General features: G+C 44.0%; 3 protein-coding genes across 3 annotated transcripts; 1 reads left to right on the top strand and 2 right to left on the bottom strand.

Annotated features, from left to right (window-relative positions):
* Positions 1-212,888: 212,888 nt before the first annotated feature.
* On the top strand, positions 212,889-696,925 carry RFTN2 (raftlin family member 2). Its single transcript, XM_063430216.1, has 9 exons — positions 212,889-213,214; positions 344,120-344,303; positions 409,809-409,920; positions 415,097-415,358; positions 460,120-460,323; positions 479,856-479,977; positions 593,793-593,896; positions 690,805-690,883; positions 695,913-696,925. Exons 1-9 carry the CDS (start codon positions 213,076-213,078, stop codon positions 696,180-696,182), a joined length of 1,476 nt encoding a protein of 491 aa, XP_063286286.1. The 5' UTR covers positions 212,889-213,075; the 3' UTR covers positions 696,183-696,925.
* Positions 696,926-754,380: 57,455 nt separating this feature from the next.
* Positions 754,381-824,257, bottom strand: MOB4 (MOB family member 4, phocein). Its single transcript, XM_063430217.1, has 8 exons — positions 824,145-824,257; positions 810,036-810,098; positions 800,689-800,789; positions 799,529-799,571; positions 781,934-782,020; positions 780,801-780,880; positions 755,996-756,107; positions 754,381-754,942 (listed from the first exon to the last, which is right to left on the bottom strand). The coding sequence occupies exons 1-8, from the start codon at positions 824,202-824,204 to the stop codon at positions 754,811-754,813; spliced, it is 678 nt and encodes a 225-aa protein (XP_063286287.1). The 5' UTR covers positions 824,205-824,257; the 3' UTR covers positions 754,381-754,810.
* A 211,215-nt stretch (positions 824,258-1,035,472) lies between these two features.
* Positions 1,035,473-1,038,765, bottom strand: LOC134571287 (uncharacterized protein K02A2.6-like; the record flags this gene model as incomplete). The annotated part of the gene is made up of 3 exons (XM_063429461.1): positions 1,035,473-1,035,862; positions 1,035,985-1,036,398; positions 1,038,013-1,038,765. Coding segments are annotated over 3 exons (1,557 nt in total), but the record flags the coding sequence as incomplete, so codon positions are not given.
* Between the last annotated feature and the right edge of the window lie 114,668 nt (positions 1,038,766-1,153,433).

Here is a 1,153,433-nt window from a genome sequence, read left to right as displayed (position 1 = left end):
AAAACTATAAATCCTACAGTGAATAGCTTTATATTGTGAGAATCACAAGACCCAGACCTACATTTTGATGTATAGTATGTCTCTGAGATATTAACAATGAAGGCACAGTCGCAGTTTAAAAATTGCCCTTCAAATGTGAGCTTTGCAGAGTGGAGTTTCAATGAATGTCAATGGAAGGCGTGAGTTGCAAACAAATGGTCATATTGTGAAAACTATCAGGACTATGGCTTAGCCGTGGACATTTCTAGTGGCAGCAGGGATAGCTGAACGTTTTGATATAAGATTTGTGTAGGTGGGCCTGAAAATGAGGGAGTGGTGGCAGTTTAGAAATCATGTCCTGATTTTTCAGCTTTTGCCAGCTCCCACTCTAGCTTTGCCATTCATTCCTATGGGACAAATTTCGCCACAAGAACGACGATATTCCGTGAACCATTCGGCGAAACGTTCCACAAAGTAATAGCAATCCGATCGGGAACAATCTGCACGTTTTGGTATATTTTTGTCTATGTAGTGTAAAAACTGTGGGAGGAGTTAGGGTGGCAAATTTGGCTATAATAAGAATAATAAGAATAATAATAATAATATATATGTGAGATAACATTAAGTGGTCTTGCTATGCAAGAACACTTAATAATATATATGTGAGATAACATTAAGTGGTCTTGCTATGCAAGAACACTTAATAATAATAATATATATGTGAGATAACATTAAGTGGTCTTGCTATGCAAGAACACTTAATAATAATAATAATATATATGTGAGATAACATTAAGTGGTCTTGCTATGCAAGAACACTTAATAATAATAATATATATGTGAGATAACATTAAGTGGTCTTGCTATGCAAGAACACTTAATAATAATATATATGTGAGATAACATTAAGTGGTCTTGCTATGCAAGAACACTTAATAACTAGAAAAGCTACATTTTCTGGGGAAATTGTGTGAAGTGTTCTTGCCTCCACCAGTAGTCTACAACTGGAGTGGGCGCAGTAACTGTTATTATTTATATAGCACATTTAATTGCAACGTTGTTGCACAGTTACATTAAAACATACATTTATAAAAACATTAGCAGGTGTTAAAATCGCTTTGTCTATGACATCACTTGCTGCTGCAGCCTTGCACAGGTCAGAGTATTTTGGCAGTTGCCATCTTCAAACGGTCGTATTTTAAAAACTATAAATCCTACAGCAAAGAGCTTTATATTGTGAGAATCACAAGACCCAGACCTACATTTTGATGCATAGTATGTCTCTGCAAAATTAACAATGAAGGCACAGTCGCAGTTTAGAAATTGCCCTTCAAATGTGAGCATTGCAGAGTGGAGTTTCAATGAATGTCAATGGACTGCGTGAGTTACAAACAAATGGTCATATTGTGAAAACTATCAGGACTATGGCTTAGCTGTGGACATTTTTAGTGGCAGCAGGGATAGCTGAACATTTTGATATAAGATTTGTGTAGGTGGGCCTGAAAATGAGGGAGTGGTGGCAGTTTAGAAATCATGTCCTGATTTTTCAGATTTTGCCAGCTCCCACTCTAGCTTTGCCATTCATTCCTATGGGACAAATTTCGCCACAAGAACGACGATATTCCGTGAACCATTCGGCGAAACGTTCCACAAAGTAATAGCAATCCGATCGGGAACAATCTGCACGTTTTGGTAAATTTTCACCTATGTAGTGTAAAACCTGTGGGAGGAGTTAGGGTAGCAAATTTGGCTATAATAAGAATAAGAATAACTAGAAAAGCTACAATTTCTGGGGAAATTGTGAAGTTTTCTTGCCTCCACCAGTAGTCTACAACTGGAGTGGGCGGAGTAACTGTTATTATTTATTTATATAGCACATTTAATTGCAATGTTGTTGCCCAAAGTGCTTCACAGTTACATTAAAACATACAGTTATAAAAACATTAGCCGTGTAAAAGGCTTTGTCTATGACATCACTTGCTGCTCCACCCTGGCACAAGTCAGAGTATTTTGGCAGTTGCCATCTTCAAATGGTCATATTTTAAACACTATACATCCTACAGTGAAGAGCTTCACATTGTGAGAATCACAAGACCCAGACCTACATTTTGATGTATAGTATGTCTCTAAAATATTAACAATGAAGGCACAGTCGCAGTTTAGAAATTGCCCTTCAAATGTGAGCTTTGCAGAGTGGAGTTTCAATGAATGTCAATGGACTGCGTGAGTTGCAAACAAATGGTCATATTGTGAAAACTATCAGGACTATGGCTTAGCTGTGGACATTTTTAGTGGAAGCAGGGATAGCTGAACGTTTTGATATAAGATTTGTGTAGGTGGGCCTGAAAATGAGGGAGTGGTGGCAGTTTAGAAATCATGTCCTGATTTTTCAGATTTTGCCAGCTCCCACTCTAGCTTTGCCATTCATTCCTATGGGACAAATTTCGCCACAAGAACGACGATATTCCGTGAACCATTCGGCGAAACGTTCCACAAAGTAATAGCAATCCGATCGGGGACAATCTGCACGTTTTGGTAAATTTTCGTCTATGTAGTGTAAAAACTGTGGGAGGAGTTAGGGTGGCAAATTTGGCTATAATAAGAATAAGAATAACTAGAAAAGCTACAATTTCTGGGGAAATTGTGTGAAGTGTTCTTGCCTCCATCAGTAGTCTACAACTAGAGTGGGCGGAGTAACTGTTAGTATTTATTTATATAGCACATTTAATTGCAATGTTGTTGCCCAAAGTGCTTCACAGTTACATTAAAACATACAGTTATAAAAAATTAGCAGGTGTAAAAGGCTTTGTCTATGACATCACTTGCTGCTGCAGCCTTGCACAGGTCAGAGTATTTTGGCGGTTGCCATATTCAAACGGTCGTATTTTAAAAACTATAAATCCTACAGTGAAGAGCTTTATATTGTGAGAATCACAAGACCCAGACCTACATTTTGATGTATAGTATGTCTCTGAGATATTAACAATGAAGGCACAGTCGCAGTTTCGAAATTGCCCTTCAAATGTGAGCTTTGCAGAGTGGAGTTTCAATGAATGTCAATGGAAGGCGTGAGTTGCAAACAAATGGTCATATTGTGAAAACTATAAGGACTATGGCTTAGCCGTGGACATTTCTAGTGGCAGCAGGGATAGCTGAACGTTTTGATATAAGATTTGTGTAGGTGGGCCTGAAAATGAGGGAGTGGTGGCAGTTTAGAAATCATGTCCTGATTTTTCAGCTTTTGCCAGCTCCCACTCTAGCTTTGCCATGCATTCCTATGGGACAAATTTCGCCACAAGAACGACGATATTCCGTGAACCATTCGGCGAAACGTTCCACAAAGTAATAGCAATCCGATCGGGAACAATCTGCACGTTTTGGTATATTTTTGTCTATGTAGTGTAAAAACTGTGGGAGGAGTTAGGGTGGCAAATTTGGCTATAATAAGAATAATAAGAATAATAATAATAATATATATGTGAGATAACATTAAGTGGTCTTGCTATGCAAGAACACTTAATAATAATAATAATATATATGTGAGATAACATTAAGTGGTCTTGCTATGCTAGAACACTTAATAATAATAATATATATGTGAGATAACATTAAGTGGTCTTGCTATGCAAGAACACTTAACTAGAAAAGCTACAATTTCTGGGGAAATTGTGTGAAGTGTTCTTGCCTCCACCAGTAGTCTACAACTGGAGTGGGCGCAGTAACTGTTATCATTTATATAGCACATTTAATTGCAACGTTGTCTTTGTTGCACAGTTACATTAAACCATACATTTATAAAAACTCTAGCAGGTGTACAAAAGGCTTTGTCTATGACATCACTTGCTGCTGCAGCCTTGCACAGGTCAGAGTATTTTGGCGGTTGCCATCTTCAAACGGTCGTATTTTAAAAACTATAAATCCTACAGTGAAGAGCTTTATATTGTGAGAATCACAAGACCCAGACCTACATTTTGATGCATAGTATGTCTCTGAGATATTAACAATGAAGGCACAGTCGCAGTTTAGAAATTGCCCTTCAAATGTGAGCTTTGCAGAGTGGAGTTTCAATTAATGTCAATGGAAGGCGTGAGTTGCAAACAAATGGTCATATTGTGAAAACTATCAGGACTATGGCTTAGCCGTGGACATTTCTAGTGGCAGCAGGGATAGCTGAACGTTTTGATATAAGATTTGTGTAGGTGGGCCTGAAAATGAGGGAGTGGTGGCAGTTTAGAAATCATGTCCTGATTTTTTAGCTTTTGACAGCTCCCACTCTAGCTTTGCCATTCATTCCTATGGGACAAATTTCGCCAGAAGAACGACGATATTCCGTGAACCATTCGGCGAAACGTTCCACAAAGTAATAGCAATCCGATCGGGAACAATCTGCACGTTTTGGTATATTTTTGTCTATGTAGTGTAAAAACTGTGGGAGGAGTTAGGGTGGCAAATTTGGCTATAATAAGAATAAGAATAAGAACTAGAAAAGCTACAATTTCTGGGGAAATTGTGAAGTGTTCTTGCCTCCACCAGTAGTCTACAACTGGAGTGGGCGGAGTAACTGTTATTATTTATTTATATAGCACATTTAATTGCAACGTTGTTGCACAGTTACATTAAAACATACAGTTATAAAAACATTAGCAGGTGCAAATGGCCCTGTCTATGACATCACTTGCTGCTGCAGCCTTGCACAGGTCAGAGTATTTTTGCGGTTGCCATCTTCAAACGGTCGTATTTTAAAAACTATAAATCCTACAGTGAAGAGCTTTATATTGTGAGAATCACAAGACACAGACCTACATTTTGATGTATAGTATGTCTCTGAGATATTAACAAGGAAGGCACAGTCGCAGTTTAGAAATTGCCCTTCAAATGTGAGCTTTGCAGAGTGGCGTTTCAATGAATGTCAATGGACTGCGTGAGTTGCAAACAAATGGTCATATTGCGAAAACAATCAGGACTATGGCTTAGCCGTGGACATTTTTAGTGGCAGCAGGGATAGCTGAACGTTTTGATATAAGATTTGTGTAGGTGGGCTTGAAAATGAGGGAGTAGTGGCAGTTTAGAAATCATGTCCTGATTTTTCAGCTTTTGCCAGCTCCCACTCTAGCTTTGCCATTCATTCCTATGGGACAAATTTCGCCACAAGAACGACGATATTCCGAGAACCATTCAGCGAAACGTTCCACAAAGTAATAGCAACGCGATCGGGAACAATCTGCACGTTTTGGTAAATTTTTGTCTATGTAGTGTAAAAACTGTGGGAGGAGTTAGGGTGGCAAATTTGGCTATAATAAGAATAATAATAATAATATATATGTGCGATAACATTAAGTGGTCTTGCTATGCAAGAACACTTAATAACTAGAAAAGCTACAATTTCTGGGGAAATTGTGTGAAGTGTTCTTGCCTCCACCAGTAGTCTATAACTGGAATGGGCGGAGTAACTGTTATTATTTATTTATATAGCACATTTAATTGCAACGTTGTTGCCCAAAGTGCTTCACAGTTACATTAAAAGATACAGTTATAAAAACATTAGCAGGTGCAAAAGTCCCTGTCTATGACATCACGTGCTGCTGCAGCCTTGCACAGGTCAGAGTATTTTTGCGGTTGCCATCTTCAAATGGTCGTATTTTAAAAACTATAAATCCTACAGTGAAGAGCTTTATATTGTGAGAATCACAAGACCCAGACCTACATTTTGGTGTATAGTATGTCTCTGAGATATTAACAATGAAGGCACAGTCGCAGTTTAGAAATTGCCCTTCAAATGTGAGCTTTGCAGAGTGGAGTTTCAATGAATGTCAATGGAAGGCGTGAGTTGCAAACAAATGGTCATATTGTGAAAACTATCAGGACTATGGCTTAGCTGTGGACATTTTTAGTGGAAGCAGGGATAGCTGAACGTTTTGATATAAGATTTGTGTAGGTGGGCCTGAAAATGAGGGAGTGGTGGCAGTTTAGAAATCATGTCCTGATTTTTCAGCTTTTGCCAGCTCCCACTCTAGCTTTGCCATTCATTCCTATGGGACAAATTTTGCCACAAGAACGACGATATTCCGTGAACCATTCGGCGAAATGTTCTACAAAGTAATAGCAATCCGATCGGGAACAATCTGCATGTTTTGGTAAATTTTCGGCTATGTAGTGTAAAAACTGTGGGAGGAGTTAGGGTGGCAAATTTGGCTATAATAAGAATAATAATAATAATAATAACTAGAAAAGGTACAATTTCTGGGGAAATTGTGTGAAGTGTTCTTGCCTGCACCAGTAGTCTACAACTAGAGTGGGCGGAGTAACTGTTAGTATTTATTTATATTGCACATTTAATTGCAATGTTGTTGCCCAAAGTGCTTCACAGTTACATTAAAACATACAGTTATAAAAAATTAGCAGGTGTAAAAGGCTTTGTCTATGACATCACTTGCTGCTGCAGCCTTGCACAGGTCAGAGTATTTTGGCGGTTGCCATCTTCAAACGGTCGTATTTTAAAAACTATCAATCCTACAGTGAAGAGCTTTATATTGTGAGAATCACAAGACCCAGACCTACATTTTGCTGTATAGTATGTCTCTGAGATATTAACAATGAAGGCACAGTCGCAGTTTAGAAATTGCCCTTCAAATGTGAGCTTTGCAGAGTGGAGTTTCAATGAATGTCAATGGAAGGCGTGAGTTGCAAACAAATGGTCATATTGTGAAAACTATCAGGACTATGGCTTAGCTGTGGACATTTCTAGTGGCAGCAGGGATAGCTGAACGTTTTGATATAAGATTTGTGTAGGTGGGCCTGAAAATGAGGGAGTGGTGGCAGTTTAGAAATCATGTCCTGATTTTTCAGCCTTTGCCAGCTCCCACTCTAGCTTTGCCATTCATTCCTATGGGACAAATTTCGCCACAAGAACGACGATATTCCGTGAACCATTCGGCGAAACGTTCCACAAAGTAATAGCAATCCGATCGGGAACAATCTGCACGTTTTGGTATATTTTTGTCTATGTAGTGTAAAAACTGTGGGAGGAGTTAGGGTGGCAAATTTGGCTATAATAAGAATAATAATAATAACTAGAAAAGCTAAAATTTCTGGGGAAATTGTGTGAAGTGTTCTTGCCTCCACTAAAAGTCTACAACTGGAGTGGGCGGAGTAACTGTTATTATTTATTTATATAGCACATTTAATTGCAACGTTGTTGCCCAAAGTGCTTCACAGTTACATTAAAACATACAGTTATAAAAACATTAGCAGGTGTGAAAAAGGCTTTGTCTATGACATCACTTGCTGCTGCAGCCTTGCACAGGTCAGAGTATTTTGGCAGTTGCCATCTTCAAATGGTCGTATTTTAAAAACTATAAATCCTACAGTGAATAGCTTTATATTGTGAGAATCACAAGACCCAGACCTACATTTTGATGTATAGTATGTCTCTGAGATATTAACAATGAAGGCACAGTCGCAGTTTAAAAATTGCCCTTCAAATGTGAGCTTTGCAGAGTGGAGTTTCAATGAATGTCAATGGAAGGCGTGAGTTGCAAACAAATGGTCATATTGTGAAAACTATCAGGACTATGGCTTAGCCGTGGACATTTCTAGTGGCAGCAGGGATAGCTGAACGTTTTGATATAAGATTTGTGTAGGTGGGCCTGAAAATGAGGGAGTGGTGGCAGTTTAGAAATCATGTCCTGATTTTTCAGCTTTTGCCAGCTCCCACTCTAGCTTTGCCATTCATTCCTATGGGACAAATTTCGCCACAAGAACGACGATATTCCGTGAACCATTCGGCGAAACGTTCCACAAAGTAATAGCAATCCGATCGGGAACAATCTGCACGTTTTGGTATATTTTTGTCTATGTAGTGTAAAAACTGTGGGAGGAGTTAGGGTGGCAAATTTGGCTATAATAAGAATAATAAGAATAATAATAATAATATATATGTGAGATAACATTAAGTGGTCTTGCTATGCAAGAACACTTAATAATATATATGTGAGATAACATTAAGTGGTCTTGCTATGCAAGAACACTTAATAATAATAATATATATGTGAGATAACATTAAGTGGTCTTGCTATGCAAGAACACTTAATAATAATAATAATATATATGTGAGATAACATTAAGTGGTCTTGCTATGCAAGAACACTTAATAATAATAATATATATGTGAGATAACATTAAGTGGTCTTGCTATGCAAGAACACTTAATAATAATATATATGTGAGATAACATTAAGTGGTCTTGCTATGCAAGAACACTTAATAACTAGAAAAGCTACATTTTCTGGGGAAATTGTGTGAAGTGTTCTTGCCTCCACCAGTAGTCTACAACTGGAGTGGGCGCAGTAACTGTTATTATTTATATAGCACATTTAATTGCAACGTTGTTGCACAGTTACATTAAAACATACATTTATAAAAACATTAGCAGGTGTTAAAATCGCTTTGTCTATGACATCACTTGCTGCTGCAGCCTTGCACAGGTCAGAGTATTTTGGCAGTTGCCATCTTCAAACGGTCGTATTTTAAAAACTATAAATCCTACAGCAAAGAGCTTTATATTGTGAGAATCACAAGACCCAGACCTACATTTTGATGCATAGTATGTCTCTGCAAAATTAACAATGAAGGCACAGTCGCAGTTTAGAAATTGCCCTTCAAATGTGAGCATTGCAGAGTGGAGTTTCAATGAATGTCAATGGACTGCGTGAGTTGCAAACAAATGGTCATATTGTGAAAACTATCAGGACTATGGCTTAGCTGTGGACATTTTTAGTGGCAGCAGGGATAGCTGAACATTTTGATATAAGATTTGTGTAGGTGGGCCTGAAAATGAGGGAGTGGTGGCAGTTTAGAAATCATGTCCTGATTTTTCAGATTTTGCCAGCTCCCACTCTAGCTTTGCCATTCATTCCTATGGGACAAATTTCGCCACAAGAACGACGATATTCCGTGAACCATTCGGCGAAACGTTCCACAAAGTAATAGCAATCCGATCGGGAACAATCTGCACGTTTTGGTAAATTTTCACCTATGTAGTGTAAAACCTGTGGGAGGAGTTAGGGTAGCAAATTTGGCTATAATAAGAATAAGAATAACTAGAAAAGCTACAATTTCTGGGGAAATTGTGAAGTTTTCTTGCCTCCACCAGTAGTCTACAACTGGAGTGGGCGGAGTAACTGTTATTATTTATTTATATAGCACATTTAATTGCAATGTTGTTGCCCAAAGTGCTTCACAGTTACATTAAAACATACAGTTATAAAAACATTAGCCGTGTAAAAGGCTTTGTCTATGACATCACTTGCTGCTCCACCCTGGCACAAGTCAGAGTATTTTGGCAGTTGCCATCTTCAAATGGTCATATTTTAAACACTATACATCCTACAGTGAAGAGCTTCACATTGTGAGAATCACAAGACCCAGACCTACATTTTGATGTATAGTATGTCTCTAAAATATTAACAATGAAGGCACAGTCGCAGTTTAGAAATTGCCCTTCAAATGTGAGCTTTGCAGAGTGGAGTTTCAATGAATGTCAATGGACTGCGTGAGTTGCAAACAAATGGTCATATTGTGAAAACTATCAGGACTATGGCTTAGCTGTGGACATTTTTAGTGGAAGCAGGGATAGCTGAACGTTTTGATATAAGATTTGTGTAGGTGGGCCTGAAAATGAGGGAGTGGTGGCAGTTTAGAAATCATGTCCTGATTTTTCAGATTTTGCCAGCTCCCACTCTAGCTTTGCCATTCATTCCTATGGGACAAATTTCGCCACAAGAACGACGATATTCCGTGAACCATTCGGCGAAACGTTCCACAAAGTAATAGCAATCCGATCGGGGACAATCTGCACGTTTTGGTAAATTTTCGTCTATGTAGTGTAAAAACTGTGGGAGGAGTTAGGGTGGCAAATTTGGCTATAATAAGAATAAGAATAACTAGAAAAGCTACAATTTCTGGGGAAATTGTGTGAAGTGTTCTTGCCTCCATCAGTAGTCTACAACTAGAGTGGGCGGAGTAACTGTTAGTATTTATTTATATAGCACATTTAATTGCAATGTTGTTGCCCAAAGTGCTTCACAGTTACATTAAAACATACAGTTATAAAAAATTAGCAGGTGTAAAAGGCTTTGTCTATGACATCACTTGCTGCTGCAGCCTTGCACAGGTCAGAGTATTTTGGCGGTTGCCATATTCAAACGGTCGTATTTTAAAAACTATAAATCCTACAGTGAAGAGCTTTATATTGTGAGAATCACAAGACCCAGACCTACATTTTGATGTATAGTATGTCTCTGAGATATTAACAATGAAGGCACAGTCGCAGTTTCGAAATTGCCCTTCAAATGTGAGCTTTGCAGAGTGGAGTTTCAATGAATGTCAATGGAAGGCGTGAGTTGCAAACAAATGGTCATATTGTGAAAACTATAAGGACTATGGCTTAGCCGTGGACATTTCTAGTGGCAGCAGGGATAGCTGAACGTTTTGATATAAGATTTGTGTAGGTGGGCCTGAAAATGAGGGAGTGGTGGCAGTTTAGAAATCATGTCCTGATTTTTCAGCTTTTGCCAGCTCCCACTCTAGCTTTGCCATGCATTCCTATGGGACAAATTTCGCCACAAGAACGACGATATTCCGTGAACCATTCGGCGAAACGTTCCACAAAGTAATAGCAATCCGATCGGGAACAATCTGCACGTTTTGGTATATTTTTGTCTATGTAGTGTAAAAACTGTGGGAGGAGTTAGGGTGGCAAATTTGGCTATAATAAGAATAATAAGAATAATAATAATAATATATATGTGAGATAACATTAAGTGGTCTTGCTATGCAAGAACACTTAATAATAATAATAATATATATGTGAGATAACATTAAGTGGTCTTGCTATGCTAGAACACTTAATAATAATAATATATATGTGAGATAACATTAAGTGGTCTTGCTATGCAAGAACACTTAACTAGAAAAGCTACAATTTCTGGGGAAATTGTGTGAAGTGTTCTTGCCTCCACCAGTAGTCTACAACTGGAGTGGGCGCAGTAACTGTTATCATTTATATAGCACATTTAATTGCAACGTTGTCTTTGTTGCACAGTTACATTAAACCATACATTTATAAAAACTCTAGCAGGTGTACAAAAGGCTTTGTCTATGACATCACTTGCTGCTGCAGCCTTGCACAGGTCAGAGTATTTTGGCGGTTGCCATCTTCAAACGGTCGTATTTTAAAAACTATAAATCCTACAGTGAAGAGCTTTATATTGTGAGAATCACAAGACCCAGACCTACATTTTGATGCATAGTATGTCTCTGAGATATTAACAATGAAGGCACAGTCGCAGTTTAGAAATTGCCCTTCAAATGTGAGCTTTGCAGAGTGGAGTTTCAATGAATGTCAATGGAAGGCGTGAGTTGCAAACAAATGGTCATATTGTGAAAACTATCAGGACTATGGCTTAGCCGTGGACATTTCTAGTGGCAGCAGGGATAGCTGAACGTTTTGATATAAGATTTGTGTAGGTGGGCCTGAAAATGAGGGAGTGGTGGCAGTTTAGAAATCATGTCCTGATTTTTCAGCTTTTGACAGCTCCCACTCTAGCTTTGCCATTCATTCCTATGGGACAAATTTCGCCAGAAGAACGACGATATTCCGTGAACCATTCGGCGAAACGTTCCACAAAGTAATAGCAATCCGATCGGGAACAATCTGCACGTTTTGGTATATTTTTGTCTATGTAGTGTAAAAACTGTGGGAGGAGTTAGGGTGGCAAATTTGGCTATAATAAGAATAATAAGAACTAGAAAAGCTACAATTTCTGGGGAAATTGTGAAGTGTTCTTGCCTCCACCAGTAGTCTACAACTGGAGTGGGCGGAGTAACTGTTATTATTTATTTATATAGCACATTTAATTGCAACGTTGTTGCACAGTTACATTAAAACATACAGTTATAAAAACATTAGCAGGTGCAAATGGCCCTGTCTATGACATCACTTGCTGCTGCAGCCTTGCACAGGTCAGAGTATTTTTGCGGTTGCCATCTTCAAACGGTCGTATTTTAAAAACTATAAATCCTACAGTGAAGAGCTTTATATTGTGAGAATCACAAGACACAGACCTACATTTTGATGTATAGTATGTCTCTGAGATATTAACAAGGAAGGCACAGTCGCAGTTTAGAAATTGCCCTTCAAATGTGAGCTTTGCAGAGTGGCGTTTCAATGAATGTCAATGGACTGCGTGAGTTGCAAACAAATGGTCATATTGCGAAAACAATCAGGACTATGGCTTAGCCGTGGACATTTTTAGTGGCAGCAGGGATAGCTGAACGTTTTGATATAAGATTTGTGTAGGTGGGCTTGAAAATGAGGGAGTAGTGGCAGTTTAGAAATCATGTCCTGATTTTTCAGCTTTTGCCAGCTCCCACTCTAGCTTTGCCATTCATTCCTATGGGACAAATTTCGCCACAAGAACGACGATATTCCGAGAACCATTCAGCGAAACGTTCCACAAAGTAATAGCAACGCGATCGGGAACAATCTGCACGTTTTGGTAAATTTTTGTCTATGTAGTGTAAAAACTGTGGGAGGAGTTAGGGTGGCAAATTTGGCTATAATAAGAATAATAATAATAATATATATGTGAGATAACATTAAGTGGTCTTGCTATGCAAGAACACTTAATAACTAGAAAAGCTACAATTTCTGGGGAAATTGTGTGAAGTGTTCTTGCCTCCACCAGTAGTCTATAACTGGAATGGGCGGAGTAACTGTTATTATTTATTTATATAGCACATTTAATTGCAACGTTGTTGCCCAAAGTGCTTCACAGTTACATTAAAAGATACAGTTATAAAAACATTAGCAGGTGCAAAAGTCCCTGTCTATGACATCACGTGCTGCTGCAGCCTTGCACAGGTCAGAGTATTTTTGCGGTTGCCATCTTCAAATGGTCGTATTTTAAAAACTATAAATCCTACAGTGAAGAGCTTTATATTGTGAGAATCACAAGACCCAGACCTACATTTTGGTGTATAGTATGTCTCTGAGATATTAACAATGAAGGCACAGTCGCAGTTTAGAAATTGCCCTTCAAATGTGAGCTTTGCAGAGTGGAGTTTCAATGAATGTCAATGGAAGGCGTGAGTTGCAAACAAATGGTCATATTGTGAAAACTATCAGGACTATGGCTTAGCTGTGGACATTTTTAGTGGAAGCAGGGATAGCTGAACGTTTTGATATACGATTTGTGTAGGTGGGCCTGAAAATGAGGGAGTGGTGGCAGTTTAGAAATCATGTCCTGATTTTTCAGCTTTTGCCAGCTCCCACTCTAGCTTTGCCATTCATTCCTATGGGACAAATTTTGCCACAAGAACGACGATATTCCGTGAACCATTCGGCGAAATGTTCTACAAAGTAATAGCAATCCGATCGGGAACAATCTGCATGTTTTGGTAAATTTTCGGCTATGTAGTGTAAAAACTGTGGGAGGAGTTAGGGTGGCAAATTTGGCTATAATAAGAATAATAATAATAATAATAACTAGAAAAGGTACAATTTCTGGGGAAATTGTGTGAAGTGTTCTTGCCTGCACCAGTAGTCTACAACTAGAGTGGGCGGAGTAACTGTTAGTATTTATTTATATTGCACATTTAATTGCAATGTTGTTGCCCAAAGTGCTTCACAGTTACATTAAAACATACAGTTATAAAAAATTAGCAGGTGTAAAAGGCTTTGTCTATGACATCACTTGCTGCTGCAGCCTTGCACAGGTCAGAGTATTTTGGCGGTTGCCATCTTCAAACGGTCGTATTTTAAAAACTATAAATCCTACAGTGAAGAGCTTTATATTGTGAGAATCACAAGACCCAGACCTACATTTTGCTGTATAGTATGTCTCTGAGATATTAACAATGAAGGCACAGTCGCAGTTTAGAAATTGCCCTTCAAATGTGAGCTTTGCAGAGTGGAGTTTCAATGAATGTCAATGGAAGGCGTGAGTTGCAAACAAATGGTCATATTGTGAAAACTATCAGGACTATGGCTTAGCTGGGGACATTTCTAGTGGCAGCAGGGATAGCTGAACGTTTTGATATAAGATTTGTGTAGGTGGGCCTGAAAATGAGGGAGTGGTGGCAGTTTAGAAATCATGTCCTGATTTTTCAGCTTTTGCCAGCTCCCACTCTAGCTTTGCCATTCATTCCTATGGGACAAATTTCGCCACAAGAACGACGATATTCCGTGAACCATTCGGCGAAACGTTCCACAAAGTAATAGCAATCCGATCGGGAACAATCTGCACGTTTTGGTATATTTTTGTCTATGTAGTGTAAAAACTGTGGGAGGAGTTAGGGTGGCAAATTTGGCTATAATAAGAATAATAATAATAACTAGAAAAGCTACAATTTCTGGGGAAATTGTGTGAAGTGTTCTTGCCTCCACTAAAAGTCTACAACTGGAGTGGGCGGAGTAACTGTTATTATTTATTTATATAGCACATTTAATTGCAACGTTGTTGCCCAAAGTGCTTCACAGTTACATTAAAACATACAGTTATAAAAACATTAGCAGGTGTGAAAAAGGCTTTGTCTATGACATCACTTGCTGCTGCAGCCTTGCACAGGTCAGAGTATTTTGGCAGTTGCCATCTTCAAATGGTCGTATTTTAAAAACTATAAATCCTACAGTGAATAGCTTTATATTGTGAGAATCACAAGACCCAGACCTACATTTTGATGTATAGTATGTCTCTGAGATATTAACAATGAAGGCACAGTCGCAGTTTAAAAATTGCCCTTCAAATGTGAGCTTTGCAGAGCGGAGTTTCAATGAATGTCAATGGAAGGCGTGAGTTGCAAACAAATGGTCATATTGTGAAAACTATCAGGACTATGGCTTAGCCGTGGACATTTCTAGTGGCAGCAGGGATAGCTGAACGTTTTGATATAAGATTTGTGTAGGTGGGCCTGAAAATGAGGGAGTGGTGGCAGTTTAGAAATCATGTCCTGATTTTTCAGCTTTTGCCAGCTCCCACTCTAGCTTTGCCATTCATTCCTATGGGACAAATTTCGCCACAAGAACGACGATATTCCGTGAACCATTCGGCGAAACGTTCCACAAAGTAATAGCAATCCGATCGGGAACAATCTGCACGTTTTGGTATATTTTTGTCTATGTAGTGTAAAAACTGTGGGAGGAGTTAGGGTGGCAAATTTGGCTATAATAAGAATAATAAGAATAATAATAATAATATATATGTGAGAAAACATTAAGTGGTCTTGCTATGCAAGAACACTTAATAATATATATGTGAGATAACATTAAGTGGTCTTGCTATGCAAGAACACTTAATAATAATAATATATATGTGAGATAACATTAAGTGGTCTTGCTATGCAAGAACACTTAATAATAATAATAATATATATGTGAGATAACATTAAGTGGTCTTGCTATGCAAGAACACTTAATAATAATAATATATATGTGAGATAACATTAAGTGGTCTTGCTATGCAAGAACACTTAATAATAATATATATGTGAGATAACATTAAGTGGTCTTGCTATGCAAGAACACTTAATAACTAGAAAAGCTACATTTTCTGGGGAAATTGTGTGAAGTGTTCTTGCCTCCACCAGTAGTCTACAACTGGAGTGGGCGCAGTAACTGTTATTATTTATATAGCACATTTAATTGCAACGTTGTTGCACAGTTACATTAAAACATACATTTATAAAAACATTAGCAGGTGTTAAAATCGCTTTGTCTATGACATCACTTGCTGCTGCAGCCTTGCACAGGTCAGAGTATTTTGGCAGTTGCCATCTTCAAACGGTCGTATTTTAAAAACTATAAATCCTACAGCAAAGAGCTTTATATTGTGAGAATCACAAGACCCAGACCTACATTTTGATGCATAGTATGTATCTGCAAAATTAACAATGAAGGCACAGTCGCAGTTTAGAAATTGCCCTTCAAATGTGAGCATTGCAGAGTGGAGTTTCAATGAATGTCAATGGACTGCGTGAGTTGCAAACAAATGGTCATATTGTGAAAACTATCAGGACTATGGCTTAGCTGTGGACATTTTTAGTGGCAGCAGGGATAGCTGAACATTTTGATATAAGATTTGTGTAGGTGGGCCTGAAAATGAGGGAGTGGTGGCAGTTTAGAAATCATGTCCTGATTTTTCAGATTTTGCCAGCTCCCACTCTAGCTTTGCCATTCATTCCTATGGGACAAATTTCGCCACAAGAACGACGATATTCCGTGAACCATTCGGCGAAACGTTCCACAAAGTAATAGCAATCCGATCGGGAACAATCTGCACGTTTTGGTAAATTTTCGCCTATGTAGTGTAAAACCTGTGGGAGGAGTTAGGGTAGCAAATTTGGCTATAATAAGAATAAGAATAACTAGAAAAGCTACAATTTCTAGGGAAATTGTGAAGTTTTCTTGCCTCCACCAGTAGTCTACAACTGGAGTGGGCGGAGTAACTGTTATTATTTATTTATATAGCACATTTAATTGCAATGTTGTTGCCCAAAGTGCTTCACAGTTACATTAAAACATACAGTTATAAAAAATTAGCAGGTGTAAAAGGCTTTGTCTATGACATCACTTGCTGCTGCAGCCTTGCACAGGTCAGAGTATTTTGGCGGTTGCCATATTCAAACGGTCGTATTTTAAAAACTATAAATCCTACAGTGAAGAGCTTTATATTGTGAGAATCACAAGACCCAGAGCTACATTTTGATGTATAGTATGTCTCTGAGATATTAACAATGAAGGCACAGTCGCAGTTTCGAAATTGCCCTTCAAATGTGAGCTTTGCAGAGTGGAGTTTCAATGAATGTCAATGGAAGGCGTGAGTTGCAAACAAATGGTCATATTGTGAAAACTATAAGGACTATGGCTTAGCCGTGGACATTTCTAGTGGCAGCAGGGATAGCTGAACGTTTTGATATAAGATTTGTGTAGGTGGGCCTGAAAATGAGGGAGTGGTGGCAGTTTAGAAATCATGTCCTGATTTTTCAGCTTTTGCCAGCTCCCACTCTAGCTTTGCCATGCATTCCTATGGGACAAATTTCGCCACATGAACGACGATATTCCGTGAACCATTCGGCGAAACGTTCCACAAAGTAATAGCAATCCGATCGGGAACAATCTGCACGTTTTGGTATATTTTTGTCTATGTAGTGTAAAAACTGTGGGAGGAGTTAGGGTGGCAAATTTGGCTATAATAAGAATAATAAGAATAATAATAATAATATATATGTGAGATAACATTAAGTGGTCTTGCTATGCAAGAACACTTAATAATAATAATAATATATATGTGAGATAACATTAAGTGGTCTTGCTATGCTAGAACACTTAATAATAATAATATATATGTGAGATAACATTAAGTGGTCTTGCTATGCAAGAACACTTAACTAGAAAAGCTACAATTTCTGGGGAAATTGTGAAGTGTTCTTGCCTCCACCAGTAGTCTACAACTGGAGTGGGCGGAGTAACTGTTATTATTTATTTATATAGCACATTTAATTGCAACGTTGTTGCACAGTTACATTAAAACATACAGTTATAAAAACATTAGCAGGTGCAAATGGCCCTGTCTATGACATCACTTGCTGCTGCAGCCTTGCACAGGTCAGAGTATTTTTGCGGTTGCCATCTTCAAACGGTCGTATTTTAAAAACTATAACTCCTACAGTGAAGAGCTTTATATTGTGAGAATCACAAGACACAGACCTACATTTTGATGTATAGTATGTCTCTGAGATATTAACAAGGAAGGCACAGTCGCAGTTTAGAAATTGCCCTTCAAATGTGAGCTTTGCAGAGTGGCGTTTCAATGAATGTCAATGGACTGCGTGAGTTGCAAACAAATGGTCATATTGCGAAAACAATCAGGACTATGGCTTAGCCGTGGACATTTTTAGTGGCAGCAGGGATAGCTGAACGTTTTGATATAAGATTTGTGTAGGTGGGCTTGAAAATGAGGGAGTAGTGGCAGTTTAGAAATCATGTCCTGATTTTTCAGCTTTTGCCAGCTCCCACTCTAGCTTTGACATTCATTCCTATGGGACAAATTTCGCCACAAGAACGACGATATTCCGTGAACCATTCGGCGAAACGTTCCACAAAGTAATAGCAATCCGATCGGGAACAATCTGCACGTTTTGGTATATTTTTGTCTATGTAGTGTAAAAACTGTGGGAGGAGTTAGGGTGGCAAATTTGGCTATAATAAGAATAATAATAATAACTAGAAAAGCTACAATTTCTGGGGAAATTGTGTGAAGTGTTCTTGCCTCCACTAAAAGTCTACAACTGGAGTGGGCGGAGTAACTGTTATTATTTATTTATATAGCACATTTAATTGCAACGTTGTTGCCCAAAGTGCTTCACAGTTACATTAAAACATACAGTTATAAAAACATTAGCAGGTGTGAAAAAGGCTTTGTCTATGACATCACTTGCTGCTGCAGCCTTGCACAGGTCAGAGTATTTTGGCAGTTGCCATCTTCAAATGGTCGTATTTTAAAAACTATAAATCCTACAGTGAATGGCTTTATATTGTGAGAATCACAAGACCCAGACCTACATTTTGATGTATAGTATGTCTCTGAGATATTAACAATGAAGGCACAGTCGCAGTTTAAAAATTGCCCTTCAAATGTGAGCTTTGCAGAGCGGAGTTTCAATGAATGTCAATGGAAGGCGTGAGTTGCAAACAAATGGTCATATTGTGAAAACTATCAGGACTATGGCTTAGCCGTGGACATTTCTAGTGGCAGCAGGGATAGCTGAACGTTTTGATATAAGATTTGTGTAGGTGGGCCTGAAAATGAGGGAGTGGTGGCAGTTTAGAAATCATGTCCTGATTTTTCAGCTTTTGCCAGCTCCCACTCTAGCTTTGCCATTCATTCCTATGGGACAAATTTCGCCACAAGAACGACGATATTCCGTGAACCATTCGGCGAAACGTTCCACAAAGTAATAGCAATCCGATCGGGAACAATCTGCACGTTTTGGTATATTTTTGTCTATGTAGTGTAAAAACTGTGGGAGGAGTTAGGGTGGCAAATTTGGCTATAATAAGAATAATAAGAATAATAATAATAATATATATGTGAGATAACATTAAGTGGTCTTGCTATGCAAGAACACTTAATAATATATATGTGAGATAACATTAAGTGGTCTTGCTATGCAAGAACACTTAATAATAATAATATATATGTGAGATAACATTAAGTGGTCTTGCTATGCAAGAACACTTAATAATAATAATAATATATATGTGAGATAACATTAAGTGGTCTTGCTATGCAAGAACACTTAATAATAATAATATATATGTGAGATAACATTAAGTGGTCTTGCTATGCAAGAACACTTAATAACTAGAAAAGCTACATTTTCTGGGGAAATTGTGTGAAGTGTTCTTGCCTCCACCAGTAGTCTACAACTGGAGTGGGCGCAGTAACTGTTATTATTTATATAGCACATTTAATTGCAACGTTGTTGCACAGTTACATTAAAACATACATTTATAAAAACATTAGCAGGTGTTAAAATCGCTTTGTCTATGACATCACTTGCTGCTGCAGCCTTGCACAGGTCAGAGTATTTTGGCAGTTGCCATCTTCAAACGGTCGTATTTTAAAAACTATAAATCCTACAGCAAAGAGCTTTATATTGTGAGAATCACAAGACCCAGACCTACATTTTGATGCATAGTATGTATCTGCAAAATTAACAATGAAGGCACAGTCGCAGTTTAGAAATTGCCCTTCAAATGTGAGCATTGCAGAGTGGAGTTTCAATGAATGTCAATGGACTGCGTGAGTTGCAAACAAATGGTCATATTGTGAAAACTATCAGGACTATGGCTTAGCTGTGGACATTTTTAGTGGCAGCAGGGATAGCTGAACATTTTGATATAAGATTTGTGTAGGTGGGCCTGAAAATGAGGGAGTGGTGGCAGTTTAGAAATCATGTCCTGATTTTTCAGATTTTGCCAGCTCCCACTCTAGCTTTGCCATTCATTCCTATGGGACAAATTTCGCCACAAGAACGACGATATTCCGTGAACCATTCGGCGAAACGTTCCACAAAGTAATAGCAATCCGATCGGGAACAATCTGCACGTTTTGGTAAATTTTCGCCTATGTAGTGTAAAACCTGTGGGAGGAGTTAGGGTAGCAAATTTGGCTATAATAAGAATAAGAATAACTAGAAAAGCTACAATTTCTAGGGAAATTGTGAAGTTTTCTTGCCTCCACCAGTAGTCTACAACTGGAGTGGGCGGAGTAACTGTTATTATTTATTTATATAGCACATTTAATTGCAATGTTGTTGCCCAAAGTGCTTCACAGTTACATTAAAACATACAGTTATAAAAACATTAGCCGTGTAAAAGGCTTTGTCTATGACATCACTTGCTGCTCCACCCTGGCACAAGTCAGAGTATTTTGGCAGTTGCCATCTTCAAATGGTCATATTTTAAACACTATACATCCTACAGTGAAGAGCTTCACATTGTGAGAATCACAAGACCCAGACCTACATTTTGATGTATAGTATGTCTCTAAAATATTAACAATGAAGGCACAGTCGCAGTTTAGAAATTGCCCTTCAAATGTGAGCTTTGCAGAGTGGAGTTTCAATGAATGTCAATGGAAGGCGTGAGTTGCAAACAAATGGTCATATTGTGAAAACTATAAGGACTATGGCTTAGCCGTGGACATTTCTAGTGGCAGCAGGGATAGCTGAACGTTTTGATATAAGATTTGTGTAGGTGTGCCTGAAAATGAGGGAGTGGTGGCAGTTTAGAAATCATGTCCTGATTTTTCAGCTTTTGCCAGCTCCCACTCTAGCTTTGCCATGCATTCCTATGGGACAAATTTCGCCACAAGAACGACGATATTCCGTGAACCATTCGGCGAAACGTTCCACAAAGTAATAGCAATCCGATCGGGAACAATCTGCACGTTTTGGTATATTTTTGTCTATGTAGTGTAAAAACTGTGGGAGGAGTTAGGGTGGCAAATTTGGCTATAATAAGAATAATAAGAATAACTAGAAAAGCTACAATTTCTGGGGAAATTGTGGGAAGTGTTCTTGCCTCCACCAGTAGTCTACAACTGGAGTGGGCGGAGTAACTGTTATTATTTATTTATATAGCACATTTAATATCAATGTTGTTGCCCAAAGTGCTTCACAGTTACATTAAAACATACAGTTATAAAAAAATGAGCAGGTGTAAAATGCTTTGTCTATGACATCACTTGCTGCTGCAGCCTGGCACAGGTCAGAGTATTTTTGCGGTTGCCATCTTCAAACGGTCATATTTCTAAAACTATAAATCCTACAGTGAAGAGCTTTATATTGTGAGAATCACAAGACCCAGACCTACATTTTGATGTATAGTATGTCTCTGAGATATTAACAATGAAGGCACAGTCGCAGTTTAGAAAATGCCCTTCAAATGTGAGCTTTGCAGAGTAGAGTTTCAATGAATGTCAATGGAAGGCGTGAGTTGCAAACAAATGGTCATATTGTGAAAACTATCAGGACTATGGCTTAGCCGTGGACATTTCTAGTGGCAGCAGGGATAGCTGAACGTTTTGATATAAGATTTGTGTAGGTGGGCCTGAAAATGAGGGAGTGGTGGCAGTTTAGAAATCATGTCCTGATTTTTCAGCTTTTGCCAGCTCCCACTCTAGCTTTGCCATTCATTCCTATGGGACAAATTTCGCCACAAGAACGACGATATTCCGTGAACCATTCGGCGAAACGTTCCACAAAGTAATAGCAATCCGATCGGGAACAATCTGCACGTTTTGGTATATTTTTGTCTATGTAGTGTAAAAACTGTGGGAGGAGTTAGGGTGGCAAATTTGGCTATAATAAGAATAATAAGAATAATAATAATAATATATATGTGAGATAACATTAAGTGGTCTTGCTATGCAAGAACACTTAATAATAATAATATATATGTGAGATAACATTAAGTGGTCTTGCTATGCAAGAACACTTAATAATAATAATAATATATATGTGAGATAACATTAAGTGGTCTTGCTATGCTAGAACACTTAATAATAATAATATATATGTGAGATAACATTAAGTGGTCTTGCTATGCAAGAACACTTAACTAGAAAAGCTACAATTTCTGGGGAAATTGTGTGAAGTGTTCTTGCCTCCACCAGTAGTCTACAACTGGAGTGGGCGCAGTAACTGTTATCATTTATATAGCACATTTAATTGCATCTTTGTTGCACAGTTACATTAAACCATACATTTATAAAAACTCTAGCAGGTGTACAAAAGGCTTTGTCTATGACATCACTTGCTGCTGCAGCCTTGCACAGGTCAGAGTATTTTGGCGGTTGCCATCTTCAAACGGTCGTATTTTAAAAACTATAAATCCTACAGTGAAGAGCTTTATATTGTGAGAATCACAAGACCCAGACCTACATTTTGATGCATAGTATGTCTCTGAGATATTAACAATGAAGGCACAGTCGCAGTTTAGAAATTGCCCTTCAAATGTGAGCTTTGCAGAGTGGAGTTTCAATGAATGTCAATGGAAGGCGTGAGTTGCAAACAAATGGTCATATTGTGAAAACTATCAGGACTATGGCTTAGCCGTGGACATTTCTAGTGGCAGCAGGGATAGCTGAACGTTTTGATATAAGATTTGTGTAGGTGGGCCTGAAAATGAGGGAGTGGTGGCAGTTTAGAAATCATGTCCTGATTTTTCAGCTTTTGACAGCTCCCACTCTAGCTTTGCCATTCATTCCTATGGGACAAATTTCGCCAGAAGAACGACGATATTCCGTGAACCATTCGGCGAAACGTTCCACAAAGTAATAGCAATCCGATCGGGAACAATCTGCACGTTTTGGTATATTTTTGTCTATGTAGTGTAAAAACTGTGGGAGGAGTTAGGGTGGCAAATTTGGCTATAATAAGAATAATAAGAACTAGAAAAGCTACAATTTCTGGGGAAATTGTGAAGTGTTCTTGCCTCCACCAGTAGTCTACAACTGGAGTGGGCGGAGTAACTGTTATTATTTATTTATATAGCACATTTAATTGCAACGTTGTTGCACAGTTACATTAAAACATACAGTTATAAAAACATTAGCAGGTGCAAATGGCCCTGTCTATGACATCACTTGCTGCTGCAGCCTTGCACAGGTCAGAGTATTTTTGCGGTTGCCATCTTCAAACGGTCGTATTTTAAAAACTATAAATCCTACAGCGAAGAGCTTTATATTGTGAGAATCACAAGACACAGACCTACATTTTGATGTATAGTATGTCTCTGAGATATTAACAATGAAGGCACAGTCGCAGTTTAGAAATTGCCCTTCAAATGTGAGCTTTGCAGAGTGGAGTTTCAATGAATGTCAATGGAAGGCGTGAGTTGCAAACAAATGGTCATATTGTGAAAACTATCAGGACTATGGCTTAGCCGTGGACATTTCTAGTGGCAGCAGGGATAGCTGAACGTTTTGATATAAGATTTGTGTAGGTGGGCCTGAAAATGAGGGAGTGGTGGCAGTTTAGAAATCATGTCCTGATTTTTCAGCTTTTGACAGCTCCCACTCTAGCTTTGCCATTCATTCCTATGGGACAAATTTCGCCAGAAGAACGACGATATTCCGTGAACCATTCGGCGAAACGTTCCACAAAGTAATAGCAATCCGATCGGGAACAATCTGCACGTTTTGGTATATTTTTGTCTATGTAGTGTAAAAACTGTGGGAGGAGTTAGGGTGGCAAATTTGGCTATAATAAGAATAATAAGAACTAGAAAAGCTACAATTTCTGGGGAAATTGTGAAGTGTTCTTGCCTCCACCAGTAGTCTACAACTGGAGTGGGCGGAGTAACTGTTATTATTTATTTATATAGCACATTTAATTGCAACGTTGTTGCACAGTTACATTAAAACATACAGTTATAAAAACATTAGCAGGTGCAAATGGCCCTGTCTATGACATCACTTGCTGCTGCAGCCTTGCACAGGTCAGAGTATTTTTGCGGTTGCCATCTTCAAACGGTCGTATTTTAAAAACTATAAATCCTACAGCGAAGAGCTTTATATTGTGAGAATCACAAGACACAGACCTACATTTTGATGTATAGTATTTCTCTGAGATATTAACAATGAAGGCACAGTCGCAGTTTAGAAATCGCCCTTCAAATGTGAGCTTTGCAGAGTGGCGTTTCAATGAATGTCAATGGACTGCGTGAGTTGCAAACAAATGGTCATATTGCGAAAACAATCAGGACTATGGCTTAGCCGTGGACATTTTTAGTGGCAGCAGGGATAGCTGAACGTTTTGATATAAGATTTGTGTAGGTGGGCTTGAAAATGAGGGAGTAGTGGCAGTTTAGAAATCATGTCCTGATTTTTCAGCTTTTGCCAGCTCCCACTCTAGCTTTGCCATTCATTCCTATGGGACAAATTTCGCCACAAGAACGACGATATTCCGTGAACCATTCGGCGAAACGTTCCACAAAGTAATAGCAATCCGATCGGGAACAATCTGCACGTTTTGGTAAATTTTCGCCTATGTAGTGTAAAACCTGTGGGAGGAGTTAGGGTAGCAAATTTGGCTATAATAAGAATAAGAATAACTAGAAAAGCTACAATTTCTAGGGAAATTGTGAAGTTTTCTTGCCTCCACTAAAAGTCTACAACTGGAGTGGGCGGAGTAACTGTTATTATTTATTTATATAGCACATTTAATTGCAACGTTGTTGCCCAAAGTGCTTCACAGTTACATTAAAACATACAGTTATAAAAACATTAGCAGGTGTGAAAAAGGCTTTGTCTATGACATCACTTGCTGCTGCAGCCTTGCACAGGTCAGAGTATTTTGGCAGTTGCCATCTTCAAATGGTCGTATTTTAAAAACTATAAATCCTACAGTGAATAGCTTTATATTGTGAGAATCACAAGACCCAGACCTACATTTTGATGTATAGTATGTCTCTGAGATATTAACAATGAAGGCACAGTCGCAGTTTAAAAATTGCCCTTCAAATGTGAGCTTTGCAGAGCGGAGTTTCAATGAATGTCAATGGAAGGCGTGAGTTGCAAACAAATGGTCATATTGTGAAAACTATCAGGACTATGGCTTAGCCGTGGACATTTCTAGTGGCAGCAGGGATAGCTGAACGTTTTGATATAAGATTTGTGTAGGTGGGCCTGAAAATGAGGGAGTGGTGGCAGTTTAGAAATCATGTCCTGATTTTTCAGCTTTTGCCAGCTCCCACTCTAGCTTTGCCATTCATTCCTATGGGACAAATTTCGCCACAAGAACGACGATATTCCGTGAACCATTCGGCGAAACGTTCCACAAAGTAATAGCAATCCGATCGGGAACAATCTGCACGTTTTGGTATATTTTTGTCTATGTAGTGTAAAAACTGTGGGAGGAGTTAGGGTGGCAAATTTGGCTATAATAAGAATAATAAGAATAATAATAATAATATATATGTGAGATAACATTAAGTGGTCTTGCTATGCAAGAACACTTAATAATATATATGTGAGATAACATTAAGTGGTCTTGCTATGCAAGAACACTTAATAATAATAATATATATGTGAGATAACATTAAGTGGTCTTGCTATGCAAGAACACTTAATAATAATAATAATATATATGTGAGATAACATTAAGTGGTCTTGCTATGCAAGAACACTTAATAATAATAATATATATGTGAGATAACATTAAGTGGTCTTGCTATGCAAGAACACTTAATAACTAGAAAAGCTACATTTTCTGGGGAAATTGTGTGAAGTGTTCTTGCCTCCACCAGTAGTCTACAACTGGAGTGGGCGCAGTAACTGTTATTATTTATATAGCACATTTAATTGCAACGTTGTTGCACAGTTACATTAAAACATACATTTATAAAAACATTAGCAGGTGTTAAAATCGCTTTGTCTATGACATCACTTGCTGCTGCAGCCTTGCACAGGTCAGAGTATTTTGGCAGTTGCCATCTTCAAACGGTCGTATTTTAAAAACTATAAATCCTACAGCAAAGAGCTTTATATTGTGAGAATCACAAGACCCAGACCTACATTTTGATGCATAGTATGTATCTGCAAAATTAACAATGAAGGCACAGTCGCAGTTTAGAAATTGCCCTTCAAATGTGAGCATTGCAGAGTGGAGTTTCAATGAATGTCAATGGACTGCGTGAGTTGCAAACAAATGGTCATATTGTGAAAACTATCAGGACTATGGCTTAGCTGTGGACATTTTTAGTGGCAGCAGGGATAGCTGAACATTTTGATATAAGATTTGTGTAGGTGGGCCTGAAAATGAGGGAGTGGTGGCAGTTTAGAAATCATGTCCTGATTTTTCAGATTTTGCCAGCTCCCACTCTAGCTTTGCCATTCATTCCTATGGGACAAATTTCGCCACAAGAACGACGATATTCCGTGAACCATTCGGCGAAACGTTCCACAAAGTAATAGCAATCCGATCGGGAACAATCTGCACGTTTTGGTAAATTTTCGCCTATGTAGTGTAAAACCTGTGGGAGGAGTTAGGGTAGCAAATTTGGCTATAATAAGAATAAGAATAACTAGAAAAGCTACAATTTCTAGGGAAATTGTGAAGTTTTCTTGCCTCCACCAGTAGTCTACAACTGGAGTGGGCGGAGTAACTGTTATTATTTATTTATATAGCACATTTAATTGCAATGTTGTTGCCCAAAGTGCTTCACAGTTACATTAAAACATACAGTTATAAAAACATTAGCCGTGTAAAAGGCTTTGTCTATGACATCACTTGCTGCTCCACCCTGGCACAAGTCAGAGTATTTTGGCAGTTGCCATCTTCAAATGGTCATATTTTAAACACTATACATCCTACAGTGAAGAGCTTCACATTGTGAGAATCACAAGACCCAGACCTACATTTTGATGTATAGTATGTCTCTAAAATATTAACAATGAAGGCACAGTCGCAGTTTAGAAATTGCCCTTCAAATGTGAGCTTTGCAGAGTGGAGTTTCAATGAATGTCAATGGACTGCGTGAGTTGCAAACAAATGGTCATATTGTGAAAACTATCAGGACTATGGCTTAGCTGTGGACATTTTTAGTGGAAGCAGGGATAGCTGAACGTTTTGATATAAGATTTGTGTAGGTGGGCCTGAAAATGAGGGAGTGGTGGCAGTTTAGAAATCATGTCCTGATTTTTCAGATTTTGCCAGCTCCCACTCTAGCTTTGCCATTCATTCCTATGGGACAAATTTCGCCACAAGAACGACGATATTCCGTGAACCATTCGGCGAAACGTTCCACAAAGTAATAGCAATCCGATCGGGGACAATCTGCACGTTTTGGTAAATTTTCGTCTATGTAGTGTAAAAACTGTGGGAGGAGTTAGGGTGGCAAATTTGGCTATAATAAGAATAAGAATAACTAGAAAAGCTACAATTTCTGGGGAAATTGTGTGAAGTGTTCTTGCCTCCATCAGTAGTCTACAACTAGAGTGGGCGGAGTAACTGTTAGTATTTATTTATATAGCACATTTAATTGCAATGTTGTTGCCCAAAGTGCTTCACAGTTACATTAAAACATACAGTTATAAAAAATTAGCAGGTGTAAAAGGCTTTGTCTATGACATCACTTGCTGCTGCAGCCTTGCACAGGTCAGAGTATTTTGGCGGTTGCCATATTCAAACGGTCGTATTTTAAAAACTATAAATCCTACAGTGAAGAGCTTTATATTGTGAGAATCACAAGACCCAGAGCTACATTTTGATGTATAGTATGTCTCTGAGATATTAACAATGAAGGCACAGTCGCAGTTTCGAAATTGCCCTTCAAATGTGAGCTTTGCAGAGTGGAGTTTCAATGAATGTCAATGGAAGGCGTGAGTTGCAAACAAATGGTCATATTGTGAAAACTATAAGGACTATGGCTTAGCCGTGGACATTTCTAGTGGCAGCAGGGATAGCTGAACGTTTTGATATAAGATTTGTGTAGGTGGGCCTGAAAATGAGGGAGTGGTGGCAGTTTAGAAATCATGTCCTGATTTTTCAGCTTTTGCCAGCTCCCACTCTAGCTTTGCCATGCATTCCTATGGGACAAATTTCGCCACAAGAACGACGATATTCCGTGAACCATTCGGCGAAACGTTCCACAAAGTAATAGCAATCCGATCGGGAACAATCTGCACGTTTTGGTATATTTTTGTCTATGTAGTGTAAAAACTGTGGGAGGAGTTAGGGTGGCAAATTTGGCTATAATAAGAATAATAAGAATAATAATAATAATATATATGTGAGATAACATTAAGTGGTCTTGCTATGCAAGAACACTTAATAATAATAATAATATATATGTGAGATAACATTAAGTGGTCTTGCTATGCTAGAACACTTAATAATAATAATATATATGTGAGATAACATTAAGTGGTCTTGCTATGCAAGAACACTTAACTAGAAAAGCTACAATTTCTGGGGAAATTGTGTGAAGTGTTCTTGCCTCCACCAGTAGTCTACAACTGGAGTGGGCGCAGTAACTGTTATCATTTATATAGCACATTTAATTGCATCTTTGTTGCACAGTTACATTAAACCATACATTTATAAAAACTCTAGCAGGTGTACAAAAGGCTTTGTCTATGACATCACTTGCTGCTGCAGCCTTGCACAGGTCAGAGTATTTTGGCGGTTGCCATCTTCAAACGGTCGTATTTTAAAAACTATAAATCCTACAGTGAAGAGCTTTATATTGTGAGAATCACAAGACCCAGACCTACATTTTGATGCATAGTATGTCTCTGAGATATTAACAATGAAGGCACAGTCGCAGTTTAGAAATTGCCCTTCAAATGTGAGCTTTGCAGAGTGGAGTTTCAATGAATGTCAATGGAAGGCGTGAGTTGCAAACAAATGGTCATATTGTGAAAACTATCAGGACTATGGCTTAGCCGTGGACATTTCTAGTGGCAGCAGGGATAGCTGAACGTTTTGATATAAGATTTGTGTAGGTGGGCCTGAAAATGAGGGAGTGGTGGCAGTTTAGAAATCATGTCCTGATTTTTCAGCTTTTGACAGCTCCCACTCTAGCTTTGCCATTCATTCCTATGGGACAAATTTCGCCAGAAGAACGACGATATTCCGTGAACCATTCGGCGAAACGTTCCACAAAGTAATAGCAATCCGATCGGGAACAATCTGCACGTTTTGGTATATTTTTGTCTATGTAGTGTAAAAACTGTGGGAGGAGTTAGGGTGGCAAATTTGGCTATAATAAGAATAATAAGAACTAGAAAAGCTACAATTTCTGGGGAAATTGTGAAGTGTTCTTGCCTCCACCAGTAGTCTACAACTGGAGTGGGCGGAGTAACTGTTATTATTTATTTATATAGCACATTTAATTGCAACGTTGTTGCACAGTTACATTAAAACATACAGTTATAAAAACATTAGCAGGTGCAAATGGCCCTGTCTATGACATCACTTGCTGCTGCAGCCTTGCACAGGTCAGAGTATTTTTGCGGTTGCCATCTTCAAACGGTCGTATTTTAAAAACTATAAATCCTACAGTGAAGAGCTTTATATTGTGAGAATCACAAGACACAGACCTACATTTTGATGTATAGTATGTCTCTGAGATATTAACAAGGAAGGCACAGTCGCAGTTTAGAAATTGCCCTTCAAATGTGAGCTTTGCAGAGTGGCGTTTCAATGAATGTCAATGGACTGCGTGAGTTGCAAACAAATGGTCATATTGCGAAAACAATCAGGACTATGGCTTAGCCGTGGACATTTTTAGTGGCAGCAGGGATAGCTGAACGTTTTGATATAAGATTTGTGTAGGTGGGCTTGAAAATGAGGGAGTAGTGGCAGTTTAGAAATCATGTCCTGATTTTTCAGCTTTTGCCAGCTCCCACTCTAGCTTTGCCATTCATTCCTATGGGACAAATTTCGCCACAAGAACGACGATATTCCGAGAACCATTCAGCGAAACGTTCCACAAAGTAATAGCAACGCGATCGGGAACAATCTGCACGTTTTGGTAAATTTTTGTCTATGTAGTGTAAAAACTGTGGGAGGAGTTAGGGTGGCAAATTTGGCTATAATAAGAATAATAATAATAATATATATGTGAGATAACATTAAGTGGTCTTGCTATGCAAGAACACTTAATAACTAGAAAAGCTACAATTTCTGGGGAAATTGTGTGAAGTGTTCTTGCCTCCACCAGTAGTCTATAACTGGAATGGGCGGAGTAACTGTTATTATTTATTTATATAGCACATTTAATTGCAACGTTGTTGCCCAAAGTGCTTCACAGTTACATTAAAAGATACAGTTATAAAAACATTAGCAGGTGCAAAAGTCCCTGTCTATGACATCACGTGCTGCTGCAGCCTTGCACAGGCCAGAGTATTTTTGCGGTTGCCATCTTCAAATGGTCGTATTTTAAAAACTATAAATCCTACAGTGAAGAGCTTTATATTGTGAGAATCACAAGACCCAGACCTACATTTTGGTGTATAGTATGTCTCTGAGATATTAACAATGAAGGCACAGTCGCAGTTTAGAAATTGCCCTTCAAATGTGAGCTTTGCAGAGTGGAGTTTCAATGAATGTCAATGGAAGGCGTGAGTTGCAAACAAATGGTCATATTGTGAAAACTATCAGGACTATGGCTTAGCTGTGGACATTTTTAGTGGAAGCAGGGATAGCTGAACGTTTTGATATAAGATTTGTGTAGGTGGGCCTGAAAATGAGGGAGTGGTGGCAGTTTAGAAATCATGTCCTGATTTTTCAGCTTTTGCCAGCTCCCACTCTAGCTTTGCCATTCATTCCTATGGGACAAATTTTGCCACAAGAACGACGATATTCCGTGAACCATTCGGCGAAATGTTCTACAAAGTAATAGCAATCCGATCGGGAACAATCTGCATGTTTTGGTAAATTTTCGGCTATGTAGTGTAAAAACTGTGGGAGGAGTTAGGGTGGCAAATTTGGCTATAATAAGAATAATAATAATAATAATAACTAGAAAAGGTACAATTTCTGGGGAAATTGTGTGAAGTGTTCTTGCCTGCAACAGTAGTCTACAACTAGAGTGGGCGGAGTAACTGTTAGTATTTATTTATATTGCACATTTAATTGCAATGTTGTTGCCCAAAGTGCTTCACAGTTACATTAAAACATACAGTTATAAAAAATTAGCAGGTGTAAAAGGCTTTGTCTATGACATCACTTGCTGCTGCAGCCTTGCACAGGTCAGAGTATTTTGGCGGTTGCCATCTTCAAACGGTCGTATTTTAAAAACTATAAATCCTACAGTGAAGAGCTTTATATTGTGAGAATCACAAGACCCAGACCTACATTTTGCTGTATAGTATGTCTCTGAGATATTAACAATGAAGGCACAGTCGCAGTTTAGAAATTGCCCTTCAAATGTGAGCTTTGCAGAGTGGAGTTTCAATGAATGTCAATGGAAGGCGTGAGTTGCAAACAAATGGTCATATTGTGAAAACTATCAGGACTATGGCTTAGCTGTGGACATTTCTAGTGGCAGCAGGGATAGCTGAACGTTTTGATATAAGATTTGTGTAGGTGGGCCTGAAAATGAGGGAGTGGTGGCAGTTTAGAAATCATGTCCTGATTTTTCAGCTTTTGCCAGCTCCCACTCTAGCTTTGCCATTCATTCCTATGGGACAAATTTCGCCACAAGAACGACGATATTCCGTGAACCATTCGGCGAAACGTTCCACAAAGTAATAGCAATCCGATCGGGAACAATCTGCACGTTTTAGTATATTTTTGTCTATGTAGTGTAAAAACTGTGGGAGGAGTTAGGGTGGCAAATTTGGCTATAATAAGAATAATAATAATAACTAGAAAAGCTACAATTTCTGGGGAAATTGTGTGAAGTGTTCTTGCCTCCACTAAAAGTCTACAACTGGAGTGGGCGGAGTAACTGTTATTATTTATTTATATAGCACATTTAATTGCAACGTTGTTGCCCAAAGTGCTTCACAGTTACATTAAAACATACAGTTATAAAAACATTAGCAGGTGTGAAAAAGGCTTTGTCTATGACATCACTTGCTGCTGCAGCCTTGCACAGGTCAGAGTATTTTGGCAGTTGCCATCTTCAAATGGTCGTATTTTAAAACTATAAATCCTACAGTGAATAGCTTTATATTGTGAGAATCACAAGACCCAGACCTACATTTTGATGTATAGTATGTCTCTGAGATATTAACAATGAAGGCACAGTCGCAGTTTAAAAATTGCCCTTCAAATGTGAGCTTTGCAGAGTGGAGTTTCAATGAATGTCAATGGAAGGCGTGAGTTGCAAACAAATGGTCATATTGTGAAAACTATCAGGACTATGGCTTAGCCGTGGACATTTCTAGTGGCAGCAGGGATAGCTGATCGTTTTGATATAAGATTTGTGTAGGTGGGCCTGAAAATGAGGGAGTGGTGGCAGTTTAGAAATCATGTCCTGATTTTTCAGCTTTTGCCAGCTCCCACTCTAGCTTTGCCATTCATTCCTATGGGACAAATTTCGCCACAAGAACGACGATATTCCGTGAACCATTCGGCGAAACGTTCCACAAAGTAATAGCAATCCGATCGGGAACAATCTGCACGTTTTGGTATATTTTTGTCTATGTAGTGTAAAAACTGTGGGAGGAGTTAGGGTGGCAAATTTGGCTATAATAAGAATAATAAGAATAATAATAATAATATATATGTGAGATAACATTAAGTGGTCTTGCTATGCAAGAACACTTAATAATATATATGTGAGATAACATTAAGTGGTCTTGCTATGCAAGAACACTTAATAATAATAATATATATGTGAGATAACATTAAGTGGTCTTGCTATGCAAGAACACTTAATAATAATAATATATATGTGAGATAACATTAAGTGGTCTTGCTATGCAAGAACACTTAATAATAATATATATGTGAGATAACATTAAGTGGTCTTGCTATGCAAGAACACTTAATAACTAGAAAAGCTACAATTTCTGGGGAAATTGTGTGAAGTGTTCTTGCCTCCACCAGTAGTCTACAACTGGAGTGGGCGCAGTAACTGTTATTATTTATATAGCACATTTAATTGCAACGTTGTTGCACAGTTACATTAAAACATACATTTATAAAAACATTAGCAGGTGTTAAAATCGCTTTGTCTATGACATCACTTGCTGCTGCAGCCTTGCACAGGTCAGAGTATTTTGGCAGTTGCCATCTTCAAACGGTCGTATTTTAAAAACTATAAATCCTACAGCAAAGAGCTTTATATTGTGAGAATCACAAGACCCAGACCTACATTTTGATGCATAGTATGTCTCTGCAAAATTAACAATGAAGGCACAGTCGCAGTTTAGAAATTGCCCTTCAAATGTGAGCATTGCAGAGTGGAGTTTCAATGAATGTCAATGGACTGCGTGAGTTGCAAACAAATGGTCATATTGTGAAAACTATCAGGACTATGGCTTAGCTGTGGACATTTTTAGTGGCAGCAGGGATAGCTGAACATTTTGATATAAGATTTGTGTAGGTGGGCCTGAAAATGAGGGAGTGGTGGCAGTTTAGAAATCATGTCCTGATTTTTCAGATTTTGCCAGCTCCCACTCTAGCTTTGCCATTCATTCCTATGGGACAAATTTCGCCACAAGAACGACGATATTCCGTGAACCATTCGGCGAAACGTTCCACAAAGTAATAGCAATCCGATCGGGAACAATCTGCACGTTTTGGTAAATTTTCGCCTATGTAGTGTAAAACCTGTGGGAGGAGTTAGGGTAGCAAATTTGGCTATAATAAGAATAAGAATAACTAGAAAAGCTACAATTTCTAGGGAAATTGTGAAGTTTTCTTGCCTCCACCAGTAGTCTACAACTGGAGTGGGCGGAGTAACTGTTATTATTTATTTATATAGCACATTTAATTGCAATGTTGTTGCCCAAAGTGCTTCACAGTTACATTAAAACATACAGTTATAAAAACATTAGCCGTGTAAAAGGCTTTGTCTATGACATCACTTGCTGCTCCACCCTGGCACAAGTCAGAGTATTTTGGCAGTTGCCATCTTCAAATGGTCATATTTTAAACACTATACATCCTACAGTGAAGAGCTTCACATTGTGAGAATCACAAGACCCAGACCTACATTTTGATGTATAGTATGTCTCTAAAATATTAACAATGAAGGCACAGTCGCAGTTTAGAAATTGCCCTTCAAATGTGAGCTTTGCAGAGTGGAGTTTCAATGAATGTCAATGGACTGCGTGAGTTGCAAACAAATGGTCATATTGTGAAAACTATCAGGACTATGGCTTAGCTGTGGACATTTTTAGTGGAAGCAGGGATAGCTGAACGTTTTGATATAAGATTTGTGTAGGTGGGCCTGAAAATGAGGGAGTGGTGGCAGTTTAGAAATCATGTCCTGATTTTTCAGATTTTGCCAGCTCCCACTCTAGCTTTGCCATTCATTCCTATGGGACAAATTTCGCCACAAGAACGACGATATTCCGTGAACCATTCGGCGAAACGTTCCACAAAGTAATAGCAATCCGATCGGGGACAATCTGCACGTTTTGGTAAATTTTCGTCTATGTAGTGTAAAAACTGTGGGAGGAGTTAGGGTGGCAAATTTGGCTATAATAAGAATAAGAATAACTAGAAAAGCTACAATTTCTGGGGAAATTGTGTGAAGTGTTCTTGCCTCCATCAGTAGTCTACAACTAGAGTGGGCGGAGTAACTGTTAGTATTTATTTATATAGCACATTTAATTGCAATGTTGTTGCCCAAAGTGCTTCACAGTTACATTAAAACATACAGTTATAAAAAATTAGCAGGTGTAAAAGGCTTTGTCTATGACATCACTTGCTGCTGCAGCCTTGCACAGGTCAGAGTATTTTGGCGGTTGCCATATTCAAACGGTCGTATTTTAAAAACTATAAATCCTACAGTGAAGAGCTTTATATTGTGAGAATCACAAGACCCAGACCTACATTTTGATGTATAGTATGTCTCTGAGATATTAACAATGAAGGCACAGTCGCAGTTTCGAAATTGCCCTTCAAATGTGAGCTTTGCAGAGTGGAGTTTCAATGAATGTCAATGGAAGGCGTGAGTTGCAAACAAATGGTCATATTGTGAAAACTATAAGGACTATGGCTTAGCCGTGGACATTTCTAGTGGCAGCAGGGATAGCTGAACGTTTTGATATAAGATTTGTGTAGGTGGGCCTGAAAATGAGGGAGTGGTGGCAGTTTAGAAATCATGTCCTGATTTTTCAGATTTTGCCAGCTCCCACTCTAGCTTTGCCATTCATTCCTATGGGACAAATTTCGCCACAAGAACGACGATATTCCGTGAACCATTCGGCGAAACGTTCCACAAAGTAATAGCAATCCGATCGGGAACAATCTGCACGTTTTGGTAAATTTTCGCCTATGTAGTGTAAAACCTGTGGGAGGAGTTAGGGTAGCAAATTTGGCTATAATAAGAATAAGAATAACTAGAAAAGCTACAATTTCTGGGGAAATTGTGAAGTTTTCTTGCCTCCACCAGTAGTCTACAACTGGAGTGGGCGGAGTAACTGTTATTATTTATTTATATAGCACATTTAATTGCAATGTTGTTGCCCAAAGTGCTTCACAGTTACATTAAAACATACAGTTATAAAAACATTAGCCGTGTAAAAGGCTTTGTCTATGACATCACTTGCTGCTCCACCCTGGCACAAGTCAGAGTATTTTGGCAGTTGCCATCTTCAAATGGTCATATTTTAAACACTATACATCCTACAGTGAAGAGCTTCACATTGTGAGAATCACAAGACCCAGACCTACATTTTGATGTATAGTATGTCTCTAAAATATTAACAATGAAGGCACAGTCGCAGTTTAGAAATTGCCCTTCAAATGTGAGCTTTGCAGAGTGGAGTTTCAATGAATGTCAATGGACTGCGTGAGTTGCAAACAAATGGTCATATTGTGAAAACTATCAGGACTATGGCTTAGCTGTGGACATTTTTAGTGGAAGCAGGGATAGCTGAACGTTTTGATATAAGATTTGTGTAGGTGGGCCTGAAAATGAGGGAGTGGTGGCAGTTTAGAAATCATGTCCTGATTTTTCAGATTTTGCCAGCTCCCACTCTAGCTTTGCCATTCATTCCTATGGGACAAATTTCGCCACAAGAACGACGATATTCCGTGAACCATTCGGCGAAACGTTCCACAAAGTAATAGCAATCCGATCGGGGACAATCTGCACGTTTTGGTAAATTTTCGTCTATGTAGTGTAAAAACTGTGGGAGGAGTTAGGGTGGCAAATTTGGCTATAATAAGAATAAGAATAACTAGAAAAGCTACAATTTCTGGGGAAATTGTGTGAAGTGTTCTTGCCTCCATCAGTAGTCTACAACTAGAGTGGGCGGAGTAACTGTTAGTATTTATTTATATAGCACATTTAATTGCAATGTTGTTGCCCAAAGTGCTTCACAGTTACATTAAAACATACAGTTATAAAAAATTAGCAGGTGTAAAAGGCTTTGTCTATGACATCACTTGCTGCTGCAGCCTTGCACAGGTCAGAGTATTTTGGCGGTTGCCATATTCAAACGGTCGTATTTTAAAAACTATAAATCCTACAGTGAAGAGCTTTATATTGTGAGAATCACAAGACCCAGACCTACATTTTGATGTATAGTATGTCTCTGAGATATTAACAATGAAGGCACAGTCGCAGTTTCGAAATTGCCCTTCAAATGTGAGCTTTGCAGAGTGGAGTTTCAATGAATGTCAATGGAAGGCGTGAGTTGCAAACAAATGGTCATATTGTGAAAACTATAAGGACTATGGCTTAGCCGTGGACATTTCTAGTGGCAGCAGGGATAGCTGAACGTTTTGATATAAGATTTGTGTAGGTGGGCCTGAAAATGAGGGAGTGGTGGCAGTTTAGAAATCATGTCCTGATTTTTCAGCTTTTGCCAGCTCCCACTCTAGCTTTGCCATGCATTCCTATGGGACAAATTTCGCCACAAGAACGACGATATTCCGTGAACCATTCGGCGAAACGTTCCACAAAGTAATAGCAATCCGATCGGGAACAATCTGCACGTTTTGGTATATTTTTGTCTATGTAGTGTAAAAACTGTGGGAGGAGTTAGGGTGGCAAATTTGGCTATAATAAGAATAATAAGAATAATAATAATAATATATATGTGAGATAACATTAAGTGGTCTTGCTATGCAAGAACACTTAATAATAATAATAATATATATGTGAGATAACATTAAGTGGTCTTGCTATGCTAGAACACTTAATAATAATAATATATATGTGAGATAACATTAAGTGGTCTTGCTATGCAAGAACACTTAACTAGAAAAGCTACAATTTCTGGGGAAATTGTGTGAAGTGTTCTTGCCTCCACCAGTAGTCTACAACTGGAGTGGGCGCAGTAACTGTTATCATTTATATAGCACATTTAATTGCATCTTTGTTGCACAGTTACATTAAACCATACATTTATAAAAACTCTAGCAGGTGTACAAAAGGCTTTGTCTATGACATCACTTGCTGCTGCAGCCTTGCACAGGTCAGAGTATTTTGGCGGTTGCCATCTTCAAACGGTCGTATTTTAAAAACTATAAATCCTACAGTGAAGAGCTTTATATTGTGAGAATCACAAGACCCAGACCTACATTTTGATGCATAGTATGTCTCTGAGATATTAACAATGAAGGCACAGTCGCAGTTTAGAAATTGCCCTTCAAATGTGAGCTTTGCAGAGTGGAGTTTCAATGAATGTCAATGGAAGGCGTGAGTTGCAAACAAATGGTCATATTGTGAAAACTATCAGGACTATGGCTTAGCCGTGGACATTTCTAGTGGCAGCAGGGATAGCTGAACGTTTTGATATAAGATTTGTGTAGGTGGGCCTGAAAATGAGGGAGTGGTGGCAGTTTAGAAATCATGTCCTGATTTTTCAGCTTTTGACAGCTCCCACTCTAGCTTTGCCATTCATTCCTATGGGACAAATTTCGCCAGAAGAACGACGATATTCCGTGAACCATTCGGCGAAACGTTCCACAAAGTAATAGCAATCCGATCGGGAACAATCTGCACGTTTTGGTATATTTTTGTCTATGTAGTGTAAAAACTGTGGGAGGAGTTAGGGTGGCAAATTTGGCTATAATAAGAATAATAAGAACTAGAAAAGCTACAATTTCTGGGGAAATTGTGAAGTGTTCTTGCCTCCACCAGTAGTCTACAACTGGAGTGGGCGGAGTAACTGTTATTATTTATTTATATAGCACATTTAATTGCAACGTTGTTGCACAGTTACATTAAAACATACAGTTATAAAAACATTAGCAGGTGCAAATGGCCCTGTCTATGACATCACTTGCTGCTGCAGCCTTGCACAGGTCAGAGTATTTTTGCGGTTGCCATCTTCAAACAGTCGTATTTTAAAAACTATAAATCCTACAGTGAAGAGCTTTATATTGTGAGAATCACAAGACACAGACCTACATTTTGATGTATAGTATGTCTCTGAGATATTAACAAGGAAGGCACAGTCGCAGTTTAGAAATTGCCCTTCAAATGTGAGCTTTGCAGAGTGGCGTTTCAATGAATGTCAATGGACTGCGTGAGTTGCAAACAAATGGTCATATTGCGAAAACAATCAGGACTATGGCTTAGCCGTGGACATTTTTAGTGGCAGCAGGGATAGCTGAACGTTTTGATATAAGATTTGTGTAGGTGGGCTTGAAAATGAGGGAGTAGTGGCAGTTTAGAAATCATGTCCTGATTTTTCAGCTTTTGCCAGCTCCCACTCTAGCTTTGCCATTCATTCCTATGGGACAAATTTCGCCACAAGAACGACGATATTCCGAGAACCATTCAGCGAAACGTTCCACAAAGTAATAGCAACGCGATCGGGAACAATCTGCACGTTTTGGTAAATTTTTGTCTATGTAGTGTAAAAACTGTGGGAGGAGTTAGGGTGGCAAATTTGGCTATAATAAGAATAATAATAATAATATATATGTGAGATAACATTAAGTGGTCTTGCTATGCAAGAACACTTAATAACTAGAAAAGCTACAATTTCTGGGGAAATTGTGTGAAGTGTTCTTGCCTCCACCAGTAGTCTATAACTGGAATGGGCGGAGTAACTGTTATTATTTATTTATATAGCACATTTAATTGCAACGTTGTTGCCCAAAGTGCTTCACAGTTACATTAAAAGATACAGTTATAAAAACATTAGCAGGTGCAAAAGTCCCTGTCTATGACATCACGTGCTGCTGCAGCCTTGCACAGGCCAGAGTATTTTTGCGGTTGCCATCTTCAAATGGTCGTATTTTAAAAACTATAAATCCTACAGTGAAGAGCTTTATATTGTGAGAATCACAAGACCCAGACCTACATTTTGGTGTATAGTATGTCTCTGAGATATTAACAATGAAGGCACAGTCGCAGTTTAGAAATTGCCCTTCAAATGTGAGCTTTGCAGAGTGGAGTTTCAATGAATGTCAATGGAAGGCGTGAGTTGCAAACAAATGGTCATATTGTGAAAACTATCAGGACTATGGCTTAGCTGTGGACATTTTTAGTGGAAGCAGGGATAGCTGAACGTTTTGATATAAGATTTGTGTAGGTGGGCCTGAAAATGAGGGAGTGGTGGCAGTTTAGAAATCATGTCCTGATTTTTCAGCTTTTGCCAGCTCCCACTCTAGCTTTGCCATTCATTCCTATGGGACAAATTTTGCCACAAGAACGACGATATTCCGTGAACCATTCGGCGAAATGTTCTACAAAGTAATAGCAATCCGATCGGGAACAATCTGCATGTTTTGGTAAATTTTCGGCTATGTAGTGTAAAAACTGTGGGAGGAGTTAGGGTGGCAAATTTGGCTATAATAAGAATAATAATAATAATAATAACTAGAAAAGGTACAATTTCTGGGGAAATTGTGTGAAGTGTTCTTGCCTGCAACAGTAGTCTACAACTAGAGTGGGCGGAGTAACTGTTAGTATTTATTTATATTGCACATTTAATTGCAATGTTGTTGCCCAAAGTGCTTCACAGTTACATTAAAACATACAGTTATAAAAAATTAGCAGGTGTAAAAGGCTTTGTCTATGACATCACTTGCTGCTGCAGCCTTGCACAGGTCAGAGTATTTTGGCGGTTGCCATCTTCAAACGGTCGTATTTTAAAAACTATAAATCCTACAGTGAAGAGCTTTATATTGTGAGAATCACAAGACCCAGACCTACATTTTGCTGTATAGTATGTCTCTGAGATATTAACAATGAAGGCACAGTCGCAGTTTAGAAATTGCCCTTCAAATGTGAGCTTTGTAGAGTGGAGTTTCAATGAATGTCAATGGAAGGCGTGAGTTGCAAACAAATGGTCATATTGTGAAAACTATCAGGACTATGGCTTAGCTGTGGACATTTCTAGTGGCAGCAGGGATAGCTGAACGTTTTGATATAAGATTTGTGTAGGTGGGCCTGAAAATGAGGGAGTGGTGGCAGTTTAGAAATCATGTCCTGATTTTTCAGATTTTGCCAGCTCCCACTCTAGCTTTGCCATTCATTCCTATGGGACAAATTTCGCCACAAGAACGACGATATTCCGTGAACCATTCGGCGAAACGTTCCACAAAGTAATAGCAATCCGATCGGGGACAATCTGCACGTTTTGGTAAATTTTCGTCTATGTAGTGTAAAAACTGTGGGAGGAGTTAGGGTGGCAAATTTGGCTATAATAAGAATAAGAATAACTAGAAAAGCTACAATTTCTGGGGAAATTGTGTGAAGTGTTCTTGCCTCCATCAGTAGTCTACAACTAGAGTGGGCGGAGTAACTGTTAGTATTTATTTATATAGCACATTTAATTGCAATGTTGTTGCCCAAAGTGCTTCACAGTTACATTAAAACATACAGTTATAAAAAATTAGCAGGTGTAAAAGGCTTTGTCTATGACATCACTTGCTGCTGCAGCCTTGCACAGGTCAGAGTATTTTGGCGGTTGCCATATTCAAACGGTCGTATTTTAAAAACTATAAATCCTACAGTGAAGAGCTTTATATTGTGAGAATCACAAGACCCAGACCTACATTTTGATGTATAGTATGTCTCTGAGATATTAACAATGAAGGCACAGTCGCAGTTTCGAAATTGCCCTTCAAATGTGAGCTTTGCAGAGTGGAGTTTCAATGAATGTCAATGGAAGGCGTGAGTTGCAAACAAATGGTCATATTGTGAAAACTATAAGGACTATGGCTTAGCCGTGGACATTTCTAGTGGCAGCAGGGATAGCTGAACGTTTTGATATAAGATTTGTGTAGGTGGGCCTGAAAATGAGGGAGTGGTGGCAGTTTAGAAATCATGTCCTGATTTTTCAGCTTTTGCCAGCTCCCACTCTAGCTTTGCCATGCATTCCTATGGGACAAATTTCGCCACAAGAACGACGATATTCCGTGAACCATTCGGCGAAACGTTCCACAAAGTAATAGCAATCCGATCGGGAACAATCTGCACGTTTTGGTATATTTTTGTCTTTGTAGTGTAAAAACTGTGGGAGGAGTTAGGGTGTCAAATTTGGCTATAATAAGAATAATAAGAATAATAATAATAATATATATGTGAGATAACATTAAGTGGTCTTGCTATGCAAGAACACTTAATAATAATAATAATATATATGTGAGATAACATTAAGTGGTCTTGCTATGCTAGAACACTTAATAATAATAATATATATGTGAGATAACATTAAGTGGTCTTGCTATGCAAGAACACTTAACTAGAAAAGCTACAATTTCTGGGGAAATTGTGTGAAGTGTTCTTGCCTCCACCAGTAGTCTACAACTGGAGTGGGCGCAGTAACTGTTATCATTTATATAGCACATTTAATTGCATCTTTGTTGCACAGTTACATTAAACCATACATTTATAAAAACTCTAGCAGGTGTACAAAAGGCTTTGTCTATGACATCACTTGCTGCTGCAGCCTTGCACAGGTCAGAGTATTTTGGCGGTTGCCATCTTCAAACGGTCGTATTTTAAAAACTATAAATCCTACAGTGAAGAGCTTTATATTGTGAGAATCACAAGACCCAGACCTACATTTTGATGCATAGTATGTCTCTGAGATATTAACAATGAAGGCACAGTCGCAGTTTAGAAATTGCCCTTCAAATGTGAGCTTTGCAGAGTGGAGTTTCAATGAATGTCAATGGAAGGCGTGAGTTGCAAACAAATGGTCATATTGTGAAAACTATCAGGACTATGGCTTAGCCGTGGACATTTCTAGTGGCAGCAGGGATAGCTGAACGTTTTGATATAAGATTTGTGTAGGTGGGCCTGAAAATGAGGGAGTGGTGGCAGTTTAGAAATCATGTCCTGATTTTTCAGCTTTTGACAGCTCCCACTCTAGCTTTGCCATTCATTCCTATGGGACAAATTTCGCCAGAAGAACGACGATATTCCGTGAACCATTCGGCGAAACGTTCCACAAAGTAATAGCAATCCGATCGGGAACAATCTGCACGTTTTGGTATATTTTTGTCTATGTAGTGTAAAAACTGTGGGAGGAGTTAGGGTGGCAAATTTGGCTATAATAAGAATAATAAGAACTAGAAAAGCTACAATTTCTGGGGAAATTGTGAAGTGTTCTTGCCTCCACCAGTAGTCTACAACTGGAGTGGGCGGAGTAACTGTTATTATTTATTTATATAGCACATTTAATTGCAACGTTGTTGCACAGTTACATTAAAACATACAGTTATAAAAACATTAGCAGGTGCAAATGGCCCTGTCTATGACATCACTTGCTGCTGCAGCCTTGCACAGGTCAGAGTATTTTGGCGGTTGCCATCTTCAAACGGTCGTATTTTAAAAACTATAAATCCTACAGTGAAGAGCTTTATATTGTGAGAATCACAAGACCCAGACCTACATTTTGATGCATAGTATGTCTCTGAGATATTAACAATGAAGGCACAGTCGCAGTTTAGAAATTGCCCTTCAAATGTGAGCTTTGCAGAGTGGAGTTTCAATGAATGTCAATGGAAGGCGTGAGTTGCAAACAAATGGTCATATTGTGAAAACTATCAGGACTATGGCTTAGCCGTGGACATTTCTAGTGGCAGCAGGGATAGCTGAACGTTTTGATATAAGATTTGTGTAGGTGGGCCTGAAAATGAGGGAGTGGTGGCAGTTTAGAAATCATGTCCTGATTTTTCAGCTTTTGACAGCTCCCACTCTAGCTTTGCCATTCATTCCTATGGGACAAATTTCGCCAGAAGAACGACGATATTCCGTGAACCATTCGGCGAAACGTTCCACAAAGTAATAGCAATCCGATCGGGAACAATCTGCACGTTTTGGTATATTTTTGTCTATGTAGTGTAAAAACTGTGGGAGGAGTTAGGGTGGCAAATTTGGCTATAATAAGAATAATAAGAACTAGAAAAGCTACAATTTCTGGGGAAATTGTGAAGTGTTCTTGCCTCCACCAGTAGTCTACAACTGGAGTGGGCGGAGTAACTGTTATTATTTATTTATATAGCACATTTAATTGCAACGTTGTTGCACAGTTACATTAAAACATACAGTTATAAAAACATTAGCAGGTGCAAATGGCCCTGTCTATGACATCACTTGCTGCTGCAGCCTTGCACAGGTCAGAGTATTTTTGCGGTTGCCATCTTCAAACGGTCGTATTTTAAAAACTATAAATCCTACAGTGAAGAGCTTTATATTGTGAGAATCACAAGACACAGACCTACATTTTGATGTATAGTATGTCTCTGAGATATTAACAATGAAGGCACAGTCGCAGTTTCGAAATTGCCCTTCAAATGTGAGCTTTGCAGAGTGGAGTTTCAATGAATGTCAATGGAAGGCGTGAGTTGCAAACAAATGGTCATATTGTGAAAACTATAAGGACTATGGCTTAGCCGTGGACATTTCTAGTGGCAGCAGGGATAGCTGAACGTTTTGATATAAGATTTGTGTAGGTGGGCCTGAAAATGAGGGAGTGGTGGCAGTTTAGAAATCATGTCCTGATTTTTCAGCTTTTGCCAGCTCCCACTCTAGCTTTGCCATGCATTCCTATGGGACAAATTTCGCCACAAGAACGACGATATTCCGTGAACCATTCGGCGAAACGTTCCACAAAGTAATAGCAATCCGATCGGGAACAATCTGCACGTTTTGGTATATTTTTGTCTATGTAGTGTAAAAACTGTGGGAGGAGTTAGGGTGGCAAATTTGGCTATAATAAGAATAATAAGAATAATAATAATAATATATATGTGAGATAACATTAAGTGGTCTTGCTATGCAAGAACACTTAATAATAATAATAATATATATGTGAGATAACATTAAGTGGTCTTGCTATGCTAGAACACTTAATAATAATAATATATATGTGAGATAACATTAAGTGGTCTTGCTATGCAAGAACACTTAACTAGAAAAGCTACAATTTCTGGGGAAATTGTGTGAAGTGTTCTTGCCTCCACCAGTAGTCTACAACTGGAGTGGGCGCAGTAACTGTTATCATTTATATAGCACATTTAATTGCATCTTTGTTGCACAGTTACATTAAACCATACATTTATAAAAACTCTAGCAGGTGTACAAAAGGCTTTGTCTATGACATCACTTGCTGCTGCAGCCTTGCACAGGTCAGAGTATTTTGGCGGTTGCCATCTTCAAACGGTCGTATTTTAAAAACTATAAATCCTACAGTGAAGAGCTTTATATTGTGAGAATCACAAGACCCAGACCTACATTTTGATGCATAGTATGTCTCTGAGATATTAACAATGAAGGCACAGTCGCAGTTTAGAAATTGCCCTTCAAATGTGAGCTTTGCAGAGTGGAGTTTCAATGAATGTCAATGGAAGGCGTGAGTTGCAAACAAATGGTCATATTGTGAAAACTATCAGGACTATGGCTTAGCCGTGGACATTTCTAGTGGCAGCAGGGATAGCTGAACGTTTTGATATAAGATTTGTGTAGGTGGGCCTGAAAATGAGGGAGTGGTGGCAGTTTAGAAATCATGTCCTGATTTTTCAGCTTTTGACAGCTCCCACTCTAGCTTTGCCATTCATTCCTATGGGACAAATTTCGCCAGAAGAACGACGATATTCCGTGAACCATTCGGCGAAACGTTCCACAAAGTAATAGCAATCCGATCGGGAACAATCTGCACGTTTTGGTATATTTTTGTCTATGTAGTGTAAAAACTGTGGGAGGAGTTAGGGTGGCAAATTTGGCTATAATAAGAATAATAAGAACTAGAAAAGCTACAATTTCTGGGGAAATTGTGAAGTGTTCTTGCCTCCACCAGTAGTCTACAACTGGAGTGGGCGGAGTAACTGTTATTATTTATTTATATAGCACATTTAATTGCAACGTTGTTGCACAGTTACATTAAAACATACAGTTATAAAAACATTAGCAGGTGCAAATGGCCCTGTCTATGACATCACTTGCTGCTGCAGCCTTGCACAGGTCAGAGTATTTTTGCGGTTGCCATCTTCAAACGGTCGTATTTTAAAAACTATAAATCCTACAGTGAAGAGCTTTATATTGTGAGAATCACAAGACACAGACCTACATTTTGATGTATAGTATGTCTCTGAGATATTAACAATGAAGGCACAGTCGCAGTTTCGAAATTGCCCTTCAAATGTGAGCTTTGCAGAGTGGAGTTTCAATGAATGTCAATGGAAGGCGTGAGTTGCAAACAAATGGTCATATTGTGAAAACTATAAGGACTATGGCTTAGCCGTGGACATTTCTAGTGGCAGCAGGGATAGCTGAACGTTTTGATATAAGATTTGTGTAGGTGGGCCTGAAAATGAGGGAGTGGTGGCAGTTTAGAAATCATGTCCTGATTTTTCAGCTTTTGCCAGCTCCCACTCTAGCTTTGCCATGCATTCCTATGGGACAAATTTCGCCACAAGAACGACGATATTCCGTGAACCATTCGGCGAAACGTTCCACAAAGTAATAGCAATCCGATCGGGAACAATCTGCACGTTTTGGTATATTTTTGTCTATGTAGTGTAAAAACTGTGGGAGGAGTTAGGGTGGCAAATTTGGCTATAATAAGAATAATAAGAATAATAATAATAATATATATGTGAGATAACATTAAGTGGTCTTGCTATGCAAGAACACTTAATAATAATAATAATATATATGTGAGATAACATTAAGTGGTCTTGCTATGCTAGAACACTTAATAATAATAATATATATGTGAGATAACATTAAGTGGTCTTGCTATGCAAGAACACTTAACTAGAAAAGCTACAATTTCTGGGGAAATTGTGTGAAGTGTTCTTGCCTCCACCAGTAGTCTACAACTGGAGTGGGCGCAGTAACTGTTATCATTTATATAGCACATTTAATTGCATCTTTGTTGCACAGTTACATTAAACCATACATTTATAAAAACTCTAGCAGGTGTACAAAAGGCTTTGTCTATGACATCACTTGCTGCTGCAGCCTTGCACAGGTCAGAGTATTTTGGCGGTTGCCATCTTCAAACGGTCGTATTTTAAAAACTATAAATCCTACAGTGAAGAGCTTTATATTGTGAGAATCACAAGACCCAGACCTACATTTTGATGCATAGTATGTCTCTGAGATATTAACAATGAAGGCACAGTCGCAGTTTAGAAATTGCCCTTCAAATGTGAGCTTTGCAGAGTGGAGTTTCAATGAATGTCAATGGAAGGCGTGAGTTGCAAACAAATGGTCATATTGTGAAAACTATCAGGACTATGGCTTAGCCGTGGACATTTCTAGTGGCAGCAGGGATAGCTGAACGTTTTGATATAAGATTTGTGTAGGTGGGCCTGAAAATGAGGGAGTGGTGGCAGTTTAGAAATCATGTCCTGATTTTTCAGCTTTTGACAGCTCCCACTCTAGCTTTGCCATTCATTCCTATGGGACAAATTTCGCCAGAAGAACGACGATATTCCGTGAACCATTCGGCGAAACGTTCCACAAAGTAATAGCAATCCGATCGGGAACAATCTGCACGTTTTGGTATATTTTTGTCTATGTAGTGTAAAAACTGTGGGAGGAGTTAGGGTGGCAAATTTGGCTATAATAAGAATAATAAGAACTAGAAAAGCTACAATTTCTGGGGAAATTGTGAAGTGTTCTTGCCTCCACCAGTAGTCTACAACTGGAGTGGGCGGAGTAACTGTTATTATTTATTTATATAGCACATTTAATTGCAACGTTGTTGCACAGTTACATTAAAACATACAGTTATAAAAACATTAGCAGGTGCAAATGGCCCTGTCTATGACATCACTTGCTGCTGCAGCCTTGCACAGGTCAGAGTATTTTTGCGGTTGCCATCTTCAAACGGTCGTATTTTAAAAACTATAAATCCTACAGTGAAGAGCTTTATATTGTGAGAATCACAAGACACAGACCTACATTTTGATGTATAGTATGTCTCTGAGATATTAACAATGAAGGCACAGTCGCAGTTTCGAAATTGCCCTTCAAATGTGAGCTTTGCAGAGTGGAGTTTCAATGAATGTCAATGGAAGGCGTGAGTTGCAAACAAATGGTCATATTGTGAAAACTATAAGGACTATGGCTTAGCCGTGGACATTTCTAGTGGCAGCAGGGATAGCTGAACGTTTTGATATAAGATTTGTGTAGGTGGGCCTGAAAATGAGGGAGTGGTGGCAGTTTAGAAATCATGTCCTGATTTTTCAGCTTTTGCCAGCTCCCACTCTAGCTTTGCCATGCATTCCTATGGGACAAATTTCGCCACAAGAACGACGATATTCCGTGAACCATTCGGCGAAACGTTCCACAAAGTAATAGCAATCCGATCGGGAACAATCTGCACGTTTTGGTATATTTTTGTCTATGTAGTGTAAAAACTGTGGGAGGAGTTAGGGTGGCAAATTTGGCTATAATAAGAATAATAAGAATAATAATAATAATATATATGTGAGATAACATTAAGTGGTCTTGCTATGCAAGAACACTTAATAATAATAATAATATATATGTGAGATAACATTAAGTGGTCTTGCTATGCTAGAACACTTAATAATAATAATATATATGTGAGATAACATTAAGTGGTCTTGCTATGCAAGAACACTTAACTAGAAAAGCTACAATTTCTGGGGAAATTGTGTGAAGTGTTCTTGCCTCCACCAGTAGTCTACAACTGGAGTGGGCGCAGTAACTGTTATCATTTATATAGCACATTTAATTGCATCTTTGTTGCACAGTTACATTAAACCATACATTTATAAAAACTCTAGCAGGTGTACAAAAGGCTTTGTCTATGACATCACTTGCTGCTGCAGCCTTGCACAGGTCAGAGTATTTTGGCGGTTGCCATCTTCAAACGGTCGTATTTTAAAAACTATAAATCCTACAGTGAAGAGCTTTATATTGTGAGAATCACAAGACCCAGACCTACATTTTGATGCATAGTATGTCTCTGAGATATTAACAATGAAGGCACAGTCGCAGTTTAGAAATTGCCCTTCAAATGTGAGCTTTGCAGAGTGGAGTTTCAATGAATGTCAATGGAAGGCGTGAGTTGCAAACAAATGGTCATATTGTGAAAACTATCAGGACTATGGCTTAGCCGTGGACATTTCTAGTGGCAGCAGGGATAGCTGAACGTTTTGATATAAGATTTGTGTAGGTGGGCCTGAAAATGAGGGAGTGGTGGCAGTTTAGAAATCATGTCCTGATTTTTCAGCTTTTGACAGCTCCCACTCTAGCTTTGCCATTCATTCCTATGGGACAAATTTCGCCAGAAGAACGACGATATTCCGTGAACCATTCGGCGAAACGTTCCACAAAGTAATAGCAATCCGATCGGGAACAATCTGCACGTTTTGGTATATTTTTGTCTATGTAGTGTAAAAACTGTGGGAGGAGTTAGGGTGGCAAATTTGGCTATAATAAGAATAATAAGAACTAGAAAAGCTACAATTTCTGGGGAAATTGTGAAGTGTTCTTGCCTCCACCAGTAGTCTACAACTGGAGTGGGCGGAGTAACTGTTATTATTTATTTATATAGCACATTTAATTGCAACGTTGTTGCACAGTTACATTAAAACATACAGTTATAAAAACATTAGCAGGTGCAAATGGCCCTGTCTATGACATCACTTGCTGCTGCAGCCTTGCACAGGTCAGAGTATTTTTGCGGTTGCCATCTTCAAACGGTCGTATTTTAAAAACTATAAATCCTACAGTGAAGAGCTTTATATTGTGAGAATCACAAGACATAGACCTACATTTTGATGTATAGTATGTCTCTGAGATATTAACAAGGAAGGCACAGTCGCAGTTTAGAAATTGCCCTTCAAATGTGAGCTTTGCAGAGTGGCGTTTCAATGAATGTCAATGGACTGCGTGAGTTGCAAACAAATGGTCATATTGCGAAAACAATCAGGACTATGGCTTAGCCGTGGACATTTTTAGTGGCAGCAGGGATAGCTGAACGTTTTGATATAAGATTTGTGTAGGTGGGCTTGAAAATGAGGGAGTAGTGGCAGTTTAGAAATCATGTCCTGATTTTTCAGCTTTTGCCAGCTCCCACTCTAGCTTTGCCATTCATTCCTATGGGACAAATTTCGCCACAAGAACGACGATATTCCGAGAACCATTCAGCGAAACGTTCCACAAAGTAATAGCAACGCGATCGGGAACAATCTGCACGTTTTGGTAAATTTTTGTCTATGTAGTGTAAAAACTGTGGGAGGAGTTAGGGTGGCAAATTTGGCTATAATAAGAATAATAATAATAATATATATGTGAGATAACATTAAGTGGTCTTGCTATGCAAGAACACTTAATAACTAGAAAAGCTACAATTTCTGGGGAAATTGTGTGAAGTGTTCTTGCCTCCACCAGTAGTCTATAACTGGAATGGGCGGAGTAACTGTTATTATTTATTTATATAGCACATTTAATTGCAACGTTGTTGCCCAAAGTGCTTCACAGTTACATTAAAAGATACAGTTATAAAAACATTAGCAGGTGCAAAAGTCCCTGTCTATGACATCACGTGCTGCTGCAGCCTTGCACAGGCCAGAGTATTTTTGCGGTTGCCATCTTCAAATGGTCGTATTTTAAAAACTATAAATCCTACAGTGAAGAGCTTTATATTGTGAGAATCACAAGACCCAGACCTACATTTTGGTGTATAGTATGTCTCTGAGATATTAACAATGAAGGCACAGTCGCAGTTTAGAAATTGCCCTTCAAATGTGAGCTTTGCAGAGTGGAGTTTCAATGAATGTCAATGGAAGGCGTGAGTTGCAAACAAATGGTCATATTGTGAAAACTATCAGGACTATGGCTTAGCTGTGGACATTTTTAGTGGAAGCAGGGATAGCTGAACGTTTTGATATAAGATTTGTGTAGGTGGGCCTGAAAATGAGGGAGTGGTGGCAGTTTAGAAATCATGTCCTGATTTTTCAGCTTTTGCCAGCTCCCACTCTAGCTTTGCCATTCATTCCTATGGGACAAATTTTGCCACAAGAACGACGATATTCCGTGAACCATTCGGCGAAATGTTCTACAAAGTAATAGCAATCCGATCGGGAACAATCTGCATGTTTTGGTAAATTTTTTCGGCTATGTAGTGTAAAAACTGTGGGAGGAGTTAGGGTGGCAAATTTGGCTATAATAAGAATAATAATAATAATAATAACTAGAAAAGGTACAATTTCTGGGGAAATTGTGTGAAGTGTTCTTGCCTGCACCAGTAGTCTACAACTAGAGTGGGCGGAGTAACTGTTAGTATTTATTTATATTGCACATTTAATTGCAATGTTGTTGCCCAAAGTGCTTCACAGTTACATTAAAACATACAGTTATAAAAAATTAGCAGGTGTAAAAGGCTTTGTCTATGACATCACTTGCTGCTGCAGCCTTGCACAGGTCAGAGTATTTTGGCGGTTGCCATCTTCAAACGGTCGTATTTTAAAAACTATAAATCCTACAGTGAAGAGCTTTATATTGTGAGAATCACAAGACCCAGACCTACATTTTGCTGTATAGTATGTCTCTGAGATATTAACAATGAAGGCACAGTCGCAGTTTAGAAATTGCCCTTCAAATGTGAGCTTTGCAGAGTGGAGTTTCAATGAATGTCAATGGAAGGCGTGAGTTGCAAACAAATGGTCATATTGTGAAAACTATCAGGACTATGGCTTAGCTGTGGACATTTCTAGTGGCAGCAGGGATAGCTGAACGTTTTGATATAAGATTTGTGTAGGTGGGCCTGAAAATGAGGGAGTGGTGGCAGTTTAGAAATCATGTCCTGATTTTTCAGCTTTTGCCAGCTCCCACTCTAGCTTTGCCATTCATTCCTATGGGACAAATTTCGCCACAAGAACGACGATATTCCGTGAACCATTCGGCGAAACGTTCCACAAAGTAATAGCAATCCGATCGGGAACAATCTGCACGTTTTGGTATATTTTTGTCTATGTAGTGTAAAAACTGTGGGAGGAGTTAGGGTGGCAAATTTGGCTATAATAAGAATAATAATAATAACTAGAAAAGCTACAATTTCTGGGGAAATTGTGTGAAGTGTTCTTGCCTCCACTAAAAGTCTACAACTGGAGTGGGCGGAGTAACTGTTATTATTTATTTATATAGCACATTTAATTGCAACGTTGTTGCCCAAAGTGCTTCACAGTTACATTAAAACATACAGTTATAAAAACATTAGCAGGTGTGAAAAAGGCTTTGTCTATGACATCACTTGCTGCTGCAGCCTTGCACAGGTCAGAGTATTTTGGCAGTTGCCATCTTCAAATGGTCGTATTTTAAAACTATAAATCCTACAGTGAATAGCTTTATATTGTGAGAATCACAAGACCCAGACCTACATTTTGATGTATAGTATGTCTCTGGGATATTAACAATGAAGGCACAGTCGCAGTTTAAAAATTGCCCTTCAAATGTGAGCTTTGCAGAGTGGAGTTTCAATGAATGTCAATGGAAGGCGTGAGTTGCAAACAAATGGTCATATTGTGAAAACTATCAGGACTATGGCTTAGCCGTGGACATTTCTAGTGGCAGCAGGGATAGCTGATCGTTTTGATATAAGATTTGTGTAGGTGGGCCTGAAAATGAGGGAGTGGTGGCAGTTTAGAAATCATGTCCTGATTTTTCAGCTTTTGCCAGCTCCCACTCTAGCTTTGCCATTCATTCCTATGGGACAAATTTCGCCACAAGAACGACGATATTCCGTGAACCATTCGGCGAAACGTTCCACAAAGTAATAGCAATCCGATCGGGAACAATCTGCACGTTTTGGTATATTTTTGTCTATGTAGTGTAAAAACTGTGGGAGGAGTTAGGGTGGCAAATTTGGCTATAATAAGAATAATAAGAATAATAATAATAATATATATGTGAGATAACATTAAGTGGTCTTGCTATGCAAGAACACTTAATAATATATATGTGAGATAACATTAAGTGGTCTTGCTATGCAAGAACACTTAATAATAATAATATATATGTGAGATAACATTAAGTGGTCTTGCTATGCAAGAACACTTAATAATAATAATATATATGTGAGATAACATTAAGTGGTCTTGCTATGCAAGAACACTTAATAATAATATATATGTGAGATAACATTAAGTGGTCTTGCTATGCAAGAACACTTAATAACTAGAAAAGCTACAATTTCTGGGGAAATTGTGTGAAGTGTTCTTGCCTCCACCAGTAGTCTACAACTGGAGTGGGCGCAGTAACTGTTATTATTTATATAGCACATTTAATTGCAACGTTGTTGCACAGTTACATTAAAACATACATTTATAAAAACATTAGCAGGTGTTAAAATCGCTTTGTCTATGACATCACTTGCTGCTGCAGCCTTGCACAGGTCAGAGTATTTTGGCAGTTGCCATCTTCAAACGGTCGTATTTTAAAAACTATAAATCCTACAGCAAAGAGCTTTATATTGTGAGAATCACAAGACCCAGACCTACATTTTGATGCATAGTATGTCTCTGCAAAATTAACAATGAAGGCACAGTCGCAGTTTAGAAATTGCCCTTCAAATGTGAGCATTGCAGAGTGGAGTTTCAATGAATGTCAATGGACTGCGTGAGTTGCAAACAAATGGTCATATTGTGAAAACTATCAGGACTATGGCTTAGCTGTGGACATTTTTAGTGGCAGCAGGGATAGCTGAACATTTTGATATAAGATTTGTGTAGGTGGGCCTGAAAATGAGGGAGTGGTGGCAGTTTAGAAATCATGTCCTGATTTTTCAGATTTTGCCAGCTCCCACTCTAGCTTTGCCATTCATTCCTATGGGACAAATTTCGCCACAAGAACGACGATATTCCGTGAACCATTCGGCGAAACGTTCCACAAAGTAATAGCAATCCGATCGGGAACAATCTGCACGTTTTGGTAAATTTTCGCCTATGTAGTGTAAAACCTGTGGGAGGAGTTAGGGAAGCAAATTTGGCTATAATAAGAATAAGAATAACTAGAAAAGCTACAATTTCTGGGGAAATTGTGAAGTTTTCTTGCCTCCACCAGTAGTCTACAACTGGAGTGGGCGGAGTAACTGTTATTATTTATTTATATAGCACATTTAATTGCAATGTTGTTGCCCAAAGTGCTTCACAGTTACATTAAAACATACAGTTATAAAAACATTAGCCGTGTAAAAGGCTTTGTCTATGACATCACTTGCTGCTCCACCCTGGCACAGGTCAGAGTATTTTGGCGGTTGCCATCTTCAAACGGTCGTATTTTAAAAACTATAATTCCTACAGTGAAGAGCTTTATATTGTGAGAATCACAAGACCCAGACCTACATTTTGATGTATAGTATGTCTCTGAGATATTAACAATGAAGGCACAGTCGCAGTTTAGAAATTGCCCTTCAAATGTGAGCTTTGCAGAGTGGAGTTTCAATGAATGTCAATGGAAGGCGTGAGTTGCAAACAAATGGTCATATTGTGAAAACTATCAGGACTATGGCTTAGCCGTGGACATTTCTAGTGGCAGCAGGGATAGCTGAACGTTTTGATATAAGATTTGTGTAGGTGGGCCTGAAAATGAGGGAGTGGTGGCAGTTTAGAAATCATGTCCTGATTTTTCAGCTTTTGCCAGCTCCCACTCTAGCTTTGCCATTCATTCCTATGGGACAAATTTCGCCACAAGAACGACGATATTCCGTGAACCATTCGGCGAAACGTTCCACAAAGTAATAGCAATCCGATCGGGAACAATCTGCACGTTTTGGTATATTTTTGTCTATGTAGTGTAAAAACTGTGGGAGGAGTTAGGGTGGCAAATTTGGCTATAATAAGAATAATAAGAATAATAATAATAATATATATGTGAGATAACATTAAGTGGTCTTGCTATGCAAGAACACTTAATAACTAGAAAAGCTACAATTTCTGGGGAAATTGTGAAGTGTTCTTGCCTCCACCAGTAGTCTACAACTGGAGTGGGCGGAGTAACTGTTATTATTTATTTATATAGCACATTTAATTGCAATGTTGTTGCCCAAAGTGCTTCACAGTTACATTAAAACATACAGTTATAAAAACATTAGCCGTGTAAAATTCTTTGTCTATGACATCACTTGCTGCTCCACCCTGGAACAAGTCAGAGTATTTTGGCAGTTGCCATCTTCAAATGGTCATATTTTAAACACTATACATCCTACAGTGAAGAGCTTCACATTGTGAGAATCACAAGACCCAGACCTACATTTTGATGTATAGTATGTCTCTAAAATATTAACAATGAAGGCACAGTCGCAGTTTAGAAATTGCCCTTCAAATGTGAGCATTGCAGAGTGGAGTTTCAATGAATGTCAATGGACTGCGTGAGTTGCAAACAAATGGTCATATTGTGAAAACTATCAGGACTATGGCTTAGCTGTGGACATTTTTAGTGGAAGCAGGGATAGCTGAACGTTTTGATATAAGATTTGTGTAGGTGGGCCTGAAAATGAGGGAGTGGTGGCAGTTTAGAAATCATGTCCTGATTTTTCAGATTTTGCAAGCTCCCACTCTAGCTTTGCCATTCATTCCTATGGGACAAATTTCGCCACAAGAACGACGATATTCCGTGAACCATTCGGCGAAACGTTCCACAAAGTAATAGCAATCCGATCGGGGACAATCTGCACGTTTTGGTAAATTTTCGTCTATGTAGTGTAAAAACTGTGGGAGGAGTTAGGGTGGCAAATTTGGCTATAATAAGAATAAGAATAATAACTAGAAAAGCTACAATTTCTGGGGAAATTGTGAAGTGTTCTTGCCTCCACCAGTAGTCTACAACTGGAGTGGGCAGAGTAACTGTTATTATTTATTTATATAGCACATTTAATTGCAATGTTGTTGCCCAAAGTGCTTCACAGTTACATTAAAACATACAGTTCTAAAAACATTAGCAGGTGTAAAAGGCTTTGTCTATGACATCACTTGCTGCTCCACCCTGGCACAAGTCAGAGTATTTTGGCAGTTGCCATCTTCAAATGGTCATATTTTAAACACTATAAATCCTACAGTGAAGAGCTTCACATTGTGAGAATCACAAGACCCAGACCTACATTTTGATGTATAGTATGTCTCTAAAATATTAACAATGAAGGCACAGTCGCAGTTTAGAAATTGCCCTTCAAATGTGAGCTTTGCAGAGTGGAGTTTCAATGAATGTCAATGGACTGCATGAGTTGCAAACAAATGGTCATATTGTGAAAACTATCAGGACTATGGCTTAGCTGTGGACATTTTTAGTGGAAGCAGGGATAGCTGAACGTTTTGATATAAGATTTGTGTAGGTGGGCCTGAAAATGAGGGAGTGGTGGCAGTTTAGAAATCATGTCCTGATTTTTCAGATTTTGCCAGCTCCCACTCTAGCTTTGCCATTCATTCCTATGGGACAAATTTCGCCACAAGAACGACGATATTCCGTGAACCATTCGGCGAAACGTTCCACAAAGTAATAGCAATCCGATCGGGAACAATCTGCACGTTTTGGTAAATTTTCGCCTATGTAGTGTAAAACCTGTGGGAGGAGTTAGGGAAGCAAATTTGGCTATAATAAGAATAAGAATAACTAGAAAAGCTACAATTTCTGGGGAAATTGTGAAGTTTTCTTGCCTCCACCAGTAGTCTACAACTGGAGTGGGCGGAGTAACTGTTATTATTTATTTATATAGCACATTTAATTGCAATGTTGTTGCCCAAAGTGCTTCACAGTTACATTAAAACATACAGTTATAAAAACATTAGCCGTGTAAAAGGCTTTGTCTATGACATCACTTGCTGCTCCACCCTGGCACAGGTCAGAGTATTTTGGCGGTTGCCATCTTCAAACGGTCGTATTTTAAAAACTATAATTCCTACAGTGAAGAGCTTTATATTGTGAGAATCACAAGACCCAGACCTACATTTTGATGTATAGTATGTCTCTGAGATATTAACAATGAAGGCACAGTCGCAGTTTAGAAATTGCCCTTCAAATGTGAGCTTTGCAGAGTGGAGTTTCAATGAATGTCAATGGAAGGCGTGAGTTGCAAACAAATGGTCATATTGTGAAAACTATCAGGACTATGGCTTAGCCGTGGACATTTCTAGTGGCAGCAGGGATAGCTGAACGTTTTGATATAAGATTTGTGTAGGTGGGCCTGAAAATGAGGGAGTGGTGGCAGTTTAGAAATCATGTCCTGATTTTTCAGCTTTTGCCAGCTCCCACTCTAGCTTTGCCATTCATTCCTATGGGACAAATTTCGCCACAAGAACGACGATATTCCGTGAACCATTCGGCGAAACGTTCCACAAAGTAATAGCAATCCGATCGGGAACAATCTGCACGTTTTGGTATATTTTTGTCTATGTAGTGTAAAAACTGTGGGAGGAGTTAGGGTGGCAAATTTGGCTATAATAAGAATAATAAGAATAATAATAATAATATATATGTGAGATAACATTAAGTGGTCTTGCTATGCAAGAACACTTAATAACTAGAAAAGCTACAATTTCTGGGGAAATTGTGAAGTGTTCTTGCCTCCACCAGTAGTCTACAACTGGAGTGGGCGGAGTAACTGTTATTATTTATTTATATAGCACATTTAATTGCAATGTTGTTGCCCAAAGTGCTTCACAGTTACATTAAAACATACAGTTATAAAAACATTAGCCGTGTAAAATTCTTTGTCTATGACATCACTTGCTGCTCCACCCTGGAACAAGTCAGAGTATTTTGGCAGTTGCCATCTTCAAATGGTCATATTTTAAACACTATACATCCTACAGTGAAGAGCTTCACATTGTGAGAATCACAAGACCCAGACCTACATTTTGATGTATAGTATGTCTCTAAAATATTAACAATGAAGGCACAGTCGCAGTTTAGAAATTGCCCTTCAAATGTGAGCATTGCAGAGTGGAGTTTCAATGAATGTCAATGGACTGCGTGAGTTGCAAACAAATGGTCATATTGTGAAAACTATCAGGACTATGGCTTAGCTGTGGACATTTTTAGTGGAAGCAGGGATAGCTGAACGTTTTGATATAAGATTTGTGTAGGTGGGCCTGAAAATGAGGGAGTGGTGGCAGTTTAGAAATCATGTCCTGATTTTTCAGATTTTGCAAGCTCCCACTCTAGCTTTGCCATTCATTCCTATGGGACAAATTTCGCCACAAGAACGACGATATTCCGTGAACCATTCGGCGAAACGTTCCACAAAGTAATAGCAATCCGATCGGGGACAATCTGCACGTTTTGGTAAATTTTCGTCTATGTAGTGTAAAAACTGTGGGAGGAGTTAGGGTGGCAAATTTGGCTATAATAAGAATAAGAATAATAACTAGAAAAGCTACAATTTCTGGGGAAATTGTGAAGTGTTCTTGCCTCCACCAGTAGTCTACAACTGGAGTGGGCAGAGTAACTGTTATTATTTATTTATATAGCACATTTAATTGCAATGTTGTTGCCCAAAGTGCTTCACAGTTACATTAAAACATACAGTTCTAAAAACATTAGCAGGTGTAAAAGGCTTTGTCTATGACATCACTTGCTGCTCCACCCTGGCACAAGTCAGAGTATTTTGGCAGTTGCCATCTTCAAATGGTCATATTTTAAACACTATAAATCCTACAGTGAAGAGCTTCACATTGTGAGAATCACAAGACCCAGACCTACATTTTGATGTATAGTATGTCTCTAAAATATTAACAATGAAGGCACAGTCGCAGTTTAGAAATTGCCCTTCAAATGTGAGCTTTGCAGAGTGGAGTTTCAATGAATGTCAATGGACTGCATGAGTTGCAAACAAATGGTCATATTGTGAAAACTATCAGGACTATGGCTTAGCTGTGGACATTTTTAGTGGAAGCAGGGATAGCTGAACGTTTTGATATAAGATTTGTGTAGGTGGGCCTGAAAATGAGGGAGTGGTGGCAGTTTAGAAATCATGTCCTGATTTTTCAGATTTTGCCAGCTCCCACTCTAGCTTTGCCATTCATTCCTATGGGACAAATTTCGCCACAAGAACGACGATATTCCGTGAACCATTCGGCGAAACGTTCCACAAAGTAATAGCAATCCGATCGGGAACAATCTGCACGTTTTGGTAAATTTTCGCCTATGTAGTGTAAAAACTGTGGGAGGAGTTAGGGTAGCAAATTTGGCTATAATAAGAATAAGAATAACTAGAAAAGCTACAATTTCTGGGGAAATTGTGAAGTGTTCTTGCCTCCACCAGTAGTCTACAACTGGAGTGGGCGGAGTAACTGTTATTATTTATTTATATAGCACATTTAATTGCAATGTTGTTGCCCAAAGTGCTTCACAGTTACATTAAAACATACAGTTATAAAAACATTAGCCGTGTAAAATTCTTTGTCTATGACATCACTTGCTGCTCCACCCTGGAACAAGTCAGAGTATTTTGGCAGTTGCCATCTTCAAATGGTCATATTTTAAACACTATACATCCTACAGTGAAGAGCTTCACATTGTGAGAATCACAAGACCCAGACCTACATTTTGATGTATAGTATGTCTCTAAAATATTAACAATGAAGGCACAGTCGCAGTTTAGAAATTGCCCTTCAAATGTGAGCTTTGCAGAGTGGAGTTTCAATGAATGTCAATGGACTGCGTGAGTTGCAAACAAATGGTCATATTGTGAAAACTATCAGGACTATGGCTTAGCTGTGGACATTTTTAGTGGAAGCAGGGATAGCTGAACGTTTTGATATAAGATTTGTGTAGGTGGGCCTGAAAATGAGGGAGTGGTGGCAGTTTAGAAATCATGTCCTGATTTTTCAGATTTTGCCAGCTCCCACTCTAGCTTTGCCATTCATTCCTATGGGACAAATTTCGCCACAAGAACGACGATATTCCGTGAACCATTCGGCGAAACGTTCCACAAAGTAATAGCAATCCGATCGGGAACAATCTGCACGTTTTGGTAAATTTTCGCCTATGTAGTGTAAAAACTGTGGGAGGAGTTAGGGTAGCAAATTTGGCTATAATAAGAATAAGAATAACTAGAAAAGCTACAATTTCTGGGGAAATTGTGAAGTGTTCTTGCCTCCACCAGTAGTCTACAACTGGAGTGGGCGGAGTAACTGTTATTATTTATTTATATAGCACATTTAATTGCAATGTTGTTGCCCAAAGTGCTTCACAGTTACATTAAAACATACAGTTATAAAAACATTAGCCGTGTAAAATTCTTTGTCTATGACATCACTTGCTGCTCCACCCTGGAACAAGTCAGAGTATTTTGGCAGTTGCCATCTTCAAATGGTCATATTTTAAACACTATACATCCTACAGTGAAGAGCTTCACATTGTGAGAATCACAAGACCCAGACCTACATTTTGATGTATAGTATGTCTCTAAAATATTAACAATGAAGGCACAGTCGCAGTTTAGAAATTGCCCTTCAAATGTGAGCTTTGCAGAGTGGAGTTTCAATGAATGTCAATGGACTGCGTGAGTTGCAAACAAATGGTCATATTGTGAAAACTATCAGGACTATGGCTTAGCTGTGGACATTTTTAGTGGAAGCAGGGATAGCTGAACGTTTTGATATAAGATTTGTGTAGGTGGGCCTGAAAATGAGGGAGTGGTGGCAGTTTAGAAATCATGTCCTGATTTTTCAGATTTTGCCAGCTCCCACTCTAGCTTTGCCATTCATTCCTATGGGACAAATTTCGCCACAAGAACAACGATATTCCGTGAACCATTCGGCGAAACGTTCCACAAAGTAATAGCAATCCGATCGGGAACAATCTGCACGTTTTTGTAAATTTTCGTCTATGTAGTGTAAAAACTGTGGGAGGAGTTAGGGTGGCAAATTTGGCTATAATAAGAATAAGAATAATAACTAGAAAAGCTACAATTTCTGGGGAAATTGTGAAGTGTTCTTGCCTCCACCAGTAGTCTACAACTGGAGTGGGCGGAGTAACTGTTATTATTTATTTATATAGCACATTTAATTGCAATGTTGTTGCCCAAAGTGCTTCACAGTTACATTAAAACATACAGTTATAAAAACATTAGCCGTGTAAAAGGCTTTGTCTATGACATCACTTGCTGCTCCACCCTGGCACAAGTCAGAGTATTTTGGCAGTTGCCATCTTCAAATGGTCATATTTTAAACACTATACATCCTACAGTGAAGAGCTTCACATTGTGAGAATCAAAAGACCCAGACCTACATTTTGATGTATAGTATGTCTCTAAAATATTAACAATGAAGGCACAGTCGCAGTTTAGAAATTGCCCTTCAAATGTGAGCTTTGCAGAGTGGAGTTTCAATGAATGTCAATGGACTGCGTGAGTTGCAAACAAATGGTCATATTGTGAAAACTATCAGGACTATGGCTTAGCTGTGGACATTTTTAGTGGAAGCAGGGATAGCTGAACGTTTTGATATAAGATTTGTGTAGGTGGGCCTGAAAATGAGGGAGTGGTGGCAGTTTAGAAATCATGTCCTGATTTTTCAGATTTTGCCAGCTCCCACTCTAGCTTTGCCATTCATTCCTATGGGACAAATTTCGCCACAAGAACGACGATATTCCGTGAACCATTCGGCGAAACGTTCCACAAAGTAATAGCAATCCGATCGGGGACAATCTGCACGTTTTGGTAAATTTTCGTCTATGTAGTGTAAAAACTGTGGGAGGAGTTAGGGTGGCAAATTTGGCTATAATAAGAATAAGAATAACTAGAAAAGCTACAATTTCTGGGGAAATTGTGTGAAGTGTTCTTGCCTCCATCAGTAGTCTACAACTAGAGTGGGCGGAGTAACTGTTAGTATTTATTTATATAGCACATTTAATTGCAATGTTGTTGCCCAAAGTGCTTCACAGTTAAATTAAAACATACAGTTATAAAAAATTAGCAGGTGTAAAAGGCTTTGTCTATGACATCACTTGCTGCTGCAGCCTTGCACAGGTCAGAGTATTTTGGCGGTTGCCATCTTCAAACGGTCGTATTTTAAAAACTATAATTCCTACAGTGAAGAGCTTTATATTGTGAGAATCACAAGACCCAGACCTACATTTTGATGTATAGTATGTCTCTGAGATATTAACAATGAAGGCACAGTCGCAGTTTAGAAATTGCCCTTCAAATGTGAACTTTGCAGAGTGGAGTTTCAATGAATGTCAATGGAAGGCGTGAGTTGCAAACAAATGGTCATATTGTGAAAACTATCAGGACTATGGCTTAGCCGTGGACATTTCTAGTGGCAGCAGGGATAGCTGAACGTTTTGATATAAGATTTGTGTAGGTGGGCCTGAAAATGAGGGAGTGGTGGCAGTTTAGAAATCATGTCCTGATTTTTCAGCTTTTGCCAGCTCCCACTCTAGCTTTGCCATTCATTCCTATGGGACAAATTTCGCCACAAGAACGACGATATTCCGTGAACCATTCGGCGAAACGTTCCACAAAGTAATAGCAATCCGATCGGGAACAATCTGCACGTTTTGGTATATTTTTGTCTATGTAGTGTAAAAACTGTGGGAGGAGTTAGGGTGGCAAATTTGGCTATAATAAGAATAATAAGAATAATAATAATAATATATATGTGAGATAACATTAAGTGGTCTTGCTATGCAAGAACACTTAATAACTAGAAAAGCTACAATTTCTGGGGAAATTGTGAAGTGTTCTTGCCTCCACCAGTAGTCTACAACTGGAGTGGGCGGAGTAACTGTTATTATTTATTTATATAGCACATTTAATTGCAATGTTGTTGCCCAAAGTGCTTCACAGTTACATTAAAACATACAGTTATAAAAACATTAGCCGTGTAAAAGGCTTTGTCTATGACATCACTTGCTGCTCCACCCTGGAACAAGTCAGAGTATTTTGGCAGTTGCCATCTTCAAATGGTCATATTTTAAACACTATACATCCTACAGTGAAGAGCTTCACATTGTGAGAATCACAAGACCCAGACCTACATTTTGATGTATAGTATGTCTCTAAAATATTAACAATGAAGGCACAGTCGCAGTTTAGAAATTGCCCTTCAAATGTGAGCATTGCAGAGTGGAGTTTCAATGAATGTCAATGGACTGCGTGAGTTGCAAACAAATGGTCATATTGTGAAAACTATCAGGACTATGGCTTAGCTGTGGACATTTTTAGTGGAAGCAGGGATAGCTGAACGTTTTGATATAAGATTTGTGTAGGTGGGCCTGAAAATGAGGGATTGGTGGCAGTTTAGAAATCATGTCCTGATTTTTCAGATTTTGCCAGCTCCCACTCTAGCTTTGCCATTCATTCCTATGGGACAAATTTCGCCACAAGAACGACGATATTCCGTGAACCATTCGGCGAAACGTTCCACAAAGTAATAGCAATCCGATCGGGGACAATCTGCACGTTTTGGTAAATTTTCGTCTATGTAGTGTAAAAACTGTGGGAGGAGTTAGGGTGGCAAATTTGGCTATAATAAGAATAAGAATAATAACTAGAAAAGCTACAATTTCTGGGGAAATTGTGAAGTGTTCTTGCCTCCACCAGTAGTCTACAACTGGAGTGGGCGGAGTAACTGTTATTATTTATTTATATAGCACATTTAATTGCAATGTTGTTGCCCAAAGTGCTTCACAGTTACATTAAAACATACAGTTATAAAAACATTAGCCGTGTAAAATTCTTTGTCTATGACATCACTTGCTGCTCCACCCTGGAACAAGTCAGAGTATTTTGGCAGTTGCCATCTTCAAATGGTCATATTTTAAACACTATACATCCTACAGTGAAGAGCTTCACATTGTGAGAATCACAAGACCCAGGCCTACATTTTGATGTATAGTATGTCTCTAAAATATTAACAATGAAGGCACAGTCGCAGTTTAGAAATTGCCCTTCAAATGTGAGCTTTGCAGAGTGGAGTTTCAATGAATGTCAATGGACTGCGTGAGTTGCAAACAAATGGTCATATTGTGAAAACTATCAGGACTATGGCTTAGCTGTGGACATTTTTAGTGGAAGCAGGGATAGCTGAACGTTTTGATATAAGATTTGTGTAGGTGGGCCTGAAAATGAGGGAGTGGTGGCAGTTTAGAAATCATGTCCTGATTTTTCAGATTTTGCCAGCTCCCACTCTAGCTTTGCCATTCATTCCTATGGGACAAATTTCGCCACAAGAACGACGATATTCCGTGAACCATTCGGCGAAACGTTCCACAAAGTAATAGCAATCCGATCGGGAACAATCTGCACGTTTTTGTAAATTTTCGTCTATGTAGTGTAAAAACTGTGGGAGGAGTTAGGGTGGCAAATTTGGCTATAATAAGAATAAGAATAATAACTAGAAAAGCTACAATTTCTGGGGAAATTGTGAAGTGTTCTTGCCTCCACCAGTAGTCTACAACTGGAGTGGGCGGAGTAACTGTTATTATTTATTTATATAGCACATTTAATTGCAATGTTGTTGCCCAAAGTGCTTCACAGTTACATTAAAACATACAGTTATAAAAACATTAGCAGGTGTAAAAGGCTTTGTCTATGACATCACTTGCTGCTCCACCCTGGCACAAGTCAGAGTATTTTGGCAGTTGCCATCTTCAAATGGTCATATTTTAAACACTATAAATCCTACAGTGAAGAGCTTCACATTGTGAGAATCACAAGACCCAGACCTACATTTTGATGTATAGTATGTCTCTAAAATATTAACAATGAAGGCACAGTCGCAGTTTAGAAATTGCCCTTCAAATGTGAGCTTTGCAGAGTGGAGTTTCAATGAATGTCAATGGACTGCGTGAGTTGCAAACAAATGGTCATATTGTGAAAACTATCAGGACTATGGCTTAGCTGTGGACATTTTTAGTGGAAGCAGGGATAGCTGAACGTTTTGATATAAGATTTGTGTAGGTGGGCCTGAAAATGAGGGAGTGGTGGCAGTTTAGAAATCATGTCCTGATTTTTCAGCTTTTGCCAGCTCCCACTCTAGCTTTGCCATTCATTCCTATGGGACAAATTTCGCCACAAGAACGACGATATTCCGTGAACCATTCGGCGAAACGTTCCACAAAGTAATAGCAATCCGATCGGGAACAATCTGCACGTTTTGGTAAATTTTCGTCTATGTAGTGTAAAAACTGTGGGAGGAGTTAGGGTGGCAAATTTGGCTATAATAAGAATAATAATAATAATAATAATAATAATATATATGTGAGATAACATTAAGTGGTCTTGCTATGCAAGAACACTTAATAATAATAATAATATATATGTGAGATAACATTAAGTGGTCTTGCTATGTAAGAACACTTAATAACTAGAAAAGCTACAATTTCAGGGGAAATTGTGTGAAGTGTTCTTGCCTCCACCAGTAGTCTACAACTGGAGTGGGCGGAGTAACTGGGTGGAGTGGCTTGAGTAACTGTTGTGTGGTTGGATTGGCCGGAGTAACTGTGGAAAGGTTGGACTGGGCAGAGTAACTTTATGAAGTGGGCAGAGTAACTGTGTAGAGTGTTTGGTCTGAGTAAAGATAGTAAACATTACACTGACCAAATGATTGATCGAATTTAAAAAGTGCACATGGCAAGCTTGATAGAGTGAAAAATTCATTTAAACTTTTATTTATTTATATAGCATATTTAATTTCAACGATGTTGCCCAAAGTGCTTCACAGTTACGTTAAAACATACATTTATAAAAACATTAGCAGCATTAACAAGCCTAACAGATGAAGGTATGACCACATGCATTTGGGGGGGGTCTCAGCATCTTGACGTAGAATGGAGGTGAAGGTGTGCTATCTGTTTGATGATAATCAGTGTTTACAACCACTGTTTCCTGGCAACGCTCATGCCCTGTTTATGCAGGCTTTAAGCGTGCTCACAACCACTGCTCAAAACACAATACACGGGATCATGATAGCTGTAATAACTGTGCAGTACTCCTGACTGGAGACAGTGTTGCACCCTGGAGATGTAAATGTGATCCAACAGTGTGTTTTTTTCTGTGGTGGCTGCCCAGACCAGTTGGGTATATCCTCTTGAGTCAAGAAGATCAGATATTGGCTTCTTTGCGCTGCACAAAAAATCTTCATTGAAATCTCCACAGAGTATTATAGGTTGGCAATCCCTTCTTTCCAAAGATTCCAAGAGGCCCAGCAGGTTAGTAAGGAATTGGCCAATACTGTAATCAGGTGGTCTGTAAACAACGGCGATCAAAGCTTGTACAGGGGACTCCAGCTTGACAACCAAGAACTCCAAGTCAGTCACATTGTGATGATACTGCTTTTCAAAGGCCTTGAAATGGTTTTTGACATACAAGGCGACACCTCCGCCACCTTTACTTGCAATGTCAGGACGGTTCGTGTATGAGAGGTGTCTGTTGCGTTTGAACAGGTTGTAGTCCTCCAGCTGGAGACTTTCAGCAACAGAAGAGCCTGAGAGATGAGTTTCAGTGAAACATAAAACATCTCCAAGTGTCAACTCGTGGTGAGATTTGATATCTTCAATGTGAGCTGGTAATCCTTCCGTGTTGTGATGGATAATTGTTAATGTTTGCTGTTTGTCAGTTGTCTGTAAAAACTTTAAGAGGGGCATAACACTTTCCAGTGATGCGTTCTTCATTGAGTCCAGGGAGGCTGTGATTTCAGGATCAGCAAAGATCTTCTTCTCATCAAAGTCGGTTATGTGCAGTCCTTGCAGTGTAGTCGTTCTACTCAGAGCTACATAGGCCATTCCTGGTTGGAAGACCCATTTCAATGAGACCACTGCCGACTGTATCGACATCCCCTGACACTTATGAATCGTACATGCAAAAGCCAACTTCAGGGGGAACTGCCTGCGAACAACTCCTTTCTGTCTCAGGTTTTCCTCTACCCTTTCTATGTACACCAAGTTGTCAGCATCACAAGATGACTTGTTACGGTATCTCTGTCCTGCATTTGGATTGTCCAGCACAAGCCCAAGCTTGTTTACCGTAGTAGCACCATTCTCAGTCTGGATGATTATTCTTGCAATCTTGCCAAATGTCCCTTTAACAAGCCCGTCTTCAACATCAATGTTTCTTGTGATCATGATACGGGCACCTTCAGCTGCTTGCAGTGTGTCAATCAGATTGTCTTTGTGTCCTTTGAAAGGTTGGTGTTGCCTCTGCATCACTCCTGTTTTAGGGTCTTTTCTGTAATCGTCGGCATCTATGTTCGTGACGTTTGAATGGAGAACAGACACAGTTGCGGCATTATATTTGTGAACCTCTTTGTTGGTGGCAAAGATGTGCAGCACGTCATTAGGGCAGTGGGTCGGGTCTGTCAAAGCCTGAGCAAGCAGAGCTTTGTCATCATTGCTTAAGGTGCCAGTCTTTTGCTTGACTCTGATTCTATTCAAAAGCTCAGCAAATGAAATGTCATCCTTCTGTCGCATGATCTCTGTCAGCGTGATCATCTGAAAGTAGTCTTTCCAGACGTCATTGGTATTTTCCTCAAACACGCAGAGTGGCTTACTTTTTCCCAGTGGGGGGACCTGGTAAAAGTCTCCTACTGCTAGTACTGACATACCACCAAAAGGTTTCTTACTGCCTTTGATTTGCTGTAATCTCCAGTTGATGTAGGCAAACAGGGGCTTTGAAATCATTGACACCTCGTCAATAACAATGATCTCCGCATTTGACAGCTGTGCCCTCACTTCATCTATGAGATTTCCAAGTCCTTGGTAGGGTGGCTTCAAGCTTCTTGGCAACTTCAGCAGAGAATGCAAAGTGTTGCCTGAAATGTTGAAAGCTGCTGTTCCTGTAAATGCAGTTAGTAAAACGCTGGGCATGGATATGTCTGCTTCTTCGCGTAGTTTGATAAGTTTACAGAGTATCTTTGTCGCCTCAGCATAGATGCACTTTATCAGGTGTGATTTGCCAGTCCCTGCGCCACCAGTGACAAAGTAATAGAATGGGTCAGGATTTAGGCCACGCACACGGTTAATGCACCAGTCACAAACTGAGTAGAATGTCTGAGCTTGTGTCCGGTTAAGTTTTCTGTACATTTTATGAAGGAAATCAGGGCACATTTGTGGGGCCTTCACAGTAAGCGCAATTCCACCTGTTTGTTTGTGACGTGTATACTCCGGAACATCATCTTGTTCATTCTCATGAAGTGGCTCCCCTTCTTTGCGTTCCTCTATACATTCCAACCTATCTAACTCAACTTCTGGGGCAAAGGTGTTCCAAGCATCTTCAACAGGGCCGTTTTTTACAAAGTCATCCAAGACCTGTTCCACAATTTTGTTGTGTTGTTCGAACTTCTTTTGGTTGCTGGTAACAATTGCAGACACTGCTCGGATTGCTTCTTCTCCAGGTAAGCTCACACAAGCGCCTTTGTAAAAATCCTGGTGTGTTGGGAACCTTACAGTTTTCAGTGATGACTCTGAACGGTGGGGGAGGTAGAGTTTAAGCAGTCTGCCGTAGTAGTTCTCGGGGTCTTTCTTCTCTGAGAAGCGTGCGTACCTGATGATTGCAGGCTTCCCTCTTGTGCGTTTTTGAATCGTTCCCATTTCATTCAAAAGGCTGACACGCTTGCCGTCTTCATTTTGCTTGCCATCTTCCTTCTGCTTGCCATAGACAACCCTGTAATGGGATGCAAAATCTGCCAGACACATGGACTCAAACTCTGGTGTTTCGGGTCTGGCTCTGTATTTGTCGACAAAACTCGTCATCCACACATTAAGAGAATCGGCGGGTTTATTCTGCAATGCACTGAGCGGGAGACTCATTTTCAGTGCGTTGTCACCAGTTGGCAGAAAAACAACCTCACGTGAGCAAGACTTCATTTTGAGGCTGCACGTACGGGCCACAGACTCCGGGGCGCTGACCTCTCTGTGTTTTGAATAAGCCTGAAGAACTTCTTTCATTTCTTCTCGTTCTGTCTCTGTTTCTGGGCTCATTTCTTTGACTATTGTTTTGAGATGGTCACTCAGCTCGCGTTCTGGCTTGGATATGTAGGACAACATGTACATGATGCAACCATACTCATCAAGAATGTACTGGATGTCCATGTTGGCATTCCATGCTGTCAGCAAATGTGGATTGTAGTTGTTCACCCAGCAGTCCTTGACATCTCGCTTCATTACAATCACGCTTGAGGATGTCAATGCCTCAATGTACGAGTTGTATTGATTCAAAGTCATATCACACTGTGCCAGTAGCTGTGACATGTCTTCAAGCTGCACTTTCGGGTTATTAAGCAAATCCCAGACTGGTTTCAGTTTGTTTTTGGCTGCTTGTGGTTTCATTGCACAATCTCCTTGTTCTTCTGGAATCGGGTAAGTTATCCTCATTTTTGTAATAGGTGGCTTTGGAAATCCAAATCTGCATACTCTGTTACCTTTCTTGCACGATTTTGAATGAGATCTGCTGTGCATTTGAAGTTCTGTTACAAATCTGTGAAGTAGGGCCTGTTTGGCTTCATCAGGCAGCTGGCATGAGATGTTATGATCTATAAAGGCACACACCTGGTCATCACTGTCTTGTCCAAATATAGGAGCTCCTGCTACCCAACAGAGACAATGTATATGAGGGCTCCCTCTCGCCTGAAATTCAACCTGGTAAAAGTAATCGATAACTTCACCGATTGGCTGTGCAGGACCCAACAGCAGCTCTCGCATCAGAGCATCAACCCGTTTGTCAAACATGCACATGGTGGTCACTGGGTTGCCTCGAAGGATGTCACACTTTTCAGCCCAGTCTAGCTCTGCAAAATCCACCTTTTGACCTTGTTGCGCCTTTATTGCCGTGATTACCTCTGGCCATCTGAATTCTGCAGCAGAGAAGGTAAGAAAAAATGTTGGCTTACCCAATTGTCTGACCATGGCTAGCAAATTCTTCAGATTTTTATCCCAATAAGCTGGACTCCCTCTCAGTGGTTGCATGAACCTTGTGGCATCTCGGTGTCGCACCAACCTCTCAACCTCACGCTTGTCCTGTAGCAGCTTGTTGGATATTTTCTGTCCATCCCTGGTATTGGGTTTTCCTTTCCTTAACTGGATGGACATGCTGCTTTTGGCCATGTGTGTTTCTGTGACAAATTGTGCAAAGAAGAGATAGCTTGTGTCTCTAGCAAAACGAGTATCAACACAAAAAAGCCTTGCATTGAAATACATGCTCAGGGACAGTTTGACTTGTCTTGCCTTGTCCAATGTATTCTGTCCAGTAGGAAACTGAACAGGGAAAGCCATTGCCTCAAGCCTGGGAACTTTAAAGAAGCTGACAGGTGTGTTTCCTTGTGCAGGTGCAATGCTGAATATTCCATCACCGTGTGTCAGTGCTTCCTCTCCAAGGTCAGATGGCTGCAAACAACTGTCTAGGCCAATTCCGGGTCTTAGTAAATCCTTCTCATCCTCAGCATTGGGAGGTTGTTGGTCATGGCCTTCCTGTTGCTCAGAAGCAGCCAGTAAACATGCAGACTCTACCTCTGATGGATCACAATTTTCGATGCGTTCAAGTATCTCCATCATTTCAGTTTCATCACAACTGTCGAGTTCCATCCCATCATCATCATTATCCGCATTATCAGCAGCGATTGTCTCATCCACTCTGATTGAAATGTCACTGTAGTCGGGGTGTGTGTCAATGAGTTTTGACAGACCTGCTACTACATTTCTCATGTTGACATTGTGAAACAGCTGGTGGCCTTTGTAAGTCAGACGTCTTTTCAGCTTCACTCTGTGTAACTGGGATGTGCTGTGCGATCTTGGTAGAGTATTGACCGTGGTTTCCACCTCAGAGGGCACACACACTACAGCGCCGTGTATAGCTGCCTGTCGACCTTTGGGAAGTGTGATGATCTTGGCAAATGGCAGTATTTTGGCCAAAAGTTGTCTTTCCAGCACATTCAAATCGCAAAGCTCTGGGGGAATGGGCGCCAGCTCCATGTTGTTAGCCACAGCGATGGATGATTTGTGTCCTGCTTTTAAATGTGAATCACAGTTGTGACAAATCCATTCTTTGGTCCTTTCATCTGGTACGGTGCATTGTTCAGGGCCTTGACAGTGATTGTTGCACACATGGACATATTTCCCTGTCAAACAGGCAGCAACAATGTGTAGATTCGTCTTGTAATTGCTGTGAATGCAATGTTTCACTTGGTTAGGGAAAAGGGTGCGATGACACATCGTGCACACAAAAGTTGGTCCAGCTTTAATGCATTCATGGAAAGTGGATATAGCTGTCTGCATTAGGCTGTTGTCCACTGGTTGACTGCATTCCCGCATGACATGAGTCCATCGTCTATATTTCATTCTTATTTTGAAGGCACATTGCATCTTATGGGTTATGCGAAAGTCTGCTTGAGTGTGACGCTTCATTTTCATGTAACTCATGCAATGTTGCAAGTGACATTTTCTGAAAGCAGGATCATTATGATATTTTCTGGTGATGTATTGCTTCTGCTTCAAGTTGAAATCGTCATTTGTCGCATATTTTCTTGTGATGTATTGCTTCTGCTTCAAGTTGAAATCGGCATTTGTCGCATATTTTCTGGTGATGTATTGCTTCTGCTTCAAGTTGAAATCGTCATTTGTCGCATATTTTCTTGTGATGTATTGCTTCTGCTTCAAGTTGAAATCGGCATTTGTCGCATATTTTCTGGTGATGTATTGCTTCTTCTTCAAGTTAAAAATGGCATTTGTCGCATATTTGCTGGTTGTGTATTGCTTCTGCTTTAACTTGAAACCTGCATCTGTTGCATATTTTCTGGTGATGTATTGCTTCTGCTTTAACTTGAAACCTGCATCTTTTGCATATTTCCTGGTGATGTATTGCTTCTTCTTCAAGTTAAAATTGGAATCTGTCGCATATTTGCTAGTTGTGTATTGCTTCTGCTTCAAGTTGAAATTGGCATCTGTCGCATATTTACGAATGATATATTGCTTCTGCTTCAACTTAAAATCAGCATCTGCTCTGTATCGGCTGGTGATGTATGCTCTCTTCTTATTGGTGACAGACATCTTTGTAGCCTTGAAACCACGCCTTCTTTCATTTCTGTGTCTTGTCTTCAGTTTTTGTTGTTGCTGTGCATTTAATTTGGAAAATGCCTTACTGTCCTTCCATATGCCCTGTGAGGATTTTGCATCAAGTGACCTTGGAGAATGCTTGCTGGCTGGGAATCCAGTGTGTGTTGCATCTTTGGTCATCTGTGTCACTTTGTTCTCCACATGCTTTCCATTATGTGGTTTGTCAGATTGCATCGGTGGGGACAGCAAACCATCTGACAGACGTCTTGCACGATGAAATGAGACTGGCATGAAGTCATACTGCAGTCCATCAATAGGGCCTCTGGTGTCTATAAGGAGCAATTCATACAAATTATAAATCCTTGCCCCCATATCACTCAAATGTGTAAAAGTGATCATAACAGCTTTTCCTTTTCCAGTGGCAGGAAGTCCATCCTTATTTCTACTATGAGAATCAAACAGTCCATATCTCCCAGACTTGTCTCTGAACAATGCAATGCAATATGGCACTATTATAAAAAGTGCATGTGTAACATCTGCATTGAGGCACTGTAGTCTTCTGGAGAGGTCAACAAACCAACCTTGGTTGTCACTGTCTACCGTGGCTCTCACACATCCCGATAACACTGGAGATTTAACAACATTATATTCATATTTTTCCGTGTTGACTCTGAGGGGCACTTCTTCCATTGTCAAGTGTTGGTGCTGATAGACATTTCTTCGTTTTAACTGTTGTATTGTTGTGCCATACAAGTTGTTGCCCTTCTTCAGTATTTGATCAAGATCATCCTTCCTCACATCATCAAGCTCACTGTGGTATGCCAAAAATGTCAGAGCCATGCATGTACACTGTTTGTTCCTTAAACTTCCATATTCATGATGACCCTGATGAAATGATGCCTGCACAGATATCTCACTTGGTACGCATGGTTCTTGCATGTCATGGTTTTCAGAAGTGCCCATTACACTGTCAGTGTGCTCTTGAACTTGACACTTAGTTGAACATGGGAATGACACCACAGGTTCACTATGTACCTCCTTGGCACATTCACTCTCACAAACCTCCATTTCCACTATGCTGCTGTGGGGCTCCGGATCCCAAAAACGTGGGTCTGAAAGTTGCAGTTTAGTCCAGCGTATCTTTGCAGCTTTAGATCTCTTTCCTTTAGTTGGCATGATGATAACCACACAGCTCTAATTTTACCACATGACAGGAGGCTTCACATTTGAATAACTCTCTTTACTGAAAATCTCCAGCAGCACAGAAACACAACAACCAATCTGAAAAAAGTCAGTAGGTGTACAAAAGGCCCTGTCTATGACATCACTTCCTCTTTCTTTGCTGCTCCAGCCTGGCACAGGTCAGAGTATTTTGCCTCTCCTGATTACTTTTCATTCTTCAAACGGTCGTATTTTAATAACTGTAAATCCTACAGCGAAGAGCTTTATATTGTGAGAATCACAAGACCCAGACCTACATTTTGATGCAATGTATTTTTTTTGAAATATTAAAAATTAAAGCACAGTCGCGGTTTAGTTTCAATGAATGTCAATGGACGGCGTGAGTTGCAAACAAATGGTCATATTGTGAAAATTATCAGCACTATGGCTTAGCCGTGGCAGCAGGGATAGCTGAACGTTTTGATGTAAGATTTGTGTAGGTGGGCTGAGTAACTGTGGGCAGAGTAACTGTGTGGAATGTTTGGAGTAAGTAAAAATCGTAAACATTACACTAACCAATTGATTGATCAAATTTAAGAAGTGCACATGGCAAGATTTAAAGAGTGAGAAATGCATTTTTAACTTTTATTTATTTATATAGCACATTTAATTGCAACGTTGTTTCCCAAAGTGCTTCACAGTTACATTAAAACATACATTTATAAAAACATTATCAGGTGCAAAAGGCCCTGTCTATGACATCACTTGCTGCTGCAGCCTGGCACAGGTCAGAGTATTTTTGCGGTTGCCATCTTCAAACGGTTGTATTTTAAAAACTATAAATCCTACAGTGAAGAGCTTTATATTGTGAGAATCACAAGACCCAGACCTACATTTTGATGTATATTATGTCTCTGAGATATTAACAATGAAGGCACAGTCGCAGTTTAGAAATTGCCCTTCAAATGTGAGCTTTGCAGAGTGGAGTTTCAATGAATGTCAATGGAAGGCGTGAGTTGCAAACAAATGGTCATATTGTGAAAACTATCAGGACTATGGCTTAGCTGTGGACATTTTTAGTGGAAGCAGGGATAGCTGAACGTTTTGATATAAGATTTGTGTAGGTGGGCCTGAAAATGAGGGAGTGGTGGCAGTTTAGAAATCATGTCCTGATTTTTCAGATTTTGCCAGCTCCCACTCTAGCTTTGCCATTCATTCCTATGGGACAAGTTTCGCCACAAGAACGACGATATTCCGTGAACCATTCGGCGAAACGTTCCACAAAGTAATAGCAAACCGATCGGGAACAATCTGCACGTTTTGGTATATTTTTGTCTATGTAGTGTAAAAACTGTGGGAGGAGTTAGGTGGCAAATTTGGCTATAATAAGAATAATAAGAATAATAATAATAACTAGAAAAGCTACAATTTCTGGGGAAATTGTGTGAAGTGTTCTTGCCTCCACCAGTAGTCTATAACTGGAATGGGCGGAGTAACTGTTATTATTTATTTATATAGCACATTTAATTGCAACGTTGTTGCCCAAAGTGCTTCACAGTTACATTAAAAGATACAGTTATAAAAACATTAGCAGGTGCAAAAGTCCCTGTCTATGACATCACGTGCTGCTGCAGCCTTGCACAGGTCAGAGTATTTTTGCGGTTGCCATCTTCAAATGGTCGTATTTTAAAAACTATAAATCCTACAGTGAAGAGCTTTATATTGTGAGAATCACAAGACTCAGACCTACATTTTGGTGTATAGTATGTCTCTGAGATATTAACAATGAAGGCACAGTCGCAGTTTAGAAATTGCCCTTCAAATGTGAGCTTTGCAGAGTGGAGTTTCAATGAATGTCAATGGAAGGCGTGAGTTGCAAACAAATGGTCATATTGTGAAAACTATCAGGACTATGGCTTAGCTGTGGACATTTTTAGTGGAAGCAGGGATAGCTGAACGTTTTGATATAAGATTTGTGTAGGTGGGCCTGAAAATGAGGGAGTGGTGGCAGTTTAGAAATCATGTCCTGATTTTTCAGCTTTTGCCAGCTCCCACTCTAGCTTTGCCATTCATTCCTATGGGACAAATTTTGCCACAAGAACGACGATATTCCGTGAACCATTCGGCGAAATGTTCTACAAAGTAATAGCAATCCGATCGGGAACAATCTGCATGTTTTGGTAAATTTTCGGCTATGTAGTGTAAAAACTGTGGGAGGAGTTAGGGTGGCAAATTTGGCTATAATAAGAATAATAATAATAATAATAACTAGAAAAGGTACAATTTCTGGGGAAATTGTGTGAAGTGTTCTTGCCTGCACCAGTAGTCTACAACTAGAGTGGGCGGAGTAACTGTTAGTATTTATTTATATTGCACATTTAATTGCAATGTTGTTGCCCAAGGTGCTTCACAGTTACATTAAAACATACAGTTATAAAAAATTAGCAGGTGTAAAAGGCTTTGTCTATGACATCACTTGCTGCTGCAGCCTTGCACAGGTCAGAGTATTTTGGCGGTTGCCATCTTCAAACGGTCGTATTTTAAAAACTATAAATCCTACAGTGAAGAGCTTTATATTGTGAGAATCACAAGACCCAGACCTACATTTTGCTGTATAGTATGTCTCTGAGATATTAACAATGAAGGCACAGTCGCAGTTTAGAAATTGCCCTTCAAATGTGAGCTTTGCAGAGTGGAGTTTCAATGAATGTCAATGGAAGGCGTGAGTTGCAAACAAATGGTCATATTGTGAAAACTATCAGGACTATGGCTTAGCTGTGGACATTTCTAGTGGCAGCAGGGATAGCTGAACGTTTTGATATAAGATTTGTGTAGGTGGGCCTGAAAATGAGGGAGTGGTGGCAGTTTAGAAATCATGTCCTGATTTTTCAGCTTTTGCCAGCTCCCACTCTAGCTTTGCCATTCATTCCTATGGGACAAATTTCGCCACAAGAACGACGATATTCCGTGAACCATTCGGCGAAACGTTCCACAAAGTAATAGCAATCCGATCGGGAACAATCTGCACGTTTTGGTATATTTTTTTCTATGTAGTGTAAAAACTGTGGGAGGAGTTAGGGTGGCAAATTTGGCTATAATAATAATAATAATAATAATAATATATATGTGAGATAACATTAAGTGGTCTTGCTATGCAAGAACACTTAACTAGAAAAGCTACAATTTCTGGGGAAATTGTGAAGTGTTCTTGCCTCCACCAGTAGTATACAACTGGAGTGGGCGGAGTAACTGTTATTTATTTATATAGCACATTTAATTGCAACGTTGTTGCACAGTTACATTAAAACATACAGTTATAAAAACATTAGCAGGTGCAAATGGCCCTGTCTATGACATCACTTGCTGCTGCAGTCTTGCACAGGTCAGAGTATTTTTGCGGTTGCCATCTTCAAACGGTCGTATTTTAAAAACTATAAATCCTACAGTGAAGAGCTTTATATTGTGAGAATCACAAGACCCAGACCTACATTTTCATGTATAGTATGTCTCTGAGATATTAACAAGGAAGGCACAGTCGCAGTTTAGAAATTGCCCTTCAAATGTGAGCTTTGCAGAGTGGCGTTTCAATGAATGTCAATGGACTGCGTGAGTTGCAAACAAATGGTCATATTGCGAAAACAATCAGGACTATGGCTTAGCCGTGGACATTTTTAGTGGCAGCAGGGATAGCTGAACGTTTTGATATAAGATTTGTGTAGGTGGGCTTGAAAATGAGGGAGTAGTGGCAGTTTAGAAATCATGTCCTGATTTTTCAGCTTTTGCCAGCTCCCACTCTAGCTTTGCCATTCATTCCTATGGGACAAATTTCGCCACAAGAACGACGATATTCCGAGAACCATTCAGCGAAATGTTCCACAAAGTAATAGCAACGCGATCGGGAACAATCTGCACGTTTTGGTAAATTTTTGTCTATGTAGTGTAAAAACTGTGGGAGGAGTTAGGGTGGCAAATTTGGCTATAATAAGAATAATAATAATATATATGTGAGATAACATTAAGTGGTCTTGCTATGCAAGAACACTTAATAATATATATGTGAGATAACATTAAGTGGTCTTGCTATGCAAGAACACTTAATAATAATATATATGTGAGATAACATTAAGTGGTCTTGCTATGCAAGAACACTTAATAATATATATGTGAGATAACATTAAGTGGTCTTGCTATGCAAGAACACTTAATACTAGAAAAGCTACAATTTCTGGGGAAATTGTGTGAAGTGTTCTTGCCTCCATCAGTAGTCTACAACTAGAGTGGGCGGAGTAACTGTTAGTATTTATTTATATAGCACATTTAATTGCAATGTTGTTGCCCAAAGTGCTTCACAGTTACATTAAAACATACAGTTATAAAAAATTAGCAGGTGTAAAAGGCTTTGTCTATGACATCACTTGCTGCTGCAGCCTTGCACAGGTCAGAGTATTTTGGCGGTTGCCATATTCAAACGGTCGTATTTTAAAAACTATAAATCCTACAGTGAAGAGCTTTATATTGTGAGAATCACAAGACCCAGACCTACATTTCGATGCATAGTATGTCTCTGAGATATTAACAATGAAGGCACAGTCGCAGTTTCGAAATTGCCCTTCAAATGTGAGCTTTGCAGAGTGGAGTTTCAATGAATGCCAATAGAAGGCGTGAGTTGCAAACAAATGGTCATATTGTGAAAACTATAAGGACTATGGCTTAGCTGTGGACATTTCTAGTGGCAGCAGGGGTAGCTGAACGTTTTGATATAAGATTTGTGTAGGTGGGCCTGAAAATGAGGGAGTGGTGGCAGTTTAGAAATCATGTCCTGATTTTTCAGCTTTTGCCAGCTCCCACTCTAGCTTTGCCATTCATTCCTATGGGACAAATTTCGCCACAAGAACGACGATATTCCATGAACCATTCGGCGAAACGTTCCACAAAGTAATAGCAATCCGATCGGGAACAATCTGCACGTTTTGGTATATTTTTGTCTATGTAGTGTAAAAACTGTGGGAGGAGTTAGGGTGGCAAATTTGGCTATAATAAGAATAATAAGAATAATAATAATAATATATATGTGAGATAACATTAAGTGGTCTTGCTATGCAAGAACACTTAAATATATATGTGAGATAAGATTAAGTGGTCTTGCTATGCAAGAACACATAATAATAATATATATGTGAGATAACATTAAGTGGTCTTGCTATGCAAGAACACTTAATAATAACTTGAAAAGCTAAAATTTCTGGGGAAATTGTGTGAAGTGTTCTTGCCTCCACCAGTAGTCTACAACTGGATTGGGCGGAGTAACTGTTATCATTTATATAGCACATTTAATTGCAACTTTGTTGCAAAGTTACATTAAACCATACATTTATAAAAACTCTAGCAGGTGTACAAAAGGCTTTGTCTATGACATCACTTGCTGCTGCAGCCTGGCACAGGTAAGAGTATTCTGGCGGTTGCCATCTTCAAACGGTCGTATTTTAAAAACTATAAATCCTACAGTGAAGAGGTTTATATTGTGAGAATCACAAGACCCAGACCTACATTTCGATGTATAGTATGTCTCTGAGATATTAACAATGAAGGCACAGTCGCAGTTTAGAAATTGCCCTTCAAATGTGAGCTTTGCAGAGTGGAGTTTCAATGAATGTCAATGGAAGGCGTGAGTTGCAAACAAATGGTCATATTGTGAAAACTATCAGGACTATGGCTTAGCCGTGGACATTTCTAGTGGCAGCAGGGATAGCTGAACGTTTTGATATAAGATTTGTGTAGGTGGGCCTGAAAATGAGGGAGTGGTGGCAGTTTAGAAATCATGTCCTGATTTTTCAGCTTTTGCCAGCTCCCACTCTAGCTTTGCCATTCATTCCTATGGGACAAATTTAGCCACAAGAACGACGATATTCCGAGAACCATTCAGCGAAATGTTCCACAAAGTAATAGCAACGCGATCGGGAACAATCTGCACGTTTTGGTAAATTTTTGTCTATGTAGTGTAAAAACTGTGGGAGGAGTTAGGGTGGCAAATTTGGCTATAATAAGAATAATAAGAACTAGAAAAGCTACAATTTCTGGGGAAATTGTGTGAAGTGTTCTTGCCTCCACTAAAAGTCTACAACTGGAGTGGGCGGAGTAACTGTTATTATTTATTTATATAGCACATTTAATTGCAATGTTGTTGCCCAAAGTGCTTCACAGTTACATTAAAACATACAGTTATAAAAAATTAGCAGGTGTAAAAGGCTTTGTCTATGACATCACTTGCTGCTGCAGCCTTGCACAGGTCAGAGTATTTTGGCGGTTGCCATCTTCAAACGGTCGTATTTTAAAAACTATAATTCCTACAGTGAAGAGCTTTATATTGTGAGAATCAGAAGACCCAGACCTACATTTTGATGTATAGTATGTCTCTGAGATATTAACAATGAAGGCACAGTCGCGGTTTAGAAATTGCCCTTCAAATGTGAGCTTTGCAGAGTGGAGTTTCAATGAATGTCAATGGAAGGCGTGAGTTGCAAACAAATGGTCATATTGTGAAAACTATCAGGACTATGGCTTAGCCGTGGACATTTCTAGTGGCAGCAGGGATAGCTGAACGTTTTGATATAAGATTTGTGTAGGTGGGCCTGAAAATGAGGGAGTGGTGGCAGTTTAGAAATCATGTCCTGATTTTTCAGCTTTTGCCAGCTCCCACTCTAGCTTTGCCATTCATTCCTATGGGACAAATTTCGCCACAAGAACGACGATATTCCGTGAACCATTCGGCGAAACGTTCCACAAAGTAATAGCAATCCGATCGGGAACAATCTGCACGTTTTGGTATATTTTTGTCTATGTAGTGTAAAAACTGTGGGAGGAGTTAGGGTGGCAAATTTGGCTATAATAAGAATAATAAGAATAATAATAATAATATATATGTGAGATAACATTAAGTGGTCTTGCTATGCAAGAACACTTAATAATAATAATAATATATATGTGAGATAACATTAAGTGGTCTTGCTATGCAAGAACACTTAATAATAATAATAATAATATATATGTGAGATAACATTAAGTGGTCGTGCTATGCAAGAACACTTAATAATATATATGTGAGATAACATTAAGTGGTCTTGCTATGCAAGAACACTTAATAATATATATGTGAGATAACAGTAAGTGGTCTTGCTATGCAAGAACACTTAATAATAATATATATGTGAGATAACAGTAAGTGGTCTTGCTACGCAAGAACACTTAATAATAATATATATGTGAGATAACATTAAGTGGTCTTGCTATGCAAGAACACTTAATAACTAGAAAAGCTACAATTTCTGGGGAAATTGTGTGAAGTGTTCTTGCCTCCACCAGTAGTCTATAACTGGAGTGGGCGGAGTAACTGTTATTATTTATTTATATAGCACATTCAATTGCAATGTTGTTGCCCAAAGTGCTTCACAGTTACATTAAAACATACAGTTATAAAAACCATTAGCAGGAGCAAAAGGCCCTGTCTATGACATCACTTGCTGCTGCAGCCTGGCACAGGTCAGAGTATTTTTGCGGTTGCCATCTTCAAACGGTCGTATTTTAAAAACTATAAATCCTACAGTGAAGAGCTTTATATTGTGAGAATCACAAGACCCAGATCTACATTTTGTATATAGTATGTCTCTGAGATATTAATAATGAAGGCACAGTCGCAGTTTAGAAATTGCCCTTCAAATGTGAGCTTTGCAGAGTGGAGTTTCAATGAATGTCAATGGACTGCGTGAGTTGCAAACAAATGGTCATATTGTGAAAACTATCAGGACTATGGCTTAGCTGTGGACATTTTAGTGGCAGCAGGGATAGCTGAACGTTTTGATATAATATTTGTGTAGGTGGGTCTGAAAATGAGGGAGTGGTGGCAGTTTAAAAATCATGTCCTGATTTTTCAACTTTTGCCAGCTCCCACTCTAGCTTTGCCATTCATTCCTATGGGACAAATTTTGCCACAAGAACGACGATATTCTGAGAACCATTCGGCGAAACGTTCCACAAAGTAATAGCAATCCGATCGGGAACAATCTGCACGTTTTGGTATATTTTTGTCTATGTAGTGTAAAAACTGTGGGAGGAGTTAGGGTGGCAAATTTGGCTATAATAATAATAATAATAATAATAACTAGAAAAGCTACAATTTCTGGAGAAATTGTGTGAAGTGTTCTTGCCTCCACCAGTAGTCTACAACTGGAGTGGGCAGAGTAACTGTTATTATTTATTTATATAGCACATTTAATTGCAACGTTGTTGCCCAATGTGCTTCACAGTTACATTAAAACATACAGTTATAAAAACATTATCAGGTGCAAAAGGCCCTGTCTATGACATCACTTGCTGCTGCAGCCTGGCACAGGTCAGAGTATTTTTGCGGTTGCCATCTTCAAACGGTCGTATTTTAAAAACTATAAATCCTACAGTGAAGAGCTTTATATTGTGAGAATCACAAGACCCAGACCTACATTTTCATGTATAGTATGTCTCTGAGATATTAACAAGGAAGGCACATTCGCAGTTTAGAAATTGCCCTTCATATGTGAGCTTTGCAGAGTGGCGTTTCAATGAATGTCAATGGACTGCGTGAGTTGCAAACAAATGGTCATATTGCGAAAACAATCAGGACTATGGCTTAGCCGTGGACATTTTTAGTGGCAGCAGGGATAGCTGAACGTTTTGATATAAGATTTGTGTAGGTGGGCTTGAAAATGAGGGAGTAGTGGCAGTTTAGAAATCATGTCCTGATTTTTCAGCTTTTGCCAGCTCCCACTCTAGCTTTGCCATTCATTCCTATGGGACAAATTTAGCCACAAGAACGACGATATTCCGAGAACCATTCAGCGAAACGTTCCACAAAGTAATAGCAACGCGATCGGGAACAATCTGCACGTTTTGGTACATTTTTGTCTATGTAGTGTAAAAACTGTGGGAGGAGTTAGGGTGGCAAATTTGGCTATAATAAGAATAATAATAATAACTAGAAAAGCTACAATTTCTGGGGAAATTGTGTGAAGTGTTCTTGCCTCCATCAGTAGTCTACAACTAGAGTGGGCGGAGTAACTGTTAGTATTTATTTATATAGCACATTTAATTGCAATGTTGTTGCCCAAAGTGCTTCACAGTTACATTAAAACATACAGTTATAAAAAATTAGCAGGTGTAAAAGGCTTTGTCTATGACATCACTTGCTGCTGCAGCCTTGCACAGTTCAGAGTATTTTGGCGGTTGCCATCTTCAAACGGTCGTATTTTAAAAACTATAATTCCTACAGTGAAGAGCTTTATATTGTGAGAATCACAAGACCCAGACCTACATTTTGATGTATAGTATGTCTCTGAGATATTAATAATGAAGGCACAGTCGCAGTTTAGAAATTGCCCTTCAAATGTGAGCTTTGCAGAGTGGAGTTTCAATGAATGTCAATGGAAGGCGTGAGTTGCAAACAAATGGTCATATTGTGAAAACTATCAGGACTATGGCTTAGCCGTGGACATTTCTAGTGGCAGCAGGGATAGCTGAACGTTTTGATATAAGATTTGTGTAGGTGGGCCTGAAAATGAGGGAGTGGTGGCAGTTTAGAAATCATGTCCTGATTTTTCAGCTTTTGCCAGCTCCCACTCTAGCTTTGCCATTCATTCCTATGGGACAAATTTCGCCACAAGAACGACGATATTCCGTGAACCATTCGGCGAAACGTTCCACAAAGTAATAGCAATCCGATCGGGAACAATCTGCACGTTTTGGTATATTTTTGTCTATGTAGTGTAAAAACTGTGGGAGGAGTTAGGGTGGCAAATTTGGCTATAATAAGAATAATAAGAATAACTAGAAAAGCTACAATTTCTGGGGAAATTGTGTGAAGTGTTCTTGCCTCCATCAGTAGTCTACAACTAGAGTGGGCGGAGTAACTGTTAGTATTTATTTATATAGCACATTTAATTGCAATGTTGTTGCCCAAAGTGCTTCACAGTTACATTAAAACATACAGTTATAAAAAATTAGCAGGTGTAAAAGGCTTTGTCTATGACATCACTTGCTGCTGCAGCCTTGCACAGGTCAGAGTATTTTGGCGGTTGCCATCTTCAAACGGTCGTATTTTAAAAACTATAATTCCTACAGTGAAGAGCTTTATATTGTGAGAATCACAAGACCCAGACCTACATTTTGATGTATAGTATGTCTCTGAGATATTAACAATGAAGGCACAGTCGCAGTTTAGAAATTGCCCTTCAAATGTGAGCTTTGCAGAGTGGAGTTTCAATGAATGTCAATGGAAGGCGTGAGTTGCAAACAAATGGTCATATTGTGAAAACTATCAGGACTATGGCTTAGCCGTGGACATTTCTAGTGGCAGCAGGGATAGCTGAACGTTTTGATATAAGATTTGTGTAGGTGGGCCTGAAAATGAGGGAGTGGTGGCAGTTTAGAAATCATGTCCTGATTTTTCAGCTTTTGCCAGCTCCCACTCTAGCTTTGCCATTCATTCCTATGGGACAAATTTCGCCACAAGAACGACGATATTCCGTGAACCATTCGGCGAAACGTTCCACAAAGTAATAGCAATCCGATCGGGAACAATCTGCACGTTTTGGTATATTTTTGTCTATGTAGTGTAAAAACTGTGGGAGGAGTTAGGGTGGCAAATTTGGCTATAATAAGAATAATAAGAATAATAATAATAATATATATGTGAGATAACATTAAGTGGTCTTGCTATGCAAGAACACTTAATAATAATAATATATATGTGAGATAACATTAAGTGGTCTTGCTATGCAAGAACACTTAATAATAACTAGAAAAGCTACAATTTCTGGGGAAATTGTGAAGTGTTCTTGCCTCCACCAGTAGTATACAACTGGAGTGGGCAGAGTGACTGTTATTATTTATTTATATAGCACATTTAATTGCAACGTTGTTGCACAGTTACATTAAAACATACAGTTATAAAAACATTAGCAGGTGCAAATGGCCCTGTCTATGACATCACTTGCTGCTGCAGCCTTGCACAGGTCAGAGTATTTTTGCGGTTGCCATCTTCAAACGGTCGTATTTTAAAAACTATAAATCCTACAGTGAATAGGTTTATATTGTGAGAATCACAAGGCCCAGACCTACGTTTTGATGTATAGTATGTCTCCGCAATATTAACAATGAAGGCACAGTCGCAGTTTAGAAATTGCCCTTCAAATGTTAGCTTTGCAGAGTGGAGTTTCAATGAATGTCAATGGAAGGCGTGAGTTGCAAACAAATGGTCATATTGTGAAAACTATCAGGACTATGGCTTAGCTGTGGACATTATTAGTGGCAGCAGGGATAGCTGAACATTTTGATATAAGATTTGTGTAGGTGGGCCTGAAAATGAGGGAGTGGTGGCAGTTTAGAAATCATGTCCTGATTTTTCAGCTTTTGCCAGCTCCCACTCTAGCTTTGCCATTCATTCCTATGGGACAAATTTCGCCACGAGAACGACGATATTCCGAGAACCATTCGGCGAAACATTCCACAAAGTAATAGCAATCCGATCGGGAACAATCTGCACGTTTTGGTAAATATTTGTCTATGTAGTGTAGAAACTGTGGGAGGAGTTAGGGTGGCAAATGTGGCTATAATAAGAATAATAAGAACTAGAAAAGCTACAATTTCTGGGGAAATTGTGTGAAGTGTTCTTGCATCCACCAGTAGTCTACAACTGGAGTGGGCGGAGTAACTGTTATCAATTATATAGCACATTTAATTGCAACGTTGTTGCCCAAAGTGCTTCACAGTTACATTAAAACATACAGTTATAAAAACATTAGCAGGTGCAAAAGTCCCTGTCTATGACATCACGTGCTGCTGCAGCCTTGCACAGGTCAGAGTATTTTTGCGGTTGCCATCTTCAAACGGTCGTATTTTAAAAACTATAAATCCTACAGTGAAGAGCTTTATATTGTGAGAATCACAAGACCCAGACCTACATTTTGATGTATAGCATGTCTCTGAGATATTAACAAGGAAGGCACAGTCGCAGTTTAGAAATTGCCCTTCAAATGTGAGCTTTGCAGAGTGGCGTTTCAATGAATGTCAATGGACTGCGTGAGTTGCAAACAAATGGTCATATTGCGAAAACAATCAGGACAATGGCTTAGCCGTGGACATTTTTAGTGGCAGCAGGGATAGCTGAACGTTTTGATATAAGATTTGTGTAGGTGGGCTTGAAAATGAGGGAGTAGTGGCAGTTTAGAAATCATGTCCTGATTTTTCAGCTTTTGCCAGCTCCCACTCTAGCTTTGCCATTCATTCCTATGGGACAAATTTAGCCACAAGAACGACGATATTCCGAGAACCATTCAGCGAAATGTTCCACAAAGTAAGAGCAACGCGATCGGGAACAATCTGCACGTTTTGGTAAATTTTTGTCTATGTAGTGTAAAAACTGTGGGAGGAGTTAGGGTGGCAAATTTGGCTATAATAAGAATAATAATAATAACTAGAAAAGCTACAATTTCTGGGGAAATTGTGTGAAGTGTTCTTGCCTCCACCAGTAGTCTACAACTGGAGTGGGCGGAGTAACTGTTATCATTTTAATAGCACATTTAATTGCAATGTTGTTGCACAGTTACATTAAACCATACATTTATAAAGACATTAGCAGGTGTAGAAAAGGCTTTCTCTATGACATCACTTGCTGCTGCAGCCTGGCACAAGTCAGAGTATTTTGGCGGTTGCCATCTTCAAACGGTCGTATTTTAAAAACTTTAATTCCTACAGTGAAGAGCTTTATATTGTGAGAATCACAAGACCCAGACCTACATTTTGATGTATAGTATGTCTCTGAGATATTATCAATGAAGGCACAGTCGCAGTTTAGAAATTGCCCTTCAAATGTGAGCTTTGCAGAGTGGAGTTTCAATGAATGTCAATGGACTGCGTGAGTTGCAAACAAATGGTCATATTGTGAAAACTATAAGGACTATGGCTTAGCTGTTGACATTTTTAGTGTCAGTAGGGATAGCTGAACGTTTTGATATAAGATTTGTGTAGGTGGGCCTGAAAATGAGGGAGTGGTGGCAGTTTAGAAATCATGTCCTGATTTTTCAGCTTTTGCCAGCTCCCACTCTAGCTTTGCCATTCATTCCTATGGGACAAATTTTGCCACAAGAACGACGATATTCCGTGAACCATTCGGCGAAACGTTCCACAAAGTAATAGCAATCCGATCGGGAACAATCTGCACGTTTTGGTATATTTTTGTCTATGTAGTGTAAAAACTGTGGGAGGAGTTAGGGTGGCAAATTTGGCTATAATAATAATAATAATAACTAGAAAAGCTACAATTTCTGGGGAAATTGTGAAGTGTTATTGCCTCCACCAGTAGTCTACAACTGGAGTGGGCGGAGTAACTGTTATCATTTATATAGCACATTTAATTGCAACGTTGTTGCCCAAAGTGCTTCACAGTTACATTAAAACATACAGTTATACAAACATTAGCAGGTGCAAATGGCCCTGTCTATGACATCACTTGCTGCTGCAGCCTTGCACAGGCCAGAGTTTTTTCGCGGTTGCCATCTTCAAACGGTTGTATTTTAAAAACTATAAATTCTACAGCGAAGAGCTTTATATTGTGAGAATCACAAGACCCAGACCTACATTTTGATGTATAGTATGTCTCTGAGATATTAACAATGAAGGCACAGTCGCAGTTTAGAAATTGCCATTCAAATGTGAGCTTTGCAGAGTGGAGTTTCAATGAATGTCAATGGACTGCGTGAGTTGCAAACAAATGGTCATATTGTGAAAACAATCAGGACTATGGCTTAGCTGTGGACATTTTTAGTGACAGCAGGGATAGCTGAACGTTTTGATATAAGATTTGTGTAGGTGGGCCTGAAAATGAGGGAGTGGTGGCAGTTTAGAAATCAAGTCCTCATTTTTCAGCTTTTGCCAGCTCCCACTCTAGCTTTGCCATTCATTCCTATGGGACAAATTTCACCACAAGAACGACGATATTCCGTGAACCATTCGGTGAAACGTTCCACAAAGTAATAGCAATCCGATCGGGAACAATCTGCATGTTGTGGTAAATTTTTGTCTATGTAGTGTAAAAACTGTGGGAGGAGTTAGGGTGGCAAATTTGGCTATAATAAGAATAATAAGAACTAGAAAAGGTACAATTTCTGGGGAAATTGTGAAGTGTTCTTGCCTCCACCAATTGCAATGTTGTTGCCCAAAGTGCTTCACAGTTACATTAAAACATACAGTTATAAAAAATTAGCAGGTGTAAAAGGCTTTGTCTATGACATCACTTGCTGCTGCCTGGCACAGGTAAGAGTATTTTGACGGTTGCCATCTTCAAACGGTCGTATTTTAAAAACTATAAATCCTACAGCGAAGAGCTTTATATTGTGAGAATCACAAGACCCAGACCTACGTTTTGAACCATAGTATGTCTCTGCAATATTAACAATGAAAGCACAGTCGCAGTTTAGAAATTGCCCTTCAAATGTGAGCTTTGCAGAGTGGAGTTTCAATGAATGTCAATGGACTGCTTGAGTTGCAAACAAATGGTCATATTGTGAAAACTATCAGGACTATGGCTTAGTCGTGGACATTTCTAGTGGCAGCAGGGATAGCTGAACGTTTTGATATAAGATTTGTGTAGGTGGGCCTGAAAATGAGGGAGCGGTGGCAGTTTAGAAATCATGTCCTGATTTTTCAGCTTTTGACAGCTCCCACTCTAGCTTTGCCATTCATTCCTATGGGACAAATTTCGCCACAAGAACGACGATATTGCAAGAACCATTCAGTTAAACGTTCCACAAAGTAATAGCAATCCGATCGGGAACAATCTGCACGTTTTGGTATATTTTTGTCTATGTAATGTAAAAACTGTGGGAGCAGTTAGGGTGGCAAATTTGGCTATAATAATAATAATAATATATATGTGAGATAACAGTAAGTGGTCTTGCTATGCAAGAACACTTAATAATAATATATATGTGAGATAACAGTAAGTGGTCTTGCTATGCCAGAACACTTAATAATAATATATATGTGAGATAACAGTAAGTGGTCTTGCTATGCAAGAACACTTAACTAGAAAAGCTACAATTTCTGGAGAAATTGTGAAGTGTTCTTGCCTCCACCAGTAGTCTACAACTGGAGTGGGCGGAGTAACTGTTATTATTTATTTATATAGCACATTTAATTGCAACGTTGTTGCCCAAAGTGCTTCACAGTTACATTAAAACATACAGTTATACAAACATTAGCAGGTGCAAATGGCCCTGTCTATGACATCACTTGCTGCTGCACCCTGGCACAGGTCAGAGTATTTTTGCAGTTGCCATCTTCAAACGGTCGTATTTTAAAAACTATAAATCCTCCAGTGAAGAGCTTTATATTGTGAGAATCACAAGACCCATACCTACATTGTGATGTATAGTATGTCTCTGAGATATTAACAATGAAGGCACAGTCGCAGTTTAGAAATTGCCCTTCAAATGTGAGCTTTGCAGAGTGGAGTTTCAATGAATGTCAATGGACTGCGTGAGTTGCAAACAAATGGTCATATTGTGAAAACTATAAGGACTATGGCTTAGCTGTGGACATTTTTAGTGACAGCAGGAATAGCTGAACGTTTTGATATAAGATTTGTGTAGGTGGGCCTGAAAATGAGGGAGTGGTGGCAGTTTAGAAATCATGTCCTGATTTTTCAGCTTTTGCCAGCTCCCACTCTAGTTTTGCCATTCATTCCTATGGGACAAATTTCGCCACAAGAACGACGATATTCCGAGAACCATTCGGCGAAACGTTCCACAAAGTAATAGCAATCCGATCGGGAACAATCTGCACGTTTTGGTATATTTTTGTCTATGTAGTGATAAAACTGTGGGAGGAGTTAGGGTGGCAAATTTGGCTATAATAAGAATAATAAGAATAACTAGAAAAGCTACCATTTCTGGGGAAATTGTGAAGTGTTCTTGCCTCCACCAGTAGTATACAACTGGAGTGGGCGGAGTAACTATTATTTATTTATATAGCACATTTAATTGCAACGTTGTTGCACAGTTACATTAAAACATACAGTTATAAAAACATTAGCAGGTGCAAATGGCCCTGTCTATGACATCACTTGCTGCTGCAGCCTTGCACAGGTCAGAGTATTTTTGCGGTTGCCATCTTCAAACGGTCGTATTTTAAAAACTATAAATCCTACAGTGAAGAGCTTTATATTGTGAGAATCACAAGACCCAGACCTACATTTTGATGTATAGTATGTCTCTGAGATATTAACAAGGAAGGCACAGTCGCAGTTTAGAAATTGCCCTTCAAATGTGAGCTTTGCAGAGTGGCGTTTCAATGAATGTCAATGGACTGCGTGAGTTGCAAACAAATGGTCATATTGCGAGAACAATCAGGACTATGGCTTAGCCGTGGACATTTTTAGTGGCAGCAGGGATAGCTGAACGTTTTGATATAAGATTTGTGTAGGTGGGCTTGAAAATGAGGGAGTAGTGGCAGTTTAGAAATCATGTCCTGATTTTTCAGCTTTTGCCAGCTCCCACTCTAGCTTTGCCATTCATTCCTATGGGACAAATTTAGCCACAAGAATGACGATATTCCGAGAACCATTCAGCGAAACGTTCCACAAAGTAATAGCAACGCGATCGGGAACAATCTGCACGTTTTGGTAAATTTTTGTCTATGTAGTGTAAAAACTGTGGGAGGAGTTAGGGTGGCAAATTTGGCTATAATAATAATAATAATAATAATAATAATAACTAGAAAAGCTACAATTTCTGGGGAAATTGTGTGAAGTGTTCTTGCCTCCACCAGTAGTCTACAACTGGAGTGGGCGGAGTAACTGTTATTATTTATTTATATAGCACATTTAATTGCAACGTTGTTGCCCAAAGTGCTTCACAGTTACAGTAAAACATACAGTTATAAAAACATTAGCAGGTGCAAAAGGCCCTGTCTATGACATCACTTGCTGCTGCAGCCTTGCACTGGTCAGAGTATTTTTGTGGTTGCCATCTTCAAATGGTCGTATTTTAAAAACTATAAATCCTACAGTGAAGAGCTTTATATTGTGAGAATCACAAGACCCAGACCTACATTTTGATGTATAGTATGTCTCTGAGATATTAACAATGAAGGCACAGTCGCAATTTAGAAATTGCCCTTCAAATGTGAGTTTTGCAGAGTGGAGTTTCAATGAATGTCAATAGACTGCGTGAGTTGCAAACAAATGGTCATATTGTGAAAACTATAAGGACTATGGCTTAGCTGTGGACATTATTAGTGGCAGCAGGGATAGCTGAACGTTTTGATATAAGATTTGTGTAGGTGGGCCTGAAAATGAGCGAGTGGTGGCAGTTTAGAAATCATGTCCTGATTTTTCAGCTTTTGCCAGCTCCCACTCTAGCTTTGCCATTCATTCCTATGGGACAAATTTCGCCACAAGAATGACGATATTCCGAGAACCATTCGGTGAAACGTTCCACAAAGTAATAGCAATCCGATCGGGAACAATCTGCACATTTTGGTAAATTTTTGTCTATGTAGTGTAAAAACTGTGGGAGGAGTTAGGGTGGCAAATTTGGCTATAATAATAATAATAATATATATGTGAGATAACAGTAAATTATAACAGTTACTCCTCCCACTCCAGTTGTAGACTACTGGTGGAGGCAAGAACACTTCACAATTTCCCCAGAAATTGTAGCTTTTCTAGTTAAGTGTTCTTGCAAAGCAAGACCACTTACTGTTATCTCACATATATATTATTCTTATTTTTCTTATTATAGCCAAATTTACCACCCTAACTCCTCCCACAGTTTTTATACTACATAGACAGAAATATACCAAAACGTGTGGATTGTTCCCGATTGGTGTGCTATTACTTTGTGGAACGTTTCGCTGAATGGTTCACGGAATATCGTCGTTCTTGTGGCGAAATTTGTCCCATAGGAATGAATGGCAAAATGTTCAAAGCTACAGTGGGAGCTGGCAAAAGCTGAAAAATCAGTACATGATTTTTAAACTGCCACCACTCCCTCATGTTCAAGCCCACCTACACAAATCTTATATCAAAACGTTCAGCTATCCCTGCTGCCACTAGAATTGTCCACGGCTAAGCCATAGTCCTGATAGTTTTCACAATATGACCATTTGTTTGCAACTCACGCCTTCCATTGACATTCATTGAAACTTCACTCAAGCCAGCTCAAACTTGAAGGGCAAATTTCTAAACTGCGACTGTGCCTTTATTGTTATATCTCAGAGACATACTATACATCAAAATGTAGGTCTGGGTCTTGTGATTCTCACAATATAAAGCTCTTCACTGTAGGATGTATAGTTTTTAAAATACGACCATTTGTAGATGGAAACCGCAAAAATACTCTGACCTGTGCCAGGCTGCAGCAGCAAGTGATGTCATAGACAGGGCCATTTGCACCTGCTAATGTTTTTATAACTGTATGTTTTAATGTAACTGTGAAGCACTTTGGGCAACAACGTTGCAATTAAATGTGCTATATAAATAAATAATAACAGTTACTCCGCCCACTCCAGTTGTAGACTACTGGTGGAGGCAAGAACACTTCACACAATTTCCCCAGAAATTTTAGCTTTTCTAGTTATTAAGTGTTCTTGCATAGCAAGACCACTTACTGTTATCTCACATATAAATTATTATTATTAAGTGTTCTTGCATAGCAAGACCACTTACTGTTATCTCACATGTATATTATTATTATTATTATAGCCAAATTTGACACCCTAACTCCTCCCACAGTTTTTACACTACATAGACAAAAATTTACCAAAACGTGCAGATTGTTCCCGATCGGATTGCTATTACTTTTTGGAACGTTTCGCCGAATGGTTCACGGAATATCGTCGTTCTTGTGGCGAAATTTGTCCCATAGGAATGAATGGCAAAGCTAGAGTGGGAGCTGGCAAAAGCTGAAAAATCAGGACATGATTTCTAAACTGCCACCACTCCCTCATTTTCAGGCCCACCTACACAAATCTTATATCAAAACGTTCAGCTATCCCTGCTGCCACTAAAAATGTCAACAGCTAAGCCATAGTCCTGATAGTTTTCACAATATGAAGATTTGTTTGCAACTCACGCAGTCCATTGACATTCATTGAAACTCCACTCTGCAAAGCTCACATTTGAAGGGCAATTTCAAAACTGCGACTGTGCCTTCATTGTTAATATCTCAGAGACATACTATACATCAAAATGTAGGTCTGGGTCTCGTGATTCTCACAATATAAAGCTCTTCACTGTAGGATTTATAGTTTTTAAAATATGACCGTTTGAAGATGGCAACCACCAAAATACTCTGACCTGTGCAAGGCTGCAGCAGCAAGTGATGTCATAGACAAAGCCTTTTCTACACCTGCTAATATTTTTATAAATGTATGTTTTAATGTAACTGTGCAACAACATTGCAATTAAATGTGCTATATAAATGATAACAGTTACTCCGCTCACTCCAGTTGTAGACTACTGGTGGAGGCAAGAACACTTCACACAATTTCCCCAGAAATTGTAGCTTTTCTAGTTATTATTATTCTTATTATAGCCAAATTTGCCACCCTAACTCCTCCCACAGTTTTTACACTGCATAGACAAAAATTTACCAAAACGTGCAGATTGTTCCCGATCGGATTGCTATTACTTTGTGGAACGTTTCGCCGAATGGTTCTCGGAATATCGTCGTTCTTGTGGCAAAATTTGTCCCATATTAATGAATGGCAAAGCTAGAGTGGGAGCTGGCAAACGTTGAAAAATCAGGACATGATTTCTAAACTGCCACCGCTCCCTCATTTTCAGGCCCACCTACTCAAATCTTATATCAAAACGTTCAGCTATCCCTGCTGCCACTAAAAATGTCCACAGCTAAGCCATAGTCCTGATAGTTTTCACAATATGACCATTTGTTTGCAACTCATGCAGACCATTGACATTCATTGAAACTCCACTATGCAAAGCTCACATTTGAAGGGCAATTTCTAAACTGCGACTGTGCCTCATTGTTAATATCTCAGAAACATACTATACATCATACATGTAGGTCTGGGTCTTGTGATTCTCACAATATAAAGCTCTTCACTGTAGGATTTATAGTTTTTAAAATACGACCATTTGAAGATGGCAACCACAAAAATACTCTGACCAGTGCAGCAAGTGATGTCATAGACAGGGCCTTTTGCACCTGCAAATGTTTTTATAACTGTATGTTTTAATGTAACTGTGAAGCACTTTGGGCAACAACGTTGCAATTAAATGTGCTATATAAATAATAACAGTTACTCCGCCCACTCCAGTTGTAAACTACTGGTGGAGGCAAGAACACTTCACACAATTTCCCCAGAAAATGTAGCTTTTCTAGTTACACATTATCATCCCATAGCCAGTAACCTGTGTTTATTATACATTATCCCCCTCATAGACAGTAACCTGTGCTTATTATACATTATCTCCCCCATAGCCAGTAACCTGTTTTTATTATACATTATCCCCCCACAACCAGTAACCTGTGTTTATTATACACTATATGGTGTAACAGTAGTGTACATTTAAAATAAAAATACAGGGGGCTTGTTGTCACCTTTCGGGGACCCTTGGTGTTGTACGTGGCTGGGTGGAGGAAGAGACCTTCAATTACATCAGTGAGGACAAGGAACGGGACATGGCTAGCTTGGTATCCAACCTTGTGCAAATGGACTGTTTGCGGTTGTTTGCGGTGCGTTAAACAGGGAGTTTGGTCTGTCACTGTGAAGCGGGCGTAACCCTTACACTACCTGATCGATGCAACATCATACCTGATGTTTTAAAGCGTGTTATTCCAAACAATTTAGGAATGTTAAGTGATTTATGCCCTTATGGATTAAAACCAGACTCTGCATCAACTATGTAATTTTCCATGGTAGTTTTGCCATGGATCCCCCTCCGGCATGCCACAGTCCAGGTGTTAGTCCCCTTGAAACAACTTTTCCATCACTATTGTGGCCAGAAAGAGTCCCTGTGGGTTTTAAAATTTGCCTGCCTATTGAAGTATATGGCGGTTCACCGGGTTCGCCCGTTCGCGAACATTTGCGGAAGTTCGCCGTTCGCAAAAGGAAAATTTCATGTTCGCGACATCACTAATTACCACATGATCCCCCGCTTAAACACCTTGGAAATTTTTTTCTAAAAGGCCTTGAATCTCACGTTTTAACAAAAAAGAATTTATTACATAAATGTGCCTTATCCAAAAATTCCTGTCATCTATTTCCTACCAAAAATACATAAAACTTATAGTTTCCAGTATCAATTCTGCCGTATCTAACCTCTCAGAATATATAGATATCATTCTACAACCCTCAGTTAAAAAAATTAAATCATATCTCAAAGACTCCATGACCCTCCTTCGCTTTTTAAATAATTTCATATGGCAACAAGACTACATTCTAGTCACATGTTATGTCCAATCAATGTACACCATTATCCCTCATAATAAAGGATGTGAAGTGGCCTTTAATATATTGAAAGCAGAAAATACTATCCCAGACGAACAATTAGATTTTTTCACACAAGGCATACAAATTATTTTAAATAACAATTATTTTTGGTTCCTAGATTCTTTTTATATTCAGAAACCAAGCACGACTATGGGGACCAGGTTTGCCCCCAGCTATGCATACCTTTTTATGGCTGATTGGGAAACTGAAGTCATTTGGGGTGACCATATCTGGTAGGCAAACCTGGTTATCTATTTCCGTTATATAGATGTCACTTTTTTATTTGGAAGGGTTCAGAAGATTCCCTTAAATCCTTTTTAAACCATCTTAATACAAACAACAAAAGTATCAGTTTCATCTCAGAATTCAGTAGCAGTTGTATTAATTTTTTTATATATACAATTTTTTTAACAACGTTATTGTCAGCACTAAAACATTTTTTAAAAAGGTCTGTTCAAACACCATTATAGATCAATCAAGTTGTCACTAGAAACCATGGTTAGTGGGTATACCCAAAAGTCAATTCTTGCGTTTACGTAGAAACTGCTCTTGTAACGAAGATTTTTTTGAACAAGCCCATACTCTCAAAGAAAATTTAATTGATAAAAACTATTCCCTAGATAATCTTGATAGATCCCTTAAAGCAATCAAAGAAAGAAACAATTTAGAAACAGAAAAAGTTTAGAATACAAAACTAAAAACGACAAAGACTCCTCTTTTATGGCAATCATTTTTAATTTCAATAAGAACAGTTACAATGTGAAAAAAATCATTAAAAAACACTGGCACGGGGGGCGGAGCCAGGCAGCCAAACCAGGCAGACACACGCTTGCTGAGCTCTGAGACAAAAAAGCACAAAACAGCGGTATCCTACAGGAATTTTCTGGCAAAACACGCAGAGTACCTCCTCCACCCATAATGGGTTGTAAGTCCAAAAAATCCATGGCAGAAAAACCTACGGAAGGCAGGAACAGCGAGGAATACATCCATCGGGTGCAAGGAGTTGGCGGGTCCAAGATGGCCGCAGACGCGGACGGCTACTCTGACTCCTCTGAGGAGATGTTACAAAGCAGAGGTGCAGCGGACCTCCTGCAGTCACTACAGCCCTTGCGGGCCTCAAAGAGCATGCAGTCAGCGCCTGTGACAGCGGACACGCTGAAAGAAATGCTCACCGACCTCCAAAAAACACTGCAGGCTGATATGGCCACGATCCGGACTGACCTCTCAGGCATGGTCGGACGGCTGACAACAGTGGAGACGGCGTCAGAAACCCACGCAAAGTCACTTAAAATTCTAGAAGCGGGGGGGCGTGGCCGGACCGTGCATGGGAGCAGACGTGTAGGACCTGAGCTCTGTGCCCTCGGCCTAAACCATAAGCGAAAAACGCCTACTAATTGCCCCTAAAATGTTTCAGACTAAGAAGCCTTTGCATTTAGGAGCATCCTCCACCAGCTCCCCTCGGAAATGGAGTGGTACCTTGGACGACTATGTGTCCACACCGGCGGACCTCCATGGCGCTGGGCCTGCAGCCAAGATGGCGCCGGCTTTCCCTGGCGCCGAAAGCGCGGGAATCTCTTCCGAAGAGGGCAACCAAAGTGAGGCACTGAACTTAATCCGCCAAGAACTCACCCAGATCTCGTCCAGAATGCTCACGAAGGCGGACTCCACCGGCATGCTGAAGGAGTTCCGGGTAGCTGTACGGGAGGAGATTGCCGCGCTGCGCACGGACCTGTCGGCAGTGGAGGTGAGAGTGGATGCCCTGGAGACAGAGGCGCAGGCGAGCTGGTCCTAACACAGGGCTGCCGAGGTTGCCACCACCAGACAGGGGAACCTCCTCCTGACACTGAGAAGGCAGGTGGAGGACCTGGAGAATCGCAGCCGCCGCCAGAATATCCGGATACGCGGACTACCGGAGCCGGACTCAGTCCCGCTGCCAGACACGACCTGGGCCCTCTTCAGACAAATCTTAGGCCGCAACTGCCCAGAAGATATACAGTTTGACCGGATCCTCAGAGCCCTGGGCCCCACTAGGCACGATGGGAAGCCCAGAGATGTACTTTGCTGCCTGCACGCCTAAAGAAGCACTAATGGTCGCCACCAGAGGTACAGATAGCATTATGTTCCAGGGCGCGGCTGTGGTGCTGTTCCAGGACCTCTCTAGCCTGACACTAGAAGCCTGGAGAGCACTGCGGCCCATTACGGCGGCTCTCCGGGAGAAAAATGTGCCCTACCGCTGGGGCTTCCCATTCAGCCTGCAGATACCGCATGGCAATACCTGGCTCCATATTCGATGGCCGGATGACGTGACGCCGACACTAAGGGCACTCCACATCCCTTACATACGCACCCGTAACTGGTTGCTGGAGGTGCCGCTGGTGCCCACCCGGAGACGAGACATCCAGAGCCCACAGCCGGAATCACAGAGTGAAAGGGAGCCCCCCGCCAGGATGCTAGGCGGCCCGACAGGCTCTGAGGAGTAATACCTCGCTGGTGACACGGCACAGACTTCCAACGAGGTACTTGGGTTGGGCATCGCGGCTGGCCATAGCGGGTTATAGAGTCTAGGTTGGGTGGCAGGGGTGAACCTCTGGAGTGGACCTTCTATGCCTGTTTCCTCTCCCCCCTCCTCCGCCCCCCCTGGCTGCAAATTGGACTTGAGACGCTATCTCAGAGAGAGGGTCGTGCCACCCCCGTGTTCCTGACCCCCCCTTTTGTGTGTGTGTCCCCCCACCCGCCCGCTGCTTCTTCTGGGTGATTTTCTCAGCTTAGGTGTAGCTCCCTCATCTGGGGTTTTTTGGTGGAAGATGGGTGCCCGGGAGGCTTGGACCCGGGGAAGCTCCGTGGAACTGGCGGACCAGCCGGACTCTGGTTAATGTGATTCCAGGGGGCCCAATTAGGCTTGCTACCTCGCCCGCTGGGTGACCGCTGAGGTTGGGGGCCGGACCCGTGGGGTGGGTGAAGGTGGGGGCGGGTGGGCCGGAAGGGGTTCGGGGGGACTGGGGCCCGCTGCAGACGACTCTGCCGAGAGACATACCGGAGGGGACAATCTGGTGGGATAGTGGTCTCCCCCTGCTTTGCAACACCCCAACCGAACCTGCACATGTAAATAGTTCCTAGTCTTTCTCATGTTAGGCCGGCCGAGGGCCGGACGTGGTAGCTGATTACTAACCGGTTATCTATACACACTTATACAGTGAGACACGGACCCCTCTCTGCGGGTACCGCGCACGACCCCTTGGACAGACTGAGGGTTTTAGATGGGAGGGCCACGGGTGACCGAGTCAACTAAGGGTTTGGGGACTCAGGCCCGACATACGCCTCCCATACAGTCACGTCCTACTTCCCCCCCGTAGTGGTTGACCTACCAGGCTTTGACCTCCCCCCTTCCTGATGGACTTCCTCCCTGACGGTTCCCCCAAGACTGAACCCCCTCCTTCCCCTTTTCTTTCAGTTCCCCCCCCCTCCCTCCCCTGTCGGATATGGTTGGGCTACAGGGTGGGGGATTCTGTCCGGCGCCCCTGCGCCTCTGGACCAACAACGTGAGGGGTCTGAATGCCCCCGGAATGGAGGTCACACCTGCTCTGGTCCCTGTTGGCTGCTCGGGCCTCCATAGCTTTCCTTCAGGAGACCCACTTCAGGGGTCCTGCTGGCCCCTCCCTTAAAAATACGAGGTTCCCTACTGGATATTTTGCGAACCACCAGGCGGCAAAGAAAGCAGGGGTCGCGATAATATTTGCACAACCTGTGCCATTCTGCTGCATGGAGATGAAGGCGGACCCGAATGGGCGCTATCTATTCCTTAAGGGCACAATCGCCGATAGAAAATACACGTTAGCGTCGATCTACGCCCCGAACACGGCCCAGCACCGATTTCTCTCCAAGACCTTCAGACTGCTGGACCAGTTCCGGGAGGGACTCCTCATAGTTGCAGGTGACACCAATGTCCCTTTGGACCCACGTCTGGACACCTCCAGAGGTCACAGCTCTCACTCTGACCTGTGTATTCGGGTGGTAGGGAAGGCACTGCGTGACACGGGTTTGGCCGATGCTTGGAGAGTCCTCCACCCTGACGACAAGGACTTCACATTCTACTCGCAGGTACACCACGGCCACAGCCGCCTGGACTATATCCTGATAGCCCAGGAATACCTGCACCTCCTTTTGACTTGTGACATCCAGACGACGCTGTGGTCGGATCATGCCCCTGTCCTAGCCACGTTGCGTTCCCCCCTGTTTAAACCCAGCAGCAGACAATGGAGACTAAATGAACAAGTGCTGGGGGATACCCTTCTCCAGGCCGAAGCGAGGGAGGTCATCCGGCACTACTTCGCTGATAATCCTGCTACGGACTGTCAGGGTATTTATATCGGCAGACATTTTGTGCTATGATAGAAATTAAAAGTGTATATTCTGAGTCACTCTGAACAGACCAGACTCCATTTTGTTATTTTCAAGTTAACAAAGAGACACGAAATTTCTATCCGTTCTGTAAAACTAACCACTTTGCCAGAGCTAAAGGAATGCATAGTTTAAACAAACCAAGTGATAAGAGACTGTCTAATTGCTAAGGGAATAGAATAAATTCTAAACCCAGACATTTGTGACAGAGAAGATTAAATAATTTAATTTTACTTTCGATATTGTATAGATTCCCATTGTTATTTAAGAGGTCAAATTAAGTTTTAACTGTCATATTAGAAATTACAGCAGAATTTGCCAGACACATAGTCTGAAGAAAGCCCAAAGAAACGGTTTGATCTGACAGAAAACTTAAATTATAGACAACTATAAAGATAAACTAAATGACGTCAAAATAGCCACCAGGAAAAGTTAACTCTTTCCTGGATAGGTATGTTTAGTGGGACGAGACTGCCCTCTATAGACCAAAAACTTAAATTGTTATTTGGAAGGTAACCACACACACAGTTTTCTATTGGTCTATTACCTAGTGACGAACAGAGAATCTTTTCCTTTAAAAGTTAAGACAAAGGGAAGAGAGGGATGCAGGGGTATGCAGAGGAAGCAAAAGGAGGCAGAAGGATGCAAAGCAAGACAAAGTAGGCGAGAAAGAAACATTCCTTGACACTTAGCTACCTGAGAACATCTGGTGAGAACATCTCTTTAACTGGTAAATATACTGGTTTCATTTAATTCATCTAATTTAATTAAAACATTTCTAATTGCATGATATATGACTGGATAAATCCCGATCATATTTCAATATTTAGAAATCTTAGATAACTAAGAAGTATATATTTATAAACTTTCTATTCTGCAGATAGAAATAGAATAAGTATGTATTTATGTGACATATCACATGTTAGCATATCGCGATCCAGGTGTATTGATTTGCTCTAAAATAAGATAAAATATCTGTTTAGGCAAGTTAAAAATTCAGGTACATAAAGAAAGAAGGCCAAAATAGATCCTAAAGGACAGAACAGGGGGTAACCCTAAATAAATGAAGAGAGAGAAAAGAGGAGTGAAATCTGTCCTATGGCGCATATATATACGCAATATAAATAAACAGTTAAAAGAATAAACTTTATTAAATTGAAAACGAAAACTTAAACCATATATAAAGGGAAGGGGGGAGTAAGGTGCGATGCACCTAAGTGAGATGTATATAGAACCCTAACTGGGTGAATAGATAAAACAATGCCACAAAATGTTACAAAATAAGGTTGCTATACATAGTAACAAATCATAGAGTAGATAGAAGGAGCAAATAGTAGTTGGCAGCGGAGATACTGTAATGCTAAATGGGAATACAGTGTGACTGGATAAATAAATACAACAATGCTGTCTAAAGGGTACCTCAGTGGTAACACAGTCCACCTACAGGGGTGTATAATCGCGCTCAATGCCGCTAACACGGAGTATGACTCTAGTGGAAGCAATAAACAATAAGTTGCTGCCTCAAAAGAAAGAGACACACGTGATGATTGGCATCGATACTAATGAACGGGTGTACCCGTAGCAGCAAAAGCTACAGTAAATCCGGATGCCACAAATGTAACAAAATAAGACTCTTACTGTATATGGTGACACATCGTAGAGTAGAAGGAGCAAGTAATAATTGGCAGCGGAGATACTGAAATGCTAAATGAAAATGCAGTAATATACCAAAAAAGGCATCAAACTGGAGCCGGGTTCCCCCAAGGGACATAAGCTAAAAGCTAGTGTACATAATAGTCTGTCCTGCTCGCCCTACTGATTACTCTTAGAGTCAAGCTGTACCCTGAATTACTTACGTGGTATACACCTAATCACAGAAGTCCGTGTTAACCATACAGATATACCACACAAGACAGGATAACAATAGAAAGGAATGGTGCCTTCATGGGTACCAGGTATAGTAAAGTGGTGTGAGAGGAGGACGGAAAAAGGTATAACACTACGAACAATATAATAGTCATCAGTATGTATTAAGCCTTATAGTAGTAGTATGGGGGATGACCCAGGGAGTTTCCAAATTCCCATTAGAATCTATAGGATGCCCTGGTCGGCAATAAGGATCCCGTTCCAAACAGAGGGCTATCTGGCGACTTTGGTAGATTGTAAGTTAGAATTACTGTATACTAACGCAAATCAGGTAAAAAATGATACTATATCTATCTTCATGTCGACTATTAACATCTGAGGAACCGGGATGACCCAAGTAGGTCGGGAAAGTATCTAACCCAAGATCGGTGTCTGCAACCGATATTGGATAAATGTCTCCCAAATGTCTAGCCCGACGCGCATTTCGCCTGTGTACCAGGCTCGTCAGGGAAAAGACTTCCCAAATCGGTTAGGTTTAAATAACCCACTCAAAACCCTCATTGGTTGCCAAAGGGGTGAGGGCCAAAGTACGGTGGCCGAAAAAGCTTGCAGTTGTGTGCCAAACCACATTGGTAGTGTCTGAGTGAATATTTTCTATGTCGGTACAATCAGGACATGAGAAGTAGTGTATGCATCAGTTCTACTTAGAAGTAGAATAGTGGAGATTAGAAATAGTTGAGTAGATGTCTCGCCCAAGTATCTAACCCTTGTCATAAAGGCAATTCTTTATGTCATAAAGACGATTCTTTGGTAATGAGTGGAAAAATCCATTCATAGAAGTCAGATAAAATCGACAAGAATTATACTGACATGGTGGAGACTATATACACAACATAAGGATACCCTATCTGAAGGGTTCAATAAATAGGTTGATCCACAGATTAAATGGAGTCAGAAGATAAAGTCATGACAAGATCTTAGTGAATGAATGGTGTATAATTAAACTCCTCATTTAGACCCAGAGGGGATAAAGTCTTAAATGAGAAAATCCATTGGGACTCTTTACGTAACAGAGCCTTATTGAAGTCACCCTTTCTAGGATTCGGGAGTCATTTTTCAATGGCTTGAAATTTCAAATTCTCAGGATTACCCTCATGAAAGTTTTGAATGTGTCTTGCCACCGGGGTTGGTGTAACCACATTCTTAACAGATGTCACATATTGTAAAATTCTACGTTTGAACTGTTATACTGTTATATACTGGATGCCGCAGCTACATGTAATTAGGTAGATTATTCTTGTAGTGCTGCAGTTCACCAAAGCGTTGGTCTCAACAGAGACGTGAGTTTGTGTGGATGTAGTGGATTTTGAGGGTAAAATATACTGGCAATGAAAGGGTTAATGCTGTCTTGGACTCAATTCCCTCAATTCTGTATCTCTCGGTCACCAAATCAATTGACGGGAGAAACTTGTTTAGCAAATAACAGACAGACACGAAAGGTGCTTGACAAGTTCTCAATTTGTATTACTGTGAATCGGGCATTTATACAATTTTATTTACATGTGTCATGAGATATGCCATTCAGAATATTAGATTGACTACTTCCTTAAATATCACATGTTATTCTGGCAATGTAAAGATAAGACTTTCTTGAATATGTCTGGATCCTGGGCAAGACATCCTGAGTATTTAGCATTGTCTTACATCCTATAGAATTGTAAGTCTGTCACAGTCAATCATATTAGAACATCCTATAGAATTGTATACTAAGCATATTAACACCTTGTCATACATCCTATAAGGAAAAATGTTATTGTCCAAGTCTTTCACAGTCAGCATATCTATGACGTACATTGAGTTAAAGCATACAAAGCAAAAAGTAGTTTAACTGTTTCATATCCCTTCAGTCAGCAATATTGATCATACATCTTATAAAATGATATAAGAGAAATTAACTATCTAATATTCTTTCAACCCCCTCTTTGAGCAAAAATAATAACATTTGCTCATCTTATCAATAAAATCTTACCAGGACAGAAAAACTTCCACATGGTATTTTCAGGGGTGCTAGTCACTCCCTGCGGGACTTTCATTAATTTCTTCACCTCGATTCCCATGTGGTAATTCCTAAGGCCCAGTTTTAAAAATGGGTTGATACCTTCCAGTGGCAGAGAGAACTTCCAATTGTTTCTGTTCTGCATTATGAATTAATTTCTGTACTCTCTTCCTCAATATACAAGTAAGGTGGCAGTTATAAAAATCATACACAATAAAATCAGGGCTACAATAACAAGCGGATAGAAGAATGATTTCATTATCTGGGATCCAGTAAGGGACCAACCAGTGAAAGCGTCATACCAATGATGGGCTAAATCATTCTGAATTTGTGAACTCACCTTAAGGAGTTCTCCTTTTAAGATATGTGTGGCTACCTGTGTATGTAGGTGCCCACCAGGTTAAGTTTCTGGCAAAGAGATCATAAACTGGTACTGGTAATGTGTTAAATTGACAAGCTAATTTAACATCCTTTGATATATGAAATAGTGTAAAATAGCATGAGCATGAAAAATATGAAACATTACCAGTTAACCATTCATTGCATTTAGTGGATTGGGGTTTTAGAAGTAACCATTCATTATCTGTGTGGTTAAGCATTCTTCTAATCTTCTCTAATTTAAGAATCATTAGTGTGTTTTCTAATGCCAATCCTTGTTGTTGCATCCATAAATACCTGATGGCACAAATACTCCAATTACTTAGACCTGTTGTGAATTTTATAACAGGACAGGAGGCTTCATATTTTGCATAATCTTTCTTTACTAAAACTCCAGCAGCACAGGTTTAACAATAAAGTTTAGTGAAAAAAACATTGCCATAGGGTATAAAAGGCCCTTCCTCTTGCATCATTTCCTCTTTCTTTGCTGCTCCAGTCAGACAGGTCAGAGTATTTTATTCTCTGCTACTGAATTTACATTTACTCTGTCAGTGTCCTTTCTCTGATCATACTTACTATTGAATTTACATTTACACTGTCAGAGCTTCTTTTCTCTGCTCATTCTTACTACTGAATTTACATTTACTCTGTCAGAGTGTCCTTTCTCTGCTCATTCCTACTATGGAATTCACATTTACTCTGTCAGAGTTTCCTTTCTCTGCTCATTCTTACTATGGAATCTACATTTACACTGTCAGAGCTTCCTTTCTCTGCTCATTCTTACTATGGAATTTACATTTACCCTGTCAGAGCTTCTTTTCTCTGCTCATACTTACTGTTGAATTTACATTTACTCTGTCAGAGCTTCCTTTCTCTGCTTATTCTTACTATGGAATTTATATTTACTCTGTCAGAATCTTGTATTCTCTGCCCATTCTTACTATGGTTTTACATCCACACTGGGTTTGATGGATTGTCTCTATATTTGATTATCACTATTTATTTTCTTAAATTTTTCCCTTTCTCCCCTATATCCCCACCTGTACTACCTTTGCTTCCCTCTCACTATCTCCCTGTCATTCATTTCGCGATCGCGGCAAGTTACCAAGATCGCGCTTATCAAACCAGGGACTGGGGCATTGGTTAGGGTCAGCGGGAGGGGGAGTGTGGGAATCCGCGTTACCGGCATTAAGATTTGCACGCGAACGGCGGCCATTTTGGGTATCGCAGACCGCGAGATCCAGGGCGGCCAGCCACCTTCCCAGACCGTGATTCACACGGTCTGGAATGCTCTCATTTCTCCTACAGGGTTTTTCAATGCCTGTCAGGAGCTGTGATATACATAGCACCATGTGTATATGTGTGTATATGTATATATATATGTATGTATGTATGTATGTATGTACATATATGTGTATGTATATATGTATGTGTGTATATATATATATATATATATATATATATATGTGTATGTATGTGTATATATAGATGTTTCACAATGTATTTCATGCATTAGGTTAGCTCAATGGGCTAATACACTAGCAGTACACTGTCCATATCTTATGGTTCACAGGCTCTATCCCCACTGAAGTAGATAAAATAGGAATCACCTATTTGGGTAACCAGAGAATGGGTTCACGATTTTATATCTTGTGATCTATTAATTTCTGTGTATTTTTCGTATCCACGCTGGCGGGCCGCAACTGCTAGCCGCGCTGTCGTTTTGGCGCGAACGGCGGCCATCTTAGATCTCGCACCTGCGAGACCCACGACTGCCATTTGCGCCCCTAGCGGTTATGACTCACACGTTGGATATGTATAGTTAAGTATTTCCATTAAACAATAATTTACTGTGGAACATTGCTGATAACAAACTGCACTGTACATTAACCATTACACTGCTGCAGAGTGTCTATACAGAGGTGACCCCTCTCAGTTGGGGGTGAACCCTACTCACGCTCCTGCCAATACCATAACAGGAGTGACCCCCTATGCTGGGTGACCCCCAAGAGGAGCCATACAGCACTTGGTGCAGGATTTATTCAGGGGTGACCCCCCATAGGCTCAAAGAGACACAGTGCACGCAGGTTCAACATCCTGCCATACACTAACAAAATGACTCTATGCAGTGAATATCGGACACCCACACTACGACTGGGGTGATCCACGCACCTCCTTACCAAGGAATGAGGAAATTGCAAATGTACAGGCTCCACAATTCATATATTGTTGGGTGAACCCCAAACCAAACAGGCCCTCCACCCTTGACGGGTGCGGCCCACTTATACGACCGCTCATCCCGGTCGCACAGAGGGTGACCCCCTCTTCAGGCCACTCGACCCCTTGCGACCTGAGGGTCTCGGGTCAGATTCCATTAGTGGAAGCCGACTGTACTACTACTCATGTACTTCAGTACCTGACATTCTCCTGTCTTTCACAGAGAGGAATACTCCACTACTTCATGTTGAGTGACTCACCACAATCACCACCATCTGACTTCCAGTCAATGAAAAATTCGGCGGTGGCTGCCTCAGTGGAGAAGGCTATTGACACTGGTGCAGATCCCGAAAACAGACACCGACACCGCAACGGCCACTGAAACGGAAGACACTGACTTCCTTAGAGAAGTCCCCAGAATAAAACTATCCAAACGTTATTTTCTGTGCACTTTATTATTGGGGCTACCCCCCTTACTACTGGGGTGACCCCCACACTCAAAGATGTGCATTCACCAATGGATTACTGTGCACTTTTTTATTGGGGTGACCCCTTTATAGGAGGCGACCCCCACAGGCTCAAGTGTCACAGTGCAAGTAGGCTCATCCCCTGCTATACAATTAAGAGTCACAGTACAAGCAGGCTCATCCCCTGCTATATCATTAAGAGTCACAGTGCAAGCAGGCTTATCCCCTGCTACATCATTAAGAGTCACAGTGCAAGCAGGCTCATCCCCTGCTATACAATTAAGAGTCACAGTGCAAGCAGGCTCATCCCCTGCTATACAATTAAGAGTCACAGTGCAAGCAGGCTTATCCCCTGCTACATCATTAAGAGTCACAGTGCAAGCAGGCTCATCCCCTGCTATACAATTAAGAGTCACAGTGCAAGCAGGCTCATCCCCTGCTATACAATTAAGAGTCACAGTACAAGCAGGCTCACCCCCTGCTATATCATTAAGAGTCACAGTGCAAGCAGGCTCATCCCCTGCTATATCATTAAGAGTCAGAGTGCACGCAGGCTCACCCCCTGCTATATCATATGTATATATGACTCTATGCATGGTACCCACAATACGACTAGGGTGATCCACATACTCCTCACTGAGGAAGGGGAAAATTTTTGCAGTAATCAGGCTCCAACACTCGTCTGCGGACTTCTGTGCACTTTATTATTGGGATGAACCCCTTTACTACTGGGGTTATTCCCCCACTCGCAGATGCGCATTCCACATGGAACTATGGCCAGAGGTGCTCTAGGTGTCCTAACACATTTACACATGTACCTAGTCCATATATATAGATATATATACTCAACAGACGGAAAGGTCAACAGACGACCTCTCACTCAAGACTTTCAGCCTAGGTTAATTGCAGTGGCAACCTCAATGCAGACAACAATAGGCTGGGTCAGGGTCTTGCAGAGACTGTGAACCATGGTACCCCACCTGCCTATGAATTCATGAGCTACTAGGCCCGGGGCCAAGCACCTATATACAAAGGACAAGTGCAAGTATTCCATCACGGACCCTCCAAATAATTACATCAAGCCTGGGAACAGAACCTCGATGTGCCGGAAAGTTATCCAAACAACATATTAAGGAAATCTCCACGGATTTGACCGCTGCACGGTCAGTCAACACACAGAGATCAACGAAATGGGGGTTGCCAGGCCTTCATCCACGATCCATACAATTGTAGCCACAAAACCGAGGAAAAGGAGACTGTGTGTTCGACTCCGGGTCGCACGCCCTCACTCACTTCACCCCAACAACAGAATATTACTGAGAAACAGCTATACTCTTACATTTCTCCGGTTTCAACACTCTCATGGTATAACCATGGGCAGCGGTCTACCTTGTAATGAAATAAGGAAGCTACCTCTACTCGAGTAGGTAGGTTAGATTACTCCGGATGGCCGAAGGATAGGACATAGGATTCCTCTATACTCCTGGGCTGAACGTCCCAGTAGGGTAACTTAGCTCCATGAACTGCTTAATCTGGATACCTGGTTGACCATTGGGGGTCGAAGTCCACATCTTCCAATATCACCCCTCTACGGGTACTGGAGGACCACAAATCTCACATATGAGGAAACTTACTTCTTTCCAAGAAGCGCTGGGCATTCGCTCCAGACGTCACTGATTAACTCGGGGATAATTTTATGCTCACAGTAGTCGGGAGACTACCATTCTGGCACCATCCTACAGCTTCCCCACACCTAGGTGGGTTCAATAATTAGGATTGGACGGACACATACCCGTCCAGGATAGTCACACCAGGGACCCATTTGTCCATTTTGTTTTTTCATCGACGGGACCAAACAAATCAATTCACATGTCTATCATTAAGGTACGACCCATGGTACCCAAGAAACTTTTATAACCGGTCATGGCGCCCTTTGCCACAAGGGAATCCACTACCTCACCTATCTAGGCTACAAGACGTTACTTACTACACACGTAATCGACAATCAGTCTCTAGGGCTGGAAGGCTCGCTGCACATACCCCTACCAGAGAACCATGATCTGGAGAAGAGACGGCCGGCGTCGAGATTACCGACAAACTACAGCTAGCCTGGGACAGATCCGATCGTTGTATTCTCCTACATTTGGACAATATCTCGGCAACCGACTACACAAAACACCTGGACAGAGTCTGGTATCGGAGGACATTTACCATGACTAGGGTTCCCTCAGAAGATTACCTATATCATGAACTGGGTTTCGTGACAACGGGACTCCTTGGTCACCATCGCATCACGGAGATCTGGGTGACACGCACCTCGCCACTACAGCAGAATCGAAGGGGCTACTGATCCTATTGACTCCATTCTGGGCTATCCACTGCCCTTCCGCTGTCTCCCATTTTACGGACAACCCACAAGATACCATCGGAGACTTTGGCGGCTCATACTCCACGACAGGACTTTTTGTATGCTGTGAGGCGTCATACGCTCCAGAACCAGTATCGGAATACACTCGGTTATGGGTCTTAGTTGTGGTTCTCTCTATTCCTACAGGTTTGTCCTATGGATTTGGATACTCACTCCAACTAACCCTCGAGGAATCTCACAATCGAGACAGCCTCTCTCTCTCCCTTTGTATGCTATACCTTTCACACCAGTTATGGCCACCACCTTACCGAGTGGGCACGTTGACCATTGCTCATATGGTTGCGGTGATCGATTGGTTATCAGTCATTCGAGTCATGGATGCGTCTTAGACATCCACGACGCATCTTCCTTCGCCGATGTTCATTGGCCGAGTCACGAGAAGAGAATTTCAGGGTGTTCTACTTCCTCGGACTCTTCACACATCCTGTGTTGTTCCATAGCGTTAAAAATGCAAAATATGAAGCCTCCTGTCCTGTTATAAAATTGTAGATTATGCTAGCGCAGTGTACCTATAATCTTAATTTTATTAAGGACAGGAGGCAAGTATTTTCCCACCCTGCTTTTTCCCTCCCTAATTATCATTCCTTGGGTTGTACTTCAATAAAAGATTTGAATTCAGGGGGTGTGGTTATCTCTTTATTATGTGGTTTATTTCATATCACATCTTGAAATTACGACTGCTATCTGTTATGATTTCCTAATACATACAATTTGACTATATTAATGTCTCTCATAGCTACCTATTTCGGTTAAAATATTCTTGTCTCATCTGATAAATTTCTTTTACGTAAAGTACTACGGAATAAACTGGCGTTTTATAAACAGTAATATTGATTATGCTAATAATAATAATAATGAGGACAAACAGTTCATTTCCAAATCCCTTTCACGTCTTTTGTTTCTTTTCAGTTTGATTCTTCTTCATGGATCAATACATGGGATCGTCTTTGAACTCTACGACAATCTTCCAGTCGGGATTTGGATCATTTACAGTCTGATTCTTCGTCGTTATCATTATTTATTGTAATAGCAGGATATGTTTATGATTATCTCGCACCAAAGAAAGAGGAAATGATGCAAGAGGAAGGGCCTTTTATACCCTATGGCAATGTTTTTTTCACTAAACTTTATTGTTAAACCTGTGCTGCTGGAGTTTTAGTAAAGAAAGATTATGCAAAATACTCGCCTCCTGTCCTTAATAAAATTAAGATTATAGGTACACTGCGCTAGCATAATCTACAATTTCATAGTTACAACAGTTAAATTATCTAAATAATTATACATTGATTTATCTAAATACAATCCTGTAACCTATGATTTAACAACAGTTGGAGCCCAGTTTGCAGTAGCATGGAAACCAGTCCCTATATGCATGCTGGCCATGTTTAACTTATTCTTGAGGGTCTCCATATATATAACTATTTAGTATACCCATAGTGGTTCCAGCACCTCCTAACAGTGTGTCATACCATTCCCTGTTCTGCCTTTTGTTTGCTGTGTTACATAATGTTACAAAAGGAGTAGTGATTTTTAATGACACATGTACAGCTTGTAAGAAGTTGTATTAATACATATTAATAGTTGTATTAATAGAAGTTGTATTAATACATGTGGATGGAATAGGTGTGTGTGTGTGTCGTTCATAATAACTAACATTTGTCCCCTTTTCCAATTAATGGTACCAGTTGTATAATCATTATTAAAAGTAATAAGGCCTGTCTGTTTATATTGATATGCAACCTTATTAATTTTCTTATAATATATATAGAAGGCGTATGCCTGAAGTTGTGGGAGGGATTTTATGCCTATTTAAACCCAGCAAACCCCTTACTCACCTGTCTTCGACGATTTCGGAAATTCCCTCCCACCACGCCCTCTTTATATATCATTATATCTGGGTGGGCCCTCTTTTTGCAGGCCTAACCTCGCGTCGGTTTCGGCACACCTCAACCGACTCTTATATATTAAAAACTACACACACTTTAATGGGCGCCCCTTCCATAATCCCGTACACAAATATATTTATATATATCCCAAATCTGTTTAGGTGGTTTTCTTACCATCAGAACTTATATTAAATAATGTGACACAGATATTAGTGTAATTAGCAACCTTAACTATGCACATTTCTGCGTTATAAGATCTAACAATTTTCCATGAACCTTTAAACAAACATAATGCATCGGTTTCATTAGCTATGGACACATCCCATATGGGTAACTGGTACTTATAAGGGTTACTATTTGTCCAATTCATCCAAATGCGTTCAGTCAATGAGTGATTGCATATTACATGCTGATAGAAAGGTGGTGGAGAAAAGTTCTTGAGGGAGCGTGTGTGACGAATGCTAGATGAGGGGCTAAGGCCTAATTGGGCTGGGGGTATTGAAGAATTGTTCATCGTGTCAGAGTCTTTTCTCCAGAAACAAACAGGTTTCAAACTTGCCATTGACTTGTACTCATAATGGCATTCAAGGAATAATATCAGAGGGAGTATAACAACTCCAGAAAGCATAGCGCAAAACATAATCTTGGTCTCAGGTACGTATGATCCTCTCAATCTACGATATGGTGTGAAAGCCATGATGCTTCGCTAAGGGGAACTTCTTCTGTTTCCGAGCGAGGAGTGGTGTTGTCTTCCTTGGCTCCCCTCTTTGGACACAGCTTCATTCGGGATGCGTGAATCCAGATGTCATCGGAATCTGTGAGGACAGCGGTTCTGGGTACAGCAATCACAGTAGCAGGTGGTCCAAAAGGGTATCCTCTTTTCTTGGTCCTGTTCAGCTGACGGATATACACCTTGTCACCGGGCTGGTATGGATGAGTAGCTTCCTGTGAAGGTAAGGGAAAACTACGAAGAAACTTTGTCATACATACCATTCAGTTTTATCAACAATTCCTGTACATATTCTTGTATTAGCTGTAAATCCCCAGACATTATAACAAGCGGTTCCCTGGCCCAGGGTGTGGGAAAAAGGTCATCCCATCAAAATCTCAAATGGAGATAATTTAGTCACCTTGTGGGGATTCATTCTAATATCAGCTAAAATAGTAGATTCCAATTTACCCATGTTCCTGGGTAAATTCTGGGCTTTTCCATAATAGTCCTATTCATCCTTTCAACTACCCCTGTACACTGTGGATGATAAGGTATATGAAACTTCCAGGTAACTTGCAAGAATTTAGCAAGTTCCTTGGTAACCTTACTGGCAAAAACCGAGCCATTATCAGAGCCAATTCTGCAGAGAGCAGCCATACCTGGGAATAATTTCAGCAACAATAATCTTCACTACAGTCCTAGCATCTTCCCTAGATGTCACAAAGGCCAACATGCCATCTACTAAACTGATCAACTATGACCAGTAAGTATTCTTACCAATTTCGGATACATGAATAAAATCAATCTGTAAGTGTGTTAAAAGAGCTGCTGGAGGGGGCAAATGTTCGTGCTGTGATTTGTGTGGAATATTAGGATGTGTTCTCATACATGGTTCATACTATCTTACAAAAGACTGTTTATATGCCTATTCTCCCCTCTTTAGAGAACAGATCATTCTGATCTTTCTCTAAACCTTGTTTAATCCAAAAAGCATAGCAGGAAACATTTCATAGTAAACATTATGGCTGCAACTTCCTTTTGCCACTTTGTCAGCCAAGGCATTTCCTATGGAAATGTCATTACTAATTATGAGGCTTAGATGGTATAGACAGAGTCAGATGCAGAAATGAGAATAGCATGCAAAACAAACAAGACCAGAATTAACAGGACTATAGACAATAGACAGATTCTGGGTATTAAGAAAAAGAATCTCATAACCACTTAAGCGCTGGGCTGTCATGTGTTGTGTAGTGAGATTTGTTATCAGCTGAGTGACCTGGTGACTGGCATGAAGTATTGTAGGATGCCCTAGTGTGATAGTAGTAGCAGTTTCAACAGCCATTGCACATGCTGTCAATGCTCTGAGACACGCCGGCATACCCAGTGCCGGAAAAGAATGCTATGGGACGCATACCGCCTCCTTGCTCTTATGCACAGACCGCGGCCATGGTTTTACAGTTTGTCCCGAGCATACAAATGAAATGATTTACAATAGACAGATAGTCCTAAAGCCGGGGCTTGTACAATACTGTCAGAACGTACAGCATCTCTGAGGATTGAGTCATAATGGGAGCATTCAGGGATACACTGGCGGCAGTAATTAATCATGCCGAGGAAGGTGAGCAACTCCTTCCGAGTAGTGGGTGTAGGAATCCTCTGAATGACCTCAATAAGTGTTTTGGACTCAATTGTCTGGTGCCTGAAGCCAGAACAAAACCTAAGTAATCAACCTTTGATTTACACAATTGCATTTTGTGTTTAACAACCTTGTGACCCACAGTTGCTGACAGTATCCACAGTGCTTGCCTCATAGCTAGGGCTACATAACAAAAAAATCATCAACATTTTGCAAAAGGACGGAACCAAGACCGGGGTCCATGTTTTTTAGAGTATGTTGGAGTACCAACGAATAAACAGCTGGGGAATCCACATAACCTTGGGTAAGCGTGTCCAGGTAAACTGACAGCCTTCAAAAATTAAAATAAAAACCATAAGTAGCTGTGTCTCTTGATCAATAGGTATAGAAAAAATGCATTACTTAAATCAATAACAGTGAAGCAAGTGGCATCATGTGAAATGGCTGTAATGAGGGATGTCACATCAGGGACAATGGGTGCAATGGGCACAATTACACTATTCAGGGCTCTAAAGTCCTGAACTAAGCGATATGCTGGCCAGTGGTGTTGGGAGTGGGTCTGGTGTTATTCTTATCTACCGGGCATATTTTGAGAATTGTGGGGTTGTTGGGGTATCTGGGGTTTCCTGGGGTGTGGACACTCATTCCTCCAGTGGCCATACTGGCCACAGTTAAAACAAGTGTTCCTGTCTATTCCTCCTTGGTTACCCCTGCCCCTATAACCCTGATTTCCCTGTCTCCACCCCCTTGCCCCTCTTTGACCACCCCATCCACGGGCGTTATGTGCTCCATCCCATGTTCGCTCTCAGCCTGTGTAGGTGGACAGTGTTGCAATCCCTGAGCATAATAAGCAACCTTACTTCCTAAAAACCTTACTTCCTAAATCTTTTCTTAAGTCAAAACAACCTGCATTTTCCTTTTCTATAACCTTGGTAAGAAAATCTTAGCCACCCAAATTGGCCCAGTCTGAAATCAATTATTTCACAAGCAAGGAATACTGTGGCAACATATTACCAAGGCATGACTGTATTTTAAGGAGATGCATATCATCTCCAGACATTAAACCTGCCTCATCTTTCCAACACAAAAATCATATTACCAATCTCTTCCTTTGCATCTTGCTTATATGCCAAAGCAGTGGATACAGACTGCTTATTCTTCCATAATCAGGGCCGGTGCTTGGATTTTTAGGTACATAGGCGAAGATGCATTTTTCCGCCCCCCCCTCCCCTCCCCCCCAAAAAAAACATCTTCACCTATGTGCCTCTTAACCAGCCCCTCTCACCTCCCTGACCATTAATGGTCCCTTTCTCTGTCCCTTAGTGTTCTTCTCCCCTACCCCCTCTTTTCCCTGTCTCTTGGTGTTTCTCTCCCATTCCCTCCCTGTCCCTTGGTGCACCCCACACCCCTTTAGTGGTCACACTCCCCTTCCTGGTGTGTCAGTGTGTACAGAGTGTAGCGGAGCGGAGTACAGGAGCTTCAGTTTTCTGTACCCGGCCGAACTGACAGGGAGTGCTCTCTCTGTGAGCACCTCCTGTCAGTCTGGCCAGGTACAGGAAACAGAAGCTCCTGTACCGCGCTCCGCTACACTCTGTACACACTGACAGTCACACACTCAATGACAAACACACAGACGTCACTGACAGACACAGACTCATTGATCTGACACACACTCATTCATTGACACTGACAGACCCACACTGATTGACACTCATTGACAGACACACTGATAGTCACACACAGACTCAATGACAAACATACTCTCACTGATTTGACAGACACACACTCATACACTGACAAACACACTCATCATACACTGACAGACACACTCATACACTCACATGCACACACACAGACGCACTCACACACACACGCTGTCACTCACAGACGCACACACTCTGTCACTCACAGACACATACTGTCACTCACAGACACACACTCTGTCACTCAGACGCACACACTGTCACTCACAGACGCACACACTCTGTCACTCAGACGCACACACTCTGTCACTCAGACGCACACACTCTGTCACTCACAGACGCACACACTCTGTCACTCACAGACGCACACACTCTGTCACTCACAGACGCACACACTGTCACTCACAGACGCACACTCTGTCACTCACAGACGCACACTCTGTCACTCACAGACGCACACACTGTCACTCACAGACGCACACACACTGTCACTCACAGACGCACACACACTGTCACTCACAGACGCACACACACTGTCACTCACAGACGCACACACACTGTCACTCACAGACGCACACACACTGTCACTCACAGACGCACACACACTGTCACTCACAGACGCACACGCTGTCACTCACAGACGCAGACGCTGTCGCTCACAGACGCAGACGCTGTCGCTCACAGACGCACACTGTCGCTCACAGACGCACACTGTCGCTCACAGACGCACACTGTCGCTCACAGACGCACACTGTCGCTCACAGACGCACACTGTCGCTCACAGACACACACTCTGTCACTCACAGACACACACTCTGTCACTCACAGACACACTCTGTCACTCACAGACACACACTGTCACTCACAGACACACACTGTCACTCAGACGCACACTGTCACTCAGACGCACACTGTCACTCAGACGCACACTGTCACTCAGACGCACACTGTCACTCAGACGCACACTGTCACTCACAGACGCACACTGTCACTCACAGACGCACACTGTCACTCACAGACGCACACTGTCACTCACAGACACACACTGTCACTCACAGACACACACTGTCACTCACAGACACACACTGTCACTCAGACGCACACTGTCACTCAGACGCACACTGTCACTCAGACGCACACTGTCACTCAGACGCACACTGTCACTCAGACGCACACTGTCACTCACAGACACACACTGTCACTCACAGACACACACTGTCACTCACAGACACACACTGTCACTCACAGACACACACTGTCACTCACAGACGCACTCTGTCACTCACAGACGCACTCTGTCACTCACAGACGCACACTGTCACTCACAGACGCACACTGTCACTCAGACGCACACTGTCACTCAGACGCACACTGTCACTCAGACGCACACTGTCACTCAGACGCACACTGTCACTCACAGACGCACACTCTGTCACTCAGACACATACACTCACACACAGACACATACACTCACACACAGACACATACACTCACACACAGACACATACACTCACACACAGACACATACACTCACACACAGACACATACACTCACACACAGACACATACACTCACACACAGACACATACACTCACACACAGACACATACACTCACACACAGACACATACACTCACACACAGACACATACACTCACACACAGACACATACACTCACACACAGACACACACACTCACACACAGACACACACACTCACACACAGACACACACACTCACACACAGACACACACACTCACACACAGACACTCACACTCACACACAGACACTCACACACACTCACACACAGACACTCACACACACTCACACACAGACACTCACACACACTCACACACAGACACTCACACACACTCACACACAGACACTCACACACAGACACTCACACACAGACACTCACACACACTCACACACAGACACTCACACACACTCACACACAGACACTCACACACACTCACACACAGACACTCACACACACTCACACACAGACACTCACACAGACACTCACACACAGACACTCACACAGACACTCACACACACTCACACACAGACACTCACACACACTCACACACAGACACTCACACACAGACACTCACACACACTCACACACAGACACTCACACACACTCACACACACTAACACACAGACACTCACAGACACTCACACACAGACACTCACACACATACACTCACTATTTATTTTATAAATAAATATTTTCCACCCAGCCTCCCTACCTGGAGAGCTGGTGTGGATGATGAATCCTTCCCTGGGGTCCAGTGGGGCTGCTGGGCGGCGTGCGGCTGTGCTGAGATCAGACGCGGCGAGGGAGCTCTAACCTCTCTGCTCTGCTCCCTCGCGCGCTGCCTGTCTGCTGATACCGCGGGAGCCGGAATATGACGTCATATTCCGGCTCCCGCGGTATCAGCAGACAGGCAGCGCGCGAGGGAGCAGAGCAGAGAGGTTAGAGCTCCCTCGCCGCGTCTGATTACAGCACAGCCGCACGCAGCACCGGGGGCCGAGATGGTGGCCCGGCAGGAGGGAGAGCTTCCCTCCTGCCGGTCACTGAAATCTTGCGCCCCCAGAGCCCGTGCGCCCTAAGGCGGCCGCCTGTGCCGCCTTATGGACGCGCCGGCCCTGTCCATAATCTCAACATTTCAACTTCCACCTCATTCCACATTTTAGCACATCCTGCTGAAGTACTAAGCTCATAAACAACAATACATTTCAAACCATATAACAGTATTTTTGTAGAAACACATAATGGGTACCCAGCAGATATGCCAATACAGAAATCATATTTATGGGCACGCAACTACACACTCTGTCTCCCTCCTAGGAAACACAGACACAATATAAAAGCAATCTTAAACTAATATCTCAAAATCTCCATTCCCACATAGCTATAACAGACCACAACTCTAACTATCCTCAGCCAAAACGCTAGTATTCAACAGCTAGTAAAACAGTTATTTGCTAGGTTATTTAGCTGGCATTCTTATCAGTATCACTAGACTGTAACAAACTGATTCACATATAATTTTAAAACAATACAGCAACATATAAATTAAATCACTTTCCAGTTAAACTTCACACTGCACACATTATCACAATCACCATTTACACAGAATAAACAGTTAACAGCTGTAATCAGAACATATTTTTTATGGTATACCAATATTAGATTAGATTCATTTTAGGGATTCTTATGTATATATTTTCTTAATTAACCTCATTACTTTAATCTACTATAGTATTGTATATAAAGAAAGGATCCATTTATATAGCGCGCTCATAACTCAACTATTTGTATAAAACTTCCATTAACTAATCTGAGATGCTTCTGCATCAACTTAAATATTATAGAAATTGAACAAACATCTGGACCAGATTACACAGACATGGTTTCACCAGAATCTTTCAGAACTCTCAGAGACTTAAAAAAAAAAATTATTCTATACCATGTTTAAAAGGCATGGCAAACCTTAGACCGGTCAGTCTCCAAGAGCCTTAGTACAACAGGTAGAAACCTTTGTCCATGATCTCTGATACAGGCTACATACCACAATTTAAAATAACACATAATGTGAGACATAGAAGACACAAGCAGTAGTTATTGATCATCTAAGGCATCTGTAGCAATAAAAAGGTTAGCTTACAGCACAAAATAAAGCATGTGTTGGACCGCTGAAAATTTAAACGTTACTCTGTTATTTTCAAACAAAAATCATATTTAGTATGGATCTTTTTCAACAAACACACAGGGCAGGGAAGATGTGCTGATTGGTGTTCTATACAATTAATCCCATATGGGGAATTAACTTTCAAATACTAATGAAGTGCTTCTTTTTCTTGTCTCAGTATAAAATATACTGAGCTCATCATTGAAACAATTTAACACATTTACACTTATCCCACTCTCATAGAAAGTGTAGTGGGCTTATGGTATTTTTAAAGCAACAATCATACCAGGCACACAGATCCCATGTGAAATAACTTACAATAAAACTTATACTTCTATGCGACAGAAAGAATAAAGCAAAAAGATTTAAGTAGGTCTATCAGGTACAACCTGTGAGTCATTTCTTTTCTAATACACAGTACTGCTATCTTGCAAAAAGATAAGTCCTGCGCTCACTCCCATCACTACTGGGCAGCAGCAAGGACTACAATACACATCAGCCCCAATATATCATAAAAACCAAAGAAAAACAAGTTACCTGCGTTCTCTCCTTAATCCCTATGTATTTTTAAAAACCTCCATTTGTTTAAAAGTACTGATATCTTATATATACACATATACATATATGCACATCTATACATACATACACACATATATACATACACACACATATACATGTACACATATTGGTCACTCAGGACCTGAACTCACATTTCCCATACTGTTGACTCAGAGTGGGGACACTACTAACTTATCAAAGTGTGTCCCCAATATAGACAAACAATCACCCACAAAGAACACTTAAGACAAACAAAGGTGACCGGGAGAAAGAGAAGTTTGGGTTATACTTATAGAACCGTGCTCCCCAGAACACCTATAGTCTTAATAAACCGGAGACCTCTTATGGTCTTAAAAACCTGTATCTACCTGAGATACCCTGTATCTATCTTAGATACTAACCTGGGTTACCAAAACCCTATATATTTAGACCAAATGTCTAATAAACCGGAGACCTCTTATAGTCTCAATATAAACTGGAGACCTCTCATGGTCTCAATATAACTAGAGTCCTTACACCTTTCTTACTGGATACAGTCTTACTAAACCAAAGGGAATCATAGACAATCAGTGTCAATTAAGACACAAAAAGGCTACTTGCCCAATGGCTTTGCTGTTTGCTGATCCCACTTCTAGACACCAAGCTGAAAGGGTTAATGCTGTCTTGGACTCAATTCCCTCAATTCTGTATCTCTCGGTCACCACATCAATTGACGGGAGAAACTTGTTTAGCAAATAACAGACAGACACGAAAGGTGCTTGACAAGTTCTCAATTTGTATTACTGTGAATGGGGCATTTATACAATTTTATTTACATGTGTCATGAGATATGCCATTCAGAATATAAGATTGACTACTTCCTTAAATATCACGTTATTCCGGCAATGTAAAGATAAGACTTTCTTGAATATGTCTGGATCCTGGGCAAGACATCCTGAGTATTTAGCATTGCCTTACATCCTATAGAATTGTAAGTCTGTCACAGTCAATCATATTAGAACATCCTATAGAATTGTATACTAAGCATATTAACACCTTGTCATAAAACCTATAAGGAAAAATGTTATTGTCCAAGTCTTTCACAGTCAGCATATCTATGACGTACATTGAGTTAAAGCATACAAAGCAAAAAGTAGTTTAACTGTTTCATATCCCTTCAGTCAGCAATATTGATCATACATCTTATAAAATGATATAAGAGAAATTAACTATCTAATATTCTTTCAGGCAAGCCTTGCAGTGTCCGCATCTATAGGTGCCTTTTGTCCCCGTTAGCCAGTTAGTAACTGGTGAAGGGGATACTAGATGACTCCGGACAAGTTGGTCTTGAAGGTTACTGGGCCTCCGAGCTGTTAGTGGAGGGTATTCTGGTAGTATTTTAGAGAGTACAGGGTTATGCAGGAGTATTGGCCAATTGGTTTTGAGAATCTTAGACATGGGTGACCACCCTTGATCAAACGTGGCAATGCAACGCGGGGCCTTTTGTTCTTGTCTCAACCTGTTGGACAGAAGGGTGGATTTTCTGTCCACCGAACATACTCGATGGAAAGCACTTTTCAGTACTCGATTCGGATAGCCAAGTTCCTTGAAGCGAGATCTTAGTATTTGACATTCCTTGTAGAACGTTTGATCTATCGAGCAATTCCGTCTTGCCCGCAAATACTGGCCATAAGGGATAGAGGCTTTCAGTTTGAACGGGTGGTGGCTATCCCAGTGTAGCAGACTATTCGTAGAAGTAGCCTTCCTGAACAGTTCTGTTTGGATAGTACCATCCAGTTGCAACAGGATTTTGAGGTCTAAAAAGACAAGTTCGTGTTCATCAATGACATACGTTAGTTTTAAATTAATGTCATTGTCATTGAGAGATTTTACAAAATCCTGCAATAGGGAGACGGATCCTGACCACATTAGTAACATATCGTCTATGCATCTATACCAACTTAAGATCTAATCATGAAAGTGGCAGAACTGTGGTGTCATGACGACACACTGCTCCCACCACCCCAAAAATAAGTTGGCATAGGTAGGGTGCACAGGCCGTCCCCATAGCTGTCCGAGAGACCTGTAAAAAGTATTGGCCATTGAAGATAAAGTAGTTGTGAGTTAAAACGAACTCAAGGATGTTTAAGATGAAGTTAGTCTGAAGATCACTATATGCCGTGTTCTCCAGAAAGAACCTGCAGGCTCTTAGGCCCTTGTCATGGGGGATGTTCGTGTATAATGCCACCACGTTCAGACTCGCCAACTGAGTATAAGGCGGAACTGTCATATCTTGATGTTTCAACAGAGTTGATTTTGTGTCCTGTAAGTAAGATGGTAGCGTTAACACCATAGGGTGAAGAATTTTCTCAATTAACTTACTAAGGGATTCTGTTAAGCAATTGTTTCCAGAGACAATGGGTCTGCCAGGAGGGGGGCGGGTACCCTTATGTATCTTTGGCAGACAATAAAATGTTGCGATGGTCGGGTTTTTGTGTGGTAAAAGGAAATTAAATTAATCTTTGTTGATGATTTGTTCATTCAAGGCATCATTGAGGAGTTTGTTCAATTCATTAATGAAGATCTTAGTGGGGTCAGAGGGAAGGACCCTATAATATAGTGGGTCATCAAGGTGTGACATACACATCTCGACGTACTCAGAGCGGTTCATGAGGACTATGTTACCCCCTTTGTCAGCTGGTTTTATAACTATCTCTGTCTGTTGTTTGAGATCTTTCAAGGCCTTACATTCCATAAGGCTTAGGTTGTTTATGACAGGGGCTTGATTAGGTGTAGTTTCCAGCTCTTTTAATGACATCTGGACAAAGAGGTCAACATGAGGTGTATCCACAAAGTTTGGAGTGAAAAAACTTGAGGGTTTGAGGTCCGTCAATGGTCTCGAGAGGTCGTTTTCAACTAAGAGCGTATCTAAGGTTTTTGATAATTAAAAATCCTCTAAAGAGAGGCCCATTTCATTGGCCATCAGTTGATCTTTTTAGCGTGAAATATATTCAGAGCCAGTTTACGGCCAAAAAAATTCAAATCCTTAGACCAGTTAAACTTGTTGCAGCTAGGGGTGGGCACAAAAGAGAGACCACGATTGAGTAACGTAAGATGATAGTACTCTAGTTGAAAATCTGATAGGTTAATAACTTTGTTGGAGACTATTGTCTCGGGGTGCGACTCTGGTTCTTGTATTCCCAGCGATCCCTGTCTCTTAGATGACCCCGTTGTTGTCAGGGCTGATCATGGTCTAAAAAAGGATTTAGTGAGGAGTTAGTAGAGGACTGGGGGTTGGTAGTATCCGTGGATATAGGAATATCAAGAAACGAGACTATCTTGTCTGTATTCTTCAGAATGCTTTTATTATTGGTGTTGTTGTGGAAACTTGCGTCTCTTGGACGGTCAATATTGCGATTGAACGGGGATCTGCGTCTGTTTTGAGGTTGCTGGTCCTGATCGGACCAGTCAGTCTCCCCTGAGTAGGAGCCCCGGTAACTATTCTGACGTCTCGGGTACTTAGTGGATTGTCTGAAAATTCTTCCGTTTTTAAAATCCTTGAAGTCCCTCTGAAATTTGTTGTGTTTTTTAACCTTGAGGTGAGGTCTGAAATTGTTAATATTCTGTTGTAATGTGTTCTCCATCTGAGTGTACAGAACATCAGTTTTGTAATTTTTGATCCCTACAATATCATTTTTGAGTTTAGAATTGATTGCATGGAAATTCGTGGATTCAAGTCTGACCAGAAAAGCCATTAGTCTGGAGGAGCAATCAAGTAAAATGGAATTCCATTCACTCAACTGCTCTTCCGTCTGGATTTTATCTGGCAGTATGATCTCAGGGCGTAGTCCTCTGGGAACCAATTTTTGTTCTAAATATTTTTTAAGACTAGTGAGTTCCCAGAAACTTCTAATCTGGTCCTGATATGTTTTTTGAATGCTAAAAAAAGCCGTATTGATGTTGTCACTGGTGGCATCATTACAAGTTAGTGGGTTAGTGGAAAAAACATTTGTGATTTCATCATGACCTAGGTCCCTTTATATATGGTTTAAGTTTTTGTTTTCAATTTAATAAAGTTTATTCTTTTAACTATTTATTTATATTGCGTATATATATATAATTTTTAACTTGAGAGAAAAGAGGAGCGAAATCTGTCCTATGGCGCATATATATATATATATATATATATATATATATGCGCCATAGGACAGATTTCGCTCCTCTTTTCTCTCAAGTTAAAAATTCAGCTTGTAGAATTTGGTAGATTTCTCTTATTGGATGGTTCCAGGAAGTGACTAATGAACTGGTTTAATTGTTATTTTATTTAAAATTACATGAGAATAGATCTTAATTACCTAGAAGGTCTAGCCAGCATTGAAAGGGTTATTCTAACTGTCAGCTAAAGTTTTTATAGCTATTCGCTGGAAGCTTTCTCTGTGTAAAACTTTATTTGTCTATGTGAAGCCCATCATAAATCTTCTTGACAGCTAATGTTGTAGATTCTAAGCTGTGTTAACCATTGGAAAATATATTACCATTTGTATAGCATATTCATGTTATACTGAATTTTCATTGATTATTGTCACGCATGTTACTTATTATTATTAATTAAATTGTATCTATTTTTATAACAAATTGTGATTTTTTTTTATATGGAATACATTTCACTTACACGATAACGATCTTTGGGATCTGAGAATTGAAATAGTGGGCAATTCTCAACTGTTTACTATTATTATCCCATAAATATCCCCACAGGACACATCACCCCAGATACGATGGGAAGCCCACAAATGTGTCCTGTGCGGTCACTTCATCAAGACCTGCTCGAGACGCAAACGGGAACAAAATAACGCACTGAAGGACCTGTATGTTCGTACTTCCCAGTTAGAACAGACACACAGGGCGGATCCGACGGAGGACAATTACCGCCCTCTGCTAGAGGCGAGAAGAGACCTGCGGGCCCTCCTATCCCAGAACCTATCGCATACGCTTCGTAAATCCCATAGATTCTTTTATGAGAACTCCAACAAATGCGGGCGTCTGCTGGCCCGTATGCTACACAAGAAACGGAGACTGTCACGCATTACTCTCCTGCAAAAGGGGAACGCGCCCCCCGAACGAAGACCAGATGCCATCATGGAAGAATTCAGGGAGTTCTACGCTAAGCTTTACAACCTGCCGAAAGACGATAGAACGGAGGCGATTCAACAACGACAGGTGAGCCTTAATTCTGTCCTGGAGGGTGGGAGGTTTCCGGGGGATACCCTCATGGCGACGGTTGCAGTGGTACCGAAGGAGGGAAAGGATCTCACATCATGCTCCGGCTATAGGCCTATCTCCCTACTCAATGCGGACCTCAAGCTTTTCACAAAGATCCTGGCCCGCCGCGTTGGAGGGGTGGCTCCGGACCTGGTGCATTCAGATCAGACAGGGTTCATCCCAGGGCGTGAGGTGAAGGATAATACGATTTGGGCCCTCAACCTCATCCATGCCACCAAGACTGCCACCCGTGGGGGCCTCCTGCTCTCCACGTACGCCGAGAAGGCTTTTGACAGGGTCGACTGGCAGTTCATGGGTGAGACCCTGCAGGCAATGGGCTTTGACCCCAACATCCGAACCTGGATAGAGGCCCTATATATGGCCCCGAAGGCCCGCCTGAGGATAAATGGCGCACTGTCCCCAGCCTTCTCGATTAGCAATGGTACGCGACAGGGGTGTCCTCTGTCCCCCCTCCTCTTTGCCGTCACGCTAGAGCCTTTCCTGGCAGCGGTCAGATGGGATGGGGGTGTGGCAAATCTAGCCACTTCTGGACTATATGCAGTATAGGTTGTCCGTAGGCTGACTGTATGATGTGTTCCGTTAAATGTGTATGTATTGTGCTATGGCCGTTCGCACGCTGGCAGCCGTACGCTGCCAGCGTACCAGCATTCATACGACGAAAACACGGCTATCCTGGCCATTCGCCGTACGAATACGGGCTCCCCAGGTCGACCACACACTCCCCAGTCGTGTGGTACCAAGTAACCGATTGCAACATTGTTGCAATCGGTAATTAAGGGCTCTCCTAGGTGGCCGTCGATCCACTACCGACCATGCGGCGGTCGGCCATCTTGGATCCTTTGTCTCTTCAGCGGTGTTCGGTCGTCGAGAGCCTGGACTTGAAAACGGCTACTCGATGATCCGAGTTCCGCTGGGTTTCCAGAGCGTTCGGGAGTTCCGCGTTCGGTACATTATATGTCCCGTACTTATTCGGTACTTTTAAACCAACTTTCATGTTTAAATGTATTATGTGCGGCGTTCGGTCAATTCAGCTGGGATCAGAGCGGTATTCTCACAAAGTGTGCGCTCCGACCCCAGCTATCTACCGAACGTTCGATTATTCCAAAGTACCGAATATTATGTGAATTATGGATTTTAGAGTCAATTGTCGGTTTTGCTACACGAGGGGATAATCCACTTAATCGTCCATTTTAGTGGGAGTATCCCTCTCGTGTCGCAATGCCTGTTGGGAAAGTCACAATGCATGTTGGGAGAAATCCCCTGGATGATCTGTGTGGAAACCCCTTGCATGGGGAACTGTATAAATACGCTGCTTGTGAATAAACCGAGTTAGTTGACTCCCAAACTGTGTTTCGTCCGGTTATTGGGAGGATTGGGAATATTGCCTTGCTTCCTACTCTGACTGTGGATTTCCTGAAGATACCAACGGATGTCGTGGACGGTTATACCGCATACCGTTACAATTGGTGGCAAGCGACGGGATCCGAACCTTACAGCCGAAAAAGCAGCGTTCGTGTAAACTGGAACTACCGAACAAGGAAAGCAAGGGCAATTCGTATGGAGATTGACTACACCATACTGAAACGACAGACTTTAAAAGAGCTACTGGAAGCCAGGGGCAAGATAGCCAGCAACAAATCTAAGGCTGTGCTGATCGCTGAACTAATGGAGGGAGACAGAGCCCGCAGCGCTACACCGCCACCAGCCAAGGAAGAGACCCCATTCCAAAAAGAGCTACGAACCAGGTTGGAGTTTCTGCCGCAACCAGTATCGTTGGAAATGCTGACCGTGATGATATCGGATGTACAGGACTATCTGCTGGCAACCAACCCACCAGCAACCCCACCTAGGGCAGAGTCTGTTACTGCCTCCACCTATGGACAAATAAAGCCCAAAGTCCCACATCACGCCTTTAAAGCGTTTTGTGAAGAAAAGGACGAAATCGATGGGTACTTACAGGATTTTGAGCGGCTGTGCGATTTGCACGATCTAGAACCCGCAGTATGGGTACCGCTGCTGGCCGGTAAATTATCGGGTAGGGCAGCTGAAGCCTACCGTGCTGTACCTCGAGAGGACAGCAAAGATTACCCTAAAGTAAAGAGGGCGATCTTGGAGAGGTATGCTATTACCCCAGAAGCATACCGGCGCAAGTTCAGGGGCTTGCGCAAACCGGAGAAAGATTCTCACGCAGAGTGGGCGCACAAGCTGGATCAAGCATCGCAAGGATGGATACAGGCCAGCAACGCCACTAATATGGAGGAGTTACGACAGCTTATGCTACTGGAGCAGTTTTTTAATGGCTTGTCCCCAGACGCACAAGAATGGGTGAGAGACCGTAAACCCCTCACCCTACCCGAAGCCGCTAGATTGGCGGATCAGCATTTTGATGCCCGGAGGCATCACGGATCACAGAATAAGGCCCTCCCTCGGATTACCGGGCCACCCCATAATTTTACTCCTGCCGGCCCCACCGTACCCCTGCACAGGCCAGCACTGAATACTCCACCGCCCCCCTCCCGATACAACGGCCGGGCTAACATTCAGTGTCACACCTGCAAGCAGTGGGGACACATTTCTCGGGAGTGCACCCAAAACCGGAGCCGGCAGGCTTGGAATCAGGTGCGACAAAATTTGGCACCCAGGGCTGCTGCACACCATTACCAGGTAGCCCCCGTCACCCAAGAATTGCTGAGCGCTCAAGTTGAGGAGCCGCTAGGGGTGCTCCACGAAGTAATGTCGGTCCGAGCCACCGACAACCGACAACATCATCGGCAGCTAGTAACCCTAGAGGGCAAGGAGGTACAAGGGCTCAGAGATTCGGGAGCCACTCTGACTTTGGTTGCACCACATTTGGTCCCGGGCGCAACCCACACTGGCGGGTCAGTGGCAGTACGGGTGGCCGGGGGAGCAGTATACCGGCTACCGACTGCCAAAGTACACCTGGATTGGGGTGTGGGAGAGGGGACTGTGGAAGTAGGACTTATGCAAAATTTACCTGCAGATGTTGTGCTGGGGAATGACTTAGGCCAAATGACTTCCGCTTTTATTCCCCAGACTCCCTATCAGGAGGCACACCCCGTAACCACCCGGCAACAGGCTCGCACCACGGCTACACCGATACACTCTGAGGCTCAGGTAAGAGACCATGCTCCCCAACCGACCCCCATGTCCTGGGATACCCCGACTACCTTTGCGACCGAAGTCCAGACCGATCCCACCCTCCAAGTATATAGGGACCGGGCACAAACAGACCAAACCGGGCTAGAGGGGGAGCGGTACATCTGGGAGAAGGAGTTGTTATACCGTGTCACGACTAAAGATGTGGGGGGGTCTGTCACCCTGACTAACAAGCAGCTAGTGGTACCGCAAAAGTATAGACAGGAGCTGCTTAGAATTGCTCATGACATTCCCTTGTCAGGACACCTAGGGATGACCCGTACCCGGTACCGCTTAACGCATGCCTTCTTCTGGCCCGGCATCTCGCAGGATGTGCGCCAGTATTGCACCTCTTGCGACGTATGTCAGAGAGTAGGTAAACGAGGGGATCGCCACAAGGCCAAGCTATGTCCCCTACCCATTATCGCAGAGCCCTTCAGCCGCGTAGCGGTAGATATCGTAGGGCCCCTGCCAAAACCCAGCCCCTCTGGCAAAAGGTACATTCTGACTGTAGTGGATTACGCCACCAGGTACCCCGAAGCTGTGGCCCTCACTAATATACATGCCGAGACCGTAGCGGAGGCATTAATGAAAGTGTTTTCCCGGGTAGGGTTCCCCCAAGAGATAATCTCGGACCGAGGTACCCAGTTTACGGCCGAAGTTACTCAACATATGTGGAAGGTATGTGGCATTAAGCCAATAGTTAATTCCGCCTACCACCCCCAGTCCAATGGGTTATGTGAGAGGTTCAACGGGACACTGAAGCAGATGCTTCGGACGTTCGGGGAGACCCACAAAGACTGGGAGAGGTTTCTACCTCACCTACTCTTTGCTTATAGAGAGGTTCCCCAGGAGTCGACCGGATTCTCCCCGTTTGAATTACTATTTGGGAGGAGAGTGCGGGGACCCTTGAACTTAATTAGGGAACATTGGGAGGGAGAGAGTACTACCAACGAGACCCCTATCATATCATACGTCCTGGAATTCAGGGACCGTCTGGAGGCGCTCACTCAGGCTGTACACACCAACCTCCAGGCGGCTCAGCAACGACAGCGACGCTGGTACGATAGAGGAGCCCGAGACCGCAGCTTTCAGGTGGGACAGAAGGTTTTAATTTTAAAACCTGTCCGCACAGACAAGCTGCAGGCCATCTGGCAAGGCCCATACCAGGTAGTGGAGCAGCGATGCGACACTACCTATGTGATCGGCCCCTGCTCAGGGGTAGGGAAGAGACGCATGCTCCACGTGAACCTGCTCAAACCCTACCACGAGAGGATCGAGGATGTGACGGCCATCTGCGCCTCCTCCTTAGAGGATCAGGAGAACCTACCCTTACCTGACCTACTAGAACCCGAGGCACCGATAGAGCCCTCCCAGGGAGTTCAACTGGGGGAGCGGCTAAGCGCCCATGAGCGTGCCCAGGTACAAGCGCTGATCGAAGCCAAAGGGGCTACCTTCTCCAATTTACCTGGTTACACTCCGCTAGCCACTCACCGAGTAGACACCCTGGGACAGCTACCTATGAGACAGGCTCCATATAGGGTTCCGGAATCCGTCCGTACCCATATGAAAGCCGAGCTAGATGAGATGTTACAGCTAGGGGTTATCGAACCCTCCGATAGCCCCTGGGCATCGCCGGTAGTCCTAGTACCGAAAAAGGATGGCACCACTCGGTTCTGTGTCGACTACCGGAGGCTAAATGACAAAACGGTGTCTGATGCCTACCCGATGCCCCGGATAGACGAGCTGTTAGATAAGATGGCACGGGGCCAGTATCTCACTACCATTGATTTGTGTAAGGGATACTGGCAAATTCCACTAGCCGATGACGCCGTCCCCAAGTCGGCGTTTGTCACTCCGTTTGGCCTGTACCATTTCAAGGTCATGCCCTTCGGAATGAAAAACGCTCCGGCTACCTTTCAGCGGATGGTAGATCGGTTACTGGACGGGTTCCAAGAGTATGCCTGTGCCTATCTAGATGACATAGCCATCTTTAGCCAGACCTGGGAGGACCACCTACACCACATAGGGGCGATCCTAGATCGTATTGGGGAGGCTGGGTTAACGTTAAAGCCTAGCAAGTGCCACATAGGTATGGCCGAGGTGCAGTATCTGGGACACCGAGTAGGGTGTGGGCAGCAGAGACCCGAGCCAGCCAAGATTGAGGCCGTAGCAAAGTGGCCTACCCCCAGGACTAAGACTCAGGTGCTGGCGTTTTTAGGGACGGCCGGCTACTACCGGAAGTTTGTTCCAGACTATAGCACCCTGGCCAAACCCCTGACGGACTTGACTAAAAAGAACCTTCCCCGACAGGTTGTCTGGGCCCCAGAGTGTGAGCAGGCATTCCAGCAACTCAAAACGGCTCTAACTAATGCCCCTGTGTTGACTGCTCCTGATCCAACTAAAAGATTTCTTGTTCACACAGACGCTTCAATGTTTGGATTGGGAGCAGTACTGAGCCAAGTGGGAGCCGATGGCGGAGAACACCCCGTAGCTTACCTAAGCCGCAAGTTACTACCGCGTGAAGTGAGCTATGCTGCCATCGAGAAAGAATGCCTGGCCGTGGTGTGGGCCCTCAAAAAGTTACAGCCATATTTGTACGGACAACCTTTTTCCTTACTCACAGATCACAACCCGTTAGTGTGGCTGAACCGTGTATCTGGGGACAATGCCCGGCTGCTGCGCTGGAGTTTGGCGCTGCAGCCCTTTGACTTTACCATTCACTATCGGCCCGGAAAACAAAACGGTAACGCTGACGGGTTATCCAGACAGACTGAACTCGAAAAGTGATCTGTGAGTACTCTCCCGGACATCCCCAAGCTGATCCGTTGGGATCAGACTGTGTATGCCGGCTTGGTTCTGGGGGAGCATTGTGGCAAATCTAGCCACTTCTGGACTATATGCAGTATAGGTTGTCCGTAGGCTGACTGTATGATGTGTTCCGTTAAATGTGTATGTATTGTGCTATGGCCGTTCGCACGCTGGCAGCCGTACGCTGCCAGCGTACCAGCATTCATACGACGAAAACACGGCTATCCTGGCCATTCGCCGTACGAATACGGGCTCCCCAGGTCGACCACACACTCCCCAGTCGTGTGGTACCAAGTAACCGATTGCAACATTGTTGCAATCGGTAATTAAGGGCTCTCCTAGGTGGCCGTCGATCCACTACCGACCATGCGGCGGTCGGCCATCTTGGATCCTTTGTCTCTGCAGCGGTGTTCGGTCGTCGAGAGCCTGGACTTGAAAACGGCTACTCGATGATCCGAGTTCCGCTGGGTTTCCAGAGCGTTCGGGAGTTCCGCGTTCGGTACATTATATGTCCCGTACTTATTCGGTACTTTTAAACCAACTTTCATGTTTAAATGTATTATGTGCGGCGTTCGGTCAATTCAGCTGGGATCAGAGCGGTATTCTCACAAAGTGTGCGCTCCGACCCCAGCTATCTACCGAACGTTCGATTATTCCAAAGTACCGAATATTATGTGAATTATGGATTTTAGAGTCAATTGTCGGTTTTGCTACACGAGGGGATAATCCACTTAATCGTCCATTTTAGTGGGAGTATCCCTCTCGTGTCGCAATGCCTGTTGGGAAAGTCACAATGCATGTTGGGAGAAATCCCCTGGATGATCTGTGTGGAAACCCCTTGCATGGGGAACTGTATAAATACGCTGCTTGTGAATAAACCGAGTTAGTTGACTCCCAAACTGTGTTTCGTCCGGTTATTGGGAGGATTGGGAATATTGCCTTGCTTCCTACTCTGACTGTGGATTTCCTGAAGATACCAACGGATGTCGTGGACGGTTATACCGCATACCGTTACAGGGGGTATTACAGGAATATCGGTGGCGGGAGAAGAACACAAGGTAGCTGCCTACGCTGATGACCTGCTATTTTTTGTTGGAAACCCGACAGTGACACTGCCCAACCTGCCTTCCGAACATACGGAGCATTTTCTAACCTACGACTGAACACGGATAAGTCTGAGGCGCTGCCCCTAGAGCTATCTCCGGGCCTGACTGCCCAACTGAAGGCCAACTTTCCTTTTAGGTGGTGCACGCAGCGCATTAAATATCTTGGCATCTGTCTGACGAGGGATCTGACCAGGTTGTTCACTGAAAACTTTCTTCCCCTCCTGAAGACATTAGCCGCGGATATGAAGAGATGGGGTGCGACATGTGTATCCTGGTTCGTGTCACGATTCCGGGGAACCCAACACGCTAACACACACACAGACACACACAGAAAGTGTGCAGTACCGGTCCTTAGAGTGGCCGGGCTAAGCACACACAGAATAGTCAGGAGATAAGCCGAGTAAGGGGAACCAGAAAACAGAATAACGAGAAACAAGCCGAGGTCAAAGGGTAGGAGAAAGTCACAAAGTCAGTATAACAAGCCAGAGAGTACATAACCAGAAAGCACACGTTCAGAATCAATACTATAAAGCAAAGACCACAACAGGGCACTGAGAGACAGGAAAGGTAAGTATTTATAACCTTAACTTAATTCTGATTGGATAACTTCCAATCAGAATTAACAAACACACGTGGGGGATATCTATACCCCCCCACTGTGATTGTTGCACTGTCGCTTTAACGCCGGGTCACGTGAGTGACCCCGGCGTTCTGATAACAGTGCCGGCTCCCAGCGTGCAGCGTTAGACATGCTGCCGCTGGGAGGAGGAGAGGACGCCGCTCGCTGACCATTAAGGGGAGAGGAGACCGCGGGTAGCGACGGACCGAGGGTGAGTGCTGCGAGAGGATTGCAGCCTCCCCTCACCGCTGCCCGTGGAGCCCTGACATTACCCCCCCCTCGAGGACCGCCCGGAGAGCGGGAAGCCGAAGGCTTCAAAGGAAACCGCGTATGAAAGGAGCGGATCAAAGAGGGCGCGTCCAAATCAGAGACAGAAACCCACGACCGCTCCTCAGGGCCGTAACCCTTCCAATCAACTAAATACTGCAACCGACCTCGAGAGAAACGAGAATCAAGGAGAGCAGCTACCTCGTACACGTCACTAGAGACCGCGCGGAGGGCATCGGAACGCCTAAGAGGCCTAGAGAACCGATTACAGAGCAAGGGTTTCAATAGAGAGGTGTGAAAGGTGTTCGGTATACGCATGGAAGGAGGCAAGGCCAGGGAGTAGGACACAGGATTCACCCTACGCAACACCTTATAGGGACCAAGGAACTTGGGCGTGAACTTCATCGAGGGAACCCTAAGGCGGAGGTTCCTAGAGGACAACCAAACCCTATCACCCGGAGCATAAGAAGGAGCCACACACCTACGACGATCAGCAAATCTCTTTTGAGCAGCAGCAGCACGACAAAGAGCAGCATGGACATGATCCCACATCTTCCGTAAGGAGGCGAGGTGCTCGTCCAAAGCGGGCATTCCCTTGTCGGAGAACACACCGGGAAGGACAGCGGGTTGGAACCCATAAGCCACCATAAAAGGACTTATGCCAGTAGAAGAATGAGACACAGTGTTCCTGGCAAATTCAGCCCAGGGAAGAAGATGGGACCAGTTGTCTTGGTGTGCATTCGTGAAACAGCGTAAATACATAGATTGCGGATTATAGGAGGAAGTAAACGATAAGGAGACCCCCATCTCAGCACAAAAGCCCCTCCAAAACCGAGAGACAAACTGAGGGCCCCTGTCAGATACAATATCTTGTGGTATACCATGCAAGCGGAACACCTCTTTGGCAAACACCTGAGCCAACTGAACCGCAGAAGGTAGCTTCTTAAGCGGAATGAAGTGCGCCATTTTGGAGAACCTATCCGTTACAGTCAAAATTACTGTCTGTCCATCAGATGAAGGAAGATCCACAATAAAATCCATGGACAAGTGTGTCCATGGTTTCTTGGGTACAGATAGGGGCATAAGGAGTCCCAGGGGTTTAACATTAGGGGACTTACACTGTGTGCAGACACGGCAAGCCTGCACATAATCTACCACGTCTTTTTTGAGTGATGGCCACCAAAACTGTTGGAGAAGACCCTTGTAAGTCTTGGTAACCCCTGGATGACCAGCCGTTTTGGCTGTGTGAAATAAAGTTAACAACTTCTTTCTGTCTTTTACTTTCACGTATAGCTTACCAATAGGACTCTCAGGGGGAGCTTGGGATTGGTATGACTTAATACCATCAAGAAAAAGAGACGAAATAACCAAACGAGTAGTAGCTATTATATTAGATGTGGGTACAATGGGCTCAGGAGTGGAAGTAATAGTATCCATAGGTTCGTACTGGCGGGAGATAGCATCAGCCTTGACATTTCGATATCCAGGCCTGTATGTGATTATGTACTGAAAACGTGAGAGAAACAAAGACCATCTAGCTTGACGAGAGGATAACCTTTTAGCGTCTGCAATATAGGATAGATTTTTATGATCGGTTATAACCAGAATCTTATGTCTAGCTCCTTCTAACAAGTACCTCCATTCTTTAAATGCCATCACTATAGCTAATAATTCCCTGTTCCCGACGTCGTAGTTCTTTTCAGACTCTGACAAGCGTTTAGAAAAGTAACCACAGGGAAGGAGGGGTTCGTCATACGATTGTCGTTGTGACAACACTGCTCCTATACCTGATTCAGAGGCGTCTACCTCCAGTACAAAGGGAAGGGAAGGATCAGGATGGTGTAACACAGGAGCAGTGGCAAATGCCTCTATTTAACTGTCTTGAAGGCCACAATAGCATTAGGATTCCAAACCCTGGGGTGTAAACCTTTTTTAGTCAGTTTAGTGATAGGGGAAATAATGGATGAGAAGTTCTTAACAAACTTTCTATAATAATTGGCAAACCCTATAAATCGCTGTATTGCCTTAAGTCCTTGGGGAAGGGGCCAGGACAGTATAGCTTCCAATTTAGAAGGATCCATGCTGAATCCTTGTTCAGAAATAACATAACCCAGGAATTGTACAGAAGTTTGGTCAAATAAGCATTTTTCCAATTTACAATAAAGACCGTTCTGCAACAACCTCTTGAGTACCATTCTAACATGAGTGTGATGTGTTTTCAAATCCGGAGAATATACAAGTATGTCATCAAGGTAGACTACGGCACAGACATGCAGTAGATCTCTAAGGACATCATTTATGAGATCCTGAAATACGGCAGGAGCATTACACAATCCAAAAGGCATGACCAGGTACTCGTAATGCCCACTACGTGTATTGAATGCCGTTTTCCACTCATCGTTCTCCTTGATACGAACAAGGTTATAAGCCCCCCTGAGGTCTAGTTTAGTAAAATATTTAGAACCTTTGACACGATCAAACAACTCAGTAATGAGAGGGATCGGATAGGCATTTTTAATCGTTATATTATTTAGAGCTCTGTAATCTATACCTGGTCTCAAATCGCCCTCCTTCTTAGCCACAAAAAAGAAACCAGCACCAGCAGGAGAGGAGGACCTTCTAATGAAACCTTTATTTAAGGCTTCCCGTATGTACTCCTCCATGACCTGGTTCTCTTTCTCAGAAAGAGGGTAGACCTTACCCCTAGGAGGCATAGTACCCGGTAATAGGTTTATGGCACAGTCATACTCCCGGTGTGGGGGTAGCTTATCTGCCTCCCTTTTTTCAAAAACCAATGCAAGGTCAGCATACACAGAAGGGACAGAGACAGAAAGTGGTTTAGCCGTGGGCACGTTGAGTAAACAAACGGGACGTACCTGGGCCATACAGTCTTGTTGACAGGATTCCCCCCAGGAGAGTATGTCTAAACAACCCCAATCAAGTACTGGGTTGTGTTTAACTAACCAGGGAAAACCCAGAACGATGGAAGCAGTAGGAGAGTCAATAATTTGGAAGGTTAACCTTTCCTTGTGTAAAGCACCCACAGACATAACTATATCTTGGGTTTCATGGGTCACCAGAGGCTTCTCAAGTGGTCTACCATCTATGGCCTCAACGGCCAAGGGTGTGGCCTTACGGATCAAAGTCAGGGCTGCGGTTTTGGCAAAGTTCTCATCCATTAGGTTGTCTGCCGCACCTGAATCGATCAAGGCTTTAGTTGTTATGGTGGTTTTGTTGACCAAAAGAGAAACCGTAATAAACGGTCTGGAGATGGACACATGAGGGGACAAAGTCATAACACCCGAGGCCGACCCCTCTCTAGGCCTTAGGTGCTGTAGTTTCCCTGTAATTTAGGGCAGGTATTACAGTGGTGCCCCTTCTTTCCACAATAAAGACATAACCCCTCCCTTCTACGATATGTTCTTTCAGCCTCAGTTAACCCCGTAGCACCCAATTGCATGGGTTCTGGGGATGGTTGCCTAGGAGCGGGTAACGCTAGTAATGCAGTACCCATGTATCCAGCCGTCTTTGACTACGTCTCTCTCTAATGCGGTTATCGATAAGGATTACATAGTCTATAACATCATCTAGAAGGACAGGCAGTTCCCTGGATGCTATTTCATCCAGTATGTAAGCGGCCAAACCCTCCTGAAAGGCTGCTACGAGGGCGTCGTTATTCCAAACCACTTCAGCTGCTAGAGTACGGAATTCGATAGTATAATCCGCTACAGATCTGTTACCCTGTCGAACCCTAAGCAGAGCTTTGCCAGCAGAGGCAACCCTACCGGGTTGATCAAATGTGCGTTTGAATGCTGACAAAAAAATCGGCAAAGGACATAGGAGACATATTTTCCCACATGGGGTTTGCCCATGCTAAAGCTCTCCCGGACAGGTGGTTTATCAAAAAGGCAATTTTGGATCTGTCGGTGGGATAGGAACGTGGATTCATTACCAAATGGATGTCAATTTGATTGAGGAAACCACGACACAAAGCTGGGTCACCACTATAGCGCTGTGGCGGTGTCATATGGACTACATGAGCAGGAACGGGTACTGGAGTGGCAATGGGTTCGGGCACAGCAGCAGCCGCCTCCTGGACGGCAGGCTTCAAGTGTGCAGTACGAGCCAGTATGGTCTGTAAAGCTTGAGCAAACTGATCCATACGGTGGTCCAAGCCATCCATTCTAGCCTCCTGATTAACTAGGAGCTGGGGTATGTCAGCCCTGTTGTAATGTCACGATTCCGGGGAACCCAACACGCTAACACACACACAGACACACACAGAAAGTGTGCAGTACCGGTCCTTAGAGTGGCCGGGCTAAGCACACACAGAATAGTCAGGAGATAAGCCGAGTAAGGGGAACCAGAAAACAGAATAACGAGAAACAAGCCGAGGTCAAAGGGTAGGAGAAAGTCACAAAGTCAGTATAACAAGCCAGAGAGTACGTAACCAGAAAGCACACATTCAGAATCAATACTATAAAGCAAAGACCACAACAGGGCACTGAGAGACAGGATAGGTAAGTATTTATAACCTTAACTTAATTCTGATTGGATAACTTCCAATCAGAATTAACAAACACACGTGGGCGATATCTATACCCCCCACTGTGATTGTTGCACTGTCGCTTTAACGCCGGGTCACGTGAGTGACCCCGGCGTTCTGATAACAGTGCCGGCTCCCAGCGTGCAGCGTTAGACATGCTGCCGCTGGGAGGAGGAGAGGAGGACGCGAGCGGCGTGTCAAGAGGAGAGGACGCCGCTCGCTGACCAGTAAGGGGAGAGGAGACCGCAGGTAGCGACGGACCGAGGGTGAGTGCTGCGAGAGGATTGCAGCCTCCCCTCACCGCTGCCCGCGGAGCCCTGACAGTTCGGGAGGATAAACGCGGTGAAGATGAACCTCTTGCCGCGGCTCCTGTACCTATTCCAGACAATTCCCATTCGCCTCCCCAAGACCTACTTCAGCTCCGTGACTACGGCTATAAGTCAATTCATATGGGCAGCTGGTGCAGCCAGACTCCGACACACTCAGTTGATCAGACCAAAATGCCAAGGTGGAGTGGCTCTGCCTTCGATCCAAGCCTACTACCAAGCAGCGACCCTCCTGCGGGTAGTGGACTGGCATGTGCCCGACACCGACAAGCAATGGGTCAGACTGGAACGTGCTCAGGTCAAGGAGCGCTTACCTTGGATTAAGTGGCTACTGAAACCCACGCAGATGAGTGAAATCCAGACGCACCCGCTCATAGGGGCTACCCTCCAGGTGTGGTCCAATACACGCTACAAACTTGACCTTACTACTAACCCGACCCCGCTGTCTCCAGTGATCTATAACCCTGAGATTGCGGGAGGACTGGCACCTAGAGACGTACCGGGTCTGGGGAACCCGGGCAAACCATATCTTGGGGACTGGTGAGCTGGAACACAGCTGAAACCCCTTGAAACTTTAACCTCCCTAGCACCCCTTACGGGGCTCGCCCGCTTCCAATATCATCAAGTCCGGCACTATTACCAATCCCTCCCAGGTAAGCGGCTGGTTCACAGGGAGAAGACCAGCTTCGAAACCCTCTGTATGGAGGGAAGGCACCTATCGAAGGGAATCTCCACGCTGTATTCCATGATACTGACGGCTACCAGACACCCCCCGGCGTCATTCCAATCTAAATGGGAACAGGCCAAGGGGGTCGCCCTCTCAGAGATGGCAAGCTGGATGGAAACAGTGGAATAAATATACAGCATGGAGAGCCTCACGGAGGACTTGAGGGGGACGGGAGAAAAATGCACCCGCCTCTGGGCTCCCTGGATCGAATACATGGCTCGTAGGCCGGCAGGGGAGCGGGGGACCGAATAGACGGATGACCGAGGATACGCGCGGAGCTGGGACATGGGTGGCTGGGGGGCTGGTGGATGCCCCCCTCTCCCCCCCCCGCTGTAGCCGACATCTCTCCCCACCCCCCTCTTCCCTTCTTGCCCTTTCCCCGCACCCATGACGGACCTTCTCCACCACCGACCCCTTGACGGACTACAGGTGCGCACAATACATACAGAGCCCGGAACTCGAACACACATACACGCACATAGACCGTACACGACAGCGGTTCTACCCTTACGTTAGGTCGCTCACACGACCCAGACAAATACTGAGGTTGGGCATAGGCCATTCAGACTAGCCCCCCTTGACCCGACCCCCCTTCAGGGGGCCGCCCAAGACAGGTTATAAAGTTCTAAGAGCGCAGTTGCGCCTGTTTGTTTAATCCACGTAAAGGGGCTGGAAGTGAGGCTACAACCACACGGAAGTGAGTTCGGTTTGCAACTTGGGATATACATACCCTTGAGCTCGTGAGCTTTTATGCTCTATATGCTCTGCTTCCAAGCATTCAGGGCTTTAATGTCAACCATGGATGACGATAGCTTGCATTTTACCCTGACAGTATGTCTGACTTACACAGCCCACTGTTTCTACCTCGCCCTTGTTTTGTTTCCTTCAACTACAAATGAGGCTTGCCTACTCTCTTAGGGTTCATGCATTTACAATTCATTGATGATCCCTATTCATTCGCTTCCCCTCGTGTATTGACCATTACTGTTCATTCCGCAAACGTTGTAACAGTACCACTGTATTGTCCTTTGTTTTTTCATTCCTACCTCAATAAAAACACAGAATGCCAAAAAAAATTAATTCTAGCAAGCCTTAAGAAAGCAGCAAACTACTTTGGAGCAACGCTTTGCGCAAACAGAAGATGCCAGGCGCCGAACAAACATTAAAGTACGCGGGCTCTCAGAAGAAATACCTACCACGGAGCTCCCGCACCTCATGAGAAGACTGGTGGAGTCCCTCTTGCAACCCAAACAAGCAAAAAGCATATCCTTTGAGGGGGTGTTTCGAATTCCGAAGCCAAGAGGGGCCCCGGAACAAGCCTCCGGGGATGTGGTGGTATGCTTCCACTCCCTCAGAGACAAAGCGCTGGTACAAAATGCGTTGAGGGGAACTTCCCCCCATATCTTTGAGAACATGCGGCTCTCATTTTATGTGGACCTTACAGGAGACACCATGCTGTGGAGAAAGTCCTTGCAGCCCTTCACTAGCCAACTCAGAGCTCAAGACATCAACTACAGATGGAGGTCGCCGCGTATACTTCAGATACAGCGGGGAGAGGTGACCTACTTGGTCCAAACCTTACAACAAGTGGCTGACCTCTTGAACACTCTGGGACTCCCAAGTGACTCTCTCCCGTTGCCCACAACGAAGGGGATCCCCGCGACGCAGCACTCGAGGAACCTGTCACGGGCTACACAAGTGACGACATCCAAGGCACGCTCCACTACTCCAGCATCAGCCCCCACATGAAACACAGAGACAGCCTCTTGGGACTTGAACTGCTTATACCATACAGCTCGGCCCTCTAATGGCAGCTGACTCAATGGTGCCTGACACTCTATTACCTGGTTATATGTTTATGTTTAAGTTTAGTTTAATTTTTCAGTTACCCTAACGAGCTCACAAAGTTTTAACGAGCATTTTTCTGCCTACCATTCCTACTAGACGACGTTAGTCTGCAAACACGACGGCTCACGACCCCCCGCCTCTACACCACAATAGCACCTGTGGGATACGTCAGAGGCGTAATACATCTTTGGGGTTAAGGGCCCATTACCACACGTACCCGCATAGCCCATGAGACCTATATAAGGGCAATGGAACCCTCCACACTGACAGCCTACACTGTGCCACACTCACATATTTAGAACGGCCCCACTAGCTTACACTCACTAAATTTTAATTGGCCTACTGACCTCATGGCAGGGACCCCAGACCCACAGACCTGTGCATAGATGATGCCGAATCCCATTAATGGGGAGTAACACATGTAGGTTACAGACCATACACACGATGGAACACCCATGCGAGATATCCACGGTTTTAACATCATAGACACCGCGGCACACCAGCCAGATATACACCATATGTAATTCAAGCATTGTTACTATAGGCTGGAGTCTTTATGGTTGATGAGAAGAAATATTTAAAATGTGCGACACATCATGCCTCTACCTAACCTGTATATATTTGCTTTTGTATAAGCTGTTGTGGCGTCCTGAAACTGTTATGTACCTACCCGCACAACGAAAAATAAAGAATTGAAAAGAAAAAAAAACACTGGCACATTTTAAAACAAGATGACACACTTAAATAATTTATTCCAGAAAAACCCAATGTCGTTTTTAGAGGTGCTCCTAGTTTTAGATCCATTTTAACTAAAAATTATACTAAATCTACCACTAATCAATCCTTATCCTTTTTATCCCAATCTAAAAACTTTTTCAAATGCAGTAGATGTATAATGAAACAAAGAAATAAAGTATATACACTAAGAGAATACACGTATACTGAGATAGTTCCAGGTGAACTTCACAACCACCTGTGGAAATATGTAGCAAAAAGACAAAAGTGGAAACCACCCAGAATACATATAATAAATGAAATACAAAAGGACAACCTGATATAGGTCAAATTTCCTTGAATGGAATCTGTGTAAAAATTGAAAACACTTTCATAGCGTAAAAAAGTAAATATAAGTAGTGTTTTAAGTGAGATTGGAAATGCACTCACAAACAAACGATTATTCAGGCCTTTCACCCTCTCAGGGGTAGTGTGATGAGCAAAGATGTCCTCCGACACGATATATGTGGATGTAAAAAATGCAATATAGTGAAGTATGTTTAGAAATATATAAATTCACATTTATTCATTGCACTTACAAATTAGCAGCATAAAAAAGGCATCTCTCCATAAACATATGGAACTCCTGGTGGTGATAGTCGAGTATCCACAATCCAGAGTCAGGGAGAAGATACAGCATTCAAATAAAAATAAATAAAAACAAATATAAGTACATAAGAAGTGTAATTATTACACTTCTTATGTACTTATATTTGTTTTTATTTATTTTTATTTGAATGCTGTATCTTCTCCCTGACTCTGGATTGTGGATACTCGACTATCACCACCAGGAGTTCCATATGTTTATGGAGAGATGCCTTTTTTATGCTGCTAATTTGTAAGTGCAATGAATAAATGTGAATTTATATATTTCTAAACATACTTCACTATATTGCATTTTTTACATCCACATATATCGTGTCGGAGGACATCTTTGCTCATCACACTACCCCTGAGAGGGTGAAAGGCCTGAATAATCGTTTGTTTGTGAGTGCATTTCCAATCTCACTTAACCCCTTAAGTCCGGAGGACGTAATATTACGTCCTGCAGGAACCGGCTCTAAACGCCGGCGGGCGTAATATTACGTCCTCGCCAGAATGGGCGCCCACGTGGCCGGCGCTAATCGCCCGCTGCAGATCGCGGTCGGGGAGGATGCCTGGCCCCCCAGGCAACCCCCCCTGTGGCCGGTGACCGCGATCTGCAGTCTCTGATCACAGTGACAGGCTGTCACTGCGACCAGTATTAAGCATGTGTCAGCCGATTTCAAATCGGCTGACACATGCGGCCGGCGGCTTTCCCCTTCTGCAGATCGCGGTCGGGGGACTTACCTGGCCCCCCAGGCAGTCCCCCTGGGGTCAGTGACCGCGATCTGCGAAGTCTGATCGCAGTGACAGGCTGTCACTGCGATCTCAAAGCACTCTGATCGCAGTGACAGCCTGTCACTGCGATCAGTGTTACATGTGTCAGCCTATTGGCTGACACATGTAACTGGCACAGTGATCCCCCTGCAGATTGGAAGGGGGGAGTGCTTGTACCACCCAGGCACTCCCCCCTGTGGTCAATTACCCAATCTGCAGGAGGTGATCACAGTGACAGGCAGTCACTGTGATCACTGATCCTGTGTGTCAGCCAGTGATGTGAAATCACTGGCTGACACTGTCTCTGCCCCCTGTCCTGTAAAAAAAATAAAATATTAGTTCAAAAAATAAATTAAAAAAATTACAGTTACAAATAAAATATACTTAGATCATATGTATTATATATATATGATCTAAGTATATATATATATACACATACACACACACACACACACACACACATTTACACATACACGACGTGTATTTAAATATTAATATATATATATATATATATATATATATATTAATATCAAATTACACGTAGACTGATACTGATTAAATATATATATAATTATTGTTATATATATATTTATATATAATATAAAAAAATATATATGTAAATACGTAAAAAAATAAAATTAAAAAAATATTTAAAAATAAATAATCAAAAAATATATAGATGTGTTATTTCGTTCTAACTGTATTGTGATATTAATATATATATTTATATCAAAATACACGTAGAACAAAATAATATATATATCATAATATATATATCTATATACATAAATATATACGTATATATCACTATATATATACCTATATATAAATAAAAATATAAAAAAAAAATTATATATATATATACGTATATATACACATATGTATATATATACATATATTAATTCTACACATATATTTATGTAATAATTTGACATAATTAGGTATCCTAATTAATTACAATTAGCGGGACCTGCCTGACAACCCATGCCGAAAGTATAGGGAATTTAATTTGCTAGCACTATATTTAACCCTATAACTTTCCAAGACACCATAAAACCTGTACATGGGGGGTACTGTTTTACTCGGGAGACTTTGCTGAACACAGATATTAGTGTTTCAAAACAGTAAAATGTATTACAACGATGATATCGCCAGTAAAAGTGACGTTTTCTGCATTTTTCACGCACAAACAGCACTTACACGGACGATATTATTGCTGCAATACTTTTTACTGTTTTGAAATACAAATATTTGTGTTGAGCGAAGTCTCCCGAGTACAACAGTACCCCAAATGTACAGGTTTTATGGTGTTTTCAAAAGTTACAGCGTCAAATATAAGGCTTGTGTTTCATTTTTTTCACATTAAAATTCGCCAGATTGCTTACGTTGCCTTTGTGACCCTATGGTAGCCCAAGAATGAAAATTACCCCTATGATGGCATACCATTTGCAATAGTAGACAACCCAAGGTATTGCAAATGGGGTTTGTCCAGACTTTTTTAGTAGCCACTTAGTCACAAACACTGGCCAAAATTGGAGTTTTTTGCATTTTTCACACACAAACAAAAACTAACGCTAACTTTGGCCAGTGTTTGTGACCAAATGGCTACTAAAAAAGACTGGACATACCCCATTTGCAACACCTTGGGTTGTCTACTATTGCAAATGGTATGCCATTATGGGTGTAAATTTAATTCCTGGGCTACTATACAGTCTCAAAGGCAACGTAACCAATCTGGCGAATTTCAATTTCAAATGTAACGTGCTATATTTGACCCTGTAACTTCCCAAAACACCATAAAACCTGTACATAGGGGGTACTGTTTTACACGTGAGACATCGCTGAATACAAATATGTGTATTGTATTGCAGTAAAAGCAAACAGTATTTTGACATCCACAGTTAAAATGTCACATAGAACAAAAAAAATTTAAAAAATTCTTTTTTTCTCCCATTTTTTTATACATTTTTTATATTAAATTATGTTCAATACCTAAATATTTGATGTTAAATGAAAGCCCTGTTCCCCCTGAATAAAATGATATATAATAAGGGGGGTGCATTTAATATGAAAGAGGTGAATTACGGTTGGACAGACATATAGCGTAAATGCCAGGTTTTGTTTACGTTTTGTTCTGTTCACAACTTGTACATTTGGCTGCGGTGTTAAGGGGTTAAAACACTACTTATATTTACTTTTTTACGCTATGAAAGTGTTTTCAATTTTTACACAGATTCCATTCAAGGAAATTTGACCTATATCAGGTTGTCCTTTTGTATTTCATTTATTATATGTATTCTGGGTGGTTTCCACTTTTGTCTTTTTGCAGTAGATGTATAGTCTGCAAAACTACAGACCACAATATCAAATCCAAAACTACACATTTCAGATCCAATATCACCAAAAAAACATACCCCAATAAAGATCTTATTTGCTGTAATACTAAGAATGTTATATACCTACTGGAGTGCTTGTGTGGCCTCCAGTACATTGAGATGACAACCAGGTGCTTAAAAACAAGACTAGCAGAACACTGTTGAAATATTATCAAATGATACCCTAACCCAGGGGTAGGCAACCTTTTAGCAGCACTGTGCCGATATAGGATTGTGATGTCCCGTAGCGTGCCGATCCTATTTTTTTTTAAATTGAGGTGTGTATGCTGCCGTATTCTGCTTGTGTTATTTGTACTGTAATTGCTTTGGATCGTTGTATTTGTGCATTATATTGTATATATTATATTGTATATGTTCATTAGTAGTTTGTGGTATCGTGTATGATACATATGAATGTGGGCTGTGTATGGGGGCTGCTTGTGGAATTGTGTGTGGATGCATATGTCACATTGTGTGTTTAGTAATGTGGGGCTGTTTGGGGTATTGCATGTGAGAGGCTGCATGTGGGGTTGTGTGCATGTATGTGGATTGTTAGCGGGTTACGTTTGTGCTGATTGTGTGTATGTTTGTGTGTGGGCTGTTTGTATTATTTGTATGAGGGGAGGGTTATTCTGCATTTCTGTGTAGATCTAGCAGTGTGGGTGGCTTCCCTGTGGTCCAGTGGGGACCAGGCTGGCCAGGTACAGGTCAAGGACAGGAGCTGCAACAGCAGCTACGGGCTGCTTTACTACATGTGTATTCCCATTCACAAGTGCTGGGAGGAAGTGATCTCAGATCACTTCCTCCATGTGCTACAATGCTTAAATTGAGGAATGTCCTTCACAACCTCTTCGTATTAGCAGATATCTGAAGTTTTACTAGGACTCCTGATAAGCCAGAGCCTGTTTGGCTCTAGCAGCCTTGAGTGCCGTGCAAAGACACCTTGAGTGCCGTGCATGGCACTAGTGCCGTAGGTTGCCTACCCCTGCCCTAACCACTCAGTGTCCAAACACTTTTTCATCCACGATAAGAACCCTAAATATCTAAAATGTATAGATATCCAAAAACGCAAAATTCCTTGGAGGGGTGGTGATTTAACCCCTTAAGGACCAAACTTCTGGAATAAAAGGGAATCATGACATGTCGCACATGTCATGTGTCGTTAAGGGGTTAAAAAAAATCATAGGTCAAAAAGAAATTTATTGGGTCTACCTTTTAAAAACCCTTGTCCCTAATGGATTAAATGTAGACTTTAATCTTTTTAACGTCTTATATATATGCGCCTTTTAACAATTGTATGTATTCCTTTAATTTTAATGTATATGTTTACCTATACAATGATTTTTCACACTTTGTTTTATCAAAACAGTTTCCATTTATGTACTTACATATTGTATTTTTTCTTTATATCATCAAAATTGTTATATATATTAGAGTACTGTTACGGTTGCCTCCAGGCTGGCTGGAAGTTGGACCGTAGGAAAGGATGCTCCTAGCGCTCACCAAAGGACCATCAGCACCGTAGCCACCATAAGCACTGCGAACTCCACGAACCACCGCTGCTGGGCTGGTATCTCACCGTCTGCTCTGCGCCCTGGACCTACGACCAGGCTCCAGGTTCCAATAGGCGAACCTCTTCCTTCTGTAGAGCGAAGCAGGATCAAGAACAAGAGCTCTTACAAGAGCTCAACAGCTAAGGGAGTATGAAGAGCATAGCAATCCCTGTAGTGATTATAGCTGTCCCCTACAAACATGAGTCGAGGCTGCAAGTTAGAGGGTCAGAAGAGGTCTGAGATGCTGGAACACCCAGCCTGGCTTTTATTGAGGTTACATGCAAATAGGACACTCCCAGGGGGAGGCATAAAATCACCAATCACACATCTGGTGCAGCCCACACATTCCCTCCCCTCAGATAAACAGTTAAACCAATTATTACATACAATAAAAATACAGTTTTTACACACACACTGTAACTTTAAAACCATACATTCAATTTCAATAAAAGTTGCATATTCAGACAGGCATAAATCAAACATAAACACTTCCAAAAATCAGCCAAATCCCTCCAGTGGATCAAAAGTTAGCTGGAAGTCCTTTATGACCGACCGCAAGCACAATTTCCTGCCCAAAACAGTTCCATAGATTTGGGCTGTGCGGTCGGTCAATTTCATGCCGAAAAGCGACTAAGTCCCATTTCGAACGGGACTTAGTCTCTGGAGCTGCAAGTTCAGTATGGAAGAAGGTAAGGGTCAGCGGTGTTCGGCAGAATGTGTAGCCGATTTTAGTTCCACAGAATCTTTAGCATACACCGCTGACCGCATTCAAATGACCAAAATGGCCGCCGCCACGTGTTCGGCTGCCGAATGGCGGCCACCCAGCGCTCGGCAATTAACCTGCAGTAACCTCACAGCCTGGGAGGTAAATTGCCTGCATACTTTAACTTCTGGGTGGTCCGCCTGTGTAATACTTGGTTCAGTAAGCCCTATTTACTGAACCAAGTGGGGGAAAGCCAGGAACAAGTTATTTTACCGGTCTGGGGACATAGTCTTAAAGGGGCATTGTTCAGCAAAGTCACAATATGTCCCCAGATGGTTCTTAAAGGGCCATACACACCAATAAAAGTTAATACATTTTCAGGGGCACAATCTTCCAGGGGCCATAGTCATGAGGCAGGAGGCTGGCAACTAGGCTTCTCCACAATCCAGGGAAGCAGGGCAATTTTCCATTTAAAGGGCCAGTTACAAATAACGATTTGTAACAAGTACCAATATTGGACTCTGTTGTTGTTTTCCTTTTTATATTTTTACATTATTTTATTTTCACTTCTCCCTATGTGACCCTTTTCTCTCCCTCCCTTATTTTACTTATCATCCCCTTCCCTATATTGCCACTTCTCCCATATATATATATAGCAGACATTAGACTGTGAGAGTAGGACCTGCCAAAGATGGGGTACATTGACGTTGTGGCAGGCTTATGCAATGTATGATCATATAATGTAACTAAATCCCCATTTTTTTTGCCTAGATTAGGTGTTTTTAAAAAAAACTTTTACAAACTAATAAAATCTGTCAACATTGAAGTTGCTGTTTAGCAGATAGGAGAGTGCGCTGGATCTTGTGTATTGTTTATTGTATAATATGGCCCCCAGCAGCACCCCATTTAAGCATGTTTAGGTGAGTGCAACCATCCCCCCATGTTTCCTATATATATATATATATATATAGATAGATAGATAGATAGATAGATATGAAGGAGTTATGACCCTATATAAACCTTACCCCGCTACTTACCTTTGCCGTTCAAGCTGTTTTGTCTCCATAGTTACCTGCACTTCCGGATCGTTGTTCCCGCCAGGCCTACCTCGAGCAAACAGTCTGTCTTCAGCAGCTCCTACCGCCGACCTCCGGGCTCGTCCACCGGCTGCCCCACTGTATTTCATTACCCGTTACCCAGCTATCTGGCTTCCGGTCACGAGACCGGCACGCACACGTAAGCATAAACGTGGGAAATAGCGTTCGGCTATTTCCCACGTTCGGGCCTAAAACGCGGGGTAGGGACCCTATATTACTTAACCGTTCGTTTAATTAAGTTGTACGTGTACTTCTGCGTTTGTGCGGCTCTTAGCCGACCGCAGAGTACACACGCGTTCGTTTCTTTTGTTAAATAAATTTAACCGACCGCTTATACTCACCTACGTTCGCCTGTTTCTTCCATACGTTCGTTAGCCTAACACGTACGAACGGCTTGTTCATACAATCTTTTGTTTGCTTCTAATCTAAACGATTGCATGCGGTCCTGTTATACTCCTCTCGTAAATTGTTCCTCAAATATTATTTCTTTGATACATGTTTTTACTCGGTTCTCCCTACGTTTTCATTAATCTGCGTGGTGCTATTCACCACCCATTGTCACATTTAATTATGAACAATTTCCCAGGGGTATTCTCTTAAAGTAACAGTTGGCCCCTATACGCTTTTGATATTAATAGGCTGTACAATCATCAAGCCTCTTAATATCATCCAGCTCCACGCTCAGTTTGTTCATTAGCTCATATTTCTAAAATCACTGTGTAAATTAAATTAAAGGTTACCATGTTTACGTTTCTCCTGAGGCCTCATTCAGCCTCCACAGCCTTTTTTACAACCACCACCAGAAAATGGGTTACAAAAAAATTAAAACACCCGCTGTGTGGCTATTATATTAACGTATTATTTGTTGTTTATAATTTCTACATATCATTACTTAGACCAGCGCCATTCGCAGATTTACTATGCCTTCAACAACCAACATACTACCTGGTCCCTGGCATTTCAGTACCAGGTATCATTAGTGATGTCGCGAACATAAAATTTTCCCTTCGCGAATGGCGAACGCGAACTTCCGCAAATGTTCGCGAACCGGGCAAACCGCCATAGACTTCAATAGGCAGGCGAATTTTAAAACCCACAGGGACTCTTTCTGGCCACAATAGTGATGGAAAAGTTGTTTCAAGGGGACTAACACCTGGACTGTGGCATGCCGGAGGGGGATCCATGGCAAAACTCCCATGGAAAATTACATAGTTGATGCAGAGTCTGGTTTTAATCCATAAAGGGCATAAATCACTTAACATTCCTAAATTGTTTGGAATAACGTGCTTTAAAACATCAGGTATGATGTTGTATCGATCAGGTAGTGTAAGGGTTACGCCCACTTCACAGTGACAGACCAAACTCCCCGTTTAACGCACCGCAAACAACCGCAAACAGTCCATTTGCACAAGGTAGGATACCAAGCTAGCCATGTCCCGTTCCTTGTCCTCACTGATGTCATTGAAGGTCTCTTCCTCCACCCAGTCACGTACAACACCAAGGGTCCCCGAAAGGTGACAACAAGCCCCCTGTATTTTTATTTTAAATGTACACTACTGTTACACCATATAATGTCTAATAAACACAGGTTACTGGCTATGGGAGGATAATGTATAATAAGCACATGTTACTGGCTATGGGGGGATAATGTATAATAAACACAGGTTACTGACTATGGGAGGATAATGTATAATACGCACAGGTTACTGGCTATGGGGGGATAATGTATAATAAACACAGGTTACTGGCTATGGGAGTGTTACAGAAACACTAGTTCTAACTATGTACCTTTAAATTACTTGGGAACAGCATTGCAATATTTGAACTGGCACTTCGAATACCGCCGAAGTGCCGAAGCCGTCGAAGTCCCTAAGGTAGTCGAAGCGGGCGCCATTACAGTCGAACACGTGGCGGCGGCCATTTTAATGCAGTCGAATGCGGTCATCGGTAATCAGTGTCTTTTCCGATACTTCGACATCACAGCGGAGGCTAAGTCCCGGCCGAACCTTCGAACCGACCGTCGAAAGGAACTTTGTCATCTCTTTTTATGGGAATAGATCACCACCCGACTAGCGACCAACGCGGAAGTATAAACCGCATGTACTTCGACACTTCGACACGAGCCGAAGTACGTTCGAATATTCGAACACCGGCTTCGGATGGAACTTTACCGATTTTCCGGCCGAACATCAACCGACCACACAGCCTGAATCTGTGGAACTGGTTCTGGACTTGCAAACAGGCGTGCAGTCGGTCCAAAAAGGACTTTTTAATATCTTTGGAACTACTGGACAGATTCGCACGAAATTTGAGTATGTTGTTCCCCAATGTATGTTGTTCACAAAAATACAAGTTTTATTAATGTACTAGGTAAAATAAGAAAGTTATAAAAATGTAGAAAAATGTATAAGTTTTAGCTTGGAGATAATTGAGTAGATACAGTAGGAAACTCAATTATCTCCCAAGTAGAGGGGAGGGCATCAGGGGGCTGTACTATGCTGTTATTGATTAATTTATACCTCCCCCTCAGAGAGGTCTGTGTGTACCTGACTGTAATAAAAAGCAGGCTGGGTGTTCCAGACCTCAGTTCTTACTTGACCCTCAAATCGCTGCTTCGACTCGTTTTGTGGGCAGAAAGGGATCCTAGCTATGCTATAGCTAGTGGGATGATTCTACACTTACAGGACTCGTATGGAATTCTATGGAAAACAGCTCTCCCCTCTTCAGCAACTAGGAATCCAGACGACTAAACGGTCCAGCTCTCAGCAAGCCTAAGGGTAACCGTAATATTTGGTGGCAGCGGTGGGATGATTCTGGATGTCCTAGGAGAGGTACGGAACGGATGGAGAGCACCTACACGAAATTGAAGCGTACAACCCTGAAAGATTTACTGGAAAGCAGAGGAGGGTACGCCAGCAACCGGCCAAGGAGGGAACTAATCGCAGAATTGACAGAACTGGATCAAAGCTCCACAATGGCGGAAACACCAACCACGGATGATGATGAAAAGGCAAGAATTGTTCGGGGGAGGCTCCCCTTATACGGGCCAAACCCATCTATAGAACTAATACAGCAATTGATGGCGGAGGCAGACGAGGATATACAAAAGGCCCGAGCCTACAGAATTGAACTAACAAACGCACAACGCAATGCTGAAGCCCCGCAGGTAATCGTTCCTGTAGAAAATGCTGGGAAGCCCAAGATACCCTTTGCGGCATTCCGATCCTTCCTAGAGAGCGAGACAGGAATTGATGAATACTTGGCGGACTTCGAAAGGCAATGCGCCCTGCACCAGATTCCCACCAGAGAGTGGCCCACGATCCTGTCTGGGAAACTATCCGGGCGAGCCCTGGAAGCTTTTCGTACCTTGGGTGCTGAGGAAGTGACACAGTATGAACGAGTTAAAGAGACTCTGCTAAGACGATACGCGGTAACTCCCGACACGTATCGCCGGCAGTTTCGGGGCACGAAAAAGAAGCCTAACGATACCCATATGGAATGGGCGCACCGAATGCGGAGAGCGGCAAATCACTGGATGAGCGGAAGTAAAGCTGTGACGGGTGAGGAAATTTTACAATTGTTTCTCTTGGAACATTTTTACAATGGCATGGAACAACAGGGGAAGGAGTGGCTGCGAGACAGGCGACCTTCCACCCTAGAAGAAGCGGCCAAATTAGCTGATGAACACTATGATTCACGTCTTCACGAATCAACGAACTACCGGGCTCCAGCACGGGTTGAGCCCAGAGAGGTTTACCGTGCACCTCCTCATACGGAATTCCGAGTCCCGGTACCCGCAGGGCCCCCCCAGACCCTCAGGGTCACACAATAACAATTTTGATCGTCCAAGGCCCACTTGCCACCGATGCAAGCAACCAGGGCATTTCATGGCCCTCTTAACACCCACCAGACGCCCAGGAATTACAATTACCCCTCTGGGCCATACCGTCCTGCCCGAGCCCTTTGTGTTAATCAAGAGGCCTCTATGGAGGAATATTTGGGGCCGCTTCACGAGGCAGACCCGGTATATGCTGCTTCGGATAACCGCCAGCACCATCGGCAGAAGGTTTGGCTCGAAGGGCGATCTACCGAGGGGTTGAGAGACACAGGGGCTACCATAACACTGGTACAGAGTCATTTGGTGCCAGAACACAAGCGGTCAGGGCAGACCGTGGCCGTTAGAGTGGCGGGGGGGGGATGTGTACAAAGTTCCGACCGCTAAAGTACATCTTGATTGGGGAGCGGGAAAGGGGGCTGTGAACGTGGGTATAATGGACCATTTACCTGCTGAAGTACTACTGGGCAACGATTTGGGCCCCATGACTTCTGCCTATGCTCCAGCCTACAACACCGAGGCGCACCCAGTGACTACCCGAGCACAAGCCCGGACGGACCGAGAACCCTCACCAGTGCGGGAGACCCAGGTAAGACCAACCCCGACTTCTCTTGACCTGTTAGGCCCCATACCCTGGGACACCCCAGTTACTTTCGAGACCGAGTCTAGGACTGACCCGACGTTACAAAAATACCAGGAACGAGCAGAGACCGGGGGGAGCGGGGCAGACAACGAAACTTTTCTATGGGAAAAAGGGAAACTATACCGCTTGACAGAGAAAAAGGGACAACGTAGGCGACAGCTGGTCGTACCCCACAAATACCGTCGAGAAATCCTCAAAATAGGACACGACATCCCCTTGGCAGGTCACCTAGCTATAACACGTACGCTACACCGCATCACCCACACATTCTTCTGGCCAGGAGTACACGCTGATGTTAAGAATTACTGTAATACTTGCGATGTATGTCAACGAGTAGGAAGGCGAGGCGATCACCCTAAAGCCCATCTAGTCAATATGCCCATTGTAGAGGAACCCTTTAGCAGGGTTGCTATTGACCTAGTAGGACCCCTGGCCACCCCTAGTCCCTCCGGTAAGCGCTACATCCTTACCGTAGTAGACTACGCTACCAGGTACCCCGAGGCAGTCGCCCTATCCAACATCCAAGCGGATACGGTAGCGAATGCACTGGTACAAGTGTTCTCCCGGGTAGGATTTCCAAAAGAAATTCTGTCTGACCGAGGCACCCAATTTACAGCAGAATTGACCCAACAACTCTGGCAGGTTTGCAAAATTAAATCCCTCCTGAGCTCTCCCTATCACCCCCAAACGAACGGACTTTGTGAGAGGTTCAACGGAACCCTCAAACAAATGCTCAAAACGTTCACGCAAGAATACCGAGATTGGGAACGTTTCCTGCCGCATCTCCTATTTGCGTATCGGGAGGTGCCCCAGGAAACGACAGGGTTCTCTCCTTTTGAGTTGCTCTACGGACGAAAGGTACGGGGCCCCCTAAACCTGATCCGGGAGCACTGGGAGGGAGAGACGGAAACGGACGGTGTCCCCATTGTGCCATACGTGTTGGAACTCAGAGACCGCATGGAGCAGCTAGCCAAATCAGTGCAGGCTAACCTCCAGTCGGCCCAGCGAAGACAGAAAGTATGGTACGATAGGGGGGCCCGAAGGAGAATCTTTACCGTAGGACAAAAGGTGTTAGTACTTAAGCCGGTGAAGACAGACAAATTACAAGCATCCTGGCAGGGCCCATACCAGATCGTAGAGAAAAGGGGCGACACCACTTATGTTATAGCTAGTTGTCACGACAACAACCTTAGGAAGACATTCCATGTAAACATGCTCAAAGAATACGTGGAGCGGCCCGAGAACGTGACCGCCGTATGTTGTCCTCCCCAGGAACACCCTGACAGTCTACCCATTCCCGACCTACTAGAAAAGAGTCCCCCCACCGGGGTACTAACCCAGGTTCAGATAGGAGACCGACTTAGCCCCACTGAAAGGGAGCAGCTCAATATACTCCTCCAGTCCAAGCACCTCACTTTCTCTCAGAAACCAGGGTACACCACCTTAACCACCCACCAGGTCGATACCCCCGGACAAATACCCTTACGCCAACCCCCGTATCGCATCCCCGAGGCAGTTAGAACCGGAATGAAGAAAGAGATAGATGAGATGCTCCAGCTCAGGGTGATTGAGCCCTCCGATAGTCCCTGGGCCTCCCCGGTTGTCCTGGTACCCAAGAAAGATGGGACAACCCGGTTCTGTGTAGACTATCGGAGACTCAATGAAAAAACAGTGACAGACGCATACCCTGTGCCCAGGGTAGACGAGCTACTCGATCGTATAGCCAGGGGGAATTACCTGACCACTATCGACCTCTGTAAGGGTTAATGGCAGATTCCCCTGGCCCCGGAGGCTATCCCCAAGTCGGCCTTCGTCACCCCATTCGGCTTATACCAGTTTAAGGTAATGCCGTTTGGGATGAAGAACGCCCCAGCTACATTCCAGCGCTTGGTGGATAGACTCCTGGATGGCTTCCAGAGTTTTGCCTGTGCATACCTGGACGACATAGCGATTCACAGTGAGTCCTGGGAGGATCACTTAGCTCATGTAGGAATGGTTCTGGATCAGATCCGGGCGGCTGGCCTGACTCTGAAACCAGAAAAATGTCACTTTGGGATGGCCGAGGTACAGTACCTGGGTCATCGGGTAGGGTGCGGAAAACAGCGACCAGAGCCAGCCAAGATAGAAGCTGTTGCCAATTGGCCCACCCCCATCACTAAAACCCAGGTTTTAGCCTTTCTGGGCACGGCAGGGTACTACAGACGATTTGTACCCGACTACAGCACACTTGCCAAACCCCTGACTGACTTGACCAAGAAAAACTTACCTCGACAGGTCCTGTGGTCTCCCCACTGTGAAACGGCTTTCCAGGCCCTCAAAAATGCGTTGGTTAATGCTCCTGTCTTGGCGGCCCCAGCCCTTAATAAACGTTTTATCGTCCATACAGACGCTTCCATGTTCGGGCTGGGAGCCGTCCTCAGCCAAGTAGGTGAAGATGGAGGGGAGCATCCAGTGGCCTACATCAGCCGGAAGCTCCTGCCCCGCGAAGTCAGTTATGCAGCGGTCGAAAAGGAGTGCTTGGCATTGGTGTGGGCATTAAAGAAATTGACTCCCTATTTATACGGACAAGAGTTCACGCTGGTCACCGATCATAACCCGTTGGTGTGGCTAAACCGAGTCTCTGGAGATAACGCAGGTTATTACGTTGGAGTTTATCATTGCAACCCTTCAATTTCACCATTTCCTACCGACCCGGGAAACAGAATGGCAATGCGGACGGGTTGTCCAGGCAAACGGACCTCAGCCCAGCATAACCAGCGGTCTGGACAGCCTTAGTCTGCCCCGAAAAGGGGTCAGACGGTGTCTGCCAGAGTGTTCCACAAAAAGGGAGCACTGTTACAGAAACACTAGTTCTAACTATGTACCTTTAAATTACTTGGGAACAGCATTGCAATATTTGAACTGGCACTTCGAATACCGCCGAAGTGCCGAAGCCGTCGAAGTCCCTAAGGTAGTCGAAGCGGCCGCCATTACAGTCGAACACGTGGCGGCGGCCATTTTAATGCAGTCGAATGCGGTCATCGGTAATCAGTGTCTTTTCCGATACTTCGACATCACAGCGGAGGCTAAGTCCCGGCCGAACCTTCGAACCGACCGTCGAAAGGAACTTTGTCATCTCTTTTTATGGGAATAGATCACCACCCGACTAGCGACCAACGCGGAAGTATAAACCGCATGTACTTCGACACTTCGACACGAGCCGAAGTACGTTCGAATATTCGAACACCGGCTTCGGATGGAACTTTACCGATTTTCCGGCCGAACATCAACCGACCACACAGCCTGAATCTGTGGAACTGGTTCTGGACTTGCAAACAGGCGTGCAGTCGGTCCAAAAAGGACTTTTTAATATCTTTGGAACTACTGGACGGATTCGCACGAAATTTGAGTATGTTGTTCCCCAATGTATGTTGTTCACAAAAATTAACAAGTTTTATTAATGTACTAGGTAAAATAAGAAAGTTATAAAAATGTAGAAAATGTATAAGTTTTAGCTTGGAGATAATTGAGTAGATACAGTAGGAAACTCAATTATCTCCCAAGTAGAGGGGAGGGCATCAGGGGGCTGTACTATGCTGTTATTGGTTAATTTATACCTCCCCCTGGGAGGGGTCTGTGTGTACCTGACTGTAATAAAAAGCAGGCTGGGTGTTCCAGACCTCAGTTCTTACTTGACCCTCAAATCGCTGCTTCGACTCGTTTTGTGGGCAGAAAGGGATCCTAGCTATGCTATAGCTAGTGGGATGATTCTACACTTACAGGACTCGTATGGAATTCTATGGAAAACAGCTCTCCCCTCTTCAGCAACTAGGAATCCAGACAACTAAACGGTCCAGCTCTCAGCAAGCCTAAGGGTAACCGTAATAGGGAGGATAATGTATAATAAACACAGGTTACTGGCTATAAGGGGGATAATGTATAATAAACACAGGTTACTGGCTATGGGAGGGATAATGTATAATAAACACAGATTACTGGCTATGGGAGGGATAATGTATAATAAACACAGGTTACTGGCTATGGGGGGGTAATGTATAATAAACACAGGTTACTGGCTATGGGGGGATAATGTATAATGAACACAGGTTACTGGCTATGGGGAGGATAATGTATAATAAACACAGGTTACTGGCTATGGGAGGATAATGTATAATAAACACAGGTTACTGGTTGTGGGAGGATAATGTATAATAAACACAGGTTACTGGTTGTGGGGGGATAATAATGTATAATAAGCACAGGTTACTGGCTATGGGGGGATGATGTATAATAAACACAGGTTACTGGCTATGGGAGGATAATGTATAATAAACACAGGTTACTGGCTATGGGAAGATAATGTATAATAAACACAGGTTACTGGCTATGGGGGGGATAATGTATAATAAACACAGGTTACTGGCTATGGGAGGGATAATGTATAATAAACACAGGTTACTGGCTATGGGAGGGATAATGTATAAAAAAACACAGGTTACTGGATATGGGGGGTAATGTATAATAAACACAGGTTACTGGCTATGGGGGGATAATGTATAATAAACACAGGTTACTGGCTATGGGGGAGATAATGTATAATAAGCACAGGTTACTGGCTATGGGATAATGTATAATAAACACAGGTTACTGGCTATGGGAGGATAATGTATAATAAACACAGGTTACTGGCTACGGGGAGGATAATGTATAATAAACACAGGTTACTGGCTATGGGGGATAATGTATAATAAACACAGGTTACTGGCTATGGGGGATAATGTATAATAAACACAGGTTACGGGCTATGGGGCATAATGTATAATAAACACAGGTTACTGGCTATGGAGGATAATGTATAATAAACACAAACACAAAAAAAAAAAAGAGTGCAGCTTCAGAATTAATCTAAATTGTATGCTGTCCAGGAGGTGGGAGGGTCTGGGAGGGAGGGTCTGCTGCTGATTGGCTGGAATGTGTCTGCTAAAGGTGAGGTACAGGGTCAAAGTTTACTCAATGATGACGAATAAGGGGCGGACCGAACATCGCATATGTTCGCCATCCGTGGCGAATACGAACATGCAATGTTCGCCAGGAACTATTCGCCAGCGAACCGTTCGGGACATCACTAGGTATCATTAATCTTACTCGCTACAATTACGTTCCTTTTTGAAGGCCTCACTTCGCCTCCGTATCATTTACAAATAATGCACATTTGTGGGAACCCAGGGGCTTGTCTCTAATGTTATGGACCAACGTTCAGGTCCCTCAGCTTACACATGTTCTTACGCTGCAGTTTCTCTGTTACACACCTTTCCATACGTTCAACATTTCTACACTTGGCATACCAGTGGTTCGCCTCAGGCCTACTAGCATCTTTTACCCCTAGGTTCCTGGACTGGACCCGTTCGTCACAGTATATATATATTTACACATGTATATTGAACGTTATTTGCATGGTGTACCCACATAGGAGAGAAGAGCTTGATTTATACATGCACAAGGTTGTTGATTTGGGCATCAAGTACGGAGGGTCCTCATTTTATGATTACCACAAATCAGTTTTGGCAAAGGCAGCTACTCATCTGGCAGAGTTCAATATTAGAATCGATTGGTGCCAGATAGATACTGAGTTGTTTTGCCGTCATTTCACTGGCTTGAGGCCCCCGTCTTGTGCCTCATGTGGTTCCACTTCACACTCACTCCACCGATTTATGCCCTGGTGACTCAGACCCTTCCACTTCCACTCCCACACCCCACATCTCCTTCACCCCACTCTCACAACAGGAAGGCGGACAGAGAGACAAGCTGGGCAGACCCATTAAATTCTTGGGGAGGTGCAGATGTGCAATAACTTTAACACAGGTGCATGCAGCTACAGCGCATGCAGGTTGTTGCACATCTGCTCCATTTGCTTCAGAGCCCACACCAAGACCATGTGCCAAACCCGTCTGTCACCTAACAAATAAGTTGGTGCTACCCGCATCTCCACCAGCTGGGCGAAAGGGAGCTATCTGGTGTTGGGTCCTTCCCAAAGGCTCTCACACGGGACTCACAACCTTCCCCTCACTTTTCAATCACATGACCTAAACCAGGTGTTACCTGCAGTTATGGCATCACGTACGGTGGACCACCGTTTGTCCACAAGCATACGACGACATCACGTCTAAGCCATATCTCATCCAAAAAATACCTACCCCATCACGGGTGGCTACTTACTTGCACTCCAAGTAATAAAAGTTTGTTATTGACCTTGCTTATCTCTTTTATTTCCCTCCACATCCAGCATTAGCCTCTCTCATACCCGACATGTAGTTCCCTCCTCTCTTGGTCCCTCTGTTGACAAGCAAACGCTCGTTCCTACGCCAAGCTCGTGTCTTGCCATAGCCTTACATACTAACTTTGCAGGCCAGTTGCCTCAGTAACTCTGACTCATTATTGGGGATGTATGCTCCAGTATTCCCTTCCCCGGTGGTACGGGCGATGCACAGGGGCCCCAGTCCTCACTGGGGCCCCTTGGCTTCATACCAAGAGTTACCCTGCGGGGGTGCACCGTTGGTTCCTGAGGCTATTTAATTTCGCTTCACTGTATACCCTATATAAACCCAACCCTCCTACTTATCTTTGCCGTTCAAGCTGTTTTGTCCCCACCCACCTACACCCTCCTTTATACATTTCACTTTGTGGGCCCTCTTTTTACAGGCCTACTTGTACGTTGGTTTCGGCACACCTCAACCAACTTTGCTTCTCCTCTAAATTCCATTTATGTAATAGAGATTCCGAGCACAAATATATATATAAAAGGGAGTAGTGGCAATATAGGGAATATATCCTAGTTGACTTATACTTGTCCCTTGTGCAGCAGCATATTATTTACCCTATTGTCCTTTGTTAGGACACAGTCCCCCTAGCTTAACAACCACCCTCCCTATATGTGTTTGGCCATTTTCATAACAACGACCATTTCTATGGAAACAAACTAACTCCACGCGCCCATTCTGTTCCTGGTTCCCTGGAGTGCGCTTTCTTGTCCTTGTTATTGATATTCCCGGTATTCTGACTTTGGCTATTCCTGACTATTCTGATCTCTGGTTTCTCTGACTTAGCTTTCTTATCGATCTTGTGTATTTCTGGTTTCCTTCACCTCGACTTTCCCTTGATCATTATCTCTGTCTTCCAACGTATTAATCCGTCCATTCTAAGAACCAGTTTACATTTTCTATTCTATGTAGATGCAACATGTAGATGTTGCATAGTTTTGCGTGTTGGATCACATTAGTCCTTGTGACAGTTTTATATTTGTAAGAATAAAGGTATTTTGGCTTATATTACACTTTACAGAGTGTGCCATCTTACTCTTTTATTTCTACATTTTATAATTACTGCTATTTTTTATTATTTTTACTTCATTCTGCCATGCACCTGATTTTTTACCTCCAGTGAGTACTCCTCTCAAGACATCCTTGGTGATTATACCACCCATGTCCTTTCCATAGAGCAATTCGCCTGCTCTGGTAAATGTGAGTAAATGTTCTACATTTATTTTTTAACTCCTGGTATTTTATACAGAGAACACTATTGTTTTTTTTTTTTTTAATATTTCATGGTCCTTTACCATAAACAAAGACTACAAAGACACTACCATCGCGTATCCTTGCAAGTGGTAGATTGTGCCATTCATAGTGGAGCTAGTTACAGCTCCATAAAACGTGAGTAGGATTATACCTAATTCCTTTTAGTTGTTCCCTGTTAGAACATACTACCCTATTATTCCTTTTCTGTTGTTTCATATGGATTCCACTGCTGAATTTACCCTGGTACTCCCATTGAGTATTTACGCAGACACTTTGTGGACAAGCACTTTTGGCAAGTGTATTTTCACACTGTGATGGACCGCCTGGCAGTGGTGTATCCTGGTTTTGTGCTGCCCTAGGCAGGACAAAACTCAGGCGCCCCCCCCGCGCCACCCCCACCCAAGCTTTCCCCCCGCCCCGCATTCTAAATACACACACACACACACACACACACTCGCTAACAGAAACACACACACTCGCTAACAGAAACACACACACTCGCTAACAGAAACACACACACTCACTAACAGACACACACTCACTCACTAACAGACACACACTCACTCACTAACAGACACACACTCACTCACTAACAGACACACACTCACAGGCAAACACAGTCACACACTCACAGGCAAACACAGTCACACACTCACAGGCAAACACAGTCACACACTCACAGGCAAACACAGTCACACACTCACAGGCAAACACAGTCACACACTCACAGGCAAACACAGTCACACACCCACAGGCAAACACAGTCACACAGACACACACACTATCAGACACACACTAACAGGCAAACACAGTCACACAGACACACACACACTAACAGACACACACTAACAGACACACACACACTCACCCACCCACATTAACACATTTTTTTTACATTTATTTTTAACACATTTTTTTTACATTTATTTTTAACACATTTTTTGTAATTTTTTTAACACATTTTTTTTACTTTTTTTAACACTTTTTAAAAAAAATTTTAACACATTTTTTTTAAATTTATTTTTAACACATTTTTTTTAATTATTTAACCCCCCCCCAGCCTCCTTACCTTTGGGAATGCTGGGGAGGGGGTGTCTCTTCCTCCCTGGTGGTCCAGTGGCTGCTGGGCGATCGGGCGGCACTGCCTGGCGGGCGGCCGGCCGGCGAGGGAGCACTTCCCCTGAGCTGTCTGCTCAGCTCCCTCGCGCGCCTCAGAGTGAGGCTGGGAGCCGGAATATGACGTCATATTCCGGCTCCCAGCCTCACTCTGTGGCTGGCGAGGGAGCTGAGCAGACAGCTCAGGGGAAGTGCTCCCTCGTCGGCCGTCCGCCCGTCCGCCAGGCAGTGCCGCCCGATCGCCCAGCAGCCCGCCGGCATGTCTGTTAGCCGCAAGGCTAACAAGACATTTGCCTTGGGCATTTGGGGGCGGCTTTTTTTGCCGCCCCCTGAAAAATGCCGCCCAAGGCAAATGCCTTGTTTGCCTCGCGGCTAATACGCCCCTGCCGCCTGGCACCCCGACCGGGTGCCTCCGCCAACCGATGCTGCTAGTGCTTACCGAGGACTCCAAGCACTCCACCAGACACCATCAGCACTGTAGTCCCCACATCCAGCGTTACATCTTGGCTAGGAACTCGCCGTCCTCCACCCACCCTGGACCTAAGACCAGGATCCAGCTTCCAGTGGGTGAACCAATCATACTCCAGAGTGCGTATCAGGAACAGCTCTTAAAAGAGCTAGTGATTATAATCCCAAGGGAGTATAGAGATATAGCAATTCCCAGGGTAGATACAGCCGTTTCCCCCACACATGAGATTAGACTATGTTGAGGGTAAGCAGGAACTCAATTTTAATGGTGCCACACTAGCCTTTTATGCAAGTCCCCAAGCAAGGTGTACGCCCACATGGACTTTGTTGGGGACAGGGACACAAACTTAACAACCAATAGCAACAAGGTTACAAAATGTGACACTCCCAATACAAACATGCAATCCCTCCTCTCTGATTGGGAGAAAATTGAATCTGGGTGACCAACATATCCAAAAATCACCCAGATCAGTTCAGGGGTTCAGGAAGTCTGAACTCTGGGAGATACCAACAGCTCATACAGGTACACACATTAAAACATATTACATATATGGGGGAACACTTAGGGGCTCTGTGCCCCGGGAAGGAAAGGGGTTACACATATAATTACTAGATTAATATATTACTAGATAGTCCTGGGTCCCATCTGGGATTCCTGTAAATAGCGGCGCTATCGGATGTACAGAGCCCAAGAAATCATTGTCTAAATCTGGGGCTAGAGGCTCTGTACATCCCCGAAATTAGTTCCATGGAGTTAATTGGTTTAGTCCGGTGGATTCACGCCAATCAGCGCTCAGGGAGGAGAGGGTATTAGCTGCCCAATCAGAAGAAAGGGCGCAAAACCCGGTTGCACCAATCGGCGCTCGAGGAGGAGATGGATTTGGCCGCCCAATCAGGAGGAAGGGTGCGAAACCCCATTTGAATGGGCGCTCCTTCTATGATTGGTTATTTGCACCCAGCAGCGACCAATCAGCACTCACTTGTCAGTGGTGTATTTAGGATTTAGGCTGCCCTAGGATTTTCCCCACCCCTTCCTGTCAAGGCTGCACTTTGAGAGACGCACACACACTGACAGACGCACGCACTCACTTACCCAAACACACAGGCACACACACATTCACTCACAGACATACACACACATGCACACTTACAGACACACACACTTACAGACACATACTTATACACACACACACACACACACACTTACAGACACATACACATTTCTCCCAAAACTTACAAATTATTATTGTATTTTATTTTAAATCCACCCAGCCTTCTTGGGAGAGCTGGAGTGGATTGCTTACCCGTCCAGTGGTGCTGCTGGTCAGGCAGGCAGGGTGCGCACAGGCTGAGTTGGGGGCACTTAGTGATGCCGGGAGCCGGTCTGACATCATATTCCGGCTCCCAGCTTCATTAAGTGGCGCGGAGGAAGTGCTCAGGTGAGTATGCTCCCTTGCTGTCCGCCGCCTGCATCGGGGGGGGGGGGGGGGGGGGGAACTCAAAGCTGGCCAGCTGGCCAGCTCTTTTTTTTTAAAGTCTTTTATTTCAAGGTTTCAGCAATTGTCAAGTGATCAACAAAATTACTACTTTGTGGACTCGCAGGTCCTGTATTCAGGTACAGTTGTGGTACATTAGTGTCATCGTTCGCTTATATCGATAGTCACACAAATTTACATGTTATTAAGTTCTCTAAGTGGTTACCATCTCGATAGTTAATTGTGCATGCGTTGGGCATTAGGTAGAGGCTATATGGTTTGCTTTTGTCGTTTTTCTGTTTTATTTTTTTATATATTTTTTTTTCCTTTGTCCTCTTAATGTTGTTTGGGCTGGGTGTAAGCCCGGAGTGTTTTCTGTAAGGGGCTTTACTGCCCCATGTTGTCTGTTGGCGAGTGTCGTCGCGGTGTGAGTTGGTACTTCCGAGCTTAATTGTGTCTTATGGGTGTGGCAATCGTTGGCTTGTGAGGTGTGTGAGAGTCAGGGTGTACGTCTGTCCATCTGCGTACATGGTCTCAATCGTCTGATGTAATGGTTATGTCGGGGAGGAGAGGAAAAAGGAGGGAGGGGAATGAGGGGAGTGAGGAGGGGGGGAAGAAGGGGGAGAGGAAGAAGAAGAGAGAAGAAGGAGAGGAAAGGGAGGAGGAGGGGTAACGCCAGCCAGGGTCTTCTCGCCCCGCGCCCCTGCAGCACAGCCCAGCCGCGGCCCAGTCCCGAGCGCCGGCCCACCCATCGGGACTTGGTCATCGTCCACCTAGAGGTCCCTGGCAGTGAACATGAAGCACGGCAGCCAAGTCTCCGCATGTTTGGTAGCTCTGCCCAAGAGAGATGCATGCATTGCTTCTGCCTCTTGAATATCTTCCACCTTGCGTATCCATTCTTCCCTCCGAGGCGTTTCCGTTTTTTTCCAGTATAGAGGTATGAGCGCTTTGGCCGCGTTCAATAGATGCCTTAGAATCGATTTTTTATATCGGGATATCGGCATTGGTGATATATGGAGTAAGGCTAGTTCGGGTGTCCATTCGGTCACCTCCCCTAGTATCTCTCGTATGTCTACTCTGATCATCTCCCAATAAGGTTTGATCTTGTCGCATTCCCACCATATATGGATCGTGGTGCCCCGTTCGGTCAGGCATCTCCAGCATATTGGTGGTGTTAAAGGGTATATCCTATGGAGGAGTGAAGGAGTTCTATACCATGTTGTCAACAGCTTGTAGTTCGATTCCTGAAATTGTGAGCTGATAGTGCTTTTATGGTGCCACAGTAACGCTTTGTCCCACTGTTGCTGTGTGAGTGGCTTCGCAAGGAGCATCTCCCATTTGCTGCGGAATGTGTTACGTTCAGTGAGATGTCCGGTGAGGAGGTGTTGGTATAATGTGGAGATCGTTTTGTCAAGTTCGATGGCCTTTGCACAGCATTCCTCAAACCACATGAGGTCTTGGTTTAAACGGTCTCTATTGCAGAGCGTGTCGTGGAAGTGTTTCACTTGGAGGTATCTGAGAGTCAGGTGTAGTGTGCAGGGTTTGCCATTGAGTAACGAGTTTAGGGGGCAGATCTTCCCGTTCTGAAGCACCGTATGTATAGGGATATGTCCATGTTCTTCCGAGAATGGCCATGTCCTTGCGGGGATTCCTCCTCCAATTTTGCGGTTATAGGTGATTGGCAGTAATGGGCTTGGTGTTGGTGATATGTGCGGTTGCTCCCTCAGAGGTCTCCAGCTGTGCAGTGTCTGGGCCACGGGTTCACTATCTACCCTTTGTGTCAGTGCGCCATGCCCCATCGTGTGCCATACGGTGGAGTGTAGGACTGCGGTGTTCCCCTCAGTATTCAGGGTTACCCATTGTTTTTCCCGGTTTTCGAGTGCCAGTTTAATATGCGCTGTAGGACTGTGCCCTGGTAGTACTTCCTACAGTCGGGCAAGGCCAATCCCCCGCAATGCCGGGGTAGGCAGAGCGTGTCATGTTTAAGTCGTGGGCGTTCACCTCTCCACACATATCGCAGGACCGCAGACTTCAGTTCAGTGAAGAATGAGGTGGGTATGGCGATCGGGATTGCCTGAAAGGGGTAGAGGAGGCGTGGTAGGACGTTCATTTTCAAGACCGCTACGCGTCCATGCCAGGAGATGTGTGGATATGACCACTTGGCTAGGTCCGCGATTAAAGTCTTTAATAAGGGAGTATAGTTGTGATGGTAAAGATCTCTCGGGTCTGGAGTGATCCATATACCCAGGTATTTCATCTTATGACTACACAATTTAAAAGGGAACAGCGTTTCCAGCGCGTTATATTCCTCCTCTGGGATCATTACATTCAGCACTTTGCATTTGGATAGGTTGAGTTTAAATCCCGAGATTAGGCCGAAGTTTCTGAATTCTGCCAGCAGGCACGGTAATGTGGTCCTCGGGTTGCTGACGAAGAAGAGGAGGTCGTCCGCGTATGCGGCTACTTTGTGGGTCACTCCCTGCCAAGGGAATCCCCCATACATCCTGATTTTGGCGAATCGTTTGTAGCAAGGGTTTCAGAGTCATGGCGAAAAGCAACGGGGATAGGGGACAACCTTGTCGCGTGCCGTTAGATATTTGGAAGTCGGCTGTGAGTGCCCCGTTAACTCTAACCTCTGCTCGGGGGTTGTTATAAAGACCCATGTGAGGAAGTTCCGCCCCATGCCCAGTTCTTGTAGCGTGGCCATCATGTATGGCCAGTGTACCCAGTCGAATGCCTTTTCGGCATCAGTGGAGAGTAGGAGAATACGTTGCTGTGATCTCTTCGCCAGGTGTTGTATTGCGAATAGACGTAGCGTGCTATCTCTTGCCTCTCGTCCCGGTATGAACCCGGTTTGGTCCACGTGTATCAGGCCTGGTAGCGGGTTTTGGAGTCTATTCGAGAGAACTTTCGTGAATAATTTGGTATCCACGTTGAGAAGGGAGATCGGGCGGTAACTACCACAGCACATCGGATCTTTGCCAGGTTTAGGGAGTACTGCTATCGTTGCCGCTAAAGATTCAGCTCCAAAAGTCCCCCCCTCTGTGATTGCACTGACGTCCTTTGTTAGCCAAGGCAGGAGCGTTGCTGTGAAGGTTTTATAGTATGTCGCGGGGAATCCATCCGGTCCCGGTGCCTTTCCAGTTTTCGTCGATTTCAATGCTGCCGCGAGCTCCTCTTCTGTGATCAGCTCGTCGAGGGCGGTCGCTGTGTCTTCGTGTAATTTCTGTAGCTCTGCATTCCGGATGTATTCTTGGATCCTGGTGTTATCGGCATCCCCATTATTATTGCGGTTCTGGGTCTGAAGGTTATATAGCGTGTTATAGTACTTCCTGAACTCTTCTGCAATTTCAGTTGGTTGAATCGAAGTGGTGCCCGAGGACAGTCGCAGTTTGTCGACCTGGGCACTGGGTGTGTTACCTTTTAAAAATAGAGACACGAGTAAGCGCTAAAAAAACAAAAGGCAGCAACCTTATAAGGGAATCCCTCAAATACCCTTAAAAAGATAACGTAAAAGAGAAATAAAAGGAAGGGCTGCGCCAAAATATAGTCAATATATAGATAATAAATAGTCCAAATAAGTAAGGAAGAAAGTCTTATCTATAACAGGTCTTCTAGGGTACGCAGGATTTGTAGATGTAAGGTCCAGAACGGAAATCCTCGTTGTTTTTTCTCCTTGGGAATTCACTCGTATATGGGAAATAAAAAGAATAGAGAACAAAAAATAGTGCAATATGTCTGATAGGGAATAAATATAATAATAAAAGCTGGTATAAAACTCACATGTATAAGAGCTATAACCTGCTCTTAGTATAGAAGGCGTACAGCGGTACAATCCCCGCTTGTGGGATATAAGGGAAATTCCTCTGTCAGTGGTGTATCCAAAGTTCAAATATAAAAAGAAGGAAGAGACAGCCAATAGTGCTCACTGAATAAAAATGCAAAGATAAAATAATTGAATAAAATGGTACTCACAAGGGTGGAGCAGGCCAACTGCTCCTTGCAAATCGCGCTGGTGGTATTATCCCCACCTCGGGATTACTTGGAGTCCAGGGGTGCCAGGTAGCAAACAATATACGGTGTATTAAAAAGATAGATGGCACCAATAAAAAGTAACCAAATGATCTTTAATATATAAAATACACAGTAAAATATCCCAAAAAACGCGTTTCGCCAATACGGCTTTATCAATATGGAAAGAGAACCTGATACCTGGCAGTACAAAGTTTAAATAGCAATACAAATAATTCGAAAATTAAAATTGGCGCCAAAATTAGGGATAACAATCAGAATTGCCATAATATGCAGTATTAATATAACATATAAAAATAGGCTTATTACATAAAGTATATAATACAATGTGTTGAATGAACCTTGTGGTACATTAAAAATTGGAAAACGAGGGTTGAAAAGTGCGAAATTGCCTTTTTTAAATATTTATATTGCGGTCATGTGACCGGCAAACGGCCGCAGGGGATTCTGGGGCTTGTAGTTGGTAGACGTCGGCAAGCACTGCGCAGCTGCGGACGTCTAAATCAGGGAGGGAGGGTTGGACGTCGGCTCGCAATCAATTGCGGCCGACGTCTGACGAAGGGAGACACATACTGACATGACGACGGCGCGCGTGTAACCGCGGCCGTCGTCATGGGGACCAGAATAAACAGATAAGACAACGGCTAGCAGAAGGCTGCGGCCGTCGTCATGGAGATGGAAAAAAACGTCGGATCACATGGGCATGTGATCGGCGTGACAGTGGGAAGACTCTTATGTCTGATATACTGAAAAGTATCATCAGACATAGGTCTATTAAAAGGAATATGATATAAAGCAATGATGAATAAAATAGTGCATAAATACAGTAGGAACTATAAATATAATCTTAATATAAAAATATTATAAAAACATTATAATTGATAATAAAGGCAAAATATAAAATATAAAAATAACAGAAAGGCATATAATTACAGGAAATTAAATAAGTCAAAATCAACATTTAAACCATGTGGTGTCAGAGTTTTAAGTTTGTATACCCATTCCATTTCGGTTTTACCTAGAATGTTTTTAATATTTCCACCCCTCCATGGAATAGTAATTTTTTTTATTCCAATACACTTCAACAGTCTCGGGTCTTTATTATGTTTAATAAAATGTTTGGATACTGAATGATTTAGGTATCCATTTTTAATGTTTCTGCAATGTTCGCTTAATCGCGTTTTTAGGCACCTTGTGGTCATTCCAACATATTGGAGGCCACAGGGGCATTCAAGCAGATAGATAACATTTTTAGTTGTACAGTTAATAAAATCATTAATTTTATAAACATGATTTGTCATTTTGGAAGTAAATTGGGTCACTTTGTTAGGAACTGTGTGGTCCGTGCTTCTACACACTATACACATCTTACATTTACAAAAACCTTTAATTTGTGGAAAAAAGGATAATGAAGGTACCTGGGTAATTTCTTTAGTAAAATTCTTGGTTAGTATTGTTTTAAAATTTGGAGCTCCCCTAAACACTATGTTGGGCGTTCTGGTATAATCGTATTGAGCGTTTCATCTTGTTTTAGAATATGCCAGTGTTTCTTGATAAATTTTTGTTTTATATTGCTACTTTTATTATTATAGTTAAAAATAATAGGCAGGGGCATAGGATCATCTGTGTTTTTTAACTTATATTGTAAAAGTTCATTTCTATCTTTTTTTTTAATATTTTCAATAGTATCCATTAGCTCAGTTTCAGAATAGTTTTTCTCAATAAATTTATCTTTTAGGAGGTTTGCTTGTTTGTTAAAATCGCTTATTTCAGAGCAGTTCCTCTGGAGTCTTAATATTTGGCTTTTAGGGGCACTGTCAAGCCAGGGTTGATAATGGCAACTAGTTTTATCTATGGCAGTGTTCACACAGACTTTTAAAAAAAAAGTTTTGGTATGTATTTTATCGTTTTTTATAAAAATATTCAAATCTAAAAAATTCCATGGAGGGGTGGAAATATTAAAAACATTCTAGGTAAAACCGAAATGGAATGGGTATACAAACTTAAAACTCTGACACCACATGGTTTAAATGTTGATTTTGACTTATTTAATTTCCTGTAATTATATGCCTTTCTGTTATTTTTATATTTTATATTTTGCCTTTATTATCAATTATAATGTTTTTATAATATTTTTATATTAAGATTATATTTATAGTTCCTACTGTATTTATGCACTATTTTATTCATCATTGCTTTTTATCATATTCCTTTTAATAGACCTATGTCTGATGATACTTTTCAGTATATCAGACATAAGAGTCTTCCCACTGTCACGCCGATCACATGCCCATGTGATCCGACGTTTTTTTCCATCTCCATGACGACGGCCGCAGCCTTCTGCTAGCCGTTGTCTTATCTGTTTATTCTGGTCCCCATGACGACGGCCGCAGTTACACGCGCGCCGTCGTCATGTCAGTATGTGTCTCCCTTCGTCAGACGTCGGCCGCAATTGATTGCGAGCCGACGTCCAACCCTCCCTCCCTGATTTAGACGTCCGCAGCTGCGCAGTGCTTGCCGACGTCTACCAACTACAAGCCCCAGAATCCCCAGCAGCCGTTTGCCGGTCACATGACCGCAATATAAATATTTAAAAAAGGCAATTTCGCACTTTTCAACCCTCGTTTTCCAATTTTTAATGTACCACAAGGTTCATTCAACACATTGTATTATATACTTTATGTAATAAGCCTATTTTTATATGTTATATTAATACTGCATATTATGGCAATTCTGATTGGTTATCCCTAATTTTGGCGCCAATTTTAATTATTCGAATTATTTGTATTGCTATTTAAACTTTGTACTGCCAGGTATCAGGTTCTCTTTCCATATTGATAAAGCCGTGTTGGCGAAACTCGGTTTTTTGGATATTTTACTGTGTATTTTATATATTAAAGATCGTTTGGTTACTTTTTATTGGTGCCATCTATCTTTTTAATACACCGTATATTGTTTGCTACCTGGCACCCCTGGACTCCAAGTAATCCCGAGGTGGGGATAATACCACCAGCGCGATTTTCAAGTAGTAGTTGGCCTGCTCCGCCCTTGTGAGTACCATTTTATTCAATTATTTTATCTTTGCATTTTTATTCAGTGAGCACTATTGGCTGTCTCTCCCTTCTTTTTATATTTGAACTTTGGATACACCACTGACGGAGGAATTTCCCTTATATCCCACAAGCGGGGATTGTACCGCTGTACAGCTTCTATACTAAGAGCAGGATATAGCTCTTATACATGTGAGTTTTATACCAGCTTTTATTATCATATTTATTCCCTATCAGACATATTGCACTATTTTTTGTTCTCTATTCTTTTTATTTCCCATATACGAGTGAATTCCCAAGGAGAAAAAACAACAAGGATTTCCATTCTGGACCTTACATCTACAAATCGTGCGTACCCTAGAAGACCTGTTATAGATAAGACTTTCTTCCTTACTTATTTGGACAATTTATTGTCTATACATTGACTATATTTTGGCGCAGCCCTTCCTTTTTTTTCTCTTTTGTGTTACCTTTTAGCAGTCTCGCGAGGTATCTCCCTCCCTTGTTGGCGTGGGTGTAGAAAAAACCTTTAGATTGTTGTATGGAACGTAGATAGCGTTTCGTCAGGAGTTCTTTGAGTTGTCGTCTGGCTTGCACTAGTTCCCCGTATGTCATCACTAGTTGGGATCTCTTATGTTGCGCTTCCAGGGTGGTGATTTGTTGGTAAAGGTCAGCCATTTCTTTTTGCGCGACTTTCTTCTTTTGGGAGGCTATTCGGATGAGCGATCCTCGGATCACGCTCTTATGTGCTTCCCATATCGAGATTGGGGAGGTGTCCGTCGTCCCATTATCTTGGAAGTAGTGCTCCAGGTCCTGTGAGATCTGTTCCCTTGTTCCCGGGTCTAGGAGTAGCACCTCATTGAGCCTCCAGGTCCATCTTGTGGGTCTAAAAAGCAGGGATTCTAGCGTGATACGGACCGCCCCGTGATCTGACCACATAGCCGGTTCAATAGTGGCCGAAAGTAGTCGTGGGAGCCCAATTTGTCTGGTGAACATATAGTCAATGCGAGAGTATCGACCATGTAGTGCCGAGTAGTGGGTATAATCTTTTTCGTGTTTGGATGGAGGGTCCTCCAGCAGTCCACCAAGTTCATGTCGCCCAGTGATCGTTTAATAGAGCGGATGTTACTTTGCGGGATACTTGTATGGCCCGTGGATGAGTCCAGGATGGGGTCCAGGGGGACGTTGAAATCCCCTCCCAGGATAAGGGTACCTTCCGCGAAGTTTTGTAGTTTAGTTAGTGTGTTTCAAAGAAATTGTGCTTGTCTTCTGTTGGGCGCGTATATGGAGGTGAAGGTGTACATTTTGCTCAATATGGTTCCTTTCAGAAACAGATACCTACCTTGGGGGTCACTGGATACATCCAGTTTATGGAAGTTTAGGTTTGCCGCCAGGAGGATGGCTACTCTTAGTAGGTGTACCCTACGTTCCGGGATGTTAAGTCCTCTACAGTTTAGGGTGAGGATAGTGATGGGTTCTGGTTGGTATGACATGGCTGTCTTAGGTCCGAGATCTATCTCTGTGGACGACTGCCCGGATCTCCCCTCCTTTACCCCTTAGTGGGGCCCCGCGATGGCCCCGGCCCCCAGGCCAGGCCCGGCAAGGCACCGGCGGGAGCCCAGGCCGAGCCGACCCCGGGTATAGCAAAGGAAGGGCGTGAGTTAGGAAGGGCGGGGAGTGGTGGTTGTTAGTTTAGTTGGTAGAGAGGGTGGGGGGTTTAAGGAGGAAGGGAGGAAGTAAGTCTAGGTGATTGAAGTCTACAGGTGGGTCGTGGTCAGCCTCCACCTTGCCCTGAGGTGCGTGGAAATTGTGAATGGGATAGCATTCCCTATTTTACATACTGGTAAACCAGTTTATGAAAAAAAAGCTCTTCAGAACAGGCCGCAACATAACGATAACAGTTTGCTTTCCCAGCGTTACCCTATCCCACCACCTCCCCTGCATCCCAGCCCTCTTCCCCCCTTCCCCCATTGTGGCAATGTGGCTATCTCCATTGGTGTGTTTGTCCCCTAATGTGAGCTGTCCGTTCCCTGCGCATGACGAATAGAGGTTGTCATTGGAGTGAGGCCTCTGAGTGAGGGTCGGGAGACCAGTAGGTAGTGCCGTGTGTTAGGCATGGCTGTGTATGGGTTACTAGGTAACTGTGTGTGCTTGCCTTCCCTCCCGACGGATGGGGGGGATGTGAGTGTGTGTGTGTATGTGTGGGTGTGTGGTTATGTGTGTGTATGTGTGTGCGGGTGTATGTGTGCATGCATGCGTGTATGAGTACGTCCTCCCTGTGTTCTGAGAGCCGTGTGTGGAATGAGTGACTGGCCCTATTCCCCCAGTTAGTCTTCTTGCAGGTATTGACGTGGCCCGTGTCCCCCAATCACTGGGAGTTGGTAGTCCCGAGTGTGATCCTGAGGACATGCGTAACCCTACGGGTATGGGTGCATAGAACGTCCCAGTATTGTCCGGTGGTGATGGGAGTCGGCTTGTACCATGTACTTGTATAGCTTGTCAGCAGCCTGGATTCTGGGGTTCACTGTGTGGTTGTGTCTCTTTTGTCCCCAAGCTCCTACTCTAATTTGCAGGGTGGGAGGAGTGGTGTGCCCCCTTCTACGTTGGGGATGGGGGTATAGTTCTTCGCCCAGGATCCAGTGGGTATGGGACAGAGGTCTGGTGTGGGGGCAAGCTATTGCTAAACTTTCACCCCTTACCCACCTCCCCAAAGCGTCTCGTAGTGTCCCACCCGCAATGTAACCCTGATGATATTGGGGGCTTTCCTGATCTAGGTGAGTCGTGGTTGTAGCTGACTGGGGTGGTTAGGGTTCCAGGCCGGTAAGGGCATTGTCCGAGCAGCCAGGGACCGCGGGGTGGCGGGTTTACTTACTCCGCTTGGTTTCCCCTATCAGGGCGGCGTCTCAGTGGAGGTCTCGGAGGGGAGCCCCCTCTGTGTCTCCGGGGTATCCATTGCGGTCTGGGTCTCTGTCCCGGCGGGTCCAGTATCCAGTTAGTGATCGGTGTGGGTGGCAGGTCTAGCTCGTCTAATAGGCACGGGATTTCGTCCGGGATTTTGGCAGAGATCCAGCCATCCCGGTGGCGTGCTTGAAGAGCGAATGGGAATCCCCACTTGTAAGGGATGTTGCGCTCTCGGAGGAGGGTCGTTACCGGGCAGAGTGCCCGTCGCGCATCCAGCGTCATGGGAGAGAGATCGTTATACAAAGAAAATTGGGCACCCAGGTAAGGCCACGCTGGTTTTTCTCTGGCCTTGTGCATTATTGCCTCCTTGAGTTGAAACGAGTGAAGGCAGCATATTAAGTCCCGAGGTCCGTCTTCTGGCGTGCGGGGTCGCAGGGCCCTGTGGGCTCTATCGAACTTATAGCGTGGAGGGGCCGCATTTTGCAGTATGCTGTTGAACAGTGCAGAGAGTAGCTCTTCGACCTTTTCCTCTCGGTCTGATTCAGGGACCCCGCGGACCCTTATATTGCAGCGTCTACCCCTGTTATCGATGTCCTCCACAGTGCCCCTCATGGTGAGTAAGAGCTCTCCTTGTCGAGCGATTGCCGTGTCAGTTGCTGTGAGCCTGTCCGCTTGTGCTTCGAGGGAGGTTTCCAGGGATTGGATGCGGCCCGCCTGAGCTCCAACCTCCATTCGGATTCCCGCTATTTCCGCCCTTAGGGCGTCTTGAATCACAGTGGTGTGTGAGAGCAGGCCGACTTTGGTGGCCATGGACGATGCTATCAAGTGTAGCTCTTCCCCTATGCGGTCTAGGGCCGATGGTTCAGCATCGGCCGTTGAGGCTGGTGATGGCGGTGCGGGGCTTGTCGGCTTGGCCTAGTTGTCCGGACCCCTTTGGGAGTGTACGTAGCCATCCATCGGGCCCTGGTGGGGTTTCGAGTGTGTACCCCTCAGGGTTTGGGGGTGATCCGAGCGACGATTACGGCCCATTTGGCAACTTTAACTTATTGTGGAATGCTTTACAAGGGCTTGGTGGAGCGGAGCACTGTATTTAAGCGTCCATCTTGTTCAGCGTCCAGGCCACGCCCCCTCGGTGCCTCCTGGCCAGCTCTTAAGCCCCCAGGATGCGAGGCAAACAAAGGATCTACCTGGGCGTTTGGGGGGCGGCTTTTTTTTGCCCAAGGCAGATGCCTTGTTTGACTCATGGAAGATATGTCCCTGCAGACACACACACACTCTCACTCACTGACAGACAGCCACACAGTGACAGACACACTGACAGCCAGACACACACAATCACTCAGATACACACTGACAAACATACACACACTGACAGACAGACACACACTGACAGCCAGACACACACAATTACTCACATACACACTGACAGACATACACACACTGACATCCAGACATACACACTGACAGACATACACACACTGACAGCCAGGCACACAATCATTTAGACATACACACACTGACAGAATGCAAGGGGAAACCCTAAGAATAAAGAGTGGGAGCACAAAATACAAGGGGCAAAATACACGAATACTCAGTGGGCATGGTACTTAGTGGCGGTGGTCCGCCACATTGCCTAATGCCAATCCTGTGCATAAATTACATCTGTTGTCAGCAAGGCCTGCATGCTGACAACAGATGTGAAAAGCTCTCCTCTTCCATCCTCCTATCCACATTGCGCTCCTTCCTGCCTCCCTCCATGCAGCATTAAAAAAAAAAACACTTTTCTTCCCTCCTCCCCACTCCTTTCTTTCATAGGCCAAGAGCAAGCTTATACGCTCTGAGCCAGCAATTGATCCAACCACAGGCTTTAGTGGCATCAAGAGCAGAAGAGCAGCGTCAGGAGCTTCGTCCAACGTTGGATTCAAGGTAATTAAAACCTTTTTATTTTAGATTTTACTATGCATTGAGAGTAGAGTAGAGTAGAGTGCCCAGTTGAGTATATTAATAGGGTCTATTGCATAAATTTTATATATTTAATTAAAATTTGAATATTATTTTAGACAGTAACTTGAAAATACTGCATATTAAAATCTATACTAGCTTAGCTTATTCTAGATGTTTTCCAGTGAAGTGGGCTGCACACAAATGTGCATCTGCACAACCTGCATTCCGGGATTGTGGGACAGTGTATCATGGAAGAGACAGCACAGTGCAATCATCAACATTTTTTGACACAGATGATGCGGTTCATATAGTTAGGATTCTTTTTCTTATCTCCTATGGATAGCTAAATCCCCCCTCTTATAATATTGTAAAGCACTACGGAATCTGTTTGCACTATATAAATGCTAGTAAGCATTTATATAGTGCCAACAGATTCCGTAGTGCTTTACAATATTTCTCACCCTATAGTGTTAAAAATACCATCTACCCCTCCCCCTGGCCACCCTGTTCCTGCACTAAATATAGTAAAATCTTAGATTTATTCCAGTCTGCAGCTGCTGGCTCTGCCCCTGATCTCTGAGCCAATAAAATAATAAAGCTCTGAGCTTTCCCATAGGACTGGCTGAGCGTGTCAAGGAGGCAGTTCAGGGGCAAAGCCAGCACAAGCCAAACACAGCCCTGGCCAATCAGCATTTCCACATAGAGATACATTGAATCAATGCATCTCTATGAGGAAAGTTCAGTGTCTCCATACAGAGGGTGGAGACACTGAATGGTTGTGCTGCACACTGCCCCAGGAAGCACCTCTAGCAGTCATTTAAGGAGTGGCAAGTGGAGGTATCCCTTGGCTGTAATGTAAACACTGATTTCCTCTGAAAAGATAGTGTTTACTGCAAAAAGCCTGAACAGAATGATTATACTAACCAGAACACAATAAGCTGTAGTTGTTCTGATGACCCTGTATTTATAATGTCTAAATGTATTTTGATTTAAATATATATATATATATATTATCAAAATACAGTTAGAACAAATTTACACCGCTTTATAATTTCTTTAAAATTTAATTTGATTTAATTTTTTTTTTATTTTATTCAATTTATGAATTTATTATTTTTATTTTATATATATATATATATATATATAATTAACATCATTCTAAGTGTATTTTAATATTAATATATATAATTAATATTAAAATATACTTTTAATAATGGTGTATGTGTGTTTATGTGCATGTAAAAGTACTTAGATCATATACAGGCATTTCTCACTTTATGAACTCCCGCTTTATGAACTCCCGTCTTTATAAACTTTTTTCTGGGTGTGCCGCCATTTTGTTTCACCACCATTTTGTGTCAGTGGTAAACGGATCAGGACTGAGGAGAGTGCTTTGGAGCACAAACAAGAAGAGTTTGTGGTCAGGAGTAGACAAGAAGAGAGATGAGGATCAGGAACACAGTTCCTGAAGATAAAGGGAAGACTAAAAAAAGTTTTAGATTGTACTGTATTCTTTTTGTGATTACATGGGCATACATTAGAGATCCTGTAATATTATTGCACTGTGTGCTATTGAGTAGAGATTTGACTTGATCTGTCTGTGTGTGTCTGACATAGCTTTCTGTGTGTATGTGTGTTTGCCATTGTGCCATGTTTTAGCAGGCAGCAATAGTAAGGAGCAGGAGGAGGGCTGAAAAGCCTGCAAAAGGGGAGAAGGAGGAGAGTTTGAGAGCTGTAAAAATAAAAGGTGTAACAGAAAAGTGATAAAGGAGAGGGGGAAGCTGATAATGAAGAAAATGAATAAGTTGGAGGGCTTAAGAGAGGTGCCCCTATTCATCAAGTGCAGCATTTCTCTTCATTGAATTGTGGTGGAATCTCGGTAAAAATACATTTAGTAGGCCGAGATTGCCACGTGGTATGTGCACGTGCATATGCTGATGTGTCGGTCGGTTGGTTGCACGTGGTAACGATACAATCAGTAGTGTAAGGAGCATGTGCAGGAATACAGGATATACGAGTATTCCCCTCCTCCATTGTGCTGGGCAAGCCATGTGGTCAAACAGGAAGTTAGTCTTTATTATGTTGATTGGGTAAGAGTACGTGTGGGTGGAACTGATTATGGGAGGAGCTATATGTCTATATAAGGGGCCTACACTGTACGATCGGGGCTCAGATTTGAGCTGTTTTTGGTGACATTAGTCCCTCTGAGTCCCGGTCGGTGAATCGAATAAAGATCTCTTCCTTCCTGAAGAAACCTGTGTCCATCTCTCTGTGCTTGGCTTCCGTCTGTTTCTCCGGTATCATTTGGTGCATTGGCCGGGAATCTCATCGTTCAACTGTAGCTGAGAGCAGAGGCGTGAGACGGTCTATCTTTGCCCACGCTCCCTACGGCTGCACCCCTGAACTTTTGCGTAGACCTACCTTCGTCTTGGCACCACTGGTCTGTTGTCCAGCAGATCATCGGCCTCTACATAGTAAGTGCTGGGGTGCCCCCGTCGATGAGTGTGAACTCAGGTTCAGGAACGAGGAGGTAAGACGACTACTGTTTTAGACGGTGGACCTACTAGGGGTATTGGATACTGATTGTGCGGTAAGCCCATAAGGGGTTTATATCTGGAATTGTGTATGGAATTGTCCCCCTCAGTAGAGGGAAGGAGCAAAGGCGCACCGCTCATAATTAAATGCCCTGTAGTCAGCTTATTTAATCTTGGTTCGGAGTCAGGCTGGGTCCTGTGTAAATTGCCCAAGCCGGACACCGGTGTCTTGTCTAGACTAGCGTATCTAGGGTGTATATTTAGTTTGCTAGGTCGGAGGGACCGGGAGACTAAGCGGAGTCTGTTGTATATTCTGTCCGCTAGATCTCAACCTATCTTGGCTAAGTGGGAAGGCGTGTAAATTTGGAACCCACTAGACTATTGATAGAGTAGATAGACTAAGAGGGTTTTGTGTAAATTCCGCCCTCTAGTTCACTTTATGTGGTGCTTGGGCAGCGACGGCTAACCAAAACGGATGTTAATAGTTTTAGGTAGTCCCTCGAGGTACTGGCCAATAGATTAGTTGGGAAACTGTAAATGTGTTAAACATTATTGTAGTAGAGTGTATATCTTGCTAGATAGCGTGAGCTCTGCCGTCTAGCGAGAGTGTGAATAGTGTGTAACTGTATCATAGCGCACGGTACCATAACCATGTATTATAATTACTGATACTGTAAATAACCACTAATAACTGTTGTTTATGTTGTATGTTTAACATCATAACCACTACTAACTGAACTGTGACTTTAAAAATTGTACTTTAAACAATGCTAACCGTACTATAACTACTGTTTGTAAAGACGATGTTACTAGGGTGTGTTATAGACGGGTAATTTAAATACTGAGAATTATAACGTGGGTGATTGTATAGTTTCGCCAAAAGGTACAGTAATAGTTATTTTGTGACTGGTGTAACAGCTGTGTGTGTACGGGAATTCCCTGTATATTTTGTTGTGTGCGTTTGGCCTAGTAACCATACCACGTGGTGCTGTTGCCAAGGGGAACGGGTGTGACCGTTGGAAGTGTGTTTGTTTTGCTTCTGTTGGAGACGACGCTCCGTTGCTAAGTATGGGTGCGTCAGATTCAAAGATCATTGATCCCTTAGAATGCATGTTAAAGAACTTTAAAAAGGGATACAATGTACATGATTTTGGAGTAAAGATGTCCCCAACACGCCTGATGTAGTAGGGAATGGCCTGCCTTGGTGGCTGCATGGCCTCCACGTGGTAGTCTTGATCCTAATCTGGTGCAGCTCGTACACGTGGCTGTATCGGGTAGGCATGAAATTTACGGCCAGTTTCCGTATATCGATTGTTGGAAGCAGGCCGTGAATGACTTGCCAAAATGGATCAGGGTATGCCACGAGGAGCAATCTGGCCTCATGTTGGCCAGAACTCGTTTGTCCACCAAGGCTGTGATTACACCCATTCTGGACACGCCCCCTGAGTCAGAGATCCCCTTGCCGCCCCCTTACTCCTCCTCTACAGGAAGAGGAAGAGGAGGTGCTGCTAGTAATACTACTCCCCTTGCTCCGTTGTCTCCACCTACCCCTTCCTCTAGCTCAGAGTCTAGCCCACTTGCTTTAAACCCTCCCCTTCCGGTACCTACCCCTATTAACCCCACCTATCCAGATTTGGTGTCATTTCTGGTTCCTGGTCAGGCTCCTCCCAGCCCAGCCCAGAATATTCTACTCCAATATAAGATAGAAATGGATCCAGAGACAAGGTGCAAATAGATATAATCTATAGGTGAAAAGCTGCCACTCGAAATAGGCTCACTCCAGTAAAGCCTAAGAAACAAAGGATAAGAACAAAAGGGGAGGGTGCAAGTCCCCCCTAGTGAGGGCGCTAATCAATACTGACAAGTACGTGAATATATAGAAGTATCAAAATTTATTACCATAAAAAGAATACAATGAAATAAAATACTGGGCAATATAAAACAGAGAGCCAACACCAACCACTGAGCTAGCAAATACAAAGATGAAACAAACAACCCTGGGTCGCGACTCCTAGGGCTGAATATACTTGCGGCTCCTATTACAATAGTGGTGATGAAGTCTCTGGACTGCAATGTGAAGGCTCAACGCGTTTCGTCCTGTGTTTTTCGGGACTTCCTCAGGAGCTGTGGATGCTGTAATATCTTCTCCGGATCTCTCTCTTCTTATACCTTCTGAATCTTCAATCTTCGCGCTAAAAACTGCCGTAGCGCATGCGCATGCTGACATAGAGTTCCATGTAGCTACGGGTGCCTCTAAGGACCAGTAGCTATCAGGAAGTCGCCAGTGCGCATGCGTGGCCAGTTCAAAGCGCACAAAACTTTATCGGCACTGAGTGTAGACACTACACAGCACGATCTAAGCTGGAAGTGACCAAAGCTCATTACATACATGCCCATAACGGTTTAAAAAAAACCTTGAATTATACCACAAATGTAACAAATGTATATAGACTTTCAAAATTGGTAAATCTACAAAAAATATTAAATCATTCTAAAGAACTTTTAAGTAATAGTGTTGTATGTATTGTATATTTGTGGTAATCCTTACAATCTAGGCATATATTACATACCCCTTCCTAGCACTGCTGATAAGGATGATTCAGTACAAAATATAACTATCTGGATATATTCCATCTTTCTATAAAACCAAAAATAATAATAAATAAAAAGATAATGATGATAATCTTACAATCTAGATATAGGGATTGTTTACCCCCTCTTGTTATTACTAATACAATTAATTCCGTACAGCGTATATTTTCCAAGATACATTCCATCTTTTTGTATGATCAATAAAATAATATAATAAAAATTGTAACAATAACAACAATAGAATACTCGCAAGTTCCATATTCATATTGTTCGTATGTGTACTATATAAAAAAGGGGATGAGACAGAGTGGATTAGATAACATGAAAGAATGAAAAAATGGGAAAAAATAAAATAAAATAAAAATAAAAATGAAAATAAATATAAAAATAAAAATAAAAATAAATAAATAATAAATAATAAAAAAATAATAAAAAAACTAGAAATAAAAATAAAAATGAAGATAAAAAAATGGAAATTATATACTATTCTTTACATAAAAGCCAGAATATCTAGGTCGGTGTTCAGACCTAAAGGGGTAGAGGACTTCATTTTATAGATCCATTCAGTCTCTTTTCTGGCCAAGGTCTTTGTGGTATCCCCGCCTCTCCAATCTGGAACAACTAAATCAATACCGATACAAACAAAACTATTAAGAGAAAAGACAGAACAACTATTGCAGTGACGAGGTACACTGTGTTTTTCACTTTTCTTCCTTATACCGTTAAGATGCTCTAACAGTCTCTCGTGCAGTTTGCGAATGGTACGGCCTATGTATTGTTTTCCACAATCGCATTCTAGCAAGTATACTACATTCTTACTACTACATGTTATGAAGTGTTTTAGAATGAATACTTCACTTGTAACAGTACTTTTGAAAGTAGTGGTAATTCTTTTTTGAAACTTACAGGTACTGCAGTTTCCACACCTATGAAAACCATTCGGTTTTTTTCTCAAAAAGGTATTTTGTTTAGTTACTGGTACTGATTTTGGAAGCATACTTGGTGCTAGAATAGTCTTCAGACTGTCAGTCTTCTTATATACAATTTTAGGCTTCTTAGGTAATATTTTATGTAAATAGTCGTCTTGCAATAGAATCGGCCAATACTTCCTAAGAACTTTATCCATTTTTTTCGCTTTATTGTTGTACTTTGTGATAAATGCCATGTCAAAGGAGTTCTTCCCAGAGTTGGTATTTCTTTGTTTTACTTTTATTATTTCTTCCCTTTTTTTTAGTTTCGACTTCCTCTTGGCTCCTTACAAGTAGTTCTTTGGGATAGTTTCTATCCAGAAATCTTTTATTAAGAACCTGGACCTGATCCCTAAAGTCCTTCTGGTTTGTACAGTTTTTGAACAACCTAGTTTGCTGGCTTTTAGGAATATTGCGTAGCCATACAGGATTGTGACAGCTTGAATATTCGATCAGGCTGTTGCAATCTGTAGGCTTAAAAAAAGTTTTGCTACAAATGAGATTCCTCTCAATAAAAAAAGTTAAATCTAAAAAATTAATCTGGTCATCTCCTATTTCTTGGGTGAAACTTAACCCATAATCATTGGAGTTGACATAAACCATAAAACTATTGAACGAATGTACATCCCCCTTCCAAATAATAAAAACATCGTCTATGTACCGTCTCCATAGCACCAGGTTTGCCCCAAATGGATTATCCTTCCAAATGCATCGTTCTTCCCAACTCGCCACGAAGATGTTAGCGTAGCTTGGGGCAAACCTGGTGCCCATGGCGGTACCACAGATCTGTAAATAATGAATACCTTCAAACCAAAAAGAATTTCTATGTAAAATAAAATCAATGCATTGTAAAATAAATTCGCTCTGTTTTTTTGACATTTTTTCATCCTTATCTAGCACATCTTTTACGGCGGCTATCCCTTTAAGATGGTCTATAACCGTATATAATGAGGTGACATCTATGGTAACCCATAGTTAATCCTCCTTCCATTCCATTCCTTCCAATTCTCTTATCATTTGGGTTGAGTCTTTTACATAGGAGGCTGCTAGAGTCACATATTTTTGTAGATAGATATCCACATACTCTGAGATGTTGCTTGTGAGGGAACCAATCCCACTAATTATGGGTCTCCCAGGGGGGTCCTCTAGACATTTATGGATCTTGGGTAGTTGATAAAAAAGAGCCAATTTTGGAAATTCAATATAGAGATATTCGAACTCCATTTTTGTTATTATTTTGTGTTCTAGTGCTTTGGATAGTATGGCATAAAGTTCTAATTTGAAAACATTATTTGGATTTTCTTTTAAGATCTTATAGGTCTTCACATCACTTAAAATCCTATTTGATTCTTTTAAGTATTTATCTCTATCCATAATCACAATTCCCCCCCCCCCTTGTCGGCTTGTTTGATGACAACTTCTAATCTCGCCTTGAGGTTTTTTATAGCTCTTTTCTCATTTGGGGGTAGATTTTCCTTCCCTTTTACACTTTTGAGTTTCTCAAAATCATTCAATACCATATTACAAAAAACTGGAATATAGTCTCCTTTATCCCAATTAGGAAAGAATTTCGATTTTGTTTTTAAGTTAGAGTTCTTTATAATAGGTTCATTTTTATCATCCTCAATACTTTCTTGGGGTATATTCTCTGAATCAGTGGAAATAGTGGAATTAGACTTTATATTGTCTACACCTTTTCTTTCAAAAAAACGCTTTACCGTTAACTTTCTGAAGAATCTCTGGATATCCATAAATAATTCAAAGTGGTTAGGGTTTTTTTGAGGGGCAAATTTTAAACCTTTCCCTAATAATTTGATTTCGTCTTTTGTCAAATTATGTTTAGAGAGGTTAAAGATACCCACTTCTTTTTCATTTGGGACCTCAGATGTTAACATAGTGTTTCGCCCTCCTCTCGTTCCCCTATTTCTATTCTTTGATCCATTAGGCGCCTTCTTTTTGGTGGGGTTGGTGTCTCTAGAGGTGCAAATCTGTTTTTGTGGACCCATAGATCTGTCTTTTTGAGGGGATGTCTTACATGGGCTAACTTCATTGGACTTTTTTGTGTGGCTCTCCTTCCTAAAAAAACATTACCATTAGTTGGTCTTAGATTACCATGTTCTAATTTTCTCCAAGTTGTATTGGAGTTGTCTGTTTTTTTAATACTTTGTTCTCTAATTTCTTTTTCTTTATAATTTCTACTTGGAATTTGTCTTCCGTGGTTACTGGTATAGTTGTTATACTGAGATCTTCTATTATAACTAGAATTTCTCAATGTATTTTGTTGTAAACTTGTTCGATTGAAATTGGGATGGATTTTGTTTTTTATTATTCCAATCGTATTGAGATCCCCTTTCAAAATCCTCCTTATCTCTTTTTAACTTATTATCCTTCCTTGTGATAATAGTTTCTTCCAATTTCTCTATTTTGGTTTTTAATTGTAAGTTGTACTCTCTTACTGACTCCTCGCTGATTTCCTTATTGATATCAGCCTCCAATACACAAATCTCCTTCTCAGTCTCTGCTAGAGCTTTTGATTGATGTTCCAAAAGTAGCTCTATTAACTGGAAGGAACATTTTTCCAAAACCTCATTCCACCTAGACATGAACCTTTTATCCTCATGTCCGTATGCAGGGGGTTTGTTTATCCTCAGTCCCCTGGGGATAATACCCATCTTTAGATGCTGTTGGAAGTATTTTACCTCCCACCACTTTTTTACTTCTTTCTCTGCTAATCTTTCCAGTTTATTAAAGAAAAAAGTGCTGTTATACTGTGGGTTTACATTTTTACCTAAAAAGATGTTTTCTGCTTTTTTATTTCTGGCCTCTCGCATGGAGGTGGTCATCATCCTGCAATAAGCCATGCTCACAAAAATTATACAGGCTTAAAGGTGTATATATGTGGACGGAAATTCTGATTGAGATAAAGGAGGGAAAAAAAGGGGAAAACGAGATAAAAAATAACGATTTAAAAAACAAGTTAAATAAATCAGATCGATAGTAGTACTGTTGTGTATACCCAGATCTGGACCCAAGGAGTGATTATATATCAAATCCAATATAAGATAGAAATGGATCCAGAGACAAGGTGCAAATAGATATAATCTATAGGTGAAAAGCTGCCACTCGAAATAGGCTCACTCCAGTAAAGCCTAAGAAACAAAGGATAAGAACAAAAGGGGAGGGTGCAAGTCCCCCCTAGTGAGGGCGCTAATCAATACTGACAAGTACGTGAATATATAGAAGTATCAAAATTTATTACCATAAAAAGAATACAATGAAATAAAATACTGGGCAATATAAAACAGAGAGCCAACACCAACCACTGAGCTAGCAAATACAAAGATGAAACAAACAACCCTGGGTCGCGACTCCTAGGACTGAATATACTTGCGGCTCCTATTACAATAGTGGTGATGAAGTCTCTGGACTGCAATGTGAAGGCTCAACGCGTTTCGTCCTGTGTTTTTCGGGACTTCCTCAGGAGCTGTGGATGCTGTAATATCTTCTCCGGATCTCTCTCTTCTTATACCTTCTGAATCTTCAATCTTCGCGCTAAAAACTGCCGTAGCGCATGCGCATGCTGACATAGAGTTCCATGTAGCTACGGGTGCCTCTAAGGACCAGTAGCTATCAGGAAGTCGCCAGTGCGCATGCGTGGCCAGTTCAAAGCGCACAAAACTTTATCGGCACTGAGTGTAGACACTACACAGCACGATCTAAGCTGGAAGTGACCAAAGCTCATTACATACATGCCCATAACGGTTTAAAAAAAAACCTTGAATTATGCCACAAATGTAACAAATGTATATAGACTTTCAAAATTGGTAAATCTACAAAAAATATTAAATCATTCTAAAGAACTTTTAAGTAAACTTTTTAGATTTAACTTTTTTTATTGAGAGGAATCTCATTTGTAGCAAAACTTTTTTTAAGCCTACAGATTGCAACAGCCTGATCGAATATTCAAGCTGTCACAATCCTGTATGGCTACGCAATATTCCTAAAAGCCAGCAAACTAGGTTGTTCAAAAACTGTACAAACCAGAAGGACTTTAGGGATCAGGTCCAGGTTCTTAATAAAAGATTTCTGGATAGAAACTATCCCAAAGAACTACTTGTAAGGAGCCAAGAGGAAGTCGAAACTAAAAAAAGGGAAGAAATAATAAAAGTAAAACAAAGAAATACCAACTCTGGGAAGAACTCCTTTGACATGGCATTTATCACAAAGTACAACAATAAAGCGAAAAAAATGGATAAAGTTCTTAGGAAGTATTGGCCGATTCTATTGCAAGACGACTATTTACATAAAATATTACCTAAGAAGCCTAAAATTGTATATAAGAAGACTGACAGTCTGAAGACTATTCTAGCACCAAGTATGCTTCCAAAATCAGTACCAGTAACTAAACAAAATACCTTTTTGAGAAAAAAACCGAATGGTTTTCATAGGTGTGGAAACTGCAGTACCTGTAAGTTTCAAAAAAGAATTACCACTACTTTCAAAAGTACTGTTACAAGTGAAGTATTCATTATAAAACACTTCATAACATGTAGTAGTAAGAATGTAGTATACTTGCTAGAATGCGATTGTGGAAAACAATACATAGGCCGTACCATTCGCAAACTGCACGAGAGACTGTTAGAGCATCTTAACGGTATAAGGAAGAAAAGTGAAAAACACAGTGTACCTCGTCACTGCAATAGTTGTTCTGTCTTTTCTCTTAATAGTTTTGTTTGTATCGGTATTGATTTAGTTGTTCCAGATTGGAGAGGCGGGGATACCACAAAGACCTTGGCCAGAAAAGAGACTGAATGGATCTATAAAATGAAGTCCTCTACCCCTTTAGGTCTGAACACCGACCTAGATATTCTGGCTTTTATGTAAAGAATAGTATATAATTTCCATTTTTTTATCTTCATTTTTATTTTTATTTCTAGTTTTTTTATTATTTTTTTATTATTTATTATTTATTTATTTTTATTTTTATTTTTATATTTATTTTCATTTTTATTTTTATTTTATTTTATTTTTTCCCATTTTTTCATTCTTTCATGTTATCTAATCCACTCTGTCTCATCCCCTTTTTTATATAGTACACATACGAACAATATGAATATGGAACTTGCGAGTATTCTATTGTTGTTATTGTTACAATTTTTATTATATTATTTTATTGATCATACAAAAAGATGGAATGTATCTTGGAAAATATACGCTGTACGGAATTAATTGTATTAGTAATAACAAGAGGGGGTAAACAATCCCTATATCTAGATTGTAAGATTATCATCATTATCTTTTTATTTATTATTATTTTTGGTTTTATAGAAAGATGGAATATATCCAGATAGTTATATTTTGTACTGAATCATCCTTATCAGCAGTGCTAGGAAGGGGTATGTAATATATGCCTAGATTGTAAGGATTACCACAAATATACAATACATACAACACTATTACTTAAAAGTTCTTTAGAATGATTTAATATTTTTTGTAGATTTACCAATTTTGAAAGTCTATATACATTTGTTACATTTGTGGTATAATTCAAGGTTTTTTTTAAACTGTTATGGGCATGTATGTAATGAGCTTTGGTCACTTCCAGCTTAGATCGTGCTGTGTAGTGTCTACACTCAGTGCCGATAAAGTTTTGTGCGCTTTGAACTGGCCACGCATGCGCACTGGCGACTTCCTGATAGCTACTGGTCCTTAGAGGCACCCGTAGCTACATGGAACTCTATGTCAGCATGCGCATGCGCTACGGCAGTTTTTAGCGCGAAGATTGAAGATTCAGAAGGTATAAGAAGAGAGAGATCCGGAGAAGATATTACAGCATCCACAGCTCCTGAGGAAGTCCCGAAAAACACAGGACGAAACGCGTTGAGCCTTCACATTGCAGTCCAGAGACTTCATCACCACTATTGTAATAGGAGCCGCAAGTATATTCAGCCCTAGGAGTCGCGACCCAGGGTTGTTTGTTTCATCTTTGTATTTGCTAGCTCAGTGGTTGGTGTTGGCTCTCTGTTTTATATTGCCCAGTATTTTATTTCATTGTATTCTTTTTATGGTAATAAATTTTGATACTTCTATATATTCACGTACTTGTCAGTATTGATTAGCGCCCTCACTAGGGGGGACTTGCACCCTCCCCTTTTGTTCTTATCCAGAATATTCTACTTACTGATCTTCCCTTCAGTAAAGAAAAAGCGTCCCCTTCCCCTCGTCTTACTACCCCTCGACCGGAACCCATAACTGACCTTCCTCAACGAAGCCCCATACTAACCCGACAACTGACTGGTACCCTCCAACCCCGACATTATCAAATGCCTCTCCGACTGACACTGGGCCCGACACATATTAACGGTGAGGGCCAGTTACAACATGCTGATCCCGTATTTGTCTATGTTCCCTTTACCACTACTGACTTATTCAACTGGAAGACCCATAACTCCTCCTACACAGATAAACCTCAAGCCATGACAGATTTGATTACCTCCATAATTCAGACACATAATCCCACTTGGGCTGATTGCCAGCAATTACTTATGACATTGTTCAATAACGAGGAAAGAACTCGGATAAATCAGGCGGCAATTAAAGAGCTTGAAGAAGTGGCCCGTACTCAAAATCAGGCCAACCCGGCAGCATGGGCCGCAGCCCATTATCCAAACGCAGATCCGAATTGGAATGGTAATGGTGCAGATATGGCCCATTTAAGAGCTTATAGGGACGCCATTATTCCTGGCATGAAAGCCGGAGGGAAAAGAGCGATCAATATGTCAAAGACGGCTCAGGTATTGCAGAAATGTGATGAGTCGCCCAATGCCTTTTATGATCGATTATTGGAGGCATACCGGTTGTATACCCCCTTTAATCCAGAGGCTCCTGAGAATTCCCGGATGGTTAACTCTGCCTTTGTCAGCCAGGCTTATGGAGATATAAAGATAAAATTACAAAAGTTAGAAGGGTTTGTAGGGATGTCTATAACTCAACTAATGGAGATAGCAAATAAGGTTTATATGAATAGGGAGACAGAGACAAAAAAGGAAGAAGAACGAAAGATGAGAAGGAAAGCAGACATGTTAGCAGTAGCTATCGCGGGTGTAGATAGAAGGGAAAAGGAAGTGTATAGGGGAACTGAGAAAAGCGAGAATAAGTGGAATAGGGAACCTTTAAGTAGGAACCAATGCGCATACTGTAGGGAAGAAGGGCATTGGAGAAGTGAGTGTCCACTGAGGGAACAATATGAGAGAGATAGAACAAGGGCAGGATATAGTAATAATTATAGAGGCAGAGCGAGAGGAAGAGGAGGCCCTGGAGGAAATGGTGGGAATAATAGAGGAAGCGTTCATGGGGATAGGTATTACCCAGCAGCGCAGAGACCCCGAGAAAGAGACTTTGTGGGTTTGGCTGACACTGTCATGGAGGACTATTGATACCGACCAGGCTCCATCCTCCTTGGCCGAGCGGAGCCTATGGTCGATGTAGCAATAGGGGGAAAAAAGAGTTCTTTCATGATCGACACTGGTGCTGAACATTCTGTGGTGACTAACCTAGTCGCTCCTTCTTCAGGAAGAACTATCACTGTAATAGGAGCAACTGGGAGGAGTGCTGCTAAACCGGTTCTTAAAAGTCGACTCTGTACACTGGGAGGCCACGTAGTAAAACATCAGTTCCTTTACATGCCTGAATGTCCAGTCCAACTTCTAGACGAGATTTGTTGTTGAAGTTACAAGCACAGATAACATTTCTGCCTAACGGAACGATATCCTTGAAGTTTAATGGACCCTCAGGTATAATGACAATATCAATACCGAAGGAAGAAGAATGGCGACTTTATACAGTGTTGACCACCCAAAACCCTAAGAGTGATGAATCCTTGTTTAATATACCAGGAGTGTGGGCAGAGAGTAACCCACCAGGACTTGCTCGCAATATCCCACCTATACGGATTGAACTAAAACTTGGGGTTTATCCAGTGAGCCTAAGACAATACCATATTCCCCAAAAGGCAAAGAAGAACATACAGTCTTATTTGGATAAGTTCATAAGGTATGGTATCCTAAAATTCTGTACTTCCCCCTGGAACACCCCATTGTTGCCTGTTCAAAAGCCTGGGACAGATGAGTATCGCCCTGTGTAGGACTTGAGAGCAGTCAATGATGCGGTAGTAAGTATACATCCAGTTGTGCCCAATCCATATAACCTGCTTGCCTTAATTCCGGGCGGGGCTACTTACTTTACAGTTTTGGACCTTAAAGATGCCTTCTTTTGCCTACGAATTGCTACAGAAAGCCAGTGTATCTTTGCATTCCAATGGGAAAATGCTGTAACGGGCTCGAAACGTCAGATGACTTGGACAAGATTGCCCCAAGGGTTTAAAAATTCACCTACCCTATTTGGATCAGCATTAAGTCAGGACTTACTAGACTTCAAGTCCATCCCAGGAGAATGTGTACTACTACAATACGTAGATGATTTGTTGATAGCGGCAGTTACAAAAGAGATATGTCAGCAAGCAACATATGATTTACTGCACATTCTTTGGAAGGCAGGATACAAGGTGTCCAGGAAGAAAGCTCAGTTGTGTCAGCCAACTGTCAAGTATCTGGGATTCCATATCTCTGAAGGTCAAAGGATAATGGGGCCTGAGAGAAAAGAAGCTGTATGCCAAATACCAACACCCAAGAATAGAAGACAAGTGCGAGAGTTCTTGGGGGCAGCAGGCTTCTGCAGGATATGGATTCCCAGTTATGCGATATTGGCGAAACCCCTTTATGCAGCTATAAAAGGCACAGAACACGATCCCTTCCTGTGGACCATCGAACAGCAGAAGGCATTTGAGGATGTTAAGAAGGCATTAATGAGCGCCCCAGCATTAGGTCTACCTGATCATACATGTCCATTCTACTTATATGTACATGAGGAAAGAAGGATGGCTGTGGGAGTACTGACACAGTACTTGGAGTCATGGCAACGACCTGTTGCATATATGTCTAAACAACTGGATGCAGTGGCCAGTGGTCTTCCACCTTGTCTAAGAGCCATAGCTGCCGCCGCCCTGCTGGTAGCCGAAGCTGATAAGCTCACTCTGGGTCAGGAACTCTACGTGCGAGTCACGCACGCAGTACAGACATAGACTATAAAGGCAATCATTGGTTTAGCAATAGCCGAATGACTAAGTATCAAGCCGTGTTATGTGAGAACCCGAGAGTGCATCTTGAAACTGTCAATACCTTGAACCCAGCTACCCTTTTGCCACAACCTACTGAGAGTCAACATGATTGCCTGGAGGTGATGGATGAAGTGTTTTCAAGCAGACCGGACCTTCGTGATTTTCCCATCCAGAACCCCGATGTCCAGTACTATACGGACGTCAGTAGTTACGTGAAAGAAGGGATTCGCTACGCAGGATACGCAGTGACAACCATAGACAAGGTGATAGAAGCTCGGCCATTGGCAAAAGGAACATCGGCACAGAAGGCAGAATTAATCACACTCACACGAGCGTTACAATTGGCTGAAGGATTGAGGGTAAACATCTATACGGACTCAAAGTATGTGTTTTTAACCACTCATGCCCATGGAGCCTTGTATAAAGAAAGAGGACTACTGAACTCCGAGGGTAAAGAAATCAAGTACGCAGCGGAGATATTACAGCTATTGGAAGCCGTATGGGAACCAAAGGAAGTTGGTATCATACATGGTTGAGCGCATCTGAAAGGTGAAGGTGATGTGGTGAAAGGAGAACGGATGGCAGATAATGCAGCCAAGCGTACCGCTGAATCGGGACAACAGGAATATGTGGAGTGTATAGCTGCTCTCATACCGACCCCTCTGTCTCAGTGGACTCCAGTTTATACAGCTCAAGAAGAAGAGTGGTTAAAGACTGAAGCTGGAAAATATTTGGAGAATAATTGGTATCAGTTAGAAGATGGAAGGATAGTTATTCCAGCATCGCTAGCTGTAGAAATTGTCCAAAACTATCACAATGGGAAACATTTCGGGAGAGATAGTATGGAAGAATCTCTTAGGAAGCATTTCTACATACCAAGATTGTCCAACTTGACTCAAGCCATTGTACGAAGATGTGTGTTATGTGCCAAAAACAACGCAAGGCAAGGTCCAGTGAAACCACCGGGAGTCCAGTACATGGGAGGGCTCCCTATGTCCGATCTCCAAATAGACTACACGGTAATGCCTAAATCCGGCGGACATCGTTACCTACTGGTAGCTGTGTGCACCTACTCAGGATGGGTCGAAGCATGTCCCACTCATACAGAGAAAGCAGGAGAAGTTGTGCGATTTCTGTTGCGGGAAATAATACCCCGATATGGACTACCATGTTCTATAGGATCAGATAATGGTCCAGCCTTTGTTCACCAGTGCCTACAACAACTGACTCATATGCTTGGTATTAAGTGGAAACTTCATACGGCATATAGGCCTCAGAGTTCTGGGAAAGTGGAAAGGATGAACAGAACTGTTAAGAGCCAATTGGCAAAAATGTGTCAAGAAACCCAACTCAAGTGGAATGTTCTTTTTCCAATAGCTCTGTTGCGCATTCGTAGTACACCTACCAGAAGGATGGGTCTCTCACCTTTTAAAATTATGTATGGGCGTCCACCTCCCGTACTTAGTAACTTAAGGGGGGATTTGAGTCAGTTGGGAGAAGGAATTACCCGGCAGCAGGTTGTAGAGTTGGGTAAAACTATGGAGGAGGTACAGAAATGGGTACAAGATAGATTACCTGTGAATATTTATCCACCTGTCCATTCTTATCATCCAGGAGACCAAGTTTGGATAAAGGAGGGGAACAGTGTACCGTTGAGCCAAAGTGGAGGGGTCCTTATGTTGTTCTTTTGTCTACCCCAACAGCTATAAAGGTGGCCGAAGTGATTCCGTGGATTCATCACTCCAGGGTTAAACCAGCAGCAGCAGATTCTTGGCAAGCTACACCAGATCCTGAGAATCCCTGCAAGATCCGGTTGAAGCGTGCAACTCAGTCGGAGTGACGAGGAGATATTGGGACATTTAGAGTAATTATAGAGATCAGCAAGTAGGTGTTTTGACGGCCATAATAAAGCCTGACCACCTGCCTACGTTTCATAGTCAGAGTGTCTTGAAGGGATCTCTGTGAAGGAAAGTGAGGATCAGAAGGACTCCATTCCCTGCAGCCCTCACATTCCTGGAAGCTGAGGTGCCATCGCACGGTCGAAGAGTTAGGAAGAAGATGTCAGGAGTGATGTGTTTAATAATGTATATATGTGTGTTTTTAATTATTCAGGAAGGTAGAGGTACCGACACACCAGGCTGCGAGGTTTGCATTAAGACTACAAAAACAGGCAATCACATTTCCCAGACCCTTATTTGGCATTCACAGTATGAGTGTAAAGGACATGTATCTAAGTGTAGATACTTAGGCATAGATTATAGTGTATGCCATTTAGGAGCAGGAGAACCTAAGTGTTTTAGCCCTGAGTATCAACCCCATACAATTTTGCTTCAATCTTCTGCATATTTATATTTGTTATTTTATGTGTATTTTTGACACTCTGGGCTGCTAAAAGATAGGGGTAAGTGGAACTCCAATTTTGCTATATATACTATTGTCTGCTTTGGGTTCCACCCCCATAGTGCCCATTAGTGCCTATACTTTTTAAAAATAATTTTATACAATAAATATATTTTGCATCCAAATTCTGGAGTCGCATCTATCTGGATCACCTGGATCGTTAGCCAGTATTGGCACCCCTGAGCCTGTTTTACAGAGCCTGGCACGGCTCTGGAGAATGTGAGTGAGAGTCACACACTTATCTATTACACATTTTTTATTATACAGTTTGCACTATGTTGTTGTTTTTTATTGTTTTTCTATTTTAGTTTATACCCAAGTCCAGTTCCACGCTGTTTGTATTACAGTCCAGTCCCATATTGGTCCTATATTGGTAATATTACAAATTTCTGCTGTGATCACATTGGGGAGGTGTATATACTGGTATAAACTTCAGGATACGGCTGAGAGTAATTCTAAAAGGAACATAAAAAAATATACAAAATAGTGAAGTACAATTAACACATCTTATGCGCTATATATGAATGCAGTCACAAGATAACGTAGAATATATCGCTTATAGGGTGCCTCCCCCGATAGATATGGGGGGCTGGTGGTCCCTTGATTCCTCGTTAGACTTCTTAATAATGCTCAGGACTTCAAATGGGTAATGGTAGAAAAAGATGCTTTTATTGATAAAAGGTGAATAATCACCATCAATAAAATAAATTAAAATTAAATGAAAACGGTATGGTCCTACGCGTTTCGTTCTGTAAAGAACTTCCTCAGGGACCGTATATAGAGATAAAATCAATATACAATCATAACATGTAAAAAAATACATTCTATTCCCACCATCCCCTAGTCCTCTTTAAATAGGACTACTCCCTATGTCCATTGGTGGTTCCGTGGGTGGTACCCGGTGTCCGTCGCTTGATTGGTCCTGTAGGTAGATAATTCAGCTGTTTCACATTCTCTTCGCTTTACTGGTGATCAAATTTGGCGCGTTCGGCTAACCGGAACCTGAAGTATGGGTCATATCGCACTTCCATATGCGTTCCACGTGCGTTCCACCTACGGTTAATGTGCGTTCCACCTTCATTCTATTTCAACCTTATCATGCAATCATAAAAATCAACAAAGAGCAGTATATTCTATCTACTGAAAGGAAAAATGGTGTTAGTAACTTCATTCTCAGCACATTTTGTCTATAATTCAGATCATAACAGGTCACCGTCCTTAAGTTATCATCAAACAGTGATGCAAAATATTTAAAGGATGAAATGTGTATAGCAAACACATTCCTTTATGACATATATAATTCAATCTCCCCAAAACATATCTCATGTTAATTTAAAGTGTAATGTGCACAGTAGAAATATATATTATATATTGTATATCACTGATGTGATTTGTGTCAAAGAGCTAAAATAAAAATAAATATGTAATGTTCCTATGAATAATCTCCAATATTAGATGGAGTTACACATATACCTAATATCCTAAATAATTATAATGTAAACATATTTAGCCTGTTTTTTCCATTAGTGGCTACATATAAAATTAATATAGTGAAAAAATCAAATGTTCCCAAATTCTAAAAAATCTATATATCCAAATGCAATTGAACTTCCAAATACCAAGGAAGTCCAATTACTACACATACTCAATATAATGAATATACCGACTATGTATAATTAATGCATTACAATAAAATAACAATAATCCCAAACATATATATAAATAAATATAAATGTGTTGGAGACAAAAATTATATAAATCCTAATCCAGAAAACATACTAAATCAATCCCTATGTGGAGGCCTTGTGGCTCTAGGGTATTCAACCTATGTATCCAAAAGGTTTCCCTCTGGGATAATTTTTGGACCCTATCCCCTCCTCACCAGAATGGAGAAACTCTTTCAATACCCATAAACAGTGGCGTACACACACTCCATGGGGCCCCGGTGCGAAACTGATCCGTGGGCCCCCCCTACCCTGACCCACTCCCCCCTGACTGTGCCCCCCCACGGCACATACATACAGACACAAACACATACACACACCCCCGACAGACACATACATACATACACACGCAGACACATACACACAGAGACACACACGCAGACACATACATACAGAGACACACACACACATACAGAGACACACACACACATACAGAGACACAGACACACACAGACATACATACAGATACACACATACAGAGACAGACACACACATACACACATACAGAGACACAGACACACAATCATACACACACACAGAGACACAAACATACATACACAGACATACGTACAGATACACACACACACACACAGACAAAGACACAGACATACATACACACAGAGACACAGACAGACACACACATACAAAGACATACATACGGATACACACACACAGACATACATACGGATACACACACACAGAGACAGACACACATACATGCAGAGACAGACACATACACACATACAGAGACACAGACACACACATACATACACACATACAGAGACACAGACAGACATACACACATACAGAGACACAGACATACACACATACACACATACAGAGACACAGACACACACACATACAGAGACACAGACACACACACATACAGAGACACAGACACACAGACACAAAGACATACAGAGACACAAATACACAAAATGTTTCCTACCATGTGTGACTTTCCCTGGGGTCCAGTGGTGGCTCAGCCTGATGGGAGTCAGAGTTCCCACTCTGACTCCCTCCTCCTTTCGGTTTCCTCCCGCGCGGGCTCTCAGTATGCTGGGAGGAGTGACGTGCGGTCACTTCCTCCCAGCTGTGATGATGTAATCACAGGGGGCCCGGTCGCGCTCTTGAAGTGCCCAGCGCAGACCGGGCCCCCTTACAATCCATGTCCATCGGGTGGCCCTGACATCATGGGCCACCCGATGAACCCCTTAACATGCGGCCCCGGCGATTTGCCGCACGGGCCGGGGCCGCAAAGCGTGGCAGCTGCTACCCGGTCGCGGGGGTCCGCAGGGCCCCCTGGAGTGCCAGGCCCCCTGGAGTGCCGGGCCCGGTCGCAGCTGCGACCCCTGCGACCGCGGTACTTACGCCACTGCCCATAAACTTAAATTCCTTAAAAGTAAATAATGGACAGTTGGAACAATGAGCTGGAACTGAATGGGTTGTACGTTTTTTCCTAATATTATTTAGGTGTTCCAGTAGGTGTTCCAGTATTCTGACCTTCAGAATCCTTTTTGTGCGTCCCACGTACTGTTTGCCACACGGACATTGCAGTAGATAAATCTCAGATTTCACCTTGAAAACTTCCGCCGAGATATTACTGTGAAAGACCTTGGTTTTGAACAATGATGTGGTGATGCAAGTCTTCCAAGTTCCACAGCCCCTAAATGAACCAAAAGTCGAAGAAAAATTAATATTATGGTGTTTAATAGCATAACTGGGAGCTAATAGATTCTTGAGATTCTTATTCTTTTTATAGATCACCAACGGGCGATCCAGGGGTCAAGTCCTGGAGAAAAAAGTGTGGGAACTCACACATGATTCCCACCCCCACCCTTAAAAAAAATGTAGTGGATGTAGTGTGTTTGTAATGAGTGCAGAGTGTGTATAATGAATGTAGTGTGTTTGTAGTAAGTGCAGAGTGTGTATAATGAATGTAGTTTGTAGTGAGTGCAGAGTGTGTATAATGAATGCAGTGTGTTTGTAGTGAGTGCAGTGTGTATAATGTATGTAGTGTATAGTGAATGTAGTGTGCAGTTAATGAAGTGTGTATAGTGAATGTAGTGTGTTTGTAGTGAGTGCAGAGTGTGAATAATGAATGTAGTGTGTTTGTAGTCAGTGCAGAGTGTGTATAATGAATGTAGTGTGTTTGTAGTCAGTGCAGAGTGTGTATAATGAATGTAGTGTGTGTGTGTAGTGAGTGCAGTGTGTGTATAATGAATGCAGTGTGTTTGTAGTGAGTGCAGTGTTTATAATGAATGTAGTGTGTTTGTTGTAAGTGCAGAGTGTGTATAATGAATGTAGTCTGTTTGTAGTGAGTGCAGAGTGTGTATAATGAATGCAGTGTGTGTAGTGAGTGCAGTGTGTATAATTAATGTAGTGTATTTGTAGTGAGTGCAGAGTGTGTATAATGAATGAAGTGTGTTTGTAGTGAGTGCAGTGTGTATAATGAATGTAGTGTGTATAATGAATGTAGTGTGTTTGTAGTGAGTGCAGAGTGTGTATAATGAATGCAGAGTGTGTATAGTGAATGTAGTGTGTTTGTAATGAGTGCAGAGTGTGTATAATGAATGTAGTGTGTTTGTAGTAAGTGCAGATTGTGTATAATGAATGCAGTGTGTGTGTGCTGGATGAAGTGTGTGTGTGTGTGTGTGTGTGTGCGCTGGATGATGTGTGTGTGTGTGTGTGTGTGTGCGCTGGATGATGTGTGTGCTGGATGATGTGTGTGTGTGTGTTGGATTATGTGTGTTTGCTGGATGATGTGTGTGTGTGTGTGTGTGTGTGTTGGATGATGTGTGTGTGTGTGTGTTGGATGATGTGTGTGTGTGTGTATGTTGGATGATGTGTGTGTGTATGTTGGATGGTGTGATTGTGTGTGCTAGATGATGTGTGTGTGTGTGTGTTGGATGGTGTGTGTGTGTGTGTGTTGGATGGTGTGTGTGTGTGCTGGATGATGTGTGTGCTGGATGATGTGTGTGTGCTGGATGATGTGTGTGTGTGTGTGTGTGTGTGCTGGATGATGTGTGTGTGTGTGTTGGATGGTGTGTGTATGTGTGCTGGATGATGTGTGCGTGTGTGTGTGTGTTGGATGGTGTGTGTGTGTATGTGTGCTGGATGATGTGTATGTGTGTGTGTGTGCTGGATGATGTGTGTGTGTGTGTGTGTGTGTGTGTGCTGGATGATGTGTGTGTGTGTGTGTGTGCTGGATGATGTGTGTGTGTGTGCTGGATGATGTGTGTGTGTGTGTGTGCTGGATGATGGGTGGGAGAAGCATTTTTTGTTTTAAACTTTATGTGTTTATTTTTTCCCCCCCTCCCTGCTTCTTACCTTGTCAGGGAGGGGGAGATCGCCTGGTGGTCCGGTGGAGGAAGCCAGCCGCTGCACACAGGGACCATCACATGCTGTGTTCCCTCTCCAGCTCTAACTCTCGCAAGACTTGCCTGTGCGGAGCGGGTCTCGCGAGAGTTGGAGCCGGAGAGGGAACATACCGTGATCAGCCATACCCTAGGGCTGGAATCAGTCGATTATTACATGTCTCAAGACAGTACATTATCTGCAGATCATAGAGAGTTTATTTTATCTTCGGTTCAATTTATTTTGGATCAAAATTATTTTTTCTTTAATGGTGATTATCATTTACAGATCACCGGGACCACCATGGGCACCAGGTTCGCCCCCAGCTATGCCAACACCTACATGAGAAGATGGGAAGAACTTTTCGTGTGGTCTGGGCATGGCTGGAGGGAGAGCCTGGTCCTGTGGAGGCGATATATCGATGATGTTATTATCATTTGGAAGGGGTCTTCGGTTGCTTTTCAGGATTTTGTTTGTTATCTCAATGGGAACCAGTATAATCTGTTTTTCACTCTAGAATGGAATAAATATGAAATTCATTTCTTGGATCTTGTCCTTTTTTGTGATCAGGATGAAATACAGACTAGGTGTTTCTTCAAACCGACGGATGGCAATGGCTTTGTACATCAACAAAGCTGCCACCATAAACCATGGCTACGGGGCATAGCTAGAAGCCAGTTTACACGTGTTAGACGGAACTGTTCTAATTTTCAGGATTTTAAGGCCCAATCATCACACATAAAGAAAAAACTTATCGATAGAGGCTACAACAAAAATTCATTGGATAAAGAAATCCGCTCTATTGGTTCACTGCAACGCAATTCTCTGTTAGAGGACAAACATAATATGAATGAAAAAAACATACATCTCAAATCATCTTTTATAACTCAGTATAACACTGATCACTATAAAATTAAAAAGAGCTTACAAGAATTCTGGCCCATTTTGCTACAGGACCCAGTTTTAGGAAGGTCTATATCCGATCGCCCGTTGGTGATCTATAAAAAGAATAACAATCTCAAGAATCTATTAGCTCCCAGTTATGCTATTAAACACCATAATATAAATTTTTCTTCGACTTTTGGTTCATTTAGGGGCTGTGGAACTTGTAAGGCTTGCATCACCACATCATTGTTCAAAACCAAGGTCTTTCACAGTAATATCTCGGGGGAAGTTTTCAAGGTGAAATCTGAGATTAGTTGCCACACGGACTATGTAGTTTATCTACTGCAATGTCCGTGTGGCAAACAGTACGTGGGACGCACAAAAAGGATTCTGAAGGTCAGAATACTGGAACACCTAAATAATATTAGGAAAAAACTTACAACCCATTCAGTTCCAGCTCATTGTTCCAACTGTCCATTATTTACTTTTAAGGAATTTAAGTTTATGGGTATTGAAAGAGTTTCTCCATTATGGCGAGGAGGGGATAGGGTCCAAAAATTATCCCAGAGGGAAACCTTTTGGATACATAGGTTGAATACCCTAGAGCCACAAGGCCTCCACATAGGGATTGATTTAGTATGTTTTCTGGATTAGGATTTATATAATTTTTGTCTCCAACACATTTATATTTATTTATATATATGTTTGGGATTATTGTTATTTTATTGTAATGCATTAATTATACATAGTCGGTATATTCATTATATTGAGTATGTGTAGTAATTGGACTTCCTTGGTATTTGGAAGTTCAATTGCATTTGGATATATAGATTTTTTAGAATTTGGGAACATTTGATTTTTTCACTATATTAATTTTATATGTAGCCACTAATGGAAAAAACAGGCTAAATATGTTTACATTATAATTATTTAGGATATTAGGTATATGTGTAACTCCATCTAATATTGGAGACTATTCATAGGCACATTACATATTTATTTTAGCTCTTTGACACAAATCACATCAGTGATATACAATATATAATATATATTTCTACTGTGCACATTACACTTTAAATTAACATGAGATATGTTTTTGGGAGATTGAATTATATATGTCATAAAGGAATGTGTTTGCTATACACATTTCATCCTTTAAATATTTTGCATCACTGTTTGATGATACGAAACAATGATACAGAACGAAACGCGTAGGACTTACCGTTTTCATTTAATTTTAATATATTTTATTATTTGAGATTATTCAACTTTTATCAATAAAATCATCTTTTTCTACCATTACCCATTTGAAGTCCTGAGCATTATTAAGAAGTCTAACGAGGAATCAAGGGACCACCAGCCCCCCATATCTATCAGGGGAGGCACCCTAAAAGCGATATATTCTACGTTATCTTGTGAGTGCATTCATATATAGCGCATAAGATGTGTTAATTGTACTTCACTATTTTGTATATTTTTTTATGTTCCTTTTAGAATTACTCTCAGCCGTATCCCGAAGTTTGTTGTATTGTTTGTGGTTATATGAAAAGGTCGTCTTCTCTGCGTAACGATCTTGGGAGGCTGCATTGTAACATTTAAGCTAAGTATTTGTGTATATATTTCACTACAATTACTGTCTTTAGTAGTGTTTATATTGCATTGTACCAGTGGTTGAGATAATTACTAATGAAACATCACAAGTGCTTAATCTCCTAGCAAAGCATAACACTAGGATGAGGACAGCCGTCTACCAGAATAGATTAGCCTTGGATTACCTATTGGCAGTAGAGGGAGGTGTATGTGGGAAGTTTAATCTAAGCAATTGTTGTCTTCAAATAGATGATGAAGGGCAAGCAATAGCTGAGCTTACTAGCCATATGGTTAAACTAGCACATGTGCCTACTCAAGTATGGAAAGGGTATAATCCGAGTAGTTGGTTTGGTAATTGGTACGAGCAGCTTGGAGGACTCAAGGCACTGGTAGGTGGAGTCATGCTAACCTTGATGCTGTGCCTCCTCCTGCCGTGTCTGATTCCTTTGGTAGTTAGGATTGTGCAGAGCATTATAGAGAATATAGCAGAGAGAAAGGCCGCTGCACAGATAATGGCTGTTTGCAGATACGAGGCTCTAAATCAAGGAGAACACGTACAGGAAGGGGATTGCTGAGGGGTTCGTATCTCTAGAGAGTCGCAAAGTCTAGTCTGGTTTATGGCAACTTGAGGTGTAAGCAAACCCCGATTAAGTGATGCATCTGGGATTATGAAATATCAGAAGCATCAAAGGGGGGAATGTGGTGGAATCTCGGTAAAAATAAATTTAGTAGGCCGAGATTGCCACGTGGTATATGCACGTGCATATGCTGATGTGTCGGTCGGTTGGTTGCACGTGGTAACGATACAATCAGTAGTGTAAGGAGCATGTGCAGGAATACAGGATATACGAGTATTCCCCTCCTCCATTGTGCTAGGCAAGCCATGTGGTCAAACAGGAAGTTAGTCTTTATTTTGTTGATTGGGTAAGAGTACGTGTGGGTGGAACTGATTATGGGAGGAGCTATATGTCTATATAAGGGGCCTACACTGTACGATCGGGGCTCAGATTTGAGCTGTTTTTGGTGGCATTAGTCCCTCTGAATCCCGGTCGGTGAATCGAATAAAGATCTCTTCCTTCCTGAAGAAACCTGTGTCCATCTCTCTGTGCTTGGCTTCCGTCAGTTTCTCCGGTATCAGAATAGTAGGAGGATTGATGATAATTTGATGAAGATTTCAATATGGTATGCATGCCTTTAAAATTCCTACAACATACATATATTTGCTATGCTTTCATTCTGTATTTGTACTTAATAATTTAGGTTTTCAATGGTAAAAATTGTTGGTCAGGAACGGAACCCGTGTTTATTACATTGTGTCTATGGGAAATTAGTTCTCACTTTATGAACTCTCACTTTATGAACTAGGCTTCGGAACCAATTAGTTTGTAAAGTCGGGAACTACCTCTCTCTCTCTCTCTCTCTCTATATATATATATATATATATATATGATCGAAGTACTTTTTATGTACTTTATAAGCTTTTAGTTAACTTTTTTTAACTTTGTAAAACTTTTTTTCAGGCACTAGGGGGGCCTGCCTGAGAGCTGAGGCAGGCCCCCCGCAGGCACTGCACAAGCCGGCTATTCCAGCCATGTGATTGCAAGGACCCCGTGATCACATGACCCAGGAGGGCCGGATCGGGCAGTGGGGGTCTGCCTGAGCTCCCAGGTAGACCCCAGCATGGCGTTTGCCGGCAGGTGATCGCCAGCTATAAGGTAAGAACTGATTTAGTAAATGACTAGTACGGGTGGGGTTGAGAGGGTAAGGAAGTCTAGACAGGTTGTGGTGGTAGGGGACTCTATTATTAAGAGAGTAGATAGGGTAATCTGCCACTCTGATCGACTCAACCGGACAGTTTGCTGTCTCCCGGGTGCTCGGGTCCGGCATGTTGCCGACAGAGTGGAGGGATTATTGGGAGGGGCTGGGGATGACCCAGCTGTCATGGTCCATATTGGTACCAATGACAAAGTCAGAGGAAAATGGAAGGTCCTAAAGAGTGAGTTCAGGGATCTAGGAAGTAAACTAAAGAAAAGGACCTCCAAGGTAATATTTTCAGAAATATTACCTGTGCCGCGCGCTACAGCAGAAAGGCAGCGGGAGATTAGAGAGGTCAATGCGTGGCTGAAGTCTTGGTGCAGGAAAGAGGGTTTTGGGTTTTTAGAGCACTGGGCCGATTTTGCGCTTGGGTACAACCTGTATAGTCGTGATGGATTGCACCTAAACGGAAGAGGGTCTGCTGTGCTGGGGGACAGGATGGCTAGAAGGTTGGAGGAGATTTTAAACTAGTAGTAGGGGGGGAGGCTCAAAGCAATCTAGAAAATGGAGATAGCATAGAAATGAGATGGGCCTTAGCTCAGAACAATGGGGGTGGAGATGGGGGGAGGGGGAAGCTCAGAACAGAGGAGGTATGTAATATTGATTCACAAAAAGTACAAATGACTAATGGTAATATTAAATGTATGCTTACTAATGCAAGGAGCCTATATAACAAAATGGGGGAACTAGAGGCAATAGCATACACTAAACAATACGATATAATAGGCATAACAGAAACATGGTGGGATGAGACACATGACTGGGCAGTTAACTTAAATGGGTACACATTATTTAGGAGGGATAGGAAAAACAAGAAGGGTGGTGGGGTATGTTTGTATGTCAGCCATGAGTTCAAGTGGAAGCTTTATGGGTAGATATCTGCTTGGGGCAAACAAAGGGAAATACATTATTGGTTGGGATATGTTATAAACCACCAAATGTAAATATTAATGAGGAAGAACTGCTGTTAGAGCAAATTGGTGAAGCTGCAAATCGGGGGAACACATTAATTATTGGAGATTTTAATTACCCGGACATAAATTGGAATAGAGGGACTAGTACTTCAGCTAGGGGAATCCGTTTTTTGAATGTGTTAAATGACACCTTTATGTCACAACTGGTACAAGGACCAACTTGAAAGGATGCTTGTCTGGATCTCGTTATAACAAACAATGTTAATCTTTTAACCAACATTCAAGTAGGGGAGCATTTGGGAAATAGTGATCACAATATGGTAACTTTTGAAATAAACTCAAAAAAGCAAAAGCAGGTGGGGTATATTAAAACGTATAATTTAAAAAAAGCCAATTTTAATAAGATTAGGGCAGCTCTACAACATATCGACTGGCATAAACGCCTTAGTGATAAAAACACTGAGGAAAAATGGAAACTATTCAAACAAATATTAGAAAGGTACATTTCACAGTATGTACCATTGGGTAATAAATATAAAAGAAACGAATTAAAACCAATGTGGCTTAGTGGAGAAGTAAAACAAGAGATTAAAAATAAGAAAAGGGCTTTTTTTTTTAAAATTCTTTATTTTTGAAGTGCAGATAATTACACACTATCTCGTCATGCCCCAACAGCATGCGACAAGGGAAACAAGTTACACAGCTTGTAAGCATCAAGGCATTGGTAAAAAAAAACATGCACATTTTTTTTTTTTAACAGTATAACGACAGGATTGGGAACAAGCTTAGTTGTACTTTCCTAGAGCTATATTATAACCTAGGTTCGTTTTGTATAGGAAAATAGACAAGATCATATCGTGAGCTTCACTATAACAAGAGGAAAACAGTAGCTTAGGTTCACCGATTGGTATCACACTTTTAGGTAAAATAGGGAGATAGGTCATGCTATAACATTGCATTTTGTGATTAGGTTGAGCGCACTTGGCTTAGTGCCTGGCTGTACCTGCTTTTGTGAGCAATGTGGTGAGACAAGGAAACATATGGTGATATTGCTCATATTCTGCTTATTTACAGTACAAAAGGGAAATAATAAAACAAGAACACTAAACTATTGTTGTACATTAAGGAGGTGTTTAAGACATTTGTGTGGTGCCATATTTGGAGTGCGTATCTACAAGGGCCTGCATAGCCACAGGAGCAGGTGCTAGCCCATTTATATCTCCAACATTTATAATTCTATATTTTTGTGTGCAGAAGGTAACCGGCATTTGTATATCGCCACTACAGCGTTTGCAATCATCACATCGGTATATAGGTTCAGACTGTAGTTTGGCATTTGTGAGTACTGCACACATTTTTTTTTTTGCTGGATACATTGAGTCACTCTTAATAAACCTGCTTATGAGAAACTAAAATAACAGGGGAACGTAAACATAAAGACATATCTCGTTTCGAACATGTAGTCCTCTGTATTGTAACAGTCGGGTGTTTATGTTGCCTTCCATGAGCCGGGGGGGCATCGAAGGTAACCCACAGAGGTTTTGAGTCCCGCTTTGCCCGTGCGTCAGCCTACTCCTTGTGTGGTCATCTCCCAGGCTTGTATTGTGCTGGTGTCAGGATCGGGACAGGGATCCAACACGCAGAGTACAAACAGTAGCCAGATACGTATACCGGACCTTAGAATGGCCGGACTAACGTAAGTAGTACAGTATAGAATGGTCAAAGACAAGCCGAGGTCGAGGGTAACAGAAGACAGGTAAGCGAGAGACAAGCTGAATCAAGGGTAACAGAGATAAGCAGAGTAAGGTAAACAAGCCGGGTCAAAACCAAAAGGGAAAATAGAATACACAAGCACTGAGTGACTAGAACAAGCTAGAACCATGACAGGGCAATGAGCTAATGAAAGAAGCTCTGTTAAATACCCTGTTCAGAGCAGTAACCACGCCTCCAAGGTGTCCTGATTGGTCCTGCAGCCATTGACTGACAGGTTGTTCCGGGGGAGTGTCCTGATGACTACTTCCTGCCTAGATGCTGTAAAAGGCAGTCACTCCCTCGCGGCCGGCCTAGCATGACCGGATAGACCGCGGGGAAGGGAGCCATCAGACCGTCTGGCTGGAGGAACAGCTAAGTCTCTACCTCTTTCGGAGGTAGAGACCACAGGTACCCTGACAGTACCCCCCCTCTCAGATACGCCCACCGGGCGGAATGAACCGGGACGAGATGGGAAGCGAGAGTGATACGCCCTGCGGAGACGGGGAGCATGAACATCCTCCTGAGGTACCCAACTCCTCTCCTCAGGACCATATCCCTTCCAATCAACCAGATATTGTACTCTCCCCCGGGAGATTCGAGAATCAATAATAGAGTTAACCTCATACTCCTCCTGACCCTCCACCTGAACGGGGCGAGGAGGGGCTATTGTGGAGGAAAATCTGTTACATATGAGTGGTTTCAGCAATGAAACGTGAAACGAGTTCGGGATGCGTAAGGTATTAGGAAGAGCTAAACGATACGCAACTGGATTGATACGGGTCAGCACCCTGTAGGGTCCAATATAACGAGGAGCGAACTTCATTGAGGGCACTTTTAAATGGATGTTCCTCGTGCTCAGCCATACCCTATCACCTGGAACAAAGACCGGAGCCGCCCTTCTACATTTATCAGCGTGTTTCTTGACCAACATAGAGTTGTGCACAAGGATTTGTCGAGTTTGATCCCACAACTTCCTCAAATTGGCAACATGAACATCAACCGACGGCACCCCCTGGGAAGGGGAATCCGAAGGAAGAATAGACGGATGAAAACCATAATTCATGAAGAAGGGGCTTGAATGAGTAGAATCGCAAACGAGATTGTTGTGTGCAAACTCCGCCCAAGGAATCAAACCGACCCAATCATCCTGGTGTTCAGAAACAAAGCATCGTAAATATTGTTCGATTTTCTGGTTGGTACGTTCAGCAGCTCCGTTAGACTGAGGATGATAGGCAGAAGAAAAGTTTAATTTAATACCAAGTTGAGAGCAGAAGGACCTCCAAAAGCGGGAAACAAATTGGGAGCCTCTGTCCGATACAATTTGAGAGGGTATCCCATGTAGGCGAAAAATCTCCTTAGCGAATATCTCTGCCAATTCGGGAGAAGACGGGAGTTTAGGCAGGGGAATGAAGTGTGCCATCTTAGTAAACCTGTCAACCACGGTGAGGATAACAGTCTGTCTTTTAGAGATAGGTAGATCGACAATAAAGTCCATGGCCAAACAGGACCATGGTTTCTCTGGAACCTCCAAGGGGTTCAGGAATCCACATGGAAGCGTATGAGGTTGTTTGGTTTTAGTACAAACTTCACATGCAGCGATGAACTCCTCAATATCCCTCCGTAAAGCAGGCCACCAGAAGTCCTTAGAGATCAACGCGTAAGTTTTGCGAATACCAGGATGTCCCGCCATCTTGCTATTATGTAAACACTGTAAAAGTTCCAGTTGAAGAGCAGGAGGAACGAAATGACGGCCCGCAGGAGTCTGTTTAGGTGCTAGATGTTGCAACTTAATGATTTCGGCCAGTAATGGAGAATGAATCCTGAGATTCGTATTAGCAATGATATTGCATTTCGGAACTATAGAAGAAAGAACTGGTTCAGGTACAGTAGAAGGTTCATATTGGCGAGATAATGCATCGGCTTTAGAGTTTTTAGAACCAGGTCTGTAAGTCAGTACATAATTGAAGTGAGTCAGGAATAAGGACCAACGAGCTTGTCTAGAGGATAAGCGCTTAGCCTCCCCAATATAGGACAAGTTTTTGTGGTCCGTCAAAATCGTAATAGGGTGTAGGGTCCCCTCCAACAAATGTCTCCACTCCTTTAAGGCTTTAATGACTGCTAACAGTTCCCTTTCCCCGATGTCATATCTGCTCTCAGGCCCAGAAAATTTCTTAGAGAAAAAACCACAAGGGTGTAACGGTTTATCCACCCCTAACCTTTGAGACAGAACAGCCCCAACTGCTGTCTCAGAGGCATCGACCTCGAGCAAGAAAGGCAGAGTCGTATCAGGATGGACTAGAATGGGAGCCGAGGCAAAAAGTTCCTTGAGAGTCTTGAAAGCACCAAGAGCTTCCTTAGACCAGAACTTAGTATCAGCCCCTTGTTTGGTCATGTTGGTAATAGGCGCAATGATAGAGGAGTATCCTTTAATGAAGCGCCTATAGTAGTTGGAAAAACCAATAAACCTTTGGATAGCCTTGAGTCCTTTGGGCAAGGGCCAGTCTAAAATAGATTGGAGTTTTACAGGATCCATTTTAAAACCCTCCCCAGAAATCACGTATCCAAGAAAGTCTACCTGAGACTGATCAAAACTGCACTTTTCCAATTTGCAATATAGACCATGTTGCAGCAGCTTGTGTAATACCTTTCTGACCTGTCTATGGTGAGTCTCAATCTCCTTAGAGTGTATTAGTATGTCGTCCAGGTAAACAATAACACAATCATGCTGAAACTCCCTAAGTACCTCATTAATCAAATCTTGAAATACTGCAGGAGCATTGCATAGTCCAAATGGCATAACAGTGTATTCGTAATGGCCATACCGGGTATTGAATGCCGTCATCCACTCGTGACCTTGCTGGATTCTCACCAAATTGTAAGCCCCTCTGAGATCTAACTTGGTGAAGATTTTGGAGCCCTTAAGACGATCAAATAACTCGGTAATCAGTGGGATAGGATAGGCATTTCTGACAGTTATTTTATTCAAGCCTCGGTAATCGATACAAGGTCTCAGCGTGCCATCCTTCTTCTTAATGAAAAAGAACCCAGCCCCGGCTGGAGAAGAAGACCTCCTGATGAATCCCTTTTCTAAATTCTCCCGAATATACTCCTCTAGAACCGAGTTTTCCTGAACAGACAAAGGATATACATGGCCCCTCGGAGGCATAGTGCCGGGTAGAAGCTTAATCTTACAGTCAAATGACCTGTGTGGAGGCAAAGAATCGGCATTCTTCTTGTCAAACACTGCCCTTAAGTCTAGGTAAAGGTCTGGTATTTGTCTTTCTGTGGACTGAGTAGGATTCTCCGGTATGTTAATATTAGCTAATGGAGAAACCTTGCACAAACACCGATCCTGGCAGCCCTGGCCCCATGAGAGTATCTCTCCTAATTCCCAATCGATAATAGGGTTATGTTTTTTCAACCATGGGTACCCCAGAACTATGGGAACGGAAGGAGACGAAATGAGCAGAAGAGATAAATTCTCCACGTGTAGGATACCAACATTTAAATCAATGGGTACGGTCTCACGAAAGATAACAGGGTCTAGTAGTGGTCTACCATCTATGGCCTCAACGGCCAAAGGTGTCTCCCTTAGCTGGGATGGAAAATTGTTCTTACTAGCAAAGGCTTGGTCGATAAAATTCTCAGCAGCACCGGAATCTATCAATGCCTTAGCCCTTACTACTTCCTTCCCCCAAGTTAAGGAAACTGGTAGCAGAAGCCTGTGATCCTTATAATTAGGAGTAGAGGACAAAATAGAAACACCCAAGGCCTGTCCTCTAGAGAGACTTAGGTGCGAGCGTTTCCCGGGCGGTTAGAACAGTTCGAGAGTAAATGACCCTTGGCTCCACAATACATACACAAACCCTCTCTTCTCCTGTGCTGTCTTTCCTCCTCAGAGAGGCGGGTATACCCTATCTGCATAGGTTCAGTAAGCAAAGATATCGTGGAGTCAGGACTTGGAAAAGCAGGAGCTAACCTAAAAGAAGGTCTCTGGTTCCTCTCTCGAGTGTTCTGTCTCTCTCTTAGACGTTCATCTATACGAGAGATGAACGAAATTAAATCCTCTAAATTCTCAGGGAGTTCTCTGGTAGAAACCTCATCAAGGATTACATCAGATAGGCCATTCAAAAATACATCCATATACGCCTGCTCATTCCACTTGATTTCTGCCGCCAGAGACCTGAACTCTAGTGCATAATCCACAAGTGTTCGGTTCTCCTGTCTCAGGCGCAACAGTAATCTGGCTGCATTAACCTTTCTACCTGGAGGGTCAAATGTTCTTCTAAAAGCAGCTACAAATGCGTTATAGTTATAAACTAATGGGTTATCGTTCTCCCATAGTGGGTTGGCCCATCTCAGAGCTTTCTCAATGAGTAGGGTGATAATAAATCCTACTTTTGCCCTATCTGTAGGATAAGAGCGAGGTTGCAATTCAAAGTGGATACTAATTTGGTTTAAAAAACCACGACACTTCTCAGGAGCCCCACCATAGCGTACTGGGGGGGTAATGCGAGAAGAAGCACCCACTGTGGCTACCTCTAGACCTGAACAGACAGGAGAAACAGGGGTATTACGTATCTCCTCTGGTGGGTTATTGGCACAAGCTAATAGAGCCTGTAGCGCAAGCGCCATCTGATCCATTCTGTGATCCATGGCTTCAAACCTAGGATCAGGAGCAGCCAGCTGACTGTTTGTACTTGCAGGATCCATTGGCCCTGTCGTAATGTCAGGATCGGGACAGGGATCCAACACGCAGAGTACAAACAGTAGCCAGATACGTATACCGGACCTTAGAATGGCCGGACTAACGTAAGTAGTACAGTATAGAATGGTCAAAGACAAGCCGAGGTCGAGGGTAACAGAAGACAGGTAAGCGAGAGACAAGCTGAATCAAGGGTAACAGAGATAAGCAGAGTAAGGTAAACAAGCCGGGTCAAAACCAAAAGGGAAAATAGAATACACAAGCACTGAGTGACTAGAACAAGCTAGAACCATGACAGGGCAATGAGCTAATGAAAGAAGCTCTGTTAAATACCCTGTTCAGAGCAGTAACCACGCCTCCAAGGTGTCCTGATTGGTCCTGCAGCCATTGACTGACAGGTTGTTCCGGGGGAGTGTCCTGATGACTACTTCCTGCCTAGATGCTGTAAAAGGCAGTCACTCCCTCGCGGCCGGCCTAGCATGACCGGATAGACCGCGGGGAAGGGAGCCATCAGACCGTCTGGCTGGAGGAACAGCTAAGTCTCTACCTCTTTCGGAGGTAGAGACCACAGGTACCCTGACAGCTGGTCAGCTTGCGCAGTCTCCCAGATGTAAGGGAGTGTGGAGCCCCGGAGTCGCGTGTATGTATAATGGTCGGTGAGTGTGAGGACCTCCGCATTGTGGTCCGAGCTGAGTTCACCCGTCTCGGGTTGGGGTAGCTCCATGGTCGCCTACCCGGTGTGGACTTCACTCTGGGTCGTGCGCCTCGTTGTGTCGCTTGTTTGGTCGGGCCGCACCTGCCCCTCTGCGTTTTGCGTTTCGGGGGTCTCCTCCTGGCCATGTCGGAGTGGGCCCTTTGCCGGAGCTGGGTGCTCGCGGGTGCAATACGCTCTGCACCTCGCGGTGAGTTCTGTGGCCTCTCGGTCGTCGGTGGTGCGTGTCCCTGAGGCCGCATGCGAGCCCTCAGCTGTTTCCAGAAGGAGGCGAAGATAGCATTTAGCCTGTGTTCAGTGTCCAGCCATATACTTTGTGGGTATGCTGTTGAGACGGCATCCGCCATCTTGGGGGCTTGCATGCCAGTAGGTTTGGAATCCTGTGTCCCTACCGTTTGTACACCCCTTCGCAGGGGGAGCTTGTGGGGGTGGACCGGGATGACCCCCACCGATCCAGAGGGGGGGAGACGAGGGCCCAAGTCCTGGATCTTGGCTGGTCGTGGCGTCAGGAGAGCGGCCGTCCCTCCCGCGCCTGCCATGTTTGTAGGCCTCACCATCGTGTCGGGTGATTGGGGTTTGATCTGTCGCTTGATTAGTGCACCCCGATGTCACTGCTCACTGGGTGGCCTTTCCGACCCGTTTGTGCGCCGTTAGGGCTATAAAAATGTGAGAAATTTGCAGTTTTTAGCGGGAGCTGCTGTAGTGTGCTTCCACTCTGCTCCGAGGTCAGGCCCCGCCCCCAAGAAAAGGGCTTTTAAAGCATTTAAATCGGACCAATCAGATGCATCCTATATAAGATATAAGGAAGCCAATAATACTTGCAAAAAGGCAATTAAAGTGGCTAAACTAGAAAATTAGAAATTGATAGCCAAAGAATGCAAAACCAACCCCAAACATTTTTTCAAGTACATTAATTCTAAAAAAACAAAAAATGAAAGTGTAGGTACACTGAAAACAGAGATGGGTCTGTTAGTCAATGAAGACCAGGAAAAGGCAGAAATTTTAAATAACTATTTTTCTTCGGTATATATTAATGAGGATCCTATGGCAAGAGATATGCATATGATTGCTGCAACAAACTTGCAGATAACTTGTGATTGGATAACTCGAGACAAGGTGCTACAGCTATTAAAGAAAATTAATGTAAATAAAGCTCCGGGGCCTGACGGTATCCCTCCACGAGTACTTAAGGAGCTAAGTGGGGAAATAAGTGAACCTCTGTATTTAATTTTTCAAGATTCTTTTGTTTCAGGTATTGTACCGGAGGATTGGAGGAAGGCAGATGTTGTTCCTATATTTAAAAAGGGTTCAAAATCCTTGCCTGGAAATTATAGACCTGTGAGCTTAACTTCTGTGACTGGGAAATTATTTGAACGGCTATTAAGGGATAATATTCAGGAATTCATTGGGAAGAACTGTGTTATTAGCAATAATCAGCATGGTTTTATGAAACATAGGTCATGTCAAACTAACCTAATTGCATTCTATGAAGAAGTAAGTAGAAATATAGATCAGGGTGTTGCAGTGGATGTGATCTACTTGGATTTTGCCAAGGCATTTGATACGGTTCCTCACAATAGGTTAGTCTTCAAACTAAAACAAATTGGTCTAGATGAATATTCTTGTTCTTGGGTAGAACAGTGGCTTAAGGATAGAGTACAGCGAGTTGTCATAAATGGTAAATTTTCAAGCTGGACAAAAGTGGTAAGTGGTGTCCCTCAGGGTTCTGTTTTGGGACCGCTTCTATTTAACATATTTATAAATGATCTTGAAATGGGCATTGAAAGCCATGTATCAGTGTTTGCAGATGACACAAAGCTTTGTAAAGTAATAAAATGTGAGCAGGATATTGCCTTGCTGCAGAGGGATTTGGATAGATTGGGGGACTGGGCACTAAAATGGCAGAGGAAATTTAACGTAGAAAAATGCAAAGTTATGCACTTCGGGGTTAAGAATGCACAAGCAATTTACACCCTAAATGGTAGGGAACTAGGGATAACCACACACGAGAAGGATTTGGGAATTGTTATAGACAACAAATTAGGTACCAATATGCAATGTCAATCTGCCGTTGCTAAGGCCAGTAAGGTTTTGTCATGTATAAATAGGGGCATAAATTCTCGAGATGAAAATATAATTTTGCCTCTTTATAAATCGCTGGTAAGACCACACCTTGAATATGCTGTGCAATTTTGGGCACCTGTTCTAAAGAAGGATATCATGGCACTAGAAAAAGTGCAGAGACAAGCTACAAAATTGATAAAAGGAATGGAGCATTTTAGTTATGAAGAAAGGTTAAAAAATTTAAATCTCTTCAGTTTGGAAAAACGGCGCCTTAGAGGGGATATGATAATATTATACAAATATATTCGGGGCCAGTACAAACCATTATCTGGAAATCTATTCATAAACAGGGCTATACATAGGACACGAGGTCACACATTTAGGCTTGAAGAAAGGAGATTTCATCTAAGGCAAAGAAAAGGTTTTTTTTACAGTAAGAGCAATAAGGATATGGAATTCATTGCCGGAAGAGGTGGTTTTGTCAGAGTCTATACAGATGTTTAAATTGCAATTGGATAAATACTTGCAAAAACATAACATACAAGGATACAATTTCTAATTAGTGGGATAATAGCTGCTTGATCCAAGGAGACATCTGACTGCTATTTTGGGGTCAAGAAGGAATTTTTTCCTAGTTTGTTGCAAAATTGGAAGCGCTTCAGACTGGGTTTTTTGCCTTCTTTTGGATCAACAGCAAAAGCATATGTGAGGAAGGCTGAACTTGATGGATGCAAGTCTCTTTTCAGCTATGTAACTATGTAACTATGTAACATACCAGGTATGTCCGCGGTCGTTACCGCCCTTTTTGGCAGATGTATCTGGTACGTCATTGGTCGGGAAGGGGTTAAACTGCCCTATTGTGTTTTACTCCCCACCTCCTAAAGACGGTAAGCTGGTTAGAGCAGGGTCCTCTTCAACCAATCTTTCCTGTTAGTGTTCTTATAATTGTCCTATTTATAGTTAAATCCCCCCTCTTATAATATTGTAAAGCGCTACAGAATCTGTTGGCGCTATATAAATGGCAATAATAATAATAAACTCAACTTTGCCTGCACCACCCAGGCCACAGTACACCCAGTGGCAATGTCACCATTGTGGATTTTTTCAAATAATGCAAGGTTCCCACTCCCCAGACTGTGACAGAGCTGCTTCAACAGAAACCTATAAAATAAAAACAGTTTTAATTTTGGGACGTCCACCATACATACATGATTAAATTCTTCTCTCATAGTAGACAAAACTGATTTCCCATAGTTACTTCAACCTTAGAGACCTAGTTTGTTTTACTCACTATTGTGATAGCTTTAAATATCTGATTCATACATGCAGCACTTCCTTTATTTTTTCATTGGTTTTAACATTGATCATGAATATTTTTTTAAAATCATTTAAAGTATAGCAGGATAGAATAATTGTTTTATTGGTACTATGTTCGTATACTCAGTATATATTTTAAAATGTGTTGTATCCATCCATGGATGTTTTTAAGGGTGGACCATTTTGAACAACACTTAATTATAAAGTTTTCTTCTATAAATAATAAAAAAAAAATAATTATATTTTTTAAAAACTATGTTAAAATAATATATCTCTCTGGATCCATCCTATGAATAAGTAGGTAATTTAATTATATAAACACATATTCACTGTTCGTTTCTAAAATTCCGTGGTGAAAAAAATGTTGGCCATTGTGATTTATCTCACAGCCCCTAATTGCCTTTCCACCTATTAGCCAAAGGGGGAGGTTACACGGAGGCACGAAAACCTATTGGTGTCTGTAGCAGAGAAAGAGGAAAGGGGCCGGCTAGAAATTGACGTGGCATGATGAGTATTCAATAAACTCTACAGCCTGTGCTTCTGAATTTGAGATCTCTTCTGCAGAGCCTGCATGTGAATAGGACAAATCACATTGTAGTTTCAAGAACATGGGCAGAAATTGTTTTCATAAACTGGCTGATTTGGAAATGGAGTATTAAATATGTGATACATTTTACTTTTTTTTTTGTGAAATATTTTTTAAACACGCTTTCACCATGGGGTGTGGACTGAGGAAACTAGAGGATCCTGATGACAGCAGTCCTGGAAAAATATTCTCTACACTTAAGAGGCCACAAGTAGAAACAAAAACGGATTCTGCATATGAATATACATTACTGGACTTTACTTTGGAATGTAAGTTTGTTTTCTTATTTGTTTTATTATCAGTTAGACATATACATGTTTATTGGTGTAAATATATTTATATATAGTTGCATAGAATTGTATAAAGTGCTTATACATCGTATAAAGGCTCAGCGTGACTGTCAGAACCAAAGCAATGCCTAGGGACGAGAAGATCTCTGTCCAAAGAAGTATATGGCCTATCTTCTCTAGAGACTACTAGAGGCTCATTTTAGAGTAAGTCACTAAAGTGGGAATTGTCAGGAATTCTAAGTGAATTTAAAATTTTAGGTTAAAATAGTGCAATGTGAAACAAAGTTGACATGGAGCAATTTTATAATTTTATTGTGTTGGACTATTTGAAATTCTGACACTTCACATGTAAGTGAATAACCCTGACATGCATGCATACCCTTTCACCCACATGCAGAAGCAGGCACACAGATTGTACTGCTTGTTGTACTATAACCACTAATGCAGTGTGGGAAGCTAATTCTTCATATATTTATGTGGTTTTCATGTGCCAGATATGGACTGTTTTTCCTATCTACTTCCCTAATTCTATGCTTACCTTTTGTGTCACTTTACCCCACTACCCCTCTAGCATTGAAGCTCATTGAGCAGGGCCCTCAACCCCTCCGTTCCTGTGCATCAAACTTGTCTGGTTACAATTACATGTTTGTTAGTACACCCATTGTTAAGCGCTATGGAATTTGTTGGCGCTATATAAAAATAATAATAATATAGGTGTTTATTAAAGAATTGTAGTGAACTGAAAATGTAATTTAAAAACTTGAACTACAATAGCTAAGTTGGAACCATATCTGTTTGGAGATTTTCTTTCCAAATCAGCTATTGTTGCCTAAATTTTGCAGTACAGTTTTCAGTTTACTACTTTTCATTGTTTAACGGATAAAGAGCTTAGATCAGTGGTTCCTAACCCAGTTCTCATGGCCCACCAAGAGTTCAGGTTTTGTCAGTATCTTCACTGGAATAAAAAAGGGAAATACATAAATACTGGATTGTTGGTGGGCCATGAGGACTGGTTTGGAAACCACGTCCTTAAATTATGGCATAAATCACAACAGTTTTAAAATAAACATTTATTTTCAGTTTATTTTTTGCTTTCATTTTAACATTTTCTCAGATTTTATTTTAAACGCAAGTAGAAAAATACAAACGGTAATACATTTGTAAATTGAATATAGAAGCACTGATGTACACAACTGTTTCTATATTAAGCAAGTTAACAAAAAATGAACCGCCCTTTTTAAAAATCATCCCTGCATACTTTACAGGCAGATCATGCTTTCTCAGAGGCCCCAGTCTCCATGTTGCTCTGTATAGTGAAAATTGCAGTTCAGAAAGTTGAAAACAAAAATAAACAAGACCAGATGGCTGCCCTCTGGGAACATAGACATCTCTGTTCTGCTTATATTTTGAAGGCTTTTATGTTTTCCAACTGACATATTTTTTCCAAAGATACCAAACATTAGCTCATTGTGCAAATTGTATTTAGAGAGAACATCAATCTAATCAGAATGAACATTTAAATGTGTTAGTATAATAAACTTGTTCACACTAATCTTATTTTTACTTTTTAAAGAATTTAAAGGAACACTCCTAGCACCATAAAAACTCCATCTGAATGAAGTTGTTATGGTGTGTTTAGGTCCAATGCACCAGGTTACCTGAAGGGGTTAAACCATTAGCTAACATTTTAACCCCAATGCCTTCTGCAGGGCCGCCATCAGGGCATGATAACAATAACGATTGTCATAGGCGATCCTTGGGGGCCCGGACTGTTCAGGGGGTTCTGGGCCCCACTTTCCCTACGTGCAGGGGCTTACCTGGAGCATTTGGCACCCCCAGCGAGTCCTATATTTGGCACCCCCAGCTTAAAAATGCACCGAGCAGTGTTTGTATTTTTTTTATGTATTTAGCACCGAGCAGTGTTTGTGTGTTTGAATGTAAGGATGTTTTTGTATGGAGTATGTGTGACTGAATGTACCGGTGTGTTTGCATGTATTGACATTTAATTGCAGGCGTGCATTTTTCTGTGGTGTGGTTTTTGAATATGGTGGTGTGTTTTTATTTAGTGTTGACATTTGGATGCAGGGTTGTATTTGTGTGTAGTGTAGGCGAAATGCTGAGATGTATGCACATATACTCCCATATACACACACTGGCACACAAACACAGTCACATAGGTACACACATGCAGTTACATAGAAACACAGTCATACACAAATACAGACAAACACTGACACACACACATACAGACACACATACAGAGACACACACATACAGACACACTGATACAAACAGACACACAAACAGATGCACATACACATACACACACTGACACATACAGATACACATATACCAACACACATACATATACACATATACCAACACACATACAGATACACAGACATACCGATACACAGACACACATGTATAAGTGTGTGTTTATGTGTGTTTGTATAGTGTATGTAATGTGTTGGTATAGTGAATGCAGTGTGTGTTTGTATAGTGAATGCAGTTTGTTTGTGTAGTGGATGCAGTGTGTGCTTATATAGTGGATAATGGTGTGAGGGAGCGGGTGATGGTAAGAGGGAGGGGTGATAGTGTGAGGGAGTGGAGAGTAATACTGTGATGGGAGGGGTGATGGTGTGAGGGAGGGGGTGATGGTGAGAGTGAGGGGGGTGATGGTGAGAGTGAGGGGGGGTGATGGTGAGAGGGAAGGGTGATGGTGAGAAGGAGGGGGTGATGGTGTGAGGGAGGGGGTGATGGGGAGAGGGGGTGATGGTGTAAGGGAGGGGGTCATGGTGAAAGGGAGGGGAGGGTGATGATGAGAGGGAGGGGGTGATGGTGAGAGGGTGATGGTGAGAGGGAGGGGGTGATGGTGAGAGGGAGGGGGGGGTGATGGTGAGAGGGAGGGGGGTGATGGTGAGAGGGAGGGGGGAGATAATGAGAGGGAGGGGGTGATGATGAGGGATGGGGGATGATGATGAGTGGGGGTGATGATTAGAGGGAGGAAGGGTGATTAGAGGGAGGGGGGAGGGGGGGTGAAGATGAGAGGGGGGGTGATGGTGAGAGGGAGGAGGGGTGATGGTGTGAGGGAGGGGACTGATGGGGAGAGGGGGGGGGACGGACTAAATACCTTAATTCCCTGGTGGTCCGGTGGGCTCCCTGGTGGTCCGGTGGTGGTCCGGTGGCCATAATGATCCGACACAGTCTGCCCCGGGCACTCCCCTAGCGAGTGGCACCCAAGGCAAACCGCCCCCTTCCTTCCCCTTAGTACACCACTGCCTACATGCACTTATATATAGCAATGATCGCTATAAATATGTGCACCTGCGGGCCCCCGGCTACCTGTACACAGCAGGGGTGCCCAGCACACTCCATGTTCACTTCCTAGCTGCTCTGGTCTTTTGTAACTCCCACGTGCCGCGATAAGAGCAGAGCAGCTAGGAAGTGAACATGGAGTGTGCTGAGTCCCCCTGTACAGGTAGCCGGGGGCCAGCACCATGCCACCAGACCACCAGGGAATGTGATCTCCCCCCCCCCCCTCCCTGGCCACAGGTAAGACGCAGGGAGTGGGAATAAAACTAAATGTAGTAAAAAAAAAAATGCTATTTTTTCCCCCACAGTATGCACTCCCACTACATTTTACACAACATTTACACACTACATTCTTACACAAACACACACTCTGCATTAACTAAACAAACACTACACAAATACACATTCACTATACACACACTACATCCTTACACAAATACACACTCTGTGTAAGGATGTAGTATATGTAGTGAATGCAAAGTGTGTATTTGTGTAAGGATGTAGTGTGTGTATAGTGACTGCAGAGTATGTGTTTGTGTAAGGATGAAGTGTGTGTATAGTGAATGGAAAATGTGTGTTTATGTAAGAATGTAGTGTGCGTAGTGAATGCAAACACACATTCTGCAGTCACTATATACACGCTACATCCTTACACAAATGCACACTCTGCATTCACTATACACACACTACATGCACTAAACAAACACACACCCTGCAATCAATATACACACACTACATGCTTACACAAACACACACTCTGCAGTCACTATACACACACTACATCCTTACACAAACATACACTCTGCATTCACTAAACATATACTACATCCTTACATAAACACACACTCTGCATTCACTAAACATATACTACATCCTTACACAAACACACTCTCTGCATTCACTAAACACATACTACATCTTTACACAATCGCACTGTAAAGGGACATCCCGCTTCCCGGTTAACCGACCGGTTACCTTCAGCCGATCAGGAACTCTTGCATGGATAGGGGACTTAGCTCTATGTGCTTCGAGGCAGAGATGGCACTCAGCCCTGGAAGCTCTTAGTCCTTACCAGGACTTTTCCCCATTGCATCCCTTGGAAGCTGGAACAGCAGACACAGGGGATAAATCTTCTGAATCCCCTGCAAGCTGGAACAGCAGACACATGGGTTAAATCTTCCTTCCCTCCAATAACAGGACGACACACATTTTTGGAGGTATAAGCACTGGACTCTGCCAGACTGACACGCAATCTTTGTTGAACACAGGCTTCTTTTATGCACAGACCGCAGGGGGTCTCACTTCTACACAATACACTTCCCTTAGTCCCAGGCACGAGGGGACTGGGTTACAGATAGCTATCTCCCGCCGTGGGAGATACCAAACAGTACACTGGGATACACATTTAATCAGATTACATTCGGGGGGGGGGGGGAGGGGGTTACACTTTGGGGCTCAGCGCCCCTGGAAGGGAAGGGGTTACAGGGTTAAAACCTACATGGCTAAATAGCCCTGGGTCCCATCTGGGATCCCTGCAAAAAGCGTGGCAATCGGATGTACAGAACCAGTGTGCCGTAGCGCCCCCCGCGTGGCTGCATTATACAGTGTAAAAATACAAGGGGAAACACACAAATAAAACAATTCCATATACCGTATATACTCGAGTATAAGCCGACCCGAATATAAGTCGAGGCCCCTAATTTTACCCCAAAAAACTGGGAAAACTTATTGACTCGAGTATAAGACTATGGTGGGAAATGCAGCAGCTACTAGTAAATTTCTAAATAAAATTAGATCCTTAAAAAATTATATTAATTTAATATTTATTTACAGTGTGTGTATATAATGAATGCAGTGTGTGTATGAGAATGCAGTGTGTGTGTATGAGAATGCAGTGTGTGTATGAGAATGCAGTGTGTGTATGAGTGCAGTGTGTATATGAGTGCAGTGTGTATATGAATGCAGTGTGTGTATATGAATGCAGTGTGTGTGTATGAGAATGCTGTGTATGAGTGCAGTGTGTGTGTATGAGTTCAGTGTGTGTGTATGAATGCAGTGTGTGTGTATGAATGCTGTGTGTATGAGTGCAGTGTGTGTGTGTGTGTATGAGAATGCTGTGTGTATGAGTGCAGTGTGTGTGTATGAATGCAGTGTGTGTGTATGAATGCAGTGTGTGTATGTGTATGAGTGCAGTGTGTGTGTGTGATGCAGAGCCTTGGTGGGGGGTGGGCATTTTTATTTTTTAATTATTATTTTAATATTTTTTTTGTTTCATTACATTTTTTTATTATTATTATTTTTTTATTTTATTATTATTATTTATTTAATTATTATTTTTATTTTATTATTTTTATTTTTTTACTATTATTAATATATATATGCATTTTTTCGTCCCCCCTCCCTGCTTGCTAGCTGGCCAGGGAGGGGGGCTCTCCTTCCCTGGTGGTCCAGTGGATGGGCACTGTGTAGGAGGGGGCTGTGGGGGCTGCAGAGAGATGTTACTTACCTTCCTGCAGCTCCTGTCAGCTCTCTCCTCCTCTGCCGGTCCGTTCAGCACCTCGGTCAGCTCCCAGTGTAAATCTCGCGAGAGCCGCAGCTCTTGAGAGATTTACACTGTGAGCTGACAGAAGAGCTGAACGGACCGGCGGAGGAGGAGAGAGCTGACAGGAGCTGCAGGAAAGGTAAGTAACATCTCTCTGCAGCCCCCACAGCCCCTGTCTGTATTATGGCAATGCAAATTGCCATAATACAGACAATTGACTCGAGTATAAGCCGAGTTGGGGTTTTTCAGCACAAAAAATGTGCTGAAAAACTCGGCTTATACTCGAGTATATACGGTATATACAGGGAGTGCAGAATTATTAGGCAAATGAGTATTTTGACCACATCATCCTCTTTATGCATGTTGTCTTACTCCAAGCTGTATAGGCTCGAAAGCCTACTACCAATTAAGCATATTAGGTGATGTGCATCTCTGTAATGAGAAAGGGTGTGGTCTAATGACATCAACACCCTATATCAGGTGTGCATAATTATTAGGCAACTTCCTTTCCTTTGGCAAAATGGGTCAAAAGAAGGACTTGACAGGCTCAGAAAAGTCAAAAATAGTGAGATATCTTGCAGAGGGATGCAGCACTCTTAAAATTGCAAAGCTTCTGAAGCGTGATCATCGAACAATCAAGCGTTTCATTCAAAATAGTCAACAGGGTCGCAAGAAGCGTGTGGAAAAACCAAGGCGCAAAATAACTGCCCATGAACTGAGAAAAGTCAAGCGTGCAGCTGCCAAGATGCCACTTGCCACCAGTTTGGCCATATTTCAGAGCTGCAACATCACTGGAGTGCCCAAAAGCACAAGGTGTGCAGTACTCAGAGACATGGCCAAGGTAAGAAAGGCTGAAAGACGACCACCACTGAACAAGACACACAAGCTGAAACGTCAAGACTGGGCCAAGAAATATCTCAAGACTGATTTTTCTAAGGTTTTATGGACTAATGAAATGAGAGTGAGTCTTGATGGGCCAGATGGATGGGCCCCTGGCTGGATTGGTAAAGGGCAGAGAGCTCCAGTCCGACTCAGACGCCAGCAAGGTGGAGGTGGAGTACTGGTTTGGGCTGGTATCATCAAAGATGAGCTTGTGGGGCCTTTTCGGGTTGAGGATGGAGTCAAGGTCAACTCCCAGTCCTACTGCCAGTTTCTGGAAGACACCTTCTTCAAGCAGTGGTACAGGAAGAAGTCTGCATCCTTCAAGAAAAACATGATTTTCATGCAGGACAATGCTCCATCACACGCGTCCAAGTACTCCACAGCGTGGCTGGCAAGAAAGGGTATAAAAGAAGAAAATCTAATGACATGGCCTCCTTGTTCACCTGATCTGAACCCCATTGAGAACCTGTGGTCCATCATCAAATGTGAGATTTATAAGGAGGGAAAACAGTACACCTCTCTGAACAGTGTCTGGGAGGGTGGGGTTGCTGCTGCACGCAATGTTGATGGTGAACAGATCAAAACACTGACAGAATCCATGGATGGCAGGCTTTTGAGTGTCCTTGCAAAGAAAGGTGGCTATATTGGTCACTGATTTGTTTTTGTTTTGTTTTTGAATGTCAGAAATGTATATTTGTGAATGTTGAGATGTTATATTGGTTTCACTGGTAAAAATAAATAATTGAAATGGGTATATATTTGTTTTTTGTTAAGTTGCCTAATAATTATGTACAGCAATAGTCACCTGCACACACAGATATCCCCCTAAAATAGCTATAACTAAAAACAAACTAAAAACTACTTCCAAAAATATTCAGCTTTGATATTAATGAGTTTTTTGGGTTCATTGAGAACATGGTTGTTGTTCAATAATAAAATTAATCCTCAAAAATACAACTTGCCTAATAATTCTGCACTCCCTGTATACATGGGGAACCATAGAGTACAAGGGGAATTGATGAGAATTGACACTGGGGACACAAAATATAAGACAAAGAGATATGCATATACAGTGGGCATGTCACTTAGTTGCGGTGTCCCACCACACACACACACTCTGCAATCACTATACACACACTACTTCCTTACAAAAACACACAATCTGTATTCACTATACACACACTACATCCACTACACAAACACACTCTGCATTCACTATAGACACACTACATCCACTACACAAACATATACTCTGCACCTAATAAACACAGACACTACATACATTACATAAAATGTAATGTATTTTATGTAATTGTGTTTTATACCCCACCTCCTTTAGACTGTAAGTTCGTGAGCAGGATCCTCTTCAACCTATCATTCCTGTAAGTTTTCTTGTAATCGTCCTAATTATAGTTAAATACCCCCCTCTTATAATATTGTAAAGCGCTATGGAATCTGTTGGCACTATATAAATGTCAATAATAATAAAACTACAATCTGCATCCACTATACACTCTGCATCTATGGAACACACACTTCATCCACTTTGCACATTCTACATCCACTATACACACACCACATTCAGTACACACACTTGTGGATAGACTCGGGGGCAGGCCCTGTGGACAGACTCAGGGTCGGGGCCCAGAACTTGAGCTGTGTCTGGGACCCCAAAATTTCTGATGGCAGCCCTGGTCTTCAGTCCAGCTCCTGTAAGCTCTGCTCCTCCACTTTTATTTGAGTCTGAGGTTCTCTGATTGAAATTAGTTCCTTTAAAATTAGTTGGGTATTTATAGTTACATAGTTACATGAGACATGCGCTGATCCAAAAGAAGGTAACAACTCCAGTTTGAAGTTCTTTCCAATTTTGAAACAAAGTAGTAAAAATATTTTTTTTAACCCAGAATGGCAGCCAGATCTCTATTCGAATCAAGAAGCTGTTACAAAACAGTTGAAAAGAGACTTGCGTCCATCAAGTTCAGCCTTCCTCACATATGTTATTGCTGTTGATCCAAAAGAAGGCAAAAAACCCAGTCTGAAGCGCTTCCAATTTTGCAACAAACTAGGAAAAAATTCCTTCTTGATCCCAAAATGGCAGTCAGATATCTTCTTGGATCAAGCAGCTATTACCCCACTAATTAGAAATGATATCCCTGTATGCTATGTTTTTTTGCAAGTATTTATCCACTTGCTGTTTAACCTCCCTAGCGGTATTCCCGAGCGTGACTCGGGGTTAATTTTCGCTGCCAGAAGCGGTAACCCCGAGTCACGCTCGGGGTAGATAAGATTTACTTACCTCCGCCGCGATCCGCTTCGGGAGGACTGCCTCACAGCCCAGGCAGCCCTCCCACGGCAAATCAGGCCCCCGGGGGCCATGTGATCGCTCTCAAAGAGCGATCACATGGCCCTCTATAGCTGACTGTGGATCTGCTGGTGGGAAGTATAAAAAAAATAAAAAAAGACAAGTGTAAAAATAAATTAAATATATTTTTATATATATATATAATATGTATATATATTATATATATAATAGATGTACATATATATATATTATATATAAATACGTATAATTAAAATAATAAATAAATAAAATAATAAAATAAATAAATAAAATATTGAAACAAAATTTAATATAAATTATATATGCATATGTAATTTCATTCTAACTGTATTTTGTTATTAATATATATATATCGGTAACAAAATACACTTAGAATGACATTCTATATATATATAAAATACAAATAAGCGCAAATATATATATAGATAAATACATATAATTACATAAAAGATTACATTAGTATACACGTAGAATTTAAATACCTTTAAATGCATATATATTAAAATTCTACATGTATATTTAAATAATCTTTTAACGTAATTATGTGATTTGATTAATTAAAATTTGATTGACATGCCTGACATGGGGGCGGAACTGGGCGGGTAATTCAAATGCAAAAAAATGGTACCGCTTTTGGTACAAAATTCCTGACATAATCATACCGCCAGGGAGGTTAAACATCTGTATGGACTCTGATAAAACCACCTCTTCAGGCGGAGAATTCCATATCCATATAGTTCTTACTGTAAAAAAAACTTTTCTTTGCCTTAGATTAAATCTCCTTTCTTCCAGCCTAAATGCGTGATCTCGTGTCCTATGTATAGCCCTGTTTATGAATAGATTTCCAGATAATGGTTTGTACTGGCCCTGAATACATTTGTATAATGTTATCATATCACCTCTGAGGTGCTGTTTTTTCAAACTAAAGAGATTTAAATGTGTTAACCTTTCTTCATAACAAAAATACTCCATTCCTTTTATCAATTTTGTAGCTTGTCTCTGCACTTTTTCTAGTGCCGTGATATCCTTCTTTAGAACAGGTGGCGAAAATTGTACAGCATAATCAAGGTGTGGTCTTACCAGCGATTTATAAAGAGGCAAAATTATATTTTCATCCCGAGAATTTATGCCCCTATTTATACATGAAAAAACCTTACTGGCTTTTGCAACTGCAGATTGACATTACATATTGCTGCCTAATTTGTTGTCTATAACAATTCCCAAATCCTTCTCGTGTGTTGTTATCCCTGATTTACTATCATTTAAGGTGTAAGTTGCTTGTGCATTCTTGACCCCAAAGTGCATAACTTTGCATTTCTCTGCATTAAATTTAATCTGCCATTTTAGTGCTCAGTCCCCAATCTATCTAAATCCATCCGCTGAAAAACAATATCTTGCTCACATTTTATTACTTTACAAAGTTTTGTGTCATCTGCAAACACTAAAACATGACTTTCAATGCCTATTGCAAGATCATTTATAAATACCGTATATACTCGAGTATAAGCCGAGTTTTTCAGCCCATTTTTTGGGCTGAAAAACCCCAACTCGGCTTATACTCGAGTCAAGGTCTGTATTATGGCAATTTGCATTGCCATAATACAGACCGGGGGAGAGGGGGGCTGGCAGAGCTGTAACTTACCCTTCCTGCAGCTCCTGTCAGCTCCCTTCTCCTCTGCACCGTCCGTTCTGCTCTTCTGTCAGCTTACACTGGAAGTCTCGCGAGAGCCTTGGATTCCAATATTGTTGTATGGGTAAGGCAGTGGCTGAGTGACAGGCAACAGAGGGTTGTAGTCAATGGAGTATATTCGAAGCTTGGGCTTGTCACCAGTGGGGTACCTCAGGGATCTGTACTTGGACCCATTCTCTTTAATATTTTTATTAGTGATATTGCAGAAGGTCTTGATGGTAAGGTGTGTCTTTTTGCCGATGATACTAAGATATGTAACAGGGTTGATGTTCCAGGAGGGATAAGCCAAATGGAAAATGATTTAGGTAAACTAGAAAAATGGTCAGAGTTGTGGCAACTGACATTTAATGTGGATAAGTGCAAGATAATGCATCTTGGACGTAAAAACCCAAGGGCAGAGTACAGAATATTTGATAGAGTCCTAACCTCAACATCTGAGGAAAGGGATTTAGGGGTGATTATTTCTGATGACTTAAAGGTAGGCAGACAATGCAATAGAGCAGCAGGAAATGCTAGCAGAATGCTTGGTTGTATAGGGAGAGGTATTAGCAGTAGAAAGAGGGAAGTGCTCATGCCATTGTACAGAACACTGGTGAGACCTCACTTGGAGTACTGTACACAGTACTGGAGACCCTATCTTCAGAAGGATATTGATACCTTAGAGAGAGTTCAAAGAAGGGCTACTAAACTGGTTCATGGATTGCAGGATAAAACTTACCAGGAAAGGTTAAAGGATCTTAACATGTATAGCATGGAGGAAAGACGAGACAGGGGGGATATGATAGAAACATTTAAATACATAAAGGGAATCAACACAGTAAAGGAGGAGACTATATTTAAAAGAAGAAAAACTACCACAACAAGAGGACATAGTCTTAAATTAGAGGGACAAAGGTTTAAAAATAATATCAGGAAGTATTACTTTACTGAGAGGGTAGTGGATGCATGGAATAGCCTTCCAGCTGAAGTGGTAGAGGTTAACACAGTAAAGGAGTTTAAGCATGCGTGGGATAGGCATAAGGCTATCCTAACTATAAGATAAGGCCAGGGACTAATGAAAGTATTTAGAAAACTGGGCAGACTAGATGGGCCGAATGGTTCTTATCTGCCGTCACATTCTATGTTTCTATGTTTCTATGTAAGCTGACAGAAGAGCAGAACGGACGGCGCAGAGGAGGAGAGAGCTGACAGGAGCTGCAGAACAGGTAAGTTACAGCTCTGCCAGCCCCCCTCTCCCCCCCACTCAACTGCCACTGGACCACCAGGGAAGGAGAGCCCCCCTCCCTGCCATATATCAAGCAGGGAGGGGGGACGAAAAAAAAAATATATATAAATAAAAAGAAATAATAAAAAAAATAATAATAATAATACAAAATTAATAATAAAAAAAAAGGGGTATAAGGACCACTATGGGGGGGGGGGGGTATAAGGACCACTATGGGAGGGAGGGGGGGATAAGGACCACTATGGGAGGGAGGGGGGGATAAGGACCACTATTGGAGGGAGGGGGGGGATAAGGACCACTATGGGAGGGAGGGGGGGGGATAAGGACCACTATTGGAGGGAGGGGGGGATAAGGACCACTATGGGAGGGAGGGGGTGGGATAAGGACCACTATGGGAGGGAGGGGGGGTATAAGGACCACTATGGGAGGGAGGGGGGGTATATGGACCACTATGGGAGGGATGGGGGGGGATAAGGAACACTATGGGAGGGAGAAGGGGGATAAGGACCACTATGAGAGGGAGGGGGTGGGATAAGGACCACTATGGGAGGGGAGGGGGAAGTAAGGACCACTAGGGGAGGGGAGGGTAAGGACCACTAGGGGAGGGGTGAGTCAGGACCACTGGAGGGGGGGGGGTGAAGGAACACGGGGGTGGGGAGGTAAGGACCACTAAGGGAGGAGGAGGGGAAGTCAGGACATATGGGGGGGGAGGGGGCGGCAAATTTTTTTTTGCCTACGGCGGCAAATATCCTTGCACCGGCCCTGCACACACTGCATTCACACACTGCATTCATACACACACACACTGCATTCATGCACACACACGCTGCACTCATACACACACGCTGCACTCATACACACACACATACGCACACACTGCATTCATTATATCATTTATTTACACACACTGTAAATAAATATTCAATTAATATATTTTTTTTAGGATCTAATTTTATTTAGAAATTTACCAGTAGCTGCTGCATTTCCCACCCTAGTCTTATACTCGAGTCAATAAGTGTTCCCAGTTTTTTGGGATAAAATTAGGGGCCTCGGCTTATATTCGGGTCGGCTTATACTCGAGTATATACGGTATGTTAAATAGAAGCGGTCCCAAAACAGAACCCTGAGGGACACCACTTACCACTTTTTTCCAGCTTGAAAATTTACCATTAATGACAACTCATTGTACTCTATCCTTAAGCCATTGTTCTACCCAGGAACAAGAATATTCATCTAGACCAATTTATTTTAGTTTGAAGACTAACGTATTGTGAGGAACCGTATCAAATGCCTTGGCAAAATCCAAGTAGATCACATCCACTGCAACACCCTGATCTATACTTCTACTTACTTCTTCGTAGAATGCAATTAGGTTAGTTTGACATGACCTATGTTTCATAAAACCATGCTTATTGGTGGCGTGGCCTGACTGCTAATGGAGTAAGATGCACTCAGCCCGAGCTCCTAGGCCCCAACCTGCAAAGCCCCAATAAATCAGTGTTCCACAGCAGCAAAAGACGCCTAATCATTGGGGAAAAACAAGCGGCAAACCACTATGAGCCTGTCCAGTGCGACCCCGCTGAGACAACAGCCCAGCCCGATGGATGAGTTCCTCTCCGTGACGCATGGCCTCCGAGACACCGGAGACACTGGCGCGTCGGCCCCTGTTTCCCCAGGTTCCAGCATAGCAGAATCGATCCGGGATACAGCCGCCCCCGGAGCCCTCTCCCAAATATCCGCGGATATTGCCGCGATATCCGCAAGCATGTTGACCCGCAAGGATAAAAGTGAAATGGTGGCAGAGCTGAGGGCCATAATAAGGGAGGAGATTGCAGCAGTGCACACCGACCTCACAGTCCTGGAGCAGCGGGTGGACGACCTGGAGACAGACCGCCTGCAAAACATGCAATGCCAGCAGGCCACAGATCTGGCGACCACGAGGCAAGGTAATATCCTCCTGGATCTCCGCCGTCAGGTCGAAGACCTTGACAACCGCGGGCGGCGAAACAACATCAGGATAAGGGGATTACCGGAGGCGGAGGGAGAGGTACCGCAGGAGCTCCTCGCAGGTCTGTTTGCGCAACTACTTGGAGACGCTGCTCCAAGCGATTTTGGCATTGAAAGGGCTCATAGAGCACTGCGAGCACCTAGACGAGACGGCCTACCAAGAGATATAATATGTGCCCTGATGTCATTCGCGCTAAAAGAAACCTTAATGCAGGCAGCTAGAACCCAACAGCACATAACCTATATGGATGCACAGGTCTCCCTCTTTCAAGACCTGTCCACGATCACCCTGGACGCCCGCCGGGCCCTGAGACCGCTTACCCGACTATTGCAAGAGAAGAGGATCCCATATAAGTGGGGATTCCCATTCAGCCTTCAGGCCCGAGTGGGAAAATGACGTGCCCCGGTTTCTCCGTTCCGCCAACCTACCTGCTATCACGGTGCCAAACTGGATCTTGGAGGGCCCCCCGGCATGAGCAGCAGGCCCAACAGAGGTGGCACACAACCTACACCCAGAACCCAGGCCACAAAGACGCAGAGGAGGCCCTGAAGGCCCTGAGGAGTAACTGCTATCACGAAGCACCGGTCCATGACCCACCGGGATGTAACAGGCCAGGCCGGTGCAGTGCTCAGCGGAATCCGGACTCTGCACGTAACTGCATGGGCGGACACACAATGCTTAGCCAGGAATACAAAACGATACACAGCACAATCAAGATAACGTATCCCTAGGAGACGGAAACATGCCTCAGACGAGAGAACCCACGGAACACTGACCTGAACCACCCCGAAATACACAACACACACTAGGGGGAGGGACAACGACAGGCTACCCAGATGCCACGCAGCGGGAGACAAACTTAACTGAACCTCCGGATAGCCCGTGGAAACCCGGGCCCGGACATAAAGTTGGAAGACCGGGAAGGGGGGAGCCGCAAGAGACACTAACCGTAGCAAATGCCGGACTAGGGCGCACAAACACAACTAGAGCAGCGAACTATCTAACAGGGCACAACACGCCAAATCGAACTAGGAAGGCATGGGCAACTAGTGCCCTCCCCAAATCGAAAACGCACTGTTAAGACAACAACACTCACACCAAGCAGGTTGGGTGCCGACGGAGGGGAGTGAGTACCGATCACCACAAAACCAGACACCACCACTACTGTAAGTGACACCACAGGACCCCACTGAGACAGACCCAGACTGTAAATACAACCGGTGTTCCCGACGTTGGGAATATAACCCCGACACAGGAACAACAACACCCGGTACAGGGTCGACGTCACACCCACACACCCGACGGGTCAGATAGACCCTACACCACAACGCGACTATCAGACCTCCCTTTACCCATCGACACCCCATACCCCAAAACCGGTGCCATGCGGGGGCGCCACCTCACCGTTGGGATGGCAGCCACACGGGGATTTGTCCCGGCCCAACTGACGTATTGGTCTAACAATGTCCAGGGACTCAACGCACCTGAAAGCGGTCGCACCTTACAAGGAGACTATGGGCCGCAAGAGCGTCCGTGGCGTTCCTGCAGGAGATGTATCTCAGAGGGGGCGACGCACCCAAGCTGGAGAACCAACGATTCCCACAAGGATTTTATGCGAATCACCCAGACGCTAAAAAAGCGGTAGTGGCGATTCTCTTTGCCCAGACAACACCGTTCCATCTCACAGCATCCCAGGTGGACCCCAATGGCAGGTATCTTTTCTTAAAAGGCACCATTGCGGATCACACCTACACTTTTGCGTGCCTCTATGGCCCAAATAGAAAACAACACACCTTCTTATCCCGGACACTAGCCAAATTGGAGGGGGGCCTCCTGGTCCTGGCGGGTGATCTAAACATACCACTGGACCCGCGCATAGACACCTCCAGGGGTCGGACTGCGGTCCCCGCACACTGCATACGAGCGGCACAACGATCCTTACACAAACTAGGATTAGTGGACTGTTGAAGGGCATGCAACCCAGAAGAGCGAGACTATACCCACTACTCGGCAGTCCACGCACACTATAGCCGCATTGACTATATATTCCTGGCACAAGAATATTTAAACCTCCTACACGAGGCACAAATAGGCATAATGGACCACACGGACCACGCGCCACTGCTGATCCGCACAAGCTCCCCACTATACAAACCACGTGAAAGACAATGGAAACTAAACAAATCCTTACTGGACGACCTGGAACTTACGACGACAGCAGCCCAAATCCTGACCGAATACTTCACAACTAACGAAAACCCAGATACAGCACCTTTAACGCTCTGGGAAGCACACAAATGCGTCATCGGGGGCCACTTTATCGCTGTGAGCACTAAACGCAAAAAAGACCGAACAGGGGGCGGGGCCAAGCCAGCAAGCAGAGCAGACACACAAAAGCTGAGCTCCAGCTGCAAATCCCGAGAATCCACGCAAATCACCAAATCCGAGCTGCACACTCACCTGAGCTTATGATACCTGAACTCAGGAAGATGCGGTGAGAAGCCCAATACGAACAACGAGCACTTTGGAGCTCGGGAGCACAAGATGGCTAGCTGGGGCCTGCAAGCGACTGAGACGGGGGGAGACGGCCGCTCTCCCCGACTACAAATCAGAGATACAGCCCCACAAATGTCCTGTTCCCCCCCTGGACCAGTGGGGGTTATCCCGGTCTGACTCCAAGAAGACAAACACGGGTCGAGACCCTCAGAGGAAAAGCGGGAGAGCTGAGAGACGAGGCCCAGCAATATGGCTGCTGCCACGTGCGCTCAAAGCACAGAACCGCCAGACCTCATGACCAAGCTAGATACCATACTAGCCACGTTCTGGAGACGAATAGCAGAGAAGGAACAACGAAAGGAGGTACGCAGACCGTCTAAACACCCACCCGAGGGACTGTTGCCACTCTCCCGGCGCAAACACAAACCTCCCCACGCTGTCAGAGTCAGAGGAGGGCGACACAAACGACAAAGATCCCAGCGGGCACGCATATCCAAACGACTGACCTTACCGAGCACAGTGCACCGCCGAGACAAAGACACGTTCCCTGCTCATCCTAGCACACCAACCTGGCAAGCAGAAGGGGCCCTCGTGGAGTGACAATCAACCCAGCGCGGGGACCGGGCAACACTGAAAAGACCCAAGCAGTGCCCTCCGAGTCCACTCCACTCAACCAGCTTAAACACACAAACGGACATGCCACCGGGCAAGCTCCTGGTAAATCTGCGGGACTCTGCAACACCCCAGCAGGGGGTCGGCTGACCCAGGCGAAGAGCGGATGCACAACCCTTGGCAAGACACAGAGACTGCATTGTTCCACCGTAAATCAATATTACTATAGTATTTTATTTATGTGCATAACCTGTAGTTTGCTTCATTTAGTTGCCGTTTTTGTTCACTCTAGGGCTACACTTGCATGTCTTTATAGTTAATCTATAATCTATAATTTATAACCTTACCGTAGCACATACAACCGTACTAGCACTAACCAATGCTTAGATGTGAGATAAGCTTGTTACCTATTATATGTTCTGTCTCTCTAGCAAACACAAGAGTCCATAATTGTCTTACCTGGTTAGCCCACTACTACTTGGCTACGAATATTGTAACTGTCTAGGCTGGGATAATGTACCTCAACTCGCTAAGTTTGACTACCCTGATCCTGTTTCTTACTCTTACTTTTATTAATAATCAGTTTGGATATAACTCTGTGTCAAGCGATAATAACCTAAAAAATGTGCAAAGTTTTCACCACTGCCTAATTATTGCAAATCTTTGTTAGACTCCGCATGCTCTTGCTGTTGTGGCATGGTATGCTATATGTGATTTTACATGCACTAATAAAATAAAGAATTAAAAAAAAAAAAAAAAAAAAAAAGACCGAACAAACCGCATCTCAAACTTAACAAAACAAATAGCCGAACTTGAAGGGGAACACAAGAAGGACCTCGACGAGGGCACATATCTACGCCTAACTGAGGCACGTCGGGAACTGAGAGCCATACTGTCACAAGGTATACTACACACCGCAAGGAAAGCATCCAGATATTATTACGAGCACTCAAACAAAAGTGGTAGAATGCTAGCGAGGATGCTACAGGAGATACGAAAAGCACGACACGTTCACAAGATACGCACAAGTAGAGGAGACATCACACGACTCCCAGATGGCATACTGACCGCGTTCCAGGAATACTACGCTGAGCTGTATGACCAGACACGACGCCGAGGGGACCGGGAGGCGAGGCAACACCGGGAGCGGATCGCCACATACCTTCAAAGCCATGTTACCCGAAAGCTCACCCCAGAACAGGAAGCAGACCTAGAACTATCTCTAACAATCGAGGAACTTGCTGGAGCACTGAAATCAACGAAAGCACACAGGGCCCCAGGCCCGGACGGACTGCCCGCCTTATACTTACGCTCCTTCAAAGATATCCTACTACCACGACTCCTGACCGGCGTTAACTCAATACGAGAGGGAGGCCAATACCACAAAGACACCCTGAGAGCGACAGTCACGATCATACCAAAGGACGGCAAAGACCCAACAAACTGTGCCAGCTATAGGCCCATCTCGTTGTTGAATGCGGACCGGAAACTTTTCGCTAAAGCGTTGGCACTCAGGATGGCCCGGACGCTTCCGGATCTGATACACCCAGACCAGGTTGGATTCGTTCCTGGGAGGGAAGCCAGGGACAACACTATACGGGCCCTCAACACCATCCATGTCGCCAACACTGGCAAAAAGGAAATGGTGCTGCTATCCACTGACGCCGAAAAAGCGTTTGACAGGGTGGATTGGATCTATATGTCGGAAACCTTGAGACACATGGGATACGGACCACACCTGCGGAACTGGGTGGCTGCGCTATACACCTCGCCTACAGCACGCATACGGGTGAATGGAGCGCTAACTAGCTAATTTAACATCTGCAACGGTACACGCCAGGGCTGCCCCCTGTCCCCACTCCTGTTTGCCCTCACTCTGGAACCCTTCCTAGAGGCGGTCAGACAGGACGGGGGTATTACGGGGTGCCGCGTGGGAGGGAGAGAGCACCGTGTAGCGGCATATGCCGATGACATGCTCTTTTTCCTAGAGCAGCCCAGAACATCTATTCCAAACCTCCTAGAAGCATTCCGGCAATACAAGGGGATATCCAACTTGAAACTCAACCTGGATAAATCCGAGACGTTGCTGCTCATGTGAGACACAGCCCTCCAGCGACACATCCGAACGCAATTCCCCTTCAAGATATGCAAGATATGCACAACCAAATTACAATACCTTGGGGTGTGGCTCCCGAAGGACTTAACGCAAATCTACCAAATGAATTCCGCGCCCTTACTCGCAACCCTGCAACAGGATATAAAACGCTGGACAACTCAACATATATCATGGTTTGGCCGGATGGGTATGGTGTGGGATTCACTATTCCAAGAAGCTCACATCATCGCCCAACCCGTTCACGCCAATAACTCATAACCCAAAGCTGGCTGGGGGATTGAACCCTGCCGACCTAAAGAACTTCGGAGCAACGGACTGGGCTCACATACACCAGTGGTGCAACGGAACGACTATCAAGTCCCTGGCAACGTTAATGCAAGACCGCAGACCTAGCGGCCTAGACGAATTCCGCTACCACCAAGTGAAAACCTACATTGCCACTATAACAGGCAAGGGCCACCTACATCGCTCATTGTTTCACCTGGAACAATTATACGCGACTAGACAGCACCTTACGCATGGGGTCTCGCACCTATATTCCACACTGCAAAACAACGGTGACAAGAGCCCGTTAGGCTTTACGGAAAGATGGGAAAGAGAGACGGGGACAGAACTCACGGAACCCGAGTGGCTTAAAATCTTCCAGCTGACGCACAAAGGGACCATAAGCACAAAGTTCCAGGAATGCAATTATAAAATACTGACGGGCTGGTACAGGACACCAGACTTCCTCCGGCATGTGCACAAATCAATCCCTGGCGAGTGTTGGAGATGCGGCACAGAGGAGGGCATAGGCATCCATATTTGGTGGACGTGCTCCTGTATCGAACCAGACTGGCGAAGAATACATCATACGATCAAGGACATCTGTCACGATTCGGGGAACCCAACACGCTAACACACACACACACACACACACACAGAAAAGGTGCAGTACCGGACCTTAGAGTGGCCGGGCTAAGCACACACAGAATAGTCAAGAGACAAGCCGAGTAAGGGGAACCAGAAGACAGGATAACGAGAAACAAGCCGAGGTCAAGGGGTAGGAGAAAGTCACAAAGTCAGATTAACAAGCCAGAGAGTACGTAACCAGGAAACACAAGTTCAGTATCAATACTAGCAAGCAAAGACCACAACAGGGCAGAGAGGAACAGGAAAGGTAAGTATTTAAACCCTGTGGTTAATTCTGATTGGATAACTTCCAATCAGAATTAACAATCACACGTGGGAGATATCTATGTCTATTGTCATAGTGTGTACAAGAGTGGGCGGTCCCCCAGCGTTCAGCGTCATGCATGCTGCTGCTGGGGGATGGAGAGGAGGACGCGGGCGGCATCCGAGGCTGGGAGGATGCCGCCCAGCGAGCGTATGCCGGGAAAGGACCCGCGGACGGCTGGAGGGTGAGTGCCGCGAGCGGACTGCAGCCTCCCCTCGCAGCGGCATCCTGACTTTACCCCCCCCTCGAAGACCGCCCGGAGGGCGGGAAGCAGAAGGCTTCAGAGGAAACCGGGCATGAAAGGAGCGGACCAGAGAGGGAGCGTGCAAATCAGAGACCGAAACCCCTCGGGGCCGTACCCCTTCCAATCCACCAGATACTGCAACCCACCCCTAGAAACACGAGAGTCGAGGAGGGCAGCCACCTCGTACACGTCACTAGAGACAGCGCGAGGGGAAACGGGCCGTCCGAGGGGACGAGAGAACCGGTTACACAGTAAGGGCTTCAAAAGGGAGGTGTGAAACGTGTTCGGAATACGCATGGAAGGAGGCAGGTCAAGGGAGTAGGAAACGGGGTTAACCCTACGCAACACCTTGTAGGGGCCAAGAAACCGGGGAGCAAACTTCATCGAGGGAACCCTGAGACGGAGATTCCTGGAGGACAACCACACCCTATCACCCGGAGCATAAGAAGGGGCCGCACCTCTTCTGAGCAGCCGCCAAACGAGACAGTGCCATACGGACCTGATCCCACATCTTCCGCAAAGAGGCGAGGTGCTGGTCCAAGGCGGGCATTCCCTTGTCGGAGAACGCACCGGGAAGGACAGTAGGTCAAAACCCATAAGCAACCTCTAAAGGACTTAAGCCAGTAGATGAATGAGACACCGTATTCCTGGCAAATTCAGCCCACGTTAGGAGGCGAGACCAGTCGTCCTGGTGCGCATTAGTGAAGCAGCGCAAATACAATTCCACAGACTGATTAGCACGTTCGGCTGCACCATTAGATTGCGGGTGATAGGAGGAAGTGAACGACAAGGAGACCCCCATCTCAGCACAAAAGCCCCTCCAAAATCGAGAGACAAATTGAGGGCCCCTGTCAGACACGATATCCTGAGGTACCCCATGCAAGCGGAACACTTCTTTGGCAAACACCTGAGCCAATTGAACCGCAGAAGGAAGCTTCTTAAGCGGAATAAAGTGCGCCATTTTAGAGAACCTATCTGTCACAGTCAATATCACTGACCATCAGAAAGAGGAAGGTCTACAATGAAATCCATGGATAAGTGGGTCCATGGTTCCTTGGGTATAGATAGAGGCATAAGTAGACCCTGGGGTTTCACATTAGGGTCTTACACTGCGTACAGACCAGACAAGCCTGTACAAAATCCACTACATCTTGCTTAAGTGAAGGCCACCAGAACTGTGGAAGGAGGCCCTTATAGGTTTTGGTAACCCCCGGATGTCCATCAGTTTTGGCGGTGTGAAATAAAGTTAACAACTTTTTTCTGTCCTTTGTTTTAACGTATAGTTTACCAGCCGGCGTCTCAGGGGGTGCTTGGGTTTGGTAAGACTTAATACTATTAAGGAAAGGAGATGAAACAACCAAACGGGTAGCAGCTATTATCTGAGACGCAGGAACAATAGGTACAGGAGTCGGGTTAACAAATTCTAACGGTTCATGCTGTCGAGAGATAGCGTCAGCTTTGGCATTACGGCAACCAGGTCTATAGGTGATGACGTATTGGAAACGTGAAAGAAATAGAGACCATCTAGCCTGCGGGGCAGATAACCTTCTAGCGTCAGCTATATAGGAGAGGTTTTTATGATCTGTTATAACCATGATTTTGTGTTTAGAACCCTCTGATAAGTACCTCCATTCCTTAAAAGCTAACACAATAGCCAATAGTTCCCTGTTCCCAACATCGTAATTATTTTCTGGATCAGACAATCTTTTTGAAAAATAACAACAGGGATGGAGGGGTTTGTCATACGACAACCTCTGTGACAGTACTGCTCCCACACCCGACTCAGAAGTGTTTACTTCCATAACAAAGGGAAGAGAAGGATTAGGGTGGTGCAGCACTGGAGCAGAGGCAAATGCTTTCTTGAGAGTTTCGAAGGCCTTAAGGGCTTCGGGAGTCCAAACCCTAGGGTGTAGACCTTTTTTTGTCAGCTTCGTTATAGGAGAGATAAGTGGTGAAAAGTTTTTTATAAATTTCCTATAATAGTTGGCAAATCCTATAAAACGTTGGATAGCCTTAAGTCCTTGGGGAAGTGGCCAGGACAGTATGACTTCCAATTTAGCAGGATCCATACTGAAACCCTGTTCAGTAATTATATATCCAAGGAATTGCACAGAGGTCTGATCGAACAAACATTTTTCTAACTTACAGTAGAGTCCGTTCTGCAATAACTTCTTGAGCACCATCCTAACATGGTTATGGTGTGACTTCAAATCAGGGGAATACACAAGTATGTCGTCAAGGTACACCACGGCACAGACATGCAATAGATCCCTAAGGACATTGTTTAAGAGGTCCTGAAACACAGCAGGAGCATTACACAGTCCAAAAGGCATGACCAGCTATTCGTAATGCCCACTACGCGTATTAAACGCTGTCTTCCACTCGTCATTCTCCTTTATACGGACAAGGTTATAAGCCCCCCTAGGTCTTATTTAGTAAAGAACTTAGAACCTTTCACACGATCAAACAACTCAGTGATGAGGGGGATAGGGTAGGCGTTTTTAATCGTTATGTTGTTCAGACCCCTGTAGTCGCCCTCCTTCTTTGCCACAAAAAAGAAACCAGCACCAGCAGGAGAGGAGGACCTTCTAATAAAACGTTTACTTAAGGACTCCCGTATGTACTCCTCTATGATCTGGTTTTCTTTCTCAGAAAGAGGGTAGACCTTACCCCTAGGAGGCATAGTACCCGGTAACAGGTTTATGGCACAGTCATACTCCCGATGTGGAGGTAGCTTATCTGCCTCCCTTTTTTCAAAAACCAATGCAAGGTCTGCATATACAGACGGGACAGAAACAGAAAGTGGTTAAGCCGTGGGCACGTTGAGTGAACAAACAGGACGTACATGAGCCATACAGTCTCGGTGACAAGACTCCCCCCAGGAGATCCAAACAACCCAATCAAGGACAGTGTTGTGTTTAACTAACCAGGGAAAACCCAGAACGATGGAGGCAGTAGGGGAGTCAATTATTTGGAAGGTTAGCCTTTCCACAGACATAACTATTTCTTGGGTTTCATGGGTTACCAGAGGTTTCTCAAGCGGTCTACCATCTATGGCCTCAACGGCCAAGGGTGTGGCCTTTTGGATCAAAGTCAAGGTTGCGGTTTTGGCAAAGTTCTCATCCATAAGGTTGTCAGCCACACCTGAATCGATCAAGGCTTTAGTTGTTATAGTGGTTTTGTTGACCAAAAGAGAAACCGTAATAAACGGTCTGGAGATGGAGACATGAGGGGACAAAGTCATAACACCCGAGGCCGACCCCTCTCTAGGCCTTAGGTGCTGTAGTTTCCCTGTACATTAGGGCAGGCATTACAGTGGTGCCCCCTCTTTCCACAATAAAGGCAAAACCCCTCCCTTCTACGGTACGCTCTTTCAGCCTCAGTTAACCCCGTAGCACCCAATTGCATGGGTTTAGGGGATGGTGGCCTAGGAGCGGATAATGATAGTAATGCAGTACTGGGTAGAGCAGGTAACACCCGTGTATCCAGCCGGCTTTGACTACGCCTCTCTCTAATACGGTTATCAATAAGAATTATATAGTCTATAACATCATCCAAAAGAACAGGCAATTCCCTGGATGCTATTTCATCCAGTATGTAAGCGGCCAAACCCTCCCGAAAGGCTGTTACGAGGGCATCATTGTTCCAAACCACTTCAGCTGCGAGAGTGCGGAATGCGATAGTGTAATCCGCTACAGATCTGTTACCCTGTCGGACCCTAAGCAGAGCTTTGCCAGCAGAAGCAACCCTACCGGGTTGATCAAACGTGCGTTTGAAAGCTGTCAGAAAATCTGCAAAGGACATAGGAGACGTATTCTCCCACATGGGGTTGGCCCACGCTAAAGCTCTCCCTGACAAGTGGTTTATCAAAAAGGCTATTTTAGATCTGTCAGTGGGATAGGAACGTGGATGGATGTCGATTTGGTTGAGGAAACCACGACATAATGCTGGGTCACCGCTGTAGCGCTGTGGTGGCGTCATGCACCACATGAGCAGGAACGGGTACTAGAGTGGGAATGGGTTCGGGCACAGCAGCAGCAGCCTCCTGAACGGCAGGCTGCAAGTGTGCAGTACGAGCCAGTATGGTTTGCAAAGCCTGAGCAAACTGATCCATACGGTGATCCAAGCCATCCATTCTAGCCTCCTGATTAACTAGGAGCTGTGGTATGTCAGCAGGTTCCATTATGGCCCTGTTGTAATGTCAGGAACAGGAAAGGTAAGTATTTAAACCCTGTGGTTAATTCTGATTGGATAACTTCCAATCAGAATTAACAATCACACGTGGGAGATATCTATGTCTCCCACTGTGATTGTCATACTGTGTCTTTAACGCCGGGTCAGGTGGCTGACCGCGGCGTGTACAAGAGTGGGCGGTCCCCCAGCGTTCAGCGTCATGCATGCTGCTGCTGGGGGATGGAGAGGAGGACGCGGGCGGCATCCGAGGCTGGGAGAATGCCGCCCAGCGAGCGTATGCCGGGAAAGGACCCGCGGACGGCTGGAGCGTGAGTGCCGCAAGCGGACTGCAGCCTCCCCTTGCAGCCGCCCGCGGGATCCTGACAACATCACGGGAACAGACATCCCCTTCCAACCAATGCCAATGCTGCTCAACCACACGCACACACCCCTGAAGTATATAAAAAGGGCCTCATCATACACCTGCTCACTGCAGCAAAGTCGCTTATCCCACTACTATGGAAGAGCACGGCAGCACCCACCCTACAACAATGGGTAGAGAGAGTGGAAACGATTTTTAGCATGGAAATGATGACAGCCTCCCTGCAGGGACGTTCGGAAAAATGCGCCCTGACATGGTTTCCGTGGATGGAATATACGTCACAAAGAGCACCGAGAGACGCTAAACACAAACACCACAAAAGTGTTAACCCCTTCAGGAACGGACTGTTTTTGCGATGTTTGTACGTTAAGGACCAGAGCTATTTTAACACTTTTGTTGTGTTTGTGTTTAGCTGTAATTTTCCGCTCTCTCATTTACTGTTCCGATACAAATTATATATTGTTTTTTTCAGGACAAAAAGGGCTTTCTTTACATACTTTTATTTTTATCATGTCATATAATATTTTTTTGTAAATATGATTTTTATTTTGAAATGAAAGGTTCGGAGTGAGACTCGCAGGTCTCCAGTTGCATTTGAATCAAGTAACCAAGACACAACATGTGTCAGAACATGAGAAGAGAAAAGACATAGGGTAAATCACAATTATTTGGGCACGCAGGCCCTTAATATCGTTGGACTCGCAGGTCCCCAACTTGAGTTAGCGGTCCTCTCTAATGGAACAAGCTACAATGTAACTGTTAGCTTCAATCATGTAATTAGCCTGAGTCTGTTCCTACCCAATAACGTGTTGATCGCTGTATATTTAGTAGCGTACTGACTCTTTAGGTATGTAGGCTGGCGTCATGATTGATTATAGTTGTTCGTTCCTGTCCCTAATACCTATCACTTTCGGCTTCCCAACCTAGTTAGTCCACTCGCTCTGGGTTGTGGATCCGCACCTCTCTGGTCGGTGCGTATTGAATGAGTTGGGAATAGGGGGGGGATATGATCAGGTAGGGAAGGAGGGGTAGGGTTAGCCTGTTGTCTCTGTGTCTGTCGGTCTTGGGCCCTCAGATGTTTGACTCGTCAGTATCGTCTGGAATTCTGGTTTCGTAGTCGTCAGTATCCACTGCGTCCAAATGTCTAGGTATGTCTGTTGTTGCGGTCCAGCCGCGTGCATGGTGAGTTCCTCTATAGCTCTTCCATTTGGGTGAACCACAGGGGTAAGGATGGGGTCACTTTTGTCTTCCAGAACTGCGGGATTGTCTGTTTCGCTATATTTATGATGCAGATTGTGAGCGATTTTTTATATTTGGACGTTGGAGCGTGCGTGTGGTGGAGTAACATGGCTGCCGGTTCAAATGGTGGGGGATTATCCGAGAAGCGGACTATAATTTTATGGATAGTGTGCCAGAAGGGTTGTATCAGTTCGCAGTCCCACCAAATATGTAGGAGTGTGCCTATCACCTTTTCACATCTCCAGCAGAGGCGAGACTCATTTGTGTTTATGTGATGTGCTGTGGCTGGTGTACGATACCATCGTGTAAGCAATTTATAGGCTGTCTCTTGGCTCTTGCTCAATATGGAGCAGTGGTGTATGATATTGCACATCTTTTCCCATTCCTGGACGCTAAAAGTTTGGTTCAGGGATTCCTCCCATTTGCCCATAAAATTAGGCGTTTCAATTGGGGTCTGTGATTGGGTGTGATAGGTAGGGGGGGATGTGGTAGGGGGTCCGGGTCAGAGCACAGCCTTTCAAAGGCTGTGAGATCTCTGCCGAGAGCCTGGCCTTGCGGGAAGAGTCTTACGTAATTGCGTAGTTGTTCATACCGAAAACGCGTTAGGAAAGACTGGGAGGTCTCCCCACACATTTCTGTCAGGTCCTTCAATCCCCGTCTAGTGCAGACATGTCGCAGGCGAGGTAGGGGGTCGTCTAGGGCTCTTAGGGCTCTCGGGTCCAGGCCCGGCTGGAAGTCTGGGTTATGAACGAGGGGCAGCAATGGGGATGGGTATGTGAAGAGGGCATGACGTACGACACTTCCACGCCATACCATCAGTGTCGCTTTTGTGTAGGCGGAGTATCGTGTTTCCTCTCCTGACCCCCTGGCAGGGAGCCACGGGAGGAGGGCGGCGGGTATGCACGCTTCATACTCCTCTGCTGTTTTCCATAGCTTGCTAACCCTTGGTTTGGACCACTCTACTACACTCTCTATGCAGGTGGCACGCTTTGTAGTACAGTGGGAAGTCTGGTAGGGCTAGACCCCCTTTGTCTTTGGGTTGTGAAAGCAGTGTATGTTTCAATCTGGGTCTCCTCCCATCCCACACATAGGACCCATCAACCAGGTGCCTAAGTAGCGTATTTTGTCTAAAGCCCATTGGAAATTATGACTCCGACGCAGCTGGTCGTCCCTCTGCGCGGGTAAACTAATATTTAGAATATAGGATTTTGAGAAATTAATTTTCAGACCCGAAAGGAGCCCGAATGTCCGAAATGCCTGCACTAGGTTGGACAAGGAGACCTCCTGGTGAGTGATAAAAAATAGTAGGTCGTCCGCATATGCGGCTTTTTTGTGGTGTGTATCCCCTGTATACAGGCCGGTGATATCGGGGTGGCGTTACAAATAGTAACGGGGAAAGGGGACATCCCTGGCGTGTGCCATTATATATCGGAAATGCCTCCGTTAGTGCCCTGTTGACCAGCACGTGCGCTGTCGGCCTGGAATATAGGGCTCTAATCCATCCCTGGAGGTGCGGTCCCATACCCATATGTGCCAGCGTCTGGAACATATATTCCCAGTTGACCCTGTCAAAGGCCTTCTCCGCATCCGTGGAGAGCAGGAGAAGGCCCGAGTCATTCCCGGATTTCCTATGCATAAGCGTGAGGGCTCTGATAGTGTTGTCCCTAGCTTCACGTCCCATCACGAATCCCACCTGGTCAGCGTGGACCAGACTGGGCACGTGTGTTTGGAGTCTGGTCGCTAGGACCTTTGCCAGAAGTTTAAGATCCGTGTTGATGAGGGATATAGGTCGGTAGTTTCCACAGTGCTCCCGATCCTTTCCCTCCTTGGGGATGATGGTGATGTGTGCTGTTAGTGCCTGCTCGGGAAATTTGTGTCCCTCTCTGATTGCGTTAAACATGTCTACTAACGGGGGGTACAATATGTCTGTGTATCTCTTGTAGTATTTTAGTGGCAGTCCATCAGGGCCTGGGCTCCTCCCTGGTTTGGAGCTTTTGATCGCAAGCGCCAGTTCCTCTATGGTAATGGGTTCCTCCAGCTGGTCAGCCACGTCTGTCGTTAGGGAGGGGAGTGTATGGGCCGAAAGGTAGTCGTCTATAGAGTCATGGAGCCTGAGGGCGTGTGAGTCTGTGTGTGGCCGTGGTATGGAGTATAGTTCTGTGTAGTATGCCCGAATGATCTCCTGTATCTTATTGGGGTTTCTGTGAAGGACTCCTCCCTTGTCTCGAATGCGGTCAATGTATGTGTCTTGCCTTTTTTATTGAGCATGCGCGCTAGAAGTTTCCCACTCTTGTTACCATTTACATGGAAGAACGCCCTATGTCGCAGTACAGCTCTATGGTGTTGGGAGTGTAGGAGTGTGGTCAGCTCCCTCCGCAGACTTAGTAACGTCGCCTGGTGTGTGGGGAGTTGAAGTCGTTTGTTGAGGGCATCTGGGTGTTGTATGGCCGCCAGTAGCGAGACCATGCGCGCCTCCCTTTGATTCTTCAAGAGGGCGCCCTTTTGTATGAAATGCCCCCTAATGACACTTTTGTGTGCTTCCCACCGTATGGTGGGGGACGTCTGGGTACCATTGTGTGTGAAGTATTTGTGTAATGTGGTTTCTATTTCCGTCGTCAGTTCTGGCATGGCGAGTAGGGCTTCATTTAACTGCCATTTGGAGATCTTAGGTCTGAATAGGGGGACTTCAGAGTGACCGTCACCGGTGCATGGTCCGACCATGTCGCGGTGCCCTGGTCAGCCCGGAGTGCCAGCGGTAGGTGGTATTGTGGCATAAAGAGATAGTCGATGCGGGTGTATGAATTATGCGGATGGGAGTAAAAGGTATAATCCCTTTCATCGGGGTGTAGAGCCCTCCAACAGTCCACTAGCTTTTCCCTGCCAATAAGGCCCTGATCGCCGTGAGATGTTGGGTGGGGACGTGTGAGCGACCCAGGGAGGAGTCCCACTTAGGGTCCAGAGCTACGTTCGGTTCTCCCCCTAGTACCATCACGCCCTCTGTGAAGCTCTTAAGGGTGCGGAGTATACGGGCTAGGGAACGATATTGTCTAAGGTTTGGGGCATAGACGTTAGCGAAGGTGTAAAGTGCGCCTTCTATCTCCCCCTTTAAGAAAATGTACCGTCCCTCCGGTTCGGTCATTACTCCCTTTTCCTTAAACGGGATGCGTTTGTGAAGGAGGATCGCTGTTCCCCTGGATTATCCACCCTGGAAGTCACTGTAGTATCCTACGGGATAGTGCTGGTTCATCAGTGTGGGTCGCGACCCCTCCCTGAAGTGTGTCTCCTGTAAAAACACTATGGATGCTTTACGGGAGAGGAATTCCCTCATGGCTCCTGATCGTTTCTCGGGTTTGTTTAGGCCCCTAGCGTTGAGGGAAAAAATCGTGATGGGGGCTGGGGCAGTGGACATGGCCGAGACCTGTCTGTCGGTTGTGTGTTAGTGCTGTCTTGTCCGTCCGGCGGTCAAGCATTAGGATGGGGTAAGGGGGGTGTAGGGAAGTATGGGGTAAGCGGGGAAGAAAAGGTCAGGGGTTGTATTTCACAGTCCCTGGGTCTGTACACAGTCGCTGTAACCAGCGGTATCGGAAAAGAGCGTCGGAGGGCAGGAGCCCCCCGACCGTTAGTGGGCGGAGGGGAACCGCTCACCTGATTTTTGTCGCTCACTCCAGTAGGGCAGTCGAAGGAGTCCCGGACTTCCCAAGTGGGCAGGGCCCAGGGGACCAAGTGCACTCGCAAATCAGTCGTCGCTGACCACTGTGGCCTCTCGGGGCTCCACCCAGTCAGGATCTTCCGTCTCCCCGACTTACGGCACAATCTATCTAGAATGAAGCATATGTGTCAACCTCACCATATAATAACAGTAATAACTTTAACATGTTCATCAGCCATAACAGAAAACATCTCAACATTTTTCCCTCATGCACCTTCACCGTGTAGGTCACCTGGTGACCTGTCCCGTGGCCCTCCCCCCTCCCTTGTCTCCATCTCCCTCCCCCCCTTGTCCCCCTACTCTATCTCCCTCCTTCCCCCCACCCCCGCTCCAGCGGGCAAATCCCAGCCTAAGTGGCGAGTTCCTGGGTGTTGGTGTTAGGGGGTCTAGCCATAGGGCGGTTAGGGTTCACTATTTCTCTCGTTCTCCTCTCGAGCATAAGGCCCGGTGTTGGACTCCACCCCCTCGATGAGATAACAGATTTAGGATACCCCCCCCCCCTCCCCCTGAATTAGCACTTCTCAACTCCTGAATGCCCCCCTGTCTCCCCTCCCTCCCCCCCTATCTTGAGCCGCAGCTCTATCAATACTTGCTGTGGCAAAAGGCATGTCAAAGTACACAGAGTGGCGGAGCGCCAGAGGTACTCCGGTGTATGTTCCATAGTTCACAATATGCCTGTGGTGTCAGAGTAACAGTTCCGAGGCCGAGTCGTCCTGTGGACGTGGCAGATTTCAGTTGGGCGTCCCCGCCGGTCTGGTCGTTTGTGTGCGGGGTGGTCTAAGTCTCTGAGGACGGGGGCCTGTGCCTTGCGGTCTGGGAGCGAAGGTGTAAAAATTAAGCGGATTCGGCCATATCAGTGTCTCTGGCGGTAGGTGCAGCTCTTTTTGGAGTGCCTGAACATCTTCCTCTCCTAGGACCATGAAGGGGCCGTTGGGAGTCGCAACCTGTAGGCCCGTGGGAAAACACCAGCGGTACCTCATGTGGGCTGCTTGCAGTTGTCTGGTTAGGGGTTTCATCGCTCTCCTAAATGTCAGGGTTGCTGGGGACAGATCGGGAAACAGTTGGATCTCCGAGCCTTCCAGTAAGATTTTATCCGTGCTCCTGGCTTTGCGGAGGATCTCCTCTTTCAGGGGGAAGCTCTCCAGGCAGCAGATTATGTCGCGGGATGGGCCCTCTGGGGGTCCCTGGGGCCTCAGTGCGCGGTGCGCTCGTACAAAGCTTATAGGCGTCTGGAGTGGCCGGGCCAGTAGTTTGTTGAATAGGTCTAATATGGTGGCTTGATTAGGATTTTTCTTTTCCAGTTCCTCAGGCACACCTCTGATACGGATGTTCTGCCTCCTACCCCTGTTATCTAAGCCCTCAATATGAAGTGCCATTTGTTGCAGTACCTTTGTATGGGATTGCAGCTTGTCAGTGTTTGCTGCCTGGGCGGCAGACATGTGATCGCTGTCTTCTTCAAGCTGGGCCACTTTCTGGCTGAGGCCTTGTATCTCCTCTCGCAGTGCGTGGAGCTCTGTGGTTATGGAGGTGCGGAGTTCTGCGTTCACCATCTTCAGGTCTGCTTTTCGTGGGCAGCTGCTGTAGTATGGACATCAGCTCAGGTGTGGAGGTTTGGGAGATCGTTGACATGTGTTCTCCTTGCGGGGATCGCGGGCGGGAAAAGCCCGAGGCCGTGGAGTCATTTGAGGCCTGCTGGTCCAGGTCCGCCTGCGCCACGAGGTACTGCTTCATGGAGGGGTTCGGAGTGCTTTTCGGGGTGTCCGCGGGTCATTGGGCGCTTGATGTGCGGTGAGTTTTCCCCATATTGAGCGTTAGGCTGTGCCGTCGGTGAGGTTGTTTGCTAGGCCAGCCAAGCCTCAAATGTACAAGTTGTGATCCAAAAAAAAATGTAAACAAACCATAGAATTTTACTATATGTCTGTTCAACAATAATTTACCTCTTTCATACTAAGTGCACCCACACTTATTATATATCATTTTGTTCAGGGGAAACAGAGCTTTCATTTAATATTAAACATTCATATATGGAACTCCATTTTATATGAATAAAATCTAAAAAACTTGAAAGAATTAAGAAATCTTATTTGTCAATTTCAGCATGGCAATTTAACTGTTAATGTCAGAATACTGTTCGATTTTCCTGCAATAAAACATACATATTTGTATTCAGAAATGTCTGACGAGTAAAACAGTACCCCCCATGTATAGGTTTTATGGGGTTTTGGAAAGTTACAGGGTCAAATATACGGCATGTCCATTATTTTATTTTCTGCATAGAAATTTGACAGATTGGTTTGAGTGGCCTATGTTGCCTTTGAGACCGTATGGCAGCCCAGAAATGAAAATGACCCCCATCATGGCATACCATTTGAAAAAATAGACATCCCAGGGTATTCAAAATGGGGTATGGCCATTCTTTTGTAGTAGCCACTTGGGCACAAACCCTAGCCAAAGTTAGCGTTTGTTTTTGTTTTTTTTGTTTTTTTCACATAAAATCTGTACTTTCACTGATAATATTATTGTTAGTATATAGTTTACTGCCCTGAAACACTCCTAGTTCTGTTCAGTGATGTCTCACGAGCGCCATGGTGCCCCCCCATGTATAGGTTTTATGGGTTTTGGAAAGTTACAGGGTCATATATGCGGCTTATCCATTTAAGCTTTTTCACCTTGAAATTTGTCAGATTAGTTTGCAGTGTCCAGGCTGCCTTTGAGATCGTATGGCAGCCAAGAAATGAAAATTACCCCCATCATGACATACCATTTGAAAAAGTAGACATCCCAGGGTATTCAAAATGGGGTATGCCCAGTCTTTTGTAGTAGCCACTTGGGCACAAACCCTAGCCAAAGTTAGCGTTTTTTTTTGTTGCATTTTTCACATAAAATCTGTACTTTCACTGATAATATTATTGTTAGTATATAGTTTACTGCCCTGAAACACTCCTAGTTCTGTTCAGTGATGTCTCACGAGCGCCATGGTACCCCCCATGTATAGGTTTTATGGGGTTTTGGAAAGTTTCAGGGTCATATATACGGCTTATCCATTTATGCGTTTTCACCTTGAAATTTGTCAGATTAGTTTGCAGTGTCCAGGCGGCCTTTGAGACCGTATGGCAGCCAAGAAATGAAAATTACCCCCATCATGGCATACCATTTAAAAAAGTAGACATCCCAGGGTATTCAAAATGGGGTATGCCCAGTCTTTTGTAGTAGCCACTTGGGCACAAACCCTAGCCAAAGTTAGCGTTTGTTTTGTTTTTTTGCATTTTTCACATAAAATCTGTACTTTCACTGATAATATTATTGTTAGTATATAGTTTACATCCCTGAAACACTCCTAGTTCTGTTCAGTGATGTCTCACGAACACCATGTAACCCCCCATGTATAGGTTTTATGAGGTTTTGGATAGTTACAGGGTCATATATACGGCTTATCCATTTATGCTTTTTCACCTTGAAATTTGTTAGATAAGTTTGCAGTGTCCAGGCTGCCTTTGAGACAGAATGGCAGCCAAGGAATGAAAATTACCCCCACCATGGCATACCATTTGAAAAAGTAGACATCCCGGGGTATTCAAAATGGGGTATGCCCAGTCTTTTGTAGTAGCCACTTGGGCACAAACCCTCGCCAAAGTTAGCGTTTGTTTTGTTTTTTTGCATTTTTCACATAAAATCTGTACTTTCACTGATAATATTATTGTTAGTATATAGTTTACTGCCCTGAAACACTCCTAGTTCTGTTCAGTGGTGTCTCACGAACACCATGTTACCCCCCATGTATAGGTTTTATGAGGTTTTGGATAGTTACAGGGTCATATATATGGCTTATCCATTTATGCTTTTTCACCTTGAAATTTGTTAGATTAGTTTGCAGTGTCCAGGCTGCCTTTGAGACCGTATGGCAGCCAAGAAATGAAAATTACCCCCATCATGACATACCATTTGAAAAAGTAGACATCCCAGGGTATTCAAAATGGGGTATGCCCAGTCTTTTGTAGTAGCCACTTGGGCACAAACCCTAGCCAAAGTTAGCGTTTGTTTTGTTTTTTTGCATTTTTCACATCTGTACTTTCACTGATAATATTATTGTTAGTATATAGTTTACTGCCCTAAAACACTCCTAGTTCTGCTCAGTGATGTCTCACGAGCGCCATGGTACCCCCCATGTATAGGTTTTATGGGGTTTTGGAAAGTTTCAGGGTCATATATACGGCTTATCCATTTAGGCTTTATTACATTGAAATTTGGCAAAGTGATTTTCTGGGCCTATATCGCATTTGAGAGTGCATGGCAGCCTGGGTAATAACATTTCCACTATTATGGCATACCATTTTCAAAAGTAGGCAACCCAGAGTATAAGAAATGGTGCATTGCAAGATATTTGGTCTTACCACTTTATCAGAAATGAAGGGCCCACATAGCGGTTATAGCTTTATTTGTGCTTTTTCACACACATGAACTCAATTTTCACAGGACATTTCATATTCCTGATATGAGTTATTGCAACAAAGCCTCACTATTTGTATTTAACATTGTCTCCTGTATGTAACAGTACCCCCATGTACTAGATTTTTTGTTTTGGGGGGGAAGTCACGGGGACAAAAATATAAGTTGGCAATTTGACAAAGTGATTTTTTTGGGTCTATCTCACCTTTGAGAGAGCATGGCAGCCTGGGTAATAACATTTCCACTATTATGGCATACCATTTTCAAAAGTAGGCACTTCAGATTTTACTGATAAGTCACAGGGCGAAATATATTAGATGCCCTTTCAGCTTGTAAGTTTGCCAAAATTATTTTCTGGGCCTATGTAGCTTTTCAGAGAGTATGGCAGCCTGGGTAATAACATTCCCACCGTTATGGCAAACCATTTTCAAAAGTAGGCACCCCAGAGTATAACAAATGGCATAATTTGAGATGTTTGGTTTAGCCATTTTAACAGAAATGCTGGGCCCATGTAGCGATTTCTACTTTGATTTTTGTCTTTTTAATCAGATACATTGCATTTTCACTGGAAATGTCATAATACTGATATTAGTTAGTGCACTAGAGACTTGGGATTTTGATTTAACACTGTCTTCTGAATATAACGGTACCCCCAAGTACTATTATTTCAGATTTTACTGATAAGTCACAGGGCAAAATATATGAGATGCCCTTTCAGCTTGTAAGTTTGCCAAAATAATTTTCTGGGCCTATGTAGCTTTTCAGAGAGTATGGCAGCCTGGGTAATAACATTCCCACCGTTATGGCAAACCATTTTCAAAAGTAGGCACCCCAGAGTATAACAAATGGCATAATTTGAGATGTTTGGTCTAGCCATTTTAATAGAAATGCTGGGCCCATGTAGCGATTTCTACTTTGATTTTTGTCTTTTTAATCAGATAAATAGCATTCTTACTGGAAATGTCATAATCCTGATATTAGTTAGTGCACTAGAGACTTAGTATTTTGATTTAACACTGTCTTTTGAATATAACAGTACCCACATGTACCATGTTTCCAGGTTTTTATTATATCACATGATTAGAACAGTACCCCACATACACTTTGATCTGAAGGCAGAGAGAGGCAGACAGAGGCAGAGAGATCTTTGATAGCACATAGAGAGTCACTGTGTGAAAAGTTTGAGAAGTAAAAAAAAAATAAAACTTTTTTTGTAACCCTTTCAGTGCTAATCACAGCATTAACCCTTTGATTATTTTTTTATTGGGAAGTCACATTTCAAGTACTACAAATGTAGTATTTTGAGTTGTTTGGTGTAGCCACTTTAGAATGGCTAGCGTAAACAGGGACAGGCCAAGGTCAGGGGAATCCAGAAGTCAGAGTAGTCGGTAACACAAGCCAATGGGTCGGTACATGCAGCTAACAAAGCGTAGTCAGGACAAGCCGAGGTCAGAAATCCAGGGAAATCAAGCAAACAAACTGCCAAAGTCCCATACAGAGTGATTCAGAAGTTCAGCTCTGTATGGTAGACTTTAAAACAGTCTGTTATGCAGAGGGCGGGTAGAGATGGGCAGGTTGGACAATAATAACTGGAGTCCTTTCGGACTCCTTTCTTGTAGCAAACACGGCACTTTCTTTGGGGAGCTTTTTTACTACGGGTGGGTGGGATTCGGGAAGGGAAGTGTTTGCCACAAAGTCTTTGGAGATCTCCTGATTCCAAAGTGGGATTGGGGGGCTGGGTAAATAACATACGGGACAAAAGGCTTAATGTGAATTCGAGGAAAGGGCAGGGCCTACCTATGACCTCTTTTGTATAGAGGACATAGGCATTGAAAATTGCAATCTGGCTCACGTAGATTGCAATTTTCTTGTACCAGGTCCTAGTTTTTCGGTTCACCAGATAGGGCTGTATGCATTGGTCAGCCAAGTCTACTCCCCCCATAAACTTGCTGTAGTCTACAATGCACTTCGGCTTTTCCAGATGCTCAGTGCTACCTCTCACAGACACTGGCACTGTACTTTCGTCATGCATCGTAGACAGCATGTATACATCTTTCCTATCTCTGAAGCGAAGAGCAAGCAACTCTCTCTGGCGGAGAGCTGAAGAGGAACCTCTACTGCTTCTGCCTCTTGCCAGGGCTTGGGGGAAACCCCTGCGATTCTTCCTCACTGTGCCACAGGCTAGGGTTTTAAAACAATATAAATTTTTAAATAATTCTATACTGGTATAATAATTGTCAACCCATATTCAACAAGGGAAGGATTAGATCCCAAACAATCTTGACACTTGTACCCACAGAATCAGGGCATCCTGGTGGGTCAAGATGGCAATCCTTCCCCTGGTAAATGCGAAACGCCCATGTGTAACCAGTACAGGATTTGCATAATTTATAAAATTTAACGCCATATCGGGACCGCTTAGATGGAATATATTGCTTAAATAGCAGTCGACCTTTCAATTTAATAAGGGACTCGTCAATTAAAATATCTTTATCGGGGACATAATTTTCAGAAAATCTGTCTGACAGGAGTTGGATAAAGGGCCGGATTTTATATAGCATGTCAAACAGTGGGTCGTTTCTAGGGGGACACAGTGAGTTATCATTAAAATGAAGGAATCGCAGCAGTTGCAGGTAGCGATCCCTCAACATAACCTCAGGGAAAAGAGGTGTAGCCAGGATGCGTTGCTTGCTCCAGTAGGACCTGATACTGGGCTTTTTAACAATACCCATCATTAGGGTTAAAGCCCAACACCGCTTCATCTCTGCGACATCCGTGGGTCTCCACATATTCCTGCGACCATGATGGGACCACGGATGTGCAGAGAGATACTGCATAGCAAACAAATTTGTTTGCTGAGCCATGAGCTCAAATATATCGTCTGACATAAAGAGCTCAAAAAAACGAATTGGCTCGCAGTCGTCCACTGTTACAGTGATGCCAGGTGTAACAGTGAACGGCGGTATTTCTGGGGCCATCATATTTGGAGGCACCCAGTCTCCGCCTGGCATTGGGCTTGCTGAGCGTCCTCTTGTGAGTGGTGGTGGGGCACCATCACTTGAGGTCTCACTCAGAGGCTCAATGTCAGAGGCAGTGATAGTGTCACTGTCTTGCAGAGTGTCACTATACATGCCTGCCAGAATGGCATACGCCTCCACAGCTGTGTAGCGACGTGCCATTCTAGGGGGACAAATTAATTAATTTATATACTAAAGTGAGTAATTAATTATCTACCTGCCTAACACCTACTACCCGCCCTCAAAAAATAATATAAATGTACTGATCACAGTATAGGCAGCTGCAATCAGTACACTGAAAGGGTTATTTTTAGATCTATACAAATAACCCTAAAAAAAAGTCAGTCTGATCAGAGAGCCCTCTGATCACAGTGATCACTGATACAGTACTGTACAGCAGATAAACTGTACAGTATAGTGATCACGGCAGCGGGGAAAGGGTTAAGGGAGATTTGGGTTGCTGCGACTGACACAAAGGGTAAAAAAAAATTAGAAATAATTTTTTTGACCCAAAAAAGTTTTTAAAACTTAAAGGGTTATTTTTTTTTTTTTTTTTAATTCTTTATTTTTGTAGTGCATAACATGAATAACATACAGGCGTGAGGTACCCCAACGGCAGTCCTCAGGCACACGTATAACATTTAAAACAATGGGGTGGACCGTAATGCATGCACATTTTTATTTTGTTGAATCAAAACCGTTAAAGCGAGGAGTATAAGCCAAATAATGATAAGCAAGAGTAGAAGTCACTTTTTTCTGTTGGTTAGTAGTAGGTAAGCGGGCAGGGTAGTGTCCAAAGATTTAGAGGCGTATAATGAAGTCTCTGTTTATGCGCAGGTAGATGTCATCTGGTGGTGAGTGTGTGCGAGGTAAGGTAGGAGAGCTATATGCCTTTTCCGTCCCCTTAACAATTATGGGTTACTCTAGTGAGTACGATATGCCTTGGAGCAATATTCAATCAATGTAAGGCAGCACAAACCTATCTGTTAATGCGGGAGGCTGTCTAGGTCCAGGCTTGACTTAGCGGTAACCATAGGGGATATATCTTGAGTGAGGGTGTCTGGACCTACTGGCAGTGTGTAAACTTCTGTTAGTCACATATTCTGTTGCAGGGTGTCAACAGGTGGAGCAAGACCCTGTTTAAAGGGGCGCATAGCTAAGCGTGTCCCTACCGTGCTAGCACTCCGTGTCTCCACTCTATAATTGTTCTGGCATGTGTGCTATGGGGCATCTTCCCTTTACTATGTGTTCATGTTCGTGATATGTGTGGTATGTGATTATGGGGTGCTAAGCCCCGATCTCTCTGTTGGGGTGGGTGTATTCCGCCTTGTCCCGGGAAAACATGAGGTGCTTAGCCTGTGGTACTCTAGCAATTAGCAGTGTAAGACCCAATGAGGGGTTGCTTGCCCAGTTATCCTTTTCCCTCTTGGCTAATGGGATATTTGCACGGCGTGCAGGTGTATTAGTCTGTCAAAATTATAAGGCTGGTCGCAGCGGGCTGGCTGGTTAAGGTAGAGGGCATAGCTGGGGAGGGCCGGTTGGACTTGTGAAGTACAGATATATATAAGATTACAGCGATGCAGGTTACAAGCCAGTTAAAAGATAGTGCCTCGTCATTATCATAGCTCGAGAGAGGAGACCACAGGTTGTGCCGTTGGCCAGTATGATCTCGTCTCCCGTGATGTGGTTTATATATAACGAACCAAACTAGTATAGAGAAACATAAATATAAAAAACATAAGGGTTTGCCATAACGTCGGAGGAAGAAATAATGCGGCTTCTGCCTGCGTAGGCGGCGACACCGTGTAACCGGTAGGTTCGATGCCAGGCTCGACCTATTCCCCTAGGTGTCAAGGGCAAGGCGTCGCCACCCAAGCAGGCACAGCCGGCATATGGCCAGATTAATCGCATATGTCTGGGCCGGCTATCTAAATAGCGCGTAAGAGTACCGTCTTGGCAACAATAATTAAGCTGTAGTAGACTCATTCGTTAAACAAGTAATGTAACATTAGTCTTGGGCAGCGGCCTAGGAAACAATGCCATAAACAGATGTGAGAGGCTACCGCTACTGTTATGAGCAATGGCGTCCTAGTTCGGGGTAGTAAAGCCGGATAGCCAATAACCGTTCATCAGTGTGCTGTCATAATATGGGACAATTTGTAATATACCATTCTAGATGGTGCATACTCTAACGCCCGGTGGTCCCGGTGCAGCGTGCACGAGGTGAGTGTGGCTGGGCCCGGCCTCCGAGTGTCCCATAGTCTCCACGTCGTGACAGTGGCATAGGCCTCTGGAGTGGAGCTCTGGGGAACAAATGGAGTGCTCCGGTCCGGATCCCAGGTATGGGTGCGGTTGGGGGAGCCGGCGTTGGTATTGCTCGCGTTGGCTGGCTCCGCCGGTGTTAGCAGCTCTTGGGGTAGGTTCAGCAGTCGGAGGAAGGCCGGGGCGTCCCGTATATCCTGGATGCTGTGTGTGGTCGTCCCTTTCGTGACTGATAGAGTCCTGGGAGGTCGCCACCTATAGTCCAATTTATGGGCCCGGAGGAGTAAGGTGAGGGGTCTAAGCGTTCGGCGCCACGCCAAGGTGCTGCTGGAGAGATCCGGGAACAGTGAGAGCTCCATGTTCTCAAATCTGAGGGGAGTCTTGCCTCGGAGGGCCGAGAGTATCGCTGCTTTGTGTCCGCTGTTACGGAGGTTCAAAATGACATCCCTTGTAGCATTGTTTGGTGCGTTTGAGGATTTAGGGATTCGGAAAACCCCTACTGGGGTGATCGTGGCCTGCTGTCCCTGTGGCAGGGTTGTGAGTAACAGGCGGTCGATTAGCTGTGGCAGGTCGGTGTCAGCGATGGCATCGGGAATTCCCCTGATTTTGAGGTTAGAGGCGCGCCTGGCGTCCTCCAGAGTCGCGAGGCGTTGTTCATACTGCCGGTTCTGGTGTTCCAGGCCTTGCACCGTGTGGTGTAGCGCGGAGATTTCCTGGGCTTGGGTTAGCGAGGAGCCTTCGAGCACGGAGATGCGGCCTGTCAGGCCTTGGAGGTCCGCGTGAAGCGCTGAGACTTCTTCGCGGAAGCTGTTTTTCAGGTCCGCCATCATCTCCTTCATAATCGCCACGGTGAGCGGTTCCGATTCACCCTTCTTCCCGCGGTGTTTTGCCTGCCGCGGTGGATCTGGGGGTGGCTGGTATCCCCCGTCCCCCTCATCGGAGAAATCCTCGGAAAAGTCCGAGCACCCTCCGTGTTGGGCCGCCATGTTGGCCTCTGTGGCTCCGCGTGCTTGCATCCACATTTCCCCGATCGTTAGTCCCGGGGTGGGCTTGTGTGGTATCGATCTTTTCCCTTTCTTCCCCATTAAGTCTCGTGGTGTGTGCCAGTGAGGTAGAGGGAAAATTGGGGGGTATTTCAGTCGTTTTTCGCTGTTTGGGGCTCGGAGCTCCGTTTACATGCGTCTGGTTGCTTCAGCGTTCAGCTCAATGATGCATTTTTAAATCATTATATTAAACCTCCATTCATGTGGGATGTTCCAGATCACACCATCAGACTTTCCACTATTCTAAAAAAATAAAAAAATAGAAAGATCCCCTCCCCGCCAAAATCTCCAAAACACAAGGGATGCATACACATTTATAGAGCAGTCTGAAAGGGTTATTTTTTGATCTGTAAAAATAACCCTAAAAAAGGTCAGTCTTATCAGAGAGCCCTCTGATCACAGTGATCACTGATACAGTACTGTACAGCAGATATACTGTACAGTATAGTGATCATGGCAGCGGGGAAAGGGTTAAGGGAGATTTTGGTTGCTGCGACTGACACAAAGGGTAAAAAAAAATTAGAAATAATTTTTTTTTGATCCAAAAAAAATTAATAAATAAATGCCCTAATCAGGTTGGTTACAGTAATATGCTGTGATCAGCACTGAAAGGGTTAAATAAAAAATATATTTTAAAACTTTTAAAAAATGTTAAAACTTTGTTTTTCACAGGAGCTGCAAAAGCAACGATCTCTCTGCCTCTCTCTTTTAGATCAAAGTGAGGTGAGGAGAGGGGCAGAGACAATGTGTCAGCCAGTGATCTGAGATCATTGGCTGACACATACTAACAGTGATCACAGTGACTGGCTGTCACTGTGATCACCTCCTACAGATCGCGGTAATTGGCGACAGGGGGAGTGCCTGGGTGGTACAGGCATGCCCCCCACCGCGATCTGTAGGGGGCTAATGGCTGCAGTTACATGTGTCAGCCAATAGGCTGACACATAGTAACACTGACCGCACTGACAGGTTGTGGCAGCCTGTCAGTGTGATCAGACTGCAGCCTGACAGTGCAGATCGCGGTCACTGACCCCAGGCATGTCCCCCGACCGAGATCTGCTGAATTTCAAATCGGCTGACACATGGTAAATACCGATCGCAGTGACAGCCTGTCACTGCGATCAGAAGCTGCAGACTGCGGTCCCCAGGCACAGGGGGGCTGCCTGGGGGGCCAGGCATGCCCCCCGACCGCGATCTGCAGCGCCCATGTGCTGCCGGCCACGTGGGGGGTAAGACCGCACAGGACGTTTTATGCCGTCCTGCGGCGTTTAGAGCCGGCCAATTAAGGACGGCATAGAACGTCCTGCGGTCTTAAGGGGTTAAAAACACCCAATGTTTATGTGTTTTTTTGCTTTTATTTGCAAGTTATAGGGCTATAAGTACAAGTAGGAAATTGCTGTTTCAAAATGTACATTTTTCAAATGTATCAATAGTGACATTGTAACACTGTAATGTCACAAATCTCCAAAGAACACCCCACATGTATATATTTTTTCTTAAACTAGATAACCCAGGGTATTCATCTAAGAATATTTTGATACTTTCTATGCAGCCATTTTACCACAAACCTTGCATAGGTAGTTTATTTTTTATTTTATTTTTTCACATACATTGCAATTCAGGTATAAATTCACAGATTCTGTTAGGTGTCACTACCAAAAAACACCCCAATATGTGTTCAGCAATATCTCCCGAGTACAGGCATACCCCCCATGTATAGGTGTGTCGGGTTGTTTGGGGGCTAAAAGGCCACATTTGGCAGGTGCGCATATCAGTTTCCCAGCTTGGAATTTTGACATGTAGTCAACCTGCATGCCTGTCCTATATGGGACATTTTTGTCCATATATTTTTGAAAAGTAGACACCCTAGGGTATTTCACATGGTGGTATTTTAACACTTTCCATGCACTAATTCTACCACCAGACTTTGTCAAACATTGAGTTAGTAAATTTGTTTCTGTTTTTTTCACACACATTGTACTTTAGGCATGAATTAACAGATCCTGTTATGTGTCACTGCCAAACACTGCCCAATATGTTCAGCAACATCTCCCGAGTACAGTGATACACCCCATGTATACGGTTGCTGGGTTGTTTGGGGGCCAAAAGGCAACAATCAGAACTTGTACATGTCAGTTTTTTTTTTTTTTATTCTTTATTTTATTTGTGGATTTGCACATGCAAAAAAGGTACAGTAATCTTGTTATCCACTTTTTTTTAAAAGGTAAGTATGTAAACAAAAACATGCGTATTTAACTTTCATAGATAACTTTACAGCAGCAAAATAGCGTATATGCGGTTGTTTTGCATGAGTTAAGTTTTGCTATTGTGTTGTGGTATGTGAACTAATCCCTCTGGGGCCTAACTTGTTTTATATTCTTTAGTAAGGTAAATAGGGTAAATACAATACACAAGTAGACATGACATACCTAAATAGCTAATTATCAACACTGATAACATTTTTATTAAACTATATATGGGCTTGTGGTATGTGAACTAATCCCTCTGGGGCTTAACATGTGTTATATTCTTTAGTAAAGTAAATAAGGTAAATACATTAAATAAGTAGACATAACATACCTACATAGCTGAGTATCAACACTGATAAAGTTTTTATTAAATTATATATGGGCTTGTTTTCTCACATGTACTGTGCCGTCTTAGTGTCTGACCCTCTGGGACTGTGGTGAGTGCCTCAGGAGGTTGACTGGTGGTTTCACAGGGCCGGCATTCGACATGTATATAGGGCTTGTTGGGGTGGGTGCTGGCGTTTTCTGGGGCTATGGGTTAGCGTATAAGGAGGTTAGTTACAGGGTTGGTTACAGGGTTGCAAGTTGTATATGGCGTGTAGTGGGGCTTAAGGTGACCTGCATTCTCGTGAGGTGGGCGCTCATGTATCACTGCCAGCAGGGAGGTCGTCCTTTACGGAGCCATCCCGTGTTTCATCTGGGGTTTACCCTTGAACATAGTATTGTGGTAAATGTATAGCTGTGGGTGTTGGCGAATTGGCATGTGCCGCTGGTGTAAGTACTGTCCGACCCTTAGTTGTTTTTGAGTGGTAACATTATCTATGCGGTAGTATAAATGTAAGAGAAGGGGAGCAGCTCACGTAAGGCTAGCCTGCGCTGTGCTCGGTCTGGTCCTGGCTAGGGAGGGTATGTAACATGGTAGTGTCCAGTGCCTCTATGAGGCTTAATGGTAACAGTCTCTATGGTTCAGTCCTCTGAGTCTGCAGTGGCCGTGTGGGGACCTCTGCGCGGTTCAAACGGGGTGATGTTGTCCACATCCCATTGCTGTCGTCGAGGGCTGCCTCTTCCTGGTTCCGCCTGTGTAGCGATGCCCCGCTGGGTTATGAACCGTTGGCCCTCTGCTGGTGAGTGTAGCTTGTGGACCGTTCCCTCCAAGGCGACTTGCAGGGAGCGTGGTGTGCCCCAGCGATACGGTATCTTCTTCTGTCGTAGTACACTGGTGACCTGGCGCATTGTTTGTCGCCATAGCATGGTGGTCCTGGAGAAGTCGTTATAAAAAGTCAGAGCATGTTGTTCGAATGACAGAGAGGGTGATTCCCTGACCGCCGACATTATTGCCGCTTTATCCAGCTGTGTGACGAGTTGCACTATAACGTCGCTGTGTGTTTGCTGGGGCTGTCTGCCCTGCCTGCTTGTTCTGTATATGTTGTCCACCAGGATGCTTCTGGCTTGCTTGTGGGGAAGAATATGCTGCAGTAGGCGTCTCACGAATTGTGGCAGTTCTGACCTCTCCACCGTGGTAGGGATGCCTCTGATTTTAAAATTTCTACTGCGACTGCGATCTTCACATTCAGCCAGTTTTTGTGTTAATGTAGCTTGGGAGTCTGTCAGTTTTTTCTGTTCCGCGGTGAGTGAGGCCTGCTCAGCCTGGAGGTGTGTGGATGTCTCCTCTGTGGCTTTAATACGCCCGGTGAGCGTGAGCATGTCCTCTCGCAGGATCGCTAGATCTGCCTGGAATATCTTGCGAATGTCCCGGAGCAGTGTTTTTATGTCACCCTTTGTAGCTGGGATGTTGTTCTCCTCGTCGGAGGAGTCGTTATGTAGGCCCCCGGCCGGGGTGATCTCGTCTAGCGTGTCCAGAGAGGGTTCCTCATCGGACGACGAGATCCCTGTTTGCTGGTCCGCCATCTTGGGCGCCATGCGCTGGAGGCCTCCCTGCATATAATCGCCGATATTCCGGGAACCTGAGGCCAGGGCTGTTTTGTTCTTCTTGGCCCGTTTCCCCATTATGTTGTGGGGGTGTATAGTCGCAAAACCGATGGTGTGACACCCGGTTTGCTGTGGTTATTTGGCTTAGTAGCACGGAGCTTCAGCTCTGCACGTCTGCTTGGTTTGCTGGTCGGCTCCGCCCCCACATGTCAGTTTTTTAACTTGATATATAGGTATGCTTGGTCTATCTTCAGTTTGACATATTTTGCACCCCCCCAGTTAATGTTACCATCATGACAGTATATATAGTATATATATTTTTATAAAGTAGACATCAAAGGTTATAGAAGATGGGGTGTTTTGATTTCTTTCCCCCAACCATTTTGCACCCCAAAGAAAGTGTAGTGGTAATTTTTTAATTCTGGTTTTAATGCACAAGTCATCTGGTTTTGGCCAGCTGGTTACGTGTTACTGCCAGAAAACTTGTTAGACAAAATGTGCAGGTAGCAAATGTACATTTAGCAGCAATCTTTAAACTGACTCCTGAAAATAGAATCTAACTGGAGATTTGGGGGAAGGAAACTGACTAACAAAAAATGGCTGCTTTCCAAAGAAACAAAAAATAAAATAAAAAGGAACACTTCTTACAACTGTTCTGTGTGATACAGCGTGAAACATGTTCCTACACACAGTCCTGGTTTCGAAGGGCAATCAGGACAGTGAAAAGGGGTGTCTGTCCTTTTCCCATTTTTAAAACAGACCCGGCAACGTTTCTGGTTTTTTTTTTTTCTCGCAGTTGGCGGTAACTTAAAAATAAAATGTCTGGACTCAGCTTGCACCGTTGTTGGAACTTGTCAATCTCCATAAATTGTTAAAGAAATTATTTTCAACTGAAATTGAGGAAAAGGTGGTTTTCCCTGGATTATTTTTTTTAAAAAAAGCAAAAATGAGTTGTGGGTTGCTATTGGCATCAGATAGATAGCCACCTTTTTATACCATGCTTTGGTTTTTCGTAAAATAAGATTTGGCTGCATCAGCTGTCCCTAAATTTTAGTGCAAGCACTTCAGCTTTGCAAAGTGCTTTGCATTCGCATACACCTAGAGCACTTTGAGGGGATGTATTGTCTCAACCCTAATCTCCCTTTGTATTTCATTAGAGATTCATCTATGGATACATTTTGTTGGGGGGTATAAACATCCGAAAATTTGTCCTGAAAATGGTCTAGCAGTGGGCGTATTTTATGAAGCCTATTGTATTGGGGATTATCTCTAGGGTGACAGAGGGTATTGTCACTGAAATGTAAAAATCTCAGCAGTAACTCGTATCTGGCTCTAGGCATGGTTTGGGAGAATACTGGACTAGACGTTATTGGGTTGGTGCTCCAGTATGAGCGAATCAATGACTTCTTTATAATCCCCATGAGCATTGTAAGAGCCCAGAATTTTTTAAGCCCTGGGACATCTGTGGGATGCCAGTCATGCTCCCTGACTGTATAGCTACCCGGATTGTTATCAATAAATTGGGTAGCATACAAGTTAGTCTGGAAAGCAATCTCCTCCCAGATGGTATCCCCTAAAAATTGTTCTACATACTGCATTGGAGAGAAGCCATCCACATTAACATTAAAGGACCACTATAGGCACCCAGACCACTTCAGCTTAATGAAGTGGTCTGGGTGCCTGGTCCAGCTAGGATTAACCCTTTTTTCTATAAACATAGCAGTTTCAGATAAACTGCTATGTTTATATTAGGGTTAATCCAGCCTCTAGTGGCTGTCTCATTGACAGCTGCTAGAGGTGCTTGCGTGCTTCTTTTTTTTTTTTTTTTTTTTTTTATATTTTAAAATTTTTATTATTCAATTTTGCACTTTACAATAAGTGAACAAATGAGTCAATACATTTCAGAACAAGTTACATGGTACAGTATTCTGGGGTGAAATTACAGTTATATACAGCTGCATATTTAAAGAATGTCAAACCTTTTAAACACCACTATTACAATATTGATAACGATAAGTATACATTCAGTGAGGTACCAATAGCGTTACTCTAAGGGTTGACTTCTGCCCGGAAGGAGCTTCGTCGAACTCGCCCGTAGTGATCACTGTGGACTAAGTATCGTGGAGAGGGGATAGTGCCGAGTCTTTGATATATTTATCCCAGGGCGCCCAGGTGTACGTAAATACATCATACGTGCCCGCTATAGAATGTGAGAGTTCCACCATCTGCCTGATGGAGTCTACCTTGGTGATCCATTCCCTAATGGATGGGGGTTTGGTTTGCTTCCATTTGAGAGGAATTAGGGCATTTGCTGCTGTAAGCAGGTGGTTGAGCAGAAGGCGTGTTGATTTTGGTAGAAGGTTGGGATATAGCATGAAGAGGAGGACCTCGGGAGATTGTGGGACCGCATACTTCGTTATAAGTGTCATTATGGTGGTTAGTTTGCTCCAGTATGTTTGGATTATTGGGCAGAACCACCAAATATGGCCTGGAGTCCCTACGTCTGTTTTGCATCTCCAACAGAGGTTGGATGTGTTCGGGAAGAAATTGCGTAACCTGGTTGGGGTAAAATGCCATCTAGAAATGCGCTTATAATTACTCTCTTGGGCAATAGTGCTAGTAGTGGACTTAAAGGTGTTTTTAAATATCGTTTCCCATTCGTCAGTTGTTAATGTAATCTTTAGGTCTTTTTCCCAGGACTTTGTGAAATCTGGGAGTTGGGCATGTAGGTTCATCTGAAGGATTTTATAGAACACGGTGATGTGTTTCTTTTTCATTGTCCCTAGGAGGGCCCTGTGCTCGAATGAGGACAGTGGTCTGTTACCTTGTGAGAGTGACTGGTGCGCTTGTAGGAAATGTGAGAGTTGTGCATAATTGTAGCATTGCATAGGTGTGTGCGTGGGCGTTTGGATTAGATTCGATAGTGGGACTATTCCCTGCCTATTGATTACATCTTTTAGACGTAGTTGTTCTTGTTGGTTCCCAAAGTTTCGGTAGGCGTGTTGTGAAAGGCCCGGTTTAAAATATGGGTTTTTAGTTATTGGGTATAGTGGGGAGGGGTAGGGGGCGATGTTTTCAAGTTTTTTGATAGTGTTCCAATATCTCAGAGTAGGGATTACTGTTGGGTGGTCTGAGTGGTTTTGTCTAATCCATGTCAGGCCCGTTTCATGCCAGGGTATTGTGCTGATGGGTACTTTTAGGCTTGTCGCTTCTATTTGTACCCATTGTTTCTGGTTATAGGCATTGGTCCAATCATAAATTCTGGAGAGGACCACTGCCTTGTGGTATGTCTCTATGTCTGGTACTCCTAGGCCTCCGTGGAACTTATGTCTCGTCAGTTGTGTATATTGGGTTCTCGGGCGTTTACCGGCCCATAGGAAAGTGGAGAGGACGTGTTTTACCGTCTTAAAGAAAGCGGCTGGTATTTTTATAGGCAGTGTTTGTAGTGCATATAGGAATTTCGGCAAGATGGCCATTTTTAGTATGTGTACTCTGCATAGCCAGCTGAACTGGGGTTTGTTCCAATTTTTTAAGTCCCTATCTATGTTGGCCAATAGTGGGGGGAAGTTGAGTTCGTATGTTTTGTTAAGTGTATTTGTGAGTTGTATTCCTAGATACCTTACTGAGGTCTGTGGCCAGTGGAAGGGGTACGTCTGCTTAAGTCGGGACCCTAGCTCTTCTGGGATGGTTAAGGGCAGGATCTCACTTTTGCTACTATTCATTTTATAGTTGGACACCAAGTTATACTGGTCAATTTCCCGTAGCAGGTGAGGTAGTGAGGTTTCAGGGTTTCGTATTGTGTATAAAAGGTCGTCTGCAAAAGCAGACACTTTATACTCCCTGTCCGCTATTTGTATACCTTGAATATTCGGGTTGTCTCTGATTCCCTGGAGGAAGGGTTCCAGTGTCAGGATGAACAAAAGGGGGGAAAGGGGACACCCTTGTCTCGTCCCATTGGAGATGTGAACTGTGTTCGTGAGTTGGCCATTAACTCTTATTTTAGCCCCCGGTCTGGAATAAATGGCTGAGAGCCAAGCTAGCCAGTTGGGCCCGAAGCCCATGGCCTGCATTGTAGCTTTTAACAGGGCCCAGTCCACCCTGTCGAACGCCTTTTCGGCGTCGATCGTGAGGATAAGGCTCGGGTCCCTTCCCATCTGTGCATGGTATATGAGATTCAATACTTTGGTGGTATTAGTCTTGGCTTCTCGGCCTGGCACGAACCCTGATTGGTCTGGGTGGACTAGTCCCTGCAGGTAGGGCTTGAGGACCGCCAGTATCTTTGTAAAGATTTTTAAGTCGACGTTTATTAGGGAGATGGGCCTGTAGCTGCCACATTCCGTTGGATCCTTGCCTGGTTTGGGAATGAGTGTGATATGAGCTTCAAGTGTTTCTCGCGGTAGGGTGTGACCTTGGTTTAAGGAGTTACAAGCCTGTAGGAACGGTTTGTTCAGGGTTGCGGAAAATGTTTTAAAGTATTTGGCCGAGAAGCCATCAGGCCCTGGACTTTTTCCTAACGGCAACTGTCGTGTGATTAGTGAGAATTCCTCGGGTGTAAGTGGAGAGTCTAGTATTTGTCTGGCATTGGGTGGTATCGTTTGTGCTAATCTCTGAGTGAGAAAGTTTTGGATGTCCTCTGGGTCTGGTGGTTGGGGCCTGAGATTATATAGGTTCGTATAGTAGGAGTGGAATTCTTTCATTATGTCTGGCAATAGGTGAGTCACATTCCCAGCGGAGTTTTTGATGTGGGTTATGTACGTTTGTTGCCTCTCTTTTTGTATCGCCCTGGCCAACATGCGGCCACATTTTCCGCTCTGGGTGTAATATTTATGTTTGGAGTAAAAGAGTGACTTCTGGATTTTTGCGTTCAGTAGTGTTTGGAGAGAGGAGCGCTTGTCCACTAGTTCTTTGTAGGTATCTAGGTGTAAGTGGTGTTTGTGGGTGCGTTCTAGGCGTCTGATGTCTGTCGTGAGGGATGTAATCTGAGCCTCCCTCGCTTTCTTTTGTCTGGAAGCTAGGCAATTATGTGTCCTCGTATTACAGCTTTGTGGGCCTCCCATATAACCGTGGGCGATACTGCCGGGGTACAATTTTCTTCAAAATACTTAGTAAGTGTCTCACGTAATGAGGCTACATGGGCCGGGTCGTTGAGTAGTGTGTCATTAAGCTTCCACTGTGATCTTGATGGGATCAAGTTTGGTATCTGAATTGTCATGGAGAGGGGGCCATGGTCAGACCAGGTAATAGGGCCATACTCGCAGGATTGTATGAGGTGTAGGTGCCTATGTTGGAGAAAAAGCATGTCTAATCTTGAGTATGTATGTTTAACCGCTGAGAAAAAGGAATAGTCTCGAGAGGTGGGATGTGTCACATGCCAGCAGTCGAAGAGATGATGCTCGTCTAGGAGCTGGACAATTCTGGACCTGGAGGTTGCATTGTACTTGGTGTATTTGGAGGTTGTGTCCAAGTCAGAGTCTATTGAAATGTTGAAGTCTCCCCCTAAAATAAGGATCCCTTCCGTGACTTTGTCTACTGCAGTAAGGTATTTGCGGGTGTGTGTGCATTGTTTGTTGTTGGGGAGGTATAGGTTGGCGAGAGTCACTACTGAGTTTCCTATCTTTCCTTTGACTATCAGAAGCCTGCCATCTGCGATTGATTGGTGTGACAGGTACGTGAAGGGTATATGTGCATTTATGAGAATGGCCACCCCTTTTGATTTGGAACCTTCATAGTTGCTAAAGTAGCCTATCGGGTAATGTTTATTGCGTAGGGTTGGGGCTGAGTCTGCTTTGAAATGTGTTTCTTGTAGAAACGCTATATCTGTTCTAAGATCGTGAAGTTCCCTGAGAGCTAGAGATCTTTTGAGAGGGGATTTAAGTCCTCTCACATTTAGGGTCGTTATACGAATTGTAGCCATGGTGGATTGGTCAGAGAGGGGGAAAATCTCACTGCTACAAAGAGTGTGGAGTATTAGGATTGTGTAAGAAGTGGATGCCCAGATATTAGTATGTGAGGAGAGGTGACTCCAAGAAAATTAAAGTAGGTGCAATTATCAACGTAACAATAGAAAAATAAACCGGATTAAATCCAACTATATACAAAGACTTAGGATAAACTCTGGAGCTAGCGAATGAGAGTGCTTTTGTCTTATGAATGGGTAAGCCCTTTTAGCCGGTGGCTTCCCCCTTGCGTGTTGGGTGAACACGGGGAGACAGGTAAGGCACCGCTTGGGCTTGTATTGCTGCTACAGAGGATTCCACAGTCTATCTGTGGTGGAGGGGGGAAGTCTAGGTTGGTGTGTGCGAAGAAGGGGTGGTGGCGGGTAATCCACCTGTTTAGTTATGAATGGATATGTGTTTCGGGCGTTGTATTTCTGTAAGGAATTGGGACCAATTTATGCGCTGCGAGTGGGCCTCTGGGCCCGCAGGGTATTTTAGAGCAGCTTTCCTATACAGGGTTGTTAAAGGTTTCAAACTAGAGTAGCACTCTCTCTCGCTCTCTCTTGGTCGTAGTATCCCCTGGCCCCCACCCCGCCCCCATTCACCCGCAACCCTCCCATATCCTTCTAATACAGGTTATAATACAATGATAGAGAGGTGGGGATGGAAAAAGAGCATGTCATGGGGGAGAGGGCCCGGGGTCGCCCCCGTGGGTCCCTCTAGCCCCCCGTCGCCCCTGAGGATCATAGCAGGCGGGGGAAGCGGTTCAGAGGGGGGACGGTAGGTTATCCAAGGGGAGGGAGGGTAGGAGAGAGAATATAGAGGCAGATTTGATCAATAACATGTTAAAGTGATTAAACACAATCGGGAGACCTCTAGGTAAATAGGCCACCTCAGCTCCCCGCTCTGGCATGTGCTGAGGAGGAGGAGGCACTCCCAAATACAAGTTGTGTGTTACCTATCCCATGCTAGTGGTGAGAGTCACTGGTTTGGTTCGGTAGGTCATTTTGATGTTGCACAGTCTCGTCTTTCGATGTTGTGGCTGAAGTGCCTCTACCTTTTCACCGGTCGTCTCCTTGGCAAGGGAGGATTGCCCTCCCCAGTGGTAAAGTCCTCTTGTGAGTCTCTTGAGAAACCTTTGTGCTGGAGTCCTTTTTACTGACGGGGAGAGGCATGAGGGGCCTCATATAGTGTGAAGCCAAAGTCTGAGTCTTTTTTGCTGATTGTCTGGAACGGTCAAAAACAGAGTGGTGGTCCGTAAATAAAAAATAAGTAATATCCTATTGGTCGTTTATGTGATTTTCCGATCATCTCTGGTGTAATCTTGTCTTGGGCGTCAGATTCGGTGCGGTTCTGCTCGTTGCCCTTGTGAGTTTCGCTGAGGAAGTTGGTTATCATTACGACGCCTCTTTGGCGGAGTTTGCCATCTCGATCTCTGAGGGCGAGGGTAGTTATGAGGCGCTTGGATCGGGCCGTACCAGTCGGGAATCTGCACGTCGGGTAAGTTTAAAGTAGACGTAAATACGGCGATATCCTCTGCAGTGGTCACGGTAGCGGTGGTTCCGTTGTGCGTGGCAGTTAACGAGAGGGGGAATCCCCATCTGTACTTGATGTTTCTAGCGCGTAGTAGATCTGTCAGGGGTCTAAGAAGCCGTCTTGCTTGTAGTGTCATCCATGAAAGGTCAGGGTAAATTTGTATTTGGGCCCCAAGAAATAGCAGCGGTTGGGACGTTTTTCTTAGTTCTCGAAGTATTTCTTCTTTCGTTCCAAAATAATGTAAACGGCAAATTATGTCTCTTGGGGCGTCTGAGGCTGGGCCTCGCGGTCTCAGCGCTCTATGAGCTCTATCAAACAGAATGTGCTCCGCTGGATCTTTGTGGAGTAAGTAATTGAATAGCTCTTGTAGTAATTTAGGAAGGTTTTCCCCTTCAACTTCTGGTATGCCTTTTAGCCGCAGGTTGTTGCGTCTTCCCCTATTATTAATATCATCAATAGCTCTGTACATCATGGCCATCTGCGTATTTTGTGCTTCTAGGGCCTGTTGAACCTGCTGAACTTGGGTGAGTGTGTGGTCTTGGTTGTCTTCAAGCGATTCTAATCTTTCCTCTACCCCTTTAACCTCTGCCGCCATATTGTCTAATTTATTTTGGAATGAGGATTCCATTTTCTGGATTAAAGCATGAATATCCTGTTCTGTTGGCAGATTATTCAGTATAGCTCTCAGATCTGCATCTATGTGTGTGGAAGCTGTGTCCGAGCTGGCTGGGCTTAGTGGGGGTGAGGATGGGGATTGCTCGTTTAAAACTTCCGCCGCCATTTTGGGGCCTACTTCCTCGGCGTTTTTCGCCGGATTATCTTTAAAGAATTTGGTGAGAGTGCCGTTTTTGCTGTGGACTGCTTCTGGGAGGTTTGAGCTGGGTTGGTACCTTTTCTGGGGTGTCCCATATTGCGTTGTTCGCCCGATGTCAGTGGATTACCCGCGGTCCCTGTCAGAGCTCAGCTACAGCACGTCCAGCTCGGCTCGCGGTTAGCTCCGCCCCCCGCTTGCGTGCTTCTTACTGTGAAAATCACAGTGAGAGGACGCCAGCGTCCATAGGAAAGCATTGTAAATGCTTTCTTATGAGACTGGCTGAATGCGCGCGCGGCTCTTGCCGCGCATGCGCCTTCAGCCGAGGAGGAGGAGAGGAGGAGGAGAGCTCCCCGCCCGGCGCTGGAGAAAGAGGTAAGTTTAACCCTTTCCTACCCTTAGAGCCCGGCGGAAGGGGGACCCTGACGAGTATGTTTTCCTGGTACTATAGTTGTCCTTTAATGCCTGAATTGGCACTAAAAGGGGGGACGTTTGGCTCGGCTAACTGTGGAGGTACCCAGTCCTCCTCCACATTCGGCGTAGCAGAGGAAGCACAGCTTCTTTCTTCAGCCGGCTCACACACAGATGACATGTCGTCTTGACTAGACGTGTCAGAAACACCCACTTTGACAGCAGCCAAATTGGCTGTTACTATCTGCCTGGGATGTCCGGCAGATAGTTACAGCGTTATACCGGCCGGAGCGATCTTTGATCGCTACCCGCAGCCCGTTTTTTGCTATGACGGTTCAGGACCGTCAGCGGTCCAAACGCTCGTTTTACCGCTGACGTTCCTGAACCGTCAGCGGTCCTGAAGGGGTTAAAAACGCTCTGGTCCTTAACGTACAACATCTTAAAAACAGGCTGGTCCTTAACCCCTTAAGGACACATGACATGTGTGACATGTCATGATTCCCTTTTATTCCAGAAGTTTGGTCCTTAACCCCTTAAGGACCAAACTTCTGGAATAAAAGGGAATCATGACATGTCACACATGTCATGTGTCCTTAAGGGGTTGAGGGGTTAAGGACTGAGGCAGTTGTACAAGTTGTGATCAAAACAAAGCGTAAACAAAACCTTGAATTTGCGCTATATGTCTTGTCACGAGCGTGGGCTATAGGCCCAGCAGAGACAGTGGGGAGAGTGTGGAAGTGACAGGGTTAATGACACCAGACCCCTGGTTACCTGTTGCTAGTCCCAGCAACCACTCAATTAACCCCTGTAATCCCTTCTACACTAACCCCCTAGTACACACTTTACTGCCACCACCAAGACTTTTATACCCGGGCGTCTTAGGTTACCCCACACACAGGAGAATTATAGGATCACAGTTCTACTTTTACTAATCAAACACTTATAATTAACCCTTTTTGGTAACGTGTTTACCTGAGCTCTCCGGAGAATGAAGCTCGTAGAAAACAGAGACACAAGCTGATTAATTAAACATTTAATCTGACAAAAAGGATTCACAGTGCTGAGTACAAAATACAGAAATAAATGACATACAGATAACAAATTGCAAAACAGTACATAAAATAAAATAGGAGAAAACACAAGAAATTCCTTACATATATTTACCCAATATAGAATTCTTGTGGGAGTCTTAGATGGTATTGATCTCCTAGAAGTTACTGACAAAAGAAAAAATGAATAACTGAACTCTGGATAGTCCAGCACCCTCATTATATATCTAAACTAGTTATTTCTCAGTGGGCAGACTCCTGGGGGGGGGGGGGGGGTTGGTCTGGCAGTCTATTTCCCACTCTATGAAATTCCTTGTGTCCAGCTCTGGTGATGGCTATCTAGATGTTTTATGGTCTAGGCCTGGTGCAAGATCAAAGACCACAATAAATGCCATCCCAAGGTTTACAAAAAAAAACAACTCTTAACATATATAAACACACATCAAACAAGATGCTTTTGGCATGACACCTCCCCCTTAAGATGGTGGACAGAAAAATTCAGCCACAGACTGATTTATCTGTCAACCATTAACCCCCTAGTTGCCGAGACAGGCCATCCGCATTCCCATGCAAGCTGCCCTTTTTGTGCTGGGCAGTGAAATTATTCTGTTGGAGGATAAGGCTCCAACGGAGCAGTTTATCATTGTTACTTGACACCTGCAGCAGGTTGTGATCAGTCCATACCACAGCTACATCCTCAACAAACATGCCTGATTTGCCTGTTTCAATTTCCCATCGATCTCTGGTAACATCCCTTAAACCACACCCACTGCGCTCATGTAGTAGTTGTAAGGGGAAGAAACCAATGGATTTCTGCAGCACTCCCCGGTAAGCACACAAAAAAGCAGACAGACAACACTCCCAGGATAGATGTGCTCTATCAACACCCATCATCTCTTTAATTTTTGGGTCTGTCTGCTGGGCTTGTTGCACTATCAGACTCTGAATCTTTGGTTCACAATCAGAAAGTTGCTCAGGTGTATGCGCGAGTTGTGATAAACTGACAAGGTTCCTGGTTCCTCTAACAGTATGTTTCCCTGCAGCCATCCTTCCTGGACCCACAGGCTGAGTTTGTCCGTGCCCCTCACTTTCACTCCAGGTCATCACACATACAGAACTTTGGAAACTGGCTAAGCCTGGCGCAGAGTACAGCTCACACACCCTCTGCCCTCCCTCATAGCCTTGCTGTCCCTTCACAGTTTCACCCAACTCATCACATACGTCTGCTTCAGGCACATATTGGCACATATATTCATTCAGCCCCCTCTCGCTGGAAGGCTTTTCCCATACATTTTCACAGGACACATTTGACCCCCCTTGATCAGATACAGAATTTTGCACACACTCACATAATTTCTTCTCCAAGGCAGGCCATCCTCTCACAATCTCACATAGCCCCTCAGACTCTCCTGCTGCAGCCCTGACCCACTGCTGACTTGGTACCACTGCGACTAGTGGTACACTGCGACTAGTGGTACACATCCCTTGCTCTTACCTTCCTCCACTCCCTTATTCTCTGACATCCCAGCCTCACAGTATTTTGATACAGGCACATCACTACTCACCCCTATCTCACATTTGGTAGACATCACTGGTTCAGCTACAGGTAGATATTCATCCACACCCTGCTCTCCCTCCCAGCAATCACAGTTCACAAGGTCTCCCAAAGTTTCACACAATACCTTAGGTGGAGCAGTCAGCCCTTCTGGCTCACAAACAGTGTCCTGTGGAGCATAGTGACAGAGCATCCTGCCCAAATCATTCCCCAACAGAACATTAACAGGGATATCCTCTGAAATCCCCACTTCCCGCAAACCTTTGCCTGCACCCCAATCAAGGTACACACATGCCAGGGGCACAGCGGGGCGCACCCCCCCCAATTCCTTTGATGGACATGGTTCTTCCAGGGATTATGTCCTCCGTATTTACCACTTCAGGGCACACCAGGGTGAATGAAGCTCCAGAATCTCTCAGTCCCATGGTCACTCGGTCACCCACAATTACACTCTGCAGGTTATCGTTTCGTTTCCCCACGGACCCACCCACAAGCAAAACTGATGGTGCCCCTCTACGGGCTGGTGAGGGTATATTCCTAGTGGGGCAAGTCCTGCTCAGATGACCAATCTGGTTGCATCGAAAACAACGGCGGGCATCTGACTCACTTGACATAGCCCTGGCTACGCTGGCAGTTGGCGGTGAAGTTCTCACTGCAGATCTTACAGGTGGTGATTGAACTGTAGCTTCTCTCCAGGTCGAAGTAGCAGCTGACACCAGTCCACGCCTGGATGTGGGTGCATGGATGTCGGCATAGTCATCTGCCAGTTCTGCAGCAGCTCTAGCATTTTTTGGCTTTCTTTCCAAAATCCACTCTCGTACATTAGGGCTCCGGGTCTGCAAGAACTGCTCCAGGACCATTAAGTCATTAAGGGCTTCATAGGTAGTAGCTTGTACTCCGGTTACCCATTGCCGGAACGTGGTTTCTAATTGTGCAACATATAGAATGCAGCTGGATGATGGGCATTGCTGCATACTCCTAAACTTTTTCCTGTAAGACTCAGGAGTAAGGTTAAAAGTTTGTTGCAATGCAGATTTGATTGCCTCATAGTTGTTATCAGTCTCTGGGGGAAGGGACACAAACACATCCAAGGCTTTCCCTTTCAATTGTGTAGTTAAATATCTGCCCCACTGGTCTGAGGGTAGTTGATGCTGCCTGCATACTTTCTCAAAACTTTTTAAAAATACATCCAAATATGTCCCTTCTTCGAGGGAAGGAAAATCATTCTTACGGAGCCTACGTGTGCTGGACTCTGATGCATTGCTGTTCAGTGAGGACTGAAGGGTAAATTGCAGTTTAGCAAGTTCCAGCTCATGTCTCCTTTGCGCCTCCCTTTCAGCTAGCCTCTCTGCAGATTCCCTTTCTGCAGCCTGCCTTTCGGGTAGCCTCTCTGCAGATTCCCTTTCTGCAGCCTGCTGTTGGATCATCACATGCAGCCATCAGTTGCCGAAATAAATCAGTTGAGCAAATGTCCTTAATGTTTTGAGGGGTACAACCACCAGGCATTTCAGTAAGCAACACTCCTGCAGTAGTAGGGAGCTCAGTAACCCTTTCAGTTTCCGTCTCTGGCTGGAAAACATGGCAATAAGTTGTGCCTTATTTTTGCCAAAAGTTGGTAAATCCTTTTCTTGGCACAACAATTTCAAGGCCTCTTCCGAGTGTTTGCGATAGGCCTCCATATTCACAAATAGGATAGAGAAAGAAAAACAAAAGATGGGAGAGGGAAGAACTGTTTTGCACTTTGTATGTATTTTAAATCAGCACTGAGCTTGGTCTTTGGAAATTACACAAAAACAAGTATGCAATTTCTTTTAGTGCTTTACAGACCCCCTTTACAGGTAAACTTTAGCAAGCACTAAAAATCTCTAAATATATCCCACTGCTGCCGCCAGTTTGTCACGAGCGTGGGCTATAGGCCCTGCCGAGACAGTGGGGAGAGTGTGGAAGTGACAGGGTTAATGACACCAGACCCCTGGTTACCTGTTGCCAGTCCCAGCAACCACTCAATTAACCCCTGCAATCCCTTCTACACTAACCCCCTAGTACACACTTTACTGCCACCACCAAGACTTTTAAACCCGGGCGTCTTAGGTTACCTCACACACAGGAGAATTATAGAATCACAGTTCTACTGTTACTGATCAAACACATATAATTAACCCTTTTTGGTAACGTGTTTACCTGAGCTCTCCGGAGAATGAAGCTCGTAGAAAACAGAGACACAAGCTGATTAATTAAACATTTAATCTTACAAAAAAAGATTCACAGTGCTGAGTACAAAATACAGAAATAAATGACATACAGATAACAAATTGCAAAACAGTACATAAAATAAAATAGGAGAAAACACAAGACATTCCTTACATATATTTACCCCATATAGAATTCTTGTGGGAGTCTTAGATTTTATTGATCTCCTAGAAGTTACTGACAAAAGAAAAATGAATAACTGAACTGCCTTGATAGTCCAGCACCCTCATTATATATCTAAACTAGTTGTTTCTCAGTGGGCAGACCCCTGGGGGGGATCAGAGGGGGTTGGTCTGGCAGTCTATTTCCCACTCTATGAAATTCCTTGTGTCCAGCTCTGGTGATGGCTATCTAGATGTTTTATGGTCTAGGCCTGGTGCAAGATCAAAGACCACAATAAATGTCATCCCAAGATTTACAAAAAAAAACAACTCTTAACATATATGAACACACATCAAACAAGAACTCATGCTTTTGGCATGACATCCAGTTTTAAACTGATGGAAGAGAGTGCTATAATTCTTTATCGCCGAATGGTGAAAGGAACCAGCCTAGATATAGAATGCCATTAAGCAGAGTAGATAGTGGGAACTGCACTTAATCCCAGCGGCCACGGGTGCTCCGGATCAGGACCAGCAATCCCAGAATAATATGCAAAGAAGAAAGAATCACAGGCACTCCGAATTCAAGCCGCAGGCAGTTTTATTGTAACAAAATGCAACGCAACGTTTCAACAGTAAAGGTATTTTTCATGCTGACACCACATGGTGAAAAATGTGCTTATATAGCAAAAAGTGACAAACAGGAAATCAGTCCATAATCCAATTAACTCATTAACCTGATTAATTGTTAGTTAATACAGAATATAAATAATAATATTGCAAAACAAACAAGTATCAAATCCCATAGTATATTCATTATATCAAATTTAACAAACAGTAATACATCTATCACTAAATACAAAATCATAAATTACTATACAATTGTACAATTGCTAGGCAGAATGTGGAATGTGGAATGTGGAATGTGTATACATAAACATCCCATTGCAGCATACAAGATCATCATTTATAGTCAAATGTTTAAATGAATAGCTTACCTATAAGTGCCCAAATAGAGGAGAGAGGATAAGAAGATAAATAAATAAAACAAAAAAATAAATACATAATAGATATCCCCATTGCTGTCCGAACGCGGCTCACTTCCGGGTGTGTGAACCGCATATGACGTCACTGGAACGCAAACGAAGCAACCTCCTAAAGACAGATCGTATAACCAACACAGTGGAGCCTGTGCAATGTGCCTCAAGACACAGAGCGCCGAAATACTAAATAATGTATCTCCCCAGAGCGTAAATGTTTTAATTTAATTATTCGTTGTCTTTACCTCCGTAGTGTACTTCAATTTAAATGGGTTCTTTTGTGCGTCTGGTTTATCATCCTTACGATATTCATTGTTAATCAAAGTACGTTGTAATTTGTACATCTCAACTTCCATTTTATAAATTCTTTATTTTTGCGTGCATTAAAGTAACATAGATGCATTCATGGCCACAACGGCTCATATTCAACATGTCAAACAATTAAAACATAGATGGCTGTCATATCATAGCACTGTTTTATAATATAGGGTTATCTCTAGAGGAGAAGGTCTGTGTTGGTAACTGTAATGCCCTTGGTGAGGGTGAGGTGTGCCCGATGCTACTCTCTAATTTTTTAACTGCCCTATAGGGCTACCCCTTCGCCTTGTATGAAGTAGTCGTTCTCTGAGTGGTTTGCAGTGTTTCGGCTAGGGGGGGGGGGGATTAGGGGTGTCGTAGTGCAATGCGGGTTACATTGTAACGTTGCTAGACGGGCTTCTGCAACCCTATCTGGGTATTCATGGTATGAGTATGGCAGTTTGCCCATTCTAGGTGTGTTAGCCACTAGATGCTGCGGCTATACAGTGGTGGCTTCGTCGGGTCGCTATGTATGGGCATTGCATAAAACACAAATGAAATAAATGAAGTGTCTAAGGAAGTAATAAAGGGAACCATTATAGAAAACATTAGAATAAACATTATAAAAAAAACATTAACAGCAGGTAGTGGTTCCGCTGATTTTGTAGTCTCTGACTGTGTGAGACGGTCCGTCTACGTGGATGGTGGAATGGAAAGTGAGGGAAAGTCCCTGTAGGTTGGTTCGCTGGTGATTCTTCAAGTGGGGGATCCACCTGGGGAGGCCCTGGGAGGGTTCCGCGGGGTAAAGTCCCGGATAGTGTCGGGGTTCAAGTGGGCAATGCTCCGTCTGGGTGGCGGTGCTGCTTGTAAGATACCTGTTGCTTGTAGATGGGTTTCCAGCTCCAGCTTGTCTTACGCCTTGTATATGGTCCCATTGAGGGTGAAGGATACAGCACGAGGCGTGCCCCATTTATACGGTATGTCCTTAGCACGTAAATGATGCAAGAGGGGTTGGAGGTCTTTGCGCCAGGCTATTGTGGTCCTGGTCAGATCTGGGAACGCCGTCAGCGATGCCCCTTCGAACTTTAGGGGGGTTTTGCCCCGCAATGCAGTCGCAAGCGTGCTCTTGTCAGCCAGTGTCTGGAACCGCAGGATGAGGTCTGCCGTCGCTGCTGTCGGTGCCCTGGGTGATTTCGGCAGCCGAAACATGCCGTCAAGTTTTATTGATTTTACCCGCTTAGGCGGTAGTAGTACCTCCAGCAGGCGCCTAACGTAGTGAGGTAAATCATCCAGGCCTACAGACTCCGGCACCCCCCTCAGCTTTAGGTTACACCGCCTTCGCTGGTCCTCCATGGTGTCAAGCCTGTTGTTAGTGGCGTTTTGCCATTTGACCAGGCCTGTGATAGTCTGCTCGAGTGCCTGTAGCCTTGTGTCTTGGGAGCTTGAGCTGGCCTCTAGCTGGGTAATTTTGATCGTGGCTCCTTCGACGGCCTTTCGATAATGGGCCATGTCAGCCGCCAGGTCTTTGCGGAGTTCCGCCAGCATGGTTTTGAGTTGCTCGGCAGTGACCGGGTCCCCGGGTTTCGGGGGTACTTGTCTAGTGTCTGTAGGTGGCCTGTAGGATGCACCCTCCAGGATGTCGGCAGCGAAATCCTCCGATGAATATGAGGAAAGGTCGTCATGCTGCGCCATTTTGGGCCACGCGGCCTGTTGTGAAAGCCGAAGCATCTCACCAATGTCCCTTCCGTGGGGGCTTTTTTCGGCTTTTGCTTTCTTAGATTTTCTACCCATGGTCTATTAGCCCGTGTTTGGGTGGTGTGTGGGGAGGTTTTAGGCTCGATTTCCACCATATATCTTCGATTTTGAAAAGTCAGAGACGGAGCTCCGAGAAAGTGCGTCCACTCCGTTGCTCAGTCGGCTCCGCCCCCCCTCAACTTCCATTTTAAAGGGATCAGGTTTGGTTACTGGGACAAATGTTAGTCCTTTAGAAAGTACTGAGTAATGATCCACAGTCAATGTTTTCTGAGAGAGGTTAAAGACATTGGTTATCTCTTCCGTATTAAATTAATACAGTGAGAAGGAAATTCCTTTCCTCGATGTAACCATATATAAAGATGGAGATTGGAGACAAATTGGGGTACACACTCCATCGCAAGAAAACAGACAGAAACACTTTACTTTCAATAACCAGCTATCATCCACAGCGACTTAAAGACTCACTACCCATATCCCAATACATGCGTGTACTCCGCTATAAAAGTGATGCGAAGAATCGAGAGAGGCAATTGAAAGAAATGACCCTTAGATTTCAAGAGAGGGGCTATCATTTGAAGTCACTTGAGGAAGCTAAAATTCGAGCTGTTGAGAAATGGACACAGGAGACTAATGGAGCATATGTGAAATCAAACCTAGATACGCCCAAGATTGACTTACCACTTACATACCATACAGGGTCTACACAAATTCGCAAATCTAAAGATAGACATTGGGACATACTTAATTCAGACAAATACCTACCTTCTATATTTAGCAAGAAACTTACCATCAGCTACAAAAGAAATAAGAATTTAAGAGACATTATGGTTCGTGGTGATCCTATACAAAGTTGCAAGAAAAGTGTAACATATAAGAAACTTGGATGCTACAGATGTAGCGGCTGTGTCACCTGTAGCCATATGAATTCTGGAAACTCCTTTGCTCATCCTCACAGTGGGAAAATAATTAACATCCCACATTACATCACGTGCACAATGTGATTTACCTCATAACATGCCCATGTGGATTATCTCATGCCCATGTGATTTACCTCATAACATGCCCATGTGGATTATCCTACGTAAGGAAGACGGATCTAACCCTACGAGACCACATCCGAGGACACAGGTCCAGCATCATGACGGCCTTCAGGGATCAAAAAACTGATGAGCCAGTAGCCAAACACTACCTAGCAGCTTCACATAGACTCCCCACACTTAAATGTATGGCTATAGATCATGTCCCCCCTTTACCCCGTGGGGGTGACAGATCTAGATTATTGCTTCAAAGGGAAGCATACTGGATTTTTACACTTGATACGGTCACACCTAAAGGCCTCAGCGAATATAATACTTATTCTATGTTTTTGTAAATGGAATGAGGGTAATGCTGGCATTCTATATCTAGGCTAGTTCCTTTCACCATTCGGCGATAAAGAATTATAGCACTCTCTTCCATCAGTTTAAAACGGGAGTACATAACATTGGTTTTTGAATCCATGTATGCCTTGCCCCGATTTATTCGATAACGCATTGTCAGACATGTGCCTAGTTATATTAGGGCCAGTTTGTATATAAGTTTTCTAAGATTATTTTGTAAGGAATCTCCAGTGTTTATTCATTAGTGATGCACTATGTTTATAGACACATGTGGTCTATTTTCCTCATTTATAATATAATAATACAACACGTTCTTTCATGCCCCAGGCAACGGATTCCTGTAATTAGATAACCTCTGATCAGTTCTTAGGAACAATCACAATATTGTTCAATATTGTTTATTATTGTATTTCCTGCAGTATGCTAGGTATTATTCTAGTCTAAGATATACATAATAAATGCAATAGGTTTTTGTTACTTGCTGTCTGTTTAACAATGTTTGTATAACTTTTGCGCTGTAAACGCGGATATATGTATACATAATAATATAGGCACTTGATTACACTTATTGTACTGTATAGCACACTTGTCAGAGGAGGAAATATTGGGATGTTTTTCACTTTGTATGTGTGTTCACTTTAATAATTTTTTTCACGTGGGACACTTTGCTTTGGTTACATTTATATTCCATTACTTCCTCTCTGGCAGGCTATATGATTAGCTCTACAAATTCCTCCATGTAGTGTATATTTTTGACATGGTTTGTCAATCATAATATTGTGGGTTAAAAGGACACTATAGTCACCTGAACAACTTCAGCTCCCTGCAGCCTTTTTCTTGTAAGCACTGTATGAAGTTTGGAACACCTCTTGTTGCAGTCAATCAGACGGCCACCAGAGGGACTTCCGAGTTCAGAGGCCCTAAAAAGGCCTCACGTCTGACGTATTCACGCATTGGTGAATACTTCAGACATACTATCAGCACACAAAGCACTGTGCACGCGCTTTGTGTGCTGAGGCTGTCAGCACTGCGTGGGAGTGGCTTAAGAAGACAGGTCTGAAAAGGCTGAAGACGGAGGAGGAGAGGATTCAAACAGTAAATAAATTTATTTAGTGAGTGTGGGTGGGTGACTGAGGGTGAGTGGGTGAGGATGGATGATGGGAGTGGATGGATGATATGGATGATGGGAGTGGATGAATTTGGGGATGGATTTGGATGATGGGAGTGGATGGATGATATGGATGATGGGATTGGATTGATTTGGGGATGGATTTGGATGATGGGAGTGGATGGATGATATGGATGATGGAAGTGGATGGATTTGGATGATGGGAGTGGATGGATGATATGGATGATGGGAGTTGATGGATGATGGGATTGGATTGATTTGGGGATGGATTTGGATGATGGGAGTGGATGGATGATATGGATGATGGAAGTGGATGGATTTGGATGATGGGAGTGGATGGATGATATGGATGATGGGAGTTGATGGATGATGGGATTGGATTGATTTGGGGATGGATTTGGATGATGGGAGTGGATGGATGATATGGATGATGGAAGTGGATGGATTTGGATGATGGGAGTGGATGGATGATATGGATGATGGAGTGGATGGTATGGATGATGGGAGTGGATGATTTGGATGATGGGAGTGGATGGATTTGGATGATGTGAGTGGATGGATGATGGGATTGGATGGATTTGGATGATGGGAGTGCGTGGATGATGGGATTGGATTGATTTGGGGATGGATTTGGATGATGGGAGTGGATGGATGATGGGAGTGGATTGATTTGGATGATGGGAGTGGATGGATGATGAGAGTGGATGGATTTGGATGATGGGAGTGAATGGATGATGGGATTGGATTGATTTGGGGATGGATTTGGATGATTAGAATGGATGGATGATGGGAGTGGATGGATTTGGATGATGGGCGTGGATGGATGATGGGAGTGGATGGATTTGGATGATGGGAGGGGATGGATGATGGTATTGGATTGATTTGGGGATGGATTTGGATGATGGGAGTGGATGGATGATATGGATGATGGGGATGGATGGATGATGGGAATGGATGGATGATGGGGATGGATGGATATGGATGATGGGGATGGATGATGGGAATGGATGATGGGGATGATATGGATGATGGGAATGGATGGATGATGGGGATGGATATGGATGATGGGGATGGATGGATATAGATGATGGGGATGGATAGATGATGGGGATGGATATGGATGATGAGAATGGATGATGGGGTGGATATGTATGATGGGAATGGATGATGGGGGATGGATATGGATGATGGAAATGGATGATGGGGATGGATATGGATGATGGGGATGGATGGATGGATATGGATGATGGGGATGGATATGGATGATGGGAATGGATGATGGGGATGATATGGATGATGGGAATGGATGATGGGGATGGATATGGATGATGGGAATGGATGGATGATGGGAATGGATGATGGGGATGGATATGGATGATGGGAATGGATGATGGGGATGGATATGGATGATGGGGATGGATGGATGATGGGGATGGATGGATATGGATGATGGGGATGGATGATATGGATGGAGAAAGAGTGTGTGTATGTCTAATTTTTTACTACTTGTGTGTTTGCATAGAAACACTATATATAGAGAGATCTCTATATATAGTGTTTATAGGCAAACACAGTTTGGCTGAGGAGGGGGCGGGCATAGAAAATGAGCTGAGCTGTCAGTCAGACAGCTCAGCTCGCGAACGCGCATTCCGCGCACATGCGCGGTTGAGCGCTGAGTTTCTTCATAGGGCGGCATTCAATGCCGCTCTATGAAGAATGCGATTGGTGCAGCGCAAAACCGCGCATGCGCACCACTCGCGATGACGCTTCTCAAGGAGAAGCGTCCTATTGGGCCCCGCGATTTCGTCATTTTGCCGAAAAAGGGGGCGTGGCCTAGCGGGGAGCTTGGCGCTGGAACGGAGGTAAGTTTTATTATTAAAACTTACTCAGATTTTTTTTTTTTAATGACAAGTTCATATAAAAGCTAGAAAGAAGGCTGGGGGACCTGTCTTTCGTTCTTTTATATGTTGACTATAGAGTCCCTTTAATTTCACATTAACAGTTCACTTATGTACACGGTTGATCCCCCCTAGAGCTGGTTTTAGTTCGCGGAATGTATATCTAATCAGAGGATTTGTTTTGATGCGTTGCCTAGCAAAGCCGCGCACACACGCGTCATCACGTTGAGTCACGTGGGTACACTGTTTCACTTCCGGGTTTCGGATGGCCGGGCGGCTGCTCTCTTTCACACACCGTTTTGGTAAGTGATTATTAGCATTTACCTATATATATTCAGTTTTGTACACTGTAAGATTGATCTTGAAAAATACCCTATATGGGTCGAAACGTTGATTAAGGATTATTGTATCTACACATGTAATTTACACTTAAGAATAAAGAAAATTATTCACGAAGACCTGTGAGTGCACCTTATATATATATTTGGATATTCATACTGACATGGAGGTTTGCAACCAGGCAAGAATATTGGATTGATTTTTTGTGAAGGGTGAGTGCCAAGATTAGCCTTCTATATATATATATATATATAAATATATAGAAAATCCAACAAGGTAGCAGCACTCACGGAATAATTTTAAAATCCAATCTTTATTTCGAACAAATTAAAATGAGGTCGACGTTTCAGTCCTACAAACAGGACTTTCCTCAGGACCAAACACATTAATACATGCATACAATTCGATTTATATACAAGATACATAGCATAAACGAGCTTACCCTCAGGTGAAGTGCATTTCCTGATCGGCGTCCTATGCCGCCCTGTGCGCATGTGCAAACCAGGCTCCGCCCCTGTGACGTGATGACGTCATCACGCCCGTTTCCATGACGACCGGAAGCTTAACGCGGTCACCATGGGAACGGAACTGCAACTGCCGAAGTCACTGAAAAACACCCTGGCCGTGAGGGGAACTATTGAAAACAGATTTGTTGATAAAGTGCATTGAGTGTGTGATTGACTAATAAAAGTCTAAGTTTAATAAGGCAACTGCTGTTGCTAATAATAGTGCTATCCATATAAAGTGCTAATAGCTGAAATACATTAAAGTGCAAGTGCATATATAATTGACACTGTGAATATAGCAAATATAGCAAACTGTGTAAACAGTGATATGTACAAAAAGTGCTCAAAAAATATATATGTATAAAGTGCTAAAAGAATATTTTCTAAAGGGTTCATCAACATCACATGCCATATATCTCATGATTACTTAAAAGAATTTTCTTAAATTTTTTTTTCTAAAAAAGTAGTTTAGTCATTTTTAACAGTAATAACCTGGTGCATGTATATTTCTCTCCACCATAACACACAGTACACATCCAGAGAATCTATCATGGACTATACTGTGTGATTATGGACATCTTTTAGTACTACATAGGGGAAATTTAACAAGCTACTCTGTAGTATACTCATTAGAATTTTGCTTTTTCTAGTTTATATGTCATAGTTCCTCCTATGGTGTATGTTATGTAATATACTGTGCACTCTACTGTAAAACTCCACCTAAAAATTTTTCCAAAAAAAATTATTATTATTAGGGTAAAACTACTGCATAATCATAGTAAAAACATTACAAGCTGGAGACAAGGTTCATAGGAATGAAAGGTACGATATGGTTTCATTAAGTCCCTTTGGAGACACCGTATCCAACTCTGAGATCCAAAATGTTTCCCGATTCAACAACGCCTTCCCACGATCACCAGCCCTGCGTGATACGGGTACGTGGTCTATGCCCAAAAATTTCAATGAAGTTAGTGGGTGATTAAACTGTAAAAAGTGCTTAGCCACCGGCTTGTCTGACTGGCCGTCCCTGTAGGCCAACCTGATACTGGAACGGTGGCCTCTTATCCTCTCACACAGGGCGGTCTCAGTCTTACCCACATATGCCAGTCCACAGGGGCATGTGAGTTTATAAATCACATGCGTCGTTCTACAAGTAATGGTATGCTGTATGGTATACTTCTTCGTTGTGTGTGGGTGGTTAAACATCTTGGAAGGCGTCATGTGTCCGCATGTTACACACCCTAAGCAACGTACTGACCCCCGTTTCTGGGTGTCAATTTCTTTGGAGTAACTTTTGTATGGGTCTGTATGCACCAAAATGTCCTTTAAATTCTTATTCCTCTTGTGGCAAATGAGGGGCCTTTCACGGAACACCTTGGGGAGCGTATCATCAGACGCCACAATTCTCCAATTTTTTCGAACAACAGCTGAAATCTGAGGACTTAGTGTATGATAAGTCATCGGAAGGACTAACTGCTGAGGTGGATTTGTCTCCTTATGGGCTCGTGGTGCTCTGGCACCTTCTAGGGCCTTATTCAAACTGTGTCCATAATATCCACGCTGCAGGAATTTGTCAGTCATCTCCCTTATCTGTGTTTCTTTTCTTATCTCATCAGAGTTATTCCTCATAACCCTAAGGTACTGCGCCTTAGGTAACGATCGTTTCAGTGGTTCCGGGTGTGCACTTTGTGCATGAAGAAGGGTGTTTCGGTCCGTATCTTTAGTGTACAGACTGTATTCGATGTTGTGTTCGCCAACAGTCAATTCAACATCCAAGAATTGTACCTTGGTCGGACTAATGTTGGCCGTTAGTCTAATTGGTGATGGTAATAAATTCAGCTGCTCAACCATTTGGTGTGCTTCAATGAGTGTGCCATTCCATACTATTAACAAATCGTCAATAAAGCGATAGTATCCTTTGATCAAATGGGCATATGTTGATAAAATATTTTCTTGTTCATAAACGTACATGTACGCATTGGCGTACATGGGGGCCATAGCCGCCCCCATAGAAGTGCCCGATGTTTGCAAGAACCACTCTTCCTCGAAGCGGAAGTAATTTTGTTCCAATGCCAGTGCCAATACTTCCAAAACGAATTCTATAGGAGGACCCTTGTACAATAAAGAATGCGTTAAAACCGACCTCATAGCCTCTACCCCTTCCGTATGTGGGATCACTGTATATAGGCTTTTTACATCCATGGTAATTAACATGGGCTTATCTTCTTGAAATGTGATTTTACTAATTTTTTGTAAAAGGGTCGGCGTATCTTTTATGCAAGTCTCCAATGCTTCGACTGGTTCTTTAAAAAGTGCATCTAGCCATTTGGCCAGTGGTTCAATTACTCCCTTGATCGCGGACACTATCGGGCGTCCTGGGGGTCGTTGGGAGTCCTTGTGGATTTTTGGAATGCTGTATATGATCGGGCTACGTGGATGTTGTTCATATAGATAGTGGTACAGCTCCACATCTATATAGCCTGCCCTTAGACCCATTGATAATGTGTCCTGTATGATGTTTTGGATCCTTTTAGTAGGGTCTCCATTTAACCTCCTGTACGTGTTACTGTCATACAATTGCTGTTTTAGGTCTTCAGAGTAATATTGGTAGTCCATCAGGACTATCCCTCCCCCTTTATCTGCCGACCTGATCACTATTGAGGAATCCTCACCAAGGTCCTTGAGAAGACGTCGTTGCCTTGTCGTTATATTATGCCGTGTGCTACCTTGTTTGGATATCATATCATGTGTCTCCTTATTTGTCATTGCCAAGAAGGTTTTAATTGATGGTTTGTTCGTTTTTGGGTCAAACACAGACTTTTGACGAAATTTCTCTACTGCCTTGGTGTTGCTACTTGTTGTAGTTTTGTCGATTTGATTAAAATATTCCTTCAGCCGCATATTCCTGCCAAACTTATACCATTCGACATCCCATATGAACTTATTCGGTTTTGCTGTTGGCACAAACGACAATCCCCGGCTCAGTAGGTCAATCTCCTCTTGTATCAACGGTCTGTGTGATAAATTGAATATTGGTATTATTTCTTGTGAGGCGGTTTGCCCTTCAAAGTGCTTTTTGTTACCATGGCCTCTTCTGGTCCTGCGTGTTCTTTTCTTCGATTCCTGGTGGTTGTGCCAGTTTCTGGTGCCCCTAAAAAAGGTATCGTTACAGGTGTAGTGGTAGATCCGGAATTATCATTATCTGAGGCTGACTCTCCTGATGTATTGTCGATCGTAGGTATTCTAGGTTTCACAATCCTTCTCCGTTGTCGTCTCGGTCTATTGGGGTTATTGCCAGACAGCCATCTATACACCCTATGGTCTAGGTAATCCTGCTGTACCTTCTCAAATTTTTGTTTTTTAAAAGTGATTAATTCATTCTTATATCTGAGTAGGTCTTCTTTTAGCTTCTGTTGTAATTTTAACCCTTCTGTAGATGCAAGTAACAGAGCATGTTCCATTTCAATTTCTAGGATTTTTTGATTGACTCCCACTAGATCTTCCTTAACATCCTTAGCCGGTGGCTAAGCACTTTTTACAGTTTAATCACCCACTAACTTCATTGAAATTTTTGGGCATAGACCACGTACCCGTATCACGCAGGGCTGGTGATCGTGGGAAGGCGTTGTTGAATCGGGAAACATTTTGGATCTCAGAGTTGGATACGGTGTCTCCAAAGGGACTTAATGAAACCATATCGTACCTTTCATTCCTATGAACCTTGTCTCCAGCTTGTAATGTTTTTACTATGATTATGCAGTAGTTTTACCCTAATAATAATAATTTTTTTTGGAAAAATTTTTAGGTGGAGTTTTACAGTAGAGTGCACAGTATATTACATAACATACACCATAGGAGGAACTATGACATATAAACTAGAAAAAGCAAAATTCTAATGAGTATACTACAGAGTAGCTTGTTAAATTTCCCCTATGTAGTACTAAAAGATGTCCATAATCACACAGTATAGTCCATGATAGATTCTCTGGATGTGTACTGTGTGTTATGGTGGAGAGAAATATACATGCACCAGGTTATTACTGTTAAAAATGACTAAACTACTTTTTTAGAAAAAAAATTTTAAGAAAATTCTTTTAAGTAATCATGAGATATATGGCATGTGATGTTGATGAACCCTTTAGAAAATATTCTTTTAGCACTTTATACATATATATTTTTTGAGCACTTTTTGTACATATCACTGTTTACACAGTTTGCTATATTTGCTATATTCACAGTGTCAATTATATATGCACTTGCACTTTAATGTATTTCAGCTATTAGCACTTTATATGGATAGCACTATTATTAGCAACAGCAGTTGCCTTATTAAACTTAGACTTTTATTAGTCAATCACACACTCAATGCACTTTATCAACAAATCTGTTTTCAATAGTTCCCCTCACGGCCAGGGTGTTTTTCAGTGACTTCGGCAGTTGCAGTTCCGTTCCCATGGTGACCGCGTTAAGCTTCCGGTCGTCATGGAAACGGGCGTGATGACGTCATCACGTCACAGGGGCGGAGCCTGGTTTGCACATGCGCACAGGGCGGCATAGGACGCCGATCAGGAAATGCACTTCACCTGAGGGTAAGCTCGTTTATGCTATGTATCTTGTATATAAATCGAATTGTATGCATGTATTAATGTGTTTGGTCCTGAGGAAAGTCCTGTTTGTAGGACTGAAACGTCGACCTCATTTTAATTTGTTCGAAATAAAGATTGGATTTTAAAATTATTCCGTGAGTGCTGCTACCTTGTTGGATTTTCTGGATATTCAAGCCCTGGCAAAGCACCCGGTTCTCGAGGCATATTACAGCGTGAGTGCAAGAACTTTCTCCTTTTTTCTATATATATATATATATATATATAAATATTAAAATGCACTTTTATTAATTATGTATATATGTGTATACACACATGTATCAAGAATACTTTATAGGACCCCCATAATTTAAGCCACACCCAACTTTTAACTTATTTCTAATCCTGAAGAAAAAAAATGTATTAGATATTTTTCCTTTTTTTTTCTTCCTTCCCCTCCTGTTTCTTTTTCTTTTTTTTCTTTTTTTTTGTTTATTTTGTTTTTATTCAAGATTTTCATAAATGATGATAACATTGCTCAGATAACAGAAGCTGAGATAACAAAAATATTTTCAGTGACATTTTGTAAACATGCATCTTACAGGGTTCCTTATGAGACAACCTAATATTGTTATCTGGATGTTAATTAACATAGGTTGGTACAGTGCGTTATCAGTTCACGAGCATGCGTAAGTGGGTTTTACGAACCCATAACAGATTTCCTCCCTAGATGGTCCCATGCGGATGAGAATGATTGAGCAATAACATGGTAAGTTGTGCGTGTCCCATTGTGTGGATATGGCTGCTAAGGAGCGTGTCCGTGATCTGTGCTCAAACTTAACTTTAATTCGTATTGGGGTATCTGTTGTCAGATATCTGTCCCCTGATACATTGCTAAGAACATGAGCGTCATGTTTGTTGTCTGGTATGAACAATAAAGGGTTTAAACTTAGGGTATTGTAAAATTCCATTAGTAGCATAATATATTGTTTATTTGTAACTGGCCCTTTGGAATGTAACTTTTTTGTCCTGCTGTTTATGTGGAGTATTTTGTTTTTATTGGATGTTTGTCTCAACGGATAACAATCAGTTTACATTTGTCTCCCCTATAGGTTGACAGTAGTTATCACGTAGATAATGCTAAGTTGGAACCTCTTGACACATCCTGTATCGAGATTGCCTAGTCAAATTCTTGGTCGTATACATGTCATGGGCTGTATAAAATGGTCGGTTTAGTTAGTCCTAACTAATTGTGTTTGGAGTGTCGTCGTGTCTGGTGAAGGTTTGTTGGCCTCTGTGATGTCCTTTGGGAAGTCATGGTGTTATTGGTCTTTTCGTCAGATTGCTGTGAATTTCGTATTGCACCCAGTTTTAATAGCTTGGTAGTACCCATGCTCCGTTGTCTGGGCTGTGAGCTGATGTATGTGGGAATCAGTCTAGATGTGACTCCCACTATAAAGCCTACTCCAAGTTTCTGCATTAATTTGGTCGCGAGGATATCCCTTCAGGGGCAATAGACAGACTAGTGTCCCTAAACCTAATCCGCGTCGATAGTGTAGGGCTTGTCTTCCGTCTGTCTGTCTGTTTGGTGGCTGGTGTCTGAATACTGTCAGTATGCCTATCTATGAACCCCTGGCGGGCCCCGGTCTCATGTCTATCTGGCGCCTTGCCTCTGGCCGCCACTGCCCGGCTCGCCTCCTGTGTGTGGATGGGGATGCAGGGGGGGGGAGTGGATGTAGCGGCGGGGAGGGGGTGGGGGGTGACGGTCCCCATCTCCACCCGCAGGCCCCAGGCAGCCCAGGTCAGGCGTGCCATCTCTGTCTGCCCTGTGAGCCGCCGTGAGCCTTTCCATCTCATGTATCTCTTCGACTTTATCCATCCACTGCTGGAGTGTGGGTGTCTGTTCTGATTTCCATCTATTCGGGATCAGAGCCTTAGCCGCGTTGTCAAGGATTTTGTATACTGTGAGAGGGGCGCCTGGGTGTGATGGAGCAGCATCTGGAGCGGTTGAAATGGGGGCTCCGTGCCCTGTATCTCACGGATAGCTCCGTGGATCTCCCGCCAGTAAGGGGCTATCCTTTCGCACGACCACCATATGTGGAGGTCTGTTCCTGGTCCCTCCCCACATCTCCAGCATGTGTCTGGAATTTCGGGCAGCATGCGGTGGAGCCTTTCCGGGGTGCGGTACCAGCCGATGAGTAATTTGTAATTTAGTTCTTGTTGTTTGGAGCACATGGAGCTCTGGTGCGTGAGAATATATATTTTGGTCCACTGGTCATCGGGGTGCTCTGTTCCCGTCTCTCTCTCCCACCGTGCGGCATGTTTCGCTGGCTCGAGCGGGGCCTTCGATCTGAGCAGAGAGTAAAGGGCTGAGATCCCTCGGGGGATGTGCGTCCCGTTATCGCAGCATTTCTCGAACTCTGTAAGGGGTCTGTGAAAGAGATGTCTCCCCTGTTGGGCCTTATAGTAGGTCTTGATTTGGATGTACCGAAATCTCTATAGCCCTGTTGGGTTGTCGTTCTCCATTAAGTCCGATAGTTGTTTGAGCGTAACCGTGGTGCACCATTGGTGTATGTGGGTTCGGCTCACTCCGCCAAAGGCTGCCAAATCCTGGGGAAGGAGCCCCCCTGCCACCTCAGGGTTAAAGAGTACCGGGGTCATCGGTAGTGTGGTAAGGGAGAGTTTTGTCCGGATTGCTTTCCAGACTTTCAGCGTTGCTCCGATGAGTGGGTGACTCTGGGCTTGGATATTATTCAAGAGGTCGTATCTCCAGACCAGTGCCGGGATCCTCTCCTCCATCAGTGCCCTTTCCATGCATATCCAGTGCTTGGGCGTGTGTGGGATATGCCACTCGACAATCCGCAGTAGGTGTGTGGCTCTGTGGTAGTCCCTCATCGATGGTAGACCCGTTCCGCCCTGTTCCTTCGGCCTGTGAAGCAGGGTCCTACGGATCCTGGGTAGTTGGTTGCGCCATATAAACTTGGAAATATCCGAATCTAGTTGTCGGAAAAACGTTTGTTGGGATCGTTTGAAATAGATACAGTAGGCGGGGGAGGAGATTCATTTTGACGGCGTTCATTCTGCCGAACCATGAGACGCACAGGCTCGCCCAGCGTACCATGTCTGTTTTAAGTTGTAGGGTGAGTGGAGCGAAGTTATGGGTGTATAGGTACTTGAGGTCTGTTGGAAGCCAGATACCGAGGTACTTCAGTTTGGAGGTGCGCCACATAAAGGCGTATTGCGTGCGCAAGTGGGTGGCCTCCTCCGGTTCGGTCGCAATAAGCATGGCTTCTGATTTGTCGGTGTTAAGCTTTAAGTTCGATATCTGTCCGTATTCCTGAAATGCTTTTAGGATGTTCGGTAGTGACACCAGGGGGTTGCTGACGAAGAATAATAGGTCGTCGGCATATCCTGCTATCTTGTGTGTGGTGCCTTTCAGGGTGAACCCAGAGATGCCCCCATCCCATCTGACCGCCCCCAGGAATGGTTCCAGGGAGAAGGCAAACAGGAGGGGGGAGAGTGGGCACCTCTGTCTCGTCCCATTTCGGATCTGGAACGTCGGTGACAAGGCCCTGTTGACTCGTATCCTTGCGTTCGGTATGGTGTAAATTGACTTGATCCATGTCAATATGCATGGGCCGAATCCCATCTGCTCCAGGGTAGAGGTCATGAACTGCCAGTCCACGTGATAGAACGCCTTCTCCGCGTCCGTGGACAGGAGAAGAGTGCGCCGATTTAGCTGTCTCGCCGCGTGGATGATGTTCAATGCTCTGGTGGTATTATCTCTCGCCTCTCTTCCCGGGATGAATCCCACCTGATCCGGGTCCACCAGCTCAGGGAGAAATCCCTGTATTCGTGTGGCTAGGACTTTGGTGAAGAGCTTAAGATCTGCGTTTAGGAGGGATATCGGTCTGTAGCTCGCACATAGCGTGGGGTCCTTCCCTTCCTTTGGGATAATCGTCACCGTTGCTGCCAGGGAATCTCTGGGGAATGCACCACCTTCTTGTATCGAGTTTAGGCCTTTAAGAAGCTGTGGTAGGAGTACATCTCCAAGTTCTTTGAGGTATCTGGCCGGTAGCCCATCTGGGCCTGGGGCTTTATTCAGCTTGGTGGATTTCAGTGCCGCTTGCAATTCCATGATGGTTATGGGTGCCTCTAACTCCGCTGCCTCTGCTTCATTCAGGGTCCTCGTGATGTGTTGTTGCAGGTATGCCGTCATTCGTATGGTTCGTAGTCGTTCTGTCCCTGGAGATTCCTGGCGTCTTAGGTTGTAAAGGTCTGTGTAGTATCTGTGGAATTCCGCAGTTATTTTGTCCGGCAGGTGGGTGGCAGTGCCCTCTCTTGTTTGAATTTTGGTGATATGGCTTAAACGCCTTTGTCTCTGTAATGCTCTGGCTAGGAGCCTCCCACATTTATTTGAATATTCGTAGAAGAAGCGCGTGGATTTCCGGATCGTGTGTTGTAATTGCCGGGACAGGAGGTCTCTGAGGGCCTGCCTCGCTTCAAGTAGTGCTTTGTATGTAGCATCTGTTTGGGTGGTCTTGTGGGCATCCTCCAGCTTCTCAATTTTACTAGTTAGTTCCTCCATGTGTCTCTTCTGTTCTCTTTTCCTCTGCGTGCATACTTTAATTAGGTGTCCCCTCACCACACATTTATGCGCTTCCCAGGTTGTCAGCGGCGGGGTTTCCTGTGAGGTGTTCTCTTAAGTATGTGGTAATAACGGTTCGGAGGTCTGCCATCACAGGTATCTCTGTCAGTATGGATTCGTTCATCCTCCATTGGCTTCCCCTGGGGCGGAACAGCAGAGATTTTATGTAGACAGAGATGGGCGCGTGGTCCGACCATCCCGCCGCCTTTATCTCTGCTGTTATGAGCAATGGCAGGAACTCTTGTGCCAGCATGATGTAGTCTAGTCTGCTATATCTTTGGTGGACCGTGGAGAAGAAGGAGTAGTCACGGTCCGCGGGGTGCAGCACCCGCCAGCTATCCATGAGGCCCGCCTTCCGCAATGCCTCCCTGGCGTCGCTCAGGTTCTGGCGGGGGACCGAGCTGGTCTCCCGGGAAGTGTCCAGCCTGTGGTTCAAGGGCCACTTTCAAGTCCCCCGCCACCACGAGTAGGCCCTCTCTAAATTGTTCCAGTCTGTGTAGGGTGCTCCGAAGGAAGCGATGTTGTCGGGTGTTGGGGGCGTATACGCATGCAAAGGTGTACTTTGTGTCTGCGATCGTACCTTTGATGAACAAGTAGCGCTCCATAGGGTCTCCACATGTCTCTCTGCATTGGAACGGGATCGTCTTCGCGAAGAGGTTTGCGACTCCCGCCTTCTTAGCTGTTTCATGATTTGCGAAGTATCCAATGGGGTATTTGAATCCCGGAGTGTAGGTCCAGTCGTCCCCTTGAAGTGCGTCTCCTGTAGCATCGCGATGGACACCCTAGACGCCCACAGAGATCGCAGAATGTGCGACCTTCTTTCAGGCGCGTTCAGGCCTCTCACGTTGTGCGACCAGACGTGGAGTGGCGTCGGTCTGTCGCGGGGCCGCGGGGCCACTGACTCGCCCAGGGCCTCCGGGGGAGAGGGAGAGGCCCCTCCCCCCAGTGCCCCCCCCACGTGGGGGGGAGGGAGGTAGGGGGGAGTCGGGGAGAGGGGGTCGGGGGGAGGAGAGGGGAGGAGGCGGCCTGGGGCAGAGGTTGGGCCCGGTGGTGGTGGCATCTGCATGTGTCCGTCTGTGTGTTCAAGTTTGTCGTGTCCCCTGCCTGGGGTCCCTCTCAGGGTGGTGCCGATCGGCACTCGTCTCTCCCCGGTTCGGGAGGTTGCAGGAATTTGGTGCCTGTGGTCTGGCGGATTGTGACGTCCCCGTATGGGGGCAGTCCCCTCCGCCCGCACCAGGGTCAGGTAGGCACCTGTCACTTGGGGTGTGCGCTGTCGCGCACGGAGCAGTGTCTGTGTCTTTTTTTTTTTTGCTTCCCTAGTGTAGCTCTACGCTTTGGGTTGTGTAACCAACCTTGTTATAACTATTAGTAAGTGTAGTAGGAAAGTGTATCTCTTTTAAGCCGTTGTCCGCCCCCCCGGCTGGGTGGCCTATGTTGCACTGAGTTGTGATGGTCGTTAGTAGCCATTGGGTGTCTGGGTGCACTTTGGGATTGTCTGGTGAGTGAGGTGACTGGAACCGTGCCTTGGGTTCTGAGTCCCTTGGGGCCTGCATGTGGGGCGTCCAATTGTGTGTCCGTGGTAGCATGGTAGGGGGTCGGTCCCTTGTGTTAATCTCCGTCTGGTTGCAAAGTAATCTTGGGGGTCTCCCATAGGTCTCCCGTGTTGTGGGTAAAATCGTGCGTCTGTGTGCTCAGGTGGATGCGGGTGTCCGGGTCCTAGGGTCTTATTGTGGGTGGTACTTGGGTCGTTGGCCCGGGTCCCTGGGGGTCTAGTGTACCTCTACCTTCACACTACTCTTCTGTTACGGTATCCGGCCCTGCGTCTCCCAATTATCTCTCCCTCCGCCCCTCACCCACCCCCCCCCCCAACTGTCTCGCTGTTCCTTGCGGGGTTTACGCATTTAGCTGAGTGCCCTCCTTGTCAGGTTTTCTCGCCCTCGTCCGTACCTCTCTCCCCATCCCCCCCGTGTTGCTCTTTATCCAGTGTTTGTGTGTGTGGGATGTGTGGCCTCGTCTATTATGTGACACCGTATCATGGCAACATGTTGCAAGTCCCAGGCTGTATGTGTCTTATCCCCCTTTCCCCTCTCCCCATTCCCCTCCGGTCCGTGGGCTCATGTCCCGGCTTAGCTAGCATAGTTAGCAGGCTTTTGCTCAGCACCTTGGTATTCCCTCCCCTCTGAGCTGTTGTCAAGGGTCCGCAAACTGGTGGTCCCCCCTTCTCCGGCACCCCCCCCCAATCTGAGCTTGGTTCTGGGCCCTAGGCAGTCCGTGCTCGAATAGGCCATTGTGTCCCACAGTTCCCTTCTGTTGTCTGTGATCCGGTACCCCCTAAGAGTCCCCCGGACCCCCCACCCAAACTCGTCCGATCCCCCTCTCCTTTCCGTAGTCCCACTGTTTGCTCCCTGTACAGTTCACTCACCAGCTATCTGTGCCTTGCCTCTCGCCCCCAGTTCCTTATTCCTCTGCTCCTGCTGGGCCGCCCCAGTGGCGCTGCCGTGGCGGGCTCCTGCCATGTTGTGGTCCTGTTGCGTGTAGAGGTGCTAGCGGGTCTCTCCTCGCTGCCAGTGCTTCCTCTGTTATCCAGTTTCGGACTTTAATCGATGGTAGGTGCAGTGCTCTGAGGAAGCCCGGTATTTCCTCCGGCCAGCGTGCCATTATCCACGTAGAGCCTTGTTTAGCTTGGAGGCTAAAGGGGAATCCCCAGCGATACATTATCTTTTTGTCTCGTAGTGCACTCGTGACAGGGCGCAGTGCTCTCCTGGCATCAAGGGTCAGTGGAGACAGGTCCTGGAACAGGGTGATATTTGCTTCACGATATCTGATCACCTGGCTCTCTCTGGCGGCCGCCATGATCCGTTCCTTTAGTTCCCCATCTTGCAGGCAGCAGACGGCATCCTTAGGGCTACCGTCTTGTCTGGGGGGACCCAGCTCTCTCTGCGCTCGTATGAATCGAATCTCACCGGGGGCCGCCGTCCCCAACACCTGCTTGAACAGTTCCTCCAGGGTGGTAGCAAGCGGGGCCGCAGCTGAGTCGGGTAGGCCTCTCACCCGGATGTTGTTCCTTCTGCTGCGGTTCTCCAAGTCCTCAACTTGCCTTCTGAGGGTCAGCAATAGGGTACCTTGGCGAGTGATCGCTGTCTCTGTGGCGTGGTGCTGCTGGGTGCACTCCTGTGCCGCTGTCTCCATCTCATCTACCTTCTCCGCTAGCGCAGTCAGGTCTGTGCGCAGGCCTGTTAGTTCTTCACGGAGGGCTGCTCGGATTTCCTGTGCTAGCTTGCCAGTGTCCTCCTTTGTCAGCATCTTAGAGGAGATCTGGGCTAGTTCTGCCCTTATCAGGGCCAGCTCATTTGGGTGGTCTCCCTCAGTCTGGCGTGCCTCTGCTCTGTCTCGGTCCGGCGAGGCCGGCGCCATCTTGGATGCCGGCCGCGTTTCTCGCGGCTCCGTCCATCGGGCCTGTGCAGCGTCGGGGGGGATTCCGCCACCGAGGTCCCGGGCACCGACTGCTTCCTATTGCGGACCATGTCAGGTACTCAGTGCCTTATTTACAATGCTTTTAGGCGGCCGGGGACGCGGAGCTCAGCGTTTAGGCGTCCTGCTCCATGCTCGTCCAGGCCACGCCCCCCCCTGTCTCTTTTTATATATTATTTTTATATTGCTTCTTCTTGTAAAAACTTGTGTTCTTCCTAATCTTCTCTCTCTATTTAGACTTATTCCCCCACCCTTTTTTCCTATTGCCCTTTAAATATTTTTAAATATCCTTGTGTAAGTGTGTTTATTTCTGTATCATTATAGCTTATTACTTTTCTTTGTGTTTGTAGTGCAATCGTACAATTTCCTTCTTAATTTAATGTATGTGTTTTTTTTCTGTGGGTGATTATATTTCCGTTTGTGTGTTGTGTTATTTAATTATTTGTGTATTTCATCTTATCCTGACATATTTGTGATTTTTCTCCTTATTCCTTACTTGAGATATTAAATTATTCCCTTGTGCTTTCCTAATCTCTCCTGTGCTTATGAATTCAGTGTCTCTCGTATTCTTTCTTTTCTCCTTTTTTCCTTCAGGTAGTTGGAGCCTCACTATTTGTTGATGAGTGCTTGTGGCCACTTCCTATGATGTTAAAGCGGCACTGTCATGCCGAACTTACCTTTCCTCAATCTCTTCCTCTTCTCCCCCTCTCTCGGGATCTGTTATTCTTTCTTCCTGTCTTCTTTAGTTTTCTTTAAAATCATACGACAAAGTAGGGACTCTGTCTTATGGTGGATTCCTCCGCTTGACCAGCTCTGACCAGCGGAGGAGCAAAGTGTGCTTCATTTCCGCTGGTCAGAGCAATTTTCCTCCCAGTTCCCACAATGCTTCCTGTCAGTATTGCCGAACGTCCTGTCACTTAGACAGACCGCCGGCAAAACTGCCGAATTGCATCCTAACAGAATGAGTAATAAGAGGGGGGGGACCTACTGTCCTCCCCCCCCCCGGCCCCCACCCCTGGGCGGCGGGTGGGGGCCATTATAGTAATAAGGGGGGGGACCTACTGTCCTCCCCCCCGGCCCCCACCCCTGGGCGGCGGGTGGGGGCCATCATAGTAATAAGGGGGGGACCTACTGCCCCCCCCCGGCCCCCACCCCTGGGCGGCGGGTGGGGGCCATCATAGTAATAAGGGATAAGGGGGGGACCTACCGTCCCCCCCCCGGCCCCCACCCCTGGGCGGCGGGTGGGGGCCATAATAGTAATAAGGGGGGGGACCTACTGTCCTCCCCCCCGGCCCCCACCCCTGGGCGGCGGGTGGGGGCCATCATGGTAATAAGGGGGGGGGACCTACTGCCCCCCCCCCGGCCCCCACCCCTGGGCGGCGGGTGGGGGCCATAATAGTATTAAGGGGGGGGAGCTACTGTCCTCCCCTCCCCTGGCCCCCACCCCTAGGCGGCGGGTGGGGGCACTAAGTAAATTCCCCCCCCCCCCATGAAGGTGACTAGCGGTCCCCAAGCCCCTAGTCACCCACCCCCCACCCAAATAAAAAATGCCCCTACCTACCCCCCTCACCCTAAAAAATAGTGAGGGGGGGAATAAAATTGCTAACCTGTAAAGTAAAATTAAACTTACCATTCAACGTCTTCTTTTTTCTAAAATCTTCATTTTTCAGCCCCCCAAAAGGCCAAATAAAAAACCATGATAGCCGTCGAACTAAAAATAAAATAAAAAACCCGAGCGCAAAAAAAAAACCCGACGAAAAAGAAAAAACCCGAGCGCACAAAAAAAAAAATCCATCTTCACCCATGGAGGGCTCCGCGCAGACTGAGCTCCGCAGGGCGGGGCAAGGCTTATAAAGCCTTGCCCCGCCCTGCAATTAGCCTAAGAACACTCTGATTGGTGGGTTTAAGCCAATCAGAGTGCTCTGTGTCATTTTACAAGCGTGGGAAAGTTCTTTGGAATTTTCCCACGCTTGTAAAATGACACAGAGCACTGTGATTGGATGGCTTGATGGCTTGAAATCCATCCAATCACAGTGCTCTGTGTCATTTTACAAGCGTGGGAAAGTTCTTTGGAATTTTCCCACGCTTGTAAAATGACACAGAGCACTGTGATTGGATGGCTTGAAATCCATCCAATCACAGTGCTCTGTGTCATTTTACAAGCGTGGGAAAGTTCTTTGGAATTTTCCCACGCTTGTAAAATGACACAGAGCACTGTGATTGGACGGCTTGAAATCCATCCAATCACAGTGCTCTGTGTCATTTTACAAGCGTGGGAAAGTTCTTTGGAATTTTCCCACGCTTGTAAAATGACACAGAGCACTGTGATTGGATGGATTTCAAGCCATCCAATCACAGTGCTCTGTGTCATTTTACAAGCGTGGGAAAGTTCTTTGGAATTTCCCCACGCTTGTAAAATGACACAGAGCACTGTGATTGGATGGATTTCAAGCCATCCAATCACAGTGCTCTGTGTCATTTTACAAGCGTGGGAAAATTCCAAAGAACTTTCCCACGCTTGTAAAATGACACAGAGCACTCTGATTGGCTTAAACCCACCAATCAGAGTGTTCTTAGGCTAATTGCAGGGCGGGGCAAGGCTTTATAAGCCTTGCCCCGCCCTGCGGAGCTCAGTCTGCGCGGAGCCCTCCATGGGTGAAGATGGATTATTTTTTGTGCGCTCAGGTTTTTTCTTTTTCGTTATTTTATTTTTAGTTCGACGGCTATCATGGTTTTTTATTTGGCCTTTTTGGGGGCTGAAAAATGAAGATTTTAGAAAAAAGAAGACGTCGAATGGTAAGTTTAATTTTACTTTATAGGTTAGCAATTTTATTCCCCCCCTCACTATTTTTTAGGGTGAGGGGGGTAGGTAGGGGCATTTTTATTTGGGTGGGGGGTGGGTGACTAGGGGCTTGGGCACCCCTAGTCACCTTGATGGGGGGGGGGAATTTACTTAGTGCCCCCATCCGCCGCCCAGGGGTGGGTGCGGGGGGGGGGAGAGGACAGTAGACTCCCCCCCCCTTATTACTATTATGGCCCCCACCCGCCGCCCAGGGGTGGGGGCCGGGGGGGAGGACAATAGGTCCCCCCCCATTATCGTTATGGCCCCCACCCGCCGACCAGGGGTGGGGGCCGGGGGGGAGGACAATAGGTCCCCCCCCCAATTATCGTTATGGCCCCCACCCGCCGGCCAGGGGTGGGGGCCGGAGGACAGTAGGTCCCCCCCCCTTTTACCATTATGGCCCCCACCCGCCGCTCAGGGGTGGGGGCCTGAGGGAAGGACAGTAGGTCCCCCCTCATTCCCATTATGGCCCCCACCCGCCGTCCAGGGGTGGGGGCCGGCGGGGGAGGACAGTAGGTCCCCCGTCCCCCCCCTTATTACCCTGTTTTTTTTTTTTACAGTGGCTGCTCACTGTTTAGTGGACATGCCCCTACTCGCGATATAGCGAGTAGGGGCATTGGGGAGATTTTAATCTCCCTTGTGCTATTATGGGGGTCATATTGACCCCCATAGAGTGAGGGGGGGACCTGGGGGGCTTATGAAGTGGTGGGGAGCACTGCTCCCTGCCGCTTCTATAGTTACATATTACAAGGAGGGAGCTGCACGCCGGTAGCTCCCTCCTTTTAATAAACTGAACAAACAAACTAACACTGATACTCAGTGTTAGTTTGTTCATCTGATTTTTTTCTATTCATTCATTCGTCTGTCTGATGAATGAATGAATAGGTGAAATTCCCGTTCGCATGTCCAGGTGTTTCACTGGGCATGTGCGGGAATCTTACAGTCTGTGTAGTGTGGGTAGATGACGTGTCCCACAGGGACTTCACCTACCCACACAAAGATGGCGGCGCCCTGAATATAGATCGGGCAGAGAATAAAGAATAAAAAATAGGTAATGTGGGGGGCTTAGGGGCATTTGGGGGTAACTAGGGGGTCGATTGGATGTAGTTGAGGCGGGAGGGCTGTTAAAAAAAAAAAACGGAATTCGGCATGACAGTGCCGCTTTAACAATTAGCCAGTTTTTTAGGTCCTCCGCTCGATCAATAGCTATCATTTTTCCTATGTGTGATATGATAATTTTTGTGGGGAACCCCCATCGATATTTGATGTTATTATCTCTCAATATTGTTGTACTGTCTGAGAAGGTTTTACTCTTCTGTCTGGTTGGCCATGAAAGGTCCTGAAATATTTTCATGGTTTCATATTCTTCAGCGCATTTTTTGATTCTTATAGAACTCATTATTTGGGAGGTGGTCTGGGACTCCTCTCGGTTTATTTACTCTATGGCATCTCTCTATAGTAGGTATTCTGAAGTCCCATTCCACATCTAGATGTTTGATAAAATCTTCTATATATGACTCCAGGTTTTTTGTGGTTACTTGTTCCGGTATTCCTCTGAATCTTAAGTTGTTCCGTCTTGATCTATCTTCTGAGTCTATCAGTTTGTTCTCCACTTCTGTTATCTTTCTTTCCAATGCCAGGTATTCCTCTCTATGGCTTTTTTCCCTATGTTTCATCACATTTAGTTTTTCTTCTGTTTCTTGGATTTGTGCATTGAGAGTTAATAATTATTTAATGATGTCCCTGGTGTTGGCTTGCATTTCTTCTCCGAGTTTCTCAAATTGATTATCCAAGTGTTTAAGTAGGTGGTCATATTCCTTCCTTTCCTCTCTTGTCTCTTGGTTGTCATCCTGTCCCTTGTTCTATTCTATTGGAATAATTTACAGTAGGGATTCTTCCATATTTGTCTTTTTTCCTGGCTGCTGTGGTGAAAAAAAAGGTGAGAAATGTTTCTGTTTTGTTTTCGGGTTTCTTTTCTTTTTTTAATTGTTTACCATCATGTGTCTTCTTTGTGGCCATTTTGTTTACTTTTTCCTAGAGATTGTTATCTCTTTGGTATGTTAGTATCTTTAATTTGTTGTATTGTCTTCCCTCACGTCTTCTTATTTCCACTTGGACTCAATTGTATTTTGCCCTTTTTGTCCTTTTATTTATTTTCCTTCTCTTTTCTCCTCCTTTTCCTTTCTATCTTTTTCTCTCCATTTCTTCCTTTTTCTCATTACAAGCCTGGCGGTCCTGGGGGGGCGGGCAGCAAGCTTTTACTCACCTCCCAGCAGCTCCTCCAGCTTCCCAGTGTAAATCTCGCGAGACCCGCGGCCAGCTCTGACGTCCGCGGGTCTCGTGAGATTTACACTGGGAAGCTGGAGGAGCTGCTGGGAGGTGAGTAAACGCTTACTGCCCGCCCCCCCAGGACCGCCGGGCTTGTAATGAGCCCGGCGGTCGGTATTATCGGAGCACCCACTCCCTCCCTCTTCTGCCCTGTATGTGTAATAACCCTGTATGTGTAATTCACATGTTGCTTGTTCTTATGCTACTTTCAGTAATTGGGTAACCCCTTTAGGTATGGGGTAGTGACATCAATCTATAAATGCTACCTCAGGTTGCATCACAAAGGTCAGTCATGAAAGCTTCAGGTGCTGCCCCTTAACCCCTCACTCTGAGTACCACAAGCGACATACAGTTTAGTGCAGACTCGCTGAGATCTACAAATGTGAAAGTATACAAACACCTGTGCAAACTAGAAATGACACGGTCAGCTTGTAGCATAGGATGGAAGAGGAGAAGAATTTTCTGTTGTTTAATGGTTACCAACTACCGTATTTATTTGAGTATTATCGGAGCACCCACTCCCTCCCTCTTCTGCTGGGCTAATATTTATTCGAGTATAACGAGCACCCCTAATTTTAGATTAAAAATCGGTACAAAATTTTATACCGATTTTTAATCTAAAATTAGGGGTGCGCGTTATACACGTGTGCGCGTTATACTCGAATAAATACGGTAATACCCGTAGTGGACACTATGAATATCCCGTAATGCCATTTGGGTTATGCAACGCCGTATTCCAAGACTTTATAAATGATGTACTCAGGGAATTCATTTACTCATTTGTCTTGCTTTATTTGGATGATATTTTGGTGTATTCCCCTGATCTTCAAACTCACCACTCCCATGTGAAACAGGTTCTGCAGGCGTTGTTGAAAAATAAACTTTATTGTAGATTAGAAAAGTGCATATTTGACCAGCCTGAAGTTCACTTTTTGGGCTACAACATCTCTGCATCAGGATTTCAAATGGATCCTAAAAAACTAGAGGCTGTACTACACTGGGCATTACCCTCTGGTTTAAAAGCCATTCAAAGCTTTATTGGTTTTGCCAACTATTACAGAAGATTCATCAAGGGATTTTCTTCTGTAATATCCCCCATCACTAATATGACTCGCAAAGGGGTTAGTAGCACGGTATGGTAAGAGGCTGTGAATGCTTTTGAAACTCTTGAGACTCTTAAACAAAGATTATCCTCTGCGGACATACTAAAACATCCCGACACCAGTAAACCTTTTATATTGGAGGTTGATGCATCCGAGACAGGGGTAGGGGCTGTTCTCTCTCAGAGAGAAAGCCAGGGAACACCATTGCATCCTTGTGGCTACTTCTCCAGAAAGATGTCTCCTGCTGAGCGCAACTACGATATAGGCGATAGAGAACTGTTGGCCATTATTCTTGCCCTCAAGGAGTAGCGACATCTGTTGATCATAACCGACCACAAAAACCTGGCATATATAGGGGATGCCAAACGTTTGTCTTACAGACATGCTAGATGGTCACTGTTCCTTTCACGTTTTAACTTCCTCATTACTTATAGACCTGGTTTTAAAAATACCAAGGCTGATGCCTTGTCCAGGCAATTTGATAATGAGTCAGCTCCGGAACAGGTGACATCTCCTATTATTCCACCAGAGTGTATTATTGCTACTACTGTCCTCTCACTGTCTTCTTCACTGTTTGGCAACATACTGGAGGCCCAGCCTCAGGCGCCCAGTGGTAAACCGTGGGATAAACTGTCCGTTCCCCTATGTGAAAGGGTTAATATCATGAAAGAGTTCCATGACAATATAACTGCTGGACACCCGGGCATCAATAAGTCCACTGCCGCGATCACTTTGGTGGGATTCACTCAGGAAAGATGTAAAGGAGTATGTGCAGGCATGTTCTGTGTGTGCAGTTTCTAAGGTGACTCATGCACTTCCTTGTGGCCTGTTGCAGCCTCTTCCTGTTCCTGAGATTCCATGGTCCCACTTATCCATGGACTTTATTGTTGAGCTTCCTAGCTCTTCTGGGTTCACTACTATTCTCATGGTTGTAGACCGATTTTCTTAGATGGCTCACTTCATTCCTCTCAAGAAGTTGCCATCTTCGCAAGAATTGGTCCAAATTTTCATACGTGAAATTGTCCGTTTTCATGGTATCCCTCACAATATTGTGTCTGATAGGGGCTCTCAGTTTGTGTCCAGGTTCTGGAGGGCATTCAGTAAACAATTGGGGTTTGATCTCTCCTTCTCCTCCTCCTACCATGGGCTGAGTTCGCTAGAATCAATGCTGTTCATGACTCCTCTGGGCACAGTCCATTTTTTGTCAATAATGGTAGGCATCCTATGGTTCTCCCTGCGGTATTTTCTGATACTGCCATTCCTGCTCTGGATGAGCGTCTGGCCTCCATTCGGGATACCTGGGTTAAGGTTCAAACTGCTCTAAAAAAAATAAAAAAAAATATATACACAAAAAATATATAAAAAATAATTGATAGAAAATAATAATAAGAAAACAAATAAAGGCAGCCGAAAAGATTGTGTATAGATTTTTTATTATTTTTTTGTTTTTCTTTAATCCTCTGTTTTTTGTTTATTCATTTTCCCCTTCTACCAACTATTTTTGTTAAGGGAAGTGAGGGTTACTATACCTCCGGACACAGTGAAGCCGGGGACTGACGGCTATATATTCAAGGCTGCTCCATTTCAACTATACCGCGGTCTTTTGAGAAGACACCGACCGCGGTATATTTATATATAGTCATATTGTGAGTGACTCACCAGGTGCCTGTGTGAGTGGTCTGCTACAGCGTTCACCGCGGTCTTTTTCGAAGATCCCGACCGCGGTGCATCTCACCGTTCCTCGACGGACCCCTTTTGAAGTGGGTCGGATACCGGCGGCATAGAATCCTCTTCAATACCCTTCCTTTTTTCTGGTTTTTTTTCCTCCATTACCTCGGTGGGGGGCCCACACCGAGGCAGGTACTTTTTATTATTGTTTATGCATTACAGTTTTATTTTTTATATATAGGTTTTTTATTTGTGGTTTTTTTGGCAGCTGCTTCTGATACCGTATGTGATACTTTGTACTCTCTACACAGAGTTAGGTGACAGATTAGCATCTGTATTACACTTTGTATTGTGTTACATATTCTATAGAGAAAGTTGATTGATACATTGTTCACTAAAGTGGATCCGTGCACACATTGTGACTTTTTATATTCAATGTTTTGTTTGATTTTTTAAATAAATATATCTATTTATTGTATAAGTGCTAAATCACAGTAAATACAATAGTCCTTTTTTGACATATTCATTCCTGAGCGCACATACTTCTTTATACCTTTTTGAGCTACCACTCAATTTTAGACGCTTGTGTATGTATGTAGCTGCCAGTCCCAAATATTTGTTATTTAATACACCTGATATCTATCTCGTTTATGCTTGGAACAAAAGAGGAGTGCGGTGCCGATAAAACGATAATTAAGCGTTTTTTATTGGAATATTTGCGAATTGCAATACCAATGGGGTTAGTGGGTCAGGAGGAAAATGGTGAGGAGGTGAAGGGCCCGATCATGAAAGCGTTGGTGATTTCAGAGGAAAGGAGAGTGTCTATGGAGACTGGGTCTAGACGTGCTGACAGGAGATTAGGACATTGTAGTGTACCTGGGGGTTGGCTACTATACCCGTGAGATACCATGGTGTGAACCCTGTGGTGAGATATTCTACCAAGTGCCTGCTAGGGTGTGACCTTAGGTAAAAAAACAGGTTGTCGATGTTTATGTCGGTTAGTCACTTGTTTGGTGGCAACCTGGCCGGACACATGGTCTTGGTATGTGCCCTAAAGCATATGGAGCAGATGTGCAATAATCTACAGGCGATGAAACTGCAGGAACCTGCGTTGAAATTATTGCACACCTGCGCCTTGCCTAAAAAGGAGATGGGCCTACCCAGCTTGTCACGTAGACCACCCGCTGGTTTGTTGTAAGGGGTGAAAGTGGGGTGAGGGGTGGGAGTGGAGGTGGTGGGATCTGCTTCGGCGGGACATAGGTCGGCCGTGTGGGATGTGGAGTTACATATGGCACAATTCGGGGGCCTGAGTCCAGCGAAGTGGCGACAGAACAGTTCTGTATCCATCTGGCAACAGTTCATTCTTACATTAAACTGCTTCAGATGGGTCGCCGCCTTCGCTGATACTGACTTGTGGTAGTCGTAGAAAGAGGAGCCCCCGTACTTGATGCCTAGATCCACCACTTTGTGAAGATAGAGGTCTAACTCTTCTCTCCTGTGGGGATATACCGTGCAAATGACGTCTCGGTATATCCCAAAGGCTATCACAAATTGGGGGATAGAAAGTTTTTTATTAAGCCTGGGATCTCTCGTCTTAAGCACTACTGATATGTCACCGTAGTTGTATGCCTTTTTCTCCAGTATGTCCTGAGAGGCTATGAGCAAAGACACCAGACACACGTCCTTCCCGTCTAAGATATCTTTTTTGAAATAGTCTGGGACGGAGTGCGCTGGTGACTCAAAGGGTGTTATGGCTGTGACTGGTGCTGGAGAGGGGAGTATGGGGGGTATGCTGGTATAGCGGGGACAGCTGTGGTGGAGACTGGGATGCCCGGGGTAGTACCTGGGGAGGAGATGGCGCTCTCCACCTTAGATATCCTGCTATTAAGGGTCTGTAGGTTGGCCAAGATTGCTGCCAGGGTATCCTGGGTGGCCGTGCCGGTGCTTGGTGGTTGTCCTTGAGAGCTAGTGCCTGGCCTAGCCTCGGGGGCTTGGTGGGTAAGCAGCCTGTAAAGTTTTGCCTTGCTGTCGCTGGAAAGGGGATTCCCCTGAGCCTAAGCTCGGCCGTAATTTTGGGAATAGTCCATGCTCTCAAGGACGTGGGAGTTGATAGAGTGAGAGATTCGCCTGGAGACTCGGGTCTGATTGGCGGTATATGGTATTTCTTCTGGCAATTCTTCGATGGGGATTGGTTCTTGGGACATTCTAAAAAGGAATGATTATGTGAAAGATATATTAGAAGGGGAGTAAGGAACGTTGGCGGGATATGAGGGGTGGTGTATTTGGAAGAACTGGACGGTAATGCTAATGCCGAAGCGAAAAACTTATCTGTTGAATTTTTTGGATAGGTGAGGCCCTGCTAATGCCAAGTGGCGGTGAGAGGCTCTACCTATGATTTGGCTTATGAAGTTGTGGCCACAGATGTGGTGGCGGGGTGTTGGCCTCTCGGTGACTGTAAAGAGAATTCAAAACGTGTGGCCGTGACAGGTGAGGCCCTGACTAGAGCCCTGTAGCAGGGCGTGCGAGGTGCATAACTATGATTTGGGCGTGGGGCCGTACCTCCATGTTGAGGTGGGGGGGGGTGGCCTCGCGGGACCGGATTTTCCTGATAGGGTGAGCTAAGGCAGTAGCGTAGACCCTGTAGCCAGTTCGATTGTATACTTAAGGATGAATGAGAATTCTGTAGTGGTGTGTGGATACTAACCTTGAGTGGTTGTAAATGATGTCTGGAACCTTCTAGTAGTATTAAGTGTGGCGAGTCTTGTCTGCTGCTGTCCTTGAGGAAGAAGCCTGGGGATTTAAGACAAATGTTGATGTATTTATGCGTATCGTGGTGGCGTATGGTTTGTATTGAGAGTTGGTTGTTAGGGGCGCAACGTGAGATCCTGCGTTGAGGGATCTGAAAAGGTTTGGTATGCGACTGGGACAATTTTGCGTTTAAGGAAAAGGCTGAATGAGGCCTTGGGGTGGCAATGGACGTACATGGGTAAGGACGTAATTAACATACCGTGGGCGTAAGCCTGTGAGAAATTGTAATGAAATCGAGACCGTGTGAGGTCTTGTATGAAAAAAAGGTCTTAAAAAGAGTAGAGAACTATACCTTGATTTGACGTAAGGGAACTATGTTGAGCGTAACAGGTTTAATGTGTAGAAACCGGTGGAGGCCTAGAATAATACTGGAGCTAAGGATTAACCAATGAATATTTCAATAGTTAACGACAGATGTGACAGAATGTAATAAATCCCAACAGTTTGATATAATTTGAGGCCTAGACCTCGGTGAAACCAAAGTGAGAAAAATACTATACCTGTTCCTGTAATAAAAGACCTTGAAATAACAATTTTTGCGCAGAAAGGCAATCTGATGAAATCTGTAAAGCCAAAAACATGTGACTGCGTGATTTTTAGGAGAAGATGTAGTACAGATGTGGGTTTTAACTGATATCCTAGAAGATCGTGTTTAATAAAATAATATCTGTATGTAGGGTTTGAATATGGTTGGAGTATAGTTTAGAAACTAGTTTATTAATATTTGTGACATGGGAAGTCTATAAGAATTACTAAAATGTTTTTTTTTAAACGTGGGTTACTAGTTAATTAGGTGTAGTAAAGAGAACCATATGTTATAAATAATTGTAGAGATTTTAAATGTTTTAGATATATTAAACCGGCCAACACAGTTTAAGAAAAAGGCTGATAGTTAGACCGGATTGTATGACCAAATACTGACATGTAGGTATCAGCAGTTAACTGACCGAACAGGGAATATACGTTTATATTTAGAATTCGTGTAAATGAAATTCGTGAATTTTTTTAGCATGGTTTAAAAGAATTAACCGTAATATGGATTTGTACCGTGCGTTCGTTTAAACCGTACGAATAGATCGGTACTGGATGACCGAATGGACACATAGAAATACAACGAATACTATGAGCGTTATACTTATACATAGTTTGGTAGTTTCCGTACGAATACGTGAACGATGCGTAAGTGTGACGAGCGTTCGTCCGTTTTGGCGCGAACGCTGAATACGTTAAACGAGCATGGATACGTGTAAAGAAGATAGAGGGAGCCTACCCCTAAGTTTTTAGGCCCGAACGGAGGGAAATAGCCGAGCGCTATTTCCCTCACTTAGCTTACGTGAGCGTGCCGGTCTCGTGACCGGAAGCCGGGTAACGCGACCGAGAGGAAAACCGCGCGGCGGGCCTCAGAACGGACGGAGGAAAGCTATGGACCTCTTTGCTGCAGGAGACTGAAGCTGATCTGGCGGGAAGCTCGGACTGGAAGTGCTGGTTGCTATGGGGATAGACAATCAGCTGAACGGCTGAGGTGAGTAGGGGCTGGGAGTTTAAGTAGGGGACTTACTCCTCCCACAAATTCAGGCCTAATGGTCTTTCTACATATATATATATATATATATATATATATACATATATATATATATACACACACACACATAGCCTTACATATTATATATATGAAATGGTTTACTCTTACATATTATATATATTAACCCCTTAGGGACCGCGCCGGGGGAGCCCAGACAGTACCCCATCTCTGATTAAGGACCCCTGGGGGTCACATGACTGCTCATAGGTGTCCACAGTGCAGCCAGCAGGGGGACTACCTGAACAGACAGGCAGTCCCCCTGCTGGTGAAAAAGTAAAGAAAAAATAAATAAATAAAATAAATAATATATATATATATATATATATATATATATAACGTCATACTAAGTGTATTTTTTTATTAATATATACATATATTAATATAAAATTACACTTAGAGTTAATTACAAACGTGTGTGTGTGTGTGTATGTATATATATATATATGTGTATATATATATATTTGTGATCAGAATTTCTAATAGGTTATGGAATGTATAAGAAGATGCAAAGTTGGTTGAGGTGTGCCGAAACCAACGTACAAGTAGGTCTGTAATAAAAAGAGGGCCCACAAAGGTGAAATGTGTATATATAGATGGGTGTAGGTTGGGTGGGGACAAACATCTTGAACGTCAAAGGTGATTAGAGGCTAGGGGTATAAATAGGGGCCATAACTCTTCCCAAAAATTCAGGCCTAATGGCCTTTTAACTTGTGCTCGGAATTTCTAATAGGTTATGGAATGTAAAAGAACATGCAAAGTTGGTTGAGGTGTGCCGAAACCAACGTACGAGTAGGCCTGTAATAAAAAGAGGGCAAAAGTAGGATTCAAAGTAAAGACACTTTATTGCACGTTACAAAGCCAGATTTCTGAAAGCTTGTCGAAGCTCCCTCTCTGGTCGTGCTATGTAGGTATTGTAAATAGAGGATTTCCAGCGGCCCAGTCTCTAAAGATGTGGACTGGTGTGTTAGAGCTAGATGCTGAAGAGCCTGCGTCTATACGGAAGGAGTGACCGGAGAAGGAAGCCGGGTTGTAGCCCAACCTTGATAGTAGAGTTCTGACGTGAGATGTGAATTTAGCTGTGGTGAGTGGGTGCCCTTGGAGTAGTAATAGTGGAGTGTCAGGTGAGTGTGTGTAGTGAGAAAACAAGGATATATCAAGTACTTTGACTGGGCACCAGATATTCTCGTTAGGGAAGAGGGGAATGATAGTGGGATGAACGGTGTGGTTAGTTTTAGTGGAAGGTAATGAAAGTACGTAGTGGTCATGTACTTTATTTCTATTTGACGTACGACTATTTGTATCTATTTGACGTACAACTGTGAACTCCCTAGGTCTGAGGAAACCATAGAAAGCCATAAAGATTGCGACTTTAATAACCAGGTTTGTGTGATAGTCAATCAGGGATTTGTCCAGTAGGTCGCTAAGTAGTCTAAAAATAGGACCATCTATAGGCAATATGGTAGTGTCAGGGGGAACTGTAACCTTGTAAATACCCTTGAGAATTTTCTTAATAGGGTAAGATGTTAAAAAAGGTGCATGATTAGGAAAGTTAGTGAGGATGTGGTTTTGTACCCCAGTAAGGTAAAGTTTAATGGTATTATGTGATCAATTGAGGTGTAGGTGACAGAAGGAGGCAAAAGCCACCATGGTTTTAATGGAAAAGTCTCCTTGCAAGTGAAACTCCGCAGTGAATTTGTTAAAAAATAGTCAGAGCCCTAGCATAAGTGGTAGTGGTGCTTGGTGAGAGGGCGTGAGTGCCTGGGCGTGGTGTAATAGCTCGTTTAATCCAGGATTAGCTTGTGGAAAGGAGGTATCCTGGATGGTAGGTGGTGGGCCGTAGGGAGTGCCTTGAAGAAGACCTTAAATTGAGAGCATGAAAGAGCGTCAGCAACCGTGTTATGGATACCAGGAATGTGTATGCAGACTAGGTGGAACTGAGCGGTTGCTGCCGGCCAAGTCAGCTTGCGAATCAGCCTCATGATAGTTATGAACGCCACTTGTTAATGATTTTGCAAGCTGCTGAATTGTCTGAGTAGCATTTAACTGCCTTGCCGGTCCAGAGATGACCCCATGTATGGGTGGCCGCCACGATGGGGTAAATCTCGAACAATGAGGATGTTTCTCTAAAGGATGGCAAGGCATCCGTCTCAGTGGGCCAGTTATCCCTAAACCAGTGGTTTCCGAAAATAGCTGCAAACCCTGTGTGTGCTGCTGCGTCTGTGTAGATTGTGGGTGAGAGCTCAGATAGTGGAGGTATAAACAGAGAGACCCCATTCCATTCGGCCAAGAAGTTACTCCACATGTGCAAATCTGCCCTGGCGAGACCATCCAATATGATTGGGCAGGAGTTGGGCAACCCATGGAGTAAACACAGTAGCCTAGAGACGAAAGATCTGCCCTGTGGAATGATACGCATGGCGAAGTTAAGGGACCCCAATAAGGACTGGAGTCCCTTCCTGGTGCATGTATCACTCTGCAGAAACAGGCTGATTTCGTCCCTAATGCGGGTCAATTTCTGGTGTGGTAGACTGGCTTGGAAAGATATGGTGTCTAAGACTATGCCCAAGAAAACTATCTTGGTAGAGGGTTTAAGCGTTTTACTTGGTTACAGTGGTACCCCTAGTGTAGTGAAAAGGGCTGTGGTGCTGTGAATACTGCTTGGTGTTTGTGAGCCTGGTTCTACCAACAAAAAATCGTCCAAATAGTGGATAACGGACGGACACCTAACTATGTTTAGGAGCAGAGGGTCTCTGCAAAAATGTCAAACAGCTTGGGGCTGACCCGAAAGTGAGCCGGGTAGAAAAATAATACCTGTCCCACCATTTAACACCATACAAGTGCCATAGTGATGGGTGAATTGGTAGCAGCTTAAAGGCGTTGGTAATATCAGTCTTGCTCAACCATGCCTTACTGTCTGCTGTGATGATAGCTTGCAGCGTCGTCAATTTTAGCGTAGTGCAGTGAAAACTCCTCAGCGGGTATGAGAGAGTTGATGCTGGGGATGGAAGAAGAATGAGGTGCAGAGAGGTCAATAATCAATCTTTTTTATTTGAGTACTTGTGAACGGCTACCCCAATGGGATTGGTACGCCAGTATGAAAACAGTGTTAATATGAAAGGACCATTCATGAAATCAGCCTTGATTTCTATGGACAGTAGGTGGTCCACCACAAGCGGGTCGTTAGACGCTGACAATAGGTTAGGGCATTCGAGTGTGGCTGTGGGGATGGCAATGAGGCCCGTGTGAAACCCCTGTGAGACACCGTCACCAAATAATCTACCAAATGCCTGGCTGGGTGTGAACACAGGTAGTAAGCCATAATGTCATAGTTAACCTCGGTTAGTCATTTCTTAGGCGACAGTCAAGCCGGGCACATGGTCATTGCATGAGCTCTGAAGCAAATTGAGCAGATGTGCAACAACCTGCATGCACTGAAGCTGCATACCCCAGCATTGAAGTTAATGCACACCTGCGCCTTGCCCAGGAATGAAATGGGTCTGCCCAGCTTGTCCCTCTGCCCGTCTTCTTGTCTAGTTTGTGGGGTGAAGGTGTGGTGAAAAGTAGATGCGGAAGGGTCTGCCTCACAAGGGCACAAGTCAGTGTAGTGAGATGGTAAGCTACAGGAGGCCCAGGATGGGGGCCTCAAACCGGCAAAGTGACGGCAAAAAAGTTCTGTGTCCATCTAGCACCAGTCAATTCTTATGTAAAATTGTGCCAGAGGAGTTGCTGCCTTGGCTGACACTGACTTGTGGTAGTCATAGAAGGAGGACCCCCCCGTACTTGATGCCTGTCAGGACCTTACATTGGAAGTCAACACGCAGAGTTTAAAGCACCCTTTGCAATTATACACAGGCCAAGGGGACTCAAGGTAGAAATCCCCAAGGCTGTGAACCAGTGCACTGGGGCTGATAATAACCAGTGCTTCCAGGAGCGAGGTACAGAGAAAGGATATCCAAAAGCGTAGTCAGGGACGGAACCAAAGGTCAGGACAGGCAGCAGACAGGCAGAAGCGAAGGACGAGCGGATGATCAAAACCAGGAGTCAGATGAATAGCAAACAGCAACCAACAGGAACAAAATGATCTGACAAAGATCTATAGCCAAGGCGGGGTTATATAGGCTGGAATCAGCACATAACAGGAACAGGTGTGCAAAGTCCAGGCGTACAGGCTCGGACTACAGGATCTCAAGCACAAGCAGAAGTAGCCAAAGATGTTTGGAGCCAAGGATAAGGACACTGACTGGGATGCAGGAGAGGTTTGATCCCAACCAGGCCCAAACACACAATTACTTGGGGAAGGCATGATGACAGTCATGACAATGCCTAAGTCAACTACCTTGTGCATATACAGATCAGGCTCCTCCCTCCTATGTGGATACACCGTTCAGATAACATCTCGATATATACCGAAAGCAATAACTAACTGGGGGATAGAAAGTTTTTAAGGCGTGGGTCTCTAGCTTAAGACCACTGAGATGTCCCTGTAATTGTATGCTCTGTTTTCTATGATGTCTTGTGAGGTTATGGGTAATGAAACTAGGTTTACATCCTTCCCATCCAGAATTTTCTTTTTTATGGAAGCTGGAACGGAGTGAGCAGGTGCGACATATGAGGTAGTGGTAGTGGCTTGTGGGGGAGGGGGAAGGAAGGGGGTGCCAGACTGAACAGTAGAGATAACCAGGGGAGGACCTGAAGGGCCTGGTAGGTCACCTGAGGTGGCTATGGCTGATTCCACTTTCAGCAGTCTGTTATTCATAGTTTGAAGGTTGGCCAGAATAGCAGTGAGGGTCTCCTGAGTGGAATGTTGACGGCCCTTGTGTCAAGTATTCAACCGCTTATAAAAATGTGGTTAATGGCATTTACTGTCCACACAGTTAAGGTTGTGCCGAGCAGCAACCAAATCCACAGAAGGGTTAATGCTGAGCAGCAATTATGCAAATGGGAACCTGGTAACTGACTTTTGGGTCAAAGGCCGGTTACAGCCTATCAGATCTAGAGGAGGGGTATTTAGGCCGAGTTCACATCCTGCTTAGTGCCCTGTCGTGGTTTCCCTTGTGGTTGTCCTAGAGCGCGTTATTGATTCTGGTAATTCTGGTTATTTGACTTTGTCATTGTTTTTGACTTCCCTGTTTTCTGGTATCCCTGACTCCTGGCTTTTCCTTATCGTTGTGTCTCTTTCTGTTTCCCTTGACTTCGGCTATTTCTGATTATTCTTTGGTACGTTAGTCCGGCCATCCTAAGGTCCGGTATACGTTACTTATCAGTCCTCTGTGTTACACAATTCTACGTGCTGGATCATTCTGTAATCCTGACATTACGACATGGCCATAGATCCTGTAGAATTGTGTAAGCACATAGCTGATTGCGAAAGGAAACTAGAGGAGAATGGATCAATTTGCCCAGGGCTTCAGTACACTTCTTACGCGTACAGCGCATCTGCAACCTGCGGCCGCTCCTACTGTCTCTCCTCCGCCTATAGTATACAAGGCACCAACTATCTCCCTATCTCCTCCTCTGCATTTTGATGGTAATTTCCAAGAATGCTGGGGATTCCATAACCAAATAGAGTATCATTTTGAGGCCTCACCGGGATCTTTTCCCACAGATAGAGCTCAAATTGGTTACCTGATTAATTAATTAAAAGGTAAAGCTTTAGCTTGGGCCAATCCATTATGGGAGAGTAATAGGAGTGTGGCACATAATTACCAGGATTTTATTACGGAATTTAGACTTACGTTTGAACCATTAGGCAGGTAGGAAGATGCCTCTACTGCCCTGATGCATATCAGACAAGAGAACCGGTCTATCTCGGAGTATGCCATAGAATTTCGTACTCTAGCTTCCGAGGTAGACTGGACTAATAGTGAGTTAATCTCTGCATTTAAAAAGGGACTATCTGAAACTATGCTAGATGAGATTGCCGCCAAAGACTTACCCAAAAAGCTTAATGAATGTATCACTTTTGTCATGCAAATTGATAATAGATTGAGAACCAGAGAAGCTACTAGAAACAAGACCAGACACATGAATATGCCTTTAGCACCCCACTTCTCCAAACCTTTTGTCCCTGAAATTCCTGTACAGTCCAAACCCGAACCCATGCAGTTGGGAGTCACTAGACTGTCGGAAGCAGAAAGACAATATAGGAGAAAAGAAGGCCTATGTCTATACTGCGGTAAAAAAGGACATATGAGAAACAAATGTCCCATACGTCCAGAAAACTACCGCACCTTAAGGGGATAGGTCCTAGGTGTAATGGAAACATCCTCTGGAATGGATAAAAATAGGTTTCTCCTTGATATTTCTATTGCCTTTGAAAAGAAGAACTTTTCATGCAAAGCCCTGATGGATTCAGGTGCCGCTGGAAACTTCATTGACGTTCAATTTGTTAAAGGTAATACTATACCTATCAAGGAGAGAAAAAGGTAAGACAATGAGACAGCGCTGGTCAATTTATACGCAGCAACCCTTTAAAAAGGAATCCCTCAAAACCCTTAAAACAAGACAGGTGTAAAACAAAAGTAAAAAAGCTTGCGCCACAAAATACAAGGTAAAAATATAATTAATTGTAAAGTAGTAATTTAAAAGTCTTTTAATAAAAGATAGCAAAGTCCAAGTAAAAGGAGTCCAGTTGGTTAATCCTTACGTATGATCTTGAGATCTTCAAGTGTGATAACGTGTCCTCTTATATGAAAGATAAAAGAAAGGGACAAACAATAGTGCAATATGTATGGCTCAAAAATGGGCATAGAAAGTAATGATGGTAGAGAACTCACATTTACCAGAGCTTTAATCCAGCTCTGGGGTAAAGCGCGTACAGCGGTATAATACCCGCTTATGGGATATGTTGTGGGTATCTCTCCGTTTCTGATGTCCAATTCTCAAATAAATAAAGAAAGCAGCTAATAGTGCTCACCGTATAACAATGTAGGTATAGGTTTAAAATAAAACGTACTTACAAATAGAGAGCAGACCGACTGCTCTATGATGTCAGCATAGGTGGATTGATCCCCACCTAGGATTTCTTTAGTACAGGAACCTTCCAGGCAGATATTTAAAACCAATAAAAAGATAAAAAAAAAAAATTAGTAATAAAAGGCCAGGATAGAATATAAGTAATATAGTATATATATATGTGTATCTAAAAAAGGTAATTGGCACAAGCAAATTACCAAAATACTTTAATATTTAAAATACACAAAAATTTCCATTAACTACGTGACCTGGTATCAGGATACAAGGAAGTGAACTGAATACACACACCAGCCAGCAGGACCGGCCCCAGAAGGAGAGAGATTACACTGAATTGTTATCAAACTCCCCATGGTGTGGTGAGCTGCAGCTGGACTGTGCTTTTTATTATTTGACTATCAGTTGTTTTTATTTTTAATAAATGTTTTTTGCCTGACACTGGAGTCACAGGAGCATTTATCAGATCCCACGTACTCAAGGGGCTGATCCTCCCTGGGCGAGATAGCTTAGAGTGGGGCTCATACCACTCTACATTTGTGAGTTGCATTCTTAAAGAGACAGTTTATTTTAGTTTAAATTTTAATAATTGTATTGCACTAGGAGTGCTTTCTCTGTTCCCTCCCCCCTACCTTTCTCTCCTTAAACTACAGATATCAACTGTACAGTGTAACAGGCTATAAGTATATACACATATACACCTGGGCTTGTAGACACCCTATAAGGGATCACACTTGCTTGCACTGTATCATCTGTTTGTAAATACTTCTCAACACTTGAGGGGTTCTGTACATATGTATGCGCACCAGCACTTTTCTGTTTTGTGAAAGTATTTACTAAGCTTGATCTTAGAAGTGCTTACAATTTAGTGAGAATCAAGGAAAACCACGAGTGGAAGACTGCGCTTAATACCTATCTAGTGATGCCATTTGGGTTGTGCAATGCTCCAGCAGATTTCATAAATGATGTACTCAGGGATTACATTTACTCGTTTGTCTTGGTCTATCTGGATGATATGCTTATTTATTCTCCTGACATTCAGATTCACCACGATCACGTTAGACAAGTTCTGCAGACCTTGTTAAATAATCAACTTTATTGTAAATTAGAAAAATGCATCTTTGACCAATCTGAAGTACAGTTTTTGGGATATAATATCTCTGCCTCAGGGTTTCAGATGGATCCTAAAAAGCTGGAATCGGTTCTACAATGGCCTTTACCCACTGGGTTGAAAGCCATTCAAATGTTCATTGGTTTTGCCAATTATTACAGAAGGTTTATAAAGGGATTTTTTTCAGTAATAGCCCCCATCACCAATATGACATGCAAAGGGGTTAGTAGTACGATATTGTCTAAGGAGGCTAAAGAAGCCTTTGAAACTCTTAAACAGCGGTTTGCCTCCGCCGACATATTGATGCATCCTGACACCAGTAAACCTTTCAAACCTAAGTTGAGGCATCAGAGACAGGGGTAGGGGCAGTTCTCTCCCAGAGGGAGAGCCAGGATACTCCATTGCATCCTTGTGGTTACTTCTCTAGAAAGCTGTCTCCTGCCGAGCGCAATTATGATATTGATATTGGCAATAGGGAATTGTTGCCCATTATTCTAGTTCTCAAGGAGTGGCGACATCTTTTAGAGAGTTCCAAGGACCCCCTTTTGATCATTACTGATCACAAAAACCTGGCTTACATAGGAGATGCTAAACGATTGTCTTCTAGACAAGCTAGGTGGTCTTTGTTCCTTTCTCCCTTTAATTTTCTTATTACTTATAGACCTGATTCTAAAAATGTCAAGGCCGACGCCTTATCCAGACAATTTGATACTGAGTCTATACAAGAGCAAGAAAAGTATCCTATCATTCCCCCGGAATGTATCATTGCTTCCACTATCCTTTCATTGTCCTCTCCGCTGCTTGGCTCCATCATGGAGGCTCAGTCTCAGGCGCCCTGCGGTAACCCTCAGGACAAATTTTTCATTCCTTTGGGGGAAAGGGTTAATATCATGAAGGTGTTTCACGACAATGTGTCTGCTTGTCACCCAGGTATTAATAAATCCACTTCTGCTATCATGAGGTCATTCTGGTGGGATTCCCTCAGGAAGGATGTTAAGGAGTATGTGCAGGCTTGTTCTGTTTGTGCGGTTTCCAAAGTACCTCATAAACTCCCTTGTGGCTTGTTACAATCTCTTTCCGTTCCTGAGGTCCCATGGTCCCACTTGTCTATGGATTTCATTGTAGAACTTCCTAATTCTAATGCTTATACCACTATTCTCATGGTTGTTGACCTTTTTTCTAAAATGCCTCACTTCATCCCTCTCAAGAAATCACTGTGATCTCGAGACCTGGTACTGATCTTTATACGTGAGATTGTCCGTCTGCATGGCATTCCTCACAATATTGTATCTGATAGAGGTTTTGGAGGGCTTTCAATAAGCAATTGGGGATTGAATTGTCTTTTTCATCCTCTTACCACCCCCAGACTAATGGTACAGCTGAGAGGGCTAACCATTCTTTGGAGTTATACTTGCATTGTTTTGTTAATAGCACTCAAGACAATTGGTCCGAATTATTACCATGGGCCAAGTTTGCTAGGAACAATGCTGACCATGACTCCTACTGTCCTACCGGCTGTTTTTTCTGATACGGCTATTCCTGCTTTGGATGACCGTCTGGCTTCCATCCGTGATACCTGGGTTAAAGTTCAATCTGCTCTGGGTACTGCTGCTGACCGTTTCAAGCATTATGCAGATACACGTTGAGGTGCCAACCCTGTTTACCAAGTGGGTGAGAGGGTTTGGTTATCTTCTCGTAACATCAGGCTCAAAGTCCCTAGCATGAAATTTGCTCCTAGGTTCCTTGGACCTTTTCGTGTCCTTCGTAGGATCAATCCTGTTGAGTACTCTGGCCCTTCCGGCCTCCTTTCATGTGTCCTTGTTCAAACCTCTTGTTTGCAATAAATATACTGTCTCAAGTGTCCCTCCTCCTCCCTTAGTTGTTTCTGGACAGGAAGAGTATGAGGTCTCCATAATTGAGTCCAGGTTTTCTCGGGGCACTTTACAGTACTTGGTGGATTGGAAAGGTTATGGACCAGCCGATCGTTCTTGGGTTCCGGCATCTGATATACATGCTGGCCGCAAGATTTGCTATTTTCACGCCAAATTTCCTCTCAAGCCTGGTCCTGCCCGCCCAGTGGGCGTTCTTCAGGTGGGGGGTAATGTCACGTATTCATCCGCTTATAAAAATGTGGTTAATGGCATTTACTGTCCACACAGTTAAGGTTGTGCCGAGCAGCAACCAAATCCACAGAAGGGTTAATGCTGAGGAGCAATTATGCAAATGGGAACCTGGTAACTGACTTTTGGGTCAAAGGCCGGTTACAGCCTATCAGATCTAGAGGAGGGGTATTTAGGCCGAGTTCACATCCTGCTTAGTGCCCTGTCGTGGTTTCCCTTGTGGTTGTCCTAGAGCGCGTTATTGATTCTGGTAATTCTGGTTATTTGACTTTGGCATTGTTTTTGACTTCCCTGTTTTCTGGCATCCCTGACTCCTGGCTTTTCCTTATCGTTGTGTCTCTTTTTTTGTTTCCCTTGACCTCGGCTATTCCTGACTATTCTTTGGTTAGTCCGGCCATTCTAAGGTCCGGTAAATGTTACCTATCAGTCCTCTGTGTTACACAATTCTACATGCTGGATCATTTTGTAATCCTGACACCTTGTGAGCTAGTGCCGGGCCCCTGGAAAGGGGATACTTCTGCTGCTATTTTTGTAATAGTCCAATATCTCAGGGACCTGGGGGTAGAGGGCGTGAGGGCTCCTCTGGAGACCCAGGCCTGACTGGCGTGCTGGGTACTTTGTCCAACGGTAGATCGTTGATGGGGATAGATTCTTGTGACATTCTGAAAAAGGAATAATGATCTAAATTAAGTAGGGTACTGTGAATGAGGGACAAGACCTTTGGAGAACTGGCCTGCTAACTAGTGCAGAGGCGAAGAACTTAACTAAAACCAAGCGATAATGCCAAGTGGCGGTGAGAGGCTCTACTTATGATTTTGGCCAAGGGAATTTGTGGCCACCTGAACGTGGTGGTGGGATGTTGGTCTCTTGATGATCATAGGTGATTCAAAACATGTGGCCGTGACTTGGGGAGCCCTACCTGTGCCCTAAAGAAGGGTGAGCAAGGTGGCTAACTATGATTTTGGCCATGGGGCTGAACCTCCGTGTTGAGGTGGGGAGTAGTCCTCGTGGGACTGGTGCACTTACTTTGGGTTGCTAAGGGCAGTACCTATCCCTGAATTCCAGTTCTCTAACCTGATGGGGCTTGTCTCCTTAAATGTTGTTCCCGAACATATGTAGATACTAACCTTGAGTATCACTCCTATCGCTTTGTGCGCAACACAGAAGGTCTTAAATATACTTTGTTTTGGAAGAAAATAGGTCCGGTCAAGGTATCCTAGGGATAAGATAGATGATAGTGGGCCTGAGGCGTGCCACTGTTATGCATGATGTATGTTAAAGTTGTCAAACGTATGAAGAGGTGTGTATCATGATACTGCAGTATAAGAACCTGTGTAAGATGATGGACCTGAACGTTGGTCCAGATAAGCCCTGGGTAATGTAATGACAAGAAGGCAGAGTGAGGCCTTTATGAGAATCGTAATCGTAGTGAGTTGGTTGTTCGTGGTTGATAGCGTAGAAAACTTGGCGAAACTGTGTTATTGGCGCAGGTCTAGGTAATGAAATCTAGAAAAAACAATCAAGCGATGTACAGTTAAGAAATAGTAGTAGCAAAGAGGTATTGGTTAGGAGGTGATTGTTGTTGAGATCGTAGTGAGGGTTCCCTGTCTGGGGGTGGGTGGGGGGGGGGGGTGGTGGCTGAATGAGGCTTCAGGGGAAGATAAATGCAATGGGTAAACCACTATACCTGATACTGTAATACCGGATACTGGGATGACACTTCCTGAAGTCTGTTTGAAGGAAATGTAGATGAGCCTAAAATCATACACATGGCTAAGTATTTGGAACCTGTATAAAGCTTAGGAAAACAGTGATTTAGCAATCGTGCCTATGGTCAGTACTGAGCCTGATGAAAAAAGGAATTGTGAGAGCTTAACCTATTGGCATGCTACAAAAAGATAAAAACTTAATCTTTATTGTGAGATAAATGTAGTTAAAAGAAAGACTAGTCGAGCAGTCGTGTTAGGTAAAGAAATTAATTGTAATATGTGCCGAGTGACATTAGTATGAATCCCCTATAAGTGTTCTTCCCTGTTAGTGCCTTTAAAGGGACACTATAGTCACCCAGACCACTTCAGCTCATATTCAGACATATATATTATTATTATTAAGTGTTCTTGCATAGCAAGACCAATTAATGTTATCTCACATATATATTATTATTATTATTATTATTATTATAGCCAAATTTGCCACCCTAACTCCTCCCACAGTTTTTACTCTACATAGACAAAAATATACCAAAACGTGCAGATTGTTCCCGATCGGATTGCTATTACTTTGTGGAACGTTTCACCGAATGGTTCTCGGAATATCGTCGTTCTTGTGGCGAAATTTGTCCCATAGGAATGAATGGCAAAGCTAGAGTGGGAGCTGGCAAAAGCTGAAAAATCAGGACATAATTTCTAAACTGCCACCACTCCCTCATTTTCAGGCCCACCTACACAAATCTTATATCAAAACGTCCAGCTATCCCTGCTGCCACTAAAAATGTCCACAGCTAAGCCATAGTCCTTATATTTTTCGCAATATGACCATGCAACGTCACCACGTGATCGCCCCGAAACCCAGAAGTATCTACTTGCGGCGTCACTGTTTACCAGCCGGCGGATTCCAGCTTTATTCATCGCGACCGCTTTATATGGAGAATCTTCTGGACGGGTGACAAAGAAGCTATTTTACTATTTTATTACATTGTGTGATTTATTTGATACCATTTATCAATAAAGTGCTTCAGAAGGATCAAACTGCTGTCCTGATTATAAAAGGTCTCTGAGTCCTGAGATAAGAGGACTTCTGCCATTACAGTTAGAACAGACTTTTACTGCTCTACCTTTGTAAGTGTGAATTATTCCCCTTACGTTATCCTATATTATTTTTAAGTCATATTATCCTATGATCTTTGTTTCTTGTGTTTGTTTTACATATTTATGTGACCCTGAGGGGTGATCCACGCCAGTGGTGCTAAAATTGTAAGTGTGGATTTTTTCCCCTATTGTTTTTTTCACATGTTGCACATTGCACATGCACTTTAAAACATTGAAGAATTAAGGAAGACCATGAGTGGAAATGGCATTTAACACTAGAAGTGGGCATTATGAGTACCTTGTCATGCCTTTCGGGTTATGTAATGCTCCGGCGGTATTTCAGGATTTTATAAATTATGTACTCAGAGACTATATTTATTATTTGGTTCTAGTATACCTAGATGATATCCTTATTTATTCCCCTGACCTCCAGACTCATCACAAACATGTCAAACAAGTGCTGCAAACTTTGCTTAAAAATTGTCTTTATTGTAAACTTGAGAAATGCATATTGGATCAGTCTGAGGTACAGTTTTTGGGGTATAAAGCTCCACTTCTGTTTTCCAAATGGATCCTCGTGAACTAGAGGCTGTTCTACACTGGCCTTTACCTAATGGGTTAAAAGCCATTCAAAGATTTATTGGTTTCACTTATTACTACAGGAGATTCATCAAAGCCCCCATCACCAATATGACACCTAAGGGGGCTAGTTGTACTATATGGTCTAAAGAAGCTAGAGAAGCTTTTGAACTTCTTAAAACATTGTTTGCTTCTGCTGACATTTTAGTACATCCTGACACAAGCAAATCCTTCATACTGGAGGTTGATGCCTCCGAAACAGGGATATGGGCTGTTTTTTCTCTGAGGGAGAGTCAGGATACCCCTTTGCATCCCTGTGGGTACTTTTCTAGAAAGTTGTCTCCGGCAGAGCGTAATTATGATATTGGCAACAGAGAATTGTTGGCCGTTATACTAGCACTTTAAAGAATGGCAACATCTTTTAGAGGGTTCCAAGGATCCACTTTTGATCGTAACTGATCACAAAAATTTGGCATATATTGGTGTTGCTAAACGACTGTTCTTCTAGACAGGCAAGATGGTCTTTGTTCTTATCTCGCTTTAACTTTATTACCACTTACAGACCTGTTCCCAAAAACTTTAAAGCTGGTGCATTATCTAGACAGTTTGACATTGAAACTGAACAAGAACAAGAGATATCCCCTATTGTTCCTTCTGACTGTATCATTGCTTCCACTGTTCTTAACTTCCCCTCTCCTTTCCCCTCTCCTCCCCATCCCCTCTACTTTGTGCTATCATGGTGGCTCAATCCCAGGCACCTTGCAACAAACCTCTGGATAAGTTGTTTATTCCGTTGACTGAAAGAAAGGAAGTAATGATTATTCCACGACAATGTGACTGCTGGACATCCAGGCCTTAATAAAACCATTTCCGCTGTCTCTTTTTGGTGGGATTCACTCAGGAGAGATATTAAAGAATATGTGGAGGCCTGTTCTGTGTGTGTGCTGCTTCTAAGGTTCCTCATAAACTTCCACGTGGATTGTTACATCCGCTTCCTGTACCTAGTGTTCCATGGTCCCACTTGTCCATGCATTTCATCATGGAACTTCCAGGTTCTAATGGTCATAACACCATCCTTTGGTAGTTGATCGCTTTTCCAAGATGGCTCATTTTGTTAAACTCAAAAAATTGCCACCTTTTCAAGATCTGGTTTTGATATTTATATGCAACATTGTCAGACTACATGGTATCCCTCAAAATATTGTTTCTGACAGGGGTTCTCAGTTGAGTCTCGATTTTGGAGAACTTTAAGCAAACAGCTGGGTATTGAACTGTCATTTTCTTCCTCTAACCATCCCCAATCTAATGGTACGACTGAGAGGGCTAACCAATCCTTGGAACTATAGTTATGTTGTTTCGTAAATAGCACACAGGATAATTGGTCTGAATTTGCTACCTTGGGCCGAGTTTGCCAGGAATAATGCCACCCACGACTCATCCAGGCATAGTCTATTTATTAACAAGTAGAACAAATACAGTGGCAAAAGTGATATCGTGTGACAACGAGATTGTTGTAACCACCTGAGTGGGACCCCTCAAACCACTCTAACAATAGCAAAAGAAATACATACAAGTGGTGGATCACACTTCTTATAGCTTCCTAAAATAAAACATAAACATATATAGTGTAATACAGTTGGTTATGTATAAAAAAAGAAGAAGGTAAAGCTCATGTACTCACAAGCCGGGAGCCAAATCAAATCATATGGCTCCCATGAGTGTAGCAGTGGGACACTTAGTAGGACGTCCCTGTCCTTTCTTGGGTCGTTCTGAAGATAACAGGAACAACGGATTCTTTCTTGTAAATAAATTTATTGGTAAAAGAATATACACAGGACTGCTCTTAATAAAAAATTTGAAAGAAGCAAAGTCCATTAGCCAGGAGGCTATCTGAGTCCATAAAAAGCACTACAATGTAGAGTGCAAGTAAAGCAGGTATAAAAAGTCCTTACTGTTCTTGAATAAAAAGGCACAAATGCCCTCCAAGGTCCTGATACGCGTTTCGCCCCTAATGTGGGGCTTCCTCAGTCTGTGATAGCTTGTGTGATGATTGCTGCTCTTTTATGCCGCTTTCTGCGGCCACTTCCGGGTTCCGGTGCCGGCAGTTGGAACGCACGTTGCGTTCCATGCGTCCGCAACGTCACTTCCGGTTTCACATTTCGGCACTTTCGTGACGTCACTGGAGCGCGCGGTGGAACGCACGTGCGTTCCACGTTCATATACATATGTAAAATAACAGAAATAATTATGTAGATCATGTAAACATCTGAACAAGTGTTCTCAACATTTAAATATATCTGAATGGATAGTTATTAGAACAGATAAGAGTCCTATGCAGAAAATTTAGTACATTACCATAATGTCTTATTCTGAGATGTATTATCTAGTCTCTAAGCATATGCCATGCTGCATATGAGACCAATATTTATATCTTGTTTCAAAGTATATTCCATAGGTTGTATCTACCTATGGAATCCTTAATTAAAAGCAGAATAATGTATCCTTAAATCTATGCAATAATATAGAATTTTTGTTCACCAGACATCTGTGCAGTATTAAAAAGACTTAATTAAAGTGCCATAATCTATTGCTTTAAAGTGCCATTACAGTGCTTTAAAGTGCAAAGAATAAAAAGATTATTGAAAAAGGTTAATTTTTAAAAAAGTGATACAATTCAAAATCCGAATTTAGGCCATTAGGTATTAGAGTATTAAATTCAAATATAAATTTCATTTCTTCTGACCCTATTTTTCTAGTATAGTTTCCTCCTCTCCAATCTTTTTTGACAAACTTAAGTGGGCATAAAAGGAGGGTTTCTGGGTTCTGGTCATGATATTTTTTGAAGTGGTTGGAAACACTGTGAGTTTCCAGCCCTTTCCTTATATTTCAGATGTGTTCTGAAATCCGTACATTAATGCATCTAATGGTACGGCCTATGTAAAGGAGGTTACATGGACATTTTAGGATGTATATTACGCTTTGTTTAGTGACTGTGGGGCCTTTACTGCTTGCTACTAGAGATCTTTTTAAATTAGGCGCTCCTCTATATATGATTTGTGGTCGGGTTGGTAAAATTCCGTTTAAAATGGGGTCGTCCTGTAAAAGGTGCCAGTACTTAGTAATAATTTTTTAGATTTTTCCATTTTGGCCATTAAAATTACATATAAAAGGGATTTTGTTGATCTGTGTGTCTTGTGGGTTTTTTCTTTTATACGTCAGAAGTTCTGACCGTGTTTTTTTTTGGACTTCTTCTAATTCTAGAATTAATTGTTCCTCCTTGTATCCTTTCTCAATGAATTGTTCTTTTATTTTAGTAGCCTGTTGTCTATAATCTTCATTATTTGTACAATTCCGTTTGATTCTTAAAAATTTACCCTTTGGTGCGTTTTGTAGCCATGGTTGGTGATGGCAGCTGCTTTTTTCAATGTATCCATTGGCGTCCACTGTTTTAAAAAAATCTTACCCACCCTCCAGGACGTCCCATCATATCAGGGATAGACTCGATATCTTCAAGAGTCTCAGAGTACATAGACACCTTATTGCAACCCCTGGTGATTCATAACCCATCACATTTAAAAGATACTATTCACACTCTACAGGTACTTAACAACACACAATTGTAGCGGTACTTACCTTATCCGGGGGCCGGCCGCGGTCCTCTCTTCAAGCCGCGCGCGGTCCTGCGGCTGCACGAGCCGCGCGCGGCTCATCCGACTCTCCTAACAGGAAGACGGGCAGTGACCGCGAGATGCGGTCACGTGTCCCGCCTGCAGCTAAGAGCGCGCCGCGAGTCTCGGGCACGCTCTTAAAGAGACAGTGGGAGCCTAAATTGCAAAAAGGCTCCCATTGGCTCCTGTCATGCCAATCACCCCATACACTTACCTGTTGGGGGTGTGGAAGTGACAGGAGCCAATCACATTAGTTTGAAGGCTACTTATACTTACCCTTTTCCCTTAGTTCCTTGCCCTATCGTGGTTTCTGCTACAGTTCCCTTTAGTGCTTGTTGTGTTCAGTTGTGTTTCTCCGTATTTGACCTTGGCTTTGTATTCTGACTTCGTTTTCGCTTTATCCTTGTCTGTACTGTTTGCCGGCTTGCTGATTCCTGTGTACCAGACCCCGGCTAGTTTTCGTTTACGCTGTCTCTTTGTGCCCTTGACCTCGGATCGTTCCTGACTCTGTCTTCTCCTATTACGTCGAGTCCGGCCACTCTAAGGTCCGGTAGACGTATCTCTCCTCTGTGCTGTCTTCTGTTCGGCTGGATCCTGCGTGTAGGGGTATATACTCGTTACATTACGATAGGGCCATGGACCCCGCAGATTTAGCTCAACAGATGGCGTCCCATGAGGCTAGATTTGAAGAGCAGGATCACCGTATGGATCAGATAGCTCAGGCTCTCCAGACGCTCTTAGCTAGAACCATTCCAGCAACCGCACCTAACCCTCCTACACCCCTGCTTCCTGAAGTATCGACTGTGCCTAATGCTACGGCCCATTTAACGCCTCCTCCTAGGTATGGAGGGGATTCTAAGACATGCAGAGGGTTCATTAACCAAATAGAGTTTCATTTTGAGATGTATCCACGTTCATTTCCCACAGAGAGGTCTAAAGTTGGGTTCTTTATGCACCAACTTACCGACAAAACACTTGAATGGGCAAACCCTATTTGGGAGGCTAATGGACCTATGGTGCATGACTTTCACAGTTTCCTTACTACTTTTCGCAGAACTTTTGATACTATGAAAAGGTCTAAGAATGCCGCGAGAGCATTAATGAGGGTTAAACAGGGTTCTAGGTCTGTGGCTGATTACGCTATACAGTTTCGTACCCTTGCCTCACAGGTCGATTGGACCAACAATGGGTTAACTACTGCCTTCATGGAAGGCTTATCAGACTCTATATTGGATGAGGTAGCAGCTAAGGAGCTTCCTGTTGCCTTAGAGGACCTTATTGACTACCTCATCGATATAGATAATAGGATTCGTGACAGGCTCTATACCAAGAACAGGAATAGACGTTTTGTTACACCTATTCACCCCAGAGTTAATACACCGGAGAGTGTAAAAGTATCTGAAGAGGAACCCATGCAATTAGGGGTTGCCAAACTCTCTGATAATGAAAAATTACATAGGAGAAGGGAGGGACTCTGCCTATATTGTGGTAGGAGAGACCATATGGTAAAGGAGTGTCCTTTGCTCCCGGAAAACTCTCACACCTAAGACCTTATAGGGGACTGGCCTTGGGTGTGATTTCTAAGTCTCCTACATTGCCTCCTAACCGACTGCTTCTCCCTGTTTCTTTACATATGGGAGAGAGTTGTATAGTTGAAAATATATATGCCCTGGTTGACTCTGGGGCAGCTGAGAATTTTATAGACTCTGGTTTTGTAAAGAAAAACAATATTCCCATCAGGGAGAAGGAGATACCCTTGGCCGTTGAGGCCATAGATGGTAGACCATTGATATCTCCAGTTGTTACTCACGAGACTGCACCGCTACACATGTACACAGGGGTTCTACACTATGAAACCATTCGGTTCCAGGTCATCACCTCTCCCTTCACAGTTGGTGTTAGGGTATCCATGGTTACGTGCCCACAATCCCATTTTTGACTGGGAGACAGGGCAGATAAAATCATGGAGTGAAGCCTGCCATGAGTCATGTACTATTGAAGTCACGCCTGTGAATTCTATTAATGTTCCTACCATTCCTCCTTTGTCTACGGCTATACCCTCTCAGTATTTATCTTTAAAGACTGTCTTTGATAAAAGAGAGGCTGACAAATTACCGCCTCACAGACCCTACGATTGTGCTATTGACTTGTTGCCTGGCACTATACCTCCCAAGGGCAGGGTGTACCCTCTATCGGTTCAAGAAAACCGTGTCATGGAGGAGTACATTAAAGAATCATTAGACAAGGGATTTATTAGGAGATCCTCTTCTCCGGCTGGAGCGGGGTTCTTCTTTGTATCAAAGAAAGAAGGTGATTTAAGACCTTGCATTGATTATAGAGGTCTTAATAAAATCAACATCAAAAATGCTTACCCTATACCATTAATAACAGAATTGTTTGACAGGCTCAAACATCCTACGGTATTCACCAAATTAGATCTTAGAGGAGCATACGATTTGATACGTATAAAAAAGGACCACGAATGGAAGACAGCCTTTAACACTAGGTCAGGTCATTATGAGTATACCGTCATGCCATTTGGGCTTTGCAATGCCCCAGCAGTATTCCAAGAATTTATTAATGATGTCTTAAGGGACTTTATTCACTCATTTGTTATTGTGTACTTGGATGACATTTTAATATATTCTACAGACTTACACACTCATCACAGACATGTTACGACAGTTCTGAAGACCCTTCTTGCTAATGGTCTTTATTGCAAACTAGAAAAATGTCTATTCGACCAATCCGAGGTCCAGTTTCTAGGGTATTTGATTTCCGCTAAGGGTTTTCGGATGGATCCCCAGAAGCTCGCTGCGGTCATAGAATGGCCTCTGCCGCAAGGTCTGAAAGCCATCCAGCGTTTTCTGGGTTTCTCTAATTATTATAGACGTTTTATCAAAGGTTTTTCGTCTATCGTAGCACCTATTACTCGTATGACTAAAAAGGATGGCAATATACGTGCCTGGTCTACCGAGGCACTTCAGGCTTTTGACTTTCTTAAGACTACGTTCGCCTCTGCACCTATTTTACAGCATCCTGTCCCCTCATTGCCATATATACTTGAGGTTGATGCTTCCGATATAGGGGTAGGTTCTGTCTTATCCCAAAGAGAGTCTCCTGACAAGCCATTGCATCCTTGTGGCTTCTTTTCTAAACAAATGTCCAAAGCAGAAAGGAATTATGATGTGGGTAATCGCGAACTCCTTGCTATCATTTTAGCACTCAAAGAATGGAGACATTTGTTAGAGGGCACTAAGGATCCTCTCCTCATATTTACGGATCATAAGAACCTATCCTACCTTAGCGAAGCTAAAAGATTGTCTTCAAGGCAGGCTAGGTGGTCACTGTTCTTGTCTCATTTTAATTATATAATCACCTATAGGCCAGGTGATCGGAACACTAAAGCGGACGCTCTATCCAGACAATTCGAGACTATTGACAAACAGGAGATTGATGTCACTCCTGTCATTCCCCCAGACAGGATAATAGCAACTACTATATTGTCTATTTCCTCGTCCCTCTTGCAGGCCATACAAGCGAAACAAAGCACCTAGCGAGAGGCCTAATGATAAATTGTTTGTTGACGTTCCCGAGAGACGGGATATTCTGTCACTGTATCACAATACTAAGACTGCTGGACATCCTGGTATTTCCAAAACGGTGTCAGCCGTTTCTCGGTATTTCTGGTGGGATACCTTACGTAAGGATGTTACTGACTATATAAGTGCTTGTACTACTTGTGAATGTATGAAATCCTCTCGTAGAGTTCCTTGTGGGCTGTTGCATCCGTTACCCGTTCCCGAGAGACCTTGGTCTAATCTATCAATGGATTTTATTGTTGAATTACCCCCTTCGAATGGTAACACAGTCATCCTAATGATAGTAGATCGGTTTTCCAAAATGGCTCATTTTGTGTCTCTTCGCAAGTTGCCCACTTCCAAGGAACTGGCTCTTATCTTCGCTAGAGAAGTGTTTCGATTACATGGTATTCCCTTATCTATTGTATCCGATAGGGGTAGCCAATTTATTTCCAGGTTCTGGAAAGCCTTTTGTTCGGAGATGGGTATTTCTCTCTCATTTTCTTCCGCTTACCATCCCCAGTCTAATGGAGCTGCTGAACGTGCCAACCAGTCTCTGGAGCAGTACCTCCGTTGTTTTGTGTCTCACCATCAGGACAATTGGTCTGACCTGCTTCCTTGGGCTGAATTTGCTCGGAATAACGCCACTCATGATTCTTCCGGCAAAAGCCCTTTTTACGTTGTCTATGGCCAGCATCCCGTGGTTCTTCCGGCTGCATTCTCCTCACAGGGCATGCCAGTTCTGGATGAGCATTTGGCTGGTTTGCGTAATACTTGGGAGCAGGTTCAGCGTTCTTTGGTGGACTCTGCTGCCCGCCAGAAGGCTCAGGCTGACAAGCATCGCAGAGCGGCTCCTTCCTATGTTGTGGGGGACAGGGTTTTGCTTTCCACACGGAATATTCGCCTCCGGGTGCCTTCTATGAAATTGGCTCCCCGCTTCATTGGTCCTTATCGCATTATACATAAGGTTAATCCCGTTTCTTATGCCTTGGGTCTGCCTAAAAATCTGCGTATACCTAATGTATTTCACACTTCGTTGTTGAAGCCTTACGTACGCAACCGCTATACCCGGCATACTCCCCCTCCCCCTCCTGTCTCTGTGGAGGGTCATGAGGAGTTCGAAGTGTCTGCTGTTATTGACTCTCGTTTCCTTAGGGGTCGGCTTCAGTACCTGGTACATTGGAAGGGTTATGGGCCTGAGGAGCACAGTTGGATTTCTGCGGATGCTGTTCATGCTCCCCGCCTTGTACGTTCTTTCCATTCGCGTTTTCCTGCCAGGCCTGGTCCTGCCCGCCCGGAGGGCGTGTCCTCAGGGGGGGGTACTGTAGCGGTACTTACATTATCCGGGGGCCGGCCGCGGAAGACGGGCAGTGACCGCGAGATGCGGTCACGTGTCCCGCCTGCAGCTAAGAGCGCGCCGCGAGTCTCGGGCACGCTCTTAAAGAGACAGTGGGAGCCTAAATTGCAAAAAGGCTCCCATTGGCTCCTGTCATGCCAATCACCCCATACACTTACCTGTTGGGGGTGTGGAAGTGACAGGAGCCAATCACATTAGTTTGAAGGCTACTTATACTTACCCTTTTCCCTTAGTTCCTTGCCCTATCGTGGTTTCTGCTACAGTTCCCTTTAGTGCTTGTTGTGTTCAGTTGTGTTTCTCCGTATTTGACCTTGGCTTTGTATTCTGACTTCGTTTTCGCTTTATCCTTGTCTGTACTGTTTGCCGGCTTGCTGATTCCTGTGTACCAGACCCCGGTTAGTTTTCGTTTACGCTGTCTCTTTGTGCCCTTGACCTCGGATCGTTCCTGACTCTGTCTTCTCCTATTACGTCGAGTCCGGCCACTCTATGGTCCGGTAGACGTATCTCTCCTCTGTGCTGTCTTCTGTTCGGCTGGATCCTGCGTGTAGGGGTATATACTCGTTACAACAATGGGACATTAACTCCCATCTGGTCACCAGCGATGTGACATCCATATATTCCATCATTCCCCACGAAATAGGGATCAAAGCAGTAGAACATTTTTTTAAAAAAGCCAACTTTCACGACGATCAAATTCAATTCATTCTTGAAGGCATTTATCTTATCCTCACTAATAACTTTTTTTGGTACAATGACACGTTCTACCTCTAAATCAAGGGCACGGCGATGGGCACCAAATTCGCACCCAGTTATGCGAATCTATTTATGGCATATTGGGAGGAACACTTCATATTCTCAGAGCATCCCTGGGTGTCGAATTTGGTGTGCTATCGCTGTTATATTGACGACATACTCTTTGTTTGGAATGGCTCGGTCGCACTTCTAGACATGTTCATATCTTTCCTGAACGATAATAACTGGGGCATTGTATTAACCACCACACACAGCCAGACAGACATCCATTTTTTAGACCTTCACGTTTTTATACAGAATAATTCGACCCATACAAAAATTTTTTTTAAAACAGTGGACACCAATGGATACATTGAAAAAAGCAGCTGCCATCATCAACCATGGCTACAAAACGCACCAAAGGGTCAATTTTTAAGAATCAAACGGAATTGTACAAATAATGAAGATTATAGACAACAGGCTACTAAAATAAAAGAACAATTCATTGAGAAAGGATACAAGGAGGAACAATTAATTCTAGAATTAGAAGAAGTCCAAAAAAAAACACGGTCAGAACTTCTGACGTATAAAAGAAAAAACCCACAAGACACACAGATCAACAAAATCCCTTTTATATGTAATTTTAATGGCCAAAATGGAAAAATCAAAAAAATTATTAATAAGTACTGGCACCTTTTACAGGACGACCCCATTTTAAACGGAATTTTACCAACCCGACCACAAATCATATATAGAGGAGCGCCAAATTTAAAAAGATCTCTAGTAGCAAGCAGTAAAGGCACCACAGTCACTTAACAAATCTTCACACAAGGAAAAGGCTTCTATGGCTGTGGCACCTGCCTAGCATGCAGGTCCACAAAAAATAAAAAAGACACATTACAAATATACAACAATACACCAATAAAGAATTCACTATCAAAGACCAACTCACCTGTTTTTCAAAAGGCGTAATATACATCCTAAAATGTCCATGTAACCTCCTTTACATAGGCCGTACCATTAGATGCATTAATGTACGGATTTCAGAACACATCTGAAATATAAGGAAAGGGCTGGAAACTCACAGTGTTTCCAACCACTTCAAAAAATATCATGACCAGAACCCAGAAACCCTCTTTTTCTGCCCACTTAAGTTTGTCAAAAAAGATTGGAGAGGAGGAAACTATACTAGAAAAATAGGGTCAGAAGAAATGAAATTTATATTTGAATTTAATACTCTAATACCTAATGGCCTAAATTCGGATTTTGAATTGTATCACTTTTTAAAAAAATAACCTTTTTCAATAATCTTTTTATTCTTTGCACTTTAAAGCACTGTAATGGCACTTTAACCCCTTAAGGACCAAACTTCTGGAATAAAAGGGAATCATGACATGTCACACATGTCATGTGTCAGTAAGGGGTTAAAGCAATAGATTATGGCACTTTAATTAAGTCTTTTTAATACTGCACAGATGTCTGGTGAACAAAAATTCTATATTATTGCATAGATTTAAGGATACATTATTCTGCTTTTAATTAAGGATTCCATAGGTAGATACAACCTATGGAATATACTTTGAAACAAGATATAAATATTGGTCTCATATGCAGCATGGCATATGCTTAGAGACTAGATAATACATCTCAGAATAAGACATTATGGTAATGTACTAAATTTTCTGCATAAGGCTCTTATCTGTTCTGATAACCAGATATATTTCAATGTTGAGAACACTTGTTTACATGATCTACATAATTATTTCTGTTATTTTACATATGTATATGAGCGTGGAACGCACGTGCGTTCCACCGCGCGCTCCAGTGACGTCACGAAAGTGCCGAAATGTGAAACCGGAAGTGACGTTGCAGACGCAAAGCGGCATAAAAGAACAGCAATCATCACACAAGCTATCACAGACTGAGGAAGCCCCACATTAGGGGCTAAACGCGTATCAGGACCTTGGAGGACATTTGTGCCTTTTTATTCAAGAACAGTAAGGACTTTTTATACCTGCTTTACTTGCACTCTACATTGTAGTGCTTTTTAGGGACTCAGATAGCCTCCTGGCTATTGGACTTTGCTTCTTTTAAATTTTTTTATTAAGAGCAGTCCTGTGTATATTCTTTTACCAATAAATGTATTTACAAGAAAGAATCCGTTGTTCCTGTTATCTTCAGAACGACCCAAGAAAGGACAGGGACGTCCTACTAAGTGTCCCACTGCTACACTCATGGGAGCCATATGATTTGATTTGGCTCCCGGCTTGTGAGTACATGAGCTTTACCTTCTTCCTTTTTTTTTTGTCAATCTTTCTTTTATTGAAGCATATTAGATGGGGTACAGAAACAAAGAGAGGGAAATGCAATAACGGGTTACATTAAAGGGTGAGTACATCAGTAGCTTAAGGAATTACATTTCCTGATAGAGGATGCTTAATTTTTTTATATTGTGTTAACAAAAACGTGTTGCAGTTAGTATCAATGCCTATCCCGATAGATTATTAGAGGGTAACAGTGGGTTATGCAAAACTTAGGCACATAGCTAATGAGTAGTAAATGAGGTCATATTAGTTAAAATAGTAGTATGAAGAACCATAGACGAAACATCAGATAGGGTAAGACAGTTATATGTCAGAAGAATCAAGGCTTATGCGTTACAAATATGACATGGCAGTAGCTTATTACCGTATGCTTATCTAATCATGCTTGTTCGGCTAATAGGAGTGACATTATGCGAATATCTGGTCTTATGCTCTCTGAGCAGCCACTAAGCAGGGGCTGTACACGCCAGGCAGCTGGAGACAGGGTCAAATTAAGACGATGAGGTTACAGTTAAGTTAAAGGCCTGTAAATATATGAGATCACTTTAGTCTAGCTAGTAACAGCGACCTTTCTACATAGATAATATTGTACCATGCAGTGAGTAGGGAGACATGAGTGGTATCAAGCTTCTGTGTAGTATCCCTTACATAACCAGTGCGTAATCTGGCTAACCAGTGCGTGGACCGAAGAGAGTCCTTGCGGTGAAGGGTAAAAATAGAAGGTGTCATGAGTCCATAAGCCAGTCCCCTTCAACCCATGCCGGTTCCTGGCATGCAGGGTTTCGGTGCCAGCCTGCAGGTTTGTGTGCTGTGCGTGTCTGTTGCTAGGCTTCTGTACCTCGCCGCAGAACAGGTGTTGGTGGGAGTGACTCCCCAGTCCTGGATTGGTGTGCAGGCTTGCGGCCTCTTGCCCCAGCCTCGGTAGCCGCTGGGGTCTGTGCTTTTGAGAGGGACAGAGGAGCGGGTCTGGTGTGATGACCTTTTGATTATGTAAGTACAGATCAGCAGATACAGGTGGGTAGTCGCCGGTGTTTCTGAGCGAAGACAGATTGGGTGATAGGCATGGTCGGTGCCTCGGTTTCTCTGGCGGTCGCTGTGGGCGGGTGTTACGCCATATTCCCTGCAGTGGCTCCTCTGCGTCCGAGGGCCGCTTGACTTCGGCCTGAGGCCTGTATAGGCGCTCGCGCCCTTCGCCATTGGACCCATCATCAAGTCCGTGGGCCCAGGGTTCCGCCGGATCCCAAGCTTCTCCCTGGGTGTATGGCAGGCTGTGGGGGGGGGATTCCTCCCTGTGAGCGCCCGGCTCAGAAGAAGGGTGAGCGGGCCTCTCGACAGCGGTATCCACCGGTGTGGTAGTTGGTGTGCAGCAGATGCCAGGTGTATCTCCGGGTGTGTGGGTCTTTGCTTGGTATAACCCCGTGTGCCCGGGTAAGTGATGGCTGCCGGCAGACCTGTGTTCGAGGTTGCATGTTCTGCGTACATGGTCTCCGCCATCTTGCGTGTGGGTCTCAGGCTACATGTCGGTGGTGTCTCAGAGAGCTGTTTAGTCTGGCTTGGTTTAGCTTGGACCGGGATCACCCCCCCGGTCCAGTGGGGGGGGGGACAGGACCGGGTCTGCAGGCTGTCTACGCGTGTCGGGCTCCGTCGGGCAGGATAGCGTTGCGGCGGCCATCCGCTTCACTCACCGTCAGCATAGGTCCCGCCTGTTGTAGCAGGCCCCATCCTCCGAGGAACTAGAACTTCGAGAGCAAGCCTCTCCTCAGCTCAGGCAGCCCGATTACATCGAGGGTCGCAGTAAGTTGCCAGTAATTCTCTCAAAAAGTCTCGGTTTGTTGGCTATTTGTGACCCTGTTTGCAGGAGCCGAGCTGTCCTGCGACCGCTCAGCTCGGCGGCCTGGCCCCGCCCCCCCCCCTTTCTTCTTTTTTTATACATAACCAACTGTATTACACAATATATGTTTATGTTTTATTTTAGGAAGCTATAAGAAGTGTGATCCACCACTTGTATGTATTTCTTTTGCCATAGTCTATTTATTGTCAATAACAATAGTTATCCTACTGTTCTACCGGCTGTATTCTATGACACTGCTATCCCTGATTTGGATGATCACCTTACTTCTATTCGTGAGACTTGGTCCAAAGTTCACTCTGCTCTCAAGACTGTGGCTGCTCGTTTCAAATTTCATGCTGATAAGCGGCGGGGTCCCAACCCGGTGGGTGAGAGGTTGTGGTTATCTTCACGCAACATCAAACTAAAAGTTCCCAGCATGAAGTTTGCCCCCAGATTTCTTGGTCCATTTCGTATTATTCTTAAAAATTAACCCTATTGCTTATTCTCTGGCTCTTCCAACCTCCTTGCGTATACCTGATACATTTCATGTCTCCTTACTCAAAGCTCTTATTTGCAATAAGTATACTATCCCTGTTGTTCCCCCTCCTCCTTTGGTCGTTTCTGGACAGGAGTACAAAATCTTTTCCATAATTGATTCCAAGTTCTCTCGTGGTTCCTTACAGTATATAGTGGATTGGAGGGGGGGTGGGCCTACCGATCATTCTTGGGTCCCACCTTCCGACATACATGCTGGCCGCAAGATTCGTTCTTTTCACACCAAGTTCCCTCTCAAACCTGGTCCTGCCCACCCGGTGGGTGGTCTCGAAGTGGGGTGGTACTGTCACGGTGCTGGGGGCTTCTGTCGGCGTGACCGCACTGAAAACCAGTGGTCAAGGTGACAAAAACAAACACTCACCTTTCCCACGGCAGATCAAGACCCAACCTCCTTCCATCTCTGTTAGCGGCGTGTGCAGTGTTTTCAGAGACGCCGGCCGCTGTGGTTCCATTTCTATATAAAAAAAAAAAAATAGCCCTTGCCCATATTAAAGATGGCGCTTAAAAAGGCCAGACTTATGCATACCTAAAGTACAATGTGAAAGAAAAATAACATAAAATGACTACCCAAAAGGTTGACAAAGACTGGTGGTAGAATTAGTGCATGGAAAGTGTTAAAATACCACCATTTGAAATACCCTAGGGTGTCTACTTTTCAAAATATATGGTTTGATGGGAGTAAATTACATTGTCCGGCTTCACAAATGTCTGAAATAGGACATGGGTGCATGATGACCAGCTGCGAAATTTGCAAGGTGGAAAACTGGAATATGCACCCTCCAAATAAGGTATTTTAGCCACCAGAGAACCTGACACACCTATACATGGGTATCACTGTACTCAGGAGATGTTGCTGAACACATATTGGGGTGTTTTTTGGAAGTAACCCTTAAAGTTCTCCATACATGTATTCTTAAATTGCTATGTTTGTCAAAAAAATCTCTAATTATTTATTTTATTTGGCATCGATTGGTGGTAAAATGGTTGCATGAAAAGAGTCAAAACACCCCACGTTTAATACCTTAGGTTGTCTTCTTTTAAAAAATATATACATGTGAAGGGTTATTCAGAGATTCCTGACAGATATCAGTGTTACAATGTAACTTGCATGTATTTGTTTGAAAAAAAATCATTTGGAAATAGCAAAGTGACTTATAGCCCTAAAACTTTCCACACAAAAAAGCTAAGAACATGTTAACAACTCAGGACAAAATTTAGAAACTATTTAGCATGGGTGTTTTTGGGCGGTTGTAAATGCGTAAGATTTTGAGTGTCAAAGTTCGAAAAAGTGTATTTTTACATTTGTTCATCATATTTTATAATTTTTTTATAGTAAATTACCGTATTTTTCGCTCCATAAGACGCACTTTTTTCCCCCTCAAAAGTGAGGGGAAATGTATGTGCGTCTTATGGAGCGAATGTGTGGTAACTTGAGTCAAAATGCCGGAGTGCAGGGATGAAAAGTGGATTGTGCGGCAGAGAGGAGGCTCATGGGGTTCCGTGCGGCAGAGAGGAGACTCCTGGGGTTCCGTGCGGCAGAGAGGAGGCTCCTGGGGTTCCGTACGGCAGAGAGGAGGCTCCTGGGGTTCCGTGCGGCAGAGAGGAGGCTCCTGGGGTTCCGCGCGGCAGAGAGGACGCTCCTGGGGTTCCGGTATTGTGTCTGTCCGGCGCCGTGCTTCTTCCCCACTCGCTCGTAGCCGGGATCTACCGCCACCTAGCTTACCTCACTTCAACAGCAGTGGTCTTGCCGGGATCTATCGCCACCTAGCTTCCCTCACTTCAACAGCAGTGGTCTTGCTGGGATTTGAGGTAAGAGATCTATCGCCACCTAGCTTTCCTCACTTCAACAGCACTGTTAGCAGTGATCAAAACCCACTGTATGTTTAATCAGCTATGGCTAATTATATTCCCACAAAATGTTGTAATATATTACAACTTATTACAACATGTACGGTAATTACCGTACATTATTAATATATATTGAATATAATATTAATTTTATTTAAATTGTCAGGGATCAGATTAATGGGGCAGTTCTCTGAAAAGTTGAATTTGCACATTTATTTTCCTTGTGGAATTGTATAGATCTTTCATGTGTGTAAGGAATGAATGACAGACATTATGTGTTCCCGTTCCCATTAAACTGAATATTTCTTGATTTAAAATGGTAATGAGCTGGGCATTATATGTAGACCATGTTACCGGGTAAATTCTGAAGTCATTAGGCAAAGCATGTGATGGATTATGGGTACTGATATCACTTACGGTACTACGTATGTTTGCTATGATGCCATTATTTAAAGGTACAGTCAGCGCTCAGTGGTACACATTGGAGATACGGTACATTACTGACAGTTCCTTCATCACTGTATTTTCTTGCAGAAACCTTCCCCCATTCTACATACAAGGATGATCAAGCAGAAAAGACTAGCATATAAGATTCCTTTTAAACTAGAGGTAGTAAAGTATGCTAAGGAGCATGGAAACAGAGCAGCGGAGAGACATTTTGGGCCACCTCCAACTGAAAAAATGATGAGAGTGGAGGAAACAGGAGGATCAGCTGCAAAAAGTGGATAAAAGTAAGCACACTCTTCGTGTACATGCTGCAAAGTGGCCACAGTTAGACGTGGCCATGAAAGAATGGATCACAAATCACCGGAATAATGGCTTCTCAGTCTCTACAAAAATGATAATATATGAAGCCAAACGCATTGCTGTAGAGAAAGGCATTCACGATTTTATTGGATCACCATCGTGCTACAGATTTATGAAGCGATGTGGCCTTGCTATGCGCACCAAAACCAGAATTGCGCAAAAAATGGCAAAAGAATATGAATCTAAGATTCTTTCTTTTCATAAATTTGTCATTGATGCTAGGAAGAAAATGGGTATGAAATTGGCCAGATTGGGAATATGGATGAAGTCCCGCTAACCTTTGATGTGCCATCTAATATGACTGTTGATCTGAAAGGTGCCAAAACAATCACCGTGAAAACCTCCGGACATGAGAAAACCCAACCCAGTTGTGTTGTCTTGCTGTGCAGACGGCACCAAATGGCCACCCATGTTGATTTTCAAAAGGAAAACGTTTCCAAAAGAAGCGATTCCAAGAGGAGTTGTTGTTCATGTTCATGAGAAAGGATGGATGGACGAAAATGGAATGAGAGTATGGATTGAACAAGTGTGGTCCAAACGTCCTGGAGGGCTTCTGAAAAAAACTGCCTTATTAGTACTTGACCAGTTTAGAGCACATATTAGTGAAACTACAAAAAAGTGCTTTAAAGAAGTGAAGACTCATCTAGCTGTAATTCCTGGAGGTCTTACCAGCCAGTTGCAACCTCTCGACGTTTCCATCAACAAACCATTTAAGGTCTTTATGCGAGAAGAGTGGAACAAATGGATGGCTGCTGGCAATCATGATCTGACACCTGCTGGACGAATGAAGAGGCCCACTATCACTCAAGTTTGTGAATGGGTGAAAACTTCATGGCACTCTGTGAAGGAGGAAATCGTTGTCCAGTCATTCAAAAAATGTGGCATTAGCAATGCTTTGGATGGAAATGAAGATGATATCTTATATGAAGATAGCGAAGAAAGTGATGTCAGTGATTGTGAGCAACTGAGCTTCCTAAATTCTGACTCTAGCAATGATGAGTTCTTGGGGTTCACAGAAGACTAGAAGAGTACTCAAACCTTAAAGTCTCTCTTCATTTGTTAATGACAGTGATGATGGTTCTTAATGCCACTGTTGACTTAATGCCACTGTTCACTTTACATGGTTGAAATATTATTCTGATATACTGGTAGTTTATACTGGTAGTTTATTAAATAGTTTAGTACAACATTTGATTCAGAATATTTTTTTTCTTGTTTTCCTCCTCAAAAAACTAGGTGCATCTTATGGTCAGGTGCGTCTTATGGAGCGAAAAATACGGTATATGATATAATGAAAATAATCTTATTTTTAGAAAGACCATTTTATGTTTGGGTATATAATATATGTGGGTACAGTAAATGAGTAAAAGGAATCTTACAGCTAAACACAAACACCGCAGAAATGTGAAAAGAGCTCTGGTCCTTAACGGTAAGAAAATTGAAAAACGGTCTATTTTACTCTGAAAGTAACAATATTTTATATTTATTTTTCTAATATAAAATATAGGTCCTTTCAAAGTAAAACATTTAATTATACAGTAAGCATACTCACATGTAGACAGACAGACACACTGACACACACAAGCTCATTAATTCACAACCTGATAGACAAACAATCTCACTGATATACATAAGCTCATTGACATAAAAACACAAACTCACAGATGCACACAAATAGGCTCACTGACAGACATCTCAATGACACACAGACAAGCTTATTGGTATACACACAAACACAGTACAGACAAACTCTGACACGCACAAGCTTACTTCAGACAGGCTCACTGTCAGGATTCCAATGAGACCCAACACGCAGGATGTAATAGAAAAATGTATAACGGACCTTAGAGTGGCAGGACTCTATGTTAGACAGCTAGAGAATAGTCAGGAACAAGCCTGGGTTGAGGGAGCCAGAAGTCACGAAAACGAGGTATACAAGCCAAGTCAGGAACCAAATATTAGGATAGTCGAGGTACGTGAGCAGAGTCAAAATAGGAGAATGGAGAGTAGTCAGGATAGCCAATGTCAAAAAAAGACAGGAGGCAGACTCTTACACAGAATGGGTCTGCCGAATGCAGCGAGCAGCCCTAGCCTGGTTCCAAGCCAGCCAAGCTAACACTGGAGAGGAGATCACGCAGTTCTACAACGGCTGAACCCAGAAGTACAAGAGTGGGTAAGAGATCAGAAACAGACTACCCTAACCGAAGCTGCCCGCCAAGCCGACGAATACCAGGATGCTCACCGACAGCAACGGCCTAGCCTTACGCCCATGCCTCGACATCCATCCCCCAAGCAACTCGATACCCACCGTGCAGCAGAATACAGTACCATCTGTGCAAACAGCTTGGGCACTATCAGAAGGACTGTACCCAGAGCAGGAACCAAGCTGCGTGGATCCAACCAGTTCCAGCGGTTCAGTAGCTGTGTGTGTAGCCTGGGGAGCAGTACACCGACTACCCACTGCAAGGGTTCACCTGAACTGGGGTGCCGGGTCGGAGCTGATTGATGTAGTGATGATGAAGGAACTCCCCGCTGAAGTCTTGCTGGGGAATGATATGGGCCAGTTGACCCATCAGCATTCCTACCGTCCCAGGTCACCAACCCATTCACTACCAGATTCAAGGTTCACACCACGGAGAACTGCTTGCACTCCGAGGTCCATGTAGGAAAACCTTACCAACCTGTTTTACCCCTCCTCTGGGATACCCCCACAGAATTTGGGCAAGAAACCCTTAGTGACCAGGTGTATAGGGATAAAGTGATCTATTCCCAGGCAGGATTAGAGGGAGAGAGATACTCCTGGCACCAAAGGTTATTGTACCGAGACTCAGAGAGAGTCTTGGCTGGTTCCATACCAGTCCCTACCCGACAATTGGTCGTCCCACAGAAGTATAGGAAAGAGTTACTTCAGATAGCGCATGATATTCCCCTGTCCGGCCACTTAGGGGTGAGCCGCACTAGAAATCTGCTCACTCGCACTTTCTTTTGGCCTGGCATCTGCAAGGATGTTTGGCAGTATTGCCAAACCTGTGACATATGTCAGAGGATAGGGAAGCGGGTAGATCGCCACAAGGCCAAATTACAACCCATACCCATCATAGAGAAACCATTCAGATGGGTAGCAGTAGATTTTATAGGACCCCTATTGACCCAGCCCGTCCAGCAAAAGGTACATCCTGACTATAGTCAACTATGCGGCCCAGTACCCAGAAGCTGTGGCTCTGACGAACATCCATGCAGAGACAGTGGTTGAAGTTCTGATGCGAGTCTTCTGCCAGATGGGTTTTCCAAGGGAGATAGTCTCAGATCAGTTCACTGTGGAAGTCACCCAACAGCTCTGGAGACTGTGTGGTGTCAAGTGGTATCAGTTCTCCATACCACCCCCAGAGAAATGGCCTATGTGAAAGGTTCAACGGAACATTAAAACAAATGCTCCGGACTTTCATGGTCATGAGTCGGGATTGGGAGAGATTCTTGCCGCACCTCCTATTTGCTTACCAGGAGGTACCGCAGGAATCTACAGGATTCTCCCCCTTTGAACTGCTGTTCGGGAAGAGAGTATGGGGACCACTAGACTAAATCCAGGAAAACTGGGAGGGAGCAGTAGGTGAGGATGGTACCTCTGTCATACTCTATGTGCTGGGGTTCTGCAACTGCTTGGAGGCATTGACTCAGAAAGTGCTTACCAACTTCCAGGTGGCGCAGACCTGCCAGCGCCTATGATATGACCGGGGCGCCAGGGGACATCGCTTTCAGATTGGCCAAAGGGTTCTGATTTTAAAACCTTGTCGCCATGACAAGCTACAGGCCACCTGGCGTGGCCCATACCAAGTGGTGGAACAGAGATGTGACACCACTTACGTGATTGGCCCTTGCTCTGGTAGTGGGGGGGAGACGCATGCTCCATGTGAACATGCTTAAACCCTCCTACAAGAGGATGGATGGATGTGGCAGCCATATGTGCGCCCGCCTCTTATGACTTTGGGAATTTCCCCCTATCAAACCTCCTTGGGGAAGATAAAACAGGCGCCTTAAATGAGGTTCAGCTAGGAAACGACTAAGAGCGTATCCACTTACAGCAATTGCAAGCCACGTAGGGAGCAATGTTTTTGAATGTACCAGGGTACACTCCGCTGGCCACCCACCGGTATAGACTCCTCTGAACATTTCCTTCTCAGACAGACCCCCTATAGAATTCCTGAGGCTGTCAGGGAACACATGAGACTGGAGATGCAAGAGATGCTCCGTTTTGGGGTTACAGAAGCGTCTGATAGTCCTTGGGCTTCTCCAGTAGTCTAGGAACTACCCGCTTCTGTGTGTATTACCGGAGACTCAATGACAAAATGGTGTCAGACGCTTACCCCATGCCCAGGATAGACAAGCTCTTAGATCGGATGGCCATCGATCTGTCAATCTGTGTAAGGGCTCTTGGCAGATTCCCCTAGCCCAGGATGCCATTCCAAAGTCGACCTTTGTCACCCTGTTTGGACTGTACCAGTTTAAGGTCATGCCATTCGGGATGAAAATTGCCCCAGCCACGTTCCAACGTATGGTGGACCAGCTGCTGGATGGCTTCCAAGATTATGTATGTGCATAATTGGATAACATTGCAATTTTTAGTGAGACATATCAGGCGGTGCTAGACCGAATTAGAGAGGCCAAGCAAATGCCATATTGGGATGGCAGAAGTCCAGTATTTAAGATAACTGGTGGGGTGTGGGAGACAGAAGCCCGAACCGACAAAGGCTGAAGCCGTAGCTCAGTGGCCCACCCCTAGTATGATAAAAAGTTTTTGCGGTAATAGGAACGGCTGGCTATTAACGTAAATTTGTTTCCAAACTATAGCACCCTAGCCAAACCCCTCACGTGTCTCACCAAAAAGAATTTACCCCGCCAAGTGTGAGTGTGAGTAGGCATTTTAACAGCTCAAACAGGCCCTTGTTAATAGTCCTGTACTAGCCGCTCCATCTAAATAATTTCTTGTTCACACAGACACTTCAATGTTTGGATTGGGAGCGGTATTGAGCCAGGGCGGAGAACATCCCGTAGTTTACCCGAGCAGGAAACTACCTAGGGAGGTGAGCTACGCCGCCATAGAAAAATAATGCCTGGTTGTGGTGTGGGCCCTAAAGAAGCTTCAACCATACTTGTACGGACAGCAGTTCACTCTACTCATGGATCACAACCCCTTGGTATGGCTAATCCGAGTGGCGGGGTACAATGCCCGGTTGTTGCACTGGAGTTTGGTGTTACAACTGTATTACTTTACTATTTACTACCGGCCCGGGAAACCAAACAGCAATGCCGACAGGTTCTTGACAAACTGAACTGGAAAAGTGATCAGTGAGTACTGACCGGACATCCCCAAGCCGATCCTTTAAAGATCAGACTGTACAAAGAATATAAGATTAGAAATAATTTGATTGAAGGCACATCAAAAAGTAAGGTTGACAGAGGATCTTCTCCACGTTATGGGAATTTAGGAGAGCGAGATTATATAATAATAAGTGTAGACTGTTAATAAACCAATACTGCGCTAAACGTTAAAAGCACTTACAAGATTGTAGTGGTATACAGGCATATCAAATCTCAGATGACCAGGATACTGGGTGTCAATCCGCCAACACTTTCATTAGATCGAAACCAAAGTGAAAATAAACATCTCTCTAGTTCAAAAATGTATTACAAATAAATAAAACAAACATAAATAAAACAAAATAAAAATGGAAATAATCTCCTACAATAGTCCAAACCCTACCCGTTTCGTCTGATGCTACAGACTTCCTCAGGGGTAAATTTAGAGTAGAAGATCCAGTCTCCTGTATAAAATCTTCTTGCCGCATCCGGAGGAGGGGCTGTAAGGTATTTAAAAACCTAGCCGGGCGGCAAGAATATTTTGAAAGTGTTGGCGGATTGACACCCAGTATCCTGGTCATCTGAGATTTGATATGCCTGTATACCACTACAATCTTGTAAGTGCTTTTAACGCTTAGCACAGTATTGGTTTATTAACAGTCTACACTTATTATTATATAATCTCTCTCTCCTACATGCCCATAACGTGGAGAAGATCCTCTGTCAACCTTACTTTTTGATGTGCCTCCAATCAAATTATTTCTAATCTTATATTCTTTGTACATTTGAGAGGACTGGGAGGAGTCCTATTTTCGCTAGATTCTACAGTGTGGGGTATTATTATATAGGTAAACTCTCTCTTTCGTTTATTACCTCCCCACATTGTCTTTCCACTTGTGATTTTGGGGGTAACTTTTTTGTAAAGATCAGACTGTGTATGCCGGCTTGTGGGTAAGGGGGTGGGGGCAGTGTAGCAGAAAAGAGGACCCAACTACACCCACGTTCATTTACCGAACCCCCTCTCTGTGTGGCCCCTTGTTCGCACCTTTTAATCACCGACCACCCCTGGCTGTTAACCACAAAGTGTTTTCCCTGTGTGGCCATTGTGTTTTCCATTTAGTCTAACAAACGCGGGCAGCAGTACATGGTCGTCGACAGCTTGGAACTGTTTTCGGATACGTGACCCGCAAACACCCGGGAAGCTAGTATCATGCCCATCCAACTTCCTGAAGTTATGAGAACAGCGTTTGGGAGGCATGAACTACCGAACAGGGGGAGCATTCGCTCCCTAGCAGGAAGGAATGGATTCTTCGGTGTTCGTGCGAGAACCCCCGTAGGATGACTAACCATTGCCTTGTTTTCTCTGGATCTGTTTTGGGGCATTACCTCGTGGCTGACCGGTGAAAATTTCATTTGAATAGCGATCCTGAACCAACAAAGGGATCGGAGTGATATTTCGGCAAAGTGTGCACTCAGATCCAAGCTATTTGGTGATATGACTTTGGTGGAGTTCCAAAGTTATTAAAATGGATTTTTGGCGTGCTTTAGAATATTGTATATTTTTCTGTACCTGAGATATAATTGAGTTATAGGTTTTCCTCACGCAATTATGTTTCAGGCACATCTTTCCTGGGAAGAAAAACCCTGTATTATTGCATGGGAGACCCCATGTAGTGGTCTGTGCATAAAAGCTGTGTGTGGCCAAATAAAATCAGATGACTCCCAGAACTATGTGTCATCTAGTTGCTGGGGGAAAAGGGTCTTGGCGTATTATACGGTTTCTTTCAGCTATGAGGATGGAATGGGTGAGATACCTATACTAGGTATTGGAGTTCGGCTACCCTACCCCTTCAGCGATGTCGGATCGGGGAGAGAGGGAGAGGGGCACTCCAGGATTCTACAGTGCCAGGAAAATAGTTTGTTTTCCTGGCACTAGAGAATCCCTTTAAGGCAGTGCCTATAATGTGTGAAAAGAGCAGAGTTAAGAAACAAGCCAATGTCAGGGATTGCAAAAGGTATACAAGAACATAATGTGAGGCCGGGTCTAGGCGTACAGAGATTAGGATAATCAAACTAGCTGAGACAGTATACCAGAGGAAGACAATTAACCGAGAATGTGCTATTAGAAATCAAAGAGAAACCGTTACAGTGCAAAGACACTGAGCAGAATGGAGCCTTATGTACACCTTGCACATATATCCTAGTGCTGGTTGCATCTGACAATTGACACTTTGACTTTTGGTTACAAAAGAATGCATAGGAGCAGTGTTCTGAAGAGATGCAAGTCTGACAAGGATCTGTGTTCTGATAGGTGTTTACATTGACGCGACTATGGCATAGATCCGGAGTTAAACTCGGCATCACTATAGACTCGACTATGCAGGAGTTCATAGGTTCCTTGTTCCTTCTTAATAAGCCAAAATATTTAGGGCAAAGTAGAATCAATATAAAAACAGATAAAACACACAATACGTTTCAACCCTGAAATTGGGTCTTCCTTAGGTGTATCCCTGTCGCTGTAGCCGCTCTTCTTTTAACCATCCTGATTGCCCATTTTTGCCCTTTCTAGGTTCTGCGCTGATTGACGCCCACTAAATCACTTCGAGGCGTCAAACGCAGAACCCAGAAGGCATGAAAAATCAGCAATCAGAAGACGTAGTGGACGTCAGTCGGCACGGAACCTGGAAAGGTAAAACAAATTGACTAACGGTTTCAAAGAAGGGAGGCTACAGTGACTAAGCAAGTACCTTTTTTTTTTTTTTTTTTTTTTTTATCCTTTGTTTTAATGCATTTTTTTCTGGATTATATCTACAATTCTCTAAATGTGATACATCCACACTGACCGGTGCATTTAGTTCATACGACCCAGAGAGTGCATTTAATTAATACCAAGTGTAATATTTTCTAGCTCAAATGGTAGAAAATGCTTTTTTGTCATAGAAAACAATTGTACACAATGCTTTTAGATTAAAATGACTAAGTAATAGCAGACAGTAGAAACAGGTCAAATTTGGCAGAATACTTACTGTATATAATACCTAAAGCATTACTGATTTATTGGTTCTATTTTTTTTTTTAGCATCCGTGAATCCAAATGTTATTAAAATAAAGTCCTTGCTTGATATTCCAAATAAATTGGAGGAATATTATATAAGAGGATATGTCGCTGCTGCAATTCATCCAATTATTCCCTCTACTGGACGTAGAAGAAATTTATCAGTTAGTTACTTGTATCGAGTAGTATTATATCGACTTAAATTAAGGTAAGTCCATTGTTAATGTTTTCAATATTGTTTGTCAAAGAGCAGTCTCTTTTTTTTTTTTTCCCACTTCAGCTATTTTGGCCTAAAATCTGCAAATCCTTGGTCAGTTCCCAGCAGTTTAGAATGGCCCATGACCCCCCCTACCTTATGCCGTCCCTCCCCCAATTGAAATTGAAGCACGCTGCCAATGGCCACAGTTGTCACTTTGCTTCCTCCTGTCATAGAGGAAGCACCTAATGGACCCCCAGGGCGGGCGGCTGTGAGCACATCTGATGTGCTCACAGCCGCCCACCTCACAGCAGCCTCACTGGACCCCAGGGATATATCTACTCCAGCTCTCCCAAAGGTAGGGAGGCTTGGTGGACAAATAATAATAATAATATTAGTCATTTTTGAGTGTGTGAGAGAATGTGTCTGTCTGAGAATGCGTGTGCGTGTGTGTGTGTCTATGTATGTCAATGAATGTGTTTGTATGTCTTTCAGTTAATCTGTGTGTATGTCTGTCAGTGAATGTGTGTTTGTGTCTGTCAGTGAATGTCAAATCAGTGAATGTCTGTGTTTGTCATTAAGTGTTTGTGTGCCTGGCAATGTGTGTATGTCAGTGAATGTGTGTGTGTCATTGAGTGTATCTGTGTCTGTCAGTGACGTTTGTGTGTTTGTCATTCAATATGTGTGACTGTCAGTGTGTATCTGCCAGTGAGTGTGTGTCTGTCTGTCAGTGAGTGCATGTGTCTCTGAGAGTGTGTGTTAGTTAAACAGTGTGTGAGACAATGACTGTCTGTCAGTGAGTGTATGTCAGTGTATGTGTATCAGTGATGAAATGTTGCCTGTCAGTCTGCTCATCCACGCTGTCATCCCCACACTCTACCCACTTTCCACTTCCTACACACTGCCCCCTAGAGGCAGCTCGCTAATTAGGCGATCTAGGCGGCCGTCTAAGGCCTCACACTGGCTAGGGCCTCGCGGCCGCCTAAATCACCTTAGGGCAGATTGAACTGTCGGGTCTTCGGCTTATGACCGAGGGCCCAACACCAGGAGGGGGCCCAGTGGCTTGCCCTTTATGCCACTGGGTGCAAGCCCCCCTCCAAACAATCCGCCATAGGAGGAGAGAGCCCTATGTCAGCTGCTCTGACAGGAGATTGCGAGACTTACCACATTGTCTGCAGCTCTGCACCCAGCGGAGAGCCAGCCCACGGACCACCAGGGAGAGAGACACTGGACCACCAGGGAAACGTTAATGAAAAAAAAAATGAACCTCCCCACACTGTCACCCCACATCCACCTTGTTACAGCCCGCCCTATCCCTGTCACAGCCCCCCTGACCCTGACAGCGCCAGATTATGAGCCCAGTGGGCCTGGTGCTGACAATTATGATGGGGCCTAATTACAGAATCTTATCGACCTAAAACACTAAAACAGTCATACCTCTCAAGCGTCATGTATCTGATGGAGTTGGTGTTGGAGGTAAACTCAAAGGATGCAGCTATAAGAAAACACATACTCTATGCTAATCTCTGTCTAATTAATGCTTTCATCGTTCAAGTAAATCCATACCCCCTAACAGCAGTGTCCAGTGAAGCAGGAAGTCAATGGGCGGGGCAAAAAGGTGGGCCACTGACACGAATCACGTGACCAGAACTGCCAAAAGGGGCGAACATGCCGAAAAAGGGGGAAATGTCTGTCCAAAGAATTGGAAGACCAGCCTGGCATCAGTGTCCCCATGTCGCCCAGTCCCCATTTCTCCCAGTGTCCCCATGTCTCAGTCTCAATGTGTCCTGTGTCACTAGGATAATAGGGGACACTGAGTGTCATGGAGACACAGTAAGACATGGGGACACTGAGACACATGGGGCACTTGTGGATACAGACATGGGGACACTGGGAGACATGGAAACACTGGGAGACATGAGGACACTGGGAGAAATGGGGTCACAGACACATGGGACACAGACACTGGGACACAGACATTTGGGGAAACTAAGACACTTGGGACATAGAGACATGGGAACACAGACACTGGGAGACTAGGGGACACAGACACTAGGGACACTGGCTGGGAGGCATGGGGACATAGACACTTGGGGACACTGGGAGACATGGGGGCACTTTGTCATGCCTTAACTATGGTATCCTCTTACTTCCTGGTTCCACGGAGCCTAGCCACACCCCTTTATGACACGGTCTGCCTATTTAATCTGACTGCACCAGCTGATCAGGGCTGGATTATTGAACTACGTTCCTTACTCACAACCCGGCTACAACTTCGTTGTGAAAGCCTCTGCTACCAGACCGGACTGAAAGACTCTGCAAAGTTCCCTTCACCTTTCCTCATCCACGGCTAAAGCTGAACTCTATCCATGCAGGATAATCCGCCTCTGAGGAAATCTCGGGAACCAGTGTTCTATGTGCCGGAAGCTAAGTAAAACTTCTCTGATAAGCATTGCATCTAAAGCGGTTATTTCCTGTCTCCAAAGTCCTTCGTTAAAGCCAACCGTTACAGCTAACTTCAACTCATACTTGTCTCAGTTAGCTGCATCTATCTTTCTTCATTTAAAGTCTATGGAACAGCTATTGTAACTTTTTATCATCTAATTAATTAATACTACTAAAGGACTCTTGCTGCTTCAGTTACCTTTTACTCCTTAAAGCTACAGTGCTTATAATTGTGGACTTCAGTTATCGTTTACTCCTTAAAGCTACAGTGCATATAATTGTGGACTTCAGTTATCGTTTATTACTTAATGCTACAGTACCTGTAAAGTGGAATTAAAGTCTTTACCTTTTACTTTCTTTAATAAATATTCAAACTATACGAAATCTGCAGTTGTGTTCCTTCATAACAAATGTTTAAGCGTGACAGAATAATCCAGCCATTGTAATGGATCCAGCAGATTTCGATTCTACTATAACTACGTTGAATCAAAGAGTTAATGCACTAGCCCAAAGTGTGCAAGACCTGCAAGTTACTAACGAAAGACTTCTCACTTATATCAGAGATTTACAAACTCATACTCCTCATACTACTCTGCACTCGGCTAGTGATCCTGCTGTGTGTAACCCTGAAAAGTTCTATGGAGATCGTTCCAGATACAGGGAGTTCCTCAACTCTTGCAAATTGTTAATTGCTTTGAAACCTCGATCCTACCCTACAGAAAGAACTAAAGTTTGTTCGGTTATTTCCTTTCTAAGAGGTGAACCTATGTCATGGGCTCATTCCTTTCTGGAAAACGATGACCCCATCTTAGATTCACTGGATGAATTTTTTGAAGCCATGTCTCTTCTCTATGAAGATCCTAACAAACAAGCTACAGCTGATTTAACAATCAGAACACTACAGCAAAGAAATAGACCCGTTGAAGATTACATTGCTGAATTCAAAAGATGGGCTATAGAAACGCAATGGAATGACATCACATTGCGCAACCAGTTTCGAATTGGTTTATCGGAAGCTGTAAAAGATGAATTATCTAGAACAGAACTCCCTACTAATTTGAACGCTCTAATTCGCCTATCAATCAGCATTGACAGAAGATTAAGAGAAAGAAAGGCCGAAAAGTCTCTTTTTCTTTCAAAAGACCGCAAACCTTTCACTCCCTCAAAAGCTCCAGAAAAGACTTCCTTAACAAGTGAACCTATGGAACTAGGGGCTCCAAAGCCTCCTGACAACCCATCTGAACCAATCGAACCTATGGAAATAGGGATAATAAGAAGTCCCCTCACTCCTGAAGAGAAAAATCGAAGACGTATGTTAAACCTCTGCATGTATTGTGCCTCTCAAGTTCATTCAGTCTCTGATTGTCCTTCATTGAAACGGACAAAAGGCAGAAGGCAGTCTCATGCCTCTTCCATCCTAAGTGTACTTCCCTCTACAGCAAATACTCAAATGTCCCCTATCGTTCTTGTATTACAGTGGGACAATAAAAGAATCATAACCAAGGCTGTTATCGATTCCGGTGCAAATGGAGTATTCATCGACTCAGCCTTTGTAACAAAGAATAAAATTCCTTGTGTTCGTAAAAGAACTTCTGTACCTGTTAAAGTGATTGACGGGTCCCTCATCTCATCGGGACCAATACTTCATGAATCCATCCCTCTAAAAGTAACCATCAATCATACTCATACGGAAAGTCTTATATTTGATGTCATCTCATCACCATTTTTTCCTATTATATTGGGGATCAACTGGTTAAGGAACCACAACCCTCAAATCTCATGGTTTCCCTTCTCTCTTGCATTTGATTCTGATTATTGCAAGAAAACATGCTTGCAACGTATTCCAATTCTTCAGTCTACGAAAGAACTAGCTAAAACCTCATGTTGTTCTGACACCGAACTGGAGTCTCCTCCTCCTACAATCATTGGTGAATTAAAGAGAAAGTTTACAACAGCTCCTATCCTTCAACTTCCAAATCCTTCATATCCTTATGTCCTTGAAACGGATGCTTCGGATTTACGTGCCTCCCTCCTTCAGGATTAAAATACTTGAATTAATTCATGATTCTCCTCTGGCAGGTCATCCAGATATGAAAAGGACCCTTGAATTGTCTAAAAGATACTGTTGGTGGCCTCGTCAAGACCAAACTATCGAATCTTATGTCAAATCTTGTTCTGTATGCCAAAGATCCAATCAATTGTCCTTGTTGAAGCCTCATCATCCTGACCCTTTCCAAAGAAATCTCACTACTTCTCCTGATCCCATATTGGTCCAGGGTGAAGAAGAATACGAGATTCAAAGTATACTGGATTCAAGGATCCATCGTGGCTCCTTACAATACCTCATCAGATGGAAAGGATATGGAGTTGATGAAGATACATGGGAAAACTCCTCGGACGTTCATGCCGACAAATTGGTTTCCAAATTTCACAAGAGTTACCCTTCTAAACCAAGTCAATAGCACCCAGAGGTTGCTCATTAAAGAGGGGGTACTGTCATGCCTTAACTATGGTATCCTCTTACTTCCTGGTTCCACGGAGCCTAGCCACACCCCTTTATGACACGGTCTGCCTATTTAATCTGACTGCACCAGCTGATCAGGGCTGGATTATTGAACTACGTTCCTTACTCACAACCCGGCTACAACTTCGTTGTGAAAGCCTCTGCTACCAGACCGGACTGAAAGACTCTGCAAAGTTCCCTTCACCTTTCCTCATCCACGGCTAAAGCTGAACTCTATCCATGCAGGATAATCCGCCTCTGAGGAAATCTCGGGAACCAGTGTTCTATGTGCCGGAAGCTAAGTAAAACTTCTCTGATAAGCATTGCATCTAAAGCGGTTATTTCCTGTCTCCAAAGTCCTTCGTTAAAGCCAACCGTTACAGCTAACTTCAACTCATACTTGTCTCAGTTAGCTGCATCTATCTTTCTTCATTTAAAGTCTATGGAACAGCTATTGTAACTTTTTATCATCTAATTAATTAATACTACTAAAGGACTCTTGCTGCTTCAGTTACCTTTTACTCCTTAAAGCTACAGTGCTTATAATTGTGGACTTCAGTTATCGTTTACTCCTTAAAGCTACAGTGCATATAATTGTGGACTTCAGTTATCGTTTATTACTTAATGCTACAGTACCTGTAAAGTGGAATTAAAGTCTTTACCTTTTACTTTCTTTAATAAATATTCAAACTATACGAAATCTGCAGTTGTGTTCCTTCATAACAAATGTTTAAGCGTGACACACTTGTGGACATAGACATGGGGACAATGGGAGACATGGGGACACTGAGACAATAGGGACACTGGCTGGGAGACATGGGGACACTGAGAGACATGGGGACACATACACTGGGAGACTAGGGGACACTGAGACACTAGGGACACTGGCTGGGAGACATGGGGACACTGGGAGAAATGGAGACACTGTGTCTCTAGTGACTCCATGTCCCAGTGTGTCTCCCTATGTCTCACAGCGTCCCCATGTTTCACAGTCTCCCCTAGTGTCTCATTGTCCCCATGTGTCCCCTAATGTCTGTGTCCCCATGTCTCCCTGCTGTCTTTCCCCCCATCCTTCACATACCTTAGCTGTAGTCTGTCTCTGCAGGCTGGGAGCTGCTGTCTGGACTCTCTGTGCTGTGTAGCTGCTCCCCCACAGATAAGTGAGTAGAGAGAGGCAGGGAGATGCTGTAACTTCCTATCCCTGCCTCTCTCCATACAGAGTAATCTCAGTTTATACTGAGAAAAATATTTTCGTTTGTATTGCCGGTATTACTGCAATACCATCACGGCCAGGCAGCCTCAAATACAGGCTGTGCCTTAAAATACCAGTCAGGTGGCAAACCTAAGAATAGTGTGTAAAATATATATATATATATATATATATATATATATATTTTAAATGGACCTATTCCATGGGCCTGGGCCTGGAGCTGCAGCTCAATCACCCCCTATGTTAATCCGGCCCTGAACCCTGACACAGCTCCTCCCTACCCTGTCACAGCTCCTCCCTACCCTATCACAGCCCCCCTAGCCCTGTCACAGCTCCCCTAACCATGTCACAGCTCCCCTAACCATGTCACAGCTCCCCCTACCCTATCACAGCCCCCCTCATGTAGCCACAGCCCACCTCACCTAGCCACAGCTCCCCCACCCTGTCACAGCCCTCCTTACCCTGTCACAGCTCCCCCTTACACAAACAGACATTACATTCACTACACCCACACTGCATAACATAATGGATGTTGGTGTGCTTTTGGTGCTGGGGAGGGGGAACCAGCATTTCATTCTTGGACCCAGGCAGCACAATGTCCTGAGCTGGTCCTACAATGGGTTTGGCCCCAGGTGGAATGTTAAGCCGCTGAACAGACACATTTTGCCTTCCTTCCAGGTAGCGTTCAGCTCTTGGTCTGCAACAGCACGCCGGACATCGAGGGTCCCCCCTCCCCTTCCATAACAGGTAAAACAGCAGGTGAGCATGTGGGGGGGGGGGGGGGGGCATCAGTGTGTGATGAGCAGCCTTAGCCTGCATTTGTGTCAGTGTGTGCCCCTGTATGTGTGTTATTGTGTATATCCGTGTGCCAGTATGTGTATCTGTATGTATGTCTATGTGTGTGTATCTGTGAATCTAGAAGTGTGTGCACTCGTGTGTCACTGTACCTGTGTATCTGCACCTGTGTGTGTCAGTGCTTGCATATGTATCTGTGTGTCTGTATCTGGATGTGTGTCAGTGCGTTTGTGTATGTGTGTATGTGTATCAGTGTTGGCATGTTGCTTGTCAGTCTGCCCATCCACACTGTCAGCCCCACACTCAACCTGTAAACTCCCCACATTCAAATGTCGACACTACTGTAAATACAAAGTCAAACATTACACACAATGAAACCACTGCATTCAGTACACAAAAGTAGAATTTGTTTCCATTCTTACCGTTATTTTCTTTTCCTGGCTATTATACATGGCGGCATCACATATGGGCAAGCTCCTCTTCCCAGCTGTCAGGATAGGAATAATTAAACAATTAAATATAATAAAAGCCCCCTCCCTATTGGTCCCTCAGTCTTGTTAAGTAGCTCCAGTTAAAGAATCCAGAAGGGAGCGTGATGCTGCCATGTATAATAGCCAGGAAAAGAAAAGAACGGTAAGTATGGAAACAATTTTCTACTTTCCTGGCCATACATGGCAGCATCACATATGGGCATTACCCAAGCTCTGAAGAAGGGTGGGATTTTAACAAAAGGCAGTGAATACAATAGTCGTTATTGATGCTGAAAGTAAATCAAAAGTATTTATTAATCTTCCCCTGCCACAGAAGCAAGCACACTCTTCCCAAAGCGCAAATCGTTTGAGGAAGACAAATCCAGTTTGTAGTGATTGACAAATGTAATCAGAGAGGACCATGTAGCTGCCTTACAGATATCTTCAACCAGCACCTCAGCTCTAGAAGCCCATGAAGTAGCCAGCTTTTTTGTTGACTGTGGTTTGATGACACTCTGAGCCTGATGGCCTTGGGAAGTGTAAGCCCTTTTAATCACTAGAGAAAGCCACCTTCTCAATGTTGTAGTGGACGCTGCTTCCTGAAGGTAGAACAAAACGCTTTTCTGACTTTCTGAAATATTTTGATCTCAGTAAGTAGACACTTAGGCATCTCATCACATCCAATTTACTCCATCCTGATTCTTCCTCGTTTGTCAGATTCGGAAAGAATGAAGGCAGAACAATTTCTTGTTGAATGTGGAATCTAGAAACTACTTTCAGAAGAAAGTCAGGTCTAGTAACCAGCACCACCCTATCCTGATGGAACACAGTATAAGGTTATTCAGAACGTAATGCCTGGATCTCTGATACTCTTCTGGCTGATTTATTTGCGATTAGGAATAGAGTCTTCATGGTGAGCAAATAAATTCCTATTTCTTCTAGTGGCTCAAATGGTACTTTAATGAGAGCATTTAGTACTAGAGGTAATTCCCAAGGAGGCGCCAACTGTTTGGTAGGTGGTCTAATCCTCAAAACTGCTGTAAAAAAAACTCATTCCGAGAGGATTCAGAGCCCATCTGGAATTTGTCAAGACTGAAATTGTCGAAATATGAACTTTCAGAGTGCTCAGACTAAGCCCTTTATCCAAATCCGCTTGAAGGAAATTCAGCATGTCTGCCACGCGGGGTGCATCACAAGAGATTCCCTTCCACCATCCAGGAGCAAAACTTTTCCCATATTTTATAAAAGGAAGCTGACAGAGCATTTCCTGGATTTTAGGAGAGTGTTAGAGACAGACTCTGACAGGCCCCAATTTCAAGAGGTTGTTTTTCTCAAGAACCATGCCACTAACTGAAGTGACTGGGTTCTGGATGCACTGCTGTACCCTGGACGAGCATTTCCCCTCTCGGTGGAAGTATTATTGTGACTCTTTGGCTCATTCGTAACAGGAGCGGAAACCAAGGTCTCTTCGGCCATGATGGGATGATTGCAATCACCGTGCAATTCTCCTTCCAAATTTTCCAGAGTACTTTGCTGATGTGGTATTGGTGGAGAAATGTAAGATAACTCGAACTCCCACCTATGGGATAGGGCATCCTGGGCTTCGGCTTGGTTGTCTTTCCATCTTGAGAAGAATCTGGTTGTTTGCGAGTTCCTATACGTGACCATCAAATTTGTGGGATTCCCCATGTCTTCACTACCTGTAGGAAGACTTCCCTGTTTAGAGACCATTCCTCTGGCTCTATACTTGCTCTGCTCAGGAAGTCTGCTAAGGTATTTTCTGTTCCTGGTAAGTATACCGCTTTTAGGTCTTTCAGGTGAGTCATGGCCCATTGCATAATTGGTTGCAGTTGAGAAAGCAACAGATAGCTCTTTGTGCCTCCTTGGTGGTTCAGGTAGGCAGCAACCACCCTGTTGTCTGTTCTTATCAATAGTCTTTTCCCCTTGCCTTGAAAACTGTCCTCATCTCCAGTATGTTGGAGTGGAGAAGACCGATCCGGTTGTTCCATACTCCTTGCACAACAAGGTTGAGCTCCCCATCCTCTTGTACTTGCATCTGTAGTAATCACTTCCCATCGGGGATCTTCCAGGGGAAAGCCCTTGGTCAAATTGGATCCTTTTATACACCACCTTAGTTGAAGCTTCAGGTCTTAGGGAATTATGATCCATTATGATCCATTGATCCCAGTTTATTGCTGACTTGTTAATCTGTGTCTCGTCTTCCAATATGCCCATCCCTATGGTTGACGTGAGTGATCCCAGTACACTCTTAATCTTTTGCTCGAACTCTTGTTTTTGGAAGGATTTCTAATATCTTGTTCTTGATCTGAGCAATACAATCTTGGGATAGAAAAATTGTTGAAGCTTCTGTGTTTATACTCGCTCCAAGGAAAACTATGTGTCTGGATGGAATGAGGTTGCTCTTGTCTCTGTTTGTAAGCCACCCAAATTCTTGCAGAGTTGAATCACCTCTTCTGTCTGACGGACTGCTGTGTGGCATAACTGTGCTACTACCAGGATATCGTGCAAGTAGTGGAATACTTGGATCCCTCTCTTCTTTAGGATTGCAACAACTGTGATGAGAACCTTCAAGAATGTTCTTGGTGCCAAGCTAGACCAAATGGCATGCCCCGGAACTGATGGTGTTTTCCCGACATCCAGAATCTCAGGAACTTCTGATGGGATTGCTGTATTGGGATATGGTAGTATGCATCTTTCAGGTCTATCAATGTTAGCCAGTCGCCCTGATGGATGGCCTGTTTTATGGATGCTATAGACTCCATCTTGAAAGACATGTTCTTGAGATATAAATGTATTCTTTTTAGGTCCAAAATAAGTTTCCATTTTCCATTTGGTTTGGGAGCCAAAAATATATTTGAATAGAATCCTCTGCATTCCTCTTTTTGAGGGACTTGCTTGATAACCTCTTGAGTGATCAACTGCTGAAGGCAGTCCTCCATTACCTTCCGTTTTATGCCTGCTGACACCCTTGATCATGAAATTGATCATGAAACATGAAATTTCTTGGGAATTCTTTGAATTCTAGTTTGTAGTAGTCCTTTATTATACTCAGGACCCATTTGTCTTTGATGGATGTTGCCCATACCGGCAAAGAAGTGTTTCAGGCGGTCCCCACTGTTCCAGTCTGGGCATCCTGACATTCATTAGGATTTTGTGTTCTGGCGGGTACGTCTACCTCTAGACCCTCTGTTGGAGGAAGAGTATTGAAATCTCCACTGGGATTTACCATATTCTCTTCCCGGGTTGTATGACCTACTTGACACGTATTCATCCGCTTATAAAAATGCGGTTAAAGACATTTACTGTCCACACGGGAAAAGTTGTGCTGAGCAGCAACATAATCCACAGAAGGGTAAAGCTGAGCAGCAATTATGCAAATGGAAACCTGGTAATTGACTTTGGGGTCAAAGGCCGGTTACAGCCTATCAGATCTAGAGGAGGGGTATTTAGGCCCAGTTCTCATCCTGCTCAGTGCCCTGTCGTGGTTTCCCTTGTGGTTGTCCGAGAGCCCGTTATTTATTCTAGTATTTCTGGTTATTTGACTTTGGCATTTTTTTTGACTTGCCTGTTTTCTGGTATCCCTGACTCCTGGCTTTTCCTTATCGTTGTGTCTCTTTCTGTATCCCTTGACCTCGGCTATTCCTGACTATTCTTTGGTACGTTAGTCCGGCCATTCCAAGGTCCGGTATACGTTACCTATCAGTCCTCTGTGCTGGATCATACTGTAATCCTGACACTACTATCTCAAAATGACCTCTCCTTGTTAAACTTGTCCCTGTAGGGTGCATTGTAGGGTCTTCTGTTTGACTGTGGTATAAAGGCTTTCTTTCCATCTGCGGCTTTCTGAATGGCGTCATCCAGGACTTTACCGAATAACCTTTCCCCTTGGAAAGGTAATGCACAAAGGCTGGATTTGGAGGCATAGTCCGCTCCCCAGGAATGGAGCCGCAGTGCTCTTCTAGCCGCAACAGACAATGCAAGGCTTTTTGACTGAGATTTTGTAATATCTAAAGCAGATTTAGATATAAAGTCCATTGCCAGTTTTACTTCTTTCAGGGATTCCATTAAGTTCTCTGTCACTGGTTATATTTTCTTCTAGATTTCCAATCCAGACCTTCATGCTTCTGGCTAATGACGCCAGCCGCAATTCAGGAACTATGGAGTCACAAGCAGACTCTGCAACCAGTAAAAAGCCTTCCCGCTCTCCCTTAGTTAGGGGTAAATGGACTGTCAGACACCTGTCTAGTCCATGCTGCTGGGGATGATAGGATTGGTGGTTCAGTCCCACGGTGGAGTCTCTTTTGTTAAAGAGACTCAAACCAGTTAGTGCTGCCAGTGCAGTCAGTTTACTGGTTTCTTCAGGGGGAGAGAGGCTGAACTCCCTTTGGAAGAACCATGTTAAACACATTAGTGAGTCCAGAAAGATAATTTTGTTTAAAGGGACCTAAAATCCCTGTCTGTCAGCTGGGACAGGAAAAAAAGACTGGGGAGCCAAGAGGGGACGGAGCTTTTATTGGATTTAATTGTTTCATTATTCCTGTCCTGATAACTGGGAGGAGGAGCTTATCCATATGTGATGCTGCCATGTATGGCCAGGAAAACACACTACACACATGCATTCACACACATACTCCAGACAAAAACATACTTGCATTCAAACACACCAACACTGCTTGGTGCTAAATACAACCCTGCAAGGATATGCAAATGGTAGATTCCAAGCTAGAAAAGCATTGTGAGAGTTGTATGGCAGATGGTGATCTACCTTTTGGCCATCCTTGCGATGGAGGGTGCCCAAAAAACTCTTGCACCAGGGCCCTTTCTATTCTAGTTCCACCACTGAAGAGACATGGAAGAAGAGAAACATGGATGGAAGGTGGCCAGAAGAGACACGGATTCTTTAATACTATACAGCAAATACTTTGTATTTCTTTTTAGTTGTTCTAGTTAGTTAGAAGAAGAAGAGTTAAAGGAATATTAAAGTGGGGGCGGGGTCTGAACCTCATGGTGACAGTACGTGTGTCGGGTAAATCACTTTAAGTGATTTATTCAAGTCCTAGCACACCTGTCTGCACTATACAAAGACTTACCTGTCTCTGGGGCTAGCCGGGGTACTCACTATCAGTGTGCGGCCTTGTGTGACCTTTGAGCGGGTGAGGCGGCCGATCATCCGTCCTACACAGCACTGAGCCAGCACAGACACATGTAGCAGCCCAGTCCCTTTGCCCCCTCTGGACCGGTTTGGGTTATCCCGGTCCCCACTGGCTCCCAGGTCTCAACTCTGCAGCTGTGCCTACGAGAAATCTGACCGCAACTCATCCACAAGATGGTGGATGCACCTTCTCTTCATGACCACAAGCTCCCACAATCTGAGAGAACAACTCATGACTGGATTCCACAATCACTGAGGTGCTTGGAGGAGCTCTTTGAGAATTTCTGGGCCTCTTTGGAGACATGCATGGCAGTAAAGTGACTTCTACCACAGGGAGATGAATGCAGGAGTGAGAGCCAGGAGGGAAGAGGACCCATCTTGGGCAAACAATCTTCACCGGCACAAGTTCCTGCTACTACTAGCCCACCTGGGCCAACGGCCACCTGAAGTGAGACCCCAGTGCATTGTCCACACAGACTGAAGGCTCACCGCACTCAGAGGCCCCACAACACCTGGGTCTTCTGTTATCCCCCCACGGGGAAGGACTATTAGAGTTCCCAAGTCTGTGGTTTACTTATGCAGGCCGGGATAGTAGCCTGGAGCTGGAGAGGTGCCCCAACTCGTACCTGGCTACCTTCACATATCTGCCGCACTGAGCTTGACATGACAGGGAATTGGCTAAAATGTACTTTTCCCACTTGGGCAGCCTCCCAGCTGTTTTTGTGGGACCTCCTCTGGCCGAGTGGACACCATTCTGACCCTCTAGATTAATCTATCAAATCGTTGTTACATGCTAGCCCAAGCTAGTTTTCCTTACTTTTGTTTATATATTTCTAGACCATCATATTGTTTTCAGCTAATATAACAAGATGCAGCTGTGAGTGTGAGAGGGGATCCAGTGGCAAATATACTGTTTTCCATGTGCCTACTTATGCCTTGCTAACCACGTACCTAGCTTTTGTTTATTGAGTAGACATATCTATTTAGCTTGAGTTCTAATATTATACCATAATGAAAAATGTGAAGCTTTAACAAATTATTATTCATAAAGCGCCAACAAATTCCGCAGTGCTGTAAAATGGGTGAACTAACAGACGAGTTGGACACAGGAACAGAGGGATTGAGGGCCCTGCTCAATGAGCTTACATGCTAAAGGGAGTGGGGGTATAGTGACACAAAAGGTAAGGGTAGGGTAGAAATGTATGTTGCTAGGATCGTATTCACTGAGGGCTTAGTGTTTAGTTTTGATGACAGTTGCAGGAGAGGAACAAATGCTCTGCTATGCCATTACTCTTTTATTTTTATTTTTTTCACCATCTATCGATTCTATTGAAAAAAAATAAATGTTTGCAGGTTAATTACACAATACTTTGTTTCTTACATGACATGCGTCACACATTTCAGAAAACATTACCAATTATGCGTTACATACAGCGTCACTTGTGCCATACATAGAATAACTATTTTAGAGGTACAGCGGCAAGACAATTTTTGTTAGTTTTATTAAAAACACCTAATCTAGGCAAAAAATAAACTAAACCCCCATTATTATTTTTTGCCTAGATTTGGTGTTTTTAATAAAACTAACAAAATCGTTCAGCACTAAAATAACTGTTTAGTAGATAAGTGAGTGAGCTGGATTTTCATTTTTACTGTACTTATTGGCCCCCAGCAGCACCCCATTTAAATATGTTTAGGTGAGTGCAGCCAAACCCTTGTTTTCTCATATATGTATATATTTAGGAGTCTAGCCAGCTCCTTGGTTTTGCACCCCTCCCTGTTACAGGTGCCTCATCTCAGGACCCTATTTAACCCCTTGAGGACACATGACATGTGTGACATGTCATGATTCCCTTTTATTCCAGAAGTTTGGTCCTTAAGGGGTTAAGCCTTGTACTGCAGAGAACTCGAGATGGAAGGATTTTCCCAAGTGAGTAGCTCATTTAGCAGACAGAGTAGGACCTGCCAAAGATGAGGTACATTGGCGCTGTGGCAGGCTTATGCAATGTATGATCATATGATGTAACTAAACCCCCATTATTATTTTTTGCCTAGACTAGGTGTTTTTAATAAAACTAACAAAATTGTTCAGCACTAAAATAACTGTTTAGTAGATAAGTGAGTGCGCTGGATTTTCATTTTTACAGCACAAGAAATATGGACATAACATGGATAACAACTAGATACAGAAAGAACAACTTTAACCAGTTCTAACATAAAACGTAAAGCCCTTGCTGGGACTAATCAGGCAGTTAATGCAATTCCCAACTGTGTCTGTCTGTAAAACAATGTGAAGTACCCCTGAACCTCCAGGGTGGACTTTGGAGTTAACAGCATGGGGCTCTAAAGTACCAGCTTCTGGTACTCCTAGGCCTCCAGCTCTCCGACTGGCTACGATCAGCTTCTGGTACTACTGGAGAGAGGTCAAGGTCTTCAATGATTTGGGTGCAGGTGGCAAGTACCTTGATCCCAGAAGGCATATCCTCTGAACCTTTTTCCTTAGGTACGTCACCAGGAGCGGAATTCGCGGCTTTCAATGCCTTTTCGAACATTTCCAGATCTGTTATAGGGACTTTGGTACAATCTGCAGGTAGATCTCATTTGAGCAGAAAGGAAGTGTTGATGGTACCAGCTTTAACAGGAGTGTCTTCAGGAGGAGGTGCAGACTTTTTGGGAGCAGGAAATGGAATTTCTCAGGGAGGTCAAGCATGGGCAGGAATTACGGCTTCTTCAAATCTTTTTAGGCTGGCATGCAGCATACACAGGACGTAGAACAGTCGTAGCCAGTCAGAGAGCTGGAGGCCTAGGAGGACAAATAGGGCAAAGTGTGATAAAATGCCCTTTTACTCCACATTAGAAACATAGGCCATGGCTTCTCCCCCGGTCTCTTTCTTCACGCATCACTTTGCAGTGGATGAGTCCTATTTCCATAGGTTCCTCAGGGTCGAGCGGAACATAAGATACCTCTGGAGTTTTCCTAGGAATTGGATCCTAAGGAGGCAACACTGCGGTGTAGTATTGGTACTGGTTCTCCCTGTGTCTACTAATCTGGGATCCTCTGGGACGTGGTGCAGGTTTTGGCACAGCGGTTTTACTAGATGCACTGAGTCCATAGCAGTCATGAAGGAATTCCAACTGTCAAGGACAGGACTCTTAGCCTGCAACATCTGGTGAGCCCATTTTTTGATGCGTCCAGACAACAGGTTGATAGCCGCTCAGACCATGATGAAATCTGTGGCATATGTCTGCGGCTTTAAAGAAAACAACACCTCTCAATCCACCTTGAAGGACGGCAAGGACATGCGGCTACCATCAAATCTCTCATAATGACGAACGGCTCAGGATAAGCAGGTTCTGGGGCCGGGTGTACTGCACCTTTAAGAATCATGATTTCTCGCTGCAACTCCGAAACAGTCTGGACACTTGCTGGGTAAGTGTCAGGGTACCTGTGGTCTCTACCTCCGAGAGAGGTAGAGACTTAGCTGTTCCTCCATCCAGACGGTCTGATGGCTCCCTTCCCCACGGTCTATCCGGTCATGCTAGGCCGGCCGCGAGGGAGTGACTGCCTTTTACAGCATCTAGGCAGGAAGTTGTCATCAGGACACTCCCCCGGAACGACCTGTCAGTCAATTGCTGCAGGACCAATCAGGACGCCTCGGAGGCGTGGTTACTGCTCTGAACAGGGTATTTAACAGAGCTTCTTTCATTAGCTCATTGCCCTGTCGTGGTTCTAGCTTGTTCTAGTCACTCAGTGCTTGGGTATTCTATTATCCCTTTTGGTTTTGACCCGGCTTGTTTACCTTACTCTGCTTATATCTATTACCCTTGATTCGGCTTGTCTCTCGCTTACCTGTCTTCTGTTACCCTCGACCTCGGCTTGTCTTTGACCATTCTATACTGTACTACTTACGTTAGTCCGGCCATTCTAAGGTCCGGTATACGTAACTGGCTACTGTTTGTACTCTGCGTGTTGGATCCCTGTCCCGATCCTGACATTACGACAGGGCCAATGGATCCTGCAAGTACAGACAGTCAGCTGGCTTCTCCTGATCCTAGGTTTGAAGCCATGGATCACAGAATGGATCAGTTGGCGCTTGCGCTACAGGCTTTATTATCTCGTGCCAATAACCCACCAGAGGAGATACGTAATACCCCTGTTTCTCCTGTCGGTTCAGGTCTAGAGGTAGCCACAGTGGGTGCTTCTTCTCGCATTACCCCCCCAGTACGCTATGGTGGGGCTCCTGAGAAGTGTCGTGGTTTCTTAAACCAAATTAGTATCCACTTTGAATTGCAACCTCGCTCTTATCCTACAGATAGGGCAAAGGTAGGATTTATTATCACCCTACTTATTGAGAAAGCTCTGAGATGGGCCAACCCATTATGGGAGAACGATAACCCATTAGTTTATAACTATAACGCCTTTGTAGCTGCTTTTAGAAGAACATTTGACCCTCCAGGTAGAAAGGTTAATGCAGCCAGATTACTGTTGCGTCTGAGACAGGAGAACCGAACACTGGTGGATTATGCACTAGAGTTCAGGTCTCTGGCGTCAGAAGTCAAGTGGAATGAGCAGGCGTATATGGATGTATTTTTGAATGGCTTATCTGAAGTAATCCTTGATGAGGTTGCTACCAGAGAACTCCCTGAGAATTTAGAGGATTTAATTTCGTTCATCTCTCGTATAGATGAACGGTTAAGAGAGAGACAGAACACTCGAGAGAGGAACCGGAGACCTTCTTTTAGGTTAGCCCCCGCTTTTCCAAGTCCTGACTCCACGGTATCTTTGCTTCCTGAACCTATGCAGATAGGGTATACCCGCCTCTCTGAGGAGGAAAGACAGTACAGGAGAAGAGAGGGTTTGTGTATGTATTGTGGAGCTAAGGGTCATTTACTCTCGAACTGTTCTAACCGCCCGGGAAACGCTCGCACCTAAGTCTCTCTAGAGGACAGGCCTTGGGTGTTTCTATTTTGTCCTCTACTCCTAATTATAAAGATCACAGGCTTCTGCTACCAGTTTCCTTAACTTGCGGGAAGGAAGTAGTAAGGGCTATGGCATTGATAGATTCCGGTGCTGCTGAGAATTTTATCGACCAAGCCTTTGCTAGTAAAAACAATTTCCCATCCCAGCTAAGGGAGACACCCTTGGCCGTTGAGGCCATAGATGGTAGACCACTACTAGACCCTGTTATCTTTCGTGAGACCATACCCATTGATTTAAATGTTGGTATCCTACACGTGGAGAATTTATCTCTTCTGCTCATTTCGTCTCCTTCTGTTCCCATAGTTCTGGGGTACCCATGGTTGAAAGAACATAACCCTATTATCGATTGGGAGTTAGGGGAGATACTCTCGTGGGGCCAGGGCTGCCAGGATCGGTGTTTGTGCAAGGTTTCTCCATTAGCTAATATTAACATACCGGAGAATCCTACTCAGTCCACAGAAAGACAAATACCAGACCTTTACCGAGACTTAAGGGCAGTGTTTGACAAGAAGAATGCCGATTCTTTGCCGCCACACAGGTCATTTGACTGTAAAATTAAGCTTCTACCCGGGACTATGCCTCCGAGGGGCCATGTATATCCTTTGTCTGTTCAGGAAAACTCGGTTCTAGAGGAGTATATTCGGGAGAATTTAGAAAATAGATTCTTCAGGAGGTCTTCTTCTCCGGCCGGGGCGGGGTTCTTTTTCATTAAGAAGAAGGATGGCACGCTGAGACCTTGTATCGATTACCGAGGCCTGAATAAAATAACTGTCAGAAATGCCTATCCTATCCCACTGATTACCGAGTTATTTGATCGTCTTAAGGGCTCCAAAATCTTCACCAAGTTAGATCTCAGAGGGGCTTACAATTTGGTGAGAATCCAGCAAGGTCACGAGTGGATGACGGCATTCAATACCCGGTATGGCCATTACGAATACACTGTTATGCCATTTGGACTATGCAATGCTCCTGCAGTATTTCAAGATTTGATTAATGAGGTACTTAGGGAGTTTCAGCATGATTGTGTTATTGTTTACCTGGACGACATACTAATACACTCTAAGGAGATTGAGACTCACCATAGACAGGTCAGAAAGGTGTTACACAAACTTCTGCAACATGGCCTATACTGCAAATTGGAGAAGTGCAGTTTTGATCAGTCTCAGGTAGACTTTCTTGGGTACGTGATTTCTGGGGAAGGTTTTAAAATGGATCCTGGTAAACTCCAATCTATTTTAGACTGGCCTTTGCCCAAAGGACTCAAGGCTATCCAAAGGTTTATTGGTTTTTCCAAATACTATAGGCGCTTCATTAAGGGTTACTCCTCTATCATTGCGCCTATTACCAATATGACCAAACAAGGGGCTGATACTAAGTTCTGGTCTGAGGAAGCTCTTGGTGCTTTTAAGACTCTCAAGGAACTTTTTGCCTCAGCTCCCATTCTAGTTCATCCTGATACGACTCTGCCTTTCTTGCTTGAGGTCGATGCTTCTGAGACAGGAGTTGGGGCTGTTCTGTCTCAAAGGTTAGGGGTGGATAAACCGTTACACCCTTGTGGTTTCTTCTCTAAAAAATTTTCTGGGCCTGAGAGCAGATATGACATCGGGGAGAGGGAACTGTTAGCGGTCATTAAGGCTTTAAAGGAGTGGAGACATTTACTGGAAGGGACACTACACCCTGTTACTATTTTAACGGATCATAAGAACTTGTCTTATATTGGGGAGGCTAAGCGCTTATCCGCCAGGCAGGCTCGCTGGGCCTTGTTCCTCACTTACTTTAATTATGTACTTACGTATAGACCTGGTTCTAAGAACTCTAAAGCCGATGCTTTGTCTCGTCAATATGAACCATCCACTATAACTGAACCACTTCTGTCCTCCATAGTTCCTAAGGGGAATATCATCGCGAACACGAATATCAGGATTCACTCTCCATTGCTTTCTGAGATCATGAAGTTTCAGCATTTGGCACCCAAACAGACTCCTGGGGATCGACACTTCGTTCCTGCCGCTCTCCAACTGGAGGTGCTACGCTGTCTCCATAACAGCAAGGTGGCTGGGCATCCTGGCATCCGCAAGACTTATGCGCTGGTCTCTAAAGATTTTTGGTGGCCTGACTTACGCAAAGATATTAAAGAATTCATCCGGGCATGTGAAGTTTGTACCAAGACCAAGCTACCCCATTCGCTTCCATGCGGATTTCTGCACCCTTTAGAGGTTCCTGAAAAGCCTTGGTCCTGCCTGGCAATGGACTTCATTGTTGATTTGCCTATCTCTAAAAAGCAGACTGTCATCCTCACTGTGGTAGACAGATTTACTAAAATGGCTCACTTCATTCCCTTACCTAAACTCCCATCTTCACCCGAATTAGAGAGATTTTCCGTTTGCATGGGATACCTTCCCAAATTGTCTCTGACAGAGGCTCCCAATTTGTTTCCCGTTTTTGGAGATCATTCTGCTCCCAACTAGGCATCAAATTGAATTTCTCCTCTGCCTATCATCCTCAGTCCAATGGAGCTGCTGAACGCACTAACCAAAAAGTTGAACAATATTTACGTTGTTTCGTTTCAGAACACCAGGACGATTGGGTCGGTTTGATTCCTTGGGCGGAGTTTGCACATAACAATCTCATTTGTGATTCTACGCATTCTAGCCCTTTTTTCTTGAATTATGGCTTTCATCCTTCCATCTTTCCTTCGGAGTCTTCTTCTCAAGGGATACCGTCGGTGGATGTTCATGTTGCCAATTTCAGAAAGTTGTGGGATCAAACTCGACAAATCCTTCTGCACAATTCTATGCTGGTTAAAAAACACGCTGACAAACGTAGAAGGGCAGCACCGGTGTTTGTTCCAGGCGATAGAGTATGGTTAAGTACTAGAAACATTCGGTTAAAAGTGCCGTCCATGAAGTTTGCTCCTCGATATATTGGACCTTACAGGGTACTGTCTCAAATTAACCCAGTTGCGTATTGTTTAGCGTTGCCTAATGCCTTACGCATTCCTAATTCATTTCATGTTTCCTTGCTAAAACCATTAATATGTAACAGGTTCTCCTCCACGATCGCCCCTCCCCGCTCAGTTCAGGTGGAGGGTCAGGAGGAGTATGAGGTCAATTCCATCGTTGATTCTCGAATCTCCCGGGGGAAACTGCAATATCTGGTCGATTGGAAGGGTTATGGTCCTGAGGAGAGAAGTTGGGTACCTCAGGAGGAGGTGCATGCTCCCCGTCTCCGCAGGGCGTTTCACTCTCGATTCCCTTCTCGGTGGGCGTATCTGAGAGGGGGGGTACTGTCAGGGTACCTGTGGTCTCTACCTCCGAGAGAGGTAGAGACTTAGCTGTTCCTCCATCCAGACGGTCTGATGGCTCCCTTCCCCACGGTCTATCCGGTCATGCTAGGCCGGCCGCGAGGGAGTGACTGCCTTTTACAGCATCTAGGCAGGAAGTTGTCATCAGGACACTCCCCCGGAACGACCTGTCAGTCAATTGCTGCAGGACCAATCAGGACGCCTCGGAGGCGTGGTTACTGCTCTGAACAGGGTATTTAACAGAGCTTCTTTCATTAGCTCATTGCCCTGTCGTGGTTCTAGCTTGTTCTAGTCACTCAGTGCTTGGGTATTCTATTATCCCTTTTGGTTTTGACCCGGCTTGTTTACCTTACTTTGCTTATCTCTGTTACCCTTGATTCGGCTTGTCTCTCGCTTACCTGTCTTCTGTTACCCTCGACCTCGGCTTGTCTTTGACCATTCTATAATGTACTACTTACGTTAGTCCGGCCATTCTAAGGTCCGGTATACGTATCTGGCTACTGTTTGTACTCTGCGTGTTGGATCCCTGTCCCGATCCTGACAGTAAGCTGCTTGCACATTTCTGTCCACTCCATGTGATCAAGTCTTTTGTCAGGATCTTACCTGAGATGGGAGTCTGTAGTGCAGATATGTTGCTCACCATTGAAAATAGACACAGTCCAAGGTGACCAGATAGGAAACCACACGGACTGTGAATCTGTGCACAGGGGGCTGTGCAGGATAAAGCTCCAAGTCACAGTACAGGCAAGGACACAAACAGCAGGATAGTCAAGGGATAGCCAAAGTCAAAGGATGCCAGAGGTCAGGATTAACGAAGTCAGAAACAGGGGTCAATATGAATTAGTAGATCAAGAGACTGGAACACTGGAACACACAACAGGATCATAGACTTGATAAAGTTCACAGGGCAAGTCTGTGTTTGCATACCCTGTTATGTCTGATCAAGGTCAGGTGAAGCACAGCAATAGTCAAAGTCTAGCCCCTAGTGATGCAGACAAGCCAGAATGAACAGGACTGGAATAGCTTGAAATAAACAAAACTTCTGTGGCTCAAAGGATGGCTCAGATAGGAGCTCTTCAATTAATCTCCAAAATGGTCGCACAGCAGGGCAATCCCAAAATATGTGGTAAAGTGTACCTTTATGTTTGTCGCATCTCCAACAAGTGTCAGAGATCGGCGGGTATATAGGAGCTAGTTTTGTGGGGGTCAGGTACCATCTCATCAGGGATTTACAGTATGCTTCGCAATGGGACAAGCTACTCGAGGAGGCCTTGGTCATCTGAATAGCTGAAAGTTTTACCTAAATCCGCTTCCCAAGTCAACATGTATGGGAGCTTTTGTGCTTCCCATGTATTTATCGTATTTATCTGAGAGTTGTAGCATAAGTAGAGTATTTTGAGGTTTCCCTCTAAGCCCATACATGTCCTGCCAAAGAGGTTCAGATTGACGGCTGTATGTTGTTTAATTTAGTTAGATTGAAAAATGTTTTTCAGTCTTAGGTACGTGCAGGCCCGGACTGACTATCGGGCCGGCCGGTCCATGCAGAGCTGGCGCTATCCGAGCGCCGGCCCCGCTGTGTTCCATGAAGGGCCGGTGGGGTGGTCAAAGATCTCCCTCACCGACCCACATGTGTCGGGATCCCGCGGGCGGCTGCGAGGGGAGGCTGCACTCTGCTCGCAGTACTCACCCTCCAGCCGTCCGCGGTCCTCTCCCCCACGTGGGCTCGGCGAGCGGCATCCTTCCAGCCTCGGATGCCACCCGCGTCTTCCTCCACGTCCCCCAGCGGCAGCATGCATGACGCTGCACGCTGGGAGACCGCCCAATATATTACACGCCGGGATCAGGCACCTGACCCGGCGTTAAAGGCACATTGTCTCAATCACAGTGGGAGGTTTAGATATCTCCCACGTGTGATTGTTAATTCTGATTGGAAATTATCCAATCAGAATTAACCTTATGGTTTAAATACTTACCTTTCCTGTTCCTCCCTGCCCTGTTGTGGTCTTTGCTTACTAGTATTGCTACTGAACTTGTGTTTCTGGTTACGTACTCTCTGGCTTGTTAATCTGACTTTGTGACTTTTTCCTACCCTTTGACCTCGGCTTGTTTCTTGTTATTCTGTCTTCTGGTTCCCCTTACTCGGCTTGTCTCCTTACTATTCTTTGTGTGCTTAGCCCGGCCACTCTAAGGTCTTTTCTGTGTGTGTGTGTGTGTTAGCGTGTTGGGATCCCCGAATCGTGACAACATGTAGTCAAACTCGGCCGCTGGCGGGAAGAGAGAGGGGGAGGGTGACAGCCAGCCAGTAGAGGAGGACCCGGCGGATCTCTAACTTTCATTATTATATATATATAAAAAAAAAACATCAATATTGGCTTACTTGCCACCCCCCAACACACATTCCTTACAAACACACATCACCCTCGCACAGCACCCAAACACACACACACACACCACTCTAACACACACAGCACCCTAACACACACACACAGCACCCAAACTCACACACACATCACCCTCACTCACACACCACCCTAACACACACATCACCCTAACACACACACACATCACCCTCACATAGCATCGTAACACACACACACATCACCCTAACACAGCATCCTAACACACACACACATACCACCCTCACACACACACATCACCCTCACATAGCATCCTTACACACACACACACTCACTCACATCACCCTCACATAGCATCCTTACACACACACACACACACACACACAGCACCCTCACATAGCATCCTTACACACACACAGCACCCTAACACCCACAGCACCCTCACACACAGCACCCTCACACAAACATACTGCACCCTCCCCACACACATATACTGCACCCCCCACACACACAGTACCCAAACATGCTGCACCACTCTCTCAAAAAACACACACACAAAATACTTCCAAACATATATGTATATATACTACAGAACCCCTCCCACACATACTGCACCCCTAAACACATTAAATTCCAGACAAACACTAGATTCCTTACCCAACTCTGGATCATCTACAGATATACACACACTAGATCTCTATATACACTCTGAATCCTCTATACACACACACACACACACACTCACTAGATCTCCTATACACACACACACACACACTAGATCCCCTACACACAGACGCTCCACCACCTACACACACACTACATTTCTGACACATATTAATCTCCCTTGTGCTATTATGGGGGTCATATTGACCACCATAGAATGTGGGAGGACATGGAGGAGGCTTAGGAAGTGGCGGGGAGCACTGCTCCCTGCCGCTTCTATAGTTACATATCACAAGGAGGGAGCTGCGTGCCGGTAGCTCCCATCTTGTAATAAACTGAACGAACAAACGAACACTGATACACAGTGTTTGTTTGTTCGTCTGATTTTTCTAGTCATTCATTCGGCTTTCTGACGAATGAATGAATAGATGAAATTCCCGTTCGCATGTCCAAGTGTTTCACTGGGCATGTGCGGGAATCTCACAGGCTATCTAGTGTGGGCAGATGACGTGTCCCAGAGGGACTTCATCTACCCACACAAAGATGGCGGCGCCCTGAATATAGATCGGGGCAGAAAATAAAGAATACAAAATAGGTAATATGGGGTGCTTAGGAGCATTCAGGGCTGGCTAGGGCGTCAGTTAGATGTAGTGGAGGCGGGAGGGGGGTTACAAAAAAACGGGATTCGGTCATGACTGTGCCGCTTTAATAGTAGCATTGTGGTAGAAGCTGCAGGATGTTCAAGAAAAGTACAGTACTGGCATGGTTAAAACTACTCTGCAACAATCTTGGACCAAGGCGCATGTGTGGAATGTCTGGAACGCCCACTATTAGATAACATATGTAAGAGATACATTTTAGTTTAATAATTGGATGTAACTATAGTAATGTAGGTGTAATTTTTGTATTCTCTGTATACGTATGGAATACGTCATTTACATTATATATTCTTTGTTTGGAAACTGATCTGTGTCCAGCGCATCGTGTTATTGATAAAGACACTGGAACATTTGCAGCTGCAAATAAATCAGTGTTTGCTTCCTGGAATCCGTGTCCATTCTATTATGTACTTCTTAGCCTTGCATTCCTATAACAGCAGTATGTAAAGGCCTGCTTTGTAAACCACCAAGATGTTCAGGATCGAGGAACATATATAAAAGAGAAAAGGGCTCCAATAGTATAATAACAGGTACCCTGGGCGGCGGGTGGGGGCCCTAAGACAAATCCCCCCCCCCCATCAAAGGTGTGGTCCCCAAACCCCTAGTCACCCACCCCCAAAAAAGTTACCCCCTAGCTACCCCCCTCACCCTAAAAAATAGTGAGGGGGGAATAAAATTACTACCCTGTAAAGTAAAATTAAACTTACCATTCAACGTCTTCTTTTTTCTAAAATCTTCATTTTTCAGCCCCAAAAAGGCCAAATAAAAAACCATCATACCCGTCGATTTTAAAATAAAAAAAAAAACTTGAGCGCAAAAAAAAACACCTGACGAAAAAGAAAAAACCAGAGCGCCCCAAAAAAATCCATCTTCACCCATGGAGGGCTCCACGCAGACTGAGCTCTGCAGGGCGGGGGAAGGCTTATAAAGTTTAAGTGACATGTCATGATTCCCTTTTATTCCTGAAGTTTGGTCCTTAGGGGGTTAAGCCAAGCAGAGTGCTCTTTGTCAATTTACACAGCGTGGGAAAATTAGAAAGAACTTTCCCACGCTGTGTAAAATGACACAGAGCACTCTGATTGGGTGGCTTGAAATCCATCCAATCAGAGTGCTTTGTGTCATTTTACACAGCGTGGGAAAGTTTTTTGGAATTTTCCCATGCTGTGTAAAACGACACAGAGCACTGTTATTGGATTGATTTCAAGCCACCCAATCAGAGTGCTCTGTGTCATTTTACCAGAGGCCTGAGAGCCTTAGGGTTCTGCACATTATCTTAGCTGTTCCTAGAACTGCACTTTGGAATTTTCCCACGCTGTGTAATTTGAGTAATAACACTCTGATATGTGGGCTTGGAATCTAACCAATCAGAGTGCTCTTTGTCATTTTACACAGCGCGGGAAAATTCCAAAGAACTTTCCCACGCTGTGTAAAATGACACAAAGCACTCTGATTGGATGGATTTCAAGCCACCCAATCAGAGTGTTCTGTGTCATTTTACACAGCGTGGGAAAGTTGTTTACAGATTAGTTATTTCATTCCCCCTGTGGCAAACTTCGCCACTTACAGAATGTACTTGTATATATCTTGCTATTACTGCATTGCTATTCCTATCTGTGGCCAAACCAGCCACTTAAAGTGTAACACCCCCTGAATGTAATATGATGGAAAGTGTATCCCTGTGTACTGCTTGGTATCTCCTAAGGCAGGAGATGGCTATCTGTAACCCATCCCCCTCCTGCCTGGGAAGTGTATTGTGTGGAATGCAGACCCCCCTGCGGAGGTCTGTGCTTAAAGCAAGCTGTATCAATAAAGAGAGTGACTAAGCCTGGTGAGATGCCAGTGTTAAACCTCCAAGCTAGGTGTCGTCTAGTTCTTGGGAGAAAAGTATTGTAACTACACTACCTGCATTTTACCTACATTTTACCTGCTTCATCCTGTCTACCAGCGGATATACCGTGGATAATACTACTACTCCGCTACACCCCCCTCAGTATTTTTTAGGGTGAGGGTGGTAGGTAGGGGGGTAAAAAATGTTTTGGGGTGGGTGACTAGGGGCTTGGGGACCCCTATTCACCTTTGATGGGGGGGCGGAGATTTGTCTTAGGGCCCCCACCTGCCGCCCAGGGGTGGGGGCCGGGGGGGGAGTTGGTCCGTCCCCCCTGATTATCCATTATGGCCCCCACCCACCGTTCAAGGGTGGGGGCCAATAGGTTTTTAATTTATTTTTTTTACAGTGAGCAGCCACAGGCGGTATAGCGAGTAGGGGCAGATAATTTACTAATACTAAGTAATCTTTAATTAGTATTAGTAAATGTTGCTGAAAGACCAATTTAGGTCTTTCAGCCTTTTGGTAGATAACTCCCTGATACCGTGGGAATTAGGTTGTTATCTACTAAGCGGCTGCATCAAATTGAATCGGAGTTTCATTCATTCGAATGAAATTCCGATACGGACAAAGTGCCAAATTGCGTTCTAAAACAAACAAACATACTGTTCTCATTCAGTTAGAACGCAATTCGGCAGTTTTGTCTAAAATGACAGGAAGCATCGCAAGATCACAGAGGAAAGGTAAGAATTATGGGAAAATTGCTCTGACCAGTGGAAATGAAGCACACTTTGCTCCTCCGCTGGTCAAACGGAGGAAACCTCCATAAGGCACAGAGTCCCTACTTTGTCTTAAGATTTTAAAGAAAACTAAAGAAGACAGGAAGAAAAGAAGAACAGATACTGTTCTCATTCAGTTAGAATGCAATTCAGCAGTTTTGTCTAAAATGACAGGAAGCATTGCGAGATCGCAGAGGAAAGGTAAGAATTATGGGAAAATTGCTCTGACCAGAGGAAATGAAGCACACTTTGCTCCTCCGCTGGTCAAGCGGAGGAAACCTCCATAAGGCAAAGAGTCCCTACTTTGTCTTAAGATTTTAAAGAAAACTAAAGAAGACAGGAAGAAAAGAAGAACAGATCCTGAGAGAGGGGGAGAAGAGGAAGAGATTGAGGAAAGGTAAGTTCGGCATGACAGTGCCGCTTTAAGACTTTATTTTGGACTCCTGTTTTTACCATTAGGTACACTCATATTGTTATCTAAGGACTCTGCATATTTTGCTCCACTTTTATTGTCCTATATACATATATTGTACCCCTTACCCTTTGACACACCCTATCATTTTATATTTCTCTAATACCGTGAAAACAGCAGAAATACAGTAAATGTTATTCCTAAGTGGCTAGGAAGGTCTGCACCCCAAGACTCTTTCCTCCTGTCCTGAAAGGCAAACTGGGTGGTAGATTGTTAGATCATCAGGGGAGAATAGGCATGAGGGCCCAGATAATATTAAATATGGGGCTCTCTTCCAGGTTGTTAGACAGTCAGACCATCTCATGTAAGACATTGTAGTTTCTTTTATGGAAAGCACTATAGCATTAGGAATGAAGGATATTTAAAGGATCACTATAGTGCCAGGAAAACAAACTTGTTTTCCTGGCACTATAGAGCCCTGAGGGTGCCCAGGGTCTCACTCCCGTGACGCTAAAGGGGGAGGAAGGGACTAATCCCTTACCTTTTTTCCAGCGCCGGGCTCCCTGGGCGCTGGGACTCTCTTCCCTCTTCTGATGTCATTGGCTGAATGCGCATGCGCGGCAAGAGCCGCACGCACATTCAGCCAGTCTCATAGGAAAGCATTCTCAATGCTTTCCTATGGACGCTGGCGACTTCTCACTGTGAAAATCACAGTGAGAAGCGCGGAAGCGCCTCTTGCGGCTGTCAATGAGAGGCTGGATTAACCCATTTGTAAACATAGCAGCTTCTCTGAAAATGCTATGTTTACAGCAGAAAGGGTTAATCATTTAAGGTTTTAACTAATACCACTCTAGATTATTGTGTAAATTAATTTGAAATGCTTGATCAAATAAACTATCAGAATGAACATGTATGACAAAGCAAATGGCTTATATAAAAAAAAAAAATTCTCACCCCTCATGGGGTTCTCTACCAGAGGCCTGAGAGCCTTAGGTTTCTGCACATTATCTTAGCTGTTCCTAGAACTGCACTCTTCTGGACAATGTTCTCAGATGCCCCACCTGGAATCTGACTTGGGAGTCACAGCTCCGAGTGCTCCTATCTCAACTGGGACTACTACAGCCCTTACTTTCCACATCCTTTCTAGCTCTTTTCTAATTTCTTGGTATTTTTCCACATTTTCATGTTCCTTCTTCCTGATGTAATAGTAACTGGGTATTGCCACATCCTATGTTCCCCTTTTTTTTTTTTTAATTCTTTATTTTTGCAGTGCTTATAATGGTTACAGGCTTTCATATGGTACCCCAACGGCATTCCATACGTTGATTGCTAAACATGTGTTACAGTGGGTAGTAGATAGACAAAGCACTTTTTTTTTTTTATATTACATAGTAAACAGGCTTAAACGTAGAGTGAGATTACAAATTATATGAAGGTATCCGACTATTAGGCATCGCTTTTATGGTATAACATGCTTTGAGAATTAGCTAGCTGCGCTTAAGGTGATAAAGTAAATTAAATGATAAAAGTTACGCTTGACATCAGCATTTTACAGAAAAATATGCCATGTTGCAAGAACAATGCTTTATGAGAAAGGAGATATAGAAATTAACGTTGAAAACATAGATGATTGGCACACGTTTAGTTGCATCGCCTTTATACCATGCAATTTCAGTAGAGGGCTATTTATTCTGGATAAACTAGTGGCATGGTTGTGGCTGAAACAGTGGTTCCAGCTAAAGTTAAAGTAAAGCCCCCTAGCTACCTTAGCATCTTAGCTCAATATGCAGACCTCCATGTTGGCTGCGAGTGATGGGAGTTGTGAGAAACAAAAAGCAAAACTGAACATTAAACACAAGGTTGAGTAATAGAAACATGTCCAGTTCCAGTGGGGCACAGAGTCAGGTGTAAGACAATACTATGCCTGTGTTAGTGTCTCAGTCCGTTTGGGGTCAGCCGATGCCTTGACGGGGCTGGGTGAATACCCCCTGCTGTAGGTGGTGCAGCTGGTGCGATCTCCCTGGTGTCCGGGTGCCGAGATCCCCTGGGCTTTTCTGAGTTGCTGTTGGTGCTGAGTTTAGCTTCACCTGCTTTGTTTGGGGTGGTCTGGTGCTCGTTTTTGGCGGTCTCCTCTGCTTCCTCGCCTTGCCGGGGAGATGCCGGTTATTGACCCTCCTCCGCCTTCCATCATCTGCTTTTTTGGGTTGTGTGTCTCGCCTCTGCCCCCGCCGGTTCAGGTTAGCGCCCTTTTGCTGCTTCTGCCGTTGCCCTGCTATTTTACCCGGTTTGGCGTCTTGTGAGGTACCCTGTGGCAAAGGCTGGGGGAACTCTTCAGGCTCTGAGCCCCTCATGCGGGCCTCTAGAGACTCCCAGAAGGCATTGAATATGCTGTCCAGTCGCTTCTCGGTTTCCCGCCAAGTGTTGGACGTGACGGCGGTGCGAGAGGCATCCGCCATCTTGGAGGCCGTAGGGACGGTAGCTTTTTGTCTCCACTGAGCCGATTCTGGGCCATTGCTGTGCCCGGGAGTTGGTTGGGGGTGGACCGGGATAACCCCCACCGGTCCAGAGGGGGGGGAACGAGGGCTTGCAGTCAGCCTTCCGGCATGGCCTTGCTGCTGGGGAGCGGCCGCCTCCCCTGCGCCTGCCATGCTTGTAGGCCTCATTGTGTTCCGTGCTCGGTTTGTTGCCGGGGAGGTACCGATCTCTGCACCTCGGTATCCTCTCTCGAGTGGTAGCTTTGTGGTCGTGATTAAGTGCCTGTATGGCGGTCAATTTTGGCGTTAAGTCCCCGGTTTAGCAGGAGCTGCTGAGATGAGCGTCTGCACAGCTCTGCGGTTAGGCCACGCCCCCCCTATGTTCCCTTTTAATTTCTCTTAGTTAGTGTGCACAGATCCAACATTTTGTGTGGATTGAATGTTTTGTGTAATTGTAAACCTAAAACTGTTTCTTGAAAATCTTGGTACAATGCAGCCTCTCACTCATGGCTTATAACATTACATTACACTATTACTTCGCGATAATATAAAATTAGTAGTTTTACACAACAGTATTACTGTAATGTCACCCATTCAGACAGACAAGCCTCTCTGCTAATGACCATTTTGGTTTGCCAGACAGTCCATAGAACGCAATAGGGGACAAATACACAGACACGGGTACACACAATTAAAATTTTTCAACAAAAAATGTCCAACTTGTTTCCTATATACTACGCCATGAAGCTTCAGCCCCACCTTCACCATAGTAAATAGCAATTTAAGAAATAAATCACATTGACCTTTAATTCACCAAAAACATAATATTGTTGACTATATTTGTGTAAACATGTTAATTCCCCAGCTTGGGTAGAAACAGTCAATAAAGTCCAATAAATGGTAAGTGTGTGTGTCTGTTCTACTTACACATAAATCAAATTCCGCTTACACAATTATAGCACATTAGATGGATCGGAGGAGAGATGTTGTGTCACCCATAACATTTGCAAAAAGGAAACACTTTGCCCAATAATTGGTGAGATATACATTAATGCGTCTTAAAAAATAACAAAATGGATTTTTATGTGATGGGATATGTCCAAAGCATGCAGGAGAAACAAACAACACCAATAGAGGATTTGAAATACACCCCCTACCCCCCCCCCCCTTGTGCCTCCTCAATTGAAATTTAAGCCGGGAACACTGAGTCTCCCTACACAAGCTGCAGGATCAGTGCACAAGAGTTTAAGAATTCCCACGTGCGACCAAAGTGGGCACTGTGCTTTGAGAAACTTCCTGCTGGATCACAGAGAGCAGTGCAGGGAAGAGACAGGCATCCAAGCAGCTGCTGGTAAGTGTAATTCAGTGTGTGTGTGGAGGGATCATTCTGTGTGTGTATGGGTCAGTCTGTGTGTGAATTGACTTCTACAATAGACACAGTAGTCAAGAATATATTCAAGAGATAAAGGTCAAAAGCTAGTAACTGTCAATAAGTTGCACTTAGTTGGATAGTATCTGATAGGAGCTCAAATTGATAAAGCCTCTATATAGCCACTAGTAATAGATAGATAGATAGTAATAGATAGATGGGACTATGTTCAAATACTCTCTACCTTCCCTGTTAATACTAGTAAAAATTTAGCTTACATCAAATAGATGCGAAGACGCCTAATAGTGGTAAGAGGCTAAACTTGCTTGTTGCTTATTAATATAGTTCCATATTAACAGGGAAGGTAGAGAGTATTTGAAGTATTTTATAAGATAATCGGTCCAAGTACAGATCCCTGAGGTACCCCACTGGTGACAAGCTCAAGCTCCGGGAGCAGGGTAGCTGGGTTCGGTGAGTTGACGGTTTAAGATGGATCGTTGGGTTTTCCTATAGCATGGCTTGGTAGTTTGTAATTGCCCTTGTAGTCAACGGGGGTTTGGACGGTATGTTGACCAGAGTTGACATAGAGTGCTTGTCCCAGAGTCAATTTATCAGCTTTTGCAATGAGGAGGGCAGCCGCAGCCACTGTTCTCAGACAAGGGGGTAGGCCTTGGGCCACTGGAACCAGTTATTTGGACAGGTAGGCAAGAAGACGCTGCTATGAGTCCAAGTACTGTGTGAGGACACCTACTGCAGATTTCCTCTTCTCTTGGACATAAAGGTAAAACAATCTTTGGTGATTATGAAGTCCAAGTGCCGGCAGTTTCTCTTGTTTACATAGAAATGGGTCATGTTCAGGGCCTTTGGGGGCCTCATGGAGAGGCTTAGTGATGATTGCAAAATGAGGTACCTACATGCGACATAATCTGGCGGCACCCAAGAATTCGCACACTTTCCGGTGACTGGTAGGTGCTGGGATGCGGCAGACAGCTTCTTTGTGTTCTGGGCCGAAAATATGGCTTCTCTCTGAAATATGGAATCCTAGGTACTTGACTGCTGTGCAGCATATTTGGACTTTTCTTCTGGATAACCACAGAATTTGCAAGAGTTTTTTGGTAGCTTGTAGACTCTCGTCTCGGGAGGTAGCAGCAATGAGGAGGTCAATGGGCCCCAGTGTCAACCATGAAGAGACTTTTCTTTCCCCCAATGGACAGAGTACAGGTGGTACAGATGGGGTATACTCAGGGGATTTAGAAGGTGTATCTGGGACAGGCAAGTTCTCTGGCAGGTCCTCCGGGGGGAGGAGGAGGAAGGGGCAGGTTGGTGGTATATACAGGGTACAGATGGAACAGGGGGACGGAGTAGGCCAGCGAGCCCTGCAGACCTGTGTCAAGGGAGGGGTAAAGAAGGCCTCTGCTGACCCGAAGGTATTCTAAGGTATGTACAGAACTGGGTATGGGCTGTTTAGGTCTGGGGACAGGCTGTGTGGGGGCAAGCTGCACAGAACCACTAGAATCTGAGGGATCATCAAGTTTGGGCTTCAGGGCGGGGGCAGACTTAGGAACTGAGGCCAGTCTGGCAAGCATTAAATGCCTCTTCTGAACACCTTTTTAACCATTCTGGCTGCTTTTCAACTACCTACTGCCAGGCATCAATATAGGGGAATTGGTCAAGGGGAACCAGTTACTAGGGCGTGGACCTTGGTAATTAAATCCAAGCCCAGACTACCCTCAGGGGGCCAACTGGGACATATGACGGGCTACTCCCGTTTACACAGCACAATCAGTTACTGAGTTACTGATCATACAGGCTAGAGGCTTGGGTGACTCAGACCCCCCTGATAGACAGTACAAGCTGCAATTCCTTATCAGTAACTTGGCACAGTGCCCAGTCAAGAAATACCCCTAAACAAAGCCCACACTCTCTTTGTTAAGGATAACGTCTCAGGCACTCACATCACTCTCCGCCACACACACATATGGACAAACTCCATCAGTACCAGCCTATACAGACAGTGGAGATTGATCAAGTCTCCCTTCTCTTCTTAGGGAGAGGTCAAACTATACATTTACCAGACAAGAACGAACCTGGAGTCTTACCTATAATTCAGAGGTTTTGCTGGTTCAGAGGTCTTGCCTGTAATAAGGAAGGTGCAAGAGTTGAACTACAGACAGTGCTGGTGTTGCAGTTACACTGGGACTCATCGAGTGGCCTGTGCACTTAGGGCCACCTGATGAGCATGTGTCTTTTTGACAATTTTTGCACCAGGGCCCTCTCTACGTTAGTTCCGCCACTGTGCATCAGCTTCCCCGGCACACAAGCTCCGCCCCCACATGGAGCTTTGCCCCCACTCTCTAGCAGTGGACCTTGCTGCAGAAAGAGGCATGGAAATGACCTCCCAGTTCTCCCATAGCCACAGTCTCCAGTGCTATGTAGGCTTCTAATACATAGCACAACAGACTGATCTTGTATGTGTATGTGCCTGCCAGTGAGAGAGCTTGTGTGTGTGTCAGTGAGCTTGTCTGTAGTGAGCTTGGGTGTGTTTCAGTGAACTTGTCTGTAGTAAGCTTGTGTCTGTGTGTTTGTCAGGAAGCTTGTATCTAGTGAGCTTGAGTGTATCAGTGAGCTTGTCTGTAGTGAGCTTGTGTGTGTATCATTGAGCTTTTCTCTAGTGAGCATGTGTGTCAGTGAGCTTTTCTATAGGGAGCATGTGTGTTAGTGAGCTTGTCTGTAGTGAGCATGTGTGTCAGTGAGCTTGTCTGTAGTGAGCATGAGTGTTAGTGAGCTTGTCTGTAGTGAGCATGTGTGTCAGTGAGCTTGTCTGTAATGAGCTTGTGTGTGTCAGTGAACTTGTCTGTATTGAGCTTGTGTGTGTCAATGAGCTCGTCTGTAGTGAGCATGTGTGTGTTTCAGTAAGTTTGTATTTAGTGAGCTTGTGTGTGTCAGTGAGCTTGTCTGTAGTAAACGTCAGAGAGCTTGTCTGTAGTGAACGTGTGTGTGTGTTAGTGAGCGTATTTACTCCCTGCGGCAGCTGGCTGTAATGTTTCCTGCGCGGCTCAGCAAAGAACTGACAAATCCCAGGTGCCAGGGTGAAATTTCTAGTCTGGGCTTTGATGAGCACTGTGTATGTATGTGTGTGTGTATGTATGTATGTATGTATGTATATATATATAGTAAAAATAAAAATGTTAGTGCTGAACAATTTTGTTAGTTTTATTAAAAACACCTCATCTAGGCAAAAAATAATGGGAGTTTAGTTACAGTATATGATCACACATTGAATAAGCCTGCCACAACGCCAATGTACCCCATCTTTGGCAGGTGCTACTCTGTCTGCTAAATGAGCTACTCACTTGGGGAAATCCTTCCATCTCGAGTTCTCTGGCAGGCTTATGCAATGTATGATCATATAGTGTAACTAAACCCCCATTATTTTTTTGCCTAGATTAGGTGTTTTTTTATAAAACTAAAAAAAATATTCAGCACTAAAATAACTGTTTAGTAGATAAGTGAGTGCGCTGGATTTTCATTTTTACTGTACTTATTGGCCCCCAGCATTTAAGTATGTTTAGGTGAGTGCAGCCAAACCCTTGTTTTCTCCTATATATATATATATATATATATATATATATATATATATATATATATTATAAGATATGAATTTTATCTATTTTTTACATATATACATATATATATATATATATATATATATATATATATATATATATATATATATCTATGTAAAAAACTGAAAAAAAAAAATATATATATATATATATAAAAGCAGAAAGTCCTTGCACACAGGCTAAACGTTGCAAATGCTGGGTGCCAGCCAAGACAGAAGGGAAAAAAGCTGCACTCACGGTCTTCCATTAAAACTTCAATTTATTAGATATGCATTAAAAGATCGACGTTTCAGTCCCACATCTACGACTTTCTTCAGGATCAAATACAAAATACACATGCAAACAAAACCAAATATACTCACTCATAAAAATAGACTCACCCAGGTGTTGTGCATCGCCAGCGGTGTCCAACTGGGTCCCGGGCGCATACAAGCTCCGCTCCCAAAATGTAACGTTGCGTTGTGAATGAGTGATTGTGGTCAGCACGTAGTCATGGCAACGTGGAAAACATTGCGACGGCTTGCCCATCGGCGGTAGCCACGTGAGATAATGGTCAGTGTTTGTAATGTATGTCAAGCAAAACCTACGTTGAACACTTAAAGTTTCTGAGCCGCTTGTAGGGAACGCTAGGCTGATGTAAAGTGTTTCCTCGATATGTGAACGCTCTAATATTTAATTGATTGCTCGCATGGTAGTGTCGAATGGTAGCACAGCGCCATTGTATAAGGTGGGTGTCGGCGAGACTGAGAGCTACAGATGGTCTCGCCTGTCTGTGCGTTTATGTGGATTCACTCTATCAGTTTTATGTGTGGAGAACCGGGTAGTAGCAAACTAAGAATAAGCAAACAAGTACCCTTGAGGGGTTCAACGCCATCCGGCTTCCTGCTTAACCCTCTCAGCACCGGTCGCCCCCCCCCTGTGCCTAGGTGTATTAGTAGGTGGTGGTAGGCGAGTTGAATGGTGTAAGCACCCATTGGTCTGCTTCCGATGCGGGACTGGCCTGTGTGCTTTGACCCTTGTTCTAGTGGATAGGGCCTAGTGTGCTATGAGTCGTGGTCTTCCTGTGGCCTTAGTGTGTGAGACTGGTAGTGTGTCGAGGGTAGACCCATATAGTAGACTTGTAAGACTATTGGAAGCGGTAACAAGTGAAGTTACGCAGTTTGTCAGTGTTCCTCTGCAGTTTCTAAATTGTGAGATGGAGCAGTTTCTAATATAGTAAACAAACATAGTAAACTTGTAAGACTTTGGAAAGCATTAACAGGTGAAGTTGCAAAATTTTATCAGTGTTTCTCTGCAGTTTCTAAGCTGTGAGGTGGAGCAGCTTCCAATATAGCAAACAAATATAGCAAACCTGTAAGACTATGGAGAGCATCAACAATTGAAGCCACACAGCTCCCTCAGTGCTTCTCTGCAGTTTCTAAACTGTAAAATGGAGCAGTCTCTAACATAGCAAACAGACATAGTAAACTTGTATGACTATGGGTGAACATTAACAATTGAAATTATACTATTTTATCAGTATTGCTCTGCAGTTTCGAAATTGTGAGATTAAGCCATTTTTATACTATGTGCCTTTTCTTCTTCAAAAAGGAGACCACAAAAAGCAAAAAAAAGTGGAGAAAACGTGAAAGAAACACAAAATAAAAGTATACGTAGTTGGTGCCAAATAGGTTTTGTCCCGTACTATAGTCCGTAGCCTTAACCGCTTGGTAGTTTGCCCCTTCAATCGCCGGCATATGCACCATGCAGTCCTGGACTGTGTTCAGACAGGCGTTGTTGGATCCGGGTTACAGCTGGAGTAAGTTCGGTAGGTAGGCAGCCTGTGGGGGCCCTCGCTCGGGGCGTTGGGTGTTGTGTCTAGTGTCACTACAGAAGTGTCCACAAGTGTCCCCTTGGTGATGGTAGTATGGAGTTTGCTGCTGGGCAGTGTAGTGGGGTCGGGGCGGTTCGGGTCCGCGTGACCAGCTTGTGTGATGAGGTGGTCTTGGCCTTTACTGTGTTCGGGCTGTGCTGGTGCCCGCTGTCGCTGAGCCCCTTCCCTGTGGGACAAACGGGGTTATTCTGGTAGGGTCCCAGTTGTGTGTCCCCGGGTTCTTCGGCGCTGTCTGTATTACCATCTGCGGTAGCCCCAGTGTGGTCAGCAATGCCGTCGCGCCCTGGAGGTCTGTGACAAGGTGGACTGATTCCTTGTGTCGTACCTGTATCGAGCGTTGTGGGCGCCAGCGGTATGGTATTTGGTGTGTCCGGAGCAGGCCGGTGAACGGTTGCATGGACTTGCGCCATTGCATGGTGGCTCCCGACAGGCCGGCATAGAAAGATAAGTCCATATTCTCGAAGTTGTAGGTAGCTGTCCCCTTCAGGGCTGCGAGGAGTGCCATTTTGTCTGTGATCGTTTTAAATCTCACCACGAGGTCTCGGGGTGCCTTTTCTGGTGCTCTCTGGGGCTTGGGGATGCGGAAAGCCGCCTCTATGCTGATTGTTTTGGCTTGTTTAGAGGGTATTAAGGATCCCACCAGTCTCCTAGCAAAATGTGGGAGTTCTTCTGCAGGGACTCCCTCGGCTGCACCTCGGACTTTTAGATTCTTGCTGCGTCTGGAGTCTTCCAGTGCTGCAAAGCGATGCTCTGTTTTCGCTTGTTGTAGCTTCAGGGCACATATCTCCTGCTTGAGCTCCGCAAGCTCTTGAGAGTGTTCCGCTGCCTCAATGCGGCCTACCAGGCCCGTTAGATCAGCCCGCAGTTGCGCTACATCCGCCTGCAGGGCCCTCTGTAAACCCAGACAACTCGGACCCTCAGTAAAGATGCCGTTACCGGGTCCGAGTTGTCTGGGTTGCTGTTCAGTTGCGGCGGTTTCGCCGTGGGTATGTCACTGAAGGCTTCCTCTGGGTAAAAGTCCCCGGAGGAGTCTGAGAGCTCTTCTAGCTCGGCGGCCATATTGGGCCCGCATGCGCTTCTTGCTTGCCAGAATAAGTCTCCTATTGTGGCCCCTGTCTTGGGTCGGTCCGGTTTCAACTTCTTCGTTTTTATTCCCATCGCCGTTGTGGGGAGATAGGTCTCTGTGATGGGGGTCAGTGTCCCCAAAAACGGGTTGATTTCGTCGCTTGGTCACGGAGCTTCTCTAGTATGCGACCGCTTCGCTTTTTCCCCTTCTGTCTTACACATATATATATTTGAAGGCTTGGCCTGTAGTTGTGGGAGGGGTTTGGTTCCCCTTTAAAAGGGCTGCCAATCTACTCCCACCTTACCATTGCTGGTCTGCAAGTCTGAAACGTTTTACTTCCGGTTCAGACCGCCATCTTGGATTTTCCTTACCTGTTTCCCTGGGTCTCCTCCCCGTCACCGGCGTCTGCACAGCCCGTTTCGTTACTCACTACCGTGGGAAAAAACGTAAGTCAGGCACGCCGTAAAGCAACCGACGCAAAACTTCCTAGCTTTACACGGCGGAGCCCCGTTCGTTTAAACCAACGCTCGGTTCTTTTAGTTTTCGCAAAAATATACAGTTCGGCTAAAATCTTGTATTTACTCGCATGATTCACATGTCTTAAAACTAACGAACGATAACATTCGGTTATATAAATATGGAATTGCCATTTCGGTTTACGAATTACACTTAGGATGTATCCATTCGTATGTTTCCATACTCTATCTAGTTTTTTTCAAGGATTACATACAACTCATGAATAAGCACGAATTTAAAACGGCACTCTAAGGGATTTTACCCCTACTGGTTACAAACGTTATTACAGTCACTTATAAAATTATACTAATATAAATGTTTAAACAGGGATGATGTGTCCTGATTTTCCTGACATTTTTCCACAGGTTCATACCAGGGGTTCGCACTAGGAATTTTGATTTCTGACACCTGTGTTAATTGTATTTACCTTATAGGTTGGTTGGAATTTATTAGGTTTCAATTTTAAAGGCCAACTATACACATTAAAATAGGTAAATGTATAAATTTACTCTTTTAGGTTATTATACGCGGACGGCAGCTTTTACAAGCACGGAACCGTCATCTTCTTTTTCGTTTAAAACTACCCTCTGCAGAGTGTCGGGTAGGTTACTTGTTTTAGGGCCCACGATCTGGCCAAAACTACTACATTACAGTCAGACGTTTATATATCAATCTCATGTTCACAGGTAAACATCCCGATACGTTTTCAGTCGCTGGTTTACCTTTACTGTGACAACTCGGCCTGACTCACATATCCGGTACTACGCCAGAACCCATTACTTTCTATGTTCTGAGGTGTACTGGTCCTATTGTTAAAGTAATCCAATTAGGTATTGCATTTTCTGGTCTTAATCCATAGGCTAGTGGTCCTGCAAGGCCAACAACCCCATCCTCATACTCAGAGGAATACGTCCCTTGGGCCAAACCATAGCTAGCCGTCTCGCAAAGTTGCATAGAGAGGGCCTCACCTATCACTCCCATTCTATCCTATGATTTAAACTATCACCGAGAGGCCAACACCCCGCCACAACGTTCGGTGGCCTCATACTCTCCCCTCGGGCCCACGCATAGGTAGAGCCTCTCAAGCCGCTTGGCAATTAGTAGGGACTCATTGGTCACTATCACAAAGTATAATTGTTTCGCCGCTTGGTATTTAGCTAGCCTTACCAGTACCCACCCATTCATTTCAGAGTGATTGATTAAAGCTACCTTATATTTTTCAGTTATGTCAAATACTCCTGATATCCCTGAGGAACTCTCGCTACCCTGCACACCCGCTAGGTCTGATACCCCTGTTCCTGGAACAGAAGTTAATAGTCCTTCTTCACTCAGATCATGGACCATCCCACGTCTCACTGCAGAACTTAGAAGACGCTGCATCCCTTTCCCTGCTACTGCTATGAAGGCAGAGTTGTTCAGACTCTTAAACACTACTACTGACAACTCTGATGCAGGGGAAGGCCCGAGTGGCACACAATTGCCAGCATTTCACACCATGATGACCTCTCTTATGTCATCCATCAGCACAATTAGTGATAGACTGGATAAATTGGAAGCAAGTGGTGCTAAACAGACCACTACAAATCCAATTGTTGCCAGTCAACCTCTTGCTGATGTTATGCCTGGTAATTCATTGGAATCCATTTCAATTATTGAAGCCATTAACCCTTCACACATGGTCCCATCTCATCTCAAAAAGGTCATTCTGGAAGGCAGGGATGTAAACCTAGTTTCATTGCTCATAGCCTCCCAGGATGTCCTAGAGAATAAGACATTTGCATATGGGGATATATCAGTTGTGCTAAGAGCAAGAGACCCGAGGCTGAACAAAAAATTAAACATCCCTGAATTTGTTCTAGGTTTTGGGATCTATAGGGATGTTTACTGCTCAGTATACCCAGGGAAAAGAGCAGAGCTGGATGCATACATGCACAAGATGGTGAACCTGGGGCACAAATATGGTGGTACTGCTTTTTATGATTATCACCGTTCCTTTTCTGCAAAGGTGGCTGCAGCTCTGGCTCAGTTCAATTTGAGCATTAATTGGAGTAAATTAGACACAGGCATTTTGCAGGCCTCAGGCATCCAGCTTGTGCAGTTTGTGCATTAACAGCACATCATATTAATTTCTGCCCAAACACAGGAGAAATAGAACAAAATGTATCTACCTCTAACTTTCCTAAATCTACTAGATGGTTAAAAGACAAACTGGGTAGGGATATTGTATTTCTTGGTAAATCTCAGGTTTGTAATAACTTTAATGCGGGGAATTGTGGTTTCAGTTCTTGCAGACTAGGGATCGACCGATTATCGGTTTTACCGATATAATCAGCCGATATTCGGTATTTTCGGCAATATCGGTATCGGCCAATAGGGATACCGATATTGCCGATAATACCTCCCAGGACCGCCAGGCTCATTACAAGCCCGGCGGTCCTGGGGGGGCGGGCAGCAAGCGTTTACTCACCTCCCAGCAGCTCCTCCAGCTCTGACGGCCGCGGGTCTCGCAAGATTTACACTGGGGAGCTGGAGGAGCTGCTGGGAGGTGAGTAAACGCTTGCTGCCCCCTCTACCCCAGCTAAGCCAATGCCACTGGACCACCAGGGATTAACATATCCCCCCTCCCTAGCAAGGCAACAATCAGGGAGGGGGGACAACAACAAATAAATAATAATAACTAAATATATAAAACAAATTAATATAACATTTTTTTTTTATATAAAAAAAATGCCCCCTCACACATACACTCTATTATTATACACTACACAAACACACTGTGTATATAATTCAGTGTGTTTGTATAGTGTGTGTATATAATGCACACTACACAAACACACTGCATTATATACACACACACTGCATTATATACACAGACACTGCATTATATACACACACACTGCATTATATACACACACTGCATTATACACACACGCTGCATTATATACACACACACTGCATTATATATACACACACTGCATTATATACACACACACACTGCATTATATATACACACACTGCATTATACATACACACACTGCATTATACTACACACACACACTACACTATACAAACACACTGCATTATATACACACACACTATACAAACACACTGCATTATATACACACACACTATACAAACACACTGCATTATATACACACACACTATACAAACACTGCATTATATACACACACTATACACACTGCATTTTATACACACACACTATACAAACACACACTGCATTATATACACACACACTATACAAACACACACTGCATTATATACACACACACTATACAAACACACACTGCATTATATACACACACACTATACAAACACACACTGCATTATATACACACACACTATACAAACGCACACTGCATTATATACACACACACTATACAAACACACACTGCATTATATACACACACACACTATACAAACGCACACTGCATTATATACACACACACTATACAAACGCACACTGCATTATATACACAAACACTATACAAACGCACACTGCATTATATACACACGCACACTGCATTATATACACACACACACTATACAAACGCACACTGCATTATATACACACACACTATACAAACGCACACTGCATTATATACACACACACTATACAAACGCACACTGCATTATATACACACACACTATACAAATGCACACTGCATTATATACACACACACACTGCATTATATACACACACACTATACAAACGCACACTGCATTATATACACACACACTATACAAACACACACTGCATTATATACGCACGCACACTGCATTATATACACACACACTATACAAACGCACACTGCATTATATACACACACACTATACAAACGCACACTGCATTATATACACACACACTATACAAACACACACTGCATTATATACACACACACTATACAAACGCACACTGCACTATATACACACACTATACAAACGCACACTGCATTGTATACACACACACTATACAAACGCACACTGCATTATATACACACACACTATACAAACGCACACTGCATTATATACACACACACTATACAAACGCACACTGCATTATATACACACACTATACAAACGCACACTGCATTATATACACACGCACACTGCATTATATACACACACACTATACAAACGCACACTGCATTATATACACACACACTATACAAACGCACACTGCATTATATACGCACGCACACTGCATTATATACACACACACTATACAAACGCACACTGCATTATATACACACACACTATACAAACGCACACTGCATTATATACACACACACTATACAAACACACACTGCATTATATACACACACACTATACAAACGCACACTGGACTATATACACATACTATACAAACGCACACTGCATTATATACACACACACTATACAAACGCACACTGCATTATATACACACACACTATACAAACGCACACTGCATTATATACACACACACTATACAAACGCACACTGCATTATATACACACACTATACAAACGCACACTGCATTATATACACACACACTATACAAACACACACTGCTTTATATACACACACTATACAAACACACACTGCATTATATACACACACTGCATTATATGCACACACTATACAAACACACTGCATTATATAAACATTACACAAACACACTGCATTATATACACAGTGTGTTTGTGTAGTGTGTTTATATAATTCAGTGTGTGTTTGTGTAGTGTGTTTATATAATGCACACTACACACACACTCTGCATTATATACACACACTATACAAACACACACACTCTGCATTATATACACACACTATACAAACACACACACTCTGCGTTATATAATCACACTATACAAACACACACACTGCATTATATAAACACACTATACAAACACACACACTCTGCATTATATAAACACACTACACAAACACACACACTTTGCATTTAATATATACAGCATTCACTTTACACACACTGCGTTCACTTTACGCACACTACCCACACACTACACAAACACTCTGCTTTCATTATATACACACTAGACAAATGCACACTGCATCCACTACACAAACACACACTGCATCCACACCACTCACACTATACAAACACACACTGCATCCACTACAAACACACTGCATCCACTACACACACACTGCACAAACACACACTGCATCCACTACACACACATACACAGCTCCCCTGTCTAAACACACTGCATCCACTACACGTGGCATGTATATTTTGTGCATTTACCTTTAGAAATAGTTTATTTTCCAAAATGGTAAATGTACAGAATATCGGCAAATTATATCGGCTATCGGCCTGAAAGTTCACAGAATATCGGTATCGGTATCGGCTCTAAAAAAATCAATATCGGTCGATCCCTATTGCAGACTGATGCATGTATGTTCCCACTGTTTCAGGGCCCATGCCAAGACTATGTGCCCGAATAAAGCGTGTGTGTTCACGTGTGTGAACATCACATTATTAACCTCGCTATTATAACTACATCCATCACGTCACTTCATTGACCATATTATTACGGGCATGACTGAAGGGTTTCACACAGGGTTGGTCCATCTACCCTCCGGCACACTAGAATGCAACAATCTACAATCCACATTAGACGATCCACAGTTGGTAACCACTCTTATATCCACTGAGGTGAAACAAGGGTTTCTGTTAGGGCCTTTCTTTTCCCCACCCTTCACGTCTTGGAGAACCAATCCCATAGAGGTGGTCACAGGGAAGACCTCACTCAAACCCAGACTGATAATTGATTTATCTGCACCACATTCCTCCACTGTCCCTAGTCTTAACTCTCTAATACCCTCCAAAGAATTTTTACTTCATTACGCCATTATCAACCATGCCATAGGGGCCATTCTTCAAGCTGGCAAAGGGGCATGGCTAAGTAAAACTGACGTGGTAAACGCTTTTAAATTACTACCCATGCATCCTTCCCTATGGCAGCTACACGGCATTAAATGGCAGGGGATGTATTATTTCTTCACCCGTCTAACTTTTGGCTCCAAAAGTAGCCCACGTATTTTTGACACATTTGCAGAAGCTTTATGTTGGTTGTTACTTAATGCGAGTAAATGTCCTTCGATTTTTCACTATCTGGACGATTTCCTCATGATTGAGAATAACACACTCCCACCCAGTAGTTTGAAACACATGTTAGCTTTGTTTAAATCCATCACTATTCCTGTCTCCACTCACAAAACTTTGGGTCCAGATACCAACATGCAATTTTTGGGGATCCAACTAGACACGATACACATGCAAGCTAGTCTCCCTCAGGACAAGATTGAGCGTACCCTGACAAGTATTGAACATTACCTGCTACAAGGTTATTGCAATTGCAAGGAACTTCAATCACTGCTAGGGTCGCTCAATTTTGCCATGAGGATCATACCCCAAGGTAGATCCTTTATATCCCACCTGCTATCTTTGTTCCCACTATTCACCTCAGACACCTCACGTATCACATTAGATGTACACGCAACCTCAGACTTACGCGTGTGGGGGCATTTTCTCACCTCTTAGAACGGACGAACCATTTTTATACCACCCCCCTCCGACACTTCACCTACACTTTGGATAGATGCCGCAGCTAACACAGGCTTTGCGGCCATCTGGGGTGATCAATGGCTTTGGGGCTCTTGGCCGACTGAAGTCAAATCACTAGCCAAATTCTCTGATACCTCGGCTTTATTCGAGTTGTACCCCATCGTTGCGGCAGCCATTGCTTGGGGACCATATTGGTCGGGCCACGCGGTCAGGTGCTTCTCAGATAATATGGCCACATGCCATATTGTCAATAAAGGCCGATCGGCATCACTGGTCATCATGAGACTACTGAGACGACTCACATGGGTAGTTGGCCACTAGTCAATTCTTCATAACATGTATACACATCCCGGGGTACACAAACAACTCGGCTGATCACTTGTCTCGGTTTCGTTTCCAGGCTTTCTTCTCTACACTACCCAACGCTTCCAGACGAGTGACACCTGCACCTCTATTCCAAGACATGATCATGGAATAAAGACTTTGTTAAATCACGCATGTCACATTTCTCATCTGGCACTCTCAGTAAACACCAGGAACACTTATGATAGGGCTTTTCACGTATTCACAAAATTTATCACCGAGTTCCACATCCACGACATGTTTGCGCTAGAAACGATATTAGGTTTTACCTCTTTTTGCCACATTAACCTCAAACTATCCTTTAATACCATTAAAATTTACCTTACCGCAATTCAGCACCATATGCTTATCCAACAACCTAACACTACGGGTTTCTTGACATCATATCAAATCAAAACATTACTTAAAGGCATTAAAAAATTAGATACACATGTCCCCTCACAACGACTACCCATAGACAACAACATATTCCACTCTCTATCCAACTTATTAGACTCATCTCCTTTTGAACCTATGACCAATAACATAATAAAAACAGCCCTAAATCTCGCTTTTTACGGGTTCCTACGTCCCAGTGAATTTACAACGATGACCATCACCGCCCACGACTACCTAAGAACTAATGATTTACAAAAACATACCGACCATTACATTCTCTCCTTAAGACAATCTAAAACCAGCACAGAAGGACATACTATTCAAATTCCTCTATACCCTACTCACAATAAATGGTGTCCAGTTAAAGTTTTGGATATGTATTCCCTTTCAGTCCAAAAACAACCCCAACAGCCTTTGTTTGAACTACATGGACACACTCTGACCACAGCTAAATTCATGTTATACATACGACTACTGTTAACCAGGCTCGGCCTAAACTCCAATCAATTTTCAGGTCACTCTTTCTGTATAGGGGCAGCATCTTCGGCTTCCGCTAACCATATACCCGCTCATATTATTAAGGCTATGGGACGCTGGAAATCCTCCGCCTACACGCTTTACATACCTAATCCCGTTAAAGAATTAAGACAAGCTTTTTGTGACTTATCTCAATAAATGAAGTTCTTAACGATTTATGTTTCCTGGTAATTTCTTTTTGCCCCCTTTTATTACAGGCCTACTGCTTTGTCGGTTCCGGCCACCACAACCGACTGGTGCTAACTTATGGTTTTATGTTTATAATATGCTAAGATTTCTCTGTTCGGCTATATTGCCCCCTTCTTTTGTCCCTGACCCCTCATGTGACCCCCCTAAATATGAATCCTGGAGATGCCACTGACTCACTGAAAGACACACTCACTGACAGACACACACAGACACACTTACAGAAACACTCACTGGCAGACACACTCACACATTCATTTTATTTCTTGTTTTGAGATTTTCTCCATGGGGTCCTGTGTGGGAATCTTCTCCCTGGGGTCCTGTGGGGATCTTCTCTCTGGAATCCAGTGGTGATTGTCTTCCTGGGGTCCAGTGGGGACTGTGTTTCAGTAGGGAATGGATCTTCCATTTTCTCTCTGCTCCCTTGCGCACTCTCTGTAGTGAGGCCAGGGCCAGAGCTGTGCTCAGTTTTTGACCCTCTGTGCGCTCCGCAGGGAACAGTGGCCACATCCACCATCCTTATTTAACCTTGTACTGCAGAGAGCCCCAGTTGGAAATGTTTTACCCAAGTAAGTGGGTTAATCTCATAAGAGTAGATGTCTTGGAAGGGGTACATTGATGTTGCAAGCTTATGCAATGTATGATCATGTTGTGGATCAAACCAAGTGTTTGTTTATTTGAGTATCTGCTCCCTTCCAAATTGGTAATATAAATGCGTGCACGCTTCTGAAGTAAATCACACTGAGACACAGGTGTCAGGTTAATGAAGAACCTCAGAATGTTTAATCAGGGGGCGGCAAGCCCCTTATAAAGGCAAAAATACATCACATGCAAAAATGTAGATAACAGAGAGAATACATCTTCAATTGGTTAGGTGTTAAGTGTCTTATCTAATGCACATCCTACGAGGCGTGATGTCACCATCATCCCGGGATTTTACTCCGGATGTAGGTGTCATCTTGTTACACGAGGTAGTTAGTCGGTGGGAGGGGGTGCCTTAGCAGCCATTTTGAGTAAATGTTGAATACAGGTATACACAGTAAATATTAGGTGTTTATTAGGTTTTAAAAAAAAAAAAAAAAAAGTCTGTTAGCTTTCAAGTTGCTGTTTAGTGGATGAGTCAGTGTGCTGGATCTTGTGTATATATATATATATATATATATATATATATATATATAAAACAAAAAATAGTGAACCTCTTGCACTCCTACTATAACAATATTATATACCTGGTGCCAAGTCACAGAAAATATAAAAATATGAAATAATACCGGCACTCTAGGATTAGTTCATCTGTTTTAATTCTCAGTTGATCCCAAAGATGTCAACGTTTCCCGATCGGAGCTTTCATCAGGACACAATAAAAAATAAACAAAATGACAAACATATATAGGACTTACCAACCAATGCTCACTCGCCTAATCAACTGTTAACTATCAACCTTAATATCTAGTGTGTGCTCAATGCTAGTACGCATGTCTGCCTTTCATAACGCCCCTCCTGTGTCAAGGAGCAGCTTTGGCCAATCACCTGTACCGGCTACGTCACAGTTCAAGGCAGCCAATCTACGGTCGCCCCTGTGTTTACGGAAGCCGTTGGGAGACTAACTCCTATTTCGGCAATCGGCACGCCCTCTCCGTGACGCGGGTTTATTGGCGTTGTCATGACTACTGTTTCAAACCGGACCTATGGGGATATAAAAATAAATCTGTACAGAATATAAATAAATGAAAAAGAAAAAAACTACAAATAGGTGTCTCAAAATCATGATCAATATTGTCACAGATGGAATGAACATTAAAGGAACACTATAGTCAGCTAAATTACTTTAGCTAAGTAAAGCAGTTTTTGTGTATAGATCATTCCCCTGCAATTTCACTGCTCAATTCACTGTCATTTAGGAGTTATATCACTTTGTTTCTGTTTATGCAGCCGTAGCCACACCTTCCCTGGCTATGATTGACAGAGCTTGCATGAAAAAGAAAACTGGTTTCACTTTCAAATACATGTAATTTACCTTAAATAATTGTATCTCAATCTCTAAATTGAACTTTAATCACATACAGGAGGCTCTTGCAGGGTCAAGCAAGCTATTAACATAGCAGGGGATAAGTAAATCTTAATTAAACAGAACGTGCAATAAAGAAAGCCTAAATAGGGCTCTCTTTACAGGAAGTGTTTATGGAAGGCTGCGCAAGTCACATGCAGGGAGGTGTGACTAGGGTTCATAAACAAAGGGATTTAACTCATAAATGGCAGAGGATTGAGCAGTGAGGCTGCAGGGCCATGTTCTATACACCAAAACTGCTTCATTAAGCAAAAGTTGTTCAGGTGACTATAGTGTCCCTTAACATAACTTTTAATAGGTATACTAAAAAGTAGAAATATGAAAAATAGAAGGTAAAAACAAAAAGCACAAGGCTAAATCTATGTCCTGTAGTCTAGCTTGAGCTGACACTGACCCCTCGAATAGCAAATAAAGCAGAAAGAGTATCAGTGAGAAAAGATACTTAGTATATCAGAGTAGTGATGTACCGAACTGTTCGCTGGCGAATAGGTTCCTGGCGAACTTAGCGTGTTCGGCGGGCGGACACATGCGCGGTTCGATCCGCCCCCTATTCGTCATCATTGGGCAAACTTTGACCCTGTGCCTCTCGGTCAGCAGACACATTCCAGCCAATCAGCAGCACTCCCTCCCTTCCACACCCTCCAACCTCCCTCCCAGCATCCATTTTCGATTCATTCTGAAGCTGCATGCTTAGTGAGAGGAGGGAAAGTTTAGCTGCTGCTGATTAGATAGGGAAATTGATAGCTAGGCTAGGGTATTCAGTGTCCACTACAATCCTGAAGGACTCATCTGATCTCTGCTGTAAGGACAGCACCCCAAAAAGCCCTTTTTAGGGCTAGAACATCAGGCTGCTTTTTTTTTTTTTCTGTGTAATGTAATTGCAGGTGCCTGCCTGCCAGCTTCTGTGTGAGGCTCACAGTGGATACTGTGCCCACTTGCCCAGTGCCACCACTCATATCTGTTGTGACAATAGCTTAAGCTTTAGATAAAAAAAAAAAAAAAATCACTGTAATAGAAGAGCAGTTGTCTGCCTGCCAGCTTCTGTGTCAGGCTGGATGCTGTGCCCATTTGCACAGTCAGTGCCACCACTCATATCTGTTGTGACAATAGCTTAAGCTTTAGATTTAAAAAAAAAAAAATTCACTGTAATAGAAGAGCAGTTGCCTGCCTGCCATCTTCTGTGTCAGGCTGGATGCTGTGCCCATTTGCACAGTCAGTGCCACCACTTATATCTGTTGTGACAATAGCTTAAGCTTTAGATTTAAAAAAAAAATGTAACTGTAATAGAAGAGCAGTTGCCTGCCTGCCATCTTCTGTGTCAGGCTGGATGCTGTGCCCATTTGCACAGTCAGTGCCACCACTCATATCTGTTGTGACAAAAGCTTAAGCTTTAGATTTAAATAAAAATATTTTTTTCTTACTGTAATAGAAGAGCAGTTATTTGTTTGCAAGCGTCTGGGTGTCAGGCCTCCTTCAGCGTGTGCTCTGCAGACCTGTGCCAGCGTACTTTGACAGTTGCCACTCATATCTGGTGTCTCTGTAGCGTGCTTTTACAAAGAAAAAAGGTTTCCAGTGTAAGCTAATAGTAGCCAGTCAGTGTCCTTCACGTGGCTCTGTCAGGCCTACAGTGTGTGCTCTCCAGAACTGTTACAGTGCACATTGCCACTCATATCTGGTGTCTCTATAGCGTGCTTTTACAAAGAAAAAAGGTTTCCAGTTTAAGCTAATAGCAGCCAGTCAGTGTCCTTCAAGCGGCTCTGTCAGGCCTACAGTGTGTGCTCTCCAGAACTGTTACAGTGCACATTGCCACTCATATCTGGTATCTCTATAGCGTGCTTTTACAAAGAAAAAAGGTTTCCAGTGTAAGCTAATAGCAGCCAGTCAGTGTCCTTCAAGCGGCTCTGTCAGGCCTACAGTGTGTGCTCTCCAGAACTGTTACAGTGCACATCGCCACTCATATCTGGTGTCTCTATAGCGTGCTTTTACAAAGAAAAAAGGTTTCCAGGGTAAGCTAATAGCAGCCAGTCAGTGTCCTTCAAGCGGCTCTGTCAGGCCTACAGTCTGTGCTCTCCAGAACTGTTACAGTGCGCATTGCCACTCATATCTGGTGTCTCTATAGCGTGCTTTTACAAAGAAAAAAGTTTTCCAGTGTAAGCTAATAGCAGCCAGTCAGTGTCCTTCAAGCGGCTCTGTCAGGCCTACAGTGTGTGCTCTCCAGAACTGTTACAGTGCACATCGCCACTCATATCTGGTGTCTCTATAGCGTGCTTTTACAAAGAAAAAAGGTTTCCAGTGTAAGCTAATAGCAGCCAGTCAGTGTCCTTCAAGCGGCTCTGTCAGGCCTACAGTGTGTGCTCTCCAGAACTGTTACAGTGCACATTGCCACTCATATCTGGTGTCTCTATAGCGTGCTTTTACAAAGAAAAAAGTTTTCCAGTGTAAGCTAATAGCAGCCAGTCAGTGTCCTTCAAGCGGCTCTGTCAGGCCTACAGTGTGTGCTCTCCAGAACTGTTCCAGTGCACATTGCCAATCATATCTGGTGTCTCTATAGCGTGCTTTTACAAAGAAAAAAAGGTTTCCAGTGTAAGCTAATAGCAGCCAGTCAGTGTCCTTCAAGCGGCTCTGTCAGGCCTACAGTGTGTGCTCTCCAGAACTGTTACAGTGCACATTGCCACTCATATCTGGTGTCTCTATAGCGTGCTTTTACAAAGAAAAAAGGTTTCCAGTTTAAGCTAATATCAGCCAGTCAGTGTCCTTCAAGCGGCTCTGTCAGGCCTACAGTGTGTGCTCTGCAGACCGGTGCCAGTGCACATTGCCACTCATATCTGGTCTCACAGTAGCTTGCACGCATAGTACCACTAATCCCCCAAAAAATGACAGGCAGAGGCAGGCCACCCCGCAGGGGCCGTCGTGGTCGTGGTGCTGTGATTCCCTTTTGCCCTAGAATAATGCCCAGTTTGCCCTAGAATAATGCCCAGTTTTCAGAAGCCACGTACCCTGAACTTCTGAAAAGTTCTGAGGACATAGTTGACTGGCTAACACAGGACACCCAATCTTCTACAGCCTCCGCTCGGAACCTTGACGCACCATCCTCCTCCAGCTTAGCTTCAGGCACCTCTCAAGATACCACTCACCTGCCTGCCGCCACCACCAATACTAGCACCACAGCCGCTTTACTTGGTATGTCAGAGGAGTTATTCGCAATGAGTGATGCGCAACCATTATTGCCAGAGGATGTAGATAACAGGGATATGTCTCAGGCAGGCAGCATTAAACACATGGAGGTACGGTGTGATGATGATGTTGTACCCGCTGCTGCTTCCTTTTCTGAGTTGTCAGATACAAGCGAAGCGGTTGATGATGACGATGCGTCCATGGATGTCACTTGGGTGCCCGCTCGGCAAGAAGAAGAACAGGGCGAAAGTTCAGATGGGGAGACAGAGAGGAGGAGGAGACGAGTTGGAAGCAGGGGGGGGTCGTCGCAAGGAGCTAGTGGCACAGTCAGACAGCATGCATCGGCACCCGGGGTCAGCCCGACAACACGCCAATCAACGCATGCTGTGTCCACCACCAGAATGCCGTCATTGCAGAGCTCAGCAGTGTGGAATTTTTTTTGTGTGTCTGCCTCTGACAACAGCGATGCCATTTGCAACCTGTGCCAAAGGAAACTGAGTCGTGGGAGGTCCAACACCCACCTAGGTACAACTGCTTTGCGTAGGCACATGATCTCACATCACAAACGCCTATGGGATCAACACATGAGTACAAGCAGCACGCCTACTCTAAGCCGCCATCCTCCTCCTGGTCCAGCATCTTCAGCCACGTCAACCACTGCTGTCCTCCATGCCCCCTCTCAACCATCCGCCACTCCGTCTCCCGCCTTGAGCAGTTCCCGCTCATCTGCCCACAGTCATGTGTCTGTCAAGGACATGTTTGAGCGTAAGAAGCCAATGTCACCAAGTCACCCCCTTGCCCAGCGTCTGACAGCTGGCTTGTCCAAACTATTAGCCCGCCAGCTTTTACCATACAATCTGGTTGAGTCTGAGGCGTTCAAAAAATTTGTAGCTATTGGGACACCGCAGTGGAAGGTACCCGGCCGGAATTTCTTTTCACAAAAGGCAATCCCCAACCTGTACTCGATTGTGCAAAAGGAAGTCATGGCATGTCTGGCACACAGTGTTGGGGCAAGGGTCCATCTGACCACTGATACCTGGTCTGCAAAGCATGGTCAGGGCAGGTATATCACCTACACTGCGCATTGGGTAAACCTGCTGACGGCTGACAAGCATGGAATGCGTGGCATTGCAGAGGAGTTGGTGACACCGCCACGACTTGCAGGCAGTCCTGCTGCCACCTCCTCTACTCCTCCTGCTCCATCCTCTTCCATAACCTCCTCGGCTGAGTCCTCTTGTGCTGCTGCGTCTTGCTCCACACCAACGGCACCCCCCCAGCTCCCCAGGTACTATTCCACATCCCGGATACGGCAGTGTCACGCTGTCTTGGGTTTGACTTGCTTGAAAGCAGAGAGTCACACGGGACAAGCACTCCTGTCCTCCCTGAACGCACAGGTGGAAAAGTGGCTGGATCCGCAGCAACTGGATATCGGCAAAGTGGTGTGTGACAACGGCAAAAATTTTATAGCGGCATTGAAGTTGGGCAAGTTGACACATGTGCCGTGCATGGCACATGTGTGTAATCTGATCGTACAACGCTTTGTGCATAAGTACACAGGCTTACAGGACATCCTGAAGCAGGCCAGGAAGGTGTGTGGCCATTTCAGGCATTCCTACACGGCCATGGCTCACTTTGCCGATATCCAGCGGCGAAACAACATGCCAGTGAGGCGCTTGATTTGCGACAGCCCTACACGTTGGAATTCAACACTCCTAATGTTCGACCGCCTGCTCCAACAAGAAAAAGCTGTTAATGAATATTTGTATGACCGGGGTGCTAGGACAGCCTCTGGGGTGCTGGGAATTTTTTTGCCACGTTACTGGACACTCATGCGCAATGCCTGTAGGCTCATGCGTCTTTTTGAGGAGGTAACAAACCTAGTCAGTCGCACCGAAGGCACCATCAGCGACATCATACCATTTGTTTTCTTCCTGGAGCGTGCCCTGCGAAGAGTGCTGGATCAGGCCGTAGATGAGCGTGAAGAGGAAGAGGAAGAGTTGTGGTCACCATCACCACCAGAAACAGCCTTATCAGCATTGCTTGCTGGACCTGCAGCAACGCTGGAAGAGGATTGTGAGGAAGAGGAGTCAGAGGAGGAATGTGGCTTTGAGGAGGAGGAGGAGCAAGACCAAACACAACAGGCATCCCAGGGTGCTCGTTGTCACCTATCTGGTACCCGTGGTGTTGTACGTGGCTGGGGGGAAGAACATACCTTCAATGACATCAGTGAGGAGGAGGAACGGGAAATGAGTAGCTCGGCATCCAACCTTGTGCAAAATGGGGTCTTTCATGCTGTCCTGCCTGTTGAGGGACCCTCGTATAAAAAGGCTGAAGGAGAACGACCTGTACTGGGTGTCCACGCTACTAGACCCCCGGTATAAGCAGAAAGTGGCGGAAATGTTACCTAATTACAACAAGTCGGAAAGGATGCAGCATTTGCAAAATAAATTAAAATGTATGCTTTACACAGCGTATAAGGGTGATGTCACAGCACAACGGGAATCTAACAGGGGGAGAGGTGGAAGTCATCCTCCTCCTCCCACGACCACGCCGGCAAGGACAGGGCGCTTTCAAGACGCGTTGTTGATGGAGGACATGCAGACCTTTTTAAGTCCTACGCATCGCCACAGCCCTTCGGGATCCACCCTCAGAGAGCGACTCGACCGACAGGTAGCAGACTACCTCGCCTTAACTGCAGATATCGACACTCTGAGGAGCGATGAACCCCTTGACTACTGGGTGTGCAGGCTTGACCTGTGGCCTGAGCTATCCCAATTTGCGATAGAACTTCTGGCCTGCCCCGCTTCAAGTGTCCTGTCAGAAAGGACCTTCAGTGCAGCAGGAGGTATTGTCACTGAGAAGAGAAGTTGCCTAGGTCAAAAAAGTCTAGATTACCTCACTTTTATTAAGATGAATGAGGGATGGATCCCGAAGGGACTGACACTGGGCGATACATTCGATTAAAAAAGGCCTGATGAGATGAGCTGCCTTGGGCTAAAAATGATCCACACGCTGCTGTATTTTAGCTCTGAATGACGTTTGACTTGCGTGACTTATCCGCCACCAACTAGGGTTCAAGCCGCCATGTTTTAGGGCACTTTCTGCCTGTGAAACAAACATCAATTTTTCTGGCCGCTGCTGCAGCAGCGGTTGCAACAATACCAAATTTTTCAGGCATGTGTACATGCCTAATTTTTAGGCCCACTGGTGCAGCACTGTGGCTTCAAAAACCAAACCAAAAAAAAATCCTCCAAGATGGCACCAATATACCAGTGGTCTAAGCATCTTCCAACCTTGGCCTAAAAAGGGGAGGTGATTCCACAATTAAAAATCGCTGCCATATACACGTCCACTGATAGGAGACGCGGAAGGTATTAAACTGATATGAACATTTACTAAACTCACCACTCTGAGTGCTGTTATTTATTTAATTTTTTTGTGGTGAGGCTTTACAGGACAGAGTGCTTCTCCACGGGACATGTTAACTCGCGGGCAGCTGGCTCATCAAGGAACCAGAGCAGCTTTAACGAGCAGCTTGAACGGTGTCCCAATAGCTTGCATTTAAAAACCTGTTAAATGTTATAATAACGTCAGATTGCTTTGCAGCAGGATATCCTTCCAGAAGAGATGTATTTGACAAAATGTTGTAATACCTTTAGTAAAAATTAGGGAAAAAATAAATCACAAGCAGGGTACAAATGGCTAATTAAAGCTAAGGATTTCAGGATTAACCATGTTTTAGAGAAGGAGATCCAAAAAAAAAAAAAAAAACACCTTGTTCGATTGTAGAAACCTGGTGTGTATGGTAATCTGACCCAAGTCAATGAGGCAAAACTGCAGATGGAGGAAACATGCAAACTCACAGGTTACATTAGCACCACCACTCAAAAAACACTGAATAAACAGACGCAGAACTGTAGCCGTCTCTATATTTTAAAGTAAATTAAGTCATACAATTCAATCACCACCCTCATTTTCTAAAAGGGGAAAAATTACTATGGGTCACTTTACCACCAATGAAGTTCAGCCCACCCCCGGCTCCAACCAAGTGACTGAAATCCTCCAAGATGGCACCAACCAGTGGTCTAAGCATCTTCCCACCTTGGCCTAAAAAGGGGAGATGATTCCACAATTAAAAATCGCTGCCATATACACGTCCACTGATAGGAGACGCGGAAGGTATTAAACTGATCAGAACAATACTAAACTCACCACTCCTATCTGGTGGCACATTAGCTTGCCAGCGCAGTGCCCCAAATTTCAAGTAAGAGGACCGACCAAGCATCTTCTTCCATCTCCCTATTACAGAAATCACTGCCATATCCATAGAAATTGTACAGAATATCCAGCATAGTTTTACAGGGCCAAATCTTGTCGCCTGTTGAAACAGGTGACCTTGCTCGGGTCCCAGGTGTGCGGTTCCTAAAATGGCTGCCATATACACGTCCACTGATAGGAGACGCGGAAGGTATTAAACTGATCAGAACAATACTAAACTCACCACTCCTATCTGGTGGCACATTAGCTTGCCAGCGCAGTGCCCCACATTTCAAGTAAGAGGACCGACCTAGCATCTTCTTCCATCTCCCTGTTACAGAAATCACTGCCATATCCATAGAAATTGTACAGAATATCCAGGATAGTTTTACAGGGCCAAATCTTGTCGCCTGTTAAAAGAGGTGACCTTGCTCGGGTCCCAGGTGTGCGGTTCCTAAAATGGCTGCCATAAACACGTCCACTGATAGGAGACACGGAAGGTATTAAACTGATCAGAACAATACTAAACTCACCACTCCAAGTGCTGTTATTTATTTAATTTTTTTTTGGGTGAGGCTTTACAGGACAGAGTGCTTCTCCACGGGACATGTTAACTCACAGGCAGCTGGCTCATCAAGGAACCAGAGCAGCTTGAACGAGGTGACCTTGCTCGGGTCCCAGGTGTGCGGTTCCTAAAATGGCTGCCATATACACGTCCACTGATAGGAGACGCGGAAGGTATTAAACTGATCAGAACAATACTAAACTCACCACTCCAAGTGCTGTTATTTATTTACATTTTTTTGGGTGAGGCTTTACAGGACAGAGTGCTTCTCCACGGGACATGTTAACTCACAGGCAGCTGGCTCATCAAGGAACCAGAGCAGCTTGAACGAGGTGACCTTGCTCGGGTCCCAGGTGTGCGGTTCCTAAAATGGCTGCCATATACACGTCCACTGATAGGAGACGCGGAAGGTATTAAACTGATCAGAACAATACTCCACTCCTATCAGTAGGTCCCCCTTATTGTGATTTATGGCCCCCACCCACCGCGCAGGGGTGGGGGCCGGGGGGGGGGAGGACAGTAGGTCCCCCCATTGTGATTTATGGCCCCCACCCACCGCGCAGGGGTGGGGGAGGACAGTAGGTCCCTCCCAGTGTGTATCAGGGTCCCTGAGGACAAGTGTCAATCCATACCTTCCAAGTGACCCTATGTAGGGGGAACAGTCCCTATTCTGCTCTGTGTCAGTGTGTATCAGGGGCTTTGAGGACGGGGAACAGTCTCTATTCTGCTCTGTGTCAGTGTGTATCAGGGGCTTTGAGGACAGGTGTCAATCCATATCTGCCAAGTGACCCTATGTAGGGGTAACAGTCTCTATTCTGCTTTGTGTCAGTGTGTATCATGGGCTTTGAGGACAGGTGTCAATCCATACCTGCCAAGTGACCCTATGTAGGGGTAACAGTCTCTATTCTGCTCTGTGTCAGTGTGTATCATGGTCTCTGTGGACGGGGAACAGTCTCTATTCTGCTCTGTGTCAGTGTGTATCAGGGGCTTTGAGGACAGGTGTCTATCCATATCTGCCAAGTGACCCTATGTAGGTGTAACAGTCTCTATTCTGCTCTGTGTCAGTGTGTATCATGGTCTCCGAGGACGGGGAACAGTCTCTATTCTGCTCTGTGTCAGTGTGTATCATGGTCTCTGTGGACGGGGAACAGTCTCTATTCTGCTCTGTGTCAGTGTGTATCATGGTCTCTGTGGACGGGGAACAGTCTCTATTCTGCTCTGTGTCAGTGTGTATCAGGGGCTTTGAGGACAGTTGTCAATCCATATCTTCCAAGTGACCCTATGTAGGGGGAACAGTCTCTATTCTGCTCTGTGTGAGGAGGAGGAACAGGAAATGAGTAGCTCGGCATCCAACCTTGTGCAAATGGGGTCTTTCATGCTGTCGCGCCTGTTGAGGGACCCTCGTATAAAAAGGCTGAAGAAGAACGACCTGTTCTGGGTGTCCACGCTAGTAGATCCCCGGTATAAGCAGACAGTGGCGGAAATGTTTCCGAATTACAAGTCGGAAAGGATGCAGCATTTGCAAAATAAATTAAAAAGTATGCTTTACACAGCTTATAAGGGTGATGTCACAGCACAACGGGAATCTAACAGGGGAAGAGGTGAAAGTCACCCTCCTCCTCCTGCTCCCACGACCACGCCATATCTGCCAAGTGACCCTATGAAGGGGGAACAGTACCTATTCTGCTCTGTGTCAGTGTGTATCAGGGGTTTTGAGGACAGGTGTCAATCCATATCTGCCAAGTGACCCTATGTAGGGGGAACAGTCCCTATTCTGCTCTGTGTCAGTGTGTATCAGGGATCCTTAGGACAGGTGTCAATCCATATCTGCCAAGTGACCCTATGTAGGGGGAACAGTCTCTAGTCTGCTCTGTGTCAGCGTGTATCATGGATCCTTAGGACAGGTGTACAACCATTTCTTCCAAGTGACCCTATGTAGGGGGAACAGTCTCTATTCTGCTCTGTGTCAGTGTGTATCAGAGGCTTTGAGGACAGGTGTCAATACCTGCCAAGTGACCCTATGTAAGGGGAACAGTCCCTATTCTGCTCTGTTTCAGTGTGTATCAGGGGTTTTGAGGACAGGTGTCAATCCATATCTGCCAAGTGACCCTATGTAGGGGGAACAGTCCCTATTCTGCTCTGTGTCGGTGTGTATCAGGGGTTTTGAGGACAGGTGTCAATCCATATCTGCCAAGTGACCCTATGTAGGAGGAACCGTCCCTATTCTGCTCTGTGTCAGTGTGTATCAGGGGTTTTGAGGACAGGTGTCAATCCATATCTGCCAAGTGACCCTATGTAGGGGGAACAGTCCCTATTCTGCTCTGTGTCAGTGTGTATCAGGGATCCTTAGGACAGGTGTCAATCCATATCTGCCAAGTGACCCTATGTAGGGGGAACAGTCTCTAGTCTGCTCTGTGTCAGCGTGTATCATGGATCCTTAGGACAGGTGTACAACCATTTCTTCCAAGTGACCCTATGTAGGGGGAACAGTCTCTATTCTGCTCTGTGTCAGTGTGTATCAGAGGCTTTGAGGACAGGTGTCAATACCTGCCAAGTGACCCTATGTAAGGGGAACAGTCCCTATTCTGCTCTGTTTCAGTGTGTATCAGGGGTTTTGAGGACAGGTGTCAATCCATATCTGCCAAGTGACCCTATGTAGGGGGAACAGTCCCTATTCTGCTCTGTGTCGGTGTGTATCAGGGGTTTTGAGGACAGGTGTCAATCCATATCTGCCAAGTGACCCTATGTAGGAGGAACCGTCCCTATTCTGCTCTGTGTCAGTGTGTATCAGGGGTTTTGAGGACAGGTGTCAATCCATATCTGCCAAGTGACCCTATGTAGGGGGAACAGTCTCTATTCTGCTCTGTGTGAGGAGGAGTAACGGGAAATGAGTAGCTCGGCATCCAACCTTGTGCAAATGGGGTCTTTCATGCTGTCGTGCCTGTTGAGGGACCCTCGTATAAAAAGGCTGAAGGAGAACGACCTGTTCTGGGTGTCCACGCTAGTAGACCCCCGGTATAAGCAGACAGTGGCGGAAATGTTACCGAATTACAAGTCGGAAAGGATGCAGCATTTGCAAAATAAATTAAAAAGTATGCTTTACACAGCTTATAAGGGTGATGTCACAGCACAACGGGAATCTAACAGGGGAAGAGGTGAAAGTGATCCTCCTCCCACGACCACGCCATATCTGCCAAGTGACCCTAGGCAGGGGGAACAGTCCCTATTCTGCTCTGTGTCCGTGTGCATCAGGGTCTCTGAGGACAGGTGTCAATCCATATGTCAAGGTGTCAATCCATATGTCAGGTGTCAATCCATATCCATTGTGATTTAGGAATGTTAGGTGATTTCTGCCCTTTATGGATTAAAAGCAGACTCTGCATCAACTGTGTAATTTCCCATGGGAGTTTTGCCATGGATCCCCCTCCAGCATGCCACAGTCCAGGTGTTAGTCCCCTTGAAACAACTTTTCCATCACTTTTGTGGCCAGAAAGAGTCCCTGTTGGTTTTAAAATTCGCCTGCCCATTGAAGTCAATGGCGGTTCGCCGGTTCGCGAACATTTGAGGAAGTTCGCGTTCGCCGTTCGCGAACTGAAAATTTCGGGTTCGCGACATCACTATATCAGAGTATAACAATTGCTACAAAATGTGTAGCAAGAATAGCACTGCAGGAGAGTCTAGAGAGACTGCAGGAGAGTCTAGAGAGCATCTATTCTCTAGACTCTCCTGCAGTAAAGTGTCTACTAGATATAGGAGAAATGCCTCTTGTGCTCCAATTTTCAAATTACTAAACGGCACACTTGTGTGGTTAGAGAAATAAGACAATGATTGTCAAAAAATAAGGTGCCTGAGGCAAAGGAGGGTTACGAAACAGTGAACCGCTAGGATTTGTGTGTAATAATCAATTAAATAAAAGTATATAGAATGTAGCAGTCCTAACGCTGGCTTATTAATTAAGATCTAAGTGCCTTATGGCACACCTTATAAAATGCCTATACTGCCTCTATAACCCCCCATAGCAAGCTAGTAGGTAGAAGACAGGACTGAAAAACAGATGCCTAGATGAAAGAGCAATTTAGCTGGCAAGATTGCGGCTGTGATGAAACACCAACAGAAGTATAGCTGACTAAGCGTCCTGACGCACGCATTTCGTCTGGGTTACTCATCAGAGGGGAACTGTAGAAAGGTAAGTATCAGTATGTATATGTTAGGGTAACCAATGAGGCTGGGGGGGGGGGGGGGGGAGGGGGGGCTTTCGTTTTCTCACTACTGATTTTTAACCCTAAACATACTTCACTGTGGCAGTGTGACAATATCATGTTAATACGAGGAGTATGACTTGTTGCAAGCTAATACGTTAGAATGGAGATCATTGATGATACAGTAATCTGTGTGTAAATAAATAACTCACTAAAAAGGAGAAAGTAGAAAATTATCTGGCCGTTTGTAATATGTTCTGTGTCAGTTATCAGCCAAGGATTAATAACTGATACCAGAGTAAATCACTAGTGCAGGTCTCATGGACAGTATTTAGTGCATGCTGTCCATGGGAATGTTACATATACTGTAAATGGCTGAAAAGAGAAACCTAGTAAAAAGGACCAGACCTTTTTATCTGCACTAGTGATTTACTCTGGTATCAGTTATTAATCCTTGGCTGATAACTGACACATAACATATTACAAACGGGCAGATAATTTTCTACTTTCTCCTTTATAGAGTTATTCCCAACACTAATGATCATTTATTTATTTACACACAGATTACTGTATCATCAATGATCTCCATTCTAATGTATTAGCTTGCAACAAGTCATACTCCTCGTATTAACATGATATTGTCACACTGCCACAGTGAAGTATCTTTAGGGTTAAAAATCAGTAGTGAGAAAACTAAAGCCCTCCCCCCCCCTAGCCTCATTGGTTACCCTAATATATAAATACCGATACTTACCTGTCTTCAGTTCCCCTCTGATGAGTAACCCAGACGAAACGCGCGCGTCAGGGGCTCTGGATGCTTAGTTGGCTATACTTCTGTTGGTATATCATCACAGCCGCGATCTTGCCAGCTCAATTGCTCTTTCATCTAGGCATCTGTTTTTTTCAGTCCTGTCTCCTACCTACTAGCTTGCTATTGGGGGTTATAGAGGCAGTATTGGCATTTTTTAAGGGGTGCTCTCGAATGCACTTAGATCTTTATGAATAAGCCAGCGTTAGGACTGCTACATTCTATATACCTTTATTTAAGTGATTGCTACACACAAATCCTACTGGTTCACTATTTCTTAACCCTCCTGTGCCACAGGCCATTTTTTTTTACAATTATTGTCGTATTTCTCTAACTACACAGGTGTGCTGTTTAGTAATTTGAAAATTGGAGCACAAGAGGCATTTCTCCTATATCTAGTAGACTCTTTACTGCAGGAGAGTCTAGAGAATAGATACACTGCGCTCCCCTCTGCTATTCTTGCTACACATTTTGTAGCAATTGTTATACTCTGATTTACTAAGTATCTTTTTTCACTGATACTCTCTCTGCTATATTTGCTTTTCGAGGGTTCAGTGTCAGCTCAAGCATGACTACAGGACATCGATTAGCCTTTGGCTGTTTGTTTTTACCATCTATTTTTCATATTTCTACTTTTTAGTATACCTATTAAAAGTTATGTTTTAATGTTCATTCCAACTGACATTATTGATCATGATGTTGAGACACCTATTGGTAGTTTTTTTCCCATCCATATCAGTTAGCTATTTAGGGGTTATCCCCCATTTTCCCTACCACTACTCTGTCTCATACCCTTATTTAGGCTCAGCTTTTTTCCCTTTTTTTTTTTTTTTTTTTAGCTATTTAGAATATAAATAAAGTAATAATTAAACCTATATGGTCACTCAGTAAAGTGAATTCTTTGAAAAAGTTAAAGCCTAAAAGGTGTTGTAGATAGAAGAAAATACATGTGTATTTCTTTAGATAGTGGGTTATTCACTAAGGTGCATTATCAAATATATGAAAACAAATCTCTGGTGATCCAAACTATTTCCCTACTAATACTAACAAATTATAAAATAGGTATATAATCCTAAACCCCAAAGGGTTATCTATACAAGACATATAAGAAAATCTTTAGTGACAGATGTCAACTAATATGTGTATAAATGAATAAAGTGATGATGGACTATATTAGTCGATATGGGGATACGTGAGACAAAATCATAAAAAAAAAACACTAGACAAAAAAGAGCTTAAGGAAAACCATAAGGTTTATACAGAACTTATTAACTAAACATTACTTTTAATGCTGTAGACACTAGGCAAAAAAGGGCTTAAGGAGAACCCTAAGGTTTATACTAAACTTATTCGCTAAAAAATACTCAAATGCTGTAGGTGAAATGAGCCAGCGGTTGTGTACAATAATAAAACAGATACATTATACATAAAAAAATAATTTTTTACTATCGTTGGGTTAGGAATTCAAATTTCTCATATATATTACTGGGAGACTTATAGAACGTAATCCGCATGGGCATGTAAGTTTATATATGGCAAACTCTGTGCGACAATGTATCCAGTTGGCAATCTTGTAGACCTTGCCTGTATGGGGATGGGAAAAAGTCTTAGAGGGATTAACATGGTCACACACCCCAAACATCTGACGCAGCCAATATTTTTATTTTCTGTTGTTGATGGTCTTTAGCAATGGACAGGGTCCGTTTTCACTAGCAAGTCCCTTAGATTTTTGTTCCTTTTATAACAGAACATTGGTTTTGTCGTTAGTTCTTTTGGAAGTGTCGGGTCCTGTTTTAGTATATTCCACTGTCGAGTAAAAGACTCCGTTATCGCCTTGCTTGCTAAATTTAATCTCATTGGGAATACTATTCTTTTAGGTATTAAATCCTTGTTATTATATTGCTCTTTGACTTTAAGCAAAATAGTATTCCCAATGAGATTAAATTCAGCAAGCAAGGAGATAACGGAGTCTATTACTCGAAATTGGAATACACTAAAACAGGGTTCTCCTTAAGCCATTTTTTTGCCTAGTGTCTACAGCATTCAAAGTAATGTTTAGTTAATAAGTTCTGTATTAACCTTACGGTTCTCCTTAAGCTCTTTTTTGTCTAGTGTTTTTTTTTTTACGATTTTGTCTCACGTATCCCCATATTGACTAATATAGTCCCTCATCACTTTATTCATTTATACACACATTAGTTGACACCTGTCACTAAAGATTTTCTTATATGTTTTGTATAGATAACCCTTTGGGGTTTAGGCTTCTATAACTATTTTATAATTTGTTAGTATTAGTAGGGAAATAGTTTGGATAACCAAAGATTTGTTTTCATATATTTGATAATGCACCTTAGTGAATAACTCACTATCTAAATAAATACGTATGTATTTTCTTCTATCTACAACACTTTTTAGGCTTTAACTTTTTCAAATAATTCACTTTACTGAGTGACCATATAGGTTTAATTATTCCTTTATTTATATTCTGTACGGATTTATTTTTATATCCCCATAGGTCCGGTTTGAAACAGTAGCCATGACAACGCCAATAAACCCGTGTCACGGAGAGGGCGGGCCGATTACCAAAATAGGATTTAGTCTCCCAGCGGCTTTTGTAAACACAGGGGCGACTGTAGATTGGCTGCCTTGAACTGTGACGTAGCCGGTACAGGTGCTTGGCCAAAGCTGCTTCTTGACACACGAGGGGCGTTATGCAAGGCAGACATGCGTACTAGCGTTGAGCACACGCTAGATATCAAGGTTGATAGTTTAACAGCTGATTAGGCGAGTGAACATTGGTTGGTAAGTCCTATATATGTTTATCATTTTGTTTATATGTTTTATCGTGTCCTGATGAAAGCTCCAGTCGGGAGTTGAAACGTTGACATCTTTTGGATCAACTGAGAATTAAAACAGATTAACTAATCCTAGAGTGCCGGTATTATTTCATATTTTTATATATATATATGAATATATATATATGAATATATATATATATATATGAATGTGACGGCCGATAAGAACCATTCGGGCCATCTAGTCTGCCCAATTTTCTAAATACTTTCATTAGTCCCTGGCCTAATCTTATAGTTAGGATAGCCTTATGCTTATCCCATGCATGCTTAAACTCCTTTACTGTGTTAACCTCTACCACTTCAGCTGCAAGGCGATTCCATGCATCCACTACCCTCTCAGTAAAGTAATACTTCCTGATATTATTTTTAAACCTTTGCCCCTCTAATTTAAGACTATGTCCTCTTGTTGTGGTAGTTTTTCTTCTTTTAAAATGGTCTCCTCCTTTACTGTGTTGATTCCCTTTATGTATTTAAATGTTACTATCATATCCCCCCTGTCTCGTCTTTCCTTCAAGCTATTCATATTAAGATCCTTTACGTAAACCCAGGGAGATCATGCCAAACTAATCTTATTGATTTTTTGATTGGGTAACTAAAATAATAGATCAGGGTGGTGCAGTAGACATTGCTTACCTACATTTGAGTAAGGCTTTGACACTGTTGCACTGTTGCACATAGAAGGCTTATCAATAAATTGCAATCTTTAAGTTTGGATTCCAATATTGTTGAATGGGTAAGGCAGTGGCTGAGTGACAGGCAACAGAGGGTTGTAGTTAATGGAGTATATGTGTGTGTGTATATATATATATATATATATATATGTATATATATATATATATATATATATATATATATATATATATATATATATAATACATACATACACGATGGTCATACTATTTCAAAATGCATTTTTCTTCTTAAAAAACGATGGAGAATAAGATTAATTTTATTTTGCTTGTTAAGGTTTTACATGTGGAGAGACTGACAAAGACTTTTTCTTTCTTTCTCTCTTCCATTTATTTTCTCCACTAGTCAGAAACATACAACATCACCAGGACAAAGACTCGCCAGCCTTGTAATAGAGGAATGGAATTCAATATGTGAAACACTGACTAATGATGGGATGAGAACGCTGCTGGAAAAAGTATTGCCTTTTGAACTCTGCTTCTGCCTGCAGAATATTAATTGATACTCATGCAGGTTTTTTTTCTCAACAAATGTAGACTTGTTTCCTTGCCATGCTGTGCTAGATTTATGCCTGTTTTGTGAGCCTATTGCCTATTAATCTTTTAAGCTCTTAGTAACTTTAAAAGAATATGAGTAACAAAAGAAAATACAGTGTTTTATAAATAAGTGTGGCACCATTTTTGTTTAAGCTTCTGAATGTTAATGATTTTCATTTTCATATTAACATTCATATGACACAGGGGTCAAACTTCTCACTCATTAATACTGAGTTATAAATATGGTTATTACTAACTGCTCAAAACATTAAGTCTTATATGCTTGACTAGGATATACCCCCTCTGTGAGTTCTGTAGACAGAAAAGTTATTTAAAAAAACATTTGTTATTGTATTCTAAATTAAAACTGACTAGCAAGCTTCAGGGAACCAAGGGTCTGTTACAAGGCAGTGCTACAAGTGTCATTTAACTTGAAATCTAACAATAGCTTAACCCCTTAAGGACACAGCTTCAGAAGCTGGACATACCCTTAAGGACACAAGCAATTTTTGCATTTTTTGCTGTTTGTGTTCAAATGCAATTTGCATCTCTCTCATTTATTGTACCAACACATATTATATACCGTTTTTTAGACAACAAAAAGGGCTTTAATTTGATGTGAAATATACATATATAAATTCTCATTTATTACCAAAAAAAAAAGCAAAATAATGTGGAAAAAAAACCAAAAAAATGCTTCCCCCCCTAAGTTTTGGCAATAATAATGTGTGTATAATATGTCCAGCTTAGGAAAAGTAATTCGAAATAAATTCATTTATGTGTCTTGATTTACAAAGTGCATAATATGTGTAGGATTTCAGTTTATTTTGAAAGTTACAGGTCACAAACTACAAGGTCTAAAATAAAATTTCAATGATAAACAATTTTAGAAGTTGGTATGTTTATCTTGGAAGTTTAATACCCATTACAGGAAACAAAATTGACACACAAAATTATATATTTATATAAAGTAGACATCACAGGCTATTTACCTAAGGTTAGTTTGACACTTTTTGCGTAGCCATTTCACTGCCAATCTCTGCTAAATATTGAAGTAAAATTGTATTTTTTCTCTATTTTGGCATATACACATATTACAAGGTTTTTGTAATGTGTATTTCGTAAACCTAGTGTGTGCTATCCCTGTACAGAACCCCATATTGTGTTCAGCTACATCTGCTGAGTAAAACGATACCCCCATTGTATACCTTTGCCCCTATTCTGTGAAGCTACAATGCCATATAGGAGACCATGTTATTTCAGTTTCTATAGTTGGAATTTTCATAGATGGTCATATGTCTGATTTTGTGGCATTATAGCCATTTGACTGTTCAAATAACCCCACAAAAGCCTTTCATTTGAGAAAGCAGACACTCCAGGGTATGTTATTAGGCATATATTATTCCTTAACTTGCCACCATTTTTTCACCAATTTATTTCAAATTTTGTGGTGAGAAAAAAAAAAAATTGTTTGCCTACATGTTGCATTTTCGCTGGGTATTTCTTACATTTGATAACTTACATTTGAACTAAGTATGCTCAGTTACCTCTTCTGAGTAAAACAATAAGCCCAATTTATGACCTAGACACTATTTTGTGAAGGCAAATTTTGAATCTTAGCGTGGGATAATTTTTCCGTTAGCTTGTATCAAATGTAGTGGTAATAAGCATTTTTTTTTGCCTTTTTGACACACAGTGAGTTTGTACTGTATATTTTGCAAACCTTATGTGTGCTACGGCTTTATAATACTTTATATGTTGCTCAGCTATGTTGTCTAAGTACAGCAATACCCCCGTATGTACCTTTGCCAGGTATATGTGGACGTTAAAGGGACACATTTCAGACACAGCCATTGCAGGTTTTTTCAAACTTTACATTTTTACGCTGTGTCCATACCACACTTTGGAGGTTTTTATTGTAGGTTAATTATTCCAGCTTCCCCATAAATGCATACCATTTCTTAAAGAAGACACCCTAGGGTATTTTAAAAGACGTATTTTGAACCTTAGCGTGAAATAATTTTTCCGCTAGCTTGTACCAAGTGTAGTGGTAATAAGCATTTTTTCAGCTTTTGTGACACACATAGTGAGTTTGTACTGTATATTTTACAAACCTTATGTGTTCTACGGCTATATAATACTTCCTATCTTGCTCAGCTATGTTGTCTGAGCACAGCAATACCCCCAAAATTACCTTTGCCAGGTATATGCGGACATTGAAGGGGCACATTTGAGACACAGCCATTTAATTTTTTTTCAAACTTAAAATTTGTACGCTTTGTCCATACCACACTTTGGAGTTTTTTTTGTAGGTTAATTATCCCAGCTACCCCATAAAGGCATACAATTTCTTAAAGAAGACACCCTAGGGTATTTTAAAAGACGTGTTTTGAACCTTAGCGTGAAATAATTTTTCCGCTAGCTTATACCAAGTGTAGTGGCAATAAGCACTTTTTATGCCTTTTTTACATACTCAATGAGTTTGTAATATATATTTTGCAAACCTTATATGTGCTACAGCAGTATAATACATCATATGTTGGTCCGCTATGTCATCTGAGTACAGCAGTACCCCCGTATGTACCTTTACCAGGTATATGACAACGTTGAAGGGGCACATTTGAGACACAGCCATTTAAGTTAGAATTTTTACGCTGGGTCCATGCCCCACTTTGGAATTTTTTTAATAGGTTGTGTTTTCCAATTACTTCACAAAGGCATACTATTTCCTAAAGAAGACACCCTAGGGTGTTTCAAAAGGCATATTTGAAACCTTAGCGTGGTATCATTTTTTCGTTACCCTGTACCAAGTGTAGAGGTAATATGCATTTCCCCCCTTTTTAAAAAAAAATAAAGCTTTTTTAAAGTTTTTTTTTAACTTTTAAAATGTTTTATTAAGCTTTTAACAACTTATTTTACTATTTTAAAACTTTGTTTAAACTTTTCAAAAGTTTTTTTTTACTTTTAATTGTTTTTTTTTACTTTTAACCCTTAACTAGCCTAACCGTAAATCCCCCAATTTCCCCACTAACTTCTACCCACCCTAGCTAAATAAATAAATATTTTAAAATATTTAAATGAATACATTTTACCCCTGAGGATTGAAAAAAATAAAAGTTAACCCTCAGGGGTTAAAAAAAAAAAAAAAAATCAGATCACAGTGAAATACTGTGGTCTGTATTTTGATCACTGCAGGCAGTGATCAAAGGGCAGGGAAGGGGTTAAATTTTATTTGAAAGAGGTGAGGGGGGGTGGGATTTTGTAATTAACTGGGTTTTTTTTTTACAGCCAGAGACAGATCAGCACCAATCTGTCTCTCTGCAGTTCACAGCTCACACTGAGCTGCAGGGAAACAGATAGGGTTTCACTGCAGCACGTGTGATCGCTCTGACTCCCAGTCAGAGCGATCATATGGGCTGAATCAGTGAAACTGCCCATGGTAGTGTGCCTCCGATATGGAGACACACTACAGGAAGATTAACCCCACGATTTCCGCGATTGTGTCCAGCGTCCTTAAGGGGAGTGCTGCAATGACGGAAAATTTCCGTCCAGCGTCCTTAAGGGGTTAAAGTTCATTACAAATAATAAATACAGCAGTAAATACAATTCACAATGGAAGCATGCATAACAACATATCAGTAAACAATATAGAATAGTTACTCATAGGAAAGCAAGATGAAACATGAAAACTAGCTACAAATCATGCTTTGTGAAGATTAAAGGGACACTATAGTCACCAAAACAACTTTAGCTTAAGGAAGCCGTTTTAGTGTATAGATCATAATCCTGCAGTCTCACTGCTCAAATCTCTGCAATATAGGAGTGTAATCTATTTTGTTTCTGTCCATGCAGCCCTAGTCACACCTCCCCTGGCTGTGACTCACACATGAAAAAATGGTTTCACTTTCAATTAGATGTAACTTACTTTGAAAGTTCTTATTGCCTGCTCTCTAAAGTGAACTTTAATCATACACAGAATGCTTCTGTGGGGACTAGCTAGCTATCAACAGTGCAGGGGATAATACATTTTGAATGAAATAGAATTTGCAATGAAGGAAGTGTAAACATTAGCTGACTCTTTACAGGAAGTGTTTAGGAAGGCTGTGCAAGTCACATGCAGGGAGGTGTGACTAGGGTGCATAAATAAAGTGATTTAACTCCTAAATGGCAGAGTATTGAGCAGTGACACTGCAGGGTAATGATCTGTACACCAAAACTGCTTCAATAAGCTGAAGTTGTTTTGGTGACTATAGTGTCCCTTTAATCTAGTTTATATGAAATGATACCAGCAACATTCTAATAAGCATCAAGACTTAGTAAAGTAGTAAATTAAGTGAGTAAATGAACAAGAGTTAAATAATAATATATGATGACTGGTAACTTGTTTTATTTAAATCCTAGTCTAGGTTGTGGTTTAATAATGGATTTTAAAGTGGCTTAATATAAATCCAGAATTGCAGCATTTACACTGAGGTTAGAGATAAAATGTGTAATTAAAAAAAAGGGAAAATGATCCTAGTTACATACCCTGGATGGGTTTATTTCTAAAATATATATATATACTTTTATGTATATATATGTACTTTTATGTATCAATTCTCGACTGGGTGATTGCTATTTAACTTAGAGAACCATATATGAGATTTTGCAATATTTAGCTTTAGATTGTTAAAATGATCTATGTTGATGGATTTTCCTTTAGCATCGTTAGTTGTGTAGACATTATTATAAACAAAAAACTGTGAATTTCATTTAATTTATTTAAAGATTTATTTTTTATTCACATCTAAAATTGTATATTTAAGATGAAAGCAATACCTTGCCTTTTTAAAAATCAATATATAGTGGAATACCAAATAGCAAAACTGCTCCAGTCAAGAATTTATGGAATCTTGAACAACATATTTTACTAAATAGTTAAAGTCATTACAGTTGTAATTAGCAAGTTATTGACTATTTACTAGCACCTCCAGAGGTGGAGTTTAACAATAACTTGATCTCTAAAAATTAATCCTTGCTATAATAATAAGATCATAAAGTTATACATAGTGTTTATTGTTTTCAGTATCATACAATTAGTATTTTCTCAAAATGCAGGTCAATGAAAATTCTAGAAAAAGAATGAAATTTATTGGGTTTGTAACAAACCATTCCTACCAGTCAACCCACATACGCCTGGAGCAACCAAATTGCAGACACAATGCTGCTGATGATAACAATGTACATTGGGCTGAAGGGACCCTGAGTGGACAGTCTTCTGAAAGTGGAATTGATGAAGAAATCCATTTGGGCAACGAAAGCTTTCAAGATGCAGGTTTAAGAAGAGAGGACAGTTTGCGACAGTCAAGAAAGAACCAAGGTATTATACAGTTTTATTCTACCATGTAGAAAGCTCGATAGACATATTGATATCGAAATTGACCTTACATGTTTAATGTTACATAGTTACATAGCTGAAAAAAGAGACTTGCGTCCATCAAGTTCAGCCTTCCTCACATATGTTTTTGCTGTTGATCCAAAAGAAGGTAAAAAACCCAGTCTGAAGCGCTTCCAATTTTGCAACAAACTAGGAAAAAAATCCTTCTTGACCCCAAAATGGCAGTCAGATATCTCCTTAGATCAAGCAGCTATTACCCCACTAATTAAAAATTATATCCCTGTGTGTTATGTTTTTGCAATTTTATAACATGACAGGAGGCTTCATATTTGCTTAAGTCTCTCTTTACTAGAACTCCACAGCAGCAAAAAACACAGAGAGTAAACAACCAATCAGAAAATAGTAAGGAGACCATATAACTCCCTTCCCAACATTCCATTTCCTCTTTCTTTGCTGCTCCGCATCAGTACAGGTCAGAGTACCACTGCCTCCTGCTATTATTAGTTGGTGGCTTTGGGATTTTATATTTTACTGTATATAGTATTTTATGCATTTTACTTTAGTATTTTATTATTAATTATTTGGGGACTTTTTTGCTCTTCTTCTTCCCTCTGGGGATCTCACTCCCCTTGTTACTGTCCCCTCTGCTTGCTCGCTGTTTACCGGGCGGGTTTTCTTTGCTGCTCTGGGGTTTCTGGAGGCTGGTCTATTTTGCCTCCTCCGATCCCCCCGAGCCCCGGGACCACGAAGTACGTCTCCAGCGGTCCCGTGAGTGTTTTTCTGCTCCGGTCGCGGGGCGCTCGCTATTGAGCGCTCTGCCCACCGACCTGGAACTTCTACACGTGGCCGCAGCTCGCGGCCGCCTCGAGCTGCGGACCGCGTGTGTCCGCCGGGCGGAGAAGGGAGCTCCTGTCGCTCTCGCCCTCTCCCCCGCCCGTTTAGTAGTCTTGGCACCAGGCTCCCTGGTGTGCTGCCGGCAAGGGGGTTCCCACACCAATAGACCGCTGCCGCAGGCCTGTGTGTGGTCTGGGAACCCCCCTTTTTCATCTGAATGTGTTATTTCGTTGGTTTATGTATACACCATACAAGACAAGAAACCTATATTTATTTTCTTTCTGACACAATGACAAATAGAATAAAGCAATATTCAATGTCCTCTATGCTGTATATAATTGTACAGTCAATTCTTGTGAGTTTTATAAATGTGTATGTTTCTGCTACAGGCATTTTCCCTATGCATTGGTATATACTGATGGATTAGGATTTTAGCCCCCTTTGTGTTTTTTTTTTTTTTCCTACTTTAGGCCTTAAGACTATCACGTCCTTCATTTTATTGAGGAGGAGAGCTCCTTTATATATATATATAATATATCCCATATTACTGGCCTGCTGAGACTGTGCCCATATTACTGTCCGACTGAGTCTGTGCCCATATTACTGGCCTGCTGAGACTGTGCCCATATTACTGGCCTGCTGTGTCTGTGCCCATATTACTGGCCTGCTGTGCCTGTGCCCATATTACTGGCCTGCTGTGTCTGTGCCCATATCACTGGCCTGCGGTGTCTGTGCCCATACTTCTGGCCTGCTGTGTCTGTGCCCATAAGAATGGCCTGCTTTGTCTGTGCCCATAAGATTGGCCTGCTGTGTCTGTGCCATTTAACCGGCCTGCTCTGTCTGTGATTAATGATTGGACCGCTCTGTCAGTACCCCATTACGGAGCCGGCGCTGGCCGTGCCTAACCCCCAATGGCCGCTGGCCTAAACTATTTACTGGGGAGTTTATACTGGGGTCCTCTGTGGCCATACTGTAGACACCGGGAATTGTGTCCACATACATTGCTCTCATATTAACTGGGTCTCGCCTGTCATTTTTACCCCAGGGTCACGCTACTGCCAAGATATGGACGCTACGACCCAAGAGAACCTGCAGGCGATGATCAATGCGGCCGTTGCCGCTTCTGTGGAGAAAGCGCTCTCAGTCATCCCAAGATAGGGATATATCGGAGGCTCAGCGCACGCTGATTGAGTCCGACCCTGACTCTCCGGACAGGAGCCAGTCACGCGCATCTAAGCGCTATTGGAAGGGTGCAGGCCCTGAGCCTACTACCCGGAAGGGTAAGGCTCCTGCAAAGCCACCTAAGCAGGCGTCCGCTTCACCTCCGGCACGCCCAAGATACTTCCCCGGAGAGGAGGAAGATTTCACCCTCCCCGCGCCTCTTTCCGCCCTAGATGAATGGCGGGCAGATCAGTCCCCCTCAGAGGACGAAGGCGGGTGTGGTGGGGAAGATTCGGAGGAATGGGCATACCGACAGGACGCCGGTGAGACCACCTTGGAAAACCTTCACACCGCCCTTGGGGAGGACGTGTTCTTGGATGCCGTGTTCTTGGATGCCGTGTTCTTGGATGCCTCTTCGACCCACGCAACATCCGACACCCCCGGTCTCCTGAGTGGTCTCTACCCGAACATCTGGCCCAGTTCGTTCATTATTGGGTTTGCAGACCCCTCGATTGGGCAGTTCGAAAGAGGCTGAGGGCGGAATGCCCCAGACCCACCTTGCCAGACAAGGTCGCTATGACACCCGAATTTGACCCGATGGTCCCCACCTATTTGACCCGGACTGGTCGCGATCCAAAGAAAGGGGTCGAACGCAACCTCCGCCTCGCACAAGATAAGGTACTGGACATACTGCGGCCACTGACACGGATCCTTACCATGGTGGACGAGGCTGTCACGCAGGGCTCTCCCCTGGATGCTACTGCCGTCAGTTTGCCTGCTGGGCAACTCCAACGCGGCTGGAGTTGGGCCTGTTGGCCAAAGGCCTGATATTCGGGAGCCCTTCATCAAAGAGCTCCAGAGGCACGTTAACCTCTATGCTACTTTAAATAAGGCGCAGTCATCGATGAAGAGAGTGTTCCGCTCTCAGTCTTCTCGTGTTTTTGGCAGGGCTGGTAGGCAGAGGGGTCGTGCCTCCAGCCGCTTCTGGCCTTCAGGCAACGAGGATCCCGAACACCATCATTCATCCCCAGCTACCGCTCGGGGTCCTTCACCTCCTGGAGATCGGACCGTGGCAGAGGAAACCGAGCACGTGGTCGAGGCAGGCTGCCCTCAGGTGAGACACATGACACCACATGTTTTTCAAAGGCATTTGCATGCCGGCAGATTAAGTTTTTTGTCTCGACAGGTGGAGAGACATCTCTTTGGACTCATGGATCCTCCAAACGGTCCGAGGTTATGTTATAGATTTCCATTCACCACCTGTTCAGGGGTCCTCCCCCCGGACTCCAGTATCGTCAAGGGAATTAAAGGCCCTGGTGGATATAGAGATACAGGCCCTCTTCGACAAATGGGCAGTTCAGAGGGCACCGGACGAAGGAGGTTTCTTCAGCTCCATTTTTCTAGTCAAGAAAAAGACGGGAGAATTCCGTCCGGTTATAAACCTGAGAAACCTGAACGCCTTCATTTCTTATCATCACTTCAAGATGGAAGGCATCCATCTCCTACGGGACCTCTTACTTCAAGGGGATTGGTTCACTCGACTAGACCTAAAGGTCGTCGATTTCTACGCTTCGTTTGGAAAGGGAGGCCATGTCAATTCACCTGCCTTCCCTTCGGCCTCAGCTCGGAACCGTGGTGTTTCACCAAGCTCTTGAAACCGGTGACCGCACGCATGCGCTCCAGAGGCATTCGATGCCTGATATATATGGACAATTTGCTTCTTTTCTGCGAGGACGCCTCCAGGCTGAAATCTCAGACGGCCTACACGGTCTCCTTGTTCGAATCCCTGGGGTTTGTGGTCAACCAGGAGAAGTCGGCCCTGACGCCGACGCAAGTGGTTAAATGTTTGGGTTTCGAAATAGATGCGGTTCAGTGCATCCTACTCCTCCCTACGGCCATTCGGAAAGAGATTCAGCGGATTTTATGCCAGGATATGATCCCTCTCAGGGTCTTGGCACGGGTAGTGGGCCTCCTGTCCGCTTCTATCTAAGCCATCTATCCGGGCCCCCTTCACTACAGAGCACGCTTCCTACGCCGGATGCCCTCATACGACCAGCAAATTCCTCTCACACAGGAGGTCAAGACCGAACTCCGCTGGTGGCTGTTGCACATGTCGGGCTGGAACGGCATGGTGGTTTTCGGGCCGACCCCGGACTTTGTCCTAGAATCGGATGCAAGCCTATGGGGCTGGGGTGCGACTTGCACAACCGCCTCCACGGGAGGCCCCTGATCAAACATGGAGGCAGGACATCAACTGCCTGGAAATGATTGCGGGGTCGTTCGCTATACGCAGCCTTGCGGGTCACCTGTCGGATTGCTGGATCCTGCTAAGGATGCACAATATCTCGGCGGTGCAGTATATCAACCGCCTGGGGGGGTGCCCGTTCTCGAACACTGCCGGAAGTCACAAAGGAGATTTACAACTTTTGCCTTCAGCGCAATATCACTCTCCAGGCGGAATATCTCCCAGGAGTATCGAACCTGATGGCAGACTGGTTCTCCAGACACTGGAGGGATGCCAGCGATTGGCGACTCCATCGGCAAGTCTTCCTCGAAGTGGCACGACAAAGGGCCCCATTCACGGTGCACCTGTTTGCTTCCAGAACGAACTTCCAGATCCTGAATTACTTCAGCTGGCTCCCAGACCCGACGTGCACAGCAGTGGATGCTTTCCTTCAGGACTGGCCGTCACAGGGAGCCTATGCTTTTCTACCGTTCACTATCTCCAGGGTCCTACTCCAGTTACGGCGTCAACAAGTATCGTTGGTGTTGCTGGTGCCTCTTTGGCAGGGCCAGGCCTGGTTTCCAGAATTACTGGAACTGTATTGTCGGGATCCGCTTCTTCTCCAGTCCCTGCCGACGCTCCTATCGGATACACGAGGCAACCATCACCCCCTCGTACTAGAGCGCCATCTCCACTTGCTGGCTTGGACTCTTTCCGGGGTACCTGGAATGTCGATGAACTATTGGAATCGGCTAGAGACCTCCTATGGGACTCGTGGGCCCCAGGCACGAGAAGATGTTATCTATCCGCCTGGAACGTTTGGTGTCGTTGGTGCTTGGAACGGAGTGTCGATCCCTTTACAGCACCTGTATCCAATGTACTGAATTTCCTTTCGCATCTATTTGACCAAGGTAAATCGTATCGTTCGGTGAACGTGGCCATTTCAGCGGCTCATGTCCCTCTTCAAGGGATGCCGATTCGACAGGATCCCTTGGTTTGTTGATTGTTGAGAGGGATCAGACTATCGCGTCCTCCGTCTCCTAAATATACATCGCTCTGGGACGTACACCAGGTTTTGGATTTCGTTCAGTCTTTGCCGGAGAATCAGGATCTCTCTCTACGACAACTGTCGGCCAAATTTGCACTTCTTTTGTGCCTGGTGTAATTTCGTTGGGTCTCCGACGTTAGGGCTTTTGATGTTAACGCCTTCACCTTTTCCCCAGACGGGGTGACTTTTTTGGTATCGAGACGTACCAAATCCGACTCTTTTGCAGTTTTCTACCCTTTTTTTCGAGAGGCTCCTAGGCTCTGTGTAGTTTCTACCCTGTCTCGTTATGTGGCAATTACCAAACCGCTTCGACATTCACAATCGGGACAACTGTTGATTTCCTACGCACGCCCACACAAACCGGTTTCGACCATTACCCTGGCTAGCTGGATCCGATGGCTACTATCGTTGGCCGGCGTGAAGTCCTCATTCGGTGCTCACTCGGTTAGGGGTGCGGCAGCGTCAGGTGCCCTGATAGCGGGTGCTTCCCTATCCGATATTCTACGTTCAGCAGACTGGTCTCGAGAGGACACCTTCCGGAAGTTTTATTTCAGACCGGCGGAACATGCATCGTTGGCTCTACTGACTGAGCGTTGAAACAGCAAATATGAAGCCTCCTGTCATGTTATAAAATTGTAGATTATGCTAGCTTTAGTGTACCTATAATCTTAATTTTATTAATGACAGGAGGCGAATATTTCCCACCCTTTTGTTTCCCGACCCTTGTTTTCTTTTTGTTCTTGTATGTTGAATTTGAATAAAAATTTATACATCTGGTCAGTTTCTCTAGTGATTATTTATTTCAGTGTTTTCAATTCCTAGGGCGGGGACCGAAAGACTTGGTGTTTTTTTCCCTACTCAATTAAGTCATGTAGCTGGGTGGCTACATGACTTTATGCGTACATTTAATTGGCAAATCACAATTTTCGACTCTGTTTCTCTCGTTTCAGTGTAAAGTTCTCAGGATGAGGTCAAGTTCAGGTCTTCGATTCGGTTGAAAAATTTCTACGAGAACCGTTATTTCTGTCAAGATGGACCGTTATTGTTATATTGTGTTAAGTTTTTTTCCTGACTGTGTTTGTTATCGCAGCTCGAAATAGGAAATGGAATGTTGGGAAGGGAGTTATATGGTCTCCTTACTATTTTCTGATTGGTTGTCTACTCTGTGTTTTTTTGCTGCTGTGGAGTTCTGGAGAGACTTAAGCAAATATTCGCCTCCTGTCATTAATAAAATTAAGATTATAGGTACACTAAATATAGCATAATCTACAATTATTTATCTAATTTCTATTTAAATATCTGTGTGGACTCTGATAAAACCACCTCTTCAGGCAGAGAATTCCACATCCTTATAGTTCTTACTGTAAAAAACAACAACTTTTCTTTTCCTTAGACTAAATCTTCTTTCTTCCAGCCTAAATGTGTGACCTTGTGTCCTATGTATAGCCCTGTTTATGAATAGATTTCCAGATAATTGTTTGTACTGGCCCCGAATATATTTGTATAATGTTATCATATCCCCTCTGAGGTGCCGTTTTTCCAAACTAAAGAGATTTACATTTTTTAACCTTTCTTCATACCTAAAATTCTCCATTCCTTTGATAAATTATGTAGCTCATCGCTGCACTTTTTCTAGTGCCACAATATCTTTCTTTAGAACAGGTGCACACAATTGCTCACATAGAAACATAGAATGTGACGGCAGATAAGAACCATTCGGGCCATCTAGTCTGCCCAATTTTCTAAATACTTTCATTAGTCCCTGGCCTAATCTTATAGTTAGGATAGCCTTATGCTTATCCCATGCATGCTTAAACTCCTTTACTGTGTTAACCTCTACCACTTCAGCTGGAAGGCTATTCCATGCATCCACTACCCTCTCAGTAAAGTAATACTTCCTGATATATTTTTAAACCTTTGTCCCTCTAATTTAAGACTATGTCCTCTTGTTGTGGTAGTTCTTCTTTTAAATATAGTCTCCTCCTTTACTGTGTTGATTCCCTTTATGTATTTAAATGTTTCTATCATATGTTAAGATCCTTTAACCATTCCTGGTAAATTTTATCCTGCAATCCATGAACCAGTTTAATAGCCCTTCTCTGAACTCTCTCTAAGGTATCAATATCCTTCTGAAGATACGGTCTCCAGTACTGCGTACAATACTCCAAGTGAGGTCTCACCAGTGTTCTGTACAATGGCATGAGCACTTCCCTCTTTCTACTGCTAATACCTCTCCCTATACAACCAAGCATTCTGCTAGCATTTCCTGCTGTTCTATTACATTGTCTGCCTACCTTTAAGTCATCAGAAATAATCACCCCTAAATCCCTTTCCTCAGATGTTGAGGTTAGGACTCCCTCAAATATTCTGTACTCTGCCCTTGGGTTTTTACATCCAAGATGCATTATCTTGCACTTATCCACATTAAATGTCAGTTGCCACAACTCTGACCATTTTTCTAGTTTACCTAAATCATTAGCCATTTGGCTTATCCCTCCTGGAACATCAACCCTGTTACATATCTTAGTATCATCAGCAAAAAGACATACCTTACCATCAAGACCTTCAATATCACTAATTAAAATATTAAAAAGAATGGGTCCAAGTACAGATCCCTGAGGTACCCCACTGGTGACAAGCCCAAGCTTCGAATATACTCCATTGACTACAACCCTCTGTTGCCTGTCACTCAGCCACTGCCTTACCCGTTCAACAATATTGGAATCCAAACTTAAAGATTACAGTTTATTGATAAGCCTTCTATGTGCAACAGTGTCAAAAGCCTTACTGAAATCTAGGTAAGCAATGTCTACTGCACAACCCTGATCTATAATTTTAGTTACCCAATCAAAAGAATCAATGAGATTAGTTTGGCATGATCTCCCTGAAGTAAACCCATGTTGTCTCTGATCTTGAAATCCATGTGTTTTTAGATGTTCAACAATCCTATCCTTTAACATGGTTTCCATCACTTTCCCCACTACTGAAGTAAGGCTTACTGGCCTATAGTTGCCCGACTCCTCCCTATTACCACACATATTCAAGGTGTGGTCTTACAAGTAATTTATAAAGAGGAAAAATTATGTTTTCATCCCGAGAATTTACATCCTTATTTATACATGACAAAACCTTACTGGCCTTAGCAACTGCAGATTAACATAGCATATTACTGCCTAATTTGTTGTCTATAGCAGCGGTTCCCAAAGTGTGAGTCGCGACCCACTGGTGGGTCGCAGGGCGATCCCCAGTGGGTCGCGCTGACCCACACATCCAGGGGCGCCGGGGAGTCAGGCAAGCAGACTGACATCAGGAGGGAGCCCGGCGGCTTGCCCTGTATGTCGCCGGGCTCCCTCCAATCAGTCTGCCCAGCAGCTCCGGTCTGCAGCTCCGCCGGGTGCAGAGCTGCAGACCGTGTGATAGAAGTCTTGCGAGCTCCCAGAGCGTTACCATGGCAACACTCTGGGAGCTCGCGAGACTTTTATTACACTGTCTGCAGCTCTGCACCCGGCGGAGCTCAGACCGAAGAGTTATCCCACCGGACCACCAGGGAGACACTGGACCACCAGGGATGTCTAATGAAGGTAGGGCACAGAGCCCAAACAATGCCCCCCCACCCCAATGTAACCCCTTCTCTGCCTGCCCCCCCACCCCAATGTAACCCCTTCTCTGCCTGCCCCCCCACCCCAATGTAACCTCTTCTCTGCCTGCCCCCCCACCCCAATGTAACCCCTTCTCTGCCTGCCCCCCCACCCCAATGTAACCCCTTCTCTGCCTGCCCCCCCACCCCCAATGTAACCCCTTCTCTGCCTGCCCCCCCTCCTCCCACCGTAACCCCTTCTCTGCCTGCCCTCCCCACTGTAACCCCTTCTCTGCCAACCCCCCCAATGTAGACCCTTCTCTGCCTGCCCCCTCCCCCCTACTGTAACCCCTTCTCTGCCTGCCCTCCTTCCCCCCACTGTAACCCCTTCTCTGCCTACCCTCCCCACTGTAACCCCTTCTCTGCCTACCCTACCCACTGTAACCCCTTCTCTGCCTACCCTACCCACTGTAACCCCTTCTCGCATACCCCCCCACTGTAACCCCTTATCTGCCTACCCCCCAATGTAATCCCTTCTCTGCCTGCCCCCCTCCCCCCTACTGTAACCCCTTCTCTGCCTGCCCTCCTCCCACCCACTGTAACCCCTTCTCTGCCTACCCCCCACTGTAACCCCTTCTCTGCCTGCCCTCCCCACTGTAACCCCTTCTCTGCCTACCCTCCCCACTGTAACCCCTTCTCGCATACCCCCCCACTGTAACCCCTTCTCTGCCTACCCCCCCAATGTAACCCCTTCTCTGCCTGCCCCCCTCCCCCTACTGTAACCCCTTCTCTGCCTGCCCTCCTCCCCCCCACTGTATTCCCTTCTCTGCCTACTCTCCCCACTGTATTCCCTTCTCTGCCTACTCTCCCCACTGTATCCCCTTCTCTGCCTACCCTCCCCACTGTAACCCCTTCTCTGCATACCCCCCACTGTAACCCCTTCTTTGCCTCCCCTCCCCACTGTAACCCCTTCTCTGCCTACCCCTCCACTGTAACCCCTTCTCTGCCTACCCTCTCCACTGTAACCCCTTCTCTCCCCTCTCCCCTCCCCCACTGTAACCCCTTCTCTGCCTACCCTCCCCACTGTAACCCCTTCTCTGCCTACCCCCAATGTAACCCCTTCTCTGCCTAACCCCCTTACTGTAACCCCTTCTCTCCCTGCCACCCCCCCCCACTGTAACCCCTTCTCTGCCTACCCCCCACTGTAACCCCTTCTATCCCTCCCCCCACTGTAACCTCTTCTCTGCCTACCCCCCACTGTAACCCCTTCTCTCCCTGCCCCTCTCCCCACACTGTAACCTTTTCTCCCCCTGCCCCCGTCGCCTTTTCTCCCCCTGCCCCCGCACACTGTAACCCTTTCTCCCCCTGCCTTTCTCCCCCTGCCTGCCTACTGTAACCCTTTCTCCCGCTGCCCGCCCACTGTAACCCTTTCTCCCGCTGCCCACCCACTGTAACCCTTTCTCCCCCTGCCCACCCACTGTAACCCTTTTTCACACTGCCCCCACACTGTTACCAGTACACACACTCCCTCCCACACTGTCACCCTCACCTCCTGTCTCTGCGTGTCCTTTTGTGTCAGTGTGTGTCTGTGTGTATCTGTGTACATGAGTAGCTGTGTATCTGTGTGTGGGAAACTAAGTGTCATTGTGTGTATCGCTGTGTCAATGTGTGTATTTGTGTGTCTGTGTGTGTGTATACACTGCACACATACTCCATACAAAAAAACATACTTACATTGAAACGCACATTGTGTATATGTATATTTTATAAACACAATATACACACACTGCATCCACCACACACACACACACACACACACACTGCAATCAAACGCAAACATTACATACAAACACACCCCTGCATTAAAACACTAAAATGATCTACAAACACCCCTTCATTCAAACACCAACACTACACACAAAAAGCACACCTGCATTTAAAGTCCTACACTACATATACAAACACCCCTGCATTCAGACGCAAACATTACAAACAAGTACACCACTACATTCCAATAGCAACAGTACATACAAATACACCCATACATGCACACATATACTTAATACAAAAACATGCTTACATTCAAACACTGCTCACAAATATAACCCTTCAATGATGTGCAAATGGTAAATCTCCATCTGGCATATTATTGTGAAGTTCTCCGACAGATGGAGATCTACCTTTTGGTCACACTTTCACTAGATGGGGGCCCAGAAAACATACTTGCACCAGGGTCCTCTCTACATTAGTTCCACCACTAGGATAATCAACGTGAGGTGCCTGGATGAAAGAGCAGGACAACAGCATTTCTGATTCTGAGTCTGTGAGCAAGCAATTGTATGTCTCTAAAACTGATTGCCATGATGTGTAAAGTTTCTGCCTCTAAAACTGCCATGATATATCAAATTGCCATGTTATGCCAATTTTATGCATCTAAAGCTGATTGCCATGGTGTGCCAATTTTATGCATCTGACTGTTGGCCATGGTGTGCCAATTGTATGCTTCTGAAGCTGATTGCCATGATGTGCCAAGTTTTTGCATCTAAAAGTGATTGCCATGATATGCCAAGTTTATGCATCTAAAGCTGATTGCCATGGTGTGCCAAGTGTATGTATTTAAAGCTGCCATGATGTTCCAATTGTATGCCTCTAAAACTGATTGCCATTATGTACCAATTGTATGCATCTAAAGCTGATTGCCATGGTATGCCAATTGTATGCATCTAAAGCGGATTGCCATGGTATGCCAATTGTATACATCTAAAGCGGATTGCCATGGTGTGCCAATTGTATGCATCTAAAGCGGATTTCCACGGTGTGCCAATTGTATGCATCTAAAGCGGATTGCTATAGTTTGCCAATTGTATGCCTCTAAAGCAGTTTGCCATGGTGTGCCAATTGTATGCCTCTGAAGCTGATTGCCATGGTGTTCACTTTTTAAAATACGCATTAAAAGCAAGTGGGTCTCGAAAAATTACTGTTTTGAAAAGTGGGTCTCGGCCCATAAAGGTTTGGGAAGCCCTGGTCTATAGCAATTCCCAAATCCTTCTCTTGTGTTGTTATCCCTAATTCACTACGATTTAGGGTGTAAGTTGCTTGTGCATTCTTTAACCCAAAGTGCATAACTTTACATTTCTCTACATCAAATTTAATCTGCCATTTTAGTGCCCATTCCCCCAATCTTTCTGAATCCCTCTGCAGCAAAGCAATATCCTGCTCACATTTTATTACTTTACAAAGTTTTGTGTCATCTGCAAATACTAAAACATGTTTTTCAATGGCTAATTCAAGATCATTTATAAATCTGTTAAACAGAGGCGGTCCCAAAACAGAACCCTGAGGGCAGTGGTGTATTTAGGATTTGGCTGCCCTAGGCAGGACAGTTCTCGGGCACCCCCCCCTAATTTAAATTTTCCCCACCCCTTCCTGTCAAGGCCGCACTTGGACTGACAAACGCTCACTCACTGACAGATGCACACACTCACTGACAGACGCACACACTCACTGATAGATGCATACACTCATTGACAGACACACACTCTCATATACACTGACAAACAATGACATACACACACTCACTGATTTGACACACTGATAGACATACACTTACTCAGACACACACTCACTGACAGATTCACTAACAGATGCACACTCTCACTGACAGACACACGCACTCACTGACCAACACATACACATTCACTGACAGACACACACTCACTGACACACACACTCACTCACATTCACTGACACACACACTCGCTGACAGACACACTCACTAAAATCCACTGACACACACTCACATTCACTGACACACACACACTCACATTCACTGACACACACACACACATTTCCCCCACTCACAATTATTATTAATATTATTTTTTTTTAAATATGAAATCAACCCAGCATCCCTATTTTTGGGATAGCTGGGTGTATATTTCACCTAGGGTCCAGTGGGGCTGCTGGGCAAGGAGGCGGCTGGACGTGCACTATCCCCTGAGCTCTCTGCTCACCTCGTCGCCCGCCTGAGGGAGCCCAAAGGTGGCCAGCCGGCCAGCTCTTGGGCTCCCATAAAACTAGGCAAACAAGGTATTTGCCTGGGCATTAGGGGGCGGCATTTTTTTTCTGCCTCCCCATGGAAAATGCCCCCCAAGGCAACTGCCTTGTTTGCCTGTAGGCAAATACGTCCCTGCCTGAGGGACATCACTTACCACATTTGTCCAGCTTGAAAATTTGCCATTAATGACAACTCATTGTACTCTATTTTTATGCCAACGTTCTACCCAAGCACAAGAATATTCATCTAAACCGATTTCTTTTAGTTTGAAAATTAGCCTTTTGTGAGGAACCGTATCAAATGCCTTGGCAAAATCCAAGTAGATCACATCCACTTCAACACCCTGATCTATACTTCTACTTACTTTTTCGTAGAATGCAATTAGGTTAGTTTGACATGACATATGTTTGATAAAACCATGCTTATTATTACTAATAACAAAGTTCTTCCCAATGAATTCCTGAATATTATCCCTTAATAGCCCTTTAAATATTTTTTCCAGTCACATAAGTTAAGCTCACAGGTCTATAATTTCCAGGCAAGGATTTTGAACCCTTTTTAAATATAGGAACAGCATCTGCCTTCCTCCAATCCTCCGGTACAATTCCTGAAAGAAAAGATTAAATACAGAGTTTCACTTATTTCCACACTTAGTTCCTTAAGTATTCATATTCCCAGAGCTTTATTTACATTAATATTCTTTAACTGCTGTAGCACCTTGTCTTGAGTCATCCAATCACAAATTATCTGCAAGTTTTTTTTGCAGCAATCATTTGCATATATCTTGCCATAGGATCCTCATTAATATATACTGAAGAAAAATAGTGATTTCAAATGTCTTCCTTTTCCTGGTATTCATTAACTAGCAGACCCATCTCTGTTTCCTGTGTACCTACACTTTCATTTTTTTTATTTTTTTTTTAAAATTGATGTACTTAAAAAAAAAATGTTGGGGGCGGAGCTTGCCTGCCGGCAAAGCAGACGTGCCAGCTGAGAGCTCCTGAGCCTGAGGCCACGATTTGGGTGTTAACGCCCGACCACCCAAGCGTACGAGCTGTGGATAGCGATAACCCTAACCAGGGGGTGATGCTGCATCGGGGGATACCCGTTATGAGACCCTCCGTGGCTGAATCGACCACATCGCAGACTGCGGCCTACACAGGTGGGAGCCGAGGTGAGGCGGCCGCTCTCCCGGTTCTCTGGCTGAAGAGGGAGCACTCTTATATTGCCTCCCTCCCCCCCCTGGACCGGTGGGGGATATCCCGGTCCCTGCCGAGCTGGACGACCACAGCCCTGGACAAAGCAGAGGTAGCGGTGACACCCTCGTGCAGCATACAAGCGGTGACACCCAAGATGGCGGACGCACCTGACTCCACAACACGAGACCAAGCAGACCGCTCTGAATATGCGGCACACTTGGATGCCATCTTTCAAACATTCTGGCACAAATTAGAACTGCACATGCGACAGAACACTGCAGCGAGTTATGGCGCCCGATCTTCACAGCGCCCACGTGGCGGCAGCAAAGGACCTTTCCATCCATATTACTCACCTAGGCAGACAAAGCGCACCAAAATAAAATGGCGCAGAAGAAGAATCCCTCTCATGCCGGCAGGGAAAAGCAAATGGCGGCGCCCGAAAGCGACAATCACCCGGCGCAAAACACAGCCAGCCTCACCCAAGCAACCAACCATGGTGCAATCCACAGCCAGAACCTGTAGGAGCCGGCATCCCAACACCAGAGAGACTCCTACCGCAAGGGCAAGGGTTCCAGAGGGGACAGCAGCCTCTCACTACATAAGCAAGCGGACATGGGGGTCCCCGAAGCACCCAGACCCGACAGCCGAGATAGGTGAGCCCCTAAGTGGAAAATACAGCACGGCAGACATTCTCGAAGGCATAGGATAAAGGGGACACTTTGGGACATGAGGCACAAAGCATGGGATGCGCAGCCTCTCGCGGTGGCATACAATAGTTCCCGCTTTAAGAACCTACCGACACACTTTTCCACAGCTGACTCTCTTATTTCACCTACCTAGCCCATCCAAGCCTATGCAGGACTTCCTAACCTGTGAAACTCGGATACTTGCAAGCTTATAGTCATATGTTCTGTATACCTAGCCAGATAATTATAGTGACTAGCTTTATATTGTATGTATGATATTCCTGTCACTTGCATTTTTTGTCACCTATCATACGGTTAAGAATGACATGCTACCGCTCATGGGCATGATTCCCTCAAGCTTCTTGTTAAATTTTCTCCCCTTGTTACTCATGCTCAAGATATGCCCGGTTTAACTGCATACATCCTCTTAGCCTGTCACGAATAGAGAGCTCTCTCTGATGTTAGCTTATACGGAAAATGCTAGCTCAGGCTGACCCATATAATTGGGACTTTATAAGTTCTATTCACCCTAGCTACACTACTTCGACCTATTCTGTACCAGGGGACCATCACCCCTTCTATTTTACGCTTTAAGTAGCGCTGCACTGCGTCTTACCCGTGACAAATCGTTATATAGCATAGTCAGATATTCTATAAACCTGCTTTAAAGGCCTGCTTTGAAGGCCTGCTTTGAAGGCCTGCTTTGAAGGCCTGCTCTGAAAGCCTGCTCTGAAAGCCTGCTTTGAAAACCTGCTTTGAAAACCTGATTTAATAGCCTGATTTAATAGCCTGATTTAATAGCCGGATTTAATAGCCGGATTTAATAGCCGGATTTAATAGCCGGATTTAATAGCCGGATTTAATAGCCGGATTTAAAAGCCTGATTTAAAAGCCTGATTTAAAAGCCTGATTTAAAAGCCTGATTTAAAAGCCTGATTTAAAAGCCTGATTTAAAAGCCTGATTTAAAAGCCTGATTTAAAAGCCTGATTTAAAAGCATGATTTAAAAGCCTGATTTAACAACCTGTTTTCTATGCCTGATTTACAAGCCTGTTTTCTCAGCCTGATTTGTATGCCTGTCGTCTAAGCCTGTTTTATACACCTGTTATTCATGCATATTTCGTCTTTACAAATAACAAAAAAAAGTGCATTGTCTATTTACCCCCTACTGTAACTAATGTCTTAACCTGCATATGGAATGCCGTTGGGGTACCATATGTACGCCTGTGACTACTATACGCACTACAAAAATAAAGAATTAAAAAAAAAAATGTTTGGGGTTGGTTTTGCTTTCTTTGGCTATCAATTTCACATTTTCTAATTTAGCCACTTTTATGTTCTTCTATTTAAATAATTTTAAGTTGATGGTGTTGGATATTTAAATAGGTGGCTATGGGGGGGGGGCGTGGCCGACCACGGAGCTGCATGGACGTGTTTTAAGCCAGCTCCTCTAGGCCCGAGAGTGAATCCGCGCGCATCGGAGACTTTACACAATAATGGGGAATCCCAAGAAACAAGGATCTACCCACGAGAAATCAGGGAAGACACCTGTATCAGAATCGGGTACTTTAAACCACTACTTTAAAGAAAACTCGGATACTGAACCCAGCACCGAGAACAACAAAATGGCTGCGCCAGATCTGGGAGCAGAGCTAATCCCTTCCAGCCCTTCGGGTTCGGAGCGCTCAATCCGAACTCTTGATTCGAGGAAAGAAGAAGACCTCAGGGAGCTTATCAGGAACCTACCTTCTAAATCTGATCTGGCTTCCATGATGGGTTGGCTGGAGGCGAAAATGGAGTCCGTCGAGGCCGCAATGCAGCAGGTGACAAATCGTGTCTCGGACCTGGAGGAAGATAGAGACGTCACACAGGCCCAAATCTCCAATCTAGCTAGCATACTAGAATCACAAGGTAACACTCTAGCCGGCTTTCAGAGATATGTCAACGACCTCGACAACAGGGGTCGTCGTAACAATCTGAGAGTGAGGGGCCTGCCGGAACAGCAGGGAGAGGATGTAACCATGATGCTCACCGAGCTATTCAATCTACTCTTAAACAAACCTAGTGATAATCTTATTTTATTCGATAGAGCCCATAGGTCCCTTAGACCCAGAGGACTGGCGCAAGACACACCTAGACACATTATATGCAGATTGCATTACTTTTCCATCAAGGACAGTATCCTCCATTCTCTCAGAGATACTACCCAGCCTCTCCTATTTCATGGTTCTCCGGTTCAGATTTTTCCTGACCTTACATGGTTTACTCTACACGCAAGAAGGTGCCTAAGACCAATAACGGCATTATTACGTCAACGCTCTATTAAATACCGCTGGGGCTTCCCATTTGCCCTTATTGTGCAACACAAAGGCACCTTATCCTCTATAACTTCCTTTATAGATGTCAAACCTTTCTTAAGAGCCTTGGACTTACCTGATACAGCGGTAATGGATTGGAACATTCCTCCTACATCCGCAGAAGACGCTCCTGCTCCCATAACCCAACGGGGATACACTCCACTGAAGAAGCGCCGACCAGACAACCTTTTTTCCCCCAACAGACGTTCTACAGTGGTCCAAAGGGAGATAAGAAAATAACTTGTCACTTCAACTCACTTCTCACCTATTAACTTACAGATCACATGGAACTTGTTATCGCATTACCCTAAGTCAAGCACAAACCCCAAGCATCTACTGACACTACTTGCCCTCAAACACCTGTATGGTACCGGTACCTGGTTACACCTACACCGAAGATGTGTACTGCAAGAAACAACCCCATGCAAACCAACAAAGAGAATACCGGAGCTGAGACCCTTCGAGAGCCGTAATAGGACGATGCCGTCAACGACCATAGAACTTTGCCCTATTTCTCCTCTTCAGATCTATCACATAGTGACATTTCCTAATTAAACATCAATAGGACTCTAACTCCATCACTGTTACATACAATTAACTTTAATCTGGAATCTATGCCGAGTCATCTTAAGTAAGGTTGTATGATTTCTAACCAACGAGACCACGTAATGTACAGTTTATACTTTATGTTTGATATGTTTAATAGCTGATATTTGTAGCACCTCTATCTGCCCCTAATTTCGCTATCTACACCCCCTCTTCAGCTACCCACCTCTAGAAGCTGATACATATGCTGAGCCTTAACACCTTTAGATATGGATTGCAATTAGAGTTTAAATTCAGTTAAGTTAATGTAAGTCAAGTTGATTTACACAAAACACAGTAGGTATAATATCACCTACTAATCATAATAGCCATCCTACTTAACGCATAGTAAGTCAAACTTTGCACTGTGCCGCTACTGTGAGGGCTTTATTTTTTCATACTGCAGCTCAAGTCTAATTCTCCATGGTGTATATTGTAAGCTGCAAAGGGTAAAATTTTGTGTACCCGCATCTCAACTCCCCTCCCTTCCCGCTTCTCCCTCTCCCCCTATTCCTCCCCGTCCTTTCTCAGCCTCCCTTCCTTGCCCCTACTACACACTCGCAGGGGGTAGTTAGATAGCATTTCAGGTGTTAACTAAAACAATTACGGACCCTCATGAGACCGACTCCTTAAGACAAATGCATTAGATATATTTTTTATTCTCGACATATAATCTATATGAAACCGTACCTTTCTCCTCATCATCTCGTTTTTTTCTTTTCTGTTTAACATAATTCCATCTAGGTATGAGATGGTAGCACATGTAAATAACCTGCTACCTCCAAAATACAAGTGCTACCATACCATGTACATAATACACATTGTTAATAACTAACATTTTCGGCCCCCCTGCCACAAAGAAAGTCAACAGACCTGGCCAAGTCCTTACATTTTGAAACGTATAAGGGGCCAATCTATAAAAAGCCTACTCTATCGGTAATTTATAATACACAACACATTACATGACTTCTATCTATGAAGATGGGTCATTGCTATCTCACCCGAATTATTTACACTCCCTTCTTCTACACTCCATCAGATATATTGTAACCAAGGTCACTATACCATTTGACCACCTCACTATTGGAAAGTACTGTTGCTTACTTAACCAATTTATATGTCTAGATTTTTGCATATACTGTATAAAATGTATATATACTTCAATCGCTCTCCTCTCCTCCTCTCCTCTCCCCTTCTTGACACTCTCCCTCACCCCCCCCCCCCTCCTACTAGATGTTTGCGATGACACAAAATGTTGCACATGTTTTTGGACACTCCGAGACAACCCCTAACATTAACACACAATTGTCTCCTATACGATTTAAAACTTTAAATAGTGGATATAACTTTAAAGGGCCAATGATCGACCACCTGCCCAAGAACTTAGCTGTTCCTCTTGTGCACGGAGAGAGAACCAGCACACTGGTCACTGTCTTACAGAGTGACATATTACAGTCAGGCATTAGCCAAGCGGATATAGCCGGGGTGCTCAGACACAGGCTTGAGGGGGGACCACTAATTTGAGACCACCCACACTCACCTGGCACCCATCAGATAGGCACAACTTCTTGGCTACTAGACGTCTGAGTATGGTTATCTTTCTATTTCTTTCTGTTCCTTTTATAAATTTGTTTTTCATTCATTCATTGTTTTTAATTCCATTTCAATTTACAACTGCTACAGCGTTAGTTGATCGCAGCCTACTGGACACCTAACTAATTATAAAAAAAATAAAAAAAAAAATAAAAAAATTAAAACAAAATAAAAAAAAAAGGAAAAAAATTACTCTACTGCAAAGAAAAGTCTCAAGATCTCGAAACAGGCAGTCGCAGGACTGTTTTGGCGGTGATAACTCCTCAATTCTTCATCTCCCCGAACCAAAGCTGACCACATAGGCCACACTTTTTGACTCAATCCCTTGAGGATTAAACCACACTGCACAGATTAGACAAGTTAGTGACACTCTAGAGTCTGATTCCTCCAACCGAGACTAATCTTGGTCCCGGTAATTTCTTTATAAAATAAAGCCCCCTTCCCCCTTTTCCTCCTCCCTCCCTCTCCTCTCTCCCTCCCATCCCCCCCTGAAAGGCACTAAACATGGCATCCCTTAAACTACTAACAAAAAATGCAAGGGGACTGAACACTCCCGAAAAAAGAACCATAGCCTTAACTGACTTCAAAAGACATAAAACCGATATTATTTTTGTCCAAGAAACTCACTTCCGTGCTGACACCACTCCCAACTTGCGCAACCACGATTACCCGACGACTTACTATGGCAATTACACGGGCTCAAAATCACGTGGAGTTGTGATTTTAATAGGCAGACTCACCCCATTTGCCTACCAGGACCACCAATCTGATGACTCAGGGAGGTTTGTCTTTGTTAAAGGGAAAATAGGAGACACTCAAATAACATTAGCTAATATATACCTGCCAAATAGAAAACAAAACACATCATTGAAAAGGATACTAAACAAACTTACCTCCTTCCAAGAAGGCATTCTTGGGAGACATAAATGTTTCCCTAGACGGCCGCACCACAACCTCACTTGACTCAAGTCCGTAAACAAATTAACAACACACTCTTTGAAGCCCAGCTCTATGACAGCTGGAGATCCATCCACCCTACACGTAAAGACTACTCCTTTTTCTCACCACCCACGGGGACCTATTCCCGGATTGATACTATTCTACTCCACCACAGATTCCTCCATCTGGTTGACTCAGCCACTTATGGGCCAATTACTTGGTCAGACCATGCTCCCTTATCGTTGGTACTGACAATCCCGTCCATACCTAATCCAACATCTCAATGGAAGCTAAACGACCAGATCCTTAACAATCTTGAGATAATTACGCAACTACGACACACAATCAATACCTATTTCACTGACAACGCACATCCAGACAGCTCACCGGCCCTTATTTGGGAGGCACACAAAGCGGTAATTAGGGGCGAACTGATTAAAATAGCAGCCCAATTAAAACGGAAAAGAGAACACACAATTACGCAATTAACCCGAGAACTAAAAACACTTGAAAGTAAACATCACCAAGGCCTCAATAGATTGGATGATTACAAAAACATATTGAAGAAGAGATCGGAATTGACCCTACTCCTGCAAATTCACGCCAAACGCAAAATATCGCTAACAAAACACACATATTACACTAAGGGAGGGAAGGCAGGCAAACTACTGGCGCAGTCCCTTAGACAACCCAAACAAACCACTTTCATAGCTGGAATTAAAAAAGCAGATGGCACTACAGTATGTCTCACCATATGCCAGACATCATGGACTCTTTCCATAAATTCTACTCTAACTTATACAATCTTACCAACTCGCCTCCTTCATCTGAAGACATTCAACAATTCCTGAGAACTAGGATTAATCAAACCCTTCCACTAAACGACATAACTTACCTAGATGAACCCATCACAATAGACGAGTTCACGAACACTGTGAAATCACTTCCTTTGGGGAAAAGTCCTGGGCCAGATGGATACTCAGGAAAATATTATAAAATATTCTCCTCTGCACTAGCCCAACACTTCACGGCAGCTTTCAATTTACAAAACTTAACAACCACCTTGCCCACCTCGGCGCTGGAAGCTAATATATCTCTGATCCCTAAACCAGGCAAAGACCCTTCACTTTGTGGAAACTATAGGCCGATATCACTGATAAACATTGATCTTAAAATACTGACTAAAATCCTTGCCACCAGACTGAAACCCCTTCTCCCACTCCTTATACATCAAGATCAGGCGGGATTCATCCCTGGTAGAGAAGCCAAACACAATACAACAAAAATCATAAACCTCATACATTGGGCACAAAAACACAAAATTGACAGTGCCCTGCTGGCTATTGACGCTGAAAAGGCGTTTGACAGGGTCAGTTGGGCGCTGCTTAAACACACAATGAAACACTTAGGATTCGGTCCCCGCTGGCTGACCTGGTTATCTGCCATCTATTCGGTCCCCACGGCAAGAATTCGCATCAATGGCCAACTATCACGCCCAGTCACTATCACAAACGGTACTAGACAGGGATCCCCCCTTTCCCCTCTCTTGTTCGTCCTAGTTCTAGAACCCTTTCTACAAGGGATCAGAGATAACAACCACATCCATGGAGTTCAAATTGCGAATAAAGAATACAAGGTCACAGCGTTCGCGGATGACCTCCTGTTCACCATCTCTAACCCTCTCACCACTCTACCACACATCCTTATAGTAAGGTCTCCAACTTTCAAGCAAATTTGTCCAAATGCGAATTAATGCCTTTATACTCTTCTGCCTCCCAAAATAGATTGTTAAAAGAGAACTTTCATTTCTCTTGGGCCTCCCGTTCACTTAAATATTTAGGAGTTCAAATTCCGTCCAACTGCTTTTGAAGTCCATTGCCGCAGATCTCCAAGGGTGGCAAAAGCCGTGTTTTGGTTGGTTCTGCAGGACTAATATAATTAAAATGAATACCCTGCCCAGGTTGTTATACCCACTCCAAACATTACCAATTACGATACCTAACAAATTTTTTAAAAAGGTCAGAACCTTGATCAACAACTTTATCTGGGCTAACAAAAACCCTCGTATAGCCTTCTCAACACTGAGTAACTCTAGGGATAAAGGGGGGATCAACATACCTGATCTTGATACATACCACAAGGCAATTCACCTTACCCGAATATATGATTGGTCGCTGACTGACCCAAAATTACATTGGGTACAGATTGAAAACGCTTCCTCCACGATACCCCTAGAAGTACGACCTTGGCTATTCACAAATCCGGCCCAATGCCAACACACCATTGACAACCACCCTACAATTAAACCCACTCCTCAGACATGGCTTAAAATAACCAGGACTTCTATGATCGCTCCTCATCCTTCCCCCTTATACCCTATCACACATAATCCAGACTTCCAAAGGGGGCTATCAGGAGCTTCGTATAACCTCTACCATACTGGTAAGGTCCTGCAACTTAAAGACATCTTCGAAAACAACAATAAAATTATAAATCTAACACAACTGATTCCCAATAAAACTCCAACTGGTAACCAACGATTACAATACGCCCAATTGGTCCACTTCCTTAAAAAGGCCAATCTCCTACAAATAGAGATGAGGTCACTGACTGACTTCGAACAATTATGCTCTAACCATACAATCACCAAGAAAGTACTGTCCACTATGTATAAGCTATTATGGAAATCAAAGGAATTATCATTGCCTTCTTGCACAGATAGATGGATGCAGGAACTCCTGATAGAAATATCCCCAAAAGACTGGATAACTATTTTTCTGAACGCACACAAATCAACCACGTCTGTTGCAGCTCAGGAAGGCAATTATAAGCGAATCACCCGTTGGCACTACACCCCGGCTAAAATTCAACAGATACATAGCCTAAACGCTCAGACATGTTGGAGATGTAACCATGAACCAGCTCATCATGCCCACATATGGTGGCTTTGTCCTCAAATAGCAACCTATTGGAAAAGAATACAAACCATGACACAAACGATAATCGGTGCCTCCATTCCTCTCACCCCGCAGTACTACTTGTTCTCCTTGCCCCCTCCAGGGATAGGTAAAGACAACACATCACTGTTCAGCTACTTAATAATGGCTGTGTCACAGCTCATACCTAAACACTGGAAAAACAAGCAGACCCCCTCTATCAGAGAGTGGATAAATAAAGTAGACAAAATCAGACGAATGGAGGAAATAACCTTTGCACAAATGAAAAACTTCCAAACCTTTACCAAAATCTGGAAGCCATGGCTTCACTTTCTATCCACAAATGTACTATCTGCATAGACATAAATACAATTAGTGCCCCTCTCCCCCCCCCCCTTTTTTTCTCCCCTCCATTACTCCCCCCTGCCCATGTGGTTCACTGACTGCCCATACTAAAAACAGTCACATACCATTCCTCGCCCAGTTCAAGAAAATAACCCCGTATACGCAGATAACGTTTTTTCCCGCACAAAACAGTCGATCCTGTCCGCATCAGCCTAACGGGGAATATACCTAAACACTTAATTCATTAACCAGTAACATTACATCAACTACGCTTCACTTTCTTGTTATGTTATAGTTATCTATGATGGTTACATTGTATGTAAAAACTAACTCTCCTGTTTATTTAGCCTGACTCGCAAATCAGATTCTGATTTACCATATACTATGTCAGAATGCTCAACTAACCTTTATGTCATGTGACCCAATTATTCTGTCATGATATGATATTTGCTTATCATTTGTAATTGTTTCCTATGACATGTTGTACCACTCCTTTTCCTACCTGCAAAAAATTAAATAAAAACTTAAATTTAAATAGGTGGCTATATATGTTGAATGGTAAGTATTGATAACTAGAATGAAAACCTAAAATAAATTCAAAATGTCTGCAATCTGCTAGACCGGAAACAAAAGGAGGTATCTGGCCAACTGTCAACCAACTGGTGCTTTAACATTAGTTACATAGGCTGAAAAGAGACTTGTGTCCATCAAGTTCAGCATTCCTCACATTTGTTCTTTGCTGTTGATCCAAGAGAAGGCAAAAAAACCAGTTTGAAGCACTTCCAATTTTGCAACAAACTAGAAAAAAACATCTCTCTTGACCCTTGAATGGCAGATTGATTTATCCTTGGATCAAGAAGCTATTACCCTACATTGCAAAATTATATCCTTGAATATTCTGGTTTTGCAAGTATGCATCTAGTTGCTGTAAACCCCTTAAGGACCAAACATCTGGAATAAAAGGGAATCATGACATGTCACACATGTCATGTGTCCTTAACCCCTTAAGGACACATGACATGTGTGACATGTCATGATTCCCTTTTATTCCAGAAGTTTGGTCCTTAAGGGGTTAAGGAGTTAAACATCTGTACGGACTCTGATGAAACCACTTCTTCAGGCAAATAATTCCATATCCTTATTGTTCTTACGGTAAAAAAAACCTTTCCTTTGCCTTAGACTAAATCTTCTTTACCTCACTTGTAAATTTTAGACTGCTTAATAGAGTAGAACACTTTGATAAAACTCTTTAAATGTTACTGTTTTCGTTCTTCAAGGCATTGTGTGCCCTGGATGTGCCAGAACGGTAATGTCACTTGTTAAATATTAACTAAATCCTTTTTTTTTTTTTTTTTAAAAGCTTAACATAATTTACATGCAATTTGCAATGGTGTGATTTCCAGACAAGTATTGTACTTTAATATTGCACTTTTATTTTGAATATAGTGGAATTCAAAAAATAAATGTTACCGTATATACTCGAGTATAAGCCGACCCGAATATAAGCCAAGGCCCCTAATTTTACCCCAAAAAACTGGGAAAACTTATTGACTCGAGTATAAGACTAGGGTGGGAAATGCAGCAGCTACTGGTAAATTTCTAAATAAAATTAGATCCTAAACAAATTACCGTATATTAATAGAATATTTATTTACAGTGTGTGTATATAATGAATGCAGTGTGTGCGTATGAATGCAGTGTGTGCGTATGAGTGCAGTGTGTGCGTATGAGTGCAGTGTGTGCGTGTGAGTGCAGTGCGTGTGTGTATGAGTGCAGTGCGTGTGTGTGTATGAGTGCAGTGCGTGTGTGTGTATGAGTGCAGTGCGTGTGTGTGTATGCGTGCAGTGCGTGTGTGTGTATGAGTGCAGTGCATGTGTATAAGTGCAGTGTGTGTGTATGTGCAGTGTGTGTGTGTGAGTGCAGTGTGTGTGTGAATGCAGTGTGTGTATGAGTGCAGTGTGTGTGTATGAGTGCAGTGTGTATGAGTGCAGTGTGTGTATGAGTGCAGCGTGTGTATGAATGCAGTGTGTGTATAGGAATGCAGTGTGAGTGTGTGTGGTGCAGTGTGTGTATGAATGCAGTGTGAGTGTGTGTGATGCAGTGTGTGTATGTGTTGGGGGGTGGGCATTTTGATTATTATTTTATTATTTTAATCATTTTTTTATATTATTTATTTATTTTATGAATTATTATTTAATTTTTTTTGTTAGATTATTTTTTTAATTATTATTTTTTTATTTTATTATCATAATATATATTTTTTCGTCCCCCCTCCCTGCTTGATACATGGCAGGGAGGGGGACTCTCCTTCCCTGGTGGTCCAGTGGCATTGGCAGTTCAGTGGGGGGAAAGGGGGGCTGTCAGAGCTGTAACTTACCTCTCCTGCAGCTCCTGTCAGCTCTCTCCTCCTCCGCGCCGTCCGGTCAGCTCTTCTGTCAGCTCCCACTGTAAGTCGGCTCTCGCGAGATTTACACTGGGAGCTGACCGAGGTGCTGAACGGACGGCGCAGAGGAGGAGAGAGCTGACAGGAGCTGCAGGAAAGTTAAGTAAATGCTCTCTGCAGCCCCCACAGCCCCCAGTCTGTATTATGGCAATGTAAATTGCCATAATACAGACTATTGACTCGAGTATAAGCCGAGTTGGGGTTTTTCAGCACAAAAAATGTGCTGAAAAACTTGGCTTATACTCGAGTATATACGGTATGTTATTTCCATTATTTGTGCTGTTTGCTTGCAGCTTCATGAAAATAAGAAAAATAAGTCGTATGTCTTCCTTTAAATAGCACTGGGCAGAGGAATTTAAGGCGTTAAATGGCACATAGCCACGGCATGCTTAACTTACATTGGAATCAGGGCTTTTACTATAAATACATCCTCTGCACAAAGCAACATTATAGGGTGCAATACCACGGGAATGACATACATAATTGAATTTAGAAAAGAGAGAGCTGTATAACATATACAGGTTTTGCACCCATGTACATAAATGTATTTAAGATGTGATTGTAGGCTTACACAAGTATGGGTTATTCACTAAATTCTGAATTTTAACAAATTAAATCTGTATTGTAAAACTGAGGGTGGAAAGACATTTCAATTCAGATATAATCATTAGCTTCATTATTTTAGCCTATATTTACAATTCGGATTTTAAAAGACACTCCAGACCTCTAGAGTACAGCTACTCCCTACTTACCGACAGGATTCTTTTCTTACGACCCAGTCATAGAATGAGGAGTTGAGGGATTCCTTGCTCTGCTGTTTATGTTCGGGGAAATTTCCCCGAACATAGACGAATGCACCAGAGCAGGGAATCCCTTAAAGCGGCACTGTCATGCCGAACTTACCTTTCCCCAATTGATTCCTCTTCTCTCCCTCTCTCAGGATCTGTTATTCATTTATTTCTGTCTGTTCTAGTTTTCTTTAAAACAAAAGACAAAGTAGGGACTATTTCTCTTCTGGAGGTTTCCTACGCCATGACCAGCGGAGGAGCAAAGTGTGCTTTGTTTTCGGTGGTCAGAGCAATTTTCCCACAATCCTTAGCTTTTCTCCCTGTTTCCACGATGCTTCCTGTCAGTATTGCCTAACGCCCTGTCACTTAGACAGAACGCCTTCAAAACTGCTGAATTGCATCCTAACAAAATGAGAACAATTTCTCCATTAGTGTTAGAATGCAATTCAGGACTTTGTTCGTATTGGAATATCATTCAAATTAATGAAACTCCGATCCTATTCGTGCTATGGCTGCATCTTGCAGCCGCTTAGTAAATAACTCCCTGAAATTGGTCTTTCGGCCACATTTACTAATACTAAGTAAAGATGACTTAGTATTAGTAAATTCAGCCCCTACTTGCTATACCGCGAGTAGGGGCATGTCTGTTAAACAGTGAACATCCTGTGGCTGCTCACTGTAAAAAAAAAAAAAAAAAACTATTGCCCCCCACCGCTACGGCCCCCACCCCTGAGCGGTGGGTGGGGGCCCTACATAACAATGAGGGGGGGACCTACTGTCCTGCCCCCCAGCCCCCACCCCTGCGCGGCGGGTTGGGGCCCTAAGACAAATTCCCGCCCCCCCCTTCAAAGGTGATTAAGGGTCCCCAAGCACCTAGTCACCCACCCCCTCCCACCATAATACCCGTCGATAATACCCGCTGTGTAAAATTATTATGGTGGGGGGGGGGGTGACTAGGTGCTTGGGGACCCCTAGTCACCTTTGAAGGGGGGGGCGGGAATTGGGCCGGGGGGAAGACAGTAGGTCCCCCCATTGTGATTTATGGCCCCCACCCACCGCGCATAGGTGGGGGCCGGGAGGGAGGACAGTAGGTCCCCACCCCTCATTATCATTATGGTCCTCACCCGCCGCCCAGGGGTGGGGGCCGGGGGGAGGACAGTAGTTTCCCCCCCCCCCATTATCTTTATGGCCCCCACCCACCGTTCAGGGGTGAGAGCCGCAGGGGAGGTCAGTAGGTCCCCCCATTGTGATTTATGGCCCCCAACCACCGCGCAGGGGTGGGGGCCGGGGGGGGGGGTACTAGGGTTTTTTTTTTAACAGTGAGCAGCCATAGTAGACATACCCCTTCTCGCAGTATAGCAAGTAGGGGCATTCGGGAGATTTTTATCTCCCTTATGCTATTATGGTGGTCATATTGACCCCCATAGAATGAGGGGTGACCTGGGGGGCTTAGGAAGTGGCGGGGAGCACTGCTCCCTGCCGCTTCTATAGTTACATATTACAAGGAGGGAGCTGCGCGCCGGTAGCTCCCTTATTGTAATAAACAGAACGAACAAACGAACACGGATATTCAGTGTTCGTTTGTTCGTCTGACATTTCTATTCATTCATTCGGATTTCTGACGAATGAATAGATGAAATTCCCGTTCGCATGCCAAAGTGTTTAACTGGGCATGTGCGGGAATCTCACAGCGCTATCTAGTGTAGGCAGATTAGATGTCCCACAGGGATTTCATCTACCCACACAAAGATGGCGGCGCCCTAAATATAGATCGGGGCAGAAAATAAAGTAAAAAAATAGGTAATATGGGGGGCTTAGGGGCATTTAGGGGTGACTAACGGGTCAGTTAGGTGTAGTGGAGTCGGGAGGGGTTTAAAAAAAATGGTATTCGGCCATGACAGTGCCGCTTTAAGTCTATGTTTGGTGAAATTTAGTATTTGGTAGCAATGTTAGTATTATTACTCAATGTTCCTTAATCCAAGGAATGTGTTAATTGAGAGAAATGTATTGTGTCCAGAAGAATGCAATTGTGGTATACTTGAAATGTAGGGTTATTCACCAAACTGAGAACTTTAATTCAATGTCAAATGTACTGTAAGTTTTTTTTTTTCCCAGTTTGACTATTTTGACCTTAATTTTAAAATTCACTTGCAATTCACAATGAATTCTCACTTTAGTAAATAACCATGTTATTGGGTGTTTAGGGTTTGAAGAAGTAATGGTTAAGGAAATAGGATTAATGTTAGTGGGTATTTAGGGATTAACATTAACAGTTAGGATTTGCAAACATTTAGCATTACAGGATTTAAGGAAGGAGTTGGGATCAATGGAGGCTAGTGAAGGTTTAATATGATGCAAAATGAACAATCCCTGATCCTGTGAGATCATACATTTAAATCATATTAAGAAGGAAAAGAAGAAGGAAAGTTGCAGTCACTCAAGCTGAAAATCCCACTAATCCAGCAATAAATAAATAATACTTAGGAAGGCAATGGGTGCTGCATCTCAAACTAAAACACTACACCAGTAAAACAAATGTATGTATTTATGGACGTAGGATCAGGCAACAAAGCAAATGGTAAATACACAAATACAGTCCACAGTAGAATGAATAACCTCTTAAAAATAAATTGCTCCTGGCTAATAGTCTGTATATATAAATTAGGGTGATGGTAGCAGTAGTCTTCAGATTCATTCTTCTGTTGTAATAAGAACCACATTAAATAGAGGTCATTTGGGAGAGCTACTACTAGTTCTACGATGACAGGGCTGATTGAAATGATACCCACTCTGGGACATGCTATAGAAGGATGTCCTCTGGTGATACTGCATGCAAATGATGAATAAATGAAGTGGAAAATGTATCTGCAGCGAAAACAGAGAAAAAGAGAAAAAAAGGCGCACTGCCCAGAAAAATCATTTACAAAAGCAGTGGGACAGAAGCACAAACGTCACATACGCCTGTACTCCCATAATACAAGGGGGGGGAAACCCTAATAGAATAATCACAAAAGAATATAATGACTTAAGGGTAGACAGACTCTTCAGGGAGAGGAGACAGTAATGTTAAAAATAACCTTTTTTGAAAAAATGGTGTTCTTCAAAAGACTAACAACATAGATCTATAGCTATATACAAATTACCCAAAGGAGAGAAAATATCCTGGCATATATGAATATAAAGAAGGCAGCTACAGGCTATCAAAATGTAGGAAATAGGCCAAGACCTAAACAGGGCAATTGACCTAAACAGGGAAATTATATCAAAACGTATGTCAAAGATTACAAACAACCAATCTAAGAGGTTTTAGAAGTGGTGAATAAAGAAAATACATACCAATCAAGTGGAGAAATGAAGGGACAGAACAGAAAAAAGGGGAGGAGGGGGAGATGGAGAGGGAGAGAAAGATAGGAACCCTCAAGAAATCCTTGTCCCCAGCCGAGTCCACTGACACAAGATACCTCGGCACCATGGAGGAGCTACTAGTGCCTACCTAAACCAACTTGACCCTGGATAACTGAAAAAATCATAAAAACAACTGAAAAGTACCCCTCCCTGAAGAGTCTGTGTACTCCCTGGTTAGTCGCCTCTTTACTTCATCAATGTAAGCGGCGCCCTCATAGCGATATGTCATGTTTGCCTGAGCCACTAGCGCTCCGATCCGTGCCTTTTGGATTACTCTGTAGTCAGGGGCGCTGCACAAGTGCTAGCGTTGCCCTCAATTATAGCTCCATAACTTTACTGGTGTCTCCGAGCTGCTTCTCCTTGCACTAGGACGCCATCCCGCCACTGTCACCAAATGTGACGGACCGCTGGCACTCCGACTGAGTACCTCCGCCAATCGATGCTCCTAGTGCTTGCCAAGGACTCCAAGCACTCCACCAGACACCATAAGCACTGCTTGACCCCTTTATGAAGTCTTGGCTCATGTTTGGGGGATGGAATAACCACACTCTTGGGGATTGCTATAATCACAATACTCCCCTGAGTATAAGCGCTTGTGAGAGCTTCTTCCTGTTACGCTCTCTGTCGCACACACACAGTCACAATCAGACAGTCAGACACACAGTTACAGGCAAGCAGTCTCACACACAGTCACAGGCAGGCAGTCACATACACACACAGTCACAGGCAGACAGTCACACACACAAACTCAAAGGCAGACAGTCACAGGCAGAGGTCTACCCACTGGAAGCTGGATCCTGGCCTTGGGTCCAGGGTGGCATGGAGGACGGCGAGACCCCGGCACAGCTGCATCGCTTGAAGTGGGGTCTGCAGAGCTTATGGTGTCTGGGCAGACAGTCGCACACACACTCACAGCCATACACACACTCACAGGCACACAGACTGTCACGGGCAGAGAATCACACACAGTCACAGTCAGACAGTCACACACACAGTTACAGGCAAGCAGTCTCACACACAGTCACAGGCAGGCAGTCACACACACACACACACACACAGTCACAGGCAGACAGTCTTACACACAAACTCAAAGGCAGACAATCACACACACAGAGTCACAGGCAGACAGTCAACACACACACACACACACTCTCTCTCTCTTACTTACTGACCGTATGGGCTGGAGTCACTGAGGTCCCTGGAGTCTGTTAATTGGGGAAGCAGGGACTTCATCTTGCTTCCCCTCGATTTGCAGCAGTGACAGCAACAGGTGGAGGCTGTGTTTAGCTCCGCCCCTGTTACTGGTTTGGCTCTGCCCCCGCTTTTGATTAGCTCTGCCCCCATTTTTCTTAGATACGTCTGGTTTTGAAGTTCTGTGGCTGCCTGCGGCTGCCATGGCAACCTGTCCACAGCTCACACATCCAAAGGCCACCCTGGTCATGACACCCCCCTAGTGAGTGGCACCCGGTGCAGACTGCCCCCCCGCCTCCTACTCACTTAGTATGCCATTGGTACCTATTGTATTCTTTTGCAATGTATCTGCAGTAAAAAAGGGGAGAAAAGGCTGCGCCAAGAGATACAATAAAATAAGTCCCAATAAAAATATAAAAAGGATATATATAAATATATATAAAAGTCAATATAAAAATAAAAGGAGGATAAATTTCTATGTTGCGCTGGTGTTCTCTCTTCTTATGATGCTTTGGATCCTCCCGTGATATGTAAAATATAAAAGGGAAAAGGACCAATGGTGCAGATTGTGGGGTACGTGGAAAATGAAGAATAAAGATGTAATAAACTCACATTTGTATGAGCTATAACCAGCTCAGGTGGAATGGGCGTTCTGCAGTATAATCCCTGCTAGTAGGATATCAGGAAATTCTGATCCACTGGTGCTGTCCAATTCTCAGGAGAAGGGAGAAAAATATATATAACAGATAGTGCTCTCTGAAGATAAGATGTGGTATATACAAAACAAAATAAATATACTCACAGTATACAGTGCAGATGACACTGCACTTGAGATATGGCGTGGGTGGTATAATCCCCACCTTAGGATATATAAAATGCCAGGAAAGGATAATATAAAATTGGAGTGATAAAAATATATATAATAAAAATATGAATGGCACAGAGATAAAGCCAAACTTAATTTATTATTAAAAGTATACAATAAAATCCATTAACGCGTTTCACCTCAAGGGTTTTATCAAAATGGAATAACATTTAAAACCTGGCAAGAATAAAATATATATAGGTGCACTGTTACTTTAAAAACGGCGCCAAACATAGCATCAATTAACATTAGCCAATCACAGTTAGGCATAATACATATGAAGGATACAGCTTATAATACTATTAAGAATAGGTATATTCTAAAAGTTTGGTGTGTGCCAGACATAATAGGCAGAAGAAAAATGGAAAACGAAGCTATATAGCTTGTATAATATTAGATTGTATTTACACTCTAGTGCGTCACGTGACCCGCGTGGGGTTGTGGGAGATGTAGTCCGCTGGCCACGTGTCAGTTCAGATCCAATGAGCATCCTGGGCGGTGCTCGCGCGCGTCACATGGTCCGCATCACACAAAGACAGTGTGATGCAGGAGTCATGTGATCGCTGCTAAGGAGCTTGGGAGATGTAGTTAGAGAACCCGAAATGGGTTTTTAAATAGAAATAGCTAGCTTAGGAATATGTAATGTTGGCAAAAGGATGCATGGCAACAGATAGCCAAATTTAAAATTAATACAAGGGTAACATATAAAAATTAACTTGGTATTAACAGGCATAAATGATATATATATAAAAAAAAAGCTAGCTTAGGTATATACAATATCGGCAGACAAATTAGTATGCATGTAAAAATGCTGGATAGCAATAAATAGCCATATATAAAGTTAGTAAAAGAATAACATATAAGAATTAACATGGTATTAACAGGCATAGACAGTATATATGGTGATAATCTTATTAGTATTAGATATGTGTACTATAGCAGCATGGGTGGTATTCATCACATTAGTGCAAGGTGAACTAGCAGCATAATGTTCCATTATAGGAAATAAGATAAATATAAAATGTCTTAGATAATAGAGGGATTGTTTTAACACACGAATATAGTAGAGATTTAATCAATTTTTTAGACCTAAGCATTTTTATTAAACAAGGGGTGGTACATACAAAAAACATTTTTAACCCCTTAAGGACACATGACGTGTGTGACACGTCATGATTCCCTTTTATTCCAGAAGTTTGGTCCTTAAGGGGTTAAAAAGGTATGTACCAACACAGCGATCGACCAGTCGAGCTGTCACTATAAACCATGGCTTGAGAGCGCCCCTAAAAGCCAATTTTTAAGAATGCGAAGGAATTGCTCTCTTATCAATGATTTTAACGAACAATCACTGCTTTTAAAAAATCAATTCATTGAGAAGAACTACTCACCCACAAAACTGGAGAACATTATAACCACAGTAAAAAGTAAACCTAGAGAAAATCTCTTAACCTATAAAGAAAAAGACTCCTCTAAAGCCCCTACTCTTCCCATAATTTTTAATTTTAACAATAAAAGCGGCTTTATCAAAAAAACGATTAAGAGACACTGGCATCTTTTAAAACAAGATGACCTCCTTAAAGAAATATTACCAATACAGCCCAAAATTGTTTTTATAGGTGCACCAAATTTTAGATCAATTTTAACCAATAATTACACCAGAGAAGTAAAAGAAACACAATCTACTTTTTTAAACGGGATGACGGGTTTTTATATGTGCAAACGCTGTGTCGTATGTAAAAGTACTAATCCCACTACCCAGTCCAAAATCACTAGTTTTAAATCAAATACAACTAATAAGAGTTATACTATTAGAGACTTTATTACATGTCATACCACTAATGTTATTTACCTATTGGAGTGCCCATGTGGCCTCCAATACGTTGGTATGACAACCAGATGCCTGAAAACAAGATTAGCAGAACACTGTCGCAATATAAAAAATGGATATGCTAATCATTCCGTATCAAAACATTTTGAAATACATAATCGGGACCCCAAACTTCTTAATTGCATGGGTATAAAAAAATGTAAAATTCCCTGGAGAGGGGGAAATCTTAAAAATATCTTAGGCAGAAACGAGATGGAATGGGTATTCAACCTACAGACCCTAGCCCCCAAAGGTTTAAATGCAGACTTTGTTTTATTTAACTTTTTATAATTTTAAAATGGTTTAAAAATCTTTTAATAAATATGTGGTTTAATTCTTCTATTGTGGTCATTTGGGGGCTATCCTAGTCATAGTTGTCACCTACGGCATTATGGTCTGGGATACCCCCAATATGACCACCAAGCAGAATAGATATTCTTATCGATATTTTTATTTTCATTTTATTATTCAATTTCTACTTGTCTGTATATATATATATGCTTCTACATATGGTTTTAAGCAAGTGTTGCCCTCTAAGACATTTTATATTTATCTTATTTCCTATAATGGAACATTATGCTGCTAGTTCACCTTGCACTAATGTGATGAATACCACCCATGCTGCTATAGTACACATATCTAATACTAATAAGATTATCACCATATATACTGTCTATGCCTGTTAATACCATGTTAATTCTTATATGTTATTCTTTTACTAACTTTATAAATGGCTATTTATTGCTATCCAGCATTTTTACATGCATACTAATTTGTCTGCCGATATTATATATACCTAAGCTAGCTTTTTTTATATATATATCATTTATGCCTGTTAATACCAAGTTAATTTTTATATGTTACCCTTGTATTAATTTTAAATTTGGCTATCTGTTGCCATGCATCCTTTTGCCGACATTACATATTCCTAAGCTAGCTATTTCTATTTAAAAACCCATTTCGGGTTCTCTAACTACATCTCCCAAGCTCCTTAGCGGCGATCACATGACTCCTGCATCACACTGTCTTTGTGTGATGCGGACCATGTGACGCGCGCAAGCACCGCCCAGGATGCTCATTGGATCTGAACTGACACGTGGCCAGCGGACTACATCTCCCACAACCCCACGCGGGTCACGTGACGCGCTAGAGTGTAAATACAATCTAATATTATACAAGCTATATAGCTTCGTTTTCCATTTTTCTTCTGCCTATTATGTCTGGCACACACCAAACTTTTAGAATATACCTATTCTTAATAGTATTATAAGCTGTATCCTTCATATGTATTATGCCTAACTGTGATTGGCTAATGTTAATTGATGCTATGTTTGGCGCCGTTTTTAAAGTAACAGTGCACCTATATATATTTTATTCTTGCCAGGTTTTAAATGTTATTCCATTTTGATAAAACCCTTGAGGTGAAACGCGTTAATGGATTTTATTGTATACTTTTAATAATAAATTACGTTTGGCTTTATCTCTGTGCCATTCATATTTTTATTATATATATTTTTATCACTCCAATTTTATATTATCCTTTCCTGGCATTTTATATATCCTAAGGTGGGGATTATACCACCCACGCCATATCTCAAGTGCAGTGTCATCTGCACTGTATACTGTGAGTATATTTATTTTGTTTTATATATACCACATCTTATCTTCAGAGAGCACTATCTGTTATATATATTTTTCTCCCTTCTCCTGAGAATTGGACAGCACCAGTGGATCAGAATTTCCTGATATCCTACTAGCAGGGATTATACTGCAGAACGCCCATTCCACCTGAGCTGGTTATAGCGCATACAAATGTGAGTTTATTACATCTTTATTCTTCATTTTCCACGTACCCCACAATCTGCACCATTGGTCCTTTTCCCTTTTATATTTTACATATCACGGGAGGATCCAAAGCATCATAAGAAGAGAGAACACCAGCGCAACATAGACATTTATCCTCCTTTTATTTTTATATTGACTTTTATATATATTTATATATATCCTTTTTATATTTTTATTGGGACTTATTTTATTGTATCTCTTGGCGCAGCCTTTTCTCCCCTTTTTTCCTGTACATCCTTATCCCAGAGGGTTAGAGGGTGACCCTCTGTAAGGTTGCTGCCTCCTTTGTATATTATTAGCGCTAACCTACTCCACACTTTTTCTTGAATGTATCTGCAGTACCTTAAAATTCTATAATAAATCGCTACCAAATGATGCCTAATACTAAAATTGTGGTTTTGCTACATCTAGCAGTAAGAAAAGCAATGTTAAAAAGAAAGGCAAGGTGGCCTGATCACCGACCAAGATGGCCGCTTAACTCCGGAGCTCCGCACCGCTAAACCCCAAACCGCGATCCACAACCAGCTACAGTGCACAGATGGGCCGCAACCGCCGCATGGATCACTTCCAGAACCCCAGGGAACCGCAACTGGGCCCCCAACAGGGAACCATGGACGGATTCCTGCATCCGCCACGTGGGAATGATGGCGGCCCGGACAGCCCTGGCCTAGCTCCCAGGTCTCCTACCTCCACGGCGGGCGGCGACCCCGCGACCCTGGAGCGGATCGGAGACGAACTGAGGACCATTGCAGCAGCCATGGCCACCAAGGCAGACTTGCTGACCCTCACAACCACCATACAAGACGCTCTGAGGGCGGAGATGGCGAGACTCAGAACAGAGGTTAGTGCGCACACAGGCCGCATAGAGGCCCTAGAAGCCTCCACTGACGCCCAAGCTGCCAGACTAGTGGCCTCTGACTCTGCCATAGCCAAACAGGGAGATCTACTTCTCCAGATGCGCAGACACCTTGAAGACCTTGACAACAGAGGTCGGAGGTGCAATATTAGGATTAGGGGGGTCCCTGAATCTGACAGGGGTGAAAATGCAGAGGAACTCCTCACAGAATTATTCCAGCATATTTTACAAGCAGACGCCCCCCAAAGCTTTGAATTTGAGAGAGCACATAGGGCCCTGAGACCACGCTCTGTTGAAGAGGGTCCTAGAGACATGATCTGCTGTCTCCGCTCCTTCCCCATGAAGGATGCCATCATGAGGAAGGCCAGAGAACAACCCACTTGGCTATTTCAGGGGGCCCAGGTGTCCCTCTTTAATGACTTGTCCCCATATACGCTGGACGCCAGGCGGGCGCTTAGACCGGTGACGGCAGCGCTTCGAGATCATAATATACCCTATAAGTGGGGGTTCCCGTTCACACTAATGGCCCGCCATCATGACACATGGCTGGCAGCTAGATGGCCCGAGGAAGTTCTACGTTTTCTTGAGGAACTCAACTTGCCACCTACCCCAGTCGCTGACTGGGTCCTGGGCCAGTTGGGACCGGCTCCAAGACTACAACGGGGAGCCCACAAACGTGGAGGCAGATCCCCACCAGGGCGGCCGCCCCAGAGGCGCAGACAGGGTCCTGGAAACCCTGCGGAGTAAGTACCTCACTGGCCCACCAGAACCCGACCGTCCACCCCTCCAGGACTATTTGGGCCCCTGACGGATGGTACGAGTGTCTCACCCTACATAGCTGAAACCGCAACGACTGGGGGGCCTATGATGAGACTCCTTTGGGGGGGCCGGGCATAGGCACTATACGGGGTATTGACGCGCTCTAAACTCTGACTGACGAGCATAATATTGGCAGCCCAACTAGATAGAATTCAACCGTTCCCCTTGAGAGTGGTGAATGCTCCCCACGAATATCTAGGGATATATACGTTTTGAAGGCCCCGGATACCCGCTGCTCTCTGACGACTGCCTAGCTGCCTGGTAACCAGAGTTTTGGGTGGGGGGATATGGGGGATCCACTGCCCGCCTCTACATATGCTCCTGGTGAAGGCAGTAGCCGACTGACCCGGAGACTAGAGACAGACAGCCAACATGTGGTGCCGTACCCCTAACGCCCTGGGTATCCTAATGGGGGAATTGGGGACAACGGCTGCTCTCCGTGCGCGGAGTACAGCCCAGTTGGGCCGGCAACCCCCCCCCCCCCCCCCAGCTTCAAGGCAAGACAAGGAAGCTCTTCCACCACCACTGGCAATGTTAACCACCTCACACGGAAGCTATTGTAGACTCTATGTTTGATAACTCACACATGACATGCATGCATTGTTTTGCTGAATGCTAAAGCACTGGGGAATGGTGGGGAGACAATTGCATGTGGAGCTACCTTTTGAAACTTGCCGTCCCTCAATGTGATTGTGAACGAATGCTAGGGGTGACGTGACAGGGAACCATTTCTAATACAGCGGACTGGGTAGGACTGCAGGGACATGACGGACGCAACACTGGCCTATAGCTGAATGTTAGGGAGACACGTAGGGTTATCCACCTGTCGTACACACTCGTGGGAGACCGTGTTCCCTGGGGGGAGGCCCACACCCATGCTACCCTGACTGTCATAAACCACACACGCTCACACACTGTGTTGGATGGTTCCCTCACGGAACGCTCCCCGAGCCAACTGATGTCATTAATGCCACAACCTGACAAACTACACGTTGCCCATCCGGACGCTGCTCCACAACACTCAGTCGAAGTGCACGTTACACAACAGGGAAAGCGACGAGGGCCACCTTGGGGGGGGGACAGCATTAGGACATGAGTCTGCCAGAACTCACAGGTCGTTAGAATTAGTTGGATGGACCGGACACCGAGCCAACAAATTGAAGGGGAATGACGAAACGGGTCGGGGGAGGTGGGACTGTAGGTGCATTATGACTGGAAGGCGGGGGGGAAGACATACCTAAAAAATGATTGCATCGATGTATTGTTCATATGTTATTTCTGTTGCACTGTTATATATTCAAGCTCACAACCGCTATGGATCACCTTACACATTAATCATTGATTGCTTTGATGGGGGGGGCGGATGGAAAACTCTGTCCATAGACTCTCATATTCTTACATCGTAGACCGGTTTCAGGCCACACACCTCAACCCACACTCGTGCTTCACTTTGTACGGCAGAGCCCTGAGGGTCCCCGCTACCTGGTCTGGTTACCGGGACGGGGCCTCAGCGAAATCTGTCGTAGCACAAGGCATCTCCGTAGAGGAGGTGACACACCCGAGACATCCTTGATCTCGACCTCAGTGCCTGCTGAACCAGGCACCTCAGTCCTCACTCTCACCTTCTTTATCCTTTCCTTCTTAACTCTTTCTCCTTATCTACTCTCTCTCTCTCGTTCCCGATCCTCGGCTCCTGCCTCCTTGTGCAGCGTCTTCTCCTCTGTCGCGGGGCCGGCCCGGTCTTGCTTCCCTAGTTGGGTCTCTCCTCTGCATCGGAGGTCTAGGAGCCTGGCGGGGGTCTTCCTGGGGCAGGGGAGGAGGGGGCGACGACGGCTATAGTTATAGACATGGGTGATACTAATAACTGGCTATGAGACACTGATGCGTATCGCCCTGCTTCCCTGAATGTCCTCACACTCAACTGCAGAGGGTTGAATATACCAGAGCGGCGGACACACTTGCTCTGAGACCTGAGGAAACAGCACATATCGGTCGCAATGTTACAGGAAACTCACTTCCGAAAGGACACGGCCCCCAAGCTACGAAACAAATTCTACCCGACGAATTACTTTAGTGACCACCCAACGGCGCGAAAGGCGGGTGTTGCTATCCTGGTGGCGGCGGACCTGGGATTCCAGGTCCTGGACTGCCTTATGGACACCCAGGGTCGCTTCGTATACGTGAAAGGACTCATCGCTGGTACAATATACACCTTCGCCAATCTATATTTGCCGAATAGACGACAAGCGCAATTCCTCAGGAGTGCACTGAATAAACTGAACACCTTCTCTGAAGGGGCCCTCGTCCTGGGAGGGGATTTCAACGTTACTCTGGACCCTATTATGGACTCCTCAACAGGTCACAGCAGCGTCTCACAACTCCATTTACGCTCCATGAAGAGAGCTCTCGGCGACATGGAACTGGTGGACTGTTGGAGGACTCTCCACCCGACCACCAAAGACTTCACACACTACTCTGCCTTACATGATCGATACTCCCGTATTGACTACATCTTTATCCGACAAGTGGGCCTTCAGCGACTGATCTCGGCCAAGATGGCTCCAGCCACATGGTCGGACCATGGCTCGGTCAGGGTGGAACTGGACTCGCCCCTCTTTCGACCCTCTACCTGGACGTGGAGGCTCAATGAGGCTCTCCTTCTCGATTTGGATACTCGCGAGCAAGTCACCCAGGCACTGAACCATTATTTTCAGGACAACGACGGGCAGGGAACTTCCCCGATCTCAATCTGGGAGGCACATAAGAGTGTAATCCGGGGCACGTTTATTCGAATCGCATCACAAAAGAAAAAGAGGGCGACGCAAGAAATGGCGGACGTGTATAAGATGATTGCGGTATTGGAGCAGCAACACAAGCTGTCCCAGCTGATGGAAACGTATGGGGAACTAATGCAAGCTAGACGGGACCAGCGAGATATCCTCACAAAACGCTATCTCAGGTCCTTACAGCGGTCCAGAGGCTTATTTTATACCCATGCCAACAAAGGGGGTAAATACCTGGCACACCTCCTGAAGGGGAATATCCCCCGTACACAGGCGCGTAGCCTGTGCCTCTCGTCAGGGGTCATATCGAACTCCCCGAGCAAAATAGCGGAGGAATTCAGGGACTACTACCAAACCCTCTACAACATCCCCGCAAGGGATAGACAGGACGCAGTGGACATGGACAGCGCGCAAATTCGGGACTACCTGGAAAAGGCTGACCTCGCCACAATGCTGGAGGCCCCGATCACGACAGATGACATCGCAGCAGTCCTGAAATCGACCAAAACGGGCAAAGCACCAGGACCAGATGGATTCTCCACGGGGTACTATAAAACATTCTCTTCGATCTTGCTACCGTGGTTCACAAAAGCTGTTAATAGAATAGCGGACGGAGGGGCTCTTGGACCAGAATCTTTGGCGGCTATAATAACTGTCCTGCCGAAGCCAGGAAAGGATCAGATGGAATGTGGCAACTATCGACCTATATCCTTACTAAATGTGGATACCAAACTGCTCACGAGGGTTATAGCCACAAGACTCCAGTCGATCCTGCCCGCTCTGACGCACGTAGACCAAACCGGATTTGTACCCGGACGGGAGGCGAGGGACAGCACCTTACGGACGTTTGCGATGCAACATAGGGCGAGAGCATCACAACATCCCCTCCTGCTCCTCTCCACGGATGGCGAAAAGGCATTCGACCGGGTGAAGTGGCCCTACATGATCGCGACCCTGACTAAAATGGGACTGGGACAAAGGCTACTCACCTGGATCGGAGCGCTCTACAACAACCCACAAGCGACGGTACGGATTAACGGAGCTCTCACCACAGTCTTTGCGATCTCAAACGGCACAAGGCAGGGCTGCCCTCTGTCTCCGCTACTGTTCGCCATGTATCTGGAACCCCTGCTCCGCACCATCAGACAACATCCTGACATCCGGGGGTTCCCTTGGGGCGAGGTGGAACACAAGGTTGCTGCATACGCGGACGATCTCCTATTCTATGTCTCATCACCCCGCATCACATTGCCCTGCCTATTGTTAGCCTTTGACGGGTTTGGCAAGATCTCAGGGCTTAAACTTAACCTGTCTAAATGTGAAGTGCTCAACATCACCGTCCCACAAGAGGAATACGCAGCCCTGGAGGACATTTTTCCCTTCCAATGGTGCTCCCAGAAAACGAAATAATTGGGAATATGGGTGACGACTGACCCGGAAACTCTCTACTCGCACAACTTCATCCCATTACTGAGAACGATCCTGGCGGACTTGAATAAATGGGCTTATCCGCATATTTCTTGGCATGGTCGGATCGCTGTTCTCAAAATGAATGTCCTACCCAGGCTTTTATACCCTTTTCAGACGCTACCTCTCACCATACCTGCACCCTTCTTCTCCACATTAAAGTCGGCGGTCATTCACTATGTCTGGAGGGGGGAGAGGTCCAGACTCAGATATGACATTCTCTGCCTGCCACGTCATTGAGGGGGACATTGCCCGATTTTAAACGGTATCACCAAGCCACAGTTTTACAGCGCATTCTGGAATGGAACATACGCACATCCCCCAAACCGTGGGTAGCCCTGACCAGGGACAGACGTGGGGCTCACCTGCAGGCCGCCGTTTGGACGGGAGGGGCGAGGAATGGCTACACTAAAGAGGGCACAAACCTGATAGCACAAACTCTTACTAGCTGGAGAAACATGAGGGACCAACCGCACATCTCACCCATACCCAGCCCTTTGATCTCTATCACGGATAACGAGACAATCGGGGGAGGTATCCCATCGACGAAGTGGCCTTTCACAGAAGGAAGAGAACATGTCCCCATCTCCACAATCCTGGGAGGCGGTACCCTGCGGACCCTGGACTCCCTCCTGGGGGATTCACCTTGCTCGCCTTTATTGGTTCTGCGATACATGCAGATTAGGCATTATTATAACTCGATACGCAACAAACAACGCTTACATAGAGATCTCACCTGGTTCGAAGCCATATGCAAAAGAGGCCTACCACTAGGGAAGGCGATATCCACGCTCTACCAGCACGTCTTGGTGGGACATCTGGCGGAAAATAACACCTTCCGTCGGCAATGGGAAACGATGCTAGACACTTCCTTTACACCCCAAGAGTGGGAAAATGCACTGTTGTGGCAACACAAGAGCTCTACCAGCTCGCAATACCAAGAAACTAACTATAAGTTGCTCACACTGTGGTACAGGACACCGACGTTACTCCACAGGATCTTCCCGACGATTCCACTGACGTGCTGGAGGTGTGAAGTGGAGAGGGGCACGACATTGCATATCTGGTGGGAATGTCACCTGATTGTGCCATTTTGGGACATGATTCGACAGGAATGCAATGAAGTCCTGGGGGAGACGCCGGGATGGTCAGCGGCTCTATCGTTACTACACATTTCGGAGATGTCTATAGCGAGGTACAAGAAATCGATCTTGCGCCACCTACTCAACGCGGGGAAGGCCCTGATCCCGGCATATTGGAAAAAGAAAAAGACACCTCCACTAGAAGACTGGATCTGCAGGGTGGAAGACATTCGAGGGGCAGAGGCCTTACAAGCATCCCTGTTGGGGAGAGGGGACAAACATGCTGAGAGGTGGCAACCATGGGTTGTCTATAGGTCCCAGGATCGATAGGGTAAGCAGCTGGAGGAGGGACCCACGGGGGGGATGGTCGGTCTGTACACCTGGGTACCCGCGGGGGTCCTGCGGGATACTGGGTCCTGATGCCGCTCAGGGGGTACTGGAGCTCTGGTGACAATACTCATCTCTCTACCCTTTCCTGCTCCTTCTCCTCTTCACTCCTATTCTACCCACTACCTTTTCATCCTACTCTGCACACCACGAAAAACCATGACAGATAACGATACACATGACCGGCAAGGAATCGAGCCGGATACACCTGGGAATTATATCCTAAAACTCCCCCACTCTTGAAAGCCATATGCTCGCCCCCCGCCCATTGGACACGCCTAGACACCACGAGAAATGCCGCACTAAGAAACCATATGGTTCATGGGAAAAGCTTAATGTTCTAGTGGGGGGTAACAGGAGGAATCAGGGGTGAGCGGTCAGACAATCCGAGCAGTGTCACGACCTTTAAAAGGTCATTGTACATAGGCTTGATTAGCAATCACCTGCATGACGTTTCTACTCACCTAGTACATCCACGACAGGTCTTTCTGCCTTATTACTGAATCGGGCTTGCATGCCCATAATTACGTGTACCTCTGTCATATTCTGATTTCTGTCCTGCCAACTGACGCCACAGACCCAGGGGACCTATCGTACGTATGATTGTTCTTGAGAGACCTGCGTGTCTCCCTTTTCTATGGGAACCAGGGAGATCTGTGTATCTCAATTGATCTACTGTTATATTACTCTACCAGTTATTTGAAACCTGCGCGTTTCTAAGCAATGATTTTCATGATTTTCATAACTTTCCTTGTATCACTTAAACATTTCAAATAAAAAGAGATTAAAAAAAAAGAAAGGCAAAGGTGCTAAAAGCAGCAAAAAAGATTTGAAAAAAAGATTTTGCGTGAACAATTTGTACTACTTTGGCTTTTTTTGCACACATTAAACTTTTAGATGGTAGTCTACAATATCTGGAGTACCAAAGGTTTCCAACTCCTGATCTAGTGTCTGGTTTAAAATCAATATTTTCTCACACATGACTAAAATAGTATAGGAGTTACATATGTAATAAACACCAGATTTATAGCAGGAGCTTGCCTGGGCCTGGGGCCAAGCATATCAACAAAATATATTCATCTGCTTTTTACAGATATACCTAATTGAAATCCAATGTTCCTGTTCACACTTGGATCTGATTTCAGCCATCCAGCATACCAGTTTATTTTTGTTAATCCTGGGGTGTTCAGATTTTATTAAGTAATCCTGGGAGTTACCTCAAACAGTGATTTTTAAATAACATGAATGATTTATAATCATCATTCTAAAGATCGATTGTTGGCTTACTATAGAAATTTTAGGTAATCAAACAATAACACAGATGAACTGATTTCAACGGATTTCAATGAACTGATACAATTTACAAATACAAAGAGTTTTAACTTACTTATTTATATTTCAATAGGGAAAACATTGTATGCATTATTTAACCTTGTGGAGAATGATGCAAGTTGCAGCAAGTATAAGGAAGGAAACCTGTCGATGAAAGTCTCGAGGAAAGGAACAACCATAAGTTCTCTGGAAGCAGACTGGATCGAATTGACAAGTAGTCGTTACCAACAAGGACTATCATTAGTTGATTCTATAGTGTTCTGGGACCTAATGAAAGGTAACTTCTTTATAGACTTCTCAGCCTTGGTTCTCCAACATTATTAGGGTATCCTGAGATGACCAGATCTGGGTGATTCCCTGGTGCACTATTTCTGATGAATAAACATATGTTTATAGAAAAAACTCTTGTTGTCACAGAAGGAGATGGTGGTGAAACATATAAACTGAAATATGATAATTGAAATGTATATGTTTTGGAACTGGAACATAACATAAGAATATCAGAATATCATATCATATTTTTTTGCATTAAATGCACTATAAGCCAAAATTGTCCGATATTTAACACAATTGTAGCTACAACTGCTTAGTTTTATTGGATTTTCAAAAAAGCAGACAGTAGAGTCAGAACCAATAAATATTGATTAGATACAATGTAAATCAATTAAATCATAAAACAACAATATTACATTGTAGAAAATCTCACAGCAATATAGCAGAACAATGGAAATTATTTTAAATTATTTGTTCATTTAGTCATAAACATCTCAGAGTACCCAAATTTGAATTAGATAGTATCACTGTGCGCAGCCGAAGTAAGCAAGGAAAGCTAGTGCTTTTTTTTTTTTTTTTTCAAGAAACCTAAATTTTACATACTGGTATTACAATTATTTATTTATTTAATTTTGTTGTACGGTAATAGAACCTTTTGTATACATAGAAAAACAGGGAACACAAGGCAAGACAACATAAAGACTAATGTTGTCAGTGATAGTACAATGCTCAACAAAACAAAAGATTGCAAACAATAACTTGAAATATCAAGTTAGCGAGTAGAAATAACATTGAAACAGGGTCCCAGTGAAAAAAAGAAAATAAAAACACAAAGGACCTATGACAAGTTTTATCAGAGAAAAAGGTAGGTAGAGTCTCTATTGAGAAAAGTCAAACAGTCTACTTGTCCATCAGAACCATCTGAGATAGATTCCAAGCTTGGCACATGCTTGTCAAAGAAGTCAACCAAGAGGGGGCGGAGCTAGGCAGCCAAGCTGTGCAGTCGCACAACAGCAGAGCTCCGGGCTAAATAGCCCAAAAAACAGACAAATCTACCGAGACAAACTGTTTGTTACCCGCTTTTCAACCCCCAGCGTTTAGGGGCTACGATTGGGAACATGCAAAACCGAGACTATGTCCAAGAAAGGCGACTACTTCCAGGGGATGGACTTGAGGCCTACTCAGAAGGCACGGGGGAGGCGGCCGATCCCTCAGCCGACTGCAGCCTGCCACACGGGAGGTCTCCCCGGAACAACCCCTCCCCCCCCCTGCCGGTGAGGGATATCCCGGCAACTAGAGCATGCAACTCGGAATGGAGGCACCGACCTCAGACCATCGGCACTGCCGAAACACCGACATGCAGCATGGCGGTCGCCACGTGGGACCCAGCACAGGAGCCCTGTCTGCCCCCGCTGTGTGGCTCGAATCCCCCCCCCTCTGGGCCGGCGGGGGATATCCCGGCCCCCACGGGACTGCCGAGAGGCTCCCCTGGACAAGCGATGCAGCATGCAACTAAATTGCACGGTCGAGGCCCAACCAAGATGGCCGCACGGGCAAAGAGCACACTTACCCAGCCGCCTAAGCATACCCAAGAGTTCTTCGAACGGCTCTGTGCAAACTTCTGGACACAGCGCCGTACTCTGGGACGGTCCTTCAGGCTAGTGATCAAAGAAGCAGCGGCATGGATTCGCCCCGCAACCCGGCGCCACCTCTGTGGGTACCCGCCTACAACCCCCAGAGCGGCCACCCGACAGCACAGATGCCGAAGATCAGCAAGGTGGGAACCAGCGCCATGTCCCTGTGCAAGCACACGTTCCCACACACACCAGACCAGGGCCACCAAGCACGCCCAACAAACATGCCATACAGCGGCACCAGAGACCCCTACCCAGCGTACTACAATACCGCACCTCTGGGCTCAAGCTGGAAGCCGTGAGGCTAGACAAGAGAGCTCCCGGCCGACGTGCAACCACGACGGGACCGAACCGAGGGGCTGCATAACTTGCCTACTGATGAGCGACCAACGATCTCCCCACAGACTGGGCATTGGATGAGGGGGCTGAAAGACAGAGGCTGCCCGTTGGCACTTTGCAGAGCTGACACTAACACAGATGACTTCACAGACCCTGTTCAATTTGGTGGACTCCTGTTTCAAATCTGCCTTTTTATTTTTTGTTTTTTTTTTGTTTTTTGGTTTTTTTTTTGGTTTTTTTTGTTTTTTTGTTTTTTTGTTTTTTTTATCATCTTTAAGATAAACTAGACTTAGAGCAAAACACTAAGCCCACTAACAAGCACGCATAACCTGTAGCCCGTGGACTTCCTCTGGGTGACAATAAATGTAGTAATGCTTAGAATAGCTTATGTTCAAGCAAGTGGTACTGTTTTCCTTTTCTTTTTATTTTTTTATTTTTTTTTTGCCTCGACTATGCTGTATAGGCCTACCGAAATGCTGCTTAACAGTTACGTACAAGCGAGCCGATCCATGTAGCTCCATGTAGAATCAACACATTTGCTTAATTTAATTACTCAATGGGAATGTCTAATTGCTTACGGTCTGCTAGGCGGGCACAGTAAATGTGGACAAGACCCACCGGTATAAAACGTGCACGTTTATCTTTATGTTATGGGAAGCACATTACGTGGAATAGCATGCTATGCAGTACTATACGCGAGTTGAATGTAACCTAACATGGCAGCATGTCACTAACCTCTTAAGTATACCCACATCTCTGCATAAGATCACTTGCAGAATCAGTCTGAGAAACCTATTATGTAATGCTTATGATGCTACTACACTCATATGCCTCTACTACTTGTCTTAACCCTTTACCACTAACCCAAACTTACTGTTCATTCTTGTTAATATATCTATAAAACCAAAAAGGTGCTTTGTTAAAGCTTTACCATTGTACAATACTGCAGCCAATGTCTGGCTAACAATGTACTGTAATACCATGACCTTGCTATGCACCACCAAAATAAAGAATTAAAAAAAAAAAAAAGAAGTCAACCAAGAAAACTTCGGGTCTGGCTTACAGAGAACACTGTACATTTTAGCATGGTTTGGGGGTGCTTGTCATTACCATTTCATCTAGTCTTTTCCAACAGGAAAAGTCAGATATCACTGCTTAGAGAAAAACAGGACTGCAGTCATTGGCTGAGAGTTTTAGCTTAGCATTTTTATTATTATTAATTATTATTATTATTGGATTGGCATTTATTTAGCGCCAACAGATTCTGTAGTGCTTTACAATAATGTAAGAGGGGGGATTTAACAATAAATAGGACAATAACAAAAAAAAAACCTTACAGGAATGATAGGTTAACCCCTTAAGGACACAGCTTCAGAAGCTTGTCTTACGCTTAATGACAGAAGCAATTTTTGCATTTTTTGATGTTTGCGTTCAACTGCAATTTGCATTTTTCTAATTTATTTCACCGACACATATTATATACTGTTTTTTAAAGGGCAGGAAGGGCTTTCATTTGATGTAACATATATATATATATATATATATATATATATATATATATATATATATATATATATATATATATATATATATACACACACACTTATTTATTATAAAAAAAAAAATACAGAAAAATGCAAATAAAAAAAAGAAAAAAATGTGTTTTATTTTAACAGTTTTTGCAATAATAATGTGTGCATAATTAGTGCAGGTTAAGGAAAGTAATTAAAAATACAATAATTTAGTTGTTCTGATTTGCATAATATATAATGTTTCTGGGATTTTAAGTTTTTTTTTGGTAGTTAAAGGTCACAAAGCACAAGGAGTAAAATAAACTTTTAATGTGGAGCGATTTTAGAATTTCGTATGTTTGTCTTGTAAGCTTAATAGCCATAAAAGAAAACACAATTGCAACACAAAAGTATATATTTATATAAAGTAGACATCACAGGCTATTTACCTAATGTTATTTTGACACTTTCTACTTAGCCATTTCACCGCCAATCTCTGCTAAATATTGGAGTAAAATTGTGTTTTTTGGGGGTTTTTTTGGCACACAAACTTATAACAAAGAACTTCGTATGTGTATTGTAAGGTTGGTGTGAGCTATTCCTGTACAAAACTTTATTTTGTGTTCAGCTACATCTGTTGAGTACAACGATACCCCCATTGTATGTCTTTGGCATTATTTCGTGAAGGTACAGTGCCAAATAGGAGACCTGTTTTTTTTTCAATATTTACAGTCGAATTTTGAGAGACAGATTTAATGGGCCTATGCTTTAATTTGGGGTATTATAGCAGTTTGACTGTTCAAAAAAAAAAAAAAAAAACACAAAGGCCTACTATTTGTAATAGTAGATACCACAGGGTATCTCATATGGTGCATATTGTGCCTTAACATGCCCCCATTTTTTCACCAATATATGCCAAAGTATGTGGTAAAAAATAATTTTGGGCATTTTTTACATACGGATTACATTTTTGCTGGGCATTTTCTATATTTCATATGTGCCACTAAGTTCAAACCCCCCACATTATGCTCAGCTAAGTCTTCTGAGTAAAATGATACCCCCAATGAATGTCTTTGGCACTATTTTGTGAAGCTACAGTGCCATATAGGAGACCTGTCCATTTCAGTATTTACAGTAGAATTTTAAGAGAAGGATTTAATGCCTTCAATTTGGGGCATTATAGCAGTTTGACTGTAAAAAAAAAACAAAACAAAAAAAAACACAAAGGCCTACCATTTGTAAAAGTAGACACTCCAGGGTATCTCATATGATGCATATTGTGCCTTAAAATGCCCCCATTTTTTCACCAATATATGCCAAAGTAGAGAGAGCGCAGGTAACTTTTTTTCTTTGGTTTTTACTATATGTATTAGCTGATGTGTACTGTAGTTGTTGCTGCTGCCCAGGAGTGATGGGAGTGAGCGCATTCCTTTTGTTTTTGTATTTGTATTCACTTTTTGTATCACACAGCTAGGTTACAATGCTGCCGCCCATCCCATGTGTTCCCTATTAAGGGGTAACAAGTATATAGGGGTGTATATAAAAAATACCCCTTTCTGTCTCATTTGAGATATTTTTGCCAGACGCTCAAGGAAGCAAGGTTTACAGTCAGCGTAGGATCCGTCTAGGGTGGTCTGCCTTGACATTGGCAGGCGGGCATTCCCTCCAGTGGCAATTGGAGTAACTAAATGACCTCCATTTGTTTAAATATACATAGGGATTAAGGAGAGAGCGCAAGTAACTTTTTTTCTTTGGTTTTTAACATAAAGGAGACCTGTCCATTTCAGAATTTACAGTAGAATTTTGAGAGACAGATTTGATGGGCCCATGTTTCAATTTGGGGCATTATAGCAGTTTGAATGTTAAAAAACAAACAAAAAAACAAACAAACACAAAGGCCTACCATTTCTTAAAGTAGACACCCCAGGGTATTTCAAAAGGCATATTTTAAACCTTAGCATAGGGTCATTTTTTTGTTAGTTTGTACCAAGTCTAGTTGCAATTAGTTTTTTGTCTGCCCTTTTGACACACACTTGGAGATATTACTGTATATTTTGCAATCCTTATGTGTGCTACGGCAGTATAACACCTAATATGTTGCTCAGCTATGTCCTCTTAGTGCAACAATACCCCCATGTGTACCTTTTTCAGGGATATGTGGATGTTGAAGGGGCACATTGGAGACACACCACTTTCATATTTTTCAAAAGTGGATGCTGGGCCCAAGTCTCATTTTAGCAGCTCAGGACTCTAATCTTTGGCTTCCAATATATTTTCTATGCAGATGACACGCAAATCTACCTGTCCTCTCCTGATCTCTCCCCGTCCCTCTTGACTAGTGTTTCTGACTGCCTTTCTGCTATTTCTAACTGACCAAAACTGAAATTCTAGTCTTTCCTCCCTTAAGTGTTGTTACTCCTGCGACTGTCTCCCTCCAAGTCAACAGTGCTACCATGAGCTCCAACACGCAGGTTCGCTGCCTAGGTGTTCTCTTTGACTCTGACCTCTCCTTCAAGCCTCATGTTCAGTCTATCGCCAAATCCTGTCGTTTCCATCTCAAAAATATTGCGCGCATCCGACCCTACTTAACGCCAGATGCGACTAAGGTGCTGGTCCATTCCACTGTCCTTTCTCACCTTGACTACTGTAATCCGCTTCTCAATGGTCTTACTTGTGCCGTTACAGTCCATAATGAATGCAGTGGCGAGGCTCATCTTCCTGTCTGCCCGCACCTCCCACACCTTACCCATCTGTCAGTCCCTATATTGGCTTCCTGTAAGATATAGGGCTCAATTTAAAATTCTGGTTCTTGCCTTCATATCTCTACATAATGCTGCTCACACCTATCTATCCTCCCTAATACACAAGTATGTCCCACCTAGGCCCTTACGATCTTGTGTCTATCTTCTGTCCGTACTCCCACCTCTGATGCTCGCCTTCAAGACTTCTCAAGGGCTGCACCGTTCCTGTGGAACGCACTTCCCTCCTCCGTTAGATGCTTACCTAGTCTCCACTCCTTCCAAAAAAATCATTAAAATCCCACTTCTTCATAAAATGTTAATAGCTTCCAACTGATTTCTCTGTTGCAACTGTCACTAGTCTAATACTATCCTTACCTTTTGTGTCACTTTACTCCACTCCCTCCAGCATGTAAGCTCATTGAGCAGGGCCCTCAACCCCTCTGTTTCTGTGTGTCTAACTTGTCTGGTTACAACTACATGTCTGTTCGTCCACCCATTGTAAAGCGCTGCAGAATTTGATGGTGCTAGATAAATAATAACATAATAATAATTAAGTATATTTTTAAGTATAAGCAGCTCATCAATTCAAATTATGAACAAGTGCATATGATTTGCTGTTAAAAGGGAGAATAGTTGGCGTAAACATATCTGGGGGGAATACCCAGTCATCTGTGTCCCGGGCAAAGCTGTCATGGATTCCGAAAACAAAACACAGACAGACCACAAAGAGAGAGAACAAAGAGAGAGAAACTTGTAATACCGGTCCTTAGAATGGCCGGGCTATACAAGCAGAGAATAGTCAATGTACAAGCCGAGGTCAAAGGAGTAAAGAGAAACGGAACAACGATAGGACAAGCCAAGGTCAAGGATCAGAGAAGACAGGATAAATGGGAGACAAAGCCAAGATTTGGTAACCAATCAGACAATGACTAAAATCACACCCCAAAACGGGTCTACTTATTCGGCTTGGTTGTGGAAAATTTTAAAACAGTGGCCAATACATAGGCTGGGCTGAGAGGTGCAATCAGGGCAGTAATAACTGGTCTCAGCTCTTATGCCCCTCTTGTAACACACCCTGCACCTTTTCTGTTTTTTTTTTTTCTTTTTTGGGGGTTGATGGAATCCTGAAGCCTCCATTCTTCTGCTAGGCTCCACTGATGGTCCCCCTCTGTGGCACTCAAGCAACCCAGAAATGAGCTGAAATTGAAATGAAAGAAATGTGCATTTTAGCTCAGCATTTGCTGTCACGAACGCACCCTACTCCAAGAGTGTGCGTGACATAGTTGTGGGGGTGAAAGGGTTAAAGTACACTATTTGTCTTCACTAGACCGTAAATAATGACAAAATCCCCCTTTTTAACACCACCCACACTTAAACATAATAATATAACTATTACTATTTTAATGCTGCCACCACCAAGACAATTTATAAATGGGGTGCCTTGGTCCCCCAGGTAAATCAACAATAAAACCCACCAAATATTACTTAGTACAATATTTAAGGAATTACAAAATCACTAACTAGTTTCTTCAGGTAACGTGATTCTTAACCAGACAAAGGCAGAACTTAATAAATGAATGTTTATTATGAACAAAGAATAGTCACAGTGCATATAGCAATATATGATAAACAAGTTATTTACGCCAACAACAGATAAAAACAAAAAGGATAAAATACAGAAGTCCTAATTACTCACTGTAGCGGAGTAGCAGTATAATCACGGTAGTCAGGAAAAAACAGGTAAAACACAGGCAGCGTAATAATAATCCCTCTTCCCCAAGGACTAGATGACTAGATGTCTGGGAGCCAACTGTCAACTGATAACTGACCTCTTTGGGGGTCCCAGCTTCAAAAGATGTAAACCCTGTTAACCTCAGCAATAACATCTCTGTAATTTGTGCCATTTACTACACACCTTACATTAAAGGATAATATTCCAAGGGTGTAATAATAAATTATACACCCTTGCCGTGACATTTGCCTTTTTAAAAATTACAAAGGCTTTGTTGATCTCGGTACTTGGTTGCTAGCAGTTCATTCTGGCAGAGAGATGCTGTTTCCCCCCCTTTTTAATTTTTTTTCCGCTAGAGCCTTTGGGAAACCTGTGTGACTCTTCCTGATAGTCTCAAAGCAGTACAGCATTTTTAAAAGTGGGATGCTATTATAAAAGCTATCAATATATAAATGATTAAGTCCCAGATAATTTTCCCACTTGTCCCTAATATATCTGGGCAACCTGGGGGATCAAGGTGGCTATCCCTTCCTTCGTAAACACGGAAGGTGTACACATAGCCACTGCCACTTTCACATAATTTATAAAATGTGATCCCATATCGGGATCTTTTGGATGGGATTTACTGTCTAAATCCCAGTCTTTCCTTATACTTCATGAGGGACTCATCAATAGAAATGTATTTTTTCGGGGGTGAAAATAGTGGCAAATTTAACGTTAAAGTGGGCAATTAGAGAGCAAATTTTATATAGAAGATCATACTACGGATGACCTTTTGGGGGGCAATTCATATTGTCACTAAAGTGCATAAATCTCAGTATGTCCTCATATCTGTCCCTATGCATTGTCTGGGAAAAAATGGGGGTATTACAAATAGGATTTTTAGACCAATACATCCTAATTGTGGGCTTTTTAATTATCCCCATTGGCATTGTCAGTGCCCAGAATTGTTTCATTTCTGGCACACTGGTTGGGTTCCATCTCTCTTTCCTGGCGATAAGAGAGTCTTGATTGCGTGCAAGATACTGCTTCACATACAGATTAGTCTGGGTGACTATCTCCCCAAGAACAGCTGCATACAATCCAGCGCATTATAGCCAGACAGGTCAACTTGTATGCCAGGATTGGCAGTGAACTCTGGGATGTCTGGTGAGAAATGATTAGGGGATACCCAGTCATCTGCGCCATGTTCAGCATTAGGGGAATTTCCCCTGATAGTCCTGCAGTATCTGGCACATAGTCCCTGTCCCCTGCGTCACTCTCTGAGGCAGTGTCGGTCGCCTCTGAGTCGGCCGCTAACAGGGCTTAAGCCTCCTCTGCGCTATACTTTCTAAACATTCTCTACACTGCTGGCAGTGATCAATCAGCAGGGAAAGGGTTATTTTTTTTTTTTAAAGTACAGGGTAAAGGGATTAGGAACCTTTTATAATAGTTTAATTAACTTCAGGGACACAATGTAGCAATGATCCGTCTCTCTCCACTTCAAAAACCCACAAGAGGTGGAGGGAGGCAGATCAGTTATCCCAGCAGCATTGTGACCGCTGTAGCAATAATATGGGCTGGGACATCGAGGTTTGCTGTTGCTGATCCGCCCCTGACTCGGAGGCACCCAGCAACAGCGTTACCACCGCGATCGCCGGCACCGTGACGATCTGGGGTTAGTTTTAACGCATGATGGACCTGGTCCGTCACCCGGCGTTAAGGGTCTCTCCAGGATGACGGACCCAGTCCATCACCTATCATTAAGGGGTTAAAGAGGACCCTGCTCAAACGAGCTCACGGTCCTTGGGCATGCTTAACCAATAAGCAAAGTCCTGCATGAGCTCGCTTTGATTTTTACAGTTCATCCGGCTTCTCCATTCAGTACGGACGTTTAGCAGAACATATACTAAAACTGTTTGACATTTTACAATGGGATGGTACCAGAGCACTCCTGGTACCCACGACCACAGCCTGTAGTGGTTATGGACCTCACAATGTTTTTTTTTTTACATTCTTGTAGGAATGCTATCAAGTTTTATTTCAAAACAGTGCATAACATTTGTCTACAATAAACTACTTATGTGATTATTTTTTTTATAGTGATTTAAAAAAGAATTACGTACAACACATAGTATGTATAACTTTACTACACATAAGGATTACAGAAGATGCCGTCCTGGCAGTGAAGTTATGCATAGGAAGATTCTGGAAAAAGAATGAGCTTTGATAGAAAAATAAAGACATTCAAATACAAAATGAAAATTATTTTATGACAATAACTTCAACATACATTATTACGAAGTGTGAACTACATGGATGGACAAAGAAGTTAAGGTTGTAATATGCAAACTTGATCTCTGCCCCAGTGGCGGATCCAGGGGGGGGGCGCAATGGGGCAATTTCCCCCCCACCCAGAAAATAGTGCAGCTGCCATCTGTGGAGCTACCTCATTAGGGGCTCGGTCGGGTGCTGAAGCCCTTTGGCAGACCGGGCCCCTTTAAAGTTGCTGGGAGGAAGTGACTGTTACTTCCTCCCAGCATACAGACCGCGCAGGCTGAGAAGATGCTGGCAGCTGACAGAGAAGACACAGGATGCAGCTGAGAGAGAAGTAGGAGGGAGGAGAAAGAGCTCTACAGCTTCAGACTCCCACCAGGATCAGCCAGCCCCAGAAAGTCACCTCCCTGCAACCAACAGGTATGAAAGCGGGGGGGGGGGGAGTCTTAACATTATGGAAGCTTCAAATTGTGTGTGTGCCGGTGTTTATGTTTAGGTATGTGTACATCTGTGTGTATCTGTGAGTGTCGGAGTGTATCTGTGAGTATGTGTGTGCATCTGGATGTGTCAGTGTGTATCTATGAGTGTCAGTGTGTATCTGTGGGTATGTGTGTGTATCTGTGAGTGTCAGTGTGTATCTGTGAGTGTCAGTGTGTATGTGTGTGTATCTGTGAGTGTCAGTGTGTATGTGTATGTATCTGTGAGTGTCAGTGTGTATCTGTGAGTGTCAGTGTGTATCTGTGTGTATCTGTGAGTGTCAGTGTGTATGTGTGTATCTGAGTGCCAGTGTGTATCTGTGAGTGTCAGTGTGTATGTGTGTATCTGTGAGTGTCAGTGTGTATCTGTAAGTGTCAGTGTGTATCTGTGAGTGTCAGTGTGTATGTGTGTATCTGTGAGTGTCAGTGTGTATCTGTAAGTGTTAGGCATGTGCATGGGAAAAATATTTGTTTCGTTTCGGCATTCCAAATTCGGGACTTCATCAATTCGGGACTTCGGAAATTCGGCACTTCGACACTTCGGAACTTCGGCAACTTTGGATCTTAGACACTTCGAAACTTCGCCAACTTCGGCACTTTGGTACTTCGGGAACTTTGCCAACTTCGGAACTCCGGCATTTCGGGACTTTTGTTGCAGCCGCTTGGTAGATAACTCCCTAATTCCCACGGTATTAGGGAGCTATCTACCAAAAGGCTGAAAGACCTAAATTGGTCTTTCAGCCAAATTTACTAATACTAAGTAAAGATTACTTAGTATTAGTAAATTATGCCCCCACTCGCTATACCGCGAGTAGGGGCATGTCTAGTAAACAGTGAGCAGCCTGTGGCTGTTCACTGTTAAAAAAAAAAAAAAAAAAAAAGGGTCCCCCCTCCCTGAGCGGGTGGGGGCCCTAAAGTAAAAAAAAAGGGAGGGGGACCCCACCGGCCCCCACCCCTGGGCGGCGGTGGGGGCCCTAAATAAAAATTGGGGGGGATGGGGACCTAATGTCCTCCCCCCTGGCCCCCACCCCTGAGCGGTGCGTGGGGGCCCTTAACAAGAATAAGGGGCGGGGACCTAATGTCCTCCCCCTGGCGGTGGGGCCCTAAACAAGAATAAGGGGGGACCTAATGTCCTCACCCCTGACCCCCACTCCTGAGCGGCGGGTGGGGGCCCTAAACAAGAATAAGGGGGGGGGACCTATTGTCCTCCCCCCTGGCTCCCACCCCTGAGCGGTGGGTGGGGGCCCTAAACAAGAATAAGGGGGGGGACCTATTGTCCTCCCCCCTGGACCCCACCCCTGAGCGGCGGGTGGGGGCCCTAAACAAGAGTAAGGGGTGGGGGACCTAATGTCCTCCCCCTGGCCCCACCCATGAGCGGCGGGTGGGGACCCTAAATACAAATGGGGGGACCTAATGTCCTCCCCCCTGACCCCCACCCCTGAGCGGTCGGGTGGGGGCCCTTAATACAAATTGGGCGGTGACCTATTGTCCTCCCCCCTGGCCTCCACCCCTGAGCGGGGGCCTTAAACAAGAATAAGGGGGGGACCTAATGTCTCCCACCTGGTCCCCACCCCTGAGCGGTAGGTGGGGGCCCTAAATGAAAATGTAACCCCCCTCCCCCCCCAGGTGACTAGGGGTCCCCAAACCCCTAGTCACCCCCTCCCCAAAGAAATAAACTCCTACCTACCCCCCTCACCCTAAAAATAATGAGGGGGGACCTTTAACTAAGGACCTGTAAAAAAAATATATATATATAAAACTTACCATTCAATGTTTTCTTTCTTCTAAAATCTTATTTTTTCAGCCCCAAAAAGGGCAAATAAAAAAACATAATAACCGACACAATAAAAAAGAAAAAAAAAACGAGCGCAAAAAAAAACAAAACAATCCTTCTTCACCCAAGTTCTTTGGAATTTTCCCACGCTGTGTAATTTGACTCATAACACTCTGATTGGTGGATTAAGTAACCAATCAGAGAGTTATGAGTCAAATCACACAGCGTGGGAAAATTCCAAATAACTTTCCCACGCTGTGTAAAATGACACAGAGCACTCTGATTGGTGGATTTCAAACCAACCAATCAGAGTGCTGTGACAGGTAAATGTAGAGACTTACCTGTCAGTCTCTTCATTTACCTGTCAGAGCACTCTGATTGGATGGCTTAAACCCACCAATCAGAGTGCTCTGAGCCTAATTGCAGGGCAGGGCAATGCTTTATAAGCCTTCAAGCTCCCTGCAGAGCTCTGTCTGCGCGGAGCCCTCCATGGGTGAAGATGGATTATTATTTTTTGCGCTCGTTTTTTTTTTTTTTATTGTGTCTGTTATTATGGATTTTTATTTGCCCTTTTTTGGGGCTGAAAAAAGAAGATTTTAGAAGAAAGAAAACATTGAATGGTAAGTTTATTTTTATTTTTACAGGTATTTAGTTAAAGGTCCCCCCTCATTATTTTTAACCATCTTTAATGGTTCAGGTTTGCTTTTATACAATACTCCAGGCCAGAGGAACACCCCCTGGACCTGATGGGGCACAGGAACACAAAGGACACAAACAAATCAGAACAAACATACAGTCTGTGACACGCCCATGTACAGCGCACAATCCCTCCCCTCTGCTTGGGAGATACCGTATATACTCGAGTATAAGCCGAGTTTTTCAGCCCATTTTTTGGGCTGAAAAACCCCAACTCGGCTTATACTCGAGTCAGAGTCTGTATTATGGCAATTTGCATTGCCATAATACAGACTGGGGGAGAGGGGGGCTGGCAGAGCTGTACTTACCTTTCCTGCAGCTCCTGTCAGCTCTCTCCTCCTCCGCGCCGTCCTTTCAGCACCTCGGTCAGCTCCCAGTGTAAATCTCGCGAGAGCCGCGGCTCTCGCGAGATTTACACTGTGAGCTGACAGAAGAGCAGAACGGACGGCGCAGAGGAGGAGAGAGCTGACAGGAGCTGCAGGAAAGGTAAGTACAGCTCTGCCAGCCCCCCTCTCCCCCCCACTGAACTGCCACTGGACCACCAGGGAAGGAGAGCCCCCCTCCCTGCCATATATCAAGCAGGGAGGGGGGACGAAAAAAAAAATATAAATAAAATAAGAAATAAAATAATAAAAAAAACTAATAATAAAAAAAGGGGTATAAGGACCACTATGGGAGGGGGGGGGGTATAAGGACCACTATGGGAGGGACGGGGGGGGGTATAAGGACCACTATGGGAGGGAGGGGGTGGGTTAAGGACCACTATGGGAGGGAGGGGGGTATAAGGACCACTATGGGAGGGAGGGGGTATAAGGACCGCTATGGGAGGGAGGGGGGGTATAAGGACCACTATGGGAGGGAGGGGGGGGGGGGTAAGGACCACTATGGGAGGGAGGGGGGGATAAGGACCACTATGGGAGGGGGGGTATAAGGACCACGATGGGAGGGAGGGGGGGTATAAGGACCACTATGGGAGGGAGGGGGGGTATAAGGACCACTATGGGAGGGAGGGGGTGGGTTAAGGACCACTATGGGAGGGAGGGGGGTATAAGGACCACTATGGGAGGGAGGGGGGTATAAGGACCGCTATGGGAGGGAGGGGGGGTATAAGGACCGCTATGGGAGGGAGGGGGGGTATAAGGACCACTATGGGAGGGAGGGGGGGGGGGTAAGGACCACTATGGGAGGGAGGGGGGGATAAGGACCACTATGGGAGGGGGGGTATAAGGACCACTATGGGAGGGACGGGGGGGGGGTATAAGGACCACTATGGGAGGGAGGGGGTGGGTTAAGGACCACTATGGGAGGGAGGGGGGTATAAGGACCACTATGGGAGGGAGGGGGGTATAAGGACCGCTATGGGAGGGAGGGGGGTATAAGGACCACTATGGGAGGGAGGGGGGGGTAAGGACCACTATGGGAGGGAGGGGGGGATAAGGACCACTATGGGAGGGGGGGTATAAGGACCACTATGGGAGGGAGGGGGGGTATAAGGACCACTATGGGAGGGAGGGGGGGATAAGGACCACTTTGGGAGGCAGGGGGGGATAAGGACCACTATTGGAGGGAGGGGGGTATAAGGACCACTATGGGAGGGAGAAGTTGGATAAGGACCACTATGAGAGGGAGGGGGTGGGATAAGGACCACTATGGGAGGGGAGGGGGAAGTAAGGACCACTAGGGGAGGGGAGGGTAAGGACCACTAGGGGAGGGGTGAGTCTGGACCACTGGGGGGGGGGGGAGTGAAGGAACACGGGGGTGGGGAGGTAAGGACCACTGAGGGAGGAGGAGGGGAAGTCAGGACATATGGGGGGGGGGAGGGGGCGGCAAAAATTTTTTTGCCTACGGCGGCAAATATCCTTGCACCGGCCCTGCACACACTGCATTCACACACTGCATTCATGCACACACACACTGCATTCATGCACACACACACTGCATTCATGCACACACACACACTGCATTCATGCACACACACACTGCACTCATACACACACACACTGCACTCATACACACACGCTGCACTCATACACACACGCTGCACTCATACACACACACATACGCACACACTGCATTCATTATACACACACTGTAAATAAATATTCAATTAATATTTTTTTTTAGGATCTAATTTTATTTAGAAATTTACCAGTAGCTGCTGCATTTCCCACCCTAGTCTTATACTCGAGTCAATAAGTTTTCCCAGTTTTTTTGGATAAAATTAGGGGCCTCGGCTTATATTCGGGTCGGCTTATACTCGAGTATATACGGTAATTGAGTAAAGTCCTGTAAGTAACTCTATTATTTCCAGGCAGAAAAAACACATTTTCACAAAGTTCAGAAAGTACCCCAAAACATAACATACACCCAAAAAGCCCTGATCTGGGTGAACAACATATCCTAAAATCACCCATATCAGAGCAGGGGTTCAAAAGTGTTATGGAAGTCTCTTTTTGACCGTCTGCAAGCATGGCTCATGCTCAAAACAGTCCCAGGGAATTAGGGCCAGCGGTCGGTCTCTCTTTGTGGAGTACAAAAGTACTTACATTACATGAATGGAGCCTTTTAATGTATATTGCAGGGCCCATAGTCACAGTGTAGGAGGCAAGCAAACAGGCCCCTCCAAAAAATTGTGGCAAACTCACAGAAAAAGGAGAGTTTTTCAAACTGGCATACCAATTTTTGTATTTAGACGGATCCCCTATACTCCGACTGAGTACACCCGTTGTAAGTATTCCAAATCCCAAGTGAAGCAGTGATCAGAGCCCTTGGTTACCCAAACATCAGCCAAGACTTGATGAAGGGTACAACAGGAATGTCTTTTTTTCAGGGCCACACACGGCCTTTTATGCAAAAGCCCCTTGCAAGGAGTTTCCAACACAACATTACAGGGCCAATCCCTCCCATGATTCCATGTGCCTGTGAGGAAATTTAGTCCCCTCTCAGGTACAGAGAAATCCACTTATGCAAAAGTCCCATGCAAGGGGTTTCCAATCCAACACCCCAGGGTAATCCCTCCCATGATCCTTCTGTGCCTGAGAGGCAATTCAGTCCCCTCTCAGAGAAATCCATAATTCACATAACACCTGTGGCAGGTCATCGCCACTAAGTACCATACCCACTGTATGTGCCTATGTTGTTGCCTTGTATTTTGTGTCCCCAATGTGTATTGTATGATTTTTTTCCCATGTTGAATATGTATTTCCCCTTGTGTTTTACTTTTCAGCCACACGGACCACCCCGCTAATGAGGTGTAAAAACCGCAGACCACAAGGTTATGAGTGGCGTGTGCTGCCCCTGGGTTGGCGCCGGTTCGTATAGCCGAACGCCACCGGGGGCTAGCATTCGTATGTCGAACCAGCCTGCTCAACCTTTCTTCGGTCAGCTCCCAAGGGAGCTGTAGTCACTATCCCTATCTCGGAGCTACGAGGCTAGGCTCGTGGTTTCCCATGAGAACGCTGTCTCCTTGGCGGATGTCTAAGTGTGGGTATCCACCGGAGACAGGGGCGCGCGCCAGCTGTGAATCCCGGGGGCTGTGAGTCAGTCTCACAGCTGCAGGGTTCCCGCTGGTCGCATGGAAGTCTCTGCTGACCAATGGGAGAAGGAGCGCCCATTCAAACTGGGTTTGCGCCATTCTCCTGGTTGGGCAGCACAAGTAAAGCGCTGATTGGTCACCGCCGGGAGCGGGTGACCAATCAGAGAAGGAGCACTTGTTTAAACAGGTTGTGCGCCCTTTCGTCTGATTGGGCGTGTTATGGTTGCCCCAGGCTAGCTGAGAGTTGGAACGTAGACTGATGCTCCTAGTGCTCACCAAGGACCATCAGCACCACACCGACACCATAAGCACTGCAGACCCCACAAACCGCCCCTGCTAGGTTGGGGTCTCGCCGTCTCCTACCCACCCTAGACCTAAGGCTCCAGGCTCCAGTGAGTGAACCTCGCTTCCTTCAGAGAGCGAAGCAGGAACAGAAACAAGCTCTTACAAGAGCTTAGTGAAGTTAAGGGAGTATGAAGAGCATAGCAATCGCTTTAGTGATTAAAGCTGTCCACCCCAAACACGAGTCGAGGCTGCGAGTTGAGGGTCAAGTAGAACTGAAGGTTTAATACTACAGCTGCTTCTTTTATACAGTATTTCCCCGCAAGGTTACAGCCTATGTGGACCTTGTAGGGCACAGGTCATAAAATGCACAATCCAATAAAAACAGAATCTTTACATTTGAACACTCCCAGTTACTGTACACAAACCCTCCCCTCTGCCTGTGATACAATTAACAAAGACAATGGACTAACTCAATTAACTTTAGCAGAAAAAAATACATTTTACAAACCCCAAAAAGTACCCCAAAATACAACATATCCCCACACATCCCCTGATAGCCCCGATCTGGGTGAACAACATATCCAAAAATCACCCAGATCGGTTCAGGGTTTCAGGAATTTAATGGAAGTCTTATTTTTGCCCCACCGTGCACATGGTCCCATGCCCAAAACAGTTCCATACACTCCAGCAAAACACTGCTGGACAATTTAAGATGGCCGCCGCCACTTGTTTGAATCTACGAATGGCGGCCACTTTGACTACTTCGGCACTTTGGCTGTTTCCGAAGTGCCATTTCGAAAGTGCAAATCTTTTCCAACAATATTTAAAGGGGCAGAAACGGTGTTTTAAAATCTAATATGCACAAATCGAGTGTTTAAATGGCAATACACCCCAGGGGCCATAGTCACAGGGCAAGAGGCCTCTCCAAAAGCCAGTGGCGAAGTGCAGTTCGTCACAGGGTGGTGAAACCCCCCTTGGCCCTGGGAGCTGATTGGCGCAAATTAGTTTTGCGCCTTTCAGTGGAATGGTGCAATCAGGTTTTGCGCCCTTTCCCCTGATTAGGCGGCGAAACACCCCTCCTCCCCGAGCACCGATTGGTGCATCCTAGTTTTGCGCCCTTCCTTCGGCTTGGGCGACAAAACTCCGTCCTCCCCTGAACGCTGATTGGCGCGATTTGGTTCGCGCCCTTTCAGCTGATTGGCTGTTGCTTGGTTTAGGCGCAAAGTTTTAATTCACCGAACTAAACCAAGCAACACCATGTAGCTAATTTCAGGGATGTACAGAGCCTTGAGCCCCAGACTTTTGACGCTGATATCTCCGGCTCTGTATATCCGATCGCCCTGCTTTTTGCAGGGATCCCAGATGGGACCCGGGGCCATCTATCCATGCAAGCCCTAACCCTGTAACCCCTTCCCTTCCAGGGGCGCCGAGCCCCCCTGATTGTGATATGTTTTAAAGTGTATCCCTGTATACTGCTTGCTATCTCCTAAGGCGGGAGATGGCTATCTGTAACCCAGCCCCCCTCCTGCCTGGGACTATGGGAAGGGTATTGTATAGAATGGAGACCCCTGCAGGGTTCTGTGCATAAAAGAAGCATGTATTCCAGAAAGAGTGTGACTTAGCCTGGTGAGATGCCAGAGTTACAGATCATGAAACATAACTATTAAATACCAAAGAAAAGAAAAAGTTACCTGCGCTCTCTCCTTAATCCCTATGTATATTTAGACAAATGGAGGTCATTTAGTTGCTCCAATGGCCATTGGAGGGAATGCCCGCCTGACAACGTCAAGGCAGACCCCCCTAAGCGGGTCCTAACACTGAAGGGCAGGCTGAAGGGTAAGTGTTAGGACCCGCTTAGGGGGGTCTGCCTTGACGTTGGCAGGCGGGCATTCCCTCCAATGGCCATTGGAGCAACTAAATGACCTCCATTTGTCTAAATATACATAGGGATTAAGGAGAGAGCGCAGGTAACTTTTTTTTTTGTTTGTTTTTTACTATATATTGGGGCTAATGTGTATTGTAGTCCTTGCTGCCGGCCCATTAGTAATGGGAGTGAGCGCAGGACTTCTCTTTTTGTATTTGTAATAACTATTAAATATACATCCCACACATATAGGAACCCTACAAATATACCGGGGAAATCACACAGAGTCTTTTTACAGGGCCCATATGTAGGCATGACACTCAGTGATGACGTTTCGTCACAGACAATTTTTTTTTGTTACCACCTTATTGCCAGGACACCACAACTTGCTCTTAAGTAAACAGAGCATGATGTTTTCTTTTCTACTGGTCATTTAGCAAGGATAGTAACAAGGATAGGATATATAAAACACCCGCACCACCCAGGGCTTCCTTCCTATTAAGGTTCCTACTTGTTCCAAGCAAGAAACACAATTATTTTTTTCTCTTTTGCAATTTGACGAAAGTATGCATGCTTTTATATGATGCATACACTTTATTATTATTGTTTGATAGAGCTGGGTGTTCATGCAAATGTCTTTATTAACTTGCAATATCTGATAATGGAAGGCAATTGACTTCTTTCTTTTTACAGGAGAACAGTCACCAAGATCATTGGATGGATTATTTATCTATGAGGAAGAGAGCTCTCGAAGTCCGGTCTCAAAGAAGAGAGGAAATGATGCCATAATAGTAGAACAATGGACTGTATTTGAGGTAACAATTATTTTTCTTTCTAAATCGTTTCTTTGCTTCACTGAAATGAAAAAGTAAAACCAATTAATTGCTACTTTTGCCTTTGTTATGATAAAGGAAAAAAAGAGAGGACTATAAGTAATAGCAGGGCCGGTGCAAGGATTTCTGCCATCCTAGGCAAAGATCCATTTTGCCGCCCTATCATGTCACTCACTCACTGACAGACACGCACACACCGGCTGACAGACATACAGACACTCACTCACTGACAGACATACTCACTCACTGACAGTCACACACACACTCACAGACACTTACTGACAGACATACACTCACTCACTGACACACACACACACACACAAAAACAGTATACCCTGCACTCAAGTTCCGCATATATGCTCCTGCCCTCCACCAAAGGGGCACTCTGTGTGTAGGATGGACACCACTGAATCCACCAATGCAGTATCAAAGAAGAGAAATACAGGCAGCACACCAGGATAATGAAGGTAAATTTATTTGTGGGTTCACCACCTAACCTAAAAATAAGTGTGACGATTCGGCTCCACAAAGGAAGTAAAAGAAAACTCCTTATTTATTTCTATGTTACTATATAATAGGTTACTGTATCTTTAAGATCCTGACCATACACTTGAATAGACTTAATTTATATAGTACTCTCAAATCAATCATTGAAATTTTGCCTGCTGCATGGATTTAAATATGCTAGTTTAACTTGCTGCACTAGATAGGACACCTTATTTTTTTCATGTTACGGAATATTTACTATAGATGAGTGTATTACTATGTCATTATATAATGGGTTACTGCATCTTTAAGATCCTGATTTTATACTTGAGTAGACTCCATGTCTTGTTTTTAGATGTCACTTATACATATGTTTTAACATGTGGTTATAATCTTTAATTACATAGTTACATAGTTACATAGCTGAAAAGAGACTTGCGTTCATCAAGTTCAGCCTTCCTCACATGTGTTTTTTGCTGTTGATCCAAAAGAAGGCAAAAAAACCCAGTTTGAAGCACTTCCAATTTTGCAACAAGCTAGGAAAAAAATTCCTTCTTGACCCCAGAATGGCAGTCAGATTTATTCTTGGATCACATGCATCTAGTAGCTGTTTGAACATCTGTATGGACTCTGATAAAACCACTTCTTCAGGCAGAGAATTCCACATCCTGATTGTTCTTACAGTAAAAAAAAAACATTTCCTTTGCCTTAGACGAAATCTTCTTTCTTCTAGTCTAAACGCATGACCTCGTGTCCTATGTAAAGTTCGGTTTGTGAATAGATTTCCACATAATGGTTTGTATTGGCCTCGAATATATTTGTATAATGTTATCAAATACCCTCTCAGGCGACGTTTTTCTAAACTAAATAGGTTTAAATTTGTTAACCTTTCTTCATAGCTGATATGTTCCATTCCTTTTATTAATTTTGTAGCCCGCCTCTACACTTTTTCTAGTGCCATAATATCCTTCTTTAGAACAGGTGTCCAAAATTGCACAGCATATTCAATGTGTGGTCTTACCAGTGATTTATAAAGAGGCAAAATGATATTCTCGTCCCGAGAATAAATGCCCTTTTTCATGCATGACAATACCCTACTGGCCTTGGCCACTGCTGATTGACATTGCACATTGTTGCATAGTTTGTTGTCTATAACAATTCCCAAGTCCTTTTCGTGTGTTGTTATCCCTACTTCGCTTCCATTAAGGGTATATGTTGCTTGTGTATTCTTTACGCCGAAGTGCATAACTTTGCATTTTTCAACATTAAATTTCATCTGCCATTTGAGTGCCCAGTCCTCCAGTCTATCTAAATCCCTCTGCAGCAAAGTAATATCTTGCTCACATTGTATTATTTTACAAAGTTTTGTGTCATCTGCAAACACTGAACCATGACTTTCAATGCTGTCTTCAAGATCATTTATAAACATGTTAAATAGAAGGGGTCCCAGAACAGACCCCTGAAGGACACCACTTGTCACCTCTGTCCAGCTTGAAAATCTACCAATTAACTTGGTTTTGGGGTTATTTAAACACTGCTGTTATGGGGGGCGTGGCTTGGAGGCCGAGAGAGATGGCAGCTTAATCTGAGAGCTCCCCGCAGGCTTATCAAGAATCCTCGTCCATCCACTCCCTAACATCGCAAAATGGGTAAAACACACCGCACATCACACGCTGGTAAACCCACCGAAGCATCCAAAGGCACTCCGGCTTCATCGCTGCACAAATACTTGAGGACCCCAGCGGACCTGGCTTCACAGGCCTCAACGGATTCCGGAGCCTCATGGGCCTCGTGCCCACACTCCCCGAGCGCAGAACATGGCGCAGATTCCCCTATTTCCATCTCCCGCCCGGAGGACGCACCGGATTGGGTGACCCTGATAAAGGCACTACCCACCAAAGCGGACCTCAAAGAGGCGAACACGGAGCTTCGGAAATCTATCACTGCGGAACTCCACTCCCTCCGCGAAGATCTTCAGGGCCTACACCACAAAGTCTCCCAGTTAGAGGCAGACAATGACCACCTAACTACCACGCAGAATGCTACCACGAATACCCTGCAAGTACACGAGGCACAACTGCGCCAAATGGTCCTCCACCTCGAAGACTTGGACAATCGGGGGCGCCGACAAAACATCAGGGTAAGGGGGATACCGGAAGACATGGACCAAGATACCCCGATCCGTGCAACGCTCACGGGGCTGTTTAACAAACTCCTCGGACGCCCTGAAGCCGCCCATATCGAATTCATACGGGCACACAGGGCTATGAGACCTAGGGGCCCCCCAGAGTCCCCCCCGAGACGTAATATGTTGCCTAGTCAGCTACCAACTCAAAGAAGATATCCTGCGACAGGCCCGAGACACCGACCGAGTCCAGTTAAATGGCGCACCTTTACAACTATACCCAGATCTGTCTCCCGCCACACTGGCATATAGGAGAGCTCTCAAGCCTCTGACACGAGCCTTACAATCCAACAAAATACGCTACCGCTGGACTTTCCCCTAGGGGCTACAGGCCTCTACTCCTAATGGCCCGTTTATAGTGAGGGACCCAGAGGATCTTGCAGACCTGAGTACAGAACTTCAACTACCACCCATTCAGCTAACATGGCCAGACCCGATGTCATTTTACTCCTTCCATCCTGGAGCGGCACCACAGCCTCGCAGACAACGAAGACCAAGAGCCCAGACCATACGCCAATCAGGGACAACCTCCTAAACCTGAGGGCCTCACTACCACCGAGCTCAACCGCAAGTATTTTGAACTGCCCCATGGACCCAGAGACTAAGACCGCCTACGCATTGAATGCGGGACTTTCCACCTAACCCACTTTCAACCGCAAGTATTTTGAACGGGCCCAGGGACTATGACCACCTAAGCATTGCACACAAGACTTTCCACCCGACCCATTTACTTGAACTAGGGGGGGAGGGGGGAGGAAGGGGGGATAAAAGCAACCGTAATGATGTCGGGGCCCGCTAGTAGGGACTCAATCTGAGGGGCAATACACTACATATCCCCGTAAGGCTACGATGACCCAACACAGGCACCCCCTTGCCCAGGTATATAACCCAGGAAAGCCACCGAGGGGATCACCTTGCGGGAGGGGGGGGGGGGCGCCCCCTGGCTGGGCCATGCCGCCGGGGTGTATAACGCCCTGCGAGGAACCGTTGGGGGAACAGCGGCGGGGGCACCGGTGCCGGTGCGGCTCACCTGGGGTACGACCCTCCCCCTAGACGCGGGGTAGGGAAAGATAACCTGAGACTAAAATTGGAAGGGGGGGGGGTTAGGAAAAAGACCCACTCTTGCCATGGGACAGGCTTACCAAATGGGGGACCGCAACACCTTGAACCTGAACCTACCCACCCCATTCATTCACGATACTGACCGGATACCCTCTCTCCTCACACTGGAAGGCCGAGTAACGCCCTATATCCCTCACCGAATAACGGAGGGGACGAAACCCCGATACTTCTGGGCTGGGTGGGAAGGTCAGAACCTATCCTGGGGACCGTAGGGGTTTTACTTTACTTTGCTAACGTGGTTGATAATATCTGTTTATTGAGATGTCATTTTGAACTGTTATTAACTGTTTGATTGTTCACCGGGCGACACACCACATCACTCTCCAATGCCCGGCAGAGTGAAACAATACCCACTTGAGGCCAAAGGCCGCTAGAATTAGGACGAGGATGGAACATCCACATACCACTCACACTTAAAGCCATAGGGGAGTAGAGGATTCCCGACAAGGTCCGATCCGAGTGAGACCCGAATACGGGGACACTGGGAGTTATGTGATCCCGGGCTCCCCAGGTAGGACCAATACGGAACCTCTCGGCTTCCTCCACTTTTCCCCATAGGACAGAGCGCCCAAAGATAGGCGGACAGGGTCTGGCGGACCACTGGTGGACCCTGCCACGCCTTGTCCTCCGCCGCTCGTTCCTTATCAGCCACCTTCGAGTGACTGGATAAATTTTGTACATAGTTTCCCCATCTGTCTCCCCACCCCCCTCGTTCCGCACCTATCCCCTCCCCCTCCTAATACATCCCCACCCCCTCCCACCTTTACCCACCCCCCCACCGACGACCTGACTAAATCCCGACAAACACTACTAAGACCCAACAGGTGCAAGGACACCCACGGACTCTACCATGACAGACAAACCACTAATACCAAGCGGCCTCACTATCTTATCCATAAATGCAAAGGGGCTTAACATACCGGAGAAGAGATCAGGGGCACTGAGGGACTTCCACTCACGAAAAGCATCCATAGTCATGATACAGGAGACTCACTTCAGGGAGGGAGACAGGCCCAAATTGACCAATCACCACTTCCCAAAGGGGTTTTACAGCGATTTCCATGAGGGGAAATCCAGGGGTGTGGCGATACTGTTCAATAAAAACGTACCGTTTATAGAGAACGCAACCATGACTGACTGAGACGGTAGATACCTTTTTGTAAAAGGCACAGTAGCCGACCACCTATACACCTTCGCCACACTATACGCACCAAACAACAAACATCACCGCTATCTCAAAACCACCTTGCAGAAACTACACCCGTTCGCAGAAGGGGTCCTCATAATAGGGGGCGATCTCAACGTCGCACTGGATCCGGTCTGGGACTGCTCTAAGGGCACTTCCCATCTCCCCAGACAACACCTCGGAGCGATTAATTCCCTACTGACTAAACTTAGACTTGTTGACTGCTGGAGAGCACACCACCCAGACGAAAAGGACTACACATTCTACTCTCACCCTCACCAGACGTATACCCGCATAGACTACTTTTTCACCTCACACTATCACCTCCCCTTGGTACGGGACGCGAGGGTGGGGGTGGCGACCTGGTCGGACCATGCCCCCGTCACGCTCACCCTCCGGTCCCCACTCCTCAGACCAGCAGTATCCAAATGGAGGCTGAACGAATACTTACTATCACGCCAAGACCTGACTACACACTTTAGTAGGGCCCTGACTAACTACTTCCAGGACAATGCCCCCGAGGACACTTCCCCGACGATCAGATGGGAGGCACATAAAAGTGTCATTCGGGGACACTTCATACAGAAAGGGGCGGAACTCAAAAAACAACGAGAAGCCCGACTCGTAGAACTGATAGAGGACATACACAAACATGACACACTGCACAAACAGACACAATCCCCTGCCCACCAGGCACGCTTACTACAGCTAAGACGGGAACTGACCTCCCTGCTCCAGTCCAAACACCACAGGGAGGTACTCAGGCATAAGACCTTTTTCTCCCTACACGGGAACAAAAGCGGAAAACTTTTAGCCAGAATGCTGACGAAACGGCGCCAACTGACGTACATAAACAAAATTAGAGACAAAAAGGGCACAGTTCGCCGTCTGCCGACGGAAATCTTGCAAACGGTGAGAGCCTACTACTCAGAACTTTATTCTCTCCCCAGACCACAACCGGGAGCGGCGACTTCACGCCTAACGGAATCCATTCAGCAATACCTACAAACACACAAAATACCTACACTAGATAGACGGATAGCGAACCAACTAGACAAACCCTTCTCTGTAGAGGAGCTGGCACTGGCGATAAAACGCACCAAACCAGGCAAGAGCCCAGGCCCTGATGGCCTGCCTCTAGGCTATTACAAACACTTCGCAGACACACTATACCAACCGATGCTGGCCTCATTCAATGCGATCAGGGAGGGCCACCATTTCCCCAAACAAGCATTGACAGCACACATAACCATCATCCCGAAGGAGGGCAGGGACGCAGAGCAATGTGGGAACTATAGGCCCATCTCCCTCATCAATTGTGACATTAAGTTGATGGCGAAGATGTTAGCCATGCGCCTACAGCCGCACATCCCCACACTGATACACCCTGACCAGGTCGGGTTCGTGAAGCGAGGGACAACACCATCAGGACCCTCGCCCTCATGCACAACCAAAGCAAAAACACCGGAGGCCTTCTACTGCTGTCCACTGACGCAGAGAAGGCCTTCGACAGAGTGGGTTGGACTTACCTATTCCAGACCCTCGCCCAGGTGGGTCTGGGACCCCACATGCGCAGCTGGATCGCAGCCATGTACGACAGATCCACGGCACATGTAATAGTAAATGGGGCGCTAACAGAAGAGTTCCCGATCTATAACGGCACCCGCCAAGGATGCCCACTATCCCCGCTCTTCGTCCTTGCCCTGGAACCCTTTTTGACAGCCATCAGACAACACCACGACATAACAGGAATAAAAACGGGGGACACACACCATAAGGTGGCCGCCTATGCGGACGACCTCCTCAATATACTCAAAGCATTTAAGACATTTGGAACCATATCCAACCTAAAGATAAACTACTCCAAATCCTACATTCTGAACGCTGACTTGCCCAACAAACGAACCTCCCCCCTCCACTCCAGCTTCCCATTCCAGTGGGCGGAACACAAAATACGCTACCTAGGTACATGGCTCACCAAACAGAAAGAGGACCTATACAGGGAGAACTTTACACCCATGCTAAATACCTTCAAGAGGTAACTAACTCAATGGTCCCACCCACATATTTCGTTGCTGGGACGGATTCAGGTACTTAAAATGAATCTCCTCCCGCGTCTACTCTACCTATTTCAGACGCTCCCAATAACTATCCCCAAAGGATTTTTCAATACCCTACGCTCGATGACGGGCAACTACATATGGAACGGGACGAGACCACAAATTAAATATCAGGCCCTCACTCTACCCAAGGAAAGGGGTGGACTGGCCATCCCCGACTTCTATCTATACTATACGGCAGGACACCTACAAAGAGTCATGGAATGGACTAAGACCAACGTCCATAAACTGTGGAAGGTTGTAGAAGAGACAGAGATAGCTAGGCCAGTGTCGACCCTACCGTGGTGCCCCGGGGGAGGCCTCGGCCGGGGATGCTCCTCGTTAGCACAACATACACTCCGGGTATGGCACAGAGCGTCTAGGGTACACAGTCTCACTCGACACCCATCGCCCCTACTGCCCCTAACCCACAACCATCCACCAGCCCATCCCCAGATTACACCACATGTACACACACGCCGGACGGAAGACTCTTATGCACCTAACAGGGGATACACCCCCCACATTCCTACAAACCTTCAAATACAGACAATTATCGAACTACATAAGCACCCTACACGGGGGACGAACCCGTGTTAGGAACCCGACTACCTTCGAAGAGTACTGCACCCACCCTGACCCCCTGCCCCACAGCATATCTCTTATATACTCACTGCTACAAAGGGAGACTCCGACAGAGACCCCTGCCTTCAAAGGCAAATGGGAAACTGCCCTGGGGAGGACATTCACCGAGACTGAATGGGAAAAAATCTGCTATCTCACTCATCATTGCTCCACCTTCACCAGGACACAGGAGACAGCATTTAAACTACTGAGCCACTGGTACCACACCCCACATAAACTTCATGCGATAGACCCATCACACTCCGACTTATGTTGGCGATGCAGGGAGACAACGGGTACCACACTACACATATGGTGGGAATGCCGTAGTATTAAACCATTCTGGAAGGGCATACACGCCATCTTAGAAAAATTTTCAGACACACCCCCACCACTAGACCCAGCGGCAATGCTGCTACACCACACGACAATATCCAGGTCCAGATACAAAAGATCCATGACCATAAGGATCCTCAACATAGCCAAACAAACCATACCACAGTACTGGAGACAAGATAGGCCCCCTCCCCTCAGGACATGGTTCAACCAAATGGAGGAGCTTAGAACAATAGAAGAACTACACTCAGGAGCGACTAACACCACCGCAAAATACATAGAGACATGGACACACTGGATCGTATCCACCACACAGGTAGACTTCACTACCCGCCTAGACGCTGACGACCCACCCGACAGACCTGACACCCAAAACTGACCCCATCCCAGCATCCTACACACCTACCTGGTCACATCACCCGCACCCCCCCCCTTTTTCCTCCCCCCCCCCCAACTCTTCCCCCTTCCCCCCCCAGCTTTCTCTTACCTACCATTTGGGCCGCAGACCCGTATTCTGGAAGAACTGAGACACTGCTGACCACTTAACGATGGGATCATGAACCCACAGGACACCCGACACAATATCACAGTGTCTTGGGGGTCACCGACACAATAATCTCAGATCACCCCTCTCAATCAAAGTAACATAGCCACAAGCTCGCTAGACCTAATCACTTCCACAGGCACCAGATGAGAGGCCATACACAACTTATCTGAGGGGGAAATGCAAGTAAGGCACTAGAAGCCTCACTAAGGTGTTGATGTATGGGGACCTGCAAGTCTAACAATGAGGCGTGCCTGCGTGCCCAAATAAATGTTTATGATTACACCCTTTTTCTAGCACACGTTGTGCTCAACATACAATAATATTGCAGAGACCTGCGAGTCTCACCGAAAATGTTGATTGTGTTACAGTTGCGATACATTTGAAGAGACCTGCGTGTCTCACCTCGAATATAAAACAATAAAAATATATTTACAAAAAAAACACTGCTGTTATGATGTAACCCTTATGCATGATTAAGGCTCTGTGGAGCCGAAACGTCGCACTTATTTTTTGGTGAGGTGATGAACCCACAAATAATTTTACATTCATTATCCTGGAGTGTTGCCTGTTTTTCTCTTCTTTGACACACACACACACACACACTTACTTACTGGCAGACATACACTCACTCACTGACATAAATACATTCACTCACTACACAGACAGACACACACACAAACGGACAGACAAACACACACACAGGCAGACACTCACTGACATACATACACTTACTGACAGACACACACACACACACACACTGATGTGTCTGCCATCCAGCCTTCCTACCTCCCTGGGATCCAGTGTGGGACAGCTCCTCACTCCTCCAGTGCGATGTTTAGTATGCTGGGGCCAGAATGACATCATATTTTGGCTCCTGGCATCACAGAGGGCGTGCGAGGGAGGAGTGAGAGGCTACAGCTCCCTCGCCGCCTGCTTTCTCTGCCCCCCTCTCCTCAGGTCACCGGCATTTGTTGGCAGAACAGGCACCTGCCATCAAGGTAAGCAGGTGCCTGCTCTGCCTTACCTAGCACTGCCTCCTGGCACTTCTCGGTGCCTTCACCTTCAGGCTCCTTGAGGATCGGCCCGGCGTTGGGGGCGGCTCAAGAGCCCCTCGCCCAGTACTGCGGCCCCAGACAGGGGCAGGCAGCCCACCAGGAATCATCACGGTGGGAGCCCGCAGCAGGCCGGCGCCCTAGGCGAATGCCTAGTTTGCCTAAAGTTTGTGCCGGCCCTGAGTTTTTGAATCTTTTAACATATATTTGGAGCATAACCTGGCCACTGCTAAATCAAATTGCCAGCCTACACCTGCTAGCCAACAATAGGAGAGACATAGTAAACAATTCAAAAATACAATAACCAACATACAACAACATACAATAACCAACAAACAATAATCACTCCCTTCGTAAACATTGTAATTCACACTCAAGGGACCACACACATGCAGCAAAATATTAAAAGGACCCAAAGGTGGCCAAAACTTTTGCAGATGCAAATGTGAAAGAAAATTATGTGGGCACCCAACGGAAATTGCAGACTTTGATTAGAAAGAAGATACAGAGTAATGATGATTCAATACACAATATGGTCTGATAAACACATTGCGTGGTCGAAACGTCATCGCTCTGTAACTTGTTTCTGATTAAAGTCTGCACTTGCTTCCCGCATCCTTTTCCCATCATCTGATTAAAATCTGCACTTGCTGTCTTTACTTTCATATTCCTTTTAAATCATTTTCAAAACCACAACAGTTATTTAAAAGTAACTCAAAAAGAGTATTCTCTGAAGTAACCTTTCACTCCGCATGTAAAACTTGTAAATGCCCCAGATACCATAAGTAACTTATGCTAGATTAATCTATTTGAATAGCAAAACATCCACTGTAAATTACTACTTATTTTTATTCTGAACCAATGGAAAACAGGTGGACCTTTGATCACAGATGTATATGACCCTGATATATATATATATATATATATATAAAAAATTAAAGGAACACTATAGGGTCAGGGACACAAACATGTATTCCTGACCCTATAGTGCTAAACCCACCATTTAGGTGGTTTGGCCTCTACTTAGCCTCCTTAAAGCAATTAAAACTCACCTTATTTTCAACGCCGTGCGGGTCTGCCGGTACTAGCCCTGCCCCCTTGGTGACATCAGAATTGCTGATTTTTAGCCAATCCAATGCTTTCCCATGGGGAAAGAATTGGATTGGCTAAAATCGGCAAGGGGGCGGGGCCAAACACTGTTTTTGCCAATCAGCACCTCCTCATAGAGATGTATTGAATCAATGCATCTCTATGAGGAAAATTCAGTTTCCCCATGCAGTGCGTGGAGACGCTGAATGGCAGTTCCAGTGGCCACTTGGAGGGGTCCCTAGGGGCAATGTAAACACTGCCTTTTCTCTGAAAATGCAGTATATGCATTGAAATGCCTGAAGGCAATGATTATACTCACCAGAACAACTACATTAAGCTATAGTTGTTCTGGTGACTATAGTGTCCCTTTAAGTTCTCTCCTCCCAGCAAGGCCTATGCACCAAAGACAAAACTGTATATCTGTATGTTAAAAATATGTGATGTAAATTTACACTACTTTATTTTAATTTTACTATTTTTATTCATTAATACTTAGGTGAAATATCCTTTTGTACATTTATAAGTAATCCTTTGGCATTTTTTTAATAGATACAACTTCGAAAATAATTACCAAGATGTGGAACCATAATATCTGTATGTCTGCAGTAAGTGTAGCTGCCTGGCTAACATAGGCATCTATACTATGTAGGAATTTGCAGGCTTCTACTGTAGCCAGCAGAGTTGCCCTGTTTGTGCCAGCTCTCACTGCTCTCCCCTCATTGACAGAATGCAGCTATTATTAATCTTAAAATACTTGCTCAAATCATCAAAAACATTGATGTAAGGAGTACCCTGGTCAAGTTCCCCGTTAATGGGGCAAACCATTTAGCAATGGTTTGCAACTTTACCTGCCTCCCACACGTCGGCTCTAATGCAGCCTGGTGGTCCAGTGACCTCTAGTTTGAGGCTAGCTGATGACACCTCAATAATGGCAACAGAGGGCTTGAACTCTGTATGTGCAGCATTTCATAGTGAACTGCTACATATACAAACTCCAGGCACCAGGACCACTTTTTACATTAGTAAAGTGGTCATGGTGCTTGGAGTAAACCCCCCATTCAATTGCGTATTTCATAAAGACACATTAAGACAAAGTAGGGACTATGCAAACACCCCACATAGGGACAGAGCGCTGCTTTAATGTTTTCTGTACAATGTTTTCTCATTTGCAGTATTAGTGCGTGCCAGCACATTATATTGGAATATGCACCCAAAGAAAGGAAAATTGCATTCTAAACCTTACATGAAATGGTTATTTTTAAAATGAGATATAAATAAAAATATCTAGTCATAATCAAGTATTCTCAAATATGTTTTTTTTTTTTCTTCAAAAACATAAGTTACCCAAACCGCCTCATTGCCGATTTTAGCCAAAACAAATGAATTTAGTTGTACTTCACAGTTCATTATTAGTAGTCATTATAAATTGCCATCAATTTTAAGGCTCAACTGTCCTGCAAATATGATTTAATGGCACTTTATAGTCTGTACAATGTCATCCATATGTTAAAGCATTAGACAATAATGTGTGTTTTGTGTTTTTTTTGTTATTTACATGTCAAGCTATAGAAACTATAAATCACAATAGCCAACTCAAGGAGTATAGATAGGAGAATAGCCAGTAATAGCCAAGATCAAAACCAGATAGACAATGAGATATATATAGTTACATACATAGTTACATAGCTGAAAAGAGACTTGCGTCCATCAAGTTCAGCCTTCCTCACATTTGTTTTTTGCTGTTGATCCAAAATAAGGCAAAAAAACAGTTTGAAGCACTTCCAATTTTGCAACAAACTAGGGAAAAAAAGCCTTCTTGACCCCAGAATGGCAGTCAGATGTATCCTGGGATCAAGAAGCTATTACCCTACATCAGTGATGGCGAACCTTTTTGAGCCCGAGTGCCCAAACCGCAATATATGCCAACTTTTTGTTCCTCAAAGTGCCAACACTGCAATTAAACCTGAATACTGAGGTTTACGTTTAGAAAAAACAACTTGTACAGTTGTCCGAACTAATTAACATCTTTTGTTTTAAAAGAAGAACACAACAGAGAGTTCAATGATACAGATTTTAAATAATGATATAACTAGATAAAATTCAGCTTAAATTTATTAGTATCTCCAACAAATGCAATACATACACACAGACTGCAGAACACATTCTTACACCGTCCGCTAAACACATACACACATACACACATCGTCCGCTAAACACATACACACATCGTCCGCTAAATACATACACACACCGTCTGCTAAATACACACACACACACACCCACAGTCCGCTGAATACACACACATACTGCATTGAGGGGTGCAGTGTGTGTGTGTGTGTGTGGGGTGTGCTGTGTGTGTGTGTGGGCGGGTAGGGGTGCTGTGCTGTGGGTGGTACTGTGGTGGTAGGGGTCCTGTGGGGGTAAGTGGTAGTAGGGGTACTGTGGGTGGTAGGGGTGCTGTGGGTGGTTCTGTGGGTGGTAGGGGTGTTGTGGGTGGTACTGTGGTGGTAGGGGTCCTGTGGGTGTTAGGGGTCCTGTGGGTGGTACTGTGGTGGTGGGGGTGCTGTGGGTGGTAAGGGGTGCTGTGGGTGGTAAGGGGTGCTGTGGAGGTAAGGGTGCTGTGCTGGGGGTAGGGGTGCTGTGCTGGGGGTAGGGGGTGCTGTGGGGGTAAGGGGTGCTGTGGGTGGCAGGGGTGCTGTGGGTGGTAAGGGTGCTGTTGGTGGTAAGGGGTGCTTAGGGTGGTAGGGGTGCTGTGGGGGTAAGGGGTGCTGTGGGTGGTAAGGGGTGCTGTGGGTGGTAAGGGGTGCTGTGGGTGGCAGGGGTGCTGTGGGTGGTAAGGGGTGCTGTGGGTGGTAAGGAGTGCTGTGGGTGGTAGGGATGCTGTGGGTGGTAGGGGTGCTGTGGGTGGTAAGGGGTGCTGTGGGTGGTAAGGGGTGCTGTGGGTGGTAAGGGGTGCTGTGGGTGGTAAGGAGTGCTGTGGGTGGTAAGGAGTGCTGTGGGTGGTAGGGATGCTGTGGGTGGTAGGGGTGCTGTGGGTGGTTAGGGGTGCTGTGGGTGGTTAGGGGTGCTGAGGGTGGTAAGGGGTGCTGTGGGTGGTATGGGGTGCTGAGGGTGGTTAGGGGTGCTGAGGGTGGTTAGGGGTGCTGTGGGTGGTAAGGGGTGCTTAGGGGGTAAGGGGTGCTGTGGGTAGTAAGGGGTGCTGAGGGTGGTAATGGGGTGCTGTGGGTGGTAGGGGTGCTGTGGGTGGTAAGGGGTGCTGAGGGTGGTAAGGGGTGCTGTGGGTGGTAGGGGTGCTGAGGGTGGTAAGGGGTAATGTGGGTGGTATGGGGTGCTGTGGGTGGTAGGGGTAAGGGGTGCTGAGGGTGGTAAGGGGTGCTGTGGGTGGTAAGGGGTGCTGAGGGTGGTAAGGGGTGCTGTGGGTGGTAAGGGGTGCCGACCCGGAAGCAGATTAGGCGCCTGCCGTTTCAGGCAGGCAGGTGCCTACTCTGCAGACAGCCAGCAGCCCCCTCTCTCCCGGCGACCTATGGCCGCGTGCCAACAAGGCAGGCCCGGCGTGCCACCTGTGGCACGCGTGCCATAGGTTCGCCATCACTGCCCTACATTGAAAAATTATATGTTTGAATATTTTATTTTTGCAAGTATGCATCTAGTTGCTGTTTGAACATCTGTATGGACTCTGATAAAACCATTTCTTCAGGTAGAGAATTCCACATCCTTATTGTTCTTACAGTAAAGAAACCTTCTTTCTTCTATTCTAAATGCATGACCTTGTGTCCTATGTACAGTCCAGTTTGTGAATAGATTTATTTTTCTAGTGCCATAATATCCTTCCTTAGAACAGGTGCCCAAAATTGCACAGCATATTCAATATGTGGTCTTACCAGTGATTTATGAAGAGGCAAAATGATATTCTCATCCCGAGAATGAATGCCTTTTTTTCATGCATGACAATACCTTACTGGCCTTAGCCACTGCTGATTGACATATAACATGCATTGGGAACCAAAACAGAACCCCAACTGGGCATGTACCTGGGCCCTAGCAAATTATTTGTAGTCTGGCTATTTAATTAGATAACCTCACCCCCAAAATATTTGCAATTTCGAGAGAAAAGAGGTTTGCATGTGTGTTTTCATTGAGATATATCTACTAATAGTGATTTTTGTGGAGGGGGGAGTTGCATGTCTCTTTAAGGATCATTTTCCATATAAAGACCAGGTGCAGGTACTATTATTTCTGTGCATGTCAATTAAATGACACACAGAATAAGGAAGTTTTGCTTCACGGTGTAAAAAACAAACAAACACGTGTCTTATATAGAATATTGCAATGGATTTAAGTAAAGTCTGCAATTTACACAGGAAACAGCTGCCCCCGCAATTTGAAACCGGTCACTAAAATGACACAGAGCACTGTGATTGGATGGATTTCAAGCCATCCAATCACAGTGCTCTTTGTCATTTTACAAGCGTGGGAAAGTTCTTTGGAATTTTCAAGCGTGGGAAAGTTCTTTGGAATTTTCCCACGCTTGTAAAATGACACAGAGCACTGTGATTGGATGGATTTCAAGCCATCCAATCACAGTGCTCTTTGTCATTTTACAAGCGTGGGAAAGTTCTTTGGAATTTTCCCACGCTTGTAAAATGACACAGAGCACTGTGATTGGATGGATTTCAAGCCATCCAATCACAGTGCTCTTTGTCATTTTACAAGCGTGGGAAAGTTCTTTGGAATTTTCCCACGCTTGTAAAATGACACAGAGCACTGTGATTGGATGGATTTCAAGCCATCCAATCACATTGCTCTGTGTCATTTTACAAGCGTGGGAAAATTCCAAAGAACTTTCCCACGCTTGTAAAATGACACAGAGCACTCTGATTGGCTTAAACCCACCAATCAGAGTGTTCTTAGGCTAATTGCAGGGCGGGGCAAGGCTTTATAAGCCTTCCCCCGCCCTGCGGAGCTCAGTCTGCGCGGAGCCCTCCATGGGTGAAGATGGATTATTTTTTTTTGCGCTCGGGTTTTTTTTTTTTTTTTTTTATTGCGTCGGTTATTATGGATTTTTATTTGGCCTTTTTTGGGGCTGAAGAAAGAAGATTTTAGAAGAAAGAAAACATCGAATGGTAAGTTGTTTTTATCTTATTTTTTTTTTCTTTACAGGTTTAGTTAAAGGGTCCCCCCTTATTATTTTTAGGGTGAGGGGGGTAGGTAGGGAGATAAGTTTTTTTTTTTGGGGGGGGGAGAGGGTTAACTAAGGTCCCCACCCCCTTTGTATTTAGGGCCCCCACCCACCGCTCAGGGGTGGGGGCCGGGGGGGGGACAGTAGGTCCCCCCCTATTGTGAGTTTTAGGGCCCCCACCCACCGCTCAGGGGTGGGGGCCGGGGGGGGACAATAGGTCCCCCCCCTATTGTGAGTTTTAGGGCCCCCACCCGCCGTACAGGGGTGGGGGCCGGGGGGGGACAGTAGGTCCCCCCCCTATTGTGAATTTTAGGGCCCCCACCCACCGCTCAGGGGTGGGGGCCGGGGGGGGACAATAGGTCCCCCCCTATTGATAATTTTAGGGCCCCCACCCGCCGCACAGGGGTGGGGGCCGGGGGGGGACAGTAGGTCCCCCCCCTATTGTGAATTTTAGGGCCCCCACCCACCGCTCAGGGGTGGGGGCCGGGGGGGGGCAGTAGGTCCCCCCCCTTATTGTGAATTTTAGGGCCCCCACCCGCCGCACAGGGGTGGGGGCCGGGGGGGGGCAGTATGTCCCCCCCTTATTTTTTATTTTAAGGCCCCCACCCACCGCACAGGGGTGGGGGCCGGGGGGGGACAATAGGTCCCCCTTATTGATAATTTTAGGGCCCCCACCCGCCGCACAGGGGTGGGGGCCGGGGGGGCAGTATGTGCCCCCCTTATTTTTAGGGCCCCCACCCACCGCTCAGGGGTGGGGGCCGGGGGGGGGAGGAGAGTAGGTCTCCCCCCCCCCCTTCAACCACTATTGTGGCCAGACAGCATCCCTGTGGGTTCGGGCTTCAGCTGTCAGCTGAAGCCACGCCCACAGCAGTGCTGACAGGCTGTCAGCACACAAAGCGCGTTCACAGTGCTTTGTGTGCTGATAGCCCGTCTGATGCATTCACCCAGAATGCATCGGACGAGAGGCCTTTTTAGGGCCTCTGAACTCGGAAGTCCCTCTGGTGGCCGTCTGATTGACTGCAACAAGAGGTGTTCCAAGCTTCCAATGTAAACACTGCATTTTCTCAGAAAATACAGTGCTTACAAGAAAAAGGCTCCGGGTAGCTGTAGCACTCACCTAAACAACCTCATTAAGCTGAAGTTGTTCAGGTGACTATAGTGTCCCTTTAAACATGCAGTAGGCTTTTAGCAATTGCTGTAGACAAAGCTCTGTTGCAATTAGCATTCTCACCACCTCAACTAGTTTCACCTGATATCAAGGCTGTCTGTTTTATTCAGCTGGGGCAGAACTTTTCCTGTGCTTCACTCCATGGTTGCACATTTTATGTTTTATCTTAAATTGTTTGAATGGAAAATTCAAGAAAATGCTTCCTAATTTTGATTTCCTGCAGAGTTTGCATCAAACAGGTTTTAAATGCAGTTGCAGCTATTCTGTCTGCTCTAGCCTCTGTTTCCCAGTTACGGCTAAGGAAAGCCTCTATCAGGTAAGACTGTTGGTTGGAATTGCAATTTTAAAGAATTCCTTCTGCTATTGATTCCGGCAGAGTCTGCATCAAACAGGTTTTGAAATGCAGTTGCAAATATTCTGTCTGCTCTAGCCTCTGCTTCCCAAATACAGCTAAGGAAAGCCTCTATCAGGTAAGACTGTTGGTTGGAATTGCAATTTTAAGAATTACTTCTGCTATTGATTCCAGCAGAGTCGGCATCAAACAGGTTTTGAAATGCAGTTGCAGATATTCTTTCTGCTCTAGCCTCTGCTTCCCAATTATGGCTAAGGAAGGCCTGGATCATGGGTATTGTCTTATGCTGACTGTATATCTATGTAATCAGTCTCGGGCGAAGAATAATGATGGTAACCTGTATGAACTAGTCTTCATGGAAAATAATTTCTTCCTCATGTTACTGGGCTTGAAGCAAATTCTAGTACAGCTGCAAGCCTATTGATCATGGTGTAGTTCCACCAGGTTCAATTTGTTCCCTGCAAATAGATACGATATGACTGAGACTTTTTTTTTTATTATAAATCTTTCTTTTATTATGGCATATGCGTCATGGGGTACAGAAGAGAAAGAGGAGGCATTGTGGGATAACATGAGTTAACAATATCGAGACGGTGTACAATGCACCTCAAAGAAAGATTGCCATTTTTTATTTTTTTTTTTTTTTTTTTGTGAAACAATCATGTATACAGAGTAATACAGGCTTTGTTGAGAAACAAAAGTAATAAAAGTAGGTTAGTCTAAAATGTGATAATGCTTATGTCTATGCTTTAAATTAAAGACTAGATAAACAAGGCTATGGCATGTTATTCGAACTATACGTTGATACCGTCAGCAATAATGTAAAGGCAACCATGGTAAAACTAATGAGCATCATCTGACGTACAGTTTATGCTTAACTTGGCATGAAAATAACATAGAAATAAACAGGCTATGAGATACGCAACCTGGTCAACGGTTATTCTGAGCTAGTTTCAGGCTAAACAGGCTTAGGACGTTGCTACACAATTTGCATGCATTAACGTTGTAATGAAAGAGGCCTAGGCCTTCAAGCTGGGCAAGTAGAGAAAGAAAGATTACCCAGAGTTGTTTAAACCAAGGTAAGGGAGAAAAGTAAAGCAGCATTAACGGTACTGTGCGGCTGTACAATTACAGCAGTTGTAAGCGTCCCAAGTCCCTTTCAGTGTCTAGACTGGTGGCTGGGGTGCTGGATGGTTGAGACATGTCACCCGATGCCACTGGGATGGTTCCGGGTGCAGACCCTTCCGTGGTCTGGTGCGGTACTCTCGGCATCGTGTCTGCCTGGAGTCTTCTGATTCCCCGCTCTCTGCCCGCTCTGTCCTGGTGCTTGGTGTCTGGGGACCATGTGTCCTCGGCCCGAGGCCTTAGTAGGGGTTCTTGCCACAGTTCCATTGACCCCATCAACAGGGTCGTGGGCCCAAGGGCTTGCCGGTGCTCGGCTGTCTCCTCGGGTGGCTTGGGAGGGTTACCTCTTGACGAACCCCCAGCTCGGAAGAAGAGCGTGTGGCCCCTTTAGTGGCTGGGTGCGTTTGGCGGTTTGCTTGGAAAGCGCTCAGGAGCTCGCATGAGTCGGGTCTTGCATCCGCCCCGTGTTTGCCGGCATGTTTTGGAGAGGCTTCGCTTAGGCTGTGGTTCCGCTGGGATGCCACCTTGGCTGTTCGTGTGGGGAGTACCCTCATTTGGCGCCGGACGGCCGGGCGGATCCAGGCCGCCAGTGCTCTGATCTCTCGTTTGTAAGGCAGTCCCTTGGGCATGTGTCCTCCCCACATGCGTGTGCCCAGCTGGTTTAGGAACTCTAGTGCGTCTCTGGGCGGCTTAAGGAGTGTGCTCTTTGAGGTTTCCGTTAAATGGCTGGGCCCAGAACCTCCAGAGTCCAGTCTTAGGTGGGAGGTTGCAGTTTCTGATTTCGCGTATGTCCCGTTGGTGGGGACCGGGATAACCCCCGCCGGTCCATAGGGGGGGGAACGGAGGCACAAACCTTGTCCCGTAGCTTGTTTCAGCGGCGAGAGAGCGGCCGTCTCTCCCCCCGCCGCCATGCTCGTAGGCCGCATCCTCGTGCGAGTCGGGATCGGTGTTAAGATCAGCTTTCCTGGTGTCTACGCGTAGGTCACGGTGGCCCCAGTCGTTTGGGAGTTGCTGTAATGTGATTTACAGCCTCAATCTGTCGGTATTCGGCAGTGAGCACGGTTGAAAACCGGAGCAGCAGCGACATGCCACTGCTCCGTTCCCCAGTCAGGCCCCGCCCCCTGAGATGGTTTTCTACCTAGGTTTGTCCGCAGTTTTCTTTTAAGAAAATGCTTATGGCAATTGCCGCTTGAGATTCTCTCACTAGGCAAAATATTGCCATCCATAAATTTGTTGAATCTCTACAATTCTGCTTCTTCAGGGGCATCTAATTAATTTTTGTACACCAGCCCCTAAAGGTTAGGGTGTTTCTACAGCATACAGGTGGTTGCTAATCAATCTTCTGATAAAGAATTCCCTTTTCAGGAAGTGTGCAGTTCTGGTGTTTGTCAAGGAACAGTTCAGGTGTAAATATTTTGACAAGGGGTTTGACTCTCAGAGAATGGTAATTCCCTGAAGAAAAAAATTGTGGTTCTCTCTGTCATTATCACCTGAAATCTCTCTTCTACTTCAGTAGACAGATACTTGGGAAATTATATTGGTTCCCATCTTGTAAGAACCTGCTTGGTCTCTTCAGCTTCTTTAGGTATAGCACTGTTTACAGGTCCTTCAGTGGCCAGATAGAGTTGCTAATAACATTTTTCTGTAAAATCCTATACTTCGGTCATTCCTTTCTGAACCAGGCAGAAATAAAGGATGACGGTTCTAACTTTTTGTTCTAGTTCTCAAATCGATTGTTCAGAATTTTACGACTGATGCTTCAGGTCTCAGCTAGGTTCTCATAGGGATGAAGGGAAATTAGCTGAGATAATTTGTAAAAACGTATCCAACTACATGGGACCGAAGGCTATCTGGATAGCTCTTTGCCTTTCAGATAAAGACCAGGTATTATCTTATCCAGATCTGGTCAGATAGTTCTACATCGGTAGCAATTATGTACAAACAAGGTCATCTTGTTTGAAAAATCTTGTTCCAGGATTTGCTTGGGTTACATAGTTACATAGTTAGATAGCTGAAAAGAGACTTGCGTCCATCAAGTTCAGCCTTCCTCACACCTGTTTTTTGCTGTTGATCCAAAAGGGAAAAAAAAAAAAAAAAACCCAGTTTGAAGCACAATTTTGCAACAAGCTAGGACAAAAAATTCCTTCTTGACCCCAGAATGGCAGTCAGATTTATCCTTGAATCAAGCAGTTATTACCCTACATTGAAAGATTATATCCTTGAATATTCTGTCTTTGCAAGTATGCATCTAGTAGCTGTTTGAACATCTGTATGGACTCTGATAAAACCACTTCTTCAGGCAGAGAATTCCACATCCTGATTGTTCTTACAGTAAAAAAACCTTTCCTTTGCCTTAGACGAAATCTTCTTTCTTCCAGTCTAAACGCATGGCCTCGTGTCCTATGTAAAGTCCGGTTTGTGAATAGATTTCCACACAATGGTTTGTATTGGCCCCGAATATATTTGTATAATGTTATCATATCCCCTCTCAGGCGACGTTTTTCTAAACTAAATAGGTTTAAATTTGTTAACCTTTCTTCATAGCTGATATGTTCCATTCCTTTTATTAATTTTGTAGCCCGCCTCTGCACTTTTTCTAGTGCCATGATATCCTTCTTTAGAACAGGTGCCCAAAATTGCACAGCATATTCAATATGTGGTCTTACCAGTGATTTATAGAGAGGCAAAATGATATTCTCGTCCCGAGAATGAATGCCCTTTTTCATGCATGACAATACCTTACTGGCCTTGGCCACTGCTGATTGACATTGCACATTGTTGCATAGTTTGTTGTCTATAACAATTCCCAAGTCCTTTTCGTGTGTTGTTATCCCTAATTCGCTTCCATTAAGGGTATACGTTGCTTGTGTATTCTTTACGCCGAAGTGCATAACTTTGCATTTTTCAACATTAAATTTCATCTGCCATTTGAGTGCCCAGTCCTCCAGTCTATCTAAATCCTTCTGCAGCAAAGTAATATCTTGCTCACATTGTATTATTTTACAAAGTTTTGTGTCATCTGCAAACACTGAAACATGACTTTCAATGCTGTCTTCAAGATCATTTATAAAAATGTTAAATAGAAGGGGTCCCAGAACAGACCCCTGAGGGACACCACTTGCCACCTCTGTCCAGCTTGAAAATTTACCATTAACGACAACTCTTTGTATTCTGTTTTTAAGCCAATGTTCTACCCAAGAACAAGCATTTTCATCGAGACCGATTTCCTTGAGTTTGAACACTAATCTTTTGTGTGGAACTGTATCAAATGCCTTGGCAAAATCCAAATAGATCACATCCACTGCAACACCCTGATCTATACTTCTACTTACTTCTTCGTAGAACGCAATCAAGTTAGTTTGACATGACCTGTGCTTCATAAAACCGTGCTGATTTTTGCTGATAACCATATTCTTCTCAAGGAATTCTTGAATATTATCCCTTAATAACCTTTCAAATATTTTACCAGCCACAGAAGTTAAGCTCACAGGTCTATAATTTCCAGGCAAGGATTTTGAACCCTTTTTGAATATAGGAACCACATCTGCCTTTCTCCAATCCTCCGGAACACTTCCTGAAAGAAAAGAATCTTGAAAGATTAAAAACAGAGGTTCACTTATTTCTACACTTAGTTCCTTAAGTACACGTGGATGGATACCGTCAGGCCCTGGAGCTTTGTTTATATTAACTTTCTTTAGTTGCTGCAGCACATTGTCTTGAGTTAACCAATTACAACTATTCCGCAAGTTCTTAGCAGCAATCATTTGCACATCTACTGCCATGGGTTCTTCTTTAATATATACGGAGGAGAAATAGTTATTTAGAATTCCTGCCTTTTCTTGGTCTTCATTAACTAACACCCCCGTTTCAGTTTTAAGTGTACCTATACTTTCATTTTTGGGTTTTTTGGAATTTATGTACTTAAAAAATGCTTTGGGGTTGGTTTTGCTCTCTTTAGCTATCATCTTTTCATTTTAAAGTTTAGCAAGTTTAATTGCCTTTTTGCACGCATTATTTGCTTTCTTATATCTTTTATAAGATGCATCTGATTTGTCTGATTTAAATGCTTTAAATGCCCTTTTCTTATTTTTAATCTCTTGTTTTACTTCTCTACTAAGCCACATTGGTTTTAATTTGTTAGTTTTTCTTAGGTCTTTTCACTTATGCATACAACTTAATATTCCTCTGTTTAGCTGTAGCATTGAGTAGTCAACATTTAATACAAAGCAGAATGGTTCATACTCCTTGATCTTCACCCAAACGATAATAAGAATTTGATGTTCCAGTTATGGAACTGGGACTTCTAGATCAAACAGCATGGAGTGTTTCATTGGACAAGCTTGGACAGAGCCGTAAGCTTTGGTTTCCTTTTCTTTCTTGGGAATTCCAGTCTAACCTATAGTTTCCTCCTGGTTCCCTATTCCCCAAGATCCTATAGGATGGGAAAGGTGAGAATGATAGTCTTCCTCCCTTGGTGGCAAGTAGCTGTTTCACCGTTCTTCAAAAAATTTCCGGAGGAATCTTTGGGGACCTTAACTGTAAATATGCATCCTGGAATTCTTAAGGGTACCGCTTCTCAGATTTGTTGTAATTCAAGTTGATGACCTTTATGTATACCAGATACTGAAGGATAATGTTTTGTCTCAGGAAATTATTGACAATTTCTTTTACTATAAATGGATCTTGTTCCAAGATTTATTCCAAGTATGTAAGGTGTTGTTGTTTAAGATATCGGTTCTTAGAAAAACAGGTATCCGCTTCAAAGTTTTAACCTTCTTTTTTTTTTTTTTTTTTTTTCTTCGAACGGGCTGTGCGGATGGTTTAACCCCTTAAGGACCAAACTTCTGGAATAAAAGGGAATCATGACATGTCACACATGTCATGTGTCCTTAAGGGGTTAAAGCCAGAGATCCTCAAGGTCAAATTTCGGTTATCAGTTGATTTTCAGAGGTTTGTCTCCAAATCACCAGTATCTGCTAGGCTCTTTCGTGGTTAGTTCCTATCTTCAGGGGATCTTCTTTTTGTTTTTTTTACTCTGCTGATGAGTCTTTGGGGGTAGTCGCCCAAAATATTTTTGGGAAGGACTTCAAGTTTCTGTTTTCAGCAGGAGAAAGTGGAGTGAAGTTGGATTCTTTAATTCTTTTCAATCTTCCAGCTAACATTATTTTTCTAACTTTTCCCAACAGCGTTCTAGGGTCTTGGAATTCTAATTCCACTGCCTGGGCGTTTAGTTCTCGTCTACGTTACCTTAAAGGTCTGCATTCGTTAGAGTTTTTATCATCTAACACCTATCTCCATTGGAGCTCTTTCGATCAGTTATGTTCAGATCAGTTGCCTGAGGGCTTCTGCTATACATTCTCTTAATTTCATAACAGCCACAAGGTGATCTCTTCACTCACATTGGTCTGTTGATCTTGGAAGATACAACTTTGGTTGCAGATTTTTACAGTGAGACTTGAGTCCCGCCCTAAGGGATTGGTGTAACGGACCGTTTCACTTACAAGAGGATAAAACCCAGTTTAGGCGATAATCCCCTTTCCAGATGCACAGGCAGCTACTGCAAACACCATTCTCCCGACTGGAACCACACGAACACTGGAACAGCTGAACAAGAAAAGCAGACATCGGCTTACACTCTTGGCAGTCAGCATACAATCCCATTCCCCCAAAGACCGAGACGACACATCGCTTTGAGGGTTAAGCAAGAACTCTAGACTGGGACACCCAGTCTGGCTTTTATTACAAACAAGTACATACAGGACACTCCCAGGGGGAGGATGAATTTAACCAATCACATGGATGTAACTCCCACACATTTCCTCCCCTTAGATTAGCACTTAACATAATTATACCGTACACCCTTTTCCCCAATTCCTGGATGTACCCCAAATACACATGCTACACCTCCAAAACAGGTATCCCCTGATAGCCCTTATTCAGGGGGACAACATATCCAAGAATCAGGTCATTCGGATGAATGGTTCGGGAGATATGAGGTTCCAAAGATTTGACCGACCGCATGGGTAAAGTATCCGAAAGCAGTTCCATGCATTTTGGCCCTGCGGTCGGTCACAAACAAGGGAATGAAAACAGACGAATTGCCTGTGTTATAGAGCCTGGAGAGGGTTTGAATGAATTCCCTTGTTTGTGGGGTTCTTTCTACCGAACGGCTGGTCATTCGGTAGTTTTTATACGAATTTCTGGAAGTATGGAGGGCTCAGCGGTGTTTGCCTAGTCAAGTGTCCGATTTTAGTTCCAGACACTCGACGGCAAAACACCGCTGTTCGGTAGTTTAAGATGGCCGCCGCCACGTGTTTGTTTCCCGAATGGCGGCCACCCAGAGGACAAAGACTACATTACACTGATTGCCAATTACCCGTTTGCAACATTGTTGCAAACGGTAATTGGAGGCACACTTAGTCCTGGGTGGTCTGGTTGTTCGGTAGTTTCCTCAATACAATGAATGGAGTGATTCTACCGAACAATCAGATGAATGCTGCATACATATCCCAGGTTAAACTGCATACAAAAATACATACATGACATAAAATATTAAAGGCAGGATTACTGTACTACGCTCCACAGTCTTAAAGGTACAGTATCCCAAAAGTCCCCATAGATCCACGGATGGCCCTTAAAGGCCCAGTAGCAGTAATATACATTATTACATGCCCAAATATAGTTTTTCCAGTACAATATGTCCAGGGGCCGTAGTCGCAGGGCAGGAGGCTAGCAGCCAGGCCTCTCCAGTTCACAGTGGCGAAGCTGGTTTCGCCACAATTGGTTTTGGAGATCCCAGTCGTAAAGCACTGCCTCTAATCTGAAGGGAAAAACAAAAATTTTTACTTACCGTAAATTTATTTTTCCAGAAGATTAGAGGCAGTGCTTACTTCCCCCCCAAAATTTGTTCATAGTCTGAGTGGTACGGTTATTCGGCTTTTGTAATTTCTGGGGATGTCTTGGATAGAAAGCAATTTATAAGGCCAAAGGTTAATTGGGGGAGGTCCTTGAAAAGTTTTGGAGATTGCCTGCCTGTTTGTTCCCTCCAGGTGACGAAATCCCAGTCGTAAAGCACTGCCTCTAATCTTCTGGAAAAAGAAACTTACGGTAAGTAAAATTTTTTATTTTTAAAAACAATTAAATATTCTATTAATACATGAAACCGCAAATAAGCACAATAATTTTTATCAGAATTCGTGAATTCTTGTTCTATACTTGCAACAAGCTGGTATGTCATCTCACAAAAGATAAGAATTCATTTTTGCAAGCTATTTCCAGGAATTTTTTATAATGTGCAAATGTAATATAATACATTATGTTAGAAAAGGAAAAAAAAAAATGCTTAGGGGAAAAAAAAAAAGATATTATTAACTGATAATGTTATGCTGTGAGAAATTCAAAGCACATGCTAGTTTAGCATTAATTTCCCACTGTGCTGGATTGGTCCTTAAAATCCACTATATTAGTATTTATTTTTTTTTGTTTCTTTCAAATATTTTTTTATTTTTAAATATATTAAATGCATACTTACATAGTTACATACATATTGAATTATATGAGAAAAAAAAATAATAAACTGTATAATGTAGTGGTCATACATTTAAATAAAGAAACTGTCAGGATTACTAGTTGATCCAGCACGTAGAATTGTGTCACACAGATGACTAATGGGTAACATATTACCGGCCCTTAGAATGGCTGGACTTAACGTACCAAAGAATAGTCAGGATACTTGCCGAGGTCAGGGGATACAGAAAGAGACAAAATGATAAGAGAAAGCCAGAAGTCAGGGATACAGAATACAGGGAAGTCAAAATCAAAAACCAGAAGAAACTTGAATCAGGAACACGCTCTCGGACAACCACAAGGGAAACCACGACAGGGCACTGAGAAGGATGAGAACTGGGCCTAAATACCACTCCTCTAGATCTGATAGGCTGTAACCGGCCTTTGACCCCAAAGGCAGTTACCAGGTTCCCATTTGCATAATTGCTGCTCAGCATTAACCCTTCTGTGGATTTGGTTGCTGCGCGGCACAACTTTTCCTGTGTGGACAGTAAATTCAATTAATCACATTTTTATATGCGGATGAATACGTGACATTACCCCCCACCTGAAGAACGCCCACGGGGCGGGCAGGACCAGGCTTGAGAGGAAACTTGGCGTGAAAATAGCGAATTTGGGGCCATTAGTTTGGGGATGGTAAGCGGAAGAAAAAGACAATGCCCAACTGTTAACTGAACGCCCTCCAAAACCAAGACACAAACCGAGAGAGCCCCTATCAGACACAATATTGTGAGGAATGCCATGCAGTCGGACAATTTCACGTGTAAAGATAAGAACCAGGTCTTGAGAGGATGGCAATTTTTTAAGTGGAATAAAAGGAGCCATCTTGGAGAAACAGTCAACCACCATAAGAATGGTGGTATAGCCATTGGAACTTGGAAGTTCAACAATGAAGTCCATTGACAAGTGGGACCATGGAACACTAGGTACAGGAAGTGGTTGCAACAAACCACAAGGAAGCTTATGAGGGACCTTGGAAACAGCACAAACTAAACAAGCCTGCACATAGTCCTTCACATCGTTTTTAAGGGAATCCCACCAAATGATCTCGTGATCGCCGATATGGATTTATTGATACCTGGGTGTCCAGCAGTCACATTGTCGTGAAACACCCTCAGCACATTCTTTCACCTAATGGAACAAACAATTTGTCCAGTGGTTTATTGCATGGTGCCTGAGACTGAGCCTCCATTATAGCACCAAGCAAGGGAGAAGACAGTGAAAGAACAGTAGAGGTGATGATACATTTAGGAGGCACAATAGGGGATATCTCGTGTTCCTGTAAAGACTCAGTATCAAACTGTCTAGACAAGGCCTCAGCCTTCACATTTTTGGGACCAGGTCTGTAAGTTATAAGAAAGTTAAAGCGAGACAGGACCAGAGACCATCTAGCCTGTCTAGAAGATAGACGTTTAGCATCCCCTATATAAGCCAAATTCTTATGGTCTGTAATGATCAAAAGGGGATCCTTGGAACCTTCCAAAAGATGTCGCCACTCTTTAAGCGCTATGACAATGGCCAACAATTCTCTGTTGCCAATATCATAATTGCGCTCAGCGGGAGAACACTTTCTGGAAAAGTAACCACAAGGATGCAAAGGGGTGTCCTGACTCTCCCTTTGAGAAAGAACCGCCCCTACCCCAGTTTCGGAGGCAACGACTTCCAATATGAAAGGTTTGCTGGTGTCAGGGTGTCTCAGTATGTCGGCAGAAGCAAACCTTTTGTTTAAGAAGTTCAAAAGCCTCTCTAGCTTCCTTAGACCATACCATACTACTAGCCCCCTTACATGTCATATTGGTGATGGGGGCTATTACAGAAGAAAACCCCTTGATAAATCTTCTGTAATAGTTCGCAAACCCAATAAATCTTTGGATGGACTTCGTCCGCTAGGTACTGGCCACTGTATAACGGCCTCTAGTTTCTTAGGGTCCATCTGAAAACCAGAGGCAGAAATGTTATACCCCAAAAACTGTACTTCAGTCTGATCAAACAAGCATTTTTTTTCCAATTTACAATAAGGTTTGTTTTCCAGTAAAGTCTGCAATACTTGTTTGACCTGTTTGTGTTGGGTTTGAAGGTCAGGGGAATAAATAAGGATATCATCCAAAAAAAACAGGACTAAAGAATAGATATAATCCCTGAGTACATCATTAATAAAATCCTGGAATACAGCCGGTGCATTGCATAGCCCAAAAGGCATAACAAGGTACTCATAGTGCCCGCATCTAGTGTTAAATGCCGTTTTCCACTCATGATTTTCCTTGATTCTTACCAAATTGTATGCACTCCTGAGATCCAGTTTGGTAAAGATCTTCGCACCCTGGAGTCTATCAAACAATTCGGAAATGAGAGGAATAGGATAGGCATTCTTAACAGTAATCTTATTTAATGGTCTGTAGTCAATGCATGGACGTAATTCTCCATCTTTCTTTTCTACAAAAAAGAAGCCTGCACCAGCAGGTGAGGATGATTTCCGTATATGGCCCTTGTTTAGCGAGTCTTTGATATATTCTTCCATTATTTTAATCTCCTGTGGCGAAAAGGCATATACTGCCCCTTTAGGTGGCATAGCGCCAGGTAACAGATTTATGGAGCAGTCATATGACCTGTGAGGAGGTAAGATATTGGACTGACTCTTACTAACTACTTCCTTAACCTCCCAGTATTGTATGGGAACTTCAGGGGTTTGAGGTATTGTAGTGGGTAATTTAATGGTACCCACTGTCTTGGTAAGGTGTAACATACACTTCCCATTACAATCCTTGCCCCATTACAATATTTCCCCATTAGCCCAGTCAATATGAGGGTTGTGCTTACTAAGCCAAGAAAAGCCTAATATGATAGGGCAAGAAGGAGATGCAATAACTTGGAATATTATATCTTCCTTATGTAAGGCACCAATAGACATGTTAATGGGTAAGGTTTCATGGGTAATTAAGGGTTGAGAGAGTGGTCTCCCGTCAATAGCCTCAACGGCCAGAGGAGATATTCTCTCCTTGATAGGTATAGCATTCTTTTAACAAAATGAACATCAATGAAATGTCCTGCTGCACCATCAGGGCCTTGCAAGAAAAGTTATTTTTGTCAACTATGATCATAATATCAAGGATAAATCGTTATTGTTATTCCCAGAGGACGTATCCATTACACCTAAGACCTGTCCCCTTAAGGTTCTTAGGTGTGGCAGTTTTCCGGACTTATGGGACAAGTACTCCTCATATGTCCTTTTTCACCACAGTATATGCATAGACCCTCTCTTCTCCGATGTTGTCTTTCTGCCTCGGACAGTCTAGTGACCCCTGACCCCCAGTCGGGTTCGGACTGTATAGAGAGGTCAGGAACAACCGGTCTGGAGAAATGAGGGGCTAATGGCAAAGCCATACGTCTGGTTTTATTTCTGGTTCTGAGTCTGTTATCAATTAGCATAATAAACGTAATGAACTCATTGAGTTGTTTGGGTAGTTCTTTGGCAGCAATCTCATCCAACATAGTCTCAGATCCCTTCTTAAATGCTGAGATTAATCCGCTGTTATTCCAGTCTACCTCGGAAGCCAAGGCGCAAAATTCTATGTCATACTCCGAGATAGACCGGTTCCCTTGTCTTAAATGCATTAGGGCAGTGGAGGCCTCATCCTCCCTGCCTAATGGTTCAAACGTAAGTTTAAATTCTGCAAGGAATTCCTGGTAATTGTGTGCAATGCTCCTACTACTCTCCGATAACGGATTAGCCCAAGCTAAATCTTTACCTTTAAGTTGGTTCATCAGGTAACCAATTTTAGCTTTGTCAGTGGGAAAAGATCCCGGTGAGGCCTCAAAATGATACTCAATCTGGTTAATAAATCCCCGGCATTCTTGAATATTACCATCAAAATGCAGGGGGAGGAGATAGGGAGATAGTAGGTGCCTTATGTACTACCGGAGGTGACACAGTTGGAGAAGCCGCAGGTTGCAGATGCGCTGTTCGAGTAAGGAGCGTACTGAAAGCCTGGGCAAACTGATCCATACGGTGATCTTTCTCTCGCAAGCAGCTATGTGCTGACACAATTCTACAGGATCTATGGCCATGTCGTAATGTCAGGATTACTAGTTGATCCAGCACATAGAATTGTGTCACACAGATGACTAATAGGTAACGTATTACCGGGCCTTAGAATGGCTGGACTTAACGTACCAAAGAATAGTCTGGATACTTGCTGAGGTCAGGGGATACAGAAAGAGACACAATGATAAGAGAAAGCCAGAAGTCAGGGATACAGGGAAGTCAAAATCAAAGCAGTTACCAGGTTTCCATTTGCATAATTGCTGCTCAGTATTAACCCTTCTGTGGATTTGGTTGCTGCTCGGCACAACTTTTCCTGTGTGGACAGTAAATTCCATTAACCACATTTTTATATGCGGATGAATACGTGACAGATACATAACAAAAATATATTGGAAGATTTCAGAAACTTGAAGCTGTTACAGTAAGTGTATTAATACTATTATGACCTATAATAAACAATATTTTTTTTTTTCTCGTGCACAATCTGGCTTTGTGTATTCACAGTTTTTGTTAACTTGCTGTCACTTGATCGTAACAGAGCTATATCATGTTAAAAACTATACCAGCTTTAAATGAATCAGGTTCCCACTTTATGTAATAAGCTGTCTACATTGAGATTGAATCACTTCCTCTGGGGCTTGACCTTGTCTCCTCCTGTGCACTTCCTTTTGTACACAGTTACAGCTCCCAGTAAGTATTCTGCAGGAAATGGTTACAAAAACAATAGTATGAATATATATATATATATATATATGTATTAAGGCTGTTTGGCCTGTATTTGTGGGAGGGGCTTAAATTAATTCACACCCCTTACCTGACTCCATATCGTTTGAGATCAGCATCAGAATGATTTCCACTTCCGGGTCATCCAGACGCCATTTTACCTGATTACTCCATTAAGTTTTCTAAGCTGAGCTGTGTCAGGAATCCAGCCACAGGCTTTTTCCGGCCTACCACCTTCTTTCTTCAATCCATCGCTGTGGATGGTGTCCAAGTGACTCACAAACCGCAAGTCGACCTACCCATTACGCCAGGCATCAGTCCCACGGCACCATGCATGGGTCAGGTCCTCACTTTACGGCTGCATTTTGTCTAAGTCTGTTCTAAAACCATTGCATGTTCATGCATATCATTTGTTTAAACTCACTTGTTTATATCTGTCACTGGCTCATTTTGAGCATTAGCATACTCCCAAATGGGAACACATTCTGTTTCAATTGCCTAAACACACTAGGCAATTCTGTGCGTGCATTTCGAATCTCACTGCTCGTTTTGTTTTGGTTCCCTGACATACCAGGCTCACGGTTCGTGCAATTTTCTACCAAAAGGGAACTAGTTCATGCATTTACTATTGTACTACACACACGTTTCGTGCGTTTTCAACCCACATACAAAACTTTGGTTTGTTACAATGACTGTTATTAAGCTATTATGTTCATATATTGCCAAACGTGCACTGTTCGTTTCCCTGTCATACAACTATAATGCTGGGGCATAGCTCACGAACAATGTTTCACATAAACCACACTGAACCCTACAGGTCACTGTCAAAATCTCACGTTAACCTTGCATTTGGATTAAAGGGTATTTTTACCATACAATCTGTATCTGTCAGCATTTCTGACCCCTACTGGTCAACAGCAAAACTGTCTTCACATGTCATATACAATTTACCAGCCAATATAAATTACACATAAGATTGTTTTAAACATAACCATGAACTATAAATTAAACTCTAGCACGGGCTCAACTTCAGGTTTAATTTACAATAATTTACATTTCACATCAAGACCAACAGTGGTTCTATCAACACTGCCACCTACAGGTCTGTCAAGTACATTGACAATTTTCATGGGGTTTTACAAACACCAAAACACTGACCCTTACACTGCCACCTATAGGACACTCGGCAGATCTCCAGTGCACTTGCATTTTGCAACACCATGTTCACTGACCCCTACCATTCAATAAGACATACAACAATTAACATAGCAAGTAGTATATCAACATCTGGTATCAATACACATATTACACAGTAGCAGACGCATCTGTATATACGTAACTGGTAATATAGTTCGCATACATTTTTCACAGCACGCTGCTCACACAACAGACTTTCCCTAGCAAGGGGACATACAACATACAAGGTGGGGACAGTCCACTTTTTCACTTGTACATACGGCACTTAATGGGTTAAGATTGATACATATTTAAAGGACCACTCTAGGCACCCAGACCACTTCAGCTTAATTAGGTGGTCTGGGTGCCAGGTCCCTCTAGGATTACCCCATTTTTTTATAAACATAGCAGTTTCAGAGAAACTGCTATGTTTATAAATGGGTTAATCCAGCCCTCAAATCCTCTAGTGGCTGTCTCACTGACAGCCGGTAGAGGCGCTTGCGTGATTCTCACTGTGAAAATCACAGTGAGAGCACGCAAGCGTCCATAGGAAATCATTGATAATGCTTTCCTATGAGACCGGCTGAATGCGCACTTGGCAACTAGCAGGACCTTACCAGTCACCAAAAAAACACCAAGCCTAATCGTTTCGCCTTACGGCTTAGCTAGCAAGCCAGTACAAGACCCCTGGGTACAAATAATAATTGCAATCTTTATTGTTATTTAAGTATTTCTCAAAAAGATGGTGAAGAATCACCTCTTCCTAGCACCCCGGCTAGAATTGATACACCTTCAAGCAGAGGAGCTGGTAAAGATCCTGGACAATCCCACACATTACCACCGACCTAAGGAGGCAACAAATCCCCTACCCTGCCTCAGCAAGGAAAGCAAAGTTATTCAAACTCCTCCATACATCAATGGACAACACGGAGGCAGGGGAAGGCCCAGCAACACCAACTCAGGTGACACCCAGGCCTTGCTAACCTCACTCGTAAACTCATGAGCCAAAAAATTTACGACAGACTGGCAATCTCAAGTCAGTCACCACAGCCCTCACAAGTCTGGGCCTCATGCTCCTGTACAACCAGCACTAACCGTAACTCGGTTACCTGGTAGATTCAATTCTTATGACACACAAGACGTTAACCCTGCAAATATGATCCCAGAACATTGGGAAAACAAGGTATATATATATATATATATATATATATATATATATAAAAACCAAATAATCTTGCACTCCACCTGATCCGTAGTCCAATGCCCGGTGCTTGTCAGCCAAAATACAACGGAAGATTCAAAGATAGCACTCCAGGGACTTGATAAAATGTAACTTTTATTTTACTCACTAAAACATCAAAGGTGTCAACGTTTCAGCTTGATCCCCTCAAGCTTTCGTCAGGACATACTGTGCAGACAAATAAACCCACATATATACCATACAGATAACGATAACTCACCACACTTGTGAAGCCTCTGACTCCATGGTCATCACCATGGTGACATATATCAACAATAATAAAAGTGCAACCATACACATAGATCGTGCAATTAAAAAATATTCAATTAGACTATTTTACGCTAGGGGAATCAATTACTTAAACATTAGTCACACTGGCAGCATTGAATAGTAACTACTGCAATGAATATCCTTCATAATGTATAAACTGGACTCATAGAAAGCAGGGCTGAAAACCAACAGGAATACTAGAGACTCTGAGAAAGTTCAGACAAAACTAATCGAAAAACATTCAATTAAACTATTTTACGCTAGGGGAATCAATTACTTAAACATTAGTCACACTGGCAGCATTGAATAGTAACTACTGCAATGAATATCCTTCATAATGTATAAACTGGACTCATAGAAAGCAGGGCTGAAAACCAACAGGAATACTAGAGACTCTGAGAAAGTTCAGACAAAACTAATCGAAAAACATATTTAAACATCATTATAAGGGCATATGTCCCACTGGAATTAACTCCACAGAAGATTGCTAGGATAGGGGTAGATCGCCTAACTGATTCCAAAATAGACTTCACAATTAAACTCACTGGAGATTGGCCAGTTACTAGATGATAATAACTACTAATGATCTCAAAATTGATCACAATCTATGTGTATGGTTGCACTTTTATTATTGTTGATATATGTCACCATGGTGATGACCATGGAGTCAGAGGCTTCACAAGTGTGGTGAGTTATCGTTATCTGTATGGTATATATGTGGGTTTATTTGTCTGCACAGTATGTCCTGACGAAAGCTTGAGGGGATCAAGCTGAAACGTTGACACCTTTGATGTTTTAGTGAGTAAAATAAAAGTTACATTTTATCAAGTCCCTGGAGTGCTATCTTTGAATCTTCCGTTATATATATATATATATATATATATATATATATATATATATATATATATATATATGATGTATCTGTGATGGTCAGATCCAGGTAAATCGGGAACTGACCATCCCTTGGTTGTATTGGCATTTGGAATATGTAGAGATGTTTATTTGTGCAGGTACCTATACAGAAGGGATTTTGTCCCAAACGGACGAGCACTCTCAGGCCCCAGGTACCAGCACCTCTGAACTACCAGAGACAATTGGTATGAGTAGTTGCATTACATATAGACTGTTGTATATATGTTCAAATGGTTCAGGGCACATGACAAACCATGTGTCCCAATACAACTTACAACAAACTTACTCACCATCTCTACACACCAATGCATTTTCAACACTACTGACTCATCACCCTTCCAGACTTGTAGTAGATTTACTAAAGCTCAGGAGCTTCAAAGGGCTCCTATACAGGTATCATAAATACACCTTCAAGGAATATAGCATGCCCTCATTTACAGTCAGCACAACAGAACCCTCGGCTGTAAACACACTCATAGCCAAGATTTGCAGAGGGGTTTTACTTGGGTTTTCCAATCTCCACCATTTACAGCATGGCACCAAACACATTGGTATTGTCACAAGGAAATCTTCCCTTAAACAAAGACTAACCATAGACTTATTGGCACCACACACCTCTGCTACTCCAAGTCTCAACTCCCTCGTACCCTCCAAGGAGTTTCCTTACTATACAACACCATTGATCTACCTTTACAGCTATCACTTAAGCATGGGTTGAAGCTTGGTTAAGTAAGACCAATATTATCAACGCAGTAAACGGCTACCATCTACCCTACACACTGGCACTTACATGGCATAAAATGGGCAATCCTTTCCCCGCTCAACTTTCGGGCTACAGATTAGCCTACTATCGATATTCGCAGATACTCTGTGCTAGTTATGATAACATATCCAGAGGCCTTACAGTCATACACTATCTAGAAGACTTCTTGTTGATCAAAGATAACATATTTTTCACTAGAAGCCAGGTTGACCACTTGGGTGTCCCAGTACCCCATAAGAAACAGAAGGCCCAGACACTATCATCACATTACTGGGCATACGACTTGAGTCGGCATCCATACACGCAAGTTACCACAAGACAAATAGGGAACATTCTCAACTACATCAATCACTACCTCCTGCTTAGTACTTACAACCGCAAGGAACTACAATCCCTACCAGGTTCCTTAATTTTGCCATGCAAATCATACCACAAGACCACGCTTTCACATCCAGAGTACTTTCCCCTTTTTTCCACACTTCCAACATGACGATCAGAGGATGTCCCTAGACACCCCAGCCACAGCAGACCTGAACATGGGGGGGAATTTCTTAACCACTTGGCATGGTAAAAGCATGTTCCTTGCAGGATTGTCTGACACTTCTCCAAACAGATGGTCAGACGCGGCGTCTACCACAGGTTTGGCAGGAATCTACCGGGAACTATTAGTTTGGAGCTGTTGGCCATGGCATCCAGGTTTGGAAATTTTTCCACCACCTCAGCCCCTTTGGGGGATCTACCCCATTGTAACAGCTGCATGGGGTAAATCATGGTCCGGGTCATCAATCCGTTGTTACTCAGACAACTAAGCACATGTCATATCATCAACAAACGCCACTCATCATCCATACGATCATGATCTTTCTGGGGAACTCACTTGGTTCGCCACTTATCACAATTCTTTTACTTTCATGTACCAGGCGGGGATATACATCCCTGCCGACAATTGTCTCATCTATATTCCAGGAATGTTCATCATACGCTTCCTACAGCCGCCCATACAGTCACAGACACTCTTTCGTTCCAGAGACAAAATCATGGATTAGACATACTCATGCAGCATAGCATGCACTATCCCACCTAGCACTTTCGTCCCATATTTGTAGAACGCATAACACAGCTTTTCACCTGGCTTAAAGAATCTCATTGGAACACGACATAGCTCAACCTGTGTCATAACATTTCTCCTAGGTTTTGCTTCTTTTTGCCACCTTAAACTAAAACTCTCACACACCATTAAATATATATATATATATATATATATATATATATATTTTACAGGCATTCAACAACACAGGATAACCTGGCCAAAACTACCATAACTTCATGCTATCATACCAGACGAGAATATACTTTTCAGGAATCCATTCCCCCAAGTTCCTCTCAGAGATTACCAATAGCCATCCAACTTTTCATCCTTATCGGACCTATTAGATCTACAACCATCCAATTATACTACCAAGTCGGCCATTACCAGCCATGCACACTTCATTCTATGCCTTTCTCAGGCCAGAGGATCCACAAGCATCACCACCACTCAGACAGATCATTGTCTTCAACGATCCCACTTACGTAAACACATATATCATTACCTATTGGCTCTACCACATTCTGAAACGAGTCAACACGCACCAACAGTAGAGATAACATACTATACTACCTACAACAAATGGTGGCCACTTTCGGTCCTAGATTCCTACCTTCAAAATCCTTCCAGGAATTAAATACCGTAAGGCATTTAAAGAAATGTCTGGTTAATTTGTATAGATTTGTTGACTGTATTAAATCTTTGATTATTCATTTTTGCCCTCTTTATTTACACACCACAACCGACTTGCTCCCTTTATACTATCCTATGCTTATGCTGGAACATTACTCCATATACGGCTATTTGCCCCTTACACAAGTATTAAGGCAGTCAGGCCTGTATTTGTGGGAGGGGCTTAAATTAATTCACTCCCCTATATAAGGGACACCCCTTACCTGACTCCATATCGCTTGAGGTCAGCATCAGAATGACCCTCCCACCCACTCCTCATTTCAACACTTTTTTTTCTTTCCTTTTACTTTAAATTCTTATTCCTTGGTGGGCCCTCTTTGTTTACAGGCCTACCGTATCGTCAGTCTCAGCACACCACAACCGACTTGCTCCCTTTATACTATCCTACGCTTATGCCAGATCCTTACTCAACATACGTAAGGGCTATTTGCCCTTACACAAATATATATGTATATATATTATTATTATTTTTATTTTTTTTTTACATATATTTATTTGAACATCTGTCCAAAACCATTAAAGCATTTTAAAAGTTTATCCAAAATATTAAATTAAGGCCTACATGCATTCATTATATCTAGAAGGATATTTACATCAAGGTGTAGTATGTACATACAAAAATTAAAAGTACACAAATTAAAAGTAAAAAGGTGATATCCTACTTACAATGTCCAGAACAATGGCCTGCTCTGGTTTGAAGAGCGACGGTGGTATTTTTTCCCCACCTAGGATTTGCAGGAATATGGTGAATAATAAAAAAAAGTGTGTGTGTTTGCACTCACGTTTTTTTTTTTCTGAAATAGAAAAAGACTCCATTTAAAAACTGATCGACGTTCAGCCACCATTCATGGTTTTCTTCAGGATCAATACATCACACACAATACATATGATAAAACAAAACTTATATAGCAAAACAATTGATTAACCCCTTCAGGACGGAGTTAATAGTACACGTTCTGATCAAAACAAAATGTAAACAAAAACTGGAATGTGCGCTATATGTCTGTTCAACCGTAATTCACCTCTTTCATATAAAGTATACCCACACTTATTATATATCAGTTTGTTCAGGAGAAACAGGGCTTTTGTTTCATATCAAATATTTATATATGAAACATAATTTATTATGAACAAAATAAAAAACCTTTAAAAAATCTTTCCACCTCACATTTTAGCTGTAAGTGTCATAATACTGTTAGCTTTTACTGCAAAAAAAGCACATATTTGAATTCAACAAAGTCTCATGAGTTCAACAGTAGCCCCCAGTTTTTACGGTGTTTTGGAAAGTTAAAGTGTCAAATATAGCTCATTCCATTTTTCATTTTTTTTCACATTGAAATTTGCCAGATTAGTAATGTTACCTTTTAGACCGTGTGGTAGCCCAGGAATGAGATTTACCCCCATGATGGCATACCATTTGCAAAGGTAGACTACCCAAGGTATTGCAAGTGGGGTATGTCCAGTCTTTTGTAGTAGCCACTTAGTCACAAACACTGGCCAAAGTTAGCATTCATATTGGTTTTTGTGTGAAAAAAGCAAAAAAAAAATATTTGGCCAGTGTTTGTGACTAAGTGGCTACTAAAAATGACTGGACATACCCCATTTGCAATACCTTGGGTTGTCTACTTTTGCAAATGGTATGCCATCATGGGGGTAATTCTTATTCCTGGGCTACCATACGGTCTCAAAAGGCAACATAACCAATCTGGCAAATTGCAATGTGACAAAAATGAAATGCAAACCTTATATTTGACTCTCTAACTTTCCAAAACACGATGAAAACTGTACATGGGGGTACTGTTATACTTGGGAGACTTCACTGAACACAAAAATAAGTGTCTTACAGTAAAACATATAACAATAATATTGTCCGTAAAATTGCCGTTCCTGTGTGAAAAAGGCAAAAAAAACTTCACTTTTACTAAAAATATCATTGTTGTAATACAAGTTACCATTTTGAAACACTAATATTTGTGTACAGCGAAGTCTCCCGAGTAAAACAGTGCCCCCCATGTACAGGTTTTATGGTGTCTTGAAAAGTTACAGGGTTAAATATAGTGCTTGCAATTCAAATTCTCTGCACTTTCTGCCTGGGTTGTCAGGCATGTCAATTAAATTTTAACTAATTAAATCACAACATTTTGTTAAAATATGACTTAAATGTACACGTAGAATTTTAATATATATACATATATGTATTTAAAGTTTACATGTACACTTATGTAGTTATGTAATTATATATATATATATATATATATATATATATATATGTATATATTTGTATTTTATATATACCGTATATACTCGAGTATAAGCCGACCCGAATATAAGCCGAGGCCCCTAATTTTTCCCCAAAAAACTGGGAAAACTTATTGACTCGAGTATAAGACTAGGGTGGGAAATGCAGCAGCTACTGGTAAATTTCTAAATAAAATTAGATCCTAAAAAAAATATATTAATTGAATATTTATTTACAGTGTGTGTATAATGAATGCAGTGTGTGCGTATGAGTGCAGCGTGTGTGTGTATGAGTGCAGCGTGTGTGTATGAGTGCAGTGTCTGTATGAGTGCAGCGTGTGTGTGTATGAGTGTGTGTGTGTATGAATGCAGTGTGTGTGTATGAGTGCAGTGTGTGTATGAATGCAGTGTATGAATGCAGTGTGTGCAGGGCCGGTGCAAGGATATTTGCCCCCCCATATGTCCTGACCTCCCCTCCTCCTCCCTCAGTGGTCCTTACCTCCCCACCCCCGTGTTCCTTCACCCCCCTCCCCCAGTGGTCCTGACTCACCCCTCCCCTAGTGGTCCTTACTTCCCCCTCCCCTCCCCTAGTGGTCCTTACTTCCCCCTCCCCTCCCCTAGTGGTCCTTATCCCCCCCTCCCTCCGCTAGTGGTCCTTATCCCCCCCCTCCCTCCCATAGTGGTCCTTATCCCCCTCCCTCCCATAGTGGTCCTTATCCCCCCCCCTCCCTTCCTCCCATAGTGGTCCTTATCCCCCCTCCCTCCCATAGTGTTCCTTTTCTCCCCCCCTCCCTCCCATAGTGGTCCTTATCCCACCCCCTCCCTCCCATAGTGGTCCTTATCCCCCCCCTCCCTCCCATAGTGGTCCTTATCCCCCCCTTCCCTCCCATAGTGGTCCTTATCCCCCCCTCCCTCCCATAGTGGTCCTTATCCCCCCCTCCCTCCCATAGTGGTCCTCATCCCCCCCTCCCTCCCATAGTGGTCCTTATCCCCCCCTCCCTCCCATAGTGGTCCTTATCCCCCCCTCCCTCCCATAGTGGTCCTTATCCCCCCCCTCCCTCCCATAGTGGTCCTTATCCCCCCCCCTCCCTCCCATAGTGGTCCTTATCCCCCCCTTCCCTCCCATAGTGGTCCTTATCCCCCCCCTCCCTCCCATAGTGGTCCTTATCCCCCCCCCTCCCTCCCATAGCGGTCCTTATCCCCCCTCCCTCCCATAGCGGTCCTTATACCCCCCCTCCCTCCCATAGTGGTCCTTATCCCACCCCCTCCCTCCCATAGTGGTCCTTATACCCCCCCCTCCCACAGTGGTCCTTATACCCCCTTTTTTATTTTATTTTTTATTATTATTATTATTTTTTTATTATTATTATTTATTTTATTTTTTTTTCGTCCCCCCTCCCTGCTTGATACATGGCAGGGAGGGGGGCTCTCCTTCCCTGGTGGTCCAGTGGCAGTTCAGTGGGGGGGCTGTGGGGGCTGCAGAGAGATGTTACTTACCTTTCCTGCAGCTCCTGTCAGCTCTCTCCTCCTCCGCGCGGTCTGTGCAGCTCCCTCTGTCAGCTCCCAGTGTAAGTCTCGCGAGAGCCGCGGCTCTCGCGAGATTTACACTGGGAGCTGACCGAGGTGCTGAACGGACGGCGCAGAGGAAGAGAGAGCTGACAGGAGCTGCAGGACAGGTAAGTACAGCTCTGCCAGCCCCCCTCTCCCCCCAGTCTGTATTATGGCAATGCAAATTGCCATAATACAGACTATGACTCGAGTATAAGCCGAGTTGGGGTTTTTTAGCCCAAAAAATGGGCTGAAAAACTCGTCTTATACTCGAGTATATACGGTAGATATAAAATGTCATTCTAAGTGTATTTTGTTACATACATATATATATATATATATATATATATATATATATATATATGTGTATGTATATATATATATATATATATATATCTCAAAATACAGTTAGAATGAAATTACATATGTGTATATATAATTTATTTTATTTTTGAAATATTTTATTTATTATTGTAATTATGTGTGTGTGTGTGTGTATATATATATAGGTGCACAATTGACAATCAAGTCTCTGCATAAAAATGTTATTAGATTCATATGCACTATCCTTGATCTTAGGTATTCAAGGATTAGTATAAAGTATTGACAACTAGTTTTCAGCAATGCCGTTTGGCAACAGTATCACTCAGTACTGCTACAATGTTCCGATAGATACAACGTTGCAGATATCGTCAGTGAGTATGTGGTGCGCAGATGGAGAGACAGATGCAGTCTTGGTGTCATTTAACTTTACCAACCTATGTGGGTGGTAATGAGGAAGAGTTGGTGAGTACAGGACAGGGGAAAATGCAGGGTATGAGCTATCTCACCCTATTGTGCCTTCGAGGGCACCTCTTATCCCCACCAAAGCTTGCCCTATACTGGTCATTAGCAGAGAACACCCTACAGAATTATAAAGAAGACTGTATTGAAAATTGTGTTTTGGTTTTAGTACATTCCACGATTTTAGATGGTTTAACAAAATCACATGCCTTAGAGTGTCCACACCTATAAATACCATTAGTGGTGGTGAGCCATGAGCCAAGTTCGAGGAGCCGACTCGGTTCAGTGTGGCTATGAACCAACATATCTTTAAAATTTCTGGGTAGTGTTGTCGCGAACCCGGAATTTTCGGTACGCGAACTTCCGCAAATGTTCGCGAACCGCCATTGACTTCAATGGGCAGGCGAATTTTAAAAACAACAGGGACTCTTTCTGGCCACAATAGTGATGGAAAAGTTGTTTCAAGGGGACTAACACCTGGACTGTGGCATGCCAGAGGGGGATCCATGGCAAAACTCCCATGGAAAATTGCACAGTTGATGCAGAGTCTGCTTTTAATCCATAAAGGGCAGAAATCACCTAACATTGTCACCTGTCCTCAAAGCCCAGCCCTGATACACACTGACACAGAGCAGAATAGAGACTGTTCCCCCTACATAGGGTCACTTGGCAGATATGGATTGACACCTGTCCTCAAAACCCCTGATACACACTGACACAGAGCAGAATAGAGACTGTTCCCTGTCCACAGAGACCATGATACACACTGACACAGAGCAGAATAGGGACTGTTCCCCCTACATAGGGTCACTTGGCAGATATGGATTGACACCTGTCCTCAAAACCCCTGATACACACTGACACAGAGCAGAATAGAGACTGTTCCCTGTCCACAGAGACCATGATACACACTGACACAGAGCAGAATAGACACTGTTCCCTGTCCACAGAGACCATGATACACACTGACACAGAGCAGAATAGAGACTGTTCACCGTCCACAGAGACCATGATACACACTGACACAGAGCAGAATAGAGACTGTTCCCTGTCCACAGAGACCATGATACACACTGACACAGAGCAGAATAGGGACTGTTCCCCCTACATAGGGTCACTTGGCAGATATGGATTGACACCTGTCCTCAAAACCCCTGATACACACTGACACAGAGCAGAATAGAGACTGTTCCCTGTCCACAGAGACCATGATACACACTGACACAGAGCAGAATATGGACTGTTCCCCCTACATAGGGTCACTTGGCAGATATGGATTGACACCTGTCCTCAAAGCCCCTGATACACACTGACACAGAGCAGAATAGGGACTGTTCCCCCTACATAGGGTCACTTGGCAGATATGGATTGACACCTGTCCTCAAAACCCCTGATACACACTGACACAGAGCAGAATAGGGACTGTTCCCCCTACATAGGGTCACTTGGCAGATATGGATTGACACCTGTCCTCAAAACCCCTGATACACACTGACACAGAGCAGAATAGAGACTGTTCCCTGTCCACAGAGACCATGATACACACTGACACAGAGCAGAATAGGGACTGTTCCCCCTACATAGGGTCACTTGGCAGATATGGATTGACACCTGTCCTCAAAACCCCTGATACACACTGACACAGAGCAGAATAGAGACTGTTCCCTGTCCACAGAGACCATGATACACACTGACACAGAGCAGAATAGAGACTGTTCACCGTCCACAGAGACCATGATACACACTGACACAGAGCAGAATAGAGACTGTTCCCCCTACATAGGGTCACTTGGCAGGTATGGATTGACACCTGTCCTCAAAGCCCCTGATACACACTGGGGGGAGCTACTGTCCTCCCCAACCCCTGCGCGGTGGGTGGGGGCCATAAATCACAATGGGGTGACCTACTGTCCTCCCCCCCCTCGGCCCCCACCCCTGCGCGGTGGGTGGGGGGCATAAATCACAATGGGGGGGCTACTTTCCTCCCCCCCGGCCCCCATCCCTGCGTGGTGGGTGGGGGGCATAGTTACATAGTTACATAGTTACATAGTTAGATAGCTGAAAAGAGACTTGCGTCCATCAAGTTCAGCCTTCCTCACACCTGTTTTTTGCTGTTGATCCAAAAGAGAAGAAAAAAAAAAACCAAAAAAAAAAAAAAACCCAGCTTGAAGCACAATTTTGCAACAAGCTAGGACAAAAAATTCCTTATTGACCCCAGAATGGCAGTCAGATTTATCCTTGAATCAAGCAGTTATTACCCTACATTGAAAGATTATATCCTTGAATATTCTGTCTTTGCAAGTATGCATCTAGTAGCTGTTTGAACATCTGTATGGACTCTGATAAAACCACTTCTTCAGGCAGAGAATTCCACATCCTGATTGTTCTTACAGTAAAAAAACCTTTCCTTTGCCTTAGACGAAATCTTCTTTCTTCCAGTCTAAACGCATGGCCTCGTGTCCTATGTAAAGTCCGGTTTGTGAAAAGATTTCCACACAATGGTTTGTATTGGCCCCGAATATATTTGTATAATGTTATCATATCCCCTCTCAGGCGACGTTTTTCTAAACTAAATAGGTTTAAATTTGTTAACCTTTCTTCATAGCTGATATGTTCCATTCCTTTTATTAATTTTGTAGCCCGCCTCTGCACTTTTTCTAGTGCCATGATATCCTTCTTTAGAACAGGTGCCCAAAATTGCACAGCATATTCAATATGTGGTCTTACCAGTGATTTATAGAGAGGCAAAATGATATTCTCGTCCCGAGAATGAATGCCCTTTTTCATGCATGACAATACCTTACTGGCCTTGGCCACTGCTGATTGACATTGCACATTGTTGCATAGTTTGTTGTCTATAACAATTCCCAAGTCCTTTTCGTGTGTTGTTATCCCTAATTCGCTTCCATTAAGGGTATACGTTGCTTGTGTATTCTTTACGCCGAAGTGCATAACTTTGCATTTTTCAACATTAAATTTCATCTGCCATTTGAGTGCCCAGTCCTCCAGTCTATCTAAATCCTTCTGCAGCAAAGTAATATCTTGCTCACATTGTATTATTTTACAAAGTTTTGTGTCATCTGCAAACACTGAAACATGACTTTCAATGCTGTCTTCAAGATCATTTATAAAAATGTTAAATAGAAGGGGTCCCAGAACAGACCCCTGAGGGACACCACTTGCCACCTCTGTCCAGCTTGAAAATTTACCATTAACGACAACTCTTTGTATTCTGTTTTTTTTTTTTTGTGAATATATTTTTATTCGTTTTTAAGTATTTCAAAAGTTAAACCAACAGGGTGGACTCGCAGGTCCAATCAGAAAGAGATGTTTTATAGTCATACTAGACATCCATAAGTTTACAGGTGGCAACCATAGCGGACTCGCAGGTCCTCATCGTTCCGTGATATGAAAGATATGGCTTCAGGTTCCTAGTGTGAGTATTATACCCGTAGCTAGTGATCACCTTGGGGGTCTCGTTTGGGGTTTCCCCTGTTATGGGTAGGTGCCTCATTCCATGTGAGGGGGAAGGAGATATACCGAGTGTCTCCTCTCTTTGGGTTTTCTGGTGGCTATGGTTATATATGGTACATCCCGTGGACCTTTTTCGTTGTCCAGCTATCTCTTGTAAGTGGTCTCTTAGTATGTGGTCTCGGGATTGTCTATCTGTTTCTCTCCTCCCCTCTAATACTAAGGTGTTGGGGCACCCCTTTCGTCGTTTGGCTACATCCCTGTGCCCAATATATCCTGTGAGCCGTGCTTGGGCCTGTCTGTCCGCGGTGTCTCGCCACTTTCTCCTATCGTTTGCGCGCTCCCGCCCTTTGGCCCGCGGGGGAAGGGGGGGGAGGGGGCGAGGGGAGGGAATAAAAGGGGGGGAGGGGGGGATGGGAATGCCGTATCTCTCCAGTTTCGTCAGCAGTCTAGTCTGTGTGTGCATGGTTAGTTTAGCATGTCCTGGAAGTCCGGGCGTCCGGTAGTCAAGATCCAGTGCGTCCATATCGTCTGGTATGTCTGAGTCCTCCCCTCTGCCATTAGGGAAAGCTCTTCCAGTGCCCTGAGTTCCTCCATGCGTTGGTACCATGTTCCTATCGAGGGTGCGGACTGTTTTTTCCAATATATGGGGATGAGACTTTTAGCCACATTGAGTATTCTAATTGTGAGGGACTTCTTATATGTTGACGCTTTTATTGTGGTATGATGGATAAGGAATGTAGCAGGGTCTTTTAGCGGTGGTGTGTCTGTGAATCTCTTAATGATTTTGTGTATGTTTTCCCAGTATGGTTGAATGAGGGAACATTCCCACCATATGTGGAGGTAAGTACCCGTTTGGCTGTTGCATCTCCAGCATGTGTCGTCCGTCGTGGGGTCGTACATGTGTGTTTGGTATGGGGTGCGGTACCAGAGTGTCAGTATTTTGTAAGCTGTCTCCTGTGTCCCGCTGGATGGTCCGCAGTGTAGTGTGAGGGTGCATATCTTGTCCCATTGGACCGGAGTGAAAGTTGTTCCTAGTGCTACTTCCCATTTTCCCATGAAGCTCGGGGGTGGCTGTCTCTTCATTCGCCTGAGTATGTCATAGAGTGTGGAGAGGCCTTTTGCAAGGGGGTCTGGTTCCATGCATATTCCCTCAAATGCTGTCAGTGGCCTGGTGGTGTTGTGTATTTGAAGTAATGGTTGTGTGAACATTTGCAATTGCCGGTATCTGAACTGTAGCATGAATGGGTTGCTTGAGTTTCCTGTTATGTCTTCGAGGGACTTGAGGTGGCCGTTGGCAGTCGCGTGGCATAGTCTCGGGGTCTCACGTCCCAGGAGACGTGTCAACGTCTTTGGTTCCTCTCCCGGGGGGAAGGCCTCGTTGTGGGTCAACGGGAGTAGTGGGGATGGTGTGGTGGTGAGTGACAGCGGTGTGGCCACCTTATGCCACACTTGTAAAGTCGCTCTGATGAGGGGGTGTGGGACCGCCAGTCGTCTGGCCTGTTGGTGGTCTAACCAGGGGAGGATCGAGATGGGTCTGCCTACTTGTGCTGCCTCTACAGCTTTCCAGGGTTTGGTCACTCCTGGTTTAGTCCATTCTACTACCCGTTGGATATGCGAGGCATTGTAGTACCCTTTAAAATCTGGGAGGGCTAGCCCTCCTTTTTCTTTTGGCAGTGTGAGTGTGTCGTGTTTTATCCTAGCTTTTAGTTTCTGCCAGGCGAACTTAAGGGTCATAGTCCTTAGTGATACAAAGAAGGTCTCCGGGATGGCGCAGGGAACAGCTTGGAACAGGTACAACACCCGTGGCAAGATATTCATTTTAAGAACCCCTACCCTTCCGAACCACGAGAGCCGAACCTGCGTCCATTCTTTCAGGTCTTTCTGGATGGTGTTTAGGAGCGGTTGAAAGTTGGCTGTATATAACTGGGTGAGATCTTTCGTGATCGTTACCCCCAGGTATTTCAGGTGGGTGTCTGACCATTGAAATGGGAGTTCCCGTTTTATGTCCGTCGCCTTGCGCGTCGGGATTGATACGTTGAGTATAGTGGATTTGGAGAAATTAATCTTAAAGTTCGATAGCTCTCCGTATGTGTCGAATTCCGTCAGGATTGCCGACATAGCAGTTTCTGGCCTGGTGACAAAAAATAATAAATCGTCTGCATATGCCGCTACCGAATGTTTCCTCTTCCCTATCTCTAGCCCCGGTATGAGTGGGTTGTTCCGGATTGAGTTTAAGAACGGTTCTAGGGCCAGTACGAAAAGGAGGGGTGAGAGGGGACAACCCTGTCTAGTCCCATTCCGTATAGGGAAGGGGTCGGTGAAGGCCCCGTTTATACATACTCGCGCCGTCGGTTTCGAGTACAGCGCTCTAAGCCAGGCCATCATATACGGGCCCATCCCCAGCATCTCCAGCACCCGGAACATGAAGTCCCAGGACATCCTATCGAAGGCCTTCTCCGCATCTGTCGATAGCAGGAGAAGGCCTGTGTTGCTGATTGTTGCGGTGTGGATCAAGGCTAGTGCCCTGGTCGTGTTATCCCTTGCTTCCCGTTGCGGAGTGAAACCTGCTTGGTCCCCATGCACCAAGTCTGGGAGATACGCCTGTATTCTCTGCGAGAGTATCTTGGTGAATAGTTTCAGGTCACAGTTGAGCAAGGATATTGGCCGGTAGTTGGCGCATATTTCAGGGTCTTTCCCTTCTTTAGGGATCAGGGCGATGTTTGCTCCTAGGGATTGTGTCGGGATTTGTGCCCAATCGCGAATTGCGTTTAGGGCTGCCAGGAGGCGTGGGACCAAGAGCTCCGAGTATGTTTTGTAATATCTTATTGGGAAGCCATCTGGTCCTGGACTCTTACCCTGTTTGGCCTTTTTGAGGGCCCATGCTATTTCCTGCGTTGTGATAGGGTCATCTAATTCCGTGCTTGCCTCTTGCGTGAGGCGTGTGCCTATGCGCGATTCTAGATATTGCGTTATACGCGCTTTCTTATCTACAAGTGCCCTGTCCGTTGTGTGTGGGTCTAGTGTATATAGGTCAGCATAATAGGTCCGTATGGCGTCAGCCATGTCCTGTGGCAAGCTCTGGGTCTTCCCCTGTTTGTCCCTGATTTTAGGGATGTATGCCGTTGCTCTTTTTTTGGCAATCATGCGGGCAAGGAGTGCGCCGCATTTGTTGGCGTTGGTATAGAAAAACGCCTTGGTGCGCAGATAGGCCCTATGGTAGTTGGCGTTGAGAATAGAGGAGAGCTCCCTGCGGAGGACCGTCAGTTGTGCCCTGTCAGCCGGGAGGTGGGTCTGTTTATGTTTGTCCTCCACTGTCCGTATATCAGTCAGTAAGGTAGTGAGTCTGGCGGCTTTAGCTTTTTTAAGGGCGGCTCCCTTCGCTATGAAGTGTCCCCTCATTACACATTTGTGCGCTTCCCATAGGCAGAAGGGCGTGACGTCAGGTGTGTCATTGTCTGTGAAATATTGTGCCAGCCTCGTTTCGGCCTCTGTCTTCACTACTAGGTCGTTAAGGAGAGAGTCGTTGAGCCTCCAGTTGTTGCAAGTGGGTCTAAATAGTGGGGATGTCAATGTCATCAGGACCGGGGCATGGTCCGACCAGGACGCTGTGCCGATAGCAGTCCGTCGGATGTCTGTCAAGTGGTAATGTGGCATTAGAAAATAGTCTATCCTTGAATATGTCCCATTAGGTGTCGAGTAAAAGGTGTAGTCCCGGTCCTCTGGGTGTGTCGCCCTCCAGCAGTCTACGAGTCGGTGGTCCCGTAAGGTCTTGTCAATGTCCTGTAGGATATGGTGGGGCAGCGTCGAGGTGCCTGTGGATGTGTCTACAGTCGGTTTCAGGGCTACGTTCAAGTCTCCACCAATTATCAGGCATCCCGTGGCAAATTTTTCTATGGTCCTGGTGGTGGAGCGTAGGAAAAGGTGTTGGCGTCTGTTAGGGGCATAGAGGCATACAAATGTGTAGGGTCGGTCAGCTATCAGTCCCTTAACGCAGATGTAACGTCCCTGTTTGTCGCTGAGGCAGTCAGTGAGGGCGAAGTGCAGTGATTTATGTATCAGTATCGCTGTGCCCTTGGTCTTCCCTTCCGGGTTATTACTGAGGAAGCATTGGGTATATCGTTGGTCCGTGACCCTCCTTAAAGTGCGTTTCTTGAATTAGCACTACATGTGCTCTCTGACTGTGGAAGTGGCGTAGTGCATTAGAACGTTTTTCTGGTACGTTCAGGCCTTTAGCGTTGATGGAAAGGAGGTTAATCTCCGCCCTTGTGTGTGTGCGGATTGTGTGTGCGGATTGTGTGTGCATCGTCTGAATACAACTGGGTAGTTGGCGTCTGGGTGGGGAGGGGAGGAGGGGTGGGTGTGGCTCGTGGAGGGCGAGCCCGGGTGCTTGCCGCGCAGCTGGTGTGGGGGTTAGGTCCCCTCCCTCTCCCCCGGGGGCCCGCCGGGCGAGAGCCGTTTATCTTGGAAAGAATCAAAATTAACCGGAAACAATTAACAAGAAACCAAACTGTAACTAAGTAAGGTAAAGGTGTGGGCTAGGTAGGAGTCGGCCTGGCCGTACCAGTCGGCCCAGCCGAGTCCCCCCGCCGTGAACTGTACACCCCCGTCCGGTGGGAGCGTGGCCTATCTACTTGTCGTCTCCTATGTTCTATCTCCGTCTCTCAATTGGGGGCAGGAATATTGTGTGGTAGTGAAGTGTGCCCTACCAGAGGGCGGTGTGTGGGAGAGTGTGTCCTAACTGGAGTCATCTGTGCCCTCCGTCGTTACCCGCCTGGGAGATCGTCCGGCTAGCCTCTCTCTGTCAGGTATATCTGTTTGGGTGGGGGGGGGCCCTCACCCTCAGGCGTCTCACCCTCAGGCGTTCTTATGTAATTTAGGCATCTAGCGTGACCTGTATGGCTTGTGTGGGTCAGTATGATATCGCGTGCCGACCAATCTCCCTATCCTCCCGTGTCCCGGCCTCCTGAGCCGTCTGCCTTGCAAGGGTGGTTTTTGTCGAGTGGGAGGTTCCCATTGGTGCTACCCCCGTGGGCCCCGGGTGTCAATCTATTGTGCTACCCTCCCTGGTCTACCTTGGAGAATAGGAAACTTCGTTGTTTCACGTTATCAGAGGGGGCCTAGGGGTATGGGGACTGACCCTCTGGGACCCTCAAATCTGTGCTCATATCCAAGTGGTGACCTCTCTACTGGCCCTGTTGGGCTTCAACTCCGGGGGGGGATTTACTCCCATACCAACCTTCTCCCTCCCGCCAGTCCCCCCTCCCCATATTGTTAACGTCCTTATTTAGTCTTTCCACGGCCACCATAGTCCCGGTCAGGGAGAGCCCGTTCATTAGTCCAAGTTCCCATCGTGCCTCCGCTGGCCCCCTGCCCCATACCCCATCCCCGGCTGCCCTCCCAATGGTCTCAGCGAAATTTGAAATGTATGACCCATGTGCAGAGTACGTGTCTATGTGGGGCTTAGAGCCCAGGTGTGTGTGACCATTTTTACGTGTCCTGTGTGGCCCCTCTTGTCGTCAGATTCGCTCCACATGGCTAGCGGGTCGCACCGGCTGGTCTCACTGTTTCCATCCGATTTCTTGGTCGTCGCTGTGGCTGTCCCCGCGGTGGTGGCGGTGGGTTCATATAGTAGTCCAGCGGGTCCGGCCAGCGCAGATTAAGTGGGGGCAGGTGGAGTTCCTCCGTGAGGTCCTGCAGGTCCTGTGCTGTGCGGACCTGTCTGGGGCCGCCCGTTGTGGTGGCGATTAGTCCTGTCGGGAAGGTCCATCTGTATCTGATCTTCTGTGCCGCCAGGGCTCTGGTGAGTGGTTTCAGAGCTCTGCGGTACCCCAGTGTGGCCGGGCAAAGGTCTGGAAATAGCTGAAGTTGGTGACCGTCGTGCATAATCTCTCCTTTGTTGCGTGCTTCGTGCAGTATCTCTTCTTTCAGCGCATATATCTCCAGGCAGCATATCACATCACGTGGGGGGGCTTCTGGCGGGCCTCTGGGTCTCAGCGCTCTGTGGGCCCTGACAAATGCAATAGGGGTCTCCCCGGCGCGTCCCAGAAGGCCATTGAATATGGACGTGAGCAGATCTATTAGTTGGGCGGGAGTTTCATCCCCCTCAGGTAGGCCCCGGATCCGTAGATTATTTCTGCGGCCCCTATTGTCCAAATCCTCTATGTGCCGTGCCATGGCCTGCATTTGGGTCCTTTGTTGAGTCTGGGTCACTGCCTGTGCTGCCTGTGCTGCCTGTGCTGCTGTGAAGTGGTCATGGTCTGCCTCTATCTGGGCCATGCGGTCTGCAATCCCCTGCATGTCCGACCTCATTAGTTGGAGGTCTGCCCTGATGGAGGTTTGGAGGGCTGTGGTGGCATTTGCCAGGTCTGCTCGTGTTGGCAGTGCCTTCAGCAGGCTCACCAGTCCGGCGGTGGGTCCGTCACGTGGTCTTCCCTCTCTGGGGAGTAAGATGCTGGAGTGGAGGCGTCCGACTGCGTGCAGGCCTCAGAAGCCGCCTGGGAGTTCGGGTCCGGTGTCACGGCCAGGAACTGCCGCATAGAGGTGTGCAGCATGGCCTGGCGTGTCCCTGAGGGTTTGGGGGTGCTCCCCTGTTTGGAATTTTTCCCCATTTCGAGGTAGGGCTGCGGCTTTCTCGCGGTTTGCGGGCGAGGACGGAGGAGCTAGAAAGTTATGCGGCCATTTCGTCCGCCAGGCCACGCCCCAACCTCGTATTCTGTTTTTAAGCCAATGTTCTACCCAAGAACAAGCATTTTCATCGAGACCGATTTCCTTGAGTTTGAACACTAATCTTTTGTGTGGAACTGTATCAAATGCCTTGGCAAAATCCAAATAGATCACATCCACTGCAACACCCTGATCTATACTTCTACTTACTTCTTCGTAGAACGCAATCAAGTTAGTTTGACATGACCTGTGCTTCATAAAACCGTGCTGATTTTTGCTGATAACCATATTCTTCTCAAGGAATTCTTGAATATTATCCCTTAATAACCTTTCAAATATTTTACCAGCCACAGAAGTTAAGCTCACAGGTCTATAATTTCCAGGCAAGGATTTTGAACCCTTTTTGAATATAGGAACCACATCTGCCTTCCTCCAATCCTCCGGAACACTTCCTGAAAGAAAAGAATCTTGAAAGATTAAAAACAGAGGTTCACTTATTTCTACACTTAGTTCCTTAAGTACACGTGGATGGATACCGTCAGGCCCTGGAGCTTTGTTTATATTAACTTTCTTTAGTTGCTGCAGCACATTGTCTTGAGTTAACCAATTACAATTATTCTGCAAGTTTTTAGTAGCAATCATTTGCACATCTATTGCCATGGGTTCTTCTTTAATATATACGGAGGAGAAATAGTTAATGAAGACCAAGAAAAGGCAGGAATTCTAAATAACTAACACCCCCGTTTCAGTTGTGGTGGCGATTAGTCCTGTCGGGAAGGTCCATCTGTATCTGATCTTCTGTGCCGCCAGGGCTCTGGTGAGTGGTTTCAGAGCTCTGCGGTACCCCGTTTCATTTTTGGTTTTTTTTGGAATTTATGTACTTAAAAAATGCTTTGGGGTTGGTTTTGCTCTCTTTAGCTATCATTTTTTCATTTTGAAGTTTAGCAAGTTTAATTGCCTTTTTGCACGCATTATTTGCTTTCTTATATCTTTTATAAGATGCATCTGATTTGTCTGATTTAAATTCTTTAAATGCCCTTTTCTTATTTTTAATCTCTTGTTTTACTTCTCTACTAAGCCACATTGGTTTTAATTTGTTTCTTTTATACTTATTTCCCAATGGTACATACTGAGAAATGTACCTTTCTAATATTTGTTGGAAGATGATCCATTTATCCTCAGTGTTCTTTTCACTAAAGAGTTTATGCCAGTCAATATATTGTAAAGCTTCCCTTATCTTATTGAAATTGGCCTTTTTAAAATTAAATGTTTTAGTATACCCCATGTGCTTTTGTTTTTTTGAGTTTATTTCAAAGGACACTATATTGTGATCACTATTTCCCAAGTGCTCACCTACTTGAATGTTGGCATAAATCACAATGGGACGGACCTACTGATAGGAGTGGAGTATTGTTCATATCAGTTTAATACCTTCCGCGTCTCCTATCAGTGGACGTGTAAATGGCAGAGATTTTTAATTGTTGAATCACCTCCCCTTTTTAGGCCAAGGTGGGAAGATGCTTAGACCACTGGTATATTGGTGCCATCTTGGAGGATTTTAATTTTTGGTTTGGTTTTTGAAGCCACAGTGCTGCACCAGTGGGCCTAAAAATTAGGCATGTACACATGCCTGAAAAATTTGGTATTGTTGCAGCCGCTGCTGTAGCAGCGGCCAGAAAAATTGATGTTTGTTTCACAGGCAGAAAGTGCCCTAAAACATGGCGGCTTGAACCCTAGTTGGTGGCGGATAAGTCACGCAAGTCAAACGTCATTCAGAGGTAAAATACAGCAGCGTGTGGACCATTTTTAGCCCAAGGCAGCTCATCTCATCAGGCCTTTTTTAATCGAATGTATCGCCCAGTGTCAGTCCCTTCGGGATCCATCCCTCATTCATCTTATTAAAGGTGAGGTAATCTAGACTTTTTTGACCTAGGCGACTTCTCTTCTCAGTGACAATACCTCCTGCTGCACTGAAGGTCCTTTCTGACAGGACACTTGAAGCGGGGCAGGCCAGAAGTTCTATCGCAAATTGGGATAGCTCAGGCCACAGGTCAAGCCTGCAGTAGTCAAGGGGTTCATCGCTCCTCAGAGTGTCGATATCTGCAGTTAAGGCGAGGTAGTCTGCTACCTGTCGGTCGAGTCGCTCTCTGAGGGTGGATCCCGAAGGGCTGTGGCGATGCATAGGACTTAAAAAGGTCCGCATGTCCTCCATCAACAACACGTCTTTAAAGCGTCCTGTCCTTGCCGGCGTGGTCGTGGGAGGAGGAGGAGGAGGATGACTTCCACCTCTCCCCCTGTTAGATTCCCGTTGTGCTGTGACATCACCCTTATACGCTGTGTAAAGCATACTTTTTAATTTATTTTGCAAATGCTGCATCCTTTCCGACTTGTTGTAATTCGGTAACATTTCCGCCACTTTCTGCTTATACCGGGGGTCTAGTAGCGTGGACACCCAGTACAGGTCGTTCTCCTTCAGCCTTTTTATACGAGGGTCCCTCAACAGGCAGGACAGCATGAAAGACCCCATTTGCACAAGGTTGGATGCCGAGCTACTCATTTCCCATTCCTCCTCCTCACTGATGTCATTGAAGGTATGTTCTTCCCCCCAGCCACGTACAACACCACGGGTACCAGATAGGTGACAACGAGCACCCTGGGATGCCTGTTGTGTTTGGTCTTGCTCCTCCTCCTCCTCCTCCTCAAAGCTACAATCCTCCTCTGACTCCTCTTCCTCACAATCCTCTTCCAGCGTTGCCGCAGGTCCAGCAAGCGATGCTGATAAGGCTGTTTCTGGTGGTGATGGTGACCACAACTCTTCCTCTTCACGCTCATCTACAGCCTGATCCAGCACTCTTCGCAGGGCACGCTCCATGAAGAAAACAAATGGTATGATGTCGCTGATGGTGCCTTCGTTGCGACTGACTAGGTTTGTCACCTCCTCAAAAGGACGCATGAGCCGACAGGCATTGCGCATGAGCGTCCAGTAACGTGGCAAAAAAATTCCCAGCTCCCCAGAGGCTGTCCTAGCACCCCGGTCATATAAATATTCATTAACAGCTTTTTCTTGTTGGAGCAGGCGGTCGAACATTAGGAGTGTTGAATTCCAACGTGTAGGGCTGTCGCAAATCAAGCGCCTCACTGGCATGTTGTTTCGCCGCTGGATATCGGCAAAGTGAGCCATGGCCGTGTAGGAACGCCTGAAATGGCCACACACCTTCCTGGCCTGCTTCAGGACGTCCTGTAAGCCTGTGTACTTATGCACAAAGCGTTGTACGATCAGATTGCACGGCACATGTGTCAACTTGCCCAACTTCAATGCCGCTATCAAATTTTTTCCGTTGTCACACACCACTTTGCCGATATCCAGTTGCTGCGGAGTCAGACACTTTTCCACGTGTGCGTTCAGGGCGGACAGGAGTGCTTGTCCGGTGTGACTCTCTGCTTTCAAGCAAGTCAAACCCAAGACGGCGTGACACTGCCGTATCCGGGATGTGGAATAGTACCTGGGGAGCTAGGGGGGTGCCGTTGATGTGGAGCAAGAAGCAGCGGCACAAGAGGACTCAGCCGAGGAGGTTATGGAAGAGGATGGAGTAGGAGGAGTAGAGGAGGTGGCAGCAGGACTGCCTGCAATTTGTGGCGGTGTCACCAACTCCTCTGCAATGCCACGCATTCCTTGCTTGTCAGCCGTCAGCAGGTTTACCCAATGCGCAGTGTAGGTGATATACCTGCCCTGACCATGCTTTGCAGACCAGGTATCAGTGGTCAGATGGACCCTTGCCCCAACACTGTGTGCCAGACATGCCATGACTTCCTTTTGCACAATCAAGTACAAGTTGGGGATTGCCTTTTGTGAAAAGAAATTCCGGCCGGGTACCTTCCACTGTGGTGTCCCAATAGCTACAAATTTTTTGAACGCCTTAGACTCAACCAGATTGTATGGTAAAAGCTGGCGGGCTAATAGTTCGGACAAGCCAGCTGTCAGACGCTGGGCAAGGGGGTGACTTGGTGACATTGGCTTCTTACGCTCAAACATGTCCTTGACAGACACATGACTGTGGGCAGATGAGCGGGAACTGCTCAAGGCGGGAGACGGAGTGGCGGATGGTTGAGAGGGGGCAAGAAGGACAGCAGTGGTTGACGTGGCTGAAGATGCTGGACCAGGAGGAGGATGGCGGCTTAGAGTAGGCGTGCTGCTTGTACTCATGTGTTGATCCCATAGGCGTTTGTGATGTGAGATCATGTGCCTACGCAAAGCAGTTGTACCTAGGTGGGTGTTGGACCTCCCACGACTCAGTTTCCTTTGGCACAGGTTGCAAATGGCATCGCTGTTGTCAGAGGCAGACCCACAAAAAAAATGCCACACTGCTGAGCTCTGCAATGACGGCATTCTGGTGGTGGACACAGCATGCATTGATTGGCGTGCTGTCGGGCTGACCCCGGGTGCCGATGCATGCTGTCAGACTGTGCCACTAGCTCCTTGCGACGACCCTCCCCTGCTTCCAACTCGTCTCCTCCTCCTCTCTGTCTCCCCATCTGAACTTTCGCCCTGTTCTTCTTCTCTTCTAGCGGGCACCCACGTGACATCCATGGACGCATCGTCATCATCAACCGCTTCACGTGTATCTGACAACTCAGAAAAGGAAGCAGCAGCGGGTACAACATCATCATCATCACACCGTACCTCCATGTGTTTAATGCTGCCTGCCTGAGACATATCCCTGTTATCTACATCCTCTAGCAATAATGGTTGCGCATCACTCATTTCTTCAAACGGGTGTGTGAATAACTCCTCTGACATACCAAGTAAAGCGGCTGTGGTGCTAGTTTTGGTGGTGGCGGCAGGCGGGTGAGTGGTATCTTCAGAGGTGCCTGAAGCTAAGCTGGAGGAGGATGGTGCGTCAAGGTTCCGAGCGGAGGCTGTACAAGATTGGGTGTCCTGTGTTAGCCAGTCAACTAAGTCCTCAGAACTTTTCAAGTTCAGGGTACGTGGCTTCTGAAAACTGGGCATTATTCTAGGGCAAAAGGGAATCACAGCACCACGACCACGACGGCCCCTGCGGGGTGGCCTGCCTCTGCCTGTCATTTTTTGGGGGATTAGTGGTACTATGCGTGCAAGCTACTGTGAGACCAGATATGATTGGCAATGTGCACTGGAACAGTTCTGCAGAGCACACGCTGAAGGAAGGACTGACAGAGCCGCTTGAAGACAAGTAACTGCTATTCAATCTATAACAGTGAAAAACAAATTTTGGTTTTAAAAGCACGCTATAGAGACACCAAATATGATTGGCAACTGTCAAAGCACGCTGGAACAGGTCTACAGAGCACACGCTGAAGTAGGCCTGACACCCAGACGCTTGCAGACAACTAACTGATCTTCTATTACAGTGAAAAAAAATGATTTCTTTAAAATCTAAAGCTTAAGCTATTGTTAAAACAGATATGAGTGGTGGCACTGACTGTGCAAATGGGCAAGGCATCCAACCTGACACAGAAGCTGGCAGGCAGGCAACTGCTCTTCTATTACAGTGAAAACAAATTATTTATTTTAAATCTAAAGCTTAACCAATTGTTAAAACAGATATGAGTGGTGGCACTGGGCAAGTGGGCACAGTATCCAATGTGAACCTCACACAGAAGCTGGCAGGCAGGCAACTGCTCTTCTATTACAGTGGAAAAAAAAATATTTATTTTAAATCTAAAGCTTAACCAATTGTTAAAACAGATATGAGTGGTGGCACTGACTGTGCAAATGGGCAAGGCATCCAACCTGACACAGAAGCTGGCAGGCAGGCAACTGCTCTTCTATTACAGTGAAAACAAATTATTTATTTTAAATCTAAAGCTTAACCAATTGTTAAAACAGATATGAGTGGTGGCACTGGGCAAGTAGGCACAGTATCCAATGTGAACCTCACACAGAAGCTGGCAGGCAGGCACCTGCAATTACATTACACAGGAAAAAAAAAAAAGCAGCCTGATGTTATAGCCCTAAAAAGGGCTTTTTGGGGTGCTGTCCTTACAGCAGAGATCAGATGAGTCATTCAGGATTGTAGTGGACACTGAATACCCTAGCCTAGCTATCAATTTCCCTATCTAATCAGCAGCAGCTAAACTTTCCCTCCTCTCACTAAGCATGCATCTTCCGAATGAATTGAAAATGGATGCTGGGAGGGAGGTTGGAGGGTGTGGAAGGGAGGGAGTGCTGCTGATTGGCTGGAATGTGTCTGCTGACCGAGAGGCACAGGGTCAAAGTTTGCCCAATGATGACGAATAGGGGGCGGATCGAACTGCGCATGTGTCCGCCCGCCATGGCGAACGCGAACACGCTAATTTCGCCGGGAACTGTTCGCCGGCGGACAATTCGGTACATCACTATTTCTGGGTCTGCACGCTGTGATGCTGGGAAAAGGTGGTAGATGATTAACCAAGTCTGTATCTTGTCTCAGAATGGGCCAGTGATCGCAATAAATCTGTTTCATTGGATCCCACAGTCGATCAAATGTACCAATGCATCGTATAGTTGGTTGCTCTTGTTTAGGTCGACTAGTTCTCAAGCACATAGGTGGTCTCTATGAAGAGAACTATTTGACTGCTCTTTTCAATACTTTGTTTGGATAGCCCTGAGTTTTAAAGTGTCTTCTCAATTCTTTAGCTTCCTTGTAAAAAGACTCATCATTCGGAGCAGTTTCTTCTTGAGATATTGACCGTATGGAATTCCCACTTTTAAATTATGCAGGTGGTGGCTATGCCAATGAAGTAAATTATTGGTGGAGGTAGTCTTCTTAAACAATTCTGTTTCCAGTTTACGTCTAGACCTACGAAAAATTTAAGTCCAAAATTTCTAGCTCTTTGTTATCAATTATGTGTGTCAATTTGAGCCCTATGTCATTCTGGTTCATGGTCTGTACAAGTTCTTGAAATGTACCAATGGGGCCTGTCCAGAATAAAAGGACATAATAGATGTACTTAGGCCACTGGAGGATATAATACTCATAGTTGGTAGCAGTAACCTGATGTAAAATAGTCTCCTCCCACCACCCAAGATATAGGTTGGCATAACTCATGGCTGTCCCCCTGATTTAAAGGTAATATACCCCATTAAATACAAAATAATTATGTGTTAATATGAAGTGAAGTAGCCTCAAAATGAATTATTTTTGAGAAGGTACAAGCTTGTCAGATGTATTTAAGACATATTCAGTTGCATTTAGGCCCATCTCATGGGGGATATTGTTAAAGAGGGACACCACATCCAAGCTTGCCAGTAGGGTGTATGGTGGGACTATCAGATCTTCCAAAATTAAAAGTGCCGTAGTATATTGAACGTAAGATGGTAGCTTTGTAACATATGAATGTAGCAATTTCTCAATGAACCTATTTGCATTTTCAGTTAGAGAACTGTTCCCAGATACAATTGGTCTTCCCGGTGGTTGTTGTCTGTTTTTGTGCACCTTGGGGAGGTAGTAAAATGTCACAATAGTTGGGTTGCAATTGGGCAGGATATATTTAAATTCCTTGTGACATCACAAACTATTCTGGTTAGCCACATTTTTGCACTCTATACTCAGTCTAATTATTTATACAGGAGTCCACTTTTGATTGCTAGTATTAAGGAGTATATTACCAACTGCACCACACTACCATAAATATAAAGGTCTGACACCTTTTACCTATGTATTATCTATCTCGTATTTTTACGATCATGCATTAAGGTGCCAGTCTATATAGTACTATTTATATTTTTGTTTGTACTATTTGTATTTTTGTTTGTAGTTTCTTGTTCCTTTTTGCCAAAATTGACTTTTTAGCTTATTGATGATTAAATATTAAGTTTTTAACTATACATTATTTTCACATTGTATTTACATCTGGTCCTAGTTACTTCCTCCATTCCCTTTTTTACCAGTAATAAGTGAATAATATTAGGAATAAATATGGAGATAAGAGTGGAGAGATGTAGATATATATAAAAAAGATATATAAAAAAAGTACATGAATTGTACAGTTATGTGAAAAAAAGATTTAACAATCCCTTCCTTAAACTCAACCTGTCCTAAACAGAACTTCTGGTCTTTCCTCCCTCAAGTGTTACCACTCCCGTGTCTGTCTGTCTCCAAGTCAACGGCGCTACCATCACCTCTACCTTGCATGCTCGCTGCCTGGGTGTTCTTTTTGACTCCAACCTCTCTTTCACCCCTCATGTCCAATCATTCGCCAAATCATGTCGCTTCCATCTCAAAAACATAGCGCGCTTCCGCCTCCAATTGAATGCCAGATGCAGCTAAGGTGCTGGTCCATGCTGTTCTCTCTCGCCTTGACTACTGCAATACCCTTCTCAGTGGTCTTACGTGTTCCCAGATTACACCGCTGCAATCTATAATGAACACGGTGGCGAGGCTCATTTTCCTGTCCGCTCACACCTCCCATGCCTCCCCACTCTGCCAGTCCCTGCATTGGCTTCCAGTTAGATAGAGGGCTCAATTTAAAATTCTGATGCTTGCTTACAAGTCCATACATAACGCTACTCCAACCTACCTATCCTCCCTAATACACAAGTGTAATGGATCACCTGGCACCCCGACTGGGTACGTCTGTTGATGGATGCTCCTAGTGCTTCCCGAGGGCTCCAAGCCCTCCACCCGACACCATAAGCACTGCAGACCCCACGAACCGCCACAGCTTGGTTGGAGTCCCGCTGTCTCCTACCCACCCTGGACCTACAATAAGGCTCCAGTGGGTCCTTCAGAGAGTGAAGCAGGAACGAGAGCTTAGTGATTATAGCTAGGGGAGTATACAGCGTATAGCAATCCCCAGTGTAGATGCAGCCTTTTCCCCCACACATGAGACGAGGCTCTATGTTGAGGGTAAAACAGGAACTCAGCAGTTTGAGGGTTTATTGTCTCTTATTTACAGGTTTTTCCCACAAGGTTACCACCCACGTGGACCTTGTGGTACACAGGATACAAAGTTTCAAAACCAATCAGGACAGACTTGTACAGTTTAGACACTCTCAGACAATGTACACAAACCCTCCCCTCTGCCTGTGATACAATTAACAAACACAATGGGCTAACTTAATTACTCACAGGCAGAAAACACACATTTTCCTAAAAACACCCCAAAACACATATCCCCACAAATTATACATCCCTGATAATCACCCAGATCAGAGCAGGGGTTCACGAATTCCATGGAAGTCACATTTGACCAACTGCAAGCATGGTTTTCCTGCCCAAAACAGTTCCACAGATTTAGGCTTTGCAGCCGGTCTATCTTCTCCTCCTATCATGGAGATAATTGGCTTAAGTGGGTGTGGTAATTTATTAATCTCCAGGTACAGGGAATATATCTAAGTCAAAACTGTTACAAAAACCACATCAAATTACAGAACTCTTATAATACAATGTTTAACCTATATGCCCAACATATCCCCAGATAGCTTAGATCTGAGCGCTCAATATGTCCGAAAAGCGCTCAGATCTCACAAATACAGTTGGAACGCCATGTGGTTAAACAATAGCAAGGGCTGATGAGAGATTGGGGAGGGACAAAGCAGCCAGTTTCAACTGGTCTGTCAATGTCCCTGGGTCAATGCCCTGCTGGAGAACAATAGGACAGGAAAAAGGGGGAGGGGAAGAGGCACATTTCCAATGGATTTAAAGGGGCAGAAAGTGTTTTAAAATCCAATAAGCCCAAATAGACTTTTTAAATGGCAATACACCCCAGGGGCAATAGTCACAGGGCAAGAGGCTGGCAAGCAGACCTCTCCAAAACCCAGAGCGAGGTTATTTTCGCCACAACAAGTATGTCCCGTCAAGGCCCCTACGCTCTGCAAAAGACCTACGCATATCCTCTGTCCGTTCTCCCACCTCTAATGCTCGCCTCCAAGATTTCTCCAGAGCTGCACCTCATCTGTGGTACTCCCTTCCCTACTCCGTAAGACTTTCACCCAGTCTCCACTCATTCACAAAAACCTTGAAAATGCACTTCTTCAAGAAAGCATATCAATTAAACTGTTAGTAGGTTTTTATCTCCCACCCCCCATGACTCTTCTTCTGCAACTGTCAAAATAACCTCCTAAACCCACAGTGAATACTTTTCTAACGACCTACTTCATACCCCTACTTTTAACCTTTGTGTCACTATACCCCACTCCCTTTAGCATGTAAGCTCATTGAGCAGGGCCCTCCACCTCTCTGTTCCTGTACGTCCAGTTGTCTGGTTACAATTACATGTCTGTTAGTCCACCCATTGTACAGCGCTATGGAATCTGATGGTGCTATTTAAATAAGAAAATAATAATAAACAATATGTATTGTAAAAAAATAATATATATATTAAAAACTGGGCGCAGTTTATCGCTCTGTTTGCCACTATTTGTACTATCAGTGAGATCTTGGGAATTCTCACAGATTTACTGCTGCACATCCATTCCTTGTTTGTGTATTGAGCGCTTACTCCTATCTATTTTATACATTATATCTAGTTACCTTTTTATTAAACATATCTATTAAACTATTCTTTTGGGGGCAAGGCAAAAAATCAGCACTTTTGGGCTCTTTTTTGTTTAATCGCGCTCATGTCCCTCTACCCTTTCCATCTATGTGTCTCCCCTCCATGTCCCTCTACCCATCCATCCATGGCTCTCCCCCTCCCCTCACTAAACGCCAGGAGGTCACATGACACCCGGCGCTCCCCCAGGCGGCTTAATCTCTTATGGAGCCGCATGCTGTCTGCAGGCAGTGGGGAGCGCAAAAATCACTTGTCGGACTGACAATTGATTTTTGTGCTCGCCGCTGGTTTGGCAAACTTGTTAAATGTTAGTAACAGGTTCACAACGGTTCGTTCTATGCCGTCCCGCTTTAAAGCCGTTGCAGTGGCATAGAACACTGTAATGGCTTTGAGCCCTGGAGCCTCGGGAATACTTACCTTCCAGGCACTCCGCTTCTGGTGGACTGCCTGACAGCCCAAATCAGGGCCCCGGCGGCCATGTTATTGCTCTCAAAGACTGATCACATGGCACATGGTAGGCATAGCTGCTTGCAGGGGGACTCCCTTGACTGTCAGGCAGTCTCTCTCCTGGTTAAAAAAAAAAAAAAAAAAAGTTTTAAAAAAAATAATCCTAACCCTTATATACAATATCTCACAAATATTAAAGGTGAAAGGAAAATAAAATAAAGTAAAAAGTCCTAAAGACGAAAGAACAAAGAAAGAAGGAATAAAGGAAGTAGATACTAAAAAGGGCTAAAAGAAAATGCAAAAATACAAAACTTTAACGAAAAAAGATAAAGAAAAGAGAACAAAATCAGGATAAAAGCATATCAACATAATTTTCTCTGCAAAACCAAAGAGAGAAATCAAATAAACTAAATAGAGATTCCCTTACAAATTTGGATATTTCTACGATGGACATTAGAAAAGAAAAATAAACAGTCACGGTAGATCTGCTAAATGCAAGCTTACAAAACATTTTTTTTAAGAAAAAAAAAAATCAGTTCTAATACTTTAGAAAGTAAACAGGAAATTAAAAACGATATAAAGAAAATGTGCACAACCTATATACATCTGTTCAGAGATTTTATATGTACAAAACTGTATGTGTATTTGTGTATACGGCTGTATTTTTGTAACCACTGCACTTAATAAAAATAAAGAATAAAAAAAAAAAAAATACAATTAAAGGAAAAGATTCAAAATATGGAAGAACAACATACAGATGTGGAATTTCAAATAAACCAACTGAAAAAAGAAATTACAAAAATGTTAACCAACATGTCCATATTGGAGCTAAAGATAAACAATTTGGAAGACCGTCAAAGAAGAAAAAATGTAAGATTCAGAAATTTGGAAGAACAAAACAATCAAGAAGACCTGAGACCATTTGCAATAGATAAAATTATAATACTCACCAAAATATCTAAAAAGTAAATCGCATGTCAAATAGAGAGAGAGAAATGAGGATGGAAAAAAGATTACAAACTAATCTAATTTTTTTTTTTACCATAATCACAAGAGGATTTTTTTTCTTCTTCCCTCTCTATTCTACTTTCAACACACTTCTGCCATCCTCTCTGTTAAGAAGGCAAGAGAGGAGAGAGAAGGAGAAGGGAAGAAAGATAGAAAATAGGAGAAGGATCAGGCAAATATACTCTGAATGCAATGAAAATTAAAAAATGAATACACTCCAAATTTTCACCCCACTTTGTGTGGATTACATCACACTTTTCCAAATAGCCTTATGTGCTATTGGCAATTCCATAACCCTGACCCTACCCCTACCACTAACCCTTCCTCTAACACTACCCCATAACCTTACCCTAACCCTACTTATACCCATAACCCTATCTCTACCCCTAACCCAACCCCTCACCCTAACCATACTTCTGACACTTACCCTAACACTAACCCTACCTTTACCCCTAAGGTTAGTTGTAGCGGTAGGGTTAGGACTAGGTGTAGGGTTAGATTCCTGTCACCATTCCCTTAATTTTACCTCCATCTCCTGTTTTGTCACTTTTCATAAAGCCTAAGCACTTCTTCAATTCGTTTCGGACCGGCACTTCCGAAATTTGGCACTTCAGCAATTCAGGACTTTGGCAATTCGGTTAGATTCGGAAATTCGTCACTTTGGAAATTCGGACATTTGGAAACATCCAAAGCAAATTGCACATGTCTAGCACAGGGTTTAAATACTCCAATCAAAAGGCGCACAATATATAATTCTTTCATTACCGAAAATATTCAAATAGGTTTTATACAAGAAACCCATTGGAAACAAACTGATATACAGAAATGGGGAGGGAATAAATTCCAAACAATTTTACATTTTAACTTAAATGTAATAATAGGGAACACATGGGATGGGCGGCAGCATTGTAACCTAGCTGTGTGATACAAAAAGTGAATACAAAAGAAAAGTCCTGCACTCACTCCCATCGCTCATGGGCGGCAGCAACAACCACAGTACACATCAGCTCCCATACATATAGTAAAAACCAAAGAAAAAAAGTTATCTGTGCTCTCTTCTTAATCCCTATGTATATTTAGACAGATGGAGGTCATTTAGTTACTCCAATGGCCACTGGAGGGAATGCCCGTCTGCCATTATACTCATGTGTCAAAAAGTTTATGGCTCATATTCTAGAATAGACATGTGCCTAGTAAAAGCAAATGCTATCTGTCAAATAAATAAAATACAGATCAAAGAGAATACTTTGTCAGACCACAGTTTTGTGATGATAGAATTAGGCAAATAAAACAATACAATGTTTCACTACATGGAGATTAGATGACGTTATAATTAACGAGCCACTTCGCAACCAAACACGAAGAGACACGCAGCCTACACGCTGGGGAGGCCCTAACGGGCCCGAAGAATAGCTTGAAAAGATTCCCCATGGCTTCCACGACGACAGCTAAGTACTCACACTAGTATCCATAAGGGGAACTGTAACGGATCGCCTGGCACCCCGACTTGGTACCTCCGTTAATGGATGCTCCTAGTGCTTCCTGAGGACTCCAAGCACTCTGGCAGACACCACAATCACCGAATCCAAGAAACCTTTTAAATTCTCCCAAGCATATGAATGCTGTAGACCATTGAATAGGAACCATACGAATAGGCTTGTACTCCTAGCAGTCAACTGGAACAGCATGCAATAAATCCTTCCCCCAATAATGAGACGACACATCACTTTGAGGGTAAAACAGGAACTCTCTGGCTGCTAGCTTGCAGCCCTTTTTATTAGGTGCTCCCATGAAGGGGAGGGACACACAGTAACGTACATTAACCAATCACACAATAGTTACATCCCACACATAGCCCTCCCCTCTACCTGTAAACTAATTATCTGTACACACAGGAAATACAATTATCCTAGGTAGGGAAAATACAGTTTTTACACAACATTCATAACTCCCAAAATATACATCACATTCGCATAAAAATACATATACACAATCAATCCATTCGGGGGAACAACATACTCAAAAATCATACGAATTGGACCAGGGGTTCAAAAGTTAGTACAAATGTGCATTTGACCTTCTGGAAGCATGGTTTTTAGAAGCTCAAACTAGTTCCCCAGAATCCTCTATCCTGGAGACAATGGAGAAGCTGATTTAATTATATCCAGGGACAAACACAGCCTCCATTAAGCACATGTTACCAGCAACCACCAAAAGACATAAAAATACATAACTCCTGTTATACTAAACAGAACCCCCACATTCAACCAATCCCCAGATGGCTTGGATCTGAGCGCTCAACATATCCAAACAGCGTTTAGATGCCACAAACACAGTTCAAACGCCATGGGGTTTAAGTTTCGTATGGGCTGATGAGAGGGCCCATAATCCTGGGGCAGCCCAATAACCCACAGTATGCCCAAATACCGTGCATAAAGGGCCAAATCGCCCAGGGACCGTAGTCACAGGGTAAGAGGCGGGCAAGCAGCCCCCTCCAAACCACAGTGGCGAAGTGGCTTTCGCTACATATCTTCCCATTCGGGGGTAGACTAACCAGGTACCTGACCTTCTGCCGGTCAGTACCTAGATTAGTCGGGCAGCCCACCCATAAAACAAAATTAGCAGAGTAGCCCACCCACAAAACAAATTTAGCAGTGTAGCCCCCCCACAATAAAGAATTCACAGAATGGCCCACCCACGGTACATAGTTCACAGAGGGTCTAACCCACAAAACAAATTTAGCAGTGTAGCCCCCCCACAATAAAGAATTCACAGAATAGCCCCCCAACAATAAGTCATACTGGCCTGTAGGTCCCAAGTTGTGGGGTGAAACTGTGGCACCCTCGGCCTTGCTGGGCAAATGGCTGTGAGTACTTGGGGGCCAGATGCCCGATGTGCTCTGCTCCGGGGTCAGAGCTGGGGTAGTCTCAGGGTAAGGAAAAAAGGAAGGACAGAGGCCAGCGGCGCTCTGCCCAGTTGCCAGCTCTTCCGCTGAGGCAGCCTGTAGAAAGTCAGGCTCAGGGGAAGGAAACAAGGGAGGACAGAGGCCAGCGGTGCTCTGCCCAGTTGCCAGCTCTTCTGCTGGGCGGTCAGGGAACAAAGGAGTTGACTGGGGAGGAGAAATATAACTTACCTCCCCCTGGTACTCCGGCTGCTGCTGGGGGGGGAGGTCGATGCTCTCCACTTTCTGTAACTCCAGCTCTAGTTGGGGATCTGGGCCGGTTGCCCAGCATCCCTGTAGGGCCGGTGGAGAGATCTCGGTCCCATCTCCACCTGCCTGCAGGGGGTCCTCCCAGGACCAGTCTATGAGGTCCTCTACCTCGGGTACCTCTGGTTGCTGTTGGGGAGGGAGACCGGTTGTCTCTTCCTCCAATAACACATTCTGCCGCTGGGGAGTGAGACCGACTGTCTCCCCTCCCTGTAAAACATACTGCCGCTGGGGATCTGGGCCGGGTGCCCAGCATCCCTGTAGGGCCGGTAGAGAGACCTCGGTCCCATCTCCACCGGCCACCTCGGTTTCTTCCTCGTCCCACTCTACCTGTGGCTGGAGTTTCTCCCAACGTGCCCACTGGCCTTCCCTCAACGCCCTGTGTTGTAGGTTCCGGGTCACCATGTCCCACACGAACCGCACGTATTTCTCCTCTGGATTGGGTCCGTAAAACTTCAGGCGCAACCCTACCATCGTGCCAAACTCTAGTACGGAGTAGCTATACGCCATGCTTGCTGTAGCCACTGCTGGTTCCATTATGTTGCTGAAGATAGGGACGCTGCACAACTCCACACGTTACCGGTGTCTCTGAGCTGCTTCTCCTCGCACTAGGACGCCATCCCACCGCTTGCCACCAATGTAACGGATCGCCTGGCACCCCGACTTGGTACCTCCGTTAATGGATGCTCCTAGTGCTTCCTGAGGACTCCAAGCACTCTGGCAGACACCACAATCACCGAATCCAAGAAACCTTTTAAATTCTCCCAAGCATATGAATGCTGTAGACCATTGAATAGGAACCATACGAATAGGCTTGTACTCCTAGCAGTCAACTGGAACAGCATGCAATAAATCCTTCCCCCAATAATGAGACGACACATCACTTTGAGGGTAAAACAGGAACTCTCTGGCTGCTAGCTTGCAGCCCTTTTTATTAGGTGCTCCCATGAAGGGGAGGGACACACAGTAACGTACATTAACCAATCACACAATAGTTACATCCCACACATAGCCCTCCCCTCTACCTGTAAACTAATTATCTGTACACACAGGAAATACAATTATCCTAGGTAGGGAAAATACAGTTTTTACACAACATTCATAACTCCCAAAATATACATCACATTCGCATAAAAATACATATACACAATCAATCCATTCGGGGGAACAACATACTCAAAAATCATACGAATTGGACCAGGGGTTCAAAAGTTAGTACAAATGTGCATTTGACCTTCTGGAAGCATGGTTTTTAGAAGCTCAAACTAGTTCCCCAGAATCCTCTATCCTGGAGACAATGGAGAAGCTGATTTAATTATATCCAGGGACAAACACAGCCTCCATTAAGCACATGTTACCAGCAACCACCAAAAGACATAAAAATACATAACTCCTGTTATACTAAACAGAACCCCCACATTCAACCAATCCCCAGATGGCTTGGATCTGAGCGCTCAACATATCCAAACAGCGTTTAGATGCCACAAACACAGTTCAAACGCCATGGGGTTTAAGTTTCGTATGGGCTGATGAGAGGGCCCATAATCCTGGGGCAGCCCAATAACCCACAGTATGCCCAAATACCGTGCATAAAGGGCCAAATCGCCCAGGGACCGTAGTCACAGGGTAAGAGGCGGGCAAGCAGCCCCCTCCAAACCACAGTGGCGAAGTGGCTTTCGCTACAGGAACGTTACCATTACCTTCACCACAAGGGATAAGGGGGCCCCGGGGCCTACAGTTGGGGTCACTTCGGGTAGTCGGGTGGGGACTGTGCTTTCTACCCTTTGAGTGTCTCTTGGGAGGGGTTCGGGTGCGGGTCCTTACAGATATGCCCCGGGCCAGCCAAGCAACGGAACTTATCATGCCCAGGGGGCCAGGGCGCGACATCCCGGTTGTGCCTCCTACACCCGCATTACCGGTGCCCGGGACCCTACCCATGGTCCAATCTAAAATAGACTGATCCGCCCTCACGTCTCGCTGAACCACCCACAAGTTAACACTGCTCCCGCCTGCTGACCTCCCTGCAAGAGCCGGGGGAGTCCACACCAATCCTCGGCTGGGTGGTGGGAGGGATGAGAGACCTAGGGGATATTTGCCTGGGGTAGAGTATTGCACGATACGTGAAATGTTGCCTGTTCTGTTATGTACAAGCAAACCCGCTCTCTATAAACCATATTGTATGTATTTCTTAGCTTATCCAGCCGCCATGTTTGCCATGCTACCGCAATATTCTTGCCCCCGGGTACTAGCTGTCCTCCATGCTTGAGACGGGGCGATCCACATTATTCCTTAGCCGGGTTGAGGGGGGGATGGGGGTCCTGAGGGATGTCTGAACTAGCTAGAGTATTGCATGATGCATGAAATGTTGCCTGTTATGTAATGTACACGCAAACCTGCTCACATTTACCCATACTGTATGTATTCCTTTATCTATCCAAACGCAACATTTGCCATGCTACCGCAGTATTATAGTCCCCGGGTTCCTGGAGACCTCCTTACTGGAGTCGTGACAGTCCACATCACTCCTAGGTTGGGTGGTGAGGGGTCGGAGGACCTGGAGGAGGTTAGACTTAGCTAGAATATTGCAGGATCTGTGAAATGTTGCCTGATATGTAATGTACACGCTAACTCGCTCTCTTTCATCTATATTGTATGCATTCTCTAGGCTTATCCGGCTGCCACGCTTGCCATGCCACCGCAGCATCACTACCCCCGGGTACTTAGATCCCCTGGCTCCTCCCCCCCATCCCCTCCCCCCCCACCTCCAGCAGCCCGGCGACAGCCCATGACCCCGGCAGCGAGACCATTAACAACGCCTCGCCCTCCACACCACAGCCAAGACGCCCCTGACGTTGCAACCCCCCCTGGAGACATACCAGACAAAATTGTAACCCCCCCCGACTCCCGTTACCCTGCTACCCCGATAAACCACACGCTAAACTAAACGGACAGCCCACGGTTGGACGCCCCAGAGGACCCCTAATAGTTCCGCCAAAACCGAATGTCCTGTCCGCCCGCATCGCAATACACCCATGACCCTTAGTAGTCGTACCAGTCAACCCAAGACGTGGGCCGAGGGAATGCGGTCTCCGGTCTCCTCTGACAGACCACACACGCTTGACTTCCTTGTCCCCCAGCAACCGACCCATATTAGGTCACCCTCACACGACCTAGGGCCACGGTTGCCTATACTCCTTGGCCCCTCATCGGGCGACCACCCTAGCCTATCCACCCCCCCTGCCCCTCTCCTACTAACCTCTACATCCCCTATCCCCCCCACCTGAACCCCCGGCGAAACCGTCCCCTCCACACGTTTCGTTCCATTGCACAGCCATGGCGTCGGGCTTCCGGCCCTCGCCCCTACTCCTGAGGACACACAACGTCCCCGGCCTTAACTCCCCTGAAAAGAGGCGGCACCTGCTACGCACCCTCTGGTCACAAAGGGCCTCTGTAGCATTCATTCAGGAAACGCACCTAAAAGGGAGTGACGCCCCCCAGGTCAAAGACAGGCGATTTCCCTTGGGGTACTACGCCAATCACCCCGACGCTAAACGAGCGGGGGTTGCCATCATCTTCTCCCACAGCACCCCGTTCCTTAGCTCTGCCTCACAGGCTGACCCCCTGGGCAGGTATCTATTTGTTAAAGGCACGATCGCTGATCACAAGTACACTTTCGCCACAATATACTGCCCCAATAAGGGACAGCACCGATTCCTAGCAAAAACCCTCATGATGTTGAAGAGATTCCGCGAGGGAACCTTGATCCTAGCCGGTGACCTCAATATTCCCCTGGACCCCCGGATGGACTCATCCGCGGGCTCCAGCACCATCCCCCCACACTGTATTCGCCAGGCCAAACAAGCTCTGACAAGATCAGGCCTGGTAGACTGCTGGAGGGTGGCGCATCCTGATGAAAAAGATTACACATGCTACTCCGCAGCCCACAACAGGTATAGTAGGATAGATTATATCTTCCTAGCCCAGGAATACCTTCCCTTCCTGATAGCTTCCTCCATAGGGATCCAGCACGACTCAGACCACGCCCTGGTTCAAGTTACACTTAAATCTCCGCTCTTCAAACCCAGTGAACGCCACTGGAGACTTAATGAAAACATACTGACGGACAACAATATTACCACACAAATAGCCCAAACACTGACCCAATACTTTGAAGACAATGTCAGGCCAGACACTGCCCCCTCACAATATGGGAGGCGCATAAATGCGTGATACAGGGACACCTGATCAAACTTTGCACCCAGCGGAAAAAGGAACACATCGCCAGAACTCTGGAACTGACGCATGAGATAGCTAACCTAGAGACACGACACAAAAGTGACCAAACGGACGATACCTATCGCTACCTCACAGACACACGTAGACAGCTCAGGGACCTACTATCCCAGAATTTACTACAAACCATTCGCAAGTCCAACAGACACTTCTACGAGTTCTCTGACAAATGCGGTAGGACACTGGCCCGCACTCTGAAACAGAGGCTACACCACATCCATCAGGGAAGGATGGGACACTGAAAAGGACACCGGATATTTTACAGGCCTTTAGGCTCTTCTATGCGGAGCTATATAACTTAGATACTGCCACGCAACGATCAGACGCGCCCCAACACCGACGTAAAATAGACGCTTTCCTCTCTGAGCACATAGGCCGAACGCTCCCAGAGGATCTGGCCGAGGAACTGGAACAACCACTTCCGGAGGAAGAACTCGCCACCACACTCAAAAGATCTAAGTCCAACAAGGCACCGGGCCCTGACGGTTTACCGGTCTCATACTTGCACATGTTCAGGGACGTATTGCTCCCGCACCTGTTACTGGGTTTTAACTCCTTGTTGGAAGAGGGTCGGTTCCCGACAGACTCCCTACGCGCCACGGTAACGGTCATACCGAAGGAAGGGAAGGACCCCACTGACTGCGGGAGCTACAGGCCGATCTCGCTCCTCAACGCCGACCTCAAGCTCTTCGCCAAAACCATAGCCATGAGACTCTCCCGCGTGCTCCCCACCCTGGTCAACCCAGACCAGGTTGGATTCATCCAGGGGCGTGAGGCTCGAGACAACACCATCCGAGCCCTGCACATGATCCACTCTGCCCGGTCGACGAATAGAAACCTAGTTCTGGTTTCCACGGACGCGGAAAAGGCTTTCGACCGGGTAGACTGGCAGTACCTCGAAGCCACCCTCCGTCACATGCAATTTGGTCCCCATATTCGTTCTTGGATCCTCGCCCTATATACTAACCCGACGGCCCGCATTCGGATTAACGGCGCACTCTCTGCTCCCTTTGCCATCCGGAACGGAACCAGACAGGGCTGCCCCCTGTCCCCCCTTCTGTTTGCCCTCACTCTAGAACCCTTTCTGGAGGCGGTCAGACGGGATGGGGGTATCACCGGGTATAAGCTCCACCACACAGTACATAAAGTAGCCGCTTACGCGGATGACATGTTATTTTTTCTGGACAACCCCGCGATCTCCTTCCCCAATCTCCTCCGAGCCTTCAGGACCTTCGGCGAAATCTCCAACCTTAAGCTGAACTTAAGCAAGTCGGAAGCCTTACCAATCTCACTCACAGCAGAGAGAGTCACACATCTAAAATCACAGTTCCGCTTCTCATGGTGCGACACCAAACTCAAATATCTTGGCGTCTGGCTGCCCAATGACCTAACACGCCTATTTCAGCTAAATTTCCTCACCATACTCTCAGTCTTACAGACGGACCTACAACGTTGAAAGGGCCTCTACGTCTCCTGGTTCGGCCGAATAAATGCCGTAAAGATGAATGTGCTGTCGCGCCTTCTATATCTGTTTCAAGCGATCCCCATAACTATACCCAGAACATTCTTCCAAACACTAAACACTGCAATAAGACAGTTTGTCTGGAACGGTAAAGCGAGCAGGATAAGCAGGACACTCCTAGAGCGCCCTAAAAGAAGGGGGGGCGCGGGTCTCCCATCTCTCCGGGGATACTACCACGCTGCACACTTACTCAGGGTGATAGATTGGCATGCTCGCCCCACGGCCAAACTGTGGGTTCCCATGGAACAGGCACAAGCGGGGGGTACGCTCCCCTCCCGCCTATGGCTCAGCTCTCTCACACTAACATCGCTGCGAACAGGCAACCCTTTGACCGATGCCACGCTACGGATGTTGCGGTTCACACACCAACTCATCACGACTGATGGCCCCCTTACACCCATTACACACAACCCGAGGGTGGGAGGAGGACTTACGCCCTCAGACTTACACGCATTTACGGACACCGACTGGCTTAGCTTCCAACAGCTACTGCAGGGAAACCAACTCAGACCCTTCACAGACATCATGGGGGACAAGACACCCACAGGCCTAGATCACTTCCACTATGCTCAAATACGGGCTTACTATGCGACCTTCCCAAACAAACAGAGCCTACACAGACCACCCACGCAGTTTGAAACCCTTTGCCTAACCCGAACCCACCCAGAAAAAGGAGTCTCACTGCTATACGCAACCCTCCTAAACAGCGAACACCAGTCACACCCCAGATACATAACAAGGTGGGAAAAAGAGACAGGGACCACGCTCACAGACCAGGAATGGGACAAGATCTTTATATTGACACACAAATGCTCCATCAGCTCCAAACTCCAAGAGACAGGCTTTAAGATCCTCACACACTGGTATAGGACCCCAGATGTCCTACACCGTATAGACCCAGAGATACCAGACGAGAGCTGGAGATGCGATGCCCCGGACGGCTCCTTTATCCACACCTGGTGGAGCTGCCCCGGCATCGCTCCCTTCTGGACAGCGATCAGGGAGACCATCCGTCTCATAACGTTCATCACCCTCCCGTTCCACCCCCTCACTATGCTCCTACATCACACAGACATGTCCATTTCCACATACAAAAAATCCCTACTTAAACACCTACTGACTGCAGCCATAGCAATAATCCCAACTAGGTGGAAACAAAAGGATGCGCCTACCTTCCGGCAGTGGCTGGTCAAGGTGGAGGAGATATACCACATGGAATCACTCACGGCAGCACTCCATGGCAGACTAGAGAAATGTGACCGCACCTGGACGCCATGGCTGTGGTACCTCACGATGGACGGGGCGGGGAACCGAGGGCCCCCTCTCCCTCCCCTCCCCTACCCTCTCCACTCAGCTGATCAGAAGGTCGGAATCACTGTCGTCCGAGTACTGACTATCCCTAATCCTCTGACATCCGCACCCTTAGGACAGTCCCAGTGACGACCTCTCCACATTCCCTTGTTCACATCAAACCCACCACCGACGACCACACGCTCCAACTGGACCAGGGAGACCCTGGTTCTAGGACTGCACACAGTCCCTGGCGCAAGACCTACACCCTGACGCGACCTGTAGCACGAAAATAGACGCTAACGCCCGGACCTACTAAGGTAGAGCAACCCGGCACACCACCCCTTGGTCACTGACTGGTTACATCCTAAAAACATGACCTGTCCATACTCACTAAATAGCCCCGAATCCACCTCCTCGACCATATGCAGCCGAATAGACGAGCACCCCCTCCTAGGGACCATAGCTCTCACCACGCTCACAGATCGCCACAGCCACCGGCAGGGGACAATCCTTATACGCTCCCTTAGGTCGAGGTTTCCCGTCTCTCTCCTGCATTGTACGGTCAATGCTACTTGTAACGGATCACCTGGCACCCCGACTGAGTACCTCCGTTAATGGATGCTCCTAGCACTTCCTGAGGACTCCAAGCACTCTGGCAGACACCACAATCACCGAACCGATGCAGCATATGAAACTTCTCAAGCATAGGAATGCTGTAGACCGTTGAATAGGAACCATACGAATAGGCTTACACTCCTAGCAGTCAACTGGAACAGCATGCAATAAATCCTTCCCCCAATAATGAGACGACACTTCACTTTGAGGTTAAAACAGGAACTCTGGACTGGCTCATCCAGCCTGGCTTTTATTACACGTGTACACTTACAGGCCACACCCAGGGGGAGGCATAAAATAACCAATCACATACATGGTTCAACCCACACATCCCCTCCCCTCAGATAACAGTAAACCCAATTATACGGTACACATTTTTAGCCAAGTTCTGGATGTACCCCAAAAACAGGGGGTACGCCTTTAAATCCAGCATCGCTGGATAGCCCTTATTCAGGGGGACAACATATCCAAGAATCAGTTCATTCGGATAAACGGTTCGGGAGATTTGGGGTTCCAAAGATTTGACCGACCGCATGGGTAAAGTATCCGAAAACAGTTCCATGCGTTTTGGCCCTGCGGTCGGTCACAGACAAGGGAATGAAAACAGACAAATTGCCTGGGTTATGGAGCCTAAGGGGAATTCGAATGAATCCCCTTGTTTGTGGGGTTCTTTCTACCGAACGGTGGGCCATTCGGTAGTTTCTATACGAATTCCTGGTATGGAGGTCTCAGCGGTGTTTGCCTAGTCGAGTGTCCGATTTTAGTTCCAGACACTCGACGGCAAAACACCGCTGTTCGGGAGTTTAAGATGGCCGCCGCCACGTGTTCGTTTCCCGAATGGCGGCCACCCAGAGGACAAAGAATACATTACACTGATTGCCAATTACCCGTTTGCAACATTGTTGCAAACGGTAATTGGAGGCACACTTATTCCTGGGTGGTCTGGTTGTTCGGTAGTTTCACTCAGTATAATGAATGGAGTGATTCTACCGAACAATCAGATGAATGCTGCATACATATAACCCGGGTTAACTGAATACATAAATACATACATGATATTAAAGGCAGTATTACTGTAATATGCTCCACAGTCTTAAAGGTACAGTATCCCAAAAGTCCCAATATGTCCACAGATGATTTTAAAAGGGCCAGCAGCAGCAATATAAAGTACAACATGCCCAAATATAGTGCTTTAAACGTACCAATATTCCAGGGGCCATAGTCAGCAGGTAAGAGGCAGGCAGCCAGGCCCCTCCAATACCCAGTGGCGAGGCGGGTTCCGCCACACTACTCATATGTGAAAGTTGATATTTCCAGTTACATAAATTCAAACGTCTAAATGTTCTCTATTGCGTTTAACATGGTGCTCCCTGTACTTAATGCCTACATGTTTTTGTTGTACCCATCATTTATTCACACTATCCTCTCTTGTTACTGATGTTATGTACAATTGTGTAACGGACCGTTTCACTTACAAGAGGATAAAACCCAGTTTAGGCGATAATCCCCTTTTTCCTAGACCAGCAGCTACTGCAATCACCAATCTCCCGAACCGCAAACTGTACGAATTCTGGAAAATCCCGAACTGGAAACACACGAACCCTGGAATCTGCCGAACAGGAAAAGCACACAATCTGCTTACACTCCTGGCAGTCAGCATACAATCCAATTCCCCCAAAAACGAGACGACACATCGGTTTGAGGGTCAAGCAGAATCTGAGGTCCTGGCACACCCAGCCTGGTTTTTATTACGGTTGTGCACATACAGGACACACCCAGGGGGAGGCATAAAATAACCAATCAAGTAACAGTACAACCCACACATCCCCTCCCCTCAGATAAGCAGTTAACATAATTTATTACATACAGTAAAAATACAGTTTCCACACATACTCTGTAACTTTAAAACCATAAATCAGATTCACATAAAAATACATATCCACAATCAATCCATTCAGGGGAACAACATTATTTAAAAATGGCATGAATCAGACCAGGGGTTCAAAAGTTAGTAAAAGTATATTTTGTTCCCCCTGGCTTGCAGTATTTTAATCTGGCTCAAACAGTAAAAGTAAAACATCCCCACAATGCATCCTGGCTTCCTCCCTTCTGCCCTGGAGATAATTGGAGAAGTATTCCAATTATCTCCCAGGTCAAAGGCAAAACTCCATTACACATGTGGGGACCTGAATACAGGATTATGTTTTAAAATATATAAAGTTACTTTTTCTACATTAAACACAGACATGTAACATATCCCCAGATAGCTCAGGTCTGCGTGCGCATTATTAGGTGAATGGCACGTAGACCACACAAATACAGTTTAATTGCCATGGAGCCAAAGTCTTTCCCATAGTCTTTCATTATATGAATAGGCTCCATGGCATAGCTATCTGGGGGTATCACTGCTCACACAGGGCAAGTACCGAATGGCCCCACTGTGTTTAAAGGGCCAGAATGAGTGACATGCACTCTGTTAGGGCCGAATACGTTTTGTAAAAGGGCCCAATCTCCCAGGGCCATAGTCCAAAGGCAAGAGGCGGGCAAGCAGCCCCCTCCAAGGACACGTGGCGAGGTCGGTTTCGCCACAAATTGCAACATCCTTTCGACAACTGTCATATGTAAAACAAAATAAAGATTGTCAAAAAAAAATAACTTTTTTTACAAAATGTCTCCACATACATTTTAGACGCTACAATCTGGTGCACATATAAGGCTGTCATGAGGGGTTACTTAATAAAAATGTGTAAAACACACACAAAAAAAAGGCAAAGATCTATCAGATCTATATATAGTTCTCTATAATCTTTCAAATTTAAATAAACTAAACTAAATCCATCAAATAAAAAGAGACAAATTAATGAACTTCAATATAAAATCAATCTGAATTTAATTATTACTGTGGAAAAAGAGCAAGTAAAAACTTAAAAAACTACAAAAACAAAGAAGAAGAAATAGGATAGATAAACTGATAGATGAGTATGGCACATATACTACTCAAGGTAGAAAATTTCATGAATTTTACAATAGATTATATAGTCTAGGGACGAACCCAGAAGTAAGTAAAATACAAAATTATCTCACAAAGACCAATATACCTAATATATCTCAAAATGATAAATACTCATTTCACTTCTAACGAAGTTGAGAAAGAAATAGATAAGCTAGATATAAACAAAACTCCAGGTCCTGATGGGTTTAGTAATATGTACTATAAATGATTGAAACTTAGATTGATTCATCCTTTGACCTTGTTGTTTAATGAGATAGCTAATAGATCAAATACTGCAAAAGAGCTCATACAGGTAAATCGTCTGGCAATACTAAAATCAAATAAAACTGGAACAGATGTAGGTAATTACAGACCAATTTTGTTGAACCAAAAAACCAAAACCAAGAGATAAAAATTTCCCTATATGCAGATGATACGTTATCATTATCATCATCCACGTCTTCTCTACCATGTCTGCTACAAGAGATACAAAATTATAGTGAAATATCAAACTATATATTAAATGTTACTAAATCTACGGCATTATCCATAATTATAAGAAATCAAACCATTGAGTGATTAAGTAGAAAATTTAAAATTTTATGGATGGAAAAAATAGTTACATTATTTGGAAGTAATATTTCCTGCATAAGTAAAGACAACAATGGAAATAAGCGTCTTAAAATTATTAAAATATACAAATAAGACACTGAAAGAGTGGAGATCGGTAGAGACGTCTTGGTTTGGCAGGATAAACACCATTAACTCATATATAATTCCAAAATGGTCATACTTATTTATGATGCTTCCATCTGAAATTTCAAATAGTTGGTTATAAATGATTCAATCTAATTTTGTATCTTATATATGGAAGGGTAAAAAGCAATGGATAAACTCGTCAGTCTTGGCAAAACAATATCAAAAAGGGGGTTTAAATTATCCTATTATTTAATCTATATATTATGCAAACACAATATGTCATGTATACAAACTACAGGAAGACCAAATGCTAACAGAGCCATGGTATATTATTGAGTCAGAAGCAGTGGGTGTTAAACGATTAGAATATTATTTATGGTGCAACAGTAACAAAAAACATATAAATCAAATTATAGACAAATCACAAATTTTAGCTCAAATTATTAAAATATGGGAAGAAATGTAAAAATGTTTAGGTTTAAACCAGAAAATACCAAAAACATGTAGACTGATTGTGTTAGAAGATAATATGGAAGAACTGCAATTTAAAAAAATGTCCAAATACAAACATAACTACTGTAGCAGATATAATTTGAGAAGATCAAATAGAAGCATTTTCTGATATTGTGTTAAAATATCAAATTCCAAGTAAATACATTTTTACTTATACTAGAATAAAACATTTTTTAAATACAACTATTCTAAGCGGTTCTTCACAATATTCTAAATATTTTAAGAGATATTTTCATTTTCAAGAAAATTAACAAAATAATGTCTAGGGCCAACCAGATAATAATTTCATTAAACAATAAACCAACAAAAATAATAAACTCATGGAATGAAGAACTAAAATTAGAAATAACAGAAGTAGAATGGTGCACCATACTAACTCAACTGCATAAGAATAGTTATTGTCTAAATCTGATAGAATGACAATTTAAAATTATGTATAAATGGTATCTGGTACCCACTAAACTATCTAAGATGTACCCTGAATAATCTCCAAATTGCTGGAGATGTGGCAATCCAGCTGGATCATTTATTCATATTTGGTGGCCATGCCCTTTGGTTAAACCTTTATGGATTTGGACCTATAACTATTTTAAGAGTCTATCAACTAAAGATCTAGAATGGGGACCCGAAATAGCATTATTGCATACTAAATGAAACATAACAACAAAATATCTAAAATGCCTAGCAACTCATTATCTTATGACCTCCAAAATATTGATAGCCAGAAATTGGAAATCTAGTAAACCGTTTAAAAAGATTCTCTTTTTCAATCAACTAAAGTACCAAATGTGTATGGTTAGAGATCTCTCCATAAATATTATATACTCAACTGAGAAGCAAAAAATGTTTTAAACGTGGCTGGAAAAAATGAATTGAGAGAAACATATAAAAATATATACATTTATTCTTGTGCAAAAATATCAATTAATTTAAATATTGAAACGAAGTATTATAATTATGATAAATATACAGTCAAAATGCCAATTCTTTTCAAACGTTTTTTATTATTAAAAATTATTCAATAACAATAATGACAATAACATTGTATGAGTTACAGATTGACTTAATAATACAAATAACAGAAATAATAAAAAAAAAAATAACTTGGGGAAATAATGAATAAATGTTTCCATTGCATATGTAGATTATATTGCTTGTGTTATAACCATTGTGCAGTATATCTAACAACATGTAAAAAGATCTCATATCTACTTTGTCTAGTTTTATTTTGTTTTATTATAATAAAAAAATAAAAAATATTAGATACTTATCTGTTTTAGTGTCTAGTCAAGTGAGGCAGGTGTTAAAGTAAATATCTTTTTCTGACATCCTGCTCCCAGAGTCTCCATTCATACCTTAAGGTTTCTAGAGTGTAATGAGGATGCTCTGAAGGCCAATTTGCACTTCTTGATCTCTAGTATGTTGTTTATCACCTCAGTCATAGAAGTAATAGTATCCAGTATCGATGAATGATTGAGGTTGCTGATATGTAGTATAGTTTCTGTAGCTTTGGACAAACCATCCGGAGGTTTCTTCAGGTGACACATTGTGGGTGACAAAGTTGGAATTAAAGTGGTAAGGATTCCAATTAATGTGTGTATATCTTTCCAATATTGTGAGTTTTGGACATGACCAAAATATGTGGTAAAATGTGCCCACCTGTCCACACACTCTCCAGCATTTGTTCGTATTTAATAGTTTGAAATTGAAAAGTCTGGACGGTGTGAAGTACCACCTGTATAGAAGTTTATAGTGTGATTCTACGACTGTGCGACTCCTTGTAAAGCTAACATAATCTCATGCCATTCCTCAACTGTGACATTTTTGTTCAGTTCGCTCTCCCATTTTGTCATGTAGTCCAAAATAAGCGTAGCACATCAAGATGGTTTGTCTCTGGCCAGGATTTGAATGATGATTTTTTTTTTTTTTCTTTTTTTTTTTCTAATGGAGACATATCAATTAGACGAGCTTCCACATCCTGATCAGACACTTTAAGATTATCACTAATTTTTTTCTACCATCTTTCTGTGCATCGGGGCATCAGAGGCGTCCAAATCAAATTTTGGTCTGTAAATGATCAAAAGATAAAAATGTATTGGACAAAAATAAATCATTGATATGTTTGACAAAATGAGAGAGCTAATATTCCACGTCCAGATCAGGTAATGAGGATCGCAACACCGACAGAGGAGCGGCCCTGGAACAAAAAGCAGAAGGTTTACTTTTCTTGAATACAGCATCCTAGGGAACATGTTCACCATCCATGGCCGAAGAGAGGGGGGCGACCATAACAATTCAGTTATCTTATAAGGAGAGTTGTTAGTAGCCTCCATCTCCAACCATAGCGGGCGACCACACACCAAATTAAATTTAAGCGCATTAGCTTCATTAGTTGCTAAATAATATTGACTCAAATTTGGCAAATCCATACCTCCGCTAACCCTAAGTTTTTGTAGAACAGCCAATTAAATGTGGCAGTTTTTTTTTTTATTCCAGGCAAATGCCAGAAGGGCAGAGTGAATCCTCTTAAAAAAAGAAGGTATGGTGAGTGGGATGGCTCTAAGAAAGTATAACATTTTAGGAAGGAGAGTCATTTTAACCGCATTTATTCTACCAACCAAGAAATGTCCAGACTACACCATCTCTCACTGTTGTCCCTAAAAGCGGGCCAGACCTTAGCTAAATTATATGTATGCATACTTGACATGTTCTTACAGAGATTGATACCTAAATAGGAGATATATGTCCCTTCAGTCACAATCAAAGTCTTGTTTTAAAGTGTTCAATGCGTGCCGTGGGACAAAAAAGGATAGCACCTGAGATTTATTCATATTTAGTTTATAATGAGAAATGTATCCAAATTTTTGCAAGATAGACATTGATTAATGGGACTGAGGTCAGAGGATTCTTTAATGATAACACAATGTCAGCTACAAACAGGCCTATTTTATGTTCCCTCTCTCCTACAACAATTCCATTGATGTCCGCACACTATTTTATAGACTCAGCCAAAGGCGCCATTGCTAGCATGAATAACAGCGGCGACAACGGGCAGCCCTGTCTGGTCCCATTAGATAAGACAAAACTGTCAGATAGAAAGCCAGTCGCAGACACCGTGGCTGTTGGATTAGAGTAAAATGCAAAACCAGCCCTGACGAAGGAATCCGGAATATGAAACCTCGACATAACCTCTTTAAAAAAAATCCCAATGCAACCTATCGAACACCTTCTCCACATCTAAAGATAAGAGCAGAGAAGTCATGTGATTCACATTAATATGAATGAATAATTTGAATCAAATTAATGTAACGTCTAGTGCTATCGGCCTGACAGTTTAGAATGAAGCCCACCTGATCTTGATCGATTAAAAGTGGAAGTATTTGAGCTTAAACTTTGGAAATAACTTTAGTATCATTATTAATAAGTGATATCAGGTGGAAATTTTAACACAAATTAGGTGCTTTGCCATGTTTATACAATGTTATAATTTGGGCGCTTAATGCCTCTTCCGGCATTTTTCCCTGAGACCAGTAATTATTAAATAACTTAAGTAGATGAGGAGCTAGAAAACCGGAAAAGGACTTATAAAATGCCATCGTGAAACTGTTAGGTCCCCGTGCCTTGCCAGCCGGTATCATGTTAATAGCACCCATAATTTCTTTGTGGGATATAGGAAAATTTAAAGTTTCCAGTTTATCAGTTGATATGTTTCATAGGGATTTTATCTAGAAAATAGTTAATTTTATCCAATGTGGGCTGCTGCACCGTTGGATCTAATGCCAAATTATAAAGTTTTTTTATAGTAGGCAGCAAAAGTGTTGCTTATTTTACCTAGGTGTGTAATTTTAACACCATCCTCTGCCAATAAATGCTCAGTTCTAAACTGCAAAAGTTTATGTAGAAGTTTTGAGGCCAACAAGAAAGAAGCCTTGTTGCCTTTCGAGTTGAAAATTTGCTTTAGTTTCCAAAATCATTGCTGCAAGAGAGGGGGGAAGGGCCAAATGTATTTGCCTGATTGAGATTATATAATTCTTTCTTCAATTCGTTTACATTTTTGGATATAATTTTCTTCAGACATGCAGCCCGCTGTATAAAGTGACCTCTCAGGACAGCTTTATGGGCGTTCCATATCGATGTAATATGAATATTTGGGGTCGAATTGTTTCTAAAGTACTCCTCAAGCACCTCCGCAGCTAATTACTTATTTTCTAAGTTTGTGACTAAATAGCCTCCTTGAGTTCAACTGGAAGGACTCATCAATATGTTTAATCACTGGGGCATGATCTGACCATGTAATATCCTTTAATTTCAGATCTTAAAACACAAGAAATATCTTGTTCACCCATTAAGAACCTGTCAATACGTGAATACATATTATACCGTAGTTAAGTAGTAAGTGTAGTCCTTTTCTCCTTCATGCTGAATCTGCCAGCAGTCGAAAAGGCCCTGAGAAGAAAAAAAAATGTGAACAAGAGTCAGCTAATTTTTCACTAAAGTTATTTCGGAGAGCTTTCTCTGACAATATCTTGATCGCAATCTAATACGAAATTCATATCCATATCCCCTCCTATGATCACTCTACCCCTGGCACCGTCTGAAATAGCATAAATTTCTAAAGAAAATAACAAAAACTGTCTGGTATTAGGGAAGTAAACATTTGCCAATGTATAAGACACATTATTAAGCGTACCCTTCCAGATCATGTACCTACCCTCTGGGTCATTAACGATCTCGTCTGTGTGACAAGCCACATCCCTGTGAAAAAATATGGAAACGCCTCTCGATAGTTTTTAGCTAAAGTAGATGGAATCTTACCTTGTTTGAAATGTGTTTCCTGAAGAAATAGGACATCAGATTTATAGATTTTCGTCTCCCCTAGCAATAGCCTACGTTTATGTTGCGTGTTTAGGCCCCTCACATTTAGTGAAAAAATCTTCATCACCATAACTTTTATTTAAATGATTATGAAGAAAGTGAAAAAAGACAGGTAAAAATCTGTGAGAGGTCCAAATCACACCCAGTAGCGTAAAAAAAAAACTTGTAATTGTCTAGGGAGAAAAAGGTCTAACCTACTCAGCTGACCAGAACCAGTATAGCATGTGTATATCAAAGCAGATAGTTACATTTAAATTATGTATAGAAATCTTATATATGTATATGGGAACATTAATATTACGTTTCAAAATAATAACCTTTATTAGGAAAATAATTAAAACAATATTGAAACATTGTTCAGGAAACAAATAAGGGGAAAAATGGGCCGTGCCCCCTTGAAGGGGCATGGAAAAATAGAACAAAAAACGAAATAAACAAAAAAAGGAAAGCATATACAGAATGCAAGGCCATGAGAGGGGGAGTAAAACATGTCTCCATCTCAAAATATATTTACAGGCCTATGTGGGGAGGGGTGGGGGGAGAGGGAGGGTTGTGAGAAGTGGGAGCTTGGACATTGGGTATTAAATCAAAATAATATTAGAACTAACAGTTCACAAAAATCACTTATAATGAATTATAAATATAAAAATAAACATAAAATAATAAGAAGAAGGAAAAAAGAATGGGGGAAAAAAGAAAATAAGAGAAAAGTAAATATAAAGCAGAGAAGTTCCAATGCTTATGTAATACTGTCATCGTTAACAGGAGCCAGGAACCAATATCCAACTGGAAACGTGTACAAAGATTTAGCAGTCCAAGGATCAAAGCTTCTAAGACAAGAATTGAAGATTATGCTAGCGTTAGTGTACTTATAATCTTAATTTTAATAATGACAGGAGGCGAGTATTTTGCATTACTCTCTTTACTAAACTCCACAGCAGTAAAGAAAGTGAAAACATTTAAACCAATCAAAATGCAAGCAGGGAGTATATTATCCCAGTAAACAGGCTCCTCCTCCTCTTTCGGAAGCAACATCAAAACAGGGAAGTAGGTTAGCGATAAAGTCTGTAACACACATCAACGGTGTTATCCAACGGGAATGATGAACTTCTTGGCTTGAGTGGAAACAGGCACCAACGAGTGAAACATCTTAAAGGAATCTTGGTCTTTATATGATGAACCGTAATCCTAGGGTTATGCCGTAGATGTTCCAAATTTTTTCGAAATTAAACTAAAAAGAGAATATGAGAAGGTTAGGCACCGGTCTTGAAACTGTTTGTAGTAATGACAGTGATCCATCGGATAACATTGAAATAATATAGTTTACGTATTCATTGTATAATCTACAGCAGTTCGATAGGCTGATGATAACAGTGGATACAATATATCAAGCATCTAGTTCAGGAAGATAGAATGGAGGAAAAAGTGTAACGTGTGACTAGAGTAGTTCCTCTCCTCTCCGGGTTTGAAGGGTGGGAAAATACTCGCCTCCTGTCATTATTAAAATTAAGATTATAAGAACACTACTGCTAGCATAATCTTCAATTTTACCACATGACAGGAGGCTTCCTATTTTGCATTTTTAACGCTGTTGTATAAGAGACATGGCCGCACCGGAGTTCGGTCGGAAATAAAAGGTACGGAAGGTAGATTCTCTAGACCAATCTGCGGAGCATAGGATATCCGATAGGGAGGCACCTGCCATGAAGGCTGAGGATGCCGCCGCTCCGCGTACCGAGTGGGCCCCGAACGTGGCGTCAACGCCAGCTAGTGATAGTATCCAGCGAACCCACCTAGCTAGGGTGGTTGTTGTGATGGAGACATGTCGTCTATGATACTAGGAGTTGACCTGAGGATGGAGACCGAATCGGTAAGGGAATTTCCACGTACCGCCGTAGAGCAGAGACGACGCAGAGTTGTTGATCGGTGGGGAAAAAGGGGTAGAATGTGGAGTCCATCTTCGTGCGACGGGATATCCGGAATGTTACTCCTTCAGGGGAGATTGAAAAGGCATCTACGTCCAACGCCCGAATGTCCGACACCCTGCGGAAGGAGACCAGGCAAAGGAAAACCATGCGTTTTGCTGAGAGTTGTCGGAGAGAGAGTCTGTCGTTGGTTTGCCAGTCTTTCAGGAATCGGAGGACTACTTCTACGTCCCAGAGTCGTGAGTATTTAGGGCCTGTGGGGCATTGTAATCGGATGCCCCTCAGTAGTCGACATACCAGTGGGTCTTTACCTACCGGGATTCCTAGTATGGGGACATGGGCCGCAGAGATAGCTGAACGAATTACGTTAAGTGATCTATAAGACTGACCAGCTGAGACTAGTTGGGATAGGAAATTCAGAATGGCTGGAATAGAGGGAATAAATGGATCGAGGTTTCATTCCAAACACCAAGTGGACCTGGAATTCCAAGCTGATAGGTAGCATCTTCTGGTTCCAGGGGCCCATAAGTCCCATAGTAGTTCCTTAGCAGCCTGCGATAGTTCGACGACTTGCCAGGTGCCCCTGAAAGTGTCCAAACCACGAGGTGGAGACAATTGTCTAGGATGAGTGGGTGAGGATTGCCTTTCGGATCTGTGAGGATGTACTGATGATGAGGTAGTAGAAGAGGATCGTTGTATGATAGGGCTAGGAGGTCCGGGAACCATTGTTGTCCTCTCCATAGCGGAGTGATGAGCACTAGAGAGGTTTGTTGACTTCTCAAGTAGTGTATGGTCATCGCTATCATGGCAAAGGGAGGGAAGGTGTAGGTTCCCGTGATCGGCCATGGTTGTAGGAATGCGTCCACTGCTGCGCTCTCTGGGTCCAGGAGCCAGCTCAAGTATAGTGTCGTTTGTCTGTTGTTGCGGGACGCAAACAGATCCAGGTGAAGTGGCCCTCGACGTTTCGCAATGTGGTTGAAGATTTGCGGATCCAGTTTCCAGTCGCTGGTGTCCCGCCAGTGACGTGAGAACCAGTCTGCCGTGAGATTCGTCTCCCCTGAGAGATATTCCGCTGTGAGGGAGATGTTGCGGGGTAGGCAGAAATAGATCTTTCGTTATTTTTGACAGGAGCCGGGAGCGGGCTCCGCCTAGGCGGTTGATGTAGCGGACTGCGGAGATGTTGTCCATCCTGAGGAGGATGCAGCAGTCCGACTTGTCCTTTGCTTGGCTGCGGATAGCGAATGACCCGGCTAGGAGTTCTAGAAAGTTTATTTGCATCTTGAGGTCCTGGGATGTCCAGGCGCCTCCTGTCGATGTATTTTCGCTCGTCGCGCCCCATCCCCAGAGGCTGGCGTCTGACTCCAATATCATATCGGGTGTCTTTCCGAAGATGGCTCCAGATGGCCGTTCCATGCCTCCATGCTGTCTAGCCACCATCTGATTTCGTCTCTGACTTCTTCTGTCATCGGAACTGGTTGATCGTATGAGGGGTTTTCCCTGAGGAAGGAGGTCTTGAGGCACGGCATCGCCCTGTAGTGGAGTGGGCCGGGGAATATTGCTTGTATGGAAGCAGAGAGAAGTCCCACTATGCGGGCGAGGGTGCAGAGTGGAATGCTGTGGCAGCGGATGGCTCTGCGTAATTCCTTGCGGATGGCTGAGATTTTTGATGTCGGTAGCCGCAGAGTGCTGGAGGTGGAATCTATCTCGAATCCCAGAAATTGTACTGTTTGTGATGGGGAGATAGCAGATTTTTGAAAATTCACTATAAAGTCCAGGGATGATAGTAGGTCCGTGGTATAGTGTGTGTGTGTGTGTGTGTCGTATCAGTCTGGACCTGTCTGAGCAGAACAGCAGAAGGTTGTCCAGGTAAATAATGCAACGAATTCCTTGCGCTCGAAGATGTGCGACCACGGGTTTCGGCAGTTTGGTGAAGCACCACGGGGCCAAGCTGAGGCCGAAGGGGAGGCACGTGAATTGCCACGGAAGGCCTTGCCAGTGGAACTGTAGGAATTGTCTGCAGGAGTGGTGGACGGGTTCTGATAGGTAAGCGTCCTTGAGGTCTACTCTCGTGAACCAATCCTTGTCTTGTAAGAGGTCTCGTAGAAGGTGTATGCCTTCCATCTTGAAGTGTTTGTATGTGACGTACTGGTTGAGGTGTCGTAGGTTTATGACGGGTCAGAAATCTGCCGTTTTCTTCTTCACTAAGAAGATGTTGCTGAAGAAGCCTCGAGGGTCGGAGGCGGGTTCGATCGCGCCTTTCGAGTATAGGATTTGCAGTTCGTCGTTGATGAGAGAGGTATCTTCCGTTGAGCAGTTGATGGGACGTGGTAGTTCCTTCTGTCGTGGTTGGTCTACGAAGTCGATGACGTAGCCTTGTATTGTCTGTAGGATCCATGCGTCCGTGGAGATGGAGGTCCATTTCTGGAAGAAAAGAGATATGCGACCTGCTGTACGCATTGGAAGGGAAAACTGAGTGAAATGGTTGCTTACCTGAGGAGAATCGTGCTCTGCCTCGGGTGCGTGGTCCGCGACCTCTGTCTGCGCCTCGAGTGTAGGAGGATGGCCGGTACCCCACCTCTGGGTAAAAGGGTTGGGGTCTTGTAGAGCGGGGGCCTGATGGCCAGGGTTAGTAGATATATATATGATACCCCGGTGGGTATAGTAGTGGTATGATAATACCAGAGACCCCAACAGGGTGTAAACAGTATAATGATGGTTGGATGAGAACCAATAACCCCAACAGGGTTGTAATTATATAATACCCCAGCAGGGTATGAGTAGTGGTATGAAGGAGAAAAGTGTACCTTCAGTAGGGTCTGTAACCAGGTGAGATGTAGTGCCAATGTTCTCAATAGTAATAAATAGCCCCAGCAGGGCAGGATAAAACAACTCGTTGGGATTTGAATTCTGGGCCTCACCCAGGGTTATAGAGGTGCGACCTCCTTAGCAGCACCCCAAGCAGGCACAGATTAAACACCTTATGTGCCTTTAACAGCAATATAAAAACTGACCTCTGTTTTGTGAAGTTGTTCTGGGTAAATTCCAAGATGGCGGCCGTAATCTCGCGAGATGTGGGATTAAAGATGGCCGCCGCGAGTATAGCCGCGGCTGGAGCCAGGCCATGGTAAAAAGGTGAGAAGGAGCCGACGGTGACAGTGAGGCATGGGAAAGGCTAGGGGACTTTAAAATATATTCGGGACCGCCCGAGGGCGCAAAAAAACGAGCGGGAAAACAGAAGAGGAATAGTGGGTTGCTGAGGCTAGGGAGAGAGATCACACTGTAAACCCCAGCAGAGTAGAAATAGAAGTTAGCCCAGAACAGGAGAATAGGTGTAGTACTGAGAAAAACAGAAATCATAAGAATATATATATATATAAAGTAGAAATAGCAATAAAATAAACGTTCATATGTAATAATGAGGGAAGAGCCAAAAACTCTGACCTGTCTGCGATGGAGCAGTAAAGAAAGAGGAGGAGGAGCCTGTTTACTGGGATAATATACTCCCTGTTTGCATTTTGATTGGTTTAAATGTTTTCACTTTCTTTACTGCTGTGGAGTTTAGTAAAGAGAGTAATGCAAAATAGGAAGCCTCCTGTCATGTGGTAAAATTAGGATTAAACAACTGTATATCCGTAAAGAAATCCAGGACTCAGGAACCAGGAATCAGCAGCAAACAGACAACATAGGAAAATTTCCTATTGGAAGCCAAAAACAGCATACAGGAATAAGGATCAAGATCAGGAGTCGTAATTTGAGGTTTCATCTTCAGACGTCTGAGCTTGTTTGGACGATGCAGCATCATCATGGGTGATCATTGTAAAGTTGTACTTTTCTCTTGTGGCAATGTTTGGATTATATCCATTCCTTCTTCTGGGAAGACCTGTAGCGAATATTCCTCCGACATAACTCTGAGGTGAATTGTCCAAATTCTCTCTTTTTTTTGCATTGTATAAGGGGAAAAGTCTTGGAAAATTTTTATGTGATGAAATTTGTTTGCAAATTCAGTGGATCTTAATGCCATCAGAAAGTCTTCTTTCACCGTAAAAAAAATGAATCCTTGTTATTACATCTCTAGGAGCATTATCCTAAAAAAATTATAAAGCGAAGAGGAAGAAGGAGAGGTTCTCGAGTTAAGAGAAAAGAAGAGACAAGAAATCAAACCCATAGGAATTTTCAATTTAACCAATATGATTTTATCAATAGACCAGATTACACTCCTTAATAAAGGCCTCAATTATATACCCACTAGTAATTTCAATAAGTTCGATATGTACGGAGATGTTCCAAAAAAGTGATAAAACTGTCCATTCAAATTTTTTTTGAGAACAATTCGTATAAAGATAAAATAGAGGAAAATATCGAAATAGAACATTTCCAACATACAAAATTAAGAAACAAGTCGAAATTGTATCCAAAACATCTGGTAACAGGCCCTATGGAGGCATTCAGCACTTTAGTGTTACAAGATTTGGAGAAGATTAAGATGGATAAGAGAAATGACAATCTAAACCCCCAAGAAAGAAAAGCATTGAAGGAACTCAGGGAGAATCCAGATATAGTGATAAAACCTTTCCGAAAAGGGGGGGTGGGGGAGATTTCATCCTGACCCTGGAATATTACCTAAAAGAGGCAGGCATATTCACAGCTATTGGATGAAGAAACAAATGGGAAATTGGGCAATAATCCAACTCCCCAGATGCAGAAGATTCTAGAAGAGTACCTGAAGAGAGGATTAGACCTTGGCATTATAAATAGAAGGGAATTAGATTTTATAAATATAAAGAATCAGAGAATAGTGATCTTTAATTTTTTACCCAAGATCCACAAAAGCCTGACAGAACAACCTGACAGAACAGCCAGGACAACCTATCCTTATTCCGTAACCTATCCCAATATATAGACCACATCCTCCAGCCATATGTCTTTAGGATGAAGTCACATCTTAAAGACACAACACATCTTCTTAGAATTTTAAATGAAATAAAGTGGGAGGAGGGAATGATACTAGTTACATGTGATGTCAATAGTGACGAAAGCTACTTTGGAGAGGACTACTTGCCTGCCTTTTACCCTGTGGCTATAGCTCCTGCAATAGAACAGGCTAATATACTTCAAACAGGCTCTGCAATTGGGACTATATGGTACGTTTACTGAACAACCGCACGAACAGAGACCAACCTGGAGCTTGTTAACACCTATTAACAACTTGGAGCATTTTATAGCGCAGTGTTCTAATCATTCGTCTGGGTGGCCGCAATTCCTATGAACAACCACGAGGTGGCGGCCATCTTCTTCACATGGACGCAGGCAGCAGTGTTTGGGCATGACTCTCATGGAACTGAAATCGGATACCAATACTCCCGAACACCGCTGGACTTCCATCATAGCCTGTGTTAATTTCTATTCAGTTTAGAAGGACACTGTTCGGTGAGATCATTCGTCTGGATGAAGCGAACAAACTCCAGGGTAAGACTATTGACACCGTTCGGTCGTTTGTTCATTTGCAAACTACCGAACTAGACCGGCCACACAGCCTAATTCTATGGAACTGTTTTGGGCATGGGACCCTGCCTGCGCCTGGGCAAAAATATGACTTCCATAAAACTTTTGAACCCCTGCTATGATCTGGGTGATTTTTGGATATGTTGTTCACCCAGATGAGGGATATCAGGGGATGTGGCTTATTGGGATATGTTTTATTTTGGGGTACTTATGAGACTTTGTAAAAATGTGTTTTTTATTCTTAGGTGTAATTACATTAATACATTATCTACCTTAATTGTATCACAGGCAGATGGGGAGGGATTGTGTGCTGTATGTGGGAATGTCAGGCATTGTTACATTGTTTCTATTGGTCTGTACAATTTGTGTCCTGGTGCCCCATCAGGTCCAGTGGGTGTTCCTCTGGCCATAAAAGTTGTATAAAAATCCAACCTGTACCATTAAATTCTCATATCTTCTTACCCTCAACTCGCAGCCTCATCTCGTGTTGTAGGGAACTGCTATAATCACTACAGGGATTGTTATAATCCTTATACTCCCTTGGATTCTATTAGCTATTGTAAGAGCTCTACAGCTGATCCTGCTATACATCCTCTCCAGGGTGGGCAGAGGATGGCGAGACCCCAACCAAGCTGCGGCGGTTCGTGGGGTCTGCAGTGCTTATGGTGTCTGGAGCGGGGCTGATGGTCCTTGGTGAGCACTAGGAGCATCCGTCGGCGGAGAGTCCGTCAGTTATATATGTGCATCAGCCATAAAAAAGGAAGAAATATTACCCAAACTACAAATTGAGTTCGTGATTGAAGGTATTTTTTTATTTATTTTTGTAATTTTTTGTTTTATTGAAGCAAATGTGAGTTTGTTACAGAAGAGAAGAAAAGGGTGAATAATATATCAGCGAGTAATCATACATTTGCAATAACCATTAACATTGATACACATTCACAGGAGTGTCTGCTTCATTTTATATTTTAAAGGATGTCGCTATGTCTGGTTAGCTCATCATGTATGATTGATAGTGCAGTGGTAGTGTAGATTCACTCGGCTGCAATGCCTGTCTAGGTGGGTTAATGAAAGAGTGATGCAAGACTAAGTGGGGTCTCAGACACACATTGGGCAAGTAGTTTGTGAGTCAGGCTGAAGTCGTTGCGTTGGTAATACGATATGATTTTGGCAACAAACAGGCTAATCGTGTTGTTTAGTTCAATGTCGCTGTGGTTTGTCGGTTGTTGCCACATGCTAGTTTTGTGAACACATATGCTTGTTGATGGGGGTAGTTTAGCGGCCACCATAAGAAAAGCTGGGCTTAGCTATGTGACCTGAACAGGTGTGTTATGTTGTGTTATGTGCAAGCTAAATTCAATAGCTGGTGAGCCAGGCACCTGAATGGTCTGTCCTCCTCGCTAGGTACCCCCCATTACTCGTTAAAGACACAGCAGAATATACATCTTTTAGGCTAACACTAGCAATGCCTGCTTAACGATTCAGTTTTCAGGGTGGCGGTCTGGTGCCCGGGACCCAGACACTGTCCGGGCGGTAGTGCAAAGACCGGGACCTAGTATGCCTGATGTTCAAAGTAGGAGTCACAGTGTGGAGGTGGATTAGCAGGGTCTGGTGCAGGGTAACCAGCGTTTGTGCAGCCACATACCAGAACCCTGATTCAGCTTCTGCGGATCCCAGGAACTAGGAGCAGGAATGAAGCAGACCTCCCAGAGCTGAATAGCGAGGTACTGCAGCAAGAATGTATCCAGTACAGAATCTAGGAAAGGCACCAAACATGAAAACAAGACAAACCTAATAGAACCCAGAACCAGAGAAGGACAGGAAGCTAAACCCAGACCATGTACACAATACATTAGGGAAACATAGACATAACATGGGCAGGACAGGACTGTACATGGACTTGGAATACAAACTAAAACAAGACAAGATAGGAAAGGCAAAACAAGAGGAGAAATAACTAAGTACTAAATATGACAATCATGGGGATTTAGTTACATTATATGATCATATATTGCATAAGCCAACAACGCCAATGTACCCCATATCTGGCAGGTCCTACTCTGCCTAATGCAAGCTAAACCAACCAAAGAAAACACACATAGTACTTACCTGCAAGAAAGGGCAGAAGACTTGAGCAGCTGCCTGCTGGAACACTGAAACAAAAGGAATGATGGAAAACAAACGGGTGTGGCAACTTAAAACAAACATTTAAATGAAACCAAGAGACTGGGAAATCCAGGAACGTAATTAAAGGAATGAACCCAGCATAAAGAAAACCAGACATAGCATCGAAAAACCCCCAAAAAAGAAAAACTAAACATGAATTGTAAAAAGAGTTCTGGGGGGGCGGGGCCTGACCGCCGGCAGGATCAGACGTGCTCTGTCTGAGCTCCCGCTTCAGGGCCTGAAAGCCGGCGCAAACTGAAGGTCAACCATGCCACACCGGTGACCACACAGACCCCCAAACGCTGGGGTAAGCGGGGATACCGCCTGAGACCGACAGTAACCCGACTGGGGCCCGGAGCTCGTTGGAGCTTGAGCCGGGACGAGACGGCCGCTCTCCTGGGTCTCCAGCCGGCGCCTCGCGCCCTCCCCCCCCCCCCTCTGGACCGGGGGGGTCATCCCGGTCTGCAAGGGCACGCAACAGAGTACCAACCTGGGCTTAATCAACAACCCAGGGGAGGAACTTCCACCGGGCGACAATCCAAGATGGCCACCGCACACCAAACATGTGCGCGATCGCACCGACTAAAGGGGACCGTCAGACCACCTTGAAAGCCTGCCCCAGGTTTAAATTGGCGGACCATGATGAACAGCAAAAAGGTACAGGCTGCGGGCAAATACCAGGGAGCAAAGGGGTATACGCAAAGCTGGATCCCACTAAACCACCCCTATAAAGCAGAACCACAGGGGCCACCAGACCCTAAAGCAACCAGCCCAGACAAGACCAGCCAGAGGTACAGAACACCAAGCCCTCCTCCCTGCCTCCAGCTAGAACCGGCCCTCCATACCAGCCCAGACCTAAACTACCACCATACGCCAATGAACCGTGCAGGATGACTCCACAGCAACACCAGGGCACAAGCGGCACTCACCAAGCAAACACAGTGCAGCGAAAACCACAGGAGACCTGCTCAAATTCTGCTCAACTTGATGGACTCATGTAACTTAGCCTGCACCCATGGGCATTGATTTAAGCCAGTTATTATCTCCCCTACAGTTAAATCCTAGTATGCTCAACCAGACACACTACCTACAGTGCCTACAGCATTTGCAGTTTACTCGAATTCCTATGCTTCTACCCTATGATTTCACTCTTTGTCACTCATCTGACTCTATTCCTGCTAACTATTCTAAAATTGTGCATTTCAAATATTTACCCCAGTGTATTACAGGTTGGTCAGAGCTACCAATCACCTGCCTTAGCTTAAAATGCATACACTCTTAAGCTATCAGATAGTACAGCTAGTAAAGTTCAATCTATTGCCTCATTACAATTTGCCTTAACTAGACCTCACACACTTAAGCTTAGAGCACTAGGCAACAGATGTATAATGCATTGCTTAGCTCATGACTTTCACTCTTTGTAATTTAACTGCGACCCAGTATTGTAGTATAGCATTTCAGGAAAGGTCAGGTTGTTTCCCAGTATATGTTACAAAAAGACAAAAGTGGAGACCACCCAGAATACGTATAATGAATGAAATACAAAGGGACAACCTGATAAGGGTCCAATTCCCTAGAATGGGATCTGTGTGAAAATGAAAAACACTTTCATAGCGTAAAAAAGTAAATATAAATGGTGTTTAAAGTGAGATTAGAAATGCACTCACAAACAAACGATTATTCAGGCCTTTCACCCTCTCAGGGGTAATAAGATGAGCACAGAAGGTCCTCCAACACGGTATATGTGGATATAAAAAATGCAATAATAGTGAAGAATGTTTGGAAATATATAAATTCACATTTATTTATTGCACTTACAAATTTTCAGCATAAAAAAGGCATCTCTCCATAAACATATGGAACTCCTGGTGATGATAATCGAGTATCCACAGTCCAGAGTCAGGAAGAAGATACAGCATACAAATAAAATAAATAAAAACAATAGTACATAAGTAAATGAGAAGTGTAGTGCAGTTGTGGTGCTCAATATGTCGGACGTACTTCCAGGAAGTTACACATCAGAATATTGGAACACTACAACAACATACGCAAAAATAAAACTGACCACAGTGTGCCAAGACACTGCAATTCCTGCCCCTTATTCTCTTGGAATACTCTACAAGTCTATGGAATAGACTCGGTTCAATCAGGATGGAGAGGGGGAGATCAATTACAGGAACTAATCAGGAAGGAAGCTTGGTGGATTTTTAATCTAAAAACCTTGAATATGGGTCTTAACCAAGAAATAGATTTACAGGGTCTCATCTAATCATTTCCCTAAGGGTTCTCTTTGTTGTCCAAATATCTATAACCAGATGTCATCAATTTTCTCTATTTTCGTTGTTGATATGTCTATATGTATATATTAGCCTATATGTAAATATATAGAATATACTTTTATATTCTTTAAGTATATTTATTCCTCACTATGAATGAAATAATAACACATTCCTTAATTCACGTATAAAGAAGCTCTTAAACTAATTCAAGCTTCAATCAATTTAATCTATACTTTTTCTTTATATATCAACAATATATGATGGGTATACATGGCCCTTTAATTGAGTTTTACTCTCTATTTTTCACATAATAATTCTATAATAATAATCACATCCAGTATGGTGTATACTAATTAATTCATTATGGGGTTATATGTCCCCCCAAGTAAGTTTATATCAATTGGATTTGAATTCAATTTCATGTATTAATTTATATTAATTTATATTTACATATGGCTGTATACATATATATGTACAATCCATATTATATAATTTATTCTGTGTCTACATGTACATTTGTATACATATACTTTGTTAGGAGAGATATATTCAATATATATAATTAATCTGTATGATGTAATAATTTCGGTAAACACCTTCACTTCATTAGAAGCTGTAACAATAGGGGTTCGGTTTGGTTCTCAGGCGTTTTTCGCCTTTCTATGCTTTTTGTCCCTCACAGGCAGTGGTCCTTTCAATAGACGCATGCGCGGACATTACGCGCATGCGCACTACTACCCGGAACTGTTGGAGAAGCCTCCTGTATTCGCGCCGGATTTTTGCGTTTCACAGTGAACCGCATGTCCGTAAGCAGCTGTACCGGATGAAAATAATGATGTTGTAGGGTACATAAACCCTCAGAAGTGGTTCTATCTTTATCCCTGAAGAAGTCCGTTATTGAATAGGACGAAACGCGTTGGACATCACTACACTTCTCATTTACTTATGTACTATTGTTTTTATTTATTTTATTTGTATGCTGTATCTTCTTCCTGACTCTGGACTGTGGATACTCGATTATCATCACCAGGAGTTCCATATGTTTATGGAGAGATGCCTTTTTTATGCTGAAAATTTGTAAGTGCAATAAATAAATGTGAATTTATATATTTCCAAACATTCTTCACTATTATTGCATTTTTTATATCCACATATACCGTGTTGGAGGACCTTCTGTGCTCATCTTATTACCCCTGAGAGGGTGAAAGGCCTGAATAATCGTTTGTTTGTGAGTGCATTTCTAATCTCACTTTAAACACCATTTATATTTACTTTTTTACGCTATGAAAGTGTTTTTCATTTTCACACAGATCCCATTCTAGGGAATTGGACCCTTATCAGGTTGTCCCTTTGTATTTCATTCATTATACGTATTCTGGGTGGTCTCCACTTTTGTCTTTTTGTAACATATTTCCACAGGTGGTTGTGAAGTTCACCTGGAACTATCTCAGTATACGTGTTTTCTCTTAGTGTATATACTTTATTTTTTCGTTTCATGTTTCCCAGTATATGCATGAGACTCAGCATAACTCATAGTTACCAGATTGTTCGCCTTTAGAATGTTTCTGCAGTTTGACTTACCATGATTTAACTACCAAGCTATGTACCAACGATAACACAATTTACTCTTACAACAGTTAATGTCTGTTTACTAACCTTCAAAAATGTGCACGTTATACCACCGTCCTAAAAATTTATTTATGCGTTGTAACCTATCTGGTTTGTTACCTGCTTTTGGGGCGGAACAAGCATGTATGTAACACTATGCACAATAAAAATAAGAATTGTGAAAAAAAAAAAGAGTTCTGGATACCAGAAGCCATTGCCAGAATGATCCGCAGCAGGTACAGGATGTGACATAACTCCCCTCCTAAGGAGTGAACTCTGGATGCTCCCAACAGCTCCCAGGCAGAGACCAGGAATGGCGAGTGGATCCTGCAACAAAGTCCTCTTGACTTCCACGGAGGCAAGGATCCCTCGCCGGAGAGGCCTCCTGCATAGGAACCACCAGCAGCGAATGAAGGTCACGCCAGAACAGGAGCACTGCCACAAAACCGGAAACAAAACCAGAACCAAGCATCACAAGATGACACCTTCAGAGACTACTAAACTGCTTAGCAGATAGACCTCCTCCAAGACAGGAATCAGACAGACTGAAAAGGAATGAGGAAGACATCTCCAGCAGACTGGCCCAGATACAGGAACTCTTGAATGCTTCATAATCCAGGCTGGACACAGACAGGGCAGATCAGGAAAGCTGCAAAGTCCACTCCACAAAACTCCAAGAGCCTACGGCCATACTGTCAGGGTGGCAGTCCGGTGCCCGGGATCCAGACACTGTTTGGGTGGCGGTGCGAGGACCAGGACCTAGTATGCCTGATGTTCAAAGTAGGAGTCACAGTCTGGAGGTGGATTTGCGGGGTCTGGTGCAGGGTAACCGCACGTCCCCTGGTGTTGAGCACCAGCGTTTGTGCAGCCAAATACCAGAACCCTGATTCAGCTTCTGCGGATCCCAGGAACTAGGAGCAGGAATGAAGCAGACCTCCCAGAGCTGAATAGGGAGGTACTGCAGCAGGAATTTATCCAGTACAGAATCAAGGAAAGACTAGGAAAGGCACCAAACTTGAAAACAAGACAGAACTAATAGAACCCAGAACCAGAGAAGGATAGGAAGCTAAACCCAGAACATGTACACAATACATAAGGGAAACATAGACATAACATGGGCAGGACAGGACTGTACATGGACTGGGAATACAAACTAAAACAAGATAGGATAGGCAAAACAAGAGGAGAAATAACTAAGTACTATATTTGACAATCATGGAGATTTTGTCACATTATATAATCATACATTGCATAAGCCTGCCAACAACGCCAATGTACCCCATATTTGGCAGGTCCTGCTCTGCCTAATGCAAGCTAAACCAACCAAAGAAAACACACATGGTACTTACCTGCAAGAAAAGGCAGAAGACTTGAGCAGCTGCTTGCAGGAACACTGAAAATAAAGGAATGATGGAAAACAAACGGGTGTGGCAACATAAAACAAACATTTAAATGAATCCAAGAGACTGGGAAATCCAGGAACGGAATAAAAGTAATGAACCCAGAACCCAGCATAAAGAAAACCAGACATAAAATTGAAAACCAAGAAAAACTAAACAAGAATTGTAAAGAGTACTGGATACCAGAAGCCATTGCCAAAATGATCCGCAGCAGGAACAGGATGTGACATCAGTTATTTAGCTAACGTTCAGGCTATAAGGGATAGAGCAAAACGTAATATGCTGTGGTAACAAGGGTGCCCAGCAGGTATAGCCATGCAAGCTATATTACACGGCAGACATAATATGCATGATAGTAACAGTAGCATGGGTTCAGGTCTCAACAGTTCCTCACATAAGCTGTGGGAGTCACCAGCCTGTCTCATTGTGGCAGGGTAGGGGCTGGTGCCATTTGGCCACACAGTCTACCTCGTGGATGTACAGTACCAGTCCGCTTTTGTGGGTTAGTTCATGTGCTTTCCCTGCCGACCAGGCTCATTAGGTCCCCGATTCAGCCACTTCCTCCGGCCGGCGCGGGCTTCCGCGACGTTTCTGCTGTCGTGGTGTCTCTGCGCCCAAGGACCGCTTGTCTTCGGCCTGAGGCCTTAATAGACGCTCGCGCCCGTTCACAATTGATCCCATCAGCAGGAGCGTGGGCCCGGGGTTCAGCCGGATCCCGAACTTCTCCCTGGGTGCATGGCAGGCTGTGGAGGAGTTCCTCCTGGAGAGCGCCCAGCTCAGATGAAGGGTGAGCGGTCCTTTCAGTAGCAGTATCCCCTTGGATGGTGCGTTGTGTTAGGTTAGATGCGCCTGGAGTGTCTCCGGTCTTGGGAGCTGCTGACTGGTACGGGTCATTTGGTGCTTGTTATAGTTGTGACTTAAATATGAATATTAATTTAATAATTAATATATAATAATTAAGCAACAAATAACAACATTAATATTTTTTAGAGTTCGGTATTATGGTTGAATATATAATAGGAAATACACAAAACATTGTAGTATTAAATGTATATTTAATATAATTATAATAACAATTAAACAAATGCTAGCAGAATGTCAATTTACTACAATAATTACACAATACAAAACTACAAAAGGTTGCTACATGTTTTACAAAAGGCTATTACAATTGCTAAATGTTACAATGGATTTATATTACTTACAAGGCCCCAGCCCTTTGGCTGGGGTTGTCAGAGCTGGTACTACATCTTAGGTCCAGTCAGGTACAGGCAAAAAGAGACAGAGTTTCTCCTACATCTGTTTTTTATTCAGTGTAAGTAGGCTGGCCTGTGATGTCACTGCCAGAAGCACATGTCTTCCTACACACTGCCCCTAGTGGTGCCTCCAAAGCATTACACTAAATATGCTTTATTTATGGTGTAAAGTCATTAATTACTCGATACCATTACAAACCACCCTTTGACTTATGTCATAAAACAAGCATTTATAAAACCAGTACATTTTGAATCTTACCCATTTTAACACTACCTGCCCTACAACAAAACCCACCTTTTGAAGAATGATACCCATTTACCCATTAATTATTACCCATTCACATTTTATTTCTTATATAAATGTTAACCATTGAGCACATGCATTACCAGTTGGGAAACCTTGGCCTAAAGTAGGCACATACCCACCCTTATAATAATGAACAACTCAAACCATGTTTTATTAGATTAACCAATGATATTGTGTTCATGTGAGGATGTGTTTTGGAGCTTAATATAGTATTAGACACCACAAACTCATAACACCTATGAATCATGGCACAGACTGACTCGATTTCTGTAGCCTCTGGCTGGTCTGTGTGCCTGGAATTTTCACAAACATTAGTCCTGGAAACTGGATACTCTATTCTTCGACAGTCTCATAGAACATACGCATAGAGACAGGGATGAATGAAATAATTTGAGCAAACAAGGACGTAGGATTTTTGTATTTACAGTTCATGTGTGCAGGGACTTCTGTGTGTTTGTGGTCAATTGTCACAGTATCCTGCTCTGGCTGTATTATTTTACCTACTCCCATCACTCGCAGCTTCAGTATTTCTTCTAATAACAGTTCATGTGATCAAGGACTTTTGTGTGTTTGTGGTCACATTGTTTTGTTTTTTCTTTCTTTATACCATTAACCACCTTGACGTAACAGTTTCCTGCTCCTGATGCATTTTGTTCCGACTCTCACCACTCTTAGCTGCAAATTTTTTTTCTCCTTACAGCAACAGTTGAGCACAGTGTCCAGTGCTTCTTCTTAAAATAACCTTGCTTGAAAGTTCTTGAATGAAAACACAGGCAAAGACGAACACAAACATAAATGGCAAATAACTGTGCCAATCATCACAAGTACCATTTGATTGTGGTGTCTTAACCATATTTTTCCCTATGGCGTTTGGATAAATACCTACACACCTCTCTTCACATCCAGCACACTCCTGATTCAGAGATAAACACAATATCACTGCTGTATCTACCAATTTAACCCAAACACTCGTTATTAATGCTGCATTTACCAATTTAATCTAAACACTCGTTATCACTGCTGTATTTACCAATTTAATCTAAACACTCGTTATCACTGCTGTATTTAACCAATTTAATCTAAACATTAACCAAAACAATTACATTCCTATTTACCACCTTCTATTTAAACATGTATAGATAACCCAAAATGCCTACTTTCTCTTATCCCTCTTATCACTCTTCCGTTTTTTGTTTGTTTTTTTGAACTGCAACCACTCATGCACTTTACACAGACACAAATCAAGCACCTACTGGACAATGGGGTTCCCTCGTTAGAGCCCTCCCACCCCAGTTTGGTTTACACAAAAATACCCCCTGGTCCCTATGGGTCAATTCCCCCCATTTCCCAGGCAAGCATACATACATACAACAATAATACATAAGGGTTTCAATTGTAATACAATCACTAGAGATAAGAGAATAGTATGCACAAAATCATAGCATAGACATGTTAAATAGACAATAAAATAAAACATTCAATAGCTCATCAAAGGTCAACATTTAGACACTGGTCTCCATCTGATATTCTATCTGTGTTCCAATGTCCACCTCTGGTTTCTGCTACATCTGAAAAGGTTAGAAAACAGATCAGGATTACTTTCCTAGTCACTTATAGCGTATACTGCAAATATTTTACTTAGAATATATATATATATATATATATATATATATATATACACACACAGACATCTAAACACATTCCTTCAGCTTTTCATTTTATAAACAATTTTTTCAACAAGATTACTTTCTTAATTTTTTTACAAGGCTCTTAAAAAACAATAAGCTAATAGCTGCTTTCTGCATCTTCTCTGCAATTCAGGAAACACATTTCTAGCCAACCTAAACATGTTTAATAACTCTCCACCCTTTGGTTAAATTATAGAGGAGTGAACCACAACACCTCTTCCGCCTCTGAAAGGATATAGGTCAATATGTCTCAAAGTACAACACTTCTGACAGCTATGAGTGACTCCCTATTAATTTCTAGCCTTTCCACGGACATGTTTGCACCTCGCGGCTAAGGGCCTGCACAACTAACCACCCTGTGATGGCAGTGGCTTTCCGCATGGGGGTGACCGCCCCCGCAAAATTATAGAGGAGCAAACATACAGCAGCCTCTTTTCCGGCTCGATTAAAGGTTCTGGGCCAATATGTCTGAAATTTAACCAGTATACTCACGTATCACTTATTGTATATTTCCTGGTCTCTCAGGAATTTCTATTAAATAGCGTATCCCCTTCCCAGGGCAATATACAACAAAAACTAGTCACCAAGGGTCTCTATGGTCATGATAGGCCACCCTACCACTAGTGTAATACGCCCTTTTTTTAAATATATTTCCTGGTCTCTCAGAGATTGTGCCTATCCCTTTCCCAGAGCAATATATATATAAACAATTACAAATAAGTTACAAAACGCTACTTATAAGTAATACAGGGTTTCAAATAATATAATAATACAGGATAGAACTGCACAACAACTATTGGGTATGCTCCCCCTTATCCGGACACGTTTAAATACCCCCTAGCTCAGGTTCCCCACCCGCTACTGTAACTAAAATCACAGCCCACGTTATGGAGGTTCACCCGCTAGGCAGATACACCCTAATTCAAAGCATGGAAATATTAAAATCAGTTATAGATGGCTTCTAAAATAATATAAATCTTAATCTGAGCCCATACACTTACTTTGTTAAAAATCCTAACTTGTTAAAATATTCAGACTAAATAGGACAAAGGAATTATTTTACCATTTTTTCAGTTCATTTGTTACCAGTTCCTGAAATTCCATCATATGTCCAGTAATTCCTTAGTCCTGGATAATAAAGCTGAAAAACACTCCACAAATTGATTAGTTTAGGCAATTACATTTACAAAATAATGCAGTTTATTTTTTCTCATACAGGCAAGACTACCCACCCCCAACAAGGACATTCTCCCCCAGCTGTAGCTGAAAAGCATGGTCACACAGCTGTTAAAAAAGGTGGTCTCTCCTTCATGAGTCAAAATCATATATATATTTATACTAATATTCTGTGTATACACACACATAAATCTATTATTCACTGAATCTGCTTTACTAAACGTATCTTTTTCTTAACTACTAAATTTAATAAATGTTGTCCAAATCTCTTTTCAACTAGACAAATCCATGAATGCCAAACAAATGTAAATTAGTACACAAACAAACAGGGTCAAATTTAGCAATAAAACCTGGTGAACTAGTTTAGTGAAAAGTCATTTCCTATGCAAATGGTAGAAAACAATGAAACTAGGCCTCAACTCATTCACACCATGTGGTCAATGGTGGATTAAAATCCACATGGTCAGACAAAAAGTAAAGTATATTTTTTTCTATATAAAAATGACCAAAGATTGGTAACAAGCAACACAATAATTCATCACTATGTTCTACAGCAAGATACATTAAAAACAAATATCTAATCCCTATTTGCTATCTGTATTCATTCCATTAAAACCAGATCATCAATTTATTCACTTCTATACAGACAGACAATTGACTCTATTTATTAAACAAAATGCATAACTTTTGTATTTTCCCTAATATTCCAGCATAATCCCATCTTCGTCGCCAAGTGTTACGGTTGTGACTTAAATATGAATATTAATTTAATAATTAATATATAATAATTAAGCAACAAATAACATTAATATTTTTTAGAGTTCGGTATTATGGTTTAATATATAATAGGAAATACACAAAACATTGTAGTATTAAATGTATATTTAATATAATTATAATAACAATTAAACAAATGCTAGCAGAATGTCAATTTACTACAATAATTACACAATACAAAACTACAAAAGGTTGCTACATGTTTTATAAAAGGCTATTACAATTGCTAAATGTTACAATGGATTTATATTACTTACAAGGCCCCAGCCCTTTGGCTGGGGTTGTCAGAGCTGGTACTACATCTTAGGTCCAGTCAGGTACAGGCAAAAAGAGACAGAGTTTCTCCTACATCTGTTTTTTATTCAGTGTAAGTAGGCTGGCCTGTGATGTCACTGCCAGAAGCACATGTCTTCCTACACACTGCCCCTAGTGGTGCCTCCAAAGCATTCCACTAAATATGCTTTATTTATGATGTAAAGTCATTAATTACTCGATACCATTACAGTGCTTGTTCCCCTGTGTGCCGGGCCAGATGGTGCCTGCAATTCGCTTTAGGCTCTGTGTTTCGGTTTCTGCGCACGTGGCCTCCGCCATCTTAGACTTGGGCCTGTGTGGTGGCGTATCAGTGCCTCCGAATGGGGCTTAGACCGGGATTCCCCCCTCCCCGGTCTAGAGGGGGGAGGATCGGGGCCGGGTCCATGGTTGGTCCGTGTGTGTCATGCTCCGTCGGGCAGGATAGTGGTGTGGCGGCCGTCCACACCACTCACCGCCAGACGAGGTCCCGTCTGATGCAGCAGGGATCTCTCCTCCGAGGGACTAAAACTCCAGGATCAAGCCTCTCCTCAGCTTAGGTAGCCCGTACACTTCAAGGGTCGCAGTTATCGGTAGGTTATTTCTCCCAAAATCTCGGTTTGCAAGCTTTATTAGTCTTATTTTGCAGGAGCTGATCTTTCTTGCGACCGCTCAGCTCGGCGGCCCGGCACCGCCCCCCGATTGAAGGTATTTGAATGAACACATATACAATATAAAAAGAGGATTTGAAGGCCATAGTGTCTCTACACATTTCAAATTTAAACATGAGATGAACGCAAGCCAACTAAACTTCTGTGGAATTGAACAAGTGAAGAAGCATATAAGAGGAGGAAATTACACAAAATAATTGGCTATTTGGGAAATGCAATGGATATTTAAACCGGGGGGTCTAATGCCCATGATTTAAATATAGATTTTGAACTAATACACTTTTTAGAATAGATTCCCATATATTCCACATCTTGTACCTTACAAGAACTCAGTAGCTAAGGGAGTATGCAGAGCATAGCAATCACTGTAGTGATTATAGCTGTCTCCTACAAACACGAGTTGAGGCTGCGAGTTAGAGGGTCAAGTAGTTATCTTTAATCAGCACCAAAGGGCTTTTTAATGCAGGTTTTACACACATAGTACCACCCACAGGGTTTTGTAGAACAACCAATAAGACACGTAATATACAGTAGAACATTCCCATTCATTCCCACAAAATCCTCCATATTGAGGGTCAGCAGGTGATCTGGTTTAATGGGACTAACTGCCCGGTATTTATGCAGGTCTCCCACCAAGTGGACACTCCCATAGGGGACCTGGTGGGAATCTAGGACACAAATTGTACATTGACCAATAAGAACAGTTTAGCAGTAAACACTCCCCTTTGGACAATAGGGACCTTCCTCTCTATCCTGGAGATAATTGGGAAGTAACTCAATTATCTCCAAGGATAGAGCACAACCTCCATTTTATACCTGTTGCTAAAAGACATAAAAATACATAATACTAAAACTACCGAATAAACTATGCATGTTCAACATACCCCGAGATAGCTTAGATCTAAGCGCACATTATTAGCGAATGGCACTCAGATCACATACATACAGTTCAAACGCCATGGAGCCAAAGTCTTTCGTTATATGAATGGGCTCCATGGGATAGCTATCTGGGGTAGCACTGTTCACTTAACCAAAGTCCCGAGCGGCCCGGCATTCGTATAAATGAATGAGAACAAGGGAAGGTAGGTCGGCGGCTTCAGCGGTATTCGTGATGAAAAGTGTGCGTTTTCAGTTCCATGAAATACTCGATGTGACGGTATGAATATGTATCATCGTCAAGCATTTCCTTATTCCCATAAAACAATATCCACAGGGTAAAATATTGCTGGTATCGCATAATAATCCACACATGAACCAAAGCTTAATGCTGGAACAAGACTGATTTAATGGAAGCAAGGACATTACATTTATACAGTAACAGACTCCTCCTCTGGGCCAGGCTAGATAGTTGAGTTTTAGCAACATACTAAACTCAATTATGTAGCCTGGCCAGAAAAGTTAAAAATTTTCAAAAATGTTAGAAATATATGTTATACATATTAAAACCACATAAAAACCATATCCCTGGGTAACTGAGGAAGTTTGACCGGCTCTCCACAAGGTTGTATCCGACCAAGAGTTCCACAGAATTGGTAGCAAGAGCCGGTCTCTGTTCTGATGGATTTGCACGAAAACCGCCATAGAAATAATATTAAAGATTCATGGAGAATGCTCCCCTTGTTCGTCTGTTTGAACGCCATTCTTCTACCGTAAATGGAAACTGTTCGTATGGGACTTCCATAGGGACCGGGTGTTCGTGCGAGTGCCATGTCCAAAACAGTTACAGGCACTCAACGACCAAGTCCCGCTGGCTGCGTTCGGGAGTTAAGATGGCCGCCGCCCATTGTTCTCACCACGTGCATTCAGGTGCACGAAATGGCGACCACCTATGAGCATTCAATTAACTTGCGGTTTTCAAGTAGTTACACAAGGTTCTATGTTCTAATTGGTACCCAGGGTGGTCTCTGTTCGGTAAAACAAATGTTTTACCGAACAACGAATAATAAACTAAATAATTCAGTGGATAAAATAGCAGGGAGTGGAAACAACCGAACGTGTTGTGGGAAATCCTTTACAGTCAATGACCACCGCTGTGCATTCGACAGTTTAAGATGGCTGCCGCCACGTGTTCAGCTATACGAACGACTGCCATCCAGCGTTCGGCCATTAAGCTTCAGGGAGGTAAATTGCTGGGACACTCCATACCCAAGTGGTCCGGTCATTCATACGTTTGTTCGGTAAATTGAATTTTCCGAACGCTATAGCAGAAAGGCACGAACAAGCATTTCTACAGGCAGGAATAAATGTTTTAACATAGGGGCGATAGTCCTGAGGCAGCAGACGAGCAACCGGGCTTCTCCAGGATCTAGTGGCGAGGTTAGTTTCGCCACACAAACATACCCAAAAATCATACAAATCCCTCCAGTAGTTAAAAAGTTAGCTGGAAGTCCTTTGTGACCGGTCAATTTTACACCGTTCATGAAAATAGCTTAGTCTCACTGTGTGTTCAAATCGCCGAACGGGACTTAGATGCTGCGGCTGAAAACTGAGTGGAGGAAAATGTAAGGGTCAGCAGTGTTCGTGTAAATGTGTTGCCCATTTCATTCCCATGGATTTGGCTGCACACACCGCTGACCGTGTTCGACTGAATAAAGACGGCATTTGTACGAACGGCGGCCACTCTGCGGTCGGCAATTTACCTACAGCAGCCTCCCAACCTGGGAGGTAAATTAGCCGCACACTTCCACTTCTGTGTGGTCCGCCTGTGTAATACTTGGTTTAGTAAGCCCCAGTTACTGAACCAAGTGGGAAAAGGGTACAAAGAAGTTATTTTACAGGTCTGGGGACACAATGTGCCCACAGACGGTTCTTAAAGGGCCACCATACACATCAGGGCCATAGTCATGAGGAAGGAGCCTGGCAATTAGGCTTCTCCATAATCCAGGGGAACAGGGCAATTTGTCACTTAAAGAAACAGTGACAAAAGACAGTTTGTAACATATCTCCCGTTTTGGGGGGAGACTAACCAGGTACCTGACCTTCTGTCAGTCAGTACCTAAGTTAGTCTTGCAGCCCACCCACAAATAAACATTGGAAAAGTAGCCCCCCCACAATAAATAGTACTGACCTGTAGGTCCCAGGTTGTAGGGTGAAAATGCAGCGCCTTCCTGGTGCAGCTGGGCAAACAGCTGGGGGCACTTGGAGGCAGAGGCCAGCGGCGCTCTGCCCTGATGCCAGCGCTTCTGCTGGGGTAAGGGGGGTGCAGGCCAGCTGTGTAACAAGGGGGTCGGTAGGGCTGATGTCAGCTCTTCCGCTGGGACAGCCTGCAGAATGTCAGGCACTGAACAAGGGACAAAGGGAGGGCAGAGGCCAACTGCACTCTGCCCAGTTGCCAGCTCTTCTGCTTGGTGGGGATTGGGACACAGTCCAGCTCATCCGCTGGGACAGCCTGCAGAATGTCAGGCTCTGAACGAGGGCAGAGGCAAACTGCACTCTGCCCAGTTGCCAGCTCTTCTGCTGGGGGGATTGCGACACAGTCCTGTCCAGTAGCAAGGGGACCGTGGGGTTAACATCTCCGCTGTTAATCCTGGGACCAATTTAGGAGTTAGCTGGGGAGGGGAGAATTGGTTTAACTCCTCCTCCTAATACTCCTGCTGCCGCTGGGGAGGGAGGTTGATGCTCTCCGCTCCCTGTGGAACATGCTGCTGCTGGGGAGAGGGACCGGTTGTCTCCTCTCCCTGTGTGATGCAGACTCCATGAACCGCCGCTGCTGGGCTAGGATCTCGCCGTCTGCTATCCACCCTGGACCTATGACCAGGCTCCAGGTTCCAGTAGGTGAAGCTCTTCCTTCTGTAGAGCGAAGCAGGTTCAGGAACAAGAGCTCTTACAAGAACTCAGTAGTTAAGGGAGTATGCAGAGCATAGCAACCCCTGTAGTGATTATAGCTGTCCCCTACAAAAACGAGTCGAGTCTGCGAGTTGGAGGGTCAAGTAGTTCTCTTTTATCAGCACCAAAGGGCTTTCTTTTATGCAGGTATTACACACATAGTACCACCCACAGGGTTTTGTAGAACAACCAATAAGACATGTAATATACAGTAAAACACTCCCATTCATTCCCACAAAATCCTCCCCTCTGCCTGTGATATAATTATTGTACACAATGGGTTAATGTAATTATCACAGGCAGGAAAAATATACTTTTTACACATTTACTATAACTTTAAAACTATACATTCAATCTCCATAAAAATATATTATAAATAAACCTATATTCTTACTCAGCATACTTCAAATACAAACATACCCAAAAATCATACACATCCCTCCAGTAGTTAAAAAGTTAGCTGGAAGTCCTTTGTGACCAGCTGTGCGGTCGGTCAATTTTACACTGAAAAAATGATTAAGTCCTATTTGCATGCACGAACAGGGCACCGTTAGCTTAGTCTCACTGTGTGTTCAAATCGCCGAACGGGACTTAGACGCTGTGGCTGAAAACTGAGTGGAGCAGAAGGTAAGGGTCAGCGGTGTTCGTGTAAATGTGTAGCTGATTTCAGTTCTATGTTTTTGGCTGCACACACCACTGACCAGGTTCGACTGAATAAAGATGGCTGCTGCCACGTGTTCGTTTTGTATGAATGGTGGCCACCCAGCGGTCGGCAATTTACCTACAGCAGTCTCCCAGCCTGGGAGGTAAATTAGCCGCACACTTCCACTTCTGTGTGGTCCGCCTGTGTAATACTTGGTTCAGTAAGCCCCAGTTACTGAACTAAGTGGGAAAAAGGCACGAACAAGTTATTTTACAGGTCTGGGAACATAGTCTTAAAGGGGCATTGTTCACCAAAGTCACAGGTTGCCCACAGACGGTTCTTAAAGGGCCATACACACCAGGGCCATAGTCATTAGGAAGGAGGCTGGCAATTAGGCTTCTCCATAATCCAGGGGAACAGGGCAATTTGTCACTTAAAGAAACAGTGACAAAAGACAGTTTGTAACATATGACAACTTCTTTTGTGAAACATTTTTAAAGAGAAGTACCCCTTTAAATCCAATTTAACCTATTTGGATATTTAATATCATATTGTTGATTTATAAGGAATACATGTGTGTGTATATTCACATGTATAAACATACATTCCTTTGCATTTGAAACATTCTAAGAAAATAACCACAATCTTTTCTGGGAAATGTACCCTTTTAAAATCCTATCCTAACTATAGTTGTTATATAGGAATCATAAGACTAATCCCCTACACATGCCCATATGCTTTATATGTTTCTTAAGCAAAATGGGTATCCATAAAATAATGCTGTTAGGATGTAATGAAAATAGTACTGTATTGATTGTATATATGTTTCAATAATTGGTTAAATTAAACAGGAGGATATTTGTAATTACGGATAGCTGCAATATCGCATTTAAGGAAGATCGGCACTCGGCATCCACAGACTTTGAGAAAGCCCACCCAGGGCGAAACGCGTAAGTCACAAAGTGCCGATAGTACGTACACCGGTGTTCAGGGGAAAGGAGAATCAAATGGCAACATCAGTGGACGGTGGACCTGCATAAGAGATTTGAATTACCCCATGAACAGTGAGCTGGTTTGACACAGCTATACAAGCTGCATACTTTTTATGGTTTATATTTTATTATTTTCTATGATCAATTTTAAACGGAAATAAAGTCTGAAAATTTTGAATATTTTCAGAAGATGTATTGCTTACACTGTGGGATACATTGCTAAGCTGATACAAGTCTATATACTACAACACTAGTCTAACTAATAAGGTGAGAGCTCCACATAGGGTGCATATGGTGGAGGCTCTTCACCCAACATTATCACACCATTTAAGCCTTTTATTTCCCTAGATTAAAGCTTAACCCTTGAAGTGCTGAAAGAAAAAAAAGGGGCTACTATATTTGAGATCTGGACTGTTCGTTCTTGGACTCTTTGTGCTGAAAGCAATTTATATGTAATGAGGAAAAGTATTATTTCTGCATGATTATATGTTCTTTGCAAATTGCATTACTGTGGTGAATAAGTTATCTATATTTTTTTCAATTTATACTTTCTTATTGGAGAGTCCTCTAAAAACTGTGCGCTAACTCACTGATAAATATACAGGAGCATTATCCGGCTTTTGTAGGCGATGTATACGGTCAATCCTCAGGTCAGTTTCAGTTAGATTTAGACGTACTGAACGCACTATAGCTCTCACCCTCTACTTGTGTTAATGTGTCTTTAAAAGGTTGGAAATCTTGGTAAGGGCAATCTTCCTTTGTCTTAATGATAGTGCATTTTTTTTTTTTTTTTTTTGTGCCTGTGAGAATATATCTCCCTTTCTCCATTAATATCAGTGGGGCCAGTCTCTGATATGACTTCTGTGTCTTTAAATTTATATACATGGGCTGTGTTCTCTCCCGTCGGGTCTGACGGGCGTGAAGCCGCCGGTGTTGTATCAAATTCCCCTACCCGTGAAAATCCCCTACCCTCGTCACTTCCGGTGAGAAAATCAGCTGGATCCTGTGCTGCACATGTGTGCTAGCACTCCTGCTACTCCTCCACAGCAAGATCCTGGAAGGTAAGTAATGCTAGTTTTACACTTTCATTATAGTTAGTGCATTCACTAAGCTTAGGACATGGGACATTTAGGGTTAATGTTAAGGTTCAGATTAGGGTTAGGATTAGGGACTTGTACATATTTAGTGATATTTCACTTAGGGGAATATCTATACATTGTGAATTTTCACACTTTATTTTAACCCAAGGGTTAGGGTAAGAATAGAGTGTGAGAAGTTAAAATAACTTACCTAACCCTAATTTGAACCCTCACTTAACCCTAAATGTCCCTTGTGCCTAAGCTTAGTGAATGCACTAACTATAATGAAAATGTAAAACTAGCTTTACTAACCTTCCAGGACCTTGCTGTGGAGGAGTAACAGGAGTGCTAGCATGCATGTGCAGCACAGGATCCAGCTGATTTCCCTCAAGGGAAGTGATGAGGGTAGGGGATTTTCAGGGGGTAGGGGATTTTGATAGAACACCGGCTCCAGCTGGGATCGAGACCTCTCGCCACACACTCTTTTACTTGCAGCTCGACCGCTTATATGTGTGCGTGGCCGGGCTGCTCTGCCGTTCTCACTCTCGCGGCTTGTATTGCAATGCGCCCCACTCGCGGGTAAAACATTTTGCCGCTCTGAGCCTGGAGACACTTCCCCCACACTCACGGCACTTGCTTGAGTTGCTGCCGTAGACCCGGTACACGAAAATGAAAGTGACTGGGTCACTGCCGCTGTAGCACCCAGAGAATGAGTGCTTGAGGGCCCCTGAACCTCATGGACCGCAAGGGACTTAGAGGGTGATCGGGTCGACCGCGATGACGGCTGCCCTTGTGGGGATTTAAGTTGCAGACCTCTACTCACCCCAGCCATATTTCTTTCAATATTTTTCGTAGCAGAGGCGATTTATTTTTTTTATTTTTTTTCTGTTATTTTGTCTTTTTGCATGTTGTATGCAGGTTCCAATCAATGTATATAGTTAGAATAATTCAGTTTAACATAGTGTAAAGCGCTTTTTTAAAATGTAAAATCCCAATGTCCTCCGAATGTGGCCATCCAAGATGGCGGCCGACACGCCCCCAAAATGCTCCTATTCTGAAAAGTTTTTGTCTTTTTTTAATATATATATATAACCCCCATGATGGCATATCATTTGCAAAAGTGGAGAACCCAGTGTATTCAGTATGGGGTATGTCCAGTCTTTTTTAGTAACCACTTAGTCACAAATACAGTCCAAAGTTTTTTTTTATTACTTTTTATTGTTTTTTTTTATCGCAAATAACATACATTCAAATACAAAAAAAATCTAATATGTTCATATATATATATATATGAACATATTAGATTTTTTTGTATACACACACACACATTAGGTTTGTTTCGAACCAGGTATTTCTACGTTTTACTAAGTCAACAAGCAACTGTTATGGTATCAAACTTTGGTCCCAGACCAAAATCAATCCAAATAGAAACTTTTTCTTCTATCTCCTCTTTTGTACTTGCCACAGAAATAATAATTGCATCTAAACCATTTTTCCATTCCATAGATATGTCATATTTCTTACTTGTGACACAATATTGCAGACATCACAGTCACTCCCCATATGGTTAAGTTACGCCCAACATGTTTAGGCTTGATTGTGCTTGTCCTATTCTAAATATAATACAAATGAGGCTGAATTATTATTCTGTGGGTAAGTATTAATGTTTCTTTTGGATATGATACTGGAACTCAAGGGTTTGCCTGAAGGCTAATGATCATTAATATATCAAATAAATTAACTCATCAATTAGATTTACAGGCCATATGGTTGAAATCAGTACGTTTACATTGGAACTAGACATATACAGGCTTTTCACGTGTAGAATTTCACACCTTGCACAGCTGTTGATTAATCAAAGAATCAATCCATGTTGTAAACCATCTGACCCCTTTCACATTCCTATAGAATTTACATTACTCCTTCTGTCATCTAGCCTCTACAAAGTGTCCAATGCACTACACAAATTACATTAAATGGCAATACGGCAATACTGTATTCTATAGTGCAACAATGAATTATGCATCCTTGGCGTGACAAACAGTATAACATTCACAGTTAAAATGCCACGCAAAACTAAGAAAAAAAATCTTAATTTCTCACACTTTTTTAGGATTTATTCAAAATAAATTGTTATATATATGTGTGTGTGTGTGTGTGTGTGTGTGTGTGTGTGTGTGTGTGTATGTATCTATGTATATATATGAAATTTCTACTGAACAAAATGATATATAATAGGTGTGGGTGAAAGAGGTGAATTACAGTTGAACAGACATATAGCGCAAATTCCAGGTTTTGTTTACATTTTGTTTTGATCATAACGTGTACCATTGACTCCGTCCTTAAGGGGATAATGATAGATAATTTATCCTGTTTAAAATAAGGCAGCAATAAATACAATACTAGTAATGTTTATATAATTGTAACTTATAATGTAATCTAAGTGACAAGAATCAGTGACGTTCTCTATTTTTTTTTTTTTTACTTGTTTTTTGTAAATGCAGGGCTTTGAAATCAAAACAGACTATGGACCCCTTCTGCACACTCTGGCAGAGTTTGGATGGCTCCTCACCTGTGTCATACCAACTCCAATAATAAGACACAACAGGTGAGAGCATTTTTCCTGTGTATTAAAAGGATGGCTCATACAGGGTGTCTGTGTATTTACCAGACTATTGTAAATATAATTGTTTACTGACACCCAAAAAGCAACTTAAGTGACTTATGCACTGGAATACAAGTGAAGATGTATTCACTAACTAGAAATTGTGGAGAAATAACAAGGGATTTGGTAAAATAATATTTCCATTCTAGCTATTTGACCTAAAATCTGCAATTTTCCACAATTTCTAGTATAATGACTAAACCTATGTATGTCTCATTGGAATGAACACATTGCAAAGTTAATCTGATCAGTAAGAATTTGTTTTCTTGACTCTTATGAAAGAGATTAGAATAAGCTTTTCGTGTTATCATATTTCAGAAAACCAAGAGAGATTGTACAGTTTACTTAACCCCTTAAGGACCAAACTTCTGAAATAAAAGGGAATCATGACATGTCACACATGTCGTGTGTCCTTAAGGGGTTAAAGGACCACTATAGTGTCAGGAAAACAAACTCGCTTTCCTGACACTATATAATCCTTAGGTCCCCCCCTTCCGCTGGGCTGAATTGATTAAAACCCCTTCAGCCACTTACCTTAATCCAGCGCCGGGCTCCCTCGGCGCTGGTGACCTCTCTTCCCCATCCGACGACAGCTTCCGGGTGGAGCCAAATGCCCATGCGCATCCAGAGCCACGCACGCATTAAAAACGCCCATAGCAAAGCATTTCTCAATGCTTTCCTATGGACGTTCTGCGTGTTCAATGAGATTTTTGCATTGAGCATCGGGGAAGCGCCCCTAGTGGCTGTCAGGAAGACAGTCATTAGAGGCTGGATTAATCCTGCAATGTAAACATAGCAGTTTCTAGACATGTACAATTCGTTTCGGTCCGAATTAAAATTCGGGCGAATTTCGGGTAATTCTGACATTCGGGTGCTTCCGAATGTCCAAATAGCTGAATTGCCGAAGTGCCGAAATTACAGAATTTCCGAAGTGTAGTAGTGCTGAATTGCTGAAGTGCCGAAGTTCCGAGGTGTCAAAGTGCCGAAGTTCCGAAGCACAGTATTGCCTAAGTACTAATATACTTACCCAGTGAAAGAAGAAGAATGTTACACTGTATACAATTTCAAATAAAAAGTATACAAACATAGACAGGATTCAGCTGTAAGTATTTGCAACACTTACAACAATCAAGTAACATATATTCATATAAAATGTAAGTTACTTGGCCAGTCATGTAATGACAGGAATGAATAAGTAGATAACTCCCTAATCCCCACGGTATAAGGAGCTATCTACTAAAAGGCTGAAAGACCTAAATTGATCTTTCAGCCAAATTTACTAATACGAAGTAAAGATTACTTAGTATTAGTAAATTGTGCCCCTACTCGCTATACCAACATTTTTTTTTTATTGCGTCGGTTATTATGGCTTTTTATTTGGCCTTTTTTGGGGCTGAAAAAAGAAGATTTTAGAACAAAGAAAACATTGAATGGTAAGTTTTATTTTTTTTTATAGGTACTTAGTTAAAGGTCCCCCCTCATTATTTTTAGGGTGAGGGGGGTAGGTAGGAGTTTATTTTTGGGGGGAGGGGGTGACTAGGGGTTTGGGGACCCCTAGTCACCGGGGGGGGGGTAAATTTTCATTTAGGGCCCCCACCCACCGCTCAAGGGTGGGGGCCATGGGGGAGGACAATAGGTCCCCCTCTTATTCTTGTTTAGGGCCCCCACTGCTCAGGGGGAGGACAATAGGTCCCCCCCAATTTGTATTTAGGGCCCCCACCCGCCGCTCAGGGAGGGGGGGGGCTTTTTTTTTAACAGTGAGCAGCCAAAGGCCAAAGGCTGCTCACTGTTTACTAGACATGCCCCTACTCGCGGTATAGCGAGTAGGGGCACAATTTACTAATACTGAGTAATTTTTACTTAGTATTCGTAAATTTGGTTGAAAGACCAATTTAGGTCTTTAAGCCTTTTGGTAGATAGCTCCCTGATACCGTGGGAATTAGGGAGTTATCTAACAAGCGGCTGCAAGAAAAGTCCCGAAGTTCAGAAGTGTCTAAGATCTGAAGTGCTGAAGTGTTCAAGTGCCGAAGTCCCAAATTTCGGAATGCCGAACTGAGACAAATATTTCCCCCATGCACATGACTAGCAGTTTCTCTGAAACTGCTATGTTTACAGCTGCAGGGTTAAAACCTGGGGGACCTGGTACCCAGACCACTTCATGGAGCCGAAGTGGTCTGGGTGACTATAGTGGACCTTTAAATTGCAGTGATAACTTAACCCCTTAAGGACACATGACATGTGTGACATGTCATGATTCCCTTTTATTCCAGAAGTTTGGTCCTTAAGGGGTTAAACGAGGCATATGTAAGGTTAAAGTCCTTTGATCCAGATCTAACAAATGGGGTCTAGAGGATTAGACTTCTCATAGCGACTTTGAGATAATATTACACAATTTAGCCTGTATCTAGATTACTGCATGCTCAAAATATTCAGGCTATTTGTTGCAGCAGTTCGAATAATAGCTAGTGTCACTATGGAAACAGGATACAGATAGTGACCCTGTGCTCCCTTTTTGGTATTTACAGAGGTAAGAACAAGAAAGGGTACCGCGCCTAATGATTATATAAATGCAAAATGTACATACATATATCTTCGAGTTTTTCCAATAAATCAAACCTCGGAAAAAAGAAATAGTAAAAATAATAGTGCAATACAGTAAACTTATATCGTGAATTGGTAGTAGTAACTTCACACAATCCACTCACATTTGTAAGAGCTATAACAGAGCTCATCTGTGATGCGCTTGGACGGTACAATCCCCGTCTTAGGATATGTAGTTATGGTTGACACGGATATTTTCCAAAGTGCAGTATGCGTAGTATATGTAAAAAGAAATAGCAGCCAATAGTGAAGTAAGTACTTATGATCGAATAAATTAGAGATAGTAATGTACTTATAATTGTAGAGCATAAAACTTGCTCTAGTATGAACAGCTTGGGTAGTATAATTCCCACCAGGGATATGCAGGATCCAGGAAGCAGCAAAGAAAATTAATATAAAAAGTAACTATTAAAAGTATACTTTAATATAAACAAACAGAATAAAAAAAAACAAAGGTATAAAAGTAAGTCCCACTTAACGCGTTTCGCCTAATAAGGCTTCTTCAGAAGTGTGGTATAATCTTCTTTGGGTCCGTTTATATATGCTTCTAATTTGGTAAAAATGCTTCCTGGTGTGTCTCTTCCTGTTTCCTGGTTCCCGTTGGAACGCATGCGTCATACCGGAAATGACGCGATACGCGCGTCATACCAGAAATGACTCGGCGTCGGGTAGTAATTTGCATGGTAATATTGTGCTACTATGGAACGCACGCATTGCTTCAGAAACAGCGTGCGTTGCGTTCCACGCGCTCCCTTCCGGTATTATGACGATTCCCACGGGGGGGGGAGAGATGGACGTGTCTCACATCTTCGGACTTATAGTAACAGCATGGCGGCCATATTCATTATGGGCATAAAGATAAATAAATAAATAAATAAAATCACTAAATCTTATACATTGGCTCATGGTCATGTTTGTATAAGTTACCTATTTTGATGTTATAAGATTTTACAGAAAAAAGAAGTTTCAATAAACAGAGAGTAATACATTACATACACTTATAATAAGGCATAAAAATAATATTCTGAATATAATACACATAATAATACTGGATGAATAAAATTCATACATATTATTTGAAGTGCACTAAAAATGAACAGTGTTAAAGGTGTATATTTTAGTTAAAGTGCACTATAAGTGAACCTTATCCAAGTGTACATATACATAGTTCTGTACATAAAACATGCATAAAGGGGGGCGTGGCCGACCGGAGATGGAGTAAGTCGCACGTTTGCGAGGCTCTGCGGTCCCCGGCTCAAAAGGCTGTTACAATAAGCATATCTGCAGCCACTATGGGGAAATCGAGGCGCCTGAGGCGTAATTAGCCTCCTTTTCGGAGTAAGTGAATGAATACGTGAAAAGGCGGGGGGAGAGATACCTGGGACAAGTACGCCCCACATAGCCCATAAAGATAGGTACCATGACCCTCAGACAACTAGGCCCCACACACACAGGGAGGGAATCACACCAGGTCCCTGGGATAGAGGACTAGAAGGAACAATGGGCGGAAGCGCCAACAGGGCAAGGGAGATCTAAATTGCACACCCAATAGAGAGGGGGGAACCTGCTTCTAGAGTCCCTCCCGTGGGTGTCAGCCCCTCCACCGAAACACCGGGGAGGGGCTGACACCCACGGGAGGGACTCTAGAAGCAGGTGAGGCCCGTAGTAGGACCCCGGAGCAGGATCGGCCTGTTTCCAGCTGTTAAATAATATACACAGTTCTACTCAGTTATGCTACACTGTTCAAGTTATGTTTTTCTTTCTTTTTGCTTAAATGCCTGCACTGTTCACAAACGGTATGCAGTTCATGGCAGTGATGCTCTCTTGAGTAATTGCCCCCCTAGGCTCAGGCAACCTGAGCAACACAGTTGAGCCGGATACAGGCAGCAGCCTCGACTCCCACAAGAGAATTCGACTCTACCTGGTCACTACGACCCCACACAACTGACTCTGCCTGTAAATTGGATCGGGCCCAGGGATCCTACCGACCATAGACGGACCGGACATACCCTGGCTCTACCAACTCATCCCCCCCACACCAACTACCACTGACAGACTCGTCCCACCAGACACATACCGCACCCCTCCACCCCATCCCTCAACCCCCCTTGTCTATTATATCTAACTCCTCCCCCTCCGACTCTCTCACATCCCATCCTCCCCCCCCCTTCCTCCCTACCCTGATCCCTCCCTCCTCACACATACGGCCGCAATCTCACAGAAATTCCAACCTGCACCGCTAAGGCTCTGGTCCAATAACACAAGAGGCCTAAACGTCCCTAAGAAGCGCACACAACTTCTGCGGACGCTGTGGTCCCAGAGGATCTCAGTGGCATTCCTGCAGGAGACCCACTTTAAAGACGGGTGCGCTCCCACGCTACAAGTTAAACGATTCCCCCAGGGCTTTTTCGCAAACCACCAGGACTCCAAAAGATCAGGAGTGGCGATCCTTTTTGCGGGAACGGTACCTTTTCAATGCACCGCCACACAGGTGGACCCGCTGGGAAGATACCTCTTCATAAAAGGAACCATAGCGGAACGCCCGTATACCCTAGCAAATGTATACTGCCACAATCGGGGTCAACACACATTCTTGGCTCGAGCGATGGTCCGCCTAGAAAAGTTCAAGGAAGGCTTACTGATATTAGCGGGAGACTTGAACACTCCCCTGGACCCCCGAGTAGACACATCAAGGGGTAACCGCACCATACCAGACCACTGCATACGTAGGACCAAACAATCACTCAATAGGCTCGGCCTGACCGAGTGCTGGCGGGCGGCGCTCCCCGACAGCAGAGACTATACCTGTTACTCCGCCCCCCACAATCAATACAGCAGTATAGATTACATCTTTATCGCACAGGAGTTCCTCCCCCTGCTCATTTCCGCGGACATAGGGATCCGAGGAGACTCTGACCACTCTCCCGTGTCCATCCAGATTAAATCGCCCCTCTTTAAGCCGACGGAACGCAATTGGCGACTAAACGAAACTGTGCTATCAGATACAGAATGCTCGACGCTGACCACGCAAGTTCTCACCCAATACTTTGAAACCAACGCCGCCCCAGAAGTATCCCCATTGATAATATGGGAGGCACATAAATGTGTAGTTAGGGGGCACTACATTAATCTTTGCACACGGCGCAAACGGGAGAACACCTGTCACATCCTGGAATTGACCAAACAAATAGCCGAACTTGAAACCACACATAAAAGGGATCTGACAGACGACGTCTACTAACATCTGACTGACGCGAGGAGACAGCTTAGGGACATACTCTCTCAGAAGCTACTCAAAGTGGTACGCAGGTCCCATCGCTATTTTTACGAGTACTTAAATAAATGCGGTAGACTGTTGGCCAGGACCCTGCAGCAGAGACAGAGACAAAACCACATTCACAAAATAAGAGACCAAAACCGAAAAGAAACGAGACTGCCAGCAGAGATTCTGCAAGCATTCAGAGAATATTATACTGGCCTATATAATCTGGCCGATACGCCCAGCACACTCACCCCAACACAACATAGACATGAGCTGACCAACTTCCTTACCAAACACGTAGCCCGGAAACATACCCCCAACCAAGCCACGGACATGGAACAACCCCTATCCCTGGAAGAACTAACCGCGGCGCTTAAGCTAACCAAATCAAATAAGGCACCTGGCCCAGACGGACTCCCAGCAAGCTACCTCGGAACACATCGGGACCTCTTGCTGCCACACCTGCTGACAGGCCTGAATTCGCTGCTGGTTGGCGGACAACTCCCGGTGGCCGTAGTAACAATCCTGTCGAAAGAGGGGAAAGACCCAGCTTGCTGCGCAAGTTACCGCCCCATCTCCCTCTTAAACGCAGACCTAAAGTTGTTTGCGAAGGCCATGGACCTCCGCCTCACCGGGGTGCTGCCCTCCCTGGTCCACCCGGACCAGGTTGTCTTCATCCCTGGCAGAGAATCCCGGGATAACACCATACGGGCCCTCAACATCATCCACTCGTCTCGAAGGCAAGGAAAGGGTCTAGTCCTCCTCTCCACGGACGCTGAAAAGGCCTTCGACCGAGTGGACTGGTCCTATCTAGCAGCTACTCTACAACACATGGGACTCGGACCCAACATCCGAACTTGGATAGCTGCGCTTTATACGTCACCCACGGCTCAAATACGAGTTAATGGCGCCCTCTCAGAGCCTTTTCCAATACGAAATGGTTCACGACAGGGGTGTCCCCTATGCCCCCTGCTGTTCGCCCTCTCTTTGGAACCGTTCCTGGAGGCGGTCAGGACGGATGGGGGAATTGCGGGACACACAATAGGGAACACGGAACACCGGGTGGCGGCGTATGCAGATGCTCTTCTTCCTGGAACAGCCCCTGATCTCCACCCGGGTGGCAACTCTTCTTCCTGGAACAGCCCCTGATCTCCATCCCAAGCACACTAGGCCTATTCAGACCATTCGGAAGGATCTCGAATCTAAAACTTAACACCGAAAAGTCGGAGGCCATCAACATCACGGTCGCCGCTGATCTTGGGGCGCATTTACGTTCCCACTTCAGATTCAGTTGGTGCGGCACTAAATTGAAATACCTTGGCATTTGGCTGACCAAAGAACTTTCACACCTCCACCAGGCAAACTTTGCTCCAATCCTCGCCTCCCTACAGGCAGATATGAAAAAATGGACGAACCTCTAAATCTCGTGGTTCGGACGTATTAACGCAATAAAAATGAATATCCTCCCACGCATCCTGTATCTTTTCCAGACGATCCCAATCGCCATCCCACGGGCTTTTTTCCATGCCATTTCCACTGCAATTAGACACTTTGTATGGAAGAGAGGGGCGCCAAGAATCAGTAGACACCAACTGGAACTACCTAAACTGCGGGGGGGAACGGGTCTCCCCTCGATCATCGGCCACTACCGGGCGACCCATGTGCTGAGGGTCACCGACTGGCACTCCCACCCAACGGAGAAGCTGTGGGTGCAAGCAGAAATAGCGCAGGCCGAGGGGAAGATACCATCGGAACTATGGAGGACGGGAATTACACCTAACGCCCTCAGCACTGGCAACCCCCTGATAGACGCAACCCTAAAGGCTTGCTGTGCACTCCGTTACCCTCAACAGCTGACAACCCACAACAGCCCACTCACACCTCTCACCCATAACCCAGATATCGGAGGAGGACTGACACCGGCAGATCTGAAAAATTTCGGACGGACAGACTGGGCCTACATACGCCAATGGTGCAATAACGGCACCCTAAAAACTTAACCGAACTAATCACAGATAATGTCCCAACGATGCTCGACCGGTTCCGATACCACCAGGTCAAATCCTTCTACAACTCCACAACGGCTAAACAACGATTCCACCGAGACCCCACATACTTTGAAACAATATGCATTAATAGGCGACATATGGAAAAGAATCTCGGTGCTATACGCACTGCTGCTGGAGGGAGGGAACAGGCCACCACCGAAATACATCGCCAGTTGGGAGAGAGAGACGGGGGAGGTGCTCGATGCCCAAGAATGAGATAAGATATTCCTACTCACGCACAAAAGTTCTATCAGCTCAAAATTTCAAGAGATGAGCTACAAGCTGTTAACCACCTGGTACAGAACCCCTGACGTACTACATCGCATGAATCCAGACAATGATGAGAAATGCTGGCGATGTTGTGCAGAAAGAGGCACTATGATCCACATATGGTGCACTTGCCCAGCCATCACCCCCTTCTGGGAGATGGTACACACCAAAATACGGGAAATATCAGACCCGGAGCTCCCACTCCAGCCCCTCCCCATGCTACTACACCCTAACATCCCTAACAAGACATTTACTGACAGCAGCTAAATCACTGATACCCACCCTGTGGAAAAGGTCGACCGCCCCCACATTCCAACAATGGGTAGATAGAGTGGGAGAAATGCATACCATGGAGACTATGACAGCAGCCCTCCAGGGCCGCTCGGAGAAATGTCATCTAACCTGGACCCATTGGATTCTGTACATCCCGGCAGGAGGCTCAGCCTCATGAAAAACTATACTCAGATCAGGTTGAGGACCCCTCCCTTTGCTCCCAACCCTTCCTATGCCTCTTCCACACTAGACTATACCCCCTCTACCCCCTCCCCCCCCCTCATCCTCCTGACCACATCCTGACTGGACCGCCCCTCACTGTGTACTAAACTAAGACACTCAACCCGAGAGTATATGTATGCAAAGTGATAGGTAAACACAGGACGCCTGACACTTTAGGTCTAAATAGTTAAATACAGCAAAAATATACTAAATGGCAAGGTGCATACCACAAAATTGATGACAAATAGTAATAATTAGACATGTACGAGTAGGGGCATGCCGCCTAAACAAATTTAAAATTACCAGTGACTGGGCTGCTATATCTGTCCTGTCACTAGTGCAGTAAGGAGGGACCTGGCACAGGTTAAATCCTCCCCGTGAGTAGGGGCATGTCACCTAAACAGCGAGCAGTCAGTGGCTGCTCACTGTCATTTTTAAAACTGATTATAAATAAGTATCTTATATAGAAGTGATAGAAGGCTCAGGTAAGAGTACATGTAACCAATAGTTATAGTAAAAACTATAACAATGTTGCAATATGAAAAAGTACCTACTTACATCTAAATAGCTACTTTTCACACGTACTCTTACTGTAGCTCTCTATCACTTCTATATAAGATACGGCGGGTGGGGACCCTAAATAATGTCCCCCCCCCAGGTCCCCACTCATGACCGGCAGGTAGGGACCTTAACCCCTTAGTGACCGCGGACATACACTGCCAAAAAATGAGGGGTCGAGGCACTCTGTAAATGTAAAAACAAAAAAATTAAATAAAAAAATTGCTCAGCCCAGACAGTCCCCCACCCTCCCCCTCCCCCACCACACACACAGTGCTGCCAGCAGGGGGACTGCCTAAACAGTACCTCTGCTGGTCAAAAAGTAAAAATATTTTTAAAATAAAGTTAATAACTTAACAAATATATATATATATATTTGTTATATTATTTATATATATATATATATATATATATATATATATATATATATATATCGAAAAGAGATGCACTCTCCAGTCTTTTATAAACAAAATACTATTTTAATCCAAATGTCAGTTTATATTCAGCTTGATCGACGTTTCGACCCGTTCGGGTCTTTCTCAAGATCAATATAAGCATATACACAAATTCTGTAAATACATATAAGTATAAAAGTACTCCCCAATAGTGATTAACTCCCTCAATCTCTCCATGTGAACCCAGAAGTGACTAACGGTGGTCACGTGACATAATTAGGGCGTGTTCGTGTGAAGTGTGGTTGCTAGGAAACCAATATACAAGTAATTAGACTGTGGGTCTGACTATCCGTGATACTATTCAGGAGGGTGTGTTGTAACTGTGCTTAGAGCATATCAATTATATTTGGTGTAGAGTCTCTCAATAGACTGCATTGTGCCAACCCAGTGTAGTGCAGTAAATATCAAAGGGTGTGTAAAACTATTGTGTACAAGTAAAATGTGCAATCAACCAGTGTATGCAAGTGTGAACCTACACCAATAGTATTATACCACAAACATTTTGTTAAAAACATTATTATAAGCAATGGATAGGTTTGCAGAAAAGTATTATCATTATTAATTACCAATTAATATTACTCATTAATCATTCATGTGTATAAATCAATCACAACCAGTGGTACTGTGGTATCTGTATCTGGCCAGGAAGCATAATTTATACAGCATATAATTAAAGTTATATCACTTAGAAAAAGTGGAAAATCCATTGCAGATGAGTTCTAGCAAGTTAAAATATATTATTACTTTTATTTTTTTTATATTTGTTTGACTAATGGCCCTCTAACACATGTTGAGCACAGTAGAGATAAATATTCTCCAGTTATCTTTTGTTCATCTCGTAATTAGGTGATTTATCAGTGGGTCACTCAGAACCCTGTCAACAAAGGGAGTTTCAGTCATGCGATATATAATATGCGTATATATATATATATATATATATATATATATATATCTTGTATATGGCGTCATACTAAGTGTATTTTTTTATTAATAAATACTTATATTAATATAAAAATACACTTAGAGTAAAAGTACACGTGTGTGTGTGTATATATGTATGTGTATATATATATATATATATATATATATATATATATATATAATTTGGTAGAACAATGCGATTAAAGGAGTACTTTGACAAACCTGGAGCCCATACTTTGCCAACACCACCATTGGAACAAAGTAAGAAATTTACGTTAAAATCATCTTTTGACCCGCAATCTAACAAAGCGTCCATCAAAACATTTTTGTCCACAACAGGGGCCGATGCCAAGAAAGCTATATTACATCAAAGGAGATTACCACAGAATGTCACCAAGCAACAGAGAGACATCATTAAAAACCTGGCTAATGACACATCGATCACCATAAGGTCAGCAGACAAAGGGGGAGGTATAGTGATCGTGAATTACCGAGACTATGCTGATGAAATAAAGATGCAACTAGCGGATCAACAGACTTATAGCCTGCTACAACAGGATCCAACTAGGATCATTCAGCAAAAAGCAGAAGATCTTTTGAGCATGGGGCTACGTGCAGGATATATAGACTTGAAGCTATATCAATATCTTTTAAAACCACACCCTCGCATGCCAATTCTCTACACTATACCAAAGATCCACAAAAATCAACAAAAGCCACCGGGAACACCGATTGTATCTGCCATTGATGGGTTATTGGAACCAATTGCTAAGTGGCTAGATGCTTTGTTCCAAACTCTGATTGCAGAACTTGAAACATGCATTAAAGATACACAATCCCTCTTGACAAAAATGGCGCTATTGGAGATTAAGAGCAACAAACTGGTACTGATCACGATGGATGTGAGCAGTTTATATACTGTGATCCCCCATGAAGGAGTAAATGCGATGCGACAGGTACTGACACATTCTACTTCTTATAAAGGTCCTCCAATTGAATTTGTGCTGGAATTACTAATGTTCACTTTACAAAATAACTATGTTTGAACACTCATGGTATTTACAAGTAGCAGGCACCTCTATGGGGGCTGCAATGGCTCCGATGTACGCTAATGTGTACATGTATGTGTATGAAAAAGAGCACATTTTGACAAAATACAAGCAACACATCCAAGGGTATTACCGTTTTATAGATGATATCCTAATTATGTGGAACGGCACCATAGAGGAAGCTCAATTAATGGTGACACAATTGAATCAACTACCGTCACCAATTAGGATGACAGCCAATGTAGATGCCAATCAATTACAATTCCTGGACCTATCAATATCCGTAGGTGACGACAAATTGGAGTACAGTCTGTTCACAAAACCGACGGATAGAAATACTTTGTTACACTACCAAAGTGTGCATCCATTGATGTTAAAGAACTCCCTACCTAAGGCACAATATATGCGGACCATAAGGAACAATTCAAACACGGAGGTGATGGAACAACAAATACAGACGATGACTACCAAGTTTCTGGAACGAGGTTACCCAAGGCCAATCTTACTGAAAGCGCTTCAAGAGGCAAGAGTTCCACGCGCTCACGAGAAGACAAGTCGCCTAACGAGACTAACCTTTCCGATACAGTTTCATCAGTCAGCTACACACATCACCTCTGCGATAAGGAAAAATTGGAAGATGCTAGCAAGCGACGACACTCTCCCGAAAGTTTTTAAAGAATCCCCTCTAATATGCTATAAAATAAACCGAAACCTCAAGGATTTATTGGTACATACGGACCCCGTTAAGAGCTATACACCAACAATGATAACTCAGAACCGAGGATCAGTCCGATGTCTGGGATGTGTGGCTTGCGGCCATATGACGCCAGCTCGTTTGTTTAACCATCCTCATAACAACAAGAAATATCATATAAAGCACACCATCACATGTAAGACCAGGTTCGTAGTATACAAGTTACTTTGCCCATGTGGGTTAGCATATATTGGGAAAACGGAGACAGCGTTGTGCGAACGCATTAGAGGACACCGGTCCAGTATACGACTAGCATATAGAGACTTGACTTCTGACAAGCCAGTGGCTAAAAACTTTTTGGAACATCAGCATCCACTTACATCCCTGAAGTTCATAGGGATTGATCATGTTCCCGCACCCAGGAGAGGAGGTGATCGTGGTAAATTGCTGCTACAGAGGGAAGCCTTTTGGATATATGAATTGGGAACAGTTTCTCCAAAAGGCCTTAATGAGACATTACCCTTGAATTGTTTCCTATAACCCTGCTACATCAAATTAAGCTATGTATTCTTGCTATTTTATTAGTATGCAACTTAGGATATTGATTATAGTGTTTATCATTGTGGTCAATATTAATATTTTTATTTATTTTATTCTGTCCAGTTTCAGTGTTCAATATACACATAGTGTACTGAAGATTATAGACTAGTATAATATATATTGTTATTTTGCTACGTTTGCACTTTAAGAATCACTTTTAGCACTTTATTCAGCACTTTATTGCTATTTGCACTCACATATTGCACTGGTCACTATTATAGTATATTTTAATCAGTCTGCACTGAGAGATTTTTGAGTGATATGCACACTCCAGTATTCCACAGAGTATGTAGGTTGCACTAATATACACATTCCATTCATCCATCTTGTTCACCCCTTCAGTATATTCTGAAGTTTATCTATTGAATTTAATGTGCACTTTGTTTTCAGTTTTGAGCCCTTTAAGAAGCCCAACACTTCCGATATAGAGAGGGTTGCCATGGAGAGATAGCCATGACAACCAATATTGTGTATACACAAACTCAGTCACCGGCACGCAGTAAGACACTCCGATCGGCTTTCTAATGTTTACATAAAGCCTGCACATGCGCAGATCGCGCTCGGGCTCATAGAGTGTTTTGGACACTTGGGGCATCCGTATGGTAGGCGGAGAGAATCGCACACACACTGCACATGCGCACTTCAATCGGCTAGACGCCGAGAATCACATTCAGCACCTGGGGTGAGTCTATTCCTTCATATTATGATAATTATTGTTTTAAGTATGTATTATTTTTTTTTTTTTTTTTTTTTTTTTTTATTGACAATTTATAAAAACAAAGGAATTACATTCTTAGTAATACAGGGTAAACAGGTACAGCCATTTTTTTCATTTCTTGGATATAACATAATCTGCATATTGCACTGCCAATGAACATGTTCACATTGCATGACACATGACAAATCTAAACAGATTATTACTCTCATATTCACGTGTTACAATACAGAATAACATAGTTCTTACAAGCTTTGTCAGACATTATGTTTGTGCGAACGTTTCTTATAAATGTGCTATTGTTAAATTGATCAGGAGAAACTTTGGCCCTTAAGTAGTTCCCATTGCCCTGATGCTTAATAACCTTTAACTTGGGGGGGTGTGACAACTTGGGTAAGATAAAGAGGGGATCTCCAGAGGAGGAGAGAAGGGGGGGAGGATGGGGGTGGGGGGGGAGGATAGTCCCTTAATATACTTCTTTTTGTAGGCCTGCTCCACGGCCTTTGAGGAACCCTCTTGAATGTTCTCCTAATTTTTTTTTTTTTTTTTTTTTTTTTTTTTTAGGGAATGAGTGTGCACGTTATCATATATACAAGTTCAATTACAAAATTAGTTGTGACTACCAGAAGATTCAGTCTTACATTGCCTTGTGCAATGGGTTGTGGTATGGTGCGATCAGGGGGGGAGATGAGCTATTTGTTGTCGCTGTTGGAACCTATCCCAGGTTTCCCATGCCTCTACCCAAAATTTTTGCGGAAGGTTATTGGATCTGGCCATCTTCTCAAATTTTTTTGTGTCTTCAATTTGTGTTATGCAGCTCTGGATATGGGGGACAGTTTGTTTTTGCCAATGTCTGCTGATGTGCATCAGAACTGCTATTATTATGTGATATATTAGATATCTTACGGATTTCTCAAGACCGGGTGGCATATACTGTAGGAGGTAATGCTCCGGGGCGTTTGTCAGAGTCACTCCTGTCGTGTCTTTAATTAGATTCTTCGTGGCTATCCACAATGAGCTCAGGGCACCGCACTCCCACCATACATGTAACATAGTACCCCTAGTTGAATTGCACCTCCAACACATCCCCGTGTGTTGGGGTTTTATACGTTGTAGACGGGACGGTACTAGGTACCAACGGTATAGAAGTTTCTTGGTCAGTTCTATATGGGCTGTGTTGAGTGTAAGTTTCTTGTTTGCGTTCATAATGTAAGACCACTGCTCGCTGGTTAGCTGTTTACCTAAGTCCAATTCCCATGCTTTCACAAAGTGTAGTGTGCGTGGATCCTGCTTCTGGTGGTGGTAACTATACAGTGTGGATATAAGCTTAGTTGGTCTGTTTGTCTGTGTGCTAAGGCGTTCCAGTGTTGTTAGATTCACCCATCTGTCGCCCGTCGGTAAGTTGGTTTTATGTTTTTGTAACCAGGAGCAGACCTGTCTGTGTGCAAACCCTGCTGCATTGGGTAAGTTAAAGACATTTTGCAGTCGTTGGAATGGGATTACTTCTCCCTGGTCAAACAATTGGTGTAAGTGTTTTAGTCCCCTACCGTTCCAGGATGCTATGTTTAAGGAAGGTATTAGTCCATAAAAGGTGTCTAGAGGTAAAGCGGGGGAGAGAGTCTCGCTGAGTCCCTGTTCTCTGTGAAATCTATCCCATTCCCGTAATGTTGTTTTCGTAAGTGGTGACATATCTTTGAATTTTTTTCGAAGGTATGGTGGTGTCCAGGCTAAATGCGTAATGTGTTGGCCTCCAGTGAATTCTGCTTCCACTGTTACCCAGGGAGTTGGATGGTCATGTTGTTGCATCTCAGTTAACAGTGGGGCCAGAATGGCTGATCTATAATAGGTAAGTATGTTTGGTAGGCTCATTCCCCCATGTTTATTTGCTAGGTGCATAGTTTTGGCTGCTATTCTGGGTTTCTTATTGGACCAGACAAAGGCATTAATTAATCTCTGTGCGTCTTGAAGGAATTTCCTAGATAAACTTATTTGTAAAGTGCGAAATAAATATTGCAGCCTCGGGAGCGTTTTCATTTTCACTACAGCTATTCTACCTATCCATGATATGTATTTTCCTTTCCAGCTCATTAATTGTTGTTTGATGGATGTGAGAAGTTTGCCATAGTTTTCCCGATGTAAATTCCTCTCTAACTTGGTGAATTTTATGCCTAAAAAGGTCAAATAATCCTGTCTCCATTCATATGTGTATTTCTGTTTTAAAGTTGTGTGTAGTGCCGTGGATGCGTGCAAGCACATTGCTTGTGTTTTGGCTTCATTTAATTTATAATAAGAGCACTTACTGTATTGCTGTAAGGTGGTCTGTAATGCAGGGATGGATGTGATTGGGTCCGTTAAGGAGAGCATAACATCATCCGCAAACATCGTAATTTTGTGTGTCCGACGTCCAAGTGACACCCCACAGATATGACTGTTGTCCCTTATGGCCTGGGCTAGTGGTTCTAGTGCTAAAATATAGAGGGCGGGGGATAACGGGCATCCTTGCCTCGTTCCATTCGTGATATGGAACGACTTAGATACAAAGCCTCCATTCGCTACCTGCGCTGATGGGTTGGAGTATAATGCCGAGATTAGGGATAGGAATTGATGTGGAAATTCAAATTTTTGGAGGACTGTTCTCAGAAAATTCCAGTGCAGCCTGTCGAACGCCTTCTCGGCGTCCAGAGACATAAAGACTCTGGGTTCGCCGGGAGGCGCCCGACTGTAGAGAAGGCTGTGAAGTTTCCTGGTGCCATCTGATCCTTGCCGCCCACGCACGAACCCCACTTGATCTGGATTTGTGATGAAGGGGATAAGGTTCGCTACTCGATTAGCGTAAATTTTGGCTAAAATTTTCGTATCCGTATTTAACAGCGAGATGGGTCTGAGATTTTTGGGTTGGGTGGGTGGTTTTCCCGGTTTTGGTAGCGTGGCAATATGGGCTAAGAGCATCTCTGGCGGCATCACACCTGTGTCTATAATATGGTTCAGTGTGCGTAGTAGGTGGGGGCAAAGGGCGTGCGAGAAGACTTTATAGTATTGGTTCGTGAAGCCGTCCGGTCCGGGTGATTTCCCAGTAGGGAGTGAACGGATAGCTTGTTGTAGCTCTTGCAGTGTAATTGGTGCTATCAGGGAGTCTTTCTGTTGTTGTGTTAGCTTCGACAGCTGTATCTGTGAGAGGAAATTATCGATTTCGTTTTGCGTCGGTTGATGTGTATGCGGATCCTCTGCCAGATTATATAGATTTTGGTAATAGGACGCTGTTTCAGCGTTTATGTCTAGGGGATTATATACTCTCCCTCCCGCATTAGTAATTAAGTATGGGATTTTTGAGTGTGCTACTTGCTGCCTTAATAGCGATGCTAGTTTTTTCCCTGCTTTATTTCCTTGAGTATAGTGTTTTAGCTTAAGTGCTTGTAGAATACGTGCTGTTTTATGGAGCAGGAGGTCATTTAATGATTTGGTAACTTGTACAATTTTCGCGTTTATTGCTTCACTAGGTTTCAAGAGCTGTGCGGAGTTTAGGTCACGTAGTTTAGTCAGTAATGTGAGATGTAACTTCTGGGAAGTTCGGTTAAGATAGGACGCTTTACTTATAAGGTGGCCTCTAAGGACTGCTTTATGGGCTTGCCAAGATGTGGTGGGTGAGACTTCGGGTTGGTTATTTAGTTTGAAATATTCTTCTATTTCGGCTTCCAGTTCTTTCTTAAAGGAATTTGTGTATAGGAGTGTATCGTTTAATCGCCATGGGGCTTTCCCCCTGTGTTTGTAAGTGTCCCGGGTCGTGAGAGTCATTGGGGCGTGGTCCGACCACACTATGTCACCTATGCTACTGTGTACTGAGGAGGACAACATATCCCTAGATACTAAGATTAGATCTATTCGAGAGTACGTTCCGTGTACTTTGGAGTGGAAAGTGTAGTTTTTTTCATTTGGGTGTGTCGTTCGCCATATGTCGTAGAGATTATGTTCTGCTAGCAGCTTAGTAATGGCTTTACATTGTGTTACTAGAGATCTATACCTAGGGGTGTTAGGGGATACTGTTGTGTCCATAGTCGGCTGGAGGATGTGATTCATATCCCCACATATTATGGTAGCAGCTGTAGCTTGTTGGGGTAGTTTGCTCAACACCCTATATAGGAAATTGCGTTGGTTGGAGTTAGGGCTGTATATGCCCACTAGGATGTATGTGGCATTATTGATGTGACAATGTATTATTAAGTAACGACCTTGGGCATCTGTTTTTACACTTAGTAACTCAAAGGTGAGCGATTTGTGAAATAAGAGTGACACTCCTCTTGTTTTGGATGAGTAAGTAGTGTGATATTGTATTGGATAGTCCTGTTTCCCAAACTCTGGCACTCTCCCACGTACAAAATGAGTCTCCTGAAGGCACACTATATCCACTTTAGCTTTCTTGACTTCCTCCAGAAGGACCCTACGCTTATGAGGGGTATTCAAGCCCCTTACGTTATGAGAATATATTTTCATAATGAGCTAATGTATAACATGTTTGATTGATACTGGGCTGATTTCTTTTCCCCATTTTCTCGCAGTCGTACTTGCTAGCGACCCTAAAATGACGGAGGACCACTTCTGCAGGAATGACGGCATTCCAAACTGATATAAACAGTAGCTTGGGCTGTCGCGCCCATTTGGGACTAGGAGTGGGGGTATAGGGTAACCTAAACTGGGGGGTAAACAAAACCAAATATATACAAAGATAAAACTTGGTACTGGAGGGGAGTACCATGGGGGTGGAATTGGAAACTGCCATGTTTCCGTATCGTGGCTATGGGTCTTTCCCTATCTCTTAAACGTATAGACGGTAAGACATACTTGAGTAAGGCATACATCTATAAACAACAGTTTTGCAGTGTGTCTAGTTAGTGTCGATCAATACCAATGTGAAGGGAACTATCATCTGGTTAGACGAGATTAGACAAGGTTACACACAATTACAAGCATCTATGATTGTACTTTCACAATGTCACGCCCCAGTATGTAGGATAAACCCTTGTGTAAGTGTTGTCCTGTTTTTTTTTTTTTTTTTTTTTTTTTTTTTGTGTTTTTGTTTTTGGGTACCAGAGGCCCTCCTTTAAACAGTGTTAAATTATATATCCCCTTAAGAGTGATGTGTACCTGGTTAGGCAGGTAATATCTGGGGTTATCAGGCGATTGCAAAATCCTACATAACACTTTTACCTAGGTATTAGTTATAAAACTGTGTGACGTAATGTACTTAAGAAGCGCTCACAATTACAACATCTATACGTGTTCTGTCACATTTCCATGCCATATGATACATGATAATACCTTGTGCAAGAGTTTTTCAGGTGCCAGAAGGCCCTTCTGTGAACAATATTAAACCATATGGCCCCTCAAGATTGGTGTGTACTTGGATAGACCAGCTAGGTAATGTCTGGGAACATCAGGCAGTCACAGGAGCCTGTTTAACACATGTACTTAGGTACTATATGCAAGACTGTGTAACTGAACATGCTAAGTACTACCACACATAATTACAAACACTTATGAATGCACTATCACAAGTTCTCGCCTTGTTATACATGACAATATTTTGTATAATCATTGTCTTGTTCTCTGGGTGCCAGAGGGCCCCCTGTAACCATTATTAAACTATAGGGCCCCTTAAGATTGATGTGTCCCTGAATAGACAGGCCAGGCAATGTCTGGGGATGTCAGGCACTTACAGGAGCATATTTAACACATTCACTTAGATACTGTATGCAAAACTGTTTAACTTAACGTGTTAAAGGAAACCAAACACGTGTGATCAATTGGAGACCTAATGTCAGTCCTTGGTGACTGTGCAAGTGCGTACGTGTGACAATCAATATACTTGCGAGTGTCTAGTAGCCTATGCCTTTTGCCAGTCCAGCTGAAGTCGCTTGGAAGGTGATGAGCCACAGTCTTGTCCGCGGTCCATGAGTCCCCATGCTTGCAGTTTACGCAGTCCGTCTTCAGGTGAAGTTATGATTTGAGTGGTGCTGTCCTTTGTCACCAACATTTTAGTGGGGAAACCCCATCTAAATCTGAGGCCATGCGCTCTTAAGGAATTAGCCACTTGTGCAAACTCTTTTCTTCGTCGTAAGGTCGATGCAGAGAGGTCAGCAAAAATCTGCAGATTGGGGTAATTTTCCAGTGGTGTCGCCTTATTCCTACTCGCTCTCAGGATATGCTCTTTAATGTGAAAATAGTGCATTCTCAGTAGCACGTCGCGTGGGGCAGTTTCTGGCAGGAACCTGGGTCTGGGCAAACGGTGTATCCTGTCTAGAAGTAACATGTCAGCAGGTATGTCTGGGGCATATGCGTGAAACACACCTCTTACATACGTTTGCAGATTCTCCGGGACAACGTCTTCAGGAATCCCTCTTATGCGCAGGTTGTTCCTGCGAGCGCGATCTTCCAGATCTGTGATTTTGTTTTCTGTAATTAGCAGTTTTTGCTCCAGTTGTTCCACATGTGAGGCTATATCATTATGTGCTGTAGCAAATTCCGCCATTTTGTTCTCCATGTGAGAGGTGCGTTTACCAAGTTCCTGCATGTCTTTCCTCAGTGAATCCGCTGTGTGTTGCCAGGATGATAGGAGTTTGCTTGACAGGGTGTCCAGGGCTTGTTGTAGGTAGCTCTTTGTGAGCTTATCAGAATCCCCTGCAGCGTTTGTCTCCCCTTCCTCTGGGCTCTCCGTGATGCGGCCGCCATTTTGAGACAAGGCCTGAGCCTCCTCCGTCTCATGGTGCGTCTTAGTGCCGAAAAAATTAAGTTTTTCTGCCTTAGAGGCAGCCTTCTTCCCTCTCTGCTGTGCCATCGGTTAAATTTGGCTGCTTTTACCGTCTGATTGCGGTGGATGGAGTCGGATTGCGACCCGTGATGCCGGAGCGAAGGGATCACACGTCCATTCCTCTCGGCGGTTAGCCACGCCCCCAAGTATGTATTATTGATCAATTATTGTTTAATTACTTAGCCTATATATTAGGGCACTGTTTATGTGTAATTTATTGATCCTGATGAAAGTCCTGAGAGAGGACTGAAACGTTGATCCTGGCATCATGTTTTAAACTTGCACAATAAAAGAAGATTTTTAACCTGAAGACCGTGAGTGCTACCTTTTCTACCTATACTTATATATATAATATATATATATATATATATATATACAATATATACTATATATATATATATGGTATATATAATATTATAAAAATTCTATAATAATTAATTAAAAATAAATAAACTGTAAAAAATGTTTAAAATTAAAAATATATATATATGTCATTTTATTCTAACTGTATTTTGATATTAATATATACAATACGATACAGTCTTAAAAACAACATTACTAATTTTGCAAATTTCAATGAAACTAAACAAAAAAAATGGAACGTGCGATATTTGACACTGTAACTTTCCAACACTTTTAAAACATAGCTGAATACAAATATGTGTATTTTATTGCAGTAGAAGCTAACTGTGTCATGAACGCACCCTACCTCAAGAGTGTGCATGATGTAGTTGTGGTGGTGAAAGGGGTAAAGTTCACTATTTGTCTGTACTAGACCATAAATAATTATAAGATCCCACACTTAACCATAATAATATAAATATTACTATTTTAGCAATGCCACCACCAAGACAATTTATAAATGGGGTGCCTTGGTCCCCCAAGTAACTTAATAATAAAATCCCACTAGATACAACTTAGCACAATACCTATGCAATTGCAAAACACTCATTAATTAGTCTCTTTAGGTAACGTGATTCTTTACCAGACAAAGGCAGAACTTAATAAAGGAATATTCATTATGATCAAAAAATAGTCACATTGCATACAAAAATATAGATGACAATCAAATCAGTTGCACCAACAACAAATAAAAACAAAAGGGATAAAATAACAGAAGTCCTAATCACTTACTCCTCTTTTGTACTTGCCACAGAAATAATAATTGCAACTATGAATGTGTTACCATTTTTCCATTCCATAGATATTCACATTTCTTACTTGTGACCCAATATTACAGACATCAGTCATTCCCCATATGGTTAAGTTACGCCCAACATGTTTAGGCTTGATTGTGCTTGTCCCATTCTAAATATAATAAAAATGAGGCTTAATTATGATTCTGTGGGTAAGTATTAATGTTTCTTTTGGATATGATACTGGAACTCAAGGGTTTGCCTGAAGGCTAATGATCATACCAAAGCCCCAAAGATTTTAAACCGGAGATGCGTCTGATGTTTGGGCTACATTACTTGTAAACATATGTTGCAAGCCAAATTTTGTAACTACCCACATTCCAATAAAATAATTAAATCAGGCACACCATTACCTGTAAGACACCATATGTTGTCTACAAGTTGGTATGCCCATGCGGTTTAAATTGCATGGGCAAAACGGAGACCCAGATGTGTGAAAGAATACGTGGCCACCATTCTAGTATTAGGTTGGCATACAGGGATGGGTCTTCTGAAAAACCAGTTGCCAAACATCTTTTGGCTGAGCAACATCCTTTATCTACATAAAAATTTGTGGGTATTGACCATATACCCCAGCCCAGAAGAGGGGGTGACAGGTGCAAAATGTTGTTGAACAGAGAAGCGTATTGGATGCACAAGCTTAACACAATGTCTCCTAGAGGATTAAATGAGAACCTATTGCTTCATTCTTTGATAATACCCAGCTTTTGCATGAAATATTTGATTTTATCAGTAGTTATGGTGTTTCTGTTAACCCCTTAAGGACACTGGATGGAAATTTTCCGTCATTACAGCACTCCCCTTAAGGAAGGTGGACGGAAAATGTCTGTCCAAAAGGAAAATTAACCCCAGATTGGCACAATTACGGAAATCGTGGGGTTAATGTTCCTGTAGTGTGTCTCTGTGTCGGAGGCACACTACTGCGGGCAGTTTCACTGATTCAACCTGATCTGTTTCCCAGCAGCTCCGTGTGAGCTGTGAAGTGCAGAGAGACAGATCGGTGCTGATCTGTCTCTGGCTGTAAAAAAAAAAAAACTTAATAAAATCCCACCCCCCTTCACCTCTTTCAAATAAAATTGAACCCCTTCCCTGCCCTTTGATCACTGTCTGCAGTGATCAAAATACAGATCACAGTATTTCACTGTGATTTGATTTTTTATTTTAACCCCTGAGGGTTAACTTTTATTTATTTTTTTAATCCTCAGGGGTTAAATTTATTTAGTTAGTTACTTAAATATTTGTAAAATATTTATTTATTTAGCTAGGGTGGGTAGAAGTCAGTGGGGAAATTGAGGGATTTACTATTAGGCTAGTTAGGGGTTAAAAGTAAAAAAGAAAGTGAAAAAAACTTTTGAAAAGTTTAAACAAAGTTTTAAAATAGTAAAATAAGTTGTTAAAAGATAAATAAAACTTTTAAAAAGTAAAAAAAATTAAAGTGGGAAAATGCGTATTACCTCTACACTTGGTACAGGCTAGTGAAAAAATGATAACACGCTAAGGTTTCAAATATGCCTTTTAAAACACCCTGGAGTGTCTTCTTTAAGAAATGGTATGCCTTTGTGAAGTAATTGGAAAACACTACCTATTAACAAAAAATCCAAAGTGGGGCATAGACCCACCGTAAAAATTCTAACTTAAATGTGTCTCAAATGTGCCCCTTCAACATTATCATATACCTGGCAAAGCTACATATGGGGGTATTGCTGTGCTCAGACTACATAGCTGAGCAACATATGAAGTATTACAGACCCGTAGCACACATAAGGTTTGCAAAATACACAGTACAAACTCACTGTGTGTGTCAAAAAGGCAGATAAAATGCTAATTATCACTACACTTGGTACAAACTAGCGGAAATATGACTTCAGGCTAAGGTTCAAAATATGTATTTTGAATTACCCTGGAATGTCTTCTTTAATAAATAGTATGCCTTTATTGGATAGTTGGAATATATAGCCTGCTAAAAAAACTCCAAAGTGGGGTAACGACACTATGTAAAAATTCAAAGTTTGAAAAAAACTGCAATGCCTGTATCTGAAATGTGCCCCTCCAACGTCCACATATATCTGGCAAAGGTACATACGGGGGTATTGCTGTACTCAGACAACATAGCTGAGCAACATATAAACATATAAAATATTCTAATGCCGTAGCATACATAAGGTTTATATTCAGTACAAACTCACTGTGTGTCAAAAAGGCAGAAAAAATGCTTATTACCACTACACTTGATACAATCTAGCGGAAAAATGATCCCACACTAAGGTTCAAAATTTGCCTTTTAAAATACCCTCGGGTGTCTTCTTTAAGAAATAGTATGCCTTTTTGGGGTAGTTGGCAAAAGCAGCCTGCTAACATATTTTCAAAATAGAATACAGACCCATTAAAACCCTCCATGTAAATTCACACTTAAAATCCTGATCTTGGCACGTCTCTTTTACAGCACACAAAATAGTGTCTAGGTCATACATTGAGCTTATTGTTTTACTCAGAAGAGGTAACCGAGCATACTTAGAGGGAATTTATGACAGTGGCACTTATCAAATGTAAGAAATACAGCAAAAATGCAACATGTATGTAAAAAAAATATTATTTTTTTTCTCACCACAAAGTTTGAAATAAATTGGTGAAATAATGGTGACAAGTTAAGGTATAATATATGCCTAATAAGATACCCTGGGGTGTCTGTTTTCTCAAATGGAATGCCCTTGTGGGGTTATTTGAACACTCAAATGGCTATAATGCCACAAAATCAAACATATGACCATCTATGAAAATTCCAGCTATAGAAACTGAAATAGCATGGTCTCCTATATGGCATTGTAGCTTCACTGAATAGGGACAAAGGTATACAATGGGGGTATCGTTGTACTCAGAAGATATAGCTGAACACAATATGGGGTTCTGAACAGGGATAGGACACACTAAGTTTACGAAATACACATTACAAAAACCTTGTTATATGTTTATATGCCGAAATAGAGAAAAACACAATTTTACTCCAATATTTAGCAGAGATTGGCGGTGAAATGGCTACGTAAAAAGTGTCAAAATAACCTTAGGTAAATAGCCTGTGATGTCTACTTTATATAAATATATACTTTTGTGTGGCAATTGTTTCCTGTAATAGGTATTAAACTTCCAAGACAAACATACCAACTTCTAAAATTGTTTCACATTGAAATTTTGTTTTAGACCTTGTAGTTTGTGACCTGTAACTTTCAAAATAAACTGAAATCCTTTACATATTATGTACTTTGTAAATCAAGACACATAAATGAATTGATTTTGAATTACTTTTCCTAAGCTGTGCATATTATTGCCAAAACTTTTTTCCCCCATTATTTTGCATTCTTTTTGTAATAAATGAGAATTTATATATGTATATGTCACATCAAATTAAAGCCCTTTTTGTTGTCTAAAAAACAGTATATAATATGTGTTGGTACAATAAATGAGAGAGATGTAAAGTGCAGTTCAACACAAACAGCAAACAATGCAAAATTGCTTGTGTCCTTAAGGGTATGTCCAGCTTCTGAAGCTGTGTCCTTAAGGGCTTAAGCTGTTTTTATGTGTATATGTGTTTTATGTGGAACTATATGCTATGTATTAGGGATCCTTACCCTTTTATATGAACTTACTTTCACTTGTAGCACTTTGTTGCACCAGCACTTTTTCACAATGAATGCACACTTTTTAAATCATGTCTTCACTTTAACCACTTTATATATACTAGTTCAATTTACATTGGTAATAACTAGTTCGTTATTTACAGTTCCAATCAGCACTTTACTGAGAGTTATGTTACTTTAAATTACTTCCAATAGCATTTTATGAAAAGTAATATTATACTTCCTGCTTTATTATGGACTTTAACTCTTTTAATATCATCATTTCACTGGATTCACCAGTTTCTATCATCCAGATCACCTATATACAGCTCTAATAGATAGTAGCACTTGCAGATTAATTTTTGTTATGCACTGAGATGGGTATCGTTTGCCCGTTGCCATGGTGATGCGCTTGAGTCCTGCATTGCTATGGCAACGCGTACAACGTGATGATGTCATGCCGTGTGGGCGAAGTATGTTTTGCACATGCACAGAGCACTTGGTGGGACGTCAGCGGTTCTCATCTCCAGCTGGGGTGCGTTCATTAATCATATGTTGTCTTACTTATAGTAGGTTTATGATTGTGTCTGTATTTTTTTTTATCCTGAGGAAAGTCCAATGAGGGACTGAAACGTTGATTGTTTTAATGCATACCTAATAAAGTATATTGATTTTTTTTAAGAAGACCGTGGAGTGCAGCCTTACTTGTGGATACTCTCTCTCGCGCTCTCTCTCTCGCGCTCTCACTCGCTCGCTCTCTCTCGCTCTCTCTCTCTCTATATATATGTGTGTGAGTGTGTGTGTGTATATAAATGCGGAGCCTTTAGTTGTGGGAGCGGTTGATCCAGCCTATATAAACCCAAAAATACTTCCATACCGTGCCAACGTCAATGGGTCACGGGTCACGTCCGGGTTCGCCAGAATAATTTTCCTCGTGGTTCCCAGTCCCAGACGCCGCCTCTGTCTTAGGCAATTTGGGCGTTCATGTGGTAGTGGTCCTACCTACTTCCTGGCTTCAGCAGTTTGTGTGTTTGTTTGGTAGCCATCCTACCAACTTCCCGGCTCAGGTTGTATCTCGAGTTCCAACAAGGTTTTCGGACCAACGCATACCTACATTCTGAACCAGCACTCGAACGCTGGTTCCCACACTTTCGGGGGTTATGGGACATAACCTTACTTCAGTCCAGAGAAATGTCGAGTACTTAGCCTCTCAGGTCCTGATTCCCATGCCCCTGCTACGGCATACCGTGAGTACCAGGACCTGCTTGATGCAGGCTCTATTGCTACAGTTCTTACTCTGTTCCGATTTTTGCCAAAAAACTTACGTTACACAAATCACTGCAAATGCCCATGGGAAAACCTGCTGCTCATAGCAGCCGACAAACATTCTTCCTTACATGCTGCACTGGCTCGGTTAAATAGGGACAATGTGTTTTCCGATATCAAAGCTATCTTCCAGGCCACGGCTCTCTCGTTAACCATAGGGACAATGCGTTTCCCGGTCTCAAAGTTAAGGTTTTTGTATAAATTCTACATATCAGAAGAATATATCAGATTCCCTGTGCATGTTCATATTCTTATATTTTCAAACCTTTCAGGCACAAATGCGGTTATACGAACCAAGTTAACATCACCAAGTACTCAGTATTTGTATGGTACAGACCCATATGGCTACTCCTACGCATAATTATCATACATTTCGTTGGGCTTAATCTGTGTTACTTAGGTCCATACAAACAACATAGCCCAACACCACCACCTACCATGGGAAGCGCAAACTACACCATAATACTAAATTTGTAGTCAGGGACAATAAGCCGTATTTATAATAGGTTAGATATATGAACAAGTCGGTTGTGGTGTGCCGAAACTGACGTATCGGGTAGGCCTGTAATAAAAGAGGGCAAAAAGGTTGAATGAAATTCACTTTATTATACATCTTTACATGGCAAGATACTTGAACGCTTGTCTTAATTCTAGCTCTGGTTGTGGTATGTATGTGGAATACACTGCGGATTTCCATCGTCCTAATCTTTTGATGATGTGAGCTGGTACGTTTTGTCTTGATGCGGCGGTGGCTGCCCCTATTCTGAATGAGTGTCCTGTAAAGGCATTTGGGTTAAGACCCAACCTAGTTAAGAGAGTTCTGATGTATAAAATGAACTTGGCTGTGGTGAGTAGTTTGCCCTGTATAGGGCCTTGTTCGGATTTATATCAATGAGTGATGCTACATACTGGTCTATTATTACCACCAGGCGCCATTTGTTGGCCGTGGGATAGTAATTTATTTTGGTAGGTGGTCCTGATTGGTTGGTTTTAGTGTGAGTGATGGTGAGAACGTAATGGTCTGAATGTTTGTTTGTTTAGGTCGGAGATTTTCAGAAAATTTTTGCAGGATGTGATGTTGTCAGCGGTGAACTCGGTAGGTCGTAGGAACCCATAAAATGCCAGGTAAACTGTAGTTTTGATGGTGAGATTCGGATCTGGTTTGAAGGGTTTGGTGTCAAATATGTCGGATAGTACCCGGAATATGGGACCGTCTATAGGTTGTCTTTTAGATGTAGTGGGGTTGACGCTGTATGCCTCTGAGTATATTCTTCACTGGGTAGGAGGACATGAATGGTTTCATGCTAGGATAGGCACTTAATATATAGTGTTGTATACCCGTGATGTAGAGTTTTATGGTGTTTAGAGAGAGTTTTAGGTGAAGGTGGCAAACGGATATAAATGCTACTATAGAATCCAGAGAATGTACATCTGCAACTTGATATTCAGAGGTAAATTTGTTATAGACTGCAAAGGCTCTATTATATGATTTTGAGGTGTTGACTGAAAGGGCAGCGCTAGCCAGAAACCTGCTGTGCGTCATTAAGCGGGTCAGTCCAGGATTAGGTCTTGGAACAAGGGGTTGGCACTGGCGTTTTGTCGGCCAATGGGTGGGCTTCGAAGAATCTCTGAAATTGAGAGCGAGACAGGGCGTCAACTGCTATGTTTGTGTGTCCTGGTATGTGGAAGCATGTGATATGGAAGTGTAAAGTGGCTGCGAGCCAGATGAGTTGTCTGACTAACCTCATGATTACTAAGGAGGAGGATCTGCCTTTGTTTAGGATGTCGCTTGAAGGTTTGTTATCAGTAAAGCATTTTACTGCTCTACCTTCCCAAAGGTGCCCCCAGACTTTGGCGGCCGCAACTATGGGGTAAATTTCAAACAAAGCTGAAGTCGTATGTAATGAGGGCAGATTCATGGTCTCCGGTGGCCAACTGTCTCTAAACCAGGCATTGTTAAAGATAGTGGCAAACCTGGTGTATGCTGCAGCATCTGTCCAGATGGCGGGAGAATGTTCTGAAACGGGGGATATGAACATCGCTATATCGTTCCAGTGGGACATAAACTTGAACCACATGCGGAGATTGGCTATGGCGTGTTCATCTAATGTTATGGTGCTGATGTCATTTGTCAGTTGGGGGAGAAGACTCAAGAGCCTTGAGATGAATGCTCTGCCTTGAGGTATTATCCTCATAGCAAAGTTCAGTGTACTTAGTAATGACTGCAGCTCGGTTTTGGTACGCTTGTTACCCTTCAAAAAAGACTCTACTGATTGTGTGATTCTGACGACTTTCTCCCGAGGGAGGCTAGCTTGTAGTGCTACGGAATCTAGCTGGATTCCTAGATAAAACAAGTTGGTGGTAGGTACTACTGTCTTCTCCTGGGAGAGTGGTACCCCTAGTGTTGCAAAAAGCGCCCTTGTATTGTCAATGCTGGTGGGTGTTGTATGTTGGGTTTCTATAGTGAGAAAGTCGTCCAGGTAGTGAATCACGCATGTATTGAGAAGGAGCCAACCTAGTGTGTCTGCAAACACGTCAAATAGTTTTGGACTGATTTTTTTATCCGAATGTCAGTCGTGTGGCAAAGTAGTATTTACCCCCCCCACTTAATGCCGTGCACATGCCATAGGGATGGGTGTATCGGTAAGAGCTTGAAGGCGTTTGAAATGTCTGTTTTGCCTAGCCACGCACCTACCCCTCTCTTAATATGGCATGTATTGCATTATCCACTGTGGCATAGAATAATGAAGACTCTGGAGAGGGGAATAGAGAGTTGATACTTGGAGTAGACAATGAATGTGGAGCTGATAAATCGATAATAAGCCTTCGTTTATTGGAGAATTTACCCGTGGCGATGCCTATGGGGTTTGTGCGCCAACAGGAAAATGGTGGGTGAGTGAAAGGTCCCAGTATGAAGTCGTTGTCTAGCTCTTTTTTGATCAGAGCTTCGGTTTTCTGAGGGTCTAGTAAAGCTGACTGCAGGTTTGGACATTCAAGGGTGCAAGTAGGGAGTGCCATTATACCTCTGTGGAAACCTACGGTGAAACCTTGAATCAAAAAGTCTACAAAGGGAGGTGAAGGGTGTGCCTGGAGATAGTATGTCAGGTTGTCTATATTTACTTCGGTCAGTCATTGCTTAGGATACAGGTGGTTATGGCACATGGTTTTAGTGTGTACCCTAAAACAAATTGAGCAGACGTGCAGTAGCCTGCACGAGCTAAATCCGCAACTGCCAGAATTAAAATTGTTGCAGATTTGCACCTTTCCTAGAAATAGGATAGGCCTGCCCAACTTGTATTTCCGTGGCTGACGATCCGAAGGGGGTACGGCTGGTGGTGGGGAGATTTGGATCCGCCGGACACAAGTTGGTGGAGTGGATATGGCACAAGATGAGGACTTCAAACCCGCAAAGTGGCAATAGAATAGTTCAGTGTCAAGCCTACTTCAGTTCGTGTGGATATTAAATTGTGCTAGTGAAGCTGCTGCTTTGGCCGAAAAAGATTTATGTTAATCGTAGTATGCAAAACCACCATACTTATGTCCCAGATCCACCAACTTGTGCATGTATAAGTCAAATTCTTCCCGACGGTGAGGTGAGGTGGAGCAAATTACGCCACGGTATAGTCCAAAGGCGAGCACAAATTCAGGGATAGTGAGTTTGCATTGAGCCTGGGGTCTCTGGCTTTTAGCACGACCAACAGATCCCCATAGTTGTATGATTTGTCCTCCATGACATCCTGGGAGGCAAGTAGCAGGGAAACCAGGTTGACGTCCTTGCCCTCCAGGATGTCTTTTCGAACTGTCAGGGGTACTAGGGGTGATTATGTGGGTGGAAGTGCCGGGAGTGGGGTCAAAAAAGATGGGATTACCGTTTAAAGGAGAGGGAGTGGGGAGGTCTGTTGCGGGGGAAGGTATAGGCGTTTGAGGATTCTCTAGTTTCTCTAATCTGACAGTATTAATGGAAGTTAGTAGTGCCACCATCATGTTCCTCACTTCGGTGAAGTTGTCTGCGTTGGACAGCGGCACTGTGGCACAAGGCCTGGGAGTGCCAGAACTTGAAGTTAGGAGGCGGTACAGTTCGTCTTTTCGGGCAGTGGCAGAGAAAGGAATGCTTAGGCGTTTAACTCGCTGGCGAGTTTGGGTATAGTCCAGGAGCGGAGGGAGCCAGGGCTAGCTGTCTCTAAGTGATCTTTTGGGGTACTGGGTCCAGGTGGGGTGAGGGCTGGCTGGGGTGCCAGGCAGAGAGAGTTCTTCTTCTTGTTCCGGTATTTGGGACATTCTACAATAGAAGAATTTAATAGTGAGTCGTGGGCAGGGCTGTGTCGGCCTATGCCCACTGGCTTCTAGCTAGCTATTGTATACATCGTGTATATACCTAGTCTAAGTAGGGGTGATAGGGCCTGCGTTAATGCTGAGTGGTTTCGCTAGGCCCTATCCATGCATTTAAATGGGGGCCTCTTGGTGACAGGGAGAGGTATTCTCTCCGTCTTTAAGAGACTAAGAGAGGGGGCATGATCGAGGTGCCCCTTACTACCCCATAGGGACTGATGTGAAGCATTAACTATGTATTGGGTTGAATATGGGGGGAGAGGGGGCCATGCTTCACAAGGATAGTATAAATGACAAAACAAAATCTTATCGATGAAGCCAGTGGGCACTCTTACGGTGCTGACTGGGGTAGGGGGAAGAGTATCCCCGGGAAGAATGGGATAGGGCTTACTTGCCACGGGTTTAAGGCAAACTTACCTAGGTCGCAAGTAACGTGCATATGATGGTGAGAGCAAACTAAATACTAGATAAAATACAGATGAAATAGATGAGAGGCAATATTACCATATATTACTGACTGTTGGGCTTGTCCTAAAAAAACAATAAAATAAAGGACATAGTATAGCCTGTATACACTAAAACAGATAAATATAGGTATAAAAATGCCCACTCACGTGGTGCTGAGCCGTTTAAAAGTGGCTCAGACTATCAGCGCCTTGTAAAGTTGTATTGGAGACTGCAATGCTGGAAGCAGGTTTTTCAATGCATAAATTCCGTCATATAGTATTTATGTCAGACAGGAAAAAAGCAGATAAATGAAAAAACTTTTATTGCTAAAAACACAGCATAGGAATCTCGTCCCTCAATTGCACACGTTTCGACCGATAATGGTCTTTTTCAAAGTGCTACATGCTTTGTCACACTTTACATTTAAATATGTTACATATTGGCGCCAAAGTTCATGTTCCGTTTCATTTCCGGTTCCGGTTTTCGGTTCTTGCTGACTTCCTGTTTCCGGTCGCGTTGCGTGTCAGGATCCATTTCCGGGTCAGCGGCAAATGGCATCCATGTACCTCTGTATACTTCCGGTCTCGGGCAGATAGTAAAAACAGCTTTCCTTTGCGCATGTCCATTAAAGGGAAATGTCTATACTTCATGGCAAAATAATTCTATGCATAATAATAGCTCATATAGGGAATATATTATAAAAAGTATATAACAGACAAAGTATATTATATACAAATAAGAAGAAAGAAGAAAAAATGTATTTATTATAAAATACATAAATGTATAAAATACACATCATTAAAAAACACTGCTAATTCATACATATGTATATAAATTGGTGTGCATATTAATCAAAATAAAGTGAACATCCACATAAATGAGTGTAAAAAAATTTTTGGGTGCTTATTCACAACACCAATGTGAGTATTCTCATAAATTAGTATAAATACCTACAAATACACACATGTTTAGAGAAAGGTATAAAAGAGGAGGAAATATAAAAAATATATATAATATATAATATATATAAAATATATATATATATATATATATATATATAAATATAAATATTGCTATAAAAAATAAGTGATTTGAAATCGACGTTAAGGCCTTCAGGAGTCAGGGTGTTGAGGTTGAACATCCACCTCATCTCTGCTTTGCTTAAAATATTTTCTTTACACCCCCCTCTCCAATGTGCTTGAATTCTTTCTATACCCATGAATTGAAGGCCTTCCGGTTTACCATCGTGGTGATCTAAAAAGTGTTTCGAAACACTATGATTGATAATTTTTTTCTTTATATTGTTAATATGTTCGCCTATTCTAATTTTTAGTTTCCTTATTGTTTTACCCACGTATTGATAACCGCAGGGACAAGTTAAAAGGTATATTACATTGTTAGTATTGCACGAAATAAATGAGTTTACTTTATATTTCTCTTCCGAATTTTTTGCGGAAAAAACTTTTATACATCTATTTGTAGTTCTCTTTAATCTACATCCAGTGCAGTTTCCACAGTAATAAAAACCTACTTGACCTCCTAAAAAAATATTATTTTCCTTTTTCTAAAAAACTATTCGTTAAAATTTGTCTAAAATTCCTCGCTCCTCTAAAAATGAATTGAGGTTTATCTCCTAAAAAGGGTAACAGATCCTTATCTTCCTTCAATAACCCTTATCAATAAATTGTTGTGCTAAATTACATGATTGATTTTGATAATCCTTAAAATCCGTACAGTTCCTTCTTAATCGGAGGAACTGACCTTTTGGTACGTTACTAAGCCAGGGTTTAAAATGACAACTTTGCAAATTGATAAAACTATTGACATCTACTTTTTTAAAATGTGTTCTACTTTTAATTTGATCAGATTCAATAAAATCTCCAAATCTAAAAAAGTGATGTCTTCGCTACTTATAGTATATATAGTATATGTAAGTTTAATGTTCCAATCATTGAAGTTTAAAAAATCTAAAAAATTCACCAAGGACTCCCTATCTCCTTTCCAAATAATAAAAATGTCATCTATATAACGCTTATAGAGGACATGGCAAAAAGATATGGACAAAAAATGTGAGGATAAGGTAATTGATTATGATAAAAAGATACATGTACTAGTGACAATCTAGATATTATATGTGAGCAATTAGAAAAACTGCTAATAAGAGAAATGAAAATTCAGTGGGAAGTTTATACATTAGAGAAATATATCACCCAAAAAATCACGCCAAGGGGCTTAAGATTTCAGAAACTCCCTACTTTTGACCAAGACCATGAGGTTTTTATGAATATCTGGGATAATTCTCTAGAATCTTTTTCATTTCACATGATAGGAGTAATAATTGAACAGAGGGGTCAGACTCTGCATCAATTAGAGGAGAAAATCAAAAATATTCAAACTAAACTAGAACCCTTCATATTTATGGAGGAATTTGAATGTATTAACAAGAAAATGATAGAGAAAATTACTAATCTGGAAAAAAGATCATTGAAACTAAAAGAAAAAAGTTTAAACGAGATTTGGATGATTATGCCCAATGGAAAATCTGAAATTTTACAAACTCAGAAAGAAACAAAAATAAAAATAAGAATAGAATGAATGGGAATGATTATAATAAAGAGGATATACAGAGAAAAAGAGGAAATAAGAATACCCCATACCATCAACAAACCAAAGTATGGGCGGAAATTTTTTTTAAATACTCTAGAGATAGAATTCCACCCAGAAGAGAAAATGAGTGGATAAAAGTTACCCCTAGAAAAAGTAAATATCCTAATAGGGGAGAATCCTTTCCTCCACTTCGAAAAAACAATATGCTTAGGAGAATATCCCCACAAAAAATTGTCATGTCAAATAGATTTGAAAATTTGGGGGAACTTAGAGAAGACAATCAAGATCTTTTTTTAGGACCAGCATACTTGAACAGAAGAAAGCTAAATACCCCACTGAAAAGAACAAGAGAAATAGAAGAGGGGGAAATAGAGGAAGAGGGAAAGAGAAAAAGGGAGGAGTGGATAAGGAGAAAATAGGTGAAAAATCTATCCCTATTTTTAATTTATCAGATAAAATTTTAACAAATACACACGTCTTTTTTTAAGAAAGGGTTTTAAATTTGCACCAAGCTGTGAATCAAACAAATTTGAAAGCTTTTTAGATTTAAATAGATTTTTACGTAAACTGTGCTTAAAGAAATTTGTTAAAGATTTTAAACCTAAAGAGGAGGAACCTGATACATTTTATAAACATACAGATTTAAAACAATAATCTTCTTTTTTTCCGATAAACAAAAAATCTGAGGCAATGAAAGTTTTTTAAAAACTATGTATGAAAGAATTGAAAAAATGAAAACCTTTAAATAAATATCAAAGGAATTTAACAAAAAAAGAAAAATTAATGTTAAAAGATTTAAAGGAAGACAAATCGGTAATAATAAAACCGGCCGATAAAGGCGGAGGTGTGGTGATCTGGCAGAAAAGTAGTTACCTAAAGGAGATTCAGAATCAATTAGATGATGATACCACTTACTTAAAATAATAGAATAATCCTCTCGTTAAGATTAAAGAAGAATATGAACATTTTATTAAAGAAGGATTAGAAATAGGAATTTTGAACACAAAAGAGTATAAATTTTTAAAAGTGGAACACCCAAGAATCCCAGTGATCTATGTATTGCCTAAAATACATAAAGATGTAGTAAATCCACCGGGCCGGCCAATAGTATCTGGCATAGGATCACTTTTATCAAATTTATCATTATACATTGACCAATTTTTACAGGATCTTGTTAAAAAATGCCCCACTTATTTAAAAGACACGATGAGTTTGCTAAATATTTTAAAAGATTTTAAATGGGAAAAGGGATATTTAATGGCAACTTGTGATGTAAGCAGCTTGTATACAAATATAGCCCACGAGAGAGGCTTTCAAGCTGCTAGGCATTTTTTACAAAAATTTAAAGATTTTAATAAATTAAAGATTGATTTTATCCTTAGAGCAATAGAAATTATTTTAAAAAACATTTTTTTCTGGTACGAAGACAATTTTTATTTACAGATCCAGGGAACCGCTATGGGGACCAGGTTTGCCCCCAGTTATGCAAATATATTTATGTCCCATTGGGAGGAAACTTTTGTTCTTCCCAGTGTGGACCTGGGGACAAACCTGGTCCTCTATTTTTATTATTTGGAAAGGAGATAGGGAGTCCTTTATGTAATATTTTTGTAAAAAAAATTGGCATATATTGAAGGAAGATAAGGCTCTGTTACCCTTTTTAGGAGATAAACCTCAATTCATTTTTAGAGGAGCGAGGAATTTTAGACAAATTTTAACGAATAGTTTTTTAGAAAAAGGAAAATAATATTTTTTTAGGAGGTCAAGTAGGTTTTTATTACTGTGGAAACTGCACTGGATGTAGATTAAAGAGAACTACAAATAGATGTATAAAAGTTTTTTCCGCAAAAAATTCGGAAGAGAAATATAAAGTAAACTCATTTATTTCGTGCAATACTAACAATGTAATATACCTTTTAACTTGTCCCTGCGGTTATCAATACGTGGGTAAAACGAAAAGGAAACTAAAAATTAGAATAGGCGAACATATTAACAATATAAAGAAAAAATTTATCAATCATAGTGTTTCGAAACACTTTTTAGATCACCACGATGGTAAACCGGAAGGCCTTCAATTCATGGGTATAGAAAGAATTCAAGCACATTGGAGAGGGGGGTGTAAAGAAAATATTTTAAGCAAAGCGGAGATGAGGTGGATGTTCAACCTCAACACCCTGACTCCTGAAGGCCTTAACGTCGATTTCGAAATCACTTCTTTTTTATAGCAATATTTATATTTTTATATATTTATATATATATATATATATTTTTTATATATATTATATACATTTTTTATATTTCCTCCTCTTTTATACCTTTCTCTAAACATGTGTGTATTTGTAGGTATTTATACTAATTTATGAGAATACTCACATTGGTGTTGTGAATAAGCACAACATTTTTTTTTTTACACTCATTTATGTGGATGTTCACTTTATTTTGATTAATATGCACACCACTTTATATACATATGTATGAATTAGCAGTGTTTTTTAATGATGTGTCTTTTATACATTTATGTATTTTATTATTAATAATTTTTTTCTTCTTTCTTCTTATTTGTATATAATATACTTTGTCTGTTATATACTTTTTATAATATATTCCCTATATGAGCTATTATTATGCATAGAATTATTTTGCCATGAAGTATAGACATTTCCCTTTAATGGACATGCGCAAAGGAAAGCTGTTTTTACTATATGCCCGAGACCGGAAGTATACGGAGGTACAGGGATGCCATTTGCCGCTGACCCAGAAATGGATCCTGACACGCAACGTGACCGGAAACAAGAAGTCAGCAAGAACCGAAAACCGGAACCGGAAATTAAACGGAACATGAACTTTGGCGCCAATATGTAACATATTTAAATGTAAAGTTTGACAAAGCATGTAGCACTTTGAAAAAGACCATTATCGGTCGAAACGTGTGCAATTGAGGGACGAGATTCCTATGCTGTGTTTTTAGCAATAAAAGTTTTTTCATTTATCTGCTTTTTTCCTGTCTGACATAAATACTATATGACGGAATTTATGCATTGAAAAACCTGCTTCCAGCATTGCAGTCTCCAATACAACTTTACAAGGCGCTGATAGTCTGAGCCACTTTTAAACGGCTCAGCACCACGTGAGTGGGCATTTTTATACCTATATTTATCTGTTTTAGTGTATACAGGCTATACTATGTCCTTTATTTTATTGTTTTTTTAGGACAAGCCCAACAGTCAGTAATATATGGTAATATTGCCTCTCATCTATTTCATCTGTATTTTATCTAGTATTTAGTTTGCTCTCACCATCATATTCACGTTACTTGCATTGTATTTATCTGGTGTGATTTGGAGTGATTCACATCTTTGGTGATTTGAGCATTCGCTCTCGATTTGTTTTTTCCTTTTCTGTGTTTTTTATATATAAACTTACCTAGGTCGTATGATACTGCTAGAAACACAAGGGGAGAGGAGGTGAGTTGTCTGTACTGTTGGGAGTACCTAAAGAGAACATGGATGACATGGACGAACCGGTCACATACATATAGGGGTGACAACTGGTGAGCAACAGATAAGGTAAGGTTTGAGCGTGTAACTAAGAACGGCGGCCCTCTGAGGTGAGGATAAGGAGCCCTCTGATGTGAGGATAAGGTGCCCTCCCTCCCCCTCCCCTCCCCCCACCACAACGTGTTGGCATTCTAAACCTGAATCGTGGTACCGGGTGGATCCTGTTGCTGTGAGGATGGGAGGATAGTTTGCGACGTAGTTGTCACCTAATTTGGTATAGACATATATTCATTAGGGTGGATTAGGAGACAAGAGTATATGGACAAACGTATGGCAGTGGTAGTTTTGTTGAAAAATAGAGCAGCTTATGATTGTGACTTAACATGTGAAGGAAATGGTTCTCATAGGGATAAAGTTTGGTTTATTGAGAGTAAATATTGGCCGTTTAAGCTGTGGAAATCAGTACGGAAATAAAGGTTGACCTAGTTACGAGGAAATAAATTACTTTTAGCATACATATGGTGAAATAGTGTCAACGGCACAGAGACGTAATGATTATGGCAGCTCTGCGAGGCTGCGTGACATTTATCCATTATCTGTACGTGCATAAACAATTTAAACGGTAGTCTGAGTGAGATGGGAATAGCAGTTTTATAAGGAGTGACAGGACCAATTTTTTTATATGCATAGGGGATTATACAGAGCGTTGTAATACCCATATGTGACCATTAGTTAGCAGTGCAGTAATGATTTGACCTGAGTGTTCGACTAATTGGTCGGTTGCCGAACAGGTGAATTAATTTAGATTGAGTGGAAAGCGTGGGAACAAACTGTTTGTGCGGTAAGATTTATGCGAACGGTAATGGACTGGTGTATGCTTGCCCGCTCGGGCAGACTCACTGTTCGGTGAACTTGATGCCAGAAGGATCGACCCAGAAGTGAACGAGAGTTAGTAGGTCGACCGTGTGACCTGCGGGGCTGGAGCCGGTTGAGCGGTGGGTGGGTGAGCTGATGCCCGGCTGGAGCGGATTACCGGGAAAGTGGCTGCTGGATGCCGGAGGGACCCTGGAGATGCTGTCAAGTCCTGTGAACGGCGGGAGCGGTAAGAAATACCAGCGGGACCGATCGTCTGTAGATGCAGACGTTTGTCAACGAGGGATCAGGTAATCAGGTAAGGGTACAACCAGAAGTACTAAGGTTCTCAGTGAACCCGGAGGCATCAGCCCTGTGGAGTAGGGGGCCTGTGCTTATACAGCCGGGTAACCCCTCCCACAACTTCAGGCTCAGCCTTGCAATATATCACAACGGTGCTCATAATCATAGACGGTCTTACTGGGAAATATGTTATGTTTTAATCATGTATTAAGTTTACGTGCTGATCAAATGTTGGCTTACTCAGGTCACATAAACACGGGCCAGTAATCCTTCTGGCGGGAAATGCAAATGGTTAATCAGTCAGAATTGTCTTGTACATACAAAAATTCACTTGCATGTTCATTATATACTATTCAGAAACCGGTTCAATACTTTTCATTTCCCAACCAGTCACATAGATTCCTCTTGTATACACAGTATGTTAAGACCTGGGAGGGGTTTGGGGGAGAAGAGGAGGGAGGGGTATAGCCCAGTTATAAGCTTGGCAGTTTAGAAATACTTTACTGGTTCATTGTAGAAAATAATCCAGGCACTCCAAACGATAGGCAATTTTTATTGGACCCAAGAACCACACAACGTTTTGACAAGCAGCTCTGTCCCAGTACGATGGCCCTTTCTTAACAAAGGGTGAACTGGACCGGCGGGATTCGATCCATCTGGATCTCTGGAACAATGTTCTTGCGGAGTTTTGATGTCTCCGGGGAGAATCCCTCCCAACCATTATGCAACGATTTTGGGATCAAGTTGATTTGCGGATGCAATTCTTGGGAGAGCAGCCCCTGGCGGAATGGGTGTTTAAATTAGAGGAGCTGGTACAGAAAGAATTGTGGCTGGATGATTCTTACCGGGCCTTAAGGTGGTATGCAGTCCAGCAGTACCCATTTCTAGCAGATGATGACCCTCCAGAGGGTGAGGACTATGATGGCCCTGGCCTATTGTGGGAGGCCTTTGAGGATAAATTGAATTGGGAAGTCCTGAGAGGTCCCGGCTTTATGACATTAGGGAACTCCTACTGGATCTCTCAGAAGCAACTGACCTGGAACCTGATTTGACCCACCGTGCCACCATGGAGTGGGAGCTTGAACTGGATTACAAGCAATTGTTTGACTCTGCACAGCCGCAGGTACCAGAGACTGGGGATTTAATAGACCTTACATCTGAATATGTTGGTCAGGTAGATGTGGAAGGAACCGTATTCTCCACACCTGAATCACAGGGATACTGGGCAGCCATCCCAGATCTCCCACCTCCTGGCATGGAAACTCATGCAGTAGAGGTAGAGGTTGTCGGTCCCCCGCTTCAGCAGCAGATTGGGTTACTGGGAATAGAGGTAGTCGATCTCCCTCCCCAGCTGAAGTTTGCGTTACAGGGAGAGGAGGCAGTTGGTCTTTTTCCCCAGCGGCAAAGTGTAACCCCAGCAGTAGAGCTGGCATCAGGACAGAGGACCACTGGCCTCTGCCCCCAACTTGCTGCAACGCCGGAAGTTGAGAGCAGGGAAGACAGCCTTTCGGTGATGGTGGAACTTGAGGAGTACATCACCACCCCAGCTGAAGCGCTGTCATTGAGTCAGAGCGCTGCTGGCCTCTGTGCCCAATTTGCAATGACGCTGGAGTTGAAGAGCAGGGAGATCAACCTTCTAGTGAAGGTGGAGTTCAAGGAGTGTGCAACTCCCCCAGCCGAAGTGCTGGCATCGGGCAGAGCTCCACTTGCCTCTGCCCAAACCCACTGGTAACCCGCGAGCCTCAGGCATCAGACACTGCTGGTCCCATGGAAGAGCGGATCCCAGAGCAAAGCACAGCTAACCTCAGCCCTTTGCCACAAGCACTGGGGGATCTCTATCCAATACAAATGGATGGGACTGTGGTCTCTACCTGTAGTCCCCAGGAAGGCTGGACAATGAGCTCCGATCCCCAACCCCATGTCAGAGGGGGCCCAGCCACCCTGCCTTCCCTCCGGCGGCTGAGAGAGATCCAGGGAGACAGGACAGAGGGCTCGCATCGCCAGGTATATGCTTTAGTAAATGCAGAGGTCGGCTGGGTAAGTGCTGCTCTTCCATGGGCAATTTGTTTGGGGTACCGATTCGGTGATTGCCTTGATGATCTGGATGTAGTCATTAACTTCAGAGTCAACTCGTCTAGGGTCTCCTGTATTGGTCTCCTTCTGAAGGGGGAGAAATATGCTGTAAACTATTCTGAGCTGGACATACAGGGTTCCAGAATTGCTATTGGGGTCTATGGGGGTCACAGTGGCCCCCTAAGAGTGGAGTCATATGGGGATGGGTTTGAGTTTGGGAAGGGGGCCATGGCAGATTCACTGGGAACTCCACTTTCAAGTCCCCTCTAATGTCTAAGTCGCCCTGTGCTTATTAGAGGCACAGGGTGACAGAGAAGCCCAGTCTGGCCTGCTCAAACCATACTTCCACAGACTGATGGCTATGAGGGCTCCATGCTCCCGACCGGGACAAACTTACAAACTATGTGGAACTTTGTCGAGAAGGCTGCCAGGATGGATGGACTTTTTGGGACTTATTACCCGACTAACTCAGGCACAGACCGATTGGAGGTCTGGTACCTGGTTTGCAGGGTCGGCGCCACCTGTAAGGCGACCTAGGCAGCCGCCTAGGGCGGAACTTAGCAGGGGACGCCGGATCCCTGTGCGCACCCGGCTCCTCATGCTGCGCCGCCTGAGCGCTTTTACAAGCCTCAGGCGGCGCAGCACTGCTGCATGGAGGGCGGCCGGGTTTGAGTGACCGGCAGGAGGGAAGCGCAGAGCGCTCTCTCCTGCCGGTCCCTCCATGTAGCGTGGCCGGGCGGCGCGGAACGCGGGACAGGAACCTCTGTTTCCTGTACCCGGCCGCCGGCTGAATGACAGGAAGTGCTCACTCAGTGAGCACTTCCCTTCAGTCCGCCGGCGGCCGGGTACAGGAAACAGAGGTTCCTGTCCCGCGTTCCGCGCCGCCCGGCCACGCTACATGGGCAGGAGGGGAGGGTAAGGACCACTAGGGGAGGGAGGGGGGGATAAGTACCACTAGGGGAGGGAGGGAGAGGGGGGGATAAGGACCACTAGGGGAGGGAGGGAGAGGTGGGGATAAGGACCACTAGGGGAGGGAGGGAGAGGGGGGGATAAGGACCACTAGGGGAGGGAGGGAGAGGTGGGGATAAGGACCACTAGGGGAGGGAGGGAGGGAGAGGGGGGGATAAGGGCCACTAGGGGAGGGAGGGAGAGGGAGGATAAGGGCCACTAGGGGGGAGGGAGAGGGGGGATAAGGGCCACTAGGGGAGGGAGGGAGAGGGGCGGATAAGGACTACTAGGGGAGGGAGAGGGGCAGATAAGGACTACTAGGGGAGGGAGGGAGAGGGGGGATAAGGACCACTAGGAGAGGGAGGGAGAGGGGGGATAAGGACCACTAGGGGAGGGAGGGAGGGGGGATAAGGACCACTAGGGGAGGGAGGGGGGGATAAGGACCACTAGGGGAGGGAGGGAGAGGGGAGGATAAGGACCACTAGGAGGGAAAGGGGGGGATAAGGGCCACTGGGGGTGGGTAAGGACCACTAGGGGAGGGAGGGGGGATAAGGACCACTAGGGGAGTGAGGAGGGGATAAGGACCACTAGGAGGGAAAGGGGGTATAAGGACCACTAGGGGGGTATAAGGACCACTAGGGGGGTATAAGGACCACTGGGGGTGGGTAAGGACCAGGGTGGTAAGGACCACGAGGGGGGGTAAGGACCACTAGGGGAGGGGAGGGTAAGGACCACTAGGGGAGGGAGGGGGGATAAGGACCACTAGGAGGGAAAGGGGGGGTATAAGGATCACTAGGGGGGGATAAGGACCACTGGGGGTAAGGACCACGAGGGGGGTAAGGACCACTAGGGGAGGGGGGGGTAAGGACCACTAGGGGAGGGTAAGGAGCACTAGGGGAGGGGAGGGTAAGGACCACTAGGGGAGGTGTGAGTCAGGACCAATGGGGGAGGGGGGTGAAGGAACACAGGAGTAACGGGGATGGGGAGGTAAGGACCACTGAGGGAGGAGAAGGGGAGGTCCACTAGGGGTTTGGGAGAGGGAGGACCGCTAAGGGGGGGAAGAACCACCAAAGGGGGTAAGGAGGGAGGACTACTAAGGAGAGGGGAGGAGGGTAAGGACAACTAAGGGGGGGGAGATTACCACTAAGGTGGTGGGGGGAGTAGGGGAAGGTCTACTAAGGGGTTTGGGAGAGGGAGGACCACTAAGGGGTTTGGGAGAGGGAGGACCACTAAGGGGGGGAGGGGGGAGTGAGAAGACCACCAAGGGGGGACTGCAGAGGGACAGGGGGCCAAGGAAGAGCACTAAGTGACAGAAGGGGAGAACACGGAGGGACAGAAGGGAAGGGGAAATCAATAATTGACCGGAGGGGAGAGCACTATGATTTTTAAAAAAAAAAAAATAAAGAGCTGTTCCCCTCTCAGTCCCTATCCTACTCCACAAACCCTCTCTTTTACACTACACACATACACAATGCATCCCCCCACACACACACACACAGAAACATACAATGCATTCCTACTCACACACAGACACACCCGAAACACACAATGCATCCCTTACGTTCTCTTACATAATTAATGCACCCCTTACAGACACACACTGCATTCAATTACATAAACAGAAACAAACCTTGCACCCCTTACACACACACACACAGAAACATACAATGCATTCCTTACACGCAAACACACACTACATCCCCTATAAACACACTACATCCCTTACACAAATTGCACACATAAAACATCCCCAACTCATGGATGGGCCATGTAGGTGGATTTATGGGTGGGCATTGTAGGCATATGCCCCCTGGGGGCCCAGACCTTGAGCTGTGTAAGGGGCCCTAAAAAATGGAGCTGCTTCCTTTTCGTTAATTGTTGTGAGCACTGTTAAAAACAGTCTCCAGAGAGCCTCTTCTACACCAGACCTGTGGAGCCAGACTGAGCCCGTCACCAGCCTCTTGTCCTCATCTGATGGTAAGTAGGCAATCCAATATATTATTAGTGGCACTAATCTCTAATTTACCTCACATTAAATGGATACTATAGTCACCAGAAGCACTACAGCATAATGTAGTGGTTCTGGTGTCTATAGCCTGTGCCTGTAGGCTTTTTAATGTAAACACACTGTCTTTTCCTTGCACCGGCCCTGCTGGTTAGTCTACCTTTGGGGGGGGGGAAGATATGTGACGGTAGTCACCATCACTGGGGATGGAAGACAGACACTAAGAGTGGGCTCCCAAATTCTTTTTGTGTTTTGTCACATTGTGCCTATTATTTGTGCAGGGTATGTTGAATTTATTGCTGGTCTGTGCATCTCCCCCTCCCCCCCTTTTCCTGTCCTATTGTTTCCCCAGCAGGGCGTTGTCCCAGGGACACTGCCAGACCAGTTTATTCTAGCTGCTCTGTCCCTCCTCAATCTCCCATCAGCCATTGCTATTGTCTGACCCCCCCAGGGACACTGCCAGACCAGTTTAATCTAGCTGCTCTGTCCCTCCTCAATCTCCCATCAGCCATTGCTATTGTCTGACCCCACCCTTCCTTCTACTATAGTAATCTATGTAACTATTGTATGTAAATGAGACTGTTGGGGGCTTAAGCTATGTGTGCTGTATTCATTAAAGAGTTGCTGTTTAACCTTCACTATGTGTCGTTTGGTGTTTGTTCCAGGGTGGAAAAGGCCCTAAGTGATCCCAGTCAAGCCTCGGCGTCTGGGTCTGGAGTGTTTCAGGGTCCCTGATAGCTACAAGGAAGCAGACTTGGCAGAGGTACTCGGTTGGAGTACTGGAGCTCTGTTACAGCCACCAACTGAATTAAAGTGTTGTCAGGCTTAAAAATATATGTAAACACTCGGTTAAACTACCTTAATTTTAACTGGTGTAAACGTTGATTTAGTTATTCGTTGCGTAAGGGTCGTTGGTGTTGGTTATTTCCAATACATTTGTAGCATGTTTACAACACTGCAGGAATTATCACTAAACGTTACATTCCACGTAAACACTTTCATCGTAGGTTCTCATTAACACATAAAATTTCTGTCTTTTCTAACACCACTACTCCCTTATCCACCTCCATGCTATCCAAATTCATATTAAGCTAACACGGGCCTACGCATCGGGCAATTACCTGCCAGCAATACGGTCTCGTTACAGATTCACAGTTCACATATAATCTACAGATTAGCATTATTAGAATTTCATGTAAGACCTAATGCTGTATTGGTTTTAATCTCGCGTTAGATGCTGTTAAACATTTATATGACACCTGGTTAACTCTAGTAATTTATTCTAAATCTACCTTTTTCAACAGGATTACGCCAGTAGGCTACTTTACTTACCCCCAAATTGTTTTGCAAACGTATTTATTGGGTTATCACTCAGATGTTTACTACAATTTTACTTAAGTACCTTAAGGGGCAAGCGTTCGGCATACTACACTTTCTCAATGTACAAGGTACTCCTTCCAGCTTTTATGAGGTGTTTCAATTATATATAAAAACATTGTAATACTACACAGATAACTGAGACAACTAAGGGGAATGATAATTTTAAACATACATTGTTTTAGAACAAGTTAAGTTTTTAGAAAAATAAATACAAGGTGTAATAAATCACAAATACTTAAAACTAGCAGCTACATACGTATCACAAGCGTTTTGTGTAAGAGTTTTTATCCTAAATATCTTAACACTGTAGTATAGAGGCGTTTGAAAAGGCAGTTTTTAACAATTTTAAGAAAATCGATATAATAGGCACAATCTCATTTTCGAAGAAAGGACAGCCTTGAAAGGACTCAAAGAAAATGATCAGATTGTCATCAAACCCGCAGATAAAGGTGGGCGTTTGGTGATAATGGATTCTGGGAAATATGTGACAAAATGTATGAGACAACTGGAGGACACTGAGGTCTACATTAAATTAGATGGGGACCAATTAGGAAACATGAGGAAGTCCTTGATGAGACTCCTAGATAAAGGCAAGATGGAGGGTATTCTAACTTGTAAGGAATCCACATTTCTGAATATAAAAACACCTAGAACCCCAGTATTTTATGTTCTTCCAAAAGTTCACAAAGATCTGTTACATCCTCCAGGGAGATCCATTGTTTTGGGTATTGGGTCTCTATCTAATAATTTGTCAAAGTATATTGACTCCTTGCTTCAACCTATTAATAAAGCTAGGTCTTTCCTGAGGGACACAACTGATGTCCTTAGGATGTTGAAAGATTTTGAGTGGAAGGAACTCTTTGGTTACCTGTGATGTAACCTCCCTATACACCTGTATACCTCATGATAAGGGTTGAGCGGCTGTCAAATACTTCCTTGAATTAGTTCGGACATTGGCTCCCAATCAGATTGATTTTTTTAATTGAATGCATCAGATGGACCCTTGATGATGATTATTTCTGGTTCAATTCTCAATTTATTTTTACAACTGAGAGGGAATGTGATGGGCAGCACTTATGCGCCCAGTTATGCTAACCTTTTTATGGCGCATTGGGAGAATTTCTTCATATATGGACAGCATGACTGGAGCGCACGAGTGCTAGCCTATCGCAGGTATATAGATGATATGATTTTTATTTGGGATGGACAGGAAAAAGATTTTAAAGAATTTTTATACTTTATGAATACTAATACATGGGGAAAACACCTTATGGATACTATCAGTACACAGTCCATTGATTTTTTAGACCTGAAGATTATAGCTGAGGAAGGAGTCATAAAGACACAAACCTTCTTTCAAAAAGTGGACGTAAATGGGCATGTGATCTATAGTGGTGGGCACTACTCTCCCTGGTTGAATAATATACCCATGGGCCAACTGCTTATACTGAAACGTAATTGCACGGAAGAGACAGTGTTTCAACAACAAGCGCAGGACTTCATAAATAAATTTTGCTAAAAACCATATCCTGAGGAAATTTTAGAAAGAGCTTCGTCTAAGGCAAAGGAAAGGTTTTTTTACTGTAAGAACAATCAGGATGTGGAATTCTCTGCCTGAAGAAGTGGTTGTATCAGAGTCCATACAGATGTTCAAACAGCTACTAGATGCATACTTGCAAAAACAGAATATTCAAGGATATAATCTTTCAATGTAGGGTAATAACTGCCAAGGATAAATCTTACTGCCATTCTGGGGTCAAGAAGGAATTTTTTTCCTAGCTTGTTGCAAAATTGGAAGTGCTTCAAACTGGGTTTTTTTTTTTTTTTGCCTTCTTTTGGATCAACAGCAAAAAACATGTGAGGAAGGCTGAACTTGATGGACGCAAGTCTCTTTTCAGCTATGTAACTATGTAACTATGTAGCTTTGGAGGAAGTTAAACACTTAGCACAGGTAGAATTCATACAAAGGAAGAAAGAATAAAATAGTGGCCCGGATTCTTTTAAAGATATTTTAGTATTTGATTTTAAAGACCAACATATATCGAGTAAACCGACAATAAAAAATATTGGCCAATACTGAAAACGGATAAAGATCTAGGTGACATATTACCACCCGAACCTAAGATCACGTTTCTGGGTGCCCCAAATCTTAGGAATGCTTTAGTCCATAATTTTTATAAGGAAAAATCAAATAGACCATCAAGTACCCTTTTAGGACAACCAAAAGGTTTTTATAAGTGTAAGATGTGTTTTGCGGGGAGAGGGGGTGTGGCCTGAGCTCTGAGCAGCATGGACGCCTAAAACCAGAGCTCCTCGCCACCATGCTTCTAATAGCCACTTGCCACAAATTCACTTACCCTAATGGGACGCACTAAACGACCAGAGCACCCTCAGTTTCCCAGGGCTGCGGGCCCGATGGACGGCTTCGTTCAAACCCCGCTGGGGCCTTCTCGCGAGGCAAACGGATCAAAGATGGCGCCCATGTCCCCAGCCTCCTCTGGCTTGGAGCAGGAGCATCCCACGCTGGCTGATATCGGGGCAGAGATCAGTCAACTAGCAACCACCATGGTCACAAAAGCTGACCTGCAGTCCCTGAGTAGCACCCTCACGGCATCACTCACCTCTGCGGTGACTGCACTGAGGACTGACATAGACACACAGGGCAGCCGTTCTTCTCAGGATGGACAACATCTCGGCAGTACAGTACATCAACCACCTGGAAGGGTCCCGCTTCCGGATGCTTTCGGAGTGACGAAGGAGATCTACAGCTTCTGCTTCCAACGCAACATCACTCTCCAGGCGGAATATCTCCCGGGAGTGTTGAACCTGGCGGCAGACTGGTTCTCCAGACGTTGGAGGGACGCCAGTGACCGGAGGCTCCTTCGTTCTGTTTTCCTCAAGATCGCGGACCAGAGGGGCCCGTTCACAGTGGACCTCTTCGCCTCCAGACGAACTACCAGGTCCCAACCTACTTCAGTTGGCTTCCGACCCGGCTTGCACAGAGGTGGATGTTTTTCTTCAGGTGTGGCCATCTCGGGGAGCTTATGCGCTTTCTCCATTTGCTATGATCTCCAGGGTCCTGCTACAGGTACAACATCAACGTGTATCCTTGGTATTGCTGACCCCCTATGGCAGAGTCAGGCCTGGTTCCCCATCAGGATCCACTCCTTCTGCCATCCACACGGATGCTCCTCGCAGACTCTTGCGGAAATCCTCACCCCCTCGTGGTGGATGGCCACCAGTGACTAGGACTCTTTCAGTGGAACTTGGCATGTCAAGGCATTATCACAGTCTGCTAAAAACCTCCTCTGCGACTCCTGGGCTCCTGGAACTTGTCAGCATGGAACTCTTGGTGTCGGTGGTGCCTGGAACGAGATACCGATCCCTTTATGGCCCCTGTAGCCCGTGTTCTGAACTTGCTCTCGCATCTGTTTGACCTGGGGCGCTCATATCGTTCACTTAACTTGACAAAGTCGTCGATATCGGCAGCTCACATACCACACCGAGGTTTCCCCGTTGGCTTGCAGACTTCTTTGGGACAGGAGACTATCGATGTCAACGCTTTTTTCTTTTTTTTCCGGACTGGGTGACCTTCGCTGTGTTTAGAAGAACTAAGTCAGATTTGACGGCTATCTTCTACCCGTATTTCCGCGACTTTCCTAAACTCTGTGTGGTGACGCTTACTTCTCCACTTCGCCCTTACTTCAATTGTTGATCTCTTAGGTTAAACCTCACAAGCCGGTCGGTCTCTTCTCCTACTCTGGCACAATGGATTAAATGGTTGTCATCCTTGGCAGGTGTGGATTCGACTTTCGGAGCGCATTTGGTTAGAGGTGCGGAGGCCTCAGCCGCCTACCTCGTGGTCGCCTCTCTCCAGGACATCCTACGTTCGGCTGACTGGTCCTGGTAAGGCACCTTCTGACAATTGTATTTCAGACCAGTGGATCGTGCTTCTTTTGCATTGTTGTCTGAGTGTTAAAACAACAGATGTGAAGCCTCCTGTCATGTTATAAAATTGTAGATTATACTAGTTTTAGTGTAACTATAATCTTAATTTTATTAATGACAGGAGGCAAATATTTCACCCTTTTCTTTTTTTGTCATTACATTTAAATGCCTTTGGTTGATAGATTGTTCTTCAGGCTTCCGATTAGGTATGTCACATGTTTATTTCCTTTCTGCAGGAAAGTCTGGGGTGAGATTTCTATTGATATTGTACTGTCTATATTTTATTATGGGGGCTTCATGTTTTTCACAGTACATTTCATTCGCTAACCAAACCTTTCAACTCTGTATATCTCATTTCAGTTTAATGGTTCATCTACAGATCCACGTTCAAGTTCTTCTGGATGAAGGTCATCGGTTGGCCTCGTTTGACTTCTGCTATATGAATATGATTGTTTCTGTTTTTTTTGTTTTGTCGCAGCTTGAAAGAGGAAGTAGTTGGTTCGGAGGGAACTTGTATTGTTCCTTACTTTTTTCTGATTGGTTGTTTCTCTTTATGTTAATGTGCTGCTCTGGAGTTCTAGTAAAGAGAGACTTAAGCAAATATTTGCCTCCTGTCATTAATGAAAAATTAAAACGCTCCCAGTCCCTATACTTCTGGGTAAATGTTTTGAGCATCTGTTTGAGGGTTCCGTTGAACCTCTCACGGAGCCCATTAGTCTGTGGGTGGTAGGGAGAACTAAGTAGAGATTTTATCTTGCAGACATGCCAAAGCTGCTGCGTGAGTTCAGCGGTAAATTGGGTGCCGCGGTCGGATAGGATCTCTTTGGGAAATCCTACCGGAGAGAACACCTGCACCAGCGCATTAGCCACGGTGTCTGCTTGAATATTAGACAGGGCCAGGGCTTCTGGGTAGCGGGTAGCGTAGTCCACCACGGTAAGAATATATCGCTTACCGGAGGGACTAAGGGTAGCCAGTGGCCCTACTAAGTCAATGGCGACCCGGCTGAACAGCTCCTCTAGTATCCATGTGGTAACAAAAAAGCAATATTAGAAAAGTATCCATTGTAGTGACAAAAGTAGCAATCTTGTAGCAGACTGAGGGGGTCTCTGTAACCGTGGGGAAGGGGGCAGAGAAGATGGAGAAGATGGACACAAAATTCTGTAGATCATACTCCCCAAAGCACAAAATCCACCCACATCCGCGATCCTCTAGCAGTTTATACCCCAATCTGTACCATAACTCCTATGCCACTGTTGCACCAATATGGAGACACAAAGGTCCTTAATAGACCACATATCAAACTCTTACCATGACATAGTAGATCCGTAATGCATGAGCCAAAGCAGGCAACTAGTAAAACTCTTTCATCTTATATCCTCACTGCATACCCACTACTATTTGAAGGATGACTCAGAAACCCTCTGACGCGATCACACGATTTTCCATGCAGTACAGAGACCAAAACATTGTGCACTATACTGAAGAGACTTTCTATCCACACTTACCCCTAGAGGTATCCAAATTCCTCTAAATTCCTGGTTAATCTGTTCCACTGTTTTACATTACACAATGCTTGTTGTTACTTCAAAGTTATTACCTTCATATTTATGTACAATGTACCAGTTTATGTACAACCCTGAATATACATCTCACAATATCTTGCGCATGTACAAACTTAATGAACTGCTCATCACTCTAGTGTTATTGTGATTGCTTAATCATATTCTGCATATTCCTGTATTTGATAAAAAAACATTCTGAAAAAAATAATTAAAAAAATAATAATGCAATAGCATACACTTAATCATATGTAGGCATTATTAATAAAACAGCTGTGGCAGACTCTGTCCTTGTATATTTTCCCCAAGAGAGCTGTTCACTATCCCTCTATCTCATGGAGATATCTCATGGAGATTGGCAAGAAGCAATCTAACATCATATTACAATTCCTCATATTTTATACATATGACCCGGAACCGGCCTTTCATTTAGCTTGAATCAGAACTCCAAATATGGTCTTATTTCCTATTGGCTAAATTCTAGCATACCTGACAAATTTAAGGTTCAAAAGTTTAAGCATCCCATGATCTTTCTAACCGATGACTTGACCACAGTCATGCGTCTTACTTCCCTAAAATATCGCTGTCTATGATAAGAGTTAACACATATAAGCCTGACTTCCTCTTTCACAACTTAAGCACACATTTCACCTTTCCCCCCTGGCAAAATCTGACAGGACACATTTTCAAAATAACCTTTTCTTTTACAATCCAAAATACAGTCCAGACATCCATAATTGAATCTGTAGAAATATTCTTCTTTTGATTATACTTTAAGATGATGAATAAACAGCAAAATGGCTGACAGCATGTCAGTAGCAGGTTATATATATTCACACCAGCGATACTTGGCTGCAAACCCACTCGAATTCAAACACAGCGACTTTACCTCGTGGCTTCCAGTCACCTTGACTTATGGGTTTGCCCCACTTGCCAACATGCCAGGAGAGCGCTATTTGGAGGGAATGTACTACAGCACAAAGAGAACAATCACTCCCTAAGATCCAGAAGGAGCCCCATTTTGTTTGGCCGCAGGAACTTCTGATATTTGATCAGCAAAAGTCACTTTTGCACTGGAACGCTTTTGGGCATGGACCACGTGTGCAGCCGGTCCAAACTTTACCCTGGTGGTAATTTGTCATCTCTCCATGGATCCGAGCACTATTTTGCCAACATGAACACTCGAACGAAAGCTATGCTGAGATGTATAATATGTGCGGTTTCTGTATGTCTTTATTATGTTTTTGTGATATTTTTGCATTTGGAACTTTTGTATTTGGGAGATAATTAGTTTAGCGAGCAGCAACTCAATTATCTCGTGGACTGTGTCTTGTGGACACAGAGATGCCTGTGCAGGCACTCTATGTGTTGAATAGAGACCCCATGCATAAAAGGCTGCATTCAACTCAATAAAAACAGTTGCACTTCCAGAACTATGTGTGGTCTAATTACTGTGGGGAATAGAGGTATCCAGTAAAGATAGCTTCTTCAAGCTTCGAGGATATTTGGCAGAGATACCTATTGGACCTCCACTACACTACCTTTTATACCTGTTGATTCAACAGGAGGAGTACAATGGAATTGCAATATCCCCAGTGCTTTGGTGTCTGTACCTGTAATAAGCAGCCAGACACGGTGGTACAAAATACAATGTAACGTCCCCGTGCTTACATCCCTACACACAGGAAGTTTGGCTTAGAGTGCTATTTAGTCCAAAAAGCACCTGGATTGGATGTGACTAGCCTGAATTAAGTGGATGTCTAAGTTTCAGCGGGTAGCGGCTAGCCTCCGATCCGGCACTGAGTTCCATGACGCTGGGTAGAGTTTCACGGTCACCTTAAAGGACTATGGTTCAGATGGTGCTCTTCCATGTCCTTGGTGTCAGTTGATGCCTGGCCACTCCCTCTATCATCCATCCAAAAAGTGTCCTGATAGCTGATACTGGGACCGAGAGCACCCTCATTGAAAATTTAGCGGATCGTAGCAACTCTGCAATCTGCTCCAGAATTCCAAAGAGTTTTTGGGTAGCTCCCGGACAGGTGCGCTGTGCCTCAGCATACCTATGGATAGTGTAGGGAAATTCCCGAGCCACTAGGAATGGAGGCTGTGCTGGGTGGCACGGGCTGGAGGGACAGAGTTTTTTAGGAGAGGGGTGGTGTTTGGCATGAACCCATCCTTGGTGGCTGGGTAGTCCATCGCATGGAGTCCTCCAATTACCGCACAGAGCTCATTCACCTGGTGCTGGAGTTTCTGAACTTCTATGGCCCAAATAATTAGTTTGAGACCATCCTACATACTATGGATGTTGTGGCAAGATTCCAGCAAAGGACGTTGGACTACGAGATCTGCATGACGAGGTTGGGGATCATGAGTAGAGAGCTCAGTGAGCAGAGGTAGAGGAAGTTTTGTCTCTCCCCAGCACCATAGTGCAACCCATGGAGTGGAGGTAGTTGGCATCCCTTCCTTGTGGCAGAGTGCAGCTCAGGGACAATTCAAAAAGAGCTAGGCCTGAGAGCCACAAGTGCCTTTATAAAGGCAATAACTATTCACAGTACAGCCAGAGGTGTGGATATCTGTGTGGAAATCTGCCTGTGAAGGAGAGCTGCAGAGGAATAGGCAGATGGGAGGAGAGAGCTGCAGCCTAGGCATGGGAGAGCCATGGAGAGACCACAGTATAACTACTGCTGAAGCATTCCAGGGTCCCTGAAAGCAACTAGGAAGTGGACTGAGTCGAGGTACTTGGTTGGAGTACAGGAACCTTGTCACACACAGTGAGGAAGTTTAAGCATTTGTGTGCTAGGTATAGATAGAAGATGTGAAAGAAACCCCTATGCTATGGCCTTGGAGGATTCTGTCACATAAGGTAAGACCAGGGACTGATGAAAGCGTTAGAAAATTGGGCAGACAAGATGGGCCAAATGGTTCTTATCTGCGGTCACATTCTATATTACTATGGGTGCTTTGGAACTCTGAAATCAGGTACACTAGTGTAAGGTATTATGAAGTGAGGCCCTTTGTGTCTTGCTCCACTGCCTTGACATGTCCCTCCACAGTGTGTATTTCTTCCTGGACTTTGACGATGTCTGCCACAAATAGATTTCAAATGTTGGAGAGAAGTGCCTTCATATTTTCATGAACTCCGGAACCAGACACACTGACAGAACACAGAAACAGGAAGTGCAGTACTGGTCCTTAGAGTGGCCTGGCTGTGCACACAGAGAGAAGTCAGGATACAAGCCAGAGTCAGAGGGAACCAAAGAGACAGAATAGTCGATAAGACAAGCCAAGTTCATGGGTCAGAGAGCAGGATAAACGGCGTGACAAGCCAAGATACGTTAACCAGACAATCAAACAGAATACACGCACTATTGGGCTATCAGAAGACCACAACAGGGCAAGTAGGCATGGGGAGGTAAGTTTATATATGCTTAGTGCAATTCTGATTGACTAACTTCCAATCAGAATGCACTATAACACGTGGAAGGTATTTAGTACTTCCACTTAGTCCTGTGATGTAATATTTGCGCGCCGAGTCAGGTGGCTGACTTGGGCTCCTACTTAAGAATGCTGCACCAAAACTGTGCTGGAGGAATTAGAAATTGCGGCTCGCGGTGGGTGGCAAAGATGGAAGTTCGGCGGTGTTCGCGAGTTAGTCTGTCCAATTTGAGTTCCATACACTCGACATCTAAACACCGCTGCCTGCTTTCATGCGAACAGCGGCCACCCAGCAGAACACTTGAAATAATTAGGTGCAAACCGATTATGGGGGTGTCAAGATAGGTCAATAGTTTTGGCAGACCGCAATAGTGGTGTCTGCCCAAAATGGTTCCAGGAGAAAACTGGTGGCGGTCGGTCACTTTCGGGAGTCTCAAAACGAATGTAGCACCAAACAGATTCTCTGGCTCCTAGGTAGCGATTGTTCGCCCAGTTTGTGCAAACAATCCTACCGTACAGCGCTCTCCTGAGATGTGTGGAAAAGGAGCAGGCGATGATGGAAGTTCAGCTGTGTTCGCAAGTTAGTCTGTCCGATTTTAGTTTCATACACTCGACGTCCAAACTCCGCTGCCTGCCTTTAGGCAAACGGCGGCCACCCAGCAGAACACTGAAAACAGTTAGGTGCGAACCGATTATGGGGGTGTCAAGAGGGGTCAATAGGCTTAACAAGCTCCAAGGTGGACTGAATACGGTAGATATAAAAAGGGCAGCTTGTGGTTTTGTTCAGTTTCCAAAATGAACTGGGAGAAAGCATGCAAATAAAGCATTTTCAGTGACGGTGTTCTTTCACAAATATGTTTTCTACTGACTTGGTATCGCGGAGCTCCCCTATAGCATATCTACGCTGTTCAGCTACTAGCCCTGCCCCGTCAGCTTTTTTTTTTTAAAGCCAAAAATCTAACTGCTAATCATAAACTCTTGAGACGAAGAAAAATGTAAGAGCCCTATGGTGCCCCCGAGGCTGGCCCTGGTATCAGTGGGCGCGCAAGGGAGCAGTCTCCCCTGTGTGCTCCCTCTTCAGCTCCCTTGCGCACCGCACTGATACTGGAGCCAGAAGATGACGTAATCTTCTGGCTCCAGCATCAGTACGCGGCGCGCGAGGGAGCTGAACAGGGAGCACACAGGGGAGAGTGCTCTCTCGCATGCCAGCCGGCCTGCCTGCCTGCCAGCCCGGTGACACCACTGGACCCCAGGGAATCCCCTCAGCTCTCCAAAAACGTGTGTGTGTGTGTACACAGTGTGTGTGTGTTAGTGTTAGAGTGTGTGTGTGAGTGTGTTACTGTGTGTGTCTGTTACTGAGTGTGTTAGTTTGTGTGTTGTGTGCGTCTGTTAGTGAGTGTGTGTCTGTCTGTCAGTGAGTGTGTGTCTGTCTGTCAGTGAGTGTATGTGTTTGTCACTGAGAGTGTGTCTGTCAGTAAATGTGTGTGTCTGTTAGCTTGTATGTATGCGTCTGTTCATGAGAGTGTGTGTGTGTCTTAAGCACTTACCTTTCTCCAGCGCCGGACTCCCTTGGCGCTGGGGATCTTGGGGATCTTGGCGTGCATTCAAACCGCCCATAGGAAAGCATTACTCAATGCTTTCCTATGGACGTTTAGCGTCTTCTCACTGTGATTTTCAAAGTGAGAATCGCAGAAGCTCCTCTTGCGGCTGTCAATGAGACAGCCACTAGAGTCTGGATTAACCCTCAGTGAAACATATCAGTTTCTCTGAAACTGCTATGTTTTCAGCTGCAGGCTTAAAACTAGAGGGACCTGGCACCCAGACCACTTCATTGAGCTGATGTGATTTGGGTGTCTGTAGTGGTCCTTTAAGTGTATGTGTATCTGCATGCACTGGCGTACATGCAGGGGTCGCAGCCCTGCGACCAGGTGCCCGCCGCCAAGTGTTGCGGCCCCAGCCCGTGCAGAGTAAGGGTGAAATACGTACATAAATTCCATGTGTATTAAAACAATTCTAATTTCCAACTCTTTTTGGATAGGAAAACTAATTGGCTGAAAAATGTGAACCAAAAGACTGCACAGACCAGATCTGACAGGAATAAACTACCTGTCAGATAGGGCTTCCCATGGGGTGGGAGAGGGTGAGAAGCCTGAAAATGGTGAGGATGGAGTAGTTGAGAAGGGATATATACACAATTGGCCTTGCTAGTCCTCAGGGCCGGACTGGCCCACCGGGATACCGGGACATTTGCCGGTGGGCCGTCGACACCTGGGGCCGGGCAGACACCTGGGTCTGCTGGCGGCCGCTGGGGAAGTTGTTCTGTTTCTGCTCCCCAGCGTGCCGCTTAATGAGACTGCGGCCGGAATATGACGTCATATTCCGGCCGCGGTCTCATGCAGCAGCGCGCGAGGGCGGGAGAGCAGAGACAGTGCAGCTCCCCCAGCGGCCGCCAGTACAAGTCACCCAACGCCCGCCAGCAGACCTCCCCCAGCGGCCGCCAGACTCCAGCACAAGTTCCCCAGCGGCCGCACTGCACGACCCCCTGGCAGGTAGTAGTAATGTGTGTTATGGAGTGTCTGTCTGTTAGGGTCTGTCTGTCTGTGTCATGGTGTCTATCTGTCTGTATGGTGTGTGTGTGTGTCTGTTTGTCATGGAGTGTGTCTGTCTGTCCGTCATGGTGTGTGTCTGTCTGTATGGTGTGTGTGTCTGTCTGTCTCTCATGGTGTGTGTGTCTGTCTGTGTCATGGTGTCTGTCTGTCATGGTGTGTGTGTCTGTCTGTCATGGTGTCTGTCTGTCTGTCATGGTGTCTGTCTGTCTGTCATGGGGTGTGTGTCTGTCTGTCTGTCATGGGGTGTGTGTCTGTCTGTCCGTCATGGGGTGTCTGTCTGTCATGGGGTGTGTGTCTGTCTGTCCGTCATGGGGTGTCTGTCTGTCATGGGGTGTGTGTCTGTCTGTGTCATGGGGTGTGTGTCTGTCTGTATCATGGTATATGTGTGTGTCATGGCGTGTGTGTCTGTCTGTGTCATGTTGTGTGTGTGTCTGTCTGTGTCATGGTGTGTGTGTGTGTGTCTGTCTGTGTCATGGTGTGTGTGTCATGGTATATGTGTGTGTGTCATGGTGTGTGTGTGGGTCTGTCTGTGTCATTGTGTGTGTGTGTCATGGTATATGTGTGTTTCTGTGTCTGTCATGGTGCATATGTGTGTATAAAAATAGTGTTTTTGCTCACCTTTTTTTCCCCCACGCAGGGTGCTGGTCTCCCCTCGACTGGCCCTGCCTCTATGGCTAAGATCATCAAGCTTGATGATCTCAGCCAATCCAATGCTTTGCCATAGGATTGGCTGCAAAACGCTACACCAATTAGCATCTCCTCATAGAGATGCATTGAATCAATGTATCTCTATGGGGAACGTTCAGCGCCCCCAGAGTGTGGAGGCCCTGAATGTAGGTGCACTGACACAGGAAGCACCTCTAGTGACCGTCTGAGTGACTGTCACTAGCGGTGTCACTTTGAAGCAATGTAAACACTGCCTTTTCTCTGAAAAGTTAGTGTTTATGTTGAAAAGCCTGTAGAGACATGCTATAGATACCAGTACCACTACATGGGGGGGAGGGTGGGGGTGTGTTTGCATGTGTGTGCCTTCTAGTGAGTGAGCTTGTGTTATTATGTCAATGAGCTGATGTATATCAGTGAGATTGTTTGTCTATGAGGGTGTGTATCAATGAGCTTGTGTGGGTCATTGAGATGTCAGTGTCTGCATGTGAGTATGCTTACTGTATAATTAAACGTTTTTACTCTGAAAGGACAAATATTTTATATTAGAAAAAGCAATATATATATATATATATATATATATATATATATATATATATATATATATATATATATATATTACTCAATCATCTGTCATCTTGGGTGGTAAGACATTGCCTTACATATTACATGCGACAATATATGGCGCAGTGACTTATGGGGCTGGCATAACATTTTTTTTCCAGGGCTGCTTTGTATCCCCAGTCTGGCCCTGCTAGTCCTTAACTAAATGTTTAACCAATGAAAGACCAGAGAAACCTTTTCTGATCGCAGAAAACTTTCCATTGGGTTGTGGAAGAGTGTGAAGCCTTCAAACAGTGTAGAGTAGTTGGCTAGGGACTGAGACCAAGTAGGTCTTGCACATGCTTAGCTAAATGTTGAACCCATGAAAGGCGTGAATGACTAGATCTAAAAGCCGAAAACTGCCCTTCAGATAGTTACCCATCTACTGTAAATGAATGGAGAGGATGAGAAACCTGCAACAGGTGAATAGGTAGTAGTTGGCAATGGATTTATGCCCAGTAGTTATTATAAGTGCTGTAACTGCAGCTGGTTTCCTTATTTACCACTTTAAAGTCTTAAAGCATAAAACGTAGCAGGGCTAACCATACAGATATCTTAGCCATAATTTTATATAGTTAGTAAGAGATCCTCTATGTAAAATATATAAATAATTGAGAATACACTATAAAATAAGGATTGTTTTGGAAGTAAAAATTTTGTCTTTTAGATATTTTATTAAAAAAAAAAAATTTTAAAATAGACATAAAATTCATCACAATAATTTAGAGCAGAGTTTATCAGGTTAAACTATATGCTTGCAATATTTTAATAGATTAACATACCCTCCTGAACATGTCATCATGTCAGCTTCTCTGTCATTATTAGATGGAGCGTCTGTCTCCAAATCTCTCCTTTGTGTTAACACTTAAAAGGTACACATATTTATACCTTAGGTGTCTTCATTTTAGGGTTACCGTAGTTCATATATGAAAAAGTAACACTTCTTTAACTTTATTCATTTTTAGGACCTCCCTTAACTTGGCAAAAATACAAGGCCATAACTAAAATGTAAGTCGGTGCACACGTCATGGGAAATTCAGAAAGGACAAATGGTATCTTAAAGTCTGAATATCTTTATCTCTTTAGGGTTACCGCAGTATATTATGTACTGAAAGAGTCGTAGCATAGCCTTAAAGCTTGTTTATGCATTATTGTTATTGTATTTCATCTGGGACAAAATGGCGTAAACACATTTTACATAAAAAGTAGGTAAAAGGTTATTGCTTAAAGAAATATGTATGAAAAACAATATGTTCCATTTCTGAAACCTTGTCAGTTTGCAATATCTCTTAACCCATTAACGCCGTTACGGCATTCTATGCCTTCCCCATTTAAATGGGCTTTAAAGCCGTTGGGCTTTAAAATCATTGCGTACCACACTACCAGAAATACATAGGTAAGTAAAAGAAGAATCTTGTCAATGCTAGATCAATATCACGCTCGCATACTCACTCTAATCATTAATTAGGCTCTCCGGAACAACGCATAGTCCGCAAACTGCAACTCGTACCCACCGGACAAGTTTCGTGCAGGTAATACATTCCCACACGGCACTCTTACGTATGTAAAAAAAAAAAATTATTATTATATAGATTTTAACTGTCCCTCTTAATAGGTCTCTAAGCCATCTCAGGCAACCCACGTGACATAACAGTATGGAAACATTAATTCCGTCCCGTAATTCAAGGCAATTGCGCAAACTCGCTAAACCACAAGTACACTATATACTCAGGCCACAATGTCCGCTCTTCTCTCTTCAGTCAACCTCATCAATGAGAGACTGGAGAAACTTGAAAATCAAATGGCCATTATCACCCCAGCTGCTATCCCCTCCACGCTTCCACAGACTTTGCCTAACCCGGGTAACAGCACAAATTCCAACCCAGCACCTACACCTACACACATCATCACGCCTGCCCACTTAGTGCCCCAGGTTAAGAAAGACATCTTAGAAGGTAAAGATGTCAACCTGGTATCACTCCTCAGCATCCCAAGATTTGGTAGAAAACAAGGCTAATTGCTATGGGGAGGTATCAGTTGTACTCAAAGCTAGGGACCCCAAGCTTAACAAAAAACTGTCCATCTCTGATTTTGTGATAGCATTTGGCCTATACAGGGACGTCATCTGTTCAGTCTTCCCAAAACGCAGAGAAGAGCTGGATCTTTACCTCCACAAATTGGTGGACCTAGGCAACAAGTATGGAGGCTATTCTTTCTACAAAAAACTGGCCATCCCTGATTTTATGATGGCATTTGGCCTATACAGGGACGTCATCTGTTCAGTCTTCCCTCAATGCAGAGAGGAGCTGGATCTTTACCTCCACAAATTTGTGGACCTAGGCAACAAGTACGGAGGCTATTCTTTCTACATAAAACTGTCCATCCCTGATTTTGTGATAGCATTTGGCCTATACAGGGACGTCATCTGTTCAGTCTTCTCTCAACGCAGAGAGGAGCTGGATCTTTACCTCCACAAATTGGTGGACCTAGGCAACAAGTACGGAGGCTATTCTTTCTATGATTATCATAGGTCATTCTCGGCGAAGGCGGCGGCAGCGCTGATTCAGTTTAACATACGCTCAGACTGGAGCCAACTAGACACGGAATTGTTCTGCCGTCACTTCGCCGGCCTCAAGTCTCCGTCTTGTGCCATTTGCACTTCAACTGCACAATCCACCAATTTGTGCCCCTCCGAACAGAGCCAACCCTCCACCAGCCACGCAGAGCCCACCCCCAAGTCAGACAGGGTGATCAAGGACAAATTAGGCAGACCCATTGTCTTCCTCGGCAAAGCACAGATATGCAATAACTTTAATGCGGGAGGCTGTAGCTTCAGCGCTTGTCGTTTGTTGCACGTCTGTTCCCTTTGCTTTAGGGCACACGCAAAGACCATGTGCCCTAATAGGCTTTTCCCTAGACAATGACTCACGGAAATTAATGTTAGCAACCTCACCTATTACCTCTCCAACCACCCCTCCCCTCACTTGGTCGAGTTCCTAAACACAGGGTTCACGGTAGGATTCCACACGGGGCTAGTGGCAACCCCAGGGGGCACCCTAGAATGCAGGAACCTGCAATCAGCCATACTAGACCCTGTCATCACCGACGCTCTGCTCACAGCAGAAATCAACAATGGGTTCATGATAGGCCCGTTTACACAACCCCCATACGCTAGTTTCAGAACTAACCCAATTGGCATTGCAACTGGGAAATTTAACAATAAAAAACGTATGATCATTGACCTATCAGCGCCTCATTCTTCTGTGGTTCCTAGCATTAACTCGTTAATACCATCCAGTGAATTTTCACTACAGTATGCCACAGTGGACAACGCAATGGGGGCAATCTTGAAAGCAGGTAAAGGCGCCTAGTTAGGAAAAAACGATATCACTAACGCTTTCAAGTTGCTGCCCATACATCCGTCCCTGTGGCATTTACACGGAGTCAAATGGAAGGGCCAGTACTACTTTGCCACGCGTCTGACGTTTGGGGCCAAAGCAGTCCCAAACTGTTCGACACGTTTGCTGAAACACTGTGCTGGCTACTCCTTAACGTGTGTGCTTTCCCTGTAGCGATTCACTACCTGGATGACTTCCTCAAAGTAGAGGAACCTAACTGTACTCCCCACAGTATAGATAAAACCACTGCACTTTTCTCCACACTAGGAGTCCCTCTATCAAGGGAAAAGACGATAGGTCCCGCTACAGCCCTAACCTTCTTAGGGATTCATCTCGATTCCACAGATATGATGGCGAGTCTACCAGACGAGAAGGTAAACCGCATATCTAACGAGATCACATGCTTCATGAGAAAAAACAGTTGCTTCCGCAAAGAGCTACAGTCTCTCCTTGGCTCACTAAACTTCGCTATCCGAATTATACCACAGGGTAGGGCATTCATTTCACGCTTCCTACACCTCCTAACGGAGACCCCTCACGACAATATTCACATCGATGATAACGCCAAAGCAGACTTACTCATGTGGGGCAGATTTCTTGCTTCCTGGAATGGGAGATCTATGTTCATATCCCCACTCAATGTAGATTCCCCGGTCATATGCACCGACGCAGCAGCCCACACAGGGTTCGCGGCCATATACAACAACCGGTGGTTCTGTGACTCATGACCTTCCGAAACCTCAACATTACAGGCATTTAACACCACATCCTCGCTTTTCGAACTTTACCCTATAGTGGCAGCCGCACACACTTGGGGTTCATTGTGGGAGGGCAAAGCAGTTAAATGCCTATCCGACAACGAAGCTACATGCGAGATGATAAATAAAGGCAGATCCGCATCCCTAGTCATCATGAGACTCGAGAGGAGACTCACGTGGCTGGCAGCAACTCACAACTTCCACTTGGTTTGCATGCACATACCAGGTTGGGAAAACATTGCTGCTGACGCTCTCTCTCGCTCCAACTTTCAGGCATTCTTCGAACAACACCCCACGGCGGCCATCAAAACCGAGCCGACCCCCACATTTCAGGACCTGATAATGGACTGACACGGCTGAAACAACACGCACTAACGTTGGCAAAATCTGCTCTGTCAGACAACACCAAGAAGTCCTACGATAGAGCACTCACTTTTTTCTCCAGGTTTACTTCCGAACACCACATCACAAACACCTTTTCTATCGACACGATAGTTGCTTTCACCGCTCACTGCCACCTACACCTGAAGCTGGCACACAACACCATCAAACTTTACCTCACAGGCCTACAGCACCACTTACTCACCTCATTTCCCTGCCACAAACCTTTCATGTCATCCTATCTCCTGAAAAACGTCCTGAAAGGTATACTTCGCACAGACGGCCCTCCTACAGCCAAAAGGCAACCAATCGACGGGAACAAATTCAAGGGTCTATCAGATCTGTTAGATTCCAGCCCATTCAAACCTAGTACTAACTGCGTACTCAAAACGGCAAAGTACATAGCGTTCTACGGTTTCTTAAGGCCCAATGAGTTCACAGTACATAGTCTGTCTGTAAACACAAGTTGCATCAGAATAAGGGATCTGCGAAAAGTGGGTGACCACTACATACTGCTTCTAAGACACTCTAAAACAAATCAGTTGGGACCTCCTACAGAGATCCAGTACTTCCCGACTCATAATAAGTGGTGTCCAGTAACAGTCCTGGATACTTTCTGCCTTTCCCTCAGAGACAAACAAAGCTACTCACCCCTACTCACAATTTCCGACAAACCCCTAACGACGGCTAAATTCATATATTACGTAAGGGCATTATCGGTCAGACTAGGTCATGACCCCATGTCCATCTCAGGACACTCGTTTAGGATCGGCGCCGCTTCAGCCGCTTCCAGCAATAACCTACCCGTACACATAATTAAGAAACTAGGTAAGTGGAAATCAGCAGCTTATGGTAAATACATTCCACAACCAGAGAAAGAACTTAGGAAAGCATTTAAGGAATTGCTCATGTGAATGTATAAAGCATTAAAGTGTTCTGTTTAAAACCTTTTTACCCTCATTATTTCAGGCCTACCCGGTCGTCGGTTCAGGCACACCACAACCGACTAGCAATCATCAACTACTACTCCAGATACGGCTTAATATCCCCGACTACATATATATATATATATATATATATATATATATATATATATATATATATATATATATATATATATATATATGATATGGATCAAATCAAGTGTTTTCAAATTGGTTATGGTGCATGCATGCTTTCCAAAGTAAATCACATCAGACACGTTTCCCGGTTGATGAAATACTCAGGAATGTTTAATCAGGGGACAGGGAGCCCCTTATAAAGCACAAATACCTCACATGCATAATTACAGATAACAGAGAAAAATACAACAATAATTGGCCAGGTGTTAAGTGACCCATTCAAAGCACGTCCCACTAAGCATAACGTCATATGGTATCACTGTCGTCATGAAGCTCTCCCCCAGCGCCATCTTGAAAATGAGTGTTTAGTCGATGGGTGGGGTACTCCTGAATGACATCTAGTGTCCAATTTAGTAATTTATTGAATAATACTGATTATGACTAAATGGAGTAAATAGGCATTTTACTAAGCTATTTATTTTGTCCACAAATCTTATATCTTATATATATGTTACGTGATACGTAATGTATTTTAATGTTAATATAAGTACATACCGTATATACTCGAGTATAAGCCAACCCGAATATAAGCCGAGGCCCCTAATTTTACCCCAAAAAACTGGGAAAACTTATTGACTCGAGTATAAGACTAGGGTGGGAAATGCAGCAGCTACTGGTAAATTTCTAAATAAAATTAGATCCTAAAAAAATTATATTAATTGAATATTTATTTACAGTGTGTGTATATATTGAATGCAGTGTGTGTGTGTATGAATGCAGTGTGTGTGTGTGTGTGTATGAGTGCAGTGTGTGTATGAATGTAGTGTGTGTATGAGTGCAGTGTGTGTGTATATGAGTGCAGTGTGTGTGTGTATGAGTGCAGTGTGTGTATGAATGCAGTGTGTGTATGAATGCAGTGTGTGTTTTTGAGTGCAGTGTGTATGAGTGCAGTGTGTGTATGAGTGCAGTGTGTGTGTGTATGAGTGCAGTGTGTGTGTGTGTGAATGCAGTGTGTATGAGTGCAGTGTATATGAGTGCAGTGTGTGTGTATGTGTGCAGTGTGTGTGTATGAGTGCAATGTGTGTGATGCAGTGTGTGTGTGTGTGTGTGTGTGTTGCAGAGCCTTGGTGGGGGTGGGCATTTTTATTATTATTTTTATTATTTTAATTTTATTTTGTTAAAAAAAATATATATATTATTAATATTTTATTATTTTATTATTATTATTTTTTTTTGTCCCCCCTCCCTGCTTGATACATGGCAGGGAGGGGGGCTCTCACTCCCTGTTGGTCCTGTGGATGGGCACTGTGTAGGAGGTGGCTGGCAGAGCTCTTACTTACCTCTCCTGCAGCTCCTGTCATCTCCCTTCTCCTCCGCGCCGGTCCGGTCAGCTCCCCTGTCAGCTCACACTAAGTCTCGCGAGAGCCGCACTATGACCCCGCGGCTCTTGCGAGACTTACACTGGGAGCTGACAAAGGTGCTGAACGGACCGGCGCGGAGGAGAAGGGAGCTGACAGGAGCTGCAGGAGAGGTAAGAGCTCGCTGCCAGCCCCCAGTCTGTATTATGGCAATGTAAGTTGCCATAATACAGACAGTGATAAGAGTATAAGCCGAGTTGGGGTTTTTCAGCACAAAAAAATGTGCTGAAAAACTCTGCTTATACTCGAGTATATACGGTATATTAATCTTAAAATACACTTGAGATATATATATATATATTGTATATATAATACATATATATATATGTATATTTTATGTTTATATATATATATACACGTATAATTATAATAGTAAATAAATAATAATATATTTCGAAAGTATTGAGCTGATTACTTAAAGATATTTATGAATATAATATGCTTGATTGTGTTATTAAAAGATGCAGAAACAAGAGTGTAATTGTGTGAACAGAACAGAAAAACAGTGGAAGTATATACACTCTTTTTTCTGCATCTTTTAATAACACAATCAAGCATATTATATTCATAAATATCTTTAAGTAATCAGCTCAATACTTTCAAAATATATTGTTAATATTTTATAACACTTCCTATTTTAGGATTAGTTCAGCATCCATCTATACAACAGTCAAACATAGGGTTAACTATCGTTATTCCCTTGCAGAATGGATGCTTCTGCCACTCAACTATCCCTTCCCCGCCCACTAACTGACTTCACCCGAGAGTGCCGATAACGTCAGGGATTCTATGGGCGGGGTCTATGGGGTTTAAAATTGTGGCGCGATCCCTCATCCCGGTAAGCTCTTGAGAAAGGCGCAACGCCAGCGCCGAAACACGCGTTGAACTTTCACCGAGACCACTTGGTCGTAGATTAGTTTAGGCATCTGTTCGATATACTTTAAATTAGGAGAGGTTCCGGTCACGTATTAGGACTTAGGGTTCAGTCTGCTCCTCCTGTTTCTATTTCTTTTGCTATTTTATCAACTACAATACTTAATATTTATATTCAGGATTGGGTTTATACATTAGAGCAGTGATTATACTATTATTCTCTGAGTATCCTAGTGATTTAGTCTTATTAGGAGGGGGGGTATTCATATATTTTCTTACTAAGGGGTCTTCTTGACTACTCCAACCGACTACTATTCTGACGATTTTGCTTTAGTCAGAATATTTTGCCGCTTTCTTTTTGTTTATACCCCCAGTTTACCCTTGATTTTGGTATTCCCCCCTCATAGTTATCTGCTTACCTAGTGATATATTCTAGGGGGATATCTATATATATTCACCTCAAGCTTTTGAGGTGACTTTATTCCAGTTACTTTTTTCCTCTCTTTAACACACCAATAGCTACATTGGCTACTGAGACTTTGTTGCAATTACACTATAAACTAACAAGTTACACTGTTCATCTCAGCAGCCAATTTAGAAGCTGTGTTGTATACATAGCACACAACAGATGATTCCTATATTTTTTTACTCTTTCACTGTATATACACTTTTATCACTAGTACTTGTTTATTATTTTTCTCCCTAAGAGGGGTTAATAAAGTTTATTATTTTTTCATATATTGGCAATTTGCTGCCATAAAATTATGAACAAATCTTCCTTTGGGGTATAGGGACTGTTAATTGGGAGGATCTTTCTGTAATCCGTGTTCAGTCTCTTCCTTCTTTATATTCATATTCTTAGGGTTATGCCCTTATACCCTGCAACCTTACCAACTCCAGTGTAGGACTTTCTCGTCTTTCACTGGGTGATGTGTCTTCTCTCCCATTATAGTACATGTTATGTTGATACAGCAATTGAAGTGGTATCTCAAAAACGCCTCTTTTTGCTGTATTGGAATCTTGGTATTGACATATAACGACATCAGGTGCTGTTGTGGTGCATCAGGTGCTGTTGTGCTAAAAATGTTAACAGTTACAATCTGTGGAAAAATATTTACATTTGTTATACTTTGTATAATAATGATAGATGAAATAGTAACATAGTTAATCTTTCTAGTGTTTTGTTTTAGAGATAAAGACCCTTGTATATGATTTAGATATGTAAGGATAATCTGAAGCAGCAAAGTCTTTGCCACCTTTGTTCACAATGGTATGTAAAATTACATTCTCTTTAAATGTTAAAAATACTCTTTTATTCAAAATCTCTCAATCTATTTAGAATAGTTGATATTTGGAAATATGACATTATTCATCTTTCTTTTACCTGTTAGGGAGAAGACAACTTATTCGCTAAGTTACAATAAGTAAATATATAACTACAGTTATTAGTGGCTTAAAATACCAGAAACACCCCAAAATTGTCTTAAAAACATTTTAACCAAGATCTGACAGCCATTGTGGAAAGTCACATTCGTGAGATTGGATGCTTAACAATATGAATCTTATTTGTTCAAGTATATTTTCCAGCTGCTGTTGGGTGGAGCTTAAATGGATTTTTTTATTATTATTATTTCTTAAAAGTGAGTTAAGAAGGCACTCAGATACAGTATTGAATGTATTTATGTTTTAAGTCTACCTTTGTATAAGTGGTTTTAACACATTTTTTTTTTTTAAATAATAATAGATATCGGAATCTGTTCTAACTATAACTGGTTGAAGTGGGGGGTATGTTATAATCAGAATATGAATTAACTCAATTATTGAGCATGCTTGAAAGATATGGACAATTTTCATATTATAAAAATAATTCCAAAAAATCACAGGCATTGGTATTAGGGCTCTCAACAGCTACTACACAACGCTTAAAATCATTATACCCATTTGACTGGCGCAAAACATTCATATCCTATTTAGGTATCAAACTTCCCATAACACAAACGCTGATAATAAAAGAAAACCATCTACCATTAATACATAAATTAGACCACCAACTCAAAAAATAAAGAAATATCTTGGTTGGGTCGTATACAAACAATAAAAATGATGATTTTGACCCATATTCTATATCTTTTTCGGACATTGCCAATTACCATTCCAAATACCATACTTCGGAAGTTCCAGGCACTTATCAATGCGCATATCTGGAAAAGGAAACCCCCACGAATCGCACAAGACCAGCTTTGGCCTCCATTTGCTAAAGGTGGTTTAGGTGTTCCAAATGTCAAAACGTATTATAAGGCTACACTACTTGCTCAAGGTCTTTCAATACTTGAAAGGGTTTCTCCTCCGTTATGGCTGGCACTAGAAAGTGCAGGGTTTTTACAAGGCTCATTATCGTTCGCACTATGGTCTGGGAATATAGTACCTAATAAGGCAATAGAGTTGTTCCCAACCACAAAAACTCTTCTCCATATATGGAGAGAGTCAATTCTTAAGCTTTCAGTAGGACAAGATTTATTATTTGTTGCACCCTTGCAAACGCTGACTGTTTTTACGCCAGACCTGCAGTTGGAACCTTGGACACAGCTAGGCGTATGCCATATACGGTCATTACTTAAAGGGACACTATAGTCACCTGAACAACTTTAGCATAATGAAGCAGTTTTGGTGTATATAACATGCCCCTGCAGCCTCACTGCTCAATCCTCTGCCATTTAGGAGTTAAATCTCTTTGTTTATAAACCCTAGTCACACCTCCCTGCATGTGACTTGCACAGCCTTCCATAAACACTTCCTGTAAAGAGAGCCCTATTTAGGCTTTCTTTATTGCAAGTTCTGCTTAATTAAGATTTTTTATCCCCTGCTATATAGACCCTGTAAGAGCCCCCTGTATGTGATTAAAGTTCAATTTAGATATTGAGATACAATTATTTAAGGTAAATTACATCTGTTTGAAAGTGAAACCAGTTGTTTTTTTTCGTGCAGGCTCTGTCAATCATAGCCAGGGGAGGTGTGGCTAGGGCTGCATAGACATAAAAAAATTGATTTAACTCCTAAATGGCAGTGAATTGAGCAGTGAAATTGCAGGGGAATGATCTATACACTAAAACTGCTTTATTTAGCTAAAGTAATTTAGGTGACTATAGTGTTCCTTTAATGAATCAGGTGCTAAATCATTTCCAGAATTGGTTAAAGAGCACTCCCTACCATCCAGAGAAATATTCACATATCTAAGGATTAGGAATATTTTATACACAAACAAAATTAAAGAGATTCAGTCGCCAGCACCATTTGCACTAAAATGCATGAGGAAATTGCCTAACAGCAAAGCATTGTCTTTTTGTTATAATACTCTGCTAACACAGGAGGAACCTAAGAAACAGAAATATGTTCTAAAATGGGAAAGTGATTTAGGGGAATCATTCCCGCTAACAACTTGGTTTCAGGCACAAAGGAAAACTAAAGAGGTTTCCTGTAGTCTTAATCACTGGGAAACTTACTGCAACATTATTATGCGATGGTACTGGGTGCCAGCTAAATTAGCACATATTTTTCCAGGGACGAGCAACTTATACTGGCGTTGTTTAAAACACGAGGGATCTATACTCCATATCTTTTGGCTTTGCCCGAGCATTACTAAACTATGGGAGGATATAGAATAAATTTTTAGGATAGCATTGAAGGGTACTATTCCATTCAGACCAGAATGTTTATTACTCCATATATTTCCTATACAACTTAAGGAAGAAGCAATATATATGATTATTCATTGCTTAACAGCAACAAAAATTACCATTGCTTATAAATGGAAACAAACACAAACACCAACAATATCAGAAGTCTTGAGCAGATTTGATTCTTTTAGCCTCTATGAAAAAATGGCAAGCCGAGTTAAGGGTAGAGAGGATCTATACAAACGAAGATGGCATCAGTGGTTGGAAATAAGAGATCAGTATGTGCCAATGATGAATATTGCTACATAGACCTTAAAAATAAATATGAAAAGGAAAAGAGAAAGGAAAGAGAGAAATCCCCCCACCCCCCCCCCCCCCCCCCCACTTGTAGACAAGACAAGATAATGGTTTGCAATATACGTAAGAGAGATAAATGATACTGCATGTGATGATATTGTTTTTAAATATATATGTAATTGGCAAAAATGTTATGGTCTGTTCCCCTCCCCTTGTTTTTCTTTTCTGTATCCTATGTATTTGATTGTGTTTTTTTTTGGGGGGGGGGGGGGTCATATCTTCAATGACCGATGTAATCAACACAAAAATTTAAATAAAAACAAGATATATAAAAAAAAAGAATATGAATTAACAATCATATGTAATGTATATTGATTAAACAATCAATAGATGTGGCAAGATCATTATCACAATGTATATGTACCTTTAATCACCACAAACCAAATCAATTTTTCTCGGTATTTGAAAAACAGATAAATAAAATATTTGATCACATGTATTTTAACCCCTTAAGGACACATGACATGTGTGACATGTCATGATTCCCTTTTATTCCAGAAGTCTGGTCCTTAAGGGGTTAATACATATACATATAGTGGTATGGATGTCGAATTTATATCTTTGACATATTTTCACCTTTTTGCAGTAGGTGACCTAAAATACCAATTTCCAAATTTATCATGTATATCACCTGGAAGGGTTAATCCATAATACTTTTTTACTTTCCATTGACTGACTTTAGCTCTGGCAGACTGAACATGTTTACAATTATAAATAAAGGTTTGTGATAAGTGAAGTAAAGTTTCTGCCTGTCTTTCAGTTAAATCTTAACTGTTGAAGTACTTCACTTATATTAATTACATTATATTAATCATACCACTCTGCAAACTTAAACGAATATCAAGTAGTTTCTGATTTAATAAAAACATTTTACATTTTCTTTTAAGATTAAAACATTATTCATTATTGCAGTTGTTATTGTAATCATATGATCTTTAACTGTCATGATTCAATGATGTAAAGATTAGTGATGTCCCGAACGGTTCGCCAGCGAATAGCTCCTGGCGAACATAGCTTGTTCGCGTTCGCCACGGACGGCGAACATATGCGATGTTCGGTCCGCCCCCTATTTGTCATCATTTAGTAAACATTGACCCTGTACCTCACAGTCAGCAGACACATTCCAGCCAATCAGCAGCAGACCCTCCCTCCCACCTCCTAGACAGCATACAATTTAGATTAATTCTGAAGCTGCATTCTTCTTTTTTTATTATTTTTTTTGTGTTTGTGTTTATTATACATTATCCTCCATAGCCAGTAACCTGTGTTTATTATACATTATCCCCCATAGCCAGTAACCTGTGTTTATTATACATTATCCCCCATAGCCAGTAACCTGTGTTTATTATACATTATCCTCCCATAACCAGTAACCTGTGTTTATTATACATTATCCTCCATAGCCAGTAACCTGTGTTTATTATACATTATCCTCCCATAGCCAGTAACCTGTGTTTATTATACATTATCCTCCCATAACCAGTAACCTGTGTTTATTATACATTATCCTCCATAGCCAGTAACCTGTGTTTATTATACATTATCCTCCCATAGCCAGTAACCTGTGTTTATTATACATTACCCTCCATAGCCAGTAACCTGTGTTTATTATACATTATCCTCCCATAGCCAGTAACCTGTGTTTATTATACATTATCCTCCCATAGCCAGTAACCTGTGTTTATTATACATTATCCCCCCATAGCCAGTAACCTGTGCTTGTTATACATTATCTCCCCCATAGCCAGTAACCTGTGTTTATTATACATTATCCCCCCACAACCAGTAACCTGTGTTTATTATACATTACCCCCCATAGCCAGTAACGTGTGTTTATTATACATTATCCTCCCCATAGCCAGTAACCTGTGTTTATTATACATTATCCTCCCATAGCCAGTAACCTGTGTTTATTATACATTATCCATCCCATAGCCAGTAACCTGTGTTTATTATACATTATCCTCCCATAGCCAGTAACCTGTGTTTATTATACATTATCACCCCATAGCCAGTAACCTGTGTTTATTATAGATTATCCCCCATAGTCATTTATCGTTGGACCTAGGCAGCATGATGTCTTAGGCCGGCCCAGAGAGTGAGTGAGTGAGTGAATAATATAATATATATGTTCAGAAACATATTAGTAATATATGTAAATCAGGTTCATGCAAAGAGGGTGAAAAGGTATTAAACAAAAACACACTTATTGCATCAAATTTACAAAGCCAAACTTTTAAAAGCTTTCCTAATTTCTTTCTCGGGATGAGGAATATATCGGTTGTAGACTGAGGATTTCCATCTGCCCAATCTTTTAGTAATATGCACTGGAGTATCAGTGTTGAAGGAGAACGAAGCTGCCCCTATTCTAAATGAAAGACCCAAGACATGGATACAACCCAATCTTAGGAGTAGTGTTCTGATGTAGAAGATGAATTTAGCCGTAGTTTCACGGCCTGCCAGGGCACAGTGTCACACCAGTGCAACTCATATCTGGTGTAACAGTAGTGTACATTTAAAAAAAAAAAATACAGGGGGCTTGTTGTCACCTTTCGGAGACCCTTGGTGTTGTACGTGGCTGGGTGGAGGAAGAGACCTTCAATGACATCAGTGAGGACAAGGAACGGGACATGGCTAGCTTGGTATCCAACCTTGTGCAAATGGGGAGTTTGCGGTTGTGCAAATGGACTGTTTGCGGTGCGTTAAACGGGGAGTTTGGTCTGTCACTGTGAAGCGGGTGTAACCCTTACACTACCTGATCGATACAACATCATACCTGATGTTTTAAAGCACGTTATTCCAAACAATTTAGGAATGTTAGGTGATTTATGCCCTTTATGGATTAAAACCAGACTCTGCATCAACTATGTAATTTTCCATGGAAGTTTTCCATGGATCCCCCTCCGGCATGCCACAGTCCAGGTGTTAGTCCCCTTAAAACAACTTTTCCATTACTATTGTGGCCAAAAAGAGTCCCTGTGGGTTTTAAAATTTGCCTGCCTATTGAAGTCTATGGCAGTTCGCCCGTTCGCGAATATTTGCGGAAGTTCGCCATTCGCGATTGGAAAATTTTATGTTCGCGACATCACTAGTAAAGATACATTGTGAAAATCAGATAATCTGGTCACTGCTTGAATTTAATCTATAAGTAAATGTCCAGTAGATATAAAGGAATCTGCATTGTTTAGCTATTTCCTTTTGCTGCAAGACACAGGCATTAATGTATGTTCATCTGGCTAATCAGCTGGTATGTTCTTATACTTTATATCTAACGGATATTGTTTGTAGGCCAGACCGCAGCTGCATAGGCATTTTAGCAATATTTTCCAATTACATTTCAGATATTCACAAAGTCTATCCACCTTTGCAATTAACACATTATATGTTTTTTATACCATTAATTATAGTATCTGTATTATAGTACATATTGTCACTGACACATTTCTGATACAGGGGAAAAAAATGCATGATTGCTTTAGTAATTATATTTTTTCTGTCCATGCTCAGCATTCCTGGAAGTCTAGAATATAGCAAGAATCCTTTGTCTGTAGTTGTTTGGAGCCATTTAACGTTTGATTGGTATAGTTATACCAAAAGAGCAAGGAGCACATTGGTAGATCACATCTGCAATAAACCCATTACAGATTCCTTGTTGTATCAATGTCTCTGTGTTTATGTTCCCAGAAGTTCCTTGGTTTGCAGGTATATACATAATATGTAGAGTTTAAGAAAAGCTGTAAATCGTGCTTTAGTACAAGTGTCCCATGATGTCAAGTTTCTGAAAGGTTTTGCTGGCCTTCTCTTAGAAGATCGGTCTTGTTATTATTTATTAATTGCATCAAAGTTTCTTTTGTTAATTGATGTGTTTCTTCCAAATTCACATGCCACCAAATGTCATTGTAAAGTTCATTATTACAGAATATGGTTCCAGTATGGTTTCTTACTTCTGCTTCTTCCTATTAACCACTTTTTTTTTCTGATTTGTAGGTAACTTGTACTGTGAAGTGCTTTGACAGTCAGTACCATGTTCCATCTTGAGAACAGCTGGGTGTTGACAGTTATCAGCCTTTATTTCTTTTTCCGGTCATCTTCTGTCTGGAAACATAATAGCAATGTCCAGAATTAGCCAAGCACTTCTTTTCAGAATAAGAAGGCTGTTTGCGGTCGTCATTTAATAATAAACTATATGACAAAGTCTTTTCTTGCATCACCTTCATAGGTGCATCCAAAGTCTTTCACAAGCATCTGTCCCATCTTTTTCTGATTCCAGCATGCTTTGCCATCATCATTGAGTCCATTATTAGGATTTGAAATAGTCTAATCACATCTTTCTCAAGTATAATCGGTTTTTGGAATGATCTTCAATAGGTTACTTGTGAAATACCAGTGTAGGTCACATTAGCAATCATTTCACTGTGAGCTGTGTCTCTCCTTTTGAGATGGTTCTTGGAGGTTGTCCTCACGATCATAGAACTTGTATTATGTGCAGTCCAATTCAGTTCAGGTGCTTCTTGCTTGTTAACATAATCCCAATGCAGTTTTAAAACGACAGTTTGAGTTGATTTTATGACAATGCTGCAGATTGTAAGAAGGAGATACCATAACCAATTTTTTAGCATCCTTTTGCTTCCATCTTTGCATTTCTTTCTTACTGTATAAGATAATTCAGGTACAGTCTGTTTTCTCCAGAGTCTCTGATAATAATGTTGATGATTCATTTTTCATATATTCCATGTTAACTGCGAATGTATCACATCTGTCTGTTCATCCTTCTCCTTTACATTTGCAGATTCAGATGTCAGATCATGATTCAGTCTGTTACATGGCTGTGTTTCTGGTGGCATTCTGTCGTCCTCTGTTTGTTTTATCTTGCCTTCTTTAACAGCATCCATTGTGTCAGTCAGTGGTTCTGTGAACATCTTGGAAGTATTTAGCAGGTTTTAAAATATCAACTTACTTTTCTCTGTTGGCTTTGATTGTTCTCTGTAGTAAAAGTTCTTGGAGTCACCCTCTCCAGGACAAACTGGCCAACAGTAGGAAATAAATGGAGGTGCATGGTGAGGTGGGCTGAAAAAAAAAATCCCTAAATTTCTCTAATAGGACCAATGGTTCTAAGCTCTCCCTGGTGCAGAAATATGATTGTCAGCAAAAATGTGTAACATTTCATATAGTGTCTCACCATTTGTATCATTAAGTATGTTGTTAATGCTCATCTGTACCCTAGAAATAAGTAGATACCCCTTTGTGGGGGCAAGCAACTAGTAACTTGGTTAATAGTCATTCCCCCTCAGCATTTTTCCGTTCCATAACACCACTACTTTGGGGTGGTTGGGTGCATTGATTTCCCAAAGTAACCCAAATGTGGTTGCCCAGTTTTGAGTTTCCTTTGCATTATCTGCAGGACCAACATCCGAGTGGATAGTCTGGGGACTACCAAATGCATACTAAGGAAATGAGACTAGCAATCGTGTTATCAGAGGTTGCACTTCGCACAAGATATATCCTAGTAAACTTGGTACATGCATCAACACATACAAAAACATATTTATAACCATAAGATGTTGGCAAATGTTCAATATAGAGTAATTCAAAAAGTATGTTGGGTATTAATATTTCAATTAACAATACATCAGAAATGTGGCCTTGTTATCAGTAAGCAAATGCTTATAATTACTAAACACATGAAATACAGTATTTTCCATATTGCGCCATCAATATTCTTTTTCAGGAGTTAGAAGTACATTACTTCTATCTATATGAGCTTGTCCTAGCCATGAATAGGCTGTTAGGGAAAATCTCTCATTCCTTTACAGGAAGAACAACCAACTTATTACCTTCAATGGTTATTATATAATTAACCCCTCTAAATGGGCAATTTTCCCATGATCCTTTGCTTTCCTATCTGTTCCCGCGATGCTTCCTGTCACTTAGACAGGACGCCGGCAAAACTGCCGAATTGCGTTCTAACAGTTTCTCCATTCGTGTTAGAACGCAATTCGGGACTTTGTTCGGATCGGAATTTCATTCTAATTAATTAAACTCCGATCCTATTAATTGCTGTGGCTGCATCTTGCAGCCGCTTAGTAGATAACTCCCTAATTCCCACGGTATCAGGGAGCTATCTACTAAAAGGCTGAAAGACCTAAATTGGTCTTTCAGACACATTTACTAATACTAAGTAAAAATTACTTAGTATTAGTAAATGATCTGCCCCTACTCGCTATACCGCGAGTAGTGCATGTCTAGTAAGCAGTGAGCAGCCTGTGGCTTCTCACTGTAAAAAGAAACAAAAAAACCCTATTACCCTAAAGCAGGGATAGGCAACCTTCGGCTCTCCAGATGTTGTGGACTGCATCCCCCATAATGCTCTTACACACATAATGCTGGCAAAGCATCATGGGAGGTGTAGTCCAAAACATCTGGAGAGCCGAAGGTTGCCTAGCCCTGCCCTAAAAGATAATGAGGGTGGGGGGGGGCTATTGTCCTCCCTACCGGCCCCCACCCCTGAGCTGCGGGTGGGGGCCCTAAGTTACAATAAGGGGGGGGACCTACTGTCCTCCCCCCGGCCCCCACCCCTGAGCTGCGGACCTTATAAAAGAATAATGGGGGGGGGACCTACTGTCCTCCCCCCGCTCCTCTCCCTGCGTGGCGGGTGGGGGCCCTAAGTTACAATAAGGGGGGACCTACTGTCCTCCCCCCGGCCCCCACCCCTGAGCTGCGGATGGGGGCCCTCTAAAAGAATAATGGGGGGGACCTACTGTCCTCCCCCCAGGCCCTTACCCCTGAGCTGCGGGTGGGGGCCCTATAAAAGAATAATGGGGGGGACCTACTGTCCTCCCCCCCGGCCCCCACCCCTGAGCTGCGGGTGGGGGCCCTATAAAAGAATAATGGGGGGGACCTACTGTCCTCCCCCCCGGCCCCCACCCCTGAGCTGCGGGTGGGGGCCCTATAAAAGAATAATGGGGGGGACCTACTGTCCTCCCCCCAGGCCCCAACCCCTGAAATGCGGGTGGGGGCCCTATAAAAGAATAATGGGGGGGACCTACTGTCCTCCCCCCGGCCCCCACCCCTGAGCTGCGGGTAGGGGCCCTATAAAAGAATAATGGGGGGGGACCTACTGTCCTCTCCCCTGCCCCCACCCCTGCGCGGTGGGTGGGGGCCCTAAAAAACAGGAAGGGGGGGACCTACTGGCCCCCCTGGCCCCCGCCCCTGAGTGGCGGGTGGTGGCCCTAAATGAAAAGCCTGTGGCTTCTCACTGTAAAAAGAAACAAAAAAACCCTATTACCCTAAAGCAGGGATAGGATAAAGCAGTGCCGCCCGATCGCCCAGCAGCCACTGGACCACCAGGGAGGAAGAGACCCCCCCCCCCAGCATTCCCAAAGGTAAGGAGGCTGGGGGGGGGGTGTTAAATTAAAAAAAAAGTGTTAAAAATAAATTTTACAAAAAACGTGTTAATAATAAATTTTAAAAAATGTGTTAAAAATAAATTTAAAAAAATGTGTTAAAAATAAATTGAAAAAAAATGTGTTAAAAATAACTTTTAAAAAATGTGTTTATGTGGGTGGGTGAGTGTGTGTCTGTTAGTGTCTGTGTCTGTTAGTGTCTGTGTCTGTTAGTGTGTGTGTCTGTTAGTGTTTGTGTGTTTGTGTGTGTGTGTGTCTGTTAGTGTGTGTGTCTGTTAGTGTGTGTGTCTGTTAGTGTGTGTGTCTGTTAGTGTGTGTTTGCCTGTGAGTGTGTGTGTCTGCTAGTGAGTGTGTGTCTGTTAGTGACTGTGTTTGTCTGTTACTGAGTGTGAGTGTGTCTGTTAGTGTGTGTGTGTTTCTGTTAGCGAGTGTGTGTTTCTGTTAGCTAGTGTATGCGTATCTGTCAGTGAATGTGTGTGTGTGTATATAGAATGCGGGGCGGGGGGAAAGGTTGGGTGGGGGGTGGCGCGGGGGGGAACGGGGGGCGCCTGAGTTTTGTCCTGCCTAGGGCAGCACAAAACCAGGATACACCACTGACCAGACTGAGACTTGAGAGATCAGTGAACAGTGGACCAAGATAAAGAAATTAAATATTTTCAATTAATATACTTTATTTTAAATTACTTTATTTCCTGTATTAACTATGAAATATTAAAAAGTTAAAACAATGACATTTAATTGCCAACTTTTAGTGTGCATAGGAATCTCACAAGGCTGTTCTTAACGTGAGTAAAATAGAACAGCTTTTTGAGTGTTTACACAAAATGACCTTGCGCTGAAAATTCACTTGCAAAAACAAACAAACAAAAAAAACTTTTGAATCAGATTCCCTTTGGGATGAGCAACCCTCTCAGCGCCCTGGTTTCAGAGACCCCTTTGGAGGTGACCACAGAAAAGTATAGATTCTATAAAATAGATGTGAGGGAGCTTTGGACAGTAATGTCACTTTAATTATACTTTTCATATAGCAGATATGTGATATGCAATGTGATTTTATATATCAGAGCATTATCACTTTGACTGCATAATTGACTGCCTTTGTTTCTTAAAAAAAGAAATATGCATTATTATTTTTTATTATTCTTTTAATGTCTGTTTAGAATATTGCAGGCTTTGCAATATAACATTAATTTTGCATTATATATATTTACAATGCTCTTACAACATATTATTAAAATGAGCCTCTTTCAGCATTAGCACTACCTCCCACTTGAATTAGTGTAGGATGCAGCAATATTGGAATACTGTAGAATATGGCCATGTGGTGGAACTGAATCCCAATATATGAGATTTAAAACTGTATTTCTATTTTTACGCTGTTTCCTAATCTGTATTTATATGTATATAACTGCGGCAGCACGTAGCTTTTATAAAAGCAATTATTATGCAATAGATTATATGTGCCTGTGTGTACCTGTGAGTACCTGTGCGCATCTGTTTATGCCTGTCTGCGTATGTGTGTGTCTGTGCCTTTGTGTGCTTGTTTATATATGTGTGTGTGTTTGTGTCTGCCTGTCTGTGCATATCTTTGATTTGCATCTTTGTGTGTATGTCTATAAGTAACTGTGAGTGTGCCAAATATTTGGGCACAGCAGAGGTGAGGATTGGGGAGGAGTCAGGCTCAGAGTTTTAGGAACAGGTCAACAGATTATTTGCGGGCTCAATTCCCAGGTGTTTAGTGACCCTAGCAACATTCCTATCAACTAGCTGTCAAGCATACAGCCAGGAAGGTTTTGTGCTTCACCACTGAAGTTAATAGGACCTGAGCTAGAGTGCTATAATAAAGTTGAGTTTAATTGAGTTTAAATTCTTAAATGGAAGAGGGTAGTTATTTAAAGTGTTTAAAGGATTTCTACCATGCAGAATTTTTCTGAAATTTACCAGGCAATTTATTTTGGAACAGAAAGGAAGGGAACTGGCCTGTTGCTATTTTATCAAAATACAACAATGCACAATTGAACAAATAAATAATATACAAAGCATGGGACCATAAGCATTAAATAAAATAATAATCACAAGAAAAACAACTGAAGATCAAGGAGGCAAGAGTACATACAATACAGAGGTGTGCAATTTAAGGAATAGGAATATAGAGAAATTCCTCCAAGCCTGTTCAAACGCTTGTAATGATCTAAGTCTTAATCATGCTTGAATTTGAGCAGGATTGACATGAATGCAGAGAATTACATGATTTTGCTATTACATAGATTTTATTTTAAAGACACGGAGGCTCATATTGCATATCCCTTTCTTTACTGTCCACCAATAGCAGCAAATAATTAAAAAAAAAAGTATGAAAAATATGGTATACATTGTGATATAAGCCACTCCCATACCAAATCCCAGTATAATAGTCAGCATCTTTGAAGATGCAAACACAATAAAACAAACAAGAAACAGGAACCGATTAATCAGTCCAACTGCACAATAACATTGCAGTTAAATCCAGGCAACAATCCAGCAAGCCGGAACAAATCCAGAACAGAAACAGGAATCTATCAACCAAGAGGATCCCATCAAAGGATAAGCAACAGGAATCCATAGAACGAATCTGGATCAGGCTGTGAAAATATAAATGCAGTAGAGCCACACGGTTACTTCGGTCCTTGCAACTTAGTGTAAACGTAAAGCATAAACAGACCCTTTGTCAGGGCTCCGCGGTCAGCGGTGAGGGGAGGCTGCAATCCGCTCGCAGCACTCACCCTCGGTCCGTCGCTGCCCGCGGTCCCCCCTCCTCTTACCGTTCGGCGAGCGGCGTCCTCTCCTCTTGACACGCCGCTCGCGTCCTCTCCTCCTCCCCCCAGCGGTAGCATGTCTAACGCTGCACGCTGGGAGCCGGCACCCATATCAGTATGCCGGGGTCACTCACGTGACCCGGCGTTAAAGCGACAGTACAAAAATCACAGTGGGGGGTATAAATACCCCCCACGTGTGTTTGTTAATTCTGATTGGAAGTTATCCAATCAGAATTAAGGCTAGGATATTTATACTTACCTTTCCTGCCTCTCAGTGCCCTGTTGTGGTCTTTGCTTTATGTATTGATACTGAACGTGTGCTTTCTGGTTACGTACTCTCTGGCTTGTTAATCTGACTTTGTGACTTTCTCCTACCCTTTGACCTCGGCTTGTTTCTCGTTATTCTGTTTTCTGGTTCCCCTTACTCGGCTTATCTCCTGACTATTCTGTGTGTGCTTAGCCCGGCCACTCTAAGGTCCGGTACTGCACACTTTCTGTGTGTGTGTGTGTGTTAGCGTGTTGGGTTCCCCGAATCGTGACATTACAACAGGGCCATAATGGAACCTGCTGACATACCACAGCTCCTAGTTAATCAGGAGGCTAGAATGGATGGCTTGGACCACCGTATGGATCAGTTTGCTCAAGCTTTGCAGACCATACTGGCTCGTACTGCACACCTGCAGCCTGCCGTCCAGGAGGCGGTTGCTGCTGTGCCCGAGCCCATTGCCACTCCAGTACCCGTTCCTGCTCATGTAGTCCATATGAAACCGCCACAGCGCTATAGTGGTGACCCAGCATTGTGGCGTGGTTTCCTCAATCAAATTGACATCCATTTGGTGATGAATCCACCGACAGATCCAAAATTGCCTTTTTGATAAACCACCTGTCTGGGAGAGCTTTAGCATGGGCAAACCCCATGTGGGAAAATATGTCTCCTATGTCCTTTGCAGATTTTTTGTCAGCATTCAAACGCACGTTTGATCAACCCGGTAGGGTTGCCTCTGCTGGCAAAGCTCTGCTTAGGGTTCGACAGGGTAACAGATCTGTAGCGGATTATACTATCGAATTCCGCACTCTAGCAGCTGAAGTGGTTTGGAATAACGACGCCCTCGTAACAGCCTTTCAGGAGGGTTTGGCCGCTTACATACTGGATGAGAGAGCATCCAGGGAACTGCCTGTCCTTCTAGATGATATTATACACTATGTAATCCTTATTGATAACCACATTAGAGAGAGACGTAGTCAAAGACGGCTGGATACACAGGTGTTACCTGCTCTACCCAGTACTGCATTACTAGCGTTACCCGCTCCTAGGCAACCATCCCCCGAACCCATGCAATTGGGTGCTATGGGGTTAACTGAGGCTGACAGAACGTATCGTAGAAGGGAGGGGTTATGTCTTTATTGTGGAAAGAGGGGGCACCACTGTAATACATGCCCTAAATTACAGGGAAACTCCAGCACCTAAGGCCTAGAGAGGGGTCGGCCTCGGGTGTTATGACTTTGTCCCCTCATGTGTCCATCTCCAGACCATTTCTACGGTCTCTCTTTTGGTCAATAAAACCACCATAACAACTAAAGCCTTGATCGATTCAGGTGCGGCTGACAACCTTATGGATGAGACCTTTGCCAGAACCGCAGCCTTGACTTTGATCCAAAAGGCCACACCCTTGGCCGTTGAGGCCATAGATGGTAGACCCCTTGAGAGACCTCTGGTGACCCATGAAACCCAAGATATAGTTATGTCTGTGGGTGCTTTACACAAGGAAAGGTTAACCTTCCAAATAATTGACTCCCCTACTGCTTCCATTGTTCTGGGTTTTCCCTGGTTAGTGAAACACAACCCAGTACTTGATTGGGGTTGTTTAGACATACTCTCCTGGGGGGAATCCTGTCAACGAGACTGTATGGCCCAAGTACGTCCCGTTTGTTTACTTAACGTGCCCACGGCTAAACCGCTTTCTGTTTCTGTCCCTTCTGTGTATGCAGACCTTGCTTTGGTTTTCGAAAAAAGGGAGGCAGATAAGCTACCCCCACACCGTGAGTATGACTGTGCCATAAACCTATTACCGGGTACTATGCCTCCTAGGGGTAAGGTCTACCCTCTTTCTGAGAAAGAAAACCAGGTCATGGAGGAGTACATACGGGAGGCCTTAAGTAAAGGTTTTATTAGAAGGTCCTCCTCTCCTGCCGGGGCTGGTTTCTTTTTTGTGGCAAAAAAGGAGGGCGATTTGAGACCGTGTATAGACTTCAGAGCCCTAAACAATATAACGATTAAAAATGCCTATCCGATCCCCCTCATTACTGAATTGTTTGATCGTGTCAAAGGTTCTAGATATTTTACTAAACTAGACCTCAGGGGGGCTTATAACCTTGTTCGTATCAAGGAGAACGATGAATGGAAAACGGCGTTCAATACGCGTAGTGGGCATTACGAGTATCTGGTCATGCCTTTTGGATTGTGTAATGCTCCTGCCGTTTTTCAGGATCTCATAAACAATGTCCTTAGAGATCTACTGCATGTCTGTGCTGTAGTCTACCTTGATGACATACTTGTATATTCTCCAGATTTGAAGACACATCATACTCATGTTAGGATGGTGCTTAAGAGGTTGTTGCAAAACGGTCTTTATTGTATGGTGTATTATAGGGCGCTGAGGTGCTCTGTTTATAGGAAACCTATTTCTGCCACAATGAGCACCCCACACTTCTAAAAAACAGAGTTCCCACACCAGTTCCAATCTACCTCTCCTACTAAATCCAAAGGGGCATCTATACTGCTCAGCAGACACATCACGTTTACACTACACTCCAAAGACATTGACACTAATGGGAGATATGTCATAGTGATTGGAACAATAAATGATATGCTCTACACGATAGCGAATATGTACATAAGGGCATCACTATAGTTTGTAGAGACTTTAATCACATCTAAGACCCCAAGGCAGATACAACACTCTCCCAAACGAGTCATAGACATCGCCATTTAAAATGACAATGCAAGGCCATCCAGAAACTGCTTTACAGCCACCACCTTTATCACATATGGAGAGTCACGCATCCCAATGAGAAAGCATATACACATTTCTCCCCAGTCCACATTTCCTATTTGAGGATAGATGGGTTCCTTTTGTCAGGGTCTAATCTAAATAAGTTTACAACACAAGAAAGGTGGTTAACCTTTTGTATAAACTCCAAACACAGCCTCGGGGGGGGACTATTCGTCTCCCTCAATGCAAAAAAAAAAAAAGCCTTTGACCGGTTACACTGGGGGTTCCTTGAGGCACTTCTGAGTGGGTTTGGTATCCCGGAGGGGTTTATGTCGGTAATAAAGGCCTTATATAGTTCACCAACAGTCCAGGTGCTCAACTCAGGCTTTTTGTCTGAGCCTTTTGAGCTTACTAATGGTACAAGGCAAGGATGGCCCCTCTCCCCTCTGCTGTATGTCCTGGCTCTGGAGCCCTTGGCAGTTAAATAAGGGAAAACACATCAATCCATGGTGTAACTGCGGGAGGGAAGGAATACAAAGCCAACCTGTTTCTGGATGATGCCAACACAACCTTAAATCCCCCTGCCAAACCTACTAGAAGAAATCCGAAAGTATGGCGATCAGGCCTATTATAAATGTAATGTCACAAAAACCTAAGCTATTGGGGTAGGCCAGACAAATTATAGAACAAATGAAAGTAGCCTTCCCTCTAGATTGGAGATTGGATTATATTACATTCTTGGGATTGCGGATAACTAAAAATGCTAAAGAAAAAAAGAAAAGGAAAAGGTCTAACGGGAATACCCAACTAAAAAGGGCCTAACCCTAGTTTAAATATAGGATTTATTCCGAAAGATCGGAACCAGAAAATGTTGGATATCCCTTTTCATGAAATAGAGCAAACAATAAAGTTAAAAAATACAAATGTGACAACCAAAGGCAATCTTGGTGAACTAAAATGATAGAAGACAGTACCCTCCCAACACCTATGTAAGTATTTGGGAAAATCCTTTATTAATTGCTTGGGTTAATGGTTAGGGTATGTCTACTAAATATATAAATTGGGATAGCGCTATGGTGCCAAAAATCAGGATTAGATAGAAAGCATGAGCTACTTCTATGGAAACATATAGCTGGAGTTAAAGGGACACTATAGTCACCTGAACAACTTTAGCTTAATTAAGCAGTTTTGGTATATAGAACATGCCCCTGCAGCCTCACTTCTCAACCCTCTGCCATTTAGGAGTTAAATCCCTTTGTTTATTCCCTTTGTTCTCATATGTGCAATTGAAATCGCTGTTGACACGTTCAACCGACCTAGCTCTCCTGACAACGACAGAACGAATTGAGCAAATGTCACGTCCTGCTCTGTTCTGTGGAGATGTCTGGCCTTGGCTTCTAGTATCCAGTACTCTTGTTACAATTCTTGTTTAGTTTTTCTTGTTTTTTGGTTTTCTATTCTATGTCTGGTTTTCTTCATGCTGGGATTTCTGGGTTCATTCCTGTAATCCATCCCTGGGATTCCCAGTCTCCAGGTTTCATTTAAATGTTTGTTTTATGTTGCCACACCCGTTTGTTTTCCATCATTCACTCTGTTTCAGTGTTCCTGCAGGCGGCTCCTCAAGGCTTCTGCCCTTTCTTGCAGGTAAGTGCTATATATGTCTTTTGGTTGTTTTAGCATACATTAGGCAGTGTAGGACCTGCCAGATATGGGGTACATTGGTGTTGTTGGCAGGCTTATGCAATGTATGATAATATAGTGTGACTAAATCCCCATAATTTCCATATGTAGTACTTAGTTATTTCTCCTCTTGTTTTGCCTATGTTATCTTGTCTTGTTTTAGTTTGTATACCCAGTCCATGTACAGTCCTGTCCAGTCATGCCCATGTTATGTTCATGTTTTCCTCATGTTTAGGGGCGGACTGACACCTCACAGGGCCCTCGGGCAGTGGGTGATCAAGGGCCCGCCCTCCTGGTTTTCTGGCCCCCTGCTACTCTTCTCCCCCTTCTTTCTGCCGCTTTTACACATATATTTTGTGTAGGCTGCCCAGCACACAGAATGGCTGCGTGAGAGCCACACATACCTGACTCCCACATCCGCAATGCCCCCCAAAATGGCCAGATTTACTTTTATGGGGTTAATCCAACCAAAACAGTGTTTTAATAAACACTGTTATTAGATGGAGTAACCCTTGCTGGCGTGCCTCCCTAGCAATTAAAATAAAGAAATAAAGCAAATGTAATTACACACTTCCACTGATTTTGCTTAGGACATCACATGCAGCACCCCCCACATGTACAACCTTACAACTAGCCACATGTGTTTGGAGTCTACTTGTGGGGTTGCGTGTGTGGGGATGTTGCTAGTGATGTTGTGTTCCTGTATGTCGAAGGGTTGTGTTAGATTAATTTTTTCTCTTGTTTTATCTATTGTACAGCGCTGCAGAATATGTTGGGGCTGAGGTGGGAGCAGAGGTGGGTACTGGGGGCTGAGGTGGGTACAGGGGGTTTGATGTGGGTACAGGGGGGCTGAGGTGGGTACAGGGTGGCTGAGGTGGGAGCAGAGGTGGGTACTGGGGGGCTGATGTGGGAGCAGAGATGGGTACAGGGGGACTGATGTGGGTACTGGGGGCTGAGGTGGGTGCAGAGGTGGATACTGGGGGCTAAGGTGGGTACGGGGGCTGAGGTGGGTACAGGGGGGCTGAGGTGGGTACAGGGTGGCTGAGGTGGGAGCAGAGGTGGGTACTAGGGGGCTGATGTGGGAGCAGAGATGGGTACAGGGGGGCTGATGTGGGTACTGGGGGCTGAGGTGGGTGCAGAGGTGGATACTGGGGGCTAAGGTGGGTACGGGGGGCTGGGGTGGGTACAGGGGGGCTGAGGTGGGTACAGGGGGGCTGAGGTGGGAGCAGAGGTGGGTACTGGGTGCTAATGTGGGTACAAGGGGGCTGAGGTGGGTGCAGAGGTGGGTACAGGGGGGCTGATGTGGGTACTTGGGGGGTTGAGGTGGGAGCACAGGTGGGTAATGGGGGCTGATGTGGGTACTGGGGGGGTTGAGGTGGGAGCACAGGTGGGTAATGGGGGCTGAGGTGGGAGCAGAGGTGGGTACTGGGGGCTGAGGTGGGTACTGGGGGCTGAGGTGGGTACTGGAGGCTGAGGTGAGTACAGGGGGCTGAGGTGCTTACAGGGGGGCTTAGGTGGGAGCAGAGGTGGGTACCGGGGGCTAAGGTAGGTACAGGGGGGCTGAGGTGGGTACAGGGGAGCTGAGGTGGCCACAGGGGGGCTGAGGTGGGCACAGGGGGGCTGAGGTGAGAGCAGAGGTGGGCACAGGGGGGCTGAGGTGGGTACTGGGGGCTGAGGTGGGCACAGGGGGGCTGATGTGGATACTGAGGGCTGAGGTGGGAGCACAGGTGGGTACAGGGGGGCTGAGGTGGGAGCAGAGGTGGGTACTGGGGGGCTGAGGTGGGCACAGGGGTGGCTGATGTGGGTACTGGGGGCTGAGGTGGGTACAGGGGGCTGAGGTGGGAGCAGAGGTGGGTACTGGGGGGCTGTAGTGGGTACTGGGGGACTGAGGTGGGAACAGAGGTGGGTATTGGGGGCTGAGATGGTTACAGGGGGGCTCAGGTGGGAGCACAGGTGGGTACTGGGCACTGAGGTGGGTACAGGGGGGCTGAGGTGGTTACAGGGGGCTCAGGTGGGAGCACAGGTGGGTACTGGGCACTGAGATGGGTACAGTGAGGCTGAGGTGGGAGCAGAGATGGGTACTGGGGGCTGAGGTGCTTACAGGGGGCTTAGGTGGGAGCAGAGGTGGGTACCGGGGACTGAGGTGGGCACAGGGGGGCTGAGGTGGGCACAGGGGGGGGGCTGAGGTGGTTACAGGGGGCTGAGGTGGGAGCAGAGGTGGGTACAGGGGGGCTGAGGTGGGAGCAGAGGAGGGTACTGTGGGGCTGAGGTGGGCACAGGGGGGCTGAGGTGGGAGCACAGGTGGGTACAGGGGGGCTGAGGTGGGAGCAGAGGTGGGTACAGGGGGGCTGAGGTGGGAGCAGAGGTGGGTACAGGGGGCTGAGATGGGAGCAGAGGTGGCTACTGGGGGGGCTGAGGTGGGAGCAGAGGTGGGTACAGGGGGGCTGAGGTGGGTACAGGGGGGCTGAGGGGGTTACAGGGGGGCTCAGGTGGGAGCACAGGTGGGTACTGGGCACTGAGGTGGGTACAGTGGGGCTGAGGTGGGGGCTGAGGTGCTTACAGGGGGGCTTAGGTGGGAGCAGAGGTGGGTACCGGGGGCTAAGGTGGGTACCGAGGGCTGAGGTGGTTACAGGGGGGCTGAGGTGGGCACAGGGGGGGCTGAGGTGGGCACAGGGGGGCTGAGGTGGTTACAGGGGGGCTGAGGTGGGAGCAGAGGTGGGTACAGGGGGGCTGAGGTGGGCACAGGGGGGCTGAGGTGGGTACTGGGGGCTGAGGTGGGCACAGGGGGCTGATGTGGGTACTGAGGGCTGAGGTGGGAGCACAGGTGGGTAAAGGGGGGCTGAGGTGGGTGCAGAGGTGGGTACAGGGGGGCTGAGTTGGAGCAGAGGTGGGTACTGGGGGGCTGAGGTGGGAGCAGAGGTGGGTACTGGGGGGCTGGGGTGGGCACAGGGGTGTTGATGTGGGTACTGGGGGCTGAGGTGGGTACAGGGGGGCTGAGGTGGGAGCAGAGGTGGGCACTGGGGGGCTTAGGTGGGCACAGGGGGGCTGATGTGGGTACTGGGGGGCTGAGGTGGGAGCAGAGGTGGGTACTGGGGGCTGAAGTGGGTACAGGGGGGCTGAGGTGGGTACAGGGAGGCTGAGGTGGGAGCAGAGGTGGGTACAGGGGGGCTCAGGTGGGAGCACAGGTGGGTACTGGGCACTGAGGTGGGTACAGGGGGGCTCAGGGGGTACAGGGGGGCTCAGGTGGGAGCACAGGTGGGTACTGGGCACTGAGGTGGGTACAGTGGGGCTGAGGTGGGAGCAGAGGTGGGTACTGGGGGCTGAGGTGGGTACTGGGGGGCTGAGGTGGGAGCAGAGGTGGGTACTGGGGGCTGAGGTGGGTACAGGGGGGGCTGAGGTGGGTACAGGGGGGCTGAGGTGGGTACAGGGGGGCTGTGGTGGTTACAGGGGGGCTGAGGTGGGTACTGGGGGTCTGATGTGGGCACTGAGGTGGGTACAGAGGGGCTGAGGTGGGTGCTGAGCTGAATTAAAATTATAAGAAGCTTACCTGTGCTGTCTGCGAGGCTGCTGCAGCTCCATATCTTCCGGCTGCTCTTCAGGCAGGGCAGGAAGTGATGTCACTTCCTAGCCCCGCCTCTTCCTCCTCACACAGCACCGCACGGCTGGAGACCTGGCAGCAAGAACTGAATACTCACTGCCAGGTCTCCCTGAGAGAGGGGAAACGGGTGAGGGAGGAAGGGAGTAAACTACAGAGTGATATGCTGCAGGGACCCTGCAGCATATCACTGGAATAACAGAGACATCATGTTGTTCTGGCTGAGGAGATCTCTGATCTCCTCAGCCAGATCATGTCTGTGCTGCCGGGCCCTCGGTCCATGACCGATCTGCCCGACCTGTCAGTCCGCCCCTGCTCATGTCTTGTGTATATGTTCTGGGTTTAGCTTACTATCCTTCTCTGGTTCTGGGTTCTATTAGTTCTGTCTTGTTTTCATGTTTGGTGTCTATCTCTAGTCTTGCCTTGTTTCTAGTACTGGATACAATCTTGCTGCAGAGCCTCCCTATTCAGCGTCTGGGAGGTCTGCTTAATTTCCAAGCTCCTAGTTCCTGGTATCCGCTGAAGCTGATTCAGGGTCTTGGTATGTGGCTGCACAAACGCTGGTGCTCAACACCAGGGGGCGTGCGGTTACCCTGCACCAGACCCTGCTAATCCACCTCCACGCTGTGACTCCTACTCTGAACATCAGGCATACTGGGTCCCGGTCCTGCTCCGCCGCCTGGACACTGTGTCTGGGTTCCGGACATCGGACCGCCACCCTGACAGCAAATATGTGAGTCAGCAGTGATACCTTAAAAAACACTCTTGTATATTTATGCAATGCTAAACGACACAACCAAGGATGTGATGACCACATTTTTAACAGCGTGGCAGACTGATATAGGTAAAACCAGTGGCAAGACGCATTCCTAGCACACAAGGGAAGATCTAGATGTGCATCCTATTTGGAACTTATGCGCAAAATACAATATAGGTGGCCACTCCGCCCACATGAGAAGACATGGTCAAGGAGGTCTCTATAAACATAGAATATGAAACAAGACTTTAGCCCTGCGAAACACATGATGGAGGCAAAGACCTGGTGGAAGGACCATATTAGACCCAGGGGGCAAACTGGGGGTGTGGAAGACAGCTAACTAAATACATTGCACAGAGACATAAATAGAAATAAAAAAGTATTTTATGCTGACTTTGCAACAAATTTGAAAAATCAGAGGCACCACAGAAGGAGATGGTATTGCTTGCGAGAGCTACCCACACTGTACAAAGTTACATTCTCTGTGTATACCCCACTATAACCTTACTAATCCATTGTCCATAAGGTTGCAGATCTCAAGGCGGCCATATAAGACATCCACAGTTCACAAACAGTGCAACTAAATGAGTGAACTTCCAGAGGCACAACAACTACTACAATTCACATCTAATAGACGCACGCATGCACCTTACATTAAATCCACACAAAAAAAATACAGACAGGTGTAGTCCGTGTCTGAGTGGAGCAGGATACTGCAGGGGGGGGCAAGTGGAGCAGGATCCGCAGGGGGGGGGCAAGGGGGGGCACTTGCCCCCCCCCTGGATTTTTCAGCTTGTTCTGCTATTTTTCGTGCGAGATTTAAAATGAACTGCAATACCGACGCCGGCCAGGAGGTGGCGCTGTGTATGGAGAGAGACAGGGATAGGAAGCTGCATCTATCCCTGCTTCTCTCTGCTGAGTGTAACCGCAGGGGAGCAACACATGCAGGCAGAGACAGCCTACAGATCAGGTAAGTGGGGGATGGGATGGGGGGTTTAAAATAGCCTATAGATTAGGGGAGTGAGGGATGGGGGGGCAGCCTATATATTAGGGGGGTAAGGCATGGGGGGCAGCCTATATATTAGGGGAGTATGGCATGGGGGGGCAGCCTATATATTAGGGGAGTGAGGGATGGGGGGGCAGCCTTTATATTAGGGGAGTGAGGGATGGGGGGGCAGCCTATATATTAGGGGAGTGAGGGATGGGGGGGCAGCCTATATATTAGGGGAGTGAGGAATGGGGGGGCAGCCTTTATATTAGGGGAGTGAGGCATGGGGGGCAGCCTATATATTAGGGGAGTGAGGCATGGGGGGCAGCCTATATATTAGGGGAGTGAGGGATGGGGGGGAGCCTATATATTAGGGGAGTGAGGGATGGGGGGGGAGCCTATATATTAGGGGAGTGGGGGGGGCAGCCTATATATTAGGGGAGTGAGGGATGGGGGGGCAGCCTATATATTAGGGGAGTGAGGGATGGGGGGGCAGCCTTTATATTAGGGGAGTGAGGGATGGGGGCAACCTTTATATTAGGGGAGTGAGGGATGGGGGGGCAGCCTATATATTAGGGGAGTGAGGGAATGGGGGGGCAGCCTATATATTAGGGGAGTGAGGCATGGGGGGCAGCCTATATATTAGGGGAGTGAGGCATGGGGGGCAGCCTATATATTAGGGGAGTGAGGGATGGGGGGGCAGCCTATATATTAGGGGAGTAAGGCATGGGGGCAGCCTATATATTAGGGGAGTAAGGCATGGGGGGCAGCCTATAGATTAGGGGAGTAAGGCATGGGGGGCAGCCTATATATTAGGGGAGTAACGCATGGGGGGAAGCCTATATATTAGGGGAGTGAGCCATGGGGGGGGCAGCCTATAGATTAGGGGAGTGAGGCATGGGGGGGGCAGCCTATAGATTAGGGGAGTGAGGCATGGGGGGGCAGCTTATAGATTAGGCAAGTGAGGCATGGGGGGGCAGCCTCAAGATTAGGCGAGTGAGGCATGGGGGGGCAGCCTAAAGATTAAGCGAGTGAGGCATGGGTGGGCAGCCTAAAGATTAGGCAAGTGAGGCATGGGGGGGCAGCCTAAAGATTAGGCAAGTGAGGCATGGGGGGCAGCCTAAAGATTAGGCAAGTGAGGCATGGGGGGGGGGGGCAGCCTATAGATTAGGCAAGTGAGGCATGGGGGGCAGCCTATATATTAGGCAAGTGAGGCATGGGGGGAGGGGAGGCTAAATGAAGAGTCAGCAAGGAGCAGGGGCAGCAAGGAGCAAGAAGGGTCTGCAAGGAGCAGGGGCAGCAAGGAGCAGGAAGGGTCTGCAAGGAGCAGGGGCAGCAAGGAGCAGGAAGGGTATGCAAGGAGCAGGGGCAGGAAGGGTCTGCAAGGAGCAGAAAGGGACAGAAGGAGCACAAATGTAAAGGAGCAGAAAGAATCAGAAGGAGCACAAAGGTAAAGTTGAAGAAGGAGCAGAAAGGGACAGCAAGGAGCACAAAGCTAAAATAGGAGAAGGAGCAGAAAGGGTCTGCAAGGAGCAGAAAGGAATCATAATGAGAAAAGAGCAGAAGGGCGCAGAAGGAGCCAAATATAGAAGACAGTGTCAGAAGAAAAAGAAGACTGTCAAATGAAGGATAAGAAAAGGAGATTGAAGCAGGAAGGACAAATGAAGTGAACCCTCCACTTTATTCTGGACACCACATCATAAGGCATTGGTACCTGGGCCTGGCAGGGAAACTCTGGACCTTCTCATCTCCCCAGGTAAAAAAAAAAAATATCAGTGTTAATGTGTTCACTTTTATTTACTGAGTGTCAGGAAGCACAGAGTGCCGCTGGGTAGGGGTGTTGCTGATTGACTAGAGCGACTGATTGACTAAGCCAATCAGTAGCTCCCCATTCATAAAAAAGTTTTAAAAAATTATGAACCGGGAACTAGCGATTGGCTTAGAGCGTCAACTGTCAACTCTAGCCAATCAGCGGCACCCATGCCTGACGTGAATCTGCACTTCCTGACACTCCGTTTCAGATGCCGAATACCACTGAGGGACCTGGAGCTGGAGGAAGCCTTGGGGTTAAACCATTTGAGAGCAGTTTAACACCTTAAAGGAAAGAGCACCCAGGGGCTTCCTGGCATCATAGCATTTTCATTTAGATGAAGTTGTTATGGTGTTGTTATGAAGTTGTTATGGTGACCAGAATGTTCATTTAATTTGCTTAACCCCTTAAGGACCAAGCTTCTGGAATAAAAGGGAATCATGACGTGTCAGACACGTCATGTGTCATTAAGGGGTTAAGGGGTTAACAAACATGTATTCCTGACACCATAGTTGTGAAAACGCTATTCACCCTGGCTTTATGTGATAATCACTATGCACCTCCCCTTCATGACACTGTCAAAAAGGGGCCAAGCATAGATGTCATTACAATTATGCCCCCCCCCCCCCCCCCCTGGAAAAATTCCTGCGGACGCCCATGTTGGAAAACAAATGCTCCGCAACAGAGACCAAGTGGAGGTAGTCAGTTTAGCTTCTGGAAGCACGGCCTAATGTGTGGTACTGATGTCCTTCTTCATGTTTATTACTATGCTGTATATTAGGCTGTGGCCGCAGCTGCTTACCTTTTTCATTTATGTCCCCCATTAACATGATTTAAAATTCAATAAAATATCACTTTGGAAGAAAAAAAAATGGCTGCTGGAAAACAATTTAAAAGGGCCATTAAAGACACCCGGACCATTTAATCTCAGTGAAATAGTCTAGGTGCAATGGTCCTTTAGTTTTAACCCTGTAATGTAAGCCTCGCTGTTAAATAGATACATAAATGTTTACATTGCAGTGTTGAATACACCCCTCATGTCTATATACCACTAGAGGGGCTTCCACTTTGAGAATCGAGTCAATCCTGGATCTTACAGCTAGCCTCCAGTAGGAGTGCAGCACTGTCGTGCAAGTAGTTTTAGTCCTCATTGCTTCTCTATGAGGAGTATTGGATTGGAGTGTTAGATGTGTCGGTATGACGACCCAGGAAGCAGGATGAGCAGCTGCAGGACTCAGTCATGTGCTTGGAAAGAAAGATAAGTAATACCATTTTATTAATTGCTTTTATTGACCTTGATGTCTCAATACCTATTTGTATTCTGTATGTCTGCCCTCTGGGCACTCACTGGGCCTACATTGTTTAATAATTATATAGCTAGGTGTTGAAACTAACAGTCTGAGTTTATGTCAGGCTCAATTTTGGGGCCTATACATGTGAAACATAGATTTTGAGATAAACTGCATTTTATGACCCTCATATTTCTATTCCTTTTTTATATGCTGTTTTTTAACACTATTTAGGGCTATTATTAGGGTTTATGCACATTACTGGTTCTTTGCATATTTATATTTATGAAATAGCAGGAAGATTTATTGTAATTATTTATTACTATTTTTTATTTTTCATTTTAGCAGTTCTTTTTAGTAGTTTTTATAAATATACATTTTATTATATATATTTAATATATCTCTGATTATATTTTGCTGTCATCTCTTCCATTCTTGCTTGTATTGGACATTATGGGCATTTATGCCCACTTCTAAAATGGGCTACAGAGAAAAAGATCGCCGCAATGAGAATATGCAATAGGAAGTGACGTCGGAACAATACGTCACCGGAAGTGACGCAATGCTTTGGAAGCCAACCATGGGCGGAAGTGACGCGACGGAACTTGAGAATACGTCACCGGAAGTGACCAAACGCAAGAGACGATATGGACACAATTATTGGTCTTGTGGGGGAGGACATTGGTGGAGGTCATAAACCGGAAATGGCGCCATATTGGGGATGGCGAACCATATCCGGTTGGGACCATATTTGGCAGTGGGAGGGAATTTTACCCTAATTAACATTAGTTGTAATTAAGTAAAGACCTATATATGTTCAATGTACAGTATATCTTCACCTGAGGAAGACCTTACAGAGGTTGAAATGCGTTGTGCTTTTATTTTTATTTTATATACAAAAGTTTAAATAAATACTTTTTATACTTGTCACCTGGGATCCTGGAATTTTTGTTGCTGACATCACTAAGTTCCTGAGTTCCTGTGGATGTGACTACTGAGTATATCTCTACACTTATCTCCTGGAGTGAGATGAAATGCCCCATAAGTCCAGAGCCAACTTTTAATAGGCTCAAAAGATTGTGAGTTTACAGACTATTTCTATCTTTTATATTTTATAAAAATACAGATTACACTATGTGTATGTATATTTATTTTATATAGGTTAAAGAATTGCTCTACAAGAGGAACCTATGTTACATATTTTTATATATACATTCTATGAGGTAAATGCATTCCTTTATGTGCGCTTAATCACTTTATACTTTGTTTTATCACGTGTTTTTAAGTGTAATATAGTGACATTGCACTTGGTGATTGTTAGCAGCACTAATTACTTTTTCCAAAATCTAGCGCTACTTTTATCTCTTTTATCTTTGTATACTTTAAAATTATGTTGGTCATAATTATGTCTGTTATATGGTTATACGGCCATATACACTTTCATCATCTAAGTATGTTATTGCCACACTTCACATCAAGACTTGCCACGAACCAGGTCCGCCACTTGTTATTGGTGTCACCAATAACATACTAAATTGTAAACGGTCTACTCATATATTTTAAAAATTAATTAAACCTGATTTAATTCTATCATTCACCTGTAACTTCTCATTAGGCCCTCTTTTGGCCATTCTGCAGCTGGGTTTAGTTATGTTGGGCCCTCATTCGGCCTTCATTATCATAAGAAAATGGAGGGTGCGCTAACCTGTATGAAAACAATATGTATAATTTTCAATAAAGTAGTAACTGATATCTCCACGTCAAACTCATATATACATGAATACATGGAAAAAAAGAAAAACATATCATAGAGCAACCTGTAAGCTAACAAAACAAGTGTAAAACAAATTGGGGGCTGACATCCAAGATGGCTGGATGTGTTTGTTAACTGCTCTTGTACACTTGAGATTAATTCACACTTGAATCACTAGAGTTGAGTATGAGTGGGACTCTGCCTGTAGTTGATGTTGGAACAAAGCTGTAATGAGTGGGCATTCGAGGGTGTTCTTTAAATGCGGCCTAGGCCTCCTCTTCCTCTGGGCCGATATTTCCTGGTTCAGTTCACTCAAATGCTCTCTTTAATAAGTTATTAAATTTTACAGGCCTACCCGAATGTCGGTTTTCTGCACTCCAAAAATGACTTACACCACCACTAAATATAACTTGGCTTATTGTCCCTGACCACAAATATATTAATATATTTGCTCTCACTACTGCAGGGGATTCTGGGTACCATATTTTTGCCTCAATTCCACTATATACATGGATTCCTTGGAGTATGTGTTTGTTTTATACAACAGCTTTGAAACACAACTCTGTAAGAGGAGCAAAGCCTGTGAACCACGCATGGACAGCTGTTTCATTGTTAATGCAACTCATCAGCATGAGGTTGGTTACTGGCTTGCTATGGAGGTTTGGCTTTACTTGTAAAGTACATACCAAGAGAGTTGTGGTGGGGAAAAAAGTGTGGATGAAAACCCCTTCCACCTTAAGTAAGTGGATAGTTAATACATTGTTAAACACAAATACACACACCAGTCAAGTCATAAGACTTGCTTTTCCCATAGAAATCTCACTTTAACAGTGCTGTCACTACTGCAAGGGATTCTGGGTAGGCGTATGCAAATAAGCTCAAGAAAAAAAAAAAATGTTGCCCCAATTCATATATACCGTATTTATTGGCGTATAACACGCACTTTTTCTCCCTGAAAATAGGGGGCAAATGATGTGTGCGTGTTATACGACGATATACATATTTTTCGCTCCATAAGACGCACTTTTTTTCCCCTCAAAAGTGAGGGGAAATGTCTGTGCGTCTTATGGAGCGAATGTGAAGGTTTACGTACCTGTCTTGAAGCGTGGGCCGGTGTTCAGCGCGCACCGCGGTACTGGAACTTCAATTTCTCAGTGTGCACACTCAGTGTGCACACTTCCTTTCAGTCCCGCCGGAAACCGGAACCTGAAATTTAAATTCCTGTACCGCGGTGCGCGCTGTGAAGCCGGCCCACGCTTCAAGACAGGTAAGTAATTATGGGACAAGGGGAGGGAACGTGCACTATGGGACAAGGGGAGGGGGGGAGAACACTATGGGATGAGGGGGGGAGAACACTATGGGATGAGGGGGGGAACACTATGGGAGGGGGTGGAAAATACTATGGGAGGGGGGGAGAATACTATGGAAAGGGGGGGACACTATGGGATGAGGGTGGGGAACACTATGGGAGGGGGGGGAGATTTCCTTCTTAAAATGAGGTGCGTGTTATACGCCGATAAATACGGTGTATATAAATGTATCAACGGTTCATCACCGACCCGCATCTACACCAGCATTATTTGTATTATCCTACAAATTGCTTCTCTAGTGACTTTTATAGGAGAGCAATTGTTTATTGTAGGAAAAGCACATTTAAATAAATAAGTGTATTTTATTTGGATGAAAAACATTCTGCACAATGGCTGTTTGTCAAGGCAAGAGGTAGTTACAGACAAATCTTATCTTCTAGAATAATCATATGGCATTATGTATTCTGTATTTCACAGAAAGAAAGAAAAAACTTTTGAAATTGACATCTAAAAATAACAAGTAAAAAACACTGGTGTTGAAGATTATTTTTAGTAGACATAAGATGCATCTTAGCCCATGTATTCCAGACAGGTGTAATTAGAGAATCATTTACTTTGAGATAAGGATCCTGTGGTTTGGATAAATGAAAATGTTTTCCTTTTTTTTAATTTCATTTGTTTTGTTTGTTTTTTCAGTGAAGGAAATCTGACTACAAAGCAAATTATATTTCTTCAAAGACCAGTTATGACCATGTCAACAGTTCAGTCACCTGAGGTAAGTGGCCATAAATTTGCAGTATGTATGGATTAAATGTTATTAAATTGTGCTTAGTACAATATGTTTATATACTTTAAGGAACACTGTCACAAATAAATATAACCATTGATAATGTTAGCATGTTCCTTTGTTGTTGTTTTTTTTTTTTTTTTTTTTAGGTTATTGGACCCTCTGGGAAAGATGAAAAAATGCAAATAAACACATCACTTATCCAATGTTGTCATCAGTTGTTCTCTGTTTTAGCCAGGGCCAGTTTAGGCTTAGGCCCTCTCTACAACAGAGGCTGAAAAATCTTCATAGTGCCTCTCCCTGGCCACTCCCCTTATTCAATACGTTCCAAACTATAAAAAGTTCTAAGCCTTCATTACATACATGTGGCGTATTTGTGTAATTTCTGAGCATATTGTGCATGTAAATATTATAGGCATAATAATACATCTATTAATAATACACTTTTTTTTGTAAATAACATTTTTATTGAGACATAAATGATACATATGCAACTAAGCATATCACAAGAGCTGAAAACAAAATAAAACATTTATGTTTACAGGTAAACAGTGTCTAATTTTGTTATAATTAAACTGTTGAATACTAGCTCTCAGAGGCAGGTACTCTGTAAGAATGTATTAAGACTGCCATGTTTAAATTTCCTTCTGAGAAGGAGTTAAAGGACCACTATAGTGCCAAGAAAACATACCAGTTTTCCTGGCACTATAGTGCCTTGCGGGTGCCCCCACCCTTAGGGCTCCCCTCCCACCAGGCTGGATGGAGAGGAAGGGGTTAAATCTTACCTTTTTTCCAGCGCCAACTCTCCTCCTCCTTTCCCGTCATCGTCTGAATGCTCGGCAAGAGCCACGCGCGCATTCAGCCAGTCTCATAGGAAAGCATTCTCCATGCTTTCCTATAGACACTGGCGTCTTCTCACTGTGAAAATCACAGTGAGAAGCGCCTCTAGCAGCTGTCAATTAGACAGCCACTAGAGGCTGGATTAACCCATTTGTAAACATAGCAGTTTGTATGAAACTGCTATGTTTACAGCAGAAAGGGTTAATCCTAGGTGGACCTGGCACCCAGACCACTTCATTGAGCTGAAGTGGTCTGGGTGCCTATAGTGGTCCTTTAAACGATATCAAATAAAGTGAGATAAGTGTGTCAGCTCAATTATATATAGGTAGACTTAGACATTATCACTCGCAGAAAGTTGGATTGCATAATTAACAAGAGAACAATAATACACCTACAAGGTCCCTGTGATGGGCACCATATGTGAATAACAAGAAGCAGTAAAAAAAGGCATGAAGTTAACTCATATAAAATAAAATAAAAAATGCAACTGTAAATTGAAACAGGTGCCCGTGTCAATATGGTAGGCAACAAAGGGATCCAATGTCAGTGAAAGTCCGTACTCCGTACAACCTATGCCTTGTAGGGGCCAAGTAAAGTTCCTCACCAGATACTGCTGCATCAGGTACGATAACTCACGGGTAAGTAGGTGCAGCATGAAGACATGGCATGGTAAGCAACATTGACAGAGTCACTCCCTGTTCCCAGTGAGCTTCCAAGCCCAGCTTCAGGGTACCGCTGCTCAACTGTCTCCAAGATGCGTCTCCTCCGGTGCTGTTGCTCTGGATGGGCCTTGTCAGTAGCTGATTCCTCGTCCCTCCACTCAGTCTTAGGCATTGGACCCTGAGGTAGATCAGTCATGTCATCTGGAGCTGCAGCAGCTAACTTCTTCCAGAAGGAGTCTAAGAGCCTATTCAGCTTACTCACCACATCCAACTTCCCACAGCAGGGGTCAGAGGAGCATGTGGCATCCCTGTTTTATATGCAATGCTGTAGCAGCTTCTAGTTCGTGCCACACGCTCTCATCGTAGCAGGGGAGACTCTAGGGCAGGCATAGGCAACCTTCGGCACTCCAGATGTTTTGGACTACACCTCCCATGAAGCTTTGCCAGCATTATGGGCGTAAGAGCATTATGGGGGATGTAGTCCACAACATCTGGAGTGCCGAAGGTTGCCTATCCCTGCGGGTGTAGACAGGGATCACCCCCACTGGTTCAAAGAGAGAGAGCAGGGCACGAGCCACCGATTTTGTACAGTTTGGATTGCCTCAGGAGTGAGATCGGCTGCCTTTCCCCTCCTCCTCCAGTCAGCAGGTCACTCAGAGTAGTCTTTGGGAAAGTGTCCACATTAGGTAAGTGAAGGTCGCTAATAATGGGCCAAACCAAGGCTAGAATTTCCCAGATCTATTGTAGATTTTGATGGTTCAGATAAGCCAAGAGCTCTTATAGGACACGTTTAATAGGCATGGCAGTTAGGCTCTGGCCCCCAATACGCACACATTAATATACACATATATATATATATATATATATATATATATATATACATACTACTCTCAGAAATCACATTAAACTGTACTTGTTATGGTACACATGACTTCTGGTCTTTTTAAAAAGCATAAAATTCAATTTATACATTATTTATACAAAATTGGTTGCAAATGTATAAATTTGGAGAAAAATCTATTTAAAGGGAAACTCTAGCATTAGGACTACAAATGTAATTCTAGCACAATAGTTTTAAAAAGCTCCAGTCTCTCTGCAGCTGCCCTGCCTCCACTGGCTGAATTAATTAGTACTATGTTCTTAGCCAATCTAATGCTTCCCCATAGGGAAGCATAGGAAGTCTAGTATGTATGCTCAGCAATTACCTAGTTGCGCCGAGATGCATTGACTCAATACATCTCTATAGGGAGTTTTTGTTGTCTCCATGCAGAGTGCGTACACACCGTACATTGGTCCTTCAATCTTTGCAGGTCTGTAACCAGGAAACTCCTCTATTGGTGACATTAGACAGCCATGTAAACAATGCCTTTTCTAAGACACTGCTAAGCCTACAGGATCTCTTTGGTCCAGAAATACCTAATTGAACTGTAGTATATTTGGTGCCTAGAGTGACACTTTAAAAACTGGTCTTTCTCCATCTCTTTGCATAGACTCTTGTGCTGAAGAATTGACCAATTAGGTTGAGATGAGGTTATATCTAAATGTTTTACAATTAATACATAATGTATGTCTGTGATAAATTATGTATTTATTATAAGGTAGGTGTGTAGGGATATCAATGTTGGGTGGTATAGATAAGTAGTGTGTGCGGAACACAGTTTCGGGTGGGATAGAGATGTATTGTGTATGTGTGTAGGTCATGCAGGATGTGTAGGGAACATACATAGTGTGGTGTGGAATAGGGATGTAATGTGTATGTGTGTAGGGTATGCAGTGCATGTAGGGAGCAGAGTGTGGATGGGATAGGCATGTTTTGTGTGTGGGAGGAGGTAACAAATGACTTTATAGGAGTGGGTGGGAGAGCAATTTCATGTTTATTTGTTCTTAGTATTAATAGTTTTTCTCTTGCATACTTGCACTTATGCTAGGGAGGGGGGAATACTAATCTTCGGTAATTCAGCAGTCTCTGTTAGTGATTTTGGTTTCCACCTCTGCTTGATGCAGACCAGAAACCTTCCTCACACAAGCTTTGGCACTGATGGTGTAAGAGCGTTGCTGTGGTAATGCGCGGCAATGCTCTGAATTCCGGTAAAGCTTGCAAGATAACTGCTTAGTATCTACACTTGGCGAAGGTGCAGAACTAGAGCTTTCAATCAGATACCAGGTCAATGAGGGAGATCTTCAATCTCCCCACCATCCAAAAAAGTGTGGCTCCGCAAGCTCTCTCCTACCAGGATGCTCTGAAGTAGTTCAGACCCTGGTTGTTGTGAGCTGTGTCAGTCGCCTGGCTCCACTGTTGCCATGGCACCCTGTGCAGCCGCATAGCTCACATACTCCTAAGACTGTCTCTGATTGTAGCCAGTCCTGCTGTGAGATCACAGATAATTCCAGGCAGATAGAGAAGCATTGCACCCCTACTTGTAGTGGTACACGTGCTTAGAGTGTTCTTTTAAAGAATCCATGGTCCTTTTCTAACCTCAACTCTGCAAGCAAAAGGATGAAAGTTTGAATAAAATAATCACTATCTTTCTTTTATAACGAAGTAACACCTGCTACATGGAGTGAATAGCTAATACACCACCAAGCAACTGCTTACATGTTGCTTTAGCAATGGGTTTCATAACTTCACCTTCCTGTTACATGACATTTTTTCACTATAAAATGTGTCCCTAAAGGTTAGAGAAGGGCAGGTTGGATGGTTAAAACTTGGCCTGTAGTGAATGTAATAAAGAATTAAGAATGCTAAAACACATGAATGCTGTTCTTTTACTTTAGTACATCAGATGACAATCTGCTGATTATGAATCACCCTTTATTATTAATAACTGATTTAGTGACACATACTGCTTTTAAAGAGACATTTTAGATCCTTAAAGGGAAACTCTAAGCTGCATAACCACTGAGGCTCACTGTAGTGGTTATGTTGTCTAGAATAACCTGGCATCACTTATGAGTGGTTTGACACAAACTGTGTCTCTCTCCCCCTCTTCAGAAATATATATATATCTAACTTGGAGTGCAATTATTGGCTGAGAGTGAAAGGAGTGACTTAACTAAGTACCCTCAGCCAACCTTGCCTTCTTGACAACATTTGCACAGAAAATAAAAAATTGTTAATTTCGCATTTTTAAGGAGGCCGATGAGCGAGTTGTCTGTGGGCATCAGGAAAAGACCCATTGAAAAAGGCTCATTGTACAACCAAATTGCCACCTTCTTTTTTGACTGGAAATAAAGCTTAGAATGGACTTGTTGTGCCTGGCCTTTTTTGTATTATTAAATCAGTAGACCGCAGCAGGACACTCTAAATAACCTAACTTCTACAGCGATCTGTAGAGTTTATGTTGCTTAGAATGGCCTTTAAAGTATAATTTAATATTAAAGGATACAATCTTAAAACAATGATGAATTATAAGAAAGTATGTATTCTCATATAGGCAATGATTCATACATACATCACTGTGGACTCTTTTGGCTTATTTTAAAAGATAAATAGAATGTTTTACTTTATATTACAGAAGAAACCCACAAGGCAAGTTGCAAATGAAGAAAAAAATCATGTCTCCAGTAGAAGCATAGAATTGCATTCAGCTTCAACAAACACTTCTGAAATGGGACAGTCGTCAGATGAGTTTTGTCTGTCATCTTCCAAACCTTATTGGGCCAAAGATGGATTTCAACAGTTTGGAGGTTTTTCTGGTTTTAGTAGCAGTGATAGTATGCTGAGGGATTTAGATGATGGACAGTTTGAACAGGAGGATGGAGTTACCCAAGTTACTTGTATGTAACCAGCATTTCAGAGAACAGTTTTGATGTCTATTCCTATATAAATTTTACAGGAGTGAATGCAATGTACAATCCACAGTGTACTGTAAAGAACAATACAAATACCAGCGTCTGAAATTGCACATTTCGTCTGGCATACAATAAATCAGGTCCAACAATTTGTTGCTCAAAAGGAGCATCCTTTATCGTCACATAACCAAAATGGGGCAATATTTTGTTCTGCGTTCAAGTTCCTTCACCTTTCCTAGCTTGTTTGGTGAGTCTAAATCACTAGGCTTGAAAGGAAATGATATGATAAAAACTATATTATTAATGCAATATGTCTAGATCTGAGATTATAGGATATGATAAGAACTCTGTTCAAGTGAAAAAGGTCAAATAAGTCTGCAGACACATTTTGTATTATAGATGTGCCACGTCACTAATCAGTTAAAGGCCAATATTAACATCTGCTGTGTCACAGCTATTTTGTCAATCTGTCGGGTGCTGATATTTTCCTCTCTTGTAAAGCAGGCACTGTGTATTGAAGAGATACTCTAGTGCCAGTAATGCAAAGCTGTATTCCAGGCACTATTGCTCCCCCTACCTACCCTCTATCTCACGTCCCTCCACACCCCTTCGCCCGGGTAAATAAAGAGTTAAATACCCTTTATTTACTCACTCTTGCTGCATAGTGAGTACTATTTTGTTTTGAAGTTCCATGTATTTTTTCTGGAGTTTTTTTTCCAGATCCTCATATCTTTTTTTTTTTAGACAGCCACGGTGGGCAGACCTAGAGCTGCAATGTAAAGTTCTAAAGTTGTTTAACATTGCAGCATTAGGTGCAAAAGGGACACTATACACAGACCACTTCAATGAGCTGAAGTAGTCTGAGTGATCACAGTGTCCCCTTTAACTGAATGGTAACAGTGTTACTTTAACTTTTGCTTCTTAAAACACTTTTAGAGCCAATAACAAGGGGTTTGCCTAACCCTGGTCCTGAAACAATTAGGAGAGGCAAGTTTTGACAAAAAAAAAATATTTTAATTTAAATACATTTCTTACTGCATTTTATAAATAGGGTCCCTAAAAACTAAAAGTTATCATGATGTGATGTATGTCATATCATAAAGTGCCTTGGGGGAAATTGATAACTTACTCTTTTGTATGCACATTCTTGAGACTAGAGTACAAAGAGCCACTACTAATTGGATGTATCATCTGTATGGTGTTTGCTTAAAATTGGGATGATCATCTTTGTTCTCCTGCTGTTGTTACCCCTCAGCAATCTTGAGTGTGAAATAGAATTATGAGAATTATGATAGTTGTAGTTGGACATGTATATACTGAACAAATTAACTAGTGGCAGTATACAGCACTACATGTTAAATAACACAGTGTGCCTGTACATAAATTTGACTGCTCATTTTTTTTTTAAATTGTATTATTTTGTTTTTTGTGCATTATTAAGGAACACTATAGCATTAGCAATCCAAACGTTTATACCTAATGCTTTTGTCTCCTACTAACAGTTTAGATGTCCAGCTGCCCTATTATGTAAATAGTGATTTACTTATTATTATTGCCATTTATATAGCGCCAGCAGATTCTGTAGCTCTTTACAATATAATGAGGGGGGGGGGGGGGTTATAATATATGAGACAATTGCAAACTTCCAGGAATCATAGGTTGAAGAGGACCCTGCTCAAACAAGCTTCTAGTCTATAGGAGGTGGGGCATAAAACACATTAGGACAGGAAATAGCAATCAAATAAGGTGGAAGTGAAGCAGAGCTGGAAGAGAGAGTAAAGTACTGCCCTTTAACCCCTTAAGGAACAAGCTTCTGGAATAAAATGGAATCATGACATGTCACACATGTCATGTGTCCTTAAGGGGTTAAGAGAGAGCAAGAGACAGATATGTGAGGCAGAGGTTACTCTGGGCGGCCATAAGCTTTCCTAAAGAGATGGGTTTTAAGGCACTTCTTAAATGATTGAAGACTAGGGGAGAGTCTGATGGCAGTAGGCAGGCTATTCCAAAGGAAGGGAGCCACCCGCGAGAAGTCACGGGCAGAGCGGAGAGACCAAGAAGACCTATGGATATGAGAAGGGTTAGAATTGTTCAGTGCTTTATAGGTATGGATTAGCACTTTGAATTGACTCCTATAGGATACAGGAAGCCAATTTTAAGGGCTGACAGGGGGGTGATGTGTGAGAGGACAGACTAGAGAGGAAAATCAGTCTGGCAGCAACATTGATTACAGACTGTAGCAGGGCAATATGGCTTTTGGGAAAACCAGTTATGAGAGGGTTACAATAATCCATGTGGGAAATTACCAGAGCATGGACAAGCTCCTTGGTAACATCTTGCATGTAAAGTAGCATGCAAAGGCTGTAAGGTTAGTTTGGGGGGTGGCCACAGCACGGCGAAGAAGAGAGTTAAAGGTGTCGAAGAGATGCCTGGGATTGCAGGAGCCTGGGTCCGAGACTTCCTCCAGGAGTGTTCAGCACAACGGGAGCATCTTTGCAAGTAGCGTGTTCATTTAGTATGCCACGGTTGGGGGCATGCCCTTCTCGAGGTGCATGTTTGAAGCGGGGCTGCAGCGTTCAAGGCAGAGGTAGTGTTATATGTAGAGATGGCCAATGAGAGACAGGAGAGAGAAGGGATGGATAGCAGTTGTAAATCAATATCAGCTGGCAACTGCTGGAGGTCAATAGAATTAAGGTTCCTCCTGACTTGAGGGGGGTTAGGCTGAGATTGTTGGGTGAGGGGGTACTTGAGAGCAAACGATAAGAGTTCGTGATCAGAGAGAGGAAATGGAGTGTTGCGGATATTAGATACTGTAAATGCAAAAGAGTAAATGAGGTTGAGGGTATTGCCAGCTACATGGGTGGGAGAATTAGCCCACTGTGATAGCACGAGGGAGGAAGTAAGTGAAAGTAGTTTAGAGGCTGCTGAGGTAAAAGGTGGGTAAATGGGAATATTGAAGTCCCCGAGAATTAGTGATGGAATTAGAAGCGAGGAAGTAGGGTAGCCAGGCAGCAAAGTCTTCTTCACACTGCTCTCTGCACTGTTGCTCCTGCCTCTTTGACTGCAGTTGATTGGGAACCTAGTTCACGTGTAGGTGTGTTAACCTTGCCATGTAAACATTCAGTTTCTACAAAACTGCAATGTATTATATTGCAGGGTTTAAACAAAAGGGTCACATAAACCAAACCACTTTATGAAGATGAAGTCATCTGGGTGCCTTTAGTGGCCTTTTAACCCCTTAAGGACCAAACTTCTGGAATAAAAGGGAATCATGACATGTCGCACACGTCATGTGTCCTTAAGGGGTTAATACAGAGGGAGTGCAGAATTATTAGGCAAGTTGTATTTTTGAGGATTAATTTTATTATTGAACAACAACCATGTTCTCAATGAACCCAAAAAACTCATTAATATCAAAGCTGAATATTTTTGGAAGTAGTTTTTAGTTTGTTTTTAGTTTTAGCTATTTTAGGGGGATATCTGTGTGTGCAGGTGACTATTACTGTGCATAATTATTAGGCAACTTAACAAAAAACAAATATATACCCATTTCAATTATTTATTTTTACCAGTGAAACCAATATAACATCTCAACATTCACAAATATACATTTCTGACATTCAAAAACAAAACAAAAACAAATCAGTGACCAATATAGCCACCTTTCTTTGCAAGGACACTCAAAAGCCTGCCATCCATGGATTCTGTCAGTGTTTTGATCTGTTCACCATCAACATTGCGTGCAGAAGCAACCACAGCCTCCCAGACACTGTTCAGAGAGGTGTACTGTTTTCCCTCCTTGTAAATCTCACATTTGATGATGGACCACAGGTTCTAAATGGGGTTCAGATCAGGTGAACAAGGAGGCCATGTCATTAGATTTTCTTCTTTTATACCCTTTCTTGCCAGCCACGCTGTGGAGTACTTGGACGCGTGTGATGGAGCATTGTCCTGCATGAAAATCATGTTTTTCTTGAAGGACGCAGACTTCTTCTTGTACCACTGCTTGAAGAAGGTGTCTTCCAGAAACTGGCAGTAGGACTGGGAGTTGAGCTTGACTCCATCCTCAACCCGAAAAGGCCTCACAAGCTCATCTTTGATGATACCAGCCCAAACCAGTACTCCACCTCCACCTTGCTGGAGTCGGACTGGAGCTCTCTGCCCTTTACCAATCCAGCCACGGGCCCATCCATCTGGCCCATCAAGACTCACTCTCATTTCATCAGTCCATAAAACCTTAGAAAAATCAGTCTTGAGATATTTCTTGGCCCAGTCTTGACGTTTCAGCTTGTGTGTCTTGTTCAGTGGTGGTCGTCTTTCAGCCTTTCTTACCTTGGCCATGTCTCTGAGTATTGCATACCTTGTGCTTTTGGGCACTCCAGTGATGTTGTAGCTCTGAAATATGGCCAAACTGGTGGCAAGTGGCATCTTGGCAGCTGCACGCTTGACTTTTCTCAGTTCATGGGCAGTTATTTTGCGCCTTGGTGTTTACACACGCTTCTTGCGACCCTGTTGACTATTTTGAATGAAACGCTTGATTGTTCGATGATCACACTTCAGAAACTTTGCAATTTTAAGAGTGCTGCATCCCTCTGCAAGATATCTCACTATTTTTTACTTTTCTGAGCCTGTCAAGTCCTTCTTTTGACCCATTTTTCCAAAGGAAAGGAAGTTGCCTAATAATTATGCACACCTGATATAGGGTGTTGATGTCATTAGACCACACCCCTTCTCATTACAGAGATGCACATCACCTAATATGCTTAATTGGTAGTAGGCTTTCAAGCCTATACAGCTTGGAGTAAGACAACATGCATAAAGAGGATGATGTGGTCAAAATATTCATTTGCCTAATAATTCTGCACTCCCTGTATTCTAAAAGTATCTGTATACCAGGGTGGGGTTAACAAAGGGGCCAGGCCCGGACTGGCCATTAGGCACACCGGAGAAATGCCCGGAGGGCCGCGATGGCCATGGTCCGAGACCGGTAGATCACAGGATCTCCCCTGCTGTTCCATGCGCCGGCCCTGCTGCATTCCATGACGGGCCAGTGGGGAGATCTCCCTCAACGGCCCACTATCATTAACAAGCGGCCGCAGGCTGGGGAGGGAGGTAGAGAGGACCCGGCGGAGCTCTATCTTTCAGCTCCGCCGGGTTTCTCTCGTGAGATCTGGAGAGTTGCAGTGGCAATGCCCCCCGATCTTGCAAAAGTGAACTTTAGCCTTGCAGGCTTAACACTTTTTTTCAGTGTTTACTGTCTATAAGATTCTGTTATTAGGCCCATCATAATTGTTAGTACCTGGCCCAATGGGCTCTTAATTCGGCACTGCTGTATATAACACTACGTACTTTAGGTATGATGTTTTCTTTTCACCCCTTATCTCATTCAGAGTTTACATAATATAACTTAAAATCTTTTGGGTGCCTATGCAGAAAAAGAAGCTCAGGTGTTTTATACAAGATGACATATTAATCAAGTATTGATATAACTTCTGTTTTGGGAACACAACTTGCAGCAATTATTATTGCCCTTGTCTGGATCAAATAAATGTCAGAACTTTCAAAGGACTTGTTTAACCAGGGTACTGAAGGGTTTACCTGTTACAACTCACAATGTATAGTTTAGTTTATAAGACATGATTGCTTGAAATTAAGTTTTTTCTTATTTCTCCCATCTGTGTAGTCTAAACACTAACATGGGTTATTCACTAAATTCACTTTTAATTTTTACTTAACCTTTATTGTATAGCATGCACATTGAAAGGGTATAAAATAAGTCTAGAATAATATGGGGGAACTGGTCTTATAAATATATTTTGTCTACATAGTATTTAAAATGTATGAATGTATTACCAGTGGACCATTCATAAATAAATATTATACAGGTGATACTCGAAAAATTAGAATATCATGCAAAAGTTCATTTATTTCAGTAATGCAACGTAAAAGAGGAAACTAATATATGAGATAGACGCATTACATGCAAAGCAAGATAGTTCAAGCCGTGATTTGTCATAAGTGCGGTGATTATGGCTTACAGCTCATGAAAACTCCAAATCCACAATCTCAGTAAATTATAATATAACATGCAATCAATAAAACAAGGAGTGTACATAGAACAATATCGGACCTCTGAAAAGTATAAGCATACACATAGTTACATAGTTACATAGTTGCATAGTTACATAGCTGAAAAGAGACTTGTGTCCATCAAGTTCAGCCTTCCTCACATATGTTTTTTGCTGTTGATCCAAAAGAAGGCACATGGACTCAGTACTTGGTTTGGGCCCCTTTTGCAGCAATTACTGCCTCAATGCAGCGTGGCATGGAAGCTATCAGCCTGTGCCACTGCTGAGGTGTTATGGAAGACCAGGATGCTTCAATAGTGGCCTTCAGCTCTTCTGCATTGTTCGGTCTCATGGCTCTCATCTTTCTCTTGGCAATGCCCCATAGATTCTCTATGGGGTTCAGCTCAGGCGTGTTTGCTGGCCAATCACGCACATTAATCCCTCGGTAATTGGCTTTGGTGCTTTTGGCAGTGTGGGCAGGTGCCAAGTCCTGCTGGAAAATGAAGTCAGCACATCCCCATAAAGCTCATCTGTGGAAGGAAGCATGAAGTGCTCCAAAATCTCCTGGTAGACCCTGGACTTAATGAAGCACAGTGGACCAACACCAGCAGATGACATGGCTCCCCAAATCAACACAAACTGTGGAAACTTCACACTGGACTTCAAGCATCTTGCAGTGTGTGTCTCTCCATTCTTCTTCTCCAGACTCTGGGTCCTTGGTTTCCAAATGAGATGCAAAGGTTGCTCTCATCAGAAAGGAGGACTATGGACCACTGAGCATTAGACAGGTCTGTTTTTCTTTTGCCCAGGTAAGACACTTCTGACGTTGTTTGTTGTTCAGGAGCGGCTTGACAAGAGGAATACGACATCTGAAGCCCATGTCCAGGATCCGTCTGTGTGTGGTGTCCACTCCTTGAGAAAGTCCCCAACACATTTGAATGGCTTTTTCCTGACAATCCTCTCCAGGCTGCGGTCATCCCTGCTGCTTGTGCACCTTTTTTCCCACACTTTTCCCTTCCACATAACTTTCTATTAATGTGCTTTAATACAGCACTTTGGGAACATCTAACTTCCTTCGCAATTACCTTTTGAGGCTTTCCCTCCTTATGGAGGGTGTCAATGATGGTTTTCTGCACAACTGTCAGGTCAGCAGTCTTCCCCATGATTGTGATTCCTACTGAACCAGACTGAGAGACCATTTAAAGGCTCAGAAACCCTTTGCTGGTGTTATGGCTTACTTAGCTGATTAGAGTGGGACACTGTGAGCCTAGAATATTGCACCTTTTTACAATATTCTAATTTACTGAGATTGTGGATTTGGGGTTTTCATGAGCTGTAAGCCATAATCATCGCACTTATGACAAATCACGGCTTGAACTATCTTGCTTTGCATGTAATGCGTCTATCTCATATATTAGTTTCCCCTTTTATGTTGCATAAATGAACTTTTGAACGATATTCTAATTTTTCGAGTATCACCTGTAAATAGTAAACAATATTTGGAAATAAAATGGGCAATAGACCAAAATTACCATATATACTCGAGTATAAGCAGAGTTTTTCTGCGTATTTTTTGTGCTGAAAAAGCCCCCCTCGGCTTATACTCGAGTCAAGTTCTGTATTATGGCAACTTACATTAATAATACAGACTGGGACCACCGGGCTCTTTACAAGCCCGGCGTTCCTGTTGGGGCCGAAGCAAGCTGTTACTTACCTGCAGACATGCAGACCGCGAGATTTACACTGAGAGCTGACCGGAACGGAGGAGAAGGGAGCTGAACGGAGCTGCTGCACAGGTAAGTAATAGCTTGCTCCCGTTCCCCCTCCTGCACAGCCCATGCCACTGGACCACCAGGGAATGAAATATGGCCCCTCCCTGGCCAAACAACAAGCAGGAAGGGGGGGGGGGGAATGTAATTTAAACAATTAAAATAATTTGAATATTATTAATATGACTGCCACCACTACATGATACACTCTACTTTATTTTAACAGTATCTTACATTTTTTTTTTTATGAGTAGTTCTCTCATGTTGCATTTGATTGTTTAAAGTATAGGTAACTGTGTGTGACCTTTTAAGAATGCAGGAAATATTCTTCTCTTTTCAGATACCGGATTATTTTCAGGTTCTTTCAAGACAATGTAAAATAAATAAAAAAAATAATACAATTAATAATAACAATATTAAAATAAAATATTAAAATAAAAAAAATTAAAATAAAAATGCCCTCCTCCCACCCAGTTTACACACACACACACACACACTACATTCACACAAACACACACTCTGCATTATATACACACACACACACACACTCTCCATTATATATACACACACCCTGCATTCACACAAACACACACTCTGCATTATATACACACTACACAAACACACACCCTGCATTCACACAAACACACATTCTGCATTCATTATATACACATACTACACACAAACACACTGCATTCATTATATACACACACTACACAAACACACAAACTGTAAATAAATATTCAATTAATGTAATTTTATTGGGATCTAATTTTATTTAGAAATTTACCAGTAGCTGCGGCATTTCTCATCCTAGGCTTATACTTGAGTCAATACGTTTTCCCAGTTTTTTGTGGTAAAATTAGGGGCCTCAGCTTATATTCGGGTCGGCTTATACTTGAGTATATACGGTATATTAAGATCAGTTTGGGCAGCATAACAACCTAATCGATATTACCTCATCTTTAGAGGTTAAACCATTCACAAACTACTATTTAACCCCAAACTCTGTGTTCCTGCGCTTGGTTTTTTTTTTTGTTTTTTTTTCCTTCTATTGATTATAGAGGCTCGTGCAGTGGTGCTGCTGATTGGCTTAGAGCAGTTAGCTTAATCTCCCCATTCATAAAAAAGTACAGTTAAGTTGTTATGGTGCCAAAACTAGTCCTTTAACTTTTATTTTTCAGATTGTAAAGATAGATCTGTAATGTCATTAAGAATAGCATAATTTGGAAGAATACATTTTGCATTTTAATTTTCATTTCTAGTGACCTTAACAGTATTCATTTAACAGTGTTATTGATTGCTCCATGTTATGTTTACACCTTTTATTCTTTTAGCATTGTAAATAATTTTCTTTATCACAATATTGGGATAGATTGTGCTAGCATTTTCTTATATTAATTTCTTTTAAATTCATTATGTAACAAACTATATTGTCCAGTATGTACAAGCTTTAAACTGAAAATTGATTGCCATTAAAATCATCAAAAGGGTATTTGAATAATTTGTCATGTATGTAGTGTCTTTTGCTTTTCATAAAGAGAAAGTGCCAAGAAGGCAGAAATGTTATACTCTATGACGTAGCAGAGTAATAAAACCTTTAATCAAATCAAACCTTTAAAGGACCACTATAGTGCCAGGAAAACACTCGTTTTCCTGGCACTATAGTGCCCTGAGGGTGCCCCCACCCTCAGGGACCCCCTCCCGCCGGGCTGGATGGTTAGGAAGGGGTTAAAACTTACCTTTATTCCAGCGCCGGGCGGGGAGCTCTTTTCCTCCTCTCCGCCTCCGATCCTCCCTTTCGGCTGAATGCGCATGCGCGGCAAGAGCTGCGCGCGCATTCAGCCGGTCGCATAGGAAAGCATTTACAATGCTTTCCTATGGACGCTTGCATGCTCTCACTGTGATTTTCACAGTGAGAATCACGCAAGCGCCTGTCAGTGAGACAGCCACTAGAGGATTTGGAGGCTGGATTAACCCTATTATAAACATAGCAGTTTCAGAGAAACTGCTATGTTTATAAAAAAAAAAAAAAAGTGTTAATCCTAGAGGGACCTGGCACCCAGACCACTTCATTAAGCTGAAGTGGTCTGGGTGCCTAGAGTGGTCCTTTAATTTTTCATTTGTGTAAATCACTAGGAATTGTGAAATTATTTTTACTACAATAAGAGAAGCCATATTTCACCTTATCAATACTGGGTAACTATAATGGATATTTAAAAAGTGGAGGTTCTAAACAGGATTATTCACTGGGGGTACAATTTCCAAATGTTAGCACCCCCATAGTGTTTCTATGTACAATATTTGCACAATATAAAATGCAATGACATTCTGTGTTTTGTTGTGCTTTAATAGTTTGTGCTTTACTTGAAATGGTAACATCTGCAGGCATGAAAACAAGGTGTGTGTATATATACAGTGAGGGGAAAAAAGTATTTGATCCCATGGTGATTTTGAATGTTTGCCCACTGACAAACAAATGATCAGTCTATAATTTTAATGTTAGGTGTATTTTAACAGTGAGAGACAGAATAACAAAGAAAAATGCAGAAAATTACATGTCAAAAAATGTACAAATTGATTTGGATGTCACTGAGTGAACGAGGTATTTGGTGCCCTATTAAACAGCAAGATTTCTGTCTCCCAGGTGTATTTTTTATACAGGTAAGGAGCTGAGATTAGGAGCACTCTCTTAAAGTCCACAGAAGCAAACAATCAATCAATCAGATTCCTAACTCTCCACCATGGACAAGGCCAAAGAGCTGTCCAAAGATGTCCTGGACAAATTGTAGACCTACACAAGGCTGGAATGGGCTACAAGCAGTTTGGTGAGAAGGTGGCAACAGTTGGTGCTATTTTTCGCAAATGGAAAAAACATAAAAGAACCGTCAGTCTCACCTCGTGGATTTTGCAAGATCTCACCTCGTGGATTTTCAATGATCATGAGAACAGTGAGGAATCAGCCCAGAACTACATGGGAGGATCTTTTAACTGCAATACTGCAGGTTTGGTGTATTTACTTAACTGCAGTTGCAATTTAAAATACGTCGGCAAGGCTTTCCGTTCATTTAAAGAGAGAATCAAAGAGCAATCTCCCGACACCACAAGGACTGCCACAGAGGGGTCTCTAAAGATCTAAAATTCTGCGGCTTGGAACTGGTGAAAAGAGAACAGAGACGGGGGGACTATGACAAAATTTTGAGACAGAGGGAAAATAGATGGATAAATCTGTAAATCTGGGATATAGCTTAAAGTTAATTTTAGTAGCTCACACTGTTTCCACTTTTCCTACAATTGACAATTGACACTGAGCTATGTAGGTTTCCCCTCCTTTTTAATTGACTGTGATTATCACTTTTCACTTTTTGTTGCACCTATTTTGTATGTCCACAAAAAAGAAAAGAAGCTGTAGAGGAAGTTACTAAAGTGTATAATTACTATCTAAAGGACAGAGTACAGGGGGGTAACCCTTCACAAAAGTTACATATAAAGAAAGAGAGAACATGATCTGTCCTAAATGACCGGGATCCTTAATAAAATAAACACTTAAAATCTAACGTTTAAAGGGACTCTATAGCCAACATATAAAAGCAAGAAAGACCGGTCCCCCAGCCTTCCTTCTTGCTTTTATATGTACTTTCATTTATTACAAATTATTTTCGGAGCGTTTTGATATTAAAAACTTACCTCCATTCCAGCGCCGAGCTCCCAGCCATGCCGCGCCCCCTTTTTCGTCAAAATGACGAAATCGCGGGGCCCAATAGGACGCTTCTCTGAGAGAAGCGTCATCGCGATGTGGTGCGCATGCGCAGCTTCGCGCTGCACCAATCGCGTTCTTCATAGAGCGGCATTGACAGCCGCCCTATGAAGACATTTTGCGCTTTACCGCGCATGTGCGCGGAATGTACGTTCGCGAGCTGAGCTGTCTGACTGACAGCTCAGCTCGCTTTCTATACCCGCCCCCCTCCTACTCCAAACTTTGCATGCAAACACTGAGCGGTGGGTGGGGGCCCTACTGTCCCCCCGGCCCCCACCCCTGTGCGGCGGGTGGGGGTCCTAAAAATAACAATGGGGGGGACCTACTGTCCCCCCCCCCCGGCCCCCACCCCTGAGAGGTGGGTGGGGGCCCTAAAATTAAAAATAAGGGGGGGACCTACTGTCCCCCCGGCCCCCACCCCTGTGCGGCGGGTGGGGGTCCTAAAAATAACAATAGGGAGGGACCTACTGTCCCCACCCGGCTGTCACGTCTAAACATTTGTTATGAAGGAACACAACTGCAGATTTCGTATAGTTTGAATATTTATTAAAGAAAGTAAAAGGTGAAGACTTTAATTCCAATTTACAGGTACTGTAGCTTTAAGTAATAAACGATAACTGAAGTCCACAATTACAGGCACTGTAGCTTTAAGTAGTAAACGATAACTGAAGTCCACAATTACAGGCACTGTAGCTTTAAGGAGTAAACGATAGTAAATTGCAGACACTGAATCAATAAAGAGTCTCTTAGTAGAGTTAAGGGTTTAGGTGATAAGTAATTACAATAGCTGTTCCATACTTTAACTGAAGCAAGACAGATGCAGATAACTGATATGAAGTATGAGTTGAAGTTAGCTGTAACGGGATTGTTTTTACCGAAGGACTTTTGGAGACAGGTAATAACAGCTTTTAGATGCAACTCTTATCACATTGGTTTTACTTAGCTTCCGGCACATAGAACACTGGTTCCCGAGATCTCCTCAGAGGCGTATGAAGAGTGTTTAATCTTTAGTCGTGGATGAGGAGAGGTGAAGGGAACTTTGCAGAGTCTTTCAGTCCGGTCTGGTAGCAGAGGCTTTCACAACGAAGTTGTAGCCGGGTTGTGAGTAAGGAACGTAGTTCAATAATCCAGCCTAGATCAGCTGGTGCAGTCAGATTAAATAGGCAGACCGTGTCATAAAGGGGTGTGGCTAGGCTCCGTGGAACCAGGAAGTAAGAGGATACCATAGTTAAGGCATGACACCGGCCCCCACCCCTGAGCGGCGGGTGGGGGCCCTAAAAATAACAATGGGGGGGACGTACTGTCCCCCCCCCCAGCCCCCACCCCTGAGCGGTGGGTGGGGGCCCTAAAATTAAAAATAAGGGGGGGACCTACTGTCCCCCCGGCCCCCACCCCTATGCGGCGGATGGGGGTCCTAAAAATAACAATAGGGGGGGCCTACTGTCCCCCCCCGGCCCCCACCCCTGAGCGGCGGGTGGGGGCTCTAAAATTAAAAACAAGGGGGTGACCTACTGTCCCCCCTGGCCCCCACCCCTGAGCGGTGGGTGGGGGCCCTAAAATTAAAAATAAAGGGGGACCTACTGTCCTCCCGGCCCCCTCCCCTGTGCGGCGGGTGGGGGTCCTAAAAATAACAATGGGGGGGACCTACTGTCCCCCCCGGCCCCCACCCCTGAGCGGCGGGTGCGGGCCCTAAAAATAACAATGGGGGGGACTTACTGTCCCTCCCGGCCCCCACCCCTGAGTGGTGGGTTGGGGCCCTAAAATTAAAAATAAGGGGGGGACCTACCGTTCCCCCCGGCCCCCACCCCTGTGCGGCGGGTGGGGGTCCTAAAAATAACAATAGGGGGGGACCTACTGTCCCCCCCGGCCCCCACCCCTGAGCGGTGGGTGGAGGCCCTAAAATTAAAAATAAGGGGGGGACCTACTGTCCCCCCCGGCCCCCAACCCTGTGCGGTGGGTGGGGGTCCTAAAAATAACAATAGGGGGGACCTACTGCCCCCCCGGCCCCCACCCCTGAGCGGCGGGTGGGGGCCCTAAAAATAACAATGGGGGGACCTACTGTCCCCCCCCCGGCCCCCACCCCTGAGCGGCGGGTGGGGGCCCTAAAAATAACAATGGGGGGACCTACTGTCCCCCCGGCCCCCACCCCTGAGCGGCGGGTGGGGGCCCTAAAAATAACAATGGGGGGACCTACTGTCCCCCCCCCGGCTCCCACCCCTTAGCGGTGGGTGGGGGCCCTAAAAATAACAATGGGGGGACCTACTGCCCCCCCGGCCCCCACCCCTGAGCGGTCAGTGGGGGCCCTAAACATAACAATGGGGGGACCTACTGTCCCCCCCCCCCCGGCCCCCACCCCTGAGCGGTGGTTGGGGGCCCTAAAAATAACAATGGGGGGGACCTACTGTCCCCCCCCGGCCCCCACCCCTGAGCGGTGGGTGGGGGCCCTAAAATTAAAACTATGGGGGGGACCTACTGTCCCCTCCGGCCCCCACTCCTGTGCGGCGGGTGGGGGTCCTAAAAAAACAATAGGGGGACCTACTGTCCCGGCCCCCACCCCTGAGCGGCAGGTGGGGGCCCTAAAGATAACAATGGGGGGGACCTACTGTCCCCCCGGCCCCCACCCCTGAGCGGCGGGTGGGGGCCCTAAAAATAACAATGGGGGGACCTACTGTCCCCCCCCCCCGGCTCCCACCCTTTAGCGGTGGGTGGGGGCCCTGAATACAAAGGGGGGGAAACCTACTGTTCCCCCCCGGCCCCCACCCTTGAGCGGTGGGTGGGGGCCCTAAATACAAAGGGGGAACCTACTGTCCCCCACCGGCCCCCACCCCTGAGCGGTGGGTGGGGGCCCTAAAATTAAAAATAAGGGGGGGACCTAGTGTCCCCTCCGGCCCCCACCCCTGTGCGGCGGGTGGGGGCCCTAAAAATAACAATGGGGGGGACCTACTGTCCCTCCCCGGCCCCCACCCCTGAGCGGTGGGTGGGGGCCCTAAAAATAACAATGGGGGGGACCTACTGTCCCCCCCCGGCCCCCACCCCTGAGCGGTGGGTGGGGGCCCTAAATACAAAGGGGGGACCTACCCCTGAGCGGTGGGAGGGGGCACTAAAATAAACAATAAGGGGGGGACCTACTGTCCCCCCCGGCCCCCACCCCTGAGCTGTGGGTGGGGGCCCTAAAATTAGAAATAAGGGGGGACCTATTGTCCCCCCCCGGCCCCTACCCCTGAGCGGCGAGTGGGGGCCCTAAAAATAACAATGGGGGGACCTACTGCCCCCCCCCGGCCCCCACCCCAGAGCGGTGGGTGGGGGCCCTAAAAATAACAATGGGGGGACCTACTGTCCCCCCCCCGGCCCCCACCCCTGAGCGGTGGGTGGGGGCCCTAAATACAAAGGGGGGTGACCTACTGTCCCCCCCAGCCCCCACCCCTGAGCGGTGGTTGGGGGCCCTAAAATAACAATGGGGGGGACCTACTGTCCCCCCCCGGCCCCCACCCCTGAGCGGTGGGTGGGGGCCCTAAAATTAAAAATATGGGGGGGACCTACTGTCCCCCACCGGCCCCCACCCCTGAGCGGTGGGTGGGGGCCCTAAAATTAAAAATATGGGGGGGACCTACTGTCCCCCACCGGCCCCCACCCCTGTGCGGCGGGTGGGGGCCCTAAAAATAACAATGGGGGGACCTACTGTCCCCCCCCCGGCCCCCACCCCTGAGCGGTGGGTGGGGGCCCTAAAAATAACAATGGTGGGACCTACTGTCCCCCCCAGCCCCCACTCCTGAGCGGTGGTTGGGGGCCCTAAAATAACAATGGGGGGGACCTACTGTCCCCCCCCGGCCCCCACCCCTGAGCGGTGGGTGGGGGCCCTAAAATTAAAAATATGGGGGGGACCTACTGTCCCCTCCGGCCCCCACCCCTGTGCGGCGGGTGGGGGTCCTAAAAAAACAATAGGGGGGACCTACTGTCCCGGCCCCCACCCCTGAGCGGCAGGTGGGGGCCCTAAAGATAACAATGGGGGGGGACCTACTGTCCCCCCGGCCCCCACCCCTGAGCGGCGGGTGGGGGCCCTAAAAATAACAATGGGGACCTACTGTCCCCCCCCCCGGCTCCCACCCTTTAGCGGTGGGTGGGGGCCCTGAATACAAAGGGGGGGAAACCTACTGTTCCCCCCCGGCCCCCACCCTTGAGCGGTGGGTGGGGGCCCTAAATACAAAGGGGGAACCTACTGTTCCCCCCCGGCCCCCACCCTTGAGCGGTGGGTGGGGGCCCTAAATACAAAGGGGGGGGACCTACTGTCCCCCACCGTCCCCCACCCCTGAGCGGTGGGTGGGGGCCCTAAAATTAAAAATAAGGGGGGGACCTAGTGTCCCCTCCGGCCCCCACCCCTGTGCGGCGGGTGGGGGCCCTAAAAATAACAATGGGGGGGACCTACTGTCCCCCCCCGGCCCCCACCCCTGAGCGGTGGGTGGGGGCCCTAAAAATAACAATGGAGGGGACCTACTGTCCCCCCCCGGCCCCCACCCCTGAGCGGTGGGTGGGGGCCCTAAATACAAAGGGGGGACCTACCCCTGAGCGGTGGGTGGGGGCCCTAAAATGAAAAATAAGGGGGGGACCTACTGTCCCCCCCGGCCCCCACCACTGGGCGGTGGGTGGGGGCCCTAAAATTAGAAATAAGGGGGGGACCTACTGTCCCCCCCCCGGCCCCCACCTCTGAGCGGCGGGTGGGGGCCCTAAAAATAACAATGGGGGGGACCTACTGTCCCCCCGCGGCACCCACCCCTGAACGGTGGGTGGGGGCCCTAAAATTTAAAATAAGGGGGGGACCTACTGTCCCCCCCGGCCCCCACCCCTGAGCGGTGGGTGGGGGCCCTAAAAATAACAATGGGGGGGACCTACTGTCCCCCCCGGCCCCCGCCCCTAGGCGGTGGGTGGGGGCCCTAAATACAAAGGGGGAACCTACTGTCCCCCCCCGGCCCCCACCCTTGAGCGGTGGGTGGTGGCCCTAAATACAAAGGGGGGGGACCCACTGTCCCCCCCCCCCGGCCCCCACCCCTGAGCGGTGGGTGGGGGCCCTAAAATTAAAAATAAGGGGGGGGACCTAGTGTCCCCTCCGGCCCCTACCCCTGTGCGGCGGGTGGGGGCCCTAAAAATAACAATGGGGGGGGACCTACTGTCCCTTCCCGGCCCCCACCCCTGAGCGGTGAGTGGGGGCTCTAAAAATAACAATGGGGGGTCCTTCTGTCCCCCCCCCGGCCCCCACCCCTGAGCGGTGGGTGGGGGCCCTAAAAATAACAATGGGGGGGACCTACTGTCCCCCCCCGGCCCCCACCCCTGAGCGGTGGGTGGGGGCCCTAAATACAAAGGGGAGACCTACCCCTGAGCGGTGAGTGGGGGCCTAAAATAAAAAAATAAGGGGGGGACCTACTGTCCCCCCCGGCCCCCACCCCTGAGCGGTGGGTGGGGGCCCTTAAATTAGAAATAAGGGGGGACCTACTGTCCCCCCCGGCCCCAACCCCTGTGCGGCGGGTGGGGGTCCTAAAAATAACATTAGGGGGGGACCTACTGTCCCCCCCGGCCCCCACCCCTGAGCGGTGGGTGGGGGCCCTAAATACAAAGGGGGGACCTACCCCTGAGCGGTGGGTGGGGGCCCTTAAATTAGAAATAAGGGGGGACCTACTGTCCCCCCCGGCCCCAACCCCTGTGCGGCGGGTGGGGGTCCTAAAAATAACATTAGGGGGGGACCTACTGTCCCCCCCGGCCCCCACCCCTGTGCGGCGGGTGGGGGCCCTAAAAATAACAATGGGGGGGGACCTACTGTCCCCCCCGGCCCCCACCCCTGTGCGGCGGGTGGGGGCCCTAAAAATAACAATGGGGGGGGACCTACTGTCCCCCCCGGTCCCCACCCCTGAGCGGCGGGTGGGGGCCCTAAAAATAACAATGGGGGGGACCTACTGTCCCTCCCCGGCCCCCACCCCTGAGCGGTGGGTGGGGGCCCTAAAAATAACAATGGGGGGGACCTACTGTCCCCCCCCAGGCCCCCACCCCTGAGCGGTGGGTAAGGGCCCTAAATACAAAGGGGGGACCTACCCCTGAGCGGTGGGAGGGGGCACTAAAATAAACAATAAGGGGGGGACCTACTGTCCCCCCCGGCCCCCACCCCTGAGCTGTGGGTGGGGGCCCTAAAATTAGAAATAAGGGGGGACCTACTGTCCCCCCCCGGCCCCTACCCCTGAGCGGCGAGTGGGGGCCCTAAAAATAACAATGGGGGGACCTACTGTCCCCCCCCCGGCCCCCACCCCAGAGCGGTGGGTGGGGGCCCTAAATACAAAGGGGGGTGACCTACTGTCCCACCCCGGCCCCCACCCCTGAGCGGCGGGTGGGGGCCCTAAAAATAACAATTGGGGGGACCTACTGTCTCCCCCGGCCCCCACCCCTGAGCGGCGGGTGGGGGCCCTAAAAATAACAATACCTACTGTCCCACCCCTGAGCGGCAAGTGGGGGCCCTAAAAATAACAATGGGGGGGACCTACTGTCCCCCCGCGGCCCCCAGCCCTGAGCGGTGGGTGGGGGCCCTAAAAATAACAATACCTACTGTCCCCCCGCGGCCCCCAGCCCTGAGCGGCGGGTGGGGGCCCTAAAAATAACAATGGAGGGACCTACTGCCCCCCCCCGGCCCCCAGCCCTGAGCGGTGGGTGGGGGCCCTAAATACAAAGGGGAGGGGACCTACTGGCCCCCCCTGACCCCCACCCCTGAGCGGCGGGTGGGGGCCCTAAAAATAACAATGGGGGAACCTACTGTCCCCCCCCGGCCCCCACCCCTGAGCGGTGGGTGGGGGCCCTAGAATTAAAAAAAAGGGGGGGACCTATTGTCCCCCCCGGCTCCCACCCCTGAGCGGCGGGTGGGGTCCTAAAAATAACAATGGGGGGGAACTGCTGTCCCCCCCCGGCCCCCACCCCTGAGCGGCGGGTGGGGGCCCTAAAAATAACAATGGGGGGACCTACTGTCCCCCCGCGGCACCCACCCCTGAGCGGTGGGTGGGGGCCCTAAAATAAAAAATAAGGGGGGGACCTACTGTCCCCCCCGGCCACCACACCTGAGCGGTGGGTGGGGGCCCTAAAAATTACAATGGGGGGACCTACTGTCCCCCACCCCAGCCCCCACCCCTGAGCAGTGGGCGGGGGCCCTAAAAATAACAATGGGGGGACCTACTGTCCCCCCCCGGCCCCCACCCCTGAGCGGTGGGTGGGGGCCCCTAAATACAAAGGGGGGACCTACCCCTGAGCGGTGGGTGGGGGCCCTAAAATAAGAAATAAGGGGGGACCTACTGTCCCCCCCGGCCCCAACCCCTGTGCGGCGGGTGGGGGTCCTAAAAATTACAATAGGGGGGGACCTACTGTCCCCCCCGGTCCCCACCCCTGAGCGGTGGGTGGGGGCCCTAAAAATGAGAATGGGGGGACCTACTGTCCCCCCCCCAGGCCCCCACCCCTGAGCGGTGGGTGGGGGCCCTAAAATTAAAAATAAGGGGGGACCTACCGCCCCCCCCCGGCCCCCACCCCTGAGCGGCGGGTGGGGGCCCTAAACATAACAATACCTACTGTCCCCCCCTGGCCCCCACCCCTGAGCGGCGGGTGGGGGCCCTAAAAATAACAATGGGGGACCTACTGTCCCCCCGTGGCACCCACCCCTGAGCGGCGGGTGGGGGCCCTAAAAATAACAATGGGGGGACCTACTGCCCCCCCCCGGCCCCCAGCCCTGAGCGGTGGGTGGGGGCCCTAAAAATAACAATAGGGGGGGGCCTACTGTCCCCCCCCAGCCCCCACCCCTGAGCGGTGGGTGGGGGCCCTAAATACAAAGGGGGGGAACCTACTGTCCCCCCCGGCCCCCACCCATTAGTGGTGGGTGGGGGCCCTAAATACAAAGGGGGGGGACCTACTGTCCCCCCCCGGCCCCCACCCCTGAGCGGTGGGTGGGGGCCCTAAAAATAACAATAGGGGGGGGACCTACTGCCCCCCCCAGCCCCTACCCCTGAGCGGTGGGTGGGAGCCCTAAAAATAACAATGGGGGGACCTACTGTCCCCACCGGCCCCCACCCCTGAGCGGCGGGTGGGGTCCTAAAAATAACAATAGGGGGGACCCACTGTCCCCCCCCGGCCCCCACCCCTGAGCGGCGGGTGGGGGCCCTAAAAATAACAATGGGGGGACCTACTGTCACCCCCCCCAGCCCCCACCCATGAGCGGCGGGTTGGGGCCCTAAAAATAACAATGGGGGGACCTACTGTCCCCCCCGGCCCCCACCCCCTAGCGGCGGGTGGGTGCCCTAAAAATATCAATGGGGGGACCTACTGTCCCCCCGCGGCACCCACCCCTGAGCGGTGGGTGGGGGCCCTAAAATTAAAAATAAGGGGGGGACCTACTGTCCCCCCGGCCCCCACCCCTGTGCGGCGGGTGGGGGTCCTAAAAATAACAATGGGGGGGACCTACTGTCCCCTCCCGGCCCCCACCCCTGAGCGGTGGGTGGGGGCCCTAAAAATAACAATAGGTTGGGACCTACTGTCCCCCCCCCGGCCCCCACCCCTGAGCGGTGGGTGGGGACCCTAAAAATAACAATGGGTGTGGACCTACTGTCCCTCCCCCGGCCCCCACCCCTGAGTGGTGGGTGGGGGCCCTAAAATTAAAAATAAGGGGGGGACCTACTGTCCCCCCCGGCCCCCACCCCTGAGCGGTGGCTCGGGGCCCTAAAAATAACAATGGGGCGGGGACCTACTGCCCCCCCCCGGCCCCCACCCCTGAGCGGTGGGTGGGGGCCCTAAAAATAACAATGGGGGACCTACTGTCCCCCCCCCTGGCCCCCAGCCCTGAGCGGTGGGTGGGGGCCCTAAAAATAACAATGGGGCGGGGACCTATTGTCCCGGCCCCCAGCCCTGAGCGGTGGGTGGGGGCCCTAAAAATAACAATGGGGCGGGGACCTACTGTCCCCCCCCCCCGGCAACTACCCCTGAGCGGTGGTTGGGGGCCTTAAAAATAACAAATGGGGCGGGACCTACTGTCCCCCCCCGGCCCCCACCCCTGAGCGGTGGGTGGGGGCCCTAAATACAAATGGGGGGGACCCTAGTCACCCCTCCCCCCCCCCACAAAAAATAATATCTCCCTACCTACCCCCCTCACCCTAAAAATAATGAGGGGGAGACCTTTAACTAAAACCCTGTTAAAAAAAAAGGAGATAAAAACAACTTACCATTCGATGTTTTCTTTCTTCTAAAATCTTCTTTCTTCAGCCCCCAAAAAGGGCAAATAAAAATCCATAATAACCGACGCAATAAAAAAAAAAAAAAAAAACGAGCGCAAAAAAAAAAATCCATCTTCACCCATGGAGGGCTCCGCGCAGACTGAGCTCTGCAGGGCGGGGGAAGGCTTATAAAGCCTTGCCACGCCCTGCAATTAGGCGAAGAACACTCTGATTGGCTGGTTTAAGCCAATCAGAGTGCTCTTTGTCATTTTACACAGCGTGGGAAAGTTAAATTTTCCCACGCTGTGTAAAATGACACAGATCACTCTGATTGGCTTAAACCAGCCAATCAGAGTGTTCTTAGCCTAATTGCAGGGCGTGGCAAGGCTTTATAAGCCTTCCCCCGCCCTGCAGAGCTCAGTCTGCGCGGAGCCCTCCATGGGTGAAGATGGATTATTATTTTTTTGCGCTCGTTTTTTTTTTTTTTTTTTTTTTTTTTTTTTATTGCGTCGGTTATTATGGATTTTTATTTGGCCTTTTTGGGTGCTGAAGAAAGAAGATTTTAGAAGAAAGAAAACATCGAATGGTAAGTTGTTTTTATCTCTCCTTTTTTTTTTAACAGGGTTTTAGTTAAAGGTCCCCCCCTCATTATTTTTAGGGTGAGGGGGGTAGGTAGGGAGATATTATTTTTTTGGGGGGGTGACTAGCGCCCCCCCCCCTTTGTATTTAGGGCCCCCACCCACCGCTCAGGGGGTGGGGGCCGGGGGGGGATAGTAGGTCCCCCCCATTGTTATTTTTAGGGCCCCCACCCACCGCTCAGGGGTGGGCGCCGGGGGGGACAGTTGGTCCCCCCCATTGTTATTTTTAGGGCCCCCACCCACTGTTCAGGGGTGGGGGCCAGGGGGGGACAGTAGGTCCCCCCCCATTGTTATTTTTAGGGCCCCTACCCACCGCTCAGGGGGGGGGGACAGTAGGTCCCCCCCATTGTTATTTTTAGGGCCCCCACCCACCGCTCAGGGGTGGGGGCCGGGGGGGCAGTAGGTCCCCCCCTTATTTTTAATTTTAGGGCACCCACCGCTCAGGGGTGGGGGCCGGGGGGGACAGTAGGTCCCCCCAATTTTGTTATTTCTAGAGCCCCCACCCGCCGCACCGGGGTGGGGGCCGGAGAGGGGGAAGACAGTAGGTCCCCCCCTCATTATCTTCATGGCCCCCACCCGCCGCCCAGGGGTGGGGGCCGGGGGGGGGAAGGAGAGTAGGTCTCCTCCCCCCCCCCCCTTCAACCACTTTTGTGGACAGAAAGAGTCCCTGTGGGTTCGGGCTTCAGCTTTCAGCTCTAGCCACTCCCACAGCAAAGCTGACAGCCTCAGCACACAAAGCGCGTTCACAGTGCTTTGTGTGCTGATAGCCCGTCTGAAGTATTCACCCATGCGTGAATACGTCAGACGTGAGGCCTTTTTAGGGCCTCTGAACTCCGAAGTCCCTCTGGTGGCTATCTGATTGACTGCAACAAGAGGTGTTCCAAGCTTCCAATGTAAACACTGCATTTTCTCAGAAAATACAGTGCTTACAAGAAAAAGAGAAAAAAGTAGGAGAAAAGGGAAGCTGAAAGAACACTCTTTAAGGGGTTAACCCATAGACCAAAGTGAATAAACAAGAAATGAGTGTCCTAACAATAAAACTTAACTTTTAATGATTCTATTAAAATTATTTTTGGTAGCTCAATAAGGATACAATATCCAATATATATATATATAGGTGGATATTCAAAATAATGAGTAATAATGAAAATATATATATATATACCAATGTGCTGTTACTGACTGTTAGGTATCAGTAGATCTCATATACATTGTTTTAGAATCTTTTCAAATAGGTCGAGAAAGTACATCGAATTTATTCTTAGAACTCTGAACTTCCTTGTGCAAAGAATTAACCATTAAACAGAAAAAAATATAATTCTCTTAAACTAGTGAATTAAATAGCCATAAATTCACCTTGTGCAATAAATTAAGCACTAGATAAAATAGAATTTTCTTAAATTAGTGAGTTAAATAATCATAAATTCGATCTAAAAATATGAAAAATAACAAAAAGGATTAGAAAGAAAAGGGGGGGGGGGGAAGGTTCTGTTCAGAAGTTTTCAGAAACCTACTTCCCAGGTTGTTAGAGCAAAATATAATTTGCAATCCACCGTTACCAAATTATGAGAGAGTTCATTTTGGTATAGTCACAATTTTTGCACTCTTACACATTTAGTAGATCAAAGCAGAGATTATTCTTGCAGTTATCAAATTATAAGGTGTTAACTACTAAATAGTTCATTTTGGATAGTCTCCACTCTTGCACTCTCACACATTAATAAATCTAAACAAAAAAAACTATTAATTTATCTTCTAAATGATAATTATATCTCTTATTTCTTATATCCAAATAGAAATTTAATGAATAGTATCAAAGTGCACTGAAAAGTTAGCATCCGTTCATAATTGTATCTATTTGCGATGTATAAAAAAATGTTTCCAAGTGCACTATGAATTATCCACCTAGAGGTTCTATTATATTTCCTCTGTGGATAAAAAACAAAAAACAAAACCTTATTGCTGTGGGAACCGAGAAAAGGGGGTTTCTATTAGAGGTGCATATTGACAATGGCAAAAATGGCCAGACATAATAAAGAAAAAAAGACCTAATCCTCCAAAATTGTAATAGCAATAAAGAGAATGTATACTCAGGGCTCGAGCTGCGTTCAAATGAAATATACAGATATTGGATGTCAGATGCTCTAAGTCCCTGAGTGCCCCTGACGCGCGTTTCGCCCACTACTCAGAGGGGAACTGTTATAAATAAATAGTTATAAATGAATAGTTTTTTTGTTTAGATTTATTAATGTGTGAGAGTGCAAGAGTGGAGACTTGTTTACAAGAAAAAGGCTCCGGGTAGCTGTAGCACTCACCTGAACAACCTCATTAAGCTGAAGTTGTTCAGGTGACTATAGTGTCCCTTTAATAGAAACATATAGAAACATAAAATGTGACGGCAGATAAGAACCATTCGGACCATCTAGTCTGCCCAATTTTTTACAAATACTTTCATTAGTCCCTGGCCTTATCTTATAGTTAGGATAGCATTATGCATATCCCACGCATGCTTAAAATCCTTTACTGTGTTATTTTTAAACCTGTGTTTTTTTATGTCCTCTTGTTGTGGTAGTTTTTCTTCTTTTAAATATAGTCTCCTCCTTTACTGTGTTGATTCCTGTAACGGAGCTCCGTGTACTCCGACCGAGTACCCTCCGTTGATGGATGCTCCTAGCGCTCTCAGAGGACTCCAAGCACTGCAGACTACACCACAACCACCGCAGGCTCCACAACCGCCGTAGCTTAACTGGAGCCGCGCCGTCTTCCTTCCACCCTGGATCGGCTTCTGTCCTCCAGGACCGTGTGGGGAAGACCTCTCCTCCAGGAGAGCGTAACAGGAACAAGCTCTTAAAAGAGCTAAGTGATTAAGAGCTCAGGGGAATATGCAGCGCATAGCAATCCCCAGTGTGATATAGCAGTTCCCTCCAATAACGAGACACGGCTACGTATTGAGGGTCAGAAGAGGTCTCAGGTCTGGAACACCCAGCCTGCTTTTTATTAGGATCAGGTACATACAGGACACTCCCAGGGGGAGGATGAAATTGACCAATCACATGCATGGTAACACCCCCACGTCTCCTCCCCTCAGATAAACACATAACCCAATTAAAACATACATTATTTTACCCAAGTTCTGGATGTACCCCAAAAACAGGGGGTACAGCTTTAAATCTGGTATCCCCAAATAGCCCTTGTTCAGGGGAACAGTCTGTCCAAAAATCAGCCCATTCGGATGGATGGTTCGGGAGATACAGAGCTCCAAAGTTTTGACCGACCGCACAGACCAACTAGCCGAAAATAGTTCCATGAGTTTTGGCCTTGCGGTCGGTCTCCGTTCGCACGGTAAAATAGACGAAATTCTTGCCATCCATTCGCATCTTTGTGGTCGCTAGAATCCCCATACTAAGTTAAGTATAACTACCGAACGGCCGGTCGTTCGGTAGTTTCCGTGCGTAGTTCTGGATGTCTGGAGGTCTTAGCGGTATTCACCTGTTTGCGCTTCCGATTTCAGTTCCATGCGTTCACAGGCAAACACCGCTGTTCGCACGCAAGATGGCCGCGAACACGTGTAAAAGTCCCGAAATGGCGGCCACCTATTCAGAGCACAAAGAATTCGCCTGAAATCATACGAACGGCTGTTTTCTCCAGTAATGTTATTCTCATGCAATATATTCGCCTAAATCCCCTGGCTGTTAGGTTATATTAGCAGTCCAAACCTACAGCATAGATAAAGGGTAAAAGACAGCCTAACACAAATCCATATGCCTGAATACAGGGTTTCCAGTGCAATATAGTCCAGGGCCATAGTCACAGGGGAGGAGGCAGGCAAGCAGGCCTCTCCAGGACAAAGTGGCGAAGGGCACTTCGTCACAATTCCCTTTATGTATTTAAATGTTTCTATCATATCCCCCCTGTCTTGTCTTTCCTCCAAGCTATACATGTTAAGTTCCTTTAGCCTTTCCTTGTAAGTTTTTGTTAGGGACCAGGAACCAGACAGAGACAGAACTAGATGCAAAAACACCTGTATTAATAAATAACAGTGGTCAGTCACCAGAGCGGGTAGTCAGACGAGCCAGGATCAGGAGAACGGAGAGCAGCAGAGTCAGGAACAAGGCCAGAGTCAGGAACCAGGAACAAGGAGACTTCTGGGGAACAGGAAACCACGCAAGGGCAAGGAGGTTCTGGGATTTGCTGCTTAAATAGGCTGAATGATTAGCAGCAGGGTTGATTACTATTCTCAGGTGAGTAACCGTGGCAACATACTGAAGGAGCTGATTGTTAATTACAGCTGAAAACTCAGACACTGAAAGAGGAAGGGTTGCTGTTTAAAACAGCAAAGAAACCCTGACAGTTTTATCCTGCAATTCATGAACCAGTTTAGTAGCCCTTCTCTGAACTCTCTCTAAAGTATCAATATCCTTCTGAAGATACGGTCTCTAGTACTGCGTACAATACTCCAAGTGGGGTCTCACCAGTGTTCTGTACAATGGCATGAGCACTGCTAATACCTCTCCCTATACAACCAAGCATTCTGCTAGCATTTCCTGCTGCTCTATTACATTGTCTGCCTACCTTTAAGTCATCATAAATAATCACCCCTAAATCCCTTTCCTCAGATGTTAAGGTTAGGACTCAATCAAATATTCTGTACTCTACCCTTGGGTTTTTACGTCCAAGATGCATTATCTTGCACATATCCACATAAAATGTCAGTTTCCACAACTCTGACCATTTTTTCTAGTTTACCTAAATCATTTGCCATTTGGCTTATCCCTCCTGGAACATCAACCCTATTACATATCTTAGTATCATCAGCAAAAAGACATACCGTATATACTCGAGTATAAGTCAACCCGAATATAAGTCGAGACCCCTAATTTTACCCCAGAAAACTTATTGACTCGAGTATAAGACTAGGGTGGGAAATGCAGCAGCTACTGGTAAATTTCTAAATAAAATTAGATCCCCAAAAAATTATATGAATTGAATATTTATTTACAGTGTGTGTATATAATGAATGCAGTGTGTGTGTGTGTGTATGAATGCAGTGTGTATGTGTATGAATGCAGTGTGTGTTTGTGTATGTGATGCAGAGCCTTGGTGGGGGTGGGCATTTTTATTATTTTTTTTGTCCATAACATTATTATTATTATTATTTTAATATTTTTTTAATATTATTTTATTATTTTTTTATATTATTATTATTTTAATATTTTTTTATATAAATCATTTACATTTTTATTTATATCTTTTTTCGTCCCCCCTCCCTTCTTAATACATGGCAGGGAGGGGGTCTCTCACTGCCTGGTGGTCCCGTGGTGTGCACTGTGTAGGAGGGGGCTGCAGAGAGCGTTTACTTACCTTTCCTGTCAGCTCCCTTCTCTCACCTCCGGTCCGGTCAGCCCCCCTGGCCCCCACCCCTGAGCAGCGGGTGGGGGCCCTAAATTGGAATAAGGGGGGGACCTAATGTCCTCCCCCCTGGCCCCTACACCTGAGCGGTGGGTGGAGGCCCTAAATACTAATAAGGGGGGAGAAATAATGTCCTCCCCTGGCCCCCAACCCTGAGTGGCGGTTGGGAGCCATAAATACTAATAGGGGGGGGACCTAAGGTCCTCCCCCCTGAGCGGTGGGTGGGGGCCCTAAATACCAATGGGGGGTGGACCTATTGTCCCCCCCCCGGCCACATCTAGTAATGGCTCACTGCTGCAAGTCCAACATCACATCCACCAAGGAAGAAAAGGAAGTAACAGAGTGTAACATGGTTCACCATGCTAGCACATGGCGTCTGCACATCTGCTCTGCAGCACAGCAAAGAAGGAACAGAGAGGAATGAGGATAGGGGGGAGTGGCTATCTCTCTCCTGACTTGTAAAGGTATTGAATTACCTACTTACCTTATCAAAGGTAAAGCTTATCCCCCTGTAAGAAAGATCTACATGAACTTGATCACATGACCCCTGGTCACCATGTTAGTTTGATGACAGAATGTCACCACATTCCCTCACTTTTTCTTCTCTTATGTTGAGCAAATTTTTAAAATAATAATATATCCCTCTTATCTATCTAAACTATGAGATCTGAAGTAGGAAAGGTGAGCACAGGAATTAGTGTGAGTGAGATGAGTAAGGTAAAAGAAAACGGTTGAGAACAAGAGAGGACGGAACACTGCCTAGAAATTATACATATATATACAAAAAAATAATAAAAATTTATTAGTGAACGAGATACAAAGTGAACATTTCGCACATCAACTCTTAAACCGTCTGTATAATTACATACAGGGGCCTACAGAGATACTATGCAGAAATAGAAGGTTTAAAAAGGACGGCACTTAAATCACGATTGTTATAAAGTAAATCGTTGTTGCAATATCTCTACTGTTACGATCACTAGTAATTTGTTGCAGTTTGTCAGGCTGCAAAAGATATTGTCTGTGACTGAAGTCAAAAAAGAAGCCAAGTGCTGTCTGAATATTGTCTTAGATTTATAATAGACTGCAAGCTATAGTAACGGTATATCCTATTCCTGAGAGGACATCTACACTGGTCTGTAAGTAATCTGTAACCCCAATATCAGTGAAGAAAGAAAGCAGATAAAGAAGTATGTATCTGTGCCTTCAAGGGTAGGAAAGCTAACTGCAGGAAATAGAAGTATAAAAGAGGAGAGAGGCACTAAATCCTCAAACAATAACTGTGCCTTCAAGGGCACCTCCCTATTGAAACAACTGGCTAGCTAGCATCTAAACAACTAAAATATTAGCAGAATAATGTGTTGTCTGATACACATTAGCTGATGTCCGTGCGCTAAAAGAACGCCGGCAATCTTATAACCACGATTAGTATGTGTGGCTACAACCTCGGTATCCCTCCCGACGTACCCACAACCTATGTGGTTGTTAATAATAATCGGAATATCCCAAAGGGTTGGTTGCAAGTGCAGAGGGTATAGTACTGGGAAGGACCAGAAAAACCCCGACGCGCGTTTCGCCGGTAGGGCGGCTTTTCAAGGGGCCTTGAAAAGCCGCCCTACCGGCTTGAAAAGCCGCCGGGCCTTGAAAAGCCGCCCTACCGGCGAAACGCGCACCTAGTGGGAGCAAAAACCTGATATACAGGAGAAATTCAACCCACCGTCCCTCCGGAATAGTTCCCTCGGCGACATAAGTTCTCCTGTACTTTCCTATGGCTGTCAATTCACATTTTATACAAATTTGTCACAAAAAAAACTCCAGAAATTTAGGTGTGTGTGTGTGTGTGTGTGTGTGTGTTAAATATGTATGTATGTGCAATGTAAAACTTTTATTGAAGAATGTATGAGAGAGAGAGAAACAAAAACAAAACAAAAAATGTTTTCAAATATATCCCCCTTTTCAAGTTTCTTCCTCATCTATATCATTGCCACACAAAAGTATAGTGTAATTATGAGAATGAGTACTAGTGGCAGAGTTTGTAGAGTGTGTAGGACTTGATGTGATATTTGCGGAATTCCATATTCTTAATCCAGTTCCGACTCCTCCCAGAAGGGCTGCAAATATGTCCAGTTTTTCCTGACTCCCTGCTTTGCCTAAACCACTGCCGCCGTTGTTCCGGACACCTTGGAAGAATAGAAGGATTATTAAAATGTAGACTAATCTTTTTAAACTGACTCCCTTATTTGGAGTATCTTCTGCCCGCATTGCCTGTCTCCCATCCCTACTGTGATACAGCTTATACTTATCCATCCTGTAACAAGGATCCACCACAATCTTCTGTTGACACACATCCTAATGCAGCTTTGCCTTGCTCTGTGGGAACACTAGATCTCATTATTAGAAATGTATAGCTATATGGGAGACTGGAAAACTCAGAGAAAGAATCAATACAAAAGAAAAACAAACATACTTACAGATGTAGAGAGATACAAAAATTATGACAGTTATTGATTGCTGGGACCCCCCAATTGATCAATCTTTTCCTCCTCTCTCATCTGTTCCCTCAGTTCTTTCACATCTGCCTCCAATCTTTCAGTCTGTCTCTTTAGGTCCCAGTAGTCTCTATTCCCTTCTTTATTCCTCCAATTATCCCAGTCCCGTCTATTGGTCTGATGCTCATCCCATCTATGGTTCCTTCTCCAATTATTCTCCCAATAACTGTTCCTGTTGTTTCTCCGTTTTTCTCCCCAATTGTGATTTTCCCAGTTAATATCTGTCCTTTTTAGCCTCTCCCAGGTATTTTTATTATTCCAATTATTATTGATTACCTTAGGCCCCTCCTATCTATTTCTCCAATTCTCTACCATTACATTACTTCCTTTAGCACTGTCCCTATTCCTATGGTCCCTCTGTGGATCTTTCCATCTTTTGTCAAAGTCCTGTTTTGGTCTCCAGTTCTCATTATCCCTCTTGTTCTGGGGTACATCCCACCTCTGGCTTCTACATTTACCATCTGTATCTCTACCAGAGTCAACCTTGAATATTCTTATGGCTGAAACAGAGAAGGCCTGTTCTGAGGAAGGATGCTTGATCCACCAATTGTCAGCTCTAGTTAGTACCATTTCTAAGTCTGCTAATGTTGGATCAAAAAGCCTCACAAATTCTTGACACTCCCAGGGAAGGGCTTCCATTACTTTAGCAATGTGTTCTGGTGAGCCCAAGACCAGAGGCTGTTGAGGTTGGCGTAGCGTATACCAGAACAATATCCTTGGAGCTACCTCTCTAGGACCATCTGCTGGCCTCATGGTAATATTAGCGATTTCTTTCTCTATGCTATGTAGATTGAAATTAGTTGCAGCAATTCTTCCTGCCTGATCAGACACACTGTTTTTAAATCCGAATATTCTAGTAGACAAAAGCCCCATAGCATATTCTAAAAGTTCTGTCCATTCTTCTAAGTTAAGACCTCCTTTTTTAGCTCTATTTGCTCCCCTCATAAACCAATGTGTAAACATATTAAAGTTGTTAGTTGGCATACTTCCCCACCATTTCTGGAAATTGTCTTTATCTGCCATAGACATCGGTCGAGTCTGCATAGAAAATCCTGTAGGTGTTTGCCTTGCATTAAATAATTCTGATACAATAACTGGTGCTTGTGGTATGGTATCTACTTGTGGAACAGAATAACATAAGAACTCTTTTCTATTTTGGTTCATTTTCGGCACTGGTTCTTTATTTTGTGCAACAAAAATATCCAGATCTGGATATATGTTGGCAATGTCTCTGACTCCTTTTATACATTCTAACTTTGTTTTATTTTTATAGTCCATTATTATGTTTTGAAGTTCTGTTATTTTTACTCCATAAGCATCCCTCTGCTCTTCTATTTCTCTTAACTCCTTTTCTAGTTCCCCAACAATTGTAGTTGTTCTCAAAGCTGCAATTTTTAAACAATCCCTTTTGTCCATTGCTTCCTCCATTGTATTTGTTCTTTCCAAATTATGCTGCCGTAATTCTACCACTAAGTATATTAGGCCTCCTATTGTGGCTACAACAGCTTGTGTGACCAAACTTTTTATTTTCTTTGTTCTATACTTTTTGTAATTTACAATTTGTGTTAGAACATCCATTAATCTCTCCTATTTTTCACTGTCTGGGTTTGCTGGCTCTGGAAGCTCATATGGACCATCATGTTTTTGAATATGTTTCCTAAAGTACTCACGTACTTCTGTGGAGAAGTATTTGACCCCTTGAAAAGACATTCCTATTATTTTACTCACCCAAGTAAGAATCCAATCAATTTGCGACTAAAGTAGCACGCTATTGAATAGCCAACAATAGTTGATGACTATTCAGTAGGCCAGGTGTAAATAGAAAAAAGCAACAAAAAAAAACAACAAAACTCAATTACCTTCGTATGCTAAACACAATGGGTGGGGAACACAATATCCACAACTCTACTGTGAAGCTTGACTTAGGATATGCCCTAAACACACACCCAGTTTTGTTATATGTAGCAATATAGACTAGTACCCACAATGCAAATTATATTTACCTTAGTATGGTGAAGGTAATACTTGCTAATTAACTTCAAAACCAGTAGTGCCTAAATTAGCATATTAAAATATAATAGCAAGGCCTGGAGGGTAGGAGTTATACCTGAATTAGGATATGCAAGACACCCAAAAAGTATAAGGTATGGAAGCATATAGTGTATTAAAATGCAAGCCTGAAATATATAAAAAAAAAAAAAACTTAAAATTATTTATTTCTTTTTCTCTAGGCCTATAATAAAGGATTAGAGAAAATAAAAAATAATAGTATTAAAATGGAGGTCTGCATTAGGATACAAAATAATCAAATCAGCATTCAAATACAAAAAGAAGCCGCATGGAAACCTACTATAGTGTGTTAAAATGCAGGGCTAGGCCTGTACTCTGATACCTCAACTCAGATATTTGAAACACATAAAAACAACCTGTATTATACCTTTGTTTTATGCAGCAAAATAAGCTAGTACAATATAAAGGATTAAAGAAAAAACTAATAGTAATATATTCAAAATTGAGGCCTGGTGCCCAAGCTTGTATATTAAAATGGAGGTCTGCACTAGGATACAAAAGAATCAAATCAGCATTCAAATACAAAACAAAGCCGCATGGAAGCCTACTATAGTGTATTAAAATGGAGGGCTAGGCCTGTACTCTGATAGTCAAAACACAACAAAACTCAACTTGGATATTTGAAACACACAAAAAAACTGTAATAATATATTCAAAATTGAGGCCTGATGCCTAAGCTGGTACATTAAAATGAAGGTCTGCACTAGGATACAAAAGAATCAAATCAGCATTCAAATACAAAACAAAGCCGCATGGAAGCCTACTATAGTGTATTAACATGCAGGGCTAGGCCTGTACTCTGATAGTCAAAACACAACAAAACTCAACTTGGATATTTGAAGCACACAAAAAGAAAACAACCTGTATTATACCTTTGTTTTATGTAGCAAAATAAGCTTTTACAATCTAATATAATCAAAAATAAGGGCCTATGCTGGTAGTGTATTAAATGAAGGCCTGAAAAAAACTACTAGGCCTGAACTATGGTAATCAAATCAGCATTCAAATACATAAAGAAGCAGCATGGAAGCCTATTATAATTCAGGGCTAGGCCTGTACTCTGATAGTCAAAACACAACAAAACTCAACTCAGATATTTGAAAGGAATATATTCAAAATTGAAGCCTATGCTGGTAGTATATTAAAAAATGAAGGCCTGAAAAAACTTCTAGGCCTGAACTATGGTACTTAAAACACAACAAACTCAGATATTTGAAACACACACAAAAAAAACCTGTATTAAACCTTTGTTTTATGTAGCAAAAATAAGCTTGTACAATCTAATATATTCAAAAATAAGGGCCTATGCTGGTAGTGTATTAAAAAATGAAGGCCTGAAAAAAAACTACTAGGCCTGAACTATGGCAATCAAATCCGCATTCAAATACATAAAGAAGCAGCATGGAAGCCTATTATAATGCAGGGCTAGGCCTGTACTCTGATAGTCAAAACACAACAAAACTCAACTTGGATATTTGAAACACACAAAAAACTGTAATAATATATTCAAAATTGAGGCCTGATGCCTAAGCTGGTACATTAAAATGGAGGCCTGAACTAGACTCCAAACACAATCAGCCCTTGATTTCCCATGCAGAGGATAATTAAACAAAGTACTTTTTTTTTCTCCCCAAAAAATAAATCTGACTATCTATTAATGTGTTATTACCTCATAAATAACCTTTGTAGAAGTCTAAAATTTGTGGTCGCCAAATGTGGTGTATCACCAAATTAATATATATATTACACAAGGTTCGTCTACATTAAAAGGTATTTATTTAGAAGACAACAACACAATACTATAAATGTATCACAAACACACAGCCCAGACCCACGGAGCAACAACCCTTTTAAATCTATCTATCTATATAGTAATCCCCTTCCCCACACGTTTGATCTCACCCACGGTTAGGCCTTCGCATCTAGTAATGGCTCACTGCTGCAAGTCCAACATCACATCCACCAAGGAAGAAAAGGAAGTAACAGAGTGTAACATGGTTCACCATGCTAGCACATGGCGTCTGCACATCTGCTCTGCAGCACAGCCAATAAGGAACAGAGAGGAATGAGGATAGGGGGGAGTGGCTATCTCTCTCCTGACTTGTAAAGGTATTGAATTACCTACTTACCATATCAAAGGTAAAGCTTATCCCCCTGTAAGAAAGATCTACATGAACTTGATCACATGACCCCTGGTCACCATGTTAGTTTGATGACAGAATGTCACCACACCCCCACCTGCCGCTCAGGGGTGGGGGCTAGGGGGAGGACAATAGGTCACCCCCTTATTAGTATTTAGGGCCCCCACCCACTGCTCAGGGGTGGGGGCCAGGGGAGGACATTAGGTCCCCCACTTATATTACTGTAGGGCCCCCACCTGCCGCTCAAGGGTGGGGGCCAGGGGGGAGGACATTAGGTACCCCCCCTTATTAGTATTTAGAGCCCCCATCTACCACTCAGGGGTGGGGGCTGGGGGGGTAGGACAATAGGTACCCCCTTTAGTTTAATAGCCCCCACTTGCACTTCGCGGGGTCTTTCAGCCTTTTGGTAGATAACTCCCTAATACTGTGGGAATTAGGGAGTTATTTAATAAGCGGCTGCAAGAGAAGTCCCGAAATTCTGAAGTTTCCGAAGTCCCGAATTTCGGAATGCCGAACCGTAAAGTTTCCCCATGCACATGCCTACTTACTAGGATGGCTCATTTACAACCTGAGGCTTCTCTGATTATGTCACTGCTGCCCAGGGCTCGAGTCCTATGGGAACGGCGTTCCTGCACTTTTTCCAAAGCAGGAACGCGTTCCCATTACCAGTCCTGCAGGACCTGCCCTGCTACCTGCACACAGGGACCATCACACGCTGTGTTCCCTCTTCGGCTCTAACTCCCGCGAGACCCGCTCCGCACAGGCAAGTCTCGCGAGAGTTAGAGCTGAAGAGGGAACACAGCGTGTAATGGTCCCTGTGTGCAGCGGCTGCCTCCCTCCTCTGGACCACCAGGCAATCTCCCCTCTCCCTGACAAGGTAAGAAGCAGGGAGGGGGGAATAAAATTAAAAAAAATAAAAACACATAAAGTTAAAAAAATGCTTCACCCCATCATCCGGCACACACACACACACACACACACACATCATCCAGCACACACACACATCATCCAGCGCACACACACACACACCATCCAGCACACACACACATCATCCAGCGCACACACACACACACATCATCCAGCACACACACACACACCATCCAGCACACACACACACACACACACCATCCAGCACACACACACACCATCCAGCACACACACACACACATCATCCAGCACACACACACACAGTATTCAGCACACACACACACAGCATTCAGCACACACAGCATCCAGCACACACACACACATCATCATCCAGCACACACATCATCCAGCACACACACATCATCCAGCACACACATCATCCAGCACACACACACACATAATCCAGTACACACACACACACAGCATCCAGCACACACACAGCATTCAGCGCACACACACACACACACACAGCATCCAGCACACACACACATAATCGAGCACACACATCATCCAGCACACACACACACTCACACACAGCATCCAGCACACACACACACACACACAGCATCCAGCACACTGCACACAGCATCCAGCACACACACACACACACACATCATCCAGCACACACACACACCATCCAACACACACACACACAGCATTTAACACACACACACATCATCCAGCACACACACACACACCATCCAACACACACATCATCCAGCACACACACACATCATCCAGCACCAGGCCCGGACTGGCCATCGGGCAAACCGGGCAAATGCCCGGTGGGCCGCGATGGCCATGGGCCGAGGCCGGCAGGAAAGATCAAGCGATCTCTCCTGCCGGCCCATGCAGGGCAGCACCGGCCCCAAGGTGGAGTCCTGTCTCCCATCATGGGCCGGAGGGGAGAACGCCGAGCAGCTTCCTTCTCATCCTCTTGCAAGCTCCGAGATTATCAGAGCGTTGCCATGGTAACCCGTGGCAACGCTCTGAAAAAACAGCGCTCGCGAGAGGGAGAGAAACATGGTCTGTACCCTACGGGGTACAGACTGAATTACCTGCCGCTGGACCACCTGGGATCGGTGCTTTGCGTGTCACACACACACACTACACACACTGCACAAACACACTGCACAAACACACTGAACCCCCTGCACTAACACGCAAACACACTACACAAACTTCACTAACTCACTGCACAAACACACTGCACCCCCTGCACTAACAAACACACTGCAGCCACCTGCACTAACACACAAACACACTACACAAACACACTGCGGCCCCTGCACTAACACACAAACACAATACACACACTGCACTTACACACAAACATACTGCCCCTGCACTAACACACAAACATACTGCACCCCCTGCACTAGCACACACACTACACACACTGTACCCCCTGCACTCACACAAACATACTGCTCAACTGCACTAACACACTACACACACAGCATCCCCTGAACTAACACACAAACACACAGCACCCCCTGCACTAACACACAAACACAATAAACACACTCTTTCCCCCTATATACACACTACAGCCCCTGCATTAACACACAGCACACACTCTATAGCCCTATATCCACACTACACCTCCTGCACTTACACACAAACACACTTCACACACTCTCTATACCCCTTAAATACACACTATACCCCCGGCACTCACATACACACTCTATACCCCCTAAACATACATTACACTCCCTGCACTTTCATGCGTTATGACCCTTTAAACACACGCATTACACCTCCTGCATGCAAACACAGTAATTTATATCCCCTATAAATACATATTCCGCACCCCCTGTACACACTACACCACCTATGCATACATCACTGCACCTATACACATGTGCTGTACAGCTCATATATGCATACACACACTAGAGCCCCTAGATACACTCACAAACACACAGTACAGCTCTTTACATGCACACACTACATCCACTAGGCCCACACACTCCACAGGCCCTATATAAATACACACACACATACTTTACAACCCAGAAACACAGACTGCAGTCCCTAGCCACATGCAGTACGCCACAAACAGACCCCTTTACACACAATACAACACAAAAAGTCTGTTCTACACACATGCAACCTCCAAACATATACAACACCACAGGGAACATCCCCACACATGCACAACACTTTAACAGCCCTGTTCCTGTTTTGATCTCTGGTATCCCACTATCGTGGACACCAGAGACAAATCGCCAGCAAACACAGCGCATGCTTGCGCCCCAAAAGAAACAACATTGCATTTACTTCCATCTAAAAACACTGGATGCTCTGGAGAAGCGTGACATCAACATACTCATTTGGTGGTGGTGACATGACATGCCCTCTTTCTGACCCTGCCCCTAATAGTGGGCTGCTCTGCCTTTAATTGCCCGGGCTGAATTTTTGTCCCAGTCCGGCCCTGTCCAGCACACACAAACACACACACACCATGCAACACACACACACACCATCCAACACACACACACACCATCCAACACACACACAAACACATCATCTAGCACACGCATCGTCTAGCACACACATCATCTAGCACACACATCATCCAGCACACACACATATCATCCAACATGCACACACATCATCCAGCACACACACACACATCATCCAACACACACATCATCCAGCACACACATGCGCACACACACACACATCATCCAGCGCACGCACACACATCATCTAGCACACACACACATCATCCAGCACACACACACACACCATCCAACACACACACACACACACATCATCCAGCACACACACACACAAACACACCATCCAACACACACACCATCCAGCCCACACACACACACACATCTTCCAGCACACACACACACACACACACCATCCAACACACACACGCCATCCAACACACACACACCATCCAACACACACACACCATCCAACACACACACACACACATCATCTAGCACACACATCATCTAGCACACACATCATCCAGCACACACACATATCATCCAACATGCACACACATCATCGAGCACACACACACACACACATCATCCAACACACATCATCCAGCACACACACGCGCACACACACACACATCATCCAGCGCACGCACACACACACACATCATCCAGCGCATGCACACACATCATCCAGCACACACACATCTTCCATCACACACACACACACTTCATCCAGCACACACACTGCATTCATTATACACAATCTGCACTTACTACAAACACACTACATTCATTATACACACTCTGCATTCATTATACATACTCTGCACTCACTACAAACATACTACATTCACTACACACACTACATTCACTACACAATACATTCACTACAAACACACTACATACACTGCATTCATTATACACACTGCACTCACTACAAACACACTGCATTCATTATACACACTCTGCACTCTATACAAACTACATTCATTATACACACTCTGCGCTGACTACAAACACACTACATTCATTATACACACTCTGCACTCAATACAAACACACTACATTCATTATACACACTCTGCACTCACTACAAACACACTACATTCATTATACACACTCTGCACTCACTACAAATACACTACATTCACTATACACACTCTGCACTCACTACAAACACTAAATTCATTATACACACTCTGCACTCACTACAAACACTAAATTCATTATACACATTCTGCACTCACTACAAAAACACTACATTTATTATACTGACTACACTCACTACAAACACACTACATTCATTATACACACTCTGCACTCACTACAAACACACTACATTCATTATACACACTCTGCACTGCACTATATGCATAGGAGTGTAGTTTTTTTATGTGGGGGGGCAAAGGGGGGAGGGGGAAATCATGGGTGAGTTCCCACACTTTTTTCTCCAGGACTTGACCCCTGCTGCTGCCTAATGTACCTCCACCTATAGTATATAAGGCACCTACAATCTCCTTATCTCCTCCCCTGCATTTTTCTGGTAATATCTAGGAATGTAGGGGATTTCTCAATCAGATTGAGTACCAATTTGAGGCCTCACCTGGTTCATTTCTTTCAGATAGAGCTAAGATGAACCAACTTAAAGGTAAGGCCTTAACTTGGGCTAATCCATTATGGGAAAGTAATAGGAGTATCGCTCATTGTTACCAGGAATTCCATGCGGAATTCAAACTGACGTTTGAACCATTAGGCAGGAAGGAAGAACAACAACTGATCTAGAACAAGAGACATTCCCTATTATTTCTCCTGAGTGTATTATTGCATCCACTGTCCTTTCTTTATTGTCCCCATTGCTCCGTGCTATCATGGCAGCTCAGCCCCAGGCACCTTGCAACAAACCTCAAGATAAATAGTTTATGCCACTGCCTGACAGGAAAGAGGTGCTGAAGGTATTCCATGACAATATGACCACTGGGCATCCGGGTATTAATAAAACTGTATCCACCATTTCCAGGTCATTTTGGTAAGGGTCACTCAGGAGGGATATTAAAGATTATGTAGAAGCCTGCTCTGTCTGTGCAGTTTTGAAGGTTCCTCATAAACTTCCTTGTGGATTGTTACAGCTACTTCCTATACCCAGTATCCCATGGTCTCATTTATCGATGGATTTCATTGTTGAACTGCCTAGTTCCAATGGGTATACAAACATCCTCATGGTAGTTGACCGTGTTTTCGAAAATGGCACACTTTACTCCACTTAAAAATTGTCATCGTCTCAGGATCTGGTGCACATATTTATACGCGATATTGTCAGGCTACATGGTATTCCTCAAAATATTGTGTCTGACAGGGGTTCCCAATTTGTGTCACAGTTCTGGAGGGCATTCAATAAACAGTTGGACATTGAATTGTCATTTTCCTCTGCTTACCATCCCCAAACTAATGGTACGACTGAAAGAGCTAACCAATCACTTGAGCTGTATTTACGTTGCTTCATGAATAGTACACAGTCTAACTGGGCTGAATTATTGCCCTGGGACGAACTTGCAAGAAATAACGCTACCCATGACTCATCTGGGCATAGTCCGTTTTTTTGTTAATACGGGTCATCGTCCTGCTGTTCTCCCTGCAGTGTTTTCTGATACAGCTATTCCTACTCTGGAAGATCACCTCACCTCTATCTGTGATACCTCTACTAAGGTTCACTCCGCTCTTGAAACTGTGGCTGCTCACTTTAAGTTTCATGCGGATAAACGGCAGAGTGCCAATCCAGTTTACCAAGTGGGTGACCAGGTTTGGTTATCCTCACGCAACATCAGGTTAAAGGTTCCTAGCATGAATTTTGCTACGAGGTTCCTTGGTCCTTTTCGTGTGGTTAGAAGAATCAACTCTGTTTCTTATCTCTGGCTCTTCCAACGTCCTTACATTACTTGAAAGCAGACTCTATTAAGTTAGAAAAAGTTAGAAAACCAGGATTTAAACAAGGGGTTTAAGCTAATAAGGTAATTGTTTTATTTTTCTGTATCTGGGGAAATGAGTGTTAGAAAGATTGCTGGTTTGACTCAATGCACATCTTGTTGCATGTATGGATGCCTGGATGTACCCGTCCAGGGTCCATACCTCTGTGACGGTTGTGTGCGAGTGGCTTCTCTGGAAGCTCAGATTGGAGATCTCGAGAAGCAAATCGCAACTTTGAGGGAGATTGACAATCTTGAGAGGAGTCTGCTGCTCACTGAGCAGAGTTTAGTGGGGACAGGTAGTGGAGAGGGAGGAGATAAGACAGATGGGGAACAGGCATGTAGCTGGGTGACAGTGGGGCGAGGAAGCAGGGGGGGAGCACTGGGCCGACTTTGCGATTGGGTACAACCTTTATAGTAGTGATGGGTTGCACCTAAACGGGAGAGGTTCTGCAGTGCTGGGAGATAGGATGGCTAGAAGGTTGGAGGAGATTTTAAACTAGTAGTAGGGGGGGAGGGTCATAGCAATCTACAAAATGGAGATAGGACAGAAAGGAGATGGGCTTAAGCACAGGGTAAGCGGGGTGGAGACGGGGGGAGGGGCAAGCTCAGAACAATGAAGCTATGTAATGTTGATAATTCACAAAATATACAAGTGACGCATGATATTTAATGTATGCTTACTAATGCAAGGAGCCTAAATAACAAAATGGGGGAACTAGAGGCATTAGCATACACTAAACAATATGATATAATATAATAACTGAAACATGGTGGGATGAGACACATGACTGGGCAGTTAACTTAAATGGGTACATGTTATTTAGGAAGGATAGGAAAAACAAGAAGGGTGGTGGGGTATGTTTGTATGTCAACCATGATTTAAAGCCAAATCTTACGCAAATGGAATTCGATGAGGAAAATGTGGAAGCTTTATGGGTAAATATCTGCTTGGGGAAAAGGAAGGGAACCCAACTATTGGTTGGGATATGTTATAAACCACCTAATGTTAATATTGACGAGGAACAACAGCTGTTTGAGCAAATTGAGAAAGCTGCAAATCTGGGTAACACTTTAATTATTGGAGATTTTAAGGTCTGGTTATACATTATCCTTAGTCCGAAGTGTGACACAGTTCTGCATGCTGGATAAACTTGCTCAAAACCCTGCTAAAATATTGCCTATACTGTAATATAGAAAAGTGTCAGTTTGATCAAACCGAAGTACAGTTCCTCAGATATGTAATATCCCCCTCTGGTTTTAAAATGGACCTACGCAAACGGGACGCAGTATTACAGTGGCCATTACCCAAGGGTCTTAAAGCCGTACAACGCTTTATTGGATTTGCTAATTATTATTGCAGGTTCATCAAAGGCTTCTCATTTGAAATAGCTCCTATCACCAACCTTGCCCGAAAAAGAGCTAACAGTGCCTAAAAAGTGGCTAACATGGCCAAAGAAAGCAATAGAGGCATTTGAAAAACTGAAATCTTTATTTGTCTCAGCACCCAGTTTAGTGCATCCAGATCCCACCAAACCATTTATTTTAGAGGTTGATGCGTCCAAGACAGGTTTCGGAGCCATCTTGTCTCAAAGAGAAAACCCTGATAAGCCTCTGCATCCCTGTGGTTTTTTTTCAAAAAAGTTATCTCCTGCTGAGAGAAACTAGGACATCACAAACAGGGAATTATTGACCATTATTCAAGCTCTTAAAGAATTGAGGCATCTCTTAGAAGGTTCCAAAGAGCCACTTTTGATTTTCACGGATCATAAGAATCTTGCTTACATTGGGGACGCTAAGAGATTGTCTTCCAGACAGGCTAGATGGTCACTTTTCCTTTCACGTTTTTATTTTTTATTTTTACTTACATACCAGACACTAAGAACAATAAGGCCGATGCTCTGTCTAGACAGTATGATACTGATGAGTTTCCAGATCAAAATACTTCACCTTTCATACTCTCTGAGTGTCTTATAGCTACGACAGTTTCGGAATTGCCTTCTCCGCTCCTTTGTGCCATAATAGCAAATCAAACTCCAGCAGAGAAGCCATCTAATAAACTGTTTGTCTCACCATCACAGAGATCTGAGCTACTCAGGATATACCATGATAACGTAACAGCTGGACATCCTGGTATACACAAAACCCTCTCTGCCATTACTAGAAAGTATTGGTGGCCGTCACTTAGAGGTGATGTCAAGGATTATGTGGGATCATGTAGAATATGTGCTGTATCCAAGGTTCCCCACAAATCACCTCCTGGGTTGTTACAGCCACTTCCAATACCAGACGCGCTGTGGACCCACCTGGCCATGGATTTTATTGTTGATCTCCCGAGTTCTAGTGGGTATAACAGTATCCTTATGGTAGTGGACCATTTTTCCAAGATGGCACATGTTATACCTCTCAAAAAACTGCCATCATCCCAGGATATTGTCCAAGTATTCTTACGTGAAATATTTAGGCTACATGGGATACCAAAAAAACATAGTCTCTGACAGAGGTACTCAATTGTTTTCCAGATCTTGGCATGCTTTCTGCAAAACGTTGGGCATAGAACTTTCTTTTTCTTCTTCGTATCACCCTCAGAACAATGGGTGGCGGAGAGAGCCAATCAAGCCTTAGAGTCTTCTTTACGTTTGTGGCAAATCCAGCCACTCATAGATCCAAATTGTAGTTTTAAAACAAATTGTATAATTTTTCTGCTATGCTTTGTATTTTGCAATGTATGCGGCATTCGTGTGTTACAGCACACAAATACCGCTAATGTTAAGCATGAGTACCCACGAACAGTGAATCACCGCACTGTTCGTGGGATAAGCAAAGTACCGAATGGGAGACCACCCATAGCCGGTCGTGTGTCTCCAATTAAGTACTTTGCAACATTGTATCCAAGTTAATTGCGGTTTGTTGCGGGTGAACACGAGGCGGCGGCCATCTTTGTTTGCGGAAAGCCAGCTAGGTTTTATCGTCGAGTGCCTGGAACTAAAATCGGCTACTCGACAACACAAGCCCCGCTGGACTTCCGAGCCGTTCGGGAGTTTACCGTTTTCAGGACTTTCATTCCCTTCATTCAGGCAATCGGTTAAACAAAGTGGTCCTGATAAGGGAAACTGAACGGCGTTCGGTTATTTGTGCTGGGATCTGAGCGCAAGTTCACTTAACTGTGCGCCCAGGTCCCAGCTATGTAATAAATGGTTAAACAGCTGTATGGCATAAATATTATGTTAGTTATAGATTTTAATATGAAAACTGTGTTCCTCTGTACCAAGGGATACTCCCATTAGCAATGCATTCTGGGATAGCTATCTCCTTGGTACAGCAATGTATGATGGGTATTGTATGTGTAAAACCCAGTCCCCCATGTAGTCCCCTACTGGACAAACCCTGCATTGGTACTTTGGGAAACTCTGTACATTTGTAACCACATAAATACTGTGCCAGTAATTAAAAACCTCAGTTGACCTCCAAGCTATGTGTCGTCTAGTTCTTGGGAGGAAGGGATTGTAACTACGCTACCTGCATTTTGCCTGTTTTAGACCTGCTTCATCCTGTCTACCAGCGGAGATACCGTGGATAATACTTCTACTCCGCTACAACATTGCTTTATTGAGGCCAATCTAACAGGTCAGAACTCCTGCCCATAGCTGAATTTGCTAGAAACAATGCAGCCCACGAGTCCTCTACTCTCAGTCATTTTTTTTGTAAATAATGGTTATCACCCCACTGTATTACCTTCTGATTTCAGACACTGACATTCCTGCTTTAGACATCCGTTTGGCCTCTATCAATGACACTTGGACATCGGTACACGAAGCATTACAATCTGCCTCAAGACGTACCAAAGTTCAGGCAGACAAGCGGCGTGGTGCCAATCTTGTCTATCAAGTTGGGGACAGGGTCTGGCTTTCCACGCGTCATATCAAATTGAAAGTACCTTCCATGAAACTGGCTCCTCGCTTTATAGGTCCTTTCCGAGTTCTTTGGTGCATTAATCCTGTGTCGTACTCTCTCGCCCTTCCTGCACATTTGCGGATATCGAACACATTCCATGTGCCATTATTGAAACCGCTTACTTGCAACCAGTACACCAAGCAGTTTGTACCTCCTCCTCCTCTGGTTGTTGGATGCCAGAAGGAATTTGAGGTCCAGGGGTGTGTTGTCTTATTTGGTGGATTGGAAAGGTGATGGACCTGAGGAACTCTCTTAGATCGCTGCTGATAGAGTCCACGCACCTCATCTTGTCCGGTCATTCCACAACCGTTTTCCTAACAAGCCTCCTCCTTCCCGTCCAGAGAGTGGTCTTCGAGTGGGGGTTACTGTAACGGGGGTCTTCGAGTGGGGGGTACTGCAGCTTGCAGCTGCACGTGGTCGCACCCAACCGTAAATATCTGCTTGGGGAAAAGGAAGGGAACCCAACTATTGGTTGGGATATGTTATAAACCACCTAATGTTAATATTGACGAGAAACAACAGCTGTTTGAGCAAATTGAGAAAGCTGCAAATCTGGGTAACACTTTAATTATTGGAGATTTTAAGGTCTGGTTATACATTATCCTTAGTCCGAAGTGTGACACAGTTCTGCATGCTGGATAAACTTGCTCAAAACCCTGCTAAAATATTGCCTATACTGTAATATAGAAAAGTGTCAGTTTGATCAAACCAAAGTACAGTTCCTCAGATATGTAATATCCCCCTCTGGTTTTAAAATGGACCTACGCAAACGGGACGCAGTATTACAGTGGCCATTACCCAAGGGTCTTAAAGCCGTACAACGCTTTATTGGATTTGCTAATTATTATTGCAGGTTCATCAAAGGCTTCTCATTTGAAATAGCTCCTATCACCAACCTTGCCCGAAAAAGAGCTAACAGTATTTCATGGCCAAAGAAAGCAATAGAGGCATTTGAAAAACTGAAATCATTATTTGTCTCAGCACCCAGTTTAGTACATCCAGATCCCACCAAACCATTTATTTTAGAGGTTGATGCGTCCAAGACAGGTTTCGGAGCCATCTTGTCTCAAAGAGAAAACCCTGCTAAGCCTCTGCATCCCTGTGGTTTTTTTTCAAAAAAGTTATCTCCTGCTGAGAGAAACTAGGACATCACAAACAGGGAATTATTGACCATTATTCAAGCTCTTAAAGAGGTCCATTATTATCTTAATAATGAAAACATCTTCCTCTTGGGATATTCCAGACTTTATCCCGTACAAAATGGAATATATATATATATATATATATATATATATATATATATATATATAGATGGCAGAGGAGTATGGCTGATAGTCTATAGAAACAAACACAACACGATAGTATGATACTGTAAATGAACGTTGAAACTGCGCAAATATAAGTAGAACTCACAAGATGTAAATAATAACAAAAGATTTCTTCAGGGACTCAATAATAAAAAACAAATTGTGTATATAAAATAACCTAACAAAAGGACAAAATAGCAGCATAACCCTCCCCTCCCCAGTCCTTCCTTATATGTGGCTGTCTTTTCTTCTTATTGGTGGTCCAGGGGACATTGTCCTCACTGTCCAGCTGTTTCAGTGGATTCCTCAGTTGATTTTCGTGGGTATCAGATCTGTGTGACCTCACTTCCGGTATGTCACCTCCGGTTTGTACTTCCGAGTGACGTATGCATTACAAATGGTGGCCATTTTGCGTTCCACCTTCGGTAATGCACAATAGCAGTCCAATGTTGATGTAAACATAATTGAGTCCTTGGTTCATAGTAAGGAAGCCTACAGGGCTCAAAATAAGTGCAAATAGTAATGCATGTAAAAATACATCCAGCATGTAATGTATTTAAAGAGAGGGAAGGAAATCAAAATAGAACACAGACATCAATGTGGCAGCACTTACCCAGTATATAGGTAAACAACACAATTTAAAAAAGAGAAGACACTTCTAAATGTAAAAATTATATTAAGAAATTAAAAAATTATAATCATAGAAATGATTTTGGTCTTATTTTTTATGGTATAAAAATACAGATATTAATGGAAATTCCAAAGTTTATTGCTATTATATTGTGTTGTAATCTATTTTAGATCTAATACCTTATACCATCAGGCAGTGCTACCACATATTTATCCAACAAATGTGGAATATACTAACACATAAGAAGCATATCTTTACAAAGCCTAAACCTCTCACCTATATGGATTTAATAATATATTTAGTAGCAGAGAGACTTATTTATCAGCAAAGGGACTTATTTATTTAAATAGGACAAAGCACTTGCATAGTAAATGCCCCGTTCAAAAAAACTGAGGGCAATGAAATATATAAATCTGTTGTAACCAAAAAAAAATACATTCTTAGAGAGGAATATCCAGCTAGAACTGATTTCTAACTGGCAAATTCATCCTCTATATAAACAAAAGATTTAGAGGAAGCACACTATATCTATATCTGCATTGAGACCACCTGGCTCAATAGAGCCCAATTGATGGATCCAAAAAGTCTCCTGTTGTGTAAGTCTATCTTCTCTATTTCCCCCTCTCCAATGTGATGGAACGTGTTCTATTCCAAAAAAAAAAAATCTATTCCAACTCAAGTATGAACAAGAATTACAATGTGTAGGGACTGTATGGTTGCTAACCTTCCTTCTGATGTTTCCAAGGTGTTCTAAGATCCTCACTTTTAACCCCTTAACGCCGTTACGACGTTCTATGCCGTCGCGCTTTAAGTGGGCTTTATAGCCGTTGCGACGGCATAGAACGCCGTAACGGCTTTGAGCCCTGGAGCGCCCGGTATACTTACCTTACAGCCCAGGCCCAGGCAGCCCAGGCACATGGCCCCCTATAGCTGGCTGTGGATCTGCCAGCAGGGGGACTGTCTGAAATGTCAGACAGTCCCCCTGCTGGTGGGATCTGTAAAAAAAAAAAATATTAAACATGTTTAGAAATAAATTAAATATATTTATATATATATATAATATATGTATATATATGTATATTATATATATTTAACGTCATACATAGTGTATTTTAATACTAATATAAGTACATATATTAGTATTAAAATACACTTAGAATGACGTTACATATATATATATAATATACATATATTATATACATAAAAATACGTATAATTACAATAATAAATAAATAAAATAATAAAATTAATAAATAAAATATTGAAACAAAATTTAATATAAATTATATATACATATGTAATTTAATTCTAACTGTAACTTTTGTTATTAATATATACATATTGGTAACAAAATACACTTAGAATGACATTCTATATATATCTATCTATATATAAAATGCAAATAACCGCAAATATATATATATATATATATATATATATATATATATATATATATATATATATATATATAGATAAATACATATAATTACATAAAAGATTACCTTAGTATACACGTAGAATTTAAATACCTATAAATGCATATATATTAAAATTCTACGTGTATATTTAAGTAATCTTTTAACATAATTAGGTGATTTGATTAATTAAAATTTGATTGACATACCTGACAACACAGGGAGAAAGTGCAGAGAATTTAATTCGCAAGCACTATATTTGACCCTGTAACTCTCCAAGACAACATAAAACCTGTACATGGGGGGTACTGTTTTACACGGGAGACTTCGCTGAACTCAAATATTAGTGTTTCAAATTGGTAAATTGTATTACAACGATGATATTTTAAGTAAAAGTGACGTTTTTTGCATTTTTTACAAACGAACGGCACTTTTATGGACTATATTATTGTTGTAATATGTTTTACTGTTTTAAAACACTAATATTTGTGTTTAGTGAAGTCCCCCGAGAATAACAGTACCCCCCATGTACAGGTTTCATGGTGTTTTGGAAAGTTAGAGAGTCACATATAAGGCTTGCATTTCATTTTTTTGACATTGAAATTTGCCAGATTGGTTATGTTGCCTTTGAGAGCGTATGGTAGCCCAGGAATGAGAATTACCCCCATGATGGCATACCATTTGCAAAAGTAGACAACCCAAGTTATTGCAAGTGGGGTATGTCGAGTCTTTCTTAGTAGCCACTTAGTCACAAACACTGGCCAAATATTCGTTTTTTGCTTTTTTAACACAAAAACAAATATGAACGCTAACTTTGGCCAGTGTTTGTGACTAAGTGGCTACTAAAAAAGACTAAACATACCCCACTTTCAATACCTTTGGTTGTCTACTTTTTCAAATGGTTTGCCATTATGGGGGCAATTCTCATTGCTGGGCTACCACACCGTCTCAAAGGTAACATTACCAATCTGGCAAATTTCTATTTGAAAATGGAACGTTCTATATTTGACCCTGTAACTTTCCAAAACACCATAAAACATGTTAATGGGGGGAACTGTTGTACTCGTGAGACATCGCTGATTACAAATATGTGCATTTTTGTGCAGTAAAACCTAACAGTATTATGACATTCACAGCTAAAATGTCAGACGGAAATACAAATTAAAAAAAAAATCTTATTTTCTCACATTTTTTTTTAAATTTTATTCATAATGAATTATGTTCCATATATGAATAGTTAATGATAAATTAAAGCCCTGTTTCTCCTGAACAAAATGATATATAATAAGTGTGGGTGCATATAATATGAAAGAGGGGAACTACGGGTGAACAGACATATAGCGTAAATTCTAGTTTTTGTTTACGTTTTGTTTTGATCAGAACGTGCACTATTGACTCCGTCCTGAAGGGGTTAAATTTCTTTTTGTTTTGCCAACATATTGTTTGCCACAGGGGCACTGCAATAAGTATATTACGTCGTCCGTGTGGCAATCTATTTTATGTTTAATTGTATATTGTTTCCCTGTGACTGTGCTGGTAAAATTCTTTACTATAGGCATATGAATATTATTGCATGTCCTACAGTCTCTGCAATATCTAAACCCCTTATCCTGAGTATGATACTCTGTCTTATCGATATGTTTAATACTATAACTTGGAGCAAATTTATTTTTACGATTTTTGTTCTTTTTAAAAATAATAGGAGGTCGTTCTGGCACAACAGATCCAAGGATGTTATCCTCTCGGAGGATAGGCCAATGTTTTGATATTGCTCTTTTAATTTTAAAATGATCAGTGTTATATCGAGTAGTGAAGGCATGTTCAAATTTCTGTGTCTGTTTTTTATTGCTAAGGTGTCTTGATCTGTCCATCATTTATTCATTTATGAAAAAAACTGTATTAGATAAATAATCTAATGTGATTTCAGGAGTGGTATATACCTTTAAATATTAAAATAACATGCAGCAATGCTAAAATAACATAATATGTCTTGTATTTTCGAAATAAATACAATATAAGTGTGCTTGATAAAAATGAGTCCAATAGTATAAGGAATGTCTCTACATTGATACAATTGTATCACTTGAAGTAAAAGTTCATAACAGTCCGTGAATAATGTAAGCTAAAACAGCCTGTACCAGCTATAGATAAAACTGGATTGTATAAAGCTGGTTTAGCTAAAATAATATAGTACAATAATGTATAAATCTGCATTAATAGCAGTAATGATTTATCATATAACTCTGTACTAAAATGAATGAATAGATAATAAAATAACTAACAGGTCAAGTAATGACCTGCAGTTTGATGGGAAAATAAAACCCACATACATTCAATAAAAAAACATACATTCAATCATAGAAGGGAAACAAATCACAAATCATTCCACCATTATCAGTCACAGACATCTAGACCTAGCAACCCTACATATCAGAATTTCAAACAGAGAAATTCATCCCAGTTATATCAACACCCACAACGGCAATATTAAAACCATTGGAACCAACCAACATTCCAAACTCCATATAAACGTTCAAAACCTTTTCCACCTTCTAAACCATATGAACCACCTAAATCTAAGGTTCCAATAAGAAGATCTGACTCACCATCAAAGCCATCATACCAGGCTCAACACCATCAAACCGAAACACCTTCCTCACCCTCTTTTTAGGCACTTTTTTAGGGAGAAAAAGAATAAGGATACCATTGAAAGAACAAGAAGAAAGAGTGAAGACACAAAGATCACCAATCCAACAAAACAAACAGATGACAAGAGAACAAATATCCAGATGGAGAGAATCCCCATCCCCCAAAAGAAGACAAAGAAGAGAACAAAACGACGAACCATCAAGACATCAATACCACAACTAGAGGATAATCAAATCAATGTATTTAATTTATCGCAGAAAGTATTAACAAAAGATGAAATTTCCCTCCTCCAAAAAGGGCTTAAATTTGCCCCTAATTCTACAAATTCACAATTTGACATTTTTATAGATCTCCACAAATTCATCAGTAAGCTTACTATTAAAAAAAAATGTCATGAGAAAAAATGTCAAATACCGCCCAATACTAATCAATATCAGCATACCTCGTTACATCCCCAATCAACGTTCTATCCAGAACAGATCAAGACAGATCATATTAGAGTGTTTGAGAGAAATATGAAGAAAGACCTCAGAACATTAAAATTAAAAGAAAATACTAGAGATAATCTTACCAAACAAGAGAGAATAGCTCTTAAAACACTTATGGATGATGAACCATTTACAATAAGAGGAGCAGATAAGGGGGGAGGTTTAGTAGTATTGAACACGACAGACAACAAAGCAGAAAATGATATGCTTATTCAAGATGTCCAAACATATCAGATTCTAAAAAATAACCCTACCAAAGAATTTCAAAAAGAACTACAAATATTATTAGAAGAAGTAAAAGAGAGAGGCATTCTAAATAAAAAGAAATGTGACTATCTATATTGTAAATTCCCTAGAATGGCAATATTTTATCATGTACCCAAAATCCATAAAACTTTGACCAAACCACCAGGACGTCCCATTATTTCAGGTATTGGTTCCCTAACTTCCAACCTATCAGAGTATGTTGACCAATTTCTCCAAAAAATGGTTCCAAAATTGCGATCCCATCTAAGGGACACTACCCATATTATCAATATTTTATCAGATATTCAATGGGATAAAGATTTTATTCTGGTCACAGCAGACGTCACATCCCTGTACACGGTAATTGAACACTTACAGGGATGTGAGGCCATTCAATATGCATTAGCAACTCATTCGGAATTACAAAACGATCAAATAGAGTATATTGTTAAATGTGTAGCTTTTATACTCAGTCATAACTTCTTTTGGGGCAACAACCATCACTACCTACAAATTGAAGGCACGGCTATGGGGACTAGATTTGCGCCTAGTTATGCCAACTTGTTTATGGGAAAATGGGAAGATGAACACATCTGGTCCAATAACCCATATGGCGCAAATCTGGTCTCATGGCACCGCTACATAGATGACTGTATTTTTATCTGGAAAGGAGATATTTTAATGCTTGAAATTTTTAAAGAATATTTGAATTTTAACCCTTATAATTTGAAATTTACGTTTAATCAATCCATGGAAAAACTTGAATTTTTAGACTTGGAAATCTATATTAAGAATAATAAATTAGAAACTAAAACATTTAGGAAAACGGTAGCATGTAATAGTTTTATTCCACATGATAGCTTCCACAAAAAAAGCTGGTTAAATAATATTCCATTTAGCCAACTTAGGAGGATCAAGAGGAACTTCTCAGAACCTGACATTTGTGAAGAACAAACTACAAGGATGATGTCACAGTTTCAAGCAAAAGGATACTCAGCAAAAATACTTAATGAAGCTCTATCCAAAACCTCCCTCCTAACAAGAGATCACATTTTAACAACTAAGCCAAAAACCAGTAATGCTAATTCAGAAGCTCCAGCTTTTATAACTAGATACAATAACCACACTCATGCTCTTAAAAAAATCATACAAAAGAACTGGATCATCTTAAAAGGGGATCCCCAATTAGATGCAATATTAGACAACAAACCCAGAATAATATATTCTAAAGCCCCAAATCTAAGTTTATTATTAGCTCCAACGACTAAACAAGAAAAAAATAAAAGAAGACAGTAATATTATTTCAAAGAAAACTTCAGGTTTCTGGAAATGTGGAAGATGTCAAGCCTGTAAAAATAATCCAAATCAGCCAACCAAAACTCTACAATTTGTCCATCCTCAAACAAAAGAATGTTTTAAAATTAAATCACAATTAACATGCGACTCCAATGGTGTAATATATCTACTAAAATGTCCATGTGAAAAATTATATATAGGGCGCACAAAAAGATCCTTTAAAATAAGAATGGGAGAACATATAAGAAATATCAAAAAAGGTCTCCATACCCATAATCTTTCTAAACATTTTGATATAAAACATGCACGAAATGCTGGAGGTCTTAATTTTATGGCAATCCAAAAAGTCAACATTCCATGGAGAGGAGGTGACTTAGAAAAAGAATTAGATAAAGCAGAGGCAGGTTGGATATTTAAACTAGAAACATTAGAACCTAAGGGACTTAATATGGATTTTGAGTTGCGAGCATTTTTATAACCATTCTTTTAAAACCATTCTTTTATAACCATTTTTCTATATTCTTTCTTATATTTCTATATTTCAATTCTTTGATCATCCAAGGATTTTTTCTTTTTGTCTGGTATCATATTTATATTTTTATCCAATTAATGCACTATTTATTAACTGTCCTATCATGAACTAATAATCTCTTTTAATGTTCTTATCAAAGATTTAGATCAATTGGTGTTATATGGACCATTTTTGTATTCATAGGATTTTATTCAGCTAATATGCTGTTATATTTATCTCCATTTTTATTTCAATAGAGTTTCTAGAAGTATTTTTTATGTACTGTGGTTCTCTTTTTTCTAATAACAATAATGTGTGTGATTGAAGATTTTTTAACATGAAATGTATTTGAATTGTATCCTATTATAATCATATTAGTGCTTATATGAATTGTAGTTGTGAATAAGATTGTACATTTTTAACAAATTAGAGCAAGTATGGATTTTAACTTGAAAGGGTTAATAAGAGCCAAGATAACCGCTGGCTATATAAACCCGTGGGTCTCTCCTGCTCAACATCCTCTGATGAAGTGAGCAGTAGACTCACGAAATGCGTAAGGACTTCTACTTTGCACTTTATGGCACTACCGTAAAGACGACCGGGCTGCATTTGGAACGCAGGAGGATCGGTGATACGCACGCGGCTTTCAGCATCATTTGCCGACAGGACGAGCTCCTAACAGCTGCTAACACCGGACTTTCCCGATTCCAGCACAGCACTAATAGATCTTTACCAATTGTAAGTGCATTTTCCGTTTTACTTTGTGGATAATAAATACATTTTAACAAGCAAGCACTATTGAATTTTTACAACAGTCTCGGCAAGAACGGAGGGGATTTATTTTCCCATCAAACTGCAGGTCATTACTTATGACCTGTTAGTTATTTTATTATCTATTCATTCATTTTAGTACAGAGTTATATGATAAATCATTACTGCTATTAATGCAGATTTATACATTATTGTACTATATTATTTTAGCTAAACCAGCTTTATACAATCCAGTTTTATCTATAGCTGGTACAGGCTGTTATAGCTTACATTATTCACGGACTGTTATGAACTTTTACTTCAAGTGATACAATTGTATCAATATAGAGACATTCCTTATACTATTGGACTCATTTTTATGAAGCACACTTATATTGTATTTATTTCGAAAATACAAGACATATTATGTTATTTTAGCATTGCTGCATGTTATTTTAATATTTAAAGGTAAATATCACATTAGATTATTTATCTAATACAGTTTTTTTCATTGCATCTATAAGGATTTTTTAGTGGAGTCCTTTCCTTCAGTTGAGAGGTTAACCTTTAATTGTGTTTTATTCTCTTCATCCAAGGTCCATTCTTTTGGACCTTACTTTTCCACTTCTACATTAATTCATTTATATCTATCTCTGCAATTCTTTTGATCTCCTTTTCAATATGGTGTATTTTTTTTTTTATAACCTTTGTTAATTTATCTTTTATAATGGCAACTTATATTTATCATAATTATCATCCAAAGTAGTGCAGTTCCGTTTAACCCTTGTAAGTTGGCTTTTAGCAGTGACTTGGAGACTAGGCTCATGATGGCAACTTTGCCTATGAACATGATACTAAAAACAACTGAAGCAAAACAGATAAGTGGTCAATAAGATAGTGTAAAATCAGTAATACTTAAAAGCAAACAAGCCAACACAGTCAAAAATGAAGTATATAGGTAAGTCTATACGAGTTTGCCTTTATCTCCAGGTGAGTATATCTTCCAGATAGTTGAGGTCCAGGTACATAAAAGAGAAGAAAAATGATCCAATAGTGCAATATGTTCCAAAAGAAAAAAGGCTAGAGTAAAATAAAGTCCAAATGGCCTAATCACATGGAATAGAGCTTAAAACCAGCTGTAGTGTAAAGCGCTTGCAGTGGTATTGATAGACATATTTGTTTGCTTAAAATAATCTATATCTGTTCCTGTCCAAATCTGAGATGATTAAATTGCGTATACGCAGAAGTAAATTCACACTGACACACGGAGTTCAGGTTAAAAGAACTTCGAGAAAATTTAATGGCATCTGGTTAAAAAGCGGGCTCGCAGACCCTTATAAGAGCAATATTACATCATCATTGAATATCAAGATAACAACAAATCAACATCATTAATTGGGTTAGGTGTTAAGTGGTGTAACAGATCCTTACAAGTCTCTGGTGGCTGTGAAGCAAGCAAGGGAATTACAGTTTAATCATCTATTCGTTCCATTCTCCTCTGTTCACATGGTTTAATTGAATCCACGGTGTACAACATAGGGGGATTCGGTAGTAAAACCGTTCGTATGATTCCGTACGAATTCCGTGTATAAAATATAGGTGGCCGCCATTTCGGGACTTTACACGTGTTCGCGGCCATCTTGCGCACGAACAGCGGTGTTTGCCTGTAACCGCATGGAACTAAAAACGGACCGTGCGAACAGAGACCGACCGCAAGGCCAAAACTTATGGAACTATTTTCGGCTAGTTGGTCTGTGCGGTCGGTCAAATCTTTGGAACTCTATATCTCCCGAACCATTCATCCGAATGAGCTGATTTTTGGACATATTACCCTCCAGAATGAGAGCTATCCAGCGGTGCCGGATTTAAAAGTGTACCCCTTGGTTTTGGGGTACATCCAGAACTTGAGTAAAAATGAGGACATTATAATTATGTTATATGTTTATCTGAGGGGAGGAGACGTGGGGGTGTTACCATACGTATGATTGGTTGTTTTCATCCTCCCCCTGGGAGTGTCCTGTGTGTACCTTATCCTAATAAAAAGCAGGCTGGGTGTTCCAGTCCTCAGTTCTTCTTGACCCTTCAAAACGTAGCCTTGTCTCGTTCTTGGAAGGGGATTATTTGGGAATGTTATTCTGCTCCTGTTACAGCTGAAACTGATTCTCGCTCTGGATATCGTGGATGGGATTACACCAACTTTACTTCTCCACAGCAGCTTGCAAGGAAAAGGACGTCTCCAAACGGCAGATACCCTCTCTCTACCTGGGTAGCCGTTACAAGTGGCTATGTCAATATCCACCCATCGATATTATTAATTGGCTTAAGTACTAAGTGGCTGGCTAAATGTCCTCCCACCGAGAGGTGGCGTCATCTTGGACACGGGTGTGGACACGATGGTTCAGGCGCCATCTTGCTAGCACGAGGCTTTACTCGATGGGAGGGGGGCTTTAGGCGCCATTTTGAGTAGTTAGTGATGTTAGATTCGAGGTCAGGTTCAAGGCTTTTTAGTGAATGGACATTTCATTAGTGCAGTTTCTCATGATCTAACTATGGTATACTTTGTTTCATATTACAGGAACTTGACAATTCCGGTGTTACTCATATCCTTCTAGAAAATACATTCTCTTTCTAATATTCTAAATGCTGTTAGGAAAATCTGTCATATAATGAAGTTAATGAGAAATTTAATAAAGGTTTTAATAATTCTATAACAGTATTATTCCTCCACTTCAGGGATATGATGGGAGGTATAGACCAAAATGTATCTTGTCAGCAGGATATGTAAAGGTAAAACCAACAAGGTACAACAGATCGTGCTCTCTGTATAAAATATATCAAGTAGAAGAAATAAAAGAGTAATTCTGACATTTACGTGAGCAGATAACCCGCTCAGTGTAGTCAGCGTAGGTGGTATAATCGCCACCAGGCATGCTTTGTGAGTTCCTCACTGTGAAGATAAAACCTTGATGCCAGGTTTTAAAAATAAAATTTAAAAAAAAAAAAAAAAAAAAAAAAAAAAAGTATATGGTACTAATATTGGTAATAAAAGATACCAAAACCTTGACAATTAAAATGTAAAATATAATCCACAACGCGTTTCACCCACTTGAAAAGAGACGTTTTCAGACCCTGCATGGCAAGATTGCGGCAAGTCTTGAACAGCAACAGAATTGAAGCCCCATGAGGCAATGAACATCAGTGGCTAAGCTAGGAGCTCCCCTAGAACACATCCAGCTGCCATGAATGTCACTCCCACTCCCCCCTCAACTTTTTTTAACCTCAATTTCTTCACTGGATCTATTTCCTAGGCACCCAACCATTAGTGTAGGGTGGCTCTATGTGATAATGGCAGGGGAAGGGGTGACATAATGCATATCATTTGCCTTATCAATTCTGCATTATGATGGTTTCATACATATCACACAAAAAGAACAATACCCAAATACTGTGGGTGTGTATTATATATACACACACACTTTTTTTTTTACATATCAACATGCATGGTCACTGAAATTATTTCATAATTTTATTTTTTGAACTACAACTTTTTTTTCATTTGGATTGAAAATACAGCAAGTGTTGTAAATATGGTGTCATTTATAAAACCAAAGCCATATTTATGGAGAATTGTTTCTTCTTCTATATGTTGCACACAGAGGTTAAATCCAGAGTTTCATCACACAACGCACAGGTGACATGCAGTCAAGGTCACCAACTGGACCCTATTCTTTCATGGAAGTTCTGTTTGTTTGTTTTTTAGCATATTAAAATATATTTTTTGGAGATTTTGCATTTTCTTTTTACACTCCTCCAGACATTTATGTATGTCATTGTTATTTGTGAGTTCACCTTTTGTGTAACACTCAATTGTTATACATAAATGCATTTATGTCCATAAATATTGGTCAGGTAAACCAGAACAGAGCACCATAGTCCACCATAATCAGGAAGAGTATGCTTCTGGCTGTCTGGCAGTTCAAAAGTGCAACCTTGTCACTTTTTAAAAAGTGCTGAATTCTCTTCAAATCAGCATTTTTTTCCTAAATAAATAAATATTTAAGTGACAAAGAGGAGACACTCTCCACACCCATAAAGCACATTAGCTTGCCAAGATGCTTTAAGGGTTAAGTTTTTTTTTTTTCTTTTAACAATCAAGACTATCATCATTTGTTTATTTAATCAATACTCCACCTTGGTTTCTCTGAAGTCTTTCTTAGTGGGTTTTGAGAAAAATTAATAGAGCAGTAACAGTGTTTTAGTGTTATACGGCCACTCATCATAGCTGGCAAAATACACAATGCGGCATATTTTTCATTTTACCATGGTTAATAAAACCTTTTGGTAAACCCCATTTTTTCCTTCCATATGTTTTCTACAGGTGCAGATTGTCAATCCAAGTATATGGAACACTCCACATCATCAGAATAACCTGCTCTCTTTGCATAGGTTTTCATGCAAAAAGATGCCTTGTTGCGGACCGCAGAAACAGTGTCTTATAATCAAACCCAATAGCATAAGTTTCTGCAGTTATATGTATACATGTTGCTATATTGTACTTCTCACTGCCTATTCAAGTAGATTTAATGTGAAGGGCACTATACAAGCCCCACCTACATTAAAATGTGTATTTACAGCTTAGTGTGAATTAGCAAGAACTGCTTGTGTTTTGTATTTGCTTTTAATTATTTAAATTTTGTTTTAAGAAAGGGCATTACAGCAAGCTCACTTGAACAAACTAATTTTAAGTGACTCCACTATTGGCAAATCACAGAAATTTCTAGAAAGTCTGTGCACAGGATGAGTAATGGATTGCCCAAGGATGTAAAGAGGTGGGGTAACAGGTCTTCAAACAAGATTTTATAGTGTGAAACCACTGCATAAATAATGATGAGTTTCAATTAAGTGCAGTGGTATGCAAGTTTAAAATTATTTTCTTATATACCATTAATTCACAATTGAATGAAATGACAAGCTTATAACCATAAAATTCTGCTTTATATATTTTCACAGCAAAAAATAGATCTGAAAAGATTTACAGTGAGACGCCCCGCATTCTCTTATGGATACCTTAATGCAATTATCAACTAAGGATGACATTTTCCCAACTACTGTCAAAAGGATTGTGTAGTATATACTAACAGAACGGAAAATATTTTTTATTAAAACAGGCATTATAAACAGAATCCTTTATGCTTAAAACCCATGAAAGCCACATTGAATATACAGCTAATGAATAACTTAATGTATTTCCCAATTTAAAAGGCAATACGCATAGAATACAAAAACTATACTAAACAAAGAAGCCATTAAAAGGATATGATTGCAGAGTCTAAAATGATATATACAGTACGTAATTGTTAATAGGTTCCTTGATACAAATTTAGTACACCATCACGCATGTCATCATGCTTCACTTTCTCCAGCAACTGAGTTTTGAACCTCTTCTTCCAAAATTGGAACAATCAGATTATCCTTGGACATTAGATTATACTTCATCACAAATTTAGTGAAACGATGACACAAGAAGGTTTCATTCTGTAAAAAGAAAAGAATATATATTATATTCTTGAAGGTATGTTACCAAATGTTTAGAACATTCAAAGCTAAAGCAGTGGTTATCTTTTTGTTTTTGGAACAGTGACCTTAATGAGGTTTATGGTGCTAGTTTAGCGACACAATCTCAGCAAGTAATATAATAAATAATTACAAATATTGCCTGACCACAAACATGCTTGATGGATCTTTTTGTACTAGGGAATGCAGTTCTGCAACATTGAACAACTTACTCTGGGCAGTTGCCTAGGAAACTGATGAATATAATGATCCTGCTCCTACCAAAAGCAATGTAATAGTCGGTCCCAACTCACGTGTTAAGAACCATTGGTCTAATACATACATCTGAAAGGGTGTATTTCTAAAATGATTTTTAAGTAAAATATAATTTAAATAAAGACAAAAAAAATAAAAATTTCGGTCAAGTTTTTCTGTAGCTTAAGGTAAATGCTCAGTGAGCCATTGATGGGATTGGCCGCACACCCTGTTTAGAACAGTGATGATAGTATAATCCTTTTCATCTTTCACTTTGAGAGAGTGATTGATTATAAGATCAATGATGGAAATACGTCTCTTTAAAGTATATACCCTTGTGCACGGAGGATATTTAAACATTTGCAAACGTGTGAGGTATTGCATAGTAAACCCCACATTCAGGGTTTCTCTTTCCTAAACTCTAGCTTTTCAAGGGTTCTCAATTTCATTCACTACATCAAGGTTGCCCAAAAGGTCAATCTAGATCTACAGGACAATCGCTTTAGGCAATTGTGTAAACTTGCTTTTGACCATGGTTGGGAAGGAAGCCAGCAGAGGTTCCAAGAACAAATACAGAAATGAGCAGAGTTGCATAGATTGTGTGCTGCCTATAGCATGTTACAGGAGGGCAGCTGTGCATGTGATCCCTTCAATTGCAGATATATCATAAAAAGTAATTTTAAGGCCTGCTATAAGCATAGCCCTGATGCACATTGTTATTGTATGATATTTTAGTATTAATAAAACTTATCAAAAATCATAGATCTTAAACATACAAACCTCATACTCATCAAATATTTGGCGGTGATGGAAGTAAGCATGGGAAAATATTCTGTAAATCCTACGGCACACAGATCCTAGTTTGGCTACAGAGGACTCCTTTATGCTTACTCTGAAATTACAGGAGAGATGTTAGAGGTATGCTCCAATATCATAAGAGTACACTGTCATGCTACATATTGCCACATACTTTGGTAAATGGCTTCACACCTATACACTTCTCCACATCTACTGAAAAACATAATTGAATTGTAGAATGGTCACTGGTACAAAAACGATCCGTTTACAGTCACAGTACAATTAACAAAACATTTCTGATTGCTGAACACTTCGTCAACTGCTTTATAATTATTTACATAGAGATAAAAGTGGGACATAAACATGAACAAAAATACTACTATGATCTAATTACTGGGTACGGTCTTATTTTCCTGGCTAAACATGGCATAGCATATCACCATAGCTCCTCCCAGCTATTGGTATAGGAATGACTAACTATTCTTAATTATTGAATTGTAATTAAAGGACCACTCCACATTTAAAGGGGAAAAAAAAAAGGGGGGGGGGGGGGAACCCAGTTTAAATTTATTTATTGGGGGTATATCTACTAATTTATTATTTATGTATTCATGGGGGTATAGTGTATAACAGCTTGCAAAAGCTGCAGTTCTTGTGGCTGCAACCTTTGTAAGCCCTCCTTTTTCACATGAAGTGACTTTCAGTCACTTCAGAGAAGATTCTGTTTCTATTCTATTTCTCCTCCCCCCTGTCCCACCACGTGTCTCATCCCTCCTAGACATGCGTCTCATCCCTACTCCTCACGTCTGCCCGTGTCAAAGTCCCATCTTCCACCTGCTTCAAAGTCCACCCTCCCCTCCCGTTCCAAAACCCCCTCCCCTCCCTGCTGACCTTGGAGTTGCCAATCTGTGGGTAGAGGATCTTTATTTTCCTCTACACAGACTGACAAAGTGTTCTCACTTCCTGTTAGTCAGGATAGAGGAAACTGAAATTAATCTACCCGCAGACCTGCACATTAAAGGGTCACTATAGTCACCAGAACTACAGCTTAATGTAGTTCTGGTGAGTATAACTGCCTTCAGGCATTGTCATGCAAACACTGCCATTTCAGAGAACATTACATTGCCCCTAGAGACACCTCCAAGCAGCCACTCAGATGGCCACTGGAGGCGCTTCCTGGCTCAGTGCTGCACAGTAGGTAGCAGAACAGTTCAGCGCCTCCACGCTCTGCATGGGGACGCTGAATTTTCCTCATAGAGATGCACTGATTCAATGCATCTCTATGAGAAGGTGCTGATTGTCCAGAACTCCCCTGCATGGGAAAAATCTGCAAGTCTGATGATGCGACCAAGGGGGCAGAGATGGCGCCGGCGGACCCTTTGCGGCGCTGGAACTAAGGTTATTTTTAATTCCTTTTAAGTGGGCTGAGGGGCAAGCCACCTAAATGGTGGGTTAAAGACTATAGTGTCAGGAATACATGTTTGTGTTCCTGACCCTATAGTGTTTCTTTAAAAGGTCAGCAGGCAGGGGAGGGGGGAGCTTCGCCTCCTGCCTGTCACTCGGACAGTTCTTGCAGCCAGTATTGTAAGGCAGGCACGCTCTATTAGAATGTTCCCGCTACTTCCGTTAGCTCAACGGAAGAAGGAAGTGAATCTCACCAGCTGTTTGATGGACAGCTGGGGGAGGCGTTTCTATTTTTAATTATAAAAGTGCTTATTTCACAATGAAATTGGCACTTTTATAAATGGGGATGTTAAAGTGATACTCTACATCCATATAGCAATTCAGCAAGCTGAAGTGCACTGTGGGTGTGAAGTGCTCCTTTAATGGGCTCCTTTTTTCCACGTCCAAACAGGGATGTTTTAGACCCCAATAACATTATTTTCTAGGCTCACTACCATGTTTAAAGTAAAGAAAAGAAAATGAAATAAGGGCTTTTAAAGGGACTATCCAAATGATAAGGGCCTGACCCTAATTAAGGATGCAAATATGTTCCAAAAAGTCAGAACCAAAAAGTCGGATAGCACTTTTAAACTAAGAGCATCTAACTTAAAGTGAGAAAATCCCAAAAGAACAATAATAGAAGGAATCTAAAAGACAATATCCTCACATATTACCTATGCCAATGTATATGGAAAAATACTTTATTAGAGAATGGTATGTCTACTAAAAGAGTTAGGCTCACTAACCACTTTGGAAGATAATACAAGTAAATCAGAGTATCTGAGTAGTACTTGTAGAAATAAGTAATTGTTTCCAAAAATGTATCGAGGTTACAACCCCTTCCAAAGTAGCAAAAGAGTAGCAGTAATAGTAAACTGTTAAAATCAGATAGATGTTCAGTGGTGATATGAATTGTTTAACTTTGATGTAAGTTATTAAATGTTTTACACTTTACTCTAGAAAGTGCACCTTATTTATTTCCATATTTTCTTTTGCGTTCACATATCCAAGTTCCAGTTCAACAGTGGGGGAACAGTGATGGAGGAATCCAACGAAATCTAAGAAGGATTCTATACTATATGCTCTATTACATCTGTGAATTTGTGAGTGGCCATTTGTAAATATATTTTCTGAGGTCCACATAAACACCGTTATACGCTATGTTGCTTATTTATTCCTAATTTAGCAGATCATCCCCTATTTGTTTGCATACATTTTGCTGAAGACAAGAGGAAGTCTTTGGGGACCTATTTGGATACTTTACCTAAACCAGGTAAGTTCCTTTCTGCTAATTATTGATCACTGTATACACTGGGGTTCGTTCACACCTTCCTGCTCTCCTAGATAGGTACATATGTGGGCAAGGACATATTACCGGACCAGATTTGAACGAGAATAAGTTGGGTGCCCAGGATCCAAAATTTCAGCAGCAATTTTCTCTGGCAGCTTTTTTCTACTTCAGTACTTTTGTGCATGTGTAATTACATAATAGAGGCACAGGAGCCTATGCAGAGCATCTGCTTGTAGAAAAGTAAACTACAGCAGATTTTACTGGGAAATACAAAACTATTAGAATACCAACGGCTCTTCCTAAGCATAGCTTTGCCTGACAATTCAGGTTAAAACACACACACACACACACACACTTACACTTTAAAAATTAAGAAGAAAAAAAAAAATCAGTTTCAGCAAAAATCAATAAAAATAAAGATGTGCAGTGAGGGCCTATAAGTTCTAACATATGGCCCTGTCATTTCAGCCCTGGAACCGCTCATTAATTCTCTCCAAGAAAGAAGAAACAAAACCCAATTGCTGCGGTTCTAAAACCTCTAGGTTCCAAACAAAGAACTGCATTGTTTGGAAGAGATTGAGAGAGAGAGAGTCACATAGAAGTTCACAAAACCCCAATTTAAAAAAAAATAAAAAAAAAAATTAAGATATTTGAAGCCATAACAGAAAGATTTCAAATCGGTATCCAAAGGGGCAATTAATAGACACATAAGCTTCTGTCTCTTCTGAGTCAAGTCTGGAACACCAAGAATTACAGGAATTCTGTCCAGAAGAAGAGAAAATTAAGAGTCCTGGAACAAATCTTTAGACTATAGACAGTAGATAAATTAATCTTTTTGGTAAGAAAATGTAAATATCCCAGAAGAAAGAACTGCAATGACAGCTTCGGTCATTTAATTTGACGATTTGAGGTCTTCCAGACCTACGTTCCTGCTATAAAAAGAATGGATTCCTTCTGAATGGTCGAAACCAGAATAAAAAGCAAAGACTCTTTACAAGTTATGGTTTCCAGAATATATCCTTTTTTGCCACAGATTCCAAGGCTTGGGAAACAATTCCAAAAATGCATACTGCAGTCATTAGACTGGCAAAAAATACTATTTCTAAAAGACTGTATGGGAGGTTTCTAAAAGACTGTATGGGAGGTTTAAAAGAGCATATGGGGGGGCAGGGCCGGAGCCATTTGGCTCCTGCCAAATACAAACAATTAAGCTAGAAATATAAGCTTTACAGCGATCATAGATACCTACCACTGCGACCCACGACGCACAAAGGCTACCGGATCCGAGGAGAGGCTGGCTCCTATAGTTTGTCCCGCGGAGGTGAGATCTCCGCGATTCACAGCGGGAACTTAACTGGCGGTGAGTGGGGTGGACGGCCGCCACCCCACTATCCTGCCTAACGGAGCTGGAACGGCACTTCGTCTCACCGCAGACCCGGCCCTGTTACCTCCCCCCTCTGGACCGGGGGGGTGATCCCGGTCCTCGCCCCATAGCCGCACTCACAGCGTGGCAGAGGAGATCAGGCAACGACACCCGGCCATCTCACAGGCTCAGGGCCCAAACCTAAGATGGCGGAGACCATGGGCGACATAGCTGATGCAGATGGAGACGGAGGAGGGGAAACGCCAAATAAGCGACGGCACCACAGTACCCATCACCAGCGACCAACCCGAAGGTGTCTGCCCGCACAATGGCCGTTTCGAACCAGCTCCAGCGCCCACAGGGCCAACGATACCGCCCAACCCTGCACAGCAAATAGGTGGTCTCAAGCACCTGCCCGGAGAGGCAAACCTCCTACTGAACGGGGAGCCCGACAGGACCACAGTCAGTCCCACCGTCCACACACCTTGAGGGACTCCAAGAAACCAGAGCTCCAAAAAGGCACACGGCCCCACCAAGCAGAGAGGAGCAACCCGGGGCAGTGATTACTGCACGAAGTGGGACAGGGGGATCTGACTGGTCATTGTACCACCGTAACAACCTTCCAAGATACCTGCTGGGGTTTGATCAACGACGGAACCCTGAACAGACAGGAGGATGCAACGCGGAGACATCCCCAGCATGGCCCGCAAGAGGGGTCGGCTGACCGGCGCTGGAAGCAGCTGCTCGCAACGCGAGCAGAGTCCAGAGACACTCAGGACAAACACAAACCAAGATGTAGAGAGCAACCCCCAGAGAGATATGTACCTAGGTTTGATTAATATGTGCCAATAATTACTATGAGCCTACGATCGATATGTGCCTACAATTAACATGTTATCTACATCTGTTTTAGCACGATCCTAATGTTTAACTGTAAGGTTTCCCGTTCCAGTCTGCAATAGCTATCCTCTCTGTAAAAGTTAGCAACTCCTGTAAGCCAGACTCATGCAATACGCTCGTAGGAATATTAGCTGATGTTTATGTCTAGGCACCTCTCCCCACTAACAAGCTACCCACAACCTAAGGCTCAGATGTGCACGTACCTTTCATTCCAAGCAAAGGTGATACAAAGCTAAGCATTGCTATACAACCTAGGAGTCTGAATATAATTGATTAAGCTTTTTATAATTGACGAAAAATTTATATCAGAGCCTAAGACATGAAATCGTTATAACAAAACTGGTTTCATTATCACTCCTACGCACTGTATAGTTTCCATCATTGTTTTTTCATTCCATTTACAAAAAAGTGCTTTCATTATGCTAGTTATTTTAGCTAAATCCCACTCTGTCGGATTAAGTCTTTAGCTAAGCTTAAAGATACAAAAATCGTGCGAATTATCACGCCACTGTCTAACCTATGTGAATCCTGAAAAACGCTGTTGTGGCGTCTGTTGAAATGTCTGTAACCTCCCGCACAACAAAAATAAAGAATTCAAAAAAAAAAAAAAAAAAAAGCATATGGAAAAGAAAATGTATTCAAATTTAGTAGTTCTACATGGTGATTGGATCAGGAATACATCCTGCAGTACACCTTACCACAGTTACCAAAAGCTTGAAGGTATGGATAGAAAACAAATCTATGGTAAATTTTAGGCTGGAAGCAGACTTTATGTCCGAATCAGGTCTTAATATCACTAAAGTGTTATCAAAAAGCCTTGCTCTATCAGGGGCCTCCAGAATCTCTGACTCCATTGCTTTGGAGTGGACTACACTTCAGGCATTTTTGGAAAATATTATAAGAGGCCATTCAACAGGCTCCTGAAAGGACAAAAGGCCTTCCTTCCTCAGTCATCTAGAAGACCATTTAATATGCCATGGAGAGATAAATGGAACAGAGAAAGGGCCTTTCATGACAGCAAGTCATACAAGCCTGGGAGAGTATTCTAAATCCTCACAATGGTGATACCAACAATCTACTTCTTCCTCAAGAGGATCCAAACAACCATTAAAAAAAAAAAAAAAAAAAAAAAGGAAGGTTGAAATATCTAGGCTGGAATTGTGGGGACAGTTTCAAGATAATAATTTACAGTATGGCAGAATTCATTGCAGAAACATTGGTTCTAAGTATCATCTACAGACTAGAGTTCCAAGATCCTTTCAATTTCATCAACTAAGAGTATCTCCAACTATAAAACAAGAAGTGATGAAAGATTGTATTCAACAACTGATAATACAAGGAGTCATCATAGAAGTGACTTCTCAAGAAAGAAAAATAGGATTTTACTTTATTGTATTTCTGGCTCCCCAGTCTCAGGGAAAGTGGAGACTAATACTAGAATTGAAGAAAAAAAAAACAAACAAAAAAACCAAAAAAACTTTTTCGCCAAGAGGATGTCCTTCAAGATGGAGTGACCTATAAAACTGATAGTGTTTGCTCCTCTTTGCCCAGAACAAAATATTGCCTGTTTCAAGGCATGCCATTTGGGCTAAGTAGGTCAAATGGCATACCCTCCAGGCGGACTTCTTAAGCAGGTCCGAGAAAATGGTGTAGTTACAAACAAGTATTTCTTCAGATAGTGAAGAAATGAAGAATGCCGCAAATAGGCCTGATGGCCTACAGGAATTCACAGACCCCCAGATTTTTCTTATGGTGAAAAGACTCAAGCAGAAACTCAAGAAACTCTCTCTCAGAAGTGGGACTTCAACCTGGCCTATATCTTCCCACCACAAGGTACTGCGAAAAATCTAGAAGGAGAAATTTACAGTGATTGCAGTCATACCAGCCTGACCAAGAAGGCATGTTTTCCCCTCCTACAACAAAAGAGCCAGGAAGCCCCAATCACGCTCCCACAGAGATGGTACCTGCAAATTCAGGGTCCAGCAGTTCATCCAGAGCCTCAATCCGTCCATTTAGCAGCATAGAACTTAATTTAAAAAAAAAAAAGGAACCCCCCGGGGGCGTGGCTTAGCGGCGAATGAGAACGGTCGCCTGAGCTCGGAGCTCTCCCGGGTGCATTCAGCGTGGATAAACAGCATTCAAGTACCGGCAAGGGTGATAAAAACGGAGACATACCTCCCCAACACCATGTCCACCAAAGTCGCCAAGAAATTCAAACAAAAGACCCTTCAAATGCACGTGGCATCGTCGCCAAAGAGTGGGACGGACGAACAAAATGGCGTCGTCCGGCCTCGGTCCCCAGCCTCATGCACGGAAGTGGGTGAGTCTACACACACTACAGACAGCATGCAAGCCCCTGTCACAAACGCCTCATTGCATAACATGCTCTTAGATTTAAAGAATTCCTTCAAAATCAGACTATATGCAAATAGCTACTGATATCAGGGCGGACATCCAAGCTTTAGGTGAAAGAACAGCACGTCTGGAAGAGAGGGCAGATGAAATCATAGATGCACATAATGGCCTAACAGACGCACACACAGCCCTATTTGAGAGAGTGCAAAACCTAGAAGCAAAGGTGGCAGACCACGAAGACAGGGACCGCCGCAACAATATTAGAATCCGGGGAATACCGGAGTCAGTCGGCTCCCAAGATCTGACCCAATATGTACAAGATATATTTAAAGCTTACATCCCAGCATTGGCGGAAACTGAGATGCTGCTAGACAGAACTCATCGCCTCCCAAAACCTAAACACCTACCAACCACGGTGCCAAGAGACGTTATAACACGTGTACGCTATTTCACGGTGAAAGATCGCATAATGCAAGCGTCTAGACGCCAAGGTCAGCTCCCAGGCCAATTTTCCCAAGCCAAGCTATTCATCGACCTTTCCACCGCAACCATGATAAAAAGGCGCTCGGTTACTCACATCACAGCGGCACTGAGAGCAGCGGATGTACAGTACAAGTGGGGCTTCCCGACAAAATTGCTGGTAAAGCGCAATGGTGTGGATAACCAGATTCTCGACCCTGAATCTGGCAAGCGACAACTGTTGGAGTGGAACATTCCTATACCAGATGTCCCCTTACCAACTACAGAGGGCAGATCTGCAATCAAACTCCACAACGACTGGAAGAAACGACAGCGTTCCGCGAACACACAAGGACAAACTTAATGAGACCAGAACTCCTACTCGAGCGCTGACTACACGGTGCTCATGAGGGACAGGTCGTATGCATAGACTATACCCACACAAATTCCCTTCTCTTGATGTATCTTGCCGGGCAACAAGCCCATTTGCACCCGTTGAGGGTGATACTAAGACCCTTAAGAATTACTTTAATAATTGTTACTGTTAAAACCTTGCTGCCGATTCCAATACCCACCCCCAAAGTGGCTATCGAGTCGGAGCCACAAAAGGAACCGTTATGTTTATCCTTTTTTTCTTTATATGACAGGCCCCACGGACAGTATGTCCCATGTCCTTATCGCCTCCTGGCACCACCATATTAGTTCTACAATACCTACCAGGATGGACACTAATGTAGGGGAGGCGCCCCACCCGCCTCCGAGAGACCACAAACCAGACCACTTACAAGATGGTACTTAAAATATGCTCCCTAAATGCTAAAGGGTTAAATTCCCCCCACAAACGCCGCCTAGCCTTACACGAGGCAAAATCGTTAGGTGCCCACGTAATGTTCTTCCAAGAAACGCACGTCAAGTGGGGTAACAGGCCGAAATTTAATTCCCCACAGTACCCTATAGATTACCACTCATGCTATTCCGCTTAAAAAAAAAAAAAAAAAAAGAGGGGTATCCATCCTTATTAGCAGAGAAGTAGCCTTCTCCTTAATACGCAAAATAGGGGATAAAAAGGGCAGGTACCTGATATTGCAATGTTCCCTGAATAACAATGTTTATACCTTGATTAATGTATATGGGCCTAATGCTAACCAAGGCGACTTTGCCGATGTACTGCTAGGATTGATGTCTGCACATACACTGGGGGAGGTGATCATTGGAGGTGACACAAACATTTTATTAGACAGCAACCTAGACTCCTCAGGAGGTCTAAACTTGACCGCGCAAACACGAAAGAGCAGGTCCAAACTAACCACACTAATATGCAATAAACTGACATCACACAATCTTGTAGACCCATGGCGAGTTACCCATCCCACAGAGAGGGACTATACATGCCACACAGCAGCACATCACAGCTACTCGAGAATTGATAGATTTTTAATCTGCACTTCCTCCCTCATGAAAGTTGAATCACATGGTCGGACCATGCCCCTATCACGTTACAACTCAGACAACAATTCCCTAATGCAGGGAGGGGCAGCTGGAGACTCAACGAACAACTGCTTTCAGACCCTGACGTTGTTCACTAAATAACACAGGACCTGCAGTTTTACTTTAAGGAGAACAAAACTCCGGACTCCCCTCTACCCCAAATTTGGTTGGCACACAAAGCCTTCATAAGGGGGTGCTTCATTAAGCATGCCAGCTACGCCAAGAAGAAACGATTAGAGACATACACGGCCATACTGTCCGAATTAGCCTCTATAACAGATGCTAACAAACACTCTCCCACAGCAGCCACCCATACTAAATTACTGCTCTTACAATCGCAGCTGCGAGATCTGGAACTAGCCAAAACGACATTCCTCACACGCAGGTTTAAACACGTTTTTTTTGCTGCAGGCAACAAAGCGGGAGCACGACTGGCCGCTCAATTGAAACAGAACTGCCAACTCTAAGATTGCCTCCATCAATAGTTCGAAGGGTACCACTATTTTAGACCCACAAGGGATAGTAGATGAATTTGCCCATTATTATGAAAAACTATATAATTTAAAAGATGACCCACAGACGGCCTGCCCCTCTAAAGCAGAGATTGACACCTTCCTATCAGGAGACGACCTCCCTACTTTGTCCGATACAGACGCAGCCCAGCTTAAACCCTTTACAATAGAGGAGATCACCTTGGCGATCTCCACACTCCCACTGCACAAGTCACCGGGACCTGATGGCCTCCCTAATACATACTACCGTACCTTCCTCATCACCCTAACCCAACCTCTCCATGCACTGTTCAACCACTGCATGAAGGAAGGAGCAATGCCAGAAGAAGTTACATTAGCACATGTCTCCACACTCCCCAAACCGGGCAAAACTAAAGATCACTGTAAAAACTTTAGGCCCATCTCACTACTCCACAGCGATGCCAAAATATATGCAAAACTGTTCAGTGAAAGATTGGCGCCACTGCTGCACAAACTAGTGCACAATGACCAGCCGGGATTTGTGAGAGGTCGACAAGGCTCTGATAATTCGAGGAAGGTGTTAAACATAGTGGCGGGGATGGAGAGAGAACGACTGAGGTCTTTTTCTGGCGCTGGATGCCGAAAAGGCCTTCGATAGACTAAACTGGCAATATATGACACAGGTGCTAAGCAAATATCGGTTTCCTGAAGAGGTCATCAGGGGCATACTGGCACTGTACGCACAACCCAGTGCTAAGGTCTCCCATGGAGGCTTCCTATCGCGAACTTTTCACATTACGAATGGGACGCGCCAGGGGTGCCCTCTGTCCCCCCGTTATACATCCTCTCCCTAGAACCCTTGGCTTGGAAAATAAGGCACCACCAGGACATAACCGGTGTCGCACTGGGGGACAGGGACTATTGTCTGGCGATGTTCGCGGACGACATCTTTGTGGCACTTTCGAACCCGGAACGGTCCCTACCTCCTCTGCTAACATTGACGGACTACGGCAAAGTCTCGTACTATCGCCTAAACACGGAAAAAACACAAGCCCTACCGATAAACTTGCCGGGACCAACCGTAGCGACCCTTAAAACCTCCTTTGAATTTGACTGGCGAACAACGTCCATAACATATTTAAGATCGCCACTCCTATTAGTAACATAGTGAAACTTAATTACAAACCCCTCATACATCTGTGCACCACAGAGATACATAAATGGAAGAATGCAAAATTGTCCTGGTTAGGCCGAGTGAACGCATATAAGATGATGCCATTACCAAGGTTACTGTATATATTTCGCATGCTTACGATAGATATCCCAGCTGCAATCTATAAATCCTTACAAGCCATATGCAACTCCTACATTTGGGGAGGGAAGAAACCCAGGCTGCCCCTAGGTCTCTTACAACAGACAACAAAGATGGGGGGTATAGGCCTACCCAACATTGGACTCTACTACAAAGCCTCCATTCTAGCAACGAGCATACACCTACACGCACAACAGGGAGTAACACAGTGGGTAGATATGGAACAAGATCAACTAAGGCACACCTCCATACTTAATTACTTGTGGACGCCGAGCACACTGAGAGGCCCTAAAATAAACCTATATCCTATAACAACCGCAACGATCAGAGTGTGGGACACCCTTAGGTCTTCCCTTGGCTGGAAGAAACACTTCCACCCTGAAGCTCCCCTAACGGCACTTCATGCAGTGAATCCCACTAACCAGATGGTCACGTTTAGGTATACACCATATCCAACAATTGTGTAAAGAACAAACAATCATGAGTTTCCCGGACATACAAAGTAAGTGGGGGGTTCCGGAGCGAGATATCTTCCCCTACCTACAACTAAAAAAAACACAACAAACAAACATGTCAAGGCCACGCCACCCACTAAGCCTATAAACGCAGTCACAGCACGACTTGTACATCACAGGTGCTGGACAGCCCCGATGAAACCTAAGGCTCTCTCACTTTGCTATAAGGCATGGCTTGAATTAGCACCACAAAAACCGCTGACGTGCAAACACTGGGAATCGGAGGGAGGGACAACCATAACAGATGAAGGGTGGATACTGGCTCTAAATGGGATCAAAAACTGGACCAAGTGTTACTCACATATTGAAGCACATCGCAAACTACTTTATAGGTGGTATATGACTCCCGTTAGATTACACAGAATTTACCCAGACGTCTCACCCAAGTGTTGGAGATGTGGAGTGGAAGACGGAACCCTGCCACATATTTGGTGGCAATGTACGGGGATACAACCTCTCTGGGGAGATGTTCAGAACCTACTGACTGATCTCGGGATTAGAGATTTCCCCATGAATGTAGCGACTTGCTTACTCCTGCTGTTCCCCAAAACAACACAACAAAACCACATACAACTGATAACAATAGTTCTAATGGCCGCTAGAAATCTAATAGCATTAAATTGGAAAAAACGACTAGCTGCCCAGCCATTCAACAATTGACAGACAAAGTACAACAATTTTATGTATATGAGAGAATGTCCAGACACCCCTAAGGCCTCAGAAAGATTTAGAGACGTCTGAAAGGTCTGGTAGACATGGTATGAGAGACAGAGACACAGGGGGGGAGGAGAGGGACCAGGGGGAACAGGGAGGACATGAGAGCCCGTGGGCACATGAACAATGACCTATATAGACACGACAGGAACGGAATACACAGATAATAAATCCGAACTACCGTGGTTTGCCTGTATATTCGTTTGTGTATATACTTTTGTTGAGTTAATTTAAGTTGTTACCATAAACTTCCCTGAAGGAAATACTGTAAACCTGCTACGTCAAAATGTTGACTAGTACATGGAAACAGCTGTTATTACAGTGCACCCTTAGAGTATGATTGTTTAACTTGAAACCCACTGACCTCTTGTTTGTATATTCTATGAAGCAACTATGTACTGGATTTATACTCTTGAAAAACCTTCAATAAAAAATAAATATAAAAAAAAAGGAACCCCTTATATATACCCCCTATATATATTTTTTATTTATTTAAATCAATTATACAATAAAACATTAAGACAAAGTGATGTGAGCACAATTTACAAAAGGCAAAAAAATTTTTACACGTGAATGCAGTCACGCAGTGCATGATTTTTATCCTCATGAGTTAGATCCAAATATTATAAGCAGCTTTTAAACAAAAACACATAAATTAGCATATATACCCAATATTGGTCATATTACCTTATTTAGATTACCGTATATACTCGAGTATAAGCCGACCCGAATATAAGCCGAGGCCCCTAATTTTACCCCAAAAAACTGGGAAAACGTATTGACTCGAGTATAAGACTAGGGTGGGAAATGCAGCAGCTACTGGTAAATTTCTAAATAAAATTAGATCCTAAAAAAATTATATTAATTGAATATTTATTTACAGTGTGTGTATATAATGAATGCAGTGTGTGCGTATGAGTGCAGTGTGCGTATGAGTGCAGTGTGCGTATGAGTGCAGTGTGCGTATGAGTGCAGTGCGTGTATGAGTGCAGTGTGTGTGCGTATATATTAATTGAATATTTATTTCCAGTGTGTATATAATGAATGCAGTGTGTATATAATGAATGCAGTGTGTATATAATGAATGCAGTGTGTATATAATGAATGCAGTGTGTATATAATGAATGCAGTGTGTATATAATGCGTGTGAGTGTGTGCGTGTGAGTGCAGTGTGTGCGTGTGAGTGCAGTGTGTGCGTGTGAGTGCAGTGTGTGTGTGAGTGCAGTGTGTGTGTGTGAGTGCAGTGTGTGTGTGTGAGTGCAGTGTGTGTGTGTGAGTGCAGTGTGTGTGTGTGAGTGCAGTGTGTGTGTGTGAGTGCAGTGTGTGTGTGTGAGTGCAGTGTGTGTGTGTGAGTGCAGTGTGTGTGTGTGAGTGCAGTGTGTGTGTGTGAGTGCAGTGTGTGTGTGTGAGTGCAGTGTGTGTGTGTGAGTGCAGTGTGTGTGTGTGAGTGCAGTGTGTGTGTGTGAGTGCAGTGTGTGTGTGTGAGTGCAGTGTGTGTGTGTGAGTGCAGTGTGTGTGTGTGAGTGCAGTGTGTGTGTGTGAGTGCAGTGTGTGTGTGTGAGTGCAGTGTGTGTGTGTGAGTGCAGTGTGTGTGTGTGAGTGCAGTGTGTGTGTGTGAGTGCAGTGTGTGTGTGTGAGTGCAGTGTGTGTGTGTGAGCGCAGTGTGTGTGTGTGAGCGCAGTGTGTGTGTGTGAGCGCAGTGTGTGTGTGTGAGCGCAGTGTGTGTGTGTGAGCGCAGTGTGTGTGTGTGAGCGCAGTGTGTGTGTGTGAGCGCAGTGTGTGTGTGAGTGCAGTGTGTGTGTGAGTGCAGTGTGTGTGTGAGTGCAGTGTGTGTGTGAGTGCAGTGTGTGTGTGAGTGCAGTGTGTGTGTGAGTGCAGTGTGTGTGTGAGTGCAGTGTGTGTGTGAGTGCAGTGTGTGTGTGCAGTGTGTGTGTGTGTGCAGTGTGTGTGTGAGTGCAGTGTGTGTATATGAATGAAGTGTGAGTGTGTGTGATGCAGTGTGTGTTTGTGTATGTGTTGGTGGGGGTGGGCATTTAATATATTATTAATTATTATTATTTTTTTTTTGTATTTTTTTTTTTTGTATTATTTAATTATTATTTTTTTTTTTTAATTATATTTTTTTTTTCGGCCCCCCTCCCTGCTTGATACATAGCAGGGAGGGGGGCTCCTTCCCTGGTGGTCCAGTGTCATTGGCAGTTCAGTGGGGGGAGAGGGGGGCTGGCAGAGCTGTACTTACCTTTCCTGCAGCTCCTTTCAGCTCTCTCCTCCTCCGCGCGGTCTGTGCAGCTCCCTCTGTCAGCTCCCAGTGTAAGTTTACACTGCGAGCTGACCGAGGTGCTGAACGGACGGCGCGGAGGAGGAGAGAGCTGACAGGAGCTGCAGGAAAGGTAAGTACAGCTCTGCCAGCCCCCCTCTCCCCCCAGTCTGTATTATGGCAATGTAAATTGCCATAATACAGACTCTGACTCGAGTATAAGCCGAGTTGGGGTTTTTCAGCACAAAAAATGTGCTGAAAAACTCGGCTTATACTCGAGTATATACGGTAAACAGTGCAAACTAGCTATAAGACAATCTTCCGGTGGCGTATGTCCTCTGCTTAAATATAACTTTTACGGATCACTCTGCATCATAGGCATATCCCTCAGACGTACTTCCAATATCAATTTACGTGGCATAATTATATCTGCAGTGTATCACAATACACATTTAATTGCCATCATATTACCTATATAGGTCCCTCTACTTAAAACAATTCTTAAAGGCTCATACTTTCTAATCTAAATTGTACTTTAAAATTACTTTTGTTACTTGAGCCATTATGCATTGTATTTAATTTTTACATTTTGCGCATGATTTATCCCTTCTTATGGTCCATATGGATAAAATTAGTGCATCACGCTTCTAAGCTAACAAACAATACCCAAAACTTAAAACATACTTCTAAAGAAATATGGGTGTGAAAGGAAAGGGAGGGTGGAGAGGAGGTGGCAGCCTAATTTAGTCCAATATATATTTATTTATTGCCTTATTCAACTTATGAAATCCAAACTAGATCATCTTGTTTTATTTAGATGTAGATTAGGATCACGTTATACCATCTATATTTCATACAGTGAACCCTAAATTGTTACCACAAAGCACCGTTGTTCCTCAGGTTCACATGTACTGATCAATTAAAAAAATAAAAATTATTTCGTTACTATATTCTGTATCCTACAGATACAGGTTCCTAATCTTAACCCCTTAAGGACCTGAGCCAAATGTACACGTTGTGAATAAAACAAAGCGTAAACAAAACCTGGCACCTCTTTCATATTAAATGCACCCACACTTATTATATATCATTTTATTCAGGGGAAGCAAGGCGTTCATTTAATATCAAATATTTAGCTATGAAACAATTTAATATGAAAAAAATGGGAGAAAATATTTTTTTTTAGTTCTACATGACATTTTAACTGTCAATGTAATAATACGGTTCGCTTTTACTGCAATAAAATACACATTTGTATTCAGCAAAATCTCACGTGTAAAACAGTACCCCCTATGTACAGGTTTTATGGTGTTTTTGGAAGTTACAGGGTCAAATATAGCCTGTTACATTTAAAGTTGATATTCACCAGATTGGTTACGTTGCCTTTGAGACTGTATAGTAGCCCAGGAATCAAATTTACACCCATAATGGCACCCTATTTGCAATACCTTGGGTTGTTTACTATTGCAAATGGTATGCCATCATAGGGGTAATTTTCATTCTTTGGCTACCACAGGGTCACAAAGGCAACGTTAGCAATCTGGCGAATTTTAATGTGAAAAAAAATGAAACAAGCCTTATATTTGACGCTGTAACTTTTGAAAACACCATAAAACCTGTACATGAGGGGTACTGTTGTACTTGGGAGACTTCGCTGAACACAAATATTTGTTTCAAAACATTAAAACTTATCACAGCAATAATATCGTCCATGTAAGTGCCGTGTGTGAAAAATGCAAAAAAACGACACTTTTACTGGCGATATCATCGTTGTAATACATTTTACGGTTTGAAACACTAATATTTGTGTTCAGCGAAGTCTCCCGAGTAAAACAGTACCCCCCATGTACAGGTTTTATGGTGTCTTGGAAAGTTATAGGGTTAAATATAGTGCTAGCAAATTAAATTCCCTATACTTTCGGCATGGGTTGTCAGGCAGGTCCTGCTACTTGTAATCAATTAAGATACCTAATTATGTAAAAATATTACATAAATATATATGTAGAATTAATATAATTTTTTTAAAATATTTGTATTTATATAGGTATATATATATATATATATATATATATATATATATATATATAGTGATATATATTTTGTTCTACGTGTATTTTGATATAAATACTAATATCACAATACAGTTAGAACGAATAACACATCTATATTTTTTAATTATTTATATTTAATAATTTTTTTATTTTATTTAACGTATTAACATTGTTTTTTATATTATATATAAATATATATAACATATATATTTAATCAGTATCAGTCTACGTGTAATTTGATATAATATACACACACACACACACACACACACACACACACACACAATTTTGCCTGGATTTGTGGGAGGTGCTGGTTTGCTACCCCTAGCCTACTTAAGGCACTCCCCTTACCTTGCTCCTTACCGTTCAAGGTCAGCGTTGAATGAGGATCCACTTCCGGGTTCTCTGAGACGCCATCTTGGTTTTCTTACCCACAAGTTTCTCCGCGGCAAGCTGTGTCCAGGAATACTCTTGCAGGCCTTTTCAGTCCGTCCAGCTTCTTACCCGGGTCTTCGTCGTAGATCGCGTCCCAGGGACTCCTAAACCGTAAGTTAAACCTACCTGTCACGCCAGGATCGGTTCCCACGGCGCACGGTACAGCACGGGTCCTCGCTTTACGGTTTTCTCTGCACAGTCGCATTACATAGCCTTTCTCGCGGCTTCATTTCGTACAAATTGTTCGGCTAAATTCATGCGTATTAGAGAAGCGATCATTTTGCACAAACTGTTTCCCTTTGCTTCATTTAAACGATTATCATTTCAGTTGTGTTTTCCATTCGGCACTTATTCATGTTATATTCATGCACGATTGCTGTTCGCATTAAAGTGCATACATTTAAGCTATTCATGCTAAAAATTCGGTTATTCTGCTATGTACCGTATATACTCGAGTATAAGCCGAGTTTTTCAGCCCATTTTTTGGGCTGAAAAACCACATCTCGGCTTATACTCGAGTCAATAGTCTGTATTATGGCAATTTGCATTGCCATAATACAGACCGGGGGAGAGGGGGGCTGGCAGAGCTGTAACTTACCTGTTCTGCAGCTCCTGTCAGCTCTCTCCTCCTCTGCGTGTCCGGTCAGCACCTCGGTCAGCTCCCAGTGTAAATCTCGCGAGAGCCGCGGCTCTCACGAGACTTACACTGGGAGCTGACAGAGGGAGCTGCACGGACGGCGCAGAGGAGGAGAGAGCTGACAGGAGCTGCAGAACAGGTAAGTTACAGCTCTGCCAGCCCCCCTCTCCCCCCACTGAACTGCCAATGCTGGACCACCAGGGAAGGAGAGCCCCCCTCCCTGCCATATATCAAGCAGGGAGGGGGGACGAAATTTTTTTTTATAAATAAAATAAGAAATCATAATAAAAAATAATAATAATAAAAAAAAAAAATTAATAACAAAAAAAGGGGTATAAGGACCACTATGGGAGGGAGGGGGTGGGTATAAGGACCACTATGGGAGGGAGGGGGTGGGTATAAGGACCACTATGGGAGGGAGGGGGTGGGTATAAGGACCACTATGGGAGGGAGGGGGGGTATAAGGACCACTATGGGAGGGAGGGGGGGTATAAGGACCACTATGGGAGGGGAGGGGGGGTATAAGGACCACTATGGGAGGGGAGGGGGGGTATAAGGACCACTATGGGAGGGGAGGGGGAAGTATAAGGACCACTATGGGAGGGGAGGGGGAAGTAAGGACCACTATGGGAGGGGAGGGTAAGGACCACTAGGGGAGGGGAGGGTAAGGACCACTAGGGGAGGGGAGGGTAAGGACCACTAGGGGAGGGGAGGGTAAGGACCACTAGGGGAGGGGTGAGTCAGGACCACTGGGGGGGGGGAGTGAAGGAACACGGGGGTGGGGAGGTAAGGACCACTGAGGGAGGAGGAGGGGAAGTCAGGACATATGGGGGGGGAGGGGGCGGCAAAAAATGTTTTGCCTACGGCGGCAAATATCCTTGCACCGGCCCTGCACACACTGCATTCATACACACACACACGCTGCACTCATACACACACACGCTGCACTCATACACACACACGCTGCACTCATACACACACACGCTGCACTCATACACACACGCTGCACTCATACACACACACGCTGCACTCATACACACACACGCTGCACTCATACACACACACGCTGCACTCATACACACACACGCTGCACTCATACACACACACGCTGCACTCATACACACACACGCTGCACTCATACACACACACGCTGCACTCATACACACACACGCTGCACTCATACACACACACGCTGCACTCATACACACACACGCTGCACTCATACACACACACGCTGCACTCATACACACACACGCTGCACTCATACACACACACGCTGCACTCATACACACACACGCTGCACTCATACACACACACGCTGCACTCATACACACACACACGCTGCACTCATATACACACACACGCTGCACTCATATACACACACACGCTGCACTCATACACACACACATACGCACACACTGCATTCATTATACACACACTGTAAATAAATATTCAATTAATATATTTTTTTTTAGGATCTAATTTTATTTAGAAATTTACCAGTAGCTGCTGCATTTCCCACCCTAGTCTTATACTCGAGTCAATAAGTTTTCCCAGTTTTTTGGGATAAAATTAGGGGCCTCGGCTTATATTCGGGTCGGCTTATACTCGAGTATATACGGTATTCACATAGATCTGTTTCGTGAGTTACATTTCATGGATATACATTCGGTTAAATAGTTGCTTGTTTGAAAAGACAGACTATTTTCATTGATATTTTAAGGTATCACTTATTACATCAAGGGCATGAAACCAGCTAACATTTCTGTAGGAGTTTTTCAAAAATTATCCATTTCATTACAATTAACTCAGCCTACATTACAGGCCTCGTTTCTTTGACCACATAAGGCTTTAAATTTCCTTTTCATGCATACTCTGGTTGAATCACACGTACTGATCCAACCAATCATACGTTTCCTGCACAGCACTCTATATCTCTATATCTCTATCTCTATCTATATCTCTTAAATTTTATGTTTCCCTTACACACCATTATTATATAACACGTTGTTTGTACATAGGCCACGGCCTCCCTCAGTTGTCTTATTTAAGCAATGACAAAATTTCTGAGTAACACATATCTATTCACATGGCATCAACATTTTATTTTTTCAATCATACGCCAGCAAACCATAAAAACATTGCTGCTACAGGCTATAAGTCTGTTTTCTTTCCAACAATCCACACTCATCATACTACTCTCTTACCCATTTCAGGCTGTCAAACACGTTTTTTTCCTGTGAATTTGTCATACTACCAGGTACGTACACCTGCTCATATGGTATTCTACCATACATTTTATTTCGTACCCCTAGGTTAGAGTGCTGGCAATAGGGTCACAGGCTTCCCAATAGGTATTTACCCTGTCTTGGCAGTCGCCATCAGTTAGTGGTCCCGCAAGGCCAACACCCCGCCTCAAACGTTTCAAAGACAAACACCCATCTGGCCACACGTTAGCTAGCCGCCTCGCATGTTGCATAGAGAGGGCCTCACCTGTCACTCTCTTCCCCTGTTTTCTGTCTTACAGTCACCGAGAGGCCTAAAACTCCGGCCTCAATAACCCCTCGCGCCAACGCATAGATAGAGCCTCTCAAGCCGCTTGGCAATTCGCAGGACCTCATCTGTCACCAAACAAGTATAATGTTTCGCCATCCGGCCTAGCTAGCCTGCCAGTACAATTTGGTAGTTTCATATACTAATTAATTGTTTTGTTTATAGTATGTCTCAGGAAGGGGTAGAGGATTTCTCCCTGCCTAGCACCCCGGCTAGAGCCGTCACTCCCACACAAGGAGGAGAGCTAGCTAGTCCAGCATCGATTAGATCCTGGACGATCCCACGTATAGCCACGGAATTGAGGAGACAAATCCCCAACCCCGCTACAGCAAGGAAAGCAGAGCTTTTCAGATTACTACGCACATCTACAAATAACATGGATGCCGGGGAAGGACCTAGCCAGTCCAACCCAGGAGACATACATGCCATGTTATCCTCACTCATGGCATCCATGAGCAAAGTCAACTCCAAGCAGGAGAAACTTAAGTCGGTCACCACGGCCCTTACTCTAGCAGGGCTACCCGCTGCTGCTTCACAAGCACCAGCCGACTTGCCATTAGCTGCTCCAGCCATCACCCTGGATGACCAGGAAGTTAGCCCGGCTCATATGATACCTGAGCACATAAAAATGGATATCCTGGAAGGTAAAGACATCAACCTGGCTTCCCTGTTGATTGCCTCCCAGGATATTGTTGAGAATAAGACGTATGCTTATGATGATGTATCTGTTGTCAGATCTAGGATGCCTGCCTGAACGGGAAACTGACTATCCCTGAATTTGTACTAGCTTTTGGTATTTACAGGGATGTCATCTGTGCAGTCTATCCCAACAGAAGAGGGGAGTTGGATCTTTATATGCACAAGCTGGTAGCCCTGGGCAACAAATATGGTGGTTCAGCCTTCTGTGACTACCATAGGTCTTTTTCTGCAAAAGTGTCTGGAGCCTTCTCCCAGTACGGAACCCGATCCAACTGGGGAAGGATTGATACAGTCATTTTTTGCAGACACTTTGCAGGTCTAAGAACACCGGCTTGTGCATACTGCTCCTCCACAGCCCATACTACAAATTTTTGTCCCAACACGGCGGACGGACATGCCTCCACGCAAGGAGCTAGTTCCTCTGGGGTTCCAGAGAAGTTGTCAAGAGACAAACTGGGACGCCCAATCAAGTTTCTGGGCAAGTCCCAGATATGTAATAATTTCAATGTTGGGTCTTGCAATTACAGTGGATGTAGACTATTGCATGTCTGTTCAAAATGTTTTAGGGCACATGCAAAGACCATGTGTCCAAATAAAATTTATTCCAAGCCTTACCCAACGTCCATTAATATGCCAGTATTCACTGCATTTAGGTCTCAGCACCCATCTAGACACCTAGTAGACTATCATCTCTGGTTTAACAGAAGGCTTCCATACTGGTATCCTACACATACCAGCCGGAACTCTGGAATGCCCTAATCTACAATCTGCCCAACACAACCCCACAGCGGTTGACACCCTCATAGCCCAAGAAGTGGCTGAGGGCTTCGTATTGGGGCCTTTCACAACTCCTCCATTCATAGAATGGCGCACTAACCCCATTGGGATTGTCACAGGGAAATCTTCCCAAAAACAGAGACTCTTCATTGACTTATCGGCACCCCACTCATCGGCCAACCCCAGTCTTAATTCCCTCATACCCTGCAATACACCACCATAGATCACGCCATTACCGCTTTCATACAAGCAGGGGTTGGAGCCTGGCGCAGTAAGACCGACATTACCAACGCCTTTAAATTACTACCAATCCACCACACACTGTGGCACCTGCATGGCATCAAGTGGTCCGGGAACTACTATTTTTTCTCCCGGTTAACTTTTGGGTCCAAAAGTAGCCCAGCTTTTTTCAACACATTTGCCGAAGCATTATGCTGGTTACTATTGAACATAGCCAGATGCCCTACGGTATTACATTACCTGGACGATTTCCTACTGGTCGAGGAGAATACTTCCCCCTCCTACTAGTCTCAAAGCTACCACTAAGCTATTTGAGCAACTAGGTGTACCCATCTCCCCTAAGAAAACAGAGGCGCCAGACACGGTTATCACTTTTCTGGGTATCCAATTATACTCCGCCACAATGCAAGCGAGCCTACCACACGATAAGATAGAGAATATTCTCACTTACATAAACAGCTACCTTCAGCTCGGTACTTGCAACCGCAAAGAGCTACAGTCCCTGCTGGGATCACTAAATTTTGCTATGATCATCATACCTCAAGGCCGCTCCTTTATATCATGACTGTTGCATCTTTTCCTACATGACACGCACAGGTTGTCCTTAGATACCCAAGCTACGGCAGATCTAAACATGTGGAAGAGATTTTTAACCACTTGGAATGGTAAAAGTCTGTTCCTCCCTCAATTGACTGACTCATCTCCTACCATTTGGTCAGATGCGGCATCTACCACTGGTTTTGCAGAAATTTTTGTGAACAAATGGCTTTGGGGCAGCTCGCCTTCAGCAGTTCAGGATTTGGAAGGTTTTTCCACTACCTCAGCTCTTTTTGAGATCTATCCCATCGTGGCAGCTGCCGTAGCATGGGGTCATTTATGGGCTAATATGCCAGTGCGTTGTCACTCAGACAACCAGTCACATCATCAACAAAGGTCGTTGCAAATCCCTTACGATCATGAGATTTCTGAGGAAACTCACTTGGTTGGCAGCTTGTCATAATTTTTTCCTATGTTGTTTCCATGTTCCAGGTGTAACAGCTGCTGACAATTTGTCTCGCTTTAAATTTCAGGCGTTTCATCAAGCACTCCGGTCAGCTGCGCCCACAGCCACCATCACTCTAACATTCCAACAACTCATACTGGACTAGAAACCATCATGCAGCATAGCAGGACATTGTCCCAATTGGCACTATCAAAAAAATACACACAAAACATACAACAGGGCTTTCACACTATTCAAAAGATTCCTTCTGGAACATAACATGCAACCATTTGTTACGACATCTTTTTTGGGGTTTGCTTCCTTTTGTCACCTTAAACTTAAAATGTCATAACACCATCAAAGCTCTCTCACTGGCATTCGACACCACATGCTAATCTTACACCCAAATAACAGTTTCATGGCCTCTCACCAAATTAAGACCATACTCAGGTATTCAGAAGTCCGAACCCACACATACGGAAGAGGACGGATGTGCCGCGGGGGGCTCCCTGGGAGTCCCCCCAACCGGGATCGCCGGCGACCGGGTAAGTAAGAAAAGACCAGAGGGCGTACAATTACGCCCAGCGGCGTTTAGAGCCGCTTAAAATAGGGCGTAATTGTACGCCCGCCGGTCTTAAAGGGTTAAACAAATTAAAACAAATATATACCAAAACTCTCGTGCAAGAGAGTATACCTGAGGCTGTACTGGATAGCGCCTAGAAGCCTGTTCCAGTATATGTCCCATGGGGGATCGTGTGGGGAGAGCCTCCCTCCATAGTCAGATATATCCTTGGGTTAAGCGATTACCCCACAAATTTTATCCCTGTATATTATGTTTTTCAAGTATTTCTCAAATTGCTGTTTAAACATCTGTGTGGGCGCTGATAAAACCACCTCTTCAGCTGAGATTCCCATTGTTCTTACAAAAAAAAAAAAAACACAACATTCTTTGCCTTAGACTAAATCTCCTTTCTTCCAGCCTAAATGACAATTGATAATCGATTGACAGATGTGGAGGAACCATATTTTCTGAAAATCTATTCACAACATATGAATTGTTTTTAATGATTATTGAATAACTCATTCTACGTTTATAGCGTAAAATATTCAAGGGGAATATAGAGAAGTTTTGCAGAAGGATCCCTTTAGCAAACTGAAAAAAAACTTAAAGGGATACTAAAGACACCCCGAAAACTAGAACTCATTGACGTGGACAGGGTACATGTCTATACCATAGTATGCCTCCAACATTCAGTTTTGTGAATTTTAGCTCCCTAATTATATTTTTTTGTCTCTGCTTATTATCTTGGTTTTACTGTGCTTCATATAAAACACAGCAAAGGAAACTTCAGTTCTGTTTCAGAGACTTTAGCGCAACTAGTGTTCTTGGGAAGACTGCACATAATAAGCTGCCATTACATGCAGAACATAAACAAACAATATATCCATAAGCTGTATCATATACATGTACATTTTTTCCCACAATACTGGCTCCTTTAAGCCACACAAAGTAGCTGAAGACATGATTGTAAATCCCTAGATAGCACTGATAAAGAAAATAGACAAAACATGTTTTGTCCTGATGAAAGCTCCATGTGGGAGCTGAAATGTTGACTTTTAAATGGATTGAATAAAAGTTAAATTTTATTTGAAAATCTCTACAAAGTCCTTGGAGTGCGGTCATTTCTGCCATGTCTACATGATACTTGCCAGACCAGCACTGGATTACACCAGGAGTGCAAGCCCTCGCTATTTATACATACTTTTTTTTTATAAATCACATGCTTGGTGAAATTAAATTAATCCTTTGGGTTCTGTGTAGGGCATGCCTTCTTAAACTTACCGACTTGGAAAATATTTATTGCTATTCAAGAGACACGCAGCACCATCAAGTGTGTGCCTAGTGTAATCTATAGCAGGACACTATAATAAAGAAAAGAAGAAATCACAGGTTACAGAGTGGAGTAATGGCAAAATAAGTAAACAAAAAATTAACCAAACACCTTTGTTTGTGTCCCTGATATTTATCAGTTCTTTCAAGGAAATATCTGGGGTATCTGAATCCCTCCTCAGTGTTATCTTGCATCTGCTTCAGAAGCTGGAAATATTTTCCAAATTCTTTAAATTTCCTTAGTACCATGTAAGCTGTAAAGCCAGAGTTTACACCTGTGAGGCCTGGGAAATACACCAGGACAATACATAAATTGTACACTAGTTGCAAAGTTATATCACAACCCTGTGATCATTTGAGGCAACATTTCCACCTGTTTTGCCAGCTTTGTGTCTTTAAGACATAAGAGCATTATGGGAGATACAGTCCACAACATCTCGTGTGCCGAAGGTCGCATACCTCTGGACTAAGAAATAATCAGGTTAAGCTCTGCAGAGATGGGACAAAATCATTGACAATTATATCTACCTATTCCAATAATTAACACATCTATTTGTGAGGTGTGAAAAACAAAACAAAATTAAAAATCCACACATATTTATCCTACAACTGTGCACTTCCATATTAGCTCCCTGTCATTATTATAGGTTTTGTCCTTTGCACAAGGCTGTAAGCACAGAGAAAACATACAGAGTAGAGGTGAAATTAAATAATATTACTTATTGTCCTCATTTGCAGGGTTTGCCTTTTTGAACTGGATTGTAATTTGCCAAATCATTTATACAAATATCAAAAGAAATTAAGTATTTCACTTGAACTAAAATTTAACATGAGTTATAGCCAATTTTCAATGTTTTATTGAGCAGTGGCAGTTCTGATTTAAACTACTTTTCTATACCCTGCTAGCAGCTTTCCATTAACAGTTTTCCAATATTCAGATTAGATTTAAAGAAAAAAAAAAAAAAATTAAAGATCAGAATGACCATAGCCAACAGTCGGAAGGAATCATTTATTTTCCCCATCTACCAATACATTAAAACGGAGACATTCAATATTAAGACATTAAATAATGAAAAACACTTTACCTCTTTTGGGGTCTTATGGGCAGCACAAAGAAATATCCATTGTTCTGTTGCAGTCATCTGAGTACAAGTGTCAGGATGGCACTCCATCTGAAATACAGTACACTGCATTTCATTCACATGCAGACCAACTAATCCAGGGCACGTTTGTTGATTTTAGTACCTCTTGAGGAACCAATCTTAAAGGGACACTTTTGCATCAATATAGATTAATATGCTGTCTTTTTTGCGAGCTCAAATCTTTTCTACTAAAACCAATATTTTGCAGAATTCTGTACCACAGCCTGCCTCCCAAGACAATCCATCATGTCAGAAGGAGTTCCTTATCAAATGCATGCTGTAAAGCAGGTGTCCAACCCGCATGCGGCCCGAGACCGCTAGCAGTGCGGCTAAGTTGCAGTCTGGGCGGCGAGGGAGCCCTTTACATACTGTGCTCCTCCTGGACAGCTCCCTCGTACTTACTGCAGTGAGCCAACTGCCAGGATATTTGTCATCCCAGCATCGACAGCAATAGTGATTGATTGACTGTCTGATTGTCTGTGTAATCTGTGACTATGTATAGTTGTGACTGTACGTATAGGTGTGATATTGTGTGTGAGAGATTAGGCGTGGTTATGTGTTTATTTAGTAGACAGCTAAGAATACAAAAAAAACAAAAAAAGTGGTGTTTGCTGCTTTAATATAATAAAATGTCATAATAAAAATGTCACAGTCATGCCGAACTTACCTTTCACTAAATTGCTTCCACCACCAAGAACACCAGGGAGACAGAATACCTATTTGTTTATAACTTTCTCAGACTGTCTGCAGCTAGATTGTGAATTAAAAGCAGCACACTCGGTACCGAGACTGTGTACAGCATGGGTGTCCAACCTTTTGGCTTCCCTGGTCTTCTTTAAGCACAGAGGAATTAGCCTGGGCAAACATAAAATCTTTAAAGTGGCACTATGATGCAGAACTTAAACTTTCCCCAATCGCTTCCTCTTCTCTCCCTCTCTCTGGATCTTTTCTTCATATCGGATCTAGTTTTCTTTAACCCCTTAAGGACACATGACATGTGTGACATGTCATGATTCCCTTTTATTCCAGAAGTTTGGTCCTTAAGGGGTTAAAGTCAAAACTATTTTGTCTTATGTATTTTTCCTACGCTGGACCAGCTGTGACACAGGGGAGGAGCTAAGCCAGCTCCATTTCCTGTGGTCAAACCTCCTATAGTCTACTTGCTTTGACCACAGGAAATTGAGCGGACTTAGCTCCTCCCCTGGGTCAAAGCTGGTCCAGCGTATGAAAAATACATAAGACAAAATATTCCCTACTTTGTCTTATGTTTTAAAGAAAACTATATCGGATAGGAAGAAATCAAGAACAGATCCTGAGCGGGAGAGAAGAGGAAGCAATTGGGGAAAGGCAAGTTCGGCATGATTTAAAGATTTTGTTTGCCCATGCCAATTCCTCTGTGTGTAATGAGGACCAGGGAAGCCAAAAGGTTGGACACACATGCTGTACACAGTCTCAGTACCGAGTGTGCCGCTTTTAATTCACAATGTGGCTGCAGACAGTCTGAGAAAGTTAAACAAATAGCGATTATATATGTCTCCCTGGCATTCTTGGTGTCCTTTGCTTCTAATGCAGGTTCCTTTGTAGCTCAGACCATTTATTGCGGACATCTAGCATCAGATTTTCCCCATAGGAAAGCATTGACTCCATGCTTTCCTATGGGAGGTCTAAGGTGTGCGCGACACTTGCCACTCATGTGCATTAGCACCCGCTCGTAGCGGGACGGAGGAGGCAGAGACGCGACAGAGCCAATGGGCATAAGCACTAGGATCAGGTAAGAAAGAAATGTTTTTAACCTATTGACCACTGCAGTGGGTGCAAGGGAGAGGAGAGGCACAGGAATACAGCTTTGTAATGGCACTTCTAGTATCCCTTTAAAATTTGTTGTATTGGTGCCCGGAGTGTCCCTTTAAGGGTCTGCAAGTTGTATATACCCACCAGCATATTATTAAAAACAATAATGCATTTCTAAAACTAGAACAAAGATGACACATTGTCAAACTTCTTCTCACATGCAGCATGGGAATGCTTAATGAAACAATTGTGGTCACTCATTCCTCACACCTAACAAGTGATCGGTGAAGAGAGAAGATCCACTAATCCACTAAGCATGCGTGGGATAGGCATAAGGCTATCCTAACGATAAGATAAGGCCAGGGACTATTGAAAGTATTTAGAAAATTGGGCAGACTAGATGGGCCGAACGGTTCTTATCTGCCGTCACATTCTATGTAATAAAAAAAGAAGATATAGCTATATCTCACGCTCTCTCTGGGGGCATTCATAGAAGTTTCCCCATAATTATTATTACTAGTATTTATATAGCACCAGCATATTCAGTAGAGCTTTACAATATTATCAGAGGGGGAAATTTAACAATACATGAGAATTACAAAAAAAAAAAAAAAGTTGAAGAGGGCCCTGCTAAAACGAGCTTACAGTCTATAGGAGGTGGGTGTAAAACACAACAGGACAGGAGGCAGCAATCAAACAAGGTGGAGTGAAGCAGAGCTGGAGGAGAGAATAGTGTGCTGCCCTTTAGGAGAGAGCAAGGGACAGGTATGCGAGGTAGAGGTTACTCTGTGAGGCGATAAGCTTTCCTAAAGAGATGGTATTTGAGGCACTTCTTAAATGATTGAAGACTAGGGGAGAGCCTGATGGGGGTAGGCAGGCAGGCTATTCCAAAGGAAAGGAGCCACCTGCGAGAAGTCCTGCAAGCGTGAGTTGGCCGTACGGGTGCAACCAGCGGACAGGAGACGGTCATGGGCAGAGCGGAGAGACAGAGAAAGCACATACCTATGGTACAGTGAAGAGATCTAGGAGGGGCTAGAATTGTTCAGTGCTTAGATGTGTGGATAGGTACCTTGAATTAACTCCTATTCGATACAGGAAGCCAATGTAAGGACTGACAGAGGGGAGAGGTGTGAGAGGAGCGGCAGGAGAGGAAAATCAGTCTTGCAGCAGCAGCATTCATTACAGACTGTAGTGGGGCAATATGACTTCTGGGAAGAACAATTAGGAGAGAGTTACAATAATCCATGCAAGAGATTACTAGAGCATGGACAAGCTCCTTATTAGCATCATGTGTAAGAAAGGGGCAGATGTAAGCTATGTGTCTAAGGTGAAATTCTACAGGATTTGGTAACAGACTGGATGTGAGGCTCAAAGGGGAGACAAGAATCAAACAAAACACCAAGAAAGTGCACTTGCAAGGATGGACTGATGTGGGAAACACCAACTTGAAGGGAGAGCGAGAGAGGAGTATCATTATTAGTAGGAGGAAAGACAAAAAGTTCAGTTTTAGAGAGTTTAAGTTTTAAAAACGGGAGGACATCCAATCAGAGATGGAAGAAAGGCAAGCAGTGACACGTTGCAAAACGGCAAGGGAGAGGTAGATCTGGGTGTCAGTGTACACGTGTTATTGGAATCCAAATGAGGTAATAAGTTTGCCAGGAGAAGCAGTATAAAGAGAAAATGGAAGGGGACCAAGGACAGAGCCTTGTGGGGACTCCAACAGAGACAGGAAGAGGGCAGGAGGTATCATAAAAGAAGATACCGAATGAGCGTTAGGAGAGATAAGAGGAAAACCAAGAGAGAACAGTGTCAGAGACAGTGATTGAAGAGTTTGGAGAAGTAGAACATGGTCAGTGTCAAAGACAGCAGAGAGGTCAAGAAGAATTAGTATAGATTAGTGCTCTTTGGATTTAGCTGTGATTAGTAACTTTAATAAGAGCAGTCTCCACCCAGAGTGGTGGGGTCAGAAGCCAGACTGAAGAGGGTCAAGGAGAGAGTTGGAATTGAAGAAGCAAGTAAGATGGGTAAAGACAAGTCTTTCCAAAGGACTTGAGGAAAAATGGAGCAGGGATATGGGACAATAGTTCGAAGGGTAGAATGGGTCAAGAGTGTTTTTTTTTGTTTTTTTAAGATGGTACTACAGTAGCACGTTTAAGGGCAGCACCAGAAGAGAGAGCTGTTGAAGATGTGTGTTAAGGAAGGCACAAGACAAGAGGAGAGAGATCTGATAAGGTGAGACAGGACCGGATCAAGCAGGCAAGTGGGGCAAGAAGAAAAGGAGCAGCGCAGCCACCTCTTGTTCAGTAGCCTGGGAGAAAGTCTGAAGGGTAGGCACAATCCAGGTGTGGTTAAGAAAGAGGGGCATGGTGGTGAGAATTATTTCATTAGCTGTTCAATCTTGTCGGTAAAGTAGCATGCAAAGCTATCGGCTGTAAGGTTAGTTTGGGGGTGGCCACAGCAGGGCAAAGAAGGTATAAAAAAAAAAAAAAAAAAAAAATGGGATTGCAAAGCATGCGCTAATGAGGGAGGAAAAGTAAGACTGTTTGGCAAGGGCTGCGCTGTAGGAACACCGCATGAATTTGTAGTGGAGGAAGTCTGACTGGGTGCGTGACTTCCTCCAGCAGAACCGGAGCATCTCTGCAGGTAGCGTGTTCTCCTCGAGGTGCATGTTTGGAGCAGGGCTGCAGCATCTAGGGCAGAGGTGAGGGTACATGAGAAGATAGCCAGTGAGGGACAGAAGAAAGAAGGGATGGATAGAAGTCAATATAATTCAAGTTTCTTCTTAGTTGAGGGGTGTGAGGTTGAGGATGATGGGGTAGGGGGCTATTGAGAGCAAATGATAAGAGGTGGTGATCCAAGAGAGAAAATGGAGTGTTGCAGATAATGAGAGAAAATAAGATCAAGGGTATTGCCAGTTACATGGGTGGGGGACTTGGCCCACTGTGAAAGGCCAAGGGAGGAGGTAATTGAGAGAAGTTTTAAGGCTAAGGAGGTCAAGGGTAGGTTAATGGAAATGTTGAAGTCCCCAAGAATTCGGGATTGAATGTTAGAAGAGAGGAAGTAGGAAAACCAAGCAGCAAAGTGGTCAAGGAAGAGGAAACGAGAACCAGGGGTACGATAGATAACTGCAATGTTAGCAGAGATGGGTTTGAAAATGCGAATTAAAATTAACTTCAAATGAGGAGAAAAAGAGGGAAGATGGGTAGAGGTTGGAATGAGCAGTGAGGTGAGAGCAGAAACCCTACACTACCACCTTTGCTTTCAGAGTGTCTTGGGTTGTGGTAAAATGGAAGACCGCCAAAGGATAGAGAGGCAGGGGTAGCGAGCCATGTTTCTGTTAAAGCTAGTAAGTCTAGGGAACAAGAGATTAAAAGGTTGTGCACAGCAGTGGATTTAGCAACACCGCAAACAAAGCGCGCATTCAAGAGGGCAGTATGGAAGGAGGATTTAAAGGAAGAGTGACATGAGATGTGTATGAGATTGTTTAGGATCAAAGAAAACTTTGATTATTTGTCTATCTACACCTTCCAAATTGATTGATTGATGAATGCGTGCACGCTTTCCCTAGAAGTAATTCACACCGGAGACAAAGTTTCTGATCAGTGAAATACTAAGGAATGCTTTATTCCCCAGAGGGGGGTCTCCTTCTTAAAGCAAAAATACGTCACAGTTTAAACATACAATATCAATTCAACAATTGGTTAACAGTCAAAAAGGGTCCCACCCTACAGGATGTGATGTCATCATTACAGAGCTCTTCCCCCCCATATTCCAGCTCTGGCTTGGATACATGAAGAAAGGGGAAGTGAGTAGTTTCTTTGTTACTTTAACAGTGATTCTCCATTTTGTTGCACGTGGAATTGGCACAAAGGAAGTGGGGGAGGAGTTAGCAAAGAAGGCTACCTATTAACACAAGAATGTGTAACAGAATGTGTAACAAGAAACTTGCAGAGGAAATAATGACTGAACCATAAAGGGGGGAGGGAATATTTACTCTAGCAGCCAGTTTTAACATAGTGAACACAGAATAAATAGACATTAGTAAATAGCTATTTTGGTTTAATTCTTCTGTCCACAACAAGATTAGGGTTATTCCTGGAGTTAGCACATGGTGGGTTTGCAGAGGTAGGACAGAAAGGAAGAGAAGGTGGGAGTAGGATTTAAAGGTTTTGTGAGAGGGTTTGTAGTTGGAGGATTTGGAAAGGGTTAGGCTAGAAAGGTATAAGTAAAGTGCATGGGATGAATTGAGAGGGGAGGAAAGTAAAGTGGGAGCAATGAAAATGGTGTCAGCAGAGACAGGTGAGCAGACAGATAAAGAGATTTTGCTAATTAGTAAGGCGAGAGTGAACGTAAAGAATATAAGGGAGAGAATTCTCTTAGGAGAATAAAAGGAGTTTATATTATAAAGAAGGAAATTTAGATTTTTATTTATGCAAAATTCGAAGAGGTGGGATCTTACACCTATTGGAGATGAGAGGGGTGAGGGGTTGCAGGTATGGAGTTTGATAGTTGAGCAGGTGATGAGGATTTGGAAAGTCATGTAATTTGTGCCATCTATAAATGTAGTGAGTTCCTTGGGGTGGGGAGGGTGGAAAGCCATCCAAAAGAGCTACCTCCGCATAAGGATGTAAGCTCGTCTTGATAGCTGTGCGTCCTGGGAGCTAGTTAATGTTCTGTTTGGGACCCTGGCTGCAAGAAAGGATCTGGGTTAGCTCAAACAGAAAATTAAGATAAGATAAACACAAAAAAGATAAGGAAGACACCGATATTGACGTGATTAATGGCAGTTCATGAGGAAGAGAAAATAAAGAATAGAGGAGAAAGTATTTGAGATTTAAAGATGTAAGGGTGGAGGCGGAGCCTAACCACACGAGTGAATGGCCGCCTAAACCGCGAGCTCTGCCGAGACCTAGCCTGATCGAGAGCCATCACACGCATCTGAGCCCCCCCTGAACCCCAAAACCACACGCCCGAACTCCCTTACTCACCCTCCTCTATGGGTGGCGGCAGGAAACCCCGCGATTCAGCGGTAGCCCCGATCTTCAAGCAACGCACAGAGAGGGCCCAGAAGCCATCTTGGGAGCGCTCCCCAGCAGAATCGGACACAGAAATGAGCAGCCAGGCGGCCCCTGCACGGGCAGAGGCCCCTCTAACCAGGCAAGACATGAAAGGCTTCCTGGCAGACTTTCAAAAGTCAGTGGCAGAAGAACTGGACAAAAGGCTGACTCCTATCCTGGAAGGAATGGCTGACCTCACGGCCAGAACACAGGCCACAGAGTCCAAAATGGAGGTGCTGCACGGAACGGTCACCACACATGAAGGAGAACTGCAGGAACTGAGAGAACAACTGCGGATCCTGGAGGACTCGAATGAAGACTTAAATAATAGAACACGCCGGAATAATATCCGCATGAGAGGCCTGCCGGAAACTGTATCCACAGAACGGATTGCAGACACACTTACAGCAATCTTCCGTAACCTACCACCAGAGGCCACGGCAGCAGACCTACTAATGGATCGCGCACACCGCGCACTCAGCAGCAATACTTCCATGCCGAGAGACATAATTGTACGGCTACACTTCTACAACATAAAAGAACAAATAATGCGCGCAGCCCGAGACTCGCCCATAGAAGTGGAGGGAGCACAGATACAGCTCTACCACGACCTAGCCCCAACCACCTTAAAGAGAAGAAAAGACCTTCGCCCGCTCACGCTACACCTACAGCAACACGGTCTCCGGTACGCCTGGGGCCACCCTTTCAAGATCATCATCCGGAAGGACAACAGGTTCTGTACACCAACAAGACCAGCAGAAATACCGGCGCTCCTAGACCAGCTGGGCCTGCCGCAAATCCCCACACAGCCACGAGAGCCTGCTGGGCCAACCTCACAGGCATCCACCAGCCAGAGGCAGGCGCCCAGAACAGATAACTAAAAGCCAGCGATCAGCAAGCACACAGACTGGACCCTCGACAAGACAGCACTGACGTACCCCGGACACAGACTCTGGAGCAACAACCAACGATATCCCAGAACAAGCCGGCCAAGACTAACCACCAAGAAACGGCAGCCCGCTGACAACAGCGTACGACCTCCAACCGCAATGCACCGTCCACAATTGCAACATGACCAAGACAATGCGCTGCAAGATCCAAGACACCCCCAACTGACACCTGAGCCCCCGGCTTGCCACACTCAGGACCCTGCGGCCCCTGGACCACCACCTCACCCATAAGGTACTGTACTGTCATCCTACGGCCCACAGGGACACTAGGGCCAGCGGGGGAGGGAGCGGATCACACAACCCCAGGCAAGTCCCACCGGCCCATAGACAAAATGACCCTAACAGCATCATTAACAAGCGCGAGTCGGGGACCGCGGGGGCGAAGATTTCCACAGCGACAGCCCAGATGGCCAGCAGGGGTGCATAGGGCAATGGCAGGCCAGGCATCGAAACAACAGCCCCGAAAGAGACAGCTAATCCCACAGCCCACCCCCGCGGGAGCCCCACCAGAGACGCTAGCATCAACCTAACAAGCAGAGGGGCAATATAGACATTTAAACCTAAACAATCGAGGTGTACTCAGGTTTATGAATAGCATAGAAGAGGTTTATATTAAAGAGTGACACTGTAGATGACACCTGGGCACAGAGAGACAGGTATGCCCCCGAGGGGGAGGGGGGGGAACGGCAGAGACGGGCCACTGCAAGAGACCGGAACTCCGACAGCACCACTTACCCCCGCCCTTCTACCAGGCGCTGCGCCTGGGCGTGCGCAATATAGAGCACCCACAGGGGACACACCCAGACTGGGGGAGACGGCCGGCTTAGGATGGGACGACGCCCACCGATGAGACGTGACACACAAGGCACCCCCAGAGACGCCCCTCCCCCCATGGCCTGACAGATAGTACTGTGCCATTTGGGACAGATAGGACCCCATGACGTCACTGGGCCCACGGGGGTCGGGGGGAGGCACGGGGGAAATACCTGCAGAGAGGGGGAGGCCGAAAAAAATAGAGCAGTGCGGACGGGCTAAGGAGGCCCCTGACCAGGCGTAACTGAAAACAAAAACCAAGACAGATGGCCAACGGCCACGGGCGCACTATCAGAGCCCATCCCCCTGCCCCCCCCCCTCACGACAACACCACCATCCCCAAGTGACGACAAAGGGGAGACAAAGGGGAGACGCATGACGGATGCCAGGGTACGGACAAACCTGACCACCAGGGTACGACCGTAAAAAACAGAACTAGGGACCAGTCAATTGTTGCAAAGTTTAAAGGTATTACCGTTCAAAATGTTTTAATATGTATATAATAACTGTTACACTATCGGTGTAAAAGCTCTGTTCCTACCACGGCTTGTAACAAGCAAACCCCAGCACGGCCACAACACCCATCAGGCCACAGCATACTCCTAAGGGAACACTAACCAATTCCCCACCCTTCCTTTCCTCGGCTCAGACAATACAGACCACCCTAAGGCAGGTCACAGGCACACGCTGCCACGACTTGAACACTTTGACCACACCCAGGTCTCGCCACACCGACGACCCAACGGACACGCGAGACACCCGCCCAACTATTAACTGTCCAGTTTGATAAGCCCAGTTAAAACACACACACACACACACAATAGCAGCCCGGAGTGCCGGCTGGTCCGGGCCCACTCTCTTCCCCTCCAACCTTTCTCTCCTTACCCGACCCCCCCTCCCCACAGCCAACACCCAACTCAGCACCGGCCCCAGCAGCAACACTCTGCCACACAGACACCTCTCCCATCCCAACCCACACGGACACGACCAAGACTACCGCACCATGGCACCTCAGAACCTCTCATTACAAATCACCTCCCTCAACACGAAAGGCCTCAACTCACCAGGCAAACGCCACAGCATACTGCGCTGGGCAAAATCGCACGGGAGCAGACATAGTTCTACTCCAAGAAACTCATTTTACAGATCAGAAACATTTCCCTCTGACCAACCGGCACTTCAAACGATATTATCTGGCTCCCCGGACCCAAAGATGAAGGGGGTGGCAATTTTACTGCGTAACTCATGTCCCCTGGGGGACATCACAGCATTAAAGGATCCCGCGGGCAGATTCCTCTTCCTGACGGGATACGTGGGAACAACGGTATTGTCAATCTGCTCGCTATATGCTCCATCAGCCCCAGATGCCACCTTCTAGGAGAACTTCCGAACCCACCTCGCAGGCCTCACCACCAAACATGTAATCATAGGGGGCGATTGCAATGCAACACAATCTACTGTCGCAGACAGAAGAGCGCACGACGGTGGTACCCTGGCCACCACACGCAACAACAAACTATTCACCATATTCTTAAACGACACAACCTTCATAGACGTATGGCAGGCACAACACCCATCCGCCAGAGATTACACCTTCTACTCCCACACACACCATATTCATTCATATTCCAGAATAGACAGATTCCTCATATCCCACGCGATCCAACCCTGGACCACCCATACAAAGATTGGCAATATAGCGTGGTCAGACCACGCAGAGATCACCATGACCATACAAATACCCAAACTGCTACGACCATGGCGATGGCACCTCAACCCATGGATATTGCGGGACCAAGGCACCATCCAAACATTGACGGACAACATCTGCGACTACTTTGATACCAACACAACAGAAGACGTTGCCCCAGCAATGGTCTGGACCGCCCACAAAGCAGTAATCAGAGGCAACCTAATAGCCATAGCCACAGACCGCAAACGACGCCGCCTACAAAACCTGACGGCAGCGCTAGCAGAACTGGCCAGACTGGAGGCAAGCCACAAGCGGACACCAACAGACGACCTTCTAGCCCAATTAACGGCAACAAGAGACCTGATAAAATCACTCTCAGCGGCAGACGTGGCAAGAAACCTTATGTGGTCAAAACAAAGATTCTACGAGAAGGGAAATAAAGCGGACTCGCTACTGGCACATTGCCTCAGGAAGCGGCAAGAAGCCAAAAAAAGTATCCAAAATTCGCACGAGAACCGGCGATATCACCAACCAGCCGGAACAAATCGCGCAAGAATTTTTGCATTACTATACTGAACTGTACAACCACTCCGCAACAACGACGCCAGAGTCCAATGATCCTCAGACGCGAACCTTCCTAGAACGCCTTAACCTACCTTCCCTCCCTTCCAAAGCCAAAAACATCCTAGCGGCACCCATGGAAACGGAGGAACTGGCTCAGGTCCTTAAAACACTTAAACCACTGAAGAGCCCCGGACCAGATGGCTTTACGGCCCTCTATTATAAAACTTTCCAGGTACAACTTGTCCCCCGCCTTTGCAAAACCTTCAACTTGCTTCTCCAGGGGCAACCACTCCCCCCAGACATGCTCACGGCAGACATATGCCTACTGCCAAAACCAGGAAAGGAGCATCTAAACCCAAGCCACTACAGGCCGATCTCTCTTCTGAATACGGACCTGAAAATAATCCCTAAAGCACTAGCCAACCGCCTTAACCCATTCCTCCATAGCCTAATCCACCCGGACCAGGTAGGCTTTATCCCACGTAGGCAAGCAGCAGACAACACCAGACGAGCCTTCGATACGATATGGTATGTCCAAAAACGACAGATCCCATCGGTAGTTCTATCACTAGATGCAGAGAAGGCATTCGACCGCCTTCTCTGGCCCTACCTGTACTCAGTGCTTGAACACCTAGGGTTCCCATCCGAGTTCCTCTGCATCCTAGCCGCAATCTACAACAGACCAACGGGGAGGCTTCTTCTACCCAATATGGAAGCCCAAACATTCTCGATAACAAACGGAACCAGACAGGGCTGTCCCCTTTCACCCTTACTTTTTGCCATATCACTTGAACCGTTACTACAGGCTATACGCCAAAACCCAAATATCCAGGGAATTCAGGTCCGGCGGGAAACCTATAAGGTGGCGGCATACGCCCTACTGACCCTAGCGGACCCCATACAATCGCTACACACGACGCTAACACTGATTAATGAATACGCCACTTTCTCAGGATATAAAATCAACCTGACAAAATCCATACTCATGCCCATGGCAACAGATAACGCTACTCCGCAACCTATTCCCCTTCCAAATCTCAACCACCTCACTCACATACCTGGGAATTAAACTATCCCCCTGACTCACGGACCTCTACGATCTTAACTACAAACCACTATTAGCAACAGGCCGTTCAGACCTCCAGCGTTGGGAAGCACTGGGAGTATCATGGCTAGGAAGGATTACCACAATAAAGATGAACCTACTCCCTAGATTTCTGTATCTCTTTCAGACACTACCAATACCAATTTTAAAAACGGACTTCAAACAACTACAAGCCGCAATTTACAAATTTATATGGAAAGCTAAAAAGCCCAGGATACGCAGAGCTACGATGTACGTGCCCAGGCCCAGGGGTGGACTGGGACTCCCCAACTTTCAACACTACTACCAAGCAGCACAACTGGCACACTTACAACAATGGCACGTACCGCCGGGGACAAAAAGATGGGTGGACCTAGAGCATGACATCATGGGCTGGGACCTACCGTCCTTCTACCTATGGGTACCCCCAACACAGAGACCCCTACCACCGCCCACCTCACCGGCAATCACACATACGCTGGCTCTTTGGGACAAACTCAACCTCAAATATGACCTGTCATCGTTCGTGTCACCAGTCACCCCAATTTACCAGAATAAACTGTTCCCACCGGGGTTAACAGCCAAACACTTCCATTCCTTCGACCAGAGAGACATTTCTAGATTACTACATTTTTACCACCAAGGAGAAATAATAGCATACGCTGACCTCCCAAATGCAGAGACCCTCACCATCTCGGACTACTTCCGATACCTGCAACTGAGAGACCTAGCACAACAACCCATAATCAAACAAGCAGGCACTTCACCACCAACACTGTTTGAGAAACAGTGCTTCGACTCACCAACACACCCGGGACAAATCTCCGACATTTACACCACCCTAACGACCCATACCTCGCAAATCAACCTCACCTATATAGCAGCATGGGAACGCGACCTCGGGCCACCGGAGGATCCGGGGGACTGGGCGGACATCTGGGAGGCAACAAACACACTGACGGTATGCGTCACGCATAAGGAACAGGCATACAAGACCCTCTTCCGCTGGTACACGACACCGCGCAAACTACACAAAATGGGCAAACTACCCAATGACCAGTGCTGGAAACTATGCGGGGAGTCCGGGACCTATCTCCACTGTTGGTGGCATTGCCCCAAACTCAAGCCACTCTGGTCGAGGGTCCTACGACTTATGGAACAAATCATAGACAAACCACTCGAAGCACAACCCTGGAACATGCTCCTGAACAAACCTGTCGAATCCCTCACAAGGAGCGAAAACAAACTAGCAGCCTGTATAACCCTGGCAGCAAGACGAGCCATCGCAGAACTATGGGCAGACAAACGCATCCCCAATATCTCCACCATCATACGAAAAATTCAAGAGACCCGAGACCTAGATGAACTGACAGCACAGACACACAACACATACAAATCCTTTCACAGGACCTGGGACCTCTGGGACAACAACTACCCAAGACTGCACATAAACCCTCTATGAGTGAGGGGAAAATCAAGACATGCAACTAAACAAACACACCCACCACGAACACAATAAATAGCACAACTGACCCCCAGCTCTAACGCCGCAATAGCAAGACAGACAGCACAGGCAGGGGGAGAACACCGCCCAAATGCAACCTACACAGCAGCCCAAACAATCGTGTAAAACCACACAGTTAACCGCAACACTTCCCCCCCCTACCCACCAGACCCTCCCCACCACCCTTGTAACCCGCAACCCCAACCCAACCGATCCAGAGGGTGGGCCTGGCCGGCCGGGATACAGGGGCGCACGGGCACCTCACGGGGTACCAAAGCACCCAGAAACACTTCCCACTCATAACTACAGAAGAGAAGAGGGAGAGAAAAAGGGGGAAAAGAAAAGGAAAAGGGAAAAAAACTCCCCTTGACCCGAGGTGGAGAAGGGGGGAGAGAACATTAAGACCCCACACCAGGCACATAATCCAAGCACCCAGCAGCGACCCAGGGTGAAAGACAACCAAAAGTGTGGCACCTAGGCACAATCCACACACAAGTTGAACAAATACTGGAAAGCCCACAGCTACTCTACAACACACCCAAACACTTGTTACAACACGGGTCACAAGGGACTATGCCACACCACCCCAGAAAACCAAACACTGAAAAAGGCAAGAGACCAGCGACCAGTCCCCAGCCCCACACGGTGGACAGAATAAGGCACGCCTGACCCTTACATCCCCCCCTTTTTATTTTTGTTTTTTTTCACCACAGGCCCTGAGGACACGTAACAGCCAGCGGTCTGCATTAAGCAAACACAGAACTAATGCACACTCCCACCCCCGCACAATCGAAACACCACGTGGGCCTACCCAAAAACAAAAATAAAAAAGGAGCGGCAGGCGCAAAGCCACATATCACCCCCTTACTCTCTCCAATGAACAGCCACAAACAAAAGATCCATATAGAGGAAATCCCCCCCCCCTCCCTGCCAGCCCCCCCTCCCTGCCAGCCCCCTCCCTGCCAGCCCCCCCCCCAACAAGTTCCCACCCACAAAAGTTCAACTCTGCAAATGCAGTGAGTACCCCAACACACTCGTACCGAGGATAATCCATGTCCAACGCAAACTTCATGAAATGTGATACCACGGTATAACAAAATGCTACGTACTGATATTCTTGGCATGTATTCACCAAACAGGCTTTTGTATGAGACAGAGTGTACGAGATCTAGAATTATCCCCTACCCCTCTCTTTTCTGTACCCCACCCCAAACCCAAGAGGAAAGCCTGCAATTAACAGAGGTTGAAACCATCATTAAATAACTAGTATGTACTCCTGGACTGTTCGACCACCAGAACACGCACATGAATGTCTGGAGAAACTTGTACCATAATCTCTAACTCCCCTTCTTCTCTTCTGTACCCCCCCATGAAGCAAAACTTTCAAAATAAAGCATTTATATAAAAAAAAAAAAAAAAAAGTAAGGGTAGGTCATAAATTAACAAGACTTTTAGCACAAAACAAACATTTATCAAAACAAGGGTTAACCCCTTCAGGACGGAGTCAATAGTACACGTTCTGAACAAAACAAAACGTAAACAAAAACTGGAATTTGCGCTATATGTCTGTTCACCCGTAGTTCCCCTCTTTCATATTAAATGCACCCACACTTATTATATATCATTTTGTTCAGGAGAAACAGGGCTTTCATTTCATATAAAATATTTGTATATTAAACAATTTATTATGAATAAAATAAAAAAAAAACTGAGAAATTTTAATTTTTTTTTTAAATTTGTAGTTCCGCCTCACATTTTAGCTGTAAATGTCATAATACTGTTAGGTTTTACGGCAACAAAATGCACATATTTGTAATCAGCGATGTCTCACGAGTACAACAGTACCCCCCATTAACAGGTTTTATGGTGTTTTGGAAAGTTACAGGGTCAAATATAGAACGTTCCATTTTCAAATTGAAATTCGCCAGATTAGTAATGTTACCTTTGAGACGGTGTGGTAGCCCAGGAATGAGAATTACCCCCATAATGGCATACCATTTGAAAAAGTAGACAACCCAAGGTATTGAACGTGGGGTATGTTTAGTCTTTTTTAGTAGCCACTTAGTCACAAACACTGGCCAAAGTTAGCGTTCATATTTGTTTTTGTGTGAAAAAAGCAAAAAACGAAAATTTGGCCAGTGTTTGTGACTAAGTGGCTACTAAAAATGACTGGACATACCCCATTTGCAATACCTTGGGTTGTCTACTTTTGCAAATGGTATGCCATCATGGGGGTAATTCTTATTCCTGGGCTACCATACGGTCTCAAAGGCAACATAACTAATCTGGCAAATTTCAATGTCAAAAAAATGAAATGCAAGCCTTATATGTGACTCTCTAACTTTCCAAAACACCATAAAACCTGTACATGCGGGGTACTGTTATTCTCGGGAGATTTCACTAAACACGAATATTAGTGTTTTAAAACAGTAAAACATATTACAACAATAATATAGTCCATAAAAGTGCCGTTCGTTTGTAAAAAATGCAAAAAACGTCACTTTTACTTAAAATATCATCGTTGTAATACAATTTACCAGTTTTAAACACTAATATTTGAGTTCAGCGAAGTCTCCCGAGTAAAACAGTACCCCCTATGTACAGGTTTTATGGTGTCTTGGAGAGTTACAGGGTCTAATATAGTGCTTGCGAATTAAATTCTCTGCACTTTCTCCCTGTGTTGTCAGGTATGTCAATCAAATTTTAATTAATCAAATGACATAATTATGTTAAAAAATTACTTAAATATACACGTAGAATTTTAATATATATGCATTTATAGGTATATAAATTCTACGTGTATACTAATGTAATCTTTTATGTAATTATATGTATTTATCTCTATATATATATATATATATATTTGCGGTTATTTGTATTATATAGATAGATATATATAGAATGTCATTCTAAGTGTATTCTGTTTCCTATATATATATATTAATAACAAAATACAGTTAGAATGAAATTACATATGAATATATAATTTATTTTATATTTTGTTTCAATATTTTATTTATTTATTTAATTATTTTATTTATTTATTATTGTAATTATGCGTATATATATATAATATATATATGTAGATCTATTACATATATAATATATATACATATTATATATATGTAACGTCATTCTAAGTGTATTTTAATATTAATATATATACTAATATTAAAATACATTACGTATGACGTTATATATATAATATGTATATATATTATATATATAATATATATACATATTATATATATACATATTATATATATATATATATATATATATATATATATATATATATATATATATATATATATATATATATATATATATATATATATATAAAAAAGGCATTTAATTTATTTTATAACATTTTAATATTTTTTTTTTTTACACTACCTACCAGCAGGGGGACTGTCTAATATTTTAGACAGTCCCCCTGCTGGCAGATCCATAGCCAGCTATAGGGGGCCATGTGATCGCTCTTTGAGAGCGATCACATGGCCCCCGGGGGCCTCATTTGCCGGAGGGGGGCTGCCTGGGCTCTCAGACAGCCCCCCAGAAGAGGATCGCGGCGGAGGTGAGTACACCTCTGCTCCTGGGGCTGCAAGCCGTTACGGCGTTCTATGCCGCCGCAACGGCTTTAAAGCCCTTTAAAGCCGCGACGGCATAGAACGCCGTAACGGCGTTAAGGGGTTAAGCATGGATACAGCGGATGACAATGTGGATACAACGGATGACAATGTGAATAATAGGGGAGGGGTGGTTAGGCTTACCAACCAGCCGCTTCTACAGTGATGTGCTCTTAATGATGGCTTATTTAAGAACAAAACATACAATGGAGTGTGGACTTGGCAGGCATCCAGTCTTAACTAACTTTTATGGTAGCCTGAGACTTTAATTTGTAAGCCCTGTGACTACTTTCAGCTTCCCTGATAAGAAAAAACAACAATACACAGCAGTTACGAGTGGTCTTCCTCCATAAACAGCAAGATTACATGGGACCACTAAACTCAAACCCCCCTCCCCCTCAAAAAAAAAAAAAAAAAAATACTCCACATAATTAAAATGGGTAAATTTCTTACCTGGAGTTTGACTGCAAGTCCATTAAGCTCCAGACAAAATTGCCTACGTAAAAAGGTTAAAAAACCACAAATAGGAGTGTTATGTTACTATAAATTGAAAGAACATTTGTATGTATGTAGCATATTATAACACACACACGCGCAGACCTGCAGTGAAACCGTTTATGAATACAGACTGTTTTGGTGCCAAATTTGGGATGCTACCCAGGACATGCAAGATGACGCAGACATTCGTTAGATGTGCCTCAACATTCAGTTAAAAATAAGTCATAGGGACACTTACAGGGTTATTTACTAAAGTGTGAATTCAAAGTGAATTTCGAATTTAAGGTAAAAAAAATCCAATATAGCAAAACTCCAAGTCTGCTATGCTATGCAGTTCGGTACCCAGGCCTTAAATGCTTTTTGGGTGGCCACCATTCGTATGACCGAACGCAAGTGCTTTATAGAATGACAGCTATTTTGTCTTCCGAACACAGGCAGCAGAACCTGGTCGTCAAGCGCTTGGTACCAATTTCGGCTATATTAGCTCGCAAACCCTGGAGAAACTGTACCGTTGCCTACTTCACTCCCAGACAAGCCAGGAGAGAGCATTTAAAAAAAAAAAAAAATTGCCTAAGGGGAGCATTTGTTTTTAATCATATAGGAACTCACGCAAGTTGACCGGCAGTGGAAGTCTTTTGGGCTACCACCTCATGTGCAGACAGTCAAAACGTTACCCTGATGGCGATTCCCTTACACCAAATAATACTTGGGCACACAAGTCATGTGGGGTTCCTGTGTAGTTTGAATGTGGTTTTGGGGTGTTGTGTGTTTTTTATGCATGGTTCCCTATAACAGATAATGGAGTTACCGGTCTTTGACTCAATTATCTCCCAGACTCAGACACCTGGGAGGGGTTTTGTATGGAGACCTCATGCTTTGGTCTGTGCATAAAAAGCCAAGTGTGGCACAATAAACCTCAGTTGTACTCCCAGAACTGTGTCGTGCAGTTACTGGGGGAATGGGCTTTATTCAATAAGCAGCGCTTTATTCCAGCTCGAGAGGACATCAGCAGAGATATCGGGTCTCAGGATTGCAGCTACGCTTTGTGCCTTTGGATGAAATACAATGAGAGTCACATCTTGTGTGGGGAGTAACTAAGAGTATGAAATACCTACCGCAGATGTTCATACTTCCACACGCCTTCATCCTGCCCTTCTGGGGGCTCCAGGATTTTGTCAATATCTGAACAATCTGTTCTTATATTCTGTTGAATGTACTGCAAAACAAAAAAATAGCATTAACAAAACACAATTAAATATCTTTTGTTGATAAAGAATTAAAATACCGGTAGTTTGCTGAAATTCACTGTACATACACAACATACAAATAAAGCGGCTCTGTGCTTATTTTACAAAAAACCCTATATGTAACATCACTGCTTGCTGATGATTGGCTTTACTTATCTCAAGCTATTGTGGCCGCCGCTATATCTAGTGAATCTCTTCATCTGCCAGGAGCCCACATCAGTGTTGTAACTCTAGCACATGAGCACAACACAAATGTCCATGGAGGATCCCATGAGATCTTGGGAGCCTCCATAGACAATGACTCACAATCACAGCTATGGCCAGGGGAAATTACAAATATTGACGGTGGTAGTAAACATACACAATACCAAAACAGTAGTCCCTGCTTTATCTTTTATATTTTGACCACTTTGTTGTTTAATGAGTTTCCACTATTCAATGTGAGTATTCCATAGAGATTTTTTTTGGTGAGGGGGTTACAGTCTTTTTAAACATGACAAAACATGGCTAGAGTAAAGCTTCAACACAATTGCTATCTACTAGGAGTATTTGGCAATACCACACAATTAGAAGCCAGAAGGAGGAGTGTGACGGACCGCCTGGCACCACGACCGGTACCTTGGTCAATCGTTGCTGCCTAGTACTTGCGAGCACCATAAGCACTGCACTACCATAACCACCGTAAACCCCACAAGCAGTCGCAGCTTGGTTGGGATCTTGCTGTCATCCATCCACCCTGCACCTTAGGCTAGGATCCAGCTGCCTGTGGGTAGACTTCTAGTCCAGAGAGCGAAGCAGGCTGCTCTTACAAGAGCAATCGTTGTGATCCAAGGGAGTACAGTGATTACAGCAATCCCCAAAGTGAATATAGCTCTCCAATTCCTCAAACATGAGCCTAGACTTCATGAAGGGTAAAACAAATCTCAGTTTAATGGAAGCCACAACTGGCCTTTTATTACAGTCCCCATACACGGGGTACTACCCCCTGAACCTGAAAGCAAACCACAGTAGAAATACATAATTTTACATTGGCTCTCAGGTCCAGGACACTCATAGAATGTGGAGGATAAGAAACATTCGGCCCATCTAGCCTGCCCAATTTTTTTTTTTTTTTAAATACTTTCATTAGTCCCTGGCCTTATGCATATCCCAAGCATGCTTAAACTCCTTTACTGTTTTAACCTCTAATACTTCAGCTGGAATAGCCTTCCAGCTGAAGTAGTAAAGTAATACTTCAATATTTTTAAACCTTTGCCCCTCTAATTTAAGACTATGTCCTCTTGTTGTGGTAGTTTCTCTTCTTTTAAATATGGTCTCCTCCTTTACAGTGTGGATTCCCTTTATGTATTTAAATGTTTCTATCATATCCCCCCCTGTCTCGTCTTTCCTCCAAGCTATACATGTTAAGATCCTTTAACCTTTCCTTGTAAGTTTTATCTTGCAATCCATGAACCAGTTTAGTAGCCCTTCTCTGAACTCTCTCTAAGGTATCAATATCCTCCTGGAGATACGGTCTCCAGTACTGCGTACAATCCTCCAAGTGAGGTCTCACCAGTGTTCTGTACAATGGCATGAGCACTTCCCTCTTTCTACTGCTAATACCTCTCCCTATACAACCAAGCATTCTGCTAGCATTTCCTGCTGCTCTATTACATTGTCTGCCTACCTTTAAGTCATCAGAAATTATCACTCCTAAATCCCTTTCCTCAGATGTTGAGGTTAGGACTCCCTCAAATATTCTGTACTCTGCCCTTGGGTTTTTACGTCCAAGATGCATTATCTTGCACTTATCCACATTAAATGTCAGTTGCCACAACTCTGACCATTTTTCTAGTTTACCTAAATCATTAGCCATTTGGCTTATCCCTCCTGGAACATCAACCCTGTTACATATCTTAGTATCATCAGCAAAAAGACATACCTTACCATCAAGACCTTCTGCAATATCACCAATTAAAATATTAAAGAGAATGGGTCCAAGTACAGATCCCCGAGGTACCCCACTGGTGACAAGCCCAAGCTTTGAATATACTCCATTGACTACAACCCTCTGTTGCCTGTCACTCAGCCACTGCCTTACCCATTCAACAATATTGGAATCCAAACTCAAAGATTGCAGTTTATTGATAAGCCTTCTATGTGCAACAGTGTCAAAAGCCTTACTGAAATCTAGGTAAGCAATGTCTACTGCACCACCCTGATCTATAATTTTAGTTACCCAATCAAAAAAATCAATAAGATGAGTTTGGCATGATCTCCCTGAAGTAAACTCATGTTGTCTCTGATCTTGAAATCCATGTGTTTTTAGATGTTCAACAATCCTATCCTTTAACATGGTTTCCATCACTTTCCCCACTACTGAAGTAAGGCTTACTGGCCTATAGTTGCCCGACTCCTCCCTATTACCTTTCTTGTGAATGAGCACAACATTCGCTAGCTTCCAATCTTCTGGGACTACTCCTTCACCTCTACTCCCATACAAAAAAAAAAAACACAGATAATCCCTCCTCTGTGCCTAGGAGAGAATTGGATCAGGAACTGTACTAATCTAATCCAATTATCTCCAAGCACAGAAAAAGCACACTTTCCCCCCCAAACACCTCAAAAGTACCCTAAAAATACATAAAACCACCACAAAAGTTACATCCCGATAGTCCTGATCTGTGTGACCAACATATCCACAAATCAACCAGGGGTTCAGGAATTTCCTGGAAGTCTTAATTTTGAGACCACCTGCATGCCCCTAAACAGTTCCAGAGAATCAGGGCTTGCGGTTTAAAAACCTAACAAACTACCGAACATAGTCAATAGTCTGACCCTGGAGCTTCCACGAAACAGCGCTTTTATAAGTGTTGTGGAACCGAATGCAGGCGATGCTAGAAGTCCAGCGGTGTTCGGGAGTTTGTGTCCATTTTCAGTTCCATGAGATTTATGCCCAAACACTGCTGCCTGCGTTCATGCAATCAAGATGGCTGTCACCTTGTGGTCGTCCATAGGAATTGCAGCCACCCAGACGAACACTTAGAACACCGGTGGAAATTGCTACAAAGTAGCAATTAGGCTTAACCAGCTCCAGGGTGGTCTCTGGTTCGTGCAGCTGTTCGGATCCCGAACCAAATATAAAACCCCATAAATCAAGTCTTCAAATTTTTTTTTTTTTTTTTTTTATTTTTTTTTAAAAAGAGCCCATAATCTTTTGGCAAGAGGCTGGCCAGCAGGCCTCCCAAAAAGACGTGACAAGGCTCGGTTCGTCACAAGGTGGTTTTGGAGATTTTCCAAGTTCAAATCTACTAGCTTCAGCCTGTATTTTGCAATTCCCTTTTTTTCCTCCATTTATCACAATAGTCATGTTGAAAATCACTGGGGGGAAATACAACTCACTGTTACAGTGAGGTGTTTACAGATATGCGGGTTCTCGCTTGGGCGATTACATATGATTTCGTGGGATATGCTGCATTGTGGTTGCCATGGTTTGTGATTTGCTAGTGTGGCAGCATTACCTATGTGAGTATGTGGCTTAAGCAGTGCAGTAGCTGGTCTATGAGTGATATAGTTAACTCTGGTTTGCAACGCTAGTGACTTAGACTAGAGCTATTAAAACTATTAAAAACAATGACATTCAAGCTAGGTCTTATGAGATTGTCTTCGCAAAGTTGGTGTTGTCAACAGTTTAAATCAAAAGGTCACGCCGATCAGTTTAGTAGATCAATATAGAAAAGCTTCAAACATGCATGGATTTTTCCACCCCAGGTTAACCCCCCGTCAGCCAGATGAGAGTCAGTGTCTGTGTGCCGTGAGGCTTGCCTCTCAAGTGTAGCGACTGCAGAGAGACTCAAGCTTGGGAACAGCCATATTAGGTGCAGTCCAGGCAAGTGGCAGAATGATGGTTCTCTTATGGTGTACTTGCGGTTTGGTACAGTGTCTGCCTCGGGTGGGAGTTAGCCCAAGTCACCAAGAAAACGACTGCTTCCTCGCAATGCTCCAAGAGGATCAGTGTACAGGGGTTCGTCGCAGGTTCCATGTCTCTCACTTTAAGTGTCCTCACTGTGTGCTTGAGTGGTAGGTCTCCGGTGTCTGTCTCCGCTGACCACGTGTGCTGCTGCTATTTGCATGGGTGTGACGTGGTTCCGGTTTCTCCGCCACCGTTCAGCTTGACCCCGAGTGGGTCTTGGCAAGTACATGTCGGTTTCCACGTGTCCCTTGTCAGTTTGCTGCCAGTGTAGGGCGGGTGCGTCTGTCTTTCCGCTGACTTAAGGACTCTGCTTGTGGTCCCCGCCATTTTGGCTGCGGCCTCAGGGTTCTGGGGCTCCATCACAGCCTGGAGTGTTAGTATTTCTGGCTGCTGGCATAACCCAAGGTATTTCACATGGGGTGTCTTATTTTGCAAATGGTAGGCCATGATGGGGTTAATTCTCATTTCTAGGCTTCCATACACTCTAAAAGGCAACATAACTAATGTGGCATATTTCAATGTGTGAAAACAGAAAAGCATGCCTTATATTTGACCCTGTAACTTTCAAAAACACCATAAAACCTGTACTGTTATACTCTGGAGACTTTGCTGAACACAAATATTAGTGTTTCAAAACAGTAAAACAGATTATTTGCCATTTAGGCGTTAAATAGTTTGGTTTATGCAGCCCTATTTACACCTCCTCTGCATGGGACCTAAACAGTATTCCTACACATTTCCTGTAAAGAAAGATCTAATGGTTAAACATCCCTTACTGCACAGTCTATTGAATTCAGAATGTTTCCTTCTGCTCTATTAATAGCCTGCAGAAGCCTCCTGTATGCAAGTAAAGTTTAGCTAAAAATCTAAAGTTAACACATCTCATTTACAGTGAACTTATTTATTTCATGGATGCAGTGTGACTCATAGCCAGGGGAGGTGTGGTTAGGGCTGCATAAACAAATGGATTTACCTTCTAAATGGCAAATAATGGAGTGGTTAGCCTGCATACACCAAAACCACTCTATTAAACTAAATTTGTTCATAATGTGTCCATTTAACTTTTATTTAAACAAAAGTGATTTAACTTCTAAATGGCAGAAAATGGAGCAGTGAACCACTTCATTAAGATAAAGTAGTTGTGGTACTTATAGTATCCTTTAAAGGGCACCTGTCATGCCAAAAACTACTTTTGCACTTTTTAAACATAAAATTTCATCTATACATTGTGTTTGTAGTTTTTCAAGCAAATGTATTGATTAAGAGAATCAGGTGAATTGACTGGCAGAGAAAGCAGAAGAGACCTCTCGAGTTGATCCGTCTACTCTTCCCCCATAGCAATCACAAAGCCTGTGCTGTAGTTGCTATGGTAACCCCCTAGCCAACATTGCTATTGCTGGCCAAGCAGTATAGGAACAGATTGATGAACATCAGTCCGTCCAGACGCCGGCATGCTGGAGGAGGTTTGTATACCCAAATAGGGCAAGTTAATTAATATGTCAAGAGTAACGATGGCAGAACAGAAGTGGGGGTTATAGAAGTGTAACATCCACTTCTGTAATGAGATGGTGGCAGGGGAGCGGAGGGTAGTAACTATAATAGCCAAAGAGCGCAATCCATGTATATCCTTTTAATGGTATCCAATTTTGTCTGTGCAAATATTTCTACTAATCTCTGTACTCCTTTGAGCTCGGCTAGTTTAATAGTTTATCCAGATCTCTCCGGTCCTTGACATTGGCATTCTCTCTGCCACTCCTACCATTAGTCTGGTCACTAATGACTGGTACACTGAAAGTATGTGTTGTGATTGGGTCTGTACATTTAGGTCCCTCTATGATCCTGGCATCAAGTAAGTGATAGCAGGTTACCATTAATGTAAATTATAACTCCAAAAATAAAAGCTACTATGGTAATCTCTTAAGTCAGGGTTTCCCAAAGTGTGGGTCGCAGGGGGATTCCCAGTGGGTTGCGCTGACCCACGCCAATGCCTGCAAAAGTACTAAGGTTGAAATGAAAAATAAAACGTTAAACCATTAACAAAAAAAATTTCCGTCTCTTATCTCATGTCAGTCTAAAAATGTACTTTATCTTTAAAATGTAAATGTGGACTACAATATGTAGAAGAAAAAAAAAAAAAAAATAAACACCTTGGGCACAGAGTAAGGTCAGGGAAGTAGAGTCCTGAGACAGCCAGAGTAGAAGCCATTGCAAATTTTCCCCAACCCCACACAAAAACCCAGGTACTAGCGTTTCTTGGCACCGCAGGGTATTACAAGAAATTTGTCAGAGTATAGCGCCCTGGCTAAACCCCTTACAGACTTAACCAAGAAGTCACTGCCCAAACAAGTAGCGTGGTCCCCGGAGTGTGCGCCAGCCTTTCAGAGATTTATAACGGCCCTGAGCGAGGCACCGGTGCTAGCGGCCCCAGACCCTACTATCGTGGGGGACGATGGAATGGTGAACCAGGAGGCATATCTCAGCCGTATACTACTAACCCGAGAAGTCTGCTATGCCACTGTGGAGAAAGAATGCCTGGCTCTGGAATGGGCATTAAAGAAACTCCAACCCATTCTGTATGGTTGTTTTTTCACTTTATTGACGGACCACAACCCCCTCATTTGGCTTAACCGAGTCTCTGGAGACAACCCACGTTTGTTACGCTGGAGCCTGGCTTTGCAGTCCTACAATTTTACTTTGCAATACCGACCAGGCAAGCAAAATGGCAATGCGCATGGTCTATCACGCCAAACTAGAACTGTAACTGACTTTCCCAGACATCCCCAAGCCAACCCGGCAGGGTCTAGGTGGGTATGCCGATCCATGGAACTAAGAGGGAGCAATGTGAAGAAAATAGCATGTTATTCAAAGACTTTTGATGCCATTCGAGACTATGTTTTATTGGTTCGGTAGCGGTAACTACCAAACACCCCCCTGGCTCATTATCTTCAAAGAAAACCAAGCCATTAAGCGCCCTCACTGTGTGGCCACGTGCAAGAGAAAACGGCAGCCATCTTGTTTGCATGAAAGGAGGCAGCGGGACTTTGTTGTGTAGTGTCTGGAACTAGAAATTGGACACTACTTCCTGAACACCTGTCAAACCATACGAACGCCAGGAGAGTGCTGTTCTGTAGTTTGGCTCCCACGAACCAGGGGAACAATCGCTCCTATGAGCCAGGGGGCTCCGTTTGTGCATTTATTCATTTTTATGAAACGAGCAAGAATTAGTCTTAAAAATTTAACAGGGCATCCGCTAGACTCTGTGGGACAGGAGATCGGCCGCCTGTCCCCTCCTCTGCGCCTACTAGGCCTCAGTTGTGCAATAGCACCTGGGTAAAACTTGCAAACAGTGGATAGCATGCCCAGGTCAGTCCTTTGTTGACTGTTGCCAACTGGAAAGGTAGAGTAAACTCTAGAGTTAACTGCTAGAATGTGAGGTTTATTAAGCATCTCCCCAGGAGCTCACAGGAGACACATCCAGCCGTCATAACGATCAAGCCCCTCCCCAGGAGCTGCCATTTTATGTTAAACTCAAAAAAAAAAAAAAGTTTTGAATGTGCAGAAAAATTGCAAGGAAACTAAACAGATAATCGATGCTCCATTTACTTTCAAATGGTCAATCTTATTATAGAGAGAAATAAAACAACATCTTTATAATATTTCTTTAAATTAATTTCCCATCATTATCCACTAATACAAGCATAAAAGTACAGTTTAGTTACCTTAGGGCACCATAACAACTTCATTTAAATTAAGTTATGGTGCCAGGAGGACCCCAGCGCTCTCTTACAGTGTTAAACTGTTCTCAAAACAGCTTAACCCCAAAGTTGCGTCTAGCAGCGATCTCCACTCCCGCTTAAGCATCCATCTTATGATATGATATTTCAGTGACTGCTTGGCAGCATTGCATTTGGCATGCACACTGCACCTTTTCCAGGCCAGTTTTGTGAATTGGTTCTTAGTCAATCAGCAGCGCCCATGCCCAGCGTCACTCTGTGCTTCCTGAAACTGAAATTTCAGAAGCAGATGCCACCTGGGGAAATCTGGAAACTGTGCTGAAGGAAACATTGTGGTTTAACCCCCTTAAGGCAAGTTGTTATGGTGCCTGGAGTATTCCTGTAAAGTGGCTCTGTCACTTTCACTGAAATTCCAACACTGTCAAAAGAAAAGAAAGTAGGGGCTTCTTGGTATTATGAATTTTTCCATACGTGTTGCAAAAACCTAACAATACGCGGAGCTACTGCCATCAAGTTTGTCAAATTCCCCAGTCTTTACTAGTGACACCTGTGTAAAAAGGGTATCTTGCCGATTGCGAAACAAAAGCTATGGAGGAAATTTTGGTCTCATAGGATTATCCATAGACATCAGTGTTGTACGCCATCAGATATTTTTCAGTGCAGACCAGATATATCTCTCCTCCCCTGTTCTCTCTCCTGCTGTACTAGAACAAGTCTCCAGGCGCCTCTTACGTTTCTTCTGGATGTCTTCCTGCCTTCTAAAACAAATCTTACCTCCTTATAATAAATAAAATCAGACCATCCTTGCAAGCTTGCTCACTTAGTGTCATCTTTGATTCTGGCCTCACCTTACACCATGTATCCAGTCTGAACTTATTCAGTTAAGTTAACCCCTGAACTTCTTCAGTTAAACCCCTTCTAGGTTGCTCCACCCTGACCGTCTCCTATATGCTTGTACATAATACCCCCCCCCCACTGTCTTTCCTATTTTGTTTTTACATGCCACTAAATTAAAAATATTTCATAGTTAGAACGATCTGGCTTCTTACTTACAGTCTGCAGGGCACAGCTCCTTGCCTCCACTACAGCTTAGTAGCTTCCGTTAACTCTTCTGAGTTAAGAACAATGGCTCAGAGCCAGGCTATGCTCAGTGAAGAGAGCTTCTGACTCTCATTGAGCAGCAGTGGAGTAGGGAAGCAGCACCCAGTGGACCTCACGTAAGAAGTCATACCAGCCTAAAATAGTTTGGCTCATTACATTAGGGAGGAGAGTGCACTCCTTCACCATAGCATGCTGTTGTGGTGATGGTACTTTGAGTGTTCCTTTAGAGAAAAAAATAAAAAATAAATAATTACAAGTGATTTTTACAGTAAGCAATGGAGAAAAAAAAAAAAAAAGAAGCTCAGCTTACATTATCAGTAACAAACACCACCACAACTTTGGAAGCATTATACAATAAATAATAAAAAAAAATAAGTAAATTAAAACAGAGGCAAATGCACATATTTTTACTTTTATTCATATCTTACCTGTTGGACAGCCAATGTGCTATCCATTTCCTCAAAAGACTCGTCAGGCCAGTTGAAGAAATCCTAAAAAGATTAAATAAAACCAGTCCAATATGCCAGTTAATAATTTCACAACTAAACTCATTTCAATAAAAAAGATAAAATATAGGATTGAAAGCTAGCACATAAACTCAGCACAAAACTACAGCGTCATATATAAAGCGCCGTTCAAAGACATCTTTGAACGATATTTAAAAAAAATACTAAAAAACAAACAGTTTGGTTTTCACATTATTTTTTCAATCTTTAACAAGAATAAGGGGTTGTTGCATATAAGAGACTATACATTATCCCTGGTCTCACAATTTAAAAAATAAATAAAAAAAATTTGGGTAAAATATTTATTGCAGTTACTCCAAGCACCATGATCACTTCAGTGATTTGAAGTAGTCATGGTGCCTGGCGGAATAATTTAATACACTAATGCAGGGCTTCCCAAACTTTTATGGCCCTAGACCCACTTTTCAGAATGGTAATTTTTCGAGACCCACTTGCTTTTTTTAATGCATATTTTAAAAAGTGAACACCATGACAATCCGCTTTAGAGGCATACAATTGGCACACCATAGCAATCCGCTTTAGATGTACACCATGGCAATTGCTTTTAGAGGCATAAATCTGGCACACCATAGCAAACCGCTTAAGAGGCATACAATTGGCACACTATAGCAATCCGCTTTAGAGGCATACCATGGCAATCAGCTTTAGAGGCTTACAATTGGCACACCATGGCAATCAGCTTTAGAGGCTTACAATTGGAACATTATGGCAGCTTCAGATGCATAAAATAGGCATACCATGGCAATCAGCTTTAGATGCATAAAATTGGTACATTATGGCAATCAGTTTTAGAGGCATACAGTTGGGCATACCACGGCAATCAGCTTTACAGGCATACAATTGGAACATTATGGCAGCTTTAGATGCATAAAATTGGTACATTATGGCAATCAGTTTTACATGTATAAACTTGGCACATCATGGCAACTTTAGGTGCATAAAATTGGCACACCAGTGCAATCAGTTTTAGAGGCTTACAAATGGCACACTGTGGCATCCAGGTTTAGAGGCATACAATTGGAACATCAGGGCAGCTTTAAATACATAAACTTGGCATATCATGGCAATCACTTTTAGATGCATAAACTTGGCACATCATGGCAATCAGCTTCAGAGGCATACAATTGGCAAACAGTCAGATGCATTAAATTGGCACTCCATGGCAATCGGCTTTAAAAGCATACAATTGGCACTCCATGGCAATCAGCTTTAAAAGCATACAATTGGCACACCATGGCAATCAGCTTTAGATGCATAAAATTGGCATATCATGGCAGTTTTAGAGGCATAATTTGGCATATCATGGAGGTTTTAGATGCATAATTTAGATATTATGGAGTTTTAGAGGCAGAAACCTTGCATATCATGTCAATCAGTTTTAGAGGCATACAACTGCTTACTCACAGACTCAGTCAGAATCAGACGTTGTGTCCTGCTCATCCAGGCCCCTCACATTGATTATCCCAGTGGTGGAACTAATGTAGAGAGAGCCCTGGTGCAAGTATGCTTTCTGGGGCCCCCTCTAGTGCAAGTGTGGCCAAAAGGTAGATCTCCATCTGTCGGAGAACTTCAACAATGCTATGCCTGCTGGGAATCTACCATTTGCCCATCGTTGCAGGGTTATATTTGTGAGCAGTGTTTGAGCGTTTAAATGTAAGCATGTTTGTGTATTAAAGGACCACTATAGTGCCAGGAAAACAAACTCGTTTTCCTGGCACTAAAGTGCCCCGAGGGTGCCCCCACCCTCAGGGTCCCATTCCCGCCAGGCTGAAGGGAGAGAAAGGGGGTTAAAAACTCACCTTTCTCCAGCGCCAGGCTCCCTCGGCGCTGGGGACTCTCCTCCTTTGGCCGTCATCGGCTGAATGCGCGGCAAGAGCCGTGCGCGCATATAGCCAGTCCATAGGAAAGCATTCTCAATGCTTTCCTATGGACGCTGGCATCTTCTCACTGTGAAAATCACAGTAAGAAGCGCTGAAGCGCCTCTAGCAGCTGTCAATGAGTCAGCCACTAGAGGCTGGATTAACCCATTTGTAAACAAAGCAATTTATCTGAAACTGCTATGTTTACAGCAAGCAGGGTTAATCCTAGATGGACCTGGCACCCAGACCACTTCATTAAGCTGAAGTGGTCCTTTAAGTATGTGTGTGCATGTATGGGAGTGTTTGTATGTACTGTTGCCATTGGAATGTAGTGGTGTACTTGTTTGTAATGTTTGCGTCTGAACGCAGGGGTGTTTGAATGTAGTGCTGGACTTTAAATGCAGGTGTGCTTTTTGTGTGTAGTGTCAGTGTTTGAATGAAGGGTTTTTTGTATATCATTTTAGTGTTTTAATACATGGGTGTGTTTGTATGTAATGTTTGCGTTTGATTGCAGTGCGTGTGTAGTGGATGCAGTGTGTATATTGTGTATATAAAATATACATATACACAATGTGTGTTTGGATGTAAGCATGTTTTTTGCATGGAGTATGTGTGCAGTGTATACACATACAGAGACACACAAATACACACATACAGAGACACACATACACATACTGACACAGCAATACACACACTGACACTTATTTTCCTACACACAGATACACATACACTCATGTAAACAGATACACTGACACAAATACACACACACTGACACAAAAGGAGACTCAGATACACATACACGCAGAAACAGGTGAGGGTGACCGTGTGGTAAGGAGTGTGTGTGTGCAGGTAACAGTGTAGGGGGGCAGGGTGAAAAAGGGTTACAGTGGGCGGCGAGCAGGGGGAGAAAGTGTTACAGTGGGTGGGCAGGGGAGAGAAAGGGCTACAGTGTAGGGGGCAAGGGGAGAAAGGTCTACAGTGGGGGGGGGGCAGGGGGAGAGAAGGCTACAGTGGGGGGGGGCAGGGGGAGAGAAGGCTACAGTGGGGGGGGGCAGGGGGAGAGAAGGCTACAGTGGGGGGGCAGGAAGAAAATGGGTTACAGTGGGGGAGCAGGGAGAGCAGGGGTTACAGTGGGGGGAGGGGGGCAGGGAGTGAAGGGGTTACAGTGGGGGGAGGGGGGCAGGGAGTGAAGGGGTTACAGTGGGGGGAGGGGGCAGGGAGTGAAGGGGTTACAGGGTGGGGAGGGGGGCAGGGAGTGAAGGGGTTACAGGGTGGGGAGGGGGGCAGGGAGTGAAGGGGTTACAGGGTGGGGAGGGGGGAGGGGGGCAGGGAGTGAAGGGGTTACAGGGTGGGGAGGGGGGCAGGGAGTGAAGGGGTTACAGGGTGGGGAGGGGGGCAGGGAGTGAAGGGGTTACAGGGTGGGGAGGGGGGCAGGGAGTGAAGGGGTTACAGGGTGGGGAGGGGGGCAGGGAGTGAAGGGGTTACAGGGTGGGGAGGGGGCAGGGAGTGAAGGGGTTACAGGGTGGGGAGGGGGCAGGGAGTGAAGGGGTTACAGGGTGGGGAGGGGGCAGGGAGTGAAGGGGTTACAGGGTGGGGAGGGGGCAGGGAGTGAAGGGGTTACAGGGTGGGGAGGGGGCAGGGAGTGAAGGGGTTACAGGGTGGGGAGGGGGAGGGGGCAGGGAGTGAAGGGGTTACAGGGTGGGGAGGGAGCAGGGAGTGAAGGGGTTACAGGGTGGGGAGGGAGCAGGGAGTGAAGGGGTTACAGGGTGGGGAGGGGGGCAGGGAGTGAAGGGGTTACAGGGTGGGGAGGGGGGCAGGGAGTGAAGGGGTTACAGGGTGGGGAGGGGGGCAGGGAGTGAAGGGGTTACAGGGTGGGGAGGGGGCAGGGAGTGAAGGGGTTACAGGGTGGGGAGGGGGCAGGGAGTGAAGGGGTTACAGGGTGGGGAGGGGGCAGGGAGTGAAGGGGTTACAGGGTGGGGAGGGGGCAGGGAGTGAAGGGGTTACAGGGTGGGGAGGGGGCAGGGAGTGAAGGGGTTACAGGGTGGGGAGGGGGAGGGGGCAGGGAGTGAAGGGGTTACAGGGTGGGGAGGGGGCAGGGAGTGAAGGGGTTACAGGGTGGGGAGGGGGCAGGGAGTGAAGGGGTTACAGGGTGGGGAGGGGGAGGGGGAGGGGGCAGGGAGTGAAGGGGTTACAGGGTGGGGAGGGGGAGGGGGCAGGGAGTGAAGGGGTTACAGGGTGGGGAGGGGGAGGGGGCAGGGAGTGAAGGGGTTACAGGGTGGGGAGGGGGAGGGGGCAGGGAGTGAAGGGGTTACAGGGTGGGGAGGGGGCAGGGAGTGAAGGGGTTACAGGGTGGGGAGGGGGCAGGGAGTGAAGGGGTTACAGGGTGGGGAGGGGGCAGGGAGTGAAGGGGTTACAGGGTGGGGAGGGAGCAGGGAGTGAAGGGGTTACAGGGTGGGGAGGGAGCAGGGAGTGAAGGGGTTACAGGGTGGGGAGGGAGCAGGGAGTGAAGGGGTTACAGGGTGGGGAGGGAGCAGGGAGTGAAGGGGTTACAGGGTGGGGAGGGAGCAGGGAGTGAAGGGGTTACAGGGTGGGGAGGGAGCAGGGAGTGAAGGGGTTACAGGGTGGGGAGGGAGCAGGGAGTGAAGGGGTTACAGGGTGGGGAGGGAGCAGGGAGTGAAGGGGTTACAGGGTGGGGAGGGAGCAGGGAGTGAAGGGGTTACAGGGTGGGGAGGGAGCAGGGAGTGAAGGGGTTACAGGGTGGGGAGGGGGCAGGGAGTGAAGGGGTTACAGGGTGGGGAGGGGGCAGGGAGTGAAGGGGTTACAGGGTGGGGAGGGGGCAGGGAGTGAAGGGGTTACAGGGTGGGCAGGGGGCAGGGAGTGAAGGGGTTACAGGGTGGGGAGGGGGGCAGGGAGTGAAGGGGTTACAGGGTGGGGAGGGAGCGAAGGGGTTACAGGGTGGGGAGGGGGCAGGGAGTAAAGGGGTTACAGGGTGGGGAGGGGGCAGGGAGTAAAGGGGTTACAGGGTGGGGAGGGGGCAGGGAGTAAAGGGGTTACAGGGTGGGGAGGGGGCAGGGAGTGAAGGGGTTACAGGGTGGGGAGGGGGCAGGGAGTGAAGGGGTTACAGGGTGGGGAGGGGGCAGGGAGTGAAGGGGTTACAGGGTGGGGAGGGGCAGGGAGTGAAGGGGTTACAGGGTGGGGAGGGGGCAGGGAGTGAAGGGGTTACAGGGTGGGGAGGGGGCAGGGAGTGAAGGGGTTACAGGGTGGGGAGGGAGTGAAGGGGTTACAGGGTGGGGAGGGGGCAGGGAGTGAAGGGGTTACAGGGTGGGGAGGGGGCAGGGAGTGAAGGGGTTACAGGGTGGGGAGGGGGCAGGGAGTGAAGGGGTTACAGGGTGGGGAGGGGGCAGGGAGTGAAGGGGTTACAGGGTGGGGAGGGGGCAGGGAGTGAAGGGGTTACAGTTTGGGGGTGGGGGGTAGGGAGAAAATGATTTACATTAGGTGGCAGGATCTGGGGGCTGTGTCCTACCTTCATTTAATTCCCTGGTGGTCCAGTGTCTCCCTGGTGGTCCGGTGGGCTACCTCTCCGGTCTGAGCTCCGCCGGGTGCAGAGCTGCAGACAGTGTAATAAAAAAGTCTCGCGAGCTCCCTGAGTGTTGCCATGGTAACACTCTGGGAGCTCGCGAGACTTCTATCACACAGTCTGCAGCTCTGCACCCGGCGGAGCTGCAGACCGGAGCTGCTGGGCAGACTGACTGGAGGGAGCCCAGCGGCATACAGGGCAAACCGCCCGGCTCCCTCCTGGTGTCAGTCTGCCTGACTGCCGGCGGCCCTGGATGTGTGGGTCAGCGCGACCCACTGGGAATCGCTCTGCGACCCACCAGTGGGTCGCGACCCACACTTTGGGAACCGCTGCACTAATGAGTTCGACATTAGCTAATGTCATTTCTATGCAATTATTGTTTTTGCACAGTGTGCCATTCATAGGCTGAGAGCAGTCAGATGATGCATTCAGCCAATGGAATAGCGACTTGATCGGCTTCCAACTACCGCAGAAACCTAAAGCATGTCTGGTCATTCCAGAAGACTAGGAGCACAGCAGGGACAAAGGGAGGCAGGCCACGATACTTGTGGCATCATAACTTCTACAGCAGACTGTAGGGGTTATGATGCTTGGAGAAACCCATTAAACATATCAAAATGCATAGCTTGTGGCAGTGTCAGTTCATAAAAATGAAGATGTCTGGCACAAGGTCTCCTAACACCACAGTATAGGCAGACAATATGACCATTACATGGGGATCCCAAACAAACTAAACCTACCATCCAAGAAATTGTAAATAAAGTGTTTAGCATTATTCTTTCATTAACCCGTTAAGGCGTTCCATGCCGTCCCCATTATAATGGGCTTTAAAGCCGTTGCGGCGGCATGGAACGCCGTAACGGCTTTGAGCCCCAGGAGGTAAGTTATACTTACCTCCGCCGCGATCCTCTTCTGGGGGGCTGCCTGACAGCCCAGGCAGCCCTCCCACGGCAAATGAGGCCCCCGGGGGCCATGTGATCGCTCACTTAGAATGATGTTACACACACACACACACATATAAATATATAATCGATGTACATATACAATATATATATATATATATAAATATATAATCGATGTACATATATAATATATATATATAATATATATATATATATATATATATATATATATATATATATATATATACATATATACACGTATAATTAAAATAATAAATAAATAAAATAATAAAATTAATAAATAAAATATTGAAACAAAATTTAATATAAATTATATATTCATATGTAATTTCATTCTAACTGTATTTTGTTATTAATATATATAGGTAACAAAATACACTTAGAATGACTATATATATATATATATATATATATATATAAATAACACACACACACACACACACACTAGTATACACGTAGAATTTAAATATATATGTATATATATTAAAATTCTACATGCATATTTAAGTAATCTTTTAACATAATTATGTGATTTGATTAATTAAAATTTGATTGACATGCCTGACAACACAGGGAGAAAGTGCAGAGAATTTAATTCGCAAGCACTATATTTGACCCTGTAATTCTCCACGACACCATAAAACCTGTACATAGGGGGTACTGTTTTACTCGGGAGACTTCGCTGAACTCAAATATTAGTGTTTCAAACTGGTAAATTGTATTACAACGATGATATTTTAAGTAAAAGTGACGTTTTTTGCATTTTTTTTACAAACGAACGGCACTTTTATGGACTATATTATTGTTGTAATATGTTTTACCGTTTTAAAACACTAATATTTGTGTTTAGTGAAGTCTCCCGATAATAACAGTACCCCCCCCATGTACAGGTTTTATGGTGTTTTGGATAGTTAGAGAGTCACATATAAGGCTTGCGTTTCATTTTTTTCACATTGAAATTTGCTAGATTGGTTATGTTGCCTTCGAGAGCGTATGGTAACCCAGGAATGAGAATTACCCCCATGATGGCATACCATTTGCAAAAGTAGACAACCCGAGGTATTGCAAGTGGGGTATGTCCAGTCTTTCTTAGTAGCCACTTAGTCACAAACACTGGCCAAATTTTCGTTTTTTGCTTTTTTCACACAAAAACAAATATGAAGGCTAAATTTGGCCAGTGTTTGTGACTAAGTGGCTACTAAAAAAGACTAAACATACCCCACTTTCAATACCTTGGCTTGTCTACTTTTTAAAATGGTATGCCATTATGGGGGTAATTCTCATTCCTGGGCTACCACACCGTCTCAAAGGTAACATTACTAATCTGGCAAATTTCAATTTGAAAATGGAACGTTCTATATTTGACCCTGTAACTTTCCAAAACAACATAAAACCTGTTAATGGGGGGTACTGTTGTGCTCGTGAGACATTGCTGATTACAAATATGTGCATTTTGTTGCAGTAAAACCTAACAGTATTATGACATTTACAGCTAAAATGTGAGGCGGAACTACACATTTTTAAAAAATAAATAAATTTCTCAGTTTTTTTTATTTTATTCATAATGAATTATGTTCCATATATGAATAGTTAATGATAAATTAAAGCCCTGTTTCTCCTGAACAAAATGATATATAATAAGTGTGGGTGCATATAATATGAAAGAGGCGAACTACGGGTGAACAGACATATAGCGCAAATTCCAGTTTTTGTTTACGTTTTGTTTTGATCAGAACGTGTACTATTGACTCCGTCCTGAAGGGGTTAAATAAATGCATGACACAATCATGACATCCAGGCAGGTAAGTCTCTACATGTACCATTTACAGCACTCTGGTTGCTTTCAATTTGAAATCCAACCAGACTGCTCTGTCAAGATGCAGCCGCGTCACGAATAGGATCGGAGTTTCATTCATTCGAATGAAATGCCGATACGAACAAAGTGCCGAATTGCATCCTAACACGAATGGAGAAAATGTTCTCATTTCGGTTAGGACGCAATTCTGTAGTTTCGCCGACATTCTGTCTAAGTGACAGGACGTTCGGGAAAAGTGAAAGGAGGCTTCGTCGGAACACAGATAGGTGAGAATTGTGGGAAAATTAAAATAAAGTGAAGCTAAGCACACTTTGCTCCTCTGCTGGTCAGAGATGGTCAGGTGTAGGAAACCAACGCCTGACCTACTTTGTCTTATGTTTTAAACCCTTAGGGACGGCGGGCATTCTATGCCGTCCTTGGGGACCCAGCTCTAATCGCCGGTGGGTGGCATAGAACACCCAATCCGTCCTATGTACTTAGACGGTCGCCAGCGATCGCGGTGTGGGGGACTCCTTCCTCTTCGGCCCCCCTGGGCCTTGTGATTGCCAAGTCCTTGTAAGGACCTTGCAATCCTATGATAGCAATGCCAGCAGGGTGAGTGCCTGTAATGACAGGCACACTCCCTGCTGCCTGAAAATAGTAAAAAAAATAAAAAAATAAAAAAATTTACTGTATTTTAAAAGTCATATATTGATATCAAAATATATATCTATATCTATATCTATCTCTACCTCATTTTTGCTAGCACTATATTTAACCCTGTAACTTTCCAAGACACCATAAAACCTGTACATAGGGGATACTGTTTTACACGGTAGACTTCGCTGAACACAAATATTAGCGTTTCCCCTGAATAAAACGATATACAATAAGTGTGGGTGCACATAATATGAAAGAGGCGAATCACGCCTGAACAGACAGTGCAAATTCAAGTTTTTGTTTTGATCACAACGTGTACATTTGGCTCAGTGCTTAACCCCTTAAGGACAGAAGCTTGTCTTTCACTTAATGACAACTGCATTTTTTGCTGTTTGCGTTCAACTGCAATTTGCATTTTACCAATTTATTGCACCAATGCATATTATATACCGTTTTTTAAAGGATAGAAAGGGCTTTAACCTCTTCCCGACCGGTGACGGAAATTTTCCGTCAACCTTGTCCTTCAGTTAAGGACCGTTGACGGAAAATTTCCGTAATTTACTAAAGTTAACCCCAGATCGCCGCAATTGCGGCGATCGCGTGGTTAACAGTGTTCCGGTCTGCCTCTGCATTAGAGGCAGACCGGGAGCACCCGATCGGGCTGCCCCAGCACCGGTGCTCGCTCTGACAGCATGTGATCAATTGGCAGGGTATACATTTTAATGTCATCTGATTTTTTTTTTTTTAACCCCTGAGGGTTAATTCTTTTTTTTAACCCTCAGGGGTTAAATTTATTTTATTAATTAATTTAAATATTTAAAAATTATATATTTAGCTAGCTGGGATGGGTGGAAGTTAGTGGGGAATTTACTGTTAGTGCTGCTTACTGCTAGTTAGGGGTTAACGGTAAAAGAAAAGTTTAGAAAAAAATTTAAAAGTGTAAAAAAAAAATACATAAATGCTTATTTATTATAAAAAAATACAGAAAAATGCAAAAACAATTAAAAATTTTGATTTTTTTACAGTTTTTGCAATAATAATGTGTGCACAATTAGTGCAGGTTAAGGAAAGCAATTAAAACTAAATTCATTTATTTGTTCAGATTTACAGAATATATAATGTGTCTGGGATTTTACTTTTTTTGGTAGTTACAGGTCACAAAGCACAAGGAGTAAAATAAACTTTTAATGTGGAGCGATTTTAGAATTTCGTATGTTTGTCTTGTAAGCTTAATAGCAATAAAAGAAAACAAAATTGCCACACAAAAGTATATATTTATATAAAGTAAAAAACAGGCTATTTACCTAAGGTTGTTTTGACACTTTCTACGTAGCCATTTCACCGCCAATCTCTGCTAAACATTGGAGTAAAATTTAGTATTTTGGGGTTTTTGGCACACAAACTTATAACAAAGAACTTCTCATGTGTATTTTATAAAGTTGGTGTGTGCTATTATTCCTGTACAAAGTTTTATTTTGTATTCAGTTACATCTGCTGAGTAAAATGACACCCCCATTGTATGTCTTTGGCACTATTTTGTGAAGCTACAGTGCCATATAGGAGATCTGTCCTTTTCAGTATTCACATTCGAATTTAATGAGCCTATGCTTCCATTTGGGATATTATAACAGTTTAACTGTTCATAAAAAAAAAAACCCACAAAGGCCTACCATTTGTAAAAGTAGACACTCCAGGGTATTTCATAAGGTGCATATAGTGCCTTAGCATGCCCCCAGTTTTCCACCAATATATGCCAAAGTATGTGGTAAAAAATTATTTTGGGCATTCTTTTACATACGGATTGCATTTTTGCTGGGCATTTTGTATATTTCATATGTGCCACTAAGTTCAAAACCCCCAAATTATGCTCAGCTAAGTCTTCTGAGTAAAAAGACATCCCCAATAAATGTCTTTGGCACTATTTCGTGAAGCTACAGTGCCATATAGGAGACCAAGCCATGTCAGTTTTTACAGAACTTTGGATTTTGACGCTGGGCCTATGTGCAATTTCCAAGCATCTTCGCAGGTTTTAAATTCAAACTACCCCACAAAGGCCTACCATTTCTTAAAGTAGACACCCCAGGGTATTTCAAAAGGCATATTTTGAACCTTAGCATGGGATCATTTTTCCGCTAGCGTGTACCAAGTGTAGTGGTAATAAGCGTTTTTTTCTGCCTTTTTGACACACAAAGTGAGTTTGAACAGTATATTTTGCAAACCTTATGTGTACAACCACTGTATAATACTTCATATGTTGCTCAGCTATGGCTGCTGAGTACAAAAATACTCCCGTATGTACCTTTGCCAGGTATATGTGGACATCGGAGGGGCACATTTGGGACACAGCCATTCCATTTTTTCCAAACTTTAAATTTTTTACGCTGTGCCCATGTCCCATTTTAGAGTATTTTACCAGGCTATATAATCCAAATACCCCATAAAGCCATACCATTTCTTAAAGAAGACATCCCAGGGTATTTCAAAATGCATATTTTGAACCTTAGCGTGGGATCATTTTTCCGCTAGCTTGTACCAGGTGTAGTGGTAATGAGCGTTATTAGATTAATTTTTTTAAACTTTTTAAAACTATTTTTTAGACTTTTGTTTTGCTTATTAATTTTTTCAAAGTTTCCTAAACTTTCGTAAAACTTTTTTACAGATTTAACATTTTTCTAAGCTTTTTTTTTACCGTTAACCCCTAACTAGCAGTAAATTCCCCGTTTTCCCATAACTCCCACCCACCCCAGCTAGCAAAATATTTAATTAAACAATATTTAAATTAGTTAATTAAATAAATTTAACCCCTGAGAGTTAAAAAATAAATAAAAGTTAATCGTCAGGGGTTAAAAAAAAAAATTAGATCACAGTATAATACTGTGATCTGTATTTTGATCACTGTAGGCAGTGATCGACTGGCAGGGAAGGGGTTCATTTTTATTTGGACTGGGTAAAGGGTTTATTTTTTTAATTTTTTACTTAAACGTTATTAAAACTTTTTTTTAACTTAATTTTTTAACTTTTTAAAGCTTATTTTAAAACTTTTTTTAACGTTAAGCCCTAGTTAGCGTAACACTAAATCCCCCAATTCCCCACTAACTTCCACCCTCCCAGCTAGCTAAATTTATAATTTTAAAATATTTAAATTAATAAAATAAATTTAATACCTGAGGGTTAAAAATAAATAAATAAATCAGATCATAGTAAAATGTAATCCCTGCCAATTGATCACTGTAGCCAGTGATCAATTGGCAGGGAAGGGGTTAATTTTTTATTAAAATGGGTAAAGTTGGGTGGGATTTTAATTAAACTTTGACAGGGGGCAGGATCACTGATTATCCGTCTCCCTGCACTTCACAGTGAACCCGGAAGTGCAGGGAGGCGGAAGGTAAGTATACACAGCACATGTGCTCACTCTGACATGCTGTCAGAGCGGGCACATGTGCTGGGACAGCGCAAGTCAGTGCTCCCGGTCTGCCTCTAATACAGAGGCAGACCGGAGCACCATTAACCCCGTGATCGCGGCGATCTGTGGTTAATTTTAACGGGTGACGGACGAGGTCCGTCACTCGTCGTTAAGGGGTTAAAGGACCACTATAGGCACCCAGAACACTTCAGCTTAATGAAGTGGTCTGGGTGCCAGGTCCACCTAGGATTAACCCTTTCTGCTGTAAACATAGCAGTTTCATAGAAACCGCTATGTTTACCTATGGGTTAATCCAGCCTCTAGTGGCTGTCTCACTGACAGCCGCTTCCGCGCTTCTCACTGTAATTTTCACAGTGAGAAGAGGCCAGTGTCCATAGGAAAGCATTGAAAATGGCTGAATGCGCGCGACTCTAGCTGCGCATGCGCATTCAAACGATGACATCAGAAGAGGAAGGAGAGTCCCAGCGCCGAGAGAGCCCGGCGATGGAAAAATGTAAGGGATTAACCCCTTCCGCGCACCCTCAGGGCACTATAGTGCCAGGAAACGAGTATGTTTTCCTGGCACTATAGTGGTACTTTAATGAAAAATAGAGCAGAAAGGAACAAATGAAGAACAAATCATGAGAGAGAGAAAGAAGAGGAATCGATTAAAGAAAGGCAAGTTTGGCATGACAGTGCCTCTAAGTGCAGTGGCTTTGTCTTTTTAGCCCTTCGATCTAAAACGTTTAGTAGATAATGTTTTGATTGAGGGTTAAACATGCCTCTAGTCTAGTGGCTGTCTGTCTTCCTACATACCTTTAAAGTTTCCTCCACAATGTTTAGTCTGACTGCCCCTCCCAAACCAGGAAGAAACACTAATCCATGAAAAATCTCAAACGCATAGCAGCGACACTGAGGCTGCCATCATTTCATACATAATCCGGTTTACTCTTTAGTGTAGTAGGTTATTTTGCGCCAATCAGCTCTCTCGCTCCAGTGAGAGAGCTTAGTACATGCCACTTGTAAAACTATTACAAAATTAATACTATTTAGCTGGAAAGAAGCATTACAGCAGTCAGTTTGACAGCTCTAAAAGGATGTCTTATAGCTACAGCAAGTTATTACAAATAATTGCTGTTATAAGCGACTCTCAGAGATGCCAATGCATTCAGTTTAATCTCTGAACTAAAAACATTGCAATCATGTAAATAGTTAATTTATAAGGATTAGATGTAGAATGTAGTCGCAATTAAAATATTTGAGTGAGTCAACCCTCAAACTAAACACTACCCTTTTCTTTGAGAGAGATATAGATATATATATATATAAAAAAAACGAGGCACATACACCAGAAAGCAAAGATAGGTTATTAATCCATTTTGGAGACGTTATATCATGTGGCAAACGGAGTTTTAGAATAACTAACAGAATACTGGTAAAGGATTAGGAAACGTGGTGCTAGTAATTAGTCCCCGTAGGTTGAAAGGCCATGTTTGATATATTACGAGGAGGAATCCACTATTCTGGTTTTAACGATAAAAGAGGAATGTAATCATTTTTAGCGACTACAAGACAAGGAGTTCAATAAACGGAAGGATACTGAAAGGTACCGGTAACAGAGAGGGAGTAAGTGCGGAAGGTTATCAGGGAGACAGTATCGTGCGGTTACCATTCCCAGTTGCCTTCCGCAATTTATTACCTAAGGCCTTCCTTGCACCCCAGCAACGCTCGGATCAATACTCAAGGCGCTTTGCGCCGCCGAAAAACGAGTAGTTCGCATTGAGTGTTATTACCTGTGCCTTAGTGCCGGGCCTGTTTCTCCTCAGCACTGCAGTACCCTCCGCCATGACCATAGTGACAGAGTCTGGAGCTTCAGGAAGGACCCGGATGCAGCTGCTTTATGCAGGCGGAGGAGGCGGGGAGAGAGTCTCTTGAGTTCTCCGCCTCCGGATTGTGATCTGATTGACATAGTGCTCGCTAGTGGCCGACCAGGGAAATAAAATATGTAATAGAAACGAGTTGGTAATTATCTGATATAGAACTACAATTCCTTTGATGCCTCGCAGACGTAGTTCTAAAGCTTAAAGGGACACTATAGTCACCTGAACAACTACAGCTTAATGTATTTGTTCAGGTGAGATCTATAGCTCCCTGCAGGCAATCTAATGTAAACACTGTATTTTCAGAGAAAATACAGTGTTTACATTGATTGATAGGAATACCTCCAGTGGCCGTCACTCAGACGGTCACTAGAGGCACTTCCTATCATGCAGGGCCCTAAAAAGGCCCTGTACACGTCAGACGTTTGAAAATACGTCTGACGTGTGCAGGAGAGAGAAGGCACTGTATGCGCGCCTTCTCTCTCCAGCCTGTCAGCAGAGGAGGGGGGCGGGCAAAGACCGCGAGCTGAGCTGTCAGTCAGCTCGCGGCCGCGCGCATGCGCGGTAGTGCGCTGAGGACTTCAGAGGGCGGTCTGAAGTCTGTGCGCATGTGTGGCGAAGCCGCGCATGCGCACAAGGGAGCAATGACGCTTCCAAATGGAAGCGTCTGATTGCTCCCTGCTCGCGCCCGCCTATTTCGTCATTTTGACGAAATAGGGGGCGCGGCTTCACGAGGCTCCCGTCGCTGGAACCAGGTGAGTAAACAGGGGCTGCCTGGAGAGTCCCTTTAAAGGATCACTATATTGTCAGGAAAAATAACTAGTTTTCCTGACACTATACAACCCTTAGCTCCCCCCCACCCTCAGGGCCCCCCTCCCTTGGCGCTTCAGTTACTTACCTTAAAGGGAAACTCCAGTGACAGGCAAACGATCTGTTTTCCTGGCACTGGAGGGTCCCTTTCTCTCCCACCCACCAATCCCCAGTTACTGAAGGGGTGAAAACCCCTTCAGTGACTTACCTGAGGCAGCGGTGATGTCCCTCGCCGCTGTCTCCTCCACCGCAACACTCCTCCCTGTGCTTCCGTCGGCCGGTGGGCGAGACTGATCCCGCCCACCAGCCGAAGACACCTAATGCGCATACGCGGCAATGCCACGCATGCGCATTAGGTCTCCCCATAGGAAAGCATTGAAAACTAATTTCAATGCTTTCCTATGGGGATTTGAGCGATGCTGGAGGTCCTCACACAGCGTGAGGACGTCCAGCGACGCTCTAGCACAGGTTTCCTGTGCTATGAAGCAGGAAGTTCTCTCTAGTGGCTGTCTAGTAGACAGCCACTAAAGGTGGAGTTAACCCTGCAAGGTAATTATTGCAGTTTATAAAAAAACTGCAATAATTACACTTGCAGGGTTAGGAGTAGTGGGAGTTGGCACCCAGACCACTCCAATGGGCAGAAGGGGTCTGGGTGCCTGGAGTGTTTCTTTAATTCAGCGCTGGTGACCTCTCCCCTCCCTCCGAAGTCAGCTCCTGAGTGGAGTGGAATGCACATGCATGGCAAGAGCTGCGCGCACATTCAAACAGTCCATAGGAAAGCATTTCTCAATGCTTTCCTATGGACGTTTTGCACGCTGAATGCGATTTTCGCATCCAGCGTCGCAGAAGCGCCCCTAGCGGTGTTGTAGAATTATTAGGCCCCTTTAAATCTATATCCTTATATTTCTCCCTCAGGCCTCATAAGCTTAAAGTCTTACAAGAATGCTTTGTTCATAGAAATAGTGTGTCAGCAGGAAATGCTAGGATCCTGTTGAGTGAAATATTGTAGCAGATAGTATTCATAAATTGTGTAGTTACTAAAAAGGCCTTGAGATCTAACCTTGAGAGACTAACGTGCCAACTACTCAAAATGGCTGCTAAAGCCCCCCTCCCATCGAGTGAACTCCTCGTGCTAGCAAGATGGCGCTGAAATCTGGAGGAGAAGTTCATGACGACAGTTGTGACACTAGATATAACACCCAGTGGGGAGGGCATTTAACTAACCACTTAACACCTAAGCCAATTAATAATGTTTACTTATTGATATCTTGATTTTCTTCAATGATGTAATAATGCCTTTATAAGGGTCTGCGCACCCACTTTTTAACAGATGCCATTACATTTTCTGAAGTTCTTTCATTTAACCTGAACCTTGTGTCAGTGTGAATTTACTTCTGCGTATACGCAATTTCATTATTTCTAATTTGGTCAGGAACAGATAGTCATTCAAACTTATTGGTTTGCTGAAAAGAAATCTATATCAGTTGGCGCCCATCCGTGCGGCTCTGGGTTATGCCCTGCTAGGGCAGCCGTCCAAGAAGACGCGGGGTGGATGAATCCTGGGGGAAGGAAGGAGCTTGATCACCTCTGAATACACGGTAGAGTTTGCTGCAGCACCTGGCCGGTATGTTCCAGCCCCTGTGATTGACCTGCCCCAGCGTCTGAGATTGGCTGCCGAGAGGACATCAAAGTCAGGTAATATCTTGCCCAGAGACCCTACACCTTACTTGTTAATACCTACTTTACCTGCACCTGCTGACTATCTGTTACCTGGGTGTGCTTTTATTGGTGTGTCCTTATTTTAGTGCCCGGGTAGCTTATTTGCCTGTTTACCCCTTTTAGGTACCACGTGGCTGTGGTAGTAAGGAAAAAGGGGGGTGGATCTGTGGAAGTTTTCCTGGGGATCTTCTGTTTGCCTGTTTTCCTCTTTTAGGTGCCGAGTAGCTACGGCAGGAAGGAAAAAGAGGGGGGGAATCTGTGGAGGGGTGTAGACACACTGCCTCCTGGGGGTTTCCCATAAGTGTCACTTTGACTGCTAGCCTCATTGGACACCACTTTACTCTGCTTGTTGTTTGCAGAGAGGTGGAACACTGCAGCCTCGAGCGCTGACGCTGGGTGTTCCAGTTTAACTTTTGTGGCGGGTGGATTCGGGCAGATATTGCTGTCTCCATCACCACGTGGTAGTGGGACTTGCGGGTGGGTCCGCAGGTGTAATACGGGATTGCGGTAGGTGGCTTCTGCCACATGAGTAAAGGAAAGGGATTATTGTTGAACTTATTTGCACTGTGATGCATGTACTGTATTTATACTTGAATATTGTCTTAATTGTCTGTCACGCAGATTCCTGTGTTTACTTTTGTCTTACTCTCTGTATTATTTACACTTTCCCCTCCTATTTCTCTTTTTCTGTTGAGAGAGGTGATTGGTCACACACTTCTCGCCACGCTCCAATCCGCGGCTACCTCGGGTAGGCGGAATCAGTGACTAGTCTACGTTTTGGGAAGACGTACGTTGGAATTTATTCTTACGTAGCAGTCGAGCACTGTAGACATTTTCTTTCCGTTTCTCTTTCTCTATATCTGGGACGCCTTATATAGGAAAGATGGGACAGAAGTTAGGTAAACCCAATAAGGGTTGGTTAGCATGTGATTTAGTGGAAGATAGAGAAGGAGAAGAGATGGTTAAAAAGGTTGCTAAAATTGCTAAAGTGTGTGGAATTGCCGTACCCCCGTGCGGTAGATTGCAGCCTGAGAGCTGGCGTAAGTTACTGACAGAAAAGAAAGGAAAGCTTTTAGATCATGATTTAGTCCGGACAGCGGAGGCTTGGTACCGGGTGGCAAAAGCTATTCAGCAGGAGGGATGGATTGAGGAAGAGGTTGATCATAAAGGTGTAAAACTGTTTGTGTACTATAAAAACTTTGTTGCCGGGAAGCTCTCCCAGCCGGCGCCCAGTTATGGCGCACACGAGGTAACCCCTCCCAGCATCACACCAGCAATGATTGCAAAGCAACTGACCATAGCTCCCGCCCCTAGTCCCCTCCCTGCCACTGCCCCCGTTTACCCAGTCCTGAATGCTGATGGATCCATATTTTCCCCACCATCAGTCCCGCAGCTCCCATCATCCTCATCCAACCCTTCACCCCGTCCATCTCCCTCTAGCCCCTTCCACCCCTCCAACATGACCTCCGTCCGTCCTCACCCACGTGCCCCCGTGCCTGCCCATCTTCCACTTTTCCTCCCACTGACCCATCCCCTCTGTCTGTCTCTCCTCCCACTGCTCCCCTACTTCCCCCCCTTGCATCTCCTACTTCCCCTGTCCCACCTTCTCCTCCTCCTACTCCTCCAGTCCCGCCTACTCCACCCTCTCCCCCTCCTACTCCACCCGCTTCTCATCCCTCCCCTTCCGCGTCCTCATGCCCGTATCCTCTGTATCCTTCCGCCCTTCCTAGTCCCTACCCGCCGCCACCGCCCTACGCCTACTCCACCCAAATGTCTTGGCCCCTCTCATATCCTTACCCGTCACTTCCGCCCTATTCGTCCACCTCCCCTGTACCTCCCATAGTCACGCAACCAGCCCATACTACACTTACTCACGCTATGCCCACATCCAACATGGCCGCCACTTCCTCACTGAACCCAAACGTCACTTCCTTCCACGCCTCCAATATGGCGTCTCCCAGTAACACAGCACCTCTTCTGCCAGTCCTTCCAAATGATTTGCTACCACCAACTTTTAGTTCACCAGCAGCCCCGGCCGGTGGAGTGCCACTCCTGCCTCCAACCTTGACACCACAAGTAGTGCACCCTACGGGCGTCCGGGTGACACATGCAGATGAGTCTGACACGGTTAACTCCCATGGCTACCAGATTCCGCCAGACGCCAGGGAAGCTTCACCCCAATCATCCCGGCGTTCTTTAACCCCTTAAGGACACATGACATGTGTGACATGTCATGATTCCCTTTTATTCCAGAAGTTTGGTCCTTAAGGGGTTAAACGACCCCTTCGGCCGCAGGCTTCAGGGAGACAAGGCCCCTATAATGTATGTCACCTTTAACCCAACACAGGCTAGTACACTAATGAAATCACTTCCTGACCCTGAAAAACAGCCCATGCCCTTCTACAGAGCAATAGTTCAGATCCAACAAACTTATTCCGCCGCTTGGCGAGACTTATTGAGCCTTTGTGCCATTAAGGCTGGAGATGCCTATTGGCCTAGCATTGCCCGCCACCTCTGTACTAATTGGTTAGCCAGTGACACAGATTATATGTCTGGTATTGAATTCTGTGATCAGCTGAGGGCCTGGGCTAAGGATAAGCTTGCAGACCTAGCAGCAGGCCTTAACGACATTATTCAGGAAAAAGGTGAATCTGTAGAAAGATTTCATGCTAGACTTTTCCAAGTGTTCACTGACCTAGGATTTGAACTCAGCAACAAAATTCACGCTCAGATGCTCTCTGGTGCCTTTGTTCAGGGCATCAAAGACTCTATACGTAAGGGTATTATTGCTGCCCGCCCTGAGTATAGAGTGGTTCCCCTTGATAAGCTGCTCCTAGTTGCCAGGGGCCTAGAAGCTGCACAGGTTCCGAGGAGACCTCATCCCACTCCCCTTATGGTGTCACGACCACCGATCCCTAAAGGCACCAAGCCTGCAGATGGAATCTGCTTCAACTGTGGGGAAAAGGGCCATTTTAAGAGTGATTGCCCTGCGCCCCCTAAACACCAAAGATCATATGCTGACAGGCAGGGATCCAGGCCTAAACCTACCACAAAGGCCCCAGCACCTCCTTCACCTGATTCAGCCCAAGAAGACTAGGACATTGGCAAGCCTGTATCATTAACCCCTGTTATGGCAGTATCTGCAGGGGAACAAGGGGGGCCATTAGCCACTGTTACTTTACCCATAGAAGGTCACCCCACCACATTCCTTGTTGATACAGGTGCAGCCCGAAGTGTTCTGCGTGAACAAGACCTGCCCGATTCTTCATTTCTGTCCAATATTGATGTCTCCTGTGTGGGAGTAGATGGTCTTCCAAGACAGAGTCCACTAACCACTCCTTTACGGGTTGGCAACTGCCCCAGCCTGCTTGCCCGTTTTGTGGTGTCATCCACATGTCCCATTAACCTGTTAGGTGCTGATGTGCTTTCCCGCCTACAGGCATCAATCACTTTCACACCCGATGGCCAAGTGGAATTATCTTCGGCCCTGTCTGATTCAGATACCTCAGCCCTGTGTTCCTTACCTCTGATGCTCCATCTAGAGAAACCCCATGGTTATGCAAAGGACATGAGGGACAATTTCCCTGAATCTCTAATGAACAGTGTCCCTAAGACTTTGTGGTCCTCAGGCCCGGAGGACATAGGCCATCTTAAAGTCCCGCCAGTGATGGTCAAGCTCATTCCAGGGGCAAAGCTACCAAGAAAGTCCCAATACCCATTGAAACCTGCCCAAGCGGCAGCCATTACTAAGCAAGTCCAGGCACTACTGGAAAAAGGGGCTCTTGTCAAATGTGGATCTCCATGTAACACTCCATTGTTTCCTGTAAAAAAGAAGACACCCAAGGGTGAACCAGAGAAGTACCGAATGGTCCAGGACCTCAGAGCAGTAAATGAGGCAACAGTTCTGGACACCCCAATTGTGCCAAATCCGCACACACTCCTCTCTGGCGTTCCACCATCTGCTAGGTACTTCACGGTGATTGACCTGGCCAATGCTTTCTTCAGTGTCCCCCTGAACCCGAGCTGTCAATACCTGTTTGCCTTCACACATGAAAAACAACAATATACATGGACTGTTGTGCCCCAGGGGGCACAGAATTCCCCAAGCCAGTTTGCAAAAGCAATGAGTACTATCCTTGACCCCTGGCAGTCTGACCATCCGGAGGTTGTCCTACTTCAATATGTGGATGACCTACTCCTTTGTGGAGACGATGTCCCCACAACAGAAAAATGTTCTCTGGATCTCCTCCGTTACCTTGCAGATCAGGGATGTAAGGCGTCTCTTGTCAAGCTTCAATTTTGCCAGCCTACTGTAATTTTCTTAGGCCACTGCCTGTCACACGGCACCAGACACCTCACACGTGATCGTGTCAGAGCAGTTTTGGCCATTCCACCTCCAAAGACCACAAAATCCCTGCATGCTTTTCTAGGCCTCATCTCATACTGCAGAGCCTGGATCCCTGAGGCCTCTCTACTCATGCAACCCTTGTATGATGCTCTCAAATCAGACCCCTTCTGTCTGTCATCAGAAGCATATGACAACTTCTATACTCTTCAGCGTGCAATTGCCTCTGCCCCTGCTCTTGGCCTACCAAATTACGACAAGCCTTTCAAATTATTTGTGTCTGAAAGAAAAGGCCATGCTACAGGCGTCCTCACTCAACCACATGGTCCTGGCGGACGTCAGAGGCCTATTGGATTCTTCTCCTGTCAACTGGATATCGTGGCCAGAGGAACCCCCTCTTGCCTTCGTGCTGTCTTTGCAGCTCAAGAACTTATTGAATGTACTGGGGACCTGGTTCTTGGCCACCCTCTTACTGTTTTGGCACCTCATGACATTTCTGCCATAATTAACCAGGTGCAAATCAAACACGTTACAGCTGCCAGACACCTTCGACTCCAGTGTCGCATTCTACTACCTGACAACGTCACCCTCCAAAGATGCCAGGTTTTAAACCCGTCCACTCTTCTGCCACTCCCTGAGGGGGGTACCTATTATGGATTCATCATGGATGAAGGATATGTCCTACTCCTTACACACACCCTTGCAAAACTGCTCCCCAATTTGCCTCCCTGTGACGGGCCTGAATATGCCTTCTGCACCATGTGGTACAAACCAACCATCAACCCCGACCCTCATTATGAAGATTAACTTTTTCAATTGGTTGAGGTAACATTCACCCTACAAGATTTCTACTATGATACTGAAGGTAACAGCATGGCTTTGGTCCAACTGCCACATGGACTTGAACATTTGTACCACCATTGGGACTCAGCCATTCCACATGTCCCTGTAACCAAGTCAAAGACTAAGTCATGGGGTGATCTTGGGCCTATGGCGAAATTATGGGCCACCATGGATGCTTCACAACTTCAAGAAATAGGTGTTGCCAGGTATCCATCAACTGAACGTGAACATATAAGAGCATGGCCACGTTATCTTTTGGAAGAAGAATTTGAAGACCTAGTCATACAGCATGACTATGATCCAGAAACCCCCCATGACTGCTTCGAACAGATGAAAATGGAAACAACACACCTACCAACCGTGCATGAGGATCCACTAACAGATCCTGACATCACCCTGTTTGTGGACGGCTCCAGGTATGCTGATGAAGAAGGAAAATATCATACAGGATATGCCGTCACCACAACAGATGAAATTATTGAGTCATCATCTCTACCATCAACAAAGTCTGCACAAGAAGCTGAATTACAACCCCTAACTTCAGCAAGATTTCTGAAGGAAAGCGCGCCAATATCTATACAGATTCAAGATATGCACTGGGCGTGGCTCATGTCAGGGTACCTGAAGTCTCTACCTCGGAGGAGGTTAGACTTCCCGACGGCCGTTCTCTCAGGGGGGCTGATTCATCCAATCCTCACAGCTCTCACAGTCATTCTCACGCCGGCCGCGATAGCCCCGCTTCCTTTTATGACACGACGCTCAGGAGCCGACGTCATGACGGCAATCACATCCCGACCTGTCAATCTAGTTCGGAACAACGAATCAGGGCTCGGCAAGGGCGGAGTCATCAATTAAAGAACCAGGGTATAAAAGAGGGATGTGTGTAATGGTTCATTGCCCTGTCGTGGTTCTAGCTTGTCTGGTCCCTCAGTGCTCTTATGTCTATTGTTCTATTTGGTTTTGACTCGGCTTGTACTATCGTTCCTGTTTACCTCTCGTGTCCTTTGACCTCGGCTTGTCTCTCGCTTACCTGTTCTCTCGTTCCCTCGACCTCGGCTTGTCTCTGACCATTCTTTGCTTTCTCCTTACGTTAGTCCGGCCATTCTAAGGTCCGGTATACGTACATCTCTCCTGTTCGTACTCTGCGTGTTGGATCCCTGTCCCGATCCTGACATTACGACAGGGCCATGGATCCTGCAGGTACAAACGCTCAGCTTGGTTCTCCTGACTCGAGGTTTGAAGCCATGGACCATAGAATGGACCAAATGGCCCTAGCGCTGCAAGCATTACTATCCTATCCGAGTAATCAAGCAGAGGAGATGCGTACTCCATCCATCTCTCTTGCTAACACAGGCCTAGTGGTAGCCACAGTGGGAACTTCTTCCCGTGTTACTTCCCCTTTATGGTATGGCGGTTCTCCGGATACCTGTCGAGGTTTCCTAAACCAGATAGGAATTCATTTTGAATTACAACCCCGCGCCTACCCGACTGACAGGGCGAAGGTTGGATTCATAATCTCGCTACTCATTGACAAAGCTCTTAGATGGGCTAACCCTTTGTGGGAAAATGATAATCCAGTAGTCTATAACTATAATGCGTTTATTACTACTTTTAGGAGGACTTTTGATCCCCCAGGGAGAAAGGCCAGTGCAGCTAGATTACTATTACGTCTTAGACAGCATAGTCTAACCCTTTTGGATTATGCGCTAGAGTTCAGATCGTTGGCGGCAGAGGTCAAGTGGAATGAACAAGCCTATATTGATACCGGAGAAACTGACGGAAGCGAAGCACAGAGAGATGGACACAGGTTTCTTCAGGAAGGAAGAGATTCTTTATTGGATCACCGATCGGGACTCAGAGGGACTAGCGTCACCAAAATACCACAAGTTCTGAGCCCCGGACAATAGTGCAGGCTCCTTATATAGGCACATAACTCCTCCCATATTAAGCTCCACCCGCACATTCTCTTGACCAATCAATACAAATAAGAATTAACTTCCTGCTTGACCGCATGGCTTGTCCAGCACAATGGAGGAGGGGGAATACTACATCCTGTATTCTTGCACATGCTCCGTACACTACTGATCGTATCTTGCCTTGTGCAACCAACTGATCGATACGTCAGCATATGCACGTACACATGCCACGTGGTAATCTCGGCCTACTAAATTTATTTTTACCGAGATTCCACCACATTCCCCCCTTTGATGCCTCTTGATATTTCACAATTACTTGAGGCATCACTTAACCTTGGTTTGCATACACCGCAAGTTACCTTGAACCAGACCAGACTTAACTTATGATGTGAATCTTCAACACTCATCTTCCTGCATTGGTTCTCCCTGATCTAGAGCCTCATATTTATAAATTGCCATTATCTGTGCAGCAGCCTTCCTCTCCGCTATATTTTCTATCAGGCTTTGCACAGACCTAACTACTAAGGGTATAAGACACGGCAGGAGTAGACACAACATTAAAATCAGTAGGACTCCACCTACCACTGCCTTAAGCCCTCCAAACCACTCATACCAGCTACCAAACCAACTACTTGGATTATACCCTTTCCATACCTGAGTAGGCACATGCGCTAGTTTAACCATATGGCTAGTAAGCTCAGCTATTGCTTGCCCTTCGTCATCTATTTGAAGACAGCAATTGCTCAGGTTAAACTTCCCACATACACCTCCCTCTACTGCCAAAAGGTAATCCAAGGCTAATCTATTTTGGTAGACTGCTGTCCTCATCCTGGTATTATGCTTCGCTAGAAGATTGAGCGCTTGTGATGTCTCGTTAGTAATAATCTCAACCACCGCCTGTAATCTTATAATACGGTTGAGCATATAAATAGGGGTTCTATAACCAAAGGTACCATCTTCTGCCCACGTGGCTGGCCCATAATAATCTATGATACGCTGGGGAGGCCATTCATCATCTTCCCAGGCGCCTATCTCTATGGGTCCCCTTTTCTTCCTATGATTCACATCATACACGTTAACACCTAAAGTCTCACCTGTTTCAATCGGTAACAAGAAGAAGGATGGTTTGAGCATACCCAACACACATGCCCCTTCCCAGTCCTGTGGCAACTCCGAATAGGCTTTCTTACCACAGATCCAGTACAAATTTGCTGGGGCTCTCCAGGTAGATGTGATGGATAAATCAAACCACACATCCTTTAAATTGGCGTATCTAGCAAACGGGTTAGATGGTTCTGAGACATTTGAAGCCGACCACTAAGTTGTATTCTTTGTATCATCATCATAAGCTTTTTGCCCTAGACAAGTTAATTCTCCTACAGAAGTATTATACATTATTCCTTTCCTTGCTATGCAAACATAACCTATGATGGAGGTCTTTAATCTCCACTCAGATTTACCTCTAACACTCATATGATAATCGGCTTGTGTAGATATTAATTGGTCAACTGCCTCAGAACCGGACATTACCTCCTTTGCTTCCCAAGGCCATTGGTCTCCCATGTTAGTACCTCCACACACATAGCAGTTGGTAACATTAAGACTACCGGCAATACTTTCAGCTAAATCAATGAACAGGTTTTTAGCATTATGGGGGATCTTATTATCTATACTCATCTCTTCATAAAAGGAATGGTATACTTGATGAGTTTGGGAGGATACCGTATCAGTCTCTATCCCTATAAACAATACTGTCCCAGGATCTAAACCCGTCCCGTATATTTGAAACCCAAATAAATTGCCATATTTGTCTAAGAACTTATCGGGGTTATTTATAAGTATATGGATGGGATTGCATTCCATAGACTTACAATATGGGCTGGTAGGCAACTTAGTCACTATCATGTCTTTGTCTACTGTCTGTCCCCAAGTCGCCCACCCCACACAAGACCAATATGGGCAAAAGTTATAGTCTTTATTTGGGCATCTAGGACTCACATATTTATTTTTACTACTGGGACAAATATATTTATCATTAGACCCATACGTCCTCTCCCATCTAAGATCCCCACATACATTCCACGGCTTTCTACCACTTGATATCGCCTTACACGCATCAAATAGCAGAACACCCGAAGAATGTACGGATTCTAACACCGTCTTATTAATTAGGGTCCCCTGAGGATCTCCATTCCTGAGAGTCAACCAAATTGTACGGGGTTGATACTCTGGACTGAAGCACTTAGGTTCTCCTACTCCTAAATGGCACACACTATAGTCTATATTTAGGTATCTACATCTCGATACATCTCCTTTACACTCGTATTGTGAATGCCAAATTAGGGTTTGGGAAATATGGTTACCTGTTCTTGTAGTCTTAATGCATACCTCACAGCTAGGAGTGTCGGTACCTCTACCTTCCTGAATATAAAAATACACATAAATAAACATTATCATCAACACATCTTTCGCCGTCATCCTCAGTCTTCGTCCGTGCGAAGGCACCTCAGCTTCCAGGATGTAAGGGCTGCAGGGAATGGAGTTCTGCTCGTCTTCACAGGAGTCCCTTCGAGACTTTCCCTGGCTTATACACTATACGTCGGTGGGCGGACAGGCTTTATTATGGCCTTCTCACTCACGCACCAAATCCCAAAAATAATAAAATTTGTAATCCACAATAATTCCTCGTTACTCCGACTGAGTCGTGCGTTTTAACCGGATCTTGCAGGGATTCTCTGGATCTGCTGTAACTTGCCAAGAATCGACTGCTGCTGGTTTAACCCTGGAGTGATGTATCCACGGAGTCACTTTGGCTACTTTTATTGCTGTAGGGGTAGACAAAAGAACAACATAAGGACCTCTCCACTTGGGCCCTAACGGTACATTATTCCACTCTTTAATCCACACTTGATCTCCTGGATGATAACTATGAACTGGGGGATAAATATTCACAGGTAATCTATCTTGTACCCATTTCTGTACCTCTTCCATAGTCTTACCCAACTGTACAACCTGCTGCCGGGTAATTCCTTCTCCCAACTGACTCAAGTCCCCCCTTAAGTTACCAAGTACGGGAGGTGGTCGCCCATACATGATTTCAAAAGGAGAGAGGCCCATCCTTCTGGTAGGGGTACTGCGGATTCGCAATAAAGCTATGGGTAAGAGAACGTTCCACTTAAGTTGGGTTTCCTGACACATTTTAGCCAACTGATTCTTAATAGTTCTATTCATTCTCTCTACCTTACCAGAACTCTGGGGTCTATATGCTGTATGAAGCCTCCACTTTATACCAAGCATATGAGTCAGTTGTTGTAGGCACTGATGAACAAAAGCTGGACCATTGTCCGATCCTATAGAACAGGGTAGTCCATATCGGGGTATTATTTCTCGTAGCAGGAATCTCACAACTTCTCCTGCTTTCTCTGTACGAGTAGGACATGCTTCTACCCAGCCTGAATAGGTGCACACAATTACCAGCAGGTAACGATGTCCACCCGATTTAGGCATCACTGTAAAGTCAATTTGTAAATCAGACATGGGGAGTCCCCCCATAAACTGGACTCCTGGTGGCTTTACTGGTCCTTGTCTTGCATTATTTTTAGCACACGTTACACATCTTCGTACAATGGCCTGAGTCAAGTTGGACAATCTTGGTATGTAGAAATGTTTTCTGAGAGATTCTTCTGTGCTGTCTCTCCCAGAATGTGTCCCGTTGTGATAATTTTGGACAATTTCTACCGCTAGTGATGCTGGTATGACTATTCTTCCATCTTCTAGCTGATACCACTTGTTCTCCAAATACTTTCCTGGTTCAGTCTTTAACCACTCCTCTTCTTGAGCTGTATAAACTGGAGTCCATTGGGACAGTGGAGTTGGTATAAGAGCAGCTATATGCCCCACATATTCCTGTCTTCCTGATTCAGCAGCACGCTTAGCTGCACTATCTGCCATCCGATTTCCCTTGGTTACATCACCATCTCCTCTCAGATGCGCTCGACAATGTATGATACCGACTTCTTTCGGCTCCCACACTGCTTCCAATAGTTGTAGGATTTCAGCTGCGTACTTGATTTCTTTGCCTTCTGAATTCAGTAGTCCTCTTTCTTTATACAAAGCTCCGTGGGCATGAGTGGTTAAAAACGCATACTTGGAGTCCGTGTAGATGTTCACTCTTAAACCTTCAGCCAATTGTAACGCTCGTGTCAGTGCTATCAATTCTGCCTTTTGTGCTGATGTTCCTTTCGCCAGTGGCCGAGCTTCTATCACCTTGTCTATTGTTGTTACTGCATATCCTGCATAGCGGATCCCTTCTTTCACATAACTACTGCCGTCGGTATAATATTGAACATCAGGGTTCTGGATGGGAAAATCACGAAGATCTGGTCTACTTGAGAATACTTCATCCATTACTTCCAAACAATCATGTTGACTTTCAGTAGGTTGTGGCAAAAGGGTAGCTGGATTTAAGGTGTTTACAGTCTCTAAATGCACTCTTGGGTTTTCACACAACATTGCTTGATACTTGGTCATACGGCTGTTACTAAACCAATGATTTCCTTTGTAATCCAACAACGTCTGTACTGCATGTGGGACTCGTACATAAAGTTCTTGACCCAGAGTGAGTTTATCGGCTTCAGCTACTAGCAGGGCGGCTGCAGCTACGGCTCTTAGACAAGGTGGAAGTCCGCTGGCCACTGCATCCAATTGCTTAGACATGTAGGCAACAGGTCTTTGCCATGATCCCAAGTACTGTGTCAATACTCCCACAGCCATTCTTCTTTGCTCATGTACATACAGGTAGAATGGTCGTGTGTGATCAGGTAGACCTAATGCTGGGGCACTCATCAAAGCCTTCTTCACATCCTCAAATGCCGTTTGCTGTTCTTGGGTCCATAAGAAGGGGTCGTGCTCTGTACCTTTGATAGCTGCATACAGAGGTTTTGCCAGTATCGCGTAGCTGGGAATCCATATCCTACAGAAGCCTGCTGCCCCCAAGAATTCTCGCACTTGTCTTCTATTCTTGGGTATCGGTATTTGGCACACAGCTTCTTTTCTCTCTGGCCCCATAATTCTTTGACCTTCAGAGATATGGAATCCCAGATATTTGACAGTTGGCAAACACAACTGAGCCTTCTTTCTAGACACCTTGTATCCTGCCTTCCAGAGAATGTGTAGTAGATCGTGCGTTGCTTGCTGACAGATTTCTTTTGTAACTGCTGCTATCAACAAGTCATCTACATACTGTAACAATACACACTCTCCTGGGATGGACTCGAAATCCAGTAGATCTTGACTTAAAGCTGAACCAAATAGGGTAGGTGAATTTTTAAACCCTTGGGGCAGTCTTGTCCAGGTCATTTGGCGTTTTGAGCCCGTTACAGCATTCTCCCATTGGAAAGCGAAAATACATTGACTTTCTGCGGCAATTCGGAGGCAAAAGAAGGCATCTTTGAGGTCTAAGACTGTAAAGTAAGTAGCCCCGCCCGGAATTAAAGCAAGCAGGTTATATGGATTGGGTACAACTGGATGTATACTAACAACCACATCATTGACTGCTCTCAAGTCCTGCACAGGTCGATACTCATCTGTACCGGGCTTTTGAACAGGCAGCAATGGGGTGTTCCAGGGGGAAGTACAGAATTTTAGGATACCATACCGTATGAACTTATCCAGATAAGATTGGATGTTCTTCTTAGCCTTCTGCGGGATGTGATATTGTCTTAGGCTCACTGGATAAACCCCAAGTTTTAGTTCAATTTTAATAGGTGGAATATTGCGGGCCAGTCCTGGTGGGTTGTTCTCTGCCCAAACTCCTGGTATGTTGAATAATGACTCATCACTCCTAGGGTTTTGGCTAGTCAACACTGTATAAAGTCGCCACTCTTCTTCCTTTGGTACGGATAATGTCATAATACCTGAAGGTCCGTTAAACTTTAAGGATGTTGTTCCATTTGGTAGGAACGTAATCTGCGCTTGTAATTTTGATAGCATATCACGTCCCAGCAATTGGACTGGACATTCAGGCATATAAAGGAATTGATGTTTTACTACGTGGCCTCCCAATGTACAGAGTCGACTTTTAAGAACCGGTTTTTCAGCACTTCTTCCAGTTGCTCCTATTACAGTAATAGTCCTTCCAGATGGAGGAGCAACTAGATTAGTCACCACTGAATGTTCAGCACCAGTGTCGATCATGAACGCACTCCTTTTTCCCCCTATTTATACATCGACCATAGGCTCCGCTCGACCAAGGGGGATGGAGCCCGGTCGGTATCAATAGTCCTCCATGACCGTGTCAGCCAATCCTACAAAGTCCCTGCCTTCTCTATCGCGGGACCTTTGCGCTGCTGGGAAATACCTATCTTCCCTAACACTTCCTCTGTTCCCATTGCTCCCTCTATTACCATTACTCCCTCCGGGGCCTCCTCTACCTCTCGCTCTGCCTCTAAAGTTTCCATAACCTGTCCTAGGTCTGTCTCTCTCACACTGTTCTCTTCGAGGACACTCATTTCTCCAATGCCCTTCTTCCCTACAGTATGCGCACTGATTTCTACTTAGAGGTTCCTCATTCCACTTACTATCGCCTCTATCTGGGCCCCGTCTATCTACGCCTGCGATCGCTACCGCTAGCATATCTGCCTTTCTACGCATCTTGCGCTCTTCCTCTTTCTTACTTTCTGTTTCCCTATTCATATATACCTTATTCGCTACCTCCATTAGTTGGGTGATGGACATACCTGCAAACCCTTCTAACTTCTGTAGCTTGCGCTTAATATCTCCGTAAGCTTGGCTGACAAAGGCGGAGTTCACCATTCGGGAATTATCTGCGTCTTCCGGATTAAAGGGGGTATACAAGCGGTATGCCTCCAATAATCGGTCATAAAAGACACTGGGCGCTTCATCACTTTTCTGAATCACCTCAACTGTCTTCGACATATTAATGGCTTTCTTTCCTCCGGCTTTCATGCCAGCAATTATAGCGTCTCTATAGGCTCTGAGTTGAACCATATCAGCACCATTTACATTCCAATCGGGATCGGTGTTGGGATAATGTGTTGCGGCCCATGCTGATGGATTGGCTTGGTTTAAAGTACGGGCTTTATCCTCTAGTGCTTTAATGGCCGCTTGATTAATTCTTGTCCTTTCCTCATTGTTGAATAAAGTCATTAATAACTGCTGGCAATCAGCCCATGTCGGGTTATGTGTCTGTACTATTGAGGTGAACAGATCAGTCATAGCTTGTGGTTTCTCAGTATACGAGGAATTGTGGGTCTTCCAATTTAAGAGATCGGTTCTCGTGAACGGGACATATACGAAGACTGGGTCAGCATGTGCCATTTGGCCTGCGGCATCGATATAGGCTGACCCAGGATTCAGACGAAGAGGCATCTGATAGTGTTTTAATTGTTGGGTACCGGTCAGTTGTCGGGTCTGTATGGGGCTACGTGGAGGGGCGTCAGTCATAGGTTCCAGTCGGGGAGAAATAGGGTATGGGGATGTGGGAGCTTGGTTTTGGGAAAAGGTTGTAAATAAAACACTTCGAGTCGAGCTAGAAGAAGCTTGACCGGAAGTCTGAAGTGGCGCCAAATCAGGATATTCGGATCTAATGGGGGTTGGCTCTGATTCCGGAAGGGGAGATTTAGTACGAGAGGGGGTGGATTCTGTACTGGAGGAGGAAGCGGAAGTGGATGAGGGCAATGAGGGAAGGGTTGCAGGACTTCCTGCATTTGCGTCACTTCCTCTTAACGGAAAGTAAGGGGGCGGCAAAGGGATCTCGGACTCAGGGGGCGTGTCCAAAATGGGCCTAACACCAGTCCTAGTGGACAAACAAGTCCTAGCTACCATGAGGCGACATTGCTCCTCGTGGCATGTCTGAAGCCATTTTGGCGAGTCATTTACGGCCTGTCTCCAACAATCAATATAAGGAAACTGGCCGTAAAGTTCAGGCCTACCCGATACAGCCACGTGTAAGCGCTGTACCAGAGTTGGATCCAAACTGCCACGTGGCGGCCATGCCGCAACCAAAGTAGGCCACTCCCTAGTACACAAAGTGACCAAACGTACAGGAGACATTTTAACCCCAAAATCACATGTCTTGAATCCCTTTTTAAAATTCTTCACCATACAACCTAAGGGATCCGGAATCGTTGACTGCGACGCGCCCATACTTATCAATGGAACGTCGTTGACAACGAATACTATGCACGCGTACTATTCAACAGTCACACCCGTTTCCTCTGGCAACAGCACCACGTGGTACAGTTACCAAGTGAAACGTATACAATAACACAATAAACACTCAGGGAATTCCCGTACACACACAGCTGTTACACCAGTCACTAGATAATCAATATTATGCCCTTTGGCGAAACTATACAGTCACCCACGCTATAATTCTCTATATACGAATTACCCGTCTATAACACACCCCAGTAACATCGTCTTTTACAAATAGCGGTTACAGTACGGTTAGCATAGGTCAAAGCACAAGTTAAGGTCACAATACAATTATTAGTGGTTATGGTGTTAAACATGCAATGGACGACAATGATTAGTACTTATATACAGTGTCAGTAAATATACAGGGTTATGGTACCGTGCACTATAATACAGCAACACACTATTAACACTCTCGCTAGACGGCTGAGCTCGCGCTATCTAACAAGATATACACTTTACTAAACAATCTTTATCACATTTACAATTCCCAACTAAACTATTGGCCAGTACCTTGAATGGACTACCTAAAAACAATCTACATACGTTTTGGTTAGCCACACTGCCCAAGCACCACATATAGCGAGCTAGAGGACCGAATTTACACAGACGCCTCTTAGTCGATTACTATCAAAAATCTAGTGGGTTCCAAATTTACACGCCTTCCCACTTAGCCAAGATAGGTTGAGAGCTAGCGAACCGAATTTACACAGACGCCGCTTAGTCTCCCGGTCCCTCCGACCTAGCGAACAAAATATACACCCTAGAACGCTAGTCTAGACAAGACACCGGTGTCCGGCTAGGGCTATTTACACCAGAGCCCCGCCTGACTAACAAAATCAAACGGTCTGACTAAAGAGCGTTCGATCGAGCGGTGCATCTTCGCTCCTTCCCTCCGACAGAGGGGGCAGATTCCATACACAAATAACCCCTTATGGGCCTACCGCACAATCAGTATACCCCTAGTGGGTCTGCCGTCTAAAACAGCAGTTGTCTTACCTCCTCGTTCCTGAACCTGAGTTCACACTCATCGACGGGGACACCCCAGCACTTCTCACGTAGAGGCCGATGATCTCCTGGACAACAGACCAGTGGCGCCGAGACGAAGGGAGGTCCACGCAGAAGTTCAGGGGTGCAGCCGTAGAGAACGTGGGCAAAGATAGACCGTCTCACGCCTCTGCCTCTCAGCTACCGTTGAACGATGAGCTTCCCGGCCAATGCACCAAATGATACCGGAGAAACTGACGGAAGCGAAGCACAGAGAGATGGACACAGGTTTCTTCAGGAAGGAAGAGATTCTTTATTGGATCACCGATCGGGACTCAGAGGGACTAGCGTCACCAAAATACCACAAGTTCTGAGCCCCGGACAATAGTGCAGGCTCCTTATATAGGCACATAACTCCTCCCATATTAAGCTCCACCCGCACATTCTCTTGACCAATCAATACAAATAAGAATTAACTTCCTGCTTGACCGCATGGCTTGTCCAGCACAATGGAGGAGGGGGAATACTACATCCTGTATTCTTGCACATGCTCCGTACACTACTGATCGTATCTTGCCTCGTGCAACCAACTGATCGATACGTCAGCATATGCACGTACACATGCCACGTGGTAATCTCGGTCTACTAAATTTATTTTTACCGAGATTCCACCACAATATGGACGTATTTATGAATGGATTATCAGATGCGATCTTAGACGAGGTTGCCACAAGGGATCTTCCTGAAAATTTAGAGGAATTAATTTCATTTATTTCTCGTATAGATGAACGCATGAGACAGAGGCAGAACACTCGTGATAATGGTTATAGACCTTCCTTAAGACTAACTCCCGCATTTCAGAATTCTGAATCTACTATTCTAGCTCTCCCAGAACCTATGCAGATTGGTAACACTCACCTTTCAGAGAATGAAAGACAATATAGGAGAAGGGAGGGTCGGTGTATGTATTGTGGAGTAGGAGGTCACCTACGCCTAAATTGCCCTAACCGTCCGGGAAACGCTCGCACCTAAGTTTCTCCAGAGGACAGGCCTTGGGTGTTTCTATTTTGTCCTCTACATATGATTACAGGGATCATAGGTTACTATTACAGGTTTCTTTAACTTGGGAAAAGGGAGTACTTAAAGCTATGGCATTAATAGATTCCGGAGCAGCTGAAAGCTTTATTGATCAAACCTTTGTCAAGAACCACTCTATCCCATCTCAGTTAAAGGAGACTCCCTTGGCCGTTGAGGCCATAGATGGTAGACCTTTATCAGATCCTGTTATTTCTCGTGAAACTATACCAGTTAAGTTAACCATTGGTATTTTACACGAGGAAGAGATTTCTCTCATGCTTATCTCATCCCCTTCAGTTCCTATAGTTTTGGGGTATCCCTGGCTTAAGAAGCATAACCCTACTATTGATTGGGAACAAGGTGAAATAGTCTCTTGGGGTCAGGGTTGCCAGAAAGGTTGTGTACAGAAAGTCTCACCGTTGTGCGTAGTGGACACACCTAGTAACTCTAACAAGCCCACAGATTTACAGATACCTTCCCAGTACCAGGATTTAAAGGCAGTCTTTGATAAGAGGAAGGCTGATACTTTACCCCCACTCAGGTCCTTTGATTGTAAGATTAATCTCCTACCTGGTACTATGCCTCCGAGGGGCAATGTATATCCTCTATCCACTAAGGAGAACTTAGTCTTAGAGGAGTACATTCAGGAGAACCTAGACAAAGGCTTTATTAGGAGATCCTCTTCTCCAGCCGGAGCCGGTTTCTTTTTTGTAGATAAAAAAGACGGCACACTACGGCCTTGCATTGATTATCGGGGCTTGAACAAGATAACAATCAGAAATGCTTATCCGATTCTCCTAATTACTGAACTATTTGATCGCCTGAAAGGTTCTAAGATTTTTACCAAGTTAGATCTGAGGGGTGCTTATAACTTGGTGAGAGTTCAGCAGGGTGATGAATGGAAAACGGCTTTCAATACCCGGTATGGCCACTATGAGTACACGGTAATGCCCTTCGGGCTTTGCAATGCCCCTGCTGTATTCCAGGACTTGATTAATGAGGTCCTTAGGGAATTTCAACATGAATGTGTTATAGTTTATTTGGATGATATACTAATACACTCTAAAGAACCTGAGATTCATCACAAACAAGTCAGAAGGGTATTGCATAAACTCCTACAGCATGGGTTGTACTGCAAATTGGAGAAGTGTAGCTTTGACCAATCTCAGGTAAACTTTCTTGGTTACGTTATTTCTGGAGAGGGGTTTAAGATGGACCCTGTTAAACTCCAATCTATTTTGGATTGGCCATTGCCCAAGGGACTCAAGGCCATTCAGAGGTTTATCGGATTCTCAAATTACTATAGGCGCTTCATTAAGGGGTACTCGTCTATTATTGCTCCTATTACCAACATGACTAAACAGGGTGCTGATACTAAGACATGGTCTCCGGAGGCGCTTGTTGCTTTCAGTACTCTCAAGGAACAGTTTGCCTCAGCACCGATATTAGTTCATCCAGACACATCTTTGCCTTTCTTACTCGAGGTAGACGCCTCAGAGACAGGTGTAGGCGCTATTCTGTCCCAAAGGTTAAGTTTGAATAAACCACTGCATCCATGTGGTTTTTTTTCCAGGAAATTGTCTGGGCCTGAGAGCAGGTATGATATTGGTGACAGGGAACTGTTAGCGGTAATTATGGCTTTAAAGGAGTGGAGACATTTGTTGGAAGGGACTTTACACCCGGTTACTATTTTAACGGATCACAAGAATTTGTCATATATAGGGGAAGCCAAGCGATTGTCTGCCAGGCAGGCTCGTTGGTCTTTGTTCCTTACTCATTTCAACTATGTGCTCACTTATAGACCTGGTTCTAAGAATTCTAGATGCATTGGCGGAATTCTAGATGCAAGATGCATTGTCCCGCCAACATGAACCTTCTACTATGCCTGATATGTTTTTTTCTTCTATAGTTCCCAAGCGTAATATTATTGCCAGCACTAGCATCAAGATTCACTCTCCGTTGCTGGATGAGATCAAGAAGTTACAACATCTGGCACCCGGACCTATTCCGGGGGACCGTTACTTCGTTCCTCCTAAACTCCAACTGGAACTTATGCAGTGTTTTCATAACAGTAAATTTGCCGGACATCCTGGCATACGCAAGTCATGTTCTCTGATTTCTAAAGATTTCTGGTGGCCTTCGTTACGTAAGGATCTTAAGGAATTCATCGGGGCATGTGATGTCAGTATGAGGACTAAACAACCTCATACGCTTCCATGTGGGCTTTTGCACCCCCTAGAAATTCCTGAGAAACCATGGTCTTGTCTGGCTATGGACTTCATCGTTGATTTACCGGTTTCTAAAAAACATACGGTTATCCTCACAGTAATTGACAGGTTTACCAAAATGGCTCATTTTGTACCTCTGCTCAAATTGCCCTCTTCTCCCGAATTGGCTGAAATTTTCGCGAGGGAGATTATTCGTTTACATGGGATTCCTTCTGAAATCGTTTCTGATAGAGGTTCCCAATTTGTTTCCCGGTTTTGGAAATCCTTCTGTTCTCAGCTTGGTATCAAATTAAATTTTTCCTCTGCCTATCATCCCCAGTCCAATGGGGCTGCCGAACGCACCAACCAAAAGGTTGAACAGTTCTTGCGTTGTTTTGTTTCTGAACACCAGGACGATTGGGTCGGTCTGATTCCTTGGGCGGAGTTTGCGCACAACAACAGTGTTTGCGATTCTGCTCGTTCTAGCCCCTTTTTCATGAATTATGGCTTTCATCCTTCCGTTCTTCCGTCGGCCTCCCCCTCCCAGGGGATACCGTCGGTTGATATTCATGTTGCCAATCTGAGAAAGTTGTGGGATCAGACTCGACAAATCCTTATTCATCATTCCATGGTGTCCAAACGACATGCTGACAAACGCAGAAGGGTGGCTCCTGTGTTCTCTCCGGGTGATAGGGTATGGTTGAGTACCAGAAACATCCGCTTGAAAGTTCCTTCCATGAAATTTGCTCCTCGTTACATAGGCCCTTACAGGGTTCTGTCTCGTATAAATCCTGTTGCATATCGTCTGGCTCTTACGCCTGCCTTACGCATCCCGAACTCCTTTCATGTTTCTTTATTGAAGCCTTTGGTGTGTAACAGATTTTCCTCCACTGTGCCTTCCCCTCGTTCTGTCCAGGTTGAGGGTCAGGAGGAGTATGAGATCAATTCCATCCTCAATTCTCGGATTTCTCGGGGGAGGGTGCAATATCTTGTTGACTGGAAAGGATATGGTCCTGAGGAAAGGTCTTGGGTGGTCCAGGAAGATGTGCATGCTCCTCGCCTCCTCAGGGCTTTTCATGCTCGCTTTCCGTCTCGTGTTCCTTCCGCCCGGTGGGCGTTTCTGAGGGGGGGGTACTGTCAGGGTACCTGAAGTCTCTACCTCGGAGGAGGTTAGACTTCCCGATGGCCGTTCTCTCAGGGGGGCTGATTCATCCAATCCTCACAGCTCTCACAGTCATTCTCACGCCGGCCGCGATAGCCCCGCTTCCTTTTATGACACGACGCTCAGGAGCCGACGTCATGACGGCAATCACATCCCGACCTGTCAATCTAGTTCGGAACAACGAATCAGGGCTCGGCAAGGGCGGAGTCATCAATTAAAGAACCAGGGTATAAAAGAGGGATGTGTGTAATGGTTCATTGCCCTGTCGTGGTTCTAGCTTGTCTGGTCCCTCAGTGCTCTTATGTCTATTGTTCTATTTGGTTTTGACTCGGCTTGTACTATCGTTCCTGTTCTCTCGTTCCCTCGACCTCGGCTTGTCTCTGACCATTCTTTGCTTTCTCCTTACGTTAGTCCGCCCATTCTAAGGTCCGGTATACGTACATCTCTCCTGTTCGTACTCTGCGTGTTGGATCCCTGTCCCGATCCTGACAGCTCATGACTTCGGACTAATTTGGAAAACAAGAGGATTTCTTACCACTTCCGGTACACCAGTCAAGCACAGTTTTGCAATCAAGGAGCTGATGGACGCCCTCCTACTTCCAGAAGAAGTGGCTGTTTTGAAGATAAAAGCACATGGGAAGTTGGACTCGGATGAAGCAAATGGCAACCATCTAGCTGATCAAGCTGCAAAGCAAGCTGCAAGAGAACCACAGGAAGTGGAAAGAAGAGTGTCCGGAAATGAAGAAACTCCAATATTCACTTTGCAGACTCTTCCAACCTATCTAAAGATCTTACGCGAACAACAGGCTACAGTAGCCCCTGAGGAAATACAAAAATGGAAACAGAAAGGGGCTGTTCTAAAAGATGGAGTGTACTACAACAACCTCAGTGTCAGGATCCCACGGCGGCTGCGAAGGGATGATGCAGTCCGCTCGCGGCACTCACCCTCCAGCCGTCCGCGGTCCCCTTCCTGCCATGTGTTCGGCGGGCGGCATCCTCCCAGCCACGGGTGCCGCCCGCGTCTTCTTCCGGGTCCCCCGGCGGCAGCATGCATGACGCTGCACGCTGGGAGACCGCCCAATTTGTTACACGCCGGGGTCAGTCACCTGACCCGGCGTTAAAGGCACAGTGCCTCAATCACAGTGGGAGGTTTAGATATCTCCCACGTGTGATTGTTAATTCTGATTGGAAATTATCCAATCAGAATTAACCTTCTGGTTTAAATACTTACCTTTCCTGTTCCTCCCTGCCCTGTTGTGGTCTTTGCTTTATAGTATTGATTCTGAACGTGTGCTTTCTGGTTACGTGCTCTCTGGCTTGTTATACTGACTTTGTGACTTTCTCCTACCCTTTGACCTCGGCTTGTTTCTCGTTATTCTGTTTTCTGGTTCCCCTTACTCGGCTTGTCTCCTGACTATTCTGTGTGTGCTCAACCCGGCCACTCTAAGGACCGGTACTGCACACTTTCTGTGTGTGTGTCTGTGTGTGTGTTAGCGTGTTGGGTTCCCCGAATCGTGACACTCAGATTCTGTCTCCCTAAGAGTTTGTACCCAGCAGTTGTTCAATGGGCACATGGTCCTGCACACTTATCAAAAGATCTGATGAATGCCCTTGTACAGAAGTACTATGAAGCTCCTGTAATTACCACACCAATCAATAATTACTGCAAGGCATGTGTCATCTGTGCTAAATGTAATCCTGGGAAAGTCCCCTTGAAACACCTGGCTAAACCCATGTATCCATTCCAAAGAATCCAGATAGACCATATCCAGATGCCAAAGAGTGGCAATTATGAATATGCACTAGTAATAGTGGACATGTTCTCAGGCTGGCCAGAAGCCTACCCAGTGATTAACATTACCGCCAAAACAACAGCACGACGTCTACTCACAGAAATTGTGTGTAGATTTGGATTGCCGGAAGTTATTGAAAGCGACCAAGGTCCGGCCTTCACAGCATCAGTTACCAAAGAAATTTGGACTGCTCTAGGAGTGACTCTTGCTTTTCATACCCCTTACCACCCACAGAGTAGTGGTAAGGTGGAGCGTATGAATGGTACCTTGAAAACTAGAATGTTAAAAATTTCACAAGAAACAAAAATGCCTTGGCCAGAAAGCTTGTCAATAGCCCTGTTCAGTGTCAGACATACACCCAGAGGAAAGCCCTCATTGTCCCCTTATGAGATTCTATTTGGGACTGCACCCAGACTAGGTTGCTATTTCCTCATCAACTGCAGCTTCAAACTGATGTTTTAGTAGATTATGTGACTGAACTTGCAGGTGCCTTAAACAAAATCCATGCCCAAGTTTTCTCTTCAATTCCAGATCCTGATTCTGACACAGGCAACCACAGTCTGCTTCCTGGTGATTGGGTCCTAGTCAAGAAATTTGTGCGAAAACACACTCTGGAACCAAGATTTGAGGGACCATTCCAGGTTCTCCTGATCACCACTACCTCTGTCAAGCTGGCTGGTAGGCCACATTGGATTCACGCCTCTCATTGCAAAAAGACACCTGCTCCAGAGGAAGCTGATTCTGGTACCTAATTCCCTTGATTGGCCTCCTTAAAGCCCAACAAGTGGCCATTACTAAAGATGCTAGTGGGTACACCTTCTGGTATAATTCATCATGTACCCGTGTAGCCACCTTTACCTTTGATTACTGTGATATTGTAGATTGCCCATTCCCTAAATCACAGATCCAAGCCATTTATAAAGATATACCACAAGAAAAAGACCCCTATGTTTGTGTAGTTGACAAACAGTGGGGGCACAACTGTAACCATTGGGGGGCGGCGGGATGGAATGCCGGGCCTGCCTGGGGTTACAAACCAAAAAGTGCCTTATCAAAGGTAGATGATCATGGTAGATCCCTCCTTCAAAGAATGGCGTTAAGAAAGCCTGGAGGAGGTACACCTATGAAATTGATGTTAAATATTGAGCATCCTGGCCCAGAGGATGCTGATCAATATGTAATGGGAATGTATTGGAGAAGAGGTTCCTATAACAAATTAGGTCATTTTTATCTCAAAGACATGTGTCACTCTCCAGAGTGGCAAGGGGCTGAACATATGGTCCCAAAATCCACTGAAACCACATATCCAGTCCTTTAGGGACATGATGGCCATTGCTAACCCTACTTTTGAAGATACTTTGGCCGCTGAAACAGGCTTTAATGACATCAATTTGTGGTTAGAATGGATGAGATATAATGCCAATAAGCATAATAGAACCGCCTGTTATGTATGTGGAGGTGCCCGACCCCATCTTGGCACCGTCCCCTTAACTATCCCTTTGGAAATAGAAATCTGTTTTCTAAGCCTTTTTGCCTTTAATTATGGTTCCAACCAGTCCCTCTGCAAAGCATGGACAGCAGAGTACCCTCTCCTAGTAGGAAGTGTCAAACCTCCAGACGGAGTTACAATTTACAAAGGTAATTATACTTGTTATACCAACTATGACGGAACTGGTAAATTTGTGGGTAACTTTTCAAAAGGTTATTGTGCCACCTACAGAACTGTCCCCAAGCACCTGCTACAGCATAATACTAGGTCATTGGGGGATATTTACTGGTTATGTGGGGATCTGCTAATAAGATCTAGGCTAGAGACTGAATGGTGGGGTGAGTGTGCCCTAGCTAAAGTCATCATGCCCATACACATTATTTCCGATAACCATACTGACATACCCAGCCCGCTGCATGCACCAGCCAGAGCCAAACGGGAAACCCCAGTAAAAGGCAGTTTTGACCCACATAGTTTACATAGATGCCATTGGGGTGCCTAGAGGGGTACCTAATGAATTTAAGGCTAGGGATGAAGTTGCAGTGGGTTTTGAATCACTGTTCAATATAGTCACTGCCAATAAGAACCTTAACTGGATAAATTATATCTATTATAACAACAGCGCTTTGTTAACTATACCAGGGATGCCCTCCAGGGTTTAGCCGAACAACTACAAGCCACATCCCAGATGACCTTCCAGAACAGACTGGCCTTAGACATGATTCTAGCCGAGAAGGGGGGTGTATGTAAAATACTACCCGACACCATGACTTGTTGCACTTAAATTCCAGAAAGCACAGGCCCTAATGGTAAGGTCACCCTGGCCATAGAAAAATTGAATAAACTCTCAGAAGGAATTCTGGGGTGACAGATCCCAGGGAAAATGGTTTGGTTGGATGACTGGTTGGCAGAAAGCTTTAGTTCATATTGGTATGGCTCTACTAATTTTTCTTTTTATTCTCGCTCTTCTCGTTTGTTGTGTCCTCCCATGCCTCAGAAAATTCCTACAGAAGACTGTAGACCAAACAACACCAACCTTTACTCATCTGGAAATTGGTGATCAAGATCTCACATCGCCCTGTATTCCGCTACAAACTCTCCCCTATGACGAAGAGATGCAGAAATTCTAGGAAGGGACAGCTCAGGGACAGCTTCCGTCTGTATGGGTTAGCCTACCGTGTGGAGAAGTGGTGGACAAGCCACCGCAGGATACCCATGGAGTGAAGTGTTCGAGAGCCGTACTGACGGATGAGCTGCAGCCTGTTAGGGTCAGAAAAGGGATAGACTTGCACTTTGCATTAACACCAAGTTAGCGGTCATGGGGTTTATGTGTCTTTGGGCTAACAAGTCTTCTGGTATTAACAAATAAAGTTTATCTTTTTAGTAATTAACATTTTAAGGGGGGACTGTTGTAGAATTATTAGGCCCCTTTAAATCTATATCCTTATATTTCTCCCTCAGGCCTCATAAGCTTAAAGTCTTACAAGAATGCTTTGTTCATAGAAATAGTGTGTCAGCAGGAAATGCTAGGATCCTGTTGAGTGAAATATTGTAGCAGATAGTATTCATAAAATGTGTAGTTACTAAAAAGGCCTTGAGATCTAACCTTGAGAGACTAACGTGCCAACTACTCAAAATGGCTGCTAAAGCCCCCCTCCCATCGAGTGAACTCCTCGTGCTAGCAAGATGGCGCTGAAATCTGGAGGAGAAGTTCATGACGACAGTTGTGACACTAGATATAACACCCAGTGGGGAGGGCATTTAACTAACCACTTAACACCTAAGCCAATTAATAATGTTTACTTATTGATATCTTGATTTTCTTCAATGATGTAATAATGCCTTTATAAGGGTCTGCGCACCCACTTTTTAACAGATGCCATTACATTTTCTGAAGTTCTTTCATTTAACCTGAACCTTGTGTCAGTGTGAATTTACTTCTGCGTATACGCAATTTCATTATTTCTAATTTGGTCAGGAACAGATAGTCATTCAAACTTATTGGTTTGCTGAAAAGAAATCTATATCAGTTGGCGCCCATCCGTGCGGCTCTGGGTTATGCCCTGCTAGGGCAGCCGTCCAAGAAGACGCGGGGTGGATGAATCCTGGGGGAAGGAAGGAGCTTGATCACCTCTGAATACACGGTAGAGTTTGCTGCAGCACCTGGCCGGTATGTTCCAGCCCCTGTGATTGACCTGCCCCAGCGTCTGAGATTGGCTGCCGAGAGGACATCAAAGTCAGGTAATATCTTGCCCAGAGACCCTACACCTTACTTGTTAATACCTACTTTACCTGCACCTGCTGACTATCTGTTACCTGGGTGTGCTTTTATTGGTGTGTCCTTATTTTAGTGCCCGGGTAGCTTATTTGCCTGTTTACCCCTTTTAGGTACCACGTGGCTGTGGTAGTAAGGAAAAAGGGGGGTGGATCTGTGGAAGTTTTCCTGGGGATCTTCTGTTTGCCTGTTTTCCTCTTTTAGGTGCCGAGTAGCTACGGCAGGAAGGAAAAAGAGGGGGGGAATCTGTGGAGGGGTGTAGACACACTGCCTCCTGGGGGTTTCCCATAAGTGTCACTTTGACTGCTAGCCTCATTGGACACCACTTTACTCTGCTTGTTGTTTGCAACAAGGTGTTCCAGTTTAACTTTTGTGGCGGGTGGATTCGGGCAGATATTGCTGTCTCCATCACCACGTGGTAGTGGGACTTGCGGGTGGGTCCGCAGGTGTAATACGGGATTGCGGTAGGTGGCTTCTGCCACATGAGTAAAGGAAAGGGATTATTGTTGAACTTATTTGCACTGTGATGCATGTACTGTATTTATACTTGAATATTGTCTTAATTGTCTGTCACGCAGATTCCTGTGTTTACTTTTGTCTTACTCTCTGTATTATTTACACTTTCCCCTCCTATTTCTCTTTTTCTGTTGAGAGAGGTGATTGGTCACACACTTCTCGCCACGCTCCAATCCGCGGCTACCTCGGGTAGGCGGAATCAGTGACTAGTCTACGTTTTGGGAAGACGTACGTTGGAATTTATTCTTACGTAGCAGTCGAGCACTGTAGACATTTTCTTTCCGTTTCTCTTTCTCTATATCTGGGACGCCTTATATAGGAAAGATGGGACAGAAGTTAGGTAAACCCAATAAGGGTTGGTTAGCATGTGATTTAGTGGAAGATAGAGAAGGAGAAGAGATGGTTAAAAAGGTTGCTAAAATTGCTAAAGTGTGTGGAATTGCCGTACCCCCGTGCGGTAGATTGCAGCCTGAGAGCTGGCGTAAGTTACTGACAGAAAAGAAAGGAAAGCTTTTAGATCATGATTTAGTCCGGACAGCGGAGGCTTGGTACCGGGTGGCAAAAGCTATTCAGCAGGAGGGATGGATTGAGGAAGAGGTTGATCATAAAGGTGTAAAACTGTTTGTGTACTATAAAAACTTTGTTGCCGGGAAGCTCTCCCAGCCGGCGCCCAGTTATGGCGCACACGAGGTAACCCCTCCCAGCATCACACCAGCAATGATTGCAAAGCAACTGACCATAGCTCCCGCCCCTAGTCCCCTCCCTGCCACTGCCCCCGTTTACCCAGTCCTGAATGCTGATGGATCCATATTTTCCCCACCATCAGTCCCGCAGCTCCCATCATCCTCATCCAACCCTTCACCCCGTCCATCTCCCTCTAGCCCCTTCCACCCCTCCAACATGACCTCTGTCCGTCCGTCCTCACCCACATGCCCCCGTGCCTGCCCATCTTCCACTTTTCCTCCCACTGACCCATCCCCTCTGTCTGTCTCTCCTCCCACTGCTCCCCTACTTCCCCCCCTTGCATCTCCTACTTCCCCTGTCCCACCTTCTCCTCCTCCTACTCCTCCAGTCCCGCCTACTCCACCCTCTCCCCCTCCTACTCCACCCGCTTCTCATCCCTCCCCTTCCGCGTCCTCATGCCCGTATCCTCTGTATCCTTCCGCCCTTCCTAGTCCCTACCCGCCGCCACCGCCCTATGCCTACTCCACCCAAATGTCTTGGCCCCTCTCATATCCTTACTTCCGCCCTATTCGTCCACCTCCCCTGTACCTCCCATAGTCACGCAACCAGCCCATACTACACTTACTCACGCTATGCCCACATCCAACATGGCCGCCACTTCCTCACTGAACCCAAACGTCACTTCCTTCCACGCCTCCAATATGGCGTCTCCCAGTAACACAGCACCTCTTCTGCCAGTCCTTCCGAATGATTTGCTACCACCAACTTTTAGTTCACCAGCAGCCCCGGCCGGTGGAGTGCCACTCCTGCCTCCAACCTTGACACCACAAGTAGTGCACCCTACGGGAGTCCGGGTGACACATGCAGATGAGTCTGACACGGTTAACTCCCATGGCTACCAGATTCCGCCAGATGCCAGGGAAGCTTCACCCCAATCATCCCGGCGTTCTTTAAACGACCCCTTCGGCCGCAGGCTTCAGGGAGACAAGGCCCCTATAATTTATGTCACCTTTAACCCAACACAGGCTAGTACACTAATGAAATCACTTCCTGACCCTGAAAAACAGCCCATGCCCTTCTACAGAGCAATAGTTCAGATCCAACAAACTTATTCCGCCGCTTGGCGAGACTTATTGAGCCTTTGTGCCATTAAGGCTGGAGATGCCTATTGGCCTAGCCACCTCTGTACTAATTGGTTAGCCAGTGACACAGATTATATGTCTGGTATTGAATTCTGTGACCAGCTGAGGGCCTGGGCTAAGGATAAGCTTGCAGACCTAGCAGCAGGCCTTAACGACATTATTCAGGAAAAAGGTGAATCTGTAGAAAGATTTCATGCTAGACTTTTCCAAGTGTTCACTGACCTAGGATTTGAACTCAGCAACAAAATTCACGCTCAGATGCTCTCTGGTGCCTTTGTTCAGGGCATCAAAGACTCTATACGTAAGGGTATTATTGCTGCCCGCCCTGAGTATAGAGTGGTTCCCCTTGATAAGCTGCTCCTAGTTGCCAGGGGCCTAGAAGCTGCACAGGTTCCGAGGAGACCTCATCCCACTCCCCTTATGGTGTCACGACCACCGATCCCTAAAGGCACCAAGCCTGCAGATGGAATCTGCTTCAACTGTGGGGAAAAGGGCCATTTTAAGAGTGATTGCCCTGCGCCCCCTAAACACCAAAGATCATATGCTGACAGGCAGGGATCCAGGCCTAAACCTACCACAAAGGCCCCAGCACCTCCTTCACCTGATTCAGCCCAAGAAGACTAGGACATTGGCAAGCCTGTATCATTAACCCCTGTTATGGCAGTATCTGCAGGGGAACAAGGGGGGCCATTAGCCACTGTTACTTTACCCATAGAAGGTCACCCCACCACATTCCTTGTTGATACAGGTGCAGCCCGAAGTGTTCTGCGTGAACAAGACCTGCCCGATTCTTCATTTCTGTCCAATACAGTAGATGGTCTTCCAAGACAGAGTCCACTAACCACTCCTTTACGGGTTGGCAACTGCCCCAGCCTGCTTGCCCGTTTTGTGGTGTCATCCACATGTCCCATTAACCTGTTAGGTGCTGATGTGCTTTCCCGCCTACAGGCATCAATCACTTTCACACCTGATGGCCAAGTGGAATTATCTTCGGCCCTGTCTGATTCAGATACCTCAGCCCTGTGTTCCTTACCTCTGATGCTCCATCTAGAGAAACCCCATGGTTATGCAAAGGACATGAGGGACAATTTCCCTGAATCTCTAATGAACAGTGTCCCTAAGACTTTGTGGTCCTCAGGCCCGGAGGACATAGGCCATCTTAAAGTCCCGCCAGTGATGGTCAAGCTCATTCCAGGGGCAAAGCTACCAAGAAAGTCCCAATACCCATTGAAACCTGCCCAAGCGGCAGCCATTACTAAGCAAGTCCAGGCACTACTGGAAAAAGGGGCTCTTGTCAAATGTGGATCTCCATGTAACACTCCATTGTTTCCTGTAAAAAAGAAGACACCCAAGGGTGAACCAGAGAAGTACCGAATGGTCCAGGACCTCAGAGCAGTAAATGAGGCAACAGTTCTGGACACCCCAATTGTGCCAAATCCGCACACACTCCTCTCTGGCGTTCCACCATCTGCTAGGTACTTCACGGTGATTGACCTGGCCAATGCTTTCTTCAGTGTCCCCCTGAACCCGAGCTGTCAATACCTGTTTGCCTTCACACATGAAAAACAACAATATACATGGACTGTTATGCCCCAGGGGGCACAGAATTCCCCAAGCCAGCTTGCAAAAGCAATGAGTACTATCCTTGACCCCTGGCAGTCTGACCATCCGGAGGTTGTCCTACTTCAATATGTGGATGACCTACTCCTTTGTGGAGACGATGTCCCCACAACAGAAAAATGTTCTCTGGATCTCTTCCGTTACCTTGCAGATCAGGGATGTAAGGCGTCTCTTGTCAAGCTTCAATTTTGCCAGCCTACTGTAATTTTCTTAGGCCACTGCCTGTCACACGGCACCAGACACCTCACACGTGATCGTGTCAGAGCAGTTTTGGCCATTCCACCTCCAAAGACCACAAAATCCCTGCATGCTTTTCTAGGCCTCATCTCATACTGCAGAGCCTGGATCCCTGAGGCCTCTCTACTCATGCAACCCTTGTATGATGCTCTCAAATCAGACCCCTTCTGTCTGTCATCAGAAGCATATGACAACTTCTATACTCTTCAGCGTGCAATTGCCTCTGCCCCTGCTCTTGGCCTACCAAATTACGACAAGCCTTTCAAATTATTTGTGTCTGAAAGAAAAGGCCATGCTACAGGCGTCCTCACTCAACCACATGGTCCTGGCGGACGTCAGAGGCCTATTGGATTCTTCTCCTGTCAACTGGATATCGTGGCCAGAGGAACCCCCTCTTGCCTTCGTGCTGTCTTTGCAGCTCAAGAACTTATTGAATGTACTGGGGACCTGGTTCTTGGCCACCCTCTTACTGTTTTGGCACCTCATGACATTTCTGCCATAATTAACCAGGTCCAAATCAAACACATTACAGCTGCCAGACACCTTCGACTCCAGTGTCGCATTCTACTACCTGACAACGTCACCCTCCAAAGATGCCAGGTTTTAAACCCGTCCACTCTTCTGCCACTCCCTGAGGGGGGTACCTATTATGGATTCATCATGGATGAAGGATATGTCCTACTCCTTACACACACCCTTGCAAAACTGCTCCCCAATTTGCCTCCCTGTGACGGACCTGAATATGCCTTCTGCACCATGTGGTACAAACCAACCATCAACCCCGACCCTCATTATGAAGATTAACTTTTTCAATTGGTTGAGGTAAAATTCACCCTACAAGATTTCTACTATGATACTGAAGGTAACAGCATGGCTTTGGTCCAACTGCCACATGGACTTGAACATTTGTACCACCATTGGGACTCAGCCATTCCACATGTCCCTGTAACCAAGTCAAAGACTAAGTCATGGGGTGACCTTGGGCCTATGGCGAAATTATGGGCCACCATGGATGCTTCACAACTTCACGAAATAGGTGTTGCCAGGTATCCATCAACTGAACGTGAACATATAAGAGCATGGCCACGTTATCTTCTGGAAGAAGAATTTGAAGACCTAGTCATACAGCATGACTATGATCCAGAAACCCCCCATGACTGCTTTGAACAGATGAAAATGGAAACAACACACCTACCAACCGTGCATGAGGATCCACTAACAGATCCTGACATCACCCTGTTTGTGGACGGCTCCAGGTATGCTGATGAAGAAGGAAAATATCATACAGGATATGCCGTCACCACAACAGATGAAATTATTGAGTCATCATCTCTACCATCAACAAAGTCTGCACAAGAAGCTGAATTACAAGCCCTAACTTCAGCATGCAAGATTTCTGAAGGAAAGCGCGCCAATATCTATACAGATTCAAGATATGCACTGGGCGTGGCTCATGTCAGGGTACCTGAAGTCTCTACCTCGGAGGAGGTTAGACTTCCCGACGGCCGTTCTCTCAGGGGGGCTGATTCATCCAATCCTCACAGCTCTCACAGTCATTCTCACGCCGGCCGCGATAGCCCCGCTTCCTTTTATGACACGACGCTCAGGAGCCGACGTCATGACGGCAATCACATCCCGACCTGTCAATCTAGTTCGGAACAACGAATCAGGGCTCGGCAAGGGCGGAGTCATCAATTAAAGAACCAGGGTATAAAAGAGGGATGTGTGTAATGGTTCATTGCCCTGTCGTGGTTCTAGCTTGTCTGGTCCCTCAGTGCTCTTATGCCTATTGTTCTATTTGGTTTTGACTCGGCTTGTACTATCGTTTCTGAATTCGTCGGGGCATGTGATGTCTGTATGAGGACTAAACAACCTCATACGCTTCCATGTGGGCTTTTGCACCCCCTAGAAATTCCTGAGAAACCATGGTCTTGTCTGGCTATGGACTTCATCGTTGATTTACCGGTTTCTAAAAAACATACGGTTATCCTCACAGTAATTGACAGGTTTACCAAAATGGCTCATTTTGTACCTCTGCTCAAATTGCCCTCTTCTCCCGAATTGGCTGAAATTTTCGCGAGGGAGATTATTCGTTTACATGGGATTCCTTCTGAAATCGTTTCTGATAGAGGTTCCCAATTTGTTTCCCGGTTTTGGAAATCCTTCTGTTCTCAGCTTGGTATCAAATTAAATTTTTCCTCTGCCTATCATCCCCAGTCCAATGGGGCTGCCGAACGCACCAACCAAAAGGTTGAACAGTTCTTGCGTTGTTTTGTTTCTGAACACCAGGACGATTGGGTCGGTCTGATTCCTTGGGCGGAGTTTGCGCACAACAACAGTGTTTGCGATTCTGCTCGTTCTAGCCCCTTTTTCATGAATTATGGCTTTCATCCTTCCGTTCTTCCGTCGGCCTCCCCCTCCCAGGGGATACCGTCGGTTGATATTCATGTTGCCAATCTGAGAAAGTTGTGGGATCAGACTCGACAAATCCTTATTCATCATTCCATGGTGTCCAAACGACATGCTGACAAACGCAGAAGGGTGGCTCCTGTGTTCTCTCCGGGTGATAGGGTATGGTTGAGTACCAGAAACATCCGCTTGAAAGTTCCTTCCATGAAATTTGCTCCTCGTTACATAGGCCCTTACAGGGTTCTGTCTCGTATAAATCCTGTTGCATATCGTCTGGCTCTTACGCCTGCCTTACGCATCCCGAACTCCTTTCATGTTTCTTTATTGAAGCCTTTGGTGTGTAACAGATTTTCCTCCACTGTGCCTTCCCCTCGTTCTGTCCAGGTTGAGGGTCAGGAGGAGTATGAGATCAATTCCATCCTCAATTCTCGGATTTCTCGGGGGAGGGTGCAATATCTTGTTGACTGGAAAGGATATGGTCCTGAGGAAAGGTCTTGGGTGGTCCAGGAAGATGTGCATGCTCCTCGCCTCCTCAGGGCTTTTCATGCTCGCTTTCCGTCTCGTGTTCCTTCCGCCCGGTGGGCGTTTCTGAGGGGGGGGTACTGTCAGGGTACCTGAAGTCTCTACCTCGGAGGAGGTTAGACTTCCCGATGGCCGTTCTCTCAGGGGGGCTGATTCATCCAATCCTCACAGCTCTCACAGTCATTCTCACGCCGGCCGCGATAGCCCCGCTTCCTTTTATGACACGACGCTCAGGAGCCGACGTCATGACGGCAATCACATCCCGACCTGTCAATCTAGTTCGGAACAACGAATCAGGGCTCGGCAAGGGCGGAGTCATCAATTAAAGAACCAGGGTATAAAAGAGGGATGTGTGTAATGGTTCATTGCCCTGTCGTGGTTCTAGCTTGTCTGGTCCCTCAGTGCTCTTATGTCTATTGTTCTATTTGGTTTTGACTCGGCTTGTACTATCGTTCCTGTTCTCTCGTTCCCTCGACCTCGGCTTGTCTCTGACCATTCTTTGCTTTCTCCTTACGTTAGTCCGCCCATTCTAAGGTCCGGTATACGTACATCTCTCCTGTTCGTACTCTGCGTGTTGGATCCCTGTCCCGATCCTGACAGCTCATGACTTCGGACTAATTTGGAAAACAAGAGGATTTCTTACCACTTCCGGTACACCAGTCAAGCACAGTTTTGCAATCAAGGAGCTGATGGACGCCCTCCTACTTCCAGAAGAAGTGGCTGTTTTGAAGATAAAAGCACATGGGAAGTTGGACTCGGATGAAGCAAATGGCAACCATCTAGCTGATCAAGCTGCAAAGCAAGCTGCAAGAGAACCACAGGAAGTGGAAAGAAGAGTGTCCGGAAATGAAGAAACTCCAATATTCACTTTGCAGACTCTTCCAACCTATCTAAAGATCTTACGCGAACAACAGGCTACAGTAGCCCCCGAGGAAATACAAAAATGGAAACAGAAAGGGGCTGTTCTAAAAGATGGAGTGTACTACAACAACCTCAGTGTCAGGATCCCACGGCGGCTGCGAAGGGAGGATGCAGTCCGCTCGCGGCACTCACCCTCCAGCCGTCCGCGGTCCCCTTCCTGCCATGTGTTCGGCGGGCGGCATCCTCCCAGCCACGGGTGCTGCCCGCGTCTTCTTCCGGGTCCCCCGGCGGCAGCATGCATGACGCTTCACGCTGGGAGACCGCCCAATTTGTTACACGCCGGGGTCAGTCACCTGACCCGGCGTTAAAGGCACAGTGCCTCAATCACAGTGGGAGGTTTAGATATCTCCCACGTGTGATTGTTAATTCTGATTGGAAATTATCCAATCAGAATTAACCTTCTGGTTTAAATACTTACCTTTCCTGTTCCTCCCTGCCCTGTTGTGGTCTTTGCTTTATAGTATTGATTCTGAACGTGTGCTTTCTGGTTACGTACTCTCTGGCTTGTTATACTGACTTTGTGACTTTCTCCTACCCTTTGACCTCGGCTTGTTTCTCGTTATTCTGTTTTCTGGTTCCCCTTACTCGGCTTGTCTCCTGACTATTCTGTGTGTGCTCAACCCGGCCACTCTAAGGATGTCAGGATCGGGACAGGGATCCAACACGCAGAGTACAAACAGTAGCCAGATACGTATACCGGACCTTAGAATGGCCGGACTAACGTAAGTAGTACAGTATAGAATGGTCAAAGACAAGCCGAGGTCAAGGGTAACAGAAGACAGGTAAGCGAGAGACAAGCCGAATCAAGGGTAACAGAGATAAGCAGAGTAAGTTAAACAAGCCGGGTCAAAACCAAAAGGGATAATAGAATACACAAGCACTGAGTGACTAGAACAAGCTAGAACCACGACAGGGCAATGAGCTAATGAAAGAAGCTCTGTTAAATACCCTGTTCAGAGCAGTAACCACGCCTCCAAGGCGTCCTGATTGGTTCTGCAGCAATTGAGTGACAGGTCCTTCCGGAGGAGTGTCCTGATGACAACTTCCTGCCTAGATGCTGTAAAAGGCAGTCACTCCCTCGCGGCCCGCCTTGCATGACCGGATAGACCGTGGGGAAGGGAGCCATCAGGCCGTCTGGATGGAGGAACAGCTAAGTCTCTACCTCTTTCGGAGGTAGAGACCACAGGTACCCTGACAGTACCCCCCCTCTCAGATACGCCCACCGGGCGGAATACACCAGGGCGAGAAGGGAATCTAGAGTGAAACGCCCTGCAGAGACGGGGAGCATGCACCTCCTCCTGAGGTACCCAACTTCTCTCCTCAGGACCATAACCCTTCCAATCGACCAGATATTGCAGTCTCCCCCGGGAGATTCGAGAATCAACGATGGAATTGACCTCATACTCCTCCTGACCCTCCACCTGAACTGAGCGGGGAGGGGCGATCGTGGAGGAGAACCTGTTACATATTAATGGTTTTAGCAAGGAAAATGAAATGAATTAGGAATGCGTAAGGCATTAGGCAATGCTAAACGATACGCAACTGGGTTGATTTGAGACAGTACCCTGTAAGGACCAATATATCGAGGAGCAAACTTCATAGACGGCACTTTTAACCGAATGTTTCTAGTACTTAACCATACTCTATCGCCTGGAACAAACACCGGTGCTGCCCTTCTACGTTTGTCAGCGTGTTTTTTAACCAGCGTAGAATTGTGCAGAAGGATTTGTCGAGTTTGATCCCACAACTTTCTTAAATTGGCAACATGAACATCCACCGACGGTATCCCTTGAGAAGAAGACTCCGAAGGAAGGATGGAAGGATGAAAGCCATAATTCAAGAAAAAAGGGCTAGAATGCGTAGAATCACAAATGAGATTGTTATGTGCAAACTCCGCCCAAGGAATCAAACTGACCCAATCGTCCTGGTGTTCTGAAACGAAACAACGTAAATATTGTTCAACTTTTTGGTTAGTGCGTTCAGCAGCTCCATTGGACTGAGGATGATAGGCAGAGGAGAAATTCAATTTGATGCCTAATTGGGAGCAGAATGATCTCCAAAAACGGGAAACAAATTGGGAGCCTCTGTCAGAGACAATTTGGGAAGGTATCCCATGCAAACGGAAAATCTCCCTGGCGAATATCTCCGCTAATTCGGGCGAAGATGGGAGTTTAGGTAAGGGAATGAAGTGAGCCATTTTAGTAAATCTGTCTACCACAGTGAGGATGACAGTCTGCTTTTTAGAAATAGGCAAATCAACAATGAAGTCCATTGCCAGGCAGGACCAAGGCTTTTCAGGAACCTCTAAAGGGTGCAGAAATCCGCATGGAAGCGAATGGGGTAGCTTGGTCTTGGTTCAAACTTCACATGCCCCGATGAATTCTTTAATATCCTTGCGTAAGTCAGGCCACCAAAAATCTTTAGAGACCAGCGCATAAGTCTTTCGGATGCCAGGATGCCCAGCCACCTTGCTGTTATGGAGACAGCGTAGCACCTCCAGTTGGAGAGCGGCAGGAACGAAGTGTCGATCCCCAGGAGTCTGTTTGGGTGCCAAATGCTGAAACTTCATGATCTCAGAAAGCAATGGAGAGTGAATCCTGAGATTCGTGTTCGCGATGATATTCCCCTTAGGAACTATGGAGGACAGAAGTGGTTCAGTTATAGTGGATGGTTCATATTGACGAGACAAAGCATCGGCTTTAGAGTTCTTAGAACCAGGTCTATACGTAAGAACATAATTAAAGTGAGTGAGGAACAAAGCCCAGCGAGCCTGCCTGGCGGACAAGCGCTTAGCCTCCCCAATATAAGACAAGTTCTTATGATCCGTTAGAATAGTAACAGGGTGTAGTGTCCCTTCCAGTAAATGTCTCCACTCCTTTAAAGCCTTAATGACCGCTAACAGTTCCCTCTCCCCGATGTCATATCTGCTCTCAGGCCCAGAAATTTTTTTAGAGAAGAAACCACAAGGGTGTAACGGTTTATCCACCCCTAACCTTTGAGACAGAACAGCCCCAACTCCTGTCTCAGAAGCATCGACCTCGAGCAAGAAAGGCAGAGTCGTATCAGGATGAACTAGAATGGGAGCTGAGGCAAAAAGTTCCTTGAGAGTCTTAAAAGCAACAAGAGCTTCCTCAGACCAGAACTTAGTATCAGCCCCTTGTTTGGTCATATTGGTAATAGGCGCAATGATAGAGGAGTAACCCTTAATGAAGCGCCTATAGTAGTTGGAAAAACCAATAAACCTTTGGATAGCCTTGAGTCCTTTGGGCAAAGGCCAGTCTAAAATAGATTGGAGTTTACCAGGATCCATTTTAAAACCTTCCCCAGAAATCACGTACCCAAGAAAGTCTACCTGAGACCAATTTGCAGTATAGACCATGTTGCAGAAGTTTGTGTAACACCTTTCTGACCTGTCTATGGTGAGTCACAATCTCCTTAGAGTGTATTAGTATGTCGTCCAGGTAAACAATAACACAATCATGCTGAAACTCCCTAAGTACCTCATTAATCAACTCTTGAAATACTGCAGGAGCATTGCATAGTCCAAATGGCATAACAGTGTATTCGTAATGGCCATACCGGGTATTGAATTCCGTCATCCACTCGTGACCTTGCTGGATTCTCACCAAATTGTAAGCCCCTCTGAGATCTAACTTGGTGAAGATTTTGGAGCCCTTAAACGATCAAATAACTCGGTAATCAGTGGGATAGGATAGGCATTTCTGACAGTTATTTTATTCAAGCCTCGGTAATCGATACACGGTCTCAGCGTACCATCCTTCTTCTTAATGAAAAAGAACCCCGCCCCGGCCGGAGAAGAAGACCTCCTGATGAATCCCTTTTCTAAATTCTCCTGAATATACTCCTCTAGAACCGAGTTTTCCTGAACAGACAAAGGATATACATGGCCCCTCGGAGGCATAGTCCCGGGCAGAAGCTTAATTTTACAGTCAAATGACCTGTGTGGCGGCAAAGAATCGGCATTCTTCTTGTCAAACACTGCCCTTAAGTCTAGGTAAAGGTCTGGTATTTGTCTTTCTGTGGCCTGAGTAGGGTTCTCCTGTATGTTAATATTAGCTAATGGAGAAACCTTGCACAAACACCGATCCTGGCAGCCCTGGCCCCACGAGAGTATCTCCCCTAATTCCCAATCGATAATAGGGTTATGTTCTTTCAACCATGGGTACCCCAGAACTATGGGAACGGAAGGAGACGAAATGAGCAGAAGAGATAAATTCTCCACGTGTAGGATACCAACATTTAACTCAATGGGTATGGTCTCACGAAAGATAACAGGATCTAGTAGTGGTCTACCATCTATGGCCTCAACGGCCAAGGGTGTCTCCCTTAGCTGGGATGGGAAATTGTTTTTACTAGCAAAGGCTTGGTCGATAAAATTCTCAGCAGCACCAGAATCTATCAAAGCCATAGCCCTTACTACTTCCCCCCCGCAAGTTAAGGAAACTGGTAGCAGAAGCCTGTGATCTTTATAATTAGGAGTAGAGGACAAAATAGAAACACCCAAGGCCTGTCCTCTAGAGAGACTTAGGTGCGAGCGTTTCCCGGGCGGTTAGAACAGTTCGAGAGTAAATGACCCTTAGCTCCACAATACATACACAAACCCTCTCTTCTCCTGTACTGTTTTTCCTCCTCAGAGAGGCGGGTATACCCTATCTGCATAGGTTCAGGAAGCAAAGATACCGTGGAGTCAGGACTTGGAAAAGCGGGAGCTAACCTAAAAGAAGGTCTCCGGTTCCTCTCTCGAGTGTTCTGTCTCTCTCTTAAACGTTCATCTATATGAGAGATGAACAAAATTAAATCCTCTAAATTCTCAGGGAGTTCTCTGGTAGCAACCTCATCAAGGATTACTTCAGATAAGCCATTCAAAAATACATCCATATACGCCTGCTCATTCCACTTGACCTCTGACGCCAGAGACCTGAACTCTAGTGCATAATCCACCAGTGTTTGGTTCTCCTGTCTCAGACGCAACAGTAATCTGGCTGCATTAACCTTTCTACCTGGAGGGTCAAATGTTCTTCTAAAAGCAGCTACAAAGGCGTTATAGTTATAAACTAATGGGTTATCGTTCTCCCATAATGGGTTGGCCCATCTCAGAGCTTTCTCAATAAGTAGGGTGATAATAAATCCTACCTTTGCCCTATCTGTAGGATAAGAGCGAGGTTGCAATTCAAAGTGGATACTAATTTGGTTTAAGAAACCACGACACTTCTCAGGAGACCCACCATAGCGTACTGGGGGGGTAATGCGAGAAGAAGCACCCACTGTGGCTACCTCTAGACCTGAACCGACAGGAGAAACAGGGGTATTACGTATCTCCTCTGGTGGGTTATTGGCACGAGATAATAGAGCCTGTAGCGCAAGCGCCATCTGATCCATTCTGTGATCCATGGCTTCAAACCTAGGATCAGGAGAAGCCAGCTGACTGTTTGTACTTGCAGGATCCATTGGCCCTGTCGTAATGTCAGGATCGGGACAGGGATCCAACACGCAGAGTACAAACAGTAGCCAGATACGTATACCGGACCTTAGAATGGCCGGACTAACGTAAGTAGTACAGTATAGAATGGTCAAAGACAAGCCGAGGTCAAGGGTAACAGAAGACAGGTAAGCGAGAGACAAGCCGAATCAAGGGTAACAGAGATAACCAAAAGGGATAATAGAATACACAAGCACTGAGTGACTAGAACAAGCTAGAACCACGACAGGGCAATGAGCTAATGAAAGAAGCTCTGTTAAATACCCAGTTCAGAGCAGTAACCACGCCTCCAAGGCGTCCTGATTGGTTCTGCAGCAATTGAGTGACAGGTCGTTCCGGAGGAGTGTCCTGATGACAACTTCCTGCCTAGATGCTGTAAAAGGCAGTCACTCCCTCGTGGCCGGCCTTGCTTGACCGGATAGACCGTGGGGAAGGGAGCCATCAGGCCGTCTGGATGGAGGAACAGCTAAGTCTCTACCTCTTTCGGAGGTAGAGACCACAGGTACCCTGACAAAGGACCGGTACTGCACACTTTCTGTGTGTGTGTCTGTGTGTGTGTTAGCGTGTTGGGTTCCCCGAATCGTGACATTACAACAGGGCCATAATGGAACCTGCTGACATACTACAGCTCCTAGTTAATCAGGAGGCTAGAATGGATGGCTTGGACCACCGTATGGATCAGTTTGCTCAAGCTTTGCAAACCATACTGGCTCGTACTGCACACTTGCAGCCTGCCGTTCAGGAGGCTGCTGCTGCTGTGCCCGAGCCCATTCCCACTCCGGTACCCGTTCCTGCTCATGTAGTGCATATGAGGCCGCCACAGCGCTACAGCGGTGACCCAGCATTGTGTCGTGGTTTCCTCAACCAAATCGACATCCATTTGGTGATGAATCCACGTTTCTATCCCACAGATCTAAAATAGCCTTTTTGATAAACCACTTGTCAGGGAGAGCTTTAGCATGGGCTAATCCCATGTGGGAGAATGCTTCCCCAATGTCCTTTGCAGACTTTTTGACCGCTTTCAAACGCACATTTGATCAACCCGGTAGGGTTGCTTCTGCTGGCAAAGCTCTGCTTAGGGTACGACAGGGTAATAGATCTGTAGCGGATTACACTATCGAATTCCGCACTCTAGCAGCTGAAGTGGTTTGGAACAATGACGCCCTCGTAACAGCCTTTCAGGAGGGTTTGGCCGCTTACATACTGGATGAAATAGCATCCATGGAATTGCCTGTTCTTTTGGATGATGTTATAGACTATGTGATCCTTATTGATAACCGTATTAGAGAGAGGCGTAGTCAAAGACGGCTGGATACACGGGTGTTACCTGCTCTACCCAGTACTGCATTACTAGCACTAGCCGCTCCTAGGCCACCATCCCCTGAACCCATGCAATTAGGCGCTACGGGGTTAACTGAGGCTGAAAGAGCGTACCGTAGAAGGGAGGCGTTATGCCTTTATTGTGGAAAGAGGGGGCACCACTGTAATGCCTGCCCTAAGGTACAGGGAAACTACAGCACCTAAGGCCTAGAGAGGGGTCGGCCTCGGGTGTTATGACTTTGTCCCCTCATGTGTCCATCTCCAGACCGTTTATTACGGTTTCTCTTTTGGTCAATAAAACCACCATAACAACTAAAGCCTTGATCGATTCAGGTGTGGCAGACAACCTTATGGATGAGAACTTTGCCAAAACCGCAGCCTTGACTTTGATCCAAAAGGCCACACCCTTGGCCGTTGAGGCCATAGATGGTAGACCGCTTGAGAAACCTCTGGTAACCCATGAAACCCAAGAAATCATTATGTCTGTGGGTGCTTTGCACAAGGAAAGGTTAACCTTCCAAATAATTGACTCCCCTACTGCTTCCATCGTTCTGGGTTTTCCCTGGTTAGTTAAGCACAACCCGGTACTTGACTGGGGTTGTTTAGATATACTCTCCTGGGGGGAATCTTGTCAACGAGACTGTATGGCTCATGTACGTCCTGTTTGTTCACTCAATGTGCCCACGGCTAAACCACTTTCTGTTTCTGTCCCTTCTGTGTATGCAGACCTTGCATTGGTTTTTGAAAAAAGGGAGGCAGATAAGCTACCCCCACATCGGGAGTATGACTGTGCCATAAACCTGTTACCGGGTACTATGCCTCCTAGGGGTAAGGTCTACCCTCTTTCTGAAAAAGAAAACCAGATCATGGAGGAGTACATACGGGAATCCTTAAGTAAAGGTTTTATTAGAAGGTCCTCTTCTCCTGCTGGTGCTGGTTTCTTTTTTGTGGCAAAGAAGGAGGGCGACTTGAGGCCATGTATAGACTACAGGGGTCTGAACAACATAACGATTAAAAACGCCTACCCTATCCCCCTCATCACTGAGTTGTTTGATCGTGTGAAAGGTTCTAAGTTCTTCACCAAATTAGACCTCAGGGGGGCTTATAACCTCGTCCGTATAAAGGAGAATGACGAGTGGAAAACAGCGTTTAATACGCGCAGTGGGCATTACGAATATCTGATCATGCCTTTTGGACTGTGTAATGCTCCTGCTGTGTTTCAGGACCTCATAAACGATGTCCTTAGGGATCTTTTGCATGTCTGTGCCGTGGTGTACCTTGACGACATACTTGTGTATTCCCCTGATTTGAAGTCACACCATAATCATGTTAGGATGGTGCTCAAGAAATTATTACAGAACGGACTCTACTGTAAGTTAGAAAAATGTTTGTTCGATCAAACCTCGGTGCAATTCCTTGGATATATAATTACTGAACAGGGTTTCAGTATGGATCCTGCTAAATTGGAAGCCATACTGTCCTGGCCACTTCCCCAAGGACTTAAGGCTATCCAGCGTTTTATAGGATTTGCCAACTATTATAGGAAATTTATAAAGAACTTTTCACCCCTTATCTCTCCTATAACGAAGCTGACTAAAAAAGGTCTACATCCTAGGGTTTGGACTCCCGAAGCCCTTAAGGCCTTCAAAACTCTCAAGAAGGCATTTGCCTCTGCTCCAGTACTGCACCACCCTAATCCTTCTCTTCCCTTTGTTATGGAAGTAGACGCTTCTGAATCAGGTGTGGGAGCTGTACTGTCACAGAGTTTATCGCATGACGAACCCCTCCATCCCTGTTGTTTCTTTTCAAAAAGGTTGTCCGATCCAGAAAAGAATTACGATGTTGGGAACAGGGAACTATTAGCTATTGTGTTAGCTTTTAAGGAATGGAGGTACTTATTAGAGGGTTCTAGACACAAAATCATGGTTATTACTGATCATAAAAACCTCTCCTATATAGCTGACGCTAGAAGGTTATCTGCCCGGCAGGCTAGATGGTCTCTATTTCTTTCACGTTTTCAATACGTTATTACCTATAGACCTGGTTGCTGTAATGCCAAAGCTGACGCTATCTCCCGACAGCATGAACCTTTAGAATTTGTTAACCTGACTCCTGTACCTATTGTTCCTGCGTCCCAGATAATAGCTGCTACCCGTTTGGTTGTTTCGTCTCCTTTTCTTGATAGTATTAAGACATACCAAACCCAAGCACCCCCTGAGACGCCGGCTGGTAAACTATATGTTAAAACAAAGGACAGAAAAAAGCTGTTAACTTTATTTCACACCGCCAAAACTGCTGGTCATCCGGGGGTAACCAAAACCTATAAGGGCCTCCTTCAACAGTTCTGGTGGCCTTCGCTTAAGCAGGACGTAGTAGATTTTGTACAGGCTTGTCGGGTCTGTACGCAGTGTAAGTCCCCTAATGTGAGACCCCAGGGTCTACTCTTGCCTCTGTCTATACCAAAGAAACCATGGACCCACTTATCCATGGATTTCATTGTAGACCTTCCTCTTTCTGATGGTCAGACGGTGATTTTGACTGTGACGGATAGGTTCTCTAAAATGGCGCACTTCATTCCGCTTAGAAAGCTTCCTTCTGCGGTTCAGTTGACTCAGGTGTTTGCCAAAGAAGTGTTCCGCTTGCATGGGGTTCCTCAGGATATCGTGTCTGACAGGGGTCCTCAATTTGTCTCTCGGTTTTGGAGGGGCTTTTGTGCTGAGATGGGGGTCTCCTTGTCGTTCACTTCCTCCTATCACCCGCAATCTAATGGTGCAGCCGAACGTGCTAACCAGTCTGTGGAATTGTATTTGCGCTGCTTCACTAATGCGCACCAGGACGACTGGTCTCACCTCCTTCCGTGGGCTGAGTTTGCCAGGAATACGGTGTCTCACTCGTCTACTGGCTTAAGTCCTTTTGAGGTTGCTTATGGGTTTCGGCCTTCTGTCCTTCCCGGTGCGTTCTCCGACAAGGGAATGCCCGCCTTGGACCAGCACCTCGCCTCTTTGCGGAAGATGTGGGATCAGGTCCATGTTGCGCTGTCTCGTTCAGCAGCTGCTCAGAAGAGGTTTGCTGATCGCCGTAGGGTTGCGGCCCCTTCTTATATTCCGGGTGATAGGGTATGGTTGTCCTCCAGGAACCTCCGTCTCAAGGTTCCCTCGATGAAATTTGCTCCCAGATTTCTGGGTCCCTACAAGGTGTTACGTAGGGTTAACCCCGTTTCCTACTCCCTTGACCTTGCTGTGTAACCGGTTCTCTCGTCCCCTCGGGCGGCCCGTTTCCCCTTGCGCGGTCTCCAGTGACGTGTACGAGGTGGCTGCCCTTCTCGACTCTCGTGTTTCTAGGGTCGGTTACAGTATCTGGTGGATTGGAAGGGGTACGGCCCTGAGGAACGGTCTTGGGTTTCGAGCTCTGATTTGCACGCTCCCTCTTTGGTCCGCTCCTTTCATGCCCGGTTTCCTTTGAAGCCTTCTGCTTCCCGCCCTCCGGGCGGTCTTCAAGGGGGGGGTAATGTCAGGATCCCGCGGGCGGCTGCGAGGGGAGGCTGCAGTCCGCTCGCGGCACTCACCCTCCAGCCGTCCGCGGTCCCCTTCCTGCCATGTGTTTGGCGGGCGGCATCCTCCCAGCCACGAGTGCCGCCCGCGTCTTCTTCCGGGTCCCCCGGCGGCAGCATGCATGACGCTGCACGCTGGGAGACCGCCCAATTTGTTACAGGCCGGGGTCAGTCACCTGACCCGGCGTTAAAGGCACAGTGCCTCAATCACAGTGGGAGGTTTAGATATCTCCCACGTGTGATTGTTAATTCTGATTGGAAATTATCCAATCAGAATTAACCTTCTGGTTTAAATACTTACCTTTCCTGTTCCTCCCTGCCCTGTTGTGGTCTCTGCTTTATAGTATTGATTCTGAACGTGTGCTTTCTGGTTACGTACTCTCTGGCTTGTTATACTGACTTTGTGACTTTCTCCTACCCTTTGACCTCGGCTTGTTTCTCGTTATTCTGTTTTCTGGTTCCCCTTACTCGGCTTGTCTCCTGACTATTCTGTGTGTGCTCAACCCGGCCACTCTAAGGACCGGTACTGCACACTTTCTGTGTGTGTGTCTGTGTGTGTGTTAGCGTGTTGGGTTCCCCGAATCGTGACACTCAGATTCTGTCTCCCTAAGAGTTTGTACCCAGCAGTTGTTCAATGGGCACATGGTCCTGCACACTTATCAAAAGATCTGATGAATGCCCTTGTACAGAAGTACTATGAAGCTCCTGTAATTACCACACCAATCAATAATTACTGCAAGGCATGTGTCATCTGTGCTAAATGTAATCCTGGGAAAGTCCCCTTGAAACACCTGGCTAAACCCATGGACACCACAACAACCGTAGATTCTACAACCGCCGTAGCTTAACTGGAGTCTCGCCGTCTTTCTTCCACCCTGGACCAACCTCTGACATCTAGGACCGTGTGGGAGAGACCTCTCCTCCAGGAGAGCGTATCAGGAACAACTCTTAAAAGAGCTAAGTGATTAGAGCTCAAAGTATAGCAATCCCCGGTGAGAATATAGCAGTTCTCCACAATACCAAGACAATGCTACTTATTGAGGGTTAAGCAGAACAGCAGAACTGAGGCGTTATTGTCTCTTTTATGCCAGTTTTCCCACAAGGTTACCACCCATGTGGACCTTGTGGAGCACAGGACACAAAGTCACAAAGCCAACCAAAACAGTCTTGTACAGTTAGACACTCCCAGATAATGTACACAAACCCTCCCCTCTGCCTGTGATACAATTAACAAACACAAAGGACTAACTCAATTACCCACAGGCAGAGATTTTTTTTCACAAAACACAGAAAACACCCTAAAACACCACATATCCCCACAAATTACATACATACATAATTTGGATAGCCCTGATCTGGGTGAACAACAGTTCCAAAAATCACCCAGGTCCGAGCAGGGGTTAAAAGGTTTTGTGAAAGTCACATTTGACCGACCGCAAGCATGGTTTTCATGCCCAAAATAGTTCCACAGATTTAGGCTGTGCGGCCGCTCTATCTTCTCATCTATCCTGGAGATAATTGGCTTAAGTGGCTGTGGTAACTTTTTATTATTATAATAATTTATTTGAATTTTTTTCGATTATAATATAAAGTTACTGTGATGCCCATTACCAGTAATTCCTGTCTCTTCCGGGTTGACGGAGTTTAGCCACACCCCCTCTCTGACGCAATCTCATCACGCTACATAATGCGACCGCGCCAGATACAAGACGCTGGATTAATGAACAGCGTTACCGCGAACTCTAACCGGCTAAAAGCTCTCTACAACTTACCTGTGTACCGACCCGGACTTGAACTCATCTACCCGCCTTCTCCTCTCCTCGACCACGGCTATTATCTGGACTTCTCTCTTCCTGTCTCCTAAAGAACCTCCCCGGAGGGGAACTCTGAAACCTGAACTTCACCCTCTGGAAGCTAAGTTAATCGTTTCATCTGTTACACGAACTTTCCTCTCAAGGACTCCTGAGCATTCATTATTTGGTCTGCTCTCAAGTTTTCCAAACAACTCTGCTGCAGCCTGCTCGTTAAACATTCAGGCTCCAGCTGATAACGTATACTGCTAACTTTAACCTTAAAACAAATCACTATTGTTTTAACCTTCATTATAGCTTCCTTCATTAACTTAATTCTTGCAACAGCAAATATACTAGATTGTAATTAGGAAGCCGCTTACCAACATTGAAGTATTTAAAGATACAGTACCTGTATTATCCTACAACCAAACAATTAAAGATACAGTACCGGGTGGGAATGTACTAGCTAGATCTCGGGGCGTTATGACGTGCTGACGGCTCTGCGTGCGGCGTCGTTGTGACGGAGGAGGAGGGGCAGCCACCAGGGATGGCGGGTGTCGTTGCGGCCGTCCCGAGATGAGGCGTCCGTGCTCCTGCTGCAGCCTTGAAGAGTCATTGCGGTCTGCCGTCGGAAAATAAAGCCTTTTGATCCCCTCCTGTCTCCAGCCTTGATAAAGAGCTATCCGCTCCCTCTTTTAAGCAAATGCTAAGGTAACTCACCGGAGGAAACACTCTGCCTATATGCCCTCACAAGGTTGCTGTGAGGGCTTCCCACGTGGCAAACGCTGCTCCTTCGGCCAAAGATTTATATTTTTTCTCTACTTTTGTCTACCGACATACTTCGAATGGTAATTCACACTATCAGTGTGTAACTAAATCCCACTAATATCAGCTAAATTATTTCATACATCTTATTTTTTGGGGGAGAACGAACAGCTGTATATTCCTATACATACTCATATTTTTTATATTTTTTTGTATGCCTACTTATACATCTAAGGGGTAATTGTATACCACTGTGCAATTCCAAGTGCAATTCCAAGTTTGCCTATACAATCATAATTAAAGAGCAACCATACATACTGGTGTGCAACTCCAATTCGGATTTATTTTTTCAATATGGCTTCAAGAAAACCTAACGATACCAAGACTTCATCAAGAAAAGATAAAAAAGATCTTTCTCAAGACAAATCAATGAACATTTACTTTTCACCTCAACAGAACAAAAATTCTAAATTGACAGTGAATGACATAGACACTAGTCTTGATATTCCTGAGGCTGAGGGCAGAAAACCCGCTGAAACAGATCAAGTTACGCTTACTATACTACAAACTACCCTCAGAGCGAATCTGGATGAAATAAAGACCGAATTAGCTATGACCGCAGCAGCAATTAAAACAGAAATCAAACAAGAAATAAATGCTCTTGCTGCTAATATGCACAGAATAGAAGATCAATTCAAAGCAATGGATTTTCAAGTTAAAAGTCTTATACAAGAAAGCACGAACGCTCAAACTAAGATCTCGGCATTAGAACTCAAAATAATTGACTTGGAAGATCGCAGTCGGCGCAGAAATCTACGCTTCAGGAATATACCTGAGACAGACCCACAAGAAGATTTAAAAAAAACCTTGTTGGATTTCGCAGAAGTTCTGGGTATTGCGTTCGATCCACAGGATCAAATAATAGAAAGTTGTCATAGATTATCTAAACCTCACTTAATTCAGAAAAATCTTCCACGGGACATCATTGCCTGTTTTTTTTCATATGAATTTAAGGAATCTATTCTGAGGTCAGCCCGAACAAATCAAATCAACTCTGGCTGTTTTCAAAATGCACAGGTGTTTCGGGATCTCTCCTTTGAAACCAGACAGAAAAGGAAAATATTTAGTTCTGCAACCCAAATTCTCAGATCTCACAATATAAGATACAGGTGGCTATACCCCTTGAAACTATCGTTGACATATGAAGACAAAAGAGAGTCTTTTGATACTAATATAGACTTGGTGGAATGGCTCAAATTAATGCAGCAGCCCCATTAAGTGGCTAAGAATACAAGGCATATGGGGAGAAAGGAAGTGCTACGCTGGGGAAGGGGGGGGGAAAGGGGGGAGAGGGGAAAAGGGAAAAAAAAAGGGGCGAAAAGATAAGAGGAAAAAAAAAATGATGATAAAAGGGATGTATTTAGAATTTATAAAAGGGAAAGGTCTAAACTCTTTACTAGGGGTGTAATTATTATTTAGGAAAAAAAAAAAAAAAAAAACTCCCTTAAATAATTGCTATGGGCTCAATGGTATTATAATATGGATAATGTTTCACTCCTCAAATACAATAGCCTATATACATAATAAGTGATATATTCACGGTATTTTGCTTGACTACCATTAGATAATATTGTATGATATGTTAACTTACCTATATTCACTACTATTAGAATGTCAAGGTCGATGGTCACATAAAGGATCAGATTATAAAGTTATTACAATTATGCCATGATCACTCAATATTTATATATAGGGGGGATGATAAGTTGATTTGGGATTTCACTCTGCTTAAGATGAACCAGTAGAGGAGAGAAAAAGTATGATCTAAAAGTTTGATGCAATATATATTTACTTATTTACTTATTTATTATTTGTTTGTCTGCGCAGACTAATAATTACTCTGTTAAGTAGATTCACACTAGAAACTGTAAAAGTCACGGATAAAGCTAAGTTGTTACGGTATATAGGTTTAAGTAAGTTGATACACATTAGCAACCCTATAAGCCATGGGCAAATTAAATTGCTATGGCCTATATGTATATAGACACGGTATTGTATAATATAAATAAGCGTTATATTCACTCAATTTTGTTTCACTACTATAAGATAACACTGTGTGAAAATATGAAAATGGGTATAGGGAAAAGAACGTTAATTTTTCAACGCTTAATATCCATACTTATCACTATTTGGAAGCAATTATGGAAGGATGTCTATTGGGACAGATCAGATAGTAACTACTCTATGCATATTTTCATATAAACGTGCACAAATAATTGACATGGGTATAATGGTATTACATTTGTACGATATTTTTATTTTTTAAATGGCAATGTTGTTGGGGATACACGAATTAAGGTAAAATAAGACAATTTTTTGAGTATGAAATATATACCCATTGCTATTCACTGCTACTAAGAAGTGGGGGTAGATGGGTACAGATGGGATTAGATTATGAAGTTAATAAATCATGGCATGATTACTTAATAGTGATATATATTGGGGAGGTAATAAGTTGACCATGGCCTATACTTTTGTTGTTGGAAATCATAGCAGACCCAATTATACCTTTAGTCTGTACCTAATTTCTTTCTCGTATACAGACAACTGATATGCATATCTAATTTTCTCCCTTTCTACATCTAAATAATGACCCTGGCTGGTTAAGTGTATTGACACTAAAATACACTGAATACGATGGGTGGGACCAGTCTAGGGGTCTCTCTCTCTCCTCGACTGAAATAGAAATAGTGGACGCAAGACTCTAAGAGGCTGTTTTTAGTTTTTCTGGGAGGTTGCCCCTCTTGGTGTAGTGATACTACATTGTCTCTGTTAATTTCTAGTTCTATCTGAAATTTACAGTGTAAGAGAGAAAAGAGGGAGAAGGGGGAAAGGGGAAGAACTAGGGAACTATGTTCTTTAATACTTGTTATATGTCGTTTGTGGCTATTGGATCAATTTTGATCCAATTTTTTTATCATGGGTGTTATATCTCTGTATTCGAGTCGTTTCTTTGTTTTTATTTTAGAGCATATGATATTTTGGAGAAATTATTGATGATGGTAGTTGTTCAATTCTTTGACTTTAGACGTCTGGATCAAGGACATCAAATACTTTTGAAAACTTTATATAAAGGATATGATTAAGTTTATGTCGCTAAATGCACAAGGCTTAAATACAAATAGAAAGAGGAGAAGATTGTACGCCTCCCTAGTTGAACACAATATACAACTGGCATTCATACAAGAAACCCATTGGCTAAAGGATCTTACCCAGAAATGGGGAGGGGACAAGTTTCCTACCATTGTTCACGCTTCATTAACGAATAACAAAAAAAGAGGGGTTGCAGTTATCTTCAATAGTAATATCAATGTGGAAATTAAGTATATCAAACTGGATACAGAAGCTAGATTTATAATTATCGTCTGTGCCATTGACAATACGGTTTATACTTTAGTTAATGTGTATTTGCCGAATGTAGATCCTATGGCCAAATTTCTGTCAATAATGAAGCAAGTTGATAAAGTACACAAAGGTCACCTAATTATAGCTGGGGACTTTAATTGTGTGAGTGACCCTAAAATGGACAAGTTGTATACATTTGGCACTTTAATTGATAAAAGAACTATTAAGCAGGCTAAAAAACTCTATAATATTTGCAAACAATACAATCTGCATGATATATGGAGAATATTACATCCAACTGATAAAGATTACTCTCACCAATCTTGTGTACACGGTTCATATTCACGGATTGATTTTTGTTTATTAGATGCAAATTCGATTCCTTTATGCAACACAAGTGAAATCAAAGATAGTATCTGGTCAGATCATAGTTTTATATTAATGGAGCTTGGAAATAAATCTCCCCCAGTCCGAAATACTTGGAGACTGAATGATGCTCTTATTAATGATCCAAAGAGCAAGGAGGAACTAACCCAATTATTAAAATATTTTTGGCAAGAGAACAGCTCCTCTGATACATCTCCAGCAAATAATTGGTGTACACATAAATCAGTTATGCGAGGATATTTAATTAAATTAGCCCACATTATGAAGATTAAAACTGGAAAGACTTTAAGTGATTTGTATATCGAGTTTTATAATTTATCGAAATTAAATAAACAGAATCCCTCTGCAGAAATTAAAACTAAGTTAAAAGGGTTACAAAAACAAATAAATTTAAAGGTTGAACAGAAAATTAAGATAAATATTCACAAATTAAAACTAAATAATTACCATACGGGGAATAGAGCAAATAAAAATCTGTCTAAACGATTGCAAAATCATAATGCAAAAAATAGAGTCGAACAATTGACCGATGGTCAAAAGGTTTATTCGACCCCTTCTTCAATAGGGGAAAGATTTAACCAATTCTATGAAGATTTGTATAATTTAAAACTGTCCCCTAAGGTCAATGATATTAAAAAATATTTACTTGATACGCAAATACCAAAAGTTACTTACCAGGATTTATTAAACTTAAATAAAACCATTTCGGAGGACGAAGTTCAGTGTCAAATAAACAGATTACCCATTAATAAAACTCCGGGCCCGGATGGTTTTACAAATTTATATTATAAACATATGCAGTTATTATTGACTAAACCTCTAACGGATATGTTTAATCAAATAGCCATAAACGAGTCCTTTCCAACTGAACTACTACAAGCAAATATCATTCCAATACTAAAACAAAATAAAATTAGCACCGATCCCAGTAATTATAGACCTATAGCGCTAATTAACGTAGACATGAAGATATATGCGGCTATAATCGCGGAGAGAATCAAGTCCATAATTACGACCCTGATCCATCCGGACCAGATTGGGTTTGTACCGGGTAGGTTAGCATCCAGCAATACCAGGAGAATAATAGACATCGTAGACTTGGCCAATAGAGATCAGTTTCCCCTCCTGGCCCTGTCTTTAGATGCCGAAAAAGCATTTGACAGGGTCGGGTGGGGTTACTTAGCTGAAGTTCTTACTGCTTTCGGGTTTACAGGCTGGATACACAAGGCCATAATGGCTTTGTATTCCGCCCCTTCTGCACGCGCTGTGGGCCCTAATATTACCGCAGGGTGGTTTGCACTTAAAAATGGTACGCGTCAAGGGTGTCCGCTCTCCCCCTTGTTGTATATTCTGTCCATTGAGCCTTTGGCTATTAATATCAGGAACAATCCACTGATTAGAGGTGTTCAAATGGACACTCTGGATGTTAAAATATCTCTCTATGCGGATGATGCGCTACTTACGCTCTCCGCTCCAGAGTCGTCTTTGAAATCTTTAATGTCTGAAATTGACAGATACTCCATTATTTCAAATTTCAAATTAAATATTAACAAATCTACAGTAATGTTCATGAATATGAGCAGTGAACAAGTCACTATCTTAGCCGACACTTACAAATTCATATGGACAGATCTAGAAATAAACTACTTGGGATTAGTTATAACTGCTAACCCGGCTGGAATAATGGAGAGGAATATATTGATTTTCATTCGTAACATGAATCTCAAATTTAAAAAATGGAGAAATTTAGAAACCTCATGGCAAGGTAAAATTAATATTATTAACTCATATATTTTACCTAAATGGCTATACTTGTTCTCCATGATTCCACTTAAAGTCCCTGTACCCTGGTTAGCAATGATTCAATCAAGTTTTAATAATTTTATCTGGAATTATAAAAAACCTAGAATTACTCAAAAGATTCTAACCAAAAAGTTGAGCAACGGTGGTCTAAATTTCCCTAGTATTGTATATAGTTACCAAGTGAATATTATTAGGCATATCTATCTTCTCCAGGATCTTAAACAGGTTTCTGAGCCTTGGTATATTATAGAATCTAAAGTGGCTAATTTGGATAAATTACAACATTCTATGTGGACAATTACAAGGACTTCCCTTAAAAATTCTCCTCTAACCAGCTCGTTGATATTATCTCAGATTCTGGAAGAATGGCTTCACATTAAGAAAAAACTAGGCATAAATAATCTTATACCTAAAACATGTACGCTTGATATATTGGAAATTCTGATAGAAGACTTCTCGTTAAAGTACTGGAATAATGTTGACAAACTAAGGATTGCAGATATTATGCAGGGAGATAAAATCTTACCTTTCCAAATCATTATAGATACTCTCCACATTCCACGCGGAGAAATCTTTACTTATCTTCGCTTAAAAAATTTAATCTATAAAAACTTTATTAAAACATCTAATATATTTGCAAAGAAATTGGAATTTATTTTTCAAAGTCAATCTATCAGAAAGATTTCGTCTGTTGCAGCGTCCTTGTTGGAGCTGCTCAAAGACTCCCCTTATAGACTGATCAAAACGTGGGAATTAGAATTAGATTTGCAGATTTCTGTAGAAGAGTGGAATTCCTCTCTAAGTCTGGTAAATAAATATATGCATTGCCTTAACCTGTCTGAGTGCCATTTTAAAGTTTTATATAGATGGTACTACACTCCAGCCAGACTGGCCAGAATATATGATTCTACTGATCCAACGTGTTGGAGATGTGGAAGTCAGCCAGGTACTTATACACATATATGGTGGACCTGTCCTGTTGTTAAATATTTATGGTCATGGGCTTTTAATATCTTTACAGCTATGACGACAAATAGAATTGAGGAGAATGCCGCTTCGGCCCTCTTACATCTAAATCTGATTTTCAACTCCCAGAAGGACGTTTGTTTTGCCATTCATTGCCTAGTCGCTGTTAAAATCATTATTGCGAGACATTGGAAATCATCAAAGCCGTTTGACAAGCGGCTATTGATCGATCAGATCATGTTTCAAATGTCAATGGAATATGAGCTGATCAACAATTCGACTTTCATGTCGAAGAGGAAACATTGGTATAAAGATTGGTTAGAAAAATATAAGGGCTTATTTGGACATCCTTCTATCTAGACAGTTTGTTATATCTGTATTTTATTGTGATATATTTGTTGGCTTTACTAAGGGATAAATCAAATAGAATATAAAATAGACGTGGAGATATATAGACTAACCTCGAAGAAAATAATTGATTATGTGCTCTAAATTATGTGCTCTAAAATTTGGTGACGGTTTTTGTTTTTTATTTTGTTTTAAGTGTTATTTATGTTGGTTCCTAGGTGATCATTGTGATAATATATTTTTGTATAATGTCAAATAATGTGTAATAATATATCTAAATATTTATCTGTTTGTAACATTATATATGAATCGAATCTCTTAGGCCCAACATAATTGTCTTTTATTGTGAAAAAGGAAAATGTTTCAATAAAAATTTATAAAAAAAAATAAAATAAAGATACAGTACCAGTGTTTCCTTACATTGAATTACCAGTTCCTATATTATATTCTATAATTCTAAATCATCAATTAATTCCTAAGAAATCTGCAGTTGAGCTCCATCTCAATCTATGTAAACGTGACAGATTAATCCAGTCTTTGTAATGGATCCAGCGGATTTCGATTCAAAATTTACTATGCTGAATCAAAGAGTCGATACACTTGCCCAAGGCATGCAAGACCTCCGGGTTACAAATGAACGGATTCTTACTTATGTCAGAGACTTACAAACCCACACTCCTCATACTGTTATGCACTCAGCTAGCGACCCTGCTGTCTGTAAACCCAAAAACGTTTTCTGGAGATCGATCCAAATACAGGGAGTTTCTTAACTCTTGCAAGTTATTAATTGCTCTAAAACCTTGATCTTATCCCACTGAAAGATCTAAGGTTTGTTCAGTTATCTCCTTCCTAAGAGGTGAACCTATGGCCTGGGCCCACTCCTTCTTGGAAAATGACGATCCCATCTTAGACTCATTGGATGAATTTTTTGAAGCTATGTCTCTCCTTTACGAAGATCCTAACAAACAGTCTACAGCCGATTTAACCATCAGAACCCTTCAGCAAAAACATAGATCTGTCGAAGATTACATTGCTGAGTTTAAAAGATGGGCAATAGAAACTCAATGGAATGACATAACCCTGCGCAATCAGTTTTGTATTGGGTTATCCGAAGGAGTAAAGGATGAACTTTCTAGAACTGAACTTCCTACTACATTAAACGCGCTTATTCAACTATCAATCAGCATTGACAGAAGGCTTAGAGAAAGAAAGGCCGAAAAAGCTCTCTCAGGTTCATCATGGAGAAAACCAGTCGGTCCTTCAAAAATAGCTGAAAAACCATCATCACCTAATGAACCTATGGAAATAGGCACTATAAGAAGTCCTCTCACACTAGAAGAAAAAACTAGAAGACGTCTACTAAACCTCTGTATGTACTGTGCCTCACAAGATCACTTGATCCCAGATTGCCCTTTATTGAAACGGCCAAGTGGTGGTAAGCATGCTCATACCACTTCTATACTAAGTGCACTTCCTTCTAAATCAACCACTCAATTTTTCTCTATTTCTCTCATATTACAGTCGGACAAAGAAAGGATTACGACTGAAGCCATCATTGATTCTGGGGCAAACGGGGTGTTCATCGATTCTTCCTTTGTAACAAAAAATAAAATTCCTTGTGTTCGTAAAAGCACTTCTGTTTCTGTCAGAGTGATTGACGGCTCCCTCATAGCCTCGGGCCCTATAATAAATGAAACTATTCCTGTAAGAAACACCACCCATAATACTCATACTGAATATCTTATATTCAATATTATCTCTTCTCCTCTTTATCCGGTCATCCTAGGAATCAACTGGTTAAGGGACCACAACCCACAAATTACTTGGTCTCCCTTCTCTCTCACCTTTAACTCCGAGTATTGTAAAGAAACATGTTTACAACATATTCCACTTCTTCAGACTATTGGAGAACCAACTATACCTTCCTGCTATTCTGAGTTCTCTGATGTATTCAGTAAAAAGGAAGCTGAAACACTCCCACCTCATCGTCCCTACGATTGTCCCATTGACCTCATACCTGGTGCCCCCATACCTTTTGGGCACATCTACCCTCTCTCGGAATCTGAATTAAAATTCCTCAAGGAGTACTTGGATGAAAACCTCCGTAAAGGGTTCATTAGACCCTCCAGCTCACCTGCTGCCTCCAGTATGTTTTTTGTGAGAAATAAAGACCAGACCATACGTCCCATCATAGACTACAGAGCCTTAAACAAAATAACAGTTAAAAATCGTTATCCTCTTCCCCTGATAAACGAGTTGATCGAAAGGTTAAAAACAGCTACCATCTACACTAAGCTTGACCCCCGTGGGGCATAGAACCTCGTTAGAATCAAGGCTAACGATGAATGGAAAACTGCCTTCCGAACAAGATATGGCCTCTACGAGTATCTTGTGATGCCTTTCGGCCTCTGCAACGCCCCTGCAACCTTTTAACGTTTTATAAATGACATCTTCAGGGATCTTCTAGACGTCTGTGTTATCATTTATTTAGATGGCATTCTTATATATTCTAATACTCCTGAGGAACACAAAAAACACGTGAGATGGGTGTTATCCAGACTTAGAACTCATAAATTATACGCTAAACCAGAAAAATGTCTCTTTAACGTCAATGAAATAACCTTTTTAGGTTACGTTATTACTCCTCATTCGATAGGCATGGATAGTGCTAAAATCAATTGCATCCTCAACTGGCCCATTCCTTCTAATGTAAAAGAATTACAACGTTTTCTGGGGTTTGCTAACTTCTACAGAAAATGTATTAAAATTACTCTGACGTAGCTCATTCACTTAATTCACTTAACAGCAAAAAACATGCTTTCAACTGGAATGAAAAGGCTCAAAAGGCTTTCGATGAATTGAAAAGAAGATTTACAACTGCTCCTATCCTTCAACTCCCAAACCCCACATGTCTTTATGTCCTTGAACAGATGCTTCAGAAACAGCCATCGGAGCTGTCCTCTCCCAACACAAAACTCCTCAAGATCCTCTTCATCCAGTTGCCTTTTTCTCACGTTCGATGTCTCCTGCCGAAAAGAATTACCCTATAGGAGAAAAAGAATTATTGAGTATAAAATCAGCCTTAGAAACCTGGCGACATCTTCTTGAAGGAACACAAACTCCTATAATAGTTTATACTGACCATAAAAACCTTGAATATCTTCACTCCAACAAAACTCTCTCTGCTAGGCAAGTAAGATGGAACCTCTTCTTCTCCCGGTTTAACTTTCAAATAGTTTTTAGACCTGGCTCTAGGAACAAAAAGGCGGATGCCCTTTCCAGAATTCACCAAGACCTTGAATTGGAACCCCCACATGCAGTCATCGGAGTCTTAACATCCCTTATAGATGACATAAAAGGCCTAAGTTCGGATGCTCTTGAACTTCCTAAATCAATTAAGTTATCACTGAAAGATGGTCTCTATTATTTCAATGACAGGATTTACATTCCTCCCCCATTCAGAAATAAAATACTCGAATTCATTCATGATTCTCCTCTGGCTGGTCATCCTGGTATAATAAAGACCCTAGAATTATCCAAAAGATATTATTGGTGGCCTCGCCAGGACGCCACCATCGAGTCCTATGTCAAAACTTGTTCAACCTGCCAAAGATCCAAGTCTGAACATCATCAACCCTTTGGTCAATTATTGAATCTACCGATTCCGGAAAGACCTTGGCAATCCATTTCCATGGACTTCTTGGTGGAACTTCCCCCTTCTCAACATCATACTACCATTTTAGTAGTAGTGGACCGCTTCACAAAAATGTCCCATTTTATCCCTTTGAAGAAATTATCCTCATCATCTGAACTTTCAAAAACATTCCTTGATAATATAGTGAAACTTCATGGACTTCCAGACGAAATCATATCGGACCGTGGAAGCCAGTTTACCTCCAAATTTTGCAACGCATTGTGTGCTTCTCTTCGTATTCAACGTAAGCTATCTTCCGCTTATCACCCTCAAACCAATGGGCAAACTGAAAGAGTTAACCAATGCTTAGAACAATATTTACGATGCTATTGTTCCCACCTACAGGATGATTGGATGACATGGTTGCCCATGGCCGAATTTGCATATAACAACTCAGTTCATACAAGCAGCAAAATGACTCCCTTCTTCTCCAATTATGGGTTTCATCCTTCCTCGTTTCCTGCTCATATAATTCCTTCATCTAACCCCACCGTTTCGGATCAAATCTCTCATATGTCCTCCCTATTTTGACAATTACATGAAAATCTTGAAGTAGCATCCTCCAACCAAAAGACGTTTTTTGATGCTAAGAGATAACCTCCTCCCGCTTATAAAATTGGTGATCTTGTCTGGCTCTCCTCAAAAAACATATCCACCAACCGTCCTTCAAAGAAATTAAGTTCCCTTTTTGTTGGTCCTTTTCAAATATTGTCTATCATAAACCGTAACGTTGTGAAATTGAAGCTTCCACCTACTTTGAAACTTCACCCCGTCTTCCATGTCTCCTTACTCAAACCCCATCATCCTGACCCTTTCCAAAGAGATGTAGTCACTTCTCCTGATCCTATATTGGTACGTGGTGAAGAAGAATACGAGGTCCAAAAAATTCTGGATTCACGGATACATCGTGGCTCTTTACAGTACCTCATTAGATGGAAGGGTTACGGAGTTGATGAAGATACATGGGAAAACTCCTCTGTTATCCATGCCGATAAGTTACTTACAGCATTCCACAAACGTTATCCATCCAAACCACGTGGATAGCACGTGGGTGCTCCTTACAGGGGGGGTACTGTCATGCCCGTTAGCAGTAATTCCTGTCTCTTCCGGGTTGACGGAGTTTAGCCACACCCCCTCTCTGACGCGATCTCATCACGCTACATAATGCGACCGCGCCAGATACAAGACGCTGGATTAATGAACAGCGTTACCGCGAACTCTAACTGGCTGAAAGCTCTCTACAACTTACCTGTGTACCGACCCGGACTTGAACTCATCTACCCGCCTTCTCCTCTCCTCGACCACGGCTATTATCTGGACTTCTCTCTTCCTGTCTCCTAAAGAACCTCCCCGGAGGGGAACTCTGGAACCTGAACTTCACCCTCTGGAAGCTAAGTTAATCGTTTCATCTGTTACAAGAACTTTCCTCTCAAGGACTCCTGAGCAATCATTATTTGGTCTGCTCTCAAGTTTTCCAAACAACTCTGCTGCAGCCTGCTCGTTAAACATTCAGGCTCCAGCTGATAACGTATACTGCTAACTTTAACCTTAAAACAAATCACTATTGTTTTAACCTTCATTATAGCTTCCTTCATTAACTTAATTCTTGCAACAGCAAATATACTAGATTGCAATTAGGAAGCCGCTTACCATCATTGAAGTATTTAAAGATACAGTACCTGTATTATCCTACAACCAAACAATTAAAGATACAGTACCAGTGTTTCCCTACATTGAATTACCAGTTCCTATATTATATTCTATAATTCTAAATCATCAATTAATTCCTAAGAAATCTGCAGTTGAGCTCCATCTCAATCTATGTAAACGTGACAGTTACATACTATACAAACAGACATAAATATTCATACAAAGTACGATTATCATATATCATACGTTGTTACAAATAAACATAAAAACATACAAATACATTTGAAACAGCGCGTTTCTCGGTTATTGTTTTTAATCTATCCTGGTGTTGTTATTATCGTTCTCTTGAGAATTCATTATAACCATTTGATTACCCCTTATTTATCTACCTCCTTTTTTGATACTTGTGTCATTCACATAAATGATACAGGTCTTTCAAGGATCTTAATCCATTTATCCCAAATTTTATAGTTTTCCGTGCTATTACACTAATAGGAAGATATTCCTCTTTCCATCTTACATTGATAAATGATGGCTTCTTTACATTGTTGCCAAGAATCTGTTGCTGTCTTTTTCCAATTCCTGGCAATAGACCTTTTAATAGCCATCAATGCATGGATTAAGAAATATTTCTCATCTTTCGCTAATTGTGGTAATTTTAGATGTAACAATACCATTTCTGGTGCCCATTTTTGTGTAATGCCCAATATTTTGTTAATCTCAACTAAAAAACAATCCCATGCTCTCCTCAACGGTGCACAGTTCCACCATATAAGAAATTCATCTGCATCTTCTGCACCACATCTCCAACATCCCAAACTTTCTATATTTGAAAACTTTCGTATCTTTGCTGGTGTCAAATACCATCTATTTAATATTTTGTAATGTGCCTCCATAATGTTTAAACAATGTACTGTGGAGTAGACCGATTGAAGGGCCTTATACCAGTCTCTTAACTCAATTTTAATTTGCAGATCTCTTTCCCACTTAATCTTAGCTGGATGATGGATCTGCACTTTAATTAAATTTAGTATTTCAACGCATTTTGTTAATATCTTTGTGTTTTTTTCTGCGTTTATCAATTTATTTAATTTAAAAGCTGGAGAATGTTCAATCAGATGGGGTACAACAGATGGGATATTGGGATGTGTGGCGAAACCAACTTCGCCACTATGAACTGGAGAAGCCTGGTTGCTCGCCTGCTGCCTTTAGATTATGGACCGGCAGCTAAAGAGTTAATTTCACTGTGCAGAAGGATTTATTTCTCCCTTTCTGCACAGCCGTTCGGTAGATTCTATCTACCGAACAAACAGCCTGTTTGCAACCTCCCCAGAGCCGTGGGAAGCCGGCCAGCGCCGTTAATTGGTCACCCAGAAGCTGGAGTGTGCTGCCATTTTACCTCCCTGAAGCTGCGGTTAACCGCAGCTTAATTGATTGTTACTGGGTGGCCGCTGTTACACTTAGCGGCCGCTAGGTGGCGGTGTTCTGGAGCTCTACGGGCAGCCAGCGCTTTTCTGCCTGGCTTTCATGCACCAAACCCGGACACTTTTACGTGCAGGCACCGCTGAACCTCCAGCCCCTGGTTCTAATTCGTATGGATTAAACTAATACATGTAAATTCGGTATTTTGTGTTGGAGGAATGTTGTAACCCAGATAGCTATGCCATGGAGCATATTAGTGTAATTAAAGACTCTGGCTCCATGGCAATTAAACTGTATTCGTGTGGTCTGAGTGCCATTCACCTAATAATGTGCATTCAGACCTGAGCTATCTGGGGATATGTTACATGTCTGTGTTTTATGTATAAAATGTGTCTTTATGTATTTTAAAGTGATAGTCTGTCTTTGTGTCCCCACGTGTGTAATGGAGTCTTGCCTTTGTCCTGGGAGATAATTGAATTACTTCTCTAATTATCTCCAGGACAGAGAGGAGGAAGCCAGGATGCATTGTGGGAAAGTATTGTGGCTGTATGTACTAATCTGATACATGTCTGTCTGCTGTTTCAGTCTCCAATTTGGTCCCTTAGGGGAGTGTCCACCAGGTGGGAGACCTGCATAAATACTGGGCAGGTAGCCCTCAGTAAATCAGTTCCTGCTTAACCCTCAAAGCGATGTGTCGTCTCGTTCTTTGGGGGAATTGGATTGCATGCTGACTGCCAGGAGTGTAAGCGGATTGTATGCTTTTCCTGTTCGGCTGATTCCAGGGTTCGTGTGTTTGCAGTTCGGGAGTTCGTGAATTCGTACAGTTTGCAGTTCGGGAGATTGGTGATTGCAGTAGCTGTTGGTCTATGGGAAAGGGGATTATCGCCTAAACGGTTTTTATCCCCTTCTGAGCGAAACGGTCCGTTACAGGATGCTAAAGACAGTACAGAGATCATTAGAAGACATAATATTGTTTTCATCAAATACATCTGAAATTTTATTAATACCATGTCTAGTCCACTGACTGACATCTATATTTTCTATCCATTTCCTCAGATATCTAAACGGTAATGCCGTCAAAATTTTATCTTTCAAATCCAATTGTTTTTTAAGATAAATCCAATTTTTATTTTTTTTTTTAATTCTTTATTTTTGTTTGTGCATAGATTATACAGGTCTGTTTACACTGCCGCAACAGCTGGTGCAAACTGGTCTTGAACATAAGATGACATTAATTCGGCATTTGAAACGCATTGCACATATTTTGTTAATGGTCAAGAGAGAACTATGAAACAGAGTAAAACCTAGCGTGGGGAGAAGATAGTTTGGGTACTACAGCGCATGGAAGTGTCGTGTTATCACATCTGGTTAGTTACAGTCCATGCGGTGCTGGTTTTTCAAGTTGTTTGAAGTTGTACTGGACGTGTCAGTAGAAGGTGGTTGTGTGAAGAAGGCTAACAGTGCAAATAATCAAGGAGTGTGCATATAGCATGTGATTTACATTTAGCCTTTCACAGCCTAGGTATGTTGCTTTATTTATGTGCTTTAAGGACCGGCCGATGTAGGCTCTACTGACCTAACTACAGTGGCAGTGATCTTGTGGGCGGAGGCGGGGATGGAGACTCAGGCCTGTGGTCCACGTCAAAACAATCTTTGTCAAAGGCGTTATATTTTGCTCTCCAGGTTTATTTTTGTCTGCCGGTTGAGGTTGGTAGACTTTGTTTCTGTGTGTGCCCCTTACCACAGTGGATTGGGTGGGGAAGGGAGGTGTGTGTCGGGATCTCACCCTTCTTTGTCTAGTATGGGGGGGTTGGTGGGTGTATACAAAGTGATCGGTGTAACCCGATTGATCTCTTATAGTGATAAACAATAGAGATAGGCAGAACGGTAACATAATTAAAAGCATTATGAACAATAAGAATGAGAACTCGAGTTCATGAGGAGGCTTGAGGTGCGTTTGAAGTTAGGTGAAGCAACTAGAGTCTCGTTTGCAGCTCGTCTGCCTCCGGTTGTTTTCAGGTGTCTGGGTTAGCTTCCCTGACAGATCTTGGGTAAAAGGGTTTGACTGTTGCGAGGTCCCATACCCTGCCGTGTGCAGCGTCCGCCGGGCCAGTCTGTGCCTCTGCCAGTCCCAATGTGGAAAATAATTTGGGTGCTTCTGCTAGAGAGGTGAGCGATTGTATTGTCCCATTGTAAGTCACTTGTAGGGTCCCAGGTGGTCCCCAGCGGTATGTGATGTCTGCTGCCCGCAGTCGTTGCGTTACTGGTGCCAGTGTCTTGCGCCATTGCAGAGTCGTTTTCGTCAGTCCTGGTAAAAGGTGAGGTGGGCGTCCTCGAATGTCAGCGGTGTTTTGCCCCGCAGGGCAGCCATAATCTGTCCCTTGTCCTGTAGCGTCATGCACCGGAGAATAACATCTCTGGCGGGGTGCGGTGCTGGCCTGGTTGGCCTGGGGAGTCTCTATACCCCGTCAATGACAATTTTTCTCAGTGTAGTCTGGGGCATAATCGAGGCTAGCATTCTGCGGGCAAAGTGTGGCAGCTCTTCCGTGGAGGTAGCTGCTGGTACCCCGCGGATTTTAATATTGTGGCGTCTGTGCCGGTCTTCCATAGCTGTCATTTGAAATAACAGTGTTTGATGTGCTTGTGTAAGCTCTTGAACTGTGAATTGAACATTGGTTAGCCCCACTTGTAAGTCAGATATGTCCTCTTCGTTAGCTCTCACCCTGTCGGTGGTGTTCTGTATGTCTGAGTGGAGGACAGCCAACTCAGCCGCAAGCATTTTATGGAAGTCATGCAGCAGGAGTTTAAGGTCATGTTTGGTTGCTGGGGTCGCGGTTTCTGGGGTCTCTGTGGGAGTGGGTGTCCCTGAGTGGAGGTCGGCCAGCTCACCTTGTTGGCGGTGTTCACCTGTGGTCTCTGGAGCTTCGGTTTGAGTATTCCCTGTGGGCACCATCTTGGGCCGTGTTTGTTGTTGGAGCATTGCTTGGATGTCGCGGTGCTCCGTCTGCGTGTTGTTTTTCTGGGAGCGCCGTCCCCTTGCTGGCATTTGTTCTGGGGGTTCTGTTTGCGTTAGTGGGTAGAAGTCTGAGTCGTCCGCTCCGTAGGCCCGTATAGCAGCGATTCCCAGTCTGGCTGCGTGCGTGTGGTGTAGGCCCCAGGCCTGCGCCTCCGCTTAGGTGTTTTAGGCGGCGCAAAGAAGGGCATCAGTCGATGCAGCAGGAGCACCTTGTTCTTTTGAGGGGTTCGTGAACCCTGGATTGTGCGGGATTGTCGTGTTTTGGAGGAGATTAGGTTAGATTATCGGGAGCCGGTTGAAATGGCGTCCGATCGGCTCCGCTGTTGGCTCCGCCCATCAATCCAATTTTTTAACCTGAGGTTTTAGTATTATGTTTTCTGTTTGACATAATTTATATTTATTATGGGATAAGATTTTTATAGGCCACAACAGTTTAACTATATTATGTGGTTCCGAAATATAACAGTCTTGTGGGTGTATATCTTGATTCATTGTATTTACTACATGCATCAACTGGGCAGCTTGATGATACAAAAAAATATTAGGAAATCCTGTTCCCCCTTGTTTGTATTTTAAATACATAAGATCTTGTCCTATTCTAGGCTTCTTGTTATTCCAAATGTAATTTCTGAAGATCTTATTGGTATTTGTTAGACAATGGGGTTGAATCGGCAACGGAATCATCCTTGACAAGTAAATAATCTTAGGAAATATAGAGGCCCTTATAGAGTGGATTTTTCCCCACCAGGATATCTGTAACGAAAATATACCCCAACTCGCAGGATTCAACTCAACAAAACACAACACAGAGGAGAGATACGTCTACCGGACCTTAAATGAAAGGAGACAGAGTCAGGAACGATCCGAGGTCAAGGGCACAAAGAGACAGCGTAAACTAGGACTAGCCGGGGTCTGGTACACAGTAAACAGCACAGATAAGGATAAAGAGATAACGTAGTCAGAAACAAAGCCAAGGTCAATACGAAGGAGCACAACTGAACACAACAAGCGCTAAAGGGAACTGCAACAGAAACCATGATAGGGCAAGGACTAAGGGAAAAAGGTATAAGAGTATAAGTACCTTCTAAGTTAATGTGATTGGCTCCTGCCATATCCACACCCCCAAAAGGTAAGTGTATGGGGAGTGTGGCATGACAGGGGCCAATGGGAGCCTTTTGCCAATTTAGGCTCCCACTGTTTCTTTAAGAGCGAGCCCGAGACCCGCGGCGCTCTCTTAGATTCAGGCGTGATACGTGCACTGCCCGCCTTCCTGTTGCAGCCGTCGGATGAGCCGCGCGCGGCTCGTGCAGCAGCAGGACCGCGCGCGGCTCGAAGAGCCGGCCCCTGGATAAGGTAAGTAACGCTACAGTACCCCCCCCTGAGGACATGCCCTCTGGGCGGGTAGGGCCAGGTCTGGCAGGAAAACGAGAGTGGAAAGAACGCACAAGGCGAGGAGCGTGAACAGCATCAGCTGAAATCCAACTGCGCTCCTCAGGCCCATAGCCCTTCCAATGCACCAAGTACTGAAGTCGACCCCTAAGGAAACGAGAGTCAAGAACAGCAGAAACTTCGAATTCCTCATGACCCTCCACAGAGACAGGAGGGGGAGGGGGAGCATGCCGGGTATAGCGGTTGCGTACGTAAGGCTTCAACAATGAGGTGTGAAAGACATTAGGAATACGCAAATTCTTAGGAAGTCCCAAGGCATACGAAACAGGATTAACCTTATGCAGAATACGATAAGGACCAATGAAGCAGGGAGCCAATTTCATAGAAGGCACCCGGCACGAATATTCCGCGTGGAAAGCAAAACCCTGTCCCCCACAATATAAGAAGGAGCCGCCCTGCGATGCTTGTCAGCCTGAGCCTTCTGGCGAGCAGCGGAATCCACCAAAGAACGCTGAACCTGCTCCCAAGTATTACGCAAACCAGCCAAATGCTCATCCAGAACTGGCATGCCCTGTGAGGAGAATGCAGCTGGAAGAACAACGGGATGCTGGCCATAGACAACGTAAAAAGGGCTTTTGCCGGAAGAATCATGACTGGCGTTATTCCGAGCAATCTCAGCCCAAGGAAGAAAGTCAGACCAATTGTTCTGATGGTGGCACACAAAACAACGAAGGTACTGCTCCAGAGACTGGTTGGCACGTTCTGCAGCTCCATTAGACTGGGGATGGTAAGCGGAAGAAAATGAGAGAGAAATACCCATTTCTGAACAAAAGGCTTTCCAGAACCTGGAAATAAATTGGCTACCCCTATCGGACACAATAGATACGGGAATACCATGGAACCGGAATACCTCTCTAGCGAAGATAAGAGCTAGTTCCCTGGATGTGGGCAACTTGCGAAGAGGCACAAAGTGAGCCATTTTGGAAAACCGATCTACTATCGTCAGGATAACTGTGTAACCATTTGAAGGGGGTAATTCAACAATAAAATCCATTGACAGGTTAGACCAAGGTCTCTCGGGAACGGGTAACGGATGCAACAGCCCACACGGAACTCTACGAGAGGATTTCATACAGGCACAAGTAGTACAAGCACTTATATAGTCAGTGACATCCTTTCGTAAGGTATCCCACCAAAAATACCGAGAAACAGCTGACACCGTTTTGGAAATACCAGGATGTCCAGCAGTCTTAGTATCATGATATAACGACAGAATATCCCGTCTCTCGGGAACATCAACGAACAATTTATCAATAGGCCTCTCGCTAGGTGCCATGCTTTGTTTCGCCTGTATGGCCTGCAAGAGGGATGAAGAAATAGACAAAATAGTAGTAGCTATTATCCTGTCTGGGGGAATGACAGGAGTAACATCAATCTCCTGTTTGTCAGCAGTTTCGAATTGTCTGGACAGAGCGTCTGCTTTAATGTTACGATCACCTGGTCTATAGGTGATAATATAATTGAAACGGGACAAAAACAGTGACCACCTAGCCTGCCTAGAAGATAATCTTTTAGCTTCACCAAGGTAGGATAGGTTCTTGTGATCCGTAAAAATGAGGATAGGATCCTTAGTTCCTTCTAACAAGTGTCTCCATTCTTTAAGAGCTAAGATAATAGCAAGGAGTTTGCGATTACCCACATCATAATTCTTTTCAGCTTTGGCCATTTGTCTAGAAAAGAAGCCACAAGGATGCAATGGCTTTTCAGGCGACTCTCTTTGGGACAAAACAGCACCTACCCCGATATCAGAAGCATCAACTTCAAGAATATAAGGCAGTGAGGGGATAGGATGCTGTAAAATAGGTGCAAAGGCAAATGTAGTTTTAAGAAATTCAAAAGCCTGAAGTGCCTCGGGAGACCAGACACTAGTATTACCACCCTTTTTTGTCATACGGGTGATAGGCGCTACAATAGAAGAAAAACCCTTAATAAAGCATCTATAATAGTTAGAGAAACCAAGAAAACGCTGAATGGCTTTCAAACCTTGTGGTAGAGGCCACTCTATGACAGCAGAAAGCTTCTGGGGATCCATACGAAAACCTTTAGCGGAAATCAAATACCCCAAAAACTGGACTTCGGATTGGTCAAATAAACATTTCTCTAGTTTACCATTAGCAAGAAGGGTCTTCAGGACTGTTGTAACATGTCTGTGATGAGTGTGTAAATCTGTAGAATATATTAGTATGTCTTCCAAGTACACGATTACAAATGTATGAATAAAGTCTCTTAAGACGTCATTAATAAATTCTTGAAATACTGCTGGGGCATTGCAAAGACCAAATGGCATAACAGTATACTCGTAATGACCGGATCTAGTGTTGAATGCCGTCTTCCATTCGGGGTCTTTCTTAATACGTATTAAATTGTATGCACCTCTAAGGTCCAATTTAGTGAATACAGTAGCATGTTTCAGCCTGTCAAACAATTATGTGATTAAAGGTATAGGGTATGCATTTTTGATAGTGATTTTATTTAGACCTCTATAATCGATACACGGTCTTAAATCACCTTCTTTCTTAGATACGAAGAAGAACCCCGCTCCAGTCGGAGAAGAGGATCTCCTAATGAACCCCTTTTCTAGTGATTCCTTAACATACTCCTCCATGATACGGTTTTCTTGAATAGATAAAGGGTACACCCTGCCCTTTGGAGGTATAGTGCCAGGCAATAAATCGATAGCACAATCATAGGGTCTGTGAGGCGGTAATTTATCAGCTTCCCTTTTATCGAATACAGTCTTGAGAAACAAGTACTGAGGAGGTATAACAGTAGACAAAGGAGGAGTAGTAGGAACATTAATAGAATTTAAAGGGGTGACTTTAATCATACAAGATTCGTGGCAGGCTTTGCTCCATGATTTTAATTGTCCCGACTCCCAGTCGAAAAGGGGATTGTGAGAACGTAATCATGGGTACCCTAACACAACATGAGAAGAGGGAGAGGTGATAACCTGGAACTGAACAGTCTCAAAGTGTAAAACCCCTGTGTACATGAATAATGGTACAGTTTCATGGGTAACGACTGGAGTACTTAAAGGTCTATGGCCTCAATGGCCAAGGGTATCTCCCTCTCTCTGATGGGGATGTTGTTTTTCGTAACAAAACCAGAGTCTATGAAGTTCTCAGCAGCCCCGGAATCAACCAAGGCTAGTATGCTTTCAGCTATACAACTCTCTCCCATATGAAGAGAAACAGGGAGAAGCAAACGGTTAGGAGGCAATTTAGGAGACTTAGATATCACACCCAAGGCCAGTCCCCTATAAGGTCTTAGGTGCGAATGTTTTCCGGAAGCACAGGACATTCCTTTATCATATGGTCTCTCCTACCACAGTATAGGCAGAGTCCGTCCCTTCTTCTATGCAATTATTCAGTATCAGAGAGTTTGGCAACCCCTAATTGCATGGGTTCCTCCTCAGATACTCTGAAACTCTCAGGTTTATCAACTTTGGGGTTATTAGGTGTAACTAAACGTCTATTCCTGTTCTTGGTATAGAGCCTGTCACGAATTCTGTTATCTATATCAATGAGGTAGTCAATAAGGTCCTCTAATGCAATAGGAAGCTCCCTAGCTGCTACCTCATCCAATATAGTGTCAGATAAACCTTCCATAAATGCAGTAGTTAACCCATTGTTGGTCCAATCTACCTGTGAAGCAAGGGTACGAAACTGAATGGCATAGTCAGCCACAGACCTAGAGCCCTGTTTGATTCTCATTAATGTTCTGTCGGCATTCTTTGACCTTTTAGTGGTGTCAAAAGTTCTACGGAAAGCCGTAAGGAAACTATTGAAATTATGCACCATAGGTCCATTGGCTTCCCAAATAGGATTTGCCCACTCAAGTGCTTTGTCAGTAAGTTGATGCATCAAAAACCCCACTTTAGACCTATCAGTGGGAAAGGAACGTGGATACATCTCAAAGTGGAATTCTATTTGATTAATTAAACCTCTGCATGTCTTAGCCTCCCCTCCATACCTGGGAGGGGGTGTTAAATGGGGTGAAGTATTAGGCATAGTGGATACTTCGGTAAGAAGAGGTGTGGGAGGGTTAGGTGCGGTTGCAGGAATAGTTCTAGACAAGAGTGTCTGGAGAGCCTGAGCTATCTGATCCATACGGTGGTTCTGCTCTACAAATCTAGCCTCATGAGAAGCCATTTGCTGAGCTAAATCTGCGGGGTCCGTGGCCCTAGCGTAATGTAACGAAAATATACCCCAACTCGCAGGATTCAACTCAACAAAAGACAACACAGAGGAGAGATACGTCTACCGGACCTTAGAATGGCCGGACTCGACGTATATGAGAGGAGACAGAGTCAGGAACGATCCGAGGTCAAGGGCACAAAGAGACAGCGTAAACTAGGACTAGCTGCGGTCTGGTACACAGTAAACAGCAAGCCGGCAAACAGAACAGATAAGGATAAAGAGAAAACGTAGTCAGAAACAAAGCCAAGGTCAATACAAAGGAACACAACTGAACACAACAAGCGCTAAAGGGAACTGCAACAGAAACCACAATAGGGCAAGGACTAAGGGAAAAAGGTGAGTATAAGTACCTTCTAAGTTAATGTGATTGGCTCCTGTCATATCCACACCCCCAAAAGGTAAGTGTATGGGGAGTGTATGGGGAGTGTGGCATGACAGGGGCCAATGGGAGCCTTTTGCCAATGTAGGCTCCCACTGTTTCTTTAAGAGCGCGCCCGAGACCCGCGGCGCGCTCTTAGATTCAGGCGGGACACGTGACCGCTTCTCGCGGTCACTGCCCTCCTTCTTGTTGCAGCCGTCGGATGAGCCGCGCGCGGCTCGTGCAGCAGCAGGACCGCGCGCGGCTCGAAGAGAGGACCGCGGCCGGCCCCTGGATAAGGTAAGTAACGCTACAATACCCCCCCGAAGACACGCCCTCCGGGTGGGTAGGGCCAGGTCTGGCAGGAAAACGAGAGTGAAAAGAACGCACAAGGCGAGGAGCGTGAACAGCATCAGCTGAAATCCAACTGCGCTCCTCAGGCCCATAGCCCTCCCAATGCACCAAGTACTGAAGTCGATCCCTAAGGAAACGAGAGTCAAGAACAGCAGAAACTTCGAATTCCTCATGACCCTTCACAGAGACAGGAGGGGGAGGGGGAGCTTCCTGTTGCAGCCGTCGGATGAGCCGCGTGCGGCTCGTGCAGCAGCAGGACCGCGCGCGGCTCGAAGAGAGGGCCGCGGTCGGCCCCTGGATAAGGTTAGTAACGCTACAATATCTCAAGTTTACTCCATAATTTAAGGATGTGATTAGTTTATTTTATTAAAGGGGTCAAATTAGCTCTCATAATATTTTCAGGATTATGAACTATATTTATCCCCAGATATACAAAACTCTTCCTCTCTCATCTAAAATCATACTGTCTATTTAAGAAATTATATTCATCCTGATCCATATATAGAGGCATTACCACTGTTTTATGAATGTTAAGTTTGTAATTTGTAAGAAAACTGAACTGCTTTATTTCTTCCATTACATCTGGAACAGAGTGATCTGGGTTCGATAATGTTAACAGTATATCATCCGCATACTGACTTATCTTTAAATCTTTATCTTTCTTATGGAAGCCTGTTATATTAACATTCAAATGAATATCATGATCCAGTGGTTCCGCCACTAGGATGTAAAGAAGTGGGGAAAGTGGGCACCCCTGGCGCGTGCCGTTTGAAATCTCAAACCAATCAGACTTAATCCCCCCTCCCACTATCCTTCCCGATGGAGAGGAATAGAGGGCCATAATTGCCGAAATAATCTGTCCCGAGAAGCCAAAAGCCTCTAGGGTTGATTTCATATAATTCCAGTTAACCCGGTCGAAGGCTTTCTCTCCATCGAGCGCCATAGTAAGAAAGGGTTTTTTTGTGGCATGTACCTTGGCAACAATATTAATATTAATAATTTTCCTAATATGATTAGACGATGATCTCCCAGGAACAAATCCTACTTGGTCATCCGATATTAAGCTCGTAATTATACTTTCCATTCTTTTAGATATAATTGATGCATAGATTTTATAGTCATTATTTAATAAAGCTATCGGCCTATAATTGGTAATCTCTTCTGAAGTATGGGAGCAATATTAGCTGCTAACATCTCGTGTGGCAATTTTCCCGTGAACATAGCTGTATTATAGCATTCCCTTAAACCCTGGACGAGCCTATCTTTATAGATTTTATAAAAAAAAGTCTACAAACCCATCAGGCCTGGTGCTTTATTTTTTTTCATTGCATCAATAGCCTCTATAATTTCTTGTACTGAGATATCTTCATTCAATTTGCTTATTTGTGAATGGGTTAATTTGGGCAAATACTTATCTTGAAAATATTTTTGTAGATCCTCTTGGGTAGCGGTTGGTAAATTATATAAATCATGATAATATTCTTTAAAGGCCGCCCCAATTTTAATTGGGTCAATTATTACTTCATTTCCTAGTTTTATTTTATTTATTAATTTTGCCTTTTGACATGCTTTAACTTTATTGGTAAGAAGTTTATCGGCTTTATTTCCCCTATAATAGAAATTAGTTTTCATATATTGTAAAGCTTAAGTGGCTGTGGTAACTTAATTATCTCCAGGTACAGGAAATATCTCTAAGTCAAAAACTGTTACAAAAACTACATAAAAATACATAACTCTTATAATACCATGTTTAACCTATATGTCCAACATATCCCCAGATAGCTTGGATCTGAGCGCTCAATATGTCCAATTAAAAGTGCCCTATAGTACAAGTAAGGGTTTTAATATGTTAGTGAATAAACCCCTAGAGTAAGTTTCAAAGTTTTAGCATAGTAAGCTATTTTGTTGTTTACAATTTTGGACTTTATACCTTCTTTCCTATCTCCTACCATCCAAACTGCTGTTTGCTATTTTGCTTAGTATCAACAGTAAAGTCCTAATTAAACATTGTGATGAAAAGCACTTCTCCACTGGGCCATGGAGAGGACTACTTGCCAGCAAGTTACCTTGCGTTTATGGCCCCTGTGACTTATTTGGTTCTAAGGCACTGTTCTGCCTCTGGGACTTATACTAGAACAGATTCGAATTTTCGAAGTGGTACTTCGACTACAATGGAAGTGGCCGCCATTCAACACATGGCGGTGGGCATCTTATTTAGTCGAACGTGTTCATCTGTATTATGTCGTCGAGTTCATGGAACTCAAATTGGAGACGCGACAGCACAAATACCACAATTCAAATGGAAGTCGAATGGCGTTCAGTGAGTCGAAGCCCACAAACAAGAGACACACATGGACTATGGTCATTCACCATTCCGTTCGGTAATTCGAACGGTATTTCGACCGTTTAAAATAGACCGGCCGCACAGCCTAATTCTCTGGAACTGTTTTGGGCATTAAGCCATGCATGCAGTCGGTCAAAAGGGACTTCCAGGAATATTCTGCTCTGATCTGGGTGATTTTTGGATATGTTGGTCACCCAGATCAGGGCTATCAGGGGATATAATATTTATGGGGACATGTGGTGTTTTGGGGGTGTTTTCTGTACTTTGTGAAAAATTAAGTTTTTCTGCTTGGGGATAATTGAGTTACTTACAGTATCTTGTTCAATTGTCTCCCAAGCAGAGGAGAGGGTTTGTGTGCTATATGTGGGGGTGTCAGACATTGTACCTTGGTCTGTACATCTTGTAATTTGGTGCTCCGTCAGGTTTAGGGGGTGTTCCCCTGGCCTGAGGAATTGTATAAAAATCCAACCTGTGCCATTAACACTCAACTCACAGCCTTGTCTCGTGTTATAGGGAACTGCTATATAGCTACAAGGGATTGCTATGATCATCATACTCCCTTGGATAGTTGTTGTAAGAGCTGTTCCTGCTACGCTCTCTGAAAGAAGGGAGGTTCACCTACTGGAGCATTATCGTAGGTCCAGGGTGGGTCGGAGATGGTGAAACCCCAACCAAGCTGCGGCAGTTCGTGGGGTCTGCAGTGCTTATGGTGTATGGTGCATTGCTGATGGTCCTTGGTGAGCACTAGGAGCATTCGTCGGCGGAAGGGTCCATCACAAACATCCCCTTTTATTGCTGACCTGCCCTGTAACAGCAAGAAAATCCAAACTTCTAACCCCCACCCCTCAACTTTAAATGTAAAAAACAACCAATTTTTTTTTTATGTATTTAGCACTGAGCAGTGTTTGTGTGTGAATGTATGCATGTTTTTGTATGGAGTATGAGTGAGTGAATGTAGGGGTGTGTGTGTTTGTATGTAGTGTTGGTCTTTGAATGCAAGCATGCATTTGTGTGTTGTGTGGTATTTGAATGCAGTGATGTGGTTATATATAATGGAATGGTTTGTATGTAGTGTTGACGTTGAAATGCATGAGTGTATTGGTGTGTAGTGTTGGCGAGATTTTGAGATGTCTGCACATATACACATACACGGACATACACACATGCAGATACATATACACACACGCAGAAACACTGTGCTCTGCATGCTGGCATCTGACAACACATTTGCATATAATTCACATTAGCCACCCAGATTTCTTGTTGTGGGCTGGCTGACACCTCTTAACTTTGATCATTGTTTAGCAGATAACTTCCCTATTTGCTATCCTTATGTGAGCTTGCCATATTTAAGGACACCAAATAAGGGAACTATCTGCTAAACAGCACCCTCATTTGGTATCTTTAAATATGGAAATCTCGCATACAGGCACCAATTCAGGGAATTATCTACTAAACAGCTAAAGGATCAACATTAAAACACCCTTTTCTTCACCCTTTTCACACACAGGCAGACAATCACACATACACACACAGTCACAGACAGTCACACACACACACACACACTCACAGGCAGACGGTCTTACACACACACACACACACACACACACAGGCAGACAATCACACATACACACACAGTCACAGACAGTCACACACACACACACACACACCATCACAGGCAGATGGTCTCTCACACACACACACACACACACAGGCAGACAGTCGCCAAATAAGGGAGCTATCTACTAAACACATACACAGAGATACACACAATCACACACATAATCGCAGATATACACCCTTTAGTACGCCACTGACCTACATAATTAACATAGTAACCAATAAAATATAAAGTACAACCCACACATTTCCTCCCCTCAGATAAACCTTTAACATAATTAACAAGGATACATTTTTACCCTAGTTTTGGATGTACCCCAAATATCTGGGGTACATTCATAAATCCAGTATCCCCAGATAGCCCTGATCTGGGGGAGCAACATATTTAAAAATCATCCCATTCGGTTAACGGGTTCGGGAGTTATGGAGCTTTCAAATTTTGACTGACCGCACAGGCACACTAGCCGAAAATAGTTCCATGAGTTTTGGCCTTGCGGTCGGTCCTTGTTCGTGCGTTAAAAAGTCCCCAAAAGCGTGCCATCCGTGGGTATCTTGATGTTCGTCAGAATCCCCATATGCTACTTAGTCTTTCTACCGAACGGCAGGGCGGTCAGTAGTTTTGGCACGAATTTCCGGTGCTATGGAGGTCTCAGCGGTGTTCGCCTACTCGAGTGTCCGATTTTAGTTCCAGACACTCGACTGCAAAACACCGCTGTTCGGGAGTTAAGATGGCCGCGGCCACGTGTAAAAGTCCCGAAATGGCGGCCACCCAGGAACTTAAACAAAGCGTTTGTGTGTTTCCCATAAAGACTGGATTTGCCGATCAGGGAGGTAAATTACCACATAATTAGGTAGCTGGGTGGTCCGGTGTTCGGTAGTTTGCATTCGTATGATGAATGCTGGGTCCCTACCGTCTGGGTCTCACAATTAAGCAAATGTTTTAAAAGTCACGAACTGCTTTAAAGAAGAATCCCCACGAAAGCAGGTAAGCATCTTCAATTTATATCCAGTTTGATATCTTTTACTGGATAAACAATATATCGTTATAATCCCATGTCTCTGTTCCTGTGTAGGTGCCCGGCTGGCTCTTAAAGGGCCGGTAATAGCAGATGTTCCCAGGCATAGGGTAGGGGTTTGATACAAAAGTGCTCACTAACTCAGATTTAGACAGATTTGTGAACAATATTTGAGAGAAATAGGCCTTTTGTGTACACAGAAAAAGTCTTAGATCTTTGAGTTCAGCTCATGAAAAATGGGGGCAAAAACAAAAGCGTTTATAATAGTCAGTGTATCTGGCTGGATAAGGAATAAATGTACACCCTGTTAAAAAACTATATATTTGGATATGTAATAAAAATAGTTGAAGCAGTCATTGTGAACAAACTGTGTCTGAGTCTGTGCCTGTTCATCGTGGCTTCTTCTTAGCGCTGAAAGAAAGAGATTGCAGGACAAACCAGAGATTGCTAAATTACATAGAAGTCCATGGCAAAAGAATTGATCAATTAAAGTGGTCTTCATTTCGTTCTAACAGGAACTGTCTGGGTTGTTAGGCAGTCCTCAGAATGCTGAAATCAAGTTAAGAAAATATATATGGGGGCGGGGCCTGACTGCCATGGCGGAGAGTCGCATCTTGCTTGAGCTCCTCTCCTACTCGAGCAAAAACGACAGTTTACGATACATCTAGCCCAAATTATCATGCACCTAACGACTCACCTGCATCCCGACCTGACTGCAATACGCTGCGGAGGTGGGAAACGCGACAGAAGCTCCCCGGTAGCACAATCTGAGACATGCGGCCTAGAACGCGACGGGCGGGAGAGGCGGCCGACCTCCCAGACCGGAGTGATTCAACAGCCCTAATCGACATGCAAAAGCCCCGTGACCCCCCCCCCTTGGACCGGCGGGGGTGATCCCGGTCCCCCCCTAGGAGGAATGCCTGCACTACTAGGTCATGCAAGAAAATCAGGTGAACCACCCAGCATGGCGGACGCCACGTGGCACCACGACCCTGTCGATGAACAAAATGACCTGACGACCAGACTCAATCGAATATTCGATACATTCTGGCGGGACCTGGAGAAGAGGAGGCGTCGCACCATCTTTGAGCAAACGCAAACGAACACATCAACACAGCAGGTTGTAAGCCCACAGCAGACTCCTGCAAGAACCACCTTGCCGGCACAAGCAAAGCCGCAGCAGCGCCAGCCTAAGCGGCGGGAAAACGAAATACCCAGACCACGGCGGCGAAGACTGAACAGGTCGCAACGGACTCCATACCTCCTACACTGGACACTGACACGACCCCAATTGCGAGAAGGTTTGGTCGCATGCACCGACGAGCACACAAGCCTGGAAAATCTGTTATGACTGCTTGCCGCTCTCGCACCGGGCCGCAGCCTACTCCACGACAGACCCTTCAAGTCTCTCCTCTCTCCAGGAAGCCTGGCACACAGCCTGCCAACGGACCCACCAAGAAGCCCCGAGCTGAGCCACAGACCAGATACGCTTCAAACGACTCGGAGGGTGGTAAAGCCTGGGACTGGTGGGGGACTACCTTGCAGAATTTAAGCCACAAGCTTAGGCTCGGGGTGGGATGACACACCCGACCTCAGATAAAACCCTAGCAGAAGCAAACCAATTCTCACCCACCTCCTACTCAAAAGGGATACAATCTCACTAATAACCCCTAGGGTCACTAGCCTGTTATCCCCCTACCATGAGCACTTCACAGTTTATTTTACACACATACTCACCATGTCTGATACAACATAACACAACACTTCCCTCTTACTATAAAGCCTAGACATGTTAGATCTCACCTGGACTCTAAACCATACTATAAAAAAAAAAGTGCTGTATATTCAAATGCCATACATATGTCACGCTATGTTCAATTTAATGTTTGTCACTGCTGTCGTGGCATTGACAGAATGTTTGTAAACCAAAAGCACGCAAAAATAAAGAATATAAAAAAAAAAAAAGAAAATATATATATATGGCCAAAGTACATTATATATGTATATATAAACCAATGGAAAGAGTGCGCTCGAAAGGTCTTCATATGAAAAATATAATCAATTTATTGTGCCAAAATTCAAAGACATACAAGTCGACGTTTCAGTCCCCGTAGGACTTTTATCAAGACAATGAAAGGCGGGAAAGATGGTGATTTAAATATACCAAGTGTGAAATCTGATTGGAGAGTGAGGTGTGCGAAAGTGAGGCTGTAATGACGTAATTGCTATACCAAAATAAAGGAGAGGAATTAACCCCTGGAGTGCTTAATGGTGAAGCCAAAAAGTGAGTGTGAATACGGCCAAGTTGTGAATGATTTGCTCTCGCAAACATATTCAAATACAAGGATGAGAAAAAGAATGAGAGGTATCGAAGCCACCGAGAAGTTTATACAAACGTGTTAACTAAAATTCAAAAAAAGTAATGTTATAATGTACATTAAGGTGGCTACATTCCAACGGTGGAGTTCCAAGAGCAAAGTGGTTACAAGTCTGCATATAGATACAGTGTTGTATAGATGCCAGGACAAACACTATATAGTTACATTTGTATAAACAAATAATACTGTGCTGAACCACATTCTAGCAATTACTCAGATGGTAATCCCATCGATAAATAAAACAACAAAACAGAGGTGCTATTCTTCTATATAGCACCATGTATGCATATATAACAACTTCATCTGCATACATATGTACTAGAACCTATCACACCCTTATCTTTTCGGGATGAAACAGTTCAATGGATTAATCTCATTTAGTCCCCCCGGAGATACTGTCCCCAGTGTGAAGATCCAAAAGGCTTCTCTTTGAAGAAGTAATTTATCTCTGTCCGCATGGGCAAATAATACGATATACTACGTGTGTAGTAGTACACGTGATCCTTTGTCGTATCTTGTATTCATTACCTGAGCGGGGGTGGAAGAACGATTTGCATGGAGTCATATTGTTGCAGGCTGTGCATTTTAAGCAACGGTAACAGCCTGGATTTTGTTGAATAGACCGGTGTGCTGTTTGTATATCAGTATGAACCAGATAGTCCGCAGGTATTTCAAGATATGCTGACCATACTTTTGGAGGATGTATATTTGTTCGCAACTATGCATGTATGCGTTGGCATACATTGGTGCCATAGGGGCACCCATCGATGTCCCCGAGATTTGGATGTAAAATGATTTCTCAAATCTAAAATAATTCAATGTGAGACACAATTCCAATAATTCAAGTATATATTCAATCGGGGGCTCAATGCGCTCTTGGTGCTGTACTAATACTTGGCGCATAGCCTGAATTCCCTCTTCGTGGGGAATAATGGTGTATAAGCTGCTTACATCGATGGCCGCTAGGAAAGCCCCTTGTGGGGGAAGTTCAATTGAATTCAAAACTGTTATGACTTGCGCAGAGTCCTTAACATAGGTGGGTAATGCCATTACCGGTTTTTTGAACTTAGTATCTAGCCATTTTCCGATGGGTTCTAATAAGCACTCCAGGGGTTAATTCCTCTCCTTTATTTTGGTATAGCAATTACGTCATTACAGCCTCACTTTCGCACACCTCACTTTCCAATCAGATTTCACACTTGGTATATTTAAATCACCATCTTTCCCGCCTTTCATTGTCTTGATAAAAGTCCTACGGGGACTGAAACGTCGACTTGTATGTCTTTGAATTTTGGCACAATAAATTGATTATATTTTTCATATGAAGACCTTTCGAGTGCACTCTTTCCATTGGTTTATATTGAAGGCTGAGGCAGCACCGAGGCAAGTACAAGACCGGCACACTGAGTGCGGGACATTTGCAGTTTACATTAATTACAGAGAGCCCATTGAGCCAGGGCTCAGTCCACGCACCAGACCCAGGAGAGTCACATTACTTACAAGGATTTGATTTATGGAGGAGTTCCTGACCAGAGCCGGAGCGTTTGCAGACCATGCTGAGGTGCTGCAATTCACAGAAGCAGAAGACGCGGCGATATTGTGGCCGCAATCTGATTCGGACCTACCCATTTCAACTGAACCTCGGGACATCATCAGAGATCTGCTTAAACTTAAACAGAGACAGATCGATCTAGAACTACACGCCACTTATTTATCCGACTATTATCGTATGAAAAAAATCCCTAGAGGCTTCCGAATTAAGAACGTTCCAACCATTGGAAGATATAACCCTGAGGTTTGGATCGGTATACTAAACAAGTGCTCCTTAGATCTGATGTTGGTGGTCATTGAGGAGGTAGGTCGAGAATTAAAAATTACCAAGTTTAAAATCTCAGACTATGAAGTATTGCACTCTACTACCATAGCAGCACCTAATTGTGACATATTGATCCAGAGACTGACTGAGGACTTGAAACAATATAAAAACGACCTAGTCAGGTTTAAGAGAGAAAAACTTGCAAAGGTGCAGGCAGATTACTCAGAACATAGAGTGTACAGGTGGTTATCTGGAGATAACACCAGACCCTCATACAGAACCTATAAGCCAAGAATTAGAAAACCTATTGCATCTACTGTCGATTTTACCTCCGGTGAGTCGGCATCTGACTCTGAACAGAAGGGCTCTCAAAGGGAGGGAACTTATTCAAATACCTCAGAATCATATAATTCGTCTTTTTTAGAACCAGGACTTGGCCTGGTAAGAGAAACGACAAGTGGGGGTCATCTAGGTACAGAGCACCCCCCAAACACCAGAATTACACCAGGAGGGGTCAGAAAGGGAAAGGGCACTGGACACAGGGGACGGCCGCCACGGAGACGTTGAACAATCCCATTATTAATTTGTCGACCAGAATACTTACTACAACAGAAATCATGCTTTTAAAGAAAGGTCTTTCATTTGTTCCGACCGCGAGCATCAACAAATTTAAATGGGAAATCGAGCAATTTCAATTTAATAGAAAACTCAGTTTAGCAGACCACTTCAAAGATTCCAACCAGCAACATCAAGAAAAAGAAAATATTGAAAAATTTTAAGTACGCAGTACCTTTGACCCCATCACTTTAAACCCAGCATTAAAAACATTTCAGATGCTGAAATTTGACACAATGAAGGTTACTACTACTCAAAACCAACGCCGTTCGAATATGTCTAAATCTGAAAGAGAAGCCTTACATAGTTTGGCCAATAACATGTCCATTATTATACGTCCAGCGGACAAGGGGGGTGCCATAGTCGTTCAACAATACGAAGACTATAGAGCAGAAATCCTCAAACAATTATCGGACACTAGGGTCTATGAATACACTGAAATAGACCCAGCCGACGAATTCAGTAAAATTATACAGCAAACACTACAGAGGGGCCTGGACGCAGGTTTTCTTACTACCACAGAATACGAATATCTGTTTGAGACCCACCCTAGGTGTCCGATTATATACACAGTGCCAAAAGTTCATAAAAACCTGGAGCGCCCACCAGGACGACCGATTGTATCGGCAATCGGGGGGTTATTAGAACCCATCGGAAAATGGCTAGATACTAAGTTCAAAAAAACAGTAATGGCATTACCCACCTATGTTAAGGACTCTGCGCAAGTCATAACAGTTTTGAATTCAATTGAACTTCCCCCACAAGGGGTTTTCCTAGCGGCCATCGATGTAAGCAGCTTATACACCATTATTCCCCACGAAGAGGGAATTCAGGCTATGCGCCAAGTATTAGTACAGCACCAAGAGCGCATTGAGCCCCCGATTGAATATATACTTGAATTATTGGAATTGTGTCTCACATTGAATTATTTTAGATTTGAGAAATCATTTTACATCCAAATCTCGGGGACATCGATGGGTGCCCCTATGGCACCAATGTATGCCAACGCATACATGCATAGTTGCGAACAAATATACATCCTCCAAAAGTATGGTCAGCATATCTTGAAATACCTGCGGTATATCGATGATGTGTTTATCATTTGGTCAGGTGAGGAACAAAGCCTGCATGATATGATACAGTCACTGAATCAGCTGGACTCACCAGTAAGACTTACACATCAAATTAACAACAAACAAATTGACTTTTTGGATCTCCGTATCTTCATAGAAAATAGCAAGCTGGGTTATACTCTATTCGCGAAGGAGACTGACCGCAATAGGTTATTACACGCCAGTAGCCACCATCCTCCCAATCTCATTAAATCTTTGCCAGTATCCCAATTTGTGAGGGTATTGAGGAACAACTCGGATTCAATAAAAGCTTCAGTCCAGGTACAAGAAATGTTTGAAAAATTTACTCAACGTGGATATCCAAGACATACATTGGAGGGTGCATACTCGAAAGCGCTTCAGATTTATACTGATGGACCTAAAATCAAGAATAACCAAAACAGAATGATCTTCCCTCAAACATTTCATTCACAATCAAGTGAAGTTTCCCAAATAATAAGGAACAACTGGGAGGTACTTAAAAAAGACAAGACATTACCGGTGACATTTCAGAATACCCCTATGATTAGCTATAGGAGGAACGGGAACCTGAGGGACTATTTGGTTCATACTGATATACAAACAGCACACCGGTCTATTCAACAAAATCCAGGCTGTTACCGTTGCTTAAAATGCACAGCCTGCAACAATATGACTCCAGGCAAATCGTTCTTCCACCCCCGCTCAGGTAAAGAATACAAGATATGACAAAGGATCACGTGTACTACTACACACGTAGTATATCGTATTATTTGCCCATGCGGACTTATGTATATTGGGAAAACGTCCAATGACCTAAGGGAACGTATGAGGGGACATAGATCCACAATTAGGACAGCATTATCCAGCGGCATTGCAACTACTCCCATAGCTAAACATTTTCTCGAGATGGGACACACATTGCCAACATTGAAATTTATGGGCATTGAACATGTTCCGGTCCCGTTGAGAGGGGGCGACAGAGATAAATTACTTCTTCAAAGAGAAGCCTTTTGGATCTTCACACTGGGGACAGTATCTCCGGGGGGACTAAATGAGATTAATCCATTGAACTGTTTCATCCCGAAAAGATAAGGGTGTGATAGGTTCTAGTACATATGTATGCAGATGAAGTTGTTATATATGCATACATGGTGCTATATAGAAGAATAGCACCTCTGTTTTGTTCTGTTTTATTTATCGATGGGATTACCATCTGAGTAATTGCTAGAATGTGGTTCAGCACAGTATTATCTGTTTATACAAATGTAACTATATAGTGTTTGTCCTGGCATCTATACAACACTGTATCTATATGCAGACTTGTAACCACTTTGCTCTTGGAACTCCACCGTTGGAATGTAGCCACCTTAATGTACATTATAACATTACTTTTTTTGAATTTTAGTTAACACGTTTGTATAAACTTCTCGGTGGCTTCGATACCTCTCATTCTTTTTCTCATCCTTGTATTTGAATATGTTTGCGAGAGCAAATCATTCACAACTTGGCCGTATTCACACTCACTTTTTGGCTTCACCATTAAGCACTCCAGGGGTTAATTCCTCTCCTTTATTTTGGTATAGCAATTACGTCATTACAGCCTCACTTTCGCACACCTCACTCTCCAATCAGATTTCCCACTTGGTATATTTAAATCACCATCTTTCCCGCCTTTCATTGTCTTGATAAAAGTCCTACGGGGACTGAAACGTCGACTTGTATGTCTTTGAATTTTGGCACAATAAATTGATTATATTTTTCATATGAAGACCTTTCGAGTGCACTCTTTCCATTGGTTTATATTGAAGGCTGAGGCAGCACCGAGGCAAGTACAAGACCGGCACACTGAGTGCGGGACATTTGCAGTTTATATATATATATATATATATATATATATATATATATATATATATATAAATATACATAGAATTACATTTTATATACAAATATAACTAAATGAATAAAAAATATGTGTATATATATATTTTTTTTTATTTCATGTGTTTTTTTTTGTATTATGTATATATAGTTAAGTGATTTAATTAATTGTCTATTGATGGACCTACCTGGCAACTCAGGCAGAAAGTCCAGAGAATTTAATTTGCAAGCCCTATATTTAACCCTGTAACTTTCCAAAACACCATAAAACATGTACTTGATGGCAGGGCCGGATTAACATAGGGGCTGATGGAGCTGCAGCTCCAGGCCCAGGCCCATGGAATAGGCCCATTTAAAAAATATTTTTTTTTTTTTTTTTTTTTTTTACACACACTACTCTTAGGTTTGCCACCTGACTGGTATTTTACTGGTTTGCCACCTGACTGGTATTTGAGGCTGCCTGGCCGTGCCAGTATTGCAGTAATACCGGCAATACAAATGCAGGTATTTTTCTCAGAATAAATGGAGATTACTCTGCAATACCAGCACCGGCCAGTAGGGGTCACTGTGTGTGGAGAGAGGCAGGGATAGGAAGTTACAGCATATCCCTGCTGCTCTCTACTACTTACTGATCCGTGAGGGAGCAGCAACACAGCACAGAGTCCAGACTACAGCTCAGGTAAGAGAGGGATGGGGGGAAAGGCAGCAGGGACACATGGGGACACTGAGACACTAGGGGACATATATGGACACAGACACTAGGGGACAAATGGGGACACAGACACTAGGGGACACTGAGACACTAGGACACATGGGGACACAGACACTGGGAGACCTGGAAACACTGAGACACTTGGGGAGACTGACACTAGGGGACACATGGGGATGCTGTGAGACAAATGGACATTGGGAGACACTGAGACACTATGTCCCCATTTCTCCCAGTGTCCCCATGTCCCCCATCCAGTGTCCCATGTCTCTGTGTGCCTAGTGTCCCCATGTGTCCCAGTGTCCCCATGTCTATGTCCACAACTGTCCCCATGTCTCCCAGTGTCCCCAAGTGTCTGTCTCACAGCCAGTGTCCCCAGTGTCCCCTAGTCTCCCAGTGTCCCCTAGCCTCCCAGTGTCTGTTCCCATGTCTGTGTCCCTAGTGTCTTAGTGTCCCCAAATGTTTCAGTGTCCCCATGTCTCCCAGTGTCTGTGTCCCTAGTGTCTCAGTGTCCCCATTTCTCCCAGTTTCCCTAAATGTTTCAGTGTCCCCATGTCTCTCAGTGTCCCCAGTATCCTAGTGACATGGGGACACACTGAGACATTGAGACACTGGGAGAAATGGGGACACTGAGAGACTAGGGGACTGGGCGATATGGGGACACTGACACTGTTATACATAGGGACACTGAGACACTGGGTGACTTGCGAGACTGAGACACTGGGAGCAATCCATCTATACAGCAGAATCAAACTGTGAGTAGTGTGTTGGTGATTTTACAGAATTTTTTCTGATGTCACTCCTTGTGATTAAACAAAGGATTAAGACTGGTATTTTGGCAACCCTAACTACTCTTCACATACTCTTGCTTAAAGGAGCACTATAGGGTCAGTAACACAATCATGTATTTCTGACCCTATTATGTTAAAACCACCACCTTGGCCCCTTCTTGCCTCCCTAAGTATAGTGAAATATAACTTATTAATGTATTCAAGTCTGCAGCTGCTGGCTCTGCCTCTGAACTGACTGTCTGCTGACATCATCAGAAGTGGTGGTCTGAGCAAATTACAATACTTCCCCATAGGATTGGCTGAGACTGTCAACTAGGCAGATCAAGGGCAGAGCCAGCACAATTCCAATCATCATCTCCTCATAAAGATAAATTGAATCAATGATTCTACTTACCAGAACAAATACAATAAGCTGTAGTTGTTATGGTGACTATAGTGTTCCTTTAAGTTTGAAAGCTTAAGAGGGATGTATGGGAACAAAACTTGTGTGGACTGGCTGACAATAAAATTAGTTTAGGTAATGCAGACGCTGGTCTCTCTAACACTGTGGCATGTCCCCTTTCTTCTACACTCACTACATACACCTTTTCTCTGTTTCAGACGATATGCCAGGAACTTCTGCCTGCTAGTAAGAAGGTAAAGAGACAAGTGAACATGTGAGTGCTAGGGGACAGTCCTTAAAAAGTATGGAGTGAGCGCAACATTAGACGCATTTATGTCAAGCTTAGGGTGCTGCCTGCATAGTATGCCCTTAGTTGGACAGCCTGTAGGATTGGCGGGCAGCCTGACATGCATTCATGCCAGGCTGTCCTTCAAATTCTTTGGACAGACATGCCCCCTTTTTGGGCATGTTCTCCCCGTTTGGCAGGTCTTGTCACGTGATTCGCACCAGTGGCCCACCTTTTACCCCGCCCATTGACTTCCTGCTTCACTGGACACTGCTGTTAGGGGTTATGGATTTACTTGAAAGATGAAAGCAAAAATTAGAGAGATTAGAATAGAGTATGTGTTTTCTTATAGCCGCATCCTATGAGTTTCCCTCCAGCACCATCTCTATCAGATACATGACGCTTGGGAGGTATGACTGTTTTAGTGTTTTTGGTCAATAAGATTCCGTAATTAGGCCCATCATAATTTTATGGCAGGACAGGAGGCTTCATATTTGCTTTACCTTCTTTACTGAAACCTCCAGCAGCAAAGAAACAGTTAACAGAACTTTTCAAAACAACCAATCAGAACAAAGCAACAGTAGTATAAAACCCCTAAGCAGGCTCTTCCACTTCCTCTTTCTTTGCTGCTGCCTCCAGGTGAGCACTCACCAACTCAGAGTTGTCTCTGCTCTGGGTTGTTTTTTTATCCTACATGCTGCTTGCTTATTTGAACAGTCTGTTTAATCAGTCTATTTACTAGGTTTTGTTTTAGCAGCTTAATTGCTGGATTTATTTAGGCAGGCTTCTTGCTGAATTTATTTTAACAGTTTATTGCTGTGTTTATCTAGGCAGTCTTTTGCTGGCTTCAGCTAGGCAGTCTCATGCTGGGTTTAGCTAGGCAGTCTCATGCTGTGTTTAGCTAGGCAGTCTCATGCTGTGTTTAGCTAGGCAGTCTCATGCTGTGTTTAGCTAGGCAGTCTCATGCTGTGTTTAGCTAGGCAGTCTCATGCTGTGTTTAGCTAGGCAGTCTCATGCTGGATTTAGCTAGGCAGTCTCATGCTGGGTTTAGCTAGGCAGTTTATTCTGTGTTATTTCCTATACCACTCCATGCTATGTAGCATGCAGTTTTCTCTCTCTGCTGCATGGGGACTGGATGTCCCTGCTTTAATGCTTTTACTCTGCCTGTACTCTGTTTCCCCTCCCTGGGTCTCCCTGCTGGGCTCTGTAGCCCATACCCTTTCTCCCTTATTCCCCACCTGCTCCCCGCGGCCCCTGGCCGCTTGCTGAGCAACTTTTTCAACTGTGGCAGTGCTGCGGCGGCCATTTTGTTGGAGCCGCGGCGGCCATTTTGTTGGAGCCGCATGGCCTCCATGCATCACATACAGCCCGGTCTCACCCACCGAGCTGCCCTGCTACCTGCTGGCCATGTGGCCAGCCTTCCCTCTCCCTATACAAGGGGAGATAGCCCAATATTTCAGCTATCCCCCTACTTACTGTGCCTGTCTCACATGCTGCATGTGTGACAGATCCTGGATAGCAGGATCTGTCCCAGGCACTCTCACAGCTCACACTGCAGCTTCCTATGATGTCTGATGCAATGTGACTAGGTTCTCTATCCTAGCAGTAAACTTGCCACACCTTTTGCTACTAAGGAGAATCTTAGATTTACAGGGGTATTACTGCTCAAATAAATATCTTTGTTTAAAAATCATTGTGTAACAAGACTATGCCAATGTAATATATGCTAATCAAGCCTTTCTCTCAACAAACATTATATGGTCTGTTTTCAGCACCTAGCTCCCCTGCCAAGGTTTTGCTGCCCTTCCTGCAAGGGGCTTAAAATTTTCCACTATACATACACTTCAAATGTATCCTATTATTATTATGCCTGTGTGGTCTGTAGCTGTGCATCAGCTTCTAGCTGTATGGACCCTTCTACCCCTCAAGGGGGCTAACCGACCCCACATACAGTCCTGTCATAACCGTAATGAGAGTGGCCCCCCCCTCTCGCTGACCGCACTACTGGGTGTACAGACCTCTATGATACCACCCTGAGGGTGACCCCCTCTTACCTACAGCTCTGCTGGATCTGCAATGCCCGGTTATGGTTATATGAGGGTGACCCCCTCCTGCCGTCTGCACTGCTGGACTGGCAATGTCTGGCTACTTTATTATACGGCTAACCACTACGGCACTACTGTACCTACAGTGTCCGATTATGTTCAGACTGAGGGTGACCCCCTCCCCTGCTGGCCTATACTGCATAGTATGCTTGTGCTTGTTGGGTGACCCCCTCTTGCACGCTGGGTGACCCCCAGCTGGCCGCACCAGGTATCACTCAGACAGTGTTACCTCTATGGCAGTTATGCAATCACGTCTGAAGGCCAACCACTACGGCACTACTGTACCTCCAGTGTCCGATTATATTCAGACTGAGGGTGACCCCCTCCTCTGTTGGCCTATACTGCATAGTATGCTTGTGCTTGTTGGGTGACCCCCTCTTGCACGCTGGGTGACCCCCAGCTGGCCGCACCAGGTATCACTCAGACCGTGTTACCTATGGCAGTTATGCAATCACGTCTGAAGGCCAACCACTACGGCACTACTGTACCTCCAGTGTCCGATTATATTCAGACTGAGGGTGACCCCCTCCTCTGTTGGCCTATACTGCATAGTATGCTTGTGCTTGTTGGGTGACCCCCTCTTGCACGCTGGGTGACCCCCAGCTGGCCGCACCAGGTATCACTCAGACCGTGTTACCTCTATGGCAGTTATGCAATCACGTCTGAAGGCCAACCACTACGGCACTACTGTACCTCCAGTGTCCGATTATATTCAGAATGAGGGTGACCCCCTCCTCTGTTGGCCTATACTGCATAGTATGCTTGTGCTTGTTGGGTGACCCCCAGCTGGCCGCACCAGGTATCACTCAGACAGTGTTACCTCCATGGCAGTTATGCAATCACGTCTGAAGGCCAACCACTACGGCACTACTGTACCTACAGTGTCCGATTATGTTCAGACTGAGGGTGACCCCCTCCCCTGCCGGCCTATACTGCATAATATGCTTGTGCTTGTTGGGTGACCCCCTCTTGCACGCTGGGTGACCCCCAGCCGGCCTCACCAGGTATCACTCCAACAGTGTTACCTCTATGACAGTTATGCAATCACGACTAAAGGACAAATCTCCCGTGCCCAGAAGGTCACTTGTCCTGTCCTCATGCCACCCCGCTGACCTCACTGCCAGAAACCATCGGTACCCTACAGGGGACACTCCACCGGCCATCCTAGACGCTACACCGAGCACCCCTGGTACGCGTTGGCTAACGGATGGATTCATCTAGAGGATCAGTCTTCATGACGGAGTCCGGAAAGGTCCCCGCAGACACCTGATACAGGGTTTACACTCTATCCGGGACTAACCACTGGATGTCGATGACACGTGGACACAGATGTTTCCTCGGGACAAATGGCGCGTTACAGCTTGGAAAGCGAATAATACTAAATTCCATTTTGGAATGTACCTATATGACTTATAGGTATCGCCTAGTTGGTTTCTACCCCTGAGAGCCGCAAAACGGGGATCAAGGTTACAGAATCTTGGACCGTTCCAGGAGCAATACGCATGACCAAAAGAGGCGTCCATTCCGAAGTTGCCATGCTGGGCGAAGTGTGCGGCGGAGTGGACTCCCGCCCCATCCTACATGCTCCCAATGAATATGTCGCCTGTGGACACTTTGAGACGGAGGGCACTCATTCCCTCGGAGCTGCTCGGCGTGGATGATTGGTTCTCTCCCTCAACTGGACATGAGAGAATCCCACATGGATTTGCCATCAACATAGACATATTGAATCTGACTCACTCCCAGAAAATGCCAGGCATATGCTCCGCAACCTGCGGGTCACACTTAGGGGCCCAACCCGGTCGATTGACCAGTTGTTATTCGCCATCGAGGCCATACCTCCAGGATCCGGTACTATCAGCCGCTCCAACATGACGCTTTCTCGGGTCCTCGGCCTGGTATAGCCGAATCATGTGACCTTCGGATGAAGATCATCTAAAACTTAATTTATTACTCCGACATAGGGGGACCTGGCCTACCTAGGAGTTTCGGACCCCAACCAACTTCGGCCTGGACTCTGGAGTTCAAAGGAGGAACCTCTTCACGCCAACTGCATGGAACTATCTGCAGGTTTGTTCAACGTTTACAGCTTTCCCAGGGGAAGTGGTACTGCTCGCTACCTTCCGGCCTGGACTTATCACTGGTTGCCCACTTTGGACTGCAGTCGGATCTCACGTAGGATCGCTATCTATAGCGTCTGGACAAGTATTTGTCATTTGTGACAATGTCTGCGGGACGAGACACTCATGTGGCGGACGGCTTCATCCGACCATGGAGAGACCCCAATGATTGGTTACCTCACCCTCCGGGGTCTCGACTACTGGCATGATTAAATTCGGTACGAACTGCCATACGGAGCGGTTCTCCAGCTGGCTGCCGGACCCTCAGCAAGGCGAGGGACGTGTTTCCCAAGCTTGGTCTCCTTCGGGGCGTACGCATTCTGTTTACTTCCAGGATACTTCAGACTTTGCTTCAGACCGAATTCCTGGGAGTGTCGTTTCGCCTGGCCACACCACTTCGGAGGAGTCCTCCGTGCTTTCCCCTTTTGCGGGAGTTTGCCATGGGAAGGCAATCTACGACTACCTGTCTCCAGGTCCTGCGTGGGATCCACAGGGGTAGCCTGCCATGACTGGTGTCGGGAGAGATGTTTGGGTCCCTATGGCTGTCCCCATTGTCTGGCTGAGTTGCCCTCTCAGGGTAGGATCGTATGGGGCCATTCACGTCCTATGTCAGCTAGAGGACGACTCATGTGCGTTTTTCGCAAGATTCTGGCATTGGTAAGGATCTCGTGGTCTGCAGTCTACCAAGAGGAGTATACCTTACAGGAGCCCTATCTCTTGCTATTCCTCAAGTCTAGTGGTATCGTGTGTTCTGCATTTCCTTGAGGAATGACCTGATGACAAGGACTTGCCTTGCGCCAGTTTTTCCGCTTACGGTTTTCCCCAGTACATCTTGTATTTCATGACGTTCTGACGTCATGGTATTGACGTAGTGTTTTCTTCCTTCTTGCCGTTCAGTACATCGGTTTCTGCTCCAGACATATTTCATTTCTATTCGTCCTCTGTGTTGTACCCCTACTCTCCGGATAGGCCACGGCTCTGACAGGTTGTACACGACCATGTAGATCCAGGATCTGGTTCTTTCCTCCGTCTACTCATGGACAGCTGTTGATTTCTGCGTACGGACGTTTTGATCTGTTTCTGCATTTTCTATACACCGCTGCTTGGTTTAGGGAATGGGTTTTCCATTCTCCTTTCATTTCAGTCCTATGTCATATTGTTTCTGGTTCTACTATTTGGGCGTTAAAATTGCAAATATGAAGCCTCCTGTCCTGCCATAAAATTAGGGATTATTCTAGCCTCGGTGAGGGAATAATCTAAATTTTATTAAAGACAGGAGGCGAATATTTCCCCCCCTTTTCTTACGTTCCCTCCCTGGATTTGGGTCTTATAATTAATTGGGGATATTGTTATGTTTTGTGAATGCATTGTTTTACATAATAAAGGTTATTTCTATTATTTAGTGATTGTCTGTGTGCATTTTTATTCATCATGTTTGTGTTGTAATTATGTTTCGTCCATGCCTTTTTAGTTTAGGTACATACTAGATACTAGGTCTTCATAAGATCTGTAGACTTTGTTTATTCATCAGGTATTATAATGTGCAAGTGATATTGTATGGATATGACATCTTGCCTTGACAGTTTACTTTCACAATGTTTTCCTTTTTCTTGCAGTGTAATCTATTTTCTCTCTGGGCTTGACGATTATTTCTCTGGATATGTCTGCTACAAGGTGGATTCGTTGGTTTCCTTGCTCTCCTGCTCGACCTCATCAAAGAAAGAGGAAGTGGAAGAGCCTGCTTAGGGGTTTTATACTACTGTTGCTTTGTTCTGATTGGTTGTTTTGAAAAGTTCTGTTAACTGTTTCTTTGCTGCTGGAGGTTTCAGTAAAGAAGGTAAAGCAAATATTCGCCTCCTGTCTTTAATAAAATTTAGATTATTCCCTCACCGAGGCTAGAATAATCCCTAATTGTCAGCACCAGGCCCAGTGTGCTCTTAATCCGGCCCTGTTCACCCTTCCTTTCTGTACAACCAAACTGTATTCTAATGTAATGTGGCTTCTGCGTAAGCCTACACACTGTCGCTAATATACACCTCTTTCTGGTGAAAAATAAAGAATTTATAAAAAAAAAAAAAAGAAAGGTGATTTTAAATATTCTTACGGTAGCAAAAATAGTCCTAGCCAGCAATTGGAAGAGCAAAGAAATACCATCAGTAGAGAAAATATATACTAAGATGAACATGATCAGCGCATATGAGAAGATGGCTAGCGAAGTTAATGGATGTATAGATAAATATAAGAAAGGTCCAATATAGTATAGGGGTCTAATATAAGTACACAAGGAATGATGATCTGACAGATGTGAAAGATTTGGTTAGACTACTGACATTAAGGTCAAGACCCCCTATGGAAATATAATCAATAGGACTATGAAGGGCAAAGGCCTTAGCTGAATTAGCTGAATAGGGATTAACGTAAAGGAGGGACATTGCCTCTAAATTAGAAATTGATAAATGACAAGTAAATAAGTAAGCAGAGAACAAACCCTTTTCCCCGTTTTCTTTTTCTCTACTCTTTCCCCTATCTTTAGTTTGAAAATTAATTACGGTAATAATGCAACATGGTAATACAGAAGTACACCACAAACAGCAAGCTACAACGCTCATTATAGTCAAATATGCTTTGTAAGTTATGTAATTTGTCTGTTGAAATAAGGATATATGAGTATATTATTGGACCATATGTAAAAATGTGATGTAATGCCTGTTTTTATTTTCTGCATCAATAAAAAAATAGAAATTGAAAAAAAAAAAGAACACAAAAAAATACAAAAAAGCCTTCGGGCCTTTGGTTACACAAAGATGGACAAGTAGGCCTTCCTAAAGCTGTGGCACCACTCTTTATTAGTAATTTTCATTGGTTTGAACCTAAAAGCACACAACAGGTGCAAGAGGATATGTCAAAAAGGTTTGTATGACAATATCTTAGGGTTGATGATCAGAAAACGGGTATGGATTGTGCCTCGCATTTGCCATGAACAACCCAGGAGGCACCAATGATGTTAAGCATGATCATTCACCTCCACCAGATGGGCCCATGCAACATCTGCAGATTGATTTTACACACATAGGCAAAAGGTGGGTATCAATATCTATTGGTTGTTGTTGATCAACTTAGTAAGTAGCTTGAAACTTTCCCCTGTAGGAGGGAAAGAAAAAATAAAGAAACAAGGTTTGGGTGCCCTCTGCAAATGAACAGCGATAGGGGCACTCCATTCACATCTCAGTTGACACAGCACATCAGCAAGAAGCTGTGAATTACTTGGAAATTCCATGTCCCCTATCACCCATAATCATCAGGACAGGTAGAGAAAACAGAACTATTAAGGACAAGTTGACGAAGGGTACCAAAGATGTTTTTCATAATTGGCCTGATCATCTGCCTGCAGTACTGACAGAAATCATGATGACACAATGGTGGGACTAAAGTAGAGAGGGCCCTGGTGCAAGAATTGTTTTTGGGCCACCCTATTGCTAGGATGGAAAAAAAAGGTAGATCCCGTCTGTCATACAACTCCTGCAATGCTTTGCCAGCTGGGGATCTACCATTTGCTCATCCTTGCAGGGTTGTACTTAGCACTGAGCAGTGTTGTATGTTTGAATGTAAATGAGTTTTTGTATGGAGTATGTGTTTGTGAATGTTGGTGTCAGGATCCTATCCTGACAAACAAGACTTTTTGTTCTGTTTATTCTGTTCCTTTAAAACAAAGTTCCTGCTCTGTTTATATTTTACCACTAGTGGTCTCACTCCCTTGCCTCTAGTTCTGGAAACTTGATTACTAATCAAAATACAAAAGGCTACACCCAACTCATCATATGGCCTTTAGGCCAATAGGTTTTCTTATTTACTTACTGTGGCGGAACCAGCCTCGCCACTGGCCACTGGAGGAGCCTGGTCGCATGCCTCCTGCCGCAGGACTATGGCCCCTGGGAGATTTGACCCTTTAAATACAGGATTTGGGCATGTTGTATTGTATTATGCTGCTACTGGCCCTTTAAGAACCATCTGGGGACATACTGTGGAGTTACTGGGTGGCCACCATTTCATGTATCAGAGGCACATGGTGAGAACAATGGATGAAGCACATGGTGAGAACAATGGATGGCGGCCATTTTAACTCACAGACACTGTTTGGACTTTTCTACACGGTGCCATCTCGCCGGTATTTGGTGCACAAAGACCTCGTGCAGTAGTTTTAAACTATACAACAGGGGACACATCATACAGTAATTATTTTTTATATAATCTGTATATGTTCTGCAGAATCTGCATTAAACTGTATCTTCCAAACTACTGAACGGATCTGGGTGAATTTTGGATATGTGGTTCACCCAGATCCCCCGGTTCTGAGGATATACTATATGGGGTTATTGCATGTTTTGGGGTCCCTGTGATATGTTTTATAAAACTGTATTTCTCTGTCTGTGATAATTATATTTCCCATTGTGTTCAGTAATTGATACCGGAGAAACTGACGGAAGCGAAGCACAGAGAGATGGACACAGGTTTCTTCAGGAAGGAAGAGGTTCTTTATTGGATCACCGATCGGGACTCAGAGGGACTAACGTCACCAAAATACCACAAGTTCTGAGCCCCGGACAATAGTGCAGGCTCCTTATATAGGCACATAACTCCTCCCATATTAAACTCCACCCGCACATTCTCTTGACCAATCAATACAAATAAGAATTAACTTCCTGCTTGACCGCATGGCTTGTCCAGCACAATGGAGGAGGGGGAATACTATATCCTGTATTCTTGCACATGCTCCGTACACTACTGATCGTATCTTGCCTCGTGCAACCAACTGATCGATACGTCAGCATATGCACGTACACATGCCACGTGGTAATCTCGGCCTACTAAATTTATTTTTACCGAGATTCCACCACATCCCCCCCTTTGATGCCTCTTGATATTTCACAATTACTTGAGGCATCACTTAACCTTGGTTTGCATACACCGCAAGTTACCTTGAACCAGACCAGACTTATCTTATGATGTGAATCTTTTAACACTCATCTTCCTGCATTGGTTCTCCCTGATCTAGAGCCTTATACTTATAAATCGCCATTATCTGTGCAGCAGCCTTCCTCTCTGCTATATTTTCTATCAGGCTTTGCACAGACCTAACTACTAAGGGTATAAGACACGGCAGGAGTAGACACAACATTAAAATTAGTAGGACTCCACCTACCACTGCCTTAAGCCCTCCAAACCACTCATACCAGCTACCAAACCAACTACTTGGATTATACCCTTTCCATACCTGAGTAGGCACATGCGCTAGTTTAGCCATATGGCTAGTAAGCTCAGCTATTGCTTGCCCTTCGTCATCTATTTGAAGACAGCAATTGCTCAGGTTAAACTTCCCACATACACCTCCCTCTACTGCCAATAGGTAATCCAAGGCTAATCTATTTTGGTAGACTGCTGTCCTCATCCTGGTGTTATGCTTCGCTAGAAGATTGAGCGCTTGTGATGTCTCGTTGGTGATAATCTCAACCACCGCCTGTAATCTTATAATTCGGTTGAGCATATAAATAGGGGTTCTATAACCAAAGGTACCATCTTCTGCCCACGTGGCTGGCCCATAATAATCTATAATACGCTGGGGAGGCCATTCATCATCTTCCCAGGCGCCTATCTCTATGGGTCCCCTTTTCTTCCTATGATTCACATCATACACTTTAACACCTAAAGTCTCACCTGTTTCAATCGGTAACAAGAAGAAGGATGGTTTGAGCATACCCAACACACATGCCCCTTCCCAGTCCTGTGGCAACTCCGAATAGGCTTTCTTACCACAGATCCAGTACAAATTTGCTGGGGCTCTCCAGGTAGATGTGATGGATAAATCAAACCACACATCCTTTAAATTGGCGTATCTAGCAAACGGGTTAGATGGTTCTGAGACATTTGAAGCCGACCACCAAGTTGTATTCTTTGTATCATCATCATAAGCTTTTTGCCCTAGACAAGTTAATTCTCCTACAGAAGTATTATACATTATTCCTTTCCTTGCTATGCAAACATAACCTATGATGGAGGTCTTTAATCTCCACTCAGATTTACCTCTAACACTCATATGATAATCGGCTTGTGAAGCTATTAATTGTTCAACTGCCTCAGAACCGGACATTACCTCCTTTGCTTCCCAAGGCCATTGGTCTCCCATGTTAGTACCTCCACACACATAGCAGTTGGTAACATTAAGACTACCGGCAATACTTTCGGCTAAATCAATGAACAGGTTTTTAGCATTATGGGGGATCTTATTATCTATACTCATCTCTTCATAAAAGGAATGGTATACTTGATGAGTTTGGGAGGATACCGTATCAGTCTCTATCCCTATAAATAATACTGTCCCAGGATCTAAACCCGTCCCGTATATTTGAAACCCAAATAAATTGCCATATTTGTCTAAGAACTTATCGGGGTTATTTATAAGTATATGGATGGGATTACATTCCATAGACTTACAATATGGGCTAGTCGGCAACTTAGTCACTATCATGTCTTTGTCTACTGTCTGTCCCCAAGTCGCCCACCCCACACAAGACCAATATGGGCAAAAGTTATAGTCTTTATTTGGGCATCTAGGACTCACATATTTATTTTTACTACTGGGACAAATATATTTATCATTAGACCCATACGTCCTCTCCCATCTAAGATCCCCACATACATTCCACAGCTTTCTACCACTCGATATCGCTTTACACGCATCAAATAGCAGAAAACCCGAAGGATGTACGGATTCTAACACCGTCTTATTAATTAGGGTCCCCTGAGGATCTCCATTCCTGAGAGTCAACCAAATTGTACGAGGTTGATACTCCGGACTGAAGCACTTAGGTTCTCCTACTCCTAAATGGCACACACTATAGTCTATATTTAGGTATCTACATCTCGATACATCTCCTTTACACTCGTATTGTGAATGCCAAATTAGGGTTTGGGAAATATGGTTACCTGTTCTCGTAGTCTTAATGCATACCTCACAGCTAGGAGTGTCGGTACCTCTACCTTCCTGAATATAAAAACACACATAAATAAACACTATCAAAAACACATCTTTCGCCGTCATCCTCAGTCTTCGTCCGTGCGAAGGCACCTCAGCTTCCAGGATGTAAGGGCTGCAGGGAATGGAGTTCTGCTCGTCTTCACAGGAGTCCCTTCGAGACTTTCCCTGGCTTATAAACTATACGTCGGTGGGCGGACAGGCTTTATTATGGCCTTCTCACTCACGCACCAAATCCCAAAAATAATAAAATTTGTAATCCACAATAATTCCTCGTTACTCCGACTGAGTAGTGCGTTTTAACCGGATCTTGCAGGGATTCTCTGGATCTGCTGTAACTTGCCAAGAATCGACTGCTGCTGGTTTAACCCTGGAGTGATGTATCCACGGAGTCACTTCGGCTACTTTTATCGCTGTAGGGGTAGACAAAAGAACAACATAAGGACCTCTCCACTTGGGCCCTAACGGTACATTATTCCACTCTTTAATCCACACTTGATCTCCTGGATGATAACTATGAACAGGGGGATAAATATTCACAGGTAATCTATCTTGTACCCATTTCTGTACCTCCTCCATAGTCTTACCCAACTCTACAACCTGCTGCCGGGTAATTCCTTCTCCCAACTGACTCAAATCCCCCCTTAAGTTACCAAGTACGGGAGGTGGTCGCCCATACATAATTTCAAAAGGAGAGAGGCCCATCCTTCTGGTAGGGGTACTGCGGATTCGCAATAGAGCTATGGGTAAGAGAACGTTCCACTTAAGTTGGGTTTCCTGACACATTTTAGCCAACTGGTTCTTAATAGTTCTATTCATTCTCTCTACCTTACCAGAACTCTGGGGTCTATATGCAGTATGAAGCCTCCACTTTATACCAAGCATATGAGTCAGTTGTTGTAGGCACTGATGAACAAAAGCTGGACCATTGTCCGATCCTATAGAACAGGGTAGTCCATATCGGGGTATTATTTCTCGTAGCAGGAATCTCACAACTTCTCCTGCTTTCTCTGTACGAGTAGGACATGCTTCTACCCAGCCTGAATAGGTGCACACAATTACCAGCAGGTAACGATGTCCACCCGATTTAGGCATCACTGTAAAGTCTATTTGTAGATCGGACATGGGGAGTCCCCCCATAAACTGGACTCCTGGTGGCTTTACTGGTCCTTGTCTTGCATTATTTTTAGCACACGTTACACATCTTCGTACAATGGCCTGAGTCAAGTTGGACAATCTTGGTATGTAGAAATGTTTTCTGAGAGATTCTTCAGTACTGTCTCTCCCAGAATGTGTCCCGTTATGATAATTTTGGACAATTTCTACCGCTAGTGATGCTGGTATGACTATTCTTCCATCTTCTAGCTGATACCACTTGTTCTCCAAATACTTTCCTGGTTCAGTCTTTAACCACTCCTCTTCTTGAGCTGTATAAACTGGAGTCCATTGGGACAGTGGAGTTGGTATAAGAGCAGCTATATGCCCCACATACTCCTGTCTTCCTGATTCAGCAGCACGCTTAGCTGCACTATCTGCCATCCGATTTCCCTTAGTTACATCACCATCTCCTCTCAGATGCGCTCGACAATGTATGATACCGACTTCTTTCGGCTCCCACACTGCTTCCAATAGTTGTAGGATTTCAGCTGCGTATTTGATTTCTTTGCCTTCTGAATTCAGTAGTCCTCTTTCTTTATACAAAGCTCCGTGGGCATGAGTGGTTAAAAACGCATATTTGGAGTCCGTGTAGATGTTCACTCTTAAACCTTCAGCCAATTGTAACGCTCGCGTCAGTGCTATCAATTCTGCCTTTTGTGCTGATGTTCCTTTCGCCAGTGGCCGAGCTTCTATCACCTTGTCTATTGTTGTTACTGCATATCCTGCATAGCGGATCCCTTCTTTCACATAACTACTGCCGTCGGTATAATATTGAACATCGGGGTTCTGGATGGGAAAATCACGAAGATCTGGTCTACTTGAGAATACTTCATCCATTACTTCCAAACAATCATGTTGACTTTCAGTAGGTTGTGGCAAAAGGGTAGCTGGATTTAAGGTGTTTACAGTCTCTAAATGCACTCTGGGGTTTTCACACAACATTGCTTGATACTTGGTCATACGGCTGTTACTAAACCAATGATTTCCTTTGTAATCCAACAACGTCTGTACTGCATGTGGGACTCGTACATAAAGTTCTTGACCCAGAGTGAGTTTATCGGCTTCAGCTACTAGCAGGGCGGCTGCAGCTACGGCTCTTAGACAAGGTGGAAGTCCGCTGGCCACTGCATCCAATTGCTTAGACATGTAGGCAACAGGTCTTTGCCATGTTCCCAAGTACTGTGTCAATACTCCCACAGCCATTCTTCTTTGCTCATGTACATACAGGTAGAATGGTCGTGTGTGATCAGGTAGACCTAATGCTGGGGCACTCATCAAAGCCTTCTTCACATCTTCAAATGCCGTTTGCTGTTCTTGGGTCCATAAGAAGGGGTCGTGCTCTGTACCTTTGATAGCTACATACAGAGGTTTTGCCAGTATCGCGTAGCTGGGAATCCATATCCTACAGAAGCCTGCTGCCCCCAAGAATTCTCGCACTTGTCTTCTATTCTTGGGTATTGGTATTTGGCAGACAGCTTCTTTTCTCTCTGGCCCCATAATTCTTTGACCTTCAGAGATATGGAATCCCAGATATTTGACAGTTGGCAAACACAACTGAGCCTTCTTTCTAGACACCTTGTATCCCGCCTTCCAGAGAATGTGTAGTAGATCGTGCGTTGCTTGCTGACAGATTTCTTTTGTAACTGCTGCTATCAACAAGTCATCTACATATTGTAACAATACACACTCTCCAGGGATGGACTCGAAATCCAGTAGATCTTGACTTAGGGCTGAACCAAATAGGGTAGGTGAATTTTTAAACCCTTGGGGCAGTCTTGTCCAAGTCATTTGGCGTTTTGAGCCCGTTACAGCGTTCTCCCATTGGAAAGCGAAAATACATTGACTTTCTGCGGCAATTCGGAGGCAAAAGAAGGCATCTTTGAGGTCTAAGACTGTAAAGTAAGTAGCCCCGCCCGGAATTAAAGCAAGCAGGTTATATGGATTGGGTACAACTGGATGTATACTAACAACCGCATCATTGACTGCTCTCAAGTCCTGCACAGGTCGATACTCATCTGTACCGGGCTTTTGAACAGGCAGCAATGGGGTGTTCCAGGGGGAAGTACAGAATTTTAGGATACCATACCGTATGAACTTATCCAGGTAGGATTGGATGTTCTTCTTAGCCTTCTGCGGGATGTGGTATTGTCTTAGGCTCACTGGATAAACCCCAAGTTTTAGTTCAATTTTTATAGGTGGAATATTGCGGGCCAGTCCTGGTGGGTTGTTCTCTGCCCAAACTCCTGGTATGTTAAATAATGTCTCATCACTCCTAGGGTTTTGGCTAGTCAACGCTGTATAAAGTCGCCACTCTTCTTCCTTTGGTACGGATAATGTCATGATACCTGAAGGTCCATTAAACTTTAAAGATGTTGTTCCATTTGGTAGGAACGTAATCTGCGCTTGTAACTTAGATAGCATATCACGTCCCAGCAATTGGACTGGACATTCAGGCATATAAAGGAATTGATGTTTTACTACGTGGCCTCCCAATGTACAGAGTCGACTTTTAAGAACCGGTTTTTCAGCACTTCTTCCAGTTGCTCGTATCACAGTAATAGTCCTTCCAGATGGAGGAGCAACTAGATTAGTCACCACTGAATGTTCAGCACCAGTGTCGATCATGAACGCACTCCTTTTTCCCCCTATTGATACATCGACCATAGGCTCCGCTCGACCAAGGGGGATGGAGCCCGGTCGGTATCAATAGTCCTCCATGACCGTGTCAGCCAATCCTACAAAGTCCCTGCCTTCTCTATCGCGGGACCTTTGCGCTGCTGGGAAATACCTATCTTCCCTAACACTTCCTCTGTTCCCATTGCTCCCTCTATTACCATTACTCCCTCCGGGGCCTCCTCTACCTCTCGCTCTGCCTCTAAAGTTTCCGTAGCCTGCCCTGGGTTGGTCTCTCTCGTACTGCTCTCTTTGTGGACATTCGTTCCTCCAATGCCCTTCTTCCTTGCAATACGCGCATTGATTCCTACTCAAAGGCTCCCTATTCCAACTACTATCGCCTCTATCTGGGCCCCGTCTATCTACGCCTGCGATCGCTACCGCTAGCATATCAGCCTTTCTACCCATCTTGCGCTCCTCCTCTTTCTTACTTTCTGTTTCCCTATTCATATAAACCTTATTCGCTACCTCCATTAGTTGGGTGATGGACATACCTGCAAACCCTTCTAACTTTTGTAGCTTGCGCTTAATATCTCCGTAAGCTTGGCTGACAAAGGAGTTCACCATTCGGGAATTATCTGCGTCTTCCGGATTAAAGGGGGTATACAAGCGGTATGCCTCCAATAATCGGTCATAAAAGACACTGGGCGCTTCATCGCTTTTCTGAATCACCTCAACTGTCTTCGACATGTTAATAGCTTTCTTTCCTCCGGCTTTCATGCCAGCAATTATAGCGTCTCTATAGGCTCTGAGTTGAACCATATCAGCACCATTTACATTCCAATCGGGATCGGTGTTGGGATAGTGTGTTGCGGCCCATGCTGATGGATTGGCTTGGTTTAAAGTACGGGCTTTATCCTCTAGTGCTTTAATGGCCGCTTGATTAATTCTTGTCCTTTCCTCATTGTTGAATAAAGTCATTAATAACTGCTGGCAATCAGCCCATGTCGGGTTATGTGTCTGTACTATTGAGGTGAACAGATCAGTCATAGCTTGTGGTTTCTCAGTATACGAGGAATTGTGGGTCTTCCAATTTAAGAGATCGGTTGTCGTGAATGGGACATATACAAAGACTGGGTCAGCATGTGCCATTTGGCCTGCGGCATCGATATAGGCTGGCCCAGGATTCAGACGAAGAGGCATCTGATAGTGTTTTAATTGTTGGGCACCGGTCAACTGTCGGGTCTGTATGGGGCTACGTGGAGGGGCGTCAGTCATAGGTTCCAGTCGGGGAGAAATAGGGTATGGGAATGTGGGAGCTTGGTTTTGGGAAAAGGTTGTAAATAAAACACTTCGAGCCGAGCTAGATGAAGCTTGACCGGAAGTCTGAAGTGGCGCCAAATCAGGATATTCGTTTTTAATGGGGGTTGGTTCTGATTCCGGAAGGGGAGATTTAGTTCGAGGGGGGGTGGATCCTGTACTGGAGGAGGAAGCGGAAGTGGATGGGGGTAATGAGGGGAGGGTTGCAGGACTTCCTGCATTTGCGTCACTTCCTCTTTTTTTTTTCAATGTTTGTGTTTATTGAAAATTTTCCGAAATAAGAAATAACAAGGGGTACAGAAAGGAAAGTGGGGAGGGTATACGGTACAGTTCAGTATGGTGGTATTACATGTACAGTCATATCAATGGGTTTATACAGTCAAATAAACATGTATACGTTTAGATTTATGCAATATACAGAATCATTTTATACATACAGTGGTACGGTGAGTGTCTGAAATGCCAACTTTGGTGAATCTAGTGCTGGCTAAGGTGTTGGCGATTTCTCTAGTCTTTATTCAAGCTTATTACGATATTACAGATAGAAACGTATGTACCTCTACACCAGGGGACGGGGAGACAAGGAGATGGGATGATAAATACGGGAGGGAGGGGGGGAAGGTATACAAAGAATTGGTCCTTGCGTGCTAATATCCCAGTTGTGTTCTGGCATAAATGACGGTGTTGTTTGAGAGTGGTAATCGAGGTAATGTGTGGTCTAGTAAATTGGTGTAACGCAGTTATCTTATAATCTTATGGACGTGGCTGTTATAACGGTGAGACTTTGAGCTTCTTCACTTGTTTACGATGCACCTGCCAATTTGTCCACCTTTTGGTATATAACTCTGTTTGGCCATTCAACCTGTATGCCATCCCTTCATAGTCAGCAATAGCGTCTATTCTGTTCCATATTTCCAGGAGGGAAGGAACCTGTGTACTCTTCCAGTGGCTGGCTATGCTTGTCTTAGTTGCTGTTAACAGGTGAATGATCACCCATCTATTGTTATCTACAAGTAATTCGGGAGAGAGGTGGAGCAAGTAACATTCCGGTGTAAACGGCATTTTGCGTGCTATTAACAGTTCAACAGCTTGGGCTATCGCTAGCCATATTCCCTTTAGTAAGGGGCAATCCCAGAATATGTGTCTCATGTTTCCCTTATGAAGCTGACATCTCCAACACATGTCAGGCACAGAAGGGTAAATGTTTGCTAACCTGGTAGGCACGAAGTACCACCTCATCAGTATCTTGTAGTAAGCTTCCCAAAGAGTTAGACTACGGGACACCCTTTTTGTTGTCTGAATCGCCTGTAACCATAGTGGGGTGGGTATATTGATATTGAGTTCTGCTTCCCACTGTTCCATGTATTTGTGTTTATGTAGGGGGTCTGCATCGTTTAGTGTCGAGTAGCATAGAGATAGTGGCTTTAGGTGTGGCTTTTTCCCTATACAGTATAAACCAAAAGCCGTCAATTGTGATTCGTCACTATGTTGCGTGTGAAGGGATTGGAGGAGGTGTTTGGTCCTAAGGTATGTAAAAACATCCTTATGGGGGAGCTCGAATTCTTCCTGAAGGACTGGAAATGGCTTGATACCTTCTCTCGAAAATAGTTGGGATATTGACTTTATACCTTTTTGCTTCCAATGATTTACATTGATATCGTCTGTCAGTTCTGAAATTGTGTGGATTGGGGCAAAGTGCAGAATGTTGTCCACGCCTGTGAGCTTGTGGGCCCATTTTCTCCAACTGTCTATTAGGAACTTCGTACTGGCCAGGGGCTTACTCTCGTGTGGATCCCATGCATGGAACGATCTTAACATGGAATGCACCGTGTATGGTCTAATGCATACATTCTCTAGGGGGGACCAGATATGGGGGGTGGGGCTTGACAACACGTCTAACCCTTGGGCTAGCACTGCCGCCCTATAGTAGGCTTTCACATTTGGAGATCCTAGACCGCCCTTGTTCGGGGACAGCCACGTGAGTCGCCTGGCTATTCTCGGGGGTTTCTTTTTCCAAATGTATGCATTGAACATGTTTTGGAATCTTTGGAGTAATTTGTCACTTAGAGGAATGGGTATGGTGCGAAATAAGTAAAGGACATGTGGCAGTGCCATCATTTTAATCGTGTTGATTCTCCCTAGCCATGAGATTTCAAGGTTTTGCCAAGTGTCTAATTGTGCTTGGAGTTTGTAGGTTAGGGGAATATGGTTTTCTTGGGACAGCTGATTATGTGATTTGGTGAGATTGATTCCCAGGTACTTTAAGGAGGTTTTCCTCCAATCAAAGGGGTGATGCAACTTGAGTGACTGTAGCTCTGTTGAGGTAATATTTATGGGAAGTGCTTGAGTTTTTTTAAGATTATTTTTATAATATGATGCTTGCCCGTATTGTAGGAGAAGTGCCATCAGGTGTGGGATTGAGGAGGTAGGTTTGGTGAGGTAGAGGAGGATGTCGTCCGCAAACAGTGCTATTTTGTGGGTGCCTGCGGGTGTGGATAGACCAGCTATGTCCTGATGTTTTTTGATGTGCATTATGAGTGGTTCCAGACAAAGTATAAACAGGAGCGGGGAAAGCGGGCAGCCTTGGCGTGTGCCATTGCTTATTTGGAATTTGTTTGAAATGAAACCGGAGTTAAAGATTCTTGCTGATGGGGATTGGTACAGAGCCATAATGCCCCGCAGGGTTTGTGTTGAGAGACCCATTTTGGACAGTGTAGCCTCCATGTATGTCCAGTTCAGGCGGTCGAAGGCCTTCTCGGCATCGAGCGCCAGAACTACCCCTGCTTGTTGGCTTGTTTTCGCCCAATTTATTAAGTTTATAAAATGTCTGGTGTTATCACCTGCCTGCCTCCCGGGAACGAATCCCGCTTGTTCTATCGACACTAAGTCTCTGAGATGTGTTTTTAGTCTCATCGCCCAGAGTTTTGCGTATAGCTTGATGTCTGCATTTAGTAACGATATAGGGCGTAGGTTTTCGCAGTATGTGGGCGGTTTGCCCGGTTTGGGAAGGGTGACCACGTTTGCTTCCAGCATTTCCGTAGGGAGGGTGCCTGATATTTTGATGGCATTAAATAGGGTGGTGAGGTGTGGTGTGAGAGTCGGTTCCATTTTGTGGTAATAGTAATTAGATAGTCCGTCCGGGCCTGGGGCTTTATGTTTGGGTAGGGAGAGGATGGTCCTATGAATTTCGTCATGTGTGAATGGGGCGTCTAGTGATGCACTGGCTTGAGGGGACAGTCGTGGAAGGGGTATTCCATCCAGGAAGTCAGCTACAGTGGTAGGAGTCGGCTGTGGCGTCTGGCGGTCATTGTGTAGATTGTAAAGTTTGTCATAGTATTCCGCTAACTCATTGACTATGTCTAGTGGGTTGTAGAGTTTGCCCTTTGTGGGAGATATAATGTACGGGATTTTGGATTGTATTTGTTTTGCTTTCAGTTTGTTGGCTAGCAGTTTACCCGCTTTGTTTCCTTGCGTGTAATATCTGAGTTTGAGTGATCTCATCCACCTTTCGGTGGTGAGAAGTTCAAGGGCGTTCAGTTCCCTCTGTATCTCGGTGATGCGTGCAGCTAAGGTTTTGCGGGGATTTGCTTTGTTTTGTGCTTCCAAGTTTGTCAGTTCTTGGAGTAGGGCTCTGTGGGAGTCATTAGTGTTTTTTTTGCGTTTTGATCCTTCTCTAATGAATATACCTCTCATGACTGCCTTGTGCGCGACCCATACTGTTGGAATTGGGACGGAGTCGGTCACGTTATGTGTGAAGTAGTCAGAAGCTTCTTTAGTTACGTTAATGAGTACTTGTGGGTCGTCTAGGAGGCTCTCATTGAGACGCCACGTCCCTCTGCCTCTGGCTTGGTACAGGGAGCGGAATGTGACTGTCAGTGGGGCGTGATCTGACCAGGTCCTCTGGCCAATTTGCACATCCTCGATGTTCATCAGTGTGGCCTTATCTACCAGACATAAGTCAATTCTGGAGTATGTACCATGCACCTGCGAGAAATAAGTATAGTCTCTCTCTCGTGGGTACGTGGATCTCCAAGCATCATAAAGGTTGTTATTATTGATTGTTTTACTTAAGTCGCTGCAGGTGGAGATTGTGTGCGAGGTTGGGGGTTTGTCCTGTTCCCTTTTTATGTCCAGGGTCGGGTCTAAGGTGCTATTGAAGTCACCGCAAACGATTATGTGGCCTGTTCTGATTTTGTCTATTAATTTTAAGGATTTGCGAATGAACGCGACCTGGGCCTCGTTCGGGGCGTATAGCGATGCTATTGTGATTAACATGCCATTAAGGTTACCTGTGAGAACTAGCAGTCTACCGTTTGCATCTATGTGTCTATTTGTTTCCTGAAATACCCAATCCTTGTGGAACAGGATGGCTACTCCCTTAGATTTGTGGGGTGAGTATGCATGAAAAACCTGGGGGTATTGAGAGGAACGTATTTGTGGGGGGTTACGGCAGCATAAGTGTGTTTCCTGGAGACAAACGATAGCGGCTTTGGATTTGTGCATAGTTTGGACAACCAGACGTCTTTTGTGTGGGCTGTTAAGGCCTTTTACATTAAGGGAATATATTTTGAATGTGGCTAACGCCATAATATTACTTGGGGGGATTGTTGCTCACTCAGTTCATACCTTGTAGAAGCACAAGGCCAGAATGAGGCGTTGCAGTCTGGTTCTGCACAGGGAATGTGTGTGGGTATGTTTGTGTCATGGTTTGGCACATAGTGCCGTCTCGGTGCTTGGAATGCTGGTTGGCGCTGTACAAGTTTTCTCGAGTGCCGGGTATGTGATAGGCCATGGGGACCTCGGGACAAGTAAGCCTCATGTGTATGCAGACTGAGGGCGTGTATACCTTCAAAAAACAACATATAACATATAAAACATATAAAACATATCAGTGCAAACTGCAGAAATAAGGTTGAACTTGGGGGTAAGGGGGTATAATCATCCTGCTTGATGCGCAGGGACAGTGTCTGCCACGTGTAGGAGACTGTCATCTCTCTAGATTGGGCAGTGGGGGGTGGGAGTCCCCGCCGATATTTAGCCTCTAATATCTGAGTAGCCTAGCAAGCACTCAAGAGGACGGAGCATTGGTGTACTGGATGTGGTGACCAAAGGGTTTCCCAGTGCCATTGGGGGCACCAGAGCACTCAGGCGCTCACTCGCATGGCATGTAATCAGTTATTGTAAAGCATTTAGCAATTGACAATGTTAACTGCGTGCGGCAAAGGATTTCGTACTGCTCAGAGTGAGAATGCAACTACTTCGGTTGCTCTTACATAAAATCACTGGGTGTTCTTATAGATAACGGGCAGAGGACAGTTGATAACTGAATCAGGGGATTAAATGGCGTTATTACCTCGCCTCAATATTACCCGGTTGGCATTCAAAAAACATTTCTCATTACATTACAGCCCTATTAATACTTAAGTGCTTGGAGTCACTCTGGTACTGCAAAATAGTGTTCGTTTATCAGATCTCATGCTGCGCCGGCGGTCTGGAAGGAGAGCCCGCCATAGTCCAGTCTGCTCTCAGTTTCTTAGGAAGCGAATTTTGCGGGGAGTTATGTCCCATGTTGTGATGCAGGCCCCATTCCTTGAGTTTCGCCATTCCCACTTCTGGTTCTAGGATTGTTACCGATTGTCCTTTGTGCCAGATCAAAAGTTTAGTCGGATAACCCCATCTGTAAGAAATTTGGTGGTTGCGCAGGGTCTTGGTCACATTAATAAACTCCCTCCTTCTCGCCATGGTCGCTGCAGACAAGTCGGCAAACACGCTGATATTTTGGTATGGGTCAGGCAGTTGATCCAGTTTTCTTGTCGCGGATATTAATGCTTCTTTAGACTTGTAGTAGTGGAAGCGCACGATCACATCGCGTGGCGTGTCGGCGGAGAGTCTGGCCGGTCTGGGTAGCCTGTGTACCCTGTCCATCGTCCAAGAGGCAGCCTCGAGATGAGGAACAAGAATGGCGCACATGGTTTGCAGGTACTGCGGGAGGGCCTCCGCGGAAATTGAGTCCAGGATACCTCGAAAGCGCAGATTGTTCCTGCGGGATCGATCTTCCATATCCGCCACTTTTAGTTTTAGTGCGGCCTGTTCTTCTTCTAATTTTTGCAGTTGGTCTACCATATCATTGTGGACCAAGCAGATGTCGTCCGTCCTGGATTCCAGTCGATTGGTGCGTTCACCCAGATCGTGTATGTCCTTCCTTAGTTCTTTAGAGATTTGTTTAAAATCTGATCTCAGGGATTCCTTTAGGACTTGCAGCATAGCATGCAGGCTTTGGTTGGTAACCAAATCATCTCCTTGTGGTATCTGCGAGCTGTCTTCGTCTGTGAGGCTGCTCGGGTCTGGGGATCGCGTGGCTGTATCGTCGCCATCTTGTTTTTGCCGCGGGCGGTCTTTTTTACCGGAGCGGATCGAATCCGTCAATTTAAGCTGTTTGGAGGGTGCCATGAGGGCGAAGGCAGTGGATGCCCCTTGTGGAGGTAAGATTTGTGCTTGTCAGGCTCTTAAATTGTCGCTGTCGGCTCGGCGGTACACGGAGCTCGCACGGCTTGCGACTACTCCATGCGGTTGTTGGCCACGCCCCCCCTGCGTCACTTCCTCTTAACGGAAAGTAAGGGGGCGGCAAAGGGATCTCGGACTCAGGGGGCGTGTCCAAAATGGGCCTAACACCAGTCCTAGTGGACAAACAAGTCCTAGCTACCATGAGGCGACATTGCTCCTCGTGGCATATCTGGAGCCATTTTGGCGAGTCATTTACGGCCTGTCTCCAACAATCAATATAAGGAAACTGGCCGTAAAGTTCAGGCCTACCTGATACAGCCACGTGTAAGCGCTGTACCAGAGTTGGATCCAAACTGCCACGTGGCGGCCATGCCGCAACCAAAGTAGGCCACTCCCTAGTACACAAAGTGACCAAACGTACAGGAGACATTTTAACCCCAAAATCACAAGTTTTGAATCCCTTTTTAAAATTCTTCACCATACAACCTAAGGGATCCGGAATCGTTGACTGCGACGCACCCATACTTAACAATGGAACGTCGTCGACAACGAATACTATACACGCGTACTATTCAACAGTCACACCCGTTTCCTCTGGCAACAGCACCACGTGGTATGGTTACCAAGTGAAACGTACACAATAACAATAAACACTCAGGGAATTCCCGTACACACACAGCTGTTACACCAGTCACTATATAATCAATATTATGCCCTTTGGCGTAACTATACAGTCACCCACGCTATAATTCTCTATATACGAATTACCCGTCTATAACACACCCCAGTAACATCGTCTTTTACAAATAGCGGTTACAGTACGGTTAGCATAGGTCAAAGCACAAGTTAAGGTCACAATACAATTATTAGTGGTTATGGTGTTAAACATGCAATGGACGACAATGATTAGTACTTATATACAGTGTCAGTAAATATACAGGGTTATGGTACCGTGCACTATAATACAGCAACACACTATTAACACTCTCGCTAGACGGCTGAGCTCGCGCTATCTAACAAGATATACACTTTACTAAACAATCTTTATCACATTTACAATTCCCAACTAAACTATTGGCCAGTACCTTGAATGGACTACCTAAAACTATATACACCCGTTTTGGTTAGCCACACTGCCCAATCACCACATATAGCGAGCTAGAGAACCGAATTTACACAGGCGCCTCTTAGTCGCACTATCAAAAGTCTAGTGGGTTCCAAATTTACACGCCTTCCCACTTAGCCCAGATAGGTTGAGAGCTAGCGAACCGAATTTACACAGGCGCCGCTTAGTCTCCCGGTCCCTCCGACCTAGCGAACGTAATATACACCCTAGAACGCTAGTCTAGACAAGACACCGGTGTCCGGCTAGGGCTATTTACACCAGGACCCCGCCTGACTAACAAAATCAAACGGTCTGACTAAAGAGCGTTCGATCGAGCGGTGCGCCTTCGCTCCTTCCCTCCGACAGAGGGGGCAGATACACAGATTCAAACCCCTTTGGGCCTACTGCACAATCGGTATACCCCTAGTGGGTTCTGCCGTCTAAAACAGCAGTTGTCTTACCTCCTCGTTCCTGAACCTGAGTTCACACTCATCGACGGGGACACCCCAGCACTTCTCACGTAGAGGCCGATGATCTCCTGGACAACAGACCAGTGGCGCCGAGACGAAGGGAGGTCCACGCAGAAGTTCAGGGGTGCAGCCGTAGAGAACGTGGGCAAAGATAGACCGTCTCACGCCTCTGCCTCTCAGCTACCGTTGAACGATGAGCTTCCCGGCCAATGCACCAAATGATACCGGAGAAACTGACGGAAGCGAAGCACAGAGAGATGGACACAGGTTTCTTCAGGAAGGAAGAGATTCTTTTTTGGATCACCGATCGGGACTCAGAGGGACTAACGTCACCAAAATACCACAAGTTCTGAGCCCCGGACAATAGTTCAGGCTCCTTATATAGGCACATAACTCCTCCCATATTAAACTCCACCCGCACATTCTCTTGACCAATCAATACAAATAAGAATTAACTTCCTGCTTGACCGCATGGCTTGTCCAGCACAATGGAGGAGGGGGAATACTATATCCTGTATTCTTGCACATGCTCCGTACACTACTGATCGTATCTTGCCTCGTGCAACCAACTGATCGATACGTCAGCATATGCACGTACACATGCCACGTGGTAATCTCGGCCTACTAAATTTATTTTTACCGAGATTCCACCACATAATCATATAACAGGCAGAGGGGAGGATTTTGTGTGGGAGTGTCTGTGTGTATTGTACGTATTGATTGGTTGTTCTGTAAAACCCTGTGGGCAGTACTATGTTTGTGGATTGGGAATAAAAGAGGTTGTATGTGCCAGTACAGTTAGTTCTGCTTTGACCTCAAAACGAAGTGTCGTCTCGTTATTGGGGAAATTGGATTGTATGCTGATTGCCAGGAGTGTAAGCTGATTGAATGCTTTTCCTGTTCAGCTGTTTACAGCATTCATATGCTTGAGAGCATTCGTATACTTCTCCGGTTCGGTGGTTGTGGTGTCTGCTGCAGTGCTTGGAGTCCTCAGGAAGCGCTAGGAGCATCCTTCAACGGAGGTACCCAGTCGGGGTGCCCGTCAATCCGTTACACTCTTTCCTATAATTTCAGTTATAAGATTTCCTGATGATTCAATTATGTCAAAACTTACAAATAAAGCCTATAATGTTAACTCTGGCCAAAGTCTCCTATCTGACCTGCTCAAGATCATGACAGTTGTGGTGTACTTGAGTGGTGTTTTATATATTGTTGCCATTTGTAAGCAGTGGTTTACTTCTGTTTAGTGTTTTCCTCTGAATGTAGGCATGTATGTAGTGTTTGAATGCAGGGCTGTATTTGTGAGTAGTGTTGATGTTTTCATGCTGAGATGTATACAAATACACAAACTGACACAAACACAGTCACAATTTCAGATACGCAGACCAAAGATACATGCGCTGACACACATGAAGATACAGACATACGCTGGCACCACAATCCCGCACCGGACGTGAAGCACCACCAGGACAGATCCGACCACCCGACAAAACAAGCTTCCACCACCTCAAGCCGCGAACCCGGCACTCAGCCAGAGACTTGCCTTTGTTGTTCCAGGTATAAGGGACTCCCAGGGTCTGCACCTGGCGCCCAGAAGGGATCGGATGAGCACAAGCAGTAAACAGCAGCCTGCCAAGCATGTCCCACTATAGCCGATCCTCCACACCATGCCTTTGATCACATGAACTGCTCTCTGCACATTAACTAATCGTAAAGTAGCAAGCGTTGAAACATGTCATTATTTCACCTCCTAAAGAGTTTATGGTCGTAGTTCCTTACATGCCTTTACTTTAACCGTTCATGTATTATGTTATTCACTAGTCTCATCTCATGGGGTGACTCACACTTGATTTATAACTAGTGGTGGAGCTGCTGATATAAATACACAGTTGATAACGTGCAAGCTACACCCTTAACATGACAGCCATCTGTCACAACAATGTACTGCTATATACTCATACCCTCAGTGCAACTAGCCATGATATACGCACGTTCAGCCTAGCATGCTCAAATATAACACACTTCTGTCTAAAAAAACTGAAAAAAAGAAAAAAAAAGAATGCAGCTTCAGAATGAATCTAAAATGGATGCTGTCCAGGAGGTGGGAGGGTCTGTGAGGGAGGGTCTGCTGCTGATTGGCTAGAATGTGTCTGCTGACTGTGAGGTACAGGGTCAAAGTTTACTCAATGATGACGAATAGGGGGCGGACCGAACATCGCATATGTTCGCCATCCGTGGCGAACGCAAATAAGCTATGTTCGCCAGGAACTATTCACCGGCGAACAGTTCGGGACATCACTACTAACAGCATCAACTGTCAAGACTTACAATATTTATGAGGGTACTTCACAGACAGAAAGCTAAACTTCCAGCGAAAAGCCATAAAACCTGGGCTAACAGTTAGATCAACTGAGTAACCCTTTCAATGCTGGCTAGATCCTCCTAGGCATATAATATCCTATTCTCATGTAATTTTCAATTAAAATAACATTCAAACCGGGGCGTGGCCTGACGGCTAATGGAGACGGACGCCTGATAGATCAGCTCCGTGCGGGAGTCCCTAATTAACAGCGATCAGCAGAGCAATACTCACCTACATTTACCCACCTACGACGGGGAAGTCACCCGAGATAATGGCACAACGTTCTTTGAAAAAAGTAAAGCCAAAACCGGCCCCTTTGCAGATATCGGCTATGCAATCACCACCACGCTGCACCCAAGATGGCGCCGGCATGCCTACCTCGCCAGCTTCCAGCTCAGACAGAAGCGACATTACTTCTGTATCAGCTAAAGCCGTCCCAGCCACAGATGCATCCATACAAAGAATGCTTAATGAATTAAAGGCATCGCTAACATCAGACTTTGCCAAGATAGCTAAAGAAATCCGGGCAGACCTGCAATCACTTGGTGAGCGAACGGACTATCTGGAGACCAAAACGGAGGAGATCATTTCGGCGCACAACAACGTGTCCACAGCCTTTGAGGCCATAGAAGCGAAGGTTTCCTCTATTATTACTAAACTGGCAGATCACGAAGATAGGGACAGAAGGAACAATGTCCGAATCCGGGGCATCCCTGATGATATCGGCCCTAAGGCCCTAGGCTCATTTGCCAAACAACTGTTCCTCCTTCTGGTGCCGGAGCTCACGGATGAAGCCACTCTAATAGACAGGATTCATAGGCTGCCGAGGTCCAAGAATCTCCCGACTTCTATGCCACGGGATACTATCGCCAGACTACACTATTACACCACCAAAGAACAGATAATGCATGCATCCAGGCGACAACCAGCACTACCGGAGAACTTTCATAAAATTCAACTGTTTACTGACCTTTCAGCAACTACACTAGCAGCAAGAAAGTCATTTCATCGAATTACTAAAGCCATGAGAGATGCCGACATCACATATAAATGGGGCTTTCCAGCGAAAATCATAGCCCGACACAACGGATCTGAGTACCATATAACTACACCAGCGGACGGGGAAAAGCTCCTGACCACATGGAACATCCCGATGGGAGACATTGCACCCGGAGCTGCTGCCAAGATACCTGCCGTTACTTCGCCGCTGAAAATTCCGCATGACTGGCAGTCCGTAGCCACAGCTAAGTGACTATCTCAGGATGCCCATACAGGGCTACCTCACACCCAGTTTACCCAGTGAACTAGTCATGGGGCTCTCCCCACACTGGTGTAATACCTCTACTCTTGTTATGTTGAATTGCTTAATGTTTATTGTTCTAAACAAGAAGGGTAAATTATGTATGTGCTACCTCTATCATAGCACACTGTTAGCCATATAACCTAGGACCTGTAAGCAGCCCTTGGTTATACCGTATACGTTACTCCTTTCCCCAATTTAAGATAGTATACCAGATTTACCTCCATATAATGTGGGAACTATATAAAGTTGGGCGCAAGCAGGAGCTATAGTACCAGGTTATGCGCAAGTGGATATCAACCACCCCGCACACTTTACTGACCTACTCGGGTTTAACGTCCATCTACCCATGTCACTCTTACACTCACAAGGTGATGTTTTATCTTGGGGTCTGTAGTCCCAAAGACCTTAGAATACCTACACCGACCAGCCCACGCTGCTTATAAAACTCCCACGAGCTGCTAACACCCGAGTAAGACCCTTATGTAAACTATTACCTCTCTGTGTACTCTGTTATCCCCAATACCGACAATCTGTTTTCTATGTTCCGGGAGAGGTCAACTGTTTTTCCTCTTAATGTTTAAACTGATGTTTAGATTGATGTCTCACGATATGATCTTATAATGGGTTGTTTGAATGTATTACCTTCAATGAACCGAGTAATATGTAACCAACTTACAGCCCAAGACTTAATATCCAATATGTCTGAAACTTAGAATTTAAGACAGCGTTTCCCCCAAAGTATAAACATCAAGAGTTACCCCCTCAGGGGGCCATAGAAGACTCCTCCCCCCTACGCGAGCTTCACTGCTCAATTGTCTCTATGACATTTCGGTCCCAATCTGGAGACCATTTTATTGTATATAGTTCTATCCAAGTTACCTATTTTCCTCCCCCCGTGTCTCTTTCCACCTTCAAGACCACCCAACGGCAACAGATCGAGCTAACACACGATTTCCAAGGCCTAGATACTAGTCAGACAACACACACACCTCTGTCCCACCATAAAACCCAAAAGAACTCAGGGTCAACCTTCAGACCATATGAAAAGGTGCTCCATCTGCCCATATACCTGACAGGTATAGAAATTCCTAAAGTACACCCAAAGCTTACAAACAACCAGATAACTCGCAAATATGGCTCTTAATATCTTCTCTTTAAATGCTAAAGGCCTCAACTCCCCTCACAAGAGACGTCTCGCACTTCAGGAGGCCAAAAGACATAAAGCGCACATTGCGTTCTATCAAGAGACACACTTCCAGACAACGCACAAACCCACATTCATGTCCAAAAACTTTCCGATAGGATACCATAGCACATATAAGAAAAAGAAAAGGGGAGTCACAATCCTGATAAGCAACGAAGTCTCGTTCCAACTGATCAAAAAATTAAGCGACAAGAAAGGGAGATACCTCATCCTTCAATGCATAATTAACAATGCCCAATACACATTAGTCAACCTCTATGGCCCACATAATGACCAGCATATTTTTTTGGATCAGGTTTTATCTCTCGCAAACGCCCACAAATATGGCAACATTATTGCTGGCGGTGACACCAATTTTCTTATAGATCCACTATTAGATACTACCTCATCCACGCAGGTAGCTCAAGCAACAACACGCCGAAGACAACGCAACACCTCGCTGATAGCAAACACTCTTCTCAATCACGGATATATTGATGCATGGAGGGCTCTACACCCCCTAAGGAGAGATTACACACACCATTCCCTGGTCCATAATACATACTCAAGAATCGATCGCTTCCTTATCCCAACAGCACAAATGGCGCGTATCACCAAAGCAGACATCGATGTCACCACCTGGTCTGACCACGCTCCGATTACAGTATCATACTTGACTCAGTATCCAATATCTGGCAACAGGTCGTGGCGCCTCAATGACACGCTCCTTAGGGACCACACATTTGTGGCGCAAATCACAAGGGACATGGAGACTTACTTCGCCACGAATAATACGGCAGACATAGAAGTAGACACACTTTGGCAAGCCCACAAAGCGGTCCTTCGGGGCCAACTCATCAAACAAGCCAGCTATAATAAACGACAACGTATAAAAACCTACACAGACACGATCACCGAACTTGCAGAACTCACCCGCACGAACAAAGCATCACCATCACATCCCACGACGAAACGAATCCTCCAACTACAGGCAAAACTCGGAGACAGGGAGCTAGCGAAAACAACCTATTTCCTGACTAAACTGAAACATAAATTCTTTAAAGAAGGTAATAGAGCAGGCAAAATTCTAGCAGCCCAACTAAAATCGCGAATGATGCAATCTAAAATAGCATTTATACATGACAAAAAGGGACAAAAGCTCACTAATCCGCAAGATGTCGTAGAAGAATTCGGTAGATATTATAGTGACCTATATAATTTAGCCCACAATAGCGACACAAATTCCCCCAACCAGACTGATATAGTTAACTTTCTTCAAGATCCACCTTCCCACGCTCTCAACAGAAGACTGCCGCATGCTGACACAACCGTTTTAAACCCAAGAAATCCTAGACATAATCAACCAACTACCAAAACAAAAATCACCTGGGCCTGACGGCTTTACTAATTTATACTATCGTACATTCAAACACATTTTAGCACGACACATGACCAACCTATTCAATCGGTGCTTCCAAATGGGCACTATGCCCGCGGAGATGCTGAGGGCACATATTTCCACACTACCGAAACCAGGGAAACCCCCCACCCACTGTGCCAATTTTCGACCCATCTCTCTTTTAAATTGTGATACAAAAATATATGCCAAACTAATAGCGAGCAGGTTAGCGCCAATACTACCGAGACTGATACACAACGACCAATCTGGGTTCATAAGAGGCAGACAGGGGTCGGATAATACCAGAAAACTTCTGAACATACTCTCCCACATAGAAGAAGAAAACATGGAAAGCCTTTTGCTGGCCTTAGATGCCGAAAAGGCATTTGATAGACTACACTGGGGATATATGTCTTCGGTGTTAACTAAATACAACTTCCCACCGGGGTTAATCCAAGGGATCATGGCATTGTACAATGGCCCGTCTGCTCAAGTGTCCCAATCAGGCTTCCTCTCCACGCCCTTTACCCTGACAAATGGAACCCGTCAAGGGTGCCCCCTATCCCCCCTCCTTTATATACTAGCACTGGAACCTCTAGCCATTAAGATCAGACAAGACCCATTTATCACTGGCATCCACATCAACGATGCTGAATACCGTATGACCATGTTTGCAGATGACATCCTCTTAACCCTGAGTAACCCGGAGTCATCTTTACCTAGACTTATGTCCTTACTACACGAATTCGGAAACATTTCATACTACAAACTAAATACTGCTAAAACACAGGCCTTACCATTACACATTCCTACAACACGTATACAAAACTTACGCACCACATTCCGCGTTGACTGGCGGCAGAAACATATTACATACCTGGGAGTAAAACTGGCTCTCCACAAACAGACAATGGTGTCCTTAAACTATAGTCCTCTTCAACACACCTGCATCTCTAGCTTCCAGAAATGGAAACAGGTCAAGTTATCGTGGCTGGGCAGACTTCACACTATTAAAATGGTGCTGTTACCGAAAATCCTGTACATATTTCGAATGCTGCCTCTGCAAGTCCCGCCTAGTTTTTTTTAAGCTACTCCAAACTACTTTGAACAGGTTTATATGGAATGGCAAAAAACCTAGATTGCCTCTTTCCTTACTTCAAAATCCTCAGTCGGAAGGGGGCTTAGGCCTACCGAAGATAAGCACATATTATGAAGCAGCCATTCTCGAATCAGCAATACGCCTCCATACAACTCCACACACTTTCCAGTGGGTAGATATGGAGAGAAACATAATTTCTGTGTCATCTCTGACAATAGTTATGTGGACACCAAAGATATATAGGAAAAAAGGGTTATCATGGTACCCTACCACAGCCCTAACGATGAAAATTTGGGATAAATTCCTAACCATTAAGGCCGACAAAGGGAAATATAGTGTACATGCCCCTCTAGTAGCAATAGAAGAAATATCACCATGGCTCTCACTAAAGACATGGACAACATACGGCATCTATTATGTTGGAGACGTATGCTCCCGAACCGGGATTCTAGCTTTCCCGGATTTACAAGAAAAATATAACCTACCGAACTCTCTCATCTTTCCATATCTCCAATTGAAAAGTATAGTCCAAGATAAAATACCCCTCCAAAACCAAACATCAGAGCCAAAGGCAAATCTTGCTATGTCCCTTATCGAGAGATGTCGCTCGGCCCCCACTAAACCCAAATCTCTATCCCTATGTTACAAAACTCTTTTACGCACTCTACCTCCCAGGTCCTTCAACTATGTGACCCAATGGGAAAAAGATGGCTTGACTGGACTCTCAGATGAAGAATAGCTGCGAGCACTTAACGCACTCAAAGGCAATACTTCATGCTTCTCCCATGTGGAAGCGCACAGAAAAATGGTTTACAGATGGTACCTCACCCCTCAGCGTCTGCAGCAGATATTCCCTAATGCAACCCCCACGTGTTGGAGATGTGGCTCACATATAGGAACTATGATGCACCTATGGTGGGATTGCAAGAGGATCAGACCCTTGTGGGATAGAGTTCAAAAGCTTATAACATCCATACTACCCAAAACACAACTTCTTACCCCACGGGAAGGCCTTCTGTTACTTCTTCCAACCACATGGAACACTGCAGCAAGGAAAGCAATCACAATTATCATTCTCGCGACAAGGAACCTTCTAGCTGGACGCTGGAAGACTACATATGGCCCGTCATATAAAGAATTGCCCGACAAAGTCTACCAGTTCTATAGATACGAATTGCTCTCAGCAGACTCCCATATATCAGCAAAACGAATAGAAGGTCTATGGCTACCTTGGCTCACACTTCTGAATAAAGAGATGCCTAACAAAAAGACAAAGGAACAGCGAAGACCCCCATGAGAGGGAAACAATGCGAAATACCCACGTTCTATTTACTTAGACACACCTAGACTTGCCTGAGACAGTATTACCTGTCAGGCGACACAATCTCCACTACTAGCAGGCACAATATGGGATAGATCTGAGTACATCATCCAGAAAGACTACTGGGGCAAAATAGCACCTTGTCAAGCTATATCTTACACGACCCAATATAACACAACATGCAAGACTTAGCTACATATATCATAGACGCAGTATTCAATTCAATTTTTTTATTTTTTTATTTTATCGTTTTATTCAATTCAATTTTACTTTTATCCTTATAAGCAAATTGTTAATAAAAAATAAAAAGCTACTCAAGGACTTACTGACTGACCTGAAGGTTGTACACCCAGGGCTAGCTGTTAGACATGTCGGACTCCCTGAGTTCTTTACTACAAGCATATAAGGTGGAAATATCTTGCATTCTTAGGCCAATGTATTTTCCTGTATAACCTTGCTATGTTACCATTTGTTATGATATTACCTTGTTATGTAGGAACGTGAATACAAAAGGACATGCAGTCCTATGATTTGTTGTCTCCCCTCCCCCCCCAACCTTCTTTCTTTCTGTAACCCAACTCCCCTCCCTTTTTCATTTGAAAAAATAAAAAGTCAAATTTGAAAAAAAAAATAACATTCAAAGCTCATTAATCATTTCCAGCTCATTAATCATTTCCTGGAACCATCCAATAAAAATAATCTACCAGATTCTATAAGCCGAATTTTAATTTGCCTAAAAAGATATCTTATCTTATTTAGAGCAAATCAATACACCTGGATAAAAACAGCGGCATGCTAACACGTGATATCACATTAATATATAATTATTCTTAATTCCACCTGCAGAATGGAATGTTTATAACTATATATTCTTTAGTTAACTAAGATTTCTAAATATTGAAATCTGACCGTGATTTATCCAGTCATATATCATGCTATTAGATTTTTAATTAATTTAGATTAATTAAATAAAACCAGCATAATTACCAGTTAAGTAGATATTCTCATCAGATGAGTAGGTAGTCCCAGAGTGAATATCTGTCCTGGATCTCTCTGAATGTCCGAATCTGAAGGCCCAACTCCAACCTCTCTCTTCCCTTTGTCCTAACTTTTAAAGAGCCAGACTCTCTTTACGTCATTAGTTGGTATAACCAATAGGATACTGAAGGTGTGGTCAACCTGCAGATCGCAATTTAGGTATTTGGTCCATAGAGGGTGCAATTGCCTAATTAAACTTTCCTATCCAGGAAAGAGTTAACTTTTCCTGATGATGATTTTGATGTCATTTGGCTTATCTAAAATGACTACCATAACTTAAATTTCCTCTCAGTTCAAAGCGTTTGCCTCAGTCTTTGTGGCAACGACTTTGATCGTAATTTCTAGAACTGACGTCTAAACTCAATTTCACCCCTTACTTACAATGGGACCTTTAGTAAAATTTAGAAAGTAAAATTAATTACTTAGTCTTCTCTGTCACTAGTGTCTGTGTTTAGAATTATTTCTATTCCATTAACATTTAAACAGAGCATTCCATCCCCCTGCTTCATTGCTTATCACTTGGCTTGTTTATATAATGCATTCCTTAGCTCAGGCTAGTGGCTAATGTTACAGAAAGCAAGAAAATGTTATGTATCTTTGTTAGCCTGAAATCCAAAATGGAGTCCGCTCTGTTCTGAGTGACTCTGGCAATATACACTTTTTTTTTTTTTAATTCTTTATTTTTGTTGTGCATAGAGGATTAGAACAGTGCTTGTACAGCCACATTAGCTCTCACAAGCGTGATTTTCATAGAGTGATAACAGATATGTGGTATGTAGAGTACATGCACATTTTTAGTAATTTGACTTTACATAGGATTACTAACAAGTTTAACGAAATAATAACATAAAAAATAGGTAGACATATGCGTAGAGTCGAGTAGTACTTTAACAAATATGTGCTATGAGGAATAGTGCCATACTAGTGTGATTGAGCAGTAGGTTATCCGCACAGTTTAATAAGGAAGGTCTAAGTTAGCCTATCGTGATGGCTTGGGTTATGTGGGAGCCTACAATTAGTGCTTTAGAGTTAGCGCTTAATAGGTCATATTATGGTGAGGTAATCAGGTCTTAAATAATATAGCAACAAAAATCATAGTTTAAACTGGTAACGTAAAGTCTAGGAGTGTGTGACACATAATAATTATTAGGTTAGGCACTTCCGAAGTTTACATGCTTTGTTCGTCTGGGGTTATCATTACAGTCACAACTATATATGTTAGTTTAACATTTCACTGCTGTGTATAAATCAACAAATGTTATGTTTAAAACAGAGTTTTAACAGTCATATTATGTATGTTGGCTATACATTAACATTAGCTTTGCTAGTTGGCAGCTAGTTATTGCGTTCATGAGTTAGGTAGCGTGAGTGGGCAACGGGCCTAAAGTAAAATATGTACGCTTCTGAGCGGTAAAGAGCATTATCCTGGGGTTTACAGTGTAACCTGTTGCTGCTCTGGAGAGATTAGGGTATAAGTCCACAGCGAAAAAGGCAATAAGCGCTGCCCAGTGGGCTCAGTTCTGTGTGACCTCTGTCTCCCTTAGCAACTGCCACCCGCCGAACTGCGGGTCCACCGTCCACTCAGCCAACTCCCAGGGTTGGCAAATCCACTGAGCATGTCTGGGAAGCGTTGGTTGTCAGTGCTCCATGGGTTAAAGCCTTCAGTTGCCCTTCTCCCTGGACCCTACCATCGGGCCGTGTGTGATATTCCCCGATTAGAGTAGTCTCACCGATGCAGGTTGTAGCTTGGGGGTTGGTGTAATCGGCATGGAGGTCGGAGGCTTCTGGTGTCCCTGAGTGGTTGAAAGATCTGGTATGCTGGCTGGTTTCGCATTGATGTGAGTGAGTGCTGTCGCCCGGGCGCCATGTCGGCCTTTCCCGCCATCCTTTTAGTCGGCTCCATTGCAGTCGGGAGGCCACTCTGGTAGCTTCAGGTGGGAGTCCGCCCAAGTGTCGCCGGGTTGCCGGGCGTATCCAGGCCGCCATCTTTCTCCTCGCCTTCTTGAAGGCTCGGTGTTTGGCACAGAGTTCCATCCAGAGGTTTGCACAGATCATCTTGAAGAATGCCAAGGTATTCCTGGGCGGCTTGATACAGGAGCACCACGTTGCAGGCTGTGTCTGTGTTGTCATTTTAACTGTGCCTTGGCAGTTTCGCTTTTTCGTTGGTTGTATCGATTGTTCCTGTTGCTTTGCTGGGGTAGTTGCCCCCAGCGAGGACCGTGATATGCCACGCCGGCCCAGAGGGGGGGGGGAGTAGCAGGGCAGCGTGTGTTTCTGGCTTGCGGGTGGTTCCCGTGCCGGGCGATCGGCCACCTCCCCCAGGCACTGGTCTCCGTTCCCGTTTAGGCCTAATGGACGGTTTGAGCTCTCGTGTTGCGTATCGATGCGGGACAGGTATCTTTGGAATCCGCAAGGTGTTCTGCATTGTTTTCCGGGCACCAGGTGCTTCATACATGGTTTGGTTATATAGGATTGTCGATTTCATGCCCGCTGGTGCTGGAGCTTTCAGGGAGCACGTATACACTTTTAATTTCTATTTTAGCACAAAATGTCTGCCGATATAAATATCCTGACAGTGTTTTTAAAGGGGTGCAGCACCTGACCGGGCCACTGATCAAAGATGGCAGAGGCCTGCAAGTTTTGAGTGCCCATTGGGTGGCACATGGGTGGCCTAAGTGCATGTGCCACCCGATGGGCCCCTTAAACCTGCAGGCCTCAGTGAAGCCACACCTTCGGTAGTTCTACCACTGCAATGACACCTAACAAGTCAACAGGCTTGTCCCTGTTTGAAGACCTTTCCCTATCCCTGGTCAAGAAAGGGACCTCTGGGAATGATTGAGGAAGCGGATGTTGCTAGAATAAAATATGTTGCTAATATTGTAAACAAATTACAATATCACTGTCTTTTCATATTCCAGGTGAGAAACCCACCCATTCACGTCAGGAGACAAGCTGCTGATCAAAAAGGCCAATAGATGCTCCTTTTGAAACTCCAAGTATAGTGGTAGCTGTGACCAGAACAGCAGTCCTGACAGAGGGAAATTCAACATGGGTCCACACCATCAGGATTAAGAAAGCACCCAAAAATCAGCTAAGTGGCCATTCCTAGCTGGGGATAAACACTGGCATTGGGTACACAACTGTTTTTGGCACCTAATGCCTTATCTCGTGCAATTGCTGTCATAACCATTTTGCTTTGCCTCTTTATACCCGATGCACCCCTTTACCCCCCACGCACACACAAAAACATACAATAGGTCCAAAAGAGAACTCTGCTTTTCATCTTGGGAAATGGACAACATGTTCATAAGGGCTGCAAGAATAGTACACTCATTAAATGTTTAATTGCTAAAGTTTGATCCTTTAGCCCCTCCACCAGCTATTTTTCATTGGCCCCCATAGGTATGCCCATCAAATAAGATACAGGTAAGCTCTCTTGGGTAACAGGTCTGCATGGGTGTGGTAAACCACTAGGTTTCCCAACCCATTAAGCAGGGGTTTTGTTTTTTCCAGGCCACAGATGTACGGGACAAACAGAGCTGGACCTGTAAGTGGCATATTTTTTTCTTGCCATGTTTATTCTTTCAGAATAAAAGGAGCTATTATAAGGGTTAAATTCTGTTAAAATTAATCACAAGTTAACAACCTTGTACATTGCACAAGGTTAGATGGGATCTTCCCACTATTAGGAAGATCCCTTCTAACACATGCTGCCTAGATAAGTTTTAGATCAACAAAGTGCTGCAAGTGTATATCACGTTTGCACAAGCCTGTTCATGCTGTTAGTTAATAGTTGGTAATATTTGATTGGTAAAAACCAAAGAAAAACAAGTTACCTGCGCTCTCTCCTTAATCCCTCTGTATTTTTAAACAAACGGAGGTTTTTTAGTTACCTCGAATGGCCATGAGAGGATAAGCCCACCTGCCAACGTCAAGCCAGACCCCCCCCCAGGTGGGACCTAACTCTAACCATTCACCTTGCTTCCTTGAGCATCTGGCAAAGATCTCTAATGAGACAAAAAGGGGTATTTTTTTTATATACACCCCCTATTTATTAACCCTTAATAGGGAACACATGGGATGGGCGGCTGCATTAGCTTTCTCTCTAATGGTAGCAGGATTGTCACAATAGCTTACTCTCGTACTAGTGGATTTTCACATGCCTAACAATATTGTAACAAGGCTGAGTGATACAAAAAAATGCATACAAATGTAGAGAGATAAGTCCTGCACTCACTCCCATCACTGGGCGGCAGCAATGACTACAGTACACATCAGTCCCAATATATAGTAAAAACCAAAGACGTTGGTAGGTGGGCTTATCCTCTTATGGCCATTGGAGGTAACTAAAAAAACTCCATTTGTTTAAAAATACATAGGGATTAAGGAGAGAGCGCAGGTAACTTGTTTTTCTTTGGTTTTTACTATTTATTGGGGCTGATGTGTACTGTAGTCATTGCTGCCGCCCAGTGATGGGAGTGAGCGCAGGACTTATCTCTCTGCATTTGTATCCATTTTTTGTATCACTCAGCCTTGTTACAATGCAGCCGCCCATCCCATGTGTTCCCTATTAAGGGTTAATATATAGGGAGTGTATATAAAAAAATACCCCTTTTGTTTCATTCAAGATCTTTGCCAGAAACTCAAGGAAGCAAGGTGAATGGTTAGAGTTAGGACCTACCTGGGGGGGTCTGCCTTGACGTTGGCAGGTGGGCTCATCCTCTCATGGCCATTGGAGGTAACTAAAAAACCTCCATTTGTTTAAAAATACATAGGGATTAAGGAGAGAGCGCAGGTCTTTGGTTTTTACTATACATTGGGGCTGATGTGTACTGTAGTCATTGCTGCCGCCCAGTGATGGGAGTGAGCGCAGGACTTATCTCTCTGCAATATTTGATTGGTAATTAATGAAACTTGCCCTAAACTTCCCATTTATTGTGTTTTGCCTTATAAGCTTTGTTCTGTTCAATAAATATTGCACATTCTCTGAATTGACTTCTTTGTGTGGTCTACATCATTGAGTGTTCCCAAGCTCTGGGCATGGTACAATCTGGATAGAACTATAAGTCGATGGCAGGAGAATTCTGGTGATCACAAAGGAGGGATTCCAACACTAAGTAATACATTTTAAATTACAAAATCTTTCATCATTCCCACTCCAAACACTCTCTTACATGTTAGAGAGGTATTTATTCTACATGATAACTGCATAAATCACTTAAGTAGATAGGATAAAGCAAATGGTATTCATCAGATGACAACTGAGAAGGATTAATAAATCTACCCTTTTAGCATAGAGATTCTCAGAAGTTGTATACTGTTGTTCAGCTGAGGATGCAATACTATTGTCCTCCTAGGTGTTCCTTGCCTAAGTCAAAATTGATTGAGGTTGTCTTCAAAGGTGCTGTAAGAAGCACCCACAGCACATGTGAAGCAGGATTTACACAACAGCTTTCTCTCTAATGGTAGCAGGATTGTCACAATAGCTTACTCTCGTACTAGTGGATTTTCACATGCCTAACAATATTGACACCTAGTTTCCTTGGAACAAGCAGACGGTCTGTGAGGTGATCTGGAACAGAAACTGAAAAGGAGTTTTATTGTACAATAGCACTCTTTGTCTAATGTCATAATAAAACAACCAAATGGTTTACCTGGTATCTCTAGATTGTGATCTATTTATCAGCTGGGCAGGAGACACATGGAACAGACTGAACCAATAAAATAAAATTGGTGAACCAATTTTTTTTCCCGGGGGCGGGGCCGGGCCGCCGGGCCGACTGGCCGCCATCTACATGGGCTCCGGCACTACACCTCAAGAAACAACCCTTCATACGGCCCCAGATTGATTAAAAATCGAAATCCGCATTGCCCCCCGACGAAGGAGAGGCTCCGGTACGTGCCTGTTACTCGCACGTACCTTGCTGCCTGAGAGCAGGCGGAGAGCACCGAGTCCGGCCTACACGCAGCACCTGAACATAGGCGGCCGTTACAAGCAGCATGGCACCGCGGAAAGACGCATCACCACCCTGCCACATGACGAGCACTTCAGGCAGGGGGGGCCCGGGGCGCGGCCCTGCCCCCCCCCCATGGCCGACGGGGGTTACCCCGGCCACATGGCGGCGACACAGGCCGCAGCGGGGGCCCCCGCACGGGCTCTGTGCCGACTGCCTAAACTGGCAAGGGCCAAGTACTGGCAGGCCAGCCAGCTGAAAAGAAAACAAACAAGGGAGATGAAGCCCACATATGAGGGGGCACCGAGACAATATTGAAAGGTCAGGGCAAGGGGCCCTATGAAGATTGCCCACAATGGGAGGCCGACCAGGAAGCCCCGAGCAGAACCCGGTGATGCAGGGCGCCGGATGGACCCCCTGCGGCGGATTCCGGCCAGCAGGAAAAGTGAGTGCCCCAGCTTCTGGGTTTGCGGGGTCCCCAGAGAGCTATGTCCCTGCTGCCGCGAGCCCGGTGGGGCGGGACAGCGCAGCCCTTCCGGCGGACCGGTGGCCGGGATCGGCGGGCACCGGCCCTAAGTATGTGGCCGGCACAGGAGAGACACAGGGACACGAGCTTTACTGGGTCTGAGGTTGAGATGGGGAGGTGCAGGGAGTGGGTGGCCCATGGACTCTAGGTGTGGGGAGTCGAGTGGTCTGCTTCAACCCCCGAGTGCCCACAGCGCAGCGGAGGACTCAGGTGCTGGGCTGGGACCAGCCCGGGGGGGACGGATGGAGGCTCGGCAGCATGGGAGACGCACCGCGGCCAAACCAGGGAAGGCCCTCATTGGACAGCTATTGAAAAATGCCCCGCACCTGTCATGGAGTGCATGAGACCTAAAACCTGTGAGAGACATTACTTTTTACTTAAAAAGCACTATATACAGCATCATGACTTATGCACGTTAAGCTTCTGTTACATGTTCAATGGTTCTGGAGGACTAAAAAGCTTCTATAATATGCTTATGCTATACATTTTTAGACATGTAAACATTAGTTACTATATCATATAAAATACGAGGTCTATGCAATAAGAATGATGCTATGTGGGGCTACATACATAATCATTGATTGCTGCATTAACACAAACATATATGTCTTTGAAACATTCAGGATCTCTTGGATGGCTAATACACACATTGCTTAAGTTGCCAGCGGCTAATGCATGACTCGTTATGCTTAAAACCGCTACGAAGCTCCTGCAGGGGCCAAAGTTTATTGTTAATCATTAAATTATAAGGGCTGTGCATGACCCGACCGAGCGCAATGACATGCACGCTACGAAAAACATGTATACCTGCCATAATGCTTATGCTTTGTTAAATCTTGGTATGCCTTTCTATGTGCTAAACTTTGCGCCCCTACGTAGGCGGACACTGGCTTTGCTAAAATTAACTGTGGACAAGCAATCTCTAGGCATACAGCTAGCATAACATGTTACATTTGTCCATTATGTACAGTCGGTGCTGTAACATACGCAAATGCATTCCTGCAAAGTGTATATACGTTCAAATGTTCTGATCAAAGCGCCTCTGCGCAGGCGATATTCCGCATTCACTTTTATGAACCGATACTTAAGCCTCTGCGTAGGCGACTGTTTGCTTTAATGAAAATCTATCTGATATGAGAACTCAAGACTCGATACCAATAAACATATTTAACCCCTTAAGGACACATGACGTGTGTGACACGTCATAATTCCCTTTTATTCCAGAAGTTTGGTCCTTAAGGGGTTAAAACAATTTTTTTTCCCAGTGATAAAATAAATAAAATTCTATATTATAAATATAAAAATAAAATTATACATAAAAATATTTGATTATTATACATTAATATAATATATGAAGATCCTCTATGCACTCAAATCTTTAATTCAATCCAGCTTTTTATTTCCTTTATATTTTACCCTATTTATCCTATCACCATTTTTTTGTTTTATTCTTCATCCTAATCTTGGCCTCTTTACTGGCTTTGGTACCTTTTCAATGGTACTTTTTTCTCTGTAATCTTATTTCTAATGATTTATGAGTTTTTGCCAATCCTTCCTATTTTTAAATGAAAAAATAAAATAATATATATATATATATATATATATATATTCACACAAAGTAAATAATATGAAGTTTTACAATGTCTTAACTATATGATTTATGAGAAATTGGACATATATGGAAAAAATTATTATATTTTGTGAATGCCATTTCCATGTCTCTATGCTATTTTACACATAGTAGAAAGTTCCATCTGCAGCATAGCACTTTCCTTGTGACATCACGTGATTCTGCAGCCATGCTAAACTCTGGCAGCCATTTCTCTCAACAACGTTTAGATTATATCACATGACGTCATAGTAGGATAATAGCAATTGACATCACAGAAAGATACACAAAGGAGTAATCTGTCATTTCTCTTTAGCGCATTTGAGCAGTAAAGAGTGTGATTTAATTTCTGAGCATTTTTGCCAATTGTCTTGCTTTTTTTGGTTTATCATAACAAAACCAAAAATGCCGGGGTTGACCAAGAAAAGAAAGAGAGTGAGAAAGAGAAAAAAACGACCAATTGAGAATTGGAAATTGAAATGGAAATGGAAACCCCATAAACAAACAAAATGCAAGAAGGCAAAGCGTAAAAAGAAAAACGTGGAAGACCACATGAAAAATGTGAAAGACCACATGAAAAATGTGGAAGACCAGAAGAAAAATGAGAACAGCAAAGGTAAGAAATTGTAGTAGGGAGTTAGAGAGGAGGTAGTAGTCTATATAAGGCAAGTTAAAGAAAGAACAAGTTAAGGTTTGGTTTGATAAAATATAAATCAGATTATAATCTGAAATACACCATATTGTTATACACAACAATTGAAGATTATACTAGCGTAGTGTATTAATAATTTTAATTTTATTAATGACAGGAGATGAGTATTTTGCTTTAACTTTCTTTACTAACTCCATAGAGGCAAAAAACAAAAACAAAAAACAGTTGAAATAAAGAACCAACCAGAATACAGTCCTTTGCTGCTATGGAGTTAGTAAAAAAAAGTTAATGCAAAATATGAAGCATCCTGTCATGTGGTAATATTTACCAACATCTTGGTATATTCCAACGTGTACCACAGAGTTGTATAAAGTTAAATGATATAATATTATATACTTCTATAGCCTATATAGTCATTATGTTAACAATTTGTGTAAAATTAAATATACAAATTCCAGCAGAATGGTGGCTCTTCCAATTAGGGCCTTACATATGCTGTAGAATCTATTGATTATTGATTATTGTGATTTTACTAACTGCTTATAATTGCACATTTATAATGCTACTGAATATGTCTGAGGATTTAAAAATAATAAGTATTATTTTTTTCACTTACACTATTAATGCATAACGAACCCTGGTATAAAAGACACTATTCTAGTAGATTGTAATGGTTTATAAAAACCATACATGCTGCACTTGCATGCTCCTCGTAATTTTATTTCAAAGTGCACACTAAACATCATCACCAAAGTGAAATGGATTAGTCTTCCATGACGTACTTTGCCCTGCTCAATTTTCAATTTTGGGTTTCCCTCCTAAATTAGAGATAATAGGAAATAATGCAAATAATGATTAGCGATCACATAAATTAAGACAATGCATAGTTTACAAATCTTCATGAGCAGATTACGTTGATGAAATTAAGTAATAATTAGAAAATGATTACAAATGCTGAGCGTGGCCAATTTGTTGAGATCTTGATGAAGAATTTTACAATATGATTACTAATTATGAAATATTTTTCTCTACAGTAGGAGGGTCTAAGGAGCAGGCCATTCCTTTTTCATTAGAAAGACTTTGCTTCCGTCATGTCATAGGAAGAGGTTCTTTTGGGAAAGTACGTAATAGAATAACCCTTCATTTTCTTGTTCAAAATGTAAAATATCCTTTTGTTATTTGTCTTTGGTTACATTTCCTTTGACTACATAAATCATATTTCAACCTATAAACAAATCATTTGAGTTTCTTTGCTTTGTTTTATAGCATTTCATATCTTTCTTTCCTCATTTTATTTCTTTCTTTCCTCATAAATAGTCAGGAGTTCACAGTAAATTAACAGATAATTTAAAATTCAAGACAAAATAGTGGTAAATTGTAGAATTGAAAATGGCTGACTTGGATATATTTAATCTATATTTAATCTAAGTTTGTCTTGAATTTCCAACTGCCTTCAAAATTGACAATGAATTCCTGATAATTTACACTTTTGTTAGTAATAATATCAGCCTGTCTTCAGGAACAGCCCATTCTAAAATTAGTTGCATACATTAAAATATATTCTATTTTTAGTTATTCACCCACCATATTGAAAAACAGTTATGTTTGCCAATGGCTGCTAGCTGCATGTCATAAAATTGTAGTTGGATACCACTTACTATGGGGTTTAAATGTAAACAAGAAGAATGCACTAGCCAAAATCAATAAAACATGATATAACAGAAACTGAATACACTTTCTAGTGAATCAAAAGTTTGTATTTCTTTGATTTTCCAAGTTTATGATGTTTTGGAACACGGCTCAGAAGAACAGTTATTTTTTTTCAAAAAAAATATCTTAGAGAGCTACATGGTTGCAATTTTTGGTTCCACTGTAAATGCTGGATAGAATATGGTAAGTGGGCTTTAGTATTTCTGTGTGGATCCATGTCCAAATGCATGTTAAATTGGCAATACAGAAGTCTTATGTTGAAATGTAATTAATTTTATGAAAATATTACCAAAATGTCTACAAAAAGACAACCACATTTAGACCTTGCCATTCATATCCTTCAGGCTTTCTCCCCAGCTACTGAATAGGAGGTGGCTGCACTTCTCGTTTCCTCTTACCCCAACACTTGTCTGCTTGATCCTGTCCCATCTCAGCTCCTCAGATCTTTCTCCCCTTGTCTTGTGCCATCCTTAACATATATCTTAAACTGCTCCCTTTCTTCTGGCATTGTCCCTGCTCCTCTTAAAGATGCTATTGTCATACCTGTCCTAAAAAAAATCCATCCCTTGCCCCCATTTCCCTTTCTAACTACCGTCCCATATCCCTGCTCCTTTTTCCTGAAAGCTTCTAGAACAACTTGTCTTTACCCATTTGGCTTGCTTTCTTAATTCCAACTCTCTCCATGACCCTATTCAATCTGGCTTTCACCCCCTCCACACTTCTTAGACCGCACTGATTAGAGAAAAAACTGAACTTATCTCTGCTAAGTCAACTACCCTATACTACTTTGTTCTTGACCACTCTGTTGACTTTACACTTTTGATGTTGAGTCCTCCTTCTTCAAACTCTTCAATCTCTCAGTCTTTGTTACACTGTTCTCTCGTAGTTCTCCTCGTATCTCTCACAACTTTCATCCAGCGTCTCCTTTTCCAATAAGATGTCCTCCCCCCATCCTATCTGATCCCCTTTTGTTTTCCCTTTATACTGCCTCTCTTGGTAAACGTATTCATTTCTTTCGATTCTGCTACCACCTGTACACTGATGACACCCGTATATATTTATTTTGTGTGTATGTGGCTATATTTTCCCCTGCAATTGTTTTGTATCTCTTACATCACATCCTGTGATGTCACGCATATATAAGTTATTATGCAAATTAGTATGTCTGTTTTTTTTACAATAAAGGTGGGAACCCTAGTCGCTACAGACTGTAATGAATACTGTAGCTAGGCTGCTTTTCTTTCCTGTTGCTCCTCTCACATCCCGCCCCTCTGTCAATCCTTACATTGGCTTTTTGTATCCTATCGGAGTCAATTAAATAACTAACACTTACCTATAAATCTCTAGACAACTCTAGCCTAATTAACTCTTCACTAATTTATAGGTGTGCCCCTTCTTGGTCTATTCAGTCTGCCCATGACCTTCTCCTGTCCGCTGCTCACAGCATTACTGCTAACTTATGCATGCAGTATGTCTCGGGGGTGATCCTTTCATTTGGAACAGCCTGCCTACCCCCATTAGTCTTCAATCATTTAAGTCATCCATCAAAACACATCTCTTCAGAAAAGCTTATGGCCTCCCAGAGTAACTTTTTCAAAAACCTGTCTCTTGCTCTCTTTTAAAGGGCCACAATCCACTCTTACCTTCCAGTCCTGCTACTTCCCCACCTTGTCATTTGGTTGCTAGCCCCCTTAAAGTCCTTCCTTTTGTGTTTTTATACCCCACGTCTTGACTGTAAGCCCGTTTAAACAGGGTACTCATCTACCTATTGTCGGTGTAACTTTTTTTAATCTCATTTATTGTTAAGTTTCCCACTTTTATAATATTGTTAAGCGCTGTTGAAGAAATTATTGCTATTTAAATACAAAAAAAGAAAAGAAAAAGGGTAAGCTAAACTGTGTTCCCTGAAGTGAAAATAACAGGACAAGTTTAAAGAAAATAAAAAATAGGCAACTCTGTCAGATATATAGTTAATTCATTCTCATTAGTTGCTCTTGATCAAGTTAGGAAGAGGCATAGTGGCAATGGAAAATAGCAGTATGGTGTGAAGTGTGGGTGAGTGGTAAATACATCTCAAGATTGCTGAGAATTTTTTTTGTTATGTATAGGTGATGGTAGCAACAGATAACATCACTAAACAAAATCTAGCAGTGAAGATCATTAAAAAGAGAGAGATGCTAAAAGACAAAGACACCACTCTAGTGGAACGCAGAGTGCTTGAGGTAGTAAGAGGATGCCGCTTCCTTACCAATTTATGTGCCACTTTCCAGACAAAGGTACTAAAACCTCTTCATCCTTTGACACTTAATCACTAGAAACATAAAGCCCAATGATTGTATCTGGACCCTTCTTTTTAATGTTTTATTTTTTTTCTCTGTATTTGCCAACAGGATCATGTATTATTTGCTATGGAATATTTGCATGGAGGTGACCTGCATAATTTCCTGCGAATGAATGGGAGACTGTCCATGGACGTTGTGAGGTAATGCAAGAAAAGAGATATTTGAAAGTCAAAGAGGTCAAAGGAGGAGGGTATTGAAAATGGAATGAAATAAAAAGGACATGTGAAAAAATTTAAGATCTAGAAAATGAATTATGCAACTCCTGAAATCCAACTCTATATTTCACCTGAACATCTCTAAGCTTATTCACCTTAACATCAACTTGAACATTGTTTTACAAAGACACAAAGAAACATACTACTGAATTCAAAATGGTAACAGTGTTTGAGTTAAGGGAAAACCAAGGCTAATCAATTATTCTATTTTTTATCAGATTTTTTGCAGCTGAATTGGTGTGTGGCCTGCAATATCTACATAAGAATGGCATCATCCATAGGTAATTTGCAGTATTCAATATATTTTTATATATCTCATTCTCTCTCTAATCTGGATTGTAGCTTTCCTATCGACCTACTAATATATGGATTATCTTTACTAATTCTTGAAGCTTTACTGTTCATTTCACATTGTCTATCATCTTTGCAGAGACCTTAAGCCAGCAAATATTCTAATAGACAGCGAAGGTCACCTTAAAATAGCTGATTTTGGTCTTTCATTGGAGAATATGTTTAATGACCAAACAGCTACGGAATTTGTTGGCACATTGGGTTATGCAGCACCCGAGGTAAGGAATACAATATTCATCATCACTTATGATATCATGTTCATTCAAACTTTATTTTATAGTCAATGAAACAAACAAACAAAAAAAACTACTTAGCATTTAGAAGCTGACACTGATGTCCAATGTTTAGAAATGTCAGGGTGAATGACAGTGCTCTGACATCAGTGAAATATGAGTAGCATAACCTGACCCTAGAAAGGAACTGTAAAGACTGGCCATGAATAGTAAAGTTCACTTTGTATTCTAATCTGAAGTTATAATGGAACAACATCTGGAGCAGTGAACTGTTCACAATGTCAGACGATTCAGCTTTCTCGGATCTTGATCTTGCTAAACTTGTCTGCAAATACTGAAAAAACTGATTCTGCTCTGTATTAAGTAGGCATGTGCATGGGGAAAATATTCGTCTCGGTTCGGCATTCCGAAATTCGGGACTTCGTCAATTCGGGACTTCGGCAATTCGACACTTCGTAACTTCGCCACTTCGGAACTTCGGCAACTTCGGCACTTCGGAACTCCGGCATTTCGGGACTTTTCTTGCAACCGCTTGGTAGATAACTCCCTAATACCCACGGTATTAGGGAGTTATCTACCAAAAGGCTGAAAGACCTAAATTGGTCTTTCAGCCAAATTTACTAATACTAAGTAAAAATTACTTAGTATTAGTAAATTTTGCCCCTGTACCGCGAGTAGGGGCATGTCTATTAAACAGTGAGCAGCCTGTGGTTGCTCACTGTTAAAAAAAAAAAAAAAGAAGGGTCCTCCCTCCCTGAGCGGCGGGTGTGGGCCCTAAAGTATAAAAAAGGTGGGAGGACCTATTATTCTCCCCTCCGGCCCCCACCCCTGAGCGGCGGGTGAGGGCCCTAAATAAAAATTGGGGGGGAACCTAATGTCCTCCCCCCTGGCCCCCACTCCTGAGCGGTTGGTGGGGGCCCAAAATACAAATTGGGGGGGACCTAATGTCCTCCCCCCTGACCCCCACCCCTGAGCGGTGGGTGGGGGCCCTAAACAAGAATAAGGGGGGAAACTAATGTCCTCCCCCCTGGCCCCCACCCCTGAGCGGTGGGTGGGGACCCTAAACAAGAATAAGGGGGTGGACCTATTGTCCCCCCACTGGCCCCCACCCCTTCGCGGCGGGTGGGGGCCCTAAATACAAAATTGGGGGGTACATATTGTCCTCCCCCTGACCCCCACCCTGAGCGGTGGGCGGGGGCCCTAAACAAGAATAAGGGGGGGAACCTATTGTCCTCCCCTTGGCCCCCACCCCTGAGCGGTGGGTGGGGGCCCAAAATACAAATGGGGGGCTAATGTCCTCGCCTCTGGCCCCCACCCCTGAGCGGTGGGTGGGGGCCTTAAACAAGAATAAGGGGGGACCTAATGTCCTCCCACTGGCCCCCACCCTTGAGCGGTGGGTGGGTGCCCTAAATACAAATTGTGGTGGTCCTAATGTCCTCCACCAGTGGCCCCCACCCCTGAGCGGCGGGTGGGGGCCCTAAATACAAATTTAACCCCCCTGCCCCCCCAGGTGACTAGGGGTCCCCAAACCCCTAGTCACCCCCTCACCAAAAAAATAAACCCCTATCTACCCCCTTCACCCTAAAAATAATGAGGGGGGACCATTTAACTAAGTACCTGTATAAAAAAATAAAAAAAATAAAACTTACCATTTGATGTTTTCTCTCTTCTAAAATGTTCTTTTCTCAGCCCCAAAAAGGCAAATAAAAATCCACGCGATAAAAAAAAAAAAAAAAAAAAACGAGCGCAAAAAAAAAATCCATCTTCACCAAGTGAGGGCTCTGTGCAGACTGAGACCTGCAGTTAGGCTCAGAGCACTCTGATTGGTGGGTTTCAGCCATCCAATCAAAGTGCTCTGACAGGTAAATGAAGAGACTGACAGGTAAGTCTCTACATTTACCTGTCACAGCACTCTGATTGGTTGGTTTAAAATCCACCAATCAGAGTGCTCTGTGTCATTTTACACAGCGTGGGAAAGTTATTTGGAATTTTCCCACGCTGTGTAATTTGACTCATAACTCTCTGATGGGGGCCGGCGGGGGCCGGTGGGGAGGACAAATGATCCATAATATAGATCCAAAATAAAACAATCATCATTGTGTCCTTCGTAACACTCACAATTCTTTTGAACATACCATGTCTTATTGTCTTCTCTTCTACCCTAGGTCTTTACCTCTACCCTACAATATACTAAACAGTTTTATTATATGTATTCAATTGTCAATTATTCTTAAATATTTTCTATGGCAGATGATTTTGGAGGAAAACTATAATGCTGCAGTGGACTGGTGGGCATTGGGAGTCATCGTTTATATGATGGCTACAGGACATAGTCCTTTTTATTGTGGCAAATCAACTGACAAAGCAGTTGATTCAACCCTTGATGACACGCCATACTATCCATCATACCTTAGCAATGACACACGAGATTTCATACAAAAGGTGAGTGTGGCTGTATCATATCTACAGAATAAAGTCATGAAGTAGGAAGGCATGTTATATTGAACAGTTGGATGAAATAGCAGGTTGAGTTACATCAAAGAAATATTCAGAAGCAGACCTTTCTAGGTTGTAAAACAGGACCTACACATCAAGACTACAGGCATCATAACCACTCCAAAGCACTGAAGTGGTCACGGTGCTGGAAGTAACACATTAATGTAGTAAGTTATAATTGAATTAACATAGTTTGGTATTATTCTATATATTACTTCATATAAATTACACATTTTATTGATTTTGTATTGTATGTTTGAAGGCAGAAGTAGTTTTATTATGTACTTTTTTTTCTCTTTGCAGCTTCTCTGTAAAACACCATCCCAGCGTTTGGTAGAAGAGGGAGATATTCGAAGACATCCCTTCTTTAAATCAATTGACTGGAAAGAGCTGGAGGCTGGAAGAGTAGTCCCCCCTTTCTCAATATACACAGTAAGTATAAGAAAATTATGTTTTTGCCTTTAAAGCTGCACATTTCAAAGTCAACCTCAGGTGACAAGTCCACATGCAAGTTCGTGTCATTCGGTGGAAAAGGGGAAGGGAGATGCTTATCTTAAAATCTGTGTCATCAGTTACACCTTCCTCTCTCCAGCTCCTGATTGATGACATTACCAGGTCTCATGTATTCAATATTTGGAGGTTTACTGAACTATGGATGTAGATATAAGACAATGGTACACTACACAAATCTTTTAACACACGAGTAGTAAGAAACTACAGGAAAGTATTTAGCATTGAGCAAGAAGTTGCCTATTTTTCATCAACCATCATAGAGAATGGAAATTAGTGGTATTCAGAAGTTCATCAAAGATCAGTCTTTTGCCACATTTTGCCATAATTCAAAGCACACATAAAACAATTTCAGTGTTTTTTTTACTAAAGTAAGAGTTCAAAATGAATTTGAAGTGAAATTTAAATATTTAAAATATAATTGTAAGGTCAAAATAGCTAAAATGTGAAAATGCTCTATGTCAGCTACACAACTAGGTTGGCTACTAAATTTGACATTTATTTTGATTTCTCACTTTAGTAAATAACCCTGTTAGTCTTTCCTTTGTCATGTGTAGATATTTGAATTACAATGAAATTTCAGTGAAACTCAGATTCTTCCAGATGACTTCCGTGGGTACATGACACGGTGGTTTAGTTCAACAGCTTCAGGTTTGCAATTACTTTTCCCAAACTGAGCATCTCAGGGTAGTACACAAGGGCCTTAAAATGGGACAAGATGGTCATTTAAACTCGGAAACAAATGCTGAGAGATGAAAAACCAATGCGAAAAAAGACCTGAAAAAGCAGCTTTGTCTAACATATACTAAGATTATTCTTTGCTCACATCTTTTCTCTGTAGCAATATGTTCATGTCTTCACAAACACTTTAGACACTGGAGATGTCTTGTCATCAGAGGCTGTGGAGGAATCAATTGATGCTGAAAATCAAAAGCTGTTCAAAGGGTTCACGTACATCAACCCCGAATGGAACATCTCACCCCAGCCAACAGCAGCTTCTTCATGCAAAGCGCCATCAAACAAAAGGAAAAGAAAGATAGTTGAGAGTGACAGTGAGAAACAATTAATTCCATGGAAAAAAAGGAAATTGGAATTAGACCAGCCAATAGCAGCCTCTTTAGTAAAACCGAACAAAAGTAAAAGAAAGATGTTGGATGATGAGAATGAAGCAGAAAGAATATTAAAGAAAACAAAATTGGAATTAAACCAGCCCACAGCAGCCTCTCCAGTGAAAGCAAACACGGTTAAACGAAAAATGGAAATTAATGGCTATGAAACAGAAACATTTCCAAAGAAGATTAGGACATAGAACTAGCCCAGCCTATAGCAGCCTTTTCTACTAAAACTTGAGGCGTGAAAGAATATGATCTACTGCAGTGGTTCCCAACCTTTTTTCTCTCTTTAGTAAACCTTGGCAGACCATTTCCATAAATAGTACCCCTTATATTAGCAAAATATTTGTAATAATTATAGTTGCTGTTATTTCAAATGTATATGCATTTCTCTGTCCCATCTCCCCTTTTTCTCTGCTCCAGGCTTCTCACAGTGCAGATACACTCATGTGGATACACAAACACACAGACTGACACACGTGCAGATACACAGATACAAACACTGACATACATACACATGATGACATACTCATACAGATACATAATACAGACAGGGCCGCCATCAGGGCATGACAACCATAACAGTTGTCATGGGCCCGGCGGTCCTGGGGGGCCCCGAGCCCCACATACTGCTGCAGTAAGTAATGGCTGAGCTGGGGAGTTAAACAATCTCCCCAGCCAGCCTGCACTCAGCAAGGGGCCCGCACAGCCGTCCGCGGGCTCCTGCTGCTACTAATCATGTCCTCCGTGCAGGGCACACTGAGGGACAGCTATAGGGCCCTCCCAAAGACCCCACTAGGCTGCCCCTCAGTGTGCCTGTCTCCAAACACAGCCTCACTGAGCTGCCTGTAACTGCTCAGGGCAGCTCCCTGCAGCTGGTTCTGCAGGAAGTGACATCACCAGTCACCAGTCACAGTGCAGAGTGAGCTGTGCGGAGCTGCCCTGAGCAGACTTACAGGCAGCGTGTCAGCATTGTGAGGTTCCTACAGAAGAGGACCACCAGAGAGGTAAGGTTTGGGAGGGTTTTGGGAGCCCCTACCCCCCTTGCTCCCACTGCATCCCCTACCCCCCCTGCTCCCACTGCATCCCCTACCCCCACTGCATCCCCTACCCCCCCTGCTCCCACTGCATCCCCTACCCCCCCTGCTCCCACTGCATCCCCTACCCCCCCTGCTCCCACTGCATCCCCTACCCCCTTGTTCCCACTGCATCCCCTACCCCCCTTGCTCCCACTGCATCCCCTACCCCCCTGCTCCCACTGCATCCCATACCCCCCCTTGCTCCCACTGCATCTCTACCCCCCCTGCTCCCACTGCATCCCCTATCCTCCCTACCCCCCTGCTCCCACTGCATCCCCTATCCCACTGCATCCCCTACCCCCTTGCTCCCACTGCATCCCCTATCCCACTGCATCCCCTACCCCCTTGCTCCCACTGCATCCCCTATCCCCCTTGCTCCCACTGCATCCCCTACCCCCCCTTACTCCCACTGCATCCCCTACCCCCCTTGCTCCCACTGCATCTCCTACCCCCCCTTGCTCCCACTGCATCCCCTACCCCCTGCTCCCACTGCATCCCCTACCCCCTGCTCCCACTGCATCCCCTACCCCCCTGCTCCCACTGCATCCCCTACCCCCTGCTCCCACTGCATCCCCTATCACCCCTACCCCCTGCTCCCACTGCATCCCCTACCCCCCCTGCTCCCACTGCATCCCCAACCCCCCTTGCTCCCACTGCATCTCTACCCCCCCTGCTCCCACTGCATCTCCTACCCCCCTGCTCCCACTGCATCCCCTATCCCCCCTACCCCCTGCTCCCACTGCATCTCCTACCCCCCTGCTCCCACTGCATCCCCTACCCCCCTTGTTCCCACTGCATCCCCTACCCCCCTGCTCCCACTGCATCCCCTACCCCCCTGCTCCCACTGCATCCCCTACCCCCTGCTCCCACTGCATCCCCTACCCCCCTGCTCCCACTGCATCCCCTACCCCCTGCTCCCACTGCATCCCCTACCCCCTGCTCCCACTGCATCCCCTATCACCCCTACCACCCTGCTCCCACTGCATCCCCTACCCCCTGCTCCCACTGCATTCCCTACCCCCTGCTCCCACTGCATCCCCTACCCCCTGCTCCCACTGCATCCCCTACCCCCTGCTCCCACTGCATCCCCTACCCCCCTGCTCCCACTGCATCCCCTACCCCCCTGCTCCCACTGCATCCCCTGCTCCCACTGCATCCCCTACCCCCCTGCTCCCACTGCATCCCCTACCCCCCTGCTCCCACTGCAGCTCCTGCCCCCTGCACAGTGCGCAATGGTAGGGTTTCGCTTTTGGTAGTGGCTAGTGGGCTACCCCCCTGCTCCCACTGCATCCCCTACCCCCCTGCTCCCACTGCATCCCCTACCCCCTGCTCCCACTGCATCCCCTACCACCCTGCTCCCACTGCATCCCCTACCCCCCTGCTCCCACTGCATCCCCTACCCCCCTGCTCCCACTGCATCCCCTACCCCCTGCTCCCACTGCATCCCCTACCACCTGCTCCCACTGCATCCCCTACCCACTGCTCCCACTGCATCCCCTACCCCCTGCTCCCACTGCATCCCATACCCCCTGCTCCCACTGCATCCCCTACCCCCCTGCTCCCACTGCATCCCCTACCCCCTGCTCCCACTGCATCCCCTACCCCCCTGCTCCCACTGCATCCCCTACCCCCCTGCTCCCACTGCATCCCCTACCACCCTGCTCCCACTGCATCCCCTACCCCCCTGCTCCCACTGCATCCCCTACCCCCCTGCTCCCACTGCATCCCCTACCCCCTGCTCCCACTGCATCCCCTACCACCTGCTCCCACTGCATCCCCTACCCACTGCTCCCACTGCATCCCCTACCCCCTGCTCCCACTGCATCCCATACCCCCTGCTCCCACTGCATCCCCTACCCCCCTGCTCCCACTGCATCCCCTACCCCCTGCTCCCACTGCATCCCCTACCCCCCTGCTCCCACTGCATCCCCTACCCCCCTGCTCCCACTGCATCCCCTACCACCCTGCTCCCACTGCATCCCCTACCACCCTGCTCCCACTGCATCCCCTACCCCCCTGCTCCCACTGCATCCCCTACCCCCCTGCTCCCACTGCATCCCCTACCCCCCTGCTCCCACTGCAGCTCCTGCCCCCTGCACAGTGCGCAATGGTAGGGTTTCGCTTTTGGTAGTGGCTAGTGGGCTACCCAACTGCTCCCACTGCAGCTCCTATTACCCTTTGCACCCACTACATCCTGTCCCTCCTCTGCACCCACTACAGCCTCTATTCCCCCCTGTACCCTCTGCAGCCCCTTCCACTCACACCCTTTGCACGCACAAACATAAAGGGACACTATAGTTACCAGAACAACTACAGTTTAATTTATATTATACAGCTTAATGTAGTTGTTCTGGTGAGTATAGTCTACCACTGCAGGGTTTTTGCTGCAAAGACTGCCTTTTCAGAGAAAATGCAGTGTTTACATTGCTGCCTAGGAACACCTAGGCGCTTCCTGTGTCAGTGTTGCAAAATGTGCAGCACTGACATTCAACATCTCCATGCTCTGCATGTCGACGCTGAACGCTTGTCATAGAGAAGCACATATATATATATATATATATATATATATATATATATATATATATATATATATATATATATATATATGTGCACAGAGGGCCCCCTGCTACCTGTACGATGAAGAGGGGGCCCAGCAGCACACTCTGTCCTCCTTTCCAGCTGCTCTCTGTCTAACTTTCCTGCGGCTGCCAGAGCGTTGCCACGGGTTACTATGGCAACGCTCCGCACAGCACGCAGGCCTGTCTCGTGAGATTTAGTCAGAGAGGAGCTGTAAAGGAAGACAGTGTGTGCTGCTGGGCCCCCTCTTTAATGTACCGCGGCTGGCTCCCTCCACCATGCCACTGGATCAACAGAAAATGCGATCTCCCCCCTCCCTGGCACGGTAAGAACCAGGGAGGGGGAATAAAATTGAAATATACACAAATAAATAAAATCATACTCCCCTTCCCCCCTATTTTACACACACACTGAATCCTTACAAGCACACTCTGCACTACACAAACACACACACACACACACACACACACACTACATTCACTCAACACACTCTGCACTACACACACACTACATTCACTAAACACACTCTGCACTACACACACACTACATTCACTAACACACTCTGCACTACAGACACACACTATATTCACTATACACATTTTGCTCTACACACACACACTACATTCACTATACACATTTTGCACTATACACACACACACACACACACTACATTCACTAACACACTCTGCACTACATTCACTAAACACACTCTGCACTACAGACACACACTATATTCACTATACACATTTTGCTCTACACACACACTACATTCACTAAACACACTCTGCACTACACACACACTACATTCACTAACACACTCTGCACTACAGACACACACTATATTCACTATACACATTTTGCTCTACACACACACACTACATTCACTATACACATTTTGCACTACACACACACACACTACATTCACTAACACACTCTGCACTACATTCACTAAACACACTCTGCACTACAGACACACACTATATTCACTATACACATTTTGCTCTACACACACACTACATTCACTAAACACACTCTGCACTACATTCACTATACACTCTCTGCACTCACTACAAACACTACAGTCACTAAACACTCTGCACTACACATGCACTACATTCAATAAACACACTTTGCACTACACACACACACTACATTCACTAAACACACTTTGCACTACACACACTACATTCACTACACACACACTACATTCACTAACACACTCTTCACTACAGACACACACTATATTCACTATACACATTTTGCTCTACACACACACACACTACATTCACTATACACATTTTGCACTACACACACACACACTACATTCACTAACACACTCTGCACTACATTCACTAAACACACTCTGCACTACAGACACACACTATATTCACTATACACATGTTGCTCTACACACACTACATTCACTATACACATTTTGCACTACACACACACACTACATTCACTAAACACACTCTGCACTACATTCACTATACACTCTCTGCACTCACTACAAACACTACAGTCACTAAACACTCTGCACTACACACGCACTACATTCACTAAACACACTTTGCACTACACACACACACTACATTCACTAAACACACTTTGCACTACACACACTACATTCACTACACACACACACACTACATTCACTATACACACGTTTCACTCACTACAACACACTACATTCACTACAAACACACTACATTCACTATACACACTACATCCACTACAAAAACACACACCTACATTCACTACACACACACACTCTGCATCTAATGCATGCATACAAACATTACATACATTACACAAAACATACAATCTGCATCCACTATATGCACTGCATCCATGACACACATACTGCATCCACTATACACACTGTATCCATGACACACATACCGCATACACTATACACATTCTACATCCACTATACACACTGCATCCATGACACACATACCGCATCCACTATACACACACACACACACACACTTCATCCTTGTGGGCGGACTCGGGGCTGGCCTCGGGGGCCCAGATCTTGATCTGTGTCAGGGGCCCTAAAATTTCTGATGGCAGCCCTGAATACAGATACTCACACTGACACACATGCAGATACATAGACACAGATACAAGAACTAAGATACACATGCAAATGAAGAGATACACATGCTGTTGCACAGACACGATGACACACATGCACATACCCACAGAGAAAACACTGACACACACTCAAATAGATTCTACTGCAACACAAAAGGCACGATAATAAGCAATATTACTACTGTTTCAATGAATCCTGGGCACTCTTTTATAAATAAATAAACTTTTTATAAAAAGAATCAGCATTGACATTTTGGACAGTGTTTCTAATGCTCCATTGGGATAGTGCCAATAAAGACCTGAATGATCAATGTGAAATGTAAATATTCTTTAATTGTTGGATACAATTTAGATTGGAACAATCCATATACAACTATTTATTTTTTTAACATTGATCTTTTGCAGCAAAAGGTTTAGAGGAGAATTAAGAAAAGAAAAAAAAAATATTTTTTTTATAACAATCACCACCGATTATTTTCCTTTTTAAAATAATTAAAGGGACATGTATCCCTTTGGGATAACTCTCTCATTCAGCGGCTTTGATGACTTTGAATAAGACCGTTATCTTATTCTGCAGACAGAAAAGGTGAGTAAATATAAATTTGTTTTTTGTTTTCCCTTATATACCTTTTTCTTCTTCTCTGTGTTTTCCCACGCCTACCTTAGGAGTAACACTGATCCCCCTGATTAGTCTCCTCAAGGATCACTGAAATTTGAATTGTACAACTCTGTTGTACATGTGCACTTGAAAGATCTTGCAACATTATCAGTGATGTCCCAAAATCCTAGGAAGCTTGTTTGCCATGAATGCACTTTACAAACTGGGCACCAATCCCATACCAGTGAGTCACAATTACCAGACTGGCATCTAGCAATACTACTTGTATACCTATAAAATGGTTTTCCTCGCAAATCATTTAAAATCATTATTAATTATATTTGTGGGAGAAGAAATCTGCCAGAGATTTGATTATTAAATAGGTTTTATAACAGAATTATGCATTAACATACTTTACCTATTAAAAATGCGGCAAAGAGATGTTACCTATGGGAAATGTATACTTTTAACACAGATATAAATCTAGGGATCAAATAAACAGAAGTAAAAAAATGCATGTAGTACATTCCCTGAGCTAAACATCTTGTGAAGGCTGTCAATGAATTTACCATTTCAGTCACCATTATTCAAAGTTCTGAAACAACATGACCTCAAGGTGATTGCATACATGTTACAGCACTGAAAATGAGTCGAACACACACAATAGAAAGCCTCCAAGTATTATCATCATTGTCACAGACAGTGTTAAGAAGTAAGAATGATCAGGGCCGGATTAACATAGGGGCTGATGTAGCTGCAGCTCCAGGCCCAAGCCCAGGCCCATGGAATAGGCCCATTGATTTAAAAACATTTTTTTTTTACTCACTACTCTTAGGGTTGCCAGGTATGTCTCATGTATTTCTTATAGTACACTAGGGGACACTGAGAGACTGGGGGACACAGCGAGACATGGAGACACTGGGAGACTTGGAGACCTGGGAAACATGGGGCACTCCCAGTATCCCCATGTCTCCCAGTCAGTGTCCCTAGTATCTCAGTATCCCCATGTCTCCTAGTGTCCCTGGTGTCGCAGTGTCCATAGTGTTCCAGTGTCCCTAGTGTCTCAGTGTTTCCTAGTCTCCCAAAGTCCCCTAGTCTCCCAGTGTCTCAGTGTCCCAATGTCTCCCAATGTCCCCATGTCTCCTAGTGTCTCAGTGTCCCCTAGTATAAAAGAAAAAAAATCTCAGGCAATCACTGTGATAGATTTAAGCAGGTTTATTGGACAACGCAATGTTTTGACCTGTACCCAGGTCTTTATCAAGTCTCCAGTGTCCCCTATATATCACAGTGTCCCCTATGTATCACATTGTCTCAGTGCCCCATGTCTCCCAGTGTCCCCTTGTGTCTCAAAGTCACCCAGTGTCCCCAGGTCTCCCAGTGTTCCCTAGTATGTCAGTGTTCCCAGGTTTCCCAGTGTCCCAATGTCTCTTAATGTCCCCCAGTGTCCTAGTGACATGGGGACACTGGGATACATGGGGACACAGACACTAAGGGACTGAGAGACATGGGGACACAGAAATGCCCCCTTTTTGTGTATGTTCGTCCCTTTCGGCAGTTCTGGTTATGTGATTTGTGTCAGTGACCCACCCTTTTACCCCATCCATAGGCTTCCTGCTTTACTGGACACTGCTGTTAGGGTGTATGGGTTTACTTGAAAGCGTGAGATTAGCATAGGGTATGTGTTTTCTCATAGCTGCATCCTGTGAGTTTCCCTCCAGCACCATCTCCATCAGATACATGACGCTTAGGAGGTAGGATTGTTTTAGTGTTTTTGGTCGATAAGATTTTGTAATTAGGCCCATCATAATTGTCAGAACCAGGCCCAATGGGCTCTTAATCTGGCCCTGCTTGATGGGTATTGTAGTTGTGAGACTTTACTGAACACAAATATGATGAGTGTTTTAAAACAGTAGCACTTCCACAGCCGATGATATAATCAGTGAAAGTGCAGTTTTTGTGTGAAAAATGCCAAAAACTAACTTTGGCCAGACTTTGTGACTAAGTGGCTACTAAAAAAATACCTTGGGTTGTCTTTTTTGCAAATGGTATGCCATAATGGGGGTAATTCTCATTCATAATACCATACGGTATTAAAGTTAACTTAGGAAAGTTACAGGGTTAATTAGAGTGCTTTTCCCTGAAAAAGTGAAAGCACTATATTTAACCCTGTAACTTTCCAAAACACCATAAAACCTGTGCATGGTGGTACAGGCCCTGGGGAGATAGTGCAGCTAAGCGGACAAGGGCACATGTATGAGTGTGGGGATAGATGCGTGTGATTGGTTGTGTATGAATGTGTGGGTGGGATTATGTGGTGTGTGAGTTTTGTGAGGGGTGGTCTTACCTCGATGCCACTTGGGATTCGGGCCAGAAAACAGCTTCATGTCCTCCTGCTCCTGTTTGACCTGGGCCTGTAGTCAATCTGCTTGAGGGATGCATGTTGAGGCTATCCTGGCTTCCCTCAGAGCTGCTGCTGCACTGGATGGTGGCAGGCAACTCCACTTGCCTCTGGGAGGGACCCTGGTTTCCCTTCTTCCTCCTATGCTCCCTCCCCCCCCTCTGCTGGGTCCTCCTTTCTTCCTCCTTCCTTGTCTTCTCCTGTTCCTCTCCCTGCTTCTTCCCCTCTGCCCTCTAACTTTATCCCTGTGCTCTCTGGGTCCCTACTCCCCCCTGCTGGCCACTTACCTTGGCTGGAGCGTGGGCTCACCTCCTCTCCATTGCTCTTCTCACTGGACTTGGCAGCTGTTACTGGAACTGCCCAGCAGGTGGCACCTGGAACACCTTTGAGGAGCACAGTGGACACTGGAATTCATGGCACTCTGCTTTTACCTTGAAAGCAGAGTGCCACGAAAGAGGAGGGAACACTGTACTTACCCGCTGATGCCAGGCGCTCGGGTCCCGTGTTACATAGTTACATAGCTGAAAAGAGACTTGTGTCCATCAAGTTCAGCCTTCCTCACATTTGTTTTTTGCTGTTGATCCAAAAGAAGCCAAAAAAAAACAATTTGAAGCACAATTTTGCAACAAGCTAGGAAAAAATAATTCCTTCTTGACCCCAGAATGGCAGTCAGATTTATCCTTGGATCAAGCAGTTATTACCCTACATTGAAAGATTATATCCTTGATATTTGTTTTTGCAAGTATGCATCCAGTAGCTGTTTGAACATCTGTATGGACTCTGATAAAACCACCTCTTCAGGCAGATAATTCCACATCCTGATTGTTCTTACAGTAAAAAAAACCTTTCCTTTGCCTTAGACAAAATCTTCTTTCTTCCAGTCTAAACGCATGGCCTCGTGTCCTATGTAAAGTCTGGTTTGTGAATAGATTTCCACACGATGGTTTGTATTGGCGGTGGTTGTGGTGTCCGGTGCAGTGCTTGTGGTCCTCGGCGCAAGCTAGGAAGCGTCCATCAACGGAAGGTACTCGGTCGGAGTACAGGGTGATCCGTTACAGTAACTTTTATAGGAATTGCATGTATAGTTTTGAAGTTATAAAAATGGTGTAAAAAAGTCTATTTTTCGCTTGGGGATAATTGAGTTGATATGGCAATTAACTAAATTATCTTCCAAGCAGGGGGGAGGAATTTACAATGAATTTAGTAATGAATGGGAGTGTGTAACTGTGATTGTATGCTATTGGTTGTTAAGTTTGTATTTTCAGTGCCCAAGAAGGTCCACGCGAAAACTTGTATAAAAGAAAGGCTTGTGTGCTCATTAAAACAGTTCTACTTCACCCTAAATCTAGAGTCTTGTCTCTTATTGGAGGAAACTGCTATACCGCTACACTAGCTCTTTTAAGAGCTTCTCAACTTGGATGACTGCTGGATGCTGAGAATACCCCTCATTCATTGGGAGAAGGACTCACTCTAGCTGTAGGAACCCCTCTACTCACCGGGGTAACCGCTACACTGACCCTTCCTTCTCCTTGCAGACCCTTTGTGCTCCTTGCGGACCCTTCCTGCTTCTTGCTGCCCCTTCCTGCTAAGTTCTGTTCCTTTGTGCTCCTTCTACTACTTTACTCTTCGTGCTCCTTGCAGACCCTTCCTGCTCCTTGCTGCCCCTTCCTGTTTCTTGCTGCCCATTCCTGCTCATTTCTGTTCCTTCTCTTACTTTACCTTCCTGCTCCTTGCTGACCCTTCCTGTAGGCTGTCTCCCTCATCCTTCACTTACCTGATCTATAGGTGGATCCCCCATCTCTAACTTACCTGATCTGTAGGTGGATCCCCCCATCTCTCACTTACCTGATCTGTATGCTGCACCCCCCATTTCTTAATTACCTGATCTATAGGCTGTCTCTCTCTGCCATCCCTCACTTACCTGATCCATAGGCTGTCTCTCCCCCCATCCCTCACTTACCTGATCTATAGGCTTTCTCTCCTCCCCCTTCCCATGCCTCACTTCCTTGATCTATTCCTTCGTCTCTCCCCTCCCACCTCCCTCACTTCCCTGATCTATAGGCTCCCCCCATGCCTCACTTCCCTGATCTATAGGCTGCCCCCAATGCCATTCAGTCAGGAGAGAGAAGCAGGGATAAGATGTAGCTTCATATCCCTGTCTCTCTCCATACACAGCACCACCTACTGGCCGTCACCGGTATTGCACTGTATTTTCAATCTCACACGAAAAATAGCAGAACAAGCTTGAAAATCCCTTGCAGATGCCCATGTGTGCATGTGTGGTGGGGTAAAATTGACTGATGTGCTGATGGGTGGCGTGGAAGAAATAGTTACTGTGTGGATGGATAGTGGAGTTAGAAGTGGTTGGTGTGGATTTGTGAATGGTGAGAAGTGGCTGGTGTGTGAATGCGTAGTAAGTAGAACTGGCTGATGCAGTGTGTATGAGTGTTGAGGTAATGCAGTGACTAATATGTGGATGAGTGGTTGGTGGAGCAGTGGCTTTTCTGTTGAAGGTTTGTTGGAGGACTAGTGATAAGATTGTTGGTGTGACGGAATGCCGTCACTGAGTGCCATTCCCACATGTGCCCCATCCCACTTGTCTAGTCACATTGGACCCCAAGGACTTGGACTGTGCACTCAAGGGTGTCCAACCAACTTGTTGCAGGCCCATCGTGGGTCTGGCCACAAGTCTGTCTATTTCTATGGGGGGAGATATATGATAGATGTCCTGATTTGTTTGGCACAGGCCACAAGCTTGCGGCCATTTTTGTGACTGTTTACATGTGTCTAGATGTTGCTGTATAATAATATTATAGATACCCTAAATCTCCAACTTAAATGTCTTAAATTATAGTACTATTTCTAAATACTCTTTACAAATTATTTGAGCGATCATGTACTGTAATTGGCATGAGAAATATTGAACATATAAACTGCAACAGAATAATTGATAAACAGTCCAGTAATGTCTGTGCAGGTTCCTTTAAATCAAATATTCTTTTGAATGATGGTGCTCCGTAGTGGGATTTGATATTTATGGAAACACAGAAAAAAAGGGGGAACCAATTAGTTAATCAATCTCGGTGTCGATATATATTCATAAAGTGCAGTCCAAAATTTATTTTTTTGAAAATATAAAATTTACTTTATTGTATTTTGTTCTCAACTAAAAAATCACTATAAAACTTTCTTAATAAAACATAATAATGCAAATCCAGACCTCATAAACGAGTGTCTGTAAACTGGTCAACAGAATGCAGACTAGGTGCCGACCTTTAGTGCTCCCGGCGTCCCGGACTAGCAGTATAGTTGTTATATGGCTGAATGCAGTAAAGGCAGATGCGTCCTAGATGCTGGCTTTCCGTGATTTCCAGTCAGTCCCTCCAAACGCGTTTCTCCGTAACAACGGCTTTTGCAATGGATGTGGACTCACTTGCAACTTGCCGCTTATATAGCGGTTTCTCTTTACAATTCATATATTAATTAAACATTGTTATTGAAACATATTTTACATAGAATACTCATGTTTACTACTTTGTTTCAGCGGTTGTACATAGTATTGATTGCTTATTCTTATTCAATAGAACAAGTTACATCTGTATGTAACCATGGTTACTCCCGCTCTAATTCCGTTCAAAATTTAACTGCTATTTATTCATAATGTCACTATCCTTTAATATAGTATAGAATACAAGTGGGAAGTTATGCAAAATAAGTATTCAACATTTACAGAATCTTAAAACTGTCTTCCATATTGCTAACACTTATTTACATATAAAGGTCAAAAGAAAATTGACAAATTTTAAAAGCAATAATGATTTCTTTCCATTCTAAATTTTTTTTTAAAATAAAATAAAATAAAATAAAGCTGTTCTCCATATTAATAACAATTATTTACATATGGACATCAGGAGAAAATTGGCAAATATAAATAAAAATAATTTCTCATATTGTTAACTGAAAGAATTATGCTGCACCTTTAGAGCACATACTTATCCTGACGGTTAATAATAGATATAATTACTTTACTAACATCTTTAATTGGTATTTGTTTAAAGGAGCCCCATTTTTGTGTAATGTCTTCCACATACAGCAAAAATTCGCAAAAAAGTAGAAGTGGAGATTTATTTTACAGTGGTTCCTTATTTTCACTGATATTATATCCTAAAAAATGGTACAATTCGAATTCGGCATTTAGACCATGTGGTTGTAAAGTGTTTAAATTATATATCCATTTCATTTCTTGTACGCCCAGTTGCTTAATATGGTCTCCACCTCTCCAATGTTTCTTTACTTTACATATGGCTTTAAAGTTCAATAGGCTCATATCCGCTTTAAGACATTGCGCGAAATGAGCCGATACCGTATGTTGCATATATTTCTTTTTAATGTTTAGCATATGTTCTCTTATTCTCGTACATAATTGTCTTTTTGTTCTGCCCACGTACTGGAGTCCACACGGGCATTCCAGTACGTAGATTACGTTTGTGCTTTTGCATGTAATGAAATCTCGAATTTTAAATATTTCATTCTTATTATCCATCCTAATGAACTCATGGATACCTATAGTGGAAGTATTTTTACTGGTCCTACACGCAATGCATTCATTGCAATAGAAGAAACCTCTCTTTTTCATTCCTAATTCTTCCTGCTTGCTCATTTTGAAATGATTATTTGTTAACTTATTCTTAATGTTCCTGGCTCCTCTAAAAATTATCCTTGGTTTATCTGGTATGATATTAACCAGTGATTTATCTTTCTTGAGTAAATGCCAGTGTTTTCTTAAGATCTTTCTTAGTTGTACATTTTCTTTACTATAATCTAAAATGATAGGTGGAAAGAGATTAGTATGCTGCGTTGGTCTTTTTTTTTTTTAATAGATTTTTATTAAAGCATTTTTCTTTTTCACAATAAAAGACAATTATGCTGGGCCTAAGAGATTCAATTCGTATATAATGTTACAGACAAATAAATATTTAGATAAATTATTACACATTGTTTGGCATAATTCAAAAACATATTATCACAATAATCACCTAGGAACCAGCATAAAATAACACTTAAAACAAAATAAAAGACAAAAACCGTCACCAAAATTTAGAGCACATGATCAATTATTTTCTTCGACATTAGTCTATATATCTCCACGTCTATTTTATATTTTATTTGATTTATCACTTAGTAAAACCAACATATATATCACAATAGAATACAGATATAAAAAACGATCTAGATAGAAGGATGTCCAAATAAGCCCTTATATTTTTTAAACCAATCTTTATACCATTGTTTCCTCTTCGACATAAAAGTCGAATTGTTGATCAGCTCATATTCCATTGACATTTGAAACATGACCTGATCGATCAGTAGCCGCTTATCAAACGGCTTTGATGATTTCCAATGTCTCGCAATAATAATTTTAACAGCGACTAAGCAATGAATGGCAAAACAAACATCCTTCTGGGAATTGAAAATCAGATTTAGATGTAAGAGGGCCGAAGCGGCATTCTCCTCAATTCTATTTGTCGTCATAGCTGTAAAAATATTAAAAGCCCATGACCATAGATATTTAACAACAGGACAGGTCCACCATATATGTGTATAAGTACCTGGCTGACTTCCACATCTCCAACACGTTGGATCAGTAGAATCATATATTCTAGCCAGTCTGGCTGGAGTGTAGTACCATCTATATAAAACTTTAAAATGGCACTCAGACAAGTTAAGGCAGTGTATATATTTGTTTACCAGACTTAGAGAGGAATTCCACTCTTCTACAGAAATCTGCAGATCTAATTCTAATTCCCACGTTTTAATCAGTCTATGAGGGGATTCTTTAAGCACCTCCAACAAGGATGCTGCAACAGACGAGATCTTTCTGATAGATTGACTACGAAATATAAATTCCAATTTCTTTGCAAATATATTAGATGTTTTAATAACGTTTTTATAGATGACATTTTTTAAGCGAAGATAAGTAAAGATTTCTCCACGTGGAATGTGGAGAGTATCTATAATGATACTAAGTTTATCAACATTATTCCAGTACTTTAATGAAAAGTCTTCTATCAGAATTTCCAATATATCAAGTGTACATGTTTTAGGTATAAGATTATTTATGCCTAGTTTTTTCTTGATATAAAGCCATTCTTCCAGAGTCTGAGATAATATCAACGAGCTGGTTAGGGGTGAATTCATAAGAGTGGTCCTTGTAATTGTCCACATAGAATGTTGTAATTTGTCCAAATGAGCCACTTTGGATTCTATAATATACCAGGGCTCAGAAACCTGTTTAGGGTCCTGGAGAAGATAGATATGCCTAATAATATTCGCTTGATAACTGTATACAATACTAGGGAAATTTAGACCACCGTTACTCAACTTTTTGGTTAGAATCTTTTGAGTAATTCTAGGTTTTTTGTAGTTCCAAATAAAGTTATTAAAACTTGATTGAATCATTGCTAACCAGGGTACAGGGACTTTAAGTGGAATCATGGAGAACAAGTATAGCAATTTAGGTAGAATATATGAGTTAATAATATTGATTTTGCCTTGCCATGAGGTTTCTAAATTTCTCCATTTTTTAAGTTTGAGATTCATGTTACGGATGAAAATCAATATATTCCTCTCCATTATTCCAGCCGGCTTAGCAGTTATAACTAGTCCCAAGTAGTTTATTTCTAGATCTGTCCATATGAATTTGTAAGTGTCGGCTAAGATAGTGACTTGTTCACTATTCATATTCATGAACATTACTGTGGATTTGTTAATATTTAAATTGAAATTTGAAATAATGGAGTATCTATCAATTTCAGACATTAAAGATTTCAAAGACGACTCTGGAGAGGAGAGCGTGAGTAGCGCATCATCCGCATAAAGAGATATTTTAGCATCCAGAGTATTCATTTGAACACCTCTAATCAGTGGATTGTTCCTGATATTAATAGCCAGAGGCTCAATGGACAGAATATACAACAAGGGGGAGAGCGGACACCCTTGACGCGTGCCATTTTTGAGTGCAAACCACCCTGCGGTAATATTAGGGCCCACAGTGCGTGCAGAAGGGGCGGAATACAAAGCCATTATGGCCTTGTGTATCCAGCCTGTAAACCCAAAAGCAGTAAGAACTTCAGCTAAGTAACCCCACCCGACCCTGTCAAATGCTTTTTCGGCATCTAGAGACAGGGCCAGGAGGGGAAACTGATCTCTATTGGCCAAGTCTACGATGTCTATTATTCTCCTAGTATTGCTAGATGCTAGCCTACCCGGTACAAACCCAATCTGATCCGGATGGATCAGGGTCGTAATTATGGACTTGATTCTCTCCGCGATTATAGCCGCATATATCTTCATGTCTACGTTAATTAGCGCTATAGGTCTATAATTACTGGGATCGGTGCTAATTTTATTTTGTTTTAGTATTGGAATAATATTTGCTTGTAGTAGTTCAGTTGGAAAGGACTCATTTATGGCTATTTGATTAAACATTTCCGTTAAAGGTTTAGTCAATAAAAACTGCATATGTTTATAATATAAATTTGAAAAACCATCCGGACCCGGAATTTGTTAATGGGTAATCTGTTTATTTGAAACTGAACTTCGTCCTCCGAAATGGTTTTATTTAAGTTTAATAGATCCTGGTAAGTAACTTTTGGTATCTGCGTGTCGAGTAAGTAATTTTTGATATCGTTAGCCTTAGGGGACAGTTTTAAATTATACAAATCTTCATAGAATTGATTAAATCTTTCCCCTATTGAAGAAGGGGTCGAGTAGACCTTTTGACCATCGATCAATTGTTCGACTCTATTTTTTGCATTGTGATTTTGCAATCGTTTAGACAGATTTTTATTTGCTCTATTCCCCGTATGGTAATTATTTAGTTTTAATGTGTGAATATTTATTTTAATTTTCTGTTCGACCTTTAAATTTATTTGTTTTTGTAAACCATTTAACTTAGTTTTAATTTCTGCAGAGGGATTCTGTGTATTTAATTTCGATAGATTATAAAACTCGATATACAGATCACTTAAAGTCTTTCCATTTTTAATCTTCATAATGTGGGCTAATTTAATTAAATATCCTCGCATGACTGATTTATGTGTACACCAATTATTTGCTGGAGATGTATCAGAGGAGCTATTTTCTAGCCAAAAGTATTTTAGTAATTGGGTTAGTTCCTCCTTACTCTTTGGATCATTAATAAGAGCATCGTTCAATCTCCAAGTATTTCGAACTGGGGGAGATTTATTTCCAAGCTCCATTAGTATAAAACTATGATCTGACCAGATACTATCTTTAATTTCACTTGTATTACATAAAGGAATCGAATTTGCATCTAGTAAACAAAAATCAATCCGTGAATATGAACCGTGTACACAGGATTGGTGAGAGTAATCTTTATCAGTTGGATGTAATATTCTCCATATATCGTGCAGATTGTATTGTTTGCAAATATTATAGAGTTTTTTAGCCTGCTTAATAGTTCTTTTATCGATTAAAGTGCTAAATGTGTACAACTTGTCCATTTTAGGGTCACTCACACAATTAAAGTCCCCAGCTATAATTAGGTGACCTTTGTGTACTTTATCAACTTGCTTCATTATTGACAAAAATTTAGCCATAGGATCTACATTCGGCAAATACACATTGACTAAAGTATAAACCGTATTGTCAATGGCACAGACAATAATTATAAATCTAGCTTCTGTATCCAATTCGATGTACTTGATTTCCACATTGATATTACTATTGAAGATAACTGCAACCCTCTTTTTTTGTTATTCGTTAGTGAAGCATGAACAATGGTGGGAAACTTATCCCCTCCCCATTTCTGGGTAAGATCCTTTAGCCAATGGGTTTCTTGTATGAATGCCAGTTGTATATTGTGTTCAACTAGGGAGTCATACAATCTTCTCCTTTTTCTATTTGTATTTAAGCCTTGTGCATTTAAAGACATAAACTTAATCATATCTTTTATAAAAAGTTTTCAAAAGTATTTGATGTCCTTGGTCCAGACGTCTAAAGTCAAAGATTTGGACAACTACTGTCATCAAGAATTTCTCCAAAGTATCGTGTGCTCTAAAGTAAAAACAAAAAAACAACTCAAATACAGAGATATACCACCCATGATAAAAAAATTGAATCGAAATCGATCCAATAGCCACAAACAACATATAACAAGTATTAAAGAACATAGTTCCCTAGTTCTTTCCCTTTCCCCCTTCCCCCTCTTTTCTCTCTTACACTGTAAATTTCAGATAGAACTAGAAATTAACAGAGACAATGTAGTATCACTACACCAAGAGGGGCAACCTCCCAGGAAAACTAAAAACAGCCTCAGAGAGTCTTGCATCCACTATTTCTATTTCAGTCGAGAAGAAAGAGAGACCTCCAGAATGGTCCCACCAATCGTATTCAGTATATTTTAGTATCAAATACACTTAACCAGACAGGGTCGTTATTTAGATGTAAAAAAGAAGAAAATTAGATATGCAAATCAGTTGTCTATATAAGAGAGAGAAATTAGGTACAGAATAAAGGTATATTTGGGTCTGCTATGATTTCCAACATCAAAAGTATAGGCCATAGCAGGTTGAGTTTACCCGTAACATTATAGGATTCTAATGTGGGTCTACTTAAAAAAGTAATTATGGCTCTATGTTGACGAATAAATATGGATTGGATCAGACTTTGGTTCGTCACTTTTCCTTTCATTATCTAATTCGACCCCCTTAAACCACCTCAAATCCAAAGTCAACTTATCACCTCCCCAATATATATAACTATTAAGTGATCATGCCATAATTTATTAACTTTATAATCTAATCCCATCCGTGACCATCTTCCCCCACTTCTTAGTAGCAGTGAATAACAATGGGTTTATATTTCGTACCCAAAAAATTGTCTTATTTTTCCTTGATTCGTGTATCCCCAACAACATTACCATTTAAAGAATAAAAATATCGTGCAAAATGTAATACCATTGTGCCCGTGACAATTATTTGTGCACGTTTATATAAAAATATGCATAGACTAGTTAATATCTGATCTGTCCCAATAGACATCCTTCCATATTTGCTTCCAAATAGTGATAAGTATGGATATTAAGCATTGAAAAATTAACGTTCTTTTCCCCATACCTATTTTCATATTTTCACACAGTGTTATCTTTTAGTAGTGAAACAAAATTGAGTGAATATGACGCTTATTTATATATACAGTAACGTGTCTATATACATATAGGCCATAGCAATTTAATTTACCCATGACTTATAGGGTTGCTAATGTGTATCCACTTACTTAAACCCATAAGCCATAACAGCTTAGATTTATCCGTGACTTTTACAATTTCTAATGTGAATCTACTTAGGAGAGTAATTATTACTCTATGAAAGCAAATAAATAATAAATAGATAAATACATAAATATATATTCCATCAAACTTTAGTTCATACTTTTCTTTTCCTCTGCTAATTCAACTTAAGCAGAATAAAATCCAAAATCAACTAATCATCACCCCTATATATAAATATTAAGTGATCATGGCATAATTGTAATAACTTTATAATCTAATCCTTTATGTGACCATCAACCTTGACATTCTTAATAGTGGTGAATAAAGGTAAGTTAACATATCATACAATATTATCTAATAGTAGTAAAGCAGAATACCGTGAATATATCATTTTTATGTATATAGACTATTATGTTTGAGGAGTGGTACATTATCCATATTATAATACCATTGTGCCCATGGCAATTATTTAAGGGAGTTTTTTTTTTTTTTTTTTTTTTTTAAATAATGATTACACCCCTAATAGAGAGTTCAGACCTTTCCCTTTTGTATTTTCTAAATATGTCCCTTTTATCATTTCTTTCTCTTATCTTTTCGCCTTTTTTTTCCCCCCTCTTTTCTCCCCTTTTCTCCCCTTTTCTTCTTCCGTCCCCCGTCTTCTTTCTACTTCTCTCTTTCTTTTTTTTTTTTTTTTCCCTTTTCCCCTCTCCCCCCTTTCCATAGCATATCACTTCTTTTCTCCCCATATGCCTTCTTTTCTTAACCACTTAATGGAGCTGCTACATTAGTTTCTTGCCCTTGAGCCATTCCACTAAATCTATGTTAGTATCAAAAGTCTCTCTTTTGTCTTCATATGTCAACGATAATTTCAAAGGATATAGCCACCTATATCTTATATTGTGAGATCTAAGAATTTGGGTTGCAGAACTAAATATTTTCCTTTTCTGTCTGGTTTCAAAAGAGAGATCCCGGAACACCTGTGCATTTTGAAAACAACCAGAGTTGATTTGATTTGTTCGGGCTGACTTCAGAATTGATTCTTTAAATTCATATGAAAAAAAACAGGTGATGATGTCCCGTGGAAGATTTTTCTGAATTGAGTGAGGTTTAAATAATCTGTGACATCTTTCTATTATTTGATCATGTGGATCAAACACAATACCCAGAACTTCTGCGAAATCCAACAAGGTTTGTTTTAAATCTTCTTGTGGGTCTGTCTCAGGTATATTCCTGAAGCGTAGATTTCTGCACCGGCTGCGATCTTCCAAGTCAATTATTTTGAGTTCTAATGCCGAGATCTTAGTTTGAGCGTTCGTACTTTCTTGCATAAGACTTTTAACTTGAAAATCCATTGCTTTGAATTGGTCTTCTATTCTGTGCATATTGGCAGCGAGAGCATTTATTTCTTGTTTAATTTCTATTTTTATTGCTGCTGCAGTCATAGCTAATTCGGTCTTTATTTCATCCAGATTCGATCTGAGGGTAGTTTGCAATATAGTAAGCGTAATTTGATCTGTTTCAGCAGGTTTTCTGCCCTCAGCCTCAGGAATATCAAGACTAGAATCTATGTCATTCACTGTCAATTTAGAATTTTTGTTCTGTTGAGGTGAAAAGTAAATGTTCATTGATTTGTCTTGAGAAAGGTCTTTTTTATCCTTTCTTGATGAAGTCTTGGTATCATTAGGTTTCTTGAAGCCATATTGAAAAAATAAATCCGAGTTGAAGTTGCACACCAGTATGTATGGTTGCTCTTTAATTATGATTATATATGCAAACTTGGAATTGCACTTGGAATTGCACAGTGGTGTATACAATTGCCCCTTAGATGTATAAGTAGGCATACAAAAAAAATATAATAGGAATATACAGCTGTTCGTTCTCCCCCCAAAAAATGAGAATATAAGATATATAAGATAATTAGCTGTTATTAATAGGGTTTAGTTGCACACTAATAGTGTGAATTACCGTTTGAAATATGTCGATAGACAAAGGTAGAGAAAAAATATGAATCTTTTGGCAGAAGGAGCAGCGTTTGCCACGTGGGAAGCGGCAACAGCAACCTTATGAGGGCATATAGGCAGAGTGTTTCCTCCGGTGAGTTACCTTAGCATTTGCTTAAAAAAGGGAGCAGGTAGCTCCTAATCAGGGCTGGAGACAGGAGGGCGTCAAAGGCTTTATTTTCCGACGGCAGACCGCAATGACTCCTCAAGGCTGAAGCGGGAGCACGGACACCTCATCCCGGAGCGGCCGCATCAAAACCCGCCATCTCTGGTGGCTGCCCCTCCTCCTCCGTCACAATGACGCCGCACGCAGAGCCGTCAGCACGTCATAACGCCGGCTCACTTCAATCAGATTCCCCCGTATGCTGCGTTGGTCTTATTGCTTCTTTTTCTCTTTCTTTTAAGAGATCATTGCGATCCAAATCCTTTACTTTTATTAGTGCCTGTTCAACTTCCTTAGGGTCATAATTTTTAGCGAAAATGTTTTCTTTTATTTTCTCCGCCTGTTCTAAGTATGCTGGTTGGTCCGTGCAGTTTCGTCTTAGTCTTCTGAATTCGTTGTATGGGACATTCTTCAACCAAACTGGGAGGTGACAACTTTCTTTCAAGATGAAACTATTGACATCTACTTCTTTGAAGTGTGTCTTAGTTTTGATAGTTCCTGATTCAATATAAATAGTGTGTTTGTCTGTATACCGAGCTGTGGGTCAACAAAGGGTGGAGGGAGCAGCAGCTCTATAGACTGTACAGCATAGTTAAGTGAAATGTATGCCTGCTTTTAGGGTTCCAGTGTGGCTGAAGGAAGGTATTAGCGGAGGTAACTGGTCGGGTTACCCGTGGTCCACTACAGTTAGTTTCTTTGAAAGTTAAGATAAGAAAGATAATAATAAGGGGGGGGGGGGAGGAGGGTAGCAGCTCTATAAGTCTAGTACAGTATAGTTAAGTAAAATGTATTGTTTGTCTGTGCCTCTCCCCCTTCCTTTTCTGAATATATTGCTTGTCTGTGCATCTCCCTCTTCCCTTTCCTCTTCCTGTCCTAGCAGGGTATTGTCTCAAGGGCACTGCCAACCCAGTTTAACCTAGCTGCTTTGTCCCTCCTCAATCCTCCAACATTTTTGGGATAGAAGCCCCTGGTGTATTGTGTTGGAGACCCCATGTAGGGGTCTGTGTCTGTAAAGCCATGTGTGACAAAATAAACGGCAGTTCATTTTCAGTTGTACTCCCAGAGCTGTGTCCCGTCCAGTTACAGCGGGTAAGGGATGCCTGCTTGTTTTAAGGGTTCCAGAGTGGCTGAAGGAAGGTATTAGCAGAGGTAACCGGTCGGGTTACCCGTGGTGCTCTACAACTGGTTGGCAGTCGTGGGATGTATACTTCCTAGCAGACAACTCCCATCATCATCAGTCAGCCGGGATGATGGCAGAGACACAGGTGATGGAGTGGCTGGGAGGGCACTCTTGTTTGGGTGGGGGGTTTACGGGCTGAGAGACCCCTGTGTACCAACGCCTGGATTGGCTGGCCTAAATGGCTAAAGGCGCCTTATGTCTAAGTCACCCTGTACCTAGGAGGGTGCAGGGGGCAAAAAAAACAAGCTGAAGCAAGCGAACCTTCAAATTTCGACCCTGACCTCGCCAACAAATCGTGCCCAAAAAAACAAGCAGGTGGCCAACTTTCCCCATGTACTAGTCTGTGAACTACTTCTATTCCCCCTTTGGTTTCGTCTGTTTGTTTGGTTAATTGCCTGTCCGTACCCCCCGTTCATTTATTTGCTTTGTCCCTCCTCAATCCCCTAACAGATGTTTGGGATAGAAGCCCATGGTGTATTGTGTTGGAGACCCCATGTAGGGGTCTGTGTCTGTAAAGCCATGTGTGACAAAATAAACGGCAGTTCATTTTCAGTTGTACTCCCAGAGCTGTGTCTCGTCCAGTTACAGTGGGTAAGGGATGCCTGCTTGTTTTAAGGGTTCCAGAGTGGCTGAAGGAAGGTATTAGCAGAGGTAACCGGTCGGGTTACCCGTGGTGCTCTACAACTGGTTGGCAGTCGTGGGATGTATACTTCCTAGCAGACAACTCCCATCATCATCAGTCAGCCGGGATGATGGCAGAGACACAGGTGATGGAGTGGCTGGGAGGGCACTCTTGTTTGGGTGGGGGGTTTACGGGCTCAGAGACCCCTGTGTACCAACGCCTGGATTGGCCGGCCTGACTGGCTAAAGGCGCCTTATGTCTAAGTCACCCTGTACCTAAGATGGTGCAGGGTGCAAAGCCGGCCAGACCCCAGAACTGTAGGGGCTGGTCGAGGACAAGTGCTGTTGCGGGCATGGCACTCACCGACTATGTGTCCACTCCAGACAGCAGTGAGCTGATCCGAGTGGATCATGCTGTGGCTGTCAGAGGTGGACAAGGGGGAGATGTGTAACGGAATGCCATCACTGAGTGCCATACCCACATGTGCCCTCCCCACTTGTCCAGTCACATTGGACCACAAGGACTTGGACTGTGGACTCAAGGGGGTCCAACCAACCTGTTGCAGGCCCGTCGTCGGTCTGGCCACAGGTCTGACTAATATGTGGATGAGTGGTTGGTGGAGCAGTGGCTTTTCTGTGGATGGTTTGTTGGAGGACTAGTGATAAGACTGTTGGTGTGACGGAACACCGGACGCCACAACCACTGCAGACTCCACAACCGCCGTAGCTTAACTGGTAGTCTCACCGTCTTCCTTCCACCCTGGATCACCTTCTGTCTTCCAGGACTGTGTGGGAAAGACCTCTCCCTTCCACCCGGTATGAACCTCCGACATCCAGGACTGTGTGGGGAAGACCTCTCCTCCAAGAGAGCGTATCAGGAAGAGCTAAGTGATTAAAGTTCAAGGGAGTATACAAGTATAGCAATTCCCAGTGTGAATATAGCTGTCCCCTCCAATCACGAGACAAGACAACGTGTTGAGGGTCAAGAAGATCTGTTTAATGAGTACCAAAGGACTTTCTTTTATGCAGGTTTTTCCACAAGGTTACCACCCACGTGGTCTTGTGGAACAGCCAATCAACAACGTACGAAACAGGTAAACACTCCCATTCATTCCAGCAAAATCCTCCCCTCTGCCTGTGATAGAATTACTGTACACAATGGGCTGATGTAATTATCACAGGCAGGAAAATACAGTTTTTATACAATTCTTATAACTTTAAAAGTATACATGCAATAATAATAAAAAGTTACATATTCTAAATCAGCATACTACATATACAAACATATCCAAAAATCATACTGGCCACAAGTCTATCTATTTCTATAGGGGGAGATATGTGATGGATGGCCTGATTTGTTTGGCGTGGGTCACAAGCTTGCAGCACCATTTTTGTGACTGTTTTACGTGTGTCTGGATGTCGCTGTGTTGTGTGCCTGTATTCTACATAGAGCAGTGTGTGTGTCTGTATATGCAGCTGTGGGTCAACAAAGGGTGGGGGGGAGCAGCAGCTCTATAGACTGTACAGCATAGTTAAGTGAAATGTATGCCTGCTTTTAGGGTTCCAGTGTGGCTGAAGGAAGGTATTAGCGGAGGTAACTGGTCGGGTTACCCGTGGTCCACTACAGTTAGTTTCTTTGAAAGTTAAGATAAGAAAGATAATGATCTGAGAGGAAAATAAGGTGATAGGCAATTTATAAGGAAAATGGATTTCTGAGATGGAAATTGAAGAAGAATTAAATTAACAATAATTTAAGGAAGATTTAAAGATTGAAAAATGTTGAATGTATTCCACAAACATGTATTCCTAACGCTTCAGTGATCTGTACATTTCCTCCCCCCAACTCCTAGTTTGTCATAAAACAAAATCAATCAAAAAACGATTTTTGGGGTGGCTTGACTTGGCTATTCAATGTAATGGACGTGTGAGCCGCTAGCTCCTTGGAGGAATCACAAATATATAGCGATTATGCTGCAAAAGTTTTGTTACAACACCAGCCACCTGGTACCCTAGACAAGTCTGAGCACAATGGCACAGAAACCTGGCAAAAAAAAAAACAAGCTGAAGCAAGCGAACCTTCAAATTTCGACTCTGACCTCTCCAACAAATCGTGCCCAAAAAAACAAAAAGTGATACTACCTGTGACAGAACCATCTGTCTGTGAACTACTTCTATTCCCCCTTTGGTTTCGTCTGTTTGTTCGGTTAATTGCCTGTCCGTACCCCCCGTTCATTTATTTCCTTAACTCCCGAATAAACTGCCGAATGGCCGGCCACCCAGCATGGAAGTGTGCTGCTGGTTAACCTCTTGGCCCCATTCGAACATTGTGGTTAACCGCAGATACCTCTTAATTGTCAAAGCTAGGCTGGGTGGTCGTCGTTTGTATGCCGTTCACGAGACGACAGCCATCTTGGATGCACGAACAAAAAACGGACACTAGTTCTCACGAACACTGCTAAAGCCGCCGACCTCCCTTCCCCGTCATCCAGCATACGAACGCCGGCCCTTTCGGTACTTTTTCTGCACGAATGGACTTAACCCAGATAGCTATGCCATGGAGCCCATTCGTATAACGAAAGACTATGTGAACGACTTTGGCTCCATGGCGATTGAACTGTATGTATGTGATCTAAGCGCCATTCGATAATAATGTGTGCTCAGATCTAAGCTATCTGGGGATACGTTAATTGTTCCTAGTACATTCTGTATTTTTCCTGTTATACATTTTTGTGTGTTTTTACTGTTACATGTAAAATAGCGATTTGCCTCTATCCTAGAGATAATTGGATTACTTCCCCAATTATCTCCAGGATAGGGAGGAGGGTAATTTCAGCTAAAGGGGAGTGTTTATGCCTGAGCCACTGTGATTCTTATTGTCCCAATTTCCCACCAGGTCCCCTAGGGGAGTGTCCACCTGGTGGAAAGCCTGTATAAATACCGGGCAGGTAGCCCACATTAAATCAGATCTCTGCTTAACCCTCAATACGAAGCTTGGTCTCATATTTGGGGGTATTGGATTTGCATGGTTTACTCATTCGGCTGATTGGAGCTTTCGTTAGCTGTCTCTCCCCCTTTTATACCTGGGTGTACCGTAAAAACAACTGGTGGCAAGCTGGGATGGGAGGTCAGCTACACAAGAACATAGACAGATGGAAGTACAGTACGAAAGATTGAAACGCTCTACCCTAAAAGATCTGCTGGAAAGCCAGGGTCCACCGGCCAGTAACCGCAAGAAAAGGGATACCATCGCAGAGCTAGTCGAGATGGATGGAGCTGAAGGAACCGAAAGAGCCAACATAGCCAAAAGGCCCAGCATTTTGGACAGAAGCCCCAAAGAAGAAAGTTTTGACCGGGCGGTTAAAACCAGGCTGGCACATTATGGTCCTAACCCGACCGTGGATATTATTGACCGGGTGATGGCAGTTGTGGAGGCAAGTTTACTACACCAAAGAGGTGCTGCAGCAGCCCAAGTCACAGCAACCCCGGCAGAGAAAAAAAAGGTAAATTTTGCAGCTTTTAAAAATGTTATTGAAGCAGAGGGGGAAATTGATGGGTACCTTGCTGATTTAGAAAGGCAATGTGCTCTACACAGGGTACCCACAGAGGACTGGGTTAATATTCTATACGGAAAGCTGTCCGGCCAGGCCAGCGAAGCTTTCCGGGCCATCCCAGACGAGGATATTGCGGATTATCGTTTGGTAAAGGAAGCCCTGCTTACCAGGTATGCAGTCACACCAGAGGCATACCGGAGGCGCTTCAGAGACACCAACAAACTGCCAGGAGATTCTAATACTGAGTGGGCATGCCGTGTACACCGCACAGCATCCCACTGGGTCGCTGGATGTCAAGCTGTATCTGGGGAAGAGGTGCTGCAGCTGTTCTTACTGGAGCACTTCTTTGACAAGTTGTCCCCAGGAGTCAGAGAGTGGGTCTGGGACCACAAACCCTCCACTATGCCTGAAGCTGCCCGCCTGGCAGATGAGTACACAGATGCCCGCAAAACTCTGTGGCTAAAGCAACGTCTCGAGTGGAATATCGAACAGCAGCACCCTCTACAGCTACCGCCTACCAACCACCGGCGCACCGCTCTCCAGCACCACCTCCAGCGGCCCCTTATGCACAGCAGTCCAAGTTGAACGCCCAAGACTATTCCCAACCCATCCGAGTGTAAGCGACTGGGGCACAAGAGACCTGAGTGCCCATTAAATCCAGCCAGATAGTCCCAATCATGGAGACGGCCAGCCAGAGGAAACCCCCGCACACTCCTGCCTGCTGCACACTGCATTGAGGAGGAAGAATGTTGGGGTATACTACATGAAGCCGATCCTGTCCAAGCAACCCACCGTGACAACAGGCAACAGTACAGACAAACAGTCAAGGTCAATGGTAAAGTAGCCAATGGCTTACGTGATACTGGAGCTACCATGACCTTGCTGCAAAAGAACCTTGTGTCCGAGAGCCAACATATCGGGGACACCATGGCTGTAACGGTAGCAGGGGGCACTGTCTTTCGCCTACCTGTTGCCCGTGTACATTTGGATTGGGGAGTGGGCTCTGGACATGTGAATGTGGGGGTGATGAAGGATTTACCGGCAGATGTCCTCCTGCTGAATGACCTGGCTCCTCTTGGGACCCCGATGGGTCCCGCTGAAGGTAACCCAGTCACCACCTGTGCCCAGGCTCATGCTGCTGAAACCAGCCACCTGCTGCTGAGACCCAGGTAAGACTATCTTCCCCAACCTGTACTCTAGATCTGGCCCAGTTAGGCTGGGTGTTACGATTGCCTCCGGTCTAGCAGGAGGTTGGATCGCTTGGATGTCCTGGTTCCCGAAGTCAGAGAGTTGAACGATGCTCCAATCGGTAGAAAACCTGCAAGTGTAGAATATCCCACTAGCTATAGTAAAGCTAGGATTCCCGGATCCCTACAACACGTGTCAAGGCTGCTAGTTGATGGACCTGGTGGGATACCGGTACAGTACAACGATTCAACCAATCACAATACAATGTATCATTCAAACTAGTACCCGCCCAGCTTGGAGATAATGAGGCCAACGGTTATACAATCTAATTATCTCCAAGCGCCTGAAAGACCACGCTTTATTGTGTCCCGGAAAACAGCAGAAATATCTATAACTGGACCAGCTTCCTGACTACATGCATGGCTGCAGAGCTCCTGCAACTAAAAATGAAAAACCGCTAAATAATCGGGGGAAAAAGCGCTCACCCACATGAGACTACCCTACCTGGACTCAGTGTGCCCCAACGAACACCCGGATACCTCGAGAAAAATGGTGCACGGAGTCCACAGATGCATGAACGCGACCTGTGGGCGCGGGAACAGGGGAGAGACGGCCGCCTTCCCCGTCCTCTTGCAAGCAGCCCGGGATACATGGCGCTCCCCCCCCCTCCCCCCGGATCGGTGGGGGTTATCCCGACTAACCCTGGGAGAAAGCCCGGCTACCCAGGAGACAAGCGACGAACCCACACAGCAAGCCTGCAGCACCAAAGCATGGCATAATGGCGGAAGCCAAACGCACAAAGCCCAAGACAACATGGGACCGTCCAGGCCCAAACAAAATGGCGACACGGACACAGCCTGCCACAACACGCACACTAATTAAGCCTCCCAAGAAACCACAAGAGTTCTATGTGCGGATCTGCACCAGCCTTTGGAAAAAGCTTCATGCCCGGAGACGGACCTTTCAGATGTCGATTAGAGTGGTGGCTGCATGGATCCGCCCGGCAATTCGGCGCCGGCTAGGCGGGTGTCCGTTTCGTACCTCCAGGGCGCCTCCCCGCCGGAGCCGAGGACCAGCACAGAGGGAAACAGCACCAGGTATCATGGGCACCAGTACACCCACCCTCACGCCTCAGGGATGGTCCCGCCGACAGGCTCGATCCGCCCGCACCTCAGTCCCAACTACTCTCAACCAGCAAGGCGCAACCTCACACTCGACAACTCACAGCAGCTGGAAACTGGCGACAGACACAGGTGGAGAGCCCCTCCGTGGCCCACAAGATGGAGAACCTCGAGAGCGGGGCCCACTAATGAACACTCACCCTGGCTATGGGGACACTACCTATCGGGTATAGGCTGAACTGACTCCGCAACCTGTCAGCCACATGGACTAGGGCTATATATGCTCTCCAGCTCCTTTTCATCAGTGGTATTCTCCAATATGTTTGTTTTCTTTCCTTACGCTTTTTTTTTTTTTTAAGATCCATATTGTCTATCTTACTATTCAGGCTACACCATTTAGCTTTTGACCTACTTAGACAGGGTGACTCGGAAATGTTAACTCATTATCTGCTTTATCGACCAAGCCTGATTTACTATGTTTAGGTTCTGTTTTACCAAGTTTTAATAAGGCTTTAGTACTGCTTCGTTAACATTGATGTAATAACGCTAACACACTGCAGTTCCAGACTACAGTAACTTCTAAGTGTAGCCTGCTTAGACCAAGCCTGAAGCATGACAAGCTTAGTTTAATCTATATTCATGTGCATGTCTATTTAAGCGATATAACCATAAAATTGCGCATGTTCCTACAAAAGTCAAACTACTATAAAATTATGCTTATATACTTCAAAATAAGTAAGAGTTTGGTAATATAGTGACCGCCCAAATGTTTCATCGTGCTCTTAATGCTCTCAATGTCTTTATTTCATTGCAAAAAAATGTGCCGTTTATCTACTGCCATGTCTTTGTATCCGTTATGTTTGAAAAATTGCACTTGCACCTGCTGTCATGGCGGAACAAGAGCTGCTGTTATATCTTGCACAACAAAAATAAAGAATAAAAAAAAAAAAAAAACTATAACTTTGGCATTTTATAGACAATATAGTTTATTCCACTATTCATTCGGTAGCTCAGATCTGGGTACATCAAGTATCCGAATTGCGCCCAGATCCTACGAACAGAACGGGAGGTTTCTGCCATAGAAAGTCTTGTTTGGCACTTTGTCGTAAACCCCTGATGGCGGCCATGTTTTTAGGTTGGTCAATGGACAGCGGGACCTCGACTCAATACTTATGGAGCAGAGGTCGGATACATAGTTACATGAATCCCCACTATTAGTCTGGTTGTCCTGAACGTTCTGGGTACTTAACCTGCGGTTAACCGCAATAGCAACGTTCTAATTGCTGCCACACGCCAGAATGTAGGTGGTCCCCATTCGTGAGTCTTTCGGCAGATCCCGTTCGGGGAATTGTATACGAACGTGGGTCCCCTGGGACCGTCAATTAGTTGGTGGTTAACCGCAGAACGCGGCGCCTTGGGCGGTTAATGAGCAGCACACTCTGCTCGTAGGGTGGTCGGTCATTCAGTACTTTTAGAGATGACGGGGTTAAGTGGCGGCACACGCCAAAGGCTGGGTGGTCCATCGTTCGTACCGACGAATGGGTCTTTATAATAGTTTGTGCATTGTGTTCGTATGACCTGAATGCCATTAGAATAGGGTTTTTAAACGAAAGAGGTTAGGTTGCAACAATATATAGAGTCCTTGTAACACTGGGATACTCCAGAGGCATTTGGGAGGGAAACCCGGGAGGCATTTATCCAAGTATAGGGCTAAGGCAGATGGTCAGGAAGAGGGGGTAGATGGGGAGCGCTACGTGTGGGCGGGGGACAGGCTGTATAGAATCCCTAAACCTTCCAAGAGAAGTAATGCCCCTTCCCAGAACCGACAACTGGTGGTGCCCACGAAATACCAGCAGGAGATTCTAAGAACAGAGGCGGCTCTAGACTTTATGAGGCCTTAGGCGAAACTCAAACATGAGGCCCCACTAACAAAAAAAAGTGTCACATATACACATTGATGCACAGTTTACCTGTGTATGTGCCTGAGAGTGTGTCTGACGGAGTATCCTTGTGTGTGAATGTATGTCTCTGTGAGCATGTTTGCATTTTTGTCTGAGACCCTATGTTTTTTGGTGTAGCTGCTTGAAGTGTGTTGTGTGTATAGGAGGGTGATGGTGAGAAGGAGAGGCGGGTGATGGTGAGAGGGGGTGATGGTGACAGGGAGGTGATGGTGTGGGGGGTGATGGTAATGTGAGAGTGGGGGGGGTGATGTGAGAAGGAGGGGGGGGTGATGTGAGAAGGAGGGGGGGTGATGTGTGAAGGAGTCGGGGTGATGTGAGAGGGAGGGGGGGGTGATGTGAGAGGGAGGGGGGGTGATGTGAGAGGGAGGGGGGGGGGTGATGTGAGAGGGAGGGGGGGTGATGTGAGAGGGAGGGGGGGTGATGTGAGAGGGAGGGGGGGGTGATGTGAGAGGGAGGGGGGTGATGTGAGAGGGAGGGGGGGGTGATGTGAGAGGGAGGGGGGGGTGATGTGAGAGGGGGGGGGGTGATGTGAGAGGGGGGTGATGTGAGAGGGGGGGTGATGTGAGAGGGGGGGTGATGTGAGAGGGGGGGGTGATGTGAGAGGGGGGGTGATGTGAGAGGGAGGGGGGGGTGATGTGAGAGGGAGGGGGGTGATGTGAGAGGGAGGGGGGGTGATGTGAGAGGGAGGGGGGGTGATGTGAGAGGGAGGGGGGTGATGTGAGAGGGAGGGGGGTGATGTGAGAGGGAGGGGGGATGATGTGAGAGGGAGGGGGGTGATGTGAGAGGGAGGGGGGTGATGTGAGAGGGAGGGGGGTGATGTGAGAGGGAGGGGGGTGATGTGAGAGGGAGGGGGGTGATGTGAGAGGGAGGGGGTGATGTGAGAGGGAGGGGTTGATGTGAGAGGGAGGGGTTGATGTGAGAGGGAGGGGTTGATGTGAGAGGGAGGGGGGTGATGTGAGAGGGAGGGGGTGATGTGAGAGGGAGGGGGGTGATGTGAGAGGGAGGGGGTGATGTGAGAGGGAGGGGGGTGATGTGAGAGGGAGGGGGGTGATGTGAGAGGGAGGGGGTGATGTGAGAGGGAGGGGGGTGATGTGAGAGGGAGGGGGTGATGTGAGAGGGAGGGGGGTGATGTGAGAGGGAGGGGGGTGATGTGAGAGGGAGGGGGTGATGTGAGAGGGAGGGGGTGATGTGAGAAGGAGGGGGGTGATGTGAGAAGGAGGGGGTGATGTGAGAAGGAGGGGGGGTGATGTGAGAAGGAGGGGGGTGATGTGATGTGAGAGGGAGGGGGGTGATGTGAGAGGGAGGGGGGCTGATGTGAGAGGGAGGGGGCTGATGTGAGAGGGAGGGGGTGATGTGAGAGGGAGGGGGTGATGTGAGAGGGAGGGGGTGATGTGAGAGGGAGGGGGTGATGTGAGAGGGAGGGGGTGATGTGTGAGGGAGGGGGTGATGTGAGAGGGAGGGGGGTGATGTGAGGGTTGATGGTGAGGGGGGTTGATGCTGAGGGGGGTTGATGCTGAGGGTGGTGAGGGGTGATGCTGAGGGTGGTGAGGGTTGTGGGGGTGATGCTGAGGGTGGTGGGGGTGATGCTGAGGGTGGTGGGGGTGATGCTGAGGCTGAGGGTGGTGGTGCTGAGGGTGGTGGGGGTGGTGGGGGCTGATGCTGAGAGTGGTGTGGGGGGCAGTGAGGCTGAGGGTGGTGTGGGGGGTAGTGAGGATGAGGGTGGTGTGGAGGGTAGTGAGGCTGAGGTTGGTGTGGGGGGTAGTGAGGCTGAGGGTGGTGCGGGGGGTAGTGAGGCTGAGGGTGGTGCGGGGGGTAGTGAGGCTGAGGGTGGTGCGGGGGGTGGTGAGGCTGAGGGTGGTGTGGGGGGTGGTGAGGCTGAGGGTGGTGTGGGGGTGGTGAGGCTGAGGGTGGTGTGGGGGTGGTGAGGCTGAGGGTGGTGTGGGGGGTGGTGAGGCTGAGGGTGGTGTGGGGGGTAGTGAGGCTGAGGGTGGTGTGGGGGGTAGTGAGGCTGAGGGTGGTGTGGGGGGTAGTGAGGCTGAGGGTGGTGTGGGGGGTGGTGAGGCTGAGGGTGGTGTGGGGGTGGTGAGGCTGAGGGTGGTGTGGGGGGTGGTGATGCTGAGGGTGGTGTGGGGTGTAGTGAGGCTGAGGGTGGTGTGGGGTGTAGTGAGGCTGAGGGTGGTGTGGGGTGTAGTGAGGCTGATGGTGGTTGGGGGGGTAGTGAGGCTGAGGGTGGTTGGGGGTGGTGATGCTGAGGGTGGTTGGGGGTGGTGATGCTGAGGGTGGTGTGGGGGTAGTGAAGATGAGGGTGGTGTGGGGGGTAGTGAGGCTGAGGGTGGTGTGGGGGGTAGTGAGGCTGAGGGTGGTGGGGGGTGAGGCTGAGGGTTGTGGGGGGGTGAGGCTGAGGGTGGTGTGGGGGGTAGTGAGGCTGAGGGTGGTTGGGGGTGGTGATGCTTAGGGTGGTGTGGGGGGTAGCGAGGCTGAGGGTGGTGTGGGGGTAGTGAGGCTGAGGGTGGTGTGGGGGTTGTGAGGCTGAGGGTGGTGTGGGGGATAGTGAGGCTGAGGGTGGTGGGGGGGATAGTGAGGCTGAGGGTGGTAGGGGGATGAGGCTGAGGGTGGGGTATAGTGAGGCTGAGGGTGGTGGGGTTAGTGAGGCTGAGGGTAATGGGGGTAGTGAGGTTGAGGGTGGTGGGAAGGTGAGGCTGAGGGTGGGGGGTAGTGAGGCTGGTGGGGTTAGTGAGGCTGAGGGTGGTGGGGGTAGTGATGCTGAGGGTGGTGGGGGTAGTGAGTCTGAGGGTGGTGGGGGTAGTGAGGCTGAGGGTGGTGGGTTAGTGAGGCTGAGGGTGGTGGGGTTAGTGAGGCTGAGGGTGGTGGGGTTAGTGAGGCTGAGGGTGGTGAGGTTAGTGAGGCTGAGGGTGGTGGGGGTAGTGAGTCTGAGGGTGGTGGGGGTAGTGAGGCTGAGGGTGGTGGGTTAGTGAGGCTGAGGGTGGTGGGGTTAGTGAGGCTGAGGGTGGTGGGGTTAGTGAGGCTGAGGGTGGTGGGGGTAGTGAGGGTAGTGAGGCTGAGGCTGGTGGGGTTAGTAAGGCTGAGGGTGGTGGGGTAGTGAGGCTGAGGGTGGTGGGGTTAGTAAAGGCTGAGGGTGGTGGGGTAAGTAGAGGCTGAGGGTGGTGGGGTAAGTAGAGGCTGAGGGTGGTGGGGTTGGTGAGGCTGAGGGTGGTGGGGGTAGTGAGGCTGAGGGGTAGTGAGGCTGAGGGTGGTGGGGGTAGTGAGGCTGAGGGGTAGTGAGGCTGAGGGTGGTGTGGTGGGTAAGGCTGAGGGGGGTGAGAGCCTACCTTTCCTGGTGGTCCAGTGTGGGCTCCCTGGTGGTCTGGTGGCCATTGCTGCCTCCACAGAGCTGCAGACCATGTAATCTCGCGAGATGTCAGAGCGTTGCCGTGGTAACCCGCGGCAACGCTCTGATTGGCCGGTTCTCGCGAGACACATGGTCTGCAGCTCTGCACACTGCGGAGCTGCAGACCGGTGTCTGCGGTGGCCGGGCAGCCAGGAGGGGCCTCGCACCCGGCGGCATACCTGGCAAGCCGCCGGGCCCCCTCCTGGTGTCAGGTCCTCGGTCAGTGACCGAGGACCTGACACACTCTGCCAACAGGCGGTTTAGGCGGCCGCGAGGCCCCAGCCTGCGCGAGGCCTTAGGCGGCCGCCTAAACCGCCTAATTAGAGGGCCGCCTCTGTCTAAGAATAGGACATGATGTACCGCTAGCAGGACATCTATGGTCCCGTCGCACAGCACATAGGATCACCCAAAATTTCTTCTGGCCCAATTATAATCAGGCTGTGCGACAGTATTGTAGTACGTGTGACACATGTCAACGGGTAGGTAAGCGGGGAGACCACCCTAAAGCTAGGCTTATGTCTATGCCTATTATTGGGGAACCATTTTCCCGTGTAGCCATTGACATTGTGGGTCCACTGGCCAGGGCTAGTCCATCCGGAAAGAAGTATATTCTTACTGTGGTTGACTATGCTACCCTTTACCCATGCCACCCTTGACTATGCCACCCTTTACTGTCAAACATAGAGGCAGAGACAGTAGCTGATGCCCTGGTTAAGATTTTCACTAGAGTGGGGTTCCCCAAGAAGATTCTCTCCGACCAGGGAACCCAGTTTACCGCTCTGCTCACCCAGCAACTGTGCAAGGTGTGCAATATTAAACCCTTGCTTAGCTCACCTGATTCAAATGCCATTTGTAACTGGCCCTTTAAATGATTGTTACGGTTGCCTCCAGGCTGGCTGGAAGTTGGACCGTAGAAAGATTGCTCCTAGCGCTCACCAAAGGACCATCAGCACCGTAGACACCATATCTACTGCGTAGACACCATAAGTACTGCAGACTCCATGAACCACCGCTGCTGGGTTGGTATCTCGCTGTCTGCTATCCACCCTGGACCTACGACCAGGCTCCAGGTTCCAGTAGGTGAACCTCTTCCTTCTGTAGAGCGAAGCAGGATCAGGAACAAGAGCTCTTACAAGAGCTCAGTAGCTAAGGGAGTATGAAGAGCATAGCAAACCCTGTAGTGATTATAGCTGTCCCCTACAAACATGAGTCAAGGCTGCAAGTTAGAGTGTCAAGTCATTCTGTTTATTGGCACCAAAAGAACCTTCTTTTATGCAGGATCCCCTTAGATAGGACCACCTACAGGGCGTTACAAAAGAACCAATCACATACGTACATTACATAAAACACTCCCAGTAATTACACACAAAATCCTCCCCTCTGCCTGTGATATACGCCACGGCCTTGTTCACAGCACTTGTTCTGGGCTTCTCAGAACAAGATGTCCATTTGGACCGAATCTTTTGCCTGCGATGGCCTAAGTTTCTCCCGACCACTATGCCCCCACTATTTCTCCACAAAAGAGAACATTATGCAAGCTGCCTGCAAAATTTGCTGGAAAAAACTTATTTGTGGACTTATTCTCTGCCACACTCCTCAAACGCATCACGAGCACTTATACAAATGGGGGTTCCCCACTTGCTTACTAATCAAGCAGAATGGAACAGAGCGACAGGCTTTCACTCCAGACAAAGGGGCACGACTGCCGAAGGAATGGAATCTGCCTGTCGTTTCCCAAAGAAATCACCATCTGCCTGAAAATTGCAGATGAAAATCTCCCACGAATAGATAAGACTGTAAAATGAAAAGTGACTTTTTTACCGGATGCTACTCCTTTACCCACATCGGAGCTATATCAACTGCTGTTTTGTCTCAGAGGTTAAGTAAGCATAAGTAAGCATCAGTGTTATATGGGTTTTTTTTTGTTTTTTTTATAATTCTTTATTTGTAAAGTGTTTCAATTGTACATAAAAGAATAAAAGCATAATAACATTGTATTGTAGTAATATACAGAAGTGAGTAGGAGATAGTACATGACGTGAGGTAATTTATGCAATCCGAGGTGGTGCATTATACAGAGGCACATAGTAGTATAAAATACATTATCGATATTCTTTTACAGGTTAGTTTTCAATGTCATTAACAGGAGTAAACAGAATGTGAGTAAAATAGTAGTAGCCTAATAGGCCAACAGTGTCAAACATTGACACTGTTGGCATCTGAGTGGGTATTTCATAAGAGTTAATTTTCAGTTTGGTTTCAGAATCACTTTGGGTCGGTAGTATGATACCCTTGTCTTAGAGATGTTGTTCCATGTCTGGTAATGGGTCGGGTGCATTTGTGTTTAGGGCATCAGATAGTCAGTTAACATTTCCTCCTTCAAGTGCTGTTTGTGAGTGAGGTCTGTCTGTGTGGCAGTGCATACGGTTGTGTTTTGAGAGTGCTTATTAGATAGCCAAAAGTAGGGATGGGGGAGAGTGGAGGAAGAATAGAGAAGAGAAAAAAAAAGGTGGGGGAAGGAAGGGTGAGTGAAGGGTTGAAGAAGTCATGCTTTCATGCCCAAAATAGTTCCACAGATTTAGGATGTGCGGCCGGTCTATTTCCAATGCTAAGTTTCTGTTTGAATGCACAAACCATAAGCACCACACTGGACACCACAACCACAACGTCTTGCCGTCTTCCTTCCACCCTGGATCAACCTCTGTCCTCCAGGAGGAAAGACCTCTCCTCCAGGAGAGTGTATCAGGAACAGCTCTTAAAAGAGCTAAGTGATTAGAGCCCAGGGGAGTATACAAAGTATAGCAATCCCCAGTAGTTCCCTACAATAACGAGACAAGGCTACGTATTGAGGGTTAAGCAGATCAGAACAGACGGAAAAGGGGCTTTATTGCTTCTTATATACAAGTTTTCCCACAAGGTTACCACCCACGTGGACCTTGTTGGGCACTGAAAGCACAAACTCAACAACCAATAGTTTACAGTCACACAGTTAAACACTCCCATTCATTACAGTAAATTCCTCCCCTCTGCTTGGGAGATAATTAAGTTAATTTCTGTATTAACTCAATTATCTCCAAGCGAAAAATACACTTTTTACACAATTTTTACAACTTCAAAATTATACATGCAATTTCAATAAATAACTTACATTTTCAGAATGAGCATAACTAGTGAACAAACATATGCAAAAATCATACGGATTGGCCCAGTGGTTCGGGAGATAGCTGGAAGTCACATTTGACCGACCGCCAGCATGGCTTTCCTGCTCAAAACAGTTCCACAGATATTGGCTGTGCGGCCGGTCCATTCACCACAGTTCAAATACCGTTCGAAAATATGCAATGTTAATGTGGCGTTCGTATTGTCGAACACCGTTCGACTCCCGCCGAAGTTCCAGAGAAGGTAAAAGTTCAGCGGTGTTCGTGCCGTCGTGTTTTCAAATTTAGTTCTAGGAACTTGCTGACCGCATTCGGCTAAATTAAAATGGCCGCTGCCACGTGTTCGTATGCACGAACAGCGGCCTCTTCGACTACTTCGGCTGCATCCTAAGTGCCACTTCAAAAGTGCAGAACTGTACAAGTACAATTTAAAGGGCCAGAACCAGTCTCCAAAATACAATTGCCATAAATAGAGGTTTTTAAATGGTAATACCTCCCAGGGGCCATGGTCACAAGGCAAAAGACTAGCCATTAGTCCTCTCCAAGAACAAGTGGTGAAGGGCAATTCATCACACATCTTCCCTTTGGGGGGAGACTAACCAGGTACCTGACCTTCTGTCGGTCAGTGCCTGAGTTAGTCGGACAACCCACCCACAATAAAAAAGTACAAGAGTAGCCCACCCACAACAAATGGTTACTGCACCTGGTGATTTCTGGTGGCTGGCTCTAGCCTGTATGTCCCAGGTTTCTGAGTGGGGGATCAGCACCCCTGATCCCTCTGGTGTAACTAGGCAAAACGCTGTGGGGACTTGGGAGGCACAGGCCAGCTGCGCTCTGCCCCGATGCCAGCACTTCTGCTGGGGTAGCCTAAATGAAACTTGGCTGGGGAGGGGAGACATCACTTACCTCCTCCTCCTCCTGATATTCCTGCGAGGGTAGTTGGGGATCTGGACAGGCCGTCCAGCTTCCCTGTAGGTCTGGTGCAGAGACCACTGTCCCATCTGCACCGTCTGGGATAATAGTGCCTTCCCTCTGTAGCTGGGGGGAGGGAGCGGATGTCCCCTCTCTCTGTAAGGTAAGCTGCCGCTGGGGAGTGAGGCCGACTATCTCCACTCCCAATAGTTTGTCCTGCCACTGAGGAGAGAGACCGACTGTCTCTGCTCCCTGTAGGACACACTGCTGCTGGGTGGGAAGGACAACACCTTCAGTCCCCTGAGACGCACACTGCTACTGGGGAGGGAGGTCACTTGTCTCCACTCCCAATACAATACCCTGCCGCTGGGGAAAAAGGCCGGCTGCCTCCTCTCCCTGCAGGATACACTGTTGCTGGGGAGAGAGACCGGTTGTCTCCTGTCACTGAAACTCACCCTGCCACTAGGGAGTGAGACCGATTGTCTCCACTCCCTGTAGGGAACACTTCCACTGGGGAGAGAGGCCGGTTGCCTCCTCTCCCTGCATGCTACACTGCTGCTGGGGAGAGTGACCGGTTGTCTCCTCTCCCTGAAACTAACACCGTTTTTGGGGATCTGGGTCAGCTGCCCAGCATCCCTGTAGGGCCGGTAGAGAGATCTCGGTCCCATCTCCACCTGCCTATAGGGGGTCTTCCTGGGACCAAGCTATGGTACTTCTGCTCCAGATACCATTCCCTGATGGACAAATTAATCAGGTCTGGCTCTAGGTCTTCAGCCATAGGGAGATCCAGCACGGCTGCTCTGTATTTATGTATGTCCCAAAGCCGTAACTCTGCAGCATCCCCGAACCTTGGTCCGGCAAAGGCGTCCCATAATAGGCCAGGGCCAATGTAATCCTCGCCCGCCAGTCTGTCGTACTTAGCCATCCCGGAAACACGCTGAACCGCATACCAACGTAACACCTGGTATGCGTTGTCGAGCCACAGTTCTCTCTGTGCCAGGGAATTAAGCTGCCTCACCAACTCCCACCTGGGCTTTTCTCCCAGCATAGGCATCTGCATTGCCATTCGGATCTGTAGTCGCTGCTCCTCCCTGGGGAGACGCTCACCTCGCCAACCCTGGACACCCTCCAGGGTTTCGTCCCACATCTCCTTTCTGATGCACTCTCTGCAGTCCAACCGGGTCGCCTTTGATACTGGCCCATCCAGTGGGCCCAGTGGGCCCAAACTCATCCTCCACTTCGAGTGCTGTCCAGGGACTAGCTGGCTCCATATCGCTCATAATAATTCCGGTGTCTCCAGGGTGCTGTTCCTCTCACTAGAAAGCCATCCCATCGCTGCCACCAATGTAACGGATCACCTGGCACCCCGACTGGGCACCTCCATTGACGGACGCTTCCTAGCTGACGGAGAGGACCATAAGCACCTCACCGGACACCACAACCACCGCAGACTCCACAACCGCCACAACTTACCTGGAGTCTTGCCGTCTTCTTTCCACCCTGGATCAACCTCTGTCCTCCAGGACCGTGTGGGAAAGACCTCTCCTCCAGGAGAGCGTATCAGGAACAGCTCTTAAAAGAGCTAAGTGATTAGAGCTCAGGGGAGTATACAAATTATAACAATCCCAAGTGTGATTATAGCAGTTCCCTGCAATAATATCAGGTGCTATGGGGAGATTCATTGAGTTGGCTATGGTTTAGCCCTACTCATGAAAGAGACCTTTGGTACAATACCCTTCAGGTGGTATGATGATCTATAATAAAAATAAATCACAAACAGATCTGTATGTGCATGTCCATACCAAGTCACAGTTTAAGGAATATATCGCTCAGTATATCTTGATTTTATGGACACTATAATCACTGGAACAACTTCAGCTTATGCCCAATACAGCTGGGATACCACTATTCTGCCTGCAGGACATTTAAGGACTGCCAGTCCTGGTTCAGGTTATTCACACTGTATTTTGCTGTCTAAAAAGGTTGGTGTCTACCCTGAGGATTTACAAATATTTAGGGGACTCTGCCCAAACTCAGGGGACCCCATTACTCATTTAATATGCAACCCAAGATTGGCATGCTACGTCTGTGCCTATTGATTGGCCTGCTAGGTCTGTGCCCCATTGATTGGACTGCTATGTCTGTGCCCCATTGATTGGCCTGCTAGGTCTGTGCCCCATTGATTGGCCTGCTAGGTCTGTGCCAATTTGATTGGCCTACTATGTTCGTGCCCTTCTGACTGGCCTGCTCTATCGGTGCCCTTTTTTCGGCCTGAGCTATCTGGGCCCGAAACCCCCTTTTGGCCGCAGGCCTGGGAGGATATCACTGAGAAAAGCCCAGTACCCACTATTGACATGGAGATTGGTGGGTGTCCAGGAAAGCACTGCCGCCTTACTATCAAGAAGACACCAGTATACGGGCACCTCAATATGATTGGAAGGGTGAAGGCCCTAAACCTCATGTCCTCAGGGGCAAGGTTTTTTATGAGGATCCCCGGGCGCACCACCATGGTTTACACCAACCCGGCGGCGGCACATCTCCAAGGAGAATTTCGCACAAGCAGGGACCAGTACTCAGACGCCAACAAAGGGGCACGGTTGCCTTGCCTTCGGCAACTAACCATTTAGCTGCCTTCCAAGTATCCATCTTAGGTATTGGTAGTTAGTCCTACATCAGGTTTAGCTCATGACCCTTTCAGTTGGGTTTACTTGACTTGCTGTTCCGATCTGCTATTTACCTTCTCTCCGAGGTACGTATTTACCGTTATCTACATTATTTGTCGTTTCTTGGTTGTCGAGCCTTCCAATTGTCCTATCGCTCGGGTCGTCGAGAGGACTGACTTGACCTCCTCCGACCTCCCGGGCTCTTGTGGATTGCGGAGAACGTCTCCAGCTTTCCTCAGGCTACTAACGGTCATCCTGGACTCCGCACGTGCGAGGGATCCAGGCGGTCAGTTGGTAGTTTCCATCATTGTTTCCGAAGGTTGCATTTTCGCACCATCCCTTTCTGTTATTAAGGATTGACACGGCCCGAGGTTGTATACTATTCCATCTGCCATCGGTCTGGTTTATTACCAGTCTATTCCATTTCAGGTGAGCGATTCAGAGAGAGGTCTCGTGGTCAGAGAGAGACCCACCTCAGGATCTCAGTCTTATGCTGATATTAGTAAATGGTGTACCCAGGGCCGGCGCTACCTGTAAGGCGATCTAGGCAGCCGCCTAGGGCGCACCTTAACAGGGGGCGCCGGATCCCTGCTCCCAGAATCACCGGTGCGGCTCCTCACCAGATTTGAGTGACCGGCAGGAGGGAAGCGAAGAGCGCTCCCTCCTGCCGGTCTCTCAATGTAGCGTGGCCGGGCGGCGCGGAACGCGGGGCAGGAACCTCTGTTTCCTGTACCCGGCTGCCGGCGGACTGACAGGAAGTGCTCACTCAGTGAGCATGCTACATTGGCAGGAGGAACAAAAGAGGAGGGTAAGGACCACTGGGGGGGGGAGGGGGGATGGAGTGGAGATAAGGACTACTGGGGGAGAAGATGGGGAGATAATGACCACTGGGGATGGGGGGGATAAGGACCACTGGGGGGGGGAAATAAGGACCACTGGGGGTGGGGGGGGAGGATAAGGACCACTGGGGTGGGGGGGAAAGAACCACTGGAGGAGGGGGGGAATAAGGACCACTGGGTGAGGTGGGAATAAGGACCACTGGGGGAGGGGAGGGGGATAATGACCACTGGGGATGGGGGGGATAAGGACCACTGGGGGAGGGGGGAATAAGGACCACTGGGGGTCAGGGGGAGGATAAGGACCACTGTGGAGGGGGGGGAAGAACCACTGGGGGAGGGGGGAATATAGACCACTGGGGGAGGGGGGAATATAGACCACTGGGGGAGGGGGGAATATAGACCACTGGGGGAAGGGGGATTATAGACCACTGGGGGAGGGGGGGAATATAGACCACTGGGGGTGGGGGGATAAGGACCACTGGGGATGCGGGGGAACGGGACCACTTGGGAGGGGGGATAAGGACCACTGGGGAGGGGGGATAAGGACCACTGGGGGAGGGGGGATAAGGACCACTGGGGGAGGGGGGATAAGGACCACTGGGGGAGGGGGGAAAGGACCACTGGGGGTGGGGGAAGTAAGGACCACTGGGGTGGGTAAGGGGGGGAGTAAGGACCACAGAGGGAGGGGGGAGTAAGGACCACAGAGGGAGGGGGGAGTAAGGACCACTGGGGGAGGAGGGGGTGGAATAAGGACCACTGGGGGGGATAAGGACCACTGGGTAGGGGGGGGAAAGGACCACTGGGGGACGGGGGGAAAGGACCACTGGGGTGGGGGGGGAGGATAAGGACCACTGGGGGAGGGGGGAGTAAGGACCACTGGGGGAGGGGGGAGTAAGGACCACTGGGGGAGGGGGGAGTAAGGACCACTGGGGGAGGGGGAGTAAGGACCACTGGGGGAGGGGGGAGTAAGGACCACTGGGGAGGAGGGGGTGGAATAAGGACCACAGGGGGGTAAGGACCACTGGAGGGGGGGAATAAGGACCACTGGAGGGGGAGGATAAGGACCACTGGAGGGGGAGGATAAGGACCACTGGAGGGGGAGGATAAGGACCACTGGGGGAGGGCGGATAAGGACCACAGAGGGAGAGTGGGTGGGAAGTAAGGACCACTGGGGGGAGGGGGAAGTAAGGACCACAGAGGGAGGAGTAAGGACCACTGGGGGAGGGGGGGTAAGGACCACTGGAGGAGGAGGGGGTGGAGGTCCACTAAGGGGTTTGGCAGATGGAGCCACACAAACAAACACTCATTCTCTTACACACAGAAACAAAATGCATCTCTTACACGCTCAATACACCCCTTACAGACACACACTGCATTCAATTACATACACAGAAAAACACCTTGCATCCCTTACACACACACACACACACACACAAACATACAATGCATCCACTATACACACACTACATCCCTTACACATATTGGTATCCCTATACACTACATTCTATAAGAACACACACACATTACATCCTCTACAATAACACATCCCCTACACACATACACTCAACTCCCTGTGAGAGAACTCATGGGTGGGCCATGTAGGTGGATTTATGGGTGGGCATTGTAGGCATACTCACGGTCAAGCTCTGGGGGCCCAGACATTGAGCTGTGTAAGGGGCCCCAAAAATGGAGCTGCTTCCTGTTTGTTAATTGTTGTGAAAACAGTCTCCAGAGAGCCTCTTCTACACCAGACCTGTGGAGCCAGACTGAGCCCATCATCAGCCTCTTGTCCTCATCTGGTGGTAAGTAGGCAATCCAATATATTATTAGTGGCACTAATCTCTAATTTACCTCACATTAAATGGATACTATAGTCACCAGAAGCACTACATCATAATGTAGTGGTTCTGGTGTCTGTAGCATGTGCCTGTAGGCTTTTTAATGTAAACACACTGTCTTTTCAGATAAAAGACACTTTGTAAAAGACAAAACAATGAGTGAGCGCTAGATAACACAGTAGGCAGCAACTTGGTAAGGGAATCCCTCAAAAACCCTTAAGGGAGATACAACAAAAAGAAAAAACAATAAAAGCTGCGCCTAATAACAGTAAAATAAATAGTCCAAATAAAATAAATGGATAGAAGGGAGAAAGTCTTATCTAAGAGTGTCTCGTGCAGTCGTCTAGTACGGCAGTATTCAGTCTGCAACGATTGTCCTCATTTGATTCTTCCTTGTAGATCCACTCATATATAGGAGACAAAAGGGTATATACAGGAAGCCGGATAGTGTAGTAAGTTAAAATATAAGTAAATAAAATATATAAAACTTGTGAATGTGAACTCACATTTGAGAGAGCTAAAACCTGCTCAGGTGGGAAGGGCGTTCAGCGGTATAATCCCCGCTTATGGGATATACAGTAGGTATCCTTCATCTGTGGGAAATTTCCTCCGTTCTTGATACGATAGGCACTCGGGTAGAGAGAAACAACCAATAGTGCACACTGGATAAAAAGCTAATTGTAAAATAAAGAAATAAAATGGGTACTCACAAGGGGGGAGCAGAACAGCTGCTCTCTTTTGATAGCGCTGGTGGTATTATCCCCACCTAGGATTACTTGGAGTCCAGAGTGATGATTAAAATGCCAGGTAAAAAGTAGATAAATATGTATTAAAAAAATACAATTAAAAGTAACAAATTATACTTTAATATTTAAAATACATAATATTATAACCATAAACGCGTTTCGCCAATACGGCGTTATCAATATGGGAAAAAAGAACCTGATACCTGGCAGAAAGAGCATTAAATAGCAAATACAATACTTTAAAATTGGCGCCAAAAATTAGGCAACCAATCACAGAGAGAGTAAAAACTAATGTAGAAAATCATATTAAGAACAGTTAAAATCAGTTATGGAGTGGTTACGATTTATAATTGTAGCAACAGTGTACCAATACATATGTGAAACTAACTATTATACAGAAGAAAATCATAAACATATATTTAACATAGCTCGATCACATGACCGGCATATACAACCAGGGGGGTATTGGGAAATGTAGTCAGACGCCGGCAAGCACTGCGCAGCTGCCGGCGTCCTAATAGGAAATCGGCTGGGAAGGGGGCACGGTCTGTATCACGTCAGCACGCACTCTAACATGCGGCTGACGTGAAGGGGAGGAACGACGGCTCGCACAAGACTGCGGCCGTCGATATGGGAGGGGAATTGGGTCTATGACGCGGCGGGTGGAAGCCGTCGTCATAGAAACTGACAACAAAGTGCTGGTCGGCTCGCACACAGCTGCGGCCGGCTGGAGGAATGGGAAAAAGTAAAATGGATAGAATATATGATTAAAAAATATTAATAAAAACACATCATATGAAATACATCATGTCTGATCACATAAAGCAGTGTGACCAGACATGATGAGAAAAAAAGGGGAAATACAAAACGGAGTAGGAGATGACTTAAAGTGGTAGCTGGAAAAATCAAATAAAATCCAGAGAGAATACAATATAGATAAAGGGAATAGTAGCAGCAATGTGAATAGTTATAAGAAGTTAAACAAGTCAAAATCAACATTCAGACCATGGGGGGCAAGGGTTTGGAGTGTGTGAACCCACTCCATTTCTTTTTTACCTAAAATCTTTTTGATATTACCACCCCTCCATGGAACAACACATTTTTTTATCCCAATACATTTTAACATTTTAGGGTCTTTGTTATGTATAATAAAGTGTTTGGATACTGAATGATTCAGATATCCATTTTTGATATTTCTGCAATGCTCGCTTAAGCGCGTCTTTAAGCACCTTGTGGTCATTCCAACATATTGGAGGCCACAAGGGCACTCAAGCAGATATATAACATTCTTTGTAGAGCAATTAATAAATAAATCATAGAGAGAACCGGTCACGGATGTAGACTCTACTGTTTGGTTATTAACGGGTGCAGCCGGCTCAGGCTATCAGCCGGACACTGACACGGACTGCGGTCACATTATTAGAGAGCGCGGCTCTCTCATACACTCAATGCACTACTGTGCCGTCCATTTGTTCATCATACAGGCTTGTACCTGTACAGGACAACGATGACTGCATAGAGGGCGTCCCTCCTGCATTCAATTAGATCTAACGACCATGCTACCGATTTCGTTATAGAGGGCTGCCTGATCATGCTGGATATACATATTTAGACTGGATCCTTCTATTTCACCTCCTGTAATGGATCTACTAGATCCAGACCACTGTACCACACGCGAGAAATACTCACAGAGGTATAACGGGGGGAGACTCACACTTATTTACACACACTCCTGGAGACAGTACGGCTAACGGACGAGTCTCAGGTATTACAAGAATGCAGGTTTTGATATATTCTGCGCTATATAAAACAGACAATTGCATTCTGTTTTAGATATCCGGACTATTGCAAACAAACTGCGCAGACAGTTTTTCCCATATCAAGATTACATGAGATACTGAGACCTTCATGGAGCAAACAGGCACTGCCTTGTTCGGGTAACAAGACTAGGGAAGGCCCACTACCCGCTCTGCAGGTACACCGGAAACCCCGGTTGACTAGAGTTCCCTGGTCATTACAATCTTGGGATAAGATGACAGGACTGCCCCTATCCCTCCGAACACATACCTGGTGAACATGGTTCGGAGATGGAGGGCCCTCCGTCTATACTCTATATCCCTCACGGGTTTGGGTTCTTGCTAACCCACTTTTTCAACTACCAACAAGGAGATCTATGAGACTCTATGGTGTGCCCCGACTCCTTCACGGACAAGGTTGAAGCTCTCTGGAGTCACCTGTCGTGAGCGAAGGGACTTTACACCTTGCTTACGTATTGGAGAACGCTAGGTGTTTGCGGGGCTCCAAACTAAGAAGGGAGGTAACCCTCTATAGGGAGAGTTTGACTTTGGTTATCAAACTCACATTCCTGGGTCTCTTGACCTACCTGGGCCTACTCCGGGAGATATGTGCCCGAACAGTCAGTGGTACAGGGACCTAGGGGTCTCAATATATTACACCCTATCTTGTAGGTGGCATGTAGACCAGGAACCCCTACACAAATTTTGATGGGTCGGGCATGGAACAGGATCGTACTACGGGTAATCGGATTATTTCACTCTCTCATTACAGCACTCTTCGTACAGCACCATTGGATCCGTACATCTTTATCACTCTTAGAAAATGACATATCTGGATGGAAATCTCAACTCCGGTTTACGTTTTACATCCCTTTGAATATTTCCGGGACTCACTATTCCCAGGATAGTCGACCACCGCTCCACCACACAACTTCAGTTTGGGACCCTGATGGGACATCCTTTTGGAGTTCTTTCTCTACCGCAGCCGAGGATTACACAGTCCATTTGGAATACAGCTAGTTTGACCACACTCCTGCCTGCATAATAAATTTGTTCTCAGATGAGACATCTCACCGGGTAGGCCATGAGGGAACTATTACAGAATTGGTGGTGGACTTAGGCGCATTCCTTGAGATTGGAGATCTAAATGCAAGGCCACATCACCGGGTGACCCTGGCACGATTGGAGGAGTCACCTTACACATCAAGAGTTGAGACATGGTGGCAGTTTCTTCTTGCGGCCCTAAGTCCGCAAATGACCTTCAACATTTTACAACTACAGGAAAATGGCTAATAGGTCAACTTGTCAGCTCATGGACCGGCTGCTAGGAAACAGGTCGCAACCCCACGTACAATGGATCTATCAGCGGATGGTGTTTTTTCCGTAATTCGGATGCTTCGTCAGCTGGCATCTTCATCGATCCGTCTACTGTCAGTTATCGCAGTTGGAAAGTCCATTTAGGATTGCCCTGATATCTCCCGGAATAGGTACCAGCTAAACAAACAGCGTTGGATTTGTTGACTAAGCGTTAAAACAGCAAAAGCCTCCTGTCATGTTATAAAATTGTAGATTATGCTAGCTTCAGTGTACCTATAATCTTAATATTATTAATGACAGGAGGTCGAGTATTTCCCACCCGTTCTTATCCCTCCCTTGTTTAATTTTAATAGTTTGGATTAATCAAGTACATAAGCAACTTTGCTTGTTGTCTCTGCTACATGTCACCTGTTCTTAAGTCTGTTTTTCATAAGTAGGGTTGGGATATCTACATATTAAGGTAATTTTGGTTGCTACATTGCGTACCTACATGTTATTCAGAGTACATTTCATTGGATAATCAACCTGTTCGATTCTGTTTTTCTCTCGTTTCAGTTTACAGTCCATCAACGCTATCTGGTGTGGTAGTTCTTCTCGGATGTTGGACATTGCTGTATTCATTGTATCTAGGACTTCGTTTCTTTCCCATTATGTTTTCTGCCTTTGTTCTGGTTTGTCACAGCTTGAAAGAGGAAATGATGCATGGGGTAACTAACTTTTTTTCTGATTGGTTGTTTTCTGTTCTGCTGTGGAGTTCTAGTAAAGAGAGACTAAAGCAAATACTCGCCTCCTGTCATTAATAAAATTAAGATTACAGGTACACTAAAGCTAGCATAATCTACAATTATCTCCAAGTGAAAAATACACTTTTTACACATTTTCATAACATTAAAATAAAACATTCAATTCCCATAAAACTTGTATTTTCTGAACGGGCATAATTATGGGAACAACATATTAAAAAATCATTAGACATGTGCAATTCGTTTCGGTCCGAATGTGAATTTCGGACGAATTTCAGGCAATTCGGACATTCGGGTACTTCCAAATATCCGAACAGATGAGTTGCCGAAGTTCCGAAGTGCCGAAGCACAGTATTGCCTAAGAACTAATATACTTACCCAGTGGAAGAATGAAGAATGTTACACTGTATACAATTTTAAATAAAAAGTATACAAACATTGCCAGGATTCAGCAGTAAGCATTTGCAACACTTACAACAATCAAGTAACACACATTCATATAAAATGTAAGTTACTTAGCCAATCAGTGTAATGACAGGAATGAATAAGTAGATAACTCCCTAAATCCCACGGTATTAGGGAGTTATCTACTAAAAGGCTTAACCCCTTTAAGGACACATGACATGTGTGACATGTCATGATTCCCTTTTATTCCAGAAGTTTGGTCCTTAAGGGGTTAAAGACCTAAATTGGTCTTTCAGCCAAATGTACTAATACTAAGTAAAGATCACTTAGTATTAGTAAATTATGCCCCTACTCGCTATACTGTGAGTAGGGGCATGTCTATTAAACAGTGAGCAGCCTATGGCTGCTCACTTTAAAAAAAAAAAAAAGGGGACCTATAGCCCCAGCCCCCACCCCTAAATGGCAGGTGGGGGCCCTACAATAAAATAAGGGGGGGGGACCTAATGTCCTCCCCCTTGACTCCCACCCCTGAGCGGTGGGTGGGGGCCCTAAATTAGAATAAGGGGGGCCTAATGTCCTCCACCCTGGCCCCCACCCCTGAGCGGTGGGTGGAGGCACTAAATACTAATAAGGGGGGGACCTAATGTCCTCCCCCCCTGGCTTCCACCCCTGAGCAGTGGGTGGGGGCCCTAAATTGGAATAATGTCCTCCCCCTGGCCCCCACCCCTGAGCAGCGGGTGGGAGCCCTAAATACTAATAAGGGGGGACCTAATGTCTTCCCCCTGAGAGGTGGGTGAGGGCCAGGGGGAGGACATTAGGTCCCCCCTTTTTTAAGTGTAGGGCCCCCACCCGCCACTCAGCTTTGGGGGCCAGGGGGGAGGACATTAGGTCCCCCGCTTGTTAGTATTTAGGGCCCCCACCCACCGCTCAGGGGTGGGGGCCGCTGGGAGGACAATAGGTTTTAGGGCCAAAATTGCTGAATTTCCGAAGTGACGAAGTACTGAAGTGCCGAAGTTGCCGAAGTTCCGAAGTGTTAAAGTCCTGAACTGCGAAGTCCCGTATTTCGGAATGCCGAACCGAACCGAAAATTTTCCCCATGCACATATCTAAAAATCATGCGAATCGGTTCAGTGGTTCGGGAGATAGATGGAAGTCACATTTGACCGACCGCACGCACATTTTCATGCCCAAAACAGTTCCAGAGAATTAGGCTGTGCTGCTTAAGGAGAAAGACCTGCAAGCCAAATAAAAATAAAGAGGCACTGTTCATAAATCTTTACACTGTCAAGTAAACAGAATTATAGGTACTGGTTACCTTGAGAAGATTTTCAATACTTCTTAGGTTCAGTTATGATGAATAGATAAATCCTCTGAAATCCTCAGATCAGGGGAGATCAGCGTAGTAGAAATACAAAACAGGTATCAGTACACGGAGACTAGAGGAATTTTGACATAGAATTGTGAGGTTTATTCCGGGTCAATGGGGCAGGAGAGGTCAGCAGAGTCAGTAGATCAAAAGCAGGAATCAGTACACAAAATTCAACTAGTTTGGAGCTAAGTCAGCAAGTTTTGTATCAGTTGAAATAAAATAACTCAGCATTTCAAACTTGGTGCGACTCCCCTATAAGGCGAGGGAAGATCGTGTCATCATAGGGGGCAAAGAATCCGTTAAGCAAAACTAGGTAGTAACTTTGAGGTAACGTGGATCGGAAAATCCTGATACCCTCAAATTCCCTAATCATGGCATAAGGTGATAACATGAGTAGAGTTGAGCGGACACCTGGATGTTCGGGTTCGCCGAGTTCGGCCGAACTTCGTCAAAAAGTTTGAGTTCGGGCTCGAACTTGACCCCGAACCCGAACCCCATTGAAGACAATGGGGACCCGAACTTTTGGGCACTAAAATGCCTCTAAAAAAGTCATGGAAATGGCTAGAGGGCTGCACAGCCTCATGAGGCGGCGAGCGGGAAGGCCGAAGTTACGCAGTAGCACAGACAGGCAAGCAGCAGCAAGGTGAGAATGCCAAAAGCGAACACAGGCGGCCCGCGCTTTCTGCAGCAGCTCTGGTATATCTGGGTATACACCGTGGCATCACAAGGGCCACCCAGAACTGGCTCAACTCCCATCAAGCCAAGTTCCCGGAGGAGATCACCCAGCTCATCATGCTAGAGCACTTTTTCAATGTGCTCCCCAACGAGAAGGCGACAACGCATTCGTATGTCAATCCATATCAACTTTCAATGCCATTGACTGCGCTTACCGTGGTGACCACGGGTAACGGGGAATCTGGGTTCCATTCCATACAGGGACCCTGACAAACGGCTACCACATGCAAGGAAGGCAGCAGGCGGGCAAATGACCCATTCCCGACGCGGGGAGACAAATGACGACAAATAACGACAAAGTGACGACAAATAACAATACTGGACACTTTAGAGGCCCTGTAATTGTAATGAGTCCACTTGAAATCCTTTAACTCTGATCAATTGGAGGGAGGTCTGGTGCAGAGCCACTAATCGTGCGTGCTGCAGCTGAAACTCCACTATCGCCTGCTGCTGCTCAAACAGTCTCTCCAGCATGTGCAAGGTGGAGTTCCACCTTGTGGGCACATCGCAAATGAGGCAGTGAGCGGGAAGGCCAAACTTACGCTGCTGCGCAGACAGGCGAGCAGCAGCAGGGTCAAAATGCCGAAAGCGCGCACAGCCGCTACAGTGAATGTCACATCCTGTTCCAAGTTGCGGATCAGTCTGGTGATGGCTTCTGGTATCCAGTACTCTTTTTACTGAAGCTGCATCAGGGTCCTGGTATGTGGCCGCACAAACGCTGGTGCTCAACACCAGGGGGCATGCGGTTACCCTGCACCAGACCCTGCTAATCCATTCCACACTGTGACTCCTAACTTCAACATAAGGCATACTGGGTCCCGGTCGACCGATCACCGCCCAGACAGTGTCTGGGTCCTGGTCACCGGACTGCCCACCTGACTGTGAAACTACGAATGGATCGTTAAATCTGGTACGAACCCGAACTTTGCAGTTCGGGTTTGCTCAACTCTATTATGGATCCTTTGATCGCTACATCTATTACTTGGATAACTGGTAATTCTCGAGCTAATACATGCCGACGAGCACTAGGGGACGGCCGCTCCGCTTTTGCACCCTGCTCCCTCTTATGCTGTGCTGGTGCCTCTGTGCTGGTGCCTCTTCCTCCAAACTGCACACATCACTCGCATGACCTTGATTCCATGTGGGGTCTAGGACCTCATCATCCTCCACATCATCTTCCATCCACTCCTCAACCCTGCCCTCCTTGCCGGTATGCACACTGCAGAAAGCCAAAGTAGTTGGCACCTGTGTTTTTCCAGCATGTAAAGTCTGCAAAGGACATATGGAAATTGTTTTAGAATTGTATCCAGGCAACAGTTTTCCCTATAAACTGACCTCTCAGTTTGACTTGTGAGGTCAGTTTATAGGAAATGACAATATTGTTTAAGTACCTCTTAGCTATTAATAACTGGTTTAAATATAGCAGCTTGTTATCTGGTAGTTTCTAGTGTAGAAAATATCAATCTGTTTTCTATGACTTAGATTTGTGTAACAAGTGTTGTAGGTGTGAAACAATATTACAAGTGACCGATGTAGTAAATTCAAATCAAAGTTACGCTTCGATTTGACTCTCAGATATGAAGAGCACGCCCAAAATGTACTATTTAGCAGATTAGCACCCAGAAAATTCGAATTTTTACAAGTGTGCTGTAAGCGCACTATTAGACGCTTCAGTTTGACTCTCAGATATGAAGAGTAGGCCCAAAAATGTACTATTTAGCAGATTAGCAGCAAAACAATTAGAATGTTTACAAGTGCGCTGTAAGCGCACTATCAGACACTTAGATTTGACTCTCAGATATGAAGAGCAGGCCCCAAAATGTACCATTTAGCAGATTAGCAGCAAAACAATTAGAATGTTTACAAGTGCGCTGTAAGCGCACTATTAGACGCTTCGATTTGACTCTCAGATATGAAGAGCAGGCCCCAAAATGTACTATTTAGCAGATCAGCAGCAAAACAATTAGAATGTTTACAAGAGCGCTGTAAGCGCACTATTAGAGGCTTCGATTTGACTCTCAGATATGAAGAGCACGCCCAAAATGTACTATTTAGCAGATTAGCACCCAGAAAATAAGAATTTTTACAAGTGCGCTGTAAGAGCACTATTATTTTTTTATTTTCATTTTTTTTTATTCTTTATTTTTGGTGCAATAAAGTTTACAAACAGGCCTGTGGTGCCGCGACAGCAGGCACAGGCGGGATCATGTAGACAAAGTCATGACGATATACAGTTGCACATTTTTGTTATAAGACAAGTTGCATTTGTAAGTCAATTTGTTGCGAGTAATTAAATTGTGTTGGTAATGAAGAGTTATATTAGTAAAGAGTGACTAGAACACAAAGTGTAAGCCTTGCCATTAAACGTTCTATCATAACATGAAAGCTGGCATTCTATATATTCTCATGAGTGGCTGCTTAATTTTATGCATTAATAGATGTCGCTGCGTCTGACTAATTGAATCGCGCTAGGTAACTAAGTTGTCAAGGTAAATATAACATGGAAGAGTACTCAGAGAAGTGACAGGACATATACATGGAGAACAGGGCCTCTCCCCTCCCCCCCTCGACCCCCTCCCCCCCCCTCCCAACACACAAATAAGATGTATCTTTAGCGGTGTCCCGTATCCAGCCTTTTGAAATCCCCATTTAGTGTATTGTATATATTAGTGTGTCTTACACCCTCTTGTATGTCTCTTACAACCCCCATGTGTATCTCCTCTCCCTCCCCCCCCCCCCAGCCCCTCTGTGTGTCTTTCTTTCCCACAGCCCTTTTCTGTGGGTCTCTCCCCTCAGTCTGTTTTTTGTGTGTCCCTCTTCCCCTCAGGGCCCTTTGTGTAACTTTTCTCTCCCAAGCCATATAGACATAGATATATAGCTACACACACATACAGGCACATAGTCACAGAAATATGCAGGCACACAATCAAACAAACACAGTCATACAATCAACACATATAGGTACACAGACATACAGTCATACAGACACACACATATAGATAAATAAATACACAGTTATACAAACACAGATATACAGAGACATGAAGATGCAGGCATACAGAGACATACAGAACAAAGCATACAGATGCATACAGGCATGCAGAGACATACTTACACAGGCATGCAGGGACATATATACACAGAACAAGGCATACAGAGACATATGGATACGGTCATACAGAGACATACAGACACATTCAGAAACACACGGACACAGTCATATAGAGACATTCAGACACAGACATACATACACAGACAGACATAGTCATACAGAGACATGCAGACACAGGTATACAAAGCAGGGGCAGATCCAGAACCTAATTGTGGGTGGGGGGGCTGGTAATGAGTTTTAGTGGGGTAATAGGGGCTCTAATTGAGGAGTTAGGGGCTGTGGTAGGGGGACAGGGGCTGTAGTTGAGAGTTAGGGGCCGTAATTGAATAGTTAGGGGCTGTAGTAGGGGGACAGGGGCTGTAGTTGAGAGTTAGGGGCTGTAATTGGGGGCTTAGTAAATGTAGTGGGGAATTGGGGCTGTAGTAGGGGGTTAGGGACTGAAGTAGGTTAATGGCTGCAAGTGGGAACAGGGGCTGTAGTGTGGGGGATATGGGCAGCAATTGGGGGAGAGGGGCTGTAGTGGGGGTAAGGACTGTAGTAAGGGAATAGGGGCTGTACAAGGGAGTGGAAGGGATGTGACGTAAGGGAGTTAGGGGCTGTAGAAGGGAGTATAGGGGCTGTGGTGGGAGCAAATGGGCAATGTGGTTGGAAACGGGCAGTAGAGGGGGACACAGGGGCAGTATGGTGTGGGCACAGGCTGTAACGAGGGACACTGAGGCAATAAAGTGGTGTCACAGGAACAGTATGGTGGGGGTAAATGGGAAGTAGAGGGGGGACGGGGGGGAACAGGGGCTGTATAGGGTGTAGGGGAAGTAGAGGGGGGAGACAGGGGCAGCAGAGGCGTGTGAAAGGGGGGCAGAGGCAGGGTCTGTAGAGGGAAATAGAGGAGGCACAGGGGCTAAAGAGGGGGTCACATAAGCAATAGAGGGGGACATGGGCAGTATAGTGGGGACAGGGGCTGTAGAGGGGGGGCATGGGCTGCATAGGGGGCGCATGGGCAGTATGGTGGGGTAGAGGCTTTAGAGGGAAATAGAGGGGCTGTAGACAGGGCAGGGGCTGTAGATGGAAATAGAGGGACTGTAGAGGGGCAGTATGGTGGGGCAGGGGTTATGGAGGGAAATAGAGGTGCTGTAGAGTGGCACATGGGGCAGTAGAGGAGGACAGGGTCAGTATGGTGGGGGCAGGGGCTATAGAGGTGCTGTAGAGGGGCACATGGGGCAGTATGGTGGGGGCAGGCGCTATAGAGAGACGTAGAGGGGGCATGGGCAGAATGGTGGGGGCAGGGGCTATAGAGGGAAGTAGAAGTGCTGGAGAGAGGCACATGGGGCAGTAGAGGGGGGGCTGGGGCAGTATGGTGGGGACAGAGGCTATAGAGGGGACAGGGGTAGTATGGTGGGGCAGGGGCTATAGAGGTGTAATGCTTGCTTCATAACAATATGGAACACAACTGCAGATAACTGATTATTTGATTTAATGAAGAAGAATGAAATAAAGAATTACTTAGTACGTGTACTGTATCTTTAAATATTCGGCAGAAGATAAGCAGCAGCAGAACTTGCAGTTAAATTAGGGTAAGGCAATAGTTAGTCCATAGCAGAGAGGGACTTCCAAGGCAGAATTAGTCAGTAGGCTGCAGGATAATTAGTTAGATTGAAGCAATAGAGAGTAGGCAGAATTGCAGAGCAGTCAGAATCCAATTCAGGATGAGGAGTACTACTTAGCTTTGTAGGGTTGGCAGTCCAGGGTCTGTGATGTGTTGTTCCCAGAGAGAATGAAGCTTTTGCAGGTAAGAGAAAAGTCCTTAGTCAATTCCGTGGTCGAGGAGAGGAGAAGGTAGGTCAGCGTTTTCCAGTCCGGTTCCGGTACACAGAGAAGGTAATTAGAAATTGTTTTGTAGATTCAAACTTTCGCGGGGAGGCTTTCAATAATCCAGCGTTTTGACGTTGGCGCGGTCTCCCTATGTAGCATGGGGGAGACCGCGTCAGAGAAGGGGGTGTGGCCGAGCTCCGTCTACCCGGAAGTCTCAGGGTAGCGGATGCCGGCAGGTAGGGCCTGACAGTACCCCCCCCCGTAAGAAGCAGCCACAGGGTGCTATCAACAAGGTTTAGATGGGTAGCGTTTATGAAACGCGGTAATTAGCCTATTTGCATGGACTACGGTGGAGTTAACCCAAGTATCCTCATCAATTCCGTAACCCTTCCACCTAACGAGATATTGTAGGGAGCCACGATGGATCCGCGAATCTAGGATCCTTTGGATCTCGTATTCCTTTTCACCTTGTACCAAAATAGGATCGGGAGTAGTAATAGGATCCCTTAGGAAAGGGTCGGAGAGGTGAGGTTTAAGCAAGGAAACATGGAAGACAGGATGAAGTTTTAAATTAGGTGGAAGCTTCAATTTAACCACGTTTTTGTTGATGATTGACAATATTTGGAAAGGACCAAGGAAGAGGGAACTCAGTTTCTTCGAGGGACGGTTGGTGACAATGTTTTTTGAGGAGAGCCATACAAGATCACCTATTTGATAAGCAGGAGGAGGTTGTCTTTTAGCATCGAAAAACTTCTTTTGAGTTAACGACGCGAGTTTAAGATTTTCACGTAATCTGAGGAAAAGGGAAGACATGAAAGCATTCTGATTTGAGACGGTGGGGTTAGAAGAAGGAAGTTTTAGGTTAGGAAATGAAGAGGGATGGAACCCAAAGTTTGAGAAGAAAGGAGTCATTTTACTACTGGCGTGAATAGAGTTGTTGTACGAAAATTCTGCCATCGGCAACCATGTGATCCAATCATCTTGTAAGTAAGAGCAATAACATCGTAAGTATTGTTCAACGCATTGGTTGACTCTTTCTGTTTGCCCATTGGTTTGGGGATGATAGGCTGAAGATAATTTGCGTTGAATATGGAGGGAGGAACACATCTCGTTCCAGAATTTGGAGGTGAACTGCGTTCCTCTGTCTGATATGATTTCATCAGGAAGTCCATGAAGTTTCACTATATTGTCGATGAATACTTTAGCAAGTTCAGATGAAGAGGGCAACTTCTTCAAGGGAATAAAATGGGACATTTTTGTGAAGCGGTCTACCACTACTAAAATGGTGGTATGATGTTGAGAAGGAGGGAGTTCTACCAAGAAGTCCATCGAAATGGACTGCCAAGGTCTTTCAGGGATAGGTAGGTTCAATAATTGACCAAATGGTTGATGATGTTCAGACTTGGATCTCTGACAGGTTGAACAGGTTTTGACATAGGATTCGATGGTTTTGTCCTGGCGAGGCCACCAATAATATCTTGTAGATAACTCTAGTGTCTTTTTTATACCAGGATGACCCGCCAAAGGAGAATCGTGAATTAAGTCGAGTATTTTATTCCTAAATATGGGAGGAATATAAATTCTGTTCTTGAAATAGTAGATACCGTCTTTCTTTGTTAGTTTGTTTGTTTTGGGAAGTTCAAGAGCTTCTTCTTTGAGATTTTTAATGTCATCTATTAATGATGATATGATACCAATAACTTTAGATGGAGGAGTTCCAATTAAAGGAGGACCTTGGTGGATTCTGGACAGGGCATCCCCTTTTTTGTTTCTGGATCCGGGTCTATAAATAATTTGAAAATTAAACCGAGCAAATAAAAGATTCCATCTGACTTGTCTGGCCGAAAGAGTTTTGTTAGAATGAAGATATTCAAGGTTTCTGTGGTCAGTATATACTATTACAGGAGTTTGTGTCCCTTCAAGAATATGCCGCCAGGTTTCGAAGGCTGCTTTAATACTCAATAATTCTTTTTCTCCTATAGGGTAATTTTTTTCAGCAGGAGACATGGATCGTGAGAAAAAGGCAACTGGATGGAGAGGATCTTGAGGTGTTTGGTGTTGAGAGAGGACCGCTCCGATAGCTGTTTCTGAAGCATCCGTTTCCAGGACGTAGAGAAATGCAGGATTCGGAAGTTGAAGAATAGGAGCAGTTGTAAATCTTCTCTTTAGTTCATCAAAGGCTGCTTGAGCCTTTTCGTTCCAAGCAAAGGGTTGTTTATTGCTGTTAAGCAGATTAAGTGGATGAGCAACATCGGAGTAATTTTTAATGAATTTCCTATAGAAGTTGGCAAACCCAAGAAAACGTTGCAAGTCCTTTACATTAGTAGGAGTAGACCAATTGAGAATACAATCTATTTTGGAAGTATCCATTCTTATTGTATGAGGTGAGATAACGTACCCTAAGAAGGTAATTTCATTAACATCGAAAATAATTTTTTCTAGTTTAGCGTATAACTTGTGAGTTCTCAGTCTGGATAACACCCATCTCACGTGTTTCCTGTGTTCCTCGAGACTGTTAGAGTATATAAGTATATCATCTAAGTAAATGATAACACATACATCTAGAAGATCCCTGAAGATGTCGTTTATGAAATGCTGAAAGGTTGCGTAGGGTTATGTCATTCCATTGAGTTTCTGGTGCCCATCTTTTAAATTCAGCAATGTAATCTTCGACGGGTCTGTTTCTTTGATGCAAGGTTCTGATGGTTAAATCTGCTGTAGCTTGTTTATTGGGATCTTCATAAAGAAGAGACATGGCTTCAAAGAATTCATCCAAGGAGTCTAAGATGGGGTCATCGTTCTCCAGAAAGGAGTGAGCCCAGGCCATGGGTTCACCTCTTAGAAAAGAAATAACTGAACAAACCTTAGATCTTTCAGTGGGATAAGATCTAGGTTTTAAAGCAATCAATAATTTGCAGGAATTAAGAAACTCCCTGTATTGGGACCGATCTCCAGAAAACTTTTCGGGATTGCAGACAGCAGGGTCGCTAGCCGAGTGTGTAACAGTATGAGGAGTATGTGTTTGTAAGTCTCTTACATAAGTAAGGATCCGTTCATTGGTAATCTGTAGATCTTGCATGCCTTGGGCAAGCGTATCAACTCTTTGGTTCAATATAGTGATTTTGGAATTGAGATCTGCTGGATCCATTACAAAAGAGGCTGGATTATTCTGTAATGCTTGCTTCGTAACAATATGGAACACAACTGCAGATAACTAATTATTTGATTTAATGGAGAAGAATGAAATAAAGAATTACTTAGTACGTGTACTGTATCTTTAAATATTCGGCAGAAGATAAGCAGCAGCAGAACTTGCAGTTAAATTAGGTGAAGGCAATAGTTAGTCCATAGCAGAGAGGGACTTCCAAGGCAGAATTAGTCAGTAGGCTGCAGGATAATTAGTTAGATTGAAGCAATAGAGAGTAGGCAGAATTGCAGAGCAGTCAGAATCCAATTCAGGATGAGGAGTACTACTTAGCTTTGTAGGGTTGGCAGTCCAGGGTCTGTGATGTGTTGTTCCCAGAGAGAATGAAGCTTTTGCAGGTAAGAGAAAAGTCCTTAGTCAATTCCGTGGTCGAGGAGAGGAGAAGGTAGGTCAGCGTTTTCCAGTCCGGTTCCGGTACACAGAGAAGGTAATTAGAAATTGTTTTGTAGATTCAAACTTTCGCGGGGAGGCTTTCAATAATCCAGCGTTTTGACGTTGGCGCGGTCTCCCTATGTAGCGTGGGGGAGACCGCGTCAGAGAAGGGGGTGTGGCCGAGCTCCGTCTACCCGGAAGTCTCAGGGTAGCGGATGCCGGCAGGTAGGGCCTGACAAGAGGGGGCAGGGGCAGTATGGTGGGGCAGGGGCTATAGAGGGGGCAGGGGCATAGAGGGGCTGTAGAGGGGGTAGGGGTAGTATGGTGGGGCAGGGGCTATAGAGGGGGCAGGGGCAGTATAGTGGGGGCAGACGCATAGAGGGGCTGTAGAGGGGGCAGGGGCAGTATGGTGGGGCAGGGGCTATAGAAGGTCTGTAAAGGGGGCAGTATGGTGGGGGCAGGGGCTATAGAGGGAAATAGAAGTGCTGTAGAGGGGGCAGGGGCACTATGGTGGGGACAGGGGCACTATGGTGGGGACAGGGGCAGTATGGCGGGGCAGGGGCATTATGGCGGGGCAGGGGCAGTATGGTGGGGGCAGGGGCAGTATGGCGAGGGCAGGGGCAGTATGGCAGGGTAGGGGCAGTATGGCGGGGGCAGGGGCAGTATGGCGGGGGCAGGGGCAGTATGGCGGGGGCAGGGGCAGTATGGTGTATGGTGGGGCAGGGGTAGTATGGTGGGGCAGGGGCAGTATGGTGGGGGCAGGGGCAGTATGGTGGGGGCAGGGGCAGTTTAGTGTATGGTGGGGGCAGGGGTAGTATGGGGGGGCAGGGGTAGTATAGTGGGGGCAGGGGCAGAGTACAGAATATTTGATAGAGTCCTAACCTCAACATCTGAGGAAAGGGATTTAGGGGTGATTATTTCTGATGACTTAAAGGTAGGCAGACAATGTAATAGAGCAGCAGGAAATGCTAGCAGAATGCTTGGTTGTATAGGGAGAGGTATTAGCAGTAGAAAGAGGGAAGTGCTCATGCCATTGTACAGAACACTGGTGAGACCTCACTTGGAGTACTGTACACAGTACTGGAGACCCTATCTTCAGAAGGATATTGATACCTTAGAGAGAGTTCAAAGAAGGGCTACTGTTGTGGTTTAAATTCAGCAGACAGCAATGTTTTCTCTCAGGTATGAAGACAAGGAATGGACACAGCAGAAATACAAGCTTGGAGGGCAGTACTCCGTAACACAAGTGTATGACAAAATACTGCTCCTACTTTTAATGGGGAAAAACACAGATTTTATAACAGAATGCTGTACACATCCAAAAGGGGTTGTCTTTACATAATACAGTCATCTCCTGTCAATTGCATCTTCAAAGAACTTAAAGCACATTTGGCATTAGCTGGTCAAAAGGTGTTACTTGATTACACAAACACTTCCCAATAGTCACAAAGACGAGGTGTTAACAGGATATCCAGTGCAGGGGGGGAGGGGGGGGGGGACAAGAAATCATGATCAAAGGCCAGCTGTTATAATAGAGCATCCTGACATTACTTAATCAATTGTGTGGTGTGACACAGGATACAAGGGTAAAGGTGCTCATTAATCCATTTCATTCCAATCTTTTATTCTGAAAGAATAACATATCAGTAAATTAATTAAATGTCTATTATAGCACTCAGGGGAGAAAAAAAAACTTCAGAACCGTTATTTCTGAAGAAAATCTCCGGGGAGCCATGGCTATAATAAGACCGTCCCTCCCTCCTGGACGAATTAAGGTTTATTAAACAATTTGTTAAATTTAAGGGCTTGGTATAAATTCTTTGCAGATCCAATAAAATGATTGTCTGTTTCCCATGATGAAGAAGATAAAGCCTGCTTAGAGTGAAATATATTAATAACATATTTTACTATCACTGTTCTTTGGGATCAAATAATATTAATCAGCGCATAACCAAGTCCCATGGAAAGAAGAATAATTAGGGTGCACCGAGCACTATTGTTCATTCTGGATCAGTCTGAGGTTGATCATTTTTTGCTTGGAATATCCAGAGTGCTTGATGGGACATCTTTCTAATCAGCTTTCACGAATCCACATCTGGTTCTCCTCGGTCAGAACAGCTCTTCTGGTGATGGCAACAACGGTTGTTGAAGGACTGTATGGTGGATCAAAGGTTCCGGATTTGAAGAGGGATTTCACCAAGACTTGGTCTCCAGGCCTGAAAGGATGTGTGGTTGTACCTGAAGGATGAGGAAGAGATAGAGACAAATCACCATAGATGCCATTCAATTCGTCTACAAGGTTCAATACATATAACACAACATTTAGGTCTCCGCTCACCATCGAAGCACCTTTGAACTTACACCATGAAGTTGGAAAAGGTCTCTCCATTAAAATGTCAAATGTTGAATAACCCGTAGTTGAACTAGGGTTCATTCTGATTTCAGCTAAAACTGCTGGCAAATTGTCTGGCCAATTACGTGTGCTACCCAAGCCTCCTTTTGTCAATTTCTCCTTTATCGTTCTATTCATCATTTCTACTTGCCCTGATGACTGAGGGTGATGAGGTATATGAAATTTCCAATCTATACTCGACATTTTACAAACCTGCTGTGTAACTGCTTTATCACTATTAATCCTAACTGGGCAGTCAAAATGTGTCTACAATGACAAGTAAATACTTTAGTCCACTTTTGCCGTTGTCATATGCATGAAGTTAATTTTTAAATTTAACATTTGGTTTGGTAGTATTAACTCTTGCCAGAGGCGGCTCTAGACTTTATGAGGCCTTAGGCGAAATGCAAACATGAGGCCCCACTAACAAAAAAGTGTCACATATACACATTGATGCACTGTCTACCTGTGTATGTGCCTGAGAGTGTGTCTGACAAACAGTATCCTTGTGTGTGCGAATGTATGTCTCTGTGAGCATGTTTGCGTTTTTGTCTGAGACCCTATGTGTATGGGGTAGCTGATGGTAAGAGGGAGTGGGGGGTGATGGTGAAAGGGAGCGGGGGTTGATGGTAATGTGAGAGGGAGCAGGGGGTTATGGTAATGTGAGAGGGAGCGGGGGTGATGGTAATGTGAGAGGGAGCGGGGGGTGATGGTAATGTGAGAGGGAGCGGGGGTTATGGTAATGTGAGAGGGAGCGTGGGGTGATGGTAATGTGAGAGTGAGAGGGGGGTAATGTGAGAGTGGGGGGCTAATGTGAGAGTGGGGGGGCTAATGTGAGAGTGGGGGGGCTAATGTGAGAGTGGGGGGGCTAATGTGAGCGTGGGGGGGCTAATGTGAGAGTGGGGGGGCTAATGTGAGAGTGGGGGGGTAATGTGAGAGTGGGGGGGTAATGTGAGAGTGAGAGGGGGTAATGTGAGAGTGAGAGGGGGTGATGATGAGTGGGGGGAGGCTGAGGGTGGTGAGGGGTGATGCTGAGGGTGGTGATGCTGAGGCTGGGGGGGTGATGCTGAGGGGGGTGAGGGGGGTGATGCTGAGGGTGGTGGGGGGAGTGATGCTGAGGGTGGTGATGTTGAGGGTGGTGGTGGGTGGTGAAGATGAGGGTGGTGAGGGGTGATGCTGAGGGTGATGGGGGGTTATGGGGGATGGTGAGGCTGAGGGTGGTGGGGGGTGAGGCTGAGGGTGAAGTGGTAATGGTGAGGGTGGTGGAGGTGAGGCTGAGGTTGGGGAGGGGTGATGGTGAGGGTGAAGCTGAGGGTGGTGGGGGGTGATGGTGACAGTGGTGGGGGGTGATGGTGACGGTGGTGGTGGGTGATGGTGACGGTGGTGGTGGGTGATGGAGACGGTGGTGGTGGGTGTAGCTGAGGGTGGTGGGGGGTGATGGTGGGGAGGGGTGAGGGTGGTGAGGGGTGAGGGTGGTGGGGGGTGATGGTGGTGGGGGGTGATGGTGGTGGCGAGTGATGGTGGTGGGGGTGAAGCTGAGGGTGATGGTGGTGGGGGGTGAGGCTGAGGGTGGTGGGGGGGTGATGGTGACGGTGGTGGGGGGTGAAGCTGATGGTGGTGGTGGTGGGTGTAGCTGAGGGTGGTGGGGGTGATGGTGGGGAGTGGTGATGTTGAGGGTGGTGGTGGGTGGTGAGGGGTAATGGTGTGGGTGGGGCGATGGTGAGGGTGGTGGTGGTGAAGCTGAGGGTGGTGGTGGTGAAGCTGAGGGTGGTGGGGGTGATGGTGACGGTGGTGGGGGTGACAGTGGTGGGGGGTGATGGTGACAGTGGTGGGGGGTGTAGCTGAGGGTGGTGGGGGTGATGGTGGTGAGGGGTGATGGTGAAGGTGGTGAGGCTGAGGGTGGTGATGGTGATGGTGGGTGATGGTGGTGGGGGGTGAGGCTGAGGGTGGTGGGGAGGTGATGGTGACGGTGGTGGGGGGTGAAGCTGATGGTGGTGGTGGGTGTAGCTGAGGGTGGTGGGGGTGAGGCTAAGGGTGGTGGGGGTGATGGTGGGGAGGGGTGATGGTGTGGGTGGTGGGGGGTGAGGCTGAGGGTGGTGATGGTGGGTGATGGTGGGGGGTGAGGCTGAGGGTGGTGGGGGTGATGGTGGCGGGGGTGAGGCTGAGGGTGGTGTGATGGTGGTGGGGGTGAGGCTGAGGGTGGTGGGGGTGATGGTGGTGGGGGGGTGAATCTGAGGGTGGTGGGGGGTGATGGTGGGGGGTGAAGCTGAGGGTGGTGGGGGTGATGGTGGGGGGTGAGGCTGAGGGTGGTGGGGGGTGATGGTGGGGGGTGAGGCTGAGGGTGGTGGGGGGTGAAGCTGAGGGTGGTGGGGGTGATGGTGGTGGGGGGTGAAGCTGAGGGTGGTGGGGGTGATGGTGGGGGGTGAAGCTGAGGGTGGTGGGGGTGATGGTGGGGGGTGAGGCTGAGGGTGGTGGGGGTGATGGTGGTGAGGCTGAGGGTGGTGGGGGGTGATGGTGGTGGGGGGTGATGGTGGTGGGGGTGAGGCTGAGAGTGGGGTGATGGTGGTGGGGGTGAGGCTGAGGGTGGTGGGGGTGATGGTGGTCGGGGGTGAGCCTGAGTGTGGTTGGGGGTGATGGGGAGGGAGAGCCTACCTTTCCCTGGTGGTCCAGTGGGCTCCCTGGTGGTCCGGTGGCCACTGCTCCCGGTCTGCAGCTCAGCAGAGCTGCAGACCGTGTAATCTCGTGAGATTTCAGAGCGTTGCCGTGGTAACCCGCGGCAACGCTCTGATTGGCCAATTCTCGCGAGTCACATGGTCTGCAGCTCTGCACACTGCGGAGCTGCAGACCAGTGTCTGCGGTGGCCGGCCTGGCAGCCAGGAGGGGCCTCGCACCCGGCGGCATACCGGGCAAGCCGCCGGGCCCCCTCCTGGTGTCAGGTCCTCGGTCAGTGACCGAGGACCTGACACACTCTGCCAACAGGCGGTTTAGGCGGCCGCGAGGCCCCCGCCAGCGCGAGGCCTTAGGCGGCCGCCTAAACCTCCTAATTAGAGAGCCGCCTCTGACTCTTGCACATGTTAAGCACCTGGATAAAATATTGGTAACTGTATGATCTTACCTGTTAATTACAAATCGTTATTTTACCATAGTCAATACCCCTCTTCGTCCGACATGTCCATAGCCATGGAACTGTCGGACGAGTAACACAGTAGAAGCTTGAGGGATCTAGCTAAGGATCAAGGTAACAGTATGGCCCTCAATAATCCATCAATTAATGCAAAATGAGAAACAGTTCAACCATCAGCTGCAACAAAACCTCTAGCCTGCCAAATGACACCAAAATCATGAACCACTCCAAAGGCAAATCTTGAATCAGTATAAATAGTCACATCTTGATCTTGAAAAGCAACACAAGCGTGTGTAAGAGCAATCAACGCCGCCTGGGAACTAGTACACCATAACTCTTATAACCCTCATCCACCACTAAAACACTAACAACATGCTTATTCCCTGCACCAACATCCACAGACTTTCCAGTCACTTTCTCACTTTTCATACCAACATCAACACTTTCTGCAGTGCATCTCACCATTGCAGAAGGACTCACAACCATCTGTCCAACATGCCTTTTCCCTCTACCAATCGCCATTAAAATTTAATCCGTATCAATATTCCAAAAAAGTTTTTCTTTTTTTTTTAAATCTAAACTGTGATATAATGGTACAACAGAAGGCACATAAGCAGGTGATACTGCAGAAGAAGCCTGAACATACTTTGTAGCCTGATCAGGAACAACTCATAACTGAGCACACTTTAACCATCCTGTAGCTGCATTATGCATATACTTCTTATCCCATTTTGGATCTCCACCTGGACCACACTTTTTAAAACCTTTAATACACATACCTTTCAGCATTTGCAAATGAAAATCACTAAAAGAACCCTCTCTTGACCATGGATTACAAATCATTTTATCACAATTCTCTGACCATACAACTAAATTTGTACAAAATGGCTCAGCATAGTAATCTCCAATAGTTTCTTGAACAAACTGGCATGGAGTTTGGCCTAATCGAGGACCCTGAGACTTGACTTGAGGAGTACGTGACACAGCACTATTAGGGACATCTTTAGATGATTTAAATTTTACAGAATTTTGTTGGGAATTTTTACCATTACTGGAGCCCATTTCATACTTCACACAGATAACACTTTATATATGAACAATGCACACTTTTTAAACAATACAACTATACATGCAGCGCTGCAATAAACAAAATAAAATGTATTCTACTGTGTCCAAACCGTGCATCCAATATAGTGATTAAATCTGGTCACTCAGTGGGACTGCTATACCCACTACAGGGAGTGCAGAATTATTAGGCAAATTAGTATTTTGACCACATCATCCTCTTTATGCATGTTGTCTTACTCCAAGCTGTATAGGCTCGAAAGCCTACTACCAATTAAGCATATTAGGTGATGTGCATCTCTGTAATGAGAAGGGGTGTGGTCTAATGACATCAACACCCTATATCAGGTGTGCATAATTATTAGGCAACTTCCTTTCCTTTGGCAAAATGGGTCAAAAGAAGGACTTGACAGGCTCAGAAAAGTCAAAAAATAGTGAGATATCTTGCAGAGGGATGCAGCACTCTTAAAATTGCAAAGCTTCTGAAGCGTGATCATCGAACAATCAAGCGTTTCATTCAAAATAGTCAACAGGGTCGCAAGAAGCGTGTGGAGAAACCAAGGCGCGAAATAACTGCCCATGAACTGAGAAAAGTCAAGCGTGCAGCTGCCAAGATGCCACTAGCCACCAGTTTGGCCATATTTCAGAGCTGCAACATCACTGGAGTGCCCAAAAGCACAAGGTGTGCAATACTCAGAGACATGGCCAAGGTAAGAAAGTCTGAAAGACGACCACCACTGAACAAGACACACAAGCTGAAACGTCAAGACTGGGCCAAGAAATATCTCAAGACTGATTTTTCTAAGGTTTTATGGACTGATGAAATGAGAGTGAGTCTTGATGGGCCAGATGGATGGGCCCGTGGCTGGATTGGTAAAGGGCAGAGAGCTCCAGTCCGACTCAGACGCCAGCAAGGTGGAGGTGGAGTACTGGTTTGGGCTGGTATCATCAAAGATGAGCTTGTGGGGCCTTTTCGGGTTGAGGATGGAGTCAAGCTCAACTCCCAGTCCTACTGCCAGTTTCTGGAAGACACCTTCTTCAAGCAGTGGTACAGGAAGAAGTCTGCACCCTTCAAGAAAAAAATGATTGAAAATCTAATGACATGGCCTCCTTGTTCACCTGATCTGAACCCCATTGAGAACCTGTGGTCCATCATCAAATGTGAGATTTACAAGGAGGGAAAACAGTACACCTCTCTGAACAGTGTCTGGGAGGCTGTGGTTGCTTCTGCACGCAATGTTGATGGTGAACAGATCAAAACACTGACAGAATCCATGGATGGCAGGCTTTTGAGTGTCCTTGCAAAGAAAGGTGGCTATATTGGTCACTGATTTGTTTTTGTTTTGTTTTTGAATGTCAGAAATGTATATTTGTGAATGTTGAGATGTTACATTGGTTTCACTGGTAAAAATAAATAATTGAAATGGGTATATATTTGTTTTTTGTTAAGTTGCCTAATAATTATGCACAGTAATAGTCACCTGCACACACAGATATCCCCCTAAAATAGCTAAAACTAAAAACAAACTAAAAACTACTTCCAAAAATATTCAGCTTTGATATTAATGAGTTTTTTGGGTTCATTGAGAACATGGTTGTTGTTCAATAATAAAATTAATCCTCAAAAATACAACTTGCCTAATAATTCTGCACTCCCTGTATATACAACTTACCGGTAATATGGGACTCTAACCCATAAAATATCAATTTTTCTCTTATACAACTTTACATGGGACTCTAACCCAAACTTAATAACAACTTATTATGGGACTCTAACCCATAACATAAAGTATGCTGTAAAAAATATAATATTATGTAAAATATTATATTGCACAGCTACTTGGGGACTCAAACCCTTTTAACTCCTGAGAGTACAACAAAAACAAAAAAACATTACTTTTCTGCAACCACAAAAAAATTGTTCAGAGAATCCAAACAGGGTAAAGAACACAAAAATAAAACAGAAAATGTCCTTACCCGATCTGGACTCCCCTCACTTCTGACACCATATTGTTGTGGTTTAAATTCAGCTGACAGCAATGTTTTCTCTCAGGTATGAAGACAAGGAATGGACACAGCAGAAATACATGCTTGGAGGGCAGTACTCCATCACACAAGTGTATGACAAAATACTGCTCCTACTTTTAATGGGGAAAAACACAGATTTTATAACAGAATGCTGTACACATCCAAAAGGGGTTGTCTTTACATAATACAGTCATCTCCTGTCAATTGCATCTTCAAAGAACTTAAAGCACATTTGGCATTAGCTGGTCAAAAGGTGTTACTTGATTACACAAACACTTCCCAATAGTCACAAAGACGAGGTGTTAACAGGATATCCAGAGCAGGGGGGGAGGGGGGGGGACAAAAAATCATGATCAAAGGCCAGCTGTTATAATAGAGCATCCTGACATTACTTAATCAATTGTGTGGTGTGACACTGGATACAAGGGTAAAGGTGCTCATTAATCCATTTCAGCTACTAAACTGGTTCATGGATTGCAGGATAAAACTTACCAGGAAAGGTTAAAGGATCTTAACATGTATAGCTTGGAGGAAAGAAGAGACAGGGGGGATGTGGCGAAACCAACCTCGCCACTGGGCCCTGGAGAAGCCTGTTTGCTAGCCTCCTACCTACTGACTATGGCCCCTGGGTTATTTGGGGCGTATTGTACTGTATATTGCTGCTACTGGCCCTTTTAACAGCATCTATGGACATATTGGGACTTTTGGGACTACTGTCCTTTTAAGACTGTGCTACATATTCTAGTGTACTGCCTGTAATATTATATGTGTATTTGTGTGTTAAGTTTAACCTGGGATATGTATGCAGCATTCCACTGATTGTTCAGTAGAATCACTCCATTTATTATATTGAGTGAAACTACCGAACAACCAGACCACCCAGGAATAAGTGTGCCTCCAATTACAGTTTGCAACAATGTTGCAAACGGGTAATTGGCAATCAGTGTAATGTATGCTTTGTCCTCTGGGTGGCCGCCATTCGGGAAACAAACACGTGGCGGCGGCCATCTTAAACTACCGAACAGCGGTGTTTTGCCGTCGAGTGTCTGGAACTAAAATTGGACACTTGACTAGGCAAACACCGCTGAGACCTCCATACTTCCAGAAATTCGTATAGAAACTACCGAATGACCAGCCGTTCGATAGAAAGAACCCCACAAACAAGGGAATTCATTCAAACCCTCTCCAGGCTCTATAACACAGGCAATTCGTCTGTTTTCATTCCCTTGTTTGTGACCGACCGCAGGGCCAAAATGCATGGAACTGTTTTCGGATACTTTACCCATGCGGTCGGTCAAATCTTTGGAACCCCATATCTCCCGAACTGTTCATCCGAATGACTTGAATTTTGGATATGTTTCCCCCCTGAATAGGGGCTATCCAGCAATGCTGGATTTAAAGGTGTACTCCCTGTTTTTGGGGTACATCCAGAACTTGGCTGGAAAAGTGTACCGGATAATTGGATTTAATGTTATCTGAGGGGAGGGGATGTGTGGGCTGAACCATGTATGTGATTGGTTATTTTATGCCTCCCCCTGGGTGTGGCCTGTATGTGGATTATTGTAATAAAAGCCGGGCTGGATGAGCCAGTCCAGAGTTCCTGTTTTACCCTCAAAGTGATGTGTCGTCTCATTATTGGGGGGAAGGATTTATTGCATGCTGTTCCAGTTGACTGCTAGGAGTGCAAGCCTATTCGTATAGTTCCTATTCAACGGTCTACAGCATTCCTATGCTTGAGAAGGTTCATATGCTGCATCGGTTCGGTGATTGTGGTGTCTGCCAGAGTGCTTGGAGTCCTCAGGAAGCACTAGGAGCATCCATTAACGGAGGTACCAAGTCGGGGTACCAGGTGATCCGTTACAGGGGATATGATAGAAACATTTAAATACATAAAGGGAATCCACACAGTAAAGGAGGAGACTATATTTAAAAGAAGAAAAACTACCACAACAAGAGTCTTAAATTAGAGGGACAAAGGTTTAAAAATAATATCAGAAAGTATTACTTTACTGAGAGGGTAGTGGATGCATGGAATAACCTTCCAGCTGAAGTGGTAGAGGTTAACACAGTAAAGGAGTTTAAGCATGTGTGGGATAGGCATAAGGCTATCCTAACTATAAGATAAGGCCAGGGACTAATGAAAGTATTTAGAAAACTGGGCAGACTAGATGGGCCGAATGGTTCATATCTGCCGTCACATTCTATGTTTCTATGTTTCTATGTTTCTATGATGGGGGCAGGGGCAGTATAGTGTATAGTGGGGGCAGGGGTAGTATGGTGGGGCAGGGGTAGTATAGTGGGGCAGGGGCAGTAGGGTGGGGGCAGGGGCAGTATGGTGGGGCAGGGGCAGTATGGTGTATAGTGGGGGCAGGGGTAGTATGGTGGGGCAGGGGTAATATAGTGGCGGCAGGGGTAGTATAGTGGGGGCAGGGGTAGTATAGTGGGGGTAGGGGTAGTATAGTGGGGGCAGGGGCAGTATGATGGGGCAGGGGCAGTATGGTGGGGGCAGGGGCAGTATGGTGGGGGCAGGGGCAGTATGGTGGGGCAGGGGCAGTATAGTGGGGCAGTATAGTGTATAGTGGGGGCAGGGGTAGTATAGTGGGGGTAGGGGTAGTATAGTGGGGGCAGGGGTAGTATAGTGGGGGCAGGGGTAGTATAGTGGGGGCAGGGGCAGTATAGTGGAGCAGGGGTAGAATAGTGGGGCAGGGGTAGTATGGTGGGGGCAGGGGTAGTATAGTGGGGCAGGGGTAGTATAGTGGGGGCAGGGGTAGTATAGTGGGGCAGGGGGAGTATAGTGGGGGCAGGGGTAGTATAGTGGGGGCAGGGGTAGTATAGTGGGGGCAGGGGTAGTATAGTGGGGGCAGGGGCAGTAGAGAGGGGCTACAAAAAAAACTTTTGATTTAAAAAATAAAATAAAAGTAAACATACTAAAAGTTATTCCCCTTCCCCTCCCAGGGGCTTACCTTGGGCCAGGAGGGAGAACCTTACCCCTGGTGGTCGGCTGGGATGGGCTGCACTGGAGGCTGGAGCTGCAGATAGAGTCAGGACCGCTGGGGAGTCTGGGAGCAGTAGAAGTCCCGCCCCCTATGACATCATCAGAGGAGGACGGCCGACTTCACTGCCCTGCTCCTGTGTGCTGGATGCAGGGAGAGAGGTGAGTTTACAAATCCGAGTCTCCAGCCAGAGGCAGGGGATTCAGATTTTTGCGCCCCCCTCCTCTGGCGCCCCTGATAGAGAACATGACTTGCACGAACATCTTTGCAGCAGTTAGCGGATATCCAGGGTTTAGTGTATTAGCATGTTATATATTCACAAATGGCTCTCAGACATTGTAGTAAAATAGAACTTCTCTTTACTTCAGTACACACACATAATGACATAACACCAAAGAGACTAAACACAACAGAACAAGTGCATAATTTCACTATGCTGCCATCTACTGGAAGGTGGACTGCATAAACCTCAATACATAACACTCCTCCCCCCTAGACCTCAAAGTCTTTGAGATATCTGGGAGGTTTCATATTTCGTCTTGGGCGCCCCAAAACCGTGTTTGGAACTGCTTCACCTGGACCTTCAGTTGTGCCCATCCCTTCTTCCTGTGCTCTGTCAGATGGACCACACAGAACTGGTTCTTCAATAACAACTCCTGGAGAACTGAGACCTGTATCATCCAGTGGTTCCACATCATTTGGTATCACAGAAAACCCAGTATGACTGGGACCGGCAGCAGGCACAATCTCATCACTCCGTTCCCGAATCTGATCGACATGCCTTCGTAATATTCTACCATCAGGAATTCGTACTTTGTATGACAAAGGTCCTGTGGCCATAAGTACTTTTGCAGGTATCCATTTAGGCCCAGAAACATAGTTCCTGACATAGACATCACTGTCAGGTGCAAATACTCTGACAGTAGAAGCATTATAGTTCGTATTGAATTGCAATTCTTGCTTCTCTTGTAACTCAGTTGTCAAATCAGGATGTAAACGATCCAAACAAGTTTTAAGACGCCGGTTCATAAGGAGCTCTGCTGGACTACTACCGGTGCTTGAGCAAGGTGTCACATGTTGTTGCAGAAGGAAATTTGCAAGTCTACTATTCCAATCTCCTTCAATAATTCTCTTTAATGAGTCTTTGGTAGTCTGAACCATTCGCTCAGCTTGACCATTTGATGATGGGTGAAATGGTGCAATAGTAACATGTCGAATAAGATTACTTGCCATGAACATTTTGAATTCTGATGAGGTAAATTGTGTTCCATTACCACATCTGGCAACCCATGTGTAGCAAACAACCTCCTTAGAATCTTTATGACTGTGACTGAGGTAGCAGATGTAACTGGAACAACTTCTAACCATTTTGAAAAGGAGTCAACAACTAAAAAAAACATCTGTCCGTGATAAGGGCCAGCAAAATCTATATGTAAACGGGACCAAGGTGACCTAGTCACTTCCCAAGGATGTACTGAGGCTTTAGGTGGAGCATGACGAGTAGATTGGCATGGTACACAGTTCTTCACCCACTTTTCAATAACTTCATCCATTTTAGGCCACCAAACATAACTTCTGGCTAAAGCTTTCATGCGAACTATTCCAGGATGTCCTTCATGAAGAGCATGCAATACTCGAGCTTGTCCTGCATTTGGAATTACCACTTTGTTTCCCCATAATAGGCACCCTTTATAGGCAGATAGTTCATGTTGGCGCACTACAAATGGTTTGAACTTGTCTTCCACTTTTGATTTTGGCCACCCCCTCCAAACCCAGTTGAGCACACGGGACAGCAAAGGATCCTTGGCAGACATACAAGCAATGTCACTTGCATGTAATGGAGGGTTTGGAATGGATTCCAACATGAGGACCTCAGACATAGGAGGAACAAGGAAGTCAGGAGAAGGCAAAGGTAATCGGCTTAATCCATCAGCATGTGTGATATCCTTGCCAGGACGATACTTGAACTCACAATCATAGGCATTCAGCAGAAGGGACCACCTGAGCATGCGTGGTGAAATTATTTGAGGAGTGGGAGTATTGCTGGTGAACAGACCCAGTAAAGGTTTATGATCTGTTATAATAGTAAACCTCCGCCCATACAAATAGTCATGAAACTTTTTTACACCGGAAACAATAGCTAAAGCCTCCTTGTCAATTTGGGCGTAATTCCTCTCTGTAGTAGATAAAGTCTGTGAATAAAATGCAATAGGAGCCTCAACCCCATTTCTCAAAGTGTGGCTCAATACAGCACCTATGCCATACGGAGAAGCATCGCAGGTGAGGTTGAGCGGTTTCTCCAAATCATAGTGTACAAGCAAACTGTCAGAAGACAACCGTTTTTTAGCAGCGCTGAAAGCGGTAGTATGAACGTCAGTCCACTTCCATGGAGCATCTTTATCTAGTAGACGATGCAGAGGTTCAGCAACAGTGGCTTTATCAGGCAGAAAAGAATGGTAAAATTTAAGCAACCCTAGGAAAGCTTGCAGTTCTTGTTTGTTTGTTGGAACCGGAGCTCTATGGATAGCTTCAACCTTAGAATCAGTTGGATGAATGCCCTGTGCGTCAACTCGGTAACCAAGGAAATCCACGCTGCTTACACCAAAAACACACTTTTCTTTTTTAAGTTTTAGACCAGCATCAATAAAACGTTGTAAAACAAGTTGTAGCTGTGCAGCCAATGACTGTATAGAATCTGCTCCAATAAGAACGTCATCAAAATAAGGCACTACACCTGGAAGTCCAGATAAGAGGTCCTCCATTAAATTCTGGAATATGCCAGGAGCAATGGAAACTCCAAACTGCAAACGTCTTGCTCGGAAAGCTCCTTTGTGTGTTATTATCGTTTGTGCATCAGCAGCCTCATCATCCACAGGTAACTGCTGGTAGGCTTGAGCCATATCCAACTTGGCAAATACTTTTCCTTTTGCCAAAGTAGTAAGAATTTGATTAACAGCTGGAATTTGATAGGGATGCTCTTGCAACGCTTTATTTATTGTACATTTGTAGTCAGCACAGATTCTGACATCCCCATTTGGTTTCATGACCGGAACTATGGGTGTACACCACTTTGGGTGGGCACAACTGAAGGTCCAGGTGAAGCAGTTCCAAACACGGTTTTGGGGCGCCCAAGACGAAATATTAAACCTCCCAGATATCTCAAAGACTTTGAGGTCTAGGGGGGAGGAGTGTTATGTATTGAGGTTTATGCAGTCCAACTTCCAGTAGATGGCAGCATAGTGAAGTTATGCACTTGTTCTGTTGTGTTTAGTCTCTTTGGTCTGAATTCCACTGGCTTGACTTTGGCAAACTGTCTGTATGTGACCTGTACGTTTACATGTGTGGCAAACTGCATTTCGAAAACGACATGTATTACGCCTGTGTTTTCCACCGCAGCTATAACAAGTTCCTTTAAATGGAGCTGTGACATCAGTGTGTGGTGAACAGTGTTTTGATTTAACATCAGTCTTCTTCACTAGATTTACTTCAGGTGAGTTATCTTTGCTGGAGGATTGTATCTCTTTTGAATGGACATATGCAGCCTCATTTGCAAGCGCTTCCTCATGTGCAATAATAAAAGTTAAATTCTGTCTTGCAAGCAGTCTCCTCTGCAGTGCTTCATCTTGCACCCCACACACAAGCCTGTCCCTTAACAAGGATTCTAAGCTGGTACCAAAATTGCAATTTTCAGACAGCCTGCGCAGTCCTGCAATGTATGCTGCAATGCTTTCACCTGGTTTCTGATTTCTTCTATTGAAATGGAAACGCCTCACTGTTTCAGATGGGGTGGGTGCTAAATGATGTTTTAACAGTGCCAGTATTTCTTCAAATGAGTAGTCTTGTGGTTTAGCAGGAGATATCAGTGAGCGGACAATATCAAATGTTTTGGATCCAATAACACTCAGTAACACAGCTCTCTTCTGAATAGCATCCACCACCTTATTAGCTTCCAGGAAAAACACTAACCTGTCAGCATATGAGTCCCATGAGGCTGGATTAGCCAGATCAAATTCCTCCATGTGTCCCAGAGAAGCCATGCTGGAAATATTTGTAGATAAAAGAATTCCAAAAAAAAGTTTTACTTCCTCACTCAGGCTGATTTCATTTCCTTTATATATATTCTGCAGTGTCCATTTATTAGAATCCCATCCTCGTCGCCAGTTTAGTGTATTAGCATGTTATATATTCACAAATGGCTCTCAGACATTGTAGTAAAATAGAACTTCTCTTTACTTCAGTACACACACATAATGACATAACACCAAAGAGACTAAACACAACAGAACAAGTGCATAACTTCACTATGCTGCCATCTACTGGAAGGTGGACTGCATAAACCTCAATACATAACACAGGGGTTACACAGCTTAGTAGGCTCGCCATGCCGAGTAGTCTACGATTTACTGTAAGTACCACATATGCATTTAGGGAACTCGACATATAGAGCATCTCTAGACTATTAGCTGAAAGTTCTGTAGGAGTCAGAAACACACATAGAACAAGCTTAACCTTTGTAAGTCACTAGGTTTTTTGGGGTGCGCCTGCATCCAGCTATGGGGGTGAGGGACTAGACCATTAGGCTAAAGAGGTATACTTGACTAGAAAAACAAAAACAGAGCATTCAGTTAGAAAATTATTGGTAATACTCAGGAGGTTACACGTATCATTGTGTTATAGATAGGCAAGAGCTTTAACTGGCATGCTAGTATTACTTGACTGGCATATAAGCATTTAGGAAACTGGAAATGGAAAATGGCGGGGTAGGTGGTGATGACAGTAGTGCCGCCATGACATAAACAATAAGGCTGAGGCAAGCTAGGTGTTAAAATCAGGAGTTAGTGTAAATAAAGTGGTCCATGTATATATCTTAGCTCTTAGTGTCCATGGCAGGTAACCTGGAGGTCTGACTTAGAGTCCGGCAGTAGGATCAGCCAATTCCCTTCAGTGGCAGCGATGGTACCTGTTTAGGCAAGTCCAGTTCCTCTGCCATCCTGGCGCTCCGCTTGGAACGGCATCGCTGTTGACGTCGATCGGTACTGTGGTGGGAGTGTCTGGCCCATTCCAGTCCCGGGCTCTCCCACAGCCGCGGGTCGTTGGTGGACCAGGTAAGAGCTCGGGATCTGCTCGCGGATTGCTCTTTACCTACTGCCCGAGGGTGACAGCCGGATCGGGGTTCAAGTAGGCAGCTGTGTGATACTTGGCGGTGTCTCCTGTGGCGGGGTGTGCTCTGTGGTGCCCCTCTCAGTTCTCTCTTAACCCCTTCAGGACGGGTGACGGACGAGGTCCGTCATCCAGGGGATACCCTTAACGACGGGTGACGGACCTCGTCCGTCACGCGGTAAAATTAACGCGGCGATCGTGGGGTTAATGGTGCTCCCGGTCTGCCTCTATTAGAGCTTGTCAGAGGGGGTACATGTGCTCTGTATACTCACCTTCCGCCTCCCTGCACTTCCGGGTTCACTGTGAAGTGCAGGGAGACGGATCAGTGCTGATCCTGCCCCCTAGTGTAAAAAAAATAAAGTAAATTTAAAATCCCACCCCCCTTTACCCATTTTAATAAAAAATGAACCCCTTCCCTGCCAATTGATCACTGACTACAGTGATCAATTGGCAGGGATTACATTTTAATATGATCTGATTTTTATTTTTTTTTTCAATTCTTTCTTTTTTCTGTGCATGAAAATAACAAGCATTTGTTATGTGCCACAACAGCATGCATATTTCGACCATCAAGATACACATGACATATGCACCGTCGTTATTCGGCAGGTGCCATTTTAGTTTACCTTAAATAAAACACTGACACCGAATTTATCTGTTGGATTTATAACGTCCACAGCTTTATTAATTATTAAATATATAAATAAATAAATTAACAATTTAGGGTCATTGTCCATCTAACATTATATTACTATCCCCCCGTACAATACCCCTGACAATGACCCTATCTTTTGAACAATAATTAACATTCACTTAACATATAACCATAAACACACGGCCTACCAGAGAGGCCCCAAAACCATCTGTTAACTGTAGGGGTGTACCCAGACACCCCTACCCCCTAGGTTCGTAGCCACCGAAGAGCTTGAACCTACCAACATCTAATCCATCTGGCCTACTCCAGCCTAGGCCTTGGCCTGTCCATTCCCAATTCCATCTAACTCCTGGCTTTAACACGCCCTGTTCCCGCCGCTGTGACCAAACGGGATCAAAACTCAACTATAGGGAGGGAGGGTGGGACAAGTGACAGGTCAGTGCAATTCAGATTAACTGGCTCCTCACTTAAGATGGCCGCCTATTTACACTACCTGACTCCTCCCCTACTTAGCCCCGCCCTGAACATCCCAAACCTTTCCACCTGCCTACTTCCTGGCCTTGTCAAGGCCCACTCCCCTGTTTCACTGTTCCATGGGCTTCATGACATATGCACCGTCGTTATTCGGCAGGTGCCATTTTAGTTTACCTTAAATAAAACACTGACACCGAATTTATCTGTTGGATTTATAACGTCCACAGCTTTATTAATTATTAAATATATAAATAAATAAATTAACAATTTAGGGTCATTGTCCATCTAACATTATATTACTATCCCCCCGTACAATACCCCTGACAATGACCCTATCTTTTGAACAATAATTAACATTCACTTAACATATAACCATAAACACACGGCCTACCAGAGAGGCCCCAAAACCATCTGTTAACTGTAGGGGTGTACCCAGACACCCCTACCCCCTAGGTTCGTAGCCACCGAAGAGCTTGAACCTACCAACATCTAATCCATCTGGCCTACTCCAGCCTAGGCCTTGGCCTGTCCATTCCCAATTCCATCTAACTCCTGGCTTTAACACGCCCTGTTCCGCCATAGCACATGACTTGATCCCTTAAGGACATGTGCGCCCCCCACCACCCTGAAACAGGGCCAAGCTAATCCCTTCCTGAAAGCCTAGATTGAGCAAGTCACAACCCACGTCTGACAAGTGTACCCCGTCTCTCCTAAAATAGCCCGGAAGCATGTCCTCCAGTTCCCTATGCCGAACTACAATACCCCCCAATCGCCGCACAAAACTCGCCATTGCCCTGTTAACCTTGCCCCTGCATCGAGCCACTGCAGCTGGATCTCTGGCGTGCCGCCACGTGAAACGGGGGACCATTTCCGACCACACCACCACCACGCCAGGGACCAGGTCCAACAGCCGATCCACGTCTCTCTTCATCCGTCTAACCAACTCCCTTTGCGGAATCAGACCCAAATCATTCCCACCCCCGTGTAATAAAACTATGTCTGGAGCAGACCCCCCGGCCAACCTGCTAAACAACAAACTACTAAGGCTTTGCCAGCTAAACCCCCTAAAGCCAAACCAAGAAATCGACACTTCTCCTTGAGTAAAACCCAGCTGTGCTCCACTTCTCCGAACAGCAGCCCTCTTCTGAGCCCAATATACATACGAGTGGCCCCAGATCCACACTTTCCATCCTGCAAAGAAAAACACGTTAATACCAAACAGATGGATTCCACTTCCATCACAGCATCCCATCTCCCTGCTCACACCAGCCTATCTGGTCTAACGTATGATCTAAAACGCAAGGATTCCCACCTCCCTATGCGTTTAATCCTCTCGTCCCCCAGTCCCAGCCGTGCGGCCTCAGTTGCCGCCCCAATTCTAAAGGAGTGAGTCCCAAATTGCCCTGGCTCTAGGCCCAGCTTACTTACCCCCATCCTAAACACCCTCGCGAACTGGAAGCGCGACAGGGCCGAGCCATCCTGGTGCACCAAGAAGCAACCATCACCCCCGGGCGCAATGCCCGGTACTCCGACCCCTTTTCAACTGGGCACACCCCTGACCCAGGCAACCCGAACAGCACAACTGCGCAACCTTTGCCAAAAATGTCCGTCTTCGAACGGCGTAACTGAATTCGCACCCTGTCCTCGCGAACCTCCACATCTGTGAGCTGAAGACCCCCAAGGCCCTTCTTGTTTGCGCTCACCAACTCCCCGATCCGAAAAGCCCCGAAAAAAGCCCACACAAATGCCACCGTGAACAACGACACCTCAAATGTGGAGCTGCAAATACCCGGAAGAACGCCCACCAGCTCCCGCAACAATTCAAAGGACACTGGTCTACGCGAGTCTACCGTTTTCTTCCCCCTCTTGAATCCCTTCACTGCCTGACGGACCAGGAAGTGTTTGGTATCATCAACCCAGCCATTGAACTTAAACAGGAAAGCCAAGGCAGAGAGATGCCTATCCACCATGGCAGGCGACGCCTGAGCCGCGAACAGTCGACAGAGTAACCACAAAAGTGCATCCAAGCGTTGCCCCTCCGTAGGGGCGCTACTCACCTGAGCCACCGTCTCGTCCCACAGTTTCCAAACCTTTACGTAGGACGCCCACGTGCTCGGCGCCAGTGACCTCCTCACACAGTCTCCAAGCAGGCCGTCCCGAGTTGCCACATCACACCCGGGCACTCCTGACCCTGGGCCAGCGCGTCCGGCGCAGCCTCCCGGAAGCGTTCCCACTGAAAACGAGACAGTGAGTCAGCCACCACGTTCTGGAGCCCCGGGATGTGCCTAGCCCTGAACACTATGTTGAATGACATACAACTAAGTACTAATTGTCGAAGCAGGCGTACTACCGGGGGCGACGAGGCGGTCAAGCTATTGATCGCTTGCACTACCGCCATGTTATCGGAGTAGAATACCACCTTTTTGTCAGCCAACTCCGTACCCCAGAGTACCACCGCTACAACGATGGGAAACAACTCCAAGAACGCCAAGTTCTTAATCAGAGGACTCACCTTCCACGGTTCCGGCCACGCCTCCGCGCACCACTTACCTGCCAAGTAGGCCCCAAAACCAACACTGCCGGAAGCGTCTGTAAACAACTTCATTGCTGCCGACGACACCGTCGGTTCCCGAAAGAACACTGTCCCGTTAAAATTGCCCAAAAACTGTTCCCAAACCCCCAAATCGTCCTTCATCTCGGCCGACACCCGAATGTAGTGCGACGGCCGCCGCACCCCACTCGTTGCCTGCGCCAACCTCCGGCAAAATATCCTCCCCATGGGGATCACCCTGCACGCAAAATTAAGGCTCCCCACGAGGGACTGGAGCCCCCGCAAGGTCACCTTCCTTGCCCCCTTGACCACGTCCACTAGCTGTCGCAGATGCCGCAGCTTATCCCTAGGCAGCCTGCATTCCCCGAGCTCCGAATCAATTTCGAGACCCAAGAAGCTAAGGCACGTGGTGGGGCCCACCGTCTTGTCCCCCGCCAACGGCACCCCAAAGGTATGCGCCACCCGCTGAAAAACCCTCAGTACCTGAGCACACCGCTCAGAGTCCCGTGGGCCGACACACAGAAAATCATCCAGGTAGTGCACTACAGCACCCCCGGCCGATTCCGTGCGCACCACCCATTCCAAGAAGGTACTAAACCTCTCGAAGTAAGCACAAGAGATGGAACAACCCATAGGCAGACACAAGTCCACGAAGATTGCACCCTCAAAGTGACACCCCAACAGGTGGTGACAGTCCGGGTGTATGGGCAGCAGCCGAAAAGCCGCCTCCACGTCCACCTTGGCCATCAGCGCCCCACGCCCCGCTCTCCTAACCAGCTCGACGGCTTTGTCGAATGACGTGTAGGAGACCGAGCATAGGTCGGCGTCGATGTCATCATTCACCGAAGACCCTTTCGGGTGCGATAAATGATGAATCAGACGAAACTTTCCCTCTTCCTTCTTGGGAACCACCCCCAATGGTGACAACCTCAAATTCGCCAAGGGCGGAGCCGGAAATGGCCCTGCCATCCTCCCAGCTTGCACCTCCTTGGCCAACTTCTCCCGCACAACCCCCGGGTGTTCCCTGACCGACCTGAGGTTCTCACAAGGTGCCCCCGGCCCCGTGGCTTTGAAGGGAATTTTGAAACCCTCGGCAAATCCCGCCCGAAGGAATTCTGCCACAGCCTGATCAGCGTATTGCCTTAGCCAAGGCAACATCGCGCCTACCTTCACTGGTGACACCCCCAGCGGGAGCTGTGGGAGCGGCCGCTCCCGCTGCTCCTCCCCCTGTGGCCGACTTACCTTTCTTGAAGCACCTGTTGACCCCGTGGTTCCCGCCGCACCCTGAGCATTCGTGCCGGAATCTACAAGCGGATCCCCACTTACACTGTCCTTCGTTGAAGGCCCAGCAGGCACCTTTCTTTTGACCTGCCGCCACCGCCCCCCCGGGAGCGGTGCCGGCAGTCCCTGGAAAGGGCGCACTCTTTTGCGCCATCATTAACCGCATCCAAAGCGGCAGGTCCATTTGGTCCCAGCGCATGGAAGGGTTGGCCGCCAGTCGCTGGCGGAACTGCTCGTCATACCTCCACCATGCCAACCCTCCATAGGTGCGGTATGCGTCCCCGATTCCGTCCAAGTAACAAAACAACTGGGAGCAGCACTCCGGCCGCTTCTCCCCAATAACACTGGCCAAAATGCAAAAGGCTCGCAGCCAGTTGCCGAAGGTCTTCGGTATCTTGCGATACCTCCGCCTTTTCTCCTCCTCCTCCTTCTTGGCGTCTTTCTTGTCCTCCTCTTTTAAATCTAAGAATTCCTCCAGGGGAAGAAGGGAAAATATTTCCACGAATTCCCCTTTCGCAATCTTCTCCTTCACCTCCCCTTTCAAATGGCAACCCAACGGCCCCGCGAAGGACACATGTACATTCTGACGTGCTGCCTCCGTAATGTCCCCCCCCGTCACGTCGAGTACCCCGTCCCCCACCGCTGATCCGTCAGGCTTATCAGTGGGACGCGTTTCCTCCCTAGTACCACCTGTCACTCCTGAGGATACCCCCACCAACCCCGACCCACTGCCTTCACCTGCTGACCAAACCCTATCGAACCTAAGTGGCTCCCTATCCTCTGACCACGAATCTATAAACGATTTCAAACAATGTATGAATGTCCCCGGGTGTGGTGTAGAGGTAGACTCACCGCTGATGCCCCTGGCCGCCGCAGGCCGCGGGGTTGCTGTCCCTCCATCCGCCATTTCTGACACTGGAGCTCCCAGTAGACGCCGACTCCTGCCCGCCTGGTCCCTCCTCGGAACCGCTGGTGAGTTACTCCGCGACCTGTAAGGAGAAGACATCCTGGGTAGTCTGCCCGAGTAGCTCCCTACCCGCCCTTCCTCCCTACGCTCTTCACCGACTGCCCTGGATCCTCTCCACTGCTCTTTCCGACCTCCCTTGCTGAGCTCTCCCCGTCGCTGCTCCCTGAAGCTCCTCTCTGAAGATATCGATCCACTGTGCCTTCTGCTCCGCCTCCCCTCCTCAGACCTGGACCTCCTTCTCCTCTCCCTGACGCTGAACCTGGACTCACTGCGGCCTAGCCGTGAATGGCTCCTGTCCCTGCTGTCCCGTCCTCCCGACCAGCTCCTGTCACTGCTGCACCTGGCGCTGCTGCTGCGCCGCTGGCCGCCCCGGCCCTTTGCGGCCGCTTCCTTTTCACTAGGCCGTACCTGAGGGCAGCCGGATGGGCCCCCCCGCTCTATACTGCCATCTCTAGTTCCCCGGTATCGTGCTGACACCACAGGCTCTCCCATAGCCGCTGCGCCTGGCCCCCCACCGGCCGCCCCGTCTGACTCTGCCCTAGCCCCTAAGGATAGGCCGCCTGTCGCTTTCCTAGCTCCAGAGACCCTCTGAGCCGCCCGACCCGCTCCGCTGTCCTCTACTCCTAGTCTACTGATCTCAGTCCTGGCCCTCCCTCCGGCCGCCCCTTCGGATCCCTTGCTGGCCTGGTCTCCCCGCACTGCCTGGCGGACCGCTGGTGCGGTAGTAAACCGACTAGTATTCCCACCTTGCCCCTCAGTGATACCGCTGGAGGTTGACTCACCGGGACGCTCAGTCCGTTGCCCACTGGCCGCGTGGGTGAACCCATCCGCAGCCGCATGGTCCACTGGAGGTGCCGCAGTCCCTCTTTCCGCTGTCCCGCCGGCCGCCATTACGCGGGGTGCCTTCTGACTTCGTGGCCTCCGTTTTGCGCCCACAGTCGCCTGCCCGGCGGGTCCGCCCGAAGGCGCCTGCCGCATTCCCTCCGCCGTCGCCGTGCTCGGTCCGGCCTCCGAACCGCCGACCGCTGAAGGGCTCCTCCGCCGCCGGGCCGCTGGGGCCTCTCCCGGGCTCAACCTCTGTGGCGGCCTGGTCCTCCGCGCCGACCTCCTCTCCGGTCCCTCCGCGTGGGTGGCAGCAGCCCCGATCTGTTCATGCAGCCACGCCAGTCCTCGATCACGAACCGCCGCCCGAACTCCGTCCAGAATCTCCTCTAGGGACGCCATTACCTGCAGAGGGAGAAAAAGAAAAAAGAACTCCGCCGACCAGCCACAAGTGACAGGTCAGTGCAATTCAGATTAACTGGCTCCTCACTTAAGATGGCCGCCTATTTACACTACCTGACTCCTCCCCTACTTAGCCCCGCCCTGAACATCCCAAACCTTTTCCACCTGCCTACTTCCTGGCCTTGTCAAGGCCCACTCCCATGTTTCACTGTTCCATGGGCTTCAATTTGGCACTAAGGAACTGCACAATTTTTCTTTTTGTTATCGTTTGGTACAAGCTATAAACATTTTTAACCGTATGTAAATTAATAGTGATGGTATACGGATATATCTCAGATGTATTACAAAAAAAAAAAAAAGAACACAACCAATTAATGAAATAACTGTAAGCTACAATTACGGGGACATGTTTGGTGTTGATAGCACCTGCCAGAGGGTAGGGTCAATTGGGTACATGCTAGATTAATAGAGACCTGCAGGCAGATGGACAAGTATGAAAGTACTCAAGGTGTTGCAGCTTAAAAGGCAAAACATATGGCTGTAATAGTAGGTGCTTAGTAAATTGAAGCTGATATCCAGGCTGTCCCCAGAGAAAATATAACCGGACTTTAGGTAAGCAATTGAGGGTCCTAGTTGAGCCCAGAGTGCAAGGAAGACAGGAGGTAACAAGAGTTAGCATGACAGTTCGTCCACATTCAGCAAAGTAGGGCTGATGGGACCCCCTGTGACACCCATATCGCAGTCCACAGCCACCCTATACCTTGCAACGGTAAGGCAGAGTCCCTGCCCGCACCGGGGCATGCCAAGTTTTGACAGTCTGATGTTAGGCAACGTGGTTGAACGATCAGGGTTTGGTCTCTCCGAGGCTTGTTTAGCTGAAGCGTGCTCCATGTCGGTTCCCGCCTCTGTGCGGCTGCTGGTGGGTCTCCACCGGGTCGGCTTGTAGTAGAGCCTCTCTGAGGTGGGTAGGTGGGTCTGCGTTGGCGCTGGGCTGTAGATTGGGTATTTGCTCGGTCCAGTCGAGTTCCCTGTCCCAAGGGAGTTCTGCTGCTCCGGTTGGTTGCACGCGCCTTCAGCTTAATGTGTGGGGTTGGGCGGTGTCGCGGTCCCTTCGGGCGCCGGGGTCTGCTCGTAGCGGCCATTTTGAGTGCTCCACGTGAGTGTGTTAATGAGCGGGTGCCATGGTTAAGTGTGGCATGTTGCTGTCTGCGCCGCTCGAGTTCGTCCCAAAACGCTGTGAAAATCGCGTCCAACCTTGCGGCATAATCGGTGTGGTCTGAGGGGTAGTCGCTTGGGTTCCCTGTGCTCACCCTGAGTTGCGTAAGTGCTACTGCGGCGGCAGTTTCAGGGGCATCTCGGGTCCGTTGGGATACAGGCTGAGTTGTGGGGGTAACCGTCCGGGGGGGGGTTGCAGGGCTATTGTGGACTCTTGTATGTGAGCGTGTCCCTTGCCGGGGGATCGGCCGCCTCCCCCAGGCTCCAGGCCCAGCTCCAGAGTAGGCCGCATGGCCGGTTGCTGTGGTCGCTTGGTGTACCGGGTCAGCAGTGGCGTACATACCAGGGTCGCAGGGGTCACGGCTGCGACCGGGCCCGGCCCACCAGGGGGCCCGGCCGCCCCTGCGACCCGGTATGTACCCACAGGGCCAGCCTCTTCTGCTGGGGGGCCCAGGAGCCGGCCACCTCCGGGCCCCCCGAGGCTGGCCCTGCTGTCACCCGGCTGGCGGGCGCGCGAGGGAGCACTGTCCCCTGGGTGCTCCCTCTTCAGCTCCCTCGCGCACCGCACTGAAACCGGAGCCGGAGCCGGAGCTCCGGTATCAGTACGCGGCGCGCGAGGGAGCTGAAGAGGGAGCACCCAGGGGACAGTGCTCCCTCGCGCGCCCGCCAGCCGGGTGACCAGCAACACCACTGGACCCCAGGGAATCCCCCCAGCTCTCACACAGGTAAGGAGGCTGGGGGGATTAAATAAAAAAAAAAAAAACAGAAAAAACGTGTGTGTGTGTGTTTAGTGAGTGTGTGTGAGTGTGTGTTAGTGAGTGTGTGTGTGTGTGTGTGTGTTAGTGAGTGTGTTAGTGAGAGTGGTAGTGAGTGAGTGTGTTAGTGAGTGTGTTAGTGAGTGTGTTAGTGAGAGTGTTAGTGAGTGAGTGTGAGTGTGTTAGTGTTAGTGAGTGTGTTAGTGTTAGTGAGTGTGTTAGTGAGAGTGTGAGTGAGTGTGTTAGTGAGTGTGTTAGTGTGAGTGAGTGTGTTAGTGAGTGTGTTAGTGAGTGTGTTAGTGTTAGTGAGTGTGTTAGTGAGTGTGTTAGTGAGTGTGTTAGTGTTAGTGAGTGTGTTAGTGAGTGTGTTAGTGTTAGTTTGTGTTAGTTTGTGTGTGTGTTAGTGAGTGAGTGTGTTAGTGAGTGAGTGTGAGTGAGTGAGTGTGTGTTAGTGAGTGTGTGTTAGTGAGTGTGTTAGTGAGTGTGTTAGTGTTAGTGAGTGTGTTAGTTTTAGAGTGTGTTAGTGTTAGTGTGTGTGTCTGTTACTGAGTATGTTTGTGTGCGTCTGTCACTGAGTGTGTGTCTGTCAGTAAATGTGTGCGTCTGTTCATGAGAGTGTGTGTGTGTGTGTGTGTCTAAAGCACTTACCTTTCTCCAGCGCCGGGCTCCCTTGGCGCTGGGGATCTCTCCGTCCCGATCCGCCTCTCAGCTCCGAATGCACATGCGTGGCAAGAGCCACGCACGCATTCAAACCGCCCATATAGGAAAGCATTACTCAATGCTTTCCTATGGACGTTCAGCGTCTTCTCACTGTGATTTTCACAGTGAGAATCGCAGAAAATCCTCTAGCGGCTGTCAATGAGACAGCCACTAGAGATGGATTAACCCTCAGTGAAACATAGCAGTTTCTCTGAAACTGCTGTTTTCAGCTGCAGGGTTAAAACTAGAGAGACCTGGCACCCAGACCACTTCATTGAGCTGATTTGATCTGGGTGTCTGTAGTGGTCCTTTAAGTGTATGTGTTTATGCATGCACTGGCGTACATACCGCGGTCGCACGGGTCGCAGCCCTGCGACCAGGTGCCCGCCCGCCATGTGTTGCGGCCCCAGCCCGCGCAGAGTAAGCGGGGGGGGGGGGGCCACAGATCTGTTTTCGCACCGGGGCCCCATGGGTTGTGTGTACGCCACTGCGGGTCAGGTAAGGTATCCCCCTGTTCCCGGTTTGATTCTGCATCGGTGTCCGAGCTCCCCGAGTTGCTGAGGCTATTATCTCGGTCCAAATTGTCGTGTTTGCTCCCGCAGGTGCAGGAGTTCTCAGAAAGCTCGACCGGCCATCTTGGCTGTCAGGCCCCGCCCCGATTTTTTTTAATTTTTTTTAACCCCTGAGGGTTAATTCTTTTTTTTTTTTAACCCTCAGGGGTTAAATTTATTTTATTAATTAATTTAAATATTTAAAAATTATAAATTTAGCTAGCTGGGGAGGGTGGAAGTTAGTGGGGAATTGGGGGATTTAGTGTTAGGCTAACTAGGGGTTAACGTTAAAAAAAGTTTTAATATAAGCTTTAAAAAGTTAAAAAATTAAGTTAAAAAAAGTTTTAATAACGTTTAAGTAAAAAATTTAAAAAAATAAACCCTTTACAAAAGTCCAAATAAAAATTAACCCCTTCCCTGCCAGTCGATCACTGCCTACAGTGATCAAAATGCAGATCACAGTATTATACTGTGATCTAATTTTTTTTAACCCCTGACGCTAAACTTTTATTTATTTTTTAACCCTCAGGGGTTAAATTTATTTAATTAACTAATTTAAATATTGTATAATTAAATATTTTGCTAGCTGGGGTGGGTGGTAGTTATGGGAAAATGGGGAATTTACTGTTAGTGCTGCTTACTGCTAGTTAGGGGTTAACGGTAAAAAAAAAAGCTTTGAAAAATGTTAAATCTGTAAAAAAAAGTTTTACGAAAGTTTAAGAAACTTTAAAAAAATTAATAAGCATAACAAAAGTTTAAAAAATAGTTTTAAAAAGTAAAAAAAGTTTTAAAAAGTTAAAAAATACATTTAATAACGCTCATTACCACTACACCTGGTACAAGCTAGCGGAAAAATGATCCCACGCTAAGGTTCAAAATATGCCTTTTGAAATACCCTGGGATCTCTTCTTTAAGAAATGGTATGCCTTTGTGGGGTAGTTTGAATTATATAGCCTGGTAAAATACTCTAAAATGGGACATGGGCACAGCGTAAAAATTAAAAGTTTGAAAAAAACTGGAATGACTATGTCCCAAATGTGCCCCTCCGATGTCCACATATACCTGGCAAAGGTACATACGGGGGTATTTTTGTACTCAGCAGACATAGCTGAGCAACATATGAAGTATTATACAGTCGTAGCACACATAAGGTTTGCAAAATATACTGTGCAAACTCACTTTGTGTGTCAAAAAGGCAGAAAAAACGCTTATGACCACTACACCTGGTACAAGCTAGCGGAAAAATTATCCCACGCTAAGGTTCAAAATATGCCTTTTGAAATACCCTGGGGTGTCTACTTTAAGAAATGGTAGGCCTTTGTGGGGTAGTTTGAATTTAAAACCTGCGAAGATGCTTGGAAATTGCACATAGGCCCAGCGTCAAAATCCAAAGTTCTGTAAAAACTGATATGGCTTGGTCTCCAATATGGCACTGTAGCTCCACAAAATAGTGCCAAAGACATTAATTGGGGATGTCTTTTTACTCAGAAGACTTAGCTGAGCATAATTTGGGGGGTTTGAACTTAGTGGCACACATGAAATATACAAAATGCCCAGCAAAAATGCAATCCGTATGTAAAAAATGCACAAAATTATTTTTTACCACATACTTTGGCATGTAATGGTAAAAAAATGGGGGCATGTTAAGGCACAATATGCACCTTATGAGATACCCTGGAGTGTCTACTTTTACAAATGGTAGGCCTTTGTGGGTTTTTTTTGAACAGTCAAACTGTTATAATACCCCAAATGGAAGCATAGGCTCATTAAATCCGTCTCTCAAAATTCTACTGTGAATACTGAAAAGGACAGGTCTCCTATATGGCACTGTAGCTTCACAAAATAGTGCCAAAGACATACAATGGGGGTACCGTTGTACTCAGCAGAAGTAACTGAACACATAATAAAACTTTGTACAGGAATAGCACACACCAACTTTAAAAAATACACATGAGAAGTTCTTTGTTATAAATTTGGGTGCCAAAACCCCCAAAAAACACAATTTTACTCCAATATTTAGCAGAGGTTGGCGGTAAAATGGCTACGTAGAAAGTGTCAAAACAACCTAAATAACAAAATGGGGGAACTAGAGGCATTAGCATACACTAAACAATATGATATAATAGGCATAACTGAAACATGGTGGGATGAGACACATGACTGGGCAGTTAACTTAAATGGGTACACATTATTTAGGAAGGATAGGAAAAACAAGAAGGGTGGTGGGGTATGTTTGTATGTCAACCATGATTTAAAGCCAAATCTTAAGCAAATTGAATGTGATGAGGAAAATGTGGAAGCTTTATGGGTAAATATCTGCTTGGGGGAAAAGAAGGGAAACCAACTATTGGTTGGGATATGTTATAAACCACCTAATGTTAATATTGACGAGGAACAACAGCTGTTTGAGCAAATTGAGAAAGCTGCAAATCTTGGTAACACTTTAATTATTGGAGATTTTAATTACCCAGACATAAATTGGGACATATGGACTAGTAGCTCAGCAAAGGGAATTAGGTTTTTAAACTTGTTAAATGACAACTTCATGTCACAACTTGTACAAGCACTAACTAGAATGGACGCTTGTCTGGACCTGGTTTTAACAAACAACGTTGATCTTTTGACCAACATTCAAGTAGGTGAGCACTTGGGAAATAGTGATCACAATATAGTGTCCTTTGAAATAAACTCAAAAAAACAAAAGCACATGGGGTATACTAAAACATATAATTTTAAAAAGGCCAATTTCAATAAGATAAGGGAAGCTTTACAATATATTGACTGGCATAAACTCTTTAGTGAAAAGAACACTGAGGATAAATGGATCATCTTCCAACAAATATTAGAAAGGTACATTTCTCAGTATGTACCATTGGGAAATAAGTATAAAAGAAACAAATTAAAACCAATGTGGCTTAGTAGAGAAGTAAAACAAGAGATTAAAAATAAGAAAAGGGCATTTAAAGCATTTAAATCAGACAAATCAGATGCATCTTATAAAAGATATAAGAAAGCAAATAATGCGTGCAAAAAGGCAATTAAACTTGCTAAACTTCAAAATGAAAAAATGATAGCTAAAGAGAGCAAAACCAACCCCAAAGCATTTTTTAAGTACCGTATATACTCGAGTATAAGCCGACCCGAATATAAGCCGAGGCCCCTAATTTTACCCCAAAAAACTGGGAAAACTTATTGACTCGAGTATAAGACTAGGGTGGAAAATGCAGCAGCTACTGGTAAATTTCTAAATAAAATTAGATCCTAAAAAAGTTATATTAACTGAATATTTATTTACAGTGTGTGTATATAATGAATGCAGTGTGTGTGTGTGTGTGTGTGTGTGTGTGTATGAATGCAGTGTGTATATGAATGCTGTGTGTGTATGCAGTGTGTGTATGAATGCAGTGTGTATATAATGAATGGAGTGCAGTGTGTGTATATGAGTGCAGTGTGTGTATGAGTGCAGTGTGTGTATAATGAATGCAGTGCAGTGTGTGTATGAGTGCAGTGTGTATATAATGAATGCAGTGTGTGAGTGCAGTGTGTATATAATGAATGCAGTGCAGTGTGAATGCAGTGTGTATGTATGAGTGCAGTGTGTATGTATGAATGCAGTGTGTGTATGAGTGCAGTGTGTATATAATGAATGGAGTGCAGTGTGTATATGAGTGCAGTGTGTGTATGAGTGTAGTGTGTGTATATGAGTGCAGTGTGTGAGTGCAGTGTGTATATAATGAATGGAGTGCAGTGTGTATATGAGTGCAGTGTGTCTGTATGAGTGCAGTGTGTATATAATGAATGCAGTGTAGTGTGTATATGAGTGCAGTGTGTATATAATGAATGCAGTGTAGTGTGTATATGAGTGCAGTGTGTATATAATGAATGCAGTGTGTATGTATGAATGCAGTGTGTATGCAGAGTATGTATGAATGCAGTGTGTATGCAGTGTATGTATGAATGCAGTGTGTATGCAGTGTATGTATGAATGCAGTGTGTATATAATGAATGGAGTGCAGTGTGTGTGTATGAGTGCAGTGTGTATATAATGAATGCAGTGCAGTGTGAATGCAGTGTGTATGTATGAGTGCAGTGTGTATGTATGAGTGCAGTGTGTATGTATGAGTGCAGTGTGTATATAATGAATGCAGTGCGTGTATATAATGAATGCAGTGCAGTGTGTGTATGAATGCAGTGTGTGTGTGTGTGTGTGAGTGCAGTGTGTGTGTGAGTGCAGAGCATTGGTGGGGGTGGGCATTTTATTAATTATTATTATTATTTAATTATTATTGTAATCTATATATTTTTTTATGTTATTATTATTGTTTTTTTATTATTATTTTCTTTTTTTTTCGTCCCCCCTCCCTGCTTGTTAGCTGGCCAGGGAGGGGGGCTCTCACTCCCTGGTGGTCCAGTGGATGGGCTGTAGGAGGGGGGCTGTCAGGAAGCTGTAACTTACCTTCACCGCAGCTCCTTTCAGCTCCCTTCTCTCTCCTCCGTCCGTGCAGCTCCCAGGTCAGCTTCCTCTGCAACTCTCGCAGCCGCGCGGAGCGTTGCCACGGTAACCCGTGGCAACGCTCTGACCCCGCGGCTCTCGCGAGAGTTGCAGAGGAAGCTGACCTGGGAGCTGCACGGACGGAGGAGAGAGAAGGGAGCTGACAGGAGCTGCGGTGAAGGTAAGTTACAGCTTCCTGACAGCCCCCGGTCCTTGTCTGTATTATGGCAATGAAAATTGCCATAATACAGACAACTGACTCGAGTATAAGACGAGTGAGTGTTTTTCAGCACAAAAAATGTGCTGAAAAACTCGTCTTATACTCGAGTATATACGGTACATAAATTCCAAAAAAAACAAAAATGAAAGTATAGGTACACTTAAAACTGAATCGGGGGTGTTAGTTAATGAAGACCAAGAAAATGCAGGAATTCTAAATAACTATTTCTCCTCCGTATATATTAAAGAAGAACCCATGGCAATAGATGTGCAAATGATTGCTACTAAAAACTTGCAGAATAATTGTAATTGGTTAACTCAAGACAATGTGCTGCAGCAACTAAAGAAAGTTAATATAAACAAAGCTCCAGGGCCTGACGGTATCCATCCACGTGTACTTAAGGAACTAAGTGTAGAAATAAGTGAACCTCTGTTTTTAATCTTTCAAGATTCTTTTCTTTCAGGAAGTGTTCCGGAGGATTGGAGGAAGGCAGATGTGGTTCCTATATTCAAAAAGGGTTCAAAATCCTTGCCTGGAAATTATAGACCTGTGAGCTTAACTTCTGTGGCTGGTAAAATATTTGAAAGGTTATTAAGGGATAATATTCAAGAATTCCTTGAGAAGAATATGGTTATCAGCAAAAATCAGCACGGTTTTATGAAGCACAGGTCATGTCAAACTAACTTGATTGCGTTCTACGAAGAAGTAAGTAGAAGTATAGATCAGGGTGTTGCAGTGGATGTGATCTATTTGGATTTTGCCAAGGCATTTGATACAGTTCCACACAAAAGATTAGTGTTCAAACTCAAGGAAATCGGTCTCGATGAAAATGCTTGTTCTTGGGTAGAACATTGGCTTAAAAACAGAATACAAAGAGTTGTCGTTAATGGTAAATTTTCAAGCTGGACAGAGGTGGCAAGTGGTGTCCCTCAGGGGTCTGTTCTGGGACCCCTTCTATTTAACATTTTTATAAATGATCTTGAAGACAGCATTGAAAGTCATGTTTCAGTGTTTGCAGATGACACAAAACGTTGTAAAATAATACAATGTGAGCAAGATATTACTTTGCTGCAGAAGGATTTAGATAGACTGGAGGACTGGGCACTCAAATGGCAGATGAAATTTAATGTTGAAAAATGCAAAGTTATGCACTTCGGCGTAAAGAATACACAAGCAACGTATACCCTTAATGGAAGCGAATTAGGGATAACAACACATGAAAAGGACTTGGGAATTGTTATAGACAACAAACTATGCAACAATGTGCAATGTCAATCAGCAGTGGCCAAGGCCAGTAAGGTATTGTCATGCATGAAAAAGGGCATTCATTCTCGGGACGAGAATATCATTTTGCCACTCTATAAATCACTGGTAAGACCACATATTGAATATGCTGTGCAATTTTGGGCACCTGTTCTAAAGAAGGATATCATGGCACTAGAAAAAGTGCAGAGGCGGGCTACAAAATTAATAAAAGGAATGGAACATATCAGCTATGAAGAAAGGTTAACAAATTTAAACCTATTTAGTTTAGAAAAACGTCACCTGAGAGGGGATATGATAACATTATACAAATATATTCGGGGCCAATACAAACCATTGTGTGGAAATCTATTCACAAACCGGACTTTACATAGGACACGAGGCCATGCGTTTAGACTGGAAGAAAGAAGATTTCGTCTAAGGCAAAGGAAAGGTTTTTTTACTGTAAGAACAATCAGGATGTGGAATTCTCTGCCTGAAGAAGTGGTTTTATCAGAGTCCATACAGATGTTCAAACAGCTACTAGATGCATACTTGCAAAGACAGAATATTCAAGGATATAATCTTTCAATGTAGGGTAATAACTGCTTGATTCAAGGATAAATCTGACTGCCATTCTGGGGTCAATAAGGAATTTTTTGTCCTAGCTTGTTGCAAAATTGTGCTTCAAACTGGGTTTTTTTTTTTTTTTTTTTCTTCTCTTTTGGATCAACAGCAAAAACCAGGTGTGAGGAAGGCTGAACTTGATGGACGCAAGTCTCTTTTCAGCTATCTAACTATGTAACTATGTAACTATGTAACCTTAGGTAAATAGCCTGTGGTGTCTACTTTATATAAATATATACTTTTGTGTGGCAATTTTGTTTTCTTTCATGGCTATTAAGCTTACAAGACAAACATACCAAATTCTAAAATCGCTCCACATTAAAAGTTTATTTTACTCCTTGTGCTTTGTGACCTGTAACTACCAAAAAAAACTTAAAATCCCAGACACATTATATATTCTGTAAATCAGAACAACTAAATGAATTTATTTTAATTACTTTCCTTAACCTGCACTAATTGTGCACACATTATTATTGCAAAAACTGTTAATAAAAATCACGATTTTTCATTTTTTTTGCATTTTTCTGTATTTTTTAGTAATAAATAAGCATTTATGTAAATATTTGTTACATCAAATTAAAGCCCGTTCTGTCCTTTAAAAAACGGTATATAATATGCGTCGGTGCAATAAATTAGTAAAATGCAAATTGCAGTTGAACGCAAACAGCAAAAAAATGCAAAAAATGCTTGTGTCATTAAGTGAAAGACAAGCTTCAGAAGCTCTGTCCTTAAGGGGTTAAGCTGCTTTCCAGGATTGCGCTTCTGTGCGGTCTTGAGTGCAGGCTTCCATGCAGGCCTCTGTAGTAAATATTTGTTACATCAAATTAAAGCCCGTTCTGTCCTTTAAAAAACGGTATATAATATGCGTCGGTGCAATAAATTAGTAAAATGCAAATTGCAGTTGAACGCAAACAGCAAAAAAATGCAAAAAATGCTTGTGTCATTAAGTGAAAGACAAGCTTCAGAAGCTCTGTCCTTAAGGGGTTAAGCTGCTTTCCAGGATTGCGCTTCTGTGCGGTCTTGAGTGCAGGCTTCCATGCAGACCTCTGTAGTGGCGCCATCTTAACTTTTTGAGCTGCTAGGGTAGGCGTTCTGCCCGTAGTGAGCTTTCCCGCTGATAAGGGAATCTTTTAAGCAAACAAAGAAGTTTGAATGACTATCTGTTCCTGTCCAAATTAGAGATGTTTAAATTGCGTATACGCAGAAGTAAATTCACACTGACACAAGGTTCAGGTTAAATGAAAGAACTTCAGGAAATTTATTAGCATCTGAACAAAGCAGGCTTGCAAGTCCTTTTTAAAGATAAAATTACATCATTGTAAAATCAAGATAAAAAGTGGGGAAACATTGTCAATTGGCTAAGAGAAGAAGTGGTTAGTTAAATGCCCTCCCTGTTGGGTGTTACGTCTTACATCATAACTGACGTCATAAAGTTCTCCTCCAGATTTCAGCGCCATCTTGCTAGCACGAGGAGTTCTTTCGATGGGAGGGGGCATTTTGGCAGCTATCCATAAAGAGTAGCTGGTACTTTTAGTCTTTCAAGGTTAGTATCCTCAGTATTCTCAAGGCCTCTTTGGCAATTATACACTCTATCAATACTATCTGCTACAGTGTGTTCTTTGAATCAGAAGATTCTAGCATTTTCTGCTGACATGCTGTTTCTATGAACAAAGGAATCTTGTAAAGTTTAAACTACGAGGCATGAGAGCTGAATATGAGAATATAGTATTAAAAGGGGCCCAGTAAGGATTATATAGTTTATAAGGGGCCTAATAATGGATATAAGTTATAAGGGGTTAATAATTCTACAACACCGCCAAGTCCTTTGGGCCTCTCCTCGACCCCTGTGTAGGCTGGTTAAGGATAAGGCGTGCCTGCAGTTTGTTCCAAAAGGCTTGAAATATTACCTCCAGCCTGAGGTCGAAAGATTCGAGGTGTGTCTGATATGTTTGGCTGGGGGCCAGCGAAGTCTGTGGAGAGCCCTCCGCCATCTTGTGTGGTCTGGGATCCACTTTGTTGCTGCTATGCTCAATGTGCAGTTGCGGTAGGGTGAGAGCTGTGCTTCCACTGGGGACCAGGATAACCCCCACCGGTCTGGGGGGGGGGGGGGGGTGGGAGCAGGAGATCCTCAGTGTCGCTTGTTGGGGCCGGCTCCGAAGGGAGCGGCCGCCTCCCCCCAGCTCCTTCTCCAGTAGGCCACACATGGCGTTCCGGTTGCCCGGTTCCGACTGGCGTCTATTAGGCATCATTCTGGTCAGTGGTGCATTCCTAGTGTGGGAAGTGCACTCCAGTGAGTCTGTGGGCTCCATAGCCGCCGATTTTGCCTCAAATTTCACCAGTTCAGCAGGAGCTTGCGGCATTCGCGTCTGTGCAGCTCCGAGGTCAGGCTCCGCCCCTGTAAGTGCACTATTAGACGCTTCTATTTGACTCTCAGATATGAAGAGCACGCCTAAAATTTACTATTTAGTAGATTAGCACCCAGAAAATTAGAATTTTTAAAAGTGCACTATAAGCGCACTATTAGAGGCTTCTATTTGACGCTCAGATATGAAGAGCACGCCCAAAATGTACTATTTAGCAGATTGGCACCCAGAAAATAAGAATTTTTACAAGTGCGTTGTAAGCGCACTATTAGACGCTTAGATTTGTCTCTCAGATATGAAGAGCAGGCCCCAAAATGTACTATTCAGCAGATTAGCAGCAAAACAATTAGAATGTTTACAAGTGCGCTGTAAGCGCACTATTAGACGCTTCTATTTGACTCTCAGATATGAAAAGCATGCCCAAAATTTACTATTTAGCAGATTGGCACCCAGAAAATTGGCATTTTTACAAGTGCACTGTAAGCGCACTATTAGACGCTTCAATTTGACTCTCAGATATGAAGAGCAGGCCACAAAATGTACTACTTAGCAGATTAGCACCCAGAAAATTTGAATTTTTACAAGTGCACTGTAAGCGCACTATTAGACGCTTAGATTTGTCTCTCAGATATGAAGAGCAGGCCCCAAAATGTACTATTTAGCAGATTAGTAGCAAAACAATTAGAATGTTTACAAGTGTGCTGTAAGCGCACTATTAGACTCTTCGATTTGACTCTTAGATATGAAGAGCAGGCCCCAAAATGTACTATGTAGCAGATTAGCAGCAAAGCAATTAAAATGTTTTCAAGTGTGCTGTAAGCGCACTATTAGACGCTTCAATTTGATTCTCAGATATGGAGAGAAGGCCACAAAATTTACTATTTAGCAGATTAGCAGCAAAACAATTAAAATGTTTACAAGTGCGATGTAAGCGCACTATTAGACGCTTCGATTTGACTCTCGGATATGAAGAGCAGGCCCCAAAATGTCATATTCAGCAGATTAGAAGCAAAACAATTAGAATGTTTACAAGTGCGCTGTAAGCGCACTATTAGATGTTTCTATTTCACTCTCAGATATGAAGAGCACGCCCAAAATTTACTATTTAGCAGATTAGCACCCAGACAATGAGAATTTTAACAAGTGCGCTGTAAGCGCACTATTAGACGTTTCTATTTCACTCTCAGATATGAAGAGCAGGCCCCAAAATGTACTATTGAGCAGATTAGCAGCAAAACAATTAGAATGTTTACAAGTGTGCTGTAAGCGCACTATTAGACGCTTAGATTTGGCTCTCGGATATGAAGAGCAGGCCCCAAAATGTACTATTTAGCAGATTAGCAGCAAAACAATTAGAATGTTTACAAGTGTGCTGTAAGCGCACTATTAGACGCTTCGATTTGACTCTTAAATATGAAGAGCAGGCCCCAAAATGTACTATGTAGCAGATTAGCAGCAAAGCAATTAAAATGTTTTCAAGTGTGCTGTAAGCGCACTATTAGACGCTTCAATTTGACTCTCAGATATGGAGAGCAGGCCCCAAAATTTACTATTTAGCAGATTAGCAGCAAAACAATTAAAATGTTTACAAGTGCGATGTAAGCGCACTATTAGACGCTTTGATTTGACTCTCGGATATGAAGAGCAGGCCCCAAAATGTCATATTCAGCAGATTAGAAGCAAAACAATTAGAATGTTTACAAGTGCGCTGTAAGCGCACTATTAGACGTTTCTATTTCACTCTCAGATATGAAGAGCACGCCCAAAATGTACTATTTAGCAGATTAGCATCCAGACAATGAGAATTTTAACAAGTGCGCTATAAGCGCACTATTAGACATTTCTATTTCACTCTCAGATATGAAGAGCAGGCCCCAAAATGTACTATTGAGCAGATTAGCAGCAAAACAATTAGAATGTTTACAAGTGTGCTGTAAGCGCACTATTAGACGCTTCGATTTGACTCTTAGATATGAAGAGCAGGCCCCAAAATGTACTATTTGGCAGATTAGCAGCAAAACAATTAAAATGTTTACAAGTGTGCTGTAAGCGCACTATTAGACGCTTCGATTTGACTCTCAGATATGAAGAGCAGGCCCCAACATTTACTATTTAGCAGATTAGCAGCAAAACAATTAGAATGTTTACAAGTGCGCTGTAAGCGCACTATTAGACGTTTCTATTTCACTCTCAGATATGAAGAGCAGGCCCCAAAATGTACTATTGAGCAGATTAGCAGCAAAACAATTAGAATGTTTACAAGTGTGCTGTAAGAGCACTATTAGACGCTTAGATTTGTCTCTCAGATATGGAGAGCAGGCCCCAAAATGTACTACTTAGCAGATTAGCAGCAAAGCAATTAAAATGTTTTCAAGTGTGCTGTAAGCGCACTATTAGACGCTTCAATTTAACTCTCAGATATGGAGAGCAGGCCCCAACATTTACTATTTAGCAGATGAGCAGCAAAACAATTACAATGTTTACAAGTGCGCTGTAAGCGCACTATTAGAGGCTTCGATTTGACTCTCAGATATGAAGAGCAGGCCCCAAAATGTCATATTCAGCAGATTAGAAGCAAAACAATTAGAATGTTTACAAGTGCGCTGTAAGCGCACTATTAGAGGCTTCGATTTGACTCTCAGATATGAAAAGCACGCCCAAAATGTACTATTTAGCAGATTAGCACCCAGACAATGAGAATTTTAACAAGACAGCGCACTATTAGACGTTTCTATTTCACTCTCAGATATGAAGAGCAGGCCCCAAAATGTACTATTGAGCAGATTAGCAGCAAAACAATTAGAATGTTTACAAGTGTGCTGTAAGCGCACTATTAGACGCTTAGATTTGGCTCTTGGATATGAAGAGCAGGCCCCAAAATGTACTATTTAGCAGATTAGCAGCAAAACAATTAAAATGTTTACAAGTGTGCTGTAAGCGCACTATTAGACGCTTCGATTTGACTCTCAGATATGAAGAGCAGGCCCCAACATTTACTATTTAGCAGATTAGCAGCAAAACAATTAGAATGTTTACAAGTGCGCTATAAGCGCACTATTAGACACTTCGAATTGACTCTCAGATATGAAGAGCAGGCCCCAAAATGTACTATTTAGCAGATTAGCAGCAAAACAATTAGAATGTTTACAAGTGTGCTGTAAGAGCACTATTAGACGCTTAGATTTGTCTCTCAGATATGAAGAGCAGGCCCCAAAATGTACTATTTAGCAGATTAGTAGCAAAACAATTAGAATATTTACAAGTGTGCTGTAAGTGCACTATTAGACTCTTCGATTTGACTCTCAGATATGAAGAGCAGGCCCCAAAATGTCATATTCAGCAGATTAGAAGCAAAACAATTAGAATGTTTACAAGTGCGCTGTAAGCGCACTATTAGAGGCTTCGATTTGACTCTCAGATATGAAAAGCACGCCCAAAATGTACTATTTAGCAGATTAGCACCAGACAATGAGAATTTTAACAAGTGCGCTGTAAGCGCACTATTAGACGTTTCGATTTCACTCTCAGATATGAAGAGCACGCCCAAAATGTACTATTTAGGAGATTAGTACCCAGAAAATTGGAATTTTTAAAAGTGCACTGTAAGCGCACTATTAGACGCTTAGATTTGACTCTCAGATATGAAGAGCAGGCCCCAAAATGTACTATTTAGCAGATTAGCAGCTAAACAATTAGAATGTTTACAAGTGTGCTGTAAGCGCACTATTACACGCTTTGATTTGACTCTTAGATATGAAGAGCAGGGCCCAAAATGTACTATTAAGCAGATTAGCAGCAAAACAATTAAAATGTTTACAAGTGTGCTGTAAGCGCACTATTAGACGCTTCGATTTGACTCTCAGATATGGAGAGCAGGCCCCAACATTTACTATTTAGCAGATTAGCAGCAAAACAATTAGAATGTTTACAAGTGCGCAGTAAGCGCACTATTAGACGCTTCAAATTGACTCTCCGATATGAAGAGCAGGCCCCAAAATGTACTATTTAGCAGATTAGCACCCAGAAAATAAGAATTTTTACAAGTGCGCTGTAAGCGCACTATTAGACGCTTCAATTTGACTCTCAGATATGAAGAGCAGGCCCCAAAATGTACTATTTAGCAGATTAGCAGCAAAACAATTAGAATGTTTATAAGTGCGATGTAAGCACACTATTAGACGCTTCGATTTGACTCTCGGATGTGAAGAGCAGGCCGCAAAATGTCATATTCAGGAATGTTTACAAGTGCGCTGTAAGCGCACTATTAGAGGCTTCGATTTGACTCTCAGATATGAAGAGCACGCCCCAAAATGTACTATTTAGCAGATTAGCACCCAGAAAATAAGAATTTTTACAAGTGCGCTGTAAGCGCACTATTAGACGCTTCTGTTCGACTCTCAGATATGAAGAGCATGCCCAAAATGTACTATTTAGCAGATTAGCACCCAGAAAATTGGAATTTTTACAAGTGTGCTGTAAGCGCACTATTAGATGCTTAGATTTGGCTCTCGGATATGAAGAGCAGGCCACAAAATGTACTATTTAGCAGATTAGCAGCAAAACAATTAGAATGTTTACAAGTGTGCTGTAAGAGCACTATTAGACGCTTAGATTTGTCTCTCAGATATGAAGAGCAGGCCCCAAAATGTACTATTTAGCAGATTAGTAGCAAAACAATTAGAATATTTACAAGTGTGCTGTAAGTGCACTATTAGACTCTTCGATTTGACTCTCAGATATGAAGAGCAGGCCCCAAAATGTCATATTCAGCAGATTAGAAGCAAAACAATTAGAATGTTTACAAGTGCGCTGTAAGCGCACTATTAGAGGCTTCGATTTGACTCTCAGATATGAAAAGCACGCCCAAAATGTACTATTTAGCAGATTAGCACCCAGACAATGAGAATTTTAACAAGTGCGCTGTAAGCGCACTATTAGACGTTTCGATTTCACTCTCAGATATGAAGAGCACGCCCAAAATGTACTATTTAGGAGATTAGTACCCAGAAAATTGGAATTTTTAAAAGTGCACTGTAAGCGCACTATTAGACGCTTAGATTTGACTCTCAGATATGAAGAGCAGGCCCCAAAATGTACTATTTAGCAGATTAGCAGCTAAACAATTAGAATGTTTACAAGTGTGCTGTAAGCGCACTATTACACGCTTTGATTTGACTCTTAGATATGAAGAGCAGGGCCCAAAATGTACTATTAAGCAGATTAGCAGCAAAACAATTAAAATGTTTACAAGTGTGCTGTAAGCGCACTATTAGACGCTTCGATTTGACTCTCAGATATGGAGAGCAGGCCCCAACATTTACTATTTAGCAGATTAGCAGCAAAACAATTAGAATGTTTACAAGTGCGCAGTAAGCGCACTATTAGACGCTTCAAATTGACTCTCCGATATGAAGAGCAGGCCCCAAAATGTACTATTTAGCAGATTAGCACCCAGAAAATAAGAATTTTTACAAGTGCGCTGTAAGCGCACTATTAGACGCTTCAATTTGACTCTCAGATATGAAGAGCAGGCCCCAAAATGTACTATTTAGCAGATTAGCAGCAAAACAATTAGAATGTTTATAAGTGCGATGTAAGCACACTATTAGACGCTTCGATTTGACTCTCGGATGTGAAGAGCAGGCCGCAAAATGTCATATTCAGGAATGTTTACAAGTGCGCTGTAAGCGCACTATTAGAGGCTTCGATTTGACTCTCAGATATGAAGAGCACGCCCCAAAATGTACTATTTAGCAGATTAGCACCCAGAAAATAAGAATTTTTACAAGTGCGCTGTAAGCGCACTATTAGACGCTTCTGTTCGACTCTCAGATATGAAGAGCATGCCCAAAATGTACTATTTAGCAGATTAGCACCCAGAAAATTTGAATTTTTACAAGTGTGCTGTAAGCGCACTATTAGATGCTTAGATTTGGCTCTCGGATATGAAGAGCAGGCCCCAAAATGTACTATTTAGCAGATTAGCAGCAAAACAATTAGAATGTTTACTAGTGCGCTGTAAACGCACTATTAGACGCTTCGAATTGACTCTCAAATATGAAGAGCACGCCCCAAAATTTACTATTTAGCAGATTAGCAGCAAAACAATTAGAATGTTTATAAGTGCGATGTAAGCGCACTATTAGACGGTTCGATTTGACTCTCAGATATGAAGAGCATGCCCAAAATGTACTATTTAGCAGATTAGCACCCAGACAATGAGAATTTTAACAAGTGCGCTGTAAGCGCACTATTAGACGTTTCTATTTCACTCTCAGATATGAAGAGCACGCCCAAAATGTACTATTGAGCAGATTAGCAGCAAAACGATTAGAATGTTTACAAAAGTGCTGTAAGCGCACTATTAGACGCTTAGATTTGGCTCTCGGATATGAAGAGCAGGCCCCAAAATGTACTATTTAGCAGATTAGCAGCAAAACAATTAGAATGTTTACAAGTGTGCTGTAAGCGCACTATTAGACGCTTAGATTTGGCTCTCGGATATGAAGAGCAGGCCCCAAAATGTCATATTCAGCAGATTAGCAGCAAAACAATTAGAAAGTTTGTAAGTGCGCTGCAAGCGCACTATTAGACGCTTCTATTTGACTCTCAGATATGAAGAGCACGCCCAAAATGTACTACTTAGCAGATTAGCACCCAGAAAATTGGAATTTTTACAACTGCACTGTAAGCACACTATTAGACGCTTCGATTTGACTCTCAGATATGAAGAGCAGGCCCCAAAATGTACTATTGAGCAGATTAGGAGCTAAACAATTAAAATGTTTACAAGTGTGCTGTAAGCGCACTATTAGACGCTTCGATTTGACTCTCAGGTATGAAGAGCAGGCCCCAACATTTACTATTTAGCAGATGAGCAGCAAAACAATTAGAATGTTTACAAGTGCGCTGTAAGCGCACTATTAGAGGCTTCGATTTGACTCTCAGATATGAAAAGCACGCCCAAAATGTACTATATAGCAGATTAGCACCAGACAATGAGAATTTTAACAAGTGCGCTGTAAGCGCACTATTAGACGTTTCTATTTCACTCTCAGATATGAAGAGCACGCCCAAAATGTACTATTTAGCAGATTAGTACCCAGAAAATTGGAATTTTTAAAAGTGCACTGTAAGCGCACTATTAGATGCTTCGATTTGACTCTCAGATATGAAGAGCAGGCCCCAAAATGTACTATTGAGCAGATTAGCAGCAAAACGATTAGAATGTTTACAAGTGTGCTGTAAGCGCACTATTAGACGCTTAGATTTGACTCTCAGATATGGAGAGCAGGCCCCAACATTTACTATTTAGCAGATTAGCAGCTAAACAATTAGAATGTTTACAAGTGTGCTGTAAGCGCACTATTAGACGCTTTGATTTGACTCTTAGATATGAAGAGCAGAACCCAAAATGTACTGTTAAGCAGATTAGCAGCAAAACAATTAAAATGTTTACAAGTGTGCTGTAAGCGCACTATTAGACGCTTCGATTTGACTCTCAGATATGAAGAGCAGGCCCCAAAATGTACTATTTAGCAGATTAGCACCCAGAAAATAAAGAATTTTTACGAGTGCGCTATAAGCGCACTTTCAGACGCTTCTATTTGACTCTCAGATATGAAGAGCAGGCCCCAAAATGTACTATTTAGCAGATTAGCACCCAGAAAATTAGAATGTTTACAAGTGCACTGTAAGCGCACTATTAGAGGCTTCGATTTGACTCTCAGATATGAAGAGCAGGCCCCAAAATGTACTATGTACTATTTAGCAGATTAGCAGCAAAACAATTAGAATGTTTACAAGTGTGCTGTAAGAGCACTATTAGACGCTTAGATTTGTCTCTCAGATATGAAGAGCAGGCCCCAAAATGTACTATTTAGCAGATTAGTAGCAAAACAATTAGAATGTTTACAAGTGTGCTGTAAGCGCATTATTAGATGCTTAGATTTGACTCTTAGATATGAAGAGCAGGCCCCAAAATGTACTATTTAGCAGATTAGCAGCAAAACAATTAGAATGTTTACAAGTGTGCTGTAAGAGCACTATTAGACGCTTAGATTTGTCTCTCAGATATGAAGAGCAGGCCCCAAAATGTACTATTTAGCAGATTAGTAGCAAAACAATTAGAATATTTACAAGTGTGCTGTAAGTGCACTATTAGACTCTTCGATTTGACTCTCAGATATGAAGAGCAGGCCCCAAAATGTCATATTCAGCAGATTAGAAGCAAAACAATTAGAATGTTTACAAGTGCGCTGTAAGCGCACTATTAGAGGCTTCGATTTGACTCTCAGATATGAAAAGCACGCCCAAAATGTACTATTTAGCAGATTAGCACCCAGACAATGAGAATTTTAACAAGTGCGCTGTAAGCGCACTATTAGACGTTTCGATTTGACTCTCAGATATGGAGAGCAGGCCCCAACATTTACTATTTAGCAGATGAGCAGCAAAACAATTAGAATGTTTACAAGTGCGCTGTAAGCGCACTATTAGAGGCTTCGATTTGACTCTCAGATATGAAGAGCAGGCCCCAAAATGTCATATTCAGCAGATTAGAAGCAAAACAATTAGAATGTTTACAAGTGCGCTGTAAGCGCACTATTAGAGGCTTCGATTTGACTCTCAGATATGAAAAGCACGCCCAAAATGTACTATTTAGCAGATTAGCACCAGACAATGAGAATTTTAACAAGTGCGCTGTAAGCGCACTATTAGACGTTTCTATTTCACTCTCAGATATGAAGAGCACGCCCAAAATGTACTATTTAGCAGATTAGTACCCAGAAAATTTGAATTTTTAAAAGTGCACTGTAAGCGCACTATTAGATGCTTCGATTTGACTCTCAGATATGAAGAGCAGGCCCCAAAATGTACTATTGAGCAGATTAGCAGCAAAACGATTAGAATGTTTACAAGTGTGCTGTAAGCGCACTATTAGACGCTTAGATTTGACTCTCAGATATGGAGAGCAGGCCCCAACATTTACTATTTAGCAGATTAGCAGCTAAACAATTAGAATGTTTACAAGTGTGCTGTAAGCGCACTATTAGACACTGATTTGACTCTCAGATATGAAGAGCAGGCCCCAAAATGTACTATTGAGCAGATTAGCAGCAAAACGATTAGAATGTTTACAAGTGTGCTGTAAGCGCACTATTAGACGCTTAGATTTGACTCTCAGATATGGAGAGCAGGCCCCAACATTTACTATTTAGCAGATTAGCAGCTAAACAATTAGAATGTTTACAACTGTGCTGTAAGCGCACTATTAGACACTTTGATTTGACTCTTAGATATGAAGAGCAGGCCCCAAAATGTACTATTAAGCAGATTAGCAGCAAAACAATTAAAATGTTTACAAGTGTGCTGTAAGCGCACTATTAGACGCTTCGATTTGACTCTCAGATATGGAGAGCAGGCCCCAACATTTACTATTTAGCAGATTAGCAGCAAAACAATTAGAATGTTTACAAGTGCGCAGTAAGCGCACTATTAGACGCTTCAAATTGACTCTCCGATATGAAGAGCAGGCCCCAAAATGTACTATTTAGCAGATTAGCACCCAGAAAATAAGAATTTTTACAAGTGCGCTGTAAGCGCACTTTCAGACGCTTCGATTTGACTCTCAGATATGAAGAGCAGGCTCCAAAATGTACTATTTAGCAGATTAGCACCCAGAAAATTAGAATGTTTACAAGTGCACTGTAAGCGCACTATTAGACGCTTCGATTTGACTCTCAGATATGCAGAGCAGGCCCCAAAATGTACTATGTACTATTTAGCAGTTTAGCAGCAAAACAATTAGAATGTTTACAAGTGTGCTGTAAGAGCACTATTAGACGCTTAGATTTGTCTCTCAGATATGAAGAGCAGGCCCCAAAATGTACTATTTAGCAGATTAGTAGCAAAACAATTGTAGATTATGCTAACGTAGTGTACCTATAATCTTAATTTTAATAATGACAGGAGGCGAGTATTTTGCATAACTTTCTTTACTTTATGCCTCCAGCAGCACAAGTCAATCAGAAAACTTTAAACCAATCAGTAACAGGCATCACATCCATATATAAAGCCCTGACAGTCACATGATTTCCTCTTTCTTTGATGCAAAAACAGTCCATTATAGTGTCAGGGAATTCGAATAACAGTCTTGAGTAACGTGTAGAACATAATTTGGAACATGACTTGAAAAACCTTCCAGCTTTATCTTGATTTTTATCTTTATGATGGTTACTCTGAAAAGAACAGAAATACGTGAAAGGTGATGGAACCCAACTGATGTCCACATAAAAAACAGTACTATATGCATCTATATTTATATTACGTTAACAAATTGCAACATTAAACAACCCTAGTATACTTAAATAATCGCCACGGCTGTAACACCCGTCATTCAAATAAGCATCCCATAAATATACTGAAATATCCAAAATCTTATAATTAGACTGAGAATGATAACCAGAAAATTAGAATTTCCCAGAGTATAGCGGGGGAAACAGGGAGGGAAAATACTCGCCTCCTGTCATTATTAAAATTAATATTATAGGTACACTACGTTAGCATAATCTACAATTTTATCACATGACAGGAGGCTTCGTATTTTGCATTTTTAAAGCTGTGGTATGATCGAAAGGATGCGTGTGTGGTTGACGAAAATAAATATACGGAAGATGTCTCGCCGTGTCCAATTCGCCGCCTGTAAAAAATATAGAGGCCCCTCGTGAAGGCCTGAGAAGCAGCCGTGCCTCGTACCGAATGAGTACCTAAAGCACGTCTCCTCCCCCGTTAACGATAACCACCCGTGAACCCATCTAGACGGAGTGTTCATGGGAACTGGCTTGTATGGTTGTTATAACCCCGCCGATGTCTTAATGTGTCAATCTAAGTGTTGTCGGGATCTCCACCTAACCAAACACCGCTATAACTGTACAAAGACTGGGAAAACCGCCGGGAACAGGGTAAAACACGGACGCGGAAAGGATTTAGTTCTACGAGACACCGTAGAGGTCCTTCCTTCTGGTGATACCGAAAAATCATATACGTCGAACTCCAGAATATCTGATAACCGACGAAAAAATCTAACGTGATATGAGTGACGGAGGGATAGGATCGTGTTATCTGACTAGTTCCGAAAAAAACCCAATCAAAGTCTCACAACCGTGATACTTTAACTCATGGTTCGGGACCGTACGTTACCCCGCGGAAAAACGGCCTATCAAAGGTTCTTGATCGACCGGAGTGTCGTGAATCGTACTATGCGCTGTAGAAATAACGGAACGTATCCCGTTAATGGAGCGGTCGGATCGTTCCGATCGGCCCGTCGTGAAAAATTATGAGCAAGATTCAACATCGAGGTAGATAGGGGTAATAAAAAAATCGTAGTCCCTTTCCATACCCCAGTGACTTCCAAGTGTGGATAAATTATTTCGGGGAATACCTGTTGTCCATGAGTCCCATGACTCTAGTTGGTTGCGATAGTCCCTTGACATACCAGTCTCCCTTGGAAGACACCAAGCCACCAACTCTAGCCGCTCCTGCGTTAACAATCGATGATGTTCTCCCTTTGATCTGCCCGAAGGCAAGTTAAAACTGAAGAAGCAGAGGATGATCCCAATTAAAACAATCATTCCAGAAGTCACGCTTAGCTCCTTTACCTCTGTAACGAGTATTATCGAAGTCCTTGCCATTCTGATCCCAATTTCGTAGGTGTGCCCGGATCTCAGGCAGTGAGCTTTCAGCCGATGTCTGGCCCGTCAGTGGAGTGGTCCTGGGAAGTAGTCAAGGTACTACGGAGCCTTTCCGTCATATCCGTCGAATTTCCTTACGAAAGTCGCTATCGTTGATGTGGGGAAGGTGCAATCCGTCCAATGTGGAATCTATTCCGAAGTAGAGGTACGTAGTTACTCAGGACTGGAATCGAACCGACTCCGCTCTGTTCACTATGAATCCCAACAATTCCAGGAACTGTGACAATAAATCTCGTTTGTCTACGCAGTTGGAATTGGGCTTGCAAAGGGTCAGTAAGTTACAGCGGATACCCTTTGCTCTTCAATGTGTCCTGACCAGCTTCCAAAACTTCTTGAGGTACTATGTGTGCCAATAGGTAAGCGTCCTTTCAAATCTAACCTTGCAAAAACCTTTTCGAGGAGTAGGTCTCCTAATAGATGTATACCTTCCTTCTTGAGATGTCGGTACGTCCCAAAACCATTGGGTTGGTCTATGTTGATGACGGTGAGAGTCTCCTGTCTTCTTCTTTACTACTTTACGTGGACCTCGGTCTGATCGGGGCATAGATATCACTGTAGTGACACCGAGCTCCCTGTTGAGGACTATCTTGTTCGTTCCTAGATGACGTGGGCATTCCATCCTGAGCTTGTTTCGTACTTCTTTTCCCCGAAGCCGGAGGTTTGCAAGGTGTGCCCGGTGCTTCGGCAAACCCCTTTCGGGTGATCCTGGGTGTCTGGAGTTTTCCAGTGGGTTCTGTCACTTTTCCTCTTCCGATGGAGACTCTCCATTCTCTTATGATCTCCAGAGAAAGGAGAGAATGGAGTCCTCGTCCCCTGATGAAGGGTCTGAGATGTTCAATGAGCAGGACGTTCTGAGAGACGGTTCCGCTAAGTCGAGTGTTCTCTTTCCCCTTTGGGGAAGTCGCGTTGGGTCCTTCCCATGGTGCTTAGGTGGTAAGGTGCCCGACTTGTTAGCCAGCCTCTTGGAGAGGGCTTCTTCCCCCGGAGCTGCCCTGGCAGCTTAATCCTCACCTGGAAATTGGTCGGTGAATTGAGGGAAATCCGACCTGTTGGTTCACACCCTTTCGGTCTGTGGAGTCAGGATCGTACAACAGTACGCTTATTGCCACTCAGTGTGTCTCTGTGTATAACCGGGGTCACCCAGCATTTCGATGAATCGGTACCACTTCCGTAGGATCTGGGTAGTGGTCTGAGAATGAGGACACCCTCCGTAGGACCGGGACGTACCCTGGTATGGGAGACGTGAAAGTCTCCCTATGTATAATCTAATGGTTCATCCTTATATGTCCTAGAGTTGTAGAGTTTGGCGGTATAGTGAGTTCTCCTTCTCGGTTAAGGGAAGGGTGTACGGGTCCTCCAATTGACACATAGAGGCGTCGGAACACATGCCTGTAGTGAGTCCTGGTCTGTGCATGCAATGCCAGAGCATACTCTGAAGGTAGAAAAAACCCTAGACAAGGGCGCGGGGATCACCCCTTCGTACCTATGCCACTAGCACCGGGGTAAGACTATCCTGGGGTCACCCAGCTTAGGGGGTCACCCCTGTATGTATGTCCCTTATGGCCTGTTGGGACCCTCTTCCGGTCTGTGGGGTACCGAGACAGGTGTCAGGTACGGTAATACACTTATTGCCACTAGTGGGTCTCCAAATATAGCTGGGGTTCACCCAGAACTGTTTCCATCAGTACCACTTAGAGATTTTCTGGAGTGGTCTGAGGAGGGGGTCGCCCTCAATAAGACCGGGCTGAACGGTCAGAAATGTCGGGACGTAAGCCCGTATGGGGATGTACGGTAGTCTCCAAATTACCCAAGGGGTCACCCTTATTGGGTATAGTACTGTGGAGTTTTGGCAGCACCGTGAGCTCTCCTTCATGGTGCTGTCGACATACATGTATCCATTGTGTTCCGGTCTGGCATACAGTGACAGATCGTACTCCGTGGTTATCAGCCCGTCCTAGGGCGTGGGGATTAGACCCCAATATCTATATGTCCTTAGCCATTCCGGGTCTTGGCTGGGTTCTCTGACTTCCTGAGGTATGTCTTGCCAGACCTCCTCCTCTGAGAGCGAGTCCTCTGCCCTCCATTCGTCTATGATTTCTAAGGACGGTGGAGATAATGGATCCTCATCCCCTGACGAGGGTCTTGTGGAGTGTCTGACACAATGGTAGTATGATTTTTTCCCGTCTGTGGGGAGACAGAGTATACGTCAGTGCGTATGTATCTACACAGTGGCGTCCACGTACAACTGGGGGGCGCCCAGGTACCATGTAATCAGTACCACTAGGAGTTTGACTAGTGGTCTGAAGAGGGGTCACCCTCTTATCGACCGGAGTGAACGGTCTTTAATGTTGGGACGGAGCCCGGTAATGGTCGGGACGGAGCCCGGTAATGGTCGGGACGGAGCCCGGTAATGGTCGGGACGGAGCCCGGTAATGGTCGGGACGTAAGCCCGGTAATGGTCGGGACGTAAGCCCGGTAATGGGAGGTATCAAGGACCTCAGTACGCTTTCACCCTTGTGTATAATTTTGTGGAAATTTTGCCATTGTGGATTGTGCGTACTTCGTTATAAGCCCTTGATTGGGCGTGGTGGTCACCCTTAGTAAGACATAATTGTCACTCCGGATAATGCCAGATTTTTGTTGTTGTTGTTTGTTTGTTTGTAATGATTTCTGGGTAGTACTACAGTGCTTTGTAACAATCATCATTGCCTCCTGTGAGTGTTCATCTAATTGGGCAGTGCAGCCTGAACCTGATGGGAGTTGTTCCTGGTTTGGTGTAATACAATCCCAATGGTAAGATACCTGCAGTGCTCCTTTAGCACAGAGTTGCAGGGGTTAACTGCAGTGAGAAGTGTGCTTAGCCTGATGGGAGTTGTTCCTGGTTTGGTGCAATACCATCCTAATGGTAAGTAATCTGCAGTGGCCCTTTAGCACAGAGTTGTAAGGGTTAACTACAGTGAGAAGTGTGCTTAGCCTGATGGGAGTTGCTCCTGGTTGGTGTAATACCATCCTAATGGTAAGTAATCTGCAGTGGCCCTTTAGCACAGAGTTGCAGGGGTTAACTACAGTGAGAAGTGTGCTTAGCCTGATGGGAGTTGCTCCTGGTTTGGTGTAATACCATCCTACTGGTAAGTAATCTGCAGTGGCCCTTTAACACTGAGTTGCAGGGATTAGGAGTGTGTGTAGTTAACACATTATATTATGTGGCAAAAACTTTTTATTTCCGACTGTATCAAGAATATAAACACTTTACCTTAAAACTAGGTTAGGTGTCCTGTGGGAAGGACCAATTATTCATGTAATACTTTAAGGGCACATAAAACCTAAATATAAACATTTATAGAAGCAGGAACTCTGTGCCAGTTCGTGGGAATCACGAACTGGCGAAACTAATATTGCCGCCGAGGATCTCGCGGTATCGCGAGATCCAAGATGGCCGCCGTTCGCGCGCAAATTTGCTGTGCAGTCCGCGACCGCGGCCCGCGATTGCGGTCCGACGGTCTCGGTCGGCACCCCCTCGCGCCCCCCTACCCACCCCTCGGTACCCTGGAACTCTTAGAGAAGCCTGGTGGTCCCGCGCGATCGCGGTAAAATGCCGCGAATCGCGAGGGACAAACAGGCAAGCAGACAGACAGCAACAGATCCCAGCAGGGGAAAAAACAGTGGGAAACAAACCACCTAGCAGTCCAGGGAGAAGGATGGATCTAGCAGGGGGAAATAGAGGAGGCAGATGAAAAGGGAGGCCCCAGACAGGGGGAAAGTAAAAAGGTACAATGCCAAAACAATTTAAAGGGACCATAAGATAAATTTGCATTATACATAGAAAACAGTTGAGAGCTTAATACTCTGACCTGTGCCTTGGCTGGAAGAAGCAAAGAAAGAGGAAATCATGTGACTGTCAGGGCTTTATATATGGATGTGATGCCTGTTACTGATTGGTTTAAAGTTTTCTGATTGACTTGTGCTGCTGGAGGCATAAAGTAAAGAAAGTTATGCAAAATACGAAGCCTCCTGAGCAGATGAGCAGCAAAACAATTAGAATGTTTACAAGTGCGCTGTAAGCGCACTATTAGAGGCTTCGATTTGACTCTCAGATATGGAGAGCAGGCCCCAACATTTACTATTTAGCAGATGAGCAGCAAAACAATTAGAATGTTTACAAGTGCGCTGTAAGCGCACTATTAGAGGCTTCGATTTGACTCTCAGATATGAAGAGCAGGCCCCAAAATGTCATATTCAGCAGATTAGAATGATTACAATTAGAATGATTACAAGCAGGCCCGGACTGGCCATCGGGCACACCGGCCAAATGCCCGGTGGGCCGCGATGGCCGTGGGGCCGAGGCCGGCAGGGGAAGTCCCAGGATCTCCCCTGCCGGTCTATGCAGGGCCGGCACTATCCGAGAACCGGCCCCGCTGTTTTCAATGATGGGCCGGTGGGGAGATCAAAGATCTCCCTCACCGGCCCACATAGAGAATATTCCGGCCGCCAGCAGGGAGAGAGGGAGGGAGCCAGGAGAGGACCCAGCGGAGCTCTATCTTGCAGCTCCGCAGGGTTCCTCTCGCGAGATCCGGCGCGTTGCCATGGCAACGACCGGATCTCGCGAGAGTGAACTCTAGCCAGCAGGCTAGAGTTCACTCACCCACTGGACCACCAGGGATGGTGTCACCGTGCCGGTCCCCCCTTCCCAGATACCACCATGCCGGCCCCCCCCCTCCCAGGCTAAAAGGTAAGAAGGGAGGGGGGGACATAATGCATACTTGTTTTTTTTTTTATCTACCCCCCCAAACACACACACACCACTCTCACACCCATCATCCACAGCACTCTCACACACAGCACTCTAACATACACATCACACACAGCACTCTCACACCCATCATCCACAGCACTCTCACACACAGCACTCTAACATACACATCACACACAGCACTCTCACACCCAAAAGATGTGTCCTGATGAAAGCCCTGAACCAGGGCTGAAACGTTGACATTGGATTGAAAATTAAACTACAATCATTGGAAGACCTAGAGTGCCGGTATTTTTCTTCATTATATATATATATATATATATATATATATATATATATATATAAATATTCACACACACACACTATAGCCTGTATGCACACTCTTGCTACATCCCCTATACACACATTCTCTTCAGCCCCTAGCCACATATGCATTACATTACACCACAAACACAACACGACTAAAACCGACCTTATAGCACAATACCACACCACAATCAGCTCACTCTGCACACACACAATGGCAGGCTCCCAAAACATGCACAATACTCTTTCCTGGCATTTTTGTCTCCTGGTATCCATTTATAGAGACACCAGAGACAAGTTGCAAGGGAACACAGTGCAAGCATGTTATTAAATTTGCTTGCGCTGTGCAGAACAAATACAGGGCTTTTTTCTCATGCTAGAGCTCTTCAGCAGAGCTCTGCGCATGGTCTGCCCTGGAAGAGCATTGAACCAACATGCTCACTTTGAGAGGGGGCGTGTTTGTCATTAATGATGACAAAACACACTCTCTCTGCCCCGCCCCCTGCTTAGTGGGCCGCTGTGATAAAAAAATGCCCGGGCCAAATTTTTTTCCCAGTCCGGCCCTGTTTACAAGTGCGCTGTAAGCGCACTATTAGAGGCTTTGATTTGACTTTCAGATATGAAAAGCACGCCCAAAATGTACTATTTAGCAGATTAGCACCCAGACAATGAGAATTTTAACAAGTGCGCTGTAAGCGCACTATTAGACGTTTCTATTTCACTCTCAGATATGAAGAGCACGCCCAAAATGTACTATTTAGCAGATTAGTACCCAGAAAATTGGAATTTTTAAAAGTGCACTGTAAGCGCACTATTAGATGCTTCGATTTGACTCTCAGATATGAAGAGCAGGCCCCAAAATGTACTATTGAGCAGATTAGCAGCAAAACGATTAGAATGTTTACAAGTGTGCTGTAAGCGCACTATTAGACGCTTAAATTTGACTCTCAGATATGGAAAGCAGGCCCCAACATTTACTATTTAGCAGATTAGCAGCTAAACAATTAGAATGTTTATAAGTGTGCTGTAAGCGCACTATTAGACGCTTCGATTTGACTCTCAGATATGGAGAGCAAGCCCCAACATTTACTATTTAGCAGATTAGCAGCAAAACAATTAGAATGTTTACAAGTGCGCAGTAAGCGCACTATTAGACGCTTCAAATTGACTCTCCAATATGAAGAGCAGGCCCCAAAATGTACTATTTAGCAGATTAGCACCCAGAAAATAAGAATTTTTACAAGTGCGCTGTAAGCGCACTTTCAAACGCTTCTATTTGACTCTCAGATATGAAGAGCAGGCCCCAAAATGTACTATTTAGCAGATTAGCACCCAGAAAATTAGAATGTTTACAAGTGCACTGTAAGCGCACTATTAGACGCTTCGATTTGACTCTCAGATATGAAGAGCAGGCACCAAAATGTACTATTTAGCAGATTAGCAGCAAAACAATTAGAATGTTTATAAGTGCGATGTAAGCACACTATTAGACGCTTCGATTTGACTCTCGGATGTGAAGAGCAGGCCGCAAAATGTCATATTCAGGAATGTTTACAAGTGCGCTGTAAGCGCACTATTAGAGGCTTCGATTTGACTCTCAGATATGAAGAGCACACCCCAAAATGTACAATATAGCAGATTAGCACCCAGAAAATAAGAATCTTTACAAGTGCGCTGTAAGCGCACTATTAGACGCTTCTGTTTGACTCTCAGATATGAAGAGCATGCCCAAAATGTACTATTTAGCAGATTAGCACCCAGAAAATTGGAATTTTTACAAGTGTGCTGTAAGCGCACTATTAGATGCTTAGATTTGGCTCTCGGATATGAAGAGCAGGCCCCAAAATGTACTATTTAGCAGATTAGCAGCAAAACAATTAGAATGTTTACTAGTGCACTGTAAACGCACTATTAGACGCTTCGAATTGACTCTCAAATATGAAGAGCACGCCCCAAAATTTACTATTTAGCAGATTAGCAGCAAAACTATTAGAATGTTTATAAGTGCGATGTAAGCGCACTATTAGACGTTTTGATTTGACTCTCAGATATGAAGAGCACGCCCAAAATGTACTATTTAGCAGATTAGCACCCAGACAATGAGAATTTTAACAAGTGCGCTATAAGCGCACTATTAGACGTTTCTATTTCACTCTCAGATATGAAGAGCACGCCCAAAATGTACTATTTAGCAGATTAGAACCCAGAAAATTGGATTTTTTAAAAGTGCACTGTAAGCACACTATTAGATGCTTCGATTTGACTCTCAGATATGAAGAGCAGGCCCCAAAATGTACTATTGAGCAGATTAGCAGCAAAACGATTAGAATGTTTACAAGTGTGCTGTAAGCGCACTATTAGACGCTTAGATTTGGCTCTCGGATATGAAGAGCAGGCCCCAAAATGTACTATTTAGCAGATTAGCAGCAAAACAATTAAAATGTTTACAAGTGTGCTGTAAGCGCACTATTAGACGCTTCGATTTGACTCTCAGATATGAAGAGCAGGCCTCAAAATGTACTATTTAGCAGATTAGCAGCAAAACGATTACAATGTTTACAAGTGCGCTTTAAGCGCACTATTAGATGCTTCGAATGACTCTCAGATATGAAGAGCAAGCCCCAAATGTACTATTTAGCAGATTAGCAGCAAAACAATTAGAATGTTTACAAGTGTGCTGTAAGCGAACTATTAGATGCTTAGATTTGTCCCTCAGATATGAAGAGCAGGCCCCAAAATTTATTATTTTGCAGATTAGCAGCAAAACAATTAGAATGTTTACAAGTGTGCTGTAAGCACACTATTAGACGGTTCAATTTGAATCTTAGATATGAAGAGCAGGCCCCAAAATTTACTATTTAGCAGATTAGCAGCAAAACAATTAAAATGTTTACAAGTGTGCGGTAAGCGCACTATTAGACGCTTCGATTTGACTCTCAGATATGAAGAGCACGCCCAAAATGTACTACTTAGCAGATTAGCACCCAGAAAATTTGAATTTTTACAACTGCACTGTAAGCGCACTATTAGACGCTTCGATTTGACTCTCAGATATGAAGAGCAGACCCCAAAATGTACTATTGAGCAGATTAGGAGCTAAACAATTAAAATGTTTACAAGTGTGCTGTAAGCGCACTATTAGACGCTTCGATTTGACTCTCAGATATGGAGAGCAGGCCCCAAAATGTACTATTGAGCAGATTAGCAGCAAAACGATTAGAATGTTTACAAGTGTGCTGTAAGCGCACTATTAGACGCTTAAATTTGACTCTCAGATATGGAAAGCAGGCCCCAACATTTACTATTTAGCAGATTAGCAGCTAAACAATTAGAATGTTTATAAGTGTGCTGTAAGCGCACTATTAGACGCTTCGATTTGACTCTCAGATATGGAGAGCAAGCCCCAACATTTACTATTTAGCAGATTAGCAGCAAAACAATTAGAATGTTTACAAGTGCGCAGTAAGCGCACTATTAGACGCTTCAAATTGACTCTCCAATATGAAGAGCAGGCCCCAAAATGTACTATTTAGCAGATTAGCACCCAGAAAATAAGAATTTTTACAAGTGCGCTGTAAGCGCACTTTCAAACGCTTCTATTTGACTCTCAGATATGAAGAGCAGGCCCCAAAATGTACTATTTAGCAGATTAGCACCCAGAAAATTAGAATGTTTACAAGTGCACTGTAAGCGCACTATTAGACGCTTCGATTTGACTCTCAGATATGAAGAGCAGGCACCAAAATGTACTATTTAGCAGATTAGCAGCAAAACAATTAGAATGTTTATAAGTGCGATGTAAGCACACTATTAGACGCTTCGATTTGACTCTCGGATGTGAAGAGCAGGCCGCAAAATGTCATATTCAGGAATGTTTACAAGTGCGCTGTAAGCGCACTATTAGAGGCTTCGATTTGACTCTCAGATATGAAGAGCACACCCCAAAATGTACAATATAGCAGATTAGCACCCAGAAAATAAGAATCTTTACAAGTGCGCTGTAAGCGCACTATTAGACGCTTCTGTTTGACTCTCAGATATGAAGAGCATGCCCAAAATGTACTATTTAGCAGATTAGCACCCAGAAAATTGGAATTTTTACAAGTGTGCTGTAAGCGCACTATTAGATGCTTAGATTTGGCTCTCGGATATGAAGAGCAGGCCCCAAAATGTACTATTTAGCAGATTAGCAGCAAAACAATTAGAATGTTTACTAGTGCACTGTAAACGCACTATTAGACGCTTCGAATTGACTCTCAAATATGAAGAGCACGCCCCAAAATTTACTATTTAGCAGATTAGCAGCAAAACTATTAGAATGTTTATAAGTGCGATGTAAGCGCACTATTAGACGTTTTGATTTGACTCTCAGATATGAAGAGCACGCCCAAAATGTACTATTTAGCAGATTAGCACCCAGACAATGAGAATTTTAACAAGTGCGCTATAAGCGCACTATTAGACGTTTCTATTTCACTCTCAGATATGAAGAGCACGCCCAAAATGTACTATTTAGCAGATTAGAACCCAGAAAATTGGATTTTTTAAAAGTGCACTGTAAGCACACTATTAGATGCTTCGATTTGACTCTCAGATATGAAGAGCAGGCCCCAAAATGTACTATTGAGCAGATTAGCAGCAAAACGATTAGAATGTTTACAAGTGTGCTGTAAGCGCACTATTAGACGCTTAGATTTGGCTCTCGGATATGAAGAGCAGGCCCCAAAATGTACTATTTAGCAGATTAGCAGCAAAACAATTAAAATGTTTACAAGTGTGCTGTAAGCGCACTATTAGACGCTTCGATTTGACTCTCAGATATGAAGAGCAGGCCTCAAAATGTACTATTTAGCAGATTAGCAGCAAAACGATTACAATGTTTACAAGTGCGCTGTAAGCGCACTATTAGATGCTTCGAATGACTCTCAGATATGAAGAGCAAGCCCCAAATGTACTATTTAGCAGATTAGCAGCAAAACAATTAGAATGTTTACAAGTGTGCTGTAAGCGAACTATTAGATGCTTAGATTTGTCCCTCAGATATGAAGAGCAGGCCCCAAAATTTATTATTTTGCAGATTAGCAGCAAAACAATTAGAATGTTTACAAGTGTGCTGTAAGCACACTATTAGACGGTTCAATTTGAATCTTAGATATGAAGAGCAGGCCCCAAAATTTACTATTTAGCAGATTAGCAGCAAAACAATTAAAATGTTTACAAGTGTGCGGTAAGCGCACTATTAGACGCTTCGATTTGACTCTCAGATATGAAGAGCACGCCCAAAATGTACTACTTAGCAGATTAGCACCCAGAAAATTTGAATTTTTACAACTGCACTGTAAGCGCACTATTAGACGCTTCGATTTGACTCTCAGATATGAAGAGCAGACCCCAAAATGTACTATTGAGCAGATTAGGAGCTAAACAATTAAAATGTTTACAAGTGTGCTGTAAGCGCACTATTAGACGCTTCGATTTGACTCTCAGATATGGAGAGCAGGCCCCAACATTTACTATTTAGCAGATTAGCAGCAAAACAATTAGAATATTTACAAGTGCGCTGTAAGCGCACTATTAGACGCTTCGATTTGACTCTCAGATATGGAGAGCAGGCCCCAACATTTACTATTTAGCAGATTAGCAGCAAAACAATTAGAATGTTTACAAGTGCGCTATAAGCGCACTATTAGATGCTTCGATTTGACTCTCAGATATGAAGAGTAGGCCCCAAAATTTACTATTTAGCAGATTAGCAGCAAAAGAATTAGAATGTGTACAAATGTGCTGTAAGCGCACTATTAGACGCTTCGATTTGACTCTCAGATATGGAGAGCAGGCCCCAACATTTACTATTTAGCAGATTAGCAGCAAAACAATTAGAATGTTTACAAGTGCGCTGTAAATGTCTATTAAACGCTTCGAATTGACTCTCAGATATGAAGAGCAGGCCCCAAAATTTACTATTTAGCAGATTAGCAGCAAAACAATTAGAATGTTTACAAGTGTGCTGTAAGCGCACTATTAGACGCTTCGATTTGACTCTTAGATATGAAGAGCAGGCCCTAAAATTTACTATTTAGCAGATTAGCAGCAAAACAATTAAAATGTTTACAAGTGTGCTGTAAGCGCACTATTAGACGCTTGGATTTGACTCTCAGATATGGAGAGCAGGCCCCAACATTTACTATTTAGCAGATTAGCAGCAAAACAATTAGAATGTTTACAAGTGCGCAGTAAGCGCACTATTAGACGCTTCAAATTGACTCTCAGATATGAAGAGCAGGCCCCAAAATGTACTATTTAGCTGATTAGCAGCAAAACAATTAGAATGTTTACTAGTGCACTGTAAACGCACTATTAGACGCTTCGAATTGACTCTCAAATATGAAGAGCACGCCCCAAAATTTACTATTTAGCAGATTAGCAGCAAAACAATTAGAATGTTTATAAGTGCGATGTAAGCGCACTATTAGACGTTTCGATTTGACTCTCAGATATGAAGAGCACGCCCAAAATTTACTATTTAGCAGATTAGCACCCAGACAATGAGAATTTTAACAAGTGCGCTGTAAGCGCACTATTAGACGTTTCTATTTCACTCTCAGATATGAAGAGCACGCCCAAAATGTACTATTTAGCAGATTGGCACCCAGAAAATTGGCATTTTTACAAGTGCACTGTAAGCGCACTATTAGACGCTTCGATTTGACTCTCAGATATGAAGAGCAGGCCCCAAAATGTACTATTGAGCAGATTAGCAGCAAAACAATTAAAATGTTTAATAGTGCGCTGTAAACGCACTATTAGACACTTCAAATTGACTCTCAGATATGAAGAGCAGGCCCCAAAATGTACTATTTAGCAGATTAGCAGCAAAACAATTAGAATGTTTACAAGTGTGCTGTAAGCGCACTATTAGACGCTTCGATTTGACTCTTAGATATGAAGAGCAGGCCCTAAAATTTACTATTTAGCAGATTAGCAGCAAAACAATTAAAATGTTTACAAGTGTGCTGTAAGCGCACTATTAGACGCTTCGATTTGACTCTCAGATATGGAGAGCAGGCCCCAACATTTACTATTTAGCATATTAGCAGCAAAACAATTAGAATGTTTACAACTGCGCAGTAAGCGCACTATTAGACGCTTCAAATTGACTCTCAGATATGAAGAGCAGGCCCCAAAATGTACTATTTAGCAGAGTAGCAGCAAAACGATTACAATGTTTACAAGTGCGCTGTAAGCGCACTATTAGACGGTTCAAATTGACTCTCAGATGTTAAGAGCAGGCCCCAAAATGTACTATTGAGCAGATTAGCAGCAAAACAATTAAAATGTTTAATAGTGCGCTGTAAACGCACTATTAGACACTTCAAATTGACTCTCAGATATGAAGAGCAGGCCCCAAAATGTACTATTTAGCAGATTAGCAGCAAAACAATTAGAATGTTTACAAGTGTGCTGTAAGCGCACTATTAGACGCTTCGATTTGACTCTTAGATATGAAGAGCAGGCCCTAAAATTTACTATTTAGCAGATTAGCAGCAAAACAATTAAAATGTTTACAAGTGTGCTGTAAGCGCACTATTAGACGCTTCGATTTGACTCTCAGATATGGAGAGCAGGCCCCAACATTTACTATTTAGCAGATTAGCAGCAAAACAATTAGAATGTTTACAAGTGCGCAGTAAGCGCACTATTAGACGCTTCGATTTGACTCTCAGATATTAAGAGCAGGCCCCAAAATGTACTATTTAGCAGATTAGCAGCAAAACAATTAGAATGTTTACAAGTGCGCTGTAAGCGCACTAGTAGACGCTTCAATTTGACTCTCACATATGAAGAGCACACCCCAAATGTACTATTTAGCAGATTAGCACCCAGAAAATAAGAATTTTTACAAGTGCGCTGTAAGCGCATTATTAGACGCTTCTATTTGACTCTCAGATATGAAGAGCACGCCCAAAATGTACTATTTAGCAGATTGGCACCCAGAAAATTGGCATTTTTACAAGTGCACTGTAAGTGCACTATTAGACGCTTCGATTTGACTCTCAGATGTGAAGAGCAGGCCTCAAAATGTACTATTGAGCAGATTAGCAGCAAAACAATTAAAATGTTTAATAGTGCGCTGTAAACGCACTATTAGACACTTCAAATTGACTCTCAGATATGAAGAGCACGCCCCAAAATGTACTATTTAGCAGATTAGCAGCAAAACAATTAGAATGTTTACAAGTGCGCTGTAAGCGCACTATTAGACGCTTCGATTTGACTCTCGGATATGAAGAGCAGGCCCAAAAATGTCATATTCAGCAGATTGGCAGCAAAACAATTAGAATGTTTGTAAGTGCGCTGTAAGCGCACTATTAGACGCTTCTATTTGACTCTCAGATATGAAGAGCACGCCCAAAATGTACTACTTAGCAGATTAGCACCTACAAAATTGGATTTTTTACAACTGCACTGTAAGCGCACTATTAGACGCTTCGATTTGACTCTCAGATATGAAGAGCAGGCCCCAACATTTACTATTCAGCAGATTAGCAGCAACACAATTAGAATGTTTACAAGTGCGCTGTGAGAGCACTATTAGACGCTTCGATTTGACTTTCAGATATGAAGAGCAGACCTCAAAATGTATTCTTTTGCATATTAATAGCAAAACAATTAGAATGTGTACAAGTGCGCTGTAAGCGCACTTTTAGACGCTTAGATTTGTCCCTCAGATATGAAGAGCAGGCCCCAAAATGTATTCTTTTGCACATTAGCAGCAAAACAATTAGAATGTTTACAAGTGTGCTGTAAGCGCACTATTAGACGGTTCAATTTGAATCTTAGATATGAAGAGCAGGCCCCAAAATGTACTATTTAGCAGTTTAGCAGCAAAACAATTAAAATGTTTACAAGTGTGCTGTTAGCGCACTATTAGACGCTTCGAATTGACTCTCAGATATGAAAAGCAGGCCCCAAAATGTACTATTTAGCAGATTAGCAGCAAAACAATTAGAATGTTTAGAAGTGCGATGTAAGCGCACTATTAGACGCTTCGATTTGACTCTCGGATATGAAGAGCAGGCCCCAAAATGTAATATTCAGCAAATTAGCAGCAAAACAATTAGAATGTTTACAAGTGCGCTGTAAGCGCACTATTAGAGGCTTCAATTTGACTCTCAGATATGAAGAGCACACCCCAAAATTTACTATTTAGCAGATTAGCACCCAGAAAATTTGAATTTTTTCAAGTGCACTTTAAGCGACTATTAGACGCTCCGATTTGACTCTCAGATATGAAGAGCAGTCCCCAAAATGTACTATTTAGCAGATTAGCAGCAAAACAATTAGAATGTTTACAAGTGCACTGTAAGCGGACTATTAGACACTTCAATTTGACTCTTAGATATGAAGAGCAGGCCCCAAAATGTACTATTTAGCAGATTAGCAGCAAAACAATTAGAATGTTTACAAGTGCGCTGTAAGCGCACTATTAGATGCGTCGATTTGACTCTCAGATATGAAGAGCAGGCCCCAAAATTTTCTATTTAGCAGATTAGCAGCAAAACAATTAGACTGTTTACAAGTGCGCTGTAAGCGCACTATTAGACGCTTCAATTTGACTCTCAGATATGAAGAGCAGGCCCCAAAATGTACTATTTAGCAGATTAGCAGCAAAACAATTAAAATGTTTACAAGTGTGCTGTAAGCGCACTATTACACGCTTCGATTTGACTCTCAGATATGGAGAGCAGGCCCCAACATTTACTATTTAGCAGATTAGCAGCAAAACAATTAGAATGTTTACAAGTGCGCAGTAAGTGCACTATTAGACGCTTCGATTTGACTCTCAGATATGAAGAGCAGGCCCCAAAATGTACTATTTAGCAGAGTAGCAACAAAACGATTACAATGTTTACAAGTGCACTGTAAGCGCACAATTAGACGCTTTGAATTGACTCTCAGATATTAAGAGCAGGCCCCAAAATGTACTATTTAGCAGATTAGCAGCAAAACAATTAGAATGTTTACAAGTGCGCTGTAAGCGCACTATTAGACGCTTCAATTTGACTCTCAGATATGAAGAGCACGCCCCAAATGTACTATTTAGCAGATTAGCACCCAGAAAATAAGAATTTTTACAAGTGCGCTGTAAGCGCACTATTAGACGCTTCTATTTGACTCTCAGATATGAAGAGCACGCCCAAAATATACTATTTAATAGATTGGCACCCAGACAATTGGCATTTTTACAAGTGCACTGTAAGCGCACTATTAGAAGCTTCGATGTAACTCTCAAATATGAAGAGCAGGCCCCAAAATGTACTATTGAGCAGATTAGCAGCAAAACAATTAAAATGTTTACTAGTGCTCTGTAAACGCACTATTAGACGCTTCAAATTGACTCTCAGATATGAAGAGCACGCCCAAAATGTACTATTTAGCAGATTAGCAGCAAAACAATTAGAATGTTTACAAGTGCGATGTAAGCGCACTATTAGGCGCTTCGATTTGACTCTCAGATATGAAGAGCAGGCCCCAAAATGTCATATTAAGCAGATTAGCAGCAAAACAATTAGAATGTTTCTAAGTGCGCTGTAAGCGCACTATTAGACGCTTCTATTTGACTCTCAGATATGAAGAGCACGCCCAAAATGTACTACTTAGCAGATTAGCACCCAGAAAATTTGAATTTTTACAACTGCACTTTAAGCGCACTATTAGACGCTTCGATTTGACTCTCAGATATGAAAAGCAGTCCCCAACATGTACTATTTAGCAGATTAGCAGAAAAACAATTGGAATGTTTACAAGTGCACTGTAAACGGACTATTAGACACTTCGATTTTACTCTTAGATATGAAGAGCAGGCCCCAAAATGTACTATTTAGCAGATTAGCAGCAAAACAATTAGAATGTTTACAAGTGCGCAGTAAGCGCACTATTAGACGCTTCAAATTGACTCTCCGATATGAAGAGCAGGCCCCAAAATGTACTATTTAGCAGATTAGCACCCAGAAAATAAGAATTTTTACAAGTGCGCTGTAAGCACGCTATTAGATGCTTCGATTTGACTCTCGGATGTGAAGAGCAGGCCGCAAAATGTCATATTCAGGAATGTTTACAAGTGCGCTGTAAGCGCACTGTTAGAGGCTTCGATTTGACTCTCAGATATGAAGAGCACGCCCCAAAATGTACTATTTAGCAGATTAGCACCCAGAAAATAAGAATTTTTACAAGTGCGCTGTAAGCGCACTATTAGACGCTTCTGTTTGACTCTCAGATATGAAGAGCATGCCCAAAATGTACTATTTAGCAGATTAGCACCCAGAAAATTGGAATTTTTACAAGTGTGCTGTAAGCGCACTATTAGATACTTAGATTTGGCTCTCGGATATGAAGAGCAGGCCCCAAAATGTACTATTTAGCAGATTAGCAGCAAAACAATTAGAATGTTTACTAGTGTGCGGTAAGTGCACTATTAGATGCTTCGATTTGACTCTCAGATATGAAGAGCATGCCCAAAATGTACTACTTAGCAGATTAGCACCCAGAAAATTTGAATTTTTACAACTGCACTGTAAGCGCACTATTAGACGCTTCGATTTGACTCTCATATATGAAGAGCAGACCCCAAAATGTACTATTGAGCAGATTAGGAGCTAAACAATTAAAATGTTTACAAGTGTGCTGTAAGCGCACTATTAGACGCTTCGATTTGACTCTCAGATATGGAGAGCAGGCCCCAACATTTACTATTTAGCAGATTAGCAGCAAAACAATTAGAATGTTTACAAGTGCGCTGTAAATGTCTATTAAACGCTTCGAATTGACTCTCAGATATGAAGAGCAGGCCCCAAAATTTACTATTTAGCAGATTAGCAGCAAAACAATTAGAATGTTTACAAGTGTGCTGTAAGCGCACTATTAGACGCTTCGATTTGACTCTTAGATATGAAGAGCAGGCCCTAAAATTTACTATTTAGCAGATTAGCAGCAAAACAATTAAAATGTTTACAAGTGTGCTGTAAGCGCACTATTAGACGCTTGGATTTGACTCTCAGATATGGAGAGCAGGCCCCAACATTTACTATTTAGCAGATTAGCAGCAAAACAATTAGAATGTTTACAAGTGCGCAGTAAGCGCACTATTAGACGCTTCAAATTGACTCTCAGATATGAAGAGCAGGCCCCAAAATGTACTATTTAGCTGATTAGCAGCAAAACAATTAGAATGTTTACTAGTGCACTGTAAACGCACTATTAGACGCTTCGAATTGACTCTCAAATATGAAGAGCACGCCCCAAAATTTACTATTTAGCAGATTAGCAGCAAAACAATTAGAATGTTTATAAGTGCGATGTAAGCGCACTATTAGACGTTTCGATTTGACTCTCAGATATGAAGAGCACGCCCAAAATTTACTATTTAGCAGATTAGCACCCAGACAATGAGAATTTTAACAAGTGCGCTGTAAGCGCACTATTAGACGTTTCTATTTCACTCTCAGATATGAAGAGCACGCCCAAAATGTACTATTTAGCAGATTGGCACCCAGAAAATTGGCATTTTTACAAGTGCACTGTAAGCGCACTATTAGACGCTTCGATTTGACTCTCAGATATGAAGAGCAGGCCCCAAAATGTACTATTGAGCAGATTAGCAGCAAAACAATTAAAATGTTTAATAGTGCGCTGTAAACGCACTATTAGACACTTCAAATTGACTCTCAGATATGAAGAGCAGGCCCCAAAATGTACTATTTAGCAGATTAGCAGCAAAACAATTAGAATGTTTACAAGTGTGCTGTAAGCGCACTATTAGACGCTTCGATTTGACTCTTAGATATGAAGAGCAGGCCCTAAAATTTACTATTTAGCAGATTAGCAGCAAAACAATTAAAATGTTTACAAGTGTGCTGTAAGCGCACTATTAGACGCTTCGATTTGACTCTCAGATATGGAGAGCAGGCCCCAACATTTACTATTTAGCATATTAGCAGCAAAACAATTAGAATGTTTACAACTGCGCAGTAAGCGCACTATTAGACGCTTCAAATTGACTCTCAGATATGAAGAGCAGGCCCCAAAATGTACTATTTAGCAGAGTAGCAGCAAAACGATTACAATGTTTACAAGTGCGCTGTAAGCGCACTATTAGACGGTTCAAATTGACTCTCAGATGTTAAGAGCAGGCCCCAAAATGTACTATTGAGCAGATTAGCAGCAAAACAATTAAAATGTTTAATAGTGCGCTGTAAACGCACTATTAGACACTTCAAATTGACTCTCAGATATGAAGAGCAGGCCCCAAAATGTACTATTTAGCAGATTAGCAGCAAAACAATTAGAATGTTTACAAGTGTGCTGTAAGCGCACTATTAGACGCTTCGATTTGACTCTTAGATATGAAGAGCAGGCCCTAAAATTTACTATTTAGCAGATTAGCAGCAAAACAATTAAAATGTTTACAAGTGTGCTGTAAGCGCACTATTAGACGCTTCGATTTGACTCTCAGATATGGAGAGCAGGCCCCAACATTTACTATTTAGCAGATTAGCAGCAAAACAATTAGAATGTTTACAAGTGCGCAGTAAGCGCACTATTAGACGCTTCGATTTGACTCTCAGATATTAAGAGCAGGCCCCAAAATGTACTATTTAGCAGATTAGCAGCAAAACAATTAGAATGTTTACAAGTGCGCTGTAAGCGCACTAGTAGACGCTTCAATTTGACTCTCACATATGAAGAGCACACCCCAAATGTACTATTTAGCAGATTAGCACCCAGAAAATAAGAATTTTTACAAGTGCGCTGTAAGCGCATTATTAGACGCTTCTATTTGACTCTCAGATATGAAGAGCACGCCCAAAATGTACTATTTAGCAGATTGGCACCCAGAAAATTGGCATTTTTACAAGTGCACTGTAAGTGCACTATTAGACGCTTCGATTTGACTCTCAGATGTGAAGAGCAGGCCTCAAAATGTACTATTGAGCAGATTAGCAGCAAAACAATTAAAATGTTTAATAGTGCGCTGTAAACGCACTATTAGACACTTCAAATTGACTCTCAGATATGAAGAGCACGCCCCAAAATGTACTATTTAGCAGATTAGCAGCAAAACAATTAGAATGTTTACAAGTGCGCTGTAAGCGCACTATTAGACGCTTCGATTTGACTCTCGGATATGAAGAGCAGGCCCAAAAATGTCATATTCAGCAGATTGGCAGCAAAACAATTAGAATGTTTGTAAGTGCGCTGTAAGCGCACTATTAGACGCTTCTATTTGACTCTCAGATATGAAGAGCACGCCAAAATGTACTACTTAGCAGATTAGCACCTACAAAATTGGATTTTTTACAACTGCACTGTAAGCGCACTATTAGACGCTTCGATTTGACTCTCAGATATGAAGAGCAGGCCCCAACATTTACTATTCAGCAGATTAGCAGCAACACAATCAGAATGTTTACAAGTGCGCTGTGAGAGCACTATTAGACGCTTCGATTTGACTTTCAGATATGAAGAGCAGACCTCAAAATGTATTCTTTTGCATATTAATAGCAAAACAATTAGAATGTGTACAAGTGCGCTGTAAGCGCACTTTTAGACGCTTAGATTTGTCCCTCAGATATGAAGAGCAGGCCCCAAAATGTATTCTTTTGCACATTAGCAGCAAAACAATTAGAATGTTTACAAGTGTGCTGTAAGCGCACTATTAGACGGTTCAATTTGAATCTTAGATATGAAGAGCAGGCCCCAAAATGTACTATTTAGCAGTTTAGCAGCAAAACAATTAAAATGTTTACAAGTGTGCTGTTAGCGCACTATTAGACGCTTCGAATTGACTCTCAGATATGAAAAGCAGGCCCCAAAATGTACTATTTAGCAGATTAGCAGCAAAACAATTAGAATGTTTAGAAGTGCGATGTAAGCGCACTATTAGACGCTTCGATTTGACTCTCGGATATGAAGAGCAGGCCCCAAAATGTAATATTCAGCAAATTAGCAGCAAAACAATTAGAATGTTTACAAGTGCGCTGTAAGCGCACTATTAGAGGCTTCAATTTGACTCTCAGATATGAAGAGCACACCCCAAAATTTACTATTTAGCAGATTAGCACCCAGAAAATTTGAATTTTTTCAAGTGCACTTTAAGCGACTATTAGACGCTCCGATTTGACTCTCAGATATGAAGAGCAGTCCCCAAAATGTACTATTTAGCAGATTAGCAGCAAAACAATTAGAATGTTTACAAGTGCACTGTAAGCGGACTATTAGACACTTCGATTTGACTCTTAGATATGAAGAGCAGGCCCCAAAATGTACTATTTAGCAGATTAGCAGCAAAACAATTAGAATGTTTACAAGTGCGCTGTAAGCGCACTATTAGATGCGTCGATTTGACTCTCAGATATGAAGAGCAGGCCCCAAAATTTTCTATTTAGCAGATTAGCAGCAAAACAATTAGACTGTTTACAAGTGCGCTGTAAGCGCACTATTAGACGCTTCAATTTGACTCTCAGATATGAAGAGCAGGCCCCAAAATGTACTATTTAGCAGATTAGCAGCAAAACAATTAAAATGTTTACAAGTGTGCTGTAAGCGCACTATTACACGCTTCGATTTGACTCTCAGATATGGAGAGCAGGCCCCAACATTTACTATTTAGCAGATTAGCAGCAAAACAATTAGAATGTTTACAAGTGCGCAGTAAGTGCACTATTAGACGCTTCGATTTGACTCTCAGATATGAAGAGCAGGCCCCAAAATGTACTATTTAGCAGAGTAGCAACAAAACGATTACAATGTTTACAAGTGCACTGTAAGCGCACAATTAGACGCTTTGAATTGACTCTCAGATATTAAGAGCAGGCCCCAAAATGTACTATTTAGCAGATTAGCAGCAAAACAATTAGAATGTTTACAAGTGCGCTGTAAGCGCACTATTAGACGCTTCAATTTGACTCTCAGATATGAAGAGCACGCCCCAAATGTACTATTTAGCAGATTAGCACCCAGAAAATAAGAATTTTTACAAGTGCGCTGTAAGCGCACTATTAGACGCTTCTATTTGACTCTCAGATATGAAGAGCACGCCCAAAATATACTATTTAATAGATTGGCACCCAGAAAATTGGCATTTTTACAAGTGCACTGTAAGCGCACTATTAGAAGCTTCGATTTAACTCTCAAATATGAAGAGCAGGCCCCAAAATGTACTATTGAGCAGATTAGCAGCAAAACAATTAAAATGTTTACTAGTGCTCTGTAAACGCACTATTAGACGCTTCAAATTGACTCTCAGATATGAAGAGCACGCCCAAAATGTACTATTTAGCAGATTAGCAGCAAAACAATTAGAATGTTTACAAGTGCGATGTAAGCGCACTATTAGGCGCTTCGATTTGACTCTCAGATATGAAGAGCAGGCCCCAAAATGTCATATTAAGCAGATTAGCAGCAAAACAATTAGAATGTTTCTAAGTGCGCTGTAAGCGCACTATTAGACGCTTCTATTTGACTCTCAGATATGAAGAGCACGCCCAAAATGTACTACTTAGCAGATTAGCACCCAGAAAATTTGAATTTTTACAACTGCACTTTAAGCGCACTATTAGACGCTTCGATTTGACTCTCAGATATGAAAAGCAGTCCCCAACATGTACTATTTAGCAGATTAGCAGAAAAACAATTGGAATGTTTACAAGTGCACTGTAAACGGACTATTAGACACTTCGATTTTACTCTTAGATATGAAGAGCAGGCCCCAAAATGTACTATTTAGCAGATTAGCAGCAAAACAATTAGAATGTTTACAAGTGCGCTGTAAGCGCACTATTAGACGCTTCGATTTGACTCTCAGATATGGAGAGCAGGCCCCAACATTTACTATTTAGCAGATTAGCAGCAAAACAATTAGAATGTTTACAAGTGCGCAGTAAGCGCACTATTAGACGCTTCAAATTGACTCTCCGATATGAAGAGCAGGCCCCAAAATGTACTATTTAGCAGATTAGCACCCAGAAAATAAGAATTTTTACAAGTGCGCTGTAAGCACACTATTAGATGCTTCGATTTGACTCTCGGATGTGAAGAGCAGGCCGCAAAATGTCATATTCAGGAATGTTTACAAGTGCGCTGTAAGCGCACTATTAGAGGCTTCGATTTGACTCTCAGATATGAAGAGCACGCCCCAAAATGTACTATTTAGCAGATTAGCACCCAGAAAATAAGAATTTTTACAAGTGCGCTGTAAGCGCACTATTAGACGCTTCTGTTTGACTCTCAGATATGAAGAGCATGCCCAAAATGTACTATTTAGCAGATTAGCACCCAGAAAATTGGAATTTTTACAAGTGTGCTGTAAGCGCACTATTAGATACTTAGATTTGGCTCTCGGATATGAAGAGCAGGCCCCAAAATGTACTATTTAGCAGATTAGCAGCAAAACAATTAGAATGTTTACTAGTGTGCGGTAAGTGCACTATTAGATGCTTCGATTTGACTCTCAGATATGAAGAGCATGCCCAAAATGTACTACTTAGCAGATTAGCACCCAGAAAATTTGAATTTTTACAACTGCACTGTAAGCGCACTATTAGACGCTTCGATTTGACTCTCATATATGAAGAGCAGACCCCAAAATGTACTATTGAGCAGATTAGGAGCTAAACAATTAAAATGTTTACAAGTGTGCTGTAAGCGCACTATTAGACGCTTCGATTTGACTCTCAGATATGGAGAGCAGGCCCCAACATTTACTATTTAGCAGATTAGCAGCAAAACAATTAGAATGTTTACAAGTGCGCTATAAGCGCACTATTAGACGCTTCGATTTGACTATCAGATATGGAGAGCAGGCCCCAACATTTACTATTTAGCAGATTAGCAGCAAAACAATTAGAATGTTTACAAGTGCGCTGTAAGCGCACTATTAGATGCTTCGATTTGACTCTCAGATATGAAGAGTAGGCCCCAAAATTTACTATTTAGCAGATTAGCAGCAAAAGAATTAGAATGTGTACAAATGTGCTGTAAGCGCACTATTAGACGCTTCAATTTGACTCTCAGATATGAATAGCTGGCCCCAAAATGTACTCTTTAGCAGATTAGCAGCAAAACAATTAGAATGTTTACAAGTGCGCTGTAAATGTCTATTAAACGCTTCGAATTGACTCTCAGATATGAAGAGCAGGCCCCAAAATTTACTATTTAGCAGATTAGCAGCAAAACAATTAAAATGTTTACAAGTGTGCTGTAAGCGCACTATTAGACGCTTCGATTTGACTCTCAGATATGGAGAGCAGGCCCCAACATTTACTATTTAGCAGATTAGCAGCAAAACAATTAGAATGTTTACAAGTGCGCAGTAAGCGCACTATTAGACGCTTCAAATTGACTCTCAGATATGAAGAGCAGGCCCCAAAATGTACTATTTAGCAGAGTAGCAGCAAAACGATTACAATGTTTACAAGTGCGCTGTAAGCGCACTATTAGACGCTTCAAATTGACTCTCAGATATTAAGAGCAGGCCCCAAAATGTACTATTTAGCAGATTAGCAGCAAAACAATTAGAATGTTTACAAGTGCGCTGTAAGCGCACTATTAGACGCTTCAATTTGACTCTCACATATGAAGTGCACTCCCCAAATGTACTATTTAGCAGATTAGCACCCAGAAAATAAGAATTTTTACAAGTGCGCTGTAAGCGCATTATTAGACGCTTCTATTGTGGTGGAATCTCAGTAAAAATAAATTTACTAGGACAAGATTGCCATGTGGCATATGTGTAAATGTTGTATCAGTTAGTTAGTTTCACGTAGCTAAGATACAATCAACACCGTATTGAGCAAATGCAGGAATGCAGAAACTGAAAACACTTCCCCCCTCCTCCATTGTTCTGGGTGAGCCATGTGGTCTAACAAGTAAGGGAAGTTAGGCTTTGTTCAGCTGATTGTGTAAAGAATATATGTGGGTAGAGTTAACTATAGGAGGAGCTATATGTCTATATCATGCATTTACACAGTCAGTTCTGGGCTCAGATCTTGTTGTATTTTGGTGACATAAGTCCCTCTGAGCCCCGGTCGGTGAATCGAATAAAGAATCTCTTCCTTCCTGAAGAAACCTGTGTCCATCTCTCTGTGCTTGGCTTCCGTCAGTTTCTCCGGTATCATTTGGTGCATTGGGCCGGGAAGCTCATCGTTCAACGGTAGCTGAGAAGCAGAGGCGTGAGACGGTCTATCTTTGACCACGTTCTCTACGGCTGCACCCCTGAACTTCTGCGTGGACCTCCCTTCGTCTCGGCGCCACTGGTCTTTTGTCCAGGAGATCATCGGCCTCTACGTAGTAAGTGCTGGGGTGTCCCCGTCGATGAGTGTGAACCCAGGTTCAGGAACGAGGAGGTAAGACAACTGCTGTTTTAGACGGCAGACCCACTAGGGGTATACCGATTGTGCGGTAGGCCCAAAAGGGGTTTAAATCTGTGTATGGAATCTGCCCCCTCTGTCGGAGGGAAGGAGCGAAGGCGCACCGCTCAATCGAACGCTCTTTAGTAAGACCGTTTGATTTGGTTAGTCAGGCGGGGTTCTGGTGTAAATAGCCCTAGCCGGACACCGGTGTCTTGTCTAGACTAGCGTTCTAGGGTGTATATTACGTTCGCTAGGTCGGAGGGACCGGGAGACTAAGCGGCGTCTGTGTAAATTCGGTTCGCTAGCTCTCAACCTATCTTGGCTAAGTGGGAAGGCGTGTAAATTTGGAACCCACTAGATTTTTGATAGTAATCGACTAAGAGGCGTCTGTGTAAATTCGGTCCTCTAGCTCGCTATATGTGGTGCTTGGGCAGTGTGGCTAACCAAAACGGATGTAGATAGTTTTAGGTAGTCCATTCAAGGTACTGGCCAATAGTTTAGTTGGGATTGTAAATGTGTTAAAGATTGTTTAGTAAAGTGTATATCTTGTTAGATAGCGCGAGCTCAGCCGTCTAGCGAGAGTGTTAATAGTGTGTTGCTGTATCATAGTGCACGGTACCATAACCCTGTATATTTACTGACACTGTATATAAGTACTAATCATTGTCGTCTAATGCATGTTTAACACCATAACCACTAATAATTGTATTGTGACCTTAAATTGTGCTTTGACTTATGCTAACCGTACTGTAACCGCTATTTGTAAAAGACGATGTTACTGGGGTGTGTTATAGACGGGTAATTCATATATAGAGAATTATAGCGTGGGTGACTGTATAGTTTCGCCAAAGGGCATAATATTAGTTACTTAGTGACTGGTGTAACAGCTGTGTGTGTACGGGAATTCCCTGTATGTTTTGTTGTATGAGTTTGACCTAGTAACTGTGCCACATGGCGCTGCTGCCAGGAAAACGAGTGTGACTGTTGGAGGTGTGTTTGTTGTGTTTCTTTGAATTAGACGCTCCGTTGCTAAGTATGGCAGCGCCGGAATTTAAAGATTGTTGATCCCTTAGAATGTATGCTAAATAACTTTAAAAAGGGATATAATGTGTGTGATTTTGGGGACTACCTTATGTAGTAGAGAATGACCAGTTTGTGTTACTAGATGGTTATCAAAACTGGTCTGTCCATCCCCAATGGAATCTGACCCATCTGACCATCCCTCAACTAAATTCTTTAGCAAAAACTGGTGCAGCTGGTATGTCTCCCTGTGCTCTAATTGTCTCTGGCTCTCAGATGCCTGTCCCCTCCTTTTTCTGTGCCTACCTACCCCCCCAACTGGTTCTTTGTATTCAGTTTTATTATTAGCAGTCAAAATTGTGAGGAGAATTCTTAATAACAGTAACTGAATCCACTGAAATCAGACAATTCTCAGCAATTACAAAACACCATAACCACTGAAAATACCATAACCACTGATAATACCATAACCACTGAAAACACCATAACCACTGATAATACCATAACCACTGAAAACACCATAATCACTGAAAACACCATAACCACTGATAATACCATAACCACTGAAAATACCATAACCACTGATAATACCATAACCACTGATAATACCATAACCACTGAAAACACCATAACCACTGAAAATACCATAACCACTGAAAATACCATAACCACTGATAATACCATAACCACTGATAATACCATAATCACTGAAAACACCATAACCACTGATAATACCATAACCACTGATAATACCATAACCACTGAAAACACCATAACCACTGAAAACACCATAACCACTGAAAATACCATAACCACTGAAAATACCATAACCACTGATAATACCATAACCACTGATAATACCATAATCACTGAAAACACCATAACCACTGATAATACCATAACCACTGATAATACCATAACCACTGAAAACACCATAACTACTGAAAACACCATAACCACTGATAATACCATAACCACTGATAATACCATAACCACTGAAAACACCATAACCACTGATAATACCATAATCACTGAAAACACCATAACCACTGACATAACACTATAATTACTGAGCCTTGTGTGCCTTTAGTAACAGTAAATTAGTTTTGAAATACAACTGGATGAAATGGTCAATGGTATAGGACGCTGGAATACACTTTTACCATTTTTGGTTACTGGTCAGGCTCCTCCTAGCCCTGTCCGAAACATTTTGTTAACCAAGTTACTGACCAGTAAAATTAATTTATCCATTTCCACCTACCTCACCACTCCCCGACCGGAACCTATGACTAAACAACCCTATCTAAGTCCCACCCTAACCTGACAAATGACCGGTGCCCTCCAACTTTGACATTTACAAATGCAACTGCAGCTTACCCCTGGTCCACCACACATTGATATTAATGGTCAATTACAGTTGGCAGACCCTGTATTTGTTTATGTCCCGTTCACCATGACTGATCTGTTTAATTGGAAGACCCATAATTCCTTTACGAAAGCAGACGAGTAACCTAATGCTTTCTATGAGAGATTGCTGGAGTCATATAGATTATATACTCCTTTTAATCCAGAGGCCCCTGAGAACTCTCGAATGAACAACTCAGCATTTGTCAGCCAGACCCAAGGTGATATCAAAAGAAAATTGCTAAAGTTAAAGGGATTTGTAGGAATGTCCATATCACAGTTCAGGTGTATATGAACAGGGAGATTGAAACAAAGCAGGAGGAAGAACGTAAAATGAGGATGAAGGCAGATATGCTAGCTGTAGCTATCATAAGTGTAGAGAGACAGGGAAGGGAGGTGAATAGAGGAGTTGAGAATAGCCTGAGTAAGGGAGGAAGTAGGAATCACTGTGCGTATTGTAGAGAGGAAGGATATTGGAAAAGTGACTGCCCACAGAGGGAATATAAAGCAAGTTATAGATAAGACAAGAGAGAAGGTTACGAGATGGTTACAGAGGTGGCCATAGAGAAAGTCTTGGAGGGAATGACAGTAGTATACTATTCCCCTACCTAGAGATTAAGGGATAGAGAAGATAGAGATTTTGTCAGTCTGGCTGACACTGTCATGGAAGACTATTGATACCGACTAGGCTCCATCCCCCTTTAGCCAAGTGCAGCCTATGGTCGATGTATCAATAGAGGGAAAGAGGAGCTTTTTCATGATTGACACTGGTGCTGAGTACTCTGTGGTAACTAACCTAGTTGCTCCTCCTTCAGGAAGACTATAATTATGATAGGAGCTACTGGGAAATGCGCTGCTAGACCAATTCTCAGGAGTCATACTTGTATTCTAGGAGGCCATTTGGTTAAGCACCAGTTCCTATATATGCTGGAGTGTCCAGTTCAGCTTCTAGGACGAGATCTATTATTAAAGCTTCAAGCCCAGATAACTTTTAAACCCAACGGATCAACGTCTCTGAAGTTTAATAGATCACCAGGCATAATATCAGTATCGGTGCAAAGGGAAGAAGAATGGCACTTCTACTCTATAATAACAAATACAGACCCTAAGAGTGATGAATCCTTATTTGACATTTCAAGAATATGGACAGAGAATAATCCTCCAGGACTTGCTCGCAATATTCCACCAATACACATTGAATCAAAGCTTGGAGCATATCCTGTTAGCCTTAGTTAGTACCATATATTATAGAGGGCTAAGGAAAATATACAAACCTATGTGGATAAGTGTGCAAAGTATGACATCCTAAAATTCTGTACCTCCCCTTGGAACACTCCATTATTACCTGTTCAGAAGCCGGGATCAGATGAGTATCATCCTGTACAAGATCTAAACGCAGTTAATAATGCAGTAGTCAATATACACCCAGTGGTACCCATCCCCTATAATCTGCTTGCTTTAATACCAGGTGGGGCAACCTACTATACCTTCCTAGACCTCAAAGATGCTTTCTTTTGTTTCTGGGGTACTGCTGAAAAATTATGTATGGGCATCCACCTTCCATACTTGGTAACTTAACGGGGGATTTGAGTCAGTTGGGAGAAGGAATTACCCGGCAGCAGGTTGTAGAGTTGGGTAAAACTATGGAGGAGGTACAGAAATGGGTACAAGATAGATTACCTGTGAATATTTATCCACCTGTTCATTCTTGCCATCTAGGGGATCAAGTGTGGATAAAAAAATGGAACACTGTTCCATTAGGTTCCAAGTGGAGAGGTCCCTATGTTGTTCTTTTATCTACCCCAACAGTTGTAAAGGTTGTAGAAGTGACTCCGTGGATTCATCACTCTAGGGTAAAAAAAAACAGCGGCAGATTCCTGACAAGCTACCATAGATCCAGAGAATCCTTGCAAGATCCAGTTGAAGCGTGCGACCGAGTTGGATTAAAAGTGTTTTTTTTTGCGAAGATAATATTGTTAAAAGGGAACATCAACAAAGATCTACAAGTGAGTGTTTTTGACGGCCATAATAATGCCTGTCCGCTCACCAACGTGTTATTAAAAGCCAGGAAAGTCTCGAAGGGACCCCTGTGAAGACGAGCAGAACTCCATTCCCTGCAGCCCTTACATCCTGGAAGCTGAGGTGCCATCGCACGGACGAAGACTGAGGATGAAGACGTCGAAAGAAGTGCTTTTGATAATGTATATTTTTGTGTCTTTTTATATTCAGGAAGGTAGAGGTACCGACACTCCTAGCTGTGAGGTTTGCATTAAGACTACTAAGACAGGTAATCATATTTCCCAGACCCTAATTTGGCATTCACAATATGAGTGTAAAGGTGATGTGTCTATGTGTATATATCTAGGTATAGAATATAGTGTATGCCATTTAGGAGTAGGAGAACCTAGGTGCTTCAATCCGGAGTATCAACCCCGTACAATTTGGTTGACCCTCAGGAATGGAGATCCTCAGGGGACCCTAATAAATAAAACTGAGTTAGAAACCGTACATTCTTCGGGTGTTCTGCTATTTGATGCATGTAAAGCAATATCAAGTGGTAGAAAGCCGTGGAATGTATGTGGGGATCTTAAGTGGGAGAGAACGTATGGGTCTAATGATAAATATATTTGTCCCAGTAGTAAAAACAAGTATGTAAGTCCGAGATGCCCAGATAGGGAATATAACTTTTGCCCATATTGGTCTTGTGTGGGGTGGGCAACTTGGGGACCGACAGTAGATAAGGATATGATTGTTACTAAGTTGCCTACAAAGCCATATTGTAAGTCTAGGGAATGTAACCCAGTCCATATACTCATAAATAATCCTGAACGATTCATAGATAGGTTCGGTAACTTATTTGGGTTCCAAATATATGGGACGGGTTTAGATCCTGGGACAATATTATTTATAGGGATAGAGACCGATACGGTAACCTCCCAAACTCATCAAGTATACCATTCTTTTTATGAAGAGATGAGTATAGATAATAAGATCCCCCATAATGCTAAAAACCTGTTCATAGATTTAGCCGAAAGTATTGCCGGTAGTCTTAATGTTACCAACTGCTATGTGTGTGGAGGTACTAACATGGGAGACCAATGGCCTTGGGAAGCAAAGGAGGTAATGTCCGGTTCTGAGGCAGTTGACCAATTAATATCTACACAAGCCAATTATCATATGAGTGTTAGAGGTAAATCTGAGTGGAGATTAAAGACCTCCATCATAGGTTATGTTTGCATAGCGAGGAAAGGAATGATGTATAATACTTCTGTAGGAGAATTAACTTGTCTAGGGCAAAAAGCTTATGATGATGATACGAAGAATACAACTTGGTGGTCGGCTTCAAATGTCTCAGAACCATCTAACCCGTTTGCTAGATACGCCAATTTAAAGGATGTGTGGTTTGACCTATCCATCACATCTACCTGGAGAGCCCCAGCAAATTTGTACTGGATCTGTGGTAAGAAAGTATATTCGGAGTTACCACAGGACTGGGAAGGGGCATGTGTATTAGGTATGCTCAAACCATCCTTCTTCTTGTTGCCAATTGAAACAGCAGAGACCTTGAGAGTTAAAGTTTATGATGTGAATCATAAAAAGAAGCTAGCATCCTTGAATGTAGGTAGCTGGGAAGATAATGAGTGGCACTGGCTACCTTAGCGCGCTTCATTGCCAATAGGAGGGATGTAATATGTGAGGGAACTGGTTAACAGCCAAACTGTATGCCCATGAAGTGTTATTGTATTCTAATACAGGGATTCAAGCCTCATTCTACCATTAGGCAATTATGGATTCCTCTGTAAAGCACATAGCCTTCTTACCAGGTAAACCAGTTGGGCTGTTGATAAAGTCCTCCATTCACTTCCAGTGCAAATAGAAGGAGGTGTATGTGGAAAGTTCAATCTCAGCAACTGTTGTCTGCACATAGATGATGAAGGGCAGGCAGTGGCTGATCTCACAAGCCACATGGCTAAACTGACGCATGTACCGACTTAAGCCTGGAACGGGTACAATTCTAGTAGTTGGTTTGGAAGTAGGTACGAGCAGCTTGGAGGGATCAAGACATTGGTAGGAGGAGTCATGTTGATTATAGTGTGTCTCTTTCTACCATGTTTGGTTCCATTGGTAATTAGGTCCATACAGAGTGTCATAGAGAGCACGACAGAAAGGAAACCAGCTGCGCATGTAATGGCTGTTTGCAAGTATGAACCCTTAGCCCAGAGAGAATATATTCAGAATGAGGAGTGCTGAAGGAATTTGTAAGGATGCTAAGATGCTTACGAGGTCTGTTCTGATTCATGGCAACCTGAGGTGTAAGCAAACTATGGTTAAGTGATGCATCTGGAATTGTGAAATATCAGAAGCATCAAAGGGGGGAATGTGGTGGAATCTCAGTAAAAATAAATTTACTAGGACAAGATTGCCATGTGGCATATGTGTAAATGTTGTATCAGTTAGTTAGTTTCACGTAGCTAAGATACAATCAACACCGTATTGAGCAAATGCAGGAATGCAGAAACTGAAAACACTTCCCCCCTCCTCCATTGTTCTGGGTGAGCCATGTGGTCTAACAAGTAAGGGAAGTTAGGCTTTGTTCAGCTGATTGTGTAAAGAATATATGTGGGTAGAGTTAACTATAGGAGGAGCTATATGTCTATATCATGCATTTACACAGTCAGTTCTGGGCTCAGATCTTGTTGTATTTTGGTGACATAAGTCCCTCTGAGCCCCGGTCGGTGAATCGAATAAAGAATCTCTTCCTTCCTGAAGAAACCTGTGTCCATCTCTCTGTGCTTGGCTTCCGTCAGTTTCTCCGGTATCACTATTTGACTCTCAGATATGAAGAGCACGCCCAAAATGTACTATTTAGCAGTAGTGATGTACCGAACTGTCCGCCGGCGAACAGTTCCCGGCGAACTTAGCGTGTTCGCGTTCGCCACGGCGGGCGGACACGTGCGCAGTTCGATCCGCCCCCTATTCGTCATCATTGGGCAAACTTTGACCCTGTGCCTCTCGGTCAGCAGACACATTCCAGCCAATCAGCAGCACTCCCTCCCTTCCACACCCTCCAACCTCCCTCCCAGCATCCATTTTCGATTCATTCGGAAGATGCATGCTTAGTGAGAGGAGGGAAAGTTTAGCTGCTGCTGATTAGATAGGGAAATTGATAGCTAGGCTAGGGTATTCAGTGTCCACTACAATCCTGAAGGACTCATCTGATCTCTGCTGTAAGGACAGCACCCCAAAAAGCCCTTTTTAGGGCTATAACATCAGGCTGCTTTTTTTTTTTTTTTTCCCTGTGTAATGTAATTGCAGGTGCCTGCCTGCCAGCTTCTGTGTGAGGTTCACATTGGATACTGTGCCTATTTGCCCAGTGCCACCACTTATATCTGTTTTAACAATTGGTTACGCTTTACATTTAAAATAAATATTTTTTTTTCACTGTAATAGAAGAGCAGTTGCCTGCCTGCCAGCTTCTGTGTGAGGTTGGATGCCTTGCCCATTTGCACAGTCAGTGCCACCACTCATATCTGTTTTAACAATTGGTTAAGCTTTAGATTTAAAATAAATAAAAAAATTTCACTGTAATAGAAGAACAGTTGCCTGCCTGCCAGCTTCTGTGTCAGGTTGGATGCCTTGCCCATTTGCACAGTCAGTGCCACCACTCATATCTGTTTTAACAATTGGTTAAGCTTTAGATTTTAAATAAATCATTTTTTTCACTGTAATAGAAGAGCAGTTGCCTGCCTGCCAGCTTCTGTGTGAGGTTCACATTGGATACTGTGCCCACTAGCCCAGTGCCACCACTCATATCTGTTTTAACAATTGGTTAAGCTTTAGATTTAAAATAAATAATTTTTTTTCACTGTAATAGAAGAGCAGTTGCCTGCCTGCCAGCTTCTGTGTCAGGTTGGATGCCTTGCCCATTTGCACAGTCAGTGCCACCACTCATATCTGTTTTAACAATTGGTTAAGCTTTAGATTTAAAATAAATGTTTTTTTCCACTGTAATAGAAGATCAGTTAGTTGTCTGCAAGCGTCTGGGTGTCAGGCCTACTTCAGCGTGTGCTCTGCAGACCTGTGCCAGCGTGCTTTGACAGTTGCCAATAATATATGGTGTCTCTTTAGCGTGCTTTTACAAAGAAAAAAGGTTTCCAGTGTAAGCTAATAGCAGACAGTCAGTGTCCTTCAAGCGGCTCTGTCAGGCCTTCCTTCAGCGTGTGCCCTGCACAACCCTGCCAGCGTGCTTTGACAGTTGCCACTCATATCTTGTGTCTCTATAGCGTGCTTTTACAACCAAAATTTTGTTTCCACTGTAATAGAAGAGCAGTTGCCTGCCTGCCAGCTTCTGTGTGAGGTTCACATTGGATACTGTGCCCACTAGCCCAGTGCCACCACTCATATCTGTTTTAACAATTGGTTAAGCTTTAGATTTAAAATAAATATTTTTTTTTCACTGTAATAGAAGAGCAGTTAGTTGTCTGCAAGCGTCTGTGTTTCAGGCCTACTTCAGCGTGTGCTCTGCAGACCTGTGCCAGCGTGCTTTGACAGTTGCCAATTATATCTGGTGTCTCTTTAGCGTGCTTTTACAAAGAAAAAAGGTTTCCAGTGTAAGCTAATAGCAGACAGTCAGTGTCCTTCTGTGGTGGAATCTCGGTAAAAATAAATTTAGTAGGCCGAGATTACCACGTGGCATGTGTACGTGCATATGCTGACGTATCGATCAGTTGGTTGCACGAGGCAAGATACGATCAGTAGTGTACGGAGCATGTGCAAGAATACAGGATGTAGTATTCCCCTCCTCCATTGTGCTGGACAGGCCATGCGGTCAAGCAGGAAGTTAATTCTTATTTGTATTGATTGGTCAAGAGAATGTGCGGGTGGAGCTTAATATGGGAGGAGTTATGTGCCTATATAAGGAGCCTGCACTATAGTCCGGGGCTCAGAACTTGCTGTATTTTGGTGACATTAGTCCCTCTGAGTCCCGATCGGTGATCCAATAAAGAATCTCTTCCTTCCTGAAGAAACCTGTGTCCATCTCTCTGTGCTTGGCTTCCGTCAGTTTCTCCGGTATCATTTGGTGCATTGGCCGGGAAGCTCATCGTTCAACGGTAGCTGAGAGGCAGAGGCGTGAGACGGTCTATCTTTGCCCACGTTCTCTACGGCTGCACCCCTGAACTTCTGCGTGGACTTCCCTTCGTCTCTGCGCCACTGGTCTGTTGTCCAGGAGATCATCGGCCTCTACGTAGTAAGTGCTGGGGTGTCCCTGTCGATGAGTGTGAACTCAGGTTCAGGAACGAGGAGGTAAGACGACCGCTGTTTTAGACGGCGGACCCACTAGGGGTATACTGATTGTGCGGTAGGCCCAAAAGTGGTTTAAATCTGTGTATGGAATCTGCCCCCTCTGTCGGAGGGAAGGAGCGAAGGCGCACCGCTCAATCGAACGCTCTTTAGTAAGACCGTTTGATTTGGAGTCAGGCGGGGTCCTGTGTAAATAGCCCTAGCCGGACACCGGTGTCTTGTCTAGACTAGCGTTCTAGGGTGTATATTTTGTTCGCTAGGTCGGAGGGACCGGGAGACTAAGCGGCGTCTGTGTAAATTCGGTTCGCTAGATCTCAACCTATCTTGGCTAAGTGGGAAGGCGTGTAAATTTGGAACCCACTAGACTTTTGATAGAGTAAATAGACTAAGAGGGTTCTGTTGTAAATTCCGCCCTCTAGTTCGCTATATGTGGTGCTTGGGCAGTGTGGCTAACCAAAACGGATGTAGATAGTTTTAGGTAGTCCATTCAAGGTACTGGCCAATAGTTTAGTTGGGATTGTATATGTGTTAAAGATTGTTAGTAAAGTGTATATCTTGTTAGATAGCGCAAGCTCAGCCGTCTAGCGAGAGTGTTAATAGTGTGTTGCTGTATCATAGTGCACGGTACCATAACCCTGTATATTTACTGACACTGTATATAAGTACTAATCATTGTCGTCTATTGCATGTTTAACACCATAACCACTACTAATTGTATTGTGACCTTAAATTGTGCTTTGACCTATGCTAACCGTACTGTAACCGCTATTTGTAAAAGACGATGTTACTGGGGTGTGTTATAGACGGGTAATTCATATATAGAGAATTATAGCGTGGGTGACTGTATAGTTTCGCCAAAGGGCATAATATTGATTATTTAGTGACTGGTGTAACAGCTGTGTGTGTACAGGAATTTCCTGAGTGTTTATTGTGTTATTGTGTACGTTTCACTTGGTAACTGTACCACGTGGTGCTGTTGCCAGAGGAAACGGGTGTGACTGTTGAATAGAACGCGTGCATAGTATTCGTTGTCAACGACGTTCCATTGATAAGTATGGGCGCGTCGGAGTCAACGATTTTGGATCCCTTAGGTTGTATGGTAAAGAATTTTAAAAAGGGATTTAAAACATGTGATTTTGGGGTTAAAATGTCTCCTGTACGTTTGGTCACTTTGTGCACTAGGGAGTGGCCTACTTTGGTTGCGGCATGGCCGCCACGTGGTAGTTTGGATCCAACTCTGGTACAGCGTGTACACGTGGCTGTATCAGGTAGGCCTGAACTTTACGGACAGTTTCCATATATTGATTGTTGGAGACAGGCTGTAAACGACTCGCCAAGATGGATTCAGATATGCCACGAGGAGCAATGTCGCCTCATGGTGGCCAGGACTTGTTTGTCCACTAGGACTATGGTTAGGCCCATTTTGGACACGCCCCCTGAGTCCGAGATCCCTTTGCCGCCCCCTTACTTCCCTTTAGGAGGAAATGGTACGAGTGCAGGAAGTTCTACACCCCTTCCCCCATTGCCCCCATCCACTTCCGCTTCCTCCTCCAGTGCAGAATCCACCCCCCCTCGTATTAAACCTCCCCTTCCGGAACCAGAACCAACCCCCGTTAGATCTGAATATCCTGATTTGGCGCCACTTCAAACTTCCGGTCAAGCTTCTTCTAGCTCGGCTCGGAGTGTTCTATTCACCGACTTTTCCCAAAATCAAGCTCCCACATCCTCATGCTTTATTACCCCCCGACTGGAACCCATAACTGACGCCCCTCCACGTAGCCCTATACTAACCCGACAACTGACCGGTACCCAACAACTCAAACATTACCAGATGCCTCTTCGTCTGAATCCTGGGTCAGCCTATCTCGATGCCACAGGTCAAATGGCATATGCTGACCCAGTCTTCGTATATGTCCCGTTCACGACTACCGATCTCTTGAATTGGAAGACCCACAATTCCTCGTACACTGAGAAACCACAAGCTATGACCGATCTGTTCACCTCGATAGTTCAGACACATAATCCGACATGGGCTGATTGCCAGCAGTTATTAATGACATTGTTCAATAATGAGGAAAGGACAAGGATTAACCAAGCGGCCATTAAAGCGCTAGAGGATGAAGCCCGTGCTTTAAACCAAGCCAATCGAGCAGCATGGGCCCCAACACATTACCCTAACACCGATCCCGACTGGAATGTTAATGGCGCAGATATGGTTCAACTAAAAGCCTATAGAGACGCTATAATTGCTGGCATGAAAGCCGGAGGGAAGAAAGCTATTAATATGTCGAAGACAGTTGAGGTGATTCAGAAAAGTGATGAAGCGCCCAGTGTCTTTTATGACCGATTATTGGAGGCATACCGCTTGTATACCCCCTTTAACCCCTTAAGGACACATGACATGTGTGACATGTCATGATTCCCTTTTATTCCAGAAGTTTGGTCCTTAAGGGGTTAATCCGGAAGACGCTGATAATTCCCGAATGGTAAACTCCGCCTTTGTCAGCCAAGCTTACGGAGATAGATACTGCAGAAGTTAGAAGGGTTCGCAGGTATGTCTATCACCCAACTAATGGAGGTAGCGAATAAAGTGTACATGAATAGGGAAACAGAGACAAAGAAAGAGGAAGAGCGCAAGATGCGTGGAAAGGCAGATATGCTAGCGGTAGCGATCGCAGGCGTAGATAGAAGTGGAATGAGGAACCCCTGAGTAGAAATCAGTGCGCATACTGTAGGGAAGAAGGGCATTGGAGAAGTGAGTGTCCGCGAATGGAACAGTATGAGAGAGAGAGACAGACATAGGGCAGGTTACGGAAACTTTAGAGGCAGAGCGAGAGGTAGAGGAGGCCCCGGAGGAAGTAATGGTAATAGAGGAAGTAATGGGAACAGAGGAAGTGTAAGGGGAGATAGGTACTATCCAGTAGCGCAAAGGTCCCGCGATAGAGAAGGTAGGGACTTTGTAGGATTGGCTGACACGGTCATGGAGGACTATTGATACCGACCGGGCTCCATCCCCCTTGGTCGAGCGGAGCCTATGGTCGATGTATCAATAGGGGGAAAAAGGAGTGCGTTCATGATCGACACTGGTGCTGAACATTCGGTGGTGACTAACCTAGTTGCTCCTCCATCTGGAAGAACTATTACTGTAATAGGAGCAACTGGAAGAAGTGCTGCAAAACCGGTTCTTAAAAGTCGACTCTGTACATTGGGAGGCCACGTAGTAAAACATCAATTCCTTTACATGCCTGAATGTCCAGTCCAATTGCTGGGACGTGATATGCTATCCAAATTACAAGCGCAGATTACGTTCCTACCAAATGGAACAACATCCTTAAAGTTTAATGGACCTTCAGGTATTATGACATTATCCGTACCAAAGGAAGAAGAGTGGCGACTTTATACAGCGTTGACTATCCAAAACCCTAGGAGTGATGAATCCTTATTCAACATACCAGGAGTTTGGGCAGAGAACAACCCACCAGGACTGGCCCGCAATATTCCACCTATTAAAATCGAACTAAAACTTGGGGTTTATCCAGTGAGCCTAAGACAATATCACATCCCGCAGAAGGCTAAGAAGAACATACAATCTTATCTGGATAAGTTCATACGGTATGGTATCCTAAAATTCTGTACTTCCCCCTGGAACACCCCATTGCTGCCTGTTCAAAAGCCCGGTACAGATGAGTATCGACCTGTGCAGGACTTGAGAGCAGTCAATGATGCGGTTGTTAGTATACATCCAGTTGTACCCAATCCATATAACCTGCTTGCTTTAATTCCGGGCGGGGCTACTTACTTTTCAGTCTTAGACCTCAAAGATGCCTTCTTTTGCCTCCGAATTGCCGCAGAAAGCCAATGTATCTTCGCTTTCCAATGGGAAAACGCTGTGACGGGCTCAAAACGCCAAATGACCTGGACAAGACTGCCCCAAGGGTTTAAAAATTCACCTACCCTATTTGGTTCAGCTCTAAGTCAAGATCTATTGGATTTCGAGTCCATCCCAGGAGAGTGTGTATTGTTACAATATGTAGATGACTTGTTGATAGCAGCAGTTACAAAGGAAATATGTCAGCAAGCAACGCACGATCTACTACACATTCTCTGGAAGGCAGGATACAAGGTGTCTAGAAAGAAGGCTCAGTTGTGTTTGCTAACTGTCAAATATCTGGGATTCCATATCTCTGAAGGTCAAAGAATTATGGGGCCAGAGAGAAAAGAAGCTGTGTGCCAAATACCGATACCCAAGAATAGAAGACAAGTGCGAGAATTCTTGGGGGCAGCAGGCTTCTGTAGGATATGGATTCCCAGCTACGCGATATTGGCAAAACCTCTGTATGCAGCTATCAAAGGTACAGAGCACAACCCCTTCTTATGGACTCAAGAACAGCAAACGGCATTTGAAGATGTGAAGAAGGCTTTGATGAGTGCCCCAGCATTAGGTCTACCTGATCACACACGACCATTCTACCTGTATGTACATGAGCAAAGAAGAATGGCTGTGGGAGTATTGACACAGTACTTGGGATCATGGCAAAGACCTGTTGCCTACATGTCTAAGCAACTGGATGCAGTGGCCAGCGGACTTCCACCTTGTCTAAGAGCTGTAGCTGCAGCCGCCCTGCTAGTAGCTGAAGCCGATGAACTCACTCTGGGTCAAGAACTTTATGTACGAGTCCCACATGCAGTACAGACGTTGTTGGATTACAAAGGAAATCATTGGTTTAGTAACAGCCGTATGACCAAGTATCAAGCAATGTTGTGTGAAAACCCAAGAGTGCATTTAGAGACTGTAAATACCTTAAATCCAGCTACCCTTTTGCCACAACCTACTGAAAGTCAACATGATTGTTTGGAAGTGATGGATGAAGTATTTTCAAGTAGACCAGATCTGCGTGATTTTCCCATCCAGAACCCCGATGTTCAATATTACACCGACGGCAGTAGTTATGTGAAAGAAGGGATCCGCTATGCAGGATATGCAGTAACAACGATAGACAAGGTGATAGAAGCTCGGCCACTGGCAAAAGGAACATCAGCACAAAAGGCAGAATTGATAGCACTGACACGAGCGTTACAATTGGCTGAAGGTTTAAGAGTGAATATCTACACGGACTCCAAGTATGCGTTTTTAACCACTCATGCCCACGGAGCTTTGTATAAAGAAAGAGGACTATTGAATTCAGAAGGCAAAGAAATCAAGTACGCAGCTGAAATCCTACAACTATTGGAAGCAGTGTGGGAGCCGAAAGAAGTCGGTATTATACATTGTCGAGCACATCTGAGAGAAGATGGTGATGTAACCAAAGGAAATCGGATGGCAGATAGTGCAGCTAAGCGTGCCGCTGAATCAGGAAGACAGGAATATGTGGAGCATATAGCTGCTCTTATACCAACTCCACTGTCTCAATGGACTCCAGTTTATACAGCTCAAGAAGAGGAGTGGTTAAAGACTGAACCTGAAAAGTATTTGGAGAACAAATGGTATCAGTTAGAAGATGGAAGAATAGTCATTCCAGCATCACTAGCGGTAGAAATTGTCCAAAACTATCACAACGGGACACATTCTGGGAGAGATAGTACAGAAGAATCTCTCAGAAAACATTTCTACATACCAAGATTGTCCAACTTGACTCAGGCCATTGTACGAAGATGTGTAACGTGTGCTAAAAATAATGCAAGGCAAGGACCAGCAAAAAGCCACCAGGAGTCCAGTTTATGGGGGGACTCCCCATGTCCGATCTACAAATTGACTATACAGTGATGCCTAAATCTGGTGGACATCGCTACCTACTGGTAGTTGTGTGCACCTATTCAGGCTGGGTAGAAGCATGTCCTACTCGTACGGAGAAAGCAGGAGAAGTTGTGAGATTCCTGCTACGAGAAATAATACCCCGATATGGACTACCCTGCTCTATAGGATCGGACAATGGTCCAGCTTTTGTTCATCAGTGCCTACAACAACTGACTCATATGCTTGGTATAAAGTGGAGGCTTCATACGGCATATAGACCCCAGAGTTCTGGTAAGTGTCAGGATCGGGACAGGGATCCAACACGCAGAGTACAAACAGTAGCCAGATACGTATACCGGACCTTAGAATGGCCGGACTAACGTAAGTAGTACAGTATAGAATGGTCAAAGACAAGCCGAGGTCGAGGGTAACAGAAGACAGGTAAGCGAGAGACAAGCCGAATCAAGGGTAACAGAGATAAGCAGAGTAAGGTAAACAAGCCGGGTCAAAACCAAAAGGGATAATAGAATACACAAGCACTGAGTGACTAGAACAAGCTAGAACCACGACAGGGCAATGAGCTAATGAAAGAAGCTCTGTTAAATACCCTGTTCAGAGCAGTAACCACGCCCCCAAGGCGTCCTGATTGGTCCTGCAGCCATTGACTGACAGGTTGTTCTGGGGGAGTGTCCTGATGACTACTTCCTGCCTAGATGCTGTAAAAGGCAGTCACTCCCTCGCGGCCGGCCTAGCATGACCGGATAGACCGCGGGGAAGGGAGCCATCAGACCTTTTGGAGGTAGAGACCACAGGTACCCTGACAGTACCCCCCCTCTCAGATACGCCCACCGGGCGGAATGAACCGGGACGAGATGGGAAGCGAGAGTGATACGCCCTGCGGAGACGGGGAGCATGAACATCCTCCTGAGGTACCCAACTCCTCTCCTCAGGACCATATCCCTTCCAATCAACCAGATATTGTACTCTCCCCCGGGAGATTCGAGAATCAATAATAGAGTTAACCTCATACTCCTCCTGACCCTCCACCTGAACGGGGCGAGGAGGGGCTATTGTGGAGGAAAATCTGTTACATATGAGTGGTTTCAGCAATGAAACGTGAAACGAGTTCGGGATGCGTAAGGTATTAGGAAGAGCTAAACGATACGCAACTGGATTGATACGGGTCAGCACCCTGTAGGGTCCAATATAACGAGGAGCGAACTTCATGGAGGGCACTTTTAAACGGATGTTCCTCGTGCTCAGCCATACCCTATCACCTGGAACAAAGACCGGAGCCGCCCTTCTACGTTTATCAGCGTGTTTCTTGACCAACATAGAGTTGTGCACAAGGATTTGTCGAGTTTGATCCCACAACTTCCTCAAATTGGCAACATGAACATCAACCGACGGCACCCCCTGGGAAGGGGAATCCGAAGGAAGAATAGACGGATGAAAACCATAATTCATGAAGAAGGGGCTTGAATGAGTAGAATCGCAAACGAGATTGTTGTGTGCAAACTCCGCCCAAGGAATCAAACCGACCCAATCATCCTGGTGTTCAGAAACAAAGCATCGTAAATATTGTTCAATTTTCTGGTTGGTACGTTCAGCAGCTCCGTTAGACTGAGGATGATAGGCAGAAGAAAAGTTTAATTTAATACCAAGTTGAGAGCAGAAGGACCTCCAAAAGCGGGAAACAAATTGGGAGCCTCTGTCCGATACAATTTGAGAGGGTATCCCATGTAGGCGAAAAATCTCCTTAGCGAATATCTCTGCCAATTCGGGAGAAGACGGGAGTTTAGGCAGGGGAATGAAGTGTGCCATCTTAGTAAACCTGTCAACCACGGTGAGGATAACAGTCTGTCTTTTAGAGATAGGTAGATCGACAATAAAGTCCATGGCCAAACAGGACCATGGTTTTTCTGGAACCTCCAAGGGTTGCAGGAATCCACATGGAAGCGTATGGGGTTGTTTGGTTTTAGTACAAACTTCACATGCAGCGATGAACTCCTCAATGTCCCTCCGTAAAGCAGGCCACCAGAAGTCCTTAGAGATCAACGCGTAAGTTTTGCGGATACCAGGATGTCCCGCCATCTTGCTATTATGTAAACACTGTAAAAGTTCCAGTTGAAGAGCAGGAGGAACGAAATGACGGCCCGCAGGAGTCTGTTTAGGTGCTAGATGTTGCAACTTAATGATCTCGGCCAGTAATGGAGAATGAATCCTGAGATTCGTATTAGCAATAATATTGCATTTCGGAACTATAGAAGAAAGAACTGGTTCAGGTACAGTAGAAGGTTCATATTGGCGAGATAATGCATCGGCTTTAGAGTTTTTAGAACCAGGTCTGTAAGTCAGTACATAATTGAAGTGAGTCAGGAATAAGGACCAACGAGCTTGTCTAGAGGATAAGCGCTTAGCCTCCCCAATATAGGACAAGTTTTTGTGGTCCGTCAAAATCGTAATAGGGTGTAGGGTCCCCTCCAACAAATGTCTCCACTCCTTTAAGGCTTTAATGACTGCTAACAGTTCCCTTTCCCCGATGTCATATCTGCTCTCAGGCCCAGAAAATTTCTTAGAGAAGAAACCACAAGGGTGTAACGGTTTATCCACCCCTAACCTTTGAGACAGAACAGCCCCAACTGCTGTCTCAGAGGCATCGACCTCGAGCAAGAAAGGCAGAGTCGTATCAGGATGGACTAGAATGGGAGCCGAGGCAAAAAGTTCCTTGAGAGTCTTGAAAGCACCCAGAGCTTCCTTAGACCAGAACTTAGTGTCAGCCCCTTGTTTGGTCATATTGGTAATAGGCGCAATGATAGAGGAGTATCCTTTAATGAAGCGCCTATAGTAGTTGGAAAAACCAATAAACCTTTGGATAGCCTTGAGTCCTTTGGGCAAGGGCCAGTCTAAAATAGATTGAAGTTTTACAGGATCCATTTTAAAACCCTCCCCAGAAATCACGTATCCAAGAAAGTCTACCTGAGACTGATCAAAACTGCACTTCTCCAATTTGCAATATAGACCATGTTGCAGCAGCTTGTGTAATACCTTTCTGACCTGTCTATGGTGAGTCTCAATCTCCTTAGAGTGTATTAGTATGTCGTCCAGGTAAACAATAACACAATCATGCTGAAACTCCCTAAGTACCTCATTAATCAAATCTTGAAATACTGCAGGAGCATTGCATAGTCCAAATGGCATAACAGTGTATTCGTAATGGCCATACCGGGTATTGAATGCCGTCATCCACTCGTGACCTTGCTGGATTCTCACCAAATTGTAAGCCCCTCTGAGATCTAACTTGGTGAAGATTTTGGAGCCCTTAAGACGATCAAATAACTCGGTAATCAGTGGGATAGGATAGGCATTTCTGACAGTTATTTTATTCAAGCCTCGGTAATCGATACAAGGTCTCAGCGTGCCATCCTTCTTCTTAATGAAAAAGAACCCAGCCCCGGCCGGAGAAGAAGACCTCCTGATGAATCCCTTTTCTAAATTCTCCCGAATATACTCCTCTAGAACCGAGTTTTCCTGAACAGACAAAGGATATACATGGCCCCTCGGAGGCATAGTGCCGGGTAGAAGCTTAATCTTACAGTCAAATGACCTGTGTGGAGGCAAAGAATCGGCATTCTTCTTGTCAAACACTGCCCTTAAGTCTAGGTAAAGGTCTGGTATTTGTCTTTCTGTGGACTGAGTAGGATTCTCCGGTATGTTAATATTAGCTAATGGAGAAACCTTGCACAAACACCGATCCTGGCAGCCCTGGCCCCACGAGAGTATCTCTCCTAACTCCCAATCGATAATAGGGTTATGTTTTTTCAACCATGGGTACCCCAGAACTATGGGAACGGAAGGAGACGAAATGAGCAGAAGAGATAAATTCTCCACGTGTAGGATACCCACATTTAAATTAATGGGTATGGTCTCACGAAAGATAACAGGGTCTAGTAGTGGTCTACCATCTATGGCCTCAACGGCCAAAGGTGTCTCCCTTAGCTGGGATGGGAAATTGTTCTTACTAGCAAAGGCTTGGTCGATAAAATTCTCAGCAGCACCGGAATCTATCAATGCCATAGCCCTTACTACTTCCTTCCCCCAAGTTAAGGAAACTGGTAGCAGAAGCCTGTGATCTTTATAATCAGGAGTAGAGGACAAAATAGAAACACCCAAGGCCTGTCCTCTAGAGAGACTTAGGTGCGAGCGTTTCCCGGGCGGTTAGAACAGTTCGAGAGTAAATGACCCTTGGCTCCACAATACATACACAAACCCTCTCTTCTCCTGTACTGTCTTTCCTCCTCAGAGAGGCGGGTATACCCTTTCTGCATAGGTTCAGTAAGCAAAGATATCGTGGAGTCAGGACTTGGAACAGCGGGAGCTAACCTAAAAGAAGGTCTCTGGTTCCCCTCTCGAGTGTTCTGTCTCTCTCTTAGACGTTCATCTATACGAGAGATGAACGAAATTAAATCCTCTAAATTCTCAGGGAGTTCTCTGGTAGCAACCTCATCAAGGATTACATCAGATAGGCCATTCAAAAATACATCCATATACGCCTGCTCATTCCACTTGATTTCTGCCGCCAGAGACCTGAACTCTAGTGCATAATCCACCAGTGTTCGGTTCTCCTGTCTCAGGCGCAACAGTAATCTGGCTGCATTAACCTTTCTACCTGGAGGGTCAAATGTTCTTCTAAAAGCAGCTACAAATGCGTTATAGTTATAAACTAATGGATTATCGTTCTCCCATAGTGGGTTGGCCCATCTCAGAGCTTTCTCAATGAGTAGGGTGATAATAAATCCTACTTTTGCCCTATCTGTAGGATAAGAGCGAGGTTGCAATTCAAAGTGGATACTAATTTGGTTTAAAAAACCACGACACTTCTCAGGAGCCCCACCATAGCGTACTGGGGGGGTAATGTGAGAAGAAGCACCCACTGTGGCTACCTCTAGACCTGAACCGACAGGAGAAACAGGGGTATTACGTATCTCCTCTGGTGGTTTATTGGCACAAGCTAATAGAGCCTGTAGCGCAAGCGCCATCTGATCCATTCTGTGATCCATGGCTTCAAACCTAGGATCAGGAGCAGCCAGCTGACTGTTTGTACTTGCAGGATCCATTGGCCCTGTCGTAATGTCAGGATCGGGACAGGGATCCAACACGCAGAGTACAAACAGTAGCCAGATACGTATACCGGACCTTAGAATGGCCGGACTAACGTAAGTAGTACAGTATAGAATGGTCAAAGACAAGCCGAGGTCGAGGGTAACAGAAGACAGGTAAGCGAGAGACAAGCCGAATCAAGGGTAACAGAGATAAGCAGAGTAAGGTAAACAAGCCGGGTCAAAACCAAAAGGGATAATAGAATACACAAGCACTGAGTGACTAGAACAAGCTAGAACCACGACAGGGCAATGAGCTAATGAAAGAAGCTCTGTTAAATACCCTGTTCAGAGCAGTAACCACGCCCCCAAGGCGTCCTGATTGGTCCTGCAGCCATTGACTGACAGGTTGTTCTGGGGGAGTGTCCTGATGACTACTTCCTGCCTAGATGCTGTAAAAGGCAGTCACTCCCTCGCGGCCGGCCTAGCATGACCGGATAGACCGCGGGGAAGGGAGCCATCAGACCTTTTGGAGGTAGAGACCACAGGTACCCTGACAGTAAGGTAGAGAGAATGAATAGAACTATTAAGAATCAGTTGGCTAAAATGTGTCAGGAAACCCAACTTAAGTGGAACGTTCTCTTACCCATAGCTCTATTGCGAATCCGCAGTACACCTACCAGAAGGATGGGCCTCTCTCCTTTTGAGATCATGTATGGGCGACCACCTCCCGTACTTGGTAACTTAAGGGGGGATTTGAGTCAGTTGGGAGAAGGAATTACCCGGCAGCAGGTTGTAGAGTTGGGTAAGACTATGGAGGAGGTACAGAAATGGGTACAAGATAGATTACCTGTGAATATTTATCCCCCAGTTCATAGTTACCACCCAGGAGACCAAGTGTGGATTAAAGAGTGGAATAATGTACCGTTAGGGCCCAAGTGGAGAGGTCCTTATGTTGTTCTTTTGTCTACCCCTACAGCGATAAAAGTAGCCGAAGTGACTCCGTGGATACATCACTCCAGGGTTAAACCAGCAGCAGTCGATTCTTGGCAAGCTACAGCAGATCCAGAGAATCCCTGCAAGATCCGGTTAAAGCGCACGACTCAGTCGGAGTGACGAAGAACCTTGTGGATTACAAATTTTATTGTTTCTGAGATTTTGTAAGTGAGTGAGAAGGCCATAATAAAGCCTGTCCGCTCACCAACGAGTGTATAAGTCAGGAAAAGTCTCGAAGGGACCCCTGTGAAGACGAGCAGAACTCCATTCCCTGCAGCCCTTACATCCTGTAAGCTGAGGTGCCTTCGCACGGACGAAGACTGAGGATGACGACGAAAGATGTGTTTCTGATAATGTTTTTATATGTGTATTTTTATATTCAGGAAGGTAGAGGTACCGACACTCCTAGCTGTGAGGTATGCATTAAGACTACAAGAACAGGTAACCATATTTCCCAGACCCTAATTTGGCATTCGCAATACGAGTGTAAAGGAGATGTATCAAGATGTAGATACTTAAATATAGAATATAGTGTGTGCCATTTAGGAGTAGGAGAACCTAAGTGCTTCAGTCCAGAGTATCAACCCCGTACAATTTGGTTGACTCTCAGGAATGGAGATCCTCAGGGGACCCTAATTAACAAAATAGTATTAGAATCCGTATATTCTTCTGGTGTTCTGCTATTTGATGCGTGTAAAGCGATATCAAGTGGTAGAAAGCCGTGGAATGTATGTGGGGATCTTAGATGGGAGAGGACGTATGGGTCTAACGATAAATATATTTGTCCCAGTAGTAAAAATAAGTATGTGAGTCCTAGATGCCCAAATAGAGATTATAACTTTTGCCCATATTGGTCTTGTGTGGGGTGGGCAACTTGGGGACAGACAGTAGACAAGGACATGATTGTGACTAAGTTGCCTACCAGTCCATATTGTAAGTCTATGGAATGCAATACAGTCCATATACTTATAAATAACCCTGACAAGTTCTTAGATAAATATGGTAATTTATTTGGGTTTCAAATATATGGGACGGGTTTAGATCCTGGGACAGTATTGTTTATAGGGATAGAGACTGATACGGTATCCTCCCAGACTCATCAGGTATACCATTCCTTTTATGAAGAGATGAGCATAGATAATAAGATCCCCCATAATGCTAAAAACCTGTTCATTGACTTAGCCGAAAGTATTGCCGGTAGTCTTAATGTTACCAACTGCTATGTGTGTGGAGGTACTAACATGGGAGACCAATGGCCTTGGGAAGCAAAGGAGGTAATGTCCGGTTCTGAGGCAGTTGACCAATTAATATCTTCACAAGCCGATTATCATATGAGTGTTAGAGGTAAATCTGAGTGGAGATTAAAGACCTTAAGAAAAAGATTGCCTCAGAGTAAATGTCTTGAGTCTTAAAAGAACAGGTGGGGAGGGGGTAACCCTCAAGGATATTGTAATGGTTTAGAAAAGGGGGAAAGCAGGGAACCTGTTCCTATTACCTTTATTAGGACAAAACGAAAAAGAAAAATGCTTTCTTCATCTATAGGGGACACCTATACAAGATAAGCCACAACAATGATTGCCTGACTCAACAAGAAGTCAATAACGGCGATCAAATATAATGTCTGGAAAAATACTTTAGTCAAGAAAAATAAAAAATACTTTATTAAACAATAGGGGACACCTATCAAAGGTAAGCCCCAGCAGTGGTTGCCTAACTAGATAACAGATTACTAGTGGCAATCCAATGTAGAGTTAAAAAAGGGGGGGGAAAGGAAACACAGTATGAATCAATAGATGAGTTTAACACTCCTGTGGTACATACATGTATCAAAAAATCATCATAAGATACAATGTGAGAAATCCCACAGTGGCATGCTCAATCTATTGTGGAAAAAAGTGGGGAGTAGGTTAGCGCTAATAATATATAAAAAAGGCAGCAACCTAACAGAGGGTCACCCTCTAACCCTCTGGGATAAGGATGTACAGGTAAAAGGAGGAAAAAAAGGCTGCGCCAAAAATGACCTAAAAATACAGTGAAATAAGTCCCATAAAAAGTGAAAAAATAATAAAATAAAAAGTAAAGAGTGCTTTTTTTAAAAAAAAATTGTCAATGTTTGTTGCACTGGTTGTACTGGTAGAGTGTTCTACTGGTAGAGTGTTCTCTCTTCTTATGATGCTTTGGATCCTCCCGTGATATGTAAAATATAAAAGGGAAAAGGACCAATTGTGCAGGTTGTGGGGTACGTAGTAGATAAAAAATAAAATGTAAAGAACTCACATTTGCATGAGCTATAACCAGCTCAAGGGGAATAGACGTTCTGCAGTATAATCCCTGCTAGTAGGATATCACGGAATTCTGGTCCACTTTGGGTCTGGTGCTGTCCAATTCTCAGCACCAGACCCAAAGTGGACCAGAATTCCGTGATATCCTACTAGCAGGGATTATACTGCAGAACGTCTATTCCCCTTGAGCTGGTTATAGCTCATGCAAATGTGAGTTCTTTACATTTTATTTTTTATCTACTACGTACCCCACAACCTGCACAATTGGTCCTTTTCCCTTTTATATTTTACATATCACGGGAGGATCCAAAGCATCATAAGAAGAGAGAACACTCTACCAGTAGAACACTCTACCAGTACAACCAGTGCAACAAACATTGACAAATTTTTTTTAAAAAAAGCACTCTTTACTTTTTATTTTATTATTTTTTCACTTTTTATGGGACTTATTTCACTGTATTTTTAGGTCATTTTTGGCGCAGCCTTTTTTTCCTCCTTTTACCTGTCAATCTATTGTGGCAATAAAACACACAAGAGACTTGAGTTCCCATTCTAACTCCAATAAGAGTATTTTGAAAAATCCAGAAAAGACTGTAGCATTTCTGGACATACCAATAACTACAGAAACTAATCACTCACAAACTACAACCACTACTCTATCCAATCCTTTTTTAGAACAGGACCAGCCTCGTCAACAACGAGGTCGTTTGAGAGACAGAGATCGGTGGGCCTACAAATATCAGAGCCGAACCCAGAGGTCATAACCCCTAACAAAATAATCAATCTGTCTGATTTACAACTATACACCCACCACATCACTTTGTTAAGTAGAGGCTTGTCATTTGTACCGACCCCCTCCTGCAACAAATTCAACTGGTCTAAGGACCTTAACCTGTTCGGCAGGAAATTGGCCCTTAATATCATGCATGCTAAAAAAGATCAAACAGCAGCCAATGAATTGGGCCTCTCCAGTAAAGATTACGAACTTTCTAAGATCTTAGACAGCTTGTTGGATGAAAATGACCTCTCTAGACCCTTGACAGACTGCAAACCTCCAAGTTATTTTACCCCGAACTTTTCAGATACCCCACATGTTGATCTCTTTGTCCAATTATCAGTGAAAGAGTTGGAAAACATGGACAACAAGACTGGAGAGACCAGAAATCTAAGCTACCATGAACGAGAAGCATTAAAACATCTCCAACAACAAAGTGATGTGATAATCAAATCAGCCGATAAGGGGGGTAACATTGTACTCACGAACCGCCCTGAGTACATAGATATGTGCATGACACACCTCAATGATAAATCACATTACAGGATTCTCCCCTCGGATCCTACCAGCAATTTTGTAAGTGAACTTGACATTCTACTCCATGACGCCTTGGACCAGCGGGTGATTAGCAAGGATGAATTTAGATTCCTACTACCCCATAAAAACCCCACGATTGCAACATTTTATTGCCTTCCGAAGGTTCACAAGGGCACGAGACCTCCCCCTGGCAGACCCATCGTGTCTGGGAATAACTGCCTTACAGAATCACTTAGTAAATTTCTGGATAAAATCCTGCACCCTATAGTGCTGACATTACCATCGTACCTCCAAGACACTAAGTCTACCCTGGTTATGTTACAAAACCTGACAGTGCCACCTTATACACAACTAGCAAGTCTGGATGTGGTGGCATTGTATACAAACATTCCCCATGACATGGGGATCAGGGCAGTTAAATCCTTCTTAGACAATACACAATACAGTGAAAAACAGAAACTCTTCATTTTGGCTACCTTGCAGTTTATTTTGACACATAATTATTTCACGTTCAACGATTGCTATTACCTACAGACCTCTGGCACCGCCATGGGGACAGCCTGTGCACCCACGTATGCGAATCTCTTTCTGGGATGGTGGGAGCAACATGTCGTCACGACATCTAGATTTAGCCGCTTTCAAGCCTTCATCTTAAGCTGGCATAGATACATTGACGACATGTTGCTCCTCTGGACAGGTTCTATCCCCATGTTCCAGGACTTCGTTCAAGCTCTAAACGAAAATGACATCAACCTAAAATTGACACATGTGATAGATGAGCACGAACTGGTATTCCTGGACCTGAAAATTCTGCTGGAAGAGGATGGAACAATACATACAGAACTATTTAGAAAAGCAACGGCAACAAACAACTTGCTACACTGGGAGAGTCATCACCCGTACAGACTCAAGGCCTCCATCCCCTATGGTCAGTATCTTAGAGCCAGGAGAAATTGCTCCATTGACCAAACATTCTACAATGAATGCAAGATACTGAAAACCCGATTCAGGGAACTGGGGTACCCCAACCGTGTCCTAAAACGCGCCTTTCACATGGTATGCGGTATTGACAGAAAGGTCAGCCTCCTCTCCTCAAGACCCAAGGAAAGTGGAAAGGCCCCCCGTTGCATCGCAACATTTGACCAGGGCTGGGAACCTATGTCACAAGTCCTCAGAAAAAACTGGCCAATACTTCTGCATAACCCCGACCTCCAACATGTTCTACCTGAATACCCACCCTTAACCGCACAAAGACCATCTAGCTTACAAGACTACCTTGTTCACAGCCATCTGGCATCTCCCTCTGCCCCATTGAACTGGCTATCCAAAACTAAGGGAACCTATAAGTGTGGGCATTGTAAGGCCTGCCAATATATTCTGGCCTCAAAATTTACTATGTCAACTCAAACTAAAATTAGAGTGGAAACCAACGCTTTGGTCAACTGCAGTTCAACACGATTGATCTATGTGATCACCTGCAGTTGCGGCAGCCAATATATTGGCAAAACTTTCCAGCAATTCAAACGCAGGATTCTGCAACACATAACATCGGTCAAAAACACCATCACCCCAACCCCGGTTGCAAGACATATCCTCAATTTTCATGATGGGAATACAGACAACCTTAAATTCCAGGCAATTGAGAAACTGCTACCCAATCCCAGAAAGGGTGACTTTAATAAAGTCTTACTTAGAAAGGAGTCACAATGGATTTTTTCATTCAAGACGTTGGCTCCCTCAGGTCTTAATGAGGAGTTTAATTATACTCCGTTCATACACAAATAATATCGTCTCCATCACCAAAGGGTTAATTGAGCAGACCTGTAAACAGGTCACATTACCTTCGATATTACTACTATATATTATACATTTTGTATATATATATTTTTACACTGTACATAGTGTACACCACTATGCATATCTATGATCTTTGAATTTTAGCACTGTATAAAAGGAACCCATTATCTCAATAACAATAGTAACGTTAGTGTAAGCATGGATCCTTTTCCTAACACTGTTAATTGATGATCTGCTACATTGTTATTATAAGTATGGGTATTGTATAAGTTGGTTCTTTCCTCCCTCTCCCTCTATGCTAATCCTACCACTCCGATATTCTAGTCTATTGGACACTTACCAGACCCTAACATTTACTAACCCTCTTGTGATTCAGGGTCAGAACCAACTTTACCAGATAATAGCCACATCTGTACTATTAACTTTGAGCCAATTCGGCCACCGTGTCAACCCTTATCACTTGAGTCTGATGCAACCAATCAGACTCAAGGGCGGGCTATTTAAACCCCAGCAGCCCGTTAACCAGTTCCCCCTGATGAACCTTTAAACCAGGTGAAACGCGCGTCGGGGCGCTTATACCGGGAATTGACCGACGAATTAGGTTCTACCACTGTATCCTCGGACACCCCCCTGCCCCTCTGCATAATTTCCACGGGCTGGGAACTTAGGCGACGATTTTTCGCCGAGGTGATACACGTAGACCCCTTCTGGGACATGATTTAGTAAATATCTGACGAATATACCGGGATCATTTATCCCTGCTAGCGAGGGAACTTTTTTACATGTATACTCACGGTCTACTTTTTCCTCTCTATCCTATACTGAGTGCCCACGAAGGCACCCTTCCTACTTCTCCTGTACTTAGGGCTCTCATACCCCTCTGACGATTTCATAACAGGATTAGGTGGTGTAGGTGTTTAAAGCTTCCCTTGCTCCTCACATTAGTGCGAGTCTCGCTGCAGCATCAGCCACAGCACAGGATTCATCCGATATTCTGTGCCCAGGTCTGCACAGAAAGACTTTTGACATCGTTTCTTCTGATGATAGACACTTGTTATATCACTACAATAGATTGCTGCAGCATCAGCTACAGCACAGGATCTACCCGATATTCTGTGCCCAGGTTTGCACAGAAAGACTTTAGACATCGTTCTTTCTGATGACAAGTGTTATCATTACACGAGACTAGCTGTTATCACTTGTTACCGCTATTATACGGACACAGCATTTTTCATGAGCAAAACACAACACACTAATGTGAGTTAAATATAACGAGATACTGTCAATTTGACACTTGTTTTATTGCCACAATAGATTGAGCATGCCACTGTGGGATTTCTCACATTGTATCTTATGATGATTTTTTGATACATGTATGTACCACAGGAGTGTTAAACTCATCTATTGATTCATACTGTGTTTCCTTTTCCGCCCCTTTTTGAACTCTACATTGGATTGCCACTAGTAATCTGTTATCTAGTTAGGCAACCACTGCTGGAGCTTACCTTTGATAGGTGTCCCCTATTGTTTAATAAAGTATTTTTTATTTTTCTTGACTAAAGTATTTTTCCAGACAATATATTTGATCGCCGTTATTGACTTCTTGTTGAGTCAGGCAATAATTGTTGTGGCTTATCTTGTATAGGTGTCCCCTATAGATGAAGAAAGCATTTTTCTTTTTCGTTTTGTCCTAATAAAGGTAATAGGAACAGGTTCCCTGCTTTCCCCCTTTTCTAAACCAGAGATTAAAGACCTCCATCATAGGTTATGTTTGCATAGCGAGGAAAGGAATGATGTATAATACTTCTGTAGGAGAATTAACTTGTCTAGGGCAAAAAGCTTATGATGATGATACAAAGAATACAACTTGGTGGTCGGCTTCAAATGTCTCAGAACCATCTAACCCGTTTGCAAAATACGCCAATTTAAAGGATGTGTGGTTTGATCTATCCATCACATCTAACTGGAGAGCCCCAGCAAATTTGTACTGGATCTGTGGTAAGAAAGCCTATTCGGAGTTGCCACAGGACTGGGAAGGGGCATGTGTGTTGGGTATGCTCAAACCATCCTTCTTCTTGTTACCTATCGAAACAGGTGAGACTTTAGGTGTTAAAGTGTATGATGTGAATCATAGGAAGAAAAGGGGACCCATAGAGATAGGCACCGGGGAAGATAATGAATGGCCTCCCCAGCGTATTATAGATTACTATGGGCCAGCCACGTGGGCAGAGGATGGTACCTTTGGTTATAGAACCCCAATTCATATGCTCAAACGTATTATAAGATTACAGGCAGTGGTTGAGATCATTACTAACGAGACATCACAAGCGCTCAATCTTCTAGCGAAGCATAATACCAGGATGAGGACAGCAGTATACCAAAATAGATTAGCCTTGGATTACCTTTTGGCAGTAGAGGGAGGTGTATGTGGGAAGTTTAACCTGAGCAATTGCTGTCTTCAAATAGATGACAAAGGGCAAGCAATAGCTGAGCTTACTAGCCATATGGTTAAACTAGCGCATGTGCCTACTCAGGTGTGGAAAGGGTACAATCCAAGTAGTTGGTTTGGTAGCTGGTATGAGTGGTTTGGAGGGCTTAAGGCAGTGGTAGGTGGAGTCCTACTGATTTTAATGTTGTGTCTACTCCTGCCGTGTCTTATACCCTTAGTAGTAAGGTCTGTGCAAAGCCTGATAGAAAATATAGCAGAGAGGAAGGCTGCTGCACAGATAATGGCAATTTATAAATATAAGGCTCTAGATCAGGGAGAACCAATGCAGGAAGATGAGTGTTGAAGATTCACATCATAAGATAAGTCTGGTCTGGTTCATGGTAACTTGCGGTGTATGCAAACTAAGGTTAAGTGATGCCTCAAGTAATTGTGAAATATCAAGAGGCATCAAAGGGGGGAATGTGGTGGAATCTCGGTAAAAATAAATTTAGTAGGCCGAGATTACCACGTGGCATGTGTACGTGCATATGCTGACGTATCGATCAGTTGGTTGCACGAGGCAAGATACGATCAGTAGTGTACGGAGCATGTGCAAGAATACAGGATGTAGTATTCCCCTCCTCCATTGTGCTGGACAGGCCATGCGGTCAAGCAGGAAGTTAATTCTTATTTGTATTGATTGGTCAAGAGAATGTGCGGGTGGAGCTTAATATGGGAGGAGTTATGTGCCTATATAAGGAGCCTGCACTATTGTCCGGGGCTCAGAACTTGCTGTATTTTGGTGACATTAGTCCCTCTGAGTCCCGATCGGTGATCCAATAAAGAATCTCTTCCTTCCTGAAGAAACCTGTGTCCATCTCTCTGTGCTTGGCTTCCGTCAGTTTCTCCGGTATCACTTCAAGCGGCTCTGTCAGGCCTTCCTTCAGCGTGTGCCCTGCACAACCCTGCCAGCGTGCTTTGACAGTTGCCACTCATATCTTGTGTCTCTATAGCGTGCTTTTACAACCAAAATGTTGTTTCCACTGTAATAGAAGAGCAGTTGCCTGCCTGCCAGCTTCTGTGTGAGGTTCACATTGGATACTGTGCCCACTAGCCCAGTGCCACCACTCATATCTGTTTTAACAATTGGTTAAGCTTTAGATTTAAAAAAAATATTTTTTTTCACTGTAATAGAAGAGCAGTTAGTTGTCTGCAAGCGTCTGTGTTTCAGGCCTACTTCAGCAGGTGCTCTGCAGACCTGTGCCAGCGTGCTTTGACAGTTGCCACTCATATCTTGTGTCTCTATAGCGTGCTTTTACAACCAAAATTTTGTTTCCACTGTAATAGAAGAGCAGTTGCCTGCCTGCCAGCTTCTGTGTGAGGTTCACATTGGATACTGTGCCCACTAGCCCAGTGCCACCACTCATATCTGTTTTAACAATTGGTTAAGCTTTAGATTTAAAATAAATATTTTTTTTTCACTGTAATAGAAGAGCAGTTAGTTGTCTGCAAGCGTCTGTGTTTCAGGCCTACTTCAGCGTGTGCTCTGCAGACCTGTGCCAGCGTGCTTTGACAGTTGCCACTCATATCTTGTGTCTCTATAGCGTGCTTTTACAACCAAAATTTTGTTTCCACTGTAATAGAAGAGCAGTTGCCTGCCTGCCAGCTTCTGTGTGAGGTTCACATTGGATACTGTGCCCACTAGCCCAGTGCCACCACTCATATCTGTTTTAACAATTGGTTAAGCTTTAGATTTAAAATAAATATTTTTTTTTCACTGTAATAGAAGAGCAGTTAGTTGTCTGCAAGCGTCTGGGTGTCAGGCCTACTTCAGCGTGTGCTCTGCAGACCTGTGCCAGCGTGCTTTGACAGTTGCCAATTATATCTGGTGTCTCTTTAGCGTGCTTTTACAAAGAAAAAAGGTTTCCAGTGTAAGCTAATAGCAGACAGTCAGTGTCCTTCAAGCGGCTCTGTCAGGCCTTCCTTCAGCGTGTGCCCTGCACAACCCTGCCAGCGTGCTTTGACAGTTGCCACTCATATCTTGTGTCTCTATAGCGTGCTTTTACAACCAAAATTTTGTTTCCACTGTAATAGAAGAGCAGTTGCCTGCCTGCCAGCTTCTGTGTGAGGTTCACATTGGATACTGTGCCCACTAGCCCAGTGCCACCACTCATATCTGTTTTAACAATTGGTTAAGCTTTAGATTTAAAATAAATATTTTTTTTTCACTGTAATAGAAGAGCAGTTAGTTGTCTGCAAGCATCTGTGTTTCAGGCCTACTTCAGCAGGTGCTCTACAGACTTGTGCCAGCGTGCTTTGACAGTTGCCACCAGAGGCGGCTCTCTAATTAGGCGGTTTAGGCGGCCGCCTAAGGCCTCGCGCTGGCGGGGGCCTCGCGGACGCCTAAACCGCCTGTTAGCAGAGTGTGTCAGGTCCTCGGTCAGTGACCGAAGACCTGACACCAGGAGGGGGCCCGGCGGCTTGCCCAGTATGCCGCCGGGTGCGAGGCCCCTCCTTGCTGCCAGGCCGGCCACCGCAGACACTGGTCTGCAGCTCCGCAGTGTGCAGAGCTGCAGACCATGTGACTCGCGAGAATTGGCCAATCAGAGCGTTGCCGCGGGTTACCACGGCAACGCTCTGAATCTCGCGAGATTACACGGTCTGCAGCTCTGTGGAGCTGCAGACCGGGAGCAGGGGCCACCGGACCACCAGGGAGCCCACTGGACCACCAGGGAAAGGTAGGCTCACCCACCACCACCACCATCACCCCCACCACCCTTAGCTTCACCACCATCACCCCCACCACCCTTAGCTTCACCCCCACCACCATCACCCCCACCACCCTCAGCTTCACCCCCCCACCACCACCATCACCCCCCACCACCCTCAGCTTCACCCCCCACCACCACCATCACCCCCAACACCCTCAGCCTCACCCCCAACACCCTCAGCCTCACCCCCACCACCATCACCCCCCACCAACCTCAGCTACAACCCCCACCACCATCACCCCCACCACCCTCAGCCTCACCCCCACCACCCCACCCTCAGCCTCACCACAACCATCAGCCTCACCCCCACCCTCACCATCACCCCCCACCACCCTCACCCCCCACCACCCTCAGCTTCATCCCCCACCACCATCAACCCCACCACCCTCAGCCTCACCCCCACCACCCCACCCTCAGCCTCACCACCACCATCACCCTCACCACCCTCAGCCTCACCCCCACCACCATCACCCCCACCACCCTCAGCTTCACCCCCCACCACCATCAGCCTCACCCCCACCACCCCACCCTCAGCCTCACCACCACCATCACCCTCACCACCCTCAGCCTCACCCCCACCACCATCACCCCCACCACCCTCAGCCTCACCCCCCACCACCATCACCCCCACCACCCTCAGCTTCACCCCCCACCACCATCAGCCTCACCCCCACCCTCACCATCACCCCCCACCACCCTCAGCCTCACCCCCCACCACCATCACCCCACCTCCCTCAGCTTCACCCCCCACCACCATCAACCCCACCACCCTCAGCCTCACCCCCACCACCATCACCCCCACCACCCTCAGGTACACCCACCACCACCATCAGCTTCACCCCCCCCACCACCATCACCCCCACCAACCTCAGCCTCATTCCCCACCACCATCACCCACCATCACCACCCTCAGCCTCACCCCACCACCATCACCCCACCCTCAGCCTCACCCCCACCACCATCTCCCCACCCTCAGCCTCACCCCCCACCACCCTCAGCCTCACCACCCACCACCATCACCCCCACCACCCTCACCATCACCCCTCCCTACCATCACCCCACCACCCTCAGCCTCACCCCCACCACCCTCAGCTACACCCACCACCACCATCAGCTTCACCCCCCCACCACCGTCACCATCACCCCCCACCAACCTCAGCCTCATTCCCCACCACCATCATCCACCATCACCACCCTCAGCCTCACCCCCCACCACCCTCAGCTTAACCCCCACCACCATCACCCCCCACCACCATCACCCCTCACCACCCTCACCATCACCCCTCCCCACCATCACCCCCACCACCCTCAGCCTCACCCCCACCACCCTCAGCCTCACCCCCACCACCCTCAGCTACACCCACCACCACCGTCACCATCACCCCACCACCATCACCCCCCACCACCCTCAGCTTCACCCCCCACCACCCTCAGCTTCACCCCCCACCACCCTCAGCTTCACCCCCCACCACCCTCAGCTTCACCCCTGCCCACCCTCAGCTTCACCCCTGCCCACCCTCAGCTTCACCCCTGCCCACCCTCAGCCTCACCCCCACCACCCTCACCATTACCCCTTCACCCTCAGCCTCACCCCCACCACCCTCAGCCTCACCCCACCCTCAGCTTCACCACCCCTCAGCATCACTCCCCCCACCACCTTCAGCATCACCCCCCTCAGCATCACCCCCCACCACCCTCAGCTTCATCCCCCACCACCATCAACCCCACCACCCTCAGCCTCACCCCCACCACCCCACCCTCAGCCTCACCACCACCATCACCCTCACCACCCTCAGCCTCACCCCCACCACCATCACCCCCACCACCCTCAGCTTCAGCCCCCACCACCATCAGCCTCACCCCCACCCTCACCATCACCCCCCACCACCCTCAGCCTCACCCCCCACCACCATCACCCCCACCACCCTCAGCTTCACCCCCCACCACCATCAGCCTCACCCCCACCCTCACCATCACCCCCCACCACCCTCAGCCTCACCCCCCACCACCATAACCCCCCACCACCCTCAGCTTCACCCCCCACCACCATCAACCCCACCACCCTCAGCCTCACCCCCACCACCATCACCCCCACCACCCTCAGGTACACCCACCACCACCATCAGCTTCACCCCCCCACCACCATCACCCCCACCAACCTCAGCCTCATTCCCCACCACCATCACCCACCATCACCACCCTCAGCCTCACCCCACCACCATCACCCCACCCTCAGCCTCACCCCCACCACCATCTCCCCACCCTCAGCCTCACCCCCCACCACCCTCAGCCTCACCACCCACCACCATCACCCCCACCACCCTCACCATCACCCCTCCCTACCATCACCCCCACCACCCTCAGCCTCACCCCCACCACCCTCAGCTACACCCACCACCACCGTCACCATCACCCCCCACCAACCTCAGCCTCATTCCCCACCACCATCATCCACCATCACCATCCTCAGCCTCACCCCCCACCACCCTCAGCTTAACCCCCACCACCATCACCCCCCACCACCATCACCCCTCACCACCCTCACCATCACCCCTCCCCACCATCACCCCCACCACCCTCAGCCTCACCCCTACCACCCTCAGCTACACCCACCACCACCGTCACCATCACCCCACCACCATCACCCCCCACCACCCTCAGCTTCACCCCCCACCACCCTCAGCTTCACCCCCCACCACCCTCAGCTTCACCCCTGCCCACCCTCAGCTTCACCCCTGCCCACCCTCAGCTTCACCCCTGCCCACCCTCAGCTTCACCCCTGCCCACCCTCAGCCTCACCCCCACCACCCTCACCATTACCCCTTCACCCTCAGCCTCACCCTCAGCCTCACCCCACCCTCAGCTTCACCACCCCTCAGCATCACTCCCCCCACCACCTTCAGCATCACCCCCCTCAGCATCACCCCTCACCACCCTCAGCATTACCCCCCACCACCCTCAGCATCACCACCCTCAGCATAACCCTCCGTCACCACCCTCAGCTTCCCCCCACTCACCATCACCCCCTCCTTCTCACATCACCCCCTTCTCACTCTCACATTACCCCCTCTCACTCTCACATTACCCCCCCACTCTCACATTACCCCCCCACTCTCACATTACCCCCCACTCTCACATTACCCCCCCACTCTCACATTACCCCCCCACTCTCACATTACGCGCCCCACTCTCACATTACCCCCCTCTCACTCACATTACCCCCTCTCACTCTCACATTACCCCCCTCTCACTCACATTACCCCCCTCTCACTCACATTACCCCCCTCTCACTCTCACATTACCCCCCTCTCACTCTCACATTACCCCCCTCTCACTCTCACATTACCCCCTCTCACTCTCACATTACCCCCTCTCACTCTCACATTAACCCCCTCACTCTCACATTAACCCCCTCACTCTCACATTAACCCCCTCACTCTCACATTACCCCCTCTCACTCTCACATTACTATCACCCCCTGCTCCCTCTCACATTACCATCAACCCCCTGCTCCCTTTCACCATCACCGTCCACTCCCTCTCACCATCACACCCCCCGCTCCCTCCCACCATCAGCTACCCCATACACATAGGGTCTCAGACAAAAACGCAAACATGCTCACAGAGACATACATTCGCACACACAAGGATACTCTCTGTCAGACACACTCTCAGGCACATACACAGGTAGACAGTGCGTCAATGTGTATATGTGACACTTTTTTGTTAGTGGGGCCTCATGTTTGCGTTTCGCCTAAGGCCTCATAAAGTCTAGAGCCGCCTCTGGTTGCCACTCATATCTTGTGTCTTTTTAGCGTGCTTTTACAACCAAAATTTTGTTTCCACTGTAATAGAAGAGCAGTTGCCTGCCTGCCAGCTTCTGTGTGAGGTTCACATTGGATACTGTGCCCACTAGCCCAGTGCCACCACTCATATCTGTTTTAACAATTGGTTAAGCTTTAGATTCATCACCCCCCACCACCCTCAGCCTCACCCCCCACCACCATAACCCCCCACCACCCTCAGCTTCACCCCCCACCACCATCAACCCCACCACCCTCAGCCTCACCCCCACCACCATCACCCCCACCACCCTCAGGTACACCCACCACCACCATCAGCTTCACCCCCCCCACCACCATCACCCCCACCAACCTCAGCCTCATTCCCCACCACCATCACCCACCATCACCACCCTCAGCCTCACCCCACCACCATCACCCCACCCTCAGCCTCACCCCCACCACCATCTCCCCACCCTCAGCCTCACCCCCCACCACCCTCAGCCTCACCACCCACCACCATCACCCCCACCACCCTCACCATCACCCCTCCCTACCATCACCCCCACCACCCTCAGCCTCACCCCCACCACCCTCAGCTACACCCACCACCACCGTCACCATCACCCCCCACCAACCTCAGCCTCATTCCCCACCACCATCATCCACCATCACCATCCTCAGCCTCACCCCCCACCACCCTCAGCTTAACCCCCACCACCATCACCCCCCACCACCATCACCCCTCACCACCCTCACCATCACCCCTCCCCACCATCACCCCCACCACCCTCAGCCTCACCCCTACCACCCTCAGCTACACCCACCACCACCGTCACCATCACCCCACCACCATCACCCCCCACCACCCTCAGCTTCACCCCCCACCACCCTCAGCTTCACCCCCCACCACCCTCAGCTTCACCCCCCACCACCCTCAGCTTCACCCCTGCCCACCCTCAGCTTCACCCCTGCCCACCCTCAGCTTCACCCCTGCCCACCCTCAGCTTCACCCCTGCCCACCCTCAGCCTCACCCCCACCACCCTCACCATTACCCCTTCACCCTCAGCCTCACCCTCAGCCTCACCCCACCCTCAGCTTCACCACCCCTCAGCATCACTCCCCCCACCACCTTCAGCATCACCCCCCTCAGCATCACCCCTCACCACCCTCAGCATTACCCCCCACCACCCTCAGCATCACCACCCTCAGCATAACCCTCCGTCACCACCCTCAGCTTCCCCCCACTCACCATCACCCCCTCCTTCTCACATCACCCCCTTCTCACTCTCACATTACCCCCTCTCACTCTCACATTACCCCCCCACTCTCACATTACCCCCCCACTCTCACATTACCCCCCACTCTCACATTACCCCCCCACTCTCACATTACCCCCCCACTCTCACATTACGCGCCCCACTCTCACATTACCCCCCTCTCACTCACATTACCCCCTCTCACTCTCACATTACCCCCCTCTCACTCACATTACCCCCCTCTCACTCACATTACCCCCCTCTCACTCTCACATTACCCCCCTCTCACTCTCACATTACCCCCCTCTCACTCTCACATTACCCCCTCTCACTCTCACATTACCCCCTCTCACTCTCACATTAACCCCCTCACTCTCACATTAACCCCCTCACTCTCACATTAACCCCCTCACTCTCACATTACCCCCTCTCACTCTCACATTACTATCACCCCCTGCTCCCTCTCACATTACCATCAACCCCCCGCTCCCTTTCACCATCACCGTCCACTCCCTCTCACCATCACACCCCCCGCTCCCTCCCACCATCAGCTACCCCATACACATAGGGTCTCAGACAAAAACGCAAACATGCTCACAGAGACATACATTCGCACACACAAGGATACTCTCTGTCAGACACACTCTCAGGCACATACACAGGTAGACAGTGCGTCAATGTGTATATGTGACACTTTTTTGTTAGTGGGGCCTCATGTTTGCGTTTCGCCTAAGGCCTCATAAAGTCTAGAGCCGCCTCTGGTTGCCACTCATATCTTGTGTCTTTTTAGCGTGCTTTTACAACCAAAATTTTGTTTCCACTGTAATAGAAGAGCAGTTGCCTGCCTGCCAGCTTCTGTGTGAGGTTCACATTGGATACTGTGCCCACTAGCCCAGTGCCACCACTCATATCTGTTTTAACAATTGGTTAAGCTTTAGATTTAAAATAAATATTTTCTTTTCACTGTAATAGAAGAGCAGTTAGTTGTCTGCAAGCGTCTGTGTTTCAGGCCTACTTCAGCGTGTGCTCTGCAGACCTGTGCCAGCGTGCTTTGACAGTTGCCACTCATATCTTGTGTCTCTATAGCGTGCTTTTACAACCAAAATTTTGTTTCCACTGTAATAGAAGAGCAGTTGCCTGCCTGCCAGCTTCTGTGTGAGGTTCACATTGGATACTGTGCCCACTAGCCCAGTGCCACCACTCATATCTGTTTTAACAATTGGTTAAGCTTTAGATTTAAAATAAATATTTTTTTTTCACTGTAATAGAAGAGCAGTTAGTTGTCTGCAAGCGTCTGGGTGTCAGGCCTACTTCAGCGTGTGCTCTGCAGACCTGTGCCAGCGTGCTTTGACAGTTGCCAATTATATCTGGTGTCTCTTTAGCGTGCTTTTACAAAGAAAAAAGGTTTCCAGTGTAAGCTAATAGCAGACAGTCAGTGTCCTTCTGTGGTGGAATCTCGGTAAAAATAAATTTAGTAGGCCGAGATTACCACGTGGCATGTGTACGTGCATATGCTGACGTATCGATCAGTTGGTTGCACGAGGCAAGATACGATCAGTAGTGTACGGAGCATGTGCAAGAATACAGGATGTAGTATTCCCCTCCTCCATTGTGCTGGACAGGCCATGCGGTCAAGCAGGAAGTTAATTCTTATTTGTATTGATTGGTCAAGAGAATGTGCGGGTGGAGCTTAATATGGGAGGAGTTATGTGCCTATATAAGGAGCCTGCACTATTGTCCGGGGCTCAGAACTTGCTGTATTTTGGTGACATTAGTCCCTCCGAGTCCCGATCGGTGATCCAATAAAGAATCTCTTCCTTCCTGAAGAAACCTGTGTCCATCTCTCTGTGCTTGGCTTCCGTCAGTTTCTCCGGTATCATTTGGTGCATTGGCCGGGAAGCTCATCGTTCAACGGTAGCTGAGAGGCAGAGGCGTGAGACAGTCTATCTTTGCCCACGTTCTCTACGGCTGCACCCCTGAACTTCTGCGTGGACTTCCCTTCGTCTCGGCGCCACTGGTCTGTTGTCCAGGAGATCATCGGCCTCTACGTAGTAAGTGCTGGGGTGTCCCCGTCGATGAGTGTGAACTCAGGTTCAGGAACGAGGAGGTAAGACGACCGCTGTTTTAAACGGCGGACCCACTAGGGGTATACCGATTGTGCGGTAGGCCCAAAAGGGGTTTAAATCTGTGTATGGAATCTGCCCCCTCTGTCGGAGGGAAGGAGCGAAGGCGCACCGCTCAATCGAACGCTCTTTAGTAAGACCGTTTGATTTGGTTTGGAGTCAGGCGGGGTCCTGTGTAAATAGCCCTAGCCGGACACCGGTGTCTTGTCTAGACTAGCGTTCTAGGGTGTATATTTTGTTCGCTAGGTCGGAGGGACCGGGAGACTAAGCGGCGTCTGTGTAAATTCGGTTCGCTAGATCTCAACCTATCTTGGCTAAGTGGGAAGGCGTGTAAATTTGGAACCCACTAGATTTTTGATAGAGTAAATAGACTAAGAGGGTTCTGTTGTAAATTCCGCCCTCTAGTTCGCTATATGTGGTGCTTGGGCAGTGTGGCTAACCAAAACGGATGTAGATAATTTTAGGTAGTCCATTCAAGGTACTGGCCAATAGTTTAGTTGGGATTGTATATGTGTTAAAGATTGTTAGTAAAGTGTATATCTTGTTAGATAGCGCGAGCTCAGCCGTCTAGCGAGAGTGTTAATAGTGTGTTGCTGTATCATAGTGCACGGAACCATAACCCTGTATATTTACTGACACTGTATATAAGTACTAATCATTGTCGTCTATTGCATGTTTAACACCATAACCACTACTAATTGTATTGTGACCTTAAATTGTGCTTTGACCTATGCTAACCGTACTGTAACCGCTATTTGTAAAAGACGATGTTACTGGGGTGTGTTATAGACGGGTAATTCATATATAGAGAATTATAGCGTGGGTGACTGTATAGTTTCGCCAAAGGGCATAATATTGATTATTTAGTGACTGGTGTAACAGCTGTGTGTGTACGGGAATTTCCTGAGTGTTTATTGTGTTATTGTGTACGTTTCACTTGGTAACTGTACCACGTGGTGCTGTTGCCAGAGGAAACGGGTGTGACTGTTGAATAGAACGCGTGCATAGTATTCGTTGTCAACGACGTTCCATTGATAAGTATGGGCGCGTCGGAGTCAACGATTTTGGATCCCTTTGGTTGTATGGTAAAGAATTTTAAAAAGGGATTTAAAACATGTGATTTTGGGGTTAAAATGTCTCCTGTACGTTTGGTCACTTTGTGCACTAGGGAGTGGCCTACTTTGGTTGCGGCATGGCCGCCACGTGGTAGTTTGGATCCAACTCTGGTACAGCGTGTACACGTGGCTGTATCAGGTAGGCCTGAACTTTACGGACAGTTTCCATATATTGATTGTTGGAGACAGGCTGTAAACGACTAGCCAAGATGGATTCAGATATGCTACGAGGAGCAATGTCGCCTCATGGTGGCCAGGACTTGTTTGTCCACTAGGACTATGGTTAGGCCCATTTTGGACACGCCCCCTGAGTCCGAGATCCCTTTGCCGCCCCCTTACTTCCCTTTAGGAGGAAATGGTACGAGTGCAGGAAGTTCTACACCCCTTCCCCCATTGCCCCCATCCACTTCCGCTTCCTCCTCCAGTGCAGAATCCACCCCCCCTCGTATTAAACCTCCCCTTCCGGAACCAGAACCAACCCCCGTTAGATCTGAATATCCTGATTTGGCGCCACTTCAAACTTCCGGTCAAGCTTCTTCTAGCTCGGCTCGGAGTGTTCTATTCACCGACTTTTCCCAAAATCAAGCTCCCACATCCTCATGCTTTATTACCCCCCGACTGGAACCCATAACTGACGCCCCTCCACGTAGCCCTATACTAACCCGACAACTGACCGGTACCCAACAACTCAAACATTACCAGATGCCTCTTCGTCTGAATCCTGGGTCAGCCTATCTCGATGCCACAGGTCAAATGGCATATGCTGACCCAGTCTTCGTATATGTCCCGTTCACGACTACCGATCTCTTGAATTGGAAGACCCACAATTCCTCGTACACTGAGAAACCACAAGCTATGACCGATCTGTTCACCTCGATAGTTCAGACACATAATCCGACATGGGCTGATTGCCAGCAGTTATTAATGACATTGTTCAATAATGAGGAAAGGACAAGGATTAACCAAGCGGCCATTAAAGCGCTAGAGGATGAAGCCCGTGCTTTAAACCAAGCCAATCCAGCAGCATGGGCCGCAACACATTACCCTAACACCGATCCCGACTGGAATGTTAATGGCGCAGATATGGTTCAACTAAAAGCCTATAGAGACGCTATAATTGCTGGCATGAAAGCCGGAGGGAAGAAAGCTATTAATATGTCGAAGACAGTTGAGGTGATTCAGAAAAGTGATGAAGCGCCCAGTGTCTTTTATGACCGATTATTGGAGGCATACCGCTTGTATACCCCCTTTAATCCGGAAGACGCTGATAATTCCCGAATGGTAAACTCCGCCTTTGTCAGCCAAGCTTACGGAGATATTAAGCGCAAGCTGCAGAAGTTAGAAGGGTTCGCAGGTATGTCTATCACCCAACTAATGGAGGTAGCGAATAAAGTGTACATGAATAGGGAAACAGAGACAAAGAAAGAGGAAGAGCGCAAGATGCGTGGAAAGGCAGATATGCTAGCGGTAGCGATCGCAGGCATAGATAGACGGGGCCCAGATAGAGGCGATAGTAAGTGGAATGAGGAACCCCTGAGTAGAAATCAGTGCGCATACTGTAGGGAAGAAGGGCATTGGAGAAGTGAGTGTCCGCGAAGGGAACAGTATGAGAGAGACAGACATAGGGCAGGTTACGGAAACTTTAGAGGCAGAGCGAGAGGTAGAGGAGGCCCCGGAGGAAGTAATGGTAATAGAGGAAGTAATGGGAACAGAGGAAGTGTAAGGGAAGATAGGTACTATCCAGTAGCGCAAAGGTCCCGCGATAGAGAAGGTAGGGACTTTGTAGGATTGGCTGACATGGTCATGGAGGACTATTGATACCGACCGGGCTCCATCCCCCTTGGTCGAGCGGAGCCTATGGTCGATGTATCAATAGGGGGAAAAAGGAGTGCGTTCATGATCGACACTGGTGCTGAACATTCGGTGGTGACTAACCTAGTTGCTCCTCCATCTGGAAGAACTATTACTGTAATAGGAGCAACTGAAAGAAGTGCTGCAAAACCGGTTCTTAAAAGTCGACTCTGTACATTGGGAGGCCACGTAGTAAAACATCAATTCCTTTACATGCCTGAATGTCCAGTCCAATTGCTGGGACGTGATATGCTATCCAAATTACAAGCGCAGATTACGTTCCTACCAAATGGAACAACATCCTTAAAGTTTAATGGACCTTCAGGTATTATGACATTATCCGTACCAAAGGAAGAAGAGTGGCGACTTTATACAGCGTTGACTATCCAAAACCCTAGGAGTGATGAATCCTTATTCAACATACCAGGAGTTTGGGCAGAGAACAACCCACCAGGACTGGCCCGCAATATTCCACCTATTAAAATCGAACTAAAACTTGGGGTTTATCCAGTGAGCCTAAGACAATATCACATCCCGCAGAAGGCTAAGAAGAACATCCAATCTTATCTGGATAAGTTCATACGGTATGGTATCCTAAAATTCTGTACTTCCCCCTGGAACACCCCATTGCTGCCTGTTCAAAAGCCCGGTACAGATGAGTATCGACCTGTGCAGGACTTGAGAGCAGTCAATGATGCGGTTGTTAGTATACATCCAGTTGTACCCAATCCATATAACCTGCTTGCTTTAATTCCGGGCGGGGCTACTTACTTTACAGTCTTAGACCTCAAAGATGCCTTCTTTTGCCTCCGAATTGCCGCAGAAAGCCAATGTATCTTCGCTTTCCAATGGGAAAACGCTGTGACGGGCTCAAAACGCCAAATGACCTGGACAAGACTGCCCCAAGGGTTTAAAAATTCACCTACCCTATTTGATTCAGCTCTAAGTCAAGATCTATTGGATTTCGAGTCCATCCCAGGAGAGTGTGTATTGTTACAATATGTAGATGACTTGTTGATAGCAGCACGATCTACTACACATTCTCTGGAAGGCAGGATACAAGGTGTCTAGAAAGAAGGCTCAGTTGTGTTTGCCAACTGTCAAATATCTGGGATTCCATATCTCTGAAGGTCAAAGAATTATGGGGCCAGAGAGAAAAGAAGCTGTGTGCCAAATACCGATACCCAAGAATAGAAGACAAGTGCGAGAATTCTTGGGGGCAGCAGGCTTCTGTAGGATATGGATTCCCAGCTACGCGATATTGGCAAAACCTCTGTATGCAGCTATCAAAGGTATGGACTTCTTATGGACTCAAGAACAGCAAACGGCATTTGAAGATGTGAAGAAGGCTTTGATGAGTGCCCCAGCATTAGGTCTACCTGATCACACACGACCATTCTACCTGTATGTACATGAGCAAAGAAGAATGGCTGTGGGAGTATTGACACAGTACTTGGGATCATGGCAGGGCCTGTTGACTACATGTCTAAGCAACTGGATGCAGTGGCCAGCGGACTTCCACCTTGTCTAAGAGCTGTAGCTGCAGCCGCCCTGCTAGTAGCTGAAGCCGATAAACTCACTCTGGGTCAAGAACTTTATGTACGAGTCCCACATGCAGTACAGACGTTGTTGGATTACAAAGGAAATCATTGGTTTAGTAACAGCCGTATGACCAAGTATCAAGCAATGTTGTGTGAAAACCCAAGAGTGCATTTAGAGACTGTAAATACCTTAAATCCAGCTACCCTTTTGCCACAACCTACTGAAAGTCAACATGATTGTTTGGAAGTGATGGATGAAGTATTTTCAAGTAGACCAGATCTGCATGATTTTCCCATCCAGAACCCTGATGTTCAATATTACACCGACGGCAGTAGTTATGTGAAAGAAGGGATCCGCTATGCAGGATATGCAGTAACAACGATAGACAAGGTGATAGAAGCTCGGCCACTGGCAAAAGGAACATCAGCACAAAAGGCAGAATTGATAGCACTGACACGAGCGTTACAATTGGCTGAAGGTTTAAGAGTGAATATCTACACGGACTCCAAGTATGCGTTTTTAACCACTCATGCCCACGGAGCTTTGTATAAAGAAAGAGGACTATTGAATTCAGAAGGCAAAGAAATCAAGTACGCAGCTGAAATCCTACAACTATTGGAAGCAGTGTGGGAGCCGAAAGAAGTCGGTATTATACATTGTCGAGCACATCTGAGAGGAGATGGTGATGTAACCAAAGGAAATCGGATGGCAGATAGTGCAGCTAAGCGTGCCACTGAATCAGGAAGACAGGAATATGTGGAGCATATAGCTGCTCTTATACCAACTCCACTGTCTCAATGGACTCCAGTTTATACAGCTCAAGAAGAGGAGTGGTTAAAGACTGAACCTGGAAAGTATTTGGAGAACAAATGGTATCAGTTAGAAGATGGAAGAATAGTCATTCCAGCATCACTAGCGGTAGAAATTGTCCAAAACTATCACAACGGGACACATTCTGGGAGAGATAGTACAGAAGAATCTCTCAGAAAACATTTCTACATACCAAGATTGTCCAACTTGACTCAGGCCATTGTACGAAGATGTGTAACGTGTGCTAAAAATAATGCAAGGCAAGGACCAGTAAAGCCACCAGGAGTCCAGTTTATGGGGGGACTCCCCATGTCCGATCTACAAATTGACTATACAGTGATGCCTAAATCTGGTGGACATCGCTACCTACTGGTAGTTGTGTGCACCTATTCAGGCTGGGTAGAAGCATGTCCTACTCGTACGGAGAAAGCAGGAGAAGTTGTGAGATTCCTGCTACGAGAAATAATACCCCGATATGGACTACCCTGCTCTATAGGATCGGACAATGGTCCAGCTTTTGTTCATCAGTGCCTACAACAACTGACTCATATGCTTGGTATAAAGTGGAGGCTTCATACGGCATATAGACCCCAGAGTTCTGGTAAGGTAGAGAGAATGAATAGAACTATTAAGAATCAGTTGGCTAAAATGTGTCAGGAAACCCAACTTAAGTGGAACGTTCTCTTACCCATAGCTCTATTGCGAATCCGCAGTACACCTACCAGAAGGATGGGCCTCTCTCCTTTTGAGATCATGTATGGGCGACCACCTCCCGTACTTGGTAACTTAAGGGGGGATTTGAGTCAGTTGGGAGAAGGAATTACCCGGCAGCAGGTTGTAGAGTTGGGTAAGACTATGGAGGAGGTACAGAAATGGGTACAAGATAGATTACCTGTGAATATTTATCCCCCAGTTCATAGTTACCACCCAGGAGACCAAGTGTGGATTAAAGAGTGGAATAATGTACCGTTAGGGCCCAAGTGGAGAGGTCCTTATGTTGTTCTTTTGTCTACCCCTACAGCGATAAAAGTAGCCGAAGTGACTCCGTGGATACATCACTCCAGGGTTAAACCAGCGGCAGTCGATTCTTGGCAAGCTACAGCAGATCCAGAGAATCCCTGCAAGATCCGGTTAAAGCGCACGACTCAGTCGGAGTGACGAGGAACCTTGTGGATTACAAATTTTATTGTTTCAGAGATTTGGTAAGTGAGTGAGAAGGCCATAATAAAGCCTGTCCGCTCACCAACGAGTGTATAAGTCAGGAAAAGTCTCGAAGGGACCCCTGTGAAGACGAGCAGAACTCCATTCCCTGCAGCCCTTACATCCTGTAAGCTGAGGTGCCTTCGCACGGACGAAGACTGAGGATGACGACGAAAGATGTGTTTCTGATAATGTTTTTATATGTGTATTTTTATATTCAGGAAGGTAGAGGTACCGACACTCCTAGCTGTGAGGTATGCATTAAGACTACAAGAACAGGTAACCATATTTCCCAGACCCTAATTTGGCATTCGCAATACGAGTGTAAAGGAGATGTATCAAGATGTAGATACTTAAATATAGAATATAGTGTGTGCCATTTAGGAGTAGGAGAACCTAAGTGCTTCAGTCCAGAGTATCAACCCCGTACAATTTGGTTGACTCTCAGGAATGGAGATCCTCAGGGGACCCTAATTAACAAAATAGTATTAGAATCCGTATATTCTTCTGGTGTTCTGCTATTTGATGCGTGTAAAGCGATATCAAGTGGTAGAAAGCCGTGGAATGTATGTGGGGATCTTAGATGGGAGAGGACGTATGGGTCTAACGATAAATATATTTGTCCCAGTAGTAAAAATAAGTATGTGAGTCCTAGATGCCCAAATAGAGATTATAACTTTTGCCCATATTGGTCTTGTGTGGGGTGGGCAACTTGGGGACAGACAGTAGACAAGGACATGATTGTGACTAAGTTGCCTACCAGTCCATATTGTAAGTCTATGGAATGCAATACAGTCCATATACTTATAAATAACCCTGACAAGTTCTTAGATAAATATGGTAATTTATTTGGGTTTCAAATATATGGGACGGGTTTAGATCCTGGGACAGTATTGTTTATAGGGATAGAGACTGATACGGTATCCTCCCAGACTCATCAGGTATACCATTCCTTTTATGAAGAGATGAGCATAGATAATAAGATCCCCCATAATGCTAAAAACCTGTTCATTGACTTAGCCGAAAGTATTGCCGGTAGTCTTAATGTTACCAACTGCTATGTGTGTGGAGGTACTAACATGGGAGACCAATGGCCTTGGGAAGCAAAGGAGGTAATGTCCGGTTCTGAGGCAGTTGACCAATTAATATCTTCACAAGCCGATTATCATATGAGTGTTAGAGGTAAATCTGAGTGGAGATTAAAGACCTCCATCATAGGTTATGTTTGCATAGCGAGGAAAGGAATGATGTATAATACTTCTGTAGGAGAATTAACTTGTCTAGGGCAAAAAGCTTATGATGATGATACAAAGAATACAACTTGGTGGTCGGCTTCAAATGTCTCAGAACCATCTAACCCGTTTGCAAAATACGCCAATTTAAAGGATGTGTGGTTTGATCTATCCATCACATCTAACTGGAGAGCCCCAGCAAATTTGTACTGGATCTGTGGTAAGAAAGCCTATTCGGAGTTGCCACAGGACTGGGAAGGGGCATGTGTGTTGGGTATGCTCAAACCATCCTTCTTCTTGTTACCTATCGAAACAGGTGAGACTTTAGGTGTTAAAGTGTATGATGTGAATCATAGGAAGAAAAGGGGACCCATAGAGATAGGCACCTGGGAAGATAATGAATGGCCTCCCCAGCGTATTATAGATTACTATGGGCCAGCCACGTGGGCAGAGGATGGTACCTTTGGTTATAGAACCCCAATTTATATGCTCAACCGTATTATAAGATTACAGGCAGTGGTTGAGATCATTACTAACGAGACATCACAAGCGCTCAATCTTCTAGCGAAGCATAATACCAGGATAAGGACAGCAGTATACCAAAATAGATTAGCCTTGGATTACCTTTTGGCAGTAGAGGGAGGTGTATGTGGGAAGTTTAACCTGAGCAATTGCTGTCTTCAAATAGATGACGAAGGGCAAGCAATAGCTGAGCTTACTAGCCATATGGTTAAACTAGCGCATGTGCCTACTCAGGTGTGGAAAGGGTACAATCCAAGTAGTTGGTTTGGTAGCTGGTATGAGTGGTTTGGAGGGCTTAAGGCAGTGGTAGGTGGAGTCCTACTGATTTTAATGTTGTGTCTACTCCTGCCGTGTCTTATACCCTTAGTAGTAAGGTCTGTGCAAAGCCTGATAGAAAATATAGCAGAGAGGAAGGCTGCTGCACAGATAATGGCAATTTATAAATATAAGGCTCTAGATCAGGGAGAACCAATGCAGGAAGATGAGTGTTGAAGATTCACATCATAAGATAAGTCTGGTCTGGTTCATGGTAACTTGCGGTGTATGCAAACTAAGGTTAAGTGATGCCTCAAGTAATTGTGAAATATCAAGAGGCATCAAAGGGGGGAATGTGTTGGAATCTCGGTAAAAATAAATTTAGTAGGCCGAGATTACCACGTGGCATGTGTACGTGCATATGCTGACGTATCGATCAGTTGGTTGCACGAGGCAAGATACGATCAGTAGTGTACGGAGCATGTGCAAGAATACAGGATGTAGTATTCCCCTCCTCCATTGTGCTGGACAGGCCATGCGGTCAAGCAGGAAGTTAATTCTTATTTGTATTGATTGGTCAAGAGAATGTGCGGGTGGAGCTTAATATGGGAGGAGTTATGTGCCTATCTAAGGAGCCTGCACTATTGTCCGGGGCTCAGAACTTGCTGTATTTTGGTGACATTAGTCCCTCTGAGTCCCGATCGGTGATCCAATAAAGAATCTCTTCCTTCCTGAAGAAACCTGTGTCCATCTCTCTGTGCTTGGCTTCCGTCAGTTTCTCCGGTATCACTTCAAGCGGCTCTGTCAGGCCTTCCTTCAGCGTGTGCCCTGCACAACCCTGCCAGCGTGCTTTGACAGTTGCCACTCATATCTTGTGTCTCTATAGCGTGCTTTTACAACCAAAATTTTGTTTCCACTGTAATAGAAGAGCAGTTGCCTGCCTGCCAGCTTCTGTGTGAGGTTCACATTGGATACTGTGCCCACTAGCCCAGTGCCACCACTCATATCTGTTTTAACAATTGGTTAAGCTTTAGATTTAAAATAAATATTTTTTTTTCACTGTAATAGAAGAGCAGTTAGTTGTCTGCAAGCGTCTGTGTTTCAGGCCTACTTCAGCGTGTGCTCTGCAGACCTGTGCCAGCGTGCTTTGACAGTTGCCACTCATATCTTGTGTCTCTATAGCGTGCTTTTACAACCAAAATTTTGTTTCCACTGTAATAGAAGAGCAGTTGCCTGCCTGCCAGCTTCTGTGTGAGGTTCACATTGGATACTGTGCCCACTAGCCCAGTGCCACCACTCATATCTGTTTTAACAATTGGTTAAGCTTTAGATTTAAAATAAATATTTTTTTTTTCACTGTAATAGAAGAGCAGTTAGTTGTCTGCAAGCGTCTGGGTGTCAGGCCTACTTCAGCGTGTGCTCTGCAGACCTGTGCCAGCGTGCTTTGACAGTTGCCAATCATATCTGGTGTCTCTTTAGCGTGCTTTTACAAAGAAAAAAGGTTTCCAGTGTAAGCTAATAGCAGACAGTCAGTGTCCTTCTGTGGTGGAATCTCGGTAAAAATAAATTTAGTAGGCCGAGATTACCACGTGGCATGTGTACGTGCATATGCTGACGTATCGATCAGTTGGTTGCACGAGGCAAGATACGATCAGTAGTGTACGGAGCATGTGCAAGAATACAGGATGTAGTATTCCCCTCCTCCATTGTGCTGGACAGGCCATGCGGTCAAGCAGGAAGTTAATTCTTATTTGTATTGATTCGTCAAGAGAATGTGCGGGTGGAGCTTAATATGGGAGGAGTTATGTGCCTATATAAGGAGCCTGCACTATTGTCCGGGGCTCAGAACTTGCTGTATTTTGGTGACATTAGTCCCTCTGAGTCCCGATCGGTGATCCAATAAAGAATCTCTTCCTTCCTGAAGAAACCTGTGTCCATCTCTCTGTGCTTGGCTTCCGTCAGTTTCTCCGGTATCATTTGGTGCATTGGCCGGGAAGCTCATCGTTCAACGGTAGCTGAGAGGCAGAGGCGTGAGACGGTCTATCTTTGCCCACGTTCTCTACGGCTGCACCCCTGAACTTCTGCGTGGACTTCCCTTCGTCTCTGCGCCACTGGTCTGTTGTCCAGGAGATCATCGGCCTCTACGTAGTAAGTGCTGGGGTGTCCCCGTCGATGAGTGTGAACTCAGGTTCAGGAACGAGGAGGTAAGACGACCGCTGTTTTAGACGGCGGACCCACTAGGGGTATACTGATTGTGCGGTAGGCCCAAAAGTGGTTTAAATCTGTGTATGGAATCTGCCCCCTCTGTCGGAGGGAAGGAGCGAAGGCGCACCGCTCAATCGAACGCTCTTTAGTAAGACCGTTTGATTTGGAGTCAGGCGGGGTCCTGTGTAAATCCCGATCGGTGATCCAATAAAGAATCTCTTCCTTCCTGAAGAAACCTGTGTCCATCTCTCTGTGCTTGGCTTCCGTCAGTTTCTCCGGTATCACTTCAAGCGGCTCTGTCAGGCCTTCCTTCAGCGTGTGCCCTGCACAACCCTGCCAGCGTGCTTTGACAGTTGCCACTCATATCTTGTGTCTCTATAGCGTGCTTTTACAACCAAAATTTTGTTTCCACTGTAATAGAAGAGCAGTTGCCTGCCTGCCAGCTTCTGTGTGAGGTTCACATTGGATACTGTGCCTACTTGCCCAGTGCCACCACTCATATCTGTTTTAACAATTGGTTAAGCTTTACATTTAAAATAAATATATTTTTTTCACTGTAATAGAAGAGCAGTTAGTTGACTGCAAGCGTCTGTGTTTCAGGCCTACTTCAGCGTGTGCTCTGTAGACCTGTTCCAGCGTGCTTTGACAGTTGCCAATCATATTTGGTGTCTCTATAGCGTGCTTTTAAAACCAAATTTTGTTTTTCACTGTTATAGATTGAATAGCAGTTACTTGTCTTCAAGCGGGTGTCTCAGGCCTACATTGTGTGCTCTGCAGAACTGTTCCAGTGCACATTGCCAATCATATCTGGTGTCTCTATAGCGTGCTTTTAAAACCAAAATTAGTTTTTCACTGTTATAGATTGAATAGCAGTTACTTGTCTTCAAGCGGCTCTGTCAGTCCTTCCTTCAGCGTGTGCTCTGCAGAACTGTTCCAGTGCACATTGCCAATCATATCTGGTCTCACAGTAGCTTGCACGCATAGTACCACTAATCCCCAAAAAAATGACAGGCAGAGGCAGGCCACCCCGCAGGGGCCGTCGTGGTCGTGGTGCTGTGATTCCCTTTTGCCCTAGAATAATGCCCAGTTTTCAGAAGCCACGTACCCTGAACTTGAAAAGTTCTGAGGACTTAGTTGACTGGCTAACACAGGACACCCAATCTTGTACAGCCTCCGCTCGGAACCTTGACGCACCATCCTCCTCCAGCTTAGCTTCAGGCACCTCTCAAAATAGCACTCACCCGCCTGCCGCCACCACCAAAACTAGCACCACAGCCGCTTTACTTGGTATGTCAGAGGAGTTATTCACACACCCGTTTGAAGAAATGAGTGATGCGCAACCATTATTGCTAGAGGATGTAGATAAGCATTAAACACATGGAGGTACGGTGTGATGATGATGTTGTACCCGCTGCTGCTTCCTTTTCTGAGTTGTCAGATACAAGCGAAGCGGTTGATGATGACGATGCGTCCATGGATGTCACGTGGGTGCCCGCTTGGCAAGAAGAAGAACAGGGCGAAAGTTCAGATGGGGAGACAGAGAGGAGGAGGAGGAGACGAGTTGGAAGCAGGGGGGGTCGTCGCAAGGAGCTAGTGGCACAGTCAGACAGCATGCATTGGCACCCGGGGTCAGCCCGACAGCACGCCAATCAACGCATGCTGTGTCCACCACCAGAATGCCGTCATTGCAGAGCTCAGCAGTGTGGCATTTTTTTTGTGTGTCTGCCTCGGACAACAGCGATGCCATTTGCAACCTGTGCCAAAGGAAACTGAGTTGTGGGAGGTCCAACACCCACCTAGGTACAACTGCTTTGCGTAGGCACATGATCTCACATCACAAACGCCTATGGGATCAACACATGAGTACAAGCAGCACGCCTACTCTAAGCCGCCATCCTCCTCCTGGTCCAGCATCTTCAGCCACGTCAACCACTGCTGTCCTTCTTGCCCCCTCTCAACCATCTGCCACTCCGTCTCCCGCCTTGAGCAGTTCCCGCTCATCTGCCCACAGTCATGTGTTTCTGTCAAGGACATGTTTGAGCGTAAGAAGCCAATGTCACCAAGTCACCCCCTTGCCCAGCGTCTGACAGCTGGCTTGTCCGAACTATTAGCCCGCCAGCTTTTACCATACAATCTGGTTGAGTCTGAGGCGTTCAAAAAATTTGTAGCTATTGGGACACCGCAGTGGAAGGTACCCGGCCGGAATTTCTTTTCACAAAAGGCAATCCCCAACTTGTACTCGATTGTGCAAAAGGAAGTCATGGCATGTCTGGCACACAGTGTTGGGGCAAGGGTCCATCTGGCCACTGATACCTGGTCTGCAAAGCATGGTCAGGGCAGGTATATCACCTACACTGCGCATTGGGTAAACCTGCTGACGGCTGACAAGCAAGGAATGCGTGTCATTGCAGAGGAGTTGGTGACACCGCCACGAATTGCAGGCAGTCCTGCTGCCACCTCCTCTACTCCTCCTACTCCATCCTCTTCCATAACCTCCTCGGCTGAGTCCTCTTGTGCCGCTGCTTCTTGCTCCACATCAACGGCACCCCCCCAGCTCCCCAGGTACTATTCCACATCCCGGATACGGCAGTGTCACGCCGTCTTGGGTTTGACTTGCTTGAAAGCAGAGAGTCACACCGGACAAGCACTCCTGTCCGCCCTGAACGCACAGGTGGAAAAGTGGCTGACTCCGCAGCAACTGGATATCGGCAAAGTGGTGTGTGACAACGTAAAAAATTTGATAGCGGCATTGAAGTTGGGCAAGTTGTACACATGTGTGTAATCTGATCGTACAACGCTTTGTGCATAAGTACACAGGCTTACAGAACGTCCTGAAGCAGGCCAGGAAGGTGTGTGGCCATTTCAGGCATTCCTACACGGCCATGGCTCACTTTGCCGATATCCAGCGGCGAAACAACATGCCAGTGAGGCGCTTGATTTGCGACAGCCCTACACGTTGGAATTCAACACTCCTAATGTTCGACCGCCTGCTCCAACAAGAAAAAGCTGTTAATGAATATTTGTATGACCGGGGTGCTAGGACAGCCTCTGGGGAGCTGGGAATTTTTTTGCCACGTTACTGGACGCTCATGCGCAATGCCTGTAGGCTCATGCGTCCTTTTGAGGAGGTGACAAACCAACGAAGGCACCATCAGCGACATCATACCATTTGTTTTCTTCATGGAGCGTGCCCTGCGAAGAGTGCTGGATCAGGCTGTAGATGAGCGTGAAGAGGAAGAGGAAGAGTTGTGGTCACCATCACCACCAGAAACAGCCTTATCAGCATCGCTTGCTGGACCTGCGGCAACGCTGGAAGAGGATTGTGAGGAAGAGGAGTCAGAGGAGGATTGTAGCTTTGAGGAGGAGGAGGAGGAGCAAGACCAAACACAGCAGGCATCCCAGGGTGCTCGCTGTCACCTATCTGGTACCCGTGGTGTTGTACGTGGCTGGGGGGAAGAAAATACCTTCAATGACATCAGTGAGGAGGAGGAACGGGAAATGAGTAGCTCGGCATCCAACCTTGTGCAAATGGGGTCTTTCATGCTGTCCTGCCTGTTGAGGGACCCTCGTATAAAAAGGCTGAAGGAGAACGACCTGTACTGGGTGTCCACGCTACTAGACCCCCGGTATAAGCAGAAAGTGGCGGAAATGTTACCCAATTACAACAAGTCGGAAAGGATGCAGCATTTGCAAAATAAATTAAAAAGTGTGCTTTACACAGCGTATAAGGGTGATGTCACAGCACAACGGGAATCTAACAGGGGGAGAGGTGGAAGTCATCCTCCTCCTCCTCCTCCCACGACCACGCCGGCAAGGACAGGACGCTTTAAAGACGTGTTGTTGATGGAGGACATGCGGACCTTTTTAAGTCCTATGCATCGCCACAGCCCTTCGGGATCCACCCTCAGAGAGCGACTCGACCGACAGGTAGCAGACTACCTCGCCTTAACTGCAGATATCGACACTCTGAGGAGCGATGAACCCCTTGACTACTGGGTGTGCAGGCTTGACCTGTGGCCTGAGCTATCCCAATTTGCGATAGAACTTCTGGCCTGCCCTGCTTCAAGTGTCCTGTCAGAAAGGACCTTCAGTGCAGCAGGAGGTATTGTCACTGAGAAGAGAAGTCGCCTAGGTCAAAAAAGTCTAGATTACCTCACCTTTATTAAGATGAATGAGGGATGGATTCCGAAGGGACTGACACTGGGCGATACATTCGATTAAAAAAGGCCTGATGAGATGAGCTGCCTTGGGCTAAAAATGGTCCACACGCTGCTGTATTTTAGCTCTGAATGACGTTTGACTTGCGTGACTTATCCGCCACCAACTAGGGTTCAAGCCGCCATGTTTTAGGGCACTTTCTGCCTGTGAAACAAACATCAATTTTTCTGGCCGCTGCTACAGCAGCGGCTGCAACAATACCAAATTTTTCAGGCATGTGTACATGCCTAATTTTTAGGCCCACTGGTGCAGCACTGTGGCTTCAAAAACCAAACCAAAAATTAAAATCCTCCAAGATGGCACCAATATACCAGTGGTCTAAGCATCTTCCCACCTTGGCCTAAAAAGGGGAGGTGATTCAACAATTAAAAATCTCTGCCATTTACACGTCCACTGATAGGAGACGCGGAAGGTATTAAACTGATATGAACAATACTCCACTCCTATCAGTAGGTCCGTCCCATTGTGATTTATGCCCCCCACCCACCGCGCAGGGATGGGGGCCGGGGGGGAGGAAAGTAGGCCCCCCCATTGTGATTTATGCCCCCCACCCACCGCGCAGGGGTGGGGGCCGAGGGGGGGAGGACAGTAGGTCACCCCATTGTGATTTATGGCCCCCACCCACCGCGCAGGGGTTGGGGAGGACAGTAGCTCCCCCCAGTGTGTATCAGGGGCTTTGAGGACAGGTGTCAATCCATATCTGCCAAGTGACCCTATGTAGGGGGAACAGTCCCTATTCTGCTCTGTGTCAGTGTGTATCAGGGGTTTGGAGGACAGGTGTCAATCCATATCTGCCAAGTGACCCTATGTAGGGGGAACAGTCTCTATTCTGCTCTGTGTCAGTGTGTATCAGGGGTTTTGAGGACAGGTGTCAATCCATATCTACAAATAAAAATACAGAGTCACAGCGTGTTGCCCAAATGGATACCAAAAACACTCGAAACACCCGTGTGGTAACCTCTCTATCCACACTAAAAATCACAGCAAGTCATATACATACAGTGGGTGGAATGTTGCGGTTCAGGGTTAAATATGATGGTATTGAGGTAGATGAAGTAAAAGGAGGGAGCCAATTGGAAATGGCTCAGTCCTGACGCCTGTGGGATGGTTAGAAGGGATCCCACTCCCTTCCAAAGTGCAGGTGATGTTCTGTATCAAAAAGGAATGCCCACACCAATATAAAATTGGGGACTATGTCCTTTTATTGGTAAAGTAAAAAGTGGATGTACAGCACAGAAAAATGAAATAAAATACAAATAAAATCAAAACAAACTTGATAAAATCACTAAAAACGTGCTAAAGTGAATGAGTCCACTGTGGGATAAAAAATAATTACTTGCAAAACGCGTTTCGCCCAAGTCCTGGGCTTCCTCAGTTGCTAAGAGTGTCTTTCAGATGCTTTGTTTATATACCCACTTCAAAGGGTGTTCATTTCCGGGTTCGCGCCGGTATCTCCATTTCCGGTCGCATACCAATGACGCACTTCCGGTCCGCGGTCCTGTTGTTGGAACGCATATGCGTTCCAAATCGTCAACAACTTTATTGTTCTTTTGTACAGTCCCATGAACATATCTAATCCCATGTCCACTTAGTAAAATACATAGGAGAGAAAAAAAGGGATTAAAGGTCTTCATAGATAAACCATCCAAATGACCAGAAGTATATAGATAAAGACAGTACTGGAAATATATGGCAATAGGGGAAATAGTAAACCTGTTAAAAAGATGATCAGCAAGTGTCATCTTTCATAAGTGAAACGTGCAGTATTTAGAAATACATAAAATTAAACAATGTACTTGTAATAAGAGCATCAATGGGATTGAATGATTTCTAAACGGAATTCAAGGCATAATTCATTTTAAGACGAAATTTAAAAAATGGTTTAAAATGATTTTAAACTGAATTAGAAGCATAATTTAAAAGCATAATATCAAATAAAACTTTTAACCATGCATGTTATAAAAAATGACATATTTCAAAGTCTGCATTAAGGCCGTTAGGTATGAGGGTATTAAAATTAAAAATAAATCTCATCTCTTCTTTGCCTAGTTTGTTGATATAGTTGCCTCCCCTCCAATCCTTTTTGACTAATTTTATTGCACAAAAGAATAGTCCTGTAGGGTCCTGGTTATGTTGAGTTTTAAAGTGTTGGGAGACAGAGTGCGTTTCCAGACCTTTTTTGATATTGCGGACATGTTCTGCAATCCGTATATTTAGGGGCCGTATGGTTCTTCCTATATACAGGAGATTGCATGGGCATTTTAGGACATAAACAATTCCCTTCGAATGGCATGTGAGGTGGTCTTTAATTTTGTACGGTCGACCTGTTATTGCACTTATGTCTGTGAGGTGTCTTTTTCTGTTTTTAGTGGCTCTACATGGTAGGCACTCTCCACACCCATAAAATCCTATCAAGTCATTAATAAAGTGCTTAGGTGTTGTGGTTTCTAAATTGCTTCTAACCAGCACATTTCTTAAGTTGCTGGTGCCTCTAAAAATCATTTTAGGTTTGGGAGGTAAAATATCCTTAAGTATGGGGTCGTCCTTCAGAATGTGCCAGTGTCTGCTGATGGCTTTCTGTACTTTTCTAGTATTTCCATTATATTTGCTAATGAAAGGAACTCCATCGTAATTGTGTGTCACTGTTTTGGGTTTGTATTTTAAAAGTTGGCTTCTTTCCAGGAGTCTAACTTCTTCCATATCCTTCCTTAGGGCGTCCTCATTATACCCTTTCTCTATGAACTGTTGTTTTATGTATTCGGCCTGTTTAATATATTCCGTTTCCTCTCTACAGTTCCTCCTGATTCTTTTAAACTGCCCTTTGGGGGCATTGGTTAGCCAGGGCTTATGGTGGCAACTATTCCTATTGATGTAGCTGTTAGAGTCCACCGGTTTGAAGTAGTTCCTAGTGAAAATACGCGATTCTTTAATATAAATATTCAAATCTAAAAAATTGATGTTGTTGTTACTCACATCGCTGGATAATTTAACGCCCCAATCATTAGTATTAAGAAATTCTAAAAACTTTGTTAATTCACAGCTACTGCCTGTCCAGATAAAAAATATGTTGTCTATATACCTGCGGTAGGACACCAAGTTCGCCCTCCATTCATGGCCACTAGAAATAAAGGATTCTTCCCAGTATGCCATGAACAAGTTTGCGTAGCTGGGGGCGAACTTGGTGCCCATCGCTGTACCGCAGATCTGTAAATAAAAACAATCCTGAAACCAGAAAAAATGTTGGTTAAAATAAGTAAAATCCCTTCTAAAATGAACTCTATTTGTTCTTTCTTAAAGGATGACTTCTCTAAAAAGTATTTAGCTGCTTCTAATCCTTTGTTATGGGGGATGGCACTGTATAACGAGCTGACATCACACGTGACTAGGAAATTCCCTTCTTGCCACTCCGTCTGTTCTAATATTTGTAGCATGTTGATGGTGTCTTTCAGATAATATGGCGTTTTCACCACTAAGGGTTGTAACATGATATCGATATACTCAGATACCCGTGTGGATACCGAGTCAATGCCCGATATTATCGGCCTGCCTGGTGGGTTATGCTGGTCTTTATGCACCTTCGGTAGGTGATAGAACACCGGAACTTTGGGATAGTTTATGGACAAGTAATCAGCTTCTTTTTCATTAATGATCTCTAATTCTTTTCCTTTGAGGATATATTTCTCAAACTTTTTTTGTATTTCACTCATTGGGTTTGATGGTAACTGTCGATACGTCAATGGATCCAACAGGATTTTGTCCGCTTCTTTAAT

The sequence above is a fragment of the Pelobates fuscus genome, chromosome 8, assembly GCF_036172605.1.
Source record: "Pelobates fuscus isolate aPelFus1 chromosome 8, aPelFus1.pri, whole genome shotgun sequence".
NCBI lineage: Eukaryota > Metazoa > Chordata > Amphibia > Anura > Pelobatidae > Pelobates > Pelobates fuscus.
This window is presented reverse-complemented; position numbering and strand designations above follow the sequence as displayed.

Excerpts from the sequence above, each read along its gene's own strand:
- MOB4 (XM_063430217.1), bottom strand. The coding sequence starts at position 824,204 with ATGGTCATGGCGGAGGGTACTGCAGTGCTGAGGAGAAACAGGCCCGGC. Across the intron at positions 799,572-800,688 it reads TGGAAGTATGAACATCTGCG|GCAATTTTGTCTGGAGCTTA; the intron begins GTAGGTATTTCA and ends CTTTTTACGTAG. Across the intron at positions 780,881-781,933 it reads CCCATAAGACCCCAAAAGAG|TGTCCTGCTATAGATTACAC; the intron begins GTAAAGTGTTTT and ends TCTTTATTATAG.
- RFTN2 (XM_063430216.1), top strand. The coding sequence starts at position 213,076 with ATGGGGTGTGGACTGAGGAAACTAGAGGATCCTGATGACAGCAGTCCT. Across the intron at positions 213,215-344,119 it reads ACTGGACTTTACTTTGGAAT|CATCCGTGAATCCAAATGTT; the intron begins GTAAGTTTGTTT and ends TTTTTTTTTTAG. Across the intron at positions 593,897-690,804 it reads CCAATAATAAGACACAACAG|TGAAGGAAATCTGACTACAA; the intron begins GTGAGAGCATTT and ends TTGTTTTTTCAG.